Source organism: Numenius arquata, chromosome 10 (genome assembly GCF_964106895.1).
Source record: "Numenius arquata chromosome 10, bNumArq3.hap1.1, whole genome shotgun sequence".
NCBI lineage: Eukaryota > Metazoa > Chordata > Aves > Charadriiformes > Scolopacidae > Numenius > Numenius arquata.
In genome coordinates, this window is record NC_133585.1 from 6,850,413 (window position 1) to 7,667,217 (window position 816,805).

At 37.4% G+C, this 816,805-nt stretch overlaps 2 protein-coding genes across 2 annotated transcripts in view; one reads left to right on the forward strand and one right to left on the reverse strand.

The window, feature by feature from the left end:
* The window catches only part of ZNF503 (zinc finger protein 503), a 3,065-nt gene extending 1,067 nt beyond the window's left edge, over positions 1–1,998 (reverse strand). Inside the window, exons 1-2 of the mRNA XM_074154952.1 lie at positions 1,684–1,998; positions 1–534 (exon numbers count right to left, since the gene is read on the reverse strand). The exon at positions 1–534 is cut by the window's left edge and continues 1,067 nt beyond it. Of these exons, the coding sequence (XP_074011053.1) occupies positions 1–534; positions 1,684–1,998 (849 nt within the window). The remainder of the gene's footprint in view (positions 535–1,683) is intronic.
* A 29,258-nt stretch (positions 1,999–31,256) lies between these two features.
* LRMDA (leucine rich melanocyte differentiation associated) lies at positions 31,257–697,257 on the forward strand. The gene is made up of 7 exons (XM_074155105.1): positions 31,257–31,286; positions 35,643–35,743; positions 400,630–400,756; positions 411,281–411,420; positions 421,697–421,823; positions 588,779–588,863; positions 697,178–697,257. The coding sequence occupies exons 1-7, from the start codon at positions 31,257–31,259 to the stop codon at positions 697,255–697,257; spliced, it is 690 nt and encodes a 229-aa protein (XP_074011206.1).
* The last annotated feature ends 119,548 nt before the right edge of the window (positions 697,258–816,805 follow it).

The following is an 816,805-nucleotide window of genomic DNA, read 5'->3' on the forward strand; positions in this document are numbered from 1 at the left end:
CTCCTGGTGCTGGTTGACCTCCACGTTAATCCCGGCACAGCTCACGCTAATCCGGCTGTGGCTGATGCTGGTGGTGCCCGGGCCTCCCTCCGAGCCGGAGCTGCCGCTCTTTCCGCAGCCCTCCGAGTCCTTCTTGTCCTCCCCGCCTTTGCCCTCGGCCGGCAGCAGCCCCGGCGAGCAGGCGGAGGCGCTGGAGTTGGGGCTGCCTGTCCTTGGGGTGAACGGCTGGCAGGTGGCGCTCGGCACCCGGAATCCCGACTTCTCCCCGGCCGCGACCCCCGCGGCGGGGGCGCCCGCACAGCCCGCCGACCCCGGCTCCTTCTTCTCCGCGCCCGGCTTGGAGTACGGCTTGAAGCTCGACTTGTCCTCCACGCCGATGTCGCTGAGCTTCAAGGGGCCCGACTTGGAGTCCTTGTCGCCTCCGGAGCCATTGGAGGTGACCGAGGAGAGTTTGGAGGAAGGGGACGGGTCCGGCTTCCCTATCTGCGAGCAAGTTTGTGCCAAAAGGGCCAGGGGACTCTTCTTTGCATCCAGCTGCGGAAATCAGAAGGACATACAAAGACAGAGATTTAATCGGGTTCTAAGGAAAACCCCAGGGCATACCCAGGACACTCGTCCCGTACGTTTTCGCAGGGAACAGCCTGGAAGTCGCGAACAATTTTGTGCGCGTTCATCACCCTGACAGCCCCCTCCCCTGCATGCAGCATTTTCCACAAAGCCTTTAAAAAGGGCTGGGGATTTTTGTATCCCTGCGAGCCCACCGCGGCCGCCTTCAGCGCCCGCTGCTTCCCCGGCAGCGGCCCGGGCAGCGCGGAGCTCGGCGCCCCGGCGTTTGCCTCCTCGTCGCTCCGGCCGTGCAGGCGCACAAACCCGCCCGTGAACTATAGCGACTGCAGCATTTCTGCGCCCTGACTGTTGACACTATTTATAAATAGAGCCCGAGTTAGCCGGGCTCCGGGGAAGAGGGGTGTCCTCGCTCCGCAGAGACCATAATGAAATCATTCATTCCCACGGACACACCCTTCCCACCACCCGCTCCCTTTCCAGTTTCGGTCCCTCAAACAGCGACCGACGCGCACAGGGGGACCGACAACCTCGACAGAGGAGAAAAAGGACGAACAGGGCCCCCGAAGTACAAATGCGTGCCGGTACTTGAAAGGGAAAGGTCGGGGAGCTGAAATAGTTCCCCTGCCGCTCCCACGCTTGAGCCTGTCCGTCTCCGCGGCCCCCCCCCCCCCCCCACTTCTTTATCCCCCCCTCCCGCAAACGCAAGGTTGTTTGGCACTCGGAGTGCTGCTTAGTTGTGTGGCCGAATCGTGACCCCACAGCGGGTCGTTCCTTCCACTCACCCCTCTTCTCAAAAAAAAAAAAAAAAAAAAGCAAAAAAAAGCAAAAAAAAAAAAAGCAACAAAACCCCCCAAGAATAAAAAGGCTAAAAAGAGCAAAAATTAAAAGTTAATTTAAAGAGGAATTAGAAATTATCCCAGTAAACATGGAAACAATAACCAGGAGCGGTTCCTGGCACTAACTCTAGATCAAAAGCAGCCCGTTTCCTGGTGTAAGTGCATTTCAAAGCGCAGGAAAGTGCCGAGGGAGGCTGGCGGAGCCGCCATGCACAGCGAGCGCCCGGGCAGGGAGGGGAGCCGGAGCCGGGGGGGCCGGGGCCGGCTCCGAGGTCCTTACCTCGATGGGGCTGACGGGCGTGGAGGGTAAAGGCTGCAGGTATTCGGGGTGTAAAATGTGTCCAGTCCGCGCCGTGAGCATTTTCAAGACTTTGATGGGAAGGCGGTTGGCTTGGCGTAGCGGGTCCGAGGGGGGGACGGCGTGGAAGCAGGGCTTGGCGGCGGCGCTGCTGCCGTTATTCCCAGCGTGCCCGTTCGGCCCGGCGAGGTCGGCGGCGCTGCGGCTGCGGCGGGGGCTGCCTCCGGGCTCGCTGAGGCTGCTGCTGCTGCTGCGCTTACTACTTCTTATAGCAGAAAGCGAGGGCGATGTGATCATGACCCAAAACCTCGCATGAAAACTGGGGCAAGTGGCGCCGCTCGCACTCGGAAACGCTCGCTCGCTTTCTGCGGGCGAGGAGGGAAAAAAGCCACACGCCCCCCGAGCAGGAAAACAAACATAAAATGTCCCGTGGCTCTCTCTGGCGGGGAGGGCGTGGGTGGGGAGGGGGAGGGAAAGGGGGAGCCGGCCGGAGAGAAAGAGAAAAAAAAAGCCGAGTAATCCTTGGGCTGCGCTGGGGGCGGGGGTGGGGGCTGCGGGCGTGTGCCGCTGTCCCCCTCGGCCGCTCTGGGCTCCCCCGGCTGGCGCGGCGCGGTGCGGAGCGGCGCGGAGCAGAGCGCTCGCCTCCGCCGCTCAGCTGTGATGCGAGCCGCTGCCCATCCAGCCCGGGATCTGGCAAAGAAACTCACTTCAAAAGCAGCTGAATTAGTCTGAGATTAAAGCCTTTGCCGCCTTCCAATCAAATGGGACCCCGAGGTGATTGGAGGGTCAAGGGGATGTGACGTTCCCTTTTCTGGGGCTTTTTTTCTCTGTTTTTAATGGTCTCTCGCTCTTTTTTTTTCCCTTCCCTCTCCCGTCCGCCTTCCCTCTCCCCTCCCCTCCTTCCTTGTTTTCGCTCCTAGGACGGGCTGGGCGTTAATTCTGTGTTTCACATCACGCGCTGCGAACGTTTTTCTTCCTCGGCGGCCTCCGCGCATAGCCCGGCGGCAGCGGGGGCGGCCGCGGGGCTGGGGGCGCCGCGCCTGCCCGGGGCCGCGGGGCTCCGCTCGCCCCGCCGCCCCCGCCTATCCCGAGCGCGGCCCCGCCGCACGGCCTGCCGCCGTCCGTCCGCCGCGCACGGCTCTTACAGGCCCAGCCCGGCCTCCCCCCTCCCCGGGGCAAGCCCGCTGGGGCGGCTCCGCGGCCTCCGCCGCGCCGCGTCCCCTCCAGACCCCGAGGAAGGGCGCGGGGCGCTTTTCTCCCCCCTCCCGCCTCACAACGCGGGGGTAGGCTGGGACGAGAACCTGCAGAGCGCCGGCCTGCACGTCGCCGCCCGCGGCGGGCGGGAGCCGGGGCGCTGCGGCGCGGCTTGCGGCGGCGCGGGGAGCGCGGCGGGATTGGGGGAGGCCGGTCGTCACACGCGGGGCTGTCACGCACCGCCCGCCGCCGCCTTTCGGGTCTCTCCGCCCCGCCGTCAATTGTCAGTGCTCCCCAACCGCAATCAATCAGTTATTTGTCAGCCCCTGTCAATCCGCCCTTGATTTATGTCAGCTTTTGTTGCTGATTACAAGCCTAGTGTGACTTGAAGGGGGAAGGAGAGAGAGAGAGAGGGAGGAAGGAAAACAGAGGGAGAGACGGGCTCCTCGGGAGAAAAAGCCATTCAATTTGCGGAATAAATCCTTCGAGTAAACTCGATTTGTGTGCCAGCACCCGGCAGCTCTTCCCGGCCCTGCACCGCGCTGACCTACGCGTAGGGCAGCGGGTGCGGGTCCGGGAAGGGCCGCGGGGCTCTTCTTCCCCATCCCTCCTCGTCCTCTTCGAAGAAGCGCCCTTCGTCCCTGCGCCTGCCGGGCTGGCCCGGTCGCCGGTACCGGGGGCCTGGGGAGGTGGCCCCTGGCCTTAGCGAGAGTATCGGTTCGCCATTTACGTGTTTGATTTCAGCTAGGCTGTGTTGAGAACCTCGTGGGTATGTAGATGGTATCCACCCGGGCGTTATATACATCCTGCTTTGTGTCTGTGCGCTCCCTAAGCGTACCGAATCCTCTGCCCTCAACCCCGGTTTTACCGTGCCGGCAGATGCCCCGAGCGGAGTCCGCAGCCCTTCTGTCGCTCCCTGGATTGCCTTTTTCTTTCTCTTTGTGTTTTGTATCCCACTATCCCCCCACCTCCTCGTCCCATAACATTTTTTCACAGGCAAAATGTGTTAATCAATCTTTTACTTTTGTTTCCGGATCTGACATGGTGGCCCACACAATCTACAACATTAACAAAAAGGTCACTTAGAGATAAAACACGTTTGACAAGTGAAGAACAAGGCAAGTGCTTTAGGGGTCGCGTCCAATTCCTGACCTGGACTCCGACCAGAACAGGCGCTGATCCTGGAAGGGGTGGGCGAGAGGAAGGACTTTCACTTTCTCGCGTTTATATCTGCTGAACCAAGTCCTTTTCCTTCCCTTGAAACACCGATCTCCCCCAGTCCCTAAACAGATGTGTCAGATAGCCTCTAATGATCTTCTCTTACGAGGTAGACATAAGGCAGGTTTTCCTAGGTATCTCCCCCCACACCCCCACGTAAAGCGGTACCCTTTAAATCCTGCAGTCAAGTAAGTATATCTGCCGTCTTTTATTAAAACCAGTTTACTCTTTTAATATAGTGTATAGATTAGGGCAAATATGCAGAAATCTTCTAGTTTATATAGAGATATAATGATTTTTAACAAACTTTTTAATTTCTCTATTTTCTCTGAAAGCATAGGGCTTATGGCTGCAACTTTTCAGTAGAAAGTCATAAACATACTTTCATTTTGTAATCACCGCGGTCATCTTACAAGACCGTGAAAATTAAAAGGGGGGTGGGGGTGTAGAGAAAGAAATCTTGCATAAAAACCGATATTGCAATAGGACTGACAAGACCCACAACTTGCCCTCAAGGAACTCCCCCCCTTCCTTTCTATAGAGTGGAAGTGACTTGAATCTGCCCCAGGTTTTCCCCCAGTTCTTTCTTTTGTTGTCAAGTCCAATTGATAAATGGAGTGCAGTAAAACTCTGGAAGAAAAAAAAAAAAAAAAAGCTGAAACCTTCATTTGTGTTCATTTGCATTAAAGTGCTTGGAACAGCTGTTTTCCTTACAGGACCGGGGAGACTCCTATCTGTTTTCTCGTTGTATTTATCCTGCCTCCCAGGGTGAAAGACTAAAGATTAATTGTCTTAAGGTAGAGTCAGCTGTGGGAAGGCTCCCCCCTCCCCATTTTCCCTTCCCTCTCTTTTCTTGTGGAGGTGAGGGTGATTTCGGGAAGGGGTTGTTTTACTTGCAAGCCGGGGAAGCAAAGGCGATACCCGGTACATGTGTAAAACAGGCAGCGCACCGACGGGAAAAGCGGGGGGAAGAAGAGGGGTAACAGCACGAACCCCGATCTTTCTGGCTGAAGTAGAAGCATCAGAGGGTAATTTAATTAGTAACTTCAGAGGACAGCTTTTTTTTTTTTTTTTTTTTTTTTTTTCCGCTGAGCCTTTGAAATGAGATTTAAATCACACTCAGTACTGTAAACTTTTTATGTAGAAGCTCGTAAAAAAATCAGCCCCAAGACATCCCCTCCCCCTTGCCCCCTCCAAAGCATTTCTGAGCCATGAGAGCTTATTCACTGCGCTTAACACACGCAGAAAACGATTCCCAGCGAGGGTCTGGGAGTTGGGATGCACACGCCTAGGATCGGGCGGGCGGCGGGGCTGCAGCTTGCAAGCGGTGCGGAGTTTTTGCTTTGGCTGCTGCGGGCTCCTTTCCTCTCTTGAGCTGAAGAAGATGGATTCCGTCCTGCTCGTTACCTTCGCGAGGGATCCTTGTTTAATGAGTCCGCGCAGACGGTTTGCTGTTTGGCGTTTACTTGTGTAGTCTTGTTGAAGTTTTGGTGGCTGTTGCTTTTATTCTCCTTTTTTTAAAAAAAAAAAAAAAACAACCAAAAACAAAACAACAAAACAAAACACAAAAATGTAAGGGTTGGAGCCCGTCTTCCTCCTCTTACAAATGAAAATTGTAACTTAAAAACAAGGAGAGCAAAGGAGGAATTAATTAACAAGTGCCAGTCCACACTTTCCTTTACCTACCAGCTATTGGCAAGCATGTCAAGTCGATTTTATTTGCACACAATGGAAATGATTTATTTTCTCTTAAAAAGGAGTGGGCTGGCAGATATTTGAGGAGGAGAGGAGAGCGAGAGCGAGAGAGGAAAAAAAGTTTGAAAATGCCTTGAACTATTCACTGTCGAGATGGCTAATCAGTATTGAGGCTCGAGGGCACTCGGGCAGCTTTTCAATGCGGTTTTCCTTTCATCTCAAGCTGGATGGAGGCGCTCAATTAAAAGCCTATCAGTTTGTAAGTAAATCAACGCCTATCAAAGTTGTCACATCAAACAAAACGATTATTATTGCAGCCCGCCTCCCCTATTAATCTCCCTCTAAAATAATCCGCTTGACAGGTCAGGCTGGCGAGCTGCAAACCCTGGTCAGGATCACCCAAAAAACCCGGACTGACTATTTTTCCCTCGGGAGAGGGAACTGCAGAAGCCTCGGCACCAGCGTGCCTGCTCTGCGAGCTTGCTCTCTTGCCATTTAAGTGTCAGCTTTTGTAGATCATGTTGGAAAAGGGCGTTTAGTCTTTTAAACTGAACAGCAACAACCCTACAGGCCCTTTAGATTTTATTTTTTTTTTCCACCCCCTTCTCTTTTCTATCGTTTAGAACAAGGTTAAGCTTTTAATTAACAGAAACGTAGTTGCTGAGTTGTGTCTGGACTATATTTCCATGCGTAACACAATTCACCTGTCCGTCCATCCTGGGCGTCAAATTTATTTGCTCTAGTAGTGTTTGCGTTTCACCATCTACCCCACGGCTTTTATTAAGATATGCCTTGCAATAGATTTTTCTAAGCGGTGCACACACCCCACCCCCCTTTTTTTTTTCCTCCCAAGAATGATGATACTTCGGATAAAAAATGTGATGGGTTATCAGAAATACAGTAGCAAGAATTCATACATTTGGGGAGAGGCGCTATTTTTTTTTTTTTATTTTTTTTTTTTTTTATTAGTACGAGGCTGCATGTGCTCAGATAATAGCTGCTGCATCTGCCCAGGTATCCGGCAGAGGTGTGGGGTATTTCTTCCAGAATTTTATTAAAGCAAATAGTTTGAATGCTTGCCAACAGAAAGTAAGATTTTCAAACCTCTCCCCTGTTTGCATAGTACTTGAAAATATTTACCCTTATGATTGTAATTGCTTTCCTAATATATATAAGCAATATATATTTTACTCTGCATGAGACGTAGGTAATCGGTTTATAAGCGGTGGTAATTTTAGAGCCATCTTCAAAATAATAGTCACGCTTAAGTGAACGTGAATTTTAGTCGTCAGTGATATTTTTACTAAACGAGCAGAAAATCACTTTTTTTTGTTTGTTTGTTTGCTTGCTTACTGCTTTCGGATATATACCTTCTCCTCAAATGTTTTCGAATGAGTTTGTCTAATTTTGTTCCTTTTGTTACGCTGCGATAAGGAAGAGATGAAGGCACCTAATAACAAAACCCCACACCTTTTTCTTTTAAGCCCTTTGATAGATTCCCCTATTGACGTTGTTTCATGTATAGTGTGAAAATTTTTACTCTCGTGTTGAAACCCTTTTACCAACAGCTATTTTCCAAGTCTATCCTCTTTTATGTTTCGGGTGTTTCTTATGCAAACAGCTTTTATTTTAAATAAGCCTTAAGGTAACTTTCTAGAGGGCGAGGGAGAGAGCGAGTCAAACGAGTGTGATGACACGGGAAAAGGCTGGCTATGTTTCCTCTTCAGTGCATGGAGATTTTTAGTGCCATTTCATGTTATTAAATGTACTACGATTAAAATGATCGAGCCCAAAGCAAGTGAACACATTTCCTAATTCGTACGTACGTACTCGAACTGGTATTTGCTGCCTAGATTTTAAGAGTGAAAAAAGAGTGTTTTAGCTCCTCTAACACCTTGATCTGATCATTGAATCTCAGCAATCATAAAGGCATCTCTGTGTTTATCTTCTGCGAAAGCCTGGAGGCTACGGGAGAGAATTATACCAACTAAGCACATATTTGGTTACAGTACTGCTTCAGAAATTAACCATGGCACACGAATGGAGGCGATCTTTAGCTTCGTCACTTGGACCCCAAATGTAGAGTGTGTTTATTGGCAACTTTATTATGGAAACTGTGCAGATCAACCAGATGCGTCTTCAACAGCGTGAGGAATAACGTCTTTTGAGATACGGGGAAAAGTTTTAAGGATACGTCCGGAAAGGGCATTGGAACCCCAATAATTAACCTGATCTAAACATCCAAATGACAAATGAACTATAATCCTTGACGCAATTACAAGACAGCTACGTTTGGGCGTGGGGTAGGGGCAGGGAGAAGCGTGCAATATATCTCAGCTATCTTCTTGAAACAGTCTAGGTCCACGATCCGAAAAGGTTAAAATAATCTTAACTTTAATAACTATTAGCTTGTTTTCAGTCATCCCTAATGATGCATTTAGGTCTCCTCTAATCCCCACCGCTTTCATCTTTAGCTTTTTACACCCTAAAATTAATTCCACCTAAAGTACATTTTTCATTTTGTACTGTACTAGCGACGTGCAAATAATTTACATCAGCGTTCATCAGGACTGTCCTGAAGTGATGGATCATTTTGTTGAGTTGCAGTAAAAGTGCAGAATGATCTATAATGATGTAATATATACATTAAAAGGGTGTCTGGATGATCAGAGTTTTGCTAAAAATGTAAAAGGGCTTTTTGATTGATAACAGGGTTGCTGTTTTTCTGCAAAGGCTGTCACAGGCTGACACAATGCTTGAGTTATTAGGGCAGAGAAGGGCAACCATAAATTTCCAACGTCAGGCAAAAACTCTCTTTATTGTCTATATGATGGATGGGCCTCCGTACTAGACACCAAATACTTCGTATCACCCTTAAATGGGAACACATTTTTCGTGGCCATAATTCATGTTTTTTAAATAGAAAGTTTGAAATGCCTGCCTATATTTCACAATCCTGACATATTTATGAATCACTCCCTGCATGCAAATATAATTATTTAAAGCACTGAGGTGACATATGGGTTAGAAATGTACCAAATGCTGTTAGCGGAGTGATTCTTTTTAATTCCCTAAATTGAACACCATAGAAAACTCTGCCTGTCTGTTCAGATCAATAAAGTCGAAGGTGAAGTTTTACTGATTTTGTCAGTGCCACATACAGATATTCGGTTTTGATTAGGTGAAGCTGACAAAAAGGGAGTCTTTTCACAATTACCATTAGGTTAATGAAAGAAACACTCATCTTTCTCCTGGCACCCCCACGCAGGCATACGCGCTTTCCCCCCTCTCTTTTCGGGCGATGAACGCGCCGGAGGTAAATTTGACAGGCGGTTGGGTGGGTTTTTTTTTGTTTGTTTGTTTTTAGAGTTTATTTTCCGTCCAGCAGCGCTCGTCTCGGAGGGAGCGCCGGTCTCCGAGCGGCAGCGGGGGCTCCGCCGCCCCGAGGCCCGGCCGCCGCCGCTCTCTGCCCCTCTCCCCTTCGCGGCGGCTGGAGACGAGCCCGTCTCTGGCGGCGTTTGCCCCGAGCGGCTCCGGGGAAGCCGCCGCGGGCGGAGAAACCCACCGCCTCTCCCCTCCGGGACCGCGCCCCCCACCCCCGCCCGCCGGTCGCCCGAAGCCCACCGGCAGCGCGGGGCAGGCGGCGGCGGTCGCCGTCCCGGCGGCGGAGCTGCCCTCCCTGCCGGGCACGGCGCGACGTTACCTGCCGGCTTAGGCGGCGGGCTGGGTTCAGGCACACGGACCGGCGGCAGCGCGGATTAGGCAGCCGCTCCGCTGCCGGTTTGTTTTAGTTAATTACGGGGAAAACCACCCCCACCCTCTACGGCGGGGAGGCCCAAGCAGCAACGCCTGCAAAAGGACACGGAGCGGTACCGGTGCCGCCGCCCAGAGCCGCCGGGCAGCCCCGCGGCCGCCGACACTTCCGCCGGGGCGGGCGGAGCCGCCCGTCTCCGCTCCGCCCCGCCCGCCGGCTGCGCCCGCCCCCCGCCGCCGGGCCGGGGGAGCCGCGGTAGCCGAGAGGAAAGGGGAGACGTGCCCGACCCCTAGTAAGTACCGCGGGAAAGCACTGGAGCGGGTCGGTGCCCGCGGTGGGGTCGGCACCTGGCGGGTGGGACTCGCCGGCGTGATCCCGTACCTTTTCGCGGCGAGCCCCGGGCACCGCAGCCCGCCCCGCGCTTTGACAGAGCTCCTTCTGCCTCGGGTGTGTGTGCCCGCGGACCGGGAGCTGCTAACTCAGCCCGAGGGTCTGGCCTGTAACGTACGCCCTTGTATTTATTTAATTGAAACTTAACGTTATTTTTAACAGAGCTCAAGCGATGTGAGCATCAAAACCACTTAACATCTTGAATATTTTTTTCCCGTGGACTTGTGTGTAAATGTGTAAAATGTTTGCAGTAGTCCAAACTTACTATAGCAAGCTGACTCTTTGCCCATAAAATGTTAAATCAACCATGACCAGACTCATTTTCCCATGTCAGCCAAGAGGACTCTGTAAATCAACACATTAGGGCTTCGCCGGGCAGGAGCTGCGTGTGCTTCATGCAAAATGGCCCTGACAGCCGCTCTCTTGGTGCTGTGGTTGTCAGCCTGTGGCTGACTGCAGAATTGTCATGTGGCAGTGGGAAACCTTGCAGGTAGAGTGCAAAATCATTGGCGATGCAATACGCAAGAGACTGAGGACTGGCACGGCAGAAGGAAATGGTACAGGTTGTTTTACCTTGTGATGTGATTTTAAGACTCACAGGTGTTTTGCAAAGCCTATCCCACCGTCCTGAATTGCTGAGATGAGCCTGTGCCTCCTGTGAAGGCCTGGTTACGCTTGTATGTGGGCAGAGATGTTCTACAGGCACATCTCAAGATGGAACCCACTTGGAGAAAGCTCATCCCAAGGTCATGAAGGGGTGTGTGATAGCTATACCTGGATGCAAATGAGCAAACTGGATAAATACAGCTCAGAAAGAATGGCCTTGGCCATAGGTGACCATGCAGAAACAACCAAGACAAATTCCCTGTCTCTGTTCAAGGAGCAAGAAAAAAAAAAATAATATCCCCCCTCCTTCTCCCCTCAGCTCTAAACAATATACTGTATTCTGTAAAAAGCCTCAGCCAGCCCTTATCTAAACCGCTATCTCTGGGTAAGGGTTCAGATACTGGAAAGCTTATTTCTGGGTGCTAGCAGGTTGAAAGGAAAAGGAGACATAGTACAGCATGTAACGAAATAATATAACCCCTTACTACCGCACAACCGATCCCAATAGTTATACACATTGAATCAGATTAGCTTCAGATATAAAGGTAGAGCTTTGTGCGATATTTCATGAAAGGGGCCTCAGCATAGAGAAATCATTATCCAATGCTCCTTGCTGGATTGCCTCCCACTCAGAGGAGTGACCCAGCTGTGACCCAGACTCTGAACACTTGTGTGTAAATTTAATTTTCAGCATTACTTCATTTCAACCGGAATCTCACCTCTTTGCTCACTGTTGTGCTATGTGCCTTACCTGGAGGTAAAGAAAGAAAAGGGGAGGAAGAAAATGTGCCAAATATTAGGAAATATAAGTTTAACTTAAAAGTGTGCACATAGCCACTTCTATCCTGTGGTCTAGTGAGACAAAATGAGTGAGCCACCAGTAAGCTGAGAGGAAAAAAAATAAATCACAAGTTTAAAATCCTACAAGATGTTAAAAGGAAGAAGGTTACTTATGAAGTGATGATAAAAACTCTGCTTACAAATTTTTCTGTGTTTAAAAAAAAAAAGTCAGTAGGCATTAGGCAAACAAGTGTCTGTAGCATCATTTCTTCTTGGTCGCCACTTTCAATACCTGAAGAAGGGCTTAATGAAAACTTGTTCTTCAAAATTCAGTGTATTTTTTTGTGTGGTTTTTGCATATTTGCTGTTTTCTCCAGCAAATTTTTGGAATATCAGTTGTATGGAAATCAACAACAACAAAAAAGTTTCCCTGTGAGAATTACCTGTCTCAATGAAGATACATTTTTAAGGGAACTAAAACCAGTCCTTTTGCGAAGGCTGCCTGTGCCCCAAATTGTTAAAAGATTTGAAGCAGACTAAGAACAAGAAGCAACCAAGCACTCACCCTACTTCATCATATTCATTTTAATATTTATTTTTCATTAACTGAGCAGAGAGTTACCCTTTCTGTTGTTTCTTTCCCATAAAAGAAACCTTATTTCTTTCTTCTTTTTCTGTTTCATTCACAGAAAGTTCCTGTCCTCAATGGATGACGAACTAGGCGGAAGCATATGAGTGTGGAGAGTTTTTTTTCCTGACCAGCTTCATTCAGGTACTCCCTACTCTGAGAAATGTACTACCTTTAGTGTCAGGAGCAGAGATTAAAGGCAACAGCAGCTTAGCCAAGGTCACAAGTCCTTACAGTAAATAAGCAGTCTGTTCAAGTAAACTTATTAAATTGTGGCCACATAAGAACAGAGACTAGGCAGAGTGAGCAACTCTTAAGTTGCATTTCCAGGTTTACCGTTAACAGTGTGCAACTTTATTGTGTGGCTCTAAATCTGTAAAATGGGGTCCTGATATTCAGTTATCAATTACAAAGAGTTTTAATGAGGATAAGATAGTAAATGATTTTAATGCATTACCATGGCATAAAAATACAAGAACTTAACCTCACATTCCCTATAGAAAAGCTCCGACATTGTGCAGTGTGTCTTGCTGTGTAATGGCATAGTCAAATCAAGAGGATCATCTCATTCCCATTTAGGGCGCTGTGCTCTCTTGTCAGAATTAAATATGCTGGTGCTGCTGCAGTTCTATCTTTTGCATTACTCAGTGACCAGAAACAAACATGCTTCAAGGTTTCTCATTCCCCCACTGATTTTCAAATTAATGAAATGATGTAGTACAATATACGCATGTAATGATGACATATATTTAATCCTTTAAATTAGTAGTTGCCACAGGTTTCTATAATATTTGAAGTTAGTGTTCTTGGTTTTTTCTTTAGATTTGTACGAAATTGTGTTTTTACCTGTGACCTTGAAATCATGAATAATCTCCCGGCTAAGTATGACAAAGGAACAAATAGTGTTATTATATAGCTTTGGTAGTCTTGTTTGAATGTTATTAATATACAAGGGTAAAATCAATTAGCACAACACCATTTTTTAAATATAATTTATTAACACTGTATAAAAGTATTCTTCGGTTGAATACCTCTAAGACAGAGATAATATAATAGCATTGTGGCTACTTCAGTTAGGGCTTGCATCTTCTCTCCGTGGACTGAAAGGCAAAATTTTCTCATTTACTTCTATATGAACAGAATTGGACTGTGGTAAGCAGCTGGTTTGGTTCAGCAATCACCCATTGTCTCATTCCCACATTTTTGTCATGATCTCAGTGGGAAAAAGCAAATTTAAGTAGGATGCCTTCATATATATTATGGGTATTTAATATCAAAGTATGTTAATAAGAAAGATGAATGGTTGGACCCAAATTATAACATCTAAGAAAACCAGTAAACACTACAACCGAATTTAAAAAGATGCTTCACTGTCCCTGGACTGTTGGTATCTATTTGTATCTGTTATTGTTAATAATAAATAATGCTAAATAATCAAAGGAGAAAAAAAAGAACCATTTTTTTGTTATTCATCATGAAAAATACATAGTGTAAATAGGATTTTTCAAAAAGGTATTATTTCTAATTGCAGCACTCATGTAAACAACTGTGGATCTGTAATGGGTTCTTTACAGTGGAGGTAAAAGCTATTCTTGGGCAGAACTGCCTGCTTCTTTCAATATACCTCTTAAAATTATTTATGTAATAAAGACAGTGAGAAAAAATTTCCATGGGGCTCAGCTGAGGATGTGGAGATAAGCTGACCTTGATTTTTTGGGCCGACATCTGAAATTTCTGTGACTTGGATGGCGTGAAAATTCCTGTTATGTGCAGCAGCAAAGGACACAATTAGTTCAGTCGAGTTCTGGGTGAGCAACCTGGTGTAACCGTGTTGAAAGGAAATACAGTTCTTTCCTGTGGCAGGATTGTAGTTCTATTTATATATTTATTCTGGAGTAATGCAAGCAATAACATTTTTACAGTGAACAGTAAATAATCATGGGATGCCAAAATACCCAACCCAGGGTAGTGTATATTTATGTTTGTAGTATATACACACACACACACAAAGAATTACCTTTTTGAGAAGTGTTGGGCTAAAGATGGTTTGGTATCTTTTAAAAAGTCTTGGCTGCATGTCTCTGGATAGATCCAATGTTTATCAGTAATGCCCTTGTGTCTACCCAGAAGGCCTAGGTATGCTTTCTTGTGGAATATTATAAAGTGTTTGAGCCAAAAAACCCCAATCTGCAGCACTCACAGATTTCTCCAGTTACCTGTCCTCAGCGTGGGCACCAGAATATCAATGGATCTGTTGCACTAGGGACTTTCTAAAACCTTGTAAGGCAGGGTGAATTTCATCCTTATGAGATTAAGAACTGAAACAGACTCCCGAAGTACAGAAAAATTAATTTAACAGTTATAAAGACGTCAAATTGATGACACCAGAGAATGAAGTGCAGAATGTCCTCCTCTGCCTTGCCAGAATAATTAGAGAACAGTTCATTCATATCCTCTCTGTTGATTCTGCAAAAATACCAGTTGCGTGACTGGACTTCTGCGATAGAGATGCCCACTAATTCATCTGAGGGATTACTTAACAGCTAGGGTGTCCTAACATCTTTGGTACAGACTTTGATACAGTAGCCAGTGGCGACTGGCTCCATGTTTCATTTTCTAACTGTAAAGTTATTTGAGTGTTTTTACCTCTGCTCATATACTATGTAGCCGATTTTGATTCTTTGCCCTTTACTGCTGAAGATTGTTAGTTCACCTTTAAGTGACAAGTTCAGATAAGAACTTCTTGACTTTTATCAGTTTAGGTCAAATCGTGAGCAGAGTTTTTCGGCTTAAAAATTCTTAGTCTTCCACCCTTCCATTCCATATAAAATAAAATTGCCTGAAGATATCCACTATAATCTAATCTATGATATTCTGATATGTACTGTATACTATCAACGTTAACATTTTAAAATCTTAAGTGAATATCTGCTATCACTGTTTAATACAAATAGCTCTGAACGATTATAAAAATATTTAATGCATAATGCGTGTCACTCAGGTATTATTGTCAGTAATGGATGAGGAACAACGTTTGGATAATTTATAAAAGTAGACAAAAAACATTTTTCAGTAGTTAGTGTTTTCAGGGTGTTGGTTTCTGATAATAACATTTTGATCATAATACCTTTTTAGCATAGCTTAAACGACTTTACTTATGCAAATTGGTGATCTAACTTGAGTGCTTTTATTCTACCCAAATCACTGAAAGTGTCTTGGATTATAGAAATGTGTATAAAACCAGTTTAGCTCTTTTGCGTGCTTCAAGTGAAACAGTAAAACAGGTCACGTTCTTTCTTGGTTACGAATTAAAGGAGCCCACCCCTCACTCCTGTATGTGACTGGGGAGGTGCCAAGGAGTTAGAGGGGAACCTTAAAGGTGACTGGGTTTCCCCTAACAATGGGGAATCCTTAAATGGCGGAGTTTTAGGAGAGAACAAATATATCGAGTGAAGGAGGGAACATAGCTCAGACACATCGTGGGCTGCAGTGGGGCTGAACACGGTGTGACTGCTCCGGTGGAGGGTGAACCGTCACGCTGGGAGCTGGTAAAAAGCTTCTTCAGCTTCTACCATGACTTTGAGGTGCACCTACCCTGTCAGTTTAAGATGATGTCAGGCTTTGGTGCCCCGGTTGTATACACTGTTTGCTTTTAGGCTTCCACCTGTAACAAATAATTTCCTTCCCGCTAAGAGAAAATTTTGGGGCTGATTTAGCAGGCAGTTCACTTCATCAGCTGCTGCTTTGGGACAATATAGAACCATGCTGGGTTTCATTTCCTCTGCTCGTGTGAGGTATACCAATTATATCCAGAAGGCCTTGGAGATTCATATGTCCCCTTAGTGCCATCAAACATGTACCACACATTTTATGTCTCATACCAGATTATATAAATTTGACTGCAATTCAGCCTTTAATTTTTTAGCCTTCTGACTTGCTTTTAACCAATGAATAAACAAAACTGTGACGTTATAAGGGCACACGGGTAAGAAATGAGACCTGAGGCGATCTGGCCTGCTGGAGGTAGCCCAGGCCTATGCTGAGGAAAAGTTTCTCAGCAGCTTTTCTCAGTGACTTGGTAGCACCTTGACATGGCTGGTTCTGAACACAAGCAAGGAACTTGAAGGAGAAACCCTGAAAGCTATGTCACAAAAGAGAAGAATGTCACTAGACCACTCGTGTAGCTCTGCATAAGTACCTATATTATGCTGAGCTGCACTGGATTTCTGATCGGAAGACCACCACAGAGCCATCTGGATTCCTTGACTGTTCAGTTTATGGCCCGATCTCTGTGCTAGGCTGGGAGAGTGTAGAAGCTGAACCTTCGCAGTCCTCTAGGAAGAAAAGGAGAAGGTACCGTTTTCTGCTTGTCTCACATCTCCAGGGTAGCAGTGGGACAGAAATTCCAGGACGAGACAAGAGACCAGCTTGGGTAAGTGCCCTGATTTTATTAAACCATTTTGAAGTTGGGGAAGGAAGGAGAACACGGGCAGCTTGTAGGGAATGTATGCTATATGGCAGTGGACAACCAACCAGGAGTGCTTGAAGGCCAGAAATGGCTTCCAGAATCTTTTAACTCCCTTATCACCCACAGTCAGGAGAAAACAATGGCCTCTTTAGCCAACAGTTTTGCAGACTTTGCTCATTGCTTACATAGTATTGACTACCATAGATGATTATACACCAACAGTGACACATCTTAGCTCACTAGCAGCCAAAAGCAATGCATACAATCTCAGCAAGCAGTGTTGTACACTTGTCATCACTAGCGCACAGTATGCTCACAACCTGACTCACTCTGACAACCATCTGCATGCAGCTGTTCACATCTGTGTTCCCACTAGTGCCTTCCCCACCTGCATCAAATTTCGTAGCACCATTTTCAAAGTGGTGCCACACAGGCTGGGAGGTTAAATCCTGCCTATTCCTCTTGTGTATTCCTGAACATAACAACCACAGGTGGCAAGAATTCAGGTTATTAAGCTCTCTAGCATCCCTCGCATGCTTTCCCCTCAGCTTTGTGTATTGATCATGTTGCTGGCTCACTAAAGCATAAGATCGCGTTTCTCTTCTGACGCTGCTGCCCTAACTTGGAAAACCATAATTCTCAGCACATTCCTGCTGTCCCTTCAGTAATGTGGACGGTCCATTCACTCAGATGGGAATGTCACCAATTGCTTTTTCCTGGTGCATAGTTTCTGGACATGATGCAGCCTCATTTCTAGCTTTTTGGATATGGTATTCACTTGGGAAAAGAGGGTGCTCATCTGTCCCAAGATAACGCTGCTCAATATAACTGACTGCGCTATTATATGAACTATATAACTGTTCTGCACTATTTCTATAGTAATCAGCGTAGGCCAGCAAGACCATAGGTTGGTGTCTCTTCTCATTCATGTAATTAAAAGAGCCAGATGGGAACATTGTATTGGGTGGATGACAGTCTGCATGATCTTAGGAATCTCTAGCTGATAGATTGTGCAGGGGTAGAAAACCGATGTTACAGACGTCTCTGCCATACTGATTTTCCCTCTTGAAGGAGCTGGGGCTGCCAGACACCACAGCGTTATGGCCATCCTCTAGGTACCCTCTAATGGGTTTCTGGAACACTGGGAACTGTCACTAATTAATTAGCTGATGCATTGGGTCAGATTGCTTTTACAGACCATACCTGAGAGGTCATATTGGACACAAAGCATTGATTAAGTGATTACAATATATGCAGAGTACTAGAATGGCCTGTGGCTGGAGCTGGTAAGGGACAGTTGTGGAGCCAGTTTGGAGATCAGCCCATCTATATAAATAGGACTTGGAACTAGGGTTGTTTCCCTGACATAGGGACATTACAGATGTACTCTAAGTACCTGGCTCAGAACCTCAATGACAATCATAGTGACCCTAAGTTAAAAGAACATTAAGCACGCTAGGTCAGGCACGGGAAAAAATGAAGTGCCAGAAAGTAGGTCGCCTCTACAATCTTGGTTCTGTTGCTTAGTTCATGGGCATGACGACAGTCTTGACGATGACAGAACATGAAGAGCAAACAGTATCACTTGTGTGTGATCCCTGCCTCATTTGGTGCAAAATCTGCAACAGAGTGAATGCCAAGAGACCGTAGTTTGTTGCTGACCCCGCTGAGAGGAGTGGTAGTTAAAAACCCAGGTAGCACGACATGCAAAGTAGCCTGTTTCTTCTTCACCCACACAGAACATGCAGAAGTCTGATACAAAATGAAAACCCTGTAGTGGTTTCTGTATCAAGTTAGAGGTCTAAAAGCAATAAAGGATTATAATTTAAGGTAGTAATAAGAACACACTTCTAAAACAGTAAATTTTAAATTTTAAATATTAGTACTGAAAGCATGCAGAAAAATTACGCAGTTATGGTTACTAATATGGGTTACATTTAGGATGTTCACCTGGAAATACATTGGTTCACCATTTTATAATCAGTGACAGACTATAGTACCTCAGAAACAGGATAAACAGGGTGACCGTTTGCTATTCTGCATAATAAAATCAGAATAGAAAATGGAAATAAAATTATTTTCTGGTTTCATTAGACTGGCAAGTTTGATAGAATTAATGTGATGTGATACTATACAGCTATGTTAATTGGACACCTTCATTTTTACTGTTCAAACAAGCATAAAGGGGCCTGGAGCTGCTCTAAGGGAGCCAGCGGAAAAAAAAACCTTCTCCAAGTGGTACAAAGCTGAAGTTTAGTTGAAGATGTTTATTCTGGCTTGGGAGGTGGAGAGAGCCAAGCTTGGTATGGACTACTCTTCTGTGCCACTGTTTTTTCTTTGGTCTACAGGACCACAGCTTGTGGAACTTCTTGTAGAAATGTCTTGATCATACCTAGTTACCTCTCTCCAAGAAGTTTGTGGAGCAATAGTTAGTTTGTCAAGAAAAGGTAAAAGTTCTGTAAGAGCTCTAACTTTTGTCCATTAATTTTGCTTTTTATTTTTATATTTTCTGCTCTATAAGAGGGAAAAGGTTTTTTATTTTCCATTACACACAGAGAAGCGATTGTCATTCTTGGGTTTTATCCCCATTCCTGAGCTGTATTAGCAAGACAGCTAACCTTTCAAGCTATCCTCAGTGTAACTAACTGTAAAATTGGGATATTAATGCCTAATTGAGACGGGTATAGTAGGGCTTAATTGATTAATATATGTAAAATGTCATAAAATTTGCAGGTGAATGACACTTTAGAAATGTTAGGTATGCCTTCTTTATATTTTAAAATAACCAGTATAAATAGCACTAAGAACTTACCATTATGAACAATTTATACAAACACATTTACTTATAATCTTTCCACTGAAAGACAAATTATAACACTGTACAGTGAATACAGTTTGAAACAGTAAAAGTAGAAGGGGATTAACATGCATTTCCATTCACTAGAAGAAGATGAATGCTAATAAAATTTCCCTGTAGATAAAACTTTGAAAATATTATTTTCAATATGTCAGTTTATGGGCCCGTATGATGAAAAAATATCTATTCATGTAAGCAGTCATTAAGCGTAAAATAAAATCTCTAAAATCTTTCAGTGGACTTATCAAGTCTTCTTTTTACTCACCTGTTTAGTTGTTGATGACTGTTTTGGTCTTTGCTTTTCTGCTTAAACAGAACAATTTTTAATTAGTACTATGAACCAGCCACCCTTACACTTTTGAGGTAACAGAAGATTTTCAGACCTGTGGTTATTTTATAACTAGAATTTCTTTCTGTTTGTGTCAGTGTGGACAGTTCTGTGGCTTCATTAACATATGCATTTTTTGATAATGAAAAATTAGCAGTAGGGAAGAACTGAATTTAATATCTTACTATCCTTTCATATGATTTATGGAATATGATACGGAATAAGCAGAAATACTGTCCATGCTGCTGCATCTTGGAGGTTATTTCACCAGACTTTTTTTTTTTCTTCACTTCATGAAGAGTTTAATGTTTTTTCAACCTATTTTTTTTTGTCAGACTTGTACTAAACGTAAGATCAAAGAAAGAGGAGAAAAGTATCCAAGTTAGCCACTAGGTCCAAGGTGGTCAGGACTTTCCACAAGAGGCTCCACTTGCTGTACCCAGGCAGCTGTGTCTGAAGCACACGTGGAACTGCATTTTGAGCTCACCTGGCTTCAGCGCCATGTCTGGGGTGCCAGAGCGCCAGGTGGCTGGGTGAAACCTTTCCTGGCTGTGTATCTCCAGGAACATGTGAACCAGAGTGCATGTTCTCAAGAGAAGAAAATGTTTGGATTCCAAAAAGGCTTAGTAAATTATCTATATATATTTTAAGAGGAGGTTAATGAATTGACATAAGGTTAAACAAGCCAACAGACACTGCTTATAGCCATCCACGACTGCTACTGCATAACCTCATCTTCAACACATGGTTCTCAGGCTGTAAAATTTTAAGATTCTCTTAATTACTGGTTAGTAGTGCTTTGAAAGCTATTTACAAACAGAACCTTGTTATAAAGTACAGCCTAATGGTTGTTTCTTTCTTTTTCTTCTTGTTTTAGTATGGAAGTCTAAGACAGCTGACAAACTGGGAAAAAATGCTTGAAGTTTGGCTGGCTAATCTGGATATTTCTATTCCTTCATCATGAGAATTAACTCTACATATTTCTCACAAGTTTTGTGCTGAGAATAAAGTAGTTTTTGTTGGTTACTGCCAATTCTCTAAGAGCTCAATTTGTAAAGTAGTGTTTTATTCCTCTGTCCTGTAGTCCTGATCCATGATTATATTTGTTATGACAGTTTCCTTTTTGCTGGGTTCTGTCATGGTACTCCACCAAAAATAAAGTTTTTTTTTTCCTCAGAGAGAGAGGAAAAAATTAATTTGCAAAAGTTTTATGAATAATAATGTTTTAAACTTCCTGAACCTTTTTTCTTTGGCTTGGTATGAAGTCTATTGTAATATTGCTGTGACTGAATTTTAAAAACACAGCATCATCTGTGACTAAATCTCTTTTAGCCTTCACTTTTTATTACAGAATTCAGCCAACCCTGTCTTAACAAGGTACAGAACCTTCAGTAAGTGACCCAAATGTAGCATGGTAATCCAACTTGCTACATAATCATGTGAACTATTATGTCACTCAGATACACTGGTATAACCATTACTAGAAAGAAATCCCAAACCAGAACCCTGTGGTGTCTTTTGGTTTTGGCAAGTGAATGGTATTGAAATATGCTACACTGTTGGCATTGAAATTAAAGACCTTACACCATTGCAGTGTGACTCATGCTCTCTCAGTTCTGATTTGGAGACAAGGCCTAGGAGAGTTTGAAGTGGTTTTATTCTCTATGTCCATTCAATCATTACCTTTTTTTTTGTTGTTGTTTTTTTTTTTTTTTTTTTTTTTTTTTCCAAATATGCCAACTCTGGTATCTGTTTCTATGCTGATTTTGTAATGTGGATATCTCTCTGCTGGACTGAAATATTTTGTTCCTAATTAGTCATATATGTTATTGGCCTGGTTTGGGGTAAAACATAACCAACTTTCTGTTCAGGAATTTGACTTTTTAGCTAAGTCTCTTCTAATTAATTAAAATCTCTGATAATTAACAGCATATTGTGCAGAAACTTTTTGCTCTCAGAGCGATAAGACCTGTATTTATAATTTATGCCAAGGGATGGTATGCAGAAAGGCTCTTGCTTATACTTATTGTTATAACATCCAAGGTCAGGTAACTGTTATTTGTCCTGTTGGAGTGTTGGAAGCAGAAAAGTGTAGAGCGGTCGCACTGGTAGGGGGGAGCGGACAGGACAGGTGACCCAAAACTGACCAACAGGGTATTCCATCCCATCTGCATCATGCTCAGTGTAAAAGCTGAGGCATCAAAGGGTCAGCTCTCTTTCCTAAGCGGCCAGCGTCTGGGGAGGACTATGTCTGTCTTTGATCCTGATCCGTGCATTTCTGACTCCAGATCTGGAATCAAATTCCTGTCTGTTCCCAAGTCCAGCCTGGGACTTCCCCAGTTCCTGACAGTGACGTGATTGTCATCCTGGGAGCTTGATATGGTTTTGTATATATTTTATGTATTTCCCTATTTTCTTTCTATTATCTTATTAATATTCTCATTAAGGTAGTTTAGTTTCTTCTAAGCTCATAAGTCCCTTTCTCCCTCTCCCTCCTCTCCATCTGTCATTCATCTCAGTGGCCAGTCCGGCCCAAACCTTGACAGTTGTCCAACACCATCAGATGAAAGTAACTTTACTCATCTGATCGGGATTCCAGCAAGCATGGGAAGCTTTATATTATATTGTTAACAGTCCGTCTTCATCTTTACTTGGCAGCAGCAGTTATTAATCTGAAGCTGTGAACTGTTCTCTTGTGATTGTGGAAATGATCCCAAGTATGATGGCCAAATATCAGCACATTTTCGGATACTTTTCTATGTATGGAGTCAAAATTGGATTCCAAAATTAAGACAAGAATTTCCTTAAATTTAGCATTGGTCTGACTTTAATAATCTCTGCAGTATAAACAGGAAATTTATTTGGTTTTAGTCTGCTATTTCTTTTGTGTTTCTCACCAAAAGAAGGCTTATCAAAATATTTTTTTTTTATTTGGACAGATGGCTTGGAGACTAAAACATAACGTACAGCTGATGGAATACCGCTCTGTTCTCAATGGATGAAGCATTACATTGGCTCAGCTTCTTTCTCTCTTTTCACTTTTCCACTTGGATAGTGAGAAGGGTCTAGAACAGGTTTTTGTAAAGGAGGTGTGGGATAGTGTTTGGAAAGTTAAAATGAATCTAATTCTAATATCACAGGACTGCTTAACTCAGAAGTTGGATTTTTTTTCCCTGTGTTTCCTGTTCACATTAATGCCAGTTTCTTGCTAAAGAGTAGTTCCTGCAGAAAATACCTTACCAACTGCACTGGGCTCCTTTGTTCTTCCACTAGCTTACACGTGATTTGCTAGTTCTTGAAGTACAGAACATTGTGTGACCGAGTTACGCTAGATGCAGGACTGGAGAACTTTAGACAAAAATGTCTTGGAGGACCACCAGGTACTATAGAATCTACAGTCTACAATTAGGCATTCCTTCTGCTTCATCTTTCCTAGGAAAGGGGATTTTGCATGGTAATGCTTTTAAAGGATTTCTGAGTTAGTATACTGTATATTTGCATGCAAGGAGAGTGGAAGAGAGGAGTAAGACACTAAAGTCACCAGCAGGAAGATTCAAGAAGAGTCAAATTTAACTAAACCACCTTGATTTCCCATGCATTTTCTTTCATTTTCATTAGGTGTAAAACCTGTTTTTTGTAGTTGTCAGGTTGATGTGTATCTATCTATATTAATTGACAATTTATTGCTTGCAGAGAGTGTACCTCTGTAACTTTCAGCTTTCAGCTCTTCCCTCTTGCATCATGTGTGTTCTTTTCCTAGTGATGTCTCCAGATGATGCACAATTAATACTAGCTGAGCTATATTTATCCCTCCTCGCCCAGAAGGATGGGTGGATGAAAGTAGTGAGTAATGGGAAAAGTTGCTGCTTAACAAACTGCAGAGGATGGTGGCTTTTGTTTGAGCTCTGTTCTTTCATAGCCATCCAAATTTTTAGCAACTTCCATTTCTGTGGGAATCTTTGGTACTTAAAAGGTATAACAAAGCGTAGCAACTGGCTTTAGAACTGAACAGTAGGGAAATAAAACTTTTGCTCCTTAAAATACAGAAGTTATTCCATACTGAAGTGTACTATGTTGAGTTCTGATTGGACCATATGCCTGCTTACTGCTCTCTTCTCAGCAGCAGTATCACATATCTCTTATCTGTGTGGAAGGTTGTGATTTTGCTCTTTGCCGGTATAACCAGCTCAAAGATGTAAGATTAAAAAGTGGGGCCATAAGAAGCAGGAAAGGAACCTGTTTGCTAATGTCAGATACTCCCACACCTTGTCTTGAACTCCTTCCTGATCATACAATCATCTGTTGGGGTAAAGACACCTGTCTTTAGGGGTGTAGAGTCTTAGGGGCATATGACCCCTTCCAACATCTATTTTCAATAGTATATGCCTATTTATGTATAGGTCTCCCTTATTATGCAGTGTTGTTGGCAAAATAAGATGCAGATTGTGCCTCCTTGGATTAATCAGGTGAACATAGTTCCTTCTGCAAAAAAACCTCCATGAAACACCTCTGGCTGGTCTGGCATTTCAGTTCTACAGTGAACTGCCAAGACAGCTGAAACAAGAGAGATCAGCTCAGCTACAAACTCCTCTGGCCCCTGCAGCCTCTTCCTTTGTTGTTTGATCTTTGTATTCAAGAATTTCCTGCAATAATTTTGTTTTGTCTTTGTGTGACAGACAATTGCTGCTCCAGACATTGTGACAGAGACCTGGAACAAGAAAATACCTCGCTGAACTTCTAAAATTTCAAATCTATCATTTAGAATAGAACTGCAATGTTGGATGGCCTCAAATTAGACTTTATCCTAGCTTTAATCCTTTTTTTTCCCCCCAGTGCTGATTGTTGCATTCTTACGAGCAAGCAAGCTCCGATGCACAAAGATGTACAGTTGCTTCAGTATTGCAATTTACTTTCCCACGATAATGCAGCCAACAAACCTGAAATTCACATATACGTAATGGATTGTAAGGAAGTAGAGCACCTCAGGTTTGTTGTGAGTCAGTCACTTTAGGCTTCAAAAAAAAAAAAATCTCTGTGTATGCATGCAACATATAATTATAGGAGAAGAGGAAGCAACAGCTTCCATACGAAGATTACTGAATTCTTTCAAATTAAAAAATTCTCATGATCTTTTATTAGGTGTTCTGTACCTCCATGGTTAGCAACAGGCCTTTGAAACTTCTCAGGAGGATAATCCTGGCATCCTTTTTGTTGGCTTTATGAAAAAACATTTATATTGCATGAATTATAAACTACTGAAAAATACCATTTCTTGTCTTTGGTCTGTGCTATACATTTAGTTTTGGCAACATGTCAAAACCCTGCAATAATCTACAGAGCTTGTGGATGCCCCGTGCCAGCATCTGTCTCCTGTGTGCTACATACTCTGGGTGGGACACACAGAGAATCATAATCACCCTTCAGCTTGGAATATCCTTTTGCCACAAGTATTGTCCACTGGGAGCAAAGAAATAATGGTTCTACAGTTGTTTCTTTTCCTGTCTGGTAATAACAATTTTTGTTATATAATACCTGCTGTGCATTTACACGGAATAGGATAAACCAAGACTGAGTATTGTCTATAGTTGGGGTATCGGCCTAGGTCTTGGGAGATGTAGGTTCAGTTCCCTAGCTGGCTACAGATAGTAAGTGTAAGTTTTTATACAAATAAATTAGTCTTTCTGTGCCTCAGTTTCTTTTCCGTAGGATAGGGAGAAGAGGATTTTTCTATGTTCCTGGCATAGGGTGAGAATAAATGCATTAAAAACTGCTAGATTCTCTGGTAATATAGTGCATTGAAGAACTTTGTGATATTTCACCTGGTTGAGTTAAATTTACTTAGCTGTGTTCGTTCTATAGTCTAAAGACAACAGACTCCTGTACATTAAGGAGAAAAACCCATCAACCAAACCCAACCCTGTACCATAACGTGTTATGAGAAGGCAGAATTAAATTGCACAATTTATTGTTGCTATGTCTTAGTTATTGAGAGCGTCACTTATTAAATGTAATTCTAGCCTAATAGCTATAGTGTGCTATATAATGTAACATAGGGGATTTTTCATTGTATTCAGGCCATACCATGGTCGACAAAGCTGTCATTAACTTCAGTGGAAACCAGATGAGATTACTGCATAAAAATTTCAGGAAAGTTTTTTATTTCCTCCTGTCATCAAAGCTTTTAGCTTTTTCTGGTTTTTGAAAACTCTTAGCTTATAGTATATTGCATTATAAAGCCTATACAAAAACTTAAAAGAATGCTAACAAGGTTACAAAGTGAAGCTTTCTAAAGACATCAGAAAATGCTGAACTTCAAGGTGCCTTTTCAATAAAACAGTGAGAGAACTTATGTCAGAACTGCACTCATTCACAATCACCATGTAGCCTTACTGTGCTCATACTACATTGCTGTCATGTAATAGGAAAATAATAATTAAATGTATCCCAGAGGTGGTTTTAGACATCATTCTGCTTTGCTTGGGGACAGGGGAGAAATCAAAGAGCCAAAATGCAAGAGGTTTTCTTAGGACATGAATCAGATTGGACACTGTGCTTCTGTGTTGCAGGAAAGGATAAAAAAGCAAAAACCCTAGACAAAAGTAAAAATATTAGCCCTCCTTTCTCTTGTAAGAGTCTCCACAAGGATGGAAAATGTAAATCAAAGCCATTAGTTAACAGCAGAAAACTCAAAGCAAACTGAGAGGTATTATATGGGCCCATGGTGGTATGGAATAACCAATTTCCAGTGCTACTTTTCTGGACAAATGTGTCTTGCAGAGTTTCAAACACACACAAGTGTGGGCATACACTTCTGAAAAAAAAAAAAAAATCACTCTACCGTCATTTTAATTCAGCAGCAGAAAGAAAAAAGAAAAGAAAGAATTTGGATGTTCATATCTTCAAGTTTTGTAGCACTATATCACACTCGTACTAATGTAGTTCGAAAAAAGGTGTACTGAGGGTGGATTGAGGGTACACGCGTAACTTGCTTTTCAGATCCCTTCAACTTGTGTATCGTTGGCTGTTAAATGTCATTGTAAATGGGGAATATAGGAAATAGGTTGGAGATAGAAGAGAAACTTAGTTTCCAGCAGTTCACCTTCCGAATGGCAAATGACATCATCATTGCTGCATTTCTTTTTGTCTTTGTCAGAAAGATTAAACTGCATACTTTGTTGCATTTTATCTTCTTTCCATCATGTTTATTTTTTTCCTGTGTGTTTCACAGCAGAGTCCTAGTGATACTATTTCCTTGGAGACATCTGAAGTTATTAGTTTGGACATTAAACACCATCTTTAACTGTTTGCAATTAAAAACAGGTGTAAGCAAAGCTGTGTTATGAGTAAAAGGTTCCTCTGGTAATATGGACAAAATGTCCATATGTACTACAGTCATTCTCTTACAGCTAAATTGATTCATTTTGTATTAAGCATCGTATTGTTGTGGATACTTATCAACAAATATTTTAAGACAGCTTTTTCATTGTGAGCATCAACAAAATGAATTATATGGGTGAATTCTGAGCCAAATTTACTGACAGTCATGTTGGAAGAATTCTGTGATTTGGCAGGGATTTTTTTTCTTCTGAAATGCTTTGCTTCGGAAACTCAGTTTGTTCTAGCACACTATTTTGTCAGGAGAAATAAGATATATATTTTTAAGAAGACAATATGTTGGTGTTTGTCTTACTCTGAAATGTAAAGTGATTGTATTCAAGCACGTGCAGACATACATGCACAGTGTGCTATAAGCTGGAAAACAGATAATTTTAATTCACAGTCTGAAATATTTTTATAACATTCAGTTAATAAAACACTCAGGATTGCTGCTTTTTCCTCTTATAAAACTTCAGTGTTCTTTTAAGATAGGAAAACAAATGTATATATAGGTTTTATATAAAATTATATAACTCATTCGGTGCTTGCTGCTATGCCAAATTTACTGGCATGTATTAGCCAATTGTTTTAATCAGTTGATCAATGAGATTTCATAATTATAGCTGTGTATACATTTCAGGCTAATGACTGCTAAAATGACTTAAAGCTCTGTTATTATGCAAAGAACTTAGAAAAAAAGGAAGGATCTGACAGGTATCTACCATGGTGCTGATACACTGCTTCCCCATTATTTGGGGGCTGCTCTATAGGTATTATCTTATTTTGAACATCTAGTGCTCTTTATTCAAAGGATGGGTCTGCTCAATTTGTAATATATATATCTGTGAATGTAAAAAAAAAATATAGTGAGCATATTAGTAACTCATTGTACCTATGCACAAGAAAACTTAATTTAGTTGTTTGGTTTGTTTTTTCTTTCTTTTTTTTTTTTTTTTTTTAAATGTTGGTTTTGTCTGTATGTAACTCATATCAGCAGTTTTGGAAATATTTTTTTTAAAATCTAAGGAAATCATATTTGAATGGTGCATACAGAAGTGCTACCTTCTGCTTCTAATTGTGCAATGAAAATGATAATTTAAATAAGCAAGTGATTTTTATACCTTGTGTGTACATACACTGTAAAAAAGACATTTCAAAGGTCAGCTAAGCCCCACTGTCATATAAATTATTTCTACCTGTACAAAAAATCCTCACAAAATTTTCAGCTTCTCATCAGCCATCAACAGAAATATATTCTATAACTACAAACTTAGTTCTCTAAAGCTTTACTCATATAGGCAGCTCTATCAAAGCTAAAGAAAACATTCAGATGATTCAGGTTGTGCAGGGCCAGGACTTAAGAAGGCAGTGTTTTGGGGTGCTCAGAAGGATAAATATATATTGTAAGGAGAAAAACATTCTAAAACCAGAGGCAGCCCCACAATCATTTGGAATCTGTGCTATAAAGTGACACTGATGATCAGCAGGCTCAAAAGCTAAAAAAGCCCTCCTGTATTTATATAGCACTGTAATGTATTTTAGCTTCATAATAACATGAGGCACAAACTAATGAGCACATTGACTCATACGTTTGAAATCTGAGACAATGTTATAACTTCGTTACAATTTCAGATTAGATGTTACAAAATACTCCTCCAGTGGTAAGACAGTTGCAGCTGTGAGTTTTCATTCCTTTTGAAAATTACGTGCAGATGATGGGTGCCTAGAAATTAAGGAATAAAACAGAGACTCTGAAAAACCAAAGTTTGAGAAATTTGCCAATCATCCTGTAGGAAACTGGCAGCAGAATTAGGACTTTCAAGAGGTAAGTTTTCAATGTGTAGGGAAGCATCATAACAAGACAGTCATCGCTCTTCTCCACTCCTCTGTTCTAGAGAGTTTTGTTTTTCGCTTCCTGTACAGTATAATAGGCCCATTTTGTCACTGCGGTCGGCAGCACTCCCTGTTTGTTACACACCATGGGATTTGGAGCTATTATTTTATCCATGGCAGATAATAATCTAGGCCGTGTCTGTACAAGAAAACGTTGAACTGGTTTCAAAAGACTGATTATAAGCCAGATGCACTTAAAACAGTTTGCCCCCTCCTTAAGTTGTTTTTGTAATTTACAAAATTCAGCTCAACCGATTGAAGAGATGATAAAGTCAATTTAAGTCACCCAGTTTAGGGAGCTGCACCTGCAACTTTTCCCTCTAGACAAGGTCTTGCCTAGTAAGTAGGAGGATCAATGGCAGGTTAATGCAATTGGCAATGTAAGAAGATGGAAAAAACAGACTTCTTATTATTTGTGTGTGCTATTTTGTGAACTGTTCAGGCAGGAATTTTTTCTCTGTAGATCTCTCGAAAGTGACAGCTAACACTCCACTAAAATTAATACTAATAATATAGATAATGATGTGCTAACTTGTTTTCAATATAGTTATTCCAATTTTACAGGAGTGTACTATTGAACTGAATTTACTCCATGAAGACAAATGCAGCTAACTCTAGGAGTGGGCCACTTTGTGCCTGGAGCTGTCTGTGTTCATGCTGATGGGAACCGCATGCTTGTAAGAAGAGATAAAAAGAGGTAGATGCAGAAGGAGGAGAATGTATTGCTTTGTTTAAATTCACAGTTCACATAGTACTTGTTTTCCTTGGCATACGTTATTTGCTATATAATCTAATAAATAAATAAAAGCACTGATTGTTTGAAGCATGTTCAGCGATGACCTGAACTAGCAAGCATGCCTTGGTGGAGAACTCTTACTTAGAGAAACAAAACTTTTATTCATCAGTGTAGGATCAGCTTATTTGCTGTGGATGAAGGGTTTGATTCTTCTCTGTCTTGCACGATACAAGGAAAATTAGATCAGTTCAAAGCAATGGAGTGGTTTGTTCATTGACTGTGTTTTGATTTTTCTACATGTTGGCCCATTTCTATTTTTAACACAATACAGTAAAATAACAGGGAGGAAAAAGACGTACAAAACGTTTTTTTCCTCAGCTATTTGCTCTGTGTTTCCTGTTCAGCAGCCAGCATGAAAGGAGGAATGGCTCGAGAGAAGGTGCAGTGCCGCATCTGTACCAAGAATTTATTCTGTTGGTATTAAGAGGCAGAGCAGCAAGTACAGCATTAGTTTCTGCTGTGCTGCTGAATAAACTGTAGAAAGTGGTTTGCAGCATAGAATATGTATCCTCCTGAACCTTATTTCCCCTCACAGCATGTGCCTCTGCTTTCAGCAAGAGTGAGTTATGCTATATTAGCAATAAAGGGGAAAGAAGAGCCAGATTTTTAAAGGTGCTTAGGCAGCTGAAGAGGTAGGTAGCTGACTAATAGGATTTAGGATCCAAGCCTGGGAAACCTAAGTATCTTTGAAACTCTCACATAAAATTCTTACAGAAACCCTTCAATTTCCCTACTCTGCCTCACCAGTGATAACCTGCCATCATGCCATTACTTTAATTAGCAAGTTCTCATGCCCTGGAAAGACTAGTTTGACAGGTATTTCTGATAATTCCACGGGTGTTTCTGTTTTCTGCACAAACTACCCTATACTCTGTAGGCAAAAGATACCACTATGGGGGTGCGGGCCTCTCCTGTAGATTACTTCTGCATGTGTTGCTTTACCAGTGACATACATCTCTCCAAAGGCAAGTTATGCTTTTTGCCACAAATAAACGGGCTGCTTGGTAGGTGGAAAGCCACTCCAGGTGACCCTCCAAGTCACCTAGTTCCTACTGGGAACGAAATCCAAGCCCCCATTCCCCAGTCACCGTCGCACCCATCAACTATCTCCATTATTTCTTCCCAGCGCCTCTTCCACCCCTGTCCCAACCCAAGGCGCGGGCCGGGCCCACCGCAGCCGAGCCCGTGGCCGTCGGACCTTCGATGCGGGCGAGGCACCGCGGCGGGACCGGGGGCGGCCGCCGGAGGGGGCCGGCTGGGGCCCGCAGGCGCAGACCCTCACCCCTCACCCCCCTCACCGTCCCGCCCGGGAGCGCACCACCTTCTGCCGGGAAGCCGGCGGCAGGGCCTCAGGGCCACCAGCCCGGCGGCCGGACCCCCGCGCACCCCCCTCCCCGGGCCGCAGGTGCCGGCGGGAGCCCCGCGCTGCCACCGCCCCCGCCCGCGGCCCGGCCGCGCTTCCGCCCGCGTCAGCTGACTGCCGCGAGGAAGCGGCGGCGGCCCCAGCCCGGCCCGGCCCGGCCCCGACCCCGCGGAAGCCCCGGCGCCGCCGCCCCCCCCCCCCCGCCGCCATGGCAGGAGTCGTGGTGAGCGGAGCGCAAGTAAGTGTCCGCGTCCCGCCGCTCGCAGGGCCCGGGCGGCGGCGGCCCCACCTGCCGGAGGCAGCCCGCCCCGGCCGGCGCGTCCCCGCCCCCGGCACTGGTAGCGGCTGCCCCAACTCCCGGCCGGCTCCCGCCGGTCGCGGCGGGGACCGGGGGAGGCTCCCGCGGGGGTGGGGGGCGGCGGCGGGCTCGTAGGGGTCCGGGGAGTTTTAGTTTCCATCCGCAGGTAGGCACCGCGCCGCGGAACGGTGCTGCGCGGGGATCGCCTGTGGCAGAGCCGCTGGGCCGGGCAGGGAAAGAGCCGAGGGGCCGTCCCTGGCCCCGGCAGCGGCGGGGGGGGTGGGGGGGGAAGGTAAGGCGGGGCGGCCCTCGAGGGTGTGCGCTGGCAGGGCTCATTCGTAACGGGTAGGTAACGGAGCACCGCGGTAACCGGCGACTGGGGATTGTCACTGCCGCTCTCGGGGCTGCTCCGGCGCAACGGGCGCGCTCCCGGGCGAGGTCCGCAGCCGCACCCGGAGCGGGGTCCGGCGGGCCCAGCAGCCAGTCCTGCCCCGGAGCGACCGCCGGTTGCCCCGGGACCCTGCCCCGCTCAGGTTTGAGTGGGCTGCGGGCATCAACTGGAGGAGAAGGACTGAAATAGTTGTTCCTGCTGAAAGTAAACGCTGTCTGTGTTTCGTTTTGGTTAGAGAGAGAAGTTGGGAAGCGAAACAAATCCTAGTGGCCTTTACCCAGTGCCTTATTTGGCTACTGAAAAATGTTCTAGCTAGAATTTGATATCACTACTGCCGAATCCGTGACTAAAACTAGCAAAATATTCTTTTCCCCCACAAAAAGAGTAAATAAAGCTTGTGTTCTTTTTAAAATGGTTTGCCATTAAGACAGGGTGCTCCCCATCTAATTACTTCTTTAATCTGGTCACAATTTTTGTGTGGAATTCATGAAAATGTGTGTGTGATATGGAGGTAATTGGCTAATTTTGCAGCTGCTGCAGGAAATGGTTCCTGTGGTCTCTGTGGTACACTATTGCACTGAGTAACATGCTGCCTTCTTCCCTTGAGCCTGCCTTGAGCCCTGTCAAGTAAAGTGTATTCTTAATTTGGCTATGGGCCTAACATACAATCTTCTAAGAGCATTGAGTAAAATATAATGCTCGACTGACTGGAAATATTGTCCAGATGTAGTTCCCTTCAATGGAAAAGAATATGCACTATCTAGAGTTCGTACATGACCTATTTGGTGACAGTCTTTATTAAAGATGTTACTTTATGAGTTACGAAGATTACAATATCATTGTAAAATGATTGCATAGAGTAAATGCTAATATCCTCTGACACTAAAGCAGAAGAGAGGTGCATCTGCTATTGACTAGTTAACTTCTGTTTTAAATATTTTGTAAAAACATCTTTTTTTTTTCCCTGAATTACATACAGTGTGTTAAAGAGTCTGCAAGAATGTCTGAGGCGTCCATAGACAATCTGATGCTGGGCTTTGTGGGAAACTCTCAGATCACTTTAGTGGGATATTAAGCAGGGCACCAGTAATAAGAATCATTGACTGTGACCAACCTGTATTAGATTTGAGTTGGAGAATAAAGCAATGGAAACATCTACATCCAGTTTTTAATCTCAAGTGATGTTCTGTGACTGGTATAGAAAAATCTAAGAAATCTCCTGTTACTGATGTGCCCTGCACTCGGAGAGCTGAGGAGTCTTGGGAAAAGTATGCTTGCTCTCATCTTCAGTGATGACATCTCTGGATATGTACTTGAAAGCCCATACTCGTTTTGAGGGTATTTGAGATGGATGCAAAAGGAAGAATACTATGTCTATTTTATTGTTTTCTGGGTAAATGGTTTTGAACTGAAGGAATGAAAATGAAGAAATGTTATTCTTCTTTTGTCCAGGCTACTGGAGTCTTGTTTTGTATCAGCATTATTCCAGGATTAAAGAGCAGAAAAATGGGGAAATAACTCTTGAAAACTTGTTTAAAAAGGCTTCTCATGCAGTATGTCGTTGGTGGTTGCTGCTGTTCTTACGGCAGAGAGTCCTTGGGTATCCAAAGCAAGTTCATGTCTGTGGGGTACAAAGATCTGAAGTTGAATGCACTTTGTGTATTTTGTGGAAAAATAAATCCATTTGTTTGAAAAAGGTGCTTGTACGGTGAGTGTGCTGAAGTGGGCTTTGTGGAAGTGAAATTCCTTTTACAAGGCCTCAGTATTAAAAGGTCATGACAACCATATTTCATCAACAAATAATCTGTACCAGTTATGCAAATCTATTTGTATATGACAATTCAAAGGCTGAAGCTTTGCAACATTTTATGTATTTTGCCTCCTGTGTGCTCCAAGACACATTTGTATTAACTTTTTTCTTCAACTTTTGTTCTTGTGGAGCTAGAGCATTTATGGCCAGGTAAGTTTCTGGAGCAGTGGGAATGCAGGTCAGAGCCCCTTGCGCCTTTCCAACCGCTCCTCCCTGGGTGAAAAGCAAAGGGGTGATCTCTGCTCTCGCTACGTTTGTAATTGCTCAAGACGGTCTTGCACTCCTAGTCCTAATAGACGTCATATTTTAGTAATTTCTATTTCATCATGTTACATTGAACTGAATACTTAATCCAAAGTATTATTCTGCTGTTAATGTGGTGTCTTTCCAAGGGTTTGCAAGCATTAGTTTAAAGAAATCTACCATCCTGTGAAAAACAAAGCAATTCTTGTATGCATTCCTGCATGTGTGCTGTAAAGTGCGTTGTATTTGTCTTGGATGAAAACTGGAGGAAAAAGCCCTACATATTTAATTCAATAAATTCTGCAAAATGGTTTCTGTTATCTCCAAACCATTACGATGCCAACTACCCAAAACAATTCCTTTCCCTTTTGTCCGTTTATTTGCTAAAGTCATGTGCGTGTCTGGTAGCAGGATTTATTGCAAGAGGTTTAACAAGGGGAAGAAGTTGTTAAAGTGAGCTTCAAGCTACCTGTTTTCTGCTCGTAAAAATTATTTCACTGTTGTCAGCTTTATCTGTTGAAGTTATTGAACAAAATGAATTAAATGGGATGCAATATAGTATTATCAGATCGCAATCATTTTTAGAGTGGAAGAGACCGGGATGACTTGCAAAAGTACCTACTGTCAGTCTGTCCTGCAGAGGAGTCTCTATTTTAACGGAAATTGAAATAGTATCCAAACAAAGTTTGACTGATGTTTTTGCATATTTTTCATTTAACTTTTCATTTATCTTTTAGACCAGTGGGATATGGTCTTGAAATTGACTTTATGTTAAATATTTAGATAATAGCCATATCTTACAGATAGTGATCTAACACGGTGTTGAAATTACTTAACTAGCAAGTTGCTATTTAAGGACAACTAAGATTTCTTTAGCACAAAATCTGAAACATCAGTATTTATACTGATACTTTGAACGCTGGGAGGATGAGCCAATATAGATGTATAGAATTCATGCCAATAGGTTTGGCAGGCTTTGAAGAAATCAAACCAAAGACTTCTAAGACAATGGAGCAGAGAGAATAGAAAAAGTTTAGCAGCTTACCTGTTTTATTGTTTGTGTTTTTCTGGAAATATTATGACTCACTTCATCCTGGCTAAAAATAAATAAATAAATAAAGTATCTGAGTTGACTGTATTTTTGCTACCACTAATTCTTCGTATATTTGTTAAAGGTGGGTTAGATGGGCTGGTATGAAAAAGAGGAAACACATTCACAAGTATTTTGGGTGTGTGTGATCTGAACATGGGTGTTTAAGTTAGAAATCTTTAAGACTTACACGACTGTGAAAAAAGCTGCATGCTTGTTGTTTCAGCTCTCGGGCAGCCCTCTTGCTCTGTCCCTAGCACATCACTGGGAATAATAATCTCCTCAAGGAATGGTTATGAGAATGGATTGACAGGACACTGCTTAGGTATTTCTGGACCAAACTTTCCAAAGTGTTCTTTCAGTGTGCCATGGACTGAGAGGCAAACTAACAAGTCCTTTGAATGGATTCTGATCTTTCAAAAAAATTTCTTCTGGAGTGTATCAGAATGGTAATACAAATAATGTTAGATAGAAGTATTAGCAGTGGAATAGAAGAAATGCGATGTATTTGATCGACTTATTTTTACCCGAAAGGAGACAACACATTGTACATAAGACGATAGATGTAATAAATATGAAGCTGATTGTATTGATAGGAAAATGGGATTGTGATAGATTCTATAGCAGTAAAACTGATGTAGCTTAAAGCTGTAATGAGTATTTACTATATTGTGTGTTGTCATTGGATCAATGAGATGGAATCTGGACAGGAAACTAAATAATCCACTTATGAAATGTTTCCATTTTGTTTCCAATTCTCAGGTGTCCTACATTAGTCAAGACTGCGAAGAAATTCCAGAATTCCTGGGAAGAATATATGGACATATGGCAAAAAGGCTAGATCTTAGCTTCAACTTGCTAAGGTATGTGGTGATATGTAGGTTTTCAAGTGCAATATGGGACATCAACTCCAAAAATAGAGTATTTACTATTTTTTTTTATTTTCAAAATAGAAACATACATGTATGTCAGGTAAATTTAGTTTTATCAAGTGGATGATGCTGTTTTTGTAGGCAATGTTTGTCTCCTTTTCTTGCGCACTTGGAACACAAATAACCAGGTGAGTCTGGAAATTTCTTGTGTTAATGTAAATGATGCCCCGTGAGGAGCTTATGGTTAGTTCTCTGCTCAAAATGGAAAATAAACATCATTAACTGAAGAAATGAAGAATGGGATCAAAAGTGAATTGCTCTTAACCAGAATGCAAGTAAGTGTGTGCTTCTCTCCCTTCTTTTTGTTTGTAGATCCCTGGTTATTACCATAAATGGTTTGTAATACTCTTTTCCCAGATGATGTGTTTTTATTGTATGATTTTATTTTTGGGCAGCTGTGTATTCAAGTGCTAAAACTAAGTTCTGTTAGAATTTATAAATAAATTCTAATTATTTTGATACATGGATCGATTTAGAATTCTGTAGTATTCCCATTAGTTATGACAGTATCCTTTTTCATTTAATCCTTGTGAGAAAGCCTGGTGAGGTTCACCAGTCTGTCTTTCAGGTTGGCGACTGTAGGGAGGAAGGAATGGCGTGTAGTTGTCTGTTTAAGAAAAGCATAGTTTTTCAGTGGTGGGGTTGAACTCTTGAGTTTTCCTTTTATTTTATTGAGGGTGAGCTTAGAGTCTCCTTGTAAGGAGTAAGACACATAAAAGTAGCGTGCTGGGGCCTTGTTCTCCTAGGGGTGACAACCACTGGCTTTAACTTAATACTCATAAATGTTATCCTGAGCCACTGTCAACTCTGAACATCTGAGTCCTACATGCAAGAGGCAGCAGAGCAAAGGAGACACTAAACAATCTGTGGATTGTTATTGTCTTGTACTTCTGGCTGATGACTCTGGACCTATGGAAAGTGTAATCAGAAGAGAGAATTTTTCTGGGAAAGAGAATTATATAGGCATTTTTTCATTTTGTCATGATGATAATTCAAGTTCTGCACGTATATTCAGATTCAACATGTCATCAACAAGATGCTCCTTCTTGATACCTTCGAAGATTCTTCCTCTGGGAAAAAAAACCCAGAAAATAGTTTCTTTTTTTTCATTCAATGCATGATTTGAGGAACAGTTCCTCTGAGTTTGTTTTATTTCATAAAGTAAAATGCTAAAATTAAATCTAGATGTGAAATACTACTTTAAAACTTTAAGTCACTAGTTCATGTTTTCATGGAGATCTTAGTTGCTGGTCTGTTTCTCAAATCTGTGTTTTCATTCCTTTTTTCCTTCCCTACCCAAAACACTATCACTTATCCTGTTTTTCAGACAGGATATAATTTGGTTTTTATTGGGGCTTGGGGGGGAATAAAAAGTGTTAAAATCTTTTGTGGGGAACTGTGAGATAAAGTGCTAGTTTTTGTGGTAGCTGCAATCAACTGTTGATGTAGGATAGCTTGCTGTTGTAGAGCTGTACAAGTGTTCTAAGGCCAGAAATCACATCTGGGGAAAGGGGAGAGGTGTTATTTTTGTTTTGCTTTGTGGGGTGTTTGGTGGTTTGCTGTTTTTTTTTTTTTTTTTCCTTTTTAGCTTAAGGAATCTAATACTAAACGTGATGAGAGCAGTAATGTTTTCTTATTTGAGCTGTGATAGTTATACTAAACATACAGAAACTAAGAATGAGGTATTTATTATACAGTTGCTGTTCAGACTGGTCTGCACTCATATATATAAGCACTGTGTCTGTATATTAGAGAGAATCAGATAATATGTAGAATAAACGTCATAGTCTTAAATTCATGTGAATATAGAAGAGGTGTCTTGGGCAGCTGTTAAAGCAAGTGTAAATAGTAAGATCATTGTCATCTTCTTTAATCAAATGTTATTCCTTGAAAAATCTGACCATACTGTAGTATAGTGATGAGTGTTATGATATTTATCAGTGAGTTTTTAGTGTGTTGTTTTCAGTGGGGAAGAAACTAAACTTAATGTCTCTTTACAAAGGAGTTTGATTTTCTAGAAAACTTGCTATCTGTTCATAAAGGCATAAGTTGAGTGAAGATGACCAAGGGTGATCAAAATCTAGAAAAAGATAAAGAAGATATTGTGCTTTGCTGGCACAATAATTATTTGCAGTAAATATATTAGCTTTCATTATAATATGATTCATTATTAGATGAAATCGTGTATGTGTTCTTTGAAAGAAAAAAATATTTCAGTGGTCACTAATTTTTTAGCCTGTATTTAAGCCAGAGGAATGCTGAAATATTCAACAGTTACCTGTTCTCAGTGTTAGGCAGTAAATAAGTTCTTACTAACCTTTTGTTAATGTTGTTTTGCATCTAAGGTTTCTGTGTCCTATGCTCTGGAAGTATGGCTACTGCCAAATATTTAGGAAGGAATCATCCTCCTGTAGCAGGCAATATATTCTGTTATGTAAAAGTGTCAATACAATTTCTGACAACATAACAATTACATTAAGAATTTAAGAAATTGAGCATAGAGAGTGTTAGGTCCTGGTCCGATTTTTTTTTTTTTTTTTTTTTTTTTTAATTTATTTTGTGGGCAGTAGTATTTGCAGTCATGTTATTTGATACTGCTATCATGAGTGCAGTTGCATGGAGAGAAAGAGAGATACCTCTCTGTCGTAGTAACTGTTCAGGTTTGTTGTCAGTTGGCAGCAAACTCTTCTTGCAAGACAGTGCTGGCCTTTCTGAGCCAAAGTTGTGTGCAGCTGTAGACTTGCAGTCTTTGGTGTGCACACACACACACACGCTTACCCACATAAAGGTTGCCCAGGGAAGTTGTGGATGCCCCATCCCTGGAGGGGTTCAAGGCCAGGCTGGATGGGGCTTTGAGCAACCTGGTCTGGTGGAGGTGTCCCTGCCCATGGCAGGGGGGTTGGAACTCGATGATCTTTAAGGTCCCTTCCAACCCGAACCATTCTATGATTCTATGATAAAATACTCTTATCAGAAAGATGTATTTATACTGCATGAGACAGATGTCACAAAACTTTCTTATGCAACTGATGTAATGTAGTACTTGATTGAACAATTGCTTTAGTGAATGATACTGATTTTGATACCACAATGATGTAGATAACTGTTGCAAAATCAGGTTAGAGCCAGGGAAGTCATTTTGCCATTTAAGGCTTTCCACTGTAAATGTGTGTTTTCAGAGGCTTGCCCAGGTGTACTGTGAAAAAGGTGGGAAAACTGGTTCATGCTATTAGTGAAGTGGAAAGCAATTAACCTAACGTACTGTATTTTGTGACTTAGACACAAAGAGCTTTTGCCAAGCCCTTAATAACATATTCCAAGAGATGCTGTTGTGTCCTTCTAGGAAATATAGCTGCTTGTTTTGTACAAACCAAGGAGGTTTTTTTCCCCCTGGACTTTTTCTTTTTTCTTTTAAACTTGTTTGGATAATAACTTGGATGATAATTTTTATCCAAAATACACATTTGGATAATAATTTTTAAAAAATTAGGGATATCTTCTAATCAATTATTGATTGTTATGGCACTTCTGTCTTTTTTTTCTGCAAAGAAGAGTAATTGTGTATACAGTGTTCTTACGTGTGGTGGTTTTTTTACTTAGATTGTGGTAAATCTAATAACCACACTTGGTTCAATAATCACAAAAAGTTGCTCTTTAAAAGAATTGTCTTTCTTGTTCGCTTTTTTCCAAGAACTAGCGTGTCTCCTTGATTACCCTGAGTGATGCATGCATCCAACTCTCCTTCTGGCAGCCAAAGCAAAGTGACTGTTACCAGTCACCAAGTCCCCTTTTCTCTGGGAGGGAAAGGAAAGATAGAGGTGAATGGCAAAGTGGAAGTTTTTATAGGGATGTTGGGGGGAAGAGGTGTGTGCTTAAAACATGGTAGTTGTAATCAGCAAGATAAGGTGCCACTGGATTGCCTCCTGCTTACACCTCTGGCAGACGGAAATCCTTCAACCCCAGACAACTGTAGTCCACTTGTGGATTATTTCTTCTCATGCTGTTTTCCTTGTAGATTTTGTTTGAATAGTTTCTAATGTCTTTTGTTTCCTTTTGGGACTAACGGGGGGTCGTGAAGAAGATGGAGCCAAAATCTTGTCAGATGTACAGCAGGAGGATGAGAGGTAGTCGTCACCAGTTGCAACAAGGGAATTTCCAACTGTTTTTAAGGAAAGGTTTCACGATGAGAAAGGTTGAGTGGAAGAGCTGCCCAGAGAGGCTGTGGAATCTCCATCCTGGATGCGGATATTCAAAGGACACTGGACAAAGCCCCAAGCAACCTAATTTAACTTTGAAGTCGCTCTGCTCTAAGCAGAGGATTGGACTAGATGACCTCTAGGTGCCTCTTCTGACCTAAATTATGCTCTAATTCTGCAGCTTTACTGGTGTGGTCATCACAAAATGGCCTGAGTTGTAGCAGCTCTTTTGATTTGATATTGGTAGTGATTTTCAGCTATTTTAGAAATGAACTATTTACACTGTGTATTTTCAACGAGGCATGTTTCAGGAGCAGAGGTGTTTTGCTTTGGAAATCTGCTTCTGAGTCTCTCATGGCAACTGTATTTGATAGCCTTCCCTGATAATGGAGTACTGTAAAGACCTCTATTTTGTTTCATAATACGCGGAAAGCATTCCCCAATTCCCATTTAATGAAAGCACAGGGTATGGGTAGGAAAGTCACTGATGTGCCAGTGTTAGTGTTACTGGGAGGCTTTGCTGAAAAGGATTTCAAGGGGGAATGAAAAACTATTGTTGATCATTGGAAGTTAAAGCTTTCGTTTAAAAAACACCAAACTAAACAACAATCACTGGTGAAGGAAAGAAAGGAATAAATAAGTAGGAAGGATGTAATGTAGGCAGGGAGTAGAGATTTGGATGAAATACAAAGGGTTGTTTTTTTTTTTTTTTTTAGATGCATGTTGCTGTCTTTTGGAGAGAAAAAAACCCAGCAAACTATTCAAAGGTTCTTTTATTTGTCTTGGATAACTTTCTTTGTGCCAAATTTCTCCTTTCACATTAAAGGCTAAATGCAGTCTGGTGCTTGAATAACAGATGTCAGTGTTTTTGTACAAATAGGTGCCATGTTTTTATAAATAACATCTATAGTTTGATTCACAAGAAAGTCCATCTTCTAATTTTGTCCTTAGTAATTTTAAACATGTGAGTTGTTTTCCTTTTTCTTACAGAGAATTTTTTCTGGGCCTAAGCTATGAGGCGAAAGGGAGAATGAATCTTTAATCTTGGCCAATGAGGGAGGATTAATCCAATAATTGTGCTCATGGAGATACAGATATCTCTTCCCTCTCTCTGGGGTGCAGATTATTTCTGCTAGAAGCATGAATAATTTGCACAGTGTGTGCTTGTGCATATTTTCCACTGTCCGATTAGGAGGGTGTATGTATGAAAACATCCCCTTGAACTTTAATCCTAGTCTGGAATGTTCCTCCATGACTTTTGGGAGGCTGAGGCTTTGTAATATCCTCTCTGTGGACTAGAGATTGTTTGTTTCTCTCTTCTGCCTACTGTTTGCTTGCCTGGGGGGAATATACAAGTGGCAGCTTGAAACTGGGCTTCAGTTTTAAGGGGCACGTTCCTCTTTGTGAGTTGAGTATGTGAAAGAGTGAGAGAGGCTTTTTTTTTTCTTTCTTTTTTTTTTTTTTTTTTTGCCACCTTCCCAGCCTGTGCAGCAATAAGACACACAGAAGAGGAAGATGAACAACAAAAGTGAGCTGGAAATAAAAGCCAGAATTCAAAACAAAGCATGACATATTTTTTAAAAGCCTTTAGACTGATCTTTATAGCATTTTAAAATGTTGAAGAAAATGCACTATTGTTAAAACTTTTTGATGGTTTTATTTATAAGGTAGAAAAATATTTTCACCATAATTGGGTAACTCTTAATCGTAGCAATTGCATATTTATCAGTGTGAGGGGCTGTTATTAATGTAGCTGTCATGCACAAACACATTTCTGCATTAAATCCATTTAGTATGTGCATTATTCGGTCTAGAATGTCACCAGGACATCAAAGCCCCCTTAGGCATAAGAGCACAGTGCCCTGCTGTGGCTGCAGAAAGGGCTTGATCAATAAATGTAACATGTTAATGCAGAGCAAATAGAATAAAAGATTTCTTTGACAAGACATGAAAAATCACCTTGTGGCAGCTGGCATGGTGATGCCATTTCAGCGGAGACACTAGCAAAGTTGATCTGACAAGTAAAGAGGAGAGATGATGGTTATAAGGTGCTTTTGTTTCAAACTTCTTTCTTGACCTGTCAGGTTTTGAAGGAGCCTGAATGGCCCTTTTTTGTCATGTGAAAATTGTAGTCTTAGGCAGTTATGAAGCAGTTATCTCTTCTCAAATTGTGAATGCTGCTGTTTAATTGATTCACTTAGCATTTGAAACTGTCACGCATTAATAATTGCTAAATCCTGTAGATACTGCTCCAGTGTGTCATGCTTAAATGTGTAGTTATCAGAAAATTAATATCCTTAATGAACCGATGCTTTCAAACTAGCATTGCATGAAATCTCTTTTGCCCTTTCATTTGCTGAAGGTATATCAGCCAGTTTTCAGAGAAGCCCCTCCCGACAGTTGTGTGGTTTTATTTATTTATTTTTTTGATGCCCGACAAATGCCAGCTTTGCTTTGGGTACATAGTGTGCTCAATGACAATAAATATAGTAATTATGCTGGAGTTAGTAATTAACATAATTATAGTCAATTACGACAAATACAGTGCAGAGCTAAATAAATGAGGGTGAGAAATTAGCAAGCTAATTGATTTACCTTACTTGCTGCTTTTTCTTCCAACTAGCAGTTGCAGATTTTCTGCAGGAGAAAGAGTGTTTACAGATACCTGATTGTGTTTTGAAATGATTCTGTCTCGTGGCTCTCACTCCTGTTTCTTTTACACTGAGGTGAAGAGGATTGAAATATGGGGTAGTGGTTAGAAGGAGAAAGGAGCTGCTGCTCTGTCCTCACTGAACGCTTTGAAGGAAAATGTATGTACTTGCTTTAATTTTAGATGCTTCTTAGAGTATTGAAAGGGGGGGAAAAAAGTCGTGATTCTTTACAGACGAACCACATTGCTACAGAAATTTTGGTCATATATTTTAATCCCCTTAGATATAGCCTGAATTATCTAAGAGACATCTATCTATCTGTTTGTTTATCGACATTAGAGAGGTCTGCACAGCACCGGATAGCTAAAGAAAGAATTCAAATCGTTCAAGTAATCCAAGTGTGCTGAAACAGTATGCCCTTGTTCAGCCATCAGTTTCAATAATTTAGAACCATTGGACCAGTAGAGATGCATAGTATCATAACATTTGTGCACATTATAATTGCCTGTTTTGTTTCAAGATGATTTATAGTATGTTGTCTGAAATAAGTGTATTGGAGCTGTGCAGTTAATCTATTTCACTCTCCTTGTTTTTTTGTTTTCTTTCAAGCATGACCACAGTTTACTATGTGAAAAGAGAATTAATATGTTTAAGTATTGAAGACTTTTTTTATTGCTTTTTTTTTTTTTAAAAAAAAAGATGTTTAGGAATAGCTGAGATTTCTTTCTTACTCTAAGAAAACAATGGTTTACAAATATTTGTAAATTTTATTCTTGAAATAGTTCACTGTTTCAAGGTAAATGGAATTGTATTTAGAGACCTCAACAAAGAGATAGTGTTTTCCACAGCTAAGCAATCTGAAATGTATAAATTCCTGATAATTTTTTTCCAACTGTGGTGGGTTGACCCTGGCTGGCCACCTGGTGCCCACCAAGCTGTTCTATCACTCCTTTGCTCAACTGAACAGGGGAGAGAATATATAACAAAAGCCTTTTGGGTCGAGATAAGGACAGGGAGAGATCATTCACCAATTACCATCACGGGCAAAACAGACTTGACTCAGGGAAAATTAATTTATTACCAATCAAATCAGAGTAGGACAATGAGAAATAAAAACTAAATCTTGAAACACCTTCTCCCCTCCCCTACCTTCTTCCCAGGCTCAAATTTACTCCAGATTTCTCTACCTCCTCCCACACAGCAGTGCAGCAGGACGGGGAATGGGGCTTGTGGTCAGTTCATCACACATTGTCTCTGCTGTTCCTTCCTCTCCAGGGGGAGGACTCCTCACACTCTTCTGCTCCAGCATGGGGTCCCTCCTACAGGAGTTCTCCATGAACTTCTCCAATATGAGTCTTCCCAACGGGCTGCAGTTCTTCACGAACTACTCCACTGTGGGTCCCTTCCACGGGTTGCAGTCCCTCAGGAACAGAGTGCTCCAGTGTGGGTCCCCTGTGGGGCCACAAGTCCTGCCAGCAAACCTGCTCCAGTGTGGGCTCCTCTCTCCACAGGGCCACAGGTCCTGCCAGGAGCCTGCTTCAACACGGGCTCTCCACAGGGTCACAGCCTCCTTTGGGCATCCACCTGCTCTAGCTTGGGGTCCTCCATGGGCTGCAGGTGACTATCTGCTTCACCATTAACCTGCACGGAGCACCTCCTTCCCCTTTTTCTTCACTGACCTTGGCATCTGCAGAGTTGTTTCTCTCACATGTTCTCACTCCTCTCTCTGGCTGCAGTTGCACAGCCTTTTTTTCCCCCTTCTTAAGTATGTTATCCCAGAAGTGCTACCACCATTGCTGATGGGCTCGACCTTGGCCAGTGGTGGGTCCGTCGTGGAGCCGGCTGGCACTGGCTCTGTCGGACACAGGGGAAGCTGCTTGCAGCTTCTTAGCTTCTTACAGAAGCCACCCTTGTAGCCCGCCGCTACCAAAACCTTGCCACGCAAACCCAGTACACCAACTATTGCAGATATGTATCAAGGTCAAATGAGTAGGTTTGTAGTATGAGGTGGCTACTTAAAGTTTACCTGGGATTTACATTGCAAAGGGGTGTCCTACAGTAAGCACAAGGGGCTGTTTTTTAAATAATGTTGAAATGTTATGAATGTCTGAAAATAAATGTACACTAACACTGTTAAGGGCGGTAATTCTTCAGAAGCAATTCAGTTGGAAAGAAATTTGCTAAATGAAATATTTATATACAAGGAATCATTTAAAGTATTTAAAATTTACAGGCGTAATGGTCTTTCAGATGAAGTCTTACATGTTTATTAATCACTATGGACTACATTATACATAACTATCTTTCTATTAAAATAACTATGAAATAGTTTTATCCTACTAGATGGACTGAAGACAAGTGTGATGATGGGTTCACTTTCTACATGGGTAGCACCTAGGGAGTTGTATAAGATAAAGTTTTATAAGTGTATGTCTGTTGTAGAAATGGAAGGAGAGCATTATGAGTAACAAAAAGGATTTTAGACTTCAAATATTAACTCTACTTTTGATAATTGATAGACAATCAAAACTAAACCTACTCCTTGCTCTCTTTTTCCCCTCCTTTTCCCTCCCACCATGCCTCCCCCTTTTGAAAAGTGCATTTCAACAGGAACCAGATGTGATCTGGGTAATGTATAAGGAAACCTTTTTTTTTTTTCCTCTTTGAGTCCTTTGAATAACATTAAAAAATACTATTAAAATATACCTTGTCTCACATTGCTATTTTGCCAACTTTAAATGTGACTGGAATATTTGCCATTACAAAGTATCTGTGTGTGTTTTTGTGACTTGTATATTTTTCTGCTGTGTCTTACTTGCAGTCATTGGCTTATTGCTGATATGAAGGGGACCAGCGAGTGACTAATTTTAAAGATATCAAATTAATATCTTATCATATGTATTTAAATATCTCACTGATTTCAGCATGCTGTGTCAAGGAGGTTGTAAGTTGGTTTTTTGATGGATATGTTATTTTTCCAAACTGAGTAATACATATGGACAAACTTAGACTATAAATTGTTGTATTTCAATTTTGTACTTGTGGCTGTTATTTTCTTTAGTCCCAACAGCCTCTCTTCCTGTCCATTGATCCTTGCTTGACTTTTTATGGCCACATAGTCACTAACGGACTGTGAAAACACTGTAGTATATATACCTCTGACCCCCAGTGCTGGCCATTATCCATTGATTTACTGTATCTGACAGATCAGAACATAAGATTGTTTTCTGTTCTGCTTTTCTCAAGAAGGTTTAGCATTGTGGAAGGAGTTGTCTTGAGAGTGTACCATGTGGCAGAACTGGGCCAAAGCTTGTTACCTGGACCTTTGGTGTTCATATTTTGTAGTGGAGAATTCTTGGCAGGATTACTAGGGCTGTTAAATCTAGTAAAAATGTTAAACATGCTGCACAACTTGATGTTAAGTAAAATAAGGTTGTGAGCTTGAGCTGTTACATCCTTAAATATAGGATTTTATAGGAAAAAATTTTTTTCCTATAAATAGTGAATATTACTGTGATAGATGATGAAAGCTGTTTTTTTCGGTGACATCGATCTCTAAGGGGCTGTTGGAATCATGAGTAAAGGTGAGATCTGTACCTCTGAACAAAGGTGAGTAACAAGCTCCTTGGACTTGAGCAGAGACTGGATGTCATATTAAGCATCCATTGACTTAAGGCTGTTGATAAGACCTTTTGACTGAGGTGGAGCATTTCCCGGTGAACTGATGTTTGCATCACATCGTTTTCTTTGTGTTTGAATGAGCGGGGAGTGAACTGCTTTCTCTTGATCTGGTTTCCTGTGTGAGAATTTTTGTGTTTTTGGAGTGATGTTGGAGGCTAAATCCGTACAATCTGTGCTTGTTCTCTGGGTACCCGGAGGGCTTAATCACTGGCACAGTCAATCCAGCTCCTCTTGTGAGAATGGTAATCAGTCTTAAACAAAAATTAGTTTTTGTTTTGAATTCTGTTCTGAATGATGGGAATCTGTGTCAGACTGAGAGAAAATCAGTTAGTTAATAAATGTAAGACTATGATTCCACTGCAGTCCACGGAAAGTATTGGCATTTGGAGGAGAAATAGTTTGATGCACTTGTTTCAGCTTTCAAAGAATGTCAATAGATTGCAAATAATGTCTTGGTGACTTCTCCTGCGTAGTCTGTGGTTATCTGGATTTTAAGACTGAGAACTACTTTTTGTAAAGAGTATTGGGCGTTAAAGAAAAGGACATGATAAAGAGCATGTTATAAATATAGTAATCAGATGAACCATTCTTACTTTCTGACTTCCTTAATCTCTCTTACTCTGAAACAGTATTTCCTCATCACTGCTGTTGTGAAACGAGAGCGAATGTCTGCAGAAATAACTGCTGTCTGAGGACAAGGAGCTTGACTGAAGGGAAGAACCTGCATTGACCCTGGAGCTATTGTCTCTGTCTTTTCCTCTCTGTTCTGTTGAAAGGTATCTTCTTCTCTTCTTAATGCAATGCACAGGATTCCCAGCATCCAGTTGCAGACGTAAAGAACTTGACTAGTTTTGCTTACCAGTCACTGAGTAAGAAAGGTCTCTGTTTTCCAGTATTCAACAAACCTGCTGAGTGGGCATGGTACAAATAGCTGGCATTTGGCAGGTAAAATCCCTACAAGGTTCTGTGTATGCATTGCTTGTTTGTTATATTTTGTCTTGTGTGGTTTGTGCCATTTTTGAGATCATTCATTTTACATAAATCATCTTTACATAAATTATCTTGGAGGTGATTTTTCAGTTTAAAAAGACAATCCCCAAACCCTTAGCTCATGCAAGTGTGAAGAATGAGTATCATAGAAGTGCAAAAGGGCCATGCATTTTTCTCAGGCTCAGGAGCCAGCGTGTCAAACCAGACATGCTATACAATAATTATACTGTCTTTAAGGTCATAGTTAATGCAGTGTCATAGCTCAGTTGCAGGCTTTACCCATGAACTGATGCTGGCAATCATGTGAAGTTTTGCAATTTTTATTTCTGTTTTTGTTTTGATTCTCCTAGTCTCTCTTTCCTGCCTGTTTTGCCCGAGTTGGTCACTAGTACAGTTGGAAGATCATTTCCTTTCTTTATAACTTCTCCATTTTTAACTTAATTTGCTCATTGAGTCTGTAAGTGGCAGCAGTGAATGTGCTTCATATAATACAGCCATAAGAGTTTGTTCATTTTAAAAATAATCTCATTGCTCATGTTAGTAGGAACCCTTGCTATGGTGAAAGGTTATAGAAATCGCTTTAAAAAACCCCACAAATAAGAGATGCAATGTATCTAATGTTAGGGGATAGTTTGTAATCCATCCAAAACTCAGGGATGTTGATAAGCTCTTGCAAATTGGACCACACTCAAATAGCTTCTTCATCTTCAATCTTCAAGTGCTTAAGTCTCTAATGCTTTTCCTGTGCAGTTGGTATGAGCTGTACTGGTAGGTGGCAATACTTGAATGTGTGCACACCTCCAGGTCATTTTTTCATAGAAAGCATAGTGTGTGTGGGATGCTGTTGTCAGAAATGTGAGCTGCCTTTCCCTTAGAATGTTAATCTATGATCAAACATGCCAACAGGATCCCAGTTTATGAATTTAACAGAAAAGCTACCTATTACCCACATTTAATAGTTTTTTAAAATCATCATTTCCAACCATTAGTTTGAAGATCAAAGTTAGCATGTGTATTCTTTGTAAGAGAGGCACGTACTTGTGGTGACTTAAATTACTTCTTTAGTAATTAATTTAGATATTTATTCATCATGAGTATTTGTTTGCCTTTTTATTTTTTCTTTTATTTTTTCTTTTATTTTTTCTTTTATTTTTTCTTTTATTTTTTCTTTTATTTTTTCTTTTATTTTTTCTTTTATTTTTTCTTTTATTTTTTCTTTTATTTTTTCTTTTATTTTTTCTTTTATTTTTTCTTTTATTTTTTCTTTTATTTTTTTCTTTTATTTTTTTCTTTTATTTTTTCTTTTATTTTTTTTTCTTTTATTTTTTTTCTTTTATTTTTTTTCTTTTCATGATTTCAAGACCAGTATATTTTAATTTTAAATCCCTAGATGTCTGGGAGCATCCAGTTACCTATTTAGAGCAAGAGAGCAGCTTTTTACGACCAAGATGTGGCCAGTGAAATTTTACTTTGGTGACAGCAGTTTGAGGATTTTGTTCATCTATTTTTGGTCTCGTTTTCTTTTACCAAGTGCTAAAAATGCATTTAATCTCTTGAGTGTAAAATCTCTTAAAGGACAAGGAAATGCAGCAGAATTGTCCTCAAACCATTTCAGATGTGAAGGGTCCCAGACTTGCTGCAGTGCCATGACTCTGCAGGGCCACGTGGCCGCAAAAGCAGTGGGTGAGGATGCTGTGTTTTAGGCTCCTGGGACTTTTAAGACCTTTCAGTTGGAGAGAAATGATGAAAACTTGACCTAGTTAGGTAAATGATAAAGTGTACTGATTATTTTAAAGCACTTAAAGGCTGAGGGAAAGGTGTTCTAGACATGCCAAGGATTAACAGTATATTGAATACTCAGAAAATTCTGATTACAACACAGTTATGTTAAGATAATTTGACAGTCCATTGTGTGGATGTTAAAATTACAGCTGTTCAAGGATCTGAACACTTCCTTTTCTACCTATTATCTTGGATTTAATACACTCTCTGCCTTGGACAGTGAAGTACTTTGGAATAGCATGGAGACAGTCATGTGTGAAGGTGATTATGTTGGAACGGCTTTGGGAAATAATTGTTAAATACTGTGTTTTCTAAGGAAATGAAACTAGCCAACTAAGTGAGAGGCTGTGTATTTGTCCAGTTTATTTCCCTCCCTCACTCTGTGTCTTCTTTTCTTCCTCCCCACTGGCTTCCTGCTCCTTAAATCAGCAGAAGGCTGCTGAGAGATTTGGGTGCAGTTGCAACATGAGGTTTTTGCTTTCCTGCAAAGGCTCTCTCTTTTTGTTTGCTGTAACCAGGAGCCAGGCATTAGCTCAGCTGCTCCTGTACAGTATTGGTTCCAGGTGCCCAATTAGTAAATTGTCTTCCAGCCTAAATGGAGAATGTCAGAGGGTAGTTCCATTTCTTTCACTGTTAATTCTTTGACTTCCTTTAAATAAGTATTATTAACAACTAGTCTGTTGCTACCACTAATAATAGGGCTTTTGAAATGTGGACATATCTTTAATGACAATCTATCTCAACCCATTTAATACGGGCCACTACTTTGCCACCAGATGACAGGCTCTGGTCACTGCAGCCACAGGTGGTTTGAAACAAGGGCTTCACCTGCGTTTAAATGACTGAGCAACAGAAAAGAAGTTTCTAAAGGTAAGGAGACTAATGCATTACTGTAGATTTTGTTTTGACCATCATTTGTCTTACTTTCTACTAATTGGTAAATGGAGGAAGAGAGGACGTATGTCTGTATTGAGAAGTGAATGGGCAAGTGTTTCTTTGTGTGTTTTAGTACAACAGATGAAAATCTTGGTTGCTGTAGCCCTAATATTTTAGGCCAAAGTAAAAGGGTGAAGTCAGCTTTAAAGTACTGTCTTACACGTTTGGTGGTTTGTTTTTTTTTTTTTCATTTTCTCTCTCTGTGGGGACAGAAGTGCACTGGAAGCAATTAAGACCAACGCGGGCAGAAAAAGATAGCTGGTAGTTATAAAGTTGATACTTGTATTTACAGCATAGCCTATTGCTATCATGCTGTCATTCCATACCTTGGAATGAATAAATAATTCCTATATTGTAACAGATACATATTAGCAGTAGGCAGAATAGTGTCAGAATTGGTCACTAAGCTTCATTGTATACACAGAAGCATCAAATGTTTCAGGTTCTGTAACTTTTGTTTAATGCACTATGAAATCATAATCTAAATCAGCTTTCCTGAATGATTCCTTGACTGAAAGTTTCCATACGGCTCTTGTTCTTAGGGGGGGGGAAAAGGAAAAAGGTTTTTGCACCCTAGTGAGTGGAGTGAGACCCTATTCACATCCCTTTTTCCTAGCAAAGAAGCACAAAAAAATCTACGAAGAAGATTTAGGTACAGACTTATTTTAAAGATTCATATGTAAGTTGCTAAACTCAAAACCTGAACTTACATCTGTGTCAAGAAAATTTCCTTACTTAAATTATACTGCTGCTTTTTACACCTTTTACCACTTGCAGCAAATAATAGATATTTCCTTTCACTAGATTTTGTATGCTGAACACAAGTGAGATCCTTGATGTTTGAATCTATCCAGTTGAGTAGAAATAGCCTTATTCATATTATAGAGTGCGTTCACATCTGTGCATGTATGTAGAACGCTGGGTGTCACTCATTTCCATCCTGTGCAGGTCTATTTTTCTGCAATGTTTTTAAATCTGTTCCTTGCCTTTTTGCTACAGAGCATTTTATTTATTTATTTTAAGGCCTTAATGTCTCTTTAAGTGATCGTTGCACAGAGAAAGTAAATCGCTGTTAAAATTCCCATACTGGTGATTCCACCTAAACCGACCACAACTAGCGTATTAAAGACAACCGACCTCCCACCCGCCCCCTTTTTCCTCATGGGTGTCCTGCTGGCAGAGTGCGAGAGGGTAGAGAGCTTTGACCCCAGAGAGCTTTGCATGAGAGACTCTCTTCAGGTTCTTGTGCAAATCATACTAAGGCCCCGTGTGTAGACTTGTCAGTACCTCTCTGCGCTTGACATTGTAACTTAAGGCTTTTATGTTATTTAAATATACTAAAGTGTACCCTGTGTAAAACTGCAGGTGCTGCTACACTTCTATTAGAGCGCGGTAACACTTGCCTTCGAAAAACTCCGAGGCTGGTGAAAGAGTTAAGCAAAGCAGCCAGAAACCATTTTCAGCTTTTACTTTGCAGATACAACCTTTTAAGCATACCTACATTTACCTGCAATGGCAATCGTTTTGCATTTTAATGACAAATCAAGTACGCTAACTTGCATTTGAAACGAAAGTGCCTTAAATGTCTCTGGCTGTCAGAATGAGATGTTAGGAGCTTGATGAAAAGAGAACAAAGAAGACAAAGTATGAAGCCTAGATACAGAGCAAAATGAAATAAAACCTTGTATGGCCTGTCAGGGGTGTCAGTTGATATTCCTATCTAAAGCACATTATAGTATTACTTTGCAGCTCATAGCTTACTCATCTGTCTTTTTTAATTCATCACATTCTAGCCCACATCTTTTAAGTCCCATGTGTCAACAATGGAAGAAATCTGTTAATTGACAAATGAGTGTCACAAATGTGAATTGGTGCCTTTACATCAGAGGCAGGTAGTCTCTGTTGTTTTTTGTCGGCTCTATTATTGGCATAAGCCAGTGTAAGACATCTGTCTTTGCCAGAATGAGAGATGACAGCCAAAGAAGGGCTGTCATTGTTTTAGTGCATGTTCATTCTGCTGAGATACTGTATAAAGATAAAATGTCAGTTAAAAGAATATGAAAAACTATCGGGAGGAAGTCCTTAAATTACTTGGGAAGGGGATCCGGGAATTGGTGCCAGAATTGAAATCCGAACGTTCCAGTTTGCATCTATCACATCAATTTAAAAATAATACTTTCTGAGTAACTGGGTCAGTTTATAAGGCATTTAGGAAAACGTTATGTTGTGTTGGCATAATTAGCTCATAAGATGGAAGGAAAAACATACCTCCACAGGATATGAGTTTATTTATTACAAGTTCATTTTTCAGACATGTATAGAATTGTCTCAATAAAAATATGCTGTGTAGCATCTCTGGCGTTGATTTGCATCTGTTTTGAAATATTGAAATTGCTCCTTTCCAATTTCTTTTTCTGTTATAGTTCTATTTTAGATTGATGAATAACATAATGAAATAAAAAGCATAGCCAGCTGTGAGTTGATGAGACAATTAATAGGACGAAAATTATTAACATAGTTCTGGGGTGTCTAGAGGGTGTACAGTATACAAAAGTTACTCCCAAATCACTAAATCCCTTTATTGCAATAAATGACTTTTTAATATTGGATAGTGAAAAAGAGAGGAGGAAAATGTTTTAATGGAGGAAGTACAAAAGGGGAATAGAATAAAAATGTCATAAAAGGCTGCCATTTTGCTTTTTATTTTGGTCCAAAAGTCATAAGAAAGATAGATCAGCACATTAATTTTCAGCAACTTTAACACCCATATGCTATAGGTGCTACAGGACACTCCCCGTGTGCCCCCCTCCTTCCAGAATAACCCATGACTTGGGTTCTAAATGACCTTGTCTGAACTTTGGGGGGTTTTGAGGATGATATTGACAGAATCTGGTGAAGGCCTAACTCTTGGCTGCGTTAAGGTTTCAAGATGGATGTTTCTAAACAACAATTTATTAAAAGTCTTAATTTTAAAATTACTTGGGTTTGCATTTTAAGTAGAGCTGTCAATGTAGTAGACTTCAGAAGTTTTCAATTTTGATACTAATTATTACAGATAGAATTGTAATCATAACTTTGTAGGATTTGTCTGTGGTGTTTTTTTTTTTTTTTAAATATATTTTTAAAAGCTTGCTTTTAAAACTAGTTGAGCAGCAGAAAAAACGTCAAACTGGTGTTTCTCCTTCCTCTCCCCACCATCTAATGTGGGACTCTCCAATTTTGTTTGTCTTTGATAACTATATTTATGTCCAAGGTGCCTCCTGGTGTTTTACTGCAGTCAGTGGTAAATGTTGATTGCAGTTTTAATTTTAATTCTTGAGACCAGTAACAAAGTTAAATACTTCTAATAGGTGCTAGTAATTTTATGGGTCTTTTGTGTCTTAGGGTCTAAAAAGCTAAGAATGAGTAGCATACAGCTTCCTTTTATTTTTAGCTCTTTGGATAGAAATATTGTGGCTTTGTAAATAGATCTTCCTTTAAAAAAGAATACTGAGAGAGAAGGTGGTTTGTCTCTTTAAAGACTTTTTTTTTTTAAGGAAAAAAGTTAGTCTTTTCAAAGTTCTTTGGAATTAATTTTGCTAGACATCATTTTGAAAGATTATAATCCATGAAGTTTAAATATTTACTGTTTGTATACAAAGGTTTATGCACCTAAATTGAACAACTAATTTTATTAGTGGAAGCCTTATTCTTCCATTCCCAGCCTTCCCTGGTTCTAACTAGATGTTTACATTTCCAGCCAAAAGCCATTCTGTTGGTGGCATTACACAAAGTGCCAGGTGTATCTTTTCAGGTGCAGTTTTTAGTAGTGTGTTCTCAAGTTCAGCTTCCTTCGAGAAGTGGAAAGACACCACTGTCTCCTTTTTACAGAAGGCAAAACTGAGATGCGAGGGGCCTTCTTGATAAACTATAGATGCTGAGTATCATTTTCAGCCCTTCACACCAACTTGCATAAACTGCTTCTGTGTGATGTCAGGGGTGATGGTTGATGCCTGTCCACCTGCCACATCTGTAGCGCTCCTGGAGGGAGTTCATTCCCATGTGCTCCTTAGCCGCACTGCATATTATCTGATAGCAGGTGTATCAGCAAGGGGATGATACAGCTGAGGCTGAAGAGAAAGTAACACAATTGAATGCATTGTAGACATGGAAAAAATTTTTTTGCCTTCAGGTGGATCAGGGTTTTCTCATATTTGTTCCCTTGTGGTTGAATGGGTATATAGTTATAAAAATAGCAACAGTAACAACAAAAGAGATGTGAACTGAGACTATATCTTCTGTTGTTGTTGGACTTTCTTCCTTTCATAGCTAAAAATTAAGAGATGATCAGCAAGGATAAGAAGGAAGAACAGATTTCGTCTCTCTAAAAGAAGCAAATGAACTTCACTGTGAAAATTCACATGGGGGAAATACAATTGGAGCTCGTTAGGATACTGTCCTGTTCCATATTCAGTGCTTCCTGCAAGATGCCAGGTAGAGCCTACCGAAAAAAATTCAGCTGGTAGAATTCAACTGTGGGAGCACGTCTGTATGGCAGAATAGTCACTGTTACATTAGCTCTAGAAAGGGAAGATACTGGAATTAAAATACAGAAACGTTGCCCATGTGTGTGAGCATACCCTCCTGGCGATTCCCCCTCCCAGCTGCCAGCTGTCATACAGAATCTGAAACAGACAAAAATTTATTGGGTAGTATTTAGAAACATGTCAGTGGTAACGACTGGATCTCTGATTTCAATTATCACCTACTAAATTTAGGCTAATGTAATGCATTTGTAGACCTGTTGAATGCACTTGACATCATGTTTAAAATATTTGAAACTGCACTGTTTTTTAATATCATATGTTGACCAGTTTCTTTTTCCTACACACATCTGGCACATGGCAGCAGGCATCCCATGTGACCTATAAAAACTTCAGTTGTGCCTGTTTGAGAGTTTCTTTTTGCCTTCAGATAATATTTCAGCTGAGGAGAAGAAAGTAGTCTGAGGCTACAATACAAAAATTGGCTTAATGAAACCCTGCTCTAAGATCTGTAATTCACCATTTTTCTCCCTTTTGCAATCAGAGTGTAAGCAGCATTTTAAGCTTTATTCCTATTGTTTAACTTTACCTTTTAATTGAAAATCCTTGGGATTTAGGCACCTTGGGCACTTGGGTGCTCTTAAAACTATTTTAATAACAAGTTACCTATAGTCACTATTTTTCTGTAGAACGATTGGATAAAATTTAAGGTGGAATCTGTGATTTTTACACCTTTGTTAAATTAGCAGAGATTAATGTTTAAATTCCAATTACTTCGAGTTCTGCTTTACTTGTTCCGCAAACATTTGTGCTATTATTTTAGAATTATTGAGGGTGTTCTTTTTAAAAAACAGTTTCCTTTTCTGAGTATTGGAATACTTTGTTGGAGTGCTGCAAAGTAGTTTTCTATCTTTTAATCTTATATTCTTTCCCTACCCATCATTCTCATACATATTAATTAAATTTGTATGCTGATGTTTGCAACTTCTGACTATTGGAATAGTAACTGTTGAAGGCATTTGTTTGGTAGTACTCAAGAGCATTAATCATCACAGCTTTTAGTTTGTCTTTCACTGTTTTTGTGAAAATATGATGAGCTTTTAAAGTTACATCCACATCTGCATGCAAGTAATGTAAGAAACAAAAGAGTCTCCAAATATATGTAGGATACTTTGAGTAAGTTCATTGTCCACATCACGATAGCTACATAGAAAAAACTTGTGGAATTTTGAAAGAATAAATATCCTCCTCCTTTAAAGCAAGATTCCAGCTTGCTTGTACTAATTTTTCTTTGTTGTGGTTTCTCAAGTCTTGGAATATATTTTTCAGTAGTATTCTCAGTGGTGACTGGCGGGTTCTTTTTCTTGCTGCCTAATGCTTCCAGACATCCTTTAGCTGACTTATCCTTAAGAATCTCAGAATTATTTTAAACTGAAATTGTTCTAAAAAAATTCTGAGCATGTTGTCTGTTTCTGAAATACAAGACAATAGCAGAAGCTTTTCAAATGAGTATGGGGATCATGCCTTCTGGGAGAAGAAACAAATTTTGAAGATTAAATTTCAGTAAAGTTGGATGTAGGTCTTCTGGTGAAATGGGTAAGGATGTACAATCGTACTGATGATTTGTCATATTCAGAATTGCTAAAAGTGTCTTGGATGGTAAGTTTTAAGAGTAATTTCCTCTGACACCTGTTTTCTGGGGATTTTGTTTGGTTTTGGTCTAGAAATTGTCTATGATTCCTTAGAAATTTTGCAAGCCAAGAATGGATGTAGATGGCATCCAATAATTGCAAGGGATCTACGTAGTGGCTTCACAGTGTAATCAAAGTTACCATAGAAAAGGAGCAATGTTTTCTATTCCGATTTAAGCTTGTCCAGTAGAAGCCTAAAACTCATCATTGATCACAAGTCACAGAAAATGCCTACATAACTTTATCACTAATAACAGACTAAGTTTTAAATAGCTTACAGAACTTGCTTTGCTCTGTTATATATTTCTTTAGTAGTTTGGAACCTCCTGATGAGTGGATTCTGTTCTGTGCCATCAGTTCTAACAGACTTTGTTGTCCCTACCAGAATACTGGGATTTTGGAAGAGTGCAGGGTGGGTATTTCATTTCTCTGTTTTGATATATTCTAATAATAGTATATTGCTTTGCAAATATAGGGAACTCCTCTGTTGCTCCATTTTGCTAACTTTTCTGATTGCTCTGTACTCAGTTCTTCTCAAATCACTCCTGTGCTGCCTGACTGCCACCTTGGATGACCCAGTTTTGGACAGTTTTGCTGGCTTCCACTTTATTCCGACAAATTCTTCTAATCTGTGACTGCAAAAATGCTTCCTCTGCTTCCAGGTATCTTTTCTGATTTGGGAGTGTGGTGCCTGCCAACTGTATGTTTCTACAGCACCTAACTGTACTTTTGCCTTCTCTTTAAATCAGTAGGACAGTTACTGCTTTTAATACATCAAGGTGGGACTTCTTCACAATTATGTGTTACCCTGTTTATTGCAAGTCTGTTGTAGATGGTGCATCTGTTGTCCACTTGCTCAGTCAGAAGAGTGGATAGACTAGGGAGGGAAAAAAGATTTAGCATGTTGCTGTTCTCTCCTTGTTAAAGCTGACAGGTCTAATATAAAAAAGTGCATGTTACAGTCATGAACTTTAAACTAGGATGCTCAGGAATTTTTATATTGCACAAGCAGACAAATAAAGACTATTTTATATATCTGTAGAGGAGGAAGGTAAATACTGTGGTATCTGCTATAATTTATAAGCCCCATCACTAGTAAAAGTCTTGAAGTTTATTAAACTTAAGCCTTATGTTAAGGGCTTTTTCCTGTTTTCTTATTGCTTCTCACAAATGCTTTGTCAGCCATCATAGACCTGTAAAATGATTTCTGTGTAGTAATCAGAGGTGGTTGTGGAGAACAGTAATCAGAATAAAAATCAGTTTATACTTTGTGGACAAATAATAATTAGTTGACTAAGAAGAAGCAAAAAGCATTACACTATTTCATGAAAGCCAAAAAGAAGGGACAAAAGTAGAGAAGGGTGAGTGCTTATCTTTGTTATTACTAAATGGTTTACTTTCAGTTTATGACTTCTGTCACACAGTGCTGTCCTTCTGTTGAATGGTCTGAACGTCCTTCTGGCATACATCAGATTAATCCTTATTTTAAACGTGAACAAATATACATTTACTCCACTGGAGAGGAAATAAGATGACAACTAAAGAAGTTCGTGTTTGGAAAGAGTAGAAAGGAGTTCTATGTTGATATTGGCTTTGCATTTTGATAATGCTTTGTGATGCTTTCTCATTGCATGACTCCTACAGGAGGGTTGTGGTGGGTTATGTGAAGACAAATGTCTTGTGAACAAAAAGGCCCTTTTCTGCCAAAGCTGGAAGATGGTTCTGGCTCTTCTGAGGTTTTTTTTTTTTTTTTTTTTTTTTCCCTTCTTCAAAGAAGTCAAAGAAAACTGCTGACACTGACAGAAGAGGAAAATATGATTTATGATGACATCATGTATTACCCAAGTAAATCTGTTTTGAGGAAGATTGGTTTTTATGGTGTGTTGAAATAAAGAAACCGTGAATCATTCTTGAAGGAGTATTGGTTCAGATTCTTTTCTCTTCTATCACCACCACCCCACCCCCTTTTCCTTTTGTACTTTGTCTGTCTTTGGGGGTCTTAATATTGATGCTAGCTACAGAAGGTTGTTAAACAAATTATCTTCAATCCTTAAACATAGCTGCTTCATGTGGGTTGATGTTATGCAAGAATAATCTCTGCCATGTGGCTGGAGGCCATACCCTGAACAGCATTGGTACTGATTTGCTGGCTCCAACAATGTTTCATTGCAAGCTTTATTTGGAGGTAGTAAGTTTCCTTTGCTTAGGAACAGTAGCAGCCTCATCTACTAATAGAAGTTGGATGTTTTCAAACAGTATTCCATTTATAGATTTATGACTTAGTTAAACTGGCCTTTGTCTATCAAATGCTGTGAATAAGACCAGTCACAGTATTTGTTTAGATGATGTTATCATCAGCAACAAAGAAGAAAGCAGATGAATAAAATACAGACAATATTCCAACACTGAATGGGTTAAAAAGAAAGGTAACTGGTAAAGTTAGGTAGATTATACTAGTTTTACAGATAATACTAGGCAATAAGGCTAAAAAAGGAGTTGAAGTTAGTTGTGTGAGTGGCATGAGAGAGATCATGACTCTGCGTAAGCCTTAGACTGTGACTTGAGCAAAATGCTCAGACCGAGTTTTGATATCTGGGCTGAGACACTGGGGGAGCTGGGAGGCCAAGCAGCTGTTGGCTACTGGGGGTACAAATGACTCCAGAGAGGGGGATGTCACACAAACCTTGTAAAACCCTTTTCCTTTAAAGTTAGGTCAGAAATGGACGTTTATGACTGTTTCATGAAGTTCAATATTAGTTAGCCAGTTGCACTCTGCCTAAGGTCTGAAGGCCTCATGCATCCTTTTTACTAAAAGAAAAGCAGCGTAGATTTAAGTAGCTGTTTATACAACACGTTTTGTGCTTAAAAAAAACCCCACCAAAAAGCAGCTCCCAACAGTACAACCAAATTCAAGCCAACTGTGGTGCCTGTATTCATACTCAGCAACCCCTTGTTTTGTGAATTTTATTATTTTTTTTTTCCCTGTTGTGTAGATTGATCCTTTGATACAAAGTAAGTATGTAAACTTTTTTTTTCCTGTTATGTACCCTTCTGAATATGCCACGAATGCATTTGCCTTTCCAGCTAAGGCTAGTTTGAGAAGGAGGGGCAGGGTTTGCAGTGGGACATAGCCTTCTCAGAAAACAGTTTGAAACTTGGGAATTTTGTGTTGTGTCAGGCAAGATGCTGCTGATCAGTTGATCAGAAACGTTTTGCCACTGCAGAAACACAGGAAGAGGAAGGTGCAGCTCTTTCCACAAAAGCAAAATCTGGAGTCTCATGGGTAAGTGGAAGTGCTGCCCATGAGCAAGGCGGGGGCTTCAGGCTCGCGGTGAATTCCTGGCTTGTTCAGTGCAAAGCACCGACTCTCTTGCCTTCACTTTGCCAGGAGTCAGTGCTTTGCAGGGAGCTAAGAGTTAATGTATAGTACTTCGTTTCCGTACAGAGCGAGTGCTGCCATGCGGTTGGGAGTCCTATCCCTCATTTCCCCTCGCTTTGAGCAATGGTATGATATATCTTACTTGGTAATTCTTGAAAAGTCAGCTTGATTGATTTTTATTTAATATGTGTTAGGCCTAAGCCTTTCCCCAGTCTCCTTTTAACCTTGTCAGATTTCTCTCTGGTGTTCCTTCTCTTCTTATTTTGAAACAATTAAACTCTTGCAATATAAATTGATTTACACCTTACATTGATTTGGTAAGTATTTTTGACAAACATGGAGAAACTGTTGCTTGCAGAAAAAAACTCAGGTTTTTCTTGGGGAGACCCTGCATGTTGTTGGCAGAGCTGTGAAAACTGAGTCCTTGCAAACTTTCAAGTATCCTGTCACTTACTCAACAGAATCTATATACAGACTAAAGCAAAGTTGGTAAGAATCCTTTCATCATCCATAGAAAACATGTATCAGCATAGCAGTAGTATAGTCTGTCTATACTATAACGTACACTGTCGCAGCACCTGAAAAGATGACTGCTTTTTCCTCTGGTTAAATGATAGGCATATAGCATGTGCTTAACCATGTTCTTAATTGTTTTGTAATACAGGAATGGAATTAATGTCCTTCCGTGCTTTGCTGAGTCAAGATCTTGGTGGATTCCTCTACTCATGTTTCATGGTCTTAACTCTCTACTGATGTTCTTTCTTTCTGTTAATAGCAATAAAGTCACAAAGCAATTATACTCCCGCAAGCTGTCCTTTAATAACCTTTGTCATTTGTCAGAGTGCATTAGGCCCTTGCAAATTTTTACAGACAAGCTATTGGTCTTCATGAGCTAATAGAGTGTGCTGATGTGCCAGCTCATCTGACTTGCCAAATTGCTGGTGGTTCAGAGGGGAGCTCACTTCAGTTTAAAGAAATATTTTACACCTCTTTCTATTAGAGTGAAGGGTTTTCGAACGAGATTAAAAACTGACTTAACAACAATCAACAAACGATGCTCATCTGAATTGTCTCAGCCTTCCAGTCCTGGAAAAATTATATTTTAAGCTTTTCAATTGTCTTTGGATGTGAATATAACTTATGTTAAACTAGATAATGCATAATGATGTTCATGTGCTGAGTTGTGGTGGTCTTATCATAAACATGTATTTATGGTGCTACACCTCTGTGAGTATTTGGGACTTCAGGCTCTGCTGGTTATACTACAAAAGTATAACTCGATGTCATTATGTCTTCTCCAATTATTTTGTTTCTTAAATTAATATCGTAACTACAAGCAGCCAAGGTGTATTCCTCCTCATGATTTATGAGCATGAAGAGGATATTTGGAGTCGGCATGCTCTTAGGTTACCTGCTATGAAGGAATGTGAGAGGGAAAGAGCAACTACCTGTAAAACCATTCAGTAGTTTTGGAACTGTCTAGTGTTAAGGATTAGAAAATGTGGTAATTCTATTGTGCTATATACATGCCCCTTGACTCCTGACAACCCCCTCAACAGATTGAGAGCTCTGATGCTTAGGGTACGTATTGCATCTCTGCTTCAGGGATTGCTTTCTCCTCGGTTAGATCATGTTGGAGCCTGATGGATCACTTTTACTTTGTAGTTGTGTATGCTCCAGTACTCAGTTCTTGGGTACATGAGGAGACAGATTAAATATATAGAAGCCAGTCAAATAAACATGCTTTGCTGACCTCTGACTGGAGCTGGGATATAGCAATATATACAGTTTGCAACAAAAGTAGCCTGTGTTCTTTTGAAATGTTCAAATGTATTTTTAGCATTGTTAGTACTTGGAAAGTAAAGCTTTAACATAATCTGTGTCCCACCCTTCTATGTTAGACTATGTATGTCGTTAATGAACAATATAATTCACAAGGAATACATTGAAATTAGCAGGTAAGCAACCATTACAAAAAGTTACTGACTTTGACGGAAGTCTTTTGTATTGGAGCGTCTGATATCTTCTTTGAAGCAAACATTATTTCTTTGTTTTTAATTGCTTATCCCACCTGTGCTACTTTATTATTGTAACAAACTGGGTAAACTATTTGGCAGAGAGATTTCATTGTTACGTCGATGCTGTTTCTGTTACATCTTTGCTCTCTCTGTTGCTTACAGGAATATGCATTTATATGCTGGAATTCTGTCTTGTTGAGCTATTAGTCTCAATATTGTGTGTGTGGCTTTTATTTTTATTTTACAAATATCCATCTGGCAACTGAAGACAAGTATTTTGTTGACGTATTAGAAAGGTTCAAGGTTCTTGAAGTTTGCACGTCCTGTGAAAAAGACAGGTCAATTTTTTCACTTTGGGCATCTGTCTCTCATAAGCTCATAAATTGCTCTTGAAGCTAGATAGAAAAAATACTGAAGGCAACATCATATTTAAGAGTTTAAATGTGCTGATTGGAGTGTCTGAGAGTCTAACCCCAGGCAAAAGGTCTCCAGTTCAGTCTTTTTGACTGATGTGGAGTGGCCCACTGTTAATAATTTAGTTTTGAGACCTACTAAATGAAAAATAGGAGACTTATAGCATCAGTATCACTGTTGATCTTCCCTAGAAAATATGAACTCTTATTTTGATGTATACTTCAATTCTTTACACATTTAACTGTTCTCTGTTGAAGCCACTGCATCTGAATTTTTTTTCTTAATGAGCAATGATTTTATATCTACAGAAAACATAGCTTGCCCTGCAGGACCTTATATTCATTTTTAACCTGCTCTATTTGTGTAGTAAATAAAAAATGGGTAACACTGCCATTAGCCATTTTATATGCATTGCTTCTGACCGTGCTTTTGAGTAATCTGCTAAAGAGTGCGCATGTCTTCAGTTTGTATCAAAATGGGGCCTGGAATAATGTCATATTTTAAATTAACCTAAAACGTGTTACTTTTTTGTTTAAATTTAATCTGATTTTTTTTTTTTTTTTTTTTTTTTGTGAATTAAAGCAAACATGACAATTAATTTGTGGGAGAACCAGAGCAACAGTACACTTTGTCTAACAAAGTGTTGCCAGAAGTGGCTGGTACTAACTATGGTGGAGGAAGAAACTGTGCAAGAAACAGTGGTGCAGGAATTTAACCACAACAAACTTCCTCTTTTTTTCAGCAGTGTTTCAGATGGAGCCTTTTTTTAAACAAGATTTTTGATGGCTGTGTAAAATCAACATGATACGGTTTTAGGTCCAATCCTTGTGAGAAGTGAGTGTGTTGTACTTGAGTCTGTATTTTAGTAGGTAAAAGAGGTGAAATGCAGGACTGAGAATCTCTAGATTGTCTCCTGGCAGTCTGAAATTATTTGTTTAATAAAGATCTTGCATCAGGCTTTAATACAGGATTAATATTTTGCATTTAGAACTTCGCAGGCAATTTTGGCAATGATGTGTGGGTCAGAATATTCTGCCATGTCTTGTGTAGCCAGAGTGACTATTCAGATGTGCACAGCAAGAGGTTTATAAAACTTAATTTAGTCACTGAGAACAGGTGTATTTCCCAAAATAGTGTATAGTTTTTATAAAATTTACAGATGATTACTAATTCTTCTGAAGGTAAATAATTAGCTTGATAGAGACTTTTTTTTTTTTTTTTGAGTGGTTGTGAATATGAGAGAGTTGAACAGCCGCTATAAGATGTATAACTCACCCAAAGCTCTAAGAGCGCAGAAGCAGTAGTGAGGAAACAACCTGTTCTTCCACTGATGGTTACATTATTACTTTTTAATACTTGTCTGGGTTGACTTTCTATATTGTTTTTCTTCAAGGTGTTTCCCAGTAAGTACAAGTACACATCCTGGACAGAACCTTGTCATTTTATAAATTACTTAAAGTAAGATAGACTCTTTTGACACTAATATAATTCTTCAAAAGTACCTCTTAATACCCAGCCTATATATGGGGTATGTATTTAGAATAACCCTGAAGGTCAGGTTTTAAATGCTTGTGTTCTAGATCCATGTTGAAAAAAAATACGAAAATCTTAGTAAGGATCAAAGCAAGTTCTAAACTCTTAAGCATTTATTATATCTTTGGAAATTGAATGAATTTTTGTAGAAGGTATTATCTTGCTTATAGTACATATAATGTTCACTAAACTAAAGATTTATAAAACTGAACATTTTATAATTGTTCTTAAGCTTCCTCAGATCATGATAACCTAGTTTACCTGTACTATTCTGAAATTGATGCTCGAACAGAGGAGGAGGGAGGGGTAATTGGGCAATCACTGTGACTCCAAAAAGTACTTGTTTTGTCCTTATTAAACAGGGGTGTTTTCTCTTCTAATTGCCTCAGAGATGTTACTGCCTGTGCCTGGCACTTGCCGATCTACATAGAAGATATAACTTAATCATCAGAGCGCTATTTAGATTTTTGTTGCTGTCCACTCCTGTTGATTTTTTTTCCCATTTGCAGCTTATATGTTTACTACCTTTCATTAAATTGTACTTAAAAACCTGAATAATTCGAAGTGAAATGTCTATAAATCAATAGACACCATTTCCATGTCAGTGTACCAGGCTTTCTCTTTAACCAAAAATAATCTATTTGTGGTTTGATAGAGGGAATAAAACTTTCTCCATAGAGGAGAAGAGAAAGTCTATTTCTTCACAACTAAAGGTGATTAGGTTGTTTTAGTTTTTAGGTCATCACATTAGCTATTCAAAAGTGCATCGTGAAAGTACGGAGTGCTCTTTGCCTGCCTCTTAATTTCCTTAGATGATAAAAAGGAAAAGAATGTGTGGAACAGGACTCTCATTTTGTTTGGTACTTAATACCGTAAAATTGAGCATTGTTACCAGGACTCCCAGTATGGGAGGTGAGAATTTAATGAGACAGTTTCTTCTCCTGAATTTGGAATTGTTTTTGTATGCATAAATGTGAACTTCCTTAAGGTATACAATCATGTTCTAGCTTTGCTATTGTGGTATATCACGTATTCTATGTAAAATCAGAGAAAGCGTCCCTTTTTTTTTGAAAAACTGAGATGCCTTGGGGCGTATTTGTGCTAATTCTATGACACGTGGAGCAGTCTGAGGTAGCTTCTTGAACATCTAGGCTGAAGAGGGCAAAGAGCACATCAGGATGCCTTCAATCTTGGCTTCCTATGCAGTCTTCTGGGAGAAGTATTCATAATGTCTACATAAGGAACTCATCATGTGAGTGGCTTGAATACTTCCTACTGATTAAAAAAACCCCTGGTGTCACAAACAAATCTGTTGAGATGAAGAAGGCAAATGTCTAAAGAACCACAGAGTATAAAGATACTTATTTTTATCCCAGTGATGTTTTTTTGGCTGTTACTTCCATGTATTGCTGTTTGTAGTGTGCTGACAGACTGAAAACTGTGTCTCTAATGTACAAAATTTGTAATCTAGGTAGAACTTGTAAGCCCCATTGTCTCAAATCGAAGCGCAGAACTTAATTCCTCTTCAAGAAAACAACAAACTCTGCATCTCCATTTCCATTTTTAACTTTTCATTCCAGTCAGTGAAACAGAAAAGAATATTGGATGCTGGAAGGTGCCTTATCTGGCTATATCTTAAATATAGATCCTCAAATGTGGTTGCGGTGTTGTTATTTCAGCTGCTGCCTTTCTCTCTTTCTCTTCTGTCTCCCTCTTCCCCAATGAGATTGGCCCGAGTGTAATATTTCTGAATGTTATGGGAAGTGGATCTCCATCCTCTTCACAGCAAAGCATTTAAAACAGCAGTGATGTAACTATTACTTGACATTTAGGCTAAGCCTGTACTTCCTTGGCTTCATTTAAGTGTTTTCTTTTTCTTTTTTCTTTTTTTTTCCTAGAACCTAAAAGGACCTTCTTGAAGACTAATTGTACTTCATTGATAGACCGTTTATTTTGCTACCATCCTACCTATTTCATTTTTTATTTACTATTTGACTCTCAGCAAAAAATAATTCTGATGGTTGAGTTATGCACAGCCAAACTGGCCAAATCTTCCCCCCCCCCCAAGTCATAAGGTTGATTAGCCAAAGAGATGAATAAGAGAATGTGGACGTTGAATACATTACTTAACCTCTCTTTGCCCTACACTTGCATTTGTAAAATAGAGACTGAAATACTAAACCACACAGAATGCTGAACCTTAATGCATGTTGGTAAATCACTTACAATTGCCAAAAATACTACAAAAATACCTTGTTAATGTTTTCTGAATTATGTCATTGTTTGGTCAAAAAATAGAATCCAATGTGTTCTTGCTTGTGCTGCTGAATTTATGGCTCAACATATTGTTTTCCAGCTGTGATGATCTTACAACATGCTAAAGTTGGTAGGGGTCTGTGTTTTGATAGCATTGGTGCAGCATTTTATTATTAATCAAAGACAAAAACATTTCTGGTCCAAGAATTACAAAGCATGTTACGTACTTGCTATATAGAGTTAAATTTCTCTTTCCTTGTTCCCCAAGTAAATTGCGAATTAACACTAATAAATCACATTGCAGCTGTTGGTAAGAAGTGAAAGTATTTTAATAATTAAATAGTTCTTTTCAGCCACCCTCCCTCCCCCTCTTCCTTTTTTTATGTGGTGATTTTCTAGACTCCAAATCAGTGTGTCTCATGCAGGCTACCTATAATATATAGTTGTTTCAAATCAGCTTTACTTACTGAGCTTTTTCTAGTAATGGAGCTCTGTCAGCAAAAAGCATATGCACCAGCAAATGATGAACGATGGACTTGTGTCAAATGGAAGCTTGAAAGGTGCTTCTGTCGTTAGATGGATTAGTCTGAACCAGGAGTTCAAAACTCCTCAAGTGTAATTGTTTCAGAGAAAAGGTATCCCTGGATTGATGGGGGGGGTGAGCACTGAGAGTCGGAGGAAGAGCTACTTCATCAGATGAAAGTGAGGGTTTACTAATCCACAAGACGGATAGGCTTTGTCACGAGATTGCTTGCATGATATTTCTGCGAGTTTTCCATTTTTTTTTTTATTTTTAATGTGAAATTTGTAAAGATTTAACATTGTGTCAGTGAAACATACTGATATTTTGGGATTTTTTCTTACAAAATTAGCAAGATTAATTCCAGTTATGTGACTATTGGCAACAGTAATTTCAAAATAATCTGTTGTATTTTTCATGTACTTTCTGAAAATGTTGGTTCATGTTTCAGTAGTCATTCTGTTAGCTATGAAAGCTCTGAAATCTGCTATAGTTCTATCAGTTACAGGCTGTTAAGATAATTAGAGATAACTATTTCAATGCAAAACATTCTTGTGTAAACTGTAAATTGCAATTTTATATAAATAGTATTCCAATGCTCCAGCTCACTGTTAAATGTGTTGTTCTTTTATGTTGTTATTTTGTAAATATCATTGGGAAGAAAAAATTTACGGGGGAAGAAATTTACATTAGGAATTAAACTTTTGAAATATTTTTTCCTGATTTTTGTATATCATTTTGGCTGTGCTTTAAATGGGTGTGCCAGAAGAGTGTTCAACAAAAGAATAACTATAAGCAGGGAGGCTTTCGCTGCTCCTCAGTCCTTCCGTTGTGCCACTTTTTCCTTCTCTTCTGCTTCTTTGCAATTGTTAGCCTTCATGTGAACTGAAAGGTACTTCAAAACACTGGAAGAAAATAGTCTGAAAGCTTCATGCGCATTTTCTTCATAGTAAAGAGAAGCGAAGAAGTTGAAGACTTTTTCCACTGACAGGTGTTTGTGTGTCAGAGCAATGAATGCTTTTGATGGCAAACCCACTTGCTTTTCTTCATTGTACTCTTCTTTCTAAATATAATAGAGAAAAAAAAAGGCAAATTCTGACAACAAAAACAAAAATTCTCAAACTGTATAATAGAAAGCTTGCTTTATTTATTTATTTTTTTAAAGGAAGAAATTTAAATGATTTCAGTGGCTATTCCGCTTGCTTTCTCTGTGGGGGAAAAAAAGACAGCAGTTGAGGAGTGCCTGGGAAAGGTGAAGGCACTTGTGAGTTGTATTCCTCATTATGTTACAAAAATATTGTCATCTGATGATTGGTTGATGAGAAATTGTATTGTTACAGTTTGCAGATCCTCCTTCTTTAAAATAATATAAATTGTTAGAGTCCCGTCTTATAGAGCATAAAAGTATTCTAAATCACTGCTTGTTTTTTAAAAATTGTTTTCAGATCATTTCAAACATTTTTAAGTCCTTTTGTGCAAGTATATTAGCCTGGCATGGGTCTGTCTTCCTTATTTGCTTAGTTTATAATCTGACTAAAGGCAGTAATTGAAGATTGTTTTGCAGGTGTTAAATGTTCTGATCTTTGGTTGTTTTCATATGTTAAGCCATGCAATGCAATCACATCATATGGAATTGCAGATGCATCAATAGCACAGTCAAATTGAGCATGTGGAAGAGATTAAAAACAAGAGTTGAGAAAAATAAGACTCTAGGTAATAAGCCTGTTCTTTCAAACATAAGAAAACCCCCTCCTATTTAATATGAAAACAGAAAATGTAATAAATAAAAAATTTACCTAGTTTGTTTCTAATTAAGTTCATTTTTTCTTTCCATTAACAGTGGAAGCAATTTGAACAATGGAAAAAATGGTGCTAAAGAGAAGTCTAAACTTGTATAGACAAATGTTTGACAGAAGTGCTGGGATGTTCATCCATGCAGGAAATAGAAGCAGATGCTATGTAAATTGTGCTGGAGACTAAAACTGACCCAATAGCATAAAACAGCCCTCTCCAGGAATACTCTTGATCAAACCACAATGGGTGGAAGAAGCAAATGTGTAACTGTAGAATATTAGGTTACTCCTGGGCATGAAGTGGGCAGAAAGCAGGTTTAATCCAAACGAGTTGTCCCCTTCTACATCAAAGAGTTTCAATGTATATGACCCAGTTTTCATTATTTAGCTTTTGTGGATAACTTTGAAAAATGTTGTCACATTGTCTTTGATGGGCAGATGAAGTATTATTTCAGAATTTCTGGAAATCTTCACTTTTCTGTACAGTATGTCTAGAAGGTTATTTTATAATACCCTTCCTTCAAAGGCTGATAGAAGTTTTCTGAAGGTCAGGCTTTTTTTTGGTATTTATCTTTTTATCTGTGTCACTTAATGTGCAAGAATTCACTGACGTCACATTTGAAATGGATTGCCAAGTAATGTGAGTGTCTGCCTTATTACTATTGACTCCTAAACCAACTAGACTTCTGAAAGTCTCACCATATAATATTGTCACGGGGGCCGTGTATAGCGTTAGAGGTCAAGGTGTGTGCTGCAAACGCCGTGTGTGAGAGTTGCTGCTGGGGAGTATGAAGGAAAGGTGGGATGAATGACTCTTTAGAGAATACGCAATCCCCAGCAGTTTTGAAGAAGAGCCTGGGAAGACAAGTTAGGTGTCAGGGCACCCCAACAGAGGACGTATTGCCTGGTGAGAAAGTGCAGAATGGCTCCACAGAACCTCTTATCATAAGGAAGGTGAGTTTTGCATCTTGGCTGAATCTGCTGTATTGTTGCTGGCCCTCACGCATCCCAAAATTCACCCCAAAAGCTTGAACCAAATCTCTTGTAGAAATAGCACAATGGTAGGAAGGTGCAAACAGGATTGCCCTCTGCGTTAAATCGGATAATTGTGAAAAAATGTAAAGTTTAAAAAGAAAGTGTGCGATATTGAAGTGACGTTTAAGTGTACATTTTGATCAGGCTTCGGCATCGGCAAGGTTACTGCATAGTTGTAACTGCCACCTATATAGCAGTGATATAAGCACCTGTAAGCCCAGCAGAGCTGCTTGGAAGCTAAGGTAGCCCAACAGCAGGAGTTCTTGTGGTGGAAAAGAGGAAGATCTGAGTGGTCAAAGTACTACAGGAGTCTTCAGGGAGTAGTGAAAACCCTTGCCAGTGAGATGGGAAATTCGAGCCTGGGCTGTCTCTGTAGTGCTCCCTTTAAAAAAAACAAAACAAAACAAAAAAACGAAACACCAAAGACGGAAAAGTGTGACCTGAAGTCACGCTGCCTTTGTCTCATGTGAAACTGTACTTTGCACTATTTCAAATCTTTTCAGAAGTGGACTGTTTTCCACCCTCCCCCCCTAGCTTCCTCTTGATGTTAAAGCTATAAACCAGGGACATGCCTGAGTAGAGCTGGTCACAGATGCTCTGCCAGCATGTGACTGGTGTGCCTGAGCTTTATCATTCCTGCTAACTGACCCTTTTACTAAAAGTTTAATAGGGGATAAATTCACATGTGAATTCATAATCCCCTCGGTTGTGCCAGAAGGATTCCTTAACAAGCAGGCAACAAAGAGAATCTTATACAGCGAGACTTTTTTATTTCTCCTCCTCTTCATTCTCTTTCCAAATTTATTGGGTAGACTACTTCAAGGATGTGTCTTTAACTGTCATCCCAATATTTATTTGTGCATAGCCTAAACAAACAAAGGCAATATATTCAATGTGGCTTTCAGAGCAGCTCTATGCATGGAATTGAATACATTTTTTAGCTTTTAAGTACAATAGGTGGAAATATTATATCTTCCAAATATGTATTATTTTGTATTTCTATTTATTCACCTTTAAGCATGTATCTCTTGAAACTTAAATGAAATGTTTATTCTGCGATATTAGTTTATGGGGATTTTTTTTGTTATTTCAGAATTTTGTGTATTGTTTGCTACTCTTATTTAGAGAAGCCTGTAAATGCAGATACTGCAAATATTTTTAGTAGAAAACGCTTTTAATCAACTTGGTTACTGTTATTTTGAGTTTGAAAAAAGAAAATTGTTTCTCTCATGATGTTCTGTTCAAGTGCCTTTAAAGTGATGATATCATCACTTTAATACATTTAAAAGCTTCAGGGTTGCAACATTTATTGAACAATGCTCATTGAAAGAATATTATGGATGTCTGGAGGCTTTCTACTTTTATAAAAAGGACACTGCTTTTTGTGGCCTCTATGAAATAAAGCTTAATTTTTTAATTTAATATTCTATTTCTGGCAAGGAAAACGAGGAAATATGCGTCATCTCTTTACAGTATTTTGTTTGCTGAACCAAAACCTGCTGGGGTATGCTAGCCTGAAAATGTTCTCAGAAGCTCTTGTTCCAGAGCCCAAACTTTCCATAACGTCATTGTATATGCAACCAAGGTGTTGCAAAGAGATGATGCTTCTGGTTAAACCCTGCCTCCCTTATCAGTAGGCAACTACTTTTAAAGAACGTTTTTTTTTTTTCCTGTCAGACCTGTCACATTCTAGAGGTGTCTGTAACTTTACAACTTGGCATTTCCTCAGTGGAACCAGTAAAAAGTGATTTCGTTTTGTTAAACTTTAATGGAGGTAGGATGCTGCTGTCTTTGGCAGGAAGAAATTCAGAATGAGTACACTGTCCTAAGGGGGGTGGTGGTGGTATGTGTGTGTGTAGTGGAGGGTGTGTGGAGGAGGAGGTGTATTTGGAGTGAGAGCTGGGTTGTGCAATCAAGAAAGTCACCTTTCTTGGTGGAGTCTCTTTTTGTTGTTTAGGAAAAATTAACACCAGATAAGAGAGCTGCATGCCCCGGGATACTGCATTTTCATTGACTGAGGAATTGTTACTTCGGAAAAGCAGCCTTTGCAAACTTGGAATTTGGATCTCTTTGCAGATCAGAATTAGGCAGAAAACATGCCGCAGTGTCCTGGCAGTTGCTGAAAAAATGCATAGATGCTTGTGTTGCTGAATCTTCATTTTGATCCTATACGCTCATTGATCTCAAAATACTTACTCAATTTTATGGTTGGTACGGTGGTATTAAATGTTGCTCTTTTGGCGGCATTTTTCTTTTTATCTAGTACTGTAAAGAGGAAGCCCGGTAAGTATTCCTTACTGTAAAGGTGTGATTTACATTCTAAGATTTTAAATTATATATGGGCTTTCAGTATAAAAGTAATAAAGGCAGTTTGGGTGACCATTTATGAAAGTGATTGTTACAACAGCAGTTTATACAGGCTTCTGAAATGATAAGCATTTCCACTTCTGTGTAAGACTTCAGTGCAAAATGTACAGCAGGGTCTTAAACTGCTCGAAAGAGATGATTAAAATCTTCCCCCAGAAATTAATACCACTGTATTTTTTCATGGTATCCCTGAAGTTGTCAGTGATTTGTATTGATGGGTAGCAGAATTATCAGCCCTACAAATACCATTGAAACTGTAGACTTATGAGAAGGTTAATTATTAATTCATTTCCTAAATCAAAGAAGAATATTCTTCCAGGAATACATGGTGTTTGAAAAAATTGTGTCTTCTCACACTCTGAAGTAGGATGCAGTTACTCGTTGCGTGTGTAAAGTGTTCTTGGGGTTGTTTGCCCACTCAGACAAGAGTTAGGGCAGTGTCCTAACAATGATAGACATAGGGGTGTGAACACAGAGGACTGTTTCGCACTCAAATTTTGCTGCATGAACCTGTCAAGTAATGTCACCTGCGGTCTCCCCTTCCTGCTGAGCCCCCAGTGAGTACCACTCTATCATGATGAAGGGTTGGGACAGTTCTTATTGGCCTGGGGTTTTTTTTTTTTTTTGTGTTTTGTTTTTAAAACCTGTCCCAACAAGTGTCCCTGGGAATGGTTGGAGGAGACAATTCGGAATCCTGTTGCTCCCTGAGCACTCTGGATCCTGGAGGTTGGGTGCTGTAATTGTGTATAAGCAGTTGGATGAGAGTAATGGAGTATGTGAAAGGGCATCGGCTGGAAGGAGAGGTTTGGGATTCTCCAGGACTGGGAGCTGTGGGGTCTGGTTTGAATCTGTAAACACTGTATGTAGGGTGTAGGTGGTAAACTTTCCCCACATGTTGTTTCAGCAGCTATCCTGCTGCCTTCCTGTGGTCTGCTGAACTGCTGGTGTTCATTTTCCCTTGGGTATATCAGACATACCCGAGACTGCATCTATGTTAGTGTTTTGGTTTGGAGCAGCAGTGCGATTTTAAAAGCAAATCCCCCAGAAGTCCTCGCTTACTGGTCATTGATTGGTTCCACAGTGTGATTTAGGCAAGTGCAGGCTAGACTCTTTTTGCAGAAAACTAGACTAAACTGAAAGCTGTATTCTAGGTTTGCACAAAGCAAACTTTAACCTCTAGTGAAAACATAACGATTGAGGCATTTGAACATCTTCAAACCATGTAGGTAGTGGCCTTGTTACTCTTACCATGGCTTTTGGGGAGAAGGTTTAGTGGGACATACCTAATGGAAGAAGTGTCTTGACAGATTATTGGAAATGTGAGGATAATGGTAGCGCTCTGTTTCTGACAGCTAAGTTGTATTTAGACCAGAATTGTTTTGTTACTGTGCTGGGCAGCGCATCCCAGCTTGTTCAATAATTACTACAAGTATATATGCATATGCGTGTAAGTTGTTTGTTTGTGGTGCGCACTTTGTTACAATGATAAATGTCATCACACAGAAGCTTGCAAGAAAATTAGGGCTATGTACTGTGCTAGTTGCGAGGAGAACATCTCGTATGGGCCTTTTTCCAACATTTTGTTCCTTAGGGCAAGTAAGTCATTAATAGTAAATTACATTCTGTTTACAATTTTAGTAGTGCCTCCTATGCCAGAGGGTCTTGAGGCTTTTTTAACTAGCAGTCACTTCATCCACCTCTGAAAAGCAACAGACCAATGTAAAATTCCAAACAATCAGCTAGAAAAGAAACCAAATTAATTTCACGTCACCTTCTAAACCTTCCTCCTTCAATGACGAAACTGATCGCAATTTTTACAAAGCTACAAGGGCATTCTTTCGAAATGTAAATTGTCATTGCCATCTGTGTGTTTTAGGGTGTGTTAAAACCCCTCTTTTGCACCATGTCACAGGCTTTTTATAGGCCCCGTGTTTCTCTGTGTGTATGGCACATCGCCAAAGGCTAACTATATTGCCAGTAAAATAGTGCTTTACAGAACTTTTGTGGAAATCGCATTTCCACTCTTTTATTCCAACCAGTTTTTCTTTATTTGGCCCATTTTTTTAATGCTTTGAAGTGTAGGTGTTCATACTATCTACCTAATACAACAAAAATATAATCATCTAGTACCCTGCTCCTGATAAATGGGTGATAGCAGTCATGGTATACCTTTCATTTATCAAGACACAAAGCTTTCTGAAGAATTCTGTTTTATGTTATTAATACTGAAGTTAATTTGGTATATAATCAATTTTTAACCTAAGTTAAATAGGTATAGATTTTTTTTTTTGCCTTTTTTTTTTTTCCTTGCTTCCATATATACTTTTTGCAATAGCAGTATATTAGAGGTAGCTTTGTATTTTAAAGGGTTTTGCTTCTTTACCGTGTTGTCAATACCGGTCTAAATGCACTGCCCAAATCATGCTACAGTATTCTACACTAATGTAATTGGTTTTGATATTTAAGCTAAGACTACAATTTGGTTTTTTTTATATATTCTGGTTCTAGGTCTGTAAATGAATTTACAAGAGGCATGAATGGACAATGAAGTGACTGTGGTGTAGAGTTAAACCATGCAAAGTTTGATGTGTATTTTATAATCTATGTTTAGATGGTACAAATTGTTCTCTTGTGGAAGCAGGTTATACTCTGCTAGCTAATGGTTTGTATTCTGACACGGCTACTGGTGTGCTAGTCTTCAGGAAAAATGTAAACAAATGGAAGCTATGAGGGTAGTTTTATTGGCTAAGCTGCATGGAAACAGGGCAGAAGTCTTCTTGCTACTTGTAGAGATGCTGCTTGTTTGCTGTGACCGGTAATAGTACCGCCAGCTATTTGTCTTGAATTTCTATTCTTTATCAAATTTTTTCTGTGCCTGTGATGGTGAAACAGCCAGGAAGAGTTTATGCTGAGGAGATACATTTTGCTGTGGCAAGTGGCTAGCTTGTTTTCTTTCAATGTTATATTACAACTTTTCTAATACCATTGCGGTCATCTGTAATTGTTTGGGTGTCTGGTATGCATTATTTCTAGCCATTTTAATGAAATATTACAGTTATTAACTATGACTACTGGTTTATAGTGGCTGTAATCCTTGAATGTTGTCTGTTATTGTAGTTTAGGACCACTTTGTTAGAGCATTAGCCACCTTCTGGTTTGCATCAAGGTGGCTGTCTAATGGATCATTAACTGCTAGTGAGGCCTGGGTCCCTGGGGACTTGCTGGGTACAGGAGTTGTGGTATGAGAAGTAAAGCTCATAGAGCAAGCAATCTGAATATAGTGAACCCTGTAGCGGTGTAAAATGAAATTACTCTGTCCTCTTAACATCTTGGTTTTTGCTATACCGCTTTGTTGCCACAAGTGCGGTGTGTGTTTTAGATGCTCTGAATGGGCAGGTGTTGATGAAGTGGAGACTCCTGAAGCAAGCGCACCTGTTGTCTCCTCTGTTTATGATGCTAATCTTGATACAGCTTTTTGGTGGGGAGTCATCTGCTGCTGGAGAAGATTGCTCTTATTCTCCTAACTTCAGTAACTGTTATAGGTGGGGTATGCATGTTTTCTTCCCCCACCTTTTTCTTTTGTGTCCACTCCCCTCCAACTCTTCTCCAAATAAATGCATAAAACTAGCACAATGCAAAGAACAGCTGATGAAACAGACTTCTGGGGAGGGAGAGTTCATGTCTGTGTGTATGTTCTGGTAATCTGCACTTTTCTGAGGCCCCTTTCCTGTATTCTGGACCATCTAATAGTACAGTTAGCATCTAAATTTCCCTTTGTTGGTTAGATCTGTTCCAAGCCAAACTCATCCACCAGTGTGATAAGTTGGAGGCGACAAAGAGAGTCCTGATTAGGTTCCTAATTTAGAATATCCTTTTTAGTCAATTAGACCTTCCACTTAGGTCATTCAGAGGTTGGTGAGAGGTGATGTCGGATGTCTGAGAAGTGTTCAGATCTTTGGAGATAGCTAAATATTTGGGCTTCTTCATCTTCAGTCTTGTTTATGAGACTGCACGTATTTTGTGTGTTTTTGCCAGATGACAGTTCTAAATGTCTTTACCTGTATTTTAAAATTCAGCAGAGAGACTTCTTCCATGTCTCTGACCTTGCTGAAATTCTTGTTTCAGCTGATATATGGTAAATGTCACAGTTAAGGATAAAACAGTGATTTTTACTACAAATTGCTGCCACAGTTTATCAAGTATTAAGTCACCACTTTTACTTAAGTTAGAATTTCATTTAGCTGCCTTTTAATTTCAAAATGACAACATGTACTGGAAAACACTGCTTCAGTCCCTCAAAAGACAAATAAATGTGGACTGTGAAATAATAATTACAGAGTTGAATCTTACTTGCAATGGGATCAAAATATTAAAGCTGTAATGCTCCTGCAACAAAGATCTATCAGTGTTTGGCATGTACTGAACGTCCCAACACCTTTCTCAGAGATAGAAGTACTCCTTCAAGCAATGTATATGATGAGATATAAATCAGTATAGTAGGCTGTGATTGCTGTTGGATTAATCTGTTTAAAATTGAGATGGGTATGTGCATGTTGGTTTTGACTGACATAATGTGCTGGGTTGACCTTGGCTGGACACTGGGTGCCCACCAAGCTGCTCTATCACTCCCTTCCCAGGAGGAGGACAGCGGGGAGAAAATAAGAAGGAAAAAACCCTTATGGGTCAAGATAAAGGCAGTTTAATAAAGCAAAAATGAAGGCCGTGCGTAGAAGCAAAGGAAAATGCAAGATTTATTCTCTACTTCCCATCGCCAGGCAATGTCCAGCCACTTCCCGGGAAGCAGGCCTTCGGTACGCGTAGGGGTTGCTCTGGAAGACAAACGTTGTAAATAATGAATGTTGCCCCCTTTCTCCTCCTTTCTCCTAGCTTTTATTGCTGAGAAGATGTCATAGGCTACGGAATAGCCCTTTGGTCAGCTTGGGTCAGCTGTCCTGGCTGTGTCCTCTCCCAAGATGTTACGCACCTCAAGCCTACTGGTGAGGGGGGGAGATGTTGGAGGGACAGCTTTGATGCTGGGCAGGCACTGCTCAGCAGTAGCCAAAGTACTGGTGTGTTATCAGCCCCTTTCTAGCTACTGGTACAAAGCACAGCACTATGAGGGCTGCTATGGGGAAAATTAACTCCACCTCAGCCAGACCCAATACACATAAGAAAGCATATAAACAGTTTATTTTCAGCAAATACTGTGGCTCAATTATTTGGATGGACATGCCATTAGCTTATTTGTAATTTAAAATGGACTTATTTATTCGAAATAAATTAGGAGGATAATGCAGATGTCAATACACTTTTTTGGGGGGAGGGGAAGGAAGGGAAAAAGAAAGAAACAAGAACTAAAATAATACTTAGAAATGTCAGATTTTTCAGAGAGAGAGTGGCGTGGGGGGGTGAAGAAAAGGGAAGTTGCATTTAATTAGCTGTAACTGCCTGTCCGCATGTTCCTGAGCACATGGAAGTATGGTCCTGAACAAATGACACAGTTCTCAACTGCACCCTGTTGATGCACAATTTTAATTGTGTCAGGATTTAGGTACCAGACTGACATACACAGCTATGCTTTAAAAATTCAGGATTTGTATCTCTTTCATTATCTGGTACTATTGAATTATGAATATATTCTGTCACTGTTAGATTTTCCTAATCTGTAAAATTACTCCAGTGTAACAAATGTTATTGTTAATGTGCGTGTTCGATAATTACAGAATTGATAAAACAAGCATTGCTGCTTGACTTCAAGGAGTTCATTTGGCCCTTTTGACGCAAGCCTTTGCTCTAAGAAGCAGCAAATTAAGCTGTTGTTGTTCTGTTGTGGTTTTTTTTTCCTCCCCCCCCCCCCCCCCCCCCCTCCATTAGCAATCATTCTGTTGCACACAGTACGTGATAAATCAACCGCAGGAGCTTTAGAGTTGCCATAACATGACATTACCTATCAGCTCGTCAAGTCTGTGTTGACTCTGCGCCTTTTAGGCTGTATATTTCTTCAAAGTCTAGCGCCAGTTACTTAGTCAGCTCTAACTAATTTCAGTGTGGAAGGGAAACTTTACTGGAGTGCTGTTTGGGATCTGCTTTTTAATCCTGGTCTGTTTAATGTTTGCCTCCTGACATTCTAGGCCAGACATCATTTTAATGGTATGTGTGGTGATAAAGCCAATAAACTGTCAAGATGATTGATAATCTAAGCATTATAGCAATATGACTTTCCTGTTCTCCTCTGTGCTTTAGATGATGGTTTCCAAATTGAATTCTTACAGTGTGCTGTATGCTTGTTGGAGAGTCTCTGAACAAATGGTTGGAAGGAGTTAGCCCTCGCTAATGCAGGCTTTTAGATTTCTGTTATTATTGGAAGGACTTTTAATTTGGGAAACGTTAAGTGGGAATTCTACCATTGCAATAGGCGTGCTTTCTAAATTTTTGAAATTCCGTTATTTTTATGGCCACCTGGGATGAATCTCAAAATTTCATGTGGCTGATTCCTTTATCTGTACTGTCTTTTGAGTAGAGACAACAGCGCAATGCAGTGTGTGCCTGGCTTCCGGGTTCCCTTAAGCAAATTCAGCGGCCGTTTTTCATCATCTTAATTGAAAGTCATTGATCAGACTTGCTCACTTTTTATTTTGGGGAGCTTGGAGGCAATTGATTTGGATTATTTTTGCATGATGCCTAAAATTAATGGTTTTCATCTTGTACTTTTCTGCTGGCCCCTAGACAGTGACAGGACCAGGACAAAAGAATGATGGATATTTGTGGGTTTGACCTGCTCTCTGTGTGTGCCTTTTTTTATTTAAGTTTACCGGTACATCAGTTTCTTGGTTGTATTTATTTATTTTTCTTTAAACTAGAAGCTAGCACTCCTGCCCTGGCTGAAGAAATTTTAAACAGGTAATCCTCATTAATTTACATCAATTGATAAATTCTGGATACTTTCAGTGTTCTCTTGATACTTCCCCAGTGTTCCCAGTGTGGAGTGAGGCCAAAGCCACTTGATATTTTCACTTAAACTCTGTACAATATTTTTTTTCCCCCCCAGCTCAGTTTACTGTCTGGCCATTACAGCCAGACACCAAATTATGGGGGTTCTAGTACAAATCTCACTTGAATGATATTTAGATTTTGGGCAAGTAAATACTGCTCTCCCCCCTCCCCCTTTCCCCCCTCCTTGACAATGAATTGTTAGCTGTATTATACGGGTGAATGTAAAGTTCTGATGCATTTGAAAAACAAACTTTTATTCAGTAGGTTTTCACTGCAGGGTCAGCCCGGATGATTGGGATTAACCTGGTTTTTTTTAGGAACAACCAAACTGAAAAAGCATGTATGAATTGCTGTGCCCTCACTGGTGAAGCATCGCTCCCCACAAGTGCTGGAAGATGCGTCCCTCAGTTTTTGGCTGCTGGGGGTAGAGCCCCATACCCGTGTTGTACTTCCATTCCGGTGGAACTGCTGGCAAACTGTTTCTCAGGCATTGGGTGGGAGGCTGTCAAAGGCACTAGGAGACCCCAGTACTCTTTTGAAAGCCCTTGTCCCATTTGGGAAGTTGGTGCATTAACCAGGCTGGTGAAAGGCTTTTTGTGTCAGTAGGAACTAGATTAGAGATGGTACCTTGAGAGCTTTGTTAATTCTGCAGTGAAGATGCATCTCTTAAAGCAGTCAGAGCTGAGAAAAGAATCTGTCCCTGTTTATACCTCTAGGGCAGCTCCTCTGGCTGTTGAGAGCCATTCCCCAAAAGGAGTCTTTTGCCTTCAACTCTATCTTTGTTCCTTCACCTTCTCTCCTCTTCCTACAGCCGACCCATCTTTTTTCCACTGACAGTTAGCCAGTTCAAGTTGTGCTTCATGTTGCCAGGATGATCTACTGTGTTGCTGTGTTCATAAAATTGCATGAAAGCACTCTGTTGAATAAAGGGGATAGACCAGAAATGACTTTGGGAGGTATTCCAGAGAATGGATTGGTAGGGCACTTGGGGTTTTATTGCATTCTCTTGTGAGTTAGAGGAAGGAAACTGCAGGATTTAATCCAAACTTAAGAACAGACCTGATGTACGGTGAATCTTTCAGCTGGGCTTTGCTCAGTCTTCAGGAGAATTCTGTCTGGGTTTTAGGGATCTTTCTCTCTAAAGTGTCTTGTTCTGCTTTACTTCTTGAAGCGCTTGCTTTTTACTCAAGGAAGAACTGGTATGTATCAGTAGTGTTTGCTGGTACTGAAGCCCTTCATCTTGGGGGGAGCTGCCAGACTCAAGCCTTGGCCAGAATAAATAGAAGAATTAAAATTCAGGTAGATGGAGAATGGGTGTTGACAGATACAATGGCCAGATTAGATTTAATTGTGTACTCCTTGAAATTATGTTTCTCAGAACTGCTGGGTCAAATTTTAGTTGTGTAACTCGCATGAAAAAAAAGAAGTTAAATTGGCCTTTTTCTTCTTCTCATCCTAAAGGCTTCCCAATGCAACATTGCACTGGTTCTCATCCACAAGCGTTAAAGGCTAAAGCTTAATTCACTCTTGAAAAATTAGAGTTTGTGTTTTGCAGAAACAACTGGACAACAGTGAACTAAGTACTATTACTCTGTGCTACTACAATTTTATTTGGTCAGCTTTTTTAAGACCCTTACAGTCAATTTAATCACGGTGCTCTCTGAAAAAAAAAATGTTTCAGAGTCAACTTCTTTACTTTTGCTCGCATGATTTCCTGTGGACTCTTCAGTTGGTTTTTTTTTGTGGCAGCGATTATTAAAACAAACAAGCAAAAGTTTAATAATGTCTAATAATGTTTAATAAGTCTACTGAGGCAAGTGAAAACTTTGTTTTCCAGAACATATTTAATTGTGTTTGAATAGATTTCTCTTCTTCTCCCCAGATGTTCCTAAGGGTAGCTTGACTTTTTTTTTTCTTTCTTTTTTTCCACCACAAGGTTTTCTCTCCCCAAGAAGCGTAGTGTGTGTGGGGGGGCAACTGTAGAGTGGAGTGATAGAAGCAAAACATGAATTCATAATGTGAGCATGCACATGTGACTGTAGACATGCAGAGAAGGATGCATCTAGTTAATTGGCTTCCCCCCACCTTCCCTGTCCTGTAACATCTGAGATGGTGTACACAGCTTCCTGGTACTTGGAATACTTTTGTATTTTAATGCTGATTTTTTACTTTCCTGGCATGTTATGTATTGATAGGAAAGAAAAATGTTTGTGGTTGCATTATTTGCTATTGTTCATCTGTTGTTTCTGTCATATGTATGTTATAATGACCGGGAGGCATTACATTTTTGATTATTTAATAGCTTTAAAATATGTAGTTCTTTGGCCAAATACGTCTGCTGTAATGAAATGATTACTAGGTTCATTTAAAGGGATGAATTTGTACTGTAGCTGATTTTGTGGTTTATATGATTTGAAAAAAGCAAGGCACGCCTTGAGATCTTCAGCTGAGGTTTTCATATAACTGGACGTCATTTTATATGAAAGGAAAAAAAATACAGTATTTTTTTTCTCCCTAGCCATACATCATATTCTTATTTCTCTTGACTGTCTATAAAATAATGTAGGCAGCCACTTTGTAACTGTTCTAGGAGGCAGCATGTTAAGTATTTAGCTGTGTAGGTAATGATGATTGTGCAGAATTGAGTATTGCTTGTGTATTCATTGCTAATAGCTCCCCCTCGTTGAGTCAATTTGTACTGTGGGTTTTCTTCCTGCAGATGACAGGGATATGGTTTGGTGTAGATATTATTTCAGCCATTTTACCCCAGGAAAAACATTAGTAATTTATAAATAAAATACACATAAAACCAGGAGAAGTCAAATGTAGATTTTTTACAACAAAGGCACCACTAATTTCAGTACTGTGATGTGAAGTTGAATTAGTTTTAGTTACTTATTTATGAACTGTTTATTTTAGAACTAGAAAAGTCAGTTAAATTCCTGTAACTTGTGTAGAAGAAGAGTCCCGGCTTGGGTCTCTCATCTATAAGAAAAAGGAGCAAGAAATATCTTCATCTTGTTTTCTGAGCTTTTGGTTGCATCTCCAAGTGATACTATTCAGCCAGCAAATTGAGCGTGTGCTTTATGGGATGTGTAGCTCAAGTGTGGCTCCATACAGCTGTGTGGATGGGAGACCTTGCAGAAAAGTGGCTGTGGGTTTTTAAAATTTATTTTATTTATTTATTTTTCACAGCCATTAAATGGAGATTGACAATGTTCACCGTAAAAGAAAAAAAAAGACAGCAAAAGAATTTTTTTTATCTATTGTATCAGGTGGGATTTGGGAAGAATTTTCTTGCCCCCCCAACCTCTTTCTTTAGTAGGGATGAAACTGGGTGCGTTGTGAAGGCAGCTCATTAAGGTCTTGCTGAGTATCCAGGGTAGTGAATATGAAAAGCAGAATTTTTTACAAGGCCTTTCTAATTCTCTGTCTGATCTTCCATTAGATTTTAATGCTGTTATTTAGGCTATTTGTTATCTTCTGATGGTTTCCAAGTCATAGATCCCTACTTAAATGTAGGCATTTTTTTTCTTAGATTTTTTTTTTCCTTCTTTAGATATTGTTTTATTGTTAGTTATTTTCCTTTAGGTATTTTCTTTAGGACTCATTTACTTCATTTGTGGACTCTGTGTTGTCTACAGTTCAGAAACATTGAGAAGCTGTCTACAGTGGGTTTCTGTAATATTTTCTGAATGACTTGGAATAACCCCTAAAATTACTATTTTTCAGAGTGTTTGCATATTTTGAAGCTGTTAAAGAGCTGCAAAATAACAGGATGTTATACAAATTGTTTTTAAATGGCAAAGGATCTGCTGATAGACTGAGAAATGGGGTAGAGCGGCATAGCAAGTCTTGGAATCATATTGCCAGTTGAAAGTCTCATTAGTTATTGGCTGAGTAAGTGCTCTAGCAAAAAGAGGAAATAATATGTTTATTTCATCTTATCTTTTGAACTAAAAATTGCAAACTAATGACCGTTGATCAGAATGTATACAAATAGCTGTAGAGAGGGTAGCTAAAGCGTGGTAAATCATTGATCAAATGCATTTAGTGAGAAAGAGATACTGTGTGATAGTTGTTTTATGGGGTCCAGTTCTGGGCCCTGGGAAGACCCAGGTCCTGCACGGTCCCATCCATCCTGTTCCTCTGGAGGTTTGTGTGATCTCTCCATGGTAACTCTGCTCCACCTCCTCCCATTGCCTGTCCCACTCTTGTTCCTGCCGGGCCTAAAGACATGGTTGCATTACATAGGGTGGTGCACAGTTTCACCTGAGAAGGTGGTAAAGCAAAAGAACACTTCTCTTCTAGAGGAAGCTCCAGAGGAAAGAATTTGGAAAACACTCCCCACTCTCCAAGTCAACTAGTTCATTTCTGGATGCGGCCAGTAACAGGACTGTGAACTTGGTACTTGGAAAATGAATGACTGCTTTGTGGCTATATATTTCTGCTATAGTTTTCCTCCATGCTTTTTAACAACAACTGTTTGAGTATTGATCTGCTAGTGCCTAATAGCTTAGAAACACTGTGAATGCAATATGAGGATTAGAAAACTATGCCCCTAAACCCAAAAGCACTGAATATATATATTCTTTTCCCTGTGATTTAATTCTGATTGAAATTTATGGTACTGGTCATGTGAGTAAAATTACAGGATGGTGACTCTGAGTGCTTTTTATATGTCTGGAAAAGCATACGGGATACACGAACATGATTAAGTGAACTATATTAAATTGCTTACTTGGCAAAATTGTTCACCAATTATTAAGTTAGAGTATTTAGACTGTTTATACATAGAAGGAAAACTGGATATCGTTCAAAGTAAACAAAAAATTGCTTTATTTTGCTTAGCTGATCAATAGAAAATAACAAGTCTATGTGGTTTTGCTTTACGTTTAAAAAAAAAAACCCTTACCATAAATTGTTAGGCATGGGCTTTTTTTTGTGTCAGTCAAAATAATTTTTCAACAGAGCATGAAAATGGAAGACAGAGAATCTGAATGGTTCTGCTTTAGAACCACACTGAAAGTTTTTTGTTTTATGTAAATAGAGATTGATGGAACATTTTACACAGAGTGCAGGTTTTTGACAAAAAGTATTGATGGTTGCTTTCAGTAAGTGTTACTGGAGATGACAGAACATTGCATTTTAAGATGAATTACAGTAGAAACTCCCTCTTTGGGAATGTCATACATTTTATTTCATCTGTTGTTTTGAGAAAGAATGACTAAAGTCATAAATACCACAGACTGATCTCTCTTTCCTTAACATCTTATAGATCTTGCATTAGTTTGCTGTGCTTAGTAGAAATTATATTAAAAATAATTAGGTAGATGCATGTTTTTGCTAAGATCCACTTACTGTACTTTGTGGGTTTTTAAGTGTTAACTTGTATTGATGCTAATCCTAGAGGAATGATGCTTCTGATTTTTATATTGACTTCTATTTTAAACCTTCAGAAGAACAAAATGAATGCTTTGTCTGATACGTGTTGGAGACTAAATTTAGAGATCTCGTTTGAGTGGCATGAGAGTCCTTTTTCAAAGGCAGGTTGGTCAACTTCACGTGTTTTGTCCTGCTACTGCTAGTTTGGCTGAAATGTCTCTTGAAATGATAACAGAAAACCAGACATATGGGATGACTGAAATCCTACAACTGAAAATACAAATGGGATTTGGATAGTGAGATGGGATGATTTAGGCTGATGGGAGTTGTAAGTGGCGATTAGTAGAAAATGAATTCTGTTATAAACAGAATAATAATGTTATATGTGCATTTTGTATTTTAAATGTTTTAAAAATGTCTTGTGGTTGAAATAGTTGTAGCCTAAGTAAGAGATCTAGTCTCTGCAATGTTTATGTTTGTTACTTTCAAGTTCTGTGGAATTCACCCTCCCACACCCCTGCCATCCCTTAAAAAGACAGAAGGGAGGTTTCAGAAAACATTGCGTAGTGGAGGGTGCAAGTATTAAGGAAATTTCATGGGAGGACACAATGTGAACTTGGACTCCCCTGCAGGTTTCATGGCTGATGATGACAGCTTGAAAAGGAAGACTAGATATCTTCTTGGGAGACGGATAGTTTTAACATAGATCTGCTTCTGGGTGTGTTTTCAAGTCTTTCAAAGAATATTCTCTTTTCTGAATAATAAAAAAAGCATTAGTGACATTTTAATGATGAATCTATGTATAAAAGAGAATATAGCCAAAAGGGTATTGTCACCCTAAAAACAAAAGCTTGTGTAAAGAAGGCTTATGCTTTAGAAAGGAGCACAGAGAAAGTGACAAATCAAATATCAACTATATAAAACTGAGTTTCTTTTAGATTGCCTCTGTTTCCATGTTAGCATTCTAATACCACCTCTCAGTGCTTCCTGAAAATCAGTTCTTTCTTGTCTGCAACTGGGTTATCTACTGAGAAAAGACTTAAATTTTTATTTATTACTTTTAAGATCTTGAAAATGATTCCTTGAAAAAGAAAGTTAGTTTATCATTCTTCCCACCCAAAATATTTCTTAGCGATACTTTGATGCAAAAGTGTTACTAATTTTTTTCTTTAAATGTAGTAATTTTTCCTGTTCTTACAACACTATATTGCCCAAAATTATTTTGTAACCTAGATAGATATGAATCTATTTCATATACCCATTCTTTTCTTTCACCACTTGGCTTCATTTACCAACCTGATGGTAGCTTGGCTTGGATCCGTGCCGTTAGCTGGACTGAGGAACATGTTATTGAACTGTGGCTATTTGGCTGTTTAACAGGCTAAGCCCACTGCTTCTCTGAAATCCCCCATGTGGGGTTCCATATCAGAATGGTGAAAACCAATCGGGTAATGATTAGATAACATTGCATAGGCATCTTTTTAACTATTGAGTGATCTGATTAAATACACAGAAGATTCATTGTGGAATTTGTTCTTTTACATTGAACTGAAGCTTGTCAGTCAATGTCTTGCAGTAATCAGTAGCTTATGCTCTTGTTTAGTTTATAGATCCTCAATTGACCTCTCAATGGCCTCATTTTCCCTGCAGGTTGCTAACCTGAGCTGGAATACATGGAAACGTCTCCCTGGCTGCTTTGCTCAAGGGCTCTCATTGTTTCTACCACGTCAGTGTCCAGCAGCTGGGCCTAAAGCACATCTCTTTCCCACAGGTAGAGCAAGGGTTTTCAGGCTCCTGCACTGAATTGTGCCTTTCTCTACAAGGAGAAGTTCTGACAGATTGCAGCAATCTGTTGTTTCATAGAATCTTAAAATACCAGGTTGGAAGGGACCTCAAGGATCATCTGGTCTGACCTTTCTTGGCAAAGCAAAGTCCAGACAAGATGACCCTGCACCCCATCCAGCTGAATCTTAAAAGTGCCTAGCACTGAGAAATCCACCAATTCCCTGGAGATTATTCCAATGGCTGACTGTTCTCACTGTGAAAAATTTTCCTCTTGTGTCCAATTGGAATCTCCCTGGGAGTAATTTGTACCCATTACGCCTAGTCTTTTCCGTGTGACTCCTTGTAAAAAGGGAGTCTCTATCTTCTTTGTAACCACCCTTTAAATACTGGAACATTGTGATAATGTCTCTCCTAAGCCTTCTTTTCTCGAGGTTGAACTAACCCAATTCTCTCAGCCTTTCTGATATGGAAGGCGTCCCAGTCCTTTGATCAACTTTGTGGCCCTTCTCTGCACCCTCTCCAGCTTGTCCACATCTTTTTTGTATAGCGGGGGCCAAAACTGAACATAATATTCCAGGTGTGGCCTGACAAGCGCTGAGTAGAGTGGGATAATGACTTCCTTATCTCTGCTGGTGGTGCCCTTGATGCAACCTGGCATCCTGTTGGCTTTCTCTGCTGCTGCAGTACACTATCCACTCATATAGTTTTCCACCTGGTATCAGCAGGAAACTTCATCAGGGTACACTTGATCCCATAATCTGGATCACTTAGGAAGACAGTAAACAGTGTTGTGCCCAATAGTGATCCCCGGGGGACTCCACTTGTGACAGGTTGCCAATTTGAAAAAGAGTTATTTACCACCACCCTCTGGGTGGGGTCTGTCAGCCAGTTTTCCACCCACCACTTGTCTAGACTGTAACACATCAGTTTCTCTAGTAAGAGGCTGTGGGGAACAGTGTGGAAAGCCTTGGAGAGATCCAGGTAGACAATGTCTACCGCTTGCCCCACATCAACCGAGCAGGTTACTTTGTGGTAGAAGGCGATCAGGTTTGTCAAGTACCGTTTGCTCTTGGTGAGTCCATGCTGGCTTTTACCAATCACGTGCTTCATTTGACACGTGGTAGCCCTCAGGAGGATTTGTTCCATAACTTTCCCAGGGACTGAAGTAAGACTGATGGGCCTGTAATTTCCTGGATCCTCCTTTAAGCCTTTCTTGTAGATGAGGGTGACACTAGCCTTCTTCCAGTCTTCTGGGACATCCCCTGATCTCCATGACTTCTCAAAGATTATGGAGAGTGGCCTTGCAATGATGTAGCAGACAGTTGCATGGCAGGCAATGTTGTGAAATGAATCATCAAGCCTTTTTTAAAAAGACCAATTTATTAATGGCTGGGTAGTCATCCTTAGTTGGAGGAAGGGAATTAATAATCAGCTGCTGTATGGAGAGAATCATCCTCTACTAGTGTTAGGCTTGAGGAAAATAAAACAATTTGTGGAAGAAAAAAGTTCTTCCCTCTTCTGTAAATATCCTAAAAATTCCAAGTCAACTCCAGGACAAGATTTAAACAGACGCTTCAAGGGGACCTTAACCCATGAAATCATCCTATCCTGCAGCCAAAACCCCACCTCTAACTCCTGAATAAATAGATTCTCATGACAGAATAATTCATCTCCAGTCATGAAAGCATCAGCTTTAAACGACAGCTTGTAGAGACCCTGTGCTTGTTAGGGCCAGATCAGCAGCCCAGATGCCTCGGATGTAAACTCATGAAGGGAAGATTAATTTATCTGTCATCCTATACTTTGACAGTTGTTGTAAATCTGATTTAGCTCTGAGCAGAAATAGAGGGACCTTTGAATTTATAAGGGTGATACTAAGAAAACCTAACCTAGACTCTCTGAGCCATGAAGAAACAAAATGTACTTACGGTCAGTGAGATCTTAAGTAATCTTCAGGCATAAAAAAAATAAAAAAAAGTGGTGGAGGGCAGGGTGGGAAAGGCTCCCTTTCCACAGGCAAGGGCTGTGTGGATGCACTAGTGCGGTGTGCCCACTGGAACTCTCCCTGGGGAACAGAAGTAGAGGGAAGGCTCTGTGTTTATTGATCGATCGTAGCAGACAATTCCATGAGCCAAGTGCGTGTGCTTTTTAAAAAATGTTGGCACTGTTTTTAGAGCTTTTCCTTTTCTGACATTTTGAACTTTATAGAGGTGATTTTTTTTTTTTTTTTCTTTTTGAAAATTCATAAAGCTGTCAGGCTGATTTATTGTGGAATGATACAGTGCAGATTTTAAACATCTACGGCAGTACATTTGTAAAATTTAAATGAAAACTCTAATAGTCATGACCTCATTGGAGATGGACTGTTGTCTTATGGTAGGAGCATTTGTCTGTGGAAACAGAACAGGTGGTTAAAGCGAGGAAAAGTTTTTCTTGATAGTGCTAGTCTGCCAGTATCTTGTGCTCTGGGGCAACTGGGCAATAGCGTGTCTTGACTTCTTTCTTATTCCATGCGCTCCAAATTAAACATAGAATAATAGCTGTGGAAACTTAATTTTCACTTTCATATCAAAGTATTGAAAATAAAATCTATAACACTTTTAAAATCTGAGCTCCCTAGGGTAGAATGGTGCTATTTTTGTTAGATTAGTATAAGGGCATCTGCAAATACTGTGGTATCTGCTGTGTACGTTCAGCGCGAAGAAGGCTTTAATCCTTATGGAGGTGAGTTACTGTTGATTTATGTTGAATTCAGACTATATAGAACTTCTGAGAACCTGCTTGTAGTATGTTGCCTTACATATAGCTCAAGCCTCTAAATGCATATCATTACTCTGCAGGACTAGATTGCAGTGAAGTACATGATTTCCATCCTCCGGTGAGTCAGAAACTGTGCCTTTCCTTGGTGATGAGGAGGTGACCTGTGTGTTAACTGCTTCTGTGTTGGGCTAGAAGTGAAGCACAGTGAAAAAATCACTCTTCTTCCTTGAAAGGATAGAATACTAATGAGCTCCTTTCCTACTTCTTTACTTCCAGCCTGCATCACCTGCTAGTTCGGGACCTCACGTCTGATTTTGTAAAGCTGGTGGTGAGTCAGGGATGTCACCCCATAGTAAGCTTTCGGTGGATTAGCAAGAGGTGTTCTGTTGTTACTCCCTGCAGATTGTAGGGGTGTTTAGCTCAGCCCAGAGCTGCCACAGGGGAGCAGGTTCCCTGTGCCAGTGTGGCTTTTTCTTTCTGGATGAATGTACAGCATCCACTTCAGTGGAGGGACAACCAAACTGCTGTTACTCACTTTACAAGTAGTCCAAGAGGGAACTACTCTGAATTTTAATGAAATATAAAGGTATGTATCCCCACACTGTTGATTGAATTCCTGAATGAGTGAGCGTGTTAGCAGAAAAAAATATAAAAATAATTCGTGTCCCTAAATTTTAAACCTCTTAAAAAAAAAAAAAAAAAAGGAGGGAAGAATTTTCCTGCTGTCTTCTCTAGCAAGACAATATTTACATGGAAATTATTTAAAAAATTGAAACCACTGCTTTTCAGATGTGGAAGTCAGAGTAGCTGTTGAAAAAGATCAATCACAGGTAGGTTTTATGCGAAATTAGTTACTTGCATTCTATGGATTCTCCGTGGCTTGATGCTACACCCAAGGTTCCCTAGGATTTTTTTTGAAGAAAGTTGGGGGTTTTTTTGGTTGGTTTGGCTTGGTTTATTTGTTGTGCAATCATAATGGTGTAGTAGCTTAGTTAGGCTTTTCTAATTTAGGTTTGATTTAGAGTTCATTCATGAGGTTTTTAAGGTTTTATTACAACTACAGAAATAAAGATGAGGGCAAGTGATGATGGCATACCTAACTGAAGTTAGAATTTGAGACCAAGAGCTTGAGATAACTTTTTATTTTGATTACTTCAGCTTGATTCACTAAAGAACTGATTTTAATTTCAGGTGTAGCATGAAGTAGACTTGTTGAAATTAAAATGGCACAATTTCAAATTCTCCTGAAATAATTTCTGTCCTTACTCTGGGAGTATGTAAAATTGTCACTGTTGCAGCAGGGCATTGTTTTGAATGAAGCTTTAAAATCCTGCATGAATACTGTTAAGGTCAGAGACGTTTGTAGTAACTTTCAAAAATATCAGTTTGTTCGCTACAGTAACTCTGAATATTTTTTGTCTCTGGACTAAAAATCAGAAAACTATATTGTGTCTAATTCTTATATTGGCCTGTAATGAAAATAATAGAGAGCTGTCCTAAAATGAATCTTCCTATTCACTGATATTTTTTTCTCACTTTTTTTTGGTGTTAAACTTAATATAGAAGGATATGAGTGTTAGCATTAGAGTCAGCTGTGCCATATTATTTGAGTATAATATTATACTATTTCAGTATATGGTTTATTTAGTAATGTAGCAGTAATGAACTTAGTGACCTGTAGTAACACACTTGCTCTTATTGTGTGCAGTCATCTTCTCTAAAACATTCTCCAGGTTTCTGTATCATTGTGATGCAAACAATGGCATTTCTAAATTTTGCATTGCTGTGTACTAGATTTGCTCATGAGATGGCCAGGAAGAAATTTTATTGTTTGTACAGGTGTAGTCATTGCACAAATTGAAAGTATAGTGTTATGAAAACTTGGCCCAGAGTGTTCCTATTGCTTAAAGTAGGAGGTCAGGTTTTGCCACTTTGCTCAGGCAGGGCACAATACGTGATTGTGGTGTAGTGAGATCTGAGTATTTGAGTAAAGAGGATCAGTTGTGATGTGATCGTGAGGACTGACAGTGTTTTCAAATCAGCATAAAGAAGGCATTTCAGTATTTTGTATTCTCCTCCCATTGTAACTGAAATCAGCTACACAGCTGAGGTGGAGAGGCTGAGGGTTTGTGTTACAGTCTTTAGTTCTGGGTGGTGTGTGATAGTGGGGTGAATGTATTTTTGCAATTCACCTAATTTGTACTAGTAAAAATAAATTAATTTCTGTAAAGGTGGGATCTCATTAAGGACTTCCCTAATTCTAATGCTTAAAGAATTGAAGTAATCTTTAGGCAATCCACTGGTCTCTCTCTTGTTGATTGTTTTTGCCCATAAAGTGTCTGAAGTGTGTCTTGGATGTCTCATCTTAATGGCAATGAACAGAGCAGAGTTATTTTGAAGATAGCTGAGGTGGATGGTCTGGTTTGCTACTCAAAGGGGAACCAGCTTGGGGACACAAAACAAATCACTAGCAGGCGTTAAGACTGTTGAGTGCTGCTGCAGAAACCTGTTAAGAAGGTGTTGCATGAATTGACTGGATGAGGGATGGAACCGCTCTAAGAATTAGATCCTAGAAAATCTTTGGCTTTAATTTCTATAACACGATGGAGTGTTCCTTGTCACTGTACAAAACTGACTGAACCATATAAATCTTCCTCTGATTTTTTACAAAATTTCACACTTAAATTATTTTTTAATGTCCTTTGGGTAGATCAAAGTAGTATTCTGTTCTGTGATGCTACAGACAAACATTACTGTAATGAAGTATGGCTTCATGTGTTTAATCGGACAGGATTTTTTGAAAAGCAAATGAATTTTTCTAGAAGACAATATACATTAGACATGTCTCTAACGCGTAAAATAATTTTTCCTCCTGGCTAATTTACGCTATTGCAATAGGAGATAATTTAAAAAAAAAAGACGAAAAAGACTTTGCGCAATATTTCTAAACCTTTTTTTAATTTTTTTTTTTATTTTTCCCATTCACATTTAAAGGCACAGTAGGGAGCCATGGGAAATGTATTTTCATCTAGGGTTGTAGGAGGAATACATATTGTTTGTTTAAGGCATCAGGTATTGAGAAATGGCAGGGTGAAAAGTTTGACCTGAACTGCCAGATCTGATCTGCAAGGGGGTAATTGAGTTGCCATGTTTTTTTTCTCCTCAGTTTAAATCAAGTTTTGCTATAGCCCATTTAAGTGTCAAACTGGTAGCAAAACTTGACAACTTCAGGGTGCAAGCTTGCTTTTGATCAGGATTTACATGCAAATCATTTTTGCCTTGAACTGTCAACTGCTGTTTTGACGCCGTGAGGGGAGGTGTCCCCATTTCTTGCAGTCTTTGCTTCTCAAGCCATGGGGTTGATGGTCAATGCTGTTACTTGGTGTATGGAAGAAAATTATTCTGGTAATGTGGTGGTTAAAATTTTTGTGTCTATCTACTTATTTTTTCTACCCCCTTTCCTGTCAGTCAGCTGTTGCAGCTGGGCTTCTAATCTCCTTTTTGCCTAGAAAAAAATCTAACAATAATCCCGAGTTTGATGTCAGAGAGAAACTAGAGAATTGGGGTAGAGGGTCACCAGTGTACTGGGGAATGGGTTTAAGCTGCAAGACAACACAAAGGATGCTGACAGTCCACATTTTCTTGGGCTTTAAACAAAGTCTTTGGTAAGTTTAAAGAATCTTCTCCTTGCATGACTAAACCTATTGATGGTTTAGAGAAAAAGCTGCCTTAGAAGGCTTAAGACTGAATCTTCTTTCCAATTTTACTGAAAACCTTAAGATGTTAAATTTTTTTTTTACATTGTAGAATTGGAGAAAAATTACAGAGGGGCCCATGAACTATGAATACACTATGTGAATGAACAGTATGTCCTCTTTTTGCGGCCATGTCTAGTAAAGCTCGTGTAATATACCTTTTAGATTAATTTAATTTCCATTTACACTTTACATCTGGAGCTAATCTTTCAAGAAAATCCCACACAGGAAAGTAAACTAATAAAACAAAAACTGTAATCTGATACTTCAGGCTTTCTAAAAATAAAATAAACTTCAGAAACAGACTGGTGAAACTTTATAAAAAGGACATAAAATTGCTATTACACCGAACTAAAGAAATGGTGCAAGAAGTTACATCTTGCAAGTGATGTTGCTATTCTGTTTTCTAGTTAAACAGTTTTTTCTTTGTACTATTAGTAGAGTAGGGACATCAAACGCAGTGTTTCACTGAGGTGGCAGGCAGTGTCATGTTTGATAATCTGCATATGAAAGCATAACTTTTAAAGTCAAGATTTTGAGACGGAATCTGCTTTATCTGTCTTGGACCTTATTTTAGCAGACAAAAACCTGAGTATGCTAACATGTGCTGTGAAATTTTAATTGAATTGTTAATGACACTTTGGAGTGACACAACATGTGAGAAACTTCCAAGAACCGATCATGGGAGCCCTTTTTCTTACTGTTACAAAACAGAAGACACTGAGAACTTGACAAGTCCAAGTGTCTGAGGCCAGGGGAATAATTGATAGCAGGCTGCCTGTATCCAAGGTCCTTTAGCAGTAATTGCAAGCAGGATCTGACTCTCTGATCTCACCAGTGGTATTCACCATGCCAAAACGACCAGGCTTTGACAGATTGCTTTCCTACAGTAATAACTTAGGCATGTTCCCTTTCTCACATGAGGCCACACATCCCTCCCACTGGAGAAAATGAGTTGAAAATGAGTTGCTTCTTTTTTTAACAGGGCACTGTTAAAATAACTCTCTTCTATTATATAAGCCCAGTAGTGCCAGGGGACTAAATTTATATGGTTATAAACAAGAGATATTACTTTAGAATACCACAATGTAATGTTTCACTATTTCTATAGGATTTCAAATGTTTTGAAAATAATGTGTGGGGTTTTTTCCTTCTCCTTTCTCTTAAAAAAGACCCAAAATGCCACATTTTATGTTTAATTGCTTTCATCTCTTTCTGATTTTTTATAAACAGAGTGCTGACTTGTACTCAGATTTATATCTTGGATGAATCTGAGTCCCCAGAGGGGGACTTAGAACTATTATTTATTCTGCATAGGTTGAAATGAGACCTATTTTATTTGCATTTTTAAAACTCCCCTGCTGTGTTTGGTCTCTGTTATATTTTGAAACTTTTATGTGTTGTTTGGTGTTCCTCCCCCCCCCCCCCCCCACCTTTTTTTTTCTGGAATGTCATTTTGTCCGTAAACTGTGATTGGAAGCCGTAATGTCCTGGATGATATATAGCAGTTCTGGATTTACACTCCTTTTAGTGACAGGATTTTACTAATTCTGATATAAGGACCCCTGTGTGCTACTCTACGGTGGTCTGTGTTCTCTGGTGTAGTTAAAAGCCTGGCAGCTCCACCCTATAGCTGTCTAAACAAGGTTTCTCACCAGGCACTAACATCAAAAGAACTACAGTAAGCTAAGGCTACGGGTAATTGTAACCACAATATTAAGTTTATAAAAAATGAGCATCTACTACTATAATGACTGGCACTTTCATTAATGCATGCAAACCTCTAAGAAGATTAAGGTAAGTTTCCATAAGTGTTAAGGGTGGATGGTTTTATAACTTTCAACTGCAAATAAAAAGTGGTAAGAATGCAAGGTTCTTAGCTGTGAAAATAGTGTGCACGTGGTAGAGTACTTATGGTGACTATATGGCATCTAGTTAGTTACTCCATGGTACTTTGGAATAAAGAACTCTAAAGGTAGATTTACATTCTTTAGCCAAGGTAAGAAAATTGGAAGGTAAAGTAATGCGGTAGTTGCTCGTTAGGTCAAGACTGCAGACAAATTCAGGTGATGTGCCCATAAATGCCATTGGAACCAGTGAAGAGGCTCTTGCACAGAGTCATGATGACGTCGGGGATCCAATCATGAGGTCTTGCTACAGGATGTAAAGAGCTAACTTTAAATTTTTTTACATAAGGAATGGTGGGCCATATACTTAGCTTTTTGTTTGGTTTTTTTTTTGGTATTTTTTAACTTCTTTGTCTCCCGCAAGTTGAGTTAACCTCACATTTTTTGTAACTATAGAGAATAACTTAACGGAAAACTTCAATCTCTGAACATACTGCTGTAGGTGCACAAGAAATAACTTTCTTCTTCAAGTATGTAGCTTTAAAGTAAGATGAATTGCTCACTGTATACCTGATGGGTCATGCAGCTTACTCATAAGCTTCTATAAACTTTAGGGATCATGTGAACACTTTTAGAGGCTATTCCTAGAGCTTTGACTTGCTTTGATTGTAGTAAATAAATCTTTATTTGTAATAAGGTGGAAAAATACAGAACAGAAATGAAGCTAGGGTATTAAAAATAACTAAGTTTTGGGGTCAAGCCCAATTCATTAAAATGAGAAAAGCAGAGGGGAGAGTAAGGCTTGGCACTGGTTTTGCAATAATAATTTATCCGCACCTTGAGCCCATCCTTTGGACAGACCTTTGTTTGAACTGCAGCTGGCTTGGTTTATGTATGACCTGCTGGGAGCTGAGGTTGTAATGAAAAACAGTTATTCTTTCAAATTACTCACAAGAAGAAGTGCCTGTTTTATCAAGTGCTCTTCTTAATTTGGCACATGGTAAGACTTTTAATATTTATTTTTTCTCCATTAATCATGCTGTATCTTATACGAAGTCTAAACACAGTGATGAAATACTGTATGTTTTCCTTAAAGCATTCTGAGGACAAATGCTTCTCTAGAGAGTGGCTGTCAGGCGCTCTTACCATTAATTAATGAAGTTATTTGTTGAGTTTTTTTGTGTCTGTGTTGCCATATTGTGAACTTTCCAAAATGCTTCTTGGATCAGGATTGAGTTTCATAATTTTGCAGACTAGCTACTGATATGTGTACAGGACAAAAAAGGATGAGGAAACAATAAAGGTTTAACAAAAATAGAAATGCAAAACTTGCAGTCCTTTCATTGTTTAAAACAAATTTAAGATGCTGATTTACTTATGAAATGGTGATTGACTTGGGAGTTATCCTGGTTTTCTTTGTTTTGATTATAGCCCTTCTTTTTGTTAATGTAAACTTTATACTCAGAACTGTACAAAGTAAAGATAGTTGCTCTCCTATTCAATCTGAACAGCTAAAGATTAAATAATATGAGGTTGGGGAAAACGTGAAGATGATGATAACTTAAACTGTGTCTTTGTGTGTCTCTTACCAAATAGCAGAACTCAGATGCTCAAGCAAGATAGGAGTGCTGAATTTTTTTATATACATATTTATAATTTCTAAGGTCTGTGATTTGCCAAGATATTTGAAGAAAGTGCTTCTCTTCCTTAGGTAGGAATAACCCACCCTTTGAAGTCATACGCCTGTTAATCCTTTAAGATCGTAGACTTAGTGCATAGGATGTCAATTCTAATCACAGATTTCTTGTAATCTCAAACCATTAGTGGAGTTGTTATACGCAGAGGTGTTGATTCAGAAAGAGCTTGTTGTAAGAATCAGGACTTATGTTTTTGGGAATTCGGACAAGTATTAAGCCAGTGGGTTGTTCATGGATTGCACTGACCATGTGATGCTAGTACTGAATCTCGAGTTAAATTCCCTGGCATTATTTCTTTTTCCATTATTCCTGCAGTTGCTGTTTGCAAATCTAATTAACGTCTTGTCTCCTGTTTTAAGATATTAAAAAATCCCAAGCATGACTAATAATTTACCACTGACAAATACTGATGATATTTTCAAGTACTTAAAAGACAACTTTTTGCAAATGGAAGTTGATTGTCCTTTCATTTAGATATTTTCTACATGGGAAGGTTGGAAGACAAGTGTCAAAATTCTCTGTAAATGATGGGGGGAAAGTAGAGGAAAGCAGATAGGTACTTTCTTTCAGAGGACAGACTGAGGTATTACTTGGAAGACAAGGGAGTGGATGTGTAATAAGTAGTTCTTCTTCCTAATGTTATTAAAGGATAGTGCTGACAATACCCTCTTTCCACACTTTCTCTAATATTTTTGTCCTCATACAAACGTAGCACTGGTCTGCTTGCTGTGTTGTTATGCATCTTCTCTCATTGCTTTAGTCCACAGTTAAATAGTCTGTTTATAATAACCTCCTGCCACAAAAGGAGGAAATTGAATCTGCTGCTGAAGAAGACATTAGAATAAGAGGTATTATTGTTCCTTTTTGTTTTGTGTAAGCTGGAAAGTTTGGATAAGTAGGATATGATGCTGAAATATTATTTTTTTAGATGTTGACATATTGTATAACCATTGAAGACTCACTGCAAGATAAGCCCATCAAACACTGTTGTAATCTCCTGACTTCCTAGCACTGACAGATGGGGTGGGCTTTGCACCACAGCGTTATATCTTGTGCCTTGTTTCAGTTTGTTCAGTTTGCTTTTTCTAAAACAGTGTACTGGGAAAATGTAGTGGCTTGTTTATGTTAGGCAAGCATTAAAATGATTATGGGGAATTTGGGGGGTTTGAATTCCCATATTCTAAGCTAAATCCCTCAGAATGTATGGGAGCACATTCAGAATGACTTTAGCTCAACGCTGGTACAGAATAAGCCTTACAATGAGAGGTTGGAGTGGAGTAGCTGGAACATCTGTTGGTGCAAGTTCTTGCCATGGTTTTACAATAGTGTCATCCAAGCAGAGAGGCTATGTTTAGTGATGCATTGACTTCTACTTTTTTTTCACTGTATTAAAAACATGAGCTTTATGGATGTAATATGTCCCTTGTTATATGAAATGTTGGCAGTGCTTGCAGGCATTATGTATATTTTGGTTTTTTTCCCCTATAAAACCTCTAATATTTCTTCAAAGGGGCTTAACATCCTTCCTGTTTTATTTGTGGGTTAAAATTCTACAGTTTTGTTCATTTTTAAGCAAGTTATTTATATATCAGTGCACTTTTATTGGGTTGGACTAATTACACATTTTATAGAGGCTGTGCTGTTTTATCATTTATTTCATAAGATACCATTACATACCCAACATATATCTATATTAGGCACACAAATACAGGTTGTATTGCAGGTACTACCAAGAACCAAGGAGAAATCATAATAGATAGAATTTACTATGGGTGTATCAGACATAGACATTTAGGCAAACCTGGTTGTAAACTTACAAAAAAAGTTTGTAAAAATTAACAAAAAACGTGCCGGTCACAGCTTTATCTACTGCACTTCCCATGCTAGAAGCTACTGAGCTGGTTTTTCTACATCTTTGGGAGAGAGGATATTTTCATCTGAAGAAAGTAGCAGCATAACCGCAAGGTGGCTTCCAAAATACACTTAATCTTTCTTCAGTTTGGATTCTGTAACTTTTAGAATCTGGGACTAAATCTCAGTAGTTACACTCTCGGTAGCACACACAAAGCATCACAGTTTGTTTTTAATACGGCCTACTTTGTGAGGAGATATATTTGAAATCCATATATTGATCTAAATTATTAGTATGTTGATATATTAATCAATGAACTTTTTAGTGAGGAACACTGGTAACATTAGTTGCCTTATTTCTGTGTAATTATTTGTTTCCCAAGGTGTTTTTGAACACTATCGACTCCAACGTTCTCTTTTGAAGTATAATTATCTATTGGTTTCCTTTTCCTTGTATTCGGGATGCTTCTGCAATTTTTGGCATAAATAATTTTTCAGTTTCACTCTTACATGATGTCCATCACACAGCACCTAATAAAAATGACGTGAATTGAGCAAAATTTAGGTGGGATTTCTGGGACTGCTTGTCTCCTGAATCATGATTGTCATTGAAGTAACCGGGACTACAACTACTTCGTCCTACACTGTATTTTTCAGTATCGAGTGACTCAGTAAAATTAACAATGAGCTCTAAAGGCCTCTTCAGTTACATTGTTTGAGTTAAATTTTCTTGTTTTAATGCTTTCCCAATGTAAGAATACTGTATTTGGATTTTCTTACAATGTCTTTTGTCTCAGTAGAAGTGCTGAGAAGATGGAAGTGTTTGCTTAAAGAATAAACAGTCTGATTTAAAAACAAAGAATTTTTTTTTTTGCCCCCCCTGAGAAGTGAAAGCAGAGCAGTATATTCTTTCATTCAGGCACAATGTGATTGTTATAGTATATTTTGCATTAATTCATGGAGGGACACTTGCCTAAATTGCTTTCTGTCTCTTGTGGAAGTCTTTGATCCTGGTGACAGTTTGACTGCATTAGTGAGAGTGTATTGGTTAATCCTTTGCTTAACTTGTTCTTTTTGGCACAGCCAGGGGCCTTTCCAAAGATAATCTGTCAGCATAGGCTAAATCCTAATCAAACAGGCCAAAAGAGGAGCTGGGAGATGTGTTGTAGGCTGAGGAACTCCTTTTGGCACTAGATATTTTTTGATACGGTCTTTTCTTGTGTACTCTGAAAATTTAGCATGTATATAAACTTTATCGAGTCATAAGGGCTTGCATCTTTGAACCTCTTGAACACATTGGTTAAAGGGTACATTTCAGATGCCATAAATGCTGTACATCTGCTTTGCTACCAGGAGTTGGTTTTGGTAGGGGTCTGGATGTTTTCAATGCCTTTAGTCATTTAGTATTGAACAATAATCTGAGTTTCCAGTTCCATAAGGTCAAAACCCAATGAAGACAGAAATCTTTCGCAAGAAAAATGTGGCATCTGAAAAACCTGGTTACACGTGGATGGCTAAGTTTCTAAGCCAAAACCCTTCTTTTTCACTGCAAGAGACTGAAATCGGAAACTGTCGTCCAAATCGGGAGAGGTCTAGGTTGCTTTTAAAGCTGATCCTGACTGACAAATCGCCACCACTAAAGCCTAGTTTCTGCACTTTGAAGAAGCTTCATTTAATTACATGAGACTTAAAGTAATAGTCAATATCCTTGACTGCCTAGCATAAAATCAACGGGTGTATATCCATCTACTTTTGCAAAATAAATTGGAATAACAAAAGATCAGGAGAGGACTTTTTTTTTTTTCTCTAAAATAAAAGTATATCTTGATATTATTCATTGTTAGCAGAGATAAAGCTGTTCTTTCAGAATTGAAGTGTTTCAGTTTCTTTGCAGAAGGGTGCTTAAAAAGTGCTTATTAATGTACAAGTGGAGGGAAACCTGAGATACATTTTTTTTCCCCTTGTCAGTTCAGCAATCAACTGTAATAAGAGCTGATGTAAAATTTTCATACACTTTAAGGCATTCTTTAATGTCTTTATGCTACTTGAAACACTTTTCCATTTTCATTTCACTTAACAAGCATATTGGGATATTCTTTATGCAGATAAAACAAGCTTAAATAAAGTTGTTAAAAGTGCCTGCAAGTAAATTGCTTGTATATTCCTTTTACCCTACTTCTCCCTCCCCCTACACTTAACATGATTAAACTGAATATTATAATGTAGTTCCATGCTAAATGGTTCTATGATTCATATCAACCTTATTACTGTCAGCTCAGCCAAAACAATTTCACTTTCACAATCTTGTGCTACTCAATTATGTAGTGGTATCATGGCAAACATGGGATGCCTGGATTGAGATGCAAATGTGATTCATAGAATCACAGAATGTTTTGGTTTGGAAAGGGTCTGAAAGATCATCTAGTTCCAACCCCTCTGCCATGGGCAGAGACACCTCCCACTAGACCAGGTTGCTCAAAGCCCCATCCAGCCTGGCCTTGAAGACTTCCAAGCATGAGGCAACCACAACTTCTCTGGGCAACCTGTTCTACTGTCTCACCACCCTCAGAGTAAAGAATTTCTTCCTAATATCTGAATCTACCCTCTTTCAGTTTACCGTTACCCCATGTCCTATCACTACATTCCCTGATAAAGAGTCCCTCCTCATCCTTCCTGTAGCCCCCTTTAAGTACTGGAAGGCTGCTATAAGGTCTCCCCAGAGCCTTCTCTTCTCCTCTCCTGACTTTGAACAGCCCCAACTCTCTCAGCCTGTACTCATAGGAGAGGTTCTCCAGCCCTCTCATCATCTTCATGGCCCTCCTCTGAACTTGCTCCAACAGGTCCATGTCCTCCTTATGCTGACAGTTCCAGAGCTGGACACAGTACTCCAGGTGGGGTCTCACCAGAGCAGAGTAGAGGGGTGACCTGCTGCTTTTGATGCAGCCCAGAAAGCCAACAGTAGTCACTGACCTCCACTTGCACATCAAGAGTGCAAGTTGACCTCCACTTGACCTCCAGAGTGCACTTGCACTCTTCGAGTGCGGCCATCCAGCCAACTCCTTATCCACTGGGTGACCCATCCATCAAATCCATGTAGCTCCGATTTAGAGGCAAGGATGTCACGTGGGACAGTGTCAAATGCTTTGCACAAGTTCAGGTAGATGATGTCAGTTGCTCTTCCCTTATCCACCAATGTTGTAACACTCTTTCTAAATAATATTTCTTCCCCCCATTTCCACTTAGCTAATTTTTTACTTGGTTCTATGTTTTTCATTTAGATTTGGTTTTATGCCTCAGGACTGTGCAAAAATATTCCATCGATATCCAATAGAACAAGTGTAGACTGATGAGCTTCCACATTATTTAGTTACCCGAAATAACAGACTAAAGGATATTTTTGGGAAAAATACCACACCCAATCCACCCTAAAATCTAACAAAATGGTTAGCTTTTTTTGATTCTAAACAGATATTATGCTGATTGTCTAATCAAAATTGTCTAAACTAATAGAAGGAGAGGCAAAGTAATGGAAGTCATCTCTGTCTGAGACTCTGATACTGAAGGGTTTTGTTGATTAATGGACAATTAGCACTCTGTGATCCAGAGAGGATTCGGTTCTGCCTGTATGTGACCATACTCTTTCTATACTGTTCAGGTTGGGAATAAGTTGTGAAGGTGCTTCTAAATTGTTTAGGATACTCATTTACTTGGGAACCTATCCCATGAATCATATTGCAGTGAATGCTTTACAATGGTATTGATTTTTTAGATAACTTCAGAGCCAATACCATGAATGGCATCTGAGTCTGTATCCTCTTCATAGGTTCCTTCTGTCTTACAATTCTATTAGAACTGGGGTGATTTCATGGTTCCTAGGGTGGAGTCTCAAAAATGGTAAAAAAGACGGAAAAAAAAGAACTATCTTTTTGTAGTGTCTATTGCATAGAGCATGGGAAAACTCAGATCATGGAGGTGGAGTTATGTGGTCTGTACACACAGCTGAATTTTTGTTAATATGTTGGGCATAGCTTCAAGAGCTAGCTTTAATTCTCAACCAGTTGGGAAAAGTGATACCTCGCCTTCTCTTGCTCACACCACATCTCAAATCTGTTTTATAGCTTTCTGTAACTACGTATTTATGTGAAGAGCAGTATATGGTTTTTGGAAAGAAGAAAAAGTTACTATCCATTGTGAATAGAACAGAATACTGACTGACTTGTTTTCTTTGAATCTTTGGACTGCTTTTTTTTTTTGCCTTTTTTCCCCCAAAATTATTTTCCTAGTATAGAGAGGGAATTTCAGTCTGAGAGGGTTAATTTTTCTCTTTCCAAGACTTAAAGACAGTGGATGGAGCCACAAGGTCTTTGAACAATCCTCTTCAGTCAAAATCTCTTGGATTTTCCAGAATTATTCTTTACAGTTGTAGTGAAAAGCTGCTATTGGGTGGCTGCAGAAAGGGATACTCAGAGTTTTCTGTCCTGATTGTAACATGGAGCCCTGACCCGCGCTTGATCTATTAAATGGACGTTATGTACCAAAATTTTAGGCACCTGTTTTTGTAAACTCTAGTATATAAGTAATTCTAGTGAGACAGGGATATGTTTGACAGGTTGTTGTTCTATCCTTTGGCATGCTATTTTGATTCTTCTTCCCACTTATTTTGTCTGCATTTTTAGATTTTTGTTGCATTATACTACTTAGTGTTTATCTTTATTTATCTTCTTTTTCATTAATCGGAAAGACTAGTCTCATTAATATGAATTTCATGTATTTGGCCTACTGGCAAATAATTTAAATTTTTTTTAATACATCAAGGGAAATTTTGGACGATCATGGATACCTTTGAAATTTCTGTCAGCACATAGTGAGAAAAGTGTTTTGGGGTACATAAACTCTGAGTTAGGTTTGCAATGTGTATCGTTGAATAAATTATGCCTACTGTTTGAAGTAGTAGGAATAAATATGCACTCTTCAGTTTGAACAGTGAGTGGCAGTTTTCTGCCTGGGCATAGGAATTCTCTTGGGGTTTTTCATATGGTGGCAATTATTTCCCTGGCTGCGTTAGCATGACTGTGAAGTAAACCAAGTAATAAATTAGGAAGATGGAGCTGAAGACGTGGAGCCTCAGCCTAGCTAAACTGTTTCGAACTATGCAATCATATCTGTGATGCTATAGAGGAAGGTAAATAATTGTTTCTATAAAGTAGTGCTAGTCAATATAGTGCGCTGTGGCACTTTGGTTAGCTACTATCTTAACAGGTAAAAGAAATAACATGTTGGGGGAGTGCGTTGCAGGATCCTGATTGACTGCAGCAGCAGGCGATTAATGGGCAACAACGCTCTGACAGGAACTGCTGACAAGGCGATAATGAGATTAGCACCTTCTGATTCTTTTATTAACAAGTAGCCAAAGAATCATTTGGGCATGTCAGTAGATAATGATGGAAATTAAGGGACACTCTGGAACCTTTGGGTAGCAGATCATACACCTAGTGCTCTGAAGGGTAACTTGCAGATTAACTGGATCATCTCCTTTTGCATATGTAATCGCTGAATACAATGGTGTTAGTTATAGGTAATAAGAGTGGATATATTATTGCATTTTTTTTGGTGTATCTTAGTGATTTAGGCATTTTGCAGTGCAACAGTTCATTTTATATGTGAAGCACTTGCTCATTTTGAAAAAGCGTGTTCATTAGTAGTTGTACCAATATGAAAAAAATCTTTCATGGAGCTTTATGCTAGGATTGATGATTTTGAGTTATTGTTGCTCAGTTAGCATCTTTTCCTTGTTGTGATGCTTGTCTTGGTATTGGTTTGTAAAAACAATTACTTTTGGGGTAAGAGAGTAGGAAATGAGTATGAATGGAAGGAGGTGTCTAGGGTTAGGGGGAGGAGTGGGAACGAGAAAAATGGAGAAAGCTATAGATAATTTCAGTATGTGAATAATTGAGAGGACTAGAGTGTGTCAAGAAGTGCAAGATTGTAAGAGTAAGGAGATTTGCAAGGGGATGGACAAAACCATATTGAAGAGTTTATTTTGGGTCTGGGAGATAGTGCATTAGTTTCTGGGCAGAACGTGGAAGAGAAATACACCTGTTAAAGCAAACAGCTCTGTAGGCATGAATCTGGTGGAAAAATTGGAGAGAGAAGACCAAGAGATAAGGAGGACAAAAAATCAAGAGTAAGAAAAGAAAGGAATAAACATGAACTTCAAAAAAGAGTTAGGCTGTTTGTCTTGGAGGCTGTTTGGTATTTTTCTTATTTCACTGTTATTCTGGCAGATATCATTGCATAGAAGTTTAATTTTCTTGATGGTCATTTAGGAGTAGGTGGGAGAAGGAAATGAATTATTATTTTCAGTGATTTTCAAATATTAATAGCTAGAAAGGTACTTTATGAGTGCATTTAATTGACTTTTTCTTTGACATTAATCCCATTTGACAAGGAATCTGATAAGAATGTTGCCATGATTCTGCATTTGGCCAAGTTAAAACATCTTAATATTTATCATCATATTCTAAATTGGCTTGGAGGCTTTTTCCTAGGGGCTTACATTGATGCAATTACTCAGGTTGTACGAATGTGAACAGAAGCGCAGATGTGCAAATTGGCATGATTTAACCCTCCATTAGATCAAAATAATTTTAAGATGTAACTGATACAAATGCTTACTTTTTATGTCTAATTACAGTCAGGATGGCTGATCTCCACAGAAAACAAATCTGACTGCATTAAGGTTTCTGTTCACAGGTCACATAAGAACTCTTGAAAAAACTACTCAAACTTTTGTGGAATCAAAGAAGATTTTGTAAGTTTGGAACTTCGCACCTTGAGGATATTAGAAGTGCTCCAGGTGCTGGGTCCCAGAACTTGGCTACCATCACTTTCCTTTTTTTTTGAATACAACATGGGCTTTAATTGTGCTTGTGTGCTTGCTAAAGATCAGTGGCAAATGCCCCTCTCGTCCTTTAAGTTCTTTTTTTTATGTGTGTGGTTTTGAGAGCCTCACATTACTCCGCTCAAACTTATAATAGTCTTGAAATCTCCATTATTTGGATGTTGCCGTTTTCTTGAGCAGCTGATAGCTCACTGTTAGGAGGAAATCAGTGGTGCCAGCATAGCAGAGAGAAGGCTGTCTGCTTACCTTTATATTAATATATCTCTAATCATTAAGAAAATGAAAAGAGGAAAAAAGGGAGCCATTCTGAAGTCAAGAATAATGGCTTGCTTTACAGCAGTGTTTTCTTGACATGGCAGAGCTTGCTCATTTGTGTCTCAGACTTTCCTGTTATTCAACCAAGTAAAATGGTTGTCAATCTGTTTTAAGCGAAGAAAATTGAACTGGGTTTTTCAGGAGTATTGGTCGGCTTAGTTATGCCAAGCTGTTTCTTTGGATGGTAATAATAGATTTGTGCTTCAGCAGTATCTCTGACACAGTTGACTAGTTTTTAAGTTTACTTTTTTTTTTTCCCCTTCTCTGAAAAGCGAGTTGCCACCTGTACCTGGAATGCAAAGACGAAATCCAGTTGTTCCTCTTAAAAAACATTTTTTTAAAGAGAAGATATCTGATTTGGAATAGTTGATTTATCTTTCACTCCTGTCTTTCTTTGCTAATTTCTCTCTTAGAGGCATATTAGAGTAGTTTGAAATATTTTATCAGTAACAATATATTAACAGGGAAAACGATCAACCTGGGGCACTGGTTCTCATAATTCCTTTTTAGATCACTTATTTTTTTTTCTTTTAACCAGTTTTTACAAACCAAATGTTAATGCATATGCTTGATTGCTAACCACCTCTGGGCATCAAACCTGTTTTTTCTTGAGTGCAATAAGTGATTATCCAACTCATGCTGCTCAGAAAAAGAGGTTTTGTTTTAATAAGCAGTTTGCAGTTTGGCACACAATGCTGAGGAAAGCAACATTATCTCCAGCAGTAAACTCTGCAGTCATTGCAAAGCTTGACAAGAAAATGATTGAGTCTGTTTGTTATACCTTTGTGGGGCTGCCACTGCTGCTGATGGAAATGTTGCTGTTTATTCAGCAATGCAATAACACTTTCTGTAATTTATGGATGCACATTCCCCAGATTACTAAAGGTAATATTGTTGACTAAAGGAAAGTATACGAATGGATAGTTTCAGTTGTTCCTGTCCTTATAAAAGTGATTGACTGTTCACTTTGCACTGGGAAGAATTTGCACAGGCTCTTTCCCTCTTAACAATTACAGATTTCCCTTCCACTGACAGTTACAAATAACACAGAGGGTTCTAAGTGGCAAAAATGTACTGACTTCCACAGGTCCAAGGGACAAAATCCTAGAAATGCTAGAACTTGCCGCTCACAGGTTGTAATTATACTATTTAGCAGCCCTTTTCCATCAGTAATGAGTTCTGTCCCTATACGCGAGGAAGTTGACTTCTGTGTTGTTGTATTTCTACACATAGAACAGATCGAAAAATTGAGGGCAGTGTGTGTTTATCTGTCTCTCTCCTCCTCTCTACCCCAACATATTTTCTGAGAAATAATACGTATTCACCTGGGGGCCCTGTTGTGGCCATGTATGGTAAGCACGGCCTGTATATGCTGTGGAATTGGCATGGGAAAAAAATCAATGTATTAGTTATGGCTACCAAATCTGGGGAAGCAGGCAACTCCAGCAATCCTAAAATTCAAGCCTTTGCTCTTCCAACATAAGAAATTGGCTTTCCGTCTCCTGCAGACAAGTTCTGTGTTTTGTCCTTCCTCAGTGATGGCTCAGGTGTTGGTGCGGTGCCTCAGCTCCTTCAGAGCCCTTCTCCCAGTGGCTATCATTTTATGAGAAGTTTTCTAAACCCACTTACTACTTGTATTCTTTCATATTCTACTATAAAAGTGATGTCCTGTGTTTAAAACTGTTAGGAGTAAAGGAAGATTTGAAGAAATAAATGCAAAAAAACCCAACCAAAAACCACAAACCCAAACAGATTCCCATGACTGGAAAAGGAGAACGTGCATCCTTTGTTTCCAAGATACCCAGCCAAGATGGTCAAACCAGAATACTAATTTACTGCCCATAACATCTAGTTAGCTGTTGATTATCTTCAGGTCCTTAGTCCTTTCGCACAGGGGTAGTGTGCTCTACAGGAGCTATGGAAGTAGCATGTCTTTTCCTCCCTTGTAAGGCTGGGTATTTTGGGGAGCAGGCCAGTGCCAATAGTTTTGAGACATACTCTATGCCATAAGTAGTTTATCTTGGCTGATGTTTCAAACAGCAATGTGGTTAACCATTGTTACCTGTTTGAATGTACCTGTTTTGAAGATCCCATGATTTGTGATAATTCTATTTTATGTAGGTGTTTCCGCCCCCCCTCCCCCCTTAAGCAAACATAGGGCAACCCTTAAATGTCCATGAGTGGTCAGAGAGAGTAGGGAAGTGTTGCTGGCTTTCTGGTGTGTGTTTTGTTTGTTAGGATATTTTGCATAAGAGGGTTCCTCCTTTCTGTGCTAAATCATCACAGAAAGGAAACCATGAACTCGTCAGCAAAGTATGGAAGAGCTCGAATTTTCAATGTCTTAGGTTATGAACCAAATGTAGGGAGAGCAGGATAGCTACAAGTGTGAAATAGCACTCAACTTGTGCTATTATAATTTGCACTGATCGTCAGCTTGCTGTATGTGTGCAAAGTGACTTGGAGAATTAAAATCTTCAGTAATACCTGAGTTAAAAGGAAAGAAAGCCATTTCTTTGAGGTCTCGTCTGAATTTATAGTTTATACAAATTATACATGTATTATTAATTACTTCTATTATCTAGCAACTTAGTAGAAAACTGTTATTTTTGAATCTTTATAAACTGTGATTGCAAACTGCTGAACTCTTTCATTTTTAAGTAAAAGACCGCAAATATCTTTTTCTGTCCTTAATCACAGGTATAGTTTAATTAATATGATTTTTTTCAGATTTAAAGACAGCTGATTTGGTATTTCCTATAGCATCTCCTGTGGTACTTGGAAGGTCGTCTTATGAGGAGTTCTCGGAATACTTTGTCAGTTTTATCATCTTGGTGGAGCCTTGCAGGATTTCAAAACTCTTTTGGTATAAACTCCTTTCATAAAGACCTTTTCAGAATTACTGTATTGACTTTTTATTCATTTGTAAGGGTTAGCATTAAATGCTGTGCTTTTCTCTTGCATAATACTGCTTATGGAAACACTGAACACTTAGTATTTTAGCTAACGTCTGTGTGGATTTCCACCAGAGCTGGACAGCAAAATGTAGCTTGAAAAGCCTTACTGGCTTCTGAAATTGTAATTTTGCTTTTTTTAACAACTCAGCAAGAAAATAATAAAATAAAACAGCCTCCCAAAGTAAAATAAAAAAATCTCTTGAACTTCTATCAGCAAGAGTGGCATTGACTAACAGCTCCAATGTAATGGATGCATAACAGCATTGCAATCTGGGATATTGTTTAAATACCGTAAAAAGCCTTGCTCATTTACTCTGTCTGAGCACTGTAGAGAAAAATGGTGTGGTAATCCTGCCATAGCAGGTGGTACTACTTTCATATCAGTATAAAATGAAATTCTGTGGATGGCTTTTTTTTTTCTTGTTCACTCTTTTTAATCTTTAAATAAGACGATTGGTAGCCTGTTGGCAAGAAAATGGGCCCTGAATTTTTATTCAAAGTTATACAAGGATGATAGTTGGAATTTTTGGCAGGAGGCAAGCCATTGCTTTTCAGAAAATGCTGTCAGGGGAAGCTTTTTCTGAGTTACCTGCTGGGTCCAAGCTCTTTTATGTTGTTGTTGTGACAGGTAGATTTATAAGGCTTGAAATTTGTACAAATCAGTTGTCATTCAGTGCAAGCTGTCAATGTGTCAAGCTGTCATGCCTGCTGTGAGGGGATGCCTGAGGGGGTGTACAAGGGGGCAACCATGGAGAAAGGAAATGAGTTCAAACAGACCTGAAATGGAGCTCACTTCTCTGGGTTTTCTGCCCCTGTAGAGCTGGCATTGATTTTTCTTGATGTTGAGCAACAGCAAACCTTAAATGACATGTTGTTAGCAATCTAAAGTTGCTGTTTATTGTCTTTTAAATGGCAGCAAATCATGCAGAAGAGAATATAGTGTGTGTTTTTGAGTTGTGCATGTTTAGCAGCATCCTGTTCGTGTCATTTTCCTGGCCTGGCTGGTTTCAACTGGGAGAACTGCTGCTGCTGAACTGATGAACAAAACTTCACGTAGTATTTTGCAGACATGATGTGAAAAGAAGTTTTGCAGTCTTCTTTCTCAGGACTGAAGATCATTAATGAACATGGAGTTCAAATGGGAGAAGAGCAGAGGTGTTTAAGCAGCAGAAATGGACATTTGATGTACTTGCATGGATTAGAAATTACAACATGTTAGGTTGGTTTATTGATCACATTCTCTGGTTCTTGGACTCGGTAAGAAGATGCTTAATATCGCTTCATAGGCAGGATAATTGTTAAATACAAGCCAACTGCCCCACCGGACGACTGCTGAGCAATACTAATTTGTTCGTATTGTTAGCTTCCAAAAATTTCTAGAGTAAACCAGTGTAAAATCAGAGTGAGTTTCTTAATCACTTCATAATATGTGTGGCTCCTACCTGTGAAGTGTTTTCATTTGATCAACACTGCACACTTGCTTTGACTTTAAAGTCTGACATAGCGTGACTCCTGACATGTCACCCTACTCTTCAGGGTGGCGATATCGGCGTATGTTAACTCTAGCCTGGGAAATATCGTTAAGAGCTCCATCTCTTGAACGATCGAGCATTTCATGTGTGTGACCTGGCCCCTCTCCAGACTTTGTGTTCTCTCCACATCTGGACAGGCTGTGTTGGCTTTAATTAGTGATAAGATTTTTGGCCCATTCGGTTGATTCTTCATCCATCAAGTAGTACTGGGAGGGGGGAAAAAATACTGGCTGGGGATGGAAACCGGGAAGGTGACATTTGAGCAACAGTCAGCGTCTAGAGGTAAAAAAATTAATCAAAGATTTCCATATAGCCGTTACCAGCTGGCATTCATGGCCTCTGAGCCGTTGAGCTAAAAAGTCTACAGAGAGGCGCATGGCGCAGCTGAGTTTGTCTTGTAAAAGCGCAGCTGTCCAAAACATGACAGCTACAGCATTAGCAGGGCCATTAAGAGGTGTAGAACATTTCCAGGGAAATGATTTGAAAAATGACAATGCTGGCTCCTGTGTGATATTAATTATACCCTGTGCTCATGGCAAATAAGCTAAAATAGTTGGCAAGAAAGACAAAATGAGGTGTCTTGTTTCTGATAGTCATTTTGATCAGTCATAGTACAAGCTGGTATAGCTTTTTAAAGAAACAATAGCACTAATGGACAAGCAACATTTCTAGATTAGTTCTTTTTGAGCTCTTCGAAATAAAAAGGCAAAGCTGCAGCCTATAGGAAAAGGTAATGCATGAACCCTGAAAACTGAAATAATGACGACACTGTAACACCTGGGCTCTGGACCATATGTCAGAGAATACTGCCTGCACAGTTCCTAAAAGGCTTCTAAAGAATGGGGTAAGGCCCATAGTGTGAAAGTCACATATGAAAACAGGAAACTTTGGTCATGCATGAATCAAATGTCCTATAGTAAAGAATGAAAGACACTCTGACAGCATGTGAATAGTGCTGAATAAGACGAAAAACTATATTGTGTGAACATAGACTGAGAACGAGGTATAAGCTAGGTGTAGTTTTGATCATCCTCTAGGAAACAATGTTATATTTCTTCCTGGTAAAATGTATTTATTTGCATAGTCTGCCCATGTATTTGTGGATGTAAAAATTTATGCAGCACAAAATTTATGCTAACTAGTCGGGTCTTTGGAATATTCATGATTATTTTCAATATTTAGTATTTTGCTTCTTAATTCCTTTGAAGGCATGCATGCCTCTTGTAAAAGAAGAAATACAGCCTTGACTGCCTTGACTTCACCTGGAAATAATTTTCAGGTTTTTATTTCTGTGTTGGTAATGCTATGTCTGCTGATGGCTCTTCATGCTGTTCGCTTCATGCAGATGTCCAAACACGATAACACCTCCTTGACCATCAAGCAGCTGATGAAGTTTCTGTGCTTCCTGTAGCATCCATGCTGCCCGATTTCCTGGCAAAGGTTTGGAGCAGGATGTTAGAAAGGACCCTACATTTGTAGAGGATCATACCTGTTTAGAAGCACAGGACCTAAGTACCATAGTCTGAAGTGCACACAGGCTGCACTGATCTTGTTTTTCTGTTTGCTCTCTTGCAAAAGTGTTAGAGCTGTGGCACAGTAAGTCAGTGGAGGGGAATGCTGTAACTGAAAAGGGATCCTATTTACTTATCTGTTTATTAGTAGTTTTGGTTTTGTGCTGGATCACTATCCCTAAACCAGTTTAACATGCCATTGGCTGGGCAGAAACTCCAACAAGTAAGCGTTTCTGTTATCAGCTGCAGTCTTTGTGAAAAGCTTGATGCCTTGCTTGGGTGGTGCAAGGAGGTCAGCCAGCTTTCCTTTGTCCACAGGTCGCTAGAAAGTCAAGCTTTTTTACTTTACGCTGGGAGTAGCTAATGCTATCTGTTGTTTGTTCCAAGGAAGGATGAACCCAAAGTAACCGTAGCCTTCTCCTAGTATGAAATACAGTGTTCGGCTAGGTTATTCAGCTTGGATGATTGGAGGACCAAGCTGCTTGAATCTGCCAGCTCTACTATCAGGCTTATTTGGTAGAGAAAAATTATTTAAATTAATTTCTTTGTCCGCGTTCTTGCTGTGTGCGTTTACAATGGAAAACCTATTGGTATTATGTAGACCTGAAAAGGGGGAGAGACACATCACAGAGGAGTGTCTAATGATATTGGTATGAAATTTTAAACCTTTCAGGCTTTCTTGAACTGGTAAAGCTAAGTTTAAATTCTGAATCTGTGTTAGGGTTTAGAGTAGTATCTTCCTGGGAGACTGTTCACTGTGCTGCAACAGTGCGCTTTTTCCTCTCCTGTGAGACTCACTGCTGCCCGTCAATGTGTAAACTTTAGGTGGTCCACAGGTCTGATCCTGTTAAATTAATCTCATAAAGAGGTTCATAACAAATTACAGTTTGCAAATAGCCTGTCATAAATGAAAACACAAGCGTAATGATGATAAACTAAGCAGAGTTGGTAATTCTAAATTCTTTCTATTGGAAGAGATTTCCCCCTGTGTAGCAAATTCTATTGAATAATGTTGAATTTATGTAAATAAGTGCTGCCTTTCTCCCTCGGGATAATGGAACTTTAAAACTTCAGAATTGCAGCAGGGCAGGGCTTTAACACCCTGTGGAGACAGAGACCCAGGATCATTCCTGAATTCGTTTTCTCTATGCCTATACATGAAAAGAACCCCAATTTGCTGGCTTGCCCCAGGAAAACTATTCAATAGGCTTTTCTCTAACACTGGTGAGCAATGCTTTTTTTCTTGGTCTGTGGATCAAATACATCACACTGCTCCCTGCACTGATCCTGTAGTTAAATTACCCTATATAAACAACTCTTTGTTATTCCTGCCTGTGAAAAATGTTGTGTTCTTTTGGTAAAGAAGAAAATAGACCTGGAAATAGGAGGTCACAAGCAGGTCAAAGTGTTTAGCTGAAAGGCTGGCAGAGTTTCAAGCAGTGAAGTTTTTGAGATCTGAGATTGAGATTTAGTTGAGATGGAGGTTAAGTTTTGGGTTTTTTTAAGTGTCTGGTCACAAGATTAAGGGGGAAAAATCTACTAAGGTCAATATAGACTATTTGAAGAGATGTTTAAATGTTTTGGCTCTGTTATCTGTTAATCCTTTCCTAAATGCGTTGAACATGAGAAATAATACGTAGTGTTAAACCACCAAGTGCAGAGAAAATGTCTTAAAATTACAGTGTGTAGCAAATTAGAGACTACTCGCTTTTTCCTTTTTCCAGAGCTGAGACAGACTGTTTTTCTTTTACCTTGTTTACCTTCAAAACATGCTTTAATGCCTGTGGTGTTTCTGTTAACCTCCTTGAACTCTTGTGATTTCATTCATGTGATTTGTTATTGAATGACCTTTCCAGGATTTTACAAAACATGACCTTTTCTTGTCAAACATTCAAAGGTTTGTAAAGAAAGGGCTGTCATGGGGACAATACTTGTTTTGCTAATTATAACTAATGTTTCCAAACATCCGTGAAAATGCAGATTCATATTTCTGCAGCCATTGTTTGTTTGTTTGTTTGTTTGTTTTTAATAGTAATGACTATTTAAGGATTTTAAGTGTGCAATTTCTGAATAAGACTTTGAAATTTTGTATTAGTACAATATATAACAGTGATTGTTAGATAAATTTGCTCACTTGTTCTGAGACTGTATCACTACAAGTGATATTATTAAAGGGAAATATAGTTCACCTTTTCAATAAAAAACTATTTTGAAGTAAATCACCAGTTTAGAGTGTTTTAGGAATGACTGATAAGGAAGTATTTTATGTGCCAACGTGCTTCAATTACAAACCGTGTCAAATGGGGTAACTGTGATGAAGATACTCTGCAGTTTTGAGTCCTTACAGCTGTTTTCAGGTGACTTGGAATTTTTTTTTTCATACTTTGAGAAATTTGATAATGTTGTCTAGGGAATTCTGATATCTGGCTCTGTACACAGTGTTGGGTTTTTCCCCCAATTACTGTGTTTAGTTAAGGTATGGAAAAGTAATCTCTTTTTTTGTTTTTTTTTTTAAGAGAAGTTAAATAGCATAAGAGGAACTCCTAAATTATTTCCACTGTGGGTACAGCTAAAAAGAAAGTAGTTGAGCAGTGGATGCAAATTGCTTTGTAACACATGAAAAAACACCAACTGTATTAATACAATTAATATAATACTGATTGATATGATACAGAATGCAAATTTTTGATAAAATTACTACTTCTCAGGTTTTTTTGATGAAGGAAGTGGCTAGGCATGGAAGGACTGTGAAAAGGCTATAAAAAGGAAATGATAAATGTGAAGGAAACCTGCAAATATTTGACTTTTGGAAGTTTATTTCAGAATGTGTGTGGTTTTTATGATTCTTTTGGTTGTATTTTTGCAAACATGTCTTTTGTCAAATGTTAGTCCACTAATGTGTTGACCTGATATCAGAGTTTCTTAACCTATCAGAGTCCAAAAATGAGACTTCTTTAAACTTATACAAATAAAATAGACTGTAATACCAGGTGAAACACTGGGAGGAAAAAAAACCAGGATCTTTTGGCAGAATGTTCATCCTTTAACTGAGACATGGATTTGTTTGTATTTTTGGAGGTATGTGCAGCAGTTTGTTATAACACTGAGGAGACGTATTTGTAGGTGGTAGCTGATGAGATTTCTTTTGAGGCTCAGTTGTTTGGTAATTCAGAGTCTAATGTTATCTTTTCTTAGAACTTCATTAGAGACAGTATAGAGGCCTTTCCTTTTCTGTGAAAAACGTTTGCTTTTCTCCTCTCAGGTCTCTCCATCTTTTCCTCACAGAGAAATTGCTTTGATTTTTTTTTTTTTTTTTTCTTTTCTGTTGACATTAGGCACAGTATTGCTCTGAATTACCAGTATACAAAGTGAGGTGTGGTGTCAATGACATGCAATTAAATCTGTTGTATGACCCTGACATTTAGTGCTTATGCTATGCTGGGTAGTTCGGTTGGTGAAGAGCAGGAAATGGTCAGCAAATAACACAGGAAACAGGAAAAGTGAAACATAAAGACCACTAATAGAGGAGCTTATAGCGAAGCCTTTTTTCAAACTTGCTAACTTGTCTTTAACAGAGAGATGTAATAACATACGCACCTGTGCTGTTCAGTTTTATTGAAAGTGCCATAAATAAGTCTTTGTATTGGCACGTCCTCCACCCTCCTAATCCAAGAATTGAGGGGATGATATGACTGTACAGAAATCTAGTTCTCTATCATGTATTTATGTAAAGAGTTGCAATAAAAATAAGATGATGACATCGATGGTTCCTGCATTACAACATACCTGATACTTTCAAGATGTCTGAACTTCTGTCTTACTGGTTGATGGATGTTTTGTCTTGCCTGGTGCTTTCAGGGCCTGAAGACACATGTTGATCTACTTCTCTGACAGAACAATATGTTAGGGTGCTGCCTCCAGGACAATGTGGAAATCTAGAGTGACGCCTTTGGATTTTGAAGTTTTAGTTGTTTTTTTTTTTCTTTTCTCCTCACCCCATTGCACAATTGCAAGAGGCTGTTTCTCCTCCTGTCTCATCCTTCTTTGTTACAAGTCAAGTAAAAGAGGAGAAAAGATCAAACCCAACAGACTCACATGAAGGACAGAAGTGCAGAAGGTGTGCTTCCTATCTAAGTATCTGGAAAGCTGAGGAAGAAGTAACTAAAGACAAAAACCATGCTTGCAGAAAGTCAGACAATCAATTAACAAATATATCCAAGGAAAATTTGGAATCCTCTAAGTAACAAGATTTAGCTATTCAAGCTTTAATGGTTGTGTTTTCTGATGCCTGGAATTCAGAAGTCCATGTTTGAAATCCATATAATTTGCAATTAGGTTATTCTTGATGTGTAGTCTCAATTCAAAACGTAAAGATTTCAAGAATATTTGATGTACAAGCTAATTTCTGAGGCATTACAGTCAATTCTTTCTGTGGAGGAGTTCTCTCTCAGTTCTTTATTATTCTAGCCCATGAAACTTTAATTAATCTCCTGAAATACTGTCACACTGTGGCCCCCACACCCATCAGTGGCATCTTCTCCACTTGTTGCTCTTAAATGGCTGCTTAATACACATCCGTTTTGGGATATTTTATGTTAAACCTAGTTTCTGCTTCCATTAAGTGAATGTTAGGCAATGTTTTTAAGGGATCTGATGCAGCACAATGTGGTATGTATTCTACCTCATTTGAGAGGAAGAAGACTTTTTGTGACTTGGCTGTCTACATACTGGTTTATTTGTTTGAATTTTTTCCTGGCTCCTACTTTAAGGCAACTTATCCAAAACAGACTTGTGGCTCTTCTGCCTCACGCTCTGTTTTTTGAGAAACAGAGCTCTTTCCAAGTAGTGCAGAACTGGTCGTGGCTCTGTACTGTCTTCCATGGTAAAGGGATGCGTTTATGGAGGCTCAGAGAAGCTATCTTTTATACTGTACTTAGGGCAAAAGCTGTTGTAAGGATGACAGCTGGCTGTGGAATGGAAAGAGAAAAAACTGCATTCCTCTTCCTTTTCCTTTTCTTCCCATGCTGCCACTGCCAAAACGCAATTTTGTCAGTGGCCTTAGCTGTGCTGGGAAGTGCACTGCTCCAGGTCAACAGCAGAAGGCTCTCTGAAGGCCTCTCCTGGCCTATGGACCACTGATGGAATGATGGTGGTGATGAAAGTTGCCACTAGTTTTTCAGATTAAGTATGGAGAACCTTTGTTCTGGCTAGCTGCCTTTTCTTTTTGTAGTTGAAATTCTTAGACTTAGAAGGTAATTGATAATCACGAAAGCAACTATATTTCAGTTCCTAGAGTTCATTATAATTTAGCCTGTATAACATCCAAGGTTTTAGTCTTTCACAGAACCAACCTCATCTGGAAAATATATTTACTGGAGAATCCTCTGCTTATCTAAAGGCTCAAAATCAAAGCAAGAAGTCTCCGTTAAATAATTATCTTCTGTTTGTTTCTATGCTGCTATTGACCATTTAGCATAAATGGATGTATGAGAGAAATTGAGACTAGTGTTATTCTTAAAATTCTAGAAGTGTTTAAATTTGTAGTTTCAAAAGTGTTTCCAACTTTTTTTTTTTTAAAGTCTTTAGAAGGCTTGAGCTAGAAGTGTTTTTCACTCCTTTTATGAGACTGTTCTTGAGAGCCAGGCAATTTGTTGTAAAAAACATAAGAAATATTGAGAATGAGGAAAGTTAGTCATTCCATAAAACATGTACCTCTTAATACTTATCCACTACAGCCTTTGATCTTTCATAAATCAGTCCAGGATGTCAGTGTGTGAACAATGTTGCCCGATAGGTTGTTTCAAACATACTGAAGGTGTTTATGATGGGTAGTTAGATTTCAACTATATAGTAGTCTACCTTTGTACAAAAGAGAACTGTATGCCATAGGGCTTAATAGCAAGTTTATGTAATCAGAGTTTATACAATTCCTGAGGTGCTCGAATTGAATTCTTTAGAGTTCTTAAAAAATCTTCAGAAAGGTAGTTTAAAAACAAATATTATTTTCCTATTCTTAATTAAAATTGGTATAACCATTAAAGACGTATTAAATGTGTGCTTTGGTGTGTGTTGCTATTGATTTAAAATGTGGTTGTAAGATAGCTTGAATGCAGTACTATAATAACTGGTTTGACCTGTGTAAACTCTGAGGCCAGATGTTTGCATCAGAAATGCATTTGGAGGGGCAACGGGCACAAGCTGGAACATAGGATGTTCCATTTAAATATGAGGAGAAACTTCCTTACGGTGAGGGTGACAGAGCACTGAACAGGCTGCCCAGGGAGGTCGTGGAGTCCCCTTCTCTGGAGATTTTCAAGACCTGCCTTGATGCAGTCCTGAGTAATGTGCTCTGGGCAACCCTGCTTCAGCAGGGGGGTTGGACTAGATGATCTCTAGAGGTCCCTCCCAACTCTGAGAATTCCGTGATTCCGTGAATTCATATTCCAAATATGAAGGTGAATGAAATTAAATTGAAATGGCTAGTGATGAAAAGAACGATACTTTACGTGAACAGGAACAAATCTTGAACTGTCAAAAGCTCAAAATTTAAACGCAGACGGTCTCTTTCCACTTTCTTTCCTCAGTCTTCGAGCCCCTTTTGTTCTTTTCCACGTTTTAAATGATGCAATGAATACCATGTACTGGTTATAGAATACAATACCAGTTACTTCCATCCCATCTCTTCAAAATTTGATCTCTGTGCTGCCGTGCAGTTTCTTCTTCCCTAGGGAGTATCTCCATTATGGATCGTGTGTTGGGCCGTGGACTTGCCCCAAATACCAGAGCTGAAGTCATAGTCTTTGTGTAGACTTCTTTTCATGACTGTAATATTTTTGGGTATATCTATAATTAAGTATGTTATGCTAAGTTGAGAATGAAGGGGATAAAGAGTATTACCTGCACTAAGTAACTGTAAACAGTTAGGAAAAGTGTATTTTGTATTTATAGTTCAGCTGGGGGGAAATAACCACTGAATGAAAAATGTGAAGAACTTTGTGCACTTATTGGCTAATGGGGATGTCAGGCAGCGTGGTGATTTGCCTGCTTTATGGTTATTGAAAAATAATATACAGTGATTATGCAGATTTGACACCCAAACAGTCTGGGGGGAATAGCATAAATGTGTGTGTGGGGAGAAAGCTATAATTCAGTTTCAGCATAATTCTGACTCAAAGTGGAGCTGAAGCGAGCTGTGCTCTAGCAGTGGGCGAAGGGACCGCTGCCGCCTTGGATTATGCTCTCTTCCACCTAATTTTACAAAACAGGCTCATAGATAAGCTCATAGGACATACATAATGAGTTAGGCAGTTGTCACAAGGAGCTTAGTTGCTCCACAAAGTGTATGTTGGTGTATCTCTTGGCAGAATATTTTGAAAATTTTTATAATTACATGTGTTTCTGTGTAAAGGTGCTGTTCAGCTACTGGTTTAGTCGTGGGAATTTTTGGGAACTGAGTATATTTCTAAACCAGACAGATATTGCAGGTAAAAATATATTCAATCAATAACTAAAGTGCAGGCACCTAAGTGAGTGGCTTCCATTTCAGAGAGACTGCCCTCTCTCCCTTCCACGCTTGACTGTAGGTGCTGTGAAGAAATAGAGATGTACTATTAGTAATGTGGTGGTACCGAGGAATTGCTGACTGGGGTTGGAGTCCTCTTTCTGGTGCATAGACACACAGTAAAAATACAGTTCCTGCTCCCAAAGAGTGTTCAGTGTAAACACAGGATTAGAGACATTTTTCACCCTTAACTATAAAACTATCATTGTCCTGGAGATCATTACTGTGCAGCTCAGCGTAGAGTTTATTTTTGGAGGGAGTATAGAGAGCAAACTGTGGGGTGTTTTTAGAAACAGAGGACTAATAGATTATATGCATGGACAATTGCAGCTGACGGGTTACAATCCTGGCACCAATTTACAACTAATAGTTGGCATGCATTTTCCCTCTTAATACTTTCAGGAAAAATCTAGAATATCAGCAGAGGACAGCCAAATAAAAATGATTGTTGGCTAAAAAAGTTGGAGTCCATTTCTTACTCCATAAAACTGACTTATGAAAAGGCTATGACAGAAGGTTATTTCATTCACAGATAAATCTACTCCCCAGGTCAGCGTCTGTGACTGGTGGGAGCTGTGTGCTGGGTGGGATACGGGACAGGGTCAACTGCCCTGGGAAGACAGGCATGTGGAGACTCCAGTTAGGCTCTTTCAAATGGGCAGCATATGGATGAAGGTGACTGATGGGTTTGTTGCGCGTATGAAAGCTCTTGAATTCCAAGCTGTGCCGAAGAGCTGGATAGTGAATACAAAAGACACATCAGTCTTCAATTTGAGCCTCGAAAATTTTACATTGCTGTGTGTTTACCAGCAGTTTTCTACTAATCAGATAGAAGAGTACAGCTGAAGCCTGTGTTTTGGGGGGAAAAATACAAAAGAACCTGTGGCAAGACTATGTAGGATGGATTATTCTAATACTGAGATATTTCACAGAATCACAGAATCTTAGTGGTTGGAAGGGACCTTTGAGATCATCGAGTCCAACCACATTAAAAAAAAAAAAAAAAAGAAAAGCACCCACCAACTAAACCCCACACCCATAATCTCACACACAACACCCCACCACAACCAACAATCCCAGGCACTAGAGCATGCCCTGAAGAGCCATGTCTACACGTTTCTTAAATACCTCCAGGGATGGTGACTCCACCACCTCCCTGGGCAGGCCGTTCCAGTGCTTGACCACTCTTTCAGTAAAGTAATTCTTCCTAATATCCAATCTAAACCTCCCCTGCCGCAGCTTTATACCATTTCCTCTGGTCCTGTCATTATTCCCTTGGGAGAAGAGGCCAACCCCCGCCTCTCTACAGTTTCCTTTCAGGTAGTTATAGAGGGCAACGAGGTCTCCCCTCAGCCTCCTCTTTTCCAAACTAAACATGCCCAGTTCCCTCAGCCTCTCCTCATAGGACTTGTTCTCCAGACCCCTCACCAGCTTGGTAGCTCTCCTCTGGACACGCTCCAGCACTTCAATGTCTTTCCTGTAGTGAGGGGCCCAAAACTGAACACAGCACTCGAGGTGAGGCCTCACCAGTGCCGAGTACAGAGGCACGATGACTTCCCTGCTCCTGCTGGCCACGCTATTCCTGATACAGGCCAGGATGCCGTTGGCCTTCTTGGCCACCTGGGCACACTCCTGGCTCATGTTAAGCCGGCTGTCCACTAAGGTCCTTCCTTCTTTATCCCCTGTTCCACTTAAAAATTAAATCTAAAATAATGTATTTTTTGTAGTAGTTTTCTATGAAGGAGAAGGGAGAGAGGAATAAGAATGCCCCCTCTGCAGTAAGCTGAGGTATGTTATGGTTTCCATCAAGGATTTCAGACTGCACAGTTTGGCTTCTGCTCAGGTATTAAATTGAGTAAAAAACCTGCATACATAGTAATGTGGACATCCTTTTCTTAGGAAATTTTTCAGTAGTAAGAAAGAAGGTGCTTGTTAATTCAGAAAATGCTGTTTACTAATTACTAATTCAAGAATCAGTCACTCTTGGTGTTTTGCACATTGGTCATGACACAGTATCTTGTCACTTCAGGGTCAGGCTTTGTAAAAAAGAGCCTGACCCAGGCTGGAGTGGCTCTCCCCTCTGCGCTGGGACCATGGCATTCATTTACTTACATGGAAAGCCATATTTGAGCAAGGCTAGTCAAAGGTTAAAAACCCATGTAGAAAGCCAGACTTTTAACTGCCCAGCTCCTTAAACGCATTGGGCTCCTTGCCCCCAAGGACTAAAATCTTGTGTTTGCAGTTGGACTTCTGCCAAGGACTATTCATTGACACTATAGGTTTATGGTTATAATAAAAAGGACACGTGTGTACCGATAACATGTTATGTATCTGAGTTAAAGGTGGGTGTTGAGGGCAAGGTTTTCAGTACTTTGCTATCTGGAAGCTACCAGTTAAGTATCTAGGGGAAAGTAAGGCTTTTTCAAGCATGCTGTTGGCCTTTTGCAAGTCTGGCACTTTTGGGCTCAGACTTAAGTAGTTTGAGTGATGTAGTAATGAAATATAAATAATATAAATTAATTCAATTATTAATATATGCTTTATATATCTTTAGAAAAAATGGGACACTCCGTGACTGGAGCCAAAACCTCACCACCTGTGTTCACATTGATCTTGATATTCATCCCAAATGATGCATGGGTGTGTGTTATTTGGTTTGCTGGTTAGTTTTTAACAGGGGAGAAGATGTGAGGGAGACAAACGAGCAGTACTGTCAGTCTTGATTAGTTCTGAATCGCTGGTAATTTTCATAGAGGATGAATAACAAAGAATTTCAGTTTGCCTTTCAAATAGTGGCTATAAGCAGTAAGAAGCTCCAGCTATCTTCTGCCTCTTTGATTTTTATCTTGGTATCTTAAGTGCCTTGGGATTGTGGGCACAAAACAAGTAACATTCAGCATGTGAAACAGAAAAACAATTGCAATATGTTCTTTTAAATGAAAGGCTTAAAAAATAAAAGGGAAAAAAAGATATATACATAAAAAAATTTCAAGAGTTATCGTTTTTGAGTTAAGGCCAAAGTGTCAGTTCATTAATCCTCTGAAATCTTTGATGGAACAGAAAGCATAGAAAACACTGCTTTTTGCATCTATAAGCTCTCATTTGTTTTCAGCTTCCTTTTTTCCAAGATTATCCAAAGTGATTTTGACGATCCACTTTTATACAGCTAAAGCTTAAACCGCTGAAATGATTATTATTATTTTTGGGTTTTATTTTGATTTTATTTTTGTCCTGGACATAGAAAATTAATATTGTATAATGATTTGTAGATATGCAAGTTGTCACCAATGTATTTTTTTTCAAAACTTCTAAAACTTAAGAGCATCTTTTACATTAGAGAAAATAGTCATTAAATGGAAACTGTTTATTTGGATACAAGCCCTGAGTGTGCAGGAGACATGTTAGTAAGTCACTGACATATGGATGTGATCGCCGTTTCTTTGACCAGATTTGGTTTCTGCAGAGTGCGTGAGAAGGGAAGATAAATTTTGTCCTAGTAATACTGTAGTGACTCATAAATAAATGGTTACCCTTTGGTGCTTACAGTTTTCATTAAAGCGGCCTGAGCTTTGTTATTGACACCATAGGTTGCCTATTCAGGGAAATGCAGTAAAATTTATCAGTGTGCTTTCTACACCTAATAAATCATCCAAACAGGGAACCATATGGCAGATAAGACCTTGAAAATGTGGCTTCAGCATGTGAAGAGTCAAGTTGCTGAAATCTTGAATGATTACAGCTCGTGCATTTTCCCCTGGAATATCTTATAGTTATTTTACATGCCATTTTCTTGTTCACCCTATTGCCTCTTTGTCTCTCTCTCTCTCTTTTCCCCCCTTCTTTTTCAGCAGTACTGTGATTTAAGAAAAAAGTCGAAAGCAGATAAGACATTTTTATAATGCCTTGCTGGTAGGAGGAAGAGGGGCAGGGAGGAGCAGAGACTGATGGGAAAGGATGATATATGTGGCGGCTGTGTCCCAACTCTCCTCTAGCCCATTGTCATTAATCATGGCTATTAGTTTTTTCAGAGCTGCCTTGTCTGCACAGTGCCTCAGAAAAGCCATTGTTTTTTCATACCACAGTCCAGGGAAAGCGGTGGGGGGTTTGGGGGCGGGGGGGTATGGATGGGACCTTCTATAGTACTCCTTTCTCCTGTCTGCCTGAATCCTTTTTTAATTTTTTTTTTCTTTCTTTCTCCCCCCTTCCCCCCCCCCCCCTCCCCTTTTTTTTTCCTTCCCCTTCCTTGAAGGGAAAAAGATCTCCGTTGGCTGTTTGTACCTGTGTGTAAGCACTTATCTGGTGACACAAACACAGGTCAAACAATTGTAATACATATTCACTCACTAGCAGCTTTGGGATGCACTCTGCCTTTCTTAAGGTGATTTTTTTTTTTTTTGACTAATATTGTAGGTGACTGGACTTGGACACATTATAATCGGGGGGCATCAGCAAGATATGAAGACCTACCTATAAAACATCTTAAAAGAGGCACTTTAAAATCTTGGTGTTCTTTCTCCCCCAGTTAAAAAGACCATTTTTTTCTGAAGTTGGTATGGTTCTGCAGCTGCCGTGTCCTTGACTGCTGCTTGGGTAGGCACAGATTGAAATGAAAATCTTCCCTTAAAAGCACCCTCCTAAATGAAAACAAAAGTAAGTGGGGAAAAAAACCCAAAACTTTCAGGCTGGCGAGAGAGATTAAATACAGTCGGTTAAGCAGCTGTCAAAAGTTTTCTCTCAAAACATTATAATTGAGTTTGTTGTTCTAAAAAACTTCACAAATATATGCTGTGTAAAATATGCAAACAGCACTACTGATAATAGCATTTAAACATTCACGGGTTGGCAGCCCAGTTTCAGCAACTGTTTATACTTTGAAAACCCAGGCATGTTACTTGTAATAGCAAAGGAAAACTTCCTCTTCGAAGGTACAAATTTTGATTAAATTTTGCTACTGAGAAAAATAGCATTTTTGGAAACTATGTAATTTTGGCTTTTAGAACATTATAATATGAACATAGGTGTATGATCTAATTACATTTCTGCAGATTAAAAGGAACAAAATGTTAAAGCTTTTGGTCCTAAAGCAAACAAGTGGTCTTTCTATGTATATTTTTTCCTGTATAGTAAAACAGTAATAACTCGAAAGTCAAGCGTATCACAAACAGTTGGTGGTGTTTGGTCAGGAAGGTACTAATTGCTTAGCATATCTAGTGTTACCAGTATCTGTCTCTTTGAATCAAATGGCGTGTTGATTCTCATGATTATCAAAATCCAAGTGCTTCCAAGTGCCTGGGGAGTTGAGAACTTTAGGAAATGAATAAGAAAAAGATTGTTTTTTCCATCACTGTTTGAGAGGACTTCAGGGTTTGAAACTTTAAACCAATCACTTCTAACCAGCAAGTGAAGATGAAGCTCCCACTATAGGGTAGCGAACCAGTAATGCTCCATGAAAGGAAACACAGTTCTTGCTATCATAATCTATCTTCTGTGCAAAATCTTTTTTTCTTTTTGCAGAATTGTCTTTATTATCATCAAGAGCTTCAGTATTTTTGAGCAAGTATGCTTCAGACACACTTGCTCCATAACATACTGGGCTACAGTTTCTTGTGACCCTTCTGCTAGACATAAGTGATTTTTTTTTTCTTTTTTTTTTTTTTTTTTTTTCTCTTCTGTCCTGTTCATTGGCCAATCCAACCTGTACCATGACACCTCCTACTTTACTCATGTGTCTGTGGAAATATATTTCTGTATGAAGCCCTAATAACTTAGTTTGCTCAATTTGCACGTGAACACAGAGGAGGACAGTGGGATCTAGAGTGGTTTTTCATGTAGGTCGAGACTTGTAAAGCTGTTAATATCGTACACTAGGAATACAGCCTCTAGGGAGATTGGTTTCTGTGGTTGCCTTAGTTATGTTAACATGGGATGATTAAAATTCCTCTGCAGGAAAACAAAACTTTTTCCACTCTGCTTTAAGCCATCCTATCACTAATGGCTTGGGCCAGTGGTTACCAAGCCATTGAATTAATAAGAAATTTACGCTAATTGCTTTTCTAGGGAAACTAAAAGATTGACTATTTTATTTTAGATGTTATTAGTAGAAATTTTTGCTAAGTTAAAGTTTCCACTGAAAACACCAGGCTGTGAGTATGATCGCTGTGTCTGGCTTGGCCGGAGCCAACAAACTGGTATACGAAGACGTTCTCCATGGTTAGATGGGCTCTCTGGTTTCTGGGCTATTTTCTGTTTTCTCAATTTGTCTAGTAAAAAATGCGTGTTTTGGTTAAGACTGTAGTCAGTACCAATATCAGATTGTGACAAAAGGATTAGGAACTGTATTTAGGCCTTAACACTAAGGTGTATTTTTCAGCTATCAGCAGTACCTGAAAGAGGGTTTGGTGAGTGAATTGACCTCATATATCAATATTTGTGCTCTGAACGTAAGGGTTCATGTTTCCTTCCCAAAAATCTGGTGTGGAAGGAGCAGGCAGTTGCTAACTTTTCAGCATGCTGAGTGTTTTTCTTTGGTGTATTCAGATTTTTCTTCAGTGTTGCAGGATGCTGAGCTAGTGTAGCGTGGCAAGGTGAGGCTTTGGTTCTTCCTATGTGACTGCTGTTATAATGTGGCATGCTGTTATAATACACTTGGGGAAACTCTTTACTCACACACCTCTTAAACATAAATCCACCGACTGTATAGCAAGTGTCTTTAGAGTTGTTGTATCCCCTAAATTGCGTAGTTTTTGCCCCCAAACTTCACTCTTGAGTGCTGTCACGCACTTTTAAATCTTCATCTCCATCTTATTCTGTTACTTTTTCCCTCCAAACCTGGCTTATTTTCTTCCTCTGCTTTTTCCTCCTATGGTCATCTCCAGACTCTTGTCTCTTGCTTCTCATATCATAAGGAGATTACCCCAGACACAATAGTTTATACTCTATGCCGTTCCTGCAGTTAATCTTCTCATTTTCAACATCAGGAAGGAAAAATCCCCAAAACATGACTATTACCAGATTTACTTCTATCCTTGTGACTATCAGTGAACATCAGTCAGCTGGCATGGAAGATATTCTTTTAAATATCAGGTCTGGTTTATCAGGGATTTTCAGAGAGAAAACTGTGTTTGTACATCCTTAATTCCTTATTCTGATCTTGGCCCTCCACATTTTTAACACCTGGGCACAAGTATGCTGGCTTCTTTCAGGAAGAACAATTTAGAATATATTTAGGATTATCTTGAGATCGCAATAAAGATGGGTGTGAAAAAAGAACCAAATCTTTTCTCCCTTTAGAGACAAATAATTTTATATCTGTGTGATGAAAGAAATGCATGCACGTGGCAGTACAAGGTACAGTAATCAAAATAATGCAAGAAAAAATAGCTGAATCTTTAATTTGATTTAATGAATTTGCTTTAATATATCACCAATTTGATTACATTCCAATCACTGAGTAAGGAAATAGGTTCTGTGAGGGGGAAAAAAACCAATGTCAGTGGTTTATATGTAGTGCTTTTTAAAAAAATAACATCAATCTAGCTTGTGGATTATTATTGTGGATTATTCTGTTGGCTTAAGTAATACACTTCCTTTTTTTTTTTTTTTCAGAAAACTGTAGTGATGAACAGTAGTGAAATTATTATTATTATTACATTAAATCAAGAAAAAAATCAACCCAGAAAAGATTTCCATTGGCATATCTGAGAAACTGGAAGACCGAAACAGCATTTAAATAAATAAATAATGTTATTGTGGTTGTATGTATACATGGAACCATGTGCAGCCTTTTTTTACGATTTTTATTTTCTGCAAAGTCATATGTTTTTAGCTGTGATTGTGGTCTGTGCCAAATGGTTCACCTTGTCTTGCGTAATGAGTATAAACAACTGGTCACTGCACTGACCAATGAAACTAATAAAGATATATGGCACTGTGCTTGCTTAGGGAGTCACATACATAGTCTTAAACTATATGTGACATTTATACCAAAGTAACATGGTTCCAAACTCTCTCACTCTCTGCTTACAAATTCTGAAGAAGAACAAACTATTTGACTGATGGTTTGCTAAATTTAATATGCTTAGCAAGTGAAATTATTGCCTACTCTAATGCTGTGTAATTATTAAGATACACTGCTTTTAAAAATACCAAGTGAATAATATTGATTTAGTGAACTGCTATTTAGAAAAATGCCAGCAAAGGAGGAATATTTTATTTTAGCTGCCTTAGAGCTGTAATGGGTCTGTACTGAGATATGCATGTGGAAATAAATTATGCACAAGGTAAACTATTTCGTTATACAGTACCCATAATATTAATTAAGCTGTAATTTTACCAACAAAGCTTTAATTTAACAAATAAACAGGAATCATCTGTACTGTTCTTTGAAATATACAACTTTGGGGCTGTAATAAAACATTCAGGAGCACCTGCAATTAATTTTAAAGCAAATAGTGTGACTAGCAACTTTAAAGGGTAATTGTAATTTATAATTTATTTATTTGACTTATACTGTATATAATTACAGTTATAATGCATTATTATTTTCATACAAATGTTAGATCTATCTAGTTTACATTTAAAGTGGGCAGATTGGTGTAATAATAGCATATGTATTTTCTACTCTTAACAACAACATGCAAAGTAATAGATACAGATGGACCATTGTCAGCCAGAGCAGTTCCAAAGACACTTTAGCTTACATTAAAATAGATGCGTGTATTTTCCCTTTATCAAGACATTTATGCACTGTTCAGAAGTTCTGCGAACACCACATTCATACAGTAAATCTCCTAAACTATTGGTATGACTGCGTCATATTTGTACATGGAGTATCATGTCTTATGATTTTGCTGGAAATGTTAAAAGTAGGTGATTGCAGCTGCCCCGGGTGCCATTTTTTAAAGAAAATTTTCAAGACCACTACACTTTGCAAATTCTATTTATGATTTTTATTTGTATTTTTGTGTAGAGAAATAGAACTGAGAGAAATACTGGTGCAGAAAAAAGGAAGCAATTATATGGGTCTGTTTTGTTTGTGGCTAACAGAATGCTGAAGTGGCAGATTTGCAAATTTGTAAGCGAGAAAAGCTTAGTGTTCATCTTTATCAGCCAAAGTGGTTTCTTGTTAGCTGAGCAGCAAGCTAGAAAGCGACCGATTTTGACAACATAATTTACATCTTTGTATAAAACTATTGCTGGCAGCCGAACTAATTTGCGCTGGATTAGGTTGTTTGTCTCTGCTGCTGACTAACCATGCAATCTATCAGGGACCGTTTTCAAATATCACTTTTCAACTGTGCCCTTGAGAGGAGGAATTGATCGGGAATATACAGAGCAAAATTACTCCAATAACTTTATAGAAAAAACAATTACTGAATCATACAGATGTGAATAATTCTAAAAAGCTGAAAGAAATGTAATGAATTTAGTTCTGTGTCTATCTTTAACATACACGCCCAATGTATTAACATAAAACACACTTTTGTTTTGTTATTTTCCTGGTACTTTGAACCTGAAGGAAGGTTTGTGGTGCATATATAGATACTTAAGTATACTAGCATTCTGAAATACAGTCTGATTTGTGTTTGTGAGATTCTCTCTTCTCTTTTCTTTCAACCACACTTTGCATTTCCTCCCCTTAGAACACATGGGAACGTTCTTTGTTGTGCAAGTGCAGAATAACTTTGCCAACTTTTCCAGCAAAATTGTCAGTTTGGCTTTGATAATGTATATTACAAAAAGAAGTGCTACCAACATAAATCCATGCATACTTTATCATATAGTCTACATACAAACATACCACCAATTTTATAGCAGGGAAAAAAATTATGATTTTTTATTGTTATGAATGTGGCAGTGTTTTCTTCCTCTCCTCTAAGATTATGGATGATAGAATAATATAAGGGAGGAAAAACTGGTTTTGCAACTGATAACCAATCCTCAGTCGTTTATAAGATGCTCTAGATTAGCTAGCAAACAAAAAACCATTAAGCACCTATTATTTTAAAGCAGTGGGTACATTTTTCATCACATTTCTCTGATGAATTTTCGCTTGTGCATCCTGCTGGAGGTAATTAATTGCTTTCAGTTCAGAGGAGTAATAATGCAATAAATTATGCTGGTATTTCTTGTCAGGGAAGAATCATATTGCTGCTTCCTTACTAAAGCAGGACTAATAATAATCTAGCTGGAGTCACAGGCTTCAGAAAGTGCCTGTACCATTAAAATTTATGTAAGGAATCAGAAGACTAACTACTCCCTAGAATTACATTAAATATCTGATTCTTCTGTGGAAAAATGGCCTCTTGTGATGACAGCACAAGAAATAAGAGGCTGATGCTGTGTCTTCATGTATATTCCTTTTTTCATAGAATCATAGAATCCTCTGGGCTGGAAGGGACCTTCAAAGGTCATCTAGTCTGACCCCGCCGCAGTCAGCGGGGACACCCCCAACTAGACCAGGTTGCCCAGGGCCTCGTCGAGCCTCACCTTGAAAGTCTCCAGGGAAGAGGCCTCAACCACCTCCCTTGGCAACCTGTTCCAGTGCTCCACCACCCTCACGGTAAAGAACTTATTCCTAATGTCTAATCTAAATCTGCTTTTTTCCAGTTTAAAGCCATTACCCCTTGTTCTGTCGCTGCAGGCCTTTGTAAACAGACTCTCCCCAGCCTTCCTGTAGGCCCCCCTCAGGTACTGGAAGGCTGCTATTAGGTCTCCCCGGAGCCTCCTCTTCTCCAGGCTGAACAACCCCAGCTCCCTCAGCCTGTCCTCGTAGCAGAGGTGCTCCAGCCCCCTGATCATTTTTGTGGCCCTCCTCTGGACCCGCTCCATCAGGTCCATGTCCTTCTTATATTGAGGGCTCCAGACCTGCACATGGTACTCCAGGTGAGGTCTCACCAGAGCAGTGTAAAGTGGCAGAATCACTTCTCTGGATCTGGATTTTTTTTTGACCTTGGGCATGTTACTTAACCTGTTTATGCTTCTGTGAAACAAGGATGATGGTACTGGCATTCACATTGACCTTGAGGCTTTACTACATTAACATTTAAGTTGCTTGAGAATGTGAGGAACAGGAATCCAGGTAAATTTACTGTTTCGTGATTGACGAATACATCTGTGAACATTATTTCTCTGGTTTGCAGTACTATACAGAGAATTATTTTAGGTAACATTGTCATATAAAAATAGTTACTCAAAATGAAACATAAGTTAAATAATACCATTGTTTTGGGTTGTGTTTTGAGGAAGAATGTAAAAATGCATTAATGCCTAGAGAAAGGATTTTCCAAATAATACCTAGAGCAGAGCTGCTGTGCAGAGTGGACAGTGCTTAATTATAATAATGCTTTATTATCATTAAGGTAGCTTTCAGCCATGCTGGTTTCTAGGTTTGCAGCCTGAGCAGGCAGGTAATATGTAGCATTGAGTGATGTTGCAGCTTCTCTCAGAAAGCAGCCTGGACATGACTGCTGAGACAGACGATCATGCTTGGAAATAATCCCCATTCTGAAGTTGCAGACAACTATAAGGTTGGTAAGCCAAGCAGTTACAAGTAAAGAAGTATTAAACTTGCATCCCTCTAAATACAACCTACTGTAAATTCTTTAAAAACTTCTTTTTCAAGTTTTCTGCCTTATTTGAAATCTTTCCTGTGGCCTAGCCCAAACTCTGTCATCTTGGCTTTGTAGCTGCAGTTGCAAACATGAATATGGGTGTCTGAATGCTTTTTAAAAACAAAAACAAAAACAAAAAACCCCAAACAAACAAAAAAACAAAAGAAAGAAGAAAACTGGAAATAATAAAGGATTGCGTCACTGCATCACTGCATGCTTATCAGGGTTGGAGTCTGTATAATGGATATATCACTGGAGGGACTGTAACAATTGCATGTACAACTTGTCATCCTTCATGTTGGGTAGGTGCAGGAAAAAGATCGAAAGGGAACATATATTGCCAGTCCATTCACAGGTGTTAACAGTAGCCAAAAACTTTGGACCCCTTCTGTCAGAATCTGGAATGGAGTTTAATGTAGTCAACACAGTGAAGCAGAAAGCTTTTCTTTCTACCTTCACGCTTCACCTCTCTACCCTTCTGCATCTAACTGTTCCTCACCATTCCCTTTTCCTGGGTTCTTATTGAAGTTGTCCTGGTTCCCATCTCCATGTCAGGTTAGTTTCTGTTGCCTCCTGGCTTTCTCTTCTTTGGCTTACAATTACATAATTTCTTGGTTTCTTTACTTGATTAATCCTGTTCTCGTTACTGGTTCCTTACTCAAGCTTCCTAAAGGGTCGCTGCTTTGTCTGGGTAGGGGGAGCAGAGCTTTGTCATCAGAGAAGACTGAGTTTGGAAAGTTAATTGGTAATGTTTTTCAGATTTCAAGAGAGTATGAGTTGAGTATCGATGATTTCTTCCAGAGGCTATGATTTGATGAGACCTGAACAAGGATAGCAAGCATGCTAAGCAATTGATATTTAGTGAAGTTTTAAAATTACCCATAACCTAGACCAGAGGTACTGAGAATAATTGCCACGTTTGGCATTCAGTTCCACCAATGCTTTACTGTTGGCCAAAGTGTACTCCAATTAGTTCCAGTTTGGGGCCTTTTTTTTGTCAAGAATTACCAGATAAGCTGAATGGTTCCTCAAGGAGTGGTAGTTTTATAATGAAACCAGAGTGATAGGAAGAGATCTGGCATTTCATTGTCCCTTTTGACCTACGCAGGGTTTCAGCTTGACCTTCTATGTTAGAGAAGCTTTTGTACTAAACCAGTTTTTCACTTGTGTTGGAGCTACTGTTGTGCGCAGAAGTGATAGCTGGTTGAATGGGATTCTGAGGAGTTGAGAGGCACGGTTCTGCTGTCCTTTGAGGTTTTTTGTTTGCCTGTCTTTTTGGGGTTTGGGGATTTTTTTTGCGGGGGGGGGGGGGGAGGTGTTTGGTTTTTTAATGAAAGGGTATTACTTCTTCAGTGCCAGTGATGCCTGTACTTGCAGTATTTATACAGCTAATAATCCTATTTGATTGCGAACTGAGTGGGACACTGAATAAAAATACCCCAGTAGTGGTTTTTTTTCATCTGTATGATTGCTGCACTGTGTGTACTCCCTCTGCCATCTTTCCATGTAAAATTCAACTCCTGTTTTTCCTACTAAACTATTGCCTACTAGTTTTGTTTTAGTAATAGTAATAACTTGCAAGATTTAAGCCTTCAGAACTAACAACATAAGCTTTCAGCTTGTGTGGTGAATGTCTCGTTTCCTATGCCATTTTTCTGTGAGAAAGTTGTCCTGGAGGGAAGTGAGCCCAGAGAAAAACATTTCCCCGTTTTTCTGACATGAAGGTGGGAAAGTAAACCGTTGCAGTGAGACTCCTACATTGCATATTGACAATCTACTTTACTGCAAATGCCCATCCCTGCTGTGTTTTCCTTCACTCTTCTGTCTCTTGGACTATTAAAGGAAATATCACTTTGAAATGGAATACAGAGTTTTGAGGAAGATATTCCTCAAACTTGCCAAGACTTTTTTTCCCCCTCTACTAATCCAGAGTTTCACGTAGATGCTTGAGTGAAATCCTTTCCTTCCTTCTGCTGCACTGCATCCTGATGGATGCTGCACCTTGTTAGGTTCAGCAAAGAGGCTGGTGCTGCACAACTTCACTCTTATGCAGGCTAGTCTTCAAATTTCATTGTGTTCTTTTCAATTTAAAAATCATTCGCCCTCCCTCCTCCCCCCCCTTTTTGTCCTTGTTTCCTGCTCTCTAGCTATGGTGGTATGGTTCTATCAGTACTTTATGACTTATGAGAGTAATTTGGAATTTACTTGGTGAGTGGGTCTGCAAAGTAGTTAATTTGCTTTGTTCCCCACTTTCAGAGAAGGGCTTTCGTTGATAGCTGTTCTGTTTAGCAACATCCTCTCACCCCTATTACTGGAAAAACAGAAAAATCTTTTAGATACTTAGGTCTCAACCTAACACTGGTACTGCATAGCATCAACCTTTCTGGTGACAAACTGTTCCCTCTTCTTGAGCTGCTACGTGGCACTAGAGAGCTGAGGGCAATAGACATGAAGTATTTGTCACAAAGCTGCTATCACTTGACTGTCTCTGTTGTAGGATTGATGGCATTTTTAAAGTAGGTAAGACTTTACCCAGCTGTTCCAGTTCTTTGTATGGTGCAAAGCTTTCCACTTTCTCTACCCCCAAATTGAGCAGCTGTTTACGATTTTAACTTTTGAGATAATTATAGCTCTATTTTCAAAGTGGTGATGAGGTGTGGATTTTGAAAAAGTTGTTTTTCCCATTCCATACCAGAGATAAAGCCAGTAAATATTTATACCAGTCTTTCTGGGGGCTATGTGAGGAATGGGTTCCTCTGTGAAGACTACTAACTCACTTGTCTTCAGTTTATAGGTCTAAATTTTCTTCTAGCTATTAGCGAGGCTTCTCGCTAATCATAAAATGAGTCAGGAAAGAATGTTGAGATGAGACATCAACTGTACCCTTACCTTTGACAGAACGTGGTTGTCCTCACTTTATTGACTGATGTCAGATGATTTAGCCAGCCTAGTATTTTCAGTTACCGAGATACTGAGTTAATTAATGTAATGGTAGGAATCCTGCAAGTTGTTTGCAAATGGCAAAAACCATTTTCATAAAATTCCAACTGTTTTGCTTTTATGTGTTGTTTTTTAATTCATGGTAAATAGTTTTGAACAATGAGATCTGAGCTACATTACTCTGTAGAAATAGTCTGTTGCCTTTCTGGTCCAGCCTTTTAGCCTCCTAGAAATGTTACCTCATCCTCTAAGTCCTACTTTGCCAGAGTGAGCAGAAGATCCTTTTTTTTTCCAGCAAATACATCTATTCTGTGGCTGCTCATTTTAAGAACTTTAGGCTGAGAGTTGTCTCTCGAGTATGGAGCACACTGAATGGAGAAATCTTCCCAGGTTGCCAAAGCTGTCATTTTGTGAGCATGATAAAATGAGATGCTGCTTTAAGTGAGAAGTCTGTCACTGCCCTTCTTCTCCCATGATCCTACCAAGTTCCATATTAAGCTTCAAGCCCAATGCGGTGTTGTGAAAGTCAGGCAGGTGTGCAGTTAGCAAAGCTGAGGCATAACATCTGCAGGAAAAATCTAGGTAAAGATCCCTTAATCATTTTGAAAAATGTTGTTATTTGGTGGATATTCACAGTAAATAGGCAAAGCCCAAGCTTTCTCGGTGTCTTCTACACTGCAGGTTGCATAGAACTTGTGAGATCCTGAGCTGCTGGGAACTCTGTTAAAGTCTCTTGTGGGTAAAGTGAAGTACGATACTTCACTCTGGTGAAATGACATCCCTACATGATGCTCTTGTGCTTGATGCACAAGATCAAAGATCAAAGATGCACAAGATCAAAAGACTCTTGGGCCTTTTTCTCTTCTTTATCAGCCATCTTTGGTTTGCCTCGTGATGAGGGCTTCTCAGAGATGCTCTTTTACCATGGTGCTGGAGGGGTTGAGTAGAACCTGATCTCATTTGGCCAGTGTGGTTAGCCAAGGGCTCACTGTTGCTAGCCAGCTCGGTCTCAATGCTGACCTTACTGTAGGCTCTTTAATCTGTCAGACTGTCATCTCCAATGGCATCAGTCAGGATCCCTTTGCCAGGCTGGTTGGTGCTAATTCTCTGCTAGCGAGTGTATCAAAATGTTATTCTGACAAAGAAGGTTCTTTAATGTTGTTGTTTATGCAGACAAATAGTTAAAATTTCACATCTAAAAGATTAAATATTGTAATCGTGTAATTAGAAAAATGTTACATGATTTAACATAGCATTTTTCTATTTATGCAAGTGACAACTAATGGTTTCGTTTTTCTCCTAGCTTTAGGAAAGATTCTTCAACTTTGTAATTTTAAAACATTTTCTCCTACACATGTCATTGTTCTTTTTAATAGGATCTGCCAGAACAACTCTGAGCAAAAGCTCTGCATTTTCACATTATTATCTCATTGTCTATCCCTAGTGTTATAGCCTTACTGTGACTTCCTAACTAATCAGCTATTTCAACTTTCATTCCATAAGCTTTATGTCTGAGTGTAATTAAATGAGCATTAAGTCCTTTTTTTACTAGCAAAGCCTGAAAGTTCTGATATTACAGTAATAAGTGTGAAGTGAATTTTGAATGGCATTTATATCCTTTCATGGGCTCTAAATGTTTGATTTGCATAACTAGTTAAAATGATATCAGAGCAGCATATTGATTTAATTCCATCTCAGAAAACTGTTAATTAATAATGATAATAAATGTGTCAGTCCTTTATTATCTGCTTTGAATTGGTGATGATGTCTATATTAATACTACTTCAGTAATAGACCTCTGCTGGCTATTGTTGGCAAAGCTTTGACGGCTTGAATAACTAGCAATCAGAATTTATAAAATTTATTACAGATCAGATTTTAAAGGAATAGTCATTTTATCACATGTGTAATTTTATTAACACCTACTACTTAACATTTTATTTAAATAAATCACTAAGAACAGAAACTGGCAAGGCATTTGAAGAAAGAAGAGGTTTTAATTTCTTAAACTTTTTTTGTCCTTGCAAGTTAGATTTTAATGAGGAGCACGCTCCCTTCATGTAAAGGAGATAACTGAAATAACTATGCACATTTCAGTTTTCCTTAATATTTCAACAGGAATATCTTTCAAAACCCTAAATACACCTTTTGTGGAAAAGAGATGTTTGGTCAGCAGAGGTTTTCTTTTTATTTTTGTTATTTTGCGGTATGTTTTTTCTAATTTCGTTGTGATATGTCTGTCTTTGAGTCATTCTACGTAAGACTGAATTTTGGTTCTTTTTTCAACAAGGAACATAAACTGTCCTAATATTCAACACCACACTACCTTACAGAACTGCATTACACGTGACTAAAAGGGGAAGTACTCAGCTTTTAGCAGCAGATAATGTTCTGTACATTCTTTTTTAGATGAGGAAATATTTAGGAAGCTGACTTTGGAGGTGTGTGGTTTGGTTTGCATGGACCCTTACTATATGTTTTGAATCAACTTTTTAAAAAAGGAAATGTATCTTCTCTCTTAATGTTGGTTACTTTCCTTGCAGCTGAATCCTTGGGCTGTTGAATTTTTATATATGTGTTAGTATGTACTAAAACCTGTCTAATCTGAAAGGATTGGGGCTAAAAACCACAGAAGCAATTCAGCTGCTGATAAAACTTCATTTTAGCAGTACCAAAGTAAAGGGTTGCCTGCCAACTTTAATAGTCTGATTGCAATTTTGGTCACAAAAGTTTAATTCTTATGTATCTGAAATGTTTGATTTCTTACAATGCCTTTGAAAAATCAGGAGTTAATGACCTTTTCCTGTAGCGGAACACACTTCACACAGTGTTGCGTGGACAGTGGTAAACTTGCTCTGATGTGATCAGACACCATATGAAAATGGTTATATAGCACCAAACCTGAGCTTAAAATTTCTGTTGGGAGGAAGCTAAAAGCACTGTAAGGAAAACCAAACCTGGATATTATAAGTAATATCAAATTTCTGGAGACTTTTGTTTTTGTTTGCACAACTGTGATGGTAGCTGTGACAACAAAACTATCTTTTTTGTTTCTTTACGGTGACAGAGTACGGCTATCAAAAGATACACATAAAAAAAGGAAGGGGTTTTATATTAAAATTTCAAATTTAACCAGTGAAATTCTTTGTGTTTCTGGGAAAACACTACTGGAAGTTCATTTCTTTATGACAATTTTTGCTTAACAACTGAGCTATGCATAGAAAAGTGTTGGTCCGATTTTACACAATGGTAGAATAAAGCTCTTACTCAGACTTCAGATGTAACGTTTAACCAGCACTGTAGTGCGTGGTGGTGACTCAAATGAAAATACTGAATCTCTCTTTAAAAGGATGGGCAGAAGAGCATAATTTGAATGGTGAGTGCCCACAGTTCCTACTAATAAATGCAGATCTTAGAAAGGATCCAGCAGTCTCCTACACTGTGTTTCGAATATTGAGATCCAAGTTTATCCCTATATCGGTGTTGACAGATGGTGAGTACGTCTTGCGTGGATGTCTTGCTCTCTCTCTTAAGAAGCTCTGATCTGTTCTTTGGTGCTCCAGAAAGGTGATATCGTGTGTCCAGCTTTGTCAGATCACATTCATTCACCCCTGATCCACTGCTGATTTAAAGTTTCTTGCTCCCCAAAGAATGGGAATTTGGGCCACTTCCACTAAATGCTTTGGCCTCCTGGTTTTCATGGGGTTGATAATTTTAATTTGATTCCTTTTCTGAAAGCCTTGCTGAAAAGTTTGTTGGCCTTTGAAACTAGGAGAGAGAGAGTGTGGAAGTCTAAGAATAGAAGCAAAATGTTGTGTTTCCTTTGTCAGTGGGTTGCCCTTTTATGTATTTTCTTAAGTTCCTGACAAGATGATGTATTTTGAGATGAGTAGCCATCAGTTACATTTAAAAAGGCGTTTTCTCTTTCTTTAGTGCTTTTATAAATGACAGTGATCTTAAGCAGTATGACTGGGTCTCCATATGCTCTTTATAGAAATTATAACTAATTTTACAGAATTTGTCTTTGCTATATTTGTTTGAGGCAATGTTAAGCAGAGACCACTGCAGCAGCCTGTTATAATGAGACACAGAGAACATTATTGGCAATTGAAACTTCATAAAGGTAATAGAGGGGGTTTAACTGTCCGTGCTGGAGTTTATCCAGAACTTTGGAGTTAAAATCCCTTCTGGTGTTTTTGGCGGTGTTTTGTAGTTTTCTTTGTTTTGTTTTGTTTTGTTTTTAATGCCAGTATTAGACACTTTATAGCTACAAGCACCAAGAATCTTGATTTATTGAATCATGGTTTTGGGTTTCTTTTTTTCCTTTCCACTAAATTTTTACAACAACACTCCCACAATGTTGATCCAGACTAGGTGAGGAGGCACAGCTAGACAATGCTTTACATGGTAAATGATTTTAACTTGCACTTTAAAAAAAAAGAAAAACTGTATAAAACACAACCACCCACCCAACTCCCCCTCCCTAAGTCTTGTTTCCCCCCCACCCTGATTTTATATGCACACTGAAATATATTTATGGTTTTCTCCACTGGCATAAATCAGATGTAGGTGACAATATATCCAAATAACCTCTTTGATGCATGGTTTTTGTTAATAATTATGTGCTGCTAATAATTAACAGGTGTGTGAAAAAATGAATTAGTAATGAGAAGAGAGTTTGTAAGCCGTCTGTTATCATCCCTTGACAAATGCAAGCAAGGGCATAAGCTGAATACAAAGGCCCTTGATTATAGTTTAATGGGATTTGATAAGTTAACCCCTTTTGTCACATAATGATGCTGAGCTTTTATTGTGAGAAGTTTGCTGGCTGATAGTAACAACATCTTTTTTTTTTTTTTTTTTTTTTTTTTTTAACCTAGCCTTCTTAAAAAGAAAATAGTAAAATGTCCAGAGTATCTGGAACTTAAGATTTCAAACTCTGTTTTCACAAAGTGACTTGGGAAGTTTTGAAAATTCTGTGCAGTAATCATTCAGTAATCATGGTTACTGAAACAGAAGCTTTTATGGGCTCTTCCTCAAATTATGGGAGCAAGTGGATCCATAAACTGCCTTAGATATTGCCTGAATTTCGGTCCTTCAGACAATGAACCCTTGCAACCATCTGCAAAAGAGATTATTGTGCCAGGGAAGCACAAAGGTTTCACAAGTGGCAGTTGTGGTCCCTTAAGCATGAAAACCGTGACAGAAAGTGCAATCTTGGTTCTGGTGTGGCCTCTTAAAAAACGCTCAGAAAATTCTTGTTTTGAAGAGCTGGGGGCCTGCTTTAACTGTGCGCTTCTAAACAGTTGCTGTTTGTGGGTAATGTTAACGGACAAATGATGCAAATTGAATAATTTTAAATTTTTATCTAAAAAGAAAAAAACCTGTTCCTTTTTTCCCTGGACAATTTTGTCAAACCTTTGTATTGTTTTGGCTTACCTGGTATTTGTTTTTATAATTATTATTTTATGATGCTTTAGTCGACTGTTTTTCTAAGGTCCTCTCTTTCTGTTCTACTGGTTTCAGTTTTCAAAAGGCCTCTGACTTTAAATGCGTGCTGTATGTGTGTAAATAACCGTTTGACTTAAGAACTTGAAATTAAGATATTAAATTTATGATGGAAGAATGTCTGGAAAACATTATACTATGCTCATGACCGTTGGCTGGCTTGAAAAATATAATAACCTTAACCTAAAAAGAGACCTGGAGCTGCAAAGCTGGATGGCTGCAGGCACTTCTATTCAGTATTTAAAATATGATCATTTTTGTGTTGAGAGACAATCAAAAAAAGCTACTGCGTTGTTGATGCTATTCCAATATTGTCATCTGTGCTAGCAATAATAGATAAGTGAAACATTTGGAAAGTGATTTACAATGAGAGGAAGAAAAGCTTAGAGGGTTTATGAAACTGGGACTTGCATATTTAGAGAGAACTAAAGTCTCCCAAATCTTAGTTTGGGACTGTTGGTTTTGAGACGTGGTTGTAGGGGAGATCTGTCAGTTTTCAGTGCAGTAGCTTTGTGTTGAGTGAACAGCATCTTTTGTGAAGAGTCTGGAGAAAAAGATCTTGTATTCTTAAATTCTTCAGAAGAAAGCTGCACTTGAAAATTCTCAAATGCTGATTAAATTTTCAATGTTTCATTTGCAGATTCTTCTGTTTCCTTCATAAAGTCTCTAGCAGGTGGTCACCTGTGATTTGAAGGACAGATATTAATGTTTTCTGATCAGTGCTTGTTCATGGCGTGTCAGTTGATGGAATATTACAATTTTATTCTAAAGATGGTGTGCTGTCTATTTAGGTACTAGAAGATATCAGACAAGATCAACATAGTACCTGAAATCAGTGACTGCAATGCTTGGAGGGATGGTACTTATCCTGCATGAACTCTTCTGAAGCACGGAGAGCCTTGCTAGCTAATGAACCGACCCATCCTGACTTAAAGACAGTCTTTTGGATCTTCAGCTAACATGGAAGTTGTGTTCTGTAATATACTGTATTAGCATTCCACTTTTTTGGGACTAGATAACTTTTCTGAAAAGTAAGTGTTCTTAAATACTCTGGAAATTTGTGAGGATTTCTCCTTTGCTACTTGAAGGCTGGATCTGACTCTCTTGCAGTGTTTGCAATTTGGCATTCGTACATTTGTGTTTGTTAACAGAAGGGAATTCCAAGCTGCTTAGCCTGAAACTCGTGCATGTTTGTCGTCTTTGTTCCTTTTTCAGACTACAGTTTTCTGTGATCCTTTTGGGGAAGAGGAATCTGCTTAACTCGTTTGCTTCCCAGAACTGAGAGACATGATGTTGCACAATACTGCATTGCAGTGTGCCACTGTTGGAAACTGTCACTTTGTCTTTTTTCAGTTGAGTGTCACTTTCTGAAAATGATGCCAAAAGCTCATACTGACCTGTAGCAGGGCCGGCAGGACTACACTGCCCATTGGGAAATTTGGTCAGTCTCCACAGTGGCTTGTTGCACGGACTTAGTTTTGTGCATCTATCTACAAGTTAGGTTGCTTTGGTGGCAGCGAAGTGACAGTTACTGTTGGTAGATCTGTGAAGTGATCGTGTTCTATGACTTTGAAATTGTAAAGTTTGTTGAGAAAGTGTGTGTGTGTGCTACTAATTTCTTTGGATGGCTCTGAATGCTTTCTGAGAACTCCCCGTATAGGTAGTGAACCAAACCTGCTCAAACCTACTTGAGCATCAAAGCAAACGCTCACAGTTGCAGTTTGCTGTGTTTGTATAATATACGCAGTGAATGGCTGCTCTTCAGCCCTTTATTACCACTGCTTTTGCACAGTGAACTGAAATATCCTTCTCTTTATCTCCAATTCTTCATTTCCCTTTTTTATAAGCAACTTCCCGAAGGGCAGCCTTGCATTTGTTAACTAGTGTTCAGTGACTGGTGCGTCAGCTCAGCTGTGCAACATGCCAACACTAACTGCTCCTAAATAACATCTATTTGCATAGTGCATTGAGAGCTGTGAACTCTCCTCTCATTAAGTGTGTGAGAACTCTCGCTCAACCAGAAACACTAAAAATTGAGCTGCGCTCCTGTGGGGTTTTTCTACTGTGAGCCCTTCCAGTGTATTACACCACTGTGACACTTTCTGGGGTGACTGATATAATAACGTTGCAATGAAGGCAAGGAATAATCTAAAGGGATTGCATGCTTTGGCTTCCCTTTTAAACTGTTTCATATGCTCTCCCCCTTTACTCTGTCCTCTCATACATTTCTTGATGTGGGAACTTAATGTTTTTGGTGATATTTCAACAATAATCAGTTAATGGTGGGCTAAGGAGGAAATGAATAATCTATTGAAAACACCCCATTGCCAAATTCAGCACTCTTGAACTTCAGTTTTGCAGTTCTTTGTGTGAAATTATGTAGTGATGTCCAGCAATATTTTATTGCAAGTTATGTTTTGTAATACTTGAGCAATATATAACTGTGATCAATGTTGTGACCTCAGGGAAATTGCTTATATAATTACAGAAAGTTTACAGTAGTAAGACAAGGAATGGGAGAAAATATATCACTGTAAAATATAAATATGTTTAAATTACATTTAGGATTTGGAATAGTTCCTTGCTTGTGTTTTACAGAGTAATCTGTGATTTAAATCAGGTTTAGTTGTGGGGTTTTTTTTCTAAATTGGGTATTATAAATCAAGAGTAGTTGCTGCATATAGCACACAAGAGGATTTCTTATACATTTTAATGTTGCATAAGTAAGAAATACCAGTAGTTCAGCAGTAAAATTGCAAATGTAAGCAAAAGTGAAGATTTTTCTAAATTTAACTAGGTTGCATTTGTTTAGTAAACTCTAGCTATAATTTACTGTTTTATTGCATTTGCTGTTAAGAACTTGCTAGCTTTAAAAAGTGTGTGTGTGGGGGCGGGGAATAAAGGAAACAGCTATGTTATAATTGCTCTGGAGCTGGGGCGAGTAGACAGAAGAGGGGAAAATACTAAACAGCCTGCGTACAATAGCTTAAAGTAGAGAAAATAAATCCTGGCAAGATAATACGCTTCTGCAGAAGTGTTTCTTTGAGACTAAGGAACTTCCAGTTACGTGCATTCTGAATTTGTGGGATAGCACAATTCCTAATAAAAACATCAAGCTCAAGAAGTTGTAGTTATGCCCTCTTAAGACTTCGGAGGCATGAAAGATAAGAGGCGGCTTTTCTTATTAGTGGGTTTCAGTATATAAAAAATAGAAACTCGGGTAGTTATGCTTTCAAACACAATAAACATCTTTGTTTTGTAAGCAGGAAGGTTTAAAACTTGATTTGAATTTGCTCTGTGTCTCTGTGTATGCATACTTTATCTCTAGCTAGATTTCTATATATCTTGATCCGTTAATATAAAACCTGGCTTAGTTTAACTGTGGTTTGAAAGAAGTGAACGCTGGGATTGGGCTGGATGATGTTGATTAATAGGTGTGCGAGGGTGAAAGACTCCAGGGCCAAGCAGTAGGTCCATCTTGGTGGCATCTGATGTTGATTGGCTTTGTCCTGCGCGGCTGCGCTGGAAGAGCGGACATTAAGATTAAGTGATGCTGTCGTGTTGAGGAGCGCTGCACTGCATCATTCTGGGAAGAGACAGCTGTGGTGGTTAATCCTTCATCACCAAGGGAGTGCTGCCAGCAGAAAGATATACAGCCAAAGATAACCCTCCATAACTTGTGCTAAAGATCAGAAAACTTTGAATTCACATCCATCTGCTTAGTCTGGGGTGAAGATGAAAGATAGGCAGAATAGGAAATAAAAAAAACTCCTGTGGGATTAATCTTAGACGCAGTATGCAGCACATGCTGAAAAGGCAGGAGCTAAATTTTTACATGTGTCTTAAAAGAACTGGATCATTCAGAACCCAGAAATTTAATTTTATTTCAGTTGCTGTAATGCTCATACTCGTGATGCTCATTTAATATGTACACCACATCTTTCCTGGAAGCAATTCAAAGATGCCGGTGTTCATAGCGTAAGCTTTAAAAAAGACAAGTGTCTGTTGATGCTGCACTTCTGAGACTGACGCACAGGAAAGGATGACAATGGAGCTTTCAGTGTAATCTGTGGTAGAGAACTTTGTTATTTACTTTTATACTTAGAAGGTCAATTCCAAATTATTATACATCAGATGAGAATATATTTTGTCTTGAATGGTTATGAACAGAGGCAGCTATATTGTTATGCATAATTTATTCATACAAAGTGAGAACCATTACAAAGACTAGCTCAAGTTGTCATCTTTGGAAATTAATTGATATGAAAGAATAAGATAGCCAAGAGGAAAAAGATACACAAATGTATTGCTTTGGAGGGTGTCTTCTAAGCAATAACTAAATAAAACACAGTTCAATGTCAGTAGTTAGTGGTAATAATTAGAGACATTTATCTATCACTTTAAATTTTAAGGCTGCCATTTTAACACACATTTCAAACCTTCAAGTGTTATTTAAAAAAATTCTGTATTGAATGGTGGAGAAAAGGGGGCAGTGCGCTTTTTGTTATTATCATGGTGATATTGCTGTGAGGAAAATGGATTGTTCCTTTAAGCAGATTGGTGGTTGGGTGGTATTGGTGGGATTAGAAGACCTCCCTGTTACAGCCTCGGTGCTCAGAGGAGTGGAAGGTTGGTGATGAGCAGGAGCAGCACTCATTGAGCCTGGCCTTGGGTCTGCTGCTGCTTCAGCTGGTGCTCAGCAATGAGTGGTTTGGTGAACCTTATGTTGCCTATTTAATATCTGCATGCTATAGGTTGTCAGAAACAACTGAAATAGAAGTTAGTTATTCAGGTGGTATAAAGGCTTAGTTCCTGTTAATAAAGTCCTGTTAATTAAATCCCTTCACAGAAATATTGACGCTTAGACTTACTGTTCCAGCAATACAGGTTTCTTTTCTACCTGGGCATAGTGAAGCTATAGGAAAACCTTCTAGTCGTGGTGCCTAAATACTTAATACCTGGGGCAGATTATCTGCCCTAACTCATAAGGAAATGGATTCTCAGTCAATAAGCATGGGAATTAGCCACCTGAATGCTTGAAAACCCAGAGGGTACAGTGTTCTTGCAGGCTGGTATTTCATATGTTGCAATTACTCCTGCACCACACTTTGTTCAGAGGCTGGGAACTGTTAGCACTATTAGAGTACTGATAAAGAACATGTTTTCATATGGGCTTTTGAAAAATCTTTCCCCTACTCAACATGCCAGGTCCTTCTGCTCTAGAGCCATGGGTGCTTCAGATAAGTAACTGCATTTTATCAAGCCAAATTGTCTTTAGAGTTTGTCTAGCTAGAAAATATATCATGACTGTTTCTTTTTTAAACTATTAGGTATTGTTGTCTTACAGTGTTAAGTGTGATACTTTTCGTACGTTGGTGGAAGATTTTTGGTCGGAACCTGCTGAAGTCCTTTAGATGAATAATGCTCTAGGTATAGGTTGTCTTGGATTAAGAAATCCAGAATGAGAGCTGCAGTGAATCTGTTGATGTCTTCTCAAGTGTATAACGAGATAGTATTTTAGTTTCTGTTTTTTATTGAGCTTATTCACTTTCCTATAATCATAAAAATACCAATTAAAAGAGAAGACCGTTTCATCATTTGCAGAGAAAGAGTTTTAGTTGTATCAGCAAAGTGCCCCTCGAAGCCATCTGCACTTCTTGTCTCTCACACTTGTGCTCTCAAAGGTAATAAATCTTGTTCTTGCCGTTTTTTTTTTTTTTTTTAGAAATACTTGTATTAATGTTAAGAATTGGTGTTTCTTGATAAATTCATCGTACAGTTAAATCTTACGTTATGACACCTTTCAGGTAAAGGTGTAATATATATTAATGTGTCATTTGAATTTAATTAGAAATAATGAACCAATAAATACCAGTTGATATCATATGGGACAAGTATTTCTAAGCAGGCTAAGTGTGTTAGCAAGTTAATATAACATTTTGGCAAAAATCCTAATTACTTTAGTATCTGTATTACAGTATTATCTTAGAAATCAAAATGGCATTTTTGACTGTTATAAGTGAAATGGAAAAAATTAAAGTTTGGACAGGTTTACATATGGGGAGGAAGAAGTATATAAGCCTGCAAATATGTGAAAAATGATCACTATCTTTTCTTAATAACTAACTGTTCTGCAGATTCACCAAAGGAAGAATAAAAAATAATGCTCACGTAGCAGGAGTGATATAGGATGAATACAAGGAGGATTTTTCTCACAATAAATACTGTTAAATACAGGAATGGGCTGCAAAGTGCATAAACTTGATTATATCTACAAGTATGGGATGAATGAGGTGATCTTTGATCTTTTGAGGTCCGTTTTTAGTCTTGGTTTCCTCTGATTTTTAATTTGGTGATGGCTTAACTTTGCTTTTTAAAAGTTCTGGCAGTTTAGAGGTTAATGAAATGAAAAATTTTTTTTTGTACGCTCATATATTTGTCCAAATCCAAGTGTTTAACAGAACACAGGTTGAAGTGAGCCAACTTGTTCACGATGAACACTAAAATGCCAACAATTAGGAAGGAATGGGTTAATACATTGACTAATGTTGTAGGTTTATAAGAACTGGCCCTTCTCTTTGTTCTTTTTTATCATATACATTTATCATGTTCAACCTGGCAACTGAAGCAAATAGCTATTTAAGTTGTAAAAAATGAATCACTGTGCAATTTCTTGAACTGTATGATATAACCAAGCCTAATAATATTATACAACAGAAGTTGTAATCCTTGGGATATTTTGCCCCACTTTTAAAATAGATATACTTTTTTTAAATGAGCCATGAGCATTTGCTACTATCTCTATGGAAAACCAAAGAGCATTCAGATGTGTTTAATAAAGCTGTAATTTCCTGTCCAAACTGGTAAGTGAGGACTAATGGTGAGTGCTTACCTTCTGCTGCTGCATAAACCCCAGTATATTTAGAAATGGTTGAACTGATGGATTGTGTGAAGATTTGGGATGCAGGCTTTTTGACTTAACTTAAAAGCTTCTTAATAAGTAACAGAAAAAAATAAAAGTTTGAGCTTTCTCTTTAAAAGGAAAAAGATGCTATGGGAAGAATGTTCCATCCTCTCTGCAATGTAGACCAAAAGGTAAAAACTAATATGTATTTGTTATATCAGCATATTTTCACACTGCTGGATGTTGCATGTTTACAGCTGGTTCTGATGCAGCTGTCAGGGTATAATTGATGAGCATCATCATTTAAAGTGTAAAAGAAAATGTCTTGGCATAGGGGGACATGATAAAGTGCCATCTACCAGGCATTGTGGACGCATGTGGTCACCATTTCCTTTTTCTCCTCCGTCTTTGCCTCTCTTTGCTGCCCTTGCCAGAATCTACAGAAGTCATCGGGAGCAGCTCAGCCCAGCCTCCAGCCTTCTAATATCACTTTGGTAGTTGTCAGATCATATGAAATGTCAAAATTCATGTGGCCTTCGTGAAGAGATATATTTAGTACAGCTGCTGCATACCTACGTGGTACCTCTGACATTGACATATTAGTTATGCTGTCTTTTGCAATCTGATATCTTTAAATTTGCCACCTTGTTAAGTTTTGATTAATGTGATTCCATTTCACTAAAGTAATTGGCTTGGCCTGTTGTAGAAAATAATCAGCCTTTCTACGGAACAAATGCTAGAACATGCTAATGAGGGAGTGAGTTCGTTAAATTGATGGCGTGGAGTGACAGTTATTAATGATTGTTATGATAAACAGACGAGTGCGAATTGGGATGAGTTGGGCAAAAGTGACAGTTTAAAAATAACGTATATTGGAAAGTACTAACGAAGTAATATACTGTTAGGAAAACAATCATGCAAGTTGTCAAGGGAAGAAGTGTAATTATACAGCTGCACGAGCTGCCTGGGAGGACAGGGACCTGGCTGATAATGGACACGTTTTTTGTTGGCAAGGGGAAAATATGTTATGGCAGAGAGGAGTACAGATTGATAAATTAATTGGCCTTTCTCATTGTTCCAAGAGCAAACTTGGCCAGCAATAGCCAAGCAGATTAGGTAAATAAATAAAGTGACCAGCTCTTCCTCTGCATCTGACCCATTCCCTGCCCTTTCTTTTTAATCTACCTATACGTGAACTGCCAAGTCCAACAGCCTAGGGTGGCAGTGTTCGCATAAATATATCTCGCCTGGAAATTATATATAGCTTTTTTAAAATGAGATGCTTTGTATTACAAAGAGTTTTGTCTTAAGATGAAGGTTAATTATAATAAGCCATCAACTTTATGCAAAACGGTATGAAAGCAAGATGGAGAATGCAAGTGTGCTGATTTTTAGGCTGACCTCCCTCTTCTTTAAAAGTAAAATTTAGACAGAGCTGTCCATCTGAAAGCTTGCAAGAAAAGAAAGGAAGATAGTCATTGCTAGTAGGGGTGTTTTGAAGGTAGAGGTATGGTGCTACTTCTGCTTATCGTTGTGTAAGTTTGGTGCTAAATGGCTTGAGGTTGTTGGCTGTAGGAGACAGACATTTGTATCTCTGAGACTGACAGCACTGCCATATATAATTCAGCTGTCAGATTGCCTGTGCAGTTGACTCAGTGGAAGAGCAGAGGATAAATGTGGAATATTATCCTAATAAGTATAAGGAGATATAAAGTAAGTAGGCCATTATATATAAAAAAAAAAAAGTAAAACAGACACCAGAAAAATTCAGTATAGACAGTGATACTCCAACTGCTTATGAAGGTTGGCATTAATAAGAATAGTAGGTAGCACAGTGTGGATCACTTCAGTCCCTGCTCTAATGCAGAGGATTGTGGGGATACATTTGGGCATGCATGGAACTGAGTGGTCAGTGCTGTTCCACTTCTTTTGCTTACGTGTTTATACTGCCTCACATTTAAATATTACCTTTCCTCCATGGAAATGTGAGCAAATTACCATATTCTTCATAAAGACGGGGGAAGTGATTGTGAAAAAGTTGGCTAAGAGAAAGCGCTGTCATCACTGTCGAATTCCAGCTGCTCAGGACACACCAATGAATAGAAGATGGAGAAGAGTTTAGATTTTATATGACAGGCTACAGCCATATCAGCACTGACTGGAGCCTGTAAAATGCTTACTTAGCCATTTTGCTAGATGTTTTACTGGATTCAGCTTGGTTTTGGTCTTGCATGGGCTCCAATAATCGTGTTACCAATTCCTTGTGACAGCCCTCAAGAACATGATCTGTTCGCTAACCTTGCCATGTTTCCTTCACTGCCCTTGCTTTCTAGTTTTTCTGTCATAAGTACTGGTTTGTATAGTCTTAGACTTGCGAACACCGGTTCACCAAATACAATCATCTAAGCAAAATGAGCAAGGATATTCATCCTCTTTATTTAATAATTAAGTCTAAGCCTCTCTCCTCTCATAGTTTGTTATGGTTGAAATCTCACCAGTCCTTGGTTTTCGCTGTTAGTGAAAGGAAGAAATAAATAAATTTTGGTTTCCACAGACCTTATAATTTTCCTAATAGTGTCATAGATTCAACGCGTGTCAGGTATAGCTTAAGAAACTGCTAATTAGTAGCTTAATGCAATTTATTGTGTATAGATTCTATCATACTGAACTTCATTGTTCCATACAGAACATGCAAATCAGTGACTAAAATGCCTTTTTTAAACAAAAAATGTACCAACTTCCAATTTTCTTTGTGACAGAGAAAAACAGGCATTAAATTCCAACCTATACTGCACTTCTGGATGGCGAAGTGTTGTTTTGCCATCATATTACTTCTTGAATGGCTTTATCTATTAAACTATTACCTAAGCCTTCCCTTTCAAACCAGATTATAAAGGGGAAGCAGCCTTAAGAAAATCTTTAATTCAACATTAACAATTTCGCTTCTGGCTCTCAACAAACTCTGTTGTTTGTATTTTGCTTCCATTGCCAAACCCTTGATATAGGCCCTTAGTTTTGTCTAGTCCAGAGGGGTGGTATTGCTTTTGGTCTCTCTGACTTTTATGATGTGCCTTCATTGCCATTTTAATCTGGCTGAGGGTTGTGCTTTTGATGCACCTCTTCTGCTTTTCCACATTTATTGAATTGCATTTGGCTCTCCAGACTCTGGATTATTTTCTAATGAAGCTGAACTAGAGGACGTTCTAGAGGTGCGTCTGATGTGGCTAGCTGCTGCTGAGCAGTCAGTCTATGGAAACAGATTGCATTAAATACATATTAAAATTCTCCAAAATGCATCTAATGTCGGACATGGGGGTCTTCAGCATCAAATGTTTTACTCTGGAGGTCTACTCCATTTGGACCTCACTATTTGTTTTTACAAATATAGTCAGTCTTGATAATACTTTAATGTCGCATGAAGATTCACTTTACTCTTCCTTTGTCTTTTTAAGTAAAATCCCATTTTTTCTCTCCATTTTGGCCTAGCTACACTGCTCATTTCTGTCTGGTGAATGGCATCACTACTATTTTATTTTGGGACTGGGGGCTGGCCAAGGTGGCTTGAGGCCACCTCTTGGTTTTAAACTTTACTTCTGCCTTTGTGCTGTTTTCCGTCATGCTTCTAGAGCTTGACCATCTACTTATATGTTAAAAATTCCTTTTTTATTGAGACTACCTAAAAAATACTTGCTTTTTATTATTGAGTTTGTCATATTGCCTCCTCTGTTAACCTATTAGATTGGGGTTTTTTATTAGGTCCCAGAAATGATGTTAGTCATTTAAATTATTTTTGTCTTGGATAAAACTTATCCTTGAAGGAACTTATCCTTCCTGTCTTTGTTTTTTGCTTATTTTGTACAGATGCAAAATAATAAAACGCTAATTTAATATGAACAGCTATTTAATGTTTACACAGTAAAAAAGTATTTACCTTCCAGGCATTTTTAAACCTTTTTTAAAAATCTCTAGGGGACAAGTTTTCTATATATTCTTATTTTAAAGTAAAATCTGAGTTTTCTAGGTTACACTAATTTTAAATTCTGTCCTGATGTAGTTTGCCATTCTGGTGGTCTTCTCATAGAGAAGACCACGGCGATATTAAACAGTAATCAAAACAAAGATTCCTAAGAGGTGTCTGCTGCTTTTTCAGACTCTCAGAGGCATAAAAATGCCTACTGTTTAGAAGGAGCTATCACCTTGTGGTTTTTGTAAGCTAGAAAGATTTTAATTTTGTGTCTTTCAAATCACTTTTGAGAAACTCTTGTGGTAGTCTTGGTAAATCTGACTTGGCTTTGTTTGAGACAGCATTAGTAACAGCTATTTCCCTAAGCAGAGATGTTGAAAGAAAAGAATCTACAGCTGATCTAAAAGCTATGAAGAGAGAGGCATTTATTTAGTCCTTATTCTGAACTGTATAGGTGTAGAGAAACCTCATGTTTCTCTGTTTGTCATGGTATAACAAGTATTTAGATAGTGAATGGGAGGTTGTTTTGAGTTGTAGAAGGCAACATTAGGTGGCATATGGTTCATAAGGTGAGTCCAGGCTGTGTCCAAACAATATCTATAAATAATTTACATCAGTATTAACAGGGGTCATACATCCTCAAAGAACAGCATGTTACTGCTATGCACAGATTTCTGCTTCTGACAATAGCTCTGCTCTGTGATTATAGACACCTATTGTACTAATTCTTTTAAGGTAATTATGGTGTACTTCTCTGAGGCTTTTCTTTTTTCCTTATAGGGAAATAAAGCATGTATTTTTAGGTTGTTACCTATGGAGACTGAGTGCCAGTACATGTCTTGTATGATCTCCCTAGCTAACTGGAACTGGGTGAGTTAGTTCCCACCCGGGAGAGTGGATGGAGCTGGTGGAGGTGACCATGTGTGTACCTTCCTGAGGTATCCAGCTTTGGCCAGAGAGAAGGTCCCTGCCAGCCTCTTGGCTGTAGAGGGGCTGCAGTGTGACTCCATGCCACACTAAAGAGAGAATTGGCCTGAAGAACAGGCAGGAAGAAGTCTAGTGGTGTTGGAGAGAGGGAGCTCGAGCTGCAAAGGAAGACCTGTCTGTTCTGTGGACACCAGGCAGGCGCCAGGTGTGACTGTGTAGGAAAGCAGAAGTTATTATTTCAGGTATTTGTAGAGTCACGGGGTTGGAGCAGACCTCTCAGGAGAGATGGCCTCAGGGGGAACTGCTGCGAAAAAACCATTTTGCTTTCTTCAAGTGTATAGAGAGATAGTCATACTTCCAGTTCTCCTGCATCCAATATTCGAGATCCCTGAATATCTGCTTTAAGAGTAGCAAGTGGTAACTATTAGATGAACTGACAAACAAACCTTCATTAGGCTGGAGGAGAGGCTGCAATTAAGAGCTGGGATGGCTCTTGCAGTTTACCAGCCTAAATTCTATCAAAATGATCACCTCAGACACACTCTTGACCCAGCCGCCTTCCCTCAACACTGTCCCAGCTGCTTCCACCTAACATTTTAAATAGAATGTACTGGCTGGAAAATGATCGCTCACTCCTTTTAACTGCTTCTCTGATCTACTTTTATGCTGTGCTAAGCCAGCAGGTTAGCTCTATTTATCACCTCTGTGCTATAATGAAATAATTATTAAAATAATGAAAATGACCTACAATTAAGTTAATTTAAAATGGCAATAAATACCGAGGAAAAACAAAAGTCAACCATGCCTTGAAAAGTGACTGGTGGCCTGTCAGTCATCCTTTGGTTGTTCAGGTGTGGTCTTCTTACTTTTGTATATATAAACTGGGAGAAGAGCTTTGAGGAGACACAGTAAGAGTCTGACGTGAGAGAAGTCACAGTTGGGCAAGAAGAGTTTTACTTCATCGTAGCTGCCCTTTCATGCCCATTGCCTGTTATCTGGTGTGGACAAGGGAGTTTTACTTTATATAGTACAGTGGCGTATATATCCTTTATCTGCTGAAATCTTTGCCCGTGTTTTGGATTTCAAGCTAAAAACCGTAACAACATTTTCCTTTTTTTGGGGGGTGGGTGGAGTGTGTGTGTGCTGTTAGTGATTTGGGTAACTTGTGCCAAAGTCTGCTAAGCAATTTTGATGCTATTTGATGAGTGAGATCTATGCCTTTCTACAGTTATCAGCTATGGGCAGGTATGCACACCTGTGGGTTAGTGAAAACATCGAGGCAACTGTTGGATTCGTAACAGACACAGGTGGTTTATTGTAGGCATTATAGGATACTTTTGTCTTCCTAGTACCTCCTATTTATCAACAGTAAAACAGATAAATCCTAAACCAAAATAAAATCAAGTTAGTCTATGTTCTTTGGGAAAAGGCTATTTCTTTAAATGACCATAGAGCTGAGTATGGCTATGTAACAAACTGGTGATAAAGCAGAAAATGAATAAACCCCGTAATATATACTAAAAAAAAAAAAAAACCCAAACCAACAGAAGTGGAGTGGTGGGAAGGAAGTACTCGTGTAACAGCTGTTTCAGAGGATGCTGCTCTTCAGTAAAAATACAGTAGAAGAAAAAACTTCTGGTCAGTGTTCCTGTGTAACCGCCTGTGTCTCAGGAATTGTGCTGTCAGCAGCGAAGCTGGTTGTCTGCTTTGGGAGACTTGTCAGCACTGAGTCTTTGTTTGAGTCGAGTTTGTTGCTGATCTTACTCATTTGAGTAGCAGCCTGTGCACTTTCCCCAAGATGCTGTGGCTGAGGGCTGTTAAGGGAAGGACAAGTTTTAATTGTCCGTATCCCAGATACATACCACTGTTCAGCCACACTCAGGCCAGCAGCCCACGTGCTGGCTGGAAAGACTTTTCTGGGGACCAACTGTTGAACTGCTGCTCAGGAGCTTATTCTTAAAATCGAAAGCTCTCAATTATGTTGTTTCAAGTAATTGGAAAGTACATGTGCTCTTTTTTTTTCTGCTGTCCATAAAGACAGTGTTTTTGATGTTATTGTCTCTGTTGGAAAAGGCAGGGAAACATAAGCCCTTTTGGTAGAGTTTCCATATACCTTTTATTTTGCGAGGATGGGGTCGGTCTCATGTGAATTTCCTTTTGCTGCATTTTAGTCAGCATTTCTAAAAGTTACTTTACAGTACAGGAGAAAAGCAAAAGTTGGAAGCAAGAGAGAAGCAAGATCTCTTTGAGCTGATTGTCTTCTGGCTTTTGGTACGTACTGCAGCCTTGAGAGAAAGCGAATTACTGAAACAGGTTATCATTAAGCCTTGCTTTTCAGCAGCAGACAAGAACCCCCACCCCACCCCTCTGCCACAGCTGAAATCACTCAAAAGGCTGAAAGATTTTTCTGGTCCAGGTGTTTCAGTTTCTAAGACTTATATAGCTTCCACCTGGAGCTTTATTCACAAGTTCATGAGTAGAACCTATCTCCTATTTCCAGTTGAGAGGACTTGGTGGGAAGAAAAGGGTTCACTTGCCCTGTAGTTTGGCACTTCCAAACAAAGCTGTTGAACTTGAAGAATTCCGTAAAAATGTTTTGGAACCAAAACACACCGGGATGCTCTGCTGTTGGAAAGAATGGGTGCTGCTTTAGTGCCTAAGAAAAGAGGTTTTTAAGCAGGGACTTGCGGCTGTGCTGCTACCAAAGGAGGTAATGTTAGCTTTTTTTGTTTTATGTGTTAGTCAAGTGTGATTTTTTTTTTTGGCTAGGTATAGCATAGATGTTTCATTGTACCTGAGAAACAGATGTTTTGCATCAACCTTACTTGCTAGGAGTGGTATATTCAGAGAATTAAAAATTGAAGGTTTGTGTTTCCTCTTCTGGATTCTTTCTGGAGAATGGAATGGATTTGTGTATAAGAGGTTTTCTTAAAGTTTGTTCAGCCTTCATCATAGAGGCTAGATGGGATTCACTGGTGATGCAAGTCATAGACAGTGACATTATAGATTTCTTTGTCTTTTTTATGTGATGCCTCCATGTTCTGGAGAGGTCACTTTAAGTTCATTTATGGACATATTTGAGAAGAATTGTCTTTTCTGCTGAGACTGAGGGTGGGGAAAAAAAGTCCGTGTGAGTTTTGACTAAAGCTTTTGTATTTGTGAGCAGTACACTTCTTTGAGGCTTCAAGTTCTCACCTAAGAAAAAGGATTCTTTATTGTTATTATATAAATATAATTATTCCTAACCTTTGCTAATGTTTAAAGTTATATAGTAGTGTATTTTGTAGAAGTGAATTATTTAATCTTTGTAGAGCACTGGGGTTTCTTCATGATCAATCTATACTAATCTCTGTTTCATTATACAATAAATTTTGACAAAATGACAGCGGAATTCTGCATCCATAGATTCATGGAATGGATAGAGTTGGAAGGGACCTTAAAGATCATTGATTTCCAACCCTCCTGCCATGGGCAGGGACATCTCTCACAGGTTGCTCAAAGCCCCATCCAGCTTGGTCTTGAGTCGCATCCAGCCCAGGCAGTTGTATTAGAGATTATATTCTTAATTGATTCTAGTATTTATGGCATTATCTTAATGCTGAAACAAGACACATAGAGTGTCTGTTTTGGGGTATTGGAAAACAGTTCAATTTTAGTTACTAATCCAGGTGAAGATAAAAGAATGAACTTCCTATTGAGCTGGCATGAGTTCAGAGTTCATTAGATTACAGACTTTCTTTCAAGCTTTACATGAGATAGTGAAGGGAGGAAACCTGCAGTTTTTCTGTGCCTTATGAGCCGTCCTCAAGGTGTAACGTAATGCAGGAAGTACTAATTGTCAGTCATATTGATTTGTTATGGAGAGTAAAACTTTGAGGAAATTTCAATTCTCTTTGTAGGAAATATGGCGGGGGGGGGGGGGGGGGGAAGTAGGCTGAAGATATTTGGTATTTTCTGGGGATGCTACTTCTGAAAAGGAGAGAGATGTTACAGAATTCATATGGAATAATGCTTGGTAATTCTTATCTATAGTCAAGAAACTCATCAGTTAATATTTGTATGCAATAATCAAATAAGGTAGTATGCTTAAATATTAAAAGTTTTAACAGAATATTTTATAATAATGACATCCAGTGTAACTTGTGAAACAGACTGTAATACATTCACAAATATTTAGCTGATAGAATTTATAATTGTTAAACTGAATCCAGTTTTCACAAAGCAGCATTACACGTTCCATGGTTTGTTTCTGGAATGTGGAGTTTAACCTGTAAATTTAATTTGTTTACTACTGTCTACCTGTGCTATTTTTACTATGAATGCTGAATGCTCGTTATAGAAGTCTATTTCCATCAGAGCTTCTTAAAGCAAATGTAAAATGGCTTGCAGGCACTTAGAACTCTTCAGGAATATCCCAATAAGGCTGACAAATATTCTTTAATTTAGGCTTAAGAAAGAATGAAAAGCTATATGCATTATTTATTCAAGGTATTTATTTTAATAATAAATTTGAACAGTCGCACGTGAAAGGTTTTGTTGCTTTCTTATTTGCCATCTCAACAGTTTAACAGATGTGAATATTCCTCTCTTCTGGCTTGCAGAAGATTTAGATGAGATGCAATAGAGCCCCTTTTGCCTGATAATAACAACGATAATGCCATGGTGTGAAGCTGAAATCTAATCCTTTCAGGAGTTTGTTTTTGCTGTTCTTATTCTGTCTAATGTTAGCTCAAGTGAGTTACATGAGAGAGAGACAGAGAATATGAATGTGAACTATTCTATGTGTGTGCATTTTGCTGTGTACTTACGCATATTATATATGATTCTTATTATATATGTTGCATATGATTCTATGATATTAGATATACTACACACAAATGGTTTTAAAGAGAAATAAATCCACTTTACAACACAGATGAACTGAAGTTTTGCAAGCAGAAAAAAAGAAAGTTTAATGACAACTAAAAGCAAAGCATAGAAAATTAATGTAGCATAGTTAAGTAACACACCATAGCTCATGGAAATATGCTACACGATATCATAGAATAGTTTAGGCTGGAAGGGACCTTTAAAGATCATCTAGTCCAACCCCCGGGCAGTGAAGAGGGACATCTTCCACTAGATCAGGTTGCTCATAGTCCCATCAAGCTGACCTTGAATGTTTCCAGGCATGGGGCATCAACTGCCTCCCTGAGCAACATGTGCCAGTGTCTCACCACCCTTGTTGTAGAAAATTTCTTCCCTGTATCTTATGTAAATCCACCTTCTTTTAGTTTAAAGCTATTACCCCTTATCCTATCACAACAGGCCCTGCTAAAAAGTTTTTATATATACTAATATATTTATATTATATACTAATTATATAAAATTAATATCTGTTTATTTATATTAAAAAACATACTTTGACGTTTATTTTGTCTGCAACACTGATATATTAATATTCACTCGACAACTTTTAGTATTAAGAACCTTGCATACACACATTTTCACTTTGAGAATCTAGGTATTTCAGCAGGTACACGTAACTGATAAATCTTTTTGTAGTTGTCAAAACAACTTTGTACTTTTTCTTTTACAACTAAAAGCACTTTGACAGTCTGAAACCTGGTATATCAATAGGGAAAGCAAACAGACTATTCATTTTAGTACCACATTTCACTGAGAGTTTTGACATTTTTGAAATATATCACTTCAAAACACTGAGACACAGATGATTAAAGGTTGTTACTGGCAAAAATGTTGTTGGTTATCAATGTTATTGATATCACACAGTGACATCTTTGCATACTGGTAGAGTCTCATTTGAAAATCAGGGTAGTTTGACCGTATGGACTCTATCTGCATGTCTCATTGTAGTCTGTGCACTAGTTTCTATGCCTCGAGGGCCACAAAAAAAAATAAAATAATAAAAATGCTAACCTAGTTGCTGCTTGGTGATTGTCACTGTTTGTAGTCTACCTGTCAGTTCTGAGTTCTGTTGATGTGTGGAACAGCGTTGTCCTGATGCCTGAAGTCACTCACAATTAACTCGAACTAGAGATGCTGCCAGGGTAGGACTGGTTTAGAAAGATAAAACAGACTACAGCGACCCGATACTTGTTTTTCAGTCTGGGAAAATTACGGTGTCTTTGTCCATAGTGTGCATTGTAGTCTGAAATAGGATCTTAGCAAAAACACTGTGTGGTGTTCGTTTCCCCAGTGAAGTCATACTGGCTTTTGGTTTGTGATTGTTTCTATGTTTAACTGGACAATTTTCTCATTTTAAGCTATTGAGAAATCACAGATGTTATTGGGAATGTCTTGCCAGATACCAAAAGTAAATAGAAATATACAGTTGTCCTTGTCTTGTAGAGTTTCACAGCTGATGCAAGAGCACTCTCTGATGCTATCTTGCAGAAGATGATACTTAACAATGCTATTTAAAAAGTCAAGCTTATAACACTATTTTTTAATATGGAGCTCAATCCACTAAAGATTCTGCTTTTTGTGCAAGGGAAAGAAAGGAAGGAAGAAACATAAAATAAGCATAAGAGTTGTCTGACTTGAACCTGGGGTACTATGGAGTAGACTTGCAGTGCGTGCCCAGAACATGCTGGGGTCTGGGTTCTCCATCTGTCCCAGAGACAACCTAACTCCTGCGCATGTAATATTGTTTTGCTCACTATGTATGTTTGGATTAGTTAATCTGGGATAATTTAAAGGTTTCTCAAATTTCCCCTTAAAGATGACTCTTTTAAACTTTCCTAGGCTAAAGTTTAGATTTAGTGTTGGTTTACTGGTATTCAGATATGAGTGTCTGTGTGAAAACTTTTCTTAGTGAAAATATATTCATGTTTCTCTGCATTTTTAAAGAAGTTTATTGTTAATTTAGGTACAGTTTTGTAGTTCAATGAACCTATTAGCTGAAAGGACAGTAGAGTCTGGCTGTTTCATTTTGGCTTTCAGTTTTTGTAACTCCAAGCTTTCTGTGTAGTATATAAATTGTTCAGCATGCGATGTGGTTTAAAAAAAAAAAAACAACCACTGAAAATAGAAGAAGTAATTCAGGGAAAATTACCAATCAGTTGAATACATATACTTGTTCTACAAGATCTGTAATCAAAGATAGTCTGTGGAGAAGAAAATCACTAGCAGCTGAAGCTCTCAATACGTAGGATATATCTAGCACAAAATTATTTATCCAGCTTTCCTTTGGCATGGGTGAGTAACATCTATGCCGATTTGTCTGTTTGCTTAGTTTTTTGTTGTTACTATCGACAGAAAAAACCAGAAACATAATAGGAGAATGATTGATTGTGGGATGGAGCCGTAGGCTGACTCATCCCATATAAACTAATAACACAAATATTAATGGAAGCACATTTCACATGAGCTTATTTTTTTTGAACAGAGTTGTTTGGACTCCTGAGACTTATCCTAACAATAGTTCTAGACACAATCAATAATAATTTTTATTGCTTTTGCAAAGGGAATTTGAAAACTGTATAAGTGAGGCTAGGATATCTGGAGATGAGCTGCTTTAATCAGTCCATTGCCAAACTCTTGGCAGAACAATTAGATGGTTTTAAATTAATCCCATTTCTAAGCTATGGATATCTAGGACTAGAGAGGTATCCTTGGCAGTGCTAGCCTATCAGTGGTCATTCCTAACTAACTAAAATGCTCCTTTTAACAACTTCAAGGCTGAACTATGCTAGCACTCTATATGTTGACTTTGTTATAGAATTCCATGATAACTGCCTGTCTAGGAAGAGTTATTAATAAGAGTAAAAATCAAGACTGATAAAGGCTTGTCTTACTGAAAATTGAAAGGTGTTCTCAGTGAAAAAAGGGAAAGCAGTTGACATAGCATGCTGCTTTTTCAGGTGCCAAAATTTACTCATATGGAACTAAACAAGGCATTTCATCTGTCTGTGGTTAATTGATAGGTAGTTCAGATACTCTTGAATCTCTAGATGCGTGCCCATCCTTTCACTAGAATCACAATTCAAATATTAAGATAACTTCTAAATCGGTTAACACTCAGGTATTTTATAGAGTTCCTAATAGAAACATGTACCGGAATGGGTGACTTCCTCTTAGAGACAAGATTTCTAGATTTTAGTTGCAGGAACATCAAGCACGGCTGCTGGACAACGGAGTGGTTGTACAGTGAGGTCCTGAAATGGGGCCTTTTTCATTTCACTTACCAAGTGTTTGTTCTCTGTGTGGAAGTCCTTGAAAGGATGTTCGTTTACATGGAGGAAAAGGATTATTTGCAAAATAGATGCTGTGTGGCTATAGCTTCTTGTGAGGGTGAAAATGAAGTGCCTAAGAAATCTGTACTTTATCAGAAAATATGTTGGAGTTTAAGATGTCTCCTAACATTATATAACACAAAAGCAAATTTCCCAATATTGGAGTCAGTAACGCTACAACCAATGAAGATTAGCTGAGGCTTTACCAGATTATATACTCAAACTTTAAGAGGATTTGTCAATAGGGAATGTAGAGTTGTGGATTCTTATTTCTTTTTTTTTTTTTTTTTAAATTAGATGTAGATGAGGCGAAATTTACCTTTGGAGAGTAAATATGTTGAACTGGGAGAAATTTTAAATGCGCAAAGTATTCCTTTTTTAATTTTTTATGATTATGTCTCGGATACAAGCACTATGATTGTAGATACTTCACATGCAGTACCGATTCTGTTGTTCTCACTGTTGCCTTAATATCCATTCCTTTGATGTTGCAATGAGATTTTTTTTTTTGTTTATTTTTCTTCTCTCAGTAAAGTCATTTGTATGTACCAGAGTTTCAGCTTAAGAGACAACCAACCAATATTTTCCTAGCACATAAGGATGTAACTCTACATTTAAATTTATTGTAAAACATTATGCTCATCTGTAATTATATTACTTTAAAATAAAGCCTTCATCCGCTCTAAGATCTTTTGATGTCCCTTCCCTGCTGACTCTTTTTTTCTTGTTCCCACTTACGTTAATGTGAAGAGACAGTTGAGTAAATGCACAATGAACTTCAAAACCTAGTAATTGTTTTTCAGAAAGAATGAAACTTGTGAATTAGATATGGATTGTAAAAGAACACCAGAGCTGATTAGTGTTCGTTCGGTTTGCCTGCTGGACCGTTCTGACACCTGTCTTCCCGCTTTCCCCATAAATGCCATTGCTGATCCCTCTATACTGCCAGTCACATGACAGCCAGGGAGAACTTGTGGGTGGGAGTTAAAAGACTCCCAGTGAACCTTGTCAGGCTTAGCAATTCATGAAACTCGACATAAAAGGCAACGTTAAACAAAGATGAGTTGAATCCATTTACATGCAAACTGTAGTTATCTGTATGAAAAAAGCTGGGAAGGGGGGAACGTTGAAGGGGTTACTATTTCTTTCTTCCTTTTAGGATGTGTAGATAATGAGTTGTGTAAGGCTTAGAGGGGGGAAAATAAGCCAACTTTCAAGGCATTGAAAAATTGCTTTTTAGGAAAAAACCTTTTCATCCTAACCATCTGGTTGCATCTTGTTTACAGCACAGTGTGCCAGTTTGTGCTTATTAATCATGCTTACACAAGTATCTTAATTACTCCCCGTGTAGCTGCACTGTTTTGAACTCAGAAGTTGACCTTTCTCTTTTTATTCCTTTAAACCATTAATCATACATAATCAACGCCAACGGGGCAGAGCCATGGAGAAGGCTACCCAGTTTCCAAAAGCACATGCTAGTCCTGAGAAACCATGTAGACAAGAGTTGACTGCATTACTATCAGTCAGGCATATCTTAATTAATGACTGCTTTGTGTGCATGCATACTTACACGCCTGTAACCCACTTCTGTTCCCCCCCCCGCCTTTGCTTCTGTCTTTTGAGATAACAGTTGCTTCCCTGGTTTATGATACTGGAGATAATTTTAAAAAAGTCTCTCTATATAAAGGATCTTCAGAGACATCACGTGACTGAAAAGGATCTGGTTCTCTTGTGTAATTTTGTGGTGGCTTATGTAATAATTAAAATTTAGAGAGGATATAGGGTGGCCAGAAAAATTTCTCGGCTCTGGATTCTTCTAGGATAAATATCTGTGTTGGTAGAGGGTGATTTTTTTCCTTCAAAAAAAAAAAAAGGGGGAGGTGGGGAGAGAGGAAAAAATCATTTGAAAAAAGCATGTATCTGAGAAGACTGAAAGAGTGGAATTTCAGAAATGGCATTCTGGTTTCTAGTGTACTAGACAAATTATAGCATGCAAAAGTAATTTTGCCTGCCCTGAAACTCTTCAGCGTGATGAAAATTTTATCAGTTTTCTAAAAAGAGAGAACTATCCAGCCTACTCATTTAGTCAGCTTACATGTTTATATACAGGGAAAAAAAAAAAAAAAGAGATTTGCAAGTATGACTTGTGTTTTCTCTCTACTGCTGTTGGATTTTTTTGTTGGTTTTGCCATAAATACTGTATTTAGAATTTATGCTGTCTAATCTGAGTTGTGCTTACTGGAGATGTGATTTCACTTATAGAAGCTTTAACCGCAGTTAAGGCTCTCTTAAAAGCCTTATGATTATGCTTTCATAATAAGCAGTTTGTTTATTTTTATTGCCACCATGGAAAAAGAAAAGATTTCCCAACAAATCACTACCAGAACAGAAAGAGAGGAAAAAAACTGTATTAGAAAATTTACATCATGAAAATTTTTAATATTTAATTCAGGTAAAAGCTTTGCTTTTCCACATGCAGAAAGAATGCACAGCTGTCTCTTCTTATGTTAAAAACTACTTGTTCATGAACTGAGAATACGGTGTGTGAGGTGAACTGTTTCATCCAGTCTAGTGTATAATTTGGCCATTTCCATCAGGCTTTTTCTTTCATTTGACCTGAAAATTTTATTTAGCCTTTTTGTGCAGTTTAGGTGTCTTGGTGTGCTTGCACTTTTGATGTTTCCTAGAAGGTTCCTTGAATGTTGCAAAACAGTTTAAGCACAAACAACAAGCAAAAGTTTCTTCTGAGAAAATTATTTTGAGAACTGAAATTGAAACATTTAGATTTTGAGTAGGGGAATTCTTGCTGGACTTAAACTGTATGTGCCTCTCCCTGCCCTTACAGACAACTAAAGACTTTTTCCAAGATCAGATTGTAGGCTCATGGAAAGGAGAACAATTTTGCTGGTGAGATTCAGTATTGATAAAATATGTCTAAACAGCATGGGCAATAGGAGATTTTTTTACTGATGTGTCATATAGGAGCAGAGTAAACAGACATCACTGGATTTTTATTTTTTTTTTAGTAATTTTATTCAATGTTGGAATAAAAAGAGAGGTGATTGTATTAACTTATGTGACAAGACTGCAGACTTCTGGTGCACCTGAACCTTGTGGTACTTTGAAGTGCAGATGTGAGTCCTGGTGGTAACTTCATCATAGTAGCACAGTCCCAAGGAGACCGTGCTGATGACCTTTCCTTTCCAGCCGATAGCCTGAAGATGAAAGGTGGCTTACCAGCAACGTAGCCCAACTGACCAAATGTAGTTATCTTAACCAGAAGACTGTTGTAGGCTGAGGAGTTAGTGATCCATATAAGTTATCCTTAGTAGGGCCAGGCCTCTGCTGTGCTGCTTATGTGCCCTGGATACAGGATAAGCTTGGCCACTGATGGAGCAAGAGGAGCCTGTGGGCAGCTCCTATTCAGCACCACCTGTGTGGCCTTGCCTTTATCTAGAGCTGCACCAACAAGTTCTCACGTGAACATCCTTTTTATTTGCCAGTAGAAATGATAAACGGAATTGTTTTTATTGAAGAAAATCCTGTAAGAGCTGCAATGAACAAAATGGGATAACTTTCCAGGGATGGGATCTGCGCAGTGGCCTGTGTCCTGGTTGGAGACCCATGCCATACAGCTCAGCTCAGGGTTGCCAGCATCTGAAGGGGTGTAAGATTATCTATATGATCCTATTTTTCTTTATAGTGTTAGCTCCCATAAGTAGCATATTGAGAGATACTTTACAGAGTCAGAGTGCCTTTCTAAGTGGGATTGTAACCAGCACCTCCTGGTGTAACATCAAAGCACTTGGCTTTCTGAGGTGGATCACTACTGCTGCTTTCCTCCGTGGCCATGTTCAACCGACTGCTGCCTTGTGCTTATTTCATGTCTCTTTGCTTTGAGCATTTAAATTGTAAGTCAGAGGACTGAGTCAGAGGAGATTCTGTGCTGGAGGACTGCATCTTGAAATATTTCTTGTACCTCGGTGCATGCAAAGGCATTATGTTGAGAACATAAACTTTAAGAGTTAGTCCATGTAATGAATGGGCAGAGTGAAAAGGTAGAGGAGGACTGATGGTGCTGCAGTAAAGTTACCTTTTGTAGGAAGCAGCTTTTATTACCTGAGTGTTTTTCTGGTAGAAGCTACCTTTCAGAAATTTCAGTTAGTTCATCTGCCTGTTGGCAGCTTTTAATTTCATGTAAGCTGAAAGAATGATGATGCTGTTACACAGAAGAAATTCCCCTGATTTGTGATAGATGAAGACAATGTGGAAACAGTTGTTTCCATCAATGCTTGTTAAAATGTGGTGACCTACTGTGCCTTTTGTTTTACATCTTCATTCTGCCTCATTCTTCTGCTGCATAGCTGGTAACTTTGTTATTAGGTCTTTATGTACTTTATTGTTTCTCCTCCTCCAGATTATTTTACAGCCTAATACTATGAATTTATCTCCATAATCAGGAGTGAGGTTGTTTCCTGAGTAAAATGCCAGAGTTTTCATCACACATGCGTCTGATGGAAACATTTTGTTTCTGGTCATCATATTATTGAGGATAGTAGTGCTTTATTGCTCTCTTTTCTCTTGAAAATGTTTTAATTATTGCTTTTACTTCATGTTCATGATTATATATTTGAGTTTCTATTCATGGGGTTCCTTCTGCTTAATTCTAGTGTGAGATTCTAATCGAAAATGTTCTTATTGTATATTCTGCACAAGTTGAAATAAATACGTGGCTATCTCAAATTAATTTTGTCTTCTGTGAACCTCTTCATTGGTCTGTTGAAGTTGCATCATGAGTCCACAGTAGATCTAAAAGGGGAGAATGCCAAAGTGAAATCAGTGTTATATAATTTTAATTAGTCATGGAACATTTTGGTAAAAATAAAAAATACATCCAGAAATATACTATTTGTTGGAATACAGGCTGCTGGAAAATGGCCCATGTGGTCAACTTAATGTTCTTGGAACTGTGCATCTGTGGTGACTATATAACTGTACTGACGTGCTAACAGGTAGTTGTCAGCTACAGTTGTCCAGTAAGTGGACTTAAGTCCGTCCCTCACCTGGAAAGTGGTAGGTTGGAGTTTTCTTCCCTTTTGTTGAATGCAATCATTTACATATACATACTCATGTGCCCCTCAGCTTTGTGTAAAAGGTTAGCTTTACCATTGTGAAACAGTCTCTGTTGTTGTTTTAGAAGAGGAAGGATAAGCAGAACTGTTTTCCTATTAATGTTTAAATACTTCCTTTAGATTTAGCAGTCAAATAAACTAGCTGTTTCTACATTAAAATTTAAGTTTGATCTAAAGATAGAGCTTCATCTATGGAAGCTGGATTGACTGCGTGTCCTCTTGCCTCAGAGAGAGATGCTTAAGCCTGGATTCTATAAAACTCAGAGATACAAATTTGGGAGGTGATGTTTTATATATCATTTTCTTGGCAGCAGTATTCATTGAAAATATTTCTTCTATCATCACTGACTACTTGTTTGCACTTCTGTGTCACCTCCTCAGCTGTCCTAGCATATCTGACAGGCAACGTGCTGTGCAAGCAGGCCTGAAAAAAATGTTGGGAGGGAGGTGGAAAGACGGTAACATCTTAAACTGGTGTCATCACTGAAGACAGCGTGCCCGCGAGCTGCAGCCTCAGTTCTGGAGGATTTCTTGGTCTGTTGGTGGGATAGAAATACAGAGATATGATGTTTATTTTGGCTTTTTTTTTTTCTGCCCAGAGTTTTGGGGCTGTGTGGTAGAACTAGCCTTTGGATAGCTAAATCTTGTTTGTTAATGTTTTTTTCCATGTCACTCAGAAACCCTCAACATAAATTTCATCTGTGTATCCATCTATGTAATGCATCCGTAGTACAGGATGGATGAAGGGATAGTGTATTAAAATGAAATACAAAAAATGTTTGTTTGTATGATCATATTATGATATGTTTGGAAAACACCTTTATCCTCTAGTGTTGAAAGGCTTGAATTCTAGCATGAGAAAATATTAGTAAAAGAAACAAACTAGGTGGAAAAAAAAATGAATGGGCATAAAACGGTTCATTACTGCTAGCATTTAATATTGTATATTGAAATGCGGATTGATCTTAAAATGGATTCCTAATTCTCTATAATTAAAGTGCTCTGTTCATAAAAAGCATCCCTTCTAATGTCTTACATCCCTATTTTACTTCTCCCCAGTAAGCGCAGTAACTATATTGTGGGTGGGAAGAAGCCCATTACAACTGACTTAATATGCACAAATCTTCTAAGTGATTGTGAGTATGGCGACAAGGATATTGTAGCAGGTAGCCTGAGGAGCTCCTCTTGTATTTATCTTTTTCTTCCTGTTTTCACTAGTACGGGTATTAACTTGTTCATAATATATGTTGTATTTTTGCCTAGCAGGTGTATATATTTCTTCGAATGTGGGAATTATTCCCCCCAGAAATAAGCAAACAAACAAAACTAGGCCTGAAAATCCCAAGTCTTTTCTGACTTCTAAATTAGGGATTATCAATATTTAGCAGTGCCTTTTTTGACAGTCTGATTATATGCTGTGGTGTAGATTAGAACACCTGAGTTTCTTATTGCCTCAGTTGTGTCGGGGTGATGTCTCTAAGCGTCATACTAATTCCTTCCTTTATGGCATGATATAATTAGAATAAAATTTTCATTATGTTTTTGAATGAATTACTAACATTGTAAACTAGAATTAAGAGAAGTGGTCAAATTAATGCCATCCTTTACACAATGTTGGACTGAATTGTAAATCAATCAGTTACACCTGTATATATACTCTGAAACATTTTGTGGATTATCTCAAATGTTGATCTGTCCTTGACATCACTTTGGTGCCTGAGTTAAACCCTTGGAGATGATAGCATTAGCGCAGTGTCAGTTTTGTCATTTGGAAGCCTTCCTCAGTCAAATTGCAGTCTGAAGACTGTCCAATATAACAGTGCACAGATGTCTTTAAAACTTGACTTTAACCTTCAAAGATTACTGAAGGATAACAGAATATTTTTTTTTTTTTTCATTCAAAAATCAATTTAAATATTGATAACTTTTTGTAAGGACAGTTTGAAAGTAGAGACTATAGTAGAGAAGTACTGCTATGGCTAGCCATCTAAACATGGTTCTTGGTTTCTCTCTCCTTTATATTGTGGTAGTTAATTTAAATATTGCAGATGAAAAAGTCTTGTTAGGACTCACTTGATAGCAGCATTAAGCAGCACAGCATTTCAAAAATAAAATATAATCACTTTTTTGCACTTGGGATCACTTAACATCAAACACCATTTCATTAACTAAGATTACGTGCTTCTAGAATTAGGAAAATATTCTCTTCTTGATAAAATAGTGCTATTGTATAACTTTCTGATATCTTGCGGTGGAAAAATTGTGATAATGTTTCAGAAGAAGGAAAAAGGTTGTATTTTTATGCTGGGTAACCTAGCTTTAGTGTTCATTTTTAAAAATCTGAAGTGCTTTTTTTAATACCAAAAATGCAGCCTGTGTTTTTCTGGGTACGGATGTAGATCGTTCTGGATCTTGGAATTATTAATTTTTTTAACATTATAATTATGTCCTTTCCTTTTTCTTGAATTTTGGTTTTTTTTTTTCAATTTATTTGCAATAAACTTTTTGGAGAAGAAATGATCACAAATAGTTACTGTACAACTAACCCTTTTACTTAGTTAATGATGCTATTTTTGCTGTGGTACATATGGTGAAGCCAAGTCACTGCGGTGGAGAAACATTCCTTCTTCTAGTGTCCTCCTCCTGCCTCCAAGTAGGTCACTGTGATGATATAGTTTGATGGCATGTTTATGGAAATACATTGTGGATTTAAATATGTTTTAATGATAAAATATGCATTTAATCTCATGACTAACAGCAGTTGGACTCTTACATTTCTGTTCCCGGTTGTAATGAACAACATTGTCATGCTGAATGACTGTGCAAGTGCTACAATAAAAGTTTCCGAAGCTTTGGAAGAAATTCTACCATACTTTTTTATCTCTTTCTGGTCTTAAGCAAAACGAACAGGATTGACTGTTTCTAACTGCCAAGGATATTTGCATTAAACAGAAGAATAGAGATGGGAAGGGAGGGATGGGATTGAGGAGTGTTATTTCAGATTAAAAGACTCAAAGCAAAAAAAATCTTGTTTAAATCCTTGCTAAATCGAGGGATCTTAGTGCATGAAATTAGTAAGTTTGTTCCAGTACGGCCTGCAAAACACCATCGCCCATCTTGGGGTGGGTGGTTAGCATTTAACTCTTCTTATTTGCAACAACGCAGTAACTTGTCAAATAAGCTTCACGGGGAAAGCCTAACAGAGTTGCGCTTACACCCTGGCATCAGTTCTTGGTTTTATTCCATCTAACAACACAGCTAAAAAGGCCACATGCATTAATCTAGAAGGTAATTAATATAATCATTCACCATTGATGCATTGTTGACTCTGCAAAATCTGTGAGCAATTTTAACATGCAGATGGCACAAATTACTTAGTTAAACCATGAAATGCCCAGTACGAGTGAAATTCTTTTTGGCTAGATTCTTTGCTGAATACAAGCCACTGTTATAGAAGTAAAGCACCAGAAGATAGCTGTATGCTTCCACTTGCCTCTTTGCTCCATGCGGTCTTTCTGGAAATCCTTCATTTGAGGTGACTTTGACTATTGCTGGCTCTAAATTGTGCCTCTATGAACTTTTCAGTTAAAGGTATATTAAGGTAGATTAAGACACAGCAGTACTATTTTCACCTCTTCTATTTGAGGATATCTATTTTTGCCTCCTACTGTCTGCACTGTAAACCAAGACCACACCATGGTCTGTGACACAGAGTGGGAAGAAAGCAAATGGGAAGTGAGGCTAGGCAGAGCTGTGCTGCAAATTCAAGCTGATTCTTTCAGTGGGGGTTTTTATGCTTCTTTTCAGCAGTACTTTCATAGTTTGGCTTCTTATTGTTGTGCTGAGTATTTTGCTGTACTTTTATAGGTTTGCCTTTGGGAATAAGAATCATTAAAAACAGAAACCTCCAAAAAAAACCCCAAACCCTAACCCTCTGGTTTTCTCCCAGAAAATGTCTTTTGTTTGCTGTTGTGGTAATACAATTTTTATTTTCTTAAAGGTGTAAAATATTTAGGTTATTTTAAAATAGGCATTAGCAGTACTAAACGTTGACTTAATGTTCTAAAAAACGTAGTAGCTGTGGATTTCGTTTTGCCACTGAAAGTCTATGGCAGCCATAGACTTTATTAAGAGCACAAAAATGATAGGTTACAGAGCCTTTTCACCTCCAGGCTGTCTCCTCCAATACATATATCTATGGAATTGTGGTAATTAAAGGCTCTTTATGTTTTATGATTTCAGTTGCATGAGTTGAGTCTTAGCCTAATTGTTTAATGAACAGTTGGAAAGTTTTCTTGATCTTAAGTCATTACTGTAGGCTGACCATGTTTTGAGTCTAAGCAGAAAGACCAGTTCACATTCTGTTTTGTGTAGCTGACACTTCAGAAGTATGTGACAGACACACATGGTACATACCGGGCTGCTCCACTACTGATATGCCTGTTGTGAGAACACAAAGCAATGTTTCTGAGGTTGTTGAGTGATTTCATTTACTATTCGCCCAACCGGGATCATTCTCCCACATCAGTAGGAATGATCCACCTGCATTTAACTGATGCTGTATGTTCAACCCTTGCTTGAAGGAGCCATCTCCTCTTATTCAAGGAAGAAGTAGAACAGCAACACACCTGAGTAGTACTTAGTGAGAAATAAAAGTCCATGTCAATTTTATATGAGTTCATTTAATGATAAAACAGTTTCATTTTTAATGAGTTGCTTGTAAAATGATGAGTTTGCATTTTAGCATGCAGAATTTTGAAACATCAGCTCTGTAGCAAGAATTGATCTGTTCTGAAAAATAACTTTGAACATCTCAAGGTTCTTAAAGTAAGGCACTGTTAAAAATGATCATTTTCCTGAATGAATACATGAAGTTACATAAAGTGGAAAAGAAATCTGAAATTCTTCTGCTTTTCCCTTCTATACAATAAATTATTCAAGACATAGTTACTACAAAATCCTTGTAACTGAGATGACTTCAGGGAATCAAAGTACTGGCTATTACTTAATGGGTGTGGTAATTCTTCTTAATTGGGGTACTTTCTTGTGATTTTGTAATGCTTCCTATTTGTCTGTGCCAGCCTAGTTCTTTGCTCCTTAAGAAGCAGTTTTCTGCTTTGATGTGCTGCTTAATAAACAACCACACTAAACACCACATGATGGTTTCTGGTTGGGGTTCAGGTTTTATTTCAGTGTAAGTGTTCCACTTCCGAGGTTGTAAGTGCTGAGTAAGGGATAACCTGACTCTTCCTCTGTATAAGAGTCTGGCAATGCTGAGGTGACAGCCCTGCTTTGCTCCATGGTGGGACCCCTGGGGTCCTGCCTTTCCTGAATTCTTGTACCTCTCATCTTTGGGATACAGGTGTTACTTTTCTCATTCAAAAACACTACAATATGTGACTTCCAGGTTCGAGAAGATTGGCCAATCCCTGTCTGAACCACTTATGTGAACGCAACTGATTTATGTCCTGGGTGGGTATCCAGCTTCTCTGGGACTCACTGGCTTTTTCTAAATGCTTAAGCAATCTGTAAAGATTTTTGGTGGTGTGAAAGATTTAAATTCTGGTTACATTGAGTCTGGTAGTCTGGGATTATTCAGATGTAGTTTAGCAGTTTATGATGCGGTGCTTGTGATAGTCAGTAGTTGCCTTTTTAGAAATCTACCCAGAATCCTCATTTAAGATATGCTGATTCAGGTCCTAAGAAGGGATAGACCACAAGCTGACGAAGCCCCAGTTGTATATGTTATCTCTGGACTCTTCCCACAGATATGTGAGTAAGGATATATGTATGTCACTTTACCTAGAACGTGCATGTATCGAGTATATTAGTGAAATATAAAAATGGAGTTTCTTCTACAAGTTCATTTCTTTGCTTTATTCTCTTAAAATGAACTTCCCAAACCTCATGGTTGCCGAGCTGAATTATATAATGAAGAATAATGAAACCTTGACATGATCATACATGCCTTTACTGTAATGGGAAAGTTGCTATTAATATTTTGTTTATCTATAATTCAGCTGTTTGGAATACCTTTCATTTACAAGGACTCTCCCATACTTCTCCTTTGAAGTACAGGCTGGGAGCATGAGTATACTTTTCTAGTAGCATTAATAAACAGTTGCTTGACATTTGGTCCCATCGATCTTTAATCAGTTCTTAGTATTTGTGATAACTGAAGTTACAAAGTTGAAATAACTTCCTTTCTGTGTGAAAACATGAATGCTGATTTCTTTTATTTGTATATGTTTTAAAGATACTATGCCACGTCGTTTATTTCATTTGACTTAACCGTTAGAGAAGATTAAAGGTGGCTTATTTCTTATACATATGCTTAACAAAGAAGGATTTTACAAACATCTGTGCAAAAACATACAACATCTTCCTGCTTTCTTATCAGTAAATGCAGCTGTTCCTGTTTTTAAAAATCAGATGAGTGTGATAATGTGGAGTAGCAATGTTTGAAGGCTTCATTTTCTGATATCTAAGACATGTTTCTTTTTGCTGAGCTTGGGTAGATATAAATAAGAAAGATAAATTTACATCTAATGTTGATTATTTTTTTTTTTTTTTTTTTAAAAACACCACCCTAGTTACTGGTTCTGATACTGTTCTGCCAATGTCATCTGCTAAGTGAATTGCAGTTTCTCATCACGTTCTGGGTTAAGAAAGTCAAATTAGTCTATACTCTGAATAGTGTTAAGTTGTACACAATAATTCAGCTATTTATATTATTTAAAACTCTATCAAATTTATAAATCTGAAAAGATATACATAATATAAATTACTGATAATAGAAGGAAAGTAACTCATGCTTTTCACAAGAGGGACGTTACCAAAAACTCCAAGCCCAAATTATCTGCATTAGTGGTTTTATTCCTAGTTTAAAAATACTCAATCTGTTCGCTATTTGTATTGACACATAATGCAAGTGAAACAGGAAACATCATTGCTGAGAAAAACAGATGTGCAAATCTATTTGTAAATCATTAAGTTACTATTTTAAGTAGCTAAACTAGAGTTTTACCACGTCATTTTTACATTTCATTTCAGTTTTTGTTCCTTTGTTTTTGAGCCAAGTGATGTGATATGATCATTAGTCTTCAGAGTGGATAAACATAGTCAAGCAGAGTAGCCACAAAACCGTGTCTCGTGGGAATCTCTCTCTGGCCCAAACCACGTAAACTAACAACAGTGTACATCTTTTCATCTAAAAACCCTCTCATATGTGTTAGTTGTAACATGGTATGGGTAAAATGCAGCCATCTTATTAATATTAGGGTAGAATCTTATCTGCATAGTCATGTATACGTCATCACCATGGCACATAAATACTTATCTTGTCATGTCAATATTTTTTTAACTTAGAGTTTCATAAATTCTTTAAGGATCAGAGGTGACTGCTGTTTCTTAGAGCCGCTCTGATGTTCTTTTTCAGGCCACATTGAGATACTGGTTCATTTTATTTTTTTTTGTATTAATGACAGTATAGAGCAACCTACATGCTTTCTTAGTTCCTTTATTTGTTTATTGTTTAGGTCCCTCACTGAAGATTCAAGCAAACCTGAGGCACGCTTAGTGTGAGATCAGATTGGATCATGCCAGGAAATTTGTTTCCTCTTTCTAGATGGCTAATAAATTTTTCCCAATCGGATGGCGTTGTAAGGAAACCTGGGAAATCTCAAACTGAAAGCAGAGCAAGAACAAAGTAAAGCAGATCCATGCTTAAAAGTCCAAAATATTAAATGCTTGTATTTCTTTCTCACAAATAGAATTTTTAGAGGTACTGACTAAAACATCAGTTATCTAAGATGACACTGACAATTTTTACACACATGCTCTTTTTGAAAGCACTGTGTTACTTATAACACTCTTTTGTGAGGAAGAGAAAGAAAGTGCTTCACAGGCTTTGGTTTGGTAGTTAGAAAGCTCCTTAAATAGCTGTTGCAAAACTACAAATAGATAATCTTGGTGGGCGGGAAGTTTATTTTGGTCTATTGTGAGTTCATTAGAAAATCAACTTAAGCTAAATCAGTTTACATTGCCTTCAAATGAAATAAGAGTGTAAGTATAGATGTTTGCATTCATGTGTCTATAATACTTCAAAAACCTGTGGTTTTGCTGGTGTAGTAGTGAGGGTTTTGTACAAACTCAGTCTTATTCTTCAGCCACTGAAAGTTTGTGCTTTCTGTCAACAAACATTAATTACCAAGTCCCGCAATGGCAGGAAGTCTGTTTGACAAATATGGTGGTATTAATTCCAAGATATAGCATGTTCTTCTTGCTTCTTTCTAGGATTCTTTGTATTATCTCCTTTATTATGTCTTGCAGGAGTTCATTTTTCATTTAATACCTTGGAAAAACTCTGTATTTTTCTGGTTGGGATTTGATGAGAAGTGGCTTCTTTTCCGCCACTCATAAATTCTTGCTTTGTAAAAATCTGCTTGGTACTATAGGGCTGAAATTGTGGACAAAATCATAATAATGTTTTCAAACATACAGATTTCAGATTTTAGCGTCTTTAAGTTATTCCTTTTTGACTGCTTGTCTAGGATTCCATCACAATTAAAATTATTTCTGAAAGAGTGGATTTGCATTCCTATTCCCCAAAAGAGATTTAACTCTTGGTTATATAGCTGGAGTTCAGTATATGAAAGTGAAGAAAACTTCTCTTCTAGTGTTCATATTTGCTATAATCGGATTTTTCAAAACTTCTATTATTCTTTTCAATGCGACGGAAAGGAATTTTACTGCTGTTCTGCGTTTTGCTATCATATTTAGCGGCAGGTGTATTTTCATGGTTTCTATAGTTATAGAATTTCAGGTCCTGAATGCTAGGTCACACCACAGATAGGATATCTGTATTTCCGATTTTCTGTAGAGTGGGATGTTTTATGGAAAACTCTTAAAGCTGGGTATAAAATGGGATAAGACAGACTAAAGCTCCAAACAAAATGTTATGTTTTTCTTGCAGGGAGAGAGGAGGAAAGCATATGCTTTTGTCAGCACCTGTAAACTGACAGCTAAATAAGAATAGACTGACAATACACGTGCAAGAAAGGGGATAAAAATTGCCTCAGTCAAAATATCTTTACAGGCAATCCTTAAGATGCCTTTTTGCAAAAAGTCTACAATATTGGAAACTGAACAAGCTCCTCCTCCGGGAGCTGGAATGATTTAAGTTATTGCTGAATCACTAAAATTATGTAAAGAATAAGTCTTAGAAATAGGAAGCCAAATATTTGACCGATCATACTTTGGTTGTGTTTTCTAAGACTTCCTATGTTGTTGGTGCTTAAATAGTGATTCTAAATTAAATAAATGCTGGATAGTACAGTATGATAATTATTGAGTTACTGAAGAGACCTACATTCCATTTTTTAGCAGTGCTTTCTACAACTGTGTTTCACCAGTACTAATATGTTTACCTGTATCAGTTTATTCCAGAAGTCTTTGTTGTTTATCTTATTTTTATGAAGTAATTTTATTTTTATTAATAAAAGTAATAGAAGATTTTGGCAACTGGATACACAACAGACATGCTGTCTATTTTCTCTTCTTCGTTTATTTTTCTCTTGTTAAAGTCATCAAAATGTTGACAGCTGCATAACTCTTTTTAAAGCTTTCATATCTTGACAGATATTACAGATATTTGTCATTTTACTTACAGTAAGTGACAGCTAAATTAGCTTTATGCTGTATTGGAGGATATCTCAGATGTAGTGAGTCCAGTCACATTTATATTGCATTTCTTTAATGTGCAGCTGATTTTTGAGTGGTTATTAAGGAATGAACAGCGAAGAGATACATGAAGAATGTGAAAATCTTGAGCTAGCAGATATTCAAGGTTAACAGATGAGAAATATATTCCCCTTTTATTACTTCTATCATGTTGGATAGTCTAGTTTTTCCTTCATTTTCACTTCTTATTTCAGTTAGATGTGGGGTTGAAGATCTATACATTAATCCTTCTTTAATAGATACCCACTTCCCAGTGGAGCATTTAAGGCTGCCAGCAGACAGTGTAGGTGTTTATAGGTCACAGTGGAAGCTACTGAGTGGAACAGCATCACTACAGTCGCACTGCACCTACCTACTGTATGTTTAGTGAAGTACAGGTCATCCGTTGACTGACTACAATATAGATGTATTTCAGAACGTATATGTACGTTTCTTTTTCAAAAGTTTGGGTCAAATTAAGGCTGAGAAGAGAACAAATGGAACTACTGAATGGGGAAAAAATATCTTTTTGCTGTCAAGTAACTTACTCAGTAATGTCACTGTACTTTTTTGTGCTATGCATAAATACAAAGCACAATTAAAAAAAATTGCAGTGGATCTGAGTCTTACACTAAGAGTGTTGGAAAAAATGGAGGGGGGGGGGGGGGGGGGGAGAAGAAAGAACTTTTTGCCTTTTATCCAGATAGCTTAATTACACAATTGAGTGTTTCTTACAATTGTCTGTTTAAATTGCTGTCAGAAATGGAAAATTCTGTAGTATGATATTTTCACATTTTAGTATGTTCAATGTATCACTAATAGCCAGACTTTCAAATTACTATAAATGTATCAATTATGAGTTACACGTGTTCAATGTGTTAACCTGCTCTGTTCTTATACTGCTGTCTTACTCTTGGGAATCCCACTAGCAATTGGGCAATTAACATCTGGAAGAAGCCACTGCAAGGTCAGCTTCGTGTTACTCAAATCGAAGTAGAGGAAGGGAAACGAAATATCAGAATTCTAAGACAATAAATGACTTAATGACTTACGGTGTAATATACTTTAAATACCACTTCTTACTAACTTCAGAAAATATTGGAAACCTGGAAAATAATATTTGTGCCTTGATCTTTTTTTTTTTTATTTTAAGTCATGTTTTTAATATTATTTTTCTGTAGGTGCAGCCTTCTCTGAAATATAGTTTATGCTTAGGTGGACTGAAGTTTAAGTTAAGCAATACGGTTTCTCCTACAGATCACCAAAGCAGGGTGTGTGTGTGTGTGTGTGTAGGTATGCACCGTTTTGCATTCTGAGGAGAGCAAAGCCAAGAGTGTTGAGTGAAAAATTATTTTTTGGGATTACATTGGATACTGGCCTGAATCAGGCACAGAGTTACATCTGTTCTAGCTGAGCTGATGCTGAGACATCTACTGACCTCTTGGAGAAGAGAGGAAGGTTTACAGCAGTGTAACCGAGAATCATATCTTAAGTAGAACAATGCCCTATATTCTGTTTAAAGATATTTTCTTTTCTTTCAGTACCACAGACATAGCAGATATGTGGCGGGGAGTAATATTTATTGGTAGAGAATTTCTTGAGAAAGTCTCTAAAGTGGAAACAATGAAGAAAATTATGGAAGCTGGAATAGAGCTTTCACACTCTGCCTGAAGAGAATGTTTGCTTTATAAAAAAAAATGTAATGCATAAGAATTTTCAAGGGATGGATGGATGAATGCTGTAAAGCTTTATTTGCTTTACTTCACAGGACTGAAGTTAGGTATTGCATGTAATTCTGAATGCCAGTAGCTATGGCCAGTGATCCTAGCTATTGGTAAATACTAGGGTTTGATCAGCGTTTTCTTTCTTGTTCTTGAATGAGAGTTTTCCGTAGTCCAGAAAAATTATACAGCTTATTTAGGTATCCCTAAAAACAATAATAGGCCTACTCAGATTTTATCTGTAACTTTTCTTTGTCTTGAGCAGTATTTGTAATGCTGTCATAAACTATACTAACACACTGTTTCCTAGGCTTTAGTGATAAGATAAATATTCCCCAGGAACATGCAAGCAGAACATGCAGATTGTTTAGCGTGGGTTAAATGCACCTATCTGGAACATAACCATGTTAATATTACATCTTTCAGATTTTGCAGGAGCCTTAAGAGTGTAGTATTTCAACATCAGTTTTATAGAAACTTGCTGCAGAACTGGACAGGATTAATAATGGATGAGATATATCACACTTAGTACAGCATTAAATTCTAGCAGTGGAAGGATGCAAACCAGTTCATAACCTTACAAGAACATTGTGTGCTACAGTAATCTTGGTAGTACTGTACAGTCAAATTAACAATGAATAAATGTTGAACTCTGCTTTCTGTCAGAAATGATACTCATGTAGTCTCATGTCAGTCTTCGCGCATGCTGTCCTGAGCAGATCACCGGAAAGATCATAAGTTAAAAAAGTGTAATGGATTATTCTGGCTGTGTAACACACTATAAATAAGGTGTTAAGGACCTCAATAAGGATGGGCAATTTTGCATGTTTCAGTTCTCTGCTCTCAAGCTGCTCACCCAAGATGTGTATGTAAGATTGTGGGAGTATCTCCATCCAGAACATCTCTGTTTATCAAAATTATATTAAAATAGAACTCTGGAATAAATCTCATTCTTAGCCAGTAGGCAATTGATTCAGTATAGGCTTTTTTATTCCAGATGTGACAGAAAGAGGAGGCAAGACCCCAGGGGCGTATCTTGCAGGGCTACAGCTTTTACCATAAAGCACATCTGGGATCTATCAATCAATAGCCTTCCTTGTGCAGGTTTTGCTGCCTTTGTACTTTTACGCTGCTTTACTGGAGATTTCTGTCACCATTTATCAGTTGGGTGGATACTGTCAGTCTCCACCTTCTTTCATTCCAAGGGTTACCAGCATCCGTTCTTAGGAACCTTATCACCTTCTTTTGAGGTGTTTGGTGATGGATTGAGAAGAAATGGCTCTCCTCTCTCCGTATAAGCTAATAGGTCTTCTGTCACTTCCAATTTGAACTACCGGGGCATCAGAAACTGTTACTTTACATTTTCTCCCCTGGAAAACAAAACAAAAATGAGTGATTCTTTCAAGCTGCAGTGGAATGAATTTTGAAATTTAAAACACTTCCTTTTCTCGGAATAGAAAGGTTGTAACAAAAGACTTTGCTTTGACCAATCAAACTGTTATGCTTTGGGGGCAGGGTTGAAAGACTTTAAAAATGCGGTTACTGTAATGCCTGCATGACTACAAAACTTCATCTTAGACCACTTTTTTTTTTAGGGAGTGGAAGGAAGTAACACGGGGAGTGCACAGTGAGCAGCATATTTATCTCTCTTTGTAGATAGACACCTTGTGCAGCATACTTGTAGCAACACAAATTGTCATCTTCATAGCCCCATGGGGCCAAAGACTCCTCTTTGGCCTTTGAAAGCCCTCCCTGTAAGGCTGGCTGAGGTAAGGACAAGATTTGTCTTTTTGGGAATCCAAACTGAGGGCAAATGAACCAACCACTTTGAAAAACTTAGCATCCAGAAGACTGATGTATATGGTTATTCAATTCACCCAGTTCTGTAAGAAAATATATTTGGTTTTGAAAAGTAGATCATCCATTGTGGAGTCGAAAAAATGTTTAAACAATATAATGATTCTCAGAAATTCGCTGTCTCAAAGAGGAGGTTTTGTGTTCTAGATTTCCAAGTTGGGACTGTATGAGAGGGACAAAGTAGTAAAATAGACCTCAGAACAGGAGAACCTCATGAAGGGTGCTTGAAGAGATTTGTTAGGGTTTCTTTTTTGAAATGGGAATCTGAAAGTCTGAGAAGAAAGCTGTGTCCTCAAAAGTTTATGTTAGGAGAGAAAAAAAAAAAGATTGGAGTAAAAGTTTTAGCTCTCTGCTTTTCCCCCTTGATCAAAATGCAGACCAGGCTAGTAAATGCTTGAAATATGATTGTTAGAGGCTGCTCTGAATTTTTATTAGGCATTTTGAAATATTTGTTTTAACTTTGAAGAGTGCATCAATTAAAAAGAGATGGTGCCTCAGAGAAATGTTTACAATAAATGCCAAATGACTGAGCTGGCCTCTTGTTATTTGAAGTGTTAGTTCTGAGGCAAGGTTATAAAGTATGTTGATGAGGAAATGGGGAAAAAATTATTTAATTTTTGCTATCTTTACAGGTAAAAGAATTCTTTCCAAGATCGTTATTCTTGTTAGCACTATACTTGCAGATCCCAATCAAGCTCAAGGTAAAGTTTTAGGGGACAGCGTATATACTAAAAATGTACCTTTCCCAGAGTGATGCATAATCTGAAAGACAGAATCTGAGGACGGTAACACTGTTTTCACTGTACGTGGAGAAATTTAGGCAGTCATGGGTTTTCCTGTGTTTTGAAACGCTGCCTGGTCCCTGATTTCTGTTGCCAAACTGCCTCTTGGCAGTCAAAGAATAATGCACTTTTCTTAGGAACTTTAAAAGACACCAAAAAAAAGTTAGTTTTCGTCATTGTTTTTACCAATTCAAAATGGATCTGAATTTCACTGAGAGAAAAAAAATTATTTTTATATATATATGGGGCAACATTCATTTTGCTTGGCTCTATGGTTTGAAAACTTAAATTTTAAGGAATTGAACTACTATGAAAAGGAAAAAGAATTAAAATAAACTGTGTCACTCTCTCTGCCAAGCTTCCATGCTGTGATTGTCAAAACCCAATGAAATCAAGAGACTGCTTAGAATAGTCCTGTTTACCTGTTTGGCTGATTTTGTCCCAAAAATGCTGTTTTGTTTTTAAAGCTACCATTGCTTGGCAAGCAAAGATGCTAAAAGATGTCTTTTTATGCTGGAATACTGTTTGCTTAGACTAAATGCATATATATGTATCTATTTTTAATGTCAATTAATGAGATTTTGTTCTGTAACCAGAAAATGGTGTTCTGAAACCTTGCTGACATTCATATGGAGTGCTTGCCACTGGTACTTTATCTCCTAAGTAGATCTAAAACATAATTAATAAGACTTATACGCTTCTTCATATCTCACTTCCAGTCATATTTAGTATTTCATTGTATTTTTAAATATAGCAGTTCTTATGCTTTAGATTTTGTATTACTTTTTTCCTGCTAGTTAGACTAGCCACTTAAATTCCATTCTTTATAGTCTCCTAGAGCTCAAAATACTGTGTATGTGTCTAGCCAGACCTAAAGCTAGTTCGGCCCTGCCCTACTTCTGGGATCACTTCTGTACATATAATGATAGCAATAAATATAAAGAAAACCTTAGACGCTTTTGTTAGAGGCTAAAGACGAATCTACATGAAAGCATTTCTAGAGCCTATATTTTTCTTGTTAGAAGATGTAGAAACCTTTCATGTTTGCAAGTTGGTTTGTATAAAGAGAGAGTCCCTTAGCCCTCCATGGTGAATGTGACTTCTTTTGTCCTGACAATTAAGGGTGTTAAGACAAATCCTGGGTTTACGTTCCAGGCACTTGCCGTCTCTTTGGCCTGCTGGCAAAGTTTTCTTTGGTATTGAGGATATGAATGTAACTGGGTGAGGTCAGAGGCTGGGACTGGAATTCTTTGAGTGGGATTCTCCTGATGATAGATGTTTCTGCAATGTCTGTATAAATAGGAATATTTATGAAAATTTTTTGCACAAGTGGAAAAATGGGAAAAAAATATAAGCAGTTAGCAGAAACAGGGCTGTGATGAGTTGCTATTATTTTTAGCAGAAGTCAAAAGAAGGGGAGAAGTTTTTACTAGATCCTCCCTAATGCGGACCTACTATGTTACTTGTATTCAATGTACTAATGGTTGATATCTTGCCCTTTTTCAAGATATGGAATGCTTGTACGTCCCACTTATCTCGGTTTAAGGTTTTGGAATCTTAGTGTGTTCCAGAGTTATTTGCAGAAGGTCTTGACAACTGTTGGAGGTAGGAGTTTTCTCAGATAGCTTTTTATTCTTCAATTTTATGTCTCTGTTTCAATTTTTAGATTAATTCCTTTGTTTTTTTACGGTCTCTGAAATATCTGCAAGTTCTTTGGGTAAAGGTTCTTGCCTCAATTTAACTTGGTTAAATTTAACTTAATTTCCTAATAGTCATAGAAGTTTCTGCTTTACCCACCCCCCTCAAATACAAAGCTGGAGGTGAAAACCTCCAAAACTGTCTTTGCTCTGCAGGAATATTTGTGTGCAACAACCAGCACGACATAGTAACTCACTGTCAAACTAGGCTGAAGAATTTTGGACATCTCAACACTTTCTATAGAACTTTCTATAGAACTGCTCTTCCCCTCTTTTTGCCTTTGTACACTTGTCAGTGTTCTTTTGATACCTTGTCTCAGGCCTTTTTGTTCTTGCATTGTCTCAAGAATTCTTGTCAAGTGCCAGCTTATCTTCAGCTCTTCTCTATTTTGTTGGTATTTTATTCTCAACAACCTGCAATTAAACTAACCCTGTAGAGTCAAACAGCGACTAATTCTGAAGGGTGCAGTAGCAGTATTCACAAATTATGAGAAAGCACTTGAAAAGGGAGAAGGTGAATCACAAAAATAGGGTTGAAAAATAGGATATGCTGCCGGCATCCTGGATATCCACTTTGGGACATCAGGTCAGAGATGCATTCTGCATGGCGCTCTACGCTCTGGTGCAGAGGAGGAGGATCAAGGTGGAAAACGATAAAACAAGGAAATTGGCATGGAATATCTTAATATTCACACTTCCTTCTAGCTTAATATTGTTCAATACTAACAAAATATTTGCAAAAAAAAATTTTCAGAGCTTGGCAAATAGATGCCTGTGCAGCTTTATGAAGCTTCCGACTTCCATAGTGTACAGTCACAGGCAAACTCCATGCTGTTCAAAGGAATAACATTGTCTACTTGGACAAGCTACTTTCTTCTCCCCCACCTACTCTAGCACTTTCAGTCTTCTCTACAGAAGTGTAAGAAGTACGTAATCTGATTTTTTTGACATGCATGATGCCATTCTAATTTTGCAGATAGTCCTTAGGCCACAGGTCTTTCTGTGATTAGGGAATAGTCAGGTCTTGAAGGTTTGCCCTGGGTGTAAAATTTAAATGTACTGCAAGTAGGTTTTGAGAACTAAGTTGGGGTACGTGATAGAAACTTGTATGTGGGGTGTTTTTAGACCTCTGGAAAACAACTTTGGAAAGGAAGTTAGCCATCACAGATATTTTGGTAACAAGCTCACTGTGACATTTTACTTATGAACACTTAGTGACTCGGAGGTTAAGAACCTGTTTGTCTAATGAAAGCGGTTGTGGTTTCTCTGCACGGACGATGTGTTATCTGAGTTCTGTTCTCCCAGCTCAATGTAATTTAACTGGAAGTATTTGTTAGGTTAATCACAGCACATTTTGTATTAGCTGACTATAGTCGTATGTAGTCTAGGCTCCTCCTTGTTTGGTCATTGGTCAAATGTTTGCTCATGTCTTCTGAGCTCAAGATGCACAGTTGATGATGTATTTGGAGTGTGCTATAAAAACAGGAGCAGTCATAGGAATGCATTTAATTTTTGCCCAAGGAATGGGATGAAGTAGATTGAGATCCTTTCCAGCTCTTTGTTTCTGTATTTTCTATACTGTGATATCACATTCAAGAGGTAGACATACAGTCTCATACCAAAGGCCTCTAAAGATATAAACAAAAGAAATATTTGATTTCATGTGAAATATAAATAGGCATCATGACTGCCACTGATGACAGTGGGGTAGAACAATTCATTTTCAGAAATTTTCCATGCTAAAAATGATTGCATAAAGTATTTTTTACGATGATAATTTGGAATAAGTGGGTGGATTATGTTTTTGGGGTATTCTGTTTCCCAAGTGGCTTTATTCTCCTTTCAGAGGAGAGATAAGTGCATGAAAATTGCTGTGAACTCTAGAAATCCATTTCCACTGTTGCTTTATCTTGGTCGGTTGGTTTGCTGGCCCTGCATGAGAGAAGAATTTTTTTCCAGTTCTGATGCTGGGACACTTTTTTGAGGAGCTATAATTCTTCCTCTATTTGAAATTGTGAGGGTTTTCCTATATTTTCTTTCCCACTGAAAGCAGTCATGTAGTAAACAACACAACATACGGCAATAGGTAAAATTGGGAATTCTTCTAGCAAGTCTAGCAGGGTGAAAGCTAATTAAGTTTTCCAAACTCTTCTAAGGGAAGGTGCCACCGCATCCCTACAAATGTCTCTTGTCTTCAATTGCTGTTTTTAATGACAGAAAATTGTCTGGGGATTTGTAAGGCAAATGCAACACATAGAATTCTGACTTCAGGGTGTTGTTTTTATTTTGTTTTGTTTGGTTTGCCGTTTGCATAATTTTGTCGAAACTGTGAATGTCTGGGTGCCAAAGGAAGTGGACTTGGAGGGGGGGAAAAAAGTCAAACCAAACCCAGCTGAATTCAGTACTCCTTTTAGACTGTGCATTTAGATTGGAGTTGGCAATGATTTAGAAAGCTTACTGTTGTTGCATCCAAATTTCAATTCATATGCTTGACTCTTCCTAATCTTAATATTACCCTCCATCTTAAATTCCAATGTGTCAAAGGGATTATCTCTATTGTGTCTTCATATTAATCGTGACTGTAGTTTTGTACTTTATATAGGCATACATAATCATATACTGCTTTAGTGCAAAACTTGCCATCCACAAAAATAATTTTTCTGTGCCAGGAAGAAGTATTGCTCCTAAAATATCTCTTGGGCTTAAATATGAATTTCTTTAAATTAATTAGGAAATAGCGGTTTTATTTTTTTTAATATAGAGACAGGTTTTTATCACAATAATGTGTCATTGCAAGGGTGATTGCAATCATAATTTCCTTCCATAAGTTACAGTTAGATCTCTTGCGATTGCTCTTTCTTTATAGATCTGAATTGTCTACCATTCTGTTGGTCTAGCTATTTCCGAGTGAATATCTAAACTCATTAGAATAATATCCAAAGCACGGTATGCTGCATTATTGTGCTGCTTAATAAGGGCCTCGGCTGCTTCTCACAGCAATGCTATAGGCTGGTTTTCTCTTTTTTGCAGATCACTGCCATTGTTTGCTGAGTGCCCATGAGGGAGCACTTTTTGTGATCTAGTGCTTTTGCTTGTATAGTACTGATTCAGAGAAACAGCCCGCTTAGAGAGAAACATTAATTAGGCGCAAAGAAGGCGTTATTCCATGCTTGGGGGTGGGGGGAAGTACAGCAAATAAATTATCTCCTATTTGTGCAATGTTTTATGGTTGTCAGCTGTCTGTTGCCAAAGAACCCCAGTGGAGTTAAATGCTTGTGACACCTTGCCCAGTCAAGGTATAGGAAAAGCCTGTTATGGAACTCGCTTTGTGACAACCTGTGCTAGTTTATATTAGCTTAACCAATCACTTTTTTCTGTGCTTGGCAAAATTTGTTAAATTAATTCAGTTGCAATTAGCAGATTTATGGGAAAGTACCCTGTTATCCTTTAATTGGAGAGCATAAAACTACAAACTGAATCTGCTGGTTCTATTTGTGTAATAGGCAATCTATCTACGACAAGGTTTGATCGATGGAGTCGTATGATGGCCTTGCCTTGTTTTATATTGGCTGTCAGCTCTTAACTGGGACTGAAGTATCTGGGTAACAAAAATTGATATAATGACTTAATGCGCCTTATTCTCTTTGAGCTACATCAGTTTAGAGCACTTCTGAGAGAAAAATGTCTGGAAAATATCAGGGAGTCATTTATCAACCTGTTTTCATTAGCATACTGCCTAGCACTGGCAAGGATTTGAATAAAAAAAAAAGCAGGATGGTACAATTTATTTCAGGTCTCATATTTCTTGGATGAAAGGAGACTTCTAATAAATGGAAAATATAGAAAGATGCATTTCTTGCTGATTTTTCCTAAATAAAAGCCATGTAAAAACATATCTTCAGTTTGATTGATAATAATACAAGAAACATACATGCACGGGGATAATCAGAAAATTAGCAACAGAATTCTCCCTTACTACACTTTGTTAATTTATTTGAGGTATACTGTAGAATAAGCCCCATGTCTTTTATGCGTACGTATGAAAATTTGTGTGTGGGAGTAGTAGGGGGTTGTCACCATATAGGGCTTTACAAAAAAGTAAGATCTGATCTCTTTAAAGATAAAGCTGTTAAGCTATTCAAGAGTCTGCTGAAAGTGAAGTGAAATAGGTACCGATCAAAATGTTTGTGTAGTGGGCAAAATGTGTGCACTGTATCAAGTCATCTGTCCTACCTACTCGATGATGCTAACCAGAAGAGGTAATAATAACTGAAAAGCAGTTGTGTGCAAGTAAGTCCTTTTTTACGTGAAATTTTTATGCATCAGTCAGACTGCATACAGTGTGCCTAATGTATAAAATAAATTGGTGCATAAATCAGATTATAAGTAGCATGTAGGCAAGTCTGCATTTGCACGCAGGAATCAAATCCAGGCATGGGAAATTCCCATTTTAACCTCTAGCATGAGGATTTATCAGGTGGCAGATGCATGCTTAATTTTCTAATAATAAGAAATAAAATAAAATGTCCCCCCCCTCGCCGACAAAACCTGAATGCAACGGAATACAAAAAGGCCCTGAAAAGAAAGGACTTGTGGACACGCACAGCATTATCTTGTGACCCTTTCTATAGCTTCTAATTATGTCAAGGATTTGGAATGCCAATCAATAGAAAGTGATTTATGATTGGTATAGGCAATTGCACATGGCTTCACATTGATCAGTATGTAGATTCCCTGACATAAGAAGTTATTATCTATGACAGATACTCGTCTAACTGCTAATTGAATTGCACATTTTTCCATCAGTGTTATCAAACTACCACCAAATATAGACCATAACTTTGTTACTCTTTGCATGTGAAAATAAAACTATGATGAACAGCAAGTGTCAGCGTATAGGTTGTCTGACAGTAACCACTATTTATCGATGCAACTTCTGCTTGCTATAAGATGACAATATCACCCAGTGTTGCCATGACAATCAAAATGAGTGTTGGGTCTATGATATTTTCTACAACTCAGTAGAAAATCTATTAAATCTAAGTTATCTATTGCGCGTTGCCCTGTAAGCCGTCTCCAGGAGCGCAATACTGGTTGCTCTAGTAAGAGAGGCTTTGTGGTATACGGATGCTTCTCCTTCTCCTTTTACCCCCAATATATTTTTTTAAATCATTCTGATTAGATGGTCTAAAAGCAGTAGTATTTTTATGAAATGGGATTTTATATTTCCAAGAGTTTTTTGTTAAAATTAAAATTTGTTTGGTGTCCGCTTGTTCAAACGCTCAGTGGAGTTGCCATTCATTTCAGTGTTAATGAATGTTAACCAAAATCTTAAAAGCTGTCTTTCTGCACACTGCCTAATTTATGCTGATCCTTTGACTTACCTACCTGTTGGAGCTTTCCTTAATGAACCATGAGATCTTTGAATAGGAGATAGGAGAGGCTTTGTTATGTTCAATATTGTGTATTTGATTGGTACTGGTAGAAGCATGTGCTTCACACTTGCTTTCTGAACTTTAACTGTCATCTTTTCTGTGATTTAGAATAACCCCAAACAAAGGACTGTTTTGATCTTTATCTACATCAAGCTGTTGTGTTTTTGAACAGCAGGCTCCATTCTGCAGTATGCCTGAACTTGTTCAGTAATTCCATTTTCTTGTAAAGCTACGTAACGTCCTTAACAAGCAACTGTAGAACTGTGCATCCCTCCCAGGAAAAGTCTGCGGGACACCCGTGTTTGTTGGTGAGTGAAGGGTGCAGACCCTGGCACAACTGCAGGGAAAAGAATGGCAATGCAGGAATACAAATAGAGCACAGAAGATGACCCCTAAGAAACAGTAGGTCTGCTTTGCACTGCGATCTAGGGTCCTAGTCTCTCTGTTGCCTCCCTTCCATCCCTTTTGGCCTTGGATTAACACAGGGAACCCCCTGAAAAATAGAAATGTGGGAAAAATCTAATGTTTTATACATAATGTTTTCAAAAATTCCCAGTCTAAACTTTAGGATTCTTCAAATTTAGTTTGGTACAGACTTTCAGATATTTTCAGTGTTGAATAATGCCTTATCTTTGGTGATTATTTTCTTTCATTTTTCAAGGGTTGTTATAACCTTCAAGAAATTTTACTGAGTTGTGAAACCTCCCCACCATGTTTTAACCAAGTTTGTAGTCACTTGCAGGATGAAGTAACAAATTTAATGTAGCATTGAATGTAAAATTTCAGTCATTTTCTATCCAATTGCACTACTGTATATACAGTCCTTTTTTCTCTCTAAATATATCATTTCCATAAAATAAACAGATACTACATCTCTTGTATCACATTCAATTTTTTTTTGTTTGTTTTTAATTAAAAAACTTATTACAAGTTTCTAGATAATGTGACAGCAAATACAAAAGAAGATGACTTTTTGGACATCTCAGAATAACAACAATTAGAATCCCAGTTTTTGTGTACTTGGTATTTTCACACATGTACAGCTAATTAAACAAGGGAGACTGGTCTTGGCCTCTAATTTACAGCAAAAGATATCCTTGTGCGTGTTCTGAGAGGAAGTCAGCATGATGCGCTTTGTGTGTCATCTGGTACATAAGTGTTCAACTACAGCGTGTGCAGAACATAATGTGTTTCATTAAAATAAGTCCCTCTTGTAAAAGTCTTAAAAAAAACCCCAAAACACCACAAAGCCCAAACAAAAAACCCTACCCCAAACCCACAAGCCAAGCAAGCAAAAAAACCCCACACCAAAACCTTTTTTGGTAGTTATTTTTAGATGTCACTTTCTGTTATCATGTCAGCTTTTAAATTTTCTTTTTTTTTTTTAAACTGCAGTAGGTTGTCTAAAACTTCCGGTAGATCACAGATCACGTTTTTTTTTTTTCCTCCTGACTGGCAGTGTCCCAATGGTAGGCTCAGTACAAAGGACTGTATTCCTAAAATTCATGTAGTTTTGGATGAAGGCTATGGAGTGCATAAAGAGGGGACAAAATGCGAGAGACATGCACAGAACAATTGCTCTTCAGATTTAATGAAGCACATCTTATCTGAAACTTTCCAAGTGCTTTTTTAGAATGATGGATTAAGCTTTCAGACTGAACCTACCAGTTAGTGGAAATTATTGTTGCACTGTTTTTTCTGTATACTTGAACAAACTGAGGTACTGAAAAGCTGAGACTAGAAATAAAAGACAGAGCATGGATACAGTTCAGAGGTGCTGACTTTGGGTTAGGTATCAGTCAGTGGAATATAATTTATTGTCATGTTTTCTGGTTTTATAAGTGAACTTTTATGCACAGTTCCAGTGGTGAGTCCTAGATGTGTCTCAGCTTATGTATGTATTTAACAAATGTATTGTGTGAAAAGAAATATAAAAAAAAAACCAAAACAAGTTTTTAAAAATGGAAATTTGGGGGGTAGAGGAACTTTTGTTTTAACCATTCCTGTGTGTTCCGTATCGAGCATTGAGAGAGAGTGTTTTGAGTTCTCATTGAGTGGGCAGGGTTTTTCTCTCTCTGGAGCCAGTCTGATTTAGGCTGAAATATCTGGAAAAAATATCCTTTCAAATAATCAAAGAGTATCTGTGATATAAAATTGAATAAAAGGAACCTTTTTTTTATTCACACTGGACAGTATGCAAGCTAGGGACAAAGAAAACCCTTTGCTAGTATAACATTCTTTTTAGATCTCTGCAGCGAAGTTGATGTACCCTCTTTTCATTGCCCCCCCCCCCGCCCCCCCCCCTTTTCTAATTAAGTTACTGTTGATCTCCAAAACACAAATAACTGCTTTGAATTCTGACTCTTGATTCAGATCTGCTTATTTTGCAAGTGGAACGGAACATACTCTGCAGCCTCTTTTCATTTTATTTTATTTCTTTCTCCCTGCTCATCTTTCTATTGGATGAAATCATCCACCTTGCTAAAGTATGTATTGACTGGATGTAGCACTGGATACAGTGTAAGGCTCTGGCTGTCATGATCGGGGATTGCTGAGTGTATGATGCCTGAACGTAATGACTACATCAGGGTTCCTAATGTAGAAAAGCATATCTTTTTCAGAACACTTGTAATCAGTGAGGTTTTTGGAAAGGACTATCCTAATATACGCACCCATAATCTAAGAATAAATTTGACCTTCCAAAATACAATTTCTATTGGCACATGTAAAAGCATTTACTGCATTTTTAATCAAAGATGTTCAATCTCTTTCTCTTTTTATGGTATGACTTCCGTTTTTATTTTGTACATCTCTACAACTGAAGACCATAGGAGAGCTGCGAAATCTCTGTGAATATAAAATTGATCCACACTACTTATTTACCAAAGTTTGTTTTTATTTTGGATGATGAAGCAAAATGCTCAGGTATTTTAAAGGTGGGGCTTGTGGAGTTCATGTGGCTTTAGTGCAATGTAATCTTGACATCTAAATCCATAAACCCATAACTCAGTTCTTTCTATGCATTCTTTTTAAAGGAAAGAAAAGGCATAATTCGTTAGTCTGCAGGTCCTTCAAATATATTTGAGAAGGGATCATGCGAGTGCATTGAAGATGTAATAGGAAGAGTCTTTTAGTCCTCTTACAGAGTGGAGGAGAGTGACGAGAAGGTTGGGGTAGCAGATAATGAATATCTTAGGGCAAAGCTGATTTAAAGACCATTTTAGTGCATCTTAGGTGTGAGAAAGCATTGATTGCATTTGCTATTGGAACTGAAATCTGTGGGAAAGAGAGTGAGTCACATGACAGTAAAAATAGATACTGGTTGTGTAGCATTTGTCTTTGTAATGGAGCTGTTTTGAATGTTTTCCATTAATAAATACATTATTAGCCGAGTCGTATACCAGGACATATAATGGTGTTTCACTGTGAAACAAAATTTCAAAGCAGTTTGCGTTAACACACTTGTAATATAAAGATGTACAAACTGAAACATGTTTTATATCTATTAAGACATCTCACTTGTTAGTGTCTGAGAACATAAGCTGTGTAGTACACTTTGCAGATCTTCGAAGTGTTTTGATAAAGCATCTGATGAATGGCATAGAAGAATTTGCAGTGCTGAGGTGCTCAACAGTTTATAAAAGCACATGGGCAGGCTATTGAAATTGTGAAATGAATATTAGTGGTTTAGCAATTACTGTAAGTACCTCAAATTTTTTCACTTTTCTTTCTTGTCAGACTTCACCTGCACAAAATCTCTTATCTTTCTGGAAAATATATACACACTGGTGAGAGTATAAACACATCATTACACTTTCATGACAGATAAGCTTGCTCTGTTGGAGTGAAAACTCATTTTTCTTTAGGTGACCTTTAAATAGTATTGTGCTATTGGATGGGATTTAAATCAATAATTTTGTCAAAACAAAATGCAATGTTGGTTTTTTTCTTTATCATTTAAACAGTTATTTAAACTATCAAGGAATAATGGATTTCCGGGTGTTATACTCTATGAAAAAACACTCTAAAATTCACTTAACTAGTCTGAAAAAAAATCTCTCTGTAATTTCTCTGTTGTTGTTAGTACTTAGTTTTATTTTGAAAAATGTTGAAACAGCAGGATAACATACAGTGTTACTATAATTAGTGACTTAATGCCTTTTCTGCATTCACATTGTAAAACAACAGTGTCCCAGGTGTGAGAAGGTTAAAATGAGAAGTACCCAGTAGTTATGAAGCAGCAATAATGAGTTTCCTTCTACTTACCATGGATTTGTGTGATATACAACTTGCAATTAAGCATGGCTTGGTGATTCAGTGATTAATGTATATACGACTCCTAAAGGAGCAGCACAGGCCTCCCGTCACATCCTTCATGATGTTTACAGCTGGGTACCTATTAACAGGAAGATGGAAAGGGCCATTTACAATTCAGTAACCTTTATGACAGTGAACTCTTTAATCAGCATTTTATTTCCTTTGTAACACTTTAGTCATCTACAAATGTCAGAATAAAATAGGGCTATGAAATATTTAGGATCGGCATGTGGAAATTGACTTCCTTGATTTAAGCTGCTGTGTCTTTTCATTTTGTTGTTTTGGGAGCTTTTACTTTTATTGAAAGACAATTTATAACTAAATGCTCCCAATAGTGACTGGCATTAGGGCCAGAGAAATTACAGAAATCCATGTTCTAGTTCTGTAAAATGTTGATGGTTGCTGTGTTGAGTAATAATTTATTCAAATAAAAACATTAGCAGTGGGGTTCACTTCTCAGAATACTGTTTCAGTACAAATACAGCAGACTCGGGGAGTTTATGACAAAATATCCCAACGCACTCATAGAAGTAATTAAATATAAAGTATATCCTAAAATAATTTGTCATTTATGTGTACCTGTGGGCATCAAACGTGCATAGTGTTTTATTATTTTTTTAGAACAATTCCGGGGCTCTCCAGCTTCCACAATAATTGTCTTGTGCTTTGTATGATGACAACATTACTCTTTAGCACCAGGAAGAAGTATTGTCCCTGCCTCAGTGAACTGCAGTGGAAATACAAATCCTTCTAACCAAGTATTTTTGTTCGTATTTATGTATGCAGTTTGTGGATAGGTCATAAATTGGGATTTTAAAAATATTGTCATAATATTCAGTTCTTGATGGCTAGAATGTTTTAAGTCCAAATATGGCTCAAACGTTTTCCAATTGGTAACGTAACCATTTTAGAATCGGCAAACTGGAGGGGGCTTCCCCTGTTCCGAAGGGCAGGGCTCCCTCCTCTTTAGGGGTGTTGGGAACTTTTGACCTAGTCCTGAACTGTATCTAAAACACTGCGGTGACGCTGCTTGGTCTTGCGGAGTTAAGCCCCACATGGGCTTAGTTCAGTTGCTGCTGTGCTGTAACGTACCGACCCAGGTGACTGGAACCGTGCTTTCAGCGTTATTTGTAATTTCATATCACAGCTGCAGATTGGTAACAGGGAAGGTAACTTCCCGGTTTCCAGGCGTTAATGCATTTGGGAGATGAAGATTTCGTCTGCTGGTCTGTGAGTAGGAGCTGTGTCCTAGCTTAACTTATCTGCTCTATCTCTGTACAGGTAGAGATTTTGTGCATTCTGGTTTGTTTTTAAAAAGTGAAAGGGAAAAAGCCCTCTTAAAATATCAAAGATCTGAAAGGCTTAGCAGGACAATGTTGAGCACAGTTTTAAATCCAGACCTTTTCTCACTGAAACATGTTGCTTGGAGGAAGTATTTGGTCAAAGAAGAAAGGCTTGTGAGCCCCAGAACTCAAGTCTCTTTTCTTAATGGTATCTGTTGGCCTAGTAAAAGACATTACCTCTAATAAGAACCCTTATCTTATTGAAACTCTGGAAAAGTTATGCAAACTATGAATGTTTTGGATTTTATGTGTTTTTCAAGTTATAAGCTGGGCTGCTGTTTCTCTGTTAACAACCTTTTGTTTGGTCTCTTTACTTTAGAAGCTGTTGAAGTTGCATAAGCTTACAGATATAATTGTGAAATACAGTGATGTTCAGACCTGGTTTACGTATCCTGATCACGACCATACTTTCTTAACCTCAGTATGTTAAGGTAACATGGAAACTAAGCCAAATAGATATTTATTGCATTTTGAATTGTGAAGACCAAAGAAAATGACAGCTTTTGTCCCATAAGCTCTGTGTTAGACAGTATATTGAAGAGATGAATGAGATTATAAAAGGTGGAAATTTGAGAGTGTGCAGTAGTAGATGGCATTTTTGTATTGCTATATCTGTTTTTCCCATTTGTCATTAAAAAATATTTGTACAATATTCTCTTGCTTTCATTAAAAGGTCCCTTTTCTTCATGTGTTGTTGATATAACTACAGTATAAAGGCCTGGATGCTGCATGTAAACCTGTTGTTCTCCCTGTTCCTAGGAATAATGCAGCTACAACAGGAGTTGGCTTGGCATAGCTGTTAAAGAAATATATTTTTAGATGCATAAGACTTAATTTTGCATATGCAGTGTTTAGAAAGAGCCGGTGAACAAACATAATTGGTAAAGTTAAAAAGAAAAGAGGGCAAAAAATGCCAGATTGGTGTTCCGAGGAAGATGGCAAGCAATGGATGGGCACTGCTGCACAAATTAGACAAGAACAAACTTTATTTACTGTCCATTAAGTAGGAATGTAGCTGGAAAAGTGTGAAAAAGTTGGTAATGATCAGAGAAAAGATTATAAAATAGCTCACGTAATTTCAAGGAGGATGCATCAGTCAGCATGTGATAGTGTAAGTTCATAGTTTTTATGATGTGTTGTTCAACTTGTACTGCTCTAACATACCTTGTAGTATACCACTTGAAATATTTAACAGCTTTTGTTGAGGATGAAATGAAATGTATGTTATTTCTTTAAAAATTGAGTAAGAAGTGAGCGTGAGATTTAAGAGACAAAGTTGTATACAAGTGGAGACAATGAGCCTGAGAACTGGCATTGGATTAATCCAATGCTGCCTGTAGCGCTTGAAAATACAACTGCAACATTAAATGATAAAGAAAAAAGAGATGAAGTGGATGTAAACAGTATACTGTGTTGCCATGAGTACTCCAAAAAGAAATAGGTTTATTTTAACTTTAACATTTTACCATCCATTAATGAAATATCCATGTTTAATTTGAAGATTGAAGAAGCAAACCCGTGTCGCATTTGGTGATGGACTTGGGATACGTGGTATGCATTCGCGTAATCGGAAAAGGGGAGCTCTGGAAGTAAAAAAGCTACCAATCTCAACTGCATGGGCCTTAACTCGAGACTTCAGAGGCTTGGGCTTTTTACAGGGCTCTTGCAGTTTCACAGCTGGGAAACGTTGCCATCTTTTTGCTGGGATTATTTAAATATTTATCCTCTCTTGCTACTTGACCTTTCCTGCTTGGTTCTAGTTCCTGTGGCCAGCTTGCTTTGTGTTTCATGAGCTCGGTAAACCGTGGCCTTCAATTCCCTTGTTCTAGTATTTTCACTTAAGACCAGGAGTGATGAGCAAAAGGTTTCAGGCTCAATCCTTGAGCAAAGGGCCGCTGTGACAGGGATTATTATTTATTTGTCATCTTGGATGTAATAAGCTGTAGGTACAGCATCGAGAGCCCTTGATTTATTGCGCTGTCGACTGCCACTAGCAGGACGTCTGCTGTACCATGCAGGATGAATACCACACTGTCAGCTCTGTCGATCTGTCTCTGCCATTGCGCTCTCTCTCATAACACATTCCCATTTCATGCCAGAATACATAAACAATCTTTCATTATTTTGATGCCTTTTTCATATTTGTTCTTTACAGAACATAAAGTTTGAATTTATGGGTTTCCTTTACATTATTTCAACACACTCCACCATTTTCCGGGTTTGTGGTTTAACTCCCAGAAATTGGCTGCCAGGTGATTTAGTTATTTTGGCTTTCTAGTTTTATAGTTATTTAATATCACAGTGCCAGATACTGAGAAAATGTAGTGTATAGCAGGTATGGGATTTGCAGTCAGACTCTGTCATCAGCAAAACATGGCCATGGGGACGCAATGTGGAAATTAAAAGCTAGGCATGCAGAGCAGGAAATACTCCCTCCAACCTTCATTTTTAATTTATTTAAATACTTTTCCAAAACATTTTTCCTTAGATGCTGTTATGAACGTAATGGAGACCTGTTTAATTGGAAAAGAACATGTGAGTAGCGAGCAAGCCATTTCCCTTGAATAATTGCAATTAAGGGAATTTCTAACTTGTTGGCAGAAACATTGCTCCGATTCTTCTCCTTAACTTTATTGTAGGTGGGGGAAGGGGAGGAAATACTGTCCAGAAAATTGTCGTCTTCATGCTACGCATTCTTCATCCGTTACAGCTGTGATCTACATCTGTTTATACCCTCTAATTTTGTTTACCTAAGGGTTTTTTTTCTTTAAGACTCTGAAGCATATTATTCATCGAGCTCTGAGGAACTGAAAGTCATTGCTCAAATGAGTGAACTTAAATGTCACTATAAATACAGCAAGTCAAATATGAATATATGTCAAAATAGTTAAAAATGTGTTATAAAAAAGGCTTATGAGTGGTATTAAAAAAATTATTGCAAACTGCACAGAGCATGAACCAGAAAATGTAAAGTGTTCCTGCCAGTGTAACGTGCATACACAGCTTTGGTTGTGTGAACAGCCCTTCAGTCCAGGGGTGCAAAATTAGACTTTAAAGTCTTTGGGGAAGGAGTGGGCGAAAGGAAGGTGCCGTCTCACCTGCCCTGTACAGTGTGCAACAGAATAGGGACTCGCTTCTGACTGGGGCTTGAGATGCTCCAAATGATTTCCCCTGATCAGTAATACTCCTTCCAATTACTCACGTACGCAAACACTTACAAGGTAGTAAAGCATAATTATTTTGTGATACTACTCTATGTTTTCTAGTCGCGATCTATTAATGTCTAATAAAGGCCTGTTCATTGCTGTGTTTGTGTGCAAAGCTTGCAAAGTTTTTGTGTTCAAGAAGCAGGTGAATAATTGCTTTTACATTTTCTTCCGTTGAATAAAGTAGGGCTGCTTTTTTGTCTTCACTGAAGACGTACTAGTGTTTTTTATAGGGTTCCCCCCACCCCCAAAAGGAGAGAGAGAAACCATGGCTGTGCCACTGATACTATATCTGGTAAGAAGAAACTTGTTTTAATTGGCTGTGAAAATAGGCATATTTCTCTAGGATGTTAACAAATGTGGATTTCGCTGTATAAATGCAGGATAATAATTGTCAGTTCTTCCCCCTCAATACAGCCTACATTAGGACAGCTGGGAATATGCTTAGCTCACATTACATAGCGAAGATTTGTTCTAGCTGCAAAGAAACCAGAGTTAATTAATATGAGAAATTTGTTTTGTGTCCCTGGTAAAAAAGGCTGTGCAGGTTGGTGTTGTCAGCAAAAGCTGCTTGTCACTTTGACCTGCTCTGTTAAGTGTTTGATGTGTTTTCTCAGAGTAATCTGTGAATAACATTACATCCAACCAGCAGAGAAACAGAGGGAGCGATAGCAGAATTAATATCTGGAAGCGTTGATAATTATATATCAGAATCTAATTTTTAGCACAGAAAATGTGTTAATGACAGAGAAGAAAACAAAAACCACTAGCTTCTCCCAGCAGGATCCAAAGTGTCATTTATTATTTCTCAGCTGGATATCTATCAAGTTTATGGGTTAATTTTTTTGTAGACTGTTATTTATGGGTTTTTGTTTGTTTTCAGCCATCATTACTAACAATACGGTTAATAGCAATCATTTGTTATCCGGCACCAGCGGTGATGCTTCAGATGCGAGCAGTGAACTGAGAATACTCATTTGGTAGCTGAATAAGGCTTTGACAGGGCCCATTTATAACAAGCTCATTCCATAATGTCCAGCCTATTAATAAAATTTTGTTGCTGTCTAATTAGAGATGTCTGATGTGTATAGTAGCACAGCAAAGAAGACTTTCTTCTGCTGCTTTTCAGTTCTACTGTTTTATACCTGAAACGTATCTGAGACCGAAGGTTCAGGAAATAAAAGTGGGGTGTTCCTCTGGGGTTCTGTCTCTCCTAGTAAGTGAAATGAAATACAAGTTGTGGGGCAGGAAGACCCTGGTCACAAATACAAGTGTGTTGGGAGAAGGTCGTTATTTTCATTAGTGAAGATCGCCTGCAAGTCTCTCTTTTTTTTTTTTTTTTCTTTTGTGTGTTTTCTTTTATTGGCTACTGCTCAAGTTTTATCTAAAAATAACTAATAAAGTAAAAGTAAATTATACATGTGATATAATAATTAAACGAAAGTGGTATATATGCAGACAGAATGCGGTTCTTGGGTGTGTCAGTATGTCTTTGAGGAAAGAACAGTTTGATGCCTGAGGGAAGGGGTTTGATGAGAGAAAAAAAGCCTAGGCCTCATTTGTTAGTGTGGTTTTTTTGTGGTTTTTTTTTTTTTTTCCCTTCATTCCACATGTTTAAGAAGTGGGGAATCAACTGCATTCTCTGAACTTAGCAGTAAGGGGGTAGTTAGTAGTATAATCGGGGCTGAAAACAGAGCCTCTTCTAGCCCAGCAACTCCCAGAATATTTGGAGTGTGTTGTACAGCTCACATAGCAATTATATGTTTATGCTAATAGGATCTTTCATTCAAACTTATCAAAATATTTCATTAGCAGTGAACTAAATGGTGCATTCACAAAGTTGTTGTGAGTGAGCAGTTTGTAAACTGAAACACAATTAGGCAAAAAGATTTATACAAGGACAGAGAAGTTGTTTGAGGGAAGGTTTTAGTTCCTCAGTGAGTGATTTCATGCCAGCTTTATATTTCTGTTCCTAAAATGACCTGTCAGAAACATTCTTGTTCCAGTTTGTTTTTACAGGTAGAGTCAAGTATATGATAATGATGAAAATGAGTTAATTTCCATTTCAAAAAATGCTTTACTTGCTTAACTGCTGATTTAGTGATAACATATACCCTTCTACCCAGCTTCTACTTTCCAGTGCACAAATGGAATATTTGAAGAACTTCATCATTTGTAGCTACTGCTGAGCCGATTATATTTTTTTTTTAAGAAGCAGCACCATGTTTTAGCAAGTATCTAGATACTAATTAAAAGAAAAATACTAATAGGAGTTATTGCGTGCTTAGAATATTGCACTTCTGAACTGAGAAAAGGAACTGGGCAAAACACTGAAGAATGATTTAATATAATTTCATTGCTAGGTAACAATTTGTTTCCTTATTCATCTTTTATGTTTTTCCAGTTGAAATTTAAATCTTTGTAAATTAACTTTTGAATAAAGCCATATCTGGTTTTGGTGTGTTATTTTCCCAGAATGTTGCTTTTAAGACAGCATGTTTTATGCAAGAAAATTATATGAGATTTTAACTTAAAGTTGCCATGAAACTGCTTGTATGGATTTCGGCTGGCAGAGAATCTGTGTAAACTGGTGAGGTGGGATTTTTTTTTTTTTTTTTCTAAACTGCTCTTGACGTAGAGCTTATCAACCCTTAATTAGCGATACATTTTCTCCTTGTGATTTCTATTGATGTTTTGTAGAGCTGAAGATGAATTGAGCCTCAACCTGACTAGAGTACGAATTGTTTTAGAAAATTCAGCAAACATCTCTCTCTCCCCCTCCTCTGTCTGTCTCTCTCTTTCTCTATTCCTCCCGATAGGAAAGGTGAAAAGCTGCACGATAGAAATCAGGTTCAGTATTAGTGGTTTTGCTTGCCTGTGCAATAGAAAACGACAAGCGTCAGGGCCTCAGTCAGCAGATCAGGGAGACGCAGATGGGAGGCGAAAAGCTCCCTCGTGGCAGCAGCCTTGCTTGGATGTGATTGTGAGAGCCAGGATGAAGTCAGCACTGACAAAGTGTGTGGATTGATGGATGGACAAAGCTGGGAACTGGATGTGAGAATGGATGAGGGCAGAGGGGGAATTTAACACAGACAAACAGAATGAAAGACAGAGAGGAATTGCCTGCTAAAGTATTCCAGCACTCAGAGCCCACAGCAATTTACTTACTGCTAACCGAACACAGGAGGATTCTTTGCATCTTTGCAGATTTTCTTAAAATATATGAAGAAACCAAGCAGCAGAAGGAGCTAACAAATTCCTGTTAGTGCTTTTTATTGCCATCTCTCTCTCCTTTTCTTGAGATTCACTCACACTCAGTTAATTCAAACTGAGCACTTGATTATTTTCAATAAGTTCACACAGTATGCTAGAGCAGAATAAATTTTCTTTCCACAGCCGTTATTTTAATGTTTCCACTAAATTTACTTTAATCAGTTATTGTTGCTTTTGCTATCGTAAATAAAAATATTTATTTCCCTTACAAACAGTGCTCCTGCCAGGAGGCACACCTTTGGATACTGCATTCAGATGCATGGTAATAATAAACCCATTGTGTGCGTTTTCCTTTTAAAGGAAGAAAAATCAGTTGCTTTCCCACTCATGTGGCTTCTCAGTACCACAGTATTACTTTCTGGTTTTTGGTTGTCTTTTTTTTTTAAGAGAAACAGACTTTTAGCTTTAGACGACTACCAGATTTTATTTACCTGAGGGGATCACAAGGTGTTTTTTGTTATTTCACTGCTTATATGGAAACAGAAAAATCTGAATTGCCATACTGGAGCAAATCAGTAGGTCTAAATTTTATCAACTGCTTTAGTTTTAGAAATTTAAATATCATTTCAGCAAAGAATGCAAATAAAAATGAAGGTTTAGATATGACAGAGTGGGCAAAATATTCTCTGCTGGCAACCTTCGATGGTTGTGTTGGCTCCAGTGGGATTCCTTTAGATTCCCACAGACGCTTTGAAGAACGTGATTTGGCCCAAGCTATTACCTCCTCCTTCCCCTCAGCAGATTATGAAGAAACCGAATGCGCTGTGCTAACAAGGCATTCCCATGTAGTGCCCTGATGTGCTTTCAACTGGGGAAAAATGCAATTGATCAGAGTAAAGAGAAACTGTTCCTCGATTGTTGGCTTCTGTAGTATGTTGGAAGCGGCTATTTACATAGTAATATAGTGCATTTAATTGAATTTTAACAAAGTCAATTTAGTCTTATGCATGTCAACTTAGAAATTGCTATTAAGGTAATTATAGTATATTGTTTTTACTGATGAGTTTTCCAGAGTGTCCACGAAACACACAACCATCTTTAAACGGGAGATATTGTCTTTAATAGAGTCTCCAAGCGTCTCCAGGGAATTATTTTGAACTTGGAAAGATGCATGGAAGTTATGTGGGGAAAAACTAGTGTTGTTCACATTGCATGATATATTTGCTAATCTGGTTTTGGAGCCTGTGGTCATGTACGGCGGTTTCAGGATATGGACACTGGATGTGTTGTGAGTTTCTTTGGATGGCGTGGGAATTGCTGGTGTGAGCTATTTCTATCATCGGCTACTTTACCCTGCTCTCTCTTTGAGGACTCTTTAAATTAGTTAAATTCTGGTCACACTGATGGAAGGAGGAGATGTTGTTTATCCCTTATTCAGTGTATACTTAAAATTTCTTTCTGGAAAGAGAGGAATCAACTGGATAATATTTGTCTTTTAGAACTTTTTGGTTAGGAAAGGTATGATTACCAAAGATGACAAATGTGGGTGCTGTTCTCAGTGCAAGTAGTAAGTGGTTTCTTAGGACGTAATAGATTTTGATTTAGATTATATATTTTGCATTTATTTTGTTTTTAAAAGTAATTTGGCTAGCATCAGGAGATGATTTGTTGCATCCTCTGTTCTTGCAAAGAAGCAATGATATGGAAAGTTACCTTGGGAAGGGGGATTTAATCTTGTCCTGGTATAAAGTGGAGTTCTGTGGAAGAAAACCACAAAATAGTGATCTGCGATTTCTCCACTTGTAATCGTCCATTTTCGTTAACTTTTTGAATTGGGCATGAAAGTGAAAATTAAGAACCTATAATTCCATGTCATGCATCCTGGCTGTTTAGATGCCTGACTTAAATATACACATATATATATCTAAATATAAAATAAAACACTAGGGTTCTTACTCTTCTGGGCAAGTTCTTTTGGGAGTGTGTGAGGTCAAATATTACTGTATATACAGCTATATGCAGCCCTGATATAAGCACCTTATGCCTTGTCAGGACCAATCCCTGTGGTATGATATATGAGAACATTAATTTATTTGCTAGATAACGTTTCTGATAAGTATGTAAATAAAAAGTATTGCCAGTCATTTACATAGGTGTGAGTTGAGACCTGTCCTTCCCAGTGTAACTGTATTTTTGAGGGTGTATTTTGGGTTATTTTATTCAGATGGATCTTGTCATGATGTCTCTCTAATGTAGATTGAAGAGTCAGTAATTTCTAGGTTGAACATGGATGCATAGAATGCATCTGATGTTTGCAGCAAATTTTTGACATCTTTCACAAATTTCCTTCATTCTTCCATACCCCTATTCTTCTGTAAATACAAGGATATGAGTTTTGTGAGTGCTACTAGTGGGAAGTACTAAATAGAGTGTGTTGGCCCTGCCTTCACCGTACTCTTCAGTCATCTTTTTTTGTAGTCATCCTGTTTAGGTGTCAGTATTAACCGTTAAAGCTCAACTGGTGGCAGAAACTTGATCTTTCTTGTTGTGCTTAGCTGAGGAGAGACCAAGAAAAATGTCCAGCTCTCATAAAAATAGATCATTGGACACTTCCAGAATAAGTACTGAAATTCTTTGTTTACATTATAGAAAGCTGTTAAGTACATTTTTATAAAATTTTCTTAAGTAAAATTGTTATACTAACTGGAAAAGTGTAGTGATGTGCCATGGTCCATTTATAGGAAACATGAAAAGACAGGTTTATTTATTCTTTTCCATACAGTCTCGTAGAATCTTCTCTTTCCATGCCAGCCACTAAAGTACACAGGAATTTTGGATGTCTTCAAAATAGGCTCCTCGATGGAGAGTGAAAGATGCTGGATATTTGACTGCCTTTTTGACAAATTTGTAGCCGTTTGTAGGTAACTCAATTCTTCACTGTGTTAGTTCCTGATTTAAAATAGTGAAATACTACTCTGCTTTCTAATGAGGAATGTACTGATGGCCAAATCACTTGGCTTTGTTAGTTATCATGCTGCAAATCATCCCTTGTAGTTAATGGGTTACTTTTGGGCCTTGTCTTCTGCGTGTGCATTCATTCATAATTGTTACATACATTAATTCATGGAGACTTTGCTTTGTTAATTTGGCTGAAGTGGAATTTATGCCCCAGGTTTGATATTTAAATTAAAGTATAAGGGGAGGGGAAAAAAAAGAAAAAGGCATGCTAGTACTCGACTTCTGTAGCAGTGATAATTTTCATATTATATGTTGGAAATTTTTATCATTTTTTCGATTTAAAAAAAATCTTCAGGCACTGTAAATAAGTAGAGACAAATGACTCCCTTTTATTGAAATTTTTACATTTATTATGTATCCAATCTGATAGCCTCTACGGCTTACCTTAATTTTTATAAACAGTAATGTCAGTAACATATTTCCTCCACGTAAGAAGAAAGCAAATCTGTTTATAATAAATCTTAGTGTGGTATGTGTGCTATCATTTCCTTCATTTGACCTTGGTGGAGCAGGCTGATGGGGCAGTGAAAAGTATGATATGAAAAATGAGTGAACAGAGCGAGGTGAGCAGTGAATCAGTCTTGTGTGTGATTAGCTGTGAAAATCTCACAAACATGACTCTGAGTCACTTTTCTTCTTTCTTTCTCTCCTGTTTCTCTCTCAAAGGTGTTTCTTTTCTGCGTATATTAGTCATTTAGAAGTTAACTAACAGAACAGAGGTTCTGTTTTAATACTAGCTGGGGTTTAATGGTTTTAGGTGATGAGAACAATGGTAAGTGCAGCGTGTCTGCGGGTTCACTATAGAAAATCACGGTCCATTTAAATTTGTATAGATCTGTTGCTAAACAGTACTAGTAGTCATTGCATCACGTTTAGAGACATGAATGTGACACTGATTTCAACATGGTTCTGCAAATCTGCAATTATAACTGTAGATTCAGTGACTCATCATTGAGATCCTATTTTGCCATGTCAAATACCGTAAAAGCAGAATACCGTTACAATAAAACAAATCTCATTGGAAGTCTGCACGTGGGCTGTGCAAGCCTTTGACTTATTAGAGACACATTTTATTTTCTTAGCTTGTTCTATTTTGTGTCTCTCTTCCTGGGTGCTGTGTTTAAAATCCAGCTGTGTGAGTGGTCATGATGAGTTTTCCAAACTAGAACAGAGACGACTTTAAATTTTGGGGTCATCTTGTCCATAAGGAAATTGTAAACTGTCAAAGATGGCTAAATAGTTTGTCCATGTTGATGAGTACTGTATTCTCTGTAGCCTCTGTAATTGCATTGAATATTGCAGAAGTTTCAAACTGATACCATGACTAAACAATATTGTGAGGTACTTAAGAATTAGTCCTTGTGTAAAGCCATGTGATACATTTCTGTATATGTAGGTGAATTCTCATCTTATTTTGGTTTGGTATGAAGATTGGAAAATTAATGCTTTTTTGCAAATTTTTGGCACTGGTCTTAGGAAATTTTTGTACTTTTTGGACTTGGGTATTCTTGTATCAATATGAAAGGGTCAGATTGACTGCTTAACTTATGCTGGTGCAGTTCCTTTTTGTCTGAGGACTGTTAGCTCTAACTCTGCCCTAATGAGCATTTCTTGAGCCCACGCCTGTAGATGGTGCTTAGGGCTGTTCCAGGTGAGGGGACCACTGTGGTTTTCTCACTGAGGCTTGCTTAAAGGTGCTTTCTTCTGCCTGACTGCCAGCTGAGGTTTGGCATTCTTGAGGGATCTCAGGATTCTCATTTGCTTCTTTCTGGAGATGTGATAACAGGACAAGGCAGGCAAATAAAGAAGGTCTTTATTCACAAGCATTTGAACACAAAAGTGCTTATGCCTCTGAATCTTATGTGTGTGTTTGTGGGATTACTTTTCTTTCCAGGCAATTCATTGTCTATGTGAATTTTATTCCTGAAATGTAGAAATTATCTCTCATTCAGAAATTAACTCCAATTTAGAAGTCCGTCCTCTGAACCCATCTCTGTCCTGGTTTGTGTGTAGTTTACCAACACTGGCACGCTTACCAGGTTGCACAAGTGTTTCTCCTCACCCTGACTGATAAAATCACACTGGTGAATGTACTGGTGCCATTCTGGTGTATATTATCCCCTTTGGGGAACTGGTTGCACATTGAACCATCAAAAATACTTCTGGCAACGTAAGGCGTTTCCAATGCTTTCAAGTGTGGTAAGGCCAAGAGCGTCTGTCTTTCCATATATTTTGGGTAGTTTTTGGAAGATGGTGGTAGATACCAAAACCAAATCTGTTTTCGCTCTGAGCTGTCAGGGCTGTGACAGTCCATAACAGAGATGGCCATTTTATGAAGGGCATTATAAACTGTAAATAATAACTGACTTGATTTTATAACAGTTGACTAAATGTTGAACCCATTTAGCGAATAGGAGTATTTTAGCTTCTAATATCTTTATACCACAATTGTGTGCTTGTAAAAAAGAAAACCTGCAATCTCATTAGCTTGATTGCTCTAAGGGACGTGTGGTTATGTCCAGGAAACACCATGTCTCTTTAATCTAAAAATGGAGGAGTTGCTAATGGAACTGTTTACCGTTAAGGTTCCTGAATATATAGGATTCATCTGGAGGCCTCAGTGTTTTTGTTCTGGTAGCTGTTCCTCTGTGTAACATCTTCCTTGTTCGAGTATTAATGTATATGCTTTTTCCTATTGAAAACCAACTTTTTTTTAAGGTAGTGTTTATGCACAGTGAGCATGAATACATTTTTTGTATTGGCTTGAATTTCAGCCTGATGTATCACCTCATTAGCAGCTCCTGTTTTAGAAAATATTGAAAGACGTGTCTTGGGGGGCACAGAAATTCATTTTTCAGCCATTAACCTGCATTATTAAGAGTCTCAAATAGGTCCGTAAGTGAAGGTATTTATAAATTATACTTTGATTGAAATATAACACTTTTTATTCTTCTGGCACAACTCAAGTGTAATAGTGGATATAATTTGTTACTTTCTGGTAACTCAAGTAGGTGGAAGTGTATCTGAAGAAGGAAGGGTATTCTCACTAAGGCCCTATACTAAACTAAAGCCCTTTTCCTCTCCTTCTCGTCTTTCCCTCTTTCTCCTCACCCTCCCAGCCCTCCTCCCACCTAAAATCCCACCTGTCCCTCACAAAGGCTTTTTGGCATCTCTGCTAATGAGCTGATGCTGTCAAATTCATCTTTTTTTAAAGAGATTCAGAATCTGTTCTCCTGAGGTGAAATATCGGGGCTTTCAGACTGTATTCTTCTTGTAAAATATAACCTAGATCCTTTATGATGAAATAGGCACTTTAGAGGCACCTGGGCTTATCTTTCAGTTTTTCTGCTCAGCTCTGTTATGCACAAAGGTCTTTTTCTAGGTGACATATCATGTTGTATTCCAAAGTACACTTTCTTTTAATTTACAACTTAATTTTCAACCTAATTCAGAAGATTGATACTATAATGCTATTTGCAGAAGTATTGAAATGTCAGTAAGTTTTATTGTAGTAATAAAGAGAATTCCATATATCACACACTCTATAGGGATCCTTGCTTTTTGCATAGATCTTCATAGCAACAACCAGTGGCTAAATGCTGGCAATCATTAATTTTTAAAGAAGACATGGTTATGATGAGTTGAGAAATTAAGACCATAGTGAAGAATGAACTTTAATTTTTGACACTTTTTGTTAGAGTCTAAGAGGAGACAGAGGTAGACTGGGGGGGAGAGCTGAGGGGGGAAGAAAAAAAATGGCCCAAATCCCAGGTTCCTAATACTTAAAATGCTGTCTGCTCGTAAAAGATTTCAGTCAGGGAGAGGCCATCTTCGAGCTTCTCTTAACAAATGGGTATCAGTGGTCCATGAAATAATCAATGTCGATAATCCATCCTGGGGTCTGCCAATATGTTAATGGCTCTGCCGCATCGTTATTGCTACAAGGCCATAAATCATTTCCGTACCAGAATGCTTAGCAGTCGAGGACTCAAACCCCTAGCCTAGAATAAAATGCTGTCTCTTAACAATTAATGTCTAAACATTTTGCAGCTTTGTGCCTTGATTGTTTTCAGATGCTAAAAAAGTAAGTAGGACAGATTGTAAATCAATAAAACAATAAGACAAAGTGTTTTAATAATAGAAAGACTCGAAGTAAATCATAGTTCTGTGTTTATTATTGCTTTGGAGGTTATAAATAAATAGTACCAACTGGTAAAGGTTTAGTTAACACGGAAAAATAAGTCTGGTATTGATGTTTTGGGCATATGTTACATTACATTTTCACTTCAGAAGGTGAAGGGAGATGGAGGTTAGCTTTATTATTTTTATTTTTAAAACGGGAGAATAGGAGCTAAGAAATCCTTGTATCTTTGAATTGTCATCCGATAGGAAGGAAGGTCTTTTCTACTCTACCCAGCAATACATCAGCGGTCTGGCTCTGCGTCTGGAGGACACCAGCACACAGTCACTGGTACGAACGGCTGTGCCGAGCTGCAGGCAATCACGAGGGGGTCTTATTTAGAAAATAGACTTGGATCAAACTGATCTGACTTAGGTTAGTTTGTGTCAATTTAGTTTGCTATTAAAGGCAATGTAAAATGTGATGGTAAGTCATTAACTCTATATTGTATAGACACAGCTTATTTGTGCCGATTACTGTCTCTCGTTCTCCTGTTGTGCACTGGGCTGTGTTTTGGTGGGATGGGTAACCAGCGCATAAACAGCCAAGTGTGAGCATTTCTGTGCAGGGGGAGGAAGGATGCGTGCTCCCTTACCTATACTTTTGCTCTGTCTCTCTGTCAAGACAAAGAATTATATATGCCCTTTCTATTCCAAACATTAATACTGTTTTCTTTGCTCATTTTTAACTAATGAAAGTGGAACAACATACAGTTCTTTAGCTACAAACGTATTAATTATCACAAGTATGCTGAGTTCATGTAGTATAACGTTAATGCTTATCCATCCAGTGGTGAACCATTTTCAATTGCAGGTAAAACTGGTATTTGTAAATAAGCTGTTAATGAGCTCAATGTATCTTTTTTTTTTTTTTTTCAATTTTGATCTGTTCAGATCCAAACATCTCATTTCACACAGTAAAGTTGGTCCCATGTATGCCTGTATGCAGTTAACACCCTATCTTCATGTTAGGACAAGAATGACTAAAGCAGGGTGCATTTATTTTGAGTATTAAAAGAGGCCTAACTTGTCAACCTCATTAAGGTCTGGTGATTATTTTTGTTTGTGCTATTTTTGTAATTTTTTGTTTTGATGCTTATTTGCCAGGAATGATATTTCGTCCAAGGTAAAGGTTTTGAAGTTAGCATTTTGCATGGTAATATTGATCCAACCAACCCTACGTGTTGGATTTACATAATGCGTTGCTCAGGCTCGGTCAGACCTGGTTTGTTACCTTAAAAACACCCCCTTCTCCTTCCCCCAACTTTGTTTAGGAGAATGCAGGGAAGAAGGCTTATAACAGTGGAAATGACAAGCGAGCTCATGGATTTATTTATTTCTTTTTAGAGTACTGACTTGCCTAGCATTAAGCAATTTGATATGGTCATAGTTTATTTTGGTGCTCAGGATGTAAGGGCAGGAAGGAGACAGAAAAACAGTGGCTCAGTATAGACAAAAGGACAATTAAAACCGATATGACTCTTAACAGAAGTGGCAACAGCAGCCAGGATGGAAGTAATTTATTCAAAAAATTGTCCAAATGCATAAACTGCACTGATGTACGGTATGGTGGTGGGACAGTGGAAAATGTGATAGTTGTTTCCGTTGTGTGAATTACTCAGGCAGGATGCCTTTGTGAAGTATGGGGGTTTGTTTAATGTTCTGACAACAATTTAGATCCTGTTATGGTTATTGCAGTGTAATGCAGTAGTAAAAATTGAACATGACACACCAGCAATTTATTATTTGTATGTTTTTTAACCTTGAGTATCGGATTGTTTGTCCAAGCATATCCTTTGATTTGCTATGAAATTTATTGTTGATAAAAACAATCAGATTTCCATTAGAAGCAAAAAATTCATTTTTTTGCCATGAACCATAGATTTAGAAAAAATTCAAGCTTGGCTGCAGGACTTATGACAGGTAGGCTTATGACATTATATGGTAATTCAGCATGAAAGAATAATTGTGACACTCTACTTGGTGCTGGAGTATAATCGTGCTGTGAGGTTCAATTCACTGAAAGGCCAAATTATCTTCAACTACATTAGTCTGACAACCTATAATGCTTTGCAGAGGCAATTTGTAGATGTTTCACAGAATGCCAGCAAACATGGCTTACCATTATGTTACCCATTAACAAATTTGTGTAAAGGAAAAAAAGTAACTTTTCCATTTTCTTAACTGTTTTTGAGCTCTGGCATACAGTAAATGTGTACTGGGTAATAATAGTGTATGCTTTGCTATTTGGTGTTGGTTTTTAAACCTACAAGGGACGTTGCAAGATAGATTATTTTTTTGAAGGGTAGTTTTTCAGAAATATTTATATTTCTTTTACTTGAACAGCAATGTCCTAGCTTCTGTTGAAAGAATAATGTTGGATCCAAATGAAGGTAAAATAGCATGGCATATTTTTGCTGTAAAAAGAAACAGTAATGAACAATGTGGAAATGCTGCTGTGTTGTATCTTAGAGAGACTTTGAGAGTGCGTGTGTGATTTTTCTCTCTTGATCCAGTGGCAGTTGTGGCTCTTAGTTGTGCACATTATCCATCTTTACCATCCTGAACTTCTGAGCAGCCGTAGAAGGGCCTTTTGTTTGAGCACGGAATTTCGGTTTCCTTTTGAGTCGCAATATTTCCTAACTTGTCGTTGAAGGTGATTTCAATTTGAGCGCTACTGTACTACCAAAGAGTGGAATCCACAATCATGTGTCAGTGCAGCACATAGTGAAGTCAGGATGAAGACCGGTTTAAGGTCTAGTGTCTTGTGGTCCTCATTAGTATGTGAATTTTATATCATTGCAAAAGTGGATTATCCCTTTTAAGGTAGGAGTGCTGGAAAATGCCTATGCATCAAAATTTGTATTAGATAGTACTTTAGGATGCTTTGAATTTGTCACCCATGTCTTGCAGTAGGAAGGTTCCCCCAAACATGGGCCATGCAGACGACGTTGATGTACCTGATAAGTCTGCAGTCTGAAGTGGTGGCACACTGACTCTTATTTGGCTGCTTTACTGGTGAGAGAAATGGTCACTCTGTAACTTAGAGACTAATACCAATGCAATGCAGTCATTTTTGTCCATTTTCCTAAAGTGTAATTAATGAATTGGCTTGGCAGAGCTATCCTCAAAACTGTGTGGAGAAGCTGATATGAACCTGCTTTTGGTTAAACTCTATGCTGAGTTGCTCTCTTGGTTTCTCCTATTTGCCCTCTTAAGACTGGCTATTGTAATGTCTGAGACATTCTCAATATTTTACTGGTTTTATAGGTGAAAGTAGCTGTTTTGTGGGTTTTTTTGGTGGTAAAATGAGGAATTAAAAAAATAAATTGTTACTTCAGAAGACTACCTAACTGATGCTTAAAGTAAGAAGAGATAGAAGGGTTGTGTTGGAACTTTGTATCACTGAAGTTAACCTTATTGTAAAATACCAACTATCTGCACAAGCTGCTCTAGAGAAATATTTACTGAAGTCCACGAACTGATTTTTGCCCTTTGTCATCCTCAAAGTAAAATACAACAATACGTCTACCTCCACCACCTGGAGATAATTCTGGAAACTAATTTGACAGTATTTGTAATTGCAGACTGAGTTTTAGGAGTATTCATTATTAAGCTACTAGATGAGTTTAGCCATCGAACTCAGTGCTGCCACAATCATATGTCTCAAATTGCTTGCTAAATCTGCTGGATGCCTATCCCCTTAGCATTTTCTGTGAAGGAATTAATCCTGGAAAGCTACTGAAAGAGCTGATGAGTCTTTGATTTTGATTTTGAACAGTGTCACACAATTGTGTGTTTCAGAGTTTCCAGGAAGGTGACACACTCTTTTCCTTTTGCTTGTAGTTAATAGCAAAGAGCATTCAGTGCCGCAATACCCAAAGGGAAGGGTTTGAGTGACTGCACAGGGAATGTGGATTGTTATCATTCCAGTCACAGGGTACTGCACGAAATCACAGGCTCTGTGCTCTTCAGTACTGCCACTTGAACATAGCAGCCCCTGTTACTCCTACACAGCTTTTATGGTACATATTATAACGCTTTATTTGATAGTGGTGGTTCCCTTGGTGTGTGAGGCTTTGGGTTTTTCGAAGTACTAAGCCCTAAATCTTCCATTCAGGCAGTGGAAGAAGTCAGGTGAATTTACAAAATACGTTCTATTAGAAAATTTTTCACAGAAAAGTGGGGGTTTGTAGGAAGACCGGCCCATATAAAGCTCTAGTCATTTTCCTAAAGAGCAGTTGAAATATTTTTAAAATTAAAGATGTATTTTAGGCAACTTCAGCCTTTGATATTACAAGATCCCAACTGCAATCCACCAGTTTTGAGAAAGAAGAAAAAAATCTTGACTAAACAATGTGTTGAGCAAAACTTGCTAATGGCAGCATACAAGTAAATTTTGTTCTCCTTCAGAAGAAAAGACGGATAATCCTCCCTTCACTGAAAACTCGCCTGCCAGAGCAGGTGATATTGGTTATTTTTCCTTGCTTAAAGGACTCCATGACTGTGTGTAAAATGAAGTTGTCTGCATCACTAGCCTAATCCTCCACTGAGTTTCTTCTCACGCTCACAAGAAATGCATAGATGCATGAACTGAGGCTGTAGCAAAGAATACCGAGGAACCCAGAAATTGGCCACCTTCAGCAAGACCTTTCTTGCCCTTCAGGACAGGGTCTCTTTGATGCAGGATCCACCCTGCGATGAAAGACTGCAAGGTCTTTGTTACAGGGTGAATAAGTTTTTGTCTGTGATGTGGTAGAGAGTTAACCAACAAACAGCAAGTGTTTTGGTATGCAGTAAAACAAATAAAAATTATGGTAATCTTCCAGTAGGTTTTTTTTTTTTTTTTCTGTAAGAATCCCTGGTTAAAACAAAATGATGCGAATGAAGTAAAATAATTTTTTACCCAGAGAAAAATACTTACCTGCCACTTTGTGGTAACTACTCTTTTTCAATTTCAGTGTGCAGAGTACTTGTGTGTTTGATAGCCGGTTGTGCCAATGTGTTGGGTCCCTAGATGTCTAGAAGAGGGACTCTGCTAAAAGAGGAGGATTTGGCCTCAAACTAGAGGAAGTTGCTTTTAATTTTTCCGGGAAAGACTTGAAGGAAAGAATGGAACATCAGGTAATAGGGGCATTGGATAGTTTTATAATGGGAAAAGGCTTTTACAGAGGGGAAAAAAATTTCATATCAAGTAACATTATTTTGCAGACTATAGAGTCCCAGTTGGATAGTTAAGGACATGCTGCAGCATTAATGTTTACGCATAATGCTTTCCAAGTAATTTAGGCTGAACTGCCACTGACTTACTTAACATTTATAGGTCAACCACCTGCAGAAAGGGCATGTAGGTAGATTATTGTTGACTTTATGGTTATGGAAGGTAGCTAATCAGGGGGCATGCTGGGAAATAACTTGTTATGCCTGGATAGCTCTAACACCAGGCCCTACGATTTCTTATGGGCACAAGGTAGCAGAGTCATTTCTCATGACTAAGGCCCTTGCTGAGAGGGGAGGTGGCATGTGGTGGTGATAACAGGTTTAAGAAAGGGGAGGGGGATGGCTACGAGATTTTAGAAGTAGATTACAAATACAAAATCAAATAATTTAATCATCCTTTGCCAAACATCCCACAGTGTTTGCAGTGAAGTTGTTGATTCAATAAGGAAATTTACCGACTGTGTATTAGGAGAATGGAGCATTCATGTTCTGGCTGTTGTGTGTTTTGCAATGCTATTCACTAGGATCTCACGAGATATCTGTTCTTGTCTGTACTGGCACAAATACTTTTTCCTTGATCATGAAACACAGAATAACTCTGGGGTTTTTAAAAATTTTGTAGCAAAGTATTTGAAGACTAATCGTTTTCCTGCTTTGCTCCTGTTTTTTTCCCTTACTTGTTCTCCGCAGAGGTACACATACTCCCTTGTGTGCTAATTGACAACTTTTACCTTTTAAAGTTCACAGTAAAAGTCATAGACTAGAATGCATAATGAATCAATTTGCTTAATTTGGTTTGGGCCCTTGGGTTGTAGTGCAGGCATCACTGCTAGTATTCACATAGCTATCTCAATTCTGATGTTCCTCTTACGAGAGCTGGAAAAAACCCAGATGTTCTGTTTATTTAAGAACAGAGCCCCTAGTTGAATTCTAGAACATCCAAATGCATCCACCCACATTTAGTTCTTTGTACTGGACCTGCGGGGGATTAATCTCTCACAGCTGCTAATATCTAGAAACCTTCAGTTAATGTTGGTCCTTAGTTATAGCTTTTTCCCCTCTTCCACTTTTCAGAGATTTGCAGGTATGCTCCTGTGTTACCCATATATACATACAGCACACACATAAAGTAAGCTTAAATGTATTTCAAAGGGTTTGTGTTTCAATTACGTTTGAAGGCATGATATATTCATGTCATCTTTTCCCCTCTTCAGCTGTGTTCACACACAGTATTTTGTGCATACATCTGTACATGTGCTAATAAATGTAGTATATTCTTTTATAGCAAAAAATGCTTTTTCAGCATAACAGTAGAGGAAAAAATATAAAAAAAGGATTGCAGTGATCTATTTACATATCAAAGAGTGGTAAACTGTAGGAGATAGACTTTTCGCAGTTAGTTGCTTTCATGTTTGTACTGTATTGACTTTGAAAAAAGATACTCAGATGGGTAGTGTAAAGCAGTATAAATGAGATCTAAAAAAAATTTCTAACATCTTCTAGCTGATAGTGTCACATTATCAAAAACACTGAGGCAATTCTAACTTATTTTCTAGACAAATTTATTTTCTAGAATTTCAGATTCTTATTTTCTCTCTGGTGATGAATGCATAGAGTCCTCTGTAATGATGAAATGTGAAGGTATAACTTTTCAAGTGTCAAACTGCAAAAAGCAAAATAAATAGGTTGGTTAGATGTAAAATGATTGACGTGAAAGATAGAGGACATCTCCACATCCATAGGATTGCTGATAGTGGAAGATGACCACAACTATAAGTTTAACTGAACATGACCTTTATTGAATAAGATTGTGGTAAGACCACTAAGTGCAACTCCTGGTAAGACCCCAAATGTTTTAGGATAATTTAATCAGCAAGTGCCTTGAATGACAGTTCTGAAATTTGTATTATTCTCCATTAGAATTCTTATTTGTTTTCCCTAAGAAATGAACTAGGTTCTCATAAGCAGTGATAAAAGCATCCTAGTTAGGAGCGAAGTCCTGTCTTTATAGTGCTGTTCCTATTTAATTTTTTTTATGCTAACTAGGAGGACGTGGGTTATTCATGTTTATTCAACCTTTTTTTTTAAATGTGAAGACATGTAAAATGACTTTGCTCTTCTACATGTCATTGTTATAGTTAAAACTAGTTGGATTTGAATTGGAAATCTATGATTTGCACACTCATTTGTTAAATAAATCTACTTTAAAATGCTGGAAATGCAGCAAATAAAGGTAAGTTTATCAAATTGTCAGCATGCTTTTTGTGAAAAAAAAAAAAAAAAAAAAAAAAACCACCCACCAGCCTCAGAAAAGTAATGTTACCTGTAGTGGTGAACTGCATTCAATGGTTTTTAGTCACTGTTCCTTCAAACTGTAGAAGTGGGTCTCACTATTTCAGAATTCATTTGTTAGTGAAATGAGAGAAATTAGCCTGCTTTTCCAGTTACCGTTGATTCATTCTAAAGTTTGAGCTGCTCATTGATCAGAGAGTACTCAATATAACTTCTTAGGTCATGTCAAATAGAAGAAAGTATTTCTGTCATTGTGTAATAGTCTATCAAAAGCTGTTTTGGCTTTCTAACAAGTTCTACTTCCAGGTCCTAAGCTGGTGGCTTCTTCCTCTTGCCTTTTTTGACTTATGGGCTTAAGCAGTAAATGCGTTGTTTAAATTTTAGATCTGTTAAAATTTAATTTATTATGAGGTTGCAGTAAATGAAGACCTTATAATATTGTCAGTAATCTGAAGGTCTTTAAATTTTAAACATTTCTTTAGAAAGAAAAACAAGGCAGGTAAATTAAGACCTTTTTGGGGGGGGGGGGGTGAGGGAGGGCGGAGGGAGGCAAGTTGTGTTTGTGTACTAGTTTTCAGTCTACTCTGACGAGACTTCCACATTGCAAGCTAATGTCCTTGCAGCAATGCATGTGGGTATTTCTGTTGATGGGCTTTCCAACTACCTCTTTGTAGATTTACATTAGCAGGATGCAGTAGCCCTGGGAACAAGAATGCTGTCTGAGCAGCAATGTCTGTATAGAAAATGGAAGTGTGTGGCCAGTCATTCCCAAAACACATATTAAGTGTCAGGTAGTGATTCTATTTAGAATAGTTGGAAACTGGTAAGGTAAGCCCTAATGACCACACTTACCTTGCTCAAGTTGTTGGCTTCTGCTTTTTTATTATGGTTGTTTCTAAATAAAGACTGTATCCTCTTGTGGTTAAACTGGGCTAACCAAAGATACAGTGCCTACCTTTTTTGTTTTGTTTTTATTTTTGGTTTTTAATTTTTGTCTTGGATATGAATGAAAAGTTTTGTGCTTATTTTTGGTTTTCCTTTTGGTCAGATAAAAGGTTGATTTGTGACTTGGCTAAGAGGGGAAACAAAAACCAAGCTTAAAATACTGACCTCTGTTCATGCTAATCTATATTTTTAACTGTTATTTCTGAGGGAGTGATTTATTTACGGTGACAGCTTGTTACTTATGGTAGCTGCTGCCAGCTTCTGAAGTAATCTGATAACGTCAAATCGTGAAGGGAAGCTATAGGCTTTGCCTTGAATGACTTGCTATAAATCATGTTCATAGCTGGTGTGTATAAGGATGCTTGGGTTGATACTGATAGAAATACAAATCAAATACAACATATGGTAACCCAGTTCAGAGCCAGAGATTCTGGATTAAGCCTATTGGGTTTATATTTTTAAGTGAAATGAATCAGGCATCCCTGCTTGTATATCAAAACTTCAAAACTGTGGATGATGCACCAACTTAAAGGCCAAAAAAAGAAAGAAGAAAATACACAGAAAAGAGTTAACACTGAATGACAGGCAGGCTTGAACGTTCGGGGAAAAGAAACCCATAAGATATAATGGACAAAGCTGCCGGGAGAGCTCATCAACAGTCAAACAAAGTGACGGCCAAGAAGCGAGTTCAAAGTCACCAATGCAACAGCATATTACGGCTTCCATGGAGACAAGTGTCAGTGCAGAATAAAAATTGGACCGATGTTCTCATCTGGCTGTCGCAGCTTTCGTACCCATGGCTAATAATAAAATTGGTTGGGTGGTTTTCAGTTTTGTGAGGTGTAAATTTGTTTGATTTGTGCAATTCCTGAAGGGGGAAAAACAGAGGGAAAGTCTTGGAGAGCAAACGATCATTAGCCGTGTAGTAAAGGCAACAGTTGTATTATACTGGATAAACTCATCATGCTGTTTTAATTGCAGTAGTTGCAGTAACAGTATGACATCTATGATAGCCAAGTGGAAGGACACCAAGTGCCACACGTCACATGAGGAATACATATTTGGAACCTCCTTTTTTCCCCCACCCATTATATGATTGAGCTGCTCTTGTGCCCTCAACTTACAGTATGGAAACAAGGTGTTCTATTTTGTGGATACCTGTAATTAATTTTAGAAAAGTAGGCTGTTTCAGAGGTGTTCAGGAAAACTGTTCTCTACAGACTGGACTGAAAAGTCTACATTTATGAAGTAGGTCTATTGAGAAGGAGAAGCTGCCTTCACAGTTCACTGATTCCGTATTTATTAATGCTGCCTGCTGGGGAAAAAGGGCTTGGTGCTAAGCCCTTCATTACATTTCATATTTGGCTCTGCCTATCTGAAAACCCATGGAATTCCTTGTTGCTATTTGATGTGTTTCCCATTCAACTGGCATAAAATGGACTTTGTGTGAGAAATACTGCTTTTTTCTGTAAGGGCTACCAACACCTGGGACCACAGTGGAGCTGTCCTGTAACTTGTTCTCCCCTTTTTCCTCATGCCCAGCTTCTGGCTTTCTATCTCAATCTGTCCCTTCCCCTCCTTGCCATGTGCTTGTCACTGCGTCCAGATATGTAATAATGTGGGTTTTTTTTTTTTTTCAAGTGTGATCCTTAAGTGCATAATCAGCTCATCAGAAACAGATGCAAATTACCACAGAAGAATTCTGCACATATTCTTATTTTTTGTTACGGGAATTAATGAACAAATGCTCTTTTTGTTTGAAGGTAAATAATAATGCCACATTTTGTCAGAGGGTAGTGGTAATTGGTAATTAATACCATGGTGTTTTATATCTCCTGATAACCAGGTAAAATAAAATTACTTTCCGACTACCAGGTAAAACTTAAATGGTACTGGCACTGACAAACTGTGAAAGGAAGGGAGAAGTCCCTTGTGAGAAGATGAGTTTATTATACAGATAAGATTTCCATAATAAGGGATAGTGATTATGGGGAAAGGCTGAAACTCCATTAACTGAAACAAATTACTGTGACAAAGCCAGAGGGAGTGCTTTGCCAAACTTACAACTCCTTTCATAATATTCAAATGTCTGTTGGTGCACAGCTACCAGCATATGGATTTACAAGTCAGGTTTCTGGCTGCTTTGCGCCCCACCACTGACTGACACAGCTACAACTTCACATCGGAAGTGAGTCCATTTATCTGGGCATATGGAGGATGTACCTTGCTAATGTATCAGTGAGGCATCAGGCATTTTTCCTACAGAAAAGTCGCCCCTCTAATGCTACCATTTCTCTAGTAAGTGAATCTTAATTGTCAGAGAAATGTGATAATGAAATCTATAAGCTCTAAGGAAACATGGTGAACTTTGAATTTATCTGACCATCACAACGTAGCACTCTGGCTAGGATTTATATTTCTTTGGCTAAAAAAGAAAACCAAAACCCTGATTCCATTTCTGCGTGTCTGGTTATGTGTGCACACCTCTTTCCAGAAGTGAGTTACATCTTCTGCACGTACCAACACAGACAAACCCACGGTGATTGTTCTCTGATTTCGCTCTGTGTGTGTATATATCTGTGCAATACATTTAAAAGGCGCTTATGGCTCTCCAACTTGTATTATTTGTGTAAAATACAGCAAAAGAAGTTATTTAAATATAAACATCATCTTTGTACTAATTTTTGCATTAAAAAAATGATACTGTAGTTAAGGATTTTGTGTAAAAACTGTTAGAGTTTGCAGTTATAGCTCTGGTAAGAACAGCAGGCAAGACTATAAGCTTTAATTTATGTTGTGCTTTGGACATTTTTCAGAAACTATTTACCCATTACCTCTTAGGTCAGTGGCCTAATAATGCAACAAAGCACTTTTTGAAATTGCAGATAATTTTCAGTGCTCAGATCTCTGTGTAGTATTGATGGGGAGGAAAGCTGATTAGGATCTTGGGAATTGTGCTTGATGGGAACAATCTGGAAGGAGTGAAAAATTATTAAACACACACAGCGGGAGTTGTAGGATTTACCATTGTCGTGCAGTGCTATTAATTCTCATTGCATCGTACAGCAGCTTGATTGCACACTGTGAATACTGTTTATTGGAGAACGGGTACAATTTTGCTGCAGTTGTTGTAATGTAATACTAAATGCTAATTAGACTTCTAACAATAATTAGAACCTCTTGCTAGACTTAGAAATAGAAACACTCAATTGAATTTACAGAAACAAAGACCTTTAAGCTATGCCAGGAACAGTATCTGTAGCAGCAGTATCAACTTTGTAAAGTTGTGGGTTTTTTTGTTTGTGTGGGGATTTTTTTTGTTGATGTTTTGTTGTTTGGTTGTTTTTTTGTTTTTTTTTTTCTTCCCTGGGATTATACATTTTATTTGCAGGATTGCAAACATGTATTTGTATGGTGAACATAATGAGCTCCTTATGTTCTCAATAAGGTTATTTTCTTAATGAAAGGGTAGAAAAACCAAGTAAATATTAGAAGGAAAACTGCAGATAAATTTGATGTGAAAAATTGTTAAAATAGATGGTTGTTGAATGGCTGGTATTACTAAGTATAATGCACTATTTCTTTTAACTGTTTTGTAATATGAAAAGGAAATAATAAAGCCCGAATCCATCAAAAGCTACTTCTTCTCAGCCTCCCCCCAAAGTTAGACACCATTTTTTTTTTTCTGAATCGGACTTTAAAGCTCTATGCAATTATTTTCAAACATGATAATAAAGATAAGCTATAGGTCTGAATAATTTAGCACTTTGCAGTATAAACTTTCTTTACATTTTGGAGGAAAATGTAGTTTTTATTTTATTTTCAGTGGGTGTTTTGTTGGAATCAGTAGTGTGTCAGGATGTTAACAGATGCAGTTGAAAGGGAAAATGCATGGCATACACATTTTGATCTTGTCTACTGATAGTTTTGTTCTTATTAGATACCCGTATATTCACAAGGCCAAATATACAGGAGATAAAGGCCTTTAACTTGCCATCACTGCTTTAAAAAAAAAAAAAAAAAAAAAATCTTTTTTTTTTTCATCCAAACCAAAGTTTTATGGCACATATGTGGAGAAGATACTGAGCTTGGGTTCCTGTTTTGAAGACCTCTTTTGTATTAATGAAAACATAACCTAGGATTCTCGTTCAAAAGTTGCTTTTAAAGGCTTAATGTAGATAAGCTGAGTTTTGGTTGAAAAACTGTCTTTTTTAAGCCTTCTCTGAATAGGCAAATTGGGAGCTGTTGAAAAAAAAAAACTGGAAATGATTTTATCGTGGAAGTACTGGAAGAGTCTTGCATACAGTGCTACTAACATGGGCCGATGCCCAGCCGTATGATAAGCGGTTTGCTATCCAGTAGAGGCTCTAGTTATATTAAGCATGTTTACCACATTTGTGGCAGTTGTTATACTTCCTTCTGTTCCTTGGTTAACATTTCATCATAATATATATAACCAAAAAAGGTCACAGTGTTTCCTGCTTTCATCATCTTACTGATCCTCCTTAGACTTCCATCCTTGTAAATTTATCTAGTGCCACTGATAATCGTAAGAAACTTTCCTATGGAGTAACTTTATGGCACGCCTTGTCAGTTTGGGTTTTTTTAAGCGAAGTTTAACTAGTAAAATGAAGCTTCCCAAAACTTTCCAAGAATAGAAAGAACACTCGAAAGCAAACCTGTTGCTTAATGTTTTCAGTGATATATCTTAAACATTTGCATGCTCTTTTTGAGTTTGTGTGCATTATCCCCCTGTAACTTGCTCTCTTCCCCAAGTCATGTACGAGCATTTTGTAGCGCAAATTAGTTGTGTGGTTTTTATTTTTAAAAACTAAATTCTAACATTATTGATCATGTGTTGCACTAAATAAATAAGTGGTTTGTACTTATTACAAATTCTTATAATGAATACTTTGAGTTATGGTTATTTACGTGTACAATTTTGGCCCCAGTTCAAGGTCATAAATTCAGTTCTGCAACTAGTGAGACTGTCTGTTTACAGAAATTTGAAACTTAGTGAGATTTTCTCAAATGTGCCTCCTTTATGATGTCTTACTATCTTTTGAGTGCCCTGTCTTTTTCTTTAAGGCTTCAGCAATCATCTGGAAAAGATTTAACTTGAGCAAGACAGATTATTCTGTTTAATTTTCCATTAGCAACTTTCCTTGCACAAGTCAATGTCACCTGCAAAGAGAAGGTTTGCTGAGATATGACACCCTGCTGATTAGTAAGTTTTACTCTTCTCCTCCAACACTGACCGTTACCTTCCCATTATATTATAGGTGTGTTCATGCTCTGGAGGTGATCGGGGTCAATCCAGCATGGCTGACACGTTATATGTTTTTCCTGTAGTGTCACATGTAGCCCACTGCACGGGCTGTGACAAACTGCTGCTGTATGACCTGGTAGTCTTGGGTCAGAGTGAGAGAAATTGGTGTTGTACTAAGATGTATGTTAATACATATATTATTTATATAGGCATTAGTGAATGCTATTGTTGTCTCAGCACAAATCAGGGTCCAGGCCATGGCCTTGGGGCTTTCAGGGGCTCACTTTATCATGTGTTGTGATTTTTTTATTTTTTTTTTCTTCCTTTTTTTTTTTCTTCTGCTTATGAATAATTAAAAACTTAAATTACTTGCCATGTTCGAAATTCATATGCTGGGGAAAATAGCTACATGAAAATTAATTTTCTGTTCTGTGAGACTGATGGAAAATCAATTAATCTTGATGTATTATTTTATGCAGAACAGGGTGCGGGAACCAGCAGAGAGAATGGCTACAGCTGTTCTTGTTGGTCGGGCCATATATTATTGTTGGCGGGTTTGACAGCTTCTGAAGGAAATGGCTGAAGGGTATCAGGCAGGTGAATCAACTGTAAAAATTTATTGGAGGATACAAACTGTTTCCAGGGGACTGATATAAAACTCACACTTGAGAACTGAAGTATTGAATGTTTTTGTGACTGAAGCAGCTTGTTGTCAATATTTATAGCTTTTCTCTTTGTTACATGTCCTATTTGTTTGATTAACTAGTCAGATGTTAGTGTCTGTTTGTAATTTATTTGTTGTGCCTTCTGTAGCATTTTTGATACATAAAGATTTACCGCTAGGTAAATAAAGCAGCTCGTGCAATGCAATATGCTAAATAAAATGACAGAGCTGTTTACAGCGTGTTACAAGTTTTATAACTCAGTAGGTAGATCAGTAACTTTTGTTTACCAGTGTCACTGTTAAGTTGAAACATGTCGCAATGTATTAAGTGCTGTGGGGTAAACAGGGCTCCTTTTAAATAACTAGAGATTATAATCGATATGTACCCTAACGGTAAATCATTTAAGAGAGTCTACAAAGCCCTCCATGTAAACCCATACATAATGCAAACATTTCCGAAATAAAATGAAATACCTTCATGTTCTTTAGAATGAGCTTTATATTCACCTTCCTTTCCAATGTATCTGCACCAGCGCCCTTTATAAATAATAAAAGGGAGTAACGCTAAAGCAGCCACTAACAAGCTGTGTGTTAAATGCTGGTCCCCATCTGGATGTGCGGGGTCCGAGGTCCTAGAGCAAAGCTGAGTCTCGTAACAGCCTGTATGTTGTAATTCTTAACTAGTAGAGAAAGAGGCTGAGTCTCCCTGGCATCACTTGGTGGCTTGGGAGCAGCCTGCTCCGAATTCTTCTCAAAGTGCAGCAGGTCAAAGCTATTACTTGATGGGAGAGTACGGCTGCAGCCCTGGACAGTCTATAGAGTGGGATCTCTGTACAACTTGTGGGTGTGGGAAAGAGATTAGTTCCCACCTGTCCCCATCAAAGCTTCCTCTCTGGTGCTCTGAAATAGGAGTGTATAGCGACATACTATTAAAACGGAACATAGTGGGATATCTAGACTTATAATACAGTGAAAACCAAGTATTCCTGATGGATAAAGGGATAGGAGATGGCTATATTGCTAAAACCTGTAAATAATCATGAAGTGCATGTCTCCTACAGGTTATTTCCCATATCTCCTTCCAAAACAGAGAGACTACAGCAAGAAAAGTAAAGCTGTAATTCAAGTGAAGCTGACGTGGTGAGGGAAGGCAAAAAAGATTTGGATTTTCATAGAGATAATTAGTGTGTGTGCAATGCTGAGATTATCTGTGGTGTCTTCTCTCATCTGTTCTCTTTTCAAATTACTGGGGTTTTTTGATCTTCAAAATAGATTGTGTATCTTGTTCTTTTAATCGCCATCTTCTATATTTATGCTATTATTAAAAGATCCTTTATTTCCTTTTTCCCATGAGCTATGCACATTTAAGAATTTGTTATGCATATTTAAGGATTAGGTAGTTGTACGCCCTACAGTGCTAACCTGCGCTAAAATCCACTCCCTGGAATTCCTGCGTCCCCGAGTCCCATGGTGTTCTGGCCTACAGGTTTCCACTGAGGTGTCCAACCCCATAATAGAACTCTTTGTTTCAGAAGCCTACAGCAAATTTAATGTGTTATGGGTATGAATGCTGGAGAAAAACTCAAAGCTCTGAATAGATTTTTCAAGATACAGTGGTTCATGATTATAGAGTTATCAGCAATAACAAATACCCGGGGCATTAGGAGTTTTGTAAATGAATCATAAATCTAGTGTGAATATTGTAGATGGGGGTGGGGGAGAGAAGTAGGAAAATAAAGTAAAAGGAAACTAGAGCTGGGAGATTCTGAGCCTGTTCTGGAAATATGCTGAACTATTAAGACCTAATTAGAAGTGTTTCCCTCTGTTAAAGTAATGGGTGAATTAAACAAATCCAAATATTGGGGGAAGGAAAAGAAACGTTAAAAATAAAGATTATAAATATTCTAAAGATTAATATTATATGAGTTTGGAATAAACTTAACAGTTTAACTAAGGTGAACTTTACATGTCCTTCCTGAATTAAAAAGCTATAAAGAGAACTGAAGTTTAAAGTAATTGTTAATGAAAGCTGGCCAGCATGACCTCCTGAAAATATGAGCATTTGTTGGTCCAACTTTCACAGATGTTAAACATTTGGTGATGTTACTTGGGGCTGCTTGAACCACATTAAAGTCCAGCCACTAGAGTGTTGAAACAGTTGGGTGCTATAATAAAATATACATAAAAAGAAATTGTGAGTCATTAGGTGTTGTTTGGTGATGACATTTAGGAAATTACAATTTTTCCATACATCGTATTCACATCTACATAAGTTGTTTAGGTATTTAAAGTAAAAGTGGTATATATATCGTTTGTAATTGCTACTATAGTTCTGGCAGGTGCACATAATTTAACAATATGTCAAATATGACAAATTATTGTTGAGTTACAATATAGCCTTAATAAGAGCACATCTGTTCCCACTATACAGTATAGAGGATGCCTGATTTAAAGAGTTTACTTACTGATATTGTATTGTTGTTTAAATATTTAACAGGATCTTAGACACGAATCATAAAAAATACACAGTAGTGTATAAAAATGAAGGATCTTTCTTGCAGTAGTGTTTTTGCTGCTGTTAAATCTAGTCATCCCATCAGGAAAGGTTCCTGCATTCTTTAAATTGTGTCATCTGCACCACGTGCATGTCCATGCAGAGAAAGAGCTAGGAGCAAAACCCAACTTATCACAGAAATACTGACACACTCAGAGTAAAATATAGGAACTGTTAAATGCTGTACAGGAGTCTTACAGTAGTGTTTATGCTTAAAAGTGGAAATTACTATGCCCATTCCAGCCTCTAGGCAAATATAAAGAAGTGGAGCATACACTTTCATTGGAACTAGCTAGAATTTCAGGTAAGCATCTTGGCACCTGAGTAACCTTACTTGGCTTTTTTTTATTCTATTCAAAATATTCCAGTGCAGAATCTTGTCTACGAATGAGCGCAAAATTGTTGGTTCTGGTGTTGCTGATCAAGATCCCAAGAACAATTATATTTTATGCTATTATTTCCCATATCCTTTTTTTCTTGCAGCATTTACCTGTCGGTCTGGCAACCCGTGAATTATTTGATTCTGCTTCTTAAGCCAAAATGATTGCTAGGTGCTGTATTTGGTTTTGATAAAGCTTTATCTGTTTTCTCTGGGGCATAGCCATACTGCACAGTGCTAAGTACTGCAAAGAAGCCGGAGTTTGCTCAGGTGACAAAGCTGCCTTGGTGTGACAGTGGGAGGATTTTCGTTGCTCTATATTCTTTCAGCAGAATGGGGCAGTATGGGTGTCATTTTTCACTTTGTTTATCAAAGGGGAAGGATAAAGTTTACATTTTCTGCATGCTTTTTAAAGGGGATATGTCATACCAATGGTTACGATAAAAATAAATGGGTTTGACTGGTGTCTGTCTTTTACCACTTCTCTTAAAACCATTTAGTTCTCAATGAGTTGAGTTTTCCTTAGTCCTAATCCTAACTTGGCATTAGTTTATTACTACAGTTATGGTAACTTTTACTGCAGAGTAGTGAACCAATTTAAGTAGCAGCTGTGAAGGTGGAATATCTTGTCTAAGCACAAATAATTAGGGGCAGTTTTCTGAAAACTGATTTACTTATGCCTGAGTAGAAGTTCATACTGAACTGAAAAGAAAATGTTTCAGGTCTTTGCATGCGTACAGTATTAGTTCCTAAGAAACATCCCACTGTGGCTCAGGCCAAGTCCATCTGGGTTATCATTCTGTCTCCAACAGTGGCAACAAGCTGCTATTTAAGAAGAACAGTCAGGTTCGGCCACTTACTGTTGTCCATCTCCACAGCATCCTTGTATTGGGGATGTTAGGGCATATATCCCTCTGCATGTCCATTTATTGCTCTGTTGTCCATGAATTTGTAGAATTTCAGTTTGTATTTGTTGGTACCATCTGCATTCCCAACCTCCTGCTCCAGAAAGCTCCAGAAGGTCACTAGTTGATTTTTTCAAGAGTACTTTATGAATTTTAAATTGATCTCCTACCAGTTTCACTGAATATACCAATGTTCCAGTATTGCGGGATTTGGTGAATAACTGTTCTGCCTCCAGCTTATTTGGGTGGCCCAAAAAAGTGGTTGGCTGATACATGAAAAACTAGGGCAATTTGCATGGTGCTGACAAATTTACATTTCTCTCCCCTGTATTTGATGTCTCACATGCTTGATCTGGTGGTGCAGTGTTTCCCAGTTTACTTAAACTCAAGCTATATAGAAATAATGCTGCTCCTAAAGCAATCCATCTTTAGAAGCCATTAAAACATCCCATGGGAGAGGACTGAGTCAGAAATGAGTTGTAACCCATGCTGAGGGAAACCTAGAGAACCTCTTAATAAAATGCAGTTGTTCTAAAATGCCAGGCTGGGTTTATCTAGGTGTGTAGGCTGTAGAGAATAATCAGGTCTCTTTAGTTGCTTCTGAATGTGGTTTTGGTTGGTTTTTTTTAATTTTATTTTTCTTAGCATTTTGAGATGAGATGAGTTAGTGCTCAGTGGTAGTGCTGTGAGCCTTGTGCTGCCTGTTCCTTGCCCGGCTCTTTCCGTTGCATGGGATACGCCTGCCCTAAATGTTGCTTGAAAGGAAACCACAGACATCCCTCGCATTTGTGAGGGGAAAAGCATCTTCACCACATTGTCATCCTTTCAGCTTTGGAGTTCAAGTCAGATCTAATGCAACGTGTACCAGATAAGTTTTCTGTTATCAGCTCAAGTTTGCTGCACTCCCTTGAACCCACTTGCCTAAAATAAATATATGTTCGTGCCAGGAGACAGAATTTAGGTTTATAAGGAAATAGTTTCATTTGCAGTTCAATACAAGTGAAAAATGGTTGATGTGTATTTTTTTTTAATGAAATTTCTAAAAAGTTTTTTTCTTAGTAAAGGTAAAAAATACTTTTGATATTATTTAGTGAGTTGTTAAACCATGTAGACAGCAAAATCATTTCAGGCATTACTAGCTGCCAAAATCAAGTGCTTTTCTAGTTACATAATTGTCAATTGTTGAAGGGCCTAAATGACAGGGAAGATATATTTCCAGTAATTATTTTAAGTATTTTAGAAATCACTAAGGAAAAGATGGTTGTGCTTGCTTGTGCTACTGATTTACAGCTTTTCTCATTTATGGGAAAATAGTAGTATTTAAAAAATTCTCTTCTGAAATGTGGTTTTTAATTGTTTGAAGAATATTATCTCATTTTTTTTGCATGTTGCTCTTAAGATTTTCATTGAACATGAAACACTGCTTGCTTCTCTCAGGGGCATGGTATCTCATAACTGTATGCCATTCATGCTTTATTATGCAATTTAGTTTTTCATGTCTTTCATTTATTAGCAGTAAAATGACTTCGGAAAAAAATAATTCGATTAAGAGGCTAAAATCACTATTAAGATTAAAATTATAGTTAATTAAAATGAATTTCCCTTTTTGTAAAATAGATTTAGTTATGGTATTACTTGAGTAAATTTTGAATACTTAAAGGAAGCTCCTCTTTCCCAAAGCATTGCAACCTTCAGAATTGCTAGCAAAGATCTATTTGTTGTTTGGTGACTTCTTTTGGAATCACCCCTTCAATTAGGTAGTGACCTTAGAAAAAAATTTTCCTGTGAGAGATCGGCTAATACACTCTGTTCAGCAGATTTTTTTTCACCAGATACTATGTCTATTTGCTTATTCTTTCAGAGTTAATAATTTTCAAGATTTGATACATTAATTTAGAGCAATGCTTCAGTGGTTTGATTAAATATCTGCTTTGTATATCAGTTTTTACCTTTATCAGACAAGCTTTGCTCTTATAAGCCTCTTTTAAGCTTCGCTCTGCTTATAGGAGGCAACCTGACCTTTCTGATTCTGGAAATCACAGTACTGTAATATTCCTAAATATATAAAGCAGGAATTTTATCCGGAAAAGCATGTTAAAATTTGCTGGAAACCTTGTAAGAAAGACAAATGAATAATAGGAACAGATTCAAACACATGCCAAGGAAAATTCGCTAAAAATAAATTATAGTTCATTAGCAATTATTTTTTTTCTTACTTTAACTGCAAGTTAATATAAGCACTTGTAGATTCTCCCATTAGTCATTGATTAAAAGTTAAAACAGCTATTTTGTTTTTTGTCATAGTTGTTTTTTCAAGCAAAACCCCCTCTATTCCCAGTGTTTATTCATGTTAGATACATTTCATCATTTGAAAAACATTCTACGTCCTACTATGGTTGAGGAATTATGAGACATGGTAATAACTAGTATCTGAACATAGATAGTAGTTTATTTTTCAAAAGCCAAGGAAGCATGAAACGTATATAAAGCTTTAACTACCTTAATTATATTGAATTGAAGCTTTTTTAATTTTTCAGGTCTGAGTGAGACTAATATCAGAAAATATTAGTAAATAAATCCTGGGTTCTTTAAGACACTGCAAGTGTAGTTTTAGTAGCATTACCTAGAGATATGGTGTGTGTTTGGCAGTTTATTTTTATAAGGATTGTCCTAGTAGCCATAAAACCTATGCGTTGTTGACATGGAAAAATAATATAGTAAAGCAGTTTAATGGCATCCTTGTTCTTAGTTCCATGATACCTGACTGCATCACCCGCATGAAGATAGAAATACTTGAGACAGCAGCAGACATGGATAATGGACTACAGAAAACCTGAAGTTGGAATGTGCTTTATATTTAGAAGAGGAGATGAGACTTCTCTTTAAGTTACAGTATCCAAAGATGATGTAGTATTGGAACATTAGTACATTTGTTTGAAAGGCCACATTAATTATAACATCCATAGGTTTCAATCCAAAGCATTAAATAAGTTCCTATGACTTAAACTCATGCTTTAAAAAAGAACATGCTTTCTATTTCTCCTGTAAGAGATGGGGATGAGGATGAGTTCTTGATATTTATTTCATTTCTGAACACGTAATGGAGGTTGTATTAGAACAGATTGTAAACTATTTAATCTCAAACATTGAACGTGTTCTCTTTCAGCCTAACTGCATAGAACAGCTTTTTTATGTTTTTATGGGCTTTGTTGGTTTTGCTTGTCACAGTTACTGGTATTAGTTCACTAGTAAATAATGACTTCTCTTTATTAAGAGAGACAGATGACTTATTACATGTCATGGGCAATCCACAATCTTTTTAAAGTCATATTTTTAATGCAAGCTTTCTCTTTGATTTTTTTTCTTCTCTTTTTGCTTTGTGTGTCCAATGAGATAGACTTCCCATAGAGCAAAGTCTTGTAGATTAGCTCATTCATCGGCTGTGATTTGACACTGACAACTCAGCTCTCTTTTAATTTTCTTTCCCTCTAGAGCTATTTTGACCAACTGGAATGCAAGCCCACCTACGCTGGTGGCGAATGGAAGTTACACACAAAGATGTGTTATTAATGTCATTGGTCGTTGTGTTGCAAGTGGTTCTGCCAGTGTGGTGCTGGCTGTTTCTGGGTGGTTCTCAGTAAAGATTGAGTGCCGTAGTCCTCAGCGATATTTCAGCACTGTCATTAGCCTCGTCCCTTTTCAAAGCATGCAGACTGGCACGGTCCATACTGGGTTTGCAGGAAGGTGGTGACTTGGGTACTTAGTTCTGAGCTGTTTCACAGGCAGAATGGAGATTTTTCTTCCTGGAAATACAGTTAGCAAAAAATTCCTTCAAAAGAGCAGACCAAACCAGCAGGAAAAAAAAACCCAAATACGTCAATAAGGAAAATATTGGTGTTCCCTGAAAACTTTGCTGCTGCGTTATGTCGGTATTGAAAACAGAAAATGAGTTACCATCCACATCAGGGTACGTGCGTGGTTCATAGCATTAGTAACTGAATGGATAACAATCCATTATACCAACTGGTTGTACAGTCCAGTAGATATCATGATCAATAATGCACATACTGCTTATCTATAATGCCTTCTAACAGCTTCTAATAATTTATTAATGCTTTATCTGCTATATCCAATATTTTATCTTTATTCGTGTACAAAATGAATGATATTGACGATTTTGCATCTTGCTCTGTATTTCTGGGTTTCAGGAGTTCCCAGAATTGAGAGTGCTGCTTTATACTATGACTCTTAAAGCTTTCAGGGCTATTTTGGCTTTTGACTCTTTGTAAAATGGACATTCTCAAAATATGTCACGATCTCATCATCTAAACCATTGCTGATACTTAAACGGTGTTTGCATATTTCTAATCTCTACTCTAGCATTTGGGTTCTCCCTGGATAAAAGACTGCAAGCCCTTGCCACGCACGTTGGTTTCGAATGCAGGTAGATCTCAATATGGGATTCGGGGGAAAGCGTCTGCCTCACGAGACTGCTCAGACAAGACTGATGAAGGTGATAGAGAAAACAAGGAATTCTGCAGAGGGGCTCTTGTGTTGTATGTTATGGCTTGCTATGGCAACCTCCTGTTCTGTATTAAGATTTTTATAATGATAATCAATTGCAGCTAGACTCAGAGGTTAAATATTAACATGAAAATGACTAAAAGTTGCAATGTATTGTTTATCTAGTTGATCAAGTTGAAAAACAATGATTTAGGAGAGCCTGCGAAGTCTGTCTATTTTTGATTTTCTGCAGTTTTATCAGTTGGACTGATCCAAGGTACTGTTACACTTTGCATTTAATTGTGTATCATTTCCTTTGATAAACCAGTGTCCTCTGGTGGCAAATTTACCTATTCAAAGTGTGGGGAAAAAGCTACTTAAGTTAATATACAGGCCTAGAATGCATGTGTAATGTACTGTATTATCCTCTGCCTTCTCTTCAGAATCCTGGGAAGGAAGTGAGCATTGTAAGTTAAGCACTTTCTAGGTTAATGGCACTTTTCAGCTGATGCATTTTCTCATGGATGCTGCTACTTTTCCTCGTGGGTGGCAGTGCTCTGAGTACCAATACCGTGTTCCTATGAAGATGTGAGATTGTATCCCTTTGCAGTTCATTGTAGTTGCATCAGGAGTAGTTGCAGTGATTTTCTATGAGTGGAAAACAAAAACATTTTTTAAGAAATCTGTTTAAAGCAGCATGTACATATATCTTCCTTCTTTGGTAGCTGCTTTGTCCAACAGTACATTTTTTTAGCTTTCAGTATATAAAATACTTCAAGTTCTCCTTACAGAGTCTGATCCTCTTTTCTTGCATTTCCCTGCGTTAGACAGGGCCTCTTGAGTCAGTGAAGTTAAACATTTTGCATTTCTTTAAAGCCTGATGATGTACTTTAAAAGGACTGCTGCCCCGTTCTTATGGAGGGGGAGGCGTGTGGCAACAGAAAGCCTTTAGCGCCCCCCCCGCCCACGTCAGTTCCAGTCCCCACATGATTGTGCAGCTGCAGCATCTGGAAATCTCCCAGCACCATAATAATTCATAACTATCCTGTGTCATCTGTTCTTGCAACCCTGATGTTATGGTAGAGGATTTATCATGTTCTATGTATTATATATGAAATGAGCAGAAACAGATAAAAAAATGAAGTTGAGATTGACAAATATAAAGACGGTCTTGCTGCAAAGACTGAAAAGTAGGTTCTGCACAGGGTGATTGGGTGGTGTGTTAAGCTGAATACCATAGTTACATACTTGATTGTAGATGGTGACTTCTGCAGTTGCTGATGTTAAATTGTAAGTGTCTGTGTTACCGCCTCACTAACAGCTCCTGGCACTTTTGATCCATGTTGATGAGATGAAACTTTTGAGATAAAATCAGTATGTCATCGTATATTGTTATCTTTAGCTGGTGTTGGGGCTGAAACATTAGCATGGCTTAATTTGAGGTATGACTTCTTTTGAACTTCTGATATATTTATACTTTATTTTTAAATGAACTTAAGCTTCTTAAATTCATTCCAAAGCCATATGCCATCAAGTCTCATCACCAGTCACTTAGATTCCTAATTAACTTATACTCCATAGACCCATTTCTTTGCTTATATTTCTTTCAAGTTTCTCTAATGTGCTGTGAGTTACACTGGAAGGAACAATAAGATTTAAGGGAAGAATTAATTTAGAAAGTTGGGAATAGAACAGATAAGGGAAAATGAGAAAAAGCAGCTTAGTATTTTGTCTTGTAAATGGCCTTGCTCTGGTAGACCAAAGAACCCATTTATTCAAAGAAAGGAGGAGTGTTAATGAAATAGATCATGAGCATAGCTATTACGGTAATGAATTTTAACACTCACTTTGTTATATGATATTTTATTTATGAGCTTCCTGATTATTCAGATAAAGACAAGAAGTTTATAGCACTAGATTACGTCTTGTTTTCATAAACATATTCAGTAGTTTAATAAACATAATTTATTTTTTCTCCTTAAAAAATCAGCAAAATTTATGAGAGATTATCTTAGGGTTAATGAAGTCTAACATTAAGGAAATATTACCCTATAATATTGGAGCCTTCAGTGCTAGAGTTGTAATTGCTTAATGCTTCTTTCTACAGGCTATTTTTATATAGTACATGCTTTGTACCATTAATCCTATTTTTACACGTTACTCTTAAGCCAATTCATTGGAAAATATATATCAGTGTTTATATATTTCAGTCACTGCCTTCATTAAAAGATATAATACAATTTTGATAAAAAGAAAAAGATCACATTTTTTTCATTATGAAAGGCTCTTAGTGTGTATTTTCAAGAGCGTTGTTTTGTGGAACAGAGTTATATTGGGAGTTTACTTTCCTGTCTTGAAAAATGTTGAAGTATCTAGGAACTCCTGTACTTAAATTTCTCTGATTTTCTCTGATCCTGTAAGTAATCAGTTACAAATGTAAAGCAATTAATAATGTACAGTGGAAAAAATTCCCAAACAGAAAAAAGTCTCAGAGAGGTTAGTGTGTGAATCTTGCTAATTAGCAGCATAGTAGTTATCTAATTGGCATCTTTAAAATGTAAGATTGAAAGTATATGCAGAAAAGAGCACCTCACAGATGCATTTATTGTCCCTTTTTCTTCAAAGAACCCAACTAAGGAAGAAAAAGAATACAACGGAGTTTTGATTTCATATATTAACAGTTCAACCATTGTGTAGAGAGTTAACATTTTAAAATATTAGTTCTTTTGGAATATAAAAATATAATTTAAATTGCAAGAAGAAAACCAGCATATGCAGCGTACCGGCTGATCATTCTGTATTGATTAGCATTGCAGAATTGTTTGTAGAGCCATATCAGTAACGTATTACACAAATCACAGTTATTATACGTGACTCAGAGCAATAACTTGGGGTGATCTGAGCAGACAGTTCATCCTCTGATTTTTAAATAGATATATTTTTCCAGCTATGAATATGACTAACAGGATATTTTACAATTAGAGTTAGTTAGGAAGGTAAATATTAAGTAGTATATTTCAATAAATTATGTCATTGCCCGCTGAACAAACATTTAATTTTCTGTGTCTGGTAACCTTGTTCTTGCATGCCTTGCGTGTGGCATGTTAGGAAGGAGGAACACAAAGGAACAGTGGAAAGTTGGGAAGCAACTGGCAGGTAGGTTTGCATTTTTTCAGGTTAATTCACTTGATGAAAAGCTGCTGTATGTGATGTGTCATATATCAAAGGCAGGGCATCAGTAATCTTTGCTCAAGGGCACGGGTAACAGACAGAAAGACATGTGAATGAGATGGAAAAAAGCAACTCATCCTTTTCTGCTAACACCACGAAGGAGATAAAGGAAGATTTATGAGTCATCTTGGACCACATACCAGCAAGAAGCATACAGTATTTTTCACATGTTCCAAAAATTGGTGGTGGAAGGTAATCAGACTGTCACGATGTCCATCAGGTACTTTATGAAGAAATTGGGTCCTTTGGGCTTTTGATTGCATAGTCAGCTTTTTCTTTATGCTGTAGTAGTTGTATTTTTTCTTTTCTGAAGCAAGTATTCTGTAAGTTAAAGAACACTACCTGTGTGTTTAAATGTTTTTAATTGTTAGGGTTACTAATGTCAATCGAAATAATAATAAGCCAACCATCTGCAATAGGCTCATGCTTTGTTTTAGCTTCAGAATTTCAGGTAACTTATTTACTGAATCTTACAAGAAATACTGTATGGGGCTGTTCTGATGTACAAAAGTATGTCAAAAATTAGTTATATCTAATAGAAGAAAGATAGAAAGAAGTGCCATGCCTTCATGTAGAGCTGACTATTGACGTGTGGTGTTTTGTTATTAATTAATATATTCTAAAAAAGAAAATAGGAAAAGTGGTATGGGTGGAATCTTACTTTACAAGAAACGATCCCAATGTGGTATTTAATATTTGGCCATCAGAACTGAATACCTTTGTCATTAAGACTTGATAACTAAAAATATGATCTTGTTAAAATTGATAGCAAACTTCTTCCTGAGTACAGATCCTATACACACAGGCCCTAGTCAATCAACTGGACAATTTTTGCAGAGGAGTGAAGGGGGAGTGGGATTAAACTGACAAGTTAGCACCTTGCATATGCAGATTTTAAAATGCAGGTATTCATTTGCATTTAGCTTTCAATTAAGCAGTATTTTCGGAATATTTCACTTGTGCCTAATGACTTTTCTATGTTCCTGTGTTGTTTTTTTCCATTTCTGATTGATGAATTTGTCATTTCTGCATAACTCTTAGTATTCTTCTCATATTCATGTAGTTCACATTTCAGTTTTGAGTGATTCATGTCATTTCAGATATTTATCCATTTACCGTGGTTCAGGGGGTGCTGTGAATGCCTGCGGACGCTGGTCTCTCTGCAGAGCTCCTCAGGGTGCCCATGGGCTTTGCTGTCTCCCTGCCTGCACCCGGTTGGTGGGAGCTGAGCAGAGTTTGGAGCCTTACAATGCCATTGGGATGGACAACCTTCTTGCAGCACCTTCTCTGGTCAAGCAGCTGACCTCTGGGACCAGCGCCAACCCTTTCTGTTCTCCCACAGTTTAAACACAGCTTTCCCAGAACTGCAGCTGTTCTTGATGCTCTGGGTCAATAGTTCAGCCCCTCAGAGGTAGATGTTAACAGAAACAAGCAGAAAAACTTTGCACAGTACTGTAAAACATGATTGCTCCCTAATTAGTGATGTTGGAGGTGTGTTTTCTAGACAAAATTATATAGACAACACAGACTTATGTGCTTAAATCTCATAGATGCTCTTTGGGCTCAGAACAGTGACTTCTGGCAAACTAGAATTCTGTTATGGATTTCCTTCAGCTTCTTGAGTCAGCTTTTTGTCCTGGTCTGGTCCTATAGTTTCATGTGATAGTTGATTCTTGACAAAAAGCTCTTCCGTGCTTTTTGTTCTTTTTTTGTTCTTTTCATTTTTTCAAAATGAAAAAAAAAAAAAAGTTTCTTTTTTAAATCATATCACTTCCTCTGGGGAGTGGGGTTGGGGATTTCCAGTCTGTTCTTTCACGATGATGTGGGAAAGGAGGTGCATTTAGATTTTATGCAGCTCCACCCATCTTCTTGTCATCGCTTTTATTTTGTCACAGTACAACCCGGGAAGGTAACGGTCACAGTCTACTATGTACATATTAATGCTTTTGGCAACAAATAGTAATTCCCCATATATTCAGGAAATACAGCTTCATAAGTTGTATGTAAGTTCCCTAATGGCTGGAATGTACTGAAATTTTAGCATTCTTCAGAGTTGATTTTTTTTAATTGCAGTTCATTTCTTTCAATTAGAATTTTGCACCAAAAGTGAGGACTGATTTATTAAATGAAAATTACGTGCAGATGCTTAAAATACACAGGATTGGAAAGATTTGAAAGTGTTCTAAAACAATGTACAAAACTGAAGTTGCCAGGAGGTCTTGGCACAGTGCTGTTTATTTCATACAACTTTTTCCTTGTTACGTGGCAATAAGACATGAAGTAGATCTTCCTAATGAGATGTGCTTATCTTTCATTTATGCTGTGGTAACTTCTTTCTTGGTGATCCTGTGCTCCTTGTGCAATGCACTACTTTGCAATGAATTGCTTATGGTCTAACTAAGGAAGGGGTAGAATTGCGATTTGATGAATGAACTTTTGCAAACTCATTCAGCAGTTCTTGAAGGGAACACTGCTGCTTCTGACATACTTTGATGTAAGCTACTTGAAATTAATTTTCTATTCCTGAGTTATATTTAAAATTGGAAAGAAACCTGTCCAGACAATAAAGGCAAGTAAAATACATGGCCAGACTGCAGATGAAGAGCATGCCTTTTGCAGTCCTCGTGTACATAACATCGTATGTACATCTCATGTGACACTGGTACAGTTTACTGTGGGGTGGGTGTTGGCTTTCTTGTTCTTTTATTTTGGTTTGTTATTAATGTGATAGTGTCTTTAGAAAGCTGTCATGTCGTTTTGGTAGGAATTACAGGAAGTTATGTAGTGTGTATAAAGCCCAAAGCAGTGTGCATAAAGAAAGGGGACGCTTTTAAAGATGTTAAGAGAAGTCTTCAGTTGTGTGGGGATACACCCCCAAAATATGTCATGAGTTCTGTTTACTTGGTATCTTGTAAAGACAAGTTTTTAAATGTGTATGTCTTCACTCTTAACATTTTTGGTTTACTTGATTTTAGTGTGTTAGTACCAAACAAAGAGAACTTTCTGAAAATTTCCTGAATGGACTCCTGAAACTCAGTTTGGCAGCAGGTGAGACTGTCAGGTGTTTTGCAGTGCCAGAGTAAGTGGTGATTTACGTGACCCTCTAATTGTTCACTGTAGTCATCTCAACAGGGTAGGAATAAACATCATAGATAAAGTAGTCATTCAATGTACAATTTAGGATAGCTGCATAATGAAGCATGCATGAGAGACACGGCCTGTCTTTCCCTCTGTAAATAAATAAATGCATGTGTTCCCAGTTTCTCTTAAAGGAAATAAAAAACCATCACACTTCAATGCTTTTTTCCTCTCTCCTCCCTCATGTTGTACCAAAAGCCAAAAAATTACACATCTATCAGAACTTCTGTGTATGTTGGGAGTCTGTATCAGATGTGTGTAAAACAATGGAAAGTTAATTAGAGCAACTGTTGCTGAACGGCTCAGAGCAAGGATTTCCTGTGAGCAAACTTGCAGTACGGAAACATAGCGAATGACAGCCAACGCACTTTCATAGTTAACAGCACTTGACTTGTTATCATGTATTTGACATTCTCCGTGTTGCTCTCAAATTGATTAATATTTCTGTGACCCTTCTGCAAAGCACTTCAGCTGTGTGTGCCTGAAATCTATGGAACAGGGAGCTCTGATTCTTAATAGTCAATGATATCTCCAGAGACTGGAGTATAAATAATGCGTAATCTTCAGCTTCTGAACTTGTCAATGATATTCACTGAAAGCGAAGAGACTGTGATGTCTTCCTTATGGTCTTTGAAAGATGCTTTATCAAGCAATGTTCAAAAATTTTAACAGATTGTTTAGCATTGCTTGCTTTGTGCAGACTCTGATTTGCCTACCACTACAAATTACAGCTAACTTTTTATTTTCTTCAGTGACAGCAAGTCTCTTCAGAGACCAAAGATTTAAGAAGTTGCTGACCCTAAATGATGTACCTATCATGTTAGTGATATGTTTTCACTGCTTTGAGTTAGTAACAGCCTGGTTTATCGTAATGGCAAAACAGCTGTTTTTAAGAACGTTTCATGCTAGCTCTTCTGAGAGCTTCTTGCTGGTGAGAAACCAAGTGTCAGGGTTTGTGGAGTCATTCTCTGGTTAGTTTTCTCATTTCCTTCTTTGTTCTATGCCCATTTGAGTGTGTGGACTTACTGAAATATCACCTGCTTCAATTTCATACTTGTGGATCAATCAGAGTTCAATAATACTTCAAATTTAGATATATTTTTTTTAAAGCTGAGGCTTCTGAGCAGAGCACGTGGATCTCCACAAACTTTTCTACGTGGAATAGCTTGTTTGCTGGAAGCCAAGACAGGTGTATGTTTTCTTTTTGACAATGCAGAGGAGATGAGAATATTATTATTTAATCAATGTAAGCTGAGTTTTTTTTAGTGAATGAAGGTAGCCAAAGGATCATGTTTTAGTAGGATAATTTTTGATTACTCCATATTAACTCGTTAGGAGGTAAAACAAATAATGTTTTTTGAGTTTGGTAAACTGAAGGATGGAGATTGCTTACCTGACTGGGATTGCCTTATATATTAGCTGTGTAGTGTAGCGTAGCATTGGTTCTCTGCATACTGGGGCAGCTGGTTGGCAGTCAGTTGATCCCTCTTGTCTTGGAAGGTTGAAGAGGTGCAGAAGGGCTGCAGTGTAGGTGCTGTTTTTGTTGTCAGGGAACTAATTAGATAGGTGAACGTGGAGAACAGAAGCTAGTCCTGGCCCTGAATTGATTCAGTGCACAAGTACATTTGTGGGTAAGTGTATGAGGTATTTTCAAAATTCTGTGATCACTTCAGAAAAATCTAAATGTCCAAAACTATAAAAAGATAAGGAACGTGCACTCTTTTGTCTATGTCATGTATTACAGTCAGTAGGAGAGCTCTACGAAATGGCATTTGTGGCTCTGTGTGCCAAATCGCTTTTTGTTTGAGGAATGTTCCCTCATCTACCTGGGAATGTAGCTCAGAGTTGCTGCAGAGCAGGCTCTGAATTTACCTACTGGACCACCATGTGTGGTATAGGGGTATCTTGTCAGATACTACAACTAAGAAGATTGGGCTTGATTAGCCCTATGAAGGGAAACCTGTGGGAAAAGCCAAGGTTTCTGAAGAAAGTTGCCCTAGTGATTACGTGAGCTCTGTCAGCCTCAGTGGTGCTGCATGTTCCAGTAGAAGATTAGTTTTTCAGAGGAAATTCCTCCTGAAAGAAGTAATATATTTTGAGATAGTATAGAGTGGAAGGATTAGAGTAAATGTAATGATGATACAGTTCTGCAATTGAGTAGGTTTATCTAACTGATGAGAAGTTTTAGAATACTAGAGGATTAGTGCTTTTCCACTCGTCAACATCTACTGTTTTCTGGCATTAGATATTTTGTTTTAGAAATCAAAGGGTTTTACAGGGAAAAAAGCATAACATATTATTTTTGGTAGAATAGCATGCAATTTTAAATATGTTTCTGAAGGTAGTGAGGGATTACTGTAGCATAAAGCAACCCATTAAAAAGACTTCCCACAAATATGCTGTAAGGTTTACAGTAGCTATTTGCTGTCAGACGTACCAGCAGCAACATACTAATGCAGCAAGCACTATTAGAAAGATGTTAACTTGGGTTTCTCACTAGAAATGGATTTGGTGGTTTCATTCAGTTCTGTATGTAGCAAATTTTTAATGAAAGGAACTGAATATGGTCATACAATTGAATTTTTAAGACAATGTTGTAAATCACAGAATTACAAGGAAGTGAGAAAATCCCTTAATTGCAACAAGTTCCCCAATGCATAAAAGGACTATCTGGCAGAGAAAATTGGCAGTGTGCTGGTGATCAGATGTAACAGCTGGAACACTTCTATTCAAACTACTTTAGCAGTAATAAACCTAATAATTTATCCACAAACTGCTGTGATAGCTGTAATTCTGTTTTGCTAAAAATCTCTTGTCTCTATGCTTATATATGTTCCTATTTTGGCCTAGCATTATTACAAATATGAGAGAGGTTAATGCTGGTTTTTTACACATTACTAGCTTTCTGTGTCAAAATATTTTCTCCAAAGCTTAGGATGATTAGAGTTTTATAATGATACGGAGAATTCCTTTATGAATTGCTGCTTGTTGATAGTTCATTTCTTTGTTAATTTTCTGTCTTTCAATCAATATCGCTTACTGTGTTGCTTGTTATGGTACCTCTTAAAAAAGGCTGAGAATCCCTGTGTACCTGGGAAGTTCCTCTGTTTTCAATATCAGTATTTGCTTGTTCAGATAGTTGGGGTTTTTTGACCAGAAACATCTCTTAGAATGTGGTTTTAGAAATAAATAATTTTATTTCTTCATAAGCCCATAACCGGAGTAAATGTTAAAATTTACTTGATTTGGTATAAATAGGATAACCAAAATGCATGGGAAAAAAAACAGAACAAACCCAAAAAAGTCTACATTGCTGTGACATTTTTAAAACTGTGGATTAATCTTCAAGAGAAAACGGAAAGTGTCATAATTACAATGGGCAGATCCTTGCAGACCTCACCTGTTACAGAGCAAATACAAGAGAAGACTGACTAAACTGGGTTGTTTTTTTGGTTTTGTTCATTGGGGTTTTGTTTTGTTTTGTTTTTTTCTCTAGTCAAAGTGAAGAGAGATGGCTATGGATGCTTTTCCTGGTAGTAAACAACTCCATGCAACACTTAAGTGTGCCTTACTTCATCCTTGGAAACATTTAAGGTCAGGTCGGACAGGGCTCTCAGCAACGTGATCTAGTAGAAGATGTACCCGCTCATTGCAGAGGGGGTTGAACTAGATGACCTTTAGAGGTCACTTCCAACCCAAACTGTTCTATGATTCTATAGTGTAACTGTAGGCTGCATTGCAGAGAAGACTTTGAGTGTGATCTGTCCTTATTTGGATGGTTAGTGGAGTCATCTATTTAATTCCACATTCACCCATCTCCCAATTCCCTGGCACAAAAATGGCATTTGCACTGCAACCTGTCTGTAGTTTTATTATGACACTGCATTTCCATTCATAGCCCGCTCCCTCTCCTCCCTCCCCACCCTGCTCCCGTGTTATTTACATTTATTTACCTTACCTTTGATTATTTTCTTGTTATTTACTTTTCAAACAGCTGTCAGGTCAGGATTGAATTTGAGACTATTGTATGTTTCAAATCGCAGTACACAGGGCACATTTAAAAATATGAAAAATAGAATATGTTATAGAATGAATAATGAAGGCTTGATAAAGAACAGTGCTATATAAATATCTACCCTTCTTTATTGATTCTTTCTGTTTGAAAGCAGTAGCAAAGAAAGAAAAGGGCAAATGGTCTTTCGAGACATTTATGCTTATGTGTTAATTTGGCGTCAGTGTTTCATTGTTGCCAAAAAGGGTCACCAGGCTTCCTCCTACTGTTTATTCCTATCCTCTTCCTTGGTTTTCTTCTCAGTCAGTTGGGCCCACACTATGCCTACACTGGCACCAATGCAGGAACAAAGAAGGGTGACCGTCAGGAATGTGTGGAGACAAATGAGGGAGCTGGAGGAAGAAACCCCCTTTTTGGCTGTAGTTTGGAGAACTTTGCATTGAAGTCTCTTTGGACCTGAAGAAAACTCTTATCAATTGCGACATTTCCCATGTTTTCTGTGTCATATGAAGCATGACTAATGTTCAGTGTCCTAAATATCTTCTAGGAGTCTTGATTTCTATGAAGAACTACGCTGCTTGAGTGAAATAGTCTAAATCCTTCTCAGTATTTAATGATACAGTTGGATTTCAGGCAAGTTGAGGCACTTTAAAGAAGTCTGAACTACAAAGCCTACAAAGTCCCACTTTAAGAACAAGCGAAAGAGCGTTCAGATGCAGCACCACCTATATTTGTGATGCGACATCCTGAAATCAACTGTGGCTTTTGAATGAGATCAAAGCACAAGACGAGTAGGTTTAAGACACACAACAGTGTCTCACCTAATTAATCAATGGCATAAAAATGAAAAAAAAGTGGTCACTGAATATATTTTGTATCTGCTTGTACAGCTGACATTTGTGAGCTTGTGGCTCGTATGAGCTGGTGTGATTGATTTCCAAAGTGAAGCCACTTCTTTGCTGTTTGTTCCCAAGAGGAAGAGGTTAACACATGTGTAGTCAGAAAAGAACAGAGCCATCATAACCTATCTGTTTAAAAGTAGCATTAAGGACATGTTAGTATGGCCTTCACTTCAGTATAAATGTTTATCTCCAATTGTTTGTGTTCAGTAATTTTAAATGATTTAAGTTTTGGACTTCCAAAGTCTCCTTTGAGCCTGTGATACTCTTCAGGGCTGAGAATGTCCATTTTCATCTACTTTATGCTGAGAGGTACAAGAGAGAGACAGTGGTTGGTTTTGAGTATTAGTGTTTGGATACTTTTTTCTGTGGTTTTGAACAGTATGTCTGTGTGCACGTTCGTTACTTACAGTGTAGTACGAAGACATACGCTTAGCAGAATGCAAACTTAAGATTTAGTTTAACTTTTGCCTTTCCTCTGTCTTTCCGGGGTTGTTTGTTTCCGTTACAGGAGACATGCTGTGTTAGTATATCACTCTGTACTGACTGCCTTTTTGGGGAAGACACTATTGTAAATTATACAAGTCAGAAAGATTGTTCCAGTACTCTCACAGCATTAAATAATCTTGAGTTTTCCTCAATTAAAGTTTCAATAATAGCATTGCCCAAGTAGGGGTCTTAATTGTCAGAGATAAACTAGATTGTCTAGATTAGTCATATGAGGTACAATATGTAAGTACGTGTGTCATATATATGAATTATGTGTCAAAGAATCCATCTGATGATACTTTACTGTTTATGTAAATACAATGAATGTAGACTTGATTTTCTTCTCTTGATCTTTATTTGGAGATGATATCTACAAAATATTGCTTACATTTTTACATGTCTATCCAGTATGTGAACCTAAATCTTCTGGTAAAGAGCAGGAGTCTTCTAGCATTACTTATTGAGTTATATAGAAGTTCATTTCTCTTTCTGTGGATCTCTTATGAAAACAATCCAAGCTGCTCCTTTTTAGACCTCTCAGTGAAATAGTTTTAAATGTAAATGGTTGATCTTGGAGTGCATTATAAGTCAGTATTGTTCAACATGGCAGTTTATTGATGCTAGTCTTTAATTATGTCCATGCTGTCAACCTCTGCAATCCTTATTGCTTTGTTGTAGATCAGATACAAAGTGTGAAGTTTTCAAAGCTGTAAAGATGAAAGAGTAAACATATTCAAACAGTTCATTCAAATATGCTTAAGGAAAAAAAAAAAAAAGATAGTACTAGAGCATGCAGGGAAGCCAATGAAAACCTGAAAGCACTTTTTTCTTTTGATTACAGTGACAGCCTTAGAGTTCTATCACAGATTAATTTTTATTTAAAATGGAAAAATGCCAGAGAAAGAGTATGATCAAGTAGTTTATTAAATAATGGTAAACAAACACAGATTTACAGGCCTGAACTTTTAGATACATGAGGAAACCCATAATTTTTCATAAATGATTGCATGTGAAGTTTAAGAAACCTACAGTACAAGGCTTGATTTTTTTCTTTTTTTTTTTTTTTTTTCCTTTTTTCTACCCTTTTCTTTTTTTTTTTTTTTTTTTGACATGGGCTATTGCCTCTGAACTGGTTTAGCTTTTCATGTGGCTGAAGTTGTAATTGTCACTGGAGGACTTCTCTACCAAGAGAGCAGGCAATAGATTTTTGGTTTCTTCCTAGCTTTTACCTATGAATTCATAATTAAAGGAGGTGCCATGGCTGATCCTCAGTGTATTCTCTGAAAGGCAACCAGCAAACTGTCACGGGAGTAATAACTGAGGTCCTGCTCAGCCATATTTCTGTTGCATGTTTGCGTTCATGTGGTTACTCCAGGCATTCCAACCAAGAAATATTGTCACCGTCACCCCTATCTGTACTCGACCATACAAGAAAGATTGTATCAAGTTAAGGTCTTTATTAAAATGAGACCGCTTTGCTCTAGTACTTTTGCTAGAGCATCAAGTGTTAATGGTAATCAAGGAAATAGTGCAACCCAGCTGCAAGGGTAATATAATTTCATTTCTCTGATCTGCAGTGCCAATATTTTTCTTATGCAGTGACGTGTTTGTCCATAAGCCAGTTTCTGTTTTCTACTTACTAATGTTTAGTAAGTGTGTTCTTTTTCAGTCCTGGGGGCCCATTCTTACTTATTTCATGCTGTTTACAGACTGGCTATGTTTCATGTTTATCTTAATATGTTCATTTTTATGCTTTTGAGAGCAAGTTTATCACAATCATTTTACAAATAATTTGAGATATGGCTATGAAAAATTCAGAAATGCAGTTGGTGCTCTCCTTTTACTGCCATAAATACAGTATTTGGGTATTGGAAATGATATATGGTGAGAAGGACTTTTTGGGGGAAGTCTTCAGTAATATCAAGCTTCATCATGATAGCTATTCTTTTTTAACAGAAATAAGCAAAGCAATATGAGGGACTCCCACTGTCTGTGAAACATGTCTATGAAATGACAGCCAGCATGGAGAAGGGGGGACAAACTATTCAGTCCCCTCATCCGTAAGGATGAGAAGTAGTAGAGGGAGAGGACTATGAGCTAAGTTCAAGCAAAAGTAAGTGGCACGGTGTTGTGGATGCTAGAAATTTGCCTAATTTGAAGATGAGTTTGGGCAAGGTTTTTAAGGAAAAATCTGTTGAGAGTTATTAAACATGCAAACCATACTGGGCTTGGGAAGTTCTTAAGCTGAAAGTGGTAGCTGGTAGAGCATCATGGTGGAGAGCAACATATTTGGTTGCCTTATTCTTGTATTCATTCCCGGACGTAACCTTTTGGTTACTGTTGGACAAAACGTGCTGGACAAAGGAGACTTTTGCTCTGACCCGGTAAAGCTATTCTTACATTATCGTTTCTTCTTGTGTAGGATGGAAAGAATGAGTGGATCATGTCTTCAGGCAAACACCCATGCTCACAGTTGTTAATGCTAGATTTATTTCCTCTATAGATTGTTAGTTCTTAATGTTAGATTGTTCCTAACAGTTAGAACAAAATATCTAAAAATCACAAAACAGCTAACAGTCCATTTAATTAATAAGCGTGCTGGTGCTTTTCCACAACCATGAAATTTGCTGAGTCAGTAGGCAAATAAAAACAGAAGGTTAGATGACAATTACCATCTCGGTGATATTACAGATATACTGTAAAAAATACCCACACCCACCTTTCCCAGACATCTTCGGAAGGGGATGGTGCTTCTGTCCTTGTTCCTGTTTTCTCTTTCCTCTTTCCTCTTTCCTTTCTGTTGTACGGAGGGGCAAAATGAGACTGTACTTTTACCTCTAATGCTGCTCGCCCTCTGGATTTCATAGAATCATAGAATGGTTTTGGTTGCAAGAGATCTTTAAAGGTCATCTAGTCCAACTAGATTTGCAAGGCTTCCTTGTTTTACCTCCTGGTAGGAATGACTTCTGTTTCTGTTGTTACTGATCTTGCCCTACGGGTTTCAGAAAAAGGAAGAAGCTGGGGAGCAAATCGTATTCGGACAGTAGGAAAAGCAAAGATTCCTACTCCAAGCACTTCTTTTCTCCAGCAGTGATGTTGGTTCTCTGTCCCTCTCCTGCCTTACTAACTGGATGGTGTGTTTTTGTGAAGTTCTGTGATAGAGGTTAGCTACCTGATCAGAAAACTCCAAGAGATGCCTTTGCTTTTGTGAACAATCTTTTTTTTTTTTTTTTTTTCTGGACTGTTTAATATGGCTGCCTGATACAATGACAAACAGAAGCTCTGTGATAAACCAGAGGAGTAACATGAGTCTTAATATCAGGAAAACATTAAGATGTACTATATAGCAGAATATTAATCCCAAATGCCCCACCCTGGGCAAAAAAAAATTGGCAAGGAGTGCTGCGCTGGCAGGGAGGATTTTTCATATTACTTTAGTAGCTATATTTGATTGCAACATCACTGTATGCACTACTGTTTGTAAGAGGGAAGTTGGGAAACTCATCAATAGCATCAAAAAGCATTTAAGTGATATGCATCTGTGTGCTGAATTTGACTGAGATCTGTGAAATGTGCAAGTAAAGAAATAATTGTTTCAGTGTGTGATAGATTTATTTCTGAAAACAATTAGTATTGAGAGCTGTGACAATGGTGTATGTATCTTGGTGTCTTATTTTTATTTGGAAAAATAAACAATTGTTTTTTATGACACTTATAGATGTAGATTCTCATCAAAGCAGGAACTGAGCATTCACTACTTTTTGCACATTATCTGGCAGCTTCTTTTGGCCAGCTTTCATCTCCTCTTTCCCTCTCTCCCTCCTTTTTTATTTTTTATAAAGTAATAAAGTAGAAAGTGACAGCAGGATCAGCTTAAAGTAACAAACATATTGGCTTTGATTTTGTATGTGATACTGCAAATGCAACTTCCATTTTACATTACTGTCAACAGAAATCACATTAGTACGGAAGCAGCAGCCCTTGCTGTGGGATTTCCCCGACTGGTGTTTGGGGATGTTGTGTAAGGGAGGACGCCCTTCTCAAGCAAAGGGTCACTTCGCTGCTGAGTTCTCTTTATTTTTAGTAATAACATCCAATACAATTGAAAGTGGGGTCAAGGTGAGGCTAGGACACTTTCAAGAAGAGGACTAGGGAGAAACAACAAACAGATGTTCTTTGATGATAACTGTTGAAGAGAGAGGATTTGGCTGAGAGATCTGTAGCTTTCACTTGTTGAGAGCCTTTAACTTGAGCCAGTGGTGCTGTTTTTCACCCCCCAGAGTAGTAGTGTACCTGCTGTTGCTATCAAGCCACTTGCCAACAGTGGCATCTGCTCAGTGTAGACATCAAGAATTTGAATGTCAATATCTTTTCCTTGAAATGAATGGGAAAGTATTTGTCACTCAGCAGCAATCATTCTTCAAATAAAAGGTTAGCCAGACAGAGCCCTTAATCAAAGAGTCGGTCTTTTCTGTCAGCAGTGCCTTTTAAATAGCAATGATGAAGGCTGGCTGTCAGTGAATGACTTGATGAGCTAGGTGATTGATCTGCATAAATCATTTTCTTTTAACATTGTCAGTGAAAAGTAAATTGGGGGGATTTTGGGGGGTATTAGCTATATTGAAATTAATATATAATATTTTAGCTGTGTCCTTAGTCTCAGAGTTTCCATTAAAAAGTGAAAATTACATAGGATCTTAGCCTATATTATCCTAATGATGAAGTATTATTGTTATTGCAATTACCATGCAAATTAAATTCAAAAGTTGAACACGTAACAGATTTTATGAGCTGCAAGAGAAATACTGTTAGTAAAGGAATTAGGAAGAAGCTATATCATTTAGTTAAATTTGCAGAAGCTTTTGATTTGAAAGACAAAAATCAACAGTGTGGTTTAGAAGTATAAGCTTGAGATTTTAATCGTGTTATCTGCTTCAAAAATAACAATAGAGGTAATTTCCCTAAGTATTGGAAAATCTCATATACTGGAGGTTTTATTGTCACAGTAAAGTGCATTTTCTGTCAGTTTGTCTGCTTTATTTCACTGCTTTTTATGTAGTGATTTTTATTTTTTTGGTTTTCTTTTGTTTTCGGGAGTGTCTGGGGCATACATTACTAAACAGTTGTGATGTTGCCCAGCGCATGCTGCTCCTATTGATAGTAGCAGAAGTTCAGCTCCTATCCCCACGACTAGCTTGAATTAAAGCTGTGGAGTAAGACAAATCACACCTGGCTATTTTTTGTGCTTTAGAAATCTCTTAATAAATACCGGTTTGGGTCATTGGAAAGAGAAATTGTCATTTTTGAGGCTAGAACATGTTGCCTATTCTGGATAGAGTTAAAAAAATATCACTCGGTTGAATTTTTTTCCCCATCTTCAGATTAGTTATTATTGGAGTGGATGTTCAAAAACCTGCGAGGTAACATCTACCTGTACACCTCCCCACCTCCACCTGGTCCCCAAAGGCCCATAATGGAGGATGATACTCCTGTGTGTGAGGACCTATTCAACAAAATAGATACCTACACACACTGCAAAAGACCTGTTTCGGAGAAATCTGCATCTATGAGGCAAATTGATCAGTTTTCAGCTTTTAAGTCTGTATTTGTAAAAAGCTTTATTTAGATTATGTGAATTGCTGCTGCCATCCCACCCCCCTCCCAGCACCATAATACAGGGCCTGAGCCAGCAGGACTGAGAAATACAATCAACGCACAAAAAAGGTTCTCTCCTTCCCCTCCTTCCCCCCCTGCTCCCCATTGGAAAACCTAATTTTATTGATTAGGTATCAAAGTGTTTGAAAATGTACTTTATATGTCTTCATGCACTGCCTGTCTACCTGTTATATCAAATAAATTGTTTAAAAGGACTTTGTTGACCTATTTAAATTGTAACATTTACATTTCTCAAAGGTAATTCCCAGCTAGCACTCTTGGATAACTAGATATACATCTGGCTCAGTAGGAATGGAGTTTGGATGTGTACAATTGCCTCGTTCCTGGCAATGTGTTCTCAAGTATCTGAATGTGCGGTGGTAATGAAACCCAGTGTGCATGTATTATAAAGTACACGCACAGGCATCACTTGAAGTTGTAAATTTATATTAAGCGTATTCTTTGAGACTTGCCAAGTCATTCTTGTGCACCTGGAATTTTTTTCAGTTTCTGCATTCATTTCGGGATCTACTCTTTGCAGCAGATACAGGCTTTGGTTAACCATAGAGGCATTACATCCTTGGTTTTCAGACTTGCTGTGGATAGGTGTGAGTGGTTATGGGATTTGCTGGTGTAAACTTGACTGAAGAGAATACATTCTGTCGGTAACTTTGCTTCATTTATATAGGGGTTTTTTATTTGTTTGTTTGGGGTTGGTTTTGGTTGTATTTTTTGTTTTTGGTTTTGTTTGTTTTTTTCAAGACTGCATTTAAAATGCAGTTTGGAGTACTTCTTGTCACTGAATAGTAAATAAACTGAATATGTAGTTGAAAAATGATTGCCGAAGCTTATTTTCCATGTTGTTCTTAATTTAATTGTATTTCTTTTGGGCCTCTTAGCACACGTGGCAAAAGCTTGATCTTGTTGATCCTATCCAAGCGCATAACCTTTTTGCCCTTTTACTGTGTTTGGTGTTACAAGTCAGAAGCATCCAGTTTGTCTGCAGATCTTGCTCTTGACTAAACTGCTGATTCAAATGACAGCAGCAGTTTTCTTTATTCTGTGGTTTAGCTTTGTTTACATGCCCACGATGGATTTGTGATATACCAAACTTTATCTAAGATTTTATTTCATCTTCAGCAAACATGTCTATGTTCTCATCCTCGTTGTTCTTTTATTAACTGAAAATCACATATTTATTGAAAAAATAGAGAATTTGTGATAGAATAAGTCAACCTGATCATTATTTAAGTGCAGTAGTACATGCACTACTAAGTTTGAGTACTTCATGTTTTAGCAGATGAATTAAAAGCAATAAACTCTAGCACTTCATCAAAATTCCTGCTCAGCAGTGACCCTCTGATTTTAAGGCAGTTTCTGCCCTAACAATCTGGTCACTTCAATCAGTAATTAATCACATGGCTTTTTATAGACTGTTTAAAATGAGGTTGAAAGCCTACTGATAAGCTTGATTTCATTCAGCCCAACAAAGGTTGAGTTAGTGTTTGCTGGAAGTTGGCAAAGTCCCCTTAAAAGATCACTTCCTACCAAAAAACCTAAAGGGTTGCACAGATGTGTAGTTAAGTATTCATTATGAACATGCAAATACTGCTGTCCCAAAGGAACATTCTTTGATTTTTGAAACTGCTGTTGCTTTATTTGGTAACTGTCATTAAACATGCCTTTGCATTGATAAAGTGTCTTTCAGCAGATCTCTCCCAGAGAAGCAGAGGAGACTATAGGAACAGCCAATTTTCCCTGTTTTGTGTAAACATAAGTTTTTAGAAAAAATTATAAGCATCTGGGAAATTAAATAAAACTAAAGAACATTTGTTTGTGACAGCTAAAATACTGTTACCTACTTGTTTATACCATGTCTTTAATTTTGATTTTTACCCACATAAAAATGCATGAGAAACAAAAAAATAACAGGAACAGTAATAAAGAACACAGTTTCACAGGCTTCTTAACCAAGACTTGGTACTGGACTCTACTTAATCTCAGCAATGGGGGGAATTTTCTTTCTGAGGGCTATTTTGAGGAAAAGCTGTTACGTCTAGATAACAGATTCCAAGCTGCAAAGTTGGGTTTATTTGATTCACTTTTACTTCTGGAGGGCAGGGAGGAAGAGGCTGTATTGTTTTCTGAGCCATGGGCCTACCACTGCAAAATGCTGAATTTTCTCCAATTAAAGTAATGCTATTGCTTAATAACAAAAGGCTTTGTAAAACCTGGATCACTTCAGTAATTGAGTTTATAACACAGTTCTGCAAAAAGTTATAGGAGAAAGTAAAGTGAGGTGTAAGACTGGGAATAAAAGGTTGGGGAAGAGGAGGAGGAAATTTATAAGCAGGTTTACCAACAAAAATATTATATCCCTGTAACTATTCCCTAAATTCTGGTAGCTTTTAGCGCCTTGCTGACAATCTAGCTTCTGCAGCAGGTGCTATTTCAAGTCCTTTGATCTGCACCCTTGTTCATTTTCTAGTGTATTAAGCATTGGTTACTGCTTTTCCACAACCTTAGTAATTAAATGTGTTTTGTTAAAAACAACGGCTGTGTGATAATCATGAAGGTGCTACTTGAAGACTTGTAGATGTAACCATTTAGAGAGGAAAAAAAAAAAAATCTGTGGTTTTAAAATCCATGAAAATGGATTAGATGACATGCACTGTTCTGGGAGAGTGTTTAAAAAACACAGATGGTTCATCCTACATGATGCAGTTGTGATTCATTTTTTATTATTATTTGCTTGCTTTGGGTCTGAATTTTCTCTCCCTTCTTGGAACACTTCTCACCCGTGGATTTCAAACAAGATTACTCATACTGTTAGAATATCTAGGATTGCCAGCTCGGTTGTCCTTCTACTTTGTTAGTGTTTTTAAAGGGCGCTGTGAAAATGTAAAAGACGATGCTGCATTTCTGTAAGGTATGTAGCTGCGTGTTATGAAAATGACTTTTAAGTCTTGGTCAATGTTCATGAAAGTGTATGAGGGGAGAGTTTATAAATTATCCACATTCAGGAGAAATCTCGTCCTTTCATACTTAACAATAGATATTTCTCTGAGATTACACTCTAGTTGAAGTGTCAATGCTCAGTTGTCCTTTCTTGATTCCTGGGGTAGTGTTGGCCAGTCTAATGTTAGAAGGAAGACCTGTTAGCTTGCTACAATGAAGCCATATAAACCGTTCAAAGGGTTTATGCTTAAAGCTTTATTTTCACCAGATGAGTTGTGGCCAAATTTTGCCTATGACAGGATCTCTTGAATGCTATATTGTGTAAAAGAGCAATTCTAACTTTTTTTTTTGGCTGTGAAGTGCTATTGCTACCGTTGGTGGCATTCTCTCCCCTGTGAGCACCTTCAGGTTGAAACGCTTTGTCTGACATTGAACTCAAATTTCTCACATAGCAATTTGTTGGAGGGGGGGAAGGCTGTCCCGGTTTGAAGTAAAACCGAACCAATTTTCTGTTCTGTAACTTTACATCCTAGCTAGGCCTCCTCTAACTCTCTGAAATTAACGGCATATTGTTGAGAAAACTGCTCGTTCTCAGAGTGATAAGACCAATGTTTGTGCTCCATGCCAAGGAACGGTATGCAGGGAGGCCCTTGCTTATACTTATTGCTATAACAACCAAGGTCAGGCAATTTCGTTATTTGCCCCCTTAGAGAGTCGGAAACGGAAAAAACGTAGAGGGGTCACATAAGTGGGGAGGAGAGGACAGGACAGGTGACCCAAACCTGACCAACTGGGGTATTCCATCCCATCTGCCCCATGCTCAGTATAAAAGCTGAGGGATCAAAGGGTCAGCCCCTTTTCCTGCGATGGCCGACGTCCAGAGAGGACTCTGTCTGTTCATCTGCCTTTGATCCCGATCCGTGTGTTCCTGACTCCAGAGCTGGAATCCAGTTCCCATTCGTCACTGAGTCCAGTCTGGGACTTCCCCAGTGCCTGCCGGTGATGTGACTGTCATCCTGGGAGCTTGATGCGGTTTTGTATATATTGTATCTATTTCATTATTTTCTTCTTTATTTTTATTTTAATATTAATTTTTTTCATTAAAGTAGTTTAGTTCATTCTAAACTTCTGAATCTCCTTATCTCTTTCTCCTCCTCTCTCCTCTTTTAGGGGGGGGAAGGGGGGGGGAAGGGCCATCTGCCGGTCCGGTTTTGGTAAATTCAGCCAAAACGGCGACAAAGGCTAATCTTTTATTCAGTGCTAGAACTTCCAAATAAAGAAAGGCAGAAGAAAACCTACTCTATGTTAGCTCTGTCAACAAGAGTTACGATTTATATTACTTGTGGCTTCATGTTTTGTATACTTCTGGTTAAGATACTGAAAGAAACACACTGATATTTAAAGACCACTTAAGGAAAAGTGAGTGTAAAGATGGCAGCTTCTTATTCAACAGATCCATTCCCTCTGTGTCATGAACATGCCCCTCTTACGGCTTCAATTGGGAGATGGTGTGGCTTCTTCCAACTCCTTTTCGTTATGTTTAGCTCGGAAACACACAAGAGCGTGAGCTAGAGTTTAAGCTATATTATGAGTAGTTTTATACTTCAGCTAATGTAGGAAGAGAAAAGAATTGGTGTTGGCTTTCAGATCCTGGGATCACTTTGCGTGGCTGTCAATTACTGAAGAAACTCATTTAGTAATTAGTGAAGAGTTGAGAAGCATGGAATGCCACGGGGCCACTTAGCAGTTGCTTCTCGGAAGACATTTATACTTTCTTAGCAAGATTTCCTGGAGAAAACAACGCATTGGATGTCCAAAGATAGGTATCGGATAATGTCTTGGCTTTGCAGCTACTAAGCAGCTACCTCTTAAGACAATTTCCTTTAGGGTCCAAAGGAAAAATATAGAAATTTGTGGTAACTTTGAAATTCTTCACTGGGTTGGTTTTGTTCTTACTCCCTTTCCCTGTCCTGTCAGCACAGTAGTTCGTTCTTGTTTACAGCTTCATTTCTAACCGTTTTAACTAACCATGGTGCAGATGCTATGATTTCTTCACAGCTGCAATTGTAAACCAGACTTTGTAAGAGATGTGCTAGTTCTCAGAGCAGGCTTTGTGTTATTTGCCGTTGGAATCCTTTGTCTCTCTATGCCAATTAAAACATTTAGTTGAAAGAGTTCAGAGTAAATGGAAATGGTTTCCTATCACCACTCCTCCAGTATTCAGAACTGTATTTAACTGTGACTTTACACTGTCTATTTTTGCTTTAAAAGATACATGCAAGTGGTATTCCACGATCAGTTTAATTCTGGTACAGTATTTGGTAGGAATACGTCAATAAAAAGTTATGTATCAAATAGATCAGCTTTATGTCTTCCTTGGACTTCAGCTGGAAATTACATACATAAAAAAAAAAAAAACCAAACCAAAAACCAAAGAAGAAAGCAAGACTATGGCTTTAAGAACTGTAGTGAGGGTAGGGGGCATACTGTATATATAATCATGTTCGTGCATGCATACATACATGCAGGCACTCATATTTTCTTCTGCACAGATCAATCATTGTCTTTCAATTCCTGTCTTGTCTGGCATCTGCTGACCCATGCTTTAATTCTGTCAGGTCAGAGATATACGGGCCTTTGTAGTGTGCTTGTACTTCATGTCATGTCCCAGCGTTGTTGTACATCTTGTTTCAGAGATATTTTGCTGTAATGTTCTGTGACCTTTTCCATTGAGTGAGGCAGTTGGAGAGCCACTCAGTGAGGGAAAATTGAGCTGTTTTATTCCTCCCTAAGGAGCCTCATGTTTCCTTTCCACCATTCATTTGAAAGCTATCATTTTCTTGATTTTATAGCTGAAAAACACCATTGATTCACTGGATGCTAGATGCTAAGAGTCCTCCTATTGACATGCCTATTGACAGTTTTCAGTATATTCTGTGCCTAATTATCACTCTTGGCTAAATGATACACCTTGTGGACTTGAGAGATGGAGTCAATAGCTCTCGCTGTATTGTTCTAGCAGCTCCTATTGAGGTTGGTGTCAAAGCACTGTGATTTATGCAATCAGAAAGAAAATTTTTGTTGGTGTACTGCATAATTAAACAAAGTACAGAGTGACTGGTGACAAAACCAGGTCTGCCAAAGTCATCAGCAAATGAGAAAAGATCTCTACAGTAAATGGCTGAGACATTGAAGAATCTCTTTTGGCATCTTACGTTTTTCAATTTTCAAGTGTTCGATTTTTCTTCCTGGTATGTTGGAGAGGTTTTTTTTTCTGCTTTCCATCACTTCCATTAGATAGTATTAAAAACTAAGCATATTAATTTATGTCTACATTAGTAAAGTTATGCTGCTAATGTTATTATAGATGGGAGTATTGGTACATTTTACGTGATCACTTTTAAATGAAGAATCTAATTATGTGGCTTGCACACTGAGGCAAGGAAGCAAAGTAACTGCTCTTGGATTTTGGAAAGTGAAACAGCATTTTATCTGCATCTAGTTATTTGTCATTAACGTTTATAAATGCTATGTTTATTTAATGTGATAGAATGTTTTGATTTGCTCTGAAATGTTGTATCTTGAGAGAGAATATGAAGCTACGGAAGATGTTCCTTTTGCATATGTACAGATTTGCATTTAATCTCTATATATGTATTCAAATAGCTGTTCAATGAATCAATACATTGAAATCTTACAAATAGGTATTTTTTTTCAGAAATGGTACCAAATAGTATAGCTCAGCATTATGCCCTGCCTTGGAATTCAAGTATATCCAGTAGTTGTGGGGTTTTTTGTTTGGTTGGTTTGTTTGTTGTTTTTTTTAAAGGTATTTTAGCAGATGGAAGAATTTTGTGAAGCATCATTGTGAAGATTCATTTGCATGATATTTTATTTATTGATGGTTAGTGGAAATGGCTTGAAGCAGGAAGAGTCCTTATGTGCCAACAGCCAAATTGTCAAGTCCATAAAAAAGGGTTAATGGTATTTTTTAGTCTTTACTAAATAATTTCTTGTGTACTTATGAGACCATGAAGCATCTCATTCAAGGCTTTCCCAGTGAATATGAAAAATAGCATACTTGGCATTTCTTCCCTTGTCGCTGTTGTGTGTTCTGCTAGTATTCATTGTGGGAAAAGGAATTTGAAGGCTGCTATGTGACTAGACCAAGAAATCACAAGATGTCTCTGGAACTACCCAGAGATGAGCTCCAATGCTGGCTTTCCCCTCCTTCACGGCGGTACAATTACTCACTATCACCAAGGAGCAGGCGAGTAAACAGTAGGGGCAGAAAAAAACCCCAAAAGTTCAAAATAGCATTAGTTTAACATATGCTGTTCCAGACCCTCAAATTTTACTTTCATTATGATAGTAGAAGATTTGAGAGAAATACGCCAACAGAATGCTCTGGAAATCCTCTGTCTGAAGTTACTTAGAACATGAAGATAAGGACATCCAGTTATAAACTCTGAAGAGCACTATGGACAAAAGAGCTAAGGGCTGCTGCTTTTGTTTTCTCCTTTTTTCTTTTTTTTGCTGCTTGATTCTGTATGTTGTCAATGTATTTTTAAGCAGATTAAACTAGATATTTACACCAAAAATGCCTTACACTGCCACAACTATCAGTTTTGTTAACACATACAGATATATTCTGTAATAGATTCGTATCACTGTTGGCTCTTTTGCAATATTTATTCTTTCTTAGCAGATCTGAGTACTGGTGAGTTGAAACAGAGATTTGATTCTACAGTTACTATCCACTGAGTTTTGACTTTCTTATCCACTGATGTTTGGCTCTGGACTGTTAGTATCACAAAGTAAATATTAACTGTATGTATTCTCCTTTAAAATAGGATGCCCAGATACACCAATACAAAACTGTGGCTGCATTCTGCTTCTCATGGTATATAGTAAGACCATGCAGGAGTAATATTGTTTCTATAGTTCTCGTTTGTTGTGTAATCTCTGTAGGTTTCTTTTTTTTCTTTCTTTCTTTCTTTCTTTCTTTTTTTTTTTTTTTTTTTTAAATCCAATTCACAACTTCAAGCTGAAGAATCCTGCAGCTGTCGTTATTATACAAACAAGCTTGTGGAAAAACAGTGCAAGGCTGAACTAGCAGCAAGCATATGGAGTGTTCGTTTTGGAGTGGTAGATGGGAAAGAATGCAAGGCTGCATTTTCCCTCTGGGATTGTCAAGAAAGGTAGAGCCCTCCGAGAGAGAATCCAAAAGCACAGCAGATCAAAGTGTGTTTGTGACTGGAATGCCCTAGGGTTAGTGCAGTGTGAGGTGTAGCTTGGCAAATCACCATGCTTGCAAACAAAAGAGTGTACTATATTCAAATCTTCCTCCAAGCGTTTCAGCATTTCAAAATGACAAATTATTGTTTTTGTTATTTCTGCATTTGGAATTGTTTATGCATTTCAAATGATCTGTAAAGTGAATTGTGTGCACTCAACAAACTTTTTCTTTAAAGTAGGCGGGTTGGAAAAAGCGATGCAGTCACATTAAATGCCAACTATTCTGCTCTTCATTCAGTTAGACAAACAGTAGCCTAAAAAATGGCAGTGGATTAAATTGATATAATGACAAGGATTCATATAGTATACTGTAGACGGGAAGAGGAATAATGCGGAGTCTTTGAACTAATGTAATGCACTTTGATCTGCTATACATGAAAAATCTAATATACCTGTATTTGTGATGATTCCAAACAGGCTCACAATATGGTAAATGCGGTTTTTACAACCTGCTGTTTAATTTTAAAGACTGATCTATTTCATCTAGGCAACATTTCTTAAAAATAAGTATAAAAACATGTTTGTTTGTTTCAATTGGACTTCTACTGAAGATTTCACAACAATGTCTCATTGCTAATATGTGTATTGAACAGAAAGATTAATAGAATATATGATGACTTGAGGGGTTTAAATTATTCATTTGATGAAGGCATGTTCTTTTATGGAGAGAGCCTACTTTTTCTATATTTAAAAAACATTCACATTTTTAAACCTATAGCAATTTCAAGATTGTATTTTTGGCACAAGGGAATCATATTGGAAAATAAAGATTAAATTCTCCAATGTATTAAATATAGGAACTTAGTTGTCCAACTGTGCCATTGAATTAACAGAATTTTGTTAATTCTTTTTTCTGAATCTGTTAATCTCAGTTTTTTCGGAGAGGTCTGTCTGTCTTGCAATTTTCCAAAGTGCATAATTATTAGGATTGGATTTTAATACCTTAATACTTGCTAGTACCAAATTTCACAAGTGGTTTCACTTGAAATCAGTGGACACTAAATGGAGGGTAAGATATCATTGGTTGAGGTTACTCACATTGCAGTCACAATTCAGCCCATATAGTCATGGCTTAAGCCCCTGACACCCCCACTTTTTTTTTTTTTTACGTGATATCAATATATCAGACACTACTAATACTGTTAAAGATACCTAGATTGATAAAATGTGGTGTAGGACACGGCCTCACAGAACTTTTCATTTGCTCTAAAGTTAGAAGAAAACTTCACTAATGGAATGAAAATGTGTTTTGTGGTAATTATTTACTGCAGAGTTAGTAGCTGTATTAATTTTAAAAAGTTTTATGATAATACTTGAAGTTCACTATTAAAATGAATATTCAGGGAGATAAAAATTAAGAGCTGTTATCTTAAGCAAAATCTTACTCTGTTCTTGTTTTGCAAAACAGACTGTAGTGTGATCTCCACACTTGAAACTTGTAGGCACACTTACTAGCGTATTTGTCACCTTGAAAAGTCCAACTGAGTAGAGTGGGAGGGATAGTGTGGCCTCACTTGGTGCCCTGAGCAGTAAATGAATTCTGAAAGTGTTGGAAGGAAGGAATGTAGCTTATGAATTCATAATGACCTTAATTAGCATTTCTTCAATCATGTCATATCAATGATGAAGTGTATTCCGTCAGACAGTGATACAAATGTTGTTTGTGAAATCACTGATTTCTCCATTCTTGAGACAGAGAGTAAACCACGACATAAGAATTTGGTCTATATCAGAACCACTGCAACTCCATGGGAGTTTTTATTCTGGCCTCAGGTTTTCCTTATGTTTGTTGGGTGTATCTCACTGTCTTTGTGAGGAAGTAGCCATCAGGAAAATGAAAAGCAGAGACTTGGGGGTTTCCGACTAGCTTTCAAGCACAAAAGCTACTTAAATTTCCTGACACAGTTTTTGTGTGGTGTTTTTTATTTGAGTTTTTTTGTGTTGTCCATGTCATGTCTGCCCCCTGCCCCACACCTAGTGTGTGTGTGTAGTTATAAGATAGATATATACATATGTAGTTGATAAGATCCCCCCTGAGCCTTCCTTTCTCCAGGTTGAACAGTCCCAGTTCTGTCTCTTATATGAATGATATTTCAGTTCCTTAATCACCTTTGTGGCTTGTTAGGGTTTCGGCTAGGACAGAGTTAACTTTCAGCAGCTGGTATAGTGCTGTTTTGGATTTAGGATGAGAATAATGTTGATAACGCACTAATGTTTTTAGTTGTTGCTAAGGAGTCAAGGTTTTTTCCTCCTCACACCACCCCACCAACGAGTAGGCTGGGAGTGCACAGAAAGTTGGAAGGAGACACAGCTGGCACAGCCGATCCCAACTGACCAAAGGGCTATTCTGTACCATATGACATCATACTCAGGATATAAAGCTGGGGGAAGGGGGAGGAAGGGGGGGACATTCAGAGTTGTGGTGTTTTTTCTTCCCAAGTAACTGTTATGCGTGATGGAGCCCTGCTTTCCTGGAGATGGTTGAACGCCTGCCTGCCGATGGGAAGCAGCGAATGAATTCCTTGTTTTGCTTAGCTCGCGTGCATGGCTTTTGCTTTACTTATTGAACTGTCTTCATCTCAACCCATGAGTTTTCTCACATTTACTCTTCTGATTCTTTGCCTCATGCCACCGGGGGCAAGTGAGTGACATAGCGCTTCAGTGGACTTGCTTTAGTAAGTCCATGCCTGTCTCAGAACTAGATCCAGCATTCCAGATGTGGCCTCCCCACTGCTGAGCAAAGGGGAAAGATCACTTGACCCGCTTGCAACACTCCCAATGCAGCCCAGGATTCTATGGGCCTCTACTGCCAAGGGCATGTTGCTGGCTCGTGTTAAGCTTGGTGTCCACTGGGATCCCCAGATCCTTCTCTTCAGAGCTGCGTTCCAGTAGGTCTGCTGTTCAGCATAAGTAGCAAGATTCTGCAGTGGTGACACCTGTTTGTGAGGAAGACCTTTTGTGGTTTTGGTACTGTAGATGAATTTGCCTCAGTCCAACTCATAAAAACTAAGGAGCAGTCGTTCCACTTAATGTGTTTATATACCAAAGTCCTAATTTACCAGTGATGACACGACTGATTAAGGTGTCTGATCCTATCTCCTCTTATTGCAGCTGTTGTTTATGATCTGTACTCTAAAAATCCTATCTCTCTCTCAATATATACATATATGTCTTTTTTTAGCCCAGATTGTTTTAATGATGCAGTTTTAGATCATGATGTCACAAAAATACTTGAATTGTTGCAACAGAGAAGACTAACCTGTGGCAAGACACTGAGCAACTGTGGAGCACGAAAGTAAGAAATGATATCATAAAAGCTAATCCTAAATCCATCCTTTCATCATTTTTCCACATCGTTTAAGTTATGTAAATGGCACATTGGTCATTCAGTTTCATCATTCCTTGCACAGTAGTAAAAAGGGATTGCTGGCGCTTGTCCTATAGAGGCTGGGGACTCTTGGAGAGCTGTTCTTCTTTTAAACTGTGACATCTAAAGTATCCTTTGTGAAAGACCACCGGAACCACACTATGTTGCAACATTTTATTTTTGAGACTGGATGATTTTCTTAATAAATTTACTTGGGCCCTCAGAGAGCCTTCTCATATTTCCAATAATGAAAATGTGTGCCTTTTAATGTAAATTTGTGATGGTAGGTCCTATTTGTGCACATCTGGAAAGGAACAATAATTCTTGCTTCTTTTTGGCACTTACTTTGGGATGCATGGTGACAGGGAAAGAAGAGTTTAAGCACACACAAACCCAAACTTTAATCTTTGTGTTGCTGAGAATTACTGCTTTGCCAAAATTGAGGGAAATGAATTTGATGCTGGTGATGGCAATCGGGAGCACCTTGAAATGACTGCAAGTCTTTGGTTTCCTCAGTGGTACCTGAGGCCAATGAAGTCCGAGTCACAGTTTTCATATTGTTGTATGGATTCATGCTTGTTAACTATTATGGGTTACAGCTGGGGTATCTACCACCATATGTGATTTCACTGCAACGTTGTTAAGGGCTGAGAGAGGGGAAGACCAGTGGTTTTATAGAACTTTCTTTGTATAAGGTCTGGCCTAGCCTAGCAGCAGTAACTCAGTGGTGGGTTTGGCTTATCATCAGGGCAAACATCCCGGCACGTTTAGGTGTACAGAGTACCACCTTTTACATGGAGTCCTGAATATAGCAACCCACTAGCCAGTCTTCTGCTCCATTTGAGACAATTCGGCATACTTAAGAGAGACCCCGTTGTGCCAGCAATCTGCTGTTTTGTTATGAGCAAAACTGTTAGCTACTTTAGCTTTAAGTCTTTCTTCTAATATTTTCCTTGATTAGAGTGAGCATGGTTCTTATACCACAGATTCTCGTACTTCAGGCTGCAGACAACTTGTTGTCCATATGCATCTGGCAACTTGCACAATCCTGGCTCAGTCACTTTGCTGCCTACTGCTTCTACAGATGTCTAGTGCTTTCACTGCAAAAAGGCGTCTCGATGTCTGTAATAACAGTTGGAAACGAGGAAGAGCTGCCAGCCTGCTTGCCTTTAGTGTTAGCCACCGATGTTGTACCAAGCAGAAATGGAAGTAGAAGCCACTGACAGAACACCTAATAATAGCTGAATAATTCCACAAATTCTCTTTTAAAGTAATATTGTACACACTGGGGGGAGGTGTCAGAAAATTGATTTATCGTTGGTTTTGGCCCCACTATGGGAGGGGGGACCCCTAGAGGTCCCTTAGAACCTTGATCATTCTGTGACTTGTGACTCTGACTGGTAAACAGCAGCCCTTTATTACCCAGAAATTAATAGCTAATTGCCAATTACTGACGCTGCTTTCCTTCACCTAAAAGAATCCTAGTGCTTAATGAATACGTATTTAATGAAATAAACCATACTCTGTCTCTTTGGCACTAGACATTTTTTAAAATGTTCTAAATTTAAATTGAAATGTTTGCACAGGTTCATGCTGAGGTTCCTGGCAGGTAATATGGCAAAGTAGCAATAGTAATTTTATTTTATTTTTTAGAATTTCTATTTTCCCAACTTTTGGAGATGATCATATTCAGAAAGCCAACGCCCTGAACAAAAATAGTCATATTTTGACTGAAGAGAGATTACCAGCTGAGAACACATAGCGTTTTGACAGAACCAGATCAAAATGCTTTGAATTTTGGAAATGATTTTTCTCCTGCTATTGAGTACTCTGATAAAAGAGGAACAGTTGTCATTTTGAAAGCAGTGTTCTGTACATAGTGAGGATTTCCAATTAGCACATTTTAAGACTTGTATGAGACGATGCTTAAAAATGGGACATTACAAAATGAAATTATGTCATGGCACTTTCTAATAGAGTTCTGAGAAAAGTCGTTGTATGGCAGTGCATTTCATGTGCTTGTCTTAAGGCACTGATTCTTGTTTTCCTATTCCAATTACAGCAAACCTTTCATAATTATCTAAGAGTTGCATGTAAAGAGTATTGCAGGTCATATAATGGGCACATTGTGTGCTGTATGACACGTATGTGGCAAAAGTTGTTTGAAATACAAACATTATGGAAGAGTTGTCAGAAAATAAATATTCAGCACTCGCTCTTCTAAATGGTAATTGCACCAGCCAGGCATATGTCTGAGGGTAAAGAGTCAGAGTCTGACCAAAGTGGTGGCAGATGGACAAAGGCAAAAAGTTAAGGATGTGCCAGAGAATAAATTAGTTACACAATGACAAATCTGTAGCTGATTGCAAGCTGACTGGGTACAGGTCATGAACAAGCTTACCATAGACAGCCCCTGCAAATAGACCTGGACCTGACTTGTTTAATGCCCAAAGAAGTAACAGGAGATCCTGATGGGGAAATGCTGTGCTTTAGCCTCTAGGCAATATTAGGAGGGATCACAGAGGACCTAATTATGCAGCCCATACTCACATTGCTGTGTACTTGTTAGAGCAGATCTCCTGGACTTCAGTGGGATTATTTTTGTGAGTACTCTTCCAAATAGTGATTTCGGTGATTCATTAAAGTGTCCAGGTATAAAACTGTTTTCTATTATAAATGGTATTTCTCTGAGGAAAAGCATTATAATTCATTCTAAAAGCAGTATGGATGGTAAGTGTAAATGAGATTTTATAACTAGTTGTCACTCTTTTGCACACTAAGTTTAATTATCAGAAAAAGAAATATCATTTACAATATTTACACCAAAGGTTAAAGACATGAAGTACTTTATTATGCAAACAATGACATTTTAACAACAGGATGCATCCTGAAGGGAACAGTTTTTTACCTTTAGTTTTATTTGCTAGTCTCCGACAAGTCACCTTTGAGCAGATAGTATAAGATGGTTAATGTACGCAAAGCTAGCTTTTACTTCCAGATTAGATCTTTAAAAAGCATTCTAAATTTATGAATGCATCTTACAAATTACATTCTACACTGGGAGAAGTAAGGAATGCCTTTTCATCTTAAACATACTTTTCTAATACATGATATTTAGCAAAAACAAATGAGTAGTATAAACACAACTTGGACTGCAAGTCTGACATAAAACCATATGGCACTGTCAAGTTAAAAAATACCTTTGCCTTAATGGTGCCTTGTTTTTCTGTTTGGTTTCTTTAATAGCAGAAATACATAATGGAACAGTCTCTCTTAAGAGATCATTGGCTTCATACTGTCCTTTTTATGTGTTTTTGAGAGCTGGTTTTGGCTGGGCTGGGGAAGACAACGGCTTTATACCCTATCAATTCAATGGCTCTTCTGTTTGCAGTACAGTGGCTTAGGCTTCCTGGTTCGTGTTGAAGCACGGGGAGCTCTCCTGGAAGTTCTGTCAGGATGCTGAGCTGCAGCTGAACAGACTCCACTGAGGAGCAAGTGTTGTGTGTAATCTTTGCCCCAGAAAAGGCAGCTCAGCAGCGTGTGAGCACAGACTCCTGTATGCCTGTTGTGTCAAGATTCATTCTGAGCAGCAGTGACTTGCTAAGAAAGTTTGTAATGTAAATAAGACGCAGTCTATCAACCTGAAGATCATGAGATAAAATCAGAGCAGAGTGGAATTGTTACAGAAATTGTGGTTTAGTTATTCAAAATAAGCCAGTCTTATATTTGTGTGGCACAGCGTTCTCCCTTGTATATGTACTTTAGCAGGCTGAGGTTGAGGGGATTCCATCCTATCTCTTACGGATGCTGTGAATACTTGAACTTTTAAGATTTAGGTTGTCTTGATCGCTAGTTGGGAATTAAGTGAAACACATCTGTTTGTGTTTTCATAATGTTCTTTGGCAAGTTACATGCCTAAGCCCACAGGAGTTTGAGGAGTAACCCAGCCCTGCCTTGTTTATTTGGGATGTTTTCTTTTTATCTTCTCTGATGTTTGCTGTTCTGTTTTGAATCTGAATACAAAGAAAGAGCTTCTGTCTTTAGTAGTCTTTGACTTTGATCCTGCTGTTGTTTCCCTGTGAAAGAAGGAAGGAGCCTGAACCCACGGGTGTGCTTGTGGAATCAGAGCTATCAGTTGGGATTCCAGATCTTTGCATTAGAAATTTGCTTCCTTTTTCTCCCACTGTTTGCGTGCTTTGCTCCTAGCATTTTGCGATCCTAATGTTAGCTCTGAAGGCTTGGTGTTCAAATGTTGTGTGAATCATACCCAGAAGTTAAAAAGCAAATACAAAGAAATACTAATGGACTCTTCCAGTTATCTTTCTTTAATTCTGGAAATCTTCTGGGCCATGAAGTGCATGTCATCTCTCTCTGGCCATTGTTGTTTTTTCTCATATAGGAAAAAGCTAGAAGAGCGTGGGGACACTTTCCCTGCAGTAGCAATGATAATCTGCAATTTAGAACTCAAAACTAGCAGAAGATCTCTTGCTAGTGTCTCTCTTCTGCTCTCTCTCACTACTGGAACAGGTTGCTAACTGTTTTTTTTGTGTTCTTGTGTTTATGTTGCAAAAGAAAATACTGCAAAAGGATATGTAATGTAATTTTTGACAGGTTTTAAAAAAACAGTGAGGCATTACTCTAGGGATGAGTTGTCTGTTGTGTCTGCATATGCTTAGGGCTGTGGTGGTTTCACAGTAGGCCAAGCTCATTATACGGGCAGCTCTATGCATATTTCTGTCCACATCTGACAGTTTGTTCATTTTTCAAACCTGTTGAACCATCTTTCTCGGTGTCAGGAGATCTTTCTACCTTTAATCTTTTTTTCTTCCTTTTTGTCTCCCTTGGCAATCTGGGATTTCTCTGGACCTTTGTTTCCCCTTGCACCAAGAGTCAAGTTGTTTGTTCCTCATATTCTCCTTCTCATGCCAGTATTCCTTCTTCATTTTTCTCTTGCCAGAAATTCCAAGAGCAATCTCACCCCTTCCCTGATCTTTTCTGTTGATTGCCACCCCGCCCTCATGTTCTGTTTTGTTTCTATGTCCTTTTGTATCTTATTTTAGTTCAAGGAGCCTCCAAGAGTTTCTGAGGTGTTGGGACTGACTGAATGAGAGCCAAGAGCATGCAAGTGTTGTTACAGCCAGAGTAGGGCCTCAAGAAAGAACTGTGTTTGTAACATTCATTAGCAGTAATATTTCCTGTGTGTATAGCTACTTTTATCTGGGAATCCAAAGTGCTTTACAAATATTAATAGAGCCGTGTAACACTTCTTTGGGGCAGGTGATAACATGTGTCCTCCTGACTTCTTGATTGTGTAATTTAATTGTCTTAACCCATTATGATGTATGAGATTGAAGGCTACATGCGATGCTGGGAGCAAATGAGATGAGTTAATCTTTCTGCTCTGAGAAGTTTGACGAGAATAAATAGTTGGGTAGATTCAAAATGAATTACTAAGAGACATTTAACCAGAATTTCAGTTGGTTACAGACTGAGACGGGAACCCCTTCATACTTAAAACATTTGTTTACTCTAGTGCTATCCTACACAAAATTTATATAGGAAGTAGTAAAATGCAACTTTTAAATATTTGTATTTATATGGTTATATTCTTGATTAGTTTTGCTATGAGCATTCTTACTCCATAATGAATGTCTTTTCCAGTTTAGTTTAATCTATTTTTTCAAAGTGAATTAAGTTAAATTAACCAGGAAGCAACCTCGTAATTATAGAATAACATTCTTGAACAATTACAGGTACAGATCAGACTTGTGTCACATATGAGCAGCCAGGAGTAGACCAAGCCGTGTATTTATTAAGGGTTTCTGCTTTTTGTCTGGAATTTCTTACAAAGAAATAAAAGCATATCTGCTCTGTGTAGTGCATTAGAAAGTGAGTTAATGCTTCTGGAAAGCTGTTAACATACTGAGCGTTCAGAGAACCAGTTGTGTACTTCTGTGGAGGCATCTCTGGGATTTATGGATGTACTGAAACCTGCCCATGATTCTGTCCAGGTGCTCGCTAAAAGCCCAAAGTCCTCCAATTCTATCCCAGCAAAATTTGCTGATGGAAAAGGACGACACACACAGGCTGACTTGGACATATAATACTCTACTTGCTGTACGAAATGGATGAATTACAATTTATGAAAGGGGGGGAAAAAAGTAAACACACTCTCTAAAGTATGTGTGTACCTCGAAGGCAAAGTATGAGAAAGTGATGATTGGAGAGGTTTTTATTATGAAGAAAACTCTATCAAATAGGCTTTTGTGCTAAATCTGTCTCAAGAGAATGTGTTGTACTTGTGCCATATATACTCAGAAGATAGATGTAGCACTGGCAAGGTTTAAGTGTCATACCCTAGAAATGATCCTAAAGTAAAACTGTGCAATATAACTCTTCACAGAGTGCAGCAGTAGCACTAAAAATTGTAAATTCTTGCTAATTCATGGTGCCATCCTCCGTTTATTGCAGTAATGAAAATCATTTGCTATCTGTGCTCGATTAATAAAATAAAAAAGATTAAAAAGCATAAAATGATACCAGTAGAAATAACTTTTTTGGTATTCAAGTTGTTTTCTTTAATATATTTTAAACTTGCTTTATCACTTCAAACTAATAAAATGGCCTGTTTCTAAGAGGTGGACCAACAATGGAAAAATGTCTCTGCTAAACTTCGTTCCTTGAGTGTAATTTTCTTACTGCCAGATAATTGCATTTCTGGCTGGAGTTCTGAGCACCAGTCATGTCTCTTGCCCAGTCAAGTCAATGACAGGTGTGTGGTCTGTCTAATTTTGTAAGGATACACAGTGCTGACATGTCCTATTTAAAAGATGTGAACTCAGGTGTGTCTAAAGTAGGGGCTGGCTCTAGCACACACAATATTTATTCTTTATATGTCAACCTTTTATTAGTCAGTGTGAAATATTTATATGTGTCAGTCTGGATTCATGTGGTGACATTTTTTTTTTTTTTAATATGTTTGTACAATAAAAGTAGATGAAAAAGTTTGTCTGAATGCTATTAGCAAGCACAACATTATTGAAGAACTATTTTTTTAAAGACATCACAGTGTAGTAAGTGGTTTTGAGTAGTCACATCCTTCTCTCTAAATTGGAGAGGTATGGGTTTGATCGGTGGACTGTTTGGTGGATGAGGAATTGGATGGGTGATCACATCCAGAGGGTAGTGGTCAACGGCTCCATGTCCAGATGGAAGCTGGTGACAAGTGGTGTCCCTCGGCGGTCTGTACTGGGTCTAGTACTGTTCAACATCTTCATCAATGATATAGTGGGAACAAGTTTGTGGACAACACTAAGCTGAGTGGTGTGAGTGATGTGCCTGAAGGATAGGATGCCATCCAGAGGGACCTGGACAAGCTTGAGAAGTGGGCCCATGTGAACCTCGTGACGTTCAACAAGGCCAAGTGTGCAGGATTCTGCACCTGGGTCGGGGCAATCTCCTGCAGCAGTACAGGCTGGTGGATGAGTGGGTTGAGAGCAGCCCTAAGGAGAAGGACTTGGGGGTACTAGTGGATGAAAAGCTGGACATGAGCAAGGAAAGTGCACTCGCAGCCCAAAAGGCCGACTGTATCCTGGGCTGCATCAAAAGGAGCATGGCCAGCAGGTCCAAGGGAGCTGATTCTGCCCCTCTGGTGAGACCCCACCTAGAGTACTGCATCCAGCTCTGGAACCCTCAGCACAGGAAAGACATGGACCTGTTGGAACAAGTCCAGAGGAGGATGACAGAAATGATTGGAGGGCTGGAGCACCTCTCCTACGAAGACAGGCACTTCCTAAATAACGAGTGCGTTTCTTAAAAGCTTGCATTTATAGTTTCAGCATTTCTTCAGGTCAGTGGAGAACACTGAATGGAAAGCCCTTCTCATAAAGCCAGGTTTGCCTGTTGTGATTAGGGAAAAACACTTGATCCCTGAGTCTCAGTTTCTGAAGTGTTTTATAGGTTCTGTTTTGTATAGTCCAAACCAGCCAAAACTAATTTGCTATATATACTCCTGTTATGAGTGTTTTACTATCCCACTACCAAATCCAGCATCAAATTTTTCTTTATTTTATTTATTATTTTCTCACAGTTGTAAATAAATGGAATTGGTCCAGATTCTTCGGGATGTCTGGGGGCCTTTGGCAAAGCTACCTGTACTCCTTGATGTGGAAGGAAAGACCATACTAATTGTTTATAAGATGCAAAACTGGAGGAATCCTGGTCATTTGTGGAGGCAGGGAAAAAACACAGAGATTGGTAGAGATTAAAACAAAACTGGGAAAAACCAGAAGATTTTCACTCGGTGAAACTTCAGCGATCACATCAGAGAGACGGTCCTCAAACAGTCTCCCCAACACAGTCAGTCTCTATATAGAGGTAAGAAGCTAGAAAGCAGCTATGGGGAAAATGGTACGTAATGATTGATAAGGGACTTTGAATTAGATGAAACCTGGCATGAAAATGAAATTTTGGGAACCATATACAGACAAATTGTAGTTAATTTTTTTTTTTTTCCTGTGGCACCACGCCATACATATCCACAGTATTGATTGGTTCATGACATGTATTTCTGGAAAGAGAGCTCAAGAGTGTGTGAGTGTATGTGGAGAAAGAGGGGAAGTGCAGTTAAAAATACAAGGGCCGAACTTTTTAAAAGGATAAAGCAAAAATATGAAGAGCAGCATTTGAATTAAAATTATATCTGGCTATAAGGGAAAGAAAAGTTTAAAGAATCTGTTTTAGGATATAGAATTGTCCCCAGTGGAAAATATCAGTATGAAGTTATTTGGATATATAAACCGCTTTTTGAAGTGTATGTTAAAGATGTCACAAATATCCTCTCAGCAGTTCTTCCACCTGCTGCCTTGCCATATCCTGTTCCCGTTCACATTTCTGTGATTTCTGTGTGTAAGATTACTATGTGTCAGATTGATTCTGTAGATAAATAACAAAAATGATCTGCCTTCATTGCTGGATAAGATCATATGTTGGAGGGCAAAAAACAGAAAAAGAGAGATAATACTTATATAGAACCTCTGATTCAGTCCATAGGAAAATTAAGGCAAGGCTTGATACAAGATCTTTGTCAAAGAACTTAAATATTGTCCTAAGTGCTGATCATTAATATTTTGAGTGACTTAGCATTGTTTTCAGCTGAGAGCATCTTATTTGTAAGGATCTGAAATATATTAACCCTTTTGCTTCCTCAAAGAAAAAAATGAAATATCACCCACATAGCTCACAGGCATTGTTGTTCCATGGAAAAGCACAAACTCATCCTACAATAGAGGAAGAAATTGTGTGACATTTTTGCAGGTAACAGAAACAGTGCCTTTCAGATACTTTGAATTGTTGTATCATTTACATTTTGTTTCTTTGTGATGCCTTTCATAATTTTCATAAAATATACCACACTTGATGCTATTGAGAAGAAATAAAATTTATGTAAGATGAAAAGAAGTGCTTTACTGCCAGTGTGCAGCTTTTAGCCTTGACTTGTTATAAAGCTAAGAGACAATTTAACATTCGGGATGGGGAGAGAAAGGGGATTACCTAAGGGATACTGTTGCTGAGGAGAGTGTAATTTTACTGTCAGATATGCTTGGACTTATTTTTGTCAGAGTAATTTGCAGTAATCTATGGTTATTTGTGCTCTGATTTTCTCAAAAGTACTGTGATGTGTTTCTTGAGACCTATTGTACAGTTTGAGTTAACGTATGTCTTAGACTGTACCTGCCTTACAAGTTCTGTAGCCTCCCTTGCCAGTCACAGAAGGGCGCACTGACATTTGTGGACTTGTTGGGACCACTTGCAAAGTAGGCTGCTGCTCTTTAATTCTGGTGGGAACGAGCGCCCACAGCGCTCCCTGCTCTTCTGCATAGGTAAGAACACTATCATCCTGGTTTTCACTTTCTCTTGCTTAGAGAGGTATGGAATTGTACTTGTTGCTTTCAATATTGTGGTTGGTTTTTTTCCTCTTCTTTTTCTGGCAAGTGATTAATTATGTCTATAGATTTATTTCAGGAAGTCTAATAAACTATCTATATGCATATGTGAGTCATGAGAATGAATGTGATGGCTACGTACCTATGTAGTACAAAATACATGTATCAATTTTAATATCACTCTAATTTCAAGTTAGCAAAAGGTCATTGCCCTCTCTTCCCCACCCTCCACTCCCTTGAAATCTATGCTTTGTAGCTTAATCAGTCTGTCACTTAAATAAGGATACCATTTAAATTATTGTGGTTGTATTAAATCCCATTCATTTGTATGTTTTATGTGTTTTGTAGCCATATTTTTAAACATCTATTGCAAATACATTTTACAATTCCAGTAGAAAATTACTTTTTGTGTTTCTGTAATGATCCCCTTGAGGTTATTTTTGCATAAATCCTTTCTTCTATTTTCAGATACAGATCTGTTTAACAGTAGAGAAAAAGCATTTGTAGCAAAAAATGTAAATTAATTTTTTTATATTGCATTCTCCATGGGACCTAATTTCTGAAATACGTTGATGACAGGCACTCCTTTTTTTTTTTTTTTTAAGGAACTAGTAATTTGTATATTTTATTATAATTACAAAGGTCTTTTTATAACAAAAATGCACAGATGTTATCAGTTCTTTTACAGTGTTCATTGTAGATATCTAAAGAGGAATATTTTCTATATGGCTTATAAATTTGTCATGGACAATTTTCTGTTAAACATAATAATGGATTCCTTGAGTACTTATACCTCAGAGGAGCTTGAATAGACATTTGTTGCAATTTCTATCAAATCTTAGTGTTTGCGTTTTTAGGTATTTCATTTGACTTACTGTATAGTTCTCTGCTCTCTTTGTCTGTGTTGAGCTATCACAGGAAGTTCTTACTAAACTTTGGAAAAAAAATTGATTCTTGAAATTTGTGGTCTTCATTTTACATTGTACTAATTTGTGAAAAGGTACAAAATTGCATGGTAACTTATGATAACTTTTATTGAATTTGAGTACATTTTAATCTGTATTCCATAATTTCATGCATTTTTGTTATGGAACATATCTTACCAACAAATGCTGCATTGCAGTAAGTTTGCCAGTCAGTATCTCTGACTTAAAGGCTTCAGATAAGGTTGAAGGGAGCTGATAGTAGCTTTTACTTTAAAATATTGGAAGTATTAATGTTTTGATGCTTTCTAAGTTATGCATAGAGTCTTAGAAAAAGGATAAAGTGACATTTCTCTGAGCACTTTACTTTTATAGAGTTGCATGTCACCATAATGCTATGGGCCCAGAGAACTAGTACAGACCAGAAGGGGCCCCCCACAAAGGACCAATCAGTAAAGCACAGAAATACTATTAAGCAGTGGTAAAATGCCTTCACAAAAAAAACCCCTCATTTAATCTGCATAGTTTTTGGAAACATTGAAAATACTACCAGAAGATGAGTCTCAGAACGTTTCATTGTATCAGTAATCTCATAAATACATACTTAGGAAAATTTGTGTTGGGGTGAACATTTTAATTCTTCTGTGCTCAAAGGAAAATTGTGAGTTGCTCTAAACTCTGAAAGATAACTTCTGAAGATGTTCCACACTTACAATGTTCTGAGCACTTTCTTTGTATTAGATTTGATTTTTTTAGCTCTTATTACTTGCTACTATTCTTTATAGTCTGTTTTTCTAATTGATTAAAATATGGATTTGACATGCTTTCGCACTTGAATTCGCTCCTAGGATGGCATTTATAGCACACGTGTTTTCTGAGAAACATTATTTTTCCTTTAAATATTGGTGTACTTTAAAGGAGGAAAGCTGGAAAAAGGAAGGCAGATGTCCACTGTGATGTATTGCTGGTCTGGTACCAAAAGATGCTGAGTGTCCCGTGTCAAGGCATTGTATACATCACAGAATCAGTCCCCAAGCTGATCGCAGTGAGACATAATACATCACTTTCATGAGAAGATTGAACTACTTCTGGTGGTATGGGATAGAATGTTTTTCTGATATGCTATTGAAACACTGTATTCTGCTGTGTAGTGTTTTGAAAATACTGTACATCTGTACGCACCATTTAGATTTCTGCATGTTAACTTGTATACAGTTTAAAAGCATGTAGTATTCCATTTTCTAGTAAAGTTACCAGAGGAGTAAAAGAAAAATTTGCTGGGCCTATTCTTCACTTAGCTTTTTATTTTTAACAAATGAAAAATACGTCGAGCAGTTGTCATTTGTTAAAGTGTAGCAGAAAGAGCGAAACAGGCCAGTGGATGCTTCATCAAGAACGCTCATTCAGAATGATGAATGTGGCTAAACACACATTTGTTCGTAAAACTTGCAGAGTGGATGAGCATCATTAAGCATGAGGAATAGGTGCAGCACGCTGAGAAGAGAGTGGAGCAAACAGATGTTGTGAATTTTCGCAGACATCCTTCATCCACCAGTCCATCATTAATATGGTTGAAGGTGATCCTTTCTTTTTATTTAATAAGCACAAACAAAGTGTGTGTACTATAATACTGCTGAACACACTTTTTCTAGAGGGAGTCGGGTTTAGATAGAGGACTACTAAAATGCAGATAGATTTACTCTTTATGCATGGTGATAGCATGTTAACCTCATGAACTGGCACGTATGGTTTGACATGGCTACTTTCTTTCCTCTCTGCGTGCCTTTCCTTGATAAGTTTCCCAACATAAAGGTCTGAATGTGCAAAGAACATCCTGAAAATCCATTTGATCTGTGGAATTAACCTTTTTGATTGCTTAAGTGCTAATGCTAATTTGTTGCTTCTCCATTTGTGTGAGAAAATTCCCCTATATATTTTCATATTTCCAGGAATTTCTTAAATTTTCATTATTGGATGTTAATAGCAATGTATATCTCTGCATCGGTTTTTAAATACTGATGTCCAAAAGGTTTGGAGGGGAGTGCATTTTATCTTTACGATGCTTTTTTAAAGTTCTTCTCACCTCTTTTGTGTTTCCTTCTGCAATGGTGCACTGTTACGTTAAGCTATCTTGCAAGTCTACTTTCAGGTACCTAACAATCTTTTTTTCATGATGGAGAGCTGCTTTTGTGGTGGTTGTCTACCTCTATAAAATGCTTATTCTTAAGTTACCAAAGTTTTGGTCTTTTATGTACTAGTTAATGTAAATTATTAGTCATTTATGTAAAAATGAGTACAGCCTTCCACAGAAATAGATGTGCTTAAAGGTTTTCCCGTGTATTCACACAAGGCAGGCATCCCCTCTACTCCTGAAGTTCCTGGGAATTTTTCTGTATGTGCTTAGCTTTGCACAAGTGTGTTCAAACTATTCACATGTGTGAATTTATGCAAGTACAAAAAACTGATTACAGGATGACATCTTAAGTGAAAGCTGCAGGAAGATGACTTTGAAACTAGGTAAGGAGAAAGCAAAAATATGGGAAAACCATGATTTTCAAGTACCATAAGCACGAGAGGTGGTGCAGTGATCAGTCATACATTTCTCTGTGTAAAGGCATACTTCCCCTCTACAGACACATCCCAGAATGGAAATGATCCTCTTTAATGTAAATTAATAGTAAGTCAAGCAATCCTAATTATCTCTCCGCAGAGTAGAAGGAGAAGGGGATAAAAACAATAACTTGATAGTGCCACTTACTCTAATTTGTTCATCTCCATGTTTTGTAATATTAATTATAATTTTCTTTGTTAAATTTTTGATGGCTTTTGAAGTGTTAGTGAAGATGTTGCATAGAAATATTATTATGGAATGTTATGCCAACCATGTTAAATTCCTCTCATTAGGGAGAAAATGAACAATCTTTCGTATCTTTTCTGAGGTTAATACAAATAGGTGATTTGTACCAGAGGCAAGGTCTTTAGCAAGAAATCCCATGAGCCCTTTTTGGTTCTGCAGACTTTTGAGTGTTGCAATATTAGAACTTCTAAAACCACTTTTGTTTCTCCTCCTCCCCCACCTCCCCTCATTTTTATTTTGCAAACTTTATTTGTCTTTTGCAAGGTACAGAGGGTTTGATTATTTTTTTTTTCATTGCTTAGTTATGAAACAACTATCATAGATTCTTCTTAGCCTGAAGGTTTTTATCATTAAAGAGAGATCAGCTGGTGTCCTTGTTAATATTATACCTTTCTGTGCTTTGATTTCAAGTAACTATTATTGCCTAGTCGGATTGCTGGGCTATGCCAGTTGTTGTGCTAATTGCTTTCTTAAAAAGAGACTTTCACTGTGGTTGTCGCTGTGCTTGTGGCCACTTCTGTTAACATATTTTTAGTCTCCTGGTTGGGAGGGACGTACAAACTGATCTTTTATATCTGGAGAGAAGGGATGCTTGTAGGCTTGGGGGCTGGTGGATATTCTTCTTGAATACCAGCCTGTGTCAGTAACCTGAGTAAAGTGTTGCGGGTTTTGAATTATGACCTATTTCTAAAAGTTTGCTTTAATAGGCAAAACCTTTGGCAAGTTGAGAACATAGGGCTGCTGTTATAGGCTGCACATGAATGTGAACTCGGGGCTAGAGAAAGAGCCCAACAGGCTAAGTAGAGGCAATACCGATATACTGAATATATATTATTCACTGACATTGCTAATGTGCAAGATTATTTTTTATTCTGTGCATAATTTTAGGAAACTTAAGAAGGGTTTTGAGGTTAAAAATCAGGAGGCAAGAATTAATTCAGGATGGCATAGGTATTCTTCCTCTCTCTCTTGAACTAAATGACTTGAAGGGACTGAATTGCAGTGGCTCAGGCTGATAAATTTATTTTAAGTAGGTTTTTAATATTATTGGGCCAATTGACAGAATTTTTGTTCTGATACTTTGCAAATTGTTTATCCTGTCATTCATGGGTGACTGTCTGATGTGGGGGCCAGCTCTGCTTAGGCTTTCCTGAGATTCCCCTGCCTTTAAATGTTAATACTCTAAATGGAATTTAAAGTCAAATATATTTCTTGTAGATAGGTAAAAATGGCTGGATCTGTATTTTCACAAAGTCTCTTCCTCTGAAAACATACGTCCATATAAATTCAATACTAAATATATAAATGTGTGAGTATGTTTTTATACAAAATTTTTTAAAGATGGAACATATTCTTTGTGTTGTGCTGCCTCTTGTGTTTTTCCAAAAGCATTTCCTGAGCCACCTCATTTTTACCTCTTCACATTTCCTTTTGAAATTTTTCTGATACATGGTGCATCCATGATTTGACAGTGGCCTATCATTGTGGTGTTGTGTAATTTACTTTTGCTCACCCATCTTCCTTTGCTCATTGTTTTTCTCCTGTTTCACAGCTCCACTTTTTAGGCTTTTTATTCCACACGATATATTTCTGTTTGTTCTGACTGAGACTGTAAATTAATAAGCAGTCATCTGATGAGCCGTGCTACTTTACATAGTCCTTACCATTTCTATTGAACGTAGGACACTTAAGTTGTTTCATTCTTATTATATTTGGGGCTGAACGGTGGGCCAGATGAGAAACTGACTCGTGTCAAAAACAGTCTAAGAAAAAAAAAATTCTTAGTTGACTCATTTTCCTGTTGCTGCTTATTGTGCAACTCCACAAGCAGTTGTTCCAATCAAAGGGTTAATGTGCAGGCAAGGAGGACCAGCTGAAGCTGAAGGTAGTGGGCCTGTGAGTCTTCCTCAGGCTTCACTGTGAATCTCCTGGGCAGAATTATCTAAATACTGCTTCTGCAAAATCATATAATATTGAAGATATAAATTTGTGGAGTAGTCATTTGTCTGTTACAGATGTTCCAAAGGGGACAACTTTCTGTATACAACTCAAAAGAATATTTAGCAATGCAGCTTTATTCATGATGACTTCTCCAAGTACACTTAATCTTAAAAAAAAAATGCTTTATAGTCAATAATGGATCAGACACAGCTCTTACTACATTGTGACTCAGCCTCGGTCAGTACATTCTCATCTGTTAAACTGTTTGGAAACATGCTGGGTGGACAAGAAGCAAAAACATTTTCAGGATGCATCTTGATGTGCTGATCCATTCAATCTTGTCTTCTATGTAAACACAGTCTGTAGTTCATTCTTTGTTGAGAAACGTACAATAGAAACTTCATAAACTGAAAAACCTGTAGGGAAGTAAAATTGATAATGTGGGCAATTATTTTAGATGTTAGTTGGGGCCCACATGCAGTAGCTTTAGTTAGAATTTATTAGTAACACATGAATGGAAGTATCTGTGTCCAAATTGGGATGTTTTCTGAAATATTGCATTCTGTATTGCCTGAATTTTATCCCATAATATTTTTCTTATTATTTGTTGTGTATTTGTTTTTTGGAGCTTAAATTTATGATTAGATTAATTTTGATTTGCTTTAGGGTTTGTGATACAGAGAGAATACGATTCTTGCATTCCATCAAGTTAATACCAAACTACCACACTGAAACAGTTCATCAATAAATTTTAAGTACTGAAATAACACACAAATAAGAGCTCCTTGAATACTCTGAGGTGTAAGTATGCCTGTCAAGCCTAAATCCTTTTACTGATAGATTAACGGTTCCCCCAGTAGCCTGAACCTTTATCAGTAATGTGCAAATTTACAAGGAAATGATTGGATCAGTAGCCTGGATGGTTGACACCAGTCTGAACGTTGCATGCCAGCTCCATCATTTGTGATACAAAACGATGTGTGTGCATGTATAGAGATAATCTTCCTTCATGTGGGTGTTGTGTATGTTCCAGCAGCATTCTCTTTAGTTAATGGGGTGAGTGCTGGCATGTGTGCATGTGCTGATACTAAACTAGGGGAGTTACGTGTAGATTGTGGTGATGATGGATCACATCTTTGCCAGCCTGAAGAAAACACTAGCATGGAAGTTTCAGTTCCAAATTCTAGAGCTGTTATTTTTACCCTGAAGGGAAGGTATCCGAGCTTTCTATGCAGGATTCTTTTTGTTAAGAGGAGAATAATGATACTGGCTGGCTTGAGAAGAGGTAAGAGAGGACAGATATATTAACTAACCTTAACTAACAGGGGCCACAAAATGTTGTGTAAATGCAGGCGAGAAGATTATCGTTTAGTAATAAGAAAACCTTTCAAATTATGGTAAAGGGAATGGAGGATATGCACTGTTTCTCTTTCAAAATCAGTATCAGGATATTTGGAGGACAGGCTATCACTATTATGTTAAATTGTGCTACCTACAACATAAGCTTCTGTCTTTGCTAAAGCTGCCAGTTTTTATAAACAACTGAAGACAGAAAAGGTTTACTAAGAATAATGTTGAAGCCCAAAAGAATCCTGCAGCCTATAAATCTTAATAGAGGTTCTAAGATTCCAATGGGCTGCATGTGTCTCTTTTACCCAACCTCACTCCATCTTGGCTCCCCTGTGATGACTGCAATTTTCTTGAAACAGAGGCACGGTGACTTGAATTTACTTGTGGCACTATTTGCCTACAAACAGGAATACATGCATATAACCTATGCAAATCAATAAAAGCATGTCAAGACCCCTTAGATCGCAGTACTCTGCTAAAATGCAATTTATCATGCTGCAAATGAGAGTAAGAGACTAGGTAACAAATAGTGTCTGATCATTTAACTAGCACCTGTTGTCATGCATTTGAAAACTGCATTTTTCATTTGACGTACAGTAAATTGCATTTTCATATATATTGAATGGAAGGGGGGACTTGGGGATGTACATATGCAGGATTTTATGAACAATGGAAGTTTTACGGCTGCTCGCTTGAAGAGGTCATATTGGAGTCTAAAAATCTATTTGTTCAATCGTTGGGAATGCAAAATGTCTCTAGCTATTTAGAGAGAAAAATATAAAAAGAAAAGTTTCAATGCTAATTCGTAGCATTGATAAATGTATAATTACTAAAAAAATGTTTTAAAAAAAATCTAAATCAGGCCATAGGTTTTCTTTTTTTTAATTATTCTAAGAATGTGCCAGATGTGTGGGGAAAAGGGAAACTGCTTTTGTGAAGCACATTTTTTGTTTCTCTTGTGGACACATTCCTTGCCTCTGCACCCCCTGCTTTAAGACTGTTCTAACTGCCTTTTTTTTTTTTCTTTTTTTTCATGGGGAATTTAAGGATTGATTGTAAACAGTAATTTCAGATATGTGTGTGTAAGGGAGACATTTACAGAGTTTGGAAATTATACTAGCGTGCAAAGGAAAAAGATGGATTTCGGTCTTGAAGCATATCCCTTTACAGAATACCTACAAAATTTGTTGGCTGGTATAAAACTTGTTGGTATTGCTGCGATGAATCCAGTTATGGTTTGTGGTGGATCCTTTACTTCATTAAGACGTGGTCTTGGAGACACAGGGAAAGCAAATATGGTGATTCCAGGGCGATAAAGATCTTTTCCCCTGGACTAAGGGCTTTGCAAATGCTTATGGATTTTGCTGCCACAGTTGGAGTAAACTAATCTTTGGAGCATTTTCCCTATATATCTTTGTGTTTTCAATGATATGTAGTTCAGTTCTTGGGCTTAGTGGACATATTCATGTAGGTATCACAGTTTTGTTCAGCACAGAAAATATCTCTTTGTTTTACCCAGTACCTGGGCCGTTTCTCATACCTGTGTCTTGCGCTGTTGTGCTCTGTGCGTTAAGGAACTTAGTTTCTTGGAAAACTAGTGTGGGTGGGTTTTTTTTTAGGTTTATGTGACTTATTTAAGGTCTGCTTGAGAGTTTCACTCAGGATTTTCATAAATAATAAATTACCTTTTTATATTGTCTGTCCAAATGAGAGATTCAAGAGACTTCACTTGCTCAATATTTGTGACAGATTAATTAAACTTCTTTTATGTAATAAGCATGTGATGCAAATGCTACTAAGATCCTGAACTCTTACTGTCTTGCCATTTTCACAATACTACTAGTATCCACTGTATTAACAAATTGCTATAGATTAAAATTTTTTCCGTCCAACCTGAGTGTTGGCCTAGTGCTGGCTGTATAAATGGGTTTCCGAAGTCTATGAGCAGTTTTCTAAGTCCTAGAACACTTGTGAATTTTGTCTGCAAGTTGAAAGTTTGAAAACAAACAACTGAACAAAAAAATCCTTCTCTGAGTTTCCTGCAAGAAGTGTATACACGAGAATGTTTTTCATAAGATTATGTTTTAAGGATTTCATGGGCTGTAATCAGACTGAAGATTTCCATTTTTTAACTTCCATTAAAAAAAAAAAAGCCTATTTGTATATTTCATTGATGTACATCCTTTTTTGTAGAAATGCATTTGTGAGTAGAAAAAAGAGATTATATCCTTACTAATACAAATGCAGAAATTTGAATAATCCTGGGAAATTTTAGTGTAGAGTCAATTTTTAGTAGCAGAAGAAGTGAGTGAATTTTGGTAAGTTAGGTGTAAATGCTTATTTGAGAAAAATCCTTTTAATGCTTATTAACAGCAAAGAAAATGCAAGCAGTGTAAAGAGGAACTGGTTTGCAGTGTTTCAGCTTGATTTTACTAGCAATGAAATGTAAATTGTGTTATGGTGCAGAAAACTATGCCAAGTCATGGGTTTTATTTCAGATCATTAGTATGATGAGCATGTTGTGTTTATGTGAACAAAACTCTGATGAACACTAATCTGAATGGCTACTTAGTAATTTCAATCAGTTTGTAATTATTGTTTGGCAACAAAAATACCAGTTTCATCCAATAAAACTGGTAGCCTTATGCAATTATTCTCCTAATTCTTTCCTTCTAGATTCTTGCCTTGGTGTCATGTGGTAGTATGATTATTCAGCTTTTACTTTTCTAATTTTAATGTCCCAGTGGGTTGACCGCAAACTATGGGAAAACATATATGGGAATCACCCTTTGCCTGCAGTAGGGCATATGTACGTGCTTGAAATAAAATCCCCAATTTAGATAGCATGGGGTTGCTTCAGAAATGAGCGTTTTATTTAAAAATATAATTAAAAAGTCTAGAGCAATTACTGTTAAACAGCTTCGGTAAATGGCAGTCTTTAAGGAGGGGAGAGTCTTTTAAGTGCGTGTAAAAGATGTATTTCGAAATATCACATTGAAACTGTGTTAAATTTTTTGGAGGGCGGGTGGTGGCAGTTTGTTTTTCATGCAAAACACCACTTTATTTCGGAAGACCTGTCAGACCCCTCTGGAGCTGCAGTTGAACCCGTGCGTACCTCAGGAAGGTGCACCAGAGCGGTGCCTGCCAGGGGCAATTTTTGGTGCTGGGTTTATTTCAGCTGCTGCCTCCGGCCCCTTGCGGGGGGTTTCTCTGGGGGCAGCCAGGGCCTGGCCAGACAGAGAGTGGGCTGTTAATGCCGGGGGTCCCTCGCTAGGCCTCCACCCCGGGAGGGGGGCTGCAGGCCAGGCACAGGCTACAGACAGGAGCACTGAGGTAACTCATCGGCCAGGGTCAGCAGCAGCTGAGGGCTGTTTCGCATCCCTTAATACATAGAAGGGAAAAAGTATTAATTTCTTCTGAAGGCTCATCGTTTCCCATCTTTTGGCACCACACCTGCCTGTAGGGAGAGAGTGATAGCAGTGAAAAACACAGGTTGGTGCGCTCCTCCTCGTTTTCTTCTTGCCCTGAGGATACTGGGGGTATGGGAAAACCTTGGGAATCTTTCATTTTTGCACATTTAAACTTTAGGTTTGTTAAAGGAAGAATGGGTGATGTTTTCAGGAAGACTCCATGAGGGTGCATGAAGGCCCCAAAGAATCTTTTTTTTTTTTTTTTTTTTTATCTCTCTAGACTTAATGTTTTTTTTCTGTTCCCCCACCTATGCTTAGCATTTAAAAGTTGGATGAAACAGAACAGGCTCCTATTGGCCTGTTAGGAGAAATGTCCAAAACTATTACTTGGTATGTGGCGGTGCCGTTCTAGCAAATTCCTGGCCACACGCTTCACCTGAGTTTCAGGAAGTTAGTGCACCTACACCAAAAGATCAAAATCCATTTTGAAGTATCTCACACAAGGTGGGCTGTATAGGAAGCCCCCAGGATGGTGGAGGATAAATGCATGTCAAAGTGCAAAAGTATAAAAGTATTGAAATAAGGTTTCTGTGCTCTGTTCATCAAGAGTGAAACAGGCAACTAATTTTCTTTTTTTTTTTTTCCCTTATGGGAGGATTTTTTTGTTCTAAACGATTGAATATGATTTTGTATTATTACTTGCTGATAAAACTCCATTTTTGTATGCTTAAGTTTCAGTCTGATCTATTTTCTTGTGTCTAGAATACATTCAAATGGTTGTAAAATGAGAAATATGCCAACTAGGATTGTTTTGGTGCAAAGGTTTCCATTTAGTTAGCAGAGAGAAAGAGAGAGAGAATTTTTTAAATAAAGCACCTTTGAATTGCTTGCAGAGGGAATGGAAAGCACATATTTTAAATATTTTGACATAAGAGGTCAGACGGAAAATGTTTCATTTTATTGTTTCAATGTTTCATATTTATTTTCTACCCATGCAGTCTGCCCCATTTTAAAACTTCAGTAAAAAGTAGTTCTTGCGACTAGCCCCTACGACATTCATTTGTAATACCGAGCAAATGCTGTGACTTTGCCAGCTGTGCTTCTTTTTAGTGTAGAAGGCCCCAAACTATTCTTGATACTTGTTCTGAAGATAAATTAGTGGCTTCTAAATAATGCAGTGAACCCTAATTCTCTTTGATTAGTAGCGAGTTAGATGATAGCGACCCATTGAAATTGGTCATCAGCATAAATAATGAGTGAATGAACTGATAAAATGCAAAGTCACCGGCCATCATAAATCAAATGAAATCCACTTTCTCTGGAAGTCACTGAAATTAGAAGTCCATGCTCCTATTAATTATTTTGCCTTCTGAAGACGACAGTGTTATAAATCAGCCTTGAAAGGCACTTCACTTAGGAAGCTGAAACAGTAAGACTGCCTGCAAATTGTTTTGTATACGCACCTAATTGTTTCTTAAGTAACCCACCTTTTGTAGTATGACTGCTGAAAAGCAGAAAGTGCACCCAAAAGTGTAGATTAATGAAAGCAGCAGATATTGCTGTAAGAAAATTATTTGGTCAGAATAATAGCTGTGCCTTACACATTGGTCAGTCTGAAGCCAAACCTATTGTCCTTGTTAGGCAGGGCTCCTCCAGTCAATTTGGGCTTTAGGTGATTGTCATTTATTAGATAGATATAATTACATGGCAATAAGAAACTTGTTAATAAAAAAGGCTGGAGCAAGAAAAAAAATGGGCATGCAGACTAGTTTAGTTCAAAGTTGTGCTGTGCGTTTGTCTAAACAACATTCTGCAATGTTTCCCACAAATGCTTTGGCACTCCTGGAATATGAAAAAAATTTAAAAATCATTCTACATGTCTCTCTTCTGAGTTTATTTATTTATATATACCTATATGGCATACCATGATTTTTTCCTTTTTAAAAACAAGATGTCAGTTTCAATGGTAATTTTCATTTGCAGTTCAGCATGGTGGATCTTCTGCTTATAAACAGATCTGATAACTAGATAGGCTTTTGTATGGTTTTTAGGTGTTTGTATGCAATGAAAGAGCACCAAAATGCAAGGCCATGAAACTGGAGTTTGCACTTCTGAAAATGCCTATCTCCTTACTTGTGAAAATTAGACTTTATCATGTTATATTTGCACATTAATTCTCATTTTATAGGCGTTATCAATAAAATCTTCTAGTTAATTGACACAACTTAAAATGCTAAAATGTTCCTCATTCCAGGAATTTGTTGAGTTCTGAAACTTTCTTCAAATGAGACTAGAGTTCCTGTAGACCAGACAAGGTTGGCTGATAGACAGGACTGTCTTAGGAATTTGCAAATGTTTATTCAGTTTTCTATCTCAATATGTTTGAAGGTTTGAGGTTTCTTTGTCATATGGTAGTGTTTTAATTCCTGATGCCTTGTAACTTGTAGGCTTGTTGAGACCTACCTTCGATATCATGGATCAACTGTGAAGCTCTGCATTCCCCCTCCATTTTAGAGTTAACAGCATGTCCACCCCCCCACCCCCCCACCCCAAAATTGCAAGAGATTAAAGCATGCAGATATAATTGTAGGAAACAGCAGTACCATTACATTAAAGTAATTAAATAAATAAATAAATAAAAGTAATATTACTCTTCCAAAAAGTTTTGAGCCCTTTGAGCTGTGGAGCCTCTAAAAAGAATAAATCCTTCTGTTTGAGTTAAAAATGTGAAGAACAACAATTTGCATGAAGCCACCAGATTTTCAAAGGACTTCTGTCTCCTCTCATGGAAATTACAAACAATTTTCACTGTTCTCAGCCAAAACAAAATAAATTGGGTGAAGTATGGAGGAATCAAGTTATTAGCAGGTACAGTAAAAACTTGTTTATCTGCTGACATGAGTAATGTTTTTAAATGGTTATTGTATGCAGTGTTTGCTTAAATATTGCTAAATTGCTTTCATTGCTTAAAGAAAGAGAATGCTTTTAGACTCTGGATCAGTCAAAATTCAGGTCATTTGTGAATTTGTCTTCAAACTCTGCTAGTGGGCACGGCTATCTTTGAGATTTGAGCTTTCAGTTTTATTATCCAGAATGTTTCTATGATGATTACTTATAATCTAGTGATGACAAAAGGCTGTTAGAGCATAAAAAAGTTCTTTGTTGAGAAAATGCAAGCAACTGTACATGAGCAATTACTGTGGTAATTGAGTTACTTATTTAAAAAATAAACTTAAGTTGCGTTAGATTACCTTGGACAAAGATGTTTGATTTGTATGTCACTGCTAATTAGCAATGGATGAGTGTAGGGAGCAATCCAGTAACTGGTTGAAAATGTCAGTCCCAAGGCATCTTTGTAAATATACCTCTTTCACATCTTCCCTGAAGTGGTCTGGTGTCAGCATTTTCTTACTTTTGATTGTTCGTGTCATTATTTTTGAGTGCAGTGGCCTGCTATGAAGGAGATTTCCCTTTGGTTAGATGTACTTCAGATGAACTTGTGTTCATATTTTACAGGCTTGTATATAAGCTAACAATCAAAAGAAGCAAGGCTGTGTCTCTGCTGAAAAAACATTAGTCCCCATGCTGCTTTAGAAGGTACCTTATTTTAATTGCATTGATCCACTTAACAAGTCCTATATGTTATTTGATAGAGGCTGCTACAGAAAAATCTGACTTGCTTCTGTCATTTCTCATTAGAAAGGAGATAATCCTCAGAAGTAAATTGCTGTCTTATGCTTTGATACAAGATGATGAATTTGATTCCTTTACTAACTTCAAGAACAGTTACTTGAACTGTGTAGTGGTTTTCGTTGCAAGGCAAAATTGATAAATGTTTAAATAGTTCCATTGTGGTCTCTGTAAGAGAAAGGCAATGTAAAGAGAAGTCTAGGAGATGGCAAGATGTACACAACTCTTCAGGTCAACAACAGTAAATGAGAGGGGAAAATATTTTTTTTTCCCAACTATAGGTATGAGCTTAAGTAAGCAATTAAGGAATTTTCTGACTATGGGAGTATGGTTTCACTATAAGTTTTCCCAAGGAGACACCAACAAATAAGTAAAGGGGAATCTACTAGGAAGTTTTTAATAGTTGTATTGGAAAGATAATATCCAAGTTTGGACATTGTGGAAGTATCTGATGACAGTATTACTAACTAGTCTGAGACACAGAGGGCTAACAGTGCTAATCCTCTTCACATTGCAATAGTAAGTGACACTGAACCATGGAGTACTTGAAAAAGAACTCATGCTATAGTAGAGGAGCCCTCAGGGTGTAATGCGAAGGGCAGTCAGTTGTTTGACTTAATGTTTAATTCTGGCTGTAATAATTAATCTCTAGATTAAATGTCTACTTACTGACTTTTAAAAGTGCCTATAATATGGAAGTGTGGTCTTCCCTACTCAGCTTTTTGAGATGCCTGGTTTTAAGAATTGTATAGAAGTTTTGCTTTATTGCCTAGGATGCAATTTATTTCAGATAGATGTGTTTGAATGCCTGTGGATTAAAATTGGAAACAGACAGCCATTGGCTACAGTATCATGGTGTGTATTTGATTCCACAGCCATTCTAGTAAAAACAATGTTGTAGCTCTATAAATAGTACATAACCTTGATGATCAACAGAAGCGACCATCTTAAGACTGGTCCCCAAGCCAAGTGGAAAGGCTTTTGCTTCCATGGTGATAACCCCAAAATGGTGTAGGGAAACCATGGGAAAAATGTTGACCTGCATTTTTCTTGTATCAGCTGTTCTAATGCCATCTTGTGCCTATTAACGGAATTACTAAGACTTGTTTCCACCGTGGCACCATGGGTGCCAGTTGGTGGAACAACATGGTAAGGAAAAGCAGAAGACTGAGCAAAAATTCAGCTCTGAGATTTAGAACAGATTTTGATTAGTATGTGCTGTAATATCTTGTACTGTTGTGGTTTATGTGTTTTATTAGTCCTTAAAGTGCTAACAGGCTTTAAGGATCTCAAAACTTGTTACAAATTTAATCAGGGACAGAGATTGAAATAAAACTGGCGTTTGTTGAGTTTGCACTATGTTCTGTTTGTTATTGTAGCTGTTGTGCGTACATACCACTTGAAATTTTCAAAATAGTAGCTAAAATAGATTAGTATTGCAGCACAGGAAATCTACCTCTGTAACCTGTCGTTAAATGCTTGGTATCAGTTCTCAGATGTTATTAAGAAAATTTGCATTGTCATGAATTGCTTTTCAAAACATCTGCCTTGTATAAATTCAAAATTTTTAGAAAAGATTCTCCACCTGCTCTTGGAGATATTATTTCAAACAGTACATCTGAGTTGTCCATTCAAAGGACTGAACATATACTTTCATTTTACTTCATTTGCTAACTAATAATGTAATTTGATTTGTTATTTTATGGAGGAAAAACTGTTGTTTGCTCTCTACAGTTGGGTAGAAAACCAAAATAAATATAACATGAAACTTTGATGAAGTGAATAAGGAGTTAAGCTTCTTATAATTTTTCTGGTTTGATCCTCGGTTTAAGAAAATAAAAAATAAAAAAACCTGCATGTAAATATATTTTTATGTATGCTAAGCGTAAAGATAGCTCTGTCCTACCATATTGATTTATTAGATTCTCTGACATTTTAGTTGTGGTCGTTATGTTATATTTATGAGATGAATGTTGGATTCCCTCATTATGTTATCCTCATTTATTTTACATACTTTTATGGCTGGTTGTGCTCAGCTTTACATTTAAAGCTTTATTGCAGCTGTTAGTGTTGGGGGGAGGGGGAGGCAAGTACTTATTGATCAGAATTTACATGTTTACTGTTGTAATCATGATTTATTTAATCTCTTTCTACATATAAGTATAAGGTCTTTCTCTGAAATAAAACAGTATGTTTCAGGAGGTCTCTTCATCTGAAAGAGGGTTTTGCTTAGGAAGTTAGTAGTGACCGGACTTCTCTAGAGGAAAGTGGTGAACACTTCACAATATTGATGTTGAAATTTTCCCTTATATAAAAAGATCCAAGTGATCTTTATAATTTCATATTTTATTTACATTTGCTATACACTTGAGATGAGGCAATGCCAACTTTAGACATGATTATTTGTCATATGCCTCCCTTCATTTAATGATCACGTGACCGTGTCAAACCTTCCTTGATTCAGTTTTATGAGACAATGTATGTCCTTTCACAGCAAGGGAAGTGGAAGCCCTGAGGTTTAACAAATATGGCTGCAACTGGGGTACCCTTAATGAGAAGCTTTAAGTGAATCCAAGCTAGAATTTTACCGAACCTGCCCCTCTGAGAGGTGCTGAAGTGTGCTGGGAAAGGGATCCCACCACAGTGTTAACATCCTTCTGAAAACCTACATTCAAGTAGCTTGAGTAGGGTGAAATAGCACGGTGGTGGCAGTGGGAACAGTAATGTATCTGAGAACTTCTGTCATAGGTTCGCTAATGAAATACACGCAATTCTGTATAGCATGTTGGTATCTGGCCCCTAGTTTATAAATGCCTACTTTTGAAGATGGAAAGAATGGATGTGAATGTTAAGTAGCTATTTTTATGTAAAGCAGACTTGCTACCGTAGTACTTTTACTCTGTATTTGATAGTGTAGTTAAAGTTTGGCAGTGATCCTAAGAAATAATTTCTTATATAATCTATACCTTCCTTTTGATTTTCTAGGAATAATTTATTTGGAATTGCAGTGTGCTATATAAATTCATCATTGTTTTTACAGACTCTGAGTGTAGTGAGCAAATGATTTCTAATCAAGATTTCTAGGTTACTGTTCATAATTAAGCTTAGTATTGTGTATAATTCACTATACCACATTTTCCAGTGACAGCCACGTAAATTAGGTATCATCACAAGGGTTCTGGAGATTTATATCATTATAAGGATACACTGTAGCCTTTTCCCATAAACTAAAGTGTGTTTTCCTGGCATATAGAAATTCTCTAAAAACCTGCATTTTGTCACCCAACTTTTGAGCTAATGTGTATCAGCTGTGTAGCCTGCAGGCATGCTTTACAGCTCTTCTGTACTCCATGGTGCTTCTACCACCAAATACACTTTGGATAACACTGAGTAGATAGCACAAAGTGGAGGGCTTTATATCTTCTAAAGCTAAGCATAAATTATTTTGATTAATACATCTTAATATCATTCTTCGATAGAATTGTATGCACAAGTACACGATGTACTCTGATGGTAAGTCTTTTATTGTGGAATATTATTCATCCCCAAACTGTCCTCTGCGTCTTCTGGTGTTTGATTTTCATTGGTGTGATTTCTAACTCTTTTTTTAATATGCATACTTCTGAAATACAAATTAGTTTTTTTCTAATGAATCATTATCATGTGCTATCATCAAAGGTTATTCACTGAAAACTTGAGAAAAAGGCAATGAAAACTAATTTTGATTGTTAATGGAAATGTATTTTTAGTCTTAAACAGCTTCCCTCAGCAATAATTATAGTTATGCCTCTTGGGTGTTTTTGGACTTCTAAATTTACATCCAGCAGTTCTTTTTCATTTAGTAGTTAATCTTTTACAGAACACTGCAAATTCATACTTTTACCTAAGATTAGGAGAGTCGAGAGAGTATATTCATCTATCCATCCTTTTAAAATATAGGTGGTTTTTTTCTGTGTTATTAAGAAATGGCTGTGTCTATACTGTATATGAGCTAAAGCATTTATATTGTTGTGCAGTTGAGTTCTGAGTGTCAATTTTAGATTTGAAAAACATGAATTCAATCAGTTCATATAATTTATAAGAATTAACATCAAGATAATTAGGTATCCTTGTAGAAACAGATTTCTGTTATTCAGCCACGTGTTAATCACGTGTTTGCCTAAAACACAGAGGATTAAATCCTTTCCTCCCAGCTGAAAAAGAGTTCATCTTGAAAGGGATTGGTATGTGCCTTTTTCATCCAACTTCCAGCAAAACCTTGACCATGTGTTTAGGGTCTTGTGATTAAAGTTTTGGTCTGCTAATTAAAAGTGGAAATACGCAAGTAGCACTAATTTGTGTGTCTGAACTTTTTTTTTTTACCGTAAGTGTGCAGTTTTTCAGAGTTTAAGAAATGGTTAAAATTAATCCTGTGTGCAGTTACTGAGAGAAGAAGCAGGCAACAAATGTCAATAAATCTAGATCTGTTTGAAGCAAACGTCACTAAATCTTAGTCTTGACTGCTCTCTGGTAGTGTCAAGAGCTGCTCTGTAAGATGAATTTGAGGGGAGGATGAAAAAGGTACCATATTAAACCACAGGACTGATAAGTTTAGTTAAGAGGCAGAAGATGTGTCCTTGCAGTGACATTCAGTGGCCGATATTTGTTTCCCTTTAAATAATATGCTGTACATCTATGAGAATGATGGCTTGGTGTTTGTGACATTGCATCTTCACCAAGGTTACTGGCTCCAGGACAGGCAGTCTCTCCTCTCTTTCTCTCTCACACCCTGTCAATAAATATCCACTTGTCTGAGGAAGTGAGATACAGATTTTACAGCTGACACCAGAGCATCTTCATTTCCAGAAGCAATGAGTTTCAACACATGTGAACGTGAAGTAGGAAAAAAAAAAAAATTAAAGGGATATATCTTTCAAGTCTTTGTCATAAGAAAGCAGTTAGCCCTTCCAGACAACAAAATCCAAGGTTTGGCAATAGTAGATCATTTCAAGTCTTTGAGTGAAACCAAAAATTTACATTGTAACAATAACATATTAAATTTAGCTCAAAGCTTTGGCTTAAACCCAGATAAATATATTCCACTTTAAATATTATATATTCATATATGTATATACGTGTATTTTAAAAGGGGAAAGTAATTGAAGAACAATATCATACATACATTGTGATTTTTCTGCTCTATTAATTCAGGCTGTTCACAACCTGGTATTAGATAAAGCCCTTCACTGTTCTGTTCTACCCAAATAGGCAACTTCCCCAGCTCTCAGCTATAAAGCAGGGAGGAGACACTCCATACATACAAATATATGTATGCACAATAAACCAGGGATGTATAACACTGGGATTTCTACTACAAGTGGAGATTTTGAGTGAAAAGTTATGTAACAAAATGAAACAAATCTCAGTAAATTGGAAAACATCTTATATTTTCTAATCTGTAGCCTATTCTTTCCCTGAAGAGAAAAACAAATAATTATATGGAAATAATTTATTCATCTATGGTTTATTTAATCTCTAATTCTTCTCTATGCGATCTTAACATCTGTTAGTAAAAGGACCCTCCTGCCCATTCTTCTCTCTTTTATTATATTTACAACTTTTTATTTACAGCTAAAATGTGTTAAATGTAACTAACAAGTGTTTTATTGTTAGCTGGTACCAAGTTGCTAACATGGTCTCTCTTGCTCTTCTTCCCCTTCTCCCTACTCCTTCCACTCCCCATCCTCCCCCCGACCTCCAGCTGAGCACTGATTGTGGTCCATTCCTGATTTCTCACCACTAACAGTACTACTGCAAGAGGTAGAATTAAATGCTTCATAACGTTTTTTCAACTGCTTAATGGCCTATTTGCATCAATACCATAGGCAGCACCTATCCATTCTCCCGTGAGGGTATGGTTAGCCATTACAAACGCAGAGATGTAACCATATTTACAATACTTTTTCGGTGTGGGAGCAGCTTTTTCTGGCAGACTCTTATAGCACTTGCGTCAGGGGCTCTGAAGGTTAGTTCATTTGGCTATGTTGTACAGATGTGCTGCTATGAGCAGGACTAAGACAAGCTCTCCTTCTGAATATAATTTTGAGCCCTTCTTGGGATTTCATGCTTTGCATCAGCTTCAGGATATGTGGATACTTACAGTGTGTGGTATTGGCTTGCTAACGGCTCTTAATCTCCAAAAAGAAGCCTCTGAAATGTCCAGCCTGAAAACATACATTGCTTGTTACTAAAAAATGTGGATCGATTCAGAGCTGGTGTTTCCAGTTGAGAATCAAGTCCTGGAATCTTTCTACAGAGCTAATAAATCCTGCCCAGGGTAGTGTGCTATGGCAGGAATATCTCTGAGATTTAAGCTTTTATTTCCAAGTATAATAGATAAGTGTATCTCAGGTTAAAATGCAAATATATGATAAATGTTTCTTTAAGTATCTTGAATGTGCAGATTGCATATGCAAAGGTGGTGTGTTAATAAAAGGTGTCTGTGTTCTCAGGAACTTCTTGTTACATTGCTGCCTCTGCATGTCTGGCACAAAATTTCCATCTAATATGAGGAATTATTTAGATTTGGGATTTTCTAGGAAAACCTTACTAATAGGCTCTTTGGTGGAAATTGTCTACAAAGTTCTCAGTTTTGAAGCAAAGTATTTTCAGTCTTTAAAAAAAATGGCTTTGGTAGTTCTGCTATTTTCAATCACAAACATGATAAAGCAGGTTTGGTTGCAAGAAAACCTAGAAAGCATTACTTTTCCCCTATGTTTCTGGAGAGTGTAAATTGTGTCTTTTAAATCCATTTCTTGATGAGAAGCCACCAAAGACAGTGATTTTTCTTTGTTTCGTCTGCCTCTCTTAAATAGGAGAGCTGAAGGCTGGTTGCAGCCTTTTGTGGGAGGGTTAAGAGATTTCATGTAGGATTGGTAGGTGTCAGTCCAATTATGTAAGTTAAAACTTCTTATAAAGCTTCCTTATATAAAGTTTCTAGCATGCGAGAGTATACAAAATGCTGTTCTGTTTCTAAGAAGATGTGGGGATGGGTTAGGCTCATACCCATAAAAAATGTTGAATGGCTAAAGAAATAAAGGTGAGTGGACCTCATCGTCAACACTCAAAACCAACAATGACCTGTTGGTTTTGAATCGGACTCTAAATGGTGTAAATGTGTGCCTCTTCAGTATGTGTACCCATACAAAAAGACGTTATGCCTGACCATCCTAGAACCTGTGACTTAGGAATTTTCTCTCTTGGATGCTCAAATGTTACGAGAGAGATATAAACTGAAACATCAGAATTAAATGAATAGAAGTGTGGCAGTTGATGGGGGTTGCATTTTTTTTTTATCTGCTAAATGTGGACTGAGCATATCCTAAGCATATGAAATGCTATAGATGAGTAAAATTCCTTTCAAAATATTTAGCATAGCAAAAGACGTTCATTCAGTTCTTAAAAAATTTACAATATTTTCAGTCCAATTCTCTGAACTGTAAATTAGGAGCTGTACATTAATTGGAGTATCAATCAATTTCTTTCAATTTTATGTTACTACTTGTTACTTTGTGGTCTTGTAGCAAGCAATTATGGATGAAAAGCGTACTAAGAACCTTTCAGCAGCTTTATTGAAAACTCCTGTGTGAGTTAAGTTTTAAGAAATTTATATTCTTTCTGAACTTTTCAGTTATAAGATTCTGATAATTAATGTGGAACTGACAGAAGAAAAGAATCTTATGCCTGAGAGCAAGCCCTACAAAGAGCAATGGGGTGGTTTTGCTGAAGGGTGGAGGATTAAGGTTCCAATGCTCTTCAGTTAAAAAAAACCCAAGAAACCAAACACGAATAGAAAAAACCCCAAGCCTCCACAACCTCTTAAAAAAGAATATCTAAGAAACCCTTGTACACATGGAATAAAAGCATAATGGAAAAGAATATCAAAGAAACCCCCCAAACCTTGTGCATAACATAACTGTGTAACTATTTCACACCCGAACTTTTATACTTTTATAGATATTATGAATTACTTATAAATTATTTAATGCTATATTCTTTCTCCCCTATCCCCAACAAGTGATGCCTAGATGCACTCTTTGTTTAAAAGTTAAATTTTAACCTGTGAAATGTTTATAAAATCATATGATGGCTCTATATACATTTGGTTTCTGGTGTATTTAAAGTATCATCTGCTGACATATAGTGACAAAAATATCTTTTAATTCTTTTTATTTTCTATTAGTGTTGCAATTTGGAGAGAGGTGATAATTGAATTCTGCCTTATGTGTCAGCAAAGAGAAGTGTTAGTTTACAGCTATAGGGTCAGATTTTAATCTTCCTATGGTACTTTTGTAATCTGATCTCCAAATTCACAAGTTTAGAAGTGGCCATTAAGTTAAAGCAGAATATAGCTCACAATAACGGTTACTGGTGTTGTGCACCATGTTAAGTCTGGCCTAAAGATCCCAACCCAGGTTTCAAAGGTGTTAGCACATACAAAACTATGTATTAACTGTAAAATTACAACAACAGAGAAAAATAGGCAAATACTTCTTACCATAACTATGCATCAAGCTCAGGAAAACAAATATTTGTTTAATCTGCTTGTCAAACACAAAACCACATTACCCTCTTGCAGATATTTTCTGCACTCGTATCTTAGTAAATAGGAATAGGTCTGAGAGGACAGTACACCCCTAACCTTAGCTAAGCACTCCCTGCTATGTTAGTAGAGTTGGATTCTCTGATTCCCAACTGTAGTTAATTTCAGGTGGAGCAATGTTATTGAAAAAAAGATTATCAGTTTGGAATATCTAACTTAGAGCCCAAACTCAGCCCTGCACTGGTCGAAACAACTTCTAGACAGTGCTTATGTACATGTATTGAGGAAGATTAACATTGTTATTTTCAGAAATATTTGCACAGGGCTTATTATTATTGACTCTGGACTAGTAATTAACAATTCTGGAGGCTCCTAAACAAGCTCTGGGTGAAAGTAATTGTTCACTTTCAAGAATTTTCTTACTGACTTGTCCAAATTCATTGCAAATGTTTCTCATGAATTTACTGATGTATATTTTCTTTTGCTAGACAAAGGGAAAGGGGAGGGAGGTCTTCTGTTGAATTGTATGCTTTTCATTTCGACAAATGGTGAATTTTCAGTGGCTCACAGGGAGTTCTGTTCAGTTACTGCTTACAATAAGATGTAGTGCTACCTCCCGGTGCACCACATCGAGTGTTCGTCTCTGCTCTATCCAGGGCCCTCGATTACTCATGTGTTTACGGGTGCAAACCTAAATACATAATTTGCAAAAGAAATGTGACGCCATAATAGTTGTTATATTATCTGAGGCTTGAACTACTGCGCTCTTCACTGAAGTTTTTTATAAATGTGATTATCAAGAGATATAACAATGCCATAGTAACAAAATATACCTTATGTTTATGCTATAACTGAATTATTCTTGCTAATTATAGTAAGTATTTTTAGTCATTGATATATGCAGCCACTAAAACACTGCATTTATCAGCTGAGTGTTTTTTCTCCTTGGCTTTGAAGTTGCCAGTGTATATTTAATCTCAATTTATTTCTACTAGTCATTGTTATATAAAACCTAATGCATGGAAACACAATATTTATCCCAGCAGCTGTTAAAAATCTGTGGATATGGATTAATGTCAGCTTTTAAATGTGTAGTGCTTTAGTTAATTCCATCCAAGGACAGATGATATCATCCACTAGGAAGGAATATATTAAAAGCTGTCAGCCAGAAGGTAGTAAAAGTAGGTGATATGTTATAAGGAGGACTAAAAGGTCATTCAAAGAAGAGATATTGCTAATAAGTCAATTAAAATTTTCAAGCTGACATTTTACAAATTTCTGTGTAAGCCCTAAAACGTTTTCAAAGCTAGCAAAATTCACATCCAAGATCGGAAAAACAGGGGTCATGCAGAACCTGCACAGTCCCTTCATGAAATGAGCAACTTGGGAGCTGGCTGCTTTAGGTTAAGTCATTGAGCAGATCCGGCTTGAGAGGGCCAATTGGTTAACCAGGTTAGTGTTGTGTGGGCTGCATTTGTGAGTATAATATCCAAGTATGGTACATCTAAGGAAATTTATTTCAATAGATGCCTTCTGCATTGTCTTGCAGTCATTTCCAAGGCTCACCTGGATTATATGCGAGTACTTCTATATGGCCAGATAGGAATTGTGTATGAATATACTTATTTAGATAACATTTAAATGTGAGAGCAAATTCTTTTAAATTTCCTGGGCAACAAGTGGGCAGTCATTGTGACAATTTATTCAGGATGTGCTTTGATGCTATCTCTTTGTCAGGTTTCAAGGCTCAAGATTAAATGCCAGTGAAGCTGGGGATGCAAGATGAAGGTGGGGATCCTATGTCAAGGAACTAAATCCTGTCTTCTAGCTTGTGGTGTTCTTCCCTTGTTCTAAGTTTGATAAAGTTTAGGTAAAACATGAAGAAAAAAGACTTAGTCCTGTTAAACATATTGGTACATCTGCCTGCCTCATTGTAAGAGAAAAATACTTGAGTATGTCTCAGTACTGGGCTCAAAATTAAGAAATTCCAGCATTAAGCCTATTTCTATAGGCTTCATTTGTGTTGAAAGACAAAGAAAGCCAAGTATATTTGATGAAAACATGAAATAGAATTTTTCTTATTTAACATTATCTAGTCCCAAGGATGATATTTTTCTTTCAGACCTATGGAACAAGTTTTGTACAGTAGATACAAAAGGGACATTTAGATTTAGTATTGATTAGGGCCCAGGTCAAAAAAAAAATAATCAGAGTTTATAACTTGAAATATATAGAATAAAATATATTTTTTCCATGCAGTTGAAATCGTTTCTGCACAATTGTTGTTGTGAACTCTGTAGCCATGCAGTGGCCAAAGGGCACTGTATTTATTTGATTTTGAACACAGGGTCTAAAACATACAAAAAGCATTCTGTCAGCTAGAGCCTTAGGCATGGGCTCTCAGAGACATACCTCTTTCCAGCTGATATGTAGCTCTGGTTGCTTTTGACAAGATTTTTTTAAGCCCAAGTTAGTTCTTGTTTGTGTGGGGTGGGGTGAGAGGGGATTTGTTTTGTAGGTTTTTTTGTTGTTTTCTCCTTTTTTTATTTATTATAGTTTTCTCATGTGATATTTAAGTATCTTGATTTTCAGCTACTCCTAGGATACCTTTTTCTCAGATAATCTGAGACCTGGATTATCTGCATCATTTTTGGTAGTTTGGAGATGTTTCTTATTGATTCTTTTTTATCAGGCCACGGGGGTATCAACTGAGAAGGTATTTCAGTGATGAATGATCAGACAGTAGTAGTCAGATTCCAGTTTCATGTCCGAAATAGACATTTTCTTGGTTTGCACGCTTTGCCTGATAAGATTTTGTTTTTCTGTGACCTTCTTTCAGAAGGTCTGTTGTCTTCAGATATTCTCACTTCTTAAAATTTATTGAGCTTATTATTGGAAAGTGGCCTGACTGTATATTTAAATCTGCATATTAGTCTGTTATTTAGAAAAAGCGGTTGTGTCAGTTTTACTCTAGGTTAATAGTACAAATTACCTAGTTGAGTATAACAATGCAAAAAGCAAACTAACTAATGAATCAAGCTTCCAGAAAATATGTGAAAGGTCTACTGCAAAGTCTTGAAAATCCATCAAGTTTATTTGTCTATGATTACAGGAGCAAAAGTTAAAAAAACCCACCCCAAGCCCACAGGCATTGTTTAAGAGTTTGATAATAATACACTTTGTCTGATACGCAGTATTATTTGAAAGATATGTTTATATGCCTGTGATTCTGTGCATGCACACTCTATGTGCATATCTGTAACACAAAAATATTATATCATGTCTGTATCCGCTAATCTAACATGATTAGGTTGGCCCTGCTTGTTTCACTTGACAGGCAGGCAGTGACATCAATCAAAATTTCTGCCATTCATGTTGCTTTTCACGGTGCAAGTGAGAGTCCTGACAGGTTTCTTTAAAGTGGGATAGCAATAACATCAGGATTTTGGGTTTCGTAAGGTGGAGGGATAGTCATTCATGTATATGGATCATTTCTCTGTATAATCTGTGCTCATTTAAGCTTGTATCTAAATGGTATGAGACTGTACATTAAGATACCCAGGTGTTCCTGGTAATCTCAGGTGGTTTATGTTCTGAACCAAAAGGTGATTTGTTTCAAGATTGAACGAGTGTTTTTTTGCATGTGACTGAAACATGTCATATAGAAAATCGTTGTGGTTTGTGGGGTTTTTTGTTGTTGTTTTTGGGGTTTTGTTTGTTTAACAAATAATATTTGGAATTTCTTTCCTATGTGACGTTTCATTTTGTTTGAAAAGGAATGAAATATTAAGAAAATAATGTGTTTAAATTTTATTTTCCTGAAAAGTTGTAGTAAAAAAATCAACCTGTATTTTCAACCAATATTTTCTATTGTTCGCTATTTCATATTTGCCCTGAAATTATTTCAAAATAGTAAATATGCTATGATTATTAAATCCAGTGAAACCAAAGCAGGAATTCATCTTTATCAGGTAATTTGTTGTCCTGAAAACATTCCAAATACACCTGACAATGTGGAGCCCAATTTTACTCTATTTAGGTACATAAATTTTCTTCTGTCCTTTCCTAGAGCTACAAATCAGGGTAAAGCAAGGAACCCAGATTAGGACAGAATTGCATTGGTACAGTACGTCTCTGGCTTCAGCCTGTAGATCCTATAGATCAGTTGCACCACAGTTGTGTTCCCTCATTTCTGAGAGTGCGTTCTGGCACTATACTAGTTGGTAGGTTTGAAAGTAGAGCACAGTGGCTAATTTTCCATATTTTACTGATTTGGTTAATTTTAAGTATCTCTTTGAACACTTCCAGTTATTTTTAGATGTTATCCTTTGGCAATTATTACAATTGATATTTCCACTAGAAATACTAGTTTTTCTTTAGCAAAGCTGCTGGTATGCTAAATGCAATTTTGGTGGCTATAAAACCACTTAACATATTTTACAAGTTTTTTCAGGTGAAGTTAAGGAGACTTTTTCATAGTTTATATGGTATATGTTATGTATTGTATACTATTTTCTCAGGTTTTGTCTCAAACTAATGAATTGTTTAAAATGGTTATATCAGAAGTAAAATCATGGATGACATAGATGGCACCAAGATATTTAACAGATATCTTCTGATGGATATTGATGCATTGTGAGTTTAACAAGCATTTTGGTTCAGCAGATTGATGAGCTAAGAATTGTTTTCTGCTGATGATGCATTTGATGGGGAGTTACTTCTGCCTTAACTTCTAAACTCTGTTTGTCTTGTCAGTTGGGATATATTTTCTGTCCCCACTCACTTAATCCAAAATGCACCTAGTCTTTATTGGTGGGTTTTTTGATTCTTGCATGTGTGATGTCCTATCCAGGGGACACATTTTTAGAGAGAAACAAGAAGCCAAAACAGAGTTTACTTCGGATGCTTCATTGCTGAAGCTTGGAAACATAGTGAACATAAATTGAAAGTTCTGTTACACAAAAGTAAAACATAAAATTAAGTTGTTGGAGTAGCCATTCAGTAATGGATACAGTACTGTGACCGAAACATCTACTTTTTAAGTGCCTTCTGTGCAGTACCAAATGCTAGTGGAGGTGCCAAATGGGAATACCCTCTACCATGTATAAGATGAATGAGGGACATCAGAGTGGGATCCAAAACAGGTGGCAAACTGAAAAGTGCAAGATTGTAGAGCTAGTTCACATTAGAACTAATCAAAATCAGGTGCTGCTGTGGTGGTGCAGTGAGTTGGGTATTTGATCCCCACCACCTCTCTTCCTCTTCCCCTTCAGGACAGTGATAGTATTAGAAAAGGAGGAATGGGAAGTGCACCGCAGTCTTAGGAGATACCATACCAGTTAAGCACTGTCCAGAAAGATGAGTTTTGAAGAAGCAAAGTTTTGAAGAAGTGTACTTTTGAATCATGCTGGTCACTTCCAGTCTAGTAATGTTGGTGAAACCGTGGCAACTTTCCTTAATGCTTTTTTCTAAAGACTCTGTGTTCAAGAGTAGCTGGAATCATAATCTGACCGTTATGTATTAATCCTTTGTTCTGGTAGCACGTTTTGCTTCTGCTTAACAGGGGTGAAAATGCCGTTTCTCTAAATAATAAGCCTAGTCTACAGAAGTGTTTCATGTATCTCTGAGAAGTATGAATGCACTGGACAGACTCTACTACATCATTCTCTGGAGGTCATGACAGAAGGTTGACTAGAAATCTATGGAGGTGTAATACTAAAATAAACTTGGAGAGGACTTAAGAAAATTTTGGACTCAAAAATACACACATGGTTTGGGAGAAGTGTGAAAAGAATTATCTACAGTTGGTTTTTGGGTGAGTTTTGAAAATTACTTTAAAGGAAATGCCAGGGAGATTATGATTTAAACATATAATACCCGTTTAACTCCATAATGGGGAAAGGGTGGATATGATGGCTGCAAAGTATTGATTTTATTTGTGAAAATTTTAGTTGATATAGCTAAACTTACCTGTATTTCATGGATAAGATACTTCTTTCTTTTCAGTAAAGAATTATGAGGTGCCGCAAGTATGTTTGAATATTATTCGTGTTAAAGTAGTGTATGTTTATCGTGATTTGCTTTGTAGTTTGCTTTCTGGTTTTTGATTTAAAAGCTCCGTATAATTCTATTTCCTATCTAAACTGTGTAAGTTGAAGCCCCAACTGCATATGTGAATTGACATAGGAAAATTGCAAGATTCTCATCATCCATAGAGTGATTTTCCCAAATTTAAACACGGAATCAATAATGTAATGGGTACCTAATGGTCTGTATTTCTGGCCTTCTGCATCAATCATTAATTGTATTCCAAATAGTGTATCATTTCTGTAAATCGATGCACATCTTAGTTGTTGACATAGTGATGACATCTGCATGTAACCTAAGGAAAAAAACAAACCTTTATTGGAATGAACCAAGTCAATCCCTCTTAAATCAAGCAAAGCTTGGGATGACTTAAATGATGCAAACAATTTTCTGGGAATAATTCTTAAAAACTATCCGCAAAACTGGCTTCCCTAATCTGGTGTGCTATATTTTTGCATGTTTTGAGGTGTTGAATCAGTCCAATTCTTAAAATGGTGGAAAGATGATTTTTTTTACAAGAGAAGTAAACTTAATTACATTTAAGTGTGCTTCGAGTGTTGTAATGAATTCTCTCATTCATACATTGGTTATGTAACGGTCTTGCAAAACCACTGGAAAATGCCCCCTTTCACCACAAAAAAAAATCTTCATTGTTTTTATTTTTTTTTTCCTTTTTGCCCTTAATAGAACCATAAATAAGGCTGACTACTCTGGATTCTATTACTATGTAAAAGCTATTTTAAAACATCTAACCATCTGCTTAATGGCTGGTAATACGTTTCTAATGGTCACTCTTGATAAGATACTTTCAATTTGCTACAGTAATAGTAATCAAACAGCCAAGCCCATTCTACAGTGATGTGGCTGAGATTGTTCACCACTTTCCTATCAGCATAAAGGTTGTTAGTCTTTCATAGAAAAAGAATAGCAGGTTTGGAAGTTTTCTGTTTAAACAGCGTATTTTCTGGATGAAAAATATGGATCTGAAATGTGAACTTATCAGATGCTATACAAATGGATAGTTTTCAGTATTTATGTGTCCAGGTGTTGTGGCTAGTGTGGTTGTAACAGGTCAGTTTAATTAATAATTGTCCCTTTTTTCCCTGGATGATATATACTGAATTGCTGTCATCTAGGGCCTTGCATTCTTTTGTGTGATCCTGGCAGCTGGTGACGGCTCTGCAAATTATGAGTTTCTTGGCTTAAAACAGACTAAATTGCAGACAAAACAAGCTATCAGCTGAGTAAATACTGCACCTCTGTTTGGCTTCAGTGAGAAGAAGGAGATTAGCGTGAGTACTTAGTGTTCATAATTACTAGTAAGAGGGAAATAGTAGGCTCAGGATGACTGGAGATTGTTCCATTATATCCAATTAACACCCACTTGATTATTGTTAATTACTTGTGTTGGATGACAGAGGAGTAAAGATGTCATACTTCAAACATACAAATACCATCTGGGTCATCAGTATGCTGACACTGATAATATCGTGCTCAGTCTCAGATGCTACTAGGTATTTTCTCTGCACAGTTTTTAGACTTCACTGCTTTTATTACTACTTAAAATTCTCCTGAAACACACTGCCTAAATAAAGATATATTTTTTTCCTTAAAAAGAAAAGAAAAGAAAACCTATATTTTCCCTATTGAGTTCTTCAAGATAAAAACGATGTCTCAACAACGTGACATCTGTCAATAATAATTTTTTGTAAAGGCCTTTTTATGAGGTAACCAACTGACGTTGAGACTTGGAATATGTGTTGGACATGGGTAGAATGTAATGTGTTTGTTATTCCAGTGTCAGAGTTAGGATTTACAATTTAATATGTTGGGATACCTGACACCCTTAGACTTCTTGAAAACCTGAAAAGTTCAAATATAGTGACATATGTAAATATTATTGTCACTTTTCTTGGTTATTGGTAATGCATTGTGATAAATGTCTGAAACTAATATCATAAAAAGGTGAGTTCCCCAAGTGCAATGAGTTAATGAAGACCTTTCTCATTTTATGTTGTAATATATATTTAAACAGTAAAGGAACAGGCATTAGAAAGTCTATTGAAATAAGGAATTCCTAAGTATATTTAAAGATTTAAACAGGGGATTGAATATCTTGGCTAGTCATTTGGAATCTATAACGTTAAAATAGTCTCCTTTTAAAGGGCATTTACAGCATTAAAAATCACCTTCCAAATACTGTAAATATATATATTTTATAATGAACAGATATCAGTGAAATGGAATATTGTCATAGGATAATAGGTTCTGGCTGATGAATGCTGAAGCAGAGCCAAAATGCTCAATTTTTAGGTATGAGACATTGATCTTGTGACAATCTTTTATTACAATTTACTTTTATTTCTATTATGCCACCTGGCCAATGTGGATACCATCATCTTGTCTGAATGGGACACTTAGAATCATAGCATGTTGAAAACTGTACTGATCTAGAAGCTTCATATTATGTTGTACTGCTACTTAGGTGATCGCAAAAGGAACAGCTGTCAGACTCGCTTCTTATTTTTGCAAAATAATTTCTGCCACTCTAAATGAAGAAATACGTTATCAGTTTTGGGTCTGAAGTGATGGAGGATGATTCAGCATGCCTCTAACAAGCAGCATTTAAAGACACGCTATCCAACTTTATAATGTAGCAAAGAAACAGGACAGGACATTTCTGCATCTGTTCTTCTTGAGTAGTGCTGTACTATCCTTTTGGGAACTTTTTCTTGGTTTTTGTTTTAGTGTTCTTTAGTATATCAAACCACAGTCATTCCTTTACTTTTAAGTATATGATAGTTGGACACACCTCACTGGTAGGTTTTCCTTCCTGTAAACTGTATGACTCAAAAATATTTAATGGCTACTATTTTTCTGTTGTGTTTATGCAGTGCCCAGCAGAGTCTGTTCCTGGCCTGTGGCAGTATTGGTTTCTAATGTTTTACACATGCTAACCTGAATATTCATTTCAGAGCTTGTATAGAACCAAACTATATTTATCTATATTCCTGCAATAAAGAGACTGAGTTTGCAAATAGGAAAGGTAATTTTAAACCTCCTGAAATTCAGTTTTTAACAGAACAAAGCATGATGAATTAGTTCCTCCTGTTATTTTCAGGTATTCTTTAAGGGAGTGCTTAGGAAGTTTTACTTGATTTAACTTAGATATAAGTGATTCTCAATTCGAAGCAATGGTTTAGAACTTGACTGAATGTCCTTTTTGTGAAGTAATTATCTGGATTTCCTTGCTAAATGTTATTTTATGCATTATGTTTAATAGCCCCTTTTTCTTTGGTATGGTAGAATAGCGATAGTGTCTTCTATCACTTAGGGAGAGAATATATCCTCTGTTTGGTTCATTCACAGCTTAACATTCAGACATTAGAGCAATGGTTTTTTTTTTTTTTTTCTGTACGTCTTCACAGCTGATATATTAGAACAAATTATGTGTAAGTTTTTTAACTCAATGTTTTTTTTTGCTTCTGTGTCTTCTAGATACCTTATCTAAGTGGCAAGATATGCTGTGTTCTTGTGTCTCTTTGGATGACATTGTGTACATGGCCTGTATGGGGATGTTATGAACTTCTATGGAAATTCTTACCATATTGATGTTGCATTGAGACTTATAGACGTTGATTCTGCTAGGAAGTTGAAAGAATTTTTCAGTAGAATATGTCTTACCTTATGAAGGGAGACCCAAAGTATATTTTGTCTTTGCAATGAGTGTGTTCTATGCATGGGAAATTAAGTATTTTTGAACGGTGGCATGCATGTTCATGTTCTATACTCTTACATCAACTGAAGAGGAGACAATATGACATTAATCATGCGATTGTACACAGTGTCTAGAAAAAGGGTCATTGATATGACCCATTGATATGACACAGATGATACATTATATATTATTATTTTTCAGGCCAATTGTGCCATATGCACATAGGACATTTTGTACATTAAAGTCTAATATTAAATCCCCTTTCAGCTCCCTAAGCTGACCAATTTTACTTGAAAGCCTTTCCCCCTCCTCTGCCCCCCCCCCCCCCCCCCCCCCCCCCCAAAACCTTACTCGCTCATTTGTTAATGCTATAAATAGTTTTCAAAAGCTGAGCCATCCTCTTTTTATTTACAATTACATATCTTTTCTTGCCACACTAAAGAGGTACGAGTTGCAATAATTGACCTGGACACATCCACATAGTGATTTTCAGATAAGCATGAGCTTCTTGAGCCTGGTTACAAGAGAAAACTGCCTATACTTGAAGATTTACTAGAAGCATCTTACCTGTGCAGGCAGCAGAGTGCAGGTCCCAGACTGAGGAGCCCTCCCAGGAGGCAAAGCTTATTAGCTCAAGCTCTAACACTGACATGGCCAAATGCTGAGGGAGCAGAGCAAGTTTAGGATTGTAAGAACTGTGGACAGAGGAGAAGCTTCTATCAGCCTCTGAAAATCCCTTGTCACACTGGTAGAGACTGAAACTGAACTGTAAAAGCTCTCCTTTCTACTTTGCTACTATTTAAAGAGCAGGAAAACACTGTGTAAATTAATTTTATATTGCAAGTATTTTTTTATATTGCAAGCATTGGCCTTCTCCTGGAGGTGTTCAAGGTGCTTTGAGCAACCTGGTCTAGTGGAAGGTGTTCCTGCCCATGGCAGGGGAGCTGGAACTAGATGATCTTCTGGGTCCCTTCCTACCCAAACCATTCCATGATTCTCTAAGTAGAACATCCTGAACATACCTCTGAAGCATCTGGACATATCTGGATTGAGTACCAATCTTTGAATTTTTTTTTAAGTTAAGCAAAAATATTAATACTTTATTGAAAGTTTTTATGTGTATGTACCTGTTACTGTTACATGACTTCAGTTTATTTTGAGCAATCATTAAATTATGACTTAATCATTTGGAGGAAGAGGACATGGGTTTAACATTGTCACATCTTTCATCATTATTGCTTCTTTCTTAAATAATATAATTTGTGACAAATGCGAACATTAATTACAGTTAACAAAGCAATGTAACATGAAGTGTTCGTATTTTAAAAAACATCCAATCAGTGAGATTACATCTTACACCAAGCTTTAAGTCAAAGTTCAAAAGTCAGAAATCAAATACCATCAGTTATCAAATTATGTTAATGGTTCTAATGAAAGCTTCTGGTATTTTGCTCAACACTGTGTTGCTATTATGGTAACTAATAGGACAAGAAAAGCTGATGGCCATGAAAAAATTAAAACTGACTGCTGGAGTTTCTTTTTTTTTTTTTTTTTTTCCCCCACATTTGACAATCTGTTTAGTCAGCCAGAGTTTCCATGTGGTAGGCTCAGCTTTTTTATCAGGCATAAGAAGGGTATAAACTATATTTTATAACTGTTTTAGCACACCACACTTCCTCTTCCTTAAAAAACACCTTCACATAATATGTTCGAGTTGCAAATCGACAAAGCAAAGAAAATTAAAGGCTGACATTTTGTCACAAATCTTTATATGAAACTCTGCAGCTTTTACTGGATACATTGACCTGAAATCTTGGTATTGTTTACTGAATTGACAGAGGAATAATTGATTGCAACTTCTGTTATATTAGTTTTGCTTTGTAATTACACCATTTATAAGTTATAACTGCAGGGAGCCAGCACAGGTAGCTTGCAGGGATGTGATCTGAAGCCCACTCGCTAAGTAGAATCAAGTACAAATCTGAACCAATAAATGCCAAGTTTACAACTTTTATTTTTTTACAGTACAAAATGGAGCAGATAAAACCTGCGCATTTTGAAGACAGGGTGTAAAGAGTAGATGTTTAATGTACTTGAGCTTTACTTGTTTTAAATTCTTGCTAATGTGAGTGAATTGCAGGGACATCAGACCTTTGGTTATTGTCCATGAATAATAATTTGGGACCTACAGAAATTCCTATTTTAAGTTGAGTCGGTGCTAGGGAGTGTTGTGCTGTTTTAAGTCATTGTGCAGAAATTTCAAAATCTCACTGTTGTTATCTGGCACAACTTAAAGTTGTCAAAAAAAACCCCACAGAAAGAGACCCATTTTTGCCATCAATGAGACTTGCATCCAACATTTGCAACTCGCACTGTGAAATTTTGTCTTTGAAACAGTTGAGGAAAATGTCTACATGTTGACCATTTTTGTCCCACTATAGACAACTCCTTTTCAATAAGAAGCTAAAACAAAATTGAAATTTCACTTTTCAAAACTATTCCTGTAATTTGTTTGCTGCTGTGTTAACAACCAACTAACCAAATGTGATTATCAAGACATATTTGAAAAAATGGAGTAAATTGTGTAGTATTTATGCTCAAAATGTGTGTCATAGATAGGAGTTTAGGTGATGGAGCTTGACAGATGCATCCTTTGTCCAAGAATTAGGCTCTCACTAGACGACACTAGTTAGAACAATTCATTTCTTTAAGGTACTTTAACTAGCTTTTATTTTATAGAAGAGGCAAAATAATGTCCAAATATCAACATATAAATCGTGCCACAAATGAACAGAATAAAGGATTTGGTTTACTTAGAGGCAAAAGTATGTACAAAAGATCACTGGAATAATTTAGCATGGGCAAGTTTTTTACTATTCTGCTATATGGTAATACAGCCAATTGTAATTAACATGGTGATTACCTGAATAAATCGAGCATGGGTGATGTCAATGCTTGGGACTTGGAAATTGTTGAGGGGCATATTTACTTTGCTGTATATTGACTTGAAAGGTTGAATGCTGCAATAGATAAATTCAAATTATTCTAAACCATATTGTATGTTAACATGGTTCAATATTAGCTGAAGCTTTCCAAAGTTTCATAAGAAAACTGAAGTATTAACTTTTTTAAAATAGGACTTTTTTTTTTAGATAGCTTTGAAGGATTGAGTCTTAATTTCCTTGACTAAAATTATTTCATGATGTTTTGTGAAGTAAATTATAGCATTTGGTTAAGGATTCATAAGTGTGTTGACAAACTTGCACATTTTAATTCACGCACTTTACTGATGGGACTTTGAGCATTGGCAGTGTATTAGTAGTTAACAGGTACCAGATTAAAGAAGATGTAAGCTCTTTTACCTTTATAAAGCCCAAAATCTGAAGCTGTAATCCAAAATAATATAAAAATAGAGAAGATTCAAAGTACTGGCAGTACAGCATAGATAGATAACAATTATTAGAACTGACAAACACCCAATTCTGAGAGAAGCAATGACTGAACTGGGCCCAGATTCCAAGACACTTCCAAGACATGTAAACATGCTAAGAAAATGTCCAAGTATGAGACGTATTAAAGTCAATTAAAGAAGAGAGGACTCCTGATGACATTAAGGAATGTTCATTGGTGGAAATGATATTGGAAAGCATGTGCGTTGGTTGGCCATGTTGTGTGGTGGGAACGATGTGGGATTGGGGATGAGGGAGTGGCAGGATTGGGGATGAAGGCATAGGTGGTAAGCAAGATAAGCAAGCCAACTTCAGAGGATTGAAGAGCTGCCATGTAACTATCATATTCCTCTCAAATTATACTGACACTTAATCATCTTAGTCATCGAATTTTGAAATTGGTGACCAGTAGGGCTTGAATTTCTTTTATTCTTGGAAGGTATTTCTTTACCTGGCCTTGCTTGAGATACCTGTTTGTGCAGCCCTTTGTGAAAAGTAGATTGCAGGGGTTTTCTTCTGCATGTAGTTTCTCTGCATCTTGTGCTATACCTCTGGATAACATTGACTGAGTTGCAGTTATTGACTACAGAAAATGACACTTTGCTCACTCCCTTCATATTTAAGTATGGTGAAAGGACAGTGTGCTCTTTTGATTCCTCTCTTCTCCAGGATTTTTTAATTAGAAGAGATGTGATAAATATTTTTACAATAGGGGCAGCAGGAGTCCATTGGCAAAAAGGAGAGAAAAGGGTTTATTTATTTTCTTTTTCTAATAGTGGGAATGAGTAAATTAGCTTGGACCTCTTCCACCCACTCCCTACCTCTCGAATAGACAGGTGCTTTTGTGTTTAGAAGCAAAGGAATCCTCTTTAATAATTTTGAGCCTGGAAGCTAAAGTAAGCATGATTCCTGAAAAAGTGGTTGGTATGGAATATCTGTATACAGAAACTTTTGAGTGTGTGCAATGCAGAGGTTTAAGATGTACATTTGGATCTCTCTATGATGATGATCTGACCATAAATCCACTTGTTGTAGTCCAGAGTGATGTTCTTGTAATGGTTGATCAGTGCAGACAGTAAAAGCTGCAGGAAGTTAACAAGATCCTTAAGTTACTAACAAAGTTCACTGTATATAAAGTGAGGGAAGCAAAGACTACCTGGAAGAGGAGACAGAAGTAGCACCTTCTCATTTCAAAAAAGCAATAAGAATAATAGCTGAAGACATGAATGTTGGAGCATTTCTGTCAGTAGGGTCACTGAAACCTCAGTCTACCTTTCTGAAATTCAGTATCAAAACAAACATGAGGCCAGTTCTGATGTGAGCTCTTAAGCTTTAGTGCCAAGTGTGCAGTACACTATGTTGTGCTATGAACACAGTGTAAGCAAAGCTCTATTCTTAAAGCTTTGTTGATTGCACTAGTAGTTTGGGGGCTTTGCCTGTTAAAAACCTATTGCAAAACTGAGCTCAAAAACTGTAAGGGAACCTTCAAATGCATTAAATATTTTTTGTTTCTAATATATTTAATAAATGTAGGGAGATGTGTGCACATCTGGGTACAAAACCATACCAAATTTATTTCATCCACTATTTACTCAAACAGAAACTGATAAATAATACTTTCACATTTTTGTTGTGTTTTATTTCTGCCACACCAGGGGCTCAAAAAATGAATGTGTCAGTAAAGGATTTGACAGTGTGTTACGACAGTCATCAATCCAGCAAGCCCTGTAGCCATAAATAAGCTTCATACAGTGCCACACTAAAGAGGACAGTTTTTCTTCTGCAGGACATTGAAAATGTCACGGCAAGGGAATTGTTTGTCCCTGTCGCCACGACAACGCCACCAGCACTTATCATTAACTTTCACACCAAGATTTTAATCAGCAGTCTTTGTGGCATAAGACTGAGTCAACATCAGCCCAAATTTTCGAAGCCGTTATTCTAATTATGACGAGAAGCTATAGATTGATGAGCTTAGTTTTCTGCAAGGACTGGTGGCAGTTAATTCCTGTGACCTGTGTGCCTCCAGTAGTCTCTTTTCGAGATGGAGTCTTGAAAGTTCGATTATTAGTGACAGGTTGTAAGTGAGAAGAAGCTTATCTCTCCAGAGAGTGTTGATAACTTGAGACAAGGTTTAACTAGGAAGTAGTGAGACAGTAGATGGCAAAAAAAAAAAAAAAGAAAAAAAAAAGAAAAAAAAAAAGAAAAAAAAGGTGCCTTCTCTGTCTCTGGCAAGCACACTGTAATGAGAAAATACAGACAGCCACAATTTCGCAAGTTGTAAATTCTGGTAGCCTTCAGTTGTAAATTCTGGTGGAGTCTGTTTCACTCAGCTATCTGATAATGTGTGAAAATATTTGTCCTGCTTCTTCCCCTGCATGAACACATAGTGCTTTTCAGCAAAAGCATTAAACATTCAGAGCCTTGGTATATGCAGTTCCATCAGGTTTATAAGCCCCTGAAAAATGAGAAGAAATATGATATTTCCTTATGTAAAAGGGAAAAAGAAAAAATAGAAGCACTTACTGCCTCATTTTCATGTGTATTGAGACTGGCCAAACCAGTATTATCATTGCTGTTAATATTATTTATGTGCAAACAGTGTGCTCAGAGCTGTACAAGTCAAACAAGACAACGTGTCCTTGCTCTGAGGGGCTTGTAATCTAAGTAGACAGACAATGCAAAATGCACTAGGAAGACCCAGAGGAGAATTATGTCTGAATTTATTTCATTTATTTGTTCTTGGTGATGGGTAGGCAGTGTTATTTTTGCTGACTAGAATCTGTGTTTGCGGAAGGAGTGATGTCAGAAAGGTGAGGGCTCTGCGTGTGAATTGAATGGGGAAGTACGGGACCAAAAATGTGTGAATGGTTTGCAGAAGGATTTATTAGTGGGGGGGAGAAAATTGTTGGGCGAGTTAAGCATCAGTATACTTCTTTGCAATTAATGGGGAGACAGAGAAGCAGAGTAGAAGATCATAGTTAGGCAGTGGCAGAGCCACAACGGTATCTCAATATTTAGGAAGCTCTAACCAGAGATGGATTCTGCTCTAATGATTAATTGCCTTTTGTCTGTGGTTTCTGTTAGGGATTAAGTAACTTGCAGAGCTGTACCAACTAGGTAGAGAACTAATTCTGGGAGATCCCTGACTCCCCGCTCTTTCTTCTGTTACTTGCTTTGCATTTCTCAAAGCATTTTGGGGAAATGGATGTACAGGAATGAAATCCTGCTGAGCTGCACGAGAGAGGTTTTCTTTCAAGTGGTCTGGAAACACTTGAGCTACTTCTAGGATCTCCAGGTCTCATTTAATCAGCAAGACCATGGCAGATATGTTTGTTCTTAAGTATGTTCAAAAAAGGATGAGCATAGCTAGGTACTACAATGCTTAGGGAAGCAGTGGAGAAAAAAAATAATAGGGATATATAGGTGGCTTGAGGAAAAGCAAGAACTGCAAGAAGCACCCAAACATGTTTGCCATAATTAACAGTAGTAATGGAAATTGTCTGTTGTATTCCTGATTCTGCTGCTCATTAAATCAAAGATGTCACTTTTAAGTGCTGAGTGCTGTAAATATTAAAGCTGTTCATCTCATTTGCTATGGGAATTAATAAACTGCTTCAACTGAATTCCTAAAACTGTTTCCTTATGGATAAAGCTTTTAGTTTCTTTTAGTTTCCTCCTTTTCTCCCCAGTTGTTTCATTGCTATGGTCAGCAAGCTAATGGAAAAAGACACCGAAACTCAACAATGTACGTTGTCTTGAAGGTTCAGCAAATACTACGATGAAGACTTTTCTGTTTAATGAGGATTTTGAAAGATCCGTCTGCTTTTGAAGGATGAATAGTGTTAGCAAACCAAATGAATGCAAGTTTTGAAAACCTTGAGTACCGAATATTTTCTCTAATGTGCTGTATTGCCTATCTTGAGCGTTCAATGAGTTTTGTTTGCAGGTGTTGAAGTCTTTACTGTGGCCAGATAGATATAAAATGCAGATGGAGTTTGAGCATGCTTTCAATGTGAGTGCCATCTAGTTGTGCACAGCCTTTCCTAGCCAGGGACTTCCCTGTGCTAGGGCGGTGTCTTCCCAGTTGTGCTGACACAATTTGGCTGGCAGTTTCCTAGGGGAGAGCAAGGAGGAGCATTTTCATGTGGTGGTGTTCAACCTCCTTGAAAAAACGTGCTGTCATGCCACCGTGACCATGTCTATACCACAGGTTTCACTGGCATGGCTGTCGTATTTTTTTCTTCCCACTTTTCCAGCTGAGGTAGCCATGCTAGCAAAACTTCATGACTTCTCACAGCAATACAGCTACTTGTCTCTAAACTTCAGATTCACAGCTGTAAGATATAATTTTTGCAGTGTGACAAATTTGTCTGTTTAGAGATGGATAGAAACTGAATTAATATTATGATGAAGCAAACAGAAAAAAAGAAAGTAACAGGGCATGTGAGTATTAGGAGGTGGGGAGGGAATCCCTTTCTTGAGGTTTTCAGTAGGTACTGGAGATGAGCAAAAGGAAATGATCACAAATGAAGGAATATATAATTAAGATTAAACTAGATAATGAATAAGATATTCTCTCATCAAGAAGCAGTATTTTGTATGGTGACAGCTCTAGTCCACAATGACAAAAAGATTAACATACTGTATAAATGGAGCATTACAAAGTTAAAACTATGAATTTGTTCAAAAACTATTGCTTCTTTTGTAGAAACCTAACCCTGATTTCAAATTACCATGTAGACATTGCTGCAGCCCAGTTGTCTTCTAGCTGCATGTAGTATTGAAAGGATGAGTTTGAAATTAAATATGTTTTGCAGAAGCAGTGGTTTGCTGCACTGCTGTAATTTTTTGGCCCCTGATTTTAATCTGTTGAAAGTTGCTGTAACCAATTGAGCTATTCAGCAGGTTGTTTTTTTGGCTTTTTTTTTTTTCTTAAATGCCTGTCTGTCCTTGTTAATTAGAAGTGTACATATTGGGAAATTAACTATGAAATACTAAAAATGATAAATTATTTCTTATTTGAAAGTATAAATTAAAGGTTTAGTGTATATAAAATTTGTCATGTTTAATTGCAAGTTCAATTAAAATTCAGGATAATGATGATTTATACAGGTTTCTGTGTAATTTGATATTCATTAGCTTAGCCAGACACATGCTGATATTAGCTCGTTAATTATGTTTCCTTTTGTTGAAAGCAGCCTTGTGAAAGCAATCTGCTCAAAGTTTTTTAAACTCATTCTGCTAAATGAATATTTGGCAGCTGTTCATGTTATTGAGATGGTCACTGTGGCTTCACTTCACTCATATAGCATCAATCATACCTACTGTATGACAAACAAGGGTTTCTCGTTACAAACTCATTTATGAAGGTTATAGTTGACATTAAAGACCTATTGCATGGCAGCACGCTATTGCTTTACAGTAATGTAAGAGGATGACCACAGCTAGAACTGGCCTTTCCCACACAACCAAAACAAATATAGTTTAATAAGGGGGAAGGAAAAAAAGGCAGTTTCAGATGCAAGTGGCGTAACCAGTGTATGAAGTGCTGAGGTGCTTTCACATCTCTGGAATGTGGAAGGCAAGTTACTCAACACTGTAAAAGTTGTGAGACGTTAGTGTATAAAAAGCAACGTGTGTAGCCTTCTGGGGTGTTATCTTGGTGCTCTTCAGGTGATCTTAACACTCTCTTCTAAGTGGAACTGACCTGAATAATTTTAGAGATAGATGTCATGAAGTAATTCCCAGAGAGAACTGCATCCCAGGTGGGGAGGGGAGCCATCCTTTGGGTGGAACCGGCTCTGCTCTGGGGGCTTCTAGCCTTTCCGTTAATGTTGCAGAATTGTTGAACCTGTGGGGGATTGAGCAGCTTAACATTTCAGGATCACTAGAGATTTTTATCTGAAAATATTTGAGGTAAATGCATTTACTGTTTAACGAAAAGACAAGTATAGCTTTGAAGGATTGATGGCATGAAATGTAATCCTTTTGTTTCTACTAAAAAGAAAATGCAACAAATGTACTGAGGGCTATGGCACTCAAAAGGAGTTATCATTTCTCTTAGTGTTACCTACAGGAATATATGCGTATCTTTATCTCGAAGTGCTGTCTATTCTCTGTTCTTTCCATTAGCAGTCAGCAGTGTCATGGATCTGTTCAGATTCTGTTTCTTGGACCTGAGGAGGAGCTCTCTCTTCTGAACTTCATAAGTCAGTTTTATCTGCTGAACTGGGGAAAACTCATGGACTTCAGGGAGAGAAGAGATGCTGGACTGGTGGACATGTTAAACTTTGTCATCAAAGAGAATGAACATTGAGGCTCAGGATCAGAGTGATGGACTGGGAAGAACTCACTTTTTTTCTTTCCCTTCCAGAATTTACTCTTGTCATGTGCACTTCCTTCTTCTGCATGTTATCATGCTGTCCAACAATGGTAAATCAGTATTACTTTCAAGGAAGGGGCAACAGCCAAAACCCAATACATTGTCCTCCCACCCACCTACATCCCCCAAACTTTTTTGGGGAATGACTATGAATTCTGCTTTAAAACTCCTCTTAAAGGGGAGTTTACAGTATTAAATCAAGTGGAAGTTTGCCTGATGATTGCCTTAGCTTGGACCAAGACATTAATATGCGGTGGCTTTGTGCTGCATTGATGGAGAATAAATCACTGTTATTTATCAGCCAGAAGAGTTTCACTCATCTGTGGTTATTTTTCTTAGAACAACTCAGCTTGGTGAGCATAAAAGTTACTGTTCTGTCTGTTAGCTTTCTTGGATACTGGTGAGGTGCTAGTAAAGACTTTTTGACAAGGCAGTTCATCATTGTTGATTCTCTTGGAGGTATAGCCTCTTAGGTTACAGAGCCAGGTGTTGTGTTTCTACAGGCAATATGCTAGTAGCTACCATAGGCTTGGAAGAAAACCTTAATATGAGGAGCAGATGTTATAGAAGCGATTTGCAAATCAGGATATTAAAATACTTTCAAAACCTTTAAAGGGGATAAAAATTTTGGAGAGATGATAGAAACTTAACGTTCTTTCCTTGACCCTGCAAAGTGCCTGGCTTCACATTTTCCGTTTTACTTTTTAGATATAAAACATCTGCTTTGAAAATGAAAGTAATTTGTTTTCTGTAATTGTCCTGAGTTCTTTTGATTGTATTGAATATTGTTTCAAGACTTCAACTGGATAAAAGTATCCATGGAATATATGTCCAGGGCTCAGTCTGTTAGGACGAATTTAGATGCACGCAGCAGTTTGAGGGTTATTGGTTTTCAGGTGTGCAGCTAGTGTGTTTACTCTAGTGTCTTCCACTCTAGAAGTGAATATTTTAAGATAAAATTTTATATAATAACAAGAATATGATAAAAAGGATAAATATTTTTCCTTCGTTATCTCACTGAAAAAAGCTGTTAGAGCTCTTTATGAAGTGTTGCTTACTCTCATATTGCACGCTATATCTCATATCCTTGATGAGGAAGGAGCAAAGTGTTTATAGTTGTTTTATGCTTCATATGTCCATTCTTTACTTTAGTATTTCTCACATAAAAAAGGCTCACGAAGAACCAAGAAGACAGAATTCTAAGCAAGCATGGATAGCAGACCTATTGACTGAACCTGCGATTTCGTACCTAGTTATTTTGTATAGATGCGCTCTTAAGCTTCACTTTGTGGTAGCGTTTTGATTGGACAAGACAAGATAGAATTCCCCAATCAAGTAACGCTTGATATTTTAGGAAGCATTCTGGAATAAGTTTTGAATGCCTCTTCTTTTGCTTTAAATCAAAATGGTCTGTAAGCATATGGACTAAGTTTGTTTTGCAGAAAAAAGGTAAATCTCTGGGGTTTGGTGTGTTTTTTCCTGGTGTTTTAGTAAGTTTAGTTTCAGTTTGGGCCAACAGGAGGAAATAATTGGTACTTTTTTGGCAAAAAAAACCCCCTAAAACCGATAAGAATTCTTTTTTTTTTTTTTTTTTTTCCAGTGAATTGAAAAACATTTCTTCCGTATATTGCGTTTAAGGGAAATAAGCCCACTTCTGCTATAAAGCACAGAAGAGTTTTATTGCAGTATTTGTTGCTATTTTGATTCTCAAGATTTTATTAATTTTAACGTTAACCAGAAGGAAGTGTCCCACTGATTATAAATGACAGCAAAGTGTTTATACAAGCACCTGAAAAATCACCATAGTAATTTAAAAAAATTTTTCATTCCTAGTAGCAAAACCACACCAGTAACTGCTTGTTGATCAAGTCCTTGTCGGCTTTTTATCGCAATACGTTGTTGGGTAATAGTTTTAAAATTATTTATAGAATGGAATCCCAGCTGTACTGAAAATACCATCATTTAATATGTTGTCTGTGATTCTCATTAGCTTTTTTTGCCTAAGGGTTATGAAGAGAACAAAGGTCTAGCTGTATGTCTAAGATTGAGCACTATATAAAATTTTTGTCAGGGGACTTGTTGACCTTATGTAAAGTTACCTCTTTGAGAAGCTCTTTATATTATGGCTGCAGTTGCTATGGAAGTTGCATAAACCTAGCAACAGCCAGCGTGCCCTGGTGCAGTGTATTTCAGAAGTTTGGCCTCTAAATGGGTGTATTTGCTTACTGCAAAGTTTACATCCAGTATAGTATAGAAATAATGATCAATCAAGTGAAATGTGAATTTAAAAAGCATAAGCCAATATATTTTTCACGCATGTAATGTATGCCTGCATATACAAATTGCAGGAAATCCGTTACTCCACACAGGATCGTGCTTTCTCTACTGAATGCTATTAAAAATAGTAGCCTTCAAGTAAAATAATTTATTAACATTCACGACTTTTCTGTAACTTGAGGTGGAATGTTACAGTACCTTTTAAGTATGCTTACATTAGTTTTATTTTTTTTCTCCTTTCAAAACTTGTTTTCTTATAGTGTGAGAGCCTCTCTATCTTAAACTGTAACATTCTGCTATTATAAAAACATTGGGTTGATCTCCTAATATATTCAACTTAGAACATCACTTTAGTGACATTAGCTGTTATTTTGCATCTGTCAGTGCTTCTGGGAAAGGTAGACTTGAGCAACAACGTTATGATTGCTCTCTGCTTGTCTGTATGGCTGACTCAGCAGTATGTGGTTAGCCTGACTTAAAGGATAAGACAAAATCCTACTATTACCCTTCTCCTCAGGGACAACTGCCCTTCTCCATCAAGAAGACAACCATTCAGCCAGAAAGATTGACTCCCAGAAATTCACCACAATCACTTTAGTATTTTAAATTTCAGGTGGGACTAGAATTGATGGTGTTGAGGGCAGAGGCTCAGAGCCTTGAATCTTTATGCTTAAGTGAGTTAAGCAAAACTGCTGGCTCTGAAGAAGTCTCTGTATTTCTTTTTAACAGCTAGAAAATAGGATAAATGAGGAAGGGAAAATGCAGCCACTGTTTGGAGGTGGGGGAAAGACATTTTAACCCCTGTGATGATGAGAAATTGAATCCTAATTTATTATATAATCCTGAATGAATCCTATTTGTCTGTTTGTGTCGGTGTGTGATAGGTTAAAAAAAAAAAAAAAATATGATGAACATATAGTTTGTATAGTAAGTAAAATTCTTGAAAAGAGCCTTAAATCTAGGGGTTAATCTACTGTCATGTTGACAGTAGATATCAATATACCTAGTAAGCTGAAGTTGCACCTTTTTATAAAAATAAATAAATATATGGAAAGAAGTTAAGTGAGATTAAAAGAAATAGTGCAAAACCAAACTGGCATTTTCTATTAAGTGCTTAGTTCATGACAGTGCTGCTCCTGTTTACTTGCCATCAGAAACTGCACCCGCTCAGTTGGATTACCCATGTTTCTACAGAATCTTCCTTTAGTCTGTGTTCATTCATACAGCAGATCAGTGGAGCTTTCCTAATGCTATAGTAATGTTCTTTGAGGTGTCTCAGTCTTTGAGATGCTGAATATTATTTCCATTTTGAAACTGCACTAATGTGTTTTAACGTTTTACAAACAAATCAAATCAGACAGTGGAATATCAGCAGAATACCAACATCTTGGTTTTTTACTTTTATTGTTGAATGTTTTTAATCAAAATGTAGTACTAAGCTACAGTTTTATTAAATCTTGATTTGCAGATTTTCATACCCAAATAGTCTTCTGGGCAGTGTAATTTCCTACAGGAAGTTTGGGTACAAATAGGGTTCAAAAAGAAGTAGCAAGGTTCTCTGGTCCCAACTTTAATAAACTTCCCAGTGGAGCTAACACACAGAGAGGTTTTAATACCAGTACGTGTATCTTGTCCTACACCTTGAAAGGGAAGATTTCTATTTGGTTTTGTAAGTGATTGTAAGACATATTGTCCTACATAAGATCTGAATGAAGTATTGTCATGGTGAAAGTTTGAAAGAACCAATTGTATGTAATTGAATCCAACTAACTAGAAAGGAGAAAAGGAAGTTGTGGGCATCAAGCTTGCTTTGCTTTCACTGAAACTGGATGCCTAAATGTTGGTGGTCTTTAAAAGCTCTTTATTTTTGTTGATGTTTTTCTTGGTTACTAGCTTCAAATAGGAGTTAAAATTCAGAATATTTCTAAATACCAATTACAACCTAAATTTAAGTTGTTCTGTTAGTATTTACTTCCTCGTGGAGCTATTAATGTTTCACTGTCAGTTGAGCCTCTCTCTTATTGGTTTATTTTTCTTTTGCACAGAATAAGAATCCTTTAAATTATCAAACAAATAAACCTCCCCCCTTCAGACCCCTCTAGGTCTATCTATGTGGATTCAATTTATAGATGATGAATAGCGATGGCTGTTGTGGTGGCTATGATCAGACACTATGAAATAGGTGTTACTGCTTTTCAGTTGGGAAAAAAAAATACTTAAGTACATGGTATTGCTAATGCCCACTTCATCCTGGTTTATATTTATCTCTTAAAATGCTCCACAAGTAGTATAGCATCTAAGTTGGACCTTTCACAGTGTGGTACAATACTTTCTTTAGCACCCTTTATAGAGAGATGAACTTGCTCAGAGGCTAAGGAAATGCAGTGGAGGGTAGTGGGTCATGTTTGAGAAGAAGGGGAACATACTGAAGTAAAAGCAAAGATGTGAAAATTTAAGACTATAAAGTTGTACAGTGAGCAGTTGTGGAACAAGAGAAAAGATGAAAGAAAAAGAATAATGAAAGAAGTAGTTATAGTGGAAAGCTGTGATGGGTGGGTTTAGTGCACTGGAGAAAGGTGGTAAAAGTCAGGGTCTCGATCGAAACTACTACTAGAGAAAGCAAGTAGAGAAACTGTCTATGCTGAGTTGCAAATTGGAAAGGGTAACATCAGTAGTTTAAAGATGTTTAAAGAAAGCATACTATCTTTAATAAGTTGCTTGGATCAGAACTACGTTCTTCAATTTCTTTGATATGACATGAAAAGAAGGATGTTTTAGTAATATAGAATGAATGTAACTATTGATGTACTTCAGGGTCACTTGTACTTTTGCTGATTTTTATTAATTTAAGTTCACACATTCCCTGTTTTTCTTATTGGGTTAGTCCTCATTCTTTTAAAACAAAACTTAGTGTAAAATTAAGTAATATATGTTTATCTCAAAGTTCTTAAAAAAAATTCAGAAAATTCACTTAGTGTTTTCATTGGAAGGGAAAGAAGAGCGGAGGGCTTTGGGCAGAGCAGCTCAGTGATGTGGGATAGAACTGGGTGTATAACTCATACCCTATATGCTTTCCAGTGGTCAGGTTTGCCCTGAAAACTGGAGCCGAAATCAGTGACACATTAATATGTAGTGGGCGGGACTGAGATAATACAATCAGCTTGCAGGTAATGTAATATTCGGTTGCAATTGGTTAAATAAGGCTTCAGAGGTTTTGAAAGCCTCTAATAATCATGACAGAGAACTCAGAAATTTGGTGTGTATGGTTCAAAATGGGAAGAATTGCTATTTGGAGAAACATGATGAGGAGCATGAGTGTAAAGAGTAACTGTTACCTGCTTTCATGCAAAGCCACTGTAGTATGGGAAAACGACTCAGAATAAACTCATTTTAAATAGATCTGGAAAAGAGAAATCATGCTAATCCGTAATGAGATTAGCATTTCTAGATGAGCAACTCTTTCATTCACTCCTTTTGTTGGGGATTATCAGATATTGTTTCATTGTAAGGCATCTGTGGTGAGGCTATTGACAGAACAGCTGTTTCTGGCTTCATTTAGTGTTGTCTTTGCCTCTTCACTTTAAATAAGTTCCAGAAGTCTGAACTTTACCTCTTAATGCACTTTTAAGAAATGGTAGGGTGAGCCTGAGAAGATTTTACCTGAGGGTGAGAGCTTAGGTATGCCAAACAGACTTAATTCTCTTTCTTGTTATAGTTGATGAAAGAACTTCACTGATTAACTTGAGCTATATACCGTTTGCTTACTTATAGCAGGTTTTAATTGTATTGAATTGTAAAAAATGCACGGTGGTAACTGAATGACACTCGCAGAAGCACTACTTATTGCTGACTTTCACTTGCCTTACTACACGGAAAAGCCAAGTTACCAGTTGCCAAAGGTGGGGTTTAAAGGCTGCGAGCTACTATACTAAAATATGCCAATAAAAAATTTGCCTTTCACACGAATCCTTATCTTCGAAGCATTTTATACCTGTTTATATATATTATAATCTATAATATATATATGTTTATATATATTATAATCTATTTATATAAATTGATCTTCCTGTATGTAAGAGTGCAAGTCTTTGTGTATAAAGCACTGCATGGAGAGCACAGGGGTGTTTATCACTGGATACATCTCTCCTGGTTGTACATTAGCATATAGATCTACATCTACCCTTATATACAGAAAGGGCGGCAGGGGAGGGGAGGAGAGAGACTAAGTTTTTCCTTGTTTTTTAAGTGTGTTGGTCTGAAATTGGTTATGAGGCTTACGTGAAAGATATTCCTCAAGAGAGTGTTGTTCCTGTAGGGATTTTTTTAGTCCACTGAGAGACAGTCATTGTGGCATAGGACCAAGATGTAGGCCAAGTGGAAATACAGCAAAGTGATTTAATAGAAAAGGTAATTCCTATTCAAACTGGATGGTCCCTTATTCATTTTCTCGGATTATCATCAAATTTATGTCACCAGCAAAGGAGCTTTATTGAGTTTCACAGATATATTCCTTTTGCTTTCATTGTCATTAGTTGGCACACTGACATTTTCATATGTGTCTCAGCTAATGCCTCAAAATTACTCCATCTACAAATGTAACAATTGAACAGATAATTTTAATAAGATTCAGCTTGACTTCAGACTGCACTCCTTCCTTTCTTTATAGAATGCAAATTGTAACCTGTTTTTAAAGCCGTGCAATGCAGTGAACTTTAATGGGATTTGACAACATCATATTAAGCACAACAACTACGCATAATGTACCGAAAAATTGGACGTGAAATTGGAAACATAGCTGAGAACAAAGTAAATTTACATGGTTTGGTAGTTTGAATGTCTGATATCATATTCTCTCATGCAAGCTCCATAAAAAGCAAGGGATTTAACAATGGATATCAGCGGAAAGTGCTTTTAAAGTTAAAGCTGATGGATGGCTTGTCAAAAAAAATAATTGCATTGGTTGGAAAGTCGGGATGCGTGCTGAGGGGGAGAGAACAGGATATACAGAGAGGATGATGGGAAGTGACAGTGGTCTGTCAAGAAGCAGTGGCTGCCCAGAGAAGTGTGAAGCCAGAGCTATAAGGTGGCAGAGTAGAACAGGCTGTCAGAGCGGGAAAGTGGCTTTAATACCCTGAAAAGCAAAGGAATCCGCCTGTCAGCCTTGCTCAGCCGTGCTGAAAGAGGAAAAGAACATGGCATAAAGTTAGAGACATTAAACAGGAAAAAAAGAGAGGCCAACGAAAGCCAGTGAGGAGGGGTGGTGAGCTGTTATGTTTTTAAATAGACAAATGACACATTTCTAGGTGCAGCAAGAAAGCAAACTGTCTCAGAATTTAAAAACTGATTAGAGGCTTTTTTGAAAAAGAAATACAAGATGATCAGCATCTATTTCTGGCATTTTTAAATGTACCACATAGCCCTGTGACCTTCCCTTCACTTCCATCTTGTGTAACTGTACTGGCCCATCACTGCTATGAGAGGTGGAACTGGTTTTGTTATGGGAGCAGCTTTGTCCCTGTAAGAATTGGAATAACTTAGTGTTTGAAGCAAAATTAATTGTCTCAGAGGTCTCTTTTTAGCCATTCTAAGGTATTAGCTTTTAATAGCTGATTATCAACCTAACCAAACAATTTTTCCTTAAATTTTTTTAAATGTTGAGATTAATTCAGCTATACATCATTACGATTTATACCTAGTACTAGTGCAATGCCACACAAATAGCGGCACTTATTGATCTTAAAGGTTTTCCACAAATGCTGGAGAACTTATTTATATCTTAAAGATTGTAGAAAAAAAAACCCAGAGTAACTGCCAATACAAGTTTTTAAAATAAAAGAATTATTTTTCAAATACAGTTCCCTGTAATCATCTGTTACAAATATACTTTAAGGAGAAATTAAAAAAGTAAAATATAAAAATAAAAAAATCTGTATACATATGATATGTATTTGGTATAGGATAATGCATTAAAAGATGCTGTGCTCCGTAGCTGCTATATAAGGAAGGCATTAGAAGCACAGTCCATACCATACTTTTTCAGTGTGTTGCCTTAACTTTTCTGAAGAAATAGCCTCCAATAGAAAAGTGTAAATAAAAAGCAAGATACAGCTCGTGCACAGACATTCAGAAAATGCACACTGTATGTTAAAGAAGTTCTGGAATACCAGTATCTTGAAAAATACTGAGTGAAATGAAAGCTGCAAGGAAATGTTGTTAGGTAGGCTTCAACACTTTTCAGGATTTGACTCTGTTTATAATTGTGATAAAAATTATTAAATGCAATTACGTTTCTGGGTGTTTCTTCACAGAACTTGTTCTGAATGCTACTAAGGCTGTGTTTGAGATAAAATGCAAGTTAGCAGTTCTCATGTACCATAGAAAAGGTCACAGTTTTTGATCATAAGCAGTTCCAGATTTTAGCTTACGTCTCAGTAATAATGACAAGCTAATTCAAATAAGGACTTGTTAGTGCTTCAGTCCATACATGCTTTCATGTTTTATTTCTGTTGCAATGTGTTCAATGGGAGAATTCATTTTCCATCTACAAATGCATATTATCTAATTAATAGAAAACAATTATGTCATAATTATAATACAGAGACTAAAAATCCATATAATTGGTTGCTCTCATAGCATACTTACTCTTTCTGTTGGTCTGAATATGATGTGTCCAAAAATGTATTACATCCTGAAGTAGAAAGGCCCCAGTTGAAATGATGTAAGCATTATGTTACTAGTCCTTTGTTGAAACAACAGCCGAAAATCGAGACTGTATTAGCATGAAGGAAAAATCTAGTGTTGCTAGGCATTTTAAACATTTTTTTTTTTAAAGTGTATTGAAAGCATTTCTTGCATTTGAAAATCAACATGTTCATCACTATCTTTTAGAAATATATTAAGCATTGAATGTGTATGCTTTGGCGTTTTGTGATGGCCCCAGCCCTTAAAGATTCTTAATGCTGGACCTAAAGGGTATTTTGTTTTTTTATGGGTGCAATTTCAAATTACATAATTAAAAAATCAAATAAGGATCTTCACTTCTCCCTTCTCACATTAGCACTTAATGTAAAGTTGCAACTAAATAAATGAGGAAATTACAGTAATCCGTGCCTTTTATGTCTAGATATTTTGTGAGCTTCTAAATGGGAGATGATCTTACAGATTGTATTTCTTTATCCGGGCAATTTTCCTATAGTGTCTGTTGGCGTTGCATAAGAATATATTACAATATATATGTAGTCTAAGCAAATGCTTGGACAAAATTAAAAAAAAAAAAAAAAAAGAACATTCCTTCAGAGTTTGAATAGAAGCATTTACCTGCCAAATAAGATACTTTCTTTCTCCCCTTCTTTAGTCAGTAAAAGTCCTAACTAGAAAGGAATGAATGCAATAAAATGTGCTGTGTTTGCTAGACACAAAAGGGCGTGTTGGAGCTAGAACTGCAACCTCTGCTTGTTTTTCCTTACTCCTTATGCATTCAAAAAATCTGTACTGTTGCTTGCAATATAGTGTTTTGTGTATTAATAGCTCTTTTGGTTTGCAAATAACACCTCTTTGTGTCACTTTGTGGTTCCAGAAGGGTCACTGGTTTTTTACACTTTAGGAAGATTGCTGCTGTTATCTGTAAATCTATTGCTTGGACAAGAATGGGATTACACGATATGATTTAAAACAGTATCAGCTGTATTTTATTCTTTTCACAAGGAAATGACCCCTTACCTTATACAGTTTAAATAAATAAATAAAGCTTCTACTATATACAGCAGCAAAGCTTTTGCCTCTGTTACCTCTGGAGTATCTGAATAAAATGTCTTATTAAGCAAGATATAAGGGCAATGAAGAGAAGAATAAATCAAATTAGTTGACATCTCAAGCTTGGAGCACCATATATAGTCCTAGTAGTTGTCTGTTTAGTAAAGGGATTTAATGAGAAATATAAATGCTGGTATTTAGATGGCTGTATTTTGGTAACTTGGATATTGGCTTCCAAAATTGTATGATGATAAAATATTGCAAAGTTTTAAAGTACATCAGGACCTGTTGAAATCACTTTTTGCTGCACCAAGGTTACACATAAAAATGTGTTGGGCCTTAAAGGAAGGGGAGCTAATATTGGATTATCTTTTGTAATGTTGTACCCCAAATCCAACAGGGATTGGGTTTGTTTTGTAACATGGTCATATATAGAATTTATGTATTATTAACCAGCATATCCTAAGGTATTCAGCTACTCCTATGTGATCACCTAAAAGGCTTGAATGCAGAAATTGGTGGTTAAACTGAACTCCAACAAACTGTGATGTAAGTAATTTTGATAGAAATGTTGCATATTTGTTGTTATCCTCTGTGAGAATATTGCTTATTTCTAGGCAATTTCTTCCATATAAATTCCACTGACAGAGTAAAACTTGCACCTTGGCACAAGTAACTCCTAGCATGCAAGGAATTAATTTTCTGGTGTTGAAAATGCCCTGACCTACTATTTCATTATGCTTTACTGCTGATCTGCCCACCCAAGATCCTCATATAACTCAATAATTTTGGAAAATTTATTTCTGTAGTACCCTATGGGGTATGTAATTACTTATATATAGGAAGTAGAAGATCAAGCTTCCTGTTTGAATGACGCCAAGTCAAATTAAAATCTGTGACACAACAAGAAATCTAAATCACACATCTCAAAAGCCAGAGTTCTCTTCTCTCACTTCCGAAGTTTATAAGTGTTTTACTTTCTTTTCCTGCACCAAATATACCATGTCCAGGTGTGTATACCAGCATTGTGGGGATTTGTCAAATGTATCAGCCTTTGTAGAGAAAACATGCAGAAGTAGCATGTGATATTGCATTAGAAGATGTGTTGACTTGATTTGTGTGTCTTTTATGGCTGGTAGGGAGCCAGACAGTATAAAGAAAAGCCCCACTTATGATGATCTAGAAGGCAGCAGGATTTTGAAGATTTTTCAGCAGATGTCTGCTTAGTAAGACCTTGGAAGAGAATAGTTGCTGTTTAGTTTGCCTGAATTTAGATTTTCACGTTAGAAATAAAGGATGGGAGAAGATAGCACTAAACTGGATATTTCTAGCTGGGGTGAAGGATCAGGTTAACAGATGTATTGAATGTTAATGAAAGGAGGTCTACATGACGCTTGAACCTGTGTCAGTTGTACTTGCAGTCTAGGTGTCTCCAGCCTGTAAGTCCTCCTCTTGCTAATTATTCCTGCTTAGGGTTTTAGCCAAGCTTCAGTATGTGAACTAGTATAAAGCATTCTGTCGCGTTGAGAGGCAACAGTAGTAGGACTTTGCATCTTTCCATTTTACTTTCTGGGAGAAATCACCCTTGCGTGATGTGCAATGCACTCTTTTCCCATTTGTGTTATTTAATAGGAAAGGGCTAGACCTGCAGTGCTTTTATAATTGAAGCTGTTTGGGATCAGGACTTCTGGTCCAGTTTACTCTAGTGAAGGGTATCTCTTTAAAAATTTGGTGGAGATATTTCCTCTCTCATCGTGTCCCTAAAAATCATGGGGTGGGCATGTCTGACGGCCAGGTGTTAGATATTGACTCATCTCCAACCTGAGACAGGAAACAATAATAAGAAGCTATTATTGTGGAAAAGCCAGTTGCTACTAGTTGCTTTTGTGGGTAGCTCTAATAAACTTCAGGCATTTTTACCTAATATCCAGCAATGACAAAAGCACCTTAATAACATTGTTTGCAGGCCTGTTTGAAATATTAGTCAAGGGGATCGAAGCTCTGTGAATTTGTTCAACCAAACGTGACTGTAGCTGCATAAATAACAGATACTAACTTCCTTTTCTTTATTGAACAAGTCATGTCCTGAAGGCTTCTGTAAGTCACTACGAACCAATATTCTGCTTAGAAACTGGTTTTATTGTAATATAACTTTATATGACTTAAACCTTCTCAAAAAGGTCACGCAATTTCTGTTCCAGTTAGGTTTTTTGTTTGTTTTGTTTTGTTTTTTTCTTAACATTGAAGAGATTTTTATTTTTTTCTGAGCCCCTTTGTAGCAGAACTGTATTTTTTATGTTAGATCCTTCTCTCGCATCTAGTTTCTCTTAATTCTTAGTACAGTGAAATGTTCTCTTGGCATTCTCTCCCCCCTTTCCCCTGTGGGTGCAGGTTGTTTTTTTCTTCCAAATTTGGTGTTTCCTTTGAGCAACTAAGGACCCTAAAGATACAAGGGCATTGAAAAATATAAAACTGGTCAAGATGGATGGCAAAAACCACCATGCATAAATAAAGTACCCCCTTCTCTCTCCTCTTCTCCCCCCTCCCAAAATGAACAATGATTGTGTGGTTGAAGACCTGGCTGAATAAGTGTGTCAGGTACTGATTGGAAGAATGATAAATGGAGTGACCTAACAAAGGATTGACTTCTCCAAAAGACAGGCCTTTTTTAATGGATGGAAAGGGAGGAAGCCTCATTTAGAAGGGAAAGGCTGTTGGCAGTGCAGATATGACAAAGGGGAAGTCGACAACCATTGATTTACGTTCGGGAATGACAGTTGAAAAATTCAACAATAATCATGACAAATGAGAAGCGATGCAGTCAGAGGAAAAAATGCCAATACGTTAAGCCTGAGAAGAAATGCCAAGGTCACAAGGAAAGGTTCCCAAACTTCTGCTTTTGACAACCTTAATGGAAATATTGGAAAAGATGGGGTACAGGTTAAAAGGTATGGTTTGGAGAGAGGAATTGTAGGCGTTGCTAATTAGAGTTTGTTCTTTTCAAGGAGGTCGTGCGTGTTGCCTACAGTAGCATTGAGGCGAACTGACCATTAACAGACTGTTATCCTCCAGAGTATCATTTTTTTTTTTCCTGAGGAACTGCTGAAATAAATTAATAGCAACAGGCAAACAATCATGTTCATTTTAAAATATCACTTTGTTGCTCACTGAATAAAGCAGATCTTTAGACTTTTTCTACCCTGGTCTTATGCATACTGTATAACTTATTTAAGAAAATAATTGAAGTATGATAATAAATAAGATTATAAAAGATTTAGACTATTAGGTCAGATCAGAATAAATAAGTCTGGCATCTGAGAACTCTTTAAATGTAGATCTAAACACAGTAGCATAATCTTGTAGCGAAGAGATTTTAAAATAAACAGTGTCCTGTTTATTTTTGTTTTTTCAGCTTATTGAGGCAGTTAGAGGAATGGGCAGACCCTGTGTATAAAACAGTTTTCTTCTAGTGCATTAGGTTTACATTACATTATTAAGTAATTTACAAAATTGCAATATGCAGATAGTCACTAGTGTAATGAAATGAGCAGCTCTCTGTTTACTTGGAAACCTGAGAAAATAGCATTGGTGAGAGAAAGATGCCTACCCAGCGTATCTTATGGAAATGAGTAGGAAGGCAGTGAATATCAAAACCTGTTTTATTTGTGTGGTATTAAGTGGTATGAATTGCTTTCAGATGTATCTTACTTTGCAAATTTTCCAAGATATCGATTTTAAAAAAACCCCAACAACATAACTCCACCCAACAAAACTGCCTTTTGATAAGGCTAAAAAGAGAAAATTCTTAATTAGAAGGAACGATCAGCTTCATAATAGCTCATTATTATAGTACCTCTTTCAAATTAAACTCATTTCAAACTCCTGACTTGTAAAGGGTTAAACCCTCACACAAGTACTAATTTAGCATGCAGTGGTCATTTTAACCTTACATGTACTGAAGAAGATTATACATTTGAAAACAAATCTGAAATACAGTCTGGGCAAATAATGCCTGAGCTTGAGGGGGAGAAAAAAGACACACCAAAATTAAAAAACCCAACCCAAAAATGTTATAAATTGCTAGGACCTGTTATTTGAGGTAAACCTGGATCTATAATGGTTTTTTACTAGTCCACTTTATACCTGAGGCTGCAAAGTGGAATATAAGGAAACTAGCCTCTTTAGATTAAACATTTTCTAATCAGCTTTATCACTCATATCTGAATTTATCTTATTTGAGGAAAATGCCAATATATTAGCAAGCATATATGATACACAAGGTGACCCTACCAACTTAATGACATAATACATTATCCTTAATGAAGTCAATATCTTGTCTTTTAGCTGTCTGTCTATTGGGGCGATTAATTGCAGTGTCATTAAAGTTAGCTCTCTTTTCATTTGAGCTTGACAAGTCGCATAAAACTAATGTTCTTAGTTATCAGCCACTGGAATAGGATGGAGGATGGAGGAAATTGTAGGACAAATAAGGGGGTACTGCAACAGCTAACTCGAAGGAATTTTTCCAATGACTGTTTTCCAAGCCTTCTATTGCCAACTATGCACTACTAGTTAAAACCTTTGAAACAGAATTATCCGGGTCGGGGTTTTGCTTCTGTGTATTGAGCCTGAAGTAGAACATAATGAACAGCAAACTATCGGAGGCCACTATTTTATTAAGACATTGGGACTGAAAAATTTGCAGAAATAGCCCCATGAGTAAAGTTAAATGAGATTACCTATCCTAAGTTAATGCAATAAACAATATAAAAATATGTATTTTTCTCTTACTGTAGAGTTTCTCATTTATCAGAGTGCAAAATAAATATAAAGCAATTTAGGAAATGAGTTTATATGAAATAATGGCTTTGCATCTTTGATAAAACAAGTTTCAGTCACTAGTGATGATAGCAATGAAGCTCTGGTGCCCAGTGCTAATTGTAGCGCAAAAGCATCACTCCCTGCCTTCCCCCTACCTCTGAAACTACAAGACAGGATGGCTGTAATTTACAGTGTGTTATCTTTGTCTATAGCGGCAAGATGATATGAAGTAAATCAAGGTACGAGTAATGAAAGACTGAAAATTTATTCCTTGGAGCACACTTTAAAGTGTAGTATCTGTTATAGTGGCACTGCCTGAAGACCCTGAAATGAGACTTGGATGAAGGGCAATAAAGAAGCATAGAGGCTCATGTTAATGTTGTTTGTCTGAGGTTAGTAATTGGGTTCCACTGATGAGTTGTGTGAAGACAAAGTGAGAATCCTAGCAAGTATTGTAAATCTTACATTGTTGGAACAAGAAGCAATCCTAACAAATATTGATCCTTCCTGTGCCCAGAGGCGAGGAAGAAAGCAGCGTGCTGCTGAGCCAGTGTTGTTTCAATAGCACCAATTACCTTAGTGAGGCTAGTGCTCTGCATGAAATCCCACCAGGCTCACAAATTGTGAATTATCAATGATTAGGCTTTTTAGATATATCCCCTAAAATCATGCCAGGTTAGCTTTCTGTATCAATTCTCCTTTCAGCCCCCAAAATGTATCTCTCAAAAGCCTTTATTTTCAGCTTTTAAAATGCTCTGGATATGTTTCAAGTACATTGTATGCACTTAATCCTTTCTCTCCCATATATCCCCTTCTCCCTTGATACCCCCCTTCTCCCCCCCCCCCTCCCCCCGCCAGCCCTCCCTCCCCAAAGGAAAGGGCAGATCCCACATCACTTGAAAATATTTGCTGAAAATTTGTTTAACTTGTATTTTCCTGTTTCTAATTTACATTAACTACTAAAAATACATACATTGAGACAGTTTTAAAGGCTTATTTCAATAAAAGTATTCTGCATCTGAAACTTGGGTGTACTTTTGACTCTAAATTCAGATTTCTTCTGGAGAAAACTCTTAATCATTATTAAGTGCTTTACAAAATTAGAGTGTGCTAAAAGATTGGTTTTTGACTCTAAGTTCATACATAGTTAGATGTCTCTGCTTTCAAGTTTGCTTTCTGTCTTATCTTATTTGAGGTTATCTGTCCATGTACAGTGAGGATGCTAAAATGCTGGATGAAGGAAGGGCTTCTGGTAGGGTGTGAGGCAGAGGGTACCAACGGGAGTCTGCGAGTTCAAACCGGTGATGTAGCATCGTGACAAGTCCCTGTCCTGACAAGCTGCAGGCACCTGCATGCTGGGGGCAGAGAAAGGGGGAGTCAGAGGTCAGGAGCAGAGACAGGAAGAGATCCTTCTCCTGCCATCTTCTAGTCCTGTGCTCTGTCCACTGGAACGTGCTTGTCTCTTATATGGTATCTGTGGTTATTGATGACTTCAAGGCCAGAAGGAGCTTTGTAGAAAATTTATGGAGAATCTCTACTACACTGTGTGAAAAGGAAGGCCTAGTATGTTAGACGAGTAGTGCATTAACATATATAATTGTTGCTGCTTTGTTGCTTGATGGTAGGCATTGACCTTGAGGTTAGCTACTACCTCAGCCTATCTTTTGGGGAATACCCTGCAGTGTGACAGGCTTTCTGGCAGGAGAAGTGAAACTCTCTTCAGTGAAAGCCTGTGCCTTTTATCCAGAGGAGTGGACTTTTTCTCCATTCCTACCAATTTTACCTACAGGACCCATATTACCTCTTCTATTTCTCTTGCACTTGCTTTTGAGTTCTCATGTTGGGTTTGTTATATTGCTAGGCTGACAGATTCTCAAGTGAATCAGTTCAGAGAGTGGTAGGGCAACCCCTTGTGCCCAGTCCCTTGTGTCGTGCTGGCTGAAAGGACAGGAAGGGACATCAGGGAAGGGTTCACAATTTAGATGTGTTTTTTTCACTTGGACTGAGTAGACTGGATATAAGGGTTCCTAGCACCTGGTATCTGGTTTTGGAAGGCCCTGTAAACTTTTGTACATGAGCCTGCCTGAAGTTTCCATGCAGGTTTAGAAGACGTTGTTGTTGCAGGCTTTGTGTTTTGAAGCATTTTCCTGTGGAATATGAGAACCAGCACCCACTGTTCCGTTGCACAATTCTTTTTCAACTGATCACAAGCCAGAAGCAGTTCCAGTGATTTAAAGTAGTTGGTTGATAGGTTTAAGAATCTGTATAAATGCTATCATATCTGCACCAATAGCATAATGAGAAATTCATGTCTTTATTGTATAATAATCATAACATAAAAATGCTGACCATTATTGCTGGAATGGAGCTGTGAAGCTGGTGGTCCGTATATGTAATACTTAATACTATTTAGTGTACGTTGGTATGGTACACAGAGGTGCGCCCTCTTGGTGTTGAAAACATTTTAATTGTGAGTGCAGAAAGCACCAGTCTATTTTCAGTAGGACTACACAGAGCATTATTGAAACCATGTTTTTTCCTGGGGCTCAGACATCTGTTGGAAGGCATTCTGCACTGCTTATATTATCATTAAATATATTTTTATACAATATGAAATGAACTTGGGCCTTGAGAAAAGAAGGTGACTACAGTAATGGTTAGTTTTCAGTATAAAATAATTTTCCAGTGTTACAAGAGACTCTCAATGAGGAAAGAAACCATGAAAGTAAATGTATCAACAAAATTTCAAATAGAATTGTGTTGGTTTTTTTTTCTTTTACTGTTTGACTGCATTTGTCTACCATTCTTGAGGAATATAGTTTTCCTAAAAGAAAATGCTAATGTCTTTTTAATAGTCTGTGGGTTGCTATGTGTCAAATTGGACTACAGGTGATTGACCATCAGGTTAGAAGCTGACTGACAGTGGGCTATAACATCAAAGCTGCAGGCTAGGTGAAGTTGCTTTTTTGCAGGAGTCAACCTTTTCTATTTAAGAAACAATGCTTTTTCTTTGTCAGTGCTAGACTTTGAATAAGTTGTATAGCTTTGATTTCTCCCTCCCACAATATATATATTTTTTATTGCTTATGTTTAGACACACAAAATCTGCGATCCTCCAAGCCCACTGTGCCAGCAGCAGTTCCCTCAATAATTTCAATTTTGTATTTAATTCTAAAGGAGAAAACAAATAATTGTGATGACAAACAGTCGTTCAGTGTTTTGTAACTTTTTTCTCAATCCACTTTTGGATTTTCATGATGGGATATGTGTTTTATAATCTTCAGTTAACCTGAGGTTTGTGAGCCTTTCCTTTCATTTAGAACTTTCCAAGTTTACTTGCCGTGGCCGTTGTCTCACTCCATTGTCTGACTACCACAAATAACGTATGTGAGATTTAATGCAAGAGGCTGTCTTTAATTAGCATATAATGTAGCTGGTTATTTCCCATATTGACCTTGTTAGGGTAAGTGTAGAATACTATTTTCCTGCTCCACCTTTGATTTAGTTCTTTTTAGCACTTGGAAATGGTTTAAGGCATTCTGATAATCTCTGGAAATCCAGACGACTCTCAGCCTGACACTGTACGATATCATTTCTTCAACTTGTGCTGCCACCACAGGACACTGTGAGTAGCTGCCGTATTCTTAGTGGTTACACCCAGATGTTTAGATGCCTAGAATTTGTTTCTTCTTGCAGCTTTCTGCTGTTTCTGGACCTCATTTTGTGATCCAAGTCCCAAAGTCAGTAAGCTTTAAGGCTAAGATTTGCCTATTTTAATTAACCTGTTAATCATTTGGACAGGCATCAGTTCTGGGACAGAAATGGATGGATATTTTGATTAATCTTGGTGACTGCTTCTGCCCATTTTACAGCATTCTTTTCTTACCATTTAATTTAATATATATAGCCTAATTAATTCATAAGTAGTTTCCTTGATGCTTTACAGTGCTCTGGGAAGCTTTAAACATCTACCCTGTCTTGACTCTGGCTACTGAATAACCTCACTCTTTCTAGAAGTCCAGAAGTCTGGGTAATGCAAAGAAACATAAACCAGCCACAAAAGTTCTCCCTTTGTGCAGACTCCAATATTCCTCTTATACCATATGCAGTATTTGGAAAACAAATGCTTTTTCTCCTCTCTGCAGGTAAGGCATGACTTAAATTTTCCATCCTGTCGCTTTCAAGACCAAACTTTCTAAGGGAAGGCAGAGAGAAGCAACAACCTTGCATGCTTCCCATCATCTAGACAGTTGCCCTGCTGGAATAAATCCGTGGGTCTCTCTGTGGCAGGCTCAGAAGTGTCTTTAGCTGTCCTTTTCATTTGCATCCTTGGACTCTGCTACTTATCTCAGGACAAGGCCAGAGATCCATTCACTTTATGGCTTGGTCCCTATGCTCTATCCAGAGATGAGTGTAGAGTCTGAGGTGGAGAAGGCTATTTAGTAAAATTTGTGAAACCGTTAATGTACTCCATGAAATTTTTTATCATGCTTTTGAAAACAATTTTCACATTATCCAGAATGTGCTTCTTTTGTTTATGTATAGGGAACATCTTCAAATTTTGAGAGAAAGAGCTGAGAGATAGGAGGATGAGAATACAAGATGTATCACAGAGGTCTAAGCAGCACAGTAATATATGAAGAACAACATGGCTATGAAATAACTGTTCTGAAGATGCAAAGAAGTTTTGGAAAATTCACAGGTTTCTAACGATTTTTAAATTAATCACTTCATTATTTGAAATAGAAACATCTGTATTGAAGATGTTTATTATTTTTCTGTGTTTTAATCATACATTTTACCATGTGAGATTTCTCTTGAAAGCAGAAGTTTATTCCAGTTTCCTGTAAATAATTATATCACCCCACTGGAAAGATTCTTCTGGATTAATAGTTGTATTTATTAGAATACTTCAGATCTGTGATTTTTTTCCATGATACAAGCAAAGGATTAACCCTTCTCCCCCTATGTGTGTATGTTCAAAATCTGTATCTATGAGCCACAATGTTTTGCAACTAAATTAACACAGCCTACAAACCCCACGTTTATTGTAGATAGATAGATAGGATGATATTTTTGTATTTTTATGACACAGATAAGTAGTGAATGCTCATTTTTGCCACCTAGCTCCACATGCCCATCATAAGAGTGTAGCTGTTAATTATACACTTATCTCTTTTCCTAAGCCTCAACAAGAAACTAGGGACCACTAAAAACATGCTCCCTTTCATTAAAGAGGAAATTATTACCATATATTTTTGTAATAACCAATAACATTTCAAATTACTCACGTTTATAGCTTGTAATCAAGTTTATGTTTAACCTCTAATCCCCATGAAGTAGGTAATGACTGGTTTGTTAGTTAACCACTCATGGGAAGTTAAGGGCAGTTAACAATCTACCAAACCAGTCATTAACTACAGTAGTGACTGATTTCTTAGGTGTTATTGGTATTATAAACATCCTTCAATGGTTTGTAACAGAAATATTAATTTGTAAAGGAAAAAAGCATATTTCAGTTACTATGCTGTGACAGACTGAAAAATTTGGTAGGTCCATTTTATTTCATTTCTCCTCTTGCCACGACCCCCACTAATAAGTGCATAGAAGACGACAGGTACTGGCTGTAGTCTTAGATTATGTGTATGGGTCCTTTCAGAAAAAGCACATTGGAAATATGTTAATAGGATTAGTTTAGACAAATGTGAACAGCTCGGGTTTGAAGCGCTCTTGGATGAGATTTCCTGCTGGTAGGTAAATATGTCCTCCCTCTGTAGCACTCAGCCTGTAGCAAGTGTCATGGCACCGGTGTATTGTGATATAAAGGAAGATGATTCAGCATGACATGTGCTTTAATTATGTGTTTCATTTAAATACTTTTTGTTCGATATTATAAAGCATACTAATTAAAAGGTACTGTTTCATAAGCGTCATTTTGACGCAGAATGATTAAGAGTAGCCTGTTTCTTTAGGTAATTTAGGTATCACACAGAGGTTAAAAGTAGAGTCAAGCTAAGCATTTTCATTACTTATCCAGGTTGGCTTTTTTGTTGGTTTGAATACTTTAATAATGAATTAGCTGGCTGTTAAATACCTAATTTCTCCAGATGAACAGCTTCCAGCTTTTCTGTTTCTAAAATTGTGCAGCAGTGCGGGTTCGTACAAGTATCAGAGCTTGCTTATACTAATCAGTGTAAATCACTAAGAACTTTCAATAAATGCCTGGTACCTGATCTCACGTTTGCTTCATGTTCTAATTAATCTGAAGCCCATATGAAGCTTAATTAAGAACCTTTCTTGGATCCTAGGCTTTAGAACGTGTTTAATACATTCTTTATCTCGTGAGCTCTAAACCTACAGAAGAGCAGATTGGAGTTTTAGAAGCTTTCATGCTGCTATATCCATTTTTGGTGTACTCTTCATGTTTTCCTACTTTTTCCTGAGAGAGATCAAAAAGGAAAGGAAAAAAGTATCGGATGTCTTTTTTTCAGGCTATACTGTGCAGGACTTTGGTTTCAGTATGGAAATGTTTGAATTATGTTTAAGGTCTCTGTAGGACTCCCATTGAGCCCCTGTCTTCCAAAGAGGGGATAAATCCCCAACTTTGTTGTCTTATATTTAGAATAGAAGCATGAAACATGCATGCTTCTAGTAGCATGTCAGCATGAAACAGTTGAAATGCTCTTTTGCATCTCTTTTTGTTGTACTGTTTCACACTTAACTCCAGGTCTTGGCCTTGTTTCCTCTGTTCTGTTTTATATAAAATCTGCCAATTTGGCAGAATACTTGAAAATTTAAAATAAATAAATTAAAAAAAAGGTAGGAAATGGAAAGTACTCTTTTAAACTGAACTTTCTGTTTTAATGTACTCTCTTCTGTGTGTTAATTATAAACACTTGTGGGAAATACAATCTGGAGTTTCAAATTTAATTAGCAGAGTTCACAGTGTGTTCTGTGGGGTTTTGTTTGTAATTTAGGTTACCTTAGGGAAACATTTGCTTTACTGGAAAGCAGTCTCACAGGGCTAAAACTTCCAGTCTTATGAAACGTAGGGGGTGTGTGTGTGTGCGTCTTTCCCAAAACGGACTGTGTATGTATAGCAGCCCCTACTTGGGGCCAGTGCCTCTGGGAGCCGTGTCTATACAGTCCATACAGTTTCTCAAGCTGCTGGAAGCTCCTCAGATGCTTCCAACAAGGATGATAATTGATGTCTGCTACAGCTGTATGTTCCATGTGGAGTGGACATCTTCCAGATAGGTACTGGTCTGAATCTGCTTGTTTCACATAGGTCATCGAACAGCTGTCAAATAGTAACAGCTTTAGGTCACAACTAGCCTGGCCCACATTTGAACCAGTGACCTAGGGGTGAAAGGCATTTTCCGGCACTATCAATCCCCTCAGACATCAAGTCCCCCTCGTAAGCTTTCCACTGGAACTTCCACCAGATAAATTGTGTGTGTGATTTCATTTAATGTGACACCAGATCTTGCAAGAAAAATATCTCACTGACTTGTCAATGAAAGTTCTTTGATTTGTATTTAACAATATATAGCACCACTTTACAAAGCATCACATTTTTTATACCTTGGGTATTACATGGGTTAAAGATAGCCATACTCAAATTGTAGTTTTGCAGTTACAGGCTGATCTACTGTACTGTATGTCCCTTTGGGGAGAAAAAATGCGAGTTCCAGCCACAGATTATCAGGAAATTCCAGCCAAACTGCAATTGCATTGTGATAATGCAGTACTTTGTTACTGAGCAGGTTAAGAACTGATATCCCCATTATGTAGCATATCATGAAATGAATGTTATTGTTAAGCATAAGGACAGGACGTATTAGAGGTATCTTTTATTACATAGTCTTCATTATAAAAGAACAGCTAGTGCTAAAATGTTATCCGTATGATAGGTAGAGGTACATTGTTCTTGTGCTGCTGTCTCTGATTAAGACTAGGATAATGCACGGTTCCTGCCTTTTATGTCCATCAGGAAACAAGACAGACCAAGGTAAAATAGATGAGTGTATGTTGGCAAAAGATTAAAAAGACCAGTAGTAAAGTCCATTAATAATTCTCATATTTAGGATTTGCTTGGTACTGTACTTACAGAATCTACAACATTTAATCTCTTTTCAGAAAGACCAGCTGAGAGAACCTTTTTCCTCCTCTGAGTGATAGGCCTAGATTTTCGGAGGCAGCACATTTGTCTGTCAGAGCTCTTGGCTGGTGTCGTGATTTAGTTTCCGTCAAATGATGCTGGTGTCCGGTTGATGATATAGCCTTGCTGGATATGGGGAAATTTGTTACCTTTAGCTTTGACAGGAAGATAATTGCTGATGGTTAACAGAACTGTGCAGAATCCATTGGTTTTGCAGCAACACAAGCAATGGAATCTGCCTCAAGAAGTCAGTCTTTTCACATAAACTTCTGCAGGCTGCTTCTTCATAAGACAAATTTTATTTTTTGTTGCGCCAAAGTATATCTGTATATCGGTACCTTTGGAAGTTTATTGACCTGAATAGAAACAGCGCGTCTTACAACGATGAAGACTTGATGATGTAGCATCATTTTGTTTTAATCACAGCACTTATAATGTCTTTTTTGACAGCTGTTAAAAAAAAAAAAAAGGAAGGGGTCAGTGATTGTTTGCCTTTGCTAACTGAAAGCGCCTCCTATGCATATAACTCGTTAAATATAAATAGTGAAAATATTAAAACAGGTCTCAGAATTAGGACGGAATAGGAAAAACTTAAGATAAAGCAGTAAATATTGAGTTAATACAGAAGAGATTTTAAAATCCACTTAAAATTCTAGATCTGAACTTAGAGGAGTTATCATAAATTATGGTCAGTGGCAACATTTTGTGATCTCTTTCTTAATTTTCAGCTTTTTGTGGACAAAAGCTTCACTGGATTTTTGCCAAGAATACTACCGTTGTTTACAATATTTAATTACCATATCAAAATTTTTCCAGATTTCTTGTGGCGCTTATTTCTCGGGTCTGGACTGTGAGATACAGAATTGCCTGAAAAGCTTCTCCCACTCTTCCTCCCCCATGTGACAGTGAAAAATAAATTGTTTTTTTAATAGCAGGAGAGTTAAATCTATAAATGGAGTGACCAGCAATATCACCTTACTTGTCTTATTACTATTATTTTTCAATAGTCCTAGACTTCTAGAATGGTTTAAACAAGGAGGAGTTAGATTGATATTAGTAAATATATCTGTTGGAGCTCCTTTTCTAATAGAGGAATTCTGTCAAAAATAGGACAATATGAGGCTAATGCAGAGAGGATTACCTGGTCTCTCACACAATACTTACAATATATGCAGTACTTTGCTTTCAAAATTACTATTGATTTTGGGGTGTTCCCCTTCCAAAGGTTTACACTCAGATTAACTGAAAACCAGACTCACTTTCATACCTTTCTTCCTATTCACGTTTCTTTATAACCTAGCCTTCAAACATTTGTCTACTTACTACCTTCATCACTTCTCTTAAGTTTCCAACATGCATCCTCAGATGCTTTTTTCTGTTTTGCCTCCAAAAGTTGTTTTCCCTGCACATACTTTCAAATCCCCATTCTTCTTCTCTACTCATTTTGGGCTGTAGGCCTGTCTGTGTCTTGTTGACTGTGTGTCTCCTTCCTCTGTTCTGTCCTGCAGCAGCCTGAGGTGCACCGCTCACTGAAAGCTCAGGTTTCCCCTTATGTGTGTGAGCAAATTTCCTGTGTACCTTAAATTGTTCAGCCAGAAAATGTTCAGATTATGGCAGCTGCTGGCACCTAGCTTTCATGCCTATGTCCTATGTTTGTATCTCGTGAGGAAAAAGATTTCGGGTTAAACTTCTTGATTGTTCCTCAAGGCATGGAATGAGCAGCCACAGCTCTAAGTAAAGGTCCAGGTCATTACTGACAGGTGGGTCCACTAGCACAGGTCCTTATTAATGAGTTTCATCTGCCCTCAAAGGAAGCACTGCTTGCCACTCTGACAGCCTCTGGTGTAGAAAGTCTTGGAAGTCAAGCCATGTGGTTCCACCTGCCAAGATCTCTTGTGAAAATAAGAGCATCCTGGGGTGGGGAGCGTGTGTGTGAAAGCAGAGGCCCCACCTCCCCCACTTTTTTTTTTTTTTTAAATATTAATCATATAGTTTAGTTTCCCATTGTATTAAGGAAAAGGGAAATTCATGAAGTGATTTGAATTCCTTGGTCACTTAATTAATGTATATTTTTATACCTGCCCTGAATTACTACAGGTTTTGTGTGAACTGGTTGCCACTATGTATTAATTTCCCAACAGAGCTACGATAAGGAGTTTGTCATTGTAGCCCAACACGCAGGACGTGTCGCTTCAATGTGGTTCAAATGTTTGAAAATACAGCTCTTTCCCCATCAAAGAGCTGTGTTGGTCAGGACTCTGACCTTAAAGTCTGACTAAAAAATTCTGTAATTGACCTGTAGCTCTCTTGAATCGCATTTATCTACCTTGTATAGGGCTGGTTTAGTAGTTAAGAACATGTAGGTTATGATGTGAAGTGATGGAATAAAGAGGATGATTTCACTGAAAGTGCCAAGTGGCAGCAGCTCAAGTTTAATGACTTTTTAAATAGCTTATGGGAAGAAAGGAAACTGTGTTGTATTCTCAGCGAGATGTCACCAAGATCTAAAATTAGAGAAGTTATTCTGAAACACCTAACCTTTCCCCTGAAAAACAAAGAATGTTTAAATTGCATGTTGTGCCTCAAAGTTTCAGTCCCCTCCCACCGCCCCCTCCCCCCCAACTCTGCATCATTTTATTTTCTTTACTTGGTTTTACCACTGTATGACCTCGTGTTGTATTTTTTCTGAATGACAATGAAAGTAATTGAAAATATTGATTGGCAGTACAGTTAAGTTGTCAACACAACCATTTAATTTGTCAGGAGGACTTGTTAAATTGTCAAAAATCATATAAAAAAACTCCTTCAGTCACTGATGATATACATTAGAGATGTTCACGAATCAAATGGGCCATTTTTGAGATAAGTGTTGAAGAAAAATTCTGAAATGGCTTTCTCCAGATTTTTATTTTTTTGTTAAGGTCAGATTAGAAAAGAATACCCGGTGAATACCTGGCTGGCAAAGACATTCAGTAGAGTAACTGGACACAATATTACTTATTTTCCAAAAGCGCCCTTACATGCTTTGTATTAGTAACAATCTGGGTTGAAGTTTGGTGTCACTTCTGCAGCAAGTGTATTTATTTCAGTGGTTTATTTATTTTAATGTTTGGGTACTTTGATCTTAGGTTTTATATGTAGGCTATACTGTAAAAGACAACACTATTAGTGTTTTATGGACCTTATCTCTGGCTTAGGATAAATGTTGCATTTTGTCAAAGTGAAACTATGCAGAAATCTCCTTACACATGATTTGAATCTGCACACTTAATCTTGGATACTGGTACAGCTTAAGGTGTGCTGCAATTCAAATAAGACAGTACCAACTTCTCTGCAGTGTCTTGTTTTTTCTCGTTAATGTAATGGTAATTTGAACTGTAGGTGAGATTTTCTAGGCTGCCTTAGGCAGTTAGTTGCACAGTTCTGGTTGGCCTCACAAATCCAACCAATTTATAATGCAATTCAGAGGGAAGTGTTCCCACTGACCACAAGCTGCATTTCTGCAATTCTTCCCATAGCTTTCCTTTTCTTGGGGCTGGTGGTACTCCAGGTGATGTCGAATGTTCTTTCCCATTGGTTTTGTCAAGCCAACTGGGGGAACCGAGAAGCGAGTTCCTTAATTCATCACCATTATAATCTGTGATATTTCCTACATTAGGACTCTGGTAAAGGCAAGTTCTTAGCTTTTAGTGCTTTAAATTCACAAAATGATGGATTTTGTTGTAAATACAGTAGACAAAAATATTTCATTTTTTTTTAAATGTAACTAAAAAGATTCATAACTTTCTCTTATACCTTGACATCTGGTCCCTGGTATTTAAGAGTCTTGACTTTACGGAAAAAGATTGTTATGAAATCTGCAGATTATGATGGGGAAATATAAGAAGCAACATTTTAAGATCCAAATTTGTATGGTGTAAGACAGTGACATTTTCAAGACTTTCTGCAGATATTAAGTGATGTTGTGATCTCGGTTGTGGACAGTTGCAAATGAGTTTGTGCTCCTTATAATCATGTGTTCTTAAATGGAAAGCATGTGAATGTTCCTTGCTTTTCTCTGTTGATCACAATACTGTATTAAAAGTCTTAAAAATGTTTTGGAATCATTTTGCCAATCTAGGCACAAAACATACTTCTAGCTTTTTTTTTTTTTTTTTTTTTCCCCTCTGCCGAGCCCATGCCCTTTCATTTCTATCTAAATGGGATTTTACTTACCTGGCAAAAAATAAGTAGTCCTAGTGTTTGGAGTTTTGCATGTCTGTAATACTTTGCAGATTTGTAATTTTTGTAAGTATTTTGGGATGGAATGCACTGCATAAATATGTAAAGACACACAATTAATTATTACAGCTTATTTTGTTTGAATAAAAAGCTTTCCCTTTTTGTATTATATCTGTAAGCTAGTTTATGAAAATAATCATATTTAAAATGTACCTATAGTATTTACAGCTGCAACTCATTTTTAATAAAATAGGCTGTTCAAAACCGAAATCCATTTCTCTAAGTAGTCATTCTTCAACATGAAGAGCCATTAAGGGGAAAGCAGAGATCAGATGGTCTGCAGCTGGATTTAGGAAAGTGGAAGACTGATAAATAAATAAATAAACAAGCCCAAAGCACAGTAGTGGGGTTTAGGGAATAGTTAGCAATAATAGCTTGTCTTAGGTCAGAGAATTTCAACCTTATCACATCAGTGTGTTAAATAACATTCTCTGAAATATGGTTTTGCCTTTTGAGGTTATAAAAAGTCTCTTTCTGCCTTCCCCCAGTGTAGAAAACCATACCATCCTCAGTGTGACAGCCCATGCCCCTCCTGCCCCCAGTACATACATTTAAAAAAACTTACAGTATTATAAATACAATTGTCAATATACCTTAATTTATCAAAGATCATTTAAGAAAAAGCTTGCATGTTTTATAAGCATGTTAAATTAGCCATGTGTTCATTATATTGGAGATTTTACGTTTTAATTATGATTTGTGATGTCCAAATTATAGGTCGGTGTGTATGCCTTTGTTGCAGTGGCTTTCTCTCATCTATCAGTTCATTTGAGCTGTAATATTACTTTCTTCTAATAAATTTTTAAGCTCATCAAGTCAGGACAGGAAAATTGTCCATGGATTGGTCTCCTACTGAGCTCCAAGTATTAAAAGGGGGGGTCGGGTGTCTTCAGAATTGCTCATTCTGCTTGCAGGATGCAGAGAAGCTTTGTGCCAGAGTCCTGACATATGAGAGAGAAGCAGCTCTAACCTGAATGTTGGAGAATCCTGACCTTAATTGTTCAGGACAGGGACAATGAATCTTGATCCTTGGAACAGTCTTAGCTATTCTGGGAAATGTAGTCATCTCAAAGTATGACAGTTTGGTTATTACTGATTAGACATGTTTCAGATGAGATTTCCAGGGATCAGTGATTAACATACACCATCTACAAGTAATATTTTTTCAGGGTCATATTCTGCAGGGAGTTTGGTTACCTCAAATTCTTCTTAAGTCCCTGCTTTCTTATTTTAACTATTGGATGGATATTGGCACAAAAGCTTGCAATTTCTTTTTAATTTTTTTTTTTTCTCTCTAAGTGGGTAGGCATACCAAATTACTTATGGAAAAGCTAATACAGCTAAAGATATTACATAGCAGAGTATGCTGACTAACATTCTCCTGGGAAGTGCTTTCAATAGAACACGCCATAAATTTGTTATTTATGAAAGGAGCTCTGTCTCTCTAAAGGTGTAATTTCTTTACTGTTGCCAAAAAAATATGTAGCAGTCCTTATTTCTGTAAATGTTTTAGGCTAGGTAGATTGTGAATTTTCAATGCTTCAAAGAAAAGATAGTATAAAACATTCATTTAATAGGATGAGAGACTTTTGATAAGTACCAAAATGTACATGCATCCAGAAAAGTTGCAGTGGCTTGCTCTTAGAAGATAACCCAAGGTGATGGCTGGACATTAGAATATAGTTCATTGGTAAAAAGAAATGTGAATAGCATGGCAAGTGTCATGGCTGTGAATGCTATTGGAGGTCTTATGGAAGAAATGGATGTTTCCCTCTAGACTTGGAATTTTCAATAAGCTTCGAAAGGCTAATTGTGTAGTGCAACACATGTATTTAGTACTATAATTACACTAATGATATTCTTTTGAGGTTTTCCCTTCCTGCATAATGCTGGATGCAATATGCCTTCAGGCATTTTAGACCTGTAAAATGTAGAATGTTTTCTGATTAGTGATCTTGCGTGTTGCAGGTGCTCAGTGCTTGTAAGGTCTGATTCTGTTTAAGGGATGTGAAGAAAAAGTCATCTCAATGGTGCTTGAGCTCTAAAAATGTTGGAGATGAAACTATACGTGTTTGGCTTTTGTAGCTTACTCCCATTTTACTTTGTTGGCTTGGGTTTTTTTGCCATGGCTTTACAGTCGTGAGTTGAATTGCCACTCAGTATGGAGTATACACCAATTTTAAACAAGGCAGATAAATATTGTATGCCAACCTAAGCATCTTGGCCTTTCAGTCTACTAAAAATGCAGCTCTTGGCATGATTCCTTGTTCTTCTAGTAACCAGGGAAGCTTAGTTTGCTCAGAACAGTGTATTCTATTTAAAAAAAAATAAATTCTGGTATATATTCTGCTCCTCTGTGTTTTCACTAGCCTTTAGAGAACAAGCAGAGAAAAGCAACATGTATTTGTCCTCTATATACTGCATAAAACACATTGTAAGCATTTTACAAGCATAAAGTATGACATTTTTATTTGGAAGTTCATATTTGAGGATTGTGACTAACCAATCCTTTTATCCAGGCCTGTTATTTCCTATTTAGTATGCAAAGATGAAGATAAAAAGATGGACTCTTGCATAAGAAATCTGGCATAAAATTAATCCTGGAGTCAATTTCTACCACTGTGTCAGGCTTTCATGTGATCTTTGAAAGGTCTTAATTTCTTATGCCCTGGTTTCCTGTGCATAAAACACAGCTAAAACTTCTATTTGTTGACAATTTTCTATACTGTGCTGCTATTTCTGTAGATCAGGGACTTGTTCTTACAGTCCAGGTTTGGGCCCTTAGAATGACTGTGGCCTTGGTCTCAGATTGTCATGCAAACCACAGGCTCATGCTTATAAACAGGTTTTTGTCTTTGAGCACCTAGCTAGTCCTCACAGCAGATAAGGGGCTGAAAGAAGCTGGCAGAGTAACAAATTAGTATTTGTCTATGTGTTTATATCTATGTGTATATGGTTAAATAAAAAATTAAAAGTTTCGTATAGTTATTTGTATAACAGTGTCTTAGACATATAGCACTCTAGTGTGCAAAAGACCTTGCACTGTTAGAGTATTTGTTAATGACTGATCTATTGTGCCATCAAAAAATAATAGTTAGCTCCGTTAAAGGAAATGACATGATAAATTTTGAACTCTTACCGAATCACTGTTTCACTCATCATTGATTGCTATTTACTGATTTACATTCATCAGTTACTGTTTGTGTTGTCATTCTTTTATGGCTATGTCAATATGATAAAATCATACATCTGGCCATCTCTCTTGCATCCCCTCTTACAAAATCTGTAGTACCTTTTTCATTGTGTCCTATATTTTTATATCAACTGCTCACACAGGTGCTGGTTATTCCCTTTAGAAAAAAAGTATGTTCCATCAAAGTATTCAACTATGGCTTCCTTACTTGTGACTGTCATTTTCTGAAGAACAGACTCTAATGTGGTTTTCAGTTTATTGTGGAATATCTGGCACATATTAGCCTGTAACTGTCAAAAAGTGATGAATTAGCAATAGTGACTCACACTTGGTCCTTTAATGCCTATCTACATCCAGAAGTGAGTTTAAAACTTCTTTCGTCTCATCTTTGGTATGATCTTCAACAAAATTCTGATAAAAAGACATCCCCCAGACTGACTCTTAACTCTGCAGTTTCTAAACCCAGGACTTGGTGACGAAACAGTATTGCGTTAATTCTTGCACCATTTAGTCCCCTTATCTAATAGCACAGGCTTATTCTTTGTAACTAACAACAATGAAGGGTGCCTTTAAGAAATCTCCAGTGAGCATCGAGGCATTACAGATTAGGTCAGTAGAACTGCTGCTAGGTTGAGCATGATGGATGAGTGGGAGAATGAGTTTCTGCCGCACGGTATTGTGAAATCTTTTCATTGTCACCAACGGGCCTATGAGGGGCTGATGAATGAGGGAGCAAGAGTCAGAAACGCCCTTCCTTGCCCCGGTGCACTTTTAATATCTCCCAGAGCTACAGGATGAGTATTGATAAAAGTAAAGTTTAAAAATAACCATAGAGTGATAGGTAGCAATGATTTAAGGAGAAAACGGCGATGGGGTTAGAGAGGGTTCATTTTCTAAAAGTGTACAGAAGAGAGGAAGCTGAACTGTGTGGATCGGAGAAGGAGTGGGAGGCTTTTTAGAAGAAGCTAATGTGATGAGGATGACGAGTTCCTTGATGGATGAGTTACTTCCATCTGGTTGCAGTACATGTAATAAATAGCTGTGCTCATGTTTGACCTCTCCCACTTACCAGGCACATCTTTGTCTTTTGGGATATCCAGGAGAGAACTGTCCATTACAGTCAGGGGGAAGGGGCAACAGGGGAGGGAGAAAGAGTGACCACCATACAGAGCTTGGGAGGCTTATAGGGTTTGCCGATATAGCAGGGGAAAATGGTGTCAGTTGTATAAAGTGAGTAAGAGAGAAATTGTTCCATTACTTCCTGTGCAATGTCATTTTAGAATAGGAGGCATATTTTGAAATTATTTTCTGCATAAAAATCTGGCAAAGTCTGATTGTTCTTGTTCTGGATTTGTAGATTAAGGTATTTTTTGCCTTGGCTTCTATTTTTTCCAGATTCTTTTTTCTGTCTCATCCAGGGAAAACTTGACAAAAGAATTGTGTTCCTTAATGCAAACATTTAGCTGGAGGGCAGCAAGAGTTCTTGCTTATGGATAGAACATGTCTCTGCCTTTGGAAAGTTTTATCACAACAGATAGACAGGAACGAGCCAAAGATTTCTTTTGCTTGTTGTGGAGAACTTCATTCTGGAAAAAAATGGTTCATTATAGCTTCAAGAAGTGTGCTTGGAAACTAAAATGTGGCGCTAGATGTTTTAGTGTTGTCAAAGCCTTCAAAAGTAATCTGAATTCCTATCCTTCTGTTGATTAAGCTAGAAATGATGTGTTGATAGAAACACTGGGTGAAGAGCCTGAGTGAATCCTTTGAGTGTAAGGAATTCAAGGTCTTGCACCGCAAACATTAAAACTAATTTCTCCTGCTTTTCTATTGAAATGCCTTCCCCCCGCCCCGGATCCAAGACCGGGATTTTTCTCCTCCTCTGTTTCATACAGAGTGGATCACATAGTCCTGGAGTAATGATATAAAAGGACTGCAAACGCAAAGTTCGCGTTTGTTTGCGTGTGTAGCTGATGATGTAACCTCTTTTTAACACATAGCTTTTTATGAAACCTATGGCTCAAAATATTTTTGACCTCAATTTTTTTTGTCATAGTAAAACTCAAACAGTTATATGTCACCTAATGCTAATATGAATTTGGCAGCACATGTTGTAATGGTCTCCATGTAGCCACTAGGATGCCTGCTGTGAAGGGGGTGTGAAGTACAGGCATATCTACGTGCTCAGTGATGAATCCATAATATCGTTCAATACAGTATAAAAATCTTTTTGAAAGGCTGTGTTTATTCAAGGCAGGGGGTTACATTTTGAATTTAGCTTCAGTTTAATGTTTAAATGTGCTAATTAATAGCAAAAGGATTGATAAAATTCATTTTCAAGTTACATGACAGAAACTGTTACCCTTAAAATGTTCACTCTTTTGCATGAGTGTGTATATATATATTATGTATATGTAACCACATAAAAATGCTTAGTGGTGGTTATAAACAGTAATCTTGGAGTCCCAATTGTACTTCATGACAGTAGGCTGGGTTTCAGTGGATGTTAAAATCTGTTTTCTCCTGAATTCCATAAATCCAGTGTTTACTTGGCAATTTCTTCTCTGCAAATGGTTTCCTCTTTCTTTACAGATGGTATAAGAGCGAACCAATTTGACATTTCCTGGTTGAGCAATAATCAAATTTTTTTCTAATCACCTACAATTGTTCTCACAGTCTATTGTGTTTCTTTCCACTTTTTGAGACATCTTTCCTTCCTTGCAACTGTTCTTTGAAGAAATAGTGGTAATTATGTAAGTATTAATAGCTATATAGCAATAGTAACACTGCATACCATAGTAGTAAAAAATAGTATTACATAATTAGCTGGGGAGATCTAAGAATACCGTCCCCCTGTGGAGGTGATGTGGTGGCAGTGTGTGTAGATCTTCGCTTGTTGTTATCACAGTTAGTTGAGACATTAGAGAGGTGAGTGTTCAGGCCACCCTTGGTATCATTGGAAGTCAATTTTTCTGGGTTCTCTTTATGGTCAGTGGGCACCAACAGGCTCCTTGAGTTCAGAGCAGAAGCCCGACCTCGGTCCCTTGATTCTCCCTCCTGCATTGGTCCATTACCATTAAACATACGGGAAGCTTGGGAAAATTTCTTAGATATTCTGCATTCATCCTGTGATGGAAAGAGCTCAAAGCATCTTTTTTTGTGCCAGTTACAACAAGTGCTGCTATGTGTGTATGCGTGTGTGGGAAGGGCAGGGGAGAGCAGAAGATAATGCCCAGAACGCGAGTTTCCCCTCTGCTTCTCTTGACCAGCGGAAGGGTATCTAAAGGTGTATTTGCTTCATAATCTCACTGTCATTGTGGAGAGTATAGGATTTTCTTAATAAGTATCTACTGCATTCTTGCCGTAGCAGTTGCTGATTTGAGCAGACACAAGCTCGCGTCTAAGCTTAGAGAGAAATTAAGATCTTGATAAGTGGAGCTCACCATTTCTGTGAGTAGATCTGTGATGCATGTCTTGTTTTTCTCCTCCACCACGAAGCAATTCTTGTTCACCAGTCTTTCAGAAGAAGATTTAGAGAGGCAGACTAGTAATTTTTGTGGCTTTATTATCTCCAAAATATTTTGCGTGAGCAGGGCTCTAATTCTGTGTGAACAGACACACACTTTGAACATTCAGCAACTAAATTCAAATTAAATCCAACTGTTGTGACTGTATCCTTTTTAATTAAATTTGTTTGCACAGCAAATATGCTAATGAATTTAATAGCTACTGGTTTGCTTTCATCATTTAAGTCTTTGGTATATTGCATGTAATTTCCCAGTAATGTAGGTCTGCGTAATGATTAGCCCTGATATTTACCCCATTTTATTAATGTTAGTTTTACGACAGTGCTGGAGATAATTAGTGTTGCATTTTTATTTTTCTGCAATTCTGCATTGTTGAATTGAATTCTAATGTCTCTCTCTGTGATTGGTAATGTGGCTGGGACTTGGAAGAGCAGAAATAAATGGTGGAAAAAATACCGATTAAGTAGTAACTTCAGCTCTAACCTAAGTCTGCTTATTTAATAGGGACAAAAATTAATAGCATCTAGATTCTTGTTTATCTACCTAATATGAATTGAAAAACCAATTCCTACATTCTTAGTAGCTACAGTAAAATGCTTCATTTTGTACCTGCCAAACTAGTCAAAGATATGTTTGTCTTATTACAAAGACTAAGTGTAGTAAATAAGGATCTGAATAGTTTCTTTATATGGAATTGTATTTCTTTGGCCATACTATTAATTTGAAATATTTAATAAAAATCAAGCTGCTTTTCATCAAGCTAATTAACTCAATTCGGTATACGAACTAATTTCCTTCTGGCTGTGCCATCATTCACGTACTCATTTTATTGAACTTTTCTTTCTTAGGAAATGTATTTCTATTTGTTTTATAGAGGATAGTTCATGTTCTTGGAGCTAGAGATTATTATTTTTTCTTAGTAGTCACATCAATTAAAAGTGTAGGAACAGGTTTCTGTACAACTTTTGAGTAACTTTTGACATGGTATGGTCTTAATGAACATTTTAAATTTTTAATTTCTTATTTATGTAAGAGCTCTTTTTCCTCAAGTTTTAATTTCAATATTGTGAAAATCGGTAATCTGACCCAAAAACGGACCTCAAGAAAAGGTTAATTATAGTCTTGGCTGGTATAACTGACACAAATAACTGCCTAGACTTAGGAGAGCTGAGTCAATATCCTAGTTGCCTCGTATTCTTTCCCTCATACTCATCTTAAATCTCGACCTATGTGTTTCAGCTACAGTCTTTTGCAGGTATGTCTAATTCACTTGTTCCATTGTTGAACCTCCAATTAAATTACTGTATTCTTTAATTACAGAGCATCTTAAACTGTAGCTTTGAATTTAATTGAACTTTTTCATGCTCCTTGCTCCCTAGCCAAACAATTTATACAAAAAAAATTGAATTAACAATCTGACTTTTTTTGCATTGATTATTATAACATTAAGAGAGTCCCAGGAGTTTCCAGGCTGTAAAAAACTAAATTGTATAACATTACTCACAATAACGCATATGTTATAATCGCAAAGAACTTACTTAAAATTCAATCCACTTTGGCATCATTATCATGTATCAACATAATAAATGAGTCCTTCAGAGCATGGTAATTATAATTTGATAAATCATCAGCAGAAAATTAACTGGATGTCAAAACATTCATTGGAAAGGGTGATGAATCGAGGATGATTGTGGTGATGAATTGTGTTAATCTGCACAGTATGAAGCCAGCGAAATGGCTAAGCAGCCCAAGATGGATGGGGCATAGAACCAGCAAGGTCAGGACACAGAGCTGCAGAAAGGAGGGGAGGAGGAATGAGAGAGGCAAGAAGGAAAAGAGGATTGTTTAGCAGGGACACGGGGAAATTAACCCTTTTCCCTAATGGTTTAGAGTCCAGTGAAAGCATATTAACATAGTCCAGTGAAATGCTATAAATACCCTGCACAGTATGGAGGTTGCTTTAATTGAGAGGAATATCTATTTCATTAAACTGTCCAGTAGAAAATCGTGTGTGCTGCCACCTTCAGTATTGTGCTTATGAAGGAAAATGGCTGTGACTTACACATGTGACTCGCACATAATAATGCATAAAGGTGTCTTTCACTGTTCACCCACTCTAATCCTTTTTTTTTTTTTTTTTTTTTTGTGTGAACACAGCTGAATGCAAGTCAGTAACATATACCATTAAAATGATGGAGCAGAACAGCTGGAGAGCAGCTTTCTCAGATTACATGAAGAGGGATGGTCAGAATACCCTGAGGGTTAAACATGGCCTGTTCCCTCCCTACCTATTCCTGTAATTCAGGGCAAAGGACAATTAGCAATTTCCTACAAGTCCATCAATGAGAATGCATCTACAAGAATTTGTCCTGCTTTTATGTTTGGGTTTTTTTTTTTTTTTCCAGTTAATTTAAAAATGCTGGTAAGCTCTTGCATATAAGAGGAAAGCTTGGAAAGAAAATGGTATGGTTGTAAATCTTGCCAACTTTTTGAGCGTAAACTTTGAAAAAGGATGTCCCTCTATCAATTGCCTAGAAAGAACAAAGTAGTAGTTATATACCTTTCATTTTTCATTGAAGAATCAACTGTGTTTTTCTGTAAATACACAGACACATAAAACCAAACAGCAATTGTGAGTAATCCTTCTGCCAATCCCATAAATGAGAGAGCTTTTATATGAAGCAAAGTACATGTTGAGGGCATCCTAGCAACATCTCCCATAGAAGGTTTGTACTGCTCGATGCCTCTCTCGTTAGATGATGAGAATGGATGTGTTCTATGCATACATTTGTTTTATTCAGAACAGGTGGATTGAAAATAGTTGTTGGATTTTACATTTGGTTTGCTTTAAAAGAAGAAAAAAAAATCATAACAGAGTTGGTGGTGATGTTGAATCTTTGAAGAATTAGCAATACCAAATCCTTAACAGTCCTAACTGCATTCCTTGCCATAGTGAATCAACTATTTATTATATCAATGAAATGGTTTCATGTAGAAATAGCTCAAGGGTTTCCTTCCAATTATCTGATATTCTTAGTGATTACTGCAAATCAGTTTGGTACTCAGTTGTTTCCATAAGGCAGTTTCCCTAATATTTTTAAAGACAAAAATACTGTAGAAAATCATTGTTATGATTGGAACAAACCATCAAAGATCAGTTATGATAAATCTTTATTGACATAGAGCAGTCACCTGATGAGGAGGAGTAAAGCCAATAGAGGAGCATGTAATTTTTCTTCTGATAGTTTGATGCAAGGGCGTCTTCATGTAATAAATTACGAAGAGGTCCATATGCCTAGTTTGTATGCTGGCTTCAAAACAGGTTATCAGAATTCCCCACAGAAGTTAGCACCAAATAACCAACTTTCTAGTGCTGTGTTGTTTAGATAAAAGTCGCTCCTGCTTTTTTCTTCTGTCCACTGCTGGAATGTCTGTCTTGTATATTTTATACCTGTTTCTTGATTATGCTGCCATGATACAGCAGTTGCTGAAGCTGAGGAGTGAACATGGAAGCTATGCTAGCAGAGATCCGAGATACAGTATAAACAATACTTTGGTGGTTGCCAGTATTTTATGGGTTTATTTTGACCTTTTCAGAGCTCATTTGGATGATTGTAAGAACTGATACTTAAAAGTACCAACTACTTGGAACTCCTTTGTAAGACCCTGGTTATTGGAAGTTGTGAGTGTCTCTGAAAACTGAGGACTACTGTAGTTAAAAGCAGCAGTGGCTGGATGGATCCCTGTGTTAAGTCAGTACTCTCGGTGGTGCTGCACATGCTGGCGAGGGAGAAGACTTTTCTCCCCTCTTGAAAAAGACAAAGTGAACACAACCAAAGGTAACCATGAAGTGTGTCTGGCTGTCTGCTATCTCTGTCTTGCTAGTGCAGAGGTGCATACTCCTACCAAGTGGTTGTAATGACATTAGCTGCTGTACTTGAGGAAGAATGGAAAACCACCTGTTTTCTATTTTTATTATGAGAATAATAATTAGTGGGTTTTTAGGTTGTGGAAGGCTAGCCTTTAACGCTGTAAGCTTGTAAGGATACAATACAGTACGATTGGGAAATTCAGCCTCTCTAGTCAGCTTGCTGTAGAACAACCTGATTTAGAGACATATCATGATACACTTGGAGAAATGTGCAATTTAATTATACAGATAAATAATTTTCAGTTAAAATTTAAAATTACATATTTCATTATATATAGATATATGTTTATATATGTGGTGGGTTGACCCAGGCTGGACGCCAGGTGCCCACCAAGCCGCTCTATCACTCCTCTCCTTAGCAGGACAGGGGAGAGAATATATAATGAAAGGCTCATGGTCGAGATAAGGACAGGAAGAGATCATTCAATTACCATCATGGGCAAAAGAGACTGAAGTCAGGGAAAATTAGTTTATTTTATTATTACCAGGATAATGAGAAATAAAAACTAAATCTTAAAACACCTTCCCCCCACCCCTACCTTCTTCCCAGGCTCAAGTTCACTCTCAATTTCTCTACTTCCTCCCACACAGCGATGCAGGGGGATGGGGAGTGGGGGTTGTGGTCAGTTCATCACACGTTGTCTCTGCCACCCCTTCCTCCTCAGGTGGAGAGCTCCTCACACTCTTCTGCTCCAGCATGGGGTCCCTCCCACAGGAGAGAGTTCTCCATGAACTTCTCCAATATGAGTCCTTCCCACAGGCTGCATTTCCTCAAGAGCTGCTCCAGCGTGTGTTCCTTCCACAGGGTGCAGTCCTTCAGGAATAGACTGCTCCAGTGTGGGTCCCCCACATGGTCACAAATCCTGCCAGCAAACTGTGGCTCTATGGGGCCCCAGGTCCTGTGAGGAGCCTGCTCCAGCACAGGCCTCCACAGGGTCACAGCTTTCTTTGAGCATCCATCTGATCTAGTATGGGGTCCTCCATGGGCTGCAGGTGGATATCTGTTTCACCGTTAACCTGCATGGAGCACCTCCTCCCCCTTCTTCTTCACTGACCTTGGCATCTGCAGAGTTGTTTTGCTGATATGTTCTCACTTTTTTTCTCTGGCTGCAATTACTGTTGTGCGGTTTTTCCCCCTTAAGTATGTTATCCCAGAGGTGCTGCCACTGTTGCTGATGGGCTCGACCTTGGCCAGTGGTGGTTCTGTCTTGGAGCCGGCTGGCACCGGGTCTGTTGGGCATAAAGAGAGCTTCTAGAAGCTTCTTACAGAAGCTCCACCTGTAGTCCCTCCTGCTACCAAAACCTTGCCACTCAAGCCAAATACAATATATTTTTTATATATGACTAAAAAAAGCATAACTGTGAGAAATGGTTGCTATATGAAAGCAAACAAACAAATCTGTGATTGCTAATACTTTTTCAGATATATTTCAGTTTTCATTGTGAGAATTGCTATGTTCAGAAAGACTTTCTCAGACTACAATGCTTGCTCTGATCTATTATAATTTATCAGAGCTGATATCCAAGCTGTGCTGCACAGCATGATGTGGACATTTTGATATTCTGACCCCATTTCTGAATTATGAGATTTGATTCCTGATAGATTCCTTTCACTTCCAGTAGAGGAAGACTCCACTTTGCCAAAAGCAATAAGAAGTTGCTTCATGTTCAATACCAAAACAAGACAAGTTAACCTTTGAACTTGGAAAATTAGTCCTCCAAAAATGTGAAAGGTACTAATAAAGATGGATTTGATGCATAAAAAAGCATAGAATATGAGATCTGGTTCATTTATTAAATATTCGTAATAATGATTAAGAGAAAGCAGTCTGATTTTCAGCCCGTTCCTTTGCATCAACTTGCCAATATATCTAACAGCAAGACATCTGCAAATACAAAAGAAAGCGGGCATTCTTTTTAATTGTGTATTAGCATACAAAGCGTATATAGGAGAGAATCTGCTCTGAAGGTTTCCCCAAGGAGAGAGAACAATATAGAGCAAAGTAGTAGTAAAACTCTGTGATATGTATTCCTCTGAATAATGCTGTGTTAGGAAAGTAAATTTAAGTTTTGTTCCCAGTTAGGATAGAAGATGCTACAGATGTTCCATATGATAGATAAAACCTTGTTTTATATTTCTGAAAGAAGGGATGGAGGGAAAACATGTAGGAGTTTTTTCACAACTGGTGCTGCTGAGCCCAGCTTACTAAAGGTGTTTCAGTTGGCTATGAATCGAGTAAGCCATGTTAGTCTGTTTCTTGGTGAACAGCCATTAACACCTTTGCAATTAACATAGACTGAAACCAGACAATATATGCTTGGTGTAAGAGAGATCAATTTCTTTCAAGTCTACATGAATTAGATCTCCATTTTTAGTGTCTCGTCAGAGAGTACCTTGCAATAAAGAGTGTAGCAATTATTTAGTTGTCTTTGAGAATGAAGGTGCGAATGGATTCTTGACTAGTTTTGAACATAACTCAGCAAAAATAGTAGATATATCTAATCTGATATTTTGACCTGTACGACAACTACAGTAAAGCTGGAAATTCAGTTATCACTTATAAGTCTTTTTGTCTTTCTTGGAGGGACAATTCTTCTTCTAAATGAAACTCCTCTGCTTCAGTTCAGATGATAGTGTCACTTAGGATGGCTCCGATGGATTCATGACAATCAATGGATTTGGTTCTGTCCCCAAACACCACAGAAGGGCTAAGAGAATGGGGTATTTGGGATCTGTCTGAGCAACTGAAGCACATGCTCTAGAATGCCAATATTAACTCCATAACAAATGTGTTTCTCCTAAGATGTTTAAACAGTGAATGATGGGGAAGCCTGAGATAAGTTATCCGGGATAAGTCTGTTAATATAGTCTGATATATCCTGGATAAGTTTGTTATCCATCCCAGCCAGAGGGAAAAGCTTTGACAAAAGGAAGGAGCAGACAACTGAACTGCAACTGAGGTGGCTGTTGAGATCCCAAAGCTAATTCCATGTGCTAGAATTACTACTTTAATTTCTTAAGGTACTTGTAGTTTTGCAGGTATCAGTTTTTACCACATCCAAAATAAACATTGTTCATCATGAACTGGGAACATCTTAGACAGTGAAGATGGAAAATTGCTCATATTTCAAAAAGATTTAAATTTTGTTCTCTGTATCTCCCCACCTAAAAATCTGTAAACTGTTCTTCTTTTTCTCTTGCTCACAAACCCAGTTACCAAAAACTTCTGATAGAAAAATCTTGATTCAGACTTGGAAGTTCTTTGTTCCCTTAGGAATGCTAGGATTTTTTTTTTTTTTCCAAATATTTGTCCATATCAGGGAGTAGAAAACAGTTACCTTCCTGCTGGAATGAGTTCCTAATATTAACTGTAATCTGATGGTGTTCTACTGAAATATCTCAGTCATTTTTAAGAATCTAGAAAGATGTACTAGTTGTGAAAACCTGGTGGTGATGCACGAATGCTGGAAAAGCTTTGTCCTCGTTGTTGAAAGCCAGACAAAAACATTTACTTCCTCTCCCTCTTTTTTTGGCCTTTTTTTCTCGTTAGCGAGGTAGGATTTTTTTTCTTCCTGTGTATACCATTGGCAGGTATGTGTGAAGGTAAGGCTGGAAGAGGGACAGGGTGCAGTTTCATTGTAGAGCTGCTTTAAGCCACTTGAGAGGAAATTTCTCCTACTGCAAATTTCCTCTGATCTTCATCAGCATCTGTGTCAGTGTGATTCTAATCGCATTCGTTAGATGATTATGTTGTAGTCTCTTAGAGGTGTTAAGGGTTTTTTTGGTGCTTGTAGATTGATGGCTAATGGGCTTTGTTGGGCTGTTTAAAGGGAAGTTTCCCACAATCTGATACTAAAATGGAGGCTTTGAGTGAGGCTTTTATCACTCTTTCACCAGTGTCATCAAGAACTTCCCTTTCCTCGCTGGAAATGGAATTTCATGCTCTGTGTTTCTAACCCAAGCGTTACGTCAATCAGCAATCTAGTAGAAGTTTGTGGTTCTAACAAAAAGAGCGCGGTTCACATGCTGTGAAGTGGTTTCCTAGTCTGGCATTTATGTCTATCCCAGACCGTATGGAAACTACTTAAACTGGAACTTGCTTTTGATTTACTATGCTCAACTTTTATAGACAGGTTTTCACAGCTGGTTCTCAATGCCTTTCCTGCAATTAAAGAGATTATATGCAGGATGTGTTTGACAAGTGGGCAGTGTCCAAAGTCCTTATTCTTTGTGTGGCATTAAGATGCCAGAGTAAACAAATCAGCAAAGAGTGCAATTGCCAACCCCAGCAAAAAGGAATACATGCTTGTTGTACAGCACATTAGTGTTGTCAGCAAATCTCAGTGCACTTGGCAAGGAAGTCTGTGCCCATTTAAAAATGAGGAAAATGAGGTACTAAGAGGTGAATTACTTTAATATAACAGGCTACAGTTACAATCCTCTCTCCTCTGTTTGGAGTAACATTAGACAATGTTATCTCCCTTTTAAAAAACAACAAAAATATCAATTACATATGGTAGTCATTTCCTCACAAATAGAAGAAAACTTGTCTCTAAATTGGAGAGACATGGATTTGAGGGATGGATCACTTGGTGGATAAGGAATTGGCTGGATGGTCATATTTACAGAGTTGCGGTAAACAGCTTGATGTTCAAGTGGTGAGCAGTGATGAGTTGCGTTCCTCAGGGGTTAGTACTGGGACAGGTGCTGTTTAGCATCTTTGTTGGTGACATGGACAGTGGGATTGAGTGCACCCTCAGCAAGTGTGCTGATGACACTGAGCTGTATGGTACATGCTGGAGAGAAGAGATGCCATCCAGAGGGACCTGGACAGGCTTGATAGGTGGGCCTGTGCAAACCTCATGAAGTACATCAAGGCCAAGTGCAAGGTCCTCCTGAACATGGGTCTGGGCAATCCCAAGCACAAATACAGGTCGGGTGGAGAACATCTTGAGAGCAGCCCTGAGGAGAAGGGCTTGGGGGTGTTGGTGGATGAGAAGCTCAACATGAGCTGGCAATGCATGCTTGCAGGCCAGAAAGCCAAACAGCATCCTGGGCTTCATCAAAAGAAGTGTGGTCAGCAGGTCAAGGGAAGTGATTCTGCCCCTCTACCCTGCTCTGGTGAGACCCCACTTGGAGTCCTGCATCCAGCTCTGGGACCCCCAACATAAGGAGGACATGGACCTGTCGGAATGGGTCCAGAAGAGGGCTGTGAAGATGATGAGAGGGGGCTGGAGCGCTTCTCCTATGAAGACAGGCTGAGAGAGTTGGGGTTGTTCAGCCTTGAGAAGAGAAGGCTCTGGGTAGACCTTATAGCAGCCTTCCAGTACTTAAGGGGGTGCTACAGGAAAGGTGGAGAAGGACTCTTTATCAGGGAGTAGCAATAGGATGAGGAGTAACAGTTTTAAACTGAAAGAGGGGAAATTTAGATTAGATATTTGGAAGAAATTCTTACTCTGAGGGTGGTGAGACACTGGAACAGGTCGCCCAGAGAAGCTGTGGCTGCCCCATCCCTGGAAGTGTTCAAGGCCAGCCTGAACACTGGGGCTTTGAGTAACCTGGTCTAGTGGGTGATGTCCCTGCCCAGGACAGGGACGTTGGAACTAGATGATCTTTAAGGTCCCTTCCAACCCTGAACTCTGTAACCTTAAGACAGTTTTGTGAACTTCCTGATTACTATCTGGACATTGGAACTATGGAAAAAGTGGGGCACTGATGTGTAATAGATGCTGATCTTCTGTTTGCTAGGACAATACCCTAGCATGCAGGTAGGGAGCATTGCCATCATGTCGACACTGTATTATACTACAGACTTGACTGGATATAAGTCCTATAATTTGTGAAAAAGTAGTAATTAATGTTAATTCTGATGCCAATTCTGTGAAAGAGCAGTCATGTCAATTCTGATTCTTATCAAAATTCAGAGTTCGATAATCCCTTCCTTCTTGAAGTGAGAAGTGGGCACTGAGAAGTGGCAGCTACATTTCAGCAATGGCCCAAGAAACTGGAGTTTAGTTAAGACATCAGAGCAAGTCTGATCTGCCTGTTAGACCAGGAGCAATGTTAATAAAGCCATTTTGCAAATATTTTTGAATTTTGTTGGTTAAAATTTTGAAAGTGTAGTGGAGAAGAAGGGTTTCATGATGTGTGCTCATTGTATATTGCAACTTTTTTGATTTAATGAAGCTTGGCTTGATGTTTTAAGACATTCTGATTATGCAGAAAGGCAAACTTTGGAAGATAATGGCTGCTATTATTTCTATAGGGAAAATAGTCACGTGTATAAGCCTTACTCAGGATTTAGCAGGGTAGGTTTACATTGAACATTAGGAAAGAATTTTTCACAGAAAGAGTGGTTGGGCATTGGAACAGGCTGCCCAGGGAGGTGGTTGAGTCACCATCCCTGGATGTGTTTAAGAGACGTTTAGATGTGGTGTTGGGGGATATGATATAGGGAAGAACTTTGTAGTGTAGGGTAGATGGTTGGACTCGATGATCCCAAGGGTCTCTTCCAACCTGGATGATTATATGATTCTATGATTCTATGACTTTGATATTGTAGAATAAGAGTATGTGGCAGTTAAAGGCTAATTTGTTTCTGGGGTTTTTGTAGATATATTTATTTTATTTATTTTTTTATTTCTTTTTCCTTTTGTGTTTTATTTATTTAAAAAAATATGGGGAATTGTGTTTTTTTTTTTTAAATTGCATAAAATATATTTTGAATACAGAATATGGGATTGAGCTAAGTTTCTGCTTTCTGTGTTTCAGTTCCAATGTTGACCAGAAGATTTGATGTACTAGTTAATGTACATAATTCCTAATTCAGTGAGGTAGTCAGCATTCATAATGCCAATGAAAATTGAAATTTTTTTCAGGATCATGTCATATATTTATCAGTGCAGCCATAGTTATTATTGTAGTTTCAAGAGGAAAGAAAAAAACACTTTATAAAAATATTATGAGGTTTTGTTAAGAGTAGAAGGCAAAGTTTTGGACAACTTTTTCTTTCCCCTTAAGCTTTTAGTAACCCCTACCTCACAAACTGACAGGGACATCAGTGCTGTCTGCATTTTTTCTTCAAAAGTTTCATCTCTCCTTCTTTCAGAAAAGTAATTTTTGAGGCAGCCATGACAGCTCTGTCATTTCACTCACACCTCTAAATTTCTCTTTCTGTTGTCAGTCAGCAGACAGCAGTCACAGTATCTTGATGATCGTGATTGATGGCAAAATATATGAGAATTGTAAAAAGGGCATTGAACATTGTCTAAAACAATCATTTTATGCTTTTATTTTTGTAAGTACAATAAGAAGTTAGAAAAGCACCTGTTTACCTGTGGGTCTTACATTTATTTTTTGCATCATATAGAATAGTGTCGATATATCTAGAGATATTTATTTTATCATAAACCTAAGTACTCAAAGTTGTCTGCACATTTAGTCTCAGTTCAGTATTTATGATATTTTGCCAGTGTTTTACTGTTTTTCAAATTTCCTTTTAAATGACTAATTTCCCATCAAACCCCAGGGCTTAAATGACAAGCAAGGAGCTGAGAGCAATAGCAAAAAGAATCTGAGTCATATTTTCCTTGAAAGAGCTTTATGTGTTCTTGGAAAGTAAAACACATCAATTATATTGTAAGTAAATAAAACACATATTTGGTGAGGGAGAAATGGCTATTCGGCTTTTATGTCAGCAAAATTTCTATACAGAATGGGATAGAAAACACCAAAGAGCTGCTTTTTTGTTGGTGTTTTTTTTTTTTTCCCCCAGTCCTGTGCATGAAATTTGTTACAAATTATTTGTAGGAAAGAAGCAACCAAACTCTATGAGTTTGAGTGCTATGCAATGGCCATTGGATTTCTCCATTTATAGGAAGTTATTGCCGATGGATCTTTGAAAATCAGCATATTCTAGTAGCTGGTGTTCATACCTACTAGACAGCAATATTTGAGGCTGAATAAACATCACTTGCATTCCATTATTCCATATTGTCTATACTGATGGCTATAGTCTCGTTTGTTTACAGGCATCTATATACAGTATCTATCTTTTACGGTTTTTGACAGCTATATGAGGCAAAAGGGCTATTTTTGCGATGTATGATGATCTGTTGTGTGAGAGTTCAGTTGTTTGTTTTTTAAATGCTTGCAAATGGCACAGCTATGTAGGCAAATTGTTTGTCGTGAATACAGTCATACCATAAAAAAAGAAGTCTTGCTCGGTATATAACTTATTCTGAGCAGGGAACTGATAAAAGTTGTACCCACAGGAGATCTCTTACTGATACAAGCTGCGTGTCCAGAAGGAAGTTGATTCTAGGGCTGATATTCTGGCAGCTCCACTGGCAAAGCCTTTTATATCTGGGTCATGTATCAGGAGAGCTGTCATGTTACCCACCAGTGTGCAGTAATTATTAAATGTGGGTCCTGTGGAGACTGGTGCTGTGAAGGGAGGCACCTTCTAGATGATAGCTGGTAATGGTTACGGTCTGGGATTTTCAGAGGGCTCAGAGATATTTACCTACTCCTTTAGGGATGAGAAGTGAAGATACTGGGGAAAAGCCAGCAGATTCCAGTAAATTTTTTGAAGAATGCTGCTATGTGAAGGAGTAGAGATTCATCTTTTCCATTCGGAATAGGTCTTAAAAGTGTCTCTGGCCACAAATTTAAAACATGCTCTTGTGTTACCCAGAAAAAACTTGAAAAACTTGTCTTTGCCGTTAGTTTGAAATGAACACTGTGCACAGCTTCAACGCGGGGCATAGATTCCCTGCATCTGCTGGAACAGGAATGGGTTGTAGCAGTTACTTTATCTCTTTGCGGCATAATCTTTCTTGGAGCTTTCTCTGGTTTCAGTCCCTATTCTGGCTGAAAATTGAGAAGTTTGTGAAACTCATGTTGTGAGGTTAGATAATAGGTTTATCTGCAAGATAATATAAAAGTGTATTCTACTTTTAGTAGCACATGTGCATCCCATCTGGGTCAGGCTGGGCTACAACACTGGGGACTGAATTGTGTGCATTCCAGGCTAAAAGATATGTGGCTCCAGGAAAATCTTAGTGTTTTCAGTTTCTCAGCTTGTTTGCTTGGGACCATTTGCAGAAATGCAAAAAAATGCCCTCCTCAAAGGACCATGTCATTTTTATAAACAGTTCTCCTATTTCTTGGGAAACTGCAAGGTGGCATTTTACTTCATAATAAAGTAGTCAAATTCAAGAAACGTTAACAGTACTAATGACACACATACAGTTGAAAAAAAAAAGAATATTGAGTGAATACAAAAGGTGAATCTAAGACACATGAATCACTGAAAGTTCTTTGGCACAGAAATTACTCACAAAGTTGTTTAAAGACATGAACAGAAGGGTTGGGGGGAAGGAGATTTGTTTTATATCGCTTTTTGATTTTATATTCAAATTGTAGAAATCTGGTTTGATGATCATTTTTTGAACATAGAATCATGGGAAATATTTTGTTTTCCCTGAGAGCCAAGGCGATGTATTTATTTCAAGTTTTATTAAATGAGTTATAAATTTTCCTAGCAATTTACTCATAGCTCAAGAGGTTTAATTTGCATGTGTTGCCTTTTACAATATGCTTTTCGTAATGTTGCAGATGCTTCTTCCCTAGCTTCAGTAAACAACAGGCAGTTGGCCAGGTTTTTGACTGAACGTTTGCCAACTCTGGGAAATATTAGTTAACTCTCTAGTGGCCACTGAATGATTTTTAGCCGACTTTATCCAAAAGAATCTGTGAAGATTAAAAATAAGATGAAGGAAAAAAATAAGATAAGAAACCAGTAATTTCCTGGACTTAACACAGGAAAAGAGGTTTCTTTCTGCATTACAATAATTTCAGGTTTTCTTTTTTTTAACATTTATTTCTAAAATGGGTTGTTGACAAAAAATTGTTTGAAATCTGATGATGATGATGATAATAATAATGATAATATTAAGCATTTCTTCCTTCAGATTAGTGATGATTTTTCAGTCTCGGGGGCACTGGAATCCAATGAGGTTTACCCTTAGTGTTTTGCTCTAATTTTCAAAACTCCACAAGGAGAATTCTTTCTTCAACACAGTAATCCAGTCCATGGCAGGGATGTTTTGCAGGTGGGATGGCAGGTTGTTTCGTGAGAAGTGGAGGTAACAAAGTCTAGTTTCCTGTGGATTTATGCCCTAGAGTTGATGATGCAGTAGAGCTCGGCTCCCATCTCTGTCCCCCATATGGTGCTTTCAGCTTTCTTCCAGGAGTCTGTCCTACTTTTTGGGGCTCTCTTGAGCAAGTCATGTCGTATTCTCTTCCAGTCTGGAGCTACCTGCTTGCTGATTGTTCAGCTGCTGCCAGTGTAATGTGTGATGACCAAATTTATGTTTCGTCCTGTTAGTGATAGATTTGGTGTGTTTCATTCTCTCATTGAGCCTCTCATCATTGTGGTATTTCTAGGAATGTAATGTGATTTCAGAGTTTGCTGAAGTTGGTGAATTTGTCTCAAAGCTGTAGTTCAAAAGATGTATGCAAGGATGGCTTGTCAGTGTGCTTATATAAGTACATAAAGAAATGAGGCCAATCATGAATAAAAAAGAAATGTCAAACATCTTCAGTATCTTGCATGACATGCACCTGGAAATAATTGCAGGTGGTCCCATGATTAAATGCTGTCAGTGCAAGTGGGGCAAAAGGACAGGCTGAAGGAATGAGTTGAGTTTGAATTGCCTGACTTGACATTCACTGCTCTTAAAAAACTTGTGTCTGTGGGTTTGTGAACACATTGTGGATATCTGTTTTGAACAGATGATCATAAACGACGCATGGTGCAACATCCATTGAAAGGAGGTGACACTTAAGAGGTGGAAAATTCTGAATCCTTTTGGTATTTATCCAGGTTACTCAAGGCTCTTTGTTTGGGAATCTGAGTATGTTTGCATTTTTACTGGTGTTACTTTTTGCTCCACAAGTTCTCTGACGATGTGTGGTAGCTTTGGGCTGAAATTAAATACAGTGAAGAATAACACATCGACCAGTGATTCTTCATGCCTGATCCACTGCTGTATTCCTCAGATTCATTTGATCATACTACCCTTTCCACAGAGTTCCTCGTTTGTGCAGAAGTATTAGACTCAATACCTTAACAAAACAAAAAAAAAAAGAAGAAAGAAACAAAAGTTGTGATTTTACAAGTTTTGTGTTAGAAAAGTTACCTTGTAGTTTCTCAAGCAAATTTAAAGTGAGGCTTGAGTGGTGCCACTGTTAGGATCCAGAGAAGATGAATATCAGATGATTAGTTCTGTCTTTCATACTAGAAACATGGTGCATTGCTAGCGTGATGTCATAAACTGATGTCTTAGTGCGTCCTGCAGGAGTTATGTGCCCTTTTACTTTTCTAACAAATAGCACCTATGACCCGTTGAATTTCACTTATACTGGATGAATCTGTTTTCCCCAACATTTCTCATTTTCTGCTTCCCTCTGTCTTTTCCCTTACGTGATACTGGGGAGGGAGGAGTGTTGCTTAGCAACCAGTCAGAAGCGGTCAATTCAGGTATAAATATTAAACCTTTTCAACCATGGTGAGTTTATGGTAGAAAATGGAAGTGTATTCCATTTTTTTCTCATAAAAATTGAGGCAAAATGGTAATGTAAATCCTTTTTAATAATCAGGACAATATTGGGACCTTAGTTTCTCTGAGTTTGGCTCCTGTAAGTGGAGAAGAAAACCTTTTCTTCTCTGGTAACTAAAAGGATGCCCATGCAGAGCCCCACGAACCTCCAGTATGGTATTTTGTGTGTGTGTGTTTGGTTTGGGTTTTTTTTTAAATTATGTTAGAGCCCAAGACTGCAAGTTTGGAGACTGGTACTAATTCAGTCACGTATTAGCACTACTTACTACAGAAATAAAGTGTTTTTTTTTTTTTTCTAAATGTTTTGAATGTGCTTTATAATTTTTAGATGGAAGACAGCACAGTGCATCACTGCTTGTTATCCTGCTGCAGAAATTATGTAAGAACAGTAAACTCCACCATTGTGGTTTAATGCTACTGCTGAAGAGGGAGAAAATATGTGCCATTGCACATGGTTTGAAAAATGTATGTATGTATTACTTTATATGAACGTCTGATTTCCCTAAGGCATTTCTGTTATAATACTCATGAGATCCAACCTTTAGAGAAGTAGAGGGACTTGAAACCATAGGTAGCTATTGTGGTCCGCTTAAAGCAAGAAACTGAAAAGTGTCCCCCCCACAGTATGCATTTATTTAGTACTATTACGTTAGTAGCTAGAAGTCTGAGTCAAGACCCAGGCCTGTGTTTACCTGGACACCAACATTTTGTGCCTTGTAAGATGAGGAGAGTGCGTGAGCAGTATAGTACCTTGCAAAAGATCATTTATTAATTATTTAACTGCAGCAATAGAAGCCTGTCGTCTGGCTCTCAGTGTCCCAGTTGCCCAGCCCACGCTTCTCTGTTCAGGCACCATCACGCCATTTGGGGCTTCTGCCCCATGGATGTGCGTGGGTTATCTCAAGTGTTACTGACTGCCCAAAAAAGCTGGAAAATAATTGAAAAAAACCCGTGTTGGTTTGCTAGCTTCAAATCTGACTGGAAGTTGTTCCTGAAATATAGTGTTTATTGAAATGATATGTGCAATCATATTCCAATCGTTTCATAACAGGGAAATGAGAATATTCAAGATTTTCCAATAGTATTTTCTTGAAAAGCAGACTCTGTGAATTTTGATTGATATGACACTTTAGAACTATAACTGAAACTGTATTTGTTACAAAGGAGTGACCACTGAATCAATTTCTTTAGTATATATTTCTTTAGACTTGCATCATTAATATTCAAAGGGGAATGTCTTTTACATTGTGCTGCAGTTTATACCAATGTGGGTTCATTTGCTTTCATGTTATTAAATCACTTTTTCTATTGAAAAGATAAAATGATGCAACGTTGTTCATGTGTTGCACAGAACAGGAGCCGTGTGCAGTTTGGTATCTACTGCATTTCCAAACCGATAAATACATGAATAAAAAATCAAAGATAGGAGGCAGGATTTTCCTTTGATTTCCACAGACACAGCATGCCGTTGGTATAACAGAAATCTAAGGGGGAGATAAAAATTTGCTTGTATTTGCCAGCTGTTTAATGCAACAGCTAGTGTAGTCTATATTTCTAAGATGATCAGAAGGTGCAAAACCACTTCTTAACTCATAATTAATATATATAAGTAATAAATTGATTCTTATTGCATAAAACACGTGCTTCTAAAACTATTTTCTGTGCATAACACTTCAGGTGTTTGGCTCAGGCTGAAAGTCTATTTATGACCATCAACGCTTTTCTAAAATAACAATTAGATGCAGTTTAGCGTTCTCTTCTGCTTCTATCCTGCAGTCATGCACATGTTTAACTGGATATATGTGACTAATCTCTTTGAAGCAATTGAGAATTACTCTAATAAGTAGAAGTTAAGAACACACATGGCTTTATAATGGCTTTGTTGACTTAAATTCTTTAATGATTTCACTTAATAAAAATTCATGGGCAGCCTGAATTCTACCTAGGAGCCCATTTACATTGTTTCTGTTTGGCTCTCTCTGGTTGTTCAGAAGAAACTTACCAAAAGGAAATGCAAACCTCTAGGGCTTAAGCTGTCCGAACATGGATGCTGCCTCCTTAGAAAACTATCAGAGTCTTGCTTTTGAACTGAAAAGTTCATATTTTTCTCCAGGTTTTAGTGGAATTAAGATTAAAACTTCCCTATACATCTTAAATTTGAAAATGCTTCATAGATGTGTGTGGAGTGTCTGTGCTGAAACCATAGTTTATTTCAAAAATAAAAAGTTTTCCTTCTACCCTCCCAAATTAACTTGTGACCTCTAATATAATACTTTTCCTTTTGGTGTCATTTGCAATAATCTTGCCACAAAAATATTATTATTATTTTTAAAACTAGGGCTGCACCTGTAAGTAACAAGAGTTAGACTGACCAGTGTTTTTAGTAAGAATTTATTTGGAAAACAGAATTTTCAGAAAATACTATTTTTCAAGTACATCATTACGGAGCTGGTTGATATTTTATGCTCATATGATTCAGTTTGGGAACACTTAAATTTATATCTTTATCATAATGAGTGTCAGAAAATTCTTGAATCTGATATAGTTGCAGTATGGTTCATGTGCCTATACAAATAAGTAGATGTATAAAGTTCTTTAACTCCTAATTCTCAATTTTGTCAGTATTTTAGGCTTTAAATAGTTTTCTTACCTGCTAACATTAATCAACAATGCTATTGAGAAATGTGCCAGCTTTATCAATACCTTATTTTATTTTGGTTTATGATGTGTATTCTGTTTCTATTTTACACCTTATATGGCAGAGAAAATGGTTTTGTCTTGATCTTATGTGTTTTCTCCATTGATTAGTGGTGAACTGCTGTCAAGGGCTCGGTCCTCTGCAAGCACATGCTGTGTCAGGCGATGAGTGCGTGAACACTTACCATTCCTGTATTACTATTATTTTTTAGAGGCTCTTGATGGTTGATTAGCTGATTTTCATGCTTGATATAAAGCTGCACACATCACGTATGTTATTCTGAAACCCTTATATCCAATTCTGTAGGCAAGCATATAAATATTAGATAACTCCTGGATCCAAACCAACAGGTTGTGACACAGCTAGAAGTGCAAGAGAGCCGTGCTACGCTGAACCGCCTTGGCGATGGAGGCTTCACTCGTGGAGTGAAGGAAGAAGAGAGATGTAGATCCTGTCAGTATGTACTTCACAAGGCCTATCCCGCTTGCGGTGAGGTGGCGAGAACCTGATGGTCCTGCTGCTTTAACAAGTACTGTCATTTGTCACTGTCTTGACATACACATTTCTGCATGAGGGACACAAAGAGAAAGACGGTATTAGCATCTTTCGTGTGGGAAGAGCGTTGTTGGTTTTTGCACATTGGGAAGCATAAATCTTGGTTTTGCCACCGAACAAAACTATTCCTGTTAATTCAGCAGCCATCATTGAAATGAGAGATCCAAGAAAGGGACTTTGAATGCTTTTTATAAAACATCTTTTATTAACCCCTGTTTTCCCTGCAATATGTGTTTATAGTGCAAAATAATAATATTGCTGAAACTTCAGGAAATATTCTTTGTAGTTCATACTAAGTTCCTTCGTGTGTGAAAGGCAGAGGCTGTGGAAGTAGAACCACCTGTGCAGGTTGCTACTACTGGGGGGGATTCTTTCTTCTCTTGTGTGTGTGTGGCTTATTGTGGTTGCTTTACAGAGGTTACTATATCATGATCTTCATTACTGTCATGGTGGCTCCTTACCTATCCATGCATTTTTATTTTATTTAAAAACAATGGGGGGAAAAAAAAGTTTTGAGTAAACTAAATGTAACTTAAAGTGTTCAGGGGAATTAAGTGTTTTCTGTGACACAGGGTATGAGGTTTCAGGGATGCTGGCAGGAGTGAGGATATCTGAGTTAAAATAGCTTAAATGGGATCAGGGTGCCTGGACTTGCTGTGATTCACTGGTAGAACTTCATATGAGATGCTGAATTTAAAGTTAGATTTTAAAATTAATATATTAAAGCGAGGAGAAAGGGACACTAAGACCTTCCTTGACACCCTCTGTCAGTACGAGACCACAAAAAGCATTTGGTACTGGAGCCCTTTCAACAAGACTAGTCTAATATAATACACAAATTACATGTCAAATGATGGATCTATATCTGTACAGCCTTATTCCTGCTGAGGTTGTGTCATTCCATGCTTCTTGTCCAGAAACTGTGATTTGTAAGGCTCCACACAGATATCTTCGGAAAACTTTTATTTTGTTTTGGCACTTCCTCTATTTATACAGAAGGGGTACTCATAGGCTGGAAAAGGCTGAGAATAGAAAAACATAATTAGTAATAAAAGGTAGACAGAATTAAAGAATGCATAAAATATGAAGTGATTTTTGCAGGAAAAAATAAAGAAAGTGAGGTAACTCGAAAGGTGAGATAAAACCACTATTTCTCTGAAGCTAATATAGGTCAGGTAACTAAACGTGAAGAAAAAATCATTAAGAACCACCCTCCAACTGTATGCATAATTGCATATTATAAAGATAAACACAACTAAATATTAATGAAGTTAAAAATGCTAAGGTGCCTTACTGCTACTTCCCCTGCTTCCCACCAGCCCCGTACCTTGTCAGTAATATTACTTATGCTTCTCTGATTTTGACTTATAGAGCATGCACTGGTGAATGACCAAGGTTTAAACATTCACTCAATATTAGCATGTATAAGAAATGTAGGATACTTTCATTAATTGGATTAGGGTTATATGTGTTTCATTTAAAAGCTGCAGTGATCACTAATGGAATGACCTTGAAGTCATTATCTGTTAAGAAGCAGGAGAAAAGATTGTTCTTCATGTTCAGTTGTATTTGTCATTACCTGTGAATATAATTTTCAGATAAAATATAGTTCCAGCTCTCTAACTACTTTTCTTTTTTCTTTTTTTTTTTCTATCTTTTTAAGCAAAGGTTGGCTAATCTGAATTCTTTCAGCTATCATTTTACTTTGTCACACTAGGTCTAAAAAGTGCATTTTTTGGCCAGCTTTATTTTTTAAACCAAGAACACTGAATACTGTTCATTATTTCCTTTTTTCATTTTCAGTCCTCCTTTTTAATTTTTCCTTTCCTTTCCTTTTTAGCCTTTTCAAAGACAGTGTAGCCAGGAAGGCTTACATGAATTTCAGATACCGTAGCGTTACTCAGAAATCCACCAACTGGTATTACAAAACTATGCTGTGCTGTACCTACCAGGTGGTTCAGAGCACCATTCCTTTGAATTTTGTACTTCAGATAAACAAGTGTGTAGCAAAGGAGTATTGTTAGTAGGTCAGTAAGATTTTTAATCTCATTCCTGCTTTGCAACTCCTGACATGGAGATCTCTTTGCTACTGAAACCAAACTGTGATTCACGTCATCATTTTATTTGTCTACCACTGTTGAGATTGCCACGCAGCATTTGCAGAAATGCATTCACACAGAAGGAAAAAAAAAATAAATAAATTTACAGATTTAGTAATAGAAGTTATTTCTTCACTTCTCTCAGAAAGTTTACCTCAACCAAGGATCAGCAGAAACATTGTATGACTCGGGTGACGAGATGCAGAACACAACATTAACTTCTGATGAAAAGGACAGAAGTAGTACATCCATAGATTTCAGACTAAAGAAATAGTTTCTTGAACAGCAATTGTACTACCTAATATCTGGATAAATCCTCAGGCCTAGCAAAGTCTAATTGTGACAATTTTTCTGCTCTGATTGAATCAAGTTAAAAGCATCTTTGGATTGACTGTGATTTTAGAACTCAGCACTATGGCCAAACGCAACCCTACTGAGTCAGGCAGAAGCAGGCAGCGCAATGAGGGGACTGTGCTGTTCCAGGGGACAGAGACCGAGTGTGTTGTGTTACTAGTCAGGAGATCACATCTTCTTCCCTTCAGTAAAACTCCTTCTGATTCTTCAGGGTAGCAATGGGGCTTTATAAGAGCTGAGGACCGAAATATAGGAGTACTTTTGAATATGTTATATCTCTTTTGGTCAGAGCTTTTATCTGTTTCACATAATGTATTAAGTATGAGTAACAAATGCAGGAGTTTTTTTTTAATGAAAAAAAGTCCTGGATGTCTACATCAGTTTGGTGGTAGGTGTAGCTTATTAGAAGACTTTGCAGGTGCATCACATCAGTTGACCAAAGCAGAAGGCAATAAATGTGGCCAGCTGGTAACTATTTAATAATGGAAGAAAAAAAAAGAAAAGCTTTTTTCTGAAGGAAGAGAAATTGGGTGACAAGGAAGTGCTTTCTGGGCACATTTTCATATTGAATGGTAGCACTGGACCCGATTAATTAAAGAAAACTGTTTTATTTTTCTAGTAGGTTTTCATTAAGATCATAGAAAATCCAGGACAGTGTCCCCTGGATAAGCCTTCCTTTTTTTACTACCCTACTTGTTTTCAGCTCTCATTTAATATTTAAATTTCCCCTTTGTCACCCTACCAACTTGGGCATTAATTGCTGGTATTCACGGAAGAGGGGGGATAGATGAAATATTTCAGGTAAGTCACCCGATCTAATTTGGAAAGGTTTCTGTGAGGAAAGAACAGCTTTTGATTTATAAGGGAAGGTTGTCTGTTATCAAGATATACATGTTGGAATTTATTATCAAGAATCTGCTTTTAATTTTAGAGATTGTTTACCTAAACTACTATATGTCATAGCTCAGGACAAATTTCTGCTTAGCATTTAATTTTAGATACTTGCCATAGTGGACAGTAAAAAATGGGTCCCCAGAATTCGTGGCATCATTATGAATCTTACCTTCTGGCAGCCCCTGCCCGCAGTTCGTCTTTGAAATCTCCTTGGTGCTTGTTAACCCTGCTCTGACATGTAAGAGCTCCCATTTATTTATTGGACTTTGCCCATTTATGAAAAAGTACAGGAATTATTAATGGTTTAGTATCTATTAATGCATTACTTGGGTGGAATTCAAATTCCAATATTTATGGTAAACCCCTTTATAATGAAATGAGCATAGGAACAGGAAGGCTGATTCTTAAAGTTAAGTGTCTTTTGCTATAAGAACAATTGTCTGTAATATATGGTCTTACCAGCTTTGTATTTATAACCATAAATAAGAAATAAGCACTTTATGTATGAAGGGAAATGATTAAGAATATTTGTGTAGATGATAAAGAATAAATAACCTGATTCAATGAGCCGTATATTTGGTACATTGTCATGGACTCTGCTTTTCTGTAGAAAGCTGATACTGCTCTCCATTCAGCAGTGACACAGCAGAGCAGGTAGGAAGTGTACACCTTCTATGTCAGATCTGAACATCCAGGAGCTGAATCTAACCCAGGGAAATGCAGCTTTTATGCTATTTGATTTTGATCTTAAGGGCTTTATTTTGTTCTTGCTTAACCTGGTGTAGTGCAGGAGGAGTTTATACTCTCTTGCACTGTGTAAAAAACCACCTTTTTGCTTTCTCTTGAGGGAAATGCATGAAGGCTTGGGCTTTGATGTTCATTTGTAGCATCTTTTTCTTTTCAAATTATCGTATAGAACATAATGACAATAATGGGTTCAAACCAAAGGTCTATACAGCCCAATACTCTGTCTCTCACAGCGGTCAGTAGTGGAAGAGAAGAGTATAAAGCCAGGCAAACCTATAATGATACTTCCTATATGTTTCCAGTGATTTACTGAGACTGGGTGAGAGAGAGGCATCAGTGCAGTCAAAAGACATCCTATTTATATGAGCTCTGTACAAAAAATAAAGCAATGAGCAATTGTGGTGTATATAATAGATGTTAAACTGGGAGAGGACAGAGACAGCTGTGTGAAGCAGAGTGGATGAATGTTGTAGAGTTTATAAATCAAGGGATGATGCAAAAAAGGGAGCAATTCTGTGTAATGTAAATAGCACTACAGCTTTTGTTCAGTGGCTGAACTTTTCATGCTGTGCGGAACATGCAAAAGAAGTGCTTTAAGGGTAATGGCATTTCTGTATTTTTATAACTTTCTTTTTTAGTAGTGTTTTAATCAATGAAATGTTAATCCTGAAAATATTCATCATCAATGTTAAGTATGAACAATAGTAATCAAATTCCATGGCTCTTCATATAAAAGCGGAGCCCATCCATCACAAAGCATGCCCTATGGCTATATATCAATTTTAAGCATTAAAGTTACACAGTATTATCTTAGCATTAGGTTAACTGTCAAATAAAAATAAAAATTAATAAGCTGGAAAAAAGAAAGAAGAGAAGACCTTCCTCATTTAAAATCCTTAACTGATCTGGCATAATTGAAATGTCTTTTAGCAGAAATGTTAGCTTTAATTCAGATAAGACTTAGCTCTCAGTACCGTTTTTATAGTAGTCCAATAATTCCTGGGGTACAGAACTACCAGGTATAAATGTTGATAAAGTCTAGCCTTCTTCCTTGTGTCTCATTGACAAGAAGCATATGTTTGGAATTAAAGAAGATCTAGGCAAGCTTTCAACCTTGAGATATCTGCCTCTCTGCTTGGAGAGGTTAGCGAGGTGTAAAATTCCACGCAGTCACCGGTTTTGAAACTTCTGCTGCCATTTCTGTTGCAGACCCTCAGAGACATTGTGGAGTTGGGGCATCTAGCTGCAACGTGTGTTTTTTTTTTTTAAAAATGCGCAGAAGAGTTGAACACTGGCTTTGGTTCACAGTTTAATAATTCTTAAAGCAACTGTGACAGATTTTTGTCTGGTTAAATATATGTCTAGGACTACATGGAATATAGCTTTCTTTCACTTTTTTTCTTTCCCCCGAGCCCCCTCCTTTCCTGTTCTCTAGGTACCCCAGGTAAGGTTTTTATTCTCTGAAAGTATCACAGCAATGGAATATTGTTGTTATGTTCTCATTCACTTGGCTTTAGTTGAATGTGATATGGGAAATATCATCTTTAATGTCTTATCCTACAATTAAGCACATCTAATGAAAGAAATTGTGCAAATTCCCTTCTTTTATTCCATTTGAAATACTAAAAATATATTTATTTCTTTCATCTGAGTTGTCTTAATAAGAATCCAATGCAAGGAAATATTTTAATCAGTCAAGCCTTTAATTTTGCAAGCCTTGCAGGGAGGATGTTATATCATATTGCATTGAGAAACAATCAGGTGAAAGAGTATGCTGGTAGTTCAGAAAGATCTATAAAACATGAATATCATTGCTAAATAAGTTATTTAACCTTGTGCTATAAATGCTTAAGATTTTGTTCTTTTCAAGTGTGATGACAAAAGACCAAAAACATTTCTAATGGAAATGTCTAATGCATTACTGTCATAAATGTTCTCTCAATGTGTATATATAGAAAGAGAACAATGGGCTGCAATGTACTGCATATTCTGATAAAATTCACTTAACAGCTGAATAAGCGATCTTAAAAGCACCTGTTTCAGGCCTCTGCATTACATAATTATTTTGTTCACTTTTTGACTGCTCTCAAACTTGGCTTTTGTCTTGTTGTTTATATTTCCTATGTGAATGTTTTATATTGGCAGAGGTCTTTAATAAGAGGTTTCTAATTTCCCTCTCCCAAGTATTAATCGTGTAATAGGCATAATTTGACGTGATCAAAAATTGGCAAAATCCCATAAAGCAAAAGGTTGAAATAAATGGCTAATTTCCTCTGTTCTGAAAGACTGGAGGTAGAATAACTCACTGTTCTGTAGCTCCGCACCAGTGAGGATAAGCGACAAGATAATGACATTTGTTGCTGATGATATTTTTTAGATTAGTTATGACCCTTTTCCAGGTATAATTAGGATAGGTGTTTAAGCAATACGACAGCACGTGAAATTAATTGTTGATGAAAATAATGCACCTTAGTTTGAAAGAAATGGTACTGTTCACACATCTGACAATTCAAAAATAACTGTCCAATTACGGAGATTGACCTGAGTTTTGTTTCATGTGAAAAATATGAATGTGTACAAGGAATGGAATAAAAAAAGACTACTAAAACTTTACAGTGGAGTGGCCTTACCTGTAAAGCTGTAAAACTAATTCCAAAATTAATTCTCATGTAAAATACAGTATGTCTTTTTGCCTCGATTTAAACAAGCAACCAAATGAAGCAACCAACCAACCAAAACCGAACAAAAAAATCCCACCACTGAAGAGAGCTCCAAACTCTGTCTTGTTAAAAAAATACTTCGTATTTCCAGTCTGGAGTTGGGTACCTTCATTCTTTAAGCTTTCAATCTTGTTATGCTGTCTGCTCCATTGAAGAAGTCATTAATGAAATTTCATACACTTTGTACAGACTTGGTAACTGTTTTGAAGGCATTCCTTTATTTTATCATACTACTCTTGAAACAGATTGTTTTCTTTGGGTTTTTGATATAAGAGGTGCTACCTACCATCCTAAACTTTTCCTGTGACTCTTCTCTAAACCCTTTCAATTTTCAGCCTTCTCTAACTGGGGGTGTTCTGCTTGAAAATGATATTCACATCTTATTTGCCCTTGTGCCAGTTATAAAAGATAGTTTCCTTACTCCTCAATATTCTTATAAATATACAACCGGTCATCTTATTATCCCTTCAGTGTTGTTTTGTGTAACTGAGGAACAGCTGATTACCCATCATGGCCCTCAGGTCTTCTCAGAGATTGGGAAGGTCTCCACACAGCAGTATGTTCAATCATGTGCCGTCCTTCTACAAGAATGAGTTTACATTTAACAATATTATAAAATAAATCCTTTGCTTCTCAAAAGGGATATTATGGAACAGGAAAGACTTCACACAACAGTGATGACAAATGGTGTGAGACGTGGAAAAACTCATGAATGGAGCAAAAAGATTATGATAGTTTTATGTTAGAATGGGCACAAATAAGAAAATAAGATGAAACCTATTCATTTGTCTAGAAAAGATAGATACAGAGCTCCGTCTTTATAACAGCAGTAAAAAAAAGCAGGAGTTCAGTTAAACAGGCACACTTGCAACTGGTAAATAAATTAATGTTTTCATTTGAGGGGTGACTAGATTATGCAGTTTGGGAGTGTCATTGGTATCAGGAAATAGGCAAAAATAAAAAACCTTAGAGTGTTGGTAAGATTATATGAATCATAAGAAAATCAGCTGTTGACACAAGACTGTTTGGAAATGGTGAAGCAACTTGTTTCAGAGTTTGAACTAAATTCAAATTAACATGAAATCTTAAGTTCTGCCTAGTCTATTCTGAAGCATTTCCTTAATGTTGCTTGACAGTGTGGGGAATTGTATGAACGGAGAGTGAGGATCCCAGTGTAGTTTTGAGCCATTAATATTAGGCCAATCAAACCTTGTAATGGAATATCAGCATTTAGTATTCCTATGTTTAAGACTGAGGTAATTTTAGGTAAAGAAAATATTGGGTCTGGTGGAATGGGAGAAATGAATCATGAAAGCTTTGGAGACTTCTGAGCTCTGTCAGTTCACAAAAGAGGGTTTTGCCAGTCTCAAAGCAGGTAACAGCCCATTTTCTCTTCAGGAAATATTCAAAGAAGGGTTTACAGGGACTCTTTTTGGGGGTAAAATTAGAAACGTGTTTAAGTAACAAGACAGTTAATGGCTAGGTAATTCTTGGCTCTATACATGAGAATGCCTCCAAATATGACAATAAAATTTATAGAACAAATGAACAAACAAATGATGTAATAGAAATTTTTGTCATGTCCTGAATCAGTCCTATTTATCTATAGTATTTAACATGAATTCTACTTGCAATGGTGTTGTACCTGTTCGGCAGTTTCATAAAGGCACTATGTTTTTTATATAACATTTTGTCCCTTTAGAAATTATCATGACGCATGTCAGGAGCTTTCACACTGAAAAAAATATGTCACATTAGCTTCCAAGTTTCTGATTGTCTAAATAACACAGTAACTCAACATACAGCTGTCTGGCATTTTGACAGTACAATAACCCATAATTCTTTCTGCCACTCAACACTTCAAGGTTAGCATTTTGTAGTTTGCTCTCAAGGAGCATTCATTTAAATTTTCAAGAGGCAAAGAGTTGAATGCTGTCTTATACCGCTCTTTTGATTTATTTTTTATTTACTTTTCTACTGTATTCCATTTTTTTTAAACATATATATATATATTTTATTTTTAACTTGCACCTTTCCAGGAGGTTGGATGTTCATCTACGTCTCTGTTTTTCAGAATAAGGGAGGCAATGAGTATTTATAGCAGAACATTTTATAGCCGGAGTTTATCATACAATATTGGAAGCATCCCCTCCATTAGTATATTGTAGGGGACAACAGACTTGCTTAGTTATTGAACAATTTCTTCACAGGAAAATGTGGAGTGAATTGGTGGCCTTTGGGAAGAGTTGCTTTCAATTCTAAGCTTAAATCTTGAGATTTTGAGGCAAATGTAAATTTTGAAACTCATAATGAGATGTTTGAGCAAAGTCTTGTTTGTGAACTTAATGTAGTTTAATCTTGTAGGAACTGACTTGTAAATCAAATGCATAATGTTAGGCAAATCCTTCGGTCTTGTAAGCTCTCAGATACAGAGACTGACTACTTAAGGTTTTAATAGCTCAGACTCCAGTGCCGAAAGAAACAATTTTCCTTCTAACACGAGGTTTCTGTTGAGATGATGGGGACTAATAAGTCATGAGAGATCTACAGTAGAAATAATGTTAATATTGTGGATTTTGGTGAAGAAACATTTTAAAATTTTGGTGCGGGCTATTCATTAGGTAAGTGTTCTGGCCTACATCGATGCATATCAGTACACGCGGCCAAAGACCTTCTACCATATCTGACTGAAATTCTTGATAAAGAAGACACAGAAAGATAAGAGATGCTGAACTTCCATCTTTTTTGGAACAATCCACCTGGGGCAAGCTGTTAGAACTGTCCTATTAAGACAGGCTCCCCACCTATCTGTACAGATTGACGGTACAGTGGAGACATTCAGGCATAAGGCCAAGCAATGTGTTCTTTTTGGAAAGACCAACATATTAAAATTTGACCTAAGCATATCAGAACCTCAGAAACAGCAATACAGTTGACTCTAATTTTCTGGCTATTTTGAACTTAGGCTTGCAAGCCACACCAGGTATATTCATAGTTGCAATGATTACTATATTGAAAAATGTTTAGATTTTGTTATTAGAAAATAAATAGGTTCTGTATGTCACAAGTGAATGAGATAAAATACAGAAATACCATGATTTAGAATACAGGAAAAACATTTTTCTTATTGAAAAAAACCCACCCCATTATTTTCTGGCTATCAGAATTAATTAGAACTTTTAGAGAATCAAAACCCTCATGTATTACTAGTGTGTGTGTGTGCATGTGCAGAGTACAAATGTGTCCTAGAAATGCCCAAAAATACATGAAGTGGATTTTTTTCATATGGTTCTGAGCAGAATAGAATTCAATCTTTTAAGTCTTGGGAACACAGGGAAGTTTTTGAGCTCTTTAAAAGAGCAATTTGACCTGTTTTGACCAAAAGAATTGTCAGCGGCATATCTGAATAAACTGGGGTGAAATTAAGAACTGTTTAAAATTCGCTGTTGAGAAACAAAACAGCCTCTATATTACTGCCAAGTTCCCTCCGAACACACTTAAACTTTTACATGATCACTCCTTTCTTCTCTTGTGCTATTTTTTCCTTTCGATTCTTGAGCTGAGCTAGAAAAGAGAGGGCGTACACTCAAAAGATTAAAGTGGTTAACTTAAAAAAAAAAAAACCCACACAAACAAACCCTTAACTAGTAGTACAAATAACAGAAACTGAATGCTCTTTCAAAATGTGCCTGAATACCCAGGTAAACACACAGTGGTTGTTGTAAGGTAAAGGCATCTGGGGGTTTCTCACCAAAATCTTGCTGAAGTGCAGTGTTATAACTTCTCAAGACATAAAAATAACATCTGTGGCTGGTGCCTTCTTCAAGGTGTAAGCCCCAGAGGACAGAATGAAACATAGCTTAATAGAGCTTTATTGTGCTCCCCTCCCTTGTCCACCTTTGCTTTGTCTTTATTTCTTGCTGTCTCTCACTTGCTGAGTTCTTTTACTGTCATTCTCATAAGTTTTGATTGCTCTTTCTATTTTTACTCTTTTGGATAGGCTTTCTCACCCTCTACATCTCCTTTTTATCTTCTGGGGAATATCCTTTCTGCTTCAGGGTTTTCTGTTCTTTGAGCAAGATTTGTACACGACGGAGAAGATTCTGGACCTAAGGTTATGTAGGTGACTGCAACATGCATGTACCTGTAATTGCGTGACAGATGATAAGCTGGGTATTGGGGTATTTGTTAAGGGGGAGTAGAAATATATTGCGTTGCAGCTAAAGAGTGTGCTTCTTCTCATGGCTTTGTTGATCACAGGGCTGCAGTAGAAAGCACACAGATCCTGACTTGAGAGAGAGCCCTGTTGTGGCAGATCCAGCTGGTCAATGGGTGAAGCCACTGAGCCGTGGCGGATTTCTGAGATACATGGAGTGAGAGAGGGGCCATAGCTGTTTGTTGAAATCCATGGGGTATAGGTGGAAGGGTGGCACAAGAGGTATCATGAGTCTTGTTAGAAGCCTCCTGCTTTTTGGATTTCTTATGACATTTTTCTCTCCTGTATCTGGAAGATGCCAAGAGGTTTTTTCAGGTTTTGGTGTTTTACATAACCTACTCCTCTGAATTTTGACTCTTTCATAAACCCCTTTGCCTTCTATATGACCTCTTTAAAATTTTGCATAGAATAAAATGAATTTGTTCACAAATACAGTTTTGAGAATGAAGGAAAGAGCAGGTGCACATTTTGTCTTCTGCTGGGACTGTAGTTTGCAAATCTACAGGAATACTTTTGTTTAAAATTTTTGTTCAGAAGAATAATAGCATGTTCCAAAGGGTACAACTGATGCATTTATTCAGCTCACCTGGCAAAACCTCCTATCCCATCAATATGTCATCACCATTTTGATTTCCAATACCTTTCAGATCTTTAAAAAACCTTTGCCTACTATTCTTATGCTAAGTCTATATATATTAGTTAACTCTGTGAACCTGTCACATCATGTCTTGGAAAATTGATTACGAAAGCTGCAACTTAATGTTTTGTGATGCACTTGGCTACCAAACATAGGCTTTGAGAAACAGAAAACTAAAATTAAATAGAAAACATTGGATGTTGTGGATTTAAAACCATATATAATTATATGTTTCTTGGATGCCTTTTGAATGATTAAAAATAAAAATAAGATTAGAACAAAGCAAGCCTTTAAGTGTGTGCCTGCAGTTCCTCTTCTCCAAGTAATTGAATACAGGATTTCTTCTCTAACCCTGTTCCAGCAAGAATATGCGCTGCTTAGGTATTCATTTCAGTGGCGTTGACAATACTGACAATATAATTGACCTAAAAAGTTCTGGATTTCCTGTTAATGCACTTTAGAAATGTACATCAACTACAAAAAAATCATTTCTATCTACATTTCACTTGATTTCCATTTTCAAGAAAGGAGGTTTCATCATTATTATTCTATTTGAATAGCACTGATATCTTGAGAGATGGAAGGAGACTTCTATTGTATGCAGGAGTACTTTATTTCGATATTTTCTTTGTCTGATTATACATGATAAACACACATTAGTGACATTCCGTGCATGTTTTGAAGATAAATGGGATATCTCTTTAAACCATTCCTGACACTTCCTAACCTGTGGGCTTAATGGCATATTCTTTCTTTGATTCAATAATTTGTCTGTCAAAAAAGCTGTGCTGACATTCTCGTTGTTGTGAGACTGAAATGGAAAGAAATCTCTTATCTTTAAGATAATTTTTGAAAAATCGAGGTGAACATTTTAGGATAAAAATGTTTTAAAAATGATTTCAGTTGGAAAAAAAGATGTAAGTGTTGACATTATACCAACTGCTAGATGGCAAGTGATAAAAGGAAGAATGTTATCTAAAACTGTAAGTCCCCTTGAATTAATTAGGGAATGTGTGAAATCTTAGAAACGAAGACAGTTTCTACTACTATGCCTTGCATAAGTATTAGTTCTGTCAAATAACTGGTAACTTTTACAATAATGGACTTTAGATGTAGCTAAAAGAGTCTGGTTTGCCAAACCTATGTCTCTTATCTGTGCAAGGCAAATATTAATATATGCATGCACCCATGAACAGGTACTTATGTATGCATATTGCATTGTATGTATTGATACCTATGTGAATATACTGGTACGCTATCTAAAATAATCTACTTGGGCTATTTTGTTTACAGAACTGATGTAAAGAGGATTAGGACAGACAGACTATGCAGAACCCTTTCGTTTTTCTTAGCACAGTCCTTTTTAAGATGCTGGTGCAATGTGGAAAATAAAGGGCATAAGCTCTGCATGAAACAAAAATAGTCTCTCCTCAACCCCCCAACTCTCCAGTTTTAATCTGGTCAAGTAATGCAGAACAATATCAGAGGCCAAGGGTTCGAACAGTGTCATACAATTGTGGAAGCTGCTTTCATGCTTTGAAAGTTTTCACTTGATCCTTGCAAGCCAGCTCTGAGTTCTGTTTGCTGGACACACCAGTTTTACTTACCATTTTTTAGGGGAGTGACAGATGTAGCAATTCTAATAGTTTTAAAGTTAAGATAGTATGTTTTTATGAGAGGTATTTTAGGCAATAGGCTCCGCAAGAGAACTAATTCTGAGCATTTGAATAAACACTCAGTTCTTCCTTTCTTCACGCTTTTTCCCCAAGTTCCATTTTTGCCAATGAGCACTCTTCAGTGCTTTTTCCAGAGCTGAGGATTCCTCAAAGCTCCTGTTGAGTGTGCCTCTGGCTGGATGGCTGACTAACAGGGATTAATCTTGGACAGGGTGTCTGCCTTAATTTGTCTTTCCTGATGATTAGTCTTGTCCCCTTTAGGTTATAATTGTGAAAGGCTGAGCTGGTGACTGTAGCCTATAAGTTACAATTTGAGGCTGAAGCTCCTTGGTTGAACAATGCGAGGAAGGGCTGGAGAGCTACAGTGTGTTTTGAGATGCTTGTCACTATGGTAAAGTTCAGAGAACTCGGGTGGTTTAAATATATCAGCCAACCAGCAGAGCTGCTGGCACAATACGTGGAATTGATAGGGAAGGAGCAAAAGTGATGCAGACCTGTTGTGAATTACGAGAGTGAATAACAGAATTTCCTGGAGTCCCTCTTTCAAAGATTTATAACAAGCAGAGTAGTCAGACTCTTACCTAACTATGCTCAAAGGCAAAGAGAGAATGTAGTTTTAGTAACAGACATAAGCAAGATGAAAACCCCTCCCTCAATTAATTCTTACCTTCCAAAATACCACCACAACTAAACCCAGAAAACGCAAGCCTGAAAAAGGTGCAAGGGCTGTGGTGTTCTAAAGGAAACCAGGGAGTTAGAGATCAGGACACTAAACTGAACTTTGTTTATGCAGTCAGACTTTGAAACTTGTCTACCCGGTAGCTACCACCATTGTAAATTCTAGTTATGGTGCTTTCTACGTCACCTCTGACACCCGTTGTGCGGAGGCCTTTGGTCAATCTCAGTGGAAGGGGATTCTTTCCTCCTACACTTACATAGTTGAACAACAGTTCATGAGATGTTCTAGGGGGTAGCTAGTTTGGGGACTAATCAAGTAATTTACAATATAGCTGTATTTAGAAATTATGAAATACGTATTGCCAGCTTGACAGTCTATTCAAGTTTATGAAAATGTCTCTTAACACTCCAGAAGCATGAGTGTAAAGCAAGAGTGTAAAGTTCCCAGGTGTGCTAACGTGCTCTCAATTACTCCTTTTGTTGTACTACGTGATATATTTAAAATAGGAGGGTATTTTCAAGAAAGATGTTTGCAGATTTCTTACTTTTAAAAGGAAAAGATGGGGTTTTCCTAGTAGCAGCACAGAATCTAAAACCTGTGGTCATATTATGAGATTTCGTTCGCTGATTCTGAAATTATTCATAGACATTTGGGAAGGCACAGTGTCATATTTACATATGCTGTGACTTCTCCTTCACAGTTCTTTTTCATCCAGGTAGAATGAAGTCTAAGGTCTGATTACCTTGGGAAAGAGTGTTACAGATGTGATACCTGGGAAAAAGGCGGTAGCTTTCTTGTCAGTGGTGAAACTTGTGCACAAGCTGAAAAATCTAATTCAGCATGCTATCAGCATCAATAAGTAAATGTTTACATTTCTGGGGTCTGACATCAGAAATGTTAATCCTTAAACCTAGACCTCACAGTTGAGCAGCAAAATTGTTGGTAGATTGATATTTGGTTGAGAATTTCTTTAATAATAGTAACTAAGGTTAGGATGACTAAATGTTATTGTAAGCTTATCTATTTTTAATCTTTTTCAGTCTGAACTGGAACTGGTGTCTAGTTACCGTCAATATGAAATAGTAGCAGTTTGTAGATTAATGTCCTCTGGAATGAGACAAAAGCTGTTGATCTGATTGCATATTAAACCTTAAGCTATTATAGTAGCAGTGTTAACAGATTCTATTGATGTGAAACAGCCTGCGTAGGGTTGACTGATCTGTCTTTGCACTAACCAACTGATGAAGTATTCAAATAAAATGATCACTCATAGATCCCTCAAAGAAGGAGTGGGGGAAAGAAAGGGGGAGGGGGAGCTCCACACAATAAACAAAGCAAAAGCACTCAATCCTTTTCAAAGACTTATAAATATTTAATAATCATCTGTCTACAGCCAATCTAGAAAAAGAAATCTTTAAATAGACTGTTCTAAAGGCCAAAACCTGAATTTTAATTGAGGTGGTTAAAAGTATACATTAGTTAGTCTGGCTTTTCCTTGGATGTAAAGGCAATATTTTCCTAAGGAGGGGTGTGAATCTTTCAAAACGTAGATATGATAATGGCAGGCAGATTGGGATTTTTGGTGTGGCAAAATAATGCTGCATGAGACAGTATTTTTTGCTACTGGAAAAGTACTTTTAGCCTGGCCACTTTCGTTTTGACTGAAGGTACATCTCAGCTGCTGTGATTATGTACAAAAAATTCTATGTGTATATATATAGATATTAAAAAAAAAAGTGTGAAATGGCACGATCTTTAACAACATTAATAAGTTTTAAAGAACTTTCTTTATTCTCCCCATCCTTTCTCCTAGGTCATATCACTGAAGGCACCTGATTCAAGCGTCCCCTTGGATGAACCTCTTGTATCTCACACTAGCCAATTTCGACAGTCTAAGTGCTCAAATTGAGCCATTTTGTTCTCTGTAAAATAAACCCAGGCCCATTATGCGTGATTTTTCATTCACACACCCCTCCCCTTCTCTTCATTTTCTCCTTCCTTTCCTTACTACAGCTCTGTGAATGTAGAGTGGCAACATTGTGAGGACCAGTGTTTTCACTCCAGGCATGTCAACTTCAATCTGCTGCGATTTGGTGTGAAATCTGTGCCATGGTGTGGGGCAGAAAGGTCAACCCCCCCATAATTGATGTTGCTTATTCATCTGCTTCCCGTGTATTTTTCTCTCCACACACTGGCCTTTGTTTGGATAAATTGTTTGAAGATTTACTGTAGTTCTTAAAGCCTGAGAAGCGGCTCCTGCTGTACAACTTCAATGTCCCCGCTAGGCAGGAGGCTCAGCTAGGATGACACATAATGGCATTTAGACAGAAAGATCTTTTTCTCCCAAGACAAAACGTAGAGGACATCTTCTGGCATAACAATTAGGGCAATTTTCAGACTAATTTACTATGGAATCGCTTTGTACAGTCCCCTTGTACACTGATATTTAATATGTTAATTGCTATTAAAACCTGAAATATTTTAAAGAATTAATAGACTTCAGCAAGTCAGTGTATATCTGGAGAGGGTGAGAAGGCAGGGATGGAGAAGAGAAAGAAACTTTTAATGAATGTGATGATTTAAATTCCACATAGGTACTTTTCAGATTATTAAGGAAAACCCTCAATGATCATAAAGAATCTGAATGTAGTAATTTATTGTATTTTGGGTCATCAACCTTTGTTCTGCTTATGTTAGCAAACGGCATCATTTGAGGAAGGGAAAAAAAAGTGCTGTTTAGATACTTGGAGAGGCTTAATGGAGATATGAAAATAAGCTTTAGTAAATGTAATAATATTAAGATTCCTTGCATTTTCAGATTTCCAGTTGAGCGCACACGTAAATATTTGAGCCCTGTAGTAATAAATACAAAGACATAAACATACAAACTTTAAAGAATGCCTGTGTCCTTGTGGCTGTACTCCTGAAAAGGATGCATAATTTACTGAAATAAATCCTTAAAAATAGGAGAAACGCTGGCTTCTTTAGTAAAGAAAAGAAGGAAAAAGCTTTATCACCTAGTAATCCTGCCTGTAGATTGAATAAAATAGTTTGAAATCATTGTTTTGATTCCCATTGACTGAAGGCTAGAGTAGCTTTATTGGTTAAGCTGTTAAATCTGCTGTGGTTTAAACACTTTTTTTTCCCTGATGCACCCTTGCTTCAATTGACCTTGAAACACATTATCTCATCCTTTTTTATTTTTTGGAAGAAAATGTCTGTTGCATCAGATCATTTGAAGCTGTCTTAAAACACTGAATAAATATGCTTTACTACTATTCTTCTAATCTTTTCAAGGATAATATGAAAGTATAATCCATGAGTGTTTCTTTTGCGATCTACTAGACGGTGCCAGCTCCTCTTGGTGATTCACTAAGGAGACTCTACCTGCAACTAGTAAGCACAGCCTAAGATGTGTGTGGCACTGTGAATACTACTTTGGTTTAGTTATGGAATACAAATAGACTGCATCTGGAAAAACACCCAACACTTTCTTACCTAAGGCGGCCAATACAGGGCAATGCTAAGATGTTAGAATTCTGAAAAATCATTATCTTGAGCAAGAATAACAGATTAAAGAAAATCCTTTTAGAACTGAAAGTAATAGACAGTAAAATTCAAATAACCAAAGTGTTATAGAATGGCCATTACTTAGAATCTAGAGCAGGTTTATGGTAGTGCATGCACCTAAATGCAATCATACTGGTTTCATCCCGAATGTAATTCTATTCATGAACTGAAAATCTTACTAGCTGCTTTTTCAAGCTAAATATAGTTACCGCAAAATTTTTGTATTAATATCTTGCTTTTGCAATACCTTCTTGTTATATGTCTGTCATAATGAGTTTAGGTGAAAAGAGTATGCAAAGATTCTTACTATAGAATTTGTACATATCTTAGCAGTAGCTGTAGCATTTATTTTATGGCTTTGGCATTTCTGTATATTCTTATTACTCAGGTTTTGTTTGTGCTTATTCTTTAAATTAAAAATGCCTTTCATTAACAGAAATCTAAAAATACCCACATTCTCTGTCATTTTTAAGATCACCAGTATGCATCAATAATTGAAATTTCACTTCCTTTTTATTCCTTTTAAATAATACACGTGCATTCTTGGATATATGTGAAATTGCATTTGGAACAACAATAAGTCTGAGATACAAACATTGGTAGGAAAATAATGAAACATTTCACACAGCTCCAGCCGGTTTATCAGGCAGTCTGACCATTAAAATAATGGTGCGAATAATCTATAGCATTGAAAAAATACTTAATTTACATATGTTCCATTTTGAAATGTGGGGAGGGGGAATCATATCATATCTTAGGTATCTGCAAACAAAAGTGAATTGAAATGCCTAGCAGAAATTTCCCTTCCTTTAGCTTCCTCGCCACTTCAATCCACACTGTTCTCATCCCTTTTAATAGTAAAAAAAGTTTTAATTTATTCACGTTGTTCTTCCTGCCAAACTTGGAATATAACCTTGCAGCATAAGGCTAATTTCCACTCCTTTCTTCATTTACAAGTGGTTGGAAAGCCTAAAAATACAGTATCTCTTTGCAGGGTAATATGCCTTTCCTGTCAGGTGAAGAAGCAGTATTTGAATTTTTTTAGGATTATTTTTAGTGAAATGGCAGCTATAATGCAGGGACAACTGCTGCTTGTGCGCTTTTGGAGGTGCGCTATAGTGGATCTAATGGCCTGGATGGATGTTTTGCCAGGGCTCTGTTTGCTTAAATCTTTTAAGTGTTTTGGAGCAGGCTGGATTAACAGGAGAATTAGAAATACAAAGCGTGTTAAAATCCGGGTGACTGGGCTTTCTCGTGAGCAGCCCTGCTAAGAAACTGTACAGCTCCCAGGACTAAAAAGGGCATATTTCATGATCACTTCTATGCTTTGCTGTTATATATTTGTACCCACCTTTTCTTTTTGCAAATAATGAGTATGAGGAACATGCTGAGTGCTTTTTCCCAGGCAGTTTAGACCTAATATTTACAGAAAAGAAAGATTCTATACTTTTGTGACATGGGAAATTGGGTTTTGGAGGAAGGTTTGTTAGTGATAGGAGGAAGAGACTAAACAGGTTGTTATTTATTTATTTATTTCAACCAGTTTTGTCCATTTTATATAAATATATAGGACTACAAATTTGCCCTGTAGTCAGAACACATGGTAAATATGGAGACTGGCTACATTCCTAAATTGTGAATTTTTAAGATTTTGTATGTAATAAATATACTTTACAGCATAGTTTTTTATGTCTGTGTAATACTAGTCCATACCTCGTCTACTCTTGTAGCCTTTGTAATTCCTGTCATTTTATAAGTGCTAGATCAGTTCACATTGGGATGGGTTGTTACCTCATGTGTCTGTGCCCAACTTGTATCACTAGTAGCAAGGCAGAGATATCACACTTGTTTTGGGAGTAGGATTAGTCACATTTCTTTAAATGAAGTGGGAATTCAGCACTGGTGAAAAGCGCCTGACTGACAACTCTTGAAGACGAGCTCCTGGATCTCTGTGGAACAGGGAACAGAATTGCTTTTCTTTACTGGTTTACCACTGCCCTGACCTTGGACACATCACTGCTAATAATTGGGCAAGTTTAGTCTCCAAGTTGATTTTGAACCTGTTTTCTGCTTTGAATCTGATGGGAACCTGCCAGATGAGTTTGCTTGAAATTAACCTCCTCACTGGCAGCTGGAACAAGACTACAAAAAAAGATGTCCGCTTTGTCCATCAAATAGTGTTCAGTAACAATTTAGGGCAGTTCAGCTTGCTTCAGGTCTCCTGCTTCCTGTCTTCCCTTCCAGCTCAACTTGAACTGGATCATATCCCCGAACTGCTTAACCATGGGGTTGCACGAGAGTCCGTGTGTAGCTGAAGAGAGGAGAAGGTGAGGTGAAACTGGAGAAGCAAAGAATAGGAATATAAAAATGTGGCAGTCTAGATTCAGATTATCTTCATTATTATGACACTGTAACATTGCAAATTAGTGGTCTGAGCTTGGTTTAAACGAATGATTTGGGGTGAAAATTTCTAGCATTGAAGTCCTATTATGTCCAAAGGCACCCAGCTCAGCTGTGTCATTCTAAAATGAGTTAAAATAACATATATCCAAACAAAGACGTACAGATTCCTACAGAAAAATTTATTTCTTCCAGCCTTTTCATTTTATATTGAAACTCATACCACACTGAATTGTGAAAAATACCCTTGAATTATTTTATATCTGTGACGTGGTTATATTGACCATATTGCATTAATCTTGCCTGTTGTAGTCCCACTATGTTTTCAAAAGGTTGGGTCCATCTGTGTCTGCTTGTTGGCTGGTTTTTTCCCTTTTAAAAATCTCACCCTGAATGAGTTTTGTAAATATTCAGTCTTGACTTCAGCTTGCATTGCGGTGTCATCAATTATGACAGACTGCTGCCTCTTCTCTCCACTCTTCATCTTTTCCCTGTCAAAATTCACCCTTTGGCAGAATATTTTTCAAGGGCTAAATGTGAGTCTAAGGGAGTCACTGTCAAGGTATTTTTCATAATTTCAAAAATATTTTTCTCTTCCTCTTGTTTATAATTACCTCTTGGAAACTTCAAATTGAAATGTTTCTTTACTGGTTTTTCACCATGTGCACAGTGTACTGAGATGGCAGGGCAAATCTGAAAGTTATTAATGTACTTTTTGCCCTTTGGGGTTGGGGGAGAAGAAGGGAAAAGACTTATGGCATAGTGTATATAAAGTATTCCCCCCTCACGCCCCCACCTCAAGAAATACTGAAGATTTTATATGAGTACCAAAACCTGATCTGATATCCCTTTTGCGGGAGGGCTTTTCCTCCCTTCCTCCTAAATGTTAAAAGTCCAGCTGCTAGTGGGCCTTGTGTCCTGTAGTAGAAGAATAATGAAGAGCTAAGGCTGCAGTAACTGTTTGCAGTCTGGAAAGAGCCACACCTGAATACCTAGGGAGGACAGGGACTTTCTTTGTCCCTTTTCTCTGCTGTTCTGATATCTGGGGATTGGTTTAGATCCCAAGGCATCTGAAAATCTTCTAAGGTAGCCAAGCAAGTTTTGCTCACCAAAAAGCCTATCGGGTATTTTCATTTTATTTTTGATCTCCTTAGTAAATATTGAGAGAGCTTCATTTGCACAGTCTCTGAAGCATTAAACGCGACACTCATTTTCCTTCTTTTGCTATAATATGTATGTTAACTTTGCCTACTGTGCTGCCAGCGTGTCATTTTATTGTGAGCTTCATGATTATGGATTTTCTTTTCCCTAAAGTTTCGTCTCTAATTTTTTGTTCACGAGACAGTTTTGACTGTTAATTTAAAAGAAGGTGTTTCTGATGAACATGAAAGCAGTTTGTACATGCAAAACCAAGAATAAACAAGAAAAGCTCAAATGAAAGAAGTGACATAATAATTTGGGAGTTTATAATTTTGAAACCAGTCTATTTATTTTGCACATTGAGGTGATACTTCAGCTTTGTCCATGAAAGTGGCTCTGTTAAAGATATTTGCTGTAGATTTTACATCTTGGGCACTCCCTTTCCTTATAACCCTCTTCTCTGCAGCTGCCTTTTCCCTGAAGTAGGTTTGGGCTTTTTGTTTGTGTGTTTGATTTTCAATAAAATCTCTTTCCTCATAGAGTTCTGATTTCATAAGGTGAAAGACCCAAAGACTCTATAGAAGGGTGTGTTTTTAATGTTAATTTTGCCTTACGCTCACAGGCTATTTTAGTAATAGGTGAGAATACGGCAGGTTGCTTCTCTCAGATTACATTAATATCACCTTCTGTTTAATGATGTAAAATGTTGATTTGGGATGTGGAAAGATACATACATACGCACATATGTATTCACTCCTTTTTCATTAAATTCTATTTTCCTCCATGCTATGGTCCAAATTCCAATTTCTTATAAATTTCAGAATTTGTAAATCTGAATTAAATTGGAATCTAAGAATTTAACATTTTGTAAACATGGAACCCTGTACCCAAGGTACGTTATATTGAGTGTGGAAATAGCTGTGCTGTTTCTAAAGGCTACTCCAGTGGAAGAGGCAGTGTAAATATGTTTTTGCATGGCCTACACAGTTGCCCAGGTTCGGCTCCGGGTTCCACATGATCTGTTTTGCTTGTGTGGGCTAAAAGCTGCGGTACGGTATTCTCTTAACTCGTGTTGGTTTTGCAGGGATTGCCTGCTATTTGAAGGCAATGGTGACCATGTACTAAGAAGGTGAGCAGACTAGAACCGTTACGTTAAGTGATTCACAGACTGTTGTTTTGATTTTGCTTTCTTCATTTAGCATGTTGACTTTATAGCAAATTATTTGAAAGACTTGTGTTTGTGAAAAACTTTTTTTCAGCTTTTTCATGGCTGAAAGGTTAATCCAATCTCCTGCTTCTAGGACTGTTGGTTATTGTGCGTGCATAGAGGAGGAGTATGGCCTGCTGGTTAAAACAGGGAACTACTAGGATACCGAAAAGTGCAGTTCCTGGCCCTGCCATATAATTTCCATATGACCTTGGGCAAGATATGTCAGATAAAACTTACTTCACAGGAGCTTAATAGAGGTGAATTGATGAGATTGTAGTGCTTTTAGATCCTCTTGAGGAAAGTCACACAAAAAGAAATTACTACCATAGTAGAATAGTTGTGAAAGTAAAGTAGAAGAGCTGGCATGATTAGGAGACAATTTATTGACTTTCTGGCTATTTAAAAACTTTTCTAACTTAGTTCAGGTTAGAAAAGTTGATGCACTGTCGGTTTGTTTCTGTCCTTGATACGCACGTGCAGCTCCCATTAGTGCCAGCAGGAGCCCTGTGTTTGCATCGCGAGAGGAGAATAGACCCCCGTGCGTGTAATGATAAGTTAGATAGTCTCTTGTGGCTCTGTGTATGATTTCTGATCTACTGTGCCAGAGATACTACAGCATGAGGGAGAGCTGCTGTCATTTTCAATAGGAAGTGAGAACTTTAAGAGCTTGAGAACTGTCCTCTTTTTTGAATAGCACTTTTGCTGCATGAAGTGTAATTTATTTTTATCACAGCAGGCATAAAGCTTCCAGGTTTTCATAAAGAAAAATGATCCATATAGTGCCCATGTCGATTGAACAATCATTTGAAAACCTGTAAATTCAAAACACAGCCCTTTCGCAATGCAAAGTATTGTTCCTTTTTGCTGCAGCTTTTAATGTTTTTAATCTTGGACTTTCATTACTACTTCAGACATACTATAAAGCAGTGTTTTCATCTCAGTAATTATTTTTCCAGCCATCAGTTTGCCTGTAGCAGGACACATTATTTAATTATAGTAACAAAAACTTCTTCAGACAGGACTTTCTGTGCTTTCAAAATCTTTCAAGGCAGTACTTCCTAAACTTTCTTTCTTTTTTTTTTTTTTTTTTTAAAGTAGCAAATGTGAATCAATCATTAAAATTTGGGAAGAAAGGGGAAAGGAGAGGAAAGGTGGGGGGAAGGGGGAAAGAGAAAGAAATTGTTGTGTCTTGCCTGATACACAAACACACAAAAAGTAAAGAAAACAAAGCAAGACCTATTATTAGTCCTACAACTTGTCAGTTTGATTAGTGAACGGTTGCCTCTCTCTCTTCTGAGAAAACACTACATCTTTAAATGATGTCCATTCTTAAATGTAGAAACCCTGCATTGTGTCTGTTAGTGCATAATTGGACTGTCTTTTAATACAAGCAGAGGCACTTGTTTCTGAATATAAACCCTGTACCTCAACAGGTCAGGGAGATAGTAAAAACCTGTTGTTTGGCTTTGTCTTGGGGAATAATGGAGTCACTAATCTACTTGATCTCTGCGAGTCAGATAAAGAAGAAAGTGAACGATGCATACATTTCAAAGATGGAAGGCACTTGTAAAAGCAATTTCTTTGGAGGGAAAAAGTAGAGCAAAGGCTGTTGGAAACCTTTTAATTAGTACTAATTACCTCAGCAGAAAACGTTGGAGGCTTGAAAGGATTTGTGTCAGCAAGTGAAAGATCAAAGATTGCGGCGCTCGCATTTTAATCTGTTGGCTATAAAAACGAATAAGGGGGTGGTAATGGGGCCCATGAGAATGACAACCCAGGTGGTGGAGGCCTTAATCCCTTCTTTACTGCTAGCGCCTGAGGCCTAGTTCCAATTACATAATAAGATGATTTAATTTTTGCTTTAATTTTAACAAAAATTAAGTTTATTTTAGCCTTCAGTAAGGACGAGACAAGGTTTCCAGACAAAATCCTGTCAATTTATTTCTTTTAATGTTTTAAGTCCAAGTCCTTCTTTAGCCATTTTTTTCCTAAGTGGCTGAAGTTGCTCTACGGAAGGCCGTGAGGCAGCAAAGGTGCTTTGATGTGGTCTCTGGGAACGAGAAGGGGCCGGCAGTGGGTGACTGGTGGCCACTGTGGTGGCGCTTGGAAATCCGGTAATGCCACGAGTGAGCTTTTTTTCTTTTATTTATTTGTTTGGTTTGTTGTTGTGGGTTTTCTTTAAAACAAACTGTCTAATTGCGTCAGCAAGGAATTGTTCATAGGCGTGCTTGCTGTGATACTTCACTTATGTCTTCTCTTTCAAAACGCTCTGAGTGGGTTCACATGATCACGTGTGAGGTAAATTACATCTTTATTTTTGTGCCTTGAGCAGATTTCGTGCTCCTCAGAAATCTAATTGTCATCAAATTCCTCTACAAACAAAAAGAGTGAGAGTATGGCTTAGGCTGCAGATAGGCTGGTGGCTGCAACGTAGACTTCGAATGGATAAATTTGTGTCCGGAAATCTCCAGCGGTTCCACACCACCAGGCCCAGCCCTTGCGTCGAGGGGGAGGTAGAGGCAGCTCGAGGTAGTATTGGGTTTACAGTTCAACTCATCCAGTCGAGTGTTATCTATACTCAGTGAAGTGGCAGGGTCTGAGTTTTTTATTACTTTGACTTGTACAAAAGGTTATATTATTTATGCTCTGAGGATTCAAGCATAGTAAATTGCAGCCACTCATGTTTTTATTTTTACAAGTAATTGGACTAAAAATCTGGAAGCAGTGGCAACACAAATAATCAGGCCTCTGTTTTTGGTTTAGACCTTTAAATTTCTTATTCAGTGTTTATTCAGCAACTAAAGATTGAAATAACTTTTGAAATACATACTTTATTGAGTTTTATATTGCATTTTTATATTCAAAATATATTAAATGTGTATATGACTTAGATAATTGTTTGACATTGTGCAAAATAGCACATCCTCAGCTACTAGCCTATTGTGCTTGTAATTCAGCTTTCAATCTCAGATTCTTATGGTGTTTGTATTCTGACATGATAGAAAATAGGGCTGATTTTTAAATAATATTGTTTTGAGTTAAGTTGTTTCGTCCCTCAGTAGGCTTTGTATGCCTTGGCATGACAGTAAAACATGAAAAAACCCAGATATCAAAAGTTCAGTGTTATCTTCCTGTTGCTTGCTTTTGCCTAATCTGTGGAATATCTGCTGTTTTGAAACATGCTGTGGAGAAGCTTGTTTTGAATTTCTTTCTTGGGCATGGAAAAACAACTGAACTGAGACCTGAGTGTCTTTCCAGGGCAGTGTAGGGGAGTAGCATTAACTTGTTTTTTTTATGGTGGCTCTTTCCTGTCAGAGTGCTTGATCGTGGGCCACGGTGGATGACTGTGCCTGTGAAGCTTCTCAGAAGGACCCAAGCGTGCTACAGGGTTATCTGCTGCTCCAGAAGATGTTAGGGTGGTCCCTTTACTCTAATGTGATCCTAGGTGTTTTTGTATTGCTGTCTGGTGTGAAGAGCACTTGAATATGTATGGGGACAGTGACCAACTAAGAGTGTATTTGTATGATCTATGTTTCGGTAATTGTTCATCATCATCATCTGTGATTCTGTGATCATCATCTTCTTCCTCTTCCCTAGCCTATCAAATCCACAGTTGTGTATCTTTATGCTGGACTGTACTTTCCCAATCAGATTTTAGACAATCTTATTAATTTTAGGGATTGAAGGGGGAAAAAAAACCAACACAAAAAAGCCTGACATAGATTCTCCAGTCCATCCTCTTGGACTATAAGATTGTTACCTGCTATCTTTCCATGCTAGTGTTTTGTATGGTTCAATTTTAAATGCACTTGCGTAGAAATGGAAGACACTGACTGAAGGCGTTTTTTGTGATGTGCATTCAGCATTTTTTGTGATGTGCATCTTCCTTTTTTTTTTTTAAATTATGTATGGATTTGAAGAAATGCATTCATTGTCTACCATGTATGTTTCTAGGAAATTTTATTTTCTCACATTTCAGAGTGTAATAATCTTTGTAACTTCAGAGGCTGAATCCTAGAGTCTTATTTTGACCAAATGTTTTTCACTATTAAATACTGCATACTTCCATTGCTGAGGTAATGTGTTAATATTACTCATTATTTTGCATAATGTGAGCAATGGCAAAAATAAACCAAATAAAAACCAAAACGAACATTAAACTAATAACTTTGTTTTGACCATGCATTTATTGTTTACTTATGTAAACACTTGCTTATGCAAACAATTTTAATGCATATTGCAAGAGTTTAATTGAAGTGCAAGCCTCCCTCTATTCAAATAAACAAATTTAATGAACAGATTATATATTAAAGCATTATCAAAAGTCAAAAAGATATGAGCACATGTTTATCTCTGAATTTGATCTCTCATATAAATCTTTGCAGCCTTACCATAACGCCCAGTAACAGAAAAAAGTTGTACAAACAATTAGTCCTGAGCAGTTATCATGCAACAGTGTTTGACTAAGTGCGGTGTGTGGTAACGATTCCCCAAAGTCATGGGGTGTTTCCTTGCTTTCTGCTCTTTGCAAGGGTGATTTATGAGTTTACAAGTTCCTTCCCAAACTCCATAATTGCCCTGACAGTTCCCCAGATGGACTATATCCAAGTTGGTATAAACCAGTACTCATTGCAGCTGGGCCTTCTAATTCATCTTGAGTTAGGTACAGGACTTCTTGTTCTTTTTGTCTTTATTTAGATTTGTTACCTCTCCAGAAACACTGTACCATGGTAATTGGTACTACCTTCCCCTCAAACACCAGATATGCCTGAAAGCAAAACAAAGTTCAATTTAGTAAGGCTGAACTGAAAGTTTTAGTTTTAGGAATGGAAATAAGGACAAATACAAAACTCGGTCTTTGCTTATTACCTGCTTTGCAGGTTACCTCTCCACTTGCTGAATCCATCTTCTCTAGGATTCCTGGGATGGATTCCAGCAGGTACTGCTCTGGGTCCAGGTGTCTCAGCAATGTGTCTTTTCAGTCCTGCCATCAGCTCTGATTTAGTGATGCCAAAAAACAGGAACTTTGGTGATCATGTTTGGAAACTCGTTGATTCTCTGTTTTGTATCGTCTGAGTGGCTTCTCCTTGCCCCGAACACAACTATTTCCTCTTTCTCCCCGGGAGTATCAAACTGGCCAGTTACATACCACTCCAGCTGGACTTGTCCTTCTGTACGAGATTCATATCTTCCTGCTAAGTATTATACAAGACACATATATACATTTCACAAATGATCTCTGGTATGCCGCTCGCTTTCTAGAAAGAGATGAAACAGGATATAATGTTAACACTGATGACAGACCCAGTAACACAATTACTTTGTTTAAACAAGCCCATGAAAAAGTGTTTCCCCTCTTACAGCTTCTCTGCAAGCTTCCACTTGTACAATTCACTGGAGATTGCACAGACATAAGTAAAAGAAAAAGTTGTCTCTTGCTTGTGTGTACTTGCATTTTAGAGTAAAGCACATCCATGTGGAAGATGTGCTATTTAGCAGTTGGGTAGTCTCCTTGAAAGGATTCTACTTATTTGGCTCAGTCTTGCATAGATCTTGTATGCTTTTATCCTAGATTTTATAGATCTAATAATCTGTTTACTAGCTTTTGGGGCTTAAATGCTAGTTACAGTAGGGAAATCTGTTACAAATAATGGCTTGAGTGCAAAAAGAAACATTGAAGAGTAAAGATGAAAATTTGCCTTACAAGTGGAGATTGTTAAAAGATTTTTAAATATACACCAAAAATTAAATTTTTTAAATTGTTATTAAGGCGCCTAAGTGATCTGGTCTTCTTAAGGAACTAATGTCCCGGATTTTTGTTTTCAGGTCTATAAGAACTTTTAGCTCAATACATTTTAAAATAAAAGCATTCTAATTTCAAAACTAGACATGTAGCTTTCCAATTCAGGCACCTGTTCTAATATAAAGCTTAAACCTGCAAAGCTAGAACAGTCATCTTTCTGCCATCCTTGGACATCTCTAGACTGATATTTTACCTTAAACTTTTTTTTTTTTTTTAAATTGTACTGTGAACTGAGTATATAACAACTGCTTGAGCATTAAGTATGCCGATGAGCAAAATTTCACTGAATTTCACTGAATTTTTTTTGGAGTTGGAAGGGACCATAAAGATCATCTAGTCCAACTCCCCTACCAAAGCAGGATTGCCCAGAGAATGTCAGAGCATGTTACTCAGGAACATGGAACTCAGGAACTCAGGAAATGTTTGGGAAGAGGATTTTAAAAGTTGTACTGTGATTAAAATAAGGATTGAAGGACAACCTAGATCCTTGCTCCAGAAACATAATGGCGTAAAATGTTATTGAAAACAAATTTAAATATATAACAAATTCAGATGCTTGTGTGAATATTTTTTTTAGTGTAATTGACAAAACTCTCGTTCCAATAATCAGAAGCTATATGATTTTGGGAAGCTTACCAACACTGGCTTACATGTTGATTCAGTTACTCATATTTATTTGAGATAGTGTGCAGTTTAAGTAGATCTTATCAAAAAACATTAATGCAATGAATCTTACTTCAGTACTTTATTAAATCTATTTAAATATGCATTAAAATATTTCAGAGACATCAAACTGAGGATACCATTGAGCGTTTAGAAAGAGATGAATGCAGTGGTTGTTAAATTTTAATTGTCTCTAATCTCTTGCTACTATGGCAATAAAAATAAAAACTTTTTAGAGGAATATTCTATATAATGCATTATTTGCATTAGGAATATTCCTAGTCAGCAAATCCGTGTAAGAAAAATCACGTATTTTCTGCTTTTCCATCATTTTAATATCTAAGTCATAGGCTTCTAATAATCTTTGTGTTCTTATCTACATTTAACAGCATTTAGAAATCTTTCTTAATATTATTGAAAGCTGAAATGTCTTTTAGTCATCTTCTTCTTCCCCCTTCTCAACAAATTTCATGAGAAAATTAAAAATTTGAAATGAATCTACTCTATCTTATTTTGCTGTGCAGTTCTAAAGTATTCTGATGAGCCTGGATAAGCTGATGTGGCCTTTAAGGGAGAGACACATCAAATATAGGCAGACAGCTCCTGTGTCTGGTAACAAAGACTGAGGAGGTCAAAACTATCCCAACAGGCCTGAGCAGGTCAGTCAGAGGCAAATGTTGGAAATAAAATTTGGTGGGGAGGGGAGCAAGGGGCCTGGGTCAAGTCCTGTTCAAAAAGTCAGCTTTGTCAAAAGCTTCAGTCACATTCTTACCTACAGGCAACCTCTGCTGATCCCAACTCATTAATCGAACTGGAGAGCCGTCTTGACCCTGGCTCTTTCCCTTTGAAGTGTGGTGTCCTCTGCAGCATGAGGAAATAATTTGCTGCCTGATTCAATGAGCCATCAGTAGAGCCAGCAGACCTAATGACATGTGAGAATATTAACCTCCTACCACGAAGAGCTGTGAATCTTGAGAGGCAGTCTATAATTCACCCAGCACTCCTGAGCCTTCCCTTTCTGTCTTATTTTTGCACTCACTTTCTCACTCACAGGGAGAGAGAGAGGGAGAGGAGAGACGCTCTTGTCGTAAAACTTTATTTTCTTCAGTAGTGGGAGCCTTACTGAGCTGCTTGATAATGAGTTACTTTCCTTTTGCAGTTGGATAAAATTTATACTGAAAACTAGACATCTGCCTTGCATATAATCATTTCTGTTTAAAATATGACACAGGCTACATAACTGACATCAAGGGGGTGGTAATCTGAATACTTACCCAAGTAGAGTATTTTATATTTCCTGATTTATTTTTCATCATCAAAAGAGAAAAGTAAGAACAAGAAAACAAACGTGAATAGCAATGATGTTATTCTGTATAATGTGTTTTCTAGCTGCCCTCAGTCAAGAGGATCTTTCTGCAATCCTCTTCTGTTTTCTTTTTTTTTTTTTTTTCTACCTAAAGGGAAAAACAGTTCTGCCTGGCCAAGTGCTGTGTGTTATATGCACACACAAGGGTGTGTTCTTGCCCTTTGATTCTTAACAAAGAAATAGATTGTTGGTCTAATCCCACTGCTTTAAACGTCAGGGCTGGTTTTTGTCTTGTTGACTCCTTTAGCGTTTTCAGTCACCGATTCAGGTCTCCATGTCTGGTAAGCTTCACAAAGTGAGCCACTGTTATTCATGTGACTAAGTGAGAAAAGAAAAGCAGAAATGGCCCTGTGTGTATGTACTACTCACCATGAAAATGGTGGTGATTATCAGACTTTACACTGTTATATACCCATGTACAGTAAAATACTGTAGAAGTTTTGTTTTGGTTTTAATGTCTTTTTATAGCGCTGATTGGTGCTGCAAAAGGTCAGAATTGAGAGGTTATGGGGAATATTATCCAACATAACAAATCCCAGACCAAAAGGATTGTTGTCTTGTCTGTGCTAGAAAGGTTTTGGTGTGATTTGCTGTAACCGTACTGGCAAATTTCTCGTATTTGGTGGAAACAGAGCTTGCAAAAGCAAATGAAAGTACCTCAGAGTGTGAACACATCTGATGGTAAAAGACGTTTCTCTGCTGGAAGTGAAAGTTAGTGATATAGTTGTGCAGCCAAAACCTTCCTGTTGGAAATTGAGCCTGAATTCTGTTGGGTTACAATTACAGGGTTATTTTGATTCTGAAGCATTGTCGGTAAAACCATTAATGTGTTGTGTGGATCTGGGTACGGACTAAGATATCATGCAGCAGGGGATAAAGGAGGTTAGGGAGACAAAGCAGGGTAGGTAGCAGAAGGAAATAATAAATAAATGGCAGTTATATGCTGTGTAACAAGTACTACAGTGTCTGTGGTATGCACATATGTAGATCCTTGTGATTTTAAGTTGTTCTAAAGATATTTTTTAACATTGAGGGATTCGGTGTTATGTCCATTAACAATTCTCTGCTATCATGCTTGAGCAGTCTATTAGTCGTTCTCACCTCTTATAGCTGGTCACAAAGGCCAGTCCCCTTGCCTCTCTCTGCTTCATCTTTTTTATTAAGTTTATTAAAACTAGTCAGATTATACTTTCTTATGGCACAGGCTGTGCTTGGTCCATTCATTATGGTTTCTTATCTTGGCAGGCAATCTGAATTGAACGGCAGCTAGTCCATTATGCACATATGAAGCCCATCACTCCTCCAGCAATGGCCAATTCATCAAACATTTATCTTTTGCCCTCTGAGCAGTGCGTCAATTTGCTTGTCAATCCTCAGCCTTGGTTGTTGTGGAAGATGGGAGAAAAATTACTTTTCTTTTCCCCCTTCTCACTGAACTCCAGTAGTCAAAATGGGCTTTACTCTACTCACTCCACAGGCTTGTTACCCCCCTTTCTCTGTGCAAAAAGGGGAGGGGTCAGGTTACTATCTGAATTGCAGAGTGACAGATTGATCCAAGATACAGTAAAGCTTTCATTATGGCACTGCCTTTGCACTTGAATTTGCTCATATTTCCATTATAATACTGTTTTTTAGAGGGTTTATAAATAGGTTCTCAACTTGGCACATGGAGCTGAGAGGAGCTTTTAAGAATAAATACATTATGGGGTTTTAGGGTTTTGTCTTTTTTTCTTTTTTTGAACAGGTAGATTTATACTGTGTACACTCTGGCTTATTCTTTTGCTATTTCTAATCACTAATACTTCCTTGAATTCTTTCAAGTTCAGGAAATGGCAGTGTTTGCAAATTTTTTTTTTTAATGCCACGTGTTTTATTAGGACTGCATTCCATGTTAAGATTGTGGAAAAAGACAAATGAAGCAAGAGACACTCACATCCAAGTATGTCTCTTAAGTACTCTAACCTTGCTATTCTTCATTAAATATTTTCTGGAAATTTTAGCAGAAGGATGCTTATGTCCATACTTAGGAGTATTATTAAAGTGATGCATCCATTGAACTGCAGGGACTTCCCTACTGGTGGTTTTTCCAGAATGGCCTTTGATAAAATATGAATGCATACAGTCACTTGCTCTCTGCTTGGTAATTTTTAGCTGTGTTTTGCAAACTGTATTTTGTTATATGATACTTGTTCGATCATTAGATGACTAAGAGCTCATTTTCTGATCCATTTTGTGTTATTTTAAAATATTTTATATGGCTTATATGAAAACTGCCTTGCCACAGGCTATAGTATTACACTGATTGTCATTTTATTTAAATTTACACAAAATTGTAACAGTAATATCATATAAAATCTTGGCATGTTTAATCCTAAAGATGTAATATAAAAACTTAAGCAAAAAGAAGCCTAACGTGAAGGATAAAGCTTTAGCTGTATTAATAGGATATCCTCTTGAGTAGAGCTGTATTAAAAACACATAGTGAAATCTGAGACTTTAAGAGGTTCATTAGAAGAGAATTTGAACCCTACCCCACTCAGTTGGGTTGCTTCATGGTGGAGTTGGGCCAGGCAAATAAATTATCTTTTTTTTTTTTTTTTTTTTTGACTAGAGTCTTGGTAGGCGAGAATGATGGTTAAATGACTGCATGGGTGACTCTAATATGCTTTTGTGAGGTACTGAAAACTCTAATTGGAGTTTGTAGTTTGTTTTACCAGGTAAATAATCCACTTGTATGGGGCACAGCTGTAACAGTTTATCTTACCTTAATGTTGCAATTTCTTCTAATTTCGTTGCAAGACTTTGGACAAATAGACTATGTTCATCCCTGCCAAATGTATGTACTTCACTGAGCTTCACCTCAAGGTCTGGTTCACCTTCTGGAAGTGCCAATCTTTTGTCACTGACTGTGAGGAGTTATAAGTAACTGGGCTTCTACAGACGGATGAGATAAATTTGCATGGTTTCTTTTCAGATAACTCCATCACTTGAGGAGCTGCTGCTTAATAGCAAAATCTCTCTTTCTCAAGAAATTCTGCATATCTGTTTTATAATTGGTAGGAAAAGGTTTGAAATGTTGTGAACAACATTTAGAATTCAGAAGGCCTCTTATGTCTTCTTGTCTATCTATTTACTGACTGCTTTTGTTTGTGTTTTCCTTGAGGTTTGGGGGCGGGTGGTGGCTTGTAGGGGTTGAGTTGGTTGTGGGTTGGTTTTTGTTTTGTTTTGTTTTTTTAAGGAATGGAATTTGCTGCATAAGACTCAGAACAAGGCTATAAAAAACAGATTAAGATTCTGGGTTTTCATGAATCACCCCCATTCATGATTGTTGTGCAAGATGTTTTCATCCCAGTTTTGGTAATAAGGTGTCCCAAGTAGTCTTGTATGTTTTCTGTGTATAAGGAAAGGGGAAAAACGAGGGATAGATATTCATTTTATTGTATGTCTGAAAGTTAAGTATGACCTTTATATGAAAAGACTCAGGAACTAATTGTAGATCCAGTTCCTAACACAGGTTTAATCTTTTCTTATGGAGATCTTTTCTTCCCAGTTATTTAGTGATTCTGCTCATTCAATTCTCTCCATTTTCTCTTTGGCTGACCGTATTCACAGACTTGCCTTAAGTTTTATTTGAAAGACTTGCTTCCAGATATTTTCTATCTAGCAACAGGAAGCTCAGAACAGTTTGACTGGAAGTGATGTGAAATGGTATCTCTAGATAGCCTGCAAAACGCTAACATTCCCTCTGATATTAGACAAAACAAAACATTTCATGTTTTGGAAACATTGGTAAGCTTGAACAGAATTGAATAGAATTCTGTGATTACTGTTTTATGACTTGTCTGGTCTAATGTGGGGCCTGGCCCACACTATAAATTTTAGAGTTTTTTTCACTTTCTCTGGGGCGCCTTTTTCTTTTGTGTTCTGCTTTGGTCCAGAAGTCGTGTCAGAACTGTCTACTGCATACTCCATTCTGTTTTCTTTTTGGATGTAGCATCATGCAGAAAAATGGGTATATACGCTGAGTAGAACTGCAGAAAAGCTACTATGCTTTAATAGTATAGAGGTCCTTTTTTGATGCTTAACTTGTAGTTTATCTGCCATTACAATCTCTGTGTGCAGGAAATAGTTAAACATTTGATTTACAATGTTTTTGTGATTATAGTTGTGAGAGTGTTTTTTTTTTTCTGGAATTTGAACTGAATTCTATTTACTCTATTTTCTTTAATTTTTTTTATTATATATTTATAGAGTATAAAATATTTATATTAATATAAATATTTTCCTGTACTCACAGGTGAGACGTGTGTTTAGCACAGAACCCCCCAAATCAGGTTTGAGAGTAGAATTCTGACAGAGGTCTCAGCCTGAGGGAGTTTGCACAGAAGATTCACGTAACCCCTTCCACCAGCAAAACAGAATTGGAAATGGCTTGGGTTTTTCCCCTTATTTGTATGCTGTATTTCAGATTAAATGGAATTTAAAATTGAACAGGAATCAAAGCAAGTAAAACTGAAATGATGTTTTGCATTCCCAGGGAATTATGCAAAATCTAAACTTACGCATGTGTCTGTCTTATGTTTTTATAGATATGGCATTTATTTATTGCTCTTTGTTTTGTTTTGGTGAGGTTAAGTCAAAGGACTAGAAGTCAGGAGCTCTGGGTTTTATTTCTTGTCTCTTAGAAAATTGCTGGAGGTCACCTTTCGTTAGTCACTTAACCTCTCTCTGCTTTACTACAAAATGAAATTTTAAGCTCAGCAGGTTTTTGAAGAGTAATTCATTAACGTTAAAAAAAAAAAAAAAGCTTTGTGCTCCTTGGCTGGCAGGTGCTGGAGAAATAGAAATTACATTTCTGTTCTTTAAATACTGAAATTATCTACTACTAGGGTTCTTGTGTTGATTCTGCTCTCCTTTAATCTGTTAAAACATAAAAGGCAAGAAAAAAGGTATTTTAAAAAGCACTTGTTTTGTAACAGCTCTGTCTTTAAAACTTCTGGTAATGGCTATCTCTTGTCAACAGAGTGCAAATCAATTTCAAGGCTAAAGCCAAACTATCTCATTTACATATTGTTAACTGCTCTCTCTTTTCCTGTTAAACAGAAGGAAAAAAGTCATTAGATATGAGGCAGCTGTCTTATTAATGGAGGGGTGGGGCAAAACGTGAGGAACACTTTCAGCGTATACTTCTGAACAGCTTGTTCTTCCGGACAAGGACAACTGCAGAGCACCAATGTTTGTCCATTACTTGAGAGGCTGCTGCTTTTTTTTTCATTTACAATTTCTTGTGTTTCCGTTGTGAAATATTACCAAAATGAAGAGTTGCTCTTCAGTTTCATTGTAACCAAATCCCTGTCAGGCCAGAGGGACCATATGAAATAGTGTAGGTGACAGTTGCCACACATACACATAGAGGGGAAAAAAAAGACCTCTGCCATGACATTCCTTTACAATTAAAACTTTGTTACAAACTATGAATGAATTAGAGAAAAGAAAGCTGGAAGAAATCATACTGAATAGCTGAAGGACTTGGATAAAATGACATTTGTGAGACCTTTCTATTCTAAAGGATTATTTACTGTCTACTTACAGAACATCCTAAGTCGTTTTGCAGAGGGAGTCAGTTTCCTGTTTAGCACAGTGTTTTTGTAAGCTAATGAGGGCAAAGCGTGAGCCATAGGCAATGATGCTGTGATATTAGCTGTGACAGGGAGCTTGATCATAATTATCTTAACGAGGATAGGGTTAATTACAGTGGAAACTTAAAGTTTTTTCTGTTTGAATGAGGCGGCACTGAATACGTTGTGATGTTTTGTCGGTTTGATGTGACTTTGGAAATTGCAATGGAAATCTCTTGGCAGCACTTGCTCTCCTCTGGGAGCAGAGTGTGAGCCCTGCGATGAGGTAACTGAGATGGTACCTGCGGGTGAGATAATGGGCAGCTTTCCTGTCATCAGAGCAGGGAAAAGCAACCTGCAATACACCTTCATGAATAGCCTTTTGAAACTAGGGAAAACAACTACTGCCACTGCCCCTTCAAGTGCTGGTTGTATTGCGGTGGTAAAATCGTGTGTTTGTTTTAATATACTAATATGGGGAGATGTTTTTTCTCCTGTGAACTATGAGAAAACAGCACAGATTTAATTGTAGACTGGTTCTCTTTCTTGGGGCATCTCCCTCTTTTTCTACTCATCTCTTAGGGTGTTTGCGTGTTATGCTATGCACTCCTCTCCCCTTTTGTAATGGGCTCATGAGGAAATACTTGGAGTACATTAATATAACTATCTCACCCTAATTAAAAATAAACATGCCAGTATTTATTTCTGTTTTCTACCTCAGGCCCTCAAAAATGCTTTCTATATACCAATTTGCAATTGCAATCCTTTCTTATCCCCCATCTGCACATGGGAAATTGAGGCACATAAAAGTTATGCGACTTGCTGAAATTTGTACCATAAAACCTATTGTGTGGATTGTACTTAAAATTTTTAAATTGTGGAGTGTAACTGCTGGGCAATGTTTCCTTATATATTATGATGGTGGAGATTGTTGCCTTGAATTTAGCAGCTAGAATCACTGAATGATAACAAATGTGTTTTTCCCTTTTTTGTTTCTTTACCAGTTGTCTTTTCCAATTTTGGTTTGGTGCAATTTTTTTTCTTCTGTTTATGATGAAAAAATAAGAATTCTGTGAATAGCAAAATAACATATGGATGTAAATTTATGTTAATGGCTACACCCTCCCTGCGCTGTGGCAGCTCCTCCCATCTCCCCGGACTCTGAATTTAGGTGATTAAATCACCAAGTGCACACTGCTCTGATGACATGAAAACAACAATTAATAAGCAACCCCCTGTGTAACACGGCTCCTTTTTAACTGAGCAGCTAATAACATTACATGGCAAAAATTATCAAAACCAGACAGGTGTAAGGAGATTTGCACACAATTTTCTCTGCCTATCTATGAAACTAGTACCCCGTGTTCAGCCCAGGCTTGTGAAAGAAAGGCTGTTTCAATAGGCAACTCCCTCTAGTGTTTCAAGGCCTTTTGTCCCACTTCATGGCTTGTCATTTTGTTTTATGCCTCCCCTGCAGCAGTTTTGGATGTGTGCTTTCTTCTCCTTGCCAGTTGCCAACCATTTGCTGATTCTTATGATAAGACTATTATATTTGCATAACATAACTCAGGAACAATGTGTATTTTGATGCTGACACTGACCAGAGCCCAAACAATGTTTTTTCACAAAGGACCTATTAACATCCCATAAGGCTCTGTGGTGTTGACAAGGAGGTGGCCTTCTCTGAACTCCTTTGGCAAGTCAAAGTCTTACACTGAAATGTGAGGTTTGGAAATAATCCACTATTTATATAATAAAGAGTATTTAAGGGGAATTTGCTAAACTAGGTTTGTCAAATAAACTGAAACGAAAACTCATAACAGCTTGATAAACTCACTGCTACTTCCTCTGGGTTATTTTGCCTTTTAAAGGTACTTGGGGGAAAGCACTGTCTGAAATGTTTGCTGATCTCTCTGCTGATCTTGACTGTGGCAAACCCAAGTCTGTTGCGACCCTTTGCTGAAATAGCCAGCTGAATGCAGTGTGCTAGCACAGCTCTTAACCGTCTACAGTTTGTGTAGGCTGAATTGAGTTTTTTCCCAAACAGCTTGTTAAAGGCAAGTGCATAAAGTGCGACTGTTACTGTGGTGGTTGTTTCAGTATGATGTTTACAATAGAAGCTTTTGTTCTTTCAGCTTCAGAAATTGTAGTCTCAGTGCATTGTACCGATATAGATACGCCACAGGGTGCAGGCATGGCAAATTTTCTTCAGGTCTGGCTGCCCAGCATCAAAATGGCATTAGTAATAGTTGTACCTCCCTTTCGGAATGCCAAGTCAACAGAGTGTGAACCCTTTGGAGTCCTTGGACTGAAATACACTGTTTCAGTGTTGTGCAAATGTTACTTGAATATTCATAGTTTAGTGTACAGTAGCCAGTGTAAAGGTCATGGACTTGATTTCTTTTGGTTGTTTGAACCCTCTAACTGTGATTTATAAGTGGTCAGTAAGTTGTACCTACAAAAATGGTATCTTGTTTTTGTTGGAGAGATGAATGTTAAATTGTCTAATTTGAAACCCACATACTTTCTAATAATATTTGCATTTTCCTCCAGCAGTAGTGACTGTAGAACTCTCTAACAGGGGTCTTGGCTGTATTTTGTTCTTTGCCAAAAACTGGGGGGAGGGTGCGGAAATCCCCTCAGTATAAATGTCATTGGAAACTGAATAAATAGTATAGACTGCATCTCCCTTATTCATCACATTTTATAAAACAGCCAGGAGATACAGTGATGATCTTCCCACTGGTAGGCATAGTAGATCAGCTGTCAAGTCATGCAATCTCAGCATATCTTTAGATGTCTGGTAGGTGAATGAGCTGTGAATGCGTGCCTGTGCGTATGCTCCGTATACCATGTGTCTTAGTTGATTAATGTGTGGGTTTCTTTTTCCTGGTGGAATGTGCAAGCGTTAAGAATCAAGTTTAGAATAGATGCCTTAACAAGGTACCAAAGTGTTCTTTTTAGGTTTTTTCCCTGTAGTTTGCTATCAGAGGAATGAATACCTCCAGAATCTTGTTTATTTATAAGCCACCATATGCGCTCCATGTTGTGAAATGCTCCTTTTTAAAGCTGCTGTCTGCAGTCTGACCTGTGGCTTGACAGTGGGACAGTAAGTTCCAAAATGGGACAGTAAGTTCCAAAAAGAAAGAAAATACCTTTTCTGTCTGGAGTAATTTTGCATTTTACTTTGTAGAGAACATTTTATTTTGTTTGCAGGGACTCAAGAAGCAAATTAAGTGGTTAATAAAAAGTAAAAAAAAGTAAAAAAATCCTTTCTCCATTTCCTATTATTGCATGTAAGGTAACTGCTAAGAAATGATACTTGAAGTTGTATTTATTATTGTTAGCGGGGTATGATATTTCTTGGCAGAAATGATGGATGACAACTTAAATTTGTGTCCAGGGAATGAAGGTGAACTGTGACAGAGTTATTTATCTTGGGAATGGAGGTTAGGGTCAGGCGAGGCTGGGTGCCTGAAGGCACAAGACATTGACAAATTCATCCTGCAGGCCCCATATCTGAAGCCTTTTGTTTTGGATCCTGGCTACTCACTAAGTGACCCCCATCCTTCATCCTGCCAGCATGTGAAGGATGTGTTGCAGTGCCAGCACTCCCCTTGCCACTAATGCTTGTCATTCACTCTTCTGACAGGCCCAAACCAAAACTATTCCCACTCCTGAAAGGGAAGGTTAAAATATTTATTTCAGCTCATAATGACCTCCCTGATTTAGTGGAGTATCATTTTTCCTGTTGCCTTTGTCGTTTGCAGGTCACTAGAAGGACTGAAAACATTCAGTTACTTGGAAGAGCTGATCTTGGACAACAATCTACTCGGAAATGACCTTCTGTTACCCAGGTTACCCCACCTCCATACCTTAACGCTCAACAAGAACCAAATATCCTTTCAAAGAAATACCTGCAAAATGTCAAATGAGTTTTATGTGTCAGCCAAATTAAAGTATGTGAAATATAGTTCATGTGCAGACAAAGCATTCTCTCGTTTGGCACCTGGAATACTTCATAGTAATTTATTATAGGTCATTCATAAATGAAATGCACCATTATATCTTCCTGTTGCTCCATTTTAGTGAGAGATCTAAGTTATGGCTCTGAAGAAATCTTTCTAATAGATAAAATAGAGAAAGAAAATAATGTCAGTGCTACCAGTGTGCAGCAGTTCCTGTGTTTGCTTGGGGTTCTGTTGCAGGCTGACCTCTAGTGGAATAGAGAGTGCAGTGAAACGCTATTAAGTTTTTATACTTCAAAGAGCTTTTAAAACATTAGAGTAAAATAAAATAAAAAAACCCAAGTAACGTAATACCTTTCTCTATTTTAATGAAGTTGGTAATATCACAATATGGTAGCTGCTGTGCAACGGCAGCTGTAAAAGCAAGTCACTGTATTCTTGGTGTTCCAACTCTTTATAAATTCATGTAAAATCTGTCCAAATCAAGGTCTTAATACATTAAAGTATTTAGAAGGATAGTTAAGTCCATTCATGACCAATCAGTCAATTCTCTATATGCCTGAAATTAGTGCCTGCTTAAGTTTATTCAGAATAATACTTCAGCATTTGCCTAAGTACTCTGCTGAATCAGAGTCCTCTCGTCTGTAGGCTTATAGATAATGGTTTGTAAAAACTAATTCTCTCCAAGACCTGGGCATGGACTAGATTATTAAATGATTTTCCCATACTTTGACCCTTCTGGTGATTTTAAGATGTGTAATATATGGTTTTACAAAAGTTAAGGGTGATCAAATTGTGGCCAAAAGGCCAACTAAGGCTTGCAGAGTCTTAGAACACAGACTGTGAAAGCCCTCTCCTTGTAATTGCAGTGTGAGGATAAGGCTGCTCAACTGCAGGCTTTTATTACAGTCAATGTAAACAGAGAGCAATTTACCTCCTACTAAAGCAAAATCCTCCTACTGAGGAGAATAAAAATAACTGCAGATTCTACAATTTCTGCACTTATTTTTGACTCTATAAATAAATAAAAATCAGCAGAGGAACTTTTGTTCTTGGGGCCCTGGAAATTTGCTAAGAGTGTCTCCTGAGCAGTAACAATCATTACTGCTCTAGGTATTTTGCTAGATTTCTGGTTAATGTCAGGATTCTGGGGGTTGTATTTGAGTAGCTGGTTTTATTGTTTACTGCCATGGTAAAAATCTGAACTGGGCATGCCTTGATGAAGAATGGACAAGAACATTTTTGATGACGCTGTGACTGGTGGTGGTATGTCTCGTGAAGCTTATCTCCTTCTACAAAGCGTGAAAAGTAAATTTGGCCATAAGACCCAAAAGCATGTGAGTATATTTGTCCTTTGGGGGAATGTCAAGGAGGAGCTTTGCACTTACGAAAAGGGAGGGCAGATGTATTGAATAAGAGCTCAGTGAACAAAATCCAAGGGAAAAAAAATTATCCTGTCAGTAAGATTCTTTGAAGAGTTTCTGCTGGTCTTACAGACATACTTAAAATACTATTGTCAAGCGAATAAGCTCTCAAAGTCAATGATAACATGATAAGAAGGATTTGTTCTATCCTGGGATTTTTTTAATTCAATCTTAAAACTATGAAGTTAGAGCTTTGAGAGTATTGAGCTACGCAGGTTATAGAAATAATGTATACGTTTTGTAGTGTGCTGCCAATAATTTAATAGAGGAGTTGCAGAAATGCTTGTAAAACACCTAATTTATACAAACTGCCCAGAGAAGAAAAAATAACCGCTCTCCATCATTAACATTTAGAGCCCTTGGGAGTAGTAATCTCTTACAGGGAAGATACAGCAGTCTTCAGAAGCACAGAGACCTTCCAGATTCCTCTCTTCAATGTGGATACCATATTTGAAAAAGGTCTCTTATGAACTTGAATCACTTTTTTTAATGAATGTTTTCTCTATAGAATTCTTTTAATAGATGTGCATTTAATAGAAGGATGAAATACATTACAGGAAAGATTGTTTAGTATATGACAGTAGCACTACAGAGGGGACTCAAGTGAGCAAAGAATACTGATAGAAACAAAACTTCAATTGGTGGAATATTACAATGTATACATTTTGAGAGAGAGAGAGATAGATATGAAAACAAACAGAAATCCAAACTGCCCTCTGTGAAAACTGCAATAACATGTAAAGTTTAAAACTCATGAGAGCTTTCCTGTGTATCTCTTAATATTACTGTACTCTTTGCTATTTCTCTCCTTTTATTTTGACTTCATTTTGATCCAGATCCTGTTTTGATAGTTCTGATAAGAGCTTTCTACTCCTTTTACATGGTTCATCTATTGTGTGGCATTGTATGTGTAAATAACATGTAGCCCCTCCTAACATAATGTCTGGATACACTGTACAAATGCAAAAGCTTATCTCTAAATCAGGTAAGTACTTAGAAGAATCATCTAGTATTTTTTTTCTTCAAATAGTACTTGTGTATTTCAGTTACAGTTAGGCCACTACTAGTTTTTCAACTAGAAGTGGAAGAAGCAAATTTAAATATTACTATTTTAAAAACAGTTTCCTACTATTATGCCTCAGCTTTTCTGTAATGTGTAATCTGTTAAAAATATTTTAAAATGCAGTCTATATAGCAGAAATACATAAAGGATAGTTATCAACATTGTGCATTATTGGATTACATGTCTCTAACAAGTTTTTTTTCTTGTGTATAGTATGTTTGTTTTTACAGAAGTCTGATTTACTTTGGGAGACATCATCTTAGTTTCCCTATCAGACACAAAGGGTGGGAGAAAGCAGAAGACTAAAATGGATGGGTGGTAGGTGGGAAGTTGGTTTTGAAGGGAGGACTCATGACTGCAATCACCTATGCTTGTAATGGGAGCCTCATTTCTCCTTTTAAGTGTGTTCACTAGATACTGAGAATCAGTTAAGAGACTTCTAAATAGATTTATTCCTCTGTGTGTATTATAGCAGTGTGAGGTTTCATGGCTTTTCACTGTGTTGTTCATGGCTGGTGTTGCAGTGGGAGTATACAGTATAGACATTTCAATTTCCTTTACATTTCAATATTTTTAGTATTTGTTAAAACTACTCAAAAGGGCAGCAGTGATAGTTTGTCAAATATATATACCTGTATGCTGAAAATTAGATGGTGTTCACTGGCTCACTTCAAAATAGACAAGTCTGATAATGAACCAGATCTCTGATTCTCTGAAGTAAAAGCTCTATTTCTTTACTGAGTCCAGTGAGCTGGTCATCCATTTAGCATACATTCTATATGCGTCTGAAGAACTGATACCAAAATTGATTTTGAATAAAGGTGTAGATGTAGAATGCAGACATTGAATCTAGGCCTAGGTTTTGAATGGTTTAGAGGAGAACCAAAATATTTCACACCACAGAGTGGGAAGTCTAGAGCTGGGCAGAATGCCCATAATGGTATATGCATTACGTACGGCAAGAGGAGTTATCAGTGTGGTTCAGATCTAAGGGTTATATATTCTTGAGTCTTTGAAAACAGCATGGATCCAGTACTTCAACTGAAGAATGTACCAATAAGTTCTTCTGCTATAATCTGTATTCATAGAGGTCTCATCATAATGCCTAACAGTTATGGATTTCTTTAACCCCCAAACTGTAGATTGTAATTTATTTTGCCTTTGTGCTTGTTCCTACATTGTCCTGAAGCACTTGAAGACCTAGAAATCCCAGTCCGACCAGAATCTCATTATGTTAAGTGCTGAGGACTTGATGTTTAGATTGAGTGAATACCTTAAAGACTTAAAATGTCTCCTATAATGCAGAGATCCCTATCTCCACTAAACAAAGATCTAAGCTGAAATGGTACAGTGGTCTTTCTGCATGTACATCTGAGCTCTCCATGCCACAATTGCAGTTTTGTCTAAACCTGAGAGTGGCTTGTTGGAAAACTGCAGTACCTGATGAGTCAAAAACTTTTCTTCTAAAATAATGCATGACTGAAGTAGAATTTAAGTAATGTGAATGCCTTATGCCAAATATCCATGGAAGAGGGAGGTAGTCTTCAGTCCAGGTGATTCCTTATCCTGTTCTACGGCAGTGCTTGGACCAGTTCAACTCCAGATGTCCGAACTTAAAAAAAAAAAAAAAAAAAAAAAAAAAAAAAAAAAAAAAAAAAGGCAAGCTGCTCCTTTATTCTGGATTGTCTTTGTGCTGCCTTGGGAACCTTGAGCAACATTTGGGCAGAATAGTCTTAAAAAAAAAATCCAAACAAAAAACAAACTTTGAAAGAAAGGACATAGGGTTTCAGGATGGACCTCTCTAGACAACCAGAAATATAATTTCATTGCAGGAGTAGAAACATTTCTCCTTTCTCTCACGTTTTTATGCCTAGCAATATTGAAACCTGGTCTCCAAATCTGCACCCTTGGAACCATGGGCTTTCTCAAATACCCTTAAAAGCACTGGTAACTCCTGCTACACAGAGAAAACTAATGCTATGCCATCAGGGAGAATGGGATTTTTTTTTTTTTCCAAGTATTCAGTATGCAGGAAACTCTCCATGAGATGTATGGACTTAGTTAATTACCACCTGTGCTGCACCATTCCTTTCTTGACCAAAATTGTTTTAGTCAGTGAATAAGGCCTTATCTCAAGGGCCTATCTCCCTACAAGATAGGGTTCAGGCCAAAACGTGGCATACAAATGACTGTGCGTGACATCCTTTTGCACATCGAGAAGGGAAAGACGTATACTTGCATATTGCAAGCTATTTCTGTGGTTATCCAACCTTGAAGACCTAGCACATTCTAATGGAAAAGCGTTCAGGTGGCAAAGATCTTTTCACACTGCATTCAGAGGAGAATTGGTAACTTCTGCTTCAAGGCTATTTGCCTGTGGAATGGCTACATTGTGTTTGTGATAAAATTAATTGAAGCCAATATTTCAAATGGGAATAAATACAGGTACCTTGCTCATTTATGACTCTTGTAGAAGTGCTATTGGCTGTTTTAATGTTAGGTTGATTGCAGCACCTGCATGACAGATGTTTAGTTGGCAGAAGACTTCTGAATGACAGGTTGGGGTCTTTCTGTGTGGCAGTCTGGATGTCTGTCTGATATTTCTGATATTCTCTATGTGCATATTTAAAAAATATCCTGAATGTACAGCTGATTGCTCTTTACTTTGTTCCTTTGCTTCTAAGGTCTTCCAAAAGCTGTAATCAAAGAAAGTCATTAACATGAAAAGTTCTCCTGCCACTCTTTTGGGGAAGTTGCTAAAAATTTGAAAAGACTAAGTAAGAACTTTTTGAAAGAATATGGTGGAACAGCTTGGAAAGCACTGAGACAGAGAACAAGAGTGGTTACTTTTCTTATAAAGTCAATGTATTTGATTGTGTGACTGGTAAAAAGGACTGCTGGCAGAGAAAAAGGTAACAGAAACAAATCCCAGGTTCTCTTGCATACTTCAGACTATATGAAAAAAATAATTGAGTGGTGAGACAGAAAATATGTATAGGTTAGGTTTTTTGGACAGTTATATGTTAAGATAGCATTTGTATGGAGTTATATAGAATAATTTCATTTAGAAATTGTTAGCTATTTCATAGATTTGACCAGCAGTTGTCCCTGAAGAACAACCAAAAATATACCAAGAATACCAGTAAGAGAGGAAACAGTATAGAGTCTGAGGAGTACTCAGCAGCAATCTTCAGTACTTAAAGCAGCTGGACTCTTATATTACTGTCTGTAAAGGATTCATGCAGTGTCTGTACCTTGGAATTATGCTGGAGGGACTAGTGAAAGCACACAGCTTAAGAGACTTGAGAATACAGAGGTCTGGAGAAGTGGAAGACATGAGACTTCATCCAGTGGTTTCTGTGTGAATCCACACAACCTCTCGGAAGTATAACAGATCGGTCTTTTTACTATGCTGGCTGTCAGAAGATGCAGCTTAGCGTCAAAATGGCTGTCCCTGCTTGTGAGGTTCTCCTTAAATTGACTAAGCGAAGTGGCATTATACTGTCCACTCAGAGTTTACAACTTTGACCATGTTCAAATACAGTATTCCCTGGAGACAATTTAACTTTGAATCACACCAGTCCTTCCTTGGTCGTAGCCTTAAATATTGTGGAACTAATCTTTGAAGGATATGTAAGGGGCCATAGTCCTGACTAGCACTAGAATTTTAACCCAGGCTACAGGATTTTCTACAAAACGAGCAAGCAAAAGTGTTATGGGCTTGCATAAACAGTCAATTCTTAGCCAGAGAAGGGAGATGCATCATTTGCTTTGGACTTTTACTTGGTTTTTTGCCTTCTGGAGAGCCTCAAAAACTATGATATTGGGTACCAGGTAATGCGTGAAAATAGACAAGTCAGAACATAGAATCATGGAATGGTTAGAGTCAGAAGGGACCTTAAAGATCATTGAGTTCCAACCTCCCTGCCATGGGCAGGGACACCTCCCACTAGACCAGGTTGCTCAAACTTATTTGTAGGATATTTTTGGTTGCATAAAACTTGCAAAAATTATATTGCCCTGCAGCTTAACTGGGCCTACCATAGTACTATATTTTCCAAGTAATTCTGTTGCTAATGTCTCGGTGTTGCTGGTGGCATTTGTTTTTCTGAACATAAGATATGGTGTCTTTGTGTATGCTTGTGTGTATGTATGCTGTGAACAAGAAATATGCATGTGTATATACATACGTGTAAGAGGCTTCATTATGTTAGATGATGAGGATGTAGAGATACCCAGTTCTTGTAAATATTTTATTTTAAAATAGAAGTGGTGCAAGAAGTCAGCATTGTCTTTTGATGAGGATGAAATTTTAAAGTATGTGTACTATGTTTCTGTTTGTTATTCATGGAGGCCAGGTCATGTTTTTGGATGGGACCATTGTTGTATAATTGGGGAGAATTAATATTTTATCTTGTGAGCTAAAGAGCCAAAGAGTTTAAAATTGTTATTGTTACAATTTTTTTTTTAAATCAACGTCTGTTAGAAAGACAGGCATGAATAGATTAGTAATGATGACACTGTTGAATCAGGAGATGGATTGCTACACTAAGGCACTTCAATTGTCATAATAGCGACACTTTAAACCAGTTTTCAAACAATACACTATAGTGTAAGCAATTGCATCCCTGTTACATATTCACCTGGTGACCAGTGACACTGACTTCAGAAAGATCAGTTCAGGGCTGTTGTCACAGCGCTTTAAATAAATAATGTTCACTAGCACCGTCCATGGATTTAACAGTGGCTTTCCTTTTTGGAGAGAACGGAGCTGAAATTTGTCTTAGAAATAGCACAGCTGGATTTTGCAGCTCTTTGGCTCTGATCGCACCAATATGGTACTCCTTAGGCCGCAACAATAAACCATGAAAAGGCAGCTGGCAGTAGACTTGCTTTTTATTTTCTCCCTCTGTATTTTCCTGGCATTGTTTTAGAAAGACTTTACAGTTTTGGTGGCATCGTATAGTTCCAGTATTGTGAATAAAATAAGTATATGACATGGTAATTAACTAAACAGTACACTAGAAGTGCACCATGACTTATGACTCATCTCTGAGAAACACTTAATCATGAGAATTTGAACAGGATATCATTTTTTTTTTTCCTACGTGCTTTGTAAAGAATAACTGTCATGGCAAATGGATGGGGCTTCTTGGAAAAATAATCTGTACCTTGCATTTTGGTGTGTTTCTAAGAGGGATGAGAAAAGGCAGTTAAAGTCCTAAAGAACAGAATATATTTATTATTTTATTTATGATACAACTGCTAATTCTGGCACAAAAAACTTGACTATCATAAGTCACTGGTTGGTTTGTTCCCAGGTGTTGCTGGTGTCCTGCTATTTTTGGGCTGTCTAAGCTTGCAAAGCTTCAACTTTTCTGTGAATTAGTGACCTTCTACTGTTGAGGTGATTACGTCCAATTCTTGGGGTTTGTCCTGTGCACGTTTCTGTTTCTGTTGCACCTGAAACTGAAATAATGCTAGGATGCTAAATATCTTCTGCATTAGAGGGAGGTGAGTAAATGATAACAAAGAAAAGATCTGGGGAGTATCACACAGGACTGCAAGGTAAGAGCTCTGTGTGTGGTTCCTGGCCATCCTTGCCTGAGATAATTTTGGGGGGAGTATTTCTGCATCTAAAATCAACGCTAAGGATTTAGATATGAGATATTAGAATCAGACACTAATTTCCAAATTTGGAGAGATTTAGATTTTTGAGATGCAGATTATCAACTACTGTTATTTACCCAAAACTCATAGGCCATCTCTCCCTTTTGCTTGCCATTGGATTTTGATGCATAGTCTTATACTTTTGCAGATCTAAGCTGACGCTGCTCTTTATCATCACGTATCTAAATAAGTTTTGATGAGAGTTAGAATGTGTGTCATACTCCACACTCAGCAAATTGTTGGGGAGAAAAGCTTCTACCCCAGAAAAAGCTCTACTGATTTGGCAAGCAAAAATTCTGCATGTTTATTCCATAGAAGAAGCCAAAAATTTGGGGGTTGGCTTCCCCCACCCCCTTTTTCGATAGGAAAAGGCCAGATACAATCTAAGGCTTGCAATAGCTAACCCCCTGTGTGTGATTGCTGTTATGGAAATAACTGTCTTTTGTAATAATAAACTATTTCTCTCAGGGAGCTTTTTGCAATGTAAGCAATCCTGCAAGAAATTAAGTGTTTCTCCTGGCTGAAGGAGGGTGCCAGATTCAAGCACTTCTCTAACAGCCTTAGGAAATTTTTAAAAAGCTTTTTACTTGAGCATGTGTGGAAAAACAGTTTGTGACCTTCCCATCACAGTCACAGACTTCCTGAAAGAGCCACGAAAAAGTTTATGTATGAGCTTGAGGTCCAGGTATGAGAAGACAAGAATCAGCACCAAATTTTGATTGAGAATTCATCCTGGCTAACAAAGAAGATTTTTTTTCTTAGGGTCTGGTTGATTATTTACTGGCATATAGCATTCCATAATGTGGCTTTACCAAATTAAAAGTTAGCATTTTTACCTTTTCAATTAATTCACAGAACTAATTTCAAACCCTCATTTTTCTCACGCAAGCAAAATATTTGAGTATGATTCCTCAGACTTTATGGGACATTAACTATAAGTGTAGATACATTGATTTTAATCTGTTAAAATTAGTAATTGTCAGCATGATCTTCATGTGTGTTTGGAAATAAAATAAAATTTCAGACTTACACAAGGAAGGCCACATTTTTAACAATGAAGCTGCTCTTTCCCTTCTGTATTGCTTCTGTTGCCCTTAAGATATTGAGGTGAAGAAATAAAATAAATTGCATCAGGTAAAATAACAAAGATAACAGAAACACATAAATCAAGTATAAATAATAGCAACACAAGTGAATTGAGGATTTAAAACAATAGTTGTGGTCTCTAACAGCAGGAGTGGATAAAAACAGAGCAATGAAATGCCCTTTAATGGATTTGAATAATTATTACTATTGTCTAAGTCAGTCAATTTTTTAACATTGAAAACTTTTTACATGCATGAGCATGGCATCTTTTTTAAGAATCACACCTTTTCTTTGCATGTAAATCAAAGTGCATAAGAATGTATAGTTTGAGTCTTAAGAGATTGTAACACTATACTTTGACAAAGTAATTTGCTTTATTTGATCAATCAACAGGGTGAAAATGGTTGAATATTTTTATTATGCTTAAACCGAAGCTGTGATTTCCAATATTGCAGTGGTTAAAAGATAGTTTAACTTTTTTTGCTTGTTTGTTTTAATATAGTTTACAATATAGAAGGTGTATCATCATAGTTTATGTTATGAGGAACATAGTTAAGTTAAAAAGCCTCATGAACACCAAAATATAAGGCTAGTTTAATGATAAAAATTATGCTTTACAAGACTTTAAAGCTTCAAATATAAACTCCTTGTAACACTGAAGTCTTTAAGTTGCACTTAGTGAAGCATTAATTCACATATACTAATTGAGTAATTACGAATGTGTTGCTGTGGCACTCAAAGCATTTATATGCTGGGAGTGAAAGTGGGTTGTTGTGGGTTGACTTTTTTCTTTTTTTTTTTTTTTTTAAAACCTCATTTTCCAGTGGACTGAATATATTAGTGATGAATGTGCTGTGAAACTAACTGTTTGTTTCCATGCTGGAAAAGTTTCATGGCTCCAGCAATTGCTAGCCATTTTACCACACAGCATCCATCATTTTGTCAAAGTTTTAATGTTTTGTAGTGAACCACCTAGGAAAGAAAGGAGGAGAAAAGAATGACAAACCAGCCAAATTCTTTTATTCCGTGCCAAAAAACTGACTGAAGTTTATCCCTGTTTGCCCTTGGAACAATTAATGTGACATTTTCCCGAATGCCATACTAAATTTGATTGTCAGTTATTGAAATGTATGTTTAAACCAGCAATGATGCAATTCTAAATGCTTTTTTCATTAATGTCATTGAATCCTTAACCCACAACCTTTGACACATAACAGAATTAGAAAGCCTTTTGGACCATTTGGCTGAAGTTGTGCCCTCACTACAGTATCTCAGTTTGCTTGGAAACATGGCCTGCCCAAATGAACTGGTCTGCAAAGAAAAGGATGAAGATGACTACCAGAGATACAGGTTAGTGTTTCACTATATTGATATAGTTTGATAAGGTACGTCAATTTTGTTTTATTACCAGCAAAATATTGAACTAAAACCAACCCAGGGGCTCAAACGTCTCCTCTATTCTGAAAGCATTGTGGCATATTCTGCCGTGAAACACCTGGAATTTGAGTAACTGCATTTCAGTGTGATCGCTCTCAGGAATCCTGTATCAAGAACTATTTCAGTGCTGTACAGCATATGTTTGGGTTGAGCAGGCGTGCACAGGATTTCCTGAATGTGGGTGCTCATATGTGCCTATTTATGGCCTTTCCTTCTCTAAGGCCAAGGTAAGGTAACATTTACATACACCAAGGGTGACAGTCAATAAAAAAATAAATCCCTACATCCAGATAGCCAGCTGCATTGTCTTCTGCTAACGATTATGGCAATGAGTTTCTTCTACTATAGTTATAAAGGCACTACTAAAAAACACAGAAGGACTCCTATATTGTGCTGCTTTGCTCAGAGCAGTTAGTGTTTAGGTGCAAAAAAAGCACCCTGAACTATCTCTCTAATGTAATTTTAATGAGCTAGATTATACAAAAGGTCATCTGGAAATTAATATGGAGACCTGATAAAATCCTGTATGTGCAATTGAAATGTTGCTAAAAACTACAAGGGTTATTTTTTAAAAAATAAAAATACTCGTGACTGATGATGACTGAGAGTGTAGACCCAAAACTTACAGAATGTCCACTGAAGTGACATAATTTTCATAGATTTCTTCTTCCTTGCTCACATCTGATATAAGATTTCAGTCTTTGTGTGCTGGCATTTTTCACATTGGCTGGAAATGGTTGTCTGAGGCAAGTTTGGGCCAAGCGGCGCTGGTCACCACGCTGCCGGCCTTGCGGAACCTGAGCTTACTTTTTCTTAGCAGATCACCTGTGGCATTCAGAGTTATATAATAAAACTCTGATTTTATCTTCATGTAATCTGTGCTGTAGGAGTTAGTGTAAAACAATACAAAGTGGCAGAGATGAAAAGCAGGTTTATTGAGAAGTGGCATGAATTCGATGCACCAGTTCATTGCTCGTAAATGCTGTAGGTTGAAACAGCAGCACAGCTGTCCTGGGTATGCATATACTTTTTTTTTTGTTCCAAATTTTTGAGAAGGATTTCTAGGTTATCATTAGCCTAAAGACTTTCATCTTCTAATGATTCAACTTTTAAATCCAGCTGAGCGGTAGCATTTTGGTTTTCACCAAGTAGAGCAGCCTAGATTTAATAAAATATTTTCCTATTGTTTTCACACTAAAGTGGAAGGTATACCTACTATCCAGCTTATGAGAGTCTAATATTTCTGTCTCTATGTAAATTTATGTGACATTTGCACTAGAGAATTGCTTAAAAAATGAATGATATTTCTACAGTTTACTGTTTTTCACTTTAAGTATGTTTTCTGACAATATGTCTCCTATTAATCATTTAAGCAAAAGTAGTATGTTAAAGGAGCCATTCAGAAGCAAGAACCCATGGTTCATTTAGTGCTGTCTGAAAAAATTCTTTATTGATTGACATCCTCTGTGGTTATGTGATGTAATATTTATAATATGTCACACGGCCATACATCAAAACAAGCATGTCTGTTGTTTCATTTCAATGCAAAAATGTTGATTTCAGAGAGGTCAAGGCAGTTTTAGGTCACATTGTGGCAAACCACCGTGTCAAAGTGTGAAGTGATTGTATTTATGCATCTGCTGTAAAGTGCAACATTGCTTCTATTTTCTTTCCCCTCAATTTTTCAAAAACCTGGGTATATTTTTTCCATATAAACTAGGTTAATTAAAGCTCTTTTAAGAAGGAAGAATGCACTTCTAATTAGTTGAATGATTTATGGTTCTGCTGCTATAAAGAAAGCTTCCTGATCCTTTTCCATAATTATTGGTTACATTATACGAAATGTGTTTGCCAGACAACATTAGACTCAAAAACCAAAAGCATACATCTATCTGTCTGTCTGTCTATCTATCAGGGAATATATTCACCTACATGGTGGAACTGATTAAAAGTACTCTGCTAATTTTACTCTAAATAGCTAATTCAGAATTTTGAATACATGTTCTGAAGCATCTTGGACACAACTTTTTTCTTCCTTCCCCCAAAATGTACAGGTTAATCTCACAGATTTAACCCAAGCAAGCTTTCCTGAGTGAGAAAGTATTTGTATTATATCAAATGTATTGCTTCAAATCTCAAAACCAAACATTTGAAATGGCCAGTTTCAACATTTTTTAATGGTTTGAAGTAACTTTTCTTTAAAAGATTTTTATTTTGTTGAGAAAATTTGTATACAAATACACCAAAACATTGCATTTCAGTGAACCTGAATTATGTAAATATTTTGCTTTACCGTAAACTTTAACTGGTTTTGTTTTGTTCTGAATAGGAACTTCTTTTTGTAAATTTTTGCAGTGACCATTGGAGCCACAGCTTCATTTTTCATTGAGCTTTAATTTCATTCCACTGAGTTCAATTAGAGTTCAGGCTATTTAATTCCTCAACCAGAAAGAGAAAGGTGCTAGAAATCAAAGCTTTACTTAATCTTCTCATTCCAACAAACTGAAAAGATCTGTATAACCCCCAAAATCTGAACCTTAAAAAACTCGGACAATCAAATTTTAAGAAACTCAAAGTCCAGTGATTTACTGTAGTATTAGTACCAGAGATAAAAAATAATATTAAATATTTTAAAAATTATTGGGGTTTATCATAAATACTTGGAAAATGTATAAAACTGCGCATTTTGTCAAGAAGTTACATTCTGATTCCTCAGATAATCCATTGATATATACCATTTCTATCAATTTCAACACTAACACTTTTCCCAAGTTTTTAATTTAAAATAGGTTTTATACAGAAACATTGTTATGACTTTCTCAAAGTAGTTATATTTTTTCTAAGAAACATAGTAAAATTTGAGTGGGATTTTTTTTTTTTAGAAAAATAAAAAAGAAACCCTATTTTTTTCCATCTCCTTACCTTTCAAAGGTGTGGGAAAACAAATTGATGAAAATATTTCTGTTTGTTATTGGAATTTTTGCTTGGTCAGGAAAAGTAAAAAGAAAATTCTCTTCTGTGGTATTTTTAGAAGCAAACTTTTTTCATTCATGTTAAAGACTCATGTTTTTTTGCCATGGTTATAAAATAGCTTTACTTTCTGTAAAAAGAAACCAAAACCAAAAAAACAAAACCTAAAAAGTTCTTACTTTTAATCTTGTTTTTTTAAGCTTTTTGTATTTGGGAAGTGTTATTTTGTAAAGGGGTATCTTGGGGATGAGGGCAAGGGAAAGCAGAATATCTGAAATATAATGGCGATAGGAAAGGTTTAAAAGCTTTTGGCTCAAACAGGAAGCAAGAAACGCAGAAAAAGAGCTTGCAAAACAGTGGGTCCTCTAAAATAACCTATTCTACACTCTCTGCTTTGAAGATTGCGTGAAAGCAAAGGTCATGACCCGGAGATCAAAGTAACAGAAGTCGACACAGTAATTGCTGGTTGCTTCTCTTGTACCCGCACTTGGTCAGTCCTGTGGGTGTATTGTTTGCAGGGGAAACTTCAAACATGGTGTTACTGAACTGTGAAAAATCATCTGGGTCAGAATGTATTACAAAGCATTTGCGAATGCTGCAGGTGACCTCACCTATTTTCATTAAAGCGATATGATTGTGAAGGATGTGTGCCGTGTGTGAAGTTTTCAGTGCTTGCTCATTCTTCTTTGCTCCTTATTGACATTTCCTGGAATGATGCATTCATTAAGTGCTGTTGACATGGAAACAAGGGCAAGTGGAAACAAATGCCTGAGTTTATTTTAAATTAGCTTAAAAGTACATATACTAGATATGCTATCTTTGGCAGGGAGGAGCAAATGGTGATAACCTTATGAAGTCCTCTTAAGATATAACAGCAAGAAAGGAAGTACATGCATTTTGTATGGATTAACTTTTTGAGCTAAATCAGCTATTCCCGTCTGATTCTGTGAAATGCTGCATCCTCTTATAGCATTTCCAGTTTCCCTGCAGTTTTGTTTTGTTTTATTGCGGTTTTGTTTTGGTTAAGTGTTTTGTGTTTTTTTAAATTGAGACAGAAACCACTTATCTTAAAAAAAGTTATTTTTGTTATTGAATTTGGTAGCAAAAATACATAAATACGTATTCAAGAAGCAATAGGAGACTAGAAGCCCTCAGTAAGTAATGAAAATAATGCTAATATACTTGGTCAATATTGGTGAACTTACTGTTGAGGTTCTTTTGTAGTGGGATGGATTAAGTCTGTGGTACTTCTGCATATGTTTTTTATGTACTTAATGAGATGATTAGGGTATTCTCTTACATCTGTATAATCTATGAATCTGTGCTACTTCACTGTTCACACGAGGCCTTGTCATTTTACAGTACCTGGAAGAAAAAACCCTGTATTTGATAAACATGAAATAGCCATACAACTTCCATCTGAGATTAGCCAGTGTAAGGATTTATGAGCAAGGGCTATTAGAATGTTTTGGTTCAGCCAAATAAGTTGAAGTTCATAATACCCAAATTTGTCCATACTAACACAGAAAGTCAAGATATAACTAAAATTATTGTTACATGTATTCAGAGATATTTTTCTAATTCATAGGTTTTTTTGCTACATTGAAGTAGAGTGGAGGATGTTAGATATTAGGAGGTGGTCTGGATTTCTAAGTGATTTGGGAGCCCCTCAGAATTCTGTGGTCATCACCACGCAGTGCCAAAGTTGCAGAGAGGCTCTGTGATCCTCTACCATAACTCATGACAACATCATGGCCCCTGTTCTGGGAGACGTTGGTTTAAGTTTATGACCTGGCTTCCTTAACTCTGTATTGAGGAAGTTTTGTTGCAGATGGAAATTCTGCAGCCAGTTATATGCTGTTTGGTGGGCTAAGGGTCGGGGTAGGGGCTTAAACGTTTTGGTGGTGCAGAAGAAACAATTACAGGAGATAATCTAATTTGGTGTTATAAACATGTTTGCTCAATCCTTCTGATTTTTGTTTTCATCTCTCCATTTGAATGCTGATGTGACTTTGCCGACTTTGGGTTATTTATTATTTCTAGTTTACAAAAACGTAAGTAAGAACATAATCAGCCCTTCAAAGTTTGAAATGGGTGTATTATTTTTATGTTCTATGATTGTCAAAGAAAGGAAATACAATAGCACGGAAAATAGAAAAATGAAAGTAAACACTTTCTGAAACAAAGAGCACGTTGAAGTTATGATATGGGTAGAGCTAGACATTTCTGCATTCTTCTGGGCAAATATTTCTCAATTTTTCAGTACCAGATTAATTTTGTGGTTAAAAATTATTGATGCATACAGTATGTTTTTATATTCCAGTTTTCGTAAATAAAAGTACAAAATAAAGGTCTATACAGAATCTGGTTCATAACATAGGCTTTCACTAAAGGTTGGGTGGAAGAGTTTATTTTCTCTGAAACTCTAACATATACAAATTTACTATATTTTTCTTGTAGTAGAAGGAGAAAAAAAAAAAAAAACCCCTAAACATTATTTCCCCAAGTAATTTATTGCCACTTTTAAGATTTTCTTAAAGTGTGGCTCACGGGTGATGCCATTATCTTTCACTATCACGAGGCCAACCGTGTTCTACAACTTATCTGCTTTTCCAAGGGAAGTAATAAATGAATCAAGGCCCTTAGATGCTATGATATGATGGGATTTTTCTTTTTTGTGTGCTCACAGCTCTAGAATAAAAATTTCCTGGAACTGTTTGACAATAGTAAGGAATAGTGTACTGAAACTCATTAAAACTGAAGGAATTTTTATGCCTGAACCTAATAGCTACTGAAAAAATAGATCAGAATGAAGTTATGAAGTTACACAGCAGCTATTTAACAAAAGTAGGGAGTTAACATGAAAGTTATTCAGACCTGTGTGTTTTGGATCAGGACTGACGAATTTCATGCACGTTTGTTCCTTTCTTCCATTTGATGCTTTAAGGAACACTTACACATTGTCTTTGAACACTTTTGCTTCACCTGTGAAACTCCCTCCTCAGGTTGTGTGAACCATCACTGGTTTTTTGGGGGTGAGGGAATAACCCAAGGACTATGTTTCATGTAATGACTGTTACACAGTAGAGAACTAGAACCATACACGGAATATACCTGTAAGGTAACTGGTAGGTCTTAGTTTCTGTGTTTGTAAAGCAGAGTTAAGATGACAAGTCTGTGATTCGTCAGAGGCTGTAGAGTAAGTCAGTATCAGAGACAGTATTTCTTTGTATGAAAACTAGAGTCGAGTATTGTTTAATAAATAGCAATAGCTGATCTCAGAGCTGTCTTTGTTCTGTCCCTTTCTGAACTCCGACATGTTTCTTCAAAGGAAGGCTTTTCCCCATTGAGCTGTTGCCAATGTCAATAGCAGCTGAATCCCAAACTCAACGCATTCCTTTGCAAACGCCCCCTCAAGCCTGTACCTCTTTTCCAATATCTTGACAGGTCTGTGTAAAACTTGTTAAAATAATACTAATCACGTGCAATGCTTATGAAATTGGTAAATTAACTGTTAATCTTTATTGTCATTTTCACTTAACTAAGACTGAAATAACATGAAATGGGATATTCTCTGGTCTTGTTCCATCTCTGAGTGTTCCTGTTTGTGTGTGATGGATATCTGTTATTAGCTTACTTTCACAGGACTCTTGGCACTGGGAGTCAAGGGGGAAAGATGATTCTGAACAAAAGAAGATGCAACTTTGCTTACATAGTTCATTTCCTTATTCCACCATGAATTAGAAGATCAGTTTACAGGCAGTGATAAATGGATCTCTAAGCACCTTCGTGGTGTCTCTGGTTTTTTCTCTTTGGACCCGACCTTTAATTCTCATCACTGAAGATAATAACCTTTTTTCACTCCACTGAAAAGATGTTAAAACCCAGTAACAGCAGTCTCAGAGCACATGGAGCAGTACTAAGTTTCAAAACGATTAAAACAGAAAAAGGCGGGGGGTGTAGGGGGTGGAGTGCAAGGAGACCCTGGCCCTCAAGCTCTAATCTCAAATAAACCTTTCTAAATTTATAATGTAAAATTTAGATGCATCTTTCTTCATTAAATAGCATTCTCTTAACTAGTGATTTTACAAGTCTAAAACAGGTGCAATGTGTCATGCAATTTATGGATCCTAGTACCTGCCATAAAGTATTTTATGACGGCTGCATTCTGTGTTATTAGTAGCTGTCTTTTTCTGCAGCCATTGGTGTTTGATAATAGTCTTAAAACACCCAAAATTACTTACCTGCAAGCAACATTCCAGATAGTCCCTGTTGACAGTTTGAATAAGTTTAGTGCCCTTTTGTTGTACTTTACCTTCAAAACAAACTGATTGAACCATCAATAGCTCCTGAAAGCTGACAGAGGCATGTCATCTGGGCTAACCCTCTGATAGTAGGTTATCTGTGGGAGTTAACCTCCCTGCATTGTTAACTGAAATGTTTTATGTACTATGCAACTTTAGGATACTGCTGTGATAACCTTAGTAACTAAGTCATACATCACAGTAAAGAGATTTTGTGCAACAAATAACCCTGGATTAAATTTACAAGGGTTGAATTGATATTGTAAAGTGTTCATTCCAGGGCTTTGGTAATCCTTTCCTGTATTTTTTATGGCAAACTTGGGTTACATTTAGATTGAAACTGCATCTTCATATTTCTAGCTAAAATATATCCAGGAAGCCCAATGCTTTTCTTCAGCCATTTAATAAAAAAGTATTGTATTATTTTCATATAATATAGATTGGTTTTATTCCACATTTAGCAAAAGGAATATGAATAAATGGGATTGTGGTTTGAATCAGCTTTTAAAAGAATTAATCACTGATATACCTTTGTTCTACTGTGGGGTAACCTTTAACTTTTTAATATTTGCTTTTTAAGGACTGCAAGTTGAAAAAAAAAAAAACAAAACCAAAAACAAACCAGCAAAAAAAATCAACCCCAAAGCTGTGACTTGTGGTGTAGTTTGCTACCTGTGGTGTTTAGTTTACGTGGGTAGGAGTTTTTGGTTTTGTTTTTGGAATTGGCAAGTACTGGTGCTCATTCTGTTTTTTGAAGTGCAGTCAGAATGACTTAAAAATACAAAAATACATTTGTATCAAGGAATGCTATTATAATTTTAAGCTCTTTTGAAATGATTGAGAGACTGACATTAGGGCTGTGATCCAAAGTCAGCATAGATGACAGTGCTGTCTTAGTCTGTTGTCATTTTTGTTGCAGCCTGCTTTTCAATGGCATATTTCATTCCATCATTAAACATTTGCTGATTTTCTAATACTGATGTTTTCTTCACCTGAATATTCATCTTTTCTCACCCTGCACTTAGTGGGTGTCTTTACTCGTTTTTAGCTTCACTCTTCTTCACTCTTGACATATTGTTTCCTTCTGTACACGTCTTCATCTGAAAGAATCTCTTGTCATCAGAGCTTTTCTGCCAGTAATGCAAGATGGATAGCTTCTCCTCCACTGAAAGATAAGGGCCAGCAAAATGCCAGGGAGGACTGGAAGGGCAGCCAGGAAAGCTGGGGAGGAGTCTAAGAGTGAGAATGTGTCTGTCTCGTAGATCTGTAGCTGTTGTTTAATAAATGGTCCTAGGACAAGTTCTGTTTTGTAAAGTGACTCTCTCTTTTTCTTCTTGTAATATCATTGAAAGTCATAGATTGAAGAATCACAATTAAATTGCCTGAGCATTTCAGTACCGAGAATTTTCAGTTCACTTATTAACAATTTATGAAGTTGCTGCCTCAGAGGAAAGGTGTGCTTGACAAAAAGGTTCATTTGCAGCATTCAATTTTGCTTGGTTGTAGAAGGGGAGTCTTACAGTCTTTTACACGTTTATCTGGTCTTGAGAACAGTATGATAAGATAACTCTTACCTTTTAAAACACATTTTTTGTGTGTTGTTTTTTCAAAATGTTATGTAGAGTTTTCTACTACTTTGATTTCTTCCTCCCAGTGCCAGAAGGGACTGGCATGATTAGGAGGGTCTCTGACTGACTGGAGTTCTATGCAAAGCAGCCGGGCACGGGGAAACATTATCAATCACCTTCCTACCCCCGGCCAGGAAAAGTCTGACAATTCTCTCACTTTGCAATGTCTGCTTCACATTTGGTTGGATAAATGTAAATAACATGTACTTGAGGTGGTTGGATATTTTGATTTGCTATGGTTGTGTGCCTTACTTTGTTTCTGATCTGCCATGTTCTCTCCCTCTGCAAGCAAGGAGCCAGTGGTATTTTTTGAGGCTAAAAAGCTGCTGAACTTTGAATAAGAAGGATAAATAGAATATAGTACTGATGGATCCTAACAAGAACTTTGAATTCTTAAAATATTTTTCATAAAAACAGTCTGTCCCTGTGTGCTTCTGATTTAATCCTGAGCTGGAATCCATATGCCATAAGGACACCTTGTATCTCTGGCAGGACCAAATTAGAATTTTCCTTCCAAATGATGTCTGTATCAAAATGTCATCCTGGAAGGCAGAGATCAGGAATGACTCTCGGTGCTTTCTCTTGACAAATTCTTTTTTTTTTTTTTTTTTTTTTTTTTTTTTTTAAAAGTTCAGAGTTTTGAACACTGACATACACTCCTTTCAAGACAAAGGATGGTGTGTTGGATGTATGGTAGAAGACAAATTGTACTCCTCCCTGATTTGCTGTTCACGTGTCTCTAATGTTGCTGATCATTGTGGTTTTAGGAAAACATAAAAATCTGAAGAAGTGTTGGCAAATGAACGTTTGCTGAGAATTCTTTCAGAGAAGATAGCTGGCACTTTTCCATGTCTCAGATTGGTTTTCCCCTGAAATATGGGATGGAATCTTTGGAATCACTCCTTTTTCCTTTGGAATCACTCCTTTTTCCTTTGGAATCACTCCTTTTTCCAAACTGGCAATTCAAAACAATTCCCAATTTATTCTATTTCTGGGTATACTTTATACCTCACTAATACCTATAGAGAACATACATGCCTATGGTGATAATTTTCATATCTGTTTCATCCACCCGGTATTAAATTGTTATGGGCAGCTTACAGTAAGCTTCATTAGAGAGAGTAAAATAAGTATAATAACTTTTTACATAAGCTATGTTGCATAAAAAAGATGAACAGAGAGAGAAAACAAAGGCTGTTGCTGTTTATTGCTGTTATTTTTTAGTCAGTCTGTGAGTATGTCTTTGCTTATTACTGGATTTTAACTGTGCGTTTTGCTCTCTGTCAGATATTTTGTCCTGCACAAATTGACAAACCTGAAATTTCTGGATACTCGGAAGGTAACAAGGAGGGAGAGAGAGGAAGCCTTGGTAAGAGGTGCCTTCATGAAAGTGGTAAAGCCCAAGGATGCCAAGGTAGGAGAGTAAAGGGAAGAAGTAACAATGTGATTCATTAATGCTGTTTTAAAATAACTCCAAAAGCTTGGCTGCGTCTTTTGCTACAGTAGCAGACAAAACCTTTCAAATGAAAGAACTGGTAGATGTGGTGAGGTGAGGGACAAAAGCCTTAGTAATTTTTCTGCGGTTTAATATCAAACTTTACTGTTACGTTTAATGGACTGTGGTTATGTTATCAAATTTCTGGTTTCCAACCTCTGTTTCATATAACAAAGTAACTAATGTGTGTCTCTGAGCTTAAAAGAATATTTTTACCCTGTCTAAAGATGTGTAACAACAGTGTGATATGCTTTTGTGAAAGAATGCAATTTTTTTCTGACAAGTTGTCCCCTGCCTTGTATGTTAAAACACAACTGTCTATCGCAGAGCTCACACCTATGGTGTTTATTGGCTTTTAGTGGACCAGCTGATTCTAATTTTGTATGATGTTACTTAATGTGGTGTCCTGCTTATAAGCATCAACAACATCAGAGAGACAGTTTCAATAATCTGAGCTTCTGATACCACCTGCATCAACTCTGGGCATATAGCAGTATGCAAACCGAATGCGTATGTGAATTTTCCACTTTCCCTTCTTTTCCCGTTGTTGGTCAATACACAGTAACAACAATCTGAGCTTCAGAGTGTTTCAGTGCTGCAGATCTTTCGTAAAACTCCACTCAAGTTTTCAGTTTTCTGTTTGCTGTTTTGTTCTCTAAAATATACCATCAATAATTTATTGCAGATTTCCAATAATGCTGAATAATAATGTAGCAGTTATGGAAATGCAGTGTTTGGTAGCATAACAGTGTTGCTAGATAAATGCATTATCACAAGTACAATTGCAGTACATAACAAATTATTTCAGACTGATTCATTTATAACTACTAAAATGTTAACAGTTCTGATACAAGCACAGCTTTGATATATTGTTTACTACTGCCTTTGGTTATTTCAGCTTCATATATGTATTAAATGAAATAATTTATTTCTAAGCTGTTGTTGATATCTTATTCACAGCAAACCATCTCTGCTGAATCTGGCCAAATTCAACAGCTGAAATGTGTTAGATATAACATGTTGTCTTATTTTATAATTCTTCTTATCTAATCAGATTTTGGATCTGGAGAAGCATTTTTAAAATTTTATTAGTAATTGGATTTTTCATTTAAGAGTCTGCTTTTTGAATTTTAACCAACTTAAGAGAAGAAAAAAAGTGTCTGTTTCTTAAATCTGAATTTCCTGTTCTGGATGAAACCTCTTTTTAAGTCAATAGCTAAGGGTAAATTACTTCACAAATATAGTGTTAACATCTTTATCTTTTATACCTGTAATTGAACCTTTTGTATAGTTTTGAATTATTTACCCACTAAGTCTTATGATAAAACAGACATTTATTTCAGCAAATTTGCAGAAGGCTCAAATTTACTGTTGTTATTGCCATACTAAAGGGTTTTTTTTTTCTTCTTTATAAATGGTTTGATACAAATTGCTGATGGTAAAATCATTGTAAATGCTTTCCGTGGCATGAATTAATGCTTCTTAAGGTGCTGCAAAATTACCCTCATCATACAATATTATATACATATTACAGAAATGGCTAATTTAAAATAAATATTAAATTGGATGCAGAACAGATATTATAAACCTCTTAAAATTGTTTTGAATTTGTGCTTGTTTCCTAGGATATTCATGCTTACAGTAGGCATGCATGCAAACTGTATTTGTCTGAGAACACTCGTAGAGTCCTCTCTGCATATATGTTTTCAGATGCAGATATGCGTGTATATGGGTGTTTATAGCTGTACTCCAGGACCATAACAAGCAGCATTCCTCTATATATGACAAAGATCATGCGCACAATAACTATACTTTCAAATTCTATCATATGTTATGTATTGAATACATGGAGTTTTTTTTAATTCTTCAGCCTTCAGGTTTCTTGAATCTTGTTTGTGAATCTTGTTTGTTCGTTAGTTCCCCTCTCATATAGTTGTTGAGATTTTTGACCAGCTTCAGCCAAATTTAACTGATGGCTAGTGGTAATATATTCTAAGCTTTCTGAAACTAGTTAGAGGAGGATACACCTTGAACCAAGCTAAGAGGAAGACTGCAGCACACCCAGAAATGGTCATCAGAAAAACTCCCTAAGATGTTGACCTAGTGATATAAGACCCTGATGACAGTGAACTTCCTAAGAATGTTTTTTTCCAACCCCCTCTGTCAGCCTGTGCTCGCCTGAATGGAGTTGGAGTGATTAGTACCTATGTTGGTGGATGCCAAATGGAAATGTTGTTCTGCCAGATGTAGTAACAACAGTGAGCCTATCAGACTTGCTTTTTCAGAAAAAGAAAACAAACCCCAAAATCCTAAGTTAGGTGAGGTTTTTTTCCCATTATGATAAGCAGGAGATGGTATGGCTTATTCAGCATAAAAAGCAGACTGATGATCTAAAGAGGCTGTGATGTGGGGAGTTGTTTTCATTTTAGTCTTGACATGAAATACTTGGGAGAGCAAAATACCCCACCAAGAAAAAATACACAAAATGAGAATAAAAGCAAGAAATTTCCATCTGACTAGCTTGTGTTTACTCAAATGCAAAAGTATCTAGCAATCACCAGTCATCACTAAGTCATAAATATTTTATTTTGTATAAATTTTTTTACTTTCATTTTTCTCTATTTTTTCATTTTTTTTTAACAGAACACTACACTTTCTTGTGCTTTGCTTCATTTCATCCTTTGTTTAAAATGCATCTGTTTGTGATGTGACTGTCTTATGGAAAGATGCAGTCATTTATTAGAAAACAGTTTAATGTTAGAATGCAGTGTTCCATCTCGCTATGTGTGAGATAAACTTCATTATTCTGTGATGTTTATGTTTTCTTTTGTCAAAATATTGAACATTGTATCACGCCTGATTTTAATAAAGATTGGGTAAGTCTGGCTGGATAAGAGGCATTGAGCCAGATGAGGAAGCCTCGTTTAATGACCAGGCCATGACCTCATTTCACTGGCATAAGTGTAGATCAAAGTGGAAGATGCCTGTCCAGTGTGAAGTGTGTTTCTGGGCATGACAGCACTTCACATCAGAAAGACAGCTCAAGAATACGACAGTCAAAATTGCTTAATTACGTCCCAGCTTTGTAATTATTCATCCCTGCTTCTACAAAGAGTACAGTTGTCATTTCTTGACATAATTACTTAAAACTGTACCCTTCTTTGGTTTATAGGTGTATGAATTGTGCTTCCAACTGTTTCATCTTTTAAACTTAGAGATGCAAAACAGAACATGGTTTGAGAATACATTTTAAGACTCCATATTTTTATTTTGCATGAGATATAAACAAAATGAAATTATGATGTATCAAAGCACATCATAATTTCATATTTTAAAGGCCTATATTTATGATCATTTAATCTAGATGATAAAATGTGGATATATCCATCATGTCTAAAGTGTGTTGCTATGAATACACACTGTTGTAGGTCTCTTTAAATATAAATTTAATTGCTTAATACTGGGTCAATGCACTTGCTTTTATAAAATACATATATTTCCCAGTATTTTGCAATCCCTCTGACAAGAACTATTTTTTATCATACTGCATTTTTAAGGTTAACATTTTTATCAGTTTTATTTATATTGGAAAATGCAAGGAGTGTGCATTTAGTCACATGTAACTTGCAGCTTATAGGACCAAATCAACAGCAGGTATACATGGGTTGACTTTCAAGTAACTGACTTAATATTATGTGGAGTTATTCTGCTTTCTTGCAACTTTAGCAAGCATCTTGTCCAGTGGGTATAAAGGAAACTGTACAACAAAAGATGGCAGTATAGGTATTTTGGAATACATTGTTTTCATCACAAGTTATAATTATGAAACCTGACATAGCATTTGTTCTCTGAGGAACTAAGATGGAGACACTTAAGCCAAAAGGCAAGTCTAATATCTGTGTTTCATGTAATAAGTGTATGTGATTCTTGCTCACACTCTTACTTGGAGGGTAGAGTGCGATTATTTTATTATGATAGGAAAAGGAAATATTTAGGGAGTACAGCTTAAGAAATAAGGTGAGCTAAAATCTACAGTGTTACTTTCAGAACCATTGTGTCAATGAACTGCTAACTGGTAAGATACCTTATTAAGTAGAAGCTGTCTCAAAGAGGTTTCTTATCATCCAGATGTCAAGATTTCATGTACTAAAACAGAACAATGTCACAAATTTAAGACTCCTACCTAGATTGTGATGCAGCAAATAATATTGACTTCAAAGACATTGTAGCAGTCAAGCTACTACTTCGCCCAATGAAGTACCCATTTTACTATTTGGACAGTTTAAGTATTTTAAGCAAGAGTTCATAATATAATCGGCTCATAATGCCCTAATGACTCATCAAAATTAGGAATAAAAAATAATTGAAAAAAAGCACCAGATTTTATATTTCTATATATGAACACTTCGGCGGTTTAGAAGTGTTCATTGCTGAGTAGGATCTGCCAGATACAAGAGGGGTACTTGCTAAAACTAAGCTGACAGAGCTAAGTTCAGTCATTTAAAATTTTTCGTTTTTAAAATCCCATTGTCTCAAAGAAATCCCATGATCCAAAATAAATGTAAGCAAACATACCTATATAAAAATTTTATGAAATAATTGTGTGTGAATAACACTTGCATATTTTTTTCTAAAACTGGTGCATGACATCTTGACCTAAGCCTTTCTTTGGCCCACTGTCTTTGCATATGATCAATAACAGACCAGTGTTGCACTTGCTACATAGCATTTTATTCTAGTGAGAAACCTAACAATAAAATTGATCTGGCTGTGAAATTGTGCATCACGTGAGGAAGCTCTTGTTCCTGGAAAAGGTGGGATTAAGAACAGGGTCTAGAGCAATCTCCTAAGGCCAGTCAGTAAAGAGTTGCCTTCAAAGTGCCTGCGAGGGCAGTCGCCTTAAAGCAAACTGAGAGGCAGCCTTAGGAAAAAGCAGCCAACAGAGGGAAGAAAAGGGCCAGTATCCAAAGAGGAAGCAAATACAGTTGAGATCGTAAAGCTGAACATGGGAGTCTGAGTCACGAAGAGCTTGGAAAGTAAGAAGCTTGTATGCAATACTTTAACCTGTGACCTAAGACATTTAAAGGGAGTGGATTGTTTTTTTTCGGTTTTGTATCTTCAGGTATGAGAAGTCACATGATTAGAGAGGAAGAACCTCAGTCAGCAAATCTGAGAGCGGGGAACAGCGGGGACAGAGCTGCAAACACGCAGCTGCTGAAATAGAAAGGGAATGTGTTCCCTGTGCTTAGCCTGCTGTAATTCCAGCTGTCAAAAAGGAAGAAAAGACACGTGTGGGTCATATGTGTGTTAGGGTAGGGGGAAAGACTCTTCTTCATTGTTTGTTCTTGTGGTAATAATTCCTGAAAAACGAATATATATTTAGTTCTTTGGGAAGGTACTATGTGGACTATGTTTCAGTATCTAATTGCTATTGAAGATATAGAATGCAAAAGGTGATGTCCCTTTCCTAAAATTATTCCTCTAAAAAAAGTATATGGTTGTCATGAAGCCAGTGTCCTTTTAGCCATTAGTGATCCCAATGCACTTTTCACATAGGAAGGGGTGTTACTCCTGAAGCCCTGGCCTGATTCCAATTCAGGTAATTACATTCTGCCTCTATGGATTTCTCTGCAGTCTCAATTTACTAAGGCATTCTTCTCCACCTTCTGCCCTAAACTGTTATGTAGTGTTGCAGTGTGCTAGTTAACCAGCTGCTACTTTGCACCTGAAAGGTGTCTGTCTTTCTGTAGTAGTGAGCAAATTGATCCCTTTGTAAGACTTATTTCATATTTGTAAAGCACTTGGACGTTCTCTGATGAATGGCAATAAGCACTGTATATCATTAACACATCCATTTAACTGAAGAAGGTAGCATGACAACTTGTTTATTACTGCTGTTGGGTTTTTTTTATTATTATTATTTTTAATTTTTTTTGTATTTGTGGTTTCAGAACTATGGAAACTTCAATTATTAGATGCTGCAAGCATATGGTCTGGCTTTTGTCTTGTGATCAGCCTATTCAATCTACTTAACAAAATGCCATACAGCAGCATGTAATGCTGTGATATCAGACAGCAGGGCAAGAATCATGATTGGTTTAAATTCCCAATAGTCAGTAAGGCTAGAATTTTATCCTATAAGTTTTGTTTCTCTTTCTTTTGGAAATGGAAACGCTGCTGTGTACAATCAGAGCTGACTGCACTCTTCTGTAGTTCTTCTTTGCAGAAAAATTAATGCAATGGATCTCATTATCAGGTAACACCACTGTTAGGCATAGGAGTTGTTCGTATGTTGCATTTTGTTAAAAACAAAACAAAACTGTATTTAATATGGCATTGGCAAAACTCTGAGCCAGCTTATGTCTATCCATTTATTCCTATTGGTGATTCTTTTTTTCTGTTGTTCCTGGACTTTGAAGCACTGTATGTCTCATGTACTCTCAAACATATTGATGAATCATTCCCATTGAAATAGTAGTAGTCTTAAGTGTGATGGTTAGAATATATGTTAATTCCTAGCCATGAAACAAAGGTCCAGTTATAAAATATTCTTTTTTTCTGAAAGCTGATTGCCACAGCAAGATTTCTGAGAGAGAAAATCAGTGGCAAACTGCCACTACCAAAGGGCCTACTTGTAATTTTGTAAATGTGAAGCACCTGGTTCAAAAGTTGGAAAGAACTGTCATGGCTGAGTGTATATTTATTGCTTATTTTGACTATGATTCTACGTCATAGTTTTCACAGCAAGCTTTGCAGTGTATGTATATGTATGCTGTGTTAAAACCTGGCTTCACTGTTTCATTGACCCATCAAAAGGTCACCAGTTGCTCAAGATAAACGTGGTCACAAGGGCCACAGCAAATGAAGAAAAAAATGATTTGTTGTGTGATCTTCTCAGTAGCGTATCTTGCAGTAATGGACAACGTGCTATCAGGAAGATCATGATGTAAACAGAGTTGTATTTTACGTTAACTTAACCACGACCATTGGCATCCTCTCTGTTGGATGTTATACTGAATGGTTTTTAGAAAGGTGATTCTCACATACAAAGCAACATTGTGTGAACATTCAAATAATATTTTATGTCATGCTCTCACAATTATTACTTGTTCTTTCACACCAACCTATGTAGCACATAGTTTTTCATTGTTGATGTTTTGAAGAAGGAAAAAAGAGGTCAAGGTTTATAGAGTTTAGATGTATTTAGTTGGACATGCATGTTCAATTTAACATCTATGAAATGAATAATTGCAAGTCACTTTATATAAATTATAATAGTTGTTATTACATCGCTGTGTACTCCTCTGTTTTTCAGTAGTCTCTTCTGTTGTTGGTAAATCCTAGGATCTAAATTACTGAAAGCTTCCCCCAGTGTTTTCAGGGTAATTTTTCTGTATTTCATGGTACTTTTCTATTTCTCTGCTGTAAATTTCTTCATTTCCTCTTGCCTTCTTTCCCTCTCCTGGATTCTTAGGGAGCATGGAAGCTGAACAGAAATTATTTATTTGGAGCATTTTACCAGATCTTTGTGATTCAAATGACTGTGGGTTTTTTATTTCTTTTCTGTCTTGAAGTACTACTTTCTTTCATTAATGTAAATTTTTCAAGAAACTTTCTCTTATGATGTAGTTGACAACTTTGTGGTAGTGAAGTTTCTGTATCCAGACCAAAGAAATAAACAAACAAATAAGAAATAGGGTGCCTGCAACACATCATACTCTGCAAATTGTTATTCCCCTAGTGTTTGGTCTTGCTTGCCGCTAGCAAAATGTTTTCGTTTGAACAATGATATTTTAAAAGATGTCTGTGATAATTCTGTTGTCCCGAATTCTACAGAAGTGGATTTTATCTTCCATGTGTTTCCTTTTGACATCAGTGGGATCGTGGTCAAAAAGAACAGTCTACGGCAATCTGCAGGTTCCAAGTTCAGGTGTGAAGACCTAAGTTATATTGGGGGATTAAGGACCATTCCTTCATCATATAAAATGTGGTGCAAGCACATCATATAGAATCTAATTGTGAAATGAATGCTTGGTTGTTTTTAGTATTGCCATAGTCAAATTAGATGGATTGAATGAGAGGACAGGAACACAAGGGGAGGTAAAATGAACGCACCTGGTGTTGGCTAATATTTCTAATCACTTCAGAAACAATGAAAGCATCTAAAAATAGCAGTCTATTTCAGATACCCTAAGGTATACAGCAGGTCCCTGTAGGGATGGCAGATAAGTATCTATGGAAGATGCAAGCTTTTCTGCAGCCACGGTGGTAGGCTGGGCCCAGATACTGTAGGATGGCTAAAATGGCAGTAGAAGCTTGTGTTTAAGCAGCTGAATCCTGCCTTTCCTGTTACACTAAAAGAGAGACTGTGTGTGCAAAATCCTGACAGGTCAAGAACACCAGAGCATTATAATAATAATCCTTCCCCTGCACTACTGCCAGCCAGTTTGGTCCAAAAGGCGCATAGGGCTGGTAGTGATGAGGTCACATCCTAAAAGCTCAAGCATATCAGTCATTCTCTCTTCATTAATGACTAAGAACATGACCAATTTGTAGCTGGTTTATGAATTATTTCAGGAAAAAGAATTAATAATCTCTCTTCAGAGAAGGACTAATATTTCTCCCCTTGTCTCCACCCTTACCAGAAATGTGTAGGCCAAAGGGATATTTTGTAAGAAATCCTGAACTTTTTTGCCTAATGAGCTTCTAAAACTGCTCCCTTTGTCAAAGAAAAAAGATGCAGCACAGTTTTGTCTGCTGCCTTAAAATCATATTGAATTTGTGGATTCTGGTTCCAGCTCATGAATGTTAGTTGAAGCTGATGGTAACCTCGTTGTGTTAAAATACAGGGAGAATAATTTTACTGAATCCTGTGTTTGGCTGCAGAACACAGTGCTAATTATAGCGTGTCCTAATCAGGCTGGCCATTGAAAATCTCACCCAGTTTTGAAAGAAGCAACAGGTTTTCAGTTGACTTTAGGGGCAGTGGAATAGTCTTTATACAGGCAGTTTGCACACCTGGAATCTTTATTGATCTAGGTGAAAGGCATACACAAACTTATAATGGTCCAAGTGCCCTTTAAAACTCTTAAGAATTCTTCCACCGAAATCACGTGTTGTGATTTCTCTGAACTTTGAATTTTCCTGTTTTCTTTTTTTTTTTTTTATTTAAGTTTTTCTTGTCCAATTTACAGACTAATGTTTTAACTTTCTTGAAAACCTTAACTGAAGAGCATTTTGCCCATCTTGCAGCCAATGGATCTGGTATAAAATGTTCATGATTTGGTGACTTTGGTTGAACATCCTTGTTTCAGGGGAAAACGAGGGCTTTATTGTCTGGATAAAAAGCTCAAAAAAAGTTGTGACTGAGGACTGGTGCTCTGTTTGAAGGAATTAGTGAGAGTATAAAGCTTTTGCGGTAAATTGTTGTCCTAATCTATATTTGTTATTCACAGTATCCAAGGACAAAATAGTAATGCGAAAACATACAAATTGTTATTAACTCTGCCATTAGGAACTTCTCTGATAAATAAAGAACATTTCAATCATGTTTCAAAAATGGCATTGCTTTGAATCCTGTACTGTGACTGATCTGTTTTGGAGCTAGGGTTTCTTGTGACTTTAGCTGGCAGGGAATCTGTCCTTAAGTTTAATTTGTAAGTGTATTTAAGGTATGCTTCAGTTCTAACATATCAAATGTAATTATATCAAGGCGCCCAGTGAATGCATGTGCATTGTCCTAAAGATGATTCATTTCTCTTTCAACCTTGGTGGGGCTTGAAAACGTTACGCATTCTTTCTTGTAAAAGAGCTTGTGGGATATTTGCTTAATGATTAAATTGCAATTGCCTTTGTGTTTCTAATATTTGAGCTTGAAACAGAAGGAGATGAAGTTTTCTGTTACATCAATACAGCAAACTATCCGACATATCTTCCTCTGGCAAGTTTCATTAGGAAATGTATCATTTGGGTTAAAATAAGAAGTAAATTCAGAATTATCAGAAATTAAGACTCTTTTTTTCCCACATTGTAAGACTAAATATACAACTTTGTTCACATAACGGTTACAAACAGTTCACTGTGTAGGCCAAATGCTCTCTAATGCAGTAAAATTAAGAAATAATATGCTTTGAAAGTGATTTATGAGTGTGGTTAAACTGCCAGATTTACAAAGAAATAGTTCAGATCTTGGGAAGCCTCAGGAGTCACGTCAAAAATGAATTTGACCATGATTTAAACTGCTACTTTTCTTACATGACATTTAATATGTGTACTTTGGAGGCCCATATGTCTTTAATAAAATAGCATTAAGTTTTAAATATGATATGAATGCAGTCAGTTTCTAAATTCATAACCTTTTCCACAACTCCAAAATGCTAACCAATAAGGGAGTCATACATGCAATAAAACATAAACCTTAGAAAACAGTTTTTTATTAGAACGGTTAGACAGTTGGCAGCTGTGTCGTAATGCAATAAATACATGCAGCCAATGTGGGTTTATCAGTCTTTGTTTACACTGTAAGCAACTGGGACCAGACAACTAATTATAACTGAGGACCAAAGGTCATGAAAAGTATATTTTGTCCAGTGAATGTGTACTTGCTAGGTGAACCTCCTAATGGTAAGAAAAGTAATTTGTTAAATAAGAAACACTGAATTTGAATTTGTCTGAGAATATAATGTTTATTAGAGAGTCATATACTTTCAAGACCGTTCTGAATTACTAAGTATTTCAAAAATTATGAAAAGACATACACAGTTTACAAAGGATTTCAATGTTTAGTAAATGGTGGCCAAAAGAGTTCTGTGTTTCGTGAAAACAGAAATACGGGAGTCTGGTCTATGCTGAAGTTTATCCGCAATAACAAAAGAATGTTAGCATATCTTGAGGTGTATTTCTTTGCAATGTGAGATATTTTATTAATTTTGTTAAAATAATGCATTTTAAGATTACTTTCTGAAACAGAAGCTAGCCCACAGCAAAACCAGCTTTCTAGATAGCTTGAGCTTTTATTCAGAACAACAGATTCTGGTTTGTTTGCTGAGTTACCCATTTACTGCACATGCATAGAACAGTACTGCAAGCCTGATCACATATTCTAGGTAGTCTGACACTCTAATGAAAGCTATTGAAATGGTGTGGGAGTTGGGAAAAGACAGATTTTATGTGTACTCTTAAGAGTGTGTGGGGGTGGGGGATAAAAACTTGATTGTGGTATACTTTTTTTCTCCAAAATGCTTTCAATGATTAGATTTCTGGTTAGTGTGGTTCTAGAAAAACGGAAAAAGCAAATTAAAAAAGTCTGCTTTGAGATGTATTACAAAGCATATATTCAAATGCTAATCTGTAGTCCTCCAGAATTATGGGTCCCCTAGAGCATCCCGAAAATTATTAACAGCATGTAATCCAGCTCAGTGTGAATGCATCTTTACTCCGTTAGCCAAATCTTTACATAATACAAATCATTCCACCTACAAAAGCACAAATATGTTATTGTTCTCAACAGGCAATTTAATGCAGCTATAGGGAGGAGAATAAGAGAAAAGAAGATTACAAGCTAGCTGATCATGCTTTTATTTCTCTTAAATCTCTCAGCATTTCTCTGTGGTTGTACTTGTTTAAAGATTGTACACAACTGTGCTGTCTGTATGATTTGGAAATGAAATCAGCCTAAACATGAAGTTTCAATGGGTGCAGTTTTTAGGGGATTTGATACATTTATCACAAATATACATTTTACCCCAGAAGCAGTTCTGAACCTGTAATCTTTTTTTTCTTATAATTCTTTTGAAGACTTAAGTTTTACTGGAGAAAGCTCATTTATATTTGCCATCCAGTTGTGCAGCTTTAGCTGCAGAAGAGCTATTAAAGTTAATTATTTTCTGGAGGGTTTTATCAAAAGGGCTATTAGTGTGAATACATACAGAAAGTACATGAATGAGGAAGAAAAATATTTTATTGAAATAATACATAACTATCTCCAGTCATGCTGTGGAGTCAGGATCCTACTCCAATGGTATTATGTGAATGTGACTGAGTTTATCTGGCAATTCTTGTCAGCAAGGGGGTGGATCCACTCTAGCCCAAGTGTGTGGATTGGGGTCGTCTTTTATTATTGCATTCTGTTATTTTTTCCCTTCTATTATTTTGCCACCAGACTGCGGCTTGTGACTCTCACTCTAAAGTTTTGCATCTGTATGAAAATAATAGTTTTGTTCTTTGTATTGCTTTTGTTATTTTCCACTAAGCATGTGTCATTATGGTGAATGGGTACTACCTAATCACCAATGACTGGAAATTTATGTAAAATGTTTAGATATGAGTAAGCAGTCAGCCTATTATTATTCTTAGTTGCCAACAGAAAATGTGAACGAAATGTTTGTTTTGAAGTGAAAGGTGGAGTTACTAACACCAGACAAGTCTCTCTAGGAGAAAGAAGAGAGTGGTAGAGGCAACGAGTGTTCCTGTTCTACCTGTTCTCGTCAAACCCATCAAGCACAAACTGGAAGAAATTGTACATGGTTCTGTGGAAAAAGATCAGTCCTGAGTTTGAAACAGGACATCACTTGCATGTTTTGCAGTTTAGCTATAGGTCAAGTTCATTGGATTGTTGAACATAAAGCAAAAATATTTGTGCTGCTGGGTCTTAGAGCTATTCTTGGAGAACTCGCTCACTTTGCATGCGTTTTGGCAGGAGTTTTCTGCTTTGTTTCATATTGCATATTGTTCCAGAGATGTCTAACAGGCCACAATATTAATGCATCGCCCCAGGTCTGCCCAAATTTATAACTATGTTGCTTTTGTATAATGTCACCCAGCTTTTCCCCTTCCTCTTATGTGATGATTTCTCATATCTTTATGGTCTGAATAAGATTCTACAGAACTATTTGCTTCTAAGTAACAAGTCAAGATGTTGTATGCAGTTTTGAAAGATGGAATGCTTACAACGGGACTGGACAAAAACACTATGTGGCGGAAAATTCTGCTTTCCTATGAAGAAAACCTTTGAATCCCCTTTTACTCCTGTTGAGTAGACTCTGAAGGAGTAGTCTGCTGTGCTGAGCAAGAGAAACAAACATAGATGTGTGCCATGTCAAATGGCCTTTCTAAAGCAAAACTCATTAAAATGTCTGTGCGTGTAATTCTAGTTTCAAAACAACCGAAAAATAATTCTCTAAATATAAAGAAATATTGCATTGGCAAGATTTTCAGCAGCAGGTATACGGGCAGTTTGCTGACAGGAGTACTTTGGATTTTATTGTTTATCTCTGACAGTAGAGAATTCTTACAAGGTGAGAAAATAATTCAGATTGTGAATAGAAAAATATCTTTAAATTGAGCCCGTGTACCAGGCCGGAATGGAACATGGTTTCACAGTAAAGGATACACCTCACTTTCTGGGAAGCGTTGCTGTAAGGCCATTGACAGCTGCAAAGTAAGGAAAGAAAAAGAATAGAATGGATTTTATTTTTTTGATTTATTTTTTGAACATGAAACTAGAGATGTTATTTTTCATAGCAACTTCTAGATTTCAAGGCAACAGCAACGTAGCTTTTGGGTCTTTTTCTCCCCCATATGTTTACCAGTTTCTCTGGAGAGATCTTCTGAAGAACTGTTATTTATGTCTAGTGCTCTTTTTCTCCACCCTCTCCTCCACCTCCCCCCAAGTAGAAATGAATAGATGTGTTGTTGGTAGAGAACTTACTTGGTTTGTCCTCTTGAGGTCATATTTTGGCAAGTGGGAAGTCTATTTTTTGATTTGATAAACCCCTAGTGGAATATGGTTTGGCTCGTAAAAACTGCTGTATACAAAGCCAATGGTTGTCTTGTCCTTTACAGCCTGGCCTTCCACCTTCTGCCCAGAATGCAGGGGAAACCAACGATCACTAGTTGAGACAGTGTCATAGTAGGACTACTGAAAATTTATGGAGCTCTAATTAAACCTAAAATGCCTTAATTCAAGCCCTGTACCTCTTGTGTAATGAATCTTGTGCAGTGAAGTTAATGTGAGAACTGGTGTCGTCTGGGAGAACAAGGCACATGCCTAATATTCTTTGCAGTTTTACAGCTGGGAAGCTATTATGTTGCAATCTAGACTCTCCGGTGATCCCAGAGAAGGTTCATGGAAGTTAATTTCAAGTGTATTTTCAGCCAGGGGATGTCAAAATATTGTATGTAGGTAGACCAGCTATTGCAAATTTGAAAATTTTTTTTTTATTATGTTTGGAGAAAAGATTCAACTGAAGATTTTGCCTATACTATAGTTATCTGAAGATGAGAGTAGTCTCTTCCAATTCCTGAATTGATAATAGTGGTGAAAACACTGCATCATTAGGGGTAGTGTTTAGCTAGATATATGTTATATCTGTTCTGTGTGGCAGAAAATATTATTCTTTCCTATGCTCTCTTAAAGAAATAGATTAATCAAATACTAATATGCCATGTAAATTGAAAATGGTAGCTACTTGATCTCAAGGTGGAGAAGAGCTTAAATTGCTGGTGTATCATGTTCTCATCTATAATATTGGTGTGGTGGAATAGTTTTAGTTGGTAGAAGCTTGCTGTAGTGGGAATAAAATAAATCATTTACTTGTCCTGTGGTTGAACTTCTGGGTCCAGGCTGAAGGGCCACCCCTTTGTATCTGTAGTAAAATTCTGCCTGCAGTGCAGTGGCTAGAAACAATTTGCATTATCAGTGGAGACGAGATTTCATGCTCTCTCTTCTGCACTATTCAAAGAAATACTTTTCTGATGTAATTTCAGTTGCAGAAGTCTTTATATTTTTTAAGGGAGGAAGGACTGTGTTTTGGCTTTCACAAAGACTTTCAGTGCTGGTTCTTCTCCACTCAGAAACAAGTCAGAAAAATAGCATAATCACTTTTTCCTTTATTAGGGGCATGGAAAAAGCTATCTATAAAGAAAAGCAGATGGGCCAGGTAAGAAGAAAATCTTATACTAAGACAGCCTTCAAATATAAGATATCACTATTGGAAGGCTGATACCATGGCCCTGATGTAAATCTTGTGTGTAGATTCAGATATATGTTTGTGTGCGATTACCAGCCCTCCGGGATTTAAGAGGAGGTTTTTTGAGGGCCAAGAGCTGTATTGTCTTTACAAAATCTCTTCTTTCTCCAGGTTCTGTATATGTTGAGAAGTCTTTTAAAGCCCTGTGCCGCATCTGCTCTTTGTGTGAAGTCTTTATAAATATTTATACAGCCCTACTGAGGAAGAGTCAATCCATTAGAATGCTTTAGGCTAAGATTAGCACTTGTGAAGCCTATTTAGCCAGATACGAGTTTACTTTATTTAATAACATTAAAGAGAGAGTAAAAGAAAGCTTCTTTATCAGATAGTGGTAAGATCCATGAAGCAGGTTTATTAATGTCTAACTATCAAATTATACTTGCCTCAAAATTCATGGAAGTAGCAGAGTAATTGCCTATTTGATTTGAGGCAGATTAGCATGTTTGTTAATGTTGAAGCTGCAGGCCCTTGATGAGGTCATCAACAGCCAGCCCTACTTTCTTGACTCCCATACCTAATGGAGCAACGCTGGGCTGAGACTGCATGGCAGCTAATGCTGATTTTTTTCTTTTTCCCTCTGAACTACATACAATTCCTGGTTTTATGGCATTCATGCAGAAGTATCTTGTGATTTGTAGTTGACTCATGCAGATATCTGTAAATCAATGAATATTTGTGACAGACAACTTGCACACAGAAGTGAAGTGAACCAGCATGAAGGTAGTGATAATGGGAGCCATTGGTCTGTTACTGGTCCAGCACTGCCAGCAGGCTGAAGATTCCTTTTATTACTGTTAGCTTTTAGGATAAAGAAAAAAAAAAAAAAAGTGTGTTTTTGCATAGCACAGACATCTGGCAACATTGGAGGCAGATCTTCCAGGCAGAAGCATAACTGTATGGTTTTTCTTGTAGGCTTATATATAAAGAGTAAGTATATACTTTGGGTACAGTCACATATGCCACGTAAGGGACACTAGCCATTGCATGTGCGGATGTCTATTTATAGTAACCATCCAACCACAGACCTCTGAAGCAACCATTTCTTTTAATGCTGTATATATTTATTATCCCCAAATCTCTGGTATGTTTTCAGAATCTTACAGTATTCTCTTGGCAGTAATATAAATGAGAGGGTAGTAGCTCCTGAAACCATCATATTGTCATATTTTAAGTATACCCTTGAGTTGAGGATTATACAATCCAGAAAACAGTTCTTGCTATCCCTATGGGGTTTTTTTGCCAGCTGTATCTAGAACATGTTGGTCCCAAATTCCTTCTGTGTCACTCGGAGAAAGAGGCTTTGAGAGACAATTGTTGCAATGAGAATCTTAATTCCTTCTAATTACTGTCTCTGAAATGGGAATTGATGAATGCAGTTCCTCAGTTTAGGGCCGCTCCCACCACATGCATTGTTTTTTTGCTTTTCTTTGGAACAAAGACATTCAGATCTCTCTATCTCTCTCTACCTGTTCTTGCTTCCCAAAGTAGGACAGATTGACCTTCATGTAAATGGTAGGATTTGGTACAATCTTAAAGATGATGTCAGAAGGGCATGATCAAAGCACTTTTTTAGAGCAAGAAAATTCAATAATACTGAAACTTTTCTTTTCTTTGCAGTCCCAACATTTTGGGTTAGTTTGCCTTCTGCTGTGCCTCCCCTTTGCCACACTCTCAAGAAGAAATGTATTAGAAAAGCTTATATTTTCAAGAATAACTTTTTCCCTGTTTAGTGCTTGTTGCAGCCTTAAGAATATAGATGCAATAGACAGTTTCAATTTCATACATTTGACTTTTATTATTTTTTTTTAGGAACCTCCTGCAGACAATTCTGGAACCACTACCTATGAGTTTTATAATTGACTCCTCTCTTAGTTCCTTTGGAGTTTTCTTCTGTTAGCTGGGCATTTTTCTCTTTTTAATTTATATTTGATTCTCTAACTAAGCTCATTACAGGAAGTAAGTCTCAAAGTGTAGGATTTTAATTTTTAATTTGAAGTTAGTTCAGTACAATCATATCTCCAGGTTCTCCCAGGTGAAAAAGTTATTTTTATTTCTCTAATTCTCTCTAAATTACTGTATTTTAGAGTCAGTTAAAAAAGTTTGTAAAGAGGAGATCTGCTGTTGTTTGTCACCTTAGATCTGCACTTTGGTAGGTAATAAGTAGACTAGACTAGAACTACAGCAGCTGCTCTCAAGAAGTAAGAAAAGGCTGTAGCTGTGGAGATGAGGCAACTGGGAAAATCTGAACAGTAAACCCACTATCCCTTTTCGTTCAAAATAACATGCCTTTAAGTTGCTTTGAGCAGCAATGATAGAAAAAAAGTTGTAAAAACACAAGAAAAACATAGAAAAGACAAGATGAAGTGTTAACTGGATGGAAGTTAGAAGAGTAAATCAGTTTATATTTATTTATCTTGTGGAATCAGAAAAGTACATCATCTTGAGTGAAGTTAAGGAAATTCTAGATGTTTCCATTACAGAGAAGTTCCACAGAAGGAAAACGCTCTCTGAAATCTTCTTAGCACAATTCAGTTAAAGAAGCATTATGTTTCCTGACCACTTCACTAGAAATGCACCAAGTTAACACACATTTATGAAAGTCAGGGACTTTTGTTAATTGTAATTCAATAGATACCAGTTTAGTTAACAAATTCTATCTCTTGAAGAACTACATCCCCAGGTCTAGGTAGCTGGTGATAATAACTTCTTATGCCTGTTTTAAAGTACTTCTGGGTGAATTTAATCCTATCTAGTATTGAAACTTCTTTAAATTCCATTTAAAATATAGCTTTTCTGTGTAAGCCTCATTCATCAAAAGTGAACACATTTTTAATAGAAACTCTGTGAATGTTGTTTTATCACTACATTTGTCTGACTAATATTAAGAAAGATTGCCAAACCCCTGTAAGTTTTACATAGCATCTCAAAGATAACAAGAGGTCAGACAGCAAGCCCCGCGTCCACAGATTAGTTGCATTTGAAGAGCTGAGTCATGTTTTTCATATAAATCATATGGAATGGCTCATTATGAACACCTTGTAAAACTCAAAAGGCTTTATGATTTTTAATAGCTTCTGCAATACTGATTTACTGGCTAATTTGAGGCAAAATACGTTGCAGTGTGGGCTAAGAGAATGTGTTATCCTATCTGCATAAATAACAGTATGTTATTGGTTGCGCACTTTGGAAGCAAGTGGAATGTCTATTACCTTATATCTTCCAAGTAGATTTGACATTTCAACTTTTACTTATGACTTAAATCAACCTGGTTAGTGACAAACTGTAAAATTGAATCATGCATTAATTTTTTTCCCTGCATGTTATCCATCACTGTACTAACCTGTGAACTAAATGTAAGTTGTAACAGTGGTAATCACTCTGTAACTGCAATTTATTCAATTGAAGACCATCTTATTAGTGTGAAAATAGTTTGAAGCGACATTTTTATAATGACTGTGATAAAACTTTGATGTATCCTAAATGTGTGCAATGTAAGACATTTATAATGGCCCCAAGTGTAATATTAACACAGCCTTTTAATGCACGTAAAAAGATCGGTTAGTTTTGATTCTATTACCTAATATAGGTTAGATTCTTTTTTCGAGTTAAAGCATTGCTTGCTGGTTCTAAATGTCAAAATTAGTGGAATTTCCAGACAGATAAATGTATTCACATCCTTTGAGCTGTACTGGGCAGGTAGCATTGCAAAGAGGAGTTAGATATTCAATTCATACACATGATGGCCAATGTCACTTTGTCCCTGCTCTGTACACGTGGGCTCTGCTTGGGGTACTGTGTCCTATATTGAGAAAAACCTCAAGAGTTGTAACTACCATGTCAGCTCAATTCTCAGCTTCTCCATTGGAAATGTTAAAAGTATAATGTTCATGGAATGAACAGATATGAATATTGTCAATAACATGGATGCTGGTCTCTGAATAGTGTTGTAATAGGGTCTCACCACTACAGATCTTGTGAGAGATTCCAAATGATAGATCAAAAGGTAAAAGGATGACTATCCCATCATCCTATGTGGATTCCTGAATATGAGATTTTCTGCCTTTTTTTAAAAAAAAATGTTATTTAAAAATATTTACAGTATGACCTTGTAAATACAAGCAATAATTGAAATTCTCAGAACAGCTGAAGTAAGCAGTAATGATTGACTTTTGTAGAAAAGTTCTCCAAAAGATATGAAGTAATGGGAAAGAATATTATCACGCACTTCCAGTTCAAAGATTGTCTCATAATTGCGTCTCAAAATCTGCTGAAGATTTTGTAAAACTCCAGAGTCTCATCTTAAGATTAAAAGTTTCTTTATAATCTTCAGGTTTCAAAAATAAAAGCCCTTCCTGCGTTTCATTAACAGCAAAGAGATGTGTTAATGTACACTTACATAACTACTACATGATTTTTTTCACTTGCAATGACGTCATTACATCCATGTTTCTTTTTAATCCTTCAAGTGTGTCACTTACCCAAACCATTGCTTCAGTGACCTTCTTATCTCCCACAAATTCACTTTTAGTCAGAGAATTTCCCTTATTTTTCTTTTTTTTCTAACTGTGATTAAATTTCTTTAAATTAACCAAGCACAAAATTCCTTGTATTTCCAGGAAATCCATCTGTATTTGATAAGCCAGTAATTGCAGGTTATTTTTACACCTGTGTAAGGTGATGAAATAATTAATCATATTAGCTGTTTAAAGTATTTTTATTAGATTTTGGATTCTGTGTCCTTTAGATAAATGAACTTGCCTTTAGAGTTGTTGTGTAACAATTTCACTGTATAAGAATGACTTTGTGGTGGCCTGTAAGATAGTTGTGTTGGTGGGAGGGGTGACAAAAAAAAGGGGACAAAAAATTATACTCAAAATAGTGGTTATTTAAATGTACAGTGTGTCAAGATATCCCTGAAAGTGTGTTTGCTGTAAATATTGAAGATTTCAAGAAATCACCTAATTGTCAGAAGGCTTTGTTGTAAGATTATATTTTTCAGTGGTTTTTCTGTCATAGTAAAAGAATAGAATAGCTGCAGCAGTTGTTCGAACAATTGTATGGCTAAGTCCTTTCAGAGTTAATAGTGGTTACAGATGAGGTTTGCAAAACGTCAAAAGAAACTAGCATTTTGGCATTATACATTTTTATTTGTATTGACAATTTAGGCATACAATTCTTCAGTTTATTTACATTTCCTAAGAAATATTTTAAACATTCATTTCATTTAACAATATTAAAAATATTAACACTATGTCACAGACTGTTGAATAATAGTTTAAGTACCTATGCTTTGTTTGCTGTGCAAACCTCAAAGTCTTTTTGAGAAGTAGGTAAGATATCTGGAGATAATACTGCTGAGTTGCATAGCTATTGTTCATCATTCTAGGATGACTATAGCAGAAAAGTAGAAAAGCATTTCCAATAAACTTTGCTGTAAATTACTTGAGTAAAACCCACTATACTTATTATAGGCAGTCTGTCTTGTCTGGTGATGGTCTTACTACACTGTGATGGGTCGCTGCGACGGGTCACTGGCAACACGTGGAGGTTCAATGGGAGTCAACTTCCAGAGTTAATATTCTGCTTTCATATTCCCGGATATGTGAGTAGTCTGAATTCCATCTCAGGGGAGAAATAATTAAATTTACTTTCCCAATTAAGATCAGACTGCAGAGTAGCAATTGGCTTCAGAAAAAGCCTGCTATTATTCAAGCTAGAAATTAGTCTCAGTGGCCAGGTCTTGGCAGATTGTTGGACATCACTATTTTTGGAGGGGTGTGCTGCCCCCACCTAGTACAGAATGGAAAGTTTCATACCTAATTTAATAAACCTGTAGTTAGGCTTCTCAGGATTTCAGTTATGTCCCTAGTTCAAAAGCTTTATATGTACCAATAAGAAATAATTTTGAGCTGGAACATCTTCTCCATTCCACACGCCGAATCTCTGCCCAAGACATTATTGGAAAATAAATACAAAACCTGAATGATTTATTTGTACGGACACAATTGTAGAGAAAACTCCTGGGATTTTAGGATTGCTGGAAGAATTAGCTGTTATAAACCACAAAAATGTGTACATATGGTGAAGAAAGTAGCTAAAAAATAATGTAAAATCTGATATAAATAAAATGCACATTTACAGATACATATTACTTAAAAATGTAAACTAAGGAATATAATAAAAAAGCTGCTTATGTTGAGAAAGAAAATCATTAACATTATACTGTTTCTCAAGGTTTATATGAAAATGCAAAGTAAAAGATATTTTTTACCGAGGAAGATACAGAAGTTCCGTTCAAATGTTTTTTATCAGAAGATCTGTATGAACTTCCCACCTCATCAAAGTAAAAAAAATAATCATTCCATAGGTAAGAAATAACCACTGCATTCCTCCTCAGATTTTCGTCAGCTAAATAAGGCAGCTAGCTGCCTAACAGTTAAGGACAGAGGAATAAGAGTATGAAACAAGATAAATTATAAGTTTTACTATATGAAAAGTCAAGTTCTTAAGTGCATCTTTTTAACCACAAATCGAATGCTAATGTGTGTTTCATATTAACTTTATGTTAAGCAAAATTGCAGTGTGTAAGCAGCAGATAACATCTAGAGGCTGATTAGGATATTTTCTCCCTTTGTCAGGCAAAGAAGGACATGTCCATCTTTTGAATGCAGTAAACAAAACCAGAACTTCATAATTCCAGCAATGAAGCCCAGTTTGATATGTTACAGAAAAAAACAGTAATTTAAGAATAATTTAACTCCCATTACTTTTTTTCTTCTTTTATCTTGGGTAGCTCTGTCCACATACTATTCAGAGGAACCTGAACTGCGTTCCCAGCTTAGTTTCTTGGTAGATCAGCTTCCAAAGGATTATTTTTGTGGATGTTTCTTTGTGTCCTTTTTAAATTTTTATTCAGACAAGGTAGATTGTAACTTTCTATATAGTAGCAAGGTCTGCATCTAATGTACCACTAAATGATCTTATTCAAATTAGTTCAACAAACCTGATTGCTGTCAATGCCACTGAATCGTATGGTTTTCCAAGTAGCAATAGTTTTGACTTCTAAATGCAAGTCTATTTCACAAAGGTGAATGCAGGTCTGTACTTCACAAAGTGCAAATACCTTTGAGTGTTGCTGCCTTACAGGTTGAAATGTGGACCACAAACAGTAATGAATATTTCTGTCTTGAAACGGCAGTCACGTTCCTATGACAAATCACAGTATTCTTGTAAGCTTTTTCCTCCCATTTTCGTGAGTCAGTGTTGTGTTATTGCTGAAATGCCTACAGTCTTCTTTGGAGATTCCCAAGTCAGAACAGCCTAAAACTTTCTCAGGACACAGCTGACAAGTCCTATGATTTATGAAGTGAGCAGCATGGGAAGGAAAGAAATTCTTAACAGCAAATTCTCCCTTTAACCATTTACCTTAACAGATACAATTTTTCTGGTAGTTTCTTTATTTCTTAAATCTCTGAAGCTAGTTAGAGATTTAAAACTTCAAGGAGGAAAAAAAAAATAAAAAATATATATATATTTATATTCCCAGTTAAAAAAATAACCTCCTCTGGTTAAAAGGGCAAGGCAAGCGTAGTACCGAGTAGCTGATTTTCAAGTGAAAGACTCAACTTCTATGGGAAATCTGCTCAATTTTGCTGTACATTTTGGACTATGTTGTTACTTCTCAAAAGCTTAATAATGTTTATATTATGCATAGATGCAGGAACTATTAAGAATTCATTTTATGCTGCTACTGTTCAACTCTTATACATCAATATTGCTGGGAAATGTGGAATGGTTACTGAGAATTTCTACATTTGTGAATACGTGACAAGACACCTGGAATCTACATAGCTCTTCAGATCTCTTAGTTATGTTCTGAAGATCAATGCCACCTTTACGGTGCTCAAGAGTCTACCCTTCTACTCTGCGCTCATGAGACCCCACCTGGAGTATTGTGTCCAGCTCTGGAGTCCTCAACATAGAAAGGACATGGACCTGTTGGAACGGGTCCAGCAGAGGGCCACAAAGATGATCAGAGGGATGGAGCACCTCTCCTATGAAGACATACTGAGAGAGCTGGGGTTGTTCAGCCTGGAGAAGAGAAGGCTCCAGGGAGACCTTATAGCAGCCTTCCAATATCTGAAGGGAGCCTACAGGAGAGCTGGTGAGGGACTCTTTGTCAGGAAGTGTAGTGACAGGACAAGGGGTAATGGTTTTAAATTGGAAGAGGGGAGATTTAGGTTAGATACCAGAAAGAAATTCTTTCCTGTGAGGGTGGTGAGGCACTGGAACGGGTTGCCCAGAGAAGCTGTGGCTGCCCCATCCCTGGAGGTGTTCAAGGCCAGGCTGGATGGGGCTTTGAGCAACGTGGTCTAGTGGGAGGTGTCCCTGCCCATGGCAGGGGGGTTGGAACTCGGTGATCTTTAAGGTCCCTTCCAGCTCTAACCATTCTATGATTCTATGATTCAAAGAGTCAGCTTTCACTTTGTAAGGTAAAATCATAAAACCTCTAGTTGCTAGGGACAATTTTGACTGTGCCTACATTTGTAGTGTGTGTGAAAGAATATAGCCACTTTCTAGGTAAAGCTAGTACAAGACAATTCTTAGAAAGGCATAGCACTGTAAACGAACTGTCTGTAAAATGAAGACCTCAAAGAGATATAATCAAAATTAACTTGGAGTAAGGACAGGTAGACACTTGCATCTGACTTGGTCACATCTTTACAGAAAAAATATTTAGGGCCTGTGAAGTGGATCTAATAAAGAGACGAAAATTATAAAATTGAAACAGCAAAAGTGGTTCCTTTTGCATTTTTTTTTCTCTTCCTTATTCCACACTCTTGATACAGATTTAGGTATTATCTAAAAAGCAATTAGATTACTTGTCTTAATGAATTAATCTTTGGGGTTTTTTATGTGAGCTTTATGCCACATTTCTAGTGCGTTCCATTCATTTTTTAGGAAGGTGTGTTTAGTATAATCTGTATTTATTTTGTGTGTTTCCTCAATTGGACTTCAGCCATATAAAATAAATGCTATGTTTATTATCCCCTTTGACTGCAATATTTCAAGGACTTTCCCTCTTGGCCCTTCTCTTGGAGGCTCCTTTCCAAGGGTTCTTTATGTCCAGCCCTGTTCGGCTTTACAAACTGGGATGAAAAGATGTGTGTTTGCCTCCCTTGAATGCATGTCCGCTTGTTTCTGAACTAATGATGTGGAATTTGGAACTGTTTTGATAAAAATTTAAAAATTCTTAGAAGGTTTGGTGCAAAATGGGCAGTGAAGTACAGCTTTTTGGAAAGCAAATTTGCCACAAAAATATACACATATATATAATATCTTTCTGTATTGTTGAAATCATTATGCATTATCAGATACTTCTATGAGTGACACGTTCTGAAGTTAAACTGGTTCTAATGCACACTTTAAAACCATTATTTTATAACCATATCATTTTCAGGAAATTGTAATTTTTTTTGTTGTGTGTTCATGTGCTTTACAAAGCTGGTGGAATTTTTTAATGGACAACTTATCCAGAGGACCTTGAGGCTTCCTTTATGCTAGAATGGCAACTCAGCTGATACTAGGAACCAAAGAAGCTATAGCCACACAAAAATTAACTTCTGAGGAGAGGTGTGAGCTGAGTTAGAGCTTCTTACGTTGGTGTAACCCTAAAGATAATATTCTGATACAGTGTTTGCTTAACCTAAATTTGGGATTCACATTTTGGGAACCTTAGATTACGTTTATTATTTTGGCTGCCTGTAAACTGGACTTTCAGCATCCTCAAAAAACGTTCATAGCTTCAGTAGAGAGGGGATGTGACTGTTTCTTGGAATAAGATTACTTTTCTTACATGATGTTTTAAGGGGCTAATATTAAGTATTTGCTTTATGAATAACTGCTCTTTCTTATCCTAAGGCTTTGTGGTTTTACTCTAAATTTTACTAAATTAACAATAATAACCACTTTTCTGCAATTTGATGTTCTGTCTGTAAATGTGAATCAACTATGTCTGAATTTACTTTTCACTGAAGGACAGTGATGTGGAATGGAACTATAAATCAGGTACAAATAAGAGAAAAGGTCATTTTTATTAAATAGAAACATCGAAGTGATAAGAGTAAAAATTGTCACAAAGCTGCAATTGAATTAGCTTTAGGAGAAATCTGGAGGAATTAAGAAAAAGGAAAGAAATGTGGAAGTTCCCCCCAAAATTCTTAATTCTTTCTATTCTCCCTCAAAAGCTAGGTGGGTCTCAAAACCACATTTGACTTTAAGATTCATATCCAATATTGGCACATCAGGGCAGTTGATATACTGTTGGAAGCATACGTGAGTTTAGACTTTTAAATCAGTCTGGAACATACTTTCTCTCAGCTCACACTGTGTATTGGAGAAAGAAGTACAAAGCTGAGCAACAGTGAAATACTGGTCTTGCCTCTAACACAACAGGGATTGCCTTTCATTGCAATGCGGAGACCTGGATGTGCAGGAGTGTTGAGGCGGATATTAAGAGGTATCTTGATGGGCTTAGAAACCCAGCCCTGGTTTCCCAATACCCATTCCAAGTCAGTGGGAGTTGTGTTTCTATCTGCCTGAGGAGTTACTAGAAGTCTTGGCGGGCATGTGTCTCAACATCTGTACAGTGATGCACATCTTAGTAAATCAGAACATTCTCCTACCAGTGGAGGGGTAATTGTGATTAATGTTATCCTCTACCAAGGTTGCAAGTGGTGCAAATGGTTTGAGAAAAGCTATGTGAAAGTGGAAAAGGACTAATTTTAGTAGGAGTGGCTTCATGGTAGTGGTTAAAGAAATGATGGATGGTTCTTAAAGAAAAAATTGTTATTCTATCTTACATTGTTTTACCAGATACTTCAAAGGTTTGTTTCTTTCCACATTTATCCCCAAAAGTATGGAATGGGTCCTTTGAGAACCCAAGATTTTAGGAGCAATGCTAAATTTTACTTGGTGTCTTGTGTCTAAAGGAAGAAGCACAAGGCATTGTTGGTTCCCAGTAAAATCAGTGAAACTTGGGAATGCTTGGCAGGTAATGTGTTGAGACCCCATGAAAGTATGGCATAGATTGGCTTCATATTTACTAGGCAGATGTGGTCTTTTAGAATGAAAAAAACCCAAACAGAACCCGGTATGTTTGATAATACAGATACAATAGCAGTGTGCCATAATAAGTATATCAACTTATAGGAGACAGTATGGATTTATTAAGGGTTATTTTACAATCAATCTCTGATGCTTTAGGATGATGAAATCCTAATTTAAATTCCATTTATCAAACCTACTAAAATAAATTTAACAGGGGAATAGCAGCATTAAGGAATTGCTTTCCCTAATCTTAATTTGGAGATTGCTATTTTCTTGACAAAGTGCTGCACCTGGCAAGAAAGTCAAATCAGTATTTGATAGATGTAGCCTGTTTGAAGGTATTAGCTAACAATTTGAAATTACAGTCATTATTTACTTTATTGGAAACCTCTTAGAGAATATGATTTATGCCAGTGACAAGGTTTTCGGTGCAGTATAAGAATCTAGAACTGCAGGCTAGAAACCAGAGAGCTGAGACTACAGAAAGTTCATTTAAAAGTCATGTTTCCAATATAAATTATATGCAGTTGTGCAAACATGTCAAAGTTTGGTAAATTGGATTTGTTTAATGTAAACAATCTTTGACCAAAATAATAACATAGCTTCAGAAAAAGACATTATGCTTCCACTTTTAAAAAGTTTGTATAACTCAACACAAGAAAGAGCTCAACTGTAATTCTATGGAGAATTATGATTTATTAGATCCAAACTCCATAAAGCAAGCTCATAAACATGTTTTAATTTCTTTTATTGGTCCACATTCTAGAGACAGTATTAAGACACAGGAACAGAGATGCATTCATTTTCATTGGTTGAAATTGCTTGGATATCAGGGTTATAATGCTGTTAGAAGTGCTATTAGAACTAACTGCTTAAACAAAGAATTAATTTGTGCAAGTGTTGACTAAAAGAGTGGAAAGAAATTTAATAATAGCCATGTCTTCCAGATGCAGCAAAAAGCATTGTATGTAAAATGTATACCTTGTAAAAAGGCATATCTTCATTGTGAGAAGGCACCTACAGTTGTAGAATTAATATTATTTTTGGATGAATCAGTATCATTGCTACTCTCCAGATTTCTGTGTGTGCTAGGAGCTGTATAAACATGGACCAGAAGTGGCAATTCCTTTCATAATGAATATAACATTTAATATGTTGACCATGGGAGAATCTGAAATTTGCATGTAGGCCTAGAGCTAACCCAATTTGTACATTTTTTTTTTAACTGTGTAGAAATTTGTGAACAAGATTGCTGACAATTACAGGCTTTTGACTGAATCCCATGAAGCATTGAGTATTATGGCCCTAATCCAGGACATTACCATGGCATATTGTAAATAGTTCTGTTGATGTCTTCAGAAGTTAACCTTATCCTAAATTCCTCGTTCTCTGAGTGAAGGCTTTCCAAGATAGAAACTGAGGTGAATTAGTGAAATTTTATGATTGTTGTGGAATAGAGAAAGAAATCTTCATATCAAAAAAGTAGCATCCAAAAACATGGGGCAATGAACAGTGGGTTCTTTCCGAAGAAGTCTGTGCAGTGTCACAGTTTGCCAAAAGGCTACCAAGGGGATTAAAGGTCAGTACATACCAAAGTAATGAGTCTAATCTAGTCCCTGGAAGAAATAGGCTTTCCAGCTAGAACTGGAAAGTTTAATTACATTTTGAATTATGCAGATTCAGGAGATATATTTTCCCATTAACTAGGGAGGTTGGGAAGGGGCTGCAAAGTGAAAATCAGATGAAGTTTGTTGTTGCAGGTTTGATGAGGGAAGGAGAGCTCCACCAGTTAGGAGATGTCTGAGACATCTGTGCTGTTTTATACTAATATGGTCTGAAATGTCTGAACTGAATCTATCAGGATTTTTCAAAGCAGAAAAAGAAACATAAATTCACATTGACCTTACCCTCCCCCAAAGCAAAGTTAAAACTCACCATTACAGTCCCATTATTAGTTAATGAGTCATTCATCTGCAAACCTGTCCTTAACTGTGACATGGGGCCTACCTTTTACTTTCTCTTTAAAAGGGGAGAAAATGTATATGGCTGTTCCAGTTTATCAGCAGTTAAATAGCTAACTAGTATGTATTGAAGCATGCAAAACTGTATGGGCTCAAAGTCAGTTTTCGTGTCCTCATTTATAGGTCAAATCACATGCAACTTTACTTGTTTTGCAGTTCCAACTACCGTTTGTGTGTAGATTCTCTGGAGAGAGCTTTGGTTTAAAAGGAAGAGAAAATGCTGCTCTGTTGTTGACACTGGGGTAGCTGTCAGGGACATTTTGCCTTCCACGGAGGTCAGAAGTTGTCACTGAATCCCATTGTTGGCAAGGAAGGGTCTGGTTTTCATGGCATTGCTATTTGTTTTGATTTGGTCTCCTCCTGGGTGCACAGATTATAGGCCAGTAAACCTCTCTTTCACTGACTAGTGTGGGAAGTTCCAGTCCCTCATAAACCTTAAATAAGTCTTAACTCCAGAATGCTGCCTTTTGGAGATTAAATTTCTCAATGTTTTGCTGTGTTTTTAGCCCAAGGGTGCTGTTGACAGAAAGCAGTGTTTTTATTCCCTGATTGCTGTCTCTTTTTATATTTTTTTTTTGTGTTGCATTTTTCTGCATTAGTGGAGGTATCTGTGTTTGAAAAAGGATTACATTAGTCAAAACTTAAGACAGATGATTTGCCCCCTTTCCTTACTGACTGACAGGAACCTAAGCCGCACGTAATCTTTTGCAAAATACAGCCCTTTTGCAGCGTATCAGAAATTTCAGAACCAGAAGATTTAACCTCTTAATACATCTAATTGAAAAGCTGTTGATTTTTGACAGTGCCATCCAATAGTAGTGTAAGCTGCCTGAGATTTACTGACATTGATTTTATTTTTTTTTTAACTAAACAGGTAATTTTCCCCTATATTTCCCTTATTTAGGATAATTTGTAGTCTTCACTGCAGTGAAGACAAAAATGAGCCTTCCTTAAAGAGTTGCCTTGAAGGCAAAAGAGAAATCATTGCTTTAAACCTGAATTTTGAACACTGTAGTTTTGGAGAAGCAAACTTCAGCACATCACCAATGTTCTGTTGAGAATTTCCTGTAACATAGATATATCAAAGGCATAGCATGTCTGTGTGGCTTTCAAGTACTCAAAGAGAGCCTTTCAAATACTCTGAAGGAAAAGTTATCAAATCTGAGCATATTTCAGTCAGATGTAAAAGTGTTTTGAGTACAAAGTACAACAGGTGCCTCTCGGTGCAGATGCTTGTGTCACCTTTTATTTTTCTTCAGGAACAGCTTCCAAAATTTTCACAATCCTGTCTTGTGTTCCTCCGTCCCAACGTGAATCTGTAATGCAAAACCAGTACGGACTTTCTGGAGGGCTATTTCCTAAGACCTTCATTGATAAAGCATTGACGTAGGGTGCATTCTGCATGCTCGTCTGAAGAGGTTTTGTCCTGCAGTAGTTCACAAGTTCACAGGTAAAGTTAAAAGTTACTTGCTGCTTCTCTCGCAAAGCAAGCTGTCTGTTTCCCTGCCATGGAAACCTTTCCTGAGATTTCCTAGTTGTCAAGGATGGGTTCAGAGTTCATAGAGCTTTTTATTGTGCCCTTTTTGAGGGATAGAGGCTGATTTGCAGCACTATTTAAAGCAAAGATGCCAAATGAAAGTTCCTCGTTTTAAGTTTGTGCTTACACAAAGCTTCTTTGTGGTTTTTTAGGCCTGTCAGACTTGTCAGGCGTGGTAAGAAAAAGTATATTGTTTCCAGCACTTGGATTCCTTTCCTTCTGACATCTGCCACTCTGTAAAGATGATAAATTCCTGCCTCATTAGCCAGGGGTGTGGGATTACAGGCTGACAACACATTAATCACCAGCTTCTGTGGCAGGCTGACTAGCAATAGGCATTGTTAACAAAACTTTTCTAATATGTCACTCTTCTCTATGACAGCCTGTAATCAATCATCTTGATTGACAGTGCTGATAGATTACACTATTTATACTTTGTGTAATGAAAGATAGCGTTTCCACCTACTGTCATTTCTAGGCTAGCAATGGAGGATCACTGAATAGAAACAAACACAACAAAAAAACCCAGGCCTCAGCTCAGCTGTAGGTCTTTTGTGGTAGCTTTCAGATGAGGTGTATTGTTGGGGAACCTGGTAAGCACATGCCTTTAAGTAACTCTTGAACTGAGTGTTTCTTTGCTGACTTTGTTGCAATAAGCTGTCAGGTCAAGTTCAGGCAGGTAGGAGACCGTGTTAATCATACGGTGGCTATAGCTTCCTTTTTCCACCCTATCTGTCTTCTCCCGCTGACCCCCCCCACCCCCAACCTCAGCCAAGATGAGAGATGATTTAGATGTTGATGAAATATGTGTGTTTCATGATTTAGAAGGCAAAATTATACGTGTTTCCCGTAATTGTATGGTTCAGGGAAAGTAAACACAGGGAGGAAGTGCAAAGCCAACTTGCCAAGACACAGCAGAATCTATGTTGGAGCTTGTTTGCCTTTTGAAACTTAGAAAATTATAAACGAGATCAGGATTAAAGTCCATAACCAAATTAATTTGGTGATTTGGTTTTCATATAGCTGTTTCTTGTTCTAGAACCACTTGATTATTACCTTTAATTATACTTTACCTCTTGAAGCTATTTCATTCAGCTGCAGTGGAAGATTTAATATTGACTATAATAGAAGGACAAAAGTTCCTTGTAGCAAATGTCTGTTAGAATGGATTTTTTTTTTCACTTGGTTCCTTTAATTTCATGTTGATTAACTACACATAAATGCTCCCTTAATGTTGTTATAGTGGCTCAGTTATCTTTGTATATCTTCATTTGTATATGCATCCTGAGAATTTTTGTAATATACTTTATCAGTAAATTTATTTACCTATCTATCTGTCCCTATAAATATATGTGTATATTTCTCTCATTGGAAAGGTTCATGTGCTTAATCACAGTAAGAAACTTAAAATCAAGCTTTGGAGTTTAGGAAATAGGAGTTGGATCTCAAATCCTAGTACTTGGGAGTTGAGCTAAATTTAGGCTGTTGGACAGGAACAGGGGTGGAGAAGAGCGTCTAAACTTTAATCTCCCTGAGAAGAGTTTCATTGTGAGGCCACAATGATTAATGAGAAACCTGACCATCTGATTAAGCCCCTCTGTGTCACAGGACATGATTAGTAGGTGACAGAGACTGTAACAGTATCCAGCCAAGCCTTGTTTCTTTCACAGCTCAGACTGTTATATGATTAATGTCCCCAAGGGCTATCTCCAGGTCAGGCAGGGAGAACCTGTCAGAACAGGTGGAAGTGACGAATTCTGCAGAAACTCCTTTTGCAAGAGAGGCAGCACGCAAGAATGGATGAATGGGGAGGATTCCAGATGGGCTGGTTGACCTTTCTGTACTCTGAACAGACACCGAGAGCATCATGGGAATGAAACATAGTAAGTATCAAAAAACTGCAGATGTTCCATAGTTATTGAAGAATTATAGCATTGCCAAGTTGGGTTGGTAAAATGCACAACACATCATATTATCGCCACTGGTTTACGCTTTCTGGCATGCTACAGGAGAGTGTAGATCTTGCGTGTGTGTGTATAGACTAGATAAAATACCACACACTGTGTTTTATGGCAAGAGGGGAAGATTCTTTGCTTCAGTACAGATAAGGCTTGATAGAGTTGATGCTTTAGTGTAGCGTTTTCCTGTGCTGGTATATATAATCTATCTCATTCTCATCAATACTGCTCCATTTAGGCCAAGGTATTCTTGGAAGTTAAAATAGTTTATAAAAATCCTCATTCCTTTTTATTAGGTGGTGGTGATCTAAGAAGGTATTTTATATCTTCCAGAGTACTTTCACCTCATAGGTCATAGGTTCAAATCCTCAGCTTAAGTATCCTGACATGCTCTAGCTTGCAATATCATACAACACAGAATTAGCAAGGGAATTGCTAAAGTATCATCTTTCAGATAAATAGACCTTTTCCTTTTATCATAGGAATGGTATAAAATATCTTTGTAGTACTATAGAGGCAGAGAAGGGACAGTTAGCACTGGCGTCCTTATGGAATTCCCTCTGCACATGGATAATATTCAAAACAAAACCAAAAGTGAAACCAGAGAATAAGATTCCCCCCTCCCCAAATGAAGAAGTTTCTTCCGTGCAAATTTTATTGCTGTTAAACCATTGTTATTAGTGTTTGGTACTATTTTTAGCCATTTATAATCTTGCTTTCTTCAGCTTCTGTTTGAGCATATACAGAGTATCTTCCTCAGTTTAACTGTAATAGGTCAATTTTCTTTTATGTAATGAATGTTTTTTCTCAGCCTGATGTACCTTGAAGAAGACTGACGTCTTTCCGTTTTACAGATGAAAACGTGGAGTACAGAAGTCTGACATAGTATGGTCAAGTCAACACAAGTCTGTGTTTTCACCACTTTACGGGGAGCCATTCTGAATGTCTCTCACTTCTGTGGTTCTAAGACTACTTTTTGTTCTTTGCCACTGTTCAAGCTGTCAGAGTCAGCTTTGGGTATGGAAAATGCCATGCTCCCTTGAGCAAATCGGCTGCCATACGCTATAATTTACACTTTCTGAATCTTTATTGGCTAGGCAAAAGGTCATTTTTCAGAGTGGTTTTCCCAATATAGAATTAATAGAGGAAGCAGACACACTTCAGTGGACCAGTGACTGGAGATCGCAAAGCTCCTCTATGTGCATAGTCACAGAGTGGCAAATAGAGAGAATATAGGTAAGAATAAGCTCTAAAAGCTACAGAGGGAGTGAACCAAAATCCCTCACTTGAACACTCCAGACTTTGAAGTCCAAGTCTGTTTGATTTTTATTTTCTGTTTTTCTTAAAAAATCCACAAATGCACAATTCTCTGGTAGCATAAAGATTTTAATAGCAATTTCAAGTACTATCTCTTACTGTGTTCCCACAAAAATGATAGACTTTGATAAATTGTGACAACTTATCTTGTAAATAGTTTGCCTAGCTATTGTTTGTTTCAAACTTTGCTATCAGTTTTTCAAACTCTTGTCACTGTATATCCTTTCCCGTAGGTTGATCAGTAAATCAGAAAGTAAGCCTGGATATGAATTGCTTGTCAGATACAAGAGGAGACAAGGCTGACTTTTTAACCCTCTGTGCACCCCTGGGGGAAAATAAAAGCTATATGAGCAAGCAAAATGCATAGAATTTTACTATCCAAAAGAGGTTAAAGAAGGGTTTGTTAATTTTAGGGGTAATATGCTAATCCAGATGTAGAAAATCAGTATTATGGTGGAATATTCCAAAGTGACACAAGTCCTTCAATAAGCTTTGAAAATCTTTGCTTTTTTGAATGTGATTGCGTTAGCAATTTATGTCGTTTGCCTCACGCAGTTTGGTGCCTGAGGCACTCGGCTGAATTTAGACTCACCCTAATGATTCTTAGGAGTAGGGAGGCACAGGTGTGCACCTCTTACATTTCGTAATACACTCAGGTGTGTTTCTGTTGTTATCAGTAACACTAATGAAAGCTTAATGTCAGTTACCAAAGAGAGTTGCAAGGATGTCTCCGTTTCTTTAACTTGTAGGATGTGTGCTTACGGTGCAAAAGGATCTTGTGAAATAGTTGTAATTAAGATGTATGATTCAATGACTGATTAAACATTCCTGTGGAAGAGCACCTGCAATAGAATGGACATCATCATCCAGAGAAAATGCAAGATACAGCTGTAATAGAGTTAAAAACAAACCTATGTCTCTACAAAGAAAAGTGCATTAAATTTTTTAGATCTAGTGAATATAGTATGGGGCATAAGAGGCTGTCCATGTTGTGCATGCAACTTGTACAGTGGTATTTCTCTCCAGACCTGTATTGAGCCTTGTAGAGACCTGCTGCTGCATTGCCTAATGAACGAATTGTGCAGGGGTATTTCTGGGTTTCATTTGAGATATTTACTGGCAACACCAGGAGAGGGAGGAGGGAGAAGAATCACACTCCTCTGTAATGTAGCTAAACCCACAATGAACTTAATGTGCACCCCTGCTCCTTCAAAAAAGCCTATTTCATCAAGGACTAGCTGAAACTGTGCAAACAGGATAATTCTTTGAGCTGACATAGCTGCATGGAGAAGACTTGTGTGTAGAGCACAGAGCTGCTCTGCTATAGCTGTACCTGTAAATTCTTTCTAGTACACACAGAGCCACAGTTTTTGACAAAGTCTGTGTGCATGGTCAGCAGCCTCAAAGACACAGCTAGGTCTGTCTTGCCACTGCTGCGTTGCCACAGGAGACCTCAGCTATTCTTCACAACCATATCCTTCTTTCCCAAGAGAGAATGTGAACTTAAAATGAGTTGGCATTTCCATCATATTGCAGCTTGCAGGGACAGCACAGTGCTCCATCATCAGGGCTGAAATGCCTGGGTTCCCTGTAACCACAGATCTGAGCTCTATCTGAGCTGCTGCTGTGGAAGACGACTTCAAGTTTCATGCAGTTTAAACCCAAGAAGATACTTTTAATGCCTCTCCTCTCACCTGTCATCTTTACAATATATAATAATGATAGGGACAGTTTCTCTTGTAATGAAGATGAGTTTGTCCAAATTAGGAGTAATGCTAATTGTTAGCCTGTGAACATGGGCACAAAAATGGCCATTTAAAATTTTGTGCTCTAGTGATTAATGTAGTAGGTAAAGGGGATCTTGATCATCAGCAGCTTTGTGTTACAAGGAAATCCAAAATGTGGCTTTGGGTATTCCTGAATGCCCAATTATTGTAACAGGTCAGAATTTTCTTTATATTAGCAGTTCTTTTTAACATATACATTTATAGTGTGAATGCTGCTGTACTTCATTTCTACCTGAAACAGTACTGTGCTAATAACTATGTATAATTTTTCTTGGCACAATCCATTGTGAAATTCAGATCAGGACTGTGTAAAAGAGAATCTCTCTAGTACTGTGCCAGCTACCATACCACTTTTTAGCAGTTTTTCAAAGAACACAGGGCAATATGCCAATAATGAGCTTAGAAAGTATGTATGAAGTTCCTGATAATGTGACATGATTTTTTTTCTTACTTTTGCTCTTCATTTCATCTTAATTAGTCCCAGTAGGAAAGATTGATTTTTTTATTTTTTTTTTTCCCTTTTAAAGCCTTGTAGCTAACATCTGTTGGTATTCCTGGGGTCATTCTTGCACTGTCCTATGTTTGACATTTCTTGTAAAAGAAGAGGCATTTGTTCATATTGACATTAGCTTCCCCGGTATCTCTCAGTGGTGCAGATGGCCTGTGAATAAAGACATCAAGCTAATAGGCAAGATGACAAGCCTTGATAGCGCTGGTGCTCCTCATGCTTAAGTGGCAGGGCAGCATAGATTGCTTTTGCTGGGGAGGTGCTAGGTCTCCTGGCACTAAAGCATATGGAATTAGTTAAAAATGCAGTGGGATCCTGGGAAAAGAATAGTACCATGAAAATCCCTGGCTGGCTGTAACAGTTTCTTTTTTTCAATGTAGTATTCTATATTTCCTTGAGAGGCAACACTTCAAGAAAAGTATAAGCACATGGAAGAGAGATCCCTAATTTACTCTAGGTATTTAGTGATTGTGATTGTTTAATGCATCAGAATAAGACATTGCTGAAAGATTTCTTCGTTACATTGTGTGCTTATGTGGTGTTATTAGAAGAAAACACCAAGCGTCTTGTGTGACAAGAAAACTAAAACAAAAAATGTTAATCTAAATAAAGATGCGCAAGATGCATTGTAAGTGCATATTAAAATATTATTGTGGGAGTGTTTTGTAAAATGTCGTAGAGTCCCAGATATGGAAAATCTGTTTCTTCCATAGTGGACTTTTATATTATCCTCTGGAGAAGGCACACTGGAAAACTTGGCATTTCAGTCAGTTGATTATTTCTTGGGATAGAATAGAAAGAAAAGCCAGAAATTCAAAGTAACAAACAAAGCATGAAAGGGAAAGATAATTAAGCTCTCAACAAGCAGAAAATTAATAAGTTGCTATAATTTTAACAAGGCAGTTGGCAGAGCTAGTGGCTTGGGGATCCTATGTCTATATGGTGTGTAGGTTCTTTTCCTAGGGCTCATTTGGGATAAAACACAGCTTAGGAAAGTTCTGAGATTTCAAAGGGATTTTGCCTAATCGGTGTAGGCTCCAAACGCAGGCTTTTTAAAGGAAGCATTTACAAATACTGACTTTAAATATTATTATTGTGGTGTTAAAACTGGGAAAAGGGGGAAGGAAGAAATAGAGCTTTTCCCTCCCCCTACTTCTAATAGGAATAACTTTATTCTAAATACAAAGACAACATTCTCTCTTCTCCAACAAGATTTGACACACAAACCCTGTAAAATTAGTAAGCTCCTCTATAATAAAGGAAAAGCAATCTTGGTTGAAATATTTTCACTTCATGTAAAGCAGAAAGCTAACAAATATGTAAATAAAAGCCAGGTTTTATTTTTAAACTCAATTCCCATAATTGTTATAGTTTGAAGAACCCATAACAATTTATTGTCATTTAGACAATTATTCTAGTTTCTGATGATCCCTCCCCATCCTGGAAGGGGAATTGGGTAAAACAAAGAAACCCGAGGGTTGAAATATAAACAGATTTAATAGAATAAGACTAAATAATTAACAATAATACTAAAGAACCAATATTCATCCTGATATCAATAGAAAACATACAAGGGTTATACTCGGCCAATTCTATCAGCAGGAAGCTGGGCAGTCCCCACAGGGGACTGCAAATGTCGGACACCACAAGCGCTATGGCTTTGGGAGGAAGGGAAGGGCTCAGGGGTCTGGCACAGGGGCAAGAAGTTTCCAGGATGGCAGCTGTCATAGGAAAGGAGAAACTCCTCAGCAAACTTTCATATTTATATTCAATGTGATGTTCACGGCATGAAAAAATCCTGTTGGCCAGCTTGGGTCAAGTGGCCAGGTCTTACTCCTCCTAATCCCCCCACCTGGCTCAAAGACACTGAGACCTTGAAACCTGCATACCATGGCTGGCTATAAAGTAAATATTTTCACAAATCCAGACTTTAGAGTCTTCTAGAAATGTGGTTTTCCCGAGCATTAGAAGACACCTTACTGAAAAGTAAAATTACAGAAGGAGAAATTAATCCTGTGTTGCTCGAAACACAACAATAATCCAGGGTATATTATTGTAAATGAGTGAAATTGGTGTTAAAAAAGCAAATCAAAAAAAGATAGTATTTTGGGATATGCTTCAACGACCTAAAAAAGCCAAGTTTCTTCACGTTGTACCTCTTGAAAAATCACGTTTGAATTTACCAAAAACTCAGTGAGCCATGCAATCAAGAACAATCGTGTATTGTTGCAGTATGTTTGAGTCTTCTGTAGCTAGAAACTGCAGATTGTCTTCTTGTTTTTCAGGAGCTTAGACTAATATGTTCTCACTTGCTTTGGACAACGTTTTTGAACTTCTCAACGTAAAAAGTTATTTCAACTACTTTAATGAGGGATTTTAACAGTTTTATTTGCTTTTTAATAGGCTTCTGAAGGCAAACACCTGCACCAAAAATGTTTACATCAGTGAGGATTTAGGAGTGTTTGTATCTGTAATGCCTATTGATATAAACGTTGCTGACATTAAGCAATATTTTATTTCTTCTCTGCCTTCTCCCCTCATCTCAACTTTAAGAATTCATCCTGGGGCAGCCACATAATAACTTTTTTATGAGGATCCCAGAACTTTTCAAACATGAATTAATTAAGCTTCTTTGTGTACTTCTTTGAAGGAGAGGAGAAAATTGCAAATTACACTTGCACAGTTTGTTGAGATTGCCTGGCATAAATTAGATATAGGAAGTGACATGGAAGCAAAAGGTTCAAGCCTGGCAAACTTTCCAAAGGTTCAGTCACAGAGCTGCTTATTCCAAAAGGTGGATGTTCAAAGAGCTATCTGGTTAAAAAAATAGACTTGTTAAAGCAGAAAATTGTACAAGTGGGTAGGAAGTTGGCACAGCTTCTGGGAGAGGCATGTGAAGCTTTACATGCAGAGATATTCATGCACAAAGTTGTTTCAGGATGGTGCAAGTCCAGGGATGTTGGCAGAAGTGGTGTCTTATTTTTTGTCTGTCAAATGTTAAGGTATCTATCACACTTGAAAGTCAGCTGTGACTAAGGCTTGCTAGTGTTCAGCTTATTGGATTCAAGGACAGTTTTTGGATAAATGATCTTGTGTATCCAGACCTGTTAGCAGCTCAATTACTTCACTTTATCTGCAGTTGGAGACTTGCTCTTTAGTTGCTTCTTTACCAGACCTGTTGTCCTTTGCACACATGCAGAGATAATTTTTCCTTCTTTTCATCTTCTAAGCTCTTCATATGGTGCACAACAACATCCCTAAGTCATGGGTATCACTGGAGGGATCTGTTTTACTCTTTCAGAAAATGAAGGACTTTTTCACAGATTTCACTCTTTGTATTCTTTCCTCAATTATTTCTAACATTAGCAGTGAAGGTAGATCTAATAGACCTACTAGGACATCATCTGCTGTTCTTTAGCTTGTGAGTGTTTGTGGATGGCTGATTTAGCTATTGGCAATTCATTCATATATACCTTATTGTGACATACTGCGAAGCCATGTGACTTTAATAGGGGAATTGTGTTGTTTATGACTGTATCTGGAAAATGGTGCTAATTACACAGTCATAAAAATATTGACAGCTGCAGTGATGATGCTTGATGACCAGGTGGCAAATTAATCCTGAAAGTGAGCGAAGTCTTCAGTTTAATAGTCACATAGTAGGCTGTCTTTCACTATAAATATGATCTGTTTTACACAAAGGAATCTTTAAATCCCTTTGTTACAGATGATTCCATAGTTCTTCAATGGCCCTCAAGGAATCCACTTTTCTGTCTTTCCAGTGCTCAAAATACATTTACAGTGTGTCGGAAGACATCCTGAAGAGACTGATTTTTGTACAAATAAGACATAAAATTTATATCTTAAAGTTTCTCTATATGCAGGCTCAATATTTATGGAAAATAGCTAAATTTCATTTATGCTGAAGAACCTAGAAAGCTGAGGGAAAGTATAAGGAGACAAAGTGCATTGCTAGGCTCTAAAATATGACCGGTGAGAGTCACGGAACAGCCCCCGTATCCAGATGCACATAAACAAACACACAAAAAACGGACTTTAATTATTAAGGAAGTGCTTGAGCCACAAACTCATGAAACCTTAGAGAATATAATGGGAAAGTTATCACAGTATACTGTTATACCCTTTCAGGGCATCCAGAATTGACCAGGCTGCTGTCGTGGTTGATTAGGCCTCTTTTCTTCTGATCAGTAAAGCTGCTTTTATGCTTAATTTACTGTTTAATAATTTAGGAGAGGGGTGAGGTTTAGGGATCAAATAAGGACCACTGCATCTCAAAGTGACTGAGTGTACGCCAGTACAAACTGGCAGTAGGTAGGTCCTCTTGTTTTCTTATTCTCCGTGGCTGGTGCATTCAGTGAACATATGAGATAGTCCAGAACTGGAGCTGGGACTAATTGGAACATATGTTGTCAATCATGGACAAAGAACTGATGAATACTCTTTCTCAATAAGGGTAAACAGAGCAACAAATTAGAGATCTAAATAGAGTTCTGTGAAAAATGCTGTTTTGAATTATGTAGAAGCTTGTGCAACCTTTTTCTGGGATGTCCTATTTGCAGAGTTTTCCATCACCTCAAATTTGTGTTTCGCTTTCAGCTCACACAAAAGTTTGTCCAAGCCTCAGAATTCAAACTGGGCTGAAGTTGCCAAAAGGTCAGGTCAAAACCACGTAGAGAAACAATCTGATGTTGCAATATTTGCTACACAGGACAGCGGTTGGGATTGGAAAGTATTATGGCGGATCAAGTATAAATGAACCTGAACAGCTGTGGCTCTGTTTAGACAAAGCAAAGGAATCAATCAAGATTTGATACCTTTATGATGAATATACATTATATCAGAAATCTGTGCATAAGTTTGTGTAGTTTCTGCCTACGTCAAGACAGTTGTCAATAATGTTATATGATAAGACATTTTTGTCCTTGATTCCCTTGTTTTGCTTTATCCTAGCCCCATCATTAGTTAAAAATAAATAAATACATACACAATCCCTTGTTATTAAATATCCTCTGTCATATAGAGAAAAGCATAGGAATGTGGAGAAGCCATAGGAAGAAAGAATCATAAAATTGTTAGGGTTAGAAGGGTTAAAGGTCATTTAGTTCCAACTCCCCTGCCCTGGGTAGGGACACAAGAACTTGCATTTCTTACTTGGCATCTTATCCATAACATTTCTAGAGGCTGTGCAAAGAGGAAACATGATTTGCCACTCATATTTTACCACTTTCAACAATGTTACTTCATTTAGGTTTAGGCTGCAGTGTGCAAGCACATCATGGCTGAAACTAAAATGTTCTTCTCAAGGTGAATCTCTACAGAGTGTGCCTACTGCCCTTTAAGTGTCATTGCTATTGAACAAAAAATGAAGTCATGTTCAGAAGGCAGCTAGTCTTACATCTGTTGCAATTTTTTATAATGCAGTTATTTAGCAGACTATTTACATTTCATTGAGTTCCAGCTTTATTACTTCTAATATTTGGTTGCTGTTTGTCCCCCACACTCACTGTACCTATTATTATTTTTGCCATATATGATTTAAAATTGCTTAACTTTTTGCGGTTGTGAAAATTATTTTCCATACATTAAAATCTGTCACTGTACATGTACACAATCATCATCCCTTAAAACAAGGAATACTCTTTGTTCCTTTGAGTTTTTATTTGTGAAATACGGATTTCTAGGAAGCATTATTATTCCCAAAAGTAGCTATGTAAATTTTTCACAACTTGTCTTTATTTGGATAAAGAAACGGGGAGCAGTTTGGGTTAAGAGGAGGTTTATCTGGTACAAATTTTTGCATGATATTTATTTATTGATTATGATCTACTTGCAAGTAATCCAAGTGTCAGATCCTCTCGTCTGAAGCCACTTGAAATGTATATAGGGTGTTTGTAAGGCTTTTTAATCCAGTTGAAAGAACTGGGAGACAGTGTGAAAAGCCTCAAGCAATAACTGCTTCCAGTAACCAATCTGCTCGTATTGCTGAATGAATCGCTGATACGGGTACAGCCTGTGTGTCACATTCTGGAAGGTTTTGGTCTGTTACGCTTCTAGCTTTTTCTAGTTACTGAAAATTGTCTCATCTGTTTCAGACAGTTGTCTCATAACTGCAACTATTCTTTTTAAGTAAAGATTAGCTTTCTTGTTAGCAGAGTCCTTTGAAAGAATTAAAGCTAAGACTTTGATCTATGTTGTATATGTTGAAACTGTTTATATGTAAACCAGCCTATAGAGTCTTCAAAGAAATCTGGTAAGTTGGTAAAGTGGATTTAAAACTTTTAAAGGTCTCTGAGAAATGCAGACGAGTTCTAACATATTCTCAACCCTTAGAATCGAACCTGGAAGTGTTTGTCAAGAAAGAAGTACTGTGTTGTGAACATAAGAACTGCTGTATTTGGATAGTCAGTAAAGGAAATACCATTTAATTCAGATCTCAGGTTAGTTATCTAGTTTACATGATTACTAACAAATGAAATAGATCAAAACTGTAAGTGACTGTAAGTGAGATGGAGATGCTTTTTCAGGAGATCAAAGATATGAAATTTCACGGATCTTTGTAAAATTCAATCAATTGCTCCTTATGTGTCCTGTTCATTAAGCATATTTGTGGCTTGGGACAATGCTCAGAACTAGTGGCTAAAGGACTAAAGCTGTGTTCATTACACACGATGCATATATATGCAAACATTAATTTCATCTCGAGTTTTTAAACACATAGCTGTTACTGCTAGCAACCACAATAAGAACATAAATTTTACCCGAAGGAAAGGAACTGGATACTTCTGAGAGTGAAGAATGAGCAATCTTGAGTAACTACCACACAGTTAGGGTTTATACTTCTCTACTCCCACAACTGCAGTTCTAGTGAACTCTCCACCCATAACCTGTGTTTCTCTACTCACCATTTGGTCCTAAATATTAGAGACTTTACACTTTTTTTTTTTTTTTTTTTTAACTAATACATGAATGCGATGTGGTATCCCCAACCTCCTTTTTGGGCTCAGTGACTCACAGGATAAACATGACTGAATGAGACTATTGTCTAAGTGCCAGTTTCACAGTGGGATAAATCTCATAAACTCAGATGAATCTTCTTCATTGACAGGAATGGCAAAAACCTGACTTGGTCGTGTAAACATTTTAAGTTTCTGTCTAAACTTTTTTGATACTAGAGTGGTGACATTTGTGCTTGCTGTTTCTAAGGTCTGAGACAGATTTTCTGCGGCTTCAGAAGTAATCCATAAAGTACATTTCAGGACTTGGCCTTCCCATGGACAGGCTTAATAACCAGGGAACAGTTGCAGTTTCTATTCCGGTATTTGTAATTATTATTAACTGGAATATGAATTTAATTAAACAGCACAGAAAAAAGAGATGGAGAATTGGGATTTTAGGGGTTTTATGAGCATATGGAACGTGAAACCTATGTTTCATATTTATGATCCATGAAGGATAATATTATTAGGTGTACATACAGATATCTTAGACAAGCCTGGATGTGTTCTGCCAGATTGAGCAAATATTCTTTAGAGTTTATTGAATTTACATGAACATGTTAGCTATCTGATTCCTTAGTTATGGCTACCTGCCTCTAGCACTGTCCAGTCTTCACAGGATGAACCTAAATACCCCAAATGCAACAGGGAATTAGTGTAGTGTTATGCATCGGGAACATGTGTTCCTCGATATCTCCATCATGACATTTCATTGTACTTGTCTTAATGTGTATAACTGCTGAATGGTGTTATCGGTCAGAAAATCATCCAGTCTTGAATACCTGTCTCTGTTTGCTCTCATGTCCTGTAGAAGTGAAAATAAATGAAGAAAAAAGTGTGCAACTCGGGGACAAATGAAGAAAAAAGTGTGCAACTTGGGGATATTCCAGCTTCAGTGATAAACATCTGCTTCCAAATGTGTTTTGCAAGCCAAACTATGCTTTCACCCATAGACCAACTCAAAGAACTTGTTAGACTTTTTTCCATACCAATAATAATTGTGTGAATGCAAAGACCTTGTGCAGAAAGTACAGATTCTACGTCAGTGTAAAAAGCACCTCGATTAGCTGCCGCCTCATGAATCATAAACTGTACGTTATATTTATTCTTATTATAGCATATTAATACAGGGAATAGTAAGGGCAGTGTCCAACATCCATCACTGTAATGAAACTTCATTTTGAATCTAGCTTGAGTAATTGCACCTACCTTGGATCCTGTACCCTTAGAGGTGCCCCAAAATGTAGGGTTGCTTGTTCCTAAGTACTTTTTTCTTTTTCTTTTCTTTTTTTTTTTTTTTCTTTTTATTAATTTCTGCACAAGACAATGAGGCACCAATTACATTCTCTTCATCTCTTGTGACTCACTGAGCTCTACTGAGTTAAAGGCAGGCACTTGTGATTTCACCATGTGTGGTGCTCAGCCTCTCCTGTAACAGAGGTACAATTTGAACTGACTTTCCGAGAAGATTGCTTCCTGATCCTTCAAAGCTGATGAAGTGTTCAGTGGGATTTTTTAGTCCTTTTTCACAGTGTGCTTCTGTCCTGGTTATTGCAGGAATAGGAGATGAATTTTAAAACTGTCTAGTTTTGAGCAGTAAGGGGAGTTTGGTATGTTAAGCTTGATCTGTGGTCCTAGTGGGATGCTCAAAGAGGCCAAGTCCCCTAAAGTAAAAAATCCAGGATCTCATTAGACTCAAAACAGAAAATTGTAATGATTTGGAAAGAGTTGGAAATAATTACATTCTTGTTGAGTAAAGTGGTGGAATTTGATGTGATGGAATGTAAGGAAGGTGTGCTCAATTTTGAGCACTAGGCAAAAGTGAGCATTTCTTGAAGCAGGCGTCCTTTCGCTTTGCTTGGATAGTTGTTGGGTTGTGTGGTTTGTTTTCTGTTGTTCTGTTTTTTTTTTTCTTTTCTGTTTTTCATAATACTTGTTGAGACCTTATACTTTAAAATTCGGTATCTGCATTCTTCTTTGTCCTGTTGGTCACTTGGCTCAGAGTTTAGAAGATGACACCATGTTTCCTTGCACAGAGCAAAGCTTAATATAATTAGTAAGCTTATGTAGTTTGAGAATTGTCAACAAGGGTGATGATGCCCCCAAAAAATGTCTAAAAAGCATGCTAAGTACTCAAATACTCAATAAAATTGGAAATTAATTAATGGTGTGTGATCCTAGTTTATGAACTATGGTGATTAATATCAGAGGAAAGTCTGATTCTTTAGCTCAGTAAATACACGTGCTGCCTTGTAATAAGGTAGAGGATCTGACCAGCTAAGGAACCAGATTCTAGGTGGAACCTCTTCTGGGTGAGATGCTTTACCCTTTATCTGTTTGAAGTGCCAGCAAAAGATGGTTCATACCATTAGGAAAAAATTACTGCCTACACAATCTTGAGTACAGTAGTTGATGAGAAGGTCCTTGTGCTGCCTAGAACCATGGAGTAATTTACATCACTAAGGATCAAGAATAATTTTCCTGGAGTAATCAAATATACTGAGTTGAACTTCAAGGTAGCAGGAGGTCAGTCACATGGAGTTTGGAGTACTGGGATATGAAGGACAGTCTCTCAGAAATGAATAATTAAATGCAGTGCAATGCAATCAAAATATTGAAGTAGATTGTGCAAGCATGATCTATTCCTGTTGGTCAGCCTATTGCAGAAAAGTTTTGTTCAGGTTCTGGAAGAGCAAGAATGTTGGTGAAAGGGTAGAAATCTATGGGTTCAATGGTTTTATTTGATTCAACAGGATGGATCCTGAGAGTGCTATGTGTATATCTCTTCTCATACATATTTATAAAATATTTGGCATTCAGTGTGAAATGCTTATATCATCCATTACCTGTGTATTTGAGATGGTGAACACAATTTTAACAGTTTTCATTATTCAACATGATCATATTTATCAATATATGTGTGTATGTATATTTATTCTTGAGGCTATGTATATTTATGATGGTTTCAGCTAGAGATCAAGGGTACACTTAATTGTGAGGAATAGTTGGTCTGGGAATCAACAGACTGGATTAAAACAGTCAAATTCCTAGTAAAAACTTGTCTGTGATGTGGGCTCCACTTATCAGTCTAATACCAGTCAAGTTAGAAATGAAGAAAAGTAGAACTCTATGTGGAACCTTTGACATTTGCCAACTTGAAGCCTCGCTGTCAGAAAAAGAGTTGCCAGTTGGAATAAACAAAAAGCCTTTTTCAGGGCTGATAAAATGTGTTGGAAGTGGCAGCTAGATTAAAGCCTCCACATCAAAATGAATGCAGAAAAAGCTCTTTTCAGGACTAAAGAGGAGATTCAAGTTGTCAGCAGCCAGTCTGAGTCTGGCAAACAACGTAAAGCACTTAGGGCTAGAGAACTTTAATTAGAGCTCTCTTCGGGCTAAACAAAAGTTCTTAGTCTTCATCCTTGATAACTCACTGATTGGCTTCTGTTGTACCGACAAATATTGATATTTACTTTGACAAGAGTTCATGTATGTGTGCCATGCAATCAAGCCCTATATTGTTATCTGAGTAAAAAGTTCAGGCTCGTTCGATGCAATGGATAATGTGGGTGATCTATTGCAGCAGTGGCTCAAAAACAAGATTGTTGAATTTCTATTTCTTTGTATGGTGTGGGTGCTATGTTTTATATAAAAGAGCCTTCGAGTAATAAATTCCTTTATATTTTATCGTTCCCTCACAGAAAAATCATTGCGTATAATTTTTACTAAAGTTTATTACCATTATGAAGTGAACTGATCTTGGCAGGTTTTGTAGATAGATCAGGAGTGTTATTATAATCTATTAGTTTCAGTGTCAAAAGAGTTTTGAAAAAGATAATTTGGTTCTAAAGCATGCTCTTGTGACTTGAAAAATTAATTAGAAATACATACTAACCAATGGTATACTATAAAATGAGGTATATTATTTATGAAATGCATTAGAATTTGATCAGGAATGTTTTAGAAACAATATTTTTATACTTTGGTCAAAGTCTGATTATTTTGACCTTGAATGAAATTATTCTTTTTTTCTTTTTTTCTTCGATTGCAAGGAAAGATCCCTGTTTTCCTACTAATGACTCAGTTTATTTTCCAGAATATATCTCAACTTTTTTCTCAGTGTGTGCCATATACACATGGTGGTGAGGCTAAAACTCAATATTCAGTACTTTCTTCTTTAACACAGGAAGCACACCTTTTCTTTGCAGAATAAAGGGATACATGTTGTTGCTGAGTTGTTACCGTATCCATTGAATAGTAGTATATAGTTATTACCTTTGGTAGAAGCGAAATACACTGCACTTGACTAATCAGTGAAAAGCGATGTTTCACTATAGCAAATTTATACTGTTACAATTACCTACAGAAATTGAAACGCTTTTTAATGTTCTGCAAATGTTTCATTGAATCCATAATAATAAATACCTACCTTATTTAAGGTAACTTTGTGTTCTAGAGAAACTAATGAATTTGTCATATTTGTCAAAAATAAATTTGTCATAACCATGAAGCAAATTGAGGCCTCTTTTGGAGGTCTGTTTGCCAATGATTTTGTGATCTCAGTCCTCTTATGGAAAGTAAGTTCCTCAAATACCGAGAAAGCTCTTGAAAGCTCTCACCGTTTAAAAATGTAAATAGTACTCTGATAAGAATGTTTCTGCTTTAAAATCCTTATTTGTTTTATCTGCAAATTTTAATTCCTTTGTTAGGAAAAGCAGAATAAAATGAAGAACAAGACAACTTCAACACAAAGATTTCTTAGATCTATTTAAGGCCTTTTAGATAGGCAACTAAAATCAGCAGCTTTAATTATATTTCCTGTGTTCTTTGGGTATTTATTTGTGGTACTCCTTTAGACCAAGACACCTGAAAAATTCCATGTCTTACTGGAATTATTTTAAAGATTTGTAATTTCTTTTCTTTCAAAGTGTTGAACAATTCATATGCATTTTTTTTTTTTTGTCTTTAATACACTTCCAAACACTCCTCCCCCCCTTTTTTTTTTAAATTGTTCTGTGTAAGGTAATCCTTTTAGAAATCAGCAGGTGTAGTCTCTTTTCTTAATGAATTGATTTTCCTGTTTTATTCATCAGGGGGACAGCTGGTCTTTTCAGGATCTTCCCTCTACCCTTTTCTAGTGTAGGATTTCTTAACTTTGGTCTGGTGTTTTTATGTTTGGCATCATACTTTCATGGATTGATTTTTTTATGTTTTTTACTTTTTTCTTCTCCATGATTGAAGCTTCTTTTCTTGGAGCATTTCAGAATGGAAGTGACAGTAACTCACAGATCTCCTTCTTCCAGTTCCTTCTTGCTGCTTAGATTAGGCTCAAACTATGCCAGAGGTATTTTAAATTCTGGTTCATTCTGAAAATCACTATGACCATTGGTTTTTGATAGCTAATTGGCTAATATATAATAAATTATTATATAATATATAATCAGTTGTCTCTGTGCCTCACTAAGATCAGTTTTGAAACTAATGAGGACCATTGGACTTTGCACTTAGGCCTTTTGTCTTTCTGTTTTCATGCCAATTGAAGTGAAATCTTTTCTCCTACTGCAGTCCATCTGTGTTGTGTTTGGGAGCATTGTGCCAGTAAGCCAAGGATTTAGAGGGCCTTTGAGTTGGCAATATTGAGTAATTAGTGGAGGAAGCTCTTCTATGTCAATCTTGACGAACCTGTCAAGCATGATTTGCTTGGATTTGCACTGACTATTTCCAACCCAAACTGGGAAGATATGGAAATTCAGAAAGATATAGAACATTATAAACACAAAACTTTCTTTAACACTTAGCTTTCACCTCCAGGTACAGTGGAACAATGGGTGCTATGCCATCCTTCAGCAGCACTGTGCCTCAATTCTGGTGTTCACCATCTTGTCAGAGAAACTCCATCTCAGTTGTGGTGGAAGGGCTCAGCTCCATTCTATGTAGAATGCTTAATTAAATTAAGGGTAGTGTCTAGTGGTGTGAGATTCCACATCATCCAGGGTTTAACAGGTTTATATCTTCCAGTGGATTTCCAGATTAAACAGTAGCTAGCACAGATTACAAAGTGTGCTTAACTGTGATAGGAAAAAAAACAAACCAAGTGATTCAGTCATCACCTCACATGGGTAGGCCATTGCCCAGCTAGTTCCTGAGCAAAAGGCTAACACATCTAAACCCACCTCTCACTATGCAATTGCTAAGCATGATGTTATATGGCATGGAGTATCTTTTCAGTTAGTTTGGGTCATCTCCATGGTTGTCTCTCCTCCCAGCCCCTTGTGCACACCCAATCTATTCACTGCAGGGGCAGAATGAGAAACAGGGAATGACTTGACACTGAGCAAACACTGTTCAGCAATAGCTAAAACATTTGTGTTCTGTCAGCACTGTTTTGGTCACGAATTTAAAACACAGCACTATGTAAGCTGCTATGAAGAAACTCTGTCTCAGCCAGACCCAGTACGATTTCCTACTTCCCCCTTCCCTGCCCCTGCCCTGACTTTTTAATTTTAAAATGCTCTGTTCAAAGCCAAGAAATATAAACAGGTTGAGAGGCGTAGTTAAATGGAATAAAGATAATAACCAAAGGAAAAGTCTGTATGTTTAGTATCCTAGATTGGTTAGAACCTAACTCACTTGACAGATAATTGCCTGAAAAGCAGTGTCTTTGATGTCAAGCTTCAGTGAAGTAGAAAGTAAGTTCCTCAGCTGCTCCCCACCAGTCTTTGGGTGGTCTGTTGCTGTCTGATGCTGGAACACCCTCTCACCCCACAGAAGGGCTTTCTTTTCGTGTGACACACTGAGCACAGACAGTTACACACTGCTTTCTCTATGAGGTCTTGGGGAGAGAAAGGAAGAGGGAGAGAGAATGGGGAGGGAGCTAGAGCAGCCAAATACAGTTTAAAATAAACAACTTCTAAATTAAAAAGAATGTTAAATACAGATCATCTGCTCAAACCATGACAGCAAATTTGATTCCTTCCTCCTTTTACCTGATGGAGATGCGCCTACAGGACTCGCATCAATTACCTGTCGACATGTGGAAAATGATTGATGAGCTGCCTCAGGCACTGGAGTATACTTTGTCAACCACTCATAATTTATACATCTTATCTCTGCCAGAACAAAAGACAGGACAGCATGCACACTGAAAGGGGAAAAAAAAAAAGGAGAAAAAAAAAAAAAAGAAAAAAGAGAAGGAAAGAAAGAAAGAAGGAAAGAAAAAAAAGGTTGTTTGGGTTCCAATATGTAGCATGAGTTGATAACATTGACGGCTCTCTATTTGCTCCCTCCTCAGACATCTACTGCCACTTTCTACTGTGGCTGCTTGGGTTTGCCAGGCTATCTGGCCATTCCCTGCTGGAAAGATGCTGACATAGAAAGCATGGAGCAGTCTAGAGTTACATTTTAATTACACTACTATCTACAAGAGTCTCTGGAGCACTGGTGTTTGCTCTGACCTTTTGTTTTAATCAGCACTCTCAAAGCATGCTGTTAACCACCACTGACAGAGATTGATAATTTATACAGTGGGGTCGTCTTAAGAAGCTTTCATTTAGAAGCATTATGGAAATCAGATACTTTTACTTTTGCATTCAGACATCATTTTAGAATGTACTTCAGATAGGTGAGTCTTACAGTGACATAGAAACCAAATTTGAACTTTGTCCTCAAACTGTAATTGAACCCAAAATAATATTTTAAATATTTTAGGGGTGTGTGTGTGTGTGTAAAATATTTGTATTTCTTTGAGGCTCTTGAAGCACAATCTTTATTCAGTACTCGCTAAGATCTTGCAGATAAGCCTCATATTCTAGTCTACATTTTCAGGAATAGCTATTAATTTAGGGGGAGGAAGGAGGCTTGTTTGAGTGCCAACTTGAGACAGTGTGAACAAGACCGATTTCCAAAACACCTGATATTTAATTTCGTTCAAGTGTCTCAAATTGAAAAGCAAAAATCTCTTATGAGTTCAGAAAAATTTATTTTCTAGTTTAATATATTGATGAAATTTAATGTGATCATTTCTCCACCTGGCTAAGATAGTATATACCTCTTCAGTGCCTACTGTATTGGGAACAAATGAAGCCTTTTAGGGGTATTACTCTGTGTTTAGTTGGAAAGTTGTACTGAAGTTTACAAGTCATATTCGCCCTATTATATGATTCTAAGCATCTGTGCCTTCTGAACCCATATAGTTATAGTGAAGGATTAAAAAAAAAGATTAATACAAAAGCAGTCTGAGTTGAAAGTTTCATGATACAATGTTTTAGAATATTGCAAGTTTCAGTAAATGTCATGCCCTGTGTAGTCCTGTGGTACATCAAGTCCAGTGCTAATACATGGGTAAGTTTAGTGTGTGTAGTCATATTTTCAGGTGCTTCTCTTGTCCTCTGTTGTCATCTTACTATTTTTAGACGCAATTGCCCAGACGTCAGGATGTTTTCCAGATTTTTAAGAAATATTCAATTTATGTGTATGTTTTTTCTGACACTGTTTCAGCGTATCTGGATTGAATGGAGTTATGAGCCATTTTGAGACCATCTTACTATAGAAACTGGTGATCTGTAGCTCAATGTTTGAAGAATTAGATGGTGTAACAAAAGAAGTTTCTCGATATAGACATAATTGTCTCATAGTTTTACTTTACACAGTGAAAAGTGTGAACAAAGTTTTCAACCAAATAGATCTATTTCACCTGTGGGGTTTTTATGTTAAACTGCTCCAATACAGTTTTCTTCCTTCTACCATGTTACACATCCAACAGTGGATCAGATTACCAAGTCACAAAGAATTAAATTAATTACCACAAGCCCAAACCTGCAGTCATGCATGGACTTCACTAGCAATTAAGTATGCACAATAGCTGCTGGTTGTTTAATTCCCACGTGACTATTCCTATATTGTTCAAAATGCTATTTAGTTGTCTCAGTAGAGCTGCTAGAAAAATGTGACTATTTGTACCCTAACTAAACAGAAGACTTCTCTTTCCTGATAACAGTATATATGTGTTTGTGCTTCCTTTTTACTGAAATAGACCTAAAATTCAGAGTTGGTAAATGCAGAAGCAAACAAGAAAGAGGCTGTATTTTGAGACTGTCACTGTGACCTTACATAAAGTGACAGCCAAACAGTTTTAGTACAGAATATGAAAAACTGGTACTGAAGAAAGAAAATGAAGAGTTTTGATCAGAGAGGTCATTTTTATGATCACAGGTAGCATTGTAACATTGCTGCAGCCTTTTTAGTAAAAATAACATAGGAATTGCTTACTCAACTTGTTAAACCCATAAGACTAGTAAGTGGTGAGACAGAAACTCACTTTTGCCCAAGTTCTGAGCAGTTGTAAGCTTGTTTTGCTTGTGCTTCAAAGCTGAGAAAAAGCTAATAAATGTAGTCAGTGTGAGCCTCAGCCTGTGAAACCAACTTCTCAGCAGGATTTATTAGCTTCAGTATAGCACAATAGTAGTACAGGTATGTGACATTTTTTGGTTTTGTGTGGACAGGGTAAGTTCCTTTCTGTCTGTAATGCAGTGTGTAAGCACATTAGAGCCTTGTTTAGAGAGGGAAACTGCTGAAAATCATAGAACTAACATGCACCGATCAGTATGAAAAAGAATTTCATACAATATTGCTTTGAGAGACAAGATTATATATTACAAGGCAGTTGAAAGAGACAGCAATTTCCAGTCAGTGGGGGCAAGAGATTTCAGTATGGGAGAAACACTTGTTTCTTCCTTTGCCATCAACCTGCTATATGACCTTGAACAAGATACTTATATCTGCGCTTTATGCTATTTTTTGTCTGTCTTGTCAAGTTAGATCGTATGCTGTTCAAGGCAGGGCCTGTGTGCTATTCTGTGACTGTGAGGAGCCCAGTGCTGGCGGTATCTGACCTTGAATAAAGCATGTAGGTGTTGCTCTAATATGAACAAATAACAATAAGAGTATATTTGGGTAATAGGAACTGCACTGTTCCTGTTATGTATGTCAGATCGGTAGCAATCATTTAAAAAAAAATGAAAAAGGTCAACCAGCTTTGTGAAAATCTTGTCTAATTGCTGGGTTTATAGCTGCTAAGCTATGAAAATAGCACCTTTGTGTCATTTCTGTGCCCTTTTATCCTTCTATGCAGCAGACCTTTATTTTGGGAGTAGTTTAACTTCTAAGGAAGCTCTTATTCCTTGCCAGGTAATGCCATGCTTATGACTTTTTTAATAGCACACGTTCTCATCCAGCTTCTGCGAATGGTGTTTTAGAGTTGTGTGGTACACCTTCCCATAGCTACCTCTCTACTTTCCTGTACTCCTGCCCCTCTTCCCCGCTCCCCAAGCCTGCATCCTATTCTCTGCAATAAACCAGCCCTCAAAGATGTCTGAATGGACTTAAAAAAAAAAGAAAGGTGTCCTTACTTTGGTTTAGTGTTATATTTCCTCCCAGTGCTGAGCTGCTTTTTTGTTTTTGTTGTTTTGTTTGACAGGCTGCTTGTAGATAGAACAGTTTTCCATAAGGAATTGAAATCATACATCAAATGTATTGTTTTATATGTAAGCCACTTGAGAACAATGAAAGCAGTTGCTGGAACCCAAATACTATTACAAATAGATTTATTGTACTATGTTTTCTCCCACCTTTTTCTAGAAGTTATTACTTTAATCTTAAGAATTTATGTAAGTAGGCTTGTAGCTTTTATATGCTTTATGCATTCACTTTTGAGACTTTTTAGCTATTTAGTGGCATGGTGTTTAAAACAAGTGTTATCAAGGAAATAATTTCAGCTTTACATCATTTTTTTTATATTTCCCTCTGAATGCTACATATAAAATAGCCAGATGGTAATATAAAAGAGTTATAGTAAATGTCATGGAAACTTATCTTCACAATGCCCTTTAGCTTGGTGTGTTCATCTCAACCTACAAACATCAAGAAGAGATAAAGATGTAATATCACTTTGTCACAAAATTATATAAAATTTCAATGTCTTCAAACTTTAAACGTATCTAAGAAAAAACTTACTAGAAATATGTGCAATTAAAGTCATTCCAGTATTTGTAAAAGAATAGAAATGCTTTTAAACTGCTCTCCCCTCCTCAGCAAGAACAAAGCTGTTTTGAAGTGAGAATAATTCCCAAACTATAATTATGACAAACTAGATCAGATGTTCCTGAGAGAATACCTCTTTATTTTTCTGTCATTTTAATATTGCACCTAAATCAGATCTCGAAGGGGGAGAAAGTTAGTTACGTATTATTGACCCAGAACTTAATACATTCAATAAGTGTCAAAATGGAACAACGCATTACATTTACAGCAATATCTTAAATGCTTTAGTCATCATACTGGATGAATTAGAGTCTTGATCTTTTTTTTCTTCTGGTTTCAGAGGATACTAGATTGCCAATTACTCAGGAAATATATTTGAAGTTCACTGTGTTGATAGGTGAAAAAACTGCTGATTAGATAGTTGTTATAAAAGGTGGTGTGTTTCCCCAGCATTTCTCACCCTTGCCCAGTCCCAATAGCCATATGTATTACGATGGTGTCAAATGGAGTTGTTACTGATCTTAATTCATTCTGGGTGAGATGTAGCACTGATAAGGCTGATAGTATGATAGAAATGCAGCATTCTTGTTGAGTATTCAACTGATGCCCAAAAATACTGAAGGAAATGTAAATGGCAGATTGTGAAGCCATACTCGTTTGTCACTGTTACAGACACAAGATTATTAAACCACTCTGAGTTGCCACCTAGAGGAGGTGGTTACATTCTTTCAAATGTTGTAGCTTTCTACAGATTGACATGAAAAATTAGAGATGTTAATATCTCAGTGGAAAAATAATAGTAATGATCAAATGAAGACAAAAACCATGAAAACAAATTAAGGAGGCTAAAAAAGCCAAAATTGTAGCTGTGTTGAGCTAGACTGGTAATCAAAATGTTGTGATTGAGCAGTGAGCAATTTCCTGCTGTCTAGGGCAGTCCTTACCCTCTCTGTGAGAGTGGCACAGAATTAATTGTTATATTTCAAAAATGCATTTCTTGGGGAAAAGAAAAAGGCTATTTTACTTTATGGATCTAGTTGTCATGTAGCACCACCAAAGTTTGCTGAACTGATGTCAGTAGCATCTCATTTTTGCTGTTAAGTAACCCTCTGCCTTGTGTGAGAAATCGACATTTGAGGTTCATTATGAACCTCCCTGAGCCAGAAATTGGACCAGGACATAGCGCCTTGAGGTCTATGGTATATATTTTAGTTAAACTTTGGAAGAAAGTGAGGTACAGGTTTAATGTTAGTCTCACTCCTACCTTACAGCCACTGGAAAATATTAAAAACAAAATCCAAAAACAAAACCAAAAACTAAAAAAAAAAAGAAAAGCTTTTGACACTTGCTCTTGTTGAATTTCTTAGATTGAGACTGAAAGCAAATGCCATCAGATGCCAGAAAGCAAGAGCGGACTTTCTGCTTGTTTGATGACAACTCCTTTGAACTTCGTTTCATAAAGAAATCAAAATGATACTTAACTGTACCTAAGTGATTCTACGGGCTTGTACTTTAAGGTTGATAGATCTATGATTTGAGAATTATATTTTTTCACTTCATGGGGAATCTCATGAGTGCTACCTGAGATACTACTACTACCTGTAGTACCTGCTACTGCAACAGTTTTGTTGGTCTCTTTTATTAATTAAAAATGAATTGCTATTGAAGGGACAAGAGCTGTCCTGTGGACACCACAGCAAACCAAATTCAAACCACTTCCATAGCTACTTACTAAGAAGTCTGGAGGGAGGGTGACCTGAAAAAACTGTGTGAGTATCACAGGGCCTTTTGGCATTTTCTTTTTGGCTTTTTCTCTATTAAACTTTTCTAATGACAAGTCCTTACTTTTGGCATGTTCTGCCAGTTTTTCCCCTAAACCTTTGTCTTTAAACACTAAGTTTTCCTTGGCCCTTCTAGCTTCCACATCTTCCTTAATATTGAGGATAAGAAGTTATTCCTTTCTGTCTGAAGGAAGCTGCAGGTAATATCAGATTCTTTACAGTGTTCTTTGGAGGGAAGAAACGATGAAAACACCCACTTTTGCTCCAGTGTCTTTACTGGTCAGTAAAGCTGATGTGAAGAGGAAACAGATGTGTAATGCTTTTTCATTCGTTTTGTGCATATTTTCTCTCAAGGGCATCAAAACACAGAATGCAGGCACAAAGAAACCATAATAGATCCTGTAATGAAAGATGGGATTGGTGATGTCAGACCCTTGCATGGGTGTGGGTCAATGGATTCCTGTTTAGTTAACCCTGATTTAGGTTTTTAAGCATTAACCCTTTACAAGGAAGTTTTCATTCATACCTTGGGTCTTCTTGGGATTCTGTGGTTCCATGCTAAGTGTTATATCCAATCTTACAGAAATTTTGCTCATTGGTTCATTTTTTTTTTCATAAGAAATAACTATAGGCTAAGAAAAACATCACATCATCTAGGCTGAGCTTGTTATGTAGAGAAAGGGAGGAATCATCTTCCTTTTTTTCCTTTTAATCCTGGAGCAAATGGTGGACACCACAATTCAGAACCTGAGCTCCCATTTATTTTCCAATATGTAACAGAGTTTGAAATGTAGTTTTGAGTTCCAGGCCAAGAACCTCAATTACTGCCCTGTGGCCATAGAATATTCCTAAAAAATTGAAGTTACCAGGTTAGAATATATTTCTGGAAGTAGCCAGTAGCAAAGAATCACAGGAGCAAAATGTGTTAATTCCTAATAAAATGTGCTGCTGTGCTTGGCCACATCGTAACTAATAAAGACATTTATATATATGAGTGTGTGTGTGTAATATAATATATAAAAATTCTCCTTCACCATATAGCTTTAGAGGCAAATGGCTTGTCATTTTTGCATGCATATCAATAACAAAAAGTAAAAGGAAGTCTGAATGAATGATGCATGAGAAAAATGAATATGTGAACAGCATTTTCTGTTTCGGATTTTGAAAATATGAGTAAAAATGTATTCGGGCTACTGTTTTCTGTTAACTAGTCAAGAGAGACATTTTTCTCTGTTCTTTCAAGAAAATTTAAAGCAAGTTATACTTGGAAGTGACTGTATTCCTGTTGGTATAATACTTCTTTAATTTGATTCTTATTTTCAGTCTCTCTATTTTCTACTTTAGAAAGTTGCAGAACCTGGCATCCTAAATCCATTGTCTCTTTATTGTGATGCATGCAAGGAGAGCAGTTTTAACCTTCCAATCTAAAGTATAAAAAAATTGGATTGCACATTCGAAGTGGAATGAAAATGATGCATAGAGAAGTAGATCATTTTATAGGCTACTGTTCTATTTTATGGAATGATAAATAATGATGTAAAATATGTTTTCCTTTGCATGTTTAAATTGCTCAGCGTACATAACTGAATTTAAAATAAACTCAAAAATGAGTGCTCAGCCTTGCCGAAGGACTTGGAGAAGTGCTTTATTCTTACTGTCTTTTCTAATAAATAAGCTGCTATGAATACAGCTTCTTGTTTAGATCTTAAATTTTAACTGGACTTTGACAGATTTAAATTTAATCTGGGTACTGTAAGAGTCTATACTGTCACTATTTGTCTGCTGAGTTTCAAGAGACTGATTTCTCCCTCCCATGCCCCAGCAGTTTTCTGTACCTTCCTTTCAAGAGCCAGCTATGCTATATAAACTGACTGACTAATTTCTTTAAGTATTTAAAACTTTTACTTGGCCTGGGTAGGATGGAGTCAGGTTTTTTTTGGATTTGTGAGGGAAGCAGAGTTGATAGCACACCACTGTTCTGGCTGTTGCTGAGCAGTGCTTGCTCAATGCCAAGGCTTTCTCTCTTTGCCAGGCGAGCAGGCTGGGAATGTGAGGAGTTGAAGATGACATAGGTGGAACTAAACTTTATAATGAAATCAGTAACGTCAATTAATCTAATTAATTAGATTTAAAAACTTTGAAGACATATTACAACTCCACCAAAAAACCAATGTTAAATCTATAAATTCTTCCTTGCACATACGCTTTTCTTAAGCATGTGGTATTAGATCAAATTAAATCTTTTCTAAAGAAATTATTACTTTGCAGGTGGTGCATCAGAAAAAGGGAAAGGAAAGTTCAGCGTTTTTATTTTGGTTTATGGAACTTGCCTTGTATTGCCTTGTTACTTTGCCTTACTCTTTTGTCTTTGGAGCAACTCAAGTTAACATATATTGCTTATTCTGAGATTAGCAAACTCAAAATGAATGTTATAGATCAATAGAGAGTGTTAAGAAATTAGTAAATTCAAAATTTTTGTTAACTTTTCCTGTTATTTTCAACTACGTTTTCATATAGTATAAAACTATTTTAAGTACTGAGGATTGATGCTTGTATTCATTCCTTCATACTGGTATTGCCTGTTTCAAGGGCGGCATTATTTGGTTTATACATGTGTGTCCACACATATATATGATAGATATTGTTGTTGTGACAAAGTAAATTAGCAGCAACATCCTTTGGGCACTTTTCTTAAAAACAAGGCAACTCCCTTCAATGGACACAGTGACTCTTCTCACAAGATCTTTTACTCTCACGACTTGCTATTTGTGAGCTGCATGCCTGAGTTAACAAGAATAGATGTATATGGCTAAGAAAAGGTTTTGGTTGGTCCAGAGGTTTGAATGCTCAACAGTGTGTAGATGTGGCATAAACGTCTTGATTTTCACTTTATTTTATTTGCTTTTAGAGTGTGTGTCACACTCGGTTATAATTTTTAAAGCTTCAGCTGTGAGAGAATGATACTGGTGTGAGAGTGATGTCACAGCATGAAAAACCCAGAGAGGCTTTTCTAGTGATTATTCATTTAAGTACATCTTGCCTACTGGCAGAGATATGGACTAGATGACCTAATACGTCTCCTCTGCCTCTACCTTCTGTGATTCTCTGAGTGATAGGGTAGTAGAGATCAGCAGTGAGTTTATTGGCAGTTGCAGAAAGACAAGACACTAAAAATGCCTGCACATCCTAGGTGTGGATATATGATTGCATGTGGCAGTACCTGTAGAGATCACACTTGAACACTGGTTACTTATTTCCCCCCCTTCTGCCAGTCCCCCAGGAAAAGATGGCTTTCACTATTGAAGTTGATACCTCTTAGTTACTCAGGTGATCAATTTTCATTGCATTCCTAAAGTGAAAACAGTATGCTGGCATGTGTGAGAACTGATACAGAACACTTCCTTAAGTTGTCTCTCACCTCTTAGGACATCTGGAGAAGAACCATTACGTCCCCACCCCCTCACCTTCCCCTCCTTCCCCCACATTTCAAATTTTATGTTAAAGCTTTGTAAAGAAATTGCAATGGGGAAAAGAAGAAACTATTTCTGAAAGGTATTGTATATAGTAAAATAGGATCTGCCCAGATTTGATATTCAATCAGAACTAGACTAAGAACTCAAAACTTGTAATAATCCATCTAGACCTTTCAAAGGAATCTAGAGCAGTTAGTTACTCAAGTCTAATTGGACATTTGACTTGGAACTGGAATTATTTCTAAAAATATAACATAGTAAAGGAAATAATTATTCTGACTAACTGTCCAAAATGCAATTTCAGACTTGGGTTTTTTTTTTTTTTTGATGCTCTTAAAAAAAAGAGTATTGAAACTTGGGAAAATTTGGGCACAGAAAGGGAGAGTTCTCTTTAGTCTCCTTTGAATGTCCTCGGAAAATTCAAAAAGTTCTTGCAATTTATAAGCTGGTGCACATAAAATCAGGATCTGATCTGGACTCACTAGTGCAGATTCAGTTGTTAGCTGAAGTTTTTTTGCAATAAACAAATATCTGAAGATTCCTCACAAAGTAAGAGCAGCTTTGGTAAAGGAGTTTTGCCATGCCTTAGAAATAGGGAGGAGGATGGTGTCATATGCTTCACTGCTTATTTCACGTACTAAATATCATAGAATCATAGAATGGTAAGAGTTGGAAGAGACCTCAAAGATCCTCTAGTTCCAACCCCCCTGCCATGGGCAGGGACACCTCCCACTAGAGCAGGTTGCTCAAAGCCCCATCCAGCCTGGCCTTGATGGGGCAACTTCCAGGGATGGGGCAATCCTAGAGAAATTTCTTCCTCTAGGGCTACTTACGAGTATTCAAAAAGCACTATCTTGAATGCATAGTGGAAGAGTGCAAAATGTATCGTGGTAGTTCTCGTATCACTTGATTTAACTTTACTAACATTTGGGAATAAAAATGAATCTTTCAAAATGGAAAATTTACATTGTTTTCTCTACAAGTTATCCTGATAACTATGGATTGCCTTGTTTCTTGAAAATACATCTGATAGTGACACTTCTCAAAACAGAGTTACAGTTCTCTGTGAACAGAGTTTGAAACAAAGTTTTGTATTGTAAACTTAGGAGATATTATGCAGTTGATAGAGAAAATTTAAATATTGTAGAGATGGCATACCTTTGATGGAAGTGAAAGTAGAAGCCTGAACAAGTTTGTTCTCGCAGAGGAAGATGAGGGTCTTTAGCAGAAAACACGGGATGCTTTTTGTGCATGAGTTCACCTTAAGATTTGAGCATGTTCAGTTTTCAGATCATTGAGCTGTTTATTAGAAGGAGCTTTCTTTGCCAGTCATAAAGGTATCAGTTTTGGATATGTTGCACTATGGTAGAGAGAAGAATTTAAGTAATATAGAATAGCTTTCTGCTCCAGCTTATTTTCACAGACATTGCAATGAGAAAATCAAGCAGTGAAGCATATAAAAAGAAGCTGTGCAGTAAGAGGATAGATGAGAGGGTGGTATTGTACGGTAAAAAAAGCATGAACAGGAAGCTTATAGGAATATTAATGATGATTTTGAGATAATAAGAATATCTCTGCTAAAACTGTAAATTTCAGTAAAAAAAAGCTGTGTAGATCAGTTGTATTTATCTAATAAATAAGTTGTATAACACATGTAAAGAGTAAAGAACATTTTTGACTTTGCAGGCATATACAGTATTGAATCCATAACAACAAGAAGAAGGTTTTATTCTCATTTGTCAGTAACAACAAAATATTTACACACTGTGTTGTCTTGTTAGAAGATGTGACTACTTAGGGCATTACTTATGCAATTATGCACTTATGGCATTATAAGCTGGAGAGAAAGGTTTTTTTTTCTCTTATTATGGCATTTGTACATGTGTTGCAGGTTTTTCAATGTGGTTTTCTTTTTAACATTTTCTGTACTTTGCTGTATATCCCATTTTATGAGAGGTTTATTAGATTTGTCCAGTGCATTGGGCAGCTGATGAAGAGAAGCAGACTATTTGTTAAAGTTACTACTTTTATTTAAAAAAAACCCAAAACAAACAGAACAAAATTAAAACTCTACCTAACAAAAGAAAAGTCAAGATAACTCAAATTAAAGTATATATTTAATTTGTCTATGTTAAAGTCAAAGTTTGAAAATAGTCTAAGCCATAAAGGTGCTAGACTATGTTGTATATATTAACTTTATTGCAGGGCTTTTTATTCAGAAATCACAGACATTTGTCTAGGATATTAGGTATCTGTAGTAATCTGTAGAGAGTAGCTGGGAATGTTCATTAGCTCATTTAAAGGGGAAAAAAGGGAGTATAACTTGCTTTAAATTTAAGAGCTGTCACAATTTTTAAAACTGAAAGGCATCTGTCTAAAATGTAGCCATTTGAAGAGAAGGATAAGGCCTGTCAAGCTACTTCTCCTGGGCCGCTTGTGTTAGTGCTTCATCTGCTTTGTTTGACATCTCTAAACAACTCTTTAAAAATGTCGATTTTGGCATGCTCCACAAAGGAGAACTGAAGGGTGTTGTTTAAGTTATTTGGGCCTTCTCTGTTTTTCTTTCTGTGGCACAAAAATGTGCATTTTTTTTCTCCGCCTTTCCCCCCAACAAATGTGTGTTTTAGCCTCAAATGACCCTGGCATCTTAACATGTCAGAGTGTTAATAAAGCACTGAGGCTGTCATAATGTGGGGTTAAATAAAGTCTTCATGAGCTGTCTATTAAGCTGATTTTTTGTTTGTCACTTTCTGTAGTTTCTTTATGGATGCAGCTTGTCTTGGTTTGTGGGCAGCCAAGCAAACGGGCTTTGTCTTTGTTCACTGCTCTGTTTAATTCTCCCCCTTATTCATTAATCATCCCTTTGACTATTTATACCAGTGGCAAGTATAGCTAACACACTTAACGTTTTCCTTTGTCTCAGTGGCACTCTTTGTGCAGGCCAGAAGAGGGCTAATTATTAACTGTAAAGTGACATTAAAAACCCGTAGATAAGCATACAAATGCTGCATCCAGTGAAATGCAGGGCTTTTTTTTCTTTTTTTCCTCTTTTTTTTTTTTTTTTTTAACCTTCAAGTGCTTGTGACCAAATGAATTTTTCTTGCTCTGTGTAGTTGGGAGTTCACAGTCACAGTGCCAATGTTTAGATAATTAATGAAGAAGCTCTGTTAAACCCAGGGAGTCTGCCAGTGTCAGGTTTTTTAGTTTCATCTCTGGACAGTTTAGCTGGATAGTTTGTACCTTATCAGGCAGAAGCAGGGATTTAAATTGCTGCTATTTAGTTGGAGGCAGTTCCTCTTCTCTTTAAAGGTCCCATTCCTGTGTTTATTAGTATTCTGTATACACAAGTCTTGGAATGTGGTTTTTTTTTTTTTTTTTTTGCTTTCTTATGATGTGAGAGTTTTTAGTGTTTTCTTTTCAGCTCCCTTCTGTTTATGAGGTTGTCCTGAAATTAGAAGTTTGATCTTCGGGATTTTTTTTTGGAAACACTGACACTGATCACACCTTTCTTGCTTATCCAAAGTCTTTCTGACCCTCTTCCTTCACACTCATGATTTCATGATATCAGCACAATAACTATTCTGGAAAGGCTTCTTTGGAAAGGTAATATTTAGAAAAGGTGTATTTTCTATCTGGTTCAGGGAACTTGAGTTGTCACGAGATCTTTGGTACAGTAACCATTTTTATTTGTGTTTTGTTTGTACTGTAATGCTCACTTAATCTCATCCCTTCCTATAGGTTTGAAACAAGGTTTTCAATTTTTTTGTGCCTTGAAAGTAAAGTGCTGCTCTGTGAAGTGGGATCAGAGAGATTACTGCAGGATTTAAGAAATGTCGCAATTAGCTGTATTAACCGGGAAGTATAAGTAACTTTTCTGTTGACTGATGATGCGACTGGAGCTGTGGGTTCATGACTCATAACCATGATTATAAGACATACATGATGCCTGAAGTTTAAGTTGCAGCTGATACTTTCAGTGGGTGAAACAATAAGGCCCAGTACTGATCCACTGAACAGAGTTCAAGCACTCCTGGCTTGTGTTGTAGCTGACATTTCTCTGGCTCCCAGCGTGAGCAAAGACCCTACTGAGTGAACATAAGGCATACTATCCACTGAGATAGGTCTGTGATAACAGAGCTAGGAAGAGGTTATGGTCTCTTATTCAAGCCTGTATATAAATGTATAAACCTATTACTTCATTCTATAGTTATTGCCAAATTGAATGTCTTTCAGAAAATTTCCAGCAAGTGATAATGTTGTGAGGGTATGACAGGGCAGTCTGCTTCTGGCTAACTTAGGCAGGTTACAGCTCCAGCTAAAGCAGTAGATCAATAGTTACAGATTGCTTTCTGCATGTCTCAGTTAGGAAATCGGTATATTGAATACAGAGAATCCTTACTTAGGATGGGATTGTGAGTGGTGAGAAAATTTTCTGTTTAAAAAGAAGTATGGAGTTTGTTTTCCGTGCTGTGTAACTGAATAGGTTTTAACATTTTAAAATAAACCACTTTAGAATGCTGTGGGTTTTTTTGGTTTTTTTTGGGGGGGTTTGGTTGTTTTGGGGTTTTTTTAAAGAATGAAGTTTTTTTCTGCACCTTATGATATTTTCTTGTTTTTACATGCACTAGGTACAACTCTGTCTTCCTCTGCATTATAAGTCAGCTTGAATGAGCTAAACAAAGTGAGTTTTGCTATGGTATTATGGAAGAATAATCACTTTTGCATAGTGAAGTTGCAGCATTTAGATTCCTATTATTTTGCCAGCCTGAATGCTGATATATAGCATATCTATTTTTAGTAGCAAGGTCCTGAAAATAAGAATTTTTATTTAAGGAAGTTTTCCTGGCATGATGAATCAAATTGCTCTTCAGGTAGGTAAGTCTCCTGCTGCAAGAAAGCAAAGCTTATTGACTTTTCATTAAGGTCTTGAGTGTGTAGTTTATACAAGACTGGGCCTGTCTTTCAGGTAGACTGTCAGCAGCCCAACAACTAAAATGAGGTTAGTGTCTTTGATATTTTAATATACTAAAAGTAAGAGATAAAATCTCTGCAGAAAGAGAGGTAAATACAGTTAATTCACCTAACCTGCATATATAAATATGCAGTACCTCAGCCTATGGCATGCACAGGCAATCTTTTAGATGAGATCGTACCAACTTTGTGATAACTTGATTAATTAACAGGGAGCTGTTAGTTTTCACAAGGTAACAATTTGAAATAATCTTACTTTTTTTTTTTTTTTCTGGATGTTAGTTACCAGAAGATGTTTGTTGATAACAATCTTATGGAAGTATACAATATTTTAACAGCTAGAAGGCTCTTGTGAAGTGCTGCTGGACTTCTGGCATCAGAAGATGCTGGGATTTGATTGTAAGGAATGTGGAGATGATCAAATGCAGATCTGATCTTCTCGGGTAGAGAAAAACTGTAACGATATAATAGATGAAAATGACCACAAGCATTGACTTGAAGGAGCAGTATGTGATACTGAGTTTTTTACACATTGTTCTGTTCTACTGATGTTGCTGCTGGGTTTGCTTTTGAGTCAAGGTAGATGAAGTCTGTATTCAAAGATTTATTATGTTTATTCATTTAAATGTGCTATGCATTTATGGATCCCTTCATTTCTTATAGACTGCATTTTCTTAGTTGTGCTCATTGCATCAACACCACTACACAATATTGGCATTTCTGTACACTGAGAAAGCTGTATTAAGAGAGAGATGAGTCCATAACTCAAGTTACATCACACTGAATACTTGCTGCTGTGGTGAATAAATTTTTTAAAAAATGCAATCATTCTAATATGTCACCTTTTTCCTGAAGTGTTTCTCTCATACAGAACATTTTTCATGTTAAAATTATTTATGAAGTGTGTTTAAAAAATAAATAACAGTGATTTACACAATGTCAGCAGATGCACCCTGGGCATCCTCTGGCATAATCAAGAGTGTCGACTCCTGTGACCCAAGGGTGACAGTTTTGATCAGCTTTGCTTTACAGTTCTCTCATCCTATGGAAGTGTGAGGCAGCACTCATGATTAGCCAAGAGGCAGCAGATTACAGCTACGTGCACACACATGTGCGTGCAGAGTATTTAAAATAATTGCAAAGTGCCAGGATTAAGAGTTCCATAGATTTTTGGCAATGAGGTTAATACTTATTTTTCACTGGAGAGCTTTTTTTATGCCAGGTGTAAAAACTCAGGATAGTCTGGTGTTCAGGAACTGTGTTCAAAAGCAAGGGGAATTGTTTCCAGTTCACATTTCTGCCTTTGACCTGTTATGTAGCCTTGGGCAAATGATTTAATCACTGTCTACCTCTGTTTTCTTTCTCCTTTTTTTTTGTCTTGTCTGCTTGGCTCTTAACTTATAGAGGTCTAGAACTGTTTTCTATTACTCTTCAGTATTCTACTAAGGAGTGTAATTGTTAATATGACTAAACAATAATTTAATGTAAAATATTAAATCTTCCCAATAGCTGTTATAAACATCGCTGATGGTTGCTTTTTCTGCAATACTTTTGATATAAGTTGATAGCTTACGGAGATCAAAACTAGAAACTGTTAAATCTTCTTTGGTGCTTTAATGTTATTAAAAGGTATAGTCAGAAGGTTTTGTGTGTTAAAGACACTGTCAAGAAAATGGAAGTTTATCTTCTGGTCTTGAGAAATTGTTGCAATAGAAACATGTGTGAGATTTGGGGAAAAAACTAAGGGGAATTGAGACACTTCTCAAATGTTTGGCTTTAAAAAGGGAGTATGTATTAGAAGGTTATTAGAGAAATATAAAAGGAGAAATACTCTGTCCAAGTCTCATGTATTTCCATTTAAATGAATAAACAATGACAGAGAAATTCTAAGTTTCCTTTTCTTTGAGAAGTTTCTTCCTCTTCTGGTTCTTACTGAATCTAGTCCTATGTTATGAGGCAGGACTAAACATTGACCTTACTTGAGGGTTTCCTTTCCTTCCCCATGTTTTTTTGTTTGTTTGTTTGGTTGGTTTTGGTAGGTTTTGGGGTTTTTTTTGTTAAGCTATTTTCAAAATTTCCAGAACTGCACAGAGTGAATTGTATCTATGCACAAGGGCTGCTAGCTGGGATTTAACATCTTTCCATACACGTAAATCTTTACTTCTTTGCATTCCTTCACAATTCAGGCAGCCACACAGCCTGTTACTGTGACTTTGCCTTTATAGTACAGATATTTTTATTTTTATTTGCCTGGCTGTTTAGCCCAGTTATCTTTGGCAACACAAGGAATATGACTGAGTATAAAACAAATTAGCAAGTCACCATTTATGTCTACACTGGGGCGGGGAAGAAGTAAAGAAGCAAGAAATCTAACTACAAAGTAATTTCAGCCTTAAGGTTTCTTACTTGTTGAGCTGAGGACATAAACCATGACTTTTTAGAAATTATAAAAGAGGGAGAGAGGACTAAATTTACTTCCCTCTTTCACTTGTCACACTTGTAATTAAGCATTTCTGCTAGTTGTATATGGATTCTGTTGAGCTTAATTTAATATATTGAATCTTGATAAGATTAAATCCAGACAGGGACTACATGACTGTCCTTGAGTTTCATGTTCTGTATTCAGTCTTGCAAATATTCCTTGTTGTTGAACAATATCTTACTTTCAGATGTTTTAAGGGTCATCGTCTAGAAGAAGTTAGTGCAAATAACTCATTGGAGTTCAAGGAGGGATAACCTAGGCATCACTATTCTCTAGTTTATGGTAATTATTATTTCATTCAATCAGTTTGTGTTTAGGAGAAGTGCATAAATGAGATTGTTGATAGAGGAGTAGAACTGAACATGTGCTGAGTGGTGCCCTGATGTAAGTGTCAAGGGCTCTGTTATTTGTACATCCATGGCAGGGAGATCTATGTCTCCTTGTAATACTTGCAGAGAAAGATAACTTTATTTTCAGTATGTGTTACTTGTGTTGGGCTGCTTGTTGTTGGATATTATAATTTTTAATTCCAATATGTGATGTCAGAGAAGTGAGCGGTCTATCTGGCATATAGACTATATCTGTCTATATCTGGCGTAAAGACAATAACAATTCAAGGATCATTGCTGGTCAAATACCACTGAGTGTTACCCTCCCTGGTTATATGGGGTACATACATAACAATAATATATCTAACATTATCATCTTCCAACCATTTTACCTCTTTGTACTTTTTTTTTCTCAATAAGCTGAATATGGATGTCATCACTACTCTGTTGGCAGTGTTAAAAAAATCCTTGGTTATAAAAATGAGTGGATTTTGTAATATAAAGGAGAAATAAATTACTTTGACATTTTATCATATCAGACTTTCCAGTTTTGCTGTTTAACCACTCATCCTCACACGGAAGTAGAGAGGGGGAAAAACAAGATCTTTATACCCCTTCACTGTATTTTAGCATTGCGGGGGATGGCAGAAGCTAGGAATTGTAGGGAAAAGGACTGGCCACTGATAATTTGTTACCAAAATTATGGTGAGAAATATTATTCTGTATCAGCCAACAGACTTCACCTGGTGTCTGTTTTCACAGGCCCCAAAAGACACATCTTTAAGGGAGAATGCTATTAGCCGGTACAGGTTGAACATCTTCATCAGCAGTGCGAATGGAGGCCTATCTGTAATTGAGACGCATGTGGCTCTGTCAGCAGGTGATGGCAGACAGACACACCTGAATGACAGTGTGACAGGGAGCAGAGACAGGGGGCCCCATCTAGCCACTCTTACTGCCGGAGTGATGAGCGCATGGGAACACAGTCTGTGAATTATCAGCAGGCCAGAATGAGATGAGGCTTAGGGAGGGCTGCCAGACAGTTTGCAATGTGCTACACATTTCTTTCAGCAGTTACTATTTTGCTATGCATAGCCCCTTGCTATTAAGCAGACAGAACAGCTCATATCCTGTGGACGGATGATAGATATGTCATATCACTGAAAAATTGTTTGTCTTCCACAGGTGTATGGGATGCCTTCTAAAGCAGACAGAGCACATGACACTTTTCAACACTCTTTTCGATACTGATTTGGCATTCAGGGTCTATCAAAGGAGAAATCTTTCACATGCAATTATGACAGAAAATAAAGGTGATGAAGTGTTGTATACAAAGAATGGAGAGAGATCAAAGGACTGTAATGAAAACTGATTACAATAAAAGAGCTGCTTCAACCCTGAGAACTCCACAGAACTGCTTGGGGCATGACAACACACACACTTGCATGCACAAAGGAGAAGCTGTAGATAAAATCACAGACACTAATTCATAGGAATAAATGAGGAAAAGTGTATATAGCTGCTTGCTTGGTTATCATACGGCATACTGAGACACTAAAGTGATGTGAACCCCTCATTCTAACTTGGGAGAGTCGATTGGATCATTTTGTAAAGCCTTCTTTACTGTAGTATGGGCATAACATGAAAGTTTTGTAAATTTATAACTTCTGATATATCCTTAAGATTGTAGGATAGATGACTGTTTTCAATTCTTCTATTGTTTTGTTGATTAATCTCCTGGGGATCACACACAGAATAAGTCACTCATTTAAGTTTAAATATTAGCAAGGAGACTGTTTAGTACTGTTAGTTGCATAGAAATGAAGAAATTAATCAAGTTTGGTCATCTATCCTTTTGACTCTTGTTCTGATTTAAAGCCTATTCAAATGAATTTTCATTGACTTCACTGTGTCTTTCCCAAATTCCTGAGCTGAGTATTGTAACCATTCATTGGCCAGTTTCAGTTAAGTGCCAAGCAACTTTGTCTCCTATCAAATTTAGGGAACTTTATTCTTTCACATGGCTCAAAAAGTCTTCTGAGATTGAGTAATAAACAGATTTTTTTTTTTTTTAAACATGTATTCATTAATAACTTGTCAGTGTCTTTGTAGTGCAAGACCTATCATTTTACACAAGGTAAAGAATTGACACTCTTTGCAACTCTGTTGTTTTAAATTTTTATGTTCTGCCAAGGTTTCCCATAAATAGTGAGCTTAGCTTCAAACCCAGAAGGAAGAAGCATTTTTGAAAACTCTGCAGAGCTTGCTTTTTTTTCCCCACTTACATTCTGAATGAGCAATTTTATTTTTAGTCCCAAAGCAGAGAGTGTTACCTGGAGCAGCATTGACTCAAAACACTTATTTTTGCTAAGAGTTTTATAAGTGATTTAGCTCCTTGACTTCTGTGAAACAAGAACATTTCATTGTTAGAAAACTCAGCTACAAAACTAGAAATGTTACCCACAGCACCGATGAAATTTTAACAAAATCCAGAAAAGCAGCTTACCAGTCCTAATATCTTTCCAAGGTCTGGCTTCTATTCTCAAAATTCTATTCTGTCTCCATGAACATAAGGCTTACTACTACTTATAGCAAGCCCACCAGTTAGTATTTTAAAAAGACTGTCTTACGTAATAATCAAAACTACTGCCTTTTCTCGGCTCTTATGTCATACAAAAGCGAGGAAGGGCTTTGTAAGGGCTATGGTGCATCCCAGAATGAACATCCAAAATGTAATTAGAAATGTGCTTGTGTAAACTGCTAAAATACTCTACAAAATTTCTGTTTCATTAGACACCTACTAGTGTGTTCTAATGAATGCTGGTCATATCAGAGCGTTTTCTTTTCTTTCTTTCTTTCTTTTTTTTTTTCCCCCCAGTTTATGTCTTACTGTTCAATACAACTGTTAGAATACCATACTTAAACTGTGTTTATTGTAGTTTCTCTCTTTCTCTCTCAAACAGTGATCCTTTCTTTGCATAAGTGAAAGTCAAGAAAACATCTCTCTAGACACGTCAGTTTTCAGAGAGGTGACCCTTCATAGTAAGAATGTCTTTAAAAGTGATGGCAAAGCCAAACCCAACCCAGAACAAGCCAGGAGACTTTGATAAATTCCCTTTTTTGTTCTTAAGTTATTCCAAACAGATTGACTTTAAGGTGACTGCCCCTTTCTATGTTGGTTGATTGAATAATTTTCCCTGGATAATGATGACTACAGCAATTTTATATCATAAGTCCATGTACCACTGGCTATGGAGAATGTCTATGTCTGCTGCATCAGGCGTTTTGAGTCTTATTATTGTAGGTTTTTGGCAGAGATTTCAGTACCAGGTAGACTCATGTTCTTAATTTCAAATAAGGAAAATACACAGAATTAGCAAATTGACTGGGCTGGTTGGAAAGAATTTCAAAGCATTTGATAAACGGTCACACTTTTAAAGACAGTTATTTAAAATCACCAAAACCATAGCAACAGCTTATGCTCCAGAGAAAAGGACACAGCAGGCTAGCATTATCTAAATTTTTGTTGCCCTTTTCATGACCATGATATTAATATTTCAAATGGAGTATCATTTGGCTAATGAGAGATTTACAGTACAGATTGTCAGAAAGTGGAGCTAGTAGAGAGATTTAAACAAATTGACCTCCGCAAGGTTAGCTTTGACTTAACCTTCTGAGACAAAAGACATCTCTAAATTTTTAAAGGCAGAAGTCAACTTATTTTGCATCTGAATAGCACTTTTTAAAAAACTGTATAACCTAAATCTGCAAATGCAGGTGTTACCGAGTTTTCAGGGTGAAATGAGTTGGAACAGATTTCTAAGTACTGTATACAGTAAGCAGAGTAAAGCTTGTCTACAGAAGTACACATGAATATTCTTGGGGTGTGTGTGCGTTCCTCTGCATTTAAACTGCATAAAAAGTTTCTGACATTGTCAAATGTTGTTGATCTGAAGAAATGCTTTTGTCACCTGTACATACAACACAATTTTTGGAAGCTGGACAATCAGTAGTGTTCACAAAAAAAGTTAATCCACATTCCTCAAACTTAAAATACTGCTTCTACTGCTTAGCACAGAAGTTGCAATGCTAGCAAAAATTGGCATTAGCTTAGTCTTTCCTATATCTTTAGAAGATATCTTTTTTAAGTTATGAAAAAAGAATGTTGACTGTCTAATGTAATTCTTGAGAGGGAAATCTGTTGAAGTTTTTTGTAATTGTACGTATAGAACCAGCACAAGAAATAGCAGAAAAATCTTGTAAATTAATTGTGCTGTTAGTCACTCTTGTATGTTCCTAGCAAGTTATAGTACTTATACTAAAATGAGATCTCCATAATAAAGAAAACAAAGAGACTAATTAATTGTTATATCTCTGTCCACTGAGCAAAGAACTTCTTGAATGGACTGTATCACGTAGTAATGGTTTGAAAATCAGTGAATTGTTCGTTGAAATCTTTAAACAGCCTATACAGATTCATTCCAAAGCGAATAGCTTACAACTTAATACACGTTGTTCAATCTTTGTATGCATTATTCAGTAGCTTCAAAAATAACTTTATCTTTATGTGGAAAACAAAATGTGCTCAGAAAGTAATGTAATTAGATGATTATTATGTACTAAGGTTCACTTATATTAGTAGATTGAGAATAATGGTCAGATTTGTTAAAAAAGATGTCTTTTAAAAATAGCCTTCATGATCTTTGACAGTGGTAGAGAGATGCAGTGAATAAATCTGGGCCTATTGTAACACAATAAGATGCTCCTGTGTAATTTAGAGCTGCTAAATTAGGTTTTAAATTACATCTGCTGAGGAGAACTGAGGCCTTCTCTTCAGCCCTCTTTTTCAGTTGGACTTTTTTCAGAAAGCAGGTGATCTGGGGTGTCTGCACCAATCCTGTGCTGACATTGCACTCTCCTGCAGCCTTATCTGCTCAGTGAAGCTCCATTTTCAATTTCTTAGTGGAGGTGACACAAATGTGCCAACCACTGGATCAGGGCCCTTATAGTAAGTGCAAGCTTTCTGCTAAATTTTGTATGTATTACTATGTTACAGTTCCCTGACAACCCATTTCTATTTCTCTGACAAATTCTTTTTAGTTAAAATTTTCTATTTTTGCATGTTTATTTTTTGACATACGAAGACAAAATATAAATCCTTTTTGCTGTGAGATCATTAAAGACTACTTTTCCACTCGTCCCTTCAAAATTATCAAAATGCATATCTGAAGTTCACAAGCTAAGCATTCCTCATGCTATTTCTTAGGAGCCTAATGTCTGTACTAATTTTGGGAAAGGGCTTTGTGGCAGAAGGAGAAATAGTTACTTATAAAGGCAGAGTATGAAATGCCCTCCAAGTATATTTATATAGAGTGTTAGCTTTGTAGTAACTGTATATTGTTAGCTTTTTAAGTTTTTATTTATTGTCTTCTGCAATGCCATATTGCATATATTTCGGATGTGCCACTGTGTAATTGTAAACAATTTAAAGTATGCTTGACCTATATAAAATACTCAGAAAAACATGGGCTGTGAGGGCCCATGGACCAAAGCTTTAGGAGGACTTGTGACTTTGGAAATATCAGTCTTCATCTGTTGACGATAATGGCATTTGTGGATGTTTGTAGAGATGCCAAAAATTCCTTCCCAACCACATGCCTGTAGCTGATTTGGCTCTTCTGCTAAAGAAGCAGCGTAAGAGTTGCTGAAGTGAAGGGAAAGTGCGGTAGTGCAAAAAGCAGCCTAGTCTGAGAAACGGAGATCAAAGGATCCCCTGTGGCTTCTAATCCTGGCTCTGGCTTCACCTTCCATTTAATTAGAGTCAAATCACTGAGGCCTACGTTTTAAAGTGTCTGCTAATTTTGGTGAGTTATTCTTTGGCTACCTGACTTTGAGAAATATAGGGTTATTTTTCTTTCTTTGTGCATCTGCATCATTCATGAACTACATGGAATTATGGAAATGCAGTACCTTTAAAAATCCAGTAGTATCTTATTTCACATTAGGCTAAGGATTGAAATGGTCTAAACCTGTGGACTTGTTAATATCAGCCCACTCTCTTCTCTGGGTTAATTCTCCAAAATGTGGGCAAGTTGTTATGCATATCACAAGACTGTGTTAATATCCATAAAGATGTAGACAAAATGTTAAATTGAAGGGAATCCATAAATAAGTAATTGAACAGTTATTCAAATACACCAAGTTTTTGCTGGTTTTGGTTTGTTTCTTTTTCCTTTTTTAAAGGAGCATTGGGTAAAGGTCCTAGTACAGTTTCTAGGGCTAACATATGTTTTCATAGGGGTATCATGGTTTTTTAGTTGCAGCCTACAAAGCTAATAATCTAACTTTAGAGAAAGTCACTTCTTGTCTTTACGGTATAATCACAATTAGTTATGCTTAGAGGGAGAACTTTTTTCTTTAAAGAATAATCAATCATGATAAGGACAGACTTGTCTGGATCTATATTATTTTACAATGGAACCATGGTATACTATATTGACATATGTTTGATACTGCATGGTCTATGCCTAACAACTTTTGTACATTAAAGTATAAAAGTAAAATTTGCTACTCAGGAGTAAATCTAACTTGAGGGCAAGTTATATCCTAACTATGCACTCCAGACAAGGTATGATATCCTTAATTTTCATATCTTCTGAATTTTGCATTTAGAATAACAAATTTATATTCACATTAATGAAACTTTGGGCACAGAGAAAAGGAGTAGAGGTCTATAAACACACCAAGTTGCTTCTGCTCTCTTTCTGCATTTGTAAGAGTTATTCCTGTACAGACCTCATGTATACCTACTTCTGTGAGCAATATCTGCATTCTCAAATCTTATAAGAGTCAATTTTTTTTCTAATTAAAGTTCTAAGCATTTCACGTGCTTAGTCTCCTCCTTCACCCTTAAAGGGAAAAAAAAAAGTTTATTGCTTCCTCACTGCCAGGAATACTAAAATATGTACAATCCAATAATACCAATTATACCAATGGTTCCTATGCAGTATGACTTATTAACATGGAATTTATTGTCAGGTTAACAAAATACATTGTTTAATCTTGTGCTCTGTAAGGCTTTTACAAACACAGTGTGCATCTTATTAAAAATACCTGCAGATCATATGATATTTATTAAACAGATCTCTTTTATGTTACTATGAATTACTAGTATTGTCTCATTTGCCATATCCAGGAGAAATTTTATAAATCAAAAATACTCTGTAGCCTGAGGTGTGGAATATTGCCTACTACACTGAGGCTGTTTTTTAATTGTGAGTCAGGTGGGCAGGACAGGCTTCTGGCAGCAGCCTTCTTTAGCCACTGAAAAGGTGTTACTAGATCTTCACTCCCATGTAACTCAGTCCAGATCTGGGGCAGTGATTCTTCTTTAAGTGCCCAGAAAGCTCAGTCTTCATATTTCTTTTGGGTTTTTTTTTTGCACCTGGTCTTGAGAACATATTATCCTTTGTGCTGCCGTTAGCGGGGCCTTCAGTGTATATATAGTTCATATTTTTTGATTGAAATATCACTCCAAAAGAGTGAGGGTTAATCACTTCCTGGACTAATTCAAAACAAGAATTTTTCTTTGAAAAGAAAAATTTTTCTTTGTATTGGAAAACCCCACTGACAGATACCAAAACTGTGAAAACCCCAAAGCCTTGTGTAATGTGGAAAGAGAGGTGCGATAGCCTGGCTTAAATACAGGTTGCAGGAAATTTCAGTCATCTCAGAAGTACCTAATTTTCAGAAGTGCAGCCCAGCAGCACTGCTTAGTTTATTTCTGTCCTGGGTATTGCAATCTACATTTATAGGGAAACAAAGTGGTAGTTTTCACTTTTTGTCGCAGCATGGCTGATTCATTGAGGCATTAGAAGTGGTTAACGACTATCAAGGTACCAACATTTTGTGGTTGGAATGTAGAAGTAAGCAGTCAGCAATTGGTAGCTCAAATGTTTTATTGCAACCTGTCTAGTTTAAATAGAATCACCTGTTTCTGTCAAGTAAACACCAGGCATTTTATTTTTCTCAAATATGAAACTCTTGGTCAGTATAAAAGTTACTTTTCTGCATCAACAGGGTATGAAAGGTTTCTCAGCTTTTACATGCAGTTGTTTGCTGCATCCTTTCTGGGTTGATTTGCTGTGATAAAAAGTTAAAGCACATTTGAAGAGCGTCCTGGAAAAGTGCTTTACTGATCTCTTTCAGATCAAAAAGAGGAAAAGCAAAAACAGAGCTAGGAAACCCAATAAAAATCTTGAAGGTCTGGGTAGAGCATAGGTCTGGGTTTCTGGCACAGCTCTGTTAAGATTTGGACTGCATCTTTTCACAACTTTTGAGTCACTGGACTGAATAAAGAACATCACGTGGTGGTAGGAGCTCTGGCTATGGTGCAAAGGACTCAATACTGTGAGCAATTTAGTTCTGTAGCAAATCTGCATGGGACAAGTGCGTCTATGATGTGGATCAGTATTAGCATGTTTACTTTATTTTTTTTTTTTATTGTTTGTTCTTAAGAAATGACAGTTGTCTTACATTCAAGGCTGTCTTGTGTGCAGACCAATCAAACTGTCTGTCTGTCTTTGTCTCTGCCTTTTCCTTCTCCACCAGAGGAGGAGGTGAAGATCACTGAGCTTTTTCAGTCTAGTACTCAACTGGTTGATTCTTCATGGTCCAGGAGATACAAACACTTGATGCTTCAAAAGTAACTGGCTGGGTAGGCTCCACATGCGATTTCTGAAACATGCTTATGCAGCCTATTAACTGAGGAGGATGTTTAATAATTCACGTGTGTGTGTGTTGATGATAAAGCTTACTGAATTTATGGCTTTGGCTTATTTGATGGTTGAGAACTCTGCTGGTGAAAATGGAGCTCCATATCATGCTTCCTTGTGCTCCAAGACAGAAGACCTTGGAGACTTCTGGAAAATAACATCCTTCCACACAGATGTACTTCTTCTGGGAGAAGGAGCTTCTAGGGTGCTTTTGAAAAAGACAGCCCTTGCTTTACAGGTAGCATGTGGATGTGTTCTGTTCTACACCCCACATACACTCGCAAACTTTCCTTGGAGCTGCTGTAATCAACCCTTCTGTTTCAGAGCAAATGCCTTCAAGAAATTAACTTTTTGTGAGACTTTACTTAGTGTTTACAATGACAGGTAGAAGCCAGTTTAAAGTCAAGAAGTTGTACAGTCAAAGCCATAGTATTTATTTGCCATGGCACAGTCTCTCTGGCAGTACAAAACTGAATCCTGAATTACTTGCCGCCAATTCAAAACGTGCTCATTCTGCTGAAGTTCCGTTATGTTTATAACGAAGGTATAAAGAATCTTTTCTCAGTTTTTAGTTCAGCTTTCTCACCGGGCTTGCTTGAGCTGTAGGCAAAGTAGTTACTTGCCTAGAGCAGCAGACAGATAGGGAAGGTAAAATCATGGCTTTAGGCGTGTGAGCCAGGCACCCTCTCCTTGATAACACTGCACCACAGATATTAACTGTTTTTTTCTCTCAGATTATCTCACTGATTAACATAATCTGGCTAAATTCCTTGCAGCTTTTCTCAACTAGTATTTAGATCAAATGTTGCTGATTCTGCTTCAGATGTGAAGAATGATATGCGTGTCAAAAGGCTTGTCCAGCTTTCATAACTATATCCCTTGGTCTAATAAATTATTACCTCTACCATTCTTTGCTCTGCTTATAGTGTATTCTTGCCCATTGTGTATCCTTGAGTTTACAACAACTCAGTTAGTTGCCTCTTGATATAAAGGCAACCTTGAAGAGGTGGGGTTCTTTTTTTTTTTGTTGGATTGATTTCCTCTGCTGCTGTCTATTTGAGAGCAGTTTCCTTGTTTTTAGGCTTGCTGTGAAAGCTTTGCTACCTCGTAGTTTTTTGCCTGCTAGGGAATATGAGGACAGGAATTTAGTGTTCCTAAATCAAAGCATGGTGCCCTTGGGCACAAGGTGTTTTGTTTGAGTAATTAAAAACAAAAGTAAATTTTGCTAAGGTTTTTTGTCCGGCCAATAACTGCATTGCTTGGTTGAATTACAAACCATAGTCAGTTTATCTTCCTGGATTTACACTGCTAAGCCTTTTGTATTTCAGGAGCTTCACATTTTCTAGACTGTTACGACTTTATATATATCTTGTTGCAACCCTGAGTGGCTATCTACACCAAGGTTTTCATAAAATTTCTCCTTGGTGAAGCACTGCTATGGGTAGCAATGATGAGCGTTGTAGTATAGAAAAGGCGTTGGCATTTTTACCACTGTGTCATCTACTGTTTCTCAGACTGACCCCATAGTGGTAATATTCTGGCAGCTGATGGTATCTTGTTTCTTCTTTAGTAGCCACACTGTTGTTCTGTTGGGAGTGGTGCACTGGTGGGAAATTTCAAAGGAGAGGCTGTTTTAAGCAAGCTGGAAAAAACAAACTGTCAATCTTCAGAATAACAAAGACAGTACCACTAAAGAGAATGACTCCTCAATTCTGAGGACAGTACTACAAGTTTATATCCTTAAAAAAAGGAAATGGTAATTAAAATGTCTCTATTCTCTGAGTGGTTGCCAGAGCTAACCACGAAATCCACATCCACTGTTCCATCCATGTGTTCATACCAGTAGCAGCCTACTCAAGCATTCAAAGTCTGCCCCACCTTGTTTAAGGTATGCAGTAGAGGGAGAAGGTGGGTATTTTTTCAATCAGGCAAGCGACCTTCTTTTGGATTTGTTGACAAATATGAGCAGGCCTTTTCGTGTCCATAAACCTAAATGTAAAGGATTGGTTTCTTAAAGTGATTCTTGAGTGTTCACAGGCATTGGTGGAACTATTAGAAGGTGGCAAAAGATGCAATTAATTGGTAATGATTAAAGCTGTCCGAAACCCGATTCCCTGAGTTTTTAGAACACGTAATTGTTCTATGTAATCCAGAGCGGCACTACTCTTTCATCTATATGAAGAGATCAGAAAAGAGAGATTTACAGCTTAGGTTGCCCCAAGCCACACATAGCTGACTTAATTTTCCTTTCCAAGGGAATTTAAAGATTGTTGTTGTGACTGGTTCTGGGTGGATTATGTGTTATTTTGAGGTCACCTGTGAGTTTTTGTTAAATGATTGATTGACTGAAATTAATTATTCTGTCAGGACTGTAATGGAGGTAAGATTGAGGACACTGATAAATACAAAAGCTAAAGGAATTCTTATAAATGCACTTATGTCTTTTTCAATTTAAATAAATCAGGCAGAATACGTATATCCTTTATGGTGTTCTGTGTCCTTATATTTTTCCCTGCATAGCCAGAATGCTTTTTCTTTGGGGATCCTTAGGTATGAAGAGAAAATTCAGCCTGCTTACAATGGAATAGTACTTAGCAGTCAAATGTGTTCTCTGATGTATCCTAAATATCTGAACTCAAATTCTTTTCCTGTTTTGGTTTTTGTTTTGTTTTGTTGTTGTTGTTGTTTTCTCAGATAAACCCTTTTGTTTTCAGTCATGGACTAATTTAAATTAAAGTGCAGACAAAACACACAAAAATTAACAATTGATTTAATACTCAAAGTGATACTGGAAAAGTAGACACCTTGTATGAGTTATATTTGCAAGATTGACCTTGATTTAAAGAGTGGAGAAAGACAAGGAGGGACCTTTTAGCTCCGTATCCTTGTCTAAAATATGCCTGGTCAATTGACCTCTTTTAAACGTGTGGCAAGGTGAAGGTATTTTTGTTGGCTGTTAAAGGAGATGGGAGTTAGTACTGTATGGCAGAAAGAAATGTTCTGTGTTTTGCAGGTGTACGGTTCTGAGGTTGCATGACAAGTGCTATTAATTTTTACTCTTGAATCACGTTGGAGATACCTGGGGTTTTGGATGAGAATCAGTTTTAATTTCACTGTGGAATGCAAGGCAGTGATTTTTAAGGCAGGATGAAACTGTTCACCTAAGGCCTTTAGGCCTTTTGGAACATTCTGGTCAATGGAAATATGTTTTTTTCTCTTCTAAAAATAAATATATTTTTTGAAAGTAATGTAAAGGACATATTTAAAGTGTGCTGCATCATACCTTACTTTATGTGAAGATTCTTATTAAACCATTGGCAGTCCTGTTCTCTTCAGGAAAAATGACATCAAGAGCCATGCCTGTCTCTGTGAGTTTGGGTTCTGTGATTGGGGCATAGATAGCTTTATTAAATCTCCCCATTTTGTCCAGTTTTTTCTGCCTTGCAGTAACAACTAAACCTAACAGAATCCTTTAATATGCTGCATATACCTCTGAAAGCATTAAATTATTAATGAATCAGTGAGTACCTCAGATGTACCAATTTTACTGATTACTGACTGTTTTCTTTTGACCAATAGTGTGAGATAGGAGGTCCCTGGAAGTGTATATCCATTTTAGCAACATATCATTGAAAGGAAGCTGTGTTAACAGTGTGATACTGCACAGGCGCTACCATGATGGCAGATGATCACATATGTGTTATCTCTCTTAATAAAGCTGTTTTGCAGCTGGAAAAACAAAAGTTTAAAGGGTAATAAAATGTTTTCTTGTACAAGTTAGTGTGTTTTTGTGATTAGAGTGTGACCCATTTTCCCCTTGAGAGTCTCAATATACGTGTGGGCAAGGGTTCACTGAACACAGTAGTAATCTTTCTCATACTTGTGTGTAGAAGATGCCAGACTTCTTCAGTTCATACTCCAACAGAAGGTGAAAAGAGTTGATTCATATCTTGGTTCCTGAAGACATAGAGACCTTTGTATCATGTATTTATTTTTTTTCATTTTTTTATCTATCCAATTTATCCTTATTCCATCTTTTTGATGTTCATGAAGTAATAGTTTAAATAGCATTTAGGAGGACAAGATCTAATGCATTGAACAGATCCAGTCCATGAGATCTTGAATCAGGTCTGCACAGAACACTGCACTTTAAAATGTAATAAACGCTTTTCATGTGAGATTAGTAATTTATTGTATACCTCTTTCCTTGAGTTATTATGTAAGTTTTGGCCATGTTCCTAGAATACTTTCTTTGTTGTATATTCTTTAATTTCATATTTTGTTTAAAAATTAGAAAAAGAAAAAAGTTGTTCCTGTTTGGCACTGTTGAAAAAAAACAATATTGTGTAAATCTACCGTAGTCTTATGTATTTTAACAATATTAAATAGTTATGTGGTAGTTAACTATAGTCAGGAAACCTCCAAAATTTGTTTCTGCAAATAATACCTTCATTGACAGAAACATAAATGGAACAGTAATTTAGTCCACTGTATGTTCGACGTAAATTGAAATTGATATGTAATTTATACATAACTAAATTTGAGTATGTGGGTTAATGAAAAAGGGCTACTTATTTTGAAGTGTAAATGCGTTAATGAAAAAGGGCTACTTATTTTGAAGTGTAAATGCCCTATTATTTGTGACTCTAAATATTGGAACTTACATTTAAAAGCAAATGAAATGTTATGAAAAGTATTTAAAACTGAGGTTTACTTTTTAACATTTATTGCTGCTCAGCGTGTCTTATAAAAAGCCTTGTAGGCTGCTCATTGTCAGTCTTGGATACATTGCATAAATATTTAGCTGTAGATAAGACTGTGTTTCTTGAAATCCAACATGTGTCTGGGTTACGTTAGCAACATTTTAAGTTTGCTTTATTTTTAATATAAACTGGTAACAATGACAGACACTTTTGAAAATTTAAACACATAAAGAACATTTTCATTTTTAAATGCATTAATTGTGTTTTTGAAGAGAGGCCTCAGTCTGGGCCTCGTTTGCAGTTCCAGCAGCTATTTCGTGTACGGTATTTTATTTTCCTCCTTTTTTTAATTCTTGTAGATTTTGTTACAACCAGTATCTTGACTAAAACTGATCTAATTGGAATACGTCTTCTGAAAATTGGTGTTGAAGAATTTGCAGATGTGTCAGTCAGTGGAGGTGGATATGTGGTTAGTGCAGCCTTAACCAAGAAGTGGTTAAGATGTTTGCCTTGCACAGTCCTTTGACGTTATCAGATCCCAGCCAGTTCCAGACCGGAGACTCAAAGAAACTCCACAGAGGACAGTTATTGAAATCTCCTGCCCCTGGGTAAAGTTTCTACTTAACCTCATCAGTTAGTTGTTGACTGATGCATAAAGGCTTATGTTCCCTTGGAGTCTGATCTAACTGTGCATGTATTCAGGTCTGTTGGGATAGCTGGAAATGAATGATGTACTCAGCATTTGAAAGTGTAAGAGAGACCATAGTTTAACAGTAATTTGATAGAAATGAACTAATGTTAAAGTCTCCACTAAAGCTAATATGCTTAGTTAGAGGAACAAATTACAGGTTTTCAGAATTTTGTGTCATTCTTGGGCATCTATCTGTTGTTTTGTAGTACTTGGTAAGCTTCACAAACCAATTGTATCCCCTTCTGGGGAATTAAATAGATTTTGTTGCAATTTTTTTTACTTCATGTAGGTATGTATGAACTGTCTGGGACAAGTCACTGCAGATGTGACTTAATTATATTTCTTAATCTTAAGATTTACTCAGTTGAAGCACTGGAGTTTGTCATACTAGAGCAATCAATTCACCTCACAAACTTCCCTTTTAAACAAGTTCCAGGGATATTACTTTTTGGAACTGTCATGTTGAGCCTCTGAAATTAGAAGTTGGGCCTTTATGTATATCTGTTATAAGACCTTTCCAATTCCTGTGCTCTCTTAATTTTCATCTGTTTTCTCAGTTCTGTTACTTGCAATTTTTTCCATGAGTTTTATCATAAATTCTCAACCTGGAGCTGCAAGTTTGTCATTCTTCTCTGAAATGAGACCAAGATGCTGTTATAAAACAGCAAAAACTTTGACACAAGAGAAACCAGCTTAATGTTCATTGATTCATTTAAGAAATTCAGTTATTCAAAACGTGGAACCAAAATGGTACAGAATCTGAAGAACAAGCACGCAATTTAAAGGACTGTTCGTGAACCACCCCCCTCTTTTAATGCCTGCTTGGTAGATATGTATGACCTGTTTCCTGTAGAGTTTAGTGTGATTTTTTCAAAGATGTCACTAAATAAACTGGAATAGGACATTTGTTTTAATATCACTGACGGTGTTTCAGTGCAGAAAAATGCCATCCAGCATGTCTATGAGAAGATGCTAAATATATTCATGTGATGTCAATTAGTGTTTTGCTGAGGAAATCTTGTGATCTGTGCCCTGAGGTGTAAATTACAAGAGTTACTCAAGTGGTAGATGTGGTTAAGAGTGTTAACAAAGTGGGCCTTCAGGGTGAGTACAGCTGATGCAGTGAACTACAATTACCAGTTGCAAAGATCTGTGCTCTTTGTGGATGATTTGTCCTTCCTCCCTTCCCACCCCCTCAAAATACGGAAGCAGGACCACAGTATCTTTTCATAATGCCTAAAGAATCTTTCTTAGAATTCACCTTCAGTTTGAATTGAAAATTACAGCAGTGTTAGACAGTCACTTATAAAGAAGAGTTGTGAGATCAATTCAGTGGATGATAAAGCACATAGAAGTACTGCTGATGGCCTCCATACATCTGGATTTGGATCTGTGTCTATCTGCTTCCAAAAACCTTTTTCTTGGGTTTTCTGTCATCATAAATATATCATTTTCCTGCATTGTTTTGGTGGGTGTACACTCATATCCATTCCTAATGTTTTTTTTTTTTGGGTTTGTTTTTTTTTTTTTTTTGTTTGTTTGTTTTAATTTATGTTGTTTTTTTTTTTCATAAGCTTCAGTCTGCAAAGTTAAAGCAGCATATTTTTGCCTGTGCTATTTGGCCACTTTTTGTATATAAGCATTTCATACCAGGATCTTGATATGTTTTGGGCATTAGCAATAAAAGCAAAAAAAAAAAAAATGCTTCACATGAATGTTAGCCAAGAGATGAAAGAAGATTTATATTGCCATGTGACTTATGACTATAAAAAAAATGCGGTTTGTGAAGTTTTAAAAGCTCTATGAGATAGAAACTTCTGGAAGAACAAGAGTTGCATCTTCTAAGAACACCGGGCATTTACCATAGGAAGCAGAATAGTACCAACACATCTGAAGTTCATGAACTAAAGTATGTATTCTTTTTTGAAAATGGGATCCATCTGGCGCATGGTTGAACTGTTTAATTGGATTGTTTTGATCTATGTGGACTATATATTCTATTAAAAAAAACCAAAACAACACATCAAAAAAAAACCCCAAAAAACCAAAACCAAACTGAACCAAAACCTCCAAAAAGAAAACCCCAAAACAACAAAAACCCCTGCATGGCTGAACAGAGAGGAAAGCTCTTTGTATACACTTTGCAGTGCTGCACTCACTCTTGGTTAGGTGGGACCCTCTGGAGGTAGTGAGAGATTGGTTCTTGCTTAAAAGTAGCTGAGCTTGGTTATCAGAAAACCCACCTTAGCATAAGCTGGAGCAGGCAAGGAGCAAAAGAACCAGCAGTAAAGGCACGGGAAGCTGTTGGAAGGAACAATGAACAGATAAAAAGCTAGCCTTCATAAATGATAGAAAGGAGGCTTCTTCTGAGAAAGGAATTTTTTTGGCCTAGGGAACCATTGATGCTGCAGGTCTTGAGAATAAGAAAGGAAAGAGAGCTTACTCTATAGGGACAATGTGAGTCCAGGATAAAGGAATCAAGATCCATTGGGCTGGAGGTAGGGGAACTTCTTTAACATTGAGTTAAGATGATACTTTTGAATGCCATGTATTATCTTTTAAAGACAGTTATAGTATAATGACTCATCAACAGGCTTAAGGTATTTATATGTGGAATTATTCAAGGCTATTGAGGAGCCAGCAGGAAAAACAGGGCAATGGGTTTAGATAATTAATCCTGCAAACACAGTGGTTTTCCCATTCAGAAGTAGTTATAGGCTGTTAAAGAGAAATTGCGTTGGTTAAGAATGACTAAGTTATTGAAGCATTTTCTCCAAACAAGTGGTCATGTTCTGCCTTTTGAGTCCTTCTGGCTAGGATATCTGGTGTGGGAAATCTGTAACTTTGGACAAGAAGGAGTGGCAAAGTGATAACCTGTGAATTTTACAACATGCACAGAGTGTTTCGCTTCTCTCTCCTAAGGAGAGTTTTCTCTGCATGGGATGAGCACGTTTCTTTCTCTTTTCTTGCATCCTTGTTTAGGTAGTGGCTGCACGTACCACAGCTTTAGATGCCCATGGAAACTGAGACATTATTTGCTGTAGTGTTTAAAATTCTACAACCTTTCATACTTCTGTTACGCAGCTGTAACTGAGTGAACTGTGGTCACCAGTCTAAGCCATTGGTCCCAAGCGTTTCAAGGGAAGACCGAAGGGACTAAACTCACTGAGCCCACAGAATGTTCATCACTGGCATATAAGGTTGCAGGCTTGATGTTCTGCCCAAGTATTCAGCCTAGTAGCAGCTCCACACCTGTACTTGGAATGAGGAGACAGGTGCATTTAGAGAATTAACAGAGAAGGTCAGTGGTTCAATGAGCTGTTACTTTGACGAGCGTTACACCTATAGAACATCTAGAAAAAGGTGGGTAGAGATGCTTTACATTATTAATTACTACACAAAGGTGGTGTTTTCTGTTTCTACCATATGAAGCTACTGTGGTATCTGGTGTAATTGTCTGTAAAACTGAAATTGTTACAAGTCACCACCATATGGATGTGTGGTAGAGATTATGGAGTATAATGTGTGCATATATTATAATATTGGTTTACAGATGGTTATTCAATAACATGTTTCTTAATAAACAAAATATGCTGAGGCTTAAGAAGGGAAATATTCTTCTTTATATGTTTTGAATTCTAGACTTGTATGTTGGGCATCGCTGGTTTCACACATTTATCTTTATTCTGTAACTCAGTAGTAGGTGTGTTTTGACAGATGCACTTTCTTCACTTATGTTCAGCTTCCTAGTTCTGAGCTAGTTCTAAGTAGAAAGAAGTTTTCCTTCTGAGATGATAACAAGACTGGTGCTGACGGTCGGGAATCTCAATCTTTTACTTATTTCCCCTGGCATTACTAATTGATGGTCATCCTTCTGCAGAAAATTATTCTTATCTGTCTTCCTTTGGGAGCTCTACCTTTATTCTCTACCAGATGCTGAATAAGCTTTTCCTCTATTGCAATCTTAACATTTTCTGATGTTGCTGTTTCCCTCATGCGACCCTCTCAGTAGCTAATAACTTTTAACCCTGCTTGCCTTGAGACAAAATGAGTAGATAATGAATGAAAAATAAACTTAAGGAAAGTGATACCAGTTCTCTGCCCGTTATTTTCATGCCTTGGTGAAGGCTGCACCTTTATTGGGGAAATGAGAACACCGAATTAAACGTACTCAACATCTGTTTCTCGAGAGACACTTGATCAGTGTGGAAGTAGCGCTTTTCCTCTGTGGTACGAGCAGGGTCTAATCCTGTGACCGTGTCTCTGTCAGCAGCAATTATCCAGCTTTTGGTTTACCCATCCCAGGGACTTCAAGGAATGGGAGAATGGGTCTTTGAACTGACAGGCTAACTAGCTTTACAACATTGAAGGGCAGAATTAATTCAATGATTTTGGAATCTCTCCCTCTGTTCTGTTTTGTGATGTCTTCTATTTCAGAGACAATGTCTTCTCTCTCCCTCCCTCCCACCCGCTCCACACTCCCCTTCTCCCCCCCCCCCACCCGCATCATCTAATTTTAAATGAATTACTTGCATGAAAAAAATCCTTGGAAGTACACTTTGAACTTAATGAGGTTCAATTTTTCAGTTACTGAAATAACCATACAGTTAGGCTAGATTCCTCAGCTCAAGAGATGTTTACAACTACAACAGGGTTTTTTTTTTCTTTTTTATTCAGGTGTAACATGAACTAGTAACAATACCATTATTGAGTTACCAAAAAAAAGCCTACATAAATAATTTCTACAAAAGAAGTTATTTCCACATGGTTTGCAACTCTCTCCTATAATTTTTACTATCTTGCTTTTGTCACTTGTCACATTTCAAAAGGCATTTCTTTACATTGCGAAGAGCCTGAGAAGTATAAATTCAAGAACATATCCTCATAATAGTGATAGAAAGAACTTTCTTTTCAAACTTTAACAATCTAATTTTTGCCCTCTGAGGGTAAACACACAAAACCAAAACAAACCCCAAAAAACAAGCAACTTGAAAAACTTATTAAAAGAAGGTTTTGAGTATTCTGTGGCTGCTTCTCTAAAGACATTAATTGAATCTGGAGGTAAAACACATCTGAGATCTCAGCTTAGGACTGTGATACTCATGAGTGATACCATCATTACTAGAGAAACACAGATTTCCTTTTGTCAGCTTTCTATGTGAAGGAAATTATGTTTTCCTACAAAGGGGAATGTTCTGCAATAAAACAGAAGAAGTAAAAAATAATCTGACCAAAACAATAACTATAATGGCCTCAGTTGTAGGTGCATGATAAACAGAATCTCAGAAAAGGAGTGCAAATTCTGAACAGTGGTTGAATTGGTGAGGAGACTTTAAGAAGATCTGGAAAAGGTGAGGCTCATAAAACCCTGAATTCACTGTACTGAGATATCAATCAGATAGATGTGATTGAGTAGGAAAGTATGTAAAATGTGCTTGATTTAGATCTTGGGAGCTGTGTTCGCTAGGATGGTGGTTAGTTTCATTAAGTTACTCTCCTGGCCACGTTCCCATGAAGACTACTGAATATTTCTGTTTGAAAGCTTGACTTGGTTGTGGGAATTTAACTTTTGATCCCTGTCAAAGTGGTCTAATAGGAAGTAACTGTTGTGTAAAGTGAAAGGTTATCTTGTTGTCATCTTGATTGTCACATATCTTTTATATCTCCTGCAAATTACTTGTCTACCAGGACCCTTTTGTTGTGCTGAATCATTTGTTCATTGCTGCCACAGAGAACTGAGTTTTACATTCTGGTTTTCCAGCACTGTGTCAGAGGGTCTGTGCCTCTGTAGCTTGTGAGCTTTGTTATGCGTTACTAAAATAACCTAAAGAAACTATTCTTACAGTGTTGTCTTGTGCTTGCATTAAAGAAAAATGAACACTGGGAAAGACTTCTAAAGGCTCCTGCCCCTTCTCTCTGGTGGAGGCACACTGGTAACTCAGACTTGTAGATACAGCTCTGTTGTGAACTGCAACATGAAAAATGTTTTGGATCTCCTAAAGATTGATACTGACCTGAAACCTAGAAGGTCAGGATATTCAGCAATGAATATTTTTGTTTTAATGATTAGTTGAAATGTTTTTGATCACACATTTGGTTCTCCTGTCATTCAGTTCCAGCCTTGGGATTTTATTGTCTTACTCTTTATTCCTCAAAAGCTTTTAAGAAAGAGACTTTCCTTATATCACAATAACAACAGAAGTGATTTTTTTTAAGGAAAGTAATGCACCTTTGGGTTGGATTATTGTCATAATAACCTTTAAGTCACAGGATATTAACTTTGATAGTCATTTATGCATTAGTACATCCTAAGAAACACAGCCCCTAATGGACTGGTGTAATGATGCTCAGTCCACAATGTCACCCAGTTGACAGGCAATTTTTTAAATTATAACATGGCACTTGCAAATTAAAAATAAAACAACAAACCAAAACAAAACCAAAACCAAACCACTGTTTTTATGTGGGAACTGTAACTGGAAAACATTTTCTTAATGAGAACTAAAGGAAAACCCTCTAATCACAAGTAATGGAGTGTAATTTTCACTTGTTTGTTTTTCAATGTGACACATCCTTTGTGAGTACTTATAATTTATTCTAGGTATTGATTTTATAACCTTTGACTATAGAATCATCCTGTGTTGAATGTAGTATTAAATCCCTTCTACCTCTTTCCTGTTACGAATTTCATGGATGAGGTAAATCAGACCAGTTTGTGCCATTGCGTATCACAATTGTTTTATGAGTTCTTTGGGTTAGTGAAATCAAAAAGCTCTATTCTTATATCTATCACTATGTTGTTTGTTTATCATCAACTCAAAACAGTATCTTCAGTATAAAATGTAATCGATTATCCATTAGAAGTACAAATACATAATTAAATACCCTTCATGAATCTGGACCTTATGGAAAGGGGAAGTTTGTGGTGAGGGTCTCATGGACAAAATTGCCTCTGACTTTTTTGTTATGACAAGTTGCAGTGTCTCTGTTTCAGTTCTTTGCCAAGGTTTGTGAAATTGATATGAAACTTTTTTTGTTCTTTTTGGTGCTCTCTGGGGTTTTTTTTTTGGTTGTTTTTTCATTTGTTGTGTTTTTTCGGTGTTTGGGTTTTTTTGTTTGTTTGTTTGTGGTTTTTTTTTTTTTTTTTTTACTACCCTGCTTAAGTAAAGCTTCCTCTCCCCAGTACTTGGGAGGGAACTTTTCTGTAAAAGTATTGGTAGCTGAACTTGGATATATTTTCAACTAAGACAGCCAAAAGCTTGAAAATAAAAACATATGTTTGTTTTTTTTTAAAGAAAAAAACCCACCAAAAACTTGTCTTGATATTATACTGTATATTTAATGAATTATTAACTACCAAGACTATAGTTCCTGCTTCAGCGCTGTTAAATTTTATCATGTTAATCTTTTGCTGTGAATGTGAATATGTTAAATTCCATATAAAATTTCAGAGAGAGGAAAAAAACTTACAAAACAGAAGCAAGTATATTTTATGAAAATCATATTTCCACAGCAAATAATTCAATCTCCTTTTTATTGATTTGTTTTTCATAGCTCCCACAGGCACTGGTCTATAGTATAAACATCCACCTTGTAAATATGTAGGCTATTTTGAGTTGGTTTTGTTTTTGTAGGAAATGAAGGTCTGAAGCTGAGAAATAGCATCATTCTTTTCTCTCATCACTTACAATTATTTCCCCTTCAATGTACTTTTCTCCTTTCCTTTCCTACTTCTAAAATTAAAGCCTTGACATGTGACATAGGATGTTCCAGGATGACTACTAGCCTGTCATCCCAATATGTAGTGCCCAAAAATATCAAGAAGGATAAGGTCCAGAAGCAAGACAGTATTGGGAGCTGTGAGGCCAAGGCTGATGGTGCATTCTGTCAGAATATATGGGGAAGGCAAAGCAATCGGCAGCATGCATGTTCCAGGAGCAGAGCAGTAACAGAGCAAATAACTGGCCTAAGTTCTTGTCATAATTTCCAGCATATACAAGATTCAAATCGCATGTTAAAAAATGACTTCCAAGCCTAAGCCTTATTGAAAGTTGGAAACAGGTTTTCAAATATTCAAATATGTCTGTTAAAAATGGGAGTACACCCACCTAATTTACAGGAAGGGTTTTGAAAACAGTTTACTGGATTTGCTGATTACTGTAGTATACATTTTTGGTTTTTGTAACTCCATCATCATAAACTTTATTTGCAGTATTTCACAGTGTTTAATATTATGAACTTTGTTAACGTGTTGTTAGAAAATCACAAGGGCAAAAAACCTGACAGAATGGAACCAAATGTATTTTATGAAAAGCACAAACTCAGAGCAATTAATTTAAGTAATTTAAATTAGTTATATTTATTGTTGCTTTTTTTTTTTTTTCCCATAGTAATCCTCTTAGAAATATGGTTTTGTTTCCTTTTTAACAGTTTTCCTGTTTAGAAATTTGCTTGGTCATATGAGGAAACAACGAAATGACAAGTACAGTTTTTTTAGATGATGGCTTTTTATTAAAAAAAAAAAAAAAATATAGCTAGCTTATGAGTCAAAAATCACTCAAAAGCTATAGCTTAGCCCACTTAGTGACTTTTTAATTCTTACCTGAAGTCTACGTTGAGGGCTTAGGCCTATATGAGACAACATAGTGATGTGAAATCTGGAAAATGAGCTGTTGACTGTTTATTAACAGATGAAAAAGAATACTTAAAGTTCTTCAGATGCATGCGAAGTCTTTAGATAGTACTAATAGATGACAGCTATAACCTTTAATACCTAAGGGAAAATAATTCACTTCGTCAGATGATTACGCCAAGAATATCTTGTCGTGTTTTCCCAAAAATAATTGCAAACATTGATATAACTTTTTGATGACTGAAGATGAAATCTCTTCTCCTTTCTAAGTCATTATCGTTTAGAAGTATTATCAACGGAAGAGATGTATGTGTAGTATTGTTTGGACACGGGTGGCTGGGCTTTGGAGCAGAGGATCCTTGTTGCATAATGCTGGATTTCCACAGTGAAACGCATTGTCAATGTTGAAGAAAGGCTTTTAAATGCGATTTATCCATCCATCCCATGTTTTGTATGTAGCCCAACATGCATGTCCTGCCCTCCTGCTAGTTTTTGCAGACAGTACTCTCTCTTCCGCACTCTTGATTTTTGCACAATGGAAAATTAACACCAGTAGATGGAATAAAATTGACTAGTTTTGAGAATGCATAATGGGACCACTGAGAGGCAAGTTGTTTCAGAAAATGCAACAAGCCATCTTCACAGTTCTGATTTTTTCAGGTTCCATGTCATGTGGAGCATTGGACATCCTATTCTCTCACTGGTCACATTGATGTATAGGTGCTTTTCAGTGCGGAGATGTGGGGTTGAATATACCCAAAATTATATCAGTTTATGTTCTTTTTTGGGTAAATATGAGTCAGAATTCTCAGAGCCAAGTACACTTTTAGGCCTGGAAAATATTTAGTACGCTGCATTTAACCTAGAAGAAATATTTGAATAATACTTTGCTTCCCCCTGAGTTGCTTAAATATAGGGATCATGGGGGGTGTGTGTGTGTAATCTGTAAAATTGTATTTTCTGTTGGATTGCTTTGATGTGTATTTTAATTACGTATGTTGGAGATATCATTTGAAATTGGCAAAACCTGTAGTTTCAGGCACAGCATACTCGTTTCTTAAGTTTATTGTTGGATTCCCGTGTGACAACGCTTGACAAAGAGTTTATTACTCAATTTATTCTTAGATAGCGACTATGTATTTTTATCAGCTGATTGAATTGTGAAGTGTGTTATTTGGGGATACCAAAGCACTGCTGGTATGCTTTCTTACTAATTCTTAATGTGACTGGATGCAATTGAGGTACTATAGCAGTGACAGAGATCATATTGCCTGATTATACAAATAGCAAGGTAATAATTAGCAGGTAATAACACATATATCTCTTTGTGCAGATAAAATGAAGTATGAGGTCTACAATAAATTCTACTTCCTACTTTTTAATAAAGGCCTGTTTTCAGTGGCTACAACTTGGCCGAGCATTGACCATGCTGATTGGAAAACATAAATGCAGCTTAATCGCATGTAGAAATTTGCTTTTATGTGGACATTTACTAAAAATTCCCCATCAATTTGCTAATAGACGCCATCTTTTTTGAGTCTTGGACATTTCCGTATGTCCTACAGCAGCATGTGGAAGCCACTCAGTACTCTTTTGTCTGGTTCAAAGAAGTGAAGCAGCGATAGTTTTGCCTTCACAGTATGCTGCTTGGCTGTCCATATCAAGTGTCTGATTATCAGGGATTTTTTTGACCTTTGTAAGATATCAGTGTTATTGTATGTAACTTAACCTCTTTTAATCTAGGAAATTGCATATAATAAAATATCTTTTGGATGATGAAATTAAGCAGTCAGTGTTTGTGCAACATTAGAAATAGCTTCCTTCAATTTTTTTCCTCCCAGTGTGCATTGCATCTTATATCCAATTTATAATTATACAGCTGCATTCTTCTTGTCTTACTAGGTCTAAGCATTGATGCATTTGGGGATAGGAAGTAAAAAGAATAGATTACTATGGAACCAAGGAGACTGTCTTGTATTTCAGGTATTAACCTGAGAGAAAAGGTTTATACTCTGTGCTCTGCGATTAGATTTGCAAATATTGCTGTCAGTTGAAGAGGGGTTGTACAAAGGAGGTTTCAATTACACTTGCACAAACAACATTAATCCTGCCATTTGTAATTGCTGAGGATTTTTTAATTTTTATATTTTATTTTATTTTACTTTGCAACCTCTTATAGAATGTCTCTTTATGTGCATTCTGTCTTTATGTGTATTATCTAGATGGACAGATACAGGTAATATTAATGAACACAACTGTAAACAGTAATAATTCACTTTGATGACAGTTTTAGCAGGGTATAATTCAAATTCTTTTTCCACCTCAAGCAATTCTTCAAAACTGAAGGCTAATGTTTTCTCTGAAAACAAAGTCTTCAATAACCATCACAAGATCTTAGAGAGAATCACATGGGATATTGCTGGAGGGCAGGAATGAAATTCAAACATGACACCAATGTATGACATGTAACAGAACTGTAGAGTAAATAAAAGAATCAAAACAAGCTCTCTGTCTTGGGAATAATTATTAAACAATTTTCAATAGTATGAGAAAGGTGTGTGATTGCTAATGTGGTGCTGAACAAATATGAAGCAAAATACAGTACCAAAAAGAGCTTGTGGGCTAAACAGACATATGACGAAATAAGAACTGAATTTGAGCTTCTGACTGAGGAATTTTTCAGCTTAAATATATATTTCCCAGGGTGTTGGAGAGCCAGCTTCATAGTTAGTGCGTAAGAAATGTTCTCAGATATCTTGGTGAAAAGATTTATATGTGTGCAAAGGTTTATTTTGATTTATTATTGTTTTATTTTGATAATGGTGACTCCTTAACACTCTTTCTTTGCTCCAGTCCTATACACAGTATTTCATTTCTATTAGCACATAGTATAATCCAACTGTCTTATCATCATGATGTTGATGATTCTGTTGTGATATCAGCAGTGCTTCAGTCTTGAGAGTAAGGGATGACTGAACCAAGCTAATACAAAATGTATGTTATTGTGCTTGGTAGGCACATTGGACAAAGTATGCCTAACTGGAAAAAAATAATTGGTTTGGTTTTGTGGTTTTTTTCCTGGCTTTCAAATCCATTGCTCAGAACTATTGAAATATACTATTACAGCCCATTATTATTATTCTCTGAGCTTATTTGAGAGCCTGCAGTATATGTAACATTCTAGAAGAAAAAAAAAAACCTCTGTGGTTTTGCTTTTTGGGAACTCTTTATCATGCAGTTTCATTTTGCTAATTCTGAACTCTTCCTTTAATTCTTCATGTCACTAAATTATGAGATGTTCCAGAGCCAAGCCATCTGGCTTCTATAAAAGTCACAGAAAGATCAAGGACATCTCCAACTGCTTTTATTGACCAGAGCGCCTCATGAGCCTTTAATGGGAATAGTGAGGGCGGGCAAAAAGTTTGGTTTTCTTAGCTTAAAGTGCTCTTATTGATGGGCCTCAGTGAAGTCAGCTTTCTACACTGTGATTCATAAACCTTTTATGACTACACGAGTGTAAACAAGGTAAAGGTCCACTGTGTTTCTCACTGAATAAAAAGGATATTCTGAAAATTTGTTACACATTTCTTTATTTAAAGAAGTTTTTCACGAGGTCCACGTGATATTCATACTGCAGTCGCTTTGAATTGAAATGTCCCAGTCTTTAATGACTTGAAAGAGAAACAAAAAATCTATCTAGGAGTTGAAATACAAATGGTGGTTGGCTAAGACTTTTTTCATGTGTTTATACCTTGTGTCTGTCACCGTAAATTTAGGTAGAAAATGCTAGTCGTGTTTAAAAAAGACAAAGCCTGTGAAGATGTTTTAGCAGTCTGGGGGACTGAGCAGTCAATGAAAGAATTGCTGCATTTAAAATCATTGGCTTATTAAAAGTCCATTATAGGTGGCTAAATTAGCTCACTCCCTAGTCTCAATTTTACCTTCAGTATCATTTAGCAGAGAAGAGTTGGGATATTGATGGTTGTTCTTGACAACATTTTGCAACTGTGTAGAAAGTTTTTATTTGTGAGTTGGAAAATGGTTTTTAATGTTATAGCAGTAAAAAAAAAAAAAAGCTATAGGAGAAAGAATAAGAATAGTAAAGCTATAGAAAAGTAAATCTGTGTTACTTTCTGCAAGGTACCCAAGACAGTGATCTCATATTTAGGAGCTGCTTTGTCTTTTGACTAGATGAAGTCTTGTTCCCTTGAGTGAATGATTTACAAGTATATAGTTATAAATCAGGGCTCGATAGAAAGATCACAAATATAAATCTTCAGTTGTTTCATTCATAGTACGAGCCCCTTGCTTTTGTACTTCATTGAAATGTCTATATGGCCTGTCTGCCCTATGACATCTTGATGCAGCTGATAAATATATAGAGCTTTATGACCCTGACTGTCTAGAAGCCAGGGCAGGGCCTAATGTCAGGCGCCTTCAAGCTTGAGTGCAGAAGATATACCTTAAATGATTTTAAGATCTATTAACTATTATTGACTTGATCCATATATTTCTGTTTGTTTCACTTTAGGTGGTTTTGGAAGGATGCTGAGGTTTAAAAAAATAAACAAAAAAATATCATTAGAACCCATGAGATATAATACAAGAAGATAAAGCCAAATATCTTAGTCCCCTAAAAACCTGAAATTGCAGCATTTTTAAGCAAGTGTAAGAACAACTTCAGGCCTGCTGAAATCTGTTACAACTACTAATTTAACAAACTACTGCACATCTTCTAGATGAGATGCTGATGTGGGCCAGTGCTGCTGACAATGCGAAGCACGTGTGCACATTTCAGTAGTCGCTTCCAACCATTAACATAAGGGCAAGCCTTCACAGGAGGGTGTCAGAACTGCTGGGGAGTTCAAGAAATGTCTTCATTACACCAAGAGACTACCTTAGCAGTTGTGCCCCAGCCAAAACTTGATCCAGGATTTGGCATCACTTCCCAGCTCCAGGATTGTGTCTAGAACAAATAATGCCAGTCTCTTCCAAATTCTGTATGCTTCAATGCAGTACCTGCCCTGAACATAAGGCACAAGTAATTTGTTTTTCTGGAGGTATTTTTATACAGATGTTGCGTAAGGAAGCAGAACAATGAGACAGCAAGCAGTTTCATACTGGTGCTCCGATTACCACAGCAACAGAATAAATTGCAGAAGGACAAGAGTTCATCCATTTTGTTATTAGATAAATTCAGAGCATTTTATTTCTGCAGCATAACCATCTATTCTGCATTGCAGACTAATAGAGAAATTCAAAGTATGAATACGCTGATACATGCAGTACATGAATAAAGCATAATAGGAAAATACAACAGATAGAAAAGAGTGGGCAGATTTACCACCCACCACCCAGAACTATGAATCTGTCTGACATCATCACTGGTTAAGAGAGAGACAGATCTCTGCTTTGGCTTAATTACACATAATTTGGCTGACAGTTGAAATACAAACCTAAACAGTCAGTCAGCTAAAGATACACAAAATTAAGTATTTCATGCAGTGTCCAACCCCTTCAATCTTTATTAATAACTTAATTACATTAATTACTCCATGATTTAAAGTATTACTAGTACAAGAGGGGGAAAAATGATAGACTCCCCTAAGTAATGAGCTGCATAGCAATTCTGTTAGAATTAAGACTATTAGCAAAATGCAAAGTAGCAGTAATTTGTAAATATATACTCCACAGTTTATAATTCATGTTGTTCCACTCCATAATTCTTTTCTTTAGCAAACTCCAGCAGACATCATTTTGGAGATCAATCCAAATGGGCCAGAAATGTTATGAATAAAAGACTATTCTCTGGCTAGGCAGATATCTGAATAACTTGGTATTTCTACTACATTTTCATTCCTTTGGGTTTGATACTGTTGATGTTTAGAGGGTTTTTTTGGCCCTATCTTCACTAAGGAACTGTAGCACTCAAATAACCTGAATTTTCCTTATTCTGTTCCACTCCATGATGCAACGCAACTGTCTTGCATTGAAGTTCTGAAGCCTTTATGTATCAGCTCATGTCTAAAGATAGTGTGGTAAATCCATGTAGTGGATCAGGTTTACTGGCCTTTAGCCTCTTGTCTGGGTAATGCTCCCCTTGAACAGTATAAATACATGGGTGGTTCTTTCGAGAAATTATGTCTGTTCTAACTTGTTGGACCAAGCAAAACTATATACAAATAGCAATTTCACAGTAAACTTTATGAGAGCTAGGAATTATAAGCACTCTTTTACAGTAGTTAGGTACATCTACATTGTACCTTCTTATGGAAGAAGGCTAAGTATAATCATATAGCCTATAATAATAATAATGATTAAGAGATATTTATAAATATCACTTCTCTATTTGACTTATCACTGTACACATCTGACAATGCTGAATTGTATGTGTTTGCTTTCTTTGTCATTTTACTAAAGAACTTATTTGAATCCTTGGAATAAAATTGGAGTATGTTTAGTTGAAGTAGGAAAAGTAATTATTTCTGAGTTGTAAACTGCTTAAAATCAAAGGGATAGCACCTCTGTAATGGCCAAGTTATAGCTGGGATATTTGGTTAAGCATCTTTTCTAATCAAATTAGAATTTGCTCCATAAGTAAGGTTTCTAACTTTAAAATGTCTTAGAAAGGTTCTTTCTTTGAAACATTACCTTTGGAAAGAAAACTGCTATCCCTTCCAAGTGATTGTTTTACAGTGAGTTATTCTGATGACTGCAAATACGCATTCCTATAAGAATATTCCAGTAAACGTTTGTAAATTATTTCAAGATGTAAAATTATTGAAATTATTTCTATTGTCTCCAGAATAAGGTTTGCCCTTACTAAAATTTAGAACCAAGTGTTATTCACAGGGGAAACGTTACTGTACCTCTTGGTTGGAACTGACAGGGACAATTTGTGAAATACAGAATCACAGAATTGTTTAGGTTAGAAGGGACCTTTCATACTGCTAACTGTAACATTTTAAAATGTAAAGATACAACAAAATGGAAAGGTATTTAAAGCATTCATATTTGGCCTTGCTTGAGTAGTCATTCAAAGTTAATGAGTCGGGTGCGTTTGCAGTTTGTCAAGGATTTTGGTGCTTTGTTGTTTCCGTGCTACTTGACTGAGTGTGTTGGTGTGTCTGCCTGGGAGACATCGATAACTAAATCACTGAAGTGCCTGCCTGAAGTGTTTGACTATTGTTCTACTTACCATCTACAGAAGTTGAACAGCTCTGTGGTATACACTGCGTGAGCCTCAGAAAGGTGCTTTTCTTGCCATGATAAATTACAGCAGTGTCCATTGTAGTCACTTTATTACCATTCTTTCTTTTACTATAGTATAGACAGTGACTATCGTACCTGTCATCTGCCTTTATCATTCAGATCTGTGATTTGATGCTTATTCTTTGAAGATTCCCCACATGTAATATTTTTATATTCTCTAATACTTCTGAACTTTTGAACATCTAGTTAAAAAACTGTCAACAGTGATAGATATCTACATAGATGTCTCCATATTGTCACAACAGTGATACTGCATACCTTTGAAATTATAATAAAAATATTTTTTGTGATACAAGTGTTAGATTAAAACATGGTATCCAAGGTTTCATGTTTGGGATGGAAGAAGTCAAAGACATGCTACATAGACTGTTTATTTGTCTAGGAGTAATTCAACGGTGATGGCAAGAAAAAAAGGAATGTTCTTTACTTAATTGTACCTCAAGACTCTAGATCTCATTTTCCTACATTTTAATTCAAATATTCTTTATAACTTTATTTTGAAACTCAAAAATGCAAATATTATCACATGAAATGGAAAAAGAAAAAAAAAAAATAAAAGAAAGAAAGCCTGTTACTTTTAAAATTAACTTTCCAGAACAGAAAAACTATTATTTGTTTAGCTTGGTCGTGTTTGTCTTTAGGAATGTTCCCATTGGAAATCACAACCATAGGAACTAGAAAGTGGGAATATGATTCTGAATAGTGCAGTATTACCATTATACTTCTTTTATTGAACCCTGATTAATACGAATGCAATTTTTTTTTTTGTTTGATTTTGAAATATCTTTTCTTAGCCTTCTGTAGCCTCAGTCCTGGAAGTGTGTATGGGTGAATACAGTTGAGTGATTTGTTAATTGTTCTGCCTAGTGAACGGTGCTGCAATATACGCTGTAGACTCTATAGGAGGTATTTTTTCTATTCCTTTCATGATAGATTCCTAAAATTCATTTAAATTACTTTGGTATTTTTTTATTTGTAACATGGTAGGAAGAGAAAAACTCTGGGAAACGCATTTTGAGGCTGTTTAGTTTTAATTGAAAACTGCTAACTTTTTTTTTATAAACTTTATAAACTTTTATAAACTCTAGGCATAGAATTCCCAAAGGCAGTCCTTTATGCAGTGATTTTTAGTCCTAGTCTTTATTTCTTTTGACCAATGGGTACAGAGTTACTGTTTCCTAAAGAGTATTGCATAAGAACACTTTATACTGAGTTACGAGACACAGCACGTATATAAATTTTTCTGTGATGATTTTCATTCCTTTTTATAAGATTGTCTTGATGATGTAATGATACAGGGAAATAAATGTAGGCTGAATAAATATAAAATATAGCTGGACATAACTGTTTTTTAGTAAAGAATGTTGAGTTTCTTTTACTTGAGTTTTATTTTGCTGCAAAGGCATCTGATTTTGAACTTTGTAAGAAATTCAGAATGTAGTTATGCCACTGTTTGGTGTTTTAATGGTTTTCTGAATCTAGAGGAATTACACCACAGAGTAACAGTCACTAATTCTGTGTTATGGCTGGCTGTTAAAGAAGAGCAGTAGGAAAATAGTATGTTGAGAAAGTATCATGACAGTATTTGCTTTCCTAGTTTCTGCTTAACCTGCTCCTTCACTGAACCTACTGGGTATTTTTCTCTAACATTGATGGATATTGGAGCAGTGAATGTTCAGGTGTGTCCAAGGTTGGATCAGGGCTGTTAGTCCAGCCCTGAAAAAGCACCTGTATTTGAAGTGGATTCTGCTATTGTAATATTTGGTGAATAGGATTTCACTGGGAACTGATCTGTGCTCAGTGAGAAATAGGTCCTTTTGCACACTATTTGTAATGGAGTGGAAAATTACATTTGCCATTGCAAGAACAGCCCCATTAGTGGGAAAGCAGATTCTCTTGCAGAGAGCTGGAATGCACCTCAGGCAGTGTCAGGGTGACAGTCCAAATAATGGGAGTTTGGAATGAACCGGGAGATACTAAAATGAAAAAATGCTTCTCTTCATACATTGTGGTTCCTTCATAAATGTATTGCTACATAAGGAACAGTTTGATTTAAAACAGCATGAAACTAAAAAGCCCCAGACATTTGAACAACTGTTTATAACTTGTTTTGAGGATGAAGCCTACTGTTATGAAAAGGAAATGCAGTGATCTATTCCTAGACCATTATCTAAACCAGTGTGAAGCTGCAAATGTAAACAGGAACGATAAAGTGTTTTGTAGAGGTTTTTTGTTTTGTTTTGGTTTTGTTTTTAAATAACACTGCAAGTGTTGCCAATTTTCTTAACCATATGGATACTTTAGGAATTGAGTAAAGGATCTTCTGTGCAACTCCAACATCTAAGACATGGTGCAGCCATCTCCGACCTATACTTTCTAACATCTTCTCAGTGAAACTGTTTTAATTTTACTCCACTAATGAATGATTAACTTCTGAGTAGATATATAAAAGGAATGGTGTCAGTTTTAAAGTACTTACAAGTCTCCGACAATGAAGATAAATTGCAAATGCTGGCAGTCCAAAGTGCAGAAATCATCTATTTTTGCTTGATGCTTAAGACAAAACCAAATCAAAACAAAAACCCCAAACAAATTCCTAAACTCTTACTGACTCTAAAATATGTAATATCAAGAACACTGGGGACTGCAATTCAGTTTGCTTCTGTAAATGTGTTAGAGGGTTAGAAGTAGTCCTGGTGGAGCTACACTGTGCTCTAGAATGACAGTCAAACTTGAATTTATTTAAATCCCATCATTTTCCTATTGAAGTAATACCTTCACTGATTGAAATTAAAAAAAAAAAAAAAAGGAAAAAGTATACACCAGATTTTTTTTTTTTTTGACTGAACTATAGTAAGTGACGCCTTCTGCAAAGTCCACTACAAATGGTTGTGAGGTAGCAATGTAGAGAAGCAGTAGGTCTGCCATACAGACCAGGAGTTTAGAGAGAATGAAAAGGTCTTAGGTTTCATTGTCATTCTTCTGTCAGTTACCGGCTGAGTTTATGGTCATTAACTTTTCTAGGAACTGATCTAAGTGGTAAAATTCAGACCAATGTTTGAATAAAATATCGGTCCCAAAGACTGCTGCAAATAATTAAGCATACGAGCCTTGATGATTCACAAATCCCAGATCATTTAGACTAAAATATCTGTTAAGGTTTTCTTATCCATCCCCTCTTTTGCAACAGGATTTCTCTGTAGAGCATCTTACTCTCATAGTAATTTCTGTTGTCATTTTATTAGTGTTATTATGTGATTATTCTGTGCTTGAGCAAAAGCTCATCTTTATTTTTCAGATAAGAAACTTCAATCATTAGAATAATAACAAAATAGTTAAGGCCAGTATTTTTATATGTGCTTAAGAGAAGTATCCATAATGCAATTAAGTTGCAGCTTTTTAATTCAAGTGAAAAGGTAGGCATCAGACATTAGGTATAGTGAATTTGTAGAGGATGGATTTTGGATGGGGTCATCAAAAGTAAGAGAGATACTTGAGCTTCATACCTGTTACATGAATGACCCAATTTTTGCTTCATTTCTCATCTGCGGCACATCTCTGTCTCTGTGACAAAGACACTTGTCTTTGTCTTAGGAATGACACCTTCTAGTTACCATCTTAAATCTTGAGTAGATTCCCTGTTCTAACACAAGCATGAGAGAATTGAAACTGGGGGTGGGGGGTGTAATTAGTATTTGTAGTCATTATGGGCTCCATCCCCCTTCTTTTTGGGGGTGAGATTTGTATGTGTTGGCTCCTATCCTCAAAGATACAAGGAATTGCGTAGTGTCACGCTGAGTTGTATGTCTCTGATAACAATATTTTTCATCATCAGGGCAAATTACCTCTGTGTTAGGTCTCCATAGGATTTACTCCAGCAGTGATTCTAAGGTGTGGTTTATGTAGGAGGGTCTGCACTTTGTATCATTGAGCAAAGACTAAGGCTTTCCTTATCCAGATCAGATTCTTCCTTTGATAAGTTGGGATAATTGGGATAAAAATGCAGTAAGTGAACAGGGCCTGATACCCACACCTTGTGAAAGTAAGCATCTTTTGATTGTTATGAGGGTGTCTTGACAACCTGAGTGAGTGAATGCCCATTAAAGCAACTCTTATAGTTCATGGTGGACAAATGAGCAGCTTACATAAATTTTAGTCTTTGTTGAAACGTAATCAGGTTTTGAGATAGGAAGATCATTATCAGAGGGAAATATGCACAGTTGCACAGTTCAAGTCCCTGTACTGAGAAGTCTTAGGCTAGAACTGTAACTGAAATACTTAATTTTGTTAGCGATAAACCTTTATTTTTTTCCAAATATTTCTTCAAAAATGTAAAATCTTGAGAACTTTTAATTGAAATAATATATCCTGGTTTTATTTTCTCTGATAAGAAGGTGCAGACTGTGTGGGGTAAAATAAATACATGTTTCTGGATGACACCATCTTGGCATCTCTACACATTCTTTTCCAAATATATTCTTTATCTTAGCTGTCTTGAAATACTTTTAATATAATTAAAAGCACAGAATGAGTGCCAGACTTGTCAATTCCAACAACAAAGTGCTGAAATTTTCAGTGAAACTGAGAGATCCATCTCCCACACATTGTAATGAATAGGTTCATAAAAGGAAAATAGTTTAATTACATTTTAGTTCATGGATTGTTAATAGGCTGGAGTATCTAAATTGAATAATGTGATTCTGGTAATAATTATGTGTAAATGAACTTGTTTAAGTGATATTTTACAGCTTCTTTATAAAATTACAGCTAGAGGCAATCCAGTGATAGACAGACAAAGGCCATGCAAAAATTATCATAAACTATTAGCTTGTTTGCAAAGGGTTTTATGTTAATCTTTTAGTACTTAAAGCACTCTGCAATTAACATATCATGGGGAGCTGCCTCGCAGCAAAGGCATGCAAATTAAAGTGCTCAGATAAAAAGCCATTCACATAAAAAAAATCAAAGAAAGGGTGGCATAGCACTCAAAAGGTACTGGTTTTATATTTGAGATTAAGGAGGTGTAATGATTGTGTTATCTAACTAGGGTTGTAATTAAAGCTTTTCTCCTGCAGACATGACAATAGATACAGCATTGATTTCGGTGTTTTAATTGTGAAAGTCATTTTATTTCAGGGCAGAAGATATGAATAGCCTAAATCAAAGGGCTAGAAGATTGCTTTGTTGATAGTACTTGTTCAACAGCTGCCTTGTTGCTTAATACACAAATGGGGAGAATGGTGAAAGAGATCCTGGGAGGTGCTCCGTATTGTAATTCTCCTGCTGGTTTCCTTTCCTTTCATGAAAAAGGCAAGGATCTGTGTACTGATTGTAAACAAGCAATCTTTTCATACATCACATTTTCCTCCCTTAGTTTCCTCGGAACAAAACAAGTCATAAAAGCCTTGAACTAACTTTTACTACTGCTCTTTCCAAACTACAAAAATTTTTGTAATAAAACCATCATCTGCTCTCAGAGATATCACACTTTTAGTGGGGAACAAAAAGTCTCCATGTGGCTGTAATTCCTGTTATCAGAAATGCCACTGTAACAAAAGGGATGTGCTGTGGGGAATTGGATGTTAGATTTTATTTACATTATGTTTGTGGCTGTACAGTCTCCACAGTGTTAGACTGGGAAGGGGTGACTTTTTTTCCCCAGTCACTATAGTAACAGAGTAGAAAATGAATGATGAAAATAAATCTGGCTAGATTCTCAGCTGGCATTCATAGCTGTCCTGTCCACTCGTGCTGGTGGGGAGTTACACACTCAGAATGGTCAAGGCCCAGGAGCTGATGTGGGAATGAACTGGACTGGTGGATACAGTTGATCAATGTGAAAAATGCTTATACCAATATGGCTTATTTCCTTTCTGGTATGGGAGGAGTTATATCAGTATGACGTGTCAACGTAGCTTATTTCCTCTCTGATGTGGAAGAAGTTAATACGTAATTACATGCATGCAAGAGGAATTGTGTCATTTTTCATTGTACCAGTACACTCGAAGTGTCTACAGTCTATTATAGACAAGATGGGAGCAGGAAATGTGTGTGCTTTCTCTTTCCTTAACAGAACCAAAATAGGGATTAAAGTGGTGCAGGGTCTCACATAATACGAACTATCCCAAATTCCCTTGGAGCCTTTCTGAGAGACTCAAATATACAGAAATAAGCCTGGCTTTCTGCCAGTAGACCTGCACATTTCCTAATTTGGGTTTAAAGTAGGAGCCAGTATGCCACAAGAGAAACCATTCTCTTGTAATTACAAGCGGTAAGGACTGGTGGCACTTTTTGTCTCTGGGACTACACTCCACTGCTGGTCCCCACCCTTATTGCTGCTGGAGTATTGGGTTAAATTCACGTTTTTTTCCCCATAATTTTCAAAGCCCTCCATGGAACTAGCTCAAACTAAGAAATTGCTTTTCTCCAACTGTAGTGACAGATTCCCTTGACAGCTACGTTTCACAGGAACTATGAAACTGTCAACCTTGAGGATGATGCTTGTGAGAGCAACAGACAGAGATTTCTCAGCAGCTGGCTCAAGGCTGTGGAGCCTAGTTCTGGAGGAAGATGGAATGACCAGAAATCTCACTACTTTCACAGCTGTGTAAAATTTGCTCATTCAGCTTATGTTATACACAGCCAGAGGAGAAACAGTGATGATTAAAGTAAAAGGTGGAAGAGACTGCGCGTGGAAAAAGTTCCTGGGGAAAGTGAAGAGGGCGACAAGACCATCTGACAACTCCTGTAGCAGGGTGGTTATAACCTTTCTTCAACTAAGACATACGGAGGAGCATGGCTTGCTTATTTTGCAAGCCCTGGAAACAAAAAATGTTGCAATCTAGCCTAATTTCTAAGCCAAGAGCTTCAATAGATTCCATCTATATGTGGTACCATAGCTAAGACAGCATAGCTTGATAAGCATTTAGGAATACAAGTGGGGTCCTTATTTATTTATATTTTATATATGTATATGAAGACTGTTGAAATTCATCTGTATGTGATAGTATTAATGTAAAAAGATTTTAGGTTTTGGGATTGTCATATCATTACTTTAAATCCAGCCCTGAATAGAAGAATTGCACAGCTACATTTGCATAAGCTTCATTACTACCCCCCACACCTCCAAATGTTTAATGGAGTAGCTACTTCTTGCCTGAAATATTTAGAAAAAGTCTGAGGAGAAACAAAATAGATCTTGTGGCCATTTGGCAGTAGATTGTGTAAGGATTTCCATTGTGGCCTTTTGGAAAGTAGAGATTTTTGTAGATGTTATATAGACTTTATTGAATCTCACTGATGTTTTATCTTTACTCTTACAAGTTCCCATATTTGGAGGCTTCTATCTGTCTAATTACAGAGAACGTTAAGATAGGATACCCTCTCACTGAATCTGGCTCTTAATTCAGTGTGAAAAGTCAGGCTGAAGATAAAGATATGTCTAGATAGCTTGTGGTACATTTATCTGTAGCCCTTTGTGGTTGTTTTCAATATTTGCTTTTTAAGAGAGGAAGATTATAGGATAATACTGTCTAAGAAGGTACACGAGATAGCATAAAAGCATTTTAGGAAACTTCTCCTGCTTAAATAATTGGTGTAACCTATTTGCATAGAGGGAGATTATTTCTAAAAAGTATTCCTTGATTCTGAAAAAAAACCCAACCAAACAAATAAAAGCATTTTAAAATCTGTTAACTGCTTTAAAAGCATTTAGCAATGCAGTGAAATCTGTATCAGCATGATCTTTAAAGCATCTGCAGAGGTCTCTAAATAAGGCTTTGTATATTTCTTTTTTGTTTATTTTCAAGATATTGTTTCCAATATACCTCCAACTTTAATAATATATAGACTTTGTAATTGTGCACTTAGTAATAGCTGTCTTCCAAGTTATTGTAGGGGAAAAAACCTAATGGGTGAATAAAATGGCCACTGCTATCTTTAGCAGTTGTTAAAGATGTAGGATAAGATAGTGGAAGATTAGTATAATTCCAGTTCATTCAGTGTTGCAGAAAGAATATGAATTCCTTAGAGGTTATGAAATTCCTGCATCATTGAACATCTCAGTTTATGTGGATCAAATCATGTGCCATATATCTCCCATATCAGGGACAACAGAAGGTCATCATCCCTAAATGACTCCTATTTCGCTGGGTAACCAAACCCTCATGTTAGAACACCTTTATCTTCAGAAACCTGCAGTGGAATAATAAAAAAAAAAAAAAAAAAAAGTGAGGAGGCTGTGATTTTTAAGTGTGGTATTGATTCATTGCATTCAGGGTAACTACTTTCTTAATTTTATACATATGCTTAAGTTTCTGGCGTTCTCACAACTCTGGATCAGACTTTTGCTCATAGAACTTGCTTCAAGTTGACTGCTTTTCTACAACACATCAGATAAGCTTCTTTTGCAGGATCTGACCCTATGAGTTATCCTTACTGAAAATTTCCGTTTTAGGGCTGGCCACTTTTAGCTCCCCATGCATTGGAGCATCCTATGGAAGGAATTCTTCAGTGGGACTGAACTCTTATTCACTGGGAGTTGTGAGCTTGGAGGTCTTACAGCCCTAGATCTGGAATCAGCAGGCCTTTGGTCTTCTGTCCAAGTTCTGCTTCACTTTTCTGAGGTTTGCAGAATGTCTACTTAGAAGTATGCTTTAGAAAATATTTTCTCTGAATGGCTTGCTAACTCCCATGTTTTACCATGGGCTATCAATTTATTTTACAAGAAGTTAGAATGTCAGAAATATAAGATCATTCAGGGTTACTAATGGACATTTTACGTAGTACTGACATGGGGATTTGTTTTCTAGTAGCAGAAGCAAGTGCTGACTTCATTAAAGTGCAAAAAATAAAATCCCACCCAAAGAAACAATAAAAAATCCTCTGCTTATTTATCACTTCTATTCTTACTTTTTAATGCTGTTGAGTTTCTTATTAATCTCACCATTTTTATTTTGAAATATATATGTTCATGCAGCAATGTAAATTTAACAGAATAGTTAATAGACTTGATGACCTCTTTTTTTTTTTCTTTGATTAAAAAGGCATTCTTCCTCCTGTACAGTGTGGGTTATGAAATAGTCACAACTATAGAAATCAATACAGTCAGCCACAACACAAGAAATCAAGTTTTGTCATGAATTACATGATTTTTATGGGATTCTGCAACTTTCAGGCCTAGTTTCCCTCCTCAAAAATTTTATGAACAGTCACCATCTTAGTTTTTTCTTCTGTAAATCCCTCTAGGCTTCTACTGTTTGGTATTTTGAAAATTGCTGGTCTCTTTGGTACAGGAGATGGAAAGGATTGAGAAAAAAACAGCTTTAAAATTGCTCCAACAAAGTCTGAAATTGAAAGTAGGAGCTAGAACAAATATTAGGAGGGACTGAATTGATGCTGGCTGGGGAAAGAATTGTTGGAGGACTGACCAGGCACAGGCTTAGAGAGTGTTCCACAGTTTATGAGAACATGTAGCCATTAAGTCAGAGGCATCACAGATGGTAAACTCATCACAGACCTGCATGTGAAAATGGGAATAATCACTATCTCTTTCCCTCAAAGCAATATTAACAATTCTTCATGTATTATGGTCAAAGCATGTGTTTATTCAATACAAGTCTCTTTGGTAACTCAGTTGTCATTAGTCAAGCTAGACACTTTCCAAAGAGACTACTCTTTCATTCAAGAGACTGTTTCCAGGGCAGGACAAGTATGAAGTATGTTCGGGCATGGGCTCTGCAGCTGAAAATAGATGGTCACCAAGATTGGAATATTTTATGTATTAGGAAAGGGTAATAATCTGAAAAGAGTACTCATTTCTAAAAAATTAATCTTATTTTTAATGATATATAGATTATGTATCACATATCCCAGCCTTAAGCAGGCAGGTTTTCTTGTGCTTCCTCCAAATTCTGCTCTCGTAGCCTGTTTGTCCTGCCAGATTCCACACGTACTGCTACATTTTTCCAGTAAGAATTGTCATTTCTTTTTGCAAGTAGTTGGTCTTGGTTTTTTTTTTGTGGTTTTGGTTTGTTGTTTTTTTTTTTTTTTTTCTCCTTTTCTTGTGCGCTAGGTCCACAAGAAACACAGAGTATTAACAACAGCAGAAAATGGTCTTTGTTGTCAAAACAGGAACGTGTTCCTGGGCAAATGCTGGCCCCATCCATCGCAGGCAGGTGTCTGAGAGGCACCTTTGTGCCAGCCCAGTCCTTGGCACTGGATTGGTTAACGTGGGCCCATCTGCCTTACACCAGTTTTCAGACAGAGGTGTTTTTCCTTCACTTGGTCATTTTGGAACCTTCTTCAAGCTTGCAGTTTATTTCAGCTTCCAGAAACCTGGAACTGTAGCGTTGAGATGGAAATATGCAGTACGCCTGCAAAAATGAGGGTAATCCCACTCTTTGATGGGGTTAGTATGTTTTATAGCAGGTGAATGGAAGTTAGGGCCTTTTAGGTGATCCAGTCTGTCTATGGTTGCTATGCCTTGACCAACAGAGATGGAACCAAGACTTTGTCATCTTCTAGAGAGCTGTCAGTGTCTCAAGTGCGTACATGGCAGTTTGAAGAAATGATAAAATTTGTTGTAGAAATTTAGCAGGAATGTTCTGTGAGAAAGGGAGATGTGGGACAGTGGGTAGACAGGAGGCAGTGGGGTGGAAGTTCTCTCTTCTCCCAAAATCTTTAGTTGTTGTTTAGTTGTTTGATGTTTTTGAACTTGCAGGATGATTCAGTTGTCATTGCACTCTAAAAGACAAAATCTGAAAACTGGAAACAAAGTAAGGGGCACGGCAATTGAGCATCTGCTTTCAGGTCAAGGTAGGTAAACAAAGGAAAATTTTTCCCTGCTACTCGGTGTATCTTCCGTCACAGTCACCCTAGTAATGTCTGCTCACCTGTACCAAGGGGAAAAAAAAAGCCTGAAATGAGGAAAAAATTAAATAGAGGGAAAGTTGTGATCTAGTATTGGGCTCAAAAATGAGCTGAATGCTTAGAAAGGAAAAAGCTTACTAAGCAGTTCTAACAAGAGAAACAAACAGTTCTATATCTTAACTTCACCTTGTGTTTAGTCTGAGAGGAACAAAGCAATCCCTGGAAAAGACAGACAATATCCTCCCCCACACTTAGCAGCACAAAAGATGGGTGGCACCGTTATGGTGGGAAACCTTCTCAGCTCATGTAACACGTTTCATTTAAACCCTGCAGAACAGAAATCTCTGAATACACAGAAATGCTCTTTTGAGTTAAATAACAAAGCTGAGCTGAATCCTTCAGTACTCACATTTATAACAGAAATAGCCTCCAGAGTCGACTGTTTATTTATCAATTGTTAATTGAGTTGATGTTTACTCATGATTGCAAACAGATGATTAATTTATAGCTGAGTGTTATTACTATGATAGCGAAGAGATCATTAGAAAGAAGGATTATAATAGGGTTCTCTGCACTTGTGAGGCTAGTAATAAAGATTGACTAATATAATTAGATAAAGCTTTGTAACAAATACTATTAAATTGAATCTGGACTTTATTTAAATGCGCTGGCCTGTTATCTAAAATGTATTAGCAGAGCATGTAGGTTAAGTAGAACCCCTGCCTACACTGTTTACTGTCTCCTTCAGAGATTAAAATGGCTCTATACTCGTTGGTTAAATTGCAATATTATGCTCTATGCATGAGTATTATTTCTATTGGAAACTCTAAAAAAAATATTATTGTAACAAAAGAAAAATATTATATTTGCTTTCAATTTTAACATGGGATGCTTTCAACTTTAATTTTGATGATAGGTTAACCAAACTTAATTCAAGAAGATGGCATTAGGCTTCTTCTTTTGCGGAGCCTGGTAACTCTTTTGCATAATTCTATTTAATGGAAGTTAGAGTAAGACTTTTGTGGGAATCTAATGACAATCTTATGGAGCATTTGATTTTTTAATTTTCATGAAAGCAGGGAAGGCAACAACAGAAGCTGAACTGGGATGGGATGAAGCATTTTGGATTGTAAATCTACCTCCTCCTCTTTCTTTTTCCTCCCCGCCCTGCCCTCGTCATCCCCCCCTGTCAACACACCCCCTGCCTTTTTTGGAAGAGTGTATTTTATTTCATGCAGCTAGTCCAAATTGGCTAGAACTCTATAAAGATTTACCTGTTATGTTTCAGCATAAGTTTAGCATGGAGAGGCTCTTCTTTACCCCATTTGTAGTTGTGGGTAGGTACGGATGTAACGTGAATCTAGTGTGAACAAGAAAAGGTGAATATTTCAATAGTATTTTAGTGTAGGATGGGAAGAGATATAGACAGAACTTGCAGCTGTAATGTAAACATCGATCTAGCAGTGGGCATTTCAAATTGTTTGACAATGCAATGGCGTCATAGCAAATAGTGAAATAATATTACAGGGACTGTAAAACCAGGCTCTTTTTTTTTTAGAACCTTAATAGGGTACATTCTGGATACTCTGTGGTTTCATGAAAACTGAGTGCAAAATTTCCAGTCTTTATTGTCAGGTTCTTTACGGGTAGAGAAACTCAGTTCTTGCCTTCTATGGCCTGAGTGCTTGAAGATGTAGCATCTTCTGGAGTTGCTTCATCTACAGACTGCCAGAGTGTGAACCCCTCTGCAAAAACGCTCTCACCCTGATAGGTGCTGAGCCTCAAATAAAGTGTCTTGAGATCAGTGTTTGTTAAGCACCTATCAGTACCTGTTTCCAAACAACCACAAAGCATTTCTGTGCTCAGCTGAGGCTTGACACTCTTATAATATTTATAATGGGAAATGAAAAGTTCTTGCCCTGTGGTTAGAAAGGGCTCCCACTGGGCTATGCAATTACTGTTGTGCTGCTCTGCTGGCTGTGTGCTCTGTGCTTGGATACATGACACTCTTCACTGTTAGCAAAGCCAATAGGTCTACCGTCACGTTGCCATCCTTGTCCAAAAGTTACTCAAGTACTTTAGTACTAAAAAAAAGTCTCTGGGTTATTTTCATTCTGCTTGATGAAATTTCTTCATTGGAAGAAGAGATTTGGAATAGATTAATTTATATAAACTATTTGATTGCTGAAAAGATGTTTAGAAGCAATATTGAAATCCTGAGGTTCAAAAATAACAAACTGGACAAATGCTTGAGCTACAGGTTCCTTGCATAAAATGCTGCCGCTGTATTATGAGTGGATGGGAATGTGAAAAGTTTAAATGCTTTTCATAGAAATGACTCAGGAAGGATTAATAATGGCTCAAAATAGTCTCGGAGAGATTCTGGACTTGTTTATAGAGAGTTTCCACAGAAAGGGTCTGCTGGTTTGAGCCTTGCACAGCAAGTGAAGAGAGCCTTTTGATCTTGACTGACTTGATGGGACATGGCATGAAGCAGACTTTAATCACAAGTGATTAATAAGTCACTCCCAAAATATGATTTGTCTTTCCTAAAGAAAGTAAATTTTTTTGAAACTCTGTGGGGAAAATAGAAGTTTTTTAATGCTTTGTAGAAATCTGTTGGCAAGTTTTAGCACTATCAGTTTTCACCAGCACTCTGTCCCAGGGCTGTCAATTTGACTATGCTGAAAAGTAAGTTGTCATTCTCAAACAACTCTTGTCACCTGCTTGCCTTCTGAAATAGTGCAAAGGGAAGTACTAAAAAAAAAAGGTGGGATGAGAAATGAAGAGGGAAGCATCCAAGAATGGAGTTGAAGGCAAAATAGAAAAATGTAGAAAAATAACATTTAAAGCTGAGTTTGAGAAACATACATGTTTGAAATACATTTGAGAAAACAAATGCAACTTGGTAGAGACTGTGTCATCTTATTTAGCTTTTATTCCTCTATGAGAGTAAAACAAGCTTTGTTTTCCCTGTGAAAAATGTGGTCTGAATCTGAGCCCACAGAGTGAGTTTTAAACGTGTCTCAAGAAAGCAAAATAGCCACTTGTAGGCAATTCACAGAAACCCAGTGCTACCGGATGGAAAAGCTTCGGTTTCAGATCAAACTTGCATGAAAACAGCTCAAGGTTTTTTCTACAAAGCCAAACAATTGTATCAAATACTATTCCATATGAACAGATGAAGGCTTTGTTTTTTTTAAAAAAAAGCAATAATGTTGGTGGAGCACCTTTCATAGACATTATAGTTTAGTTTTCATTCTAGAATTTGTGTCTTCTTCCAAGTACCTGGTACTAGCAGTGCTTATAATCAGTATCCCAGTTGCAATGGACCAGTAATTTGTGTTTTACGCTATTTTTACCTTTAGTAATCCTGTGTTAAGGTATAAATGAAAAAACTCCAAGTTTTTCTAGTATTAATAATATAGAATTGAACCTGTAAAAAAAAAAGTCGTCATTATTGTTATTATTTTATTCAACTTTCTGCTGTTCTTTTGGATTTAGACCCTGTATTGTTACATTATATACTCTGGGGACATTAAACAAGGGGAAAAAATAGTAGGCATTCTTTATAGAAGTTTATGAAAACTGGCACATAGCTGGCATGAGGAAAGCTGTCATGACAATAAAATCTTTGATAGATTTGACAATTATATACTTGCACAGATAAATCCACGCAATCCGAAAAGACTTCAAATGGGTACTTAAATCCTCTCAAATACAGACCATTTTATTCAGTTGCTGAACAGTAAGCATATAGGAATTAGGTAATTTTAGCTAGTGTATATAGAGCAACTACAAGTTGACTTGTTTTGTTTCCTTCTAATCTTCTTCAAAGTTTCCAGGCCAGCCTTTCACTGAAGAATATACAATATTTTAGTTGTTTGATAAGTCTTGCAACAAGAAAAGAAGAAAAGGCGGCATAGTACAGCTGGTGTTTTTAAAGTAAGTAGTTGTTTGACAACCACAGAGATATTATAATTGTAATTCATTGAGCAGGGCTCTATGAGGAAGCAGCAGTCCCTGTTGGAACTACTCCACAGTTTCCCAGCTGTTATCTGTTTTCTTCACACAAGGAGGGCTTGAATTGCATCTTAAGCCTTGAAGAATGTATGGTGCACTGGATATAGTGTGTATTTAATTCTGGACTGGAAAATGAAGCCAATGTAAACTCCAGTTATTGCTGGGCCTTTTCATTTCTCTGACATCAGACACAAAAGGTCATGACTGCTTATGTCCCATTTAAAACAGCAGTGAAGATTCAGAAAACTAAAAAATGGCAGTGACTTAATCAAACATTTCCAGAGAAACAGTCTGTTCATAAGTGCAACCTGTACCTCTGTTTATATTCATGTCATTTTTTACAGTGATGAGATTTGGAGATATGTGGAAGAAAATGGCTCTCATCTCCAAAATCAAATGGTATTTGAACAGTCTTCGTTCCACATTTACTGGAGAGGGCTTTTTCAAACAAACTATCTTGTAAGCCTGTTGACTGTCTGACTGGGGTGGAACCATGGAACTGTATTTTGCTTTTCTAGGACTGAAATTTGCACCAAAGGGTGGAGCGGGAGTAACCAAAATCCCCAAACTCACGATGGAGTTGTGGTCCAGTATGCACTGTTGAGCCTGCTATGTTTTTTTACAAATCGGAAAAGCTAGCTTAGGACCTACAAAAGTCTCCGCAGTCTACTAAAGAACTGCGGAGTGAAGGATTAGCTCAGCTGATGTTTGTTCTTGCTAATACTTTCTGTTTATACTAAGGGAAGGAGGTTGTCATTTGTATTACAGTCTCAAAGAGTGTGTAAGATTGAAACAAGATGGGTTTAAATGAGAAAAAGGCAATCATTTACAACAGAAGTAACTTCAGTTATTTTTTTCTCACTTAAAATAGAGAAGAAACAGAAACTGGACCTAGCAGAGCTTCTAATTGATTTGGAAAAGAAAATCGCTAAATGCCTATGCGTATAGCTAAAGAGAGAGCAATCTTAATCAATATAGAATAAGTAAACTATTTATTCAGCCTGGTGAATGGTATTAAAAAACCAACTTCGATTTAGAAAATTATAGTGAAATCTGTTGTGAAAATTATTCACTCCTAGTGCTGAGCATTGTCATCTCTTACCATGAATCTGTAATATAAATTTTCATATCCAATTCAAACATTAGAGCTGCTGAAGAAATGTTAGTCGACAACTTCTTTAAATTAATATCATTGTGAAAGAGCTGTTAAAAAAGGCCATAAAATTAAAACATATTTATGTGAATTTTTTTTTAAAAACACTTGATGTTTTTCACTGAATATTTGTTTTACTATGTCTTACATAATTAAGTGTTTTTGACTTTAGATTTATTAAATATATATAATAGCTGGAGGAACTGCCATTGTTAACTATCCAAAATGTAATGAAAATTTGGCTCAGATGATAATTTTTTGCTTTTATTGGGGGAGAAAAAGCAAAAATGTATCTCTCTAGGAAGACACATATGAGATGCCTTGAAGTTAGCTTTTAATTAACATTCTTGCTTCTGTCTCAGAACCAAACAGTAGTCCTGTATTACTGCTAAAATATATAAGTAGATATTCCGTTATTTCTGTTTCTTTTGTTTCTCCCCTTTCTTAATGAAGGACAAGAAAAAGCAATGAGCAGTAAGTAAAAAAGCCAAGTACTTTACAGTTAACTGAAATCTGTAATATTTCTTAGGATAAGGTTTAGCATGTTGTGACCTTAGACTGCAGAATTTTAAGGCTTGTTTAATAGAGAAAGCTGGACAAATCCTTTCAAGTATAGTCTGTATGACCAAGTCTGTACAGTCATAGGGTTTGTTCAAGGACTATCATTTTGAAGTCTGTGTCAGCTGGACGCATATCAATGTTGTATTTCTAAAATGCTGGATCAGATTTGTGCGTATTGGTGTCAGACATAGTCTTACACTTAATGTATCTAATTACTTTGAAATTACTCTTTTGTTTGGCGTTCATTTCTGAATGTCCCAAACGCTAGATAGAAGTGAAAGCAAGGAATTCCAAAAGAGGCTGAGTGGATAAGCTGTCCACTTTCTGCTCATTTTCAGTGAAATTTGACTGTTCAGCTACCCTACACTCTTTAAAAACTCTAGTCAAAGTGTATGCATAAAGGAAGAAAAAAAGCCACGAACTTTCTGATGAATACAGTGACATTTGGTTTTAGGAGGTCATGTAGTGGAGAAGTCACAGGACTCTGCCCTGTGTGTATAAAATGTGCTTTTCTTGGTTTCTGAGTGCTTAGCTAGTGATGGATGATTCTGTCCAAATGTTAGCTTTGTGTACTGGCAGTCTGTCTCTCTGATATACTTTGAACTCTGGATGAATTTTTATATGGCTTTACATGAGTACTCATGAAAACAGGCGCAAGCTATTTCATTGCCAAATCTCAGGTGGCCAACCTGGTGCAACTGCTATAATTTTTGTAGGTGACTTGAGAAATATAGTTATTATCCAGCAGTGGGGAACAATGAATGTGTTAATGGCTAGACTGGCAGGGCTGCACTTGAGGTATTCAGAACAAACACCTTAGTCAGCAGTCACAGGTGGGAAAAAATACCTTTGACTGTGAAAAATATCACAAATGCTTGATTCGTTTTTTTACAGTACTTCGTCAAATAACTTTACCTGAGGCTTAGTCCTCATCAGCTGCAAGGTTTGTTCAGAGAAGGCTGAGCTGGTGTAGGAGGAAGAAGGAAGAAGTCTATTGAATCATTGAGCGTGGTTTCCAAACTCTAACCATTAGGTTTCTCTTTGAAGGGAGCTGTTCTTGATCAATCAAGAGATCAGAGATATTTTCCTTTCATTCTTAATGCCTGGTGTTTGCAGGATCTGGGCTTTCATGGTCTATCGTAAGCAGAGGTATTTGTAGAATGTCATTATGAGAGATTTACTCCTGGAGAGGGGCTAAAACTACTAAATTTTTAGCTGCTTCTGCTAAAACCTATGAAATATAAGACCTTGTTTCTTAGGCTCTATTAAATCACTGGATACTTTATTAGGGGAAAGGTTGGTTCTGTATTTACAGCCACAAGTCCATTTCCCAAATGAAAATAACCATGTGATGGTAAGTGTTTGAGAGCTTTGTAACACGGAACAAGACTTAATAAGTGGTATCTTAATGCTGGCATACACCTGTGTGTTGAATGGGCCGTGTAAAGGAGAGATGTGGAGGAAGGCATCATGGACACATGATTTCTAGCCAAATAGCCATCAGTGCAGAAGCCTTGTCAATAATGGAGATTTTGTTGCAGTCTAACCCTGGAATCTCTACAAAGGTCTCTTTTTCCCCCTTCAGTCACAGGTAAATAGTAAATTAGAATTTTTTGGCGGGCACTCTGAGAAGTAAGGTTGTGCAGTGAGAGAGGGACCTTTTACCTTAAAAAAAAAAAAAAAAAAAACCGAGATGGAAGTACAGCAGGCAAGAGTACAAGACAGGGCCAAGTGAGTAAATCCCACATGAAAAGCATAGCACTGGATAATCCTACTGCCTTGCCATCAACTGCACAGATGTATGGTCCGATGATTGGTGCAAACATGTTATGTATGATTTCCCATGTCTCATGTGACAATGAATCTTTTTTATTTTAAATCCCATCAACTGTGGGTTTAGTTAGGCCTTTTTAAAACTAGTTTTGTTCAAATCATGATGGTTACAACCAGAAGAAAATTTTGAAATATATTTTTGAAATGTTATTAAAGAGGAAATACCAAAATCAGTGCTGCTTTAATTATCTCGGATGAGCAGATGAAAGAAAAGTTGTTTCTAAGTAGATTACTTTCAAGATAAAATGTTTCATTTTATTAATGTTTAACCAAGTCTGACATATACATTTTCAAATTTTTAAGGCATGTGAACAAGACCTGATACTATTAAACATGAGATTTCTTAAGGTTTTAGGCAATGTGGTATGCCACGTGATCCTGTGAAATATCATTCATGATTTTCAAGTTGACATTGAAATGAAAGTTAAAATAGCATTTGTGTATTGCACAGACTAATGGAAACAGAAGTGTCTCTAACAGTCCTGAACATGTTTTTAAATCTACTGTAAACTGTATTCATTGATAGAAACCTGGATCAATGTTTGATGAGACGATGATAGTATTCTGCGTGTGTTAAGACTAAGTGAAGTTAGATTTTCCCAAGAAGTGTTTTCTATATTGTAATAGCCTCTGGGATTAGATTTAGGGATGCATAGAGTACTGTTTTCTAGCGCTTTTTTTTACATTTACTATTGATTGCAAAAATTATCAAAGCAAACTTCTGTGGGGTTTAATACTAAATCTTCTTTAAAAAGTTTGGCAAAGAGCTTACAGATATTTAATGTCTTTAGCATACATCTTTGATTTCAGCGTGTTAGGGTTGTGGGACATGCTTGTCTGGTTTAGACTCTTTGAAGATGCCCCATAGGCTTCTTTCAGATCAAATCACACCTCACAAAAACACTTAATTGAGTCCAAGTTCCTCTTTTGTTGGTCTTCAAAAGCATTAAAAATAGTCACTAAAAATAAGCCATCCTTTTAGGGGAGATACAGTGTGAATTGGATCCCTGTGAAGCTGTTTAGAAAACACGCTTCCTATTTAAGGTTATCTTCACTCGTTTCTTTCAGTATCATGTGAACATTTAACAGAAAAGCTGACATTCCTATCATAGTGCTGTGTGTATTCTTCTCCTGTCCTACGCGGCTATTTCCCACATTTGTCAAGGCAAAGGTTGAAGGGGGTATGGACAAGGGAAATAGGTCTCCCATTCATTTCTATCTGTCAGGAGTTCACTTTGTCATGATAACATTCAAGGAGTATATTTATCTATCCTGCTACTGGAGGTTAAAGCAAGGGTAAAAAAGGAGAGGGGAAGAAATCATGTTTTAAAAGTTTACAAATTCTGCTGCAAAGACTGTAAACAGAGAGAGGCTTGCAGTGGAATGTGTAAAATACTGCTGCATTGATAGTGATGGGGCGGCGAGCTGCTACAAATCCGCTCGTATAAACAGAGGAACTCTTGCTGCAGATTGGGTCTGTTTTGGCTTAAAGTCTGAGGAACACATTGCTTTCAAAGTGAATTCTTAGGTGTCACTTCCCATAACTTATAGCAGAAGATTACAAAGCTACTGATATAACATATTAGTTTGATGGACAGAATTATACCCCCAACGCTTCCTGCTCTCCCCAATGACGCACACTAACTTAGTGTGCTGTGACAGCTGCCTTGATTTACCACCAGGCTGGGAGGCCAAGTGGGAGAGGGAACATTCACATGAACGCAGGGGCTGATACTGGCCCGCAGCCTAGTTTATAAAGCTGCCCTGTAATTCACCACAAATGTGTCACCATTAAAAGGGAAAAAAGGATTGCAGATAATAAATACTCTTTAATTTATTAGCTAACAACAAAGAGATCAGAGCCAGTTGTGATGTGATTGTTTGACATAATATTGTCAAGGAAAAAAGCTAAGTTGACCAAAGATGTATATTACACATTCAAGCAGATGCATCAACTCTTGGCTTGTCACAAGCGGAGCTAAACAAAACGCCAAACAGAGGAGAGAACTGGCAAACAGCACAGTCATTTATCTCTGAAAGAGACATATTCAAGAGCAAGTGAAATAAGACATAGTTCTTTGGGCTTGGTCAAGGGCCAAGTTCTAACTATTATAAATTAAATGTTTTGTGTATCGTATTTGGCAACTGCAGCAGCTCTTACCATCTTGGTCATGGTAGGAGAGTGTTAGATTTTCCTGTCTCCTTTTGCCAGAATGATGGCTTTTGTTGTGGGGGACAATATTAGAATGTGTCCGTGCATACCAATAGCCACAATGTGTGCTATGAAAAAGGCATATAGGTTTTGCAAATATAAATCAGAGCTGTTAGGCTAGATACCCTGCAGAATTTGAATTTTCCAAAGAAAACTTTTAAAAAAGTCATGACTCTCAAAATCTCGTTCTCTGGATTGTTTGAGTTCACAGAATATAGTCATCAATAAAATTATTTCAGGTTCATATGCTTTTAATATGAGTTTCGAACTTCATGTAGTTTATTTTCAGGAACCTTTGCTTTTTGTTTTGTATGAGCATTGTTCGTGCCACCACAGTTAGCCTGATGTCAGCATTTCCATTATAAATCAGGCTTGAGTGGTCTGGATGTCAGCTTTAAAATTCTTTGCCCTGGTTTGAAAACTGATGCACAGTTTCCTGCAGATTATATGTTTATACATGCACACAAAGCATGCAGATTATATGTTTATGCATGCACACGCACACGTTTTTTTAAAAAAGAAAGAAAATTAGATTCATTAATGTTATTCCAGAACATGGGTATCATGTTATACAGTACCAAATATGTCTCATGAATGCTACACATGATATCCTGATATTGGAGGCAAGTAAATAACACACACAGCCCCAGCTCTTGGTTATTTGTCGTTCAGTGCAAAACTGGAGTATATTCAGTGGAGTATCTCCAGATGTATTGCAGTCTAACTGAATGCCAGAATTTCCGAACAGTACAATGTAATCTACATTCTGTATGAAACTTTTATACACACACTTAAGATGTGTTAAAAATGTAAATCTGGAGCTGCAAAATATGTTGTTTGAGCCAAACAATTGTTTTCATATTATTATAACAAAGAGCTGGGGGATCAAGTATTCTTTGGGGTGCTTTTATGCACGTCAGTTTAAAAAAGAAGGTAGTTCTGTTCCCTCATGTCTCCACCTTTCAGAAATATTAAAACTTAGGAAGCATTATGTTATTGTATTAAATAGAAAAAGTTGATTTCTGTGAAGGTCATGCCAGCACAAGATCTGAGCACTATTTAAACTCTCAAGCAAAAGCCCAAACCAATTTTTTGTAGTACATGATCCTCATGCTGAGCCTTTGCACAGGTATGAAAATTCTCCCATAGTTTAAGGCCTAGGAAATTATTTGTTTCAACATCAGAAACATCATCCTACAAACCTGAAAAGACTGAACTGCTGGAATTTTATTTGATTTTAGTACACTGACATCTTACAAACTTTCACAGATGGAATTTAGAATGGAAATTGAAACTCCATATATATTCTTTAAGCACTTGCCCTTTCTCCATTTCTCTTGACAGCTAGATCATATAGTAGTTGTCTGAAATAGAAGAGGAAAGATATAATGCACGGTGAGGAAAGAGGCTCAACTCATCCCCTCCCTGTTGGGAGGCTGAAAATTCTCAGGGTGTTGCAGGTCAGCAGCTCTGAAGGTGAACGTGCTTCTTGGCACAGTGGCACGCAGATGTGTGTGGATCTCTACAGTAATGTGGCTTTTCAGACGTTGAGCAGCCAGGGAATAGGATCCTCTGTGGAGATATGGATGGAGCAAGGAGCCTTCCTACAGCAAATTGTAGCACATTTAATGATCTCTGTCCTCAGGTCAACATATGTCACGTTTCGCCAACCTGTCTGTGATGAGTAGTTAAAGGAAACTTTTCAGATAACATCCTAAATTAAAAAGAAAGAAGACGACAAGCTGTGCCAAAACTGATAACTTAAATCAGTCCACATTGATAAGCAGGGCAGTCAGTTCCCAGGTAGAAGGAACCAGCATGTGCTAAGCATGGAAAAACTTGATCTCGGGTAGAGAAAGAGTAGTGTGGAGTCCACTTTGAGGCATTGCCCAGGGTAATTAATAGCAAGCCAGATGGATAGCAGGAAGTATTTTACCATTTGTTAGAGGTAATACATGCAAGTGTTTCATATTTATGCAAAGACATAGACAAGAAAAATCTCTCCTTTAAGAGTCTGATGGTCTTGCAGTCCATCTCTTCATTCCCAACTGCAGGGACAGAGATACTGCTAAGTCCAAAGTTCATCTTCTGCTTATATGGCAAATTAATTTTGATTTTATGCTGATTTTCATTATTAATATCATAGTTTTTAATAATCATGTTGATAGTTAATAATTCTTATACCCTTGTCTTCTGAGTCAAATTGTTGGTAGAATCTCAAGTGCTTTTTAATAAAGAGGTAGAGATTAAAAATTTCTACTTCTCATGTGTGCAAAAAAGCCCTCAAATATAGCCAAATTTCTCCCTCCAAGACTAAACAAATATAGAAAAAGAGAACATATCTACATTTTACCAGTATTTAAAAGCTAAAGTCTAAAAAACATAGAACTGTTTCAAAATAATACATCCTGATTTGCAGGGATTATGTTCTTTAAATGAAGAGTTATGTTCTTTAAATGTTTGGCGTTTGCTGTTTTATTTCCTTATGAGATGGAATTCCACTTCTCATTCCTCAGATGCATGAAAGACAAGAGTATAGAAAATATAAAGGTGAAATATAAGATATAGAAGACTATTCTAGTCTCCTATAGTTTTCAAAAGAAACATTATAGTCTTAACTCCCACTGAATATGACATTTAGAAATTCAGACAATTCAAATGAATTCAGCAGCACACCATGGTGTCTTCTAGGAATCATTCTTTATAACGTTAAAGACTAAATTGTATGTGTTCATGCTTATTAACAGTAACCACATTATATTTTACCTCACTGCTCTTTAAATATGGGGTACCTTACAGAAAATTAATGCAGGAACAGATGAAAAACAAATCACAGTAATACCACACAAATGCTCTAAAAAAAAAATTAGAAGCAAGATGTAAAACCATATCGAAACAGATATGATGTTTGCTAGAACACATGACAAAATGGATGTAGCAGATGAAGAAATGGATACAACATGCTGAGGGCTTAATGTAACATACCGCAAAATTGATATACCTCATACTGAAATAAATAAAACGTAGCATAACGTATACATTCTAATGAATTGAATAAAGCAGATAAGAGAATTGATTAGAAAGTGTACTGAGCTGAATAAAACATAACAATATTATGGATTGAATCAAATAAAAACATAACAGATTGAACTATATTGAAATTACTAAAACAAAAAGGCTGGATCTAAACCATGCTTCCATGTAAGGAAGAAAATACACAGTGTGTAAAACTCTGGGTACCGGTCCTCCAGAGTCACATGACTCATTTCATCATTCTGGCTGCATGACTCAGGCAGAGAAGATTGTTAAGGTACTGGGTTTTGGATAAAGAAGGTGTATGATTCATATCTGCCTCTACCAGACAAACTTTTAATTTGATTTTATCAAAATAACTTATTCTCTCTCAACTGCTTTTTAGTCCTCCTTCTCTTGGCCTTCCTCTCTCTCTCTCCCTCCCCTTTGTTTCCCCCCTTGTCCCCTTTCCTCTTCTCTCCTCCCTCCCTTTCACCTTCTTGCACATGCTTTCTCCTCAAGTGCTCTTTCACTTGCCTGCAGGCTTTCTCACTTTCACTTTTTCTTGTCCTCTATCTCCCCTCTTTTTCTTCCATCTCCCCCCTCCCACCCTTTTGCGCACCCTCTCTTTCTTGCCTCGCTTGTGCCTCTTGCTCATGCACTCTCTCTTTCTCTTTTCTTCTCTGTATGTTGTCTGGGTAACAATGATTCCTGTATCCTGGTTTTCTGTATGTTTCGTATATATAAACAATTGAGATGACTGATAGAAATGATTTGGTTGTAAACTTGAAGTCAGATGTGAAAATCCCAATATTTTGTGCAGTGATGACATACAGAAATGGAAATTTCACAAACCCCAACTCTCTATAGAGTGTCTTGTTTGCATCTGAGCAGCCATCCTCCCTGATCCACTCTTCTCATGTTTGTCAAAATTTAAGCTTAAATTCAGATGTGGAGCCTGAGTTTGATTGGAGCACTTCTCTTCTAATTCAAGTAATAACAATCATACCTGAGGTTTAGATTTTACTTGCTCCATTTTGTGAATATATTGTTCCATGTTTTGGCTGTGTTATTGAGTACAGAGATTCATTGGTCTCATTGTTTTTCTTTGGTTTGATTATATCACAAGCTTTAAAAAAAATGACCGTCTACTTCAAGCTTTGCCAAGACAGATTTTAACATTTAGGTTTTCTTTTCTTTCTTCTCTTCTTTCTTTTTAAAATTCACCCATTAAAAGTCTTGAAAATTGGAAGGCAAATAAGCTCCTATCTTTGTAGTTTTATTTATTAGCTATTAATCTCAGACTGTAAATGAAAACTGTATTCCTGCCAAGGCTGGCTTCAAAACTTTGCCCTATTAAGTTCATTTTATTGTAATCTTTATTCTAAATGAAGTGTTCATTCTGGTGTAGCCACAGCTGATGATGACCTGATAGTTTTCCAGTGAAGTAATACTTGACATAGGAAGTCCTCAGTTAAAGAAAGAGGAACAAGAGAAACTTGGTTTTGTTTGTGTCATATTGTTGTCTGTGTGGAAGGAATTTGACTTTTGTAGCTGTTTGGTTGTGAATTCTTAAAAGGAAAGCAATGTTTATGGATTTTTACCTTCAAAGCATATCAAAGTGTGTATCACGGGAGGTACCTGAGCTTCTCTTCCAGTAATGAAGTTGGCGTGCTATGTCCATGTTGGTAAGCATCCCGATGTGACAGGATATGTAGAGCAAAATAATTGGTGCCGAAGACTCAGTATCCCAGCTGTAGGCATTGGAGTAACTGAGAGGTAGAGGACTTTGTTTTATATTCTGTATCTCTATAATACACACACAGAGTACCGTCGGGATAGAAAGTGCACCAAATCGAATGACTGTTAGAATTTGTGGAACATGTCTTTCCTCTGTATACAGTTTAAAAATCACTTTCTTAGAGAACACAAGTAGTTCTACCAATTCAGCAAGAATTCTTGAATACCTTTTCCGATAAATATGCTCTTAAATAAATAAATAAATAAATACTGATTTAAACAGAAGCATGATGTCATTAGATGCCACCCTGTCTTTCCAGAACATTGTATTTGAAAGCTGTAGTAGTAGCTGTAGTGGGTAAATCATTTATAAGTGCAAGTGTTGAAGGTAAACAGGTTCTAGGAAAAAAACACGAGGGTGAGAAAGCCATCCGTGTGCTTTTTTTTATTTGGTATTGCATAGAATCCTCCTGTATTTAGTATTTCACATAATTAAATAGCTGGTTTCTAACTCTGCTTCGTTTTGGGGCTGCACTGGAGAGGCTTATGTGGAAATCAGTGTAGGATGATAGTCAAGATAGGTACCTTCACCAGTGTTTTCTTGTGAATTCTTGAAGCTTAATGGTAGCTGCGTAAGGAAACTTGAAGTGTGTCCTATATGCAGCAATTTTTTAGATTTTGTTTTTGGTTTAGTTTTTGTTTTACTGCTTAACAATTATTTTTTTATGATCTCAGGTGGGCTGTTATACAAATGAAACAGCAAGAAACTCCAGCTGCCACTCTGTCTTTTTCTGCTAGGATGTCCTGGGAGTTTTCTTTTTTGCATTGTATTTTACTTTATTATTTTCTTCTGTACATTGTGTATTGAAAAGTTCTCATCTCAGTGCCCTTCACCATTCCTTCTAAGGGGTAACTGACAGCATCTCAACAGAAAAGGGAATAAACACCCTACTCCTAACTTAACCTTTTGTGCTTATGTCTCTGACGCTTGTTGACCATTCCAATCTATTAAACAAGCATTAATCAACTGTATACTGAAACAGCCACAACTCTCCATCAAATGGAAAGACATTAAGCTTTCACAGCAGGAATCAGACAGCCTTCGAAACGTAAAGGAATCTGTTGTAATTTTTAAACATTCAAACTGTATTAATTCCAGTGACAGTTATCCCTTAAGTCATTTCAGGCAGTTGCACACTTCTCAACTTCCAGAGCTTTCATGTGGAGATCATGATTTTTTTCTGATTGAAATATTTCCCCCATCCCTCATACTCGTATTCATACTGGGAATGTTTTGAATCTGAAAAAAATACTTAATAAGTTCACAGGTAATGGATTAAACAACTAGTAGTTCCTTTTAATGGCATTTTAATGGCGACTCTCATGATATTCTAATCCTCTTGCTTTAAATGGATTCACTGTCTGATTCCAAGTAACTTTCAAAGACAGACCCACCATTTCTTAGTTCCAGTGTGAGTTTATTGGATATTTTTTAGTAAACTGTTGAGGAAAAAAAGTGAACAAAAATATTTTTTTCTGGATTGTTTGATGTCTTCCATGTCTCTTTCATAAACTCTTATTCAAAAGCCGTTAATTTACGTAGAGAAATTTTAAGAAGTCATCTGCTCTGGATTTGGAAGCCTAATCTGAGGAGTGTGTTGTTTGTGTTCTTATCTAACTGTTCTTTTCTGGAGCGGTTGAGGGAGAAAATGAAAATTTAGTGTGGTTAAAGAAAACAAACAAACAGAAGGCATATGCATAACTTCAGGGTAATGCGTCTGCTGTAATAATTTTTGTGAGCCAGTTTTACAGTGGCTTTGACCGCTGACCCCTGAAAACTTAGCCATTATGTATAACCAGTCTTGAATTTACTTCTCCAAAGAGCGCAATCTTTCCTTGCACTACGAATCATCTTTTCCCTTTGCCCTTTTCCCCACTGGGCTAAATTATCAAGGTGTATTTAATCATTTTCATTTTTTTCACAGTTTTCATTTTTGACACTGGGTCTGCATCAAGGACATCACTTAACTTCATTTCAAACTATGGCCACAATGACTATGTCCATTTCCAACTACCATAAACCAGCCATAAATCAGGAAAAAGTGCCGTGCTGCTTAAAACTGCTGAAATGAGCTTTTGAGCATTATGCTTACAAGAATGTCAGCCTGTCACAGAGTAAATCAACAAAGTGTCCTTAAACCTTTGTTGCATCAGGGAAATCCTGACTTTATGGCTTGAAGCCTGGTTATTCATTTTACTGCCCTATTTCCTCCCATCGCAACGCACACATGTGATTATTATTTTGTTTGGACACTGCCTCCTGCTTATTTCTGCTTTATTTATGGCTAGTAATTATAGGTTTTATTGCTTACTCCTCTTTAGATTTTGTCTGAAAATATTAAATGAAACTTCTGGTGACTTCTAGGCTCTGAAAGGCCACAGATTTACATTAATGCTCTAGGAACTGTGAGTTTATTTTACAGTATTACTAGATGCTAATTCTGCAGATTTTTACAATTCCCATTCCTGCCTCTCTTGTAATGTTTTATCTCTGCTCTTTGAGGTCAAAGTTCATGTGTTGAAAGCAATCATCCCTGGAGATTGCCACTTAATACTAATGCTGGGTAGTAGTGCAACATACACATCAGATATGTTAGTTACATTTGCACTATTTGAATTTGGCCTCCTGTTATTGCGCTTGTCATTCATCTCTGAATTACTGTGTCCTATGGAATTTTGCATGAGCCCGGTGTATTTATTGTTTGCTATTCGCTGTCATCGAAAATTGCTTTTGTTATGTCCAGCTATTGCTAATCAATCTAGAAGATGATATCATGTTGAAATTTATCCCCTGACAGCGCTAATCTTTTGTAAGATCCTTCTAGGAATGAATTCTTTTCCAGCGTAAGAAGAGCCTGTATTCCACTATGATCTTTAAAATAGCCAAAAACTGAGTAGGAGTACGTGGCGGGGTCAAAAATCCTGGATAGCAACAATTTATTCCTGTTACTACTGAATCCCAAGGAGTTGGGAAAAGGAGATTGTTCAGAGGTAGTTCATTGTGGCTTGAAGTAGTTAGGGGAGTGACTTGAACACAACAGTGTAATTGATAGTGATTCCTTAATTGGGTTTTGAAATTTTCTTTCTGTTTTTGTTTTAATCTCTCTGACAAAACAAAGTTGAGAGTAATTTCTTTTTAATCATTCACAGAGCTCATATAGCAAGTTCAGTGCATCAAAATAGATCAGAATTAAAGTTTGCATTTTCATGCTTTACAGTGTTTCGATTTCTGCTAAGCTTGTGTTTAATCCCTGAGTTTGTTTATGAATGATCTGTTTTAGGGATATGTTGGCATCCTTGTGATATGTATTATCGTCAATTGTTAATGTTCAAGTAATTTAATCTTCAAACATAATTTCATATTTAATTAGATTTAGCACTAGGATTTTTTTTCTTCAGTAGGATTAAAAAAGTCACCCAAAACTATTTCAGAAAATTTGATTACGAAACATGTAAACATGTTCAGAGAATCTTCAGATGAAGACCATTTAGAAACAAGATAGGGAGGCTAGAAGAGTAGAATGACAGGTAATTATTGTAAAATCCACCCAATTTATGAATTAAACAGCCATTTCCATATATATTAATAACCAATTCAGTCTGTGATCAAAGAATATATATTTGGGTTTTATGGCATATACCTTACATTCTTCATTAACAGCAACATATTAAGTCCCGGTTTCAGGGGTGAAAATGTCAATTTATCCTTAAGTGTTGTGCTCTAAGTACTACTTTGGGAACATATTTTTCTAGATGGAGAGAGAAAGAAATAACCTGAAGACAGTGGTATTCTGATCTGTAGTTGTGGAATGTTAGTTTATCTTAAATCTGTTTAAAGTAGCTGCAAAGTATACTTACAAGAGGACTGCAAGTCAATCTTGACTTTTTTTCTTTTTTGGAGTGTCTTCTTGTAAGAATCTTTTGCGTGTTTCCTCATATTTGTCAGTTATCTTTGTTCAGGTGGATAGGGTTGTCATACAGGACACATAACAGTGACAAAGTAAATCAAGTGTTAAGTAGGCCATATTAATTTGCATAATCCTTTTGCAAATCCTTCTAGGTGCATATTTGTTAATGACTTAGATATAATAGTAGGAGAAAATGGTAGAAAAAGCATATTAATGGAAGCCTAATATTTCAACTTTTTAATTTGTTCACAGCAAATTTTGTTTTAATTATATATTTACTAGCAAACGTTATATTGATAAACAACTTTTTAAATCTGATAACATTAAAATGAAATATAATAAATATTATAATGAATACAATTAATAAAATATTCCAATAGTATATCTAAAATTATTAATAAGTTATATCTTAAACTCACAGAGAGTTTTACTACCTGTGAGGATACAGTCCTCAAGGACCTGGCTGCCCAGTCTTCTCAGTGGTTCAGAAAAAAGAGAAAGGGGCCTATGACAGTGATAGAAGAACATAAAATAGAACAAATATGAACACTATGGAAAACAAAGGAATACTAATGATTAATACCACAGCACAAATGACATAAAGTGTCTAAAATATTACTTCTCTATTAGTTCTCTTAGCGGTATATCCCCCCTGCTTCCCCTCCCTTTTGTTTTAGTTTGCACAGTCTGTGTCAGAGCTCAGGACTATAATGTCAATTTTTGATTTGTGTAATTTGTTTTGTGGGTTTAAATTTATCCACTCAAATGGAGAAAGCTGTGGTACTGCTTCTCAATTAAGTAAATTTACACCTGGAATGAATTATTCTTATGTATAAAGAAGCAAGTGAAGCATTCTGAAAGATTGCTTATGCACTTTTAAACAAGCTGTAATTTTACCAAACTGAATAATTAATCAAAACAAGATTGTTCTGCTCACAACGATATCTCCAGAAATGGTGTTTTCTATTACATTACCTTACCTTAAAATAGAGCTCTTCATTGGAATGCCGTGAACATCGAGAAATAAGCATGTGATCACTTCTACCAACTAATTGTTTTAAATCTTTGTAAAGATGGGCATTACCTGTGTTACTTCCAATTAATTTCTGGCATATTTTACTTGAGGCATTAGGACACTAATGAATCTTAAGAGACCTTCATTAAATTGATCCAGTAACCCATCACATCAATAGGTTCCTGTTCCCTGTTTCTCTTGTTTTCTGCCAAGACTTTGAACTTCATACTTCTATTTTCAATATCATCACTAAATGGCTGTTACATGGTGTATTATCTCATACTCCTTCAGGGAGGGACTTCTGTAACGTGAAAGGAGACTTAGCTTCTAGGTCTCTGGAGCAGACACTGTCTTCCCTTCTGTCTGTGTATAATGGTTGCCTAGTGAAGGCATGGAAATTTTACTGTACTTGTAGGTGATCTCACGATCTACGAACATAGTGATGATAATCATATGATCTCATCATATAAATGCATCATTAAATATAATAACTATGCTCAGAATAGGAAAAAAAATGTGGCACTGATGATTTTATCCAGTTTATGCAGTAGTATTACTGTAGTTTTAATTATACTTTAATAACATTGCTAAAACCTGAAAAGAAATTAAATGTTCCATGTAATATCTAGAACAATTGTGTTTTCAACGCGCAAAGAATGAGTACTTGCCAAAACCCTGTATATGAATAAGGTCGTATTTCTTGTTCCTCATTCCTCTTCCTGTTGTCTCCTAATACCTGAGTGTCGGAGCATATTTTGCTTATTTTGGGCTTACTTTCTGTCTTATAAAAGAGGGTTTGCGTGTATGGGAATTGAACTTCTGCTACATGCACTTTAAATAAAAATTTCCTTGCAGAATTAATGCCCCTGCCATAGTAAAGCACCCAAATGCAGACAAATGAGAAGAGTAAAGAGCAGAGAAGGAGAATGTTTCACAGATGGTGACAAGAAAAATATAATGCTTAAAATGGCAAGTATAGGTGTCATTTGATTTTGGTTGGTAGCTTAGGGACACAGTCTTGTAAGTTTACCTCATTCTTCACAAACTTTATTAGCATGAATCCTCTGTAGTCATCTTGTAGTTCAGGAATGAGGACTACAAGTCAAAGTTGGGATGCTTTTGCTATTGTATAGATACAAATTAAATACTCGAATATAGAATTTAATGTTTTTAGTGTTTTGAATTTTGAATGAACTTACATATGGCATCATTAGGAGTGTCTATATAGATTTCCATCAATAATTTGGTCATTCCACTTTTTTCTTCTCTACCTTAAAGAGTGATGAGAAGGGATTAGATGATTTTGTGTTCATATGCTTCTCTTTATTGAAGTTTTCACTTTGTTATGGGAAAAATGTTGTCATTGGCAGGAGCTCAGTTAATAAAATTTGAAATTTATATTGTGGTTTGGTAAGTACAATTATTTTTGGTTGCTCACATTGCTATGATGTGAGGGGAAGACACGATACAGTTTAATAAAATTTCAGCCAAACTGTCATTTTAGAAAAATATTGTTCAGCCAAGTTATATTCTTTCAGAAATCTTAAATGCCCAAAACCTTCAGTGGATGCTCAGTGTCCCTTGGGATTCTCAAAGCCTAATGAGTAACATTGTATCAAGTTGTAGATGATATATGAAATAATAATAATAGCTTATTAATTGCACAGAAAATGCACAAAAAGTACTTTAATGTTTACCATTATAATGCAATTTGGATGGAGAATAACTCCTCCCAGTTTATAAAGTTTGGCCTGGAAAGTTGTTTGTTTTTTTTTTCCTTGGCACTAGAGGATGGTAGCTTGTTTTCAATTTTGTATTTTTTTTATAAAAGTGTCTTAATTATGCATACTCATTCTTAAGCAAGTCTAAGATATTTTTCAACGCAATCACTCTGAATTAATCAAAGCAGTTTTTCACAGAAATTTTGTTCTTAATTTTTGGGAGGGTTTTTATTGGTACTGTTTTTCCAAAATTCTTCAGCTGTTTGGTTGTATAGTCTGCATTTGGGGTTTTTGCCCCTTTTTATCTTCTTTGGCCATTTCCCTTTTTTTACTGAAAAGTTCAATTTTTTCCATATAGGAGAGAACTGTAAGAAAGTCCTTGACACAGAAGTACACAATTATTTTATAGTAACTAATGCAAAACTTGCCTTGTATTCTTTTGCAACCATTTCTAAAAATTTGAGAATATTCACATAATATTCTTGAACAGCTTTCTTAACTAATTTCAAAAATGCAAGTTCAGTAAGATACTAAAGAGTCTGCTTCTTTTTAAGCATGTTCCAAAGTTTTACTTTCTTCAGACAAACATCTATCTACTTTAGAAATAGGGATAGACAGTGAGGGGTATTTAAATGTTTTATTATTCTTTGCTAAATGGAAAATACTTTGAAATGTTTTTCTCATCTACTATTTGAAGATTGTTCCAAACACCATGAGCCATCTATCTCTTAGACTTTGTGTTTGTTTTTTGTTTTCTTTTTTTTTTTTTTTTTTTCGCTCTCTCCGGAAAGAAAAAATGTCTTGAATCAGTCATAAGAAGAGTTCACAACTCACGTCAGACTAGTATAACTTTCAGGAAAAGGTCTAAAATAAACCAAGCTGACTCTTCTTCAAAAGAAAATGAAAACAACAGCCCTGAAAATGAAAACAACTGTCCTTCAGACTTCCCACCCTCCCCACATTGTCTTTGATGAGAACCATTAGACCTCCAGTTAAGGTTAAGAGTGTAGCTTTGTACCATTAAAAAAAAAAAAAAAAAAAGCACAAAGCTTTAAAAAAAAAAAAAAAGCCCAATGATCTGGAGAAAGTCATAATTTTACTTCAGCTTTTAATTCAAACTGCAAGAAAAACCTGTACAGTATGGCTCTTTGTCTTGTGAACCTGTGCAGGTGCATATGAACAGCACTGTTCCTTTGTGATTGTGCTCTCCGAGTGATATGGTCAATTTTGGTCAATTCTGCCATAAAAACGCTTTCATCTTTGCAACATTTTGCACCTTGACATCTTGTTCCTTGGCTGTGATGGGACCTTAACACCATCAGAACTCTGAGGGAAATCTTCCTTCCTTCCTTTCACAGAGTTCTCTCCAGAAAACCATTTGTCAGTTTGTGAATCACATGGTTTTGTTAGACCATAAATCAGAACAATGAACACAGAATAAAGAAACTCAGGAAGCAAACCAAATAAAATTAGACGAAGTTTGTCTACATATTTCTCCCTATACCCACTGCATTCATTGGAGCAGGTCCTCTCCTTCAGGCTTGTTTCTTGTCACATCTTGTTGGCTTTTTGGATTCTGGCAAATCCATACTGTCCCCTCTGGACACTTTGAGAGCTGGTTGGGAATGTACTTTCTGTCATCTTTAAGGCCTGGCTAATCTTAGTGATCTGCCAGTCTTTTTCTGTGGCAGATTCCATGATGGCTGAATTTCCCCCTCTCCTGTAGCTCTATCCTGTATTCCAGAAACTTATCCCAGATATTCCTGCTTGAATGAGCTCAGTTGCCCATAGCAGCAGTGGTCTTCTCCAAAATCCAGAGGACTACAGTGAGGACAAAGAGGCCTTCCTCACTCTTGCCCTGTAACACCTCTGAAATTTCTATATACAATAAGAAGAGATATACAACTTCCAAGCTCCCGAAATAGTTCTGATGTCACCCTTGAGCAATCAACCTTTTCCAGATGTTTTCTAGCATGATGTCTCATTCTGCCAAAGGTACAATTAGTTTTAAAATTGGAGTTCCCTTAGTACAATTAGGAGAACTTTTTCTTCAAGTTCTGACCAGCGGTGCTTGGTCTGAACTTCTCTGCCACAATTGTACTTTAAGTTATTCTATAAGGCCCACATATTTGCTCAACCTCTTTGCAATGAGGAGAATAACGGGGAGGTGATATTTACAGACTGGTTTATTTGACTCTTCTTTCCTAGGCCTGTTTTCACCACTTGGAATTGTATGATGAGGAATTTCTGCTTTTTTGTGTTGATTACACCATTAATTATTAACCTTTCAAAGATTTCTACAGCTGATTCATTATATATTAATGAAAGATATAATATTTATATCTTCATTTTAATGAAGACAGACTAACAGAATTGCATACAAATTAAAAAGAAAAAAAAAAAAAGGTAACATAGCCACCACTGTCAAGCCATTTTGTCCATGCTGTAACTTAGGGTCATTGCCTACCTCTAATAATAAAGTGAACCACCTACATAGAGGCAAAAGCCACCCCCTATTTTAATTAATACTCTAATTTTTATCTGTTGGAAAAGGCTATTTCATCCCATAGTTAGCTATGACTGGGATATATTTGCTTTCACTTCAGGAAGAATGTGTGCATGGGGGAAGAGGGTGAAAGAAGGTTAAAATAAAAATTATGAAGTACTTACAAATGCGCATGTTCTCATGCAGACCAGTTTTATGTCTATAATAACCCAAAGTAAGTAGCTGTATTCATGCCTCTGTCAATCTGCCCACTTTGATTTGTATGGAGGGCATAGTTCTGAATTTTCTCTTGCACTGCAATGCTGACAGTGTTTTAACTGATGCGAAGATACCTTGGAAAGAATAACTTTTATTCATTGTTTGGGGTGAGAAAAAAATCCAATTATCTCCACCCACTAATTATGACTACCTCATATGTTTTTCTGTGTTTGTGATAAATACGCATGCAAAATGCACTTCTAGAAGCTTGAAAACAAAGTAATTTTAAAAGCAAGCCTAATCGACAGTGTTTTACTGACTATAGTTCTCAGCTTTGATAATGAGCCACTTTTTTCCCCAAGAACAATTTTGTATCCTTTTTAAGTATGGTTCACATTTAAATATAGTGTTTTAGAGGAAAGCTTCCATATTTTTAAAGAGGAAATTTCATATTCGTGTGAAGCTTCTGTAATTGTATGAAGTTTATTTCTGTTCCCAGATGTCAGCAATCAAAATCTGCATAATATATTTTGTGTAAATCTGTTGGCAGCTGCTCTCCAGTCAGGTTCCTCAAGATATTAGCCTGTCTTTGAGTTTATGACAAAGTTAAAAATTATTCATTAAACTGACCTGCAGTATATTCAGTAACTGTAAAATTGCCTTGCAGTTCTATTTGGTTTGTAGATGTGATCACGAGTAAATTTTTAACTTAATTAATTGGCCGTTTCTGTTGACAAGAAATTTATGTGGTAATAATTTGCTCGAAATAGATGCCGACTGTAGGAAATGAGATATCCATCATAGGCTTGTGTTCCACCAGCTGCACAGTGGCTATTATGAAAGTATTTCAGGCTGCGACGACCCCACTGTTTGTGCAGTCAGGATTATATATACCCACGATCCATTGCCTGCCTGAGAGGCGCTCATGGAGGTCTATGATAACAAAGACTTTGTGATTTATGGCTTGCTGTGAAAGCAGAGCTTGATGAGATTAAACAATTTCATAGCACAAGTGTTTCTTAAGACCTGATTTGTAGTTGCAAGCTGATGGTAAATCACATTTATATATCTGAAAGCATGCTCAGCAGAGGAGTGCAATTACAGTTTAAGACAGCTACTTTTTATTTAATTTTTATCCCGGTTTTGTCTCTTTTATATCCCCTTCGTCTGCAAACCATTCACCTTCACAAGTCCTTTCTTGGTTAGAAGGCCAGAGACTGAAGTCACTGATGTTCTTCTTTTCTGTGCACTCTTATTAAAAAAAGAACAAGAAAAAAAATAGCTTTGAGTCTTTTCAGAGTAGCTTTTACTGGTTCATCTTGGCTGAACTGGGTTACTGGGTTCAGCTACAGTTCTTGATTTGTTGTCACGTTCAAAATCAAGCACAGTTTTAGGCAATTTCTCATCACACAAATATATTTAAGTTTTATATACAATGGTTGAAATATAGAAAAGTAAAAGAAACCACTTTTAGTATCTTGCACTTTGTATTTTATATCTGATAATTTTTAGATTCCTTTTTTCCTATACACAATGGAAAACAAGGCTATTTCTAGTAATATCGACACGCTTTGGGTTTGAATAGATACTGGCATTATCAGCGGCATCTTTGCTATGCTTCATAAGCAGCTCTTGCTAAATATTGCAGCAAAGCTGTTTGCATCAATATGGACCCATGATTTATGGGCCGAGTGCTTCAAAAACAAAATCAAATGCTTATGACACACTTGGCTTAGATGGATATGTTTATTACTCTTTTGACTCAAGATCAGGTTGGAGTCCAACATGAAATCCCCAATAAAACTGAATGGTTTCAGCTGTTGCTACAGCTACTTTCATAAAAGGAGAAAAGTAGAATAAGCCATGGAGTGAGTTATCATTCAAACTCTTTCTCCACTCACTGCTGTAATAGAAGACCTAGTTTCTCAATACGCCAAACATCTCCTGTGGGGCTGTGAGCAGCTCCTCGGCTCCCATCTGTTCTCCCTGAAGGCTCTCATCATCACTAGTCAGCAGGCCAAGGTTAGTTTTGTATTGAGAGAGGTGGTGAAGAGAAGTTTTTCATAATGCAGTTTCTGTGTTCTGAAATCTTTTGTTTTGCATCACAAACCGTGGAATAAATTTTTTGTGCCACAAATAAAAACAATAATCCTAGTACAGGATGGAATAGAGGGAGAAGACTGAATTTCAGGAGAGTATTAGTCTTTAAATTGCTTTATAAAAAGTCAGCGTTAAAACCTCATAAGGCTCTTGAGAGGTAAATGCATGCTTTTACAGATATTTAGATGTTAGAAATCCTAATGATGAGAAGTATAACTCAAATAGCTATATTGTTTTTATGGTCAATTTTTCACACCTGTTTCTCATCACAGACAGTCTACTTGGAGTTAGCTGTTGGAATGGTAGAGATGGAGTTGTCTGCCATATTATTTAGGAAGTGTTCATAAGGGACTAAGTTTAAGAAAGAAAAAGACTTACAAGGAATTTTTCATTACTTCGCATATTTTTTCCCCCAAATTTTCAACTGGATGTCCAAGTTTAAAATCTTAGGTGATAATTTATGTGCTGGAAAATGCATAAAAATTGAATGGATATATTTCAAAGTTAAATCCTCTGTTCCATAAACTGTGCCCCCCCGCCCCCCGTATATCTATTGTGATATAATAGAATGCAAGGCCATGTTCATGGAATGCTTCCTTTTTCACATTACAGTGATAAGGTTATGAAAGGATGTGGGGTTTTATCTCAAATTTGAAACAAAAAGCTCATATTGCCTTTTGTGGATTTTGGATAAGCCCCATGATTAGTGTTATCCAGAGTTTTAAAGCACAATGTAAAAATTTGAGAAGGAAAAACCTCATGGCATCGCTGTTAGACCAATACCTGTTTTACATATGCAGTGATTGAGATTACCAACCCATTTTGCCCCAGATGATGATAAATTTCTTCTAAATAAAAGAGGAGAGTTGGCAAAATAGTATTTATAATAAACTGTGCATTTGAGCTGTAGAAAAAAACAGTTGCGTAGAGAAAAAGACTGGCAACTCACCACCACTGCTATTTTTTATCAGGTGCTAAGTACCAGATTCTACCTTCTCTCTTTAATCAATGGGAGAAAGATGGGAAAAGCTATTTCCCTTGCCTCTTGCAACCAAAGTGAATTACCAGCCCTCTCGCTAGTCATCCCTTCCAAGTTCCCCCCCAGGGTTACGTTTCCTAGAGGAAGCCAGTGTACCAGAATGTGCTATAAGGGTTTGAAGAGCTGATGTAAATGATACTATTCAAGGTGGAGTTAAAGAAAAGGAATGCTTGGCTTCTGCTGACGTTAGGCAGATGCCTTGGGTTCCTTCAGGCTCTACAACACATCTGTGATTGAGATGATCTCTTTATTACCAGGTCTGAATCTCCTGTTTCATTTTATGCTTATGGAAAACATGCCATGAAAAGGCTGCTCAGTGCTGCACGTATTTGTTACCTACTGGAAAAAAGTTTAATCTATTTTATCCTCTTAAACTTAGGCTAATCCACTTCCAGTTAGCCTTTTCAAAGGACACGACGTAAGAAAAAATACACTCAACATGCATTCAGTCCCGTAGGAGTTGAATTTTGCCAAGAATTTAGTGGTTTAGGGCAGCAGAATTTTAATTTATTGGATATAGGCATGTTTCCTTGATTAGGGTTCTGACAGATTGTGGTATCACAGAACTATGCTTTTTGGAGAAAACTGGTTGTGGGGGGATGTTTGGGGGTTTTTTGGCTTTCGTGTCTGTTTTTATTATTAATATGTCTGCCAAGAAATATGGCCAAGAGTACATGATTTATTTGGACCTTTTTCTGGTGATGGTCCTAATTTGAATCTCCTAATTCTTTACTTGTATAGTTTTTAAAGACACACCTATACTCAGTCATAAGTATTAAGACAAAATGTTGCAGACGAAATGCTGCAGGCAGGTGCAGTGTCACAACTGACAAAATAAATTTTTCCAAGATCCTATTGGTGAGCATTAGTATAAACACAGTTTGCAGAATGGACTATAATAATGTGGTTCCAATATAATTTTGAGTTTCAAAATCTATTCCATTTGGCAAATCTTATAATGTTCTTGTGCCTCAATTTCTTTGGCTGTAAGAAAGACAAGAAATTCTTATCTGTGAAAAATTCTTTCTGGAATTTTGAACCTCTCCACATGTTGAAAATGTTTTATTTTTTTAAATTTTCTTTTTTCGTTCTTTTTTTTTATCCTTTCTTCTCTTTTCTTTTTTCTTTCATTTTTTCTTTGTTACTATTTTATTTTATTCCTCTCTTTTCTTCCTTTCTTCTTTCTTCTCTGCTCTTACCTGCTCTCTAATTGAAAAAATTGAAAAGTAATTACTAGATTTGATTCACATTATTTTTCTTCTAATGTTTTTTAAACAAAACAATGTTCTCACATGGGCTTTAGCCTGCAAACAGTCTCAAAGTTTTGTTTTCTGAAGTGAATAGCAGCCTCAGCCTAGTGTATCACAGCAAAGAAAACATTAAAAGAACACGACAGAGCCTTGTAAGAAATGGGAACCTAGAAACACCTGAAGGCCAGATGGCAAAAGCGGGTGTTTGGTAAAAGCTGTGTAGATTTCCGGTCTTTTGAAGTCAATCTCATTCTAACATTCCTTGAGAGCAAGCTAATACGTTTGACCAGACATGCTAGAATGGATCAGTTCTCATCCTCAAGCACAAGAGAAAGTAATTCCATTCTTTCGAGTGATTGCCTGTCTCTGATGTAAATAAAAATAACCTTGTGTTGGGTAGCTACAAAACTGGGATGTATTTATGCTAAAAAGGATGTGTTCTGGCTAGATTTCATTATTTTTAACTCATTGTTTACTAATATATTTTTGAAACCTTAAATAGTAATGTTTGCAGCATGCTGATGCTTTGGTCTTGACTGATTTATTGCTGTAGAGTTGTTCATGAGTTATAAAACTTGGTCACAGCATTTGACATAGTTTGCATTTAGCTAATCTTGAACATAAGAAACACTGAAGAATGAAATCTCTTTCTATTGGAGTCACTGGCAAAACTTGCAACATTAAACAAAAAGTAAACAAAGCAAAAAGTTGGTAAAAAGCTATGCCTGGATATAGGGTGAATCAGAGAGATAAGTTGCTTGCTTTTTGTACACCTGGAGACTGTGGCTGTATTAGAAAATATGATTGAATGTTTGTGCGTGTAGATAGTGTACGCAAAAAAGCAGTGGCAAGCAATCCTGCAGAGAAGAAAAACTAAGAATTCATAAGACAAGACTAACAGATGGTGGAATGGGGAACAGACATGCAGAGAGCTGGAACAGTGAGTGTGGGGTTAGCGGGAATGCCAGGAGTGGAGTGTAAGAGTCATGGTTCTACATCCAGTCACCAGTGGGTCTGCTGCTAGATAACACACTGCTGTGTCCTGCCTTTTCTGTCATTCCTTCAAACAAATGCTGGTTTACCTTGTTGGGTGCTCTTAGACTATGCTGCCACTGAAAGGAATGGTCCTCCTCTCTACCTGTGGGTTTGGCTGATGAATGTACAGTGGGTCAGTTTAGTTTATTGACCTGATGGAAAATTAACCTTCTTATTTAGGTATTATTTTTCTTTGGAAACTTTTCGATGGGTCAGAGAGGTCATCCAACATGCTGTGTGCAAGTACCAGCTCATGGGAGAGAATGGAAATGCATTTCAGGCATGACTGGGAGGGCAGGAAAGCCTTTCTTTTTGGTGGCAATGCATCTTAACTGGCTTAATATAATTGTGAAGTTGCAAATTTTTTTTTTTTAGCACAGAGCATTATTGTGCATCTCTAGCGTGACAGTGACTGTCCAGTACAAATCTTTAGCTCATGGTAAATGCAACATAATTTGATTTAGATCAGATGTCTTCTAATCTAGATTAAGTTGACTCAAATTTCTTCGCACTGTTAGTTAAGAGCTTGCCCACTGAAAGTTATGGGAATACTGGTGATGCTTCCTAATTTATTAACTCAGAAATTTGATCATGTGCCAAAGCCAAAGGGGGGGAAGTGAATTGAAGTCCATTTTAATGATGGATTTCAAATCTTGTTTGACAGTGTAGATAAAGAAAAAATAAATAAGCACAGAAATTATCTTCATGTACATAGGCAACTGAATTTGTGTAAATAGACAACATACCATTAGAAAGAGAGAGAATAACATAATTTGAAAGGTCCATCTGTATCTTTTGTTAATAAAGTTGATATCAAAATGTGCAGTATTGGATGCTCATTAAATATTTTCCTTATTTGGAAAACAGGAGTTTAGGAAATATAAGGTTTAAAAATCTTCAATTTCTTTACTATTTTACATTCATTATGTGAAATATTAAGGCTGACTTAAAGCTTACAAGAAAAGGAAACAAGACCTCATTTTCAATAATAAAATAGTAAATGAATGAGCATCATTACAAATAAATCCAAAGTTCTCTTTTGTTTCAGCATTAATTGTTACATTTCCCACATCTGGCTTTGTCTTTTCCTTAAGTTCTTAGAACAAATAATACTTGCGCTTCATCTTTAACTTCAGATAATCAGTTACCGACACCTGGGATAATGTGATGAGCAATGTAAATTTTATACACATATAGTCATAATAATTTAGAATGTCACTTTAATCTATTTATGATTGGCTAATGACTGAAATGTTTTACCATTGTGTGGGATATTTTATAACTGAAGTTTTAATGGGTGAATCAGTAACACCTGGCTGTCTGGAATGCTTCTCTTTTTCTCCTGTTAGACATTTAAATACATCTCTGGAAGGCCCAAGGGGTGTGATGTGACATATAAGCTCTTAAAAGGAGGAAAATTAGTTCTTGATACCATAATGATCAGTGGGATGAACGTTTGCATACTTAGCATTAATGCTGTTAAATGTACGAGTTTGATTAAGACTCTTAAGGTGGTTTTTTTTCTTCCTCTCTTTTAATGCCCTTTCTAGTTTCACTTTGTAAAATTACAAAAGGAGCTGATGTTTTTGATTCTGCCTCTGGAGAAATCTTGAATCTTTTTATATCCTTTTCTCTCTTAGTGCCATTGTCTATGTTTTCTTCTCAAATCATCTGTTAACACCAGCAGAGCTTCTTAGCTGCTAAGTATAATAGACACCTAGGTGCCAACAATGCAAGAATACAAATTCAGTGAGACACTGCTCCTAATAGGATGTCTACCATTGCATTCTTAAATCCAAAAATATCATTCTAGCAGCAGTCCACTTTCTGTTATTGCATGAAAACAATGTATTGGTAACTTTTATTCCTTGCTCTTTTCCCTCATAAATGTTATGCATTTTCCATTTATGCATTTTTAGATTTTTGTACCCTGTTGCCTGTTTCAAGTTTGAAGTGTACAAAGCACAAGAATTATAAATTCATAATAACTGCAACTTCTTAAATCAATAAGTCTATTACTTTTGTCTTGATACATGTATACATGCATGTAGACTCGTGCTATCTTTATTTTCTTGCTTTAGTGTGCCTTCTGAGCGGATTTAATTGTTGTAATGAGGTAATACTGAGGGTCTCAGCAGTCTTTCTACTTAGTGATACCTATCGTCTGATAAATCTCTAATAAGAATGTTTTTTTAAGAAATGTGTTTCATATATCATTTTCCAGTTAAGTAGTTAGCCTTCTCAGACATTTTGGTATTGCAGAGTTAGTCCTATAAACTGTAGAATGACAACTAGTGGCATTCTTCTGAAAAGACCATAGCCACTGTGGTAAACAGGAAGACAGGATGGGGGGAACTCTGATGTTAATAACAGAAGAGTTATTAAATATTAGGAATAAAGGTATAATTTGAGAAATAAGAAAAAGGAAGCATTTTTTGTTGTATTCTATACTGTAATTTTTCCAGAGGATATGCTAAAATACAATCACAATGTCTGCCAAATGCATCAAGGAAGAAAACAGCTCTAAAATGTGGGTGGATTGTCTTTTTGATATATACTTTGGAAGGAGATTTGTTGTCTTTTGGACCTTTTGTTAGGCATTTGAAAGGATGACATAGAGTAGCTGGTTTCTAGAACTGTTGGCTCCTTCCTAGTCTCATTTCCTTGTTCGGGTGAAGTATTTGAGAAGTGGGCATCCACCTTTGTTTCAAGCTGTCTGGTCTGTGATAGACTTGGACTCTGTACATTTAGGTGCCTTATACGTTTAGAAATGTGATTTAATGGTCGCAATAAGATGATTTCTACCGTATTTTCCTTCATGTTCTATGGAGAATTTTCATGGTAAACTTTTGATCCTCTATTCAAACACTTCTTCCACAGAATCACCGTCTAATTACAATTACTTTTAAGGGAAATGTATCTAAACAGAGCAATTTGCTATGCAAAAATGAAGACATTTTATCTGCTCTTATGAGTGTAATATGTAAGCTTTATTTCTGTTTGAATTCCACATGCCTCAGCCCTGCTCATACTCACTACTGTGGCACTATTTCCCTGTTGTGGCACTATCTTCCCTGCTGTTGAAGAGATGGTCTCCAGTTTGGAACAGGAATGAAGTAGATCTTTGATTTGTAGAAACTCTCAGGTGCATATTAGGTCAGAGAGAGAAGAGAGATGATAAAATATCTTTCAAAAGTCATTTTGACAAAAGACTTTTTAGGTACTTATCTAAGAGCACAGGAGCACCCAAGAGCGAGGTTGTCCAGCATCACAAGTTACCTTCTGGGATGCTGAGTATTGGCTCATCTGTTGCTAGGTATTAGATTGCTAAGTGCAATGGAAGAAATAGTGTGGCTGCGTGATTACTATCCTTTATTCTTGCTGCATGGGATAGATTTTCTAGGAATCTATTAATTTGTGGCTACTTTACGACAATTACAAGTCCTGGGATGTTAAGAAAGGCTGACACTTTTAATTCCTCTTGTGATGTCTCCTGTTGCTGTCTGTCGCCTTAAGTGTTTTTATATGTACACCACTTAATTTTAAGGTTCAACATGTTTTATAAATAAAATAAATGTGCTTCCAGTGTACTGATTTATAATGATCAGCAAAGAAAGCTAGGCTTTTAATCTTTTCTGTAAAGTAATGAAAATAACATTTCTTCATCTTTTAATTATATTTCTTTGGAAGCACTACTTCTGATCACTGCAAATAGGTAGTGAATTTTCATCTTTAGCTGAATGACAAGAGAAATAGCACACTTCACATGGGTCTGGAAGGCCAATGTATTATGCATCTGTGATGCATGGAACTTGCATGGCCCTTTTCTTAATGGATTTCAAAGCACTTTCCAAGCTGATTAGGAATCCAGAAACACCACAACCAGGTAAGACTTAGATTCCTCAATTTAGAGAAAGAAAAGAAGAATGAGCCAATGATTTAGTAGCAAGCTAGAGACAGAAACCAGACATTCCCTTATGTTAAGGCTCCTGCTAATCAACAGACATTCTGTTTCTAGAGAGATGCTAAAACAGTTGTGTTCCATTTTACACAGAAAACTTATGCCCGCAAATACTGCATGTTTGCCCTCAGGATCTCACAATTGCATGTTTATTTTCAGAATCAGCCTCTAAACATATATAAGGGAATAATTTGATCCTTTTCCAAATCAAACTCAACATGCAACATTTAATATTTTTAATAGTTTAATGTGCAAGTAACTATACAGATGTTGTTTTTCCAGTCTTCTTTATTATTGAGTTAGGCTTTGTTTCTGAGTCTCAGTTCAAATTGTAAACAAATTATTTTTGCATATGGATCAATGCAAATTTAATAAACTTTATTAAAAATTTATATTAGAAACAAGATACTTTTTTTTCTATACCATGGTATTTTCTAGCTACATTAGAATGATAAATGTTATTTAAAAATAAGGACATTTGTTTTGCCATTGATAGTTTTAGTATCAAAAACCTATGGATGACATCATACAATAGCTTGCAAGTATTACCTTTGGTTATTGAGTTATTTATACAACTGCATTCAAATAAATGGATGATTTTTAAATGTTATTAATTTCTGACCATGAATTTTCTTTTTGGAATGTTTCAAAACACATTTGGTAATTTTAGGGATTTTTACATCATACCTTTTGTATTCAAAGTGTATTCAAACAGTATACAACCAATTAGACAGTAAACAATAGGAAGGCTCAGCAAAACAATTAAGTCTGTTCTCAAATTCCAGCAAGTTCTCATGACATTAAATATTGCCGTCAGTTTTTAGATTTTCTCCTTCTTTCCTGTTTCTATTGTTTATGTCTTGTAGAAGGACCTTTCTGACACTCATGGGGGAAACTCCTTCTAGCTCTTGGTTCTCATCAAACCAGCTTCTTGCAGAGAGTCTTTGCAGCTTTGCAGGAGCATTCCCTGGTTCCCAGGTACCCCTACAGAAATCTTGAAGTGCAGGTGCCGCAGGGTTGCCTGCAACCCTGCTTTTGTTGAGCTTCTCTTTGATTTGAATTTCCTCCTTCCCTGAAGGTACTATGAGTTTGACAGTTACACTCTGATTTACTTATTGCCCATGACATCAGACTGTCTTACCAGTAAAACAAAGATCCGCATTAAGCAAGGCTTAAGCTAAGCGTTTAGGTACCATGGTTGAAATGAAGTTTACAAGTGATGCTAGTACAGCCTTCCCTTTCTTCTGCATCATAGTCTATCCCTAGCTTCTGAACACTCTTCCCACTGTTATCAAGAAGCTCCCAGGTGTATCCAGTCAGGGCTTTTGCTCAGGCATTCAGGTACACTCTCATCTTCTGCGTGCTATTTTCTGCATTGTCCCTAAAGCTAGGTCTGATTGCTATACTTTCAAAATCCTCCCCATCTTTCTTTCTTATCCTAATCATCATTTCTACTTCATATGTAATACCACTGCAGCGGTGATGACACACGTTTCTAGTGTCTTTAGGAGTTTAGGCCTTAAACAGAGGTGTAGATGATTTAAACGTCTCTTAGTAAAACGGAACTGTTTAATTTTGGATGCTTTGTGACTATGAGTTCTTTGTTCTTAGCTTTACTGTGGCCTTGTTTGTCACACAGCCTTCCAGGCCCATATGAGGCCTGCCAGCAAGTTCCTATTAAATCTGATGCAAACCATCAGTTAAGCATATAATCTTGTCAAGTTTGTGGTGTCTAGACAGACAGTTTCTAATGCACAGGGATAATAGGTGTGGCGGCAAGTTGCTCTGCCTGGGCATGCTTCTGCTAGACAGTTCCTTCTTCCCCCTGTGTTTGCTGAGCTTTCTGTTTTGCAGTGATCGTAAAGCACACGGGTAAGCTGTGTAATACCCAGTAGAAGCAGTATCCAAACAGGCCTTATTTGCAGTAGCATTTTAGCAGAATGTTTCTTTTCAAGGTGATAGAAAAAGCATTAGAGGTTCTATAGTTTCTAACACCTTTGCGGCTAAAATCTGTCCAATTTTGGTGTGACTAACATGTGAGGGTAAAGTTTTGAACTGAATACTGGTGTTCTCTTCAAGTTGAAGAGCAGTTAAGAATTATTCATTTTAACCTGTTGAAAATCTACAATGTGGTGAAGTAGTTTTAGGCGATTGAGGATAAACAGTAATTACGTTTTACTAAAACTTAAAATTTTTTTGGAAAGGCATATTCTGTTTAGTTTTATGTAATCTGACACAAGGATCTCCTCGCTTGTCTTTTATTCATGCAGTATCAGAAATAATCTTATTTGTATTACAGGTTTTAGGTGCCTGATTTTGTTAGGTGCACATGATACGTTTTCCACGAATGGGAAAGTCATAGGTTGCATTCCAAACAGACGTTCAAGATTGAAGAGAGGAAGGGACTATTCTATTCTGCTACAGATCAAAATTTAAACAGATGAAATACACATTTGTGCTCTTTCATTTAAATGGAGTGCTGTTGTCTGCTAGATTTTAAAAATAGTGGGTAGATGTTCAGTGCTCTTTTTGGGTTAAGAAGTAGGCACAGGATACTGACTCGTTTACGATGGGAGATGCAGGTGTCTTGTTGCTGCTAGGTTGAATTAATGGACTGAGGATAAATAGAGAATAACTTAAAATTCTTGGGTTTACTGCCTGTACTTAGAGTGAAGAGAAGGTTTGACTTCACAACATAGGGCTATTAGCAAGCCATCAAATGTTAGATCCTGGACTGTCAGCTAGAAAATAAACTTAGAACTGTGAAGTGCAATTTTGATACCATGTCATGCAACTGAGGTAACATGCTGCATAGTGGCCGAGGGCCTTCTCCCTCGGCCTTCCTTCTCCTCCTCCATCTATTTATCACTTATCTTAAAATATATCTATCTCTGTATGTAGAAGAGTACTGGGCAGCTATAGAAGCTATGGCAGTGTTGGCATTGTACTCCTGTTGTCTACAAAATAGATGAAATACAGGTTGCAGGGGAAAATAACAAATTAAACTGGGGAACCTAAAAAAACCCTTTCACCTAGGATAGTATGCTAAAATTTGTGTGGAATGATCTGTAAAATGAGTAACAAGTCTTTAGCCCAGAAGTTGTTTTTGACCTTAAAACCTGTTGACCTTCCTCACATAACCAGTGCCAGTTCGTTATGCTATGAAATAGCCACACTTGACAGAGAACTCCATTAATTCTTCATTAGTTTCAACAGAGGTGCTGAGAAAAATATTAAACACTGAGATGAATGCGCAGGGCTGAGGATCACTGCCTTATAATGTCTCTTACATTTGGGTATCACTTGTGATTTCTGCAACATGAACAATGAGCATGTTTTATTAGGTTCAAGCTACGTAACTAGAAGTTTGCTGATCACTTATTCTTTTAATTTCATCTACATGAGATGAACCTTTCTAAGCTATTTTGGTTTATATTGCATTTATCCTTTTTGCTGTGACTGTAACATTTCTATCATTTTTAGAAGAATTCAGTATTTTTTTTAATGGCTGAAGCACTCATTAGAAATGGAGGGTAAGACAATGTTAAGTTTAAAATTAATGGAATTGTTTATTGCAGTTTTACCTTTGTATTACCTGAAGCGGAGAATTTTTTTTTATTATTCTGTTTTCATTTTGAGTCCTTTCATCCACAGGGAATGGGGATTAGCCTTTGGCAAAAATAGTGCTTGCAGGCCCTTTCAGCGTTCAGTAACTGTTTACTTATCCAAGTATAAATGGGTAAAAACACAGTTAAAGCTCCCAGCTGCAAGGTCACCTACCTTTTTAAAATTCAACCTCATGAGCTCCATTCAGTTGAGGGCTTGCTGGTATGAGCCATTAACTGCCTGTTGCATGTAACCTTCCCTTGTCTTACACAGAGCTGCACACGAACCTCTGGTACTGTACAACAGACCGTTGGTTCATGCCATGCGAGAAACAAAAGCAGTTTAACTTGTGATCAGTGATCATATGATCCATTTACAGGGTGCAAGCTCAGTCAAGTAGAACTAGTAAATCATTAAAAATTCACTCAACACCATTCCTGCTGAGTAGAACATCACAATAATATCATTTTCTCTAAGTTGCCAGTTCAACACTTTTAGCAGCTTTGCTTGACATAATAACAAGCTTTTCAAATCCTAAATAAATTTTAAAATTATAAAATCCATTGCAAAGCACAGCATATTAGTTAAAAGCTATAAAGGCAAAAAATAATCTTTTGGAGTAAAATTTTCTCTGCATAAGCTAAGACACTGGGACATGCACACTGTAAAGTGACAGTAGCTCCTATGGCAGTTGCATCAGGCCTACTTCAGGAAAATGCTTAAACTCACCTCAGTTCAGAATATCATGTAACACTACAGTTGAAAGCTGGCCTGAGCAAAATAAAGCTACACAGAGATTTCCAGCCCTGACTAAGTGGCTTCTGTATATTTTACTTCTACCAATTATAATGCAAAGTTTCCTGTCTTTTTTTTGTTTTTTAAATTTTTACAATGCATTTCATCCAACATCTGGAATCAGCATTTTTCCTAGTTTTTATTAGCTTGGTTAATATGGTTATTTCAGTATGGTTATTTAGTATGGTTATTTCAGAAAGCAGCTGCTGTGCGTGAAAAAATAACTCTCTTTCATCAGTCTTCTAATGATTTTAGTTATTCGGGGAAATGTATTTTGGAGTCGTATTAACTAGTGATAGATGGACCTTGCTGTTTTAATTCCTCTTAGATGAATATCCAACACTCAGAAACATACCCAGTGCTTCTTGTTCTGTGAAGCTGGAAAAGTCTTCCTTTAGGAGTAATTTGCTAAAAAACCTGGTTTTAAAACAAACAAGCAATTTCTTTCTTCTGTACATGGAAATGGAGAGAAAGTGGGTGGATAACGTAATGTATAGTATTAAAAGTAGAAAGAAAAAGTCAAGTACATTCTGCAAGATGAGAAATAGAATCACAGAATGGTAGCTGTTGGAAGCAGCCTTCGGAGATCATCTAGTCCAACCCCCCTCCAGAGCAGGATCACCCAGAACAGGTTCGACAGGAACACACCCAGGCAGGTTTTGAATATCTCCAGAGAAGGAGACTCCACAAACTCTCTGGGCAGCCTCTGCCAGTGCTCTGGCACCCTCAAAGTAAAGAAGTTTTCCCTTGTGTTCAGATGGAATTTCCTGTGTTCCAGTTTGTATCTGTTGCGTCTTGTCCCTTTAGATATTTATAAGCATTGAGGAGATCCCCTCTAAGTCTTCTCTTTTCCAGGCTAAACAGACCCAGGTCTCTCAGCCTTTCCTCATAAGAGAGATGCTCCAGTCCCTTGGTCATTTTTTGTAGCCCCTGCTGGACTCTTTCCAGTACTTCCTTGTCTTTCTTGAACTGGGGAGCCCAGAACTGGACACAGTACGCCAGATGTGGCCTCACCAGGTCAGAGTAGAGGGGGAGAATGACCGCCTTTGACCTGCTGGCCACACTCTTGTTAGTGCACTCCAGGAGACCATTAACCTTCTTGGCCACAAGGGCAGAGTGCTGGCTCATGGTTAACTTGTTATCCACCAGGTTCCACTCCCAGGTTCCTCTCTGCAGAGCTGCTTTCCAGCAGGTCAACTCCTATCCTGTGTCTGTGCACAGAGTTATTCCTCCCTAGGTGGAAGACCCTACACTTGCCCTTATTGAACTTCACTAGGTTGCTCTCCACCCAACTCTCCAGCCTGTCCAGGTCTCCCTGAGTGGCATCACAGCCTTCCGGTGTATCAGACGCTCCTCCCAGTTTTGTGTCATCAGCAAACTTGCTGAGGGTACGCTCTGTCCCCTCATCCAGGTCATTGATGAATATGTTGAACAAGACTGGACCCAGTACTGACACCTGGCGAATGCTACCAGTTACAGGCCTCCAACTAGACTGCATCACTGATCACAACCCTCTGAGCTCTGCCATTCAGCCAGCTCTCAATCCACCTCACTGTCCACTCACCTAACCCACACTTCCTAAGCTTACTTATGAAGATGTTATGGGAGACAGTGTCAAAAGCCTTGCTGAAGTCGAGGTAGACAATGTCCACTTCTCTCCCCTCAGCTACCCAGCCAGTCATGCTATCATAGAAGGCTATCAGATTGGTCAAGCATGATTTCCCCTTGGTGAATCCATGTTGACCGCTCCTGGTAACCTTATTTTCCTCTACACACTTAGAGATGGCATCCACAATGAGCTGTTCCATCACATTTCCAGGGATAGAGGTGAGGCTGTCTGGCCTGTAGTTGACATTACGACAAAAAATGCTCAAACAGTAAATGAGTATTTGTTTCACTGAAAAGTCTTTTGCTTACTTTAGCTTCATGCTTCTTTTTCTCAGTGAATCTGAGCCTGATGAGAGAGGTTCTGTACGAGTAGTAATGGTGGTGTGCGATGATTGCCCTTTTGTTTTAAATAACTGAGCTGGAAAAGATTGTTTTCTCTCTCCAGGTGGATTTATGGTTTTTCCTGTATTTCTGGCTGTTCATTTCAGAACAGGTGGGTGTGGTTACAATAAAATATAAATTTGGAAATATGTTAAAATGTGTAACAGGGATTTATTTCACCCCTCAGATGAAAATTGAGGTTAAATTGTTGGTACATCAAGTACTGTGTTTACAGCAACCATTGTTAGTTGGTTGTTTCTATTTTTTTCAAGAATATGTTCGTAAACTAAAAAATGGGTTGAAGAAGCATGTGTGTTAGCTTCTTTCACTATAACAGACTGACATGTAGCAGCTCTGTTTCAGAGACATGCTTTATAGGGAAAAAGAAAAGAATTTTAATATCCACAGAGTAGTTTGAAAAACAGGAGTTTGAAAAAAATTAGATACAGGAGAATTTTAGATATATAATAACATTTCAGACAGCAAAACAAGAGAGAGGATGGAAGAGTCTTAATCAAGTTAACTTCTTAACCAACCTAGGTCATGCCATTTTTCTCTTATACTGATGTACTTGCAGTTCTGCCAAGTACAAATGCCTAAATCTCTGTGTGTTAACATGGGAATAATTTGCTAAATGATCCAACAGTTTAAGGATCATGCTAATGGGAATAAACTTAATTCCTTTGGTGTTTCAATAGGAAATTAATGAAGTGATGCTGGCCTACAGGTGTCTACCTGCAACTGAAAAGCATATGTCTTCTGATCTTCTTTAGCCAAAACGCATAGAAGTAAGACTGCTAAAAAGTGACAATCTGTTGGATGCCCCTCTTGGGGAGTAATATTAAATAGCAAATATCGGGCATTTTGTTTGCTATGTAACTGGGCATTTCTCAGGTACTCTTTGTGATGTTGGCATTGAAAGAAACAAAATAAAATTAAAACCAGAAAATCAGTATGTATAACTGTGTAAACTACTGAGGACTTTTTCTTTTCCTGCTATGTTGTATTGCCGTGCCCTATTAACATGTAATCTTCTGTCTGTGGAATCAACAGGAGCTTTGACTTCAGTTTTTTGATTTAACATTCACTATTAGGTGAGACAGTTATTGAAGGCAGAATTTAATAATATATTTTGCAGTGGAAAGTGCAGTTTTATTGCAGTAATAAAGTATTTCTGAGCAATAAAATCATATTGTATCTAAAGTGCCAAATTCGATGGCAAAAAAAAAGAAAAAGAAAAGAAAAGAAAAAGTGTCCGTTAGTACGAAGGTGCTTCAATGAGAGAAAACAAGTGAACTCCAGATGGAATAATAATGTTGAAGTAATTCTTTTGCAAGGTGTAAAAAATCTAGTGCACCATTCTGTTTCTAATAATTTAATCTAAAGGAATGAGTAATGGAAAATGAGTTCTGACATGAATAGTCAAAATATGTCATCTTCTTGTTAATTTTATGCAGCCTATAGATATAATATTAACAAAAAAAGTCATAGCAGGAGGTAGAGAGAGAGAGCAAAGTCCAATGCTAAAACAACAAGAAAGTAATGAATGATCTTTTAGCATTTATTGCAAAAATTTCAGAATAAGTGTAGCTGAAAATAAATCTTTCATTTAAATCTGAATGTCTGAAGATATTTGCCATGATATTTATTTCTGTTATTCCATGCGTGAAGCTGGATAACTGGAGCAAAGGAGTCAGAGATATGAAAGCTGGTTCTGTTCATTTTGTTTCATTATGTTGTCTGAGAATTTGTGGTTATAGAACGATGAACTCAATGTTCTAGAAAGTAGACCTGAACATTAGATTTTCTACCACAACCCCCATCTTCCACTTTTGTATTAATAGATAAAAGAAAGAAAAGAAAAGAACAAAAGAAAAACATTCAGATAAGCATTTTGGAGTATAATTTATGTACGTTTATAGAGACACAACTGAGTATCTAGAGTACCATCCCTTCCTCTGTGAGGCCACCAGCCCGCTTCAGGCAGTTATGCAAATTCTGGTTCTGATCCCTCCTGGTTAAGTTCTAACCCTATGCATCCGGAAAAAACCAAAAACATTGATGCAATTGGAATTGCCCTTTGTAAAACCGGTGCAATGTAGGAAATTTAACTTCTGAGGAATACACGAGTCACATTCAAACAATAGCAAGAAACCACTATCAGTGCAGAATTGGAGACAATGACGAATCTTTATATTTGATTGATTAGCTGAATTTTAAACTCACAGTATCTCTATTAATCACACAGAAACAGTAGTTTAGGAAAAAGGTAACTGCATTTATGTAAGTACAGTGGAATAATTTTAGCTGCTGGTGAAAAGAAAGAGGGACAGATGAGAACAGGAATGGAAGAAGGATGTCTTGTTCCTTTAGTCCATCTTCTCTTTGGTCAGTGCAAGCTGTGGGCTTCAGTACTGATAACAGCAAATACTTTCATTTGTTTTTGTAATGTAAGTAAGCAAATATGGTATACATTATTTTGCTTAAAAAGCTAGAACAGTACAAATTCTACATGGTGTATGTTCAGAGAATTAAGTACCAGTGAAGAGGTTTTGTGTTGATAAAGTAGACATGCTTTCATGGAGATCAGTTTTTTGCCCAGTGCTGTGTAACCTTTCTATTAGTGAGATAAAACATAAAATCATTAGATTTTAGTACACATCTGATACTCCTTTAAAGTATCAAGTGTGAGGGGAAATTTTAATATTATCATTGTATTTGTTAGTGGTGAAACTGCTATTAGAATACTACGTTTAGATTTGGAGAAGCCTGTGGTTCTAGAAAGTTGCTGGGAGACTGAAAGGACAACTGAAGGGAACAAGGCAAGCCATTTCTTAGAAGACTGGGTAACATAAGTTATGGTGAGAAATTCCAAGAAATTCTGTCTATCTTGAGTAACCAGGGGGGTATGAAGGGGAGAGTTGATCGCAGTATGTCAATAGCATCACCTCAAGTGAACAGCAACATGAGCAGTAAGATTCAGAGCTTCCATCTAATGGGCAGAGGATATGAAAAGAACCAGCTGTTGTAACTGAACCTTATGCACCCAGTGTAGAGAAAAGAAGAATTTTAATGGCAACGCTAATTTGTTGGAACAAATTTCCTAGAATTGAGACAGACTGTACATAGATGGCAGTTCTTTTGCTAAGACTGGAAGTGCTTAGCGCATGTCATCTGTGTAAGTAACCATAGTAACAGCTGAAACCAAGAAAAGTTCAACAGTCCTCTAAATGAGCAGTTACTCTGTCTGTTTTACAAAAAACCCTCCCCTCATCCCTGAATTTTAATATGTCCTGAAGTTATGCAGTTTTGGGTGAATAGTTTCTAGAGCTGAAGGGTAGATTTTGTCAAGTGCTTTCTGCGTTTTACGGATAGGGACCACTAGTTAGAGCATTTCTTCAGTGGGAGCATAGAAAGCCTCTCACAGAGACAGAACCCAATGCATTTTAGGACAGTATTCACTAAATCCATCACCTCAAGAAACAAAAAGTTCTCACCAGTATTGCATGACCACACTGAACTCCAAATATCCACATAAAGAGCTTGCAAAAGGACTTTTGAGATTAAAACAACTGTTCTGTTGTTTTTTCTCTCCTCTCATGCAGGGTGAAGGTATCTTCCAAATAAAATTTAAAAATGGACATCACTTATTAAGAAGTTCAAGAAAAGTAATTGTTAAAATTAATTAGGTAAATTATGTTACAGAGTTCACCTCCTTGTTATGTAAACATGATATGTTTATGATATGTAAACATGGACAAGAAGTCTCAGCAGCTCTGAACTACTTTATATAGGACATTTCTATATTTTAGATAGTGTTAGGAAATCTTAAAACATTACTGCTGCAAAAGTGGTTTTTGTTACTCCACTTTTGCCTTTGTGTTTTTGGTTTTTAACAAAATTTATGTAATTATATTTTCCATAGCTATTTTTGATTGCCTCACCCTGTTACAGTGTCTAGCATCTCCCATTGTTTTAGTTTATTTTGATTCACTAAAAACTGGGTAAATATACTGATGTGTTACTGTCATACAGCATTGCAGTTTAATGCTTTTGTATCCAAGTTCTTTATCTCTCATGCCTTAATTTGTGAAGATCCTAAAATTACTTCCTGTGCCTGTGGTTAGTCATTCCCATAAAAGATTGTTTTCTAAGCAGGTCCTTTACAAATTAATAATATATTGGTTAATCATGTGATTTATATCTCCCAAATGCCTGCATTTGCATTATATTGTGTCATGTAAGTAATAAGGCCTAAATGCTCTTTCCATTACAGCTCAGCTTTAAAATTGGCCGTGACATTGCCTTATTTTGGCTATCCATTGCAGAAACAAATCTGAAGACAGACACATATTTAAAATCATCAGCTTTCAAGGAGGTTTTACATATTGACAGGTGGTAGCTGAAAAGCCAAAAAGAAGAGCTAAAGTGTGTCTTGCATACATGTTGGGTCTTCTGTCTGGGAAAGAAAAAGTCATTGAACAGGGAACTCTCACTTTATAAACACAAGAACAGTTCGCCCTGCCAACTGTCAGGGACATGACACGGACTCCAGCTCTTCTAATTGGGATCCAGATGTGAATCCCTTCCGAAAATATTTTTTCTGCCTCTTTCTCCCTCCCCACACCCCCACACCTTGCAAAGTTTATCTTCCGTCAGGTCATCAGCTCTATAAAGGAAGACAGAAGTAGGAACAGAGACAAAACCAGGAATTTGTGCTGTATTCTTCCTTTTTTTCTTTTTTCCTGACAGTGCTGTTCTTGATATTTCTAACTGGAAAAACACTAGCTTCATCTTTGCCTCCTCTCTGTTTCCTGTGAGCATGCGCAATTAAGTATTACTTTTCATGTACCTGGAAAAAGTCCCTTTAAAGGTTGCCAGTGTAGACCAATACTCCTATTTCTATTCACTTTTGTATTATCGTGATGAGACAGCACAAAACTATGAGGCAGTAGGTCTTTTTTTACAGATCAGTGGTTGACATGCTGGAGGGAAGGGATGCCATCCAGCGGGACCTGCACAGGTTTGAGAGGTGGGCCCATACAAACCTCATGAAGTTCAACAAGGCCAAGTGCAAGGTCCTGTATGTGTGTAGGGGCAATCCCAAGCACAAATATAGACTGGGCAGAAAATGGATTGAGAGCAGCCCTGAGGAGAAGGACTTGGGGGTGTTGGTTGATGAGAATCTCAACATGAGCTGGCAATGTGCTCTTGCAGCCCAGGAAGCCAACCGCATCCTGGGCTGCATCAAGAAAAGCGTGACCAGCAGGGCAAAGGAGGCGATTCTTCCCTCTGCTCTCATGAGACCCCACCCGGAGTACTGTGTCCAGCTCTGGAATCTCCAACAGAAGAAGAACATGAACCTGTCGGAGCGGGTCCAGAGAAGGGCCATGAAGATGATCAATCAGAGGGCTGAAGCACCTCTCCTACGAAGACATGCTGAGAGTGTTGGGGTTGTTCAGCCTGGAGAAGAGAAGGCTTCAGAGAGACCTTATTGCAGCCTTCCAGGACCTATGGGAAAGAAGGAGAGGGACTCTTTAACAGGGAGTGGAATGATAGAACAAGGGGTAACGGTTTTAAACTGAGAGAGGGTAGACTCGGATTAGATATTTGGAAGAAATTCTTTATTGTGAGGGTGTTGAGACACAGGAACAGGTTGCCCAGAGAAGTTGTGGATGCCCCATTCCTGGAGGTGTTCAAGGCCAGGCTGGATGGGGCTTTGAGCAACCTGGTATAATGGCAGGTCTCCCTGTCCATGACGGGGGGACTGGAACTAGAGAACTAGATGATCTTTAAGGTCCCTTCCAACCCAAACCATTCTATGGTTCTATGATTTGATGTTGTTTTTTTCAGTTTGTTTATGACTAAAAGTGCTTTAAAACCACATTGGACATTTGACAAATACAATAAATTGCACATACAAGCTACCTCAGCAAAATTATCCCTAGAAATACTAGGATGGATGTCGTGTTCGAGTTACTCATATGATATTTTCTTACTGCAGTTGTGTTTTGTTTTGATTTGTTGATTGTGGAAGTTTTTTATTTGTTTGTTCGTTGGTGTGTTTGTTCTTTTTTTTTTCTTTTTTTTTAACATCATGTTATATACTGTACTTTGTTCTGAAGGAAACGATGCTTCCATAGGTTAGCCCCCACAGTAAGCAGTACCCACACTAGCTTTAAAATTCAAACCTTTCATCAGACTACCTTTTCCACTGGCAGCTTTTCTTACATTCTAAAATCCTTCAGTAGACACTGTAGAACATGAAGCTATCACGTAAAGTTGATTTTATGTTTTCCCAGTCTCAAGCTACTTAGTGCAAATAAAATTTTGTGCCAGTCAGCCCAAATGTATTACAGCACTGTTAAAGCCCGGCCTGCTAATTACAAATGTTTTGCACTGTTTGTGTGATGCACAGATTTCTTGGAAATAGGTTTCCTTCAGCAGTATGTAGTTTTACAGTACAGTCAACAGAATGTTGCAGAATAGCAATTATGAGAATAAGGAGAATGCACAAGCTATTGGAGTGAACGCTTTAATGCTGATACATTTTTTCTGATAAAAGCAACTCAGATAAGAGCATATTCAAGTTATTGTAGCAATTAGTTTTTCTAAGATGTCTATCTATATGAAATGTTTCACGGTAGAAAAAAACCAAACAACTCTGTAGTAGAATAAAAAGTTTATTACATTTCTAGACTACATTATCCTTGTCAGCTAGATTAAAGCATTCTCCTAGTTTCTGTCCTATATTACCATAACAAGTGAGGAAATAATGTAGTGTTGTTACACAGAGCAGCTTATAAATTTTGACATAAGTGTGAGAGAAATCACTTGAAATGTGAAGCAACCAAGAGGAATAATTAGGAACAGCAGAATGATCTCAGTAATATGACAACAGTTTCTAAAGCACCCCACAGGATTGAAATCATCAGGTTTGCTTGACCTATATCTTTAATAATACAGCTCATTGCCCTTGTATTGAAGCTAGAGGGTAGGACAGAGTATGAGCTTTATCATGTTTTAGGAGAAATTGCAAAAAGTTTATTTATTAACACAGCACAAAATGGCCCATTTCTATGATTACCAAACAGGAAAGCAAGTTGGGCCACAGTTCACCACACAGAACACTTTAGAGTCAGGCTTGGCTGGCAAAAAATATTATGTAACACTCAAATAAGATAAATGGCTGCATTGGCAGTGGAAATAACCTTCTGTTTAATTAGAAAATAAGAGCTATATGGGACAATAAAAATGGTTACTGCTGCCCTCAGTCACTGTTTAATAAATATGATAGTGCTGAAGATAATGCTAAGTGTTATTTATTTGTGCAATATCACAGGCTCAGTAATTGTTCATGTTCTTGATAGTTACCCTGTATGTAGAATGAGTCCATTTCACATTTTCTTTGTTTAATTCTTATAAAGGAAAGAGATTTTTTTAAACTTTTAAACTGTTTTTAAAAGCCATTCATGATCAAAGTTCATTCACTTCTCAGTGGTGCTGTTAGTGGTGGTTTTCTTAGCTTCCCTTCAGGATAATTAAGTTTGAAACTAATGGTTTCATACTTTTCAGGCTGGATTGTCTATCTGCCTTGGATATATTTCTACTTATGTGAGAAGAACATAATTCAAATTTTTAGCTGTCTATTTCATCATGGCTGTGTTTATAATTAGCATAGTTCTAAGGTCTGATTTTAGTGTGGGTTTGTCTTCCTTTGGCTTCATTTGGAGTTTTAAGCACTAAACATGTACAAATCAAGTCCTGCAGAGTATGGTGTGGAAGAGTGATGATTTCAGTGAAGGCTTCTCTCTAAAGGGAATAGTTTTCACTAGTAAATTGAGCATCAAATTGTGTTATGTGCATATGTATCAAAAGTTTCCTTTCTCTGTGGGGCTTGTTTATTAGATATGGACGTTGTGGCTTGTTCCACATATTTAGGAACATACACGTATTTATCAAATGCTTGACAGAAAAGCAGAGCATGTGATGCATTTCACAATATACTTTTAACAAGCTTGGTATCCCAGCCCTATTGCTTTTGGTCACAATCTTTCTATTTTGAAACTACAGTAAGTACAGGGATTTGAAAAAGGATATCAAAGACTTTGCTTGGTTTTATCCAAGGGGAAAATTCAGATGTTTCATCAACAAGTTTTAACCTCTCCTTCCTCCACTACTTCCCCCTGCAAAATGTAGACTGTATGTCAAGAGGCAAAACAAAACAAAACAAACCCCCTTTTCTTCACACAATTCACTTTAAGCTTCAAAATCCTCCAAAATCCCCAATCTCCCTTTGCAGTCTGGTTCCCACTATCCAGCTTTCCTCATCTCCCTCTGAAAGAAAAAAGCTCTTCTTTAAGGGACTGATAGGTTGTAGAGCGATGCTTAGCAACAACATTCCTGTGCCTTAAGTAGCTGCAAGCCCCTAGCTGAACCCTTTGATGTGACTGTCAGGGCAGATTTATTTTGTTTTAGCACATTGTCTACTTGTCCAGATGTATCAGGAGATAAAAAGGAGTCATGTTTACACTCTTTTTGGGAGGGGGAGGCGGGGAGAAGATGTAATTAAATCGCATTTTTGATGAAACTCTGAGAGATCGAGATGAAGAACAGAGGAATTTGCTTGCATATAGAGGGGAAACCCACTTGCCTGCCCTCACACCTGACATTGTAGGAAAATGAAGTGTAAAGCCATAGCACAACGTGTTGATTTGGTTGTGCTGAAGCCTTAGACTTCGTATTTTCTCATGTGCTGGTAGATCATGACAGTCCAGAAAGGTCTATTAGAAAGTGGCGGTTATGCACCGTAGACTCTTTCCTGTGTGTCTTATTTAATAGATTTATTTGTCCAGGTTGAAAATAACTGTGTTTTTCTCTAGAATGTTAATGTTACAGATCACATATCCCAGAACTTCTGGCTGTGGTAAGTGGCTGTCAATCAACTACTTAAAAAAAAAAATAAAAATAATTGAGCCTCAGTGATCTTGGATAAACAAATGTGCAGTGTAAGGCAGGCCTTGCTGAATTCTCCCAGAGAACAAATACCACAGATAAATCCATTTTTGTTTATTTGCTTTTAACTTGCACATTTAGCAACACCATTCTGAGCTCTATTAATAACCTGCGGTGTGCAGTGACAAGTCTGATTCCAGCATTCAGTATGCTGTGGGTATGCCAAGTGAATAAAATGCTAGTTTTAATCTGCTGTTACAAAAGTTACTCTATTTGCATTTTAAATAGGTTACACTACAGCACCCCCTTCTGCTGACTCAGTAGTGTGACAAGAGGTTTTAGCTGCAATTCAGTTTTAGTCCCATATGACAGAATGAAGATGCCTTGAAAGCATTTTTAGCCTTCCCATTTCTTAATTCCTATGCCTATTAAGCAAGGAGATCAGTGCAACTCAACAATAGTCGTGAAACTACTGTTATCTTGTAATTTTTAGGATCTAGCTTTCATTTTTGCAGCGTTGTCCATACTACTTAAAAAAAATGAAACAAAGCAAACCCTCTAACATTGCAAACAATTATGCTTGGTCAGTGAAACGTATACATAGTTCTGTATTCCTCTGATTGTCATTGAAAGGGTTTTCAAGTGTTGATATTATGTTACTGATTTAATTTATGGAACAGTCACAGAGGTTCCTGTCCCCCCCCCAAAAAAAGCAATTTACCTTGCTGATTGTGTCTTGGTTTTTGAAGACTCTATGGACATTAGATTGGCAAAAACAAATGTAAAAGTTCTGAATCATCTGTATTTCAAAATACAGGTCTATGAAAATAAGTTACTGTATTGTATGTAATGTGTATTTGAGTTCTGCATCTGTGTTTATATGTCGCTTGTATACTGTTGTTATTCCATAGCACAGCATAAATCTCAGCAATTACTCCATTAGTGCTGTGTTTTGTAGTTGTGATATAGTTGGCTGAAAAATACCACAGGGAATGAGTGAAGGAAACTTGGAATCTAACACATTATTAGTGTACTTCACATAAGTGACTTACCTATGTTTTTCACCTTCTATTGAAGTTGTAATATCTAAAACTCAGTATTGTACTTTCAGTCCTTCAGTGCTGTTGGTTGATGAGTAAAATGCAGTAAATGGCATGTTTGGGCATTGGTGAGGTGGGAACTTAGAAAAAGGTTAGCATCTGCTAGCATCTAGAAGTTCATTTGTTTTGATTATTGTTCATCTTGTTTGCTTTACAAGACACTTTACAGAATAGTTGTCTATGACAAGTCAAAATTCTGTAGCAACAGTTGCAGAGCTCTCTGGTTTGGGGTATGACAGGCTTATTTATGTTTTGTTTTCTTGCACTTTATTTTACTAGAGTGTAAGTCCATTGAATCCTGCATACTGTAAATGAGAAGAAGGTAGCATGCGTATTCCCAGAACGTAAAGATGGTGGTAAAGAAATGCAAGATAAAATGTGTACTTCTTGCTTGGACTTACTTTCCCAAACTCAACCAGGAGTCAAGGCCAGCAGGTTTTCTTTTATTCTTTTGTACTTTTGGGTTTTTTTTGTCGGTTTCCTGATTTTCATTAATACCAGTCTAAGAGAAGAAAAAGCATTCTATTTTAGGGATGAGTATGATTTAGCAACTTCAAATTTATTTTGTAGTGGGATTGTAAATGGATTTATTCTTATTTTAAAACCTAGCATTAAGTTTTACAGCGAGTAGATTTCTTGTTGGACTATATTAATGGGTATACATTTCATTATTGTTGTGTTGCTAGAATGTTTAAGTGCTCCTTTAGGGACACTTTAGGGACAGATCCTGTTATATACCATAATGAAAGATACTGAACCACTTGAGCAGTACGGTTTAAATAATCAGAAATGAAAAAATTAGAATTTGGTATATGATCAGGGAGTGGTAGTAATAGTGAAGTTACTTCAACTCATTAAACTGAACTGAGCGAGCAGCAGAATCACTTGCATCCTTCTGATTTTAAATGTAAAATCACTTTTTTTAATCTTTTCAATTTTTTTTAAATTTTAGAAATCTTTTTAAAAAGATACAAGGCAAATAGGCAAGATACAAGGCAATAACATGCAATAAGAAATCACTTTTTCTGCTGAGCTTGAAAAAAATAGTGTTAAGAAGATGCTAAAATTCTTGGCTTTTGAGTGATATAAGTTGAAAAAGAATGGCCTTGAAAGTCAAAAAACCTAACGGGTGTTTTTGTATGCTGTATGTTACAGTAGAACAAATCAATTCAGGCTCCTTAGATGCAGTCATTGCCTTGTGATTATATTTGTGTAAAGTCTTGGAGCCTTTGATCAAAGAAAGGCATTTGTGACTAGGTCTAATCCAAGCTCTTTAAGGTGTTTAACTTGCACGAGGGGGGAAGAGGTTGATAACAGCTGGGATTTAAATTTAGTTTTGCTGAACTTTTGTTTTGAAAGGATTTCTATTATACACTGCTTCCTTTTCCATACAGAAGATGGATCATTGAGTAAACCTAAAAGGGAAAGAGGATATGGGAGGAAATGGGTGGGGACTTGGAATTAATCTTCTGAAGAAAAATGTTTGATCAGCGGGTAGGACAGGATGAAAACCTCTGATGTTGACAGCAGGCAACTTTCTGACTAGTGTGTGATTGACAACTTTGATGCTCCAGTGGGGAGCGAGTGTCCAGCCGTGCTCAGGCATCCTCTGTCTGTGGGTGGTAGTGTTAATAATGTGGCAACTGGAAAGATTAATTGTGGACAAGCAGCAGGATTACGAGGAGGGCTTCACAAGTCTAAAAGGAACAGTGGTAGGAAGGCCTCTGATCTGTCAGCCCAAAAGGAAATTAGTTAGGGCAGGCTGGAGCAGGCTTAAAAAAAGAGGGGAGGGGAAAGGGGGAAGATAGAGTAATGGGAGAAGGGAAGCATTTAGGATATTAAAGCAAAATGAAGAGGATATTGCAAAAGGTCATAAGGGGATGGGGCCGTTGTTCTTGAAAGACCTTAATATGCTACATCCTCTTACAGTACATGCAGAGTTCAGCTTGTTTTGCAGGGAACTGCAAAGTGGTTTTTGTAGTGGTTAGAGCTGCTACATTAGGTAAAACCTGTTACTTGTTTTCAAAATGAACCTCAGAATAAACTCAAATTAAGAATTCTCAAAGATGTTTAAATTCAAATTACATCGGAGAGAATTTACTTAAGATGTTTCTGCAAGTTACTAGCTGCTGTGTGTTTTACTTCCCACCCTCTTTGGTAGAAGTAGGGATTTTGCCAATAAATTCTGTGTTACCATTAAAGAGGCCATTCATCATGCTTACTAATGTTATTAATCAAGATACACCACAGTACTCTTAAAATGAGATCATTTTGATAAATCATGTATGACATGAAAAGACTTTATTCCTTTTAAGTGCAATTTAGACTGTAATTTTTTTCCTCATTTATGATTCATGGGAGAAACATGGATAAAATTCCCTCGCACATTTACACCTTATCTTCAGTAATAATTCAAAACTGCTCTTAGATGAAAATTCAAGGTCTGATTCACCAAAGCTGAATGCCAGCTCATTATTTTCTGGCATTCACTAGTCCAAAAATAATGTCCATACATTACGTGCTTTTCACAATAGTTGAATTTGGCTGCACACCAGACATATCGATTACACTCAATTAAGCCTAAATGTGTAAGAATTATCTGATGTTCATTTACATTTTTGATCCAGTTGCACCCTGCTTTCAACCTTGCAATTTAACACTAAGTGAAAACCAAAAGGTAAAGTAAATTCAAGTGAGAAATTATAATCTCTCTTATGTGAGAATAAGGGAAATATATTCTGAAATGCTTTGGATCTTCTTAAGCTCCACTACTTCTGTTAAATAAGCAAAATTCTCTTGTCTTTTCTTGTTAAAGGTTATTGGAATTGGAAGGCCAACCGAAATATAAGATCACTGCTCTCCTTGTCTTCTTAGTACTACAATAATTTGGCCTACTCTATTAATAGCATCACATATGAAAATGGGCTGCTAAAATGTCTGGAATGAATATTTGCTAAGTTCAAAGTCACACTCTTGATTGTAGCTGAAACGGTTGTGTTATTTATTAAATTTAAAAATGTCAGGAATGGGTTGCAGCATTTTTTGCTAACATAGGTATAAATATTAGATAATTTTTTGTTTATTCTTGTGTTTAGAAATATAAAGAGGAAACGTCTAGTAGACAGATTTAATTTGGAAAGCAGAGTAATTTAAATTTTGCTGTTTGTCAAGCCATGATTCAAAGAAGATTAGCTTATCTGTATTACAGTCCCCCCTTTACTTCTTTCAGCAGCTGAAAGTATTTGAAGGAACGTGTGTTGGTGCCAAAAATAGCAGACCATTTGTATTTTTGAACCATTGGTCTCTACAAATTTTTTTTGATGCAGCACATGTACACTATATACTGATAATGTGTAGTATGCTCCCTTACTAGTACCATCCAAATAGTGGGGGGTTTAACTCCTTGAAAAGTGGAACTTGGGGATTAAACAAATGAAACTTTTCTTTAGTCTAATTAGACTCCCAGACTTTTAAGAGCCAGTGGCCAGTGTGTTGCTGACTTCATTTTCTTCTGAATGTTACAAAGTGTTATTCTTTCTTTTTTTTTTTTTCCCTTCACTTTACTTTGTGTTTGCAATGAGAAAAATATTTTTCACTTCCACATCATACTAAAAGTTATGCATCACAGACTTAGAAGGTCAGACTCCTGATGATTCTTTGAGCATTATTATTATGAGTATTAGATTAGTAGGTGAAAGAAGCATAAAGCCAAAAAATTCCCTTCTCTTACCAATACCTGCACTTAAGTCTCTTTCTTGTCTCATGAATTCTCTTTATTATTATTAAGAAAAAAAAAAAAGAGAGAAAAAGACTCCCTATATTTCCCTAGGAAATTCTTTCTAATGAGATAATTTTATAAAAATAAATTAAAATAGCATATTATTTCAGAGTAATCAGATTGTGTTTGTCTTCTTTATTAGGACTGGTTAAATGAGTACTTTTTTTTTTTTTAAATGACTGCTGGTGTAAGAAAGTATTTCAGATCTTCGTGACATTCAGCAAAATATGAGAAGCACAGTTTAAGGTGCAAGATTGAGACAAAGGTGGGTGATATCCTTTTCCTTCCTCCCCACTTTCCATCGAATACCCATCTGCTATGTTCTTGTGTTTTTCAGTACTGTGTTCAAACATCAAAAAACAGATTTTGAAACAAATCACTATTTTTATGCTAGGTTAGCAGGTCATCTGAGTAAGTCTATAGAGATCAGACAAGTTGTGACAACACCATGCGTTTGTTTCCCCCTTTTCCCCTTAATTAAAGTGACTCTAATCTATGTTGGAGCTTTAGTAAAGGCAACTGCCAACTCATAGTTAGCTGTGCTTGGTTGTGGAGCAGGGGGACTGGGAAATCCCATTTCATGAAGGAAAGCTGTCTCTCCACTTAAGCGTGCTGTGCCACCTGTTGGTTTTCCAGATCATAACACTGCATTGGGATCCGCCGCGCACTCAGGCTGGCCCGTCTGAGACCTCTAGTCTAGTTCACAGCTAGGGAGAAGAAAGCAAGACCTTTAGTAGCCTGCCCTATATAGTGGTCCTGTCAGGTCCCGCTTTTGCATGTTTTCTAGTCTCTTTCTTTATCCGTTCTTTCACATTTTATCCCTTTCTTTCACTGGCTGTAGGGTTCCTGATTTCATAGAAAAGCAAATACATTGTAAATAAAGTCATTCTTCCCTAACCGTTCCCTAGGATGGAACAATTGAAGACTTAGTGTATTGTTGCTTCCTGTAATATTTTCCGCTATCACGAGGCTCTTGAAGACCTCACAGTGAAATCAAAGCCCCATTGTTCTTGGTGCTCTGCAGACTCATGGGAAGAAACAGTCCTTCTAAAGTAGTGTTTTGATACTCTCTGCGAGCATGTCATAAATTCAACCCAAAACGAATACATTTAAATCTTTTTCTGTTATTAAGCAGACTATGTTTCTCATTGTATATTTATAAATGATCTTTATATATATATTTCATTTGTAAAAAATTAATTTCTAGTTAGATATGTCTAAAATTTTGAGGAAAAGAAACTTGAGGAGGAGTTCCATGGAAAGTTTCTGTACATTTTATCACAAAGGTGAACGAATTATCAACACATTATACTCATGGGTTAAATTATGTGAGTTGCTGCCGTCAGTGTTACAAAGGGGTTGAATTGACACGTTGCTGACGTATGGGTACACAGATGTTTAGGCAAGTTTTCAAAATATGTATGAATTATTGATGACTTGCCATTGTGTCTCTTGGGGAAGATATGTGTGCCCAAGAGATTCAGAATAAGTCCTCAGCCTAAGTAGATGTTTATGCAGACATTTCTTATAATTATAATAAGCCATATATCTGTTAAAGTATGATTAATTTTAAGCATTGAGTGCATCTGAGACAGAATAAGCTTATCAGGAAAATTTTACTGTTTGTTTTACGTAAAAGTTTTTCAAAAGCAAGTATGAGCTGATCCTTTAAGTTGGAACTGAACCACAGATTGTCCCATTAATCATATACCTTTCTAGAGAAATGTTTTTGTCAGCTTAAAAAATGGATTATGCAGTGATTTCCTTCATTCTTAATTGTAGTTTCCCTGTGGATATATTAAAAATCTTTTGAAATAAATCATACTTTCTTACTAAATCCAAGTTTTGCATCTGATAATGTGATATGTACCATTGGGCTCATCGCTGCAATGTCACAATATTGTTTTCCATTTTTTATTTGAATGTAAATCACTAAATGAGAAGCAATGAGCTTTCAAATTGCTAAGGTCATTTCTCAGTGACCTTACTAGATGACTTTGACAAGTGTTAAAACTGCGATGAATGAAAATAAACAACAGTATCACAGAACACAAGAATTCTTGATAATTGTGGGTCAGACGTAGAGAGTGAGTATCATGCTGTCCCTAAGAAAATTTCCTCTTTATCAGAAAAAAAATGAGTCACACTGTGAAATGCTGGAGATTTGAGATAGTCCCGTACTAGAAGAGAAACATGTTGTAAAGGAGAAATCCCAAATGCTTAAAATCTTTCTAATCTATTGAAGCCTTGTGTTGTGGTTTAACCCCAGCTGGGAGCTAGGACCATGCAGCTGCTCGCTCATTCCCCCCAGTTTGGATGGGGGAGAGATTCAGAAGAGTAAGAGTAAGAAAAAGATCGTGGGTTGAGATAAAGACAGTTTAATAGGTAGAGCAAACACCACACAGGCCAGCAAAGCAAAAAAACCCAAATTCATTCCCTACTTCCCATCAGCAGGTAGGTGTTCAGCCATCTACAGGAAAGCAGGAACGTGCCAACATGCTGCTGTTCTTCTTGTATTGTAAAATTTGTCAGGTATAATACATTAATGACTCCTACAGTTACTGTATGCAGGACATATGTATGGGTGTGTAAAGAATTTGTGGCATGCCTTAGAAATAAGGGTAAGTATTAGTCGAAAAATTCTGGGATCCAAATACAAGCTATGTGGCACAAACAGAAGAATATCAACGGGTATTAATGATATTCCATTATAGCAAATATAGCCTAATAGCCACATCTTACTCATCAACAGAAAGTAAAATTTCCTAAACAATAACCATTGTTTTATATAAAATTACATAAAGTTTGGGGTTTGAGGGTTTTCTTGGTTGGGTTTTTTTGGTGTTTGGTTGGTTGGTTGCTGTTTGTTTCTTTTCCTACTGCAGCTTCTACAGTATCTTTAATTTTGATGAACATGGTTTGAAAATCTAGTACTCCTTTACAATGTCTCTTTAGTATCAAGTACAACAATTCTTAGCTTGGGCAAAACTTACAGGTTAATACAAAGACAGCGATACCTCAATTTAGCAAATGTTTGTTATGTGTGTAACTTTGGCTGTGAGTAGTCTAACTTTATTGGCCTTGTAACTTTTATATGTTGTACTATGATATACTGCAAAACTTGAATGACTTGACTTTAATGCTTGCAAGAAAACAAGCCTCTCCTGTAATTATACTGGTAGAATTTCTTTACTGAGGTATTTAGTGACCTGTTCCTATAGGACTGAAACTACCACCCATTTTAACCAGCTTCCCTCGAAGCTATTTGTAGTTGTAGTTACTTTCCACTGCAGCAAGAACTTCTGATGCATATGTCACCAATACTTGAAGCCATAACTGTCACATGTCAATGCTATCACTGTCAAAATATTCCTGTGAGTATTAAGAGTAATACAATCTATACAGATCTCTGTGGAAAATAGCTTAGGGCCAAACGTCAGTATGTGGTAGGGAAAACAAATAGTTGTCTTTCTGCTGGTGCACAGGCTTACTCAGAAACGCGATTCATAACTCCAGACAGTGTTTGTGCAAAACAATCCTAACCCTGGACGGTATTCCATAGAATTAAAGTTGCTCTAACTGAACGCTTAGCTCAAAGGTAATGAAAGCTCTTCTATATTTGACAGGGAATTATATACTGTACATAAAATAACAGCAAAACACCAATAAACAAGCCCTCCTTTTCTTGCTTTTCCTAAAATTGGAAATAAAGCTAAATTGCCCCTTCACTCCAATATCCTTTTTAGAAGCTCTTGAATTTTGCTCACTCAGTGGTATATTGCTGAAAAGGCAAAGTCTCTTCCAGTAATTTTAGGAAAAGCTATCATCAAGCTGTCAACAGTCTAAATTGAGATTAAAAGTACCAAAGAGAAACCTTCACTATTATCAAAGTCCCAAATAAGTACACTTGAATAGGCAGATAACATCTAGAGTGTACAGTATGAGACCACTTATTCCTCCAGCTTTTGGAGTGATTTATTTACAGGGAAACAGTCTTATGTTAAATAGCTAGTGACATTTTTCTTCTTGTCTTACCCAGAACAACTCAGCCCAAAGAAAACAGATAGTTGTGAAGAGATGTCTGTTCTTGGAATTCATTTCAGATGTCACATTGCTGGGTGTTATGGGCATCTATCTCATCCTCTGATATGTTATGTGCTCTCGGCTCATATTGGTCATCAGAGGGAGGATTTCCAATACTTCATAGTCCAGTTATTGAGCTGCATGTTTACAGTTCACTAAAAAGTATTATTCACTCTAGTTGAAGGTGAGAGTTGTGTCTATACTTCTCTGAAAAGGAGGTACTCTGTAAAGGGTATATTATCACTGGTGAGTCAGCAGAGGCAGGATTTTGTAGATTTTTATTCATATCTGATAAGTAGCATCCTTGCTGTTTAGGCAAATCTGTCTCTATTAAGATGTTTGTTGTGATGCATGATGTGTCTTCATGTTATGACCTGGTTTTTGGTAGAGACAAAATGGTTGGACATAGAAATTCATAGCTGGTCTCCAAAAGCAAAAGCTTAGTATACTAATCTACTCAGTCACTTCTTAACATTTTAATACACTACCATCTAGGAGTCCAAAAGCTATGACAAAGAAATTATAACCTTTAACAAACTATTACCATGATTATTTTTTTTTACTGTGGTTTCTGATTGTTGTTCACAGGTTTAGTCTGACAATTCAGATTTGAATTAGAATCTAAGCTTTGTCTTCTTCCAAACATTAGAACCCTATTTTACACTTTTATCTTAACCGGACATTGTAAATCTGGTTTTGAATTAATTTCAATTAAAAAAAGTATATAAATTTTGAAGATATAATTAATTGAAAAATAAGAACTAAGATTGAGGTGGATTCCTTTGATTGACTTCAACATGCATAAAAGATAGCAATTATTTTCTCAAGACTCCCTTTAGTAAATTATCACAAGATTCAAGAAATAATTTGGTTTTTGTATTTCTTCTCTTTATTTTCCTTATCTTTTCTATTAGAAATTACCATGTAACTTTTAGTAAACACTGCCCTTTGTGTCTTCTATTAAAACCCGTCACTTTTTCATGTATGTTGCAATGGGTAGATTGTAAACACTCCAGAGCAAACTCTGTATCTGAAAATGGAGATATAACTACCATGAATTTTAAAGACTTTGATGGTTATTCATATTCACCAATGCAATCCTTTATTTTCATATTTCCTCCTAACAATGCAACACTGCTGCTCTATAACTAAAAACCAAGATAGTATATGTGCCTTGTCTTGGCTTTATATTGCTCTCTCCTTCAGATGAAACATCCAACTGGTTGAAGAGTGCTTTATTGCAAACCATAGCTCCACGATCTATACTTTTAAATTGGAAATATAGGATCTGGAAATTTTTATTATGGGGAAATACTTGGGTTTCCTTTCTTCTCCCTTAACATTTTGCTTTTAAGGATTCTGAACAAGTTTTCTTGGTATTTACTTCTTTAGATGTATTAGACTTCTGGTGTGGGTTTTAAGTGTTGATTATTAACAATTCTATATACTCGCCTACTTTTTGCACTGTATGTATTTAAATTTTTAAGAGATTCCTTCATTTAGCTTACAGGAGAGTGGAATGGCTGAATCAGATTTTTTCTTAGTTTTGAAAAGTATGGTATCTTATCCCAGCTTTCTATTTTCTGTCTGCTTTCTTACACGTGGACTCACCCATAACATCCTTCAGGTAAATATTAATCTGTTTCACCAAGACGAACATTTTTAACGTTGCCTAAAGATTTCCTGATAAAGATGGTAATTTTTTGGGGCTGTGAGCTGTGTGAAAATGTTCTTTTAGTAATGATACCTAATATCCTTGTGTAAACTCTTGCGAGTAGAGCTACCTTGAAGGATTGCAAGCAGCCTTAACAAAAACAAATTAATCCTCCATGGCTGGTGACTCTGTGCACCTGTAACCACATCATAGAACTCATCTTGCAGGTGCATCCTCTTTGTGTAATCATTGACTTTCACTCAGAGTACTGATAATATTTGTTTTATCACACAGGCCTCCAGTGATGCTGCCTCCACCTCTCCAGAGATGCACTATACACCTCTGCCTTCGGGATCCAGAGATCTCACCAATCACAGAGGTATGAACTCAACTTTTATTGGTATAAACTGCTGCAAGGCGGTAAGCTTTGCTGTGAGGTCTTCTCTGTATTAGTTCCTGCTGCATTGGCACTTTACAGAGAACACTGTGCCTTTCAAGCACTAAATGAGAAAACCATACCTGTCAAGACTACAGATTTTAACTCATATTAAATTGGATTTAAGGGTAGTCTACTGGGAAAGCAAATAAATCTATGGATAATAACATTCAGTGATTTTTTTGTGCGTGTGTGAGAGAAAAACATAAAGATATTCAAGTACTTAAATATTGCAAAGTAGATGATTACATACAGCATTGGTAATTTTGAGAGAATTTGTAAACTTTCTGATATTTGTAAAGAGAGAGCTTTTTGGCAGTTTAAACAATTTAGGGCTATAATTTTGAAATGTTAACACTTTTTCATTGCAATAAAAGGGGATTCTTCTCTGTTTTTCAACATTAAAGGTGGATCAGTGTTCAATTTCCTTTTTCAGCAATCCTTAGAACTTAAAAAGCACCTTGGGCAAATTCTCAAATTCCTTCTGCATACCTATAGAGCAAAAAGTTCAGGGAACAGGTGAAAAACTGAAGTGGTCAGAAAGGGTGCATTCCATGCTCTTTCACCTTTGTTCTAAAAAGTAGAAATTTGAAAAGCTTGCAGTGTTTCTAAGCTTAAAACCGGAGCAATAATACTCTAATTTTTTTCCCACGTTACACATTGATTCCATCTTGGTCATGTAAACCATTTGCGTAGGGACAGGTTTTGCACAGGATACCAGAATCAAAGTCAGTCTTACATTTATGAATTGAAGGTAACTCAGTTGTAGTGTGTGTTCAAATTCTGCAGCATTGCTGTAGATTAAAGCAGAATTAGTAGAATGCCTTATACTTGAAACCTTCTGAAAAAATCAGGCAGGAGATGCAACTGAACAAGGATCCATGATTCAGGTGGGAAGGATGAGGGAATCAACTGATTTGCCTTTCATTTGTTGCAGCCTGTATCACTGTTGTTGAGCCAGGGCTAAAGATGGGTGTGAAGCTACGTACTGGTTTTGGTGTAAATGGATATAGTGTACTGGAAATCAGATGTCCTGAAAGTGCTGTATTGCATTGTGTTCTGACATTGAGCTCAGGTAGTAACTGGTACTTTTTAAAGAAAAAGGAGCAAACCAAAATCCTGGATTTGAGCACACACCACTGCCACCCCAATTTCCAAGATATGTGTTGTGGCTTTGATTTTCAGGTAAGCATATTTGCTCTGATGTTGGATTTCTGGTGTTGGATTGAATGGCTAGGGTCTAGTAAGACAATAAGTAGAATGAAAAAATGTTGTGAACGCCTAATTTCTATAAAAATGCATAAAAAGTACCATTAAAAGCCAGGTATCCTCAGATCTGCTTATTTAGATGATAGTGAATTAGAAGTGTGGTTTTATGGCTGATTTTGGAATCTGACTTGGTGAAAGAAATGCCAGTAGCATTAAGCTTCAAAAGTTGTGTGTCTGCATTATTGATTGACTTTTCTTGCAATAAAGCCATTGTGTGGTTCTAGACGTTGCAGACATGTTCCGTACGGGTGCCATTTCAGAGCTGGAGCTTACCAGGTTCTAAGTACCACTGTCTTTGCTAAGGTTTGAGAATGCTTGCTCTTTTACTACGAAAGGGCAAAATTATATTCTCCAAATTATCAACTTTTTACCCTTAGCTGTTCACATAATTCTTTATTACTTCTGTCTTTACTCTTCCCAGAAATATTCTGCTTTGCATGCTAAACGTGTGCTGAAAACTTCCTCGATGATTAAGCACAGTTATAAATAAAGTGAATGGAGAAGAGTGTCGTCCAAAAAAGGGTAAAATTGGCCCTAAAAGAGACATTGTCAGCGTGATCCAATACGTTTGTCTATATATATAATATTCACAAGGAAATAATTAAGAAAATGTTCCAAAATTCCAGGTGTTGTAAATAAAGCTTGGAACAACCTGCTGGCAGGGTCCATTAACTCAATCAACTTCTTATATACAAAGAAAAATCTCTTAAGTTTACAAGCCCATAAAAGATTAACTGGAGTCAATAGAAAAATCTCCAAGAAAAGAATGAAATACTTAACCATGCTATTTTAGGTTCTGAATATCTTCAATTTTTTTCTTCACTGAATGCTTTCAGTGTTGTAAAAAATGATTGAATCAGCTGTTGTATATGTAAATATTGGCAGTTTTCAGTGCAAACTGGAAAGAAAAATGCTGTAAGTTTGTGAGTGCTCTTATTTGTCCCTGGAGAAACTTGTTTACCAGAATCTGAAAGTCTGGTGAATGGTTTGGTACAGCTGTAAATTGCTTTTTGGGGGATTGCGAGGGGGAGCAGGAGCAATCTGAATGTATCTGAAACTACAGTTTTGCTTGGACATTTCTCACTCTATTTAGCTATGAAGTTTGCAGGGAGAGCAAAAGTATATAATTCTGCATGTGTTGCACTGTGCATCTTATAACTCTTGTGTTCATGCATACAGTATATTATTTCCAGACAGGATCGGATCTTTTGGGTTGACTCCATATTTTGTACAGACACTATTCAGGAATTGTAAAAATCTCTCTCTCGCTTTCATAGCCCACAGAAACAGCATATGACAGTGTCGAATCAATGTGGAATGATATGGAATAATCGCTGTAAATATTATATCAGGTGTTATGATGCTTGAGTATATAGATACGTGAAGGGAGAAATAAATATTGGATACACATTTTCAAGCTTTAGAAATTTTCTCCCCATCTTGGGGAAGTTGTTTTCCCTTAAATTACTCTGTTGCTTAGACCCACTTTTCTAAGTTGAACCTTTACTTGGTCCCACTGTCCATATTTTTTAGCAGAAAGTGTATTGGCCTTCTATGCAGGTTTTGGGCACCTGGCAGCAATATGACTTGATTCTTTATGAGATCTAATAGCTGTCCCATTAGGCAAGCCTTCCAAAGTGGTAATTTTATAGCTAGCTTTATTTTTGTTTTGATTCCAAAACAATGATCTCAAACTCCTAAGGGTCTTTCCTTAGTCTTTGTTAAACTAGCATTTTGTATTTCATTTTATATGGTTTTAGACACCAGTGATTTACTTATGTGAAATTTGTACAATTTTCTTACCCAGATAAAGCAAGTCAATTTAAAGACATGTCCTCCTGTCATGCCATGCGATTTATTTATTTTTAAATTCCATCGCTTGTATTTTTCTAATTTTCGTATTTTCTGATGAAACAAAACAAAATGGGCCCCACCTTTCTTTCTGTTTTTCCAGATCTACCTTAAAGGAAAAAAAAAATCAGTTACTTATTGTTGGTTTTAAATAGAAATGGTTCTGCTCCCAACACACAAAATAATGAGTTGTAGTGCATTTTAGTAGAAACTTACTCAATTTTTGTTTGTTTATGTCTTTGTGGTTTTTTTTTAGTGCGTTGTATGTATGGCCCAGGTAACCTCCTGTTCCTTATCATCAATTTATTAACTGGGTTCATATAAAATCTTAAAATAGAACTTTCAATTCTTAACATAGTTGAAATTGATGGAAAGATAATCTGCTTATGTGTGGAAAAAGGCTCCCTACTCTCTACCACCCTCAGGTCGTGTATTCCTTTTTCATAAAGGTATCTTTTGGAAATAAGTTCTTTTGTTATGTGTAAACATTCAAACTCAAATTGCCTTCCAATAAGAACAATGCTTTCCAGTTGGTAGGGAAAATAGTAATTTATCATCCTATCTCTTGAGAAGCAATATTACTAAATCAGGAATATCTTGCAAATCTGGTGTTCCAATATTGAAAAAAAAAGTGCTGGATGCCCTTTTCTAAACAGATATTTCATAACATTGTCTATTACCTGATTTACTTGAAAACCTATTCATTTGCCAAAGCCATTTGGTTTCCAGTAACATTTTACAAATTACTCCTTTTCTTGTGCTCTCGTTTCTGGGAACAACCAGTGGTAAGTCTGCCCCATCCCTTACTGGTAAAAGGAAGAAGAAGCAGTTTCCATTAAAAACTAAGCCTGTATTTATGTAAGTAGTTTTTAGAGCCTTAGCTTGGATTTATTCCAAGGTTTAATAGTTCCAATCTATTTTGGCTTGTAGGAACTTCCTGAACAAATCCACTGTCCTGTTTTGGTGTCTATTCAGTTAATTGTCCAACTGTTCTGATACGCACAAACATCACATTTTCTTGTTTTATGTTTGAATGATGAGTGCCCAAATGAAAAATTGTTATTTATTCTACCAATATGTTTGAGTCAACTGACAGACATATTTTCTTATTTTCTGAAATGATCTGATCTGAGTTTGAAAGTCATAAACTACATTCAGAAGCAATGCCCAGAAATCCAGGGACAGAATATTTTTAAGCTTTCTGCTAGTCCTCTGAAGGTAATTTTATAAAGCATTTGTGAATAAAGGAAAAGGGAGGTTCCTTCTGCTCTCAGCTTCTCTTTTTGTCTAACAGGGGTGTGCTGAAGACTTGTTTTGGAATTATTTCCAAACTTTCACATTCCTAAGCAAGCAAAAGCATGCAGGCATATAATATGTTAGAGACACAGCTGAACTTCATCTGTCTGGGTTGTTTTTTTTTTTTTTTCTGTGATCGTTTTGCTGTGCTATTGTACTCAGAATGGTTGGCATATTAAATTTTCAGTAATGACTGGTATGACTAGACAGAATGCATTCTGATTGATTTTTAGGGTGTAGCGTATGCGAAAACCAGCTAGAAGCTTTGTAGGAGTTGAGATATACACTGTCAAGACAGACGTGTACTTTAGAATGCACAACAAGCATTTAGCCATCCAGTTGTGCTGGAATTTACAATCCAATAGATGTCAAAGGAGATCTACTACTTTGAAAATTTGGTATTGAAGGAAAAAGGTAGAATTTTTGGAGAGCCAGAGGGAGTAATATAATTGATTTGATACGTGAAAGACCCAAACTATCCTCCAGGGCTTTACCTGTTTTACCTTAATTTGCTCAGCCTACTCGTACTTTAGAAATACATATTCTCAGGTTAATCTGGAACTAATAATGTCTATCGATCCTTCAAGAATTGGGTCTAGATTTTAAGATAATACTTTACATATTCTGAAGTAAAATTATAAAATTGACGCATACCTCAATGATAAATGTTAATATACAAAGTTCTTATTTTTGAAGGCTTTCAACTCAATACACATGCACTCTGAAAAGCTATACTGTCTTTAAATCACAGACATAAAAAGAAAAGGAAATTGGTTTGCATAAAAACTTATTTCCAGAAAGATAATTATCCTGTTTATATTATCATTGCAGTCTTCTCTGTTGTTGTTATTGACACAGTTGTTAGGTACTCATTGTGTTTTCAAGCCAGAGGCTTATTTAGAGTTTGAAATTGATTGCTGGCAAAGTCACAAAGCAATTTATGTAGCAACTAATCATAATTAGTTAGTTTTCTTAATGTGAACTGCACTTTATGCTTATCAATTGACTTTTCTGTATGTCTGCATAAATCAGTTCACTGTATGGTATCCAAAAAGAGAATAATAATAATAATAATAAAAATCTGTGGGTAGTACTTTGTCATTCAGTTAATCTAAGGAATCTTAAACAATTTTTTAACAAAAGGTGTCTATATATGTATGTAAGAAGTATTTGCTTTAACTTGTCTAATAACTAAGAATAGAACGAGTACTGCAAGCAGATGCAATATATGAAAGTTCTGTATTGGGCAGAGATGCTGTGAATAGTGAGAAATTTTCTTTGTTGGTTTACATGAGGTGTCCTCTGGAAATACAATAGCTTTTAAGCTGCGTGATGTTACGATGAGTGATAGACTGCACACCTCTCAGGCCAGGATCTTCTGACGATGAGATGAATAACCTTAAAACAAACAAACAAAAAAGTTCACAGTAGCATGGAACAGACAAGATCATATTTTCCAGGGGCAGGAACACTCAAAAATAAGCTGTGACATTTCCTATTAATGCCAGGAAATGTGTCCCAACAGTGAGTTTTGCTGTGCTCATGACAGCCTCAGGGGGAGTGGGTGGAAATTCTCTTCTTTTGGCACTGTGGGAGAAGACTAAAATAAGGAGTCTGTTATGAAAAGAAAAAAAAAAAAATCTCTTTTTTTTTTTGCCTGTATGAAAGGAGAAATTGGGTTCTAGTGCCTTACTTTGTTTTTCAGTTTGGAAAATGGATATTAACGGAAGCATGAGAGACATGGGAGAAGCATGGAAAGCAAAATGATGGTAAAGATGAGTGCCAATGTGAGAGAAGACCTGGTTCAGAAAAGATTTTGTTTTCCTGTCTTAGTTTCCCTTAGTTAAAGGGATTTGAAAGAGAAAATCTGTCAGAAGTGTATTGGAGTCCTTGCAGTCTAGAGGTGTGAGAAGGAAATGTCAGATGTTGAAAGAACTCTGTTGTGAGCTGTTTCTGATGCAGTTGAGAGAAAGGCAGGCCAGACTTTTCTCATAGCCTCTGCTGGATGGCCCCTGCTTGTGCCTGTAGACCTGCCAAACCTTACACTTGGAGGTGAGGTGAATGGTACTGACCCATGTCTGTTTCTTCAATGGTGCAGCTAATTTCATACCTCTAACTGTAATTTGTCCCTTCCAAGCTGGATGCTAATTTAATTACCTCCTCAGTTTTTCTGATATGGTTGCTTTGTGGGGAGAAGAATAGGTAGAAGGGATGAGTGATACAACGTAGGTGGGGAGAAATGCTAGAAGGCACATTTCCTTAGAAAGGCTTACTGCTGTGAAATGCTTTCATCTGTTAACAGAAGCCCACCTGTATTGCTATTTGCCCCAAGTCTGCAAATGCATTAGATATCTTTCCCAGTTCTGTGAATTGACACACAGTCAAAAATATTGCCTTTCAAAGGAATCGAGAGGCCCAGTATACATACATATGATTCATTCAGCTCTCGCCGTGGAGTGGTTTATCTTTGGGCAGTATTAGAAGAGCAGATTAAGGAGGGTCTCATGTAGTACCTCTCCTGAGCCTTAATCTATTTCTTTACTGGAATAGAACCACCACCGATAGCTGTGTTCTTTTGTGGACTAATTTACCTCACTTGCTCAGTAGTGATAGTCTCTGCCAGCACCTGCGTGCTTCTCTATAAAGCACAAAGACTTTGCCAAATATGGAATAAAGTGTGGTTGGATTTGAGTGTGACCTTGACTAATATGGTTCAAGAAATACATTTTTTGGGTGATTGGATTCATTTTCTTGTCACTTACAGGGTCAACAATTTCTTGTCTGTGTGTACAAGGAATGTTGGATTTGAATCAGGATACTGTAGGCTATTAAAATATAAGGATAAGAATGATGTACTGTTATCTTGTTGTAAGTTGCAATGATGAGAGCGACTAGTCAGATGAAACTAGGATGGGGTGAATATGTTGGGGATGACATATAAAGTGACTTGGAGTTTTGTGCAAAGTCTTTCTTGATGGTCAGAAAAGTTAAGATTTGGTTTTAAGTGACAACATATTTTAATTTGTGAGCCTTCTCTGTTTTCTGTGGTTTGAAAGTGAACCCAAGGGGTGTGACCAAGCTGACCGAAAGTAAGTTCTAGGAGAATCACTTCCTGGAGTGCTGTGTCTCTGTGGGAATAAAATATGGTGTATCTCTGCAGCAAGACTTCAAAAGGCAAAAGGAGAGTAATTAAGAGGTTAATCAAATCTAGATTGAAATTTTATTAAATATTTAAGGAGTTGGGCACAAAATTCCTATTCTGTATCTAATGGGAATTAGGAATCTGACTCAGGCAGCCTTTCAAAATTGTCAGCATTTTTTTTCCAAATATTATAGAGACTTTCATTTTTCCACAGTGTGCATTCCCCAATCTGACTGTTGAAGACCTGACCGTTTTCCATATTTTTGTCACTATTCCCGTAATTTCTGAGGTTTTCATTGCAGCTTTTCCTATATTTGCCAAAACTAACCTAGTCAGCTAGGCCCCAGTCACCCATACAAGTGTCACATCAGAGGGAATATGATTAATGAGGAAAAAACTGTAACTTCATATTTTTGGGTAGACTAGAAAGTGTCTGATGTTTCACAACATAGCTCATTTTGTCATGCTGGCAATAAGAAACCATGAGAATGCTCAAGCTCCAGGCAGCATGACTATAAAGTGGCAGAAAAACATAGAAAACATTGGCTTCTATAAGTGGAAACTTGGGGTCCAAAACCATAAACCTATCTAAAATCTTCTTTAAATATGTAGGAGAACTAATGATGCAATGAGTCTGCAACTGGCAATTTTAAAAAAAAAAAAAAAAAAAAAAAAAAAAAGAATTCTACTAAATTTGCCACTTGGCCTTATAATCTTTTACAATAAAGAAGTCCAGTCATGAGCCGCAGTATTGCAGCCCTTCCAGAGAAATCAGGTTCAAAGCACACTCAGTGCTGTGCAAATACGGTCTCCTGAGAGATCCCCGTGTTTAGTTAGCACTCCTGCCTAGCCTGTTTTTGCAGGAGTCCTCCAATTTTATCATTCAGGCATTTTTACAGCCTCATTGGAACAAATAAACAAACATCTGGAATCATGTGGTATATTTAATTAAAAACTTTTTGTTTGGCCAGAAATAGTAAAATCATGAAAAATTGCCTGTCTCCAAGCTCAGAAAGGCCAAATGATGAAGCTGTTGGCTACAGACAGTTTTACAATGTATTGAAATTCATAGATGTGCACACCTGCTACAAGGCCCCCCTTTTATTTTGATTCATAACCATTAATGAGTGTTTAGTGCACAGATTGTAACCCTTGTTTAAATGGGAATTTACTGTTTTTAATAACATATAGACACGTGTTGCTATATTCCATACAGCCTGTACTGTTCTGTGGTACACAGACAGGATAAAGCTTTATACCGTTGGTTAAAAAAATACCTTTACAGTACATGTTCCATTTGGATATTCTGTCATATGAGCATGTTTTAATTCCAGAGGTAGTAAATATCTGCCCCATGCTAAGAGTCTGTGTATCAAATGTTGGAAATGTGAGAGATGGTGTTTTCTCATTAAAATTAGAGTCTGTAGTGAAAATGTAAATTTTCATTGTTTCATTTAATGCATTTTTGAGGAAAATTTTAAGAGATTCTTGATGCTTTGGCAGATGAAACTGCTTGCTGTCATCTGAGATGTTACTGTGTGGTCACAAAATATTCTACAGACCAGGATTATTATTTATGAAAATTAATTTGCCTAACGGACTGCTACCATTTTGGATGCACAAATATAGGCCTTAGAACATATGGGACATAGAATCTTATTTTTGATTTTGTACATCTCATTTTCTAAATAGCTGTACCCTCTAGTGAGAAAAAGATAATGACATGCACGCAGAAAGTACTACTGCATTTGAATCTTGTTCACAATTCTTCATGTTGCTTATGATTAAAATCATTTGGACATTCCATTTTGAGCTGCATTTCTCTGAGGATTTAGGCTACTTAACAGGATAGGATGCTTGCGTGACCTTGGCTGCTGTCCTGTGGTTAGTGTTACTGAGCTGAATGAAGAGGACGTGGGTGTCATCAGAAACAAAGCACTAATTCCCACATAGTGAATATGTGTAGAAACCTACTTTAAAATATGAGGGGGGGGAAGAAATTTCCTGCAGAGTCAGAAGGGCAGCCATCTGCATAACAGCAATGAAACTATTTTATCCCCTTGTGTGTTGGTTTTTTATAGTGCGCACATCTTGCTGTAACATATACGTTTCTTCCAAAGTACGAACAGCCAAAAGGATGCAATGTATTTTGCATTTCTTTGTTCAGTGTGTGTGCTGTGCTAGGAGTGGGTGAAGGTTCCTTTCTTTAATTTTGCCTTCAGGAAAGAAAAGGGTATCTTTGTATGATTTCATTGCATGTTCTTATGCAAGAAGAGAAAGCTGTCAACATTTTATAGGATATGAATATCTGTATTCATGATCTAATGATATGTTTGCTGATCAAAGTTCCTTTCAAAGCTCTGCAAGCAAATGTTAAGTAGGTTGACAACTTCCCTTTTTTTCCCTGTTTTGTGATATTTTTGTGGTCTGTTAGTAGCCTCAGTGCTAGAAAAGTACATGATAGTAAGTACCACGACATCCTTCATTAGCTTTGTATGCCCTTAGGCAGAGAGATCGCACCTGGGGAGAAGAAGGGGAGGAGACAGAGGTAAACAATAAGTATAAACAAGTGAAATTATTTTATGTACCTTACCAAACAGAGGATGATTGATCCCTTTTATACTGATATTCATTGTGTTGTCTTTTATAGTTTGAGAGACTTTGAAAGTTATTTCTGTTTACTCAATATTAAATTCTTTTACTGCATGATTGACAACATTGGTGTGTTTTGTAAGACCCTTTTAAGAAAGCTTGTCTATGACTCTGAAGTGCCTAGTAAACCTAGGCAACCACCTGAAAGACCCCCCACCTGTGGCTGCATAAAACTGAAATAAAGAATGGAAAATAACCCATTGAGTATGCACTTTCCCACCTACTGAGAGCAAAATGCAATGCAGTGCAATTTTAGTACTTGCGTGCCACTGGGGAAAATAGACTCCTAAAATCACATAGTGAAGCACTGGAAAATTCAGCGAATTTGTACGAAGCGCTATGTTATAAAACCTAAGGAACCGTAAGCTTTGCTTCTCAAGTGAGACAGATTTGTATTGCAGTTCTCTTAGAATGCCTACCAAATGTAATGATGATACTTAGCACAGTAGGCTGAAAGAAATGTAAGGCTAGTGAATGAGAGTCCTTTCCCAGGAATGCAGTAGAGGGGGATACAAGCAAACCTTGTGATGTCTACTTAAAGACCAGGCAAGATTGCAATCCCTGAATTTGTTTTCTTTTACTTTTGCTCAGTGTTGGGTCACGTACAGGGAGGTGGAAAGAGCACGTGGCCCGAGTTAGCTCTTTCAAAATCATTTGTAGTAGTAGACGTGGCTTCTTACAATTAATGGAGAACTAAATTAGCGTTCATGTCTTGTCTTAGTGGAACTAGAGTAGGTGTGTACCAAAATTACAGAGCTACCACGCCAACGTGCTGGATTTCCTCACGCTGGCTTAGGTTCCTCACTGCCAGCTGCTGCATAGTGGCAACTGTAATAGCTTTAGCACTGTACTTAGTCAGAGATGTACTTCAAAAAACTGCATCTATCCCATCTCTACCCCTTCCTCATAGGAGGGAGGCAACTCCCAGGTGGTATTTTTGCTGAACTGTGAGTGGGAACAGTCTCTCTGAATACTAAGTTTTGTTTCCATGAAATAAAAGGAGCAGGCTCAGTGAAAATAAGCCCTTGGACACTGATAGAAGAGCCGGAATCTATCTTAAAGTAAAAAGGTTGGCAAACAGCCCCCTCCCCTGCCCAAATCAACCAAACGCACCCCACCCCCCTCCCAAATCCACCCAGCTAATTAAGTTGGCAGGTTGTCTCCTTCTTAAAGGCAGTGAATGATAAATTCTATGGAGGGGGAGGGGAGAGACCAACTTTATAATAAATAGATTAAATATAAGCTATTAGATCACTCGGAAGCAATTTGGTGCTGTCTAATGCCAGCCATTACTGATGTAAAGTACATGATGTGTCAAGGAAAAGAAATACAAGGTGATATAAAAGTAAGGTAAAAAGGAGATAGGTAGACATCCCCTCAGCTGCTAATTGTGGATGTAAAATTTGCCTCTGCCCTGTAATCTGATGCTAGGTAACAATGCTGGTAGAAATGTGGAGGATAGCTGAAGGAGTTCTTCTCCTAACTGTTCATCATCACACTTTCTTTTCACTTTTGTTCCACTCTGTCATTATAAAAATTAATCCCTTTACCAAGGTGAGTTTAATAATAAAGTAAAAGAGAAGCTGTCAGCTAATTTTTTTTTCTTTGAAAAATCTGTTTGCAATAAAGGAGTATAATGGTTTTATTCAACAGTCCCACAAATGAGCAGAATTATAACATCAAGAGATGCTACAAAGGAGAAAGTGCTTGAAATATTGTTAATGTCTGTAAATTCTCTTATTCTGCCAGCCTTTGTGTGCTTTTTTTCTCCTGTCTGTGTGTTCAGGGAAGATAGCTGTTCAGATCTGGACAGTGTGAACTAGTTAAAATAGAATGGAAGACTTGTAAATGGCATTCATTTGGGAGATACAGGAAACATAATTCGGGCAGAAAAAGTTCCCATGAGAAGTGAAAATATGAATTGCAGTTTGGTAAATTAATAAAGAAAAAATGTGAAATGCAGGTATGTCCTGCAGAGTACAAAGAAAATTTGAAAGAGTTCCAGTGGTGACTTGGTCAGTGAGAACAGACACCAGGTTGCTGTGGCTGATGCGGTAGCTAGAAATGCAGAGTGGGAGATCCATGTGAGAGAAGTCACAAGCACAAAAGCACTTGTAACCTTAAATCATCCATCCTGCTGCATAGAGACAGTATTTTCCTGACAGATTAATATTTAAGACCTAAAAATCATTCCTTGTCAACATACTCACTAAAGAAGCTACAGTGTTTCACCAGGGAGTCAAATTGTACTGTGTAATTTTTTTTTCCACTGCCACAGGCAGGAAAGGTGAAGCATTAATACTGCTACTGTGAAGTTCTGGAGGTTTTGGGGGATTTATTCTTGTGTATGTGAGAGGCCAAACATAGAGGTATTCTGCAGAAATTTTAGAAGCTGCCAGTTTCTAAGTTAGCTTAAAAAGTTGTGTACTGCTTCAGTCCCAAGGAGACAGTTTGGGAAGGCAAACAGAATCTGATCCATAAAATGAGATCTTGAAAGCAAGGAACCCAGTCTTAAAATGTATATAACTATTTTGGTTGATGTTATAGGAGCTATTTAAAATTCAAACAGAATTATTCTGATAACACTGAATTTTAACTGGTTCCTTCTTCAGAAAGTACTTTTAAATAAATAAAGGCACAATAGCAAATTCTAATCAATTTGATCTGTGAAGTTCAAACTTGCTTTACGTTTCATTGTAAACATTTTTAAATATGGTAATGGAGCAAAGAGTGAAATGCAAAGCAAAAAGCAAAATAAGGATGCTTGAGCTGACATTTATTCTTTTTAAATCAAAGAAATAGTGCATTCCTTATCTTACATTTTTACTTGTTTTGTTATTGTTTTTTTCTTCACAGGTTTGGAATATTTTTCTTAAGTATGAAAGCAAACCATTTAATACCAGTTTGTGGGTATTTTGAACTGTCCTAACATATGGATTTTGAGATAAATCCCACCGTGCCCCCCCCCCACCCCGCCCCGGCCCCAAATACTATTCTATTATTTCCTAATTTAAAAAAAATAGACATCTGATTTTTGTTTCTTGTTGATTCCCAGATTTCGTAAGCTTAATGCAAAAGATTTTTCAATCAGTTTGGGAATGGCTTCTCTGATCTATAGCTTAGAAGTACTGTGTTGGAAGAAAATATGTCAGTGTAAGAGGGGAATCTCTAGGCAGTTTCTCTCCCTGGCTGAAGTTAAACCTGCGCAGATTATAGGGAGGAAATCCATACACACGCTAGGCATCTCTATGCTTTAAAGCAACTACCTGCAGGTGTTTTAGCCATGCACATATGGCTGGATATATGATGAGACTTTTCAGATTTTCAGCCAAGTCTTTCTTGCAGGGTAATGAAATGCTGAGGGAGGGGGCAAAAAAAAAAAATACGTGTAGAGGTTATGATGTTATATGTAGTGAGTTATTGCTGCATTGATACTTCTCATAAACTCATTCCAAATCAGTTGCTGAGCAACATTTTTGTACTATTAAATTAAAAACTTTGAGGATGAGAGGTGCTGTGTTTGCATATGTGTAATATGCTTTCTATTAGTCGGCCGTTGACTGCTAAGCTTCTAAGGAAAGCACCTTCATCTCTGTAGAGCTTCCCTGACGACTCACTAGGCAACAGCTATATTCCTTACTACTAAGGTCAGGCATCTTGGAAGCAAATTTAGGTGAGTGTGGAAGCATCTAAATATTCCTTTTCCCATAGGTGAAATGTAGTCAACTGACCACGGATTTTTGAGTACCACTTCTAGGCAGTGTGTCAATTTTGTATCATGTCCTAAAGTGTATCTCCATGTAGCTTAAAAGCTTGTTGACAGTATATTAGGAGAGTAATCAGAAGGAGAATTACTTCTTTGTAAGTGTGAACATTTCCTGTAGTGCCTAGATAGATACTAGGAAGCCTCCATCCAAATATCGATCTTGGGTATTTTGATCTTGTTTGCCAAGTTCTATATGGCAACAGAATAAATGGAAGCTTATGGGTGAATTCTGTCCAAGACATACGCAAACTTTCTGCTCCTCTTTTAAAGTAGATTAAATGTTTTGATTGATCATCATCAGTACTAGTATTTTGGTGATTCTTGATTTGGAAATAGAATTGGAGATGCCTAAGAACAGCTTGATGAGATTTAACCTCTCTAATGAGAGCTTGATAGATAACATGTTTAAATTAGAAGGGGGAGGGGGTCAGTGTGAAATAGATCATATTGTAATTTCAGTAATCAAATGCACTGAAATATGTCATTGAAAAGATACTTATGAATCTTAAATCTTAGGATGGCTGTCAGATTTCTTTTAGACTATGAACAATGACAATCATAATTTGAAGATGAAATACGGTCAGAGCTTCTGTCTCCTTGACAATCACTTCAATATTTAGACAAAAAAGCGCTCTCTCACAGATTTCATTAGTCAACTCATGCTTTTTACCTTTTCCCTCATGTAACTCTAATACCCTGTGAGAAGCCTAGACAAGCAGAATTGAGTGTTATCTCATACAAACATAAAAGAAATTATATATGAGTATGTAGAGCCAGAGGAACTTTAAGGACAATCCCAGATTGCTTATATGATCTAGGAAATAACAGGGTTACATTTGATGTATTTGGGTGTGCTTTTGAGCAATTACAAAACCTTCTCTAACTGATTTAAAGCCTCCTCCTACATTTTCCAGTGCTTGTGGCATAGCTGAATTAAATTTTTTTAAGTTAATTTTTTTTTCATTTTTTTGTTGCCTTGATGCTTAATAAAGAAAAAAAAAAAAAAGAGGAAAAACTAGTAGCAGCACTGGGAAAGGCCTGAAGAGCTGCTTTGGCTAACAAGCCAGAGAGAGTGAAGAGATTCTGATTAAAAAGCAATCTGCATTTATGAAGTAACTTTTATGTAGAGTGTCTCTGGACACTTACAATGCAATAATCTGTGGAGCTTGGCTAAGCAAGTCAAAAAGCTTGAACGAATGGGAATTTTGAAAGCAGGGAGCTTGATCTAATGTCATAAGGCAGGGAGCTTTGGAGCCTTGGGGCACAATTAACAAAGGGTCTGGCACCTGCCGTCTCCAGTCTTTGTATTTGTTTAGAGAAAGATTTAGTAATTCTACTCATGGGATGTGTTTCCTTTTCTTGACTTCAACCCACAGTGGCTCAGAATCTATCTGAATACCTGCGTGGTAATAACACATCATATGCATCCTCGACTCAGGTAAGAGTAATAGGGAAAGGTTACTTTCTGAAGCTCATGAGAGAATTGCCTTCTTTTTTGTCGTCGTCGTCTTTTTTCCTTTGTGGGTTCTTTTTGGTTTTGTTTTTACTATCAGAAAGATGGTTCTAAGAGAAAACAAAGGAATTTATGCTGCTTTTCACAGCAGAATTATTGTGGAATTTACCAAGTTTAATTTTATTTATTTATTTTTACCTGCTACTGATGTAAATGGCATGTCTAATGAAAAGTCAATGCTGGCCACTACTGTTTTTTACTGAAATACAGGAAGACTTTTAATGACATATATGCTGCTTTGGAGAAAAGTTGAAGGGTTTGGGTACTACTATGTTTCCTTTACTGTTCTTGAGGACGTTATGCTTTCTCCTTCTGAATGTTTAAATAAGAGCGGTTTTCTCTTACAACTATATTGTCACCTTATTTGAGTATCATGAAGTCTTTTATGGATCCATTCTCAAGCATGTGTTGTAGCAAGAAGTTATCCATGTCCTAGTGCATTTACTTAGTTAATGGATATGATAGGCAGTGAATAAAGACAGGAAATACTGTTTTTCCTTACTTTTATATTTGAGAAGGTGAAGCAGAAAGCACTGTATACAGTGGTTAAGCCAAAATGTGGCACTGTATGGACTTAAGTACCCTAATTCTTTGTCCATGGATTTAATAACTATAACACTTAATCCAATACAATTGTTAATATCCAAGGCATTCATGCTCCTTAGATAACTTTAATGATACATCCTTTATCACTGCTGTCTACAAAGTGCTTGTTTTCATGGTATCAAGAGTTAGTTCTCCTGTCTGGATCATTCTGACTTTCCCATGTCACTTACCTTCTATTTTTGCAATCAGGCAATATATTTGTACATCTTTTAAAACTTCCCACAGCATAAAGTGAGCATATTAAGCATGATCTAAAGCACTGTATAGTCATGGCAGCCTGTGTCGTTCAATACATAGTTGTTAATCCTGATTAATAAATCTCATCAAGTATAAAAATAAATAAAAGAAAAAAAGAGAGAGGGGATGTAGACAGGCAGGTGAGAATTAACAATGCAGGGGATCTGACATCATTATCCTTCTGAACATGTCAAGGAGCCTTCGATGCAGGTAGGCTACAATTTTCAAAGTAGCCTATAGGGGCTATTTTTTTCTAAATCGTATAGATATTTCTAGGAGAATCTCATCTGTAGTCCGTTGGTTGTTTTTTTTTTTAATGATGTACAATTTGCATTTCAGTAGATGGTTTTCATTTGCATATGTGATATAGTGCACTTAAAAAGAACTTTTATTTTACTTAAGGATCCCTCTTTTTATAACAGCCTTTCTTTTCAGCAATTACAAAACACAGTTTCAGGAAAGGAGCAATACTGTATCATTTAGTCTGTTCAAACCCACTCTTCTCTAAAGGTATTGTGAAGAGAGTGACAGCAGCCCAGCTCAGCTTTAATGGGTAGATGATGAGCAAGCCAAGGGCTTTTTCATCAAAGCACAAGTTTTTTTCTGCCCAGTAAACCCAAAAATCAAAATGATCCACACTATACTTTTCTGAGTTGTTCACAAAAATATTTAAGTGTTATGTGATCACTTCTGATGCTGTGTCATTTCTTTGCTGAAGCTGATACTATTATGGCTATAAACTACTATAGCATAACAGCTGTTTATCAAAATATTCATGAAAATTTTCTGTGACAGGAGAAATGTGCATACTTGTAATACTGTTTCCATGGAAAAAGATGCATGTGCTTAGATTTAGTCAAAATTATGGCATACTGTTCTAAACTTGACAGAACTAGTTCAGCACATAATCCATAATAAAATAGGAACTGGGGTATTTAAACACTAATTCAGTGCATATCGGTTTGTATGCAAAGACTCTGTTTAAGATATTGCAAAACAGGATTTCTTAGGAAACGTTACCCAAGCTATGGCATGTATCCCAGTCCTGGGATACGAGTAAGGTCTTTATCTGGGGTCCAAGCTATGGTTCCATGGTTTGCTGTCTCTGCCCAGTATAACAACTAGTGGATGTTACAGGCATTTTTGATTGATGAGGTATTGAGGAGGATTTGGAAATCTGAAAAACCATATTATTATAAAGATTACAGAACAGTGGGAAATGGAGCCAGGAATGTACCTATAATTTAGGGTAAAGAGTAATAATGAGTGCCCATAAAAATAAATAACCATGATGTTAAATAAACTGCAGATCATTTGCACCTTGAGGCTTTTCTCAGATTCTGTGCCAGTAAAGAAATGTGGTAATAAGCCCTCTTTTTTTTTTTAGCCAAAAGAATTTCTTATAGACAAATATTGTTTGTTTTAAGTCATTTGAATAGTACCAGAATTATTTAGGAGCATGCAGGGGAGGAGAAGAGGAAGATGAAGTCAGAAGCCATAAAAAGCTTGCACTACTTTGAAGAAGTACTTTATGTTCAGATTGTCCTTGATCATATTTTTTTTTTATATTGCTTCTGACTCTTTCATAGCTGATAATGCCATTCTGACCAGTTGTAATTATTTCAGTTCTATTCAATAAGAAATCATTTTTGATCACTTTAGACACGCAAAATGAATCTGTGTGATTGCTGGCCAATTCTTACAACAGTTCTGAAAGTTCTCTCTTAGCTTGTCCTTTAAATGTGTCAGTCAATAAAAATGCTGTCTTTCTTCCGTTAAAGACATGTTATTGCATGTAGGTACTTTGGGCTACAGAGTGAAGGTTAGCTTTTCCTGTACTCTCAAGTGTAGGAGAAAGTGTAAGATCAGCTTTCATAGTTGAGGAATTAAAAGCTTCTGTCCCAATGTGTGTCCTTCCTCGTTGCTTCTGCTTTATCACAGAAGAATTTGTCTTCTGTGATAAAAATTGCTAGACTGCTGATTTTTAAATAACATTCAATCATGTCAATATTTGTCTGCAGCCCATGTTGTATTCAGACTTTTTTATAATGTAGTACAGTCTATGTGTGCTAGTCAACATCGTAACCACATTTTGCAGCTTCCCTTCTTTTCATTCTTGAAGCTTCATAGAACTTGTACATTAGTTATGTGTTTAACATTGCAGATCGGTGATTTCCATCTTCTGTACAGAGTTCAGGCAGTTTACAAATCACTTGGTTGTCATACTGTTGTGTAAGAATTTCTGTGGACATCTTCTTTCTCTCTGACTAAATTTATTGAGCCACAGTGAAAGGAAATTTGGAAAGCAACACATTTTTAGTAAAATGTTTTTAGTTCAGGGAGAGGTGGAACGGTCAACAGCTTTCTCCATACTTCAAGTTCCCAAAGCAAAAAGGAAATTTATCCCCTCCATTGAGATATAAACTAGCTTATTTTCAGTCATTTATCTGAAAAGTTGATGCTCACCATAGTAATTCATCAAACGTTTTTTCTGAAGTGTATCTGGCAGGGCTTCAGCCTTTGAAATTCTAAGAGTTCTTGCATCCTCTGGGAACAGAGTGACTCTCTCTTCTTATTGCACATCTGGAAGGAATGTTGCTGCCTTTTTGTTTCAACAGGGAGAGATGGTTAGGATAGTGATTTCACTTCTAAACCGTGTGCTAGTATCTTCAAATTTTTAAAGATGAAAGAGGAAAAATGCTATTATTTATAAGGAAGAGTCATATTGCAGTTTCTAATTGAAAACAATAAAATAATTATTGCATAAGAATAACAATGAGAGCATAAAAAATAGCGGAAAAGATTTATTAAGTGTCATTAAAGATTTCAGTAACTATTCTAGTACTTTACTGGGCCATTTATGAGGGTATATTTATTTTATGTAATGTGTGTTAACCCTATTGTGTTATTTAACCTCATCAGGCACTCTGGTTAAACAAAACATAGATGCTTACTTCTGTTGAATTTAATTTTCCTTCTTAGTGGTCTAGAACTCTTAGTAGCACTTCAGATGAAAAACAAAAAAAAGAATTTTCATTGTAAATTTAAGGGGTTTTTTTAACAGTTAATTTAACTATTAGGAAAAGTTCCCATCTAGTATCCAATTTTACAGCCTTGTCTGAATCTCAAGAAGTATCTTAATTCCTTGTTGCAAAAAAAATTAGTTGTGACAGTTTATGCTCAATCATTTAAATTTTTTATTCCAGTTAAAAAAATCTGAATTCAGTTTAGTAATGTAAACAAAAACTTCTAAAAGCTGATCTCCCTTGTTGTGAAGTGCTTTTTTTTTTTTTTTTTATTTAACAGGATCAATTATATTGCTTACCCTAATCCAGCAAAACATCTGAACAGTCACTTAAATTCCATTATGTGCTTTTGTCTTTTGTTGAATATGGATCGTTGTAAGCATATGCCTGAAAGACTTATTGAATGAGAGACTATTGGAACAGGGGTTAATGCTGTTTTCAAGCTTCATGTTACTAAAAATCTAGAAAAGATTGAATTTGGTTTAATACTTCAATGAAAAATGGTATAGGGCGGAATGCCAACAGGAGATGCATTAATAATCCATAAACGTGTGGTAGCCAACTAATTTGGGACATTATAGGAAATCTTGGCTTTATGCTGGCCAATATTTCTGACATGAATTTCCATCAATAAGTGCAGGAAATACTAAACTGTGTTATTAATCTGCAAGGAAGAAACTAAAATTCAGAGAGGACTGATTTCTGTTCAGGAAGAGCTTTTCTCTTAGTCATTAAATTTTAATCCTGTGTATTTAATAAAAAAATATAAAATTTCTGTAATGTTACTGTGGACTCCAGTGGAACGTTTTCACCTTACTAATTAGTGGCAAAATGTCAGTAATATTTCATGAGAGTGAGTCTTTTTCCTTCCATTTCTGATGCAGTCTCCCATGTCTCTCCATTCCTGACTGGAAGCCTTTGCATAATGATCTAATATGTATTTAATACTACAACTAATTGTAAGTATCCTAATATATGGACAGACTGTATTATCAGTCTTCCTTGTTGCCTCTGCACTACCATAAATAAGTGGTCTACGGTACAAGGAATTGTGCAATCAAAAGTTCAACAGTTTCAACAATATACTGAGAAGCAGAATGCAAATATAAATTAGTTAGAAGAGTTAGTGGACATTTAAAATCTCACAATGTTCACTGCGCTTGGCAGATATGTTTGATTCCTTGTGGCTTGCCAAAACAGTTTCCTAGATTGGCTGCTAAAATTTGAGGTATCTCATGTGGCTGGTATTTGGTATTTGTTTTTAAAAGAACACAATGAGGCTTTAGGCTGAATAATGGATTGCAGTTGATTTCAAAATTCCATGAATGGTGGTTGTTGTTTTTTTATTTACTCCAAAAAGCTTTTCATTTCACCTTGTTATTTGATGGGAATGTCATACGTTCTCCTTTCTCATAAAATTTCCACAATAGTAGTCTGAATGGTCACATGAACAACTGCTTCCCATATTCTATATGCATTCTGGAATATTCACATTCAGTTAATTCATGTTATCCCACCTGCAGTCTTGTATGTTATTATTGTTTCCATAGCATGGAATTATCTTGGTTAAGCTATCTAACTGCACGGAGATGCTGCTGCCTTACCAATATGAACCTTTAAAATGTAGATAATGGACTATAGGAGATGTATATATTTACCTTCAATAATCATGTTTGAAAAGCTAAATTTTATCTATGGTTTCACATTCCTTCTCCTTGAAATTCTATGCAATGGAAGGAAAGTTTCTTCCCATTGTTTCACTTAATCAAGTGAATTAGTGTATTCCAACAGATCTGGATGGGTGTTTTTTTCCATCTTTTTTAGACGAAAGCTTAATACTTCTGTCTCATCCCTTTGGGCTCCAACACTGTGTCCTTGATTTTCCCTATCTGTTTCAAATGGCAATGTTTTTAATCTAGGAAGATTTGGAAACAGCACCACTGTGATATGCAGCATTTTCTGACAGTGGTCAAAAACTGTCCCTGTGGAATTTTATCCATCAGGCCATTCCTCTGAGAATTGCATTCCCAGGCTCTTAGTCTCTCTCTGAACATTTTGCCTGAGCTGACTCATCTGTTCTGTTCTGAAGAACTTGATAAATCTGTCCTCGAGATTAGTTTACCATCAATGTATCAATATGAAGAATATAGCCAATGTATTGATTGTTTTGAGAAAAACAAGAAATCAACAGAACCACAGAATAGTAGGGGTTGGAAGGGACCGCTGGAGATCATCTAGTCCAATCCCTCTCCTTTTAGGCTGCAAATTCTTATACAGCAGCTTGGTCGCTATGGATGCTGTGACTGCTGATCTCTTACAAGACACTAACTAATAAGTCAGTATGGCTTCACAAAGGGCATGTCCTGCCTGACCAACCTAGTGGCCTTCTGTGATGGAGTGACTACGTCAGTAGACAAGGGAAGAGCTACAGATGAATTCTGTAAGGCCTTTGACGTGGTCCCTGACAACATCCTTCTCTCTAAATTAGAGAGATATGGATTTGATGGGTGGACTGTTTGGTGAATGAGGAATTAGTTGGATGGTTGCATCCAGAGGGTAGTGGTCAATGGCTCAATGTCCAGATGGAGATTGGTGACAAGTGGTGTCCTTCAGGGACCCATACTACAGTAGTGTTTAACATCTTCATCAATGACATAGTGGTATTGAGTGCACCCTCAGCAAGTTTGCAGATGACACCAAGCTGAGCAGTGTGGTTGATGCACCTGAGGGGTAGGATGCCATCCAGAGGGACCTGGAAAAGCTTGAGAAGTGGGCCCCTGTGAACCTCATGAGGCTCAACAAGGCTAGTGCAAGGTCCTTCAGCTGGGTCAGGGCAACCCCCAGTATCAGTACAGGCTGAGGGATGAAGGGATTGAGAGCAGCCACTCCGATAAGGACTTGGGGGTACTGGTGGATGAAAAGCTGGACAGGTGCTGACAGTGTGCACTTGCAGCCCAGAAGGCCATTGTGGGAAAGATGGGGACAAACTTTTTAGCAGGGCCTGTTGCAAGAGGACAAGGGGTAATGGCTTTAAACTAAAAGAGGGTAGATTTAGACTAGACAGAAGGTAGACTTTTTTTTACAACTGTGGTGAAACCCTGGCTCAGGTTGCCCAGAGAGGTGGTAGATGCCCCATCCCTGGAAACATTGAAGGTTGGGTTGCATAGGGCTCTGAGCAACCTGATCTAGTTGAAGATGTCCCTGCTTATTGCAGGGGGGTTGGACTAGATGACATTTAAAAGGTCCCTTCCAACCCAAAACTATTCTATGAATATTTTTACTCTGTTCCACATTACTGCAAATAGCAGATTGTCAGAAAACACAGCATCATTTGGTGGAAATTCACTTTTCACCTGTGTGAAAGCTTATTAGAAGCTTGCTGATAGAAAACATGTATTGGAGTAAAAATTTGTGATTTTACAAAATATTTCCATATAGTTTCATTAATTTTATACTTGGGCTTCCCTCTTGCCATAGCAAAGTTTTTTAGTGGATTCTAAAGTGCTAATCTCCTTGGAATTTAGTGATTATCACACCCAAAGTAGGTATTAAGTGTGACATTCCAGAAAGGATTATCGCCTTCTATCATCTAGCTAAGCAGGAGCTATGACTAGCACTTTTCTTTTTAAAGAGAGAATGGACAAATGAGGCATTTCTGGTTTCAAATCATACTGCAGCCACCAGCACTAGAAGGTGAAGGAGGAACTTTGTGCAAACATCTGCAGGCAGCAGACCAGAGACACCTCCAGAGGTGGATTGTGCTCCTTCCAGCGTACATATTTATAAGAAACAAATGTAATAAACATCACCCTTCATCACACTTTTTCGCAGTTGTTTATGGTCTTGATCTGTGTATAACTCATCAAAGAAATTTTATACCTTTCCCTGCTTGATCTGAAATAGATAACACCATCTAGGGCAAAGATAGTGGGATACATTTGCCTGGGAATGTAATAGTGCTTATTCCATGAAGCTTATAGAGTTTTATGGTTTCCAGCAGGGGTACCCAAATGATGCCTACAGCCGTATGTGGCCTGCTAGACCTATTTGTCCATCCTCTGTTCTGTTTCTGGCTGTTCCCTTTCTCAGGAGCCCCTCCAACACTGACATGGAGTATGCTGTAGCGCCGATGAATTGTTCTGGCAGTGACAGCCCATTCCTGGCTAGTCTTTTTCCCATGAGCCCTTCAGGAATGGGCAAAGACTTAGCTGTGTAAATGTGCTATAAAGTTAACACTCTGGACCTGCTGCTCATGCACAGATCAACTTACCATACTGTGTATGCGCTGTAGGTCTGGTCACTCAACAGAGAACTTGATCAAGCTAGGGCCTAACTGCTGCCACAGAAAAGCTGGATGAGTACTCCTGGTTTAAGGAGTGAATGAAAGATGAACTTTCCAAGGATGCATTTATTGTCTTCATTTTCCGTCTTAAAATGAAAATTCTGATGTAATGTTTGAAATTTAAAGAACTATGTAAGATTTAATTGTAATAAGTTCTTAAAACATTAAATACAATTAAAATCAAATTCAGTAGTATTAAAACATAAGTAACAAGGATTTAAAACAATGAAATTAATAAATGGTAAACATTGCATTTGGAATAAAATCTTTTTAAATCGATATGGAACTTTTTGAGATATTCGCTTGCTAATGTTTTCTTGCAAAAATACCAAGTTTATCATTCAAACTTTTTGAAGACTTCTTTCTCAACCTTCATACCCAGGAATCATTTGAATCAAGAGAAAAATTCTTGACTTTTTTCTGGAACTTTTACATTATTATAACAGTAAAAAAAAATAATGACCTCTTCTTAGCCACCTTTTGGGAGTTCGTTTGGCTTTGGTTTTGGTGTAAGGGCAATCTTAAAGTTATTTCTGAGTTACAGTACTAATGTTTACAATTTGCTTTGGCTTTTACCTCCTTAAGAGTAAGGGTATTAAGCTAAGGGCAATTTCAAATATGTTCTTCCTATAGTAATATAACAACTAGTTGGCTGTCCATCATTTACAGTAGCCAGTACGCTATGAAAGGAAATTATATCCGTATTGGATTTTATAATAGATAATAAACATAAATAAGTGTAGGTTTAGAACACTCAAGAAATTAGTACTACTGATGGTGTGTTTCGTACACAAACAGAGAAGTGATGAAGTTTTACCTCATATAGCTGCTCCAGCCACTGTGCTCAGTTCTAGTCCAGCAAAGATTTTGGTAAAGATCTTTTAGGTTTTGGTCAAACAAAAAGTGAAAATTAAGCTTCATCTCTAAATATTGGGCTGTTTGTTTTTTTGTTTGTTTTGGATTTTTAGTGGTGGAGTTGGGTTTTTTTCCTACGGATTTTTTTTAATCTCATTTTTGTGGTCTAAACTATTATTGTAGTTCTGTTGTATAGTTAATTCTGTCATTCATTTCTCCTGATTTTTAGAGAGCTGCTAGAGGGATTGATTGAACTTGAAGTGATCAAATATTAGTGAAAGTCTTACAGTGGATATTTCAGTAAACTTGTTAGCTGCAAGTAGGAAAAAAATAGAATTCTATATTTCACTAATAATTTTTCCTGCTTTCAAGTAATGATGCCTATAAAAGATGCAAAGTATTGAGCATTTCATAAGATATTCAGAAGCCTATCTATAAAGTATAACATAGTTTGGATACTAAAAGTTAGATTGGATTCTGAAGCAAATGAAAAAGCACAGGTCTTTACAATAAGATAAAAATGTAAATTTTACAAGAGCTTCAATACAAACATTGATCTCCTGTCTCTTTATAGTCTATTAATTGCTGAGGAAAAAGTGTCTTCCCATTTGGATTACAGCTTTCACGGGCATGCTGTAATCACTGGAACAGGGTAATGACTTAATCTCCCTAAGGAGTTATCCCATTGTAGTTTTCTGAGAGATGTTAGGTATTTACCCACATGACATACACCATGAAATTCAAATTGAGCAATGAAAGAGATGTGATCCAATTCTCCACTACCTTCTGCAGGACGCAATTCCCAGTACGACAGTACATGTAAAGAAAGAAGTAAGATAATATCACAATTTGACTGAAGTAATGTGTTTCCTGCTGGAATGCGTGGATATCGTTCTGATGAACGTGAATTGAGTGTGAATTGCATGGTGATTTCTTCTCTTAGATCCAAAGGAAAGGTAGAAATAAAAGATGGGAATGTGAACGCATCATCTTGTGAAATCCCAGATGCTGCCTAAATTTTCTGCGCACTTGTCCTTTCCCATATGCCTATTTCAGTGTTTCTGTCTGCCAAAATAGCACAGACTATTTTTTTTAGTTATGGGCCCTTTGGATTTGCCCCACAACCCTTTGTCTTGATGGCGTTTGCTTAGTCCAGTCTTATAGCTCTGCTTCTCAGTTTGTCTCTTCCACACCCAGTACTACTTCCATGTCTTTTTATCCCTTAGCATCCTAATCCCTAGTGCAGATTTTGAGCAATGCTAGGAGCCTCTTACTTTTTGTTGTTGTTGTTGTTGATGATGGGGAAAATTATTTGTGAGGAAATAGGGGAACTAAACAGGCTAGAGGCTAGTAGAATTACTCTTGAAAACAATGCATGCTAAAATTTTAGGAGAAAGTGAATGGTTTAAATAGATTCACAGAGACAAACCTAGTAAGTATGTGTCGTGACACCCACTGATATATGTGAGAATGAACAGGAAAATCAGAAGTTTATGAAATGATAGGTCTGGAAAATAAAGGCAGATGGATTGGGGACTGGACACATGTGTAACCCCTATATTACACTCCATAAGTGTCTCTGAGAGATCCAGATGTTGTGGTAACTTGAGCAACTTCTTTGAAAGATATCTGTAGACTGGTAGGAGTTCAATACATGGTAATGAAAATGGTTAGACGTCTAGAAAAATTGCCTTTGCACAAAAAGAAGAGTTAAATTCAAGATACTTGATATATCTTTGCTAAGCAGCATGAAGTGCATTGGTTGGATAGGAGGCAATGCATTTGTGAGTCATTAAGTACTGTATATATAAGCAAGGATATAGAAGAATCATCCATGTCTTTCAGTACTGTTGAATAGCTGAACAGTAGAATGGAATGAGAAAAATAAAATTAATATCCACAAACAGAAGGGGAATAAGCAAAAAAGAAAATAATGCAGGGCCTACCAGAAAGAATCCTTGAAGAAAGGTGAAAATAATGTGTATCACTGGCCAAAAAAGAGTCAGTAACTGCCTAGTGAAAGGAGACAGAATTATCCCTGGGATGATTGTCTGTGGTATGCACAGTGAGGAAATGGAAAGAAATCAAGTGAAGTAAAAGCAGAAGCTAAGTATAGTGGGAAAAGCTGCAATGTTATTACCTGGAGAAAAGCTTTCTAAATTCAGTTACAGAACCTTTATACTGAAAGAACTTCAGCCAACAAAGGTCAATATGTAAGGGAGAGGGAATTCAGAGCTGACCATTTAAATGCCTGAGACATTACAGAGAGAAGTTTTGAGAAACTATTAATAGTTCCTATCTTGTTTGGTTACACAGAGAAAAGGAACAGAAATACCCATTTAAATCCACGGGAATGCAATAAACGTTGTAAGATTAAAAGATTTTATTCACCTTTGCTGCAGTTTACCAAACTTTGGATTATGTTCCCAGAAGATTTTTCTTTCCAATTTTTTTTTGTTTTTAAAAAAGTGAGTTAGAAGAGCCATCTGTGTTGTTGAGGTGCATTTGCCATTTTTAGGTGTCGTTAATTGGAGTGAATAGAGGGTTCAGGAAGCATTGGCATGAGAAAATTAATACAGCTTTTAAACTAAAACTTAGGTTTGTACTTTTGTGTAAGTGTGGAATTTTTATGCTCAGATATAGTGAAATTTGTGTAACTTTATCTACATAAAATTTGAGCTGATTTTATTATTGTTTTTGCCATAATGCCTTAGACTTTCCAGTCTAATTTGATCTATCCTTAATAATCATGACACACTGACAAAATATGAATTGAGTTATCAAAGGATGTCATAGTTTCTGTCATGCACATTTCAAGCTTTCTGCTTTGTCTGGATGCAGATGGAATTGTAGACATAAAAACAAACGAACAACAACAAAAATAATCGAACCCCAAACCAAACAACAAATAAACATGCTCCAAAGGCTTTTTTGGAAAACTCAAGACCTCTAGTTGCACTTCAACAAACTGATCTGAAGCTGTATATCTGGCAAAATGCAGTAAAGAAAATTATTATTTTTTAAAAAATATCTGTTTCTCTGGAGAGAAATTGTGATGAGTTCAAACATCTCTTTTTTGGGGGGGGCGGTAGTGGTGAGAATTTTTTTTGTTTGTTTGTTTGCTTGTTTTTGTTGCAATCAGGTTTTCTCTAAATATGCTGCGCCCTGCAGGTCAAAATGATTTACTTCTATATTTTGGACATCTGAGTTCTATTCTGCTGTTGCCAGTGTGTTTTCAGCTGTGCCAAAACTGAACAGGTCTGTGGTTCCTTTGTAACATCAAACTGAAGACATTTATCATGAGATTTATCATGGGACAGCCAGCCAGATGGCTTGGTATTTTAAAGGTGAACTGTTTGGTTCTTGATTAGTTCATGTGATCTTTCAGTTAAAGACAACTATATCAGCTGCTCAGTGGAAAAGGGTTTTTATTTTTTTCTTTTCTCTTTTCTCTCTTTTTCTCCTTTTTAGTAATGCAGAAAACATTAATATAATAGCAGATGTGACATAGATTGTCATTTTTGAAAGGAAACCAAGTCATAACCAATTCTACTGATTGCATTCCAATTATAATGTGACCTCCTGTTGCTTTGCATTGAAGCAGCATTCATTTCACACACATGCTGATAAACAACATGCACAATAAATGACCCTTTAGAGGGGCAATTGCAAGACTCAAGTTTGGAATTTTTGCTCATACCAAAGGCATTTCTTTTGCCAAGTCTGTAGTATTAGGCCAGAAAGAATGCATTTCATTATATAGAGACCAGGGTTATTGGTAACAGAGCTCTGTGAGCTTTGAAATGCTTTCATTCAAACTCTGTTCAGATTTTAAGTCATTATCGATTAAGATATAGACTAGCCATTGTAAGGCACCAAGTAGACAAATGAAAAATGATAGTCCTGTCTATTTTTCTTACTAAAGCTAGAAGAATCTTCAGCTGTTTCTGTGTTTTGGTTCTTATTGCTAATGAAGATGAGAATGCTTATTTGACCCCGAGTTGTAAATTAGTTTGGAAATCTCCAGAGAAGACAATTTCCCATGAGATTTCTAGTACTTCCTGGTGCTTGTCAAAGTGGAAGTATCATGACAGTATCTTTTCCTATAACATTTTTCTACTTTGGGTTCTGGTCTCTGCATGGCTATGCAATGCAGAGACAAGAAGAGAAGCAGGTATTTCTTCCCTTGCATCTGAATTACTTGAGGGAATTTTCACATTATGGGAAGGATGTGGAAAGGAACTGAGGCAATGTTTGCATTGATAGGTAGATATCTTTCATTAGAGCAACTGATGTAGAAGAAAGAAATGTTTAAACTTTTTGGACACATAGACCCATCTTTTGGGGGTTTGATCAACTGACAAAAATTAACAAAATAGACAAGGTCTGAGAGGAAGAGCAAGCCTGAAGAAGGGCATATGTGCCCAACAGTTTGTTTCTCTCTATTTACTCTACATTAGTTGCTCTAATAAAAGGTATTACCTCCTGCTACGAATGGCATCTTGCCTAAATCCTTACGGTCACATCTGCAACCACACTACTGTTGCAACAGGCAATGGTGACGTTTCAGTGAAAGACCAAATCTGTTTTCTCCCTGCTCCTCTCCCTGCCCTTAATTTTTCCTGATTCATTGTTCCCTAATTTTCTATTTTAATTCTGGTGTTCTCAATACTCTGATATATACTACAATTTACCAGCCTTGCAATATCTCTCAGACACGCTTCATAGTGGAATAGGGACTGTTGGCTTGAGTGACTCTTTGTGTAGCATGATCTGAGACTAGAAATCAAGGAAAGGAAGTACAAAGTCTAAACAGATGTCTAAAATGAGCTGTATGTGGTCCTAAGGGTATTGTTCTTTCTTTTTCATATCCAACATTTGGATTTCCAGAATCTTGATAAATGGCATCAGACAGCGAAAATAATCTATCAGCAGACAAATTTTTAGTGTCTTTATGGGTGATACTGGATTTTTTTTTTTATTTTTTGCATTATTTATCTTTAAGTTGAGACTTAAAGATAAATACAATACACAGTTGAGACTGTGTATTTCAATGAAAAACAATATTATTTCTATAAAAAATAAAATAAGAGGGGCATGGTAGAGATATTAGATTAATAGATATATTGTCATACAAAGTCACCTGGCAGTATGAAAGGGGAGTATCAAACTCCTCTTTTACTTGCCACGTCCTCCACTTGGAAAGTAAAAGCAACAGCAGATTGATACATTCTGTAGTTCTCACTCTTTACTCAAAAATTCCAGTCTTGGGTACCGTTGATGATATATAAATGCAGTGATATATATTTAGGCCTAAGATACCTGAGCAGTAGCTTTTCCACTTACTGTCTCGTGCTTTGTTTGCAAAGTAGCTAAGTCTGTGGGATTTGTCCTGCTCATTTTTGCATTTTTCAGTTCATTCTCAGTTGGAAGCTTTTCCTGTGCAAGGTTTGACTGCATTCAAGTCAGAGTTTATGTTTGTTCTAGGCATATCACTCTTGGTCTCTTTTACAAGTAGTTTAAGTAAATAGAAAAATTCTTGTTGTTTTCACCTGTCATTAAAATCTCGAGTTTCAAATCATTAATGTCCCTTTTTATTTCACTATCTCTTTTTGATAATTTGTCCAGTTGCAGCCATATAGTCTTCAAAATAATTTATTCCCCCAAGCCCCACTATTTTTTTTTTCTGATTTCACAAAAAATTTGTCACGTGAACTGACTTTCAAATAGTCTGAGATTGCGAAATTGCACACAGTTGTAGTCTGTATTGTACACAGTTGACTGAAATTAAATCTGTTCTTAATAAAATTACTTCATAGCTATCCAAACTGCTTAGGCCTTCTTATAAACTCTGTGGTCTTAAGGAGTAAAATTAGACTGTATGTAAAATCTGTTGCTGGATCAGAACCAGCATTTCAGATTATTCAGAAAATGCATGTTCCTTGTTTTGGAACAAATATGGAAGAAATGATAATACATTCTTAAGTCAAAGCTTCCTTCCAACCTTAATATTCAAGAACCAATTTTTTTTGACTCAGAAAAGGCAGCAGGATTTGACAAATTTTTTTTATATTTTTTTGTTTTTATAAAGGCAGGCATTCTTATGTATATATCAATGGTATAGAGTTAAATGTGTTTTGGGAATTGGAGAATGGAAAATCAAATTATTTTTTGCTTAATAGCAACAATTTCTTATTCAGAGAAAGTAAGAAATGTGTTGATAAAAAAACCAACCCTACATCAGAAATTTAAGTTGTAACAGTCTGTCAGACTGCAAAACAAGAGACAGAAAGGACTGCTTTATTGAAATAGTTTGTGCTGTTGATAAGTCAGAAGTAAAAAAGTTATTTTATTGACATTTCCATACTGTTTACAGGAGTTAAGTCTCACGAGCTACCTATTGGCTGTCAATCCTGGTTCAGTGGCAGGTATTTATTTTAGGTTATGTTAAAATCGTTTTATGCGTAGGACGAGGGTGTTAATTCCACATTACAAAAAGAAAAAGGCAGAAATTTCTCAATTTTTTACATATCCACTTCCTGTCAAGAACAATTGGAAAACTTTCTGAATTGTCGTGATAAAATGGAGTACTATGGTGAAAAGTCATTAAAGTTGTATGCTCCACCCTCTTTACTCATTTAATCCTTGTGTTTCCTTTCACATGTTAGTTCTTTAATGGGAGGAGTGGTATCAAATTTTTGTTTATGAAAAAGTCTTTTAGAATGAAGAATGACAGAATCTTAATCCTAATTTTAGTAATTTAAGGCCCTGTTCTGTGCAATGTCACAGCTCTTTATGTAGTTTTAAAATCTTGTGATGTTTGCTGATTTCACTAACTGATATAGGTATTCCTGTTAGAGTATTTAGAAGTCAGACAAGAATGTATTTTGCACAACTTTGCCTCGTGATGATAGTGTGGCAGAGCAGCGATGCAGCAATGAGGAATTTAGCATGTAAATAGTAATCATGAATATCACATTAGATAATTGTGTCAGGTGTATATATACTTAATACACTTTAAGAAAGTATCAAGTAATATTTTATTTCCAAGGGTCTCTTAATTATTCCTTTGTGGCAGCTTCTATCAGTATGTGTGTGTATAAATAAAAGAAAGACAGAAAATAAGTTAGAAGAGATGGAAAACTAATGATTCAAGAAATCACATAGCATCAGATAATTCTATTTTGAAATCACAGCAGTAGCACCCAGAGGCATAAACTTCCCAAATTGTTAGTAAAAACCCCCTTTGATATATCCAGTGCTACAGAAGCCTGAAGGTACTCTTTTTTTATTAGTGCCTAATGTTTCCTGCAAGAAACATTTAGCAGACATTAATATATATATATACCTGTTTAATTTTATAATGCAGTTTCTTTGACACTTTTTAACTGATGCTTCATCTTGCTACTTGGCTTTAATGTTTGGTATTATCTTTTCAGCTTTGAGTGTTTCAGGATTCTCTAACAGATTGGTACATCTGGCAAGTAATTTTTATCCTGTCTTCAAGACCGTCTTTTACCTTCACCTTTCCATGCACCTTTTAAAGTCCCCCTTCTCTACCTGCTGGGCTATATGGCTCTCAGTAGAGCAAAGTGAAAGCCTGGGAAGCCCATAACCACGTTTCTCAGCCAGGTCGCTAATATTTGCAGTGGGGTTTCTCTTCAGCTGTAGAAGGTTATACTAAACTCTCTTCCCTTTCTCTCCTCTAGTCCCATGGCACAAAGATGGATTAGCTTGTGTTTCAACAGAACATTCCTTATATGCCTTTTCAGCCTTTTCTCTGTCATTGCATTTATGCAGAAATATGCAGTCTAGGATTGTTGTTTAGAAATGCAAATGGTTTTAAGAGTCTTAGACTCAAAACATTCTGGTTGCCACAAAGTGAAGTGGTGGAGAAACAAATTAAATGGACAGACATTACAAAACTGCTCCTTTTGAAGAATCAGCTGTTGCACCTAATGAATTGGGCCCTCTAGCTTTGCCCAAAATAAGATTCATAAGTGGTAAGCTCTCTATCCAGGAAAATACCTCTTCAAAAGTGATATGAGCATATCCTTTCATCTTACTGAAATGAGACTGAAGCACAGTTTTCTGGCAGACTGGATGGAGGGTTGGGATCTCACTTTTCAGAAAAGTTTTGTTTGGGCTGGGCTAACTGTACTGAAGAAATGCTGTTTGGAAGGGACCAGTGTGTGGGTCTGCCATTCTGCTTACAGTAAAATCTCCATAAAAGAGAGAGTTTTGTAGCACTTTTCCTTAAAAAGGATGGAATTTATTGCTCTGAAGTTGAATATGTGAGCATGACTGGGAACAAGGGAAGAAAGGAGGAGCTGCAGGGAGAGTGATTCCTGAAGTTTTAGAAATTGGCACCAAGTTCCTCTTTGTTTCCCATCTGGTTTCAAAAGAATACATCTTAGAACACAATAGAAATATTCTCACCTTCTTTGTGATTCATTCAAATTGTGTCAATTCGTAAAAGAGAATTTTGATTACATGCCCCCTTCACTTTGGAAGATTAAGGGATATATACTTAGATTGTGATAAAACTCCTGAAAATGAAGTTAGTCCTGACAGAAAAACACAATGCAACTTTTGTATGGAAAAAAATCGGGGTGAAGTGTCATTTTAATTTGAGAGGACAACTCTCTTCAGTTTAAAAATTTGATTGGCTGATGAGTTTTGACAAGCAATGTCACTTCAAGAAGATTCAGAAGAATGAATTCCAGAGGTCAGATCTAACAGCTGACTCCAGAATACTGTAACTTTCCCTAGTAATGGATTGATTTGAAACGGGGAGGGGGAGGAGGGAAGAAAGAAATCGTATGTAATTATGTGGTTAACCTTAGCACTTAGGTTTTTTTCTGTCTTTGCAAAGCTCGTAATTTAAGAAGGTGATCAGAACAGTCAAAAGCCTCAGATTTTCCTTTTTTCATCCTTATAAAAACCCATCTGATTAATGATGGAACTCAGTAAATTACAACATAAAAAATCGAGCTGGTAGATTTGGTTTACAGTCTCATGTGTTATTTATTTAAAAATTGGATTGGACTGGAAAACTCCTGACTCTGTGGGCAAAGGAAATATTGGTGGATGGTTTCGAAAAGGGGGAGATGCATAACCATATACTTGTTTCTATTAATCTGATATATTGAAACAGAGAAAGTATCATTATGTTTTTGCAACTGGAGGCTCCATAGGGAGGGAAGAAGGAGCTTGATTCCCAGCACACTTCCTTAAAACTGCTGCAGTAATTCTGTGTGTTAGTCTTTGGGCTTGTGTATGTGAATTATACATACTTTTGTGTGGTACCTGTTCATTCAAGCTTTAAATTTGTATAGAAAAATTGTTTTACATGGATGTGGAACAGTATGATAAATGCTTCTCTTGGTCTGTACTCCTGTTTAGATTTGACTTTGGATCTGTTTTGGTCAGTCTGTGACAGGGTAAATAGGTGTATTTTACAGCAACATGAGGAACACTCCACAAGCAGTCTACATCTCCAGATTTTGGTGACAGGGAGTATTTTTAGTTTCATTCCCAATATTTTCTTTGATACTGTTTGGTTATTCGTTTTTAAGACCACTTTCTTTTTCTGCCATATCTTTATTTGAATTTTGTTACAGTTCCTTGCTAGTTTAAGGCAAACTCATGAAATAGGCGCATGGCCCCCTGAAGCCATGACAAAAGGGATCATTAGAGTCCAAATCCTAAAAGGTTGACAATATTTGCTGGACAAATTTTTAATAGGCTATAGGTCACTAAAACAATGTTTCTATTTGTTATTTATTTCTTATGGCTTTTGGTTTCCCTACCCTTTTCCCAAAACATTATATCCTGGTTTAACATTCTCTCTAACAAGCTGTGACTTGAGAAATGGTTTAAAGGGAGGAGTTATTGCCAGAAGGGTTCCAAAAATACAAACTGGTGAAACTATTTGAAGGAATCATCATTACTCGAAGCTTAGATTTTCCCTTTAAAAGTGCTTTTGAGCAGGAATCTTCTGTCTTTAAGTCAATGAAGAGTTTTGCTGTTGACCTTATTGATTAGTCAGTTGGTCTGTGTTTCCACAGAGTGGGGATGGCAAAAATGCATTTGTTACTATTTTTAGTGTATTACCAAAATTAATGAAATTTTCAGTTTGATTTACTTGCAACACTTCCTTGATAAGCTACTATTGGCGTTAGTGATTAACATACCAATTTTTCTTCTTTCTAGTAAAAGAATTTAGATTCAAGCTGTAATTCAGACAACTTTGTGCCATTGTTGGGCCTTCAACAGTGACCTGTCAAATACCTTTAGTTCCCCCTCCCTTTAGTAATTTTTAGTAATCCTCCCCATCTTAGTAATTTTTGTCTTTGGAAGTCTGCATTTCCGGAGATATGTCCAGCTGGCACACAAGTTTTAGGTAAGATTTGGCTGAAAACTATTTTCAACAAATAATAACTCTTATTGGAAACTGTGCGTTTTCCACAATGATGGTTTTAATATCTCTGTGTGTGTGAGAGATGGGGTGGTTAAGGAGAGTGGGGTAGACCAAGATATAGATTAAGGCATATTGGAACAGTGCCACATGGAAATTGTAATTTGGTTCCCTCGTGTCTTCATTCTCTTTGATGGTCTATGAGTCTCAGCTGGACTAGAAATCTATTTTATAGACACATTTCTCTCCTTTGCAAGTCAGTAACGTGTCAATAAAGTAACATAGTACATTTCCAATTCATTGGCAGTTAAAAATAATTGAACAACCTGGGAAACTTCAAAACTGCTTTAAACCAATATTGAAAATGGTTAAAATATAGTGATACAAAAAAAAATGTTTTTTTTTTTCAAGATTTGCTTTGGTGTGTTTCCCTCTTTTTACCATGTTTAAATCAAACTGTTGCGTTCACAAAACACTTTAGTGTCACTAAGTCTCCATTTTGTTTCCGAAGGAGTGTCAAAAGTTTTTCTTGGCATTGAGCGCGGTATCATGGTGACACTTACAACAATTAATTTTATAGAAAAGAAATATTAGGAAGCGTATCAAAAAAAAAATAAGTTGTGCCTTACTCTTTGCTTTTCGTATTGAAAAGGAGAGCAAAAAGCCAATTTATTTTTTTTTTTTCAGTGTCAGTAATTTGTTTGTTCAGTACTTAAGGTGTGTTGACCATCACTTGGTAGCCAATGTTACAGAAAAGTCTCATGTCAAATGCTGAATTTTGCTATTGCCAAATTTTACATCCTACATAGGAGTAGCTGATAATTTATTGAAATCTAAGAGCTGAAAGATATTTTTTTTTCCCCCTATCTTCTCCTTAAGGAGTTTTGAGAGTATTCAATATTCTCTAACTATATTTTGAATGCTTTTGTATTTTGCACAGTATCTCTGCATTTATTTACTTCTCTCCCCCCACTGTACATTCAGCTTCTTTGTAAGTGGGATAGTCTTACCCATTCTGTACCTAAACAGTACTCCAAGTTTGTTTCTCATTGACATGTTCTTGCCAACTTTCAAAACTTTCTTCTAAAGGTTATTTGTGTTACCAGAAAAACATATGAAGAGCCTTTGTTGCATGTTTCATTCAGTATTCAATACTGAATATTTCATTCAATAATAGTATTTTACATTATCTAGTGTAAGTGCTAAAAATCCATGGAAGCAATTGTACCTTTTCTTACCTTGTTCTTTATTTTACTATAACAGTTCCCTGTTCATTTACTTGCCTTTCAGGTCATCCCCTTTTTATTAGTTCTTTGTCTTCAAGATTGGATGCGCAATATGGGGGTCCAATTTCCCCTTTTGGCTGCTACTCTTAATTGTCATCCTTTTCTTTTTTTTTTATTATGTTTTCTGGATAGTGTCCCACTTCCATCTCTTCTGTGGCTGATATTGTCAATGTCATGTTGTCCACATTAATTACCACTAGGTGGAAAACACCTACCCATGCGTACCTCACATTTTGTTACTTGAATTAGGTGCCTTGCAATCCATAGCTCTGAAATATATTGAGCTGATATCATGTGCCTGGCCCTGTTAGTTTCAAAGCAATTTTGGCAATAAAAATGTTTTGTGGTTTTGGGCATGACATTAACATTTGTTTTCCCTTAGTTCTTGTTCCATTTCCTTGATAAAAAGTCTTTGATGCCCAGGGGGGTGACCTTTTCCTTCATATTTCCATAAATTGAGTATTCACATAGTTGCTTAAGAAATTACATGTGTAACCCGCCTGTTCACAATCTGCATTCTGGTCTCTGTGCTTTGGTTGAGTTTTGGTGGCCCTGTTTTCCCTGCGTAAATGTTAGGGTCTCTCAGTCATATCTCAGTTACGAAAACCTTGCAGGAAGCTTCCCTTCCCCTTCCCAAAACAGTGGGAAGTTTTAAATTAACAACTTGCTTTAAGAGGCAGATTTTTACAGCTGTCACACAAGACATTTTGCTTTTCTTTCCTAGTTTAATGTCTCACTACCTAGCTGAAGAACTGCCAGTCTGCCAGTTATTGCTATACTATTCTAGGGAGTTTCTTTCTAGTGTTTTGGGTTTTTTTCTTTTCCCCTCCTCTTGGTCTTGATTACTTTACTGTCTCCTTTGTGCCATGGAATCTAACCTCAGCAAGAAATGCTTTTAACCAGGAATGTTACTCTTGGAGAAAGGCGGGGCCTAACATCTTCCTATTTGTATCTGCAGTCGTCTTCCAAGAACTCTTTTTATACCCTCTCACAGATACAGAGGTATCAAATTCTTTTGAAATATCACACTGCAGGAGGTCTTAAACTTAAATACAAAATCACATAAACTTTCTACATGCTACCCAACTTTAGGTGGGATTCTTTCAGAAGCAAAACACGGTAGATATAGCTAGCAAGATGTAAACTTATAAAAACCATGGGTACACTAAGCTATTGTTAAGACGATGGCATAATATCTGACACATCATAGTTTGTCAAATTTACTACATTTGGAAAAAAAGAGAAGTGCATTTCACTTTTTTCCTTTTTTTATTTATTTTTTTTTTCCAAAAGGATAGCCCGTGAAAATGTTATGAATAACTTCTTTTTTTTTTTTTTTTTTTTTTTTTTTTTTTGACTGGAGAACAATTTCAGTAAATTAGATAACTGAAACCACCTAGATGTGAGGTCTCAGTCTGGCAATATCACTGAAGTTACATGTGCCTATGCACATGTTGAATCTCACTCTGGTCAAACAAAGCCTTGCTGAGAGCAAAGATGTTATTTGGAGTTGGGATGGCTTCTGTGCCCTGCCTGCAGACCCTCGTACAGCATAATTTGCCATAGAATCATTATATCATACTAATTAGTGTTTTTATAATATTAGAGATGCCCCTCATCACATGTTTACAATATCATTTACTCAAGGGCACTAACATCATATATTGCAATTCTCGAACAAGCGTAAGAGAGAAATTTGTGTTTCCCACCTGACAGGTAAACATGAATAAAACTTAACAAAAAGTTAAAAATAAATTTATAAGCTAGAAAAAACCAAAAAGACCCAAAAGAACAACAACAAAAACCCCAAGAAGCCTGCTACTTGTTCAGTGTAGTACTTTAGTAATTTATATCGATTGTTCAAAGACACAACAGATGCATTATTTTTTTTGCTGTTATCCCCCTTAGTGTAAAGGAATGGCCAATAAAGGATTCAAGAGTTGCATTTGTACCAGTCATCCTAGAGCAGAAATGGACTGTGTCTAAGTACCAGGAGATGGTGGATTGGTAGACATTACATAAAGTAGGGAGGCGTATTGGGAAAAGGAAGTTGCTACAGTGAAAGTAAGATGAAAATGAATTTCTTTTTCAAAATGAGAGGCTTAGAACATTGTTCTAATATACTTTGCTCAACATTTCACTGGAGACATATGGTTTTGGATATCTAGAACATACTGTGGCGGTATGTATTAGCTGTGTTCAGATTTTGGACTATGTTTGGGTTTGCTGTGTATGTATATGTATAGATAGACTTTTGGGGGGGTGGGTGGTGGAAGGGCAGAGAAGGTATGATTTAAGTGTCACAAGTAAATTAGACTGCATTACTATGGATTAGCCTTTGGTTTCTTTAAGAGTTAAGTACTTCCAAATGGAAACTGAGTTGAGTTCAGAAATTCTCACTGCTTGCTTGCTTATGAGGAGTGTATGAATATAATATGTAGAAAACATTAAACAATAAAAGTAATAGCCTCTAAGGGAAAGGGAATTATTTTCTTTTGAAACCATGATGTCATGGTCTTACCTCACCTTTAGTTTCAGCCAAGCAAATAATGTGTACTGAGCTCTCTATCATGTACCATTATAATTAGCTCTGTCAGGTCTTAGCCCTGCAACCCTCATGCAGATAATATGATAATATGTCTTCATAACCAAGTGACCTTACATGCACAATATTTCTCCCCTTATGAAGATTGCATGTCAATAAAGTAATTGAGTCTCAGAGGCTGCAGCGAGCGAAGATTTAGATGATTGGACTTTCAGGGCAGTGATGTATGACCGTTATTATTCTACTTGTCAGAGAGCTGCGTACAAGCGAGGATGGTCAGAGGATGACAGGGATGAAAGGTTGTGTTTCATTAAAAAAAATATTGCTGTTAATCACCACTCTATTCTTTTCAAAGTCATGGAGGAAAGAAACTCCTTTTTCATTTTAGCTCGGGTTAAGAATTTAAACATGAACACATAGCAGGCTTTCAGAGCCCAGTTATCCAGCTTCATTATTGCTTAATTAGGGAAATAAATTATTATTTCAGTTAATAAAATACAATGAAATGCTAGACACTGAGACCACCTGTATACTTTTATCGCATCCTTTTAAATTAACATTAAATGCATCATGCTAAGCTTTAAATCACATTTTGCCTACAGCTTTAAGTAATTATAACAAGTGCTATGAAGCTGGTACAAAATCAAACCATACTGAATTCAACTATTTTGCTTGTACTAATTTGTTTGGACAGTTGCAGTGCTTGAAACATTTATATTTCCATACTTTGTAAAAGCAAATATTTTTTTTTCTCACCAAGCTGTTTTGTAGCTGTAAATTTATCTTATGATATCATAACAGCTGGAAACTTGTAGCTTGACAAGGTTTTGTTTCATATTTAAACAGCTCAGAAATTATGTTTGAAGCATAGTATATTTCTTTCTCTCTGTGAGACTTTTCTCATTTTGTTGCACATTATCTTGGAAGTATCTGCAATATATTTTAAAACAGATTATTTATGCAATCGTTTGGTTAATAATTCCTAATGAATTATATATGTAGCAGACCTTTCTTATATACATAAAAAAAAAAGACCAAAACTAGCCCAAAATAGTATTTACTGGCGAGCGCGACATAATGAAATACGAATGCAAGTTCTGGAAGGCTGATGAGGAAAGAAGCTTGACAGTGCTTTTAGTGAGTGGAAAATCCTAATAGAAGCACATCTTTTCTGAAGAAGTAGTTTCAGAAGTCTTTAAATCTTCACAGTTAGGAAATTGACTGAGATATAGGAGCTCTGACAGAGAAAGAGCTTATCAGATGATTTTTGGCTATATGTAGTAAAGCAATAATTTATTAACTAAAATTAGCACTGCATCTTCTCAGGATTGAGTCCCATAAGCACAAACAACAGAAAAAGAGAATGAAATCCTTGTGTGAAAAGTGAAAAAAATCAAGTTTTTTTACGCTTCATCCTGAACACATTCTTAACCTAGCATGTAACTGTAAAGATATGGAGTCAAGTTTTCTTGCAAACTCCTCTTCCCTATTATTAACGATTTGTCAACAGTAATGTTGCGCGTGATATAGGCCCTGTTGTTCTACGTACTGTAAGCAAAGTGATGTTTTCTGTTCCAAGATAAAATGGATATTTGAGTAAGAAAATAGAATCCAAAAAAATTACAAATATTTGATATCTGTATTACCGTATTGTTGGTTAGTGGCAGTCAGGAGCACAAGCCTGTCTCTTGAGTTCTCTGTTCGATAAACTGACTGCTGCTTCTCCTCTTCTTCCTGCATATATATGTAGCAGTAGGACTACAACTGTTGGTAAACCAAGCAAAATTCATACTTCGTACTTAAAGTCGGTGTCTCTTGATGTAGGCTTTCCTGAATCAAATCACTATCCCATTAAGTCAGCCACAGCATTAACAAGAACTTTAATTGCTTTCACTGATGTGGCTGCAGAACAAAATCTTTAAAGCACTAAAAGTCCTGAGGTGTTCAAAATGCACAGGGATCACTAAGGAACTGGAGGCAAATGAAGAACTTACCAAAACGAACTTAAATAGCAATGCAAAAAGAAGAGTTAACAGCCCATTATATTTTTATGTGTCCTTTTAGATAAAGGAAGAAGACTGATACCTTCCAGTCAAATGGAAGACTGACATGAGTGATCTGACTACTCTATCAATGTGACATCTGACTTGCTGTTAACAGTTATTGGTGTTGATAGGCACACCCCACACAGAGAGCCAAATGCAGTTGTTTTGATCCCTTGTTCTTTTATTTCTATCCCTTCTCCCTGTTTTCTGTCACAATGTCATGTTGAATCACTGTTTGGTGGCACATGCAGGACCTCTCAAGTACTGAGGTATCAGACTTCAGGAACCACGTTGAAATGAATATAATAATGAGAACCAGAAGGCAGCACAAACCCACTTCCCAGGGAAGAAGGCAGCTAATAAGCGTTGTTAGTGGGTTCTGGGGAGAAGAACCAGAGGTGCATCCTGTGGACAAGCAGGTGTAGACTGGCTTGTCTCAGGGTCCAGTTAGAGGCACGCTGAGAAGATCAGTGCTGATGTCTGTCACTTTATACACATCAAGATGCTTATTTGAGAAAACAGAACAGTCAGTGGTTATCTTGTAATCAACCCTGGTACGAAGAACACCACTATATTTAAAAAAAAAAAAAAAGACTCTGCTTTTTAGATTTCTGTGTATGTCTTGCTACCTCAACTTTCTGTATATCAACTTTCTATATCTTCCTCCTCTGTTGCTTTCACTAGACTTATTACTTTATGATCTCAAACTGTGCAGATCTGTGCATATTTATTCACCATACACACATAATGTGTGCTCTTTTCTCGCACCGTTTGGGCACTTAGTTGGGACTCAGCTTTCAGATCAATTAATGGTGCTTTCTTTGTATGCCTGTTTGGAGGGTAGATTACGAATTTGCTTTCTGATTTTGGAAGCTTGTAGCTGGAACTTTGGATACTTGTTCCATTTTATCTGAGTCAGAAAGTTTGACAACGATGACAAGTTTGAATAATATTCCAGCTATAGCCTATTTTTGTATGTGTTGAAGTGCGTATATCCATGCTTGCATGACAATAATTCTATTTACAGCAATAGCAACAGCAATGATTGATGTGGCATAAGTGTTTCCATTTGCTTATAATTATATGACATTTTTAGCTCTGCGAGATAATTTAGTGTCTTATTTCTGTCCAGAGGAGAAGGTTCTTTCAGCACTTTTTTTCTTTTCTAACATTTAATCGGATCATCTCATTGTTTTTCACGTTTATAGAGTCGTACAGTCCAAAGCTATTCAGACTGGCTTGATGTTCTTGTACCTCACAGGTTTTGCATTTCTCATAATTATCCCTTAACTGCACTCAGTAAGTTGTATTTGCTAATGTCTTTCTACCACAAAAGCACTCACTTGATTAAAAAAATGTAGACTCTGCCGATTTACCTGATGGTCTGTTCAAATTGTTAATCATCATATGGCAAAAAATGTGTCTAATTTTGTCTGGTTTCCACTTTCAGCCTTGGGAGATACTTTTGTAATATTAATATAGAATATTAGCCCTCCAATATTTAGTATTTTGTCCATGTGTAGGGTAGTTATGCAGTGTGATGAAATAGCCTCCCAGTCATGGTGTTTTTTTTTTTTTTTTTTTCTTCATAAAACAAAAGCATTGTGCTGTTGAAACCCCTTACTCTGAGGCATTTTCCCCAATCCTTAAGTATGGATTGTGCTCTTTTCTTCACTTTTCTACTTTTTCAACATGCTTTAAAAAATATGGCCATCAGAACTGTTGGTACTAATCTAGTCTCTTGAATGAATAGAAGTAAAATCATTTTCCACACCTACTCTGCTCCTTTATTAATTTCTTCTCTCTATCTCTTAAACCCTCGAAGTCAAAGCAATTACTCTTACCCATCTTGCTTTAACATCGTGTTAGGACTTTCTGTTGAATTGCTTGCCCACTGCGTTCCCTCAATTATTTTCAGAAGCTCTGCTCTGTGTTATACAGTCTGATATTTCATGGATATGGCCAGTCCTTCCTCAATCCCTGATAAACGTCCTTAGATGATGATGACACGTTGATGACTGGCATTTCAGCCAATTTCTAATGAACATTTATTTTATTACTAATGCATAGTACTAATTTAGTATTAGTTATTTATATATATTTTTTTTATATATATATATATTTATGTATAAGTGCGAGGTCCTGCAAGTTGGTTGGGGTGATCCCAAGCACAAATACAGGTTGGGCAGAGAACAGCTTGAGAGCAGCCCTGAGGAGAAGGACTTGGGCATGTTGGTTGGTAAGATGACCTGCCAATTTGCGCTTGCAGCCAGAAAGCCAACAATGTCCAGGGCTACACCAAAAGCAGCGTGGCCAGCAAGTCAACGAAGGTGATTCTGCCTCTCTACTTTGCCCTGGTGGGACCCAACCTGGTCTCACTGGAGTACTGCATCCAGCTCTGCGACCCCCAACAGAAGAAGGATGTGGACCTGTTGGAGTGACTCCAGAGGAGGGCCACAAAAATGATGAGAGGTGTGGAGCACGTCTCCTATGAAGACAGGCTGAGAGAGTTGGGGTTGTTCAGCCTGGAGAAGTCTCTGGGAAGACCTTATAGCAGCCTTCCAGTACCAAAAGGGGGCCTACAGGAGAGACAGGGAGGGACTCTATCAGGGCATGTAGCGATTGGACAAGGGGTAATGGTTTTAAACTGAAAGATGGTAGATTTAGATTAGATATTAGGAAGAAATTCTTTACTGTGAGGGTTGTGAGACACTGGAAGAGGTTGTGGTTGCCCCATCCCTGGAGGTGCTCAAGGCCAGGTTGGGTGGGGCTTTGAGTAACCTGGTGTAGTGGGAGGCGTCCCTGCCCATGTCAGGGGGGTTGGAACTACATGATCTTTAAGGACCCTTCCAACCCAACCATTCTATGATTTGTTACAAAGTGAATTTGTATCTCCTTTTTGCTTTTTCATCAAAACAGAAAACATTTGTTACCAGTGAATTGGACAAGGACCTCTTTTGGTTGTAAATCAGTCTCTACCAGGTGCTTCCAAGACCACCAAAACCTTAGTGATTTTCCATGCCCAGGCAGAAGTAGGAAAAGCTGAGACGTTGGTGTAATGCAATCATAGCGCTCATTCATGTACTTTCCAGAAGTGCCAGGAGGCTAGTTAGGTTATACTGGGGCAGAAAGTGAGAATGCCCTTGAAGCCATTTTTAATTCTTGCCTTCTCTTCGTTTTGAGGTAGTGTATAATGAGAATCTGTCTCGCTTTGTCTCTAGCAGCATGTATCTTTCCATATAAGTATATACTGTACCATCTTTAGTTAAATTATGAGTATATTTATGTTTTTTCCTTAATGAAACAGCTCTTTCTTCCAATCGCTGCTTCTTCTTTTACCTTGAACTTGCAGCCTGCCTTGGGTTTAGTCTTTAATATAATTAGTTTGTAACAGAAATAAAAGTGATTGGTGGCTTACAAACGTTTTCTTCACACCCATCTGTTTTCTTTTCTGCCTTTTAGTACTGGGGAAAGAATGCACTCTTTCATTAAATCTAGCACAACTCAAAGGTCACTTTTAATTTGCATTTTGAAAAAAGAAACTGTATAAAAATTAATCAAACACTCTTGGCCTAGTTGCAAAGTCTAGGGACAAAAAGTCTTAACTGTCTTGTTTGTCTTTTCAAGATACAATTAATCTACTTATAAATGATTTTGTAATCTCAATCTTGACACCATGGCCTTTAACATTTCAGGAGTTATAATTCCATGCAGAAATATCTGTAGTTTTCAAGATGGTGACAGGAAGTCTGCTTTACAGTTATTTAATATTAAAGAGAAATTATCTGTATGGTCCAAAAGTGTTCTACCTAGAGCTATCTTTTAAGTGTCCCTTAGAAGACAGTGTAGACCTTGCAAAACCGAACAACTACACGATGATGATGACAATCTTGAATGGAAAAAAGATTAGTTGGAGAAGTTATTTACATTTCCATATTTATTTCTTTTTCTATGTTTTGCTGACTATATTGTAATTTATATTTTAAAATCTCTTCACAACTATCATGGAGGTTACCAAATCGTTGACTTCCAAAAACATTGAAAGTAGTGACATTTTACTAATCATCTGGTAGTTAAGCTATCTGAACTACAGGATGACACCCACAGGGCAGGACAAGACACTGAAAAATTCTGTCTTCAACAAGAGGATATTGGCTGCCAAGTGTGTATCTGGATTCTTATTTTTGAGTATGTCTTTCATTTAAATATTCTCTTCTGGCCAATCCTTAATATATGCGAAAAACAGCTGCTGAAAAGGTCATGCTGGATTCAAAGTATCTGCAGAAAATGGTAGATTTTATCAAAGAAAGCTTGTAGATTTTGTCAGCTGGGTCAGGGGCCATAGGGCCAGTCACAATCTTTTTGTGTGACTCGGCATTAGAATTCAACCATTGACCAGGAGCGTTTTTTTGGTGGCTCCGATATAGTTTGTCAGTCAAGGTACCCCTGCGTAGTAACAGTTGTTGACTGGAATTCACTTCAATTTTCTTTATCAGCCTAGGTGCTATTTTTGAAGTATTTAGCTGTGTTAAAATCTAGATAATATTCATTTTAATTGTACCTCCACTGTTAAGATTTTTTAAGAAGTTAATTTTATTGGTGTTTTGTGTCACTCCATGTGTTCTTTGTTCCTCGCTTCCCAAGCACTTCTGTGGTTTAAAAAGAAATAAAACACAAATGTTCCTATTCTGTTGGTTCCTTTTAAAATCTTAGTTTTTAAACCAGTTTTTCACAGATAGTCTTTGATACCTGCTGGAGTAGTTACTCATCAGAAAATGGATTGTGTGAATATCTGATTTAATGGAAACATATGTTATAACTTTAAGTGCCTGTGGCCTTCCAACCATAACATTATCCAGATCTTGCTCTTGTGCTTGCATTGTTTGTCAAATTCTTTGATAATAGTCTTCCTTCACCCAAAAAGGTATGAAGAGCCCCAAAAATAGTAGCCAGCTGAAACCAGACCTTGAGCTGATGAATATTTTAAAACTTGAAAAGTACTGAGCCTGTGACTGGCCACAAAAGCATGCTCCAAGATTTTTCACTTTGCATGCTGTCCTGGAAAGAGGTGCTGGGGAGGATGTCCTCTGAAGACTCATATAAGAAAAGACATTCTGTCTATTTGCACCATAGTGAGAGCAATGTTCGTAGCAACTCCAATCTTTAGGAGCTTCTGCTTTTCGAAGTTGGAGAAGCTCATGAGAATAAGTATTACAAGAGAAATACATTATTGTTCACGGTGTGTTTGACCTGATCAGGGAGGTGAATCAGTCCTGCTGATGTTTACAAATAAATAATTAGAAAATATTTATATTTAATATAGGAATATTTTAATGTAACATTTTTTAGGTACACATCTGACAAATCTGGGTGGCTGCCTATTATTACACAATTTTAACACATAGACCAGAATAATCGCAACTTCTTCGATATTTTCAAGGGCCTGTATGAGGGCACTTACATGGGCAAATAATACTTTTCACTTGTAGGGCTGTTTTTATTTAGGCCTCTCAAAATACTTTCCAATCTAAAAATAATTCCTCTAGATTTGATGTTGAATGGCGTTGCTTTTGGTAATTTTGTTTTAAAGCAAAAAAAGTGTGTCAGCTCTGAGTTGATGTAAACTCAGAATTGTAGCATGACTCGTGTACCGTGGACCTTTTGCAGAAGGTTTAGTTAGGTTACAGGAATAATGTATATTATTTTTTTTATGGAATAGAACCAACAAGTATATCATCACAATACCATATTATGTATGCACAGAAGTAGAAAATCTCTGTGTTCTGTGGGGTATAGCTGTTATCTCTTTTCAGTGGAGTTCTGTTGTAACTATGACTATCAGGAAGAATGTTTGCGAAAGTGACTTGTGAAAGTGCTGTGCTTAAGCTTCGAAACTTGAGCTGAAACTCTTCCAATTGTTGTTTCATCAGCGTGTGCCCTGTTGTACTCACTGTGGACGTTCTAAACTGCTCCATCTAAATTATTTTCTATCTAGCAGCAACTGCCCCTAAGAGGAGAATGATTCTGTACTCCAGCACATGAAGATTAAAAAAGCTTGCTCCAGCTAGAATCTCAGGCTTTCTGACCCAACCTCCAGCACAGCAGAACAAAGCACAAGTACAAAGACATTTTGACGTCTGAGTGCGTGTAGCTTCTATATTAAATCAAAGGCGGGTGGTAGAATGTTCTGATAGCCAAAGCAAAAGTAGCAGGGTTGGGAGGGTAGGGAGAGAGTGTTTCTTGGCAAAGTTGATGTTATTTGCAAAAATAGTGGCTTGGATCCAGCCTGTTTCCTCCTTAAAGCTAGAGATTTGAACAAAATTGCTGCTAATCAAATACAGTAAAACAGCAGGGTTGTCTTAGTTTATGAGAATTGTGGATTCTGTTTCATTTATCAATACCTGAGGATAGTGCAAATAAGCATAACAAGAGGATGAATATGACATTAAGTTGCATGTTTTAGGCAGATTAATTGCAAGTGGGAATCAGAAGAAAGACATCTTATTTTATGTGGTAATATCTTACAATATAGGGCTCTTTCAGACAAGAACAATAAAGAGCAAGATTTTGGAACTATAATTCAGAAGTATGTGTCAGCAATCACTGTTTCCTTGTTGGATTTATTATACTTTTTGTTGTTCTTTACACCAATGAAAGTACCAATTTATTCAATAAAACACTAGTACATATTCAGTTAATTGTATGTGCAAAAAAAAAATAAATATCCAAGACATGATAAAATTCAGTGCTGCTTTACAGTAAAGTAATAAATGCAGTGCTACCAGTTCCTGAAAAGCAGCAGAATTTCAAATGTGGCTGAAATCTTAAAAATATTTTCTTAAAAATGTATAGTATTTAATTAATTCTTTAAAAGGGATTTGAGAAACAGGCTTCAAAGAAAGTGTAAATAAATAAACTCTGGTAAGGAAATCTCAAGGTATTTGTTTATAAGTTGAAATGGAGAGAAAGCATCCTGTCAAGGTTGGAAAGGGTTCAGTCTCCAGAACAGAGCAGAATTTGACCAAGAAATTCAAATATAGTTTCAGTTGTGTTGACACATATATGGAAACAGTGCACCAAATAATATTTAGTTAATCTCCTGGTACTAGATTCAAACTAGTAAATACTTATTCCTTTAAAGTCAGTGTTGGATGAGATGATGACTTTTTTCATTTTTTGGGCTGAGGCCAATGGTACAAGGTTCAACAAGGCCAAGTGCTGGGTCCTGCACTTGGGTCACAACAACCTCATGAAGCGTTACAGGCTTGGGGAAGAGTGGCTGGAGGTGGCTGGAGTTGCCTGGCAGAAAAGGACCTGGGGGTGTTGGTTGACAGCTGGCTGAATATAAGCCAGCAGTGTGCCCAGGTGACCAAGAAGGCCAACAGCATCCTGGCCTGTATCAGGAACGGTGTGGCCAGCAGGATGAAGGAAGTGATTGTCCCCCTGTACTCGGCACTGGTGAGGCCCTGCCTTGAGTACTGTGTCCAGTTTTGGGCCCCTGACTACAGGAAAGACACTAAGGAGCTGCAGCATGTCCAGAGAAAGGCAACGAAGCTGGTGAGGGGTCTGGAGAGCAAGTCTTATGAGGAGTGGCTGAAGGAGCTGGGGTTGTTTAGTCTGTGGAAAAGGTGGCTGAGGGGAGACCTTATAGCTCTCTGCAACTACCTGAAAGGAGGTTGTAGCGGGGTGGAGTTGGTCTCTTCTCCCAAATAACAAGCAATAAGATGAGAGAAAATGGCCTCAAGTTGCTCCAGGGGAGGCTCAGGTTGGATATTAGGAAAAATTTCTTCACTGAAAAGATTATCAAGCATTGGAACAGGCTGCCCAGGGAAGTGGTGGAATCGCCATCCCTGGAGGTATTTAAAAAGCGGGTAGACGTTGTGCTTAGGGAGATGGTTCAGTGGTGGTTTTGGCAGTGTTAGGTTAATGGTTGGACTAGATGATCTGAAAGGTCCCTTCCAGCCTAGGCGACTCTATGATTAATGATTTCTCTTTCTAACTAGCTAGGCTCTTGTAAGCTCATTTAAAGGATACACATAAAACAGAAAATGTTTATATCTTGGATGTCCAAAAATGTTACACTTTGTGGTCCTTTATTCTACTTCTTTGCTCCATTTTTTTCCTTTCCATAGTATTTAATTTGAAAAGTTGTTAGTGGCAATGATTCACAGCCAGGAGAGGCGTGGCAAACGGTTTTCTCAGACAATATTCAGTCCCATAACATTGATTGTGATATACCGTGTGGCTAGGGATATTACAGTTGATCCTCCTTATTATAGGATAAACACATTAAGGTTTCTGGTAAAGGTGAGAGGCTCTTTCTATACCTGATGTTGTGTAAATGCACGTATCAGGTCTTGCAATTCACATCAGGAATAATGCAGTGGTTTTTTGAGTGTCTTCATTTGCTATTGGAAATCTGTTGAAAACTGTAATTATGAACAAATGGAGTGTCTGGGAAACTAAATTTGGAAATTCCAATTTTGAAATGAAATGCGGTGAATTCCATATACTTACTTATAATACAAATATGAAGATAAAAATATATAAATATTTAAGCAGAAGAGTTAAAAACAAAAACACTTTATCCTATCAAAACAATCACCTGCAAAGGTGACTGCTTCCTTAGTTGTTTTCACTTCTTTGTAAAATATCTGTCTCGGACAGGAAGACTTAACTTTATAGCCCTTTCTTGCTGTCATAAATTGTAAATAGTGTTGCATTATTATTATTATTCTTCATCTCTGCTATGTAAAGAAATACTAAAACCTAAGAAGCAAAGGATTTTCCATGAGGTAGAAAGAAACCTGACACTGCTTATTGTTCTTTAGCTACTGACAGGTTACTACCTTGACAAAGAATTATATTAATAAATGTCTTCAACTAGGAAACTCAATCGGAGACAGCACACTGAAAAGACCTATAGGAAGGGGGATAAGAGCTAGGATCATCATCCAGAATTCAGAAAAGGAAAGAGAAGCCTAAAATGACCTGACATACCTCTCAAAAGGAAGCTGTATCACTCAAGGCCTGATGCTTCAGCCTCAGTGCCACACACTGTTCTGCACTTCACCTGCCTGGGATACAGACAGGGCTTTTCGCAGAACCAGTCAGAGCATGACAAACGCTCGTTAGGTTTAGGTAGCTAATGGGTCTGAAGCCTCATGGACTATTTCTATTCTTGTGTTTCAGCTAAGTCGTTCTGCATTCAGATGAACATCTGTGTAGACTGCTGTCATTCACCATTTTAAAGAACACTACCTTTTTTTGATGGTTTGTTTCGGTAGCAGTGGAGCACAGGTTTTTTTTGGGACCTATTTTCAGCAGCCTAAGGCTAGGAAGCTCAATTTTTCAACAAGATTGTTTACTGGAAAGAAAAGGCTACATGCTCTTGGTGACAACTTGAAGACCGTTGTCTCAATAACTAGTGATAGGGCTCTGTTACAGACAGGGCAATGCTAGCAAGAAGCAGTTCTTTTTGTTTTTGTTTTGTTTTTTTTTTTTTCCCAAATGTGATGCTGTGATAGCAAGCTTGTAAAACCAGGATGGCACTAGAGAAGAATAAAATTTATTAAAAGAATTCTAAAGTCCAATTTTGTGTGCTACACTCTCTCTCATGTTAGAAACTCTTTTTGAGAGTGCAAGAAATGTGATCTGTGATTTACACTAAATAACTTTTAATAAGTTCTAGTCCTACTGTTGCCATGAAGACATGTGACTTAATCTTTCTGAGATTTACTTACTTCAGTAAGTACTTACTGAAATCTTTACTCTTTTAAGTGAAGTTAAAACTTTCATATGAGAGAACTGAAATGGACATTTGTTTAGTAAACATGTACGAAATACTTGACGGATGGGTCTAGAAAATGATAGGTCATCTTATAATGGTTGCTGGAGCTGTAAAGCAAACAATAATTTCAGGTGTTGTGAAAAAGATAAAAGCTATTTAAAGATTTCTATTATCTAATTCAAGTTCATCAAAAATATTGACAAAAAATGCACGTTAACATCAATGTTTAGTAGTTTTTACTTAAATAAAATCCTAGCATCCAATAAGGATTTTGGACATTTAGGTGTCTATTTTATTATTCAGTGTTTATTCCTAATCGATCTTGGTTGATCAGAAGCATAGCATTCTTTGCCAAAGACGGCAGTCTTCTATGAACTGCTTTTTATGATAGTGGAGTCAAGAGTTAATGCTATCATTTTATCTATTTCAGAGCACTGATTTCTTCAGCAACTTGGGGGAGAGATTTGCCTGACCTAGGACTTGCCTGTGTTTGATTAGCTGTGGTTACTTTCACTGGCTTTCAATGTTTCTTTGCTTAAGAAAAATGTTGATTCCATGACTGTTGTCTTGTGTATGTTTTCTGGGAAGTTGCAGCCAAGAAGATTAGTAGTACTGGCCTTTGTATAGGAAGAATAAGATGGTCATCATAATTTTTGATATTTTTCTTTGGTTACATGAATCTTTCTAATTCTTGTGCTATTGTCGCCTTTCTCAACTCCTTTCATTTTCTCATTCTGTCCTGAAGTCACTTTAGTCTGATGCCCATACTGCGGGCTGTTACTTCAACACTGTTGGTTTGTTTTTGTGGGTTTTTTTGGTTTTTTTTTTTTAAATTTATTGATATCTTCTGAAACATTGCTTATGGTGCCACCCGAGACTGTCTTTAATCTTTCATGACTAGTGGCCATGTGGCTTCAGGAGTGAGCAAAACAGCAATGTCAAATGAGTAACAGCACTGTGTTAGCACAGTTACTTGTTTAAAAAAACCTCCCACACCTGAAAAATAACAATGTGTATAAATGGTATATATCATCCATGTATAGTAATAAGAAGCCTTTTCTAAAATTCTGTTGGAACTGCTGAATTGCTGTGTGTGTCGTGTGGAGCACAAGTAAGTTTTAAAAAATGTCACCATACAACCCATGGCAAACCTCATCTCCTTTCACCATTGTATTTCTGTCACTTAAGTCTGGACCAAATGATTTTACTTCATCATTTACCTTTGGCAGTAGGTTACTACTGCTTGTGCATACTACTATAGCATTACATAGACCCGTGAATTAGTTTTTCCACCACATCACTATCATCAAATCTGCTAAGGATGTGTAAGTTCAAGCTCTGTGGTACCACTAACGCTACAGGAAATGAAAGGTCATATCAAACTGAATATAGACAGCATGATAATAGGGACTGAAAAAATAGAATGACTCCCTGAAATTTGATTTTGACACTATTACAAAATTGATGAAGAGATGTTTAACCCTGAGATCCTGAAATTGACCCTGAGACTTAAAACAAAATTATACCCTCTTCCGCACACCCAAAAATCCTCTTATGTAGGATTCTTCCTTTAGATTTCTTTCTGAAATTGTGATATAAGTTCAGGTCACTTTTCAAATCTTTGTTAAAAAGCAGGAAGGCTAAAAGCTTGCACAGATACCTCAGAAAAATGATGTCTTGATTCCAGCAGCTGGAGGTTAAAGACAAACACAGGTTTGGAAAAAGTAGGTTTTACAGTGCTACTGTTTCAGATGCACAGCCATATTACTGACTTAGAAACATTAATGCATGGGTTTATTGACACATTTCGTAGAATATTCTTATTCAACCATCAGGTTAAAAAAAGGCAACAGCATGCGTTTGGTGTAGCACATAGTTTGTGTAAATAAGGAAGTGGTTCATTTGTTTTTTTTCTACAGTAGTGTGAGCTGAAATTAGTGCATATAAATAAAGTTAAGCTTTTGGAAATCAGAGCCATATAGCTGGAGTTCTGAAATTCAGAATTAAAAATCGTGGTATCAGAGAAATTTATTTTGTGTTTACCGTGTCTTGAAATAATCATCTTTGCCTTTTATCCTTAGCTGAAATTTCCTAAGCATCTTATTTTCACAGGAAACTATAATCCCATCAATTTCCAATAAGACTTAGGATGTACAGTGCATTGGAGAATGAGACTAATATAAAAATGTCTTGATAATTTTAAACATTTTTTTCCTCATGGCCTCCTGGAGATTGGAAGAAGTTTGATTTAATTTTTGCATATGTAATCAAAGACACATTAGAATATATAAATAGAAGAGTAAAGCAAGCTTACTGGAGATGGTTACTGGTCTTATGTCATTGACCTTCAGTATAACATTGGAGCTGCTTTATTTTTAACCCTGAAAATAAGCTTGCCGAGATCAGGAATTCTACACTGCAGCTGCTTTTTGCCTTTTTTTTTTTTTCTCCTAGGTAAGCAATCAGCTACAGAATTGAAATGTTGCGACGAAATTTACTTGTGCAAGTATTTTAGGAGATACTGACATTCTTACCAGCCACTGAGGCTGAGATAGACAAGCTCTTCTTATGCTGTCGAATACCAGAAGATTACCTGGCTGCTGACGATCATTTTAGGTTATGGCAGGAGGAGATTAGCTCAAATTTATAACAGCTCACATTTTCCATTTTTTCTCGGTTTTCAGAGTGGCATGGAAATTATATTTGTGAATTCCTGGGGACTCTCACATTGGTGTCAGTTTTCAGATTTTGCCAGATACATCTAAATGTGGACATAAAATGTAATGGAAAGAAATTGAAAAAAATATCTGTTTCTTGATTCTTTATTACTGAAGAGTTAAGAAACCGATTCCTCGGGCTATTATACAACTCTTTAAACTGGGAATAAAGGTTAGGATGAAATCAGATTGCTTAAGATTCTTTTGCCTGTTCATCTCTTAAAAAAAACAAACAAACAAAAAAAACCAAACCAAAACAAAACCCAAACATATCAGAAATATAACAGGCACATGTGCTTTGACCATTTTTGGAAAGGTTGTGCCCCAATAAGAATTTTGAAAAAATGTTTATTTTAAGATCAATCCTATAACAAAAGCTAAGTGTATTATGTGCATATGGTGCCAAAGAATCTTTCATCACCTCACTTACACTTTCAGCAACTCCTTATCTACCTCAGTTTTAACAGCTGGTGAGCAAAATATATTGGAAAAAATAGAAAAATTAGGAATTGGAAAACAGTCATTTTAAATTGGCAGTATGCAAGTATACGCTGAATTAAGCAAATAAGTTACATAAAGTCATTTCTGTCCTACATTATATATAAGAACTGTGCACTAAAATGGAGCAGCAATTGGAAAGCACTGTGTAAGTGGTACGTAATATCGGTACGTAACAGAAAACACGCCAGGCACTTTCTCTAACATTTTCATAGTATGTCTCCATGGATGGTAACGTTGTAAAGAGCCTAGATAATGCTGCTGCCTATGAATTGAAGTGACAAAAAAACATAACAAATGTTGAAAGTAAAGACTGATTCAAACTTAATTTTAAGACTGTAAAAGGAGAGAGCTTTTATCAGTTTCAGATATACGTTCAGATTTCTAAGAATCAAAGTCATGACATCAGTATTTGAAGATAAACTTTCCAAAGTTCAGGCATATGCAGCTCAACATAAAGACCAGGAGTATTTGGAAAAACACAGTTCTCCATTTGAGTGACTCCGAATCCTGGAAAAATTATCATTGGAACTTATATTGAACTCAAGATATGTTAGAGAAGCCCAGAGGGAAGGAAAAGGCTTTTTATAATTTCAGTGGTATTTCATCAGTTTCCAGCTGGCCAAAATGTTGGAGTAGTCTTGGGACTTCTCCAGTATATATGGAAACTCAGAACAGATAAAGAAAATATGTTACTGTACAGCAATCTCAAAAAAACCCCATAAAACAAACAAAAAAAAACCAACCAAAAACAAAAACCCCAGAAACTTGCTGAAATGGAGACAAAAGGTGCCAACAAGGTAACATTATTATTCGTGTATCTTTTCAGTGTCACTTGACAAAGAGAAAATTCTCCTACACAGTTTAAATAGTTCCCAAGAAAATTGTTTTGAGGAATGGCCACGTTATTCTTTTACAGAGATAAAGCTTCTGGTGCATGGGTGAAGTCAAGTGGGGAGGATCATGGGTGGCCAGTCTAGAGAGGTTAGAACCTTTCTCCTATCCTTTCTTCTACTTGATCTGCCTTTCAGTCTAAACTTCCCTTTATCCCACTTGGAAGAGAAGGATCTTTTTGTACTTAACTTTCTTCCCTCAATCTCCAGTCTCTTCAATATAGTCCTGCAATAGTGATCATAATTTAGTCCAAGTATGTGCATGTGTCTTTCCTTTTTTTTTTTTTTTTTTTTTATTTTGTAGTACCTCTTGTAATGTATTAAGCTGTGTAGTAAGTGATTGATTGTTCCTGGTACGCTGTTACTGGGAAGTCTCAGCTAGTATTTGACAGCTGTAGCTTGGAAATGTGTCTAAACTTGCTGGTTTGTGTTATAGCTTAAAGGTGATTTATTGCGTTTGATTTTTGAAAGGTGCTATAAGAAATGGCTTGATAAATAATTGCTCATAGCAGGGTAGTTAACAGAAGATACTTTTAAGTTCTACTAAATAGTGCTATTGCTATTCCAATTTAAAGATGCTGACTTTGCTTCTAGACTATGTGAATGCACTTCAGTGCCTGTTTCACTAGGATGTTATATCAAATATTGAATCTCCATCAGTAGGCAGGTGCGCATTATTTAGAAGTTTCTGTCCTTAAGAAACATAAATGACCAGTTCAATCCTTAAAATATTTTGAAATCTGAAAAGTCTGTGCTCTTCAAAAATTTAGATGTTACTTTATATATTAAATAAGAAAATACTGATAGAGTTATTATAATTATTACTTAAATTCCATGCTTTACACTTACACCACCTTGATTAGTCTGTTGTGCCAGTATGTAGTTGAATCTATGAAGGCTTGTTTTGATACTTGCATAGCACGAAGTGGTGACAGTATCTGTAGTTCAGATTCCATTTTATGTGGATTTTCAGTTGCTCAGAACTAAAATATTTACAATCCTGGGTGATTTTTTTTTTTTTTTTAGTTACCTTTTCTCCAAAGGTAAGCATTTTTTAAAAAAAAAAAAAAAAAAAAAATTTTTAAGTTCAATGTCATGGAGCTTTGGGCTGGATTTCAAAAAGCACTTGTATGAACTCTTATGTCACGGAGGACTTAACCTGAGTTTACACGCCTATGCTATTTCACGAGCTTGCTAGAAATTTGTGCTTGATCATCTGCTGTATGTCACTTTGCACGCCTCTTTGGGTGTGGGGTAAGCCATCTGGCACTCCAAGCAGAGGAATTCTGGTAAGAGGAGTTAGCTTGAATATGAACCTTATCTTGATGGGGGTCGGGACGGAACATGGTTGCCTTAAATTATGTGGAACCGCACACACAAGCCTGCTCTTGGATTCAATGAAAGGAGTGGATGTAGATGAATCTCTAGGACTATTTACATTTCTAAAAATGAACTTGCAGTTAAAATTGTTTTCAAGAGAAGATTGGAATTATTTTAAAATTGCATTTGTGTGAAAACTTCCCTTTGGATTCCCAAACTCAATAGTCATCTGTGCAAACAGACAATAACCACCCAGTTCTCATGAATTTCAACAAAGGACAGGTTTTGTAGCAGTCAGTTATGGATGTTTCAGTTGCATTTTTCAGAAATTCTTTAAGTATGTAATCCATACAATAAGGATGTTAGCTGCACATGCATACTTAACTACCTGGTAAAAATTATCCAAGAGATATTATAAGTTGAGACAAGAGGCTTCTTCCTATGATCCTCGCTCTTTGCCACACAGTAAACGTCTGCATTCTATCTAATCTAATGTGTTGGGCCAGGCATTCCTTTGACTTTTAGCCAAATATTTCAGAAGTGAAGTGTTGCAAAGTTAGCTTTTCTTACGAACCAGAAAAGCTTTCAAGGTCTTGGAGACTGCAATTTATGTTTTGTTTTTTTTTGAAAATAAACAGAATAAGAAGTTCTCTATCAAAAATATTTTAAAGAAGATGTTAGTGTTTCACTTTTTAGCTAAAAAAGGCTCTATCATTTAATTATGCAAGTAGGAAGAGCTATGTTAAAAAAAAATTTATTCTTAATTTTCTGCTTTTGCATATACTCAATTATAGTATTTTAAATGAAACTTTTTCCCTGTAACTTTTCATTTAGACTGAAAGATCTAGACTGTTCTACAACAGTTAGAGTCAAGGTAAAGTTATTTACTAAATAACTTGGAAAGCGTTGTAAAAAGTACAGAGAAATCCTTTCACTTAAAGGACTTACTGACTTAAAGGTCTAAGGTCTAAGACTTCTCAACTTGAAGGGTAGACTCATGTGATCCCCTGTACAGGGACTCTTTTCTGACATGTACTGATAATTTTTATGACTCTTTTTTTTCAGAAGTCCTATACAAAACAGACTATAGCTTTTGTAGACTGATTAGTAATGAGATTTTATTGTATCTGTATTTGTTACTTTAAATGAATGAATTCTTGGTTTGTTTTTAAGGTCATGATCTACACAGACACTAGTAACAAAACTTGGTAGTTACTCACTTTTGTCTCTATGCAGTGTGTAAAGACATCACTGTTGCCTGTCAGTACGAAAAAAATACTAAATAGTAACAAATGCAAGTATCAAATATTTACTTAATATATTATTATTATTAAATATTATTTAAATACTTAATATTTCTTTAAATACTAATAGTACATACTATTTAAGATGTTAATAAAATAAAGTTTATGTGAAGTAGCTGGAAAAAGTAACTTAGTATTCAGATGATGTACAGTATTATCAGAGAAGTAACGTGGTGTCATTTGACCAAGATTTATGAAATCAATTGGCCTGAGCATACAGATCGATATTAAAATTTCAGGCAGAGAACATTAATTTGGATATATATACCTTTAATTTGTTCTTTTCCTCTTCAATTATCTTCAGTGTATTCACTATTTATGGGAACTATCCACACACTGACTGAAGTGTGAAACTCCAGAAGTCCTCATTTGGAAATTACTTGTTTTCTTTGCATTCCAACAGCTTTGTACCTTTTAGCCAGAAATAGAGAAAATGACAGTACCTGCATGTAACTCTCGATTCTATGGAGTATCTGGATATTTTTAAGACTTTAAGGTGTGCACTTGCCAGTTATAAATCTGCAACTTGAATTAAGTCTCTATTAATATGAAGATAAGGGACACAGATCTTGATGGGCTGAGGTAATTTAAGCATCTTAAAGTTTTTATATCTGAAAGTAATTTTAAGTATCTAAAAATTCAAACAATGGTCAAGTCTCTGGTGTATATTGCGTAATTTACTAGTGCTTATACTAAATATATGTGTGGCTATCTCCAACTTTATGCTTGTTTTCCTATATCAATAATAGATGGGGCATAAAAAAACTTGGATCAAATTAGCACTTTTGTCTGTTAAAGCAAGTTTTTTCGTATAGCTTCACTATCAGGATTCTGCTTGTTTCATTTCCATAGTAAACTGTCTTTCTCATCACAGCTAGTTTTATTCAGCCTCTTTTCAATCACTCCTCCTCCTTATTTTATAAACGCTTCTTGTTTTGTTTTAAAAAATGAGTTTTCTCCTCATTTTTTATGTAACTTTGCCATGATTGTGGTGTAACTTTGTATAGTACTCATTATACACAGTTTTGAATACTTGCTTTGATTACTTCCAAAACTGGTGATTTAAATGCTTTATTTTCTAATATCCACTGGAGATGCTTTCAGCTAGGGCTGTTGCCTTCAGGATCTTGCTGTCTCAACTGTTCAGAAAAGCTAAGAATACTGAACACTGTACATCATCTTTAATATCAATTCTCTGCTCGTCAGTTCATTGTAGAACTGATTCAAAAGTGTTATTATTTCCACCTATTTCAGTAAGTCCTTTGCACCTTCTGATTTAGCTGAGTTGGTGGCTCCACCTTCTCCTCCAGCTCTACAGGTTTTGCTCCTTGTTCTCTTCTGAATGTTCGAACCTGGTCAAAGTTTCATAGCACCAAGAAGCTGATTTTTAAAATCTGAATGAACGTTACTATTTTAATATTTTTATGTATATTTTAGCTGTCTCTTTTATAGAATGTTGGTTTTGTGGTTAAAGAGTGTATGTAGGCTTGAATCTTGAAAACAAACAGCAACTTATATAGGTGATTATAATTGTATGAACAATACTACGCAATTCATAGACTTCTAGCGAAGCACAGATGCAAGGGCTCATAAGATTCATTTTAATGTGCTTGCTAATAACTAATTGCTGTATTCATGCAGCTGAAGGCTGGACCCTGATAATGAATCTGCTACATAATCTTACTGCAGTGTCTGTACCTTATTGCTAATACTGCCTTTTATGGTGCTGTAGTTTTTTTCACTCTTTCAGTCAGCTAGCACGCTTCTGGCTGATGGGGGTGGGTTTTGTACCGTAGGGATAAGATCTGACCCGCTGTCTTGTCACCACAGCATCAGTTGCACTGTAGTCATTAGTATCCTGAACAACTGCCACAATAGTTTTTGCCGTTGGAGTTGGGGGAAGAGAGCAAAGCCAGTACTGGGTGGGGAAGTGTTTTAATATAAAGGTGTTCTGTTTGTACCCATCTGTATTTCAGCTCAAGGATCCTCCTTTCCTGTGAGGAATCCAAACAAACTGGCACTTCAGTACTTACCATTTCTGTCAGTATTGTTAAATATATAAGTCCCCATGATTTGGAAGGTGCAATATCCAGTGTGCTTCATAGCTCTGTTAGAAAAAACAGAAATACTTCTGTGTAATTAGCTAGCATGAGGAAAAGAGAATGGTTGCCTTAGTTCGATACTAATCTTTCATGCCTGGTCCTTAAAGCTTATCCACAGTGCTACTGCTAAAATAGCACTTGTTTTTTTTCCCCTTTCTTGCTGTTAGAGTTATGGGATGCTGTATCATGGAAGTGCTTTTTCCCCTGTCTCTGTCAGGTCATCTTCATCTACTGTGGTCATGTTAGAAAGCCTTTGCCATCTCAAAGGACAATTACTTCTTTTCTCTTTATTTCAAGGCCTTTATCCAGCTCAGAGTGGTAAATTAGTACAAAGTGCTTGCTCAGAACAAAACTGGAATGATGTGATTTTATTAAATGGAGGTTTGCAAAGGCTACCGTAAAAGTGAGGAATGATTTTCAGTCTTCTGGACTGTGTTCAAGTTCATGTTCCTGAGAGAGCTTGAAAGAGCTGCAAGCACTAATTGTTTGTTTAATGATTTGGCCACCTTTTTATAAAACCTGAAAAACTAAGTTTTTCATTACTGCTTTGGGTCATTGCTCTAAAACTTCTTTGTTAAATAGTTAATCATAAATCTTAAGTCTTTATTTTTAATGGTACTTCTTGATATTTCCTAGTACTTTCACAGCCAGCCACAATTGCCATTAAAACAACGATTACACTGGTGGAGCTGCAAGCCAAGAATAAAACATAACTGATGGGTGATCACGATGATTAATTTTAGAGTCTTGTTTTTGATTAAAAACATAGTATTTCACATAATACTAGTAAATATTCAAACTATTGCCTACTGTATGGTGCATTTTTTTTAACCTGTTTCCACAGGATTTCAAAAGTTGGAACATCTGTTTTATTTTGAGAAAAATATGATAAGCATCTGTTTGCATGGAAGATGTGAATGAAACCAGACCACATTTGTTTGCAGTGTTATGGATTATCTGGTCTTACACTGTTTATGAATAAATCATGCAGGATGGATAGCGCTGGTAACCACCACAGTATGTTTTATACTTGGTTTAAAACATAAATTTATGTATTTGTGATTTTTCCTGTAGACACTCAAAAAATTTATGTTTTAAATAAAGAAGAAGCCTGTTGCATTTCTAGGCCAGTATTTAAGCTTATGGATGCCAGAAATTCTTTTAAGCCAAGCCATGCCTGCTGCTGTTAGCATGTATGAGAATATAGAGTGAAACTTAAAAACAAAGCAAAAAAAAAAAATTACCGTGATTCGGGGGAAAAAGCTGTAATATATTTTATTCTTTGAGAAATAGCATGCTCTCGTGTAACTGGATTGTGACATAACGTACATGTGGATAGAGTTAAGTTTGCATGTGTAGACTGGAAGACACATCTTGCAAACCCCTATTCCTAATTCTGGTACTTACTGGCATGAATCCATTGTATAGATCCCAAAATTATTCGTATTCGAGGGGGTGGGTGGATGTACAAACATTTCTGTGTTCAAGACAAGGGGGAGATGCTCAGGTTTGAAGAGGCCAGTAGTTTGTGTTAGTGTTTGTGAGTTTTGTCCATTTGTCCAACAGTGTCTGCGTTTGGTCATTTCTGTCAAACAAAGAGGGTCTGTTGGTTCTGCAATATGGAAAGATGTTCTACAGGACAGTTTATGGGCTGATTTTATACTGAGTAGCCTGCCAATGTCATACGGCTACTTCTGATGCTCCTTGCAGCCAGTGCTGCTGGGCTCAGTGCTTTCAGGATACCTTTACAAAGGCAACTGGGTGAAGCCTTAAAATACCTTGTAAGAATATGTAAACCTTTTGGTGCGTATGTAGGCTGAAGTCCAGTATGCACGAAGGATTCCAGTGGAGAAAGTAGATCAGGACTCTAGACCTAACACTAACCACTGGCTTTGTGAAATGCGGGCATCAAGTTCCATGCTTAACTGTTAGCTTCACCCATCCAGCTACGAGGTGATTTAAGGCAACTGCTGCTTCTCAGCAGTTAGTTACTGTCTCGCCTTTGATGTGTTGCATGTGACTTTATGTGGATGACATGGTGCATATTAAGATGTCAAATGTTAACACAAATTTGGTGTGTTAGCGTGAATGCTGGAATGCATTTGGGATTGAGTGAAATCTCCTAACCATGTATGCACACCCTTAATCTTAGCCACTGATTTATCTCTTTAGCTGCTTGGCTAGAACTGGAGATGGAACACATATTTCAAATAGGCAAGTGTGTCTATATTATGTATTAGTTAATTGAGTTTCTCTATCCAGCAGGAGTAATTTTTTTGGCAAGTTGAATCTTTAATCTTTCATCTTGTTTTGGGGTACTTTGGATATCTTTCTTGTTATGGTTCTGGCTTTGGGGGTTTTGTTTCCCCCACTTCTCACAGTTTCTCTCCTCAGTCAATTCACCTTCAAAACAGACTGGGCAAATTCTAGTGCACTATTCCTCTAACACTGTAAATTGGGTGCTGATTTCTTTATCCTGTTTTCCAGTGACACAAAAATACATTTGTAGCTGTTCCAGGTAGACTAAAATCAAAAAGCCAAATAAAATTGTATGCCCATATAGGAGATGGTAAAAGAGATTTTGGATGGAAAATTGCTAGAGGGAGATACTGGATAACTTCATACCATGTTCTCTGTTAGGTTTTTCAATCAGTTAAAGCAAAGAGGACCTTCCTTCCCCAATAACTCCAGTTAAAAGAAGCTGAATCCTTGATGTAAAGGGCCAGTGGAGAATTCCTTTTATGGGAACGCTTGCTGATGGGAAGTGTCTGGGGTCAATGTTCAGGGCAGCAGGATCTTTCCCTCTTCTGTCACAGCTTTCTAATAGGAGGAGGAAGGGGGGTAAGGTAGAATTTTACTGTGCTCTGTCAGTTCAAAATTGATTTAAGGTTCCTAGAGGAACATGTGTTAGAGAAACAACGTAGAAAATACTCATGTTCTGACGGCTTCTGCAGAAGCAGAATAAAAGGTCTCCATGCTGCATCTTTCTGTGCAGCAGGCCAGCTTCACTGCTCAGAGGATCGAGCCAGCTATTTGAGATTCTTTCTTAAAAGCTGCTGTTTAGATATAAACAAGTGCTTAAATTATATCAATTTAGATAAATATTATATCCTGTAAGTCTTTATAAAGGTATTGAACATCTGTGATTTAAACTATGTTTTTTGAAATGTTCCTACATATTCGCTGTTTGGGAATAGAGATAGGAGCAAACAAAGTAGTCCAAGAAAACATTCCAAACTTTTACTTGTGTGTACTGCTTAATTTAGCTGGATATTTAAAAGTTTAATATTATTTCATTACTGTTCTGTAGTTATCATTTTGACAATACTGTTGCTTTTTGAGGAAAGGTAGGTTATATCAGGGTTGACAAAAGAGTTTGCTATCAGTGATCTTCAAATCATTTTAGTCAGACTTGAAAATCATGGCTTGAAATTCCTGAGAGATAAAACCAATGCACATGGAGTTACTTTTATTTGGTTACTGGTTTTTGATCTTTTGGGTCCACAGTCCTAAAAAGTTTAGTCCTAAAGCATTTCTAGTGAAAGTAAATAATTCCTTGTTACCACATGACTCAAGAAGCTGAGGTTTGATGAGGAGCACTAAACTGAACAGGAATTGACAATATCAGAACTGCTTCCTTCTCAAAGGAACTTTGGTGGGATGAAGTACAGAAGCTATGTTACAGCAGACACGAAGGATTATTGCCCATGGTTGAATACTGCATGGGACGGACTAATCATCAGCAAATCCCACTTTGCTAGAAAGGTCACATCTCTTTTCTCTGCCATGGTTTTTCATTGATATTCCAAGTACTTTTTTTTTTTTTTCCTAATGTGTGGGGTAATTACATTTCCAGTACTTTAATTTAGGCCAAAAATCAAGTCTTGGAACAGGAAACTTCCCAAAACATTCATCTACTCTTGGAAAAGTTATTTCATGAAAATCAAAGCTTTCAATCAGCAGATCAAGTTTTTGCCTCATGATGCTTTGAAGTAACAGAGGTGATGCCTTAAGCTCTTAAAGCGTAACTGCTAAAGCAATTATAGAGCAGTATTAACATGATGAGAAAAAAGATCCACTCTCAGGCCAATTTGGCTGAATTGATAAGAATAAGGAAAATTCCAATGACAATTTAATAATAAAAATTGGTTTTGAAGTGGTGATCAGTGTTTGTGGTTTAGCCATCTATAGTTTTTATATTATGAATATTATAAATTTTTATAATATATTATAATGTTTTAAAATATATTGTAATATATATTAACAACATATAAAAGGAAAATAACCCTGTTTTAAAAAGTTCTTTTATTAATGGAATGACTTCTTAATGAGGTTCACGCTACAGATGCAAATGCATGGTGAGATACGATTTGAGATTGAGTACAAGAAATACACACAGAAATGAGCTACTCTTTTCTGTTCCTGTAATAGCTCTTGTCAGTAATGATGGTGTGTGTTTTCAAGACCTTTTGTTTTTGTGATCAATGACATCTTTCTCTCCTCTTGGATCCGTGGTTGTAGCTGAGTTGTTCAGCTGAAGACGTTTGCTCAGCGCCCTGTGGAATGGTGGAATTTTGACACTGTGGGAGGTGTATTTTTTAATCTTTTCAGAGTGGATCAGTCTTCATTCTTGCCATTTCTATGGTAGTTTTGTAATGGGACCAGTTCACTTTTCCCTCTTGTGTAGGTCTAGCTCTCCTACCTGGTATGCATGTAGAGAGGGAATGGAATGATGACAAGTTGTGTGTTATTCCAGTGATGCTTGGCCTATTTTCTTGTTCTAATTCTTCCTTCCAGCAGTCTCTGGCAAATGTGCTGGAATAGAACAGTCCAGGCAGAAAGTCTCCAGACTGAGGTTGTGAATGCTTGAAAGTGTTTATTCACATGTTGGACAGAGTCTGACAGCTCATGATTATGTCTGTGATGACTTAATTGCAGGCATAGAAGCCCTTATCCATAAAGTCAGTTAGCACCATATTAATCATAGACTTTCAAGTGTGGAGGTGCTTAGTCCAGACAGAGATGGTTATGGTTAGGATTGGTAATATCAGCTGTGGTGGCACTCGTCAGCACCATGAGGGAGGCACTGAAGAGGCCTTTTACCTCACTGAGGACACAGAGCCCGGTTATTGCTTCCACCCCTCCAGGCTGTTGTGCTGTGCCCCAGTGCACCTGGAATAGGAGCCCAGAGGGTGCCAGGCTCCCTGCTTCCAGCTCAGGGCAGAGCACGGCCGGCCAAGGAGCTGCTGAGAGCTACATGCTGTAGGAGACTGGGGAGATCCATGTCCCAGTTTGGGGATATATTGTAGGAAAAGTGTGGGGGCAAGCCACGTGGATTTATGTGATACGGTTTTCACAGTGGGGATGTACCTGGAAAGAGAAATACAGGACCGAAGGAGTGGGCATGATTTTGGTGGCAATCAAAGGACTGTAAAGGGGAGAATATGATCTGTTTAGGATGCACCAGCAGAGCACAGGTGGGTTGGGGTCCTGTTTTGAGTAGTGCACAGTAAGATGCTGGCAAATGAAAGCGGAAACCTATAGCTTCCAGTAAGTGCCTGGCCAAGAACCAGAAGCTGTCATTGCTTCAGCTTGTTACCCGTACTGCCAGTGGTGCCAGGATGAGTCTTGTGAGCTCTCTTCAATATAATTTCACTTGTTTTCTAAGCCAGACTTGCATATCTTATTCTTAACCCAATGTTCTTGTCTCATTAAAGACAGTTACATGTTTCTCAGCCAGGCTTTGGCTGATTTCAGCAAGTAACATGTGGGTTCAGCCTTTTCTCCCTTTTCTGCAGGCAAACTAGTGCAGTACAGTTGAAACAAGGTGAGTGAGCTTCGTGTAGGCCATGGTAGTCCCTTGCAAAACAGGGGGAATATGGGCACTTCCTATAAAAATACATATCAGAATGGTGGAGATTTTTATATGATCAACCTTCCTACCCTTTTTTTTTACCTTGTTGTGTTTCTTCGAGAAAGGATTATTGTTCATGTCCAACAGTCAGGCCATGTTCAGGACATACTTGAAATCTGAATGCCAGGAAAGGGTTATAAGAAGATAATATGGATTTTATTGAGTCCTAGGTTAAGGATCAGGCTGCTGAAATAAATCTTATGAGTCAAAGCTGTATTATCTAATATTCAGTACTGTTTGCCTTTCCAGTACTATCAATCTTGGGACTCCACTGTGCTTTTTACTTGCATGTAAACATTTAGATGAACATTAAGGAGCTTATTGATTTTCTATGCATAGAATGATTTATTGATACTTTTCTCAGATTTCATAATATTCATTTGTTAATAGCTCTATTGATTTTTGTTTTCAGCAAAGAAACCCCCGACCAACAAAAAACCAAATCAAACCATCCAAAACTGTGGAAACTGAAGATGCTCTTTTTCCATGTAGTATAGCTGTGTGCAGAAACATGAGCTTAAGGATAATAGGAACATAGTTGTAAACCAATGTGGTTGGTTCTGAGTATGAAGCCATAATCTCTGCTAGGTGCATTCCTGCAAAGAGTCGCCAGGAACATGTGTCGCTGTAACATTACCATAGGTTGCACTGGTGGCTTTGGAATTTAATTGTTCATATTTGAAGGAATATTTAATCTCCTTTGAGACTGAATGTTTAAAGGAGATTGATTCTATTTTGTGGTGGTTTTTTTTGTTTGTTTGTTTGTTTGTTTGTTTTTTCTGTGTGTAGGCAGGCTTACCTGTCTGTGCAGAAATCTGTTAATGTCTGTGGGATTTTGGACAAGTCCTCCCACCTCCCTTTCCATAACAGCTTGGAGCAGCTTGTAGTATACGTTCTCCCACTTCAAGGCAGCTGCCTCAACTTCATGAAGCATGTGACTTCCTAACTTCATTTCATCTTTACTTAAAGACTACCTTTTAAAACATTTTCATTGCACATTTAATCTTTAGTATATTGAATAAAGAACATGACTTGCTTGTTACCTAAATCAGCACTGCAACAGCCCATTGTTTGTTCGAGTGTCTTAGGATGAATTGTTTATTTAATTTAATATATGTTAAATTCAGCATGTATGAACTTACCTTTTGTATTTACTTAGCAGGCAAAATAATAAAAACATTTAAACACGCTTTGAATTTCCTTTTGTTGCTGTCTCAAAACTTCATGAACAAGACAGTGGAACTGCAAGCTTCAAAACGTTATGAAAGTTTTTAACCTCAAGTGCATGAGTTAACTCATCTGCACTCGTGGAATGCAATGAGTTCAGGGAGATGTAAAATTAAGCACGTACTTCACAGTTTTCAGAATTAAGTCTAAATTGTGTGCTGAAGCAGCGTTTGTCCTTTAAAGGTAACATACTGGAGAAGAGAGGTTCCACTGAGTGTTAAGTCAAGTCAATATTTTGTTCCTAATTTTAAAAAGAGTACATGTGTTTTAATATTGAGACAAAAATAGTAGTAAAAAGCTCATTACTGTCTCTCGCAGAATGTACTGACTTCCCTTATATTGTGTTGTGTGAGCAGGAGTAGCGTGGAACTTAACTAAGTGGAGCATTTTGCCCTCAGTACTGTATCACTCTGTCCCACAATACAAAACCTAATTAGTGCGTCCAAAGAAGCGTTAAATAGATTTCATGCTGTTTAATAAAGGCATTACGTGGTTTTGTCTATTGCAAAACATTAGAGGGAACGTTCATAGTGCATGTTTCTGCTGCCTCTTTCACAATTAAGGTGCAGTTTTACATTGTATCTGCCTCAGGAAGGCTCAGTAACATTTTTGCTCATCAAGTCTTTCCTCTCATTGTTATGCTCTATTTGTTTTGGTGTTATTGCATAACGGTATTGAAATAGACTGTTAATGAACGTCTTTGCTAGTCATTTCAAACTGGGGGGGACAGCTCTTAGCACTAGAATATCTCAGGCTGTTGGGACTTGAGGTTCAGTAATTCTTACTTGGTGGTGATCTTTAACTAGTAACTGAGCAGGAAGAGTTTACTTTGTGACATCTGTAGCCTGAACCTTTTCATTCTTGTGAGTTCTCATTAAAATGTGAGATTTCTTCCCGAGGGTCACCATTACTGTCAAGTTTACACAGCCCTAATGGTGACGTTTTGTTTCTGATTTCATCCCTTAGCTGGCCTTGTCTGGCCTAGTGTCTGAAGTGCAGACCTTCTAGACTATATATGCTGAAGTTCAAAAGGAGAAAAATACCACCTTAGGGAAAGGTAGAAAGGCTTCTTGAATTCTGCCAAATCTTGCCTTGTTGTAGATGAACCTATAAAACTATCTAAGCAACTCATTAAGGTATGTCTCATTGGGTCTAGCTAATCTATTGCCTGCCTCCTGGCAAGGTCTCCATTTCATTTTTTTGATTTTGTGGCTTTCTCTTTGGCTTTAGCTCAGTTTCTTCAGATATGTTTAAGAGATCTGGTTCAGGGTTTTTATTAGGAGGTTTATATGAAATGTTCTACATTACTCATCTAATGGACTTTGTAAAACATTTCTAAGACTGCAAATTGTACAGAATTAATCTTCATAGCCTGTATTTTACCTAGCTTCATGGCAGTGTGGACTGATGTACAGGTCATCAGCAGTGGAGCTGTGAAATGACTCCAGAGCTGTGGTTTCCCCTACCCCACTGTAGACATTTGATCAGGATTTGGTGATACATGAACATAACTATCATAGCGTAACTTCTGCTTATTTTGAGAATGGGTACTTGCCAGCTCAATACTTATCTGGAAAGCAGCTAAAGCTGTACTATAGCACCTCAAGATAAAACACTGTGGGAACTGTTCCATCATTATGCTCTCAGCTGTTGATGTAGCATATAAATTTATTCAGGCAGCATTTTTCTGCATTTCGTTCAACTAATCAGCGTGAAATAGGTCTGAATTTTGAAACAGTCTTTGCTCATAGCTAGCACAACTTCCCACCTTGGAGTCACCAGCTCTTTAAATGTATGTTGTTTCAGGAATACTGAAACAGCTAGCTGCTCCCAGAAACACTGAAAGCATAATAAAGGGCAACATAAGAAAACACTTAATCAAGTCAGAGACAACCTGTGTCCTTATGTTGTTACTTTGTGTGAGCCTACAAAACCACACAAGTAGGAGTGTGATCTGAAGGTCACTGAGTGCAGTGAATTTTCCAAATGTTATATAATTAAAGAAACACCTGTGCCCCAGCCAAATAACTTCATGCTGATCTGCTGTGAAAATGTTATGCTTAATAACCCTAAAAATGTCTAATTCCTTATGCCCGGTGGAGGTTGCAAACAGAGCAGCAGTATATAAAGCATAAGAGACATTAGTTCAAGATGTCTTAAAGGGTCTCTTTAGATTGATTTACTAGTGTCCCAGTGTGTGTTTCTTAGTTTCTGCAATTACGTTTAGCACAGTTCAGATGGGACAAAATGGGATTTAAGACTGCCGATGATTTATGAAGACTTAAATTCTACTCCTGAACTCCTGATGTTCTTAAGCCAACAGAGGTTTTAAAGGAGATCACAGGTCACATATCCTTTCCCAAGGAGAAAGCAAAAAAATCCATCTTGCTTGACGTTGGTCATGATATCAGTGTCCTCATTTTGCACTAAAGAGAGTGCTGTTGATAAGATGTCTGAATGTTATAGGTTGGTATCGGAAGGGAAAAAAATTGGTGCCAAATTTCAGAGTTTCTTGGGGGCGTGTAAACTTTTCTATACAGAAGGAAGAAAAGAAGAGGAAGGAGGGATGACATTGTAAATGTTTTAGGACTATGAAGAATCTGCAGAAAGTTGGAGGAAAATCCTGCATTAAGTGAAATAAGAATCCAATGGGAGTGGAATACATTAAAAACCCAGAAAAAAACCCAAGATAACTGAAAAGGCAGGACTGGTAAGCTGGATGGACATTTTTCTGCCTCTAAAGTTTACATACACACTTCTTTGAAATCTTCCCCACTGAGTGTCAAACGACTGATTCCTAGGATGAGCCACTAAGCATATGAGGGCGTAACAGTAAAAGCTGTACTGACAGTTCTTTATTCATAGTCATTTCATCTCAAAGTGCACATACCTGTGCGTTATAGGTGTAGAGAGTTATTTTGATATTACGGACGACATTCCAAATTCTAAAGCAGTTCTGTAAGGATACTTCTGATTTCACAACTGAGAAGTTTTGCCTGTGACTGATAACGGCACTAGTTGGAAGAGAAATGCAGATCTACCTGCCTCCTTCCCTCAATCTGGAGCATGTCCTTTCTGTTATTAACTTCAGAAGATACCGTAATCAGAAGGTTACATTATATAGACTAGGCATTTTGTGGAAAGTCACTGAATGACTGGTCTGGGCTAAATAAATGTTTTCATTTAGTCTCTGGTTGCTCTTGACAGTAACTGAAAACCACAGTAATTTAATGCTTGCTACCTGAAATTTATGAAATGAGTAAAGGCCATAAGGCAGTGAGTAGTAGTGACATCCAGGTACTATTATCTCTGAACCTCCATGTCACCTGGTTATGTTTGAGTAGTCAGAAGTTCAAATAGCTACAAAGACAGTTTTACAGTCATTGCTAGTTCCTAAAATGTATGATATGGAATAAAAGCCCATTGGAAGATAAGTGGTGGAGGTGATATTGAATTGGGCATGCAGAAACAAGTAAAACAAAAGGCAGGTGGGTCCCAGATCCTTAACAGTGAAGGTGCCTTTCAGATTCACTGGTATTTTGTGTAGGAGTAGTCACTTGTATGTATGGATTACTTATATACTGAAGACCTGTAGGACAATCATTTACCAAAATTATGTTGAACTGTGAAGTGAAGGCAGCATCTTTGCTTGGACCAGGAAACATGTGCATGTGCACACTGCACTCTGCAAAGTGCAGGTGATTCATTTGTGAAATTATTCATAAAATCAGTAATTACACACGTAGTTTCTACACAGTCTGAAGTTTCTAGTGGATCTGAGTAGCTCCTGAGAGGAGGATACCTTCCTGAAGTTACAAAGGTAGGAATAACAGTGGTAAGGTCTGAGGACACTCTTTGTGAGCAAAACAAAGACAAAGACAGAAAAAGCTTTTTGGATATCTAACAGAAAGCAAAAAAACCTGCAGGAATCCAGTGCTGCATATGCTTAAATAGCCCTTTAAGACAGGAAAATTCAGTATGTCCCCTATTCCCTCCAGACAATTTGCTAAATCCTCCGGTATGCTGCTCTTCCAATGATCTGCTTTTCTGTAAGTAAAAAAGACAGAGCATCAGGGTCTGAGCAACTGGCCCTTTTTACCACTTCTAAGTTTTTCTCAAAACCTGTATCTTTATTGACCATCGCTACCTGAATACTAACTTTTCCATGTTTTTTGAGTCATCTCAGATTTAGATATTCTCACCCAAGGCATTTTTTCCTCTCACTGTCATTGAGTTTTTGTGTGTTGTAGGAATTTGATATCAGTGTGTATATTCCTGCTTTAAATTCATAATGGTGCAGATTGTATTTACAGTTTATGCCTTGATTTACAATTCTTCCTTTTTCAATGCTGAAAATCCTTGGCATAAGTTGTTTCACTGTCTTCCTTATTTGAGTATGGAAATGTACAACCCTTCAAGCCTCTACTGCTGTCATCATGCTATTACTTTTCTTTTTCTTTTTTTTTTTTCTCCTTTTTTTTTTCTTTTTCTGGCAACATGCTTCAATATACATACCAAAGGTGTGAGGTCATCAGGGATATCCATAACGTGGATGTGTTATATCAATTTAGTACACAACTCATATGGCTTCCTTCTGTGGCCTCATCCTGAAATGGGGCCCCTTCTAGCCTGCTCTTCCAAATGAAGACATGAGATTTTTGTCTAAACCAGAGGATAGTTTAAATCAGTTTGATAGTATCTTTTTTTTTCCCTCTTCTGACAGTTGACAGGCCACCATATCTTGCCGTGCATCTGGGTGATGCCACATCTGCTTCCTTCAATTTTGTTGGAATTTTTACCTACAAAAACTCAGGGTCTGGTTGTGCAAGATGCTCTGCTCTGACCGTTGTGAAAGATCGCCACTTTTCCAGAGAACTTGGAACCTAAACTGGCAAGAAATAGGAAGGACGCAGTAAAGAAAGGGATTATATTGTTTCTCTGCTGATGTGGTATAAAAGGGGATATTTTAAAAACCCAAATTGAGTTTGGATATTCAGCCACCATTGTATCTATCCCTGGTCTGTCTGAAAACTCTTCTACGAGTGAATTCTTAAGTGACAGAGGGAAAAAATGACTCACTAAGATTCTGCTCTTGATTTTGTGTAGAAGATAGCTATTTTTTTCCTCTCCAGGAAGGTTTTTTTCCTGCCTTATGTCTCATGCTTATCAGTCTATATAGAGATCGATCAGGGAGAAATGTCTTCCTTCCATACAGAAGTGAATAACACAGCCACACTGATCTGAGTTCTTTTCAGTGCTGCATGATGAAATCTGACAAATTAATTGTTGGGTCATATGTGTACAGGCATGATTGTCTGCAGGCTATATAACCGGATCTATATGTGCTGTAGGTTGAAATTAGCTCACTGAAAATAAGTCCATACTTTGCCTTAGATCCTTGCTGAATCAGGCCCTAACAGTTGAAACATCAGCATCTATAAATAAAGTAGGTGATTACAGTTTATGCTCACTTTAAAGGAGTGCTGCATATTCTTTTAAGAAACCTTCATAAGTGATTTTACTCAGAGAATTAAATTCTTCCAATGTTACGGTGCTTCGGAAATTTTGTTTTACCTAGATTTATTTGCAGAGCAAACTGTTGAAATCTCCTATTTTGACATACTTTAAAAGCTAACTTTTTTTTTAAAGTGAAGCTTTGACTTCTTTAACTGGATTACAATGCTAATTATAGAAAGATGAAATTTAGAGAAGACAATCTAGTTGAATGCAAATGGATTTATTTTGGAATTTTCTCTCATGGAAGATATCAGTATTATAGATTATGTTCTCAGGTGGACTGGACACAGACCTTAGGATATTTAAATCCTTTCTAAAACAGAGTTTTTAGGTCCAAGCAGTATCTGCAAAACATTGTTTCTGCTGTGGCTGGAGTAGGAAGTGATTTTGTGATGTTATACACCTTTATGTGATAACTCTGTGTGAATGTTGGCTTTTAAATGGAGGTGACTGTAATCTACTCAATCAGCCCTATTTAATAAAAAGCAGTATAACCCTGGTTCCTTTATAGCCATTAAAGGAGTAGTTCTGGGTTTTGCATAGTGAATTCATGCATTTGACTTGTGTTCTACAACATTCTGAAATGGACCTTGGATCCTGAGGTCTTGAAAGTTTTATTCAGCATGTATTTCTTAGATGATGTACTTGCTGCTTGGAGGACAGATATGATTTATGGCACCCAGAGATTTTGGTCTATTGTAACATTCATGTAGAAAATAAAGGGCACTGGTAATAGGAACAGAAAGAAAAAAGTACTGGGGAGGGAAATCAGAAAGAGAAAATTTACGGTTTTGAGGCTGGGGTTTATTATTTCAGTATCAGATATTAACAAGTATGTTTTCAAAGTGATGCCATTTAAGAAAGTATATTTTTTTTTAAATTAAATGTCTATTTAAGAAAGTGGTTATTAAAGAATCATGAATAATCAAACATCAGTGCTGCTTCATGCTTTTGGCTGAGATCCTGTGTGCTGTGCTGATGCACAAAAGCAAATCTTAGATGCTACCATGTTTTTGAACCAAGCACAGAAAAAGTGGTTTGGCCTGCAAAAAACCCCCTTGATTTTTCCAACATAGAGAGTTACAGGAAGGACTGGTACGTGCACATATACATCGCTGTTATAGAAACCAGAATGTTGAAGCCATAAGGAAAACCATTCTTAGTGCCCTATAAATATGTAAAGATTGCTGTGTTTTCAATTCTGTTATTAGTTTCTAAAACTTAGGATAGGTGATTAAAAATCCTCATAATGAAATAATACACCATACTCTCTTCACTTTTTTTCTCTAGGCATACCATATATTTTTGACATACATTAGGTAGTTTCTGTTTTAAGAATAATGTGTTTATAAAAGCTTGCTTTTCACCTACTGTAATTAAGGTTAGTAGTTAAAAATTTTGATAGATACTAATGTGGTCTACATTTCCTCTAGTGGACAGTTTCTTACTGGCTTTTTTTTTTTGCTTTTATTTATTAATTTAAAAGAGAATACTGCAGTAATCTTGCACATTTTGCATTCTGTTTCAGACGATAGTGATAAGCTAGGGTTTTTTTATCCGACCAAATAAATTGATAAATACAGCTGATTCAGAGCGTTTACATAATCTTTCCAATGTCAACAGTCATTTAAATTATCCTAACTTTATACTGAATCTCCAAAATCCAATTACCAGCTAATAATAATTGTCAGTTTTACTCTAAACCTTTAATGATAGGTCACAGGGGATGTTGTACCAGAAGGATTAAATCGTTATAGACTGTAGCTATGCCCAGCCTTAAATTACTAACCTCTTATCTCATGGTAACAGAGCTACTATATGTTTTGTCGCCATTTTTGCTAAATAGAATAAATGTCACCAAAATTAATTTCATCTTTCTTAAATTAGCTTCTTAGTGTGATTTCTCACTTCAGTCAAAATTTATTTCTTGAAGAATTTAATTTCCTTCCTAATCTATTTTATTTGAGAAAGAGAAGGAAGAACATTCTGGAACAAATGCCTTTTAAATCATTCTGTGGTTAATTTTGAAATTTACCCTTTGTTAATAATTGCTGACCCCTGCAGGATTGAGTTTTTTAAGTCATTGTATACTTAAAATCAAACTGGTTCTGCCTAGTTCATCCTGGCTATGTTCAAGGCACTACAAGATAAAAGGGGGTAAATCCGGCTTGTAAGGAAAGGTAACGCTTAATCATGTGAATACAACATTTCCCATGTGATGGATGATCCAAGGGAATGTTGTAATTGTATGGTTTAGTTTAGTTGCATTTATTATTTTTTAATCATATTGAGAACACGCACATTTGAAGGAAAATATACATATTGTAAGGAATAGTATAGCTAGAAGAAATGCTGCTTTGAAAAGAAGGCATTGAGATCTGGCACTGTCATGCAATATAGTGACAACAATTTCTATCTTACTTGCTGGCATCCTTAAAAATATTTCCAATTTTTAAAATGAACCTATTTGTATTTCCCTTTCTTTTGGTTTTGATGAGCTCGGTTTAAAACTTTATAGAAAGTTACAATGTGATAGTTCTTTTAAATAAGAAAAAATTGAAAAGATGGAGCAATTGAAAAGGGGAGGATTCAAAAGATAAACCTTAAGTGACAGGCTCTGTCTGAAATTATCACTCAGTTGGTGGTAAGTAAAGAAAACAGTATAAGGCAAAGTGTGGGAAGGGGAAGGATTTTTAATGGTCATAAGTGAAATCTATTTGAAAATACTGAAATCTAGAGGGAAGATATTGTCTGGAATAGTAAAATCTATTAAATGCCAATGTTTTCCTTTTGAAAACATATTCCTGTTTAAGAATCTATAGCATAAAGAACAGGGATGACTAGAAAAGAAAAAAAAGTAGTAATTTCTTCTGTCAGCTGCACATGATTATCAAGGTTTTGTAAACTCAATTAGTGGGGAAGAATATAACCAAAATCTGATTAAATATTAGTGCCAGCAGGGCAGAAAATTAAACAGAGCATACACATTAATAATCTATTAAATATTCTATCAACTTTGAACAGCTGTAGCAGTTGTAATCAGGCCTTTTTTTTTGTGGCATCCTACAGATTTGTATAGGACTAAGAAGTCACTATTAGATTATCGCAGAGGGTGGAAAGTCAGAAGTGTCTGTCACTCTTCTGACTTTGGTGAGGATCTGTGCAAAGGTAAATATTGCTTTTGTATTTAGCAGAGCTGTCATCTCCACTTTTATTTGAGGTGTTGATATTTATCTGTGTCATGGCTCTGTATCATGATATTTGTCTGTAAAATGGCTGAAATATGACCTCAGAGAACAGCACTGGAAAATCATTAGAACCTATGTAGAAGTGTGTCTACTGTTACTACCTTGCCATTTCTAAAAAATGAAAACATACCAGTCAGGTTGGTAAAATGGTAGGTTGCCTTGCAAACAGAATGATATTCCGAGGAATTGAGCTTTTAATTCTTTTGTAGAAGATGTGTGATACCCCCTAAACAAAATAAGTGAAAACAGAAATATGGATAGTGTCCAAAAGAATAGAATTAATTGTAACTTCTTCAGTTAAAGTAGGACACCAAATGATTGATTATTTCAATGTTTTTGAGAAAGCATTATAGAGACTTTAAGTGGTGTGTTCATATTGGTAGTCAGTCCTGTGCATGATAAGGAACAGCACCAAGAGAAAAGAAATCAGCTGGCGAAGAGTGAAGGACCTTGATGATCACATGCTTCCCAAAGCATAACATGCAAAATGACCTCCCTGATTCAGACCAGCTGCCCAACTGGCCCAATATTCGCTCTTTAAGTGCGGTCAGAAGCAGATGTCTGGAGACGAACTGAGCAAGTATATATGATACTTCCACTTAGTAATCTTCTGGTATTTGACTTTTTTCAGCTAAGTTTGTTTACTAACCTGTAATGGATCTCCAGTCTCACTTGGAGTTCATAGAAGCTTCTATGCCCAGCAGCCTCTGGCAAGGAATTTCACAGGTCATCTACTTGTGTAAAGAGCCACATCTTTCTGTTTGTTTTGAACCCCTTTCCCACTACTTTCTCTTGATGAGCCCCAGCTCTTGAACTGAAAAAGACAGTTGAAACTTAATCTCTTCTAACCTTTTTAAAATCATCTGCAATTCTCTAGGCCCTTGGTAATTCTAAGCCTAAATCTAGTATGGCAAGATTTCTGCATGTTAATGATTAAGCAAAACTGAACATGTGTATGCCTATGTTTCTAGCAAATTAAATATATGTGTCCTTGAACAAATTTTTATATGACATAAGCATATATGTACAATTCAGAAAAAAATATTTAATTTCTTTCATCTTTTACTGATTTGTTTCTTGTTCTATTACAAACTATGTAAAGAGGGCTGTGGTCCTAGAGTACCATCTCCAGAATAATGGATCTGAATCAATATCTGCAATTGCTGGTACTGCATGTGGTAGAAAGGAGGTCTCTTTCATTAGTCAGTCACTACTTGCTCTCCAGTCCTTCTTCCCCTGCCTTTATATAAAAACAAAAATGCAAAAACTACCCTCAAGAGATTCTAAAAATAAAAAAAAGGCACCATTTGTAAATGCTGCCTTTGGGTTTTTGGTGTTTTTTTTTTTTTTGAGGGTGTTGCTTTAGTGTTCTCTTGGAGCTTGTTTTCGTTTGGTTGGGGTTTTTTTGTTGAGATTTTTTTAATTTAAGATTTGTTTGCTTTGTTTCTGCTTAATAGAAGTGGAAGGAGTCAATATAACTTTAGAAAAATTGAAGTTTCTACCATTTATGAAACCACAAAAGTCTGTGTTAGACTGAGAACCGAGAAAGGCTACAAAAATAAAGTTTGGGAATGGAACAGCAGGTTGAAGTTCTGACTTTAATTTACACCTGAGAACCAAGGTACAGCAAAGTTTTGCTAGCAGTTCATGATAACTAACAATATGTTTCTTACATGTTCTAAAAAATACTCAAAAGAGCAATTTTCCAAAATATATTTCTGGTCTAGCTTAGTGATACATTTTGATTTGTTAGAAAGTGTTTACTGTGCTCTCGTGGTTGTAAATAATCATACTAATTTGGGCAATGCTAAATGTGTTCTTCCAAATTCTAATTGTAACTGGGTTTAGTTACAGTCACATCCAGTTAAAATTCATTTTTGTAAGATTTCAGTGCATATTTCTAACCTAGGAAATGTTCTGGATTGAGTTATGTGGCATCATTTCTAAGAATAGCTTTTACAGTGACCGTGAGTAATCCTTACTACATTAGTCATCTGTCCCTCATTCCTTTTTAGTCTTTCCTTTGAGTTGTTTTTGTGTTCATCCTTACACGGGCTAGGTTATAAAGGAAAATATTGTTCTGTTTTGGCCTTAAAAATGAAAATGTAAGTTTTTCTTTCTTTTATCTTTTCACTTCGCAAGAGTACAATTTACTGCACAATGGCACAATCCCAAATGTCTGCGCTGTGCAATGAACTCAAATTAGGATTAAAGATTGTCAATTTTATTCTGAAAAGCAATGCTACGATAATATTGGCCATCTACCAAAGCTGTACAGGCTTGAAAAGTTTTGCTGAATGTGCACAGAACTCCATTCAAGCATGGGCAGTTCACACTGGCAAAGGTCAGCTCTCTCTCTTATTCTGTAAGGCCTCTAATTTTTCATCATTAGTGTCTTTAAAGATTGCTATGGGGGTTTCACAGGAGATAAGGGGTGAACACTGGTTTGTAGTATGATGGCACAAGGGCTGTTAAATAAATATTTTGAGCTAGGTGTCAGGGGATATCTGGAGATTGAGGAGGGTGTGGCGAACACTGAAAAATTGGAGCATTATTCTCTTGCCAACAGAAAACTGTGTTATTTCACAGAATAACGTGAAAAGTGCCTGCTGGTATGATCATATAAGTACATTTCTCTTTGGTTTAGTATATGAATATATGCCACAAACATAGAAGTTATTCAGCTTGGTGATGGGAAAGAAGAAAAATTAATTGTGCTGTAATAAGGAAATAAAATATGTGGTGAAACTAAGCAAAAAGGATCAAAACCAAGCACTTGAGTGAATGTTACATTGCATAATGTTATGTATTACACGTGTTGTAGCAAACAGCAACGACTGACTCATTACTGCAAGTTTGCTATTTTCCTCCCCCCACACAGCTGAAGTAGCATTCCACTGTGTTGAGATGCTTTCTTACTTTCAGGTGGGAGTTATTTCATATCACGCTGTGTTATGTTCTATTTGAGTTCTCGACCTTTTCATGGCAAGGTTTTAATGGAAACCTTTCCTGCATTATCTTTTATAGTGATATGGCAATGCAAGCATGGATACATCTCTTTAGTGAAGAGACAGCCTATGACAGCATACAGGATTTTTCTAAATCTAGGCACAGCATCTCCTTGAACAATATAAGCTAAATCTGTGGTGTGATGGTCACCACAGAAACATCTGCACTGGTTTGCAATGTTACAAATTATGGGCAAAGTCAGAAGGTTAAAGTGGGTCACAGCTAAACTGGAAGGGGTTAGCTTAGCTCACCGTTGAAGATTTTGCGAATTCAGTCAGCTGACTTTGTAGTGGAGCAGATGATGGGTCTTGCACAGTCTATTCCACTAGCTCAGATGTAATGGTAGTGACCCTCAGCAGAGGATGTCAAAAGCAGTTAGAAACTGAAATGGGGATTAGCATCCTAAATAGGGACAGGCTTTTCTCTAGTGGCCATTTGTCATGGCTTGCAGGATTGATAGATTCAGCAACAACACTACAATATAAAATTCAATATTGTCCTGAATGTGGAACATCATCAAATGATCTGCTTCTGTGTTGATTCCTATCCATGCCATACGTGCAGGGATAGCTATGATTGCATTTGTTTTTAACAATAGGCAAAATATGAAATATTAGAGGAAAGGGCTTGTAGGGGATGCCTGAGTTGAGCCACTCCCTGAAGTTCACTCATGAGAGCTAGCTCAAATTTAAATATTCCAAGCCTTTATACATGGTGCTATTCTGAGCATGTCAAAATCTGCTCAACTTCTGAAAGCAGTTTAGCTGCATTCAAATGGAACAGCACCAAAGCTAAAAGCTTTTCTTCACTGACAGACAGACTAGTTTAGGTGCATGTCAAAACTGCTGCTGCTTCTGTAATAGCATAATGACCTGGATCTCCCTTACAGTCTGTTGCAAGATGTAGCTATGCTTTTCCTTATTCCATTGGGTATCATGTCTATTGTTGTTTCCTTTTATACGGTGCTTATAGCTTTTCCAGGAAAAGGAAATGTGAAAAGAGATACAGTCACAGTTTTTGAGTCTACATTTATGCCATTAATAAGAATATATTTCCCTCTGACCCTGAGAACATTCAGGGTTATCCTGGGGCTTGGTGATTGCAGGTGATTCCTCACTCTCTCAGACTGCCTCCACATATCTCATTCCCAGACATAATGAAGGAAACATGATATTCATGGTACATTCCCTTTCTTCCTTTGAATGTAAGTTTCTAGGCTATGGACAAATATTTACTTCCTTCTCTGCTTGCTATTTCCAGCAGCGAAGTAATCTGCTAACCTGAAAGGTAGGAGAACATGATGCTTCCCCACCTTAGCAAACAATAAATGGAATGCTGCTCTGTGCACCAGTCATTCCCTGCACGTGCTAATGAAATAGTTTCTACTGCCATTAGATCATCCCAAGAGGAATCAGAGGAGTAGAACTGTGCGCTTACCTTTTGTAAGGCCCCATAACTCATGTGGTATGGTTCCCCAGCCTTAAGCCACTTCCATTGTGGTTTCAGTCCACCTGTAGTTCTGTCCAGAGCCAGATCAGTTATGCTCAGTGAAGACGTGGGTGTGTATTGTGTGAAAAATGAGAAACCATGTGACAATAGACATCTCTTTCTTGCAGTGCTGAAAGTTTTTATTTGGTTTACAGAATTTTTAATACAAGTTTAACAGGCTTGGGTTGGGTAGGAAGTTTAGCTTCATTGGATACAGTAATTAAACATAATACTGGCTGGCTGCTGAATTTGAAGAGGCTTAGCTAGTATGACAATGTCTTTTCAGTTCTTACATAGAAGAGATTTACTATGCGTGTATTATAAACCTGTGATTTATAAACCTCATTGACTTCATTAGTCCCCAGGGGCTTCGTTCTTGTTAGCCTGGAAATGCCTGTTAATTTTTTTTTTATTATTATTATTTTATTTTTTTTAATTATGACCTCATTAGAGTGAAAACATAGCTCGAGATCCTTGCCTTGTGTAAATCAGCCAAGCCTTGTGACTAACCTCAGCTGAAGATCTAGGCTGTAAATTGAAAGCCTACCCTTTCCAGTTGCTTCTTCCAACCGCAAAGGCTGGCCCTAGTGTTAGAAACACCCTCATACTAGCATAAAAGGGCATTTCAATAACTTGTTTTGTGTGGCCTCTCACAGTTAATGCAGTAGTCTCTCAATGTGCCTGAGACATAAGCAGACACATGTATGACATGTAATGCAGTACATTTATTCAAATGAGGAATTAGAGATACGATGTTTAAAAATAATATGCAAAGTGCTGAAGGCTGCGATTGCAGAAACTGAATGCCAAGTGAGATCAGGTTTCAGTCTCCCCCATGTTTTTGAGTAGTAAGGGGAGCTTCATTTTTGTAGTTTTCTGAAGTACTGCAGTTAATCTGAAGAGCATCTCGTAAAAGTTGTTCAAGGTAAAACAGAAAAATGGCTTCACTAAAGTTGTCAAATTCCACTTAATGAGGGTCTTTTTTTTTTTTTTAATGTTCCATTATTCAAATTCAAAACCATTTTGAGATTATTGTTGGATTGTGGCAGTTGCATAAGTTGTTGGGGGTTTGCAATTTGCAACAGGTTTCTTTTTCTTTCTCTATTTTAAGGTATTGAAAAACCCTTCTACTAATCTTTTACACTAAATCCAAAACAGTTTTATTTAGAGTTGCCAGAAGTAAGTTCCTAATGTCATCTTAATTAGAAACATGTGGTGAAAAAAGAGGCAACTTTTAAGCTGACACTATTTTTGAGTTAAAATCTGGCATCCCCTTTCTACTGACAAGCCTGACAACTGCAGCAGCAATCACCTCATCAAATCTCTCCGTTGTGTCTCTCCTGGTTTTTGGCATCCTTCCTGTCTAAATTTTTATCAGATGAGTGCTTTTTTCTTGGCAAGTATTTTAAATACCTTCTTGTTGCTTTATCTCTGCACCGTCACCCTTTGCCCTTAATGTCATTTCTCACATGTAAGACTGTGGCAGAATTCGAAACAAATTAGTTAGGAACGCAGATTCAAAGACCAGTTTTTCCTCTTGGCTCACCAGTCTCTTCTCCCCCCCACTTCTTAAACACCATCGTGTCACAGATACCACAGGAACACTCAGTCTTTAAAAGATGCATTTTTGATGATTTAAATCTTCAGTGCTGCATCTACCTTCTTTCTGCTGTGGTATGTCCAGTGTTGCTTTTCTTTGTCTTGCTTCTTCACAATATTGAAAAGTTTTCAGCTGGTGATGTCTGGATCTTTAATGTGGAGATTTGGAAAAACTCAGTATGCTGTGTCAGAATAAGAATCTTTAGGTATAGATGCTTTAGACCACAGCCAAACTAGATATCCTTTCTGCAGCTTTTCTCAAGGCTGGGCTGGAATAAATTTTCTTGCAAAAATTCTGGTATTTCCTCCGCTGGTTGCTGTTGATTGCAAAGTTGATTCTGAGCCTTGAAAATCAGATGAAACCAAGAAATTTTTTTTTTGGGGGGAAGTTATCTAAATAATTTGTTTCTTCAAACAAATACATAAATATTGGATGACATTTGCAAGCTGAATTCTTATAAATAAGGATAATTTTAGCATGTGTCCAAATAAAATTCTTGTTCACCCTACAAGACTTCAGTTATATATCTTTGCTAAATATTAGAAAAGTTAAGAATCTCAGCTGACATTTGTAAGTAAGTAAAGGAATAGAAAAGTAGAATTCTGTCATCCTCTTTATATTTTGTTTAAAAATGAAAAATAAGTTTCATAGAAGCAGAATCCTATCAGTCTTTTATTTCTCAGTTGAGGTGTGTGGTTTGTCAGACCCTTAGAATTTTATGGTTCAACACTCAGCCTAAGTTGAGACTGTTTTTTGTAGCTTAGATGGAAAAAAGAAAAGAAAGGAAAAAAAGAAAGGCAAGAAGAAAATTAACAGTTTTTGAGCCTAAACTAATCTATGCTTCCTGAAGTAGAGTTACAGAGGCAGCCTTACTTTGTGTCAACCTGATTTAAGAATTTTTACAGAGTTAACCTATCAGTAAAATAGACTTTGACTACAAGGAAATTGATAAGTAATGTGAGCTTTTGTGGTCTGAGCCTTATATTCAAATATGCAGTCTGAAATGCAGATAAAACATCCTGTGTGAGAAATGCAATGCATGGACACAGCTCGCAATCATTGCCCGCATCTACTATGGACAGAACTCTATAATAGAAAACATTATCACTAAGACTTTATTCTATATATTACCTAGAGAGATGTTAAAAACCTTTTTGATACCTCTTTGTCATTTAACTTTTGTGACCAAAGGGCTATTAACTGCTTGTTAAACAGTCTGACTGTACAAGTCTTCATTAAGTTCCAGTTGCTGCCCCACCAGTTGTTTTTGGGAGACTGTTTTATTAATATAAAAAGCGAGATACAACTGCCTCAAAAAGAGTTTTAACCCTGAATAGGTACAACAAAATTAGTGACAGTATGGACAGGTCTAATTGCTGACGTCAAGGGCAGCCTCTGTGGGCAAGGGTCCATGTCCAGGAATTTCTGCCCAGTAAGGAGAGTTGGTACCAATGGTTGTTGATGTGTCTGCAAAATTGAATCCCTTTCTCATAGAAACCATATCAACATTGCAAAATCCTATTAGAAGCTGCTGGATTGCCATTAGGTTTTAATGTAGTTATTTTTACGTTACTAAACAGGCTGTATTTAAGCAATTGAATTCAGTGATGAAAGGTACTGGCTCCATTTCCCAACTATTTCTGTATTGTTAAATTAGTCTTTCTTATGCACAGTTGTTTAGGAAAAAATATCTCTCCTGTTTCAAAGGCTGCATTGAAATGAAAATTTTGATTGAAAAGAGGAAATTAATTTATTGAATTCCGTTTTGTTTGATACTGGCATCTTCATTCTGTAGGAATACAGGAAATAATAATTGTTTGTTGTCTCAGGTGGGGTTGCTCTGTTACAATAGAGATTGGGCTTCTAGGCTTCTTTGCTTGTAAAAAGTAAAACAAGGTGTTCAAGTTGGAAAAAAAAAAGATATTCAACTTATTCAGCCACTTTTCAAAAGGACTTTTAAAGCAAAAATCTGTAAAATGTAAGTCGTGCTGTTCTATATCTACTTTCAGAGAGCACAGTACCTCTTAACACCTCTTTGTAATTTGTGAATCTGTACTGCAGTGCTGTCATTTTATGGATGTTCTTGAAGTGTGCAAAATGCTGTCTAAAAATGTGTCTTTTGTGGACCCCAGGCTGTCAGTTTGTCCCCTCCACTGCATGGCAAAGGAGTCCAGGAGAGGCTAACTGTGCTTTAAGATGTAATCCATTCTATTGAAGCAAAGTATTCCCTCGGTGTATTTCGTTTCTGACCTGTGTCATATGTGAAGCTTAAAGTTTTTGAAATGTGAGCCTAAAATGAAATTTGCACAATTATATTTTCAAAAATAAATTAATATAGTAGCTCTCACCGAGAACACTGTAAGCTGCCGAATGCTTCACAAATGAAAACCCTCTTCAGGGTGCCATGAACAGGCAATAAACTTCAAATGGTTTTGAATTTGAGTAATGGAGCATTAAGGAAACATCCTAATTAAGGTAAATTTGGCAATTTTATTGGAGCCAGTTTTCTGATTTCTTTAGTCAATGAAGAGCAGTGTAAGCTGCTGGACACAGAGCATTTTGAGATGCTGGCTGCTTCTTTTCATTGCCTAATGGGACTTAAGCTCTTCTGAATGTCCAGCCACAGTTGTAGTGCTAAGTTCTTTTGAAAACTCCAGCTGTAAATCCCAACTTAGGCAACTAATGAAGTGGGCTCATTTTCCAATGCTAGCACCAACCCCCTGTGAAGGCAGTAGAAGCAGCTAAGTATGCAGGGTTCATTTCTATAGATATACATGTAAAGTCCAGGGGCACATGCTTTTAAAGTGACTAAGCACTAGACTCGAAGGGGAAGATCAGTGTTGTCAAGTTTTTTGATCAGTGTCAAGCTTTTAAGAGCAAGAGAACAATACATAAAATGTCGATCAGGTGCATAAGTGACTGAAAGTCTCTGGTTGTCTATGTTTTCATTAGTAGAGTTGCCTAAGCATTTAATGCTCTGCTGCTGCACGTGTCAGCAGAGGCTGCCACTTTGGCTGTGCTGAGGCTTTGATGGCCGAGTCCTTCCTTGGCCTCTTGAGGTTTGCGAATTCCAAGTCCCTTGAGAGTAAGAGCACATATCTGAGTGGGCAGCATGCAATTCAGTGCGGGTTACAGCAGTCAGACATATTCACTCCAAAACACCAGACAGAAGGGTAATGGCATTCTAGTCACAGGCTTGCGGTGTATTCTGAATGTCTGGGAGAGGAAAAGGATTTTTCCTTTACCTCTCCAGTGCTACCTGACAATTTATTTTCATCCTTTTCTCTTGCACTAGGACCTCTGTTGAGAATCCTCTCGGTTAGTTCTCCCTTATGCTGCAGGTCACAGTGCTCAGTGATGTGCCCGGTTGTCCTGATTTCAGGGAGTGCTCCCAGGTCACACCTCAGCTGCGGGAATGTGTTCCCTCTGAAGCACCATGGAGCTCATCCCACCAATGGCTGTGCAGCAGCTTCTTGCCCAGATGGTCAGGGAAATGAAGCAGAGACTTCTTTCTTCCCAGTGTAGACATGTGCACGGGAACCAGTATTGCAGGATATTGCAGAACATAGGTTTAGTCTCTGGATATCTATTTTTCTTTGCAATTGCATTATAGGGATCTTAGGTGCTAGCTGTTAACTCAAAAAGGTGCAGTGGTTCACTTTGTTGCCAGTTCAATATATTTGTGGGTTTGGGACTACATGTGACTTCTTTCATTAAGCACCTAAGTTAGTTAAAAATGGGATTTAGGGAGTCTTGTAAATTTAATCATAAAATACTTTAAATTCATTTGAAAATATCATCATATGAACTTTCATAAGATTTTCTTTGATACTCATGTTATAATATACAATTCTTTTAGTAAATCATGTTACAGAAGAGTAATCAACCATTAAAATGCATACAATCCTGCTTCGTAGCGTAGAGCCTTCCTATGACTGCGTCCCCAAAGGGTGGTTCAGTCTCCACTTTGCATCACAGTGCCATGTTGTTACTTAACAAGAGAAAGTTTTTTTGGATGCTTTGTATGTGACAGCCAAGGCTTTAACTGACCTGTCCCATGGAAATGAAGATGAATGGTAACTCTCCAGTCTGCTACCAAATGTTATTTGTAGTTATTTTGCAGTCTTACATAGAACATGTGCTGCAAGGCAAAGGCCATGGCACAAATGGACAACCAGCCTTTTTCTGAATTTCTAACTCTGTCACTTTGAAGCCTAATTTTGACATTACTTAAAACAAGTAACTGTGTGTAACTGTGTGGAAAAGAGAAAGTGTCTTACGTGTTAATAGAAGAAAGTATTAGGAATTGAGAAGCTGATTTATTAAAAGATCTTGTGGAGTAGCAAACCAAAGCTCTTAAAGCCTGTGTTCAAAGGGGATACTTTATTATCAAAGGGGATACAAGGATTTAAGACCAAGTACACTTCTTTTTTAGTACAATGTAATGCTGATTTGTAGAATCAGTGCACAGAAAAAATATTATAACAATAATGTCGTTGGAAGAAGGTTAAGCACATCTTTATGAAAAACCAACATCGCACGAGCAGCCTTACTGCCGGTATTGTTCTCTTATTGCATTGTAGCATGTGCAACATCCAGGTCACTGCCAGTGCAAACCAGACAAGCTTAAGCTGTGATGAGTGATGCTGAAGCGGGGGGGGGCAGGGTGAGGGGGGCTGTGCGTGTGGATCTGGATTGTCTCAAACTCAGACCCCAAGCAGAGATCCAGCGCTGGCAAATACAGCGAGAGTCTGCAGGGAAACTCTGTAACTGAAATCTGCGGGGAATGGGAAAGAGTAGTTCCAGATAGGCCACCTTGACAAAGGTATTAGGTGCAGCGGGACATGCTGGTGTTCTGAACACATTGACAGTTATGAGCTTTTTAAGCAAATGTTTCTCATTTCTTTTTTCTCTTTGTTAGTTAAGTTGGATTGGGTGGCTGGTGCTGAAACAATTTAATCCTTGTCTACAAAGCAATTTATTGCAAGTTATTGCATCCTATTGCAATTGATTGCTTTATTGTTGTTGGCGTGTTCTGTGCTTTTTCTCTTAGAAATTTCATTTTGCAAATGTAGTAATAATATTTTACATGTGTAGAGTGCCTTTCATCACAAAATACTTCACAAACTAGATAGAGTTTTTGCAGTCAGTTTTTTGAAAGAGACTTATGCTGGTATCAGGACACATAGCCATCTTTGCCCGTGTAGTCTGGCTGGGCTGAAGCTTTATCATGCTATTTACATTCTTGTAACCTATATCGTCACCTGAGTAATAAATAGCCAACTTCCATTCCTGGCTCAGATACATTTACTGCTGTGACTCAAAAACTAAAGTATTTGCTGGGTAGGAAAACAGTTTCAATTATACTGGCTGCCACCCCGTCTGCCTGATTGGCCACAAACCTAAGAAAAAAAAGTGTAAGGAAGGAACCTGAGACCTAAACAAATGTATTTTGAAGTCTTGTTGTTTTCTTTTTGTGCATTGTTTTAGGCAGGTATGACTTTAAAACGTGTTACTGATCCAGAACGTGTGTTTATTTGGCCAACTTCTGTTGGTTTTAAAATTTGCATTTGTCTTATATTTATTTTATTGTGTGCTATAGCCTAAAGCTAAGACACTGTTTAATAAAGTTGACCAGCTAGAGGTAAGAGCACAAGATTCTGTGCTCTGTGGTAAGCTGGCCTTAAATTGAGCAAATCCTTGGAAATTCTATGGCATTCAATGAAAGAACTGAATTAATTTAAACTGAACTGCACACAACCTTTTAAAAATTAAATCTGCTACATACATGGATAATAAAACTCTTAAATATTCAGCCTCTGTTACTTACTTTAATTCAGTGGATTTTTCCGCTGTCTCCACATAACTTCCGTGTAAAAGGAAAGGCTAATCTAGCGGTTCAGACAAAAGTCTTAAACTCAGCTGATCTGTATTCTGTTTCCTTTTTATCATGTTCTTGCATTTTTTTTCTCTGTCTGTAACAAGGAGATGACAGCACTTCACTGCCTCATGATTGTGTAAGGATAAATACATTGATTGTGAGATGTTCAAAATGATTGAGCCAAGTATGTAACTAGGCCAATTTATATAGTGAGATGCTTTCAAATTAGAAGTTGGGATGTCTTGGAAAAGTGTGGAGGAACAGATTAGCTATTTTGCTCAAAGTATTTAGTAGTGAAATGGTTAACAAAATATATATACAGGCAATGTTTAGGTTTCAGAGTTAACACCCTATTGAGATGATTGAAAATAGTTCACATCTTGCTGAACTGTCATTTTGAGCTGTCTGCCAATTTAAGAACATATTGCTGCCTCAGTTAACATATGGTTCGAGTTGATACAGTTTTCTGTGCAACCATGAGAGCTAGACACATCATTATATGAAAATGAAAACAAATGGCTGAGTCCTGAGCTCGCTGCTTTAGGCCCCCTCGGTGTAAGCACGAGTTCAAAGCCACCTACTCATCCCATTTGGAGATTCTTGCAGCATGAGAGAGTCCGGGTGCGATGGTGAGCCGTGATAGCTGGCTCCTGTGCCACAGAGCCATGGCACGCAGCCTGTAAGGGACATTCCCAGGAAAGAATTTTTACAGCCTGGGCACAATGGCAAATGATCCCCTGGGTTGCTGTACCTAATTTGTCAAGATTTAATTAGATCCTGGGATTGGTGAGCCTGCCTTTGGGATTTCTACTCCTTTATTGTATCACTGGTGTTGCAGATATGTTATATTGGGCACATTAAAGCACTGAACCCCGAGCTCTTGTGCATCTTAACTGTGTTGTACTGTAAGTTAATGTAAGCAAATAGAAAAATAAAGGTGAAAGTTTCTAAGGAAATGTTCTCTTTTGTGAGCACCATGAGGTAGCTTTTGATATCTGCAGAAATAAGGTTGAAAATTTTTCCACTGAATTTATAATGGATCCATTCTAGGACACCTGCAGTTGTTTTGCATATTATCGATGATTTTTTTTTTCTGATGCAATAGAAACTACATGATTGTGCTACAATTTCCTTTGCTTTTCTTAAATTAAGTTATAGTTTTTGCACTGCGTCTTTTTTCTAGTCAGGCTAGATAAATTTTGCAATATTTCCAACTCCCTTGTTATCTGGGCATTTTCATTGCTGAAGTTCCTGGTATGTCTCCTGTCATAGTAGGGAATTAATTCAATACAAACACATTATATTTAAATTATTTTGGAGATCTAACTAAAGCTGACAAAACCAAAACCAAATTAAAAAATCGAAGCTGAGATTTCATCTTTTACTTGTGCATTGGGGCAAGATGCAGAGCAGAGTGACTTAGGTTATGTGTATAGCATAAAACTCTCCAGATTTGGATAAATGGACCTTTTTCCTTCTACATATGGCTTTGTAACTGGCTTATTTCCCAACATTCTTTTTGACTCGACTTTCAGATCCAAAGGAATCTAAATATCTGACCAAAACTCATTTAATTTTCTCCTGCCTATTAGAAGTAAGTATTTGGGCTAAATGAAACCACAAATCAACTCGGGTTTGCTTGTGAGATTGATGAACCATAATGAATCTTTTGATGAACTCAGTTTAAATTTCAAGCATGTAATAAAACACAAAACCATTTTGAGTATATCCTTGCATATCTAGTAATTTATTTTTAGGTCACTTATTTTGGGGCATTTACAAGCCAGTCAACTGACAGAGAAATGCTGCTTAGCAATGCCACCTGCAGATTGTCTGTATGCATACTGGTACACAAATTGTAGAGGCACACACCAAATGGCAGACTTTTGGCTGATAAAATAATGGCAGGGCAGTATTTATCTCTTTGGAGCTACGCTGCTGGAGGATATAGGCCAAAAATCTCTTGCTGCTTCACAGATCAGGTTGTTCAGATACACCATCGCCTCCTGTGCGTTCCTTGGACTTGATTAGAGCCTGCTGCTCCCCGCTGGGCCTTAGCAGAGCATGTCCTGCAATGGGGTCACAACTTGCTCTTTACTGAATGTGAAGAGCCCAGGACAGACTTTGCCCAGGTGACCATGGCATCAGCCTTACAGTTGTGAGGATTGTAATAAACAGGACAACATATTCCCTGCAGATGTTTTGTCATTCACACACGTAATGTTGGCCTTTTCTAAATCTGTATAGAAAATCTTATTTGGCCAAGTTGGCAATTCATCTCCCAGAGTTCCAGGACCGTGTTTTTGATTGTCTTCAGTCCCACAAACTTGCTGAAGCGATGTCTTTGTGCAGCTTAATGTATCGGTTCTTTTGCACCCATGCTATGGCTGGGATTATGCCGGATTCGGGTGCTCTCTCCAGGGTTTTTTTCACCCAGGTTGATGCTTAACAGTGAGCTGATCACTGATACTAGGAGCAAATTATCTCATTCTTCCTTGTTTTCAAATGTATGCATAAATCCCCATTTTAGAAAGGCAGCACAGTGACTGTTGCTGTAGGTAGAAATCATTACATCCTAAATGATGTATTAGGCCTATGTGGAGATTTCTCTGTTCGTTACAGGGTGCTATTATGCTTATGTTCCTGTCTGCAATGGGGAACCTGTCGGTTTTTTCTTATGAGATCTTCATTTTTGGAATCTAAATTACTGCCATTAGGCTCAATGAGTCTAATGCCTTACCACTATGTGTTTACCTAGCACAGTGACACTACTTTATTTATAGGTAGCGAAGAGGAAAGAAACCAGGATGCATTTCATTGATCTTTCCATGTTGTAAATGTAAAATTCATGTGCATTTTTGTTTGCTTTATAGCTGTTCTCTTTCCTTTTCCTTATTTAATATGCACTTCATACTGTGCCAGGGGGTCAGTAGGGCAAAGCAAGGAGCCAGATGGCTTACCTCTACCCTAAGGAAACATACCAATATTTAGTTGGGCATTTTACCAAATAAAGGCAGGACTGGAATCCACAATAAATGTGAGAGTTGGTTAAAACTGCATCCTTTTCTTAGATTCACGGCTACAACCTCCTCGAGGCATGAGCTTTTTATACTTCACTGCCGCTTTCTAGCTTTCTCCAAGTAACTGCATCTTAGAAGATATTAGAGGGGGGTGCAACTCATTTTATTTATGGTCTTTGCACAGAAACAAGTTTCAGTTATTTTAATCTGACTGAAATAAGAAACCATAATCCATGGATGAAAAGACAGTGGACAAACTCAGTTAAATCCCTAGTACCCCGAGGACGTATATTTTGTCCATTTCTGGTTTTTTATGTTCCCTTTTTTCTGCTGTTATTCCCAACTTTAACTTTTGAAAAGCCAAGCAGTTTAAGTGGCCGGGCCTGGGGAGCTTATTTGTATGCAGCACAAATTTCAGGATCTGTTCCCAAGCCTGTGCAGAGTGAAAAATGGCCTGCATTTTCTTGATAGCCCATGTGGTTGTAAAGAATAAATGGCTAATGAATTACAGATGAACATTGACGCAAATTAATCTTCCTGATGTCCCTGGGTTATATGGCAGCCATTTAAAAGTTTAATCAATACACTAAAGTTGAAAACATGCAGGCACTGCAGTTGTTTGGATGTAATAAACATCAGAGGGAAACGGGAGGCTTGTACCCAGTCCATGTATCATAATGACAGGTATTTATGTTTAATGGACTAAATATTTTTTATTGGAAGAGAGCAAATGTCAGCTTAACTTTGTAAGCCCTGCATTCAACTTTCCTTTGAGGTTGGTGAGAGACGGCTGACATGTCATTGAAAATGAAATGTAAAAAAACCAATTGAGACAAAGCGAGGATAAGGAGCTGTTTTGCCGACGAGATGTTGCTTTAATGCTCTGCAACTATTCATTAAATAAAATGTAAACTCTACCATTTCAAACGTTGCAGTAAAATGGTTTACTAGGGCAGACTTTTAATGGTTATTAGGGAAAACAAGAGCCAACCGCTGCCAAATATTCTTTTCTGGGAAACATTTTATTTGAAAAGTCTTTTCCTGAGTTACAATTTCAGAAGATTTATAATTATGGAGTAGTCGTCCTCCCCCTCCCCCTTTCCTTTTTGAGACAAAGAAAAACAGAAAAATAACTTTCAGAAGAACCATTTGATGGTTCTTTTTTTCCCCTTTGAACAGAGTAATAGCTTTGTATAAGCTTCCCAGAGGCTTGGATATTAATTGCACTTGAAGTCAATAAATTTTAGAGTCATGTGTGTCCAGGACTTACCCATCATTGCTATAAATGGGGAAGAAGGCTATACAAGACTGCCAGATTCACCAGGCCTGCACAGTTGCTTGGCTATGTGAAAGACCACATGAATTTATTTTCTTCAGATAAAGAAAAATGTTGTTGTCATATCATTTGGTCTTATAAGAAGCCAAACTTCTTCCACGTTAAACAAAAAACTCTATTAAATGGAAGAAAAAGGGAAGATCGTGTTTTATCGTCTTTCTATGATTTGTTTTAGTACCCCATTTGTCGGCTGGTCTTGCCTGAATGGACTTTTGATAGACCATGGAGTGGTCTCATGAAGCTTCTGGTGATGTATGCTGTGGAACCACTTCAGAAATGGAGAATGGTCTCAAGCCTATGGGTCATTATTTGCTTCTTTGGTGATTGTTTGAATTGGTTCTTTCTTGACTTCATCATCTCTCTAAAATATTCCATTCAGTTAAATAATTGCTCTTAATAACAGTGCAGTGAGTCATCTGGTAGAGGTTTCATGCCTGACCTCCAGCTTCATGATCTCCAAGCATACTATGTTGGCTTTGCCAAAGACTTTTTAAGGCAGAGAAGCGCATTGGGGAAGTGGCAGAAATCTCATATTACTACAGAGGCACCCAACGTGTCTAACTTCTGTTTGGCATGCATGCAATTTTATTTTAACAGCGATATCTACCTCAACATCTCCGTGTTATGTGGCATCATGGTCTACTTCAGATAAGGTGGCTACTAATATTGTGAATAAAGCCACATAAATGCTGCTGATCCTGTGTAACTTGTCCCAAATAGAATAGCTTCCTAGTCTCAAGGACGCAGTATGGCCTGGTCTGATATGCTTCCAGACATGCTTCTTTCTCCTGATCTTACACTCTGGGGTACAAAGTGGGTTGTTCCTTCCATTGACCACACTGCACTATGGCTAGGATTTACCCGGAGTTCAGTGCAAGGCAACTGAGCCATGACATACTGTTTTGTGGCCATTAGAAATGTATTGACTAGTTGTGAGCTGGTTTCAATGTGACTTGGTGAAGGGGAAGGGTGGAGCCTTATTATTGTCATAATGAAGCATCAAATACTTAGAAGCAGGGTTGCAGTGTTCTGCTGAATTAAGTTACAGTTTGGTTCAGCTTCAAAAATTGTCTTCTGTTTCATAAAGATCAAAAGCAGTTTTCCAAAACTGCTCAAAAGCAGTAAGCTTTAGTGGCATGTGAAGTAAAACAGCAGGTTTCTACAGCAAAACATTAACAAGATTGCACCAGACAGAGGTGGTGCTAGTAGAAAATTGGAGGTAAAGAGTGGGTGACATTAGATTGATTCTCTCTGTCAGATGGAAAACTCTCTTTTCAGTAACTATTCACAACAAAATATGAAGTCCTCTGTAAAACGGTACGTTGGGGAGTGCAAGCTGCTGCTATCCAGCACACTACTCCCACAGCAGAAGACATAATAAGTTATTTTCTTGGTCAACCCATTATACCATTTGACTAAATTACTCCAAGTTAGATTTTTAAAACAAGAAGTGTGAATTTCAGCCAAGGAATCCCTCTTACCATGTTTTCTTAATATTTAAATTCTTTAGAGAGGCTGCTCCTATGTATTATAGGCTTAATGGATAAAATACAGAAATAATAATAAAAAAATCTGCTGTAAAATATTTCTTTTAAAGCAAAAAGCAGAAAATGTGAGAACTCCAAGACCTCACATTTGAAGTGAGGTTCAACTTCATTGAGAGAAAGTATCTAAGGATGTATGAAAAAATATTGTCAAAAGACAGAATTATTAGTGATTAAACATGGCTTTTTGAGAGCATGCTTCTTTCAGTTCAACGTTACGTAGGTGCATATATGTACTTAAGTACAGCAGCCTCACATGACTGTCTTGAAGATTTACCAACACAGACACACGAATCTGCCTGCTCACCCTTTGCCTTAATAAGTAACGATGAAAAAATTTAATAGTATTTTATCCGTCCATCAAAACAATTGCATCTGACTACTGGCTGAGTAACGTTTGTAAGGCTGATATGTACCATGCATTTAAGTATATATTTGTGTTTCAGCTTTTTTCCTCCATAGTACCAGTGCAACAAAGATACATGGTATGTCTGCCATACAGTCAAAATCTTTAAATAGTGCTACAAAACTGCTAATCTAAAATAATTTTAATCTAAATGAAAAAGAAGATAGGGAACCATGATTTGGCAAAGTATGTTTTTCTTTACCTTGTTCATTTTGAATTCCTCAGGAATACGAATGCGATGTTAAAGGGTGAAAGCAGTTTGAGAATTATGCCAGTCACAGCCTTCTTGAACTGGGACCCACAGCCCTGACAGCTATTAAAAAGCAAAGTTACTTTTGGTTCTGATTTTGTATAATGAGCGCATGACAAAAAAGGGGTTTACTTCTACATTATCTTGCAGGTGTAACTCTGCTGTCTGTCACCTTATCCCATATTTTATTTTGATGAAGAGAGAACATTAGGGAGAAAAAAATAAAATCTCTTCATCAAAAAGCTTAACAGGAAAGAAAAAAGTCTCAAGACAATGTCATGTATTGCTGGTTATTTGTGATGGTTAAAAGAATTATCTGAAAACAAAGAAGTCTTTCACAATGAATCTAAAACACAAAAGCTTTAATAACATTTACATCTGTGTATCATCCATGTCTCCAAATGCAAGTCATGAATAACACATAAACTAGAGTATATAGGGAACAGAAGTGCTAGCACATCATTTAAAATCCAACACACCCCATCGTCAGTGGAATCAAATACACAGCAGGAATGGTTCCAGTTGATAGACACACAATGAAGTCATTGAAAATGAAAACATATTAATTATGTTCCTAAAGGTTAAGATAGTAATGGCTGAATTCTCTAATCCTGGAATAATATGAATGCCTCAAATCCATGCAGGAAAAGTGTGTAATGTTTCAAAAATTGTGGAAAATTTAGTTGGAATTCACTTATTTGTGTCTCACCCATGGCTGACTCCGCAGCATGGGGGGTAAGAGGGGGAAGAGCAGGAAGTGCAAGACAAAGACAAAACCAGGGAGACTTATCAACAAAAAAAGATGTTCTTGGTCCAAACAAGGCACTTGCACTACATGAGCTAATTGTAAGAATAGGCCATTTCTAAACTGCAGCTGTTATGTGCTTAAGCAAACCCTGCTGGGAGAAATGCTTTGTAGAACACCTCTGCTAACACAGACACACAGAGCGCCCTTTAATAGAGGAATTCATTCAAAGTGCAGTGTTTAAGGGAAACCTTTTCCGCTTCCAAATTTTCCTGAGCTTATTACAGGATGTGATCCTAGCTTGTCACTCTGACATAGGTTTCCCTTAAATGTTTTCTATTTTCATTATCTTTTCGCCTGTGTTAAATCAAAACAACAGAGGCTGAAGGCTGTGTGTGTGTGTTGGGAAATGATTAAGGGGGGCTGAGGGGGAGCGTTCAGGTTGTGTGATAGACAATGATAGGTGTCAAAAAACCCACAAAACACCTAGCTTGGTCGCGGTCATTTTCTTTGTATAACAACATTTTTTATTTTTTATTTATTTTTTTTTTGTCCCTGGGGACTAGTAAGATCAGCCATATAGTAGTTAATTTTAGACGTATTCTTTCTCTACTCTTTTCTTCTCCCTCCTCCAAATCCTCACCCATGCATCTCTGACACAAGGCTATTGCACCTGGGTTCCTAACTATATTAACTCCATTGTGCTGGTGTGCTGAGTGCCCCTGATCCTTAAAGTCTTTATGCTAAAACCCAAATCCTCCCAACAGCAAGGGGTTAATTGTCTGCTTTCAATGCACTTTAAAACTCTCAGCTCTTGGGAATGATGTTTCCATGAGGGTTGAATGTAATTATAAAATAATATAGGCACTCTGTCTTATTTTCAGTGAGTGATACTTAAGTCTTTGCTGTTGTTGCAGCATGTATTTATATTGGGGCTCTTCCTTCAGTGTACTCAATGCAAGGTATTTGCAAATTTGAGCCTTTGGGCTTTAAATGTTGTGCTGCTTCTTCTGTTCCTTATTCACTACAGATTATGTATAATTGATGACCTGCATTTACAGACATGGGTGGTATACAGATGTAAATGTTATTATAGCTTTTATATTTTATGTTCTCTCTGAAAGATCATTTTGTCTTTGAATAATACTCCTGTTCAGATTTTGGGGGGTTTATCTCTAAAAGAGAATATGAAATGGATATTGCACATCGTATATTTCTTAAAAGTAATTTGGAATTTTAGGGTATGGGATTGGTGGTGACTGATACACTGCCTGGATGAGATATATCCCTTTGAAAATAACAGCGCCAGTACATGCCTGCATCTGTCTAACCTCATAATTCACTTTCACATTGGGTTATGGATGTCTGCATTCAGTGAGTCTATCTTCCCTTTAGGTATTATTTCAGCCCTTTGAGATAATAAGGAAAGTTTAATTGCGTTGTTAATTGATTTTTTGCACAACATTATTACCTTGATTGATTGCAGAGTTGATGAAAATGTTAGACACAGGCAGTGTAAAGTATCAGCCCAGTAAGGAGTGGGAGCCTTGTGGAGAATAGATAACCTTGATGTTAAGAGCTATATCCTTCAGATATGTCTTCCCTTGACATATTGATGGCCCTTGAAAAGGGAAAAGCTGATTGTATGCAGAATGCAATCATTAAACCCACTTCAGCTGGCTGTTGATTAATTTGTTTTTTCCTGAAGGATCTAGTTAAAGAGAAGGCCTCACTAGTATCAACAGCAGCCATTTTCCAAGCTTCAGATTATTCTTAACCCTCTCCTAGAAGAATGAAAAATGATACTGTCTTAGTTTAGACAGGCAAATTGTCTGAAAACATTCAGTCCAACTGCAATTTGGGGATTATAACACTCACTTTACCCCGTTAACTACTGCTTCCTCTGTGACCTCTCCTCCCCCTGCCTTCAGTATTCAGCTTCGCCACAGCCACAGCCAGCAGAAAGTCACGTTTGATGTTTTCTGAGTAAGGCCAGTGTCTGTTCTCAGTAGAGATGCCAACAGGGATGTCAAGCGTGTTTTGCCCAAAGACTGAAATACTTCAGTAGCATATAGCTGCTTCCCAGGAGCCTCTCTGAAAGGACCAGAGGGTTCACTGCACACACGTAAGTGGTTAAGCTTTACTTATCCCTGAAAAGATCTTTCTCGTATAATTTTTTGTTACTGCTTTTGAGATCTTTGAGGTCTTCAGTAGGACAATTGTGCTGTGCGTTGCTTCTATCAGAGAGCACAAAGGCTGCTGTGGAAGTCAGTGTCCCCAGTACTCGCTCCTTCAGCGCAGAGACTGTTCCGTGCTGCCCCAGGCTTAGCAGCAGCAGCCACGTACCCTGATGTTGGATTTGTTTAACCAAACAGTGACTGTATGTGATGAGCTTCCCCACTGTGATTTCATGCAATGGTCTAATCCTGGGCTACCTGCTGCCTTCAGAGAACTTTCTGTCTTAATGGCATCTACTCTGAGAGCAAAGATGAAGGGCAACCTACAAGAGCCATTGCCTAAGTGGCCTTCCTTGGCCAAAAAACATTCTCTGGATTGAGGGACAGCTTCCGTCTGAAGCATTTCTTCCATTTGTCATTGCAAATGACCCAAGACATCTGAAATATTTATGCAGATTTAACCAAGCAATCGAATGTCTCAGAAACAGAATGTTGTAGAGGTTTTATCCTTCAGTTAACCATTTAAAGGATATTTGGTAAAGTAGTAGGTAGCAGGTTATTGTTTCCTGTTTACCTTAGTAGTCTCAAAGACAGTTGCTGTTAATTTGTGCTTGTGAGTGATACAGCGATCAGTGTTGCTTGATTGTTTGGCCAGATGTGTTTTATTAGGTCCGATGTGCACATTTGCCAGTTGGCTCCTTTTTAATATGGGGACATGTTAACTTACGACATAGTCATAGTCTGACAAATTCGAACCAGCCAAATAAGTGAGTAATATTTCAAGCTGTCAAAGCGGGTGAATACTGATTAACTGACACACTCCAAAAGCTCTCACCAATATCCGTGTTCCAGTGGAAAACGTTTACTAAGCATAATACTTGTTAGAAAGTCTTTGGTGCTTTGACTAAACTTTAATGACTCTGACCCTAATGGAGGGGTTTTAATGTGCCTCTCTAGCTATTTCTTAGCCCCCTATCTTTTATCTTTAGCAAAAGCTTCCATAGAGGCTCAAAGTACGCTTACAAACTATGTTCCTCCATCCACTGTGATTTAACCTTCAGCCTCCCTCTCATTAGCATGTTTTTAATAGGAGGCTGAGGAAGGGAGAAAAGAGTTGAGGATAGGAAACAATGACAATGTTTTGGCATTCAGTACTGGAAGCAGCCAGTGTTTGGGAACTAGGCTGTGGCCTGTAAGTATTTAGCAAGAGCAGATGGTGTTGTATGTGATATAGCGTAGAACAAAATTCTGCTAAAAGGCAAGCCCAGACTTAGTCCAGAGAACTAGAGATTTGCTGAACACTTTAAGCATTTGGATCCAGATGCATTTCTGATTTCATTTGGTGCTATATAACAACAGCTATAGAAGAGAGAAAGGAGCTCACCAGTTGTGTGGGGTCCGGATGTGTCTTACAAAGTGCCAAATGCCTTCAGCTTTCACTGGAAATCAAGGGAATCCAGGGCCTTGTAGTATCAGCTTCTTAAAAAACACTTGGGTTTGTATTAGGAAGAATCATAGCAATCCTATCATTAGCAATTAGTTAAATGTTTCCTTTGTTTCTGAGAAAGGGATTGTGGAAAGGAGCAAGTAATGGCATGCAAAGAAGGTTCCCTTAACTGTATCATAATGTGACAGCAGCACTATTTCATTATGCTCTTTAATTTTATTTGAGAGACTTTCTTTCCCAGCTTTAAAAATAAAAAGCAACTTGTCTTTATTTCAGATGACTCTCTTGAGAAATTTCAAACCAGTTGAGCCAGACTGAATTTTGTATAGCTTTTTTTTTCCTAATGTGAACTCCTCCAGCAGGAATACATTTGAGATCCAAAAGCAAGTTTTACTCATGAGATGAGCCAAATTTATGTCTAAACTCTCCAGAAGGGCCCTGCTGCTCAAATTTTTTTCACATAAGAATTTGTAATTTTATTGGAATGCTTGCAGACTTTCCGAACAATTATTCCAAAAGTTTGCTTTCTGCCCCATAAATCATGGTACATTTGTTTAATTCTACAACAGTTACTAAAAGAGCTTACTTCCCTCTTTTTTCCCCCTTCACATTTTACTGCTAATGCAATCTGTGCGTGGTTACAGTTTGTGAAGTACAATATAATTATACTCACTTTCTGTTTTCTTAATGACCCTGTCATTCTTTATGGTTTAACTCCATTGCTGATTAATGTAAGTATTATTAGTAGAATGTAGCCCAAAGTATAGAGCAGCCTACAGAAATGCCATTTTTTGCATACGTTAGCCAAATTAACTGAAAATTTTCTAAGTTAATATGGTGAGTGTACACTGAACAGCTGAACTTTAATATATGGTAGGGATGGGATTTTATGACCTCCTTTTCCTCCACCCTTCTGAATATATTAAAAGTGTCACTTCAGTGATCATACTGTTGCATTATCAAAGGTAATAGAAAGATCGTTCAAAACAGCGCTGCAATTTAAGTTGTGAATGTGAGAGAATAACAAGTGCCAGCCCAGCTGCAGTGGAAGCCGGTGGTGGAGACGGACAGTCACCTCCCCCCCAGACAACATTTTGAGCCTTTTGTTCAGACCACTGCCCAGTGACATCCTTTTGTAGCCATCCGTATACACAAACCGACGCTCACTGAGATTAGTCCACCAGAAGTCAGGCTCCTGGGCGAAAGGCTGAAAGCAGAGGTTGTATAAATATAGGCTTTGATCATGACAGAACAAGAAATTGGCTGCAAAACTAACAAACAGTATTGCTTTAATTGTCATATCGGAATATTTAGTTTGCTGGTGTGGCCCGTTTTTTAGACAAATGCATGCTGCCCTCTAGTGCTGATGCTCTCGGCTTGACGCTGCCTGGCGGGAGGGAAGCCGGGGAGATGGTTCTGCTTTGGCGGGGAGTGGCTTTTTGCTGGTTACTGAAATTGCTGGTCCGGTCTCGGGTATTTGGTCATTAATAGAAAAAAAAAAAAAAAAGTAAGCTCTTGTGACATTGGTTTAGAGATGAAGGGTATTTTAACAGATGAAATCTGAATTGCACTGGATATTTACAGTAATTTGTTCTGCCTTTACTAGTTCTATTTAGACCATGTATGAGAGAATAAGATATACGAAGAAGTGTTTTAAAAGACTAAAAGAACTGTGAACCCATACTTCCTTTCCCCCGTCCCCTTCAAGGGTATTCAATATATCCAGAGTTAAATATCACTTCACCCATAATATCTGGCATGCTGAAGCTTTCTGTGCACTTAGGTTTCTTTGACTGCTCTACCTGGCTGACTATACAATCTATGTATCTGAGTAATTAAAAAAATCTGCTTTAAAATTTCAATATATTCCACAAGAAATATTTCCATCCATGATGTTATTTGAGAGTGCAAAATAGTAAAGGTGCACTGAAGAAACAAAAGCATTTGGGGTTCGTTTGGTGCTTTTTGCTTCATTTTCACAAGAAAGAGACGTCTTCCCCCCTCTAACATATTTCTTGATGATGGTTACAATAAGCATGGAAAGATTCCAAAGAAATCCCAAGTGTAGGACCTTAAATTGTAACAATGATACCCAGAGGAGTACAGAACTGGTTAATGATTTAAAGTATTATGCCCTAAATGCTCCTATTTTAGCCAACAGTTAGAGAATCTGTAGACAGCACATGCCCAGATCAAAGCTGATCTTGTCAATGTCATTCAAGGAGGGAGAGATACCCTCCTTTCCCCCTTCTCTCCCCCCTACCCTTTTTTTAAACAAAGTATGACATCTGAGGAACAGTGTGTTGATTGTTCCACTGCCAGGATACGCATAATGGAAACATTAGCTCCAAGATAACTTTTAATCTGTCAGCCTAATGGCTCCTTAATGTGTAGAGGGCTTTAAATGTATGTCAGCCAGGGCTGTATAAAGTAATATAGTTTGTGGCCTGAATGGATCTAGATGACTCCGCACCATGACACAATATGGTTTATTATTAAGTATCAGCTCATCAGCTTATTCCCACGGACTTGGACAAGCTTCTCAATTTTCCAGTAACAGATTATGTGAGAAAAAGCTTGCAGTGCATTTTTTTTCTTTCCTCTTTTTTCTCCCCTCCCTCCCCCCTTCCAAATTACAAGTTTCATCCCCAGCTGCATTGGGAGCCCTGAAGTGTATTTACAGCAGGCTGCACTTTATCACACATCAGCTTGACTGCTAGTTTACACTGAACATTTATGCAGCTCCCTTGGCCTGGGATGCAAACTTCACATCTTTGTATTCCTATCACCTTCATTGCAAATTTTTCCAACATCCTCTCCCTGTTGACTGCTTTCCTTCCCCTCCCCTGCTCTCGCTTCCCCACATACTCCCCCCTTCCTACAAACAGGCCAGTGAGACTTGACATGTCACAGTACTTGTCTGAGCAGGATACTTGCAATAATTCAGTCTTAGTTTGCCTGCTCTGATTTCTCTCAGCTCTAGTTTAGGTGTATAATTCCAACACCATTGCTGTGGACTGGGTTTGATTTTGTACTTTCTGGTAATTCTTTCAGTCTGAAAGTCCACTTTGTGCCCCATGCTGTAGGGTGCCCAGAGGAAAATATTATCACTTTCTGGCATCCCTGTGCAGGGAGCAGAGAAAAAAAGAGGTAATTCATCTCCCCTGAACGGGAAGGTTACCTTCCTGTAGTGTTACCCACAGAGGCAGGGGAGAATCAGGATCAGCAGTTTGCTACTGAAGGAGAATGTCCTTCTCCAGGAAACCTGCAATGGACCACATTCCCTAATCTATGGGACCTCTTTGGGAATATTTGAGGACCACTCTGTGAGTATTGTGGCCATGGTGTGGGAAATCTGCTTTAGCCGCAGTGAGCTCTGTCCTCAGCCTTCTCAAGCACAACCTGATCCCTTATACACAGACAGTTTTGGAGGAATTATGCGTTATTTTTGCTGACATTTAGTGTTTCTATCCTCTTAAAAAATAAACTAATTAGTTTATAATATAAGGAAAATTAGTATTTGTGCATTTGTAATTTGAGCACTTGTGAGTATTTTATGATACTATTTTAGGGAATTTTTGTCTGGTTTTGGTTTATTACTATGATATTTCAGGTCTTTATAAGATAACCCTTCTACCGCATTCAGCTGTAGCACAAGCAAAGACACGCATGTCCTTATCTGGTGTATCCTTCTCTTTCTGTTGCTCCCTCAGCTCCGGTTTAAGGAGTTTAGATCCTGTGTCTTGACTCCAACCTGTAGTCTGGAATCTGGAAACTGCAGTTGCAACAAACAGATTTAATTGTAGTAGTCAGAGATCCTTCACATCAGCGATGACAGCTGCAACTCTTCTGTTCTCTTCCTGTGTCACATTGCAGTTTTTGAGCGTCAGCTTCTCCATACTGACAGTGGTTTATTTGCTGGGGCAGGATGAAAGTCTGAGAGGACCTCTCTGATTTACATACTTGACTGCTCTTGGGAGGATGTAGTGACCCAGGTGATCCTTTACACCTTTTCCTATCTTCCAAGTGATCTCCTCAGATTCCTGTATCAGAGAGGTCATAGGCTGGAGTGTATTCAATAGAAACAATCTTTCTGTGCACCAGAAGACAATATGAAATCTGTAATTCCCTCCCTTCTTGTCCTATAAGCTTATGGTTTTAAATTTTTGATTAAATTTGATTGATGTTACAGACCATGGACCAACAACAAGAAGTTGTTCTTTTCCATTATTGGCTCTAACAGATCTCCAAAAGCACAGGATTTCTTGTTTCTGATTGCTCAAACTATTGTTCTTGTTTATAAAAATGTATTTCTACATAAACAACTATGAAGGCCCAACTACAAATAAATAAATGTCAGCAAGTTAAAGCAGATGAATGAACCTTAGAAGAGCGAGTGACTTGGACAAACACGCAATGTTTTGGGGAAAAAAAAACAGTCCTCTTTTTTTTTTTTTTTTTTCCCATTTGTAAAGTATCTCCCTGATGTTACAGCCACAAGTCCTAGTAGAACTAAAAGAGCACTACTTGGGTCCAATTCAACTTTTTGTATATTCTTTTTTTCCTATCACTGTTAGATATTCAGCATCTTTCCTCTCCTCCTCTCCCACTCCCTCTCAGCCCCCACCCTAGTGTACTGTGAAGCTTTACCTGTATCTGTGACACCAAATTTCAAGCTGATTTGGCTGAAAGTCAGGCTAATGTTTTTATGGTTTTGGTTTGGGTTTTTTTGGTCTCTCTTTTTTTTTTTTTTTTTTTTTTAATGATTAATTGAGGATTACAAAGCAAATTTTTGAAGTAGGGTGTTTTGAAATACTTTGATGCTTTTTACAACATTCAGTTGTTTTAATGTTCTTAATGATGATTATAAAATAGATGGTTCAGGTACAATTACGTGGAATGTTTTTTTTTTTTTAAACTGAAATGATTGTGTGAGTATGTATAACTTAATTATCCCAATTTAGCAGAAAAAAAATAACCTACGTGCTACTGGAAGGTAAGAGCATTAGGCTCGTAATTTCTTGAAAATCTGTAGTACTTTATTTCTCATAGAAGGTCAAAGTGGAATTGAAAATAAGAAGTTGTCAACCAGACAACTAGATAAAGTTGTTAGAATTTCCATGAAGATAAATCTAAAATGAAAAATGACTAAACTCCTGTACAAAGGGTGTTGTTTTTTTTTTTTTTTCAAACCAATTTACTTCTCCTTAGATGAAAAGGTTTTTAAGAGTTTTAAATTAATTCAACGGATGGAGGTGTTTTGCCTGAATCAGTAGCATTGTAGACTTGAAACTGTTTGTAGATAGGTATTTATTCTCTAAATGTTGTAGGCAGGGAATTATTTTCATTTAAAGGAAGTTTATATTAATATTTAAGGGAATTTTGCAACTTCTGTTCATTAATTGTAGAAAATGCCCAAGTGCCTATGAAAAAAATGATAATGGTATTGATATTTCATCCTGAAGGGTCTCAAAACAATTTACAGATTGGTAGTATAACCACACTGAAACGCACCCAGCTTCTTGGTGGAACATGGCAGCTGTTTAATAGCCCATAGCAAAACTATACAACAGCAGGTTGTGGAAAAAGACATGAATATGGATCAAATACAAATTGGCAGTGGAGGATTTAGTTACTGTACTCAAATTGAAGTTAGGCAAAGTAGAATTCTGCTAGAATATTGAGTCTGTGTGTGAAGCACTACACTTTATCTGACCACAGCTCCTGGTATGAGGACCTGTGGTTGGCCCATCTGAAAGACAGGCAGAGGCCTGTATACTAAAGTGTAATCCCTGATGTATACTGTAGACCAATCTTTTTGACAAATTTAATTGTGAATACTTTGCTGTTTGCACTTGCAGAGGGGTTTATTAAAAACATTTGATGTTAAAATGGGTGCCTGAAGGGGGATCTTAGGCAGATGTAGCAATAGATTTTGAAGGGGGTGGCAAGAGTTTTGGCTTGACTACTTAGTTTTAGTAATTACTTTTTACCGAAAACGGAATGCTACTGCAGAAGGCTGTGTTGCTAACAGCTGCCCCAGCTGTGATGGCTGAGAGGCGTTTTGTTTTGTTTTTTAAATAGATGTAGAGCATTCATTTGCTAGGAAAAAAGCAAACCAAGAAAGACAACAAGAAGCTACCAGACAATAATTCCCTCAGGTCACTGTTGGCCTGAGCTGAATTTTGACCTGTGACTGAAGCTGTATGATCTATAGCTCTAGCACATCCCATTGCAACTTCTTTTTACCATTTTCCATAAAACACATGAAGAATCTGCAAACTTTTTTTTGCTCTGGGAAAGTGTATGGAAGTCCGACTGCACCATAGCTCTCTGCAACACATGCCCAATTTAAAAGGAGCAAATATGACTTGAACAATTTTTCATGTGCTTTAGTATGCATGTATGTATTTATTTATTTATTTGGATAATTGAGTTTTCCCTCAGCTAAGGAAAAGCTGCTGTTGCTGACATTACAATGTGTTTGTGAAGAAAGACTGATACCACAACACATGCAAGCAACTGCAAGGTCATTACTTACCCAGCATAATTAGAACATCCATTCTGAAGGGGGAAAACATTTAAAAGATAAAGAGTGAATTTAAAAATGATTCTTCCCATTGCATTTTTTTCATAATTATAGTTTTAACAGCTTCTGCTGATGGTAGAAGCAGCTACTTAAGAAAAATTAGAAGCCTCATTCGGGGAAGATGATCCCTCAAGAGACCTTGTGTTGTCATTTCTCAAGAACCACGAGCAGAAACCTCATTCAGGATACTGTGTGGTGTTTTGATGTATATGGGGTATACTTAGCTTATTATGGCCAGTGCTGGATATTTTAATTAAAAACCACCACAACAGCCACAGATGTATTGTTTCCCCCTTATTCCTCCTCCTGTCTTGCACAAATGTACTCCTGTCCCTGAACAGCAAAGAACGAAAACCATAGCAGATAGGCAGGAGAGAAGCAGTAGGTTTCCTAAATTCATGTGTGACCTATATTAGCATCAAAATTCTCATTGCAGCACACAAGCCTTTTGTACTTCTCTGACTTTTCTGTGGTTGCCAAAGGGAGGTGGGAAATGGAGAGGGAAAACAAAACCAAACAAAAAAACAACCAGTCACCGCATTTAATTTATGAGCAAGATTATTGTTTTACAAATAACCTTCATGATAAATAAAGTCTCATGGCAACATTTTCAGCTGTGCTTTTATCAAGACTCTCTGAGCGGTGTGTGTAATATGCCTGGCAATCGAATCACAGCTGTGTGCCTGGGTAGGGAATCTCTGCGGAGACAACACTTCCTTAATTTAAACAATTGTAGGCTGCAGGAGTTCAAAAATTTCAGCTGACTTTAACTGTCACTAGCCCAAGCACCTTTATCCCCAGGCGAGCAGCAGCAGCTGGATTTCATTTCCTGCTGCCAGACTGTCCGACATCTTTGCTGAACATCCCGGGAACTGAGCGTCTTTACTTTAAGGATTTTATTCAAGGTGACAGCTCCTCACACTTTAGCGTTCAGATCACCTCAAGTAGCTGAGATATCAGTGAAAATGAGAGCACTTCTCCAGCAAACTCCAAATTTAGATTGACTGAGGTTATCCTTAGGCCTCTAGGCCCAGCCTCCACGACAGCACAGGCCTGCCAGTAACTTTAAAACTACAGCGGAGTTTGTAATGATGTCTGGGGAGAAATATTCTGCCGGAGCAGTGGAGGATACTATAAGCGATAGGAAATGATGTCAGATTTAGTTAGGGCTGGAGACAGTGTTAGAATATACTTGGCATAATATGGCACCGGTATCTCTGTCAGCATCTCTGTTTTCTGTCACCGCACACAATCCCAGGCCTGTCTGTAGCCCTGACAGTGTCTTTTCAGATCAGGTTATTGCCAACTCGGAGACTGGCTCAGCGCAGCGCCATACAGCCCCCTTTGTTTGAAGTCTGCCCTTTTGTCATTAATGCACTTGATGTCTATTTAAATCTGACGGTGAATGCAGTATCTGTTTTCCTGTCAAGAGATCATTGACAATATTAATACCTCATGTCCTTGCCTCATTTTCTAAGCGCTGACACCTAGCTACAGTCTCCAGCATTCATCAAACAGCACTCTCTCACCAGCATCTCTATAAACAGTCTTGCTTCCAGTCCTTAAGAAATGCGGCAGACCTCAAACAAGACTTTTATCAATGCCAGTGAAAAAGGAGTCTGAAGAATGCCATTAATAAACTGTTCGTATCCTTTACATTTAGAGCTCTAAATGGCCTTGTTACCAACCTAATGCCTGCTGCAGTTTGACTTGGAATATCATCTGTTTAGGGGGGAAAAAAACCCTTGCTTTTCATTAGATGCTTCTTTAGGAATGATGATATCATGCCTTGAATGTGGAAACTGCTCCACTAGTGAAATTATTGAAATTGAAATTATTGAAGAAAGCTCCGAGGAGGAGGGGAAAGGGATAAGGCACTGCACCATATAGTCCCCATTTGTATTATCCTGAAGAGAAATGTGTTTTTCACAACAAATGACAGGCCTATCAATTTATATTTTTTTTTTTTTCTATGGGAATACGTTACTATCCTGATGTCTTAGAAGGAAAGAAGAGCATGGGTTAACATTAATCTTGTACATGACTTCCAAGGCTTTGATTGCTTATCTGATGCACGTTATACTGGGAAAATAGATGCAGAATATAAAAGCTTGCATACTTAATTCATACTGCAGGTGAGCAGAATATTTGCTGTGTGAGTCGTGGGAAGCTAAAACAGCGATGAATTGAGGATCTGCTCCTCCCCCATCTTTACCCTTTATGTAAGGCGGTGTTTGTCTCCTTTGGGCTAGGTTATGTTTGCCCTTACGGGGGTGAGTGGGCCAGGTTCTTCAGGGATTGCTGTGTTAAGACACTCCCAAGGTAGAGGAGACTCTTTCACTTTACTTCCGTGCGTGGGAGATGACTTTAATTTGACTACACGTGCCTGGGGGCACAAAGAACAACTCTGCTAGGAAAATTTAACATCTTTGAGGATGTTCACAGGTGGGATGTGACTGTGAACTTACGCTTTCACATACCACTTAGTACCACCAGAGGGGATGCTTCTGAGTAAGGTATTCGGATCTGTAGGTATGTGTGTCTCACCCACAGCAGTTAAGGCTTCCTCAGGCATCTTGCTGCCTGTACCTGCTGAGAATAATGTGCCTTGTCTCCCAAAAGCAGCATTCTGGCTGATTTTTGAAAGCATCCTCTACGTAATGGTATTTAGCTTAATTTATAATTGCATCTTGCTCATGGGATGTTGTTTAGAGAGCTACTTTGGAAATGTTTTTACTAAATGGCTATTTGTATGTCTGGAAAAAACATGGAGTCTGGACGGCTAACCATTAGGAAGGTCCATGTTCTGTCCCACATCTGTCGGTGACTTCCCATGTGGATTTCAGCTGGTCACTTCAGTTCTCTGCCACTGCAAAGCAGGGATGGTTTTAGGTGCGTGCAGGGTGGCCTTGTGAAGGTTTGAAAGGTTTTCCCTGGATTCACATTAAACTGTAACTATTTGTTGCTTTTTTTCTTTTTGGTTTTAGTCATCAGGAAAACCCTGTACACGTGTAGCAGGGAGATTACAGAGAGTGCAAAATGTAACTTCAACCCTGACTTCCTTGTTTTCAAAAGCAGGAGAGAAGTACTGGGATATAAAACGTAGTGTATGATGTGTCAGTGTTATGTCATTCAATTTTTTGAAGACACTTGTGGGTGTATGTTTAACAAGATAGGTCTTGCAGGTATTTGAGCATGTTTTCCCAATGGATTCAAAGCTGCCAATTGAAATGGTAATACTGAATATTTCAAATGCACAAACTTTCTTTTGCAGGACAAGAGAAAACTGTTCCCTCCCCACCTTCAAATTTCCCTAGTTATGTGCTTTATTTGTGTATCATGCCACTGTTGTCCTAATTGTAATTAATTTTCCTTTTATTGTAGGCATTTTGGGAAAATGCCGCTACATTTACTATGGAAAACATTCTGAGGGCAACAGATTCATCCGAGACGACCAGCTATAAAACACAGCATTGTTTCATGCCTCTTCAATGCCTCCACATAAGAAGCACAAATTGCATCTCAATTTTAAGCATGTAACTAAAGTTCTCTAGTGCCTTCTGCTGACTTTGCCAAGCCTGTCAAGATCATCCTTCTATCTTAGTCTGAGTAGTCACATAGAGATTGACATGATTGCCTTTAAGCAGGTCCCATCCACCAGTGTGACAGACAGCTGCAGCCGAGCACCCGGCCTGACAGGAGGAGCACCGTGATGGATTGCCTGGTCCAATTGCTGCTCGCAGAAGAGCAGGGGTCACACCTGGGGCTTCAGTGAGCATGCTCCATCCCTCTGCGCCTCGGCAAAAGCAACGCTTTTATCTCTAGCTTGCCTGTTGAGCAAAAGTGGCTGGTGATATCAAAGTGTTTATAAAAGAGAGAGGCTATAATTTCAGATGAAAAAGCCCTTATCTGTTCTTATTTTTTAGCCTGTGAATTAAGCGCTTGTGTTTCTATCATCTCATACATGCTTACACAAATCCTTTCACAGTGGTTTTTTTCTGTTTGGTGTCCACTCCCAAATGAGCCTAGATGGATTATTTTTTCTTCCTGAAAATATTTTGGCCATGCAAAGTATTATCAATTTGTATAGTTTTTTATATGCAAGGGAAAAGGATTTAAGCAATTTTGCAGACAAACAAAATTTGCTAATTCTTATATTGCATCTCAACATTTACTAACTCTGACCTTCAGAAAAGCAATCATTTTTAATGCTGTAGAATAGTGGCACAGCTTAACTCTATATACGTGGAAGAAACCTTCAATTGTGATATTGACAGTGCATATTATTACTGGTTTATTGCACAAGATATTTTTAACTTGCACAGAGATTACATTTAGAATTAAATGCTTAAATTTGGAAAGAAAAAAGTGCTTAAAAGAAGTGATATAAAATAAAATTGCCACCAGATGGGTTTGATTATTCAGAGGGGAAAAAAGTCAATAAAAGTAACTGGTGGAATTAACATAATTAACAGCTTTACTAATATGCTGTAGAGACAAGTTCTGATTAATCCCTTTTGATGTCTATGTAAGAAAGGCTATTGTCAAATTTTCAGTGGAAAAAATAAAATTGCATGGTATATTTCCTGCTTTTCTGATAGGCAGGTTAGACATATGTAGAATTGTGAACTTGTTACTGTGAAAAAAAATCCAATACTTTATATGTATATTGTTTTAAGTGCCACTAGATACAATGGGATTGGCCAAGGAATATGCAAAACTTCTGACCTCTGTGCTGTTCCAAACCCATGCATATTGGTCCCAGTTGAGAGCCATCACTGTCTGGCTTTTCCTGTCTTGTTTGAAGTTACTTGGTGGTCTTAATTCACTTTCCTGGTTGAAAAAATGTCAGTTTTTAGAAGTTACCTACTTTTTGGGGCTATTACCAGTTACTGTTGTAGGTGTAGGTGGAAGTGAACTGGATATTTGAAGGCAATCGTGAAATCAGGTTTGACCAACAAAAAAGAATGAGCCGTTGGCAGAGCGACAAAGAAAAGCTGCTGCTGAACGTTTTAGGCCTTATTCAGTAAATGGAAGTCTTCACTCACTCTGAAAGTCTATAATAAATCTTTAACAGATACTTAAAATCAGTGACAAACGTAGAAATATCCAGTTAGAACCACCTGCGGTTCAAATTGAGCTCTGAGCTGTTTGCCATACAAACTGGTGTCGGGAAAGCATGTTTTGGCCACTTGTAACGTCTCTGCTAATGTCATAGATGGTTACAAAAGAAATTCCAATTCACGTTAGAAGTCCTAAGAGATATAAGATAAAGGAAAACTACATGCCACTTTTTTAATAAAAAAAAATCATTAGAAATATTTAGGGCACTTGTCTCTTCGTTACCAAAATAACCACAATCCTAGTTTGTTCATATCATATTGTCTGTTTTGAATGCTCCACACATTTTGGCCATGGCATATTATAGACAGCAGGGTTCTGAATAAGGGTGTTTAGAATAACCTAATGTCACTTTCAGTCTGGTTGCATATATGTTCTTGTCTTTATAAAAGGCTTTAACCCTGCCTCAAACAATAAACAGCACTTGCAAACTGACCGCATGATTTCTCCATCTTTATTTTGCTTGTTTACTTTTCCTAATGTCAAAACCATTTGTATCATTTTCAGGAGTGTTTTCTTCTCAGCAAAGCTTTGGAGGCAAAAATATTTTTGGAATGAGATGTGATCAAAGTCTCTTCCATTTTGGTTTTTGTTTTCACTTGGGGGATTATATACCTATAGTTAAATATGGTAAAGCCCTAATTAAAATTTGCTCAAAGGGAATTCACACTAAATGTCACTGAATCTGGAAAATCAAAAGGATAATCTGTGAAAAATTATTTAATATTACTAACATATTAGGATGTTATTTAAAAACAAGCATGGATGTTTGTTACTGTTTAACAGTAATATAATTTTTTTTTTATATGCAGAGCACTTTATTTTTAGATTTCTTCTGCTGAAGTTCTGTTTTAAGAGATGGCAAACTTTTCAAACCAGGGACTGCTATCTACACTTCGCTCTTTCCTTGGTGGGAACTCTGCCTGAATTTCTTAACTGAAATGAGTATCATATAGGATGAAAATTGCAGTAATCTAAGAGATTCCACTCTCTCCTTTACTCTCCTTCTCCATACATGGCACATCTTTCCCTCTCAAGATCAACTAGGCTATTAAAAATAAAAGATCTACCTACAAAGCTGTAAGGATTTCAAAATGTGTATCTTTCCAAGGAACCACTGCATTCTTGGTTCTTTGTGTTGTCATAAGAAAAATTTTGGCCAGCTGTGTTTCTTGATGGTTGACAAGGCTTGAGATCCACAGTGTGCTTGAATAAGTAATCTTCAAATACTACAACTTTTAAAAAAAAAATATCCACACTTCAGTTTTATGTTCAGTCTTGTGATGGCCAGTACTTTGGCTTTTGGCAGACATCACATGTCTTCACAAATGAAGACTAGGAGGGGAATGGTTTTACTAGGAGCTGCCTCTAGTAGCTGTGCTGTCTTAGTGCATTCCTAACGTTATATATGGCCAATGATAATTCCTAACCTTTTAATTAAAAATAAGGAAAAAATCCAAACTACAATATTTAAGTGAAATTTTAAAGATAAATGACCTTCAGTGAAAATCCTACTGTTATGGATACACAGACCTAACTTTAGAGCAAACTGGCTCTAGCTGCATGTGTTGCATGCATAAATGATTTATGAGATTGCTGAAAGTGTGTTACTACTGAAACCACTTTTTTCTACTTTGTTAGGGCCGAGTCTCACAATACTTTTTCTAGTATTTTCTTTGCTCAAACCCTGAGTCCCTTGGAAGTTGATGTTATTATCCGTGAGAGTCAGGGTTACCAGTATTGGAAGGCTGGTATGCAGCTCCCTTTTTAATATATTTGGTTCTTTGAGCAGAGATTCAGCAACATGATTGCTGAATGTTCAATTCTCACGTCGTCTTTGCAGATGAAAAATCACTGTATGTTGGTCTTCTGTTGCTCCCATTTAAGTCAGAAGAAACAAACCTGTCTTGCTTTTGAAAATTCTTTCTGTAAATTACAGGGTTCACTTGCTGCCAGTGGATGTATTAATATTTTTTATTCCTGCCAACAATATGAGTATGCTGGGAAATGTTTACCCCCCGCAGAACATTGCTAGATGCTGCCTTTGTGGTGAGGTTCTGAATCAGCCCATTTTATACTGACTCAGGCTGAGTCTTACCACATATTTCTTCTTTATGTGGTGTGATAGTTGGCACGTGAGTCTCTGCTTGCCCAGTTTGGGAAAGTTTATTTTTTTTTACTCCGTGTACAACTGTCTGTCTTTCTGCTTTGTTGAATGGTTGGCATATGTGAAAGAAGGAGATGAAATTCAGCTTTCCAGAGGTGTAACCGTATAGCCAAGATTGAGGCTGTATCTTTGGCACTTAGATTTCTAAGTATCCCTTTGCAGGGATGTCTGGGGAACCTGACAGTGAATCAGGTGATGTGAAGTCAGAGGTCTTGCATGGCTTGCGAGCTGCTGTCCTCTGTTCCCAAAGATCTCTAGCTGTGTCCTTCTCTGCTTCAATTGCCATGTCATTGATCTGCAAGCAAGTGATGGCATGAAATAAGTAAGTGCTCCCCTTTTGTTTTTAAAGTGAAATTTCTGCTTCACCGCTTGTAGTATAACAATTGAAATGCATAGTTTGCCTTTTCAGTGTTTTTGTATATACATCTGGTAACCGTTACATCTCTCTGGCTAGTCTTTTTCTGCAATTTAGTTAAAATCTGCTTTCTGCATTCCTTTCTACTCCTAGTAATGGGAATAAAACAAAACAAACAAGATATGATTGTGAGAAAACAACCATCTAAAGATGCTACCGTGGAACCATGCTGATGTTAACGACCCTGCGTGACAGGTGGGCATTGCCATATACAGACATGTCTCAATGGCTTGAAGGACCAAGATGTCTTATGCCTTCTGGTTTGGAGCTTTTTTGCAGTTAGCCTGTGAGTGTGAACAGCTGATATAGCCTTTGATTTCCTTGTACCACTCCAGCAGTATTAGGTGGTCAGAGAAGGCTGTCTTACCTACAGTTAATGCTCATTTTGCTTCTAATATTATCCGAATAAGCTACCAAGGTCTTGGATTATATGAGTGTTAAGCTCAAGAAAAATAGCTTCTTCCAATCATTTATAACTTGTTGTAAGAAGTCTTAAGAGTATTTTTGTTGGTGTTTGTTATATGAGAATGTGCAGGATATACCCAGCACTCCTATTTCGTCAAAACTGATTGAATTAATGTATTTTCTGTATGTAGTACTAAAGCAGCTGAATCTTTCTAAAAGTTACCTTTTAGGTTAGATGACTCTGATGGACTTGCCTCTGGTAGTGTTGTCAACCTGAAGCTGACCCTTTCTTAGAGTTGCTGACAATTAGATTAAGGTTTCAGATCAGGATTTTCACAAGCCTTCAAGGAGCAGATATTTTTAAGGACAAGCTAAGTCGTGGTCATGGCACATTCACAAAATATCATCATCATCATTTCAGCATTTTAAGGAAACAGAATCTTGGAAAATATGTTCAGTTCTAGGATTGTTATGTTCATAGGTTTCAACATAAAATATATTTCATATTATCACATTATATGCAATGTTTGGTCTGTGACAGCAAGTTCCTAAATGTGTTCAAAACAACCTTCCAACACAAGTTTAAAATTTCTTGCAAATATTTTGCATTCTGTTTGACAGTTTTGCTGCCAATTCAAGAACAAAACTGTAAAGTCAAGGGGGTTTTAAACCTAGTTTTACCTTAACCTAGAAGTTTTTAAACAGATCATCTGACCTCTCATCCACAATTCCATAGATCCTCTTAGAACAAAAATATATTGTATTATAGTTTTATAATAAAATACATAGAAAGGAATCTGTTTGCACATGTCAGTATTAAATGTAAGTCTTAATTCAGTATTATGTTTGGAAGTAGAGAGGACTTTCACAGGATCTCTTCAGATCGTACTCAGTGGTAGAAGAGTGCAGCTTAAGAAATTCTACATTACTTTTACATTTGAACGGGGAAAAACAAATAAAGAATATCAAAGTAACAGAAATTGATATTGCTGGCATAATTTTTATCTGTAATTGCCCTCCTAGTTTTAAATTAACACTATTTTTGCAATTGAATATTTAATGTTAAATATAGGGAAACAAAGAAAGGAGATTTCTGAAGACAATCTGCTTATTCATTTTATAGGCTTCTCTGATTTTATAAGACCTTTGAAACAATGTGTGCACTCAATTATCTAGCATTCAGTGTATCTACTGAGTAAGCAGACAGTTGTGGACTTCAGGGAATTTTCAAACACACGTGCTGTTCAACCTTAGCAATTTTCTTTTACCTAGGAATTGTTTTCAGAAATTCCCATATAATGAAATTTCTGTTTAAGTTGATAGCTGTAAATGAGGGCATAGTTGCTTCATTTCCTTTTGACAATAAGCCAAATTCATCCCTGGTGGAGCTCCATTGATTTAACTCTACTTGAGCTAAGCTACACTGGGGATGAATTTGGCCCAGCTTGAGATTTTTTTATTCATTTTTTCTTTAATTTCCTTTAGCTTAGTAGTCGATTTAGGGCTGGTCAGAGGATTACAATGCAAGAGAGGGGAAAAGCAAAACTTCTCTGCTCAAGAGTCATTTCCTTTTTAATACCCTACTGATTTAACCATGACTTGTAATGTGTTTCAGGTAGCCAAATTTCAACATCAATTTTGGAAGAAAGTTCACTATACTTTGAGTCTCCTTCCTTGGCTACTTCCCAAACCACCAAATCACCACCTACTATACAATGCACATATTATAAAAGGCAATGGAAATGTCAGTGCACTGGGAAATGATATGGATAAACTGCAGTTATCAGCTGGTGCCCGATATGGTTAGCTTGAGCTCCACTGATTACACACCTCTTTGGCCATTATTTCAAATGATTGTGGAGCTGCAAGCATCTCAGCATCTGTAACGCTGAACATACCTTCCCCCCAGCCACTGCTTGCTCTACTTGGGTTTCTGAGAGTCTTGGGTGGTTTCTGTCCATGCCAATCTTTTTCTTTTTTTTTTTTTTTTTTTTTTTTTTTTATAACTTTTGGTTATTGTGGGTTCACACCCAATAAGTTTCAAGATTGAGCAAAAGCTGAAAGCATCATTCAGCCAAAACCACTACTGAGCTGTATGTGGTTTTCGCCTGAAACTGTAAATCAGCTGCATTCACTGAGGGGTTAGCAAACCTGGCCTGAATGTCAGACCTCTAGCAACTCTCTCAAATCAGGCTAGTTCTGGGTTTCATTACGAAAGGTTTGCACTGCTCTAGCTAAGCCCTCATTTTCCACTTTCAGATAAATGCTTTTTCAGCTGTATTTATGGTGCTTAAGAGTAAAAAAAACCCTACCAGCTGTTAACGTTAATCACAAGTTTATATCATAAGCACATTCTGAGTCTTATCCTCTTTCCATTCATGTCAGTGGCAAAGCTTTCAACATCAATGGCAGTAGGAGCAAATATCACAAAACATAGGAATGCACAGCCAGTTAAAAAGGAGAAAATAGAGGTCTGCCTGAAACTAACAGAGCCGGGAATAGGATGCTGTGCCTTCGAATGTTTTGCTCTATTTTCACATTCACTTTTGCGTCAAGAAGTACTTAGTGGCAATATAGAAGCAAGCACAAGTTTCAGCTTCATGCTGAAATGGTTTGCTCTTTCTTACGGGGCATCAAAATATACATTGGAGCAGGGTCTTTGACATAAGGAATCAAAAAATGATATAAAAAATGAGTGTCTATCCCCCGTGCTAAGAAAGCCCAGATTCATTAGTTCTGAAGCAGCCGATGCCTGATAAATTTCTGGAGCTTTACACAGTGGAAACAGTTATCTATCAAAATGGAAATGAATATTATTTTGCAAACTTTTAGTTATTCCAGAAGTAATTTTATTTAACAATTTAGTGAGGTCTGATGCATTTGGGTTGTGTTTCTTCCCAAATCAAAACATGAAGGATTTAGTCTATATGGCTTTCTGCTACATTTGCCATTTGGGTTTGAGGCTTAACAGTTCTCACTGTACCTAACTGGAATAACCAGCTTCACTGAAATTTTTTTAAATCTGAACAAATGTTCCAGACTTGCAGATTGTGCTAATGAATGTTTTACAGGAAGGTAGAAGTGTAGATTTCAAGACTATGAGACAGGAGAGGTGGTTTCAGTTTGTGCGTATTTCAGTGGTTTACTTTTAAAAATTACTTAAATAAAAGTACATGACCTAGTTTCTCTTGAAATAACATAGCTTACCTGAGAGGATGCTGAGACTTAGTGAACTAAAACATTCCCAGGTCTGTTGCAGTAACGTACCAAAAGAATTGTTTGTGTTCTCACTCTCTTTATTTTGTACAAAATCCTATATTTAAAACCTTTTTTTTCCCTATTTTTAGTAAACCAAATCCTAAATAAATGTCACTGTTAATGCCACCATTAAAATGTGTCCTTGAGGGCATTCCAACATAAATAGCAATGATAACAGCTGTATCTTTATGGAGCAGTTTGAATTTGAAGCCACGCTATGTCATATTTTCTGAAAGTTGTTTTCATGCATCCCTCCTGCTCGTGTGTTTGCAAACATATCTGTAAGTGCAGCAGAAACCTGTGGCTGTGTTTTGTTGCTCAATCCTGGCTGTGTCATTGTCGTATAAGTGGTTGTAGTTCTTTCCTAGAATGCAGGATGTTACCTGGAATGAGAAGTCTCCTCTCCTGCTGGTAGGCGCTCTCTCCTCGTCGCCACAGAGAAAAAAGGTAGCATCATGAAAGGTTTGAATCTTGTTTATCCTTAACAAACCATAACTGTGTAATTGAGGGTAATAAATGTATTCTGGCCCTTCCCGCCTTTCTCTGCTACTCACTCACTGGTTACCTAACTATATGGAATGCTAAAGTAAATTCTTGGCTGTCTGCAGTGATAGTTCTGGTTATATGATTCTATGTTTTATTTGGTATTAACTTTTTTCATTTGGCCTTCAGTGCAGCAAAGAAAAAGTGACTGCAGAAACATTCGCTTTTAGAGTAACTTACCTGGAGTTTATTAGGCCTGGAGTTTAATAGAAGTTAATGAATTTTTGTGTTTGGAATTATGGTCTTTCATCTAGCAATGAAATGGTGAAGCGGTGCCTCAGAGGAAAACCGAAAAAAACCAGGGTCCCTGAATGTCGGGGTTGAATATACAGAGTGTTGGATACCCAGCAGAGGCTGGGAGCAGTACTGAGGACTGGATGCTCATCCATCCAGAGGGAGAGGGGCTGTATTTTACTTGAAGATTTGGCAGCGCCCTCTGCAATGTCCCAGGTTACCTTCTGCCAAATGAGCGTCTTCCATCTGAGCCCAGCTTGCTCCACAGTCTCAGATGTAAAAAAGCAACATGCTTCCCCTAAAAAGCAATCAGTCCCTCTAGGATCCCTCTAGGACTAGTAGGGAAATGGGCATATATGATAATTTTCAAAAAACAGGTTAAACTGTATGTTATCATGCATATGCAAGCTCATGTGCCATCATTGCATTTCTCTTTTTATGTTTTTAAAAATAAGTTTAATCAGGAGCCCAAATAATTACTTTAAGAAGATAATATTTTTTAAGTCCAACTGCTAGTAAAATCTGAAAGCTGAAACATGGCCAGTTGAAATGGGCAAAGAGAGCCCCAGAGTAAAATTACACAGTGTTTAACTGTGTGAAACATGTCTGGCTGCCCATACACAGTCACAAATAACTGTAGGAGAATCTGAAGGACTCAGGCTGCCCAGGGAAAAGGAAGAAAAATGACTATTTATTATATCAATTAAGCCCAAAGGGAAAATGTCATAATCAAGGAGTCCAGAGTTTTAGGCTTTGATTTAATTTTTTTTCTAAATTTTGAAAGACAAAGAAGTCCCAATCTGATCTTAAAAATGACATGTATTTATTTTAAATGAATGATAATGATACAAGACTGCTCTCTTCTTCTTCTGAATTGTGTTTTCAACTCCTGGAGTCCCGCCCTGAGACCCCTCAGTGTCCATTAGCAGATCCATTTTCTACCCTTAAACTATGTATTCTTATCAAAATGTTAATTCTCCCAAGCCTTGAAAAAAACACCCTGATACACTGTGTATTTTATATGCCAAATTATTCCACTTTAATGGAAAAAGAACAGAAATGTTAAGGAATTCATGTGTATCTGAGTTGTGCACATCAATCTTCTAGGGCGGCACATAACAAAGGTCAGAAATAGCCTAGCGCTGTGTTTTGTGTAGCGCATCATTCTATGAGGAAAATGTGCCCAAGTTCCTCCTAAAACATTGTTTTCAAGCATGGTTACTACTGAATATATTTCTAAATGACAAGGTTTATTTGTCTGTATTTTGATATGTTTAGGGGAAACTCAGGCTGACAGTTAGAGGAGGCAGGAAGAGGGAACCACAACAAGTTCCACCCAAACACAAAATGTCATCTCTTCCCTAGCGAGGATCCAGGAGCATCCTGATGAAAAAAAGAGCAGACATTTAAAAGTTTCTGACATGTGTCACAGATGCAGCCATTGAGCCACTGTTCCTGATGTAGCTCGAAATGACAGCATCCAAGCCATTGGAACTGGCTGCGGGACATTCAAAGTTTGGTGTGTGTCGCATTTAATCCTTGTCATGGCACATCTAGAGAATAAAAAAGACAAATGGACACAGGCAGTAGTGATAGTTCAAAAAACTTAAAATAAAGCTTCCCAGTCTAATTGATATTATCAAGCTGTGCTAACATTTACCAGCCACCAAGTAGACAGACAGGAGGTCAGCACCCTTTTTTTCTGCAATTTTCCCCCAAGTCAGAAGGATAAGTCTTTCAAGCTTTCTCTAAGGGTGACCCAAATACATGAACTGTTTACTCAGAAATAGCACTGACTTGCCAAAGATACTCCTTAATAATCAAAACATATAAAGACAAAAAGGCTTCAACCACTGATGAAGCAACTTGCTGTGCATGGCCCACGTTATTTATTTACACTAGCTTAGGATCCAGTCAATAATGATGATTATTGTACCAAAGAGATGACAATTTATTGGTTGTACTACCTCTGGATATTTTATAACCTTCATTTCTGATTATATCCTTGTAAAGTTGAGGTGCAGGCAGCATAAAATAACATTCTTTTTGAGTTATCATGTTGACATTTTCTTTCAAGTAGTGCGCCTTTTAATGCTGGCCCCAAATGTTTGTGTAAATAAAACTGATTGTCTGCAATGGCTCAAGGACTGCAGCACAGATCGCTTGAATCAAGAGCTTCACATCTAGGTTTCCAGAGAATTTACAGTGAGCAGCCCATTAGCTTGTCATTGATTGCAGGGGATGAGTGCCTGCTCCTCATCTAACTTCCAGTTTAACATAGGGTGTACTTTTCCATTTAGCAGCCTGGGAGGTGAATACAGAGGATTCAATTTTAGCATTTTCCAAATACAATCAGCCTCTGATAATGTGAATCCCCTGGCAAGTTGAAGTTGAAAAAAAATAAATAATCTTTTGTATTAAAAAGTCAGTGGTACCTACAGGCTATTGGGCTGGTTTCTACTTAAATCTTTTGGCTACCTGGGCATAGTGATAAATGAAGCGTGGGTTTAACAGTGCTTCCTTCTGTATGTTAAAAAGACTCGTAAGACATTATAGGGAAGGGGAGGTTCAATGAAGGAATGTGTTTAATATACACATTTTTTTGTACAGTTTTATTAGAAGATTGAATAAATATATTTGTTACCACCTATCTATCCATCCCATTGTTGGGAAGGAATGTTGTATAGTTTTGTTGTCTGAAATTCAAAAATATTTTTGAAACAGTCTTTTTGCTCTTTATCTTTGCATCCAACAGCAGAGCCAAAAGCTTGAAAACACTGTAAAAAACATATATTGGTATATTTCTATTCTTGACCAGAAACATGAAACAATATATCCCAAAAGACCCTTTTTTTTTCTCTCTGGTAAAACATAGCTTTAGGAGACATCAAGTTAGTGTGCTAACTTAGACCCGAACTCTGAATATTTTGAGGTTCTCCCTTTGACAACCTTAATACTAACTACAGTGACATTCAAACTTCGTTGACTTGGTTGCCCTCTGGAAGAAAAGGATACTGAGAATTGGACTTGTCCATTTCACATGATTTCTTATGCCTTGGAGCGTATGTTCATGAGGTATTCACCTGGTGAACCTCTTTCTGTATCTAAATTAGAGAATGTGAGGCTCATAGTTCAGTGGGGAGGTTGCAGCAGGCACCAGTGCTGCTGAGGGATGGAGAAGGTAGCTGCTGGCTTGCCCACAGAGACTCTGTGTAGGGTAGATATTTCTCCACAGCATCAGCGAAGGTGATAACTGGTTAGCTTGAAGGTCTGTCCTTTCTGCATGTAACAGGTAAGATGAAACTCCCATGGAACGTTGGACTTACTCCAGAATTCTCCTCCTGGAAGATGCACAGTCGAGGCCTGCAGGGGTACCAGAGCAAAACCCAGGTAATGTGTCTTTCTTAATGGCACCTCACGGAAGAAATAAGCCTTGGCCATGTTTCAGCTGGGCCTGACTAACAGCATAAATGTAAATCATTACTATTCTATGACAAGTCAAGTTGCATCTTGAGAGGCAAACCCCGCTCCTTTGTCCCCATTTACAGTGGCACAAGGTGGTTATATTGCTGGCAGAGAATGACATTTGAAATTGCTCTGCATGGCTGTGCGCGTCATGCAGATTGATGCAGAAAAGACTTGGAATGGGAGTGTGGTGTGAACTGAGATGGTAGATTCTTTGCTCTTTTTGTTGACGCTGTAAAGTCCTCTTGTTAAGCTGCTTGAATTGTGGAAATGTTGTGGCTGTACATCTACCTCCTCCAACAAAAGCTTTTGTATGTATCTTTTTATGCATTATGTTCCTACACACAGTGAAAGTAACAAATAAGAACGTAACAACAGAAAAGTAAACTAGCAAGAAGAAAGGTGTAGAGGGGAAAAGGCATGGGCAATGCCTCATTCTTTTACAGTAATGACAATGACGAACAGTATGAAAGGGACAAGTGGGTGGGAAAATAATTTTTAAAACAGTTTTTATAATAGTGGTGGCTATAGTTGGCAATCTTCATAAATCAGGTAGAAGTGTTTAATGATCTTTGGTAGTAACGGTGTTCCACAGGGCAGAGTTAAGATTGTGGCAGAAAGCCCATTCTTCAGTTTGTTTCTTCATTGTGCACCGTGTTCCTGTTGAAGACAGGACGTGGTTTTTCTTCCCTTCTATCATAAATGAGCTGTCATCTCAAAGGCACTAGACTAAAGTGCAGGAGAGACTCTTCATTCAAATTATTGTGTTGGATTCCATATGCTCATTTTTGTGTCATCGCAGACATGTTTGCATACTCGACAGCAACATAAATTCATTATTTCTCTCTGCAACAGAAACTCAGTTTTCTTTCTTGCCAGATAATTCCAGAGGATTTATGTAAACCAGGGATTTCCCATTTGCCTTAATGGGAGTTACCCCGCACTGTACAATAGATCGATGGCACAGCAAAGGAAGATAAGTCAAAAGACCCCTAGAGAGCAATGTTGATTTTAAATACTTCTCTTTTGCTATAATAACCTCCATAGCATCCTATGCATTATGAAATGCCTGATTGAGTTAATTTGCTGCATTGTAAAATAAAGCCATAATTATCATTATTAAGTGTAATTAACTGTACATCTGATCACTGTGAAGAATAGAAAAAGACAAATATAGCATGAAAACACTTTAATATCATAATTACTTGTCCGTTTGTACTGTCCTTGTTAAATATGCATACACTAAATTCTTTGATTTAATGCATTGAGCTATGTTGCGCTTTGCTTATGCTATGCTGATCATAAAGACCCAAACTTTTCTAGGAACATTTTTTGGCTCATTTTTTTAATGGCAACCCATGTGAAGGAATGAAAACAAGCAACCCTTTTTTGGGGGGGCACTCCATAATGTCTCCCGTTTCCTAGATGTGTACTTTCTAGTAAAACTTTTAAAAAATGTTTTATGGTATTTAATCTGTAGAGTCAAGACTTCCAGTGGTAAATCTAGTTCAATAGAGATTCAGTTGGAAAACAGTCTTTGCTAGGGAAGAGGAAGGAAAATAAACTTGTGCTTTGCAACAATAAGTCACAACACTCTCGACCACATTCTGTAGGTTAATGGAGCCGCCTCAACTGCAGGTCCAGAGTGGAGTTACTGGTTTTACTGGTCTGTTGAGGACCCTTGATACCACCCCTGGTTGTCTGGCTAGTGGAAAGAAGTGGAGTTCCAAAGTTTTTATATCCTTCAAAATGTCAGTCTTGGAAAAAGCTTTCCCCTTTAAACCTCATAAATTAAGATGGGCCAAAGCTTGACAGGCTTCCTAAAACGAGATAAAATAGCCTGAATCTTTTCTTCTTTTGGGAATTAAGCATTTTTGTCTGCATTGATTAAAGAGTCTGCATTCAATAGGATTGTTTGGGAAATGAGCTAATTAATGAGAAAAGATTTCAGGATTTGGCACTTTTGTAGGAATGTCACAGACTTAATGGGATTATTGACCAGGGGAAGAGGTTGCAGGACCTCACCATAGGCAGTTTATGTAAAAGAATCCATTTAACTTACCTCTGAAATGAAACTACTGTAATGATTTCTGAGATCTGCCTCTCGTTCTGGTCAGGCGCCACCTCTTTTTCTTCAGCACTGTTATAGCAGCATTGTTTGTAGTATTTTCTGCTTAATTCAGAGTATCACTGATTCCCAGAAGCATCAAATTTCCAGTTTCCCTTGAGATCTGGTAGTGATGCTGCTGAGGGTTGGGGGTTGTTTTGGTTTATTTCTATAACGGACACTCCAGTAGGGGAAAGGAGCAGTTAAAAACATTTCAGAGGAGAAAATCTGGAGGGACACTACTGGGAATTTCCCCTCGAATGGGTAAGCAACTCACTGTGTTGCTGTGCTTTTTCCTGTACTCTCTCACAGAGGTTGGTTACCTTTTTTAATATAATAAAGGATGAAATGGTTAAATACATCACAGTTTTGCCAATAATAGGTGTTGGTGTATAAGTCTAACTGGCAGTCAGACTGCCCAGGTTATTGATTTTACTGTCTAATGGCTGAAAGAGATGTTATCTTGATTAATTAGAAGTCAAAAACAAATGCATCTTGCTTCTATTAGATCTCTTGGCACTCGCTTTCCTTTTTTCCTCCCTCACCAATGTTGTTGTACGTGTACCTTTAAAATGTTTTAAACTAAAAAGCTATCAAGGTCAGCAGTGTACAAGCCCTAGTGACTTTATTTCAGCTGTCAATGAGTCCTTAAAGCCTACACTGATTTTGGTGGTGGAAGGTACTCTTTTGAAGCGTAAGGCTATTCATTTAACCTCAACAAATGAAAATCCAGTAAGCTATTATTCTTAGTGCTCTTGAAGTAACTTATCACCTCATTATGCTATTGGGCAGAAATGCTGACACGGTATCTGAGTATTACTTCATATATTTACTGGTGCTTTTACAAGAAAAAATATTTTTCTCTTTTAGTAATTAGTGTTCTGCAAAGGTGTTTACTGCTTAATGCGAATAAGCTTTATAAAGACCTTTAGAACAATGAAACAAAAAAGTAGAGAATTTTCTATCAGCTTCTCTCAATTATGATCAGTAAGATGATAGATAAAATAATAGATGACAGGGGAAAATAGTTTAGGGTTAGTCAGCAATAACAAAAACTGTAGAGTTATAATATATTACATTAATAATCACTTCCTGGTGGTTTACATGCTCTCAGAATGCCAAGCACTAAGGGAAAAAAAAAGGAATCTCGCCGCATTTATAAACAATTTACATCTCACAGAGTTTACTTCAAGCACATGAGTAGTCATTTGTTTTTACTGTAGTTTTATTTGTGTTTAATATGAGCATGATCTAGAACTAAAATTACCTTACAAAGTATACAGAAATATAATATATTGCACATGCTGTTGTGAATCAAAGCAAAAATGCCATGTTTGCATTTCAGAACTTTAGAAGCGATCTTTGCTGTCAGAACTGGTCTGATTCTGAAAATTGTATAGAAATACCAGGGACACGGTTCATATTTTTTCAAAATCTTGGGAATCTCATAAATGCAGCAGCTTTCTCCTCACAATAGTGCGTAATGTATAATAGAAAACCAGAAAGAACTGACACAAACTTTGATGTGTGTACTGAGCAGATGGTTTCCATGACTTCCTGTCTTCTTACTTGCTCCACAGTATTTTAGCATACAGTTAATCTGTTTATTGGATTCTCAGTTCTCTCCTCTAGGTCTTTCCAAGAAAGATAGTGTCTAAAGAAATTTGGACTACAGGACTGCACAATTTATAGGTGTGGCCTGGTTGAAGTAGCCAATTTGTAAAGTTTCAGACTCAATTTATGAGCAGTTTTCCCCATGAACTTTACCTAGAAAACGTGGAAAAAGCACAAGACTTCTACTCAACTACAACCCTCACTTTGCTTGGCAACTTGGTGTTCACAAAAAAAATCAAAAACCAGGCGCCTGTTCAGTGCAAGTGTTTTCTGAAATAAGGATCTAAACAGACAGGATGTAAATCAAGGCAGCCCTGTGGTCATTTTAATTGGCATTCTTAGCATTTATGCAGATCCACGCAACTTCTTACTGTGCGATTGAATACAATGAGAAGTTACCACAGCAACTGTAACATCCATGGCTGTTTTTTGCCTATAGGCCCTGCTGAAATATTGACCTCAATTTTATTTAGTTGAAATTCACAGTACATTTTCAGTAAATTTAGTGCTGCTGATAGCTGTCAGATTGAGTGCATTGGATAGCAGGTTTAGGTAGTGGTAAGATTAGCTATCTTGCGTTGTACTGCCACCAGCATCCCTTGTCTCCGATCTGAAAGAGCTTCATCTAGGCAGGGGTATAATTCAGTATCTGTTTTTCATTTGAAGACTACCTGTGAGGGGGTGCCTGCTAGTACCAATTGTAATGCTGAGCCCTGTGCTGTAAAAACTGGACTGAAATTCACTCTATATCACATGTACTTAGTATATATATGATGTGTATATGGTTGTTTTCATCCAGAATAGACATTGACTCCCTGCCCTGTTACCAGCCACCACGACCATTTTGAATTCTTCAACAGACAAGAACTGAGATAACTGGAGGGCAAATTAATAGATACTGAGGACTGCACACCCAGGTCAGTGTTGAGATCATCATTATTTTTATTACTTCAGCCTCTATGTGGATGGGACCCAAATCTGTTAAGAATTGACAAGTTCTGTCACGGTGTAGAAGTTCCAGGGTCTAATCTTTAAAAGAAATGAAAACAAAAACAAACCCCCAAAATACCACACACAACCCCAGATGCTTAAAACCCTTATGGTTGCAAATAAAATATTGAATAAGTATATATTTTTATATATATATATTTATATATAAAATTTTGAAAAATGGAAAAGAGCAACTGGTTTTGGGTTAGGTGGTGCATAGGAGTTTACACCAGCTCACATTATGGCACAACAATGTGGGGACCTTGAACAGGTATGTGTCCAGGGCACCAGGCTGCTTTAACGTGATCCTGAGCTCCAGTGGAGGTGAGAGTGTCGTGCTGACCAGGTCCTTTCTTCTCCTCTGGCATTTCCCCTCGCTTCCTGGATGTCTCCGCCCTTCACAGCAGTACTCCTGACTTCCTTGTTCCAAAGGAACACTTTTTTTCTGAGCAATGTCACCCTCCATTTGTGGAATAAAGGGAAATAAAAGCTGTAAAATATTGATTCTGGAAGTTTACATGAGGGAAATACAAAGTCTTTCTTCTGCATCTTGGAATGGCTGTCAGAGGCCTGCCTGAGCTGTTAAGAGGGGCCCAGCTAATGCAGTCAGGTTTGCTCCGTCTGCCACGGCTTTGAGTGACAGCTATGGCCCAGTGCACATGCACTGAAAACTAGCATCAGGGAATGACATACAGTTTGATAACATAAGATGCTTAGGTTTTTTGGCTCAAGTGAGATGTTCAGAGCTAATAGCCCTGTGAGCAGAGTTTCAGCTGTGATCTGTACCTTGAGATATCGGTTGTGTCTGGCTCAGGAAAAAGGGGAAAGAATGAAAGCTTATTTCTAGAAAGGTTTCCGATGAGCAGCATTTGTCATTGAAGGGGAAGATGGGTATAATTAGCTTGTCAGTCTAGTTTGGGCTGAGCTGGCTTTCTGTGGTAAGAAAGATGGACTAACTGCCAGAAGAGCTGACAGGCAGTCGATAATGCAGCAATTAATGTCATAAATAATTCTGGAACCAATTATATCAAAATGGACTCCAAGCTTTAAAAAGGAACAGAATTCCCTTATTCTTCCTGCTAACAGCAAGAAGCAGCTTTCATTTTTCTCTGTAATTACTTTTCATTGTATATAGCAATAAAGTAGGGCTTTTCTGTCCATATTTAAAACTTGTCTTTCTTGCCTTCCCCCACCTCCTAAACCCTCTTTACCCCATAGGACAAGGTTGCTACAGCAGATCTTCACTGAGGTGAACGTATAATCTTTTCATGTGGCTGTTACATGATAATTTCTGCTGCACCTAAATGACTAAGAGCCAAGTTTTCTCAAATGTCATGGGCAATGACAGCAGAAAGCACCAAACAATGGCATTTGGAAATAAAGACATTTGTTAAATAAATTGATTTGTCTTATTATTTTAAAGGTTGCTTTGACTTGCTTACACTGAACTTATCGATTTTTTTCCTCCCCTCTCCCTGTACAGTTACAGCTATGGAATCTGAGCCAAGCTATTCCCTTTATGCTGCAAACACAATTCAGAACAACCCTGCGAGTTAATGGGCATTCCCTTACAAAAGACACCGAGTTACAAACACTCTCTAGAGTGATATTCTCCTTAGCTGTTTCTCCATGTGCTGTAATATATATGTAGATAACACAAAGCCTTTACTGGCAAACCCCCCACAGTACTGCTTTTGCTAATGGTCTTTTCTGTAGCCTCATCCGCTGTTTTTTAAAAAAATGGACTGTAGAAGTAGTGAATTACTGTAGCATTCGTTCACAGCTTTGTTCAGAGCCTGACAAACGTTTCCAACTTTTCAACTATGGTGGCATTTACTCCTGGGAGGTTGGGGAAAACAGTTCATGAAGTTCCCACTGTTTTAAAACCAGAAACATCTGTTGGTGTCACATGCAGTCTGTTGGCTGGGTCCAGCAGCAAAGAAATCCTGCAGCTGATCCGCTCTCTCCTTAGCAGTAGGTGTCAGTATGGTGAGTGGTAATTACAACAGAGTTTTAGAACACACACGATAATTAGGCCGGCTAGCAAAAACATAAACACTGACTTTACCATACTCAAAACCAGCAATACCTCTGCTGTGTCTGTGCATTGTTTCAGACCATGACAATAGAGCCATAACTGGTTTAATCAAGCTTTTAAGGAACAAAGATTTTCAGACTTTGCATATACAGCTCACTGTTTTAGCAGGAAGAATGCGAGAAGGAGCAAGAGCGATCTGTGGTGTGCAAAGCCCAGGCGTGCAGCCGTGCAGAGCTGGGTCCCCTTCCAAGCCCTGCTAGAGCGATGTTGCTGAGTGACTGCCGGGAAATCGGCGTGTCTGTCATCACGCCCCCCCCACGCCAGAGGGACAGACAGCGCTCACCTCGCAAAAGCAGTGTGCATATTAACGCATTTAAGGTCTTTTTAAGCACTTGGAGATCATCTGTAGGAAAGGGTGATGGAAATTCAGTATTATTGAGGGGAAAGACCATCTGTTTCACATCTCATTAAGAACTATATCCTGTTTCTACTCTGCAGCCCAGCAAGGCCTGAAAATAAGGAACTGTGTTTAAACAATACTACCTCAGTTAAACTACAGCGTATATAAATTGAACTCAGTTTTGGTCCAAGGGACCCACCTTTTATAGCTCACAGGAATTGTTACAAAAGGTAGAAGTAAGATTTTGGCAGAATCTTTGCGGGTCAGCTCTGTAGTCCTTCAGTGGTCTTGCTGTCATCATTTTCTTTACTATGCTTCTGCATTTCTAGCAAAATTACTTCACTGTCTTCACCTCTCGGATCATTCAGCGCACTCTTTCTCTTCAACAGAAAAGAGGTTTCAATGCTTTCCTTGTATTCATAAGAATGATTTCAAGCATAAAGGTAAAATCAATTTGATCTAGTCTGGAAAGAGTGGTCTAGCAGGTAGAATCGCTATTTTGTCTGCAGAACTCCTACTGACCTTCATTCTGGAGAAATTCAGTTCCACAGTGAAATGGACTTTATAAACAACCCAAGTGATTTAGCATGAAATGGCAAATTAAATTAGCTTAATTTACCCACCATCATCTGTGATGCTACCCCAATAAGTCAACTTTTCTATTCTAACTGCCAATATCCTTGATGCTACTGTAGGAAACTTAAGGCTAAGTGAGCAATTACTGTGCTTGGAACAAGTAACAGATTTCCAGTACATCAGGAAGGCGAGTTGTCAAAGAGCAATTAATATTACCTAAGACTTCTAGTATCATCACTTGTACTTCTAACAAAAATACAGGAGTTTTAATTTTGTTCTCAAATAGTTTTAAATAATCATTTTATTTGGTATATTTCAATGATTCCTAAAGAAAGAAGGGAAAATCCTATGAGATATTTCATTGTCGTGAAAGGCAAATACAAGGTAAACTAATGGTACTACTTACTTAGATATTGCTGCTCCTTTATCCTCTAAATGCCTGAAAATAGCTCTTTGTAGAGGTGAAGTGCAAAATCCAATGACTTTAGCACCTTGGTTTAGCTCAAGATGGGAGATATTATCTAGCTTTATTCTGTGTGTGTCAAGGTGTTATGTGTTTTTATCTATTGCTTGAAGTTGCACACTAAAATTCCAAGCTCTTATGGCTATTTACTACAGAGACCATTGAAATTATACATAGCTGTTATAACTTAGTGAATTTGGGCTGATACCATAATGACTGGGCTTTCATCATGAGCTCGCATAAGCATCCTTTTGGATTAACCTTGGGGTATTCAAAAAATACAGCACCCTGTATCTGTAGCACAAACGCAGCAGCAGTGGCGTTAGTGGAGTAACACACCGCAGAGAAAGGAAGGTGGGGAAAGGGCAAGAATTCAGCTTCAGTAGATAGATGAAAGAGGCTCACAGGCATCAATATAATTGATGTGATTTTCAGTTACTTTTTTTTTTTAATGGCTGACTGATTTACATAATCACGTAAATTTTTAAACATACTCCTCCTCTTTCCTTTAGGTCTAATTAGCTGCCATTCACATCAGAGTTGGGTTTCCTCTGCCTTTTACCTCAGACCCTCTTTTGCTGCATCACTGTTTGCATTTCTTAGATCTAGCTTGTCAGAAGGGCCCAACATGTCCAAACAACGACAGATTTTTCTGAAGCTCAGTTCTCTCTCATGCAGCTAATTAAGAAGCCAAGCTGATGGTAAGGAGAAGATGGAAGGGAAGGAGGCGGCGGGGGAAGAATAGATGAAAAAAAGTCTTGCTAGTTCAGCATATCTAGATCTTTGAAATCTGGTTGTGCATATCACAGGCATTGATTCTGAGGGTTTGAAAACCTGGCCTTCATTAGGTACTTAGGTTGGAACTGAGACACTAATACTGTTCTCTTTGGAGCATGAGCTCGGAGGGCAGTGACTTTTTAAGTGAGTTCATACAGCAGTGTTTCTGAAAGGATTTTTCTGAATGACTTTAATAGAAACAGTAAATAATACAGCATGAGTGCACAGGATATGAGTTTCTCCCTAGCATTTTTGTTATTGAAAGGAATGTTTTATCTTCTACGGTGTCTCCAGCAGCCAGCCTAACATACATTTAGTTTTAAAGCATCTATCATACTTTATGGCTTTGGTAGATAGGTGTGCTTAAAATTGTTTTGGTTCTTGGTATATATTTTCTTTACTTTTTTAAATCTTTCTAGATCAGTTCTTGAAATTGCAGGAAACGGATCAAGGAAAAAAGGGAACGCAGAACAGGTTAGTTGGGAGTGTGCTAGTTACTCATAACAGCAGAAACTAGTATGTACCATAATGTAAGCAGGTTGATGAACCTATCTTTGGTTAAAAAGAGGAGAAAAATAAGTCTTGCTGAAGAAAAAGAAAGAGGAAATCGAGGCAGGTGTGTAGAGTGCTGTCTGCTGCACCATACAGGGACTGTTGACTACCAAAGTACCAGATTGGAACAACTAAGTTCTGGGGGATGATGCTAGCACTTCTGTTGATGGTGTAGGCTCCGTGGAGCGGTGAAGGATTTGTATTATTAAATGCTGCAATTTGTTTTATTTTGCGCAATTCTTGAGTAAAAAGAATCGACATCTAAATTGCTTTTATTATGAGATTACACATCCTCACTAAAACTCTGCTCTTGGAGTTAATTATAGGTTTATAATAGCTTTGACTTTCTTGGTTGTTGAAGGAAAGTTTAAAAATTAATCAATCCAGTGCCCCTCCTCAAGATCCCTTCTAATGCTGCTACAGAAGTTATAGATTTTTTAATGTTTTGATTTTTGAAGAGGAGTAACTCACCACAACTTGAATTCTTGGAATAAGCAGTCCTGTGTTTTTCTGGATGAGAAACAATGTCAGCTTGGATGACAAATGAAAAAAGATGTAGTCTTAGGGAAATCTTCAGTCTGCTTATGGCAGAGGAATCTGCTACTCTGAGGTAAGACCCAAGTGTGAAGCTACACTGAGACTCAGAGAACTGAAAAAAAAAGACAGCGCAGTTAAAAGCTATACAAAGAAGTGCAAGAAAGTGATGCTGAGACTGTCTTTTCTCATTAAAAGTAGAATCTGTTGATAATATAGTGCTAGCTACCTTTCTCTCAGGAGATGTAATGCTTGCATGCTGTTCTTCTAAATGGAAGAATAGTAAAGTCACTAAAAGAATTAGGGCACCCTCGAAACATAATGATGTTATCTCATCCAGTTCCTCTTCAGAGTGGAAGGTAGAAGGGTGTTAAGTTACTACCCAGAGTATTTAAACATTTTCCTTTCAGGGACTTTTGCAGGATTAATGCAGATATCCAGTAATAAATTTGAATTTCACCCATGTTTTCTCCTGAGGTGCCTTTTTTTCTTGGCAGACTCCAGGTGAGGTTAATTGCTCCTGTTTCAACATTAGCAGGATTAAGTTTTCTCTCCTCCTGCTGATGGGGTTCAGTTTCTTTCCTTTGGTTAATGTGTCAAACACCAATCCACTTCCTTCTGCCCTCACCCTCCCCAGGAACAAACTGTGTTGAAATATATAAGACAATAAGAGAATACACTGTATAATCAAGAATGAAAAATAATATCATCTACCACAGTAAATCATAGCCAAACAACACAGTTATAATAGAAATACCTTTCCTATGTCTGATCCACTAACACATACTTAGTCAGATAACAAATAACTTATTCTTGGAGAGAGTGCCCTGGATTTGATTTATCTCTGAGTGTAAGTAAATATGAAAAGGCTGCCAAATCTGCCTATATAAATCTCAGCTATCTCAAAATGTCATGTATGGGGGAAGTGAAAAATTAAGAAGGTGTTTCTGTCCTAATAGGGTATGGAGACAAAAGGTTCTGCTTTTAATTCTTCTTAGGGATGTTATTTCTCTCATTGATACCTGGGAAGAATTAAAGTGGAGCTGGAAAAAAAAAAAAATATATGTTGTGCCAAATTCTGGTCTTATTTTTGCTGATGTAAATCTGGAGTAGATCCATTAAAGACTCTGGAATTAGTCTGGCTTTGTCCCAGTGTAGCTGACAGAAAACTGAGAGCCTTTCAAATTAAATAATGGTTAAATCTCAGAGTTGTTAAGATTTTTCATTTTGGTTATAGTGGCCATTGTTTGTTTAAACAAATGGAACAAAAAGAAATCATCTGAAGATACTTATATACTGCTGCACAAGTGAGAATAGAAAGAAGACTGGGCCAATGTGAAAATCAAGGGTAAGAAAGTAGTTTCTTGCATATGCGTCTTCACATCTGGCAACATCACACCACACTTAAGGGTCCGTTTAGACAGGAAAGAAAGAGGAGGCAGGCAGGGCTGGATTATGCCACTTTAACTCAAGTATTAAGTAGTATCATAACTCAGGCATAAATCCCACCCATTTATGAATTCTCTCTTTTATATTTCTCTCACTTAATTCAGTGGACATCATTGGAGTTACTCTTGACTTGTACCAGGGTGGTGAATGTCAGAATTAGGCCCTCTGTCTCCTGCGTGGGTTGGGAAGCGGATGCTCCGTGTGACAAAGTGTGCCAATTAGCTTGAGGTACTTGCTGAGCCTCAGTCCATCTGGGATTCAAAGGTAGTTTGTTACCTCCGAGGTGGGGGGTTTTAGTTGAACGTGTCATCCTACTCAAATTCATTAGATGAAAAGTGAGTATCATCTTACATTACATAAGTTCAGCTGGAATGTATACAATGTCAGCAGTACGGGAGAAGAAAACATGTGTTGAATACATCTAGTGTGTCTTGGGTCTCTGAAGGTCACTCCACTAAAGTAATATATAGTGCTAGTGCTAGTGGCTCAAGGTCAAGTCAGCTTGCTTTTCATAATGCATAAACCTGAAGCTTGCTCAGACACCAATCATCTGACCTAAACCTTGGAACAAATATTTTACTAAGTAAATCAGTGAGCATGCTGGCATTTCTATTAACCTTCAATGCACTGGTGACAGAAAATGAATAATGATAAATAATAACTCAGGCCTGTAAATCATGCTTAGCATCAGAGGAAAAAAAAAAAAAAGAAAAAAGAAAGAAAAAAGAAAAAGGTCTGGTGTACTACCATCTGCTAAGCTGGATGAGCCTGTAGGGAGAAACCCACAATAAAGGGAAACGTGCTCTCTCCCTCCCGCAGCAGTTCCCCGGGCTTAAAAGTTGGGGGTGGGATGGAGGGGGCTGTGCAGAGACCAGTGAAGGAAACGCTTGAAAGTGAAAAGCTGAATGTACACAAGCTGCAGGGAGTCAGAATAAGAAGTGCTCAGTTACACAAGGTGGTAGGATTGTTTGGCAAGCCTTGAAGTGGATGAACTCTTTTCTTGTCCTCCCCTCCCACTGTCTGACTGTCAGTGGCTCTCTGGTGGTAAACGGAAGATAACAGACCTACAGCAATTTACCAGGGCTGAGAAGATGCTTGTTTGTCTTCCACGGTGCTCTTTCATTTAGTTTTCTTCTGTTTTTCCTTTCAGTTGTTTTGCTATCAGTCAGGGTCACTATAGCCACACAATGGCCTTAAAAAAATTAAGCCCATAAAGTAGGAAGAACTGAAACACATTTAGCTACCTCTCTTACCCTGTGACACCTTCAAATGTTTCAGCTTTGTTCAGGAGTGCTCTGTTTCTCATATCCTTTGGGTTTTTAGTCAGTCTAATTTTAGACAATACCAATCTGAGCATTAATTCATTATAGAGTTTGTAACAAGGAGAGTTTTTCTTAGCCATGTTGTTTAAATCATTTGAACTTCACAGATTTTTTCAGAATGTTTTCTTTTTTTCCCTTCTGAACTATTTTTGATCAAAAAAAGTATAAGAAATGCTGATGAATCAGCGGTTCAAACCACATGTTGTGTTGAGCTCACCTCTCTAGCTGGGAATGCGTTTGTAATGGATTGTCAGGTTGGAGACCCTGAGCACACTTTCTGCCCCCGTTACAAAGGAGGGAAAGCGGCATGCATCACATCGGGTTGCCGCTGCCAAAACCCACACTGGGCTCTCACTGAGCAGCCTTGTCCTTTCACACAGGGGTGTGCTCTGACCCTGGGATGGGAACAAATATGGGAGCAGAAGCACAGGCTGATGTTTGCTTTCTGCGGGATCACAGCAGGAGGTATTCTCAGCACCTGTTAGGGGTTGATAGGAAGAATGTTAGACGCAGTTGTGGCTGGGTACAGTTTGCTACCATGTTTCACTCTGTTGTGGAATCACAAAAAACCCCAAACCAACCAAATCTAACCCAGATACATGAAGAAGGGTGAGGTCTAACTCCTGAGAGGAGAGGATAAGCAGAGTTAGGGGACTGAGTTCATATCTCAATTGAATCAATTGAATTCATTTTTTGTCAGAAATGGGTGTAGGGCAGAGTTTAAACTTTTCAAAGAGTAAAGGCGTTATTTTCCTTCAAAGGGCTTCAGTCTGAAATGCAGGCAAGAGCCAGCCAGGACATTCAGGTTCACATCTGAGCTCAGACTCCTGACAGGTCTCTGTAGGAAAAATCCCAGGTGCTTGAATCTAGCGTTCTTTTTGACCACTAACTAGAAATAAGTGTATTGTTCACCAGCTGCACTTGTGTTACTTCCAATGATTGTGCTTAAATGATATTCCCAATTGTATTACAGTAACATGATAACACCACTTACAGTACAGTCACCATCTGGCATTATAAACAAAAAAAATGAATGAGTCTACGCTGCTCTAAAAGTATTTTTTATGTGTATGTAACATTCTATCTTGGATGCAGCTCCTATTACTTTTGGTTCTTTTCCTTTCACATAGAATCATAGAATGGTCCAGGCCGGAAGGGACCTCCAAAGGTCATCTAGTCAGACCTCCCCGCAGTCAGCAGGGACACCCCGAACTAGACCAGGTTGTTCAGGGCCTCGTTGAGCCTCACCTTGAATATCTCCAGGGAAGGGGCCTCAACCACCTCCCTGGGAAACCTGTTCCAGTGTTCCACCACCCTCATAGTAAAGAACTTGTTCCTAATATCCAATCTAAATCTGCTCTTCTCCAGCTTAAAGCCATTGCCCCTCGTCCTGTCACTGCAGGCCTTTGTAAACAGACTCTCCCCAGCCTTCCTGTAGGCCCCCTTCAGGTACTGGAAGGCTGCTATTAGGTCTCCCTGGAGCCTCCTCTTCTCCAGGCTGAACAACCCCAGGTCCCTCAGCCTGTCCTCGTAGCAGAGGTGTTCCAACCCGCTGATCATTTTTGTGGCCCTCCTCTGGACCTGTTCCATCAGGTCCATGTCCTTCCTATATTGAGGGCTCCTCAATGAATCTCCTCCATGCATCTGACCTCCAGAAGGCTCCCTACTCAAAAAATAATAATATATTAATAACGTTTGTTGCAATAGTGATATAGGAAGTCCAAATTAAGTTCTGTTGTACTTATGATATTCTTCAAACTTAAATGTACTTCTTGATTTACTGCTCTCTGAGTAAACTAAAGGTATAAATACACACATTCCAAGTGATCCTTAACAAGCAGAGCATATCAGGTTTAGTTCTTTGGACTTTGAAGTCTCTTCTCTTTCTTTAGTTACCAGCCAATTCTCATTTGAGGTCTGATGTTTGATGAAATGTGCGAACTATTGACTTTGTGTATGGAAATTGTTAACAAGTGAACAGAAGAAGGAAAAGCGACCTGTTCTACCAATATCTAGGACTAAATATACTCAAAGCCAAAATTTATAGACGATACACAATATTTTAATGGTGTAATTAAAAAGAATGAATAAAAGTCTTGGGATATTAGGCCACCAAGGGGAATTCAGCATTTTTACCATGTCAAATGATCATAAATAGAACCTTTTTTAACTGAGTGCTTAGAACTTCTTATCTGTCTTTCTTGTTATGGTTTAGGTATTGAGGGAAGCTGATGTCACTCCAGTCTTCAAAATGGGCAAGAAGGAGGACCCAGGAAACTACAGGCCAGTCAGCCTCAACTCCATCCCTGGAAAGGTGATGGAACAGCTCTGGATGTCATTCTGGATGTCATCTCTAAGTGTGTAGAGGAAAATAAGGTTATCAGGAGCGGTCAACATGGATTCACCAAGGGGAAATCATGCTTGACCAACCTGATAGCCTTCTATGATAGCATGACTGGCTGGGTAGATGAGGGGAGAGAAGTGGACATTGTCTACCTCGACTTCAGCAAGGCTTTTGACACTGTCTCCCATAACATCTTCATAAGTAAGCTTAGGAAGTGTGGGTTAGGTGAGTGGACAGTGAGGTGGATTGAGAGCTGGCTGAATGGCAGAGCTCAGAGGGTTGTGATCAGTGATGCAGTCTAGTTGGAGGCCTGTAACTGTTCACCAAGGGTCAGTACTGGGTCCAGTCTTGTTCAACATATTCATCAACGACCTGGATGAGGGGACAGAGCGTACCCTCAGCAAGTTTTCTGATGACACAAAACTGGGAGGAGCGTCTGATACACCAGAAGGCTGTGATGCCATTCAGGGAGACCTGGACAGGCTGGAGAGTTGGGTGGAGAGCAACCTAATGAAGTTCAGTAAGGGCAAGTGTAGGGTCCTCCACCTAAGGAGGTATAACTCTGTGCACCAGTACAGGATAGGAGTTGACCTGCTGGAAAGCAGCTCTGCAGAGAGGAACTTGAGAGTCCTGGTGGACAAGTTGACCATAAGCCAGCACTCTGCCCTTGTGTCCAAGAAGGCCAATGGTCTCCTGGGGTTCATTAAAAATAGTGTTGTCAGCAGGTTGAGGGAAATTATCCTCCCCCTCTACTCTGCCCTGGTGAGGCCACATCTGGAGTACCGTGTCCAATTCTGGGCCCCCTAGTTCAAGAAAGACAAGGAACTACTGGAAAGAGTCCAGACGAGGGTTACAAAGATGATGAGGGGAATGGAGCATCTCTCTTATGAGGAAAGGCTGAGACCTGGGTCTGTTTAGCCTGGAAAAGAGAAGACAGAGGGGATCTCATAAATGCTTACAAATATTTAAAGGCTGGTGTCAAGATGATGGGGCCAGATTCTTTTCGGTGATGCTCAGCGACAGAACAAGAGGCAACAGGCACAAACAGGAACACAGGAAATTCTGTCATAACAAATGTCCTGGTTTGAGGTAACACTGGACCCAATTTCTGTTTAGTAATTTTACTTTTTAGCTAAGCCTCTAATCTGGATAATTGGTGAACCATTTTATTCTTCTGTTCAAGGATAACGCTGACTGCACGCTAGCTTTCATTTCAGATTGGCTGCCCCTTGATCTCCACAGGCAGCAGGTATCTGTTCCCATCACTGGCTTTCCCAGCCTCCTAATACATTTCCTTATAGCTTTGCCTATACTTTCTTGTCCACACTCCCTATGATAGTAACTTTCATAACAGCATATTACTTTCCAGAATGAAGTCTAAAATGATACATACACCATGATGTGAGTAAATCTGCCTTAGTGAGAATGTATTAAGTAGCTCTATTTACTATCTCTTTCTAGAAACCTTCTTTCCTGTCAAATATTGCTAATCATATAGATATCAGTTGCCAGAAGTAACTCTTGCTATCAGCATTTAAAATGTTTTATCTCTACCACTTCTGTTTTGTAACTGAGCTGCTTCTGAGTGAATTGCAAAAGTTGCTATTTACAATATTTGTTGTATCATCTATTTGTTCCTGAGAGAAATTCTATTTACTTACACAGATGAGATAATAATGTAGCCTAATTTCACATATGAATGAAAAAATCATTCAGTCATTGCCAGATTTGTTTGCTAGAAGTATTTTTAGATGTCTTATTTTAATTTTTTTTCACCTGCATAGGTGGTAATGCATAGAGAAAACAATGAATATGGTTATGTCAGTTTGCTTTTGTTTCTAACTATTTTGCTATCACAGCTTATTATAGGCCACTTTTTTTTTCTTTTTTTTTTTTTTTTTTTTTTTGTAGATCAGTTTCTGCATGTCTGGAAATTTTGCATTGTAGCATTAAGACATGGTAAAAGCCATCACTACCACATTAGGTCAGGGATGGAAGCCAGGAAAAGCTACAGCAAAGGAAAGCAGTCACACGCTAAATGAAGGTATATTCACCAGCGATGATGGACATCAATAGCAGTGACTAGAAGATGACTCCTGGCGCGATGCAAAAGATAAAACACTTTGTAGATAAGAATGTGTGCTATGCAGCTCCGGCTACATAGACATAGAGAGGGAAAGTAAGCTGCGCCAGGTCCTGAAAAGATACAACTTTAAAAACCATCTTCGTGTAACTGAAGCGAAACTGGTTTTGAAGCAGGTGCCGTAGGGATCATATTGGCTATTTATAACAGTAGGTTAGTCAGTTTATCTCCACGAACATACCTAAACTCTTACTTGATTCTCATGATTCATATGCTATGGAATACAAGAGAAAGTATGGAAAGCCCAGTAGTTCTGTTATTGCCAGACACCAAGTGTTTAAAACCAATTTGGAAAGGGGCCTTAACATAAGAAAATTAAGTGAAAAAGTATGCTATAAACCAGCCTTCTCATGACAAACTCCAAGCAAGTAGAATAAGCAATAGTTAATTTCTAAACTTTGGCTAAAGACTTTGTTCTATTAAAGGTCTGTTTTGTGAAAAATGTTACAACCTCAGAAAAAGACATCAGCAGATTATTCTACTAAAATGCATGTGTGGACACCACTTCCAAGATAAAACTTATTATCCTGAGAAATTACATAGTTAGCCGCTGTATTAATATACATGCATTTTGCAGATCTCTACGGGAAAAATTAGCCCTATCCCAAAGGGATCATCACTAAACATAATTTATTCTGTCCTGTGCTACGTCCTGACTTGCCCTTGAGAAGGCATTGCCCATTAAGCAAAAGTAAGCTTAGCTTGTATATGTTAGGTGTCTGATATTGACCGTTCCCAGTAAAAGACTGACAAATTAATTTTCAAGTCTTAACATTCTGTAACAGGATTGGTAACGTAAACCTTAGCATCACTGTCCTCATATTTTTCTGAACAGAATAGAAATAATTTAACTGAGACTGAATAAGCTCTGAAAAAGGGTAATAAAACAGGTTGTGAATATGAGTTTATATGATTTTCTTTGTACTTAATTCAGCTCTCTTATGCCTCTTTCCTGAGGTTGTTGGGGGAATTTGTTTTTAATTCTATTTTGTGCCTGAAATGAACTATGGCTGAAAATAATAATTCAATTACTATACTGTCAACAATAAGAAGCTTTATATTTGTCTTAATAGTAATACCTAAAATCCACAGAGATTTTTTGCCTATTAGGTCAAGTGGTGAAAAGAAATTAATAGAAATTATCTGCTTTTTACAACTAAAATACAACGAGTTTAAGTGGTTTGCCCAAGGTTTCACAGCAAATCCACGCCACAAGCATAAATTATTATTTCTATTAGCCACAAACTATAATGAAGAAATGAAGATATTGTAAAAGGGGAATCCCAGTTTATTTAGCTCGGAAGTACTTAGCTTGGTATCCGTGGTACTTTTTTTCTGTCTGACCCAGTTGTTGTCAGTTCTATGCCTTTATACACCCCCCCCCCCCCCAATGAGAGAAACCTCACATGAGTCCAAGTTGAAATAAGTGTGCACAAATGAGCACTCTGACCCTCTTTTAAAAATTTTCGGGAAATTGCCCCTAACCAGCTGTAGGCAGAGAAAGCAAAAAAAATTCCTTAGTAATTAATATTTACTAACTACTTTACAATGGGACTCTATCATAGATTTAAAAAGTCTGTAGTTAAGATCTGGTGTGTATATCTTTAGCCATTCGGATTTCTATTGAAAGGAAGGACAGTGTGCTGAGCAGAGTTTTTTGGGGACCTGGTGATTACTTACCTTTATTGAAATCTTAATACAAAGCTTTAAAGTATATTTAACTGTATGCATGCATATAGCAGGGCTAGGGTGAGAAGCTGAAGCATATATGGGTAGGCTTGCATGCATGAATATGACAGCCATAGAGTTAGTTGTGATTTGGTAGCAGACCTGTCTACAGTAATGTGCTTCTCATCACATAATTTGGGACATAAGTTTTATTGAGCGTTGTTAACACGAGAGACAAAACTGATCCTTTAAATCTAGCCATCCCTTTTCCCAGTAAATTTGCCATAGTGTGAATACATGTGTGTAATGAAAAAGAAAGTTCTAATAAGAGTAGGGCACAGAGTCTTTTGTCTTCTCATGAAAATCACGTTATATATGGAAAACTTTCTAGTAACTAACCATTATCATCTCTATAAGCAGACCTGTTTGCCAGTTCAGCTGAGTTCATAGAATGAGCCCTAAGGTTTTGCTGGAAATACATTTTGAGTTGGGAGAGGAGTGAAAAAAACCTGGAGTTTTCATAAGGAATTGAACTCCTACTTATAAAGCACCAGCATATTTTTTTTCCTCCAGTGTCACCTGTTCAAAATATACGTTCTTTTCAGAAAATAATAAGTGAGAATGGTGCTACACAAAGCTTTTTTTTTTTTTTCAAAATTGCTCCCATCTCCAAATTTAGTTTTATACCTATAGCTGCTCTTATTTTTTTAAACATGGATCTTCAAGCCCCCATTATAGGTTTCTTCGCACATCAAACTGTTCAAAATTCAGTACGCTTACAAGGATGACAAATATTTGTTTCATAACTGAGATGTTACAACTGGTTGGGGTAGCTCCACCTTATGATTTAGATATTGACAAAAAACATTATTTTGTACATGATATCTGTGCATATTTCTCTTTAAAGAATTCAGTAGTTTTGATGTTTGGATAATAATTGTTGCACGTAGTATCTGTCTCTGCACCCCCAAAAATGGATTTTTCCAAACATGAGAATCATGGACTGGGATTAATATTAGGATAGAAAAGAAAATAAGTGATGTTGTGATGTTGTGTCTACTTAGTTTACATGTTTGAAAATTCCCAGGGTAATAATATACATTTTATCTTCTAGAACATCGATGCGCTCGGTGAACTCTCAAAATAATACATCAAGTACCCAAGCCTCAGTAGGCCCTGATCCACATGAATGTTAGCTGCACTTCCATTAAAATTAAACAGCGACTTCTTCTTTTGCATTGATGGGTCTATGACTGATAGCCCTGAAATTTGCGTCACAAATAAATGATTGGCCCTTCAACTATTTCACATGTCCTTAAAGACAGGCAAATGTGATGTATGGCATCCACGGACATCTCAATGAACATAATCATGATATCACAATATATCATGTTACACTAGTGTATGGTCAGATCACATAATTTACCATCAGCAGTGTGAGGATTAACAGGGCTAAATTATATGGATGCTGCATAGAACAGTTTGGGTGCATTATGCTGATGCTTTGGACTTTAAAATGTTAATATTGCAAATGAAAGGTACACTTTGTGTATCATAAATCTAAGTGTCTATTCTTCCTGTGTGCTCAATAAATACACTTCTCATCAACTTTTAATTATGCTGTTTGCATTATTCTGTCCTGAAGAGGATAACACTCTGTAAATCATCCACTTCTAATGTACACTACAGCATAAGTTTAGTTAATTAAACCATATATTTTATTAGTACTTGCACTTCCATCTTGTAAAACTGCTGGGAAAAAATAATACAGAGAGGTTTTTATTTATTGTAGCTGAATTTAAGGTGGCATTAGAAAAGTTTATCAGGATTAGATGTGCATATTGCTGTTGCCTGGTGGCTTACGAATATCCAGTCTCAAAAACTTATTGTCCACCTATTGCAAGAGTGAACAAGTTGACTTTCCCATGGAACCACTTCAGTGTATTTAATGGTCAATATTATCAGAACTGAATCAGATATATGCTTATCCATTTACATAATTTATTACGTTAACACACGAAAGAGATTTCTCTTGTAGTGAAATTCACTGTTAGTGGAATTAGGAGATCCTTTCTCTTCTTCTTACCTTTGAGTTTCCACTTTTTTATTGGACCCAGTGCCACCTCCTGTTTTTAAAAGCACAGTTTTCAGAGCAGAGCCATTTAATGGTCCAATGTAGGTGCCAGTGCAGCAGGTAGACATTCTTGTTTGAGGATCCCAGGAGGCGCCATGATACATATGAAAAATAGTAATAAAATATTGTGTGACTAGCATAATTTCATGAGAAGTTTAAACACTTGTCATAGCAGTTATAACTCTCTAAGGATTACAGTGTTGGGTAAAGTACCTAGTATTTTCTGTTCCGATGTAATGAATAAATAAATAATCTTTTGAACTTCTAGGTACAAGTGCCCAGACAGAAGATTTGACTTCAAGAGACTCTTTCTGGTTGACATAAAAACACTATCATACTGCCAAAGATGATTCTGAACTAAATCCCCTGAATGACTTAGCATTTACCAGCTTGAATGTCTAAATGAAAAAATCTCAGAGGGGTTTTATCTGCAGAATGGTTTGAAATTAAATGTATATTCAGAATTCTCTTCCTTGAAGCCAAATAAATTTCCTCCATCTACAGAGTCTATGGTTACATAGTGTGCTCATTTGGAAATACCGCCTGAATAAGAGGGAGAGTGTTACATTTTGCTCTCTAGATGTTCTTTTCCTTATCTTAGAAGGCTATTAGAAAAAAGTCTCAATAAAATGACCACTTCCTAACATCAAATTACAATAGTTTTAAATTCAAGATAAAAAAATATTAAAAAGAACTTTCAAAGAGCAGCAAAACCAGGAGTACAGTGTTCAAGAAACTAGTTAGTGTGGTGTAGAAATCGCAGGATTAGGATCGAGCTTATGAACTATTTTCTCACTCTTTATTTGTGGCTGTCCTTTCACATGATTTCAGGATTGTTGAATGAGTAAAAAATAAGAGATAGAAGCCAAAATGTTATCCTTTTCTTACAAGTAAGAAGGAAAGGACTGGGCAATTTTCAGCCCTGTGTAATGAAAACTAAGGGATCAAGAGTGAGCAATTGTTTAAAATCACAGAATCACAGAATATTTTTGGTTGGATGGGACCTTTGAGATCATCTAGTCCAACCAACAAAAAAACAACCAACCAAACAAAAAAACAACCCACCAAAAACAAACAAAAAAACCCCCCAAAAAATCCCAGAAAACGAAACACCAAAACCAAACCAAAACAAACACCCACCACCTGTCCTGCAGATTGAGGCAGTAGAGATGTTTCTCTTATATAAATATAAGGCCACAGTCTTGTTAATAGAGTCCTCTTAGCTCTGGCTGAAATTACTATGTCCTGGCTCACGCATGATGCAATTAAAACTCTTAAGTTACCTGCACTTGAATTTGATAAGGACTGTGGTATTAAGATGTTCATCTATGTTTCTTGACTACTGTCTGCATGGTTGTGTAGGATGGTTCAAATTAAGAATTAAGCCAATGAAAGAGGCTCCTATTCAGCTCATAACTCTACAGCTTTTTTCTGTGTGCTTGACGTCTGTACATAGAAAAGGGGCTAGGTATTAGTGTAAGGTATCCTAGGATAGGGAGTCATTTCTAAGCATTTTTTTCTCATTTGACACAACTGCCTCAATGTGCTTTGTTACATGACAAGTCGTGGCCTGGCATCACTGTTTAAAACACGGTGACATTAGCTGGTTTCCTCCATGTTTATTTGATTTTTGGACAAAAATACATGTTTTTTGTTCATATGGTGGCATGAAAGCGCAAGGACATAAAAGGAAAGGCAAAACTATGGCTGATAGCCAGCAAAAGCACTTAGAAAACTTGTGAGTTTTAGGGAGGCTTTTAAATGCTTATAAGGAACTGCAACTCCCTAGGAATATTGGGAGTTGTATATCCCTAGGAATAGGGATATATATTTGGTTCAGTCTAAAACGGCATAAGAAGGTTCTTTAGTTAAGAACAATAAAAGCTTCTTTTTCTCTTAACTACTGCTGAGGCAGTTAAGAACCCCGTATACTTCTTACACCCCTCAGGGTGAGTGTGTTTTATTGATGGAGTGGACTCTTCTCTAACCCCAGCGTACGCTGTGCTGTGGCTAACATCAGCCTGGCCTGGAGCTCTGAATCAGCACGCCCGACTTTAAACACAAACAGCAATGCCACGGCTTTGCTGCAGACTATGACATTTACTCACATTATTATCACCAGCCGGAGAGGGTCACAGGAGGGAGAAACTGCTCTTTCTTTTGACTGTGGGGAGAGGGGAAGCTGTGCCCCCCTGAGGCAGACGTTGCCTCTGTAATGGACGCCAGCTGACCGGGGCTGCTCGGTGATATTCTCCAGCCGCAGAGCACCTACAGCTTTGATTTTGTGTGCGTAGGGCCGGTGTGTTGGGGTCTGTGATCCTGAAGCGGCGGTTGCAGGCTGAAGGAAGCTGAGTGTGCTGGTGTTCAGAAACAAGCCCCTGCAAAGCCACTCCACTTCTCTCTCATCAATTTTTACAAGCCTCCATTCCGTCTTCAGGGGTGTTTTAAATGTGTTTTCCTTCCACAGACTGCAATTAATTGAAATGCTGCGAGAGGGGTGATTTCTTTTCATAAAGTGGCCGGGATGTCTCGAAACGTCAGAGTTTTGCTCTGAGTGAGGGCAGTCGGCAGCATCTGCCAGGGCCCTGCTCGCGCCATGTTGAGGGCTCAGTAGGCCCCACACATCGCCACATGTAAGGAGCATCAGGCTTCGCTCTGAATGCAAGTGCTCATCTTAAACAGGGAGATTTTTCTCTCTATCTGTCCTACACACACTTATGAGCACATTCATTATTCCTATCAGCAGAGCTGGGATTTGGGGAGCTGGGGAAAGTGAGACTGAGGAGTTAAATCCTAACGGGGATTGCAGGGCCTCAGCTGGAGAATCTCCACAAGCTTGGAGCAATCAAATGCAGCTGAGGCCAATTTAAAACAAAACAACAACAACAACAGCAAAAAAATCTGCCTGTTCTCATGGCAGGGGGAAACAGGGATTTGCAGAACTGTTCTCAGAACAATAGCTCTAATGGTATAAAAGGCATGCTTGGAAGTTACCCCATTTTAAGCACGTTAAGGTATGTGGTGAGGAGGATGTCTGTGTGTGCAAGTGTGTGTGAGTAAAAGCTGGGTGTTTGTTTGAATAAGAAACTCAGAAATAAACATGTAGCATTAGAGGACTTTCTCATTGTTTAATCAGAGTGCCATCTGATATTTTTTACACTGGTTATTTTCTGGCCCTGCCATAAAACCTGAAGGATGGGGGATAAAGAACATCTGTCCTTTTTTTTTTTCTTTTTTTTTTTCCCAAAATATGTAGTTTCTCTGACCAGTGAAAGCCCTCTTGTTTTAGATTAGGTTTGTTCAGGATGCTGAAATTCAGATTATTTTTTTTTAATATTCTGATTAAATTTCCTGTAAAATTTTACAAGTAACACAGAATTGCATTTAGTAGCTTTCTTATGAACAGTTACTGTATTTAGGATTTGAGCTTTGGCAGGTTGAAATCAGTCATGTAAATCAATGGATATGCACCTTTTTTATTTTTTTTCTATTAAGTATATCTACCAGAACTAGCATTTTGATATCAATATTTATGGCTAAGTGGTTTTTAATCTTTGGTGCTATAGTTATTTAAAGTTTGCCATTTCTGTTTGCAATAACGTCAATAGACTGATTTGTTATATTTATGTAAAGTGTGTAACAAATCTTAGCAATCAATTTTAACTGATCCTTTCAGCAGTTTGAAAAAAGTTTCAACCTTTTTTTGCGTGTGTGCGTGGGAGGGACTTAGGTTTTTTACATTTGCTTCAGTATTTCTCTGCTTCCAGGTAGGATAAGATAAATCTCAAGTGATTATATTACCAATCATATCACACCATCTTACACAATCTTAAAATGCCCTGCATGTATCTGGTGTCATTGTAGAAGAGAATTCAAATATGAATATCATGGTAACTGTACTCAACAGAAATCTACGTTCCTGATAAAATTACAATTTGTATTCTATCTTTCTATCTTTTTCTTCTTTTTTTTTTTTTTTTTTTTGTGTGTGTGTGTGTAAGGAAAACCTCAGCCAAATTCATTCAAAGCTTTCTGAAGCTTTGTTTATCCTTAGGAGATGTCCTAGGTTTTATTCTTTAATGTTGTTCCTGATTTATTGAATGTCCATGTTTCCCTGGATAGTACCATCTTTTGAGTTATACATCATCGGAGTGACTCATTCCGATGATGTATTGCATTAATACATCATCAAAGCGCCTTGCTCTGCTGTTGCACTAATGATATGTTAGTATAATACATCATCAGAGTGAACTGCACTGATGATGTATTACTTAGATGGTGATGGCATTCTGTAAAGAAAAGGTTGAGGAGCAGGTTCAATACAGTCACAGGAGAAAAATTAGTCAATACACAGTATAACTGTTTCCCTGGTAGTGATGCTGATGCTAAATTAGCACCATAGCCCCTGATCTGTACCCTTGCAGAAACACTGAGACATGCGTTATCCCCGAAAGAGGAATGAATTCAGAACACTCAGCTAAAGGATTTTACAGAAGAGAGGAGAGGTGCAACTATACATATCACTGGAAAGCTAAAGGTTATACATATAGCTATAATTACTGGCTACTGAGAGATCGAATGAATCAAACAAGGCCAAGATAGGACCAAAGTCTACATATGTTCAGAAGCTACCTCTCTGTTGGACAATGAGACACACAAGAAGACAGAGATATAAGGGCTATAAATATGCTGTCTGAATTAAAATAGATGCCATTTAGAAACCTCTAACAGGAATATTGAAATATTCTGAGGCATCTAGGAAGGCTATGCCATAGTGTTTTTTTAAAAAAAAATTTAATTACGTTCTTGTTTTAGTCATGCCATGTCAGAATAACAGGCAGAACGTGTCACTGCCTCAGTGCTGTGTGCTCTCTCATGAGCTCTGTGTGCGCTCTGTAACAGGCAAAATTTCCGAGTTAGGTGTGCACAGCTGTATACATAGAAAACAAAAGACATTAAAACTTTTGGTCTTCAAGTTGCTTGAAATTGTCTTTGTCAGAGACTAGAAGGAGAAAATTGTGTATGTATGACTGGAAATCCTTGTGCAAAGACAGACTGTATTATGCCAGTATCTTTCCAAAAGTGACGTTTTATAGAAATCACACATAATTTTCGTTTTACATGTACATATCTATCTCTCCAGGGTTTTGTTTTGGTTTGTTTTTTTTTTTAATACAAAATTATATGGTCTCCTTTATTCTTTTGTTTAATTAGGAATAATGAGTGATTGGCTTTCTCACTGCTGGGCTTGTCTGACTTCAGAGAGGGCAGTTTCTTTTTTCCTAATTCTGGTAGTGTTAGAACCTAGTCTGGTTCCCAAAATTATTTCTCGAAGAAGGTGCTGGAGCAGCCGCTGTCTGAGTTCACTTTCCAGACAGGTGGAGGTGAAAATAGTGTTAAAATGAAAGCTGTCGGGGTTGTAGAGAACAGAAAGAAGATATTATACCTGGATTTATTTATTTAATAGAAGTGACAGGCTGTGGCATAGTTTTCTTTTATAAATGAGAACAAAATATAACCCACAAAAAAAGGTTGTGGCATTGTGTTCACATCCCCACAGACCTTGCTTTCCCATCTTCTCCATCATTCTACTAACTCCAGATTCCATCCCTCATTTTTTTTCCACCTGCCTTGCAGCTAGTGTCACTTGGGCTTTGTGCCCCCCTCCCATTCCCTGTGCCCTGTTTTGCACCTCCAGTAGAGCTGGATGAGCCTTTCTCTGTGATGGGAGAGAGCATGTAGGGTCCTTAAGTAAGAGCACCCTTCGCAGGAGGGTCTGCGCACAGCATGGTGCTGCTCTTCTTGCCCTGGAACCATACTTTGGCAGGGCCGGCAACATATTCAGCTCCCAGCCTGGGTAACTTTCAGCTCTGAAACTGTGGGAGAAATTTCCTTTGTAATCATGGATTCCCCTCTGTCATCATATAGGTGATTTCCACCTTCGCCATCGTCCTCATGATCTCCTTCTTCATGCCAGACTGAAACGAAATAAAATGGCTAGCACTGCTTTTGCCTACCCAGGCAGATTTGAAGAGCAGTGTGGGTGGACAAGCATGTCATTGAGGTGCACAGCAGTGTGCGGCTGTGCCTCCTGACGGTGTGAAAGGGGACACTCTTGCTTGTCTCAACAGTTTCTTTACAGAACTGTTTGAGGACTCCTATTCTTGGCTGGTTTACACTGTGTAATATAAGCCTCCAAACTAGCCCTTCTTTCTTCCATTTCTCTCCTGATCATCTATCTTGTGCAACTTGAAGAAAGACAGGGTGAGAGTGGCTTAAGATACTCTTTTGTTCTCTCTCTCTCTCTCTTTTTTCCTTTTATTCTCCTCTTTCTTTCCTTCTCCTTCATTTGTTTCCCAGTTCTGCTCCAGCTCTTTCTTTGAGTAGGTGATTGCTTTTAACTTGAATTATGTGGGCAAGATACACTTTAGATATGAGTTAACTTTTAAAGTTAACCATATTGTACCAGCTCTTAAAAAGCCACAATACCTTGTGGCAATATTCCCAAGATATTTATCAATGTAAAAAGTCATTGTTTCTCATTATTTTCAAATATTACTAGACTGCTCTCAGGGATTGAAATCACTGTTTCAAGCTTTTATTTGGAAATGAATGCTTCAGAGCTACTCAATATTTCTATCACTACTGCAGGTATTTTCAGAACAACTCTCTGTTCTGATCCTTTACAGTGTCCTCATAGGAAACAAAACAATAGAAAAGATTTTTTAAAATGTGATCATGTTCCATAAAATGCAGCAGAAACAACTGAGATTTTTAAAATTTTGTTTTCAGTAATATTTTCATCATTCAGATTCAGTATCTGATTTGTCATGTTCCATTTGTGGAGTTGAACTAAAAAGTCAGATGATATTGCAAACACCGAGGCTTATTTAGGAAAACTGCAGATGCCATGAAAAGTAATGGGTTCCCACTAGATACGTATAAAATATTCCAAACCTTTTTCCTGAACCTGTTTGCTTGACTTCTGTATCCTAATTAGTGGTAGTGACTTTTAATAACTAGAATATATCCTTTGGGTCTGGAAAAATTAAGCCTTAGTTTTTAATGTGCCTCGTGTTTTGTATCTTCTAAGACAATCTGCCATAACACAGGACAAAACAAGATGTTCTAATTTTTTATAAATAAAGCTTGCTTTCTGTAAGATAGAAACTGCCAATTGCAGAAATACACATGTTGTTCATAATTTATAAACAATAAACAGCCTCCTTTTGGCAGGCTGCCATGCAGTTCCTTTTCTGCTCAAGGTCTAAACTGTGAATGAGAAATGATGTGGAAGTTACAAATGGTATGGCTGAGGGACCTGGCAGGGTTTGAAGTGATACTGGTGCCAATCCAAATCCCTGTTAGACTCAGTTAGGATAGGCCAGTTCAAAGATGTAATACAACTTACTGGAAGTGACTACATCAATGAAATGTAAAGTGAAATATATAGTAGTCTTATTGCCATGTGGTAATGACAGAACATCATCTGTGGCTTTTCTCATTCCTGCCTTGAATATTGTTGCGGAGATGCAGATAAGCAGTTACTTGTGCATCTGGATTTCAAATGGTTCAAACTTCTGTTAGCTTTGTGTTTATAGGAGTGATGTTGCATAAAATGAACCTTTTTGGAGAAAAATGTTGGGGGAGGGAGGGTAGGCATCAGACATGCCATATCTGGAAAACTGTGAGACACTCATTGCTTTGAACCTGCAACTGGCCCTTCTGAAGCAATTTGCTTTCCTTCTCTGGCCTCATTGGCCCTGGATTACTTGTGGCTCTAGCTTGGGATCACCTCTGGTGTTATGTCCTTCCCCTCCTGCTTGCCCTGCCAGTACAAAGGGGATACCCTATTTGAAATGGATATCCCAATCTGCCTTATGTCATGTGAACATCACGCTCAGGCGTTTTATGTGAGTAGTGGGCTGGTTTTCCTGTGCCAGGAATCCCAACACTTATTTCCTCCCGTTTCCTGGGGTGTGGGGATGTGCTAACCATTTATGCTTTTCTATTTGGCTTTTTTTCATGTAGAAAGTAGTCAGATTTGCAGGGCGGGGAAAGAAAAAACCTTCTTTTAAAAATGTTTTTACTTCCTTCAAGTGGTCTGCATGTCACACTGCTCTCATAGCCTTCCTGCACCTGAACACTTGCAAGGCTGCACTGTTAGAGATCTGCTGTAACAAGAACCAATGCTCTCGATTTTTTTCTGAGATAGTTGGCTTTAAGTAAGCTCTAGCACTTTCTTGCCTACTCTGAGAGTTTTCCTGGGTATATTTTGTAAAGCGGTATATTAGTTTGACCTGGTTTTCTGACACTGCACAAAACACGTTTGTCTCCTCAGAGAGAGTACTAACAGTTAGTTTACTGAAGCTCATTAATTTAGTGAATTCTTTTTAAGTGTTGACTTTAAGTGAATTAAGAATCTGAACGTTATTTTTGTTCGTTTGCAATTTACCATCTCTATTCAAAATCAGTACATCTTTCAGATGCAGTGCCTGCTACTCTCACGCTTGTGTCACCTAATCTGCTCTTCCTTTATAATTTATATACTGGAATTGTAATTCTCCATTGATTCAAAATCAAAAAGCCCATTGATTTTTGTCATTCTACTGTTTCAGAAATGGTTTGTTACATTGACTAAAGGCCTGAGCTGAAGCTCACTGAAGTCAATGGAAGTCTTTCAAGTGATTCTTAACAAGCACTGGATCAAATTCTGAAATGCAGCTCTTTATACTAAAAAAACAACAGCAAATTTTGTTCAGAACATCAGTAGGGGAGTGCTGTAGGGAGAAGACCAAATTTGTGTCTACACACACATTTTTCCCTCAGGAATGTTCCCCTACAATTGTGGACAGCAGTATAATAAATCACTTATCTGATTAAAACTGAAATAATTAGTATGCAATTATGACAGATGTCAGGCCCATTAATATGTAAATACTCATAAAATACCTGATAAATTTCACATATGCAAGAAGAAATCTTTAAATATGAACATCCCACTGTGTTTGCTGAACATAAGGACAGGAAGTTTCTAATTCGGTTAGGGAAAATAGCAACATGTATTTCAAAATAATTTTGTTTGCGTTGATCAAATACACATTCCCAAGAGTGAACAATGAGCTGTGATATGTATAAATAAATAAAGTCTTTATGTATCTCAGCACTCCAAAACTTAAAATGTTTACTTAAAATTGGCAGAACTAATATAAATCTGAGAGTCATTCAAGCTATGATAACATAAAAATATATACTTATTCATTTAAAAAGCTGCAGTTCTTCACCAAGCTAACTAGTTTCACTAGTTAATGACATTAATTAGCAATCTGGTTTAATTGTTATTCCTCCATTAATCATTATTTTTTTCATTCATTGATCATTCTGTCTTCATAGGAAAAGTGCTCCAGCCCTCTCATCATGTTTGTGGCCCTCCTCTGGATTCACTCCAACAGGTCCATGTTGTTCTTCTGTTGAGGGTCCTACAGAGCTGGATGCAGTGCTCCATGTGGGGTCGCACCAGAGCAGAGAGGGAGAATCACCTCCCTCAGCCTGCTGGCCATGTTTCTTTTGATGCAGCCCAGGATATTGCTGGCTATCTATGCTGTGAGCACACATTGCCAGCTCACGTTGAGCTTCTCATCAACCAACACCCCCAAGTCCTTCTTGAATAAGCAAGCCCTAAACTGCTCTCAATCCATTCTCTGCCCAGCCTGCTAGAGCACTTGTGGGTGAAGACTGAGGCAAAAAAGTTGTGGGTACCTCAGCCTTCTTCATATCCCAGGTGACCGGGTCTCCAATTTCCTTCTGGAGAGGGTCCACATTTTCCCTAGTCTTCCTTTTATCACCAACATACTTAGAGAAGCTTTTCTTGTTGCCCTCATTGTCCCTGGTCAGATTCAACTCTATCAGGGCTTTAGCTTTCCTAACCTGATCTCTGGCTGATTGGACAATTTCTCTGTATTCCTCCCAGGCTACCTGTCCTTGCTTCTACCCTCTCTAGGCTTCCTTTTTGCATTTGAATTTCTCCAGGAGCAAGAAATTACTATCATGGGCTTAAAGAAACTTCTTTTTGAAGGTAAAGCAAACTATGAAATTAGATGATAACAAGGTTGATACTTAAACATTTAATCCCTTCCCATAAAGCTCTATGTGAATTCCAGTTAGAAGAAACCTGTTTTAAGATAGCAAATATAGCCAACTAGCAGAATATATATATTAAAAAAACAACAACAGCAACAACAAAAAAAAACAAACAAAAAAACCAACCCCCCCAAAAAAAAACCCCAAACCAAAAACCTAAACAAGTCAGAAAATAATGAAATTACTTTAGAAATACAGTCTTTGGTTATGAAAACCTCTATGGGCAAAAAGGAACTACTTCAAGATTTTTGTCAAGGGAAATAAAAACAGAGGAAGTGAATAAACAGATGAAAATTTGAAGGGGGAGGTGAATTCCATCTGTAGCCAAATGCATCAAAAGGCAAACTAAAAAACAAGTTGCTAATATTAAAACCAGTTTGGTAGGTATGGAGCTAATATTTTGTTGCATTTTTCTTTTGTTATTTGTAAGCAGCTCCTCAATATTTTACCATGCAATTTTTGATTTTCTAATGAACCCAGTTTTCTTCAAGCAAACTCTTGTTTCAGATTTTTGTGACGCATTTTTTTATATTGTCAAATTATCTGACTCCATGGAAAAAGCCTAGCACTTGGACAAGAAGATTGTACTGGATCTGCACGTGTCATGAAAAAAAATGCTATGAAACTTCATTCAAGGGTAATAGGAGCTATTCACTGTTAAGATAAGCATTTCTTGTTACTAGCTTAGCCTAGCTGATATTTCAGGACCAACTTGCTGTACCTACTGCTTTTTTACAACTCAGACTTATCTGCCGCTATTTCAATATCTTTCCTCTGGTAATGAATCTCCCCACACCATCCTAAAATGTCATGCTTTGTACTAAGCTATGGCATTTCCAAGCAAACAAATCTCATCACAGCTTTGATGCCATAGACTGAGTGCCCATAGTGTGTTATTCTTTCTTTACAGATTCTTTTCCCTTAGATGATGTAAGGCATGAGACAGTTTCCCCAATATGTACCAGCAAACACAGCCTTAATGTATTGGTGTTGCTCTCCAGGTTCAAGGAGTTGGACAAAGTGGCATTTCAGTCATGGTCAAGGATTGTAGCTAAAATGAGGAATTAGGCCTATCTAAGTTTGTGTTATTCATATATTTCTAAATGATGTCTGTTTCTGCTAACAGGTTTCTCTAGTATGCTATTCCACTAGATTATGGAATGTATATAGCCATTTGCAGTTAAAATACCTAGTAATAGTTTCAGTTCTTCATTTTAGTGTTATCTACTAGGCTTTATACATAATTTAGGAACCAATAATTTGTTTATCTCACTATTTATTGCTTTATTTAATGGTTGAAAGAAGAAATATCATATCAGCCAAATCCAAGTCAAATAATTTCTGAGGTTACAATATCATGAGAGTTTAGTACTGAATGTTGTTCTTACTGGCAATACAGAACTACCATTATTGACATCATTACTGACTACAAAAAGCTTTTCATGAAAATTAAAATATTCATATTATGACTTTTGAGTCCTTGAGTTCATATCTGATATAGTTGAAAAGCGTAACTTAATGATACGTGCCTGCAAAAATAATAAGGATGATAGAAACAAATTCTGGACTATAATGTTTTTCATATTCCTTTCATTTCAAGGAACAACAACAGAAATATTATTTACTTTGTTACATAGGAAGTTTATAGGAGTAAAAGCAAGATGAGAAATTATTATTTATGTGTATTACATGTAGATTTCTATTAGCTATACATTGAAGCAGGCTCAGAATTACTTTTCTCATATTTGGCTTGTCTAAACTATTACAGCTACAATGGAATAAAGAGCACTAAACTGAGTCGTGTAACTGATGACATTTCCTTGTTAATTAGCTGCATCTGGAATGGAAAACTTTTATGAAACTGAGTACACACAGCTGTTGTTAGCAAGTCTGAAAGTATTCAGCTTCTAAAATGTATCAGTTCAGTAACAGTAAGAGAGGTAGGGGTCAATTAAGCTAGAAAGCTTTTGTATATCGAGTCATAGTCAGATAGGTAAAACAAAGTGCCTGGCACCAGTGGCTAGACATGAAAGTCTAAAAGAAAAAACATTGTATATGATTATTCTGATTGAAGTTTGTTGCAAACCAAGCTATAGAAAAATATATTTTTGTATTAAGTAGAATTATTTTGATAATTAAGCCATTATTTACTTTACTTTTTGGCAAGTCTGAGAACTGATTAGACAAATACTGTTGATGATTGATTAAAGATTTTTAAAAGGTTCAAGTCAAAACTAAACATAGAGATTGGTCTACAATATATGGCTGTAAGCTGCACTTATGAAAGACTGCTAACACTACATTTTGTTATTCTGAGATATGGAGGTAGAAGAGATATTATGTTCCACTTCGCATTGCAAGTCTGAGAGCCAGGCTTGAACTATACGATGCTGTTAGTTAATCCAGTTGTAAATGGGTACCGGATATTTTGGGTTTAGGAGTTCTCTGCAGTATTTTTTTGTATAAGGTGAAAGCAATACTGAAATGGCTGGGTAGCATGACATTATATAAATTTCCTAAATATTTCCCAAAAATATTTTCTTGAGGGGGACAGGCGGGGATGACACATGTTCATAGAAATTAAAATAAGTTTTAATTTTATTCTTTGTAAGGTAGAACTCTGACTTACTACTTCAAATAACTGTCAGTTTTCTAGATGCAACTCTTAAAAATTTTCCTTGATTATTTTTTTTTCTTACAATATAGAAAACTGAATAATTTTATTAAAATGAAAGGATTTTAAAAATATAAACTGGAGTCATACTTTTCAATATTCTTCTCATGTACAACCTTTTTTTTTTTTCTTTTCTCTTTTTTAGGGGAAAAAGAAATCTGTCTAACCTGAAACAGATCATTTTGTCTGTATAGGATCTTGTGTAGATTTGATTAACACTGTACTGTCAAGTCTTTAGGGTCAGGGCAGATTGTATTAGAAGCATGACAAGTAGTTAATGAATTTGCATTGACTAATCCATACAAAGCTAAAGATTTTTCTGTCAGGATTAATGTCCAAAAAGAGTAGGACACACTACTTGATACATTATCTTACACTGAATCATACTGTTATTGGACATTAGATTAAGGAACTATGTTATTTTGTCTCCTTTCATAGATATACAACTGTTTTTTGGTATGACACTGATGTATAGTCATTGCATTAAGAATTCATTTAATCATCAGTAATGTCCTGTTATAGTTCCAGTGTATATGGTACGTGTACTTGCAGTAACTGGATAAGTACTGAATCTTGTAAATGTTCACCTTCTAAAATTTCCTGCTGTGCAGCCATTCAGAATGCAGCATGGAGTCAAAGATGCATGCTCCAAATTTTGATCTATGCCTTCAGTTTGAACTGAACTGTCAGAAGACCTGGGGATGAAAAATATTTTAAACTTTCAGATGCCGTCTAGATATACTGTGATCAAAAGAGTTGCTGTTTCTTAAAAATTTAGTGGCCTAAGTGAAAGGAATACTCAGTGACCCTGTGATATTTCAGGAGTCAGGATTTGGTGAAAAGAATTGCTGGAATGATTTTCCCGGGGAAATGAGGCATGATAGTCTTGTCAAAATGGTAAGAAGAGATAGGGTAAACTCCTGGTTCTGAAGAAGAGAAAGAGACTGAGAAAAATGTCTTACCAATTTTTGGATAAAATTCTGGAGAGTATGCAAAATAAGGAAGTGAAGGAGTCTAGCATCCTTCTCATAAGGGGGGGTCAATTTAAATCATAGAATCATAGAATTGTCTAGTTTGGAAGGCACCTTTAAGATCATCTAGTTCAACCATCAACCTAACTCTGATAAAAAAAAAAAAAAAGAAAAACAAAAGAAAACCATACAAAAGAACTCCCCACATTACTAAACTATGTCTCTAAGCTGTATGTCAACCCGTCTTTTGAAAACCTTCAGGGATGCTGCCTCAATCACTTCCCTGGGCAGCCCATTCCAATGCTTAATAACCCTTTCGGTGTAAAAATTTTTCCTAATATCCAATCTGAACCTCCCCTGGTGCAACTTGAGGCCATTTCCTCTCGTCATGTCACCTGTGACTTGGGAGAAGAGACCGATCCCTGCCTCTCTACAACCTTTCAAGTCAGTTATAGAGAGTGATAAGGTCTCCCCTCAGCCTCCTTTTCTCTAGGCTAAACAATCCCCAGCTCCCTCAGTCTTTCCTCATAAGGTTTACTCTCCAGACCCCTTACCAGCTTCGTTGCCCTTCTCTGGACCCTCTCCAGCACCTCAATGTCTTTTTTGTGGTAAGGGGCCCAAAACTGGACACAGTACTTGAGGCAGGGCCTCACCAGTGCCGGGTACACAGCGACGATCACCTCCCGAGTCTTACTCACCACGCTGTTCCTGATGCAGGCCGAGATGCTGTTGACCTTCTTGGCCACCTGGGCACACTGCTGGCTCATGTTCAGCCAACAGTCGACCAACACCCCCAGGTCCTTTTCTGCCAGGCAGCTCTCCAGCCACTCTACCCCAAGCCTGTAGCACTGCACGGGTTTGTTGTGACTCAAGTGCAGGACCCGGCACTTGGCCTTGTTGAACCTCATCCCATCGGCCTTGGCCCATCAATCCAGCCTGTCCAGATACCTCTGCAAAGCCTTTCTACCCTACAGCAGGTCGACACTCCCACCTAACTTGGTGTCATCTGCAAATTTACTGAGGGTGCACTCAATCCCCTCGTCCAGATCATTGATGAAGATGTTAAAGAGAACCGGCCCAAATACAGAGCCCTGGGGGACACCACTCGTGATCGGCTGCCAACTGGATTTCATTCCATTCACCAACACTCTCTGGGCCTGGCCCTCCAGCCAGTTTTTAACCCAGTGGAGAGTACTTCCATCCAACCACAGGCAGCCAGTTTCTCCAGGAGGATACTGTGGGAGACTGTATCAAAGGCCTTACTAAAGTCCAGGTAAACAACATCCACAGCCTTTCCCTCATCCACCAAGTGGGTCACTTTGTCATAGAAGGAGATCAGGTTTGTCAAGCAGGACCTGCCTCTCATGAACCTGTGCTGGCTGGGCCTGATCACCTGGGTGTCCTTCATGCGCCGCATAGTGGTATTCAGGATGATCTGTTCCATGCCCTTCCCAGGCACCGAGGTCAGACTGACAGGCCTGTAGTTCCCCGGATCATCCTTCCAGTCCTTCTTGTGGATGGGCATCACATTTGCTAGATGCCAGTCAGCTGGGACCTCCCCAGTTTGCCAGGACTGCTGGTAAATGATGGAAAGGGGCTCAGGGAGCACTTCTGCCAGCTCCCTCACTACCCTCGGGTGGATCCCATCTGGCCCCATAGACTTGTTCATATCTAGGTGTTGGAGCAGGTCCCTCACCACCTCCCTTTGGATTACGAGGGCTTCAGTCTGCTCCCTGCCCTATCTGCTAGCTCAGGAGTCTGGGTACTCAGGGAACAACCAACTCTGCTACTAAAGACTGAGGCAAAGAAGGTATTAAGTACCTCAGCCTTCTCATCCTCTGTCACAGTGTTACCTCCTGCATCCAATAGAGGATGGAGATTCTCCTGAGTCCTCCTCTTGTTACTAATATATTTATAGAAATTCTTTTTGTTGTTTTTAGCATCCAAGGCCAGGTTAAGTTCTAGTTGGTCTTTGGCCTTTCTAATCTTTTCCCTACATAGCCTTGCAACACCTTTGTAATCTTCCTGAGTGGCCTGCCCCTTTTTCCAAAGACCATAAACTCTCCTTTTTTCCCTCAGTTGTGACCATATCTCTTTGTTCAGCCAGGCCAGTCTTTTCCCTGGACAGCTCACTTTACAGCACACAGGGATGGCCTGCTCCTGCACTTTTAAGACTTTCTCCTTGAAAAACGTCTAGCCTTCCTGGATTCCTTCCTCCCGAGGGACTATGTCGAGCAGGCTCTTTAAAAGACCAAAGGGGGCTGACCCTTTGATCCCTCAGCCTTTATACTGAGCATGGGGCAGATGGGATGGAATACCCTAGTTGGTCAGGTTTGGGTCACCTGTCCTGTCCACTTCTCCCCACCGATGTGACCCCTCTACGTTTTTTCCGTTTCCGACCCTCTAAGGGGGCAAATAACGAAATTGGCTGACCTTGGTTGTTATGGCAATAAGTATAAGCAAGGGCCTCCCTGCATACCGTTCCTTGGCATGAAGCACAAAGATCAGTCTTATCATTCTGAGAATGAGCAGTTTTCTCCACAATATGCCGTTAATTTCAGAGAGTTAGAGGAGGCCTAGCTAGGATGTAAAGTTACAGAACAGAAAATTGGTTCAGTTTTACTTCAAACCAGCACAATGAGTTTGCATGGAATAAAATTATTTAAAAAAAAATATCATGCAAATTCTTAGTTGACATCTTCAGTAGCTCCAGTTTTCTGTTTTATATATAGGAAGAGCTACGTAACAAAGCAAAATTCCCAAAAACTGAAAGAGTGAATACAGTGTTCAAAATATGTTAAAATTAAATATCTAGGGGAACTATCCATGGAGAAAAAATAGTAAAATTCATTTCTTAGCAAGGAAACAGGTGATTTGATGGTGTTGGGTTTTTTTGTTAAATTTAGAAGCTAGTAGGTTGATCATTTTAAAGAAACATGTCTTAAGGAAAAACATTAATTATATAGATTATGAAAAAAATTAATATTCAGAATCAAGGCTTTAGGTTTACGATAGTTAAATGCAAAAGATAGTTCAGAGAAGACTATGAAAAAAGCTTGTCAAATTATTGCAGCTATAGAAAGATGAGTAACTTCACTCTTCCTTCAAATATGAAACCAAAGTTGCATCAAGGAAAAGTAGTGGGTATAAACAAAAATTGTTTCTATTCACAAAGCAAACTTAAGCTGTGGAATTTCTTTACCACAGGCCATTGTGACTGCTCAAACTACGTATGGCTTTTAAAAACTACCTGACAGCATGAAAGAAAAGTCCTTCAAATGCTGTGAAGTCCAAAGTGATACCTCTAGCTCAGGGATTTTTTGGAGGCTGGATGAATGTGATAGGTATTTATGTGCTTTGCATTATTTCATAAGAACTGGTAGCAGACAGAAGTTATTTGATCATGAGTCTGGTTCTCTCTACCTCTGGCATCTAAAAGAGCAGGTTCAGATCCTATGAAAGCATATCTGTAACGAAGTCCTCTTGTTTTGTCATGTTTTCCCCTTGTTCTATGAAATAGCTACATCTTTTAGTTCAACTAGCACTTTGGGAAATGTTTTGTTGTCTGAGGCCCAGGTCTAGTTTACTGCATATATGAAGTCATTGCACAGGAAATGTCTGGCAACATCTAAAAAGCTTGAGTAGGCTCAGTGCTGCTTAAAAGTATCCAGAAGAATAATATGATAATATAAAGGCTAAAAATTAGTTCATGAATAATATTGGCCTATAAGATAAGAGCAGTGGAAGGTTGTAAATTAATATTTAGGGCACATCCTTCAAAAGTGGAGAATACTAAATGTGATTTACCTTGCTAGTAAAGCTGTTGGCTGTGTGGATTACATTCATCATTATCACTTATTATAGCCATCTCAAGATGAATGTCACAGGCTGGCACCAACCATTCGGTTCCTGAGGTGAATATGATCATACACTTCTCGTAAATAGTACTTATTCATGTCTCCAGCCTTCTTATTTTTGATCAAGTCCCTGCTGTAAATACTAGTTGCCTACTTTTGTGCCACATGGTACATCACAGTGCATTTAAGTATTGTATTTAAGTGCTTTCACAGCTGCTGCAGATTTTTTATCTGTGTACAGCTCTGTAACTTAGATAAATCAAATGGTAACTATCTCTTCAGAGAGAACTTCACCACTCCCATCGCTTGAGAGCCTCCTTAGGCTCTATTATATCTGTGTGCTCCACAGTTTCCTATTTGAGACCATGCAATTCATCCACATCAAATGTTGTCTGTCTTTATACTATCTAAATGTTAGAGTTATTTTTTTTTATTGTGTTTCTCCCAATTGCACAAATACATTGTGAAATCATTGTTTGTGCACCTCTTTCTTCCTCTGTTTTCCCTTTGACTTTTTGAGTTTGGTGGGTTTGATATTCAATTAAAATAGTATTGTTTTCAAAGCTGAATAATCAGCTATTACAGCGTACAAGTTAAAACCTTATTTAACAGAATTTTACAGGATATATGTTTGAGGGGAGTGCAAGGAGAATGAACTTTACCTTTGGTATTTAGAAGAGCTATCATTTAGTTTCATGGGATATTGAGAAATCTTGGGTAATCTTCCTTTGCCAGGATGTCCTTTCTAATGTTCTGTAACTATTCCTTTGACAAGAACAGAAAAATTTGTATAAGAAGAGTTGTGCTGTGTCAGAGCACTACAGATAACATTGCTATTTGCATTCTTTTAAGACATATGTAAAATTGAGTCGAATGAGGTAATGGTGCCCCATTAAACTTCTGGGAGCTGTAAGAGGAAGGAACACTCAGAAGTCTAGTGGCGGCAACAGTTTAAAGTGTTTTATCAAGGAAGTGATGCAGTACTTAGCTTTGCTGTCAGATTCAGAACCATTTCTGTGTTTAACCCATCAAATAGTGTATTTTTTACATAAGTCTCTGTTACTATCTTTTTACATAAATCTCTGTAACTAGCTTTTGAACATATTTGATTTCCAGCTATATAAGAGGGGGAATGATCACTTAAGTGAGAGATTGTATCCATACCTTAGTCTAGTGTGGTGTGACATCCTGCATACTGGGACACAGGGAGAATGAATTTGTGATCAGGAGAGTTTGCTGCTGCTCTTCATCAGTTCACACAAACTGCCAAAGCCAATGTCTGCATTGCCCTCCTTACACTTAATGCACTTTCTCTATAAACTCTGGGGATTACACTAAGCTTTTATAACTGGCAGCATGGCATAGCAAGGGAGGAAGGCAAGGGGAGAAAAAAAGATATTAAAGCTTCTTAGTAGGACACCAGGAGCATCGCTCATCATCAGAGCTGTCCTTGTGAAATGGTGATCCTTCTAGCAGCCCTTGGAAAGTCATACTTTGCCACTAAATGGAAAACAACAGTTATGCTCTGATGGATGTTCAAGATTACAGTATTTCCTATTTTCAATTTTTACAGTTTCAAATAAATGTCTCCCTTGTTTCCTGCTGTCTTACTGCTCCCAAAGAGTACATTCACATGAGTGAAGTCCTTATGAATGCTCACAGATTTCCTAGACTGTTACATCTTTTTCTACTATCACGAGAAGTCAATATTTCATTTACATCTCTTTCCTCTGAAACCCCAATCTCCTTCATTCTCTCTATTTTCTGAATTTTAGAATCAGGGTGCATTTTTCCATCTTTCTTATTTACCTGTGAACAAACTCCTTTCTCTTATCTTGCTGGTTTTTCTTTTCAAAGTTTCAGTCCCACTTATAAGCCACAACTGATACTTCTGCTCTTGTTTCATGCCTAAGTCCTTGTTGGAAAAAGTAACATCTCTATCATACTTTCCTCAAAGAGACCAATTGCTGAAGCTTCTTCTACACACCTACAGTGTTCTGTTCTTTAGCCCATCCTATTCCTTTGACATTTCCCTACCTAGAATTTACTGACTGCTCGAGGAAAAAATTGTCAAGGTGTAGACATATGAATACCTTAGGTTTAGTTTTCAGGTCCTGTATATATTTTTGAGGGACTAGACTAAAATCATAGATGTGTATAGGCTGTGTGCTATAGTTATTTATTAATCCTTAGGTGCTTCCTTCCTAAACTGGTTTTGAGAGCCCTAAGTGAGATCTCTAAATTCCCTATTGAATGTGTAGGAATTGTTAGGGATCTCATCATGGCACCTGTAGCAGATACCCTACTGAGTGGGAACATAAGGGTATAGGAAATTCAGAAGACAGAAGTGTCTGACTTACATGGAGATATGTATCTCCATAAGGAATATGCATATCTTCATAAAGATACACATATCTCCATAAGGAATGCAGCATCTTAAATCCTTTCTGGGTTGTAGAGGAAGAGTACACCTTTAAAACTATATGTATCCCAAACAGAGGAGTTATAGTTTCAAACCTAGTCTTTCCACCTCCACAGAGTTTACTGGTTTGCCACTGGAATCTTCCAGTCCTTAGTCCTGCATAGGATTCTCTAGCCTGTAGGTACCCTCCTGGCTTTAAGGACACATCAGCCATTTTGCATAAAAGAATTACAGATTCATTGGTGGACTAAAAGAACATGATCCTTCAGCCCTGAGGCTTAATGGTTACATGTGACAGGGACTATCCTGTACAGTGGGCAGGTGAAGTTTTTCTTTGTTGATTGTTATGAAGAGAATTCAGTTGTGAAAAACTAAAACAAAGCCGTGGATGGAAGCTTTGGTGGTTCTCTTCTAATTAATTTGTTAAACTATTTAACTATTAACACAACCACAAACCAAAGAAACTGTACTACAACAAACGACTGTAAAAATGCATTTTTCCCCTCAAGGAGATCCCCTTTGGAGGTGTGATCTACAGAACAATCCAGCTATCAGATTTTGCATCTTAAGTATTCCATGGGTTCAGATGAATTGGCTGCAGCTGCAATGGTGGTAGTTTGTAATTACTCTGTGTGCATTTATAAAATCATAGTATATATAAAAACAATATATTTTCACCATATTCGAAGCTTTGTCCTGTTTTTTTATTAGTATTTTTTAAAGGCCTCTGTTAACATCTCATTATAAACGTTTAAATGAGGATCAAAAAATATGTAATGACATAGAATTAGGATCTCTGTGTGAGCAGGGCATGGCTTTAAAATATCAATGAGCACTATGCAGAACTGATTGCAGGATGGGAAAGACTGGTGGGACTTGCAGGTCTGAAGTGTAATATGCAGTAATATGATGGGAAATAATCACAAATTAATATGAACTCTACCATTTTCTGTCAAGCAGGTGGTAATTTTTCTCTTTCAGTATTGTAGCAACCTTTTACCAGTCTAGATTTGATGACGGTGATTTCTTTTTTATTCACTAGTTTTTATACCAGTAAAACCAGGGTGGTTTCACTGGAATATCTCCTGATTTACATTAATGAAAGGCAGAAGACTCATTTCTTACACAAAATAAATGTCACGCACTACTTTTCATTTTCCTGCTATTGCTGTTTATTTCATGTGGTATATTGTCTTTTTTTAAATTTCTCCTTCTTTTGTCTTTGTAATCCTGTGTATTTATCGATAGATGTCTCATTTATTCAGAGAAACTGGGAAAATAGCTAGAAGACGTCTATTCTTAAAAAACCCTTCAGTTTCCCTTTCCCACAAACAATTAAAAACACAAGCAAAGAATGAGTAAGAATAAAATGTTAAAAAAGATATACAGATGGATCTCTATAACGGTCTCTCAATATTTCCAATATGGACCTCTTAGATCCAAATCAGATCACACTTCCTTACGAGCAGCCAGTACCATCTGCCTGCTGCCATGAGGTCATGTATTGAGAGTTTTTTTGATACAGATTCTTTAAAAGTCTGTGTTGCCAGATTTCTATTTCTTCTTTTCTAGTAAGCAGCATCCATTATTCTCCTTGTATTGCAGATCCCTTTTGCTTATTTTATTGACTTCATGCCTTTATCAGAATCAGCACAGCTTTTAATGTAACTAGTAAGCCTGTCATTAGGGACTTGATGGAAGCCTTCCTCAAATTGTAAATAAATTATACTTTATGTACAGCCATTATCGTCTTTCTCTAGGGGTTTCAATGGCTCCAAGCTTTTGTGGTATAGACCATATCCCTTTAGGCAAGATATCCCTTCAGGATATTTCCCTTCAGGCATGATATGCTGGTTGTAGTCATTACAATATTACTTTGATTATTCTCTAAATTACCCCTCATTACTGTACATTTTCTTTGCTTTTCTCATTACAGATGTAAACATTGTGTGTCTTCATGTTTTCAGTCATCCTTCCATTCAACTCTTTAATATACAGCTTCTCTCAGTGATTTTTTTGACTGTTAAAAAAAAAAACAAGCCATGTTTCTAGCTTACATATGTTAAGTTTAGAAATGTAGGGAAATCAGAATATGGTTTGTTATTTAATTTGGTGTGCTAAATAACTAATTAGCCAAAATAGCATATTAAAAGGCATCTTTATGGCTCTGTTGGGAAGTATTATGAAAGTGGCCTTGCTCTACGGCTTGATTGTCAACTGACCTGTGCTCTGTCAAAGCTATAATAAGAGAAGTGAGTTCCAGAGGTGAAGGGCTTTTGCTGAGAATTTCCTGTCAACATCCCCTGACATTTTTGTTTAGAGACTCAAGTGTTCCAGCTGACCTCAGCTGTCGTGGTGGGACACAAGGGGAGAAGTAGGTTACTTAATTACAGTCATTCAAAGCCTTGCCGATGCTTAACAAGTTCTCTGTTGTGATTCCCATTGGGTTACACGATTTCATGGACATGAATGCTATTGTCTGTTACATCACATCCTATGGGACCATATGAGGATTTATCATGGAGAGTAAAATTTGTACGACAGCATCTTAAGATGACATATTCATAAAGTTCTTATGACCTTAATGACTTCATTTTTAGTTCTTTTTTAATACAAGAGTTATGCCCCTAGTACACATATGTAACAGATATGATACATTTCTGTCAGTTCTGGTCTGTAATTTCTCCACTGTTTTTAACAGAACTCTTGAAGATTCACAGAAATTTGAGTCTCCATTTTAAAAGCTCTTCTTTCTTCAATGCCTATAACAGTCCAAAGACCATATATGACTAAGTGCTCCTCTTGTCATCACTTTTCATAAGCCCATGGGTTAATCTTCATTTCCAGCAATCTTTTCACTCACTGTCTACATATAATGTAGCTTATATTCTGTTTTCACAGAAGACATTACCTTTGTATTTGAATTTGTGCTTCAAAGAACTCATGAAAACAGATTCTCAGGTAAATTTCCTTTCTTTGGAGGACTTCAGGATTTATAAAATTCACTGGAACTACCATTTTTCTGTAAAAGAGAATTAATAAAATAGTTGCTCCTGTACATCTCTCTTCCCCCCTCCCTCCCTTCCCCCCCCCCCAAAAAAAAAAAAAAAAAAGGTTGAAATAGTGATTAGTGTTTAAATTTCTCAGGACCATTAGCTATACTTTCAGGAAGAAACCTGGCACCGTTGGAATTTCAACATTATTGTTCTAATGATGACTGACTCCCACTTTGGATGTCAGACCACGCAGCTCATAACATTTTAATAATAGCAGCTATTTATTGAGATAAATCTTTCCTTATTGTTACATGGACAGTCAGTAAGCAGCAGTGGTGGTCGTGAAAAGAGAGTCCAAGTTAATCCATGAGATAGATAGTACCACAACTCTCCTTGAACCATTTCAGTGCCTGATAGAGTTTCTCCTCGAAGCAAAGCTGGAAGCTGCGAAGGATGATGATATACTTTGATCATCATCAGAGATGTCTATGTGTCATCCCTTTATTTTTTGTTTATTAGTTTATATTACCTTTATGTTGCTACATCTAGGACGTTGACAGGCTAAATTATGTCATACTAAGAACGTCAGAGTTGATCAGGTATGACTTTTCTACCCTTTTTCAGTGAAGCAACAAATCTTTCCTTTTGAACCTTAAGGTATATTCTGCCAGGACAAAGAAAATGTTTGCTTTAGTCCTTATGATTCTTAAAGAACAATTTTTGAGGTGTTTGAAGTGGCTACATGCATCATCTTACCACCTTTTATTAGACACTGTATAGTTAGTATGTCATTTAAGTTGTATATCAAATTGAAGGCTTCAGTCTCCGTTTTCCTGGTGCTGTCACTACCATCTTGAAGAAATTTTATTTGCCACAAGGACACATACTTGATAAGAAAATAAGTCCACTTACCTTACCATAAATTGGTTCTTTGAGATGTTAGAGTACCTATAGCTCTACAGTTCTGCCCCACATTGTGAATCTTTGAGGGCTGCAGTAGCAAGGAGCTCTGAATTGAGACAGATCTGTGAAAAAGTAAAGAATATTGTAAGATGGGATGTCACCCTTAAAGTATCAGTCGTGGCTTTGGAGGAATTATGTACCACAGATATTTTTTTTTTTTTTTTTTTTTTTTAAATAGCAGCACTGCTTGAACAAGAACTTTAAATAGGCATATATAAAGCATCATGGCAAGAGACATATTGTTGACAAGATCTTTCACCAATAGGTGTTCTTTAAAGCTTCCTTTGTTTTTTACTTTCTGTTTGATCTGCAATGGGATAGTTTAGTAATAATTGCAACCTTGATTTATACACAAATGTCAGGAAAAGTATATTTCTTTTCTCAATAATTCTCCTAGTTGGTGAGGGCACCATTTGAATTAGAAATTAAAAGTCTCCTGATAGAGACAGTAATTGTCATCACTGATGATTATGAACTACCCAGAAGAGTTCCTGCTTAACAATCAGGAAATGACTCAATTTTGATGTTATCTATGCTTGTTACAAACCTGAAAGAAATGCCTCTTCTTTTTGTCTTCCAGGATCAGTATTGTATCACAAATGCAAGTTTCTGTCTTCTAGGAGCTAATGGTTAAAGGGAAAATATCATTTAATCACAAATCAGCTTTGTTTTTTTCAGTTGCTGGAATTTTAGTTTCTTTGCTTTTTTTTTTTTCCTCCCTTTTAGAATGGTCTCTCACCGTGTCAGCTTTAATTTGCATGTAGAAATAGATCATTTTACCTCATTATTTTTTTGGCTAACTTGAAGTGGAGTTTCAATCATCATATAAAATGAGAGAGCTCTTAGTCACGTTTCAGAATTAATATATAAAATCCTGTCTTTCCCCAATGTTCTTTCTCATGTGTGCATGTACTGTCAGATTAGAAAGTAATTCAAGATTAGTGAAACATGGTCAGGTTGATTAACAACCAACAATTAAATCATTCCCCAGTGAAAGACCTTAATACTTTTTAATTCTTGCTATTGGGTTGTATAGATCTAGTACCTATTACATAGGCTGCCACCAGGGACAAAGGGAATAGTGTTAGCTGTACTTTGTCAAACTCCAGCAGAGCATGCTGGAACACCATGGACGGTGTATCTGTAAATGTCTGTGATGCTATCCGGAGAATTACGTTTATGTAAAATATATCAAAATAATAATATATGATTATTTATATCAATGGAAATTTCATGCTACAATGGTATATTTGTACTCAGATAACAAATTTTTACTTTGCTGGAAATCAAACCACACAGGTTTACTGATGTGTATGTACTTTACCCAATTATGTAAAATAATGAGCACCTATGTGAACCTTTTGTGTAACAAACTAATCACGGTAAGAGTGCAATTATCAACTGGTGTAGAGAAAGACATATGATAAAACCTAATGTTGAAAGAATTAAAGTAAGCACTGCACATATGATGTGTCATTAATAAATTGTTTAGAGCACAGAATGAGAACTTCAGAAGGAAGTCAAAGATTCTGTATATTTCCTGTCTAAGGCTTGCTCTCACTGCAAATGTTACTGGGAATTCACTCTTAAAATGTTGTCTTTTCCTATTTGAGGTTGTGTGAGTGAGCAACTGTTTAAAATTTTCACTGCCTGTTGAACAAAACCTGAATAAAGCACTGAAAAATTTAAATTATTCTATATTTTCTACCTTGTGCAGTTACAGTTCAAAGCCTGCTAGATTTGAGACATAGCAATAAAAGTCCTCTGTCACATGCAGCACAGCCAGCATTGTGGCAGCGCTGCAAACTTTCCCTGTCTGATCTGTCAACCTCTGGAGGGCATGATGCTCAGCAGCTGATAAAATGCTCTATGCTGAAACCAAAATTATGGGTTCTAATGAACCTCAGAAATGCTGCTGTCTTTGAAATGTGACTCCCTGTCCAGTGAGAAGTGGGCTGTTTTCACAATATTGAACAGCCACTGGATGATAATGACCTTCAATAGCTACAGCTTGGGGCTAGATTTGAGTTTGATACTAAGAGGTGAAAAGCTTTCAAACTCAGTAGCAGTCCCTTGAGCTATTTAGTCCTTCCAATGACTTATTTCTTGGTAAACACAAATCCCCTTTGTCCTCATCATGCTTGTTACTCTGCGGCAGGTTTTGTACAGGCTTTGTATCATATCTTTATGGTAGATTTTCTGTAGATTTGAACCCCATTCTATTCTCATTCACATCATCTGAAAAAAAAATAAATAGTGCTCTTGAAATGAGTATTTGTTTCAGAGCCCACCAATGTCAATTAACTCTGGTTCTGCTGGATTTTGAGGAGTCAGTGAAAAGAATTTGGGCAGCTGCATATTTCTTCGTCCTTTTCCTCGGGGCAGTCCATAACTCAAGCTCAGTGGCGTGGTGTATATTTCTCAGAAATATAATTGGTTAAAGTCAATTCAACTCTGTTGCCAATGTTGTGGGTAAAAGTATATATTTAAAGCAATATGTTGATGAATGGAATAAAGAAGGATAATCTCTCGGTTTTTCCTAACAGCTCAGATTTTCTCTTTAACATAGATAAAACATTCTGCCCAAAATTCTTCTTTCCTCTTCGTAACTTCTGTCTTCCTCTTGATTGAGTAGGTCAGTAATATAAACTGATAAACTGCTGGGAAACATGATGTGGACATGAAGACTTTCATCAAGCTCATCAGTTTAGAATGGCCTCAGGTGAAAAGTGTGTATACCTACATGCTTATACGTTTGCTTTGTATTGACAATTTGTTAAAGATTTTCATTATAGCTATAAAATAATGAGGTACATACTGTGCCCATATATTTTGAGGGACATACTGTGACACTATTCACAATAAAAGCTACAGCCCTAAAGCATCTTTACAGTAATGATCATACTGAATATATCCTTTTCTTACCTGGAGCAACACCCACACGTGGAGGCTGACAAGTACAGAACGATTTTTTCCTTTGAACATTTCCTTCACTTTTTTTTTTTTTTTAAATCACTGGCTGATTATTATGGTATTTAGACCATACATTACCTCTGCACTTTTAGTCACTTAAAATAGTGTCCTCTTACGAATAGACTAATTCAGATCCATTCAAGCATAGCTTGGCTTGTTATACATATTTACATTGTATTTGATTGTAAAGACCCTAGTAGACTGCAAGCATTATCAAACTAAGAATATAAGCCATAAAACCTTGTGTGCCTTTGTTGTTGTACTTTAATTCTGTTAATCGCCCTAGGTAAAGATTAGCTGCTGTTGTCAATTTAATTCAGCTTCAAACAAAGCAACAAGGTCACTTTTTTTTTTTTTTTTTTTTTTTTTTTAAGCAAACAGGATTGAGTTGTCATGTAGTTCTAATAGGCAGCACAGGGAATCATTAGTCCACCTCAGCTCCCTGACTGATGGGCATTTCACTTCAGTCATCTGACTGAGCACTAGTGGCCCAGTACTATTGACACCATGTCAGAGCTGAGAGAAGATGCCTTAATCGGCTCAGACACTCTCTGCATTGATTTGACAAGTTGCTGTAATGACCTTCTTGTTTTTCTGAAGGATTACTGTTTACCCAGGGAGGTGCTGCTGAGCGCATGTGCTGCATTGTCATGGAAACTATTATTGTTGCATCTTGATCCCATTAATGCTGTGGTGTGTGACACTGATATGAGACACTGAATATTTCAATGAAGTACATTCCATCTCAATAATGTTGATCACTGACTATTCATTAGGCTTACAAAATTTGCAGCTCATGCTGCATAGCTTGGCCAACAGGAATTAAAGGGCCTTGGCTGCTTAGCGCACTTTCCTGCCTTGTTTGGGTATTTTATGAGGTCCAGGTATCTTCTTTGAAGGAAGAAAGTGCCACTGTATATTTTGTTTATTTTCTTTTCTAGTTTTTGCTCTTTGACTTAGGTAGCTTGCCAGTAATTTAGGGTGCTTCTTGTTGAAGAAAGAAATAAGAAAATCAAGATGGGAAGAAATACCGTCATACTTCAGACACATAGGTCCAGTATGTTGGGGAGGAGAGAGGTAGGTAATGTATGGAAGTTTTTCTGGACCGTGTTCAAAACGTAGCAACCTATAACTAATATTTTTTTCTCTCTTTCCTTGTACATTTAAGATCATGGCAAGTGGAAGTCTTATCTCACACCTTATGACTCTAAATTCTCCCTTGTTCAGTGCAAGCATATTTTTCTCAGCCATTTCCTTCATGCATTTGGTATGTAAGTATGTGATCTTTACTATGTCTAGAAATTAGTTTCTTATTATACCACATTTGGGAACAGACACATGGTTCTACCTGTAATTTAGGCAAAAAAATATTGAAAAAGAGCCACTGATATGAAGCAAATAATTCTAACAGGTTAGTCTGTAAGACATGATAGCTGATTTCTTGGAAAAGGTGGTATAGCAGGCTGTCTTGCAGGCTAGATCTAATGATTAAGTTGCAACAGAAGTGGTTGTTCTGACAAATTTGAGCAATTTCCTGTACATTGATTTTTGATGAGAAGAAAAGAAATTCCCCAAAGTTTTTCATGTGAAGAATCATCTTTCATACATGGCTTAGTAATTGGGAAATATTGTTTGAAAACATGTCGATAGAAGATGAGCTCTTAGCTAGTGGCCATGAGCTGCGAATGAAAGAATGATGCTATAGAAGTAGCACTTTAGGAAAAGGGGGTTTTATTTGAAAATTAAGAATTATTTCAGTTTTATTCTTCACTCTTCATCTTACAACTTCAAGGCTACCCAGGCTGTTATATCTTAAGATATGACTGAATGAGATGTTGAAATCGGTGCGAGTTGCAGTAACACCTACCATTTCTCTCCGTTCAATCCAATAAACAATCATCCACTCATCAGCTAATAGTTAGGGTTATTGACTGATGGTTCTTATTGACTTCCTTGTTTAACCTAATGAATAATGAAATACCTTTCATAATATTTGAAAAAGTACTGAGTAGTATTTCCCACACCATGCAATCAGTTTTCATCTGATCACACAGTCATTAATATTTCTGCTTTGATTCTAAGTTTTCTTGGCAAGATATTGTCACAGTTTCTTAGCACTTCATTGCACATTACAGCGTACTGAATGCTCTTTGTGGCATTCCCCTTTGAGAAAGATGTGCAAAAATCAGTGTTTGAAAGATTTATTTCTCAGAACACAGGCTAGGAAGGTTTTTCAGTAACATCATCTGGAACCAAAAGTACAAACATCTAAGGTTTTTCTCATTGATTAATTATTTCAAATCCTGTACTAAGGTCAAAGATGGTTATGCTTACATTTGCCTTTCTATGGAGAGGAATAAACCCTTCACAAGCACAGATCGCCCCAAGATCTTTTGAGAAGAGCTGTTGGGAGACAGAATATGTGTTCCTGTATTTGCAATCATAGTTATTTCTTGGTGGCCTCTGGGGTCCTTCTTAACATGCAAAATGTTCTCTTCATGTTAAGAAAATTTGGTTTAGGATCTGCTCTTTACTTGAGCCAGACTAAGTTTATAAAATGAATACTGGGTTAGAAATTATTTGTCAGGTTCGGAGCCTGAGCTTTTGTTTGCTTGGAACTTTCTAGTCCTCCATTGTGACAATGAAAATTCTGGATCGCAGTAGTTTAGAGTTGCTTAGCAAATGTATCTTGCAGTCAGTAAGCTCTGGAACTGGACAAGGTCTGAGACTGTAAGGAAGTATTGTCTTCATTGCTTGACTTTCAGAGGTGCAGAAGTGTGCTTGGTTCCATTACACAGAAGAAAGTATCTGACTGGGACAAAAAAAATGGTTCCATTATCTACTGCACTCAGCCCAATATACAAGCAGTTTCTTGTTACATAAAACAGAAAATAGAATCGAGGAATTCTTTCTTCCCTGATCCAAAAAACTTACTATACTCTTATGCCACACATGCTTACTTGCTTAGTAAAAATGCAGCCTTAAGTGTCAACATTAAACAACCAGGCATAAGTTAATATAATTAGTGGTAGTCCATATTTTAAAATTTGTTAGGGGTCACACAAAGTAAGACAAACTGCAAGTAGACCAGCTGCTGCCTTGCATCTGAATGAGTCTGGAAGATGAGAAGATGATTCTTCCTGCAATCAACCTGTGAACTTGTCTCAGCTGAGCATGAATTGCAAATCTTTTTTTTATTTTATTTTTTTTCCCCCCAAAAAAGAGTTTTGTTTGTTATAAAATAGACAATTTTTTTTTTTTTGAGGCATGACTCAGTTCTTGTATTGATTGTGTGTTTCACTTGCTATGTCTCAGCTGTTGTAAAGGTCTGCTCTACCTTAGGATAGTCTCAGAACACTGTTATGCCATGTATTCATGGGGCTGTTCCATCTCTCCTGGCGCCTTTTTAAAGCATGATCAGTCATAAGATGTGCCAGTATTTGTGCCAGTATAGAACTGGTGAGAATGGAAAATAGACCACTAGATACTAAGATGTTTGTGTTTGTGATGTCTTAGGCCTTATCTGCAGTCAGATTGTTAGAGACTAGGTTTATACAATTAAAACAAGATTGGACAAAGAACTTGTAAAAATAGAATGATAAATATGTTTTTACTGGCATGGCAGTGGGCTGCTTACTATAATTTCAGTGGCCATCTGAGACGATGATTTTTGTCTTTAATATCTAATTTCACAGGGCCAGAATATTCAACATGAAGCCACAGAAAAGGCAACAGTGATTTTCCAAAATAAATCCCTCTTGCAGTACGCCAGAATTTGCATTAACTGCAATGACTAGACCCAATTTGAACTGCTTGTTGCTGGCCAACACCTGTAACAATTTTTTTCAGGTGAGAATTCAATAGTCACTAGATTTCCGCTCTCTCCTGATGAGAATAAACTTGCTTGCTGAAACCAATAGCTGCATATTTTCAATCAGAAGTTTCAATTGCCAGTCTGGTAGCATTTAAAGATTGCTTATACCAAGATTAAAATTTTTAGCAATATTTCACAATATATAAGATATAAAGGTCATTCCAGCTGTGTGTTGTACACAAAGTATCTAATTTAGTTGGTTCTGAATTTTCTTTTATGATGTTTCCTCTTGTTTCTCATAGCAGGGTACCAAATAGTCTCAAATAGAAATTTGATCAGTTTTCATTTTGCTGTTTGAAATCTAGTATCCTCTAGCTATCCAACTTGTCCAAGCTGAATAACTATGAATTTTGCCAGTTTTCAATAGATCTATGTTCCATCATGCTTCTCAAAAGCTCTATTTCCCTTTTGTACATCTTTTCAATTCCACTCTATTGTACTTCTGATGGGGCAAAAACATACAATACTTCATATGAGGGCATCCTGTTGTGCAGCACAAAGGAGCCTCAGCTCTTCCAAATAATTTGTTTAGGCTTTTATTATTATTCTTCTATATTAATTGCACTTCATTTAGTAGTCACAGAAAATAAGAATTTCCCAAAGACATTTCAGTTGAAGGCAATTGGGAAAGTATAAATCTGTTAGCAGTTAGGTGGAGCTCCTGGAGAGCAAGAATATGAGCAATTATTCCTCTGAATATTTCATTGAAAATGTGATTTTTCTGGCACACTTAAAGCATTTGTTTAACTAAGGGGAGTTGGACAATGAAATGTTTGGGGTTTTTTTTTGTTTGATTGTTCTTTTTATGGAGAGGATATACATAAATTATTGTTTGTGGCTCTACCAGATCTGCCATAATTAACATTGCAGTGGGAAATCATTTTAGGCAACCATAGGGAACAGACCTAAGTCTCCCTGTGTCTTTTGGCAGCATACAGTATCATTGCATAGTAATCGTAGCAATAAAAAAGTTTTTACTTTACAGACCATTATTTTTGCTTCTTTGTTCAAAATGATGTTTTTTTTTTTTTTGTTCCCCAAGATTTTTTGATTCCTTAGTACACCTGATATTTTCCCTTAATTGTATTTTTCCCTTATGGAAAGGGACAGTACACGCTGTATTTAATGGCAAAAGCATACCTACAACTTTGCATCCAGAATCTGGACTGTAGTTCAGCTCACACCTTTACGATACTGCTCCTCAAAGTACTTTTCATATGTAATTAGGATGTATGCGCTGTTCTTTTTTCAGCAGGACACAGCATGCACTCTTTAGTCTTTTGCTGCATTTGGTTATTGAAACCTAAGCTTTCACCATGCCAACAGGTGTCCAGAAAGTAAACAGGAGTGCACTCATGAAACGGCAGTTGTGCTGTGGTAGTTACCAGCAAACACGGTAGGTGTGGTATAGTTCAGGGCCCTGGGTGTGATGGGGGAATGTGACAATGCATTTGGGTTTTAGCAGAATGTCCATGGCTGTGGCTGCACAGTAGGGAAGCACGTGTAGTTCCTCACTTTAAGATAACTCTTTTATATATGTTACCTTTGCTGCTTCAAGCAGGAGGCCTGAAAGGACTCTTGGCAAATTAACCTTTCAGGTTGCCAAAGGCCTGCTGTAACTCCTTTTGAAAGCAAAAGTTTGTATAATTCTTGCGGCAGCATTACTGGCTTGACTTTCCCATGTCAGTGTCAACAACTAATAGGCACTTCAAACTCAAGATCAAGTTTGGATTGTTTCAGTCCGTATTTGTGTTACTATCTTTGCTTGCATATTTTTGAGAAATTGCAAAATTTTTGGTGTTTTCTTATTCCAATCTTTTTGCAAGATTCCTTCTAAGGTTATTAAATCATATTCTATATGTGGTGAGGATTGTGGGTGGGTTTCTTCCTTTATTAATATGTCTAAATAATACTGTTTGATTTATTAATTTAAATGTCTCGGTGCTACTTTTATGTTTCCTTTGCAACTTTTCCATTTTGTTTGTTGCTGTGTTTGCTATTGAATTGCCTCATCTTTAATAGGACTTTGAGCAGAATATGGTGTTTTCTGCTCTCTCTTTCAAAGTCTCATTCTGAGAATATTTTCAATACTTTTTAATATCCTAAATTTCTTAAGAGCAGCCTTGCTTAGATTAACTTCTTGTAGTTTTACAAACACATTTTGGCAACACTGAATTTTTTTGTGGTGAGAGAGTAAGTTTGGTGTTTGGTGACTTTTCTCTCACTCTGTCTATGTACTGCACAATCTAGAGAACAAAACACTTATCATTTTGTGATGGGTCTTTCACATTTGTTGTTAGGATGGAGCAGCCTTTAGAATTTTTCTGTGTATTCTACCACAGAGCAGAGTGGTACACCTATCAGCAAGGAAAGGGAAAGAGCCTTTGCTGATACTGCGGCTTGCAGTTCATCGCATTGTGTCACAGAAAATGTTATTTATGGATTGTGCTGACAGTGGCTGTAAATAGAACTAAGTCTGTTTTACATCGCTGATGAGCATGTGTATCTCATAGCTCTTGATGCACATTCTGACTTCAAATCACTTCTCCTTATCTCCTTCCCCCATTTAAACCAACACATGTTTTTCTATTTCATTATATGAATATGAATTAATACAGAGAGGAAATATGAGAAGTCATTTTTATTGCATATTTTTTCGACACACAAGTCTTCTTTGACTTCTTAGTAAAAATTAACAACTACAAATTCCATTTCATCTGTGAACCCTGTTATAGATTGCATTATTCACTCAATTGACTGTAACAGTTAAGACGATTACCATCTGTGATCTAAATACATGTTTATATTGGAATGCAGAAAGTATTTCATTATTAATGCCTCCTTATAAATCCAACTCTCATTTAGAGGACAATCAGTTCACTTTATGACAACCAGAATGTGTTCCAGCTCTTGCTTGTGTTTGATCATTGTGTGCAAGTTGCAGACTCATTTAAAATGTCTTTGAATAAGGCATACGGGTTTACATTAATCTTGCATTTTCCTAGGTAAATCACATGTCCATAATAGATGTAAAATCATGCATTAACATATTCATGGCGAGTTTGTTTAAAGGACTATGAAATATCGTATTTTAATCAAGAGGAAAAAAATCATTTACTTTGCAGTAGTTGGAGTAACAGTTCATGAATGTAATTTCTCAAAGTTGTGGAGAACCCATTGTCATTTATTTAAACAAATATTCAGTTAAGCAGAATTCTTGGAGGTTTTTTGATGCATAAGGACCATCAAGTGGCCTCTGGTCTCAATCTTATTTCATCTTTCCTTTCAATCAATTTACAAATGCATCTTCAAGGCTAGAGGGATATTATACTACTATAATTTCAGTTTCTGACCGTCTGCCATGTTAACATATTGATTTGTGTAAAAAAAAAGTCAAGCAGAGTTAGTATGATTTACAGGACATTTCCTGGTCCCTTTTTCTGATGCTTTTGCATTATTGTAGAAAACTAAGGAGACTGGGAAACTGCATATTTCTTATAGTGGTTGGAAGTCTCTCCAGCTGGCAATAGGTGGAGCCAATGGCGCCCTACTAGCATTTCTGAAGCTCCCCGTGGTCAAGAGTGACACAGGAAGAAAGAAGGTGCGCTGATGGGATCATCAGGATCACAACTAACTGAGTATCCCTTTTGGCACACAAACATCTTATAAATGTGAGTCCTTGAAGGTCCTAGGCTGTACTGGAGCTTAATATTGTACTTTCATTACTTTCAGAAGTTTGTTTCTGCTGTATGTAATGACTCCATTCTTCATCATTCTTCACCAAAAGATTTGCCAGTTCTTTCTTTATTACAACTCCTGCAATTGCTCATGTTTAGAAAGTTGCTGTAACTTGTAGTGAGAAAACCCACTGCCCCTTTCCCTCTAATGAATGCCAGAATTATCACAAAGCTACACCCCATGAATAATGTATATAGACCAATTAAATGAAACTGCTGTATTAGTTCTCATGGGACATATCTGGTGAAAATAACAGTCTTGTAGGCAATGGCATTATGTTTTGACACCTGAAGCTAACCATATGTAGCTACTTGTAACATTTTGAATTCTATGAATTTATACCTTTTGTTTTCATGCAAACGTAATTATTGTAATTCTAAATTCTCAGTGCCTGAATGCATTTCTTTGCATTCTCTGAGGCTGTAAAATAACTTACACTGCCAAATTTCAATGAAGTGTGGTGAGCATGACTAATGTTGGATTCACTTAGGAGGTAGAAGTAAGAGAGTCCAACAGAAAGTTTCTGACTATGAAGAGACATAGTGATTTGATATCTCCATTTCAATAAAAGTGAAGTCTTTAAAACAGTAGGCTCTTAAAAGTTTTACTGAAGTTACTGCAATCATAGTGGATGGGGAAATCTGTTCCTCTGTGAACATGACTCCACCACTGGCTGTGAAATGCTAGAGATGTGTAAAGCTGCATCAGTCATATCACTGGAAGAGCAAAGTGAGCCCAAGTGCTGAGACATCCAGTTCACTGAAGCCTTGCCAGCTCTGCTCCAAAAAAGGTACAGAAAGAAATTCCTGCTGCCATGGAACTAACAGTCCTGAGCAGGTAAGTCTGTTCAGCATAGTCTTACTTAACTGTTCAGATACCCAAGCTGCTAGGAACATATAACTGTGCTCTTCATAAGCTTAAAACCGATAATCCACAAAATCAATTTGTTCTCTCAAGAAGACATCTTGAGATGAAAAGCTGAAATTCAGCTTGCTTATAGTTATTAAACCACATATGGTACTTTTTAGAACAGCCAATGGACAGAGTAGTCCAGGGTGGGATTTTCAAAAGTGCTTAAGTCATTTAGGAGCATAACTGACACTACAAATCTATGGGATTTACGCTCTTGCATGCCTCTGGCACTTGATTAAAAAAATCCAATTTCAGCAGGTAGTACTCTGGACTTTTACTGGGACTTCAGTTCTGTTGATTCAGCTATGACCTGCTGTCATGGACCCGCTGTTTCAGCTCTCTCTGCAACTCTATCCTATAATGTCCTATTTAGGCAGGTATTTTCAATGATCTCTGGTTGTATATCATGCAGTGGAATGCCCATATCTCCCTGGGTCATTCTTTTGAAGAGATCAGCTTTGGATTGCACAGTTTCATAAAGTGAAGACTATGTTTTAGAATAGGTTCATGATGGGTGTAGCATTGACCTAGGTTTTGTTTGTGGAATCTGAATAAAGCTATAATTCAAACACAATATTGCCTTTCTTCATGAGATTAAGAGGCTTTGATTGCTCTGTGAATATGAAGACTTTTATTTTCTTTTATGGAATAATTTTAATGGCAGCTAATATTTTTTTTTATCCTATTGGTTTTTGTACTTTAAGTCCCATTACCATACTGATAGCCACACAGAAGAATAAACTTCATTTCAGCATTAGTGCAATAGTAAACCATAATGGCATATAGAGTATTTCGCCTATAGTTCACTACCTTGAATTTGGCACCGAGATTATTGACAGAACCTAATTATCATCTAACAGTTGTGTATTGGCCTATGTGAAAATTGGTGATTCCAGCCTATGTTGTCATGTTGCAAAAAAAGCCCCAGCTTCCTGTGCTGTTCTGAGAATACACTTAATCTTGAATTAGAGATATATTAAGACACTTCTTTGTGTGTTTCCTTCATCCACACTCCTTGGTCTTTGCCTGTGCGTTTTAAACCCCAAAGCCTTGAGTGGAAGGGTTCTCTCCCTCTGCCATGTTTGCACAGCTTCTAGTGCAATAGCCACTGTTCCTATCTAATTTCTGCAACAATCCAAGAAGCTGAACATGGGTCTTTGATTTGCAGGTGTATTGTTCAAACTAATAAATAAATATGTTGGGACATTGTTTCCATTACTGCATAGCAATTTCAGCAGTCAGCAGATGATCGACACGTGTTTGACGTAATATACTTGTCACATCAACTTTAGAAGAACTATCCATGAGCTAGAGGTTGTGATCTGTTTTAGAACATTAACTGAGAACTCCTAACTGAATGTAACTCAAATATTGGCTGAGAAACTCAAAAATGGAGGGGGTGGGGGGGAACCCCAAAACAAAACCAGACTTTTTTGATTTGTATACTTCCCTAATAGAAGTCTATCATAGGAAACTTCAATCCAGCTACGACCCACATGCTACATGCTTCCTTTGTCCAGATCTTCCATAAAACAGGAAAAAAAAATCTGTTCAGAATTTCAGCATTTTAAACTAAGGAGTATGTTTTATTTCTTCTCAGAACAACAAGAGATGTCATTACCTCACACAGATTCTAAGCATCCAGAAATCATCTGAAGCCCTGCTACACCTGATGTTTGGGGCACAGCTATGTCTTGCACTTAAAATCAGAAGAGCTGCACCTGCAAAGTTTTTACAAGCAGCTCAGAACTCTAACTTATTTTTCTTCTTCACAGCACTCAGCCTTAAATTAAAAGCAGCTCTGTAAACACTAGCATTAAGGGAAGATTAAATATTTGAGCCTCCTTGTTAATTGCAACTTTTGATTAAGCTTTTCCTTGAGGTTGGCACCTACAAGATCAATTTTGTTTACATCTGGAGAAATTTAGAAGAGATATATCGAATGAGCCAGTAACATCAATGACATTATTAGGAGAAGCCTGCTGGCACTGAGCATTAGCAACGGGGAATTCTGGACTGTCTCTTTTTGTAGATACTTTCTTAAACGAAGGAGACAAAGCAAACTAATGTCTCAACATTTAGATGAGTCACAGTGTCACTGTCATCCTTTCAAGAAAAAGGAAGTCGAAAGAATTCAGGTGCAGAACGGCATTTATTGATTTCTTCAAAAAAACACATAGACTATATTATTCAAGGAGTTAGAAGTTAACTTTATTTTCAAGTCAATGAGTTGGTATCAAATCAAGCTACTCTGTTGTTTATAATCTTCTGTTTATATGGCTTTTGTGTGGTTGAGTGTAAGTCAATTTTTTCCCCCAACTTTCTTTACTGCCAAGGACAACAGAAGGGTGTTTATGTTTGTTTACATTCAAATTATATATCATATCATGAAGGATATACAGCCAAGCGCAAAGCACACGCTTTAGTGTATAAACTGTACCGTTGCACTGTATATGCCTTGAACATCACATGCTGACATTATTTCCCATTTTTTAAAGAATGTGTACTTTTATTCTATGTTGACAGTTCCTTCCACAGTCCGTTTTTCCAAAGAGTCCTAACGCTGCTTCAGGTTTGCCTCTAGATTATTTTTAATGATGTTACAGCTTTGCTGATCAGAAACAGTGTGTTATTTTTTTCACACTGATTATCTTTTTTCAAAACTCAGAAAAGATAAATACAGTAATTACATGTAATAATTAGAAAGCCTATAATGAAGCAAGAATTTTAAGATTAATAAATAACTGAACATGAGCCTGATAGCCTGCTTAATTAATCACTAAACTGTGGAACCACTACAACTCATATGTCAATCCAGAGTCTTTTATGGAAGTGATTTGAATCAATTGCTAATGAAATTGAGAAATTTAGAAGCAGCTTTCTGACTTTGAAGTGACAGGGCTCATATTTAACTCAAGAAATGTGACAGTTAATGACAACATAAAAGTACTGTGAATTATTTGCCAGATCATGTGAGAATTACAGAGTCAACTTATTGAAATAGCTCATAGCCGATCAGTGTGGAAATAAACAGTCATAATGACATATTTAGAAATCTATGATGCTGCTTAAAATATGAGAGAGTCTGCCTGAAATGAGCCAAGGACATAATCCTGCAAGTATAACAATAATATTTCAATAATTCTCCTACTTTGCCACATAGACAAATTTACTCTTACTACTGTTAAAACTGTAATCCATTAGAAATTATCATTATCTTTATTAAATCAATTACTTTAAACTGCCAAAGTAGTTTCATGGCTAATTCTTCTTTTTAAATGTAATTAACATGCTTACTCTTACTCAGTTATTTGAACTTAAATGATTCTGCTGTTGAATTTGTTTTCTTAACTTTGCACTTCCAGCCACACTTTAATTAATTAAAACTTCATCCAGATATAATGAGACAGTTATTGTGCGTTAATGAAATATCAACGGAAAGTGCACTAATCAATAATTAATTTAATTAAGGTGTATATGAGACAATATTGCTATATAATTAACTGAAAACCACGTAAGTAACACATGCATATTTAAATTTTCATTAATAAGTTTGTTAGGAATTTTAGATCATGCTGTTTTATGGATTCCCATGAGATGTATAAAATTAAAGTGTTTGTCAAAGAGATTCTGAAATACACATTAAATGCAGTCCTGAATCATTTTGACAGTCATGTAGCAAATATAGGCATTTGAAACCACACTAAGAATGAGAATGTGCCTTCTTGGAAATGAGATAAAAATCTGCAGGAGATTTCTTTTAACATTTGAGAGTCAGATATGTAAAAAACCCTATGAGATGAAGTTACATGTGAGAAAACATGTTCTGTACTTGAAAAATGTGCCTTAGAAAAGATTATGAATAATGGAAGTATTTTTGCAATTCAACAGCTAAAGCTGGATCATCCCACTAACGTGCTGTTCAGGCACCCTACTTATTAAGGACTATATTCTATTAATATTGATGAAGCTATCTCATTTGCTCATTGTGAATGATTTTTTATGAGAATTTACCAATGAATCTGCTATTTAAAGGTGCTGCTAATTTGATACATTTGCTAAACTTTTAAATTTCAAATGAATAATACTCTTCATGTTTCCTGTATGTTCAAAATTCATTACAGTTTCTGCTATTAATGATTATTTGACCTTATAGTGACTATTATTAGCAAGGTATTTCAGATCCTAAAGTTTTGTAATTAAAAAGACAATCTCTTCCTTGGATATCCTAATCATATCCTATCTACCAGATCTTCAGCATGAAAGCTTCACTTTACAGAGGATATTTAAAATTGGGGTATGTGTCTGACTTTCGGGCTGAGAGTCTCCAAGTTAGAACCTCATTATTGTATATGAACAATTGCTAATGAAGAGTTTTACAAGGTTAAGTAATTGTCATGAAGAATAGTGATGTTTTTCATAATGGAGTCTGACCACAGTTAGCAGATGGAAGATTGAGAGATTCATGATGATGAATGTCTTCTACAAAGTGCAGTCCCTATTTTGGATCCATGTCAAATTTTCAAGTTGAGTTAATGTGCATGTTTTTCCTCTCTTTAGGTGGAGCACATTGATAGCTGTACTGGTTTTTTTTAGCACGAGACCTTCAGCAATCTTGGGATCATGCAGTTTTCCTCAAGCATAAATGAGAAAATTTTTTTTTTTTAATTTTTTTTTTTCAGACTTCTATGCAAAAAAGTGCAGTAGGAAGGAATCTAGTCAGTTCAAGTTGGTGGTGATTGGTTCAGGCTATATATCCTTTAAAGAAAGCTGGATGTGAAAGGCCAGTGTTTCCTACTGGAACAGATTACAGATGTCAGTGCATTCTATCTGTTATTTCAGGGAGAGAGAACATTTCTGAGTGGGAGTAGGCAGCATGTATCGTAACAAGTCTCACATATTTATTTCATTGCTTTTACAATTTGTGCAGTGTGTTAGCTGGCAAGGCTACTGCACAAACAAAGGTCTTGACAGCTGCTGAAATCTTCAGTGGACTTTTTTTTTTTCTTCTACTGTACTCAAATATCTCCAGATTTGTTTGTTTGTGGGTTTTTCTTTTCTTTTCTTTCTTTTTTTTTTTTTTTTTTTTTTTTTTTTTCTGGTGTGTGTTAGAAATTAAAAACTATAGCCCAGTAAAATGGTGTTGGCATTGCTTGTTACAGGCCACAGGCTTTGTGTTAAGCTCAGAGTCCTTGGGACTTGTCAGGACCTCTCTGGACTTATGTTTTGGCCTGCCTGGAGATTATTTTAGCTTATAACAGCCTATCTAAAAATTGGCTGATTATTTTTCTGATTTTTTTTAAAATTGGCCTAGCAAAATACAACTCTTTTTTAACTCATTATTGTATGTATTTTTGTAACTGATACACAACAATAGCAAGTAATTATTCTACGTAGGATGAGCCATCTATGGCCCTAGAATAAAATGCAGCATAGAGGAACCTTCACTCAGAAGGTACACCTTCACCAGGAGACAGAGCACAGCAGGAGAGCACAGGTACCAGCCTGGAATGGTGCCAGGGCTGTAACTAACTCACCAGTTAGTTGTTTGGGAGAATGCAACCAATTTTAGGACTAATAAAGGGAACAAAGAACTACATAATCAAGACTCTATATATAATAAATTCAGATGTAATGTGAAGTTTCTAGCCAATGAAGAAAGAGGAAGGTGTGAAAATAATTTGGGGAAAAAAAAGCACCTCCAAGGCAATCTTAGAACGAGGAGGAAAAAAATCATCAATATCAACGCCATGCCCCTTACAGCAAAGAAGAAAAAGAAACACCTACCATCAACACCTTAATTCTATTGAAGAAGCTGCTAACATCACAATCTTGCTGTAATACACCCTGCTTACATAGATCCTCAGCTCCAGGATCTGGAAGAGTAAGTATGATAGCAGAGAAAGGGGTAGATACAGGGAGTGTGTATAATAATTTCAACTGTATTATTATTATTAAGATTTATTCTGTAATGCTGATCGTTATTTTCTTTCTTTTCCCCTATCCTTCTCTAAGGAAATGCTCCCCAATGTCGCTGATGTCTCCTACAAGATGGAATCTGGATGTCTTGTGCCTCACCCAGACTCTCCAAACTTCTGTGAGTCTTCATGGCAACAGACGTGGAAATAGATTTACACTTGCACTGACCTGCGACTAAACATTTTGGTTCAGTTCCATGAACTGCAATACTTCAGTTTAGATCCATCTGAACCAAATCTAATGATTTTATCGTAAATGTCAAGGTTTTGGGGTTTTTGTTTGTTTGGGGTTTTTTTGTTTATTTTGGGTTTGGTTTTTTTTTTCCTTCGTTTTGGATCATAAACACTTGCAGGGCTTTTGATTAAAAAGTTCATGTTTCAATGGAAAATTACATGTCAGTAAAATCTTTTCTTTGCTTATTAAAAAAATTCTGGCAGAAAATACTCCAGTCAGTTCTACTAATGGTATAACACACTTACATAAACTATACCATACTACAACATACACAACACATACAATCCCATTTCAGTAAACAAATGAGCTGAAGTCGTGTTTAAAGAGGTATTTGGAAGTAACCTAAGTATTTTTCCCAAGAATTAGCTCAATCCTGCTTTGTAAGGAAAGCGTGCCACAGCATGTTAAATTTACAATATCAAACTACAGTAAAATGATTTTTTAAAAATAATTTCTATCAATGCAGAATAAAGGTGATGTTTATTTTCATGCCTTCTGGATCACATCTTTTGTCTCAGGAAGAGCTACAAACATATGGTAAGAAATGAAAAGCGGGAGTTTTAAAATGAAATTTTAATGGTATCTGTTTGGTATTATGAAATAAGTGCATGCCACTCGTGCCATTTATTGTACAGGTGAGCTGCTTTTTTTAGCTGAGTTCAGGTTTCACTTGTAAGAAGGGAGAGTTTTCAAAAGTTAATTTACCTCTCTCTGGAAAAGGTGTTTAAGATATAGGGAGAATTAATTGTCCTCAGTAGCTCTCTTTATATCTCAGTTTTGGAGGGAGACGTGACAACTAAGTTACAGTTGCTGGCTAATTTTACATCGCTTATATTAGGTAAGATGAATTTTCACCTATATTGCTTGCATATTCGGTATATGGTTGGAAGTGATTTAAGTTAATAACAACTGGGATTTTTTTTTTTTTTTAAATTATTTCATGTTGCTACAATAGCTTGAACAATAGCTTTAAAAACTGCTCACCTTACTTCTCTGGCCGACTGCTGTGAATCAGGATACCCATTAATTATATGATTATTTTTTTTACATATTTGGCAACGCAGTTTTTCGTATTGGAATCATAAGGCAATATTCTATATAAGCATTGATTAATAAGTGTTATAATATTTCAAATGGATGCTATTTACATAGAGATGTCATATAGCCACATGCTTATACTGTGAAAAAATGTATAGGCCTTCTTTTTTACACTTAGTACAAGGAAAGACTGCAAGCTTTCTATTTCAAAATGGTGTATATTAATTATACATTATTTATAGAATATTGCTTATTTTTAAAAAATAGTTGAGCAATTTCTCCCCCAACTCCTCTCCACTTTGTTAAATCACAATTTTCAAACACTGGTCAGTACTTTTCCAGGAAGCTGTTAATTGCAATACTACATAAGACTGATTTCTAAATCCATTTTCAGAATGTCATATTCCTATTCAGCTTTTAAGTTAGAATATACTAGTCCTCCCTTGGCATCTGAACCTGTTATTTAAAGTGGGAAGTAATGCTGGAAACTGCAGAATGTGAGGTTGTAACTTCACAGCTGAAAATGAAGAACTGACCCAGAGAGCTGCGCCTGGCTGGTTTTCTGACCTCTGTTAGAGCTCACATCAGCTCCTGTAAAGCGCGGGCGTGATCTCACAGCATGGGACCATGAAGACTCCATCCAAAACTGAAAGCTTTCTCCTGCTGGCAGGTCTGCTGAGCGACTGAGCCCCCAGCCACAGCCACCTCCTGGCAAATGCAGAGACTCTGGTAAGCTCCAACCTCAGGGGGGGACTCTTCCCAGGGAATTGCGCTCCAAACTTGAAGAGTCCCAATAGCCTAGATCCAGTGTTGTCCTCTATATCAAATATTTGCTGCATTTTAAGAATGTAGGTCTCCTGCTCAGCTCTGTTAAACTCCAACTTGGCTATTTTCAGGTCTGCATTCAGTTATAATTGCACCTGTTTTACATACAGGTTGATTTTCCACTTGAACAGAGAGTTTCACCTGCAATGTGTCTCAACATGCTACAAATACTGCTTGGTATATAAAAAAAAAAAGGTCTTCCTATCACTACAGAGACAGCAAGCTTTGAGTACTCATGGCTCTACAAGTCCCTCAGTGAGAGAGGGAACTCAGATGTCACCTGAAATTCAGCTAATTGGTATTTCAGGGCTCTGCCTGAGCTGAATACTTAACGTGCCTGCCACCTTCTCAAAATCACATTTAGCACAGGGAAAAGGATGTATACGTGTGACTTCATTACTCCAGGAAGACTAACACGTTCAGAGAAAATTGGGCAGTTCCTTTTGGAAGCAGGAGTGTGGCAGAGGGAGGCAAGCCACTTCTTCGCAGAATCCCTAAACACATGGTATGGTTCAGCCCATTTCAGTACCCACGAGTCAGCATTCTTTAACCACTGAGCATAGAGGCTTGCTCCATTCTGGTTTTGTGACTTCTTCCACCAGCACGCTGAAGCCCCCCTTTTTGAAGCCCTTGGCTGTTATGGCCCGTCAGTTATAAAGAAATGGCAGAGGTCTCATCTCCTATGGCAGCAGCCTAATAGAACCCCAAACCCCATTATTTTGTGCCAAACACAAATTTATCCATAGTTGAAACTTCACTAATAGTAGTATCTTAAGAAGCACGTTAAAGAAAACAATTCTTACTCTTTTGCTAGGAAAATAACCTTCACAAGTTGTGATACTAAATTTCTTGAAGAAGATCTAAAGGAATTGTGTTGGCCTCAGTTGAATGTGAAATAATAATGCAGTATCTGTCACACAGAACAATTTATTTTATAATTGTAAAAATAAGACCAAAGAAAACTTCCTCCCTACCCGCTCCCCGTAAGAGTACAAAATATGTAATGTGACGTGTATTTTTTCCCCTATGTGTTTTGCTGTAGATCTGAAGGTTTTATGCAGACTCTTTGCCTTGGGATCTAGTGTTGGAATAATATCTGTGGAGAGGCAAACTTTTTTCCATTCTTTTATTGCAGATGCTGGGCATGAAAATCTAACACTAGCATAGCTTTTCTTCCATACCAAAGTAAACTAAATTTATTCTCTGAGATAAAACAAGGCAGCAAATCTAGGGCAGCTTATTCTCATGCCTTGTAGCAACTGGAGTGATGTACTGCTCTTGTTGACCCATGTCAGAAGAAACAGGCTTTTGCACCAGTCTTAAGATCTGTTTGTGTTTACTTGTTTCTCATGAAGCTCATATGTTATAACTCAAATGCTATAAAAATAGTGACTGGTAGATCATGTTTCTTGTTCTTGCTGCCAAAACAGCATCCCTGTTCATTTTCCTTTTTCAGGGCTTGATGGTCCACTTAGGCTCTGTTTCTAAACCTGTCCACCTTTTGCTTCTCATCCCAAGAAGAGACTTCTCCTCTTTAAAGTATTGTGCAGAAATGTGAAAAAAATGTTCAAGAAGAATGAAAACATTGCAAATGGTTCTCATAATGTCACACACAGATTCTATTATTTTTATCTCTTTTTATGATAAATATTTTCTGGTAAAGAACTGTAACATACTTTGCCACGCATAGAGCCTTATAAGACCCTGGTAAGGATAAGTTTTTTAATGCTCATTGCCCAAACACAAAAGGGCCTTCCCAATCAGGCCAGCCCATTTGGATAACACAAATAAATAAATGTCCCTTTATAGCTCTAGCACATGAGAGCATGATGGGACTTGCTCTGCCCAGACTCCCCATCTAAAGTCCCAGTTCGTATTACATCCTGGGCAATTCTGAGAAGACAGGCATATTTCACTTCCTGGTGCCAAAGCAGGAACTCATAACTGCTCTCTTATGATGCTGTTTATAGTAAAGGTAGTATGAAATATAAATTACTACCCAGAAACAATTTAACTGTAAGGGCTATGGGGAAAGAAAAAAAAAAGAAAAAGAAAATCTTCAGTTTTTTTACTTTTCAAGCCTAAGGATAGTAACATGACATTAGTCCAATTTACTGGGTATAAAACTAAATTAAATCAATGCTTGAAGCTTTCCTTGAATATGCTTCAAATTCAGTTCATCTACCATTATTGAAAAGTATCACATTTAAGTCTTAATAATTCTTTACACTAGAGTGCTATTAATGTCATCATTATTATTATACTTCCTTATCTTCAATATATTATAGCTGCTAGAATTCAAGTACAAAAATCAATGGGAGATTTGCATTTGATATAAAATATTCTAGTCTATCACAATTAATTTCCTTCCCTGAATTATGTTAATTATCCTCTTCCCCACCTGGGAAGAAACTCCTATTGCATTCTTGACTAGATTTAGATCTAAAGCTGGTTCCCTGGAGTGCAAATCTTTGATAAAAATTCCATACTTAGTCTCTCTTTTCTTCTGTCTTTTGTACACACAGCACACTGAGAAATATTAAATGAAAGGTTTGGTTTGACCAACAGTTTTTGAATACAGAGGACATCTGGTCTTCCCTTAAATAATAAGAAAAAAACCCCAACCCTCCCTCAGTTCTTGCCCATGGGCAATTAAGCTGTACACGTGCGATTTCAAGATTAAAAGCAGCACTGAAAACACACTCATGATTGACTGCTGAACAGTTTATACACATCTAAAGAAATATCTTTGACATGCAGTTTTCTTTCAGCTCTTTCAAAAATTGTCTTACCTCCTTCTCTTCCTAGCTGGAGGAGAACTTCTCATCCCTGAAAGTCCTAGAAACTCTTCCTTACTGAGAAATTATTCTAGATAAATGATCACTTATTATTTGAGGACCTAAGCTCCTTTCAGTAAAAAATTGAATGTTTGATTTGTCATAAGGAAAATTCCTTTAATCTGTTGACCATCTGTTGACCTTTAATCATGCTAACCATCGCTGGCTTTTCTAGGTCTTTCCCCGCAAAGTAACAGAGTTTACATCAGTTACCACCAGTTGCATTGTTTTATGTAAGTCTTAGTTATCTCTGTTTTTTACTTTCCCCTGTGAATTTTGCTTTAGGAATCTCTCTTTCCATGCTGTTTCTCATATCTGACTGATGTCACAGTCATTTCAGTTTAAAACACACTTCCAAATTCACTGAAATCTTTATGGCCAACACTTTTTCTCTCCTCCAGTTTTGCTTACACAGATGAATGTCATAGTTCCTGGTCATGAACTCTGGCCAGTCTGAGACCTTGAAAGAGGCATATATACCAAAGAAAAGTGATCCATTGAAAATAACAGTTCCATGCTAGGTCTGTAGGAATGGGGCTTTAGTCTGAAGGTTTAGACTGGTTATATATCTGCCTCTTTGCTCATTTTTAACAGCTTATTGACTTGTTTGTAAGGTTAGTACCAACAACAGAAACGAATTAATACTGACGTTTTCGCAAATGTTAATTTTTTTCTCAATTGACAGCTAGGAATTTTATATTTTTAGTATTTTTTCCCACTGACTTGCAGTTAGTATATGAAAACTTTCTGGCCTATTTTTTTGTTCCCCTTTGTACATTGGATCTGGGGCAATTTTATAAAAGACCGATGATCTGGTGAGGAAGATGTTCATCAGAGTTGGATTTCAGTTCTTTGGTTTAAAAGATACTCACGAGATGCATGACTGGAAAATTGCAGCAGTTGAAGCTTTTGCATTGATTTTGAGACTTCAATTATATTTGCAATTCATGTTTCAAAGCATACAACTGCTGCTAAAAAATGAGATGTGGCTTATTTTTACAAATTCATGCTTTCAATCATCTTTTTACTTTTGGGGGGAAATGAAAGATACCTGTGATTTCTTTATTCCTAGGGGTATCAGAGTGGTTGGGAGAGAATGTGGTAACACTGGGAGAGGTGACCAAAGAAGTGTTTTAATGCAAAAGTAGGAGCATGAGTCTGTAGAGAGTCATGAACCACATTTTCATTTGTGATGGAAAAGTACCTCTGGAGATATAGTCTCTCCCTGTTTCTTCTGTTGGTACATAGCACACATGGCAAAGGGCAATGGAATTGCATTGGTGCTGGTATTTTACAGCATACTGGTAATTTCTTAAGCAAGTGGAATGCGAATATTAATCAGCAAGATGGTGGGGAAGACACATTATTCTGGTCTAAAATCAGTGTTAATGGTCCCTTTTTCATGGGAGTAAGTTCATTTACAATCAGTTTTATGTGTGTATAATGTATGTATCATAAAAGATGTGGAAAATTTGTCCAATTGTTTAAAAAGAGCTAAGACCTTTGTACAGTAGAGGTTGTTTTTCAGTAGCTTTTGAAACTGCAGAAGTTCCAGAGAACTTGAAGAATGCTCATCATTAGAAAGGGTGAAGAGGATGAAAAGTACTGTCAGCCCCAACACTGACCATGGGCAAAATAAGATTTCTGTTGACATAGGGCTCGATTGAATTAAAAGATTGTAGTGCAGATCAAGAGATTTTTATGAAAAACACTGAGAACAAAAAGGGTAACATCTGTAAGAGGAATATTGAATGAGAGGACAGCCAAAATCTTTTCTGGATACTAATGCAGCTACTTCTGGAATATATGTCTGAACTTGATATCAGTTAAGAAGAAAATAGAAAAACTGGAGAAGGTAAGACAAAATGCTAGACGAACGGCTAAAGGATTAGAAAATATGCTGTATAGTAAAAGAGTCCATTTATTTTACAAGAACAGGGCTAAAGGACTGTCTGATATCATTTGCAAGTATATCCACAAGAAACAAGTTTGGTAGGAATTGCAATGTTGCTGACTTTCTTAGAACTTCAGCTCTGATCAGAACAGATTTTCCTATGCAGACTAACTGTACAAGTGTAATGAGAACCACTGAACATGAATTTTGACTGATTTTTAAAATTTAATAGTATTTACTCAGACTGCAATGGATTTTTCATAGTGAAAAACTAAAATTTTTTACCAAATGTCCTAATTCTGTGAAAAATTAATTTAGGGAAGTCTCAGAGAAGGGTCTGCAGTCAATGTGGGAATCGGGTGACATCACCAGTATCCAGAAGATGTAAAGGTGTAAGGAAACCGAAACTGGCAATATGCAGTGGCTCAGCTGGGAATTGCTATTGCTCTCATCTAAACCCAGAATGAAACTGTTTGTGTTTTGGGATTCTACTTCCCTTCTCATGACCTCCCTCATCATCCTTCATTACCTGGATGGTCAATAAGTTGTTTCTTGATTTTTTCACTAGATTTTGTTGTGTACAATACATCCATGTACTAATTGTCTCAGACACTCAGGCAGCAAAAGTTTGAAGTGTGTCTCTGTTTCTGTGCTACATACATGTGAACCAAAGTCTGTGTGATAGATCATGATCAATGCCTGTGCTTGGTTGTCCAAGCAGCGGCTCTTTTTGAATTGCCAATCTTATCTTGAAGAAACATGTCTTGTTCGGTTCAGAACCAGGTAGCTTATCTCACCTCTGAGACTGCACATCAACCTGAGGTCTGAAGTGAAATGGCTTCAGCGCTATCAGATCAATTTGCTGTGAGCAGCCCACATCACAATACCAGCACACATAATTCAGCTGGCTTTGGCAGTTTGCTCAGGAGAGAGCTAGGCCTACATTTGCAGGAACACTGAATTATTTCTTCTCTCTGGAGACAGAGAGTCAGAAAAGATCCCTTCAGGTCAGGGATGAGGACTCAAAAGGAAGCCAGCAATGAGGCAGCTAAATTTTACTTCAGTGTGCTGGGCATTCAACACTTTTCAAGGCTAAAACAGTGAAGGTCAGGAGGCTAATCTTCTCAAAAACAGATGATCATAGAAACTAATGTGACACATCCAAAGGTTGTGTGTGGCTTCCTGATTATCCTGCTTAATAATTGCTTTCTCTTAAAGTATCCAGACATGTGTTTGATCGGCTCAAGAGTTTCGTTTTGATTTTCCTTTTTAGACACAAATCTATTGCCTTTCACAAGCTTATTTCACGATAAAGACATGCTTGACTATTTTTGACATTTAGCATGCATGTAGCAATACAGGTGATACATTGTTTTCCTTTATTACTGACAATCGAGCTTTACTTTCCTTTCTCTAGCAATAAAAAGTAGCTCTAGCAGTAGATCTGTCAAAATATTTACCTCCTAGGCCACCAAATTTAATATCAGTATCTGTTTAGTATTTTAATTTCTATGTTATCAATACCAGAGGAAAGCAGATGACAGTAAGACAGGACATTATGCATCTCAAAAGTTGCAATAAAATAACAATTTTGATTTGGGGCACATCTTGGGGTCTCTCATTAATGTGTTCAAGTAATAGGTCAGACTGACAGTGATGCTTACAGGGCTAATGTATCTGAGTGCTATGTTTCTTTAAGGTAAACACTGGTGTTAGTGCAGCACTTTTCAACGACTGCTTTTAATTTGAATCAGTTTGTTAGGGATTGACAATTGTCAAGTCGATTAGTTTTGTTTGGTTTCTAACCCCAGGTGCCATGAGTTGCTCTCAGACAATAAATAGGCACATAAAATGGTCTTTAAAATTGCTAACAATTATCACTCTGTTACTTAAACTCTGCAAAGAGACTTAGGAGTGAACAAGTCCAGAAAAACTAAACTTTTTTCTGTCTCTCTCCTTTTTTCCAGGTAAGCCTGAAACAGCTGGTGAAGGGGAACTTGTTTGGTAGGTTATCTAAAACTCATTTGTTAGTGTCATCATCTCTACCCACTACTGTGAACAAGAGGAGAACTGCCCTTTTGCACTGGGATATACGTGGTATTTTTCTGGTGCTTTAAATGCAATTAACATATGAGGTATGTCTATGTGGGATGGGGGACAAAGGATAAAAAAGAAATCACAGATTTTTCAAATGCCAGAGATGTTGCATGAAGGAAGTATTATGGATGAGAGATAGTTAGAATTATTTTACTAGGCCCCCACCCTCCTCATACCCCTGCTCTTGTTATCAGCTCCAAGGCAGGGAATATCTATTCTCCTTTCACTTACCCACATTCTCTCTGACACCTTTCACTTACCCACATACATTGTGTTCCCCATGGAGTTTTTCATCTTGTTGTAAAAATGACACTTTCAGGGATATGACTGTAGAGGCTGAAATGTTGATTACCTATCATTAATCATTTCTGGAAATACCAGTCTCTAAAGATGCTAGTCCTCTGGTGTGCATATAATATGCATGGAGAGGGACAGACTGATAGGGTGTGTGGGACAGGGGAGGAAGAAACAGTGCATATTACTCTTGGCAATTTTGGCATTGATTTATCCTTTTGTGGTCACATTTTAAAAATATTGTTGACTTCCCATTCCTTTTAATTAATTAAAGGAGTCCTTCTCATTTGGTGGTGCTCTCCACTGGTTTCATTAATATGTAATGAATTTCCCCTTGTGCCTTTATTGTCAATGTTTGAAAGGGAAGGCTTTATACCATCAGTCTGGAATCCCACTTCCCTCTCAGCTGCTTCTCTCCATATTGATGGCATACAGGATAAACAGAACAAGTTAATTTGTAATCTTAGATAGAAAATGATAGCTGCACTGTTTCTGTCATTGAGCACTCTGCCAGTTTAAACAGCTGATTAGTCAGCTTCTGTGGAATCGATCTGAATCAGTTCCACCTGCGTGCACCCACCAGGAGCCACTTTATTGTAAATCAATCATTCTGAAAACATCTCACAAAGGGGCCAGTCCTCACTAACAAGCCATCAATTTAAACTGTCTGTCTGGAGCACTCTAGAAATTAGAAGTGCAACAAACATTTATTCTAAAATTATGGAGAAGTTGTTTGGTTGGTTTTTTGTTTTTTTTGTTTTTTTTTTTTTTTTTTTTTTAAATCACAGTCTGTAAGTATTTGGTGTTGGTGGTGCTTTTCTTACTTTTTTTTTTATTATTATTATTTTATTCATATGTATCAGGTCACTTTTCAGAAATCCCAAAAGTGTAGGTGCTTTCTCATAGGAAAAAACAATACGTTGGGAATTTTAACAACAATGGATGGGATGGATGGCCTTTATTACTAGAAGGCAACATTAACAGTAACTCAGAGACTTTATATCCTGCCCTTGTGCCCCTTGGGTGTTAAGATCGATCCCCAGAGTCAGAGAAGTTCTCCTTATTCTTTGACATGATGAATTGCTAAATTTTGCCTGTACAGAGAGTGGGTCGTCCAGTTGGCAGTGGTTGGAGAAGCTGCCCCTGAGGGGAGATACAGATATACGGCTTGGTCTCCAAACTCTTCCTTTAAGACACTTCATACTACCCTAAATAAAAGAGAGTGGAGAAGGTATATTCTACCTTTGGTGTTTTGTTTTGTTTTGTTTTGTTTTTTTTATTGGCCTGTCTGGGCATTTCACTTATGTCAACAAAAAGGCTGTGAGAATCATGTTTTCAGGGTGAGTGTATTGTTTAGAATCTCTGGAGTCTTATTCAGCTTGAGGAAAAAAAAAATATGGCAGCACTTAGTTTGCAAGGTGTAGTGCAAAATACTGCCTGCGATGTTATGCTGTGTAATTACACATTGCTACATGATTGCATTGTCGACACTGTGTCTGATTACAAGGTAATTGCTTAGTTACTAGTTTTGATGCAAAGCCTCTCAGAGAGTTGCATATTAAACAAGTATCCTACTCCTGGAGATACAGTCAAAATGAAAGTTCGGTGAGACCTCATGTGACTGTATGGTGACTATTTTTACACTCAGATTGTGCTGGGTCTGATTTATCTCCGATTACACTAGCTGAAATCTTCTCATTTATTGTAGGATACTTTGAGATATCTCTTATCACATAGTATAGAGTATTCACAGCAAGTTTGGAGCTTTAACTTTTCACTTTTGCAGGGTTTGAATGTGAGATGGTTTCATACATTTCATATGGCTATGTCTCCTTGTTTTCCAGCCCCTGTGTGACTTTTGCAGCTAGTCTCTGTAACCAGCCTTAGTTATTTTTTAAGATAAGCATATTATTTTTTTTGACTCTTTGACAATATGGATGTCCCCCCAAAATGTACCACATTACTATTAAAAAGTGGGGTGTCAGGAATTTGGATGACATGTCTATTACATGTGCTTTGCTAACACCCCTTTGTGTGTCAATCAGATGTCACTGAGGGGACAGTCTGTGCCTCTAGATTAAGGCTGCAGAACATGGCAATTCTCCTTTCCCCTTCCTGAGTGCAGATATTGCCTTTCCTTCCCCACTGGTCTCATGGAGCTTGGGAAACCTCTTCCTTCTCTGTTGCAGAAATTCCCTTCAACAAACTGTTAAAAGGGAGACAAGCGAGAAGCTGGGCATCTGCCTTCCCTGAGCCTTGTCTCCCTCTGGGTTTTAGGCCACAAAGGGCAAAACATTAGCAAATGTTGTAATCATGTCCTTAGGTGTTGCATTTGAGATGCACTTAAACCATGGAAGGATTGATATTCCTTAAATTTGGAAGGTGTGCCAGACCTCATTGGTTTCTAATCCAAGTCATCAAACAAGAGAAACTACTTTGGCAGGTAAGTGAGCTGTTTCTGGGCTCATGGAGGACAAGGTGAGGGTGAGATCCTCTTTCCTGTTTAGGAAGTTTCCATGTGACTTTTGTGTTGCTAGGGTTTTGTCACCTTTCTTCAAAGGAATTTAATCTATCTTTCTGGGTTGGCTTCTTTTAAATGAGACTTCTGCTCCTCAGCTGACTTCCAATGCTATTTTCAGGTAGAGCTGGTCTGGCTGTTTGAGTCTGTAAAGGTGGTCTCTTTAAATTAATTCCTCTGGTATGACAAGCTTGTGCTACACAAGCAGAAAGACCACTATTTGGTCTTATCAGTCAACTCACATTTTCACACAAGTAATATTTTTCTCAGTGTTGGCCATGGCTTCTATTTAATTCATTTTGTACTATCTGATCAACAACAAAATCCCTGAGCTCATTTGTCATCATGATGTTTATAATGACAGATTTTGAGCCAACCAGGAGTACCAGATAGAAACTCTGCAAGAATGGTTATGGTTTCCTGGAAGGGGAATGATTTCAATCCAGAAATGGAAAAAAAAAAACACCTCTTACACCTAGTTAGGAAAATAATTTATTTCTGTTTGTGTATTATTTACTGTCTTCCTAGTCCCTTCACAGAATTATGCTGTGTATCCTCACCCCTGGCTCCTGAGATGGTATTGTGCTATAGACACCTGGTCTGTGACCAGGCCTCCTAGGATCTACAACAATAGAAAAAATAACATGTTATTACCTATGACTAAGTGTGGTTTTTCAGCTCACAAAAGTAATACTGGCAATAATCTTCCCAAATTCTGTGCTTTCTCTCTCTGATACAGTTGCCTACTGTCTGTCACTGAGTTCTGGGTCCTGTCTATACAGGAGGATATGGCTTTAATTACCATTTTGGTTTGCTACTGCTATTTAAATATGACAATATTGATGATTTTACAAGTGTATACTCACTTGACCCTGGCATATGGAATGCCTCACCATAGACACTTAATGATCATCATGAAAGCTGTCTCTTAGAGATGGGGAAGAAGGAGATATTACAAAGCAAGGACTTGTCTGCTTGTAGTAATCCCAGGGTAAAGGAAACAGGAAAAAGGGTAGTCTGGGACAGTTATGCAACTCACAATCAGTACAGAAGAAACATATGCAAAGCAGTTTTAAGTAGTGTAATTCTGATTTTGAAAGTGCAGTACAGGTTAAAGAGAGCTAAGCTACGTACTTAAGTGCAGGCTTAATAAGGCAATGGCATAAGCTACTGGAAACACTGATGTGTTAATGAAACCCTGACACAGACCAGTTGGTCCAGCTCTGGTATCTTACTGTTCATCTTATGAGATGAGAATGTATTAATAGGCTGTTATTGGTAGTTCTGCACATCACATAACTCACACAACACGCCAAAGATAGTGTCTGCTGAGTGCTTACAAGGATCTTGTTTCTCTGTGCTCTTTACAGTAAGACAAATGCTTAAATGAACAATGCATTTCAGTATCTCTTTCCTGAGTTATTTTTGACTAATTTGGACTTTTTTCCTCCGTGTCCTTTATTTGTGGGTGTTGAGTGCTTTGTACCACTCCATAACAGTTTGTATATTTTTTTACTACCATCTTGCTGCTAGTTAGCAAGAATGTTATACATTGATATTATTGGACTGAATGCTCAGGGGGTACAAAAAGGGGTAAAAATATTTTTTTTTGTTAATGACAGCAATTTCTAGAACATTTAAACTGGAAGATGAGGATAAGGAAAAGTGGAAACAAGGTTACTTTCAGGTTATTTCATTTCTTTATTGCAGGACACCGAGTTATTACAACTACAGTTGCAATGAGTACATTAAACTCATACTGAACTGTAAATGCAACAGTCAAAAAATATAATGAAAAGTACAACTACTACATGGTGAAAAAATATTTTAATCAAAATAGATGTCATTTAAGTTATTGAGGGAGGTTGTTGATCTCTGTAGGCATCTAGCTCACAGTAGCTACTTCTGAAACTCTGGCAAAATCTCTCTGGAGACTCTAGTCTGACCCTGGTGGCTGTCTTACTGGCTGTTTTTTAGTGCATTTCAGGATGAAATGGGACAAATGAACGCGGTGTAATATGCAGAGCCATCTATCTTCCCTCCCCCATCAAATAGTTGATGCATTATGGATTTTTTTTTTATGCTTTGATCAGGAAAAAAATAAGGTGACTAGCAAAGACAGAATAATGTGTGTGATGGGGCAGTGTGGTTTTATTGAGCAAAACAAGTTGCATTTTCTTTGGAACCCTGGAAATCAAGACCCCACCAAGGGGTGTTCATGCTGGCAGTCTGCAAGATTCTGTATCTCTCCTGAGATGTCAGAGTTTCCTAGCATGAGACATTGATTTCTCTAATATAAAGCAAAGCCCTGGGCACATCTGCCATTCCCACAGCTGCCAGAGTCTGGAAAAGCTGCATTAACCAAAAAAAAGCTCAGAAGTGCAAGGAGTTGCATTGCAGGTACAGTGAAAGTTATTAGCATGATGATAGTTTGTGCACAAGGGATCAAAAGGCTGAAAAATGAAAACAGCTCCACCTGTTCTTGCCAAAAGGAACCAAAGCAGAAAATTAAAAATTTCTTACTGTATTTAGTATACAATGTGTATATTCCCTTGGTTGGCTTGCTTAGATTTCCAATGTAAAAAAGACACGAGTAAAATAGTGCAAAACTGCCATAATTTTAAGCTATACTGATCCATACTTTCTCCTAGTCTGTCAGTGGTTGGAATACTTCCCCTTACAGCTCACACACATTCTAACTGCATATGTAGTATAGCATTGAAAGTGGCTCCATTATATACCACTTGGAGCTTCTTATTTATTATTTTGCAGCATCCATTGTGTTCAGTTTGCAAACAAAATAAACTATATTTACTTTAAATGCCAATTCTGCAAATTCGACTTGAAGCTCCCTTTTTGGAACTGTATTTTGACCCTGGAAATAAAAGTTGAGAATTGACAGAAATTTCCATAGCTCAGTTGAAGCAATTCTCTGGTCCAAAGTCTAAATAGAGAACATATTTCAAAATAGTGTGGATTATGTGCGAACTAAAAACGATTGTGCTTCAGTCACTATGGTATTTCAGAGCCAGTTTAGCTACAATAATAAGTGCTAAAATGTATTTGTATCAGTCAAGTGAGCAGATCTAATTTAGTATATGTGTGCAAGAAAAGATAAGCAAATTGTGTTATTTTGGTTTAAGTTTTTCATTATTCCATTGATTTAAACTGAATTGCTGTGGACTTAGCCAGTGTAACTGTGATCACATTCGAGTCTGAAGTAAAACTCGGCATTGACATGAATTATGATTTAGATTACACTACTTGATCATTTATAATGTCTTTCTGATCAACAAACACTTGATGAACTTCTTATCAATGCTATTCTCATCCTGACACATTTTGACCCAGACTACTGTTTAGCATATGTAGCAATTTATTCCAGGCTGTATTTTAACAAATTTGACTTCAAGTGGACCACTTCAACCTTCATTTGCACTGTACTCTAACAATGTTGTGTGGTTTAACAGAATTTGAACTGAAGACTGAAGAGCAGCAAGAATTAAATAAGATAGGATAAAGACGATAGGATAGGGAATAAGATAAAAAGACTGTGAAATCTGTTTAATTTTAAAAAGGCACCAAATGGTGTCTTTAGAAGCTGTTCTGTCACATCATTTGCTTGTAGTAGAAATCTGAATGTAATATTTATCTCTGGTGGAGACTTTCATTGAAGAACTTTGATTTGCTTATTTGGAAAGAGACTGTTGTGTGTGCATGTGTGTGTGTGTGTTTTTTTTCCTCAGGTCTCAGCCAGTAGTTTTTTGGGTGAGATGAACTGGTCTCTGAATTAAAAAGCAAAGAAACAGGGACTGCTCTTGGGAAGCTTTGTATTTCTGTTATTTACTGATATGATATTATTATTGGATTAAATGCAGAGCTGTGTGGAATAGCTCTCTGCTTAGGCACCCAACATAGCACTCTACAAAAGACTACTCTATTAATTACAGAATATATTGGTCTCACTAGCAAGAGCAACAAGAATGATCAATCCTCCTCAGCAATGAAAAATCAGACAGTCTAAAATGCTAGTATGACAACAATGTATAGTTTGGGACCTAAGAAGTGCAATGACAATAACAATAAAAATCCCCATTTATGGGGCACTTTATCAAAGAAACATCTCAAGGCACCACACAATAAAAACATAAGAAAATGAAATCAAACAGAGCTGTGGGTTTGATTGAAGGGAAATCATTGATCCTTATTCCTAAAAGTATAATGAAAAAAACCCCTTCACCTCTTGAGGTCTAACATAAAAATTAGAAATATTCTTTAGAGGCCTAGTACTAATATCCTGGAGACAATTTCTTTTCTCACTGATATTAGACTTGTTCTGGTGTGGCACAGAATGGGGCTTCTGAAGCAGTAGATTGAAACTGATTTGGAAAGTATGGTTACCACCTTCTAGTCCAAAAGTTAATTCATGATGATAGAAATAATGCCATCAAGTTGAAGAATAGTGCAAGAGTTTGGCTCAGATAATTTCAGATTTTTTTATCCATTTTCTCTCCTTTTTTGATGTGCCACCTTCTATCTTTGCTTCAGATTCAGGCAGGTAGCTCTACTGTATGACTGCACCAAGTGCTATAAGGAAAAGATCAAGAATGAGGCTCTGATGAGTAGTATCTCCAGAATGGCAGTAGGAACAGTTATAGGGTATCTCACAATAGCAAATTGAGACCAGTGAGAAAATAGACACTGACGGCTGAATTCAGTCAAGTTTTTAAACTTTACAAGAAAAGTATATGGAGTCCCTTGGCAATGACCCCAGAGAACCTCCATCTTCCCTTCAGGCAACCAAGAGCATGCTTCCTTGACAGGTAGCAACTGCTGAAATAGAAATCAAAGCTCTCTTGGCTCAAAGCCTGTGCTTCATGAGCTTCAGTACCATGAAACACAAAGAATGGACCAGACAAAATTGGCAAGACGCTGAGTCCAGAGACTGTTACAGACTTTGTGCTAGATTTTATGGGTCCTGGTCACGCAAAATCAGACAAACCAAAACTGAATCAAATGCCTCCTGAGGTTGAAGGTCAGGCTATGTCTCATTTGTGATGAAGTGCAGTGAAGGTCAGGCTATGTCTCATTTGTGATGAAGTGCAGCTGGTGAAGCCTGTGTGCTAACCAACTGCTACAAGCTTCCTCTGTGCCGTTCCCTCAGATGTAGCATGGATTGGCAACCTATGACCACCAGCCTCTCAAATGGTTTAGGTGGCTGTCTCAGCCCTGAATTGATTGATGAAGCAGCTGTGGAAGTCTCTGCCTGTTCCCTAACAAAATAACCAAGGCAATCCTCACTTCCATGCTCAGTGGGATGTCTATGTCAACTATCAGGAGCAGTGAATAAACAATAAGCTCAATAGAGCTCTCCATCAATATCCTTTTCCTCAGGTTCAGCACTCATTGACATTTCTCCCATGTTTACTTGAATAATCCATTACCTTCAGTCATCTTTATTGGTACGAACCCAGACCTGTGTAGAAAAGATGCCAGGTGAACAAAGACATCTATAAAGACAACACCATTGGCAGGTTTCATCAAACTGGTCAGTCCAAACTGCATTAACTCTGTGTGAATTCTGTCTGAGCAGCACAGTTCAATCCTAGAAATTGTTCACTAGAAACAGAAGACAGATAACTATCCAGGCAAACAGTGCTTATTCCAGGTGGCAATCTAGAAAAAGAAGCTGGTGATCTGTGCAAGGAATGCAGTCTTTTGTTCAACAATATAAAGCAAACATTCATACAGAAAAGCCTATAAATAGGTTTGACTTCTCCAAATTTGAAAATAAATTTCAGTCCTGTATGCATTAGAGGCACTTGCACAGGAACAAACCTGTAGTAAAAGGTAATGAATAAACATGCTTTTTTTTCGTTATCAACACTATTTAATCTCCAGACTATTAATTTTTTTAAACTTTTTTCTTTACTCAAAGCATCTTGTAAAATGCCAACTCTTGTGGCTTTGGACAAGTTTATAATAAGCTTCTGTAAAACAGAAAAAGAAAGAAACAGATTCCTGAATGTGTTTGGGAGCAGTTGCAAACATTCACTGAATTCATTAAACATTCATTAAATACCCTTGCTGGAATATTAGTCACCATAAAGAAGTATTATGCTGACTCTATGTACTGATAGTTGGAAATTTTACCTCTAGATACATTATAGAGATTACAGTAGATTTTCCTTATTTTTTCTGATCAAAATACACTGATATGAACAAACTTCTATTAACTCTAGTAACCTGTTAAAGGAAATTGTGTTTCAGATCTCTGGGGCCATTCTCTAGTTCTGCATCATTGCAAAAGTTTCATGGAGGGTTGTTTAGGCTGACTGATAGGGCATACTCTGAACAGTAGCAAGTGTAATAAGAAGGGGTGCTCTCAGGCTCTTGCTGAGGCAGAATGATCATGAAGGAGCAGATCCTGGTCCACTTGGATGTCTTCTTTGGCTTAGCAATGGTGGCTCCAAAATACTGACCAGTAACAGCCAGCCTCCATATGCATAAAATATCAGCTATTTTAGATGATTGTTTGCTTTTTCTAATTTGCACTGGAAAAAAAGCAATGCTTCACTGAGGAAAATATAATAAAACTCAGTTTGACAAAGTTCATCCTGGGGCAGAACCCCTGCTCTAAACTTTAAGTCCTACTTTACGTTCTTTTCTTATATGTCTGTAATTTATATACCTTTTTGTGACTCCCAGGTTATCACCATGTAGGACCACCAAGAAAAAAGACTATTTTTGCTCCACTGGGTTTGATGAAGCTGTGCAAATGTGCAATGTTTCTTTTTGCAGTCATTCATATCCTTCCATGGCAGTTACACTGATCTGATCAGTTGGAGACAACATTAAAAATTTTCTCTTCCTCCAGAAACCAAAAAAATCAGATCTAATACTTTTCCTATTTAGTGATGACATTGTCAGAGACCATTTTGTTTTGGACTTAAAACAGAGCATGTGCTATGCATGCAGTGGCTTAATCACAAGTCCTTTCCATTAATGACAGCTTAAACATGAAAGAGTCCAAGGACTCAAGCACGCTGGAGGACTGGAGCACCTCTCCTACGAAGACAGGCTGAGAGAGTTGGGGTTCTTCGGCCTGGAGAAGAGAAGGCTCTGGGGAGACCTTGTAACAGCCTTCCAGTACCTAAAAGGGGCCTACAGGAAAGACGGGGAGGGACTCTTTATCAGGGAGTGGAGTGATACGACGAGAGGTAATGGTTTTAAACTGAAAGAGGGGAGATTCAGAATAGATATTAGGAAAAAAATCTTTACTATGAGGGTGGTGAGGCACCGGAACAGGTTGTCCAGAGAAGCTGTGGCTGCCCCATCCCTGCAGGTGTTCAAGGCCAGGCTAGATGGGGCTTTGAGCAACCTGCTCTAGTGGGTGGTGTCCTTGGCCATGGCAGGGGGGTTGGAACTAGATGATCTTTAAGGTCACTTCAAACTCTAATGATTCTGTGATTCTACGAATTTCTGCCCCAAAAGAGGGCAGGAAGTGTAAAATTTGAGAAATCTACATTTTATTAATCCTCTACTTTGAAAGGCAGAGGTCCTTTAATAACTGCTTTTAATTAAAAAAAGACTTCTACTTATAACTTTGTTAATGTTCTCTTTTAACACACCTACTTTTGCAGTATAAGATCTTTTTAATGACAATGAAACATATGCAATGTTTATGATCTGTTTTAATGCCATTTTAAAATGAGAAAGTTATTAAAACATGAATCATGTTGCAGCTAATAAAAAAAGAGAGGAATCACAGGAGTAAAGGCCCAGTCAGAAAGCTGCGGCTCTTTAATATTTATTCTGTGATGCTATTAAAGGAATCAAGGGGACTGAACTTTTAGTTCTTTACCACAGCCTATACACAGGAGGAATGAGATTCAGACTAGATGCATATAATACATGGGACCCTACATTTGAGTCTTACATAAAAACTGTATCTCAAAATATTTCAAGGAACTGAATACAATTCAACAAATTGACTGCAATACAATGAATGAGTTGCAAATTAGTAAATTGCCATTTGATAGAATATTTAATGAGATGATATCTAAGCAGTAGGTACTGTGATACACAGCACACCTGTGAGAGCAGCCACCCCTAGTTTGGGGGTTGAAAGCCATGGGGAGAGACTCTGGGGCATGTGGCTGGAACAAGGGGGACAGAGGAATGGGAAGCTGAAGTAGCTAAGAGTCCTTTGAACTAACTGTCATAGTTTTTGTAGCTTTAGTTGATACCAGGAGGTGTCATCATTGCCACCGGTATAGATGAACCAATAAGGGGAAAGAAGGATGGGTGTGCACCAAAAGGGAAAGAAAGAAATGGTTGTGGGTTGTTGGTGGGTTTTTGTTTGTTTGTTTGTTGGTTTTTTTGTTTGTTTGTTTATGCATAGGTCCGTCAAAACCTGGCAGCCTGCAGTGATTGGAAAGATACATAATATGATAAAGCTTTGTAACCGACATGTGTGATTGAACAAACCAATGAAGAGATAACATTTGAAAGCTTTACAGCTTGGAAAGCTGTTAGCAAGCTGGTGTCCCCTTCATCATTTTTAATTTTACTTTTACTGCCCTTCATTTGCTTTGACGGGTTGATGTTGCCATGGTGCAGTTGAAATTCTCATAAAAGTGCTGTTACCCTTTCAAGATGGCTATTTTTTCCTAGGGTTTATACCACATTTTATAGTTATGTCAGAAGGTTTACTTGGTTTATGAATTCTCCAAGCTCTGAGACTGCTCTAAAAACTCTGGGTTGCAGTTCAGCTTTTGCCTTTTAATTTGTGAGATTTAACAACCACTACATCAGTGTGTTATATCCCTACATAATTAGAAAACTCATCTTAAAAGTATCCTTTTGTTAATAAGGGTAAACAAAATTTCAGCTTGTTCCTCACCTCTTTGATCTGTAGTTTCTGTAACAAAAAAAAAAAAAGCAGCACATTTTTTTCTGACTAAAGCTATGTGGTTCCTCTTTATACTAATCCCCCAACTTTTAAATGATTTATCTCATGTAGGAAAATAATTTTAAAAGGTCTTTCTACTCCCTATGAAATACCATACCCAGTGTTCACAGAGATACTCTCATGCTTGCAGTGGAAGTTGATTCGTGTCAGATGTGAATTGGTCCCATGGTGCTTTTGCAATCACAATTAATTTCCCCTTTGCTTGCTCTGTAGCAATTCAGGTTAAGGATCTATGGAGTGAAACTCTTGTCAATGGTTTGCGAGTTAAACTGTTTGCAAGATGTTTTTTAAACCAAACGTACATGTTTTGATAAACCTGAAAGCCTGTTAGTGATTAAGAACTGTGCTACATGACCCCTACTCAGTGTGAACAGGAGACAGACTTTGCGGCTTGAGTGGAACTTTGGGATGGGAAAAGATGGAAAGAGCAAGAAGAGACTTTTCTAGACTTTACACTAAAGTCTAGTGTTCAGGAAAGATATGCCCTGTAAGGACAGCTGGTGAGATTGATTCATTAATTACCATCACTGTTATTGTTTTGGAAGAAAAAGTTAATTTAATAAATGCTCTGTAACTGGCTTTCATAGCAATACTGGTGCTAAAGGAAGGAAGGAAAGTTTCAAACACAACTCTGTTGAATTGGTATTTATTGCCTTCAGCAATGCTTCGGTTGTATTGAATAACTTTTGAATAATCAAAATTTTCAATGTGCTCAAACCTGGTTTAGTCCAATTTCTGGCACCAACATGAAATTAAATGAGTAAACAATGTTTAAGCATCAAATAAGAGTTAACAAGCAAACAGAGTAAGACCCAGAATTGGTGTCTTACTACTACAGGTAGTATCAAATACATCAGTTCTTCTGAGTAAGTACCTTGATGGAACAATGTGTTGAAGAACAAAAATTAGGCATAATTTCATGATACTGTGAAGAAAAACAAAATAAACTCTCAGATATTTACACCTCAGCAGACCTATACTCTATAATGTGTAGTCCAGCTCTAATAGGAACAGCTATTATTATTGCCTTTCACAGCTTTGCTTCTATTTCCTTCCACTTACCTGTTTTACGCTGTAGTGTACTGACTAGTACTTTTATATATACACTGTATTTGTGCACAGCACAAGGGCTGTTTCCTCACATATGACTGAGTTATATCCTCTAAGCAATAGAAGAACTCAGCTAGTTTTACTGGATATATTATGCACTGAAGTAGTTTTCCCCCAAATTTGAATGATACATTTAAAACTCTGGAATTTAGAAGAAAGCTTGTCTTTGAAAAACAGAAGATTAGAAAATTACACCTAGGTATATGAGTCGTCCAGCTATAGATTTAATCAGGTCGTCTGGATAAGGAACTTCTATTTGCTCCTGTTTGCACTTGTAATTTATGGAGGAGTGAAAGAGAAGCGGAAAACAAACGTTCTACATTCAAAGATATTATTACAGCACGAAGTGGCTTTTTTCCTCCAAAGTTAATAGGTTTGTTCCCATCACCCTTGCCAGAGTCCCATGCAGCTCTATATTGTTATTTTGTTTTAGCTGAATGACAGTTTAAATGTCATTGTAGTCATGATCTGTCCTTAAAACTGTATCATTTTGTTTTGGTCTCTTGTTAAATACTTTCCTCCTTAATTGCCTTTTCATTCAACCAGAAGACTTATAATGGCAACCACAGCACAGCTGAAAAACAATTCATTGTATCAGTCACAGACTCTCATAATGGAGCACCTTAATAAGAGCAAGTTCTGTACTTCTTGAAGGCACAAGATAAATTAGGTTCATAGTCCATTATTTGAACAAGGGTATCTGACTTATGGCAAATTTATCTGAAAGAGTATTGTAGAATTGTATTTTATCTTTAAGAAATGTGTTTTCCAAAAATAAGATATTTACTTCTGTTGCAGTAAAGGATTTAAACAGAAGAATTTCTCTCTAATGTTTGTTGAATCATACTAGAATGATGAGGTAGAACAGAGCCATACATCAACCAACCAATGTGAAAAACTTAGTGTTGTATTTTATTTCAGGAGGGAAGGCTGAGCACAGAATGCCCAATGGTTTTGCCAAGAGCACACTCTCTCTTCCTTATTTACCAAGCTATATATACAATGAAGCAGGTGACAGCACTCTTAAACTTTTTCTACTGCTAAAATTTATGATGTGTACATTTACTTTTTCTTTTGCAAAGAATATCTCAAAGGCAGTGCTGGAGACTGCATTTCTCTAGCTCTGTAAAACAGCTATAATCTAAAGAGAAACAAGGCCATTGGTGAGGTTTTTTTTCTGTAGATACCCTATCAGTTTGTCTTCTTTGTGAAGCAGAAAGCTGAGAATGGGAAGAAAGACAGAGTCCTCTTTTCAGCCAATCTTGTTTTTTTGGGCTTTTCCTTGCTGTGCAGGAACAACTAACATGTATGACAGGTACTATTTACTCTGGTGGCCATTTTCTAATGAGGAGTCTTCTACCTTAAGCGTTGAACTGACACTAGGAACTCATTTTTTGGGTGTCTATCTGGCATCGCCAGACAACAACTGGGTTTTAGTATGACCTGGAAGGGATTCAGACTTACAGTTTAACATCTGAGAAATGCTATAATGCACTGAAATTTCCTGTACAAGTTACTTTGGTTTTGGCTCAAATAACACAGTCAGATTCAATCTTCTCATGTAAACACTTGCTCCTAATCTTTACCAGAAGTGTCAAGAGGCCAGCCAATCCTTTCTTGATATTTCTTGATCCACAACTAGGATACAGATAAGATTTGAGGCAATCAATTTCTCTTTATACAAAGTTTCTTGAGGTATAAATGGAAAAGAGGCTTACTGTGATTTTTGATCCTTACCTTGGTCTTACCAACCCCTTCATTCAACTGCCTCAGTGTCCTCCATTGGCATTTGAACTCCTACTTCTGGGTACGTGTCACTTAGAATAAATAGATGAGATGTCAGGTAAAAAAAGTGTTTATTCTAAGGATGTAGCTCTCTATTCTTGCTATATTATGTACTACTGTAATTCTCTGTAAAATTTTACTTTCTAAATACTGAGCCAATGAACTGTGCTCAATCACTCATGATCTCCTTGGTCATAGTGAGAAGGCAATTCTGTAGCTTGACTGCCAAGTCAGTGAGGTAAAGTGAAGATTTAGGAACAAAAGCAAGATGAGTCAGTAAACTCTGGCTGCAAATGGATCTACTGGAAGTAGGGTTTCATAACCATCCCATGTTAACAGGATTTAAGTTTAGTGGTACAGTTTCTCCCTCTCGTGGACACAGAGTGCCTACCCGACCAGGTGGAGATAATGTACCATATTAGTCCTTCTGGTAAAGCAGCTTGAATTCAGAGTATCGGGTATGTGATGTTGTGGGTGTTTACAGTGATTACTGGAAAATTTGCAATAAAAATTATATATGTAGAAGCAGGCAGCAGGAAGACCAAGTTTTCTTGGTCCTACAGCTTACAGCTTCTGGGTGCCTTTCTCCTCTTTCTCTCTTGAATAAGGAAACAAAGTTCCTTTCTTTCCTAAATACTGGGGCAAATGCTCCGTTGCTATCTTCATGCTCTATTTCCTTTGAGCCACAGATACAGACTTCTGGCCACAGGATCTGTAAGTGAAATTAGGAGGGCTTTGAATCTATGTATAATTATTGCTGTTGTTGCAAGACATCTGACATTTAAAACTTAAGTTTATGAAGCCACTTTGGGAACAGGTTTCCTGAGTTGTGAGAATAATTAACTCCTTCCCTTCTTGAGACTTTTGATTTGCATGTGGTATTCCTCCCTCTAGTATTCGTCTGTGCTTTCAGTGCCTCCTGGGTGAATCTGTCTGTCTCTGTCCACTGGTTTAGGATGGCAACAAACAGCTAACACATCTCCTTCTGAGTGCTGGTGCTTCAACACATGGGACTCTTCTGTAACAGAAGCTTGCAGTAAGTTCATCTTTCTGACTTCTAAAAATATACTTTTACCAACCAAGATTTCAGCTGAAGTTCTGGACTGTCCCATTTGCTAGGGAGAAAGATGCATCTTAGTCTGTGCAAACTAAAATAAACATTATATTTGGGGTGGGAAATGGCTTTCTGAACAGATGAAAGAGATTTTGATGCCTGATGCATTGCAGCGTGAGGAACAAACAGGTCTAAAATGAGCATGGCCATTAGATATGTCATGGTCTGTAGTTGCAATAATGAGTTTGTCTGTAAGGTAGATGGGAAATTTCATGGAGAACCCTCTTGAACACGCCAGTAATGACAGTTTCTAAGATGCAAGAAAGATCTCCATAAAGATTACAGCCTCATGTCTAGCACATAGGAGTACTACTTTTATTAGACTTATCATTAAGTTTGCTCATGGTGATAGAGACCCTTTCCATGAGGTGGAAATGTTACCACAACCTTTTATGATTTCAAGTGTTTATTGTTACTTTTTGAGTAACCCCTTTCTCAGAAGGAACTAAGAGTCCTGTTGTTTTAGCACACTTGTATATTGATAAGTTTAGTGGATGCGTGAGGTGGTTGACATGATGTTACTTCTGCAACTGAATATTTTACAATACTAAAACTTCTACTGGCAGCCAAAATCAATAATATGATTCAACATAGAAGAAAATATATGCTATCATGATGGAAATTGAGGCAATACTATTGCTGAGAAAAAAAAAAAAACAAAAAACACTACTGTTGATTTTCCTTCAAAAACTTAACCAAAAAACCATTATGTTTGCCATATTGATGATATAGACCACATCTTATGCTTTAATAGCATCCTGTTGACCTCAGTCTTATTAATTGAATGCCTCTGTATCATGAATGGCAAGATTAGGATCACAGCAACAGTTGAAGATAGAGTCAGCTCTGCTAGATCTATATGTGCACATGGGTGCCAATGTAGTGGGCTTCTGATCTGGAGGTTTATACACTGGAAATAATAATACTAAATAGGCAGTGTTTGCTTGTTTGCCTAAAATATATGCTTCACTATGTTGGGGTAGTAATAGAGATTTTTGGGATGATGAGTGTTCAGAGGTACGAATGTTTGTTTTGAACGATTTTGCTAGGCTGCTCTAAGTGAAGGATAGGTTAGTCCAAACAGTAAATACAAGGAAATTGTATTGTTTCATTTCTGAATCCAAAGTTATTACATTTCTGAATCCTGGGATAGTAATTTTGTTCTCAGCTTTTCCTCTCCAGCCTCTATTGTATTTTGAAGTGTCCGTGCCTGGTTTTATATCCAAGGCTTCCCAAGATTGGAGTTTGGGGATCCTGGGAATGTGTTTCTGGTGAAGATTTTTTTCTTGAAGGAAATCTATCATGAATAGCTGGGTGGATTCTGGTGCTGGTGAAGTGTCTGATACCAAGGCAAATGACATTGCTTGAAAATGATGGCCATGAAATGCAAGTACATTGCAAATCACTCAGCTGCAGAGTCTTGGAATAAGAGCACTGCAGAGCTGATGTATGGACTGATGTTGCCATTTAATGTGGTTTCCCAGCAAACCTTTCATAAAATTCATGACTGTAGCTGACCTCTGTTACTGTGTTCCTCTTAAGGGAAAAAAAAAAAAAGGCTATAACCCAGCTCTCTACAGCAGTGCACTGAAAAGTGATGTGTGATGTGAAGCAAGGTGAGGGGAATCATGTTCACTTCACCACAGACACTGGAGGTGAGCCTGTAGTCAAACAGTTGATTAAATGTCACAGCATATTCGACAGTCTCACAGGCTGACAAGGTTCTATTCTGACCAGTTTCAAACTATGAGACTCATTCAAATCACATTTTCTACCAGCTTTACCTCACTGCAAGTGCTGCTTTACACCTATGAAAGTAAATGCAGAATCAGCCATCAGCTGCTAGCAGGAAACACACAAATATGTTATTATTACCACAAAATATGAGACAAGACACTGTTTACAGTATTTTGCTCTTGTATTAGACATAGTTATTGAGCTTCTGATTTATGCATTGCTGTGAGTGACAATGTTTCCTGAAATCAGCAATTCTGGCCTGTCCTAAAAAGTCTTGGCTTCTTGTGTAAAAACTGGTGTAGTGTTTTTCACTTCCACTATAGCTTACAGTCAAGGGACAGTTGCTGATCTTGTATGTTAAGTTAATGAATGCCACAGCAAGCTGAATCTGAGGCAAAAGGACTGCGTGGCATGGTATTGTGGTTTAACCCCAGCCAGCAACTAGGACCACACAGCTGCTCACTTACTCCTTTCCCTCACCTACCCATGAAGGGTAGGGAGAAAAGGAGGGGGGGAAAACTGCTCACAGGTTGACATAAAGACAGGTTATGGAAAAGTAATGGAAAGGAAAAAAAAATAGTAAAAGAATATACAAAATAAAGTGATACAACAAAAGTTGCTCTAGCCACCCAATGATCAGTTGCCCAACCCATCCTGAGGAGTGATCAAAGATTCCTGTCCCCCAGCCAACCCCCATTTATATACTGAGCATAACCTCTGTGGTATGGAATGTTCCGTTGGCCAGCTTGTCCTGTCTATGTTCCCTCTCGCTTTCTATGGGAAGCAGAAAAAGTCCTTGATTAGTGTGAACTTTACTTAGCAACAACTAAAACACTATGTGTTATCAGCATTATTCTCATACTAAATCCAAACATAGCAGTTAGTAGGAAGAAAATTAACTCTGTCCCAGCTGAAACCAGGACACGTGGTCATTTCTGAACCACCTCCAGAGAGCGGAAAACAGTGCAGATGGGTGAAAATTTAATAGCTAGAGGTGCTCAGGTACCATGAAAATTGGAAGAGAGGCAAAGAGTATCTAGTCAGACAGATGGCATATATAAAGGGGAGGGAAGACAGATGCTGAAGAAGCACTTATTTTCTTCCTTCCTCTGTGTAAAATGGTAAATCAAAATCCACTTCTCTTTCCTACTTCCCTGTCTTTCAACTTCCAACCTTCCACAGAGTAACTCTTTAAATTATGAAAGCTGAAAAGGTCTAGTCCTCCATATGTAAGATGATTCCCATATTTTGGGAAATTAACAGCTATCAGTGCACAACTTTGTTGCTATCATCGAATAAAAGTAATTTAGCCCTTCCATTCTCTCAGATCTAATTAATAAATAAATGTGAGCATAATGCTTTTGTCCACATGTGAATCTCTACCCTCTTGATGAAAATGAGTTCTGAGTACAAATTGAGGGTACTATGCATCTCCTCATCACCTGTGTGATCTTGATACCCACATTATCTATCAGCAGAACATGCCACGTTGCATTTGCTTCTCTAGGAGGGTGATGTATTAGTCCCTAAAGGTCTGTGGCACAATTGAGAGCAATTGCTTTCTTCTCCCTAAATCCAGCCGGTTTCTTCCAGCACGTGTGTGTGTGTGTGTGTGTGTAATGAGGGAGGTAAGGTAGGAAGAAGATATAGGAGAGAACATATTTCCTTAGAGGAAAGGAATATCTCTTGTTCTAGTTCAGTGACAATGAATTAATGATGTAGGGTTTGCTTATTGAACAATGCGCATAAAGTTTTTTCAGACTAATTACCAAAATTGTTTTCCCCGGTAGTAATTTGGTAATAAGTGGTGGCAACTGCAAGTCAGAGCTTCCATTGCATTTCTGGCCCAAACAAGCCGTGTATAGTAATATGGTGCAATAGTGTAAAAAAAATTACAATGTAACTAATTTTTTTTTATTCTAGTTCTGTCTGGGCTATATAGTCCCTGCCTGTTGTTTTATTTACTCCATAGCTATTCTCATTTTGTAGCTATTTTCTTTAGCTTGTAGCTCTAAGGTCAGTCTAAGGACAAAATGTTCCTTCCAGAGATGAGTTGTGAACAGCAACAAGTAGGCTGCATAAATGCTTGTATTTTTCTATGTCATTCTGAAAACCTAGCTTGGGAAAAAAATAAATAAATTTCCTTCAGCTCAGAATTTAGGTCCTAAATTCAGATTTTGAGGTTCATATCATTCCTTTGATGCTACTGAGTAAATTACAACTGAATAGTTACAAGGTGATCCAAAGCCGTGTCCATGTAATTTGCAGTTCTCCAGATTGAGAGTGTTTTTTGTAGCCACTAAAATGTATGGGACAGAATTAACTTATTTATTTTTCTATTTTTCTAGATAATTTTTTTCAATTGTTTCAGTCGTTTCTATTTTTAAAATAATGTCTTGATTCATAAACAATGCTACAAACCTTGCATCATGCTGGAATCATCTGTACTTTAGTAGGACATTAATACAAGTGTAATAGTTGTGATTGCCATTCTAAATATTTGCTCTGTGAGGGCAGAGGATTTTAACATCCAGCAAGGACAATCGATTAATAGAAATGGAAAGAGTAGTAACACCACACTCAGCTCCTCTTTCTATTTCTTCTTCTGCACAGTATAAATAGGCTGGTGGTGCTAAATGCCTTCATTCATAACTGAGTACAAAAAAGATTAGTCTTTAATTATTTCTGGCATATGTCCTTTAAATTCAAAGCCTATAAATCGCAATGGGCAAAGGGTAATATGTCTTAACAGGTTACACCTCCCAAAGGATTTGTTGATTGACATCAAAATTGTTTCCCCTCCCTCTCTTCTGACTGACAGAATGGCAGGTGTGAAGTGATGGCAGTGTGCTGTAATAATGTGTCAAAAGACCTTAAATCAAGACTAATGTGGCTTCAATGATAAGCTCCCAAACGTTTATATGGCAGAAAATGGAACTGTAGGGCAGAGTCATCTTGGGACTATTATATCTTTGCACTTTCTAAAAACGCTTTTTAGTTAGGGTCCTTGGATGATTATGGTGCAGAGGTTTTAGAAGTATTTCTTCTTACAAAGTCATAGTGAGGAGAAAAACATTTCTATGCTTACTACTGTGAAGAACTTACTTGAAGTGGTTTTTTTGCACAGTGATCTTTTAATATAAATGTAATCCAGAACCTGAAATAGATAAAAATATACTTATTTCAGCAGCTGGTCACTTCTGTGAACAAAGCTCAACACTTAATGCTTGAAGAAACAGTAGAAAGGCATTGACCATAAATAAGGGTGAATACACAGACAGTTTCATTTAAGCCATGTCTGATGTGCAGTTTGTACAGAAATTCCTGATCTACAGAAAAACAGAACTCACAGTCAAAAAGATAATCAGTCATTAAATCTTCATTTTATTCTACAAGAGTGAGTCTTTGCATGCATAAATATAAAAAATTGAACAAAATAGCACAGAAGCTCCTGAAGCCCAGTTAAATGGTGATACAAAAAAAAACCAAAAACCCAGAGACTCTGTGTAAGGAATCTATCAACGGTCTGAATTCTGCCCTAAGGGGTAGGCAGATGTTCTCTGACCTTCCCGTAGTGTCAGACCAGAGCCTTTTTCTTCAGTTTCTGTGTTTAAGGGTACTTGAGTGGAGTACTTGAGATTACCAAATTCAAATTTTTGTGTACAAAACTCAGAATGCTTTTACATGTTGTTTCAGTGTCTCTCAAGACAAGAGATTTTGAATTTTTTTTTATACAAGTTTAGCAAGAATGTTATGAATTTTAATGAGGAAAACTGGCAGTCCTATTGATTACTTTTCTTCTATGGAAAGCAACTTTTGTGCATTAAAACTGTAGGGCATTTTAAGATAATTGTTATCCAGAGAACTTCATGCTGAAATTTTATAGAAAACCTGCAATTGAATTTTTGGCAGTGTCTATGTAAGTAAAAGCTTTTCTGAATAAAAAAAAGTGCAAATTTATATATATAAACAAACAGGAAAATTGTTTTATGGTAGGTACAAGGCATGGGCATGGGAAGACAGAGATTTTTCCCTTTACGTTTACTACTCAGCATTTACACAGGTTTCTAATAATGGATGGAAAACCACCACTGTTTAACATATGGTGTGAGAGCTGATATGGTAAGGGTCTGTGGTCATGTACATAGTTAAGCACAAGCAGAATGCAAAATTAAGACTTCATAAAAATTATTGAATAAATAAGTTGGCTTGAAAGTAAGAGTATTCAACAACAACAACAACCCCATCATATGCCCTAGTGCTTCCTCAGTACTACAGCTGACAACTGGTCTAGAAAGTGAAGAAAGCGTTATGTTAACAAAGAACTAAATTTTGTCACTAGGGCTGAAGAAGATACATGGAAGCATCTATTTATTTGAATAAATAAATTGTTTACAAAGACTGAGAGTGAAACAGGTCTTCATATAGCACAGAGCCATATCTGGAAAGACACAGTATAATACGAAGGAATACTGCCAGACTGACCACTTCGTTTGCATCATCCACCCGCAGTTTATCTCCAGTTTTCTTTTCATATAGCTACATTTTAATGACCTCACCCTAAGCTTACAGTCACTCTTTACATCCCCAGCTTCCCAGCCACAGACTTCACGTGTATTTAATCCTTATTTCTTAAAAAAAAGAACCCACAATTCCCTCCTTATCCCAAAGCAAGGCCTAACAAGTGAGCTGCTGTTGTTCCCTCCCTCCCTTCCTCCTCAATCACTCTTTACTAAACCCGCATCCTGAGCTTAATAACTTAAACTGCTTAAATACTATGGTCCCTAACTTAAATAACCACTGAAAGTCACTCCAGCAGTACCAGACTTTAACAGGATCCCAGTCCCTGCTCCAGGGGCCTACAAGTAACTTTTCACTCTGTGTTGCTAGTTTCTCTTTTATCTCTTCTATATCAAGTGACTGAATTTCCGTGCTCTTTGATAGCCTGTGAGAAATGACATGCTAAGTTCATATATATATATATATATATACACACACACACACATATATAAAAGTCCCAATGGGCATATATATGGTCCACCTCATTCTTATTTACCCAGCAATCAGGAAACAAGTACTGAATGCTGCTTGAAATTTGTTTCCACTGCTGATGAGGGTAACAGGAACTGGAGGGTTGTCAGTTGTTTTGCTGTCTCCTACTTAGGACAACTTTAAGATAAATAGTTAAAAAACCCCTATCAAATAAAAAACCCAATACATAATCACTGCAATTTGCAATGCACTGTATTTAAATGTACAGAGCCTCTTTGTACGTCTATAAAATTCCCCACCTCGTGACCAGTTTCATGAAAGTGTTATGGTCCCCTGGCCCATAATCGTGGTCTAGAAGCAAAATCTGATTCACGGGACTGATTTTCAAGTTAGACTGCTCAAATGTACCTACAGCCAATAAATGACAAGGCCAGCAGCACCCAAAAGAAAGTCAGTCATTTACATTATATACAATATTCAAATGACAGTACTCTGCCACGTGTGTGGAACACTGTGCTTGGCTGTGGAAGAACGTTACCTTTTCTGAAAAATGGGTTTTGAAAACTTTTTTTCTTTTCAATTTCTTTCCTTTTCTTTATTGTTTTTTTAACTAAGACCTCTTTGTTATGTTTGTGGAATAGCAATAAAAATTGGGAAAAAAAAAACCTGCTAAAAATAATTGGCCTTTTTCCCCAAAGAAGCTTTTTTTCCCCACCCTTTTTTGGGTGTGTGTTTATTTTATTTTATTGTCAATTTTTATATAAAACACTGCAAAAACACACAGTATGGTGAGGTCCAACCACTACAGGAAATGTTTCTATTGGAAAAATTGGTAAAATATGACAGTATTTCTAAACCTCATTTTTCCTCTGAAGCATTACTTAACCCTTAGGCAATAAATTTAATCACTGAGGTGAGAAATGGACCCTTTTAATAAGGCTTTTAACTACACATCTTAATGAAACCTAAACAAATGATGTCCCCGCCACTATGTTGGTTGCGTGTGTGTTTATATATACTATGAAAGCAAAAGAAATATTTTTCATACTTACAGATTTATTGTTCTATGGTAATTTCAAAACAGCACCGGAATATAAACAGACAATTCTTTCTTTTTAAGAGCTGCAGTTTGCCTCTGTTCTTCTTTATGTGACTAATGACCACCAGGAAGGGCTTCACAGCAGCTTGGTTTGTTATTAGATACAGAAAATATGTGGGTTTGCCTACCAGGACAGTGTGTGCATTTTAAGGTATGTTTATCTTTATTTGACTTGTTTGTTGGTTTGTTTGTTTCTTTAAAGACATCTCACATCTCTGACCTCTGACACCAGCTAACCCATGCTGTAGGCTGTGAAAACGGAAATTTCTTACATCCAGACATTCACTTTGCATTAGTTACATCCCTGCATGCTACTCTTGTCCACCCTCCTTTCTAATTCTAGTGAATTTTGTGCTTTATAAAATCAGCCTGTTTCAAATATGAATAAATCTGTATGTCAAACCTACCCTCTTCCCCACAAATGCAAATCTGAATATGAAAGTCAGGACCCATGCACATGCCTAGTTTCTGTATGAGAGCATTCTGCCTAGCTGGAGAAGTGATTTGACTTCTCTGTATTGTATTAGACCACTGTCATTAATGACAGAGGTGTCATTTTGATGTGATCTGTGAGGCAGTAGAAGCTTTGAAGTTGAAAGATAGAATAGACATGGATAAATTGTGCTCTGAGTATGCTGCTATTGCACCATTATTGCTGGCAATTATTTCACCAAGTGACACATCTGATAAAAAGTCATCCGCCTTGCTATGGAAAGAAACCACAATTCGCTGAAGCACATGGTAGATCTGTCGATTTTCGAGTCTGACAAAAAGCTCATTAGTTTTGGCCTGATCATTCTGCACTGATCTTGAACTCTTTTGCATTGTTTCCCCCCTCCTTGTGTTTTCAGTTGGTTTCCTTTTCTGAGATAACACTTTTGTTTTTCTGTTTTAATGTTTGGCCATTTGCTTTCTCTTCTCCATACCACTTTCCCCAACACACTCCTTCTTAATGAATTCTTTATATGCCTCCCCCTTCTCTCACCCCTTCCTTAGCTGTCTTGAACAACATTTATTTCTTTGTTGGTCTCATAAAGTGGGGTTTTAACAACTTTTTTTCTAATCTGCAGAGCATGTGAATTCTAACATCTCCAAACATAAAGCAGCATATTCCAGGTAAATACATTTGAAATTAGTTTTAAGTTCAACACAGAATACAGTTTTGTTCCTTCAGCTATGCTCTATGGGCTGAGTTCTTAAGTGGATTCATATTGTGGGGCTCCACCTAAGTAAAGACTTCAAAAAAGGGGAAACATATAGGGCTACTGCCAAAATTCTCATTTGAATTTATTTACATTGATTCCTTGGATGATGATATGCCTGTGATGAAGAAAAAGGGACAGGAGCATGCAAGTGGAAATCCTTTAAATAAAATGTGTAATCAAGAAAAAGGTAAATGAAAATACATTTTTAAGTGTGTAGGGTAACGGGGCGAGATAAAAGGCCATAATTTATCATCAGATGTTTTTATCTGACTAGCCAAAAAGAAAAAAGCAAGCTAGTGGATGTATAGCAAGAGAATAACATTGTTAGAGGATGAATTGTATGAACGTTAGAAAGTTCATTGTCACATTAAAAGATCACTCTAAGGTACAAGTTTTGAGGAACAGGGGCATGGAAAGCATAGCAGTGTCATAGGTTTAAGAGGTTCTTCCTATTTCTAAGCTGAAGAACAACTTTGTTAAGAACACAAGCTCATGTTCTGTGCTTCAATTATTATATTTTCCTGAATAGGTGAGCTGTAAAAGAAGGTGGCCTCAAGCCATCCACCTTATGTAAAGGTCTTTCATCACAGTACATCAGAACTGGTCTTCCATAAAGGGGTCACAGGATACGTGGCATAGGTTCATTCCACCTAAAGTCAAGTGTCTCAGATATCCAGTTACATTGGGCTCCCTTCTTAGAAAATCAAGACTGATAATCATCTTCAAAAGGCAGTTAATGTTTAATAACTGCTGTTTGCTGGGACAAGCATGGTTCCTATGCTTACTAAGCATGCTAAAAGTATTATGAAATGTGACAACGGTAGAGTCCATGGAAAGCAACCACAGCTTTACAGTATGGTCTGTGAGACTTGGACAAGGCAATAGGTCACTGACCAGTAACATAAGCTTTACCAGGATTGTGCTACTCAGCCTGGAGGTTTTAAATTTTCAGAGTCTTACAGACATTATTATTTCTGCTCTAAATGAATGGTCTTGGTCTAATCCTTGTCATTATGTCTTCACAGCATTTATAGCCAAGGGACAGGTGATTTAACTGGCTGGAGTGTCGCAGTCCCACTAGGAATAGGCCTCTAGGTCAGAGGCCTATTAATGAGGAAACTGCTGGGGGCTGATGAGCTGATCCTGCAGCCTCTAACAACACCAAATTGATTACAATGGACTCTACAGAAAAAAACATCCAGCTAATAACTATGCAAATCATACTGCAGATGCAGCTATTATCATGACTGCAAGCACTTTTGTTTCTTTTGGAGGGGCCTGGGGCAGTTGTATCAAAGCCCGGGCCATGTATAAACTCTCCAGTGGTCACTGTAGCACATCACAATGTTTGAAAGGGGCAATAGGAATAAAGTTTGCATACATTTCTTCCAGGACTCATATCCTGTGCCAGCTGAGGTGGAAAAGATCCTGTTTCGTAGAGTGCTTCTCTATGTTCTACAGGTGTATACTAGTGGTAGGAAGTAGTAACACAAGTATTAAAACTACCACATACAACTAAGCTTTGTTATTGGGGATAAAACTAGGCATGTTCTGCTGCTAGTACTCGGTACCATTTGCATTAGAAAAGCGTGTTGTAGTTAAGCAGATCGTACCCCTGACCCTTTTTGTTCTGAAAGGGATCTGCAGGCATATCTTGGATATTTCTAACAAAGGTGGATGAAAAACATAGTTCATAAAAAGTATAGATTTTCATATTTTTTATAGAGACAGTTTTGATTTGTTAGTTGCAAGTAAAGAGTGTGAGGCTGATAATTGACTTGAACAAAGAATGTAAATCACAAAGGACAATAATTCTCTCCTTAGAGCTTCTACTGCACCCGGCAAGCAGTCGGTTTCATCCTGGATGAGCCATGCTTTTCAGTGAGTTTCGAGATGTCAAAGCAGCATTACAAAGCCCAGCCTGATGATTTCCCTACAAAACACCCTGCAGGCATTCAAGCACACATTAACAGAACTGTTTCTTGAAAGTCCAGCTACAACAAACTGAAACAAATGGCTGTAAGAAGTTTCATTGCTTGGTGCTATGATCTTCCCTGCAAAATCTTTGGACAGAGTCCAAGTACAAGAAAGCATCTGCAGAACCTGAAGTGATGAAATAATGTATCCTTGCAGAAACTGATCCAACACTGCAGGGAAAGATGAATGCTGAAGCAATCGGTGAATTTAAAAGGGTTTCTTTGTCACACTTGCCATCCATGCAAACGACTGAGTTACCCAGCTACCCAAATCTCTACCCAGCTCCAAATCTACTCTTACTAAACCTCTCCAGCTCCACTGTCAGATGTAATTGTCTACACACGTAAACATCTCTTCTTTTTCTCCTTCCTGGTTTCCCAATGAGTCCATGAGTTCTGAAATAATTGATAATTTTAATAACATGCTTAGTTTTGATTCTGTAAAATGTTGCTTCTCAAGAAGAAATTCATCAGCGTGAGAGACTATATGGTAGCCTAACCTGATGACTTTATGGGTTTCCTTAAATCGCACTGTTTTGCACATTTCTATTATTTATCCAGTGTAGCTATGTCCGTATACAGGATGATGAAAGGATGGGAGTTCATATTATCTAACTAGAATATTGCAGAAGCAGCAATGAAGTTTGCACATTGTGAAAAGAAGGAACAGAGATGGCTGATCGTGTGCAACAGGGGGATAGGAAATGAATTTTACAGCACACTTCAGAAAGTCTTTCGAAGGGAAAAGTTGTCTTTGAAGCGATCTCTTCCTCAGTGGGAAAGTATTATATATGTGCAAATCACGGCCTTTCTTGGCCTTAGCTGGTATCACAAAAGTTATTGTATGAGTAAACCAGTCCTGTTTCTATAAATTCCAAACATTAAACCATTAAGGTATTGTCTTTAAAGAAGCCCTGCATCCAAGCTGTAAGCCTGGCATGGAGAGTTACCTAATTCAGCCTGTACACATGAATTATGCACCCTACACGTAAAGTCTTTGATCCGTGATAAAACCAACATTTGCTGATTTGTTCTGCACTGTCCGTTGAGATAAATGCATTTCAAAATGTATATTGTATTCTATTTGATGTCTAACTAGAACAGTTTGCTGGATAACACTTGAATGCATGCACTGAAAAAAAAAAATATATATGTTTACAGTTTCTCAATAATCAGAAGTTTCAAATACAATATACTATTTTGCAAGTCTTTAATGTGGTTCAATTTGCAGACCTCTGTGGAGAGTCTAAGAAGACAAAGATGTTGGAAATAAGAATTTCTTCTTCCAAACAGGAAAAGAAAGTGGAAACTGAATAAGGTCATTAAGAAAAAAGTGCTCTGGAGTGTTCATTTCTCTCCAACGCATCCACTGGGACACTTTGAACTCACTCTCCCACTGACTGCAAGATCTTTTTGACAGAGACTGAAGGTGTCTGCTTACTGGGCACTAGTGTCTGGTTGCTGGAAATAGATGAGAAAGTTAAAACAGGCAAACTGCACTCAGAGATCGATGAAAAATTTTGCATAATGGATGTTCTGGAAATAAGTTATAATAATATATATGTGATTTCAGGCCTAGGGGGAGGGGAGGGAGAGTGTTTTTAAAGAGGTCGGTCAAGCACATATACCCAGAAATCATGCTTAGGACCTTAGCTGCAGAAACACTACATACTTCAAGTTCTCATGGATAGATAATTAAAGTTTTTTCTGACTTAACCAAGACTGCACAAAATCTTTGCCAATGAAAAAAAATAGTCCAGAATGACTAAATGACCACAATGTCCTTTAGTCACGTTTACAAAAAAAGCAGAGCTCAGGTTCCATTGCTCTTTACAAACCCTTTTGCTACAAAAAGCTCAGTGCTGAGAGCCCTATAATGTATTACAGAGGAAGAGTGATCAAAAGTGTCCTTATGACAAAGCTTAACTTCATGACTAAGAGGGACTACGTTAGCTCTTAACTGACTCTAGGAGGTGGTCAGCAGCCTAGAGTGCAGGTGGTGGCCTATTTGTCACCTACTGTAATGCCCAATAATATCCTTTACATTATTATTGTTATGCTCTTTGTACTTAAAGACATTTAGTGATGTTATCTACACTTAAGAGCTCAAGGCTCAAGATTAAATTGATTTATGACTTTTTCAAAGAAGTTATGGAGCACAAACCTGTATACTACAGTCTGTGCAAGTCAATATTGATTAGAAGCAGGGGTTTACATTTGTACTACCAACCCTCTGACACATACCTATTCCTCTAACAGAGTTGCACATATCAATGACACAGCCCACTATCGGCTTCTGCTGCTCAACAAACATCCCACCACCAAACAAAAGAAAATAAATTCACAACCCTCAAAATGCTCAGAAAGCTGAATTTTGGCTATTGGAGTGTGTATATATATACACACACACACACACACATTCTCCTCTCATCTCAAGGTGCCTTTTTGTTCTTTCTTCATTTATTTATTTATTTAAAATATTATGTGTCAGTCCCACGTATTCATGGAACTGGGAAAATGAACTGATTCTATATAAATCTGGTTTTCCAATTTATGTTGTTCCCTCAGTGTGTTACATACAGGATACCTGGTGTAACTGCACTGTGATGCACTCTGGTTAAGTAAATAGTACTATAATATGAGGTGGCATCAACTAATCCCTGCAGCTGCACGGGCAGGCATGACTCAAGTGGAGGTTAACGGCCACAAACCCAGCACATATACTGCCCACACCTGGTCCATTGTCACATTTAGCAGATACTGTGCAACCACAGTTTGGTGACAAGATTCCCATTTTTTTTTTCCTTTTTTAGATGTTAACCATGTCTAAAGATTGTTAAGGTTCAGGGACAGAGAGATTATCAAATGTTAGCACTTGTTGTTTAGCCTTTAAACTGTAAGATCTAGGAAGGAAGCAGAGTTCTGCCATGGTCTAGGGAAAAAAAAAAAATAGTGTTGGTAAATTTGTGAAAGCAATGCATCGTGTCACAAAATTTTCATCCCTACCTCTGTCATTAACTGATTCTATTTCACTGTCACTGGCGAAACTCGTGAGCTTGCAAAGATGAAAGCTGGGAATACTATAATACACACTAACTCTTAATTGGTTAAGGCCTCACTTAATAAGCTCTTTGATAGTCTTTCCCTTAATACTTAGAAATAGGCCTGAACATCCTCTACCTTTGAAGTGAGATATTTACAGGCTTTCTTAATTAGCACTTTTTTCCAGGGGCTGCAGGTGGGACAAAGGGTGGGGTTGTGTTAAGTAAGGGAGGACAGGGAACAGGCTCATTTTTTGTGTGTGTGTCTGTGTGTTGTTTTTTTTGTATTGCTAGAGAAGATTATGGCAAATGTTTGACTTTGCCTTCAGGCTGTGAGGCAAAGGTTTGTTTCACAGTTCCCCTGTCCCTCAGTGGCACTCCTTCAGTGTTCAAAGATATGCTTTTGAAATCACCTCATAACAAAATTTGTTTTTACCATCATATACAGCAAAAGGCAACTGCATCCTAATTAAAGTCCTTTGAAAGGGTATCAGGACTGCCTCGTAGCCCAGAAAAGGTGTGAGCTGCAACCACTTGTTGACTAGAACTACTCTATCATTTCAGAGGGACTGTCTAGGATGCTATTCAAGCTAACCTTTGTATAGTTGAGTAACAGGACTGTAGATACACAACAAAACAGCTTCTTACCTTAGCTGTTCTATGGCCGGGTTTGATTTAAGTGTTTTTGGCAGCAAGCTGTGCCATGTAAGAGTCGAGACCCTAAAAAAATTAGCAGGTAGTGACATATATGCATAGATATAAATATACACATCCAAATGCACACATGTATATTCATGGATGCCTATGTATGGAAAAATACCTCATTTGTGGTATGGACTCTTGTACAGGTAGCAGACAATTGATTAAACCTGTGATGAAGAATTACCTTCCCATCTTAAAATGGGTACCTGTTCCTGGTGATTTATATTGCTGTCCCTCACTTCCTTGTTATCATTCTTCTTCAGTAATTAGAAGTCAAGATTACTAGTTAGTGCTTGACACCAAAAAGCAATCAGGTCAAGGAGTAACATCTAAAGTAGATCTAGTATATGTCTCCGTGCAGATCTACTAAGACTGAGTAGTTATTTCATTGAATTGTATTGGATAGACATCACGGGTTTTATGGTACATAAACTCCCTTTCCCAGTGAGAGTATCTAAGGATGGTTTTGACAGATGTATTCAGTGAGGTCTGGACCCAGTTTGCTTCACTGATGTTGGTGCTGAGCCACTTTGTTACACAGTTCTCCATAGTCCTGCACAAATACTGTAGTGCTATTGGGTTTGGTTTTTTTCCCCCCGAAACACTCTGATTGCTTAGAAAACACCAGTGTAGCCATATTATACCAGGTTCTTTACATTTTTTACCTCCGAGTTAGGACCAAATTAACTATTTGTACATTTTTTTTTTAGTTTTTTTTGAATCCTTAACTGCATCTTTTGCAGTGCTCTGCTCTTCTTTCCTCTCCATGATTCAGAATCGAACAAGGTTTATCACACTGTGGTGGATTACAAATCACCGTGGTGATGCTACTGCACAAATTAATGATCTCAGCTTTAATGACAAGGTTATTTTAAATAGCAGAATGCCAACCACATGCACACGTTCCAAAAGGAATTTTTCTTAAATTTAAAAACATACAGTCACACGTAGGATTATACCTAGTTCCTGTGCTGCAATAGAAGCAGCATAGTTCAAATCTTGCAAATAACTTCTAAATGTACTTGTCATGAAAGATTAGAAAATCTTTGGACTGCCTAGTGAAATTATCAGTCCATCATAATCTGACCTAACAGAGCTAGAAGTGCCATGACATGTTCTGTTCAACCATTTAAAGTAGGTATATTATACCAGATTATAATTGTATTTGACTATATAACTGGTGTTAGGGTGATGTTTGTTGTTACTACAGAATTATTCACTTACAGCCTTCACAGTATCCTCCACGGCAGCTGATATTAATTATTATTAGGAAGGGGCTGATTCTGGAGAGTGAGGAAGAGAGAAAGGCGGCTGGGTTAGTCTTAGTTCAAAGCATTAATAGCACTAGTTTTGTGAATAAAGTATTGTTCATGACGATGCATTTTGCATAACTTTATGGGACACAGTCTGTCTTGAAAAGAAAAAGAAAACACAGCAATCTCTCCTTCTTTTAGAACACAAATACATAAATTTTAATCTGAGAAAAATACAAAATGAAACCATGTACAAGTTATGTACAAACCCTTTTTACAGGACAATATATTTATCACTGGATATTACATATGACAAAGTCAGGTAGATCATTTCTGAGCACCAGCATTTGTTCTCTCTCACCAACCCATAATGGTAAAAAGTAAAATGATGAAGTCATACTCCTTTTTCTTAATGAACTTTTAAGTTAAAATGATAGCTGGTTCTCAGTGTACCCATCCCCACTCCCAAATTATAACTAAGTAGACATGTGTAGTCATCAAAATATATTGTATATATGTCTTTGCCTGTGTGTGTTTTTTCTGAAGGAAGAAAAAAAACATCAGCCTTGAACTGTACAGAAATGCAAAAGTTAAAGTTATGTCAACGTTTCCTTTTTTTTTTCTTTTTTTTTTTTTGACAGAGGTGAGATTATTTGCATTGGCTAAGCGTGTGTGTCCCAAGTTATACCATGGAGGAAGCGGCATTTTTTAACTGCTACTTAAGGAAAACTGGAGATAACTTCTGCTGACCTTCTGCTCCTGTGGTTCCTGTTAGCTATTATCTAGTCAATAAAGTGCTCATATACCAAATTTTTGGTTTCTGAAAAATCTATGTTTTCTATTACATGTATTCAACTGCCTATATGTTGTGTTGTGGGCTGTTTTTTTTTTTTTTCCAGTTATAATAATCTCCTCTAAAATGCATTGACTGAAGCAGTAAGAAGCTTTCTCTCAACCTCGCTAAGGTTCTAATTAGATGCAGCATTACTGTGTTTAGCTTCTTAAGTTAGATATTGTTCTAAATTAGGCTCAAAAGTGATAAAAAAGTATTTTATATTTTTTATTTTCTTCGTTCCCTCTACCCCTTCTCATTTTGTCAGTTATCAGCAGTAGACCATTATATAAAACAGATACATCAGACCAGCAGTCCTATTTATTACCTTCAGTGGAAAATACTTGGTTATATAGACTACTGCACATTAAAGACTATACAGTTTCAATGTGGCTTAATGTTCTATAGCAGAGAATATCTGTGCAGAATAGATACATTACTGTATAAATATAGCTTTGACAAATGCTGGGGCAGAATTGTCAATACCATAGCCCTAAGTACCATCCTAGGCAGTGGCCACAGCTGAACAGCTACTCCGTTCCTTTCATTATTTCAGGTGGGGGCTGTACCCACACCTACTAGTATTGCTCAGTATAAAAGTACTACAATTATTATGCCTGCTAACTAAATATTAGGATACTTATCATATATAATGAATTAAAAAAAAAAAAAACCCTAATTCAAACACCTTTAGAATTAAAAAATAAAAATTAAAGACATCCTTGATCATATATTGGGGATATTGGCAGTTCATATGGCAGGGAGAAGAAAACAAAAGAATTTCCCCTAAATTTTTCTATGCCATTGACTTTGACAAATATTCCCAGGCCAATCCTCTGTAACACAGGGAAAGGATTTCTGTTTTCACTTTGTCCTGTTCATCGCCTTTCACACACTTTGTTATTTTGTTTAAGCAGCTTTAAAACTAGATATGAAAGGTGAGACACACACTTCTTTTGGTGCTAAAGAAATTCACAATGATAACAGCTTAAAACAAACAAACAAAAAAAACCCCCAAAGCCAAAAAGCACCACCACACACACCCTGACCTCAATACATGTTCATTTCAAATACATTGGGGTCCACAAGCCCTTACAAACCTGCTTCTTGATAAAACCATTTAAGCACCTGCTCTGTGTGTAATGTTGAGCCCATGTGAGTCAGCTAGAACAGAGCAGTTGCTAACGTGTTCACAGATTCACCAGTAAGTGATCAAGCAGTGAAAACATGCATAATTACCTATTTGTAAATTATTGCTTTTTTTTTTGTCATGCATTAGTTTATGCATCCAATTATTGCGGTAGTTCTTAGATATAGTTTACACATACACACACACACACACACACACACACACACGGACACACACCCCCCAACAAAAACAGTCCTCTCTGAATGAGAACATGCATTTATACTTTCCCCTTCTTCTCCTATTCAATGAAGAGTTCAAGAAATGCACATCTTCTTTATACTGGCCAAAAAAGACAACAACCACCTTGCCCATGACCACCCAACAACTTATAATAAAAGGGTACAGATAGTACTTTTGTAGTGTCTCTTGTACATTACATGCAAACTACTTTTTTCCTTTTCCACATTTGGCTGAGGCCAATTAAGTCTTTCCACATCCATGCCACCTGAGTCACTGGGTGGCCTTTTTCTTTAAAATACAAAAATGGGGGAAAAAAAAATATCTTTAGAGTAGCTAAACCTGGCTTCTTGTACAGCCCCAGCTGCTACAGCAGCCTGTGAGCTGCTGAAGACTCATCCGCTCTTCCAAGACATCCGTGTGGCTTAATAAGGCTACACAGAGCCCTCATTATCCTGAAGCTGGTGGCCTTCACCTTGTATAAGCAGCACTGGCTTTCCCATCAAAGATTAATTGGAAATTCATCAGTTCTGGGTTTTGGGCTAGTGGGGCTTGCAGGGTCCCTTTGTCTTACAGGTGGCATAACAAGGTTGCCCATGAGCCTGTAGTACTGAACAACTGATCATGCCCCAGATCAAGGGCTTTGCATTTTCTGCCACATGTACGTCCTGCTGTTTGGCCATCGATGCTGGTTTGAAAGAAGAGCTGTTGAAATGGAGGTGACAGTTTTAGAAAGTTTTTGAAAAGTACTAGAAATGGTTGCCTTTTTTTTTTTTCCTTCCTATTAATAAATACATTGTATATCTACCATCTTATGAGCAACAGTAAGACAATCACATTGAGGCCTTTAAAAAGTCCCATTTAAACGCTGAATGTCTTCTTTTCTTTACACCTTCACTTTTGCTGTGCTTGGCACTTGCCACCCAAACACAACCACGTCAGAGGACAGTTCGATCCTTTCAAAGTTTCATCTTATAGCACTCATGGACTTCAGGGGACAAATTAAAACAACAGCCACGGGACAGCAGACTTTCTGGCAAAGTGGGAGCAGCATGTGCATGGGTGAGAGGCGGGCCCAGGACCACACTCCTGCTTCAGCAGCGAGAGAGGTTTCTGCACTCTGCTGTCAGTGCACAGGGAATAGAACAAACAGGAGGGGCTGTTTTTTGGTCAAACAAGGAGGAAACAGCAGGTACAATGCCTCCATGTGCTAGCCCTTAAGTCACAAATTTTCTTTTTCTTTGTCTCTTTCTTCACCACCACCCCCTCCCCAAAAAATATGTTCACCTTGTGATGATTCTCTATCAAATACACCCCCTTTTTTAATATATATATGCGCATGTATATATCCACACATACATTTATGTGCGGCTGTGCATATATGCAAACACACACACACACTCTCTCTCCATCCAATACATGTCACCGAAAAAAAAATTGTTTAGCTGGAATTAATTGTGCATGCAATTCATAAAAAAAACCTGAAATTCCTTTTTTTTTTTTTCCCTTTTGAGAAAGAAGTAAGAATTATTAATAAAGATCACAAACTGATTTCTACATCAGCCGTCATGTAGCCTGTCAGCTGTCACTTAGGCCACTTGCCTTGATGTAACTTCATATATCCAAGAATTGGTGCTGGCCTTATGGTAGGTAGTCTTTAATGGCTGTGTGTCAAAGATCTCCCACAGTTTTTCTACATATTCCTCCACCTAATTGCCAAATGCCAGTCCTGTGTCTTTGATCATCAAAAAGAGGAGTAAGAAAAGATTACTGGTATATGCTTTTCTATAAATGGAAAATGCAAAACCATAACTATACCTGGCTCCTCTCTGTCTCGCTTGCTCCCTGCAGGTGTTGTTCTGTCTGTCATT

Bases quoted from the DNA above. Each gene is read 5' to 3' on its own strand.
- LRMDA (XM_074155105.1), top strand. From the start codon at position 31,257: ATGGCAGGAGTCGTGGTGAGCGGAGCGCAA. The intron at 421,824-588,778 runs GTAGGAGAGTAA...TTTATCACACAG, and splicing joins TAAAGCCCAAGGATGCCAAG to GCCTCCAGTGATGCTGCCTC. The intron at 588,864-697,177 runs GTATGAACTCAA...CTTTTATTGTAG, and splicing joins AGATCTCACCAATCACAGAG to GCATTTTGGGAAAATGCCGC.